General features: G+C 42.6%; 4 protein-coding genes, 1 long non-coding RNA gene and 1 other non-coding gene across 27 annotated transcripts; 3 read left to right on the top strand and 3 right to left on the bottom strand.

Annotated features, from left to right (window-relative positions):
* Positions 1-283,249: 283,249 nt before the first annotated feature.
* Positions 283,250-299,897, bottom strand: LACC1 (laccase domain containing 1). 4 transcript variants are annotated; one of them, XM_005213665.5, is made up of 7 exons: positions 299,382-299,897; positions 296,997-297,601; positions 296,168-296,346; positions 290,593-290,758; positions 288,073-288,298; positions 287,485-287,645; positions 283,250-286,573 (listed from the first exon to the last, which is right to left on the bottom strand). In XM_005213665.5, the coding sequence occupies exons 2-6, from the start codon at positions 297,544-297,546 to the stop codon at positions 287,486-287,488; spliced, it is 1,281 nt and encodes a 426-aa protein (XP_005213722.2). In that variant the 5' UTR covers positions 297,547-297,601; positions 299,382-299,897; the 3' UTR covers positions 283,250-286,573; position 287,485. The 4 variants fall into 4 exon arrangements, with proteins under 4 accessions (XP_005213722.2, XP_005213720.2, XP_015329264.2 ...); XM_005213663.5 differs by lacking the exon at positions 299,382-299,897 and adding an exon at positions 299,289-299,371; XM_015473778.3 differs by lacking the exon at positions 299,382-299,897 and adding an exon at positions 298,990-299,157.
* Positions 299,853-365,195, top strand: CCDC122 (coiled-coil domain containing 122). 4 transcript variants are annotated; one of them, XM_059892051.1, is made up of 6 exons: positions 299,853-299,931; positions 307,404-307,551; positions 308,063-308,178; positions 315,178-315,576; positions 316,317-316,433; positions 332,989-334,004. In XM_059892051.1, the coding sequence occupies exons 2-6, from the start codon at positions 307,509-307,511 to the stop codon at positions 333,136-333,138; spliced, it is 825 nt and encodes a 274-aa protein (XP_059748034.1). In that variant the 5' UTR covers positions 299,853-299,931; positions 307,404-307,508; the 3' UTR covers positions 333,139-334,004. The 4 variants fall into 4 exon arrangements, 3 of the variants coding, with proteins under 3 accessions (XP_059748034.1, XP_059748035.1, NP_001192845.1); XM_059892052.1 differs by lacking the exon at positions 299,853-299,931 and adding an exon at positions 303,570-303,617; XR_009496604.1 differs by lacking the exon at positions 299,853-299,931 and adding an exon at positions 365,107-365,195 and having other exon boundaries at positions 306,389-307,551; positions 332,989-333,196.
* LOC107132987 (serine/arginine repetitive matrix protein 1-like) lies at positions 362,268-373,304 on the bottom strand. 2 transcript variants are annotated; one of them, XR_009496660.1, is made up of 4 exons: positions 371,997-373,304; positions 369,062-369,246; positions 365,076-365,206; positions 362,268-362,886 (listed from the first exon to the last, which is right to left on the bottom strand). XR_009496660.1 is itself a non-coding variant. In XM_059892211.1 (3 exons), exons 1-3 carry the CDS (start codon positions 373,064-373,066, stop codon positions 362,879-362,881), a joined length of 1,209 nt encoding a protein of 402 aa, XP_059748194.1. In that variant the 5' UTR covers positions 373,067-373,304; the 3' UTR covers positions 362,268-362,878. The 2 variants fall into 2 exon arrangements, 1 of the variants encoding a protein (XP_059748194.1); XM_059892211.1 differs by lacking the exon at positions 369,062-369,246.
* Positions 372,101-1,052,115, top strand: ENOX1 (ecto-NOX disulfide-thiol exchanger 1). Of its 15 annotated transcripts, XM_059892200.1 has the most exons (21): positions 372,107-372,189; positions 389,864-389,988; positions 488,785-488,908; positions 490,901-490,976; positions 509,512-509,588; positions 708,354-708,497; positions 745,243-745,389; positions 798,365-798,508; positions 799,519-799,656; positions 864,189-864,362; positions 865,595-865,801; positions 869,924-870,157; positions 883,110-883,322; positions 907,503-907,609; positions 911,518-911,635; positions 939,283-939,467; positions 978,296-978,403; positions 982,245-982,301; positions 1,014,702-1,014,804; positions 1,030,525-1,030,610; positions 1,051,157-1,052,115. In XM_059892200.1, the coding sequence occupies exons 7-21, from the start codon at positions 745,302-745,304 to the stop codon at positions 1,051,286-1,051,288; spliced, it is 2,094 nt and encodes a 697-aa protein (XP_059748183.1). In that variant the 5' UTR covers positions 372,107-372,189; positions 389,864-389,988; positions 488,785-488,908; positions 490,901-490,976; positions 509,512-509,588; positions 708,354-708,497; positions 745,243-745,301; the 3' UTR covers positions 1,051,289-1,052,115. The 15 variants fall into 15 exon arrangements, with proteins under 15 accessions (XP_059748184.1, XP_059748180.1, XP_059748187.1 ...); XM_059892201.1 differs by lacking the exon at positions 389,864-389,988 and having other exon boundaries at positions 372,101-372,189; positions 509,512-509,577; XM_059892197.1 differs by lacking the exon at positions 389,864-389,988 and having other exon boundaries at positions 372,101-372,189.
* MIR2285CU (microRNA mir-2285cu) lies at positions 514,839-514,897 on the top strand. Its single transcript, NR_162367.1, has one exon. It is a non-coding gene; the product is annotated as a microRNA mir-2285cu (primary transcript).
* Positions 595,076-601,776, bottom strand: LOC112449034 (uncharacterized). Its single transcript, XR_003037487.2, has 3 exons — positions 601,577-601,776; positions 595,474-595,709; positions 595,076-595,196 (listed from the first exon to the last, which is right to left on the bottom strand). It is a non-coding gene; the product is annotated as an uncharacterized lncRNA (long non-coding RNA).
* Positions 1,052,116-1,107,408: the final 55,293 nt, after the last annotated feature.

Here is a 1,107,408-nt window from a genome sequence, read left to right as displayed (position 1 = left end):
GATTGGTGCAAGCAGGCAGCAGGTCTGCGGCCTCAGCTGCCAGAAGCCTGACCTGGGGCCGCCACGTGGCTGGGCAGGGACCCTCCTCTGAGCCCTCAGGGTGGAGGCCAAGGGCAGGAAGAGCCCACGTGTCTCTGCATCTCGTTGACCCAGCCTCACCTCCAGGTGCTGGGCGCCCCATCCCTGCTCTAGGAGCCAAGACACCAACCATCTCCCTGGTACAGTTAATCTTCGTTTCTGCCACGAATCCATCTTTCTTTGTTACTACTCACCCTGCCCCTGGCTGCAGATTTCTGATGGATGCCTTTCTCAGGCGTTGTGTTTTGATTCTCTCCTCACATTTACTCCCAAGTGCCAAGAACAACTCTGTTCTGGCAGAAGGATGCTTTTGGCTTATAAACGAGAGGGAGCAGTAGTTTCTCTGCATGAGCATTCTTGGGATTTACGTGCAGATTAATTCTGGGCACTGTCTAGAGGCTCCTCCAGGTCTCCCCACTAAACAGCATGTTTCTGTTGCAGAGAATTACTTTGCGTTCACTGCTTGTAGCTGGAGGATGATAAGAGCTTTTCTTTCAGAGGCCAGTAGAAGGACTCAGCACCCTGTACTCCCCCAGACCTTGGCTGAGTCCACACTGAACAACAGGATGTGTATTGTTACCATGGTTACAGCTCCACACCTCGTCCCTAGTATTTGTGAGCTAAACCTTGAGACCTCTTCTGAAACCCTTGGTTTTTCCAGCCCTGGGCGGTGCGGGGAGGGGGTGTGTGTGTGTGGCATCACCCCTTGGCGCTGCCCTCCCTGAGCCACTGACAAGCCCTCTAGGATATATAGCCGGAGTCAGGTCCAACTGACGCTAGATTCTCTGTTGTCGTCGAGTCAGACTTAATGACACTTGCTAAGCACAGTAGATGCCCTTCTCGATAGTCCCCATCGTGGTTTGGGAAAAGTTGTGTTGCCTGATCCGCCGCTTTGTACAGTAATTCAGGAATTTGCTGCTGTACATAGAACTAAATTTAGAGACAGGAGGGGTCATGCCTCACCCAGGCAGTATGCAAGCCTTCCTGCCCTATCCTGTCCCCAGATGGGGGACTGCAACCTCCGAGAGTGGCCAAGTCCTAGATTTGCTCTGCCTGGATCTCCTGCAAACAAAGGCCTCATCCCGTCTAGACCAGAAGACATTCTCCCCTCCCAGAACAAGGTGCTGCCCTTGGGGGTGAGGCTGTGAGAGGTCGGCCAGCAAGACTCCCTGCCTTGGGGGCTAAAACCAAGACATGACCACAAGGCTGAACAAGAGCCACCTTAAGTATGAAGGAGCTTCCAGGGACACAAATTGGCTCCTTTGAGTCCCAACACAGCTCTTGGAGGTAAACAAGGCAGGTGTTATTACTTCGATTTTACCGATGGGGAAACTAAGTTTCAGAAAGTTTCATTAACTTCCTTAAGGTCTATAAAGCAAATCACCGGTGGACTTGAGAAACCTCAAATTCCTGACATCTGCTCCAGTTTTTTTCCATGACTCCATGCTGCACTTCAGCAGGGCTTCAGCAAGCATCAAACGGCGCAAGTTCTGGCCCTTCCAGCTGGGCAGGGGCTGGCTGGAAGCTGGCATGGGCTTCCATCGGTGGGGCCAGGGCCCCGGAGGCTGTCAGTGCAGCTTCCACTCGCTGTACAGTGAGGCGAGGCTGCCTGCCTTGGAGGGGCTGAGACCGTTTAGGTGCTTGCTGTTTATGAGGCTGTAGTGAGAGGGATGGAATTGAAAGAGAGAAAGGTGGACCAAGGAAGAGAGTGTGTGTGTGCACTTGTGTGTGTACACACACACACCACACGCACAGAGCCTGCATTCACAGGTGAAGAACAGCTGCTCTGCTGTGATGGCCGTTGAAGACAAGTGGAATAGATCCCCTTGGAGGTCATCTGCTGCTCCTGGAGGGCACACTGTGGCTTCTTGCCTCAGGCTTCGGCAGCCCCCGCCTGAAGGGCTTCCTCTGGCCATGGGAATTTGTTGGGGTAAAGAATTCACCTGCCAATGCAGGAGACTTAAGAGATGTAGGCTTGATTCCTGGGTTGGGAAGATCCCCTGGAGAAGGAAATGACAACCTACTGGAGAATCCCATGGACAGAGGAGCCTGGCATGCTGCAGGCCTTGGGGTGGAGAGTTGGACAAGACTGAGCGACTAAGCATGCAAGCACCTGAGTGGGGCAGCCTAAAAAAGCCCCAGAGCTAATGGTCCTTATTGTTGTGGTTAGTCGCTCAGTTGTGTCTGACTCTTTGCAACCCCATGGACTGCAGCACGCCAGACTTCCCTGTCCTTCACTATCTCCTAGAGCTTGCTCAAGCTCATGTCCATCGAGTCGGCGATGCCATCCAACCATCTTATCCTCTGTCACCCCCTTCTCCTCCTGCCTTCAATCTTTCCCAGAATCAGGGTCTTTTCTAAAGAATCGGCTCTATGCATCAGGCGGCCAAAGTATTGGAGCTTAAGCACCTATCCTTCCAATGAGTATTCAGGGAGTTGATTTCCTTTAGGATTGACTGGTTTCATCTCCTTGCAGTGCAAGGGACTCAAGAGTCTTCTCCAGCACCACGGGCACTGGTTAAGACCCAATGAAGAATGGAGTTGGGGGGAAATGTCCCCAATTCCTTGCCTGTTGATAAGACAATTGAGGTGTTTTCGAGAAGGATCCCAGTGGGAGTGAACCCTAGTGCTCTGAGCAGCAACTTGCTTATAATGTCAACTTTTTGGCTCTTCCCTCTTATATCTTGCTTCCCAATCCTTCACTGTGTTTCTAGGAATCATCTCCCCCAAAAGCTCTGTGCAACCAGATTCCTGTTTCAGGCCTGAAAACTAAGACCGTGGGCTCCTAACAAGCTTCTGCCTCCCAGAAGTACCTTGTATATAGTGGGCTTTCAGCACAGCCAGGATCCTGCTGGAAGTGGCAGTGTGCATTTCCTGGCAGGCACTGTTCCTTTTCAGTCATCAGATAGGCAGCCTGTGGTTCTGCTACAATGATGGAGTTCTTTAAGTTGGAAGAGTCTCTTTGCCTGTGTATCCAGGAAGGGCCCCTGAATCGGGGCTGTGTGGGGAAGAAACAGAGAACTGGGGTTGCAAAGAGTCGGACACGACTGAAATGACTTGGCATGAGTAGCGCCATAATCACTCCCTTTCCTGGGCAGGCCTGCGTCATCTTGCTCTTTGCATGCGTGTGTGCTCAGTTGCTCAGCCATGTCCAACTCTTTTTGACTCTATGGACTGTAACCCGCTGGGCTTCTCTGTCCATGGAATTCTCCAGGCAAGAATACTGGAGTGGGTTGTCACACCCTTCTCTGGGGGATCTTCCTTACCCGGGGATTGAATCTGCATCATCTGTGGCTCCTGCATTGCTAGCAGATTCTTTACCACTGAGCCCCCGGGGAAGCTCCGCATTGCTCTCTAAATTCCTCTTAATGCAGCAGCAAATCTCGGTAGCGTGGGAGGCAGAGCCAGGGCTCTCCAAGGGGGAGCAGCTCCTGGATGCCACTGAACCATGTGTCCTTCTGGGTTCCAGCAGACAGTGGATCCCACTGGCAACCAGGCAGACACGCGAAAGCAAGCGTGCGCTTCTAACATTTTGTAACGTGCCTCCCACAAAGCAGAAGGCACGCTTTCTCCTGCGTTGTTCCCTGCCTTGTTCTTGACATTTTTAATGTGCTGAGCTTACAGGCAACTCTGCATTCCTGCCACCACCCACTTGAATTGGCTCCTGGTCGCTCCAGGCCTGAGGATCCCAGCCATGTGCTACACCCCAGAGAACACTCTCCCACTCCCCAACCCCCTTTCTGGGCGAGCCTCCCTCCTCCTCACCTTGACATTTAGGGCCTGCTGCTTTTTCTCCTCTCCTCCTCCAATAAATCGGGGCCAGTCAAGTCTCACTGTACCCTTGGCAGGTCTAGGGCAGCTGCTGCTGGGATAAGGCGGCTTTGCTGCAAGCCTCCGATGAAAAGCAAACACAGCCCGTCTGCTCCTGTTGCCTGGCTTTGCAGCCATGTGAAACCCGAAGCAGAAGGCCCAGCTTCCATTTCCAGGCCCTTGTCTGACCTGCCCAAAGCCGAGTGGAGCTTAAACCAGATCCAGCAATGCCGTCCCTCTCCTAGGTCCTTCCTAGTTTGCAGCCCAGATTGAGCTGCTGGTTGAGCTTGCTCGCCCTCAGCAGGGCTGGCGTGGAGCAGTGTCCTCAGCAGCCTAAGGATCACAGAGGCTGGGCCATTTCTGCCTGTCCCCCACAATCTCCCAGGGCCACATTCAGGGTGGGGCTTTTGTTCAGCCTGTGAGTGAAAGGGAAGCCTTTTTAGCCCAAAGTGTCAGACACTAAGCAATGCCTGAGGGTATGTATGTACAAGATGATAAAGTCATCAAATAGGTTACCAGGATGTATTGTACAATGTGGGGAACATAGCCAATATTTTGTAGTAACTGCAAAAGGAAAGTGACCTTTAAAAATTGTATACAATTAAAAAAAAATAGGGCAAAAGGAGAAAAAGGGACACAGAGTAAATGGGAAAAAGATGGGAAAGGAGGAAAAGCAGTCTACAAAGTCAGAGTGATGCGGAGGAGGGGCTGAGCACCACCCACAAGGCTTTGAGTGGCACCAATGCCATCTGTCACCCATCCCTGCTTCAAAGTGGCATCAGGAGCTGGTGAGTACATTCACTGGCTCCATAGAAAACACACAGCTCTGATTGTAGAACCATGTTGCCTCCAAGGGTCCTTGGAGTGGGCACAAGTGTGAACTTCCTTACTCAACCACAAGACCTCTTAACCTAAGGACTTTAAAATGCTTCAGAAAACATGAAACCACTTGTGTAAATGCAAGATGGTATGTGTTTTCCTCTGATCTCACTTTAAGACCTGAACACATACTATGTGAGCAAGCCTCAAGTTTCCTTTAAGAATACTTAGAAGATGGTTAAAGGCTTCGCTGGTGGCTCAGTTGGTAGAGAATCTGCCTGCAATACAGGAGACCTGGGATCAATCCTTGGGTTGGGAAGATTGCCTGGAGAAGGGAATGGCAACCCAATCCAGTATTCTTGCCTGGAGAATCCCATGGACAGAGAAGCCTGGCGGGCTATAATCCATGGGGTCGCAAAGAGTCAGACACGGCTGAGCCACTAACCCTTTCATTTTCAGGAGATTGTTAAAGGAAGAAACCATGACAGTTGTGTTGAACTGAGTGCCTGGCACATAGTAGGTGCTCAGTAGATGTCTGAAATCGAATGAGGGAAAGAATGAATATGAGAGACATACAAAGAAGACTATTTTAACAAGAAGATACTTGAATATTCAGCACTGACTCCTTTCCAACACATTTCAGGCCTTTCCTTCTGGGCCCCAAGGATCAAGGATAAGTGTGCGCTCTACATGAGTACTCACTGGTGAGAGCTGTGATCACACGTGTACACTGGAGTGAGGTGTGGACAGGGCACAGGGATGGGGATGGTTGACACCACCCAGGAGATTCTGCAGAGGTGTCTACCTATGTGGGTTCTGAGCCTACCCAGGAGACCTCCGCAGACAGACCACTTGGAAGACAGAACATGAGCATAAAGGGATGAAACAGCCTAATGTGTCAGATACCTGCATATTGCTGGGCAAATGGAAGGGGTGTGTGTGTGTGAGAGAGAGAGAGAGAGTTGGGGTTGAGGGAAGGCAGGGGCAGCATAGAGAACCCTGAATGTCTCTGATAATCACCAGCTTCTGCAGATCACCAAAGATTTCAGAATGTCTTCCGTATGACCAACCACCAGCAACAGCAGTGCTGCTCTGGAGTGGCTAAGTCATGTCTGATTCTTTTGTGACCCTATGCACTGTAACCCGCCAGGCTCCCCTGTCTGTAGGGTTTTTCAGGCAAGAACACTGGAGTGGGTTGCTGTTTCCTTCTCCAGGGATCTTCCCGACCCAGGAATCGACTGCACTGGTAGATGGGTTCTTTACCACTGAACCACTTGGGAAGCCCCACTGGCAACAGTAGGTTTCACTTTTTCAAATCTTCCTGGGAAGCTGAAACTGCATGGATCAGCTGTTGCTTGCTCGCTGGGGGAGAGTGTGGGTGTCTCCATTCCTCCATAGGACAGCCCCCCACCCAACCCAGCTGATGGTAGAGGGCTATGATCTCTGCCCTTCTAAGCACTCATGGTATTTGTGTGGTTTCTGGTCTGCATTCTCTGCGCTGAGCTACCTCTGGGCAAAATCTCCCTATTTTCTGAGTAGACTGAATACAACAGTGTTTTCCTGGAAGGATGGATGGATAAACAGATGGACAAGTGGATGCTGAGTCCTACAAAAGCCTTTAAGCCCCACCATTCTTCTTTAAGGGTAAAAAATTCATATTTCAATGACTACTTCTTTATTATTAACCCTGCAAGTCTCCCATGGGCCCAGAGCCCAGACAAAACCAGTCCAGAATGAAAACAGACAGAGTGGGAGTCTCCAAAGAACTTAGCGAGAAGCCAGATCAAGGCTTATCAGAAGAGTGGCCAGCACAGGCCCTGAGACCTGGGAGGAAGAGGACAGGCTGGGAGCCTCTGTGGTCACTCAGGCTCCTGGACCCCTGGCAGTGCCAGCAGAAGTGGGCCCAGTGCTGGAACACCATGAACGCTTCTGCTTCAGGATGCCCTGGAAGCAAGAGGATTCAATAAAGCCCAAAGCAGAGCAGATAAACAGCAATTCTGGGAGAGAACAAGATGGCGGAGGAGTAGGTGGACGTGGAGCACATCTCTCTCCACGGATACATCAGGAATACACCTTCAGACACAGAGGTGCATGCAGAACACCAGCTGAGAGTGGACAGGAGTACCTGACCGGTGGAAAAGAATATATAGAGACGCAAAACTCGGTAGGACGAAGGAACTAGGGGGAAAAACAGGAGTGTTAGTAGGACTGGACCTGCCCTCGGCAGGTGGGGGAACTCAAGCAGGAGTCTGATCCCCACATCGGCAATTGTCTGAGTCAGAGGAGAAACATTTAAGGCTGAGAGGGAAAGAGCTGAGCTGTGGCGGCCTAAATGGAGTGAGAATCAGACAGTCCTTGCCACAGCCATACATACCCTGGACAGGGACGCAGGTCCCCTGGAAGGTGCAGCAGCTGGGAGCTGGAGTTTAGGGATTGTGGAGCAATCCCAGGGAGAGGGCTGCTGTTGACGGCAGAGAGACGGATCAAGGGGATGTGAAGGAGGATATCATGCTGGAAAATGCCTGTGGAGCAGAGCTGGGCAGCCACGGAAGCAAGGCAATACTGCTGAGTCATGTGTAGCCATCACCATAGTGTTTCTCTCCCCACATGCCAGCATGGGCAGCTGAACAATAGAGGCTGGCCCATCAAACGCCTGATGCACTGAACTACAGTGTAGGACCCCACACAGCGTGCCCCTATAAGTGCCTGACATGCTGATCTACAGCATAGGACCCCAGGTGGTGGCCCCTCTATGTGCCTGATGCCACAAACAACCAAGAAGGACCCCAGGCAAGGAAGCCCTCTAAGTGCCTGAAAAGATGGAGCTGTGGAGAAGGACTGGCCAAAGAGGCCTTCTGATCACCAGCTACAAGACGCTTGAAAATAGACCCCAACAGGGCCATAACTATGGTGTTGGAGAAGACTCTTGAGAGTCCCTTGGACTTCAAGAAGGTCTAACCAGTCCATCCTAAAGGAGATCAGTCCTGGATGTTCATTGGAAAGACTGATGCTGAAGCTGAAACTCCAATACTTTGGCCACCTGATGTGAAGAGTTGACTCATTGGAAAAGACCCTGATGCTGGGAGGGATTGGGGGCAGGAGAAGGGGACGACAGAGGATGAGATGGCTGGAGGACATCACTGATTCAATGGACATGAGTTTGAGTGAACTCTGGGAGTTGGTGATGGATAGGGAGGCCTGGCGTGCTGCAATTCATGGGGTCAAAAATAGTCGGACACGACTGAGCGACTGAACTGAACTGAACTGAACTGAGGGCCATAACTCCTGTGGCGGAGGCAGTCTGTGTCCCCACACACTTGGCACCACCAGGGTCCCTCCAAGCTAAGCAATTGCACCACCTTCACAATCAACTCTCACTGGGGCAGAGCTGCCACAGGCAAAAAAATCTTGCTTCTATGCACGCAGGGTCGCTTCGGTCATGTTCAGTTCTTTGCGACCCTGTAGACTGCAGCCTGCCAGGCTTCTCTGTCAGGGAGGGTGTTCCCCAGGCAAGAATCCTGGAGCATATTGGCCAATACCGGTTGCCATACCCTTCCAGAGCACTATATTTCCTGCTGCCCTAGCCGCCAACTCCCCTGAGTACCTGGTGCTGCCAGAACGCTTGTGACCCAAGCAGCTGCACCACCTCCACACTTGGCCCTCACAGGGGCAAGCCCAAGTCCTCCAGGGCAGCCTCAGGAGCAAACCCCAGTGAACAGCCCATATCCAGAGGTGGAAATAAAACCACAGTTGAAATCCAGGGGCAATGTGGCTAAGGAAGAAGACCCAAAACATTCCCACCAGCTGTACAAGCTACAGATTAAATTCACATGATCAACTAGGCAGACTCTGTGTCTATGGATTATATAAAAGGACACTGAGAGCTGCCACAAAAGAATGCACACTAGTTCTGATAGCTGTGGACATTGGAGGCAAGAACACAAAGGAGTAGAAGCAGATTAGAATCTGAGCTGCCCCCACAACAGGTCCAGAGATCAGCACAGTGTTAGAGGGCATCCTAGGGAGGTGAAGTAGACTGACTTTCAGGGAGGGAAAGGACTCTGACAACAGTGACTCAAGAAAAACATTTATTACTCTTATGTTGTGACTTGTTCTGTAGATTCTTTTGGATTTTTTTCTTTTTCCCCTCCTTTTTTCCATCTCTGTTGTAGTTGATTTTATTGGCACTATGAAATCTAATTAAGCTTTTGAGCTTTTTTTCTTTTTTCTCAGTCACATTTTTTATTGTTGTTATAAACCCCTGCCTCTATGTTGGGCTTCTGCAGTTTTGTGACGTTTTCTCTTTTTTTGTTTGTTTTTAATTTTAATTTTTAAACCTATTATTATTTTCTCTACATTTATTCATTTGTTTGCTTTTTCTGCTATTCTTTTCACCTTGCAGTTAATCTTTAATATATATTCCTGACTTGGCACCTTCCTTTCATTTTGCTTTCTGGTTTGTGCTTTAGTTAGTTTCGTCCTTAACAGGTAAAAGTAATCTTTTATTTCCTTTGTTCATCAGGTCAATCTATTGTACTTTATTTTAGTTGGACTGTTTTGACTTTGCATAAGGCTATATATGTGTATATTGCACTATTTTAATTATTATTTGCCAGATTTAGTAACTGCCATTTCTCTGGGGTCCATCTTTGGTTTCTCCTTCTTGGGTATTTGTTTTAATCTCACTCAATGCCATTACAAGCCACTAGTGGAATTTTCATTCCTGACCAGAGATAAAGCCCTGAGCCTTCAGAATAGGGGCACTGACTCCAAGACCCTAGACCACCAGAGAACTAACCCTAGGGAGTATCAAATAGTGAGAACTCACGCAAAGGAAACCACTTGAAAACAAGACCTTGCATCACCCAACCACCAGTAGCACCTGTGCACCCTCATCTAAACAACAAACAAAACAACACAAACCAGTCATCAGCAGACAGGATACCACCTCACTCAGCCTGCCCATCAGAGGAAAGACAAACAAACAAAAAACTCAACACAAATCTCACCCCATAGGAAGCTTACACAAACCACTGAACCAAACTTGGGAGGGCAGAAACCAAAAGGAAGAAAGAATTCAACCTTGAAGCCTGGGAAAAGGAAACCTCAAACACAATAAGTTAAAAAAAAAAAAAAGAAAAGGTGGAAAAATACTACATAAATGAAGGAACAAATTAGAAACACAGAAGTCCAAATAAATGAAAAGGAAATGGGTAAACTACCTGGAAAAGAATTCAGAACATTGATAGTAAAGATGATCAAAAACCTTGAAAATAAAATGAAGAAAATGCAAAAATCAATTAACACGGACCCAGAAGAATTAAAGAATAAACATACAGACACAAACAACACAATTACTGAAATTAAAAGTACTCTGGAAGGAATCAATAGCAGAATATCTAAAGCAGAAGAACAAATCAGTGAGCTGGAGGATAAAATGGTGGAAATAACTTCTGAAGATCAGAATAAAGGAAAAAGAATGAAAAGAACTGAGGATAGTCTCAGAGACCACTGGGACAATATCAAATGCACCAACATTCGAATTATAGGGGTCCCAGAAGAAGAAGAGAAAAAGAAAGGGTATAAGAAAAATTTTTAAGAGATTATAGTTGAAAATTTCCCCAACATGGAAAAAGAAATAGTCAATCAAGTCCAAGAGGTTCAAAGAGACCCATACAGGATAAACTCAAGGAGAAACACACCAAGACACATACTAATCAAATTAACAAAGACTAAACACAAAGAAAGAATATTAAAAGCAGCAAGAGAGAAGCAACATATAACATATAAGGGAAACCCCATATGCTTAACAGCTGATCTTTCAGCAGAAACTCTGCAGGCCAGAAGGGAATGGCAGGATATATTTAAAGTACTGAAAGGGAAAAATCTACAGTCAAGATTACTGTACCCGGTGAGGATCTCATTCAAAATTGATGGAGAAATCAAAAGCTTTTCAGACAAGCAAAAGTTAAGAGAATTCAGTACTACCAAACCAGCTTTACAACAAATGTTAAAGGGATGTCTATAGTCAAGAAATACAAGAGAAGACAAGAGATCTACAAAATCAACCCCAAACAATTAACAAAATGGCTATAAAAACAAACATATCAATAATTACTTCAAATGTAAATGGATTAAATGCTCCAACCAAAAGACACAGACTGGCTGAATGGATAAAAATACACGACCCATATATACGCTGTCTACAAGAAATCCACTTCAGACCTCAAGACACATATAGACTGAAAGTGAGAGGATGGAAAAATACATTCCATGCAAATGGAAAGCAAAAGAAAGCTGGAGTAGCAATTCTCATATCAGATAAAATAGACCTTAAAATAAAGAAGATTACAAGAGATAAGGAAGGACACTACATACTGATCAAGGGATCAATCCAAGAGGAAGACATGACAGTTGTAAATATCTATGCACCAACATAGGAGCACCTCAATACATAAGACAAACACTAACAGACATAAAAGGAGAAACTGACAGTAACACAATAATAGTAGGAGACTTTAACACCCCACTCACACCAATGGACAGATCATCAAAACAGAAAATTAATAAGGAAACACGTCTTAAATGATACATTAGATGAGATGGATCTCATTGATATCTTCAGGACATTCTATCCAAATGCAGAAGAATACACCTTCTTCTCAAGGGCACATGGAACATTCTCCAGGATAGACCACATCTTGGATCACAAATCTAACCTCAGTAAATTTATAAAAATTGAAATCCTATCAAGCATCTTCTCTGACCACAATGCTATGAGACCAGATATCAATTACAAGAAAAACTGTAAGAAACACAAACAAGGAGATTAGGCAATACATTTCTAAATAACCAACAGGTTACTGAAGAAATCAAAAGGGAAATAAAAAAATTTCTAGAAACAAATGACAATGTAAACACAACAACTCAAAACCTATGGGATGCAGCAAAAGCAGTCCCAAGAGGGAAGTTTATAGCAATACAATCCTATCTCAAGAAACAAGAAAAACATCAAATATACAGCCTAACTTTACACCTAAACAACTGGAAAAAGAAGAACAAAAAACCCCTCAAAATTAGTAGAAGGAAAGAAATCATAAAGACCTGAGCAGAAATAAATGAAAAAGAAATGATAGAAACAATAGTAAAGACTAAAAAAACTAAAAGCCAGTTCTTTGGGAAGATAAACAAAATTGACAAACCCTTGGCCAGACTCATCAAGAAAGAAAGAAGAATCAAATCAACAAAATTAGAAATGAAAGAGGAGAGGTTACAACAGACAATGCAGAAACACAAAGGATTATAAGAGACTATTATGAACAACTATATGGCAATAAAATGGATAACATGGAGGAAAGGGACAGATTCTTTAAAAAGTTCAATCTTCTAAGACTGAACCAAGAAGAAATAGAAATTATGAACAACCCAACTATAAGCACTGAAATTGAAGCTGTGATCAAAAATCTCCCAAAAAACAAAAGCCCAGAACCAGATGGCTTCACAGGATTACTATATCAAACATTTAGAGAAGAGCTAATGCCTATCCTTCGAAAACTCTTTCAAAAAATTGCAGAGGAAGGAACACTTCCAAACTCATTCTACAAGGCCAACATCACTGTGATGCTAAAACCAGACAAAGACAAAACAAAAAAAGAAAACTACAGGCCAATATCACTGATGAACATTGATGCAAAAATCCTCAACAAAATTTTAGCAAACAGAATTCAGCAACACATCTAAAAGCTCATACACCATGTTCAAGTTGGGTTTATTCCAGGGATGCAAGGATTCTTCAATATACACAAATCAATCGATGTGATACACCATATTAATAAATTGAAAGATAAAAGCCATATGATCATCTCAATAGATGCAGAAAAAGACTTGGATAAAATTCAACACCCAAGTATGATTAAAACTCTTCAAAAAATGGGCGTAGAAGGAACCTACCTCAACATAGTAAAGTCCATATATGATAAGTTTACAGCAAACATTATTCTCAATGGTAAAAAACTGAAAACATTCCCCCTAAGATCAGGAACAAGACAAGGGTGTCCACTTTCACCACTATTATTCAACATAGTTCTGGAACGCCTAGCTACAGCAATCAGAGAAGAAAAAGAAATAAAAGGAATCCAGATTGGAAAAGAAGAAATAAAGCTATCACTGTTTGCAGATGACATGATACTGTACATAGAAAACCTTAAAGATAGTATCAGAAAATTACTAGAGCTAATCAGTGAATTTAGCAAAGTTTCAGGATACAAAATCAATACACAGAAATCACTTGCATTTCTATATGCTAACAATGAAAGATCAGAAAGAAAAGTTACAGAATCAATCCTATTCACCACTGCAACAAAAAGAATTAAACATCTAGGAATAAACTTACCTAAGGAGACAAAAGAACTGTATGCAGAAAATTATAAGATGCTAATGAAAGAAATCAAAGACAACATATACAGATGGAGAGATAGTCCATGTTCCTGGGCAGGAGAATCAATATTGTGAAAATGACTATACTACCAAATGCAATCTACAGATTCAATTTGATCCCTATTAAATTACCAATGACATTGTTCACAGAACTGGAACAAAAAATTTCACAATTCATGTGGAAACACAAAAACCCCAAAGAGCCAAAGCAGTCTTGAGAAAGAGGAATGGAGCTAGAGGAAGCAACCTTCCTAACTTCACATTATACTATAAAACTACAGTCATCAAGACAGTATGGTACTGGCACAAAAACAGAAATATAGAGCAATGTCACAAGATAGAAAGCCTAGAAATATGCACCTATGGGTACCTTATTTTTGACAAAGGCAGCAAGAATATACAATGGGGCAAAAACAGCCTCTTCAATAAGTGGTGCTGGGAAAACTGGACAGCTACATGTAAAAGAATGAAATTAGAACACTTCCTAACACCATACACAAAGATAAACTGAAAATGGATTAAAGACCTAAATGCAAGACCAGAAACTATAAAACTCAAGAGAAAAACATAGACAGAACACTTGATGACAAATCAAAGCAAGATCCTCTATGACCCACCTTCTAGAGTAATGGAAGTAAAAACAAAAGTAAACAAGTGGGACCTGATTAACTTTGGTTTTGCACAGCAAAGGAAACTATAGGCAAGGTGAAAAGACAACCCTCAGAATGGGAGAAAATAATAGCAAATGAAACAACTGACAAAGGATTAATTTCCAAAATATACAAGCAGCTCATACAACTCAGAAAAACAAACAACCCAATCAAAAAGTGGGAAAAAGATCTAAACAGACATTTCTCCAAAGAAGACATACAGATGGCTAACAAACACAGGAAAAGATGCTCCACATCACTCATTATTAGAGAAATGCAAATCAGTACAATGAGATATCACCTCACACCAGTGAAAATGGCCATCAACAAAAAGTCTACAAACAGTAAATGCTAGAGAGGGTGTGGAGAAATGGGAATGCTCTTGCACTGTTGGTGGGAATGTAAATTGATACAGCCACTATGGAAGATGGTATGGAGATTCCTTTAAAAACTAGGAATAAAAGCACCATATGACCCAGCAATCCCACTCCTAGGCATATACCCTGAGGAAACCAATATTGAAAAAGACACATGTATCCCACTGTTCATTTCAGCACTATTTACGATAGCTAGAACATGGAAGCAACCTAGATGTCCATCAACAGATGAATGGATAAAGAAGTTGTGGTACATACACGCAATAGAATATTCAGATCAGATCAGATCAGTCGCTCAGTCATGTCCGACTCTTTGTGATCCCATGAATCGCAGCACGCCAGGCCTCCCTGTCCCTCACCAACTCCCGGAGTTCACTCAGACTCACGTCCATCGAGTCAGTGATGCCATCCAGCCATCTCATCCTCTGTCGTCCCCTTCTCCTCCTGCCCCCAATCCCTCCCAGCATCAGAGTCTTTTCCAATGAGTCAACTCTTTGCATGAGGTGGCCAAAGTACTGGAGTTTCAGCTTTACCATCATTCCTTCCAAAGAAATCCCAGGGCTGATCTCCTTCAGAAGGAATGGTTGGATCTCCTTGCAGTCCAAGGGACTCTCAAGAGTCTTCTCCAACACCACAGTTCAAAAGCATCAATTCTTTGGTGCTCAGCCTTCTTCACAGTCCAACTCTCACATTCATACATGACCACTGGAAAAACCATAGCTTTGACTAGACAAACTTTCGTTGGCAAAGTAATGTTTCTGCTTTTGAATATGCTGTCTAGGTTGGTCATAACTTTCCTTCCAAGGAGTAAGCATCTTTTAATTTCATGGCTGCAGTCACCATCTGCAGTGATTTTGGAGCCCCCAAAAATAAAGTCTGACACTCTTTCCACTGTTTGCCCATCTATTTCCCATGAAGTGGTGGGACTGGATGCCATGATCTTCGTTTTCTGAATGTTGAGCTCTAAGCCAACTTGTTCACTCTTGCCTTTCACTTTCATCAAGAGGCTTTTTAGTTCCTCTTCACTTTCTGCCATAAGGGTGGTGTCATCTGCATATCTGAGGTTATTGATACTTCTCCCGGCAATCTTGATTCCAGCTTGTGCTTCTTCCAGTCCAGCATTTCTCATGATGTACTCTGCATAGAAGTTAAATAAGCAGGGTGACAATATACAGCCTTGATGAACTCCTTTTCCTATTTGGAACCAGTCTGTTGTTCCATGTCCAGTTCTAACTGTTGCTTCCTGACCTGAATACAGATTTCTCAAAATGCAGATCAGGTGGTCTGGTATTCCCATCTCTTTCAGAATTTTCCACAGTTTATTGTGATCCACACAGTCAAAGGCTTTGGCATAGTCAATAAAGCAGAAATAGATGTTTTTCTGGAACTCTCTTGCCTTTTCCATGATCCAGCAGATGTTGGCAATTTGATCTCTGGTTCCTCTGCCTTTTCTAAAACCAGCTTGAACATCAGGAAATTCACGGTTCACATATTGCTGAAGCCTGGCTTGGAGAATTTTAGCGTGTGAGATGAGTGCAATTGTGTGGTAGTTTGAGCATTCTTTGGCATGGCCTTTCTTTGGGATTGGAATGAAAACTGACCTTTTATTACTCAGCTATAAAAAGGAACACATTTGAATCAGTTCCAATGAAGTAGATGAACCTAGAACCTACTATAGAGACTGAAGTAAGTCAGAAAGAGAAAGATAAATATCATATTCTAATGCATACACATGGAAACGAGAAAAATGTCACTGAAGAATTTATTTATTTACAGGGCGGCAATGGAGAAACAGACATAGAGAATAGACTTATTGGCATGGGGAGAGGGGAGGAAAGGGTGAGATGTATGGAAAGAGAGTAACATGGAAACTTACATTACCATGTGTAAATTAGATAGCCAACAGGAATTTGCTATATGGCTCAAGAAACTCAAACAGGGGCTCTGTATCAACCTAGGGTGGTGGGATGGGCAGGAAGATGGAAGGGAAGTTCAAAAGGGAGGGGATATATGTATATCTATGGCTGATTCATGTTGAGGTTTGACAGAAAACAAAAAAATTCTGTAAAGCAATTATCCTTCAATAAAAAAATTAATTAATTAAAAAGAAAGAGGAAATTGTGTTCCCACGGCCTGGGCTCCTGCCACCCTGAGGTTCCCTGGGAATATACTTGTGGCGTTTGGATGTTTTTCTCACAAAGGCCTAGAGAAGAGAAACAGGCACTCAACATCTAATAAATTATCCACCGTGTCACAGCTTCAGCTGGCTGTGTTCTGACACTTCTCCCCTTCTGAGGGTAGACAATCACCCTTCTCTAATTTCTCAGTTCATCTTGCTCATGGAGCTATAGCAACAATGGTACACTTTCAGTAATTATTGTTTGTTCAGAATTATTTTTTTTTTTTACCATTTTTAATGTTTATTGAATTTGTTACAATATTGCTTCTGCTTGATGCTTTGTTTTTTGGCCCCAAGGCGTATGGGATCTTTGCTTCCTGACCAGGGATTGAACCTGTAACCCCTGCACTGGAAGATGAAATCTTAACCACTGGAGCACCAGGGAGGTCCCTAGTATGATTTTGAATGAAACCAAATTATGCCTCAGTTTAGGCATGATTCTATTCTGAAGAGCAGAACCCCTTCCCCTCACCCAACAAGACTTCTCTCTTGGCCCGAGGGCTGAACCTGTTTTCCAGGAGGTCACAAAACAGCCCCTCCCCATTTGGGACCTGGAAATGAGGTCCGCGTGTATCTGGGGGCCATGAGCCGGCAGTGGATGGAGAATAACTGCAGGAAGGCGGTGAGTTCATGTAGGTCCCTACCCCACTAATCAGTAGATTTCCCTGGAATTCAGACCAGCCTTAGATCCTGCCCGTGCTTATCTTTTTTTTTTTTTTTTTTCCCAAAGCACAGAATTAAATGGCTGGAAAATAGGGCGAATTGTTGACAAAATGAAATAGTATTTATTAGCCATCCCATATTCATTCGCTTGGTGTTTTACAGTTTTGAGGAAGCTTACTTCCTGCACCCTGAGTACAGGTTATGCTCAGTAGCCATCATGAATATACAGAATACGTGGAAATCTGAGGCAACACAGCAGGGAGCGCTGATTCTTGGAGCAGCAGCGCGTGAAGAACGCATGAGAGAAATACCTGAGTGCGAGCTGGACATCAGGCCTGGCGATTTAAGTTGCTTAAGTGATTACTTAATTCATTTGTCCAACCCCATGTATTGAAGACTGATTAAGTAACAGGTACCAAATGAGGCACTTAGAGTTTAAACAATAAACCACTGCCTGTGGCTTTGAGGAGTTTGTACTATAGAGAGAATTGATAGGAAGGGCAGGGAAGCCTGGCGTGCTGCAGTCCATGAGGTCACAAAGAGTCGGACACGACTGAGCAACTGAACAACAACACACTATATAAGTAATTAGAGTACGTGGTACATAAAGAATAGAAATTATTGGGGAGGCATCAAGGAAGGATGAATGGACTCAGACCGAGGATATGGGATTCGGATTTGACTGGAACTTGTGGGGCTGCCTCTTGAGAAATCTGTATGCAGGTCAGGAAGCAACAATTAGAACTGGACATGGAACAACAGACTGGTTCCAAATAGGAAAAGGAGTATGTCAAGGCTGTATATTGTCACCCTGCTTATTTAACTTCTATGCAGAGTACATCATGAGAAACGCTGGTCTGGAAGAAACACAAGCTGGAATCACGATTGCTGGGAGAAGTATCAATAACCTCACATATGCAGATGACACCACCCTTATGGCAGAAAGTGAAGAGGAACAAAAAACCTCTTGATGAAGGTGAAAGTGGAGAGTGAAAAAGTTGGCTTAAAGCTCAACATTCAGAAAACGAAGATCATGGCAACTGGTCCCATCACTTCATGGGAAATAGATAGGGAAACAGTGGAAAGAGTGTCAGACTTTATTTTTCTGGGCTCCAAAATCACTGCAGATGGTGATTGCAGCCATGAAATTAAAAGACGCTTACTCCTTGGAAGAAAAGTTATGACCAACCTAGACAGCATATTCAAAAGCAGAAACATTACTTTGCCAACAAAGGTCCATCTAGTCAAGGCTATGGTTTTTCCAGTTCATGTATGGATGTGAGAGTTGGACTGTGAAGAAAGCTGAGCACCGAAGAATTGATGCTTTTGAACTGTGGTGTTGGAGAAGACTCTTGAGAGTCCCTTGGACTGCAAGGAGAATCCAACCAGTGCATTCTGAAGGAGATCAGCCCTGGGATTTCTTTGGAAGGAATGATGGTAAAGCTGAAACTCCAATACTTTGGCCACCTCATGCAAAGAGTTGACTCATTGGAAAAGACTCTGATGCTGGGAGGGATTGGGGGCAGGAGGAGAAGGGGACGACAGAGGATGAGATGGCTGGATGGCATCACTGACTTGATGGACGTGAGTCTGGGTGAACTCCAGGAATTGGTGATGGACAGGGAGGCCTGGCGTGCTGCTATTCATGGGGTTGCAGAGTTGGACACGACTGAGCGACTGAACTGAACTGAAACTGAACTGTGGGATTGGGGAGCTCCGGAAAGGTCTGTTGAGGGTATTTCAGGCCTGGAAACCAGAAGAACAGCAAGCAGTTAAAGGAATGTGAACAGTTGTTTGTGACCAAAGAATTCAAGGAGGGAATTTGAGGAGCTGGAGAGAAGATGATGCTAGTTCAGGAAGCTTCTGAGTGTCTTGGGAAGGATGTGGGCATTTACATCGAAGGCTTTAAGTGTGGAGAGGACATGAAAAGACTGAGTCTGCCAGCGTGGAAGGGAGTGGATAGAAGAGGGAGGGAAGGAAGCAGAGACACGTGAGGAAGTGACAGAATTAGTGGGGCTGGCTCAACACGGGGTCTATCTCAACCCCATGCTTCCGTCTTTTCTCTTTTCAGTGCTTTTTGGGGCATTACTACACAGAGCTGTTTTATAATTTGACCTTCTTAATCTGCACATTCTGGAAGCGTTTCCCCACGTTTTTTCACGGGTCCTGAGATTTGTCCTTTATTTCTGCCAGTCAGGGTGCACAATATTTTCTGTCTTTGGTTAGGGCGCACACCTTAGGTTAATGGAAGTTTCACATCACAGGCTGGACTCAACTTGAAGTCTATGTTCTAAATAATTAATACATGTTTTCTCTTTTCAAGGTGATAAATTCTCACTAGAAGCTAGAGTTACCATGTGAAGACCTGGATCTTTCTCTGCTTTCTCTATCAAGGGTGTTAGTAGTCCAGAGATCAAGTCTCAGCCAGCATTTGAACATGTATTTGTTAGACACCTGCTGTTTATACTCCACATCACTATTCCAGGGTGTGTTCAAGAAAGAGTCTGAGTGTTGTTCAATAGCCAAAGTTCCTCATGGTTCAGGCCATGGAGGAAGGTTCAGGCTAGGTTTTTAGGCAATAAGCAGCCCCGGCCTGGTGCTGAACTCGCCAACCTTGGGCTAATGGTGGATGTCTGTCCTTCTCCAGAGCCCTGTTTATTTCTTGGTGTTACTCGGATGACTCAGCGTCCTGACTCCAGACGCACAAACATCTGCCTCCAGGGCAATCACCGTAGTTGTTTCCAGTTCACTTCTGAGAAAGGTGATAAGTACAAGTGTTCTCTCGGTGGCCTTGAAAAGAGCTCTGTTCTAAACCTGTACCTCTCCTCACTTTCTCTACCAAGGGTGTAAATGATCCAAGGGTCAAGAGTCTGCCAACCTGTGGTCAAAGATTTACGGGATGTGTCCTGCTTGTATATCACAAGCTATTTTAGATTGTATCCAAGAAAGAGTCTAGACTCTGAGTCTCAGCAAAAGTCCCCTGTAATCCCTCCTACTGCCAGCAATGCTTGTGGCTGGCTTGGGGCAGGCTTCCCATGTGCTGTTGTGAAAACTAATCTCTGTAAAATACTTGCAAAGGCTTGATGCACATCAGTCATCTGGACTCCCAGCTTCCTACTGACAAGAGAAACAAGAGAAGAGCTAGTCTTTGGAATGCTCTCCAGACCATAAATCTCCAGCTATATTGAGGAAGCAGCCTCTCCCTTGTGTGTTAGTTGCTCAGTTGTGTCCAGCTCTTTGTGACCCCATGGACTGTATCCCGCCAGCCTCCTCTGTCCATAAAGTTTCCCAGGCAAGAATACTGGAGTGGGTTGTCATTTTCTCCTCTGGGGGATCTTCCCAACCCAGGGCTCAAACTCTGTTCTCCTGCATTGCAGTCAGATTCTTTACCATCTGAGCCACCAGTGAAGCTCAGCCTCTCCCTTGGAGATGGCAAATTGATTTGCCTAAAAACCAACCAACCCAACAAAACTGCATTTGTCTGAGCCTGTTTCTCATGTCCCAAAGAAAGCATATTCTGGAAGGGGAAGAAAAGGAAAATAAATAGATTTATTCAGCACCTCCCATATGTATAATCTCTGTTAGGCACCATTATAGGTACTATGTGTATGTATATAGTATCAGACTCTCAGTCATGTCAGACTCTTTTGACCCTATGGACTGTAGCCCACCAGGGTCCTCTGTTCATGGAATTCTTCAGGCAAGAACAATGGAGTGAGTAGCCATTCCCTTCTCCAGGGGATCTTCCTGACCCATGGATCCAACCCAGGTCTCCTGCATTATAAGCATATTCTTTACCATCTGAGCCACAAGGGAAGACCTACAGGTACTATAGGGTCACAGAAAAACTAAGGCTTTGCCTCTGACCTTGTGGAGTTTATATTCTACTTGGGGACATACAAATGAATACCTTTACAGGCTCTAACATGAAAAGATATGATCCCTACCACCCATGTACAGGTTAAAAAAAATTAAAAACCTATAGTGTAAAACACAAAACTTACGTGTAAAAATTCTGGGTTTTCTGGTGGCAAAATTTTGGACAAGTTGGTTGAATTTAAGAGGAACTTTTCTTAATGTTTTTGTGCTCTTGTTTTATTGGTTCCTTAAGCACAGTTTTCATCTGCCTACTAGTAACTAGACAGAGGGCCATAACTATACCAACAAGACGCAAGACTATACCCACTAGGCAGTATTAGAAGGAAAAAAAAGACATGGTGGTTGGTTCCCTGTGTCATTCAGGGTTCTCAAGAGAAAAAGAGCCAGGAAATTGTATGTGTGTGTGTGTGCACGTGTGTGTGTGTATGTATATATATATATATATATATATATAGAGAGAGAGAGAGAGAGAGAGAGAGAGAGAAACACACACATACAGAATTATTTCAAGGAATTGACCTAAGTGATTATGGGGGCAGCTGGCAAGTCTGAAATCCATAAGGCAGGCCAGCGGCAGGCTGGAAACTCTCACATGGGAGCTGATGCTACAGTCAGCAGATGGAATTTATTCTTCCTCTGGAAAACTTCAGTTTTGCTCTAAAGGCCTTTCAACTGACTGGATGAAAGCCACCCAGATTATCAAAGATAGTCTTTACTTAAAATCAGTTTAAGTAAAAATGTTAAGTACATCTACAAAATGCCTCCCAAGTGACACTTAGACCAGTGTTTGGATAACGGCTATAGCCTGGCCAAGTCGACACATTACCCTGACAATCACAGTCCCTACAAAAGACAGAACCATAATCAGGGTGGGTCATCAGAAGAAGAAATCCCAGGATGTGAGAGCCAGAAGAGGATTTAGGGCTCACCAAATTCAGTCTCTTCCATGCACAGGGAAGGGATCTTCAGTGTTTGGTTGTACATGATCTTGAAAACTGATTTTTCCAACCTAGCGATCTGTTGCAAGTAAAGAATTCAAGGGAATTGCTATAGAGGCCTGGGGTTGACATCCTTTCTTGATTAAAGCTGGATGCAATGGAATGTGGGGACTTCCCAGGTGGTAAAGAACCTGCCTGCCAATGCAGAAGACACAAGAGATGCAGGTTTGATTCCTGGGTTGGGAAGATCCCCTGGAGGAGGACAAGAGTAACCCACTCCAGTATTCTTGCCTGGAGAATCCCATGGACAGAGGAGCTTGGCAGGCTATGGACCAAAGGGTCACAAAGAGTAAGGACACGACTGAAGCGACCCTAGCGTGCATGCACAGAACAGAATGTACACAACAGGTGTTCTAAAATATTTTTTAGTTGCATCACAGGGGTATTGGAACTGGGCCTAAGGTGAGTCCTACTCTTTGAGAGCAGGGTCCAAGCCATTCAGTTCACTGATATGTCCCTAGCCCAGCCTAGCTATGCATGGCACGCAAAAGTTTCTCCAAAGCACTGGTAGGATTCATGAGTTGAATGAATGCATAGAATTCAGGCCAGTTGGTTGTATAATATCCTGATTCTATCCATAAAAATGTAGACACCGAAAGGAAATATTCTAAGCATGAAGTATGGTGCTTTCTGAGTTCCTTCATCAGTCCAATGGAAATGGGACTAATAGGTGATGGTATAAAGCCTACCTAATAGCTATATTCCAAAGATTATATGAGCATATATATACATATATGTTTTATATGTATATATAGCATTTAGCACAGCATATGGCACATAGTAGGTGCTCAATAACTACGATCAGCATTATTTCACACTATCTATTTCCTGGAGACACTATTGGTATCACACCCATACTATTTTTTACCAGTCATGATACGTATGGTAAAAGTACCAGCTCTGAGTGTTGAGCACCAGTGACCCACAGATGCCCCTGGAGAGGATTAATGTCTACTAAAACAAGATCTATTTCACTAGGCAGATAGGGTTTCTGGCCCTCAAGTGACAGCCCACAGCCAATGACTGACCCATAAAGAGAGACAAAGAGTTAGCCTCTTTGCCTTAAGGTGGGACCAACTCCAAAGCTCATGGTGATAAAGCTGCAGCTAGTCTCCAGCTGAGCTCACATCCTGGCATTTCCCCTGCTGCCTTCTGCTCCTCACACTCCCTTTCTCCAGGGAGAATGCCCTCACTAAAAAAAAATTTCTTGGATAAAAGTCCTTGTCTCAGGATCTGCTTCAAGGGAACCCAACTTAAGACATGAGCATTTACTTGGAGAGAATGCCCCTTCGCTGCCTGTGCAATAATTTTGCTCATGGGATTCTGCTATTCAGATCCCCGGTGAGCCTCTGTCACATGCTGTTCCTAGCCAGAGGAGAAAAATGGCCTTGCTTCTGCAGCTGGCACCTGGCTCATCCATATCAGACCTCTCTAGGCTGGTGTACCGAGTCCTCTTTATCTCACATTTTGCCTAATTCTTCCTGGCCAAGTCTATTCAATTAGCCTTTCCTGTTTAAACCAAATAATCACACTTTCAATCGCTAAAGCTTGAATTTTAGGGAAAGCATTCACTCACCCACCCATCCAGCCAACCAACAATTATGTAGTATTGTCCTTGTAGCTGAGTGCTGTGTTAGGTGCTAGGGATGTGGCTACAAACATAAAGATACAGTACCTAGCCTCCAGGATTTTACAGTCTGGAGAGAAAAACGGACAAATAGGCAACCGCAATGGAGTTTGTGATCCACTAGAACAGAATGCTACAAGAACACAGAGAAGAGGCTCCCAAACCAGGCTATTGGTTCAAAATGGTTTGGTCTTCATCGTGATTGATCTAAACAGAAATATATAGAATGGATATCCCTTTAGCACACTGTAAATCAAAGTGGATTGCTTCAGAGAATAAGGTGTCATATGTAGAAAGATGTGCAGTTTTAAGCACAAAGAATGGTTGCCTAGTGATGGACAGAATAAAGAGTCATAAATGCAGAGGACTCTGCCTGCTGTGTTATTACTGCTATTGCTTTTCTCCCACTCAAATGGTCCCTTCCTGGGGACCCAAAGAAAGAGCAGCTGAATTAGATGTTTCTGCCTGGGGACTGGTGAGATCAGTGGCAATCAAAATTGAGTTCTTCCACTGCCTGTTCACCTGATGGCATGGCTGATCTCCCCAGGCATGGCCAGGACTCAGAGGTCTCACTGCACGCCTACCTTATTGCTGCTTAATCCTCCCAAGACATTCATCAATCTATTCCTGCAAGACATGTGTAGGTTGTAGCCTAACCATGAGGTTAGGAATGTTAATTGTTCTGGGCTGATATGAATGTGGCTGATGCTAATGGGAAAATAATTACTACTCTGTGCCTTTATGGGCATTTTCATTGCCCTCTGGTGGTTACGCAGTTTGGCTATAGATGGTAATGGAGCTGTTATTGCTTCAGCTATACAACGGGGAGGTGAGGGCGGAGAAGGAAATGGCAACCCACTCCAGTATTCTTGTCTGGAGAATCCCAGGGATGGAGGAGCCTGGTGGGCTGCCGTCTATGGGGTTGCACAGAGCCAGACATGACTGAAGCGACTTAGCAGCAGCATACAACTGGGGAGGGTCAGATAGGAGGAGGTGTTTGAAGGGCTGGGACTTAATAAACAATTCATTCCTCTTGAGACTTTTTTTTTTTTTTTTGCAGAGTTCTCTTTGCAAAATTTCTACTTAAAATTCTAAAAACACCTAACATCCTAAAAATCCAAAAAACTTGGTGATTCAAGAACCCCAGCATCCCATTCCTAAGTCAGCTCTGTTGGTGATTTTGTGCTGGAGTCTGATAAGGAGTATCCTTGTCTCTCTGGATGCCTCCTATTGCCTAGGTTCCTAAGTTACAAGCCTTGGGGTTGATCTAGATTCCTCCATCTCTCTTTTTCTTCTGTGCCTGCCTCCAGTCACTCTCAAAGCCCATCAGGTGCATCTCTTGAGCATCCCGCTCCTCTCACCTCTTCTCAGGTCCTAATCACGGCTCTGGTAGCAGGCCTGGGCATTTGTCTCTTCTTGGACTGACAACTGTCAATCCAACTCTTCTTGGATTGACAACTGCCGCCTTACTAGTCTCCCACCTCTGGTCTCAACCATTTCAGCCCACCAAGGATGCCACTTCCTTGTTCAAAATTCTCACTGACTACAGGATAAAATAAAAAGTTCTTTCTGGACTTCCTTGGTGGTTCATTGGTTGAGAATTTGCCTGCCAATGCAAGGAACATGTGTTCGATCCCTGATCCCGCCCGGGGAAGATTCCACATGCTCAGTTCCACAACCACTGAGTCTCACTCTAGAGCCCTCTGACTGCCAACTGCTGAAGCCTCTGTGCCCTAGAGTCTGTGCTCTGCAACAAAAGAAGCCATCACAAGGAATAGTCTACGCAACGCAACTACAGAAAGCCAGCACACAGCAGCGAAGACCCAGTGCTGCCAAAAATAAACTAAATAAACATTTAAAAATAAAAGTTCTTTCCAAGATGCTTCAAGATCTAACCTCTGCCCACCTCCTTTCACACTTTCTTCTCCTTCCCAGCCCTGTGTATGACTCCTGACTTGCTCTTCTCTGATTACATCACCTTCTCCTCCAATGCCACTCCGATGCTCTCATCCTTTGGAGGCTACTTTGTCTGAGAGCCTTCCTGCCTTGCCCAGGCAAACAGGACCATACCTTCCCTGTGTCCTACAGGTGACACCTCTAGCACAGAAATGACCATCCTGTAACGTGGGTTGGCTCATCTGTTTTCTCAGAAGACTATGAGCTTCCAGAGTTTCATGAGGTTTTTCTCTCCTTCATGTTCAGAACCTCGCACAATTGCTACACATAGCAATTATTTAACATATGCTTAATAAATGAATGAAGTGGTTTTCCTCCTCATGAGGTAGGATCTTCTGGACTAAAATGACAGATAAATCAATTAGTCTTCAGGAGAATCATATAAGATTATTATTATCAACTTATACTCACAGTCACACAGTCCCACCTGTTAGAAAGGGAGTCTCCGCTTCTTCATGTCCTAACATGTGCTGTTCTTAGAACATACTTTCTTCCTTGTCATGATTTCAGCTTGAATGTGTATTCCTTAAACAAGTTTACATTGAACACCCTTCCAACGCCCATCAAACTAGGTTAGGCCCCCAGTTATATGTTCCCATGGCATCTGAATGTTGGTTTTCTGTTTTATTTACCCCAATTATTATTAGAAAATATTTGTTTGATAACTGTTTTATCTATTAAATATTAAGCTCTTTGAAGGGCAGGGGCCTTATTTGTCTTATTCATTGCTGGGTTCCTGGGCCTGGTATATCACCTTACCTACACAGAGTGTGTAATACAAATTCAAAATAAGGAACTGAAAAAGCTTCTAAAGCAAGACATTCTTTTGACATCTTCTTTATGCACAGATTAACAGGTTACATAATTGCACCTCTTCCCTGAGATAGGCTGAAATGCATGTTTTCTTGCAAAACATTTTAAGCAACAGGTTGAGATTTCATTAATTCAAACTAAGAAGAAGAGAGGAGAAGACAGGGTCTTTTGAATGTGCTGTTAATTTCAATTTCAGCTTTTTTTCCAGGTCAGTTTGGCTCAACATCTCCTGAGCACCTACTCTGTGCTAGGCACTATCTTGGACTCAACACCTGGTATACAAACATGAGTACAACATACTCTCTGACTCTCCGATGCTTAACGTCCTTTGAGAAATGCCTTTCTGTAGATTTAATCAAATTTAATTCATTTTAAGCACAACCTGTTTCTTTGAATCATGTGGTCATCTCTCCCCAGTTCTGTCTGTAGTGTTGTTTACGGTCATAACCATTTGGTTAATCACTATTTCTCTCTCCTACATCAAAACTTTTGATTATGATCAAACTGCTCCTTCTTCAAAATCATTGCTCCTTCTCTGTGCTGCTCTGTTCTCCCAGGACTAGTCTTCATAACACCATCCACTCCATCGTCCTTACTCCTTCATTCCTATTCTGTGTGTGCCTGCAGGGCAGGAAGCATCACTTCATTCTGTTTCTAGCGCAGTGATTTAGATATAGGAGATGCTCGACAATTTTTTGGCCACCTGATGCAAAGAACTGACTCAATGGAAAAGACCTTGATGCTAGCAAAGATTGAAGGCAAAAGGAGAAGGTGGTGGCAGAGGATGAGATGGTTAGATAACATCACTGACTCAATGGACATGAATTTGAGCAAACTCCAGGAGATAGTGGAGGACAGAAGAGCCTGGAGGGCTACAGTCTACAATGTCACAAAGAGTTGGACATGACTTAGTGACTGAACAACAACAATGATTTTTGCTATTGTTACAATGAATGAATAAATGAATAAAACTCGTATTTTTAACTAGAGATAGTGCAAGACTCTTTCTAATGGATTGTTTGCAGTTAGTGATACTCACTCCTACAAAGACCTAAACAAAATTCCTGTTTTTTTCTCCCCTGCAGTCAAGTAAGTTAAATATCCCGTATCATATCCTATATCTCAGGATTCTGTAAGATTCAGTAATATGAAGCTACTGTTTCTGTGTATCAAAAACAATTGAATATCAGTACTTCACGTGGCTCAACCTAATACTTATCCGCTCATGAATGACGGTGCCAAGGTGAACATCAAAGTCTACATTTAAATGTTTCAGATTCCAAAAGAGAGGACTGTTTTCCTTATCTCATTCCAGATCTTCTCCCTGGCTTATGTCTCCAAAGTTATTCAGGAGTGTCTGCAAAGACCACTGCTTCTTCCATTTTCCCTGAGATTATAAATGTTTGGCACATGGTGCAGAAATAATCATTTTTAGGATCATTTAGAAAAGGTTAGCATTTATAGCCAATTAGCAAAAGCCCAACACAAAGTGTGTGTTACAATAAATGTCTCAGAACAAACACTGAGCAGCACAGTGGATATTATTCACATAATGATGAGAATGTCAAGGTGGTTGGGATGAAGGGCTTGATGGATAACGGTTTTGGTGAAGCCTCTTCTTTTCTGGAATGAGAGACACACTTTATGATTATTTGTTTCTGGGCCTTTAACCCACTGCCCTGCCCTCATCTCACGTGTCCAACATCCACAGAACAAAGCAATCCTCTGAACCGTCTAACCCACAGTGTCTGCCTGAGACTCTATTGACCATTCCATGTTTTATTCCATTTCCTAAGCAAATGGCATCATTGGCTCCCAGTATCTTGCCCCATCTCCTGTCTGTGTCTGTATGTTCACCACTAGAATCACACAACCAATATTTCTCTCCCAGAACTGCCCTAGATTTCCCTCTTTGATGGGCTTCCCTGGTGGCTCAGATGGTAAAGAATCTGCCTACAATGCAGGAGATCCAGGTTTCATTTCTGGGTCAGGAAGATCTCCTGGAGAAGGAAATGGCAACCCATTCCAGTACTCGTGCCTGAAGAATTCCATGGACAGAGAAGCCTAGCGGGCTATAGCCCATGGGGTTGCAAAGAATGGGACACGGCTAAACGACTAGCACTTTCACTTTCACTTCTTTCCCTCTTTGACAGAGGCTGCATTTTCTCCGGTCACTCTAAATGTCTTCTTAGGATACTAATGGAACCCTTGGGACCTAAGCCCCACACTATCCCTACTCCCTTCTCACACTCAGTATGTTCCAGGCTTACCTGAAAAGGCAGAGGAACAGAAGGCAGAAGAGAGAGGGGTGAAGCCCAAGAACCTGGGTACTTTTCTTGATCAAGAATCAGGACTGCTCTGGATTAACAGAGGCTGTGTATGAAAGTGTGTTGTGTAGTTCAAGGCCACCAGAGTTACAGAGGTCAAAGTCACTTTAGCAGGAACCTTATCCTGGCTTCCAGGAAAATCTGCCTCCAGCTTTCCCTTACAGACATTAGCCCTTTTTGTCTGCCAGGCAAATAAATCCCTGCTCCCATCTTATAGTATTTAATCTTCAGTTTGAGTCCTTGGTCCCCTGAGGTCTACCAGCTCCCATGTCCTTCCCTGTCTTTCTTTTTCCCTTGTTTGGTGACATCTGTTGGATGAGGCACACAGGATTTGCAGTCACTGCAGCATACCTTGTGATTGTGAGGTAACTGGATGATATTATCACCTTCTCAGAAAGTCTTCAACACTATCACGGGGAAGTGAGGCATTGCTCTCCTGGCAGGTATCTGTGTGGTCAGTTAAGATAACCACTACATTCCATTACAATCACATCATTCAGCCATTTTTTTCCACAGTGGGCATGTCCACAGAGACACTGAGAGTCCAGAGCACTCAGCTAAAGTACAATTCCAGACACAGCACCCACACATGGGTTTCTAATTATCAGTCAGCAAATAGTCTCTCCATAACGCAGGACTTAGGTTCCACTCACTGTATTGTCTTTGTTTTTTTCCTCCTGCCCTTTGGGAATTTTAAAAAGTCAAAGGCATCTTAGAGATAGTAACAAAAGTATTCATTATCAAAGAGAGCTGTTTTATATAGCACAAATATTAATGTGTGTGACTTTATGAGCTAGATTGACTGGGTATAATCCAGCTCCAACAACGTTTAGCTTTTTAAACATGAGAGGTTACTTAAACACTCTGTGCCTCAATCACCTCACCTGTAAAAAGGGAATTATAATAGGATGCACCTCACAGGCCATTGCTAAGATTAAATGACATTGATTATAAAGTACTTAAAACAGTGCCCGAGAAGAGACTAACCCAAAGATGTACTGTTATATTAGTAGTAGCAGTCATAGAAATAGTGTTTATCATCTGACTTGGAGGAATATGTTTTCCAGCAGTGTGTTTCTCCTATGTAAGAACTCACTGATGCCCTTGAGTATGTCCCTGGGCCAACCTGAGCTCTCTGGACTTCTGAGAATCATAGGTTTTCCATAAAGAGTCCCAGACTAGAAGTCAGACGACTTGAGAGGGTGCTGGGTGGGTTCAGTAGTTACCTATTTTCTATGTAATTCATTCATAGCCTACACGGACTAGTCCACATACCGGGTTCTTCTCTTGTTACTTTGTGTATTCTTCACACCAGTTCTGCATGAATAAGCTCAGATCTGTTTAACCACTGAGTCGATGCTATGGAAAACGCAGGCTCGAACCAGCACGTGGTTCTACGGAAAGTTTTTATACCTTTGCGACCCTTTATTTCTCCTGCCTGTAAAACTGGACTCTCCCTCCCAGGTCCATCTCACAGGGTTAGACTCCAAAGGAAGTGTCTATGCATTGGAATCCTTACTCCAAATAGAAAGAAGCACTTGGAAGAAAGAACAAACCGAAAAAGTACGATAACACGGGGAGGGGACTCGAGAGCCCATTTCCCGCCAGGCACTCAGATGAGTGGCAGGAATGTTGGCCAATAGCGCTGCAGGAGGCGGTAGGGGCGGGGTTGCCCCTCGGCCCCAAAAGGCTTTGTGGGAAAAGAAGCGGTCGCGCGCCTGCTGTGCTGGATGTCAGCTCTGAGGAAGCCAGAGGAGCTTAAAGGCCAAAGCGCTAGCTCCCGGCACTGAGAGGCCTGGCCTTAGTGTAAAGAGCCTGGCGAAACCTCATTAGGAAGAAGAGCAGGCTGCTGGCGAAGTTACTACATGCTGCGAATGGCCTCCTCTGCCCGGCTCTGGAATCCAGGCTTTGGGACAGTTGATTTCTGTGACCAAACCCCGGCCTACTGATTCCTCTCTCATTCCCCAATGTTCCAGGGGCAGGGAACAAGCAGAGGCTGGAGAAGGAGCAGGAGAAGGAGTAGGGACTGTTTTCCTACCAGAAACACATTTGCAGTAGCCCAAGAAGGAGCAATTCAGAACAGTAGGATTCGAGGAAACCGTGACACCTTGGTTCACACATTTGGATGCGAGCCATTCACTTTGCTTCTTAGGCTGCCGCACGCGATCACGTGCTTTGTTGCCATCCTTCCGACTGGTTTCCTGCTTCAAGATTTTGCTGGTTTCTGCGGTGCCCACCGCAGCCCAGAGTGATTGCTGCCAAATGCTGAGGACATTCCCCTACATGAAACTCAAGAAATTTTCCATTACTCTCAGATAAAGACCTAACGCTGAACTTGGCTTTCAAGGCCATGGGGTGGTGGGTGACCTCTGATTACTGCCCCAGCCCCTGCTCTAGACACCTTCCACTGCCTTTCTTCAGTTAAGGGTTTGTGAGAGGAATACATACATAAATGAGTTATTTCTAGAATTTTCAACAGTATTATCAGAATAGAAGCCCTCCATAATCTGAGGTGAATGCTCAGTAATCGCTTCAGATTGGCAGTCAGCTCCACCTTGGAGTCCAGGAAACCTGAAGGCTAGCTCTGGCCCCACTGCTGATTTTACTGTGTAATCTACCATACCTTGCTTCCAGTCTCTGTTCCTTATTTTAAAAATAGAGCCAGTGACCTAACACTTAGTTTTATATTTTTACCTTTTAAGCTTACTTCAATGATAAATATAATTGTACATGGAGAAGCACTCTACAAAGCATTATTAATACATGCCCCTTGTATCACGTTGGACACCTTAAAAATAGGCCATGTAGAACCTGTATTTTATATGCAGTATGTAATACCTAAGATTTATTTTTGTATCTGACATAGATTTAAAGCACCTCAGATTCCTTTTCCTATGGCTGTCTGAGGTATCCACCTCACTTGTAAGTCTTGCCTACTTCTGTTCACCAGTTATTGTACATTTTAGCAGAAGGGCCTTGAGAGAAGGTGAGATAAAAGATGTTAACTAGGGAGTCCTGCCTGAATTAATAAAACTGGCTCTATCTTAAGGAGACCTTATAAGGCAATGTGTGTGTGTGTGTGTGTGTGTGTGTACCACATACAGTGATTGCCCTCAAAGGAACTGGAATAGCTTATAAAATAGAACATGGTATCATGGTATGTTGTACGTTCCTCCACATACCATGCTCTTAATTACCTCATTTTCTCTGTCTTCAATGCCCAGTCCCAGTCTGGAGTGCGTCTCTTCTTACCCCAAGCTGCAACAAACATATACTTTTCAATTCACTAAGTGAAGGTGTTAGTCACTCAGTCATGTCTGACTCTTTGCAACTCCATGGGCTGTAGCCCGCCAGGCTCTTCTGTCCATGGAATTCTCCAGGCAAGAATACTGGAGTGGGTTGCCATTCCCTTCTCCAGGGAATTTTTTTGACCCAGGGATTGAATCTGGGTCTCCTGCGTTGGAGGCAGATTCTTTCCTGTCTGAGCCACCAGGAAATCTAATTCTTGGAAAATACAACACATACTGCATGAAGAATGAAGAAATGAAAGGATTATAGATGGATTGATGTTTGGACACCATGGACATTAAGTCAGAAGAGCGGGATTCTTGTTTGGACAGGCACAATCACCTTGTAAAGTAAGTAGAGCAGAAATTACTGGCCCCATTTTACAAATGCTAAAATTGAAGTTCAAAAGGTTAAGTGATTTGGTTGAAGAGATACTGTTACAAAGTGACAGAACTGGCCCTTAACTCTTAGGAATTTTTCTTCCCACAACATCATAATTCTTGAAGTCAAGAAAGACTTAATTTCCATATTTTAGGCCATGTTTAGAGAAAAGAACACTTATATGCCTGTCTCCTTCACCACCTCCTCCTCCCCTAAGCAAAGCATTTCAAGGCAAGCTAGTCCTTGGGTTAAGTTTAAAGACAGGTCGGGAAAGTGATGGCTATTAGGAACATGGTGAAGAACTAGACATTATGAGATTTTGGCTCATTTTTGCACAGACTTTTAATGGGTGACAGTACAGTTCTCTGCTTGTGAAAGGAGCCTGTTTCCATAGCAAGGGTGGGACTGAGGGAGGAAAGAGAAACAGTAGAGAGTATTTTCTCAGAATCATTTCTCCAGATACAGTGAACAATTCAAAAGGCAAGTGCAATTCACTGATGAGGAGTTTAGCAAGGGTGAGCTCTGAGAAGTAGAACAATTCTTTGGGTCTCACCCAAGTGACAAGATCAGTGAGAAATGTGGGCATAAAAATGCTTTATTGAGCACATGAGCCTGGCCTATTTCATTTTGTCTGGCTTCAGTTCAGTTGAGTTCAGTCGCTCAGTTGTGTCCGACTCTTTGAGACCCCATGAACTGCAGCACACCAGGCCTCCCTGTCTATCACCAACTCCTGGAGTCCACCCAAACCCATGTCCATCGAGTCGGTGATGCCATTCAACCATCTCATCCTCTGTTGTCCCCTTCTCTTCCTGCCCTCAATCCCTCCCAGCATCAGGGTTTTTTCAAATGAGTCAGCTCTTTGCCTCAGGTGGCCAAAGTATTGGAGTTTCAGCTTCAACATCAGTCCTTCCAATGAACACCCAGGACTGATCTCCTTTAGGATGGACTGGTTGGATCTCCTTGCAGTCCAAGGGACTCTCAAGAGTCTTCTCCAGCACCACAGTTCAAAAGCATCTGGCTTACATCTCTCCATATAGACTGAAGCTGGACATCCTGGGTTTTAAACCCCAGCTCTACCAGTAGCTAGTTAGGTATGATTCCTAAACTCTTTGTCTGTTCCCTTCTGTAAAATGGGGATAATAATAATTAACACCTCCTGTGTAGATTGTTGTGAGAATTAAATTAATTAGTTTATTCTAATACCCTTAGCTCAGTGTCTGGCACATAAATGCTGCTGTCATCATTACAGCTGCCTCTTGATAAATGAAGGAGGGACATGTACATTAAGACAGTTATTTTCAATTAGGTCACAAAATAGAGGAAAGAAAAACAGAGAAAAAAGAGTAATGCGACCACCTGGGATATGTATACACTTTCTAACCCCCTTCTCCATCTCCCATCCCTAACCTTCTGGAAATCCAGACTCATTTGGTCTGGGAATAGACACAGGCATTGTGTTTTGAAAAGGCAGATGTAAAATGCTTTCTTTCATTCTCTTCTCCAACCTTACACCCCAACAGAATTGGAATTTTAAGGGACTTCTCTAGAGGTTAAAAGGTATTTTTACTTTGTGAGGATTACAGCATAATATAAGCGTAGGCAAGGCATGCATGCATTATTAAGTCCATACAAACTTGATTGAAACCAACCCAGTTCAGAATTAAACTGTTTTTACATTATGGATAAGCTGATGAGCCCTCCTCAGACTTACAAATGATGTTAATATGATACTCTTACTATGGACACTAAAGTCCTAGTAATTTAAAGCTGGATCATACAGTATTGTGTTTATTATACCTCAACTGACTTTTTTCACTTAATAACATGTGGACATATTTCCAAGTTCATGTATCTAGATCTAACTCATTCTTTTTAATAGCTGTATAATATTCCATAGTTTTTTCTCCCATTCATTCTTCAAGCATTTACTATTGTAGGAAATACAGATTGTCTGCCTAGATTTTTACCACTGAGCAACAAGCACCTTTGCACATAAATCCTTAAATACTAGGGCATTTTTTCTTTCTTCTTAGGATGGAATAACAAAAGTATAGTGGTCAGATCCGTATGTATATTCGTGATTTTAGACGATATCACTAACAAGGTTAAAACGCTTCACCACTGCCCCTCCCATGAGCCTCCCCAGAGCCTATTCTGTGTAATGTGGGAAAGGGTCAGGCTGACCTAGAATATCTTCAAGGAGATGCAGCTGTGAGTACAAGTCTATGATTCATGATTTGTAAAGTATTTTTGATTTTATGAGTCAGCTAAATTCTTATTAGGTAACATACCTAACATGCCACCTGCCCTTTTCAGAATATAACTGTGTCCTTGATATGGCCGAGCGTTTTACCCACCCTTGTTTGGCCACAAGTATCGATCTGCCTTCCATTACTGCTCCCAGTTTTGCATGGAACCTGCTTGAGGGAGAGCGGAAGTGGGCTGGAGTAGATGCAAACCAAGTACAGGGGGAAGTGAAAAGAATTGTTGGGGTGGGAATCATCATAAGTCAACTGAGGGACCAAAGGAGAGGTGTCAGGCAGCAGGATAGAATCTGTTTCCTTATTTCCATGCTCTCTCTCTGCTCAGAAACATTTTCCATGGAATAGCTGCTGACTTCTATAGCACTGTCCTGTAAACTCTTGAAAATCTAGTGGACTCTGTATTGTCGCACTTCATCAGCTGTGTTATAATTCCTAATAACTGGCACACAATTGACATCCTATCCCTGAAAAGCTGGCCCCAAATAAATGGCTTCCAAGGGCTTAATGATAAATCAGAGACGCTTTGAATGGATTCTGAACATTTTCTAAGTCAGGACAAATCCTCCCTAGAAGCCAATTTGGCTGCTTCATTACTGGTTCTGTCTCCTGCATGCAGAAAGATGATAAACAACATTGTAAAGATGTAGATGAGATTGGCTTTTGTGACCTAATGTTTCTGAAGAGAGAAGTACATATTGTTAAAATGGAAAAAATGCACACAACCCGCTGGCAACAGAATATTACAAGCTTCATTTTGAACAGGAATCTTTTGTGATTTTATTACTTTGGAGACAAAGACCTGACTGCTTCTGAATTTTATAGTGGTTTAATTAACCTTTGTGCACAGAGAACTAAAAAGCACTTAAAAAATTGAAAGTTGCCAGCTATTTCTTACAGACCCAGACCAAGATTTTACAGGAGTAGATACAGGAGCGATGAAATCAGGGACTACACTGGTGGTCTAGTGGCTAAAACTCCACGCTTCCAATGCAGGGGGCCCGGGTTTGATCCCTGGTCCAGGAACTAGATCCCACATGTCAGAACTAAAGGTGCTGCGATGAAGATTGAAGATCTCTCATCCTGATGAAACCAAATAAATAAATAAGAAATGAAATAGGAATGATGAGGTCAAACCTTTCCAGGTCAGGCTCTGGGGGAGTTGAATTCCAACAAATGACTGAACTTCTCTGTGTCTCAGTTTCTTCATTTGGAAAATAGGCTAATAGCAGTTTGCACCTCATTTTTTAAAGTAGTGCTAAGAAGAACCAAGAAACAAACAAGAGAGGTGTATAGGCAAGGAGTGAAAGTTTAATTAGGAAATTTAGCCACAGAGAAATCATTAAAGACTGTTGGAGTTTGGCTGTTAACAAGTTTAGAGTGTTTAACAAGTTTCAATGTAAGGTGTTGGGATTGACTGTATAGTACATATGTTGTTTCTGTTCATGACCTTTGGAATTAGACAGACCCGGGTTTATATCCTTGCTCTACCACATAGCAGCTGTGTGACCTCAGTTTCTTCATTTACCTTATGGGGAACAAATATCACAGAGTGCATAGCCAACACATTGTAAGGATACAGTACATGGCAGCTAAGATGATTATTATGCTCTTAACTATTGGCTACCATGTGTTGATCCTTGTATTAACTTCCTGTTGCTGCTGTAACATACTACCACAACTTTCATGACCTAAAAACAACAGAAATTTACTCTTTCACATTTCTGGAGGCCAGAAATCTGAAATCAAGCTGTCAGCCAGGCCACACTGGCAGCACACGCTCCAGGGGAGAACTAGTTCTTTGCCTCTTCTAGCTTCTGGTGCTGCCAGCATTCCTGGTGTTCTTTGGTTTGAGGCTGCATCACTCTAATCCCCACCTCTGTCTTCCTATCACCCTCTCCTCTGTGCACGTCTAATCTCTTGAAAAGACACTTTTGGGTTTACAACCCACCCAGATAATTCTGGATAATCTCATCTCTAACTCTTTAAAGTAGTCACATCTGTTATAAAGTTATAAAATGACATCCACATATTCTAAGGTGTAGGACTGATATCTTTGGGAGCACCACGAGGTACACTGTAATCCCTTGCCATGTGTCAGGCTATCTTGGGTTTCTAGGAATGTTTCTCATTTCTAGTTGAGGAATTGAAAGTGAAGCAACCACAACTTTTTTAACTAGAATGCAGAGAGAAATAGGAAGTATTTATCAATTGAGGACAAAGTAAAAATTTTGTTTCTGTGTTACTGGGTCATCATTACTAACATAAATAATGATCTGCACAGGTGATATACCTTAGAGATGGAGACCCTAGACCCTGGACCCAAACCAGCATTTCCTGCATTTCCTGCACTGCAGGCAGATTCTTTACCCCTGAGTCACCAGGGGAGTCCCTGATGGCTTATAGATTAGGTGTAACTTTGGGAAATTATGCCTCATTTTCCTTAGCTATAAGATGAGTTCAGTTAGGGTACCCACCTCAGGGAGGACTGAAAGGGGTCCAGCTTGCAGTAAATATTATGTGTTAGCTGTTATCATGCATTTCTGTGGATGTAGAGGAAAAAAAGATCTGGGACCATGTGGGACACATGCTACATTTCTAGGATTTGAAATCCCCACTATCAGCATTTTTTTTTTTATTCCAGTTTCATGACTTGCATCTGAGAGCCTTACGCCGAGAACATTCTGATTAATTAAGAATCAGACTTATCAGGCCCCTCATTAATTGAGATTTCCTTTGTAATTATCACATTGAACATGTGCAGTACATGAGGGCTGTGCTGTGCTTAGCTGCTCAGTCGTGTCCGGCTCCTGGCGACCCCATGAACTATAAGCTGCCAGGCTCTTCTGTCCATGGTAGATGTATGAAAAGGCAGATGCAGCTTTGTGGGCGCTGAAACTTAAAGAACATGGGGACCTTTTTGACGAAGAGGAGCACAAAATCACAGATGTGAAATTAGGTACGAAAGTGAGTATTTGTTTACAATGAGAAGAGAAAACACAACAAATCAACAATTCATGCTGGTCACAGAAGGCAAAGAAATGCAGATTTCAGGGCCTGTGCATATGACTGTGATCTGGGTGGTTAAAAGCAGCAGCTCCAGAAGTGGTCTTGGCACAGTGGATAACTTGATTAACAGCCCTCCTCTCCCGGACCATGAATTAATAAAGTTAAATTCATTAATAAAGGAAATTTATTATATGTAAACTAAAGGCAATTTATTTTCCTTTTTTAGACTTCATAGGACAAATTGACATATATGTCTGAACCAACATTCCAATTCGGAATTAGGAAATTTGGTCCTGTGTTTCCTTTTATGTCCTTGGTCTTACTCTAGAAAAGAATCCTTCTTCAGATTCTAGGTCTTATTTGGATGGAGAAGGGTGTCTAGAAAAGAGGACCTGGGGCATTACCAAGGTCACAGTATCATCTGCAGCAACGTACTTTTGTTTTGATGTTCTCCTTCTCTGTTCTTTATACACACACACACACACACACACACACATAAGTTTGTTTATTTATTTTTGGCTGTGCTGGGTCTTTGACGCTGCACTCTGGCTTTTCTTTCTGTGGTGAGCAGGGGCTACTCTTCTTTGCGGTGCGCAGGCTTCTCACGGTGTTGGCTTCTCTTGTTGCAGAGCACAGCCTCTAGGGTGCTCCGGCTTCAGCAGTGGCAGCTCCTGGGCCATATAGCACATGCTAAGTCGTCGTGGTGCATGGGCTTAGTTGCTCCTCAGCATGTGGCATTTCTAAGCCTAGGGATCAAACCCATGTCTCCTGCATTGGCAGGCGGATTCTTTACCATTGAGCCATCAGGGAAGTCCTCTCTTATTTCTTCAGTACTTGAGTTTTCAGGTGCTGTGTGGCTGAGAGAGAAAGTATGTATTTAAGAATTTGTGTTGTGAGGGACTTCCTTTGTGGTCCAGTAACTAAGACTCTGAGCCCCCAGGGCAGGGGGCCTGGGTTTGGTTCCTGGTCAGGGAACTAGATCCCACATGCTGCAACCAAGAGTTCACATGTCACAGCTGAAAAATCCCACATGCCTCAACAAAGATTGAGGGTCACACGTTCTGCAGTTAAGACTTGGTGCAGCCAAATATATATATATATATATATATATTTTTTTTTTTTTTTTAAAGATGTGTTTTAAGTCCTGACCTGCTGGGCTTTTCAGTATTGTCTGTTTAACTTTGGAAGCACTAAGGGTATTCTGGAAAGTATTGCCCTGCACTGGGACCACGAGAAGAGACACCACGTCTTTTTATATCTCCTTCCCATTTCTTTTTCTGTCTTCTTTACCTATCCCCCTGCCCCATATTGCAGAATCCTACACAGATACCAGGTAAAGAAAGCACTCAATAATTGGAATCCGAAATACTCAAAAGTATGAATAGCTAATGATGACAGAATTTTGGGTACTATGACAGGAAATGGAAAGCTCAGTGGGGAAGCTGTGGGATGAGAGGCTTCAGGCACTTGCCAGATGACTCAAATGCCATGCCCACTCAAATGCCCACTCTTCTGACTCACAGGCCATTGCTGCCCTTGGAGAGAAGCTGACCCCTATATAGTGGGCAGTGCAGCTGAGCCAGCTCTGCCAGGCCCAGTGACAGTGGCATGCCCACACCAACCTGTCCACACCTCCTCCTCAGCCAGAAGCCACAGGACATGGAGGAGTATTGCGGATTCCAGTGTGGGTCATCAGAGAATTCATGCTTCCTGAAGTCCAGGGTTCATCTACAGACCTCAGCGACGAACAGAAAGGTAAGAACAAAACCCAACAAAATCATCAGCCCCTTGACGATAAATGAGACTTGATTTTGTTGAGTGACTCAGGGTTCCATCCTGTTAACAGATATGTGTAGTAGTCAGTTATTCAAATATTCATTCAGCAAATACTTCTTAACACATGCCAGGCACAGGTCAAAGATACAAAGAAAAAGTTCACAAGTATAAAAACAGATATGAGTATACCAGAAATAATGTAGTGTAATGGGATAATTGCTATAATAGAAGATAAATAAAAGTTTTAAGGAAACCAAGAAATAAGAATGATTAATTGTATATGTGTTTGTGTATGTGTGTGTGTGTGTGTGTAGGAGGTTGTCATCCAAACCAGAGAAATGTGGTTTTTTTTTTTTTAATATGTATGTTAAACAAGTTTCCTAGTGTCTCCTACCAGCACAGCCCTTTCCCCTGTAGGAAATAGCATTCCTTCTGCCTTCCTGTCAGGTTCACCTTCTTCAAATGTATTTTGAATGAAAAGGAGTCACATCGTGCCCATTCACGAGCTGGGATGGCCCATGCTTCAGCCTTCTCTCCACTGTAGCCTGTTCTTAATGGCCAGTCACAGCTCTTGCAATTGTTGACCTATCCTTCCTTCCCCTCACACTGGGCAACATCTCTTTTCATCCCCAAAGCACCCCTCAATCAAAGCTTTTGTGTGTAATAGACTTGCAGAGTGGTTGGAGGTTATAGGAGGCATCACAAGAAAATGAAAAACTATTTAAAATAGAAAATAAAAATGCCACTGTTCTGCAAAATGCTGTAGCCATTCTTGCCCCCAAGCAATTTTTCACAACCCTTGTTGAACCTTAAGGCCTGCTACCTTCTGTTATCTCTCCAGGAACCACTGCCTTTTCTTGGAGACTAAGACCCTATGGTGTCACTTGGCTTCCCTGAGGAAACTCAGATTTTTGGTAACTTTATGAAGCAGAAGTTTGGTGCTTCTATGTCCTGGTGTCTGTAAGTCAAACCAGGTCATTCTTGAGGTCACTTTTATGGATCAAGGCCATACCTTGGGGACTTCCCTGGTGGTCCAGTGGCTAAGACTCTGTACCCCCACTGCAGGGAGCCTGGGTTCGATCCCTGGTCAGGGAACTAGATCCCGCACGCCACAACTGAGTGTTCACATGCCACAGCTGAAGTCTTACATGCTGCTATGAAGATTGAAGATCCCTTGTGGTACAACCGAGACCTGGTACAGCCAAATAAATAAAAATTTTAAAAACCATCTAAGAAAAGAAAGCCTCACTCTGATGCCTTTTCCTCTGAGAAGCTTCTCCCCGACACAGAAGAGCAGCAGTCATTTTTGTTGTTGTTAAAGCATTTTGTTTTCATGCCCTTGAATATGAGAGGTGGAATAAAATGAAATCTTGTAGACTTGAGTTTCCAATGGAGCCCCTTATCCAAGGAGGTGGGGTAGAGATGGTGGCCAGAGAGGCAGTTCCCAGAGAGGGATGGCCACTTGGGGTAAAGTTTTGCATCTCTGTCAGGAGTGTGTCCTGGACAGATTCCTTAAATCCTTCCACTCTTAAGCACTATGGATTTGATGTTTTCTCTGTTACTAATACTTCAGACTTGTGATTTGAAGTCATGAAAGGACCAAAACATTGCTATACTGAAAGCAGCCTCTAGTTTTGGTGTGAATGGCAGCACAGGCACATGCTTGTCCCTCCCACACTGACTTGATCTGTTTGCCAGCTCAGCTCAACCAGGTAACCTGCTCAAAATAGGTCAGGTAACTCAAAGTGAGAATTAACGAGGAGAAAAAAGGAAAACAAAAAACTTGCTTTGGTTTCAATGACCTAAGCAATGTAAAACAATTTTTAAATTAGATCATCCAGGAGGTTGGTCTTCTTGAATGGGCTCTAGGAATATTTTTTTCTTCCTGCTCTGATAGATCATTTAGCTTATTCCAAGGGCTATGAATTTGGCTCCAGCAACTGCTGCCAGTCAGGCTCCACAGTCATGCTTAGGCATCCACCCCTTCGCTTTCATTGTCTCTTCATGGCAGATCTTTATGAAGCTTCATTGCTTTATTTCCCAGCACTTGGCAGGGAGGGGCTGTCCTCTGAGGCAATACTGGGGTCAGTCAGGCTCAGTGGTCCACTGGTTGCCTGTCTGGCAAGCAGTACCACCATCACTCAAGGTCAGGGATCACACTGGGTTGGTTGCATGAACAAGAATGTTTATGGTCATGCTTAGCATCTGGACTATAGTTTGCCATCCAAGATAAAAGATGAAACTGAGCAGAATGGAGTGCACATCTATGGAGACAGGATATGCCACACGTGGCCTCCAAGGGAAGAGGCCAGGGGGATATTGGGAGCAAGAATGTCGTCGCTTATGAGCTTTAAGAATTCAGAGGTAATTCCACGGGGGAGAAATGAGTGTAAAGAAGTCTAAATTAGCAAGAGGCAATGAACACAGAGACTGATAGACAGCATTTGCCAACTCCAAGCCCGGCCTCCAGTCCTCACCGATTCAGTCCCCCTTTCCTGAACCCCTATCACGTGCTCCATCTTAATTACAGTTTGACATTTATACCATACTCTGTCTTATGTTGTTTCCCAACTGTGGCTTCATGTAGAAACATTATCTCTTCCCAACTTGACTATAAAGTCCTGGAGGGCAAGACCGTACTTGACAACTGGCAAAAGGTATGAATGAAACTAATTTTTAAAACTTGTGTATTTACTATGAGAGGCAATAAAATCAAGTTGCATTGTGCATGGAAGTTAATTAAATAATAATTACAGTAAAGAAGCATACCAGCACTATTAAAAAGCACTCTCTACCTAATTTCCACCATGCAAGGCCACCCAAGACAGATGGATCATAGTGGAAAGTTCTGATAAAAAGTGGTCCACTGGAGAAAGGAATGGCAAACCACTCCAGTTTCCTTGCTGTGAGACGGCAAAAGGATATGACACTTGCAGATGAGCCTCCCAGGTCAGAAGGTGTTCAGTATGCTACTGGGGAAGAGCAGAGGGCAGTTACTAACAGCTCCAGAATGAATGAAGAGACTGGGCCAAAGCAGAAACTCTCAGTTGTGGATGTGTCTGGTGGTGAAAATAAAGAATCTGCCTGCAATGCAGGAGACCCAGCTTCCCTGGTTGAGGAGGAGCCTCTGGAGAAGGGAATTGTGCTCACTTCACCTGTTAATAAGGTTATGCTCAAAATCCTTCAAGCGAGGCTTCAGCAGTAGATGAACTGAGAACTTCCAGATGTACAAGCTGGGTTTAGAAAAGACAGAGGAACCAGAGATCAAATTGCAACTTTTGTTGGATCATAAAGAAAGCAAAAGAATTCCAGAAAAACATCTACTTCTGTTCCATTGACTGTACTAAAGATTTTGATTGTGTGGATCACAATGAACTGTGGAAAATTCTTAAAGAGATGGGAATACCAGGCTACCTTACCTGTCTCCTGAGTAACCTGTTTGCAGAACCAGACATGAAACAATGGACTGGTTCAAAATTGGGAAAGGAGTACATTAAGGCTGTATATTGTCACCCTGCTTGTTTAACTTCTATGCAGAGTACATCATGGGATATGCAGAACTGGGTGAATCACAAGCTGAAATCAAGATTGCCAAGAGAAATATCAATAACCTCAGATATGCAGATGATACCACTTTAACGGCAGAAAGTGTGTGCATGCATTCATGCTAAGTGGCTTCAGTTGTGTCCGACTCTTTGTGACTCCATGGACTGTAACCCACCAGGCTCCTCTGTCCCTGGGATTCTCCGGGCAAGAATACCAGAGTGGGTTGCCATGTCCTCCTCCAATGGCAGAAAGTGAAGAGAAACTAAAGAGCCTCTTGATGAAGGTGAAAGAAGAGAGTGAAAAAGCTGGCCTAAAACTCAACATTCAAAAAACTAGAATCATGGCATCCAGTCCCATCACTTTATGGCAAATAGAAGGGGAAAATGTGGAAACAGTGACAGACTTTATTTTCTTGGGCTCCAAAATCATTGCGGGTGGTGCCTGCAGCCTTGAAATTAAAAGATGCTTGCTCCTTGGAAGGAAAGCTATGACAAACCTAGACAGCACATTAAAAAGCAGAGATATCACTTTGCTGACAAAGGTCCATGTAGTCAAAGCTATGGTTTTTCCAGTAGTCATGTTGGATGTGAGAGTTGGACCATAAAGAAGATTGAGCACCAAAGAATTGATTCTTTCAAATTGTGATTCTGGAGAAGACTCTTGAGGGTCCCTTGGACTGCAAGGAGAGCCAACCAGTCAATCCTAAAGGGAATCAACCCTGAAGAGTCATTGGAAGGACTGATGCTGAAGCTGAAGTACCAATACTTTGGCCACCTGGTGTGAGTAGCTGACTCATTGGAAAAGACCTTGATGTTGGGAGAGATTGAAGGCAAAAGGAGAAGGGGCCGCAGAGAAGGAAATGATTAGATAGATTCACCAACTCAATGGATGAGAGTTTGAGCAAACTCCAAAAGATAGAGAAGGACAAGGAAGCCTGTCATGCTGCACTCCATGGGATCACAAAGAGTCAGACACTACTTAATGACTGAACAACAGCAACCTAATTTCCTGGTCAAAAAATTATTTTAAAGGTTTTTAATAATTAAAAAGTTTAACATACTGTTATAGTAGGGAAAACAGTTTTATCCCCATATAACTATCACCTGGAGTCTAGAATTTTCAGGTTTTCACCACTGTTATTTCATTCTCTTTTTAAAAAAATCTGGGTTGATTTTACTTCTTCTGTTATCATTTCCATAATTTCTATCTGTAGCATAATAGCTATTAGCATATTTCATCAATCCAGATTAGCAACAACAATAAAATTGAGGCAGACAAAGCCATTTTTACCTATGGTAATTAAAAAATTTTAATTACAAATCCCAGATATGTTATTTATCTCTATATAGTTAAAAATACAGCTCTAAAAAATATGGACATTTTGTTTCATAACCATATGCATTCATCAAGCTGATTCAGTTCAGTTCAGTTGCTCAGTCGTGTCCAACTCTTTGCGACCCCATGAACTGCAGCTTGCCAGGCCTCCCTGTCCATCACCAACTCCTGGAGTTCACCCAAACTCATGTCCATCCGGTCGGTGATGCCATCCAGCCATCTCATCCTCTGTCGACCCCTTCTCTTCCTGCCCCCAAATCCTCTCAGCATCAGAGTCTTTTCCAATGAGTCAACTCTTCACATCAGGTGGCCAAAGTATTGGAGTTTCAGCTTTAGCATCAGTCCTTCCAAAGAACACCCAGGACTGATCTCCTTTAGGATGGACTGGTTGGATCTTCTTGCAGTCCAAGGGACTCTCAAGAGTCTTCTCCAACACCACAGTTCAAAACCATCAATTCTTCGGCACTCAGGTTTCTTCACAATCCAACTTTCACATTCATACATGACCACTGGAAAAACCATAGCTTTGACTAGATGGACCTTTGTTGGCAAAGTAATGTCTCTGCTTTAGAATGTGCTATCTAGGTTGGTCATAACTTTCCTTCCAAGGAGTAAGCATCTTTTAATTTCATGGCTGCAATCACCATCTGCAGTGCTTTTGGAGCCCCCCAAAATAAAGTCTGAGACTGTTTCTATTGTTTCCCCATCTATTTCCCATGAAGTGATGGGACCAGATGCTATGATCTTCGTTTTCTGAATGTTGAGATTTAAGCCAACTTTTTCACTCTTCTTTTTGACTTTCATCAAGAGGCTTTTTAGTTCCTCTTCACTTTCTGCCATAAGGGTGGTGTCATCTGCATATCCGAGGTTATTGATATTTCTCCCGGCAATCTTGATTCCAGCTTATGCTTCCTCCAGCCCAGCGTTTCTCATGATGTACTCTGCACAGAAGTTAAATAAGCAGGGTGACAATATACAGCCTTGATGTACTCCTTTTGCTATTTGGAAGCAGTCTGTTTTTCCATGTCTGGTTCTAACTGTTGCTTCCTGACCTGCATATAGGTTTCTCAAGAGGCAGGTCAGGTGGTCTTGTATTCCCATCTCTTGAGGGATTTTCCACAGTTTATTGTGATCCACACAGTCAAAAGCTTTGGCATAGTCAATAAAGCATAAATAGATGCTTTAAATAAATAGAATAGAAATAAATAAATAGAAATAGAAAAATCTGGAACTCTCTTCTTTTTTCCATGATCCAGCGGATGTTGGTGATTTGATCTCTGGTTCCTCTGCCTCTTCTAAAACCAGCTTGAACATCTGGAAGTTCATGGTTCACATATTGCTGAAGCCTGGCTTGGAGAATTTTGAGCATTACTTTGCTAGCGTGTGAGATGAGTGCAGTTGTGCAAAAGTTTGAGCATTCTTTGGCATTGCCTTTCTTTGGGATTGGAATGAAAACTGCCCTTTTCCAGTCCTGTGGCCACTGCTGAGTTTTCCAAATTTGCTGGCATATTGAGTGCAGCACTTTCACAGCATCATCTTTCAGGATTTGAAATAGCTCAACTGGAATTCCATCACCTCCACTAGCTTTGTTCGTAGTGATGCTTCCTAAGGTCCACTTGACTAATCAAGCTGATTAGTGTCAACTTAAAATTAACAATAATTCCTGTAAATCATCTAAACTTCCCTAATTGTTTCCAAAGAGCAAGAACATCATTTAAAAGAAGGCCTTTTTCTCAGCCTGTCACAGGGAGTCATGCTAGAAACTGACAAGAAAAGGCAATGATTAAATTCAAGGTCAGTTCTTTTCTGCACGTAATAGCAAAGTCTGAGAATGACAGTCACAAGCTAGAGATGGGCTGCTCTCTAACAGAGAGGACTGGCCTGGAATCCATCTTTCTGGAGACAGGATGTTGGGTTCTAGAGAGCTAATGCTATCTCAAAGTGTGTGTGTATGTATTTAGATAAGGGCCATCTTTGGGGCACTGAAGTGGAAATAGATTGCAGGGAATTGTGTTGGAATTCAGGGGGAGCTATGAATTTAGATGGAGAAAAGGGATACGTCTTAAGATTTTATTATCCTTTAATGGAAATTCATAATTCTTTTTAATTATAAATATAGGCAGCAAAGCAGAGAAGGCAACGGCACCCCACTCCAGTACTCTTGCCTGGAAAATCCCATGGATGGAGGAGCCTGGAAGGCTGCAGTCCATGGGGTCGCTAAGAGTCGGACACGACTGAGGGACTTCACTTTCACTTTTCACTTTCATGCATTGGAGAAGGAAATGGAAACCCACTCCAGTGTTCTTGCCTGGAGAATCCCAGGGCCAGGGGAGCCTGGTGGGCTGCTGTCTATGGGGTCGCACAGAGTTGAACACGACTGAAGCGACTTAGCAGCAGCAGCAGCAGGGGCAGCAAAGCACAGAAGTATTCGTATCTGTGGCTTTGTCACCAATGGAAATAAAAATACTTTAATATCACATTCAGTTGTCCCAGGTATCTTCGAATATTGTGAAGATTCATTATTACTTTGAAATTATCTTCTTTTCCCACCTCTAAGTCTTATTATATGTCAATAAGGAAGTAAATACATTCAGTTCAGTTCAGTTCGGTCGCTCAGTAGTGTCCGACTCTTTGCGACCCCATGAATCGCAGCACGCCAGGCCTCCCTGTCCATCACCATCTCCTGGAGTTTACTCAAACTCATGTCCATCGAGTTGGTGATGCCATCCAGCCATCTCATCCTCTGTCGTTCCCTTCTCCTCCTGCCCCCAATCCCTCCTAGCATCAGGGTCTTTTCCAATGAGTCAACTCTTTGCATGAGGTGGCCAAAGTGTTGGAGTTTCAGCTTTAGCATCACTATATCATAAATCTAGTTTGTTTTGTTTTGCTATTTGGATAACAGTATTTTTTATGTACTTGATTTCCTTTGTAGTCCTGTGTATTTTATTTTACACATTTTAAAGCAGTAGTCTGAGAAAGAGTCCACAGACTTCACCAGACAGGCAAAGGAATCCATGGCATAGAAAGAATAAGCCCCTTGAAATAGCCTGTTGTAAATACACAGAAAGCTAAGATGCTGTGAGTGATGTTAGGGAAGAAAAGAGAATTTCCCCCTGACTAGTTCATCATATTTTTGAACCCTGAACATAATGGCTGGACATGAGAAATTAGCCCATATAAGGAGCCTGGAAGCCACCACAAGAGCCGTATGAAGGCTCATCTCCAAAGCCACATTTCTTCTAATGCTGGCATATGAGTCACAAGCTTTGGCTGGCTCTTCTAGAAGGATGCTCAAAGTCCTCTACAGCACAGCAGAGTACTATAAAAGTCTAAGGTATTAATAGAATTCCTCCCACCTCGAGGCTGTGGTTCTTCCCACGAGATCTTTGCAGCAACATACAGGGCACCTGCTAGGCTGACTGTGTGTGGGGCAGAGGCCTGCTGGAGACAGCTCTCAGCTCAGTCTAAAGTTGATATTGACTTGCTATCATAAATAGGACAAGAGGGAGGTGAAGTGATTTGCCTAAACTCCTTTTTCTGGAACATGCCACTTGCCACCTACTTAACAGTTTTAGGTTGATCAGCACAGTATACATGTTAAATCCTAGGAGTGTCACATTATCGTATCATGAAAAAGTTATCAAGCTTTGCTAAAGGCAGAGAGTAAAGATAACCGACTGTTGCTGAGATCATATCAACTCTTATTCTTTACCTGAAAATTCATCAATTTTGTTTTCTTCTCACTGGCTAATGACTTATTAGCAGTATACTGTGAATTGCACATAACTGCCTTGTACAGTAACCATACCTTTAAATTTTCCAAGCCTGGAAAAAGACCTTTCATAATTATTTTTGCTTCATATAGCCATGACGGACTTCCCTTAGATAGCTAGGTTGGTAAAGACTCCACCTGCAATGCAGCAGACCCTGGTTCAATTCCTGGGCTGGGAAGATCCGATGGAGAAGGGATAGGCTACCCACTCCAGTATTTTTGGGCTGCCCTTGTGGCTCAGCTGGTAAAGAATCCACCTGTAATGCAGGAGTCCTGGGTTCTATCCCTGGGTTGGGAAGATCTCCTGGAGAAGGGAAAGGCTACCCACTCCAGCATTCTGGCCTGGAGAATTCCATGGACTGTATAGTCCATGGGGTTGAAAAGAGTTGGACATGACTAAGCGGCTTTCACTTCACTCACAGCCATGATAGTTTATCAGCTTTTGAGTTTCACATTCACATTTGGTGTGGCTTCTGGCAGGAGTATGTTGACAACAATCAGACATTTGAAATGGCTGGCAGCCATTCACTTTAGCTCCAAACTGGAAATGACCCAAATGTTCATCAACAGGAGAATGAATTGTTTGTGATGCATTCCTACAAGAGTGGACTCTACAGCTTTCCCTGATGGCACAGTGGTTGAGGATCTGCGCACCAGTGCAGGGGATGGGGGTTGATCCCTGGTCTGAGAGGATTCCACATGCTGCAACTTCTGTAGCCCTTGAACCTAGATAGAGCCTATGCTCCACAACAAGAGAAGCCACTGCAGTGAGAAAGCTGAACACCACACACAGCAGTGAAGACCCAGAACAGCCAAAAAATAAATAAATAAAATTATATATATATATATATATATATACTGCTAAGTCACTTCAGTCGTGTCCGACTCTGTGTGACCCCATAGACGGCAGCCCACCAGGCTCCCCCGTCCCTGGGATTCTCCAGGCAAGAACACTGGAGTGGGTTGCCATTTCCTTCTCCAATGCATGAAAGTGAAAAGTGAAGTCGCTCAGTTGTGTCCGACTCTTAGCGACCCCATGGACTGCAGACTACCAGGCTCCTCCATTCACGGGATTTTCCAGGCAAGAGTACTGGAATGGGTTGCCATTGCCTTCTCCTATATGTATGTATGTATGTGTATATATATATATATATATATATATATATATATATATATATATGAAAGGATGAAGGAGCTATCGCCACTGGCAACAATCTGAATCAATATCACAAATGGAAGGTTAAGAGGAAAAAGCCAGACAGAAGAGAGTTCATGCTAAACGATTCCACTTACATAGAGTTCACAACGGAGAAGGCAATGGCACCCCACTCCAGTACTCTTGCCTGGAGAATTCCATGGATGGAGGAGCCTGGTGGGCTACAGTCCATGGGGTTGCTAAGAGTTGGACACGACTGAGCAACTTCACTTTCACTTTTCACTTTCATGCATTAGAGAAGGAAATGGCAACCCACTCCAGTATTCTTGCCTGGAGACTCCCAGGGACAGAGGAGCCTGTTGGGCTGCCGTCTATGGGGTCGCACAGAGTTGGACACGATTGATGCAACTTAGCAGTAGCAGTAGAGTTCACAAACATTCAAAGTGAGCCTCAGGCTTTAGAAGTCAGAGTAGAGGTTGTTTGTAGATGGCAAGCAGTGACTAGAAGCCATGAAGGGGTCCCTGGGGTATTAGGACCAGGTCTGTTTATTGACTTGAGTGCTGGCTACTTGGATGTATTCATTTTGTGAAAATTTTTTGAGCTGTACACTTATAATTTGTGTAGTTTTCTGTGTATTTGTTATAGTTAAACAGAAATCCAGAATTAAAAAGTTTGACATGTACAGGGTCCCAATATGTTTTCTTTCTAATACACCCTCCTCCAGAATGCATTTCTTCTTAGAGAATTGGTGATATTTTAAAATAATGTTAAGAAGTCTGAAATTTTTAATTGGGGTTTATGGGAATATGCAAATAACCAGAAAATAAGCTATCCTGCCAGCCCTGCAATCCCTAATTGGGTTATAATTCTTTTTATTGACATATTTGTTCATCCTAAATGACAGATATCACAAAACCAACTGTGATCTGTTCTAATGATGTGTTAAAGTGACCTCAAGTACACTGAGCAATGGTGAGGACAGCCTTACCAGAAGCAGGCTCAAGGACAAGGACACCTTACCAAGCAGATGTAATAGCCACTGGGATCCCAATGCGGTGTGTGAAGCAGGAAGAAGGGCAAATGTCTTCTAATTGGCCAGTCCAGAGAGTGCATTGTTTTCTGATTGGTGGACCCAAAATGTGTACTGTTTTATAGAGAGGACTAGGTGCAGCCCTTCTTCTGTTCCCCTGGGGGTGCTTTCTTCTGCTCACCACTATTGATATAGATGGCGGTCCCTCCCTCCTTCCTAAAGAAGGTTGCCTACCTTCTTTCTTCCTTGTTTTTACATAGCAAGCCTTTGGGAACCATCTTCTTTCTTCCATGTTTCCTTTTCATCCCATTCCAATTCCAGAGCAGAGCTTAACTGTAAGTCCCTATGTTTCACTGTTAGCTTTGTAGGCATTAAAGATGGGAGCCCTGTTTACCAATCATTGAAATCCATCACTTGGCATCTAAGAAGAATTTATTAAACATTTGTTTAAAGAAGGAACTGCAGATTCTTGGTTTTTAGGCATCCATTCTTCTATCTGTTCAGTGCAGTTCAGTTCAGTTGCTCAGTCGTGTCCAACTCTTTGCGACCCCATGAATCGCAGCATGATCACTGCAGATAGTGACTGCAGCCATGAAATTAAAAGATGCTTACTCCTTGGAAGAAAAGTTATGACCAACCTAGATAGCGTATTGAAAAGCAGAGACATTACTTTGCCAACAAAAGTCCGTCTAGTCAAGGCTTCTATCTGTAGATACATATAATTCTTCTAAATTTATCTGATGTAATTATATAAAGTACTATGTGTTTGCTATTATTATTAATCATAATGTTATAACTATGCATACCAAGAAATGTCTGCTATAAAATTTTAACCATATATGTATATAGAAGTGTTTATATTATGATCATTTCTAGGGCTAGGATTTGGGGTAGGATTTTCAATTTCTTCTTTAATTTTTTTCTATATTGATTGAAATCTTCAACAGTGATTATCATTCATAAGAAACATTAAAATATTAAAAGACTTATAAACTAAAAAAAAACAAACATAGACAAAATGGAAAACTATCAAATGCCAAAATTAGTATTAGAAATAGGGAACTTGAATAGACCAATACGTTTGAAAGAGGTTAAATTGCAATTGAAAACCTCCACTCTCAGAAGACTATAGACTTAAATGGTTTTTCAGGTGAGTTTTACCAAACTCTTGAGGAATAATAAGTTTCCAAATTACTCCAGAAGAGACAAAAACAAAAGTTAATCAAGATCATTTCATATTGGTACAATAAGATGAACACATTATAAAAAAAAAAAAAAACAACTCTACCCTCTTTTAAAAAATATTTTGAAAGATGAAAAATCTTTGAAAATACTAACTAATTGATTCCAACAGTTTGCTTTAAAATAATACAGCTTGGTTAACGAATTGTTCATCATTAGGGATTCTGCCAACATAATTGGAGCATTAATAGACTAACATTTTTTTTAAATCCCATAATAATTTCAATTGATACAAAAAAAGCATTTGATAAGTTCTTTACTTATTTATGATAAATATCTTAGTAAGCCAAGAGTAAAAAGGACTTCTTTAATTCCCTTAGTGGATTAAGTGCCATTTAATCCGGAGAAGGTGATGGCACCCCACTCCAGTACCCTTGCCTGGAAAATCCCATGGACATAGGAGCCTGGTAGGCTACAGTCCATGGGGTCTCGAAGACTTGGACACGACTGAACAATTTCCCTTTCACTTTTCACTTTCATGTATTGGAGAAAGAAATGGCAACCCACTCCAGTGTTCTTGCCTGGAGAATCCCAGGGACGGGGGAGCCTGGTGAGCTGCTGTCTATGGGGTCGCACAGAGTCAGACACAACTGAAGTGACTTAGCAGCAGCAGCAGCAATCCCTTATTAATTAATTAATCAATTAATATTGTCATGTAATCCCTTAAATATACCAAAACCCTCAGTAGATTACTTATTGAAGAAATTTTAAGTACATTCCTATTAAGACTGGAAACAAATATTCTTAAGTTAAAAACCACTGTATATTATAACCAATACTACAATATTGGAAATCTTGACCAACACTGAACAAAAGAAAAAAAATAAGCAGCTTGGAAAGGAAGAAATAAACCATTGGTTTTTTCAGGGTGATATACCTATTTACTTTGAATAACTGATAGAATCAACAGGTAAATTATAAGAACATGGTATATGTATGATCAAGTTATAAGTGCATTTCTAAGAGCAAACAATTAGAAAATATTATATAAAAAAGCAAGATACTATCATATAACAGCAACTAAAAACAGTCTGGTAATTAGCTTAACCAAAACATATAAGGCTTTCTGGAGAAAATGTAAATATTATAATAAAGAACATAGAAAAAAATTTTTGAGTGATAAACAGATATTCCATGTTCTCAGAGGAGAACACTTAATAATATTGTAAAGATATCAGCTTTCCCCACATCTAGTACATGCAAAGTAATTCCACTAAAATTGTAGTTAGACTTTTGAGATACATGATACATGTATTTTAAAATGTATATACTGATGAGGCAGTATAAGACCTGTTGAGCAAGAACTTGAAAAATCATGTAGTGTATAGTTGATTATTGAATACATCAAAGTTAAGGATTTCTATTTTATAATAACAGGCATATGAGTAAAGTTAGAAACAAATTTCACAATGGGTGAAGAGCCTTTAAAATGTTGATAAAGGACTGACAAGTGGACATTGTTGACAAGTGGACAAAGGATTCCTATCTAGACTGTGGAAAAACACAAATCAAACAAGAAATCAAATCAACAAGAAATCAAATAATACAAATCAACAAGAAAAAGACAGTAATTCAATAGAAAAATGGGCAAAATATCAATAATTTATAGAAAATAAACTCAAAAGGCTAATAAATCATAAGTAACTCACCAAATTGACAAAACATTGAGATATAATTTTATACTTATTTCGCTGGAAAAAATTAGAAAGGTGAATCCATGCCTTGTGTTGGCTGGATATGGGAATAAGTCCTGCTGGTGGGAGTAAGGACAGGCCCAGTCAATGAGAAGCACACTCTGTACTATTCAGACAAAGTAAGTAAACCTGTGTCTTATAAGATGGCCAGACTAAAAGCGGGGTAAGGAAATAAGAGGAGTAGAGAAAACAATAAGGTTTCTGGCTTAATCCCAGACTTGGTAGATTCAGGTGACAGTGCCCAGGATAGAGAATGAAAAGGGAGGATGAGCTACTTTGATGATAAAGTTGATGTTTTCTGTTTTGGACCTTTTAAGAATCATGAACTTATGAGACACCCTGATGGTACTCAATTAATATTATAATCTTCTTCATCAAATAAAGTCCCTTTTTCTTCTGTGTTTAGAAAAGATTGAATCTTTTTTTTATTAGTTCTGTATTTTTTAAAATTTATTTGTTTATTGAAGGATAATTTATTTACAGAATTTTGTTGTTTTCTGTCAAACCTCAACATGAATCAGTCACAGGTATACATATTTCCCCTCCCTTTTGAACCTCCCTCTCATCTCCCTCCCCATTCCACTGCTCTAGGTTGATACAGAGCTCCTGTTTGAGTTTCCTGAGCCATACAGTAAATTCCTCTTGGCTATGTATTTTACTATGGTAATGTTAGTTTGGAGAAGGCAATGGCACCCCACTCCGGTACTCTTGCCTGGAAAATCCCATGGATGGAAGAGCCTGGAAGGCTGCAGTCCATGGGGTCGCTGAGGGTTGGACACGACTGAGTGACTTCACTTTCACTTTTCACTTTCATTCATTGGATAAGGAAATGGCAACCCACTCCAGTGTTCTTGCCTGGAGAATCCCAGGGATGGGGGAGCCTAGTGGGCTACCGTCTATGGGGTCACACAGAGTTGGACACGACTGAAGTGACTTAGCAGCAGTAGCAGCAGCAGAATATAAGTTTCCATGTTACTCTTTCCATACATCTCACCCTCTCCTCCCCTCTCCCCATGTCCATAAGTTTATTCTTATGTCTGTTTTTCATTGCTGCCCTGTAGATAAATTCTTCAGACCATTTTTCTAGATTCCATATATATGCCTTGCTGCTGCTAAGTTGCTTCAGTCATGTCTGACTCTGTGCGACCCCATAGACGGCAGCCCACCAGGGCTGGGATTTTCCCTGGGATTTTCCAGGCAAGAACACTGGAGTGAGTTGCCATTTCCTTCTCCAATGCATGAATGTGAAAAGTGAAAGTGAAGTCGCTCAGTCGTGTCTGACCCTCAGCGACCCCATGGACTGCAGCCCACCAGGCTCCTCCATCCATGGGGTTTTCCAGGCAAGAGCACTGGAGTGGGGTGCCAGCACTTTCTCCAATATATATGCCTTAGAATATGATATTTATCTTTCTCTTTCTGACTTACTTCACTCTGGATAATAGGTTCTAGATTCATCCACCTCATCAGAACTGATCAAATGCATTCCTTTTTATGGCTTATTAATATTCCATTGTGTATATGTACCAAACTTCTTTATCCATTCATCTGTCGATGGACATCTAGGTTGCTTCCAGTTCTGCTGCTGCTGCTAAGTTGCTTCCGTCGTGTCTGACTCTGTGCGACCCCATAGACGGCAACCAGGCTCCCCCATCCCTGGGACTCTCCAGGCAAGAACACTGGAGTGGGTTGCCATTTCCTCTCCAACACATGAAAGTGAAAAGTGAAAGTGAAGTCGATCAGTCATGTCTGACTCTTTGCCACCCCATGGACTGCAGCCTACCAGGCTCCTCTGCCCGTGGGATTTTCCAGGCAAGAGTACTGGAGTGGGGTGCCATTGGCTTCCAGTTCTAGCTATTGTAAATAGTGCTACAATGAACAATGGGATACATGTGTCTTTTTCAACCCTGGTTTCTTCAGGGTATATGCCTAGGAGTGGGATTGCTGGGTGATATCCTGGAAAATCCCATGGACAGAGGAGCCTGGTAGGCTGCAGTTCATGGGGTCTCGAAGACTCTGACACAACTGAGCGACTTCACTTTCACTTTTCACTTTCATTCATTGGAGAAGGAAATGGCAACCCACTCCAGTGTTCTTGCCTGGGGAATCCCAGGGACAGGGGAGCCTGGTGGGCTGCTGTCTATGGGGTCACAGAGTCGGAAATGACTGAAGTGACTTAGCAGCAGCAGCAGCAGCATGGTGGTTTTATTCCTAGTTTCTTAAGGAATCTCCATACCGTCTTCCATAATGGCTGTATCAATTTACATTCCCACCAACAGTGCAAGAGCGTCCCCTTTTCTCCACACCCTCTCCAGCATTTACTGTTTGTAGACTTTTTGATGATAGCCATTCTGACCAGTGTGAGGTGATATCTCATTGTAGTTTATATTTGCATTTCTCTAATAATGGGTGATCTTGAGCATCTTTTCATGTGTTTGTTAGCCATCTGTATGTCTTTGGAGAAATGTCTGTTTAGGTCTTTTTCCCACTTTTTGATTGGGTTGTTTGTTTTTCTGAGTTGTATGAGCTGCTTGTATAGTTTGGAAATTAATCCTTTGTCAGTTGTTTCATTTGCTATTATTTTCTCCCATTCTGAGGGTTGTTATTTTCACCTTTGCTTATAGTTTCCTTTGCTGTGTAAAAGCTTTTAAGTTTAATCAGGTTCCACTTGTTTACTTTTGTTTTTATTTCCATTACTCTAGGAGGTGGGTCATAGAGAATCTCGCTTTGATTTATGTCATTGAGTGTTCTTCCTATGTTTTCCTCTAAGAGTTTTATAGTTTCTGGTCTTACATTTAGGTCTTTAATCCCTTTTGAGTTTATCTTTGTGTATGGTGTTAGGAAGTGTTCTACTTTATTTCTTTTACATGTACCTGTCCCGTTTTCCCAGCACCATTTATTGAAAAGGCTGTCTCTGCCCCGTTGCATATTCTTGCCTCCTTTGTCAAAAATAAGGTACCCATAGGTGCCTGGGCTTTGTAGTATAATCTGAAGTCAGGAAGGTTAATTCCTCCAGCTCCATTCATATTTCTCAAGACTGCTTTGGTTCTTCAGGGTCTTTTGTGTTTCCATTTAAATTGTGAAATTTTTTGTTATAGTTCTGTGAACAATGTCATTGGTAATTTGATAAAGACCAAATTGAATCTGCGGATTGCATTTGGTAGTATAGTCATTTTCACAATATTGATACTTCCTGCCAAGGAACATGGAATATCTCTCCATCTGTATATGTTGTCTTTGACTTCTTTCTTTAGTGTCTTATAATTTTCTGTGTACAGTTCTTTTGTATCCTCAGATAAGTTTATTCCTAGATGTTTAATTCTTTTTGTTGCAGTGGTGAATGGGATTGAGTCCTTAATTTCTCTTTCTGATTTTTCATTCATTGTTAGTATATAGAACTGCAAATGATTTCTGTGTATTTGATTTTGTATCCTGCAACTTTGCTAAATTCACTGATTAGCTCTAGTAATTTTCTGATACTATTTTTAAGGTTTTCTATGTAGACTATCATGTCATCTGCAAACAGTGAGAGCTTAACTTCTTTTCTGATCTGGATTCCTTTTATTTCTTTTTCTTCTCTGATTGCTGTAGCTAGGACTTCCAGAACTATGTTGAATAATAGTGGTGAAAGTGGACACCCTTGTCTTGTTCCTGATCTTAGTGGGAACGTTTTCAGTTTTTCACCATTGAGAATAATGTTTGCTGTAGATTTATCATATATGGCTGTTACTATGTTGAGGTAGGTTCCTTCTATGTCCATTTTTTGAAGTGTTTTAATCATGCATGGGTGCTGAATTTTGTCAAAGGCTTTTTCTGCATCTATTGAGATGATTACATGGTTGAGATGATTATATGAATTATCTTTCAATTTGTTAATATGGTGTATCACATTGATTGATTTGTGTATGTTGAAGAATCCTTGCATCCCTGGAATAAACCCAACTTGAACATGGTGTTCAAGAGTCCCTTGGACAGCAAGGAGATCCAACCAGTCCACCCTAAAGGAGATCAGTCCTGGGTATTCATTGGAAGGACTGATGTTGAAGCTGGAGCTCCAATACTTTGGCCACCTGATGCAAAGAGCTGACTCATTGGAAAAGACCCTGATGCTGGGAAAGATTGAGGGCAGAAGGAGAAGGGGACAACAGCAGATGAGATGGTTGGATGGCATCACTGACTCTATGGACATGGGTTTGGATGGATTCCAGGAGTTGGTGCTGGACAGGGAGGCCGGGCGTGCTGCAATTAATGGGGTCACAAAGAGTCAGACATGACTGAGTGACTGAACTGAACTGACTGACTGAACATGGTGTATGAGCTTTTTAATGTGTTGGTGAATTCTGTTTGCTAAAATTTTGTTGAGGATTTTTGCATCGATGTTCATCAGTGGTATTGGCCTATAGTTTTCTTTTTTTGTTTTGTCTTTGTCTGGTTTTGGCATCACAGTGATGTTGGCCTTGTAGAATGAGTTTGGAAGTGTTCTTTCCTCTGCAATTTTTTGAAACAGTTTTAGAAGGGTAGGCATTAGCTCTTCTCTAAATGATAGAATTCTCCTGTGAAGCCATCTTGTCCTGGATTTTTGTTTTTGGGGAGATTTTTGATCACAGCTTCAGTTTCAGTGCTTGTAATTGGGTTGTTCATAATTTCTCTTTCTTTTGGGTTCAGCCTTGGAAGATTGAACTCTTCTAAGAATCTGTCCATTTCTTCCAGGTTAGCCATTTTATTGCTATATAGTTGTTCATAATAGTCTGTTATAATCCTTTCTATTTCTGCATTGTCTGTTGTAACCTCTCCTTTTTCACTCCTAATTTTGTTGATTTGATTCTTCTCTGTTTTTCTTGATGTGTCTGGATAAAGGTTTGTCAACTTTGTTTATCTTCTCAATGAACCAGCTTTTAGTTTTATTCATTTTTACAATTGCTTCTTCCATTTCTTTTTCATTTATTTCTGCTCAGGTCTTTATGGTTTCTTTCCTTCTACTAATTTTGGGGTCTTTTTGATATTCTTTTCCCAGTTGTTTTAGGTGTAAAGTTAGGCTGTCTATTCGATGTTTTTCTTGTTTCTTGATGTAGGATTGTATTGCTGTAAACTTCCCTCTTAGGACTGCTTTTGCTGCACCCCATAGGTTTTGAGTTGTCGTGTTTACATTGTCATTTGTTTCTAGAAATTTTTTGATTTCCCTTTTGATTTCTTCAGTAACCTGTTGGTTATTTAGAAACGTGTTGTTTAATCTCCATGTGTTTGTGTTTCTTACAGTTTTTTTTTTCTTATAATTGATATCTAGTCTCATAGCCTTGTGGTCAGAGAAGATGCTTGATAGGATTTCAATTTTCTTAAATTTACTGAGGTTAGATTTGTGACCCAAGACGTGGTCTATCCTGGAGAATGTTCTATGTGCACGTGAGAAGAAGGTGTATTCTTCTACATTTGGATAAAATGTCCTGAAGATAGCAATGAGATCCATCTCATCTAATGTATCATTTAAGACTTGTGTTTCCTTATTAATTTTCTGTTTTGATGATCGGTCCATTGGTGTGAGTGGCGTGTTAAAGTGTCCTATTATTATTGTGTCACTGTCAGTTTCTCCTTTTATGTCTGTTAGTGTTTGTCTTATGTATTGAGGTGCTCCTATGTTGGGTGCATAGATATTTACAACTGTCATGTCTTCCTCTTGGGTTGATCCCTTGATCGCTATGTAGTGTCCTTCCTTATCTCTTGTAATCTTCTTTATTTTAAGGTCTATTTTGTCTGATATGAGAATTGCTACTCCAGCTTTCTTTTGCTTCCAATTCGCATGGAATGTATTTTTCCATCCTCTCACTTTCAGTCTATATGTGTCTTGAGGTCTGAAGTGGGTTTCTTGTAGACAGCATATATATGGGTTGTGTATTTGTATCCATTCAGCTAATCTGTGTCTTTTGGTTGGAACATTTAATCCATTTACATTTGAAGTAATTATTGATATGTTTGTTTTTATAGCCATTTTCTTAATTGTTTGGGGTTGATTTTGTAGATCTCTTGTCTTCTCTTGTATTTCTTGACTATAGACGTCCCTTTAACATTTGTTGTAAAGCTGGTTTGGTGGTACTGAATTCTCTTAACTTTTGCTTGTCTGAAAAGCTTTTGATTTCTCCATCAATTTTGAATGAGATCCTTGCTGGGTACAGTAATCTTGGTTGTAGATTTTTCCCTTTCAGTACTTTAAGTATATCCTGCCATTCCCTTCTGGCCTGCAGAGTTTCTGCTGAAAGATCAGCTGTTAAGCATATGGGGTTTCCCTTATATGTTATATGTTGCTTCTCTCTTGCAGCTTTTAATATTCTTTCTTTGTTTTTAGTCTTTGTTAGTTTGATTAGTATGTGTCTTAGTGTGTTTCTCCTTGGGTTTATTCTGTATGGGACTCTTTATGCCTCTTGGACTTGATTAACTATTTCCTTTTCCATGTTGGGGAAATTTTCAACTATAATCTCTTAAAAATTTTTCTCATACCCTTTCTTTTTCTCTTCTTCTTCTGGGACCCCTATAATTCAAATTTGGTGTGTTTGATATTGTCCCAGTGGTCTCTGAGACTATCCTCAGTTCTTTTCATTTTTTTCCTTTATTCTGATCTTCAGAAGTTATTTCCACCATTTTATCTTGCAGCACACTGATTCATTCTTCTGCTTCAGATATTCTGCTATTGATTCCTTCTAGAGTATTTTAATTTCAGTAATTGCATTTTTGTCTCTGCATGCTTGTTCTTTAACTCTTCTAGGTCTTTGTTAATTGATTCTTGCATTCTCTCCATTTTGCTTTCAAGGTTTTTTTTATCATCTTTACTATCATTTTTCTGAATTCTTTTTCAGGTAGTTTGCCTATTTCTTCTTCATTTACTTGAAATCCTGTGTTTCTAGTTTGTTCCTTAATTTGTAGTATTTCTCTGCCTTTTCATTTTAAAAAAAAAACTTATTGTGTTTGAGGTCTCCTTTTCCCAGGCTTCAAGGTTGAATTCTTTCTTCCTTTTGGTTTCTGCACTCTAAGGTTGGTCCAGTGGTTTGTGTAAGCTTCTTATAGGGTGAGATTTGTGCTAAGTTTATGTTTGTGGTTTGTTTTTCCTCTGATGGGCAAGGCTGAGTGAGGTGGTAATCCTGTCTGCTGATGATTGGGTTTGCATTTTTGTTTTTGTTTATTAGATGAGGTGTCCTGCACAGGGTGCTACTGGTGGTTGGGTGATTCTGGGTCTTGTATTACAGTGGCTTCCTTTGTGTGAGTTCTCACTATTGATACTCCCTAGGGTTACTTCTCTGGTAGTCTAGGGTCTTGGAGTCAGTGCTCCTAATCCAAAGGCTCAGGGCCTGATCTCTGGTCAGGAATGAAGATTCCACAAATGGTTTGTTAGGGCATTAAATGAGACTACAACAAATATCCAAAAATGAGAAATCAAAGATGAACCCCAGACAAATGGCAGGTACAAAATCAGGCAAATAATAATTAAAATAATGGAATATACACATTTACATATACATCCATGAGCAAAGTCAAAACAGTCCAACAAAAATAAAGTACAGTAGATTGACCCAGCAAATGAAAGAAATCAAAATTTATGTTTACCAGTTAAGAACAAAACTAACTAAAGCACAAACTGGAAGACAAAATGAAAGCAAGATGCCAAGTGGGGAATAAAGCAATGAGAACAAAACTAAGAAATCTGTTGAGAGGAATGGGAAGAAAGAAAAGAAAGAATAGATATATTAACTTAAATAGAGGTAGATGAAGATTTATATACATTAAAGATTAACTTCAAGGGGAAAAGAACAGTAGGAAAGGCAATCAAAGGAATAAATGTAGAAAAAATATAATAGGTTTAAAGAAATTAAAGGTTAGAATTATAAAAAACAGAAAAGATAAAGGAAAAAAGGAAGAAGAAAGAAAAAAAAGAAAAGGAAAACTCCACAGAACTGCAAAAGCACAACGTAGAGGCAGAGGTTTATAACAACAATAAAAATTGTGACTGAATATACACATATATGTATACACTGATAAGCAAAATCAAAACAGTCAACAAAAATATAGTACAATAGATTGACCCAGCAAACAAAGGAAACCTAAAATTATATCTACCAGAACAAAACTAACTAAAGTATAAACTGGAAAACAAAACTAAAGCAAAGTGTCTAGTGGGGAATAAAGCAATGAAAACAAAACTAAGAAATCTGTTGAGAGGAAAGGAAAGAAAGAAAGAATAGATATGCAAAGTTAAATAAAGGTAGATAGAGAAGATTTATATACATTGAAGATTAACTGCCAGGGGAAAAGGACAGTAGGAAAGGCAAACAAAGGAATAAATGTAAAAAAAAATAATATAGGTTTAAGAAAATTAAAAATTAAAATTATAAAATAGATAAAAGGAAAAAAAAAGAAAGGAAGAAGAAAGAGAAAAGAAAAAAAGGAAAACTCCACAGAACTGTAAAAGCCCAATGTAGAGGCAGAAGTTTATAACAACAGTAAAATGTATATACATATACATATACGCCCATAAACAACATCAAAACAGTCCAACAAAAATATAGTACAATAGACTGACCTGGCAAACAAAGGGAACCAGAAGTTATGTCTACCAGAATGAAACTAACTAAAGCACAAACTGGAAAACAAAACTAAAGTAAGGTGCCAATTGGGGTATAAAGCAATGAAAATAAAACTAACAAATATGTTGAGACTAAAGGAAAGAAAGAAAAGAAAGAAATCATAGATATGCAAAGTTAAATAGAGGTAGATAAAGAAGATTTATACATATTAAAGATTAACTGCAAGGCAAGGGGAAAAGAACAGTAGGAAAAGCAAGCAAAGGAATAAATGTAGAAAAAATAATAATAGGTTTAAAAATTAAAATTTAAAACAAAGAAAAAGAAAAAAACAAAAACAACTCCCCAGAACTACAAAAGCCCAATATAGAGGCAGAGGTTTATAACAATAAAAAATGTGACCAAAGGAAAAAAAGAAAAAAAAAAAGAAAGCTCAAAAGCTTGGTTAGATTTCATAGTGTCAATAAAATTGACAACTACAACAGAGCGGTTGGGTAGGGGGTGCGGGGGAAGAAAGAAAAACCCCAAAGAATCTACAGAAGAAATCAAAACATAAGAATAATAAATGCTTTTCTTGAGTCACTGTTGTCAGAGTCCTTTCCCTCACTGGGAGTCACAGTCCACTTCACCTCCCTAGGATGCCCTTTCACACTGTGCTGATCTCTGGACCTTCTGCGGGGGCAGCTCAGATTCTAATCTGCTCCTACTCCTCTGTGTTCTTGCCTCCGATGTCCACAGCTCTCTTTTCTTTAGTGGGAGCTCTCAGTGACCTTTATATATTCCACAGACACAGAGTCTGCCTAGTTGATCATGTGGATTTAATCTGTAGCTTGTACAGCTGGTGGGAAGGTTTTGGTTCTTCTTCCTTAGTCACACTGCCCCTGGGTTTCAATTGTGGTTTTATTTCCCCCTCTGAATATGGGCTGTCCACTGGGGTTTACTCCTGAGGTTGCCCTATGAGGGCCAGGTGTGGAGGTGGTGCAGCTGCTTGGGTCGCAGGGGTTCTGGCAGCACCAGGTACTCAGGGGAGTTGGTGGCTAGGGCAGCAGGAAATATAGTGCTCTGGGAGGGTATGGCAACCAGTATTGGCCAATATGCTCCAGTATTCTTGCCTGGAGAAGCCCCCAACAGAGAAGCCTGGTAGGCCACAGTCTACAGGGTCGCAACAAGTGGGACACTACCCAAGCGACCCTGTGCACATAGGCTCAAGAACTTTTTTGCCTGTGGCAGCTCTGCCTCAGTGAGAGTTGAGTGTGAAGGTAGCGCAGCTGCTTGGCTTGCGGGGACTCTGGCGGCGCCAAGTGTGTGGGGACATGGACTGCCTCTGCCACAGGAGTTATGGCCCTATCAGAGTCTTTTTTTCAAGCCTCTTGTAGCTGGCGATCAGAAGGCCTCTGGCCAGGCTTTCTCTACAGCCCCACCTGTTCAGGCACTTAAAGGGCTTCCTTGCCTGGGGTCCTTCTCTGTTGTTTGTGGCATCAGGCACATAGAGGGGCCCCCTGCCTGGGGTCCTACTCTGTAGATCAGCATGTCAGGCATTTAAAGGGGCACCCTGTGTGGGGGTCCTACTCTGTAGTTCAGTGTGTCAGGTGTTTGATGGGCCAGCCTCTATTGTTCAGCTGCAGATGCTGGCATGTGGGGAGAGAGACACTATGGTGATGGCTCCACCCCCTACACATGACTCAGCAGTATCGCCTTGCTTCCATGGCTGCCCAGCTTTCCTCTACAGGCATTTTCCAGCACGATATCCTCCTTCACATCCCCTTGATCCGTCTCTCTGCAGTCAACAGCAGCCCTTGCCCTGGAATTGCTCCACAGCCCCTAAACTCCAGCTCCCAGCCACATACATAGTAGTGTATGTATGGCTGTGGCAAGGACTGTTTTCATCTCAGCCTTAGATGTTGCTCCTCTGACTCAGACAATTGCCTGGTGTGAGGATCAGACTCCTGCTTCAGTTCTCCCGCCCACTGAGGGCAGGTCCAGTCCTACTAATTCTCCTGTTTTTCCCCCTAGTTCCTTTGTACTACTGAGTTTTTCGTGGGTCTATGTATTCTTTTCTGCTGATCAGGTATTCCTATCTGCTTTCAGCTGGTGTTCTGCATGGACTTTTGTGTCTCAAGGTGTATTCCTGATGTATCCACGGAGAGAGATGTATTCCATGTCCACCTACTCCTCCACCATCTTGCAATCCCAAGATTGAATATCAATTTGCAATTTTCTTCAACTTAAATTCTGTTAACTTTTGTAGTTGAAGGACCAGTATTTTTATTAACCCCTTCTCAATAATAAATAGATAATGCTGATTTTTTAGATCATCAAAACTTTTAAGCCAACGTTAGGAACCAAGTGAGAAGATACCCTTGTTTTTTCCAAGTCACTGAATGTTGACATTTTGGACATATTTTTTAAAGTGAAGTCACAAAGAGTCAGATACGACTGGGTGATAAACACACATACACACAAGGAATGCTTAAAAGACGTAATTCTAAAAACCTCATGGCAACCAAAAATCTACAAGTGATTAATACACAAAAAAGAAAAAAAAATCCAAACATCACTAAAGGTAGACATCAAATCAAAAGAAAAGAAAGCAGAAGAGGATGGGAGGAAAAAAAGACCTTCAAAAATAAATCCAAAACAACTAACAAAATGGCAGTAAGAATATTCATATTGACAGTTACCTTAAATGTAACTGAATGAAGCAACAATTAGAACTGTACATGGAACAAACTGGTTCCAAATAGGAAAAGGAGTACGTCAAGACTGTATATTGTCACCCTACTTATTTAACTTCTATGCAGAGAGTACATCATGAGAAACGCTGGGCTGGAGGAAGCACAAACTGGAATCAAGATTGCTGGGAGAAATATCAGTAACCTCATATATGCAGATGACACCATCATTATGGCAGAAAGTGAAGAGGAAATAAAAAGCCTCTTGATGAAAGTGAAAGAGGACAGTGAAAAAATTGGCTTAAAGCTCAACATTCAGAAAATGAAGATCAGGGCATCTGGTCCCATCACTTCATGGGAAATAGATGGGGAAACAGTGGAAACAGTGGCTGACTTTATTTTTCTGGGCTCCAAAATCACTGCAGATGGTGACTGCAGCCATGAAATTAAAATACGCTTACTCCTTGGAAGGAAAGTTATGACCAGCCTAGATAGCATATTAAAAAGCAAAGATATTGTTTTGCCAACAAAGGTCCATCTAGCAAGGCTATGGTTTTTCCAGTGGTCATGTATGAATGTGAAAGTTGGACTGTGAAAAAAGCTGAGAAGAATTGATACTTTTGAACTATGGTGTTGGAGAAGACTCTTGAGAGTCCCTTGGACTGCAAGAAGATCCAACCAGTCCATCCTAAAGGAGATCAGTCCTGGGCGTTCATTGGAAGGACTGATGCTGAGGCTGAAACTCCAATACTTTGGCCACCTCATGTGAAGAGTTGACTCATTGGAAAAGACCCTGATGTTGGGAGGGGTTGGGGGCAGGAGAAGAAGGGGATGGCAGAGGATGAGATGGCTGGATCACAGACTTGATGCATATGAGTTTGGGTGAATTCCGGGAGTTGGTGATGGATAGGGAGGCCTGGCGTGCTGCGGTTCATAGGGTCACAAAGAGTCAGACACGACTGAGCGACTGAACTGAACTGAAAGTGCTCCAACCAAAAGACATAGACTGCCTGAAGGGATACAAAATCAAGACCCATATATAAGATTTCTGCAAAAAACCCACTTCAGATCTAGGGAAACATACACAGTGAAAGTGAGGGGATGGAAAAAGGTATTCCATGCAAATGGAAATCAAAAGAAAGCTGGAGTAGCAATACTCATATCAGTCAAAATAGACTTTAAAATAAAGAATGTTCAAGAGACAAAGAAGGATACTGCGTAGTGATAAAGGGATCAATCGGATAAGACCCTTCTTTCAATTTTCTGTAGACCCTTACCTTCCATTTTTCTCTTACTAATTCTGCAGAGTAGTCTACATTAGTACTGTCCATAAGAATATAATGCAAGTCATATTTGTTACTTAAAATGCTTAGTAACCATATTAAGAAAATAAAAATAAACAGGTTAAATTGATTTTAACAATAGACTTTATTTAATGCAATATATACAGAATACAATTTCAACATGTGGCCAATATAAAAGTTATTAATAAGATATTTAAATCCTTTTTATTGTTTCAAAATATTATGTATATTTTATACTTAGAACATACCTCAATTCAGATGAGCCACATCAAATGCTTACTAACCACGTGTAAGCGGTAGTGGCTGTCACTGAACACACATGTCTAGATACAGTGTTTAAAATCCTTTATTATTTAAACATTCTTTTTAAAATCATTAAGTTCCTCTCAATCATTCTCAGAAACTAAAAGTTTGTCTAAAAAACAATACAGCATTTTTTTCCCCACCCCAGTCATTGGAAACGAAGAGTTCTTTGAAACAGTCTTTAGGCCTTTAGTGCTTTTGGCAAGAAGGTCTTTGCAAATGCCCCCTCCTTTCCTCCACTCTCCGGAGCCAGGCTGAATGGGGCCTTGGAAGGAGCTCTTTGCAGGAGTCCACACCGCCGTTTTGGCTGCTTTATTGAGGGATTGCAGGTTTTCTGACTCTTCTCCTCAGCATTCAGAATATGAATTCTTTCTTTTTTAAATTGGTTATTTATTACACCTTGTGCTTACACAAAAGAAGCCAGAATATGAATTCTTAAACAAATGGTATTCCATCCCAGACCTGGGAAGATCCAAACCACACTAGCCATTAAACAAATGGGAAGAAGGGAGACGACTTTTTCCATTTGGGGCTCACTCACGTTCCAGTGCAGTCAAGCAGCTCTTTTGTTCTGTTTGGAATTGGTTTGGAATGAAACAGAGAAGAAAGAAACACATATTGCATAAGCTTATGGTAGCCACAAGTTGGGTAAGGCAAATATTAACAATACTTGAAGCAAATGAAAATGTTTGAAATTATTTCCTTTCTCTACCAAATCTAATACAATGTTCTGCTTTGGGTGGGAGGGTGACAAGATGACTTCTCTCAAACCCATTTTAAATCTCGTTTTGTCTACTTTTTAAAATAATTATGTAAAGATCAGGGTTTTGTTTTTTTTTTTGGTGTGTGGGATAAAAACACATACCATGAACTTTACCCTTTTTTATCAATTATACAGTTTTGTAGTTTTAATATATTTACATCATTATGAAACAGATCTCCAGAACTTTTTCATCTTATAAATCTGAAACTCTATACACATTAAATAACAATTCCTTTTCCCCTTCTCCTCCCAGCTCCTGTTAACCACCATTCTAAGAGTTTGATTACTTTAGACACCTCATATAGATGGAATCGAACAGTATTTGTCTTCTTATGACTGGTTTATTTCACTTAGCTTAACGTCCTCAAGGTTCCTTCATGTTGTAGAAACATTTTTTTATAGTAAGATTTTTTAGAGTTTAGTATCCTAGATTCATCATAAAAAAAGCACATTCGATTTTTTTCACCAGACGTACTGAGCAACAACTGTATGCCGTACACATGAGGCTTATCTTCCTGTTGAGGAGCTAGAAAGCTCGTATCTTCAGTCTCAGGTTAGCAGAGCTGCGAATGGGATTTCCTTGAGACTCACTCCAGTAAGCTCTAAAGAACATGCTGGGGAATAGACAGCGTTATATCCAATTTAAATTCTACCCACACCCCTCAGCCAGGGACTTCATTACTCCACTTTTTTTCACTCTCCTAGGTGATGAGTCAGGTCCACAAACTATGGGGAATATAGGTAAAAGTAAGCATAGAATATGTGTGCAGCCTTGAATGAAGTGGAAATCAATCATAAGCTCAATATTTCATGCTCAGTGATTTGGGTGGGACACAGGCTGGTGATGGAGACGGTGGCCCATCGGAAAGAATCCCCCATCATCAAACTCTGTCTTTCCCATTCCCAACACTTTTGACTCCTCCAGAGCAGCAGGAAATTCAGTCCTGCCATGTGTATCTTAGGTCAAAGAGAAAAAGAATAGAGCTCCAATCTGTAATTTCCAGCCTGAAAGAAACCAAGTGTCTTCTGATAAACAACACTTGAGGTTTTTTTTCTTTTTAATGAAGGCACTAAACTGACCTTCTTTTAAAATGGCCTAGAAAGGATAAACAGGAGAGATCTTGTTTTCCCTTCATCCTGGAAAAATAACATTTCTCCCTTTCCAGCTCAGTACAGTTGACTGAATTGGAAAGGAATCTATTTTCTCTGGAAAGATTTATTTGCCCAACAGTCGTGTTTTTGTATATGTGTGTGTGTTGGCAAGAGGCGATAGATTTTCCAGAACAAGGGTCGTCTTGTTCACAGTTTAAAGGGGCCCAGAAGTTGACTAAGGAATTTAATGTTAAGGAAAGCTTTTGCTTTCCTTAATGTCATGTACAGACTCCAAAGCATCTCAAGTTGTCCTGGGCTTTAGGATGCAGAGGAGAGTGTGCTGGGGCATGGCTCAGTGCTACCACCCCACTCATTCGTGAACAGGTGAAAACATTTCCATTTTCTTCACCTCGATCTCAAGGCTTGTGACAATAAGGGTCTGTTAGGAAGCATCTGTGTTTCTGTTTTTCAAATAAATTGTTTCTCAAAAAGTTAAACAAGTTTTGAATAAAGCCATGTGGAAAAGCAAGGAGTGGCATTACCCTTTCTCCCCACAACCGGACTTCTTTTCCCACCTGGGGACACATGTTTTGAATCAAGGAAAGATGTAAATTCCTTTCTGGCCAAATTAGAGTGAAGATTTAAAGGGATTATTAAGGTGCTCCTATCTCCTCCTCTACTTAGCTTCACAAAGGACTGGCATCACATTAGAAATTTTAAAGCAAATCCTTTCTACTTTACAGGGAATTGTTTTCGCTACTTTGAGTTTTCTTGTATTGTAGGCTAGGCATGAATACAATATACAATAAACTTGGATACTTTTGGACATGTCCTTGAGAACATTTCTTTGAAGGTGAATGACCTACTTCTTGTCAAAAAAGTTGAACATATATTGTTTACACATGATACACATAATTAATTGTATATATTAGTTAATATATATATTCTAACACCAGAACTGCAGTCTATCTTAAACTAAAGATTCTTTCCCCAGATTTTTTTGTTTCCAAGTCACTGCTTGCTGAGCTCAGCTGACAGCTCAGCTGGATTTTGCAGAAGTGACTTTTCACTAAGCTGGCCTTTGCCTTGCCAGGTGTGGCTGGCCAATGTAAAGGAAAGGAAAGGTGTTTTTCCTTTTAGCATGAATGTTAACACTTTTACCATATTTTCCATCGCCCAGTGTCTGTTTTCAAGGAAGCATGGATCTGCAGAAAACAGAGGCAGCTGAGATTTCTCCTTTGTAGATGTTGGCTCCCAGCCGCTTGGTGCATTTAATTTAGCAAAAGTCCATGTAATTAAATGAGGGGAAAATAGAATTTTTCTTTGATGGCAAAATGATTTCCATGAGGAGAAACTGGCTGATGGTGTTGACTCTGAAGTGTTGCTGGAAGGCTTCACAGCAGACAGGCACCCTCCTTCAGAGCCCAGACAGTACACACTCCCAAGGGCTGACTCTCCTGGGGCTGAACAGCTTTCTACTTAGGAAGTGTATGCCTTCCTGAGACATTTTTTACTTTTGTGTGCAAAGTCCATGTATTTGGCACAAATGGAAATTTTACCAATCCCTACATTGTCCTCTATTCCCCCAGTTTGAGGACAGATGGGACTACATCTGGGTGAAATGAGTTTCCCACTTGCTCTCAAGTATGGCTGCTGTAGATAAATCAGCTGTTGTCTTTGAGAAAGACCCCAGAAGCTTCCCAGGGCAGGGTCCAGGCTTTTCTTCTTAGTCTAATCTTCAAACATCTACCCTATGCTTGGTGTTAGATAAATATTAATTGGAAATGCTGACCCTGAGATAAAAGACATGGAGGAGGGAAGACAAAAATGGCAGCTTGCTGTCCATGACCAAAGGATAAAAGAAGGGTAATCACCCAGTAGACCCAGACCTGATTCTCAGTCTCCAACTTATTTTTGCAGGGCCCTCAGGCACCTGAGACTTCCAGGTCTTTCTCTGCCATGATCCCTTCTCTGATTAACCCCTGGTGGTACCCCCTAAACTCTGCTCATGCATCCTTCCATCAGCACCCTTATTTGCCACCCAGTGGTCCTGAGATCCCTTCAAGATGACACTTCTCTTGCATCACTTCCAATCTCTTCTTCTTCAGCCAATGGCCTCTGGAGTGGGGGGGGGGGGTGGATTACAAACAGCTTCACCAAAAATCAGTACCTCTGGGTTGGAATATTATGTCAGGTTGGATGGATCCCACTCTCCAGGCTTCTGCATGTAGGACAAGAGGCAGAAGGAGATTTGAGGTGGGATGTTAGAGAACTTGCCGCCTAATTGTCAAGGCTGGTTGTTCACAGAGATACATTTCTCACTCAAGTTGTGGGCAAGCTTAATGGAACAGAATGGGAACAGACTATCTTACCACCTGGCCTCAGAATTTCTCTTACCTTGGTGAGCCAGCCTGAAGTGAAAAGTTGAGCAGGAAAGTTTGGACCCAGGTAAGTTTTGAAAAGAAAAGATAGGAACAAAGAGAGGGCTGATTGCTCTGTATATATAAAGCATAATACTCTTTGCTAGTAAGAGTGAGGATAGGAAGGAGGGAATAATGTGATAGTTGGTCTCAATTGATAGAAATATATCGATATCATATCAATAGTAATGACTTTATTTGTTTGCATGGGTCTGATATAAATGCCTGTATTTAAGTCTTCAGTAAAGGGCATAAAGTACTTATAAACTATAATCAGTGTATATAAGACAGTGTGTGTGTGAGAGAGAGAAAATCAAGGGACCATTTTGGATTTTCGACATGCATATCCCCTTGTTAGAGAAAGCCCTCAATGAGGTGACCCACAGGTTGATGCACAGAGTCAGTGTTTCAATGGGAGGAACTGGAACTTGACCAGCAGTATCAAAAGGTGCACCTTCCTTATGCATCCAGAGTCCAGGAAGCACAAGAGTGCAAAACCCTTCAAATGGGAGTGTAAGGCAGTTCATTTGAGATTCAAAAGGCAGATTTTCTCTCTGAAACTTTGGTTAAATTAAGAACCAATTTAGCAAAGTTGGGGGAGGAGGGTAGACAGCTATTTACTGGCTTGATTTAGGTATACTAGTGTTACCTGGTAAAAGAAATCAGACCAAAAGAAATTTAAATGTCTAACATTTTGTATGGATCACAACAGACTGTGGACAATTCTTAAAGAGATGGGAATACAAGACCACCCTACCTGTCTCCTGAGAAAACTGTAATGCGGGTCAAGAAGCAACAGTTAGAACCCTACATGGAACAACCAACTGGTTCAAAATTGGGAAAGGAGTACATCAAGGCTGTATACTGTCACCCTGCTTATTTAACTTCTATACAGAATATATCATGCAAAATGCCAGGCTGGATGAATCACAAACTGAAATCAAGATTTCCGGGAGAAATATCAATCACTTCAGATATGCATATGATACCATTCTAATGACAGAAAGTGAAGAGGAACAAAGAGCACCTTGATGAAGGTGAAAGAGGAGAGTGAAAAAGCTGGCTTGAAACTCAACATTAAAAAAAACTAAGATCATGGCATCCAGTCCCATAATTTCATGACAAATAGAAGGGGAAAAAGTGGAAGTAGTGACATATTTTATTTTCTTGGGCTCCAAAATCACTGCAGACGGTGGCTGCAGATGGTGACTGCAGCCATGAAATTAAAAGACACTTGCTCCTTAGGAGGAAAGCTACAAAAAACCTAGACAGTATATTAAAAAGCAGAGACATCACGTTGCTGACAAAGGTTCATACAGTTAAAGCTATGATTTTTTCCAGTAGTCATGTATGGATGTGAGAGTTGGACCATAAAGAAGTCTGAGCACCAAAGAATTGATACTTTCAAACTGTGGTGCTGAAGAAGACTCTGAGAGTCCCTTGGACTGCAAGGAGATCCAACCAGTCAATCCTAAAGGAAATCAGTCCTGAATGTTCATTGGAAGGACTGATGGTGAAACTCCAATACTTTGGCCACTTGATGCAAAGAGTGGACTCATTGGAAAGACCCTGATGCTGGAAAAGATTGAAAGCAAAAGGAAAGGAGGAGACAGAAGATGAGACTGTTAGATAGCATCACTGACTCAGTGGACATGAATTTGAGCAAATGACAGGAAGTAGTGGAGGACAGGGGAGTTGGTGTGCTGGAGTCCATAGGGTCACAAAGAGTCAGACACGACTTGGTGACTGAACAACAACAACAAACCAGCATTTTGATCTTTTTAAATAGAGATCTTCAACATTCTTTATGAAGATTTATGTATTACAGACATGAAATCACCCAAAATGTTAGTCATGAATCCAAATGTGGCAAGGGCCGTAGAGCATGCGAATCCAACCTCTGGTACCAATGATCGGGACTTGACCAAACTTACTTGTAAGCAACTTTATGCAAGTTCCTTAACCTCCCCGTGCCTCAGTTTCCTCTTCTGGGGATAATCTTAAATCATGAGATCCTCAAGAACATTAAGAGAGTTAGTGTGCATAAAGCATTTGGAAGAGTTCTGGCACATTCCGAACCTGAATTATTATCATCTTGCCTTATCATAGGAAGTTGGGAAGAGGAATATGCTAGGAAATTTATGTACTATCTCAATCCTCCCAGCAATGAATTTTCATAACAATGGGACATTATTAAAACTATTTTCTCAGCTGAAGACTTGAGGTCAAGAAAGAAAAGTAAATTTTCTAAGGTCACACAGCTGGTTAGAAGCAGATGTCTCTGTGGATCATTTGTTACACACATTTACACAGCAAAATTATAATGATTGATTCTAGCTTACACAGGGAATAGTGCAACACCTTATATAGTATTTACAGAAATGGAAGGGCTTCCCTGGTGGCTCAGACAGTAAGGAATCTGCCTGCAATGAAGGAGACCTGGGTTCGATCCCTAGGTCAGGAAGATCCCCTGGAGAAGGGTATAGCAAATAGAAATGGGAAACCAAATAGGAAATAGCTATGTTATGTGCATTTGGCTAGCCACACACCATTTTAAATGGGGAAGTGTGAAATGAAACCATTACAGTTTATCTCTGAGCAGAAAGTCCATCGGATCAGGAGCATGGCTGTGGTAGCATGTCTGCTCAAGTCTTTATTCTCATGTTGTCTGGTCTGCAGTTGCTTAAATTTTTTAAAACAATATTAAAAGTTGATTTAGCTAACATCTCAAATATTAAAATATGTTCATATTAGTTGAAAGAGAAACAATTTTTCTCCTCAAAGTGGTATCTAAAGTCTCTTTTCCTCAGTTCAGGCAAACCCGGTTTACTGGCGGTGAGCTTTCATGTGCCCCCACCTCGTCTTCTGATGTGGATCCCAGTTCTGGGAGATGGGCTGGGAGGTCTGAGAGAGTCCTTTCTTCTTGAGTGCCTCCTATTGTTAGCACCGTGATGGAGACCTGGTATCCATCATCCCTTCCAGTCCCCACCGCCATCTTCTGAGGGTGGTACTCTCATCCTCTTTTTGGAGGAAACCGAGGCACAGAGAGCTTATTTATTACTTGTTCACTAAACACTGACACTACTTGGAGGAAAACAAAGGCTCTAATCTCAAAACAGTGCTTCTCTCGCTCTTCTTGTGTGAAAGAGGTGGTGTGTTTTGTTCTAATGAATGACATGCTCCCTTGGGCATGTGCAGGGCTGTAAGAAATTTGCTACATCTACACTCTTTTCTTTTCCACTTCAGAAGGCCTATCAGAATGCAAGTTATTGGAATCATAACTTTGAAACTACACTCATTTATAAAAATAATATATATTTTGCTAACTTTAGCACACCTCCACCATTATTGGTAGTAAACCATATGCAAGATACCAAAGAACTGATACTATGATTGTTTAAATCAAAATGAAGCAGGCACGGTAGGTATATGGGTCGGCACATTTCTGAAGGGACAGTTCTGCACTTTCCTCTCTTTCCTCCTTTCTTTTTCTGAGGATCCCTTCTGTGTTCCCTTTCCATCTATAGAACTAACTAGAGTCATCCAAACCAAGCCACTCAGGGCCATTTCAGTGCCTCTGTCACACTTCACTGTTTCCCTCACATCTGTTGCTTTTCTCCATCCTTAGTCCAGGTAGTCACTGTACTACCTCTGGGCCATTGTTCCCTTGTTCCCTGCCTCTTTTCTCTTTCCCCCATAATCTTTTTATTTCATTGCTGCCAGGTGAGTGTTCCCAAAACACAATTTAAATCCTTATAAATAATTTTATTGTAACGGAACCCTAAATAGCGTCTGAGATCCAGTGCAAACTCCTCTCCCATCCCCCAATAAACTTTGCCGTACGATCCCAAAAAGTTTTCCAGTTTTACCTTCTACTATCTACCCTATGGATAAGGCGATGGCACCCTACTCCAGTACTCTCGCCTGAGAATCCCACGGACAGAGGAGCCTGGAGGGCTGCAGTCCATGGGATCTCGAAGAGTCAGACACGACTGAGCGAGTTCACTTTCACTTTTCACTTTCAAGCATTGGAGAAGGAAATGGCAACCCACTCCAGTGTTCTTGCCTGGAGAATCCCAGGGACGGGGGAGCCTGGTGGGCTGCCATCTATGGGGTCGCACAGAGTCGGACACGACTGAAGTGACTTAGCAGCAGCAGCAGCAGCAGCAGCATCTACCCTATGCCCAAGCCACAGTATAATAGATAACTAGTGCCTGTGTTTCTCTTTGCTCATCAATTCCTCATTTTTTTTTTAAATTAAAATGCTAGTCATCCTTCTAGGTCCTAGTCATCCTTCTCCAAAGAAATCTCTCTCAATTCTCTCAGTCTGTCATCATTTTTCCTTTGAACCTGTCTGTCATAAAATGAGCAGACATTTCTGTATATTTTTATCTCTAGTTCTCTGGTCTCTTGTCCTCCACACTCCCCAACTACTCACAGACACACACACACACACACACACACACTTGTCATTTCCTTGGCAGTTGGTACTTTGTGTCCCCTATAGTTCCAGTAGGGTCTTTCCCATGAAGTGGTATTTGCAGTCATAATGTTGTTAAGAAGAAAAAGAAGGAGGAGGAGGAGGGAAGAGGAGAAGAGGGTAAGAAACTGGGAGGAGAGGATGGTGGAAAGTTCTTTCACTTCTCCAGCCATTGTGGTTGGACAACTCTAATTGTTGGAAAGTTTTTCCCTATATTCATCTGAAATCTGCCCCTTTGAAAAATTGAGTTCTATAAATATTTATTGTGTAACTACTATATACAAATTAAACCATTTTAGGCACAAAACACATTCACTAATCCAGTCACAGCCTATATGCCTGCCCAAGACCCACCATCAGGGACCTTCTCACACTGAGGAAAAAGGCTTAGCAGTTTCTCCAAGAGTCAAGGCCCTGCTCTCCTTGTTAATTTCTTGAAAGTATTTTTCTCCACTCTTCTCTGAGCTATAGTATATATAGGAGGGTCCATACAAGGTTGCTGAGAGATTTATTGGATTTATTATCATTATATATAGCAAACCCCCAGGGGTCGGGGCAGAAAGGTTTGTTCTTCCATTTACACACAAAATATAGTTCTAAGAATCATGATTACTGGAGAAGGAAGTAGCAACCCACTCCAGTGTTCTTGCCTGGAGAATCCCAGGGACAGAGGAGCCTGGTAGGAGGCCATCTATGGGGTCTCACAGAGTCGGACATGACTGAAGCGACTTAGCATGCATGCATGCATGCATTGGAGAAGGAAATGGCAACCCACTCCAGTATTCTTGCCTGGATCCAGGGATAGAGGAGCCCGGTGGGCTTCCGTCTACGGGGTCGCACAGAGTTGGACACGACTGATGCGACTTAGCAGCAGCAGCAAAAATCATGATTAAATCTTCAGATATGTGAAAATTACCATCCTATTTCCCAGAAACGTTCTTTGGAAATATTTATTTACTTTGGAAGCTGAGAGTGGAGGGATAGGTAAAGATTCTTAGTACAAATACCAGAAGAGGGGTTTAAAAGGGATGTACTTAGAAAGAGAACTTGTTCATTATTTTTACATTAGAGGGACAGGGAATGTTCTGAAAGTCAGACTATATGATTGTATCAGTTCTTGGTGGCACTCCTACATAGCTGGCAGAGAAATAGACATAACTTCAGTTTCATAGATTCATCATATGAATTAGACTTTGTTGTTTGTTTCTGTTTGGTCGCTAAGTCATGTCTGACTCTTTGTGACCCCAAGGACTGTAGCCCACCAGGCTCCTCTGTCCATGGGATTTCTCAGGCAAGAATATTGGAGTGAGCTGCCATTTCCTTCTCCAGGGGGTCTCCTGCATCTGCTGCATTAGTAGGCAGATTCTTTTACCGCTGAGCCAGCAAGGAAGCCCAGACTTTGTTGTAGGTAGTTACTGAGCAATGCGTGATCTGGTTTGACTCTTGGATCAGCCAAATCCACCAATGTGTTCCTTTCTATCACTGTTAGCATTACCCTCGTTGTCTATTTCCTGGACCATGTGATGACCTCTAGTCAGAATCCTTGTCTCCAGTTGCTCCTCTCTCCAAACCATCCCACACAACACAGTGTGGGTGATCTTGCTACAATGCAGCTCTAATCATGTCCCTGGCCCAGTAGTCTTGTTTTCTTAAATCTCAAACTTCATTGCCCTCTCCCACCCCATCCCTGGCGGTATTCCTAAGCTCCATATAGAGTTGACCACCGTACATTTTACCTTTCAGTCATAATACTTATGACCCTTTACTTCTTTATATCTCTCTCCTACTTCGAAGACTGTGACTTACCTTTGCATCCCCCAGTGCCAAGCACCCAGTAAGTGGCTAATATCTTGTCCTAAGGATGACAAACTTGGGCAAACTCTGGGAGATGGTGAGGGACAGAGAAGCCTGGTATGCTTCAGTTTATGGGGTAACAAAGTCAGATATGACTTGGCAACTGAACAACAGCAGGATGAATACAGGCATACTTCATTTTATTGGACTTTGAAGATGTTACATTTTTTAACAAATTGAAGGTTTGTGGCCACCCTGCATTGAGCAAGTCTACTGGCCCCATTTTTTCCAATAGAATTTGCTTACTTTGTGTCTTTGTGTCACATTTCAGTAATACTTGCAATATTTCAAATATTTCATAATTTTATATTTATTATGATGATCTGTGATCAGTGATCTTTGAGGTTGCTATTGCAAAATATTATCACTCACTAAAGAGTCAGATGATGGCTAGCATTTTTCAGCAAAAAAAATATTTTTTAATTGAGGTATAAGGCTATCGCACACTTAACAGACTACCCTATAGTGTAATCATAACTTTTATATGCACTGGGAAACCAAAAATTTTGTGAGACTCACCTTATTGCAATATTTGCTTCATTGGGGTGGCCTCAAACTGAACCTACAATATCTCCAAAGTCTGCTTATGTAGCATAAAATCCAGTCTCCTTGATACAGCGCTCTAGGCCTTCTGTAACCTTGGCCTGCCCCATTTGTCCAGTGTGCCTTTTCATGGCCCTATTCCATTATAAATCACAGAGCAAACCTTTCCCCGAACAAGGCTTGGATTTTCCCACTTTGATAGGGAAAGTATCCAGCTGTCCCATCTGGTGTTTTCACTTGACCGGCCCTTTTGCCTTTCTCTGCTTGTTGAAACCTACTCATTTTTTTTTTTTTTAAGACCATCCAGTTATCCCTTCTCCTTGAAGCCTCCACCTGCTCTGGTAACACCTGGTTAATCTGTCTTTGATAGCTTCAACCAAACACTTACGTCATGACCTTATCCTATTTCATTTTCACCACAGCATTTAGAATGGAGATTTGGTCAAATAGATGCTAAGAAAACTGGGTGGCATGGAAATAATACAACTGCCTATCTGCGGACTTTGCTGAGCACTCAGCCCTGCCCAGTGTGTGTACATCTCGCTACTAAACAAGTGCTAGAAAATGGTACATCAGAGGCACAGGGGCGGTTAGAACACGATTAGACCAAAGTCTTTTCCTCTCTTAATCTTCTCTGGAGGAACAGCGAGCTGGGCTGCAGAACGTCGAGCTTCCCAGCCAGTGTTTCCCCAGCAATGGTTTACAGGTCTATGGAGAGAGATTCCTCTCACTCCTCAGGGTGGCAGGGCCACACTCAGAACCACCTAAACCCCTGGGCCAGTGGTCTGGCTGTTAGCCAGGTGTGCCTCACAGACACGGGAAATGGGCCCTGTTATAAACAGAGTTTGGGGACTCTGACCTTAGTCTAATTAGGACAAGACCACAAACGTGGGTGCACACACACTGCGGTGGAAAATGGCTCTGTTTGGGTTTAGCATCATCTCTGTGGGCACAACAGGAAATCTGCCCCTTTAGGTCTGGGTTGGTATAGATTCACAGATGACTCTGCTCATTCAAAAGAGAGGGCTAGGTCAAAAAAACACAAAAACCTTCTAAAGTCTCTCTTTCTGAACCTGGTGATTAGTCAATAAAGGATGATGGAACCTGAATGAATTACAGGATTCAGAATCAAGCCTTTTAGCTAAGCTCTGATTCCTTCTAAGAAACAAATTTTTAGATAATTTTTAATTCATGCTTTCTCCTGTGGTTTGTGCTTTATGAAGGTTTGGTTTTCCACATCAGGATTTTTTTCATTGGCATGGACATTCACCTGGATCTTGACCACAACAGAATTCTGCGTGCTGATTCAGAAACCAGTCCTTGAGGTCAGAATTCACTTACTGAATGAGGATGCCTTCTAGGTGCAAGGCATCTCCTTCACCATTCACAAGCATGATTTATTCACTCATTTCCACACTGGCTTCTGTCTCAATCCACAGAGTTAGTAAAAGGGGTCTTGATTGTATAAGGGCATTATAAGCTGAATCCATCCTTGCAAGGTCTCCTCCCTTGCCAGGGGAAGGACTCCCAGACACACTCTGTGTTGTATAAACCCACATTTTCATCACCTGGCACACCTCCTCCATTTACAACCTGTGAATTCCCTTCCTTTATTCTAATCTGGTAATGCTTCTTGCTTCACTTAAAAGTGTGATTGGGTTTCTGGGATCTTCTTTCTATTAATGCTCAAGCATGGTAAAGTCCTATGTAAATACAAGCTCATCCAAAGCCTTCACTGACCCCCACTGTGGAAATAAGCTCTCCTTTCTCTTGGCTCCTGACATTTTTTCATAACTTTTCTACTTACATGTACTTACATGTATCACTTTCTCAAGTGATATGGGATCTTCAGATCCCCAGCAGGCTGTGAGATGATTGAGGCATTTGCCTCAGATGCAGAATTTAAGCATTCCCCACCCCCCAAACCAAATAACAATATATAACATCACAGTTTAAAAAAATAAAAATTAGTGCAAAAATCCACGATGAACAAATATCAAAATTTTCAATAAAGACTAGATCAGTATTTTTCCTTTTATTTTCATTTTGTTTTTCTTTCAGATTCTTCCTTTGGCCCCAGGATTCACTATGATCCAGCACTGTTACTGATTCTATCTTTTTTAGAAGTTTTGATATGTTGTTCATCATAGATTTTGGCATTAATTTTGATTTTTAAGAGAATATTGCATTCGTGTGTTATTTATCCTGATTCCCAAGTGTTATGGTGTCACTGAATGTTGTGCTTCAGGCCAGTGCTCATTTGCCTTTCTCTGGATTCTGGCTCTGATCACAGTAGCAACTAGCACAACCCACTGCCCATTGATAGGCACTCAATTTATATTTCAGGAATGAATGAATGAATGAGTACTAGTAGAGATATTTTAGGTGTTCTTTCCCTTTTTTTTTCTTAAAGGCAAAATGACACCTTGCTCACAATCCAGCATCTGCCTGACATTTAGACAGACAGCTTCACAGATATGTTGTAGTAGTCTTAAGTTGCTGCATCTTGTGCCCGTCAGCTGTGCTCACCAACTAATATGCTTGATCCTGGACCTCTTTTGCTGTCACAGAGTGTCCCCTTCCAGTCTTGCTTTATCTCATAAACAATTTTCAAGAAGCTAAATAGCTGTGGATGTATAGAATCATCTTTTGCCTTCTTCTAGTAAATTGTACACCACTAACAACAAAAATCACCTGTTTGGAAGTCCAGAATCCTGGGGACAAGGGTTCTGTTGATGGTTTCTGCAGGAGCTTCAGTGGTTTCGTGGAGAGGAAGGAGGCAAAGGGCTGGAAGAACAAACATGATGGAATGGGGTCTGCCCCTCAAAATAATACCCAGCGTGGAGGAAAGTAAAATGTTATTGCATTACAATGGCACGACGCAGAGGAGAGGTTCCCGTTTCGCAGGGGAAAAAGACACTGATCGCGGAGGTATTGAGTCTGAGTCTCACACATGCTCTAAAGTTGATTCCTCAGTAAAAAATAAATATGATCATTCACAAAATCCTTTCACAAAATCAGCTTTAGAAAGATGAGCCTGTAATAACAAAACTGTTTCTCTGCCCTGGTAGATGGCCTGTGATAATAATGTTTTTGATTTAGTTACAGGAATTCTGTTCAGAAAACAGTGCTGTTTAAGTGTTTTCTCTGGGTTCTGTCCACATAGTAGTCACTGTCCTGAAGTGGGGAAAATAGATCTTATTCTGTAATAGTGATCATGATTTATATTTTTTGTCCTGTCAAAATGATCATTAGCCTTTACCTATCCTCACTGCTTCTAACCTTAAGTAGTCCGAGGGTAAAACTGGATAACTACATTAACTTTCATAAAACTAGTGTTTCTTAGCAACTGCCTCTTTTTTTCACTGACAGTCTTCAAATCCCTTATTTTCCCATCTTGTTCTTTGCTGTTTCATTGTGATGTGACCAAAACTTCACTTTTGGTATACCTCTGGAAATCTGGGGATCCGAGACCTGGAAATGTGCTCATTTTAACAAATTACCTTACAGGGAGAATATTTAGACACTTCTTAGACTATTAAGGAGACTCACTAACACTAGGTTAAGATTTCACTTTTCATGAGGGCCTATTGTGTGCTAGCCACCATGCCAGGCAGCTTTCCCATGTTATTTCATCAAACCCTTAGAAGAGTCTGGCAGGAGAGCAAGTATTGTCAGCCCATATTGAAGAAATAAAAACCAAGACTCCAAGGGGCTGTGATGTGCTCAGGTCACAGGACTATGAGGAGCAAGTCTGAGGCTTGGCTCAGGTCTCGTGCTTGTTGTATTGCCTGCAACCGTCTGGTTATTGTTACAGGAGAAAATGTGTACCTCTTCTGCTTCAAGAGATGCTGAGAATATGTTTATCCAACCCAATTTGTCATATGGTTAGTTTCCAAGGTGAAATGAAATCAATCCTAAGGTTTCAGATATTATTTAAAACTGTATGAAGAGACAAGCACCCTGTGACCATGTCTCTAGGCCCTGTGTATATTTTCCCTGAAATTCCATATTTTTTTTCAGGGAAACTTCTCCCTTTTCAAAAAGGTCACCCTAGCTTCCAAAAAGGCTCACAAGGAATAGGTTTTAGATCACCATGGAAGAATTGGTGAGGTATGGGAAAGATATGGACAAGAAAGAGAAAAATTTGATTCTATGAAATGAAAAATGCATCAGAGTTTATTGCCCTGAGTTTGGAGGGGTATATGTGGGCATAGTTGTGTGTGTGCTGGGGTTTGGAAGAGAATGTATGTAACAGAAATTGAATGGTGCTGGAAAAGACATTACTCTGAACCATATTTTTGATGAAGAAACAATCAAGTATTCATGGCTACAACTCTAATGGATAAAATAACTCAAAAATAGCACAGGGAAGTAAGAATAGTACAGCACAGTGGTTAGAACTATAGGCTCTTAAAATCAGTTGCAGGAGTTTAGATCCCAGTTTTGCTACTTCCTGATTGTGTGACATTTGATAGGTCACTTAAAAACAAACAAGCAAACACCGCATGTTCAGTATTCTCATCTATACAGTGGACAGTAACAGTAAGTACACATCAGGATGTTGTAAAAATTAAACGAGAATGCCTATAAAGTATCTAACTCTTCATAAAAACATGCTATTATCAAAAGGAGGGCATATCTAATATTTTTGAGCTCCTTGTAGTAGAACAGTCTACTTCTCAGGTTCAAGACATTGGAAAGAGTTAATCCCGACAGAAATTGTCACCAAGCTTAGCAATAGAGCAAGTGACTTTATTAGTGGAAGTGAATATGACCCCCAGTAACCAGGCCTACCAAACATGGGGAAGAGGACACCTGACCAACAAGTAGCAATAATCACAAGATTGTCGGCAGCTGAGCCCTCAGAACATCTGCATTCCTTTAATAATTAGTAAGCAAATAACCCTGCTCAGTGGCAGCAAATCTGTACCAAGCATACAAGCGGCGCCTGCAAAACTAGAAAAAACTAGCAGATGCCCCTTGCAGGAAATTTAATTAAAACGGAAAGGCCTCTAATAATGTTCCCATTGTGCTCTTGACTTCAGTTGGAGAAGGCAAACATTGTGCAAATTCTCCAGACCAGGAGGCTGGTGTGGAAACAGCCAGACCCGTGGGCCTCCTTGGCTCCCGCCAAGAGCCCTCGCGGCTGTGTCGATTGATAACCACTTCCCCAAAGTCACACAGTACTTTCAGATCAGCACAATTCTGGGTCACAAAATGGGTGGGAAGCCACAGAGTTCCAGGTCCTTTAAATAAAGTTAAAGATTACACCATTTGTGATGAAACACCTTTGTGTTTCCTCATGGCCTCAGTTCCTTAGTCACTGATAATACAATAAACTCAGATAATTCACGGAGCTGAGAAATGAAGCCTCACCCTCACGTTCTGAAGTTAGCCCTCACTCTGCCTCTTGGAAGGAGGATGGAACATCTAGTTACATCCTCAACCTGTGACATCTTCTTGCCAACGTGGAGACTCCCAAGTTGTTGGAGGCAGCGCGCAACAAGCAGAGGGTACAGCAGGTGCCTGCCTGGAGCAGCAGTGTTCGCCTGCGCATGTGGCTCAGGGCACAGCTCTACGGCCCTGGGCAAATGGCTGCGTTCCCTGTGCTCCTCAGTTTCCTCATCCACAAAATGGCAGTAACGATAGCGCCTTACGCATAGTGTAGTTGTGCCGGGCACACTGTGTACTAAATAATTGTCAGCTATTATGCCCATTCTCAGGGAAGGCGATGGCACCCCACTCCAGTACTCTTGCCTGGAGAATCCCATGGGCGGAGGAGCCTGGTAGGCTGCAGTCCATGGGGTCTTGGAGGGTCAGACACGACTGAGCGACTTCACTCTCACTTTTCACTTTCATGCATTGGAGAAGGAACTGGCAACCCACTCCAGTGTTCTTGCCTGGAGAATCCCGGGGACGGGGGAGCCTGGTGGGCTGCCCTCTATGGGGTCGCACAGAGTCGGACATGATTGAAGCGACTTAGCAGCAGCAGCATCGTGCCCATTCTTCTTAGTAGTTAACGATGGTCTCACCCTGTGAAAGTCTGGCAAAGAATTCTTTGAAGACAATTATAGTGACCAGTTAAATGAATCTTTTATAAAGTATCTTATTTTGAATCCATACCCTGAGGTGGGATTGCTGGATCATATAGTGGCTCTACGTACACTTTTCTGAGGAAGCTCTACACTGCTTTCAGTAGTGGCAGCCCTATTTTATACTCCCACCAGAAGTGCACAAGGGTCTTGATTTCTCCACATCCTTGAAAACACATGTCTTCTTTTTTTTTTTTTTTTCAAGTAATAGCTATTCTAACTGGAATGAGGTGATGTATATATCGTAATGATTTTGTTTTCTTTTTATCAATTATATTTCAACAAAGCTGTTTTTTAAAAATCTAACATTTTACCTTACATATTGTAGGCATGTCATACAAGAGCTCTTTGATTGCTATGTAGAATAATAACATGTGTTGCTTCTTCTCAAATTATATTCCGCTCCTTTGGCTTCTCCACTGCTTTGTCCTTTTCCGGTGAACCTGTTAAAGGATTACAAAGATCTGCATTTGGCAAGTCTTTACAGGGTTTATTTGAAATGCAAACACCCACTTGATGTTAAGAATAGAGAGGGAAGAGGCACAGACAGGAGTGTGGATAGGGTCCCTCCTTAACTGAACTTAAATTCTGGTTGAACAAGTGGTAACAACAAAACCTGAGAAGTGTTAGGATCAGAAACTCAGAGTGAGGGAATTATGTGTCAGGAACTCACAGGAGGAGGAAGGAAAGACTTCCTTAAGGAAATGAGAAGTGAAGGATTCTAGGCATAAGCTGCACTTGAGAAGGTGCTCCAGACAGGTGAAAGATTGTGGTTCCAAGATCTGGAAGGAAAAGAGCTGGTAGCGGGGAAAGATGGAAAGGTGGGATGGTGGCCAGATTCTGAAGTCGGCTTGGAGGCCATGTCAAATGGTGAGGCTTGATCCTGAGAATGATGGGGGATTTGCTGGAGGGTTTCAGGTAGGGAAGGGAAATGTTCCCGTCTGAAATTAGGAAGCATCATTCTGACTGCTTTGTGAGGCAAGAGGGAGTGTGGGATCCTGCTAAGAGGCATTAATGCATCATCTCTTGATGATTCTGGTCCCAACTTGGATGAAGGCAAAGAAATGGGTGGCTTTGAAAGAAATTTAAACAGTAGGCTTAAAACCCAAGCTAACCTCATCCCGCCACTCAGATAGGGACAGAACAGGTAAAAACCTTAACCTTCAGGCTACTCTTCTGTAAGGAACACCCAGAACATATTTAGTCTGAAGAAAGACAGTAAACTTATATCCAAAGTGGAACTAGGGTCTGTCTACACATGTCAATTGTCTGCACTAATCTTCTTGACCCATTGCTTCAGGTAATGAAGGGCTGCACGCCTGCCTTTCACCCTAATTATGCTTATCATCCAGGGCCCATAGACGCCAGGAATAACTCAACACCAGTCCCTCTAGCCAAACAATCAGCAAACAAAGATAAGTTTAAAGAGTGTCAAACCCAACTTTATGACTCCCGTGTAGGCACCAAGGGCACTGTCTCAATAGCCTAAGCCACCAGACAGGATGGCCCAGCGCTGCTTGTTAGTTGACCTGCCGGGACCAACTGTGACTCATCTGTTTACTGCAGAGCAAAGGTAACTTGGGATGTAAAAGTAGACAGCTGCCTGCCATTGCACCTGGAAACGAGGGCACTGGGCTCTTCAAATGGAAGTGTTTCCATTGGCACAGACCCAGGCTGGATGAAGCCTGCTGGGTGAGAAGTCACGCCATGGGATGTGTGGGAACGCATGCACATATTTTAAAGAATGTGGTCTTCACAGCTGACTGGCTGTTTCAGGTCACTTTCATTGTCTCACGGAGCAGCTTAGAGGCCAGTGATAATCACTTGTAAGTGTTTTTGTTCTTTACAATTTCAATATAACCAGAATTCTTTTCTTGGCAGAAGTAAGGTTATGAGCAGGAATAATGAAAGAGTAATAATAGTATTAATACTATTGGTATCATTTATTATTGTTTAGAAGGTGCTATGTCATTCAATCTAGTGATAACAACCTGGGTACCCATGTGAACTACCTGGGGAACTTTAAAATATTGATACCTGGGCCCACCCGCCAAAGGTTCTGACTTCACTGATTCGTGAGAAGCCCAAGCATTGGCATTTTAAGGCTCCCCAGAGAATCCTGGGCTTCCCAGGAGGCTCATCAGTAAAGAATGCACCAGCCAATGCAGGAGATGAAGGAGATGTGGGTTTGATCCCTGGCTTGGGAAGATCCCCTAGAGGAGGAAATGGCAACACACTCCAGTATTCCTGCCTGAAAAATTCCATGGACAGAGGAGTCTGGCGGGCTACTGTCCATGGGGTCGCAAAGAGTTGGACACAGTTGGATTCTCACACACAGAGAATCCTAATGTGCAGCCAGTGTTGAGAACTACGGCTTTAATGATGATGACAGCATGCAACATTGGGATGTTCAGCTTCATCTGATAGATGAGAAGGGGAAAAAGTAGAGACAGAGAGAAAAAGTAATTTGCATAATTGCAAGATCAGGCACTTGATCCTTAAGTCTGTCTGGTCACCAACCTCCCTTGAAATTATTTCCCATACTATTCAGTGGGTCCTTGATAAGGAGTGCACAGGGAGAGTGCACAGCGGAAGAAGGAAGCCCAGGGCCAAAGCACCACACAGGTACCTGAAACTCTGTGTAGGAGGCGCTGCCTTGCTCTGAGGCAGCTCTGCAGCCATAGATAAAGATTCATAAAGGAGAGAAGCCAAGTAGGCAGATAACCCACCCTGATGGTGGCAGCAGCTCCCGCCTCTGTCTAAGCCCCTGGGGATGGCTCTCAGGAGATACTTGGCACAAACTCAAAAAGGGCACAGCTGGCAGGCAGCCCCTTTGCCATAACGGCCTGCAATAAATATAATCAAGTAGGATTCTGAAACCGCATTCCTATTCCTTCCAGCTGGGAAGACAAGGACTAAATATTTGAGGAATAAAATATGGCAGAGGATGCTGTATCTGGAGCTAATTGAACATATCTGGGCTTCTCTTCGGAGAAGGCAATGGCACCCCACTCCAGTACTCTTGCCTGGAAAATCCCATGGATGGAGGAGCCTGGTGGGCTGTAGTCCATGGGGTCGCTAAGAGTCAGACACGACTGAGCGACTTCTCTTTCACTTTTCATTTTCATGCGTTGGAGAAGGAAATGGCAACCCACTCCAGTGTTCTTGCCTGGAGAATCCCAGGGACAGGGGAGCCTGGTGGGCTGCCGTCTATGGGGTCGCACAGAGTCGGACACGACTGAAGTGACTTAGCAGCAGCAGCAGGGCTTCTCTTGTGGCTCAGCTGGTTAAAGAATCTGCCTTCAATGTGGGAGACCTGGGTTCAATTCCTGGGTTGGGAAGATCCTCTGGAGAAGGGAAAGGCTACTCACTCCAGTATTCTGGCCTGGAGAATTCCATGGACTGCTAGTCCATGGGGTCGCAAAGAGTCAGACACGACTGAGTGACTTTCACTCACTTCACAAGCATGGGCCTGTCATGTTTCCAAAAAAAAAAAAAGATACAGAGTGAAGCATGGATACAAATGGCAAGTTCAGCTCCTTTATGTTCTCTCACTTGGGAGTGGCTGGGAAAGAATAACACTCTGAGGGAAGAAGAAAGGAGGGGAGATGGTTCTGGAATCTGGGTGGGAGGTATCTGGCCTGCTCAGTAATTCGCATCTGACTCCTACTGGTACACTCCCCACAAAGCTTTGGACTAGCCACCTTCATTCATGTATTTACTCATGTAAACAGTCATTAAGGGTTTAAAACTCTCGGGATTCTTAGAGGAATACGACCCATCCCTGACCTTGAGTAACTCACAGTTCAGTAGGGAAGGAGTCACAGGGGGCCTGGAGGGGCAGCTTCTCATGTGGGCCGTCCTGACTGCCTCACGGGATGAGCCAGTGGAGAGAGGGGAGATGGTGTTCTCAGTGAAGCGGGCAGCTTCCACCGAGGGACAGAGATCCCCTCCTCTGCCTCAATAAAAGATGTGCCTTATTAAATAGCCACATAGGCTTCACTGCAGAAACTTCCTTCTCTAGATTTCAAAGACTTGGACTTCCTTCTCTCTGTTCAAGCCAAAGAGCTGAGTGTCCAAAGTGAGACTGAATTCCTTACTCAGATTTTTTTTTTTTTTTTTAACAGAAGCACTTGATTCTGAAGGCCTGCCAGCCACACTAAAGAGCTTTTCTCAAGAAGGCATGGGCCAGGTAGAGGCAGCTTTGCACGGGGGCGAGTGTTAGATTTTGGACTAAAATAAAAATCCTATTCACATGAGGTTAACAGTACACAGAACACAGGCACTGCCTGAAGGAGTCATTTCTCCCCTTGGTAAACATTCTGTTTCATAATATCAAATGTCAAAACAGGGCATAACGAGGGCAAACACACAGATCCTTGGAGGGAGGTATTCCTGGATTTCAGTCCCGACACTGCCATGTAAGATCATAGATGACCTCCTGCAGGTGTCTGAGCTCCACTGCTTCTCTGTATAAAATAGGGCTGTAGGGGTCCCCCCATCCACTCTGGTGGGGAGAATTAGGTGGCATGGCAGCAGAAGAGTCCTTGGGCTTGGCACAGAAGGGGTCTCAGCCAGTGGTAGCTATGCTTCCTGCCCTCCTGATGTGACCTCCTGTTTCCAGTCCCCCTCACCATACAGCCCCCTTTCAAGTCTCTAAACTCAGTCATCCCTGCTCTCAGAAATGTCTACCTTTTTCCAAAAGTGGATGATTCACTTTTTGATCCCTTTCTGCTCCTCAAAACAAGGCAACATAATCCCTCCTTAAGCTCTTCAGTTGGATATTCATAGATCCATCTGTGTTCAGTCAACTTATACTGAGGTCAGGATGGCAAGGGCTGGGCTATGGTTCCAGAATCAAGGGTTAAATGTGAAGGTTTCTCAGCCTTCCTCAGTGACTCAGTGGTAAAGAATCTGCCTGCAGTTCAAGAGCCACAGGAGACACGAGTTAGATCCCCAGGTTGGAAAGATCCCCTGGAGGAGCGCATGGCAACCCACTCTTCTTGCCTGGAGAATCCAATGGACAGAAGAGCCTGGTGGGCTACAGTCCATAGGGTTGCAAAGAATTGAACACGACTGAAGAAACTTATATGCAGAGTACATCATGAGAAACGCTGAGCTGGAAGAAGCACAAGCTGGAATCAAGATTGCCGGGAGAAATATCAATAACTTCAAATATGCAGATGACACCACCCTTATGGCAGAAAGTGAAGAAGAACTAAAGAGCCTCTTGATGAAAGTGAAAGAGGAGAGTGAAAAAGTTGGCTTAAAGCTCAACTTTCAGAAAACTAAGATCATGGCATCTGGTCCCATCACTTCATGGCAAATAGATGGGGAAACAGTGGCTGACTTTATTTTTTGGGGCTCCAAAATCACTGCAGATGGTGACTGCAGCCATGAAATTAAAAGACGCTTACTCCTTGAAAGGAAAATTATGACCAACCTAGACAGCATATTAAAAAGCAGAGACATTACTTTGTCAACAAAAGTCCGTCTAGCCAAGGCTATGGTTTTTCCAGTAGTCATGTATGGATATGAGAGTTGGACTGTGAAGAAAGCTGAGCGCTGAAGAATTAATGCTTTTGAACTATGGTGTTGGAGAAGACTCTTTAGAGTCCCTTGGACATCAAGGAGATCCAACCAGTCCATCCTAAAGGAGATCAGTCCTGGGTGTTCATTGGAAGGACTGATGTTGAAGCTGAAACTCTAATACTTTGGTCATCTGATGTGAAGAACTGACTCATTTGAAAAGACCCTGATGCTGGGAAAGATTGAGGGCAGGAGGAGAAAGGGACGACACAGGATGAGATGGTTGGATGGCATCACCGAGTCAATGCACATAGGTTTGGGTGGACTCCAGGAGTTGGTGATGGACAGGGAGGCCTGGCATGCTGTGGTTCATGGGGTCGCAAAGAGTCAGACACTACTGAGGAACTGAACTGAACTGAACTGAAGCTACTTAGCGCCAATGCATGAAGGTCTCCCAGCTCCATTTCTGTCTCCCTCTCCCCTGAGAGAGCCACCCCAAGTCAACTAATTTCTCCATCACCATGATTTTCGCTTTGCCATTTTGGAACACTCACTTACCACTAATGTTCAGAAATGTTTTGTTTCTGCCTGTGCTGAGTCTGCCTATAAGGCGAATCATGATCTTTGTCATAGTTATGCTCTTTGCTTCCTGAGTGAAATAGTACCAGGTTTGATTCTATTTTATTATTTACAATTAATTATATCCTATTATGTATCTCTCTTTGATGGTGAGTGGCAGAGGCATGCATGTTAGTTGCTCAGTTGTATCCTACTCTTGGCGACCCCATGGTCCATAGCCCTTCAGGCTCCTCTGCCCATGAGGTTCTCCAGGCAAGAATACTGGAGTGGGTACCCGCTTCCTTCTCCAGGGGGTCTTCCCAACCCAGGGATCAAACCTAGGCCTCCTGCAGGCAGATTCTTTACCAGCTGAGCCACCAGGGAAGCCCGTTAAAGGAGATGATCCACATACAAAGTCACCCACAGGTGTCAGTGGAGATGCCGCCAGATGGGAAAGGCCCCTGAGCCAGGTGCCCCTGAGGCCTGGGATGTTGGGGGTGACTTGGAAGGGGTCCGGCCTGCTCATTCCTGCCTCCACCTCGCAGTCCAGCCTCCACAACTCGCCCTGCGCCCCAAACAGCACCTGGAGCAGCCGGCTCTCCAGCTGGAACAGCCCGGGCCGCACACCCAGCCAAAGCTCAGAGCCGGTGCGAGGAGCGCGTCACTGCTGTCCGGCGAGGGTAGGCGCAGTGACAGCACGGACGAGGAGACTGAGGACAGCAGGCCCAGGGTGGGGACCTCACCGGGCACATGGGCCACGCCGCTGCAGCGTGCCGAGTCCCTGGACCACCGCAGCACGCTGCACCTGCGGCCCCCGCGGCCAGCCGCCCTGCTGCCCACCAAGCTCCATGACTGCAACAGGCAGGCGCAGCCCTGCCCTGCGAGCTCTTCCTCCGCATTGAGTTTCACGTCGACGGGTTTGCTGATTCATCCCATTCCAATATTTTATAAATAAGCTCTTAGAATCAAGACCATTTTATTATCTTCTTCTACTTGTAAATAGATTTTTTAATACTCATCAAGTTAAAAAAAAAAAGCATGTATAAATATCTATGCTGCTGCCGCTAAGTCGCTGCAGTCATGTCCGACTCTGTGCGACCCCATAGACGGCAGCCCACCAAGCTCTGCCGTCCCTGGGATTCTCCAGGCAAGAACACTGGAGTGGGTTGCCAATTCCTTCTCCAGTACATGAAAGTGAAAAGTGAAAGTGAAGTTGCTCAGTCGTGTCCGACTCCTAGCGACCCCATGAACCCACCAGGCTCCTCGTCCATGGGAGTTTCCAGGCAAGGGTACTAGAGTGGGTCGCCATTGCCTTCTCCATATAAATATCTATAGTCTGTGATATAATGGCAAGAGGGGGGAATCTGAAACAAGAGGCCACAAGAATATTTTAGAAGACAGTGCTTGAACACAAATCCTTCCCTTCTCTTCCCATTGTTGCCAATGGGTGTGAGGCCTTGGTCAGCTCATACCAGAACTGTTACAAAACTGTCAAATTTATTCTGCAGCCTCCAGCCTCTTTCCCCTGCAGTCATTGCTGCCCAAGTACTTCAGTCCTAGTGTGACAGATCACTTGTTTCCTAATAGCTCCCAGTGATTGCAGGATAAATTCCATCCTCCTCAATGAGACATTCAAGGTGCTTTGCTATCAGGCTTCTCCTGACTTTCCAAGGACCCCATTGCTGCCAAATGGATCTACCATTGTCCTCTGATAGTCCTGAAACAGCTTCACTTGACCATTGGAGATTAATATGATATCCTGGGGCAGAATGGTGCCCCTGAACCCCACTTTCCCTTTGACTTTTCCCTAGCAATTCCACTATCCATCAGCTTCTCTGCTCTGGCTGTTTCACAGTCCTCCTTCTTCACAAACCCAGAAATAATGTAATATCCCTAAGATATTGCTCTCTACTACAATCTATATCCAAGCACATTTTTATATACTTTTGTCTTTCCCATTGTGCACCTGTCCTTCAAATACACCTGAGCAGGTAAGGAGAGAAAAGGAGAGAAATTCCTGATGTTTACTGTGGATCTACTGCACACGGAACATGAACACATTGGGATACATTTAAATTCACCTTCAAATTTCAAAAGGACTGCCCTAGTGTCTCAGATAGTAAAGAATCTGCCTGCAATGCAGGAGACCTGAGTTCAATCCCCGGGTCGGGAAGATCCCCTGGAGGAAGGCATGGAAACCCACTCCAGTGTTCTTGCCTGGAGAATTCCATAGACAGAGGAGCCTGGAGGGCTACAGAATGTGGGGTCTCAAAGAGTCGGATATGAATGAGTGACTAACACTCAAACTTATATGGAGGTATTTTAGATTCACACTTTCCAGTGAAGAAACTGAAGCTGAGGAGGGGTTAATGACTTTCTCAAGGATAGTTATATGGTGCCAAAGAGAAAAAAAAGAAGAGTTGTGGAATGGAGCTCGTGAAGACAGGCTTCACAGATGTGGTGGGAGCAGAGCCAGACCTTGGTGGGGTGGGCAGGAGGGGCACGTACCATGAGTGTGAGCAGCACCTCAAAGACTCCAGACTCACCCTGACAGTGGGGTCATTTACAGCTTTTAGAGATTATACCTGATTTCCTTTAAGAAGGCAATATTAAAGTTAATTGCCTGATTTTGAGCACGCAAACACTGAAATCCACTGGAAGAGCCAAAGTTCAGGGGTAAGTGAACTTTACTGCAGCACGTTGAGAACAGAATAAATGCTGATGAAAAGACAGAGGTATTTTTAACTGCAGGTCAAAAGAGGGCTTTTAACACAAGATGGCTGAAATTGGGCAAACACACAATCCCAGGTGGTTTCATACAGCAGGATAAAAATGAATGAGTCTACATGGGTCCATGGGTAATAACAAACTGCGTGTATGTGTGTCTGAGTGTGTCTGTCTGTCTGTGGAGGGTATACTTTCTGCTCAGTTTTGCTTGGAACCTAAAACTACTCTAAAAAATAAAAAAGCCTATTTAATAAAATGAAATAACTTTAAACATTTTTAAATAAATGAGTCCAGATCCCAAAGCTGTCCTCTGAGACATAAAAGGAGGGGAGAATGTGCCCTCCTTTTGGTGCATTGGAGCACAGACTCCTGCTCAGTTGTTGTGTTCCATGGCCTTTTATTTTTCCATTTTTCTCCCCAGTGAAATGCTTCTGAGCACTGAAGACTCGAAAAGCAAGGTATGGAAATAAGAAAGAGGTGGAAGGGGGACAGCAAAGAGAAGGAAGTAAAGGATGTTTGAATAGCTTACATATTGAAAATAGAAAACTGGCTGCATGTTTCAAAAGCATGATAATTAAGCATCCATGAAGAGTTTTACAGAACATCTATTATATGGTAACCCTGGGAGGCTGCTCACTTTTCTGATTGTCTTCTAATTTCTTCTCTGAATCAGGCATGACAATACTTGCTTTACATGATTATGATGAAGATTAAATAGCATAACGTGCTTTAAAGTCTTAGCCCCAAAGCCTGCATTCATTCATTGAAAATAGTTGTTGAGTGCCTAATACGACCTAGATATCAAGGGGATAGAAACAGATGTGATTATTCTGGGCTCACTGCATTTACAGTCTAAAGGGGGAGACAGATGTCAAACAAGGAAACATAAAACTAATCAGTTACAAGTTGTGGAGAATTCTACAAAGGGAAAAGCCAGGGTGCTATGCAAAAATAATATGGCCTCTGAGTAAATGATCAATAAATAGTAGTTAAAGACAGATATTACTCTGTAATAGGACACATTCATTTTTATCAGACAAACCTATCCACAAAGAATAATTGAGAGAAACTAGATAAAATATTTTTTTAAAAATCTGAAGGAATATAAGAGCTACCACAGCAGCAAGGTTAGACAGGATTCAAGAGAGAAGGCAAATACAAAGAAGTAAGATTAAAATGCAGTTCTGCTTTTTCCTGGAAACATTTGCAAGATGGTAAATGGCTGAAGATAGTTTTCAGCAATCTCATGAAACAAAATTAAGAGTTCATGGCCCACTAAAGAAGAGGAACACTGTCAGTTTTCAATTTCAAACTCTAGAGGGTGATGCTGTGAGTAAGGGCAAAGTAAGTACAGATTGCTGCTACTGCTAAGTCACTTCAGTCGTGTTCAACTCTGTGTGACCCCATAGACGACAGCCCACCAGGCTCCCCCATCCCTGGGATTCTCCAGGCAAGAACACTGGAGTGGGTTGCCAGTTCCTTCTCCAATGCATGAAAGTGAAGTCACTCAGTCGTGTCCAACCCTCAGCGACCCCATGGACTGCAGCCCACCAGGCTCCTCCGTCCATGGGATTCTCCAGGCAAGAGTACTGGAGTGGGGTGCCATTGCCTTTTCCAAGTACCGATTAGCTCTCACAAAAACTAAAAGCAGCCTCGCCCTAGGTTGGATTATGATGATTTGCCTAGCTTAACCACCTAGACCACCCTATGAGGAAAGATAATCACCCAGGGCCTCAAATTATCTCTATATTTTTTCATAGAATAGTGTCTAGTATTCAATTTAAAAAGTTCTAGTGTGCCAGGAGACAAGCCAATGACCAAAAATCATTTGAAGGCAATAGAAACAGATCCATGGTAGCTATAGATACTATATAGACACTGGAGTTATCAGACATACATTTTAAATACTATTAATTATATTAAAGAAAATCAATGACTAGATGGATTTCAACAGACAATTGGAATCTGTAAAAAGAGTAATAAGGAGGTCAGAGAACCAAAAGAAAATACAATAAATAAAATTTAAAATTCAATAAATGAATTAAGAGCACATTAGACACAGCTGAAGTTCACTATCTCCCAGAGTTTGCTCAAACTCATGTCCATTGAGCTGGTAATGCCATCCACCCATCTCATCCTCTGTCACCCCCTTCTCCTCCTGCCCTCAATCTTTCCCAGCATTTTTTTTTTTCCCCAGTGAGTCAGCTCTTTGCATCAAATGGCCTAAGTATTGGAGCTTCAGCTTCAGCATCTGTCCTTCCAATGAATAGTCAGGGTTTATTTCCTTTAGGATTAACTGGTTTGATCTCCTTGAAGTCCAAGAGAGTCTCAAGAGTCTTCTCCAGAACCACAATTCAAAAGCATCAATTCTTCAACTCTCAGACTTCTTTATGGTCCAACTCTCATATCTATACATGAGTACTGGAAAAACAATAGTTTTGACAATATTGACTTTGTCAGCAAAGTGATATCTTTGCTTTTTTAATACGCTGTCTGAGTTTGTCATACTTTTCTTCCAATGAGCAAGTGTTTTAATTTCATGACTGCAGTCACTGTCCACAGTGATTTTGGAGCCTAATATATAAAATCTATCACTGTTTCCACTTTTCCCCCATCTACTTGCCATGAGTGATGGGACCAGATGCCATGATCTTAGTTTTTTTAGATGTTGAATTTTAGGCCAACACTCCTCTTTCACTTTCATCAAGAGGCTCTTTTAGTTTCTCTTCGATTTTGGCCATTAGAATGGTATCAACTGCATATCTGAGGTTGCTAATATTTCTCCTGGCAATCTTGATTCCAGCTTGTGAGTCTTCCAGCTCAGCATTTCGCATGATGTATTCTGCGCATAAGTTAAATAAACAGGGTGAAAATATATAGCCTTGACGTACTCCTTTCCCATTGTTCCATATCCAATTCTAACTGTTGCTTCTTGTCCTGTATACAAGCTTCTCAGGAGACAGGTAAGGTGGTCTGGTATTCCCATCTCTTTAAGAACTTCCAGTTTGTTGTGACCCATACAGTCAAAGCCCTTAGCATAGTCAATGAAGCAGAAATGGATGCTTTTTTTTTAATTCCCTTGATTTTTATGTAACCCAACAGATGCTGGCAATTTGATCTCTGGTTCCTCTGCCTTTTCTAAATCCAGCTTGTACATCTGGAATTTCTTGGTTCACATACTGTTGAAGCCTAGATTGAAGGATTTTGAGCATTACTTTGCTAGCATGTGAAATGAGCTCAATTGTATGGTAGTTTGAGCATTCTTTGGTACTATCATTCTTTGGGATTGGAATGATTATCATATATAAACACGTAATTGTAGTGCCATGAAGAGAGAAAGAGAATGGGTAGGAACAATATTTGAGGAGAGTTTTCCAAAACTGGTGAATGACTCAAACCACATATGGAAATGGCTCTGTGAAACCCATGATGGACAAATACAAGTAAACTATGGCAAGACGTACCATAATAAATCTGCTGAAAATTGGAGAAAAGATAAAAATGTTAAAAGCCGCTAAAGGCTAAAAAGACACATTATCTTCAACCAGAACAATAAACCTGATAGCTGAAGTCTTAAGAAAAATTAGGAAAACAAAAGACATTAGTATCCCATTCTAAGGTGAAAAATACCACCTTCAAACTGGATTTATAAAAATTATTTTTCAATATTGCAGATAGAATTTACTAATTTTAAATTTATTTCGATTTTGTATATTTTAATTATAAAATAACATATACATATGGAAAACACACAAAACAAAGGTATAGTTTTAGAAATTATTTTAAAAGTAATACCTTTGCAACCACCATAAAGAAATAAAACTTTGTCAGCTACTCAAAAACCTCTCTTTACGTGCTGTTCCAATCACAATGCACTGTCTTCTCTAAGAGCAGCTCTTACCTTTGTATCAAACTTTAATTGTCATCTCTTTCTTGTGTTTATAGTTTTGTTATCCAATATGCCTCTCTCAACACTATAGTCTATTCTGGCCCACTAAAAAACTATGTTTGATATTTTAATCTAGTGGGGCTTCTCCATTCCTTTCTTCTGTAGGGACTTTAATCTGTTGAATATCTTGGCCTGTTGGACCTATAGAATTTCCCAAAGCCTGGATTTTGTTAAACTCATAATTATGGTGCCTTTTAATAAGTCCCTCTCATCTCTGTTGTTCTTGAAAATTTTTAGCTGGATCCAGATACTTGAACACTGTATTTTCTGGAAGAATTTGTCACCAACACCTGCAGGGAAGGAAATATACAAGGGAGATCTTCAGGCAGAGGAAAAATGTTGCTAAGTGACAGTAAAAAATTACAAGATAGAGTAAATAGGAAAATATGTATATATAAATCTAAATAATATTGAATCTATAAAATATGAATGCTGTCATATGAGGTTTTAAATATTCATAGAATTAAAATATGTGACAATGATAGCATGAAAGTCAGAAAAAGATAATAAGTAAAGTCAAAGTGTTCAAAAGTCCTTTCATTGCACAGAAACTGCTTTTAAAAATACTACTTTATATTAAACTTTAATAAATCCAGAATTCATGTTAAATCTCTAAATAATCTCTGAAAGAATGCCAAAAGATGATATAAGTGCCAATATATGAAAAAATGGAGTATTAAAACTCCATTTAAACATTTGACTGACCCTAAAGAAGATAAAGAGAAAAAGGAACTTAGAATGAATGGGAGAAACTGGAAAAAATTAGTTACGATGGTAAATCTAAACTCAAGTGTTTCAACAATTATATTAAATATAAACAATTGTTAAATTTTGTCAGACTGTGCTAAAAATATCAAGACCCAATAGTACAATGTGTATAAGAGATGCATCTTAAATAAAAGGATATGGAAAGAATAAAACTAAAAGAATGAAGAAAGATAGACCATACAAGCCATAACCAAAAAAAGCTGACATAGTTATATTAGTACCAAGTTAAATTGTAAGACAAAGGATCCTATAAAAATGATAGAGGTCATTCCAGTCCAGTTCAGTTCAATTCAGTCACTCAGTCATGTCCGACTCTTTGCGACCCCATGAATTGCAACACACCAGGCCTCCCTGTCTATCACCAACTCCTGGAGTTCATTCAAACTCATGTCCATCAAGTTGATGATGCCATCCAGCCATCTCGTCCTCTCTCGTCCCCTTCTCCTCCTGCCCCCAATCCCCCCCAGCATCAGTCTTTTCCAATGAATCAACTCTTCGCATGAGGTGGCCAAAGTATTGGAGCTTCAGCTTCAGCATCAATCCCTCCAATGAACACCTAGGACTGATCTCCTTTAGGATGGACTAGTTGGATCTCCTTTCAGTCAAGGGATTCTCAAGAGTCTTCTCCAACATCATAGTTCAAAAGCATCAATTCTTCGGCAGTCAGCTTTCTTCACAGTCCAACTCTCACATCCATACATGACCACTGGAAAAACCATAGGCTTGACTAGATGGACCTTTGTTGGCAAAGTAATGTCTCTGCTTTAGAATATGCTATCTAGGTTGGTCATAACTTTCCTTCCAAGGAGTAAGCATCTTTTAATTTCATGGCCACAATCGCCATCTGCAATGATTTGGAGCCCAAAAAAATAAAGTCTGACACTGTTTCCATTGTTTTCCCATCTATTTCCCATGAAGTGATGGGACCAGAAGCCATGATCTTAGTTTTCTGAATGTTGAGCTTTAAGCCAACTTTTTCACTCTCCTCTTTCACTTTCATCAAGAGGCTTTTTAGTTCCTCTTCACTTTCTGCCATAAGGGTGGTGTCATCTGCATATCTGAGGTTATTGATATTTCTCCCGGCAATCTTGTTTCCAGCTTGTGCTTCTTCCAGCTCAGTGTTTCTCATGATGTACTCTGCATAGAAGTTAAATAAGCAGGGTGACAATATACAGCCTTTACGTACTCCTTTTCCTATTTGGAACCAGTCTGTTTCCATGTCCATTTCTAACTGTTTCTTTCTGACCTGCATATAGGTTTCTCAAGAGGCAGGTCAGGGGCTCTGGTATTCCCATCTCTTTCAGAATTTTCCACAGTTTATTGTGATCCACACAGTCAAAGGCTTTGGCATTGTCAATAAAGGAGAAAGAGATGTTTTTCTGGAACTCTCTTGCTTTTTCGATGATCCAGTGGATGTTGGCAATTTGATCTCTGATTCATCTGCCTTTTCTAAAACCAGCTTAAACATCTGGAAGCTCATGGTTCATGTATTGCTGAAGCCTAGCTTGGAGAATTTTGAGCATTACTTTACTCGCATGTGAGATGAGTGCAATTGTGCAGTAGTTTGAGCATTCTTTGGCATTGCCTTTCTTGTCAGTCCACTAGGATTTAAATTTGTAGTATTTAATAATTTAGCTTCAGAATATATGAAGAAAAAGTGATAGAATTAAAAGAGAAATGGGCAAATGCCTCGTTACAGTGGAAGCTTTTAAACATAGTTCACTGAAACTGACAGAACAAAAAATAGAAGTTAGAAAAATCAGACACAGTCTCTGCCTATATTGAACTTGCACTAGAGTAAAGGATACATATAATAATCAAGTGAGCACATGAACAAATGTGAAATTGCGTTAGCTGAGTGCTCTTAAGGGAAGGAAGACAGTTTTATGACAATGAAGATGATTTCAGATAAAAAGATATGACACTGAAAGATGAACTTCCCAGGTCAGTAGGTGCCAATATGCTACTGGAGAAGAGTGGAGAGAAAACTCCAGAAAAAATGAAGAGACAGAGCCAAAGTGAAAACAATGCCCAGGTATGGATGTGACTAGTGATAGAAGTAAAGTCTGATACTGTAAAGAATAATATTGCATAGGAACCTGTAATGTTAGGTCCATGAATCAAGGTAAATTAGAAGTGGTCAAACAGGAGATGGCAAGAGTGAACATCAGCATTTTAGGAGTCAGCAAACTAAAATGGACTGGAATGGGTGAATTTACTTAAGATGACCATTATATCTACTACTGTGGGCAAGAATCCCTTAAAAGAAATGGAGTAAGCTTCATAGTCAACAGAAGAGTCTGAAATGCAGTACTTGGGTGCAATCTTAAAAATGACAGAATGATTTCTGTTCATTTCCAAGGCAAACCATTCAATATCACAGTAATCCAAGTCTATGCCCCAACCAGTAACGCTGAAGAAGCTGAAGTTGAACAGTTTTATGAAGACCTACAAGACTTTCTAGAACTAACACCCAAAAAAGATGTCCCTTTCATTATAGGGGACTGGAATGCAAAAGTAGGAAGTCAAGCGATACTTGGAGTAACAGGCAAATTTGGCCTTGGAGTAGAGAATGAAGCAAGGCAAAGGCTAACAGAGTTTTGCCAAGAGAATGCACTGGTCATAGCAAACACCCTCTTCCAACAACACAAGAGAAGACTCTACACATGGACATCACCAGATGGTCAATACCAAAATCAGATTGATTATATTCCTTGCAGCCAAAGCATATACAGAAGAGAAGCTCTATACCGTCAGCAAAAACAAGACCGGGAGCTGACTGCAGCTCAGATCATGAACTCCTTATTGCTAAATTCAGACATAAATTGAAGAAAGTAGGGAAAACCACTAGACCATTCAGGTATGACCTAAATCAAATCCCTTATGATTATACAGTGGAAGTGACTAATAGATTCAAGGGATTAGATCTTATAGACAGAGTGCCTGAAGAACTATGGATGGAGGTTCGTGACATTGTACAGCAGGCAGTGATCAAGACCATCCCCATGAAAAAGAAATGCAAAAAAGCAAAATGATTGTTTGAGGAGGCCTTACAAATAGCTGAGAAAAGAAGAGAAGCAAAGAGCAAAGGAGAAAAGGATATACGCATTGAATGCAGAGTTCCAAAGAGTAGCAAGGAGAGATAAGAAAGCCTTCCTCAGTGATCAATGCAAAGAAATAGAGGAAAATAATAGAATGCGAAAGACTAGAGATCTCTTCAAGAAAATTAGAGACATCAAGGGAACATTTCATGCAAAGATGGGCTAGATAAAGGACAGAAATGGTATGGACCTAACAGAAGCATAAGATATTAAGAAGAGGTGGCAAGAATACACAGAAGATCTATACAAAAAAGATCTTCACGACCCAGATAATCATGATGGTGTGATCACTAACCTAGAGCCAGACACCCTGGAATGTGAAGTCAAGTGGGACTTAGGAGGCATCACTATGAACAAAGCTAGTGGAGGTGAAGGAATTCCAGTTGAGCTATTTCAAATCCTAAAAGATGATGCTGTGAAAGTGCTGCACTCAATATGCCAGCAAATTTGAAAAACTCAGCAGTGGCCACAGGACTGGAAAAGGGCAGTTTTCATTCCAATCCCAAAGAAGGCAATGCCAAAGAATGCTCTAACTACCGCACAATTGCACTCATCTCACAAGCTAATAAAGTAATGCTAAAAATTCTCCAAGCCAGGCTTCAACAGTAGGTGAACCATGAACTTCCAGATGTTCAAGCCGGATTTAGAAAAGGCACATGAACCAGAGATCAAATTGCCAAAATCTGTTGGATCATCAAAAAAGCAAGAGAGTTTCAGAAAAACATCTATTTCTGTTTTATTGACTATGCCAAAGCCTTTGACTGTGTCAGTTCAGTTTAGTTCAGTAGCTCAGTTGTGTCCAACTCTTTGTGGCCCCATGGACTGCAGCACACCAAGCTTCCCTGTGCATCATCAACGCCCAGAGCTTGCTCAAACTCATGTTTACTGTTTGGTTCACAACAAACTATAGAAAATTCTTCAAGAGATGGGAATACCATAACACCTTACCTGCCTCCTAAGAAATCTGTATGCAGGTCAAGAAGCAACAGTTAGAACCAGATATGGAACAACAAACTGGGTCCAAATTGGGAAAGGAGTTCATCAAGGCTGTTTATTGTCACCCTGCTTATTTAACTTCTATGCAGAGTACATCACGTGAAATCCTGGGCTGGATGAAGCACAAGCTGGAATCAAGATTGCCAAGAGAACAGATATGCAGATGACATCACGTTTATGGCAGAAAGTGAAGAGGAACTGAACAGCCTCTTGATGAAGGGGAAAGAAGAGAGTGAAAGAGCTGGTTAAAACTCAACATTCAAAAAACCAAGATCATCACATCCTGTCCCATAATTTCATGTCTAATAGATAGTGAAACAATGGAAACAGTGACAGACTTTATTCTGGGGGGTTTCCAAAATCACTGCAGATGGTGACTGCAGCCATGAAATTAAAAGACATTTGCTCCTTGGATGAAAAGCTTTGACAAATCTAGACAGCTTATTAAAAAGCAGAGACATTACTTTGCCAACAAAGGTCTGTCTAGTCAAAGCTATGGTTTTTCCAGTAGTCATGTATGGGTGTGAGTGTTGGACTATAAAGAAAGCTGAATGCCAAAGAATTGATGTTTTTGAACTGTGGTGTTGGAGAAGACTCTGGGGAATCCCTTGGACTGCAAGAAGATAAAATGAGTCAATCGTAAAGGAAATCAGTCCTGAATATTCATTGGAAGCACTGATGATGAAGCTGAAGCTTCAATACTTTGGCCACCTGATGTGAAGAACTGACTCATTGGAAAAGACCCTGATGCTGGGAAAGATTGAAAGCAGGAGAAGAAGGGGATGACAGAAGATGAGATGGGTGTCTGGTATCACCCACTCAGTGGCCATGAGTTTGAGGAAGCTCTGGCAGTTGGTGATGGACAGGGAAGCCTGGCGTGCTGCAGTCCATGGGGTCGCAAAGAGTAGGACATGACTGAGTGACTGAACTGAACTGAGGTGGAGGAAATCAAGAAAGGCTTTCCTGAGAAAGTGAAACTTGACCTCCGACCTGAAAGATCTCAGATCTTTCAGATCTGAAAGACAGTAGGGTTAATTAAAAGTTGAAAGTGGACACATAAAGCGAAGAGCATTAGATATTGGGCTTCATGACATCTGCAAAGATCCTGTGGTAGGAAGAAACATATGAGTTTAAGGAACTGGAAGGTCAGAGTAACCAAAGAACAGTGTATGAAGGAAAACTGCTCAGATCAAGCTGGAGAGAAGGGTAAAGCCAGAACATTGAGAATTTTGTGGGTTGTGTTAAGGATCTTGGGGTTTATCCAGAGTGTAATGAATGCAAGGCAATTGGAGCATTGAAGCAGCGTGTGGAGAAAAGGGAACTCTCTTTCACCGTTGATGGGAATGGAAACTGGTGAAGCCCCTATCCAAAACAGTATCCTGGTTCCTTAAAAAACTAAAAATCAAGTTGCCATACAATCCAGCAGTCCCACTCCTGGGCATACTTCTGGAAAAGATGAAAACTAACTCATAGAGACACAAGCACCCCATTGTTCAAAGCAGCACTATTGACAGTAGCCAAGAATGGATGCCGTCTTCAGTGTCCAACAGCAGATGAATAGAAAAAGAAGATGTGGTACGTATAAACAGTGGAATACTACTCAGCCATAAAAAAGAGTGAAATAATGTCATTTGCAGGAACATGGGTGGACCTAGAGAGTATTATACTAAGTGAAAAAAGTCAGACAAAAAAGATAAATATCATGATACTGCTTATATGTGGAATATAAAAGACCATACAAATGAACTTATTTATAAAACAGAAATAGACTCAGAAACATAGAAAACAAATTTGTGGTTACAAAAAGGGAATGGTAGGAGGGGATAAATCAGTAATTTGAGATCAACAGATGCACACTATTATATATAAAATAAACAACAAGGACCTACTGAATAGCACAGGAAACTATATTCAATATCTCATAATAACCTATAATGGAAAAGAATCTGAAAAGGAATATATACATTTGTGTATATATATTATATATATGTATATACATGTAAATTATATATAAATATATATATATATATATATATATATATATATATATATATGAATGCATGCTCAGTCACATCCAACTCTTTGCAACCCTATGGACTGTAGCCCCCCAGGCACCTCAGTCCATAGAGTACTGGAGTGGGTTGCCATTTTCCTCTCCAGGGGATCTTCCTGACCCAGGGTTTGAACCCACACCTCCTGTGTCTCCTGCATTGCAGGCAGATTCTTTACCACTTGAGCCACTGAAGAAAGATTTCCCAGAGAAGGATGGCAACCCATTCCAGAATCATCTTTTCCAAACGGGTATACAACAAAGTGATTCAGTTTGTGTAAGTTTTTATATGTGTACAAGCTGAATCACTTTGTTGTATATTTGAAACATTGTAAATCAACTGCACTTCAATAAAAAAAATGTTAAAATAGGTTTATATTGTTATTGGATTTATGTTTGGAAAAGATTATTCTAGCTGTGGCATGAGAATCAGTTGTAGAAGGTGAAGTGAGAGGAAGCTAAACCACCCAGCAGTTTTTACCAGGGGAGATGATGGTGGTGGAGACAGTGGAGATGGAGAGGTGTCAGATTCAAGAGACATGTTAAAATCAGCAGGTCTTGGAGAAGGATTTTACATGGTGACTGAAGACAAGGGAGACATCAAGGGTGTCTTCTCAGGTTCTTGCTTGTGCAAATGGGTCTGACTGACAGTGATGCCATTCTCGGAGACAAGAAACACGGAAGAAGGCCAGGTTTTGGAAGGAAGATAATAAATTCAGTTTTGGACACATTCAGATTGAGGATTTTTTTTTTTCTGTAAAAGCTTGTTCTATAGAATGTCTTTTCAAGATTCTTAATTGATTATTCTCTGTGGTGTTTGTTTTACTTATTTTTCTTACCTCCTCCAGTCTAACACTTGAAGAAATGCAATCACAAGTTCAGACCATGGCTGTTTATCATGTCTCTGCATCCAAATATTGATGCTTGCCTAATTTGAACCTTCCTGGGGAGTAATGAAAACAAGAGAGAAGATGGAAAATTTGTGGAGATTCCCCAGGAGTGCTTGCAGGATGTCAGACACTGACCCCAGTTAGACTCCAAATGTGTCAGGGAACTTTCCTGGCTCTGGCTATCAAAGGCTACCTATTGAGGCAAGATTGCTTTTCTTGAAGATGCTGCACAAGGATGAACAAGCTGAGTTTAGCAGACTTGGCTCTCAATACACAGGGCCGTTTCAGAGAAACACTAATGATCTTTTCCTTCATTGAAAATTAGATCTGTCAAGGATATGAATCAGGTGTCATGTGAAAGAGAAGCCAATCAGCTCTTTCAAAGCAATTTCCTGTTAGAGCTTCTGGATGGGAGATGCCATTTCCCTTGTTCCAGGCTGGTTGAGATCTGGTTGGCAAGTTGTCTTGAAATCCTTCCCATGACAAAGCACACAGTGCAGATGACAGGCTGTGCAAGTCAATTACCATCCAGTGAAAGGGACTATGTAGTCATGATCTACACACACTCTCTCTCTGGCACTGACTGATACCTTATGAGGATATATTGGACCTTTTTTCAACACATTTTTATTTTCTTCTGCCTGTATATATCCTTTAGTTGTGTTTGAGGCTTAAAAGATGAGATTGGATTTCTGTCTTTAGACATCTGATTTTGAAAAATTTGATTATGGTACATGATTAGAATGAGCTTTGTAGATTTTATGAGGATTAAATTATGTGTTATTCTTTAAGGCAGCTTAAATTTTAAGATTTTGCCCCAAATCATTATTATTAAGTTTGCCTAAAGTTTCAACCTGGGCTTCCCTGGTGGCTCAGTTGGTAAAGAATCTTCCTGCAATGCAGGAGACCCATGTTCAATCCCTAGGTCAGGAAGATCCCCTGGAGAAGGAAATGGCAACCCACTCCAGTATTCTTTCCTGAAAACTCCCATGGATTGAGGAGCCTGGCAGGCTATAGACCATGGGGTTGCATGAATCAGACATGACTTAGCCATTAAACCACAACCACCACAATTTCAATAGTTGGCAATTCTTTACTTGGAATAGAATTTTGAGTCTTGTAACTGTATGAAGAAGGAGGAGACAGATGATTTATACCTGTTTCACAAGCTATGAACATAATTCAATTGTCAAAGAAAGAAATGTGGTAGATGTTCAGGAACTTGTTCTTCTATGTGATTTCTGTATTTCTGATTTGTTTGATTATCATCTTAGAAATTTATAAATGCTATATATAGGTAGCCTGGGTCAAAGAGCCAGTTCTAACTTAGAACTTAATACCAGCCTTAACTGGCTTTAAGCATAACTTTGCTTAATACCAGTGCAAAAGTCCACATACTCAAAGCTATGGTTTTTCTAGTAATCATGTACGGATATGAGAGTTGGACCATAAAGAAGTCTGAGAGCTGAAGAATTGATGCTTTTGAGTTGTGGTGCTAGAGAAGACTCTTAAGAGTCCCTTGGACTGCAAGGAGATCAAACCAGTCAATCCTAAAGGAAATCAACCATGAATATTCATTGGAAAAACTGATGCTGAAGTTGAAGCTCCAATACTTTGGCCACCTGATGCAAAGAGCTGACTCAATGGAAAAGAGCCTGATGCTGGGAAAGATTGAGGATAGGAGAAGGGGGTGACAGAGAATGAGATGGTTGGATAGCATTACTGACTCAATGTGCATGAGTTTGAGCAAACCCCTGGAGATAGTGAAGGACAGGGAGCCTGGGGTCCCATGCTACAGTCCATGGGGTCTCAAAGAGTCAGACATGACTTAAGGACTAAACAACAACAACAACTAATGAAAAACACCACAAAATTTTTTTTAATTAATTAATTTTTTATTGAAGGATAATTACAGAATTTTGTTGTTTTCTGTCAAACCTCAACATGAATCAGCCATGCTATGCCATGCTAAGTCACTTCAGTCGTGTCCGTCTCTGTGCGACCCCATAGACGGCAGCCCACCAGGCTCCCCTGTCCCTGGGATTCTCCAGGCAAGAACACTGGAGTGGGTTGCCATTTCCTTCTCCAATGCATGAAAGTGAAAAGTGAAAGTGAAGTCACTCAGTTGTGTCTGACTCTTAGTGACCCCACAGATTGCAGCCTAACAGGCTCCTCCGTCCATGGGATTTTCCAAGCAAGAGTACTGGAGTGGGGTGCCATAGGTATACATATATCCCCTCCCATTTGAACCTCCCTCCCATCTCCTTCCCCATTCCACCCCTCTAGATTGATACAGAACCCCTGTTAGAGTTTCCTGAGCCATATAGAAAATTCCCATTGGCTATCTATTTTACATATGGTAATTAAGTTTCCATGTTACTCTTTCCGTACATCTCACCCTCTCCTCCCCTCTCCCCATGGCCATATGTCTGTTCTCAATGTCTGTTTCTCCATTGCTGCTCTGTAAATAAATTCTTCAGTACCATTTTTCTAGATTCCATATATGTGCCTTAGAATACAATATTTATCTTTATCTTTCTGATTTACAACTTTGTATAATAGGTTCTAGGTATATCCACCTCATTAGAACTGACTCAAATGTGTTCCTTTTTATAGCTGAGTAATATTCCATTGTGTATATGTACCACAACTTCTTTATCCATTCATCTGTTGATGGACATCTAGGTTGCTTCCATGTTCTAGCTATTGTAAATAGTGCTGCAATGAACAATGGGATACCTGTGTCTTTTTCAATTTTGGTTTCCTCTGTGTATATGCCTAAGAGTGGGATTGTTGGTGATTTTATTCCTAGTTTTTTAAGGAATTTCCATACCATCTTCCATAGTGGCTGTATCAGTTTACATTCCCACCAACAGTGTAAGAGCATCCCCTTTTCTCTACACTGTCTCCAGCATTTATTATTTGTAGACGTTTTGATGATGACCATTCTGACCAGTATGAGGTGATATCTCATTGTGGTTTTGATTTGTATTTCTCTAATCAGTGATGTTAGAGAAATAACAAGTCGAATCAAGGCTATGGTTTTTCCTGTGGTCATGTATGGATGGGAGAGTTGGACTGTGAAGAAGGCTGAGTGCCGAAGAATTGATGTTTTTGAATTGTGGTGTTGGAGAAGACTCTTGAGAGTCCCTTGGACTACAAGGAGATCCAACCAGTCCATTCTGAAGAAGATCAGCCCTGGGATTTCTTTGGAAGGAATGATGCTAAAACTGAAACTCCAGTACTTTGGCCACCTCATGCGAAGAGTTGACTCATTGGAAAAGACTCTGATGCTGGGAGGGATTGAGGGCAGGAGGAGAAGGGGATGACAGAGGATGCTTGATGGCATCACTGACTTGATGGACGTGAGTCTGAGTGAACTCCGGGAGTTGGTGATGGACAGGGAGGCCTGGCGTGCTGCGATTCATGGGGTCGCAAACAGTCGGACATGACTGAGTGACTGAACTGAACTGAACTGAATAAGTGATGTTGAGCATCTTTTCATCTGTTAGCCATCTGTATGTCTTCTTTGGAGAAATGTTTGTTTTAGGTCTTTTTCCCACTTTTTGATTGGGTTGTTTGTTTTCCTGGTATTGAGTTGTATGAGCTGCTTGTATATTTTGGAAATTAAACCTTTGTTGGTTATTTCATTTGCTATTATTTTCTCCCATTCTGAGGGTTGTTTTTTCACCTTTGCTTATAGTTTCCTTTGCTGTGCAAAAGCTTTTAAGTTTAATCAGGTCCTGCTTGTTTACTTTTGTTTTTATTTCCATTACGGTCGCACAGAGTCGGACATGACTGAAGCAACTTAGCAGCAGCAGGAGGTGTAACCGCAGATATGCAGATGATACCACCCTTATGGCAGAAAGTGAAGAGGAACTAAAAAGCCTCTTGATGAAAGTGAAAGAGGAGAGTGAAAAAGTTGGCTTAAAGCTCAACATTCAGAAAACTAAGATCATGGCATCTGATCCCATCACTTCATGGGAAATAGATGGGGAAACAGTGGAAACAGTGTCAGAGTTTATTTTGGGGGGCTCCAAAAATCACTGCAGATGGTGATTGTTGCTATGAAATTAAAAGACACTTACTCCTTGGAAGGAAAGTTATGACTAACCTAGATAGCATATTCAAAAGCAGAGACATTACTTTGCCAACAAAGGTCCATCTAGTCAAGGCTATGGTTTTTCCAGTGGTCATGTATGGATGTGAGAGTTGGACTGTGAAGAAAGCTGAATGCCAAAGAATTGATGCTTTTGAACTGTGGTGTTGGAGAAGACTCTTGAGAGTCCCTTGGACTACAAGGAGATCCAACCAGTCCATTCTAAATATCAGTCCTGGGTGTTCTTTGGAAGGAATGATGGTAAAGCTGAAACTCCAGTACTTTGGCCACCTCATGCTAAGAGTTGACTAATTGGAAAAGACTCTGATGCTGGGAGGGATTGGGGGCAGGAGGAGAAGGGGACAACAGAGGATGAGATGGCTGGATGGCATCACCGACTCGATGGACATGAGTTTGGGTATACTTCGGGAGTTGGTGATGGATAGGGAGGCGTTGCATGCTGAAATTCATGGAGTCACAAAGGGTTGGACACAACTGAGTGACTGAACTCCTCAGTGACCTACCTGAGGAGGTAGGTCATAGAGGATCTTGCTTTGATTTATGTCATTGAGTGTTCTACCTGTGTTTTCCTCTAAGAGTTTTATAGTTTCTGGTCTTACACTTAGGTCTTTAATCCATTTTGAATTTATCTTTGTGCATGGTGTTAGGAAGTGTTCTAATTTCATTCTTTTACATGTAGCTGTCCAGTTTTCCCAGCACCATTTATTGAAGAGGCTCTCTTTGCCCCATGTGTATTCTTGCCTCCTTTGTCAAAAAACAAGGTACCCATAGGTGCATGGGCTTATTTCTGGGCTTTCTATCTTGTTTGATTGGTCTATGTTTCTGTTTTTGCGCAAGTACCATACTGTCTTGAGGACTGTCACTTTATAGTATAATCTGAAGTCAGGAAGGTTGATTCCTCCAGCTCCATTCTTCTTCCTCAAGACTGCTTTGGCTATTTGGAGTCTTTTCTGTTTCCATATAAATTGTAAAATTTTTTGTTCTAGTTCTGTGAAAAAAAAATGTTATTGGTAATTTGATAGGGATCACAGTGAATCTGTAGATTGCATTTGGTAGTATAGTCATTTTCACAATATTGATTCTTCCTGCCCAGGAACATGGAATATCTCTCCATCTGTTTATGTCATCTTTGATTTCTTTCATCAGTGTCTTACAATTTTCTGTGTACAGTTCTTTTGTCTCCTTAGATAAGTTTATTCCTAGATATTTAATTCTTTTTGTTGCAATGGTGAATGGGATTGAGTCCTTAATTTCTCTTTGTGATTCTTCATTTTTAGCATATAGAAATGCAAGTGGTTTCTCTGTATTGATTTTGTATCCTGCAACTTTGCTAAATTCACTGATTAGCTCTAGTAATTTTCTGATACTATCTTTAGGGTTTTCTATGTACACTATCTGGAGAAGGAAATGGCAACCCACTCCAGTATTCTTGCCTGGAAAACCCCATGGTTTTTCTATGTACACTATCATGTCATCTGCAAACAGTGAGAGCTTAACTTCTTCTTTTCTGATCTGGATTCCTTTTATTTCTTTTTCTTCTCTGATTGCTGTAGGTAGAACTTCCAGAACTATGTTGAATAATAGTGGTGAAAGTGGACACCCTTGTCTTGTTCCTGATCTTAGTGGGAATGCTTTCAGTTTTTCACCATTGAGAATAATGTTTGCTGTAGATTTATCATATATGGCCTTCACTATGTTGAGGTAGGTTCCTTCTATGCCCATTTTTTGAAGAGTTTTAATCATACATGAGTGCTGAATTTTGTCAAAGGCTTTTTCTGCATCTATTGAGATGATCATATGGTTTTTATCTTTCAATTTGTTAATATGGTGTATCACATTGATTGATTTGCATGTAGTGAAGAATACTTGCATCCCTGGAATAAACCCAACTTGATCATGGTGTATGAACTTTTTGATAAAAATGCTACAAAATTTTGAAGTGGGGAAGATATTAAGCCATCAGGTAATCCAGGGCTCACTGGAGGGCTGCACTTCAGGATCCTTGTTTTAATCCTCCTACCTCTCAGTACCTACAGGGAAACAAAGTCTAAGGGGAAGTGACAAAGTCTAAGAGGGGAAGTGACAATAAAAATCATGTGATTTGTATCTCAGCATTCACCTTCTTATGAATTTTATTCAAAGAAAAGAACCAAGAACTTGAGCTAGTCTTTACTCTAACTGGGTGATGTGAAATATTACAAAGAAAAAATCTCAGATGATAGCACTAGAAGAACTATTTGACATGAAGTCCCTTTCCATTGGTTCTGCACTTTGAAGTGCTTAGGCCATTTTATTTCCATTTTGGATTCCTGCAAACCCTGCAATTAGGAGGAAGCCACTAGCTTCTTGCAGCTGAGTGGAATTGAGGGGAATGAGAAGAGGGACGCATCTCAGCGCATGTCTAAACTTACCCCTTACTTTGGATCCCTTCTGCACACAGAGTATGCCGCTCTTGAGCTGATAAACAAGGACCTTGAACAAGAGTGTTTTGCTTTCACATTCTCAAGCTTTCTGTTTGTTTCCTTTCCTCTAAGAGAACACTGGCTTACTCCCCATGTGGCCCCCAGTCACATATTGAGATATATAGGCCAAGTCTACCTTTTAATAATTTATCATGTTGCTTGTACTTAAACTTGATGGATAAAACAGATGACCCAGAGTTTGTGATTAATGGAACCCCATCTCCACTCCATCCCCTACTCATTAACCAAAGAATTCTACTTATGCCTCCCATATTAACAAATATGCCAGAGGTCTTAATTAAATCTGGAGCTAACCTGGTGACCTTAGATGTAATACTCTGATTCATTCTGAACAACCATTTGGTAGAATAACCTTGATTTTCCTATCTGTAAAATGAATTTTATGTTGGCAATGCTGGTGTTAACATAAAATAACTTTAGGAAAACTGCTGAAGGCTGTGACATATTGACCTGGTATATTATCATTTATAAATGGAGAGTTCTAGCTACTAAAGAGAAGAGCTATCAGTTGCTCATGGCATTGCTGAAAATTTATTATTAATGATTTCTAAAAATTCCAGCACTGCAGGAAGCTTCAAGAATCATTACTGCATCACATTTTGCTTTCATGTTAATGGACAGCTATTTTTCATTGTCACTTTCATGAACAGCAAGAGAACACAGATTAACAATTTTAACAAATGTGGACAGTTGAGAACGTATTCCAGGCTTTGTCACTTATTAATAATTGAATGATCAATTTCAGCTTTACCAGAACTAAGAATTTCCTGGACACAAACAGCAACCCATATACCCTTAACAGTACCCTTGTTATATCACACCCACTCAGAAGCAATGGTCAGGAAACACTGAATTCTGTTAGCACTTTTATACTTAAAGAGTTGAGAAATCCACATCATCGATTTTTTGCTTTTTCATAACTGAGAAGAAAAAAGTCATGGTATAATTTCAGGCAGTGGAAAAGCTTCTATTCAATTCAGCTTTATTGTAGATTAGAGGAAGGAAGCATTTTTGATGTCACCAAAGAGATCTTCTCCTTCCAGGAGGCTTTTAAAAATATGTCTCCCAGAGGGTTCTCTGGTTTTCAGTCATCTTATAGAGGTAAAGACTCTCTGTTTGCCCACAATCTGGAATAATCTAAGTCAAGCCCAGTTAGCATACTGTAGGAGCAAAACCATGCTAAACCCTGTCTAAATCACTATATATATACATGACTCCACATTTCCAGCTTGTAATCTTCACAATGTTTGTGTCCTTGGGATGGCTGTATCTGAAAGTGCTAACAGTCAGCAGGGACAAAGACATCAGGGCTCTTGTTCTGTCTCCTCCCTTCCATCCTGTCCTTTGATTAGTTGGTGCTGTGAAAACAAATTTACATGCTGAAGGGCACATTTTCAAAGGAATGAAGAATGCCAAGACAATAGCTATCTGCAAATGTGGTGCAACTGGCAGATGTGAAAGGTGGAGAAAGGAGATATTTAGCATGTTTACATTTATTAATAGCTTAGAGCTAAGCAATTACATATTTTGTTTTGATATCTTCTGACCTCATTCAGTTTTCCTTTATTCAGTCCAAACATGTGCAATAAATACCTTCTCAGCCAGTTGCAGATACCAGTGTATTTTTTTTTTTCCCAATCAGGGTCCTTGGTTCTCTAGTAGCAGTCAGGAGAAACAAGGACATCAGGTGTCTTGTTCTTCTCTCCTTTTATTTTCCATGCCTGCTCTTTGTTGTTTGGCTTTAAGTAATTTGATGCCGAGTAACAGCTCTAGATGCATTATATTTTCCATCCATTAACCAATGCTAATCCAAAGTAGAATGGGGCATAGACAAGGCAGGTCTCTTTCTGTCCCTTAAAAAACAAGTCACTGTTTATTCTTGGAGTCTGTTCTAGACAAATTAAAGGACAAAGAGGCTGCACTATCCATTAAACATCATGACAAACTGGCTGTAAAACCCTACAATTTGTTCAGGGTCAGTAAATGGATATTGTGATATCTCTTATCTGAATAATGGGTTAGTAAAGTATTTCCTAAAGGGCATTTCACAGAAGAGAAGCACTTGGAGGTGCTTCAGAGAAGGGATTCTGGAGTTCATTAAGATTTGGAAGCGTTTCTTACAGGAATGCCCTCTTTGAAATTCACAATGCATAATAGGATTTTACAGCTCTGACAACTCATTCTGTTAAAAGACAAAACAAACAAAACTATTATACTTGGTATAACCCAGAACTTTTAAAATTCATTTGATCACAGAGCACATTTTAAAGCTTATTTTTTTGGAGGGGGGTGGGGAATATATGAAAGCCATTAAGTGAAGCAAGTGATCTGTAAATTATAGTTTGAAAGCAGATCAGTACTTTTATTTAAAAGATAAAATTTCTAACTCAAGGTCTACAACTGATTTGTAATAAATCACAAATCACCATCATATCCTGCTATACCCCATCAATAACTTACTTTTAAGAGAGAATTTGTTAAGTTTTTATGATATGTCAGACACTATACTTAATGTGAAAGTGAAAGTCTCTCAGTCGTGTCTGACTCTTCATGACCCCATGGACTATGGGACTTTGTGACTCCAATGCAATAAGATATGTATAAAGTATTAAAGTATTTGGGCTTCCCTAGTAGCTCAGCTGGTAAAGAATCCACTTGTAATGCTTTATATATCATATTTAATCTTTAAATCTGCCTGCAATGCAGGAGGCCCCAGTTCAATTCCTGGATCCGGAAGATCTGCTGGAGAAAGGATAGGCTACCCATTCCAGTATTCTTGGGCTTCCCTTGTGGCTTAGCTGGTAAAGAAACCACCTGCAATGTGAGAGACCTGGGTTTGATTCCTGGATTGGGATGATCCCAAGGAGAAGGGAATACTCCAGTATTCTGGCCTGGAGAATTCTGTGGACTGTATAGTCCTTGGGGTCACAAAGAGTCGGACACAACTGAGTGACTTTCACTTTCACTTTCAATCTTTAAACTTGTGTTATTTTCAAATAAACCTATATAGTGTAAGAATACATTCTCTTACAAAAAAACAGAAATGTAAAGAAAATTCCTTAATTTTAGCATGTAAATATACAAATATTTTTCTGTGCATTTATATTACTGGTGAATCTTTGCAAAGTATGTACATGTTTTATTATTTAGATAAAACCGATTATATTATGCATACTTGGAGAAGGAAATGGCAACCCACTCCAGTATTCTTGCCTGGAGAATCCCAGGAACAAAGGAGCCTGGTGGGCTGAGGTCTATGGGGTTGCACAGAGTCGGACACAACTAAAGGGACTTAGCAGCAGCAGCAGGAGGAGCATTATGCATACTGATGAGTGACTAGCTTTTTCATTTAAAAGTATATGTTAGAGATATTTCTGTGTTAGGATATGTGCATCTACCACATTACTTTTAATGGCTTCATGACATTTATAGTGTATGAGAAGTGAAAGTGTTAGTTGCTCGGTTGTGCCCGACTCTTTGTGACCACATGAACTGTAGTCTGCCAGGCCCCTCTGTCCATTCAATTCTCCAGGCAAGAATACTATATACTATATATACTTTATATACTATTTATACTATATAAATAGGTGGGGAAACAGTGGAAACAGTGTCAGACTTTATTTTTGGGGGCTCCAAAATCACTGCAGATGGTGATTGCAGCCATGAAATTAAAAGACGCTTACTCCTTGGAAGGAAAGTTATGACCAATCTAGATAGCATATTGAAAAGCAGAGACATTACTTTGCCAACAAAGGTCCATCTAGTCAAGGCTATGGTTTTTCCAGTGGTCATGTATGGATGTGAGAGTTGGACTGTGGATAAAGCTGAGTGCTGAAGAATTGATGCTTTTGTTTTTATTTATTTATTTATTTTTTTAGGGTTAATTGTTATTTTATTTTATTTTTTGAACTATGGTGTTGGAGAAGACTCTTGAGAGTCCATGAACTGCAAGGAGATCCAACCAGTCCATTCTAAAGGAGATCAGTCCTGGGTGTTCTTTGGAAGGACTGATGCTAAGGCCGAAACTCCGGTACTTTGGCCTCCTCATGCGAAGAGTTGACTCATTGGAAAAGACTCTGATGCTGGGAAGGATTGGGTGCAGGAGGAGAAGGGGATGACAGAGGATGAGATGGCTGGATGGCATCACCGACTCGATGGACGTGGGTTTGGGTGAACTCCAGGAGTTGGTGATGGACAGGGAGGCCTGGCGTGCTGCTATTCATGGGGTTGCAAAGAGTTGGACACGACTGAGTGACTGAACTGAACTGAACCATGAGGAGAGGGGAGTAGAAGGATGCTCAGATTAAGAAGGAATTTTGATTTCACAAAAAAAGCACATCTCTTTGAAAAATAAATATGAAATACAGAAATCTTTGTAGCTAGTTTTGGACAGGGCTTCCCTGACAGCTCAGTTGGTAAAGAATCCGCCTGCAATGCAGGACGCCCGGGTTTGATCCCTGGGTTGGAAAGATCCCCTGGAGAAGGGAAAGGCTACCTACTCCAGTATTCTGGGCTAGAGAATTCCATGGACTGTGTAGTCCATGGGGTCGCAAAGAGTAGGACACGACTGAATGACTTTCCCTTCACTTTCCTTTCACTTTTGGATTGGATTGAGTCTGTTTCTGATTTCCTGAATATCATTTAGATGAACCTTCTTCATCATATAAAACTGATACTCCCCATCAGATAAAACTGATTGGCCCCTTCAAGTCTCCAGTGCATTCTGTGTAATACCGAGTACACTTGGAGATATTGTGTTGAACAGTTATTGATGGAGCAGTTATTGATGGAAATAGAGAGCTGTAGTAGAGCTCAGTGTGCCTTAAAGTGCTTTCAGGAAGTCAAGATTTTCATCTTAATACAAATGTGATCTTTTGATTCTTTTGAGACTGTTTAAGAGTGTTGGCTCAAAGATACAGAAATCATTTAATGTAGAAGATTATATTGTCTGAAGATGTGTTGATATAAATATATCTGCTATAATTATGTCTTTCAAATAATTATTATATTCTTGGGCCTTTCTAATTTGAAATTTCTGTCTGGTTACATGTTTCATTACTCAATTTAATTAAATCAAGTACATGCAGGAAATATTTGAGGAGCAGCAAATATAGGCCTTTCATGTTCAAAACTAGAGAATAGAAAACTCCAGTGTGCTTTAAAATAGAAACTTTTTCGATTAAACCCACTCCCTCCTACTCAAGAAAATCCATCTAAATCAAATTTGATGACAGTACTTCCAACCTGTAATAAATGACTGTAAATAAGCAATCTAATTTTCAGTGCTTGCAACATGAAATGTAATTAACCTAGCATAAGTTTCATTATAATATCTGTCACATATTGAATCAAGGTTATCAAAATGGCCATTATTTATAGTGACAAAAGCCATTCATTTCTGACTTTTGTTACTCCTGCATTTTAAACCAATGGTCCATTGTCTACAGAGAAATTATATTTTAAAAGCAATAAAATAAAGCAATATAATACTAGTTGCTGAAATACAGGATATGAAATGTATTATACATGAGAGAAGCTTAAATAACATAGCAACTGGATTCCATTTGAGAAATCTGTTATTCATTCATTGTGAGGCTTGGACACATACTTTACTACAAGAGTACTTCTGTTCTTCTGTCTATAAAATAAACAGAGGAGAAATAGATGTTCACCCATCCAAATGAAGCATATTGGAATTAAATAAATAATATTTCAGTAGTCCTTGCTTAATTGCACACTAAAATATTACAGCAAAATGAACATTTTTGCCTGAAAAGTTTGGACCAATTTGCAACTAGTGTTAGAAGATGATGCTCAGAGCTTCACACAAAGATAATACTAACTTTGTTTATACAGAGGTTTTTTTTTTTTTTTTTTTCTTATTCAGTGTATTTCTGGAAAAGGGGAGACAGCCAAGTAAATAGAAGTTCTTTGGAAGAATGCTGACGTTAATCAGATATGAGAAAATTGCTATCACTGAATCTGAGCACTCTTGCGTTCTGGGGACTGAATTGAAAGAATTGTTCATACTAAGAACCATACTAATTCTCACATCAGGTTAGAATCAATAACAGATTTACAAATAGAAAAATAATGAAAGCTATAGTTTTTTAATGCAAATATAAGGAGACATTTACAGATTTGATTTTTATTCATTGAAGTTCTGATTGGCATAAAATAATTGTAAGCCTCACTGCATTATACACACATTTCTTATTATATCATATTTAAGAAATGATCTGGACAATCTGGATGATCAGTAGGGAGGAGAGACAGTCTTAGGACCCAAAGAGCAGAAATAATCCCCTGTGTCTCCAGAGTCTCTTAGCAGTACAGGGTGTTCCTCCAAATGTCTCCACTGCCCTTCCCTGATATCAATCCATTTTTCCCCAAAATGTAAAGTGCAGCACTTCTTTTTTTTAATGTCTTAACAAATTCACCAACAGTCTTGATCTGAAAGGTTTTTAACATAATTTGAAAATTATCTCCAATTTTTATAATGGTACAGATAATTTTTATTTATTTATGCTCTTCAGTTCACAAAATTCCAACTCAGTCACTACCTATGAATCATATTTCACACCCACAGCTTACCCAACCTGATAATTTCAGCAACTTTTACTGTAGAATATAGTTCCCATTCCACTCGTATAAATATAAGTGCATGTAAGACAAGTTTCCTAAAATGCTGCTAGTATTATCCACTTAAGTAAGGAAATGTGAATAAGTAATTGACAAGTTGAATTTATATTAAGCAGTTTTCCCCTTATTGATTAAATAGGAAGAGTAGGCTTTCTGTGGCAAAAAAATTACAATTTTTTGAAAGATTAAATCAGTTGCTCCAGGGAAGGAGAACTGCATTAACACCGAGTTTCTATCCATGGTTCAGTTCAGTTCAGTCGCTCAGTCGTGTCCGACTCTTTGCGATCGCATGAATCGCAGCACGCCAGGCCTCCCTATCCATCACAGGTTCACTCAGACCATCAAGTCAGTGATGCCATCCAGCCATCTCATCCTCTGGCGTCCCCTTCTCCTCCTGCCCTCAATCCCTCCCAGCATCAGAGTCTTTTCCAATGAGTCAGCTTTTTGCATGAGGTGGCCAAAGTACTGGAGTTTCAGCTTCAGCATCATTCCTTCCAAAGAAATCCCAGGGCTGATCTCCTTCAGAATGGACTGGTTGGATCTCCTTGCAGTCCAAGGGACTCTCAAGAGTCTTCTCCAACACCACAGTTCAAAAGCATCAATTCTTCGGCGCTCAGCCTTCTTCACAGTCCAACTCTCACATCCATACATGACCACTGGAAAAATCATAGCCTTGACTAGCAGGACCTTTGTTGGCAAAGTAATGTCTCTGCTTTTGAATATGCTATCTAGGTTGGTCATAACTTTCCTTCCAAAGAGTAAGTGTCTTTTAATTTCATAGCTGCAATCACTATCTGCAGTGATTTTGGAGCCCAGAAAAATAAAGTCTGACACTGTTCCACTGTTTCCCCATCTATTTCCCATGAAGTGATGGGACCGGATGCCATGATCTTAGTTTTCTGAATGTTGAGTTTTAAGCCAACTTTTTCACTCTCCACTTTCACTTTCAAGAGGCTTTTTAGTTCCTCTTCACTTTCTGCCATAAGGGTGGTGTCATCTGCATATCTTAGGTTATTGATATTTCTCCTGGCATAGATAATTAATATTTGTTATCTCATTTAAATCTGGAAGTGTTAGTAAATACCTGACCCAAAGAAAACAAAGATTGCCAAATAGTAGTCTGAAACAAAGCCAAATCTCTGCTTAGTTTCAGTTCAGTCGGACTCCTTGGGTAGAAAAGAAAAAGGCTAGATTGTGTTGTCTAATAGAAAAACAATCCAAGCCATATAGATAATTATTTCTAGTACCTACATTAAAAGAGTGAAAATGAAGGGAGTAAAATTAATGTTGGAAATATATTTTATTTAACTCAATATATTGAAACATCTCGATTTCAACATGTAAGCAATATAAAAATTATTAATGAAATATTTTGCCCCTTTTTTGGTACAAAGTCTTCAAATTCCATTGTGTGTATTATATACTGTGAACTGTCTCAGTCTGAACTAGCCCATTTCAAGTGCTCAAGAGTCATACATGGCCATTGGCCACCGTGTCAGACAGCATGGAGCTCTAGAACAAGCCAAATAAGAGAAGGACAAAGTTCAGTTTTCTGAACGGCTCATGAGATAAATTGTAAATGCTTCTCTGGAATTAGTTGTCTTCAGTGTTTGAGACACCAAAGCTGGGAAGCCTGGCTTCAAAGGGTCTGTACTAAGATTCCAGCCAGCCAAAGTCAATCTGTGGATGCACTTGGTTAAACACTGTTGAAACTTGGCAGCGATTTGACATCCAAACGAGTTTGCAATCTGCCACAGATGTGAACTGGACTTTTTTTATTGCTTCATCAACCACACTGATCTTCAGTTAGGATGACTGTAGATATTATCGATCATTAGATCGGGGATACTTTTTTTAAAAAGTTTATTGAAATATAGTTTATTTTTTTAAATAAGAGCTTGATTTATTATTATTATTTTCTTTTTTTTTACTTTACAATATTGTATTGAAATATAGTTGATTTACAATCTTGTGTTAATTTCTGCTGTACAGCAAAGTGATTCAGTTATGCATATATGTATTCTTTTCTTATTCTTTTCCATTATGGTTTATTATAAGATATTAAATGTGCTGTATAGGAGTTGATAGACAGGGAAGTCTGGCATGCTGCAGTATGGGGTCGCAAAGAGTTGGACACAACTGAGCAACTGAACTGAACTGTGCTGCTATACAATAGAACCTGGTTGTTTATCATCCTATATGCAATAGTTTGCATCTGCTAATTCCAAACTCTCAGTCCTTCCCTTCCCACCCTCCCTTCCTCTTGGCAAGCACAAGCCTATTCTCTGTGTCTGTGAGACTGTTTCTGACAAACAGGAATAGTTTTGAGAGAGAAAAGAGGTACTCTTAAAAATTGCCCTGGGACAATAGGCGTAATGCAAAGACTGTCCCTCCTGGCAAATCAGGACACATGATTACTCTACCTTTTGTGAACATACCCCAAAAAAGTTGGGTTACTGCCTGTAGGTACGTGCATTCAGGATATATTCAACTCAATAAAGAGAAACTAGTGCCCACAAGAGCCCTGTACACAAAGCCCTAAACTCCTCCTATAGAGTTTAGTTCTTGTCCCAAGAGCCAGCATCATAAAGGGTCTTTTACTCCAATGTATAATAACATTACTTTGATGTAATTTGCAAGCTTCCTGTTTTGCAATTTTCCACTCTTGGTCATGCTTAAATTGGGGGTTTAATGAGAAATGGCTGTTGTCAGCTAGATGGAGCTTCTTGTTGGCAAGGTCTCCCAAGAAAGCTAGAGGACCAGTAAGCAAAGCTGTGTGTATGGGTGGCCAGGAGATGTCTTTTTTTGGGAGGGCAGGGTAGGTCCTTCTCTTTTAAAATTTCTTTTTCTCCTATGTAAAAAAAAAAAAAAGAAGTAGAACAATCGGCAGTGACAGCCGAGGGAAATGTTTCACAGGAAGTAACAGATGGCTCAAAGCCACCTTCATTTCTGAGTGAGAGAGAGTGCCTGTAGGCCTGGAAAATTGAAGGTTTGGAAACTAATTTTGTTTGACTCTTTAATCCATTTCAAACATAGGCTCCAAAATGGAAGATTAAAGGATTTCACTTTTGCTGCTGAGGACGTTCAGTTTAGAAGGGTGAAAAATACAAAAGTGGAGTGACTTCAGATGAAACAAGAGGAGACTGAACAGAAAGAGCTTATCTTCATTAGTCCCAGGGTAGTTGAGTAAAATCCTCAAATTAGGATTTTGCTGTTATTGTTTTAGTTGTTTATGTTAAGACCGCAGTGTTTTATGAAACTAGAAAACACTGGGTCACCATGCAAGTTTATATTTTATGTATGAATCACAGGTCAGATTATTTAGAGCAAAAAGTCATAAGGTTAAGATTTGAAGGTTGGTTAATATGAGCATTCCAGCAAGGGTAATGAAAAGCACAAAGGACTCAAGCCCATTCATTCCTTTGTCTAGTATTTACTGAGCAGGCAGTGTTCTGTTTCAGGCTCTAGGATTACTCATGTATGAACCAGGTGTACAGTGTAACGTACATTACAACAGCAAGACACTGACAACAAAGAAATAGATAGTAGTGTAATTTCAGAGGAATATGAGCACATGAAGAAATCTTAAAAGGGAGAAAGAACAGAATGGAACTGGAGTACTTTAATTAATGTGGTCAGGAAAGACTTCTCTGAGGACGTGTTATTTAACCTAAACATTGAATGGTAAGAAGGAGGCTTGGAGGTGGCAGAAATGAAGTGATAGTCACTCAGTTGTGTCCGAATCTTTGCGAGCCCATAGACTTTCCCAGGCAAGAATACTGGAGTGGGTTGCCGGGTTCAATCCCTGGGTAGGGAAGATCCCCTGGAGAAGGAAACGGCAAACCACCCCAGTATTCTTGCTGGAGAATTCCATGGACAGAGGAGCCTGGAGGGCTGCAGTCCATGGGTTGCTATAGTCAGACACGACTTAGCGACTAAACCACCACAGAGCTTATATTTTAGTGGGGTTGGAAAATAAATATGAGCTAAATAGAAAAACTTGGCTAGGAAGTACTCGTTCATGTTAGTCAGGAAAGGTGATCATGGCTTAGGGAAGGTTTCACTTGCTACCATTTCAGGCCTTGACTTTGAACAAGGACCTGTAGGAGACGGCTTCCCAAGGGGCTCAGTGGGTAACGAATCTGCCTGCAATGCCGGAGACACAGATTCCATCCCCGGGTGGGGAAGATCCCCTGGATGAGGGCATGGCAACTCTGAAGCAACTGAAGTGACTGAGAACACGCACACTGTAGGAATGAGCTATGCAAATTTGTGGGAGAATGACAAGTTTTCTAGACAGAGGGAACAGTCAGTGCCAAGGTCTCAAAAAAAAAAAAAAAAAAAAAGGATAGCTTATTTGAGTAACAGCAAAGAGGCCAATGTAGATACAGTTAATCCAGGAAAAGGACAAGAATAACTTATACTTACTACTAGAATATGGGGGTTGCTTGGTCAATATTATAAGACTTCATGATTATCAATTATTAGCATGTTATTTAATCTTCAGGTCTTTAGGGGACTTCCAAATATCTTTCTGTTATTGATTTCTACTTTAATTCGTTGTGGGTAGAGAACAAACTTTGTATGACTTAAATTATTTTATAAATAATGAGATTTGGTTTATGGCACTCAATGTGGTCTTAGTGATTGTTCTGTGAAAAGAACACATGTTCTGTTATTGGGTGGAAGTTCTACTACCAATGTCAGTTATATCACGTGGATGATAGTGTTGTTCAATCTTGTATGCGTTTGAAGATTTTTCTATCTAGTTGTTTTCTACAAATTAGGGAGAGAAATGAGTCAGAATCTCCAGCTCATGTAACTGTGGATATGTTTATTTCTCTTTTGACTTCTATCAGCTATTTCCACTTCCTGAAAAATTATTTTAAATATTTATTATTGTGTAGTTTTGCTGGTACTTAATACTTCCAGATGTTCAAGCTGGTTTTAGGAAAGGCAGAGGAACTAGAGATCAAATTGCTAACATCTGATGGATCATCGAAAAAGGAAGAGAATTCCAGAAAAACATCTATTTCTGTTTTATTGACTATGCCAAAGCCTTTGACTGTGTGGATCACAATAAACTGTGGAAAATTCTGAAAGAGATGGGAATACCAGACCACCTGACTTGCCTCTTGAGAAACCTGTATGCAGGTCAGAAAGCAACAGTTAGAACTGAACATGGAACAACAGACTGGTTCCAAATAGGAAAAGGAGTACGTAAAGGCTGTATATTGTCACCCTGCTTATTTAACTTATATGCAGAGTACATCATGAGAAACGCTGAGCTGGAAGAAGCACAAGCTGGAATCAAGATTGCTAGGAGAATGATCAATAACCTCAGGTACGCAGATGACACCACCCTTATGGCAGAAAGTGAAGAGGAACTAAAAAGCCTCTTGATGAAAGTGAAAGGGGAGAGTGAAAAAGTTGGCTTAAAGCTCAACATTCAGAAAATGAAGATCATGGCATAACAGTGGAAACAGTGTCAGACTTTATTTTTCTGGGCTCCAAAATCACTGCAGATGGTGATTGCAGCCATGAAGTTAAAAGACCCTTACTCCTTGGAAGGAAAGTTATGACCAACTTAGACAGCATATTAAGAAGCAGAGACATTACTTTGCCAACAAAGGTCCGTCTAGTCAAGGCTATGATTTTTCCAGTGGTCATGTATGGATGTGAGAGTTGGACTGTGAAGAAAGCTGAGCACCGAAGAATTGATGCTTTTGAACTATGGTGTTGGAGAAGACTCTTGAGAGTCCCTTGGACTGCAAGGAGATCCAACCAGTCCATTCTAAAGGAGATCAGTCCTGGGTGTTCTTTGGAAGGACTGATGCTACAGCTGAAACTCCAATACTTTGACCACCTGATGCTAAGAGTTGACTCATTGGAAAAGACCCTGATGCTGGGAGGGATTAGGGGCAGGAGGAGAAGGGGAAAACAGAGGATGAGATAGCTGGATGGCATCACTGACTTGATGGACATGAGTCTGGGTGAACTCCGGGAGTTGGTGATGGACAGGGAGGCCTGGCGTGCTGCAATTCATGGGGTTGCAAAGAGTCGGACACGACTGAATGACTGAACTGAACTCAACTGAATGCTCTAAGATTTTGTATGAAAATACACAGGGGGAAATTAAGATTTCCCCTTCCTTTTTTAAGAATATTTCATTCAATATAGAATTTTAGGTTGAGTGTTATTTTGTTTCAGATTATATATAGATGTGACCCCACTGTCTTTTGACTTCCGTTATTTCTATTGAGAAACCATCAATTTATAATTGTTACTTTGAAGGTATGAGTCTTTTTCTTTCAGCTGCTTTTAAATTGCTTTTGTTTTTAGTTTACAGCAGTTTGACTACATTGTGTCTGGGATTGGGTTTTTTTTTTTTTTTTTGTATTTAATCTTTTTGGGTTCTTAGAGCTTCCTGAATGTGGATTGACATGTTTCTTCATGTTTTGGAAATTATCTCTTCAAATATTATTTCTTTCACAATTTTGTCTTCTCTAGGTCTGTAAATTCAATCTCAAATGTTTAGTCTTTTTTTTTTTCTTTTTGTATTTCACATACTCTACTGTCTTTCTGTGTTTTTCATCCTCTTTTCTCTCTATGGTTCAATCTGAATTTTTATTCACTTACCAATCTTCTAGTTTACTATTTCTCTCTTCTGCTCTAATTTTGTGTTAAACTCATTTATTGAGTTGTTAATCTAAAATACTGTAGTTTTCAATTCTAAAATTCCTATGTATTCTTTATTTAAAAGATAGCAGTTTCCTATTCTCCAGCTTGTCATCAGTTTTCTCAGAAATATGGAGTGCAATTAATTTTAAGTTTTTTCCTGATAATTCCAATAACTGAGTCTCTTGTGGATCCATTTCTATTGTTTTCTTTCTATTTCTTGGTTTTCAATCATTTAGTCCTGTCTCCAGGAATACCTAATTTTCAATCAAAAAATGAGTACTACCTATGAAAAATTGTAGACTTTTGTGATATTATCTACTTCCATAAAGGGCTTATTTTCCTTCTAGTAGGCAGTTAGGGGATTCCCCGATGGCTCAGTGGTAAAGAATCTGCCCGCAATGCAGGAGACAGGAGATGCAGGTTGGATCCCTGGGTCAGAAAGATGCCCTAGAGAAGGAAATGGCAACCCACTCCAGTATTCTTGCCTGGAAAATCCCAGGGACAGAGGTGCCTGGCAGGCTACAGTCCATGGGGTCACAAAGAGTTAGATGCGACTGAGCACGCACACATATAGGCAGTTCGAGTAGGACCATGTAATCTTGATTCAATGAGGGACTAGGAGAAATCGACTTGAATTTCCATTCTTGTAAGGGCTTGTCTGTTTCCAGTTTGCCTTTACTGTCAGAATATAGTCAATTATTCATGGATCTCAACTAAGAGAATAGAATGTTGACCACTGCTCCTCCTCCTTGGTTGGAATTTAAACTCCAAGTTGTGTCTTCCCAGTATCATGATATCAACAGAAGTTTGCTAGGCTTTTTAACTTCTTTTGTGTGCAATGACACTGGATTGTCATTGCAAAAATGCTTGTCTGCTACTCCAGTAGTCTCCAGCTTTTTTGGCACCAGGGACTTGTTTCATGGAAGACAGTTTTTCCACAGATCAGGATGTGGGGGATGGTTTCAGGATCTTTCAAGCAGATTGCATTTATTGTGCACTTTATTTCTATTATTGTTATATTCTGATATATAAGGAAATAATTATACAGTTCACCATAATGCACAATGAGGGGGGAACCCTGAACTTGTTTTCCTGAGCTCAGGCAGTAATGTAAGCAATGGAGAGCAGCTGTAAATACAGGTGAAGCTTCACTCCCTAGCCTGTGCTCACCTCCTGCTGTGCACCCCGATTCTGCAGGTCAGGGAGTGGTAGAAATCTGTGGTCCAGGGGTTGTGCTAATCTTTTCACCCTACACAGTTTATCATTGGTAAAATGTCTCAAAGGGAAAAGCAACAGAGTGTCAGCTTGTCTCATGGTATTTTCTTTCTTTCCAGGTTATTTGTCCCCTCCCATCTTACCCCCTTGATTATTCTCTAATGCCTTCGAATTGCTACATTTTAGTATTTGTCCAGCTTTCATTGATGTTATCAGAGAGGCAGCTGATTTGATATTATAAGTACTCTAGGATTCTTTAAAATGTAAATGAATTCAACTTTTACTTTTTTTTCTTTTACTTCTAAATATCATTTTGATGAAAAACATTTAAATATCAAAGAAGCGTTGCATTTCTTCTGTCATGTAAAATAACAACCTGAAGTTAAGACACTGATTACTTGACAACCACATTTTTAATAGATGACTACACTGTAGTCATGCTGGAAACCAAGTGATAGGAGGAACAAAATAAACCATGAGATAATATTACCAGCAAGATATTAGTTGAAACCAAAGGGAATGGTACTGGAAAACAAGTTCTGCAATGTCAGTGTGGGTGTGTATAAGAGGAAGAGAACCATTAATAGCTCATTCGTTTTTAGAAAGTAAGTGGGCTGTTATTTCATTCTAAAAATATGATCATTTATCTAGTAGCACCACCCTTATGGCAGAAAGTGAAGAAGAACTAAACAGCCTCTTGATGAAAGTGAAAGAGGAGAGTAAAAAAGTTGGCTTAAAGCTCAACATTCAGAAAACTAAGATCATGACATCTGGTCCCATCACTTTATGGGAAATAGATGGGGAAACAGTGGAAACAGTGGCTGACTTTATTTTTCTGGGCTCCAAAATCACTGCAGATGGTGATTGCAGCTATGAAATTAAAAGACGCTTACTCCTTGGAAGGAAAGTTATGACCAACTTAGACAGCATATTCAAAAGCAGAGACATTACTTTGCCAACAAAGGTCCATCTAGTCAAGGCTATGGTTTTTCCAGTAGTCGTGTATGGATGCGAGAGTTGGACATAAAGAAAGCTGAGTGCTGAAGAATTGAAGCTTTTGAACTGTGGTGTTGGAGAAGACTCTTGAGAGTCCCTTGGACTGCAAGGAGATCCAACCAGTCCATCCTAAAGGAGATCAGTCCTGGGTGTTCATTGGAAGGACTAATGCTGAAGCTGAAACTCCAATACTTTGGCCACCTGATGCGAAGAGCTGACTCATTGGATAAGACCCTGATGCTGGGAAAGATTGAAGGCAGGAGGAGAAGGGGACGACAGAGGATGTGATGGTTGGATGGCATCAGTGACTCGATGGACATGGGTTTGGGTGGACTCCGGGAGTTGGTGATGGATGGGGAGGCCTGGTGTGCTGCGGTTCATGGGGTCGCAAAGAGTCAGTCACGACTGAGCGTCTGAACTGAACTGAACCATGATCTTTTAATGTAACATGATAAAAGAAGGTATGATTGAGAGGCAGGTACAATTAATCATTTTATACTGAAAATTTGAAAATAAGGTGGCAGAACTGAGTAGCCCCTTTTCCTCAGCTATTGAAAAGTCGCAGGTGCATCAGTTATATGAGAGCACAACGTAGTAGCCTCGGGGGGGGAAGCACCGTTCTGCGTACAGTCTATAATAAGTGGTCATGTCAAATGAGTGAATAAGGGAGGAAATGAACAAACACAACCACCTGACTGTTTACTTGGGTTATTGGCCTAAAGCAAACCACCAACCTGCCCTTCCACAGTAAAGATACCAACCCAGTAGACAGTGATGCTGTAATTCACCAAGCAGGTGGTACCAGAGAGTATATGGAAAAAACAAAGGAAGAGTGCAGGGGTGAGAAGGTGTCTTGAAGTCATGGCAACTAGGGTTCAAATTCCCAGGTTCTGTCACTTCTCAGCCATGTGGTCTTAGCTATGTGGTTTCTCTGCTTCTTCATTTGTAAAATGAGGAATATAATGCCTAACTTGCAATGTTGTTGCACAGGTTAGAAATTTCCTGGCAAAATGATTGACATAAATAGGGTCTCAATAATTGGTATTCTTGTTATCTCTTTCTCGAGATCTCCAGGATAATCATGTGTATCTTGTTACATATTGTCATGTAATCATTTACATGGAAGACAATTTGCCTTAGAAATTCTCTCAAAACGAACGTTCAATGTCTGTATTAGAAGAGTTGTATGAAATTAGCAAAAGGGGGAGAAAATGCTTTCAATAAAAGAATTCATAATAATTGTCCCAGGAGCTATTAGTAGTTTCTCATGGGTAAATGAAACAATTAAACATTATAAGGTTGAGAAAAAAAGAAATCAAAATCAAATGGAGTGTGGTTTTTGTAATTATGACTTGTATTCCATTTATCATTTGAATGCAGTAAGACTTCAGTGTAGCTTTAGTTCCTTGTCGTTGTGATTAGAAATGCAGAATTAATTTGCGGCACAATGACCTGGACACAGATCAACAGGCTCTTTCTATCACAACTTTAAAGATTACTCACAAACGAGAATCTCTGTTGTATAGACCTTACCTCCAATGTCACTGCCTCCATATCCTCAAGTTACCTCACTGGATTTAGAATCCATGGCCCATCATTAGAATTGCCTGTCCCTTCCCTTCCCATCCTGAAGGCCTGGCAAAACACCAACCTTCTCACCCTCACCCCATTTCTCTTTATAGAAAACCTTGAGTTTTCTATGTGGTTCTTCCCACTCCCTCTCCACTCATTTTCACTTAAACTCATCCAGTTTGGCTCTTGTACACACCACTCCTCTTAAATTGTTTTTATCAAAGGCACCAACTGTCATCTTACTCAGCAAGTGATAATTTCCTATTTTTGAGAAAACCTTCTTTAATTGGCTACAAAGACACATAATGTCCTGTCTGTTTCAGACTTTAGAGGCTACTACTCCTCAGTCCTCTCTGATGGATCCTTTCCATTCCCTTTCAGAATGGTGGAGTGCATAAGGGCAAGTCATCAGACTCCTCTTTATCTATATTCACTCCCTTTTGATCTCATGCAGGCTATGGCTTTGAGTGACATCCACATATTTCATCAAGCCTAAGATTCTGAGCACAAGCTGGAATCAAGATTGCTGGGGAAAATATCAATAACCTCAGATATGCAAAAGACACCATGCTTATGGCAGAAAGTGAAGAGGAACTAGAGCCTTTTGATGAAAGTGAAAGAGGAGAGTGAAAAGCTGGTTTAAAATTCAACATGCAAAAAACTAAGATCAGGACATCTGGTCCTATCACTTCATGGCAAATTGATGGGCAGACAATGGAAACAATGTCAGACTTTATTTTGGAGGGCTCCAAAATCTCTGCAGATGGTGACTGTAACCATGAAATTAAAAGACACTTGCTCCTTGGAAGAAAAGCTATGACCAACCTAGCATATTAAAAAGCAGAGACATTACTTTGTCAACAAAGGTCCATCTGGTCAAAGCTATGGTTTTTCCAGTAGTCATGTATGGATATGAGAGTTGGACCATAAAGACAGCTGAGCGCCAAAGAACTGATGCTTTTGAACTGTTGTGTTGGAGAAGATTCTTGAGAGACCCTTGGACATCAAGGAGATCCAACCAGTCCATCCTAAAGGAGATCAGTCCTGAATATTCATTGGAAGAACTGATGCTGAAGCTGAAGCCCCAATACTTTGGCCACCTGATGCAAAGAGCTGACTCACTGGAGAAAACCCTGATGCTGAGAAAGATTGAGGGCAGGAGGAGAAGGGAACAACAGAGGATGAGATGGTTGGATGGCATCACTGACCCAATGGGCGTGAATTAGAGCAAGCTCCGGGAGTTGGTGATGAACAGGGAAGCCTGGTATGCTGCAATCTATGGGGTCACAAACTGAACTGAACTGGACTGAAGATTCTGAGATAGGCTGAATATTGGCCCCCCAAAATATCCAGGGTCTAATCCTAGGAATTTGTAAATGTTCCCATATAAGCCAAAAAAGACTTTGCAAATGTGATTTAGAATCTTCAAGTGGGAAGATTGCCCAGGATATTCAGGTGGGCCCTAAATAAAATCACAAATACCCTGTAAGATGGAGGCAAGTACAGCAGAAACCAGCACAACATTAGCTTTCCTCCAATTAAAAAATAAATGTAAAAAAGGAAAAGGAAAAAAATTGGAGGCTAGGGAGATTTGACTGTAGACACAGACGGTAATGTGATAATTGAAAGAAGACACTGCAGCTAAAGAAGGAGGAAGGGGCGACAAGCCAAGGAACATAAGGATTGCAGTTCTAAGAACTGAAAAAGGCAAGGAAATGAGTTCTCCCCTAGTGCCTCTGAAGGAATATGGTTTTGGTTTCAACCTCATAATACAACTTGGACCTAAATTTCTGATGTTTTAAGCCACCAAGTTTGTGGCAATTTATTACAATAATTGTTGGAAATGGACATAAGGAAAGGAAAGTGAAGTTGCTCGGTCATGTCTGACTCTTTGCAACCCCATGGACTATAGCCTACCAGGCTCCTCTGTCCATGGGATTTTCCAGGCAAGAGTACTAGCTGCTAAGTCACATCAGTTGTATCCGACTCTGTGCGACCCCATAGACGGCAGCCCATCAGGCTCCCCTGTCCCTGGGATTCTCCAGGCAAGAACACTGGAATGGGTTGCCATTTCCTTCTCCAATGCATGAGAGTGAAAAGTGAAAGTGAAGTCACTCAGTCGTGTCCGACCCTCAGCAACCCCATGGACTGCAGCCTTCCAAGCTCCTCCGTCCATGGGATTTTCCAGGCAAGAGTACTGGAGTGGGTTGCAATTTCCTTCTCCAGGGGATCTTCATAACCCAGGGATCAAGCTGGGTCTCTGGCATTGCAGGTAGACGCTTTACCTTCTAAAGCACCAGGAAAACCTGGAAATGGAAATAGATAAATTTTTTCTTTACATTTTAACATCTTTGAGATTGGGATACATCTAACAATCATGTCATCTGAGAACTGTGACCTAGTTGGCATAGCTCAGTAGTGTAAGTACATTCACACTGTTGTGCAACTCATCTCTAGCACCCTTTTTAACCTGCAGAACTAAAACTGTCTGTCTATTAAACAACCATTCCTCATTGCCTCCCTCCCAGCCTTGGGCTACTACCCTTCTACTTTCTGTCTATGAATTGGACCACTCTGGGTACCTCATGTTAGTGGAATCACAGTGTTTGTCTTTTTGTGATTGACTTATTTCCCTGCTGGCTCAAACGGTAAAGAATCTGCCTGCAATGAAGGAGACCCAGGTTCAATCCCTGGGTCAGGGAGATCCCCTGGAGAAGGAAATGGCTACCCACTCCAGTATTCTTACCTGGAGAATTCCATGGACAGAGGAGCCTGGCAGGCTGCAGTCCATAGGATCACAGAGTCGGACACAACTGAGTGACTAACCTTCACTTTTTTTTCGCTTAGCCAATAATGGTGATGATATCATCAAAGTTTATCCATGTCGTAGCATGTGCAAAAATGTCCTTCCTTTTAAAACCTGAATAATGTTGCATTGTATATATACCACACTTTGTATGTAATGTATATACCACATTTTGTTTATCCATTCATCTGTCTGTGGACACTTGGGTTGCTTCTCCCTTGACATTTTGTCATGCTTGGAATAAATCTGGAGTTCCTATACAGCTCGCATGGCCTTATATGATCTGATCTCTAGCCATCACTTTGGCTTCTTTGCATAATACGCTCCTCTTCACTGCTCTGCAGCCACACAGTCCCGCATCATAAGGGGGCTTTCTTCTCTCTCTGCAGGACTCCAGGCCTTCTCTCTGAGTGGTCTTCTTGGCTTCTCTCTCACTTCCTCACTCAGGGCCACCCTCACACATCCCTGCTGGGAGCACTTCGCTGACCACCAAATCTAACACACACGGCTTCTACCTCCCCTGCCTGTGCACTGTGCTGATCTATGTCCCTCCATAACATTTACTGCCTGACATTATTTGAGTTTTTACGAATTGATTATCTGTTTCCCAACCAGAAAAAAAACTCCAAGAAGGCAGGGATTTTGTCTCTAACCATTGAGTCCTGAGTGTCTGAAATAGGAAATAGCATGCAGTGGAAATTCAATAAATGTCCTGGAATATTGAATAAAGTACAAGCGATCAAATTCAGCAATTAACCTTTGGAATATCTTAATTTTTTTTAACTAAAAGACTTTAGTTCTTAGAGCATTTTTAGGTTTACAGAAAAATTGCATAGAAAGTACAAAGCCCCCAATTATTCCCTTTCTTCCCTCCAGTTTCCCCTATTATTAACCCTTTTCATTGATTTGGTATATTTGTTATAATTGACGGACCAATATTAACACATTATTATTAACTAAAGTCTGTACCTTGGGTTCAATTTTTGTGTTGTACATTTCTGTGATTTTACAAATATGTAATGCCATGTATCCACATGAAATTATCATACATAATAGTTTCACTGCCTAAAAATTCCCTAAACTCCACTTGTTCATCCCTCTCTCCTTCCCAGCCCCTGGCAGCTACTGGAGTATTTTAATTTAATGTGACTACATGACTAGACTCTAGGACCGACAGAAGAAAACCCATGCTTGAGTTTTCCGTTGCTCCTCACATCCTGCCTTCATGTTTAATGTTCTAGCTTTTCAAAGCTATTAAGGAACCTGAGTACACTTCTGGGTTAAAAAAAGAAAAGAAAAAAAGTCACCTAATAATGTTCCATCTTGTACTCCTTTCCGAATGATTGCTCGGTTCCTAATTATCACCCAGCTGTGGCCTCTGAGGCTGCTGCCTGAAAGCTGTGATTAATATGGGGGCTCACTGGGAAAGAGTTTCTCACATGGACTCATTTCCTCTTTCTAGGATTCTCCCCACACCCACTTTTTCCCCTTCTTGTCTTCATTTTCTAACAGCTCTGAGTTACTGCAATTTCTCAATTTGTTTTTGTGTAATGCCACTTTAATTAAGAAATGGCCACAAGCAAATTGATTTTTCCCATCAGTCACAGGGGAAAAGCTGTGCCTAAAAGCTTCCGAACAGCAGAGGCTCCGACACTGGGGGTCGGGTGGGGAATATGGAGTGCTACCAGGGGGCTGGGGGCCTTCCTGTGGGGATGGCAGGTGACTTCTTTCCTGGTAAGAAGAGGATCTATATCGTATATAATCCCTGATTATCTGTGAAGGCGGCTGAAAAGTGATAAGGGGAAGTGAAGCTTTGTGGCCTCAGTTTGGCTCCTGGGGGATTCCTCTTTCTTTTACTCATATGACCACTGGCATTGGATCACTTATTCCCTTAGCCTTTAATTCTGCCTCCTTGGAGAATCTCATCAGTTACAAAATCACAGCTATTGCTAAATGCAGAGAAGTCAGCTCTAGGGAAGAAAATGTATTCGAGGTGTATACAATGTATGCAATATGTTCATTGTAGAGTTCATCAGTTCAGTTCAGTTCAGTCGCTCAGTCGTGTCTGACTCTTTGCGACCCCATGAATCGCAGCGCGCCAGGCCTCCCTGTCCATCACCAACTCCCGGAGTTTATTCAAACTCATGTCCATCGAGTTAATAAGAATGGTCTATTTCACCAACATCTTGTTATTTCCCAGGCACACAGTTCTTTCTCTCACATGTTTTCCATGTGTTCATCCCCACATCAGTGTTACCTTTTCTTTCTCTCTCCCTCCTTACCCTCTGAGATGACCTCTCTGTGGCCCCCGGGGTGAGTCAATCACTCCTTGCTCGATCTTCCCATAGTTCTTTATACATAATTTTAATATAACACTCTTTACTTCTCTACTAAGTGACCAGTTGTTTCTTGAAGGCAAGAAGTTCATCTAGAGAACCGTAATTTATGGCTAGGTGCTCAAGAAACTGTGGACTGAAAGCCTGAACTCAGGTCTTTTCACCGTGGTGTGGCAGGAATCCTGGCTGAAGTGTGAGCTGTGGACCCAGTGGCCAGCATGCCTGGAGGGCTGATGGAATGAGCCCATGACAAGCTGTTTCTGTGAAGACTGAGACTCTCTGGAGAAAGAATTAGTACTATAAGACTGGTTCTTGGAAAGACTAATCTCTCCTGCCTCCGGGCCTCTACACATGCTTTGCACATGTTTTGCCTGAAACTCTCTATCCATGTATTTACTGAACTAACTTCACTTATATTTCAGAGCTGAGTTTAAATATCACTTCACCAGAAAGCCTTCACTGGAGCCCCTCAGATTGCCGGCTCCTTCTGTTCCTCCCTCCCTAAACCCTCTGATTTTCTACATCAATACCTACGTCATGTTAGTTAGTTGTTCAGTATCTGTTCTACTTGCTTGTAAATTTCATAAGGCCAAGACCACCTCTGTTTTGTTTATGGCTCTACTCCCAGAATCCAGCCCAGTTCCAAAGCACAACAGAGATTCCAAAATATTGTTAAATAAACAGATGTGTGTGTCTGTGTGTGTGTGTGTGTGTAATCCTTAAAGGGTTGTTTTTTTCTCTCCCTTTGGTTCTCAATGTAAATGTCATTTCCTGAATGAGGCCGCATCCTGGCAGTCCCATCAACTCTTATTCCTCATCACAGCACCATGACTATTTCCTTCTCAGCACTTCATGTCGGTAATTGTCCATCTATTAGCTTGTTTGCTTGTTGGCTGTCAGTCTACACACAGGATGTAAACTCCATGATGCTTACTTGGCCGTAACTATACACCACGAGCCTACTTTGGGGCTCAGTAAATAATAGGTTTTCAATGAACACTGTGGACTGAAAGAATGGACAGTGGTTGAAGAAAGCTCATGTTCACTTCATGCCACTTCATGGCAAACAGATGGGCAAACAGTGGAAACTGCGACAGACCTTATTTTCTTGGGCTCCAAAATCACTGCAGATGGTGACTGTAACCATGAAACTAAAAGACTTGCTCCTTGGAAGAAAAACTATGACCAACCTAGACAGCATACTAAAAAGCACAGACATTACTTTGCTGACATAGGTCCATCTGGTCAAAGCTATGGTTTTTCCAGTAGTCATGTACGGATGTGAGAGTTGGACTATAAAGAAAGCTGAGAGCCTAAGAAATGATGTGTTTTAACTATGGTGTTGGATAAGACTCTTGAGAGTCCCTTGGACTGCAAGGAGATCCAGCCAGTCCATCCTAAAGGAGATCAGTCCTGGGTGTTCATTGGAAGGACTGATGTTGAAGCTCCAATACTTTGGTCACCTGATGCAGAGAGCTGACGCATTGGAAAAGACCCTGATGCTAGGGAAGATTGAGGACAGGAGGAGAAGGGGAGGACAGAGAATGATATGGTTGGATGGCATCACCAACTCGATGGACATGAGTTTGGGCAAGCTCAAACAGGAGTTGGTGAAGGACAGGGAAGCCTGGTATGCTGCAGTCCATGGGGTTGCAAAGAGTCAGACACGACTGAGCAACTGAACTGAACTGAACAAAGCTCAAGGGCATTGAGGTGGAGACAGAGCTGCTTTGAGGACAGTACAGGGTCTGTCATGACTGACAGCTGTGACCCAGATATTCATTCCTTTTACCTTGGTCACCATCAGCCTCAGTTTGGACATCTGGAACAGTCAGCCTCTCTGGTGGGCATTGAAGGCCAACCTCTTCCCTCAGGCAAAGAAGATACAGCACATGGAAGTCTGGGCACACTGGGGTCTCATAAGGGCCAAGAAGGTTAGTTGTTCGAACCCTTGGGATGCACCAAATGGGAAGAATTTGAGCCTTCTCTAAGACCCTCACTGGACGAATTTGAGGGGGCTGAAGACTCTACCAAGAGTGTATGAGGGTAGAGCTAGAAAAATGCCATTTTGTGAGGGTTGTGGCCAAGGACATGCAGATTTGAATTGCCTAAGTCTTTTAAGCCTTGTCTCTCAATTGGTAACTTATGTGGGTTTTGATTTTTATCTTTAAGACATTTAGAGTAGGCTGTATTAATAACCACTTAACATCAATAGTGATGGAAGATGGACTCAGGGAGTTAAACAAAGCCACAGTCCCACTGGTGGTAGTGGTTACAATTTTATGAAGTCACATTGGAAGTACATTAAAAAGCAGACACAAAAGATCTGTGAGCCATGTTCCAGCTGTTGTAGAAAACCCTTCAGGTATTTATGTCAATGAGTACATTAACAGTCTTAATAAGTCACAGGTGGCTGCCTTTTATTTTTTTTTTTAAAGCCTTCTTACAAGGCAATCCAGTTTAAGTATACATTTGGGCCAAATTCTCATCCTTTATGGCTCTATGAGGACATGAATTCATTAGTGAAAAGGCATAGAGTTCTTTAAAAGGAACAATTGTCTACCAGTTAGTGAGTTGGCCTAAAATCTTAGAAGCTCCATATCCTCTTTCTACTCTGTTCATTCTCAAATTATTTCCTTCAGTGGGGACTCTGGTTTTTCTCAGGGCTGATGTTTCTTCTTGTCATCCCCAAAGTGAGTTCTGGGTAAGGAAAATGAGATCACAGGAAAGCAACATGAATTAGTCTTGCCCAACATCCAGCCTCTCCAGGCTTCTCCCTCCATAGCTGAGGTTACTTATGTCCAGTTTCAGGCTCAACCTTCTGAGGTTTAAACAGCAACAAGAAGTTCCAGAACAGACCCTGAGCCTCTGCACAAAGTTACGTGTTTCCCAGTCCAGCTCTGTCCTTGTACATAGGTCCTTCTATCTTACCCTAAGAGCTAGTCTCTACCTCAGGTGCCAGTTCTGAGAATTTGGTTTCTCCCTTGTCCCTAGGGTCTGAGTTCCTGCATTGGAAATCTTATGCTTTCTATATTAAAACGTTTTTTTCTTCTTTTAAAATGTTTTTGTTGCAGTAGACGTGACATATAATCTATCATTTTAACCATTTTTAAATGCACAGTATCTTCATATTGTGCATTCATTCACATTGTCGAGCAACCATCACCACATCTACCTTCAGAACTTTTTAATCATTCCAAACTGAATTTCTATACCCATGAAACACCAGCTCCCCATTTCCCCTTCCCCACCACCCCAGGCAGCCTGTGTTCTACTTGCTGGCCATTGTCTCTTGCACCATGCCCTGCCTTACTCTTGCCTGCCTACCTCTTTGTTCCCAAGCCACAAGGGTGAGTCAGAGACTAGAGTCTTGCTTTTGAACTTTGACATAGAAGGTGAAGCCCTGCTACTTGCTAAGAGATTCTTTATATTTTCTACCTGCCTGGACTTCTCAGCATCCATCCCTTCATACTGCAATCTTCACAGAGTTCCTCTGCCTGTCTCTCATAACGCCCCTGCTCTTCTGCTTTTAGCTCCTCCTCTACAAGACAATCTTCCTGCTTCAAATGGCCCTGCCCGTACCTATGGCTTATTTCCATATGCTCTGAGACAGCATTCCCTCTGTTAGGTTAACTTCTCAGCACTTGTAGGTGGACCCTTCTCCCTGCCTTCTCATTCTAAGTTTTTAGCCCTCTAAGGTTGTTCTTCCCCAGCTTACCTGGCAGCCTCTGAAGGCAAGAGAACATTGCCATTCAGTGCCTGGTCACATGGAGGCAAAAACCAGTGGCTCTACAGCCTTTAGAAGTATAAGACTCTCTCTGTCTTCCTAGAAGCATGTAGGCTCGAATTCAGAAGTAGAAGCCAGAAGTGATGAGAACTGCCAAAGCATCTGGCAACACAGATGAGTTTTAATGGACTGGGGTGAACCAATACAAAATTTCATTTGATACATAGATTTAAAAGACTGACTTCAAAAGTCATCAGTTCCGTTTCCCAAGGCCCTCCACACTGCCATGTGATATGTGAGTCTCTTCCACAATAACCCCAACAAAGATAGGAACTATTAATAAACACATCTCATAATGCCTTGTACCTTAATAGGTTAGATTGTTAAAACCCAAGATCCCTTCCTAAAGAAAAGCTTGTTTTTCTAATGTACAGTATTATTTTTCTCCCCTGTTAAAGTCTGATTTGAAGAATTCATTTCTATGCCATTTTAATAGTATTTTTAAGGGTCAGTGAAATATTACTGTGAAACTGAAGATAATGACCCAATTCCTCATCTCCTTCAATAGAAATGGCACATATTAAGACTTATCTCCCCAAAAGGAGAGATGAAGTAGAATTACATGTTCATAATAACTGTGAATTCTCAAGTACTTCATTTTTCAGTGAACTTTTAAAAATAGTACAGAGAGCCTATTTGAAATGGCCTTTGGGTCATCTCTAACAGTCTAATGCTCTTTGTCATGTATCACTCTTGGTCAGGACCAAGGCATAACAGGGACAGAGACCAGTGTCTCAGTATCAGGCAAGTGAGTGAGAAATTCAAAGCCGAATTTTCTGCTGTAAGATAAATAAGATCTGAGGATCTAATGTAAAAGACGTGACTATAGTTGATAACACTACACTGCATAATTGACATTTGCTAAAAGAGTAGAACTTAAATGTTATCACCAAAAAAAAATAGGAACAAAATTTTAAAAAGAAAGCTAAATTATGGTATGAAGCAAGATCAAGTAAGGTATTAGAGGGACTGCTTACCAGCTGAGCAGGAATAATGAGACCCAAAGATCAGATCAGACTCGTACAAGCAGCAGAGACAATGAGAGCCTTTGGGGAACAGGTTGAAAGAAGAAACTAAATGACTGAATTGAGACCGTGATAGGCAGAAAAAAATTTGAGGTTTGTACCCATGCCCACTTAGAAGGCCAAAGACCACCTGTGGTGTTCTCACTCAACAGATGACACTTTGTTCTAAATGCCTGGTATTTTCTAACATGTGCCAAAGGACAGAACAAAGGCTTTTCTCAAAACACATTTTAGTTGTAGAAAGGGTATTAGGTGTTAATTCCAATTCCACTACCATTTAGATGTATGGTGGTTTTGTCGCTAAGTGTCTCTGACTCTTGCAACTCCATGGATTGTAGCCACCAGGCTCATCTGTTTGTGGGATTTCCCAGGCAAGAATACTGGAGTGGGTTGTCATTTCCTTCTCCAGGGGATCTTCCCGACCCAGGGACTGAACCCTCATCTGCATTGCAGAAGGATTCTTTACCAACTGAGCCACCAGGGAAGCCCACGTTTAGATGTATAGTCTGTGCAAATTACTCACTGTCCCTGAATGTGTTTCTTCCTCTAAGTAATAACAAAACCCACTTCACAAAGTCCTTTTAGGCATCAAATGAATTAAGGAGCCTTTGAACATTGGACCGCATTCTGCAGTTATTAAAGCTAGTTTCCTGAAAGAAACATCTTGCAGGCTCTACAAAGAAAAATCCAGCCATTTGTTCCTAGGAGATGTCAGCTGCATACAGAAAACAAAGTCGAGAGAGTTTGTATTTTCCTGTTTCAGTTCTGTTCAAGGGTTCCATGTCATGTTTTCTCAGCTGTTAATAGTGGAAATTTCTGCCCAATAAGTAATAGTGATCATTCTAACTCAGCCTTTTCTGGCTGCCACTTTAGCACTGAAGCAGTACAGAGCCGCAGGGAACACATTTTTTCTGGAATTTATCTGTGTGCTATCAGTTCAGTTTATCCCAGACTCTTCTATATATTTCTCCCTTGATCAGTCTTATACTATCACAGAAAAAAGAGTAAATTTTTTGTAACTAATCTTTATTTTTAGAACAATTTTAGGTTTACCAAACACTTGTGAAGGTGGTTCAGAGAGTTCTCATATACCCACACTCACTTTCCTCTGTTAACGTCTTATATTAGAGTGGTGTATTTGCTGCAATTGATAAGCCAGTGTTGAAACATTATTATGAACTAGAGGCCATCATTTAGTTTTCTTAGTTTTTACCTAATTTCCTTTTTTCTGTTACAGCATCTCATCTGGGACACCACATTACATTTAGTCATCATGGCTCCTGAAGTTTCTTCTTAGCTGTGGCAGTGTTTTAGACTTTCCTTGTTATAGATGACTTGACAGTTTTGAGGAGACTTTGGTATTTTATAGAATGACTCTTAGTTGGAATTTGTCTGATTTTTAAAAATTTATTTTTAATTGAAGGGTAATTGCTTTACAGTATCGTGTTGGTTTCTACCAAACATCAAGATGAATCAGCCGTGGGTTTACCCATGTCCCCTCCCTGAACGTCCCTCCACCACTCTCCCCATCCTACCCCTCTAGGTTGTTACCAAGCAGGAATTGATCTGATTTTTCTCTCATGGTTAGATTGGGATTATGGTTTGAGAGAGGAAGACCAAAGAGATTAAGTACCATTTTTCATTACATTGTATTAAGAATCGTATCAACATAACATCACTGTTGTCATTAACCTTGGTCACCTGGCTGAGGTCATGTCTATCAGGCTTCTGCACTGCAAAGTCATTTTTTAATTCCCTGTTTCATATTGTACTCCTCTGAAAAAAGGCACCGTGTGTAGGCTATACAGCCACACTAAAAGTGTGGGAGAGATATGCCCCAATTCTTGAGGACAGAGTATCTACATAAATTATTTGGAATTCTTCTGCATAGGAGACACTTACCTTATACCCAGTAATTTATCCATTCAGTTCTTTATATCAATATGTGCTCACAGACATTTATTTTGCACTTTGAATTATAAGGCAATACTTCTTATCTGATTTTTTCCCCCAAATGGTTTCAGCACTGGACACTGGGAGCTCTTTTAGTTGATTCCTACATCCCTTATTGTGGGGTTTTGTTTGTTTTGCTCTCATTTTCATTTTTTGGACACTTCCTTACCTTCCGGACTGTAAGATGCTCCAGGATCATCTTGTTGACCTAGCCTTAGAATTAGCCATTTCTCCAAGGAGTTCTAGTTCCTTTTATTGGGAATGGTATTAGAAACCAAGATTTGCATACAAGGTGTGCTTATTGCTACCGGGGTGTTGGTGCTTCTGCAGCCTTTCAGCAGACAGAGCAAAGGAATCTATGCAAGTGTACTCATCTATGTATTTATACATATTTAAAATATTTTGTTATATAACTAACTGTATCTTTATTAAGCTAAACACGAGTTCATACTGATGTCACCAAACCTGATCCATTCATGGTTCATTGTGGCCTTCTCCCCTTGCTTGTCTGTTAACATCCGCTGTAATAGTGAGAAATCGCGCTCTCATTATCCATCATCCATTTACTTGCTTGGTCAACTCCAATATACGTGTAGTAGTTTCCGAATCGTTAGTCCACGTCCCTATGTGCAAATTCTTTCTCCTTTAAGTCTTACAGACTCCACTCATTCCCTAAATTACTAAGGTCAGCACCTCTCCTTTGCTCTTAGTGAGGTTGTTTGATACACTGTGACATAGTTAGAGTCTCTTGTCATAGTTTGCATTACTCCTTGTATCCCCTGACATCTTAAATGATTTCTTAAAAAGTTTACATAAACCGAGTTTCATTCTTCATGGTTTAAAGTTCACTGGGTTTGGACAAAATGCATAGTGGTGTGTGCCCACACTTTCAGTAACATACAGAATAGTTTTGCCACTTTAAAACATCCTCTGTGCTTCACTTATTCAATACTCCCCCACCACGACCTTGAACTCTTGGCAACCAGTGATTCTTTTCTGTTCAGTCGCTCAGTCACGTTCAACTCTTTGCGACCCCATGGACTGCAGCGTGCTTCCCTGTCCATCTTCCCTGTCCAGTGATTCTTTTACTATCTCTGTAACACTGACTTTTCACATGGTACATAGGTCTTTCAGCTTGGCTCCTTTTACATAGCTGTATGCAGTTAAGATGCATCCATGTCTTTTTGTGTCTTGACAACACGTTTCTATTATGACTGAATAGTATTTTATCATATGGCTATACTGTAGTTTGTTTAGACATTTGCCTCTTAAAGAATATCTTGGTTGCTTCTAGTTTTGATTTTTAAAAAAAGATGTTATGAACATTCAGAAGCATTCATTTTTAGCACATTTTCATCAATGAAAAAATTCCCTTGAACTATTTTCAGATAATCCCTGATATCTCCCTAGCCCCAAGCTTTTTTGTCTTTTTTAGAAATTATTTAAAATGTAATCATTATAGCTTAATGCATTTGGCTTCTTTTGTTTCCTGTTACGTTTGTGAGGGCTTCCTCGGCGGCTCAGTGGTAATGAGTCTGCCTGCCAATGTGGGAGACATGGGTTCGCTCCCTGGGTCAGGAAGATCCCCTGGAGAAGGAACTGGCAACCTACTCCAGTATTCTTGCCTGGGAAATCCCATGGATGGAGCAGCCTGGTGGGCTGCAGTCAATTATGTCGCAAAATGTCAGACACAACTGAAGCGACTTAGCATATACGCGTGCATGCAATAAGTGTGTAGTTGTATCTTGAAGTTTTAATTTGCGTTCATTAATGACTGGTGGCATGGAACATATGTGTTTATTAATCATTTGTATGTCTTCTTTAGAGAAATGTCTATTCAAATCATTTCTCATTTTTAATGGTTGTTTGTCTTATTGAATTGTAAAAGTTACTTGTTTATATGAAAGTCCTTTATCAGATGTTTTGAAACTATTTCCCTCTGTCTTGTCTTTTCATTTTCTTAGTAGTATCTTGTGAAGATGTGCTTGTGATGTCACATCTAAGAAATATTTACTAATCTAAAATCACAAAGATTTTTCTCCTGTGTTCTCTTTGAATTTCAACTCTTCAATTTCTGTGATCAATTTAAAGTTATTATTATTTTTTTTGCCAATAGATATCCAATTATTTCAGGTCCACTTGTTGAAAAGACTATTTTTCTCCCTTTGAATTACCCTGGCACATTTGTTGAAAATAAATTGAACATATGTATGTGGTCTTATTTCTGGACTATTCTGAACCATTGATTTTTATGTTCGCCATTACCGACATCACACTGTCCCACCTGCTATTGCTTTATGGAGAGCTTTGAAATCAGGTAGTGTTCTTTCAACTTTGTTCCTCTTTCTCAAAATTGTTCTGACTGTTCTATGTCCTTTGCTCTTACATATGGTTCCTAGGATCAACTAATTGAATATAATAAAAGACCCAGCCAGAATCTGGTAGAGATCATTTTTAATCTCTGGATCAATTTGTGGAAAGTTGACATCTTAATATCAAGTTACAGAACCCATGAACATGACATATTTCTCATTCATTTAGGTCTTCTTTAATTTCTTTCAGCAATGTATTGTAATTTTCAATGTAGAGGTCTTATCTTTTTAAAGAAATAGAAATTATTCCTAAGTATTATGTTCTCTTTTATATTGTGGTGAGTGGAATTCTTTTATTAATTGTATTTTTAGGTTGTTGCTAGTATATAAGAATACGTTGCTGTCTGTGTGTTCATCTTCATGTTACCTTGGTAAACACTCACCATTAGTTCTAACAGCTTTTTCTTGGATTCCTTAGGATTTTTTTTTTTATACAAGATCATTTCATCTGTGAACAAAACATTTTACATCTCCCTTTCTAAACTGTATAACTTTAGGTTTTTCCTTGCTTTACTTCACTGAATAGAGCGCCCAATATACAATTAATGTGCCAGTCTAAGGGAGAGAAAATTTAGTCTTTCACTAAGTATGATATCAACTGTAGGGTTGTTGTGTTTTCTCATAGATGCTCTTTATTAAATTAAGGAAGTTCTCTTTTCCTCCTTGTTTGTTGGGAATTTTAAACACTAATGGGTATTGTGCTTTTTCTAGTTCTTTTTCCTATATTTATTGAGATGTTTATATGGTTTTTGCCCTTTTTCCTAATATTGTGTATTATACAATACATTGATTTTTTTAACTTAAAGCTACTCTCGCAAATCCTGCTTTACATCATTTATAGTTCTTTTTTCTTACATCTGTGAATTTGATCTGCTAATGTTTTATAAATAAACTTTGTTATTATTCCATAGTTAAAACTAGTAAGTGACTGTTATTATTCCATAGTTTTATTTCTTCACTTTTTTAATGATAACTGTCTTGCTTTGCCATCAAAGGAATGCTGGCCTCATTAAATAAGTGGATAAGTATTCCTTCCTTTATTTTCTGAGTGTGTGTAGAATTGGTGTTATTTCTTCCTTAGAAGAAATGACTTGATAGATTTTACCAGTAAAGTCATTTGGTCTCAGATTTTCTATATGGAAAGAGTTTTAATTGCTAATTCAATTTAATTACTTGATGTAGATCCATTCAGATTTATTATTTCTTTTAAAGTCAGTTTTAGTAATTTGTGTCTTTCTTGGAATTTGTCCATTTCATTTAAATTGTCTAGTTTGTTAAATAAAGCTATTCATAATATTCCCTTATAACTATTTTAATTTTTTCACAGTTTGTGTTAATGTATCTCTTTTGTTCCTATTTTGGCAATTTATGTCTACTTCCATCTTTCCTTGGTCAGGCTAAGTAAAGGTTTATCAATTTTGTTAATGTTTTCACAGAACCAAAATTTAGTGTAATTGAAATTGTTTTTCTGTTTTCTAATTTACTAATTTCCAACAACAGACTGGTTCCAAATAGGAAAAGGAGTATGTCAAGGCTGTATATTGTCACCCTGTTTATTTAACTTCTATACAGAGTACATTATGAGAAATGCTGGACTGGAAGAAACAAAAGTTGGAATCAAGATTGCCGGGAGAAATATCACTAACCTCAGATATGCAGATGACACCACCCTTATGGCAGAAAGTGAAGAGGAAGTAAAAAGCCTCTTGATGAAGGTGAAAGAGGAGAGTGAAAAAGTTGGCTTAAAGCTCAACATTCAGAAAATGACGATCATGGCTTCTGGTCCCATCACTTCATGGGAAATAGATGGGGAAACAGTGGAAACAGTGTCAGACTTTATTTCTGGGGGCTCCAAAATCACTACAGATGGTGACTGCTGCCATGAAATTAAAAGACGCTTTACTCCTTGAAAGGAAAGTTATGACCAAACTAGATAGCATATTGAAAAGCAGAGACATTACTTTGCCAACAAAGGTTCGTCTAGTCAAGGCTATGGTTTTTCCTGTGGTCATGTATGGATGTGAGAGTTGGACTGTGAAGAAGGCTGAGTGCCGAAGAATTGATGCTTTTGAACTGTGGTGTTGGAGAAGACTCTTGAGAGTCCCTTGGACTGCAAGGAGATCCAACCAGTCCATTCTGAAGGAGATCAGCCCTGGGATTTCTTTGGAAGGAATGATGCTAAAGCTGAAACTCCAGTACTTTGGCCACCTCCTGCGAAGAGTTGACTCATTGGAAAAGACTCTGATGCTGGGAGGGATTGAGGGCAGGAGGAGAAGGGGACGCCAGAGGATGAGATGGCTAGATGGCATCGCTGACTTGATGGACGTGAGTCTGGGTGAACTCTGGGAGTTGGTGATGGACAGGGAGGCCTGGCGTGCTGCGATTCATGGGGTCGCAAAGAGTTGGACATGACTGAGCGACTGATTCAGCTTTTTATTATTTTCTCCTGCTCCCTTTGGGTTTGATTTACTTTTCTTTTCCAGCTTCTTATGATGGAAACTTAGATTAATGATTTTAGATCTTTCTTTTTAATTCTGTGTAAGTATTTATCACTAATTTTCCTCTAAGCACTATTTTAGCCATAGTGTACAGATTTTGATATGATTTGTTGTCATTTTTAATTAGCTCACAATATTTTCTAACTTGTTTTGTGACTTATTTTTATAATTAAATTTATTTATTTTTAATTGAAGGATAATTGCTCTATAATATTGCGTTGGTTTCTGCCAAACACCAACATAAATCAGCCATATATACCTATGTCCCCTCTCTCTTGAACTTCCCACCCACCTGCCTCCCCATCCCACCCCTCTTGGTTGTTACAGAGCCCGGGGTTGAGGAGGTTTGAGTCCCTGAGTCACACAGCAAACTCACATTGGCTTTCTGTTTTACTTATGGTAATAATGTTTCCATGTTCTTTTCTCCATACATTCCCACTCTCTCCTTCCTCCCTGGCCCCATGTTCATAAGTATGACTTCTTTTTTGAGACATGAGCTATTTAGAATTGTGCTGATTAATTTCCAAATTTTGAGTTCCCAGATTTTGTTTTGTGATTTAGTTTTTAATTTAGCTTCATTGTAGTCATAGAATTACTTAGTATAATTTTAATCCTATTAAATTTATTACTATTTGCTTTATGGAATTGTCATAATATCTATAATGGAAACTTCTCCACATCCACTTGAAAAGAATGTGCATTCTGCTGTCGGTGATGGAGTGCATTATATATGTCAACTAGGTCAATTTGGTTCACATTGTTCAAATCTTTCTTATTGATCTTTCTAATTCTGTCAGTTACTGAGAGAGGAGTATTTAAATCACCAACTGAAATTGTTGACTTGTGTATTGCTATGATCATTTTGTCAGTTTTTGTTCCATGCATTTTGGAGCAATCTCTGTTGTAAGGAGCATAATATACACTTAATGATTATTATATCTTCCTGTTATATGTTCTTGTTTCCTTTTATCATTACTAAATCCCCCCTTTTTTCTCTAAGAATATCCTTTGTCTTAAAGTCTATTTTGTCTGATGTTAGTGTAGCCACTCCAGCTTTCTTTTGGTTACTCTTTGCATAGTATATCTCTCTAAAATGTGTCCCTTGTAGCATAAACCTGCTCTAATTCACTTTTCATTTTCTCCATTTTTAGGTATCAGTGTTAAGCTCTGTTTTATAGATAGTTTCCTTCCAAACATTTAACTACTCCCTTAGAATAAGAAATTCACTTAGTTACCATTCTTCAAAAAAGAAATGTTTCAAGTTTTTTTTCATAGTCATATAGAGATTATTTTTATGCTTGGGAAATTACAAATTGATGAAAGTAAAAATTATTTTTAATGGAATTGCACTATATGCTTTAAACTTATAATTTAACATAATTCTCAAATCAATCCAGTGATGTAGGTATTTTTATTCTTTTTACACCTGAATAACCTAAGGATCATAGAGAGCAAATAACTAGTTCAAGCATACAAAACAAGTGTTGAATGAAGGACCCAGAATTTGGATCCAGTCCTGTTAGACTCAATATGGTACTGTAGAGTTTTTTCCAACCCCTTCTCTCTCTTTTCTTCCCACCATCCTCTCCTCACTCACATAATTTTTCCTTCTAACATTCCCCATGCAGTTCATAGCAAAATCTATCTCTTCTGTCAAAACTCAGAGACTATGATAAACTCATTCACAGTTGTCAGTAATTAATTGTGAGCTGCTTTATATAAAGATATGGCCAAGTGTGAGAATTTTATCCTTTAAGAACATTATCTCTAATTTTATTGGTGGATGATCCATAAGAGAAACACAGATGAGGAATAAGGAGAGGGGAGTCATTTTCATTGTTGCTCTTAATTGTGTGTGTGTGTGTATGTGTGTGTGGTATCCTATGTATTCTCAACTAGGTCTTCTGAAACTATCAAATCCTGTGTATCTAGGCTGAGGAACAATATCTCTTTGGGATATAAATTAACATTTATCACATATCACTTCACAAGTTTCTAGGAGGATAATCAAAACCGATGTTGAAATTACAGAAAGAATTGGCAAATAGATTGATGGCTGTAAAATCCTTATGTGAGTAACTGTAGAACAATATGGGGAAAGCAAAGAGAAATATAGTCCAAATGAGAATCACTGAAGAGATATAGATATAACCTCTCTATTCCATGCCAAAATAGCAATGACCTCTTCAGCATAAAATGTATCACTCAGCATTGATCCACATCAATAAATCCAAATCTTATGGTATCACCAAAAAATGTTCAAAAGTTATTTACCCTTTTGTATTCTGTGCCAAAAAAAAAAAAAAACACGGAAAAGGCTGAACTTTAAATTTTCGCAGATTAGAAGTGCTTGAGGAATTTTATAAATGTTATAAGTAATTTTAGATCCATACAGTGTTATTCCATCTTAATACTTTCCCAGAGCCTCCATCTTTTTTTTTTTTAATCTTTCAAAGTGATATAATGATGATCTTTTAGAAATGTTTCTTTCTCCTAGAAAGAAGGCAGTCTGTCATGGAAACAGTAGCAAATATAAGATGTGTAGGCAATTACAATTTCCCACAGTAGTTAGAATTCTCAAGTTCTGTACTTATACTTTGTAATGGTGGGAGAACCTGGCAGAAGGCAGGATGAAGGGAGTGTTCACACAAAGAAGAATATCTAGAAAAGACTTCAGCACATTTCAAATCTCTGTATCTCATTGGGCTTATGCCTTATTGCTAAAGACAAAGAGTAAGATGTAGAATCAAAGAGGAGACTGCTAGTGGAAAGGTTAGCACTTCCCTGGGATTCTTATGTAAGGGATAATGTGGATGTGATAAGTTGCTCAGTGGTGTCCGACTCTTTTCGACCCTATGGACTGTAGACCATCAGGCTGCTCTCTGTTCATGGGATTCTCTAGGCGAGACTACTGGAGTGGGTTGCCATGGGATCCCTGGGATCCCTTATCCAATCCAGGGATCAAACCTGCAGCTCCTGCAAATCTTGCATTGCAGGTGGATTCTTTACTGCTGAGCCACCAGGGAAGTCCAGGATATAATATATACATGTACATATAGTGCGTGTGTACGTGCACACACCACATTGTTTTTTAACTGGAAAAGTCTAAGAGTGTTCAAAGTCCTAAAAGTTGGTCTTAGGTAATCGATAACAATGCCTATTCTTCTCCACTCGATACTAAAGAAATTTTATTTACTTAGGGACCAGGAAAGTCTTTTATCTCTTTCTCCCACCTGCCTTCATACCCACACCCTTTATGCACATGGCTCTTTGGTTGCTGGCTTTTCCAAGTGATTGACCTGGACAGGGGTGGCCAGGCAGGTCAGGAGCAGAGACAGGGCTGGTGTTAACTGTAGAGCAGTTGGCTTCTCTCTTTCCCACTCTAGGGCCATGTTTTCTGGAATGTAAGATGTGTTGGCTTTTAATTCTGATTTCCCAAACCCAACTGGAAAATTTGAATGTAAATGTATCTCCCCTTTTTCTGGGTGTCTAGAGGGCTATCTGAGGGAGTCAGAAGTAGAATTGACTTACCAGAGACACTACACTCTCAATTCTTTACTTAATTCTCACGAGAATAATCAAATATTCAATATAAGGTGTTCTAGACCAGCATTTTACTTTTGCCGATGAGAAAACTGGTTGAGAGGTTGAGAGGTTTTTTCAGGTCTCACAGCAAATCTCCAACCATCTGGGACTTAAATTTGCTTCTCCGGCCTCTCAGGCCAACATTCTCCCTACTCTGCTATGCCACCTCCTTGATGGATGCTAGCAGAAGAACATTCTGATGAAAAGGACCTTAAATTTTTACAACAGCTGCTTAAATTTTTTTCTTTACCACCATGCAGTATTATGAGTTAGATTCTGTACTTAAATGTTACTTATATAAGTTATTTAGTATTAGTTACTTATTACTAATAATAAGTAACTAACTACTTATAGTTAGTTACTTATTACTGGTGGACTTGTATCTCGTTTTAGACATAAGAAAACTGAAGAGCTAGGTTGTAGCAACTCCCAAGGAGTCTGAAAAACACACCTGAGACAGCTTTTCACAGGGCAGGTGCTCAACACAGGCTTCCAAAACCAGAGGAGTGTGGCTCAATCAAGAGGCATGGCTGCCCATTCACGATGAGCCTAAGGGCACAGCATTCCTTCAACAGTCCAACCCCCCAAATAAATCAGGATCTAGCTTGCCAAAGGCATCCACAGGCGATGATGCTGAGACTGCCTGACACGAACACCACACTTTGATCACTCAATCGTATCCAAAAGCGTTTATTCAGCATCTGTGCGAGGCTCCCTGCTGGCCTTCACTTTGTGTCTGTGACATTCACACTTCCCTGCTTCTCTCCCGTGGCTCTTCACCCTTGCCCAAAAACTCCCCAGTGCTCACTTGTCTCACTGCTGGTGTTACCCTTGTCACAGCAAGAGCAGGACCCCTTTTTGATTCCTTTCAAGATGCTACTCAAAGTCCAGGGCAGAACTGTGAGCATGGGTCCAGCCTTTATTCCACTGTAGAATCTATGCATCCCCCTGCTTTCACGGATTCTGTGTGAGAAGCACCCTAGACAGTAGTCAGAGCTTATCAGGGTGAATTTTCAGCATCTGTTTTCTTCTTTCAGAATGCAGAGTGAACACTTAGAAGGGTTTTTAGGAAAGCAATTTACAGCCAGGAATTGGAAGTGCTGAAGTGTTTTCGCAAGACCCGTGTCTCAGATTACAGGTTTATGATTTGTCTAAGAATAAATCATTTGTTTCAGAAAATAGACTTAGACTTTAGAAGGAAGAAAAATAAAGCCTTAGAATGATTTTCTTCAAGTTTCCCCGTGACATTCTTTACATCAGGAAGAGAGAAGGGAATCTAGAGAAAAGGGGAATCCAACACTATTTTTCTTCAGATCATTTATGAGATTACATTTTCCTACCATATACACTATTTCCATTTTATGACTCACTCAGACAATTTACTATGTTTAAGATTACATTAATCTCTTTTTGTAATGCTTAGGTCAAATATACATTCCGTGTGTATCACTGGAAATTCTACCTCATATATTCAGCTCTTAGTGTGGATGTTGTTTTTGTGTCTTTGTTGCTATGGTGACTAGAAAAGGTTAAAGCCAAAGTCTCAGAAAACAGAGCGGATGTGCAAAAAAAAAAAAAGTATCATAAATATGTGTGTGCTTCTTAAAATATTCTTTGCAAATATGGATAAAAAAGAAAATCTCTGATCCACTGTCTTAAAATTAATTTTCCACTTCTAGCATGCAGCTTATTACCTGAAAAGAATATTCTCAAAACAATTTTTTTTACAACTCACCCCCTTTCTTTCTCAACTGTAACCTAATGGATGTTTATCTCAAAAGACAGATGGTGTAAATCATGAGAAATGCTGTCGGTGTTTGATATGGAGGAGAGTGAAGGGGAATGGCATTGTTTTCCGACTGAAGCACGCTGTCTTTTACAAATTCCTCCTTTTAAATCCATTTATATAGGAATAATAAAATATTTTCCCCAGTCTGTTTGAGAACTTGGTAAATAAACTTGGGCAACCCTTGACAGTGCCAAGATGTTAAACATTTACCGGCTGTAAGAATGCAGGCTCTTCTTTTTATTGGCTGATGGCCCTCGGGTCCCCAGCTAACCCCTTTTATTTCCTCATACGTTTTAACTATCCAGCGAGATGGATTTTAAGGGTTTAGCTTCAAAAGTAACAGTAAATAGGAGTAGAAAATGTAATTCCTGTAAGACCTGGAGCCATTACAGTACTGGATAAATGAGCATTTCTCATATCCACTTGTCTTTCTTATTATATTTCCAAATACAAAGGGAGAGTGGATGAACCCATTGACTCATTCTCCTGTCCCCAGTAGCCATTTCATCAGGATACCACAAAGAGGATTAATATATCCTTTGGTCTGTCATCCCTGGCTTAATTTGTCATCTCCAACCTAAATTCTAAGATTCACCTAAGTTCTCTACAGCCTTTTCTTCATTTCCAGATATTTCCATCTGCTGCTGCTGCTGCTAAGTCGCTTCAGTCGTGTCCGACTCTGTGCGACCCCATAGACGGCAGCCCACCAGGCTCCCCCATCCCTGGGATTCTCCAGGCAAGACTAGGACATATAATAAAAATAAAATCATAGCAATACATATCACAGTTTATTTCCTGCCTTTGGTACATCTCGTATTTAATAGCTAAGAATCAAAATTATCTCACGCTCAGTTCCCTGGCCCTTCTTCTGCCATCTGGTGGAGAAATAGGGAAGCAGTGAAATTAAGGTGTCTTCACTGAATCTGTAAATGCATGTCAGCAAATGTTTATCGGGCTATTACTACTATGCATTCTTTTTATTCAAATAGCACTCTTCAAGGGAGGTACTTGATATCAGTAAGCTCAGTGCACTTCAAATAAGCCAGACTCTGTCCTTGGCCCCGGTGTGTGCTCAGTCGGTTCATCTGTGTCTGACTCTTTGTGACCCTATGGACTGTAATCTGCCAGATTGCTATGTCCATGGGATTTTCCTGGCAAGAATATTGGAGTGGGTTGCCATGGCCTCCTCCAGGGGATTGTCCTGACCCAGGAATCAAATTCCCATCTCCTGCATTGCAGGCAGATTTTTTTTTTATCGCTGAGCCACCAGGGAAGCCCTCTTTGGCCTCAGAAGAGCTATGAATTAAAATCTTCCCCACAGTTTAGTATTTTCCAGCAATCAGTTCAACACATATGACAAGGCAGACTCTTTAAGACACTGAGGTACCATTTAGCTCATTATAGTGGTAGTGTACTTTGTAATGATACTCTGACCCTGTGATACTCATGCTTTTCTGAGCATTTTCTAAAGAGAGAGAGAGAAAGAAAAAAAGAAAGTGAGAAACAGGGGACGGGGGTAGGTGGGGTGGAGAAACTCTCTTATGCCTTATGAAGCAAAAAATTAAGTTTGGCAACATTTTTCAGTAAGCCATTTAAAAGTGCCTAAAAGAGAAAGAAAAATGAGAAAAAATAACATCTCTGTGAACTGTCTGCATTCTTACCCATTCCTAATTTACAGACTATGGAGAATAGAGATGTGATAGTAATCATACTGACACAGTCTCGAGGGAAGTGACAGCCTCCTCAAATTAGCGTGACCAAAATGATGCGACAAGCCTGTTGAATTGGCCCATATATAGCCAAATCTGAATTCCCTTCTTCCTGCCAAAACCCACAGAGAAGAGGTAACCATAAATCATGCAGGAGATGCCATGGTTGTTACTAAATGTCCTGTGAATTTCAAGGAAATGTGGCTCTTTATGCTATGGGTTCTGGGGGAAGCCACTCAAGTCAGAAAGATCATTCCACTTTATGTTGAAAGAGGCTAAGGGCTTGGTCTGTTCCATATGCTCTTTGGTTTTGAAGGACATTGAAATCTAAGAAAGGTCCTTCATAGTATTCCAGAGTCATTACTATAGCATAGAGGAAAAAATAATGCTGATGTAACCAACATACTCAACTCAGATGGCCCTAGCAGGGGATGTGGGTGGAGCATAGTAATCTCCAACTCCTCTTTCCTACCTCCTCCATTCAGCATACTCTTGGACCAAACCTAGGATGAGCAGTCTGCCAGAAATTATCCTCCTGCTTAAACAGGGGATACAGGCATCCCTAGAGGTATACCTAGGACATGCCTACTTATAACTGTCAGTGGCTATAGTTTGAATATATATGGATATGTGATGGCTTTTCTAAACAAAATGAGAATTTATCTCATCCAAAAATATAAATATAAATACTTTAAAAATATAGCATCTGGAGTTTTAGTAGCTGCTTCTCTCCCATAACTCCCATCCTGCAATGCATCCTGATCTGCTGCAGCAACCTGAAAAGTCAATGTAGATTCATGATTGCCTCCCAGAAATTCTGCTCCCACTGGAGTGTCTACAAGAGGGCTAATCAGACATGTTGCTCAGAAAGGGAGACTCTGGAACCTGTGGAAGAGGAGCTGACAGTTACTGAGAGCCAGTGCAACATCAAGTTATATCAGTCTAAACTCATCTTTCATTGAAATTGTTTCTATAGTGTAAGTGCAGTGTACCTTGTTGACAGCAAAATATCCCCGAAACCTTCCTTATGACAAAGATGAAGGAGAAAAATGAGCTGAATCTAAATACATTTGGATTAATACACATCGAGAGATAGTTACCAAAAAAGGATGTTTCTGGAAGAAAGCTAAAATATTCTGTCCTTTTTTAACATTTTAATCAAAACTTGAAAACTATGAGGTATGTCTTTCAAGTTTGTCCAATAAACATTTACCTGAGTATGCTCTAAACATTCAACTGAGTATGCTCTAAACGCCAGGCCTTATGCTAGGATTTGGGGAGATTGGACATGAGTGATGCAGAAAGCCTTACTTCTGGAAGGATAAAGTCAGATTCATTGATTATGCTGTTGGTAGAAAGCTGGGGGAACTAAAAATTTAATGACATTGTCACAAGCAAAAAATCATGCTGACGTTCAATGGGCTTAATTTAGTATAGATATATGTGAAATTCTGAACTAAGGATCAAAAAATATAATAACCTAGCAATGCCATTACAGAATGGGAAGACAGGGCTTAGCAGCTGCTTCATGAAAAAAGACTTAATGGTTTGAGATGACTGACATAGGGTGACAATGTAGTGCAGCTCCCCCAGAGCCAGTACAATGTTGGGGCACATCATATAGATATAAAGATCCAGAAAAAGTTGGCAACTACCCACTTGCATTCTGTGATGGCTCTACTGATACCAGAGCATCCTGCACTGGCTACTGAATGTTAGTTGAGCCGTAGGCAAACAAGAGATCCATTGAGATGGTGATGAGCTAGAAACTAGAAACTATTCCCCAGCAAATGTTTACTGAGTGCCTACTTTGTTTTTGTCACTGATTTTGGTGCTGGGAATAAATGGTGGGCAAAACACACAAGGTACCTGTTCACACAGAGGTGACTATTTAATGAAAACGGAAGATAAACAACCATATGATTATCTCAATAGATGCAGAGAAAGCCTCTGACAAAATTCAACATCCATTTATGATAAAAACTCTCCAGAAAGCAGGAATAGAAGGAACATACCTCAACATAATTAAAGCTATATATGACAAACCCACAGCAAACATTATCCTCAATGGTGAAAAATTAAAAGCATTTCCCCTAAAGTCAGGAATAAGACAAGGGTGCCCACTCTCACCACTACTATTCAACATAGTTTTGGAAGTTTTGGCCACAGCAATCAGAGCAGAAAAAGAAATAAAAGGAATCCAGATTGGAAAAGAGGAAGTAAAACTCTCACTGTTTGCAGATGACATGATCCTCTACATAGAAAACCCTAAAGACTCCACCAGAAAATTACTAGAGCTAATCAATGAATATAGTAAAGTGGCAGGATATAAAATCAACACACAGAAATCCCTTGCATTCCTATACACTAAAGATGAGAAAACAGAAAGAGAAATTAAGGGAACAATTCCATTCACTATTGCAATGAAAAGAATACATGCTTAGGAATATATCTACCTAAAGAAACAAAAGACCTATATATAGAAAACTATAAAACACTGATGAAAGAAATCGAAGAGGACACAAATAGATGGAGAAATATACCATGTTCATGGATCGGAAGAATCAATATAGTGAAAATGAGTATACTACCCAAAGCAATTTATAGATTCAATGCAATCCCTATCAAGCTACCAATGGTATTTTTAACAGAACTAGAACAAATAATTTCACAATTTGTATGGAAATACAAAAATCCTCGACTAGCCAAAGCAATCTTGAGAAAGAAGAATGGAACTGGAGGAATCAACCTGCTGGACTTCAGGCTCTACTACAAAGCCACAGTCATCAGGACAGTATGGTACTGGCACAAAGACAGAAATATAGATTAATGGAACAAAACATAAAGCCCAGAGATAAATCTACGCACCTATGGTCACCTTATCTTCGACAAAGGAGGCAAGAATACACAATGGAGAAAAGACAATCTCTTTAACAAGTGTTGCTGGGAAAACTGGTCAACCACTTGTAAAAGAATGAAACTAGAACACTTTCTAACACCATACACAAAATAAACTCAAAATGGATTAAAGATCTAAACATAAGACCAGAAAATATAAAACTCCTAGAGGAGAACATAGGCAAAACACTCTCCAACATAAATCACAGCAAAATCCTCTATGACCCACCTCCCAGAGAAACAGAAATAAAAGAAAAAATAAACAAATGGGACTTAATTAAAATTAAAAGCCTTTGCACAACAAAGGAAACTATAATCAAGGTGAAAAGACAGCCTTCAGAATGGGAGAAAATAATAGCAAACGAAGCAACTGACAAAGAATTAATCTCAAAAATATACAAGCAACTCCTACAGCTCAATTTCAGAAAAATACACGACCCAATCAAAAAATGGGCCAAAAACTAAACAGACATTTCTCCAAAGAAGACATACATATGGCTAACAAACACATGAAAAGATGCTCAACATCACTCATTATTAGAGAAATGCAAATCAAAACCACAATGAGGTACCATTTTATGCCGGTCAGAATGGCTGCTATCCGAAAGTCTACAAGCAATAAATGCTGGAGAGGGTGTGGAGAAAAGGGAACCCTCTTACACTGTTGATGGGAATGCAAACTAGTACAGTCACTAGGGAGAACAGTGTGGAGGTTCCTTAAAAAACTGGAAACAGAACTGCCATAGGACCCAGCAATCCCACTGCTGGGCATACACACTGAGGAAACTAGAATTGAGAGAGACACGTGTACCCCAATGTTCATCACAGCACTGTTTATAATAGCCAGGACATGGAAGCAACCTAGACGTCCATCAGCAGACGAATGGATAAGAAAGCTGTGGTACATATACACAATGGAATATTACTCAGCCATTAAAAAGAATACATTTGAATCAGTTCTAATGAGGTGGATGAAACTGGAGCCTATTATACAGAGTGAAGTAAGCCAGAAAGAAAAACACCAATAAAGTATACTAATGCATATATATGGAATTTAGAAAGATGGTAATGATAACCCTATATGAGAGACAGCAAAAGAGACACAGATGTATAGAACAGTCTTTTGGACTCCGTGGGAGAAGGCAAGGGTGGGATGGTTTGGGGGAATGGCATTGAAACATGTATATTATCATATTTGAAACGAATCGCCAGTCCAGGTTCAATGCATGATACAGGGTGCTCGGGACTGGTGCACTGGGATGACCCAGAGGGATGGGATGGGGAGGGAGGTGGGAGGGGTGTTCAGGATAGGGAACACATGTACACTCATGATGGATTCAAGTCAATGTATGGCAAAACCACACTACAATATTGTAAAGTAATTAGCCTCCAATTAAAATAAATATATATTGAAAACAAAGAAGATAAACAAATAGTTGATAACATTACATACTGATAAGTGTTTTTTGTTTAGTTGCTAAGTTGAATCTGACTCTTTGCGAGCCCATAGATGGACTGAAGCCTGCCAGGCTCCTCTGTCCATGGAATTCTCCAGGCAAGAATACTGGAGTGGGTTGCCATTTCCTTCTCCGGGGGATCTTCTGGCACAGGGATTGAACCTGAATCTCCTACATTGGCAGGTGGATTCTTTCCCACTGTGACACCTGGGAAGCCCATACCAATAAGTACCATTTTAAAAACCACCCAAACCAAGTCCCATCAAATACATTGGAAGGGAACTAGAGACATGATGTTTACATTGGAAAGGGGGAGATAAAAGAAATATGCAACTGCCTTGAAGTGAAAGTGAAAGTCGCTCAGTCATGTCCAACTTTTTGCAACCCCATGAACTATACTATGGAATTCTCCAGGCCAGAATATTGGACTGGCCTTTCCCTTCTCCAGGGATCTTCCCAACCCAGGGATCAAACCCAGGTCTCCCACATTGCAGGTGGATTCTTTACCAGCTGAGCCACAAGGGAAGCCTTATTACAATGTAAAGAGGATTTTCTGTAAAAGAGAGACTAAATATATTCTATCAAGTTTGAACTGAAAAAAGAACCAGGGCCAGTGAGCATGAAGACAAAATCAGCTCAACATAAAGTTAAACCCCTATAAATCTGGTCATTCCAAAGGAGATAGAGCCTCTTGAAAGAAGAAATGCTCTTCATCAATATACGCACCAAAGCAGAAACTTCACGACCCCTAGTTGTGCCGGAGTTGGAGGCTCATGGCTGGTGTGTCCAACATATGTGATCCTCCAGCGCTTTGTAGGTGCCTCTGTTCGTACTTTTCACACACTTTACTTCTCTATTACCTGAAGTTTCATTAACATCACTGAAACCATTCTCTCTAGCCTCAACTCAGGGTCTCGCCATTTTTACCAGATTATCTTATTCAGGAAAAGCTAACCCCAGTTTGCTCAAGCAAAAAGGAACTTTTTGATGCATGTTGTTTCAACACAGCTGAATCTAGGTCCTAGATCCTAGAGGGCTCAAAGAATGTCAGTAAAGCTCTGTTTTCCCACCTTTTAATGTATTTTCATCTAACTGGCTTGATGATCAAAGGGACCTCTGTATGTAGCAGGAGAGGGGGCTTCTATATATCAAAGCCTGCATCCTTTCATCAGGAAGGAAGGGAAAACAAAATAAAGAAAAAGAATTCTACATCCAGAAGTCCGTGTGTGAAGTTTCATGAGAGAAGCCTTCTGCTTTGTGCTGCTCAGATTAGGTGCCCATCCCCGAACCAATCATAATGAACCAGGACTAGTGTACCATAATGGGCTGGGTTTGGGTCCTATGTCCACTCCTATGAAGATGGGCCAAGGGTTGATAACCAGGCAGTTCTCTTCCAAAAAGCAGATGCTAGACAGAAAACAAATAAATGAAAAAAAACATGTTAAATGTCTTCTGCTGCTGCTAAGTCGCTTCAGTCATGTCTGACTCTGTGCGACCCCATAGACGGCAGCCCACCAGGATCCCTCGTCCCTGGGATTCTCCAGGCAAGAAAACTGGAGTGGGTTGCCATTTCCTTCTCCAATGCATGGAAGTGAAAAGTGGAAGTGAAGTCGCTCAGTCATGTCTGACTCTTAGTGACCCATGGACTGCAGTCTACCAGGCTCCTCTGTCCATGGGATTTTCCAGGCAAGAGTACTGGAGTGGCGTGCCATTGCCTTCTCCAAATGTCTTCTGTAGTCATATTATTTCAATAGCTTCCTAACTGCCCCATGTTCATGCTTTCCTTTGCTAGAAGAATAATCTTCCTAGATAGCAATTATAATTCTCTGCCTTCTTTCCTAGAAACCCTAAGTAGCTCCTATTTACCTGAAAAATAAAGCCAAAACTCATTAGAATCTGGACCCTGCCTACCTACCTCTGTCTTATTTCTCCCCTGGACTGCTCTCAAGGCCATAGCTCCAGCCATTCTGAATTACTTGCAGTTCTCCAAACATTCAAGATCATTCTATGCCTTGAGTCTTTACTCACATTGTCCCCTCTACCACCCTCTCCCAATCCCACTAATTTCCTTTCGAAAAGTCTCCCAAGCATCACTTTCTCTCCAAGCCAGTCCTGCTCTCCCTCAGGTAGCATTTATTCACATGGGCCTTGTGCATGCCTCTGTCTCTTTGCGTGCGTGTGTGTTAGTTGCTCAGTTGTGTCCAGCTCTTTGCAACCCTATGGACTGTAGCCTGCCAGGCTTCTCTGTCCATGGATTTCTCCAGGCAAGAATACTGGATTAGGTAGCCATTCCCTTCTCCAGTGGATCTTAACAACCCAGGGATCGAACCTGGGTTTACTGAATTGTAGGCAAATTCTTTACCATCTGAGCCACCAGGGAAGCCTGTATGTCTCTATCTTCCCTGTTTGCTTACATGCCATATCCCACTTGATAACCTGTAGGCTCCTTAGAGAAAATGTACTGAGCCTTTGACTCAAAAGCTAGAGCCTTTGAATGTGTGGATCAAAACAAACTATGGAAAATTCTTAAAGAGATGGGAATACCAGACCACCTTACCTGCCTCCTGAGAAATGTGTACGCAAGTCAAGAAGCAACAGTTAGAACCAGACATGGAACAACAGACTGGTCCCAAATTGGGAAAGGAGTATGCCAAGGCTATATATTGTCCCCTTGCTTATTTAACTTATATGCAGAGTACATCATGAAAAATGCCAGGCTAGATGAAACACAAGCTGGAACCAAGATTGCTGGGAGAAATATCAATAATCTCAGATATGCAGATGAAACCACCCTTATGGCAGAAAGTGAAGAACTAAAGAGCCTCTTGATGAAACTGAAAGAGAGAGTGATAAAGCTGGCCTAAAACTCAACATTCAAAAAACAAAGATCATCACTTCATGGCAAATAGATGGGGAAACAATAGAAACCATGACAGACTTTATTTTCTTGGGCTCCAAAGTCACTGCAGATGGTGACTGTAACCACAAAATTAAAAGATACTTACTCCTTGGAAGAAAAGTTATGACCAACCTAGACAGCATATTACAAAGCAGAGACATTACTTTACTGACAAAGGTCTATACAATCAAAGTAATGGCTTTTCCAGTAGTCATGTATGGATGTGAGAGTTGGACCATAAAGAAAGTTGAGTGCCAAGGAATTGATGCTTTTGAACCATGGTATTGGAGAAGATTCTTGAGAGTCTCTTGGACTGCAAGGAGATCAAACAAGTCAATCCTAAAAGAGATCAGTTGTGAATATTCATTGGAAGGATTGATGCTGAAGCTGAAACTCCAATACTTTGGTCACCTGATGCGAAGAACTGACTCATTGGAAAAGACCCTGATGCTAGGAAAGACTGAGGGCAGGAGGAGAAGGGGACGACAGAGGATGAGATGGTTGGATGGCATCACCGACTCAATGGAGATGGACATGAGGTTGAGTAAGCTTCAGGAGTTGATGATGGACAGGGAAGCCTGGCATGCTGCAGTCCATGGGGTCACAAAGAGTGAGACACGATTGAGTGACTGAACTAAACTGAACTGAACTGACTGAGCCTTATTCATCCTCATCTTCCTGGTAATTGCCTGGCAGATAATGGCACTAATAATACACTTTTAAGACAGAAAAAATGGGGGAAGGAAAAGAGGAATAAAAAAAAAGGAGAAGGAAAAGGACAGTCTTCAAGGACTTGTTTTTTCCTCCCAAATGACAAATTTTGAAAATTATACTCAAAACATCCTGACTTTTTTTTTTTTTTTTTTGGTCTAAATTGAGTAAAGAATCACAGTGAGAATTTCAGGCTCAGCCATGGCAGAAGGTAGATGCAGGGAACATGGGAAGAAGGGATGAAAGGTCTTCATCATGTCCTTCTTGGATGCGGACCAGAATGGACCAGCCAGTGATCCCACCCATGCCACCCACCCGGCACAGGTGTGGAGGCGTCATCCTCCGCGATGTGCCCGACCTGCCCCATTTCTGGCTCACTTCTGACTGGCCACTCATGTGGAGAAATGAGAGTGAACAGAGAATTAAAAAGATGACCTAATTCTCTGCCGAAAGCATTTCCAATCATAAGTCTGAGTGTATTTTAATTATACCTGGACACAGGAGCCCTCATCCAGACATAACTGAAGTCCCAAAAGGACTGTCACTGTGGCTGTAAAGATTTGTCTAATCTCGTGGTTATCTCAAGGGCCTGACATCACACTGATCATTAAGCAACAGTGTGGAGGCGCAGCTGCACGTTACCATGGTAACCTCACTAGGCTCGCCTGCAGAGCTTGGTAACAAGAACATTTTATTATGGGTCATTAAGGGCAAAAGGCTTCATCTACATTATTTCCTGTAAAATCCTATTATTTCAGGTGTTGTACTCCATCTTCATCTATGCCGCTCTTGTGGTAGAAATTGTAAATGTGGGTTACTAGGTAGCGAAACAACTGCAAGCTTCTAATAAACTGTAAACCAGTGTTTTGTAGATGAGAAAAGCATTTTGCCATAAGGATGTGGGGTAAAGAGGCATCCAGTGTTTCTGAAAGCAGAGAATTCTTCCTCTGAAAAGAGAAAGGTTTTTCTTTTCATTGTTGGTTCCCTCTGGCCTGAGTCATGCTTTAGACTGATATCAATTCTTGGGTCCTGTAATCTGCTAAACTTGCAAGCTCAGTCACTCAGTCAGGTTTGACTTTTTGCAACCTTATGGACTGTAGCCCACCAGGCTTCTTCTGTCCATGGGATTTTTTCAGGGAAGAATACTGGAGTAGATTGCCATTCTCCTCCTCCAGGGGATCTTCCCAACCCAGGGAGCAAACCTGTGTCTCCTGCATTGCGGGCAGATTCTTTACCACTAAGTCATGAGGAAAATGAGTCTGATTCTGCTGTTTTTTTTTTTTTTCTTTAAATTTTATTGTATTGTGGTAAAAACACATAATGTGAGATCCACCCTTTAACAGATGTTTAAGTGTACAATATAGCATGATGACTACAGGTAGAATGTTGGACAGATATCTAGAACTTACTCCTCTTATTTAACTGAAACTTTAAGCCCCTTGATGAACAGCTCCTCATCTCCTTCTCTCCCTGACCCTAGTAGCCACCATTCATTCCTTTCTTTGATTCCATGAATTTGACCTAGCCAATCTCTTTCTCATAGCCCAGGCCCCTAGCCCCATCACAGGCTGACCTGGAGCTGATGGACAGTGATTGCCTCTGAGCTGTGATGGCATTAAGTCTACTTGGGGGAGGGAGCTTACAAGGTCATTCATTTACTCACTGTCCCATCTGCTGCCTATAATTAAGGATATCAATTCTACAAGGCAGAACCACAAATACCACAGCATATATTCTTCCTTCCAAATCCCTGTGACCCAGTGAGAGTACATTTAGGCTTTTCTGAATGTTCACTAGTCCTCTCATGAGCAAGACGACTCTGGGGTCTTGTATCCCATATGACGGCTGAGAACTAGAGATAAACAGCAAAGGATCTAATCATTACATTTATTTTCTGAATTAATTTAGAACAGCCAGGGGTATATAGAATGCTTCCCTGTTCTGAAAACTGCTTGCCTAAATGAGTGGAACAATGAGCATGTCATTGAATTAGTGCCTGATTTCACTGGCTTTTTCTACCATCCTCCAAGGATGGCAGTAATTGACTTCAGATGACCCAAGGCAGAGCAGGAGCCAGCAAATGGGTGATTGTTGATGCTTTGCTTTATAAGGAAGATGCTACAGATTTGCTGGATCATATTAAAAATAAAAAATTTAAAACCTGTTCCTTAATATTCACCAGAACTCTTAGAGCTAAAATAAGTTCTATTTCATGTGTGTGTCTCAAATTCCAATCTTTGAATTCTAGAATCAGAGTATCTCTGTTATGAACAGAGCAATTTCTTCTATTAGAATTGAGTGACACAAGGAAGAAGGCGGGTGAAGTAAGACAATATGATGGCTGTTCCAAGGTGTATATCCTGGTGTGATGAAGGAGACAGAGAGGAGTTTGGTGCAGACCTCATGTTGAGTTGTAAGCTAACACACAATCTTCAGCACACTTTCAAGCCCAGAAGATACTACTTGAGGGTTATGACAAAGAGATTATATTGCAAGTTGCTTTTCTTACCCCAGAAAAGGGGATTCATCTAGATTGCATTTGGAAAATTATGCTGTACTACACATATTTGTACAATATCAGGTATGTAAACACATCTTATATATAGAACAGAGGTGAGTATATGTCTTAACTGGTGTTTTTAATACCAGCAGTTATTACTTACTTCTAAAAGAGTCACAGCTATTTGACACATCAAAGTCCCTCTAAAAAGATTTCAATTCAGAAAATGCCCTATTTGAGGAGGTGAATTTTCCTGTTCCCTGAATCAGTAAACATATAACTAGTTGGAGTTAAAAGGGGCAAAGCGCTGAGGACAAGGTTTCACAGAGAACTCCCAAAAACTGGATTAAGAGATTGGATTTAATCACAAATTATTGTCCCTTCTTCAGCTCTGATATATTTACATAAAATATATGTTTAAATATTATAAACAGAACTTATACAGATCAGTTTGAGGAGTGCACATATATTAGACAAGTAATGATAAAGACAAAAAGAGAGGAAAAAATTAAATGAAACTCAATTTTACAAAATGGAAAGGTTTTTCAAACTTAGTGGTGATCAGTTCAGTTCAGTCACTCAGTCGTGTCCAACTCTTTGCAACCCTGTGGACTGCAGCACACTGGGTTTCCCTGTCCATCACCAACTCCTGGAGCTTACTCAAATTCATGTCCATTGAGTCAGTGATGCCATCGAATCATCTCATCCTCTGTCATCGCTTTCTCCTCCCAACTTCAATCTTTCCCAGCATCAAGGTCTTTTCAAATGAGTCAGTTCTTCGCATCAAGTAGCCGAAGTATTGGAGTTTCAGCTTCAGCATCAGTCCTTCCAATGAACATTCAGGAGTGATTTTCTCTAGGATGGACTAGTTGAATCTCCTTGCAGTCTAAAGGACTCTCAAGAGTCTTCTCCAACACCACAGTTCAAAAGCATCAATTCTTCTGCACTCAGCTTTCTTTATAGTCCAACTCTCACATCTATACAGGACTACTGGAAAAACCATGGCTTTGACTAGATGGACCTTTGTTGGAAAAGTAATGTTTCTGCTTTTTAATATGCTGTCTAGGTTGGTCATAACTTTTCTTCCAAGGAGCAAGCATCTTTTAATTTCATGGCTGCAGTTACCATCTGCAGCGATTTTGGAACCCCCCAAAAAATAAAGTCTGTCACTGTTTCCACTGTTTCCCCATCTATTTGCCATGAAGTGATGGGACCACATGCCATGACCTTAGTTTTCTGAATGTTGAGTTTTAAGCCAACTTTTTCACTGTCCTCTTTCAACTTTCATCAAGAGGCTCTTTAGTTCTTCTTCACTTTCTGTCATTAGGGTGGTGTCATCTGCATATCTGAGGTTATTGATATTTCTCCCAGCAATCTTGATCCAGCTTGTGCTTCATCCAGCCCAGTGTTTCTCATGATGTACTCTGCATATAAGTTAAATAAGCAAGGTGACAATATAGAGCCTTGATGTACTCCTTTCCCTATTTGGGACTAGTCTGTTTTTCCAGGTCTAGTTCTTATGCTTTAGTTCTCTTATTATTTCTGAAGAAAATCATTATGACCCCCTTTTCAGGTTTGTGCTGTGCTGTGCTCAGTCGTGTCTGACTCTTTGCGACCCCATGGACTGCAGCCTTGCAGGCTCCTCTGTCTATGGAATTTACCAGGCAAGAATACTGGAGTGGGTTGCCATTTCCTGCTCCAGGATCTACTCCAACCCAGGGATCAAACCCGTGTCTCTTGTGTCCTTGTATTGGCAGATAGATTCTTTACCACTGAGCCACGTGGGGAGCCCCTTTTCAGGTCTGTCTGTAATTCCTAAAGAAATAATCACTTTATCCAGGTTTGAAAAGCTGTCATACTTGTTTGACTCTGGATCTACCAAAAAAAAAAAAAGAAAAGCAAAAAGTGCTATTGAAAATGTAAGATATTGTTATTTTAATCTTTTGGCGTAGACAAAATAGCTTGAGTGATTTTCTATGTTTGGTTTTTTTAAAGGCATATCCATTTATGAGTGTAAATTTAAACTAACACCTGAACCTTGTTTGATGTTCCTTTTTGCACTTACTGCTACTTCAAAACTGATTCTATACCTCTTGCTAATGTATTTGTCTAAATTATATGTGACTTCAATGTGAGACCTTCCATTCATTCTTTGATTGGATGAAATAGGCACAAGTGTCCACTTTTAAAACTTTTTTTTAGGCTAGTTGAGAATCAGCCACAGTCAGGCTCAAAGAGACTAAGTCATCGCTGTCTCCAGTGCTGGTTAACAAAGAGATCAATCATCAAAATTTTAAGATCTATTTTTTCAGAGTAATATTTGCATTGTTCATATAGAATCTGTCTCAAGAGTTTCAGGGACTTCACAGACAGCATCTCATTGTAGCATCTTGATAGGATAATGGGAGGCTGACATCCTGGCTCTGGAGCACAGGGGGTGATGCTGAGCCATTGTAGTAAGCATTGTGTTTATATTGTTAGTGCATTAAGTCATATTCTTTTTTCTTTGGTTTTTTTCTTCTTTCTTTTCTTCACGTGGTCTCTGGTTCGGTGTGTGGGCTCTCTCTAGTTTTGGTGAGCAAGGGCTATACTCTCCATTGCAGTGCGCGGGCTTCTCATTGCAGCGGCTTCTCTTGCTGCGAAGCACGGGCTCTAGGGCACACAGGCTTCAGTGGTTGTGGCTCGCAGGCTTAGTTGCTCTAGCTGCTCCAGTGCATGTGGGATATTCCGGGACCAGGTATCAAACCCATGTCCTCTACATTGGCAGGCAGATTTTTAACCACTGGACCACCAGGGAAGTCCCAAGTCATATTTCAGTTTTAAGGACCTCAGGTGCATGGGACTGAGATGATCGTACTCACATTATTAGTAGCCATCTGAGAGGTCTTTGTTTCATTACTTTCATTTTCCATCTCCAATCCCATTCCCCTTCTTGCTCTACTGGAAAAGTATGTAAAAGTATAAGCTGTCCTTTCAGGTCCATTATATGGAAACACATGAATTTATGACTCAGCAATTTCACACCTGAAAATATACCTGAGAGAAAAGCTTGTACCTTCCCAAGGAACAATGCACTTGTCTGCTGATCACAGAGTTATTTGGGAGAAGCAAAGAGATGCAAGCCACTATGTTTATCACTAAGTGAGCACATAAATAAAGTAAGTCTTATACGCATATCAAGACATCATGTAACTAACAGTCAAAACTAATGAAGCAGATTCTCATTTAGTAACATGAAAGATGAATGAAACAGAATGAGGTTAGAGTACAATGTCATTTATGTAAACTTTTAGCATTTTAAACATTTATGTTTATTTTAAACATAAAATAATACTAAGTATTTCTCAGATACAGATTTATCTCAATTTTAAGGGAAAAATTATGTAGTTGTTTAAGAATGAGAGGAAGAAGGAAAAGGAAAAAAATACAAGGGTAAGAGGAAAAATGAAATTCAACAAAGGGTCTATGGATCTAATTTATTAGACTTCCCTGGTGGCTCAGACGGTAAAGTGTCTGTCTATAATGCAGGAGACCTGGTTTCGATCCCTGGGTCGGGAAGATTCCCTGGAGAAGGAAATGGCAACCCACTCCAGTACTCTTGCCTGGGGAATCCCATGGATGGAGGAGCTTCGTGCGGCTACTGTCCATGGGGTTGTAAAGAGTTGGTTGGGCACGACTGAGCGACTTCACTTTCACTTTCGTGAGATTGTTAAGCTCTTTAAACTAATTATCTTAGTCAAACACAATGCTAAATTCTTTACACTAGTTATCTTAGTCAAAGTTATAACAACCTTAGGAGGTAGGCACTGTTATTTTTGTGAGGCTTAGAAAGTCAATTGTCTCAACCAATGGTTCACATCAAGAAAGTGGCAGATTCCATTTACAAATGAAGGACGTCCAGCCCAAGAGTCATCAGGCAGTTATAAAATCACTCATATCTGAGAGCGGTGCTTTTGGTTAAGTCAAGCTCGTTCATTAGGAATCTTCCCGTAGTCAGTTTTCTCTGTTACAATTCTACTCTCAGTTTTCAACTGTTGGTTGTTTTTGTTTTCCCAGATTCCAAGAAGTGGATATGAAAGTAAAAGAAACAGTTATAACAGACTCTGATAGATATATTCTGCTTTGCACAGATAAATACACTTACATCTGATTTATACTTTAGTGTCTCACTGATTTGGTTAGCATGACTTGGTATGGGGGCTCAGCTTGGTGCTCTGTGATGACCTAGATGAGTGGGATGGAAGAAGGGGAAGGAGGGCCACGAAGGAGGAAATCTACATATCTGATTCACTTTGTTGTACAGCAGAAACTAACACGACATTGTGAAGAAGTTATACTCAAATTAAAAAAATTTATAGATGCATTTTTAGAATTTATTTTCTTGATGTGAAAAGGAAAGGAAGTGATTCCACATCGTGGTGGCCCCTCTGCTATCATCACTTTACCTGAAGACCTGACTTGACCTACAGATTATTTCTCTTTCCACTCCAAAGGCTGTTCTCAGTCGGTTATTAAGTTTTTGAGAGTATGTGTTCTGTTTATTCATAATCCAAACTATTCTATAGTCGGTCTTTAAAATATTACAGAAACATGTTCCTTCATGAGAATGATCAGTTGAATGTCCTTTCTGGAAATTTTATGTGCTGCTTCCAGTTTGCTAGAGGTTAAATTTACCAATGATGAAATGTCTTTAAAAATTTCCGAAATCCAGACCACACACCCATGACTGAGTTGACCCTTTACTTTCTCTGTAATTGCTTACTGGAAAATGTCTCTTGAGAGCTCTAGCAGAGATGACACAAAAGCTACATCTGATCAATGAAAGAAAAAGGGGAAGATGAGCCGGGTTCCACCATTGGCATCACTGAATAATGTCACGCTTTAGATTTTCACTTTTGTGTTAAGTATGCAAAAGCAGAGACATTACTTTGCCAACAAAGGTTCGTCTAGTCAAGGCTATGGTTTTTCCTGTGGTCATGTATGGATGTGAGAGTTGGACTGTGAAGAAAGCTGAGCACCGAAGAATTGATGCTTTTGAACTGTGGTGTTGAAGAAGACTCTTGAGAGTCCCTTGGACTGCAAGGAGATCCAACCAGTCCATTCTGAAGGAGATCAGCCCTGGGATTTCTTTGGAAGGAATGATGCTAAAGCTGAAACTCCAGTACTTTGGCCACCTCATGTGAAGAGTTGACTCATTGGAAAAGACTCTGATGCTGGGAGGGATTGGGGGCAGGAGGAGAAGGGGACAACAGAGGATGAGATGGCTGGATGGCATCACTGACTCGATGGAGTCTGAGTGAACTCCAGGAGTTGGTGATGGACAGGGAGGCCTGGCGTGCTGCGATTCATGGGGTCACAAAGAGTTGGACATGACTGAGCGACTGATCTGATCTGATCTGATCTGATGCTCACTATGGACTTTCCCAGTGGCTCAGCGGTAAAGAATCTGCTGAAACACAGAAGACACAGGTTTGATCCCTGGGTCTGGAAGATCCCCTGGAGGAGAGCATGGCAATCCACCCCCATATTCTTGCCTGGAGAATCCCTTGGACAGGGGAGCCTGGTGGGCTACAGTCCATAGGGTCGGAAAGAGTCAGACATGACTGATGCCACTTAGCTTGCACACACAGACATGCTCACTACACAATGCAGAGAAAGAAGTAGAAAATTCAACTTGGAAGTTGCAATAAAAAGTATTGATAATCTCATATGAACCTTCAAAATCTAGAAAAAAAGGAAATTTAGGGGATGGGGTGGGAGGGGAAATATTTGTCTTAGATGAACTTTGAGATTTATAGTTCCAGAAATAGAAAAATAATTGAATAGTCATGAAGAAGGACATATTTAATACTTTCTATTTCTTGGAAATTACGAATACCCATTGTAACAATCCTTATATTTTCACCAAGGAGAATATAATTAAAGAATTTCACATGAACTTCATTTCTTTATGCCTTGAACCTCTTTTTTTCATCTAGTTATGATCAAAGTTATGGACCGTCTTTTTTCAAAATGCACATACATGCACCATTTTGAACAAAATCCCAAGAGTTTGTAAATTAAAAACCCCAGAACTTATATTAGAGAGGTCACATTGATAGGATATGTAGCAACTCAATCTAAATTTTTCCTGTAGTATTTTCGTAAAGTTTTCTAAGAAACACCTTGACATTTGCCATTTTTGCAGGTGTTCAAATATATAGAATGAAAACCAATCACCCTACATCAGGCCAAGTCCAATCTTAACATAATTGGATTTTGTTTATTTTACTGGAGCTGCCCTTGAATTCTTCAAATTGTAGACATCATAATTGCGGATCCAGGAGCTAGTGTCAAAGGAGGTAAAAAATATCTAGTTATCAAGGAGAAGGCTGGTGATGCCCTGTGCTTGGGGAAGGGAGGTGATATTAACCGGGGCCTACCTCAAACTAATAGATGAGAACTGAGGACTTATCAAAGCTTATAGCTTTTTGAAAATAAATCTAGAAGAGTGCACCAATGGTATAGTTGCCACTCAAATAAAATATTCTTGTCTAGCCCCCATGTTAGGTACATCATTAAGGTTTAATGCAGTCATGAGAGCAAATAGAAATGTTATTTCCCAGACGCACTTATTCAAATTGAGAAGTGATATCAGTTTATTGTGTCTTGGGGTGTTCTACAGAGAAGCATCTACCCACTAGAGAAAGCTTTAGACCCTAAAGCTGTACCTACTATTCACCTGAATGCTCATCTCTGTTCCAAACCGAGGATGCAATGGTGACATTAGATTCCATTCATTTAGCTAAGACATGACTAATGAAGGCTGTCATTTTGTATATTCAGATTTTTTTAGTTGCTACTGTGTGCATGCATGCATGCTAAGTCACTTAAGTCATGTCCAGCTCTGTGACCCTATGAACTGTAGCCCTCCAGTCTCCTCTGTCACGGGACTCTCCAGGCAAGAATACTGGAGTGGGTGTCATGCCCTCCTCCAAGGGGTCTTCCTGACCCAAGGATTGAATCCATATCTCTTACCTCTCCTGCATTGGCAGGTGGGTTCTTTTTACCACTAGCACCACTTGAGAAACCCTGTGTAGGTGGTATTATTTATAGCAACATGACAATTTTAAAGTAAAAGATAATGAGAGACAGGACATTATTGTGAGGAAGCCTGGAATACAAAATCAGAAAGACTGGGTTTGAGCTCAGGGTCTACCACTTAGTAACTATATGCGTGTACAAGCTCCCTGGGCTTCAATTTCTTCCCATGTAAAATGAATATATAATATTTATCTGTTAAGGATTTTCTGGGTTTTCACTTCATTCATCATATTGAGGTATTGTTTTTTCTACATTCCAAATACACTTTAATTATAACTTTTATAATTATTAAATTATAATTATAAATTAATTGATATATATATAATTTAAAAACTCAATATTGCTACAAGTCTCAAAGCAACAATAATGAAAAAAGCAGCGTTTTCTTTCCAAACTCCTGCTTCCCAGGGCCAACTACTATTAACTCTTTTTAAATTATTTATGTCCATTTTTATAACATGCTTTTATCATTTCTGAATGTTTTCTCACACTTAGATGGTGTGGGGTGGAATGTGCATGCTTAGCAATGTCCAATTCTTTGTGACCCCCATGGACTGAAGCCCACCAGGCTCCTCTGTTCATGGAATTTTCCAGGCAAGAAATACTGGAGTGGGTTGCCATTTCCTTCTCACACTTAGATGGTATATATTAAATTATTAAATTGAAAGATTAGAATTTACTTCTCCTGTTTCACCCTCCAGACTTTCCCCTCAGTCATCCTTCCATTGTAGCTTATTATGATTTGTGATTACATAAGGATTCAGTATTTATACTATTATGGCAGTAAACATCATCAGAGCTGAGCTATGCAATTTACTATGATTACATTCCTTTCTTAGTTAACTCCCTCCCCCCACCAATAAATAGAATTTATTCTATTTTCTATTTGGTTTTCATTCAAGTCTCCACCTGAACTGCCGAGTCTCTCAACATGATCGAATGTATCTGCTGACATCAGTTTCAATTTCTTCTTCCTACAACCTTCTCACAGCTCCTTGCCTTCCTGTTCCAGTCTTCACTGTTTCTAGGACTCTTAAGGTTTTACCCTTAGCAGAAGACTGGGAATTCCCTTTGCTTCTCTCCTGTAATAAAGCCTGTGTTTCCTGAATCCCTCTTCCTTGCCTCTTTCTCTCTTTTCTTTCTTTCTTTTTCTTAATTTATATAGAACACATTTTGTTGCTCCCTAAGAAACTGTGTGTGGCAAATCAACTCTTGACTACATCTGAAAATACTTAATTGGGTTGGGTATAGAAATCAAGGTTAGAAAATAGTTTCTTGACGAACGGAAGACATTGTTCTATTGTATTTTAGCTTCTAGTGTTGTCCTTGAGGAGACGGATGCCCCTCTAATTCCTAATCTATGCTGTGTGACCTATTTTTTCCTCTTGGATGCTTATGTTTTACTGTTCCTGAACGTCATAAAATTTCAGGACTATCATGAGCCTTGTTGTGTCTTTCATTTTACTATGCTGCTGTGTATTTGAAGGGCCCTTTTCTCCAAATTCTTATGTTCTCCAGGGATATTTTCTTGCATTATTTGTGTAATAACTTCCTCCCTCTCTCCTTTCTGTTTCCTTTTCTAAGAACATTTCAAACAATCCTCCTGTTTTTGGTCTGATACTGCACTTACCCCTTGGAGAAAGTTGTTGTCTAATCCCAATTCCTGGAAAGGAAAGGTACAGCAATGCTGACTTCACAAAATGTCCTCCTTCAGGGCAGTCAGCACTGTCAGCCACAGCCCTGAGCTCTCAGTCCGGTTGCAGGGATCAGGCCACTGCTCCTCACTTACACAATCAAGCAGAATCGGGATTCCCAGTCAACCCTCTCTTCTTTTTTCCTACTCTCCTTCCTCTTTCTCCCTCTCTTTTCTTCGTTTGTCTTCCTCATCCCTTTCCTCTACAACCATTTGATTCTCCTCTTCTTTCATCATCTTCCTTTTCCCCTAAACTTCACCATCTATCTGTATTCTAACCCTACCAACCATGACCCCCATTCAAGTCCATGTCCTCTCACCAGTTCTCTCTGTAGGCTCACTTGTCATATCAGCTATGGATACAAACCCGGCGTTCTGGAACGGGATGAGTTCCATCCGCAGGTAGAAATCAGGCCTAGAGAGGCTGGGCTGACTCGTGAGTGGCAGCACCGGCACTCCAGTGCAAATCTGTTAACTCTGAATGCATCCCCCCTCCCGCTGCACAGCTGTTAAGGGGACCTCAAGCCCAAGAACACAGACCCCTGGGCCTCATGCCTACAAAGTTTGCAGTGGAAATTCCCCTGAAAAGGCAGTTAAGCCTTGTGTTTAACTATTAGAAAGTTGTCTCTGAACATTCCAAAGACAAAACAAAACAAAACAAATGAGAAAAGGGTTTCTAGTAATTGCCAACATAAACTGAACACTTAACATGCCATTCATTTTGCATGTGTTACCTTATTTAAGGCATGTTGTAACTTTATGTAATAGACACTTTCACAAGCTTTGATTTCAATATGATGAAATGTATGGAAATTAATTTTGTTACTCATAGAGACATTAGAGGGACTCCTTTACAAGTCTGACTGGTTTTCAAGTCCATGCTGTTAGCTAATTGCCTGTGTTGTTTCTTGACAAACATTAAGGCATTAACATAGCCTGCTAGACAAGCTCTGTAGTCCAGAGGCTTGCACACTTTTAAAACAGTCTTCAAGATGTACATACTCTCTGCCTGTTTAGCAATGCTTATTTATTCCGCCTCTTTGCAAATCTCAAGGTTTAGAGAAGGATGGTGTCTCTCTAGTCCCCTGTACATTGTTCCCCTGAGCCCTCCCACCCTCACAGAAAAATAGTAAATATAGCAAGAATAGAGTTTTCCAGATTGTTTCCAGTCTGGCTAACTTCTTTTCAAATAAGTCCACTTGGGAAAGTGATCTTTGAAAGGCTGCCATAATAGTTTTACTCAGCAAGCTTCTTAAAGTTTATTTAAATTGAGATGATTTCCATCAGCGCAAGTTCCTGGTCTGTTCTGCAGTTTCTTGTGACTGTTCTTTGTGAGCTGTAAATCCAGTTTGGCTAATGGAGGATAATAAGCAAAGTATCCTTGCTTTCTCTCCAGTGTAATTCACTTGGAGACCATAGTACAAAATCGTGATTCTGCCTGTAAACATGTGTGACCAGTTTGTCGGAATTTCAGTTGACATTGTATATGAGGGTGGGTAGAACTTTAGATCTAACTGAATTTTTTTTAAAAATCTTTCTTTCAAGTTATTGTCCAAAATATTTGTTCAGGTTTACAGACACATCCCACAGAAAAACCTGAACAAATTTTTGGCCATCCCAATACTTCAAGCCCTTGAAAAAGTTACCAAGTATATGGCTGTCTATGAGAGCTATGTTTTGGCAAGCACAACTTAAAATTTGTTAGCTTTTTTTCATTAAGGAGTTTGTTTTTTTTTTTAAGCTATTTCTATCATCTGTTAAACTGATATGCTTTTTCTCTGATGTGATATAAACTTTTTGCCTTATTTTCAGGGCATTTTGCTATATCTTCAGGGCATTTTTTCTGTTAAAATATTGTTAATTGCTCAGTCATATCCAACTCTTTGTGACCCCATGGACTGTAGCCCACCAGGTTCCTTTGTCCACAGAACTGTCCAAGCAAGAATACTGGTGTTGGTTGCCATTTCTTCCTCCAAAGGATCTTCCCGACCAAGGGACGGAGCCCAGGTCTCTTGCATTGCAGGCAAATTCATTACCATCTGAGTCATCAGGGATGCCCACTTTAAAGTATAATTAACCATATGTCAAATGGTAAAATATGTGTTCACAGCTAGTTAAATCTATTACCTGTTTCATAACAAGCAGGGAGGAGAAGGCAATTGGAGAAGGAAATGGCAACCCACTCGAATATTCTTGCCTGGAGAATCCCAGGGTCAGGGGAGCCTGGTGGGTTGCTGTCTATGGGGTCGCACAGAGTCGAACACGACTGAAGCGACTTAGCAGCAGAAGCAGCAGCAGCAAGCAGGAGAATGAATAGTCTGATGCAGTCTCCTCAGTAAGGAATAGAACTTCATATTCAAATGGCTTCCAAGGTCTTTCTGAGCCCATTTGTTGCTCTAGGCACTGTCACCACCAGGAGACCCCATATGGTGAATTTCAGCAGAGAATGAGGGCCAGTAAGTCCCTAAGTACACTATATTGAATATTGTGCCCCCCTCCACCCCCCAAAAAATTTATGTCTTCCTGGAACCTCAGAATGTGACCTTACTTAGAAATAGGGTCTTTGCAGATATAACTCGTTAAAATTGGGGGCTTCCCTGGTGGCTCAGAGGTTGAAGCGTCTGCCTCCAATGCGGGAGACCCGGATTTGATCCCTGTGTTGGGAAGATCCCCTGGAGAAGGAAATGGCAATCCACTCCAGAACTCTTGCCTGGAGAATCCCATGGACAGAGGAGCCTGGTAGGCTACAGTCCACAGGGTCGCAAAGAGTCAGACACGACTGAGTGACTTCACTTCCCCTGGAGAAGGAAATGGCAACCCACTCCAGTACTCTTGCCTGGAGTACTGGATCCATAGTGGATAAGAGTGGGGGTTAAATCCAATGACTTTTGTCCTTATAAGAAGAAAGATAGAGATAGAGGGTAGATACAAGGCCTGGAGTGATGTACTTACAAGCTAAGGATTACTAGAAACCAAGAAGAGACATGGAAAGCTCTTGTCTAGCACTTTCAGAGGAAGCATGGCCCTGCCAATATCTTAATTTTGAACTTCTGGCCTGCAGTACTTTGGGAGAATATAGTTCTGTTATTTAAACCACCCAGGTTGGGGGTCATTTGTTGCAGTAGCCCAAGGAATGAATACACTGAGAAACTGGTGAATGACCTTACGAAGAGGAGTGATCACAGTTAACACTGTTCGATCGCTCATGTGTAGGACTTTAAACAGCTATACTGTGGGCAGTGGGTAAGAGGAATGACTGGGGAACTGGTGGCACAGTGATCAGAGATGGAATCAGCTCATTGCAAGTAAGAAAGTAACTGCTAAAGTAATGAGGAAAATCCAAGCTCAATGTGAGCTTTGGAATGCAGGGTTACAGCCGCAAATTAAGATTAGATTTTAGGAGAAAACTGGGAGGGAAGAAACTCAATAACCTGCCCAGCTTCACAGCTCTACCAGTGTTCATTGCTTTGGGAAATCCAGGCCCAGGACTAGACCCAAACCAGGACCACTCTGGGGAGCATCATTTCACATTGGGAAGCACATGGGCTTGGGCGTCAGTGAGACATGTGTTCACATCTTGGCCCCATGAGCTTCTGGATGCTTAGCTGTTGTATTTTAACAAAAGGCAGTGAGCCATGGTGTCCTCATTTAAAATGGGAAGAAAAAATACCTACTTTATAAAGTGGTTGTGAAAGTTAACTGAGATCCCTTCATCTCAGTTCATATGCACAGCAGCCGGCATACAGAAGGTGCTCATCAAAAGTTAGTTTAGTCCTTTTCACTCCTGGCATCCAGGGAACTAAACAGTAATTATTCTTTTTCCCTCTTTCACACTTGTATCCCTAAGAAACTAGACAGGGTATGATTTCCAAAGAAATGAGGAGACTATGTTTGGTCATTTATGCTTATATGATAGTGAAATTAATACACTACTTCTCTACTTGATAGTCAAGCATAATTTTTTTAAACCCACCATCTGTTTAATTAACACATCTGTCACATCACATATATATCTTTCTTTTTTGTTTTTTGATGAGAACAAAGTTTTACTCTCTTAACAAATTTCGATGATAATACAGTGTTATCAACTATAGTCACCAAGTTTTACATTATGTAAGTTATTAAAGTACAAATAATTTTTCATTTTGCCACTAATTTATAAGAGGCCTCCAGAAGGCATGGATTTAACTCAGAAGCAGACTTCAAATCCTGCTATGGTGAGAGACTATATTCTATGAGCTGCTTTGAGCTCCTTTTCTAGAATTTAAGTGCTGGCTTGTGAGGCTAGAAATTATAAATGACTGCTCTTACACACAGCTTGGGTTGGGCCAAGACAGAGATGTTCTACAGTAGGACAGAAAAGGTTAATAGTTAAAACTTTTTTCTAGTTCTGCAAAATCATAAATTCTTTCAAAGCTAGTATCTATTGACATAGACTTTTCTGGGCCCTAATTCTCAAGACCTTTAGCAAGTAATGATTTTCTAGTCTGGATTCAAATCCAGACTTAACGCCTTGAGTGTCTGCCAGGCCCGACCCACACAGTACCTCCCAGCATCTCCCCTGCACAAATCTCCTCCATTTCATCTCTCAAAAATCAGGGAAACTAGCCTGAAACCTTGTTTCTGAATTTTTGTCTGTTTAGTGTTTTGTTTTTTTCCAGAGAAAGTTACATTCATATCCTACAGTAATTAAATCATGAAGGAACAATGAAGAACATTTGCTTTGCTGGATGGGATAAAATGACAATATTCAATATCTTATAATAGCCTATACTGGAAAAGAATATAAAAAAGAATATATATCTGTCTTTCAGACAGAAGGGGCTATGCTAAGCATAATAGAAAAGTTACATATTTTAAACTGAGACAAAAGTTAGTACCCTCTAGCAACAACTTTGGCCTTTGTGATTCTTAGGTTTAGCAAGAAAAGGACTTGACCTTTAGGACTTCACAGTGGGATGGAGGGGAAAAGTATGCCAATTGAAGAAGCCTCGGCTGATTCTATCCCTGGTCAAACAGAAATCATCCTTCTTGGGAAAGAAGGGTGTGATTAGGCCTATTATTGGAGGGAAAATTAGCATCTGTGGCAAATCTGGTAGTGATATATACTTATGTCATATTTGTATGCAAAAATCAAGGCAATCAGTGAAAAATGATCAAGTCATAGCTCCTTGGTCATTTGCCGACATCCCACAATTCCCACTGGAAAAGTGGTGACAATGAGAGTTTAATGACCTTCCTTTCATCCCACTCCTCACTTACACTCAACATTGTTATCTGGCTGTTCTTTCATCCCTCTTCACTCAGTACCAAAAGCAGTCACCCTTCACTGAGAAAACTCTGTTAGCTGCTGAGGGGCCTGTTGTGAAGATTTCAATATTGGATAAAATGGATTGTTGCCCAGTCCTGTGTCCTAGACGTTCAAATATTTGAAGTCATATATAATGACCAAGTATTATGAAAATTCCCCTGGTTTGCTTTGCAAAAGTAACCAGAGCCTTCCGAGGAATTGACTGGTGTGGTTGTTGCAGGAACTAAAATGACATTAATTTGGGAGTCTCCTGGGTGATTCCCTCCAGAGATATTCTCTGGCTATACCTACACACTTACTGCCCTAAACCCAGCCCTGGAAACTCACTGTGTGATGTTTTGCAAAGGTAGAGAAACCATTAGACTAGGACCTGGGTTTTAGTTTGCATAACTACACTCCTACCAACCTTCCCTCAAAGCTGTAACTGGCTGAAGCTTACTTTCTGAGCTGAATTACAGTATCTTGTTTACAGTATCTTGGTCTTCTTTCTCATTCCTCACTGATCATAGCTCAGTGATGAAATGACAGAGAACTTGGGAAACATTAATAATGGAAAATATCAGTTGTGAAAATATTGACTTAAGTGTCTTGAAATAGGGTTAAGACATTGTTTCTTTCTATTCACATTTCCTCTATGAAATGTCTTGCTGCTGCTGCTGCTGCTAAGTCGCTTAAGTCATGTCCGACTCTGCAACCCCATAGATGGCAGCCCACCAGGCTCCCCTGTCCCTGGGATTCTCCAGGCAAGATCACTGGAGTGGGTTGCCATTTCCTTCTCCAATGCATGAAAGTGAAAAGTGAAAATGAAGTCGCTCAGTCATGTCCGTCATGACCCTCAGCGACCCCATGGACTGTAGCCTACCGGGCTCCTCCGTCCATGGGATTTTCCAGGCAAGAGTACTGGAGTGGGGTGCCATTGCCTTCTCTGGTGAAATGTCTTAGTCTGACATAAATCACATATTATAAACAAACATTTCTCAAACATTAGCATGCTGCACGTCTCAAAATCACCTGGAGAACTCATTTAAATGCAATCACTAGACCTCAATCTAGAGTTTCTGACCCAATAGGTCTGGGTTGTGACTCAAGGATTTGATTCCTACAGGTTTCCAGGTAAGGATCCCAGGTGGTGTTAAAAGGTCAGGTACTTTTGAGGTGAGACTAGAATGACTGACCCATCTTGGTTTGCCTGGGAATTTCCCAGTTTCTATACTAAAAGTCCCACATCCCAGGGACTCCTTCAGTTCAGATCAAAGCAGGCAAGTTGGTCACCCTAAGTGAGGCCAAAAATATTTCTAGTTTGAATTAAAATGTTGTACTTCTTAACATTTCCCAGAACCATATTCCTGAATGCTGAATTAGAGCTTTATATTTAGGAGATCAAAAGGATTTTAAAATCACAAGATTTAAGATACTCCATCTATAAGGTATCCATACTTATAAAAATATGGATGCCCTCACAGTCTCCTGTATTAACAGTAATGAGCTCTTCTTGAGGCCCTAAAGTTCTGGAGGTGCTGTGTTTGCACTTGGTATGTATTATATATAATTCCTACAACTGTACACCTTGTTATAAATCATATATATTATAAATATATAAATCACCTGACGCAGTGTGAAACAAAAATCTCAGAGGTTATAGGTGACATGGCTATTCACTTTGCAGCTGGAGTTTGAACCTGTGTCTCTCTGGCTCCATGGCTTGTATGCTTACATATATTTTTTCCCCACATGATGAACTGAGTGAGCATTTGTTTGTTCCTAGAGTTTAACATTTGCCATCAGTTAAAAAGTATAAATGCTTAAGGCCAGCCTTCCAGGGCCTGATTATTTGTGCATTAAATCTGAAATGATTATGCACCACATAAGCACCAGTATCTCCTGAAGGGCTGGAGGGTCTGCAGACAGCTTTCTTTACTTAGGAAAAACTGCAGAAACAGGAAAATGCCTAGCTAGGATTTTTTAATTAAAAAATGTTTTCTAAAACAATTTCATTTTCAGAGTTAGCTATTTTACATATATAAGATATAATAAATTACAGAATAAAATTTGAAGGCATACCCTTAAGTATGTGATCTCCTTATCAGTCTCTTTGTCACACTCCAATATTGTCAGCCACTGCAAAAAAGACCAAGTCTTTCTTTTCCCTTCCTGGGGCACTTTTGATTCATCACAGGTAATCACTTATCACACTCAGGTCCCAGATCTTTATTGCATCTGTGGGACCTCCGGTAGCTAGGGATGAAATTCCCTCCACTGTTTCTTTTCCTGCCCTTCCTCCTAGAAAGCTACTGAGATTTCATTTTTTTCGCCTGTTGAGGATCAGGAAGAGCATCTTCATTATTGAAGAAGAGCTAGTTACCCACCCGTTTGTTGTTCACTTGCTCAGTTGTGTCCAACTCTTTGCGACCCCATGGACTGCAGCACACCAGGCTTCCCTGTCCTCCTTCGCTGTCTCCTGGAACTCATCTCTTGTGAAGCTTCAGACTATTTTTTTTTCCTGTTCTGTGATCTCTCTTTTCGAGGCCAGACCATGGGAACAGAAAAAAAAAAAAAAACTTGGTCAAAATATGTCTCTTTTTTCCTAGGCTTCTTACCTCTGATAGTTTCCTCCCCAACAGGAAAAAGTCCTCATTGACTCACTAGACTCATATGATGAACTCTCTCCCTGCTCCTCCTTTAATGTCATACAGTAAGTGTAGAAACAGTTCTTTACTAAACCTGTCAAATTTGTAATGGATAAAGGGCACTCTTTATTTTTTCACTACTGTAAATATATTTGGGTTCATCAGAACGTTTTGTAGGACTTGCTTCTATTATTCCTTTATACAGAATATTCTCAATTCTGAGCATTCAGTTTATATGAATATTATGGTCTGTGCATGGTATGGAACAGACTTCTTAGTGACCTTTCTTTTTCCTTCCCTGATTTACATTAAACAGAATTACTTAAATTGTTTAGTTTTGTCCCTACCTTGAGAAAATAAAAATTCAGTTCAGTTCAGTCGTTCAGTCACGTCCGACTCTTTGCAACCCCATGAATCACAGCAGGCCAGGCCTCCCTGTCCATCACCATCTCCCGGAGTTCACCCAAACCCATGTCCATCGAGTCGGTGATGCCATCCAGCCATCTCATCCTCTGTCGTCCCCTTCTCCTCTTGCCCCCAATCCCTCCCAGCATCAGAGTCTTTTCCAATGAGTCAACTCTTCGCACGAGGTGGCCAAAGTACTGGAGTTTCAGCTTTAGCATCATTCCCTCCGAAGAACACCCAGGGCTGATCTCCTTTAGAATGGACTAGTTGGATCTCCTTGCAGTCCAAGGGACTCTCAAGAGTCTTCTCCAACACCACAGTTCAAAAGCATCAATTCTTCGGTGCTCAGCTTTCTTCACAGTCCAACTTTCACATCCATACATGACCACTGCAAATGTAAAATCTCACCAAGATTCCTAGAACTTGAATCTAGTACGTCCAGTCAGAGGCAGAGAACACCTCTGGTCTCCCACTCCCAGGATGTTTGCCTACCTAAGGTGGGCCCAGAGACACCTGCTCATAGAAAACCGAGAAGAGGCTGAAGGGCCAGCCCTGAGCAGAGTCTCGTGGGCGCTGGTGATCATTCATCATCACCTCAAACCCGTGGCCTCCTTGACCCTGGACCTTCTTCACCTACCTTGCTTCTGAATCTTGATCTTAAATATAATCTGTGTCTCTGGGCTTGGCCCGGTCAGTCTTTGCCAATAGTTTAAGATGTGAATCGGTTACTCTCTAACTTTTATTTGACTCCAAATGTTAGATAAAAGAAGAAGATGAAATGGTGCATGTAGTTATGCCCAAACATGAGGTACATGTTGGTGAAACATTTAAGGAGAAAGTGGCTGGGGAGGAGAATGGGTAGCAGGTAAGCAGGAGTACCAATGAGTTCAACTAACACTCATAGGGAATTTCTTCCTCCAAGCTCAACAAACAGCAACCACATTCTCCTTCCTTTGGCCAACATTTAAAAGTCAAATATCTTGAACCAGACACAAAACAAAGAGACAACATTTGTTTCATTTTTTCATAATCAAACGAGGATTATTAACAGAAAACATATTAAGCATAAAAGCCCAACATCATAAGAGATTTTCACTTAACACATGTCAGCAACAAAACAAAATGTTCTACAAACATCTAGCATTTCATAAGATAATTGTAGAAACTGTAAGAAACCAACAGCTAACAGATTTTTGACAGTATTTTTCTTTCTTTCTTTTTTTTTCAAGGCAAAATGCCTTTTGCTATTTGCTCATAAAATCAAATTATCCCTCTGGGGCAATGACAGGGGGTTTTAATTTCTGAACTGAACCAGATCAAAGTTGTTGGTGGTTTCTTCCTCTTAAGGGTGTAGACTAGCAGAGCCCCTGCCAGGCCTTGGGTTTCCCTAGGTCCTGACCACATTTCCTGACCACAGAGCAAGCCTCACGAAGGGAGAGACCCAAGGCTACTTTGACATCTTTGATTCAGAGCATCCAGGGTACAGTCTTCCATTTGAGTTTCTAGTTGGCAGGTTCGAAGGAATGTGATCTTTTAGCCAATAATCCATTTTGATATTGTCTTAGGGTTGTAATAAGAGACACAAGTCAGTCAGTTAGGTTTGCACCAAGTACAAGTTCTCCCCCAACTCTCCTTTCTGAACCAGAGCTCTTTCCAGGAAGCAAGCAACTGCTACTGAGAAATTGTTCATTCCTAACCTGTGAGCAGCATGCAGAAACAGGATTTCAATTAAGATGCCAGTCTGGAGGTTTGTTCAGTCATTAACATGTTACATTTTCTGGATTGAATAGCTGAAGTTTACCCAGAAAGATAGGAAAGGAGCATTTGAACCTGAAACACAGGTTAGAGAATTAGATTAATTGATTATTTCATTTTCTAAACTATATTCAAAAGGTTTAGGATTATTTAATCTGATCTATGTTAAAGCTTGTATTTTACTGTCTGGGAAGAAGTGTCTGGCTAACAGTGTAATAAAATTATCTAGTGCATTTTAACCAATCAAAAAGAATAGGGTATAATTATTTTCTTTTTGTGTGTGTGTGTTTTATTTCTATAAAATTTGAGTGAGTGAAGGAAAATATATTTTGTTTAATAGAAGCTTTTATCTATTTCCTTATTTTTTGAATAGTGATTCATTCATGTAATTTTCTTATGTGACAATAAGAGGGTGAAGCAGTGTTTAGAAAAACAAACAGTACATTTCAGAAGACTCAAAAGTCTACCAGAAGCTTTTGTTTCGACATTTCACTTCTCAGTCTAGCTTTTTTATTTCTACATTTGAAAATTTATTTTTGTTACATTCAATCAGTGTGGATAGAATTATACCGTGAATGTAGGCAATTTGTTTAAAAAGGCATCACCTAGTACAACCAGGAATGACCTCACTGAGGCACACCCTGTCCTTTAATCAGCAGTGCTATATCAAGTTACTTCTCTGTATCGAAGACTGTCTTCTTTTTACAGTCCAATGGATATAATTTTCTTTTGGGGGAATCAAAAGCCAAATCAGAATTTTTCCCCAGGTTAAGCAGCAAGTTCCTTGGTATAGAGACCCAAGGTGTGAGGCAAGTGCCAGGTTGGAGAGACCAGGAACCTGGCAGCAGGTGGCAGCCAAGCAGCTCAGTGACCTGACACCAGGAACCCAGTGTATCTGGAAGGAGAAACCCAGCTGGTCTTCATTCCTACGGGCTTCCTTGTATCTGATCTAACCAAGAAAACACACAGAACAAGTATGGGTTGACCACAGGACAATCGTGTAATTTATTGTCCAGATTGTCACACTTGTGAGAGTGAAAGATGCTGTTAATAATTATGCCAAGACAAAAGGTGTAAACTAGGTCTATCCCAGGCAGAATAGAACTGACGTCACTCAGTTAGAAGCTATACAGTTTTCAGAGCCTAAAATCAGAGCAGAGGGAATCACCCACCAGTACGTTCATGTTTCAGGTGGAGCAGCAAACGTGCAGAGCTGTGAAGAGGACTTTCTCAAAGCTCACCAGCAGTTACTGGCAGAATTAGGTTTAGAATAGGACTTCCTGCTCCCAGCTCAGTGTTTTCCTTTTGAATCATGTATTTTACAGTGTTTTGTTCTCTTCAAAGCATGATCACAACCTCATGTAGACCCAGGTCTCCCCAGGCCATCCCATTTCGGAATATAAACTAAAGTCATAGCAAAAACAACAAACTAGTTTCCTGGTTCTTTCTCTACTTGTGATTTTAGAAATTCTGGTTCTACTTAAAATTCCCATTAAGCAATTTCTAGGAACTTCCTCAGACCAACTTAAGTTTTGTTCACGAATAAAATCCTCTGTACATTGTGGGGAATCCACCATTTCCCAGCATCCACTTTCATGCCAAAGTAATATCAGCATCATGAGCTGGAGATTCAGAGTCAGAACTAGGTTCTACTTCCTTGCCAGTATTAAAGCTTTGAACACAATATTTAACCTCTCTAGGCCTTTTTGTAAAATGTGACCTTTGTAGAATGGGTAGTTCAGTAGCTAAGTCAAGTCAGCATCTTTACAACCCTATGGACTGTAGCCCGCCGGGCTCCCCTGTCCATGGGATTTCCCATGCAAGAATACTGAAGTGGGTTGCCATTTCCTTCTGGAAATGGGTAGGGGATCTTCCCTACCCAGAGATCAAACCCACGTCTCTTGAATTGCAGGTGAACTTTTTATTGCTGAGCCACCAGGGAATCCCCTTGTAGAATTAATTTCCGGAACCATGATTATTTAGTGAAATAATGTATAGTCAGTTCTCATTATTCATGGCAGTTATGGTCTATAGAGTCACCATGAACTAAATTAGAAAATACTGAACTATCAGTAGGAGAGGAAATACAGATTTAGATTCCTGAGAGCCTCTGGTCACATTTTTCTCAACTAATCAAAACATAATCTTGTCTTGTGTGTGTTTCTGTTTAAAAACAACTTATTTAATACAGTGTTGGGACTTCCCTGGTGGTCCAGGGGTTCAGGGACAGCTTTGCAATGCAGGGGACACAAGTTTGATCCCTGGTCAGGGAACTAAGATCCCATATGCTGTGGAGCAGCTCAGAGAGCTCGGTGCTGCAATTACTGAGCCCAGGACACAACTGGAGAGTCCATGTGCTGCAACAAAAGATCCCTCATGACACAACTAAGACCCCAAACAGTCAAATAAATAAATATACAAACCTGTGCTCTAGAGTCCCTGAGCCACAAGAGAAGCCACCTCAATGAGAAGCCCAACATCACAACGGGAGAGTAGCTCCCAGTCATCCAAACTAGAAAAACCCCAAGAGCAGCAATGATGGCCCGGCGCAGCCAACATTTTTAAAATAAATAAATAATTTTTAAAAAAGAAAGAATAAAAAATAATAATACATAGTGCTGATTCGTTAAGGTTAAACTCATGGCCAATAGCATCAGAACTCATGCTGAAACAAAGTTTATCTAATGTATACCTTTTTGTCTAAAAATATCACAGCCTTCTTGTGCTTAGCAATAATACTATAAGGCACTTGAGCATTATTACACTTGGGGCCCATATCAAACTGTGAAATCACCAACAAAAAGCACAAAGACTCCAAAAAGTTGGCTTGTTTACAGTATGAAAGTTGAAACAAGCAGAGCCACCCTGTGTGACCTCAGCTAGGAACACACATGCATGTCAGGGGACTCAGATTTTTCTGTGTGCCCTTGTCCCCAAATGACCACAACAGCTCTGTGAGTATTGATTTTGGAGTCACACATTCTAGCAAATAAGCAAAAGTAGAATTCACAGATAATCAGGATGGACTGTCTATAAAGAGCTCAGCACAGCACATGACATGGACCTCCCCCACCCCCCACCGGTTAATGTTAACCATTGTTGTTCCTGTGTGAACGTAGTTAAAACAAGCCACTGCCAAGGCCTAAGACACAAGGAGGCCACCCCGCAGCAGTTGCTGGAGATCCCAGTGCTACCTGCTGCTGATGGCAACGAAAGGAAATATTTTCTGGCTCATTGATCAAGCCTTCTATACCAGATAGAGAGTTTGTGAGTTTTTCCCCAGTGGCTCCAGTGTCCACCAGGGAGTGGACTCCTAGTGAGCCCACCTTCCATGTTCTCTAGGGTCAAACGCTACTGACTCCTTGGGTGAGCATCATTTCCCCCATCTCCGGGGGGCCCCAGTTCTCTGCGTTGCATTTGCCTCTCACAAGGTGTTGATGTGTTACTTATGCAAATACATGGCACAGTGGCATGAATTAATGACCCAACATCAAATTCCACACACCCTTGAACACTTCCCAGGCTCTGGTACGAAAGGTACCCTCAGAGTTTCCGTTCGTCTCCTCCATTTATTTATTTTTTGCTTTGTTCCTCAAGTTCCTCCTTGAGCTCTCTGTGTGGCCTCGCCTATTCTCCTATTCTTCGAACCTGTTCTTGAAATGCATTTAACTCTGCTTTGACTGCCCTCAGGGTTTTCTCTTCCCCTCTCCTCTTTGACTCCTCAGTTTCTGGCTTATTCACTGTCTCAAATTCCAAAACTCCCTCCTGCAGCAGATCCTCTTCCTGCGGATCTTTCTATAATTGAGCTTGTTGTTCTCCTCTGGCCGTCTTCACTTCCGAGAACGGCCTCCTCCCTGCGCCCTTTCGTCCCCCGCGGCCCTTGGACAGGGTTGTTTTTCTCTGGGGCAGGCCCAGACTGTCGCCTTATCTCAGCAGGGGATGGCTTCTTCCCCTTTCTTACTGTGCTCTTTGTGGAGCCCTAACTGCATTCTGAGTTGGTTTCCCACTTCCCTTTTCTCTCTTATCTCTGAAATCCATCACTCTGGACTCATGAGATTTGTAGCTTTGGGTTTTGCAGAAAGCTGGATTGTCTTAAAATAGGTGGTACTGGAACAGGCTGTGTGTGCTGTCCTTCATAGCACAGCTCAATCTCACATGGATTTGCAGACAGTGCAGGTCACAGCCCGCCCTCTAGACTGCAGCTCCACACAGACCAGCCCATTGTGAATGCCAACCCAGTGCGTGCCTTTGATTTGTCTTCCAAAACCGGCAGCATGAAGAGCAGATCCAGTTACTTGCAGATCTGGAGTTTTAAATATGCCCGAATGTAACTGAATTAGCTCTCTGACCTTGCTGCCTCCACTTCCTCTACCCTGCCCAGCCCCCAGTTACCATCCCCAAACTTCCCTCACTAGATCTGCCAAGAATTTCCCAAACATCAGTCTGAGGCAGGAGGCAGAATGGGCCCCCACCAGGATAAAGCCATTGGAGATTCATTCCCTATGGACCACAACTCCAAGACCAGGACAGCACGACAATTAAGGGAGAAGGCTGGGCCCCGTGGAAGTAATTCAAACTACCACAAGGGCGCAACTCAGTGACTCTCTCAGTCTGCCTGTGCGCCTACCCGCACGTTCTGTATACACTCTTTGTCCTCTTAATAAACACTTTACTTCACTACTTTCTTTATGGAAATTTTTTTCTGCAAAGCTGAAGGCCAGGACCCTTCTCACTGACCACTGGTCTAGTAGCTAGAATCTGTTCCTCCGCTGCGACCCTGTCTCAATCTCTTGCTGGGAACCCTGACCCTGCTCCAAGCTGATGCAGGCTGAGATCACCCAAGATCAAGTCCAGTGACCTTGCCCATTCCCCTGCGCTAGCCACCTTGTCCTCTCAGCTCTGTCCAATATGGTTCATTCTTTCCTTCAACAAATAGTCATTTGATATTTCTGTATACTTAAGGACTGTTGTAGGCACTCAGGAAAGGTGCCTTCATGATGTTTATATTTGATTAGACTGATATCAAACAGCATAAGCAATTATTATTTTGTAGACAAATGAGTAAGTAAATTATCCAGCATCAATATATTAAATGGCTTCCCTCATAGCTCAGTTGGTAAAGAATCCGCCTATAATGCAGGAGACCCCGGTTCGATTCCTGGGTGGGGAAGATCCACTGGAGAAGGGATAGGCTACCCACTCAAGTATTCTTGGGCTTCCCTTGTGGCTCAGATGGTAAAGAATCTACCTGCAATGCAGGAGACCTGGGTTCAATCCCTGGGTTGGGAAGATCCCCTGGAGAAGGGAAAGGCTACCCACTCCAGTAATATTTGCTTCCCTGGTGGCTCAGATGGTAAAGTGTCTGCCTGCAATGTGGGAGACCTGGGTTCGATCCCTGGATCGGGAAGATCTTCTGGAAAAGGAAATGGAAACCCACTCCAGTACCCTTGCCTGGAAAATCCCATGGATGGAGGAGCCTGGTATGCCATAGTCAATGAGGTCACCAAGAGTCAGACACGACTGGGCACCTTCACTTTACTTTTCCTAATATATTAAGCGGTCCTAGGGAAAACAGGAAAGAGAGCAGGCAGACCACACTGAGAATGTGACAATTGAGCAGAGACCTGAAGGAAGTGACTGCCAATTGTGTGGACCTCCGGGGTGGGGGTGCTCCAGGCAGAGAGGCTGACCAGGGCTAAGACCCTATGGTGGGGCCTACCTGCCTGCTCGAGGAATGGCAAGGAAGCCAGTGCACAGGAGAGGGGAGAGTTGAGGGGAGAGTCATAGAAGACAAGCCCCAGAGCTGTTAGACGGCAGGCCATCTTGGCTGCTCACATTCCCCCCTGGCCTCCACAGCACCAAGCTTTGCACTGGTTCTGTCTTTAGTTTCTTCCTTTGCTTCCTCCACCGGAAGCTTATCCTCAGCTGATCTCCTCGGAGCTGGATTCTCCACATGCTATTTGATCTTCCTCTTCTTCTCCCTCACTTTCTCTCCCATTTCAATCATATCTGCTTCCTTGGCTTCTGCAATATGCTAATTACTAAAATTTCCTCCAGGTTTATACTTGCTTCCCACGTGCTGTTTCTAACTTGGTGCTTTACCCACATCTCACACTTCATGTGTAATACATCAGCTTTCTCTCAAGCTAGTCATTTCTGGGGGCTTTCCCATTTCCATTAATGAAAATTCTATTTCCTTGGCCATTTGTATTTCAAAATTTCTTAATTACCATCCTCTTCCTCATCAAATCAGTGTTAACATGCTGTTAAATCAGTCTCCAAAAGAGAAAACTTCACATGAAGGTCTAAGAGAAACGTAGTTTTAAACTAGGGTTTACCAAGTCACTTTTAGACCTTTATATTAATAATACTGTCAAACGTGCCTTCAGTTCAGTTCAGTCACTCAGTTGTGTCCAACTCTTTGCGACCCCATGAACCGCAGCATGCCAGGCCTCCCTGTCCATCACGAACTCCCGGAGTTCACCCAAACCCATGTCCATCGAGTCGGTGATGCCATCCAGCCATCTCATCCTCTGTCATCCCCTTCTCCTCCTGCCTCCAATCTTTCCCAGGAACAGGGTCTTTTCAAGTGTGCCTACTACAACTCAATACCATCACTATTTTTGTAGAGTCTAATGAATCAGGAATTGATTTTGTTTTATACTAGAATCATTCAAAAGTTAATAATAAAGGGCGATTCCAAGGTGTCAGCTAGACAAAGTAGCCATGGTTTTGTGAAAAACTGGCAGAATTGTAGGATCTAGGTTGCAAGCTCTGCTTCTGGTGCCGGAACACTCAGACCCTGCCCTCTCCTGGGCCTTCCCTTACATTTCTTTATCATTTTTGGCTGCTTTGCAGTTCCTGCTTGGCACTACCATTCAGTTGTTTAACACAGATCCACTCAGAAAAGAATTTAAGGAATGAGTAAAATTCCTGGAAGTAACCTGTCTATCCTCCAACCTGTTGAAAGATTGCACAACTACAAGCCTGCCTAACTCATTACTAGTTTCCACTGACACCATTCAGATTTTATGAGAACCCCATTGTTCACCCCAAGCCTGCCTTGAGTTTATAGGGTACAAGCTGCCTTATTTACTTTTCTCAAGGCATTGCTATTTTCTGTGGCACTTTTTTTGCAATAAGAAGATGAAGGGTTACCCTCTGCCCTGCCTGTCTCTCCCTCCCTCTCCTTCCTTCCTTCCCTCCCTTCCGTCTCTCCCTCCTGAGAAGCCACTACCCAGCCTGCCTTTGGATAGTTGGAGAGAGAGCCAGTAGAAGCATGGCTGCTCTCTCTTGACCAGTGAGTGTCATTTCTCGCTCTTAGGGGTACAGAACTTCTTGGAGCACAAAATGTGTTCTCCATTCCTGTTTGCACAACCTCCCACTCTTCTTCTTTTAAGGAGGAAGGGACTTCTCCAGGAAGGGGCTATGCTTCTTGCATGGGGTACAAACTCTGACTCTGTTGACAAAGATCCAAAACCACCATTAGAACAAGGTGGTGTTAGTGGTAGGGTCTTCAATTGGGTGCTGGTGAGGAAGCACAGGGGAGAGTGGTCCCGGCCCCACTGGACCAGCCGAAGGGCCCCATTGCAGAGACTGGCCACTCAGCAGACGCACCTGAGGGGTTTCTACAGGTCTTAACATCAGGATTTAGGAGTCTGATGACAGTTCTGAGACCCAGTGGAGAAAGGAAGGGGGTGAGGAAGAGAAGAGAAAGGCTTTAGGAAGAAATAGGCTGGAGGGTTAGCTCTCCTTGGGGCTGCAGCCGCCACACACAGACTTTCTCAGCTCACATGCCAGTTGATCCTCAGTCTAACAGTGAGACCAGGAACTGATGGCATCACTGAAGTTTCTAGCACATTCATGAAACACTTAGGCCCACAGTACTCTTTGCATGTCTGTGTGAAGAGTCCAGTGTGTTTGGACTGGGGTCTATAGGTTGGGAACTCCTAATGAGGCTTTGTTAGGGCCTCTGATCCTGAAGTCTGGTGCCACCACTGGCTGCATCTGCTGTGTGTGTGTGCTAAGTTGCTTCAGTTGTGTCTGACTCTTTGCGACCCAGTGGGTTCCTCTGTCCTTGGGATTCTCCAGGCAAGAATACTGGAGTGGGTTGCCATTGTAGTCACTCTCTAATTGCTCCTCCCACACCCATGTCTGAGGACTAAGAAGCTGCTGTAGAGCTTCTGTGAATTCCTGGCTCGAGGAATTCTCTTGAAGCCTCATGGTCTAAACTCTGACTCCATCTCTCCCGGGTTCCACTCAGCTTCTACTCCAGCAGGTGTCACAGTGTGACAGCCCCTTCCTGTGCTGTCCCTTTTGGAAATAATAATTGGGTTCTGAACATGTACTGCTGGTCTGCAATCCCTATAGAAAACTGACTTGCACACTTTTCTTTGGACTCCATTCTCTGTTCTCATGACACCAAGGACCATTGCCCAAGACACCAATGACCAGGCAAGGAAAGTAGACACATTGTATGTTCCCTAAACACAATGGAATCTGCTAATTGGCTGAGTGGCAGAAAAATGTCCAAGGGGGAGAGAAGCTTATACAAAATAGAAATTCATCTACATTCAAGGGGTATGCATTCCATAGTGGACAAAACCTTGAGAACGTACAGCTTAGACATCCTTCATGGGCCTAACATGTAGTGATACTGATTGAAATTCAGAAAGTTCTGAGGGAGAGGGATAGGGTGGGATGATTTGGGAGAATGGCATTGAAACATGTATAATATCATATATGAAACGAGTCGCCAGTCCAGGTTCGATGCACGGTACTGGATGCTTGAGCCTGGTGCACTGGGAAAAGCCAGAGGGATGGTACAGGGAGGGAGTAGGGAGGAGGGTTCAGGATGGGGAACACATGTATACCTGTGGCAGATTCATGTTGATATATGGCAAAACCAATACAATATTGTAAAGTTAAAAAATAAAATAAAATTTTAAAAAATTAAAAAAAAAAGAAATTCAGAAAGGCACATTGATCAATCTGATTAGCCAGTACCAACAAATTTGATGAAAAAGACTACTAATATCCAGTCAGAAACAAATGTATGCTTTATTGTAGATTTTATTAAATTATCTGGTCAGTTTGGTCAACACATTTAAACTGACTAAGTATATGGGCGTATTCTGGAAAGATCAATTTGGTTCTTCAGTTATCATCTCAGCCAAAGAGTATCCTAAGTTGTTTAGCTTGTGTCATTCATCACTGACCAGTTAGCCATTTAATTGCTCTTGTCTTATGAAGAAGGAGAATGATGGGAAGAGTACAAAGGGAGAAGTTTCTGGAAATGGTGTAAAACTTTGACGTAACTTCCCAAACCATCTCTTGTTCTCAGTGACCTGGTCTACAGAGTCAAGTGCATGCATATGTTTAGGAGGCCAGCAGTGCCAAATCCCCTCAGCCTTGGAGATGGACATGTGGGTGATCCAATTCCTGCCGAGCTGAATCTGAGCTCACTGGCCAGCTGGTTGCAATAAAACCTTCCTTTCACATAAAAGAGAAACATTTCAAAACAGCCCTCCTCTGTATAATACTATTCCAGGCAAAGGTAAGAAAGCAAATCTGAATCACTCATTTGAATCCAAAGTACTATTTTTAGTTGACTGTGTCAGCTGTTATTTGACACTCTGTCCTGAAGTCTGGGTCTCTTGGCTAGAGTTCGCATCATTTGCTGATCATTAATGGAGTGGGTGAGACATGACTTATTAATGAGTTTTGGTCTGAGGCTGTGAATTGGAGGCATCATGGTCTTGCCCCTTCTCTGCTGAATGATCAAAGTTCAGCTTCTTAGACTGTGACCAAGCCCCACAGCTCCCACCCACATCTTTCTCATCTCCACCCTTCCCCAAATAGGGTGTTATCAAAGAGCTTTCTTGTTTGATGCTTCTATGTGATTGTAACTTGGAAAAGGGAGCATTTTGAAATCCAAAAGGGAACATTTTAAAAAGAGCTTTGGTTAAAAAATATAAAGCTGGATTTCCCCTAGTGATGTATCACCCAGGCTTTCACAGCCTAAGCTTCTTATATATTCCCAGAAATTTGGCAAAATCTCCCGAGAGAGAGCCTCTGGAAAGCTCTCCTCCTTTGTTTAACCTCTCATTTATCCTCAGGCTATTCTGCAAGATCCTAGAACCTGGGGACCAGGGGAGGACCAGAAAGGTGGCAAGCATCCTGAGTTCTCCCAGAGGGGGCCAGGATTTAGGGCCCCCTGGGGTGCAAGGCAGGAGGAGGTGGGTCTTTCAGCCTCTCTCCCTGAGGGTATTTTACTGTCCTGAGCTGACTGCCCCTTATGTGTCCACCATGCCTGTTTGTTTATTTGGCGGATTAGCTTTCCTCTTGTTGGCTCTCATGTTTCTAGATCCCAGAATAATGAGCCTGCTAACTGCCAGGAAGTGTTTTTCACCCCAGGCTGACCAGTTAGGGCAGTAACCACAATCTAAGAACCAGAAAGATCCAACTGTACGTCTGAAGCAATTTATCTTAATAAATTTTCACAAAATGTAGTTAGGAAATGTGGAGGCCAGTTCTCCATTCCTTAGTCAATTCAAAATATGGACAAAAACAATCAAATCCAGCTTTTACCCAAATGTATCAGGATGATTACTTAAGACTTTCCATTTTATCATGTTATTCAGATGTGTTTCATCAAATGCAAATGCTTTTGATCTCTCAGTACCTCATTATCATCAAACATTTGAGAGATCAAGAAAGCGATTTGGCAATATATGTCAAAAGCCATATAAACATGCATATCTTTGTGTAAGTGATTCCATTTCTTGAAAATTTTTAAAAATTGGTCCTCAGGGAATAAGCAACTACTGTGCATAAAAATTTAGACAACTGAAAATTCATCTCGAAACAGACAAAAAGTCCAACAAAGATTTAGAATAAGTAATGGCCAATCTGGGCTTCCCTGATAGCTTAGCTGGTAAAGAATACACCTGTAATGTGGGAGACCTGGGTTCGACCCTGGGTTGGGAAGATCCCCTGGAGGAGGGCATGGCAACCCACTCCAGGATTCTTGCCTGGAGAATCCCCATGGACAGAGAAGCCTGGTAGGCTACAGTCCATGGGGTTGCAAACAGTCAGACACGACTGAGTGACTAAGCACAGCACAACACAGCACATGGATAATCCATGTTATAGAATATTATGCAGTCACTTAAAAGTTATATCTTTGAAGAATATAATGGCATGGGAAATATGTCGTATTAGAAAAGAAAGAGTATAGAGAGAGATACACAAAAGCAGAAGATTGGGACAAGAGGTGAAATGAGATTGAGAAACTGAGGGAAAACTGAATGTGAACTCAATACTTTCTTTGTGTGGGACGGGAGGGCAGGGCTGAGCTGAGGGCCACCACGTGGGATGTTGGGATGAGCAGGTACAGACTCTTCTGAGGACCTGTATGCAAGCTTAGCTGATTGGGGTTGGAAGTCATCCTAGAGAATTTCCAAGGCATTAGAAGCAGGTTTGCAACATTACGAGCAAATGGAACCCACACACCCTCTGCTCAGACCAGGAAAACATCTCTCTTTACCAGCTTCGTTCCAGGACATTCTTAACATCCTAGGGCACCCTCCTCTTTAATCAAAAAACAGTGCTAAGAGTCCCTAGTCAGTCCTAATGCTTTCTTACACCTACAGCACTCTGCCTCTTCTTCCCTGCCCAGGCACACTTCTTAACTGAAGAGAATCAACATGTCAGCTTCCTTGTGGTCCATTCCCCCCTCAGCCCATAGAACATCACTGCCACCCACTGCACCACTGCCACACACTGCACCACTGCCACACTGCACCACTGCCACCCACTGCATCACTGCCACCCACTGCATCACTGACATCCCACCACTGCCACGCACTGCACCGCTGCCACCACTGCATCACTGACATCCCACCACTGCCACCCACTGCACCACTGCCACCCACTGCATCACTGACATCCCACCACTGCTACCCACTGCACCACTGCCACCCACTGCATCACTGACATCCCACCACTGCCATCCACTGCACCACTGACACCCACTGCACCACTGACACCCCACCACTGACACCCACTGCACCACATAGGGCTTCCCTTGTGGCTCAGCTGGTAAAGAATCCACCTTCAATATGGGAGACCTGGGTTCGATCCCTGGGTTGGGAAGATCCGCTGGAGAAGGGAAAGGCTACCCACTCCAGGATTCTGGCCTGGAGAATTCCATGGGCTGTATAGACCATGGGGTCACAAACAGTCGACACTACTGAGTGACTTTCACTTGTAAAACACTGAGACCACAGTGGCAGAGGTCACCACGTGACTTCCTTATTGCTGAATCCAATAGACCCCTTTATGTTCTCATCTACTTGGACTTGTCACAGCACTTAACCATCCCTTGTTGAAATTTGCTCTAAACTCCCCAAAGCCACCATACTCAACTGATTCTCCTCCCACTCTTACCATTCTATCTTTGACTCTTTCACTGGCACCTCCCATGAGCCCTGGCCATTCCCACTGACCTGCTAAAAAAATCTCCCCTTATCTTTCAAGACTTGGCTCCAAGTTCCATATCGCTGTGATGTCTTTATTCACTCAGTCATGTTATCTACCTTCCTCCCCACAGGTGGATTTCCCTGGTGGCTCAGACGGTAAAGCGTCTGCCTGCAATGCAGGAGACCTGGGTTCGATTCCTGAGTCAGGAAGATCCCCTGGAGAAGGAAATGACAATCCACTCCAGCACTCTTGCCTGGAAAATCCCATGGACAGAAGAGCCTGATAGGCTACAGTCCACGGGGTCGCAAAGAATCGGACATGACTGAGCTACTAGCTAATAAAACTCGTGTCAGGACACTTCATTCACAAAGGTCCTGTGGCCTTGTGCATTCATGAGGTCATAGATCTTTACAAAGTTTGCATATATGATCTATTTTAACTGCAGTGACTTAAGACCACTGTTTTCTGTCCCACTCTGACCGACCCCATCCCACTTTACATATGTTTCCTCATGTTAGGTAGTTTGGAAAGGCTGGGGGTATTTGAGGGATCCAGCTTAGAGAGAGTTGATATAGAGAGACATTTATTTGGATTTAATCAGGTGTATTTATGTGATTCATAAACACTTCCATGTATAGTTAAGTGACACTGGCTGTCCCAGTGTAGGAATGGCTTCCAGGAGCACGCCTCCTACCCACGGGGCTGACTCCCCCTGTACCGTGACACTCGGGAGCGAGGAGACGGGCGCTGCGCCTTTACAGGAACAGCTTGCCGCGCAAGGCACGAACCGTGAGGGCAGTGAGGTGAAGCAAGGCTTGCAATGTGCAAAGTGTCTTTCAATACATAAAATTGTTAAGTAAGTGATTCAGCCTTTAATCGTATCTAGTCAAAATGATCAATAATAAAAAAAAAATTCACTTGGAACTATGTGACCAGGAAGACTGAATTACATTTCTGTCTTTCTATGAAAAATAATCGTAAAACATCATATGTGTGCTTGTGGCTGATTGGCGTTGTTGTATGGGCAGAAGACAACACAGTATTGAGGAGCAATTATCCTCCAATTAAAAATAAATTTTTAAAAATCATTGTCATATGAAGAGGTGATCAAAGAATTTATAGTCAAAAAATACAGGGAAAAAAGTAATAGAAGTTTGTTATGCAGTTAGTTAATAAAAATACTATATATTTTTTCCTACCTAGATTTTATATTTGTGTTATTTGTCTGACTTTTATTTTGTTGGAATTTTTTTCTCACCCTAAACAAATAACACTTCCCTTTTATACTTAAATTTATATTTGTAAGTTGTTTTTTTTTTTTTTTTTTTCTTCTTAGAGAGAACCCTGCAAATCACAGAAACTTCAGGCTTTATAAGCCTGGCTGGCCCCTGGCCTCCCCTGCAGACCTATGTCACAGCCCTAGGTCTTCCTCTGGTATCTCCATTGTTTACACCAGATACAGATACTTACTACAGGCTTAATCAATGTTTGTTGAAAAACATCCAACAGTTTCAGGATGCTACACTCAGAGTTTACTGTATCTTGATACAATCAGAGGGTGAGAAATAGGGTGTCAGAGCATCATAGAAAACCAACCCCAGTTTAGATGGGCCACTTTCAACTCTTATGCTTCTCTGCTCACAGTGCTTCTAAATGCTACATCTCATTTCATCTTTACAATGTCCCCACTCCTGACAAATGGGGGACAGAGTAAAAGGAGAAGGTGCAGGAAGTCCTATAATTAACTCCAGGTGACTCAGAGCATACATGCAGCAAAAGAAGAAATTAAAGAAGAATAATGAAAAGTATCTGCCTAGGACACCTTGAAACACTGAGTCCCCCAAATTCCCCGCAGAGACTAGCCAATACATATTGTCAGGGCTCAAAACTCCTCTTCAGACATCAATCCTTGTACTTTGTTACTCTCCCTGGAGGAGGGCACGGCAATCCACTCCAGTACTCTTGCCTGGAGAACCCCATGAACAGAGGAGCCTGGTGGGCTACAGTCCATGGGATCCCAGAGAGTCAGACACAACTGAAGCGGCTTAAAACACGCACAGACTTTGTTACTCTGCTCTGTCTGGGAGGCCTTGCTGTCTCAGGCAATGAATTCTACCCAAGGCCTAAATTGTAGGTATTCAGCCAGTGGCTAAGTCTGCAGGTCACACACCCAAGTCTGGCTTTTTCCATTTTCAGAATGCTTCTTGCCCCTGTTCTGGAGATAATTCTCTTTTTCTGTGGGACATCAGATACACTCTCCTTAGTTTGAATCTAATGTTAATCTCTTTCTGTATCATTGGTACCAATTTCCTCCATCTACTAGGTTTTATGTTTGAAACTCTATGACCTAACTTCCCCCTTGCCCTCCACCTCAGTTCAAATTCTTTCTTTCTTTGACGACTAGTCTTATCCCTTCTAGATTTTCATAACCATAGAGATACAGTTCTTTTCTGTTATCCTTTGTAGGTGTTCATCTGGCATCTTCATCACTGAGCCCTTAACCTCAGCATCCCCTTTCTCTACGGACACTGAAATAAAATTTCCTGGAAATAATTCACATTTGTGTGATGAATAGCTCCTGTGGTTTAATCCAGTTTATCCGCCCCCTCCCCCCCACCCCCCCGCCACCCGCATCCTGTAATCCTATCAATCAATTTTTTAATAGATATAGAACTGCATTCCTAACCCCATATCCACAGGTCACCCATCCACTCTATAGCTCCTGGCTGAAAGGAAGAGACAGAGAGAGAGCGAGAGGACACTAACCCAGGATTCATAAATAAAAGGGATGATCTGGATAATCCACTTTAGGAAGTGAATAAAAGTAAACACAAGACAGTCAGGAAAAACCAAAGAAAGAGAAGGACATGGAGAGGCTAGCCATGAAGAAGCTAGAACTCTCAATCCACATTCTAGATAAAATATAAAAGAAGATTTGGAAAACAAAGCTAACACTGTCTTCTAGAGAAAACTGAAAAATAACTCTAAAGCCTTGAAGCATAGGACAGATATTTGAAATAAGAAACAAAATTTTAAAAATGTAGAGTTTTATGTCCCAGTGGCAGAGAAACAGCCTTCTCTGCTCAAGAAGAATGACCAGCTAAACTGAAGATGCAATTTCTGGGCCTTATGGGACAACAATGAACCCAGAGGAAAAGAAAACATAACCACCAAGACAGCAGGTGTTGTGGGCAGATTATATTCTTAACTTGAGGAAGAAAGTATAATGAACTGCATAGTTCATCTTTATGTGCTGCATTTTGAAATCTGATATTTAAAAGAGTAACAGCAGATTAAAATAGAAGTATATTAGCACAAGAAATGTATAAGGTTAAAAAGGGACGCAATAGATTCCTTTATATGAGAATTCTTTGGAAGTAAATTCAAAGCATTTTCAAGTTTGAAGATAGAGGGACAATATATTTCAAAGGTAGTACGAATATTTGCTTCCTGTTTTTGAACAAATTTGGTATGACTCCAAGAACCAGTTGCTCATAATTATAGGTTTTTCAGAAGTATTAATTAAAAGCCAATTAACAATCATCTCAACCTAGATTTATTTCCAGTTTTGTTGACAAATTGACCGTGGGTGTTCCTTGAAAGGGAAATATAACAAAATTGTGTTCTGCCTGACATTCTTCCACCATCACACAAGGAAGTTTGTGATTTAGAAAAAAACATTTTTTTCTAATAATGTTGGCATAAATTTGTGCTCAAAGAATAGAAGCTCCCAGGGGAGAGTCAAACATGAGAAAAGGGTAGGTAGGAAATAAAAATCTGCATTACCTGATCTTGGCCAAATCTAGGGGAATGACGTTTTGCAAATACTGAGAGTGCTTCCCTGCACTTACACTTTAGAGAAATTTTCCTGCTCAACATCCAGAAAACATGTACATTTTTGACAAATGAAAAGTTCCTTTTAGTAAAAGGAGAGTCTCTAGGATTTTACCCTCTCAAGTCATGTAAATCTTGGAGTAGACAAAGGCCGGTGACAATATCCACATTGTTCTCTGTTCTCCTTTCTGCCTCCCACTAGGACCATGGTACTTCCAGGGACCAGGTGCCATGTACCAACCAAACACAGTGACTAGCACTGCTTCGTGTCATGAGGAAACCCTCCGCAGTCATCTCAGCAACAGAGAAACAGCAAGCAGAGTGAAATTAAAAGGTACTTTTATTTCTGTTATATCCTAGATCATGCTGGGTCGCCAAAGAGGATTTCCCACATCCATTGTACAGCTTTGCGTGGCAGATGAATATGCACATACCAGAGAGTCACATTAAACTTTTCTGATTATTACAAAGAAATGCACCCTTTTCTTTCCTACTCCCATGTCCACCCCACCATGTACTCCCCACTTGGCATCATTCTCTGGCAGAGGAACATAGATTGTGTGATCTCTGAAGTCTTTTCTCACGAGGAGATTCAACATTTCCAAAAGAGTTGTGTTTCCTGGGGATGCACTGAATGGCATCACTGTTTTCTCAGGAAGCTGTTTACATGTTCGCTTTGTATTTAACCAGTCACGCCCCCAAATAATTCAAGCAAAGAGGTACTGTAAAGCATTCACATCTGAAGTGTCTTGGACAATTTTCTGGCAAGAATTGAAGTGTTCCAAGTTAGGGTCTGTTTTTCACAGAAGAAGAGTAGGCATCCTTTGGCTGACAAGTCTTTCAGCAAGCTCACCTCCCACTTCTCTAGCTGCAGGATAAGGGTACTATGGCCCAGAGAAAAATTCCAGCTGAGTACAGTGACCAGGGCCACCTTGACATATGAGGGTTAGTTAGCACAGATGCCTGGGGGAATTTGTGCATGTTAGGATTGTTTCGGGGTTTCTCCAGTTGCTCAGTGGTAAAGAATCAGCCTGCAATGCAGGAGTCAAAGGAGACACAGGTTCAATCCCTGGGTCAGGAAGATCCCCTGGAGGAGGGCATGGCAACCCACTCTAGTATTCTTGCCTGGAGAATCCCACAGACAGAGGAGCCTGGCAGGCTGTAGTCCACAGGGTTGCAAAGAGTCATACACGACTGAAGTGACTTAACACACACCCAGGCACATACAGGATCGTTTCATTGAAGAAATAGAGTCAGATTTCTTGAATCAAAGGGAGATGTCTAATATTCTAAGGAGTTGAATTACTTCTGAGAGTCTTAGAAAATCGATATGATAACAATTCAGTGTTTCAGTAAAACTTCATTTATATGGGCAAGAGCCAAGACTGAGATCGCTGTGGCATTTACAAACATTGCCATAAGTATTTCCTCTCTGTAAATGTGGGCTTTATGACTGCTTGACTAATAGAATTCAGAAGTAAAGGCACTATGCTGGTTTCCATACACTGGCCTTAAAGACACTGGTTTTCACTTTCTCTCTCTCAGGATGCTTATATTTGAGAACCACCTACCATGCTATCAGGAAGCCCAAGCAACACATGAATCCTGTCAAGCTCACCCCAGCTGACCTCTAATTGAGCAAATGAGTTATCCCTGCTGAGCCCTGACAAATTTAAGATTCATGATCAAAATAAATTATTGTTGTTTTAAGTGAGTGAATTTTAGAGTGGATTATTAAGCAGCAGTGTATAACTAATACCATCAACTTGCCACAGGCGTAAAACAAATTTCTCCCTAATTAAATGTCAATTTTGAAATCTAAGAAAGCAGATTTGAGATGTGGTATTTTGCAGCAGACATGAATTTGATATCAGTGTTTTGTAGCAAGCTGTGTTAAATCAATATTCTGCATATTTAAGATTGAAAGCAGTAACATTGATAACAAAAATAGAGCACTGTTGGCCATTCAATTGATAATGCTATTCCTAACATAGGAGTCTTATTGTTGTTACCTTTGACATTTTTGCCGTCAGCTTTGTATCACTCTGTGATGAACAATTTTGGTGTTTTGATATCCCTAGAACATTAGATTACATGGAGAGGATTATGATTATGTAAACATAAAGATGTTCAGCCTGAAACAGAAATACACCAACACAAAACCTTATGGAATTTAAAGTAGATGAAACTCTAGAGGACCAAATGAATTTACTAAAACACATCTCAATTACTTACAGTAAAGATACATTCACTTATTTATCATTCACTTGACAAAAACATGATGAGCCTTAACCATGTATTACACCAGGCATCTGCTAGTGGCTATACATAAAGATGAATAAGAAGGCATAGTGAAGAACAACCAACACCCATGGTTCTCTTCTGAAAACCTTGTTCCTTTTTCAACTCATTTGGGTTCAGTCACTTCCCATTCTTGTCTATAAAGCATTTTTACCTGCACACCTGGGGAAACCGGCACTTATGGATCACAAAACCAAACTAAATTCTGTCAATGTGATTAAAGATGTTAAGCTCTTGGCTTTGAGTCATCCAAATGAATCAACAGCATGGGTGGTTGTGGGTGGTCACTCTGACCACCGGATTGATTTGGGGTGAGCAGCGCCCCAATCAGAGCAAGGCTAATGAGGTGGGTTCTCTGGTGAAGGAAAGGAGGCCCTTTCTTGATCCCAGACATGAATGGGAGAACATATATTACAGTTTGTTGGGGTATTAATCACAATGTTGGGGGAACGAGCCACAGAAATCTGCATTTTTGGCTAGCTTACCCAGAAAGTTTACAAATCACAATACCAGACAGAGAGCAAGAACCTATACTCACATCAGGCACAGTCCAGATTCTGGAGAAGATACAGGTGTTTTAGCCAGGAATCAGGATAATTTTCAGTAAAGAAAGAAGATGGCCACAGAAAGTGCATGGTTTTAAGCCAGTGAACCCAAGTGGGCCCACAGAGGAAAACTACTTCTCTCTTGCAGGCACTGACTCGGGGGAGCGGGGAGGGGCTGCAGAGTCAAATGGAGACCACCCTGGGCACAGCAGGACCTACCTGGTGTGAACTTGTTAAACAGTAACTGGAAAAGGAGGAACGAAGGGTGGGTGAGACATGGTCCCCATCCTCCGCAGTCAAACGACTTCCAGTCTTGGGAGAGAAGCAGCCAGTGTCTGACCAGTCCTGCGGGGGTACCAGGAAGACACTGCCTGCCCTGCTGTGGGGCTCATGAATGGCTCTGGGAACCTGAGTCTGGAGAACCAGGGGACTCTTCTTCCTGGGTTGTTTGTGCTGTTTGTTTTATTTTGCTTTCATACTTTACCACATCCCCGAAAGGAATTAAAGCAATTTTCAATTGGGATGTTCCCAGCTGAGAAGTGCTTTGAGGGCAGGAAAAAAAAGCAGGAAGTTAAGGAACAAAACAATGATAAATGAACACAAGCAGAGCAGAGAGGGGAAAGGAGTGGAGTACAGTGACTAGACCGACTGGTTACAGTGGAGCCAATAGAAGATGACTCCACCAGGTGAACCGTGATGACCTGGGCCAAGTCAGGCTCAGCGGACTTGGAAAAGTGCACTTGGGAACTATGTTGCAAAATCTGCAACCACTGAACACAAATGGAATATGGTGGGTTAAAGAAAAAAAGAACAGTGAAGTTTCTAGTTTGGCTCAGGTCAAATGGAAACATTATTAGCCAGGCTGAGACATATGGGATGAGTGAAGCAGAGAGACATCTGTGCAGCGATGAAGAGGTCAGTTCAGACCCAGCTGTTTGGAATTTTTAAAATATAGATTATGAACAGAATAGGTGAAAGGGATCAAATGTACAAAACTTCCAGTTACAAAGTAAGTCAGTCATGGGAATGTAATCTACAGCATGGTGACTAAGTTAATCATACTGACTAAGTTAATCGTACTGCTTTGTGTATTTGAAGGTCACTGAGTGTCTTAAAAGTTCCCATCAAAGGCAAAAAATGTGTAAATATGTCTGGTGATAGATATTAACTAGACTTATTGTGACGACCATTTTACTATGTATACAAATATTGAATCATTATGTTGTACATTTAAAACTAATATAAAGTTACATGTTAATTCTATTTGGTAAATTTTTTAATTCAGGGGAAAAAATTCCATATAAAAGTGTTTTGAATATGTTCAGTTCAGTTTAGTCGCTCAATTGTGTCCGACTCTTTGCGACCCCATGAATCACAGCACGCCAGGCCTCCCTGTCCATCACTATCTCCCAGAGTTCACTCAAACTCATTTCCATTGAGTCGGTGATGCCATCCAACCATCTCATCCTCTGTCGTCCCCGTCTCCTTCTGCCCTCAGTCTTTCCCAGCATCAGGGTCTTTTCCAATGAGTCAACTCTTCGCATGAGGTGGTCAAAGTATTGGAGTTTTAGCTTCAGCATCAGTCCTTCCAATGAACACCCAGGACTGATCTCCTTCAGAATGGACTGGTTGGATCTCCTTGCAGTCCAAGGGACTCTCAAGAGTCTTCTCCAACACCACAGTCCAAAAGCATCAATTCTTCAGTGCTCAGCTTTGAATATATTAGGGTAGGTCAAATTATTAAATAAAGAGTTTTTATATCAAAAAGTCAGGAAAAAAGTTGCTTCTAAAGAAATAACAACAACAAATAGGTGATCTACAAAAATCTACCACAATTACCTCACTCAAGGAGAATAATTTTGATAAAATCATATTAGAAATATTTGATATAGCGGGTGCTACTTTAGTTCCAAGTACAAATGAAAGGGAAGAGATGATTCTACTATCATAAACAGTGTTAGTGATTTATTTGTAATAAATACTACATATGTGTAAATCGAGTAAAGCATAGTGCTGAATAAGAGAATTATGAGATAATTCTGAAGATAAACAAGTGATAAAAATAGAGAAGATCAATGACAGATAGATAGACAGACAGACAGATAATGTAGACAAAATAGTTGTCTACTATTTTGAAGAGCTACTAATCAGAGCTGGGAGCTTAAGCTCTAACCTCAAGGAAGGAACAGAACAAAATGAACAGAGATTGAAGTACAAGAGTTTCAAAAATAAGATGAAATCAGGATAGGGTCTCAATTTGCAACACCCTTAAGAGCTAAGGACTGATTACACAGATCCAGCCACTTGATGTTTCAAGTTTTGTTGTGTTTTTGACTTTTTTTGTTGTGTTTGCTTTTGCCTAACAGAAAATACTCTGGAAAAGGATAGGGTACGAATAGGCTACAGGTCAGCAGTAGCAGCAGTGCATTCTCCTTTCAAAATTAGGAGTGGAGGGGGACAAGCAGATGGGAAATAATGACCATCACAGCTGCTTGCTGGAGCCCACAAGTCAGCCGAGTGGCCAAGAACTGACCCAACCTGCGAGACACCTGGTGAAAGGACTGTTAATCCAGACCTCTGCAGATCACACAGGCTAAGCTCCCAAAAGGTATGAAAACAGACGGTGAGCCTGCCTTGGCTCTACTACTGAGCACATAAACTGCTCTAGAGAAAAACAGCACCGTTTTGTACAAGAAACTTGGCAAACCCAGAGCGTCGACAATGTGCTGAGAGTCAGTTGATGTTTGACCTCCGCAAGACTCAGCCCCTGAGTTTCCAGCCCCTCTTGACCTAGCTAAAACTTGACCATGAGCACATCTCACTAAGGCCTCTGATAATGAAAACCTTTTCTTCGCTATGTCCCCCAGCTGTCACTTGAACTTACTGGTAAAATTTCAGTGGACAATAGTGAGACTGTCAAATCAAACAGTAACTCTTTCAGTGATTCCAGCGATGTCTCTGAATTTACTTGGATGTCAGGAGTCCAGTGTTGGTGGACAGGACACAGAGGAGGGACGGCAATGACTGGGGCAAGACGTGTCATCAGAAGGAGGCTCTCCTTTCTAGGGAGAAAGGGACACCTATGGGCGAGTGCCTCCCTGCTAAAGACATAAAGTCACGGTTTATATCTGTAAGATTCAATTACTTCACTAGCTTTATTGATCATACATCCAAGAGTTTGAAGCCTAGAGCAGGGTCCTAAAGCCATAAGAAAAGAGAAATGCATAAATGTTGAAAATAGCAGAATAATGGGAAATTATGAGGATGAGAAACATTCTAAGGAAAGAGGACACAACCCAGATTTTGGTGATCACAGAGCACTGACTTCAGATAACAGCATTAACCCTGGGAGAGCAGCCAAGTTGGCGAGAGCTGGGCCATGCCCTGGTCAAGTGGGCTAGATTATTTCTCTCACCATCTCTGTCAATCCCAAACTTTTAGTGAGACAGGCAGCAGAGATATTGAAAATACCTAATGGACATCAAGGTCTGAGCAACAAGAACAGATGTGGGCTGGAGTGCTGGCAGAGGTACTGGAGACCTTCTGCCCAGCTGAATCCCGGGGAGATCACAGAATTGGGCCCAGGCATCCAGGGTATCAGAGCAGCTTCTTAACAACCAAGACAGAACTCCTTCAACAGACTTCAAATTTGTGTGCACTCACAGCATGGACCTGCAATAACTGCCCTTTTTGGAACCCTGATCTTGTTCTCCTCCAAATAAAGACTGGGTATCCTTACACAGTACCCTATTTATCTAGTTTTATATCACCCCAGGTTTGGTTATCTGTTTACTTATCTATCTCCGCACTATTGTAAAATGCTGAAAAAGCAGTCCTGTTTTTCTCTGTGTTTTTGGTACCTAGTATAATAGTTAATGGACTTCCTTGGTGGCTCAGTGGTAAAGAATCCACCTGCAATGTAGGAGATGTGAGTTTGATCCCTGGATCAGGAAGATCCCCTGGAGGACGGCATGGCAACCTACTCCAGTATTCTTGCCTGGAGAATCCCATGGACAGAGGAGACTGGCAGGCTATGGTTCATGCATCAAAGAGAGTTAGACATGACTCAAACGACTTGGCATTCTGCATCCTCATAATACTTTGCCTCTATTTCAGATGGGAGTGTTGGAATCCTGGAAGAAGTAGAATCTGAGAGGAATTTGTGTGGGCTAAAATTCAGGCTTGCAGAGTGGGGAGAACTGGATTTGCAAGCTGAGGAAATGCAATAATAGAAGGCAGGAAGTGAGAAGGAAATGCTATTGCAGAAAGAGGAAGTACTGAAGCCTGGCTGCATGACCGAAGGCAGGAGTAGGGAGCAAGTCTGAAATCGTATTCTGAGACCAGACTGTCAGGTGACATCAATGATCAGCTCAAGGAAGTTGAAATGTATCTTGTAGACTGGAGAGAGAAGTGGAAAATTGTAGAGCACAGGCAAATCTTGACTGCAAGTATGTGACGTATTACATGGGAAAAAGTCCTGTTATAGGGTGGTTCAATACTCAAGGCAGGAGGCAGGGTCAGAACTTGACCTTGGCAGTGAAGAACAGTGGGAATGGAGAGGACAACTTATATAGGGGAGGCATTATGGAGTATGATTACCAGCCCTTGATAAATGATCAGAAGTCCAAATAATGGGGGGCCACGATCAAAGATGATGGCAAAGTTGTGAGCCTTGATTCCAGAGAGAACGGTGCTGAGCTCAACACCATGAGTAACTGAGAGAAGTCCCAGGTTGAGATTGAACTGACAGGGGAAAAGAAGGGCTACAGTAAGGACATTTGAATCTGATGGACTAGATGGAAAACCAAGGGGAGGGTTGTGAAAACTAAGGGGAGGGTTGCAAAAACCATCTCAAATGTTGAGTCAGAGTTAGGCGAGACCTCAGAGATGAAGTTAGGGAATTGGCTCAAGCAGACTCAAATTTTACTGAGCATGAAAAGACAAAGCTTAGTAGCTGGTAGACTGGGATCCTCATTGTGGTGCTCACTTCCTCTTTCCCTGAAACGCACTGCTCCTCTGTGTCTCTCAGAGGAAGGTGAAGGAGCGATTCCTGAGCTATCCAGCTGAATTGCTATCATGCATAGCTGATGTCCCAGAGGCAAGGAAGAGAGGAAGCAGCCTCAACCCAAAGTTTTATTCAACCTCGAAAGAATTATATTTATAAAAGCTTTCTAATGGTGTATTATAAATCATTGGAAATGGAGAGAATTTTCTGGAACAAAAATTTATTCATGAGTAAAATGTATTAACCATGTTAAGAAATCCTAGATTGTTCAGAGGAGTTTTAATCTGGCCCAAGAGACCCAACATCTCTAAGGAATTGTTTTGCTTTTTCTCTAAGTACACAAGACAAGATGTATTGATCCCAAGCTGACATTGTCATTGTTACTGATAATAATAGCACAGATCTTAGCTCGTCAAATAAAATGTTCTTGTGTTCTGCTCTTACTGGGTTTCTTGTTGTTTTTCTTTAGTTGTTCAGTCGTGTTTGACTCTTATGATGCCATGGACTGTAGCTCACCAGGCTCCTCTGCCCATGGGATTACCCAGGCAAGAATACTGGAGTGGGTTGCCATTTCCTTCTCCAGAGGATCTTCACAACCCAGAGATCAAACCCACGTCTCCTGCATTGCCTGGTGGATTCTTTACCACTGAGCCACTGAGCCTTATAGGGTTTACACGTTAGTAAGTTTGCTTATCTATGCTGAGGGTTAATGTACTATTTTCTCTTTCTGAAAAGGATTTTTAATTTTTTTAAAACTAAATTATTGTAGGTTACTTCTCCGAAGAATAGCAAGGAGAGATAAGAAAGCCTTCCTCAGCGATCAATGCAAAAAAACAGAGGAAAACAATAGAATGGGAAAGACTAGAGATCTCTTCATGAAAATTAGAGATACCAAGGGAACATTTCATGAAAAGATGGGTTCAATAAAGGACAGAAATGGTATGGACCTAACAGAAGCAGAAGATATTAAGAAGAGGTGGCAGGAATACACAGAAGAACTGTACAAAAAAGATCTTCACAACCCAGATAATCACGATGGTATGATCACTCACCTAGAGCCAGACATCCTGGATTGTGAAGTCAAGTGGGCCTTAGGAAGCATCACTACGAACAAAGCTAGTGGAGGTGATGAAATTCCAGTTGAGCTATTTCAAATCCTAAAAGATGATGCTGTGAAAGTGCCGCACTCAATATGCCAGCAAATTTGGAAAACTCAGCAGTGGCCACAGGTCAGTTTTCTTTCCAATCCCAAAGAAAGGCAATGCCAAAGAATGCTCAAACTACCACACAATTGCACTCATCTCACATACCAGGAAAGTAATGCTAAAAATTCTCCAAGCCAGGCTTCAACAGTAGGTGAACCATGAACTTCCAGATGTTTAAGCTGGTTTTAGAAAAGGCAGAGGAACCAGAAATCAAATTGCCAACATCTGCTGGATCATGGAAAAAGCAAGAGAGTTCCAGAAAAACATCTATTTCTGCTTTATTGACTATGCCAAAGCCTTTGACTGTGTGGATCACGATAAACTGTGGGAAATTCTGAAAGAGATGGGAATACCAGACCACCTGACCTGCCTCTTGAGAAACCTATATGCAGGTCAGGAGCAACAGTTAGAACTGGACATGGAACAACAGACTGGTTCCAAATAGGAAAAGGAGTCCGTCAAGGCTATTTATTGTCACCCTGCTTATTTAACTTCTATGCAGAGTACATCATGAGAAACACTGGGCTGGAAGAAGCACAAGCTGGAATCAAGATTGCTGGGAGAAATATCAATAACCTCAGATATGCAGATGACACCATCCTTATGGCAGAAAGTGAAGAACTAAGGAGCCTCTTGATGAAAGTGAAAGAGGAGAGTGAAAAAGTTGGCTTAAAGCTCAAGATTCAGAAAACTAAGATCATGGCATCTGGTCCCATCACTTCATGGCAAATAGATGGGGAAACAGTGGAATACTTAGTGGAAACAGTGGCAGACTTAATTTTCTTGGGCTCCAAAATCACTGCAAATGGTGACTGCAGCCATGAAATAAAAAGACGCTTACTCCTTGGAAGAGAAGTTATGACCAACCTAGACAGCATGTTAAAAAGCAGAGACATTACTTTGCCAACAAAGGTCTGTCTAGTCAAGGCTATGGTTTTTCCAGTAGTCATGTATGGATGTAAGAGTTGGACTATAAAGAAAGCTGAGCACAAAAGAATTGATGCTTTTGAACTGTGGTGTTGGAGAAGACTCTTGGGAGTCCCTTGGACAATGAGATCCAACCAGTCCATCTTAAAGGAAATCAGTCCTGACTATTCTTTGGAAGGACTGATGTTGAAGCTGAAACTCCAATACTTTGCCACCTGATGTGAAGAACTGACTCACTGGAAAAGACCCTGATGCTGGGAAAGATTGAAGGCAGGAGGAGAAGGGGATGACAGAGGATGAGATGGTTGGATGGCATCATTGACTCGATGGACATGAGCTTGAGCAAGCTCCAGGAGATAATCAAGGACAGGGAGGCCTGGCGTGCTGCAGTCCATGGGGTCTCAAAGAGTCAGACACAACTGAGCGATTGAAAACTGAACTGAACTTCTGGACCAAATATTTTGAAAGCTTAGCATTCAACAACCCCGTCCTCACATAAAAATGATTTTGATGTTTTAGTTTGTGTAACAGCACAGGCCCACAATTTATTAACCCTTTTGTTTCATGGAAACAATCATACCACACTGAGTTGGAAATTTTGCTTTTCTCCCAAGTTTACTTGTATTTCAAATAAAAAGGAAATTAAGAGAAAATGACCAAGTGTTTCCACTCTGGTGTCGTACTTGCTCTGTTTGAATCCTGGGGTGGGCCCTGTGGTGGTTTCCTACAGCTGCTGTCACTTATCACCACAAACTGGATGGTCTAAGACAACAGAAAGGCACTTTCCCACCATTCTAGTCACTTCAAGTTCCTAAATCAAGCGGTCCGTGGGGCCTCACTTCCTCTGAAGGCTTTAGGGACGACTCTTTCCTTGTCTCTTGCTCATTTCTGGTGGCCCCAGACATGTCCAGGCTTATGGCAGCATTTCTCCAGTCCCTGCTTCTATCTTCACATGGCCATTTCCCCTCTGTGTCTGTGTGTCCATCTGCCTTTTGTATAAGCATGCTCACATTACATGTAGGGCCCACCATAATCCAGGATAACCTTACCTCAAGATCTTCCGTTTAATTATATCTATGAAGACGCTTTTTCAAATAGTCACTTGCCCAAGTACAGAGGGTAGGACTGGGATATATTTCTTTTGCAGGGACAAAATTCAACCCACTATATTACCAGCTGTGTGACTTTGGGCAACTTATTATACCTCTCTGTGCCTTTGTTGCCTCATCTGGAAAAAAGAGATGGTAATAGTAACCAGAAATTATATAAATAAATAGGATATACAAACCACTTAGCACAGTGCTTGAAACATAAATAGTGGCTGTTATTATTTGCTTGGCATAATGCAAAAAGCAAACAAGGAACAAAAGACAAGATCAAGTTATGACTCTGCTCTTTACCATGCACTACACTTCATGTTTCTGTAGTATGTATTTTCCATTTTAAGTTTTATTCAGTATTTATCTCACTCCAGCCTCACCCAGGCTCTGTGAAATGAAGGTATTAAATATCATATCATACCTATTTTACAACTTCCCTGGTGGCTCAGATGGTGAAGAATCTGCATGCAATACAGGGGACCCAGATTTGATCCCTAGGTTGGGAAGATCCCCTGGAGAAGGAAATGGCAACCCAAACTCCAGTATTCTTGCCTGGAAAATTCCATGAACAGATTAGCCTGGCAGGCTATAGTCCATGGGGTCACAAAGAGTCGGACACGACTGATCAACTAACACACACAACTATTTTACAATGAAATAAGCAGAGGTACTGTGTGGTTATGTGCAGTAGTTAATATCATCACTGGATCTGGAACTCTTGAAGACAGAATCCAACACTCTGTCTCTCTTAACAATGGAGACAGGCAAGTTATTTCATATTTTCATGAAAAATCATCCTTCCATGTCAAACACTTTATCTAGAAATAAAAGAGGGGTTGTGATAGAGATCTTGATTTGAAATATATCTATGATAATTAATATGGAAGAAAGGCAAAAAAAAAGAGGAATTAGAAAAGGTGAAGAAAATATATTTACGAAGTGATGAAAAGGTCTTTATTTAGAATATCCTTTTCTTTCGGGTTTCATATTTAATATGTTGGTATGTTTGGTCTGGAACAGGTTAGCGATAGGCAACCTCTTCAGGCAAATTTCATCCAGTCTGTTCCTGTGGCCCCTGGGGTCACAGGGGGTTGGAGCTGCCAGCAGATGTCCCGGGAGAAGCTGTTCTTTGCTCCATCCTTGTTCTAATCATTCTCAGTGGCTCCAGCCCAGTCGTTAACACTTCAGGGAACACAGGGGCAGAAACAGGTAAGAAACAGGCAATTAAAGAGCAGTAAGAAGAAACCATGATTTAATTCTTTGCCAACCATGGTGAGAACAAACCCGCTCTGTTTTTTTCTTCAAAAGGTATTCCTTGATGGGGAAAAAATTAGATGTATAGAAAGGAAAGTACATGAAGGAGGGATTCTGATGTTTTCATCTAGATCACTCAGCCTCTTGTTTTTAAATTCCCCTGTGAGCTCTCGCTAGAAGCCAGAAAGTTACTTCTTAGAATAAAAAGAACAGAAATAAAAGAAGAAAGAGGGGATGAGATAATTAAGTGGGGACTCATTCTTACAAATTTTATTCTTGAAATATGGGGTGTGAATAATTACTTACGAAGATGAAATATGAGTAAATATGGGTATTATAACCTCCTTTGGAAATTGGACTCATGCTGTTTAAAGTCATTTTAATAATCTTGTGGTTTATTCTGTAATGTATTTTCCAAATTGCTCTAGAAAGCCTCAAGGCACGCGTACAATGAGATCATTCAGCAAAGCTCTTTAAACAATTGATAATAGTAATAAAATGAAGCAGCCTGCATCTAATCCTAACCCACATTAAGACAATTTTTTGTCCTTTTATGGCATCTGCCTTGAAGTGACTGACCTGTGGGTAAAAATTAATTAAATCCCACAACTGCAATGAGGGGGAAAATTCCAGACAAGAACAATTAAATCCTGTTATAAAGAAACTTTTTGATTCACAGGTTGGGTTACAACTGGGTCAGATTATGCCCTTGGTGTACAAGAGAATGTAAAAAGCATCTTTCACTCTATAACCTGAAGACTTATAACACAAGGTTATCTTTTGTCTAGGAGGATGATTAAATGACTGACTCAAGAACATCTTGCTTTTGTTTTCTTCCTTTATCCTATGCTGCCTCTCAACAATTAGTCCCCAGATGAACTCCATCTAATCCTACGTTTAAAGCATTACAGCATTTGACACAATGATACAGTAATTAATTTCCCCAACTCAACTGCTTCTCATTTTTCCAATCTGTCTTCAATGAAGGAACTGAACAATATGTGTCCCACGTAGTGGAGGAAAAGCTATTTCAGCTAAACATTAGGAGACGGCTGTTTCTTCCTGCCTTCAGTACTGGATTTTATTTATTTATGTTGTATTTCTGAAAACTGTATTTTTTAAAAAGATGTAATTCCCCTCTAACTGGAACTTGCAGTCTGCAGGGCATATGTCTTCCAGGAACTGGACTGAGAACCCCAAGCAGGAAACAACCAAATATCCATCAGATGGTAAATGCATCGAGTCCCTGACTGATGCATCGCGTCCCTGCTGTTCTCTGTTATATTTGAACAGGAGCCCGTCAGTGGAGCGCAGTCCACTGGGATGGGATAACTCTGCCTTTTCTTCAGCCACCCTCAGGCCTTCATGTCTCATTTCCTCTCTGCCAAGTTCAGTCTGTCCACCCTTTTAGCTGATCAGTGAGACCCCATTAACATCATCTGTCACATGCATGACGTGCCTCTCCGGATTATGACGAAGTCAAAGACCTTCCTTGCCCACATGGGACAGATACCAAGTCTAACTTAAATGCAAACACAGGACCACATGCAAATGATAAACAGAAATCACAGATATGGCTTCTTATGACTTCAAACCAGCTCTAGCTGAGCCAACCAAAGTGAAGAATTTAGAGAGTTTTCTGAAAAGTCTTCTAGGAGGCCAAAGGCTTGAGGACGTGTTTTAAATGTTAACATTTAAAAGCATGAAAAGATTGGCTCACAGAGAACAGAGTAAGCTAAGAGCAAGGAACAATTTTCAGAAACACATGAGCCTGAGGAGGGGAGCTGTTGTGGGCATGCAAAACTTTGTTAGGCCAGAAAAGAGAAAAATCCAAAACAGGCTTTCCCACGGCCTCTCCAGAGAGCTGATACGCGGATATCTCCTTGAAAGACTAGCTGCTTTTGTGTTGTGTTACATTTAGTGTAGCGGGTTATAGATTCTCAGACGCTTCTTCAGACTCAAATGATGAAAACAATAGATATTATTTCCACATTGCTAATCTCTAAAGAATGATGAGTTGCTAAGTGTTATGGTTTATCTGGTTTTTTACAGGGACCACAGAAGCAACTGGGTGTCCATGGAAGTTTGTAAGCAAGCAAGGAGCTATTGAGGAGACAGTTCCTGAAGGCCCGTACCTCCAGTGACATAGCTGGTCAGGAAGGAGCCACCTGATAGTCTCTGAAGGTTAGCTATTGGAAGAATCCTGTGTGTTATTACCAAACTTGAATTCATGTTTCTGGGCATGACTGTTGGCCCTACAGCCAGAGCAGAGATCCACTTCTCAGACTGAGCCCACAGAATTCTCCACTCGATGTACAGTGTACGGTTTTTATCATTTGCTCTTTCAAGATGTCTCTTAAACAACATGGCCAAATCCTGAGTGGAACTGAGAACGTTTTCTCCTTTGACTGCTGCCTTCTTCCCCGCCAGTGCTCTTGTTAAGGACGTCCAGGCTAGCAGAGCAGAGAGCCCAGGGTCCCAAGGAGCCTCCTTTCTGAGAGTTCTGATCCACTGCCCATACTTCAAAACCACGTCGTTATCAGTGGCCCTAGGAGCTCAGGGCTCTGCGGGAAGGCTTTGCTTCAGATCTCCTTGTTTGTTCTCCAGGACATAAAACAAATGCCTTGAGGCTTTCATCTCTGTCAGAGAATGTTCTCTTGGATTATCTTCACTCAGACTAAAAACGGGAGAGCGGAGGTGCCACAGAAAAGTGAACGTGTTTTTTTATCCACTTTCTCACTGACTCAACAAACAGTTCAGTCCTTTCCCTGCACAGGTCAGGATGCTAGATTTTCCTGGGAGTGGGGAGTGAGGGCATGGGTCTCTGGGAGGGCTGGGAGGCTGGCCATATGTGTGGAGACCATGCAGCTCCTCTGCTGACTGCTCTGGTCTGAGAGTTCTTTGGGTTAAGTTTGTGTAGAAAACAGGAGAACTTAGCATCCTCAGGGTCCAAGACCAAGGAATGAAGGGACTGCGTGGAAGGGGAGATTAAAGAAGCTACTTATAAGTCATTTATTATATCATGTTCCAAACAGGTGCTTTCCCCTCCTGATTTCAGACACAACTTACTCCAGATGACAGTGTCTGAGCAGACCACCACCTCGCCCAGTCCACTGTCCCTAGCTACACCTGAGCAGGTATAATTCCTACCCAGATACTAGCAGAAGTTGTTGAATCAATAGATGAGTGTTAAGTAAATAAACAGTAAATTTGTTGCTAAGTTGTTTCAGTCATGTCCAACTCTGTGCAGTCCCATAGACGGCAGCCCACCAGGCTCCCCCGTCCCTGGGATTCTTCAGGCAAGAACACTGGAGTGGGTTGCCATTTCCTTCTCCAATGCATGAAAGTGAAAAGTGAAAGTGAAGTCACTCAGTCGTGTCCGACTCTTAGCGACCCCATGGACTGCAGCCCACCAGGCTCCTCCGTCCATGGGATTTTCCAGGCAAGAGTACTGGAGTGGGGTGCCATTGCCTTCTCCGAAACAGTAAATAAGTGTTAAATAAATAGATAAAATGTTCCCACTGGCCCTTTATTAGACAGTATGTAATAAGCAAAAAGGAGAAATCAGAAGGTAGAAAAGCAGATGATCGTGTTCATTTGTTCTTGCTTTCCAAAAAGACGTGAGATGCACTGCTGTCTCTATTTCCTTAGAAAAGAAGTCAAAACTGAGTAGATAAGTGATATCACTTCTAAGAATGGTGCCAAGCCAGGTGAGAACCCACATCCCCTCTGAAGTATTGGCTTGTGTGAATTCCTCATCCTTACCTTGAGGAAGGTTCTCTTTCCTTCTAAGCCCCCGGAGTAAGATAAGTTTGATCCCTGGCTTCTGCAAAGCATGTAGTCCTACAAACAACTGGTCATTAGAGTTTGGAGACCAGAAAGCAAGAGAAATTTTAAGTGAAAGTGTTAGTCCCTCAGTCGTGTCCGACTCTTTGTGACTCCATGGACTGTAGCCTTCCAGGCTCCTCTTTCCATGGAATTCTCCAAGCAAGAATACTGGAGTGGGTTGCCATTCCCTTCTCGAGGGGGTCTTCCCAACCCTGGGATTGAATCCAGGTCTCCCACGTTGGGGGCGGATTCTTACCATCTGAGGAACCAGGGAAGCCATGAGTTCCCTTAGAGGACACAAAACTTACCTGTGTGCAAAAGAAAAACCACCAAATACCCCCCCAACCCCCACCCCAACACACACACACACATGCTCAGTATTGATGTTAGTACCTTTTCTGAGGAGACAGAAATGACTGAATCTATCTTTAGATTAGGTTAGAATTTATCTTTAGAGAAAAACAGATGGTTATATAATATGCTTTGTGAGTCAGAAGAATTCCTAGAAAGAAAAATAATAATTAATTTACAGTACAAATTAATCGTTGCCACTTACCGCCTTTTTTTTTTTTTTTTTGAGGATAGAAGATAATTAAGATGACACCAGGATGAACTGCCTTGATTGTTGACAGAAGTCAGACCTAACAAATCATCAGTTTCTTCCCATGTAGACCTGTGCTCTCTCACCTCTCTTCCTCCATTTCCTCCAGCAGACTTTCCCAGACTGATGCTGAGTTATTTGTTGAGTCAGCCTGGCATGCCTTCCGTTTGAAAGTGAGTTGGCAGAGTTGATGGACTTTCGAGATTCATCCTATCTGTCAGCCTAAGAGGCTTCACCGGGCTAGACTTCAGTATCTGTAGCAGTACTTCCCCCAGGACCTCGGCACACCAGCCAGGCTACTATCAGAGAAAAGAAAAGACATCTATCTGCCAAACATTGCCCTGTGTCCTTACACACTCACATGCCTGAGTCCATAGGGAATGCTCCAGGCCTCCCATTGCAACCTGAAGGGTGCTAACTTCAGCTTGGTTCACATCTGTGAGTATACACGTATACACATAAAGGCACACACGGGTACACATAAAGGCACACACTTGCACATGTGTGCTCACAAGGTAGGCTTAGGGGGGAAAATCCATTTTACCTATCTCTCTTGTGGTGAGGTAAAGAATCCACCTGCCAAGGAAAGAGATGTAGGAGATATGGGTTTGATCCCTGGGTCGGGAAGATCCCCTGAAGAAGGAAATGGCAACCCACTCCAGTATTCTTGCCTGGAAATCCCATGGACAGAGGAGCCTGGCGGGCTACAGTCCATGGGGTCCCTAAGAGTTGGACATTACTGAGCACCCACCCACTTGCCTTTTTATTTCTTCAGCAGAAATAAAAGATGATTAGTCTCTTTAGATGGAAGTTCCTATAGTACTCTCAGCACACCTTTTCTCTTTCAATCAATAGCACAGAAATGAAGTCTGCTTTTTGGGCTCAGACTTTCTGCACAAGATGAAAAGATGGCAATCACATGAAAGTGATCAGGAGAAATGTTTGGAGAAAAAATACTTTCTTCTAGTTTCAACTCACTGAATAGGCAGAAACACTGCAAATGTGGATTGGCATGACAGCTCATTGACTAGACCCTGTGAAATTGCCTCCCCACCCCACCTCCTACCCTGGGTTTCAGATCTGCATTCCCACAAAATTCCTCCAGCCCAGCTGTTTGGAAGATGGAAGAATATTATTAAGACACAATTTAAAACTCAATCATTTGCTGAAAGGATTGATATTTGCTAAACTTGTTTTTGTGGAGAAGGACGTCAAACTTATTTTAACCCTGGATGGAAGCTGGAAAGCAGATTACTCCCCAGTGTTGATTGCCAGGAAAGAAATATTTGACATTTATTAAGGAGAGCGCTGTGAAGAAGAAAATGCCACTTGCATGACCCAGATGTTAACCAATGGTAGCAAAGTTCACCACTTGACCCCTTGGCGCCTGGTTATTTTAAGTGCAAAGACTCCTGGTGCTTTTCTTGAGAAAGGCAAACACATCCACTGCAGAGTGTAGTCACTGAATTCAGCGGCCCCTCGATGGGGTCAATCAACAGGTGCTCGGTCTACATGCAGTGTTCCTCAATGCCATTCCTGATTCTAAAAGTGTGTGCCTGGAGTCCCAGGCACTTATATTTTTAACAAGCTTATATTTTTAGGAGTGTTTTCAGCTACTATGAATAAAGCTGCTGTAAAGAACATTACTTTACAGTCTTTTGATGGATAAACTTTTTATACTGCTTAGGTATATGCATAGGAATAGAATTGCTTTGCCATGAATAGGCGTACATAACACTATAGGAAACTGCCAATGAGTGCTCCAAAGTGATTATAGTCCCACCAGCTGGGTAGAAATGTTCCAGTGGTTTCTCCTTCTTGCCAACATTTGATGTCATACTTTTAGTCAGTCTAAGTAGCTCTAAAATTGCATCTCATTGTGGTTTCAATTTGCATTTCTCAGATAAAAATTGATGTTGAGCACAACGCCGTCTTCCTTGTCACTACCTTTTTGATTTTCAGTATTTGAGCTACAAGAAAGTTTGTACATATTTTTGGTTCATCTTTAGAGTCAGCTCAATCAGGGTCCTGGAATTCAGTTACCATGGGAACATAGGTTTTCTGTTATTTCCTCTCTACTTACCATCCTCCTCCTTTACTGTTGATTTCTCGGTAAAATTTGGTTTGGAAGGAGAATTATTGAGCCAGTTCTGTTCATCAAGGCTTCCATGTAACCACTGCTCTTTGCTTGCCCCATGGAAAATTATGATTTAAATTTTTTATGGATCTTTCTTTTTGTTACCTATGGAAGCAAAAGGCTTTCACATGTCTCTAGATCCTAACTGGAAGCAAAGTTATTTTCCTTTTACCTTTTTCTAGTTCCTAATTAGTTGACCATAATTAAAAATTAGGGAAACCCAAAGACATATGCAGATTTCCAGCTTCTATTGAAGGTAGGCTCTCTTGAACCCTCTAGGCCTGTAGCCCTTACTTGCAGTGATTAGTGAGCCAAGCTATGGCTTCTCCTTTACTCAAGGTGGAAACCCCCAACTTCCACCCCGTTCTTCCTACTCCTGTCATCCAGCCCAAGTCACATGACCTGTAATTCCTGATCTTTTGAATATTCATCACCAGATCTTTCCATCAAGACTGAAGGAGAGTCCTTCAGCAGAGTTTTTAACCAAATTCTGATTTGTTTGAACCCAAGGGCAATAAATATTAAGTTAAAAAAACCTCTTGCATGACTGAGAATCTTTTCTGGTTCAAGTCTCCGATCAAATTTGGCAGCTAATTTATTTTCCAGACAAAAATTTCAGGAATAATTCCTGAGTTAGGATAGAATGTTCTGCTCTGAAAAGACAGAGAAACTTGGAGACTACAGAAACTATGTTAAATTTCCATGCTCTCAGCTGTATCACTCAGAGAAGGCGATGGCACCCACTCCAGTCCTCTTGCCTGGAGAATCCCATGGGTGGAGGAGCCTCGTGGGCTGCAGTCCATGGGGTCAGGAAGAGTTGGACATGCCTGAGGGACTTCACTTTCACTTTTCACTTTCATGCATTGGAGAAGGAAATGGCAACCCACTCCAGTGTTCTTGCCTGGAGAATCCCAGGGACGGGGGAGACTGGTGGGCTGCCGTCTATGGGGTCGCCCAGAGTCAGACACGACTGAAGTGACTTAGCAGCAGCAGCAGCAGCAGCAGCAGCTGTATCACTGAAGTATCATCTGTTGATAGGTGACAGTTAAACATACTAGGCACTATCTTTGACCTTTCTTTCAACACAACATCAATATATCTCTGAGAACCTTCTCAAACTTAGTTTACAAGTCACCATTATAGGAGCTTCTTGCCATAAAATTCCCTACTCCTAGGACTTTCAATTAGTATCAGTTTCAAGCAAGAAGTCCCAGCCCAATTCTTATATGTATATTCTTTTCATCTTCTGAACTTGGGATACTCCTGAACTATGCCTAGGCTTAGTACTTTTAAATGAAGTCAAGCAGGATGAATTCTCTGAAAAAAATTCTTTAATCAAAATAGTGCATGCATACTAAGTCTCTTCAGTCATGTCCATATCTTTGCAAACCTATGGACTGTAGCCCACCAGGCTCTTCTGTCCATGGGATTCTCCAGGCAAAAATACTGGAGTGGGTTGCCATTCCTTTCTCCAGAGGATCTTTCTGATCCAGGGATCGAACCCACATCTCCTGAGGCTCCTGCATGACAGGAAGATTCTTTACTGCTGAGCCTCTAGGGAAGCCCCTAATCAAAATAGAAGTTAGCCTTACACTGGAAGATCACCAGCAAAGAAGTATCAGGAAAACAAAATTTAAAAGTCATAGTTAGGATGCAAATTTTGGTGCTTTAACTAGCACCAAAATTCATTCCTGTGACTAGACTATCAATTTGCATGACTGTTCTGCAACCAATCAAGAGCTTCCTAGAGACAGAGACTACATCTTACTCATTATATGACTTCAGCACCAAGCTCACTGCCAGGCATATAGTGGACGTTGAATAAATAGATGATAAGAAGTAGTCTTTTCTGGATTATGCTGGATGCAAGTTCAGAAAAAGTCAAGGAGCTCAAAAATTCACACTATTGCTGATTTCTGAAAGTCATGGATTAAAAGATTTCAAAACCATATGTGTGTTGTAATGAACCTAGAATGTCCTGGAATATGTTAAGATTTTGATCCTAGCAAAAGTTGTGTGGGGCAAGGGAGAACTCTGCCAAAAGAACCTTCTTATCCTTTGTTAACTATGAATCCAGAGCTCTCCAGGAACTGCTGCTGGTGCTGCTGCTGAGTCCCTTTAGTCGTGTCTGACTCTGTGCAACCCCATAGGCGGCAGCCCACCAGGCTCCGCCGTCCTTGGGATTCTCCAGGCAAGAACACTGGGTGCCATTTCCTTCTCCAAGGCATGAAAGTGAAAAGTGAAAGGGAAGTTGCTCAGTCGTGTCTGACCCTTAGCGACGCCATGGACTGCAGCCTACAAGGCTCCTCCACCCATGGGATTTTCCAGGCAAGAGTACTGGAGTGGGTTGCCATTGCCTTCTCTGTCTCCAGAAACTAGAGGCCCCTTAATAAAACTCAAGGTTCTAACTCAGAGGGCATTCACGGTCAGCCCATACTCTCTGGACAAGAACAGCAGGAAAGGGAATGCTGAGCTGATGTGTCCAGTATGCCTTAGGAATCCCAAGCCCTGAGAGATGACTATCTAGGCAGCTCAGTGGTAGCAGAAGCTGTGGGAAATGAACAAGTGGGCAAAATTAGCATGGGTTTTCAAGCAGTATTCAATTAATTTTTCATGGTGATGTTTTACAGCATGTGTTTTTTGCCTGAGTTGGAGCCACATTCAATTCACAGTAGCCCATTGTTGAAGCAGCATCTCTGCTTCCTATTCCTAAATTTTAAATACCTTGGTAAGGTCTGCACATTCTCTGCCCATGTTACACATAGATCTTTTTACTGGAGAGCCTGACATTTCTTAAGTAATGCCTGAGATGACAAATTAGCTCTAATTGATTCCATTTACCTGTTTTTATGTAATGTTGATTTCAATTTAACCATAAACTTTTTTAATTGGGAAAAAGATAACTAGAGAAGTCTGATTGAGAATTTTAACAATTAAATCAGATTATAAGTGGGTAGAAGATTGAGCTTGAAGGCAAATTTTGGCTGAGTAAGTTGGGTCACTTGCTGCCTTCAAGCTCAGTCTTCTATCCAATTATAATCTGATTTAATTGTTAAAATTCTCAATCAGGCTTCTCTAGTTATCTTTTTCTTTAGCAACTGTCAAAGAGTAAGATTGAACTTAAATAAAACACTGTTATTTTAGGCTTCAAACTAAAAAATGAGATTTTCTACCGGCCTTACATTTTTTAAATACATATTAAAGTTGAACATCTGTAAAGAAAATTATAAATTATAGTTCTCTTGCTTAAAGAATTATTACAAAAAGAATTCATCCATCTAAGAACCAATTTGATGAAGAAATCAAACATTCAGTTCAGTTCAGTCGCTCAGTTGTGTTCGACTCTTTGCGACCCCATGAATTGCAGCACGCCAGGCCTCCCTGTCCATCACCAACTCCCAGAGTTCACTCAGACTCATGTCCATCGAGTCAGTGATGCCATCCAGCCATCTCATCCTCCGTCGTCCCCTTCTCCTCCTGACCCCAATCCCTCCCAGCATCAGAGTCTTTTCCAATGAGTCAACTCTTCTCATGAGGTGGCCAAAGTACTGGAGTTTCAGCTTTAGCATCATTCCTTCCAAAGAAATCCCAGGGCTGATCGCCTTCAGAACGGACTGGTTGGATCTCCTTGCAGTCCCAAGGACTCTCAAGAGTCTTCCCCAACACCACAGTTCAAAAGCATCAATTCTTCAGTGCTCAGCTTTCTTCACAGTCCAACTCTCACATCCATACATGACCACTGGAAAAACCATAGCCTTGACTAGATGGACCTTTGTTGGCAAAGTAATGTCTCTGCTTTTCAATATGCTATCTAGGCTGATCATAACTTTCCTTCCAAGGAGTAAGCGTCTTTTAATTTCATGGCTGCAGTCACCATCTGCAGTGATTTTGGAGCCCAAAAAATAAAGTCTGACACTGTTTCCCCATCTATTTCCCATGAAGTGATGGGACCAGATACCATGATCTTCGTTTTCTGAATGTTGAGCTTTAAGCCAACTTTTTCACTCTCCACTTTCACTTTCATCAAGAGGCTTTTTAGTTCCTCTTCATTTTCTGCCATAAGGGTGGTGTCATCTGCATATCTGAGGTTATTGATATTTCTCCCGGCAATCTTGATTCCAGCTTGTGCTTCTTCCAGCTCAGCGTTTCTCATGATGTACTCTGCATAGAAGTTAAATAAGCAGGGTGACAATATACAGCCTTGACGGACTCCTTTTCCTATTTGGAACCAGTCTGTTGTTCCATGTCCAGTCCTAACTGTTGCTTCCTGACCTGCATACAGATTTCTCAAGAGGCAGGTCAGGTGGTCTGGTATGCCCATCTCTTTCAGAATTTTCCAGTTTATCGTGATCCACACAGTCAAAGGCTTTGGCATAGTCAATAAAGCAGAAATAGATGTTTTTCTGGAACTCTCTTGCTTTTTCCATGATCCAGCAGATGTTGACAATTTGATTTCTGGTTCCTCTGCCTTTTCTAAAACCAGCTTGAACATCTGGAAGTTCACAGTTCACATATTGCTGAAGCCTCGCTTGGAGAATTTTGAGCATTACTTTACTAGCATGTGAGATGAGTACAATTGTGCAGTAGTTTGAGCATTCTTTGGCATTGCTTTTCTTTGGGATTGGAATGAAAACTGCCCTTTTCCAGTCCTGTGGCCACTTCTGAGTTTTCCAAATTTGCTGGCATATTGAGTGCAGCACTTTCACAGCATCATCTTTCAGGATTTGAAATAGCTCAACTGGAATTCCATCACCTCCACTAGCTTTGTTCGTAGTGATGCTTACCAGCATTCGAAACCCTCCAAATGGTTCACCAAATCATGACCCTCTTGACACTCTTTAAACATAACCTCTGTCCTTATTTCCAACACCACAAATTACTTTGCTTTTGAACATTATAGATGTGAAATTATACCGTATATATTTTTATGTCTGTAAGCCATATACTGGTCTATAATTTGGTGATAATCAAAATTCAGGTTTATTAACTCTGGTAACCAGAGTATTGAGCCTTTGTTTCTGTACTTTTGTGTCATTCAGGATTATTCAGGAAGGCTAAAAAAATGACTATGCATTTTGAGTCGGGAGTTACTTAATATAGAAAACTAGAAAGATTTGGAAGAGTTGAGGGGGCAAAGGTCAAGAGTGCAGGCTAGGAGACCTGGAGATGCAGTGATGGCGGGAAACCGACGTCAGTGGCCTCACTGCTTATCTGACGGGCTGCCCCTCTGCCCAAACTCTGTATCCTAGGGAAGCTGTCAGCAGTGATCTTAGCTCCCTCCACGGGGCTATCACAGGAGAAAACACATTCTCCTCTTCTCCTTCCTAATCTCACCTGAGTTCTTATCATTGGCAGACTTAACCCAGAATTCTCCTGGAAAGGAATTCAGGAGAGTGACATTTTAGATTTCCCTCCTGTGATGCAGGAGAGAACATAGAAAGGGGCAATGACGATGCTGAGCTAAAAGCATCATTTGGCAGAAGTTTCATTCTAAATTAGCTAGCTGAAGGAGGAGGATAAGCCTCACCGGCTTGGCTCTCTGTCTTCAGGTCCATTTCTAACAAAAATCCTATAGCGCCCTCCTTAGGGATACTTGAAAGCCTGTATTTTACTTTTTGCAAGACCAATGAATTAGAAGGCCCTCTTCTCTTTCAGATTGCAGGGGCAGCTTTTGAAGATAAGCAGGTGAGTGGATACTTATCATAGGAGCCCCAGAATTAAAGCAGGATGCAGTTCATCATATTGAATGAGAACACTTCTCATTGACCATGTTTCTGGGATGGCAAGATCATCTCTTAGGGGCAGATATAGTTGAAAATAATTATTATTTATTATGATTTTCTCCCTTCACCTAAGTTTCCAACCATAGAGGTTGTCCTGTCCTCACAGAGGAATTACCGGCGAGGTAAGAGTTTTGTTTGCTGTTCTGTGCATTTAAGCATCCTGAAAATCTAATCTCCAGAAGGTCCCAGTAACTAGGCAACACAAGACACGCTCCAATTACAAAGTCCTCTATCCATTTTTTTTTTTCTGTGCTATTCTTGTTCGAAATAAAATACCAAAGGCAGAACAGCAGAAATTAGATTTGAAGCTTTATTACTACAAGCAGATAACTGAACTGCAACCCGTCCCGTTCTTACAGAAGAGAAATTCTAAGATACGTGCTTTTAAAAAGATTTGAACAACAAATCTCACCTAAGAATAAGATCAGATCTAGTTCCCTGTTTTTCTTACAGAAAAAAAGAACATGGAAAGAGATAGCTTTGGTCTGGTGACAGTTTATTTTAACCCAGACACTTTCTCCATTTGTAATTTAGTCTCACTTGTGTTTTCAGAAGTATTGCCAATTCGCATGAGTTTCTTGGGCAGGGACTAACAGACAAGGTTAAACACAGCTGCTCGGGTGACCGAAATCCGTAAGAATCAGGCAAGACCTGAGCTGGTAAAATAAACTCAGAGAGGACCATCTGGAACCACTTTTCTAGAGACAAAATGAACATAAATAAGCATAAAATCAACAAGCCCCCTAGGCCGAGGTCAGAGGCAACCTGGGGATGTGAATTGATAGATGCAAATACTGTCTGTTAGTACATTTGCTACAGGACAGCACAGAATCAGATGTTCTGGCTTTGAATCATCAGGATATCACAAGGAAACATGGTCCAGATTGGCAATGACCCTGTCAGCACTTTTTGGTAATAAATACTTCATTTACTGGGAACTCGGCTATCAGGTTGCAAAAGATAAAAATGACACTGAGATGCAAGGTCAAAGCAGAGTGTTTATAGAGCTTCAGTTAGCTAAGCAGAGCTCTGACTGTGCCGAGGAAGGGGACAGTTGCTTTCACAAGTGATGCTTCAGTCTCTAACAATGTACAAAGTACTTGTTTAAAAACGTGCGTTTATTTATTTTTGGCCGTGCCGGGTTTTCGTTGCTGCGTGTGGGCCTTCTCTAGTTGCATAGTGGGGCTATTCTGCAGTTGTGGTGCGTGGGCCTCTCACTGCAGCGGCTTCTCTTGTCGCGGAGCGTAAGCTGTGCGCACCAGGGCTTCAGTAGTCGTGGCGCACGGGCTTAGTTGCCCCGTGACATGTGGGATCTTCCCGGATCAGGGATTAAGCCAGTGTTCCCTGCATTGCGAGGCAGATTCCTAACCACTGGACCACCAGGGAAGGCCCACGAAGTACTTTTATACACATCGTCTTATCACCATGGTGTGTACCCCGGTTACAGATGAGTTGAACTGAAAATAGTTTCATTCACCACTTTTCAGTATCTACCTTTCCCTTCTGGGCAGCGTTAGTGCCCCTTGAGGCCTAACAGATGTCACTGTCATTTGGCTTTTCCAGGCACAAGACACCTCTAGAGAGACCACCAGACTAGAGCGATTCAGTTCTAACATCTTAGATGAGAGTCCCTCAGTCTTCCTGGGTTTCAGCTTCTTCAGATGTATACTCTAGATATGTTGTCCAAATTGTGGCAGTTCTCACCTGCAAAGTATTAATAGATGATAAGAATGAGTTTGGGTGGCTATGGGACTTTTATACTCCATGGAGGTACAACTTAATGTGACTTGTTGTTGGCATTATGTAATAAAATTTTAAATGTGAAATATCATACCTAATAAATAGCCTATTTATTAGGTATAAATAGTCTATCCCAGTGAGATAGTCACATAAATATGCCAGGATATATAAAGACTTTCATCATCATTAGAAACCTAAACATCCACCAACATGGGCCCGGTTTAGAAAGATGTGATATATTCCCCTCCAGAGACTCTGTGCCTCCACTTAAGAGAATCACAGAGATTCACATTTGTTGACTTGAGAAGAAGCACCATGACATTTTTGAGAGAAAAGGAATTACAAAGCAGCATAGTTGATATAATCCCATTTGTGTATAAATCAAATGAATCCCAGATCCCACTGTGATCCACTCACAGCTCCACAACCTTCACAGAAATGGCCCAGCTACCAAAAGACTTAACCAAGCCAGCAATTTCAGTCTTTGCTCTCACCTTCCAGAAAAAAGTAAAGAACATACAGCTCCTAACTCACAGCATCATATCTTAAAATATCTTCTGCACCCCACCTTTCTCATCCTGTTCTCTCACACTGTAATAGCTCCTTCCTGAATCCTCTCTCTCCCCAGCAGCTTTTGCAGTCTCAGCCACCAGCTTTGCTCCCAAATTGATCAACCCGTCTCTTCTTGCTTCTCTTCCCTCTTTCTTTCATAGTAATTACTGTAATCTGAATAACAAGGTAGAAGAAAATGATAAGTGAACAAAATCTCTTTCCTACAGAGTAGGAAAAAAAGATATTTATTGACTGTGTATATACTGCAATGTCTCAACCTGGTAGCAAATACAAAATTATTATACCAGTATCTAATATATATATATATGCTGTGCTGTGCTTAGTCGCTCATCATGTCTGACTCTTTGCAATCCCATGGACTGTAGCCCACCAGGCTCCTCTGTCCATGGGGATTCTCCAGATAAGAATACTGGAATGGGTTGCCATGCCCTCCTGCAGAGGATCTTCCAAACCCAGGAATTGAACCGGGGTCTCCTGCATTGCAAGCAGATTCTTTTACCAGCTGAGCTACCAAGGAAGCCTAGGTATACACACACACACACACACACACACACAGGCTGAAGTGTCTGTAAGGATGTTGACAAAATTCTTAACAGTAGTGATCTCAGTTGGGATTTCCCTGTGAATTTTGTTTTTAACTTAATATCTCTCCATCTCTTTAACTTATTCATGATAAAAGTGTTTTGTTTATAATGAGAAATAAACTCATATCAACATGTAAAAATGGATTGTCATGATGCTCACAGGATGTGAAATGCTAAATATACTAAGTACAAAATAAATGTACTTTAAGTGAACTATCTCCCTGTTTTCAATGTTAAGGAGCTTTATTAGTTTGGAATTATTTTAATTACTCCTACATGTTAGCAACGATAAGTTTCGTAACAGCTGAACATTTCCATTACTGGCTAATTTGTTCTTTTACCACCAATCTCTCTTGCTTAATTTGTGCATCCACTGCCTTGTGGCTTGTAGGGCGTCTAATGATTTAAACACCTCAAACTAACTGTGACCATTTTCCTCCATTTGCCCTGGAAGCCATTGTCTTCTCGGGGTCTTGTCAGTAAAGAGGAAGTTAGTATATATATATATATATATATATGTTTGCATCCATTTCAATCTCCCCACACTTAGACAGCCCTGTTTCTCTTTCAAAATACATCAGTCAGTTCAGTTCAGTTCAGTCGCTCAGTCGTGTCCGACTCTTTGCGACCCCATGAATGGCAGCACGCCAGGCCTCCCTGTCCATCACCAACTCCCGGAGTTCACTCAAACTCATGCCCATGGAGTCGGTGATGCCATCCAGCCATCTCATCCTCTGTCGTCCCCTTCTCCTCCTGCCCCCAATCCCTCCCAGCATCAGAGTCTTTTCCAATGAGTCAACTCTTCGCATGAGGTGACCAAAGTACTGGAGTTTCAGCTTTAGCATCATTCCTTCCAAGGAAATCCCAGGGCTGATCTCCTTCAGAATGGACTGGTTGGATCGCCTTGCAGTCCAAGGGACTCTCAAGAGTCTTCTCCAACATAGCATTTATTTATTTTCATGATTTGTAAGCCAGACAAGTTTCTCTGAAATTTCAAGATGGCTTCCCACGCAGTTCCTAAAATCCTGCCTCATGAGTCTCCTCCTGGCTGGGGGAATTCTGAAGAGAGCTCTGTAACACATCACCAGGGTGGCCCAGTTCCACAGCTGCTAATAACTAGTGCCAGGCAACTGTCATCCTGGTTCCTGAGAAAGGAGCTTGCTAGTCAGACTCTCCATCCAGAAATGCTAACTGGCACCTTTGCTTATGGCTGGAAATTCCATCCTGGGATTCCAGAAAGCAGAGGGCGTTGCTTGACACCTGCATTTACCTCCCAAAGTTCCTTCAGCTTGAAAGTCAAATAACTCAATCCATTCTCGTCAGAGACAGCTTAATGCAGGTCTCTTTGTGAGGAGAGAAATAGCTGCTGGTCAAAATCCCAAAGGACCTTGAAAAACTGGAAAAAAAAAAAAAGTTGGAAACGGGTTTTAATAGGCTGGTGACAGAACAAAACATTCAGAAGGAAAAAGTGCCCAAAGTAAGTGGAAAATGGCTGTCTTTTTAACTTCATAGATTCAGGTGTTAGGAAGGGACTGTACCCTTTAATAAGCAGAGCAGGGTATTTCTGCTTGCTGTCTTTAGTTGCTTATTTATTTCTGTCCTTCAGAGTTACTTGAGTGGCCCTCCGTTCTGTGACTACAGCTGCCTAAGTACCGTTGACCTAGAACTATGGTGTAACAGGACTCCTTTATTTCGCATTCTTTTAAAGTGACTTGGGAAATGTTGTTTCACTTTCTGGTAGGAAGTTCATCAACTTTGGCCAAAAGCCAGGCTGTTCTGAAAAAAGAACTCAGCAGAGTCATCTCCCCAGCAAAGCCCTCTCCAACTTTCCCTGCCAGAGGATTCTCCTTTCATGTGACCTCTCCTACCAGTCCATCATTGCCTTCTCACAGTGTGGCTTTGCGTTTTCCTGTTATTCCTTGTTTCATGCTTTAATCCTGCTCCCAGCTTCAAGTAACACGAGGGCAAGGGCCATGACTCTCTTTGTTCAGCATTATGTTTCTAGTGCCTCACATGGGACCTGATCCACACAAGCACTCAACACACACAGTACTTGTTGAAACAGTAAATGATATGAATGAACGAATAAGTTGGAATGATCTATCTAGGGTGTTACCAAGCAAGGTAGGGCTTCCTAGGTGGTGATAGTGGTAAAGAACTTGCCTGCCAATGCAGGAGACAGAAGAGATGAAGGTTCAATCCGTGTGTTGGGACGATTCCCTGGAGAAACCCACTTCCATGTTATTGTCTGGAGAATTCCCACGAGCAGAGGAGCCTGGTGGGCTGCAGTGCATGGGGTCGCAAAGAGCTGGACACCACTGAAGTGACTTAGCATGTACGCACAATCAAGGTAAGTGGCAGAGAGGATAAAAAAAAAGTCCAACATAAAGTTACCACAAAGGTTGAAAGAAATGGAGCCAGTGGACTGGATTTGAGTTAGAAACAGAAAGGGAGATAATTGTTTAATTTCTATGATGTGACCAACACTAGATATGGTCTTGATCCACCCTTCCTGGGAAGGCCTGTCTTAGGAACTGGCTAGGTATATAATGAAAGAACCAGTCTCTATGAATGGTATCAACATGGGCCTCAGACTTATTGTAGATTAAAGCTATCTCATCTGAGCAAGCGATAGGTAGTGACCTTCCCTCCGAAGCTTTTTGGGGTTGTTAGAATAGGTCTCTTTCAAAGCAGAGGACTTCACCCAGCCCCACTGCCACGTTCCTGGACAGCATACAGTATTTGCCAACAAGAGCAGACAATATTCTGGACCAAAGCAGCACACAAATGATGCATGACCTCCCTTCCTGCCTCTTCTGCTGGAGAGTTTCTGGGCCACCTCCCCTAACATGAAGTATTGCGAGTCCAGTGATTGGTCCTCCACTGGACTCTCATCCCCCCTACATTGACATGGTGGTTTTCATTCAAGCCTGTCCTGGAGGAGACTGGCACGCTGTGACCCTCACCAGCTGAAGGAATCAAAATCACTCTGAGTCAAAGAGCCCAGTCCATCTGCCAGGAGTCAATGCCACTGAGCACGACGCAGGCCACCCTCACGTGACAACTGCCAAACTCCCTGACACCCTTGATACCCTCAGGATGGGGATTGTCCAGCTCTGTATTCCAGAAAGGCCCACCCCTGCTGGGAGGTTTTCTTTCCTGCAACACTATCTGTCCACCTGCACGACTCAGGAAGAGCCTGAATTTCCCTCTTGCTAAGACACCATAGACTCTTAATGGAGCTGGGACATGAAATGAGGGCGACTGCAGAGAGGAAAGAAGGGGCCGGAGCGTGTGGCCCTTCGTCTACTCTTAAAAGCCACATCGGGACTTATTCACTATACCCTAGGAACCTCCAGCGCAAAGTATTTCCATCCAAAATTAGATAAGGAGTATTTTCATACCATAAATAAAAACCAAAAGATAACTAGTTCGTAAACTCAGTCTGCCTCTCACCAGTGCCTATAATTTTCAATCCTGTCTCCCAAAAATACCAGTTGACTCTCACCACCCTTAGAGGTTAAAAATCTCCATGTGCTTCTCATTATCGACAGAATCAAATCCAGTCTCTCAACACACCTTTGTCTCATACCCCTCCACACTTCCTTATGTTTGTGTTAGCCATATCAGTTTTTTAATTTTCTTTTTAACATAAAATACTAAGTGTAAAATAATATATACTTTACCAAGTATAACATAATATGCACTCAAACAGTATAAAAGGCACAAAGAAAAAGTATTTTGTCTTTTTCTATCTCCACCCCTTTCTCAGAAGTAAGCTGTTTGCTTTGGCACATAGCCCTTTGGATCTTTTTCTCCAAATAAATCTTTACCTGTTGTAAGTGTATTACAGCCTACCAAACCGATGAATGCACGTGTTATAAAAATATGTAGAAATGGAGAAAATTACAAAGAGAAAGCAAGACAAGTAGAGAAATTCAGACTACATATTCTACTCCATGGAGCACAGAGCCTTAACAGAGCCTGTGGAATACAAGCCAGGACTCCACTCACCCTCCGGAGAGCTGCTTCCAGGCCTGTGGAGGGTGAACCTGAGCTGGGTGTGTTCCTAGCCCTCATAGATCCAGTTCTGACTGGAGTTGATTCTCAGCTGATGAATTCGCTCCAAGACCGAATCCCCTCATTGGATATGACTCTATTGTCTATATGAATATATATTTTCATTATTATGAGGGCGGGCTTCCCTGGTGGCTCAGTTGGTAAAGAATCTACATGCAATGCAGGAGACCCAGGTTCGATCCCTGAGTTGGGAACATCCCTTGGAGAAGGAAATTGCAACCCACTCCAGTATCCTTGCCTGGAGAATCCATGGACAGAGGAGCCTGGTGGGCTACAGTCCATAGCGTCGCAAGAGTCAGACATGACTGAGTGACTAAGCCACACCACCAGTGAAGGTGTAATACACTGCTTTGTAACCAGGGGCATTTTTTTTCAAGACCTTATCTGTTTGTACCACTGCCTGATACGCCATTGCTTCGATGTACTGTAGCAGTTCGTTCAAACTGCCCCCTGTTTATGGGTGTTTCGCTCCTGATTTTCACCAGTCTAGGTGATGGGCCAAACATTCTCACACACCAGCCTTTGTGCTCTTGTTTGGTAGGATAAGTACCTGGTACTAAAAATATTGGAATGGAAGGTAGGCACTTACACATTTTTGATAAATATTACCAAATGGTTATTGGAGAAGGAAATGGCAACCCACTCCAGTACTTTTGCCTGGGAAATCCTGTGGACAGAGGAGACTTGTGGGCTACAGTCCATGGTGTCACGAGAGTCAGACATAATTTAGCAATTAAATCACCACCACCACCAAATGGTTATATAAAATTTACAATTACTGATAATAGAGAATTGAAATATATAAATATCAAAACTAAAATGTGAAAAAAATCTACCTCTCCACAATCTCTTTTAAAGATAACAACCTTGTTTCCCTTAAAATTTTTTGTATGCATGTAATAGCATTCTTACATGCAAATATATTATATAGATACTGTTTTAATAAAAAAGAATTATTATATACATGCAACTTTTCATTGTACTATTCTTTCCTTTGAAAAACTACGTCTTTGAGATTCTTTCCATATCAGCATCCATAACCCTACCTGATTCTAGTGGCTTCATAGCATTCCATTTTATTGGTAATTATTTTATTTTATTGGTGATTATTTAATTAATAAGTGCCTTACTGATTGATACCTACAGTATTTCAAGTTTCATATTATTACAGATGATTCTTAACACATTCCTTATAAAAACACACCCATACTCTAACACATTCATTCTTAAAATTGAACATGACTCTTTATTCATATTTTATTATTAATACATACATGTAAGTGTAGTGTGATTATTTATACATGTCTTCCTCAAAAAAACTGTGAGCTTGAAGAAAATAAACATGCTTTACTCTGTAGTAAATCCCCAGACCGAGTACATTGTTATCTGATAGGAGCTCATTAAATGTTCCATATATGAATAAAGGAATGAAAAAACAATGCTGCTAGTGAAGATCTATCTTTTCCTAGTTTTAATGTGAATTGAAAATATGTATTTTATGGGTCCATTGATACAAGGGACATTTGTGAAGCATCTATTATGTGCTAGCCATTATGGCCCACATGACTGGGAATTAAGGCAGGTGTATAAATAATGGTGATAAATGGAGACAAGGGCCTCAGAGCATCACCAGGGAAGAGCCACAGAACTCCCTCCAATAAGAGGAGCCAGATAACATTTCTAGAAAGTAGTAAAATCAGAAACCATAGCCCTGGTAAATCAAATCCTGGGCTACTGGGTGGGTGAATGGGGGCTTTGATCTGTTCAGTTCAGTTCAGTTCAGTCACTCAGTCATGTCCGACTCTGCGACCCCATGAATCGCAGCACGCCAGGCCTCCCTGTCCATCACCAACTCCCAGAGTCTACTCAAACTCATGTCCATCGAGTCAGTGATGCTATCCAGCCATCTCATCCTCTGTCGTCCCCTTCTCTTCCTGACCCCAATCCCTCCCAGCATCAGGGTCTTTTCCAATGAGTCAACTCTTCGCATGAGGTGACCAAAGTACTGGAGTTTCAGCTTTAGCATCATTCCTTCCAAAGACCACCCAGGACTGATCTCCTTTAGAATGGACTGGTTGGATCTCCTTGCAGTCCAAGGACTCTCAAGAGTCTTCTCCAACACCACAGTTCAAAAGCATCAATTCTTCAGCACTCAGCTTTCTTCACAGTCCAACTCTCACATCCATACATGACCACAGGAGAAACCATAGCCTTGACTAGATGGACCTTTGTTGGCAAAGTAATGTCTCTGCTTTTTAACATGCTATCTAGGTTGGTCATAACTTCCCTTCCAAGGAGTAAGTGACTTTTAATTTCATGGCTGCAGTCACCATCTGCAGTGATTTTGGAGCCCCCAAAAATAAAGTCTGACACTGTTTCCCCATCTATTTCCCATGAAGTGATAGGACCAGATGCCATGATCTTAGTTTTCTGAATGTTGAGATTTAAACCAACTTTTTCACTCTCCTCTTTCACTTTCATCAACAGGCTTTTTGGTTCCTCTTCACTTTCTGCCATAAGGGTGGTATCATCTGCATATCTGAGGTTATTGATATTCTCCTGGCAATCTTGATTCCAGCTTGTGCTTCCTCCAGCCCAGTATTTCTCATGATGTACTCTGCATATAAGTTAAATAAGCAGGGTGACAATATACAGCCTTGGCGGACTCCTTTTCCTATTTGGAACCAGTCTGTTGTTCCATGTCCAGTTCTAACTGTTGCTTCCTGACCTGCATATAGGTTTCTCAAGAGGCAGGTCAGGTGGTCTGGTATTCCCATCTCTTTCAGAATTTTCCACAGTTGATTGTGATTCACATAGTCAAAGGCTTTGGCATAGTCAATAAAGCAGAAATAGATGTTTTTCTGGAACTCTCTTGCTTTTTCCATGATCCAGTGGATGTTGGCAATTTGATCTCTGGTTCCTCTGCCTTTTCTAAAACCAGCTGGAACATCTGGAAGTTCATGGTTCACATATTGCTGAAGCCTGTCTTGGAGAATTTTGAGCATTACTTTACTAGCGTGTGAGATGAGTACAATTGTGTGGTAGTTTGAGCATTCTTTGGATTGCCTTTCTTTTTGGGATTGGAATGAAAACTGACCTTTTGCAGTCCTGTGGCCACTGCTGAGTTTTCCAAATTTGCTGGTATATTGAGTGCAGCACTTTCACAGCATCACCTTTCAGGATTTGAAATAGCTCAACTGGAATTCCATCACCTCCACTAGCTTTGTTCATAGTGATGTTTTCTAAGGCCCACTTGACTTCACATTCCAGGATGTCTGGGCCATTTCAAGCTACCAAAATATGTAACAGTCGATTCTCTTAAGTCAATACGACCTTCTCCAGCATAGCACTGAGTCGGGGCATACCAGCCAAGCTTCTGGGAACTCCCTTTCTCCTCCTGTCACCACGGCCTCCCAATACCGCATCATCGGAGTTATCGCCACCCCTCCCACGTACTCGACAGGTAAAACAAGGTATGCTTTGGAGATCTTAGCAAGAGAAGTGGAGGGTAGCGGGGTGGGAAATAGAGAATGACTTCTAACTGCCCTGTCTAGTTGTCTACGCTTATTAACAAGTCTTACTGGCCCTTTGAGCAGGGCGGGCACCCAGTTGTTATCGCGAGACCCTGAGCCGGGAGGTTAAAGGTCCAGCTCAGCCAATAGTCAGCTCACAGTGGTCCTTGCCCCAGAGCATGTGGTAAGAGGTGGATTGAGGCCTTCGCTCCGGGCCAGGCAGGCCTCTGGCCCAGGCTGGCGGCTGAGCTGGGGGCCCCAGAAGAGACTGAGGGCTGTGTCTCTAGAGCTCCAGGGCCCTCTCCATGGCCACCCCTGGCTGGGCCCAAGCCTTGAAGCAGCAGCATACCTCTCCCCAGGCCCTCACTACGTGACCCATGGAGCTCCCAGCAACTGGATTATGTACAGACATGGCCATTAAGGTAAGAGCTTCAACCAACCTCAGTCTTTCCATTCAAGTTTCGAAAACTGGTACAGCTTAGATCAGTTGTCGACCCCTAAGAGATAGCCGGAGGTCAGGGTTAAGTTGCAAGGGCATTGCACAGCATTACTTCAGGCCCACCTCTGTGGCTGGGGCTGTTTTCTAAGAAAGGCAATTGTGAGCTGGGAATTGACGCGACTGGTATTTGCTACAATGTGTATTCCTGTTGATCCCATACAACTGATTCTCTGCGGTGTAAATGAAAAGCCTGAGGACGGGCTGTGTCTTGGGCTTCTGCCTGCCTCAGTGATGAGGCTAGGTAGGGTCTGGAGACCTGTCCCCGCCAGCTGAGATCTGCCTCCTCAGCCAGGCCCAGTGCTGGCGGGTGAACCCAGTCCCAGTGCTGGACGAATGCTACCCGGGCAGGGTGACTGGCCTGCATAGAGACCCCTCCTCCACTTAGCCAAGGCCTGGACTTCGAAGGGTGAAAGTTGAGCTTTGGGACCTTGCCCAATCTTGTCATAACAGAGAAAAGCATTTGTTTTGGTGGTGATTTGCAGGAATATCATGACCTGATCATGACCTAACCTCAAGAATACAGGATCTGATACCAAGAAGTTTGCAACAACTAGTCACACCTCATGTCCCCTGCCCCCCCCAACCCCCCCGCCCCCCCCCCCCACACACACACCCTCACACACCTTTCCTAGAAAAGGGCTTGCCTGGAAAACATTTTGAGGAGTTCAGAGTTTTTAAGGCATAAGGCACCCAGCTCCTTGCAAGGCCCTGCAATAAACCTTTCTGTGCTCCAATCACCAATGTTTTGGTATTGTTTGACCTCACTGTCATGGGGCTCGATAACCTCCCCTCCTTTAAGGCCTCTTTCCCTCATTATACTGCCTAAACTGCCGAGTTCTTTGCTAAAGCTTCCAACTCCACCTTGTTAACTGAGCCAGAAGTCTCAGAAAGATAAGAAAAACAAATGGAGCTTGCAGATTATAAATAGGGCTCCCTGCTAACCAAGCTCACGTCCCCTGAGGCTTCAACGTGTACTTAAATATCAAATTTATAGCAGGAATATAGGGCCTGGAGTTAGAGAGATGAGTCAGAGTGTATTTTAAGAGGTACTAGATACATGTTAAGATTATACTTTTCTTTGGAGCCAGGAAACAAAGTGTGTTAGCTGTGCCATGAGAAGTTATAATTTCACAATCCTGGCTTGGTTGTCCGAATTAGAATCTCACACAAGTTTCTAAAAGAGGGCCTTTACAGACATTAGTCAATCTTAGCCCAAAGTGTTTTCAGTATGATTATTTGGCTTTGGGCTTCACTCTTTATCAGAAATCTTGAAAACCAAAGTGAAAACAACCAACAGAAAAGTCACATCTACCTCTTTGGGAGTTTGAAATGTATTTTTCTGAATAGAACTTCAGTTTTTAATATTTTCATTCATCAGATCTAGGTAATGCAAACCAGTGTGATATTCTAATTTTCCACTTAAAACCAGGAAAACTAATATGTCAGAAGAAGTCCCTTGGAGAACTAAATAGTATCTTTGATGATCAAAATAAAATAGCATGGGGAATCATAGAGACGAAATTTAACCCAACCCAGTTAAAACCAATGAAGATGTATATATATATTTTTTGTTTATTTAAGAATATTCACATGCTATCCCTGAAAATTAGCCATACCTTCATTCCTATGAATTTTCTATGGAAGAGTTCAGACATGAGGAGTTGTTAAAGCTAATTACTAGCAAGAAAAAGAATGTGTTTTTAAATGAAGCACAAAACATCAAAAAACAGAGGCTGAAGCAGGAAATAACTTGGCACGGGAGGAAGACCCGCCAGCAGATGATGGCCAGGCTGCACAACCTTGAACACAGTGTTTCTAACCAAGGCCAGGTTCACGGGGATGCTACCGGTGCAGTCACAGTGTCCCATGCCCACAAGGGCCTTACGCTTGTGGTTAATGCCGTTGTCTTAAAACTCTTCAATTTATCTCCGACTTATGTTTTTAAAATGAAGTCTAGGAGTCAGTTGAGCATGTGCTGGTGGCTCAGAGGCTTGGCCCACAGGAGGGCCCATCTCAGCTCCCCTCTCTCAGACAGGCTCTCAGCACCCACTCTCCCACTCCCTGGCACCTCAGGACATGCTCAGCCTCCTCTTCCTGCCCTCTCCCACCCAAAGGCTGGGATGTGCTCCACGCCACCTTCAGACAGGACATGCAGTCCGGGGTGGCGTCCGGGCTGGCAGTACCAAGTGCAGTAGGCAGGTGACTCTGTGGGGAGTGAACCTCCCACCCACCCCTGACCCGGGTACTGAGTTTATCAGGGCGCAGAGGTCACAGCCCCTTGGGGGTCACTTGTGGGAAGGGAGTTATCCTCCCTAGTTGGGTATGATTAGTAACTTTTATATGCCTGTTTTACTTTTTCTTCACTTAATTTTCTCTTTACAGAAGTTAATGTTTTTAGTTGTTAAATCATCTGCCTTTTAGCAGTTCTCTGCCCAAAATCTCATCTCTCACTCTAGACCGAGGCTCAGAAAACGCCCCAGGAGAAAAACTGACACTGAAGTTGGTTCACTTCTCTGCCATTCCCTTTCCTTGGATCTTTATGTCTTGATTGCTTTGGCAAGGCTGCAACAAGTCTTCTTCTTCTATTTTTTTTTTTTTTAATGGTTCTTTGTTTTCCATCAGAAACACAGGTATTTCATCATAGCTGGAAATTGATGACATAGTTTGATATCATAAACTAGACAGCCGTTCCTATAAACAGAAAGAACAAATGAACATCAGCCATTCCAGAATCCTGTCATTTTGAGCTCAGAGATTCTGAATTTTAACTAGTTTGTATTAAATAGTATTTTACATTAGTTCTTTAAATTAGATTGTATCTTTGAGTTTTTTTTTTTTTTTTTTAATAGCCATTTCAGGTGATGTTCATCACTTAATGGAAACATTTTCCAGTGAAAATGTTTCTGGCATGAATTGCCTGTGTGTTCAGGTTAAATAATTAATTAGTTTCTGGGGGAGATCTTGGCCCTGCCTAAGGGTAACCCTGAGTGAAGGTGGGACTGCCACTGGGGCAGTCACATGTCCTGGTTAGACCCTTTATTATTCATAAAATGTCTAAAGAGATGTCAAACCTGCCCTTCTTTGTTTATTCTTAAAATGTATGTGGGAAACCGCTTTCCCAGTAACCTGAAAATTACGTTATAAACAGACTATATACTCTTCTTTGTGGAACTTTCTCAAATAAAAAACTTAGTTGTAAAAAATGTCACTCAAAGAAGATTACATTAAGACTACAGGAGTCCACTCCTCCCCCTTGAATCTTAAAGAGCTAAGGGGAAAAAACATTGCTTTCGACTTTACTGCTTTGGCCCTTTGCTTACTATTAATAGCTATGCTTTGGCACTGTGCCTCTTTGACTTGCATACAGGAAGGTAAGAGGAGGAAGTCATTCTACGCTTGTCATTTTATTTATGGCAGAAACTATTGTTGAGGATGTTGATCTCCATGGGAAATCACAGGAGAGGTTTCTCTCAATTCTCAATATCAAGAGCTGTGCGTCTCTGAAAAACAGGGATTTGTTTTCATTTTTAGACAGTCTACACGTTGTAATCAATTACATTTCATTTTACTTGGCAGCTAGGAAGTTCAGAGCCAAATCTGGATCCTCTTCAGGGAATATATTTCAAGGATTTTGTGTGTTAATCTTGTCTCTGATTTGTTGTCTTTCGATTATACGGCACGTGTGTACAGCAGCACTGTACATATGTTTTCACATAGAGTCTTAAATAATTTTTAGAATGAAACAAAGGATTGAAAACATAAATAAATGATCTTGAGAATGGAGATAGACTGTCCTTGTGTCTCCAGTGTTTTTATCTTTTGAATCTCCCCTCTGGGCATGGGCAAAGCAAGTAGCTGCATCTCTCTCCCCTCCTATCCCTGTCCCTAAAGCAGCGATTCGCTGGGAACTTTCCACTGGCAATGTCAGGGTAAGAGACGAGAGGAACGCTGAAGAGGGCCACCTACCAAGTTCATCAGTAATCCGTAACAATTGATGGGTTAGAAATTGGTTTAAAATGTTTGTGACAATCCCTTCCAGCTCTAAACTTTTATTTGTTCCTATAATTCTATGAGCAGTCATGAAACTTAAAGGTTAATTCTAGTTTTGTAAGTTTTGACATTCTTGTTACTACCTTCCAGGTTTATTGAAGCCCTTATCTTAAGAGTTCCTGGTGCTCAGACTCTTCCAGAAGGTTCTGTCCCACATTAAAATCTAAGTGAAGATCCCCTGTTCCTGCTCCCACCTTTCCACAATAAAAACGAGGTTAGCAGCACACTTGTGTCACACTTGTACGTTCCCGGCCCCCTAGAAGTGATTCTTGAAGTGGGTAGGAGCTGGACATTAAATGTATCTGCCCCTTTGAGAATCCTAAAGAGTTAGGATTATATCAAAAAGATGTAATCAACTTTAGAATCCTTTGCTTCCTCTAAAAGTTTTCTGTGAATCTTTACTTGAGGCAAGGTAGGAATGAGTGAAAATACTGTCCTCTTTCACCAAACACATCTCACACTTCATACGATAAACCGTATGTGGAGGTTGGTATGAGAACATACTGGCTGTACCACAGACCAGTCACAGTGCTAAACTCCTGATGATAACTCTTGAAAGGAGCTGAGGGTCTGGGAGAAGGAGAAAGAGAGAAAACTAATGTCACTAATGATGCTGTAGTTAAAGGTCAGAGAAGACACAGTAATGCCTCAGAGGATGAACTTGGAGAGCATTATGCTAAGTGAAATAAGTCAGACAGAGAAAGCTAAATACTGTATTACATCATTTATATGTGGAATCTAAAAAAACAACAAACTGGTGAATATAATGAAAAAAGCAGCAGACTCACAGATAAAGAGATCAAACTAGGGATAATGGTGAAGAGAGGGAAAAGGAGAGGGGCAATATAGGGGTAGGGGACTAAGGCACAAATGTGCATAAAATAAGGTAGAAGGTTAAATTGGACAACACAAGGGAATATAGCCAGTATTTTATAATAACTATAAATGGAGTATAACCTTTAAAAATTGTGAAACACTATATTAGTACACTTGTAACTTACATAATATTATACATCAACTATACCTCAATTAAAAAAACCACCAGTGGGGAAAAAAAGAAGATAATGATTCCTGGTGAAGGATAAGTGGTAGTTTGCCCATAGAGAGGGCGAGGGGGCAACTCAGGCAGAGAAGACTGTAAGTGCAAAGATATAGCAGAAAAACAGGCTGGAGAACTTCCCAGGAATGTGCTTTCTTTTTTTCCATAAAGACTGAGAAGAGACAAAGAAAAAAAAATGGAAGAAAAAGGGAGGGAGGGAAGAAAGAAAGGAGAGAAAGGGAAGGAAGGAGCAAAGACTTAAAAAGCATCAAGATTGCTACCGATCTTGAGTTTCGTATGGACTTGAACTCCAAGAGAAAACCAGAAGCTACATTTAAAAGAGGGGAAACTAATGTACAGATTTAGGGAGAAGCTGAATGGAAAACCTCATCTTTATAAAGTTACAAAATGCTTAAGGCTCTCTCTGTCTGAGCTGATAAGATCTAAACTCCTTTGGCGAAATGCATAGCTATTCATTCCCCATTGTGCATAGTCTTGGTGGAGTAACACATCAGAATGGAATTATTACCATAGCTTCTGAATCCCATCTCTTGGTATTTCAGTGCTACCTTGATTTCTGACTGTGGCCAAGCCTTTGTTCCCAAGCCTCTGATCCGATCTGTGAGAACCACAATGCTCTTTTAATATCCTGTTATGTTCAGATAAGCCCAAGCAATAGATTTCAACCAAACATATCATGTTGACCAAGTATATCTATTTACAATTGCTGCTGCAGTGAATTATCAAAAACTTGAGGGCTTAAAGAATACTCAGTTATTGATATTATCTTTACAGTTCTGTAGGTGAGAAGTCTGATAGGATTCTCACTGAGCTAAAGTTGGACTCTGCTGCTTTCTGGGGACTTCCTGGGAGATGCCATTTCTTCGCCTTTTCCATCATCGTGAGGCTGTCTGCATTCCTCGGTTCCTGGCCTGTATTTCCAAAGCCAGCCATGGTGGATTGCCATCTCACACCATTATCTCTCTGGTTCTATATTGACTTAATGAAGTCTCTTCTCCCTGGTGGCTCAGACGGTAAAGAATCCACCTGCAATTTGGGAGACCTGGGTTCAGTCCCTGGGTTGGGAAGATCTCCTGGAGAAGGGAATGGCTACCCACTCCAGTATTTTTGCCTGGAGCCTGGCAGAATACAGTCCATGGGGTCGCAAAGAGTCAGACACAACTGAGCGACTTTCACATCTTTCTTTATAAAGGACTCATGTGATTAGATTGGACCCATTTGGAAAATCCAAGATAACCTTAGCAACTCAAAGTCTTTAACATTAAATACATCTGCCAAGTCTTTTCTGCCACCTAAGGTGAGATAATGCAGGTTCCTGGGGTTAGAGCTAGGACATCTTTGAAGGTGATCAGTGTTTACATCACCATGGTGGAATGGGTCAGCATTATATTGTCTCCTGTGTGGTGCCCTGAGAAGAGCAGGGGTAGCATCGTTTCTGGGGGGTATTGCTTTCAAGAATGCATGGGCATTATTGTTTGAGCATGAGGAATCATTGCACAGACTCAAGTTGAAGGACATTATATAGAATGAAGATGGAACTAAATACAGATACAGAATTTAAAACGTCAAGGCCATGGTAGACAGGGGAAGAATGAGAACTGCTCTAGAAAAAAGAGAACTGAATGTAACACATGATTCTGGATTGGATCTTGAATGAGATAGAGGAATAGACATTTCGGAGACAGTTGAAGGAATGTGAATGGCATCTGTGGATTGTGGATCAGAGAGTAGTGTTATCAGTAGTATGAGTGCCAGCTTCCTGATTGGCAAATGTGTATGGTAGAATGTAGAAAAGTGTCCTTGTTTGTGGAAAGGATGTGCAAAAATATACACTGAAGGATCCAGATATGATAGAGCATCATATTTGCAACTTCCCCTCATATGATTCAGAAAAAACTTAACACTGATGGGTACATCTGTATCCATATCCTTATCTATAAAGACAGAAAATGAAGGAGCAAACATGGTAAAATGCCAGTAAGGGAGAATCTGGATGGGGGGGATATGGTGTTCTTTAAGTTTGAAATTATATCTAGATAAAGTATTTAAAAAACCCATAGGATTTATGTATATTGAAATGCAAAATATGTCTATGATTTATTTGTGTAGATTATCCATATTTTTATATGTTAACAGGAGTAAATGTCTTCATCCAGCAGATTGGGAAGATAGGGGAGAGGCTAAGAGGGACTTTGTTCTCTCATAAACTTTATAAATAAGCATTTTCCCTCATTATAGGAAAATCCAGCTCATGGAAATTAACATACCATTTACATATAGAAGGCAAAGAAGTCAATCCTTCTCTGAAATGGCTTATGCAAATAACAGTTAACTGAAAAATACAGAGTCCACCTCTGTTACTAATTCTGTTTTCTCAATGCTTAGATATCTCTGGATTGAGTGTTCTCCTGCTTTTTTGATGCTTTAGGTTGGTCGTTAATTTAAGAGAACTAGTTCCACCAACATTCACATACACAAACTCTCTTGTGCAGTGGATATCTGTAGGGCTTTTTATCTAGTACCTTTCTATCATTGGAAACTTCTGAAGAAACCTGTGTTTTTTCAACTCTCCTCAAAGATTTGTCGCCTCCTATCCACCTCCATGGATGCTGTAGAGTCCACTCTGTTAGCCCAGTGCTACCCTCCTCTGACGTAGTTATTCACAGGATAAGACCTAACCCAAGCAGAGCCAACAAGCTTTTTCTTCCGGAGTTTTACACTTGGGTTGAGAGCATCACATTCTCTATCTCTGTATAAGTGATTAAAGTTCTGAGGGCTTTCAGCAGCTGTCTTCTCTGTCAGGTAGATGGAACTGTTTTTTAAAAAAATAGTCTGGGGAGTCCGGGTTTTCAAAAACCTCACCCAGTTGTTCCAGAAGCCAAGCCGTCTTTCTGATCTTGATTTCCAGGAGACATCTATGCTTACAGTAAACACCCTTCTCCATTGCAGTGATTCAAGTTGGGTTTCTGTCGCTTGCCATCAAGGGAGTTTTATGTGGAAAAAGCACAGCATCTATGGAACCTGCTCTCCATTTAGGTCTCATGGCAGTTTGAGTGGCTTTTCTCAGACAAGGAGACGCTCACCTTATGACACCAGGTTGCTGCTTTCAAGCCACTCCAGGAGTACACTGTATGATGGAGAAAAACTCCAGAGCTAGGTTCTTATCCACCATCAAGAAACATATTTTTCTTCAACTCTCCAAGGAAAGATATTTACATACATAATTTCTTAGAGAGATTACCATTGTCTTAGACACCTGCCTGGTAGGTAGGCTTTCAGAGTCAACACTGCTAAAGTTTAGAAAAATATTGGTGGGGGGTGGGGGAGTACCTGGGTTTTAGAAGGCTAACAAGGAGCAAAAAAAAAAAAATGAAATCTGAAATGCTCAAGTTCTGATTTTCTCTCCTTCTTCTTCTCTCCAAAGTTACTTTGAGGAAGAAGTGTGGAAGCCTCTAAAAAAAGTTTGTTTTTTTTTCTGTGTTCCACTCTGCTTCTGCTCCATCAAGGCTAAAACTATCAGTTTTCTTCCTCTGTTGGCTTTTCCTTTATGAGGAACTTTTCCACATTTAAAATAGAGTAAAATAACCTCCTTATCCATATTCCCATTCAACTCTTGTCTCCTCTCATCCATTCTTCACATAGCAACCAAAAGGCTATTTTAAGACAAAATCAGAGCACCAAATCTCCTATCTGAAACACTCCATTTGTTCCTCGCCATACTTAGACCAAAAGCCAAATTTCTGACATGACATCCAAACCCTGTCTGATCTGTGCCCTGCATACTTCCTAGCCCCCAAGTCTCATCACCCTTCCCCTCACTGGCTCATGGCCACCCTAGTTCCTCTCAGCCTTGTAAAAGTGACTGGCCCAAAAAGTGCCATTCTAAACTAGACAAACTGTGCTTACGGGGAAGCAACCTACAAAATCCAAGTCTTCCAGAAGCTCTCAGAAGGGCTGATGTGCCAGCCAATAAGGCAAATACTACCCTGGAAAACAGAGATACATATGGTATCAAATCAACATTCATTATTCTACAGTCAATATATGAGAAAACTAAACAGGCAACTGCCTAATTTTCCCCTTGCTCTGAGTGCCGTGGGACCCCTGTCACCACTCAAGTGAGACTGCAAAGATAGAACCAGACTCCTGACAGTAGAGTGTCATGGTTAATAAGATGAGTTTGATTTAGACAACATTAAATTTGAATCTGCATTTAACCACTTAGTGCTTGTGTGACTTAGTCAAGTCACTTAATCTTACTGAACCTCAATTTTTATACATTATAATGTGATAATTATTTGACTTTGTGAAAATCAAAAAAGAAAAAGTACATACAGCCCTTTCTCATAGTAAGTGCTCAAGCACTGCCAACTCTTGAACAGTAACTAAACAGAATCATAGTCCTGGCTTTTAAGTTTGCTTTTACAAACTTCACAGGTGCAGAAGTTAGAGGTTGGTTAAACAGAGAAAGAACCAGTAAAGCAGTCAACTTATTGTTCATTCAGTTCAGTTCAGTCGCTCAGTCGTGTCCGACTCTTTGCGACCCCATGGACTGCAGCATGCAAGGCCTCCCTGTCCATCACCAACTCCCAGAGTTTACCCAAACTCATGTCCATCGAGTCAGTGATGCCATCCAACCATCTCATCCTCTGTCATCCCCTTCTCCCGCCTTCAATCTTTCCCAGCATCAGGGTCTTTACAAATTAGTCAGTTCTTCACATCAGGTGGCCAAAGTATTGGAGTTTCAGCTTCAACATCAGTCCCTCCAATGAATATTCAGGACTGATTTCCTTTGGGATGGACTGGTCGGATCTCCTTGCCATCCAAGGGACTCTCAAGAGTCTTCTCCAACACCACAGTTCAAAAGCATCAATGCTTCAGCACTCAGCTTTCTTTATAGTCCAGCTCTCACATCCATGTCTTGTTCATTATGATCGTGTTAAACTTTACATGAAGCTTTGCGACACCTACTGCAGTCCTAGGTACACCGTGGGGTGATGCTTCTCAAGTGAGGCCTGTAGAGCCCTGTATCAGGAACACTTGTCATACGGTACATTCCTCAAACCCACACAAAACCTCTCACTCAGAATCCCAGGGGTTGAGGGCTGAAATGGACATTGTAAACAAGCTTTCTAGATAATTATTACTGTACACATAGGTTGGCAGCATGGAACTGGTCTTCAAACCAAAACTAACTGATTTATTGAAGGATAGAATCTACAACTGTGACCCCAGATGCAAACAAATTCCATTTAGCTTTGAGTTTTTCAAAAAATATTTTTCCAAACATAAGCAATATATTAAATTTTGTTTTAAAAGAAATGCAGTGAACAAAAGGTCAAGAGTTCCTGGGATATTTATTTCAGAGCCCTGGAGACTTCCTCTTTGACATTCCAAAGGCCCTCGATAGGCCTGTAAATTGAATGTTATATAACTGCACGCTTATGAAAATCCATTCTTTCAGATACCTGCCTCCTACAATGCAGGTTCTATCAGGTGGAGGGTTATAGCTCATGTATAAAATATTGACAGCATTCATTTGGCACTTCCTACCTTATGTGTGCATTACAGTGAATCAGACTCCACTTTTGATGTCTGCTGACAACTTTCCAGCCACATTATTATTCCCCTTCTCCTTCTGCCCCACATCTGAACCAGCTAAAAAATAGCCTGGGTGCTCCCTCCTTTGGTACAGCAGGAAATTCAGATCACACAAGCCTCAGCACATGTGAGAGGACACTCACTCCATCCCTATGCTCTCACCATCCTAAAAAATCATGCCAGTCAGACCTGCCTGCTCTCTCAAACCTTTAGACCTGCTTGGGAATTTGTCCTGTACTCCCTTAAAATCTCCATTGTGTGAGTAATAAAGCTTCTTGGACTCTATTTGTGTGTGGTGTCATCATTCTGGACCCCTGAATTGAATTTGGGATGGTGGCAAGCCCATCCCATTTCCCTGGAGGGACCTAAACAACCTGGGAAATGGCCATATCTTCTAAGCCATCTCAGTGTCTGAAGTTTTCTCTGTGCAGTCTGCACACAGCTGAAAGAGTCACCTTTCCAACATGCTGCTCTGATTTTTCACTTCTCCATTGAAGGTTAGAATTTAAATCTTTCAGTGGTTTCCCTGTAAAATCAAGTTCTAAACCTTAGCCTGGCATCTAAGGCCCATAATTTTACCACAGTTTTTCTTTCTTAGGCCTATCTCCTCTACCCAGAAAGTGCGTTAGTTGCTCAGTTGTGTCCAACTCTTGGCAACCCCATGGACTGTAGCCCGCCAGGCTCTTCTGTCCATGGAATTCTCCAGGCAAGAATACTGGAGTGGGTTGCCATTCCCTTTTTCAAGGGATCTTTCTGACCCAGGGATGGAACTCGGGTCTCCTGCATTGCAGGCAGATTCTTTACCATCTGAGCCACTAGGGAAGTATACCATCTTCAGAAACTCTGTTCTTTAGCCAAATAGCTGAACTGCTGCTGCTGTTGCTGCTAAGTCGCTTCAGTTGTGTTCGACCCTGTGTGACCCCATAGACGGCAGCCCACCAGGCTCCCTCGTCCCTGGGATTCTCCAGGCAAGAACACTGGAGTGGGTGATAGCTGAACTACTGATTTCCAAAGGAATTTTAATGTCTGACATATACTCACAGTTGGCCTTGTATGTGTTTCTCCACTGTTCTCTTTAGTACTTATATCTTATGATACTATTTAAACTTTCAGTTCTTAACTATGTTCTTCTACTAGATTTTAAGACAGGAATTTTTTTTCCTCCCCTAAGACTTAAGGCAAGGCCTGACCCATCATATGTGTTTACTGAATATTTATTCTTCTGATTTTATAGAGTTACAAATCTACTCTAGGATTTCTCTAGGATGAAAAACTAAAGAATAATTTTTTATGTAGACTTTTGAACCATATTTTATGTTTTAATTAAGCATGACTTAATGGATTGGGTTTGGGAAAGTATTCCTTAATATAAAAATGAAACGGATCTGTCCATTAGTCTGCTGTGATAAACAAATCCGGACTTTTCTCTCAATTATAAGTTATCAAGGATAAAATTTCCTTAGGCTGAGTTAATAAATCAATTGGTTTGTTTCAGATTTACTGATTTTTACAGGAATTTTTCTAATTATAGGTTTTAGTACATATTTTAGCCATTTAATTAGCACTAGGAGAAGGCGAGGAGAAGGCAATGGCACCCCACTCCAGTACTCTTGCCTGGAAAATCCCATGGACGGAGGAGCCTGGTAGGCTGCAGACCATGGGGTCGAGAAGAGTCGGACACGATTGAGCGACTTCACTTTCACTTTTCCCTTTCATGCATTGGAGGAGGAAATGCCAACCCACTCCAGTGTTCTTGCCTGGAGAATCCCAGGGACGGGGGAGCCTGGTGGGCTGCCATCTGTGGGGTCGCACAGAGTCGGACACGACTGACGTGACTTAGCAGCAGCAGCAGCAGTAGGCACTTTGTTGCTAAGACAGGCAACATGGTAATTTTTTTTCCATTGGATTGGTGTTCACATGGGCAAACACAACAGAGATTTGGGGCTCCTTCAAAAAAAATATTTTTCTTCTTTAAACCAGCGTCTTTCCTGGATGGACAATAACTCAAGGAGAAAAACTTGGGGCATCACAGTTTTCTCAGTACAAGTCATCAATCCAGTAAAGCTTCTATCACAAAAACAGGCTATGCCATGGCAACCAATGGAATTCTGACTATTTGTGGGAGGGCCAAGAAACACAGGTGGATCATTTTTCCCTTAAACTTCATTAGATACAAAGAAAAGGATAGTCAACAGAAAACCTGTAATCCAGAATCTACTTAACAATGTTTATACCAATACCTTTCATGAAAACCTGCTGATAATATTGGAAACTCTATTCTCATTTATTAGGCAATTTGCTAAATAATGACAGGAGAGTCAACATCCCTGTGCACGTAGCATGCTGGGAACTGTGGGCTGCAGGTTAAAAAAAGACTGTAGTTAAATATGCTTTGAGTCACATACCTGGGCTTCCTTGAATATTTTTGAGAAGCATATTAAAGCTTGGATTGCCTATTCTACTTTTATAAAGTGCTTTTGTAAAGTGACACAACTTAGGCGTTGGATCACATGCGTCACAGTTTCTAAGTAATACGTCAGCTCCAGACTCTCAATTCTACAGCACTTTCTCAGTTTTTCTGCTACATCAGCTGCCATTCACTAAGAGCTCACAGTTCATGCACAACACACAAGATGCTGTCAGTGTCTAGGCTTATCCCACCCAACTCAGTGCACTTTTCGGGTCTCCTTCCTCTACTTAATCCTAATTCCCTTCATTCCATTTTCTCACCCCCAACTCCTGCCTACAGCCACACATGTCTGAAATAATTCCCATTCAGCTAGCTCCACATTCCTCTCCTTTAAATGCTCCATGTATTTAGAAGGTCTGAAAAATCTCAAAACTTCTGAAGTCTTTTAAAAGGAGTTTTATATCTACCCTATTACTTTGCTAGACTCAAACATACTTTCCATGTTTTCCTCCCATCATCTACTTTTTCTGGCCATATAATATTATAGCAGCAGCTAAGTCTGGCAGACTATCAACTTTTGATGCTAAATAAATCTTCATAATGATGGAGGCTAATAAAGCAATTATCTAAGATCAGACTCCGGCAGTCACTAATGATGGCATGTGAGGAGAATGTCACTAAACTCCCTCAATTACAAGGATTTATTTCATTCTTTTAAAAAAATGTAGCCTGACTTTCCAGCTACACAAAACAGAATGGAAAAAAGAAACCACTATCACAAATTGGTGTCAGGCTTCTTAACAAATGTGTGCTTGTTTTGTGATAGTGTGTTTTGTTTTTTTTAATATCCAGAATCACCACTGGTGACTAGTAACAGGAGGGATGTTTATCTGTAAAAATAGAAGTAATTCCATGAAGACCAAAAAGCATAAGTAGAATATATTTAGAATATGCTCATGTACTTGGAGGATTTCTGGTAAATAAAATTTGAATATTCCATTGAAATCTCACATTAGGTTTCTAGTCTTTGCATCAAATGAGTAAAATAATCATTCCTAATGATTGATAATTATTTTGATTATCAATGTTTGATAATTATTACATGTTTGATAATTGTTGCATTCTGTTGGTTTTTTTTGTTCTTTTCCTGTAATAATAAGCCAACAAATCCAGAACAACAGTTTTATATCATAATGTTGCCACCTTTCTGTGGGGATTTGATCCTAAATATGACCAGAAAAGTTAGTCCCAAAATGTCCCCTTGGCAATAATCTATTTCTTGATTCTCATTTCATTCTAAAACATTCCCCAAGGGGCATACCGAGTGTGGGTGCTTTTATTTGTCAATCTGCTCTTAGAACAACAGTGAAGAAGTAGCAATTCTTATTTATGTTTCAGAGACATCCAGAGATGATTTTAAATTCTTGCATATTGACTAACTGGCTTTCAGTTAAAATGTGGATTGAGCACGAACATGTACCATTTTTCCTCTAGAAACTTCAGTAGGGAGGCAGTAAAGGCAATAAAACATTGAAATCCACAAGTACACAGAGAATGCCATTGTAGTGATATTACTCCTCGACAGAAAAGAAAAATTGTTTGGGGGAGATCCTCCCCCATCCTCCAAGCTCCTTCACCTCCTCACGCTTAAGTCTCCATTTCACAGCTGCGGATGATTTCCAGCACTCTCCCACCCACGGCCCCTGTGTGTCCTATTTACACTTGACATCCAGACGGAAAGCTGGCTCCCCGTCGTTCAGCCCCTTGATTCTTCCAGTGGCAGCACCTTGTACATTCTCTTCCCGAAACCACCCAGAAATTAGAGTTTAACCATCCCAGCCTTAACCATCTGATAAGTATATACTGTTCCAGACATCCTGGGCTTCCATCAGTCCTAAGTAGAATGTCCGCCTTGGGGAAAGTGCATAGACTATTTTTACGATTCCATGCTGTCATCTTACTCCACATTCTAGGCTTGCTGAAGTCCTCCTTCCTACCTCATGGCCCAGAAAAGAACAAAGGAAGAAAAGAAGGAAAAAGATTAAGAAGACGTGGCTCTGTAAATTTCTAATCTCCTTTCTTTCCCCTGCTAGCACAAATTTTATTTTAGTTTATTATAATTCTCATATTTTTTCTGCCTCTTCCTTTCCTTTACACTATTCTTATTACTTCTTTTTTCTCTACCTATACCTGCTATAGTTTAACAAGATGTTAGAAAAATGGAATCGTTTTGGAATGATTGACATTTTAAATTTTTTATTTTTTTAAATTTGTTGAACACTAGCATTTACTGAGTACTGGAAACCAATTTTAGCAGAGATCCAAAGTGGTGGCCCATAGACTGTATCCACCTGAAGTTTTGTCTTCAAGTATTTGAATTTTTTTGTTTGTTTAAGTTTTTGACCATGCCACATAGCATGTGGGATCTTAGTTCCCTGACCAGGGGTGAAACCCATGTTCCCTGCAGTAGAAACATGGAGTCTTAAGCACTGGACTACCAGGGAATGCTGAATTTTTTATTTAATATATTTGGTATGTAACATCGAAGCTGGAGCTTCAATTCTTTGGCCACCTGATGCAAAGAGCTGACTCATCGGAAAAGACCCAACTCATTGGAAAAGACCCTGATGCTGGGAAAGACTGAAGGCAAAAGGAGAAGAGGGGCAGCAGAGGATGAGATTGTAAGATAGCAACTTACTCAATGGACATGAAAATGAGTGAAGTCGGGAAAAAAGTAGAGGACAGAGGAGCCTGGCAGGCTGCAATCCATGGAGTCCTGGATTTGGACCCGACATAGTGACTGAATGACAACATTGTGTAAACTTAAGATGTACAAGATGTTCTTTGATACACTTCTGTATTGTAATATGATTACCATTGTAGTGATATTTATCACATTACATAATTATAGGACAATATTATTGTCTAGATTTAGAATGATTTTTTAAATTAATGTATTTCTTAGAGGAGTTTTAAGTTTATAGAAAAATTGAACAGAAAGTACGGAGTTCCCACATAGTCTCTTTCTAAGACATCCCACCTTTTGCCCACAGTTTTCCTATTATTAACACTTTGCATTGGTGTGGTACAATCAGTGGACCAATACTGACACATTATTATTAACTAAAGTTCACAGTTTTACACCAGGGTTCATTGTGTTGTACGGTTCTGTGGTTTTGATAAACGCATGGTCATATAGCCACTGTTATGGTATTATGCAGAATAGTTTTCTTCCCTAAAAATGCTCTGTGTGCCAGCTATTCATCTCCTTCCCCTACCCCACCAACCCCACTAACCCCCTGGCAACCTCTGATATTTCTACTCTGTCTGTAGATCTGTTTTCCAGAATGTCATAGAATCATACAGTATGGAGCCTTTCAGCCTGGCTTCTTTCATTTGCAATATGCACTGTTTCCTCCATGACTTTTTCACTAGCTCACTTCTTCCCATCACTAAGTAATTTTCCATTGTCTGAATGTACCACAATTTGCCTATCCATTCATCTATTGAATTACATCTTGGTTGCATACAATTTGGACAGGTTGAAGTAAAGTGGCTATAAAAATGTGTGTGCAATGTTTTATGTGGACCTGAGTTTTGGCTCATTTGGGAGCATGATCGCTGGATCATATGGCAAGATTATGTTTAGCTTTGACACAGACTCACTTTTTTTAATATTTTAAAAATAAAGAAATGAGGCACTTCTAAATAGGACATGGGAAATAGCCTTCCTTCCATTGCTGCTCCAAACCTGCTCGATAGTAGGTCTCGTAATACTTAACATGTTAACCTTTTATCCTGTACGTGTCTTCTCTTGAAGATCCTCTGTACCAATCAGAATCTTATAGACCTGGATGCTGATGGCGAGAACCAAAATGCCCTGGACAAGATTTCCTGCATAAGATCTTTTTCTGGGGTTAGTGAGATTTGAAAGGAGAAAGGTCAACTTTGACTCCAAGATCTGCTATTTATCAGCTCCTAATGGCAGCTACTTAGCCTCTCATAGCCTCAGCTTCCCATCCATAAAACAGTGATAGAAGTAAGAGCATAATGGCATTGGAAGGGATTTGATGAGACACCAGGTGCAAAGCTCAAAGGACAGAGTCAGGGACTTGGGACACTCAACAAAAGTTTATTTCCCCGCTTTGATTAAGACCACTTGAATGCTGTGCTACATTTTTTTCTCTGCATTTCATTTCATTGGTGATGCCAGTGGTTAGCCTATCTCCACTTAGGAGACTAGGAAATCACTGATAAGACTTTTAAGTGAATTCTTGAAAAAGTCTTGAAAAGCCTTCTAAGAATGAGTGACATTTTGAGGAATTCAGATAGAAATTGACCTTGGCCTCGGCTCTCTTGATAGTGTTTCTCTTAAGGATCTTTAATGCATTACCCTCCCTAGAGTATCTGCATTTTAAGCGAGGGTTCCAAAAGATAATGCAGAGGAATTAGTGTCCAATTGAATTTTAATTGATCTTGTAGTTTACTCTCTTTAACCTGCCCTAGGAAATACCAGTCTTTCTGCAACATAGCCTAACATGTCTACAGAATTCAACTCAGACTCTTCAAACAACCATGGCAAGTCCCACAAGGATTGCAAGGCTCAAATGAAAGGAACACCACAGTGTTGAGACTGATCAGGGCCTTGTGAAAAGAAAATGTGACTGCTGTCTTGTTTTGTTTGTGGATGTAAATATATAAATTATTTTTTGTGGAAATAGATTTATCTTTAAGCATGTTTTAGCCCTAGCTAGCACAGGAAGGATCCAAAGTTAAGTAACTTTACAGAGATAGAAAGTGCTGAGATCTGCTGATCACTTTTAGGATGTGTCTTATCTCTGAGAGTTAGCTCAGTGCTTTGAAAGTGAAAGTGGAAGTTGCTCAGTCGTGTCTGACTCTTTGAGACCCCATGGACTGTATAGTCCCTGGAATTCTCCAGGCCAGAATACTGGAGTGGATAGCCTCTCCCTTCTCCAGGGGATCTTCCCAATCCAGGGATTGAACCCAGGTCTCCCACATTGTAGGTGGATTCTTTACCAGCTGAGCCACAAGTGCTTTAGCATCATAAGAAATTATATCTCCCCTTTGTCTCTCTGAATGGCTACTGAGGGATTAGCCATTGTTTAAATGCACCTATATTATGAGCATCTGCCAGTTACAGACCCCAATATTATTTCCCGAGGACAATTTACCCTCCCGATTTTCAGGGTTATGTTATATTTGTATCATGGAGCCAGTGTTTTCCCTTCCTCAAAAGAGGGCATGTCTTATTTATCCCTGTATTTTGTGTATATGATGCTGAATATCTATTGACAATCACCATGATCTTAGTGTAAATCAGAAAATGAAAGATGCCAATTCTCTCTTTACAGTGTAACCCAATGGTTAACAATTTCCACTTCACAATTTACAAATTCCCCAGATCACAGATACCATTATAGCACAGAATTTTTTCCATAAGGTTCAGTCAGATATCGTTAAAAACTCTTAATTGACCCCCTAAGACCTTTATAATTCTATAAATAGAGGAGTAGACTCATTTATAAAGCAACTAATATGAATGCTGTCTGGAAAATTTATTGAAATAGTTTTTGAATTGCCTTTCCTTATTTCCTTACGGGACAAATAGTAAAAGCATTCATATCATGGCTCCAAGCCACCGCCAATGTGGCATTCCCACACCACAAATTAGTCTAAACTCCTATTTTGCTGCTTAATCATCATTATTTCCTAGATTTCTTATTTTTGCTTCACTTTCATGCCAACACTCTGCATTGGTTGGTTTGAGTTATTTGTTGTTTTTCTGTCTGTGCCTTTGTTTAGCAGGAACATTTTCCATAAAATACAGAGGTTCTCTTGCTTCACAAAAGCTGCATGGATTAGGCCCTATGAACCAAGGACCCTGAAGTTAGGCTGAGATGAGGGCCTTGCACAGGTCTCACCCCAGGAACAGGACTCACCTGCCAGTGACCCTCCCCTCAGTGTGCAGAACTCAAAAGCGTAGCTCAGGCAAGTTCAAATGACTACATTCTGTGGACCGCTGGAATTACTTAGCTGTAGTGGAAACTGCACAATTCTCTAAACGCCAGTGGTCTTATAATGATGTTTTAAATTTTAGTATAATTTGTGAATATACAGCTTGTTTGAGTCCAAACGAGAGGGAGACTAAATTAGTGCGCCCCAGTGTGAGTCAGGAGTTGGGCAGCTTGCTTTATGCTTGAGAGACATGACATCGTTTAATTCTCTCACTAACTTTATAAAGTAATTGTATTGTTCCCATTTTAAAAGAAACGAAAGCTCTGAGATTTAAATTTTACCAGCTTTATACAGTTAATAATTGGCCAGGAAATAATTCAAAATGGGGTCTGTCTGACTGAAACCTTGATGCTCTGACCACAGCATCAGTGTTACCTGGGAGGTGGCTGAAAATGCAAAATCTCTGAGAAACTGCTACCAGTTTATAGGCAATTATAGACGGAGGGCTGACAAATGTCAAAATGCCTAGGAAAGAATGGAAAACTGGAAACTGAGGCAGAGAAGGATGGCAAAGATCAGCAAGGTTGAATTCACTACTTAATTAGGTAATTAAACTTTGAATCTATTCTTTTCTCTAGAACCTTATACCCTACCCTCAGATTGCTTTAGATTTCCTCTCAAACATTCTCCTCTGTTGTATTGCTAGTCTTTCAGATCCCAGTTAGTGAAGTGGCCCTATATGCTCATGGCTTATCCTAGGGGTCATTTTTAATTACTCATTTTTCACTCTCCTACACCTAACCCATCACAACTTCTTTTAGATTCACCTCTGAAATAAATAGCAAAATCAGTCACACACCACCATCACCACGCTTGCCCCAAACACTGCATTTCTTTCCTGGGTGGTCTTATATCTCTCCATCCTTCCCGATTCTTTTTTGAACATCAGCAAGTCATTCACTACGCTTGCAAAGTAGAAGTCAAAGTAATACTTTAAATTATCACTAATAATACTTTACCATATTTAGAATAAAGTTCAGACTCCATATGTGGCAGCTTTTTCTACCAGCCCATTTTTTGTTTATCACACTTGTGTTAACACTGGCCTTTTTGGGGAACATATCCAATTCATTCTTCCCTTAGGGTCTTCATACATCTGTCTGTCTGGAAGGCTCTCCCCCAGATCTTTCCATGCCCTTTTTCATCATTCACATATTAGCTCAAATATCAGCTCCTTGGAGGAGTCCTACCTGCCTGTCTTGAATAGACCATCCCCTCCTGATCTGTGCTCATCTGTGTCCAATTCTTTTGCAACCCCATGAACTTTAGCCCATCAGGTTCCTCTGTCCATAGGTTTTTCTTTGACAAGAATACTGGAGCAGGTTGCCATTTCCTCCTCCAGGGGATTTTCCCAACCCAAGGATCGAACCTATATGCCCTGCATCTCCTGCATTGGCTTCTTCACCACTGAGCTACCTGGGAAGCCCAGCCCCTCCTGATATTTATTCCATTACCCTGTTTCACGTCTTTGTGACTCCATGGACCGTAGCATGCCAAGCTTCTCTGTCCTTCACTATCTCCAGGGGTTTGTGCAAATTCATAATCCATTGAGTCAGTGATGCCATCCAACCATCTCATCCTCTGAGTCAGAAACAACCTAGTTACTGAACAACAACAACCCTGTTTGGTTTTTTTCATAGCGCTGCTGCAAGTTAGGTTTCTCTGGAATCAGAAACTGAGGAGTAGTTTCCATGGAGGAAGTTCATTATTGGTTGTCTTGATCAACACCTGAGGAAGGGAAGGAAGACAAAAAGGGAGATATTAGGATACAAATGGCACCCCACTCCAGTACTCTTGCCTGGAAAATCCCATGGAAGGAGGAGCCTGGTAGGCTGCAGTCCATGGGGTTGTGAAGAGTCGGACACAACTGAGCGAGTTCACTTTCAGTTTTCACTTTCATGCATTGGAGAAGCAAATGGCAACCCACTCCAGTGTTCTTGCCTGGAGAATCCCAGGGATGGGGGAGCCTGGTGGGCTGCCGTCTATGGGGTCGCACAGAGTCGGACACGACTGAAGTGACTTAGCAGCAGCAGCACAGTCTTAACAAAAACCTCAGCAAACCCCACAGTTGAGTTCTGAAGCTGCAAAGTACAGAGATAACTGTTTCAGCAAGAGGCAACAAGTCTGACATCCTCAGGTCAACCTGCTCCTGGATGCCAGTGGCTGTCTTCAGTTCAGACTATTCCAAACAAAGTTGACAGCCAAAGCTATCCATTTGCAGCACTGTCAGCAGCTTGGGGAATAAGCTTTTTGGTACTGAATGAGGATCTAGGCTGCACTTGACAGAGTTCACAAGTCCACCCTTTGAATATACTTTGTAGACATTCTGGAAGCAGTTTTGTTAAGATTAAGATGCTGGTGTATCCTTTCTCAAGTAAAACTTACTGAGGTTTCGGACATTAGGTACATCCCCAGCTTAGCAGCCAGTCTTGGAGTCCCAAGGGAAACTCACTGTCTGCTCCTCCACCACCCATTCTATATTCTCCTCAATCTCATCTGGTACCTCCGCAGGGCTGGGTGTCTCACCTGCTGGCAAAAACCCACCCACCAGCAGAGTCCGAGCTCCCAGTCACCATGTTCTTCTCTGACGAGGGTTTCTGAACTTGTCTATTACGGTTAAAAATGGGCAAAGCAGCACCAAGAGGCACCTAAAAAATATGGGTGTCAAATAGATTCTTCCCTGCCTGCACTGTATGACAGGCTCCCAGTCTCCTGATGCCAGGAGACATCCCCTTCTGGCCTGTCGGTCCCCTGGCACAAGGAACCCAGAGGGCCCAGCTGTCAACTACGGTTACAGGACTCAGCCGTGTCCTCTGGTGGAAGGACCAGAGGGAATCAGGGCCATTAAACCCACAGAACCTAGACACTGAAGGAGAGGAAGAGAAATTCTCCAAGACGGTAACCGGGGTGATGGTAAGCAGGGCCAGTCCTGCCTCTACTAATTCTCGGAACTCTATTCTGCCCGCTGAGGATGCCACACCATATAACAGCCATTAATACCAAGTAGACACTGCACCCCGGATAAGGACCCGCACCTCTTTATGAGGTATGGTCTCAAAACTGATGCCTCAGCTGTGTCGAGTGTGGCGTTGTGTTGTGTGCCGAGTCAGGCTCTGCTGTGTTGTGAGTGTGGCGCTGCGGCGTGTGCCGGAGCCGGGCTCTGCTGTTGTGAGTATGGCGCTGTGGCGCGTGCGGAGCTGGTCTCTGCTGTGTTGTGAGTGTGGCGCTGCGGCGTGTGCGGAGCCGGGCTCTGCTGTTGTGAGTATGGCGCTGCGGCGTGTGCGGAGCCGGGCTCTGCTGTTGTGAGTATGGCGCTGTGGCGCGTGCGGAGCTGGTCTCTGCTGTGTTGTGAGTGTGGCGCTGCGGCGTGTGCGGAGCCGGGCTCTGCTGTTGTGAGTATGGCGCTTCGGCGTGTGTGGAGCCGGGCTCTGCTGTGTCGTGAGTGTGGCGCTGTGGCGTGTGCCGAGCTGGGCTCTGCTGTGTCGTGAGTGTAGCGTTGTGTTGTGTGCTGAGTCAGGCTCTGCTGTGTTGTGAGTGTGGCATTGTGCTGTGCGCCGAGCCGGACTCTGCTGGCGCAGTACATGGTAAGACCAGAGCATGTCACAGTCTTGGGCCCACTCCTGCGTTTTGGTGCGTCCATGTGGCACTCACCTGAGGGAGCAAGTTGCTCCCAGCATCCCTGCAGTGAAGCCTATGAGCACATCCCCTGTATCTGGAGCCATGATAGTTTTAACACCTAGAAGACTCACCTTTGTGAGGCGAGAGCTGGGACTAAGTCGCTTTCAGAACACATTTCGAAGTCAGTTCTTTCTTCAGCCTGGGGCAGAGTTGTAAGAGTGAAGGGGCAACCCTTTTAGGACTACCACAAGCTTCAGAATATTATAGAGAACCCCCAGCCACCCACCCCCCCCCCCACTCCCGCAAAAAACAGTCGGATTTTGATGACTGGAATTTCTGGATCAGTGTAGACCTCCAGGGCTAGGGTTCCAGCTACCGCAGGCTTATCCCATTAAAGTTTATGGAAGGTTTTGGGCCTCCACTGATATTCATTCTGTTTTATTCCAATCTCAAATTGCATGTTAAAGAAAACGAAAGGAGAAATCATATCCTTTAAATTCATTTATTAATTATGTGCATTTGCCAATTGGATGAAAAACAAGATGCCAACCTCTTGCCAAAAGCCAAGTGGAACCAAGGTTAAGTTATATTTACTTACCTAAAGAAAACTTCATATAAATACAGTTAATATTTTACACCTAGAACTATCTATCTATATGTGTGCTCAGTTGCTCAGTCATGTCTCACTCTTTGCTGCCATATGGACTGTAGCCCACCAGGCTCCTCTGTCCATGGAATTTTCCAGATAAGAATACTAGAATGGGTTGCCATTTCCTACTCCAGAGGATCTGCCTGACTCAGGGATCAAACCCATGTCTCTTGCTTCTCTTGCGTTGGCAGGTAGATTCTTTACCACTGAACCATCAGGGAAGCCCATCTATCTGTATATCTGTGTACATTTTTATGTCCTGATATATATATATATATATATATATATATATATATGGACATAGCAGATGTCACCTGATTTCCAGATAGTGAACCTTGCAATATTTCATTACAAATACACTCTTCAAAAGCATAATTTTTCACTTAATGACTAGGACCAGTCTATCCAAAATACACTCTTTGTAATAATATGAGATATGTGGGAAAGACAAGGAAGAAAAATCTGGGAAAACCACTAATGCTGAAATCGAACTGAAAATGCAAGACCTGCCAAGGTCATGCAAAGGGCGTGGTATGTGTCCATGGCTGCTGATGCAGTCAGCCAGGCTCCACAAAGTGGCTCTCAGCTCAACTGCAAAGACTAGTATAGGATTTTCTCACCCACCCTTCTTTCTACTTTGGTTTCTGCGTGAACCTAAATAAATACATTCTTCATCTGGAGGGGTCTGGTTATTGGCTTCAGAGAGAAACCAGAGTATTGAACTTGGCCATGGAAACCGTGGTTTACGATGCCTGTGAGCCACGGTCCTGTTTACACAGGGAGAGGAGCTGGCTGCAGGGATCAGGTAGCTTCTTTTGTTGCTGAATTTCAATGAGCAGAATCGATCAACAGAATCGGGACATGGAAAGCCCTGGCAGGCTCCAGCCTCCTCTGGGATGAGGCCAGTGTGGGGACTTGAGCCTGACACAGAACTTTTACATTTAATATTAAAGACACCTGAGCAACAGCACATTCCCAGGAGGCTCTTTCTCTGAAGAGTCAGTGTCAAGGCTGTGTGGCCTTCTCCTTCCTGACCTATTGTCTGAGACCACGCAGATATAAAAGGCATCTTCTTTTGAAGAGAGTTAAGGAAACAATGCATAATAGTCGTTACCTAACTCTGGGAGTTGGTGATGGACAGGGAGGCCTCGCGTGCTGTGGTTCATGGGGTCGCAAAGAGTCAGACATGACTGAGCGACTGAACTGAATTGAACTGAAACATCTTACTGACATAATTAGCAGACAAATGCAAGCAAAAGGTTGTAAATTGAGTGAGTGAATTTAGAATTTCATTTTGTCCTTAGATTTCCCTTTCTCAAACCTGAGAGCCACAATAAATCAACTCCACACTCTGGAGGTGGGACAGGGAAGTCTTGAGTACAGTCACCAGGCAAGCAAGATTCAAGGATACTGGTGAGACCCCAGTGTGTTTCTGGTTTTATCTGGTTGTGCTTTGGTAGGAAAACATTTCACAGCAGCAACTCCTTCAATATTACTCCTTGTAGGGTGTCTCTGATTCCTCTTGACTTATTTCACTGACAAAAAGCATGTTTTTAATCTGCTTTGCATCACTGAGCCAACTGAGAAAATGGGTCCTGTTCCTCATGAATTATTGAAGCTCGTTGTCAGCAACTATAAACCCCAGAGGCAGATGACAGCCCCAGAAGCTGAGAGAAGACAGCCCAATCTGTGGAGCCCAGTGGGGGGAAAAAGGGAGAAAGAAAATCACTCTTGAATGGAAAATTGAAGAAACTCCTGTTTCGGTTTAGAATATGGATGTGAGGGAGCTCTTCACAACCAACCCAAATCAAAACTGATGTATAAGTCTTCTTGGATAAAGTTTTATGCTATTTCTCTTGTACTTGTGCTTTCCTTAACATATTACTTGGTTGGGATCAGAATCAATTAAAGTGATTAAAATGATAAGTTTCAGAGGTAAAGCTTGTGGGCACTTAACATACACATTGATTCAAAAAAGTTAGTATATAAAATAAAACAAGTCTGTTTCTCACCAGGTGGAACTAAAATGAAGAGCACTGAGTATTTTCATGGGGTTCGTGTGAGTCCGGTTCTCCCTGTTGTCAGTTTTAATTTGTTATCTATTCATTCAGTATTTGCTGAAGTCTCTCAGTAACTTTCTCTCTGTTCTTTTTTTTAGCATTTACTTGGCCGCGTTGGGTCGGGTTGCGCGCACAGGGTCCTCGTTGCGGTGTGTGGGCTTCTCTCTAGTTGTGGTCTATGGGCTCAGTAGTTGCGGTGCTGGTGGGCTTAGTTGTCCCAAGCCATGTGGGATCTTAGTTCCCAGACCAGGGGTCGAACCCATGTCCCCTGCCTTGGAAGGCAGATTCTTAACCACTGGACCACCAGGGAAGTTCCTCTCTGTTCTTCTCGAAGAAAATACTCTTAAGAGAGAACAGAGGCCATCGGGTATCAGGGCCATGTGCTCAGCCTTGTGTAGGGAGGTGCCTTCCCCTTTCTGAGTCCCAGTGGCCTGCATCTGTATGACCCAAAGAGTGAATGCCCCCTTAATCCTGACGCCCTTGGCACCTCACTCGCCCACCCTAGTCTAAGCCCTGCCTCCATAAAGGTCACTTTGGTGAATTTTATGACTCCAGAGACATCTTAGGTATAAAGATCTTGTCTCTACTCTGTCTCCTCATAGTGGAAAGCTAGTAAAAGTGTAAACAGCTCACCCTGACTCCAAGGTTAATTGCACCCCCAAGCCCAGCTGTAGTGGCTGCTTTCCAAAGGAGCTGCCCACATTGGGGGCAAGGAAGCGCCGTTGCACTGAGGGAGGTCACGAGGGCACTTGCTGAATGCTGACACTGGACATTCTTGCTCAGTGCTGATTGCTTCTTTGGTTCCTGTCTTGTGCTTTGGCTCTGAGCTTTGCTAACTGTGACTTTTGGCTCTGGTTCCTTTTGGGTTTCTGCCCGCTGGCCTCCATGTTTTCTCAGTAGCCGACCTTGCAGCTCTGACCATCAGCTGTGTCCTTGCTCTGGCTTGTTGCATTCATTCCCTTTAGGCCTCCTGCTCTCTTTTCTCCACAGTCCTGGGCTGAGGTCCTAAGGCCATGCCACAATCCAAGGTTTGGTCACTGACAGTGTGTCCTGGGAAGGAGAAGGGAGGCCAGAAACATTCGTTTTCTATTATTCTTCATGAAAAACAGACTAAAAAGAGTCTGCCCTTCTGGACTACATAGGTATGTTATAAAGATTAACATCCGTGAAGCCTGTGTGGATTAATGTAAAAAGCAGCCATGTAGAAGATTGCCAAGCTATTGCCTTGGCAACATCCCCACGTTAGGAAGAGACCTAAAACACAAGCTGTCATTATAAAGTAAGGAGGCTTGTTTTTTCCCCTACCAAACGCATCAAACTGTATACTTGTAGATAACTCTTGTCCCTTTCAAATTAATCATTGTGGGGAAATGGTCACTTATTACAGCAACTAATGCCCACTCAAAAAAATTTTTTGACTCAACTTTTGGTGTTTCCTTTAAGGACAGAGGCTTTTTATCTTTCCCTCAAATCTCCTTAGTGGTAAAGTGTCTTTATTTTATCAAGGTTGTCCTGAATTTAAAACAACCAAATCTGGAAGGAAAGTCAGCCATGAGTCAGGGAAGCATTGGAGAGAGACAGATACACAGAGCGAAATTGATTGATTCCACCTGAAACTAAGAAGAAAAAAAGACTTGACTCTGTAGTAGTAAGGTGGATGTGCATGTCTGCAGGCATGCATGTGGATGGTGGAATGATTGTGTATAGGAAAGTCAGAGAGAAGAGCCTTGGTATTTCAATTTGTTGGTAGTGACTTTGCATCCCACTGAACAAAGAATGCAAATCGAACAGGCCATGCATGCTACAGCTTCCATCCCTGTCAAGACAATTTCTCAGCTTCAGTCTTGATTAGAAGCATAATTTTTTTTTTTTTTTTAAACAGACGATGCTGTCAGCTGGAAGGAAAAAGTCCCACAGGGCACATCACGGGAATGTCTCTCCACCCAGGGTTCACATAGCTTTGTCATCATATCTGATCTCTGCTGCCGCAGATAACAGGCCAACAGAACTGGACGTGCAGACTTGGGAAGGCTTTCAGTTGAATTTTTGAGTAAAAGGTTACTATACAGACTGGTCAGCTCCTTTTGTACCACTGCCGCTATTCTTTAGGTCCAGCATTTCTTCCCTCAGGCCTCTCTGTGCCTTTATAAAGATCAGCAATTATTTTCAGCTCCAAGCAGGATGCTGCCATGCAGGGGCTCCCCAGAGGCAATAAGTCTGGGAGAGAAGGGGGATGATTTACAGATCAACAGCTACCTGGTAGATACTGTGGGATACCTTGCTGTCAACACCAAAGGATTCATGAGCATAGCTTTGTGAGCCATAAAAAAAATCTGTAAGAAAAAAAAAAGGAATCAAAATCCTTTCTCCTCCTCTTGAAAAATCTGGTGGTTTCTTTCTTTGTCTTTGGAGGCTAATGCCATTTTTAGATTCCTATGAAAAAGACAGAAACATTCTTGCTTTGTGAATTCTGGTATTTAAACTCATACTGTGTGTAATCTAGCCAACATTAACAGTGGAATGAATTCCCTGTGTTTGCAATATTTCCTGGATCCCCAGGGGGGTCTGCCTGTCGGATGCTACTGAGGACCACTTAAGGCTAAGTCAGGACGGAGGTGCTCAGCCCCCCATGCCTGCTATGACTCTCAGCTGTACCGTTCACCTCCCCACCCTGTAATGGGCATTTCTCCCTCACCAACCGGCCTGTACTATCCACTTGCCACATTTCAGGAGCTGAAATGCCAGAGTATCGTGAGGTCCCAGGTTCAGGTTTTTCTTTTTTTTCCTAGTTTTATCCCTCTGGTAGATGCCACATTATTTTAGAATGGATTAGCTGAATCTGTTTTGCCCTGTCACCTGAATTCAATTAAGCTTAACAATTACTTATGGAATCCTTGCTAAGGACAGATACTAAAGCTACAGAGGGTAAATGAAAATTGAAGACATCATTCAGTATCTAATTGGGTGGATATTCAAGCACAAAAAAAGCAATGTGTTAATAACACAAGGTAGAATGAGATAGGTGTCTTAGGATACATGAAACATCGTTCCTTGACCACTGTACTGTGAAATACTGACCATCAGGAATGGGATACTACTGATGAGGAAAAGAGTGAAACACAGAAATCAGGAAGCCGCTCCATCAAACACTTGTGCAGTAAATCCTTTGCCTATGCTGGTAGTTTCTGAATGCTACTAGGTAGGTCAGTCTGTTTTCAGGGTATAAGTGCGACGAGGCTGTTATTTACTTTTTTAAATACATTACCTTTTAGAGCAGCTTTAGGTTTACAGCAAACTTGAAAGGAAGGTACAGACATTTCCCCTATGTTCCTACCTCAACAAAGGGCCCTCACACCACAATGGAAATCTCCTACGTTCTACAGCTAAGACCCCATGCAACCAAAAATAAATGAATAAATAAATACTTTTTTAAACATTAGGAAGAAACCTCATAGGCCATCTGACCTAGCCCTCCAGAAAAGGCTGAATTCCTTCCTTCAACAGAAAACTTAATCAAAAGACACAGTCCAACATTTCTCTAAACAGACCCATAAGTGATTTATTCACTTCCTCATGACCCAGTAGTCTATTCTTTATTCAAACAACACTGCTCATTTTTTCCCATATTAAGAGAAAGTCTGCTCCGCTGCAGTATCCCCCAGATGGCTTTATAAACCCTCCATTAGGAAAGCTCTCAGGTGTGGAAACAGGTATCATGACCCATTACCTCTCTATTGCCCACCTCACCCCTCCACACCATTCTCTTCTGCAGCCCAGCACTATCAAGTCCCTCAATAGGTATTCCCTCAATTATTTATTTTGTTAGAATGTAAAAATAATCAGTGACTATAGTAGAAAATGGGTTTCCCTGGTGGCTCAGATGGTAAAGAGTCTGCCTGCAATGAGGGAGACCTGGGTTTGATCCCTGGGTCAGGAAGATCCCTGGAGAAGGGAATGGCTACCCACTCCAGTATTCTTTCCTGGAGAATCCCATGGACAGAGAAGCCTCATGGGCTACAGTCCACGGGGTCGCAAAGAGTCAGACATGACTGAGTGACTAACACTTGCACTTAATTCACTTTTCATAGTAAAAATACACTAAAAAAGCGTAGAGTAACAACTCCAGATGCATGTGGTCTACTTAAAAAGATATGTGATATGGACACTATAAGAACACAAAAGAGGGACATCTGAATGAAATTGGGTGACAATGACACTGAGCTGACTGATGATGAATGAGTCGAAGGATAAGAAGATCATCTGAAAAAAATCTTATAATGTTCAAAGCTTGCACCACAGACCAGGGGTAGGAAAGTACACAATATTTAGATGGTGATAGGAGTTCTACTTGGTAAATGCTTTGTATGAAGGGCTGGTAAAAGACAAAAACTAAAGAGATGTCTGAAAATCAGATCATGCAGGGCCTTACATGCTAAGCAAAAAAAGAAAATGTTATTTTTGTCCTAAAAGTTAAAGGACTACATAACATGTGTTTAAGAAAGGGAGCATTTTTATTACTGAAATGTCACTCCACAGAGAGGTGTAAAAATCAAAAGGAGCAACGTAGAATCAGGATGAAATCAGTTAGGCTGTTGCAGAGAGAAGTGATGAAAACCAAAGTGGCAGCAGTGTTGGAAAGAAAGAGAAAAAAAATATATATAAGAGATTAAATCACTATTACTGGTGTTTGATTGAAATATAGTGGTGAAACTTCTGTTCAACATAGTATGGAAAGTCTTAAAGCAATTAGGCAAGGAAAAACAAAAGGCATCCAAATCAGAAAGGAAAAAGTAAAAGCATCTCTGTTTACAGATAGTTTGCTCCTGCTGCTGCTGCTGCTAAGTCGCCTCAGTCGTGTCCGACTCTGTGTGACCCCATAGACAGCAGCCCACCAGGCTCCCCTGTCCCTGGGATTCTCCAGGCAAGAACACTGGAGTGGGTTGCCATTTCCTTCTCCAATGCATGAAAGTGAAAAGTGAAAGTGAAGTTGCTTAGTTGTGCCCGACTCTTAGCGACCCCATGGACTGGAGCCTACCAGGCTCCTCCACCCATGGGATTTTCCAGGCAAGAGTAATGGAGTGGGGTGCCATTGCCTTCTCTGAATTTGCTCCTATACACAGCAAATTCTAAAGATTTCACACACACACAAAAGTCTTAGAACTAATTATGAATTCAGGAAACTTCAGGATAGAAAATCAACAGACAAAAACAAATTCCATATGGCCCAAATCACTACAATATTGTAAAGTAATTAGCCTCCAATTAAAATTACCTAATTAATTTAAAAAACAAGGTCCATTTCTATATATTAACTATGAAATATCCAAAAAGAAAATCAAGAAAACAGTCCCGTTTTCAGTAACATCAAAAGCATAAAATACTTAGGAATAAACTTAACCAAATAGTTGGAAAAACTTGTACACTGAAAACGGAACTACATTGAAGAAAGAAAGAAGGAAATAAAAATACAAATAAATGGAAAACACCCCATGTTTAGACTCAATATTGTTAAGATATCCATATTATCCAAAGCAATCTACAGGTTCAATACTATTTCCATCAAAATCCCAATGGTATCTTATTATAGAAAAAAAATCCTAAAATTCATATGAAGTCACAAAAGATCTTGAATAACCAAAGCTATTTTGATCCTGAGATCTTGAGAAAGAAGAATAAAGTGGAGGTATCCTAGTTTCAAAATATATTACAAAGCTACAGTGATTAAAATAGTATGATACTAGAAGAGCAAAACTATCTGAATAATGAGTAGGAAAAAAGTACAGAAAGGGAAAAGTCACAGAATAGATGCTGGTCCAAAGGAAAGAAAAGTCTAACCATCATAAAATAAGCAAATTATTGGGTTTGCCAAAAAGCTCATCAGGTTTTTCCATAAGTTTATGGAAAACTAGCCTTTTGGCCAACCCAATATATCTAAAGATGTCCAAGTAAATTAGGAACACTCACCATAAGAAGAAGTTTCCTTCATAGGAAATTAATTTTAATTGGACAATTGGCTAAGCAGTTTGGTTTTACCAAAAGAAAGAAAAAAAATAGAAATGATCTTGGAAACTTTGGCCATTTCAACATTTTTTTATAATGAGCCAAACAAATTACCTTCTAGCTAGAAGCAAATATATGAAATTCAGATGGAGAAAAGTCAAGTTGGTGTCATGGAAATGCTTAAATTGATCAATTCCAGCCCTTAAAAACAGGCTGAGGAAAATTTCAAACATAGTCATGAGGTAATATCCATTATTGGCAAAGAAACAGGCTGAGTGTTCCCATCTCAAATTGTTCTAACTTTTTAATTTACTCTTTCCCAAATAATTTGCTCCATGATAAGAGAATGTTTACCTTCTGATCCAAAGGAAGAGGGCCATATGTTTTTCCATCTACTTCTCTTTTAAAAAATAAGACAAAAGAAAAAATAAAACCAAGAAAAAGAGAATAGACCCTAGTTGCTAGATAGTAATAATAAATAGATCCTAATAGATCTAGTTCCTTATACCAGGGGCTTGCTCACACAGGTTCATAGACAAACCATTCTAACCTTGCCTTTCTTTTATGTAAATAAATATCCTCTCCAGAGAGAGAAACATCTGAGATTCTGTTTCTATATCAAACACACAAGTGGGAAGGGCTCCTAAAACTGTAAGGATATTTGCCCACTGTAAATAAAATATTCTGAATATCTAGACCTGCATTGGGTGATTTTTTTTTTTTCCTTGTCATTATTTTTTAGATTCCACCAGAGGTCTATTGAAAGTGTGTTCCAGCAGATTCAAGAGTGAAGGCTACCTGAACAACAGGCTCAACTTGGTTCCAATGCTCCGTCATCAAGGTGGGGAAGGCACACCTGCAGATTTGCCAGGGCCTTTGTTAACGAAGGGAACTTCCAAGGTGGTTCTAGTGGTAAACAACCTGACTGCTGTTGCAGGAGATACAAGAGACGTGGGTTCGATCCCTGGGTCGGGAAAATCCCCTGGAGGAGGGCATGGCAACCCACTCCTGAGACAGACTTTTAATACTGAGTTTCCATGGAAGGGCTTGGGAATTCGGAAAGGAGGGGAGAATTGAAGTAACAGAATACTGGCATTCAGCATTATGCTAACTAGAACTGAAGTAAAACAAAATCCAGACCTCAAAGAGACAATACAAAACTCACTATAAGAAATGGACAAAATGCAAACATCTCCAGTGTAAAACAATGGCACAGAAACGTTGTCCTGATTGGTCAAGCTTTCCCGTCCTTCCTAGTTTTCATAATTATCCCAGTTCTTGCCGGAGCATTAAATGTGCTCATTAACTTTCTCTCCGATAGGCCACACAAAATTAAGTCTTAGTGGTCAGGTTTGTTTTTGTGCCCTTCATATTCCCCAAAAGTTTGTTTTAAAAACTAAAGTTCTATTAATCCAGGCTAGTAGTCACTAGAATTTTGTCCTACTTTGGACTTTTCCAATGATTTATTACTGTACCCAAGTGAAGTGCATATTTTGTTTTAAATTTACTATATATCTATTTTAAATAAACACTGATAATTGGTCTGTGCTTTTCATTCAGTTTATTTTTTTTTGGATTTTTATTATTTTTATTTTTTATTTTTTAACTTTACAATATTGTACTGGTTTTGCCATATATCAACATGAATCCGCCACAGGTATACACGTGTTCCCCATCCTGAACCCTCCTCCCTCCTCCCTCCCCGTACCATCCCTCTGGGTCGTCCCAGTGCACCAGCCCCAAGCATCCAGTATCGTGCATCAAACCTGGACCGGCGACTCGTTTCATATATGATATTATACATGTTTCAATGCCATTCTCCCAAATCATCCCACCCTCTCCCTCTCCCTCTCCCACAGAGTCCAAAAGACTGTTCTATACATGAAGTGCATATTTTTATTTCCTCCTCTAGTTGGATTTCTCTTTCTTAACACAGGAACAATAGTATGGTACCTATAATTTACCTTAACAGAGTTATGGTAAATGTTCTGCAAACATTTAGCTCATGGACATTTTTCTGAATGAATATGAAGAGCCATTTCATATTAAACTGTTATGGCACACTTACTAAATACTGATATAGGACATTATAGTAACAGCTCCACAGTGGCTCACGGAGCTGACAGTTGTAATTGTACATACACTCTAGCTCTCAGGATACCATATGACTGCCCACAAGACTTCTTACTTCTCAGGAATGGAAGACCTAATGATCCATTCGGTTTTCCCTTTATCATCAAAATACTACCATCATTATATTAACAAAAATCCAACTCACTAAAAGGCTATGACCTATGACTCAGATATTTTGAAAACTGACCAACGTACCCTCCAGGGGACACCTCATATTTCTACTAGCCCAGGATAGGTATGCAAATCTAGCTCTCTACTTAATATTACAAATGCTAGTTTGATGGACAACCTGTCAATGGGTAAAAAGAATAGACTTATAAACCAAGACAAAGCATATGTAATCCTCCGTTTTACTTTCATCATCTATGACCAAATTCACCAAGACGTTGACTTTGTGCTGAAGGATGCAAGGATTCCAGCATCCAGAGAGGCACTGGGCTGGATCCCCTCTGCTCTCGCTTTCTGAGAAAGGTTGTATGGAACGACAGGTAGGGTTTAGGTGTTAACTCCCTATCTCCATGCTGGATTTCAGTTTTGTCTGTTGTATAACACTGAACAAATCATTTAATCCTGAGTCTTGGTGTCTCATGTATAAAGTGGGAACGAGCAGCAAGCTTGGAGAGTTGTAAATGCTTTTGCTGCATTCATTCCCTGACATTTTGATTTGTTCACAGTTCTGTCCTGGGGCTTCTTGAAGTCAAGGCCCGTGTTTTATCCATCTCTAAATTTTGAATGCCCAACAAATACCCAACAAATGGAAGACACTCAATAAATGACCTGTGATCTCTCAGTAACATTTGTCACAATAATAATAGTGACTTCCTGTTCAGGGGCAATACCTCTCTCTTTTTTTCATTTTTAACTTTTTGAGAAACCTCCACACTGTTTTACAAAGTGCCTGCACCAATTTACAGTTTCATCTGCAGTACACAAGAGTTCCCTTTTCCCACACTGTCGCCGATACCTGTTGTATCTCGTCTTTTTGATAATAGCCCTTCTGACAGTGTGGGTGATACCTCACTGAGGTTTTGATTTGTGTTTCTCTGATGATTAGAGATGTTGATTAGTGACGTCATTTTCCATTCCCTTCTCCTGCTTCTTGTTTTTTCACAGCACTTAACTCTTAAGCAGTGACTTTATATTATATATCTGTTAATTTATTTGTTTATTGTGCCCTTCCTGCTAGAATGTAAACTCCAGGAGGGCAGAAACTTGATCTTGTTTTTGGTTGTGTCTCCAGCACCTGGAAAAGGATCTGGTATCGTATATATCAGGCTGTTGTTGTTGTTGTTGCTAATTTCAGTGAAAGTCACTCAGTCGTGTCCGACTCTTTGTGAGCCCATGGACTATACAGTCCATGGAATTTTCCAGGCCAGAATACTGGAGTGGGTAGCCTTTCCCTTCTCCAGGGGTTCTTCCTAACCCAGGGATCGAACCCAGGTCTCGTGCACTGCAGGCAGATTCTTTACCATCTGAGCCACTGTTGTTGCTAAATTGTGTCCAGCTCTTTGTGACCTCATGGACTGTCGCATGCCAGGCTCCTCTGTCCTCCACTATCTCCCAGAGTTTGCTCAAATTCATGTCCACTGAGTTGGTGATGCTATCTAACCACCTCATCCTCTGCTGCCCTCTTGTCCTTTAGCCTTCAATCTTTCCCTGCATCAGGGTCTTTTCCAGTAAGTCAGCTCTGCGCCTCAGGTAGCCAGAGTATTAGAGCTTTAGCAACAGTCCTTCCAATGAATATTTAGGGTTGATTTCCTTTAGGATTGACTGGTTTGATCTACTTGCAGTCCAAGGGACTCTCAAGAAGATCACCACAATTTGAAAACATCAATTCTTCAGTGCTCAGCCTTCTTTATGGTCCTCCACTCACATCTGTACATGACTACTGGAAAAACCATAGTTTTGACTGTATGGACCTTTGTCAGCAAAATGATGTCTCTGCTATTTACTACACTGTATAATATATTAGGTACTCAGTAAATACTAGTTGAGTGAATAATATCCACATTCACTCTTTCAAATTATTCAACACCCATTTATTTTATGTAACAGTGCCAGGCAAGCAATAGCTTTAGATCTCAGGGTGGGATTACATGGGCTGCAGTGTTATTTACTACTCAGGTTGCCTGAATGGAGGAGATTGAGCTGAGGGGCACCATTAAAAGAGGGCTGGTGAGTGGCAACAATTCTAAATTGTATCCAAACCAGAGAAAGGCAAACCCAGTGCAGTGCCCTGCAATTGTTGGTGTTAGGGTGGGGAAACAATGGGATGGGATAGCCCTATCATAAGGGCAGAGCTTCCCACTATCAGGGGAAGAGTAAAGACCACAGCACTCCAAACAGCACACAAGGTTAACTGGGGAAGCTGTCAGGTGTACTGGAGCAGAAGATTCGCAAAGCTCCCAAGAAATCTATCAGCTGATTGTGTGTTTCCTTAATTTCAGTGCAGGATCATGGCTGCCTGTTGGCTTGACTGATGCTCGGTCCAGTACCAGACATGGGGAGGGACTGGGCAAAGATAAATGAAGATTGTAAAAAGATAAAATCTATCTTCAAAGTGGTTGGAGACTTACAGGAAGAGAAGACACAGCTAATAGGACTAAGAGCATTACATAACATGTATGTGCTCAGTGGAGCCATGGAATCATAGCAAATTACATCTGTAAAGGAGGCTATTTCTGGACTGTGTTTAAATATAGAGCTAGTCTCTTGGGTACAAGAAGTACAATTTACCAGGCACAGATCTCTTCATCTGCTAAACTGTAAGCTTTAAATAGAATTCATTTTTCTGTGTCCCTTCAGTTCTAAATTGCTATCCTTATTGATTTACATACATGTAACCCTATATACATCCACATGCATATGTGGATAATAAAACCTCATTAATTGGACTTTGCCGATTTTGGATTTATGATCAACCATCAGAGTACGGCTAGCTGAATTTTAATTTTGGTCTATCAGATATATTAGTAGCTTGTCCAACACAAAGTGTCAGCAAATTATAAAAGGAATGTTCATCAACCTTAAAGAATGGACTGTTTTCAGAGTGTTCAGAACTCCCATTAGAGCACCGTAGCTGAAGTGGAGCCAGCCGCTTGGACTAATGTTTTGATATACTTCTAACAGATCCCTGAGCTAGGGACCCTGGAAAGAAGGGGGTTGACACACAAGGCCTCTGACCCACACCTGCTCTCACAGCCTCGGGAGTCGGAGCTTGACTTAAGGAGAAGCCAGAGGAATCGTCTCAGAAGAAGTATGACCTCACCATGTATCTCTGGAGCCTCTACTGTATTTGTTGTTGTTCTGATGGTAAAAAGTGCTTTTGAAAAGTATATAACATGGGACTTCCCTGGTTCTCCAGTGGTTAAGAATCCACCTTCCAATGCAGAGGATGTGGGTTTGATCCCTGGTCAGGAAACTAAGATCCCACATGCCATGGGGCAACTATGCTGTATGTGGCAACTACTGAGACCCTGCACGCTGCAATGAAATAGGTAAATTTTTTTTAAGGTGTAGAACAGAAAAGACGTATTCTTTTTTTAAATAGGTTATTACATAAGATTAATTCATTTACAAAAACTTATCAGATGCCTCTGTGCAGGAGTCACTATTACGTGTCTTCCTTACATTATGGATTTTTCAGTAGCACACATTTATCTATCCATTATGCTAGAAGAATACCTCATTGTTATACAGTTAACTCTAATGGGAATTCCAGTAACACTGCCTCAAAAGACTGTGTGTATACCTCACAGGAAAACAGGAATCTTACCCAAAATAGAGACTAAGGTGACTAGGGAATCCTACAATCTAGCAAAAGCTTTTAGGACTCAGGTCAGAAAAGCTAAAATTCAGAATGAGATGCAAATGGGAAAAAGCCAGAAAGGGGATGACAAAAAGAAATCCTGGAATCCACACAACTAGAAATTTTCATTCTATCATAGAAAAATGATCACATATGAATCCTGCTGAGGAGATGGATATAGGAAGGCAGAAATAGGCGTCACAGCACCCAGCAGCCTCTCCTTGTGGCTGAGCCAAAAGACAAATCAAGAAAGGTCATGGTCCTCCATCTCCCTCGGACACGGTGAGGTCATTTCCAGTTTGGCTCCTTTCCTAAGGCGACTCTCCTCACTCAGGGTCAGACTTTCAGATACTGCTCAGCCTTCAGAGCTTTGCTGCAGTTCCAGCTTCTCCTTGGTGCAGCCTTCTCTGGCCCAAAAGACAGATGCTTTCTGTACACTACAGTTGATCACTAAATGGTTTCCCACTGGGTGTCAAATTCTTCCTCTGGATTAGGTTACAGATTCCTAACTAACAGGACTCAGATCTTAAACCTTTTAATTATTTATGGTCTTACTTATGAGAACAGTCTTTACAAGAGATAAAAAGTTAAATCATATTAATTATACATTTAATGACCTGTGTTTATTAAAAAGAATAAAACTGTAGGAAGTAAAACTGTCTTGGAAAGTTTGGGATGTACGGTCCACAATATCCATTCTACTTAACCCCTAAAATACTTTTGACAGCATATTGATTGATTGATGAATGGCAGCAGGCGATTTTTCTCTATGGAATCTTTCATTCTAACCTGTGTATTAATAATGTATGAAGCTGATTAGTGCAAATAATTGGATAATATGTCCTCAAGTAGACTCAAGACGTTCATCATCACTACCTCCTAAAAATTGCTCAGCCTCCTGTATCCTCTACCCTGATTAATAACATCATCACTCACCCAGTGACCTAAATCAGGAAACTGTGGTCACAAAACACTCTCTTTACTCTCAAGTCTGATTCCTCATCAAATTCTGTTGAATCTCTCAGATTCATCCCTGATCTCCTTCAGACAGCTTCTGGCTTCTACCCTGGCTCAGGCCTTCACTTCTCCACCCAGGCTCTATGCCCTTTTCCTAGCTGGTTGCCTCGTATCTGATCTCACCTCTCTCTAATATACGCCACACACAGTTGCAGATGACATTTCTAAAGTGAAAGTCTGTGTCATCCCCCCTTCTAAATATTTCAGTGACTCCAAGTGTCTAAAGCATAACATTCTCCCAACATAGGAGTGCCCAGTATGTAAGTCGTAAAACTTCTTTGCGTGTAATTCAAAGGCCCTCAAAATCTCGTCCCTGTCTTTCTTCTTCACACCGCATTGGCCATTTGCCTATATACCTCCTACCTTCTATTCATTGTCAGACTTTGAAATACCATGCCCTTTCATCTCACTGTGTAAAACTGTATTTAACTCTGTATCCAGTCCTAACCCAAGGACCACGTTCTTTCTTGACCATCTCTACAAGGCCAGTAATTTGGCCACCATAGTTTCTGGCAAATGCTTTCAATCTATTTGTTTATAAAACCATTTTATCAACAAGATATTCTCTACCCTCAGAAGGGTAGGGAGGGACATAACAGTGTGAGGAGAGAGTATGTAGTTTAGGACTTTTTTATATTAGCATCACCTTAATGCCTACTTAAATGTTTGTTCAACATTGGTGAGTCAGTAATGAAAGAGTTTAGAGGGGGAATTTCAGGGAAAGAGAAAAGCAGAAGCAAGGTCCAGAAATGGCAGTGAACTGGCAGTAGGCTGAGACCAGCCCAGGTGTTTTTCCCCTGACACGGCCAAATTGGAGGCTTTTATGAACTACCTTGCCTGGAAAATCCCATGGACAGAGGAGCCTGGTAGGCTGCAATCCATGGGGTCGCTGAGGGTCGGACACGACTGAGCGACTTCACTTTCACTTTTCACCTTCATTCATTGGAGAAGGAAATGGCAACCCATTCTAGTGTTCTTGCCTGGAGACTCCCAGGGATGGGGGAGCCTGGTGGGCTGTCGTCTATGGGGTCGCACAGAGTCGGACACAACTGAAGTGACTTAGCAGCAGCAGCAGCAGCGTGAACTATCTACAGGTGAGGGAAGGAGCCAATTTGAACAAGCAGTGACTCCATAAGTAAAATGTGAAGTGAAACAGAAAAGTAACTCAAAGATTTTGCTGGAAGGCTGGAAGATGCGTAGCACCTTCACAGAAAATGATGAACCTGGATAACACATTCAGACCAATTCTCACTGTCTGAATTTGAAAAAAAAAAAAAAAAAGTCTGAAAGAAAAAGCTGAACTGGTTACCTATAAAATACTTCCAAATGTTCTTGCCAGTCTGAGGGTTTGTGCCACCTGGTGGAAGTTTATCTACTTTTAGATTCAATTCTTTTAAAGCGGTATAAACTCTCCAAAAATTTAAATACCTGCAAATCCTAGCAGAGTGACAAGTAAGGAGCAGTTACGCAGGTTATTTTTTGTTGTCGTTGTAGAACAAATGAATGAGTTGAATGCATAAGTCAGTTATTAAATGAGGCAAAGCTCTGTGGTGAAAAGAGCTCTGATTCGAAGGTCAAGAGAGTAGGCATCCAGTTCCATTCTGCTAACTAGGGGGTGACCTAAGGAAGTCGCCGGATCTCTGGGCCTCAGTGTTGGCGTGTGTAGAATCGCTAATAGGGCCAGAAGAGAAGCTACATATCAGTCCTGAAAATACAAAAAGATTCATTGGGATGACTGAATTTTCTTTTTAATCAAAGTATAATTGATTTATAATATGATATTTGTTTCAAGTGCACAACACAGTAATTCAAAATTTTTATAGTTTTTACTCCCATTTAAAGTTATTATAAAAGATTGGCTATATTCCCTGTGTTGTATGATATATCCTGTAGCCTATTTACTTTACACATGGTAGTTTATTTCTTAGTCCCCTACGTATATCTTGCCCCTCCTCCCTGCCCCTTCCCCACTGGTAACACTAGTTTGTTCTGTTTATCTGTGAGTCTGTTTCTGTTTTGTTATATTCATTCATTCATTTTACTTTTAAGTTTCACATGTGAGTAATATCATCTGTTTGTCTTTCTCTGCTTGACTTACTTCACTTAGTATGATAATCTCTGAGTCCATTCATGTTGCTGCAAATGGCAATTATTTCATTCTTGTTAATGGCTGAGTAGTATTCCATTGTATATATGTGCCACACCTTCTTCATCCATTCATCTGTCGATGGACATTTAGGTTGCTTCCATATTTCGGCCTTGTAACTAGTGCTATGTGAACATTGGGCTGCATGTTTCTTTTCAAATTAGTGTTTCTCTTTTCTTTTAATATAAATAATTGAATAGATAATAAAAGGAGAAGAGTAGACAAATCTCCTCTGCATAAATCTTCAAATAATTTATGTAGATTCTCTGCCTTCACAGAGGTGGAACATAACTCCCTACTCAGTAAGCATCAGTTCAGTTCAGTTCAGTTGCTCAGTCGTGTCTGACTCTTTGCGACCCCATGAACCGCAGCAGGCCAGGCCTCCCTATCCATCACCAACTCCCGGAGTTTACTCAAACTCATGTCCATCGAGTCAGTGATGCCATCCAGCCATCTCATCCTCTGTTGTCCCCTTCTTCTCCTGCCCCCAATCCCTCCCAGCATCAGGGTCTTTTCCAATGAGTCAACTCTTTGCATGAGGTGGCCAAAGTACTGCAGTTTCAGCTTCAACATGAGTCCTTCCAATGAACACCCAGGACTAATCTCCTTTAGGATGGACTGGGTGGATCTCCTTGCAGTCCAAGGGACTCTCAAGAGTCTTCTCCAACACCACATTTCAAAAGCATCAACTCTTCAGCACTCAGCTTTCTTCACAGTCCAACTTTCACATCCATACAAGACCACTGGAAAAACCATAGCCTTGACTAGATGGATCTTTATTGGCAAAGTAATGTCTCTGCTTTTCAATATGCTATCTAGGTTGGTCATAACTTTTCTTCCAAGGAGTAAGCGTCTTTTAATTTCATGGCTGCAATCACCATCTGCAGTGATTTTGGAGCCCCCCAAAATAACGCCTGACACTGTTTCCACTGTTTCCCCATCTATTTCCTATGAAGTGATGGGACCAGATGCCATGATCCTAGTTTTCTGAATGTTGAGCTTTAAGCCAACTTTTTCACTCTCCTCTTTCACTTTCATCAAGAGGCTTTTTAGTTCCTCTTTACTTTCTGCCATCAAGGTGTTGTCATCTGCATATCTGAGGTTATTGATATTTCTCCTGGCAATCTTGATTCCAGCTTGTGCTTCTTCCAGCCCAGCATTTCTCATGATGTACTCTGCATAGAAGTTAAATAAGCAGGGTGACAATATACAGCCTTGACGTACTCCTTTTCCTGTTTGGAACCAGCATAACTGTGCTCAGACCACCAAAGAGTAAAGCATGAACTGCAAAGAGTGACTTTACAATGGAGAAATCTAACAAACACTACCTCAGCCAGGTGACCAATGGTGCTAAGTCATGGGGATAGCACTTACCCATGAAATGACTTCACCTCTGTGGTCTTCTTCCCCCAAATCCATAATCTAAGTTTAATTAATAGAAAAACATCAGAGAAATACCAGTTGAGGGGCATTCTACAAAATACCTGACCAGTATTCCTCAAAGCTGCCAAAGTCATGAAAAATAAGGAAAGCCTAAGAAATTTTTGTAGCCAAGAGGAGCCTAAGGAGATATGACAACTAAATGCAATGGAGTGTCGTAGATGGGATCCTGGAACAGAAAAAGGACATGAAAACAAAGGACATCTGAATAAGGTTTGAACTTTAGTTAAAAATACTGTATCAGTATTGGTTCAGTAATTGCAGTAAGTGTACCAAACTAATGTAAGATGTTAGTAATAGGGAAAAGTGGTTATGTTTTGGTTTGTCTTGTTTTTTACAATTCTCTGTAAGTCTAAAAGCTATTCTAAAATAAATCTTTAACAGGAAAAAAAAAAAAAAAGCCTGAGCCAACCCTCCCAAAACACTCAGCACCTTGTGTTTGTGCAAGGAAATTTCAAAATATTATTAAGTACCGTTTGGAAAATTAGATGGCAGAAGGATATACGAAAGAAAAAGGTTTTCAATCCAGGGCAGAGAAATAAATATGTTTTAGACACAGTTACATATAATTTTTTCTTTTGAAAAAAGTATGTGCTTAGTTGCTCAGTAGTGTCTGACTGTTTGCGAGCCCATGGACTGTAGCCCGCCAGGCTCCTCTTTCCATGGGGGTTCTCCAGGCAAGAACACTGGAGTGGGTTGCCACTTCCTCCTCCAGGAAAAAAGTATAGTTCGTTAAAATAAATAGAAAATATAAAAAGATACAGAAAAACGGAAAGGAGAAATGAGTTTCCATAATTTCACCATCTAATGCAGCTACTATTACTATGATTTTATTTTCAATCATATATATACATATATATAAATTTTTGTGAGTTTTCTCATATTGCAATCAGACTTGACAAAAAATTTAATTTCTTGGAAGTTTTTCCCTTTCTTTTTTTTTTGTGAAAGTTTTAGAAACAGTAGAGACAAGGATGGCTTTATTTCAAAAATAAAACACTTTATAACAAAGTTGTCCCTTGAGTATCAGGATGGTAGTAGTGGTTGCTAATACATTCTTGAATCGTTTTCTATGGTGAAGGCTCATATCTCGTCTCTTTCTCTCTTGAGAGAAGACATCACTGAGAGTGTTTTCCACTATGAATATCAGAGTCTCATATTTTGCAGAAGAGTTTCTCTCATTGTAAAACTGGCCCATATGAATCCATAAGCTATAAACCTGACCTTAGTTAGGCCTCATTTGTGGAACTAAATTACAGTAGTATATAAAAATTACATTCTAAATCATATTGAGAAAGCTGCTTATGAGGTTTCCCTTTCTTATATTGAAAATAAATCTTACACGTTGTTGTTTAGTCACTAAGTCATGTCTGACTCTCTTGCAGCCCCATGAACTATATAGCCCACCAGGTTCCTCTGTCCATGGGATTCTCCAGGCAAGAATACTGGAGAGGGTTGCCTTTTCCTTCTCCAGGGGATCTTTCTGACCCAGGGATCAAACTCAGGTCTCCTCCTTTGCAGGCGGATTCTTTTATGTCTGAGCACCAATATCTAAATCCATGAGGCAAATATTAACAGACATAAAGGGTGAAATTGACAGTAACTTACAGAAATTGACTTTAACAGCCCACTTACTTCAGTGGACAGAAAGCCAATAAAGAAACACAGGCCTTAAATGACACATTAAACAAAATGGCTTAATATTAACAGAACACTCTATACAAAAGCAGCAGAATATACAATCTTTTCAAATATACATGGCACATTCTCCAGGATAGATCACATACTAGGCCAAGTGCTCGTCAATAGATGAATGGATAAGGAAGATGATATGTACATGTATAATGGAATATTGTTGTTTAGTCACTGATTTGTGTCCTACTCTTTTTGTGACCCCATGGGCTGTAGCCCGCCAGGCTCCTCTTTCCATGGGATTTCCCAGGCAAGAATACTGGACTTGGTTGCCATTTCCTTCTCCAGGGGATTTTCCTGACTCAGGAACTGAACCTGCATCTCCTACCTTGGCAGGCAAATATTTTACTGCTGAGTCACCAGGGATGCCCGAAATCTTACATACAGCTAGTTAATTAGTCTCATTCTACATTTTGTACAGTTAAGTCAAGTGCAACTACATAACTTTCCAAGGCTGAATATCCTGAATCTGCTCTCTTTATCTAGGATGTAGTAAAGAACCAGAGTGGATATCTGTCAAGTTATATAGGAGCTTAATGATGTGTCTCTTGATTTCACTATGAAGGAGATGTGATATTTAAGAAACAAATTGGAAAAGAGGAAAATCCATTGTCAGGCACAAGCCACAGAAATGAGAGGTAGGGAACTAAGAGTGTTGGGGTTGGAAAACAGTTTAGGGGAATACAGAAAGGGCATATGTGTGTTTAAGGAGTGAGGTATGAATAATTATAGAATGGCATGGACTGAGAAGAGCATGAGGGATCATCTGTTTTGCAAATGTGTGGCCTGTGAATATATTGGGAGGAGCATGTGGTTGAGAACAAATGGTCAGGTCAGTTCAGTCGCTGGGAGGAAGTATTAAAATTATTAAAGTCTCTGTAGGTAGAAGCTTGAATTCAGGTAATATTGTTTCATAAGGTTTAATACAAGGCCAGTTTTCCAAATAAAAACATCTGATGTCAAATTCAGTTAGATTGAGGGAACGAGAAACAGTAAATATCCCTGAGTACACATCGCCACCCAGCGGATGAATGTGTGTGATGCACAAATCATATGCAAAGAAGAAGACAAAGAATGTGAGCTTACCACAGGAAGCTTGTGTTAAAACTTTGTGTTCAGGGATATCATATGTGATGCAAACCTGAATCACACCACTCATGCAAAAGCCAGACTAGATTTTAATACATATTTTTCAAAGTATTCTGATAAATGAGAGGCTTTTAGCAGTGAAAGAAAAATATTATGAGTGTGCTTACCACATTACATACTAGAGTTTCACTAAGGCTAATAAAACTGAAGTTCATGAATTTCCAATAAGAGACATTTAGCTTCTTATATGGCAGAAAGAGGGCTGCCAAGGCAGAGATTCGAGATTCAAGTCTTGACTCCTCAGGGTGCCAAAAGCTTTGATGAAAAGTCAGGGATGAATTAAATTTTGGCTCAATACTTTTTGAGTTTTCCTTCATCTGCTAGCAAATAAAGATTTATGAGATTAGGGATATGTAGGGACAGTGGGTGGAAGTTGGGTATTTAAAGATGCATTGAATCATGTTTATACAGGGATTTCCTAATGGTTCATCTTGGAGGGATACAGCAATATTCTCTTGGGATAACTCAATAAAAGTCTTCTGGTATTCTACAGAGAAGTCTAAACCTATATACTGTGTTCCCTAAAAAGAAAATTTACTCAAATGGAATGACATTAAAAGTCTAAGGAAAATTAGTGTGGGGCTTTAGTTTTTGCTATGTCTATGCAGTATTCTAACATAAAGGTTTGTGCATCCACTTTTGAACACCTTTCAACAGGGAACCCACTAACTAATGTGTTTTTCCTTTGTTGGGTCTGGTATTTATTTATCTAATCCTACTTATGAACTAATAAATTAGTCTATTACTGTTTCACCAGTGTTGGCAGAAGATGTGAGATGTCTGAGTCAGAGACAAAATTTTCCATTTTTCATAGTTAACAAGTAGGATAAACATCACATTTGAGTCAGTTTCCCTTATGGTCCAAGGTCAATGAGGGCACCAAAGAGGGGCCCAGGTATATTATATGCACACAGTAGGGTTTTGTCCTAGGTTAAGAACACTGAGCTTGGGGAATTCACCGCTTTTATAATAAGTAGTGAACAAGTCTGTCTTTTCTCCAAAGTGGGATCTCTAACTTATCCCTCAAAGGCTGCTTGCTTCAAACTATCCTGATAAATGGTCTGGCCGGGGGAGGGTGACAGGGAGGAAACAGCAGATGGGGCCTTGCTGGGGTACTTAAGGATTATGGCAGGTTACCTTTCTATAATTTCCACTAATTTGTTCTTTTTTCTTTCTATCCCTTCAGCATTTTGTACATCAGATACCTGTAGTGTGTTTGAATTCCATTTAGACTTCTTTTCTCCAAACGAATCATTTCTAGCCCTTTGACCATGCCTCCCATAATCTGGCTTTGAGTCCCCTCACCAGTCAGTTCACTTGCTCAGTTCAAGTGAACTGTTCAACTCTTTGTGACCCCATGGACTGCAGCACACCAGCCTTCCCTGTCTGTCTCCAACTCCTGGAGCTTGCTCAAACTCATGTCCATTGAGTTGGTGATGCCATCCAACCATCTCATCCTCTGCTGTCCTCTTCTTGCCTTCAATCTTTTCCAACATCAGGGTCTTTTCTAATGAGTCAGTTCTTCACATCAGGTGGCCAAAGTATTGGAGCTTCAGCTTCAACATCAGTCCTTCCAATGAACATTCAGGACTGATTTCTTTTAGGATTGACTGGTTTGATCTCCTTGCAGTCCAAGGGACTCTCAAGAGTCTTCTCCAACACCACAGTTCAAAAGCATCAATTCTTTGGCACTCAGCTTTCTCTATGGTCCAACTCTCACATCCATACATGACTATTGGAAAAACCATAGCTTTGACTAGATGGACCTTTGTCAGCAAAGTAATGTCTCTGCTTTTTCATATGCTGGCTAGGTTGGTCATAGCTTTTCTTCCAAGGAGCAAGTGTCTTAATTTCATGGCCGAAGTCACCACCTGCAGTGATTTTGGAGCCAAGAAAACAGTCTCACTGTTTTCTCCATTGTTTCCCCATCTATTTGTTATGAAGTGATGGAACAGGATGCCATGATCTTCATTTTTTGAATGTTGAGTTTTAAGACAGCGTTTTCACTCTCTTCAAGAGGCTCTTTAGTTCCTCTTTGCTCTTTGCCATAAGGGTGGTGTCATCTGTATTATCTTGAGGTTATTGATACTTCTCCTGGCAATCATGGTTCCAGCTTGTGCTTCATCCAGCCCGGCATTCCTCATGATGTACTCTGCATATAAGTTAAATAAGCAGGATGACAATATACAGCCTTGACATACTCCTTTCCCAATTTGGAACGAGTCCATTGTTCCATGTCTGGTTCTAACTGTTGCTTCTTGACCTGCATACAGATTTCTCAGAAGGAAGGTAAGGTGTTATGGTATTCCCATCTCTTGAAGAATTTTCCACAGTTTGTTGTGATCCACACAAAGGCTTTGGCATAGTCAATAAAGCAGAAGCAGATGTTTCTCTGACCCTTCTTTCTTTTTACCCTCACCATTAGTATTGCTTTTCTTTGACCTTATACAAGGATTATTTCCCAAAATATAATGTTCCAAATATTGTCTAATCAATTTATTAGAAGAAAAAGACATTGCTTTGCATATTCTAGAAGTATACTTCTATATGGCAACCTGGGATCCCATGAGCTTTTTTGGCAGTCCCATTAATTCTCATTGGAAAACACTGACTTTTATCACAAACTCCTATTAAGCCATACATTTTTATTCTGTCCTAGTCTATTTTTATGCTAGAGGATAGACTCTTCATGTAGTTTTTCATTAAAGTAATCATTGTATCAACCAGATTCCATTTCATATAATAGAAAAGATGAAAGTAAGCTTATTATTTTAAGATAGCTGTTATTTAGCAGAAAAGGCAGTTCCTTGTTGTCTGATATTTTGTGAATTATTCCTCCTCTATATAAGAGAACAGTGTTAATATAAATGACATACAACCCTCAAACTCTTCTTTTAAACAAGAGTTCAACCGATTTTTGCTATCTTCTTTCCACTCTCCACACCATGTATGTACAAGAATGAGTTGACATTGTTTATCTTCTGCTTTAAAAAAAACTGAAACACGTACATATTTTATGAAACAGAAATGTTACTTTAAATATTACTAGCAGGGCAAGAAATTATGGCTCAATTGAAAACATTCAGGAAAGCAGAGTAAATAGTACAATGCACCCCCAGATAACCATCATTCAGGTTCAACAATTATCAAGATACTGCTACACTTGCATCATATCCATTTTATTATTAAAATATTTCATAGTAACTGGCATGTAACATATCAGTTTACTCCTACATAGTTCAATAAGGATCAACATAGACATTTTTAACAAGACTGCAATATCATTAACCCCTAGAAAAATTAAATGGCACCCCACTCCAGTACTCTTGCCTGGAAAATCCCATGGGCAGAGGAGCCTGGTGGGCTGCAGTCCATGGGGTCGCTAAGAGTCAGACACGACTGAGCGACTTCACTTTCACTTTTCACTTTCATGCATTGGAGAAGGAAATGGCAACCCACTCCAGTGTTCTTGCCTGGAGAGTCCCAGGGACGGGGAACCTGGTGGGCTGCCGTCTCTGGGGTTGCACAGAGTCAGACACGACTGAAGCGACTTAGCAGCAGCAGCAGAAAAATTAATAATTCCTTTCATTTAATACCTCAACCATATTTAAATTTTTCCCAATTGCCTCAAAAATGTAGGAACCGCTCATTACATGGGATTGTTAGGTCTAATAAGCATACTTTTATCTAGAACAGTCTGCCTCCTTTTTTTGGTAAAATGGTATAGCCAATTTAGTTTTTAAAAAGTTTTACTGAAGTGTAGTTGACATCTTGGTTTTGGCTGTATCTCCTATCCTTTTTACAGTTCTTGACCAGTTGGAAACTGTGGATCACTTTTTTACTTCCTCGAATTTGTGGTATCAACTTAATCCTCTCTTCCACATATTTCTTATACACCGATAATTTAGCTTGAGAGCACTAACAGACTAAAACACGTGCTTAAGGAAAGTGAAGGAATAGGGAAGCACTGGTAAGATGTAAATGTAGTAATGAGTGATGCAGAAATAAGAAAATAAAGGATGAAAATGCAAAACTCAATTGTCACATAAATCAATCTAATTTACACTCAAATGTTTCTCATGAAATGAGTACCCTTTTTTATTGTTAGAAAGGACTGTAGCAGTTCGAGCTATTGAATCGGCTAGAAATTTTAATTGCTTAAGAAGATAGAGTAACTGGACACCCCAGTCTTCTGAGAATTAAAAAGCTTGCTCCAGATACAAAAAGTACATAGTTCACCTCAGGCCCCTGACACAAACACAGTGGGGGATGTGACATAAGCATATCTTTTTCTACACAGAAAATGCATCTGTGGGGAGAGTATGAGAAGTTTGTCTCCACATAACTGACATGTGATCATTGAGTCCAAACTAAATTAAATCCAGAAAAAACAGTACTGGCAGATTTCCTCTTCCTTAGTTACAGGATGACCTAGCATGGAACAGTGCATTACTTACAGGAGCTGCCTCATCTTTGCCATCACAAGTAAAGTTTAAAACATTGCCTACAATGGAAACGGACATGCTCTAGGCCAGAGTTCCCATAAACACTACAGTGAGCACAGGGACCACGTTTCCATCCTTTACTGCACGATTCACAAAATTTTTATACAGAGAAACCTGATCCACTGCATCCAGTGTATTTTGTGTGAATTTACACTAGCTAGGGCGAACAGGCTATGTATCTTACATGGCACATAGATATTTCTCATTTACTATTTAGCACACACACAGATCCACGTCTACACACACAAATACACAGATAACTGAGTGGACTTCTACAGATTGAAGGCATTCTCTAAAAGTTCACATAAAGAAGTAGGATGGATACATTGGAAGGATAACTTCAGGAAAACCAGGTGAAAAAAATGTAAAATCCCCCTTTGAGATATAAAATGATGTAATTCATATGTCATTGTCCTCTTAGTTCCAGCTTATGAATCCATGGGTATTATCTGTTTGCCACGTGACACAGAGTAAGCTTCTCTGAATTTCCTCCCTCAAAATCTACTTACAGAAAAGCAGTTACTGGAGATTCTGTAGAAGTGAGACTCAGGGAGGAGAGGATTCCTAAATGTTTTTATCTACTTGAAAGTGTAAAGAAGTTGTATCTAAAATGAGAGCTTTACAAGTATTTTGTACAAACACATAGGTTAAGATTGGTTCAACTTTATACCAAGCAACAGAACAGAGCTACTTGTAGAAAGTAGCAGAGCTACTACCTCGTCATGGAAAGACCATTTTTTTGCATTGCTTTGTAAAGCAATGGAGTATAGCATAATTAGTCACTATGCTACCCCTTGGAATTTCAAATTACAATTAGATAAATTTTAGTTTGATAATTAGTACCTCTAAAAAATGATCTCCTGAACTCTGATTTAAAAAATTAATTTATCGTCTCACTAAAATGATAACTTGTATTTTCTATGTGCAGTTAGAAGCAGTACCGAGATTGAAAACAGAACAAAACTTACTAAAAGTCATCATTGTAGTTACACCCTGAAAGTCCCAGAAACCTACATATAAATGCTTAAACGTGACAGAGACTCTTGTAGAGGCAATTAGATATGACTATTTAACAGTAAAGCAATAAGATATGACTATTTAACAGTAACAGTCTGTTTCTGAGTTATTGAATCAATACTTCTCACTCAGTAAAATTGCAAGGAGACAACTTCTCTTTATATGCTTTGACACAGATAATCCAGTCATAAATAATCAAATGTAATTTTTTTCAAAAATAATTTTTTATTTGGCTTTGGAATATTTTGGTACATAAAGTAAAACATGGCTACCTAATACTCTGCATTCAACAGATTAATATAGAGCGACAAATTGGAAAATTACTCATTTTTCTCAGTGGAATTATTCTTTAATCTTATTATCGTGAAACAAGAGAGTATTTTGCATGAGTTTGAAATTGCTCTTATAATTTGTATTTAATGCCTTCCCTGAATTGGAAGACATGAGGTATTTTTTAAAATGTATTTATTTTTTAACTGAAGTATAATTGTTTTACAAAATGTTTTCTGCCAAATATCAACATGAATTAACCAGAGGTATACATATGTTCCCTCCGTCTTGAACCTTCTTCCCATCTCCCTCCCCAGCCCACCCCTCTAGGTTGTTACAGAGCCCCTGTTTGAGTTTCCTGAGACATACAGAAAATCCCCATTGGCTATCTATTTTACATATGGTAATGTAAGTTTCCATGTTACTCTCTCCATACATCTCACCCTCTCCTTCCTCCCCCAATCTGTCCATAAGTCTGTTCTTTATGTCTGTTTCTCCACTGCTGCCCTGCAAATAATTTCATCAGTACCATCTCTCTAGATTCCATATATATGCGTTGAAAGTCAAAGTGAAGTCGTTCAGTCGTGTCCACCTCTTTGCGATCCCATGGACTGTAGCCTACCAAGCTCCTCTGTCCATGGGATTTTCCAGGCAATAGCACTGGAGTGGACTGCCATTTCCTTCTCCAGATATATGTGTTAGTACCCGACATTTATCTTGTCTTTCTTACTTTGAAATGAGATATTTTATATAAATTTCTCATGAGTTTCATAAAAGAATTAAACAAACAAGGTATCAGGTTGTCACAACCATACAACACATATCACAGTATTGAAATTGTTGTATTGATTGTCACCTTTCACTGGATATTAAAAAAACATGGGCTACAACTGTATTTTTTAATCTACCCTAGCACCTCAACAAAATTTTGACTGAGTATAAGAATACTGACATTAACAAAAAGTTGTAAAATTTTAATTTAGATAGCTTTGATTAACTGTAAAATCTGAAATGAGATATGGGGTCACAAGACATATAGGTTCAAATCTTACTTTATCACAATTTATGTGATTTCAGTCTCTAACTCATCGAGGGTCATCTGAACAAAAGGAATAGCACCTGACTTATGTACTTTAGAGTACCTGTAGGGTAAAATGAGGTAATGGATGAGAAGTACCAAACAAACGTAATTTTCTGCATATTAAGGTAAGAAATACATGTACGAAATAAGAAATCCTTTTAAGGTTCACTGTGACAAAATTCATGGTAAAAATAGGTACCATACCATTTCCCCAAGTGAAAACACCTTAACTTTTCTCTTCAGCCTACACATATGCTTAAAACTACTCACCCCCGCCCCTCCACACACACAGTATACATATACACCCCTTGTGTCAAAATACAGCCCCCAGTGTTTTACATCCTCTGGACTTCCCTGGTAGCTCAGATGGTAAAACATCTGCCTACAATGCGGGAGACTCGGGTTCAATCCCTGGGTCGGGAAGATCTCCTGGAGAAGGAAATGGCAACTCACTCCAGTATTCTTGCCTGGAAAATCTCATGGGCAGAGGAGCCTGCTGGGCTACAGTCCATGGGGTCGAAAAGTCAGACACACCTGAGCAACTTCACTTACTTCAATAAATACTAGCAAAGTAGTGTTGACACTGGTGCATCCTCTTCCTCAAAGCACTGAAATCCATCACCACAATGACCCATAGAACAGCCTCAACACAGTAATCTACTAGCTTCTTATTTATTTTTGTGTTTTGGCTGCAACCAGCGGCATGCAGGATGATCCCTCCCACCCCTGGCCAGGGATCAAATTCAGGCCTCCACGGTGGAAACACCAAATCCTAACCACTATGCCACCAGGAACTCCCTGAAGATTTCTTTTTGAGTACTTCTCATATTTATGCTGGCTTCTCTCCCCAAAATGACTGTATATATATTTTTTCTAGATTAATCTTTTTTACTGGTTCAGTTTCTGGCTCTTCAAATGCAGGTGTGTAAGGTTTCATCCTTGGACCTCCTTTTTTCTCACTCTGTGTTTCTGTGAAGATGACTCAGCCTATTCTAGTAGACCCAGGCACGATCTCTGCACAGCCAACTCCCAAATCTCTCTTTCTTCATGGCTCCTTCCCAGGTTCCAGGTCTCTATATCTAATTGTTGATCACATATTTCCATCTGGAAGCCCTTCAGTCTATGTGTCAAATTCATTATTCCTCCCGTGTCCCAAACCTCTTCCCCATCTTGGCTGCCCCTCCAGATAGTCATCAAGCAGAGACTGGAGAGTTATCAGGGATTTCCCCACTGGTCCTCACCTCTCACCTCCATGCTCTAGGAACAGGATCTGCAGATTCCATCTCTGAAATGTCATACTATTTCATTTACTCTCAATTTTAATTTCCACTGCATTCGGGCTTCATTATTTCTTTTTTAAAGTATTCTGATTGTTTCTTAACTAATCTCTCTGCTTTAGTCTCTCACAAATCCATCATGTTAATATAATGCCAAGGACATAAAAACACTCTCCTACTTTCTATGCCTACTCTTTGCCTGGAAAATAAACTCCAAAATTCTTTGACATAGCAGTCAAGACCCTAATTTGTTTCTAACCTGTTTTTCCAGTAACTCCTACCCACACCCTCCTCTTTCTAGAACACTTTCAGTTTCATGCCCCAGTTTATGGTATTCCCTTAACCTGTTATGGTTGTTCTTTTTTTGTCAAAAGTCTGTATGTCTTTCAGATCCATGTGACAAGTCATTTTCTCTGCAATACCTTCACCAGTCTGCGTTCCAGATAGAATTAATCCTCCTTCTCCTGTACTCTTCTGCTGTTAAAATTAAACTTAAGTGTTAGAAGTGTTTATCTCTTTCACTACATTAGACTCAAAGGGAAAAAGTATTACTCATCTTGATTTCATCTATGATTCATGGAATGCTTGACAAATAGAGGCTACCCAATAAATACTAAACTGAATAGACTTATTCCTGATGTATGTAACAAATACAGAGCACAAACTTTAAGAATAATTCTTATCTGTATAACATACAAACTATATCATATTGATTTTGTGTCAGTTATTGTTAAAATCAATAAATCATTTGGCTTTGGATAATAATGAAAGTATATATGAAAGTTGAATTATTCATTGTAATCCTTTTGGTTTTAAGTATATCAAACAGCTACATTGCTTTCTTACAGTTGGTTTGGAAGGAAGCAGGAAATAGTTATGCAAAAATCCAGTCAAGTATCTGTAAAAATACATAGAAATCAAATATGAGACCGTTAGTAGTGCTATTAAAGGAATCACTAAATTTATTAAAGTCTTTTGTATATTAAAGAGTTAAAGACATTGTAAAGACTAAAAACAATATTCAGTTAAAATAACCTTAAGGAAAATCAGATATATGCTAAAGAGTTAGTGCCATATCACTGTCACAAAATTTTGTATAACCAAAAAAATCCATCTCTAAGAAATACTAATTTAATGAAATTACACTCAATCCTGCTCTATGATTGTAGCTCAAGTGTCAGCAAACTATACCCTGTGGACCAAATCTGGCCCCTCACCTGTTTTTTTGTCAACAGAATTTTACTGAAGTACAGACATATTCATTCATTTCTGCTTCTGTCTGCTTTTGCTCTACAAAAGCAGACTTGTATAGCTGAACAGAGACGATGTGTCCCACAACACCTAAAATGTGTACTATCTAGATCTTTAAAAAAATTGACCAACTCCTGCTACAGATAACCAGTTGGAAGTTTGGTTGTAAAACTAGGCTGGTCTGTGTATGTATTATTACTCTAGAATTTAGGTTTTTTAGCAAGGATTTCTTCTTAAAACTCAAAAGAATTTAAAAAATTATAAAGATGTTATGATAAAAATAGAAGATGTTGAGCATATAGGAGAGTTAAATGGCATACAAAAAGGATTTAATGAAAAATTGTTTTACTTTTATACTCTTATATATACTTATACTTTCCTTTTATATTAGAGTACATCACTGAAAATGAACTGTTCTACCATTATTGTTTCACTAAAAAGTAGAAAATTAATTCTTCCTACAGGAATAAAGGAGTGAAGTTAAGTACAATTATTTTTCAAAATGAGGGGAGGGAAAGGTGGAAACAGGGAGGAGAAGGGAGAGAGAAGCTACTGTACCTCATTCTCTAACTGAGATGAAGCCAATCTGTGTACCAAAGTTAGGGCCATCTCGGACATGGGAAAAATACTTGTCAGGATGACAAGATGTACAGAGGTTGAGATCCTGGTTCTGGTCCTGAATATTCTGTGGTAGAATTCCTCCCCGTTCTAGAAGAATCCTTAGGATAAAGATTTTTCGAAAAACAGAAACTTTACTTTACCAACAGACAAAGCAGCATGGAAAAAGCATTGATATTAGTGTAAAAGAACTCGGGAAAAAATCTGCTTGGAACAATGCAAGTTGTCATTCAGTTACAGAACAGGGACACAACAGGAAATGGTAGATTTCACCATTACAATTCTGGACTGAAATCAGTCGTTATTGTTGTTTAATCGCTAAGTCCTGTCTGACTCTTTTGTGATCCCATGGACTACAGCCTGCCAGGTTCCTCTGTCCATGATATTTCCCAGGCAAAAAAACTGGAGTGGGTTACCATTTCCTTCTCCAGGGAATCTTCCCAACCCAGCGATCAAACCCACATCTCCTGCATTGGTAGGCGAGTTCTTTACCACTAAACCAACAGGGTAGCCTGAAATCAAACATACCTAGTGGCTTTACGGATGTCAACATAGGGATTTGGTGAGTCCAACAGCCGTACACATCCGGGATCAAGATTATGAAATGCCTTTGCTGATTCCCTTGGAAGAGTAAAACAGCACGGTCCGACTGAAGGCCCCAATACAACAATAATGTCTTCCAAACTGCAGCCATATTCTGCTCTCATAGCGTTCACTGTAGCCATAGCAACACCTAACATGGTACCTCTCCAACCTAGTAAATAGGAAGAAAGAGAGCTAAGCAAAGTCCTAACATAACAAAATGTCATCTTAATTTATATCTAAGTTAAAAATGAGCAGGGTCAGTTTATGTATTTTTCCTAAGGGTCCTTTCACCTCTTAGTTATTGTGAATAATTTATGTTTTGAGCATAGGTGTGTAAATATCCTATTGACATCCTGCTTTAAATTCTTTGGATATATGTTCAGAAGTGGAACTGTTGGATAATATGAATTCTATTTAAAACTTTTTGAGGAATCATCACAGTTTTTCATGGCAGCTGCATCATTTTATACTCCCACCAATAGTGCATCATGGTTTCCATTTCTCTTCAACAAAACTTAATTTCATTTTTTAAAAAATATCAGCCATTCTAACGGATGTGAGGTGATATCCTGTGGTTTTTATTTGCTTTTTCCAAATTAGTGATGTTGGGCGTCTTTTCACATTTTTACTGACCATTTGTATATCATCTTTGGAGAAAGATCTACTAAAGTCCTTTACCCATTTTTCAATCAAATCTTTTAGTTTTTGTTGTTGTTGAACTGTAGGTATTCTTTTTGTATTTTGAATATTAACTCCTTATTAGATGTATGAACTGCAAATATTTACTCTCAATCTGTGGGGCTGACTTTTTACTTTGTTGATTGTGTTCTTTGATGCACAGAAATTTGTTTTTGATAAAATCCAACTTATCTATTTTTACTTGTTGCTTGTGCTTTTGGTATCATATCTAAGAAACCATTGCCTAATCCAAGATCACAAGGATTTACACTTAATCTTTCATTTTTAGAGTTTTAGCTCTTACATTTAGATCTTTGATCCACTTTGAGTTAGTTTTTATATATGACGTAAGGGTCCAGCGTTGTTCTTTTGCATATGCCTATCCAGTTTCCCCAGTACCATCTGTTAAAGAAATTGTCCTTTCCCCATTGTATAGTCTAGGTACCTTGTCAAAAATCATCTGACCCTATTGCAAGGGTTTGTTTCTGGAATGTCTATTCCATTCCATTGCTCTATTGTCTTTATGCCAGTACTATACATACTGTTTTGATTACTGTAGCTTTATAATAAGTTTTGAAATTAAGAAGTATGAGACATCTAACTTTGTTCCTTTTCAAGACTGTTTCATTTATCTTTCATAATTTTAAATTTAATGTTTCAAAACCCAGGAAGTAACAAATAATATTCACGTTTTATATCCAGGAACTAAGACTCATATTTTAAATAACTTTTGACAATGTTAAATAGTAAACCTGACTTCTAGTCATTCAATTCCATTACTTTAGTTAGATCAAAACAAACAAAAAACCACTTTATTTGTCTATAGTCTAAAATGCAAACAAAGTAGCCATAGATTTACAAGCACTCCTCATTTTACATAGACTCATTACCACTGGATAATCTAAATAGTATTTTTAAAAAACTTCCAACAAACAAAATTCCAAAACCTTAACAAACATAGCACCTAAAAATTCTTTGTTCTTATTTTCAGAGAATAGTTAAAGCTAATCAACTATAACATATTAAACTACATGCAATTTTCCAAACATATCTTGTTTTTTATCTTTACACTTGCTGCTGCATTTCAAAAACACCTTCTATGACATGTCTAACCTTCCTATTCCCTATTACCTAGACTTCAAGGGTAGACTTCTCAAACCAGAGACAATACAACTCAGTACAACTCCCTGGGAATGTTTTGAAAAGCATAAAGGCTTTTCTTTTTGGTTATTACAACAAGTACAACTGGCATTAAGAATTTTGAAAGCCAAGCAAACTTAAGTCTGCAATGTAAGACTATCTTGCCCCAAATGTTAGTAACACTCCTGCTGAGAAACATTGGTACCTAGCCAAATCCTACAAATCTCCCAGGAATCAGCCTAGGTAACTGCTTTCTTTAGGGATTATACTCTGAGTCACATAATTTGATGTAAGTACTCCTTGTATTTGCTCCTGACCTAAGAGTCTACTAGCCCTCTTCTATCTTTACTTATCACCATGGGTAGTAATTAACTATTTAAATGCTGGGAAAGACTGAGGGCAGGAAGAGAAGGGGATGACAGAGGATGAGATGGTTGAATGGCATCGTCGATTTAATGGCCATGAGTTTGAGCAAGCTCTGGGAGATGGTGAAGGACAGGGAAGCCTGGAGTGCTGCAGCCCATGAGGTCACAGAGAGTCAGACCATTACTTACAGAATGAACAAAAACAATGTCCATCAGAGAAAAATTATAACTTTCCCCCCAAATTGGTAAAAATCCTAGGTGCTTAACTAAGTACACTTACCAGAGTGAGCAACCCCACATGCTTTTTTGACAGGATCTGCAAAAACTATCGGAATACAGTCAGCACCAAGAGCTGCTATTGTGACTCCTCTTTCATTTGTGGTGATTCCATCATAAGATTCAGGCTCCTTCCTTCCCATAATCCAGACATCATTGGCATGATCAGTCTAATACCAAAGATGTGAAATAAAAATGTTTTTAAAATAGAATTTCTCATACCATAAGCTTTTCTGAACGTATGTATTTTGTACAAAATTATATAACCAGTTTAAGGTTACTAGCATTCCTTAAATACATCAGGTCCATATATATATAATAACAAATTTATTTAACTCTATGATATGATAATCTCTATGTATTTTCCTCAAAGGAAAACAGACTTCAACATTTAAAAAAAAATCAAAATAGTACTGATGAACCTATTTGTAGTGCAGGAATAGACACGCATACAAGTGTAGTATTCACAAGTGTTCACAAGTGAACAGACTTGTGGTCACAGCAGGAGGGCAGGGAAGAGAGGGTGGGATCAGTTGAGAGTAGTATTGACATATATACACTTCCATATGTAAAACATATATACACTTCCATATGTAAAGTCAGGAACAAGACAAGGGTGCCCACTTTCACCATTACTATTCAACATAGTTTTGGAAGTTTTGGCTACAGCAATCAGAGCAGAAAAAGAAATAAAAGGAATCCAAATTGGAAAAGAAGAAGTAAAACTCTCACTATTTGCAGATGACATGATCCTCTACATAGAAAACCCTAAAGACTCCACCAGAAAATTACTAGAACTAATCAATGATTATAGTAAAGTTGCAGGATATAAAATCAACACACAGAAATCCCTTGCATTCCTATACACTAATAATGAGAAAACAGAAAGAGAAATTAAGGAAACAATTCCATTCACCATTGCAACAAAAAGAATAAAATACTTAGGAATATATCTACCTAAAGAAACTAAAGACCTATATATAGAAAACTATAAAACACTGGTGAAAGAAATCAAAGAGGACACTAATAGATGGAGAAATATACCATGTTCATGGATTGGAAGAATCAATATAGTGAAAATGAGTATACTACCCAAAGCAATTTATAGATTCAATGCAATCCCTATCAAGCTACCAACAGTATTCTTCACAGAGTTAGAACAAATAATTTCACAATTTGTATGGAAATACAAAAAACCTCGAATAGCCAAAGCGATCTTGAGAAAGAAAAATGGAACTGGAGGAATCAACCTACCTGACTTCAGGCTCTACTACAAAGCCACAGTTATCAAGACAGTATGGTACTGGCACAAAGACAGAAATATAGATCAATGGAACAAAATAGAAAGCTCAGAGATAAATCCACGTACATATGGACACCTTATCTTTGACAAAGGAGGCAAGAATATACAGTGGATTAAAGACAATCTCTTTAACAAGTGGTGCTGGGAAATCTGGTCAACCACTTGTAAAAGAATGAAACTAGAACACTTTCTAACACCATATACAAAAATAAACTCAAAATGGATTAAAGATCTCAACGTAAGACCAGAAACTATAAAACTCCTAGAGGAGAACATAGGCAAAACACTCTCTGACATACATCACAGCAGGATCCTCTATGACCCACCTCCCAGAATATTGGAAATAAAAGCAAAAATAAACAAATGGGACCTAATTAAACTTAAAAGCTTCTGCACATCAAAGGAAACTATTAGCAAGGTGAAAAGACAGCCTTCAGAATGGGAGAAAATAATAGCAAATGAAGCAACCGACAAACAACTAATCTCAAAAATATACAAGCAACTCCTACAGCTCAACTCCAGAAAAATAAATGACCCAATCAAAAAATGGGCCAAAGATCTAAATAGACATTTCTCCAAAGAAGACATACAGATGGCTAACAAACACATGAAAAGATGCTCAACATCACTCATTATCAGAGAAATGCAAATCAAAACCACTATGAGGTACCATTTCACACCAGTCAGAATGGCTGCAATCCAAAAGTCTACAAATAATAAATGCTGGAGAGGGTGTGGAGAAAAGGGAACCCTCTTACACTGTTGGTGGGAATGCAAACTAGTACAGCCACTATGGAGAACAGTGTGGAGATTCCTTAAAAAACTGGAAATAGAACTGCCTTATGATCCAGCAATCCCACTGCTGGGCATACACACTGAGGAAACCAGAAGGGAAAGAGACACGTGTACCCCAATGTTCATTGCAGCACTGTTTATAATAGCCAGGACATGGAAGCAACCTAGATGTCCATCAGCAGATGAATGGATAAGAAAGCTGTGGTACATATACACAATGGAGTATTACTCAGCCATTAAAAAGAATACATTTGAATCAGTTCTAATGAGGTGGATGAAACTGGAGCCTATTATACAGAGTGAAGTAAGCCAGAAGGAAAAACATAAATACAGTATACTAACGCATATATATGGAATTTAGAAAGATGGTAACGATAACCCTGTATACGAGACAGCAAAAGAGACACTGATGTATAGAACAGTCTTATGGACTCTGTGGGAGAGGGAGAGGGTGGGAAGATTTGGGAGAATGGCATTGAAACATGTGAAATGTCATGTATGAAACGAGATGCCAGTCCAGGTTCAGTGCACGATGCTGGATGCTTGGGGCTGGTACGCTGGGACGGCCCAGGGGGATGGTATGGGGAGGGGGGAGGGAGGAGGGTTCAGAAATTAATAATTAAAAAAAAAAAAAACAAAAACCTTGATTTGAATCCAAAAAAAAAAAAACAAAACAAAAAAAAAAAACAGATAGCCAATGGGAGGTTCAAAAGGGAGGAGATATATATATACTTGTGGCTGATTCACATTGTTGTACGGCAGAAACTAACACAACATTGTAAAGCAATTCAGTTCAGTTCAGTTCAGTCGCTCAGTCGTGTCCGACTCTTTGCGACTCCATGAATCACAGCACGCCAGGCCTCCCTGTTCATCACCAACACCCGGAATTCACCCAAACTCATGTGCATCGAGTTGGTGATGCCATCCAGCCATCTCATTCTCTGTCATCCCCTTCTCCTCCTGCCCCCAATCCCTCCCAGCATCAGCTGACTTTTCCAATGAATCAACTCTTCACATGAAGTGGCCAAAGTATTGGAGTTTAAGCCTCAGCATGAGTCCTTCCAATGAACACCCAGGACTGGTCTCCTTTAGGATGGACTGGCTGGATCTCCTTGCAGTCCAAGGGACTCTCAAGAGTCTTCTCCAACACCACAGTTCAAAAACATCAATTCTTCGGCACTCAGCCTTCTTCACAGTCCAACTCTCACATCCATACATGACCACTGGAAAAACCATAGCCTTGACTAGACGGACCTTTGTTGGCAAAGTAATGTCTCTGCTTCTTAATACGCTATCTAGGCTGGTCATAACTTTCCTCCCAAGGAGTAAGCGTCTTTTAATTTCATGGCTGCAATCACCATCTGCAGTGATTTTGGAACCCCCAAAAATAAAGTCTGACACTGTTTCCACCATTTCCCCATCTATTTCCCATGAAGTGATGGGACCAGATGCCATGATCCTAGTTTTCTGAATCTTGAGCTTTAAGCCAACTTTTTCACTCTCCTCTTTCATTTTCATCAAGAGGCCCTTCAGTTCCTCTTCACTTTCTGCCTTAAGGATGTTGTCATCTGCATATCTGAGGTTATTGATATTTCGCCCAGCAATCTTGATTCCAGCTTGTACTTCTTCCAGCCCAGCATTTCTCATGATGTACTCTGCATAGAAGTTAAATAAAGAGGGTGACAATATACAGCCTTGACGTACTCCTTTTCCTATTTGGAACCAGTCTGTTGTTCCATGTCCAGTTCTAACTGTTGCTTCCTGATCTGCATATAGGTTTCTCAAGAGGCAGGTCAGGTGGTCTGGTATGCCCATCTCTTTCAGAATTTTCCACAGTTTCTTGTGATCCACACAGTCAAAGGGTTTGGCATAGTCAATAAAGCAGAAATAGATGTTTTCTGGAACTCTCTTTTTTGATGATCCAGCGGATGTTGGCAATTTGGTCTCTGGTTCCTCTGCCTTTTCTAAAATCAGCTTGAACATCTGGAAGTTCACAGTTCACGTATTGCTGAAGCCTGGCTTGGAGAATTTTGAGCATTACTTTACTAGCGTGTGAGATGAGTGCAATTGTGCAGTTGTTTGAGCATTCTTTGGCACTGCCTTTCTTTGGGACTGGAATGAAAACTGACGTTTTCCAGTCCTGTGGCCATTGCTGAGTTTTCCAAATTTGCTGGCATATTGAGTGCAGCACTTTCACAGCATCATCTTTCAGGATTTTAAATAGCTCAACTGGAATTCCACCACCTCCACTAGCTTTGTTCGTAGTGATGCTTTCTAAGGCCCACTTGACTTCACATTCCAGGATGTCTGGCTCTAGGTGAGTGATCACACCATCACAATTATCTGGGTCTTAAAGATCTTTTTTGTACAGTTCTTCTGTGTATTCTTGCCATCTCTTAATATCTTCTGCTTCTGTTAGGTCCATACCATTTCTGTCATTTATTGAACCCATCTTTGCATGAAATTTTCCCTTGGTATCTCTAATTTTCCTGAAGAGATCTCCCCCAATTAAAAACAAATTAAAAAAAATTCGAAATAGTCCATCGATCACGAACAGCCCTCACTAGAGATCGGTAAATCTCTAACTGCAGTAGTTGTTTAGTCACTCAGTTGTGTCCAACTCTCTTTGATTTAATTGACGGCAGCACACCAGTCTTCTCTGTCCTTCATTATCTTGTGGAATTTGCCCAAACTCATGTCCATTGAGTTGATGATGTCATCCAACCATCTCATCCTCTGTCACCCTCTTCTCCTCCTGCCCTCAATCTTTGCCAGCATTAGGGTCTAAACCTAATAGCAGTACCTTCCACGAAGTACTAATTGACTGAAAGAAATTAAATTTCCAAATCAATAATATTTTTACTTTTCCTGGAGTCAGAGAAATCTAGAATCCTGTAAGAAACAATTATCAGTTTTACCCTAGTTCCTCCTAGTGTTGATATAGAAAACAATGGCTTTTCTCTCCCACCATTCAGGAAACTTACCTCTAAATCAAAAAGGCAGTGGTACTATACTCTGGGGCTTTCCTCATGGTTCAGTGGTTAAAAAACAAACAAACAAAAAAAACTCACCTACCAATGTAGGAGACTCAGGTTTGATCCCTGGGTCAGGAAGATACCCTGGAGAAGGAAATGGCAACCCACTCCAGTATTCTTGCCTGGGAAATCCCATAGACAGAGGAGCCAGTGGGCTACAGTCCATGGGGTCACAAGAATCGGACACAACTTAGTGAGTAAAAAACAACTATACTTTTAGATGTAAGGAGTTCCAGATGTGTGTGTGTATGTGTGTGTGTATTATATCACAGAATTGATCTTTAGAATATGATATGTATCTCTAAGAAAAATAATCACAAACATTATCCTAAGTTTTAGATAAAACATTAGATGTAAACATTAAATAGCTTATTTAAAGTCCATATAGTCATTGTCAGAGTCAAGAATATACTTTAAATCTTCCAAAATATGAAACAAAATTGTACCTTTATTTGGTAAAATTTATTCACATTAAATCCTGCAGCCTTCCCCAACCTACGCAGATTTTCTTGAACAACAGCCTTGGGATCTCTCCGTTTGGAACTACTGAAGAGATTGAATGAGCTAAGAGTTGGTATGTAAGATATCCCACCTGTTCTTGTAGTAAATCCATGTATGAAAGTATCTGTTGAGGATAAACAATGAAGATTAAAACCAGGCTGTACAAAAGACTATAAAGCCTTACAAAAACCCAGTCTCTCATTAAGACTTTCCCTAATAACCTCACCCTGCATTAGTTTATCCAGTTTCTAATTTCTACAGCTCTTTATAGCTTCATCTGTTCTTATGACACAATGTTTTGAGTTTGTTTTACCTTCTCCATGGGATTACTGCTCTTCAAAGGGTATCTTTTCCCCATTAGTTTTTGTTATCCCAATAGCATATAGCTCACAGTAAATATCCTTTTACTAATAAGTGAGATTGACTGTTTTAAATTTCACTCTTCTGTGAAGGCACTACGGAGTTAAGGTTTCAGAATTTCTAAGTAGGAAATGCTTAGGGTCATAAATCTCACCTAAAACCAAGGCTGGGGGACTTGTCTTAAAGCTGAATTTGCATAAAGCAAATTTATTTAGAGTGGCTTTGAAGGGACTATCCCTTCACACTCATGACTCTATAAGGCTGTCCATGACACTCCCATGTTGTAACTGATGCTAAGGAACACATAATCTCACACCAGTCTACAAAAGAAGCAAGGTTAAAAGCGATGAACAACCTGTAAAGAAAGACTCGCTTTTCATATTCAAGTAAAACAACTGATAGTGTTTAACATACCTGGGATCAAAGGAGATGTGATAATGGTTAATTCTCCCTTCAGTGCCGGCAAACTTCTCAAATATGTTTCTATTTCATTCTGGATTGCTTCTAGTTCTTGAGATGTGATTATGTTTACTTCAGTAGACTGTTTCAAAAGACCTCCCTTCAAAGTCATCTGTAGATCTTCAAACTCAAAATTGTAAACATCAGTAAAGAGTCGATCAATGAAAGCCTTCATTAATGTCTTCCGGTGCACAGGCACAATTACCTTAATGCAACTCAAATTCCTTTCATCAACTTTTTGTTTAATTGTATACAAAGAGGCAGCCATGCTGGGATTGCTAACAATCTCAAATTCTCTCAAGAGAGCTGATAATCCATTGCCTGTTTCTAATTCACAGTTATCATGGTCACAGCTGATGTTACTACAACACATTATGCAAAAGAACTTGGCCTTGGCACCATGGTGATATCGGACTGCATTCAATATCTTTAATAATGTCTGATGACAGTTTTTCTGAGAGTTCAGTTTCAAACCAAAGAGATCAATCAACACTGCTTCTGCCATCCTTCAATTCTGTACAAAGTTCTTGAATGAAGTTTGTGTGTCCCCCAAAATTCACCTGTAAAGAAAAATTAGCATAAGTAAGAATGCAAAATTATATCAATATAGTTATAGTTACAACGGAAACTTGTGGATGGGTAAAAAGAAGAATTGCATTGATTTAAAAATGTAACCAGAATAGCGAGCCTGTACTCCTCCCAGAAAAGCTAATCCACTGTTTATCAGAAGAAAACCATGACAATGAAAGCAAAACCAGCTCTTAATTCATTTTGTGAGTGTACTTTACCTCTTTCCAGTAGAACAACAGGTTTGGTTTTGTTTTCAGATAATAAATTTTAAGCGAGGAATTACTTATTGACTTGGAGGAAGTCCTGTTTTTTAATTACAGGGTGTCAACGTATCATTGATATATCATTAATCCTGACATGATAGGCTTGTTAGGTCACATCCCTTCCTAAGAGATACCTGGGCCTTCAGTTCAGTTACTCAGTCATGTCCGACTCTTTGCAACCCCATGAATTGCAGCATGCCAGCCCTCCCTTTCCATCACCAAATCCCGGAGTTCACCCAAACTCATGTGCATTGAGTTGGTGATGCTATCCAGCCATTTCATCCTCCGTCATCCCCTTCTCCTCCTGCCCCCAATCCCTCCCAGCATCAGGGTCTTTTCCAATGAGTCAAGTCTTTGCATGAGGTGGCCAAAGTACTGGAGTTTCAGCTTTAGCATCAGTCCTTCCAATGAACACCCAGGACTGATCTCCTTTAGGAAGGACTGGTTTGGTTGGACCTCCTTGCAGTCCAAGGGACTCTCAAGTCTTCTCCAACACCACAGTTCAAAAGCATCAAGGCTTCGGCGCTCAGATTTCTTCACACTCCAGCTTTCACATCCATACGTGACCACTGGAAAAACCATAGCCTTGACTAGACGGACCTTTGTTGGCAAAGATATGTCTCTGCTTCTTAACATGCTATCTAGGTTGGTCATAATTTTCCTTCCAAGGAGTAAGCGTCTTTTAATTTCATGGCTGCAATCACCATCTGCAGTGATTTTGGAGCCCCCCAAAATAAAGTCTGACACTGTTTCCACTGTTTCCCCATCTATTTCCCATTAAGTGATAGGGCCAGATGCCATGTCTTAATACCTTGGCCTTAAGTTCAATAAAATTAAATGGAGTTGCATTTAAAATTAAAAAAGTTTTTTTTTTTTTTCAGAAAAATTGTATTTCTGCCCCCCCCCGCCCCCCCCAAACAGACTCACAGGTATGAGCGGTTACCAGCAGGTTGAGGGAAGGCGGAGAGGGGCAAGATAGGGGTAAGGGGATTAAGATACAAACTACTATTTATAAAATAAAGAAGCTACACGGGTATATTGTACCCCACAAAGAATACAGCCAGTATTTGCGAATAACCTTAAATGGCGTATAATTTATAAAAACGTTGACTCACCATGTTGAACCCAAAATTAATATTGTAAATTAACTGTACTTCAATTAAAAAAAAAAAAAATCCGTTTTGAAGGTTAAGAGCAGAGATGACCGAGAGGTTTGCCTCCAGCATTCACGGGTATGGCAGCACCTCGTTACATTAGCACTTGGCACTCGGTCCCTTCCTAAGTCCAACGGTCACGCAAGCAACTGCCATTTGGATCACGTGCGCACCCCCCACCCCGCCCGGCTCTCCTCACCCCTGCCCCCGCCCCAGCCCGGCTCTCCTCACTCCCCGACTACACGCACACGGTTTCTCACCCCAGCCCCTGCCGGCCCCTCCGGGCTGCCGCTCTGTCTCTGGTGACCCCTCCGGTGTCAGCCTCTGCCCCTCCTAACCCCCGCCCTCCGCACCGAGTAAAGCCGCACGACAGACGCCTCGGCCACCGCCCGGTAGACGCTCGGCCCCGTGGGTCGGCCGCTGCCCACATGCCGGGCCCTCGCCCCGACTCCTGCAGCCCCTGCGGGCCTTTCTGACGGTCGGGCGCACACTCGAGGCCGTCCTCCGTCACTTTCGGTTGCACGCTCGGCGGCGAGCTCGAGCTCTGAGGCGTCTGCCGGCCCCGGTCCTGAGCCTGAACGAGACCCAGAGGCCGCGAGCGTGCGCCCCCGCAGTCTTCAGCCGGGTGCCCGCCGCTGTGAGGGCGGCGCCCGTCCCGCCTCAGCCGCTGCACCAGTTCGACTGCGGACGGCGCACCCGCCCCGCTTCCACCCGACGGCTGCGGAGGCCGGGCCGGGGGGCCGGGGGACGGGGAGCGGGAGCGACCCGGGGGGCGGACGCGCTGGAGCGCCGGGAACCGTCAGCAGTTCCGGGTTCGGCGGCCGCCAGCCCGCACCCGCCGCGCGGCTCCTGGAGGAGGAACGGGAACCAAGCAGCGGCCGGGCCGAGGGGAGCTATAGGCAGGTCCGCGGGCGGGAGGCGGGGCGGGTGAGGGGCGGGCGGGCCGTGAGGCAGCGGGCCGGCCTCCTGACGGGGCGCGCGGCGGAGGGGGCGCGGCCGCCTCCCTCCCCGGGCGACGACGCCCTCTCCTGAGGCCGCGCTCTGCGCGCTCGGGACCCCCAGTTTCATCCTCAGAGCCCTGGCCCAAGAACCTCCTTACGTTAGCACTTGGCACTGTGTCTCGTCCAAGTTCACTTACTGCGCCTCCTGAGGCAGATTTTTTTTCTTTCATCTTTACTGTTTGGCTTTGTTTCCAGAAACAAGTTGGCGGAACCCTCCTTTGCCTTTTTTGCTGATCCCGGCTAACTTTCTGACTAGACTTCATAGCTCCTTCACGTGTGTGGATAAACCGATGTCCTTATAAAAATATGGGCCAAGCATAGAAAATTAGAAGGCACTGACCTTAAGAGTTGTGATAAAAATGTAAATTAGCACCCCTTTCTCCCCTCAAAGAGCGTAACATTTGTTTATTTTAAAATACTGAACAGCTCCTACCTATGTAGACGGTAGATGCTATGGCCAAAGGGAAACTATCTCCAACTGTCAAAGCGCAGGAGACAAGGTGCTTCCTGTGGCACTGGTTATGATGGAAGGAGGGGTCCCTTTTTTCTGACAGTTGCTCACATGAGAAGTTCTGAAGAATGTTTCCCTGAAAGAATCTCAGCAATCTGGGAGTTTAGAAGAGCACTGGGAACTGAGACTGCTGCTATTCTGTTTGAGTAGAGAATATGGTCCCCAATCCACCCACCAGTTAACCCACTCTTCAGTATCTGGCAGATTTTTTTTTTCCGAAAACTGTATTTTCATTATTTTTCTGGACATTAAGAGCACTGAGTGGTGTAGCAGCGGATCCCCTCTGCCCCAAGCTTGTTTTATGTTGAATATCACTGTAAACAAAATGGAGGTCTTTAGTTACAAAGCTGGGTTAAAACATTTATGTCTGGTTTTATAGACGATGGTGGGCATTTATGTCCTGTCATGCAACAGTAAACAAGTTAAAAAGAAATATTTCAAAATAGAGAAGCCGTCAGGGAAGAGAAAGTTTGTCATTATACTGTATTTACAAACCATTTCCTTTCACCATCCGGTCCAGGACTATGGCCTGATCTGACACTCATCTCATCCCCATTCCTCCACTCCAGTGGTTCTCAATCCTGGTGGCCCATCAGAACTACAAGTAGAACTTTAAAAAGCAGAAATGCAGGGACCACCCCCCTCTACCACCTCCAGATACACATTTGAATCTGAAACTCAAGGAGTCAAGTCTCAGCCTGTTTTGCTTTGCTTTTTGTTTTGTTTTAATCTCTACAGATGATTCAGATGCATAATTAGATTTGAAAAAATGACTTCCCTATTACCAAACCACTCAAACTAAAGGTTGTTTCTTGGAACAAACACCATATGATTTCATCCTTTATTTATTTATTTTTTTGATTTCATCCTTTACATAAACTATTTCTTCTACTTAGAACACTGTTCTCTATATATACTTTTTTTAAAAACAGCTACTTGTTCAAGACCCTCCAAGCTCAAATATAACCTTCCTTGAAGCCCCATCCCCTCACCAAGCACAATCAACTACTTCTTTGAGCATTTTGTTTGTACAGGAGAAGCTCATTCATAGATGCAGTCTGGATCCATAACCAAGCAATACATTGAAAAAGTCAATTAAAGATTAAATTGTATACTTCATAAATATGAACACGGTAGTATATAAATTATATCTAAATAAAACTGTTTCAAAGGAAAGTTAAACCAGTCATGAAAAAGTATAAAAAATATACCATAATACCTTAAAGTTTCTTTTTTTAACCTGAAACAGCTACATGCTTGTTTGCCAGTCTGTTGAGGGCACAGCCTTTTGCCACAGCCTGTACATGGCCTCCAGATTAGAGTTCTGCATCATATTGCTACCGTAAAGTACACTTCCCAACCATCAGCTAAGCTTTCTCAAAATTTCATTCTTTTAAGAGGAAAATGAGGCTTCCTGAGTGGCGCTAGCGGTAGAGAACCTACCTGCCAATACAGGAGAGACATAGGTTCTATGAATCCTTGGGCCAGGAAGATGCCCTGGAGAAAGGAATGGCAACCCACTCCAGTATTCTTGCCTGGAGAATCCCATGGACAGAGGAGTCTGGCGGGCTACAGTCCATGGGATCGCAAGGAGCTGGACACAACTGAAGCGACTTATCATGCACGCAAGAGACACTTGTGAAGCTATGGGAGTGCAAATTGCTTCTTTATAATCTTTTTATAGTTATCTCATTCAAGCAACTCACCTTAATTGGGTCTTGAAACATGTAAATGTAGCTTTTAAAGAACAAACTTTTTTTCCCACACTATTACATTGGTTTACTTAAGACTTAATTAAATTGTGAAAGCACAGTGACAGGTTCAACTGGCATAAACAGGTTTGAGAACAAACAAGTGACATTGTCAGATGTACAGTTTTCACTGGTAGCAGCAGGAGTGGGCAGACTCATTGGAGAATGGCTTTCTAACCCTTCAGCATTCAGCATGCACATTGAGCATGATGTGGAGATTTGCAGCTTATGATTTAAAAGGAAATAGAATGAGTTAATTGGTGAGAGGTTAAGTGTGGGTAGACTTAGAAAACACACACTGTACCTCTACATTTTCATTATTTGACTTTGCATCTACTTCACCCATAGAGACTTAAAAAGTCTTTGGGGGACAGAGATAGTGCCTGGCTGTTAAGGGGAACCATTGGGAAAATCACCAGGAGTTGTTACATCACCATGTAAATCCTTATCTTGATACTTTTAAAACTGGTAACAGTTGTCTTTAAACCATTTACACTAGAGTTTATGAGTCCTTCCAGAAATGGATATAAAATATGCAAACTTCCTTGTGAAAAACTTATTAGTTTCCATAACAAATGACCAAACTGGATGGCTTAAAACAACAAAATGTGTTCTCTTGTAATTATGGAGGCAGAAATCTTTTTTAAAAATATTTATTTATGTATTTTAATTGGAGGATAATTGCTTTACAGTATTTTGATGGTTTTTGCCATACATCAGTATGAATCCATCATAGGACCTCTCCATGCTGAAGCCCCCTCCCACCTCCCTCTCCACCCTGTTCCTTCCTCCAGGTTATCACAGAGCATGGCTTTCTGTGCCCTGCTTCCTACACCAAACTCGCTCAGAGAAATCCCACCTTCGACTGAAAGCTATAAACAATGAATAATATATAAATATTCTCTACATTCTCTCTGAAAGGAACTTAAGGAACAGTACCAATCCTCTGGTTACTTTCTGTTTTCAGCAACCTGAAACTTTAATCTCATCGCCTAGCCACAGAAGAGAATAATCCCTAGTTTCAGTAGATTCTAAGACTCTGCCATATAATAAGTATGATATTATAATAATTTTTTTAATTTTAATGATTCAATTAATTTATTCTTTTGGGATGACTCTGATGTTCTAGCTTCTCTTGAAAACCTGTGGTAGAAATAGTCTTTTTTACCTGAATTGTGTATTATTGATACTTACTAATATGTGCAGTATGTTATATTTTTTCCATGATGCCTCTTTAGTTTTTTGTTGGAACTGAGCCATCCAGAACTGATTCCATTTTTTTTTTTTTAGGTCTCAGTTTCCTGGAAAACTTTTATCTTTCCCCAGGTTAGTTTTCTAGCTTTCCCAGTCGAAATCAACTTGAGGTATTAAACTTCCTCTCCCACTTGGAAAACAAAACCAAAGGCAATTTCATAGCCATTTGAAAATTATCTACACAATTTTTCTCTCCTTGTTTTCTCATAAAATATTTGCTCTAAAAGAGGTGGGAGGAAATTATAAACTTAACTAAAACTACCTGGCAAGTCCACATAGCAGTATTTTCCATTCTGGATGAAAAATGATGTTTATGTGACATGGATGCACATGGATGGCTGCCTCTTAATTCTTTTAAGCCGGAAGCTCTCAAAACTCTGGGGTTGGGAGGGTGGGGGGAAGGATTTGACAGCCTTGCTTTATTTTGTTCATTAACTTAGAGGGAGGTACTAGATGATGAATTTCCAAAAGCTGGAAACATGGCCTTTTAAAAATCTCCTCCCAAGGGCCAATTATAGGCACTTGCCTCTTGAATTCAAATGAGATGGTGCACAAATGTTGTTTATTACAATGCCTAAGTACATATTGAATACCTAATGTTAATTTAGATCCTAATTCAAATTTCATGCTTCCTACTTGGATGAAATTAGGCAAATTTCCTAATTTCTCCAAATTTTAGTTTCCTTATTTTCAAAATATAGGTAAAAATAATGTCTAGACTGTAGGACTGCTCTGAAGGATAAAATAGATAATCTATGTAAAAGTTGTTGCTTAGTCACTAAGTCATGTCTGGCTCTTTGCAACCCCATGGACTGTAGCCTGCCAGGCTCCTCTATCCATGGAATTTCCCAGGCAAGAAGACTGGAGCAGGTTGCCGTTTCCTCCTCCAGAGGATCTTCCCAACCCAGGAATCAAACCCATGTCTCCTGCATTGGCCAGTGGATTCTTTACCACTGAGCCACCAGGAATGACCCCACTATGTGGAAATACTTACAGGTAATTAATAAATATTGGCTATAGTTAATATTTGAAGGCAAAAGGAGAAGAGGGCAGAAGAGGATGAGATGGTAAGATGGCATCATCGACTCAATGGATGTGAATTTGAGCAAACTCTGGGAGATAGAGAAGGACAGGGAAGCCTGGTGTGCTGTAGTCCATGGGGTTTTAAAGAGTCAGACATGACTTAACGACTAAACAACAGTAGTTAATATAGGACATGGTGGTTTATTATAGTATTTCCATTGCATTGTTTTCTGTAAAGCTAGTTATTTAGTTGAAAGTGTTTTTCCTAAATGATTTTTTACATGTAATACTTGTCTATTATCAAATACTGTAGATATTATAAGGTTTTTATTTTTAAAATCAGAGTCACTTAATTCATATTTATATTTCCCACAATGTTTTGTGTATATATATATATATATATATATATATATATGTACCCCATATGTGGCTTGAATGAAAGAATAACTGATATTGTCTAATCTCTAAACTCTTGTTTTCATTGATTTATGCAATTTTAAGGAATTATCAGTAGATGGCAGTAGTTTATTTTCATTTTTATTTTTTGTCCATTTTAGGGAGATCTGGAAAAAAAACAATTACTTTCTCAATTTTAAACTAGATATTCTTTCATGAATAGCTTGTTTAAAGAAACATCACCCAATAGTTCTTCAGTGTATGCTGCTTCAGGAGTAGAGATCCAAAAGTACCAATTACTTTATTTTTACTGTAAAAATCTAATTTTCTATTTTTTTTTGGTTTCTTCATCAAATACTTTGTAGAGAATATGAAAATGAATAAGACACTGTATTTACTTTCCTGGAGCTTATAGTATAATAAGGAAATACAGTATAAAATACTGTAAATTCAGTAATAGGAATAGAAATAGTTGAGTGGCAGAAATTTGCTAAATACATTCATTATTTCACTTCATCCTCACAGTAATCTAATGAGGCTGCTACTATTATCGATAAGGAATCTGAGTCTCAGGTTGGAAAGAATTTACCTAGTAAACTAGCTGTTGCTCAACCTTGGTTCAAGATTAGCCCTTACTCCAAGACCTGGTAGTATCTACCTCATAGGGCTAAATAAGTTAATATTTATAAATTGAATATTTATAGAGTTCCCACACATAGCACAGAATCAGCAGTATATAATGTTCATTTTTTAAAAATCTAAAACATTTAGAACAGTGGGGCAAAAAACTAAAGCACTATTTAGTTGTTTATCTTTATAATCAATTGAGAGAACTCACTGAAAGTGTAAATGTAGACGGTATGCATTTTCAACATAGGTAACACTAAAAATAACATCTGTAACCATGAAACCCATACAAAAAAGCTAAAGAGCTTGGATTCATTGGCATTGATCTGGGGGCAGAAAAGACAGAGTAATGGCATGAGTGAATGGACTCAGTATCAGGGAAGACTTCCTGGAGGAGGCAGATCAGAAGTGAGGTTTGAAGAAAGGAAGTAATGTGAATAAACAGGAAAGAATCATATATTCTCAGAGGTGATTATGACACTGTTGAGTATTTCTCTCAGGACTTCTTTAGCTTAATAAGATATTTCTGGATAGATTTGAGTTTCCTGACTTAGGAAGTGATTTAACTTTGTTGTTTTTATCAGATTGCAATCTTTTAAAATTTTGTTTTTTAAAAACACTTATAACTAGTATACAAGTACTCTGTATCAATATTTAACCAATCTTTAGAAAGATATTTAGTGATTTTGCACACTTCCTTGTGGAAGCTTCCTTATATACATGCCTTACTGTTATGATAATATTTTACTTCTTTTGGCTGGCAAAGTCTATCATGACTTTAGTATGATTTGGAAAGATTCACAAGTTCTATAAAAAATCAACTAAGATTTTTTTTTAAAGATGTCACCTAAAAAGAAAAATCCATATGTTCAAATGTTAAGCAGAAACATTACATTCCTTTTATTAATCATGCATAATTGTGTGATTTCTTCTGTACAGGAATGGACAGGTAAAATCAGATATGCTTTTTCCAAAAACTGGTAATGTCTTTAATTCTGCCAACTCAGCATTCATTCATTGCATTCATTCCCTGGTAGAGGAAAGAACTCTTTCTTTTCACCTTTCAAGATAGAAAAATATCTCCCCCTTCATCTCATCAGTTTCTCCTAAGTATAGAAGAGGTTGGTGATTTTAAACCTGTATGAGGCTTACCCTGGCTGGCACTGGACAGGAATGCCATTGCTAATCCATCTTGTTACTGTTTTTCACATATTCTGGTTGTAGTTTTAGAATACACTTCACAATAGTACTGGAGATAATTATTTACTTAAGATATATGTCGGATACTGTGCTGAGTGTGTTACATACATTCATTATAGTGGGGCGCCATTGCCTTCTCTGATTGTGTGATCAGTCATGTCCAATTCATTGTGGCCCCATGGACAGTAGTCCACCAGGCTCCTCTGACCAGGAAATTTTCCAAACAAGAATACTAGAGTAGGTTGCCAGTTACTACTCCAAGGGATCTTCCCGACCCACTTCTGGGAACCCACATTCCCAGGTCTCTGGGAACCTCCGTCTCTTGTGGTTCCTGCATTGGCAGGTGAATTCTTTAGCACTAGCGCCACCTGGGGAAGCCCACATTCATTATTACACTAGCCCTGCGAAGTTTTACAGACGAGGACATTGATGATAAATAAATTAAGAAACTTCTCAGGGTCATAACAGCTAAAAAGCAGGACAAGCAAGTTCCATAGAAAGTTCTACTTTCTTCCCCCATCTCTCACTCAATCATTGTATTTTAATTCTTGGAACTGATGATGAATGTCATTGCCATCCCTGTGACACATTTGACAGTTAATTTACTTTCAGGATCACTAATACATAACAACAACAAAAAATAAAAGTGAAAGATTATCAGCACTGATTATTTTGTATGAGAAAAGGTGAACTGAAAAGGTGGAAAGAGACACAAGAATGTCAGAAAACGAAAGGAAGAGTCAAGGAGTTCCCAAAGAAGGTAATGAAGCACTTTTCATAAATATAGAGCTGAAAGATGAGCAGTAACAGAAAAAGTAGTGTGATAGGAAAATTGGGTTAAAATTAGTAGCAAATTAGAGGAAAGCTGCCAGGAGGAAGCTTCTAGAGTGTTTAGAAAAGACATAACAACCTGAAAATGCAGGCCTATAATGAAAATTCATCAACTGTAATTGAGAAATAGTTGTTATGGTAGCACTATAATTATAGTATATGTGCAGACGGTCTGGATAGAAAATTTTAGGACAATCAAAATATTTATAATGTTCCATAAAGGAACAGGTGTAGTATTGCAGTAGGTGACTTTGAATTGTCTATTATCATGGCCTTTGATTTTAGTTTTGTTTATAGTCAGAAAGGGAAGAATATCAACCCTAAATTTAGTTTATTAATGAGAAAACATCACAATTTTCATGATTTGGGGTGATGAAACATAAGTTTCTTACAATGTTTGTGTTTAGATTTTTATTATGTACTTTATTCTTTTTGTCTAGCTCTGGCTAAACAAGACACATCGTCATTAACCGATGCTGTAGAACAAGTTGCAAAGCAACAACAATCACAAACATCAGAAATAGAAAGAAACAGAAAAGTTCTGTTCCATTTGCAGGTAACCTGTTTCACAAAGTCTTGTAAATGAGTTTTTGTGTTCTTCAAAACTATATTAAATTAGTAAGAGGGAAGTTATTAAGCAAACTTAATAACTTCTGAGGAAGCAATATAACATTTCTAATGTTCATATTTATACCTTCTAAATTATTCTTGTGTCCTTAAGTAAGGGCTTCACTGGTGTCTTAGATGGTAAATAATCCACCTGCAATGCAGGAGACCTGGGTTCGATCCCTGGGTTGGGAAGATCCCCTGGAGGAGGGCATAGCAATCCACTCCAGTATTCTTCACTGGAGAATTCCCATGGACAGAGGAGCCTGGTGGGCTATATCCATGGGGTCACAAAGAGTCGGACATGACTGAGTGACTAAGCACACATAACATCCTTAAGTAAAATCTACATGAATATTCCAGTTTTGAGGAACATTTTACCTATTCATTGTGCAGAGATTCAACAGTGTCATCATACTATAGATAAGCATATAGAACACAGTGGTCACATAGAATTATTTTAACTTTATTTGATAGTTTTTCCTAAAATGCTGAATTGAAGGAAGGTTAAGTTTTTAAGCCAGTATTTTTAAAGATGTGGCTTAGAAATTACTAGTTGCCAATGAACATTTCAGATAGATAAGGAACATTTCTGTGTTCCTTAAATTTTTCCTGGAGAAGGAAATGGCAGCCCACTTCCGTATTCTTGCCTGGAGAATCCCATGGACAGGGGAGCCTGGCAGGCTATAGTCCATGGGGTAACAAAGAGTCGGACACGACTGAGCGACTAACACCTAAATTTCAAAATATGTTCATAATTCCATCGCAGGAATCTGAAAGCCATACATGTTTTTGTATTCAGCATAGACATAATTATTCTGTTAATAAAGCGGAAGAAGGAAAAATGAAAACAGTGTTTTTACTTTTTAAAGATTTTTTAAATTAAATGTATCATTGATATGAAAAGAATATACTCTAGATCTGAATTGCCAGGAGATGATTTGCTACTTCTAGCTCCTTGATTTAATCTTTCCATGCTTCTGTTTTCTCATTTGTAAAATGGAGATAATAATAGGACCTATCTGTAAGGTTTTCATGATAATTAAATGAGAGAATACTTGTAAACATTACTTAAGGTATCCTTGCTGGGACGCTGGTGGGCAGTGTAGGACTAGATTTTGAATATGGTTTTAGGCATTAATGCATCAACAGATATGATAATAATTACACTATGTGGTAGTATAGATTTCTTGTAAATATTTGCATTGCATGAAATTAAAAAACACTTGCTCCTTGGAAGAAAAGTGATGACCAATCTTAACAGCATATTAAAAAGCAGAGACATTGCTTTGCTGACAAAGGTCTGTCTAGTGAAAACTATAGTTTTTCCAGTAGTCATGTATGGATGTGAGAGTTGGACTATAAAGAAAGCTGAGGGTGGAAGAATTGATGCTTTTGAACTGTGGTGTTGGAGGAGACTGTTAAGAGTCCCTTGGACTGCAAGGAAACCCAACCAGTCCATCCTAAAGGAGATCAGTCCTAAAGGAGATCAGTCCTAAAGGTGTTCATTGGAAGGACTGATGTTGAAGCTGAAACTCCAATTTGGCCACCTGATGTGAGGAACTGATGCACTGGAAAGGACCCTGATACTGTGAAAGATTGAAGGCAGGAGGAGAAGGGGATGACAGAGGATGAGATGGTTGGATGGCATCACTGACTCAATGAACATGAGTTTGAGCAAGCTCCAGGAGTTGGAGATGGACAGGGAGGCCTGGTGTGCTGCAGTCCATGGGGTGGCACAGAGTCAGACACAACTGAGCCACTGAACTGAACTAAGTCACTTTAGGAAAGAACACAAGTTGACAGTAGGATATAATATAAAAATAATAATGTCTTAGATTTCTATAAAGAATCATTCCATAAAACTTGTCAATCTTTAAGGAGTTTTAGAGATGTTATTTCATTTATATTGAGAACCTAATTTCTGTTAAACATTTTGCTGAACATTGTCCTCACTCTTAAGCTACTCACCATCTGTTGAAAATGAAAGTGAAAGTGTTAGTCAGTCATATCAGACTCTTTGTGACCCCATGAACTTTAGCCCACCAGGCTCCCCTGTCCATGGAATTCTCCAGGCAAGAATACTGGAGTCGGTTGCCATTCTCTTCTCCAGGGGATCTTCCTGACCCAGAGATGGAACCTGGGTCTCCTGCATTGCAAGTGTTTTCTTTTGCCATCTGAGCCACCAGAGAAGTCCTCACCATCTGTTGAAGAGGGAGACAAATAACTAAACAAATAATTACGTGCAGGGAAGTATGTCAACAATAGAGACATAAACACAGATTTAACATTGAAAAAGGAATGATCAGTTGAGTTTTAAAGATTAGCTGGAGTTCACTAGAATGATTGGGTGTATGGGAGTGGTTTGAGGATTAAAGGGAAACGAGGATGTGATATTCTAGGCAAAAAAAAAAAAAAACAGAAAATTCAGAGGCCTGAAATAGCATTGGTACATTCATAGAGCTATAAGTAGTTTGGTAGTGGAATAACATAGAGTGTATTTTGAGAAGCAATAAGAGATGTATAGCATGAAAAGAAGCTTAAATTTTATTTTAGAGTTGATGAGAGGGTTTTGATAGACTTCAAAAGAGTAAATGATTAAACTTATGTTTTAGAAAGAGAATTCTAGATGCATGAAAGATACTTGTTATAATCCAACATCAATTTAAGATAAAAACTACCAGCAAATTAGGAATAGAAGAAAGTTCTAGCCAACTAAAAGGGGCATCTACATAAATCCTACAGGCAACATACGTAATAGTGGAAGACTGAATATTTTTCTCCTAAGATCAGAGATAAGGCAAGCATATGTCTTCTTATCACATCTGCTCATTCTGTGGTACCGATAATTCAAGCCACTCCTTCACAGAAAAAGAAATAAAAGGTATCCCGATTGGAAAGGAGGGAGTAAAACTGTTTTTATTCACATACAGCATGATTTTTTTGAGTAAATCCTAAGGAATCTATTATTTTAAAATCTATTAGGACTAATAAGAATCCACCTGCAATGTGGGAGACCTGGGTTCAATCCCTGGGTTGGGAAGATCCCCTGGAGAAGGGAAAGGCTACCCACTCCAGTATTCTGGCCTGGAGAATTCCATGGATTTTATAGTCCATGGGCTCGCAAAGAGTCGGACATGACTGAGTGACTTTCACTTTCACTTTTTCAGGACTAATAAGGGAGTTTAGAAAGGTTGCAAGATAAGATTAATTATAAAAACCAGTTGTATTTCTACATTTTAAAAGAAACAATCAGAAATTGAAATTTAAAATGCATTGTTATTTACAGTGGCATCAAAATTATGAAATAGGGGTAAATTTAACAAAAGTATTGTATTATAGACTGAATGTTTGTATCACCCCCAAAATGCATATGCTGAAGCCATAAAAACCCATGTGATTGTGGTTGGAGATGAGGTTTTTGTCAGGTAATTAGGCTTAGATGATGTCATGAGGGTGGGATCCTGGTGGTAGGGTTAGTGCCCTTAGAAGAAAAGATACCAGAGAGCTTGCTCTTTGTTATGTAACAACACAGTGAGAAGTTGGCCCTCTGCAAGCCAGGAAGAATTCTGACCAGAACCTGACTATGCTAACACTCTGACCAACCTACAGAACTGTGAGAGATAAATTTGTGTTGTTTTAGCCACTAAGTCTATGATATTTTGTTATGGCTGTGCTATAGCAAACTAAGACAAGATGTAAGACCTGTGTACTAAAAACTGCAACACACTGTTGAGAGAAATTAAAGACCAAAACAGAGAGATACACCATTTTCATGAATCATAAGATTCAGTATTGTTAACACATCAGGTCTTTCTCTTCTATCTATTGTTTAAAAGCAGTTCTACCCAAAATTCCATCAGGCTTTTTTAGAGAACTTGACAGACTGATTCTAAAAGACCTATGGAAATGCAAAGAACCTATATAACCGGAACAACTTTGAAGAACAGTGTTGGAAGTTCTAGTTGAGGGAGAGGAAGAAGCATGGAAACAGGGAGATGGGTTAAGAGCTGGGCCATGCTACAAAGACTGGTCAGAAGTGAGTTGGGATTTTATTTTAGAGGCCCAGGCATCAAGGTTTGCTGTTAAATAGGTTGTGATGATAAGATAAAGGGAAGAATCAAGAATGGCTTCTAGGTCTTTTAGTATCCAAGGTGGAAAGTTTATTGAAATCAGAAAGTCTGAAAGAGGAACATATTGGGCTTGCAAATTAAAAGCTCTTTTAGGAGCACCGAAGTTTGATGCTTTTGAACTGTGGTGTTGGAGAAGACTCTTGAGAGTCCCTTGGACTGCAAGGAGATCCAACCAGTCCATTCTAAAGGAGATTAGTCCTGGGTGTTCCTTGGAAGGAATGATGCTAAAGCTGAAACTCCAGTACTTTGGCCACCTCATGCGAAGAGTTGGCTCATTGGAAAAGACTCTGATGCTGGGAGGGGTTGGGGGAAGGAGGAGAAGGGGACTACAGAGGATGAGATGGCTGGATGGCATCACGGACTCGATGGACGTGAGTCTGAGTGAACTCCGGGAGTTGGTGATGGACAGGGACGCTTGGCGTGCTGCGATTCATGGGGTCACAAAGAGTCGGACACGACTGAGCAACTGAAATGAACTGAACTGAACTGAACTTCTGAACATGTATATTGAGATGTCTGTTAGATATCCAAATAGAATGTCAGATGGGCATTTTAAAAATCAAAACTGGAGATAAAGATTGAAGTTCATCAGCATGTTGTATCTTTCAGTGTACTTCCCTCTCCTGTCTCTGTTAAGAAAAGGATAGGCTGGGTCTGCCTTCTTAGTGAAGTGCTTCCCTCCCATAATTATACATTTATTTAAAGAGGATGACCATACTGGATAGAAGAAAAAGAATAAAGGCCTATAGTTATACTGGTGGGAAAATCTACAGAATTTGATGAATAGTTAAATATAAAGAGGGCTTCCATGATCGCTCAGACAGTGAAGAATGTGCCTGCAATGCGGGAGACTCAGGTTTGATCCCTGGGTCAGGAAGATCCCCTGGAGAAGGGAACAGCTACCCACTCCAGTATTCTGGCCTGGAGAATTCCATGGACAGAGGAGCTTAGCGGGCTACGGGGTTGCAAAGAGTCGAACACGACTGAGCAACTAATGCTAAATATAAACGGAAGTGAGAAATTAAATATGGCTCCCAAAAGAATACCATTAACTAAGTTTGGGAATATAGAGGTGTGGTGATTTGCATTTTTGGTCCCAAATATTCATCCTTGTGTATATCCACACCCTTTACTATTTATCATTATAATGACCTCCCATAGTGGGTGGACACACTTTCTACCCCTCCACTGAGAAGTTTGATCACGTGACCAGATGAATGTTAGCAGATATTATTCTAACAGAAGTTTGAAAAATTTTTTACATAATTGGGCTTCCATTATTTACATCTACTATAATCATGAGAAGGACATACCTGATCTGGCCCACTGGAGGAAAAGATATACGTGAAGCAAAGCCAAGACACCCAGGTCAGCCCAGTTGAAGCCAACCTAAACCATTTTATAGACTGCCGATCTCCAGACATTTGAACAAAACCACCTGAAGTTAACAGAACAAACTAGTTGGTAGCAATAAACACTAGTGTGTTACAGAGTTTTTGTGGTTCTGACAATTGGCAACTGATACAAGGGAGAACAGGATGGGCCACGGGAGGGGAGGTGTCGTCTGATTTTTGGACAGTGAATTTGAGATGCCCAGTGGTAGCTGGGCCTAGGACTTAATAGCCACTTACATTCTGTGAATCATCAGTATACATGTATCTCAAGATCTAAGTATGTATAAGATTATCCAAGGAGTATAGATAGAATGAGAGAAGAAAATTATGACGACTGCACCCTGAGGAAAATCTATATTTTAAGGAACCAATGAGACAGAGAAGGAATGCTCAGAGGTATCTGAGAAACAGAGATGTGTGTTGGGTAGGTTCTAAAAAGCAGGTGCTGGTTAGAAATGTCAAATGCCCCAGAGAGGTAAGAGTTATGTGTGCTCTGTCATGTCCGACTCTTTGCAACCCTGTGGACTGTAGCCCACCAGGCTCCTCTATCCATGGGATTGTCCAGACAAGATCGTGGAAGTGGGTTGCCATTTCCCTCTCCAGGAGATCTCCTGACCCAGGAATCGAACCCACGTTTCCTGAACCTCCTACGTTGGCAGGCAGATTCTTTACCACTGTACCACATGGGAGGCAAAGATAAATATACCTTCATACTTATCTTACAAGTGAAGCAAGTGAGGCTTGAATAGGATAATTAAGTTTGCTAGTTGATCATGGGCTTCCCTGGTGGCTCAGATGGTTAAGAACCTGCCTGCAGTGCAGGAGACCTGGGTTTGATCCCTAGGTTGGGAAGATCCCTGGGAGGAGGGCATGGCAACACACTCCAGTACTCTTGCCTGGAGAATCTCCATGGACAGAGGAGCCTGGTAGGCTACAATCCATGGGGTCACAAAGAGTCTGACATGACTGAGCAACTGAGCACAGCAAGTATAATCACCCCAACTAGTAAACAGCAGTAAGGGCACTAGAACTTAGATCTTTTGTTCTTTTAACTCAGAGTTTTATCATTTTTATCATAAATTTTTCTTTAGTTTGTACTTCTGATGCCCATAAATATATTGTTAAAATTACTGTAAAGTATTTTTTATATATAAAATGTCAAGACAAATGATAAAATTTTAATAATGAGAATTAGATGAACATTAAAAAATAAGAAATATGTAACCCTGGGCTCTCTCTGATTATATGATAATTTCATTACTTTATTACTTGTCTCCTACTATGCATCAATTTTTCTATATTTGATAAAAAATATTTTTTATGTTAAGTGATTTTTCTACACACACTGTGGATCAAAACAATGGCTTTTCTTTCATGTTGAATATCATGAATTAATAACAATAATGTTGAAATATCTTACAGAATGAACTTCATGAGCTTGAAACACAAATAGCATCTGTCTCTGCAGAAACTAAAGAAACAGAAAGGCAAATTTATCAGCAAGATGCTGCCATACAGAATACCAGACTTCAGTGTGGAGACCTGGAAAATCAAATCAAATCTTTACATGTGGAAAATGTGAAGCTTAAATCTGACATAGAAACAGCCCAAGAAAATTTTGAGGAACAAATGATAAAATATAATGAATACTATGCCAAGATAAAAGCACATAAAGATAGTTTGAGAGAGGTAGAGAACAAATGGTCATTCATGACTGAACTCAATGAGAAACGAGACCTTGTTAAAAAACTAAAGACAATGAAAGAGGAACTTAAGCTGGATCTCCAAAATCCAGAGGGAAACCTGATGAGACAAGCACAGGTTTGAAATGTCACTTATTAAAACATTTTCTAGTATTCCTTTTTTTGTGAGTACACTTACTCAGTGATAAATTATCATTAACTTGGTAAAATACCCATGAGTGCTCTAACTGGATTCACAGCTTTTAAAACCTTGTTTAGTGCATGAGTTATGTAACAACTTTGTCAAAAGTACAAATGCATAAAGGAAACATCCCCAAATCCCTTGTGGCCTAATAAAAATATGTGGTCCAACAAAATCAGATGAACAATTAATCCATTTGTTACAGAAAGTGTGACTCACAAAAATGTTAACTAGCTTCTAGTCTGATGGATCCAAACCAATTAAAATCTATTTAGTGTGCTTAATGCTGTTACACAAACAATGTGAATTAATAATTGCACCCTAAGCATCTTAATATTCTTTGAAGACTTTGGGAGATAAAAACTTAAAATATCTATTATTTCTTCCTAAGAATTAAAAAAATATCCATACAGCATTGCCAAACAGTTGCCGCTATGACTTCCGCTTTCCTTTGTGTCTTATTTTCATTTGGTTTTTACTTTTGTATCTTCAAATCTAAGGTTTGCTTGTTTGAATAATGCTTTCTCGTTCCTTATACCTATAGAAGTAACATTCTAATCGTATTAATCAAAATTAAATGTCATGGTTAATCTTAAATTATAGAAACACTGAAATCTTGGATTTATATTGGCGATTCATTGTTTGACATGTATATTTTAAATTTTATAAACATACAGGAAGATATTACAAAACTGAAGGATGAAATTACAAGTGTAGAAGAATCCATCAGTGAACAAACTTGTTTTCTTGAGGAAGAAATAAAGACACATGAAAAGTTAAGAAAAGAAATAGAGGTAAGTCTTAAATATCTGGATTTCAATGTTTTATGGGATCATTTTTAAACTTTTATTAATACTGTAGTCATAATTTGTGTAGTTTACTGTCAGTTCCCAAAACAGAGAACCAAAAAGAACTACGAAAAACAGTTGATACATCCAAACTATTAATAGATAAGTATAGATAACTCCCAAATATTCAGATATTTGAATGTATTCAAGAAAATTAAGTACTTGGTCTTACTTCAGTCTGGCCTAGAGTTCTTCCAGGTCTCATTCCATCAGGTGGTGGTGGTGGTCTAGTCACTAAGTCATGTTCAACTCTTGCAACCCCAAGGACTGTAGCTCACCAGGCTCCTCTGGCCTTTGGATTACCCAGGCAAGAATACTGGAGTGGGTTGCCATTTCCTTCTCCACATTCCATCAGCTTTGTAACCAATTAATATGGATAGACAGCAGAGGCTATCCAGTCAAAAAGGACCATTCATAGACAGAAATTAAAGACTCTTCAAAGTAAAGACAATGGAAGTGTTGGTATTCTAAACCTCTGACTTCCTATCTGTAATTTTCAATAATCCAATTAGAAAGCAAACTGAATGATAAACTAAAAGTGAGACTAAATTTGAGATGCCACTGGTAGGCCTTACAGTCATTGTTTAGATGAGTGGAGAACAAAAAGGGAAAAGTGTATGTTGTTAAGGGCAAACAATTTTCACCCTTTAAAATTACTTTGGAAAATAAAAAGATGCATATTTTCAACTTGCTTGTGACTAATTTGACACAATGAAAAAGCAACAGGAATTTGAAGACAAAAGCCCTCACCTTTACAAAACATTCTCTTTAAGAAACACCATGATTTTATCTTCTATTTTACTAGCAATGTAAATAAATGGATATTTTTACCCTTCTAAATATCAAGATTTATTATAAATCTATATATGTGGCATAGAAATAGAAAAAATGATTAATGAAGCAGAAAAAAGGAATCGAGAAATAATCCATCATAAATGGAACAAACAAAATGTTAGTCATGTGAAAAAATTACAACCGTTTTGCAGTAAAATTAGATTCCTACCTCTGAACATGTACATACATAGACTTCCACAAGGATTAAAGATAATATGAGACAAAATTACTTTGCATTTGCATTACAGAAGTATTTATTTTAAAAGACACAGACATATATCCAAACTGCATGATTAAATACTACTTTTGGCTATATCATAAATTTCTAGATTATTGAGATGCAGCATAACAATAAAGAAGACTAGACTCGTTTTGAGAGGATGTATTTGTAACATACATAAGTGACTAAGTGATAAGAAAATTTTGAACAAGCCATAGAACCTTGGGAATATGGTTTGAAAAGTCTTACTTTTTAAAACATAAATATATATATAAAAAAAGATAAAACCCAATGGAAATTATGACCAACCTCATTAACAGTAGATCACATCAGATCAGATCAGTCTCTCAGTCCTGTCCGACTCTTTGAGACCCCATGAATCGCAGCACGCCAGGCCTCCCTGTCCATCACCAACTCCCGGAGTTCACTGAGACTCACATCCATCGAGTCAGTGATGCCATCCAGCCATCTCATCCTCTGTCGTCCCCTTCTCCTCTTGCCCCCAATCCCTCCCAGCATCAGAGTCTTTTCCAATGAGTCAACTCTTTGCATGAGGTGGCCAAAGTACTGGAGTTTCAGCTTTAGCATCATTCCTTCCAAAGAAATCCCAGGACTGATCTCCTTCAGAATGGACTGGTTGGATCGCCTTGCAGTCCAAGGGACTCTCAAGAGTCTTCTCCAACACCACAGTTCAAAAGCATTAATTCTTCGGCACTCAGCCTTCTTCACAGTCCAACTCTCACATCCATACACGACCACAGGAAAAACCATAGCCTTGACTAGATGAAACTTTGTTGGCAAAGTAATGTCTCTGCTTTTGAATATGCTATCTAGGTTGGTCATAACTTTCCTTCCAAGGAGTAAGTGTCTTTTAATTTCATGGCTGCAGCCACCATCTTCAGTGATTTTGGAGCCCCCAAAAATAAAGTCTGACACTGTTTCCACTGTTTCCCCATCTATTTCCCATGAAGTGATGGGACCGGATGCCATGATCTTCGTTTTCTGAATGTTGAGCTTTAAGCCAACTTTTTCACTTTCACTTTCATCAAGAGGCTTTTGAGTTCCTCTTCACTTTCTGCCATAAGTGTGGTATCATCTGCGTATGTGAGGTTATTGATATTTCTCCCAGCAATCTTGATTCCAGCTTGTGTTTCTTCCAGTCCAGTGTTTCTCATGATGTACTCTGCATGTAAGTTAAATAAGGGATTGATAAATCAAGCCCCAAAATAAGGCCCCAAATTTGGCCTGTCAATTATCAATATTAACAGTTTGTAAGATGTGGACCACCTGAATTCTAAAATACTATTGGTATGAGTATAAACTGGTAAAAGCATTTTGGAAAGAAATTTGAGATTCTTAATAATTTTTATTAAAGTATAGCTGTCATAAGAGTAGGTACATTATTTGTAAGGCTTTAGCTTGTTTCGGAGAAGGCACTGGTGACCCACTCTAGTACTCTTGCCTGGAAACTCCCATGGATGGAGGAGCCTGGTGGGCTGCAGTCTATGGGATCTCTAAGAGTCGGACACAACTGAGTGACTTCACTTTCACTTTTCACTTTCATGCATTGGAGAAGGAAATGGCAACCCACTCCAGTGTTCTTGCCTGGAGAATCCCAGGGGTGGAGGAGCCTGGTGGGCTGCTGTCTATGGGGTCGCACGGAGTCGGACAGGACTGATGTGACTTAGCAGCAGCAGCAGCTTGTTTAATTTTGACAATTTATACCTGTGTTACAATGACTGAACAAGATATAAAACTTCTGCATCATGCCTAGAAAGGTCTCTTGTCCCTTTTTCTCAGGCTACCATGATTCTGATTTTTAAAACAGCTTTACTGAGTAATAAATCACATAACATATAATTCACTCATTTAAAATGCATAATTAAATAGTTTTTTAATATGAATACAGGTATTGAACCCACGTCTCATGTATCTCCTGCACTGCAGGCAGACTCTTTACCACCGAGCCACCAAGGAAGCCCTTGTAACCATTACCATAGTCAATTTTTAAAATTTTCATCACTTCAAAAGAAACCTGATACCCTTTAGCTATGCCCTTTCCATCTGTCTATTGTATTTATCTGTATTTTTGCTCCACCATATTCTTTCTTCCTCCCTGATGTTCTAAGATTTCCTCCTTTATTGTTTTATTTCTCTTTCAAGCTTCTAAATTCATTCTTTTAGGAGAGGTCAGCTGGTGCCAGTCTTGGGATTTTTTTTCTTTTTTTTCATCTGAAAATGTCTTCGTTCCCCTTTCATCTTTGAAAGATGTTTTTGCTGGATATATATTTCTGGGTTAACTGTTCTTTTTAGTTGAAAAATGCTGTCCCACTTCTTTCTGGTCTCCGTAATTTCTAATGGGAAATTCACTGTCATTTGAATTGAATTGTTTTCCTCTCAGACATTTGTTTCTCGATGCTTTCAAGCTTTGCTGTCTTTGAGTGAAGTCTGACTCTCAGTGACCCCATGGACTGTAGCCTACCAGGCTTCTCCATCCATGGGATTTTCCAGGCAAGAGTACTGGAGTGGGTTTTTTTCTGGAATTAATTTCTTTGGATTTATCTGATTTTGAAAATTCTTAACTTCTCAGTTCTGTAGGCTTATGTCTTTTGCTAAATTTTGGAAATTTTCAGTTCGAGTTTATTTGAAACTTTTGCAGGTCTGCCCTCTTTCTCCTATTCTTCCAGAACTCTCATGGCAGAAATTATAGGTCTTTTTTTGATGGAGTCCCACGGGTCCCTGAGGCTCTCTTCATTTCTTTTTTTTAAGTCTTTTGTCTCTCTGTTTGGTCATATTGCATACACCTTAGTGTTCTATCTTACATTCACTGATTCTGTCCTTTATCCCCTCCATTCTGCTATTGAACCATCCCACTAAGTTTTTTATTTCAGTTATTGTGTCGTTTCCATTTGGTTTTCTGAATATTTTATTCCTTTTCTGAGACTTTTAATATTTTTATTTGTTTCAGGCACATTCCTTAATTACTCATTGAAACATTTTTATGAGGATGGCTTTAAAATGCCCGCCAGATAATTCTAACCTCTGCATTTTCTCGGTGTTGGCACATGTTGATTGTTATTTCTTATTTAGTTTGAGAGTTTCCTGGTTCTTGCTTTGGTGAGTGATTTTCTGTTGAACTCTGGACATGTTGGGTATTATGTTGTAAGAGCCTGTTTCATTGTTACTTCCACATAGTAGTGGAAGTTCAGAGACTCCATGAACACTGGTGGAGGGAATAAGGACTTCTGTTACTGCTGGTCAGAAATGGGAGTCCTGGCTGCCTGCTAGGCTTCTGCTGATAAGCCCCTGGCTGGGCGGTGCAGGAGCACCTCATTACTGCTCCCACAAAGATGCGGCCTTGCTACTGCTGAATGATGGTAAAAAACCTCGACTCTCCACTAGGCCTCCTCTGACACTCTCCCAGTGGGAAGGGGGAGAGTGCCTTGTTAGCCACTAGATGGAGCAGAAGTCTAGCCTCCCCAAAGGGGCTCCCCTCACACCAGAGGATGTGGTTGTTACTTTCCAGAGGGAGTGAAGAGTCCTGTCTCCCCACTCAGCCTTCTCGGACAGCAGCCCAGCAGGAGGACTGGGGCCCTGTTATAGCCCAGCAATGGTGAAAGTTTAGGCTTTCACTCAGTGTTTGCTGGTGTGGGTGGTGGCGGAGCCATTGATGTTTTTTCCGTGGTGTTTGTCTTCAGTAGAGTAGCTGCTACCTCAAAATTTTCAGTCTTAGGCTGCCCTTTTCCTGGTCCTTTGATTAGAGAGCAGGCTTTTCCTGGATTTGTTTTGTTTTGTTGTTGTCTGCATCTGTTGGCATTTTGAGCTTTCTTTCTTCCTTCCTCTTATCTGTGATATATGAGGCCAAATGAAAACCCAGGGAGCTATTACCAAGTCGTTCCTTGAATCCTAAGGCCTCCAGTCAGTTTGCCTTCTTCTCTCCACCTTTCAGAACTTCTTATGTTAATATTATATCCAATGTCCAGGGTTTTTAGTTGTACTTGGCATGAGGAGTAGTTATATGAAATACTTATACTTTATTTTGACAGAAGCAGAAGTGTACATGGGTATATTTAGTGGTAAAGGGTGATGTAAGTGACTACTAATGTTAGATTTAGATGGAATGTCACTGAGCTTGATATTCAGTTTTTAATGTTTTCATCATTATACTTATTATGCTGAAATTTAATAAACTCTTTTTAAGCTTTCATAATAGGGTTACTAATTTTAAGCTTTCATAATAGGGTTACTAAAGACTCTTTTAGACTTTTTAATCTTAGTTTTATTAACTCTAATGTATTAAAAATAGTCCTCAATTCTATTACTATATTATGGTTGAAAAATGAAATGAAAAAATGAAAATCTAAGAAATCTGAGATTATCTATAATAAACTATCACATCGAAGGACAAATGCCACAGCATTGCCTTGAAACACTGCATGTTTTTTTTTTCCCCAACAATTTCTCTTATTGCTTGATGAGAATTTATCATTGATCCAAGTAACCTCTTTCTCAAAACAAGCAGTTTTTTGAGAGGATAAATTTGAACAGATTTTTATTACTTTTTTCTTTTTCGATTCTTTTTTTTTTTCTTCCCCTTCTGGATGTATTTGGCTGTGGCCTTGGTGCAGTTCTTGGTCATCTTTTACCTAGGTCATAGCATTCTTTTGTTCCAATGTTTAACTCTTTCAAACATTTTGTGCTTTGCATGTTTAATCTTCATATTAATGCTACTCTTCACATTTTTGATTAAGAAAAAATGAAAATGGTTTTTGGATTTTACATTTTTTTAAATAAAGTAAATGTGTTTGGTTGTTTTAGGCCATGTCTGAGTGAAGGAAGTATTTCAAATACTTACCCCCAAATGCCTTTTTTCCCCTGTCTACTGTCTGTCTTTAAATACATTGTAGAAGAAAGGAACTAGAGATAAGAGAGAGAAAACAAAGATAAGTTATGAGTCACTGACGAAAAAATTAGGAAGCAAAATTCAAAGCATACAAACACAAAGCTTCTAATACAAAGCATTAGGCAACGATCAGTAATTTTTAGTTCAAGGTTTAAGAACATGTTATTTGCCAAATCTAAGCATTTTCAGGAAGGAGAAACTAGAGCATTTAAGACGTTCTTAGCAAATGATGAGTGCTGCAAGTAACATTTTATGATAATAGGTATTATGTAAAGCACCTTAAGATTCATTGCTGGTTACTCTTGCCTAAATTTTGTTCAATTTGAGCTCCAAATTTAAAGTACAGGAAAAATTTAAGAGTGCTTTCGGAGCTACTAGGGAGCAGGAACAAAACACATTTAACTTGTTACAGTACAGCATACAACTTACACAATTAACTAATCCATTCACTTACTGAGGTCAGCCACAGAAATGACTGCACTACTAGAAAGCCTGTCCTAGGTGAAAACCCCAAAGAAACAAAGGTAGAAAGGTAATCTAAAGGCAAGGTAAGAATGATTCAGATAGCTAGATGACATAGTAACAAAAATACGGGGAGAAATGTTCAGTATTATTAAATCAGTTGTTGTTTATTGATTGCCTGGTATTTTTCAAGTACTTTTTGTTTATTTATTTATTTTTTTAACTTTACAATATTGTATTGGTTTTGCCATACATCAACATGCATCCGCCACAGGTGTACACGTGTTCCCCATCCTGAACTCCCCTCCCACCTCCCTCCCCATACCATCACTCTGGGTCATCCCAGTGCACCAGCCCCAAGCTTCCTGTATTCTGCATTGAACCTGGACTAGCGATTCGTTTCTTACATGATATTATACATGTTTCAATGCCATTCTCCCAAATCATCTCTCCCCTCCCTCTCCCACAGAGTCCAAAAGACTGTTCTATACATCTGTGTCTCTTTTGCTGTCTCGCATACAGGGTTATTGTTATCATCTTTCTAAATTCCATATATATGCGTTAGTACACTGTATTGGTGTTTTTCTTTCTGGCTTACTTCACTCTGTATAATAGGCTCCAGTTTCATCCACCTCATTAGAACTGATTCAAATGTATTCTTTTTAATGGCTGAGTAATACTCCGTTGTGTATATGTACCACTGCTTTCTTATCCATTCATCTGCTGATGGACATCTAGGTTGCTTCCATGTCTTGGCTATTATAAACAGTGCTGCAATGAACATTGGGGTACACGTGTCTCTTTCACTTCTGGTTTCCTCAGTGTGTATGCCCAGCAGTGGGATTGCTGGGTCATAAGGCAGTTCTATTTCCAGTTTTTTAAGGAATCTCCACACTGTTCTCCATAGTGGCTGTACTAGTTTGCATTCCCACCAACAGTGTAAGAGGGTTCCCTTTTCTCACACCCTCTCCAGCATTTACTGCTTATAGACTTTTGGATAGCAGCCATTCTGACTGGCGTGAGATGGTACCTCATTGTGGTTTTGATTTGCATTTCTCTGATAATGAGTGATGTTGAGCATCTTTTCATGTGTTTGTTAGCCATCTGTATGTTTTCTTTGGAAAAATGTCTATTTAGTTCTTTGGCCTATTTTTTGATTGGGTCGTTTATTTTTCTGGAATTGAGCTGCAGGAGTTGCTTGTATATTTTTGAGATTAGTTGTTTGTCAGTTGCTTCATTTGCTATTATTTTCTCCCATTCTGAAGGCTGTCTTTTCACCTTGCTTATAGTTTCTTTTGTTGTGCAGAAGCTTTTAATTTTAATTAGGTCCCATTTTTTTATTTTTGCTTTTATTTCCAATATTCTGGGAGGTGGGTCATAGGGGATCCTGCTGTGATGTATGTGGGAGAGTGTTTTGCTTATGTTCTCCTCTAAGAGTTTTATAGTTTCTGGTCTTATGTTTAGATCTTTAATCCATTTTGAGTTTATTTTTGTGTATGGTGTTAGAAAGTGTTCTAGTTTCATTCTTTTACAAGTGGTTGACCAGTTTTCCCAGCACCACTTGTTAAAGAGATTGTCTTTTCTCCACTGTATATTCTTGCCTCCTTTGTCAAATATAAGGTGTCCGTAGGTGCGTGGGTTTATCTGTGGGCTTTCTATTTTGTTCCATTGATCTATATTTCTGTCTTTGTGCCAGTACCATACTGTCTTGATGACTGTGGCTTTGTAGTAGAGCCTGAAGTCAGGCAGGTTGATTCCTCCACTTCCATTCTTCTTTCTCAAGATTGCTTTGGCTATTCGAGGTTTTTTGTATTTCCATACAAATTGTGAAAGTATTTGTTATAGCTCTGTGAAAAATACCGTTGGTAGCTCGATAGGGATTGCATTGAATCTATAGATTGCTTTGGGTAGTATACTCATTTTCACTATATTGATTCTTCCAATCCATGAACATGGTATATTTCTCCATCTATTAGTGTCCTCTTTGATTTCTTTCACCAGTGTTTTATAGTTTTCTATATATAGGTCTTTAGTTTCTTTAGGTAGATATATTCCTAAGTATTTTATTCTTTTCGTTGCAATGGTGAATGGAATTGTTTCCTTAATTTCTCTTTCTATTTTCTCATTATTAGTGTATAGGAATGCAAGGGATTTCTGTGTGTTGATTTTATATCCTGCCACTTTACTATACTCATTGATTAGCTCTAGTAATTTTCTGGTGGAGTCTTTAGGGTTTTCTATGTAGAGAATCATGTCATCTGCAAACAGTGAGAGTTTTACTTCTTCTTTTCCAATCTGGATTCCTTTTATTTCTTTTTCTGCTCTGATTGCTGTGGCCAAAACTTCCAAAACTATGTTGAATAGTAGTGGTGAGAGTGGGCACCCTTGTCTTATTCCTGACTTTAGGGGAAATGCTTTCAATTTTTCACCATTGAGGATAATGTTTGCTGTGTGTTTGTCATATATAGCTTTTATTATATTGAGGTATGTTCCTTCTATTCCTGCTTTCTGGAGAGTTTTTATTATAAATGGATGTTGAATTTTGTCAAAGGCTTTCTCTGCATCTATTGAGATAATCATATGGCTTTTATTTTTCAATTTGTTAATGTGGTGTATTACATTGATTGATTTGTGGATATTGAAGAATCCTTGCATCCCTGGGATAAAGCCCACTTGGTCATGGTGTATGATCTTTTTAATGTATTGTTGGATTCTGATTTCTAGAATTTTATTAAGGATTTTTTCATCTATGTTCATTAGTGATATTGGCCTGTAGTTTTCTTTTTTTGTGGCATCTTTGTCAGGTTTTGGTATTGGGGTGATGGTGGCCTCGTAGAATGAGTTTGGATCAAGTACTTTTTAAAAGCTATCCCATTTAAATTCTCATAGTAACATATTTTACAGAATTTCAGAATATTTAAATAACTTGTATAATTTTATATAGCTAGTGATAAGAGACAGAATAGAATATAAGTCTACGTCTTTTGGACTCTACTCCCAATCTTTTTACCTTCTGAGCAACCAGGGAAGCCCTGAAAGTCTCTCAGTTGTGTCCAGCTCTTTGTGACCCCGTGGACTGTAGCCTGCCAGGCTTCTCTGTACATGGAATTTCCCAGGCAAGAATACTGGAGTGGGCTGCCAGTCCCTTCTCCAGGGAATCTTCCCAACCCAGGGATTGAACCCAGGTCTCCTGCATTGCAGGCTGATTCTTTACATCTGAGCCACCAGGAAAGCCCAATCTTTTCTAAAAATGGTTCTACTGTCTCCATGGTTTTACCTTTTCCAGACTGTCATATAGTTAGAATCATATACTTTGTGGGCTTTTCAGATTGGCTTCTTTCACTTAGTAATTGCATTTGAAGTTCCTTGTGTCATTTCATGGCTTGATAGCTCATTTTTTTCTTTTATTTATTTATCTTTTTATTGCTAAATAATATTCCATTGTCTGGATATCAATTCAGTTCAGTTCAGTGGCTCAGTCGTGTCTGACTCTGCGACCCCATGGACTGCAGCACGCTTCCCTGACCATCACCAACTCCCGGAGTTTGCTCAAACTCATGTCCATTGAGTTGGTGATGCCATCCAACCATCTCATCCTCTGTCATCCCCTTCTCCTCCTGCCTTCAATCTTCCCAAGCATCAGGGTCTTTTCCAATGAATTAGTTCTTCGCATCAGGTGGCCAAAGTATTGAAGTTTCAGCTTCAGCATCAGTCCTTCCAATGAATAGTCAGTACTGATTTCCTTTAGGATTGACTGGTTTGATCTCCTTGCAGTCCAAGGGACTCTCAAGAGTCTTATCCAGTACCACAGTTTAAAAGCATCAATTCTTCAGCAGTCAGCTTTCTTTAGGGTCCAAATCTCACATCCATACATGACTACTGGAAAAACCATAGTTTTGACTAGATGGACATTTGTCAGCAAAGTAATGTCTCTGCTTTTTAATATGCTGTCGAGATTGGTCATTGCTTTTCTTCCAAGGAGCAAGTGTCTTTTGATTTCATGGCTGCAGTCACCATCTGCAGTGATTTTGGAGCCTCCCAAAATAAAGTCTGTTACTGTTTATATTGTTTCCCTGTCTATTTGCCATGAAATGATGGGACCGAATGCCAAGATCTTAGTTTTCTGAATGTTGAATTTTTAGCCAACTTTTTCACTCCTCTTTCACTTTCATCAAGAGGCTCTTTAGTTACTCTTTACTTTCATCAGTGTGGTGTCATCTGTGTATCTGAGGTTATTGATATTTCTCCTGGCAATCTTGATTCCAGCTTGTGCTTCATCCAGCCTGGCATTTCTAATGATGTATTCTGCATATAAGTTAAATAAGCAGGGTGACAATATACAGCCTTGACATACTCCTTTCCCAATTTGGAACCAGCCTGTCTGGATATACAACAGTTTATTTTTCACCTACTGAAGGGCATCTTGGTTGCTTCCAAGTTTGAGAAATTATGAATAAAGCTGCTATAAACATCTGTTTTTGTGTAAACATCAGTTTTCAACTTGCTTGAATTGAATTGGTTTAGTCGATCAGTTGTATCCAGCTCTTTGTGAACCTATGGACTGTACTGCTAGGCTCATCTGTCCATGGGATTTTCCAGGCAAGACTACTGGAGTGGGTTGCCATTTCCTTCTCCAGAGGAACTTCCTGACCCAGGGATCAAATTGGTCTCCTGTATTGCAGGCAGTCTCCTACATTTGCAGGCAGATTCTTTACCACTGAGACACCAGGGAAGCATTTTGGGTAAATGCCAAAGATTATGATTGCTAGATCATGTGGTAGAACATGGTTAGTTTTGTAGGAAACTGCCAAATTGTCTCCCAAAGTGGCTGGACCATTTCTCATGCCCACTAGCAATGAAGGAGAGAGTTCCCATTGCTCACAATCCTCACTAGCATTTGATGTTGTCGGTGTTCCAGATTTTGGCCTTTCCAATAGATGTGTAGTGATATCTTGTTTTGATTTTCATTTCCCTAATGACATTTCTTGTTGGGCATATTTTCATATACTTATTTACCATTTGTTTGTCTTCTTTGATATGGTGTTTGTTCAGGTTTCTGGCCTATTTTTTAATCTGGTTATTTTTTTTCTTATTGTTGTGTTTTAAGAATTTGTTGTGCATTTTGAATAGCAGTTATCAGATGCGTCTTTTAGAAATATTTTCTCCCAGTCTGTGTCTTGTTTTATTCTCTTGACAGTATCTTTTATAGAGCAGAAGGCTTAATGAGGTCCAGCTTATCAATTATTTCTTTCATGAATTATGTCTTCAGTGTTGTATGTAAAAAAACATCACCAAACCCAAGGTCATCTAGGTTTCTCCTGTGTTATCTCCTAGGAGATCTGTGGTTTTGCATTCTGTATTTAAGCCTGTGATCCACTCTGAAGAGAGAAAATAAGTAAGAAATAAAAAAGGCAAAAGAGACTAATAGAACACAGATATTGAAATGGTAGACTTAAATCCAAGCATACCATTAGTTACATCAAATGTAAATGGACTAAAAAATCCAATTAAAAGGGGAAAATTTTCAGATTGGATTGAAAAAACAGTTTGGTAATGTAACTTTTTCATAAGAGATACATTTTGAATATAAACACATGATTTGAAAGATGGAAAAAGATAAACTATGAAGACATCAATCTTAAGAAAGCTGGTCATGACTATATTAATATCAAGTAGATTCTAAGGTATGGACTACCCCCAAAGTTGAAGAGAGCCAGTCAGTTTGTCAGAAATGAATAATAATAATGAACTGAACTGAACTGAATAAATATAAATTTACCTAATCACAGTGCTTCAAAATACAGAAGTAGAAATGGACAAAATTAAAAAGAAAAAGACACCACAAGTCTACAGTCATACTAGAGAGCTTAACTTTTTTGAGTAATTGATAGAACAATATACAAAATCAATAAGCAAGCATATAGAAAATTTGAACAACTAATCTACCAACTAAACTTAATTACCACTTATAAAATACTCTACCTAGCAACTATTGATTATACTTTGTTTTCAAATGTACATGAAACTTTCACCAAGATAGACAGTATACTGGATGATAAATTTCAAAGAATTATATGTTCTTTAATCACAACAGAATTCAGTTAGAAGTCAGTAACAGTTCCAAAGCTAGAAAATACGTCAACATTTTGAAATTAAGCATCACAATTATAAATAATCCTTGAGTCAAAGAAGAAATCACAAGAATTATTAGAAAATATTTTAAATTTAATGATAATGAAAACAGCATATAAATATTGTGAGGTACAATTAAAGCAGTATTTAGAGGAAAACTTACAGCTTTAAATGTGTATATTAGAAACGAAAAAGGTTTAGAAACAATTGTCTAAGCTTCTATCATAGGGGACTAGAAAAATAAGCCAATAGCAAATAGGGAGAAATGACATAATAAATAGTAGAAATGAAAGAAACAGAAAATGGAAAAACAGAAAAATTGACAAAGCCAAAAGACTGATAAAATCGATAAACCGTAACAATACTGATCAGAAAAAGGAGGATAGTGGGGCTACTACTTTAGGTCCTATAGACTTAAAAAGGTGATAAAAGCCTCTTTTAAACAACTTCATGTCAATAAATTTGACAGCTTAGATGAGATGGGCAAATTCCTTGAAAAATACACATATCATCAACACAGGAAGAAGTTACTTTTATGTTTAGCTCTATGATCCATTTCAAATTAGGCTATATAAATGGTATGAATTAGAAATCAATGAAATTGAGCTCATAATTAAAACCCTTCCCATAAGGAAAGCTTAAGATTGACATAACCTCACTGGTAAATTCTACCACATATTTAAGGAAGAAATAATATCTAGATTATACAAAATCTTTCAGAAAATTGAGGTGGGAACTCTTCCAAGCTTATTTTGGGAGGCCAGCCTAACCCTGACACACAAAATGAACAGGAACATTATCAGAAAAGTAATTACAGACCAGTGTTCCTCATGAACATAGATGCAAAATATTTTCAAATTTACCATACCTGGTATATATAAAAAAGTTAATACCTCATGATCAGGCAAAGTTTATCTCAGGAATCAGAGTACGTTCAACTTTCAGAACACAATGTAAAGAAGTGATGGAGCTAGTCATGAAAGTCTGAGGAATAGTTTTTCAGGCAAAGGAAAAAAACAGGTGCAGAGGTCTTAAGATGAGAACATACCTGGACTCAGATTCTGGAAGTGAAGTATGTCTAGAGCGAAGGGAATGAAGAGGCAGTTCTTGTTACCCCTGTGTTCTGTGGGCACCACCCCTGCTTTATTATTATTCTCATTTCTGCCGCAAGGGTAACAATAAGTAAATAAGAATAGTAATGTATCCATTTCCTAGAGGCAAAAAAAAGCTATATTTTCTACAGAACCACTATATCCTTAGGTGTATAATGGTATTCAAGTTTAATACTTACCAAAGTCAGAATTATACCTATAGAGGCTGAACAATTGGCTGGCCTCCAAGAAAGCTCCCAATGTGACCTTCACCTTTACGAAGTCACTTCTCGGCCAAAACTGCCTTTTAGCCTTATTAGCTTAGAAACTTGACCTTGTAAGTATCCCAGGATTGGGGAGATATAAAGAAGTGTTACTAGAGTTCACAAATAGCAACTATATAAAACTCAAATGCCAGTTTATTAATTTACAAGAATGCACAAAACTCTCAAGGAAATCAGAAAACTTGTATCGGTCATTAGTGCTTCTTCTCCTTGTAAGGAAATGACACTGGAAGCCAAATAATCATAAAGCTAGTTACTGAGCATGGGAATCAAGTCCATCACTTGAGTTTGAGTGCTCTTGACCTCTGGCTCTGGACACTCAAGGAGCCAATCTCCATAACAGTGTCATTCTTATCAGAGCGTCACTGAGTGGGAACTATCTTCACTTGCCCATTTTTATGCTGTGTTCTTCACATAATCCCTTCTGATGGATTATTCTTTCTTTAGTTTATATTATAACCCACCATGCTCCTCTGCCCATGGACTTTTCCAGGCAAGAATATTGGAGTGAGGTGCCATTTCCTACTCCAGGAGATCTTCCTAACCCAGGGATCAAACCAACATCCCTTAAGTCTCCCGCATTGGCAGGTGGATTCTTTACTGCTAGCACCACCTAGGAAGCCCAACTTGATATATATCCCTTTGAATATATTTGATATATTAAAATCTTCTTTTGAATATAGTTTCATTACCTAATATGATAATGTTTCTGTTTACTAATTTATTTATAATTCTTTTAAAGTCAGTTTCTGTTTTGCCAACATATCAGGAGGCCTAGTTCACCAGTTTGAATGAACTATCTGAATTTTCAGAATTAAAAAAACTGAAAACTTCAAAAGATATATAAAGTTTTTAGTTATTTATGTGAAGACTTAGTTGATGAGTTTTTATATCAGTATTTTGGAATACCTAGAGTGTCTCTGTCCTAGTTCCCCTGATGCTCTGCAGAACTGTGTTTCCATATAATTGATTTCTTTTGTAATCCCGTGTATTATATTTTATACATTTAAAAGCATTCTAAGAAGGAGTTCGTGGTCCTTGCTATACTATCAAAATGAGCCATGGCATGATAAAGGTAAAGAAACTCTGAGCTCACTAAGGGAGGAGCTCTGAGAGAGAGGGGGGCGCTCCTCTGAGGGTCCCAGGAAGAAGGGCCCCAGTAGAAAGGAAAGCTGAGTTACAGAGAGAAGGGGAGACAGCTTGGGGCAGAGTCTTAAGGCCCCAGAAACCCAGAGTCTTGTCTCTCTACAGCCATCTTAAGCTATAAGCTTTTTTGGCAAATTAGTTACTTTGATAAATGTGGCCTGGTGTTCTGACAAATTGATTCTTTTTTGTATTGACCTAGAGGAGGAGCCTGGTAGGTTGCAGTCCATGGGGTCGCTAAGAGTAGGACACGACTAAGTGACTTCACTTTGACTTTTCACTTTCATGCACTGGAGAAGGAAATGGCAAGCCACTCCAGTGTTCTTGCCTGGGGAATCCCAGGGACGGGGGAACCTGGTGGGCTGCCGTCTATGGGGTCGCACAGAGTTGGACACGACTGAAGCGACTTAGCAGCAGCAGCAGCACCTTCCTGATTGACTAGAGCTCTCTCTTAATCAGATATGAGAATGAAGGGGTAACTTTCGCAGTCCCGTTATTCTATTAATATTATTCTATCAGTTCATTTAAAAAGGACATTTTACCACAACACCACTGTTGCACTCAAAGGAAATACCACATCATACCATCATAAGATGGCCCTGATTATGACCAGAAAGGCAGATAGTATAAAGTACTTTCAGTATGTGTAGAAGTGGAACCCTCCTCCATGCTGGTGAGAATGTAAACTAGTACAACCAGAGTAGGAAACAGCATGGCAATTCCTCAAAATAGAATTATTAAACGATCCAACAGTTCTACTTCAGGGTATATGCCCCCCAAAATTGAAAACAGTCTCTCAAAGGAATATTCATACACCCACATTCATCGCAGCATTAGTCCCAATAGCCAGAAATAGGAACAACCCAAATGTCCTTAGATGGATGAACGGATAAACAAAATGTGGTATATGTACTGTGTCACGTATAAATACTGACCTACTGGCAGGAAAATGGCCTACATTATTTCCCAGATCTTTTAGATCAGTTGGGTCTATATTTCAGTGAACCACTTGATACAGGAAAAAAAAATATATCTCTTAACTGGAAACTACTTTGATAAGTAGAAGGCCTTCCATCACAAATGCTTGCCTTGGGTTCAAATCCCAAACACCATCATTTACCAGCTGTGAAACCTTGAGTGTGTGACTGAAACTCTTTGACCTTCAGTTTATACAAAAATAGGAATAATAATCTTTACCTCATAAGGAATTACGAGGGTTTAATCATATGTAAAAAGCTCTCATCACAGTATCTAACATGTAGTAAGCATTGAATAAATAGTTATAATTACTATTTATTTTTTATTAACATTATTATGTATTAAGTAATTTTTAATTGAGTGCTTTCCTATTTAGAGTAGTCAAAATATCCTTTATGGCTGCTTACTATTTTTCTTTCTCAAGCCCTGTTGATATGTGCTCTTCTTTTAATAGGTACAACATAAAAGATACGGTGCAATTCTTAAGCGTTTGCACTGTCAGGTAAATAAGCTTCACTCAAATAGAAGACAATGGCAATGGAACATCCAACAGCTGGAAAAAACCGCTGCTGAACTGAGAAAACGTATTGGAATGAAAGACTAGCATGGCTATAGGGTGTTGTAGGGCCTGGACTATGCCACAAAAATTATGGGATAGAAAGGTGAGAATATCCTTTGGGTCTTAACAACAGCATCCACTATCAAGGGGTTGTCTTAAGGACAGATATATTTTCTCCTATTTTGAATCAGTCATCTCTTTGTTAAAGTTCCTTCCAACACTATAATTGATAGCAATAGAGAGACAATAGGAAGGCTCACAGAATAGTGAAAGACTCTGTATGAATATTTTGAGTGTATAAGATGTCCTGAACTCATCAATGCCTATTTATAAACATGTTGCCTTCACTATTATATGAAGCAAACATTTAGAAGAAAGAAGCACTTGCATTTTCAATGATTTGAATTTTTAAGGTATTTTAAATGGTTGTCTGTTTCAGACAACCTGCTCTTTTACCTTGGCTTCAAAGAAGTCCATAAATATTGACATTTATTATAATGTTATGTATTCAAGGCTTTCGATATTTACTTAGTTTTCTCCTTTATCCAGAAGGTAACAATCATTTTTTCTTTGCTGTTGGATAAATGTATTTTAGAGCTTTGCAATGTATACAGTCTTTTGTTCACTTTTCTGTCTATACATTCTTACTATTTTATAACTAAATTCAAGTTATAGCATCATGTAAGACAAACATACTACCTCTTGAAAAATGAATGTTAGCCAATGTAGAATAGCATGTATTTTTTCTCATGTATGTCCACAGCCACAAATCAATACTTAATTTGTCACTTCTAGAGTAAAAGCGTTCCTTCTTCTGGCTCCATTGAGTCAAATTTTTAGAAGCAGAAATAAATTATTAATTATTTAAGATATGATTTTAAAATGCTCTCTTTTAGGATTTAATGAGTCCAAAGCAATAACATTAAACAAGTATCTCAGGTCTATTTTGTCCTCACTTATCTATGTGCAAAGACTCAGTTAGATTATAGCTGATTTAAAACCTGATATTAATAATCTTATTATGCCTAATAATTGTAGTCCTATTAGGAATTTGCATGGCTAATCACAGCTAACACTTCAAGTGGCTTATGTTGTAACACAGTCAGCTTTGGTCCATGACTCAGAACTAGATTTTTTTTTTTTTTTCTTGCTACTTTTTTAGGACTAGGGTTAAGGTTACTAGATCACAGACATAACTTCAAAATGCAAGATTATTAAACTGATAGAAGATACATAGGAGAAAACCTAGATGACCATCGACATAGGGATGTCCTTCTTAGATACAACACCAAAGGCACAACTCATGAAAGAAATAATTGAAGAGCTAGACGTCATTAAAATTAAAAATGTTTGCTCTGTAATAGACACTGTCAAGAGAGTGATAAGACGAGCCATTGACTGAAAGAAAATATTTGCAAAAGACAAACCTGGTAAAGAACCATTATTTAAAATATAAAGTAAAATTTTAAAACTCAGCAATAAGAAAACAAATAACCAGATTAAAAAATGGGCCAGAGACCTTAACAGATGCCTCACCAGAGAAGATATACAGATGGCAAATAAGCACATGAAAAGATGCTCCACATGAAATGTCATCAGGGAAATGAGAAATAAATCAATGAGGTACTGCCATATACCTATTAGAATGGCCAAAAGCTGGAACACCAGCACCGCCAAATGTTGATGAGAATGCGGAGCAACAGAGACTTCGTTTATTGCTGCTGGGAAGGCAAGTCATTTTAGAAGACTCTTTGGCAGTTTCTTACAAAACTAATCATACTCTTAAGATATGGTCCTGCAGTCACACTCTTTGGTATTTATCCAAAGGAGTATAGAAAACCAAAGTCCACACCAAATCACATGATTATGATGATTATGGCAGCTTTTTTTCATAATTGCCAAAACTTGGAAGCAGCCAAGATGACCTTCAGTAGGTGAATGAGTAAATAAGCTGTTTTACAGGCAAATAATGGAATATTATTCAGGGCTTAAGAAAGAAATATTATCAAGCAATGAAAAGATATGACAAAACTTCAGTGTATATTACTAAGTGAAAGAAGCCAATCTGAAAAGGTTACCTAAGTTCAACTATATGACATTCTGGAAAAGGCAAAACTAAGGAGACAGCAAAAAGACCAGGGGTTGCCAGGGTCACTAGGGGGTGAGGGGTTAGAGGAGAGATGATTAGGCAGAACATAAAGAATTTTTGGGGAGGCGTTGAAAATATTTTGTATGATACCATAATGATGGATATATGTCATTATACATTTGTCCAAATGCATAGAATGTACAATACCAAGGGTGAATCCTAAGGTAAACTGTGGCCTTTGGGTGATTTTGAGGTAGGTTTACCCTTGGTTTAAAAAAATGTGCCATTCTGGTGAGTAATGTTAATAAATGGGGGGCCTACACATGTGTGGGAACAGGAAGTATATGGGAAACCTCTTTCTCTCAATTTTGTTGTAAACCTACAACTGTTATAAAAATGTCTTTTTTTTAAAAGCACTTAGATCCATAGATAACAGTGCATGCAAGTTAGTATTAGTAAAGCATTTTGCAAGGGAAGTGAAATTCTACTTATAAAGGTTGTTTTAGAACCTTGTAAAGTTCACAAGAAAAGTGTTAGTTGCTCAGTCGTGTTGCCCACCAGGCTCCTCTGTCCTTGGAATTCTCCAGGCAAGAGTACTGGAGTGGGTAGCCGTTTCCTTCTGCAGGGTATCTTCCCAACCCAGGGATTGAACCCAAGTTTCCTGCATTGCAGAGAGATTGTTTACTGTGTGAGCCATATAGGGTATAGCAGTTAACATGCAAAGTTCCTATATCATTTTCATTGATTGAACTTGGAATCTTTTATTCATCCATAAAAATAATTAAGGCCTCCATCAATACTGTGGAAATTTAGGACTATTTTTTGGTAGGGAGAGTCAGTAGATTAAGAAAAACTTGTGGTTTTTCAACTAAAAACTATCTGATTTATTAGTTGCTCATGTTTTCAGTACTATAAATATTTTATTTTTCAAAAATTAAGCTAATGATTAGTAAAGCTAATGATCAGAAAAAGTTATATAACTGTCATAAATAACTTATCCTGTATTTGTTTACCTAAATTTATAATGTATTTCTAAGGGAAGGATTTTTTCTTTTACTTTTCTGATAAATTTGGCAGGTAAGTAATGCGTCTTCTATATCACATTAGCTTACCATATAGCACTTTCTCCTGAACGTTACTGAACTATGACCGAAACAAGGAAAAATAAACTGAAATAGATACTAAAATAGCAGAATAGATTTATTCAATACATAGCTAAGAATGGGATGTTTCAAATTGCTTTTTCTCCCCTGTAATGTTCTATTTAAATGATGACTGTGAGGTCTAGATCTTGAGAAACATAAAAATAGCATATGATTTAGTAATGACAGAGTTGCTGCTGACATAACCCAGTAAAGACAGACATGAAGTAATGAAACTTCAATCTCTTAATTAATTAGATGATGTATTCCAAAAGCAAAACCAGAGTTAATGTGATAAATAGTTTTAAAAAGCTCTCTGGCATAACAACCATGTAAGAATCAGAATAAAACACTTAAATTACAGATATTTGCAGTATTGCTCAGTCACGTAGCACAGGGTAATTTAGAGGCAATGATGATGCGCTGCCCATCTAAGATACATTTTCAAATTTCTCTTGTCCAAAACATTTACGTCGAGACATACCATCCCCCTCATCTACTTATTACTCTCTGTGACATTGTTTTATGTAGAATAGAAATTTGTAATGCCTGTGCCCATATCGGAGAAGCTTCCTCAAGGTGCTCTCAAGACTTATTTTTCCTTGATTGCATAGTGCCTCATTGTGTGTGTGATGTGAGAGAAAGCCAACAATCCTGCAGAACCGAGTTGTTTTGTCTTTAGAGACTGCTGCTGCTGCTGCTGCTGCTAAGTGGCTTCAGTCCTGTCTGTGCGACCCCATAGTGTTAACTAATTCACGCCCAGTGAGCCAGCCAGATGTATCCCTGGGCTGAAAACATCACATAGATCTCTTCTCAGCCATCTTTCCACGCGGACAGTGCACAGCCATTGTCAAGTGTCTGTTGCTCCTTAGAGGGATGCTGCTTTGAGGACGCCTCCATCCATTGGATGTGATATTGACTTGGTTGGGAAGTTAGAAAATGTTGCTATTTTATCTGTGGTTCATACAAGTTTATATAAAGCACTCAATTCTCAAAAGAGTGCATTCTTTTTCTAATCTTTCACCAATTTAGATTATTCATCCTCTATGCCTTTCAATCTCAATTAATCTGTCAATGTAATTACTCATGCACAGTTTCCTAATAATTAGTCTAATTCTCCCACTTTTCTTTTTCTTTCCATCAAAAAATAGCATTTCCACCTTCAGAGCTTTCCTTTTCTCACTCCCTGAACAGCTCCAGTTGTATGATCTTTAAGCTCCAGTTCCCATTTTTGTTGTAATTCAAAGTTTAATTCACTGGCCTAAATACAGATCCTGAACACTGAAGACAATCTTTAATTTGCAACTGTCTTATGCAGGAAGCTCCATCTTTACTTCGAAATGCGTCACAAAGATAAATTTTATGCAAAACACTACACAGTCAGTGCTCTGCCCAGATCCTCTCAGATCTTTTTTTAAAATCCTGTTGAGCACCCCTCTCCCGAGTGAGCCATAATTTTACTTCCACTAGCTCCCACCTAATACTGTCTGTGGGAGGTTTGCTACCCTCAAAAGGACTTTGCCCAATACAACAGCCTCACTTGGCTTCTTCTTTCCATTCTTGCATCCCTTACTCTCCCAGAACTTCACTCTCCCAGGAGAAACTGGGATAAACTACTTTCTCAGAGTCTGCTTCTGGGGATCCCAAACTAAGTCACCTTGCAAAAATAATTACACACCAAAATCTCTATTTTCAAGAGATGAGTATTACTTTACTCCTGTTCCTCATTGCAGATCCATTCTGCTTCCAGCTGCAGCAGCAACAGAAAATAAAAATAATTTTTTAAAAAGCAAGAAACTTAGCACCTTTGAAATCCAATCACTATTCCATTTCAGTTCAGTTCAGTTCAGTGGCTCAGTCGCGTCCGACTCTTTGCGACCCCATGAATCGCAGCACACCAGGCCTCCCTGTCCATCACCAACTCCCGGAGTTCACTCAGACTCACGTCCATCGAGGCGGTGATGCCATCCAGCCATCTCATCCTCTGTCGTCCCCTTCTCCTCCTGTCCCCAATCCCTCCCAGCATCAGACTCTTTTCCAATGAGTCAACTCTTCGCATGAGATGGCCAAAGTACTGGAGTTTCAGCTTCAGCATCATTCCCTCCAAAGAAATCCCAGGGCTGATTTCTTTCAGAATGGACTGGTTGGATATCCTTGCAGTCCAAGGGACTCTCAAGAGTCTTCTCCAACACCACAGTTCAAAAGCATCAATTCTTCGGTGTTCAGCCTTCTTCACAGTCCAACTCTCACATCCATACATGACCACTGGAAAAACCATAGCCTTGACTAGATGGACCTTTGTTGGCAAAGTAATGTCTCTGCTTTTGAATACGCTATCTAGGTTGGTCATAACTTTCCTTCCAAGGAGTAAGTGTCTTTTAATTTCATGGCTGCAATCACCATCTGCAGTGATTTTGGAGCCCAAAAAAATACAGTCTGACACTGTTTCCACTGTTTCCCCATCTATTTGCCATGAAGTGATGGGACCAGATGCCATGATCTTCGTTTTCTAAATGTTGAGCTTTAAGCCAACTTTTTCACTCTCCACTTTCACTTTCATCAAGAGGCTTTTTAGTTCCTCTTCACTTTCTGCCATAAGGGTGGTGTCATCTGCATATCTGAGGTTATTGATATTTCTCCCGGCAATCTTGATTCCAGCTTGTGTTTCTTCCAGTCCAGTGTTTCTCATGATGTACTCTGCATATAAGTTAAATAAGCAGGGTGATAATATACAGCCTTGACGTACTCCTTTTCCTATTTGGAACCAGTCTGCTGTTCCATGTCCAGTTCTAACTGTTGCTTCCTGACCTGCATACAGATTTCTCAAGAGGCAGGTCAGGTGGTCTGGTATTCCCATCTCTTTCAAAATTTTCCACAGTTTATTGTGATCCACACAGTCAAAGGCTTTGGCATAGTCAATAAAGCAGAAACAGATGTTTTTCTGGAACTCCCTTGCTTTTTCATTTAGTATAATTTTAATATTTGTGTTTAAGTTAAAAAGGCAAGCCAAAAGGCACAAACCTTACTCCCGATATTTAGTACAACAGTAAAAATACTATGAGCCTTCAAGTATACTCAATCAGTTACTGTTTTGTACAGTCATCCTGTTTCTTTTTTCTTTCAACGATCCTTCCTAATCTTATCCATTTCTTAAAATAAGCTGTTCTCCCTTTTAATCATTCATTATTTCACTACAGCTCAAAATACTACAGTAACAGCCTGCTGCAGATCAAGAGTAATTAGCTCAGAATATTACAAAGAAATGCAGGTCTAGAAGACAGAACATTGTAAAGAGTCAGAGTCATAGCACCTGTCATCATGGCTTCAGAAAATTTACAGTCATTGTAAAAGTATTTATTGCTAAGGGTATTTTATAATATCTTTATGATTTTTTTTTTTACTTTAGAAACACTGAAAAATGTAAAATTAGTAACAGTTACGAAAAACCATTATTACTGTTGTGAAAATGGTTTTAACCTAGGCTAAAGTAAATTTTAGACTTTTTGCTCTAGGCCTTCAAACACTTAAAAACATTAATATTGCTAGTCCTCAAAACTTTAAGCTGATGTAAATAATTTAAAACTCTGAAAAATGTCAGATATTTATGGAAGTAGGGCCCAGTGGTATGAACAAAATTTGAACAATGGCTTTCATTTTGTAACATAATATTAAAAAGAAGCTGACTGGTATGAGTTAGAACCAGCTGATGATGACAAAGAAAAAATTTTATGTTCTACCTTCTCTGTTCAGTGAATATGACATGGTTCTTTCTATCTAGATCAATTTAGTTGGCAAGATATATATATATATAGATATAGATATAGATACATGTATGTATGTGTGTGTGTGTGTGTGTAAGGGTCAAATACAACATAAAACATCTGTAATAGAAACATAAACCAAGCCCTGTGGAAACACAAAATAAGGTGCAATTATTTCCAGACGAGGGTGGGAGAGTTTAAAAGAAGAGGTGACGTTTGAGATGGACTACAAAGCAGTTATTAAGTTCTCATGATTGTTTTCACTCATCACACTCTGAAAGTTTCTATTTTATTCTGTTTTTTCATTTCCATTAGCAAGCAAATATCTGGCCTGCATAATAGATGCTCAGCTTTACGTTGAATGAATTAGTGAATAAAATGATCGACCATTACTCTTGTGATCAATATCTCCCAATACCCCTATTTTCAGTCGCTCCCACCTCTAATCTTATTGTTAATGTTAGTGCTTGAGTTATCGTCTTTGAGTAAAAACTGAGCATGAAACACTTTTTCTGAAAAAAAGAAAACCTTTCCAAAACACAAAATCCACTTTAGGACTAAACAGTAAACACTTAAAAATCTGTCCCAACCTGCCTATTAATCCACTTGTCAATTTTTGTTTTCTGCTCTGCTTAACATTGAACCCTGTATTCCAGCGAAAGCAAAATTCTAACTCTTCTGTAGGCACATATTTTCACATATTCCCTTTGCCTCAAGTTCTGTCACCTACGAGTCAATACTAATACAGCATCAGAACTAAGTTCAGCTACTATAAAGCTTGAACTACATTTAAACACATGTACACTCATGGCTGATTCATGTGAATGTATGGCTAAAACCTACCAAAATATTGTGAAGTAATTAGCCTCCAACTAAAATAAATTAAAAAAGGAAAATAAAATCAAATGCCTTAGTTTCTCTGTAATGAACTTAGAAGTATTTCTCTATAATAGCTTAGAAGTACTAAGAAATCTACATCATGAATTTTGACTCAAAATAGATATTGGTTTACAATTTAGAGAACTTATGTAGAGTTCCTTGTTTAAAATAGGTTAAAATAACTTTAAGCTTTTAAATGTTTGGCTTAATTATGGAGAGTCCAGCATGGAATCATTTGACTGACATTGAATGATTCCAAATAACAGATAATTCATTTATAATTTATAAAAGAACATGAAGATTACTTCCAAAATTTACTTTTATGGATTTAAGCCAAAATATGTGAATATTTATTAAGACCAAAACTTTTCTTTAAACAGTTTTCTAGAAAATGAAATGAAACTTTTAGGTAACCCTAATGAAAATAAACATGTCTAACAAGCCACAAGAAATATGCTTTTGTGTTCTTCAATTATAAACAGTTTGCACCATGCTTTAAAAGAGTTTTATGTACTGAAAAACTGTATAAAATACTCTATATTTTAAAGAGGAAATCTGTAAAAGTTTCATGAAAATATAAACAAGGCCTGTATGGAAATAGAAAGAAAATCTTTCTTAAAAATGGAAACCGTAACATTTCTCTGAATGGCATATCATATATTACTCATAAATATAATGCCTATTCAGGATGATTTGGGGCAATTTCACTTTGTTTTATTGTTTCTATATGGGTTATGCATAATTATGGAGTTTAACCATATTTCTAATATATTTTTTCAATGACACACTTTATAGCTTTCCTAATTACATCTGTAGCACAATCATTTTCAAAAAACCAGCTTTCCATGTCTATTATATTATTCTTTATATCAAAATAGCCTCTCTTTTAATCATTTTCAAATAGTCTTTGCTTTTTCCCCCTTGAATGGCGATCTTCCACAAGCTGATGGCATGGGAGTTTTGAGTGCTTTTCAGTTTTGGCATCAGAAGTATCCTTAACCATGCTTATTAGGCCTTTAAGAGTGCTAATTTTCTTGTAGAAAGGGGGTTTTGAGCCTTCATTAGGATGCTTCCCAGATACTTTCATTTCAGCTATAGCTTAGTATAATTATGGCTGCTTTAACCAGGGCTGTTTGAGAACAGCACTGAGTAGCTGATAAATAAATGACAATGGTAACACAGTTTAACATCCCATATACAAAAGGACAATGTGTATTCTGTGATATTAACTATTGTAATTGCTAATACATCACAATTTAGGTGAATAAATTCAAAGAAAACCAAAGTCCTTGAAATTGTAAGCATTCTTTGAATCTGAATAAAAATTGCAGCACTATTTAATATGATGGACCCTGGAATGGAGTGAATAAAAAAAATGAAAAGCCAAATATACCTTATTAAAAACAATGATAAAAATACCTTATTAATATGAATATTACTGAGTATAAATTTGCTGAATGAATTAAGAGGAAAAGTAGATTGTAAAAATTAGGAGATATATATTGTAATTACGTAGTTTTTAAAGTGGCTATGAACTTGGTTTCAAAGAGCTGGGAATATGTAGCTCATGTCTAGCCCAAGAATTGTTTTCTCTGAGCTAAATATTCCCAGTTCTTTTGTAGCAACTCATGTGACTTTAGTTTGTGCTCCTCCATCATCGTAGTCACATCCCTCTGGATGTCCTCTGCCCTGACATTGTCCTCTGAAAGATGCAAAGCAGAAAATGACACTTAAAGTGTAGTCTGACCAGTCCTTGTAGAAGAGACCTATTTCATCCCATTCTTGGGGCTCAGTTTTCTGTTAATGCAACTTAAGTTTACAGAGGCTTTTATGGTAGCCATATATTATATCGATCACTTACGCTGAACTCATTCCCAAACCTGAGAGACAGCAATGCACACTCATTCCAATTTCTCAACATCGTACCAACTCATATTTTGTTTTTATAATTAGATATAAAGTGATGGATATAAAATGATAGATACAAATTGATATCTCACTTTGGTTTTGAGATGTGCTTCCCTAATGATGAGTGGTGTAGAGCATCATTTCATTTGGTTATTGGCCATTTGTATATCTTCTTTGGAGAAATGTGTACTCAAAACCTTTCTCCATTTTTAAGTGGGCTTTTATTTTTGTCATTTATATATTCTAGATAGTAATTGTTTATCATATATGTATTTACAAATATTTTCCCACTCCATGAATTTCCTTTCTGCTCTGTTGAGTACATCCTTTGATATGCAGAAAATTTTGATGAAAGCCTTTTATTTAGTTTTTCTTTTTGATTGTGCTTTTGTATCATACCCCTAAAATTCTTGCCAAATCCAGTGTCATGAAGCTTTTCCTTTTTGTTTTTTTCTAAGAGTTTTATTGTTTGGATTCTTACATTTAGGTCTTTCATCTGTTTTGAGTTAATTTTGTGCATAATAGAAGGTACGGGTCCAACATCATTTTTTTGTGTGTGGATATCTGGAGTTCTAGCTTTATGTGCTGAATAGACTGTCCTCTCCCCATTGGATGGTCTTGGCACTCTTGTCAAGAATTGTTTGACCACACATGGGAGGGTTTATTTCTGGGCTCTGTATTTTATTTCATTGCTCAACACATCTATCTCGATGACAGAAGAATCTTTTATTTGTGATACAATTAGCAAATATTTATTCCAGTTTGTTGCTTGTCCTTTTTTAAAAATTAATTAATTTATTTTAATTGGAGGCTAATTACAATATCGTAGTGGTTTTTGCCAAACATTGACATGAATCAGCTGCGGGTGCACATGTGTTCCCCCTCCCCATCCCATTCCTCAGGGTCATCCCAGTGCACCAGCCCTGAGCTTGTCTTTTTACTTTGCTTATAGTACATTTTTCCATGCAAACATCATTTCATTTTTATGTAGTTAAATTTATCAATTTTTTTTATTACTTCTATATTTGGTGTCACAGGACAGTTTTCACTGTACCTAACTTATAAAGGAACATACCTATGTTTTCTTCTAGTACATGAATAACACTATAACATTTTCAGAGAAAAAAGACTGACTCCTTTCCTCAAATGATATAAAAACAAGTTGAGAAAAGACTACACAAAGACTGTTGTCCAAGTTAGAATGTAATCCTTTGTTCAATAATAACGATGACAACACCATCATGATGATGCCAGCTGACTACCTAATGGCTTCATATTCTGTACGAGGCCCTGTAGAAGATCTTTACATACAGTTAAGTATAGGGAAAGTAGAAAAATACAGTGGTTAAGAGCTTTAACTTTACAGTTATATAAACTTGAGTTCTGATACCTGTTTTACTAGATTTTACTAGTCCAAGCTATTATCCATTTGTGGTGTGATTAGGGGCAAGTTTCTATATTTATTAAGTCTCAGTTTTAAAATCTGTAGAATGGGAATAATAATACTATTTGCTTCAGGAAGTTGTTGTAGATTACATAAGATAATGCATATAAAGTCCTTAGTGATTAGAATGAAATATTCAGTACATACTAACTACTGTTAATATAATTAGTATTACTATTACTTAATAAAATTCTCAATTTATGAATGAAATTACTGAAGCAGTGGAAAGTTAGATGAAGTCATTTAACTAGTATGTGTCAGATTTTGGACTCAAATGTAACCTGTGATCTGACTTTACTCCAGAGCTCCCATTCCTCACTACATCAGTAGGAATGTTAATTTTAGAGGACCTTAGTTATGAAGAGAGATCCCTTCTGATTGGAAACATTGGTGATCATATAAGAAGCAGTATACAAAACCGTATTGCATGACCCCATGACCTTTGTCTCTTTTTCCACAGTCAGATGGGAAGTGATCAGAATTTTAGAGCTGAGAATTTGAGACTGGGAAGGTGTCACTGGATTGAGTAGTTACAGTCTTACAGTTGATCTTTGAGCCAGAAAATGGCATATAGGGTTAAGGAGTGAGTGTATTCCAGCAGCCGCAGGGCTCCCATGATGGCTAAGATTAGAGGCTTTCTGGCACAGAGGAGCAGTTAGGAAAAGCCTTAGCAAGGAGGCAGAGGATGGATAGTGTAGAACATTTATTCCCCATGACTCATATTTCCATAAAGGGAAGAGAATGTCCAATCTACTCTCCAGGAATGGAAAATTATGGTAGGAATGTTTTCAGCTAATCTCTGATCTTCCACTTGTCCCAGTAGATGAGTGACTTACCTTTTGTTGATTTGGAATCATGCTTAGCCTCTGATCCTTTTTCTTGTAAGCCAGACTGCAAAGCAAGTGCAGAAAGGGTGCATTCTAGTCTGCTCTTACAGGAGACAATCCAATTTAATAAAATTATTAGCCTAAATATCTAAGATACATTTACCAATTAGCTTTATCAATAGTAAAGTCAACGTTCTGAGGTCTGTCCAAATGTGAAGCGGGAAGAAAAGAATGCATTGGGAGTTAGTAGTAGGCAGAAATTGAAGCCAGTAGGTGGCTAGCTTCTGTAAGTTCTAGTAGCAGTGACAACAGGCAGCATCTTGGCTTCCCAGGAGGCTTGGTGGTAAAGAATCCGCCTGCAAAGTAGGAACCACAGGAGATGTGGATTCGATTCCTGGATTGATCAGGACTATCCTCTGGAGGAGGGCGTGGCAGCCCACTCCAGTATTCTTGCCTGGAGCATCCTTTGCACAGAGGAGCCTGGCAGGCTACAGTCCATAGGGCTGCAAAGAGTCAGACGTTAGTGAGGTGACTGAGTGTGCACACATGCAGGCAGCATCTAGTTCTGGTAGGAGCACCTGACCTAGAGATTCAAAACTAAATCTAAGGGGTGACAGTTGCTCCCTTGTCACTAGTTTTGTCATAGAATCTAAGCACAAGCTTACTACCCCTTAGGACTGGGATTTGTGGCCCTAGGTATGAGGACCAGAGGGACGCCATACATCCAACTCAAGAAGTGGGTAAATTGAGATAGCATATATTGACCGTTCTATAGAAATGCAAGATGACTTACAGGGTAAATAAAAGGGTGACCAGGCTTGCAGGGCTCTTGAAAAGGGCAGCATTGAAGATATAAGAGAGTGAAAGCTGATTCATGGATGCTGCTCCTGGAAGCCAGGAGGGGACAGGTTCCAGGGCAGAAAGGAAGGGAGTAGCCTTGAGAAGAAAGAGCACTCCTGAATCAGGATGGAAAAAAAAAATGAATAAAGGAATAGGACAACTGAAATAAAATGGGAAATCAAAGGAGTTCTTGATTATTAGAGGGTAAGGAAACAGCTGAGGGTGAGAGTGTAGTGTTAGCGCATTAGAGGAAAAGGGGAATTATGTGAGCTGCCACAAAGCTAGAAAAGAAAGGGATGGGACCATTAAAATGATCTAAATGGTGCTGATTAGAGTAAATCCATGGTTGGTGTAAATCCGTGGTGAACCTACTAATTTCAACTTTGCAGTGTTTATTCAGCGAAGTTCTCTTGTCCAGGGTCAGCAAGCATAGCAAAAGATGGGATGGAAATTGGATTAAATAACTTCAGTGTGTCAAACACTTTTTAATTTTCTTAAAAAATTATGGACTTTTACCAGAGGGAAGTCATTTTAAATGTCTGTTCTCTCCATTTGCTAGTATGGCGGTAAATATAAAAGTTGTAAAAAAGAAGGTTGAACTCATACCTGGGAAGTAGTTTGCGTGACTTGTTGGTTTATTTTAAAATTAAATTTGACATCTCAGATTACAAGTGGAGTGCTAATATTTATGAGATACCTAAGAAATGCTCAATATTTGCTAGGGCACCACACAAATATGTAACTTGATTTAATTAAGCATTCCAAGGTTCTGGATCATTTATTCAAGAATTGTACATCTACTAACTGCATCTCTCTGCAATGTAATATAAAGTACAATGCATAATCCTTTTTCTCCTTTATCTTATACCCAAGTGTGCCTTCCAATAAGATATGAAACAGATGAATCAGTTCAGCAACACTGGAAGAGTAATTGTAATGAACTACCAACATATTTTACAAATTTTCAGAGGAATGAACAATATGAACTATCTTTGTGATGATGGATAGGATTTGGATGAAAAGGAAAGGGAAAAAAATTGGATATTTCAAACTACAGCCATTGTGTGCTGGGATACCCATAGCACACAGGTCTAGTTACTATGCGGGAGAGAGTGAAAGAACATATTTGAATCAGATATACTGACTTTGAGGCCGGGTAGGGTTGGGAGGGCTGCTTCATGGAGGGAGAGAAGAGAACCACATCTCTGAGCATATATCTACATCACTGGCTTCTCTGCTGGATCTTAGTCTCTAGGTTGTTTTGGCTGTGGAGTCATTACTATGGTATGTTATCCACATAGTGTTCTGTGAATATTATAACTTACCATAAATCCAGCATAATGATTTTCAAAACATGAAGTTTATATATGTCAGTGTTCTCTGTCATCATTAAGTAAGTCCCTCTCCTGCAAGCAGTCCTCAGCTAACCAACTCAGTAGTCTAAGTTAAATTGGAAACTAACAATTTTGGAGCAAGCCACAAGGCCTTTAAGCAACCTACACTTTTTTCTTTTTAAAGTCTCAAAATATACCAAATAAATACGAAGAGGTAGCAGTTTAAATTTTCTGATTTCTCCTTTAAAGTAAAAAACTAAGCCCAGATGTTTTTCTTCGTTATAGCTCTAAAACCAGCTAGTAGGTTGATGCCATTTTATCCTATCTCTGCAAAGTAAATTGTTTATATGATATCACTTATATGTGGAATCTAAAAATAATACAAGTAAACTTATTTACAAAACAGAAACAGACTCACAGATGTTAGAAAACAAACTTACAGTTACCAAAGGGGTAAAAGACAGGGGAGGGATGAACTTGAAGAGTAGGATTAACAGATAAACAACACTATATATAACCGAGATAAACAAAAAGGATTTATTGTATAGCACAGGGAACTACATTCAATATATTGTAAAAGTCTATAATGGAAAGAATCAGAAAAAAATATGTGTAACTGAATTACTTTGCTATACACCTGAAACTAACACAATATTATAAATCGACTATACTTCCATTTTTAAAAGAAAGTAAATTTTTATTTTAACAAATGCTTGAACAAAACTTGCTGGAATATATCCTATAACTCCCAAACCTATAGCAGATCATATATAACACCAGGTTGACTCTGAATCAGAAAGCCCAGACAGTTGTGTGAATTCTAAGGTATCTCAGGAGTCAGTTTAGTTACAGAACTCATAACTGAGCAGGGCAGTTCAGTTCAGTCACTCAGTTGTGTCCAACTCTTTGCAACCCTATGGACTACAGCACAGCAGACCTTTCTGTCCATTACCAATTCCCAGAGTTTACTCAAACTCATGTCCATTGAGTTGATGATGCCATCCAACCATCTCTTCCTCTGTTGTCCCCTTCTGCTCCCACCTTCAATCTTTCCCAGCATCAGGGTCTTTTCCAATGAGTCAGTTCTTCGCATCAGGTGGCCAAAGTATTGGAGTTTCAGCTTCAACATCAGTCCTTGCAATGAATATTCAGGACTGATCTCCTTTAGGATGGACTGGTTGGATCTCCTTGCAGTCCAAGGGACTCTCAAGAGTCTTCTCCAACACCACAGTCAAAAGCATCAATTCTTTGGTGCTCAGCTTTCTTTATAGTCCAACTCTCACATCCATATATGACTACTGGAAAAACCATAGCCTTGACTAGACAGACCTTTGTTGGCAAAGTAATGTCTCTGCTTTTTAATATGCCATCTAGGTTGGTCATAACTTTCCTTCCAAGGAGACAAGACTGTCTTTTCAAATCAAAATGAAAAGACAGTCCTGTCTTCAGGCAGGCATAAATGTAACTCTAATTCCCTGCTTACAATAAGACTTCTCTTCTCTCAGCTGAGGTCTGACTCCTGCTTTTGTTTGGGTGCCAGGATTAAGAAGTGCAGGCTGCTTCTACTGCCGTCTTCTTCCAATCTCCAACTCGCAACACCACGACCTCCTTTCCACACCCCAAGGTCAAGGAGGAGGGCTGAGAGGGAAGAGCAAAAGCCTATGTACTTAGCTTTGCCGTTTGTCTTCTGTCAGATGTAGACTCTCTGTCTAGGTGTTTGTGCTTGTGATTTAAATCCCTCCCAGTCAGGGAACTCTAGTCTGCACCGTTCTCTCATAGAATACCTTCCATATGGCCTCCTACCATCCCCTGCAGCTCCCAGCCTCTGTCGTGCACCCACAGTCTCCTTATGCTGGGATCCTTCCACTTCAATGGGCAGCCTCAGGAGCTGGCTCAAACCTGGCACCTCTCTGGTGTCCACTGGTTGGGATGTGCAAAGTCCAGGAATGATGAGACGTTTGGGGGGCCAAGGAGGCTTCCAAGAGAAGCAGGAAATTAAGATTTCCTGGCAGGAGTGATAGGAAGTCTGGAGTCAGAAATTAAGGTGCATTTTAGAAAGTAAATAGATATTTTTCGCACAGTTGTGTTTGTGATTTGAAAGTCATACCTGCTAAATCAGTAAGTATCCTCTAGAATATTGTTCCTGGATTTATGTGTCACATGGCCCTGTGCTGGGCTTAGTTGCTCAGCTGTGTCTGACTCTGAGACTCTATGGACTGTAGCCCACCAGGCTCCTCTGTCCATAGGGATTCTCCAGGCAAGAATACTGGAGTGGGTTGCCATGCCCTCCTCCATGGGATTTTCCAAACCCAGGGATTGAATCCAGATCTCCTGCATTGCAGGCGGATTCTTTACCATCTGAGCCACGAGGGAAGCCCAAGAACACTGGAGTGGGTAGCTTATCCCTTCTCCAGGGGATCTTCCTGACTCAGGAATCAAACCGGGGTCTCCTGCACTGCAGGCAGATTCTTTACCAGCTGAGCTACCAGGGAAGCAATGATCTACTAATGTAGGCCAGGTTTTTGCTCATTGAAACAAATTTTCTTGGAATGGTTGAAGAGGAGGTGAAGTCAACTGCCATTATCATATAGGAGGCTGAAGGAATGATTTGCTCTGTAATCAATGTGTAACCGTGTAAATCATGGTATCCAATGAGGAGTGCCTTCTGGTTTCTAATTCAAAATTTTACAAACATTGATAGTTTTCTTTAGTAGAACAATGTGAAGAAGACATTCCTTTCTCTCCTCTCTTCCCCTTCACCCTCCCTCTTTCTTCTTTTGTCAGTTGATCAATAGTAGCCAAAAGCCACAAGTCACTGCTAATTGCTAATTGTCACAAAGTTGGCTTCTTTTCACTCTCTCCTTTCTAGATTTTAGCTTGTCCTTGTTGTGGCAGCAGGGGACCATCATGTTCTGACAATTTGCTATTCTATTGATCTTCTCTGTTAATGTCTAAGATAGCAAAAATATTCATTACCTGGGCATTTATCCAATGTTAATAATCATTCTAAAAGGACATATTTCATACTTAAAAATATGTGATGCTACTGTGTCACTAGATTCCACTTTACTTCTACAAAGCTTTTAGATGCTGCTGGGTCAACTTTGACATGCTTAGTTAACGAGTAAAACAGAACAAAGAAAATAAACCTACATAATGGGTCTGCAGTTAAAAAAAGGAGGCAGCATGGTTGGGGGGCTGTCAAGTATTGCACACCTGTGTGTTCTGCTTCTTCTCAGTCTGGCTTTCTGACTTGTCAAGTCTTTTGATTTTTCAATTACGCATCTCTGAACCCAAACGTAGAAAAATCTGTTAAAGTTCTTTAAAAAGAAACAGAAACGGCTGTTTTCAGCTCACAGAACAGAATATGTTTTTGGAAGGATGGCATGGTTTCATAACAATCTCAGTACCCTTCTAAGGCTCATCCCTCAACTGGTTGTGAATTCTTTCATAATTTTCCTTGGAGTTCCCATATACCCATAAATACCTATTCAGCAAAATTGGCAGATTAAAAATACTCTCATTCTTCAAATGTGTTCAAAAACACACTTTATAAATGAATTATGTATTTCAGATCAGCTAATATTTGCTGATAAAATAGATGGTTAGACATGCAGACTTTATACCATTGTCATCTCCATTGGTTACTGACAGAAAGAGTAGGGATCTAATAATGTGGCTGCTGCTGCTGCTGCTGCTAAGTCGCTTCAGTCGTGTCCGACTCTGTGCGACCCCATAGATGGCAGCCCAAAATAATGTGGAATGCAGTTAAATAAAACAATTTCAAATGGATGGAGGAGGGCATTTTGTCCTAATGTGAATCATTCTATTTTAGTGAAACCTATTACACACATATATTTATTAGCCATTCACATATCCCCTGGATACTGACGTGCCATGCAAAACATAGAGACGGGTTGAGAAGTATCCTGTGCTATTGTCCTCAAAGGTAATTAACAAATAAATCCTGGAAACAGTGCACTGAGTGGGCAGTAAACCGGGTTAGATACGATGGCTGGCAACATCATCTACTGGGCAGCACATTTGAGTGGGAGTCGTGTTTCTAAATTCCATTCAAGGCAGTCCTTAAAGCAAACATACCTCTCAACCCTTTAATTTCTCCAGCACTAAAGAGAAATGCTTGGGAAGAGAGAACACTGGTGAAGATTTCCAAGGTCTTATTTTACCAGAGCTTTCCATTTCATACCCATTTATAATTAATATATTAACTCGGTGGTTCTTAAACACATTTGGGAGAATCCCTAGCCTTAAAACCTTTAAAATATCTGAGGATTTTAGTTAGCTACATAAGCTGATGGAAATAAGGTAGAGTACAACACTTCAAATACATTGTATTTATACAATTATATTCAGATTTATACAGTGTATACCACTGTCTGCCTACTTTCTGTAAATGTCAATATTTTCATGTATTAATTTTAATAGTTACATCTTAAGTCAGGAATTTTGACTTAAATTTGATGAGAAAGACAGAATAGGAGCTTCCTAGCTGAGCATAAGAAAAGTAGTGTTCTCAATTCTCATATTAAAATCACCTGAAAGTGAAAATGTTAGTCGCTCAGTAGTGTCTGACTCTGCAACCCATGGACTGTAGCCCTCCAGGCTCCTCTGTCCGTGGAATTCTCCAGGCAAGAATACTGGAATGGGTTGCCATTCCCTTCTCCAGGGGATCTTCCCGACCCAGGGATCAAACCCAGGTCTCCTGCATTCCAGGCAGATTCTTTACCATCAGAGCAACCAGGAAAGCTCCGTAAAAATCACCTCAGAGATTTTTTAAAATACTGACCCCTTGACTCCACTCCAAACCAATGAAATCAGACTTGCTTAAGAGACCTGGGCATCAGCATTTGACAGAGTTATTCCAGTGTTTCTGATTTGTTGCCAAAGTTAAGATCCTCTGGAAAAGGATAACCAACAACCAGTAAGAAGAGGAAGTGTTTTATGGCTATGGAAGTGTCTGGGGAAACAGGGCAAAAGTTGTGCTTAGAGCATAATGGAATTGCACTGGGAGGAGTTCTGCATGAAGAGACAAGCTGGAGAGCCCATTAGAGCTGCATGAAATGAAATAAGTAGACTTCTAAGGTCACCACGTGAAGAAGGAATTGGTATGGAAGAGACTGAATCAAAATTTCATGACAGTGATTTTCAGAGGGTCTCAACCTCAGACATAATTCTACTCTGTTGACTGTAACCTCCAATCTGCTGAATACTCAGCAAGTCCTGCATTAAAGGAGCTTTTGAACACTTCAAAAATTGCTATTTGCATCTTAGCCCCTAGGACAGGTAGGAAAGAAAAAGTTACATTAAATGAGCCACTATTTAATGAGATAGGAGATACTATGAGCGTGATATCAAAGATAATAAATACATGGTCCCTGCCTCTTATGAGAATATTTTCAAGAATTGTAACACCAATACCCATGCTCCACATTATTGCAAATGTTCACTTTCAAATCATCTTTCTTCAAGGCCTTCTTCAACACAACTGAAGTATTTTAAACCAGTGACTAGTTGTCACGGAGAGTGTCGAGCTGTAAGTGCTGTGGCTTTAAACAAGAAGAGATCACTGCAGACAGAGCTGACCTAGGAGAAGACTTCACAGGGGGGCTCGAACCCGAGCTGGGTTTGATGGCTGAACTGGCTGTAGTTAACTGACACGAGGGTGTTGTCAGTCCTGGGGTTGCATTTCCCTGGTGTCACTGTTGTCCTCAGGGAGAGTGAGAGAAGGTCTGATTTACTGACAGTCAGGTGGCCTTACTGCACCAGCATGTTCAGGAGAGGTGACACCACACATGAGCCGACTTCCACAAAAGGCCAGGTGAGTGAACCCCTGTCTACACTGCCACACACTTCACACACTCTGTGGACCACACACATGTGTCACCATCACATCAGAGAGCCTTTACCAGGCCAAAGTGTTTGACACCTGATCTGAAGAAGGAGCACCAATCTGAGGACATAGTTGGGAAAAGAATAAATAATCTATTGATATCCTGTTACAGTGTATGACAAAGTAATATTTTATGTTTATAGGCCACCTGCTGAGCACTGAAGTTCATTAGAAGTTAATGTTCTGGGAGAGGTAAATTGCCATTAATGAGACTGATAAAGAATGGGATAAATGAAAGGAATCTGAGTGTCGGGAGTAAGAGAGGAGCAGCCCACATGGAGAGACAGGTGCCAAGACGAAGCAGGGGACATTCACAAAGCAGCAGGAGATGGCCAGCAGATGCTTCCCGTCTGCTCCATAGTTTTCCTGAAGACTGCCTTTGTTGGGGTAGGCCTGGAGTCTCCCCAGAGCTGCACCTTACCAAGACTGGCTGTACATTGGTGTGACCTAGGGAGACACCCAGTTAATCGAGATCACTGAGCTAGGACCCAAGAATGGATAATTTCTTAAAATGTATTTCAAGTAAATCTATGTTGTGAAAGACTTTTTTTGTATGCCTTCAGCAACTTTTTTATTGAAATATACTTGATTTACAAGATTTCAGGTGTACAGCAAAGTGTTTCAGTTATGTATATCCTTTTTCATTGTAAGTTATTACAAGATATTGAATATAGTTCCCTGTGCTATACAGTAGGTCTTTATCTATTATTTTTAAGGAGAGCGCATCTGTTAATCCCAAATTCCCAATTCATCCTCTCCCCTGCTTTCTTTGATAACTGTAAGATTGTTTTTTATGTCTGTGAGTCTTTCTGTTTTGTAGATAAGTTCATTTAAAAGTTTTTGAATTCCACATATAAGTGATACATGATATCTGTCTTTCTCCTGCTTACTTCACTTAGTCTCATAAACCCTAGGTCCATCCATGTTGCTGCAGATGGCATAATTTCATTCTTTTTTATGGGTGAATGACGCACAGCTTTTTAAATGCCACAGATGGTGCTAATGTGCAGATACACAGTGTTCCAGAACAGCCCAATCGGGGAAGGCCTAGATGGATGCTTGGAGGCCTACCCGCCTGCAGTGTGGTCTTAGGCACCACAGAGGCTACAGAGTCAAGAATCCCAAGGTGCTGGACTGTGGTCATCAAACCTCAACATGCATAAGCACATCTTGTTAAATGAAAATGTCTGGGTGCCGGAACCAGGGGTTTATGATTAAGCACATCTTAGGTTCAGACTGGGAACCTCAGTCTTTTGCAAGCTCCCCAGGTAATTCCTATGTGGGTGGTTTGAGGACCTCAGTTTGTGAAACACTGTGCAGGATGTTGCCAGGCGGTAGATCATGAACCACCTTGCACACTGACTGGTATGGAAGCCAGGTGACGCAGTGCCCTGAGTCCTCCTGGGAAGAGATAGGACAACACTTCCAGCCATCTTTTCCCACCATATGGGAAGCATAGAACCAGCATCGTGCACACCACATAGGCCCTGGTCTCCTTCCCAGGATAAGTTATTTTATTCCTCCTCTTCTCTGTAGAGAAGGTAATATGTTAGCCTCTGAGGTAGATCAGACTGAGGTTGGAGAGTTGTCAGCTGAGCAGAGGAGATGGGTTATCTCATAACCTGTGGAGGTTTCACTCAAATTTTACCTGATGATGCTTCCATGTAGGGTAATTTAAGTTTCTTTCTAGAAAGATCTTTTTAAACATCACAGTGCCTTGTGTGCCCAGCCACTCAGTCATGTCTGACTCTTCATGACCCCATGGACTGTAGCCCACCAGGCTCCCCTGTCCATGGGATTTCCCAGGCAAGAATACTGGAGTAGGTTGCCATTTCCTCCTCCAGGGGATCTTCCCAACCCAGGGATCAAACCCACATCTCTTGCATTTCCCACATTGGCAGATGGATTCTTCACTACTGTACCACCTGGGAATCCCTATTATCAAAATAGATTTCTGTTTTTATTGAATATTTCTGTTAATACCATTAGTAAAGTAACCTAGAATGTATTCATAAACAAACAAACAGCCACTTTAAAATATCTTCATGACAGGTAACACATTTTTTCTTATTTTATTGTTTTATTTATCTTGTGTATGTATATTGAATATACATGTCCTAGAGTGGGATGCCATTGCCTTCTCTGATACATGTACACAGCTGTTAGAAAAACTTCTCACAAACAGAAAATTAAAGCCCAGTAGATGGCACTGTCTGCTACTTTTTACAAATTAATTCAGCAAGGAAACATTCCCCTTGCCCCCAAATCTATTTGTTTTTACAATAATATAAATCCAAGCTCTGTTTTAAAAAAAGCGTTCCTTACAAGAAGCCCAATCATTATGTCCTCTTCTGGACCTACACTGAGTAACTCTGTCACAATTTATTAAGTAGAAAAGTACTTAAGGATTATTAATCTTGTCTGAGCGTAGAATGCATTTAGCTTGTCCCTTTTCCTTCAGTGCTGCTGAGACAGATGTATTTCTCCTCTGCCACCCACCCCCATCCACTCTACAGATGCTCCCTCTTCAAAAAAGATGTAGGCTCAAAATCAATTTTAGGCCAGAACTGCACTTGTGCTAAAATGAAATTGTTTGTATTGGGATTATACTTTGCTGTTCTCGAACATCATTTTTTAAAAAATGCTATAATACATTTATGAACAAACCTCTCGTTGTGTCTCTTGATGAGACAAACAAGGTGTAATCCTTGTGGGTAGGTCACTGAGACCAGATGGAGCACTGGTGTGAGCTCTGGGGGTTCCAGCCCCAGCTCTAATCATAGGACCCTGGGTCCAGTATTTAACTTGTCTGAGCATCATTTTTACCGTGTGTATAATTGTGATAGCAATGCCTATTCCATAAGGATACTATGAAAATGAAACCAGATAGTATAAGCATCCATACAGTGCAGCATCCACAGCAGATAATCAAGTAGCGCTATCTGTTGTTTATGCTGTTATATCAAACTTAATCTCCCAGAATCAGTCAAGCTTGATACAGAACTTTCTAAAAACTTCAGAAAAATAAATTCCATAATTTCTATCAGCAGTATATTTAGTTGTAACCCTCCTCCAACCTGCTGCTGCTGCTAAGTCGCGTCAGTCATGTCCGACTCTGTGCGACCCCATAGACGGCAGCCCACCAGGCTCCCCTGTCCCTGGGATTCTCCAGGCAAGAACGCTGGAGTGGGTTGCCATTTCCTTCTCCAATGCATGAAAGTGAAAAGTGAAAGTGAAGTCACTCAGTTGTGTCCGACTCTTTGCGACCCCATGGACTGCAGCCCACCAGGCTCCTCCTTCCATGGGATTTTCCAGGCAAGAGTACTGGACTGGGGTGCCATTGCCTTCTCCCCTCCCCCAACCTACAGGATACTAATTTACTGTGTTTTCTCATCATTAGCATCAAGCCTATATTTTTAAGCTTCTTGGGCTTTAGAGGCAGGCACACAGAGGCAATTCAGCAAGCATCATTTACTGTTGAAGGTTAAAGCAGCTGTACCCTGTAATCTCCTACTCAGCTGCCAATACTAATTTAATGCAGAGAGGTGAACACATGGCTGAAACGTTTAGTATAGTATCTATTTTTCCCCATCCTGGTTTAAGATTATGAAAATTATATATTGTCTACAAAAGCTAGTATTTCTAGTTAGTGATAGTTTCCCAACATCAGAGCACTAAATACATCAAAGTGCCAAGGTATTCTCCTGCGAATTAAAATTTGATGTCTGTCTGTATTCAATTTGATTAAAATTCAGAAGCCAAGCAGAAAAATATTAACAAATTGAAACTGGAATGTTCAGAGGGAAGAAAAATACCAACTAGTAAAGAGGTAAGAGGGGGATCACCTTAGAAACATTTTGAATTTTATTTATCCATGTGTATTTGCTCTACTTGGTTGTCAATTTTAATTGGTTGGCAACATGGTGGGGGTTCTAATGTATTCAGAATTTCAGTTGTTATTTCGGCCACCTATTATAGTATCCCCAAATGCAGTCTATTCTTGGTGAATAATAAGAGTCTCTCTCTTTATAGAAATAAATAGCTGATTAAATCTGCTGTTAGTCTTTATACCTGGTGACACAACTGTTTAGAAGTGCAGAAAATGGCAAAGTATCTCCCTCACAAACCATATTTACTAAAAGCAAGGTTGATTCCTCAAGGTTGGTCCAGTGTTAATTAAGACTTTGGACATGGGGATGGGGAGGAGAGGTGAGATGTATGGAGAGAGTAACATGGAAACTTACATCACCATATTTAAAATGGATAGCCAATGGGAATTTGCTGTATGGCTCAGGGAACTCAAACAGGGGCTCTGTATGCACTTAGAGGGGTGGGATGGGGAGGGAGATGGGAGGGAAGTTCAAAAGGGAGGAGATATATGTACACCTATGGCTGATTCATGTTGCAGTTTGACAGAAAACAAAAAGATTCTGTAAAGCAATTATCCTTCAATTAAAAAAAAAAAAAGATTTTATCCAGGTTAAAGCCAAGGCAGGTATATACCAAGATGTCAGAAGTTCACTACTGATACTCATGTCTTTTCAGTGCAGTTGTTTTTTGGATGTCAAGATTATTTTTAAAAAAGAGAGAATCCTGCTCTTCTTGTGTGTATTTTTGTGTTGTTGTATCTATACAAACCTTGGTGGTTCTGAGATTTGAGAAACCATATGATATACTGAAAAGAACACAGGCCTTGGAGAAAGACAGATCTGGATTCATAGATAGATGCTGCTGCTACTGCTAAGTCGCTTCAGTCATGTCAGACTCTGTGCGACCCCATAGACGGCAGCCCACCAGGCTGCCCCGTCCCTGGGATTCTCCAGGCAAGAACACTGGAGTGGGTTGCCATTTCCTTCTCCAGTGCATGAAAGTGAAAAGTGAAAGTGAAGTCTCTCAGTCATGTCCGACTCTATTTATTTGTTTTCTTACCTTGAGAACTTATTTAACCTTTCTGAAGCAGAACTTGTCATCTATAAAAAATGAGGATAATAATACATGCCCCATAGGAAGTGATTGCAGTATTTTGTCACAGTGCCTGAAATATAGGAGTAGCTCAATATTTGCTTAAAAATTAACTCAGAGCATAGGTGGACCCTTAAATAATTGGATATATGAAAACCTGGATTTGCAACTACAAAAAATTAGTTTGTTGATAATTATTTTTAAACAATTTAAAAAGTAAATAATAATAGAATTACCATAAAAAGCATCTATTAGTTCATTTAAAATTTAACAAAAATGACACTGTAAAAATGTTATTAAGTACAGTGAAATTGTGGAATAACAGGACACCAAAAGGAAGACACTGTTGTTTCTAAGTCACTCATTTGTTGACTCCTATTAATGGAAATTAGCTTCCCTACTTGAAGAGTAGGGAAACACCCGACAAGTATTTGTCTATAGTTTAATTTAAATAGGAGGACTGGTTGATATTTAGATGTTTAGGTTTGTTAACTTAGATATTTTCTGTGTGTGTGTGTGTGTGTATTATTTTGTGATATTCAGAGATATTCGTTAATATGTGCCTAGTCAGGATGTGAAAAGGTTAAGCAAAATGAACATAAAGAAGACATAAGGATCAAGAAATAGGGAGTTTGGACCCACTCTCCTCTGTCCTTTTCTCTGTGTCTCTCTCAGATCTCTCATTTGATATAAAAAGTTGAAAAAGTACTTAAAATCTCAGATGGTTTTATGGAAGGGATATTAAAATTGAACTACCACATGATATTGGCGCTCAAGAATCCAGGGTTATATATTCTACAATTTCTCAAAATGTTATTAGAACATTTTATCATAAGGTCTTCATTTTAAATAAGATTTTCTTCCAAGAGAAATAGTTTGATGGATGTTTTGTCAGTTTACTAGAAATTGAAAAACTGGACTGAGGATGCAGAGTTAGCTGAATTCACCAATATGTCTGTCTAACAAAGGCTGTGTGGGTGAGAAAGTGTTGGCAGTCTCTTGGATTGTAATCAGAATTGATTATGATTAAAAGAAAATAAGTTCAACCACTGACTTCCTTGAGCCATTTTGAAAAGATAATTAGGCCAAATGCTACTAACACACTAAAATGCTTCTGCAAAACGAAAGCATACATAGAAAGGCGGTGGAGGATGTCGACTTTGTCCCTACACTAGTGCACATTCAAACACTTGCCTTGTCTTTGATTCTGGTACCACCAAGGGTTGATGATCACGCTAGCAACTAACGCGTGAGCAACCAGTCCCTTCAGCTCAGTCTCATCTAGGTGAGAAGATCCCTCACTGTTTCTGGCACATCTAAGAAAAGCATTGCTGGGAAATGGAAAGCCATTCTCATAGCCTTCCCTTCCTTACTCTCTACAGTCCCCAGCTCCCTTATTGCACAACCCAGCTTGCATGCCCAGCACTTTCCAGTGCTCAGTCTAAGCACCAATGTCTCAGAACTCTTGTATGCCACTAGCACAAACAGAGGACCTTCACAGCAGATACTCGGTCACATATGTCCTGGTATCAGTGTCTGACTTCTGGACAACACAGAAGATTCTGGCAGTAACAAGTCACACATTTTCTTAATGAGATGAGAAGTGAAACTTTTAAGGGCTCTTCTAATGTGTTTTATAGGTTATAGTTGAGTCTATCAGAGTGATGGCTGTATGACTGGGCTACTGAACAGGGGTATCAACTTGTTGAGAGAACGATATGACTGGAAAGTGGGATTGACAACTGGCCTCACAAGTTGCCCTAAATGAAACAGAAAATTAGAAATATATCATGATTTTCTGTGGGCTGAGCAACAGCCTTGATGGCAGAGATACAGGCCTCACTATGGATTCAATAATTATTTCTTGAATCTTGCCGACAGGACATCCATAGTATTAATTAATTAATCAAACAACTGTATATTGAGCACTTGCTGTGGGCCCCAGTCAGAGTTCAGTGCTGAGTTTCAAAGGAAAGAGGATAGATATGCTTCCTGATGTGTTCACAGACAGCCCCAGTGACAGCTGTGAAGTTCCTGGGGTATCAGTTAAGAGGAGATGGGCAGAGGTTCTGCTCTGGCTGTGCTGCTGACTTGCCAAGGAACCTGAGAGCGGGCACTTAAGCTTTTAGTCTCACTCTCTGCTTTCACACATGGAGGCCAACAGTCAACGTGCCCCATCCAGCTTCTTCACAGTGTCGGTATGATGGACAAACCAGGCAATCGATAGGAGAATGCTTTGAAAATTGTAAAGTGCCCATTTTCACCGTGCAATAGACAGAAATAATAATTTCCACCTATTCACCTCACATGCATGCTGTTGCTTTGTGGCATTTATCGAACAACAATGCTCGCTCCCTGGTTTACAGACAGAATTAGAGTTCCTGCCCTGTGATTTTAAACTAGGCAGACATGCGTGACAGAACGATGAGAAAACATTCAAGGTAGACAGTATTGTGTGATGATCATTAACATGTTTATAAAAGGCCTGTGAATTTCTTAGATGGCAAGGGTTAATGGCATTTTTGCATAGCCCTTAGGATATTTGTTTCCTGTGAATAAAATAAATAGAAAGCTATAGGAGGACTGAAAAGAAATTGAGTAAAAAGTAGGGAATAAGTCAGACAAAGACAAACATCATATGATACCACATATATGTGGAGTCTAAAACTATGAAACAAATGAACTTATTTACAGAACAAAAATAGACTCATAGAGATTAAAAAAAAAAAACAAAAAAAAAACTTAGTTACCAAAGTGGAAAGAGTTAAGTAGGAGGAGGGATAAATGAGGAACTTGGGATTAACAGATACATACTACTATATATAAAATAGATAAACAATGAGGACCTACTGTACAGCACAAGGAACTATTTTCAGTATCTTGTAATGACTTAAAATGGAAAAGAATGTGAAAAAGATACACATATTCATATACAACTGCATCACCTTGCTGTACACTTGAAATTTTGTAAATCAACTATATGTCAATTAAAAAAAAGATTATATGTCGATTAAAAAAAACAGAAAGGAATAAATAACATGGGGCAGTTGAATCCAACAAGATGCTCTATGCTTTATACTACTTTGAGCCCTCAATGGGGGAAACATCGATGTTGGTATGCAATGAACATCAAGGAGATTCTTTATTTTGCTCTAGAAACTATACTGAGTAGTTAAACTCACAGTTGACTGTGATCCTACAGTTAGCTTTGAAAATATTAGTATTTTTAAGTAGTAACAATTTTAATACTACTCCCCCAGGTATTTTAGTATCTATATGATGCCTTAGGTTTTACAAATATTTTACATGAACAATTAAATTTAATCTTCATAATAACTTCATGAGATGGGCATCACCATTATCTCTAATTTACAGATGAAAAAGCTGGGCAGGAGTTGTTAAAATAATTTACTGGAAGTAAGACAGTAAGAGAGAGACTCGTGGCTTGAACCCAGATTTTCTGACTCTTAGATGTGTTTTCCATCTTCATGTCACATAAAAATAAGTCAACATTCTAAAATAAGTTGCTGTTAAAATGTGCTGGAAAAAGAAAAACCTGGTAAATAAATTTAAAAGGCAACTTAAAGCATGGCTTGAACTTGGAAGCCTTGTACCTTTTACACTCATCTTATTCCATCTGTAGGATTTACAAGTCCATTCCATTGGTTTCTAGAGTAATGAAGTTATTAGTAGAATTTCATGAAATGGTTGTTTGGGGCAAACTCTGCCTTAAGGAATGCCACTGTGAAGATTTAATTGTGGATTGTGGTTCTGCATAGTTTTATGACATTTTCCTTTATAACATGGTTAGAATTCTCCAAAAAAAGCAAAAGAGCCCTGATGTGAGATTCACCAAAAAAGTTTAAAGCATAAAGCCTTTAGTTTATTTTCATTAGTTACAGGTAGTCTGTGTAACATGAAATCTAAAAAGAGAGTGAAAATAGCTTTAGAGAAACATAACCCAAATATAAAGTCATAATTGACATCTCTTTTCTAAAGAATGAAATAAGATTCTAGTTAAATGTCTAATTAATGAGAAGACTGTATAAGTAAAACACATACACAATCACATAATTATGCATGGTTGTAGCAAAACTTTAATGATTTCCTGGAAATCCTAATAGTCTTCTAGTACAAGAACAGATTACAGCATGGCCCCTTTGCCAAAGTTGGGGTAAAAGACAACCACCACTACAGTAACTCCTGAGGTAGTGCTATAGTTAAGGCTCATATAACAGAATACCACAGACTTGGTGACTTAAACAAAAACATTTATTTGCACAGTTACGAAGGCTGGGAGGTCCACGATCAAGGTGTTGGTAGATCCAGGGTCTTGTGAAGACTCCCTTCATGGCTTGCAGATGGCTATCTTCTTGTCTTAGTCTCACATGGCAAAGAACAAGTTCTCTTGTCTCTTCTTGTAAGGGCACTAATCCCATTCATGAGGGCTCCATCCTCATGACCTAATTACCTCCCAAAGGCCCCATCTCCTAATACCAATACTATCAATTTGGGGATTAGTCTTCCACATATGAATTTTTGGGGGGACGCAAACATTCAGTCCATAGCAGGTAGCTTAGGTCTCTCTCCCACAAACACACATACAATAAAAACAAAATCTTTAACTAAAGATCTTTTATCACAATAAAAAAATCTTGTTTCTTCTCTCCCAGACTGTCGTCTCCATTTCAGAAATCTGAAATAAAAATTGTCTTACTAAAACACATGCTGAAGGCCAATTTCCCTTTCTTTTAATTTTTCCTTCTATAATTGTCATGTAATAAAACTATCGAAACATATCATCCTACTCTGAATTTTCTGTTCTATAGTATCAGAGAATCATATGACTAGAAGAGTACTTGGTTGATTATCAGTGTCTGCCTTTAGGAAGTACTGTGTATAAATACTTTCATTTAGACCTATTTAGATGGTAAAGCATCTGTCTACAATGCAGGAGACCCAGGTTCGATCCCTGGGTCGGGAAGATCCCCTGGAGAAGGAAATGGCAAAACTCCAGTACTACTGCCTGGAAAATCCCATGGACAAAGGAGCCTGGTAGGCAAACAGTCCATGGGGTCGCAAAGAGTCGGACATGACTGAGCAACTTCACTTTGACTTTAAGAGTTTCAGAGAGGACAATCCCATCATCTTTCTTAACTGAATTACAATGCAATCACTTTCTTTGTCTCAAAACTCTTCTTTATACTGATTTAATCCCTTACCACAGATTAAGAAATATAGAGACTGAATATTTGCATTTGAAAATTTGACTCTTGGACTATCTTAAATATAGAAAAGAACTTAAGTTAATTTACTTCCAAAAACTTGTGATTTTTATGATATGAAAATCACTGAATGTTTCAGGCTGGGTCACACATGTTGTGACTCTTAATGAAATTTTCATGGTCTGGGCCTCGGTCCACAGTTTTACAGTTTCAATAAATTGAGGAGTGGTCTGGCCCTGAGCAAATGATTCATGCTAGCTGATCAGATCAGATCAGATCAGATCAGTTGCTCAGTCGTGTCCCACTCTTTTCAACTCCATGGACTGTAGCCCGCCAGGTTCCTCTGTCCATGTGGATCTCCAGGCAAAATGCTGGAGTGGGTTGCCATCCTCCTCCAGGAGATCTTCGTGACCCCAGGACTGAATATATATATGTATATATATATACACACACACACACACATATACATACATACATATATACACACACATATGCATATGTAGGTATATATGTGTGTGTGTATATATATCTGAATCACTTTGCTGTACACTTGAAACTCATACATTTTATTTTATTTTATTTATTTATTTTTTTTAAAAAACTCATGTCCGCCGTCATTTTCCTTAGAGTAGAAGCCTGTGATTGTAGACAGGCGCGGCCATGACAGTTTCCCCGCGAACTCAACTCATACATTTTAAATCAGTTGATTATATTCCAATTTTTTAAAAAGTTCATTTTACTGATCTTGAAAAAAAAAAAAAACCTGAAAAACTCACCCATATTCACTCAGAGAGTGACAGAAGTATGATTTAAATTTAGCTCAATCTGATCTTAAATCCTATAATATTTTTACTGTTCTATGCTCTTTATCTTACTATTAAATATTATATTTATACCACTGATTTTAATTTGTGAAGATTAAAGGATATACAATATAGTATATTTTAGCATAATTCTATAAAGTATTTACTAATTAAATTAAAAAATATTTTGGTACTTAACTTTTCTTAATTATTCTGGTCAAATATGGCCTTGTTATATTAGTTGAAATAAAGGCTGACTTCTGAGAATTGGGGTCAAAAGAAATCAAAGTGGAGCACATTGACCCCTTCGCGCTTTAACCAAGCCAAGTCCCACACACGAGACGCATCCCATGGCTACCCAGTTCTCATGGACTTGGTTCCAGAGCAGCAGCCGTGTCCTGTCTCCAGGTTTCGGACTTGCTGTTTCTTCTCTCACCTCACCTTTCAGAGTCAGTGCTGTACACATGGTACCTTTTCCTGCCTAAGACACCTTCTCAGTCCAAGGTGGATCTATAGACATAAACTTGCAGCATCTAGGACAGGAAAGAAGCAGGATAAATGATCCTGCACAACTCAAGTATACCTTTCCAGTTGCTGAAATTCTCTGATTTTCCAAACATGGTGGCTCTGATGAATGCCAGAGACATGTTATCAATTCTCTAAAACTTTTTAATGCATACTGCTATGCCATGTATGCAATTTCTAAGATTTTAGCTTATCTCATATGTTGCATTTTATTATCTCATTATTTTCTTATATGAGTTGCACATAGAGGGTGGTAACTTACTTAAAACTTTCATAATTCACAGTATAGAGTGTATATTCCTTAGAAAGCTCCTATAGATAATTAATCTCACCTTGTTTTCTTTCCTTCCTTCTTCTTGTCAGTTCTTTAGATTTCAAGAGTGATGCCAGATGTCCTGGTCTCTTGGATTGGCAGAGTGGGATAGGCAGAGTGGGGAGTTGTTTTACTTTGGGAACTTGTGCTCTGTACAATTAACAAATCAGCAAAATTATAAGCATTGTTACATGTTTCATTAACAATGATAGCTTCCTAGGTAAAATAATGAGTATGCTCAGTTGCAAAAGCAGGAGATTCTTTTGGAATTACAGTCAGCATTTGTGTCTTGAAGGACTGTTTATGGACCCTGAAAACAAAATATACTTCCCAAATTTTGCCTGCAGCAGTTGACGCAAAACATGAACTCAAATAATTTACCTCCTGGTCAACCTTCTGTATAACCAGTAGATGGTCACTCCAGTGAACATTTTGGTTACTTATTGAAATCAAGAATCTTTCCTGTTCCATCAGGGAATTCAGTACCAGATCCAAGGTCAGTGCTGGACCACATCTTGGGGGTTGGGGGTTAAGTAATGCAAAGCATCCACAGAATGGCTAGAGGCCAAGGAGCAGGGCTTGTGACTCCAGAATACGTCAGCTCAAGGTGAGATGAAGTTTTTAAAGGGTCACTAAAAAGTGCTCATTGTTAGATGTGTTCAAAGTGGGGAAGTACAAAGGAAAGGTTTTCAAGGATGACTTGGTAAAATCCCATTTAAAGGACTTGCTGAGCAAAGAAACCATCCTGATAAGAAAGGGTATGAAAGGAAGAAAAAAATATGAAAACACTTTTGAACCTTTTTGTGAAAGAGTCTAATTATTTTTGCTAAAATGCTGGTGGCATATATTTAAGTGGCTGATATGTTGACTTGAATGACATTTTAAAAGAATAAAATGATGCAAAGAAAATGTCTGGAAGGATCCACACCAAAGTAGGAATGTTGGTTGTTCCCTGAGAAGGCATGTTAAACAACAATTGTTTTCTTCTTTATACATTTCTGTATTGCCCTTTTTCCCCCAGTGAGCACACACACTGCTTTCACAATTAAGGAGGGATAAACAGTGAATTATTTTTGTTTAAAAACAAAAGAAATTTTATGGTTGGCCTTAATCTGTAAAATAAACGTTCCTATAGCTAAGTTAGCTACTCAGAGCACCACTGGAGAAGCAGGATCTATGTGGCAGGAAAAACAGAGACTAATTAAAAACAAATGAACACAAAAGCTTGGGTTTTGCAACAGCAGCAGAATTTATAGAATTACAGCACCTCTAGAATTATGGAGCCCACAATTTCCTGCAATGTGTCTGTTTCTGCCAACTTCTGGTTGTCTGTGGTTTTCTTAAAATATCCTTGGAAGGGACTCCAAGAAATCATCAAATCAGTTCAACGTTCTCTAAGTTATAGTCTTACAAAGGCTCCAGCATTTCTATGGGAGCTGCCCATTCATGTACATGTTCCAATTTTCTGCCACACACTTGATTTAGATCCAAGACTGTGCAAGAGTTACTAAGCTCCTACATGAGAAACCCTTTCTCACGTTGTAATGTTCTTAACCAATGAGGTAGTTATTATTGTCCGGATTACACAGCAAGGTCAACTGAAGCTTAGAAAGTGAGTTGCCAAGGTCTCCCGGCACCTTTAAAAAGGTTAAAACTAGGCTGGGATTGACCTTGGATCATACACTTGGTGCTCAGTGCCATTTTTATATGACATCAAGACTACCGCTGGAAAAGTAAAAAGATGTGACTGGTAGTCCTGGTACTTGGTGAGGCAGGTTATCTAAATGGTCAATACATGGATGGGTGAGCTTTCCACAGCTCTAATCACATTTTGAACTCTGGTGTTGGAGAAGACTCTTGAGAGTTCCTTGGACTGCAAGGAGATCCAACCAGTCCATCCGAAAGGAAATCAGTCCTGAATAGTCATTGGAAGGACTTATGCTGAAGCTGTCCAATACTTTGGCCACCTGATGCAAAGAACTGACTCCTTGGAAAAGACCCTGATGCTGGGAAAGATTGAAGGCAGGAAGAGAAGGGGACGACAGAGGATGAGATGGTTGGATGGCATCACCGACTCAATGGACATGAGTTTGAGGAAGCTCCGGGAGTTGGTGATGGACAGGGAAGCCTGGCATGCTGCAGTCCATGGGGTTGCAAAGAGGTGGACATGACTGAGCGAGTGAACTGAACTGAATCACATGTCTGATTTTATGTTTGTGCCACCCTGTAAGTGGCAGGGGACTTCCCCTTAACACTGCCTTCACCTGAAAGCTTCTTGTTTCCTTGGATTATTGCTTTTCCTATTTATAAGTTTTTCATGAATTGAGTGAAGAGTTGTAGTTTCAAAAGCTCTATTAGCCAAAACTAAGTCGTGTTGGAGGGGACCTAGGTATACTTATGACTGATTCATGTTGATGTGTGGCAGAAACCAACACAACATTGTAAAGCAGTTATCCTCCAATTAAAATTAAATAAATTTTTAAAAATCATGTTAATAAGTGAAAAGAACATAGGGCAAAACTAAGAAATTTTAAGGAGAGTGATAATAAAGTATTATAATAACATTATCCAAGAATAGACTAAAGGGTCTTTGTAGATATGGAAACTTCAAAATACATGGGTAGCCCTACTAACTTATGAATCAGTTGAAATATAAAGTCTATAAAATTGATTAGCATATTCTAATCAATTCAATTCTGCCCAAGGATCCCCAATGATAGGCAATTCACAGCTGCCGTTGCCAATATGGTTGATTTTTTCTTGTCCTTAATTTTCTTCTTGTCCCCAATTTAAAATTCAGAATTCAGCATCAGATGAGCTTTTCACCTTATACATCATGTGATAATCTAAGTGATCACTACTAGGAAATATGAATATGAAATATGTATATATACCTTGGCCACTAATCAGTTTTCAGTTGGTTTACTGAAACCAGTGGCTCACTAAGTCACATTGGTGATTCAAGTTTAAGTTTGTTGTCAAGTGATAAAGTATGCTTATGTTTACTTTTTTGTTTCCAAGAATAATGATAGCTGGATTGTAGGCTCCTTAGAGGCAGTGATAGATTGCATTTTATACTTTATTGGTAACAATCATGGCGTGAGGAGTAGTACTGATTATGAAGTAGGTTAAGACCCTGATGCTGGGAAAGACTGAAGACAAGGAGAAGAGGACAACAGAGGATGAGATGGTTGGATGGCATCACTGACTTGATAGGCCTGAGTTTGGGCAAGTTCCGGGAGTTGGTGATGGACAGGGAAGCCTGGCGTGCTGCCATCCATGGGGTCGCCAAGAGTCGGACTCGGCTGAGCGACAGAACTGAACTGAACTGATGAAGTAGGTACTCAATAGTGACTTGTGGGGTTTACTGATTTTCTTCTGCACCTTCTTGGCTTTGGCAGTTAAATAACTTATTAGATTAAAAACAGATGTAAGGATAGTAGTGTATCTACCAATTCAGTTCCCTTTAGCCATAAATATCAATGTGTAAAGGATCTATGTTATATGGGGGTTCTTACCCTGAGCTTCAGAGGGTGTTCCCTTAACTCTCTGAAATTTTATTCAGTTTTTTTTTTGTGTTCATATGTTCACTTAGCTGGGGAGAGGATCTAGAATGTTCTTCACTCCCAGGAAATCCATCATTCCATAAACTATTAAGAACAAGTGGTATTTAATATTTTCTCCTGCATCTCGAATATCAGCACTGATAACTCTGGAGGCTCATCTACACTTGCTTGGAATACACTATAACCTTTTTTTCTGATCTTTTACTTTCCTAAACATGCCTGATCTCCAGTTAGAATTAAGTTGCCCTAAGCATTTAATAATATCTGGAATAAACCAGTGTATAAAGCATGAAGACAGGGTAATTGAAACTTCTTCTTGTTCCCAGGCTGCACTCTTTACTGAGCTGGCATTTGGGTCCATGTGCAAGTCAAGGTATTTTTTATTATTTAAAACTCTAATGCACGAAGTGATCTGCGACCTAATTATGGGGGAAATTACCTGTATCCTTATGCACGCTCACACCACTAAACTCAACAGCGGCATTTCAGCTAACGGTCCCTGTCTTCTCACTTGAAAGAATTTGGGGCAATCGGCTCCCAGCATGAGGAGTTGATTTTCGAATTCATGGTACATCTCACAGCCTAAATTTACCAGTCTTCAGAGTTAGAAAGCTTTTGTTGTTTCTGTAGATGGACAGAATAGGTTAGTTAGTTGTGGTCAAATCAGTTTAAAGTGTTTCTCTACACACTCTACCCTTTTCCAGTCCTGTATTTCTAAGTTAACGTTTAACTCGGTTTATTGCACTGCTGCGAATTTTTTAAAAAGGCAGTTATGTTAAGGAGCATTCCCTTTTAAGGAAGAAAAATCAAACCTTTATAATTATGCTATTAATTCTCAGTTTAACTGATAATAACATATGAAAATGGATCTTTCAGTAGAACATTTTATTATTATTTAGTGTTTAGCTAGCATGAAGAGCCATGGTTTATAGCATTTTAATCCTAGCTCCTCCTCCAAACGTTAAGTGGGTCAGAAGCACTTTTAACTCTTATGTTGTGATTGTTTTCTATTGTTTATCTTTTAAATTAACATTTATTAGGACTGCTGCAAGCCTACATTCTTGTTTTTAAATTTTGGCTTCTTGTAAATGTTTTTGTTTTTACAAGGCCAAGTCTGTTCCCTTTGGTGCTCATCAGAGAAGTTATGGCTTTGTTCCATTCTTCCATCCTACCAAATGAGCAAGCTCTTGGGAAGCTGTTGAATGAAACCCTTAAGGCATCTTTGTAAGCAAAATAAAGCTTTACAATTACACTGGAAGACTTTGACTCATACCCATTTTAAAGGTTGGCTGTCAAGAGTCCATTTGGAGTGTCAGAGATTTTCTGCTCCTGCAAGTTCTAGAGCTTCCTTTCAAGTAAAAAATTTAAATATCCACGCTTTTAACTTAACAAAAAAGCACATGAATTCCATAGCACAACAAATGGCTTCCAAAATGATTGTAAATTGAGTGACAGAAGACAAGTCATTTAAAGGGACTCCCACTAGAGAACACAAGGCAGCACCCAAATAAATCCATTTTAATTTTCACTTTATTTCCGTTCTGCTTCAAAGCTGTGATATCATGAGTGGAGAGAGAAGCAGCTCATAGAACAGCCCGAGTTCAAACGCACTGAAATTTAGTATGCAATGTAAAATCGAGGACTTCTGCTTCTCAGAGGATAATTGTGGAAATACCAGCGTGGAACTGTGTGGGCTCGGTGCTACAGCAGAATTAGAAATCTGAGATGACCCTGCATAGATTGGCAAGTAGCCATGAAGTAATGCTTTTTACAAGAAAAAGCTTGTACCTGACAAGCTATTAGAAGCGTGCATTTCTCTTAAAATTCTCTTCCTGTCCTGCACGAAAAAAAAGACATTATAAACTGCTAATGAAATGTGACTTTCCGATTGAGAGACCGGATTCCCCCAGGACTGAAATGAAGCACTCTTTAGCCTTCTCACCCGGGGTGTCCTCTGGGGTTCCCTGCAGAGTGCACTCTACCTGCACCTTGGCGAGACAGCACTAAGGGTCAGTATTCTCTGCTATCTTTCTTTGCATTGGGGCTCAGGCCGCCAGAGGGGAAATAGTCACACACACACAGGGTAAAGGCCTAAGTGAAAATCAAGCAAGCCTGGTGGGGTGGTAATGACTTTCCCAGCATCCAAGCCTTTGCCTTCAGGACATGTGAAGCTAGAAAACAATGTCATTCATTTAATGTTTATAGAGAACACACAGAGTGCTCGGTGCTGGGCTCAGTACTGGAGGACATGCAAAAGTACGCGGAACACAACCCCTGCCGGCGGACTCAGACGGGTTATTTCAAGTATCAAACAGACCTTATGACCTTTTAAGAAATTCTTGAGTGAATAACAGTGCACTCCGAATTTAAAATAAGCAGGGAAAAGAATACCGCTAGGACGACAAATCTTTTAGGAGAAAAGGCATGTAAATGTACTGGGACATTTTATTTCTGTGATATAAAGTGTAGCCTGGATGAGTGAGAGAGTAGCGGTTTAAAAGGTTTAAGAGGCGCCAGGCTGGCTGGTTCTTGGAGAAGCCGGACTTCAAAGCAGCACAGTGTTCAGATGCCTTACACAGTAAGCTGGCTCCGAACAAAGAGGAACCCAGCACTTTTACCTGGGCAGTGGATAACTTTGAGGAAAAGTGCCCCCCGAAGGGGAAAACAGGCAACGTTCCGCCCGGAGCGGAAGCCCCCCACAACCCTCGACTCTGCCTGCCGACCGCACCCTGGACCGACCTCACCCCCGCTCCCCCGCCCGGCTTCCTCCACCCAGCGGAGGCGGCGGGCCGCGCCGCCCGGGGTCCACCGCCCACCGCACGCCTGGAGCCCTTGCGCACGCCGGCTGCAGCCGGTAATCGGCCACGTGCGCGCGGGTTCCCCGGCTCGGCCCGGGGCGCTTCCACGGTCGAGGTGGCAGCGGTGGGGGTCTCGATCCCTGGCCTCCGCGCCCAGCCAAGAAGTGCGGACGGCGGCGGCGGGAACGAGCGGCCCGGCCCCTCCCCAGAGCGGGCAGCGCGACCGTGGGCTGCGGGCGCCGCCTCCGCTGCGTCCGTGGCTGCGCGTCCCGCTCGGTTCAGCCCCGCTCGGATCCGGAACCTGCGCGTCCGGCGCGGCCGCCCCCTCCTCCTCGGCGTCGCCCGGCGGGCAGCTCCTCCCCGCGGCGAGACGCGCGTTCGAGCCTCCTTCCCCGGTTTACGGATTCCCGAGGCAGGAGAATTTTGCCTCGGTCCCTACGAGCATCTCTCGGCCTCTTCCCCCACCGCCTCCCCGTGGGCGCGCGCGCGCACTCTCACACACACACTCACACTCGCCGGCGCGCGTGCGCACGGCCGCGCGCCCGGAGCCGCGGAATCTCCGGCGCCGCTACTCACACGGGCTTCCAGCCGCCACTGGGCGTCCTCTGTCTGCAGCAGCGGCGGCCGAGGCGACGGCGGGGAAGGCGGCTGCAGCCCGGCCCGGTCTCAGAGCTCGGCGCCCAGGACAGAGTCCGGGGAGAAGCGGAGAAGGAGGGCGCGGAGGCGAGGAGGAGCCGCGCCGCGCCCGCTCCTGGTGCCGCGGCCCCAGGTAAGCAGCTCCGGGGGGCCCGCAGCATCCCTGGGGCGTCCGGGCTTAGAGCCGGGGTTTCGCGGTCCCGCCCCCGCCGCGGTACCGGGATCGAGGCACGGAGAGGAGTGGGCTCGGGGCGGGGGAAGGGGAGAAAGGAAAGGAGCTCGAGGTGCGGCCGGGAGGGAGGGGTGCAGGGGAGCGTGAGGGGCTTCGGCGCAGCCGCCCGCGCCCTTCCCTTTCCTGTCTCAGCTCCACTAGGCTCACTTTTACAAGCCTGGGTGGCGGGGTGGGGGGGGGGGGTGGGTGGTGCCTGGCGCCCCCGGACAGCCGTTCCGAGCTCTCTCCCCCGCCGCCGCCAGCCAGTGTTGGCTCCGGGATCCGCGCCCGCCGCGCGCCCACCACCTCCCGTACACCTTGGACAGCGCACCCCGCCGCTAGCGTCCCCCAAGCACCGCGCCCCGGTCCGCGCCCGGCTCGCGCAGCCCTCCCGCTGCCCTCTGCTTTCCAGGTCGTCACCCTCCCGCCCAGCCTCCGTCCTCCTCCCAGCCCTGGAGGACTTCGTCGGGTGCGGGCCTGAAACTTTCCTCCCGGTCTTGTCTGAGCCGGGTACTACTGTTATCTGTGACTGTCCCCTTACTCGGGGGCGGGGTGGGGGGGAAGTCCGACGTTGTGGACTGGTCTTCTTTTTTTTTCGGCGGGAGCATGTCCCGCCCGAACGGGCCAAGGCAAAAGAGGAACTGGGCAGCGGGACTCGGGGGATGCCGGGGTGCAGAGCCCACGCCTCGGGACCCGGACGCCCGCCGCCTCGCAGCCTCCCCGCCTCCCCGGACCGGACACGTGCGCGCCTCCCACGGACGCGGCCCCTCCCCGACCACCCTGCGTCCTCCCCCTGCATGGCCAGGGCCACCCCATAGGTTGGACACCCGGGGCTTGCGGGTTCTGATTGGCCGAAGGCGTAACCCCGCCCCCTTTCCGGAGGGGGTGGTCCGGGAGTGTTGTGGTTGTCAGCGGCGGTGCGCACATGGGGGAAGTGGGGTCGACAGGTAGGGGAAGCGAGGCCCCTTGAGTCCCCGCGACCCACTGTGCAGAGCTACACTCCCACCCGCTTTCCTCCAAGTACACGCCTGCATGTCTCCTTTCTGTCTTTTTTCCCCCCAACATTTTGCTCCTATGACATTAAAAAATCAACTGGCTTGTAGCCTTTCTTTTATTAATATTGTATTTGTTCGGTGGCGGAGATTTTTAAAGCAGATCTAGAAGAATCGGGAAGACAAGTGTTTATGGGGAGGTTCGTGGCAAACTGCAGGTTTGAGTCCGGTGGTTTGCAGAAAGTAATGAGTGTCTAAGGAATACGGAAAAGGTGGAGAAAGTGGGGAGAGCATATTTCTTAGTGAGGTCGGGATACAGGTGAACAAGCTTGAGAAGCTGCGGGAGAAGGAAGTGGGTCATGTGTGGGGTGAGACCTGAAGGAGAAACCTGGATTGGGCGCTCCCTCCCAGGAGCGGTCTGCTGAGGATGGTTCTGTCCGGAAAAGTGATCATTTGACTAGTATTCAGTTAATTATTTAACACACTCTGTTTCTGTTTTGCTAAAGTTGCCCTTTTGATAGCAGATTTTAGAGTAATAACGTCAACCCACGTAATGAGTTTTGCTTATTACCAGTTTCTTACAACGTGTAGATTTACAAGTTGTGGTGAATTTCAAAAGGTGAATTTCAAAGGCTTGTTTAGAGAATTGAACTAAATAGTTAAAGTGGTTTGGAAATATTGTGAAGGAAGATGGATGAGCGTTGCATAAAATGCAAAGACTGTTCTGGCATTATTTAGGGTCTTTGCAGAAATATATGCGTGTGCATAAGTGATACTGATTTCTCTTCATTTCAAAGCATGATTGCCTCTAGCAGTTTCCAGCTTTAATTCCTTCAGGCTGTTTTGATGTTGTGTCTGTACATCTAAGAATATTGTAATTCTTATCTTTAGAAGCCTTGTCAATGGAAAACAAACAGCAACTGATGCAAGCGAATGTTGACAGCTTTATATTGAGTACACTGCGTTATTTTATTTGTAAGCTAGTGAAATATGCAAGAGTAACATAGCATGACTGCTATTCCTGAGGGACTAATATCAGAACAAAGTGGGGAATCACATGAGGCTATTCCAGAGAGAACAATTCAATTATTTTAAAAGTGAATATATGTTAATATTCTTGGGTGTAAAGAAAAACAGAATTTTCGCATTTGAATTATTATCTTTGTACACAGGGGTAGCAGATGATGACATGAAGTAAAACAACAAATGATCAGTGATTCCAAAGTAGATAGTAAAGGCATTCCATTTATTATTTTTATATCAGTAGAATTGCTTTCCTGACTGGAGAACTTTGTATTCAAGAGACAGAATTTGATACATCTGGCAAGTTGGAAGTTATTGCTATTGTTGAGAAAATAATTCTGACTGTGTTTTCGTCTCTCCAGGTCATGCTTTAATTTGCCCTCTGGGATTTAGATCTAGTTTTTGGCCTATTCAATTTAGATGAGTTTGGAGGTAGGTAGGAGGAGAATGTATAATAAATAGTCACACACACACATACATACACATGCAAAACGTATGTATGCATATCCGCACACAGCTGTATGTTTATAAACATAATTTAGGGATACCTTCATTGTGTTTGCTTATATATATGTTTATTGTTCTTAGAATTTTTTCGCCTTTCTTCTTGTCTAAAAGGTGGCCCTATTTTAAACTGTGGAAAGCATTATCACCGGTAGAATTGGCCAATAGATCATGGAAACAGACAATAGTATTTTGTTGCTTGGCAACCACCTACTGTGAATGAAAAACAAAGCGGTGACAGCTGCTTCCACATCCTGACACCACACTGTAGCTTGGGCATTGCAGCCCAAGCTACAGTGTGTAGCCATCTGGAGGAGACAGCTCTACCAAGTTGCATTTGAGGAAGGTGAAGCTGTTTCCTTTGGAGGGGGATGTTTTTAAAAAGAACATTTCAACATTTTGTTACAATCAGAATTACATTGTTATTGTGGGATGAAATGAAGCATCTAATTTCAATTGCCCTCTTAAGCCCTGTAGAAACTGAAAAATGCAAGGCTGGGAGGATTGTTTAGACCCTCCTCATTCTCCCCTTTGTAAACACCATAAGCACATTTTCTGCCGCTCTCAGATGCTCTTAGGATTTTACAAACACTTGAGTTCTCTCTGATATCTAAATAGGTGACTGGGTTTTACTGCCAGGAGGGAGTTAGAGATGGATGCTGTGGCCTAAGCCTTTAGTTTTAAGGGACACTGAGGCCCAGGGAAATGTTGTGACTCAGACCTGGTGACTGAGCCCTCTCCAGGAGGTCTTGCCTTGGGTCACACTTGAAAATCCACCCCCCAACCCCGTTTCCTCCCCCAAATCATTCTTTCTTTGTTCTTTATTTACACATAATTTATAATCAGGATTTTTACCCTGATAAAGATCATTAGAAGAACACAGTAGTATTTGGGAGTCAAAATTCAGTGTTGACCCCAGTCTCTGTTTGGTTTTAGATACCTTGTGTACAGCCTTCAGTCTCAGAAAGTCCTGGGACTCCCACCTCTTTCCTCAAACTGGGGATGCCCTTTCGCTTGCTTTGTTAATTGTTTACATCTTTGGAGAGTTTTTAATGTTCTCCTTTTCTCTATATGAATTTAAAATGGGGATCAGATTGAGGATTGTGTTGGTCAGCGGGTATACCTGTAAGAGTTTAACCATTACAGCTAATTAATCACTCGTGGTCTTCTGTCTGCAAGGGATAGACATATTGTTGGTCTAATGATCAGGGCTTCAAAAAAAAAAAAAAAACTTATTTAGAAAACAGACACAGACTCACAGACTTAGAGAACTGAATTTATGGTTACCCGGGGGATGAGTTGGTGAGAGGCAAGATTGGGGATTGGGATTGACATGTACACATGCTATATTTAAAACAGTTAGCCAACAAGGACCTACTGTGTAGCACAGGGAATGCTGCTCGATATTCTGTAATAAGCTAGATGGGAAAATGACTTGAAAAAGAATAGACGCACGTGTATGTATAACTGAGTCACTTTGCTGTACACCTGACTCTAATACAACGTTGTTAATCAGCTGTGCTCCAGTATAGAATAAAAACAATTTTTTTAAATAAAGTACCCAGGACAGACTATGTTGCTGCATAACCCTACTTTTGGTCCTTTTCAAAACTGTTTTGCCAAAGGTGTCACCTGAAGCCTGCTTGTGGAGGATAGTCATCTATCTGTGAGAGATGACAATGGCATAGATTGTTTCTGAACCCTGAGATGCTAATGAATGGAGTATTGGATGGGAACGTGAATCATATGTGCTTTATTAAGCCTTCTTTTTAAGCTTAGAAATGTATTGCATGGGCGATACATTTTGAGTTTCCTTCTGCCATAAATACTTTGAAGATCTGTGTTCTGTCGTTTCTTATTTATGACAAAGGTAGGCATTTAACTTTAATACACCTTAACTGGAAGAAGAACTTGGATCGGACTGGTTGGAGAAACAACATAGTGACAGTATTAAGTATCATTGAAGAATCATTTTCACCAGAAAAGCATGCACTTTAGCAGATTGGTCGGGGGGAATAAATTGATTTACAGCGAGTTTCACCTAGTGTTAGAAGCCTGGTGTTAACTTGTTCTAGCTAGAAGGATTTCCAAGCAGAATAATTTGGCAGATTTCAAGTGAACTTGGCTGATTTTTAGAGTTATTTTTCATAGTCTGTAGTTCAGGACAAGCACTTGCTCTGGGTCTTCTAGGAGTAATCTAAAATTTAAAGTTATTATTATTTAAAAAAATCAGAACTGTCTTTTTGTGGCATGGTGTTAAATATTCTGTAGTTCATACATTTAATTTAGTCCACTGGAATCTTGAAATTTAATTAACCTCCTTCTTCTATCTTCATGTTCAAGATAATGTGTGTGTATGCATACATATGTGTTGGCATTTTTTTTTCCTTTTTGTTGTTTTTGTCCTAACAATAGAATGCCAAAGGGCCTGATTTGTATTTTTTTTTTCATACAGTAAAGAGAATCTTTAAGCAAGAGATATTTATGTTTTCTACTTCCTTATGTCAGCTTCTGCTATTATAAGCTGTAAACTCTCACCCACACAAATAGGATGATTGCTAAAAACAAGCAAACAAATAAATATTTATCTAAACAGCATCCCATTTGCTGCCCTACAGGCTGGCCAAGAAAGCATATTTTCTCATTCTTTGACACATATACACTTCCACACACACCCACATACTGAGTTTAAGGTCTTACGTATTCTTCTTTAGGTGGTTCTAATTTTAAGGGTGGACAGAAGTAGTATTGAATGGGGCTACCTGTGTTTGATAGATTTTAAGCGAAGTCGATGGATTCAGATTTTCAGAAATGCAGCAGAAGAGGAAGAATTAAATTGAATTATTCCCCTTGGAAAAATGTCACGTTTGTGCTGACCGCATAACCTGTGGCCCCTCCGTCAGCACCCGGTACCTGCAGCAGCGCTTGGCTTGCAGCAGACTGTGTTTTGTGAAGTATGCACCTGCCACCTCCTTTTTGTGATGTTGCACATATTTTGGTCTGTATCTTCATGAACAGCAAAAGCCTGGCAAATGGAGAAGAAATACTTTTCGAATTGTTTCCAGCCCTGTATAAAAGCATATCAAAAGCACTAATGTAGCCAGTGATGTTTTGGAACGTACTTCTTGTCGGTGTAGAAAGTTATACCAGGGGTGTTGATTTTTCACACACACAGCCATCGTAAGTACAGAAGAACTCTTTAATAGCCCACAGCAGCTTAACAAAGGTTAGGGCAGCTGGTCTGAAGGAATACTTCATTTAGCTGCAGCGGGAGGGGGAAGTCTGCTAGCCCCAGCCTGCTTATCCAGACTGGAGCGTGGCCACCGCGCTGTGGTTTAACATCCCAGACTGGGGAGAAAAGCCACCGATGAGGTCTGTAGTGACTCCGAGTGCCCAGGCCTCTGCTTTGGTCTCGTTTGCGAGAGAGGTCCTTGAAAATCGCAGAAACTGTTGTGCCTCTGAGGGTGGAGCCCAGAGTTCCTATCGAGGCCCCAGGTACCAAATTTCTGGTCTTCGGAAGAAGCCTTCATCCTGAGACATCAGCGCCTGCTGCTGAAATACGACTTTCCTCTTCATCCCGCTCCATCTCTGTGAAGTAGGAGGAGGGCGACCGTGTTTCTGGGGACAACCCCCGCAGAATGACCAGGTAGGGTCAAGCCCAAAGGCTTCCAGTTCCTTGGAAAGCATCCCTCACCTTCCTACCATGACCTCAGTCTTTTGTCTGCCTTGTAGGGATTAATTCACCGTGTTGTGTTATAGCAGCAAGTCTCTGTTAAGATGCACACGGATCAGCAGTTATGGAGCATCTCAGGAGGAACTCCTGAGTGTCTTGCATAGATTAGGTGCTCGATAGTATTTTTTTCATTTTACTACTATTTTGAGAGATTTGGAAGATAGTTTTGTCCAGGGAGCCGAGGTACCTAGTACCATACTGTTTCTTTTCAGGGTGGTTTCATCAATACACATTTATTGAGCATTTACTGTATGACTGGTATTTGGCTCTGGGGATCACAGACATTCTTACAGCACATTTCCTGCTTGTAGAAGAGTATGCCGCCTAAAGGAAGACTTGTGGAAAGGGCACAAGTTCTGTGTGGTTTACAGGTGACTGCTGGGAGCTGCTACTGAAGGTTTTGCACTTCATGATATGGGTCAGTGTTTCACAATCTGCCTGTGCAAAAGAGTCCCACTCAGTGCCATGGGGTCACTAAGAGTCGGACACGACTGAGCGACTTCCCTTTCACTTTTCACTTTCATGCATTGGAGAAGGAAATGGCAACCCACTCCAGTATTCTTGCCTGGAGAATCCCAGGGATGGCGGAGCCTGGTGGGCTGCCATCATGGGGTTGCACAGAGTCGGACACGACTGAAGCGACTTAGCAGCAGCAGCAGCAGCAGTGCTTGCCACAGCGCTGATTCCTGGGTCCCACCCCCCAGCCTCCCGAATCAGAATCTTCAGGGACATGGCCAGGTCAGGTAGATGCATTCATACACCCAGACACTCACGCTCTTGTACACTTCTGCAGAATTCTTCTGCAAGCATCTACTGTTCTCCACCTGAGGGCTTTCTCTCTGACTTGTGGGGCAGCCGTGGGACAGCGAAGCTAAGTGACCCCAGAAGTGGACCTCAGCTGATGACCAAAGAGAGCAGGGAGGCAGTGCCCTGGCCTCCTGACCCAGCCCATGCAGAGACTGACCCGTGTCCTGCACAATGTCCTAGGATCCCCTAGTGAGACTGACGGTGCTGCCCGTGGTGGCCGTCTCCTGCAGCATATGGGCTTACTTGGCTTCCTTCCTCCCCAGGAACTAGTCCTGCCCAGGATCCTCTCTCAGTTGAATAACTTGCATTTAAGAGACCTCTGTCTCAAGGTCTGTTTCAAGAGAAACCCAACATAAGACACTGAAGAATCTGCTTGATTTATTTATTTTAAAAGTAATGCCCCCCACTGGCTCAGCAGTAAAGAATCTGCCTGCAGTGCAGGAGACTTGAGTGTGATTCCTGATCTGGGAGGGAAGATCCCCTGAAGAAGGAAATGGCAACCCACTCTAGTATTCTTGCCTGGGAAATCCCATGGACAGAGGAGCCTGGCGGGCTACAGTCCATGGGGTTGCAAGAGTCGGACATGATTTAGTGACTGAATCACTACCACACAGGTTTCACTAATGAGGGAGATTTGGGAGCTCTGGCTTCAGGTGATAGAGAGCTGCTAAAGAATTGTGATGATGGCATTGTTACTCTTGATAACAGGTGTTGGGGGGGAGGGATTGATAGAATTGGGGGCATGGAGACCAGCTCCGAGGTGGTGCTGCCCAGACAAATAGTGAAGATAGTAGCTGGGGGGCTGGAGATAGGGACGGGATACAAGATGGATTTGGATGGAAAGCTGGCTGGAAAAGTCAGCATGATGCAAAGGCCTGAGACGCGGGTTCACTTAGCGCGTCCCTAGACCGAGACCTTGGTCCCCTCCCCACAGCTCCGCCTGCTCTGTCCCTCCGGCTCAGTGACCCCCTAAAGGGCTGGGTTGCCTCTGCCTTGCTTGCAGTCCTGGTCAGGCTGTCTTGGAGTTAAGTAGTACAATTCTGGGCATAAATAAAAGAAGACAGAAAGATAAATTGAAGCATATAAATAATTCACCACCAGATCATTAAAGGAAGAAAGTTATATTTCACAGGCAGGATTTGTGGAGTGGTAGAGAAGGAGAGTTGGGGAGATGTCCGTGGTGTGTGTCCATTTTGTGATGAATAGTGATTTTTTTCCCCCCACCCTCATACTCTTGGCTAAGAAGGGATTTTCATCCAGCATCAGTTTCCGGAAGACCTAGCATGCACTTCTGTCTATTGTTTTCCCTGCTTCTCCCGGAGCCTGTATTTTAGCTAAGTGGATGAGTGGTGGCTGGGGTGGGCTGGCTCTTGCCTCTTGATCTGTCAAAGTGCCAGGCTCTCCCAACGCAGCTTCTCCCACTGGTTCTTAGGCCGCCAGCTCTCACAGGAGACCAGAGGGTGCGGGAAGGAAAGCATGCATTCCAGAAAGAGAGCAGTTTTGAAATGAATACTTCATTGTGAAATGAGCAGGTTAAGGCTTGTTAGCTAATCTGTACTAAGATCAGGCAGCCTCCTAATTGTCCTGTGCATGAATACTAATGTCCTGGCTTCCGTCTTCAGTCAGAAAGGCCAAGGCTGAAGAATCAAACACGAGTAAGCGACACCATCATATTTCTGCAAAAGTAGCCCTGAGCCAATAACACAGAATAGACAGAATTTGGAGGAGCTGCAGATGGGGCCAGCTCAGACCTTCCTGAGCCTCGCTGCACAGGCAGATCAGAGTCCTGAGAGCAGAGATGCTGTGCTTGTGAGTATACAAACTGGAGACACTTACGGGGGAAACACGGTGGAAAGGAAGAAGGCTTAATAATTGAGAAGAGCTGCAGGTATGTCTGAGCTTCCCAGGTGGCGCTAGTGGTAAAGTACCTGCCTGCCAATGCAGGAGACAGATGAGGTTCAATCCCTGGGTTGGGGAAGATCCCCTGGAGAAAGGAATGCACCCACTCCAGTATTGTTGCCTGGAACACTCCATGGACAGAGGAGCCTGGCTGGCTACAGTCCATGGGATCTCAAAAGTCAGACACGACTGAAATGAATTAGCATGCATGCACATACTTATGATATTTTTTAATTAAAATTTTAATTTGGAGATGGTTATAGATTCTTGTGCAGTTGTAAGAAGTAACACAGAACCTCTGTACTTTTTTTTTTTTTTTTAATGTGTAAATCAGTTTGAAACTTTTCAAGTTGTACACTTAATTTTTTTGGCTGGGTGGCATGCCAGGATCTTAGTTCCCGACCAGAGATCGAACCCAAGCTCTCTCTATTGGAAGTGTGGCCTTCCAATAGACTTCCAAAGACTGCCGGGAAGTCGTGAGCCTGTGTCTGGTAACATTTCCCACCCCACCCCCACCCCCTGCCCCTGGTAACATCTTTCAGACCTGTAGGACGGCATCATGACCAACCTGGATGGCTGCAGGCCAGTCTTCCTCAGATTTCCCGTTTCACTTGGACTTATTTGGAGGTGTGCGCTCAGCCTTGCTCATGTATATTTTCTCCTATTCGATACCTATATTTTTTCAAAGAGCCTTTTTTCCCCCTAGGATTTTGGGGGGGAAATGCGCTTGTTAAGACTAGTCCCGGAGTAATTGTAACTGAAGAAAGGGTATTATATAAATTATAGAATAAACTATAAAGGACAGAATAAATTCCCCAACCCTTGTTACTCAGTTTGGCTCGCGCTCGGTCATTGTCGCTGCGCCGGCCTTTCTCTAGTCGCGGCGAGCGGGGCCTGCTCTCGTTTCGGTGCTTGGGCTCCTCCTTGCAGGGGCTCCTTTGGCTGCGGACCACGGGCTCTAGGGCACTGGCTTCAGTGGTTGCAGAGTTCGAACCCCTGTCTCCAGTGGTTGCAGAGTCCGAACCTGTGTCTCCTGCGCTGGCAGACGGATTCTCTACCCCGCGCCACCAGGGAGGCCCCGGTAAGGGACTCTTTTAAAAGTGCGCCTGTTGGAAGGGAAGCTTGTTTGCTACAGCGCGCGGCCCCTCCAGCGTCCTAGCGCTCCTGGTCTCCCCCTCCCCTCCGGGTCCTGGGGGCTCACCCTTGCAGGCTGCTCTCTGAGGTTTCTGGGTCTTCTGGCTTTTGCTGTCCTCAGCCCTCTGGAGGCACGTAGGAGGCAGCAGGGAGAAGGGCCCAGCCAGGGAGGGTATATTTTTTCTTTCCTCCAGCTTCCTGGGGCAGCCCTGGCAGTGGGAGTCCCTCCCCGTAGCACCACTCATGCCTGACGGGACTTCTGTGGTTCCAGCTGCTCACAAGTGACCTTGGACGCCTGCAGCCCTACCTCCTCTTCTTGTCTGTTGTCCCCTGTCAGCCCAGGGGAGGCGGCAGCTTCCTGCTTTGAGCTAGTCTCTGGATTATCTAACTATACCGGTGTAGGCACTCTGCTCCTCCCATCACCCGAGTCACCGATTCTCGCCTGTACATTTCCTCTGTGAAATATACTTGTAGAGATTCCTGTTTCCTTAGTTAAGACAGTCCCCAGGTCCTCAAAGCGTGGGAATGATAAACATCTGATGAGATTTTCCTCTTTGTGACATGCTGGCTTCTTCCACCGCAAGAATCTGGCCAGCTCCAGTCCTGGCAGAAAGTACCTGCATTTTTAATGTCACCGCCTCCCACTAGGAGTCTCCTTCCTTTTAGTGACTATTCATCTTCTCCTAGGCTCTGGTTTCCGAAGCGCTAATTTCTCTTTGTCAAATATATTCTGCATTTTGGCAACCTCCCCTGATGTCCTTGTAATCTGTCCTTGAGCTTCTCTTTGTCTAACCATCCCTGCATTATTTTGTGCAAGTGGTTTTTCTGGCTGGCTCCATCTCCTGTGTGTAATGTCCTTATAGCCTATATTAGTGTGTTGGTCTCACGACTCACTCCTGATTGTGCTTTGGTTTACAGTTGTATCTATGCTGGACTTCCCTGGTGGCTCAGTGGTAAAGAATCTGCCTGCAATGCAGCAGACTCAGGTTCTATCCCTGGGTCAGGAAGATCCCCTGGAGAAGGGAATGGCAACCCACTCCAGTATTCTTGCCTGGTGAATCCCATGGACAGAGGAGCCTGACAGGCTACAGTCCATGGGGTCACAAAAGAGTTGGACATGACTTAGCGACTAAACAACAACCCTGGGTTTGCAGGCACTTCACTTTCCCATACTGAGATGCTTTCAAAATGTGTTACCAGGCTCCTCACCCCCTCATCTCCTGTAGAAGTGTATGTGGTTTTGTAGTAAACCATTGGTAAGAACGTTAATAAGGATGCTTTGGGAAGAAGGAGGTAGGACTCAAGTGGCATCTTCCAGTATAAAGCTAACTTAGGAGCTGCATCAGAGGAAGCCATGCTGGTGGCCAGCTGGCACGGTCGTCTTGTGCTTCTGCCATAAGGACTGTGCCCAGGCTCCTCTCCTGCTGGAGGGCAAGTCTTGTTGGTTGCTTCCATAAAGGGCCCATAGTTGGCCACAGGGGCAGCTCTGTCCCTTCTCCAGGGGGTCTCCAGTTGAGCACAGAGAGCTGGGAATTGGAGCGAGGAGAAAGCCTTCAAGTTGTCTTCGACCAAGAGGTCCAAGAGCTTGCACACACAGCCCAGTTGTAGGTGCCCCATCCTCAGGTGCCCGGAGCAGAACCTTTTGGCGTTGCAGCACACAAGTGTTCAGCTGTCTGACTCTTGGCAACCCCATGGACTATAGCCCTCAGGCTCCTCTGTCCATGGGATTCTCCAGGCAAGACCTGACTGGAGTGAGTTGCCATTCCCTTCTCCAAGGGATCTTCCTGACCCAAGGATCGGACTGCGTCTCTTGCGTCTCTTGTATTAGCAGGTGGATTCTTTACTACTGAGCAACATGGGGAGCCCTCAGTATACAGGGAGATACCCTAAATTCCCAGTCATGCAAATCACCACCAGGTCTAAGGACTGGGGCTTAGGGAAGTCAAGAGCTTTGGCTAAAGGACAATTTAAGTATTGAGAAATAACTGATGACATGGGTAGTAAATGTCTGATGTTCTCCTGCCGTTGTGGGGGGAACAGAGCTCATGCAGAGTGTTGCACAGATGGGTCTACTTGGAGCTGGGTCACTTGCTAGTCTCTGCTCTCCACGGTGAGCTCAAGTGGTGAGAGCTGGGCCCAAGGACTGTGGATTAGAGGCTCTGAGTGAGCCAACAATGGAAAAGAAATAAGCTTGTTTTCAATGGGCAGAAGCTTTGAAGGAAGTTAATTAAGACACACTTACAAATTAGGGTTCTAGTTAATACAAATGCAAGATTGAAAAGAATAAGTCAGTTGCACACCTATAATCACCAAAGAACAATTTGTTTAGTAACAAAACACCAATTATGTCTGCTCTTATGTGAGTTTCTCCTCTATTTCTCTTGCAAAGAAATATCCCTCAGAACAGACTGAGTTCAGCATCCTCTCTTCCCAGGTCAGGCTCTCCGCAGTTTCCTTTGAGGAATTGGTACCCACGAGAGAGCCAGCCCACGGGTTCCCCTGACATCCTTCCGAAGGTTGGTCTTGCACCTGGCTCAGGTGTATCTCTCTGCAGAGATACAGTCTCTGTTTCTTCCCGTATTCCTCAGCGATGGGCAGTGGCACGAGGAGACAGTCTGGATCTGGAGTTTTCTTGGGCATCAGGGACTTGACACGGCCCAGAAACAAAGCAGGTGCTGCAGAAGGCAGAGAGCTTGCTTTCTGCGCCAGGTGGGTGTCTCTGTACTGTGCTGAGTCGGCCCTCAGTGGTCTGTGACGTTTCTCATCTAGTTATTTATAATGTTGACATGTATATTTTAAATCTCCCGTCATATTGTGACCCAGCTCTCTACTCTGTTTGTAGCAAAGGGTTAATGGTTTTGGAGGAAGGCACACTACACAAACGTTTGTGCCAAATGATTTTATGGTTGCCAGGTTCCCACTGGGTGCTGGGAACACAGGAGCGGACAGAAAGTCCCGGTCCTGTCCTCCGGGGAGTCCCATAGTTTACTGGAAAGAATATCAAGTAAAACAAAAAGCATGATGTAACTGAAGCTTATGAGAAGTTCTTGGAAAAGACCAGGTTTCTCTGAAAAGATACCGTGAGGGTGGTTAGGGAAGGCCTGTGTGGGAGAGTCATTCAAGACCTGGAGATTGGTTGGGGTTGTTGCAGGGCGCGGTGGTGGGGAGGGTCTGTGTGTGAGCGGGAGTCCCTGGAAGAGGCGGTGTGGCTTCAGGGCAGAATGAGGGTGACCGTGGCTGGCATGAGGCTGCTGAGGGTAGGCTGGGGTCTGGTGGTGCAGGACCTGCCAGGCCAAGCTGAGAACTTTGGATTTTAGCCCAAACACCCTGGGGCATCACTGAAAAGGTTTTTGTTTTGTTTTTCTTTCTTTCTTTTTAATCGGGGTGAAATTTATACAACACAAGCCGAAGCATTTTAAAGTGAACAAATCGGCGTTTTGTGTGTTCACAGCGTTGTGCAGTTGCCACCCATGTCCATCCTAAAACATTTTCACCACCCGGAATGGAAACCCCCGACCCACGCAGCAGTCGTGGGTTTTAGGGAGTCACGTGGTGCGATTTTATTGCGTAACATCTTTCTGGCAAGCTTTTGGAGACGGAATTAGAGAGGGCAAGAGTGGAAGCAAGACAGGCAACTGGGAAATTAGAGTCGACTGCAGGGAGAGGTGGTGGCGTGGCTCCTGGACCAGGGGGGCCAGAGGAGTCACCCGAGATGTGGAGAAGGGTGCGGTGAGCCGCGTGAGCGTCGGACCGTCACGTGCGATGATCTGCAAGTGGCTTGGTCACCTTGTAATAGCCTACGTCAGTGTTTCCCAAAGGGTGATCCACACCCCGTTGAGACAGACGTGTGGAGGATGCTTGTTGGAGGTACAGCTTCTTAAGCCCACCCCCAGATACCGAAGCAGAAGGAATGAGGTGGGTTCCCTAAGGGATTCTTACGGGAACTGCGGTTTGAGAACCACTTACGGTCTTCTCATTCCGATGCCCTTTCAGGTTGAAGGTCGCCAGCAGTCCATCCAAGAGGGATGAATCAGAACGAGACACAGGATAGACAAACGGATTGCCTAGCGCGTGCTTGTGACTTTGAGTGGGAGAGATGCTTTTCCGAGATGTATCTTTGACTTAATCCTGAAGGCGGACTGGGATGTGTAATGTAGATAATTCTATGGGTGGTGTTTGTTTTTGATTCTTTTCCCTTGGGAGTGTCCTGCCTCTCCCCGAGTGACTTGTGAACAATGGCATTATCATGAAATACAGTGTAGGTACTGTGTAGTAATTTATCGTGTTGATGTTTAGTCGCTAAATCACGTCTGACTCTTGTGACCACATGGGCTGTAGCCCGCCAGGCTCCTGTGTCTATGGGATTCTCCTGGCAAGAACCATGGAGTGAGTTGCCATTTCCTTCTGCAGAGATCTGCCCAACCTGGGGATCGAACCAGCATCTCCTGCTTGGCAGGCAGATTCTTTACCACTGAGCCACCTGGGAAGCCTAATTTATTGTTAAAAAAAAAAAAAAAAAGCCAACAACTGCAGGAAATTAACTTGTAAAGAAAACCATCTTGGTATTTTTGGAGTTACCTTCTAGTTACAAGATTCTTACAACTTTAAAGAGGTATGTCCTCAAAATAACTGACTTTAGAGCCAAAGTTTTTGAGACTTCATAGTCAGAAAATCCTACAAGCTGTAGTAAAAATCACCAACAAAGAGATGGAGATTTTTGTCTTTGACTTCTCTTTTCCACTTGCCTTTGGTATGTTTTTCTAACCCAGTGCTACCTCTTACAGACAGAATTTCCCGCCACGTCTAAGCCACTCAGATGATTCTGTCCTAATGGTGTTTGGATCTTTCAAATAATCCTCTTCCTCCCAACAGTTTAGATAATACGTTTGGTTGAATTATACCTTTAGAACTGAGATAGCTCATGGAGAGCATCTAGCTTTCTAGTCTGCTTGAAGCGATCACCTTTGGAGAGCTTGAAGGGACTGTCACAGTCCTCGCTGCTGGGGAGTGGGGTTAGGTTTGCTGGGGGAACTGTCCCCATAAGAAAAGGGTGCGGCTGTCCGCCAGCAGCCAAGGGGTTAAGCTGTCTGCACCCCAGCATGGCAGCATCCCACAGCAGCCCGCCCTGTGCCCTTTTCCTGCCCACTGGCACTGCTCTTTCTGGAAGCAGCTGTGGGTTGCCCTCTCTCTGCCCCTCCTGCCCTCCCCCTACTCCCGCTTTCCCTTTTGGGAAAATGAGGTGCTCAGCTTCTTTAAGAAGATGTTTCATTTTGATTAATATTATTTCCACTCTCCTAGAAAGACGCTTAGGCACCTCGGGCTGTGTTTCTTTTTCACCAGTGTACAAACTCAGATCTTAAAGTGGTTTCACTGCTTCATCATGGAATTTTATAAAGAAATAATATTTTGAGTGTCTGGCTAGCATCTTCATTTTTTTAAATCTTGAAATACTTCGGATTTGTGAGGGATAGGAGGTAAAACTGTCCACTTATTTTACGCTCAAGATACACAGAATCAGTAAATAACTTTCCTTAAAGCTTGATTTTTCTGTGCCCTGCCCAAATACATGTTGTTATATGAGAGCAAACACTTTAGAAGAATACAAAGAGGAAGGTTAAAGTCTTCAGAAATATTGGAGCTAACCTTTGCTGACATTTTAGTAAAGTTCTTCCAGGCATATCTCTCTGTCTCTGTCTCTCTCTCTCTCTCTATATATATATGTATGTATCTGCACATGTACATGTATACATGATATACAGATGAAATTCTAAATAAAAGGGATTTTGCTGTGCATGCTATTCTGTAATCTACTCTGTTGTTCTGCTGACGTGTGCTGGGCATCCTTCCATGTCAACAAATATATCTTATCTTTTTAATGACTGAATAGTTGTACTGGATGCTTTTCATTGTGAGTAATGCAAATCCCAGGGCAAACTAGCTTAAATAATAGAACATACTGAAAAATCCTGTGGGCTGGGGCTGCAGGCATGATTTAATCAGGATTCAGGATTTCTTTCTTTAGAACTTGCTTTTTCCCTTGCTCCTCATGATGGCAAAACAGCTGAAGTTCTAGGGATCCATTCACTGTCCAGTGAAAGATAGCTGCTCTTAATCATCAAATAAACAAATCATCATCGTCATCAAAAAAAAAAAAACAAAAACGGAAATCCTGGCTTCCTTCTGCTTGAACCATCATAGGTAAAGCTACCAGGGAAGTGGCATGCACTGATTGCTTCAGATTTGGGTAGAAGTTTGTGCTAATCTGACCCAATCTCAGTGCATACACACATCCAGAGTTCTGCTAGAAAATACCGGAAACAGCTTGCTGAGGAGGCAGCTTGCTGAGGAGGCAGCTAATGCCGTCTCTTAGGCTTGACTCCAGACTTTGTTGTTGTTTAGTCACTCAGCCGTGTCTGACTCTTTTGTGACCCTTTTGTAGCCCTCCAGGCTCCTCTGTCCATGGGATTCTCCAGGCAAGAATACTGGAGTGGGTTGCCATTTCCTTCTCCAAGGGATATTACTGACCCAGGGACTGAACCCACATTACCTGCTTGGCAGGCGGATTTTTACCGCTGAGCCGCCTGGGAAGCCCCTACTCCAGGCTTTACTGATGGACGTTTAAGTTGTTTCTGATTTTTCTATTGAAAAATCATTGACACTCTAAGTATGCTTGTATGTACACCATTTTACACCTGCGCAGTGACCTCACTGGGGTAAATTCTTATTAGAAGAGTTGCTGGATCAAAAAGTATGTCCACTTTCCATCTAATAGCCGTAAGCCACCCACCATCCAAGCTCTAAAACCACCCTTTTGCCAGTTACATGTTGAAATCCCTCAACTGCCTGTTGGGAGCCTTTTTTTTTTTTTTTTTTTAAGTTTTTGAATCATTAAGCAGAGACTTCGGATTTACAGTAGAATTTCAGATGTCACAATTTTTCTGAGCAAGACAAATTTGATGTGACAGAATTTAAGATTAATCAAAGCTTCTGTGGTGTAAAAATGTTTCACCAGGCAGGCAAAAAGGACAGATTCTGCCAGCTGCAAGTCTCGTGCTTGGTGGGCGGCGGCTCAGGGATGGCTCTTTGGGTGCCCTGAGTGGCCACCTGCAAATTGCCATCAGCACGTGCTCTGCATCCACTTTGTTGCTGTCGACTCCCGTCTCAGGGTGGTACGAAGACAGGCCAGATGGGATTGGAAACGCCAGGAGAGGATGGCCATTCATGCGTGTACCCTGCAGTTTCAACTGTAGTACGTTGGAACGTCTTGCAGTTGAATTTTGTAGAAAAAAGCTTGGAAACCAGTGATCTTTGGGACGATAGGATCTCGTGTGCCGTGGTCATCCTTTGGAGGAAGTGAGTGGCGAGGCTCCTGCGAAGACACGCTTTGGGGACCCAAGGGCACAGAGGTGCTGCTTGCGGGATCACCTTTGCTGGTGTGAATGACAGTTGCGTGAGCGGGGACCCAGCAGGAGGATTGCAGTTGGCGTCTCTTGTGTATTTGCAGGCACAGTTGACATGCCGTCCAGTTTAATCCTCATGGCAACCTTTTCTTATGTCAGTAACCAGAGGAAAGCAAAGCTCCAGAAGATTGAGCACCTGGTCCGCTGTCACAGCCGGTAGGAGGAAGAGGTAGGAAGTTTGAACCCTGTCTTCCACCACACTGTGTTTTGAGGCTCCTTTTCTGCCCAGTGGAAATGATTAATGGCATTGTGCTTTGTTTTCTCTGATGATGCCAAGGAATGAATGTAGTGTCTAGTATTAAAATTAAGATATGGCAGTGAGGAGAGTCACCGGAGAATTGTAAATGATAAAAGGGACTGAAAGTGCGAATGGCACAAATGAGGTGTGTGACCCAGAAAGCTGCAGTGACATCCACTGTTGTTGCGTCGGCAGTGACAAAGAGGACAGAGTTCCCTGTGGGACATGACTGCATGGTGGCAGTTTCATGAGCAGGAGCCTGGTGGAAAGGGGCCAGGTGGGGAAAAGTAGCTAAGATGAAGCATAGGCTTCCCTGGTGGCTCAGATGGTAAAGAATCTGCCTGCAGTGCAGGAGCTCCGGGTTCGATCCCTGGGTCAGGAGGGAAGGCGATGGCACCCTACTCCAGTATTCTTGCCTGGAGAATCCCATGGACAGAGAAGCCTGGTGGGCTACAGTCTGTTGGGTTACTAAGAGTCAGGACACAATTGAGCGACTAACACTTTCACACTTTCTCTTTCATAATATATGTGAGCATGTTTCAAAGCTATGCATGTGCTACAGAAATATAAATTATTATTGCTAAATTAGAAATGTTTATCGTGGAAGCATATTTCCATGAGAGCTATTTTATCACCAATAGAGAAGTTGCAGAGTTCTGGAGACGTGTGAACCTCGCTGCTCCGTTGTTGATATGGGTTCAGCACGCTCGAAGGCTACAGCTCGGTGAAGTCAAACAATATCCTCATCAAGAGAAAGAAGCAAAAGGGCAACTTCCAAATAAAGCACAGCTGTGTCGGAGTGAAAAATACCTTTATAGGGGAAAAGAGAATGTCAGGGTGTAGCGTGCCTCCTGGAGAAAAAGAAGGGCTTGAACTCTCAGGAATGGGATTACGTAACACACGGTCAGTTCTTCTGACCTTGAGAGTAAGGGAGAGTCCTTTCGATTGTGGGTCAGAAAGATCGTGGGTCTCAGGGTCTCTGCCCACTGCACCCCTCTCCCAAGCCCCCCAACTGCTGAAGGCCACGTGGAGCAGGAGGATGGGGGAAGCACCAGCAGGTTGAGTGATCCCAGCAAGTCCCCTCCTGCATCCGGGAACCTGTGCATTGCTGTCCGCTGCCGGGCGCAGCCCTTGTCCGCGGCGTCTGCCGGCGGGCAGGCGATTTGGGCCCCGGGGGTGCGTTGCAGGACTTCAGTCAGTGCCCAGCTGCACACAGCAGCCCCCCGGGCATCGTGAGTGCTTTACTGGGAGCTGAGCGCCTCCTGACCCACGGATGCTCGCATGCAGCCATCGTGGACTGTCTGCTAGGCTGGCTTCTCTGTCTCCTTTCCTGGGAATCACTGCATCGCCCAGCTGCACCGATCATTAACAACTTCTTGAAGCGTGCAGCCCCAGCTCACTTCCCCTAGGCTCCAGGCAGTCGAGGCTTGCCCTATTTGGCAGTCGCCTGAGTAGCTATGAGCACTAGTGATGTTATTGGCCGAGGAGTTGAACAGAAGCTGAATAAAGTTTGGCTCTGTGCATCCTTCAGGGCACAGCTCCTGGTCCCGGGGTGGAAAAACAACAGAAATGGGCCCCTGAACGTGTTCTCGAGCGGCACACACTGTGACTGGGCTTCGACCATCCGCGCCTCCGCCCGACCCGGAGCTCCAGACTTGTGCTCCCGTCTCTTTGGTCTCCAAATCTTAGCGTGAAATATTGAGTACCCTAGGAAAGCTAAATTAATGGTGAGTCAAAGTAATTAAGGCAAAGTAAATAATCTCCGAGGTTCTCATTCCCCGTGAAACTAATTTCATATCTTATCCTTCATGTGTTAAAAATAGTTCTCTGCTAATTCAAGATGCCCGTCCTCTGTGTTGGTGAAGTGCACTTCAGTTCTATTGAAAGGATGCAGATTAGAGAGTTATTTTCAAATGGGCGATTTTTTTTTTTTTTTTTTGGACGAGAGACATTTATTTTGGCACCACGAGAGCGTGAATCTCTTTGGGTGAGCTGAGCGGTGCATACAGCTGTAGCGGGCAGCTGATGATCAAGTCGCTTATGATCACTTGCAGCTGGGACAGGCTTTTCATCCATCCCTTTAGTGAGGACTCGAATGTTCCCAGCCTCCCAGCCAATGATGAGATTTGTTTAGCTGTTTTGCAGGATTTTGACTAGCCGTAGCTTGACCTTGAATATATCTGCATGTTTAGAAACTATGTCTGTTTCATTCTTCTTCTTTTGATGTGGGCTGTTTTTTAAAATTGTGTATTTATTTTTTATTGATTTATTTTTGGCCACACTGGGCGCTCTTTGCTACACAAGGACTTTCTCTAGTTGTGGCGTGTGGGTTTCTCATCGCAGCGGCTTCCCTTGCTGCCGAGGGCAGGCTTGTGTTCGGACTTCAGCAGTTGTGACACAGGGGCTTAGTTGCCCCGGTCATGAGGGAGCTTCCCAGACCAGGGATCAAGCTGGGGTTCCCTGCATTGCAAGGCGGATTCTTAACCACTGGACCACCAGGGAGGCCCTGATGTGGACCATTTTTAAAGTCTTGACTGAATTTGTTGCAGTATTGCCCCTGTTGTTTCTCTTCTGGCTTTTTGGCCAGGAGGCATGCAGGACCCCAGTTCCCCTGGACCAGGGATCAGCCCCGCAGCCGCTGCATTGGAAGGTGACGTCTCAACCTCTGGGCCCCCAGGGAAGTCCCCATTCAGTTCTTCTATAGGAAGGGAGCAGTGGACTGTAAACGTCATTTTAGAGTTTTTTTTGTCACCTTAAAACGATGACAAATCCATAATGGGACAGTTGGGAGCATACGGGCTTTGAAGCGTCATTGTATCAAGCCCGTCCTTCTGCCACTGAGACGTTGCGAAGACAATGCCCTGTTGTCCTGGGGCCTCAGAGGGCATGGTTGTGGCTTGGATGAGGCTAGGATGCTGTGCTTCCTCAAGCTCAGAGAACTGCTTTAGGATTTCCTACTGTGCAGCGGTGGTCTTGATCAACTGAGAGAATTCTTTCTGTTTCTGTGACAAGGGAGCATTTTGGTTAGGAAGAGCAGAGGTATTTGAAGAGAAACCTTGAGCACACAGTCCTCAGTTCCCACCAGCTGAAGAGTGACATCATCTCTCGGTTTGCTTTGCCTCTTCAGAGAGCTGCCCCAGTCCTCCAGGATGTTGTGGAGCTGTGCTTCTAGAGAGGTGCCGTTTTGCTTTTGAGGTGACAGCCTGATGGCGGAATCTGCAGGATTTGGTGGCATCTGTAGTCACACATCTGCACAGAAAATTGTGGCTAATTAAAGGGAAGAGTTGTTGCTCTTCAGCCACAGTCGTGTCCAACTCTTTGCAACGCTACAGACTGCAGCCCCCCAGGCTCCTCTGTCCATGGGGATTTTCCAGGATGCCATGCCCTCCTCCAGGGGATCTTCCTGACTCAGGGATCAAACCTGGGTCTCCTGCATTGGCAAGTGGATTCTTTACCATCTGAGCCACCAGGGAAGCCCTTGAATGGGAGGAGAAGTGCATGTAAAGTGACTTTAATGATTCTCTGACTTTTAAATATTTAGTTTCAGTGTCAGAAGAACATTTTTTTAAAGACAGTGAAGTGTGCTCTTCTGCTAAATTTTTAATTTCTCTTTCTGATTAGGCTTCCCTGATAGCTCAGTTGGTAAAGAATCCGCCAGCAATTCAGGAGACCCCAGTTTGGTTCCTGGGTTCAGCAGATCCATCGGAGAAGGGATAGGCTACCCACTCCAGGATTCTCGGGCTTCCCTGGTGGCTCAGCTGGTAAAGAATCCACCTGCAATGCGGGACACCTGGGTTCGATCCCTGGGTTGGGAAGATCTCCTGGAGAAGAGAAAGGCTACCCACTCTAGTGTTCTGGCCTGGAGAATTCCATGGGCTGTATATATATAAGTCCATGGGGTTGCAAAGAGTTGGATATGACTGAGCGATTTTCACTTTTGGGAAAAGAATATGGAAATCGAGCATAGGCATGTGGTGCACATGGGGAATAATAACATTTTTGCTGCATGTGGAGATATCATACTATATTTGTACACTGAGATATTAATCATTGCTTGCATTTATACAGCATCTAATAGTGTGCAAAGTACCATCTTATCTTTTGATCATTGTGACTTCTGAATGAACTGGGTAATTATTATTGTCCCAGTTTTAAAGGTGAGGAAACAAATTCAGTGAGAGTGTCAGTCACTCAGTCGTGTCCGACTCTTTGCAACCCCATGGACTGTAGCCACCAGGCTCCTCTGTCCACAGGATTCTCCAGGCAAGAATACTGGAGTGAGTTGCCATTTCCTTCTCCAGGGGATCTTCCCAACCCAGGATTTGAACCCGCCAGGCAGGCTCTCTACCACTGAGCCACCAGGGAAGCTCTTAGGCTAGATTCTTTGTAGCATTAGCACCCCCTACACAAGCCACGTTAAAGCAAATGACAAATGGGGATTTCACTTGACAAGGTTATCTCATGTAGCTAGCAATGTAGCTTGCATTTTGGGCAACGTATGAATCTGCGTGCATTCCTGTATATGAGCTGGGGTGACTGGGGGCCAAGGCCCAGACGTTCTGGGTTAAATGTTCCGACAGGTGAAGCAATTGCCACTCCATCAACGATCAGGCACCCTTTCTTTACCTGCCTGACCTCGGCCCTAGTTTAGAGGTCTCCCAGGCTATGTATATTTGGCACTTGGAAATCTAAAAGCTTTTAGTAATTATTCTGAAGGGGATCTTTCTTTTAAAGCTGTTTCTCCTGCGGAAATGACTTTTTGGTCACAGAGCTGAGTGAGTGCTAGCAATAATTGAAAATGACTTGAAGAAGGGGAGGGTAAAGTGGAAGCAAGGCGTATTAGCTGCTGGCTGATATTATTGCCTGAAAGCAGGTGGTTTTGTTAGACTCAGTACACTGTATGTGGTGTAAAGAACAAACCTTTCCATTTTTTTTTCCTGAGAACCATGATGCTATCTCAGTAATTGAAAATAATCTTCTAAAGTTGCTCCTTAACTAGATTTACACAATCCCCTTTCAAATCAGCTGTTATCTGCCCTTACATTTCACAGTTAATGTTGCTGTCTGCACAGCCCCTGCTAACAAGAAGATCAAGTGTAACTCTTTTCATGATTTGAAATAAAGTGTTTCTATTGTAATTATCCCGGCGCCCGGTTGTGTGGTTACAAGTGGGCTCATTTCTCAGCTGGGTTTATGAGGATGTTTCCTTGTGGAACATAAGACCTTCTGTTCCAGCAGTGTTCTCGTTCACAGACCTCTCAAGGATTTCTTGAACTCCCTCGTGTTCACTTTTTTTGTACGTTTAGAAATGTTTGCATAGATGTTTGGGGTGTGGGCTGGGACGGGGGAGAGGTAGGTTGAGGCACCTTTTCCTCTGTAGCACCGACACGTGAGCGGCACCATATCCCCTTGTTTATGTTGTCAGCGACCTCATTTTGGCAAATTTAGGCAAAAACACACACCTATTCAATGACAGTTGTTTAGTCACTAAGTCCTGTCCAACTCTTGTGACCCCATGGACTGTAGCCCACCAGGCTCCTCTGTTCATGGAATTTCCCAGTCAAGAAGACTAGAGTGGGTTGCCGTTTCCTCCTCCAGGGGATCTTCCCACCCCAGGGATCAAACCTGGGTCTCCTGCTCCTGAGTCTCTTGCGTTGCAGGCGGATTCTCTACCATCTGAGCCACCAGGGAAGCCCCATTAAATTGCAGTAGGCAGGTTTTAGGGACTTCCCAGGTGGCACTAGTGGTAAAGAACCTGCCTGCCAGCGCAGCAAACATGAGACCTGGGTTTGATCCCTGGGTCAGAAAGATCCTCTGGAGGAATGTTTGGTGGCCCACTCCAGTATTCTTTCCTGGAGAATCCCAGGGACAGAGGAGCCTGGTGGGCTACAGCCTATGGAGTCACAGAGAGTCGGACATGGCTAACGCGACTCAGCCACTCATGGACACAGACAGCTTTGAAATTGGTGTCTCATTCCTGACGGTGCTGAGAGAGGCAGACGGGAACATGTGCTGCCAGGGAAGGTTGTGGGAAGTCTGGAGTCGCCTTCAGAATTCTTCTGGAACAGGCTACATCCTCACGTGTTGAGGATCCAGATGCTCTGTGAGTCTTCCGTCTCCATGCGGATGCATGTAACTCTATTTCCAGCCTGCGCTCACATTTTATTTTTAAGTAAGTTGCTATGTTACCCCTCTTGCATAATTGATCTACAGAAGCCTTTTGCTGCTTCCAGGCTAGCGAAAATTTCAATGATCCATTTTTAAAATCAAAATTGCTAATTGCTTATTTCCTCGAGGAAGATGTCAATCCATAGCCATGGCATGATGGAAGGACATTAAGTCCTATGTATGCTGGAGTATTAAATCCATCTGAAACTTGTACTGAGGAGGTTCTCAGTAGGTGGTATTTGTTACTAGTGTTTTGGGAAGTCTACTAAGGATGGGGCTGGAGGTGAAAGACACTAACTGAAGCAACTAGTTGTTTTTAAGACTTCTTTTAAAATATAGGCCACAGGGCTCTACGGCACAGTGTCAGTTGCCATGGTTACACTGAGCCCCGCCCCACCTTCCGTTTACAGTGGTGGTGCCTTCAGCATTTTAAGCCAGGTTTCCCTTGTGTGCAAAAGAAGGTTGAACAGAACGACCCTCTAAGAGTCCCAAGCACTGTGAATTGATGAATTCTATTAAACCTGAAGAATATTCAACGCACCCATCTACCAATAATAAAGAGACGGGATTTATGAGCCATCATTAAACTTCGTGGGCTGCCATTTCAGGCTCTCCAACTGTATTGATCCACTCCATTAGTAGGAATAATTGAGAATTGATTGAATCATTTAGACATCCTCTTAATTACATTAACAAAAAATGTAAATAGTCCATAAATATGGGCTTCATATAGTGTGACCCCCTTTTTTTTTCTTAAAATGCTTTCTGATTTCAGGTAGAATAAGTATCGTTTTGCATGATGAAAAGTAAGAGAAGATATCCTGCCTAACTTTCACAGTTGGCTATCCCAAGTGCCTTTCCTTGGGACTGTAGGATCCAAGTGAACGAGTGTCCCAGATTCTTGACGTCTTCCTGGTGAACATGGGTACCACTGGCTGACTCTTCTTGGAGGCAAGAGATCCAGCTTCTTCTTTTCTTTCTATATTTTGTTTTGTCTGGTTCAGTACTTAACTGGTAGCAGTACTGCTTAGAGCAGCAGTCCCCAGCCTTTTCAGTACCATGGGACGGGTTTTGCGGAAGACAGTTTTCCCACAGACCAGGGATTAGGGGATGGTTTTGTGATGATTCAAATGCATTACATTTATGTACACTTTATTTCTATTATTATTACATCAGCTCCACCTCAGGTCATCAGGCCCTAGATCCTGGAGGCTGGGGACCTGACTTAAAAGACATACAGCAGCAGTTGTAGGGAGTTAAATGCAAATTTTATCCCCTGGTTGAGTAAACAGCAGAGGAAGTTGATAAGCAAGAAACTCCAATTGGAGCATTAAAAGGGAGGTAACTTCCCAATTATCACAGAGAACGGAGGCCTGGCTTTCCCCATAGAGTAAATGACGACGCCCTACCTGCACAGCTTTGCTTCTCTCTTCTCAACATCAGCCTGGGGAGGAAGGGGAAGGTTGGAAGGAGGTCTGCACAGAAGGACTGGCAGTGGCCACACCCTGAGCTCACCCTTATCTGGGAGCTGCAAACAGAAGGGGCAGTGTGGAAGGAGAGACCAGGCTGGTAACAGAGTTTAAACTGCCCCCGGGCGGCTTTAATTTATGAGCCTCTCGCCTGATGGAGATGTTGTCAGAGGAATTCTCCGGACTCCCGCCAGCGCTGAGCTGTCCCTCAAGATGCATCTCGGCGGTCCTGGCCGCCTCACGCTCACCTGGGCTCTTTAAATGTGATTCCTCTGTGCCCGCTAGTTGTTGTTTAATCTCGAAGTCGTGCCTGACTCTTAGTGTAGTGTGCCAGGCTCCTCTGCCCACGGGATTTCCCAGGCAAGGGTACTGGAGTGGGAGGTCCAGCTTTATTTGACATCTGGTGCAGAAAAAGTGGAGGAGGAGGATGTGCAGTGATTAGATTTACAGGAGGAGGCAGCAGTGACCTCAAGAAGGACACGGACTCACGCTTTTATTTTACCATTTTTGTTTCTCTTCCTGATGTGCTGCTGACTGCCCGGAATGCTATTTCCAACTCCTCTGCTGTAGAAGTTGGTAGTATTTTACTCATTGAGGCTGGGAAGTGACACAAATTTGGCTTAAAGCAACGAGACCATTGTGAACACTTATATCATATTACAAGCATCCTGGGAGATTCCGCAGACACTAATGAGGAGAAAGAAGAGGCGCCGGAGTCCCTCTAGTTGAATAGCCAGTAGAGGTGGGTCCCCATAGTGAAATTCATCTGAAAACAATCCGGTCTAGTGCCTGAGAGGACAGCCAAAGAGAGTGGGCGGGTGGTTAATATTTGTAACTTTCTAATGCAAAGTCTTGTGAAAGTGTGTAGTTTTACATGCTGTCATAGCATGCTGTTGCTTTTTTTTTTTCTTCACTGTATGACAAGTACTCTGAGAGTTTTTGCATTTATCTCAGCAGTTTCAAAGTGACAAGTCCATCTGATGGTGTAGAAAAATGAGTATTTTCCTATAAGTTTTAGGTACTATCCATAAATCTTTGTGTGAAATAATGGTGGTTTTCATGATTGAAAACATCTATTAGAAAAATTTACTGATCTTAGTTTTGAGGAACTTCCTTTTTTTTTTTTTTTTTAATTCCAGTGTCTCTATATCTGAGCAGAAAATCAGGTATCTTGTGGGAAGCTCGTCTCTGGAAGCCTTGGGAAACATTGTTTTTTGGGATGAAAATGAAGACCACAAGGCAGGAAGACCCTCAGGTCTCTTCCTGTGACTTTGGACAACTCACAGTCTTGATCACCACAACCTCCCTCTCCAAGTATTAATAGCTGTACTTGGTTTTTTTCTGTATCTCATGCATTTGGGGAAAATAAGCAAGATAATAGTGCAAATCTCCTCTGAGGGAAAAATGCTGTAGTAATATGAATTGACATAGTTCTCACTGCCAGGCAGGTGGTGTTTCTTTCTTTGTTTTCTTCCACTTTTCTGCTCTGGAATAGCTGTGATTCTGAAGCGAAGGCAGGAAAGCACAGTATCCCTCAGCACCCTCCCCAGACACACACACACCCCAAAAAGACTTTTCACAAATCCCATGCATTTGAATTCTGTTGTAGGCAAAGAGTCTTTTTACTTTAAATTTGAATACTGTGCCTGCTGTTTGGGTTCCCTTGGAAATTTTCATTTTTGATCTAGCTTAGAAAATACAAGGAGAATAAAAGCTGAAGAAAGCAGGTGAGAAGTGAGGAGTGGTGGTGGAGGCAGGTGGCAGGGACTTATGCCCCTGGAGTGAGTGGGCCGTACGGGAGACAGACCACGGCGCTGCCCTGGCTGTGTGATGCGGCCCAATGCTGATGTCCTCCTGGAGAGGCAGTAGGCAGGTCTGGGCAGACAGCAGGCCAGAGATCCAGTCCTCTTGGGCAGAATTCTCAGTGTCACCATCGAAAGGAGAGTAAATTCCAGTTGCCTGTGCAGTGTACTGATACAGAAGTGTGAATAACTTGTTGCATTGTAGAAGGATTGTAGTTTTTTAGGCTTCCCTGGTGGCTCAGACGGTAAAGGGTCCGCCTGCAGTGCAGGAGACCTGGGTTCGATCCCTGGGTCAGGAAGATCCCCTGGAGAAGGGAATGGCAGCCCACTCCAATACTCTTGCCTGGAAAATCCCATAGATGGAGGAGCCCTGTAGGCTACAGTCCATGGGATTGCAAAAGAGTCGGACACGAGTGAGCAACTTCACTGGGTCACTGGTAGTTTTTTGAAATTTTAAATAAAATGTTACCACAGGGTGATACTTTACAGCTTTCTAGAAAATACACTCAGCCAGACCAGAATACTCTTTGATAATGGCAGGCAAAATGAAGTATTTGTTTTCATTACTTAAATGGCAAAAAAAAAAAAAAAAATTGAGCTATTTTTACATTGTGTGGAAGAGATCAACTTACTGTTGATGATAACTTTTCAGACGAGTAGATTCTTTTGCATCCGGTGAAGTCTTAAGCCCCTCTGTAATCCCCATTATTGTACATTTTGTTATCAACAAGTAGTTAAGCTCCTCTCCTACTTACAGACTTAGAGAACAAACTTATGGTTGCCCCCCGGAAAGGGATAGTTAGGGAGTTTGGGACGGGCATGTACACACTGCTGTATTCAAAATGGATAACAACAAGGACCTACTGGATAGCACATGGAACTCTGCTCTGTATTACGTGGCAGCCTGGGTGGGAGGGGGTGTTGGGGAAGAGTGGATACCTGTGGATGTATGGCTGAGTCCTTCTGCTGTTCACCTGAAACGATCACAGCATTGTCAATTGGCTATACTCCAACACAAAATAACATGTTTGAAAAGAAAGAAAAAAAAATTAAGTTCCTCGCCTCGTGGAATAGCAGTCTCATGAAGGCAGAGATCATGTCACCCTTGCTCACAGTTGTAGCTGCAGCATCTGATGTGGTACCTAACACAAAGGAGATGCCCGGTGATTACCTGTTGAATGAATGGATGGATGAATGGATGCCCTTAAACGCAGTGCAGCTTGATGAGCCTGAACCTCGGCTGGATTCAGATGCCATCAAAGAAGTAAGTGTCTTAAACTGTTGCCTTTATCTACACCCAGAAGTGACATCACTCTCTATCATTCCAAGGTGATAGAAGATGGAGGCCATTAATTCTCATTTTCAAAATGCTTATCCCGATGACTCTGATGTGCAGCTTGGGATGCCTACGCCAAGCTCTGATTTAGAGTGTTACAGTTAACGTTCAACTCTGAAAGATACTGGCCTGGTCAGCATCTCCTTTACTTTTTTTTTAAAGGGAGATACTTTCTCATTAGGCATTGTGGAGCATAGCTTGAGGGGTTGAAAGTTTAAAAGGAAATAAGTTTGACTGCAAGATCTTGTGACTCTCAGGATATGTGTTTAATTACATCTCTTTAGGTGTATTATAGCGACTTATCCATTTCCAGCCTAGGTTTTCATTTACCCAGCTGTTTGACACACATTTTCTTTGTTCCATTCTACAGCTTTTTCTAAATGGAGTTAGCTAAGTTTCCCGGTCCTTGAGCAGATAAGGTCTCCTTTGCCTTGCTGTAGGCTCTGTTCACTAGTGAGCACCTTGACCACATGAATTGATGTGTGCCAAGAGTTTGTTACGTCTTATAGTTGGAGCAGGAAATGGCAACCCACTCCAATATTCTTGCCTGGGAAAATCCCATGGACGGAGGAGCCTGGCAGGCTACAGCTACAGTCCATGGGGTCGCACAAAGTTGGACACAACTGAAGCGACTTAGCACACTCGTTGTTGAGGAGCAGTCCAGTTTTTTAAGCATGTTAAAAAACTGGACTGCTTTTAAGCATGTTAAAAAACGGTTGTTTCAGGTTTTCAGCTGCTAAGAATAAAATTGCTGTGGACATGTGTGTAGGTTTTTTGTTTTGAACATATTACTTCTCTAGGATAAATGTCCAAGAGTATGAGTGGTGGGTAGTTTCATTTTTTTTTTAAAGGATTTTTTTCAGGTTTTATTTATTTTAATTTTTGGCCATACCCTGCAGCATGTGGGATCTTAATTTCCTGATCAGGGATTGAACCTTCACCCCCTTCAATAGCAGGCAGCCTCCCAAACACCAGACCACTAGGGAATTCCCTCATGTTTCTTTTTATAGCGGAAAATGAAAGTATTAGTCACTCAGACATGTCTGACTCTTTGTGACCCTAGGGACTGTAGCCCACCAGGTTCCCCTGTCCATGGGATTCTCTAGGCCAGAATACTGGAATGGGTTGCCATTTCCTTCTTCAGGGAATCTTCCTGACCCAAGAATCGAACCTGGATCTCCCACATTGCAAGCAGATTCTTTACCATCTGAGCCTTCGTTTTATAAGAAACTGCCAAACTATTTTCCACAATGGCTATCCCATTTCACACCCTCACCAGCGACAATTGTGTGATCCAGTTTTGCTGCCTCCTTACCAACACGTGGTGTGATCCTTATTTTTTATTTAGCCACCTTGGTGGGTTTTTAGTGTTATCTCAGGGTGGGTTTCATCTGCCTCTGTCTGCACATTGCCACATGGCTCAGGCCTGGGCAGCCCCAAGTCTGGTGGTCGGCTCTCTGTCGGCAGGAGTGATGGGGCCACATCCCTCTTGTCTGCCTTCATCCAACAGGCCAGTCTGGTGACCGGGCAGGGTTCTGAGAGAGTGGAGGTCCTCCAGGTCTTTTGAGTCATAAGTCTAAGCTCCAATACTTTACCACCTGATGCGAACAGCCGACTCTTTGGGAAAGGCCCTGATGCTGGGAAAGATTGAAGGCAGAAGGAGAAGAGGGCGCCAGAGGATGAGATGGTTGGATGGCATCATCAACTCAATGGACATGAGTTTGAGCAAGCTCTGGGAGATGGTGAAGGACAGGGAGGCCTGACATGCTGCAGTCCATGAGGTCACAAAGAGTCAGACGTGACTTAGCTACTGAACAGCAAGACAACAACTTAGACCTGGCACACCTTCACTTCCCTTGTATTATATTAATCACAGCAAGTCACAAGGCCAGCCATGACTCGAGAAGCAAGAAAATAGACCATCTACCTCTTGAAGGGAGAAATTGCAAAATCAAATATCCAAGAGTATGGATACAGAGAGTAACAGAATTGAGGGCCATTTTGCAATTAACATACCACATCAGGTATCTTGTATAATTATCTTCCACCCATTTTTATTTTCGGTTCAGTTCAGTTGCTCATTCATGTCTGAATCTTTGCGACCCCATGGACTGTAGCATGCCAGGCTTCCCTGTCCATCAACAACTCCCCAGAGCTTGCTCAAACTCATATCCATTGAGTTGGTGATGCCATCCAACCACCTCATCCTCTGTCATCCCCTTCACCTGGTGCCTTTAGTCTTTCACAGCATCAGGGTCTTTTCCAAGATTCAGTTCTTCGCATCAGGTGGCCAAAGCATTGGAGCTTCAACTTCAGAATCAGTCCTTCCAATGACTAATCAGGACTGGTTTCCTTTAGGATGGACTGGTTTGATCTCCTTGCAGTCCAAGGGACTCTCAAGAGTCTTCTCCAGCACCACAGTTTGAAAGCATCAGTTCTTCAGTTCTCAGTCTTCTTTATGGTCCAACTCTCATTTTTATTTTATAATACACAAGTAGTGTACTTGTGAAAGTATATTTGACTAGTCATCATGCTAAGTCGCTCAGTTGTGTCTGACTCTTTGTGACCCCATGGACTGTTGCCTGCCAGGCTCTTCTGTCCATGAGATTTTCCAGGCAAGAATACTGGAGTGGGTTGCCATTTCCTTCCCCAGGGCATCTTCCCAACACCGGAATCAAATGCGAGTCTGCTGCATTCGCAGGTGGATTCTTTACCACCGAGCCACTTGGGAAGCCCTGTATATTTGCCTAGGAGTTGGAAAACCTGTGTGTGTGTGTGTATGTGTGTGTTAAGAAATTGGATTAAAGATGCCTAGGGCCTTAATTTTATCCAGCTTATTTATAAGCATTTACCTTTAACACATGCAGGGTTGACTTCTGCCAAAATCAGAATGGGACAGTTATAATTAAAGAAGATTATATCTTCATCTTTTTTTGTAGTATGTTTTGTAGGCTAATTTCTTCCCTTCCAGTTTTAACTCAGCTGCTTCTAGGGCAGTCCTAAATTCATCTAGCAAATCTTAACTAAGGGCCACGCATGGGGGATACAAAAAAGACGATTAATATACCTGCTAAGGGGACTTCCCCAGCATTCCAGTGGTTAAGACTTGGTGCTTGCACTGCCAGGGACTTGGATCCCCTCCTTGGTTAGGGGACTAAGCTCCTGCATGCTAAGGGGTATAGCCAAATATATGTATACACTTCATATATAAAAAGTGTATATATATACACACACCTGCTGAGGACTTCCAGCCCAGTGAGAGAAATGGGTGTACAGAACAGTGCCAAGTAGCAGCTTGTATCTCCCACTTCATATACACTTTTTTTTTTTTTTTGGGTCTCTTGCATTTATTAAATTTCTTTCCTTCTCAGCAGCAGCGACATGGCCCTCATCTTTTCCCCATTTCCCGCCCCCCAGTGTGCGGTCCTATGCACCCGGGCTGTCCAGAGCTCTGTCTGTGCTACCTGGCTGAGTGAGTGTTCCGAGTACGGTGTTCTAATTAGTGAGGGATTTCTCCATTTGCTAGTTAATTCTGCTCATTTTAGTAATGAACCACAGGCGGCTGGAGGGAGTACAGGCGTCACACCATAATTATTTTACGGCTTTTGTTGGAGGTTTTAACACTCTCTGTGACGTTTACTTCTCTCGGTAAAATCGCAGCAAAAAATAATCAACAGGTGTTCCTGCCATGCTTACCTCCTTGACAACTTAGAAGATCACTGTGGATAGCTTTCTGATTTCATTTGTTTTGAAAATGTTGTAACAAGGAAGAAAAGTCTGAGAGAATATATACCAGATGTTAGGAGTGGTGATTTCTTGCTGGCTAGTTTAATGATGATTTGTTTTCTTATTTTGGCTTCATTGTGTTTTGTAATTTATACTGTAAAGTGTATGATGGTTGTACAAAGTTTGTTTTTTTTTTTTAATATGAGAGAAATTCATGGCCCACAGGTAATGCTTTATAACCAGAAAAAGAGAATGGGAGGGACAGGCATTAGAGCTTCCCAGGTATGCGAGACCCTGATTAAGACAGCAGCAGAGGCCTCCTGAATAACTGTTACATTAACGCAGAAAGATAGGAAGCAGGTTGAGGGAGTTTTGACCAGATTTCGTTCTTTGATGTTAATTCTGTATGTTTCTCCCCGGGCGTCTCCATTGAGCTCTGGTGTTCATAGCTTGTGCCATTCATACTCAAGGGTGCTGCTTCTGACAGTGATAGCCATCTGGAGACGTGAATATAGCTGGAGATGCTCGCATTCTAGCCCTGATCCTTTCAGTTCAGGAGCATGCTTTGACGTTCCCTGTGCAGTGTAGGATGGAGAAGTGGTTTTGTGTTCTGGGGTTTGTAACAATGGTGTCCTTTCTTTTATGCCCCAAGCAGATAGAATTCTGGGGATGTGAAGGATGGTGGAACACGTGACCTCAGAATTTTCTCTTGTGGAGAATCAATGCAGCAAACAGGATATGTTGCACTGGGAAGCAGGCATCCTATTTATGGATGCGGGGTCAATAAGCACGTAAGTGGATTCAGTTACACAGGCTGTAGACGTGTATTCATACGTAGAATTCAGAATCAGGAACTCAAGACTAATCATTCATCATGCAAGTAGATTCATAGAGGAAAACCTCCAATTTATGGCCCAGTTCTGAAATGGAAGGGCTAGATTCCCACTGAGAAAACCTGGTCATAAAAGGGTGAGGAAAAGAGCAGAAACCACCCTGAAGGAATCAGGGCCAATAGGTTGGTAAAGCTCTACTATTACGGGCTCCCTGGAGTTCCTTTTCTGTGCTGAGGGATTATACTGTTGCTCATTTCAGAAACAGTTTAGGAAGGACCATGTGCATTTAATCTTAGAACTTTTTCCAAAGCACTTGGCTCATGATCTCAAGGACTCATTTGAACCATCTAGGTCAGAAATATAGAAACAGGAATGTTGAGGAGATATTTGACTTCCTTTATTTTCCCCTAGGAAATATATCTCCACAGCATACAGTTTCCTGAATGTGGTTGTGATCAACTTTCTTTCTCCCCTGAGGCATTGAGATGGCAACTTAATTCCAGTGATCAAGATTCTAGGATACAATATCAATACATAAAAATAGTTGTTTTATACTAACACTGAGCAATCAGAAATTGAAATAAATGCCATTTACAATAGCATCAAAGACAGAAATACTTATGAATAAACCTGATGAAAGATGTGCAAAACCTAGACGCTAAAAATGCACACGTTGTTACTGAGAAAAACTAAAGAAGACCTAAATAAATGGAGAGGTGTGTTTTTGTACATGGTCAGAAGTCTCAATATTGTTACGATGTCCGTTTTCCCCAAACTGATCTGTAGATTCACCCACAATCAAAATGCTGGTAGTTTTTGAAATTGCAAAGATGAACTTAAAAAGTCACAGAGAAATGCAGAAATACTAGACTAGCTAGCCAAAACAACTCTGGAAGAGATGAGCAAAACTGAAAGACAAAAACTAGGTGATTTAATGACTTATAAAGCTTAGTAACCGAGAGTGTGGTGCTGTTAATTTAGTAAACGTATAGAGTGCTAGAACAGCAGAAAGAGACAGAAAGAGTTACACGTGCATGTGTGTTATAGACAAAGGAATCCTAGATTCATTCACTGACTCTAGGATTGTTTCTTCAACAAATGACTCTGAAACCATTCAGCATCCAAAAGCGAAAAAATGAACGCTGAAGAATGCCTTGTAGTATGTATTAAAATGAACACAGAATAGATTATAGACATATGAGGAGAACATAAAACTATAAATCTTATAGAAGAAAGCATAGGGAAAAGTCTTTGTGACATTGGGTTTGACAAAGATTTCTTAGATTTTATGGATGTTAGTTAAACCTATTGTCATCATTTCATAATACATGTAAATCAAACCATTGTGCTATACACATTAAACTTAATACAGTCATGAAAAAAACAAAAAGATTTCTTAGCTCTTAGATCAGAAACTACAATCCATAAAAGAACAAATTGATAAATTAGACTTCATCTAAAATTAAAAATTCCGCTCTTCAAAAGATACTGTTAAGAAAATGCAACAGATTGGGAGAAAATATTTCCAAATACATATGATAATGGACTTGTATCCAGAATATATGAATTATTCTCAAAACTTAATAATAAGAAAATAAGCAACCGACTAAAATAATGGACATGTGACACGAACAGATATTTCACCAAGGAAGAAATAGAAATAAATACATGGAAAGATGCTCAACATCATGAATCACGAGGAAAGTGCAAATTAAAACTCCAATGAAATAACACAAAGACATATTAGAATGGCTATAATTAAAACAGCTAACCATATCAAATGTCCATGAGGCTTTGGAGGAAATGAACTTTCATACTTTGTTCCTGAGAATATAAAATGGAATAGCCACTAGGGAAAATAGTTTGGCGGTTCCTTAAAATAGTTCCTTAAGAAAATTAAACATCTTGCGTATGATTCATCCATTCCCACTTCTAAATGTTTACTCAAGAGAAAAAAATAACAACATGTGTCTGCTCAGAGACTTACGGATGAATGGTTCATAGCAGTGGAGTTTGCAATAGCCAAAATGTTGAAACAACTCAAATGGTCATCAGTAGGTGAGAGAGCAGGCTCACTGTAGCACAGCCCTTTGTTCCTGCTGCTGTTCAGTAGCCAAGTTGTGTCTGACTGTTTTGTGACTCCAGGGAGTCTAGCCCTCCAGGCTCCTCTGTCATGGGATTTCCCAGGCAAGAATACTGGAGTAGTGGGTTGCCATTTCCTTCTCCAGGGAATCTTCCTGTCCCAGGGATCGAATCTGGGTCTCCCTATCTGTGCTGAAATGACGCAGGAATAAAAGGTCATGAACTATTGATTCGTGCAACAGCATGGATGAATCTCAGTGTAATTATGCTGAATGAAAGGAACAAGTCCTCTGTCCTCAACTGAAAGAATACATACCGTATAGTTCCGTATATTTAAAACTGTTAAAAATGAGAGTGAATTTATAGTGTCTGAAAGCAAATCAGTTTTTCCTGAGGATGAGAAAAGGCCAGGAGCGGGTGACAGGGAGAGATGGCAGCAGGGCGTGAAAAGCTTTTGAAGCTAGTGTGGGCTATGTTCATGATCTTGATTGCGGTCATATTTTCACAGGTACAGCCTATGCTAAACCTTACGAAACTGTACACTTAAAATGTGCAGTGAATTTGAGTTACTCCTCCATAAAACTAGGAAGAACCAGTGTAGTGCAGGGCTGTGGCAGGCAGGAGGTTACAGGGCATGGCGTGGGTGCGAAGAAAGGGGTGGTCAGTCTTTCCTGGGAAGGTGATCTTCGCCGAGCTGGGAAAGGTGGATATGCATTTGTCAGAAATGCTGCAAAGACAGAACAGAGTACAGAGGCTCAGTGAGGGCTGGGAGGTGTGAAGGAGCGCGGCAGAAGTTTTGAGGACTCACAGGGAGGTTTAGCATCCTGGCAGCCTGGAGGTAAAGGCGGTGCAGAGAAGTAGATAGGGACCAGACCATAGAGGTCTTGCTCATCATTCTGCAGTGTTAGGATTTTTAGCTCCTAGGTACAGGAAAGCCACCAAAGCTGTTTAATCTGGGCAGTAATAGGCCATGTGTTTTTTTTAATGAATTTTATTGGAGTGTAGTTGCTTTACAATGTTATGTTAGTCTTCTTGCTGTATGAATACATATATCCCCTCTTTTTTAGATTTCCTTCCCATTTAGGGCAGGAGGGAGGAGGAGGCTGTGTTTAAGGAAGATTATTTTTACCCTAGAATGAATGCTTAACTCTGATAATTAAGGATATGCAGGATTTTAGCTAAATAAGAAAAATTTCCATTGATGAAGGTCCCATATGATCACTTCCTGGGATAGGTATTGTGTTTTGAATGGCCCCCACCCCAAAACGGGGTCCTGTGGAAAATTTGGCACTTAATGCCAACTCTGCAGACACATAGCCGTGGACATCCATTCCTGGATTTCTCTCCTGTCTTCCCCTCACCCCATCTGTTGACAGTGCACATGTGCCAGTCTTGGTCCAAGGCTGCTTTGTCAGAAGATTCCAGACCCGAGATGTTGCCTTAATCCAAATTGTGAACCTGCTCTGCCGCAGAATCGCATCAGCCCGGAGCTGAGAACCAAACTCAGCAGCATGGAGATTTGGAAAGCATCTCGGTGTGGTTGAGCTCCAGTGGTCCAGGCGCTGAAGCCCAGACTTGCGTCTCCCTGGGTGCTTGGCAGCGCCCCTGCAGTGCTGAAAGCCAGCATGGAAAGGGCACTGTTAATCCCTCAGTTGGAATGTTTTACTGTGGCTCCTGTTAAGGGATGCTGGAAATAATAATACTGGCATGACTTGAGCCCGAAGAGGAGAGCCCTCTAATTACCGACTGACCCCGATTCCATTGTAAATATTTTTACTCCCCGATAACCTTTGGCCACTGAGCCCAGAGTATGCCAAATTTTGCTTTCCTGGTATGAAAAGCTTCTTGTTTTCCTTCCTTCTTGGTGTGGACCTTTAGCTATATGTGTTGGAAAACTCAATCTCCAGGGAATACCGCTGCATGCAGCTGGGGAAAACCTAAAGATTTCCTGCTTCTGATTTTCAAACTGGTAACTTAGGAATCTTTTAATTGTTATTTTGTAATAAAAAGCAGATCCAACCCTTGCATTTTTGTGGCATACTGGGGAGAGCGATGAGCATTCATTTTATCATCTATCAGAATTATGGTACTTACGTATCATCATTTGATTTTAATATTTACTCCCTATATGCCGAGAGTGTTAATATTACAGACAGCAGAGAACCCTGAATTCCTAAAGCTTATGAGTAAAAGTTTTTGATTTTTATGAGTAAAAAGCAAGGAAATACAGTGATGGTGAGGATAGTTTTGTTTCCTGATTTTGCCGTGATGGTGAATTGCTGGGTTACTGATTACTCGGCTCCCTTAAAAGATGAGGAGAAGTGAATGTGTTTATTATCATCATGATTATTGTTTTTACTGTGACCCTCAGTTCAGAAAACAGCCTCAGTCCCATTCTGAGAGATGAGTGGTAGGTGCAGGTTTTAAATTAAGCCAAACCCTACTAATTGCGGGGTGAGGAGTAGGGCCGGCCCCCTGCTGAGCACAGGTGCACCTCTGTCCCGTGATGCTGACGTGGCCCTCGCTGTCACCGAGCCCCGCGTCTCCATGGCTCCTTTCTCCAAGGTGAGCTCCAGCCTGGGCCACAGAGGCCCCCTCGGTGCCTATTTAAAGGAACAGAAGCAGAGTTATGCTTGTCCCTCTTCGACACAGATCTGTGGTCATGAGGGAAGCATTTCTTTTTAAAGTATCTTTCTATGTGAGCTTGGCCTTGGTTACAAAGCCCTGAGAAGTGGGGCCTTTCTAATCCCTCCTAGGAAATAACTGCAGCTGAATTTCCTCCCTGCCTTGTTCTTATTAGCATCCAAATATATTCATGTAAATGTGTTAGTCTCAGTCGCATCCGACTCTTTGTGACCCTGCGGACTGCAGCCCTCCAGGTTTACAGCTGAATTCCTCTGTCCATGCAATTCTTCAGGCAAGAATACTGGACTGGCTTGCTATTCCCTTCTCCAGGAAATAGTTTTGTTGAAATGGGACTTCTCCACTTCATTTATGGTCATTCATCACTGAAATGAAGATGAGAGGAAGAAGAAAGAGTTCTGTGTTGCCTGTTGTGAAACCATTATATAATGACTATTGATGATGTAGCAATAGCTGATGATCACCAAGTATTTACCGTTTGCCAGGCGCTTTGTCGGAGAAGGCAATGGCACCCCACTCCAGTACCCTTGCCTGGAAAATCCCACAGACGGAGGAGCCTGGTAGGCTGCAGTCCATGGGGTCGCTCAGAGTCGGGCACGACTGAATGACTTCACTTTCACTTTTCACTTTCATGCATTGGAGAAGGAAATGGCAACCCACTCCAGTGTTCTTGCCTGGAGAATACCAGGGACGGGGGAGCCTGGTGGGCTGCCGTCTATGGGGTCGCACAGAGTCGGACACGACTGACGCGACTTAGCAGCAGCAGCAGGCACTTTGTAGTGGGCTTCGCATATGGCTGTAACTTGGCCTTTGTAACAATCCTATGAAGCGGATATGACCATTTTCCCTATTTTACAGATCTAGAAACTCAATCTCAAAAAAACTGAGGTGCTTACTCAGAGTTACACAGCTTGTAAGTGGTGGAGGAGCATTCAAACGCGAGCAGTCTATCTTTAGAGTCTGTGTTCTGAGGCAGTGTATTATATTGCCTCTTGATTGTATAATCTTTTAAAGATATCATCTTAAGTCTCAATATAAGTTATGATTCAAATGCCATTAATGACAAAGCAGTGATATTGCTCTGATTTATTGAGTACTTACTATGTGAGGTACTGTGCTAAGTACTTTGCATGTATTATTTAGTGTTTTGCATGTATTATTTAATCCTCTTAATAATGCTTTGAGACAGGTATTATCATTCACATTTTATAGATGAGAAAAAATGAGGCTTAGAGAGGTTTACTGGCTTGCCCAAGGCCAGACAGTAAATTTGAGATAGAATTCAAAGCCAAGCGCTTGACTCAGATGCTTGGTTTTTTTTTTTTTTTTAAACCCAAAGGGAAAAAGGTTATAAAAAGAACTCAGATTGGACTGTCTCTTGCATGGGCTGCTCTATTATGTAAGTCTTGTCATCAATTTTGAACTTTCTCGTCAACATAAGCAACTCACGCATCTCAGGATAATTACAGGTCTCAGACGTTTCCACCTTTGCATTTGCATCGTTTCAAGCCTGCATGGTGTTTGCAGTTGCTGGGCGGTGCAGTCCAGGGCTCCTTATACTTTTTCAGTGTCATGGACATTTTTGGTAGTACGGCAGAATTTATTTTTGCTTCTCAGAGCAAAGTATGTAAAGACGTAAGAGGAAATACATAGAATAATAAGGAACCAATTATGTTAATTATAGTTATCAAGTATTAAGTCAAATCTGTTTTGTAGTAATATCACATGTGCTCTTTGCTTATATTAGATCTGGCAGAGGGAATAGTAACTGCTGTAATTTCAAGCTGATTGTAAATGTACATGATGTTTTCAGGTATCAGTGTCAGTTACAATGAGATCTGAAAACATTGATGGCTTCCGTTGGTGACAAATGTACAAGTCCCATTAATGCTACTGTGATTTGTTGCCTAGATCCATAATTGAAGCAAATGCTAAATTTCAATTGGATATTGGTAAGAAAAAATAAAAAATGCTTCCCAGGTGGCTCAGTGGTAAAGAATCCGCCTGCCAATGCAGGAGACATGGATTCAGTTCCTGGGTCAGAAAGATCCCCTGGAGAAGGAAATGGTAACCCACTCCAGTATTCTTGCCTGGAAATCCCGTGGATGGAGGAACCTGGCAGACTGTATAGTCCATGGGGTCGCTAAAGAGTCAGCCGCAGCTTAGCGGCTAATCAATTGTTTGTTGTTTATTTTGGCAAAAATAAAGATCTGACTTTTTTCCCCAGTTGAGTATCAGCACCTCTATGAATTCCATCTGTGAGTCCCTTCGGAATCCAAGGACCTAGAGTTAACAACCCCTAACCTAGAGAGTATTGCTTAATCCTAATGCCCTTCAAGTGAAAGGTACCCCGTGTGATGTGCTCTGAAGACTGCCTCACCTCAGCGTTGCCAAAGGATCTGGGGTCCCCTTCACTGCCACCACATAAACCTTTGCACCGTAGGGTCCGCCCTGGGCCTGAGGAAGGCTTGGACATGCATACTTCCCTGCGTGGCTTTATAATGTTCGTTGGTAATTTGCCTGCTCATGAATCCTGAAGTCACATCCCTCGCCATCTGAGATCTTACGGTTCTAAAGAGGAAAGCCAAAAAGCACAGAAATAATCCTTTGCAATGTTGAGGATGTGTTATAAATGCCCAGGAAGGGCAGTAACAGTAGTAGAAGCAGTAGATGGAAGACTTGGATGTTAAAAGGAAGTGACTTGTCCTTACTTCAGTAAGAGAGAATTCACTAGAATGTTACCCTTTCCCATACCTTTGTTTTACGCAAGATAATAGTACCTGTAGCACCAAACTACCTCGGTTCATGTGTTCATTCAGTAACATTTGAGTGTTGTGCTATGTCCAGGACACTGAGTTATCATTTTTCTATCATTTGAATCTCACAATTCTGTGTACCCATTTTTCAGACTGGGAGCCTGAGGCACCTGGTGGTTTAGATGTGCCTGTGAGAGGTAGAGCCGAGCCTATCATTTTACTGTTTATACTGAGGGATGCTGCTTCCTCTTGTCAGCTCTCCTCGCCTACTGGATGGGAGGGCTTGGTAACTGAACAAATTAGCTGTTTCGATTCCTAGGAACATCTGGGACATGGTGACACGGACTAACAGGATCTGTAAGGAACAGTGATTTTCAGTTGAAATTTGCTGAACTTGTTAAGGGCAGACAAACTGCATTTTGAAGTTCTGATTGCTTTTTGAAAGCAAGAAAGAAGATTTCAGGTTCATGGGTTTGCAGCCAGCTTACTGGGTGCCTGACCAGCTTTTGGTAAATCAGCCATATGTTATGAGTCCCCGCATAAATTCTGTTTCCTCGCCTCTTGATATTCTTTTGTGCTGTTTTACTCACTGTTACCCAGTCATTCTCAGCCTTGCTTTTTCCATGTTTTTGCCACCTCCTTCTGCGTTTCAGAAATTCCCTGTCATTTTTTTTCCCTCGGGACTCTGTGAATGGTCAGTGGATCTTCGTACCCTGTGAAGTACATTCTCCTTTGGTTCAGGGGGTTTTCTCGTTCCTCCTACCCTTCAACTCAGGGCAACTGGTTAGCTCCCTGCCCAGGTCAGAGCTCAGTGTGACCACCGCTTTTCATTCCCTTAGTTACACTGCCTCTCTGTACCCTGCGCCACCGCAGCCCTACCCACCCTCTGCTCTTCAAAGCTGTGCTTAGATTTTACCACTTATTACCCTGGGATAGACTTCTTTTTTTTCTTTTTTTAAGAAATTTATATCTTTGTTATTTATTTATTTATTTGGCTGCATCGGGGCTTAGTTGCAGCACGTGGGATCTTTGCTGCATGATGTGAGATCTTAGCACATGGACTCTCAAGTTGCAGTGAAAAGTGTTAGTTGCTCAGTCGTGTCCTACTCCTGGTGACCCCATGGACTGTAGCCCGCCAGCTCCTCTGTCAATGGTGATTCTCCAGGCAAGAATACTGGGGTGGGTTGCCATTTCCTTCTCCGAGGGATCTTCCTGACCCAGGGATCGAACCTGCATCTCCTGTGTCTCCTGAATTGCAGGCAGATTTTTTAACATTGAACCACAAGGGAAGCCCACAGATGCTAGTCGCTTTCAAAAATTTTGGTTCAGTTTTCACTCTTTAAAACTGTGACCCATATAAGTTTATATTGTACAAAATTCAAGCATCAGCTGCTGCTGCTGCTGCTAAGTCACCTCAGTTGTGTCCGACTCTGTGCGACCCCATAGACGGCAGCCCACCAGGCTCCCCCATCTCTGGGATTCTCCAGGCAAGAACACTGGAGTGGGTTGCCATTTCCTTCTCCAATGCATGAAAGTGAAAAGTGAAAGCATCAGAGACATACATTAATGTAGGAAATGAAAACATGCAGTCCCGTAATTTTCCCTGCATTTATGTCTGTTACTCCAAACTCTTTCTTTCCTGTATATATACCAGCATATACTAATGCAGTTATTTATTTTAATAAAAATATTATTATATCATGCATCTTTTTCTGCATCTTGCCTTTTAAAACTTTTACTTGGCTGTATCTCACAGACTTAGCTGCATGTCAGTACAGACAGATATACCTCTGTGTTTAAAGTGGCATAGGAAGTCATTTTCTGTATATGCCAGAATTTATTTGATCTGTCCCTGATAGACGGATGTTTGAATCGCTTCCCATTTTTTAAACCATTACAGGGCTGCAGTGAATATTTACGTACACTCTAATTGCCTATAAAAATATGGTGAGTGTATACACATGTGTCTTTACCCTGAGATTAGAAGTCATTTTAAAAGAAAACTGATTTGTCCATAATTCTACCACTGTCGTTTGGTTGTTTTGAATTTTCTCTTGATAGATTCCCGTCCACCTTTCAACCTTTTGTATACGTGATTGCAACCATAGTGCATTCACTGTTTTATATCTTGCTTTTCTCATTTAACGTTATTTTAGAAGCACTTTTCCGTGTGGATGCATTTTCTTGGTGGTTCTAATGGAAATGCCATTTTCCATGAGATTGACATTCTGGTTGATGTTTTTGTCTTCTTTCACTCTTGCTTCCTGTTACCCGTCTCACGACGCTTTGCCAGTTTGAGCTCTTCCTTGCAATTACCTCCGCTCTTGCAACTTCTTCTTCCTCCACCGTTGTGAAGCCTTCTGACCAGAGGCTGCTGCAGTCTTACCACCTCCTTGGTGGGGCTCCAACCCCAGCACACTCTTGTGTGTGTTTGGGCTTCCTGGTGGCTCAGACGGTAAAGAATCTGCCTGCAATGCAGGAGACCCAGGTTCGATCCCTGGGTTGGGAAGATCCCCTGGAGACAGGAACAGCTACCCTCTCCAGTATTCTTGCCTGGAGAATTCCATGGACAGAGGAGCCTGGCGGGCTACAGTCCCTGGGGTCGCAAAGAGTTGGACATGACTGAGCACCCCTCAGTTCAGTTCAGTTCCGTTGCTCAGTTGTGTCCGACTCTTTGCAACCCCATGGACTGCAGCACTCCAGGCCTCCCTGTCTGTCACCAACTCCTCAAGTCGGTGATGCCATCCAACCATCTGTCGTCCCCTTCTCCTCCCACCTTCAATCTTTTCCAGCATCAGGGTCTTTTCCAATGAGTCAGTTCTTTGCATCAGGTGGCCAAAGTATTGGAGCTTCAGCTTCAGCATCAGCCCTTCCAATGTGTATTCAGGACTGATCTCCTTTAGGACGGACTGGTTTGATGTCCTTGCAGTCCAAGGGACTCTCAAGAGTCTTAGTGTTCAGTACATACATGATCATCTTCTGCCAGGGAACGTCTTCCCAGTTATCTCCCCAAGGATTTTGTCTACATCCAAGTGCCTCTACAAACACTGGATTCTGGAAAACCCTGTTGGTAAGATGACTTGTAGTTGTAATTTATATTCATAGGCATGTATGCAGTGCATTATTTAGGCAGTTCAGCACCAAGGAGAGTGACTGTTTGTTGTAGCTTGGGTTCAAGGTCAGTGGGGGATTTACTGTGCTCAGGCCCCTGTAGTGCTGTGGGCAAGATGTAATTTTTCCATAATAGATGAAAAGCCAAACCCTGTGTAAACACACTTTAATAATGGTGAAGGCACTGGCAGAGTGGTGCACGGAGGCAATAGGAAAGTTCACACTCCTGTAGCTTAGACTTAATTGAAGCAAACAGTCTTCATATTTACATTTGGGTTGTTTGTTTTAACGTCGGTCTTGGAGGGGTCCTTCGAAAGCCTCCCATGCATCTGTAACGAACTGCTTAACAACCTCCTCTCCGATTCCATTTGGTCTTTGTCTTGTCTCCAGGCCCGGGGACAGATTTACATTTTCCTTTGTGTGCCTTGGAAATCCTTGACGTGCTAGCCTGGCCTCCTTCCCTCTGAGTGTGTCTAGTGCTGAGAGGCACTGCTTGCTCATTAGCTGTTGCTTCACTGACAAGGAATGACTTGAGGGACTTACTAGGGTCCTGAACAGAGGCTCTTTGTCTGTCTGTAGAGCAGGTTCTCAGATCTAGTTCAAGGTTGTCCAGAGCCGGTTTTCAGAGATGCCTCCCAGCCTTCTCTTGAAAGGAGCACTAGCTCTTCCCCGTGCCCTCCGGACTCCATAAAGTTTCACGGAAATGGAAACCTTGGCTAGGCTAGAGGGGAGAGGAGGGATGCTAAATCCAGAAGAAAATCACCTTTTTTTTTTTTAATAAGAACATGCATGCGTGCTAAGTCACTTTAGTCGTGTCTGACTCTGTGACCCCATGGACTGTAGCCCGACAGGCTCCTCTGTCCATGGAATTGTCCAGGCAAGAATGCTGGCGTGGGTTCCCATTCCCTTCTTCAGTGATCTTCCCGACCAGGGCTCGAACCCAGGTCTCCTGCGTCTTCTGCATGGCAGGTGGATTCTTTACCGCTGAGCCCCCGGAGAATCCCCTTTATGAGGAAAGAGGTGATTTAAATGCCCCTGCTCCCTCCCTGCGTGTCACATCCTTGTCCTGCTTGACCTGCTGCTCCAGAGGCCAGGGGAGGGAGATCGAGTCCCTTTAAGGAACGCTAGAGATGTGCTGCTTATTTTCAGCAGTGTGGAGATGTGAGCTGTGTGAGTTGTGCCTTGACCATCTTCTCAAGGGGCTTTCATAGAACTTGAAGATTAATGCCTGAGAACCCGCAGGGCTGGGCCTATTAGCAGGTCTGCTACAAGAGCTGCTTGAGTTAATAGGAAATGAAACTCTCCTGTCTTCCAGTGGATACTTTCTGCAGGAGTGTGACTTGAAGGATGCCTAAAAATCCCTTCTAGCCTGTACCGTCTTCTGCATTGCCCCATGGTGAGAGTTGTAGTTCTCACAACTAATTATTTGTCAGAGGTCAGTCACTGTGTCTCTAGGAAGGACTAGGGACAATTCAGATAAATCCTTAAAGAGGGATTATCATGGTAGCCTTCTGAATGGTCCATCTGCTCTCATCCGGAACAGGGGCATTTAAGCCACCTCTTTTCTCATAAAGGGGCTTCCCCGGGGGCTCAGCAGTAAAGAATCCACCTGTGATGCAGAAGATGCAGGACACCCGGGTTCTGTCCTTAGTGTGGAAGATCCCCTGGAGAAGGGAATGGCAGCCCTCTCCAGCATTCTTGCCCAGAGAATTCCATGGCCAGAGGAGCCTGGATGATCATGTGACTCTTTTCCAAACCAGAATTACAGTCTGTGTGACATCAAGGCAAACATATTGGAGCTGACTTTAAGTCCTCTCTTCCTTTTGCACCCACATCCAATCTCTAAGCAAGTCTCATCAGCTCAATTTTCAAAACGTATCCAGAATTTGACCACTTCTCAGCATTGCCATGTCACCCTCCTTGTTGAGCCACCATCATCTCTTACCTGGCCAATTTAAGGGAAACAGACAAATCCTGTTAAAGTATAGTTTAGTTTGACATGGGAGCCAGTAATTAAGTGGAGAACCAACAGTCTTTTCAAAAGATGCTGAAACAAACGTGGTTTCTACATACAAAAGAATAAAGTTAGACACCCTTCTCTCACACGGTATACAAAAAATAATTAAAGATGTAAAAATAAGAGCTAAAATGATAAATCTCTGAGAAAGAGACAAAAGTATAAAAATTCACAATCTTGGATTAAGCAATGGGGTCATCTGAGATATGACCCTCCAAAGCACAAGAAAATAAAAGAAAAAATAGATAATTTGAATTTCATCAAAATTAAAAACTCTAATGTTTTATGGCAAATCATAAAAAAATGAAATGACAGCTTACAAAAATGATAGGAAATATTTGCAAACCATATATTTGATGAGGGACCTTTATCTAGTATATGTAGATAACTCAGTAATAAAAAGACTTTCCCTATTAAAAAAAAAAAAAAACAGTGGAGGATCTGAATATGCATTTTCCAAAGAGGATGTACAAATGACCTGTAAGAAGAAAAAGATGCTCAATATTATTGGCAATCTGTGAAATGCAAATCAAAACCACAATGAGATGCTACTTTACACCAGCTTAGGTGGCTGTGATCAAAAAGACAGGTAAAATTACAAGTGTTGAAAATATGGAGAAGCTGGAACTCTCACACACTACTGGTAGTAAAAATATTTCAACCACTTTGGAAAACAGCTTTGCAGTTCCTCGAAAGGTTAAGCATATGACCCAGAAAGTGTACTTTTAGGCATTATATTTACCCAAGATAGCTGACAATGCATGTCTGTATAAAACTGGCAGAGGGCATGGCAACCCACTCCAGTATTCTTGCCTGGAGATACCATGGACAGAGGAGCCTGGCGGGCTCACGCCATAGCTTTTTGAAGAGTCAAACACAACTGAAGTGACTTAGCACACACGCACATCTGTATAAAAACTACAATACAAATGTTCTTAAAAGCATTATTTGTGACAGTTACCCAATGGAAGCAACCCAAATGTCCGTCAACTGATGACTGGATAAACCATGTGTGGTATATCCATTTAATGGAATGCTATTTCGCAGTGAAAAGAAATGAAGTACTGGTATATGCTACAACCAGAGCGACCCTTAAAAACATTATGCTAAGTGAAAGAAGCCAGTGACAAAAGAGCACGTGTTGCATGATGCCATTTATATGATGTGTCTGGAATAGGCAAGTCTACGGAGGAGTTGCCTAGGCTAGGAGCTTGAGGCTTGGGGAGTGCTGCTGAGGGGCATGGCGTTTCTTTTTGGAGAGATGCAAATGTTCTAGGCTTGATTGTGGTGATGATTTCATAATTCTATGAATATACTAAAGACCAGTGAATTGTACACTTTACAAATGGAAGAACATATGGGGTTTGTCAGTTGTATCTCAATACAGTAAGTTCCCCGCATACAAGCGAGTTCCATTCCGAGAGCACATTTGTTAAATCCTGTTTGTTTGTAAGTCCAGCAGTGTTAGCCTAGGTACCCAACTAATGCACTCAACGTATCATTCTGTTCTATAATAGGTTTATAATACTTCCCATACAAATAATACATAAAAACAAACATAGAAATAAAGAAAATGTGTTTAATCTGACAGTGCGGTGCCTTGAAAAGTACAGTTGTGCAGGACAGCAGCCGGCATCCAGGTGATGGCCCTGAGGGAACAGGCAAGAGCTTCTGGGTGGAGGCGAGAGAGGCAGCGGGAGATGATACAGCTGAGAGTCGTCAGTGATAGACCCGGAGGGTGAGCGGCAGTCTCATCCCGCTGGACATCGACGGAACACAGGTCTGCATCCTTGAAAGCTCGTAACTTGAAGGTTCGTATGTCGGGGACTTCCTGTATAGATGTTTTGAAAATAGTAAGTGATGGTATTCCTTTGCTGAGAACCCTCCAGTAGCTTCCCTCCCCGTTCAGAGTAAAAGCAGAGTCTTTACAGCGGTCCTTGGTGCCTGCCCTGACTACACTTCGCCTCATGTACCCCAGTTGAGACGCATTGGCCTCCTTTCTGTTGCTCAGAAATATTAGACTTGATACTTAGGAATCTGCTGTCCTCTACCTGGAACGCTTTCCCCATGTCCCTCCACGGGACTTTCTCCCCTCTTCAGGTCTTTATGCAGCTAATCGCCTGTGTAACCATCTTATTTAAAATGCAGTCCCACAACCACAGCTCTTCTTTTATGTTCTTTTCCTTTATTTCTCTGAGAAACATCTAACGGAATATATATATACATACCTACATCTATCTTTATTATCAGTTAATTCGCATATGTATTGTGTTAGCCTCTCATGAAGGTGAACGTCCTGATCTGATCCCACCCATCGATATACCCCTAGCACCTAGAAGAATGCTGACACATAGTTGGTGCTCAGTGGACACTTGTTGAATGAATGGATCAGTACAAGATTCTTAGTGAAAAATTGCCATCAATCTGATTAGATGGTTGGAACCTAGGAAACGGTAGCGGACAGAAGAAAGGAGAGAAAGGATAGGTTTTTAGGAACTGTGCCTTTGCAGATTGGCCAGATTTGGGAATACTGTCCATAAAGAGGCTACCCTATGAAGTCATGAATAGTTGAGGGTGAGGGTCTCGGCTGCTAGTTGAGAAGATTCAGCAAGGACATAGTATGGGATGACCTCCAGAGCACAAAAGGACTGGTTTAAAGAAAGTGCCTCTTCTGCAGCTTTAGTTAGGGTGGTGTTGGGCCTTCGTAAGAATGAGTTGCTGATTAGCAAAGGCTTCCCCAGTAGCTCAGCGGTGAAGAATCCACCTGCGATGTAGGAGACACAGGTGATGTGGGTTTGATTCCTGGGTCAGGAAGATCCCTTGTAGAAGGAAATGGCAACCCACCCCTCTATTCTTGCCTGAAAAATCCCCATAGACAGAGGAGCTTGGCGGGCTGCGGTCTGTGGGGTTGCAAAGAGTGAGACACGACTGAGCAACTGAACAACAAAAAGCTAGTATGAGTAAATGAGATGGTTTCAGAGTTTTTTAGGCAAAAATTGTTAATCTATGCTTAGGATGCTTGTTATGGTCAGGTAACAGGAAAAGGGACTGAGCAAATATAACCCAAGAGGAATCAGTTGCCATCTTGGTATGCCTATTAGACATTAACTGTCTTTATTATTTTTTTGAAACATCTCTAATGATATGCCATTAAAGGATTATTATTTGGAAGGCACTTCTTTTTGAAAAGCAGCAAATGAAAGCACTGTTTCTATTTAAATGTGGATGAGAGACGGACCATTTAAATAGAATGGGTTAATATTATCTTTACCAATTAACCTTTTTAATTGATAACTTAAGAACTAATTCCATTGTAATTCTATACATTGCACTAGAGAAAGGCAGTTAACCATAGAATGAATGTTTTTGGTGTAAGATCTTTTTGTTTTTTTCACTTAATGTCACAGAGCTTTTCCTTAAATTATTAGATCGTTTGTAAAAACTACATTTTGTTATGTTGAAAAACTGATTAGAGATTCTTATATTTAAAAAACTATGATCTAGTTTATAAAATTCTTTTCCTCTAGGTTTTATCATATACTGTGTGCTCTTTGAGCCTGGATAAAAAGGGCTTTTGAAAGTTTTCATATCACAAAATAAAAAATATGGCATTTCCAATGCTTTATAATATTTGGACAATACCATCTTATGAATAATCATATTTTCCTACACATTTTAATTCAAAAATCCTGAAGATTTTCAAGGGAACGAATTACAGTTATGGATGTAGGTTTAATTTAAAGTAAGAATTCTGCAGAAAATAAAAGAGGAAAATGGCCTAAAATCACAGCCCCTGTTCTCCTGTCAGAATTGGTTCAAGTGAGGTTGATCCCTGTGTGGGATGTGGGGCTGCATAAGAATTAGACCCATATTATTACTTCTGTTTGCCATGTGAGGGCCCGTTGTGTGTTCAGTGAGATTGGCAAATTAGCTATACATGAATTTTAAATAATAAACGTCAAGGTATAGTCGCGATGTTCACAAATTACGCCTTGCTCAATAGCACTGGTATTTGTGAATACCAGGCCTTAAATCAGGTGGGCCTCTCTGGAAGGTCAGGCCTCGTCTCCTTCCTTGTTTGACTATGTTATTCTGCTGTGCACTGTTGATATATAAGTGCATTAACTAGGCGTTCTGGGCAACGTGTATAACTTGCACAGGTTTGGGTGGTGTCCTTGGTCAGTGAGATCAGTGCTGGGGAAGAGCTCCCATCTATCCAGAAGAACTCAGTGAAGATCTGAACCACATGGAAGAAGCATGTCATGCTCGGGAACGGGGAGCGTGGGAGACAGTGGAGCCTGTCAGCCTGTTCACGTGTTCAGTTCACTGCCGCTGCTGAGACAGGCAGAGATTTCCCAGAGATCGTTTGCTGGAGGAAATCTGCATCAGGCACCAGACGCATGCCCAGGCTGTCTGGTAGTTACCAGAAGAACTTCAGGATATGTGTCGCAGTTGTTCAGTAGTTCTGTCGGACTCTTTTGCAACTCCATGAACTGTAGCCCTCCAGGCTCCTCTCTCTATGGAACTTCGCAGGCAAGAATACTGAAATGGGTTGCCATTTCCTCCTCCAGAGGATCTTCTCAAGCCAGGGAGCGAACCTGCATCTCCTGCATTAGCAGGTGGATTCTTTACCACTGAGCCAGCCCAGAAACCTCAAGATATGTAGACCCTCTGTTAATATTAATGACCAGTCAGGCCAGAATGGAGAAGGCAATGGCACCCCACTCCAGTACTCTTGCCTGGAAAATCCCATGGATGGAGGAGCCTGGTGGGCTGCAGTCCATGGGGTTGCTAAGAGTCGGACACGACTGAGTGAGTTCACTTTCACTTTTCACTTTCATGCATTGGAGAAGGAAATGGCAACCCACTCCAGTGTTCTTGCCTGGAGAATCCCGGGGACGGGGAAGCCTGGTGGGCTGCCGTCTATGGGGTCATACAGAGTCGGACACGACTGAAGCAACTTAGCAGCAGCAGTAGCAGGAATATTTCTAGAAATTGAAAAAAAAAAAAAAAAAGACATTTCCATCCAAATGAGTTGTTCAGTCAGTCTTACGTAATTTTGACTTTAGAAAAAAAAAATTCTTAGTGACAGCATCTCTAAGACATAATCCAAGGTAAGCAAAGCACAGTGCTTCATTTGTTGAATAGTTTTTGATGATTTTCTTGCCCTCACTTGAGAAAATAAAAAATATTTGCAGTAAGGCTCTTGTCAGGTTGTTTGGCCTCCATTACCAATTAAAAGATCAATAAAGGCACTGTAGCAGAAGTTTCTACACACGTATAAATGTGTACGATCGAATCAATAGGTGCATTAAATGGTGTTCCCTGCAACCAAGCTGCCTGGGAGAGTGCAAAGTAGGCTTAAAAAAAAATCAATAAAAGGAGGAAAACGGAAGGAGTTAGTCCTGAAGATGGGTTTTGGTCGTCATTGTGTTTTGCTCACTTTTCCTTCTGCTGCTGCCCTTTTATGGGAAATCTGAGGAAGCGTGGCGTCTTCCCATCATTGTGCTGTGGTCAGTGCTGAATGGGAGGCCCGGGTTGTTTTAAGCCTTCACCTTGACCAGCCTTCTGGTCTGATGCGATCTGTGTGTGTTAACCGTCCTTAGCTTTTGACTTATTTTTCTCCGTGGCCTTTCGTCTTTCACATTTGATTTTTTTTGCTCCACATTTGCCTTTTTCATTCGCCTTCCTAATTCTCCGAGTACTTTGTGTGATTGAAGAAGAGTGGTAGTAAATATCACCTGTTTCAATTTGGTAAATACTGTAATGTGGTTTATTGATTAAATTATTATTATTATTTTTTAACATGTAGCAGAAAGGAGTTTTTTTTAAATGTCTGTTCAGAAAAGCCAAGTTGTAATTGTGATCTTTAAAGCCCCAACTACTAGATTATTACCTTAAATGTCATGCTTTCTGATATGTTTAAACACTGAGAATTTTGATTAACACTTACTGTATAGGAATATCTTTTCCATTTTCCCAAATCCACTTTCCACTTAAAAATATTAAGAGTTTTTGCCTTTTTTTTTGTGGGCACAGAATTGGCTTTAACTGGGGCATCTAAAATGGTACCGATGAACCTATTTGCAGGCAGGAGTAGAGACACAGACGTCGAGGACTGACTTGTGGACCCAGCAGGGGAAGGAGAGGGTGGGGCAGACTGAGAGAGCAGTGCTGACATATGTAGGCTACCATGTAGAGGACAGACAGCAGGTGGGAGGTTGCTATATAACAGGTACGCCAGCCTGGTGCTCTGTATTGACCTGGTGGGAGGGGACTCGAGAGAGAGGACACACACACACACACACACACACACACACACACACACACACACACACGTGTATATGTAAACACACACACGTGTATATGTAAACACACATGTGTATATGTAAATATATACACATGTATATGTAAATATATACACACGTGTATATGTAAAAACACACGCACCCATGTATATGTAAACACACACGTGTATATGTAAACACACGCGCATATGTAAATATATATACACACATGTATATATAAATATACACACAAACACATATGTGTAAATATATACACACACGTGTATATGTAAATATGTATACACACGTGTATATGTAAATACACACACACACACTTATGGCTGATTTGCATTGTTGTCTAGCAGAAACGGCACATCACTGTAAAGCAATTATCTTCCAACTTAAAAGAAACCAAAGCATATGTTTGAGGCTTTAAAAAACTCAAAAGGAGGGGGAAAAAAAGGCACATTATGGAGAGACATCATCACCCCCCTGCAAAAAAAAAGACATCATCGCCCCACTCTTTGGAGATTGAGAAGCAGACAGACAGTAGTCTGGCACAAGGCCTGCCTAGGGTTGGCAGTGGAGTCCTCAAGATGTGTCTTGAGCGTGGTTTTTCTCGTCTGTAAAATTACAGGATGCGACCTCTAAAAGCGTAACTGGCTCTTGTAGTGAGTTCTCTGCTTCTGTGTCTCCGGAGCTGTCCTCTGTCCTAATGAATACATCCCACATGCCTTTGTTCCACACAGAGCAAACTGGCATCCCCTTCATATCACACAGTATTACCGTCTCTCCAACACGAGTGCTCAGTCTTCCCGTTTGCTAGTGTTACACGCTGTGATCTCATTAAATAATCCAGGGCTGTCATCCTCTATGCGCTGATACCTGTGGCTGTTAAAACATCAGGTTGCTAGGGGCTCTTTAGAGCTGGGTGTTCTGAAGAAGCAAATGACAGGTGAGAAGTTGATTGCCGGATCTGCTTCATCGCCTGGTCCAGGATGAGTCCCCTGGGGATAGGAAGGCAGGGTGACCTCAGCAGTTTCCAAAGATTCTTTCAGGCTTGAAGGTGGCAGCTTGCAGCAAGTTTCTCTCTTAGTTACAGACACGAATTTCTAGTGTCAGGGGGTTTTATCCACTGGTATAGGTTATGGAGCTCCCCCGGTGGCCCAGGTGGTAAAGAATCTGCCGGCAATCTGGGAGACCTGGGTTCGATCCCTGAGTTGGGAAGATCTCCTGGAGAAGGGATCAGCTGCCCACTCCAGGATCCTTGTCTGGAGAATTCCATGGACAGTGGAGCCTGGTGAGTCGCAAACAGTTGGTCGGACACGACTGAGCGACTAACACTTGCGTAGGTTATGGAGGGAGCTTCTATGGGCTCGACTTAGACCCCTATCAGGATTAATTTTCATGAAGTCCTGCTTGGGAGGTAAAAGAAAGATGTGCCTTGTGGTAGCTTCCGAGGGTTGCCATAAGAAAGTGCCACAAACAGTATCACTTAAATCAACACAAATTTGTTGGCTCCTAGTTCTGAAGTCCGGAAGTCTGAAATTAAAGTTTTGGCAGGGCCGTGCTCCCCCGACATCTCAGGTGCCAGGGCTGGGGGGTTGTGGCCCTTCCTTGTCCCTTCTTGGTTTCCGGCGGCTTGCTGGCAACAGCGGAAGGCAGACCTTGGCGCCCCTTAGCCTGGGTTGCGGCACTTCAGTCTCTGCCTTGGTCCTCAGGGGACACTTGTGTGTCAATATCTGTTCCCTTCTTCCTATAAAGGTATCTATCAGTCAGATCGGATTAGGACTCACCATAATGGTCTCATCTTCACTTGATTACATCTATTTCCAAATAAGTTTGGATCCACAAATACTGGATTTGAGGCTTCAGTGTCCCATTTTGGGGGACACAGTTCCCCCCGACATAACCCTAAAGCTCTTTTTTTCCTTCCATGTCTAAGATGCAGGGAGCCTCTTGAGGGGTTGAACCTGCAGGTCAGCAATCTGAACGATGTGTTTAGAAAACAAGTCTCTGGTACAAAGAGAGATGAAAAAGCTTTTTAAAGGACAGTGCTTTTGGTATATTGAGAAACTGGGTCTTGGTACTTGGGAGCATTGAGACAAAGTCTAAGGATAAATTGCCACGTTGGATGTGGCTTACGTTAATGCCTTTTGATGCTTCTGACATGTTTGTAAAGCCCCGGATTCGTTTGTGCATAGAGGTTATTATCTTCCAGTTCTTTGTGTGGGAAATAACTGAGCCGATGCTGTTCTTCACATGGTTATGGGGCCTTTCACATAGCAATTACCACTTTGTCTTTTCTCTTGCTGTAGAAGGTATTTTATGTACCATTTATATAAAATACAGTGTTGTAATACACACACACGTGTGTGTGTGTCTGTTTGTTACTGTTCCCCAATAAGAATCATATAAGATTATTTGTTGCTTAATCGCTAAGTCATGTCTGACTCTTCGCAACCCCAGGGACTGCCTCACACTGGTTTCCCTGTCCTTCACTATCTCCCTGAGTTTGCTCAAACTCACGTCCATTTAATCAATAATGCTATTCAACCATCTCATCCTCTGTTGCCCGCTTCTCTTTGCTCTCAGTGTTTCCCAGCATCAGGGTCTTTTCCAGTGAATCGGCTTTTCACATCAGGTGGTCAAAGTATTGGAGCTTCAGCTTTGCCAGCAGTCCTCCCAGTGAATATTCAGGGTTGATTTCCTTTAGGATTGACTTTGGATACGTAAAATCCTTATATTTTTATTCCCCATCGCCCATGATACATACACTTTTTGTGAGAAATGGGGCCTGAACATCCAGGTGGGAAGGCATGTCCTGGATAGAGTTTTACCCTCCACACCAGGGATGGAGGGAAGGTTCCAGGAAAGGGACTGATAACACTGAGCTGCCTCTTAGGACGGGCCTGGTCTCTCAGACACGGGCTGTCTTTTACTTTGTGCGTGTGCCCCTGAGCGATTAGTTGTAATTTGTGTCTGTGGTGTGAGCCGTCACCGTGTACAGCCTGGCCTCTGTCGCACCCGGAGCAGTCTGATGGGCAGGTGGAGAGCTTGCTTTGTCTTGCTTCCCTGGGGGGGGGACCGAAAGGCCAGAGAGAATGTGGTGAGTGAGCCCAAAGTGTTCATAGGTAGTGATGCCCAAATCGTGCTCCACTGTCTGAGCTTTTAGAATCTGCCAACTTAATGCTTGTGGGGATTCTCATTTAGGAAAATCTTGGAGCAAGGTTTAAGAGACATGTATCTTATTACTCTTTCACTTACTAGCACTTTGTCTTCTTTTCACTTTTTTTTTTAACTCCATTCATTAGTTCTTCAGTATGGAGCAGATAGTTCACTTAAAAGCATGTTTTTAAATAGTAGGAGGCTGACAGGGCCTGATTCTTGATTTGGCATGTGTATTTCAGTGACTTGGTAGAAGATATAGCTAATTTTTATGAGGACAGAAGTGTATTTTAGAAGCCTAAGTTGTTTATGTGTGCTTGCTAAGTTGCTTCAGTCATGTCTGGCTCTCTGCGACCCCTACAGCCCGCCAGGCTCCTCTGTCCATGGGATTCTCCAGGCAAGAATACTGGAGTGGGTCACCATGTCCACCTCCAGGGGATCTTCCTGACCCCAGGGTTCGAACCCAAGTCTCTTATGTCTCCTGCAGGTGGGTTCTTTACCACTAGCACCACTTGGGAAGCCCTGGATTGTTTATACATCAATTTCAAATGGTCTTTGGTTAAAAGGAATTGAGGGTGCATACATAAAAATAACTATGGTGTATCTCTTCATCCCATATTCCTGTCTTGCCCCTCTCTGCTTCTCTCTACCTGTTAGTAACCACTAGTTTGTTTTATAACCACTAGTTTGGTTTTTTGTTTGAGAAGGAAATGGCAACCCACTCCAGTGTTCTTGCCTGGAGAATCCCAGGGACGGGGGAGCCTCGTGGGCTGCCATCTATGGGGTCGCACAAACACAACTGAAGCGACTTAGCAGCAGCAGCAGCAGCAGTTTGTTTTCTCTGTCTGTGAGTCTGTCTGTTCTATTCCGTTACATACATTCGTTTTACTTTTTAGATTCCATATGTAAGTGATAATATGGAGTATTTGTTTTTCTCTGACTTACTTCCCTGGGTGTAATATCCTCTAGGTCCATCCATATTGTTGCAAATGACAAAATTTGATTTTTTATGTTAAGTAATATCCCATGTGCGTATATCCCACATCTTCTTTATCCATTCATCTGTCGGTAGACTCTCAGGTTACATCCATCTCTTGTCTGTTGTAAGCAGTGCGACTGTGAACATTGAGGTACATGTGTGGAACAGATAAGCAACAAGGATCCTTGCATAGAAGGATCCTTGCATAGAACAAGGAAATATAGACTTTACTTTTAATAACTTTAAATGGAGTATAATTAATCTATAAAAATATTGAATCATATGTCATATACCTATAGCTAATATACTATAAATCAACTATACTTCAATTTAAAAAAAAGAGGATAAATGCGGTGTGTGATAAATCTAGGTTCAGTGTATTTTCTGTCATCAGATACTTTTAAGGAGTACATGTGTACTTAGTCATTCAGTTGTGTCTGACTCTCTGTGATTCTATGGACTGTAGCCTGCCAGGTTCCTCTATCCATGGAATTTTCCAGGTAAAAATACTGGAGTGGGTTTCCATTTCCTCCTCCAGGAGATCTTCCAGATTCAGGGATCAAACCTTTGATCTCCTGAATTGGCAGGTGGATTCTTTACCACTGCCCGACCTGGGATGCCTAGTCATAAAGGGAAGGCAAAAGAGAGAAGAGTCAGCCATAAAACAGGGATGAGGCCCTGGAATTCATCTGATCCATCTGGTGTCTCTTGGCACGTCTGCCATTGGCTTCGTGAGGCTGAATCAACCACACGTATGCTGTTGTTAAGGGTTGGCTGAGTAGGGGCAGGAGGAGGGGGTATCAGATAGGGCTTGGTGATGTCTTTTCGGTTATACTCACATTACAGATGCCTCCTATAAGGTTGGAAGTGATTTTTGATTCTCTTAATATTGATTTTATTTTTCTTTCCCTTTTCCTCCTTTGCTTGGGATAAAATGTTAATTAACTTTAACCTGTGAAACTTGGGTGGCTCATATTGTGTTTTTAATTTACATTTCAAGCCCATGGGTCAAGCTCTGTTCTTTCCTCTGCAGAGCCAAGGACCCCAATGGCAGAAGTGTTTATTTTTATTATGTATTATAATAATCATGATGTTCTGCTAAAATACTATGCTGATTGCCTTCACTCAGAAGTGATAGCTTTAGTCCTTTTTTAACTGAAAAGTATTTTATTTTGCTTTAAGCTGGTTAGACGGTGATTTCATCAGGAAGAGTAAGCTAGATACTAAATTGAAAGGTAGTTGGAATGCATTTTTGAATTATGTTGGTTATTCTGAGCCAAAAGCAGTTACACCTTCAATGTAAAGTATGTTTTAATCATTTTAAATCTCCTCTCACTCCAGAATGGCTAAATGGGTTTTTTTTTCCCCCTCAAATTATTCCCAAAGAAAGAAAAAAAAAAATAGGACTGGGACCAAGCTTAAATAAGTTTGGCTGAGGAAGGGAGTTATGATTGAGTGAAAACAGGTGGCTCTAATATTCTGCCTAGAAATATCCTCAACACAAACTTTGAAAAAATTGTAAACTCTGTCATTTCTTATGGAAGGCTCCATCCATGAAAAGTGACAGAGAACTGGGGCACACATCAGAATAATTCAGTCCAAAAAGCTCTTTATGAAGCATCTCAACAGATAAAACTTCATTAGTTAAGACTAGCTTGGAAAGGCCAGCCAGATTAGTGACGTTTATATTGGAGTACTCTCTTGTGTATGGCAAATTGATATGACTTACCATGGCTCTTACCTAGAGCTTGGCCATGGTTCTTAGAGGTGGGCGGGAACTCAGGGACAAAGTCGGGTGAGTGGGTCTGTGCTTGTCATAGCTGCTTATGGTGTGGGCATGTCGTTGGTCGCCTCTTACGTAATCGGCACAGTGCTCGGAACTTGGTTGTTGCTGTTGTTCATTTGCTAAGTCATGTCCAACTCTCCGTGACGTCACAGACTGCAGCACACCAGGCTCCCCTTCCCCACACCAGACACCCCTCCAGGCTGTCTCCTGGAGTTTGCTCAGATTCATATCCATTGAGTCAGTGGTGCTATCTAACCATCTCATCTTCAGCTGCCCGCTTCTGCTTTCGCCTTCAATCTTTCCCAGCATCAGGGTTTTTTCCAGTGAGTCGGCTCTTCATATCAAGTGGCCAAAGTATGGGAGCTTCAGCTTCATGATCAGTCCTCACACTGAGTATTAGGGTTTTTTTCCTTTAGGATTGACTGGTTTGATCTCCTCACTGTCCAAGGGACTCTCAAGAGTCTTCTCTAACACCACAGTTCAAAAGCATCAATTCTTTGACACTCAGCCTTCTTTATGGTCCAATTCTCACATCTGTACATGACTATTGGAAAAACTATAGCTTTAACTATACAGACCTTTATCACAAAGTAATGTCTCTGCTTTTTAATATGCTGTCTAGGTTGGTCATAGTTTTCCTTTCAAGAAGCAAGTGCCTTTTAATTTCATGGCTGCAGTCATCATTCCCAGTGATGTTGGAGCCCAGGAAAATAAAATCTGTCATTGTGTCCACTTTTTCCCCATCTATTTGCCATAAAGTGATGGGACCCGATGCCATGATCTTAGTTTTTTGAATATTGAGTTTTAAGCCAGCTTTTTCACTCTCTTCTTTCACCCTCATTAAGAGGCTCTTTACTTCCTCTTCACTTTCTGCCATTAAAGTGACATCATCCACATATCTGAGGTTGTTGATATTTCTCCCTGAAATCTTGATTCCAGCTTGTAATTTATCCAGCTCAGCTTTTTACATGATGTACTCTGCATAAGTTAAATAAGCAGGGTGACAGTATACAGAGGTAATACATTGCTTCTGCCCTCAAGGACGAGACACACCCTCAAGGAAGAGTAAGGGGACTTCCCTGGTGGTCCTGTGGTTAAGACTTCGCCTTCCAGTGCTTGCGGTGCAGGTTTGATTCCTGGTCAGTGAGCTAAGGTCCTATATAACTCTTAGCCAGCAAACCAAAACACAAAACAGGAGCAATATAGTAACTAGGGCTTCCCTGGTGGCTCAGTGGTAAAGAATCCATCTGCCAGTGCAGGAGACCCAGGTTTGATCTCTGGGTCAGGAAGATCCCCTGGAGGAGGAAATGGCAACCCACTATAGTATTCTTTTTTTTGTTGTTCCTATTTCACATATGGCAATATACATGTTTCAATGCTATTCTCTCAAATCATCCCACCCTTGCCTTTTCCCACAGAGTCCAAAAGTCTGTTCTTTACATCTGTGTCTCTTTTGCTGTCTTGCGTATAGGGTCATCATCACCATCTTTCTAAATTCCATATATATGTGTTAATATACTGTAATATATATACTGTTAATATACTGGCGTTTCTCTTTCTGACTTACTTCACTCTGTATAATAGGCTCCAGTTTCATTCAACTCATTAAAACTGATTCAAATGTATTCTTTTTAATAGTTGAGTAATACTCCATTGTGTATATGTACCACAGCTTTCTTGTCCATTCGTCTGCTGATGGACATCTAGGTTGCTTCCATGTCCTGGCTATTATAAACAGTGCTGCAATGAACATTGGGGTACACGTGTCTCTTTCAGTTCTGGTTTCCTCGATGTGTATGCCCAGCAGTGGGATTGCTGGGTCATATGGCAGTTCTATTTCCAGTTTTTTAAGGAATCTCCACACTGTTCTCCACAGTGGCTGTACTAGTTTGCATTCCCACCAACAGTGTAAGAGGGTTCCCTTTGCTCCACACCCTCTCCAGCATGTATTGTTTGTAGACTTTTGGATCGCAGCCATTCTGACCAGCATGAGATGGTACCTCAGTGTGGTTTTGATTTGTATTTCTCTGATAATGAGTGATGTTGAGTGATTTTCATGTGTTTGTTAGCCATCTGTATGTCTTTTTTGGAGAAATGTCTGTTTACTTCTTTGGCCCATTTTTTGATTGGGTTGTTTATTTTTTTGGTATTGAGCTGCATGATCTGCTAGTGTATTTTTGAGATTAATTCTTTGTCAGTTGCTTTGTTTGCTATTATTTTCTCCCATTCTGAAGGCTGTCTTTTCACCTTGCTTAAAGTTTGCTTCATTGAGCAAAAGCTTTTAAGTTTAATTAAATCCCATTTGTTTATTTTTGCTTTTATTTCCATTACTCTGGGAGGTGGGTCATAGAGGATCCTGCTGTGATTTATGTCAGAGGGTGTTCTGCCTATGTTTTCCTCTAGGAGTTTTATAGTTTCTGGTCTTACATTTAGATCTTTAATCCATTTTGAGTTTATTTTTGTGTATGGTGTTAGAAAGTGTTCTAGTTTCATTCTTTTACAGGCGTTTGACCAGTTTTCCCAGCACCATTTGTTAAAGAGATTGTCTTTTCTCCATTGTATATTTTTGCCTTCTTTATCAAAGATAAGGTGTCCATAGGTATGTGGATTTATCTCTGGGCTTTCTGTTTTGTTCCATTCATCTATATTTCTGCCTCTGTGCCAGTACCATACTGTCTTGATGACTGTAGCTTTGTAGTGTAGTCTGAAGTCAGGCACATTGATTCCTCTAGTTCCATTCTTCTTTCTCAAGATTGCTTTGGCTATTCAAGGATTTTTTGTATTTCCATACAAATTGCAAAATTGTTTGTTCTAGTTCTGTGAAAAATACCGTTGGTAGCTTGATAGGGATTGCATTGAATCTATAGATTGCTTTGGGTAGTATACTAATTTTCCCACTCTAGTATTCTTGCCTGGCAAATCCCATGGACAGAGGAGCCTGGCAGGCTGCAGTCCATGGGGTCACAAAGAATCAGTCAGACATGACTGAGCAACTAACATTTTTACTTTCACGTCTAAAAAAGTTATTTATTTTAATTATAAGATAATTACTTTTTCCCACAGTAACCAATTCAGTGAAGACTTTAGAAATGGTCCAGATTTAAAAACACTTAAAAATAAATATATCAGCTATACTTCAGTTTAAAATAAATATATAAGTAAGAGTGAGGCAGCCTATGAAGGTAGCAGGTTACAGAGTATCACAGAAGTACTGGGAATGGATTGCCAGACTCGCTGGGGCCAGGGAAGGCTTCCTGGAGGAGAGGGTGCCTGAGCTGAATACTTCAGGGTGAAGCTGAGGATGAGGGAACAGCATAGACAGAAGTACCAAGGTCAGAAATAACTCAGGCACAGCAGGAAGTCAGGAGCAGTTTCCAGACCACGTGAAGTACGGGCCCCTGACGGTGAGGCTGGGCGTTGGGCAGAGGCTACATGGGAGCCTGAGTTAGGGAGTTGGGGCTTTGGCCTCTAGATGATACGGTGCTGATGAAGGGTTTTGATTACAGATGTGATGGAGACAGGGCTTCCCAGGGGGCGCTAGTGGTGAAGAACCTGCCTGCCAATGCAGGAGGCGTAAGAGACTCAGGTTCAGTCCCTGGGTCAGGAGGATCCCCTGGAGAGTGAGCTGGCAACCCACTCCAGAAGTCTCGCCTGGAGAATCCCATGGACAGAGGAGCCTGGCGGGCTACAGTCCATGGGGTTGCGAAGAGTCAGACACGACTGAAGTGACTGAGCACACACACTTGATGGAGTCGGTTTTGTGTTTCACCAGGTTCTCTGGGGATGGGTTTGAGGGTGGAACATGGCCAGAGGCATGCACACTATTTAAAGGGAGATTTTGGGGGGTTATCCAGGCTAAAAGGGAGAATTGGAATCTTGTTGGTAAAAGCAGCCCAGCTTGGAGTTTAACTGGATGGAAGGTTCTGAGGGCAACAGTGGAAAATAGAATGAGTCTGAGATTTCTTCTTTGGGCAGCTAGAGGAGTGCTGGCATCTACAGAGGAAACTGGGAGCAGAAGTGGAGGATCAGGTTTATGGAGAAGGAAGAGGCAAGGCCCGATTTGATGTTCCATGGGACAGGAACAGTTTCTCTGCTGCACGGCCAGCCCTGGAGAGTCCACTCTTCTCTCCTTTTGTCTCCCTGTTTTTTTTTTTTTCCTTTCTTTTCTTCTCTTTGCTTCAGAAGTGTTTAAGGTGGCTAACTCTAGTTATCAATTTTGGATCCATTAGCATACAGCTCTTCCCTGATGGATCAGCAGGTAAAGAATCCACCTGCAATGCAGGAGACACAAGAGACACGGGTTCAATCCCTGGGTCAGGAAGATCCCCTGAAAAAGGAAAATGGCAACCCACACCAGTATTCTTGCTTGGAAAATCCTATGGACAGAGGAAATTGGTGGGCTACAGTCCAAAGGGTTGCAAAGAATTGGGCATGACTGAGTGAGTAAACACATGGCATACGGATGGTAGGTAAAATTGTGAGAGTGGAAAAGATTCCCTACTCCGTGGATAGAGGGGACCGCAAATTCAGGGAAGGGGAGGGACTTCCCTGGTGGTCTAGTGGCTAAGACCCTGTACTCCCAGTGCAGGAGGCCCAGGTTCAGTCCCTTTTGGGGGAACTGGACCCCACATCCTACTACTAAAGGATCCCCCATGCCACAACTAAGAATGAATAAAGCTGAGAGAGGGACTCAGGTTTGTGTTGGAAGGTAACTGGGTGCCCAGCTTACCTGACCAAAGAAAGGGCAGAAACTTGCTCTCCACCCTCCTCTCCCAGGCACTCAGGTTCTTGGTATCCACACACCTCCAGCTGCTGTTTATGAACTTAGGCAAACCATTTTGTAAATATGTATGATTGGGTTGCAAATATGTAGTCCATTTTCTATCTTCTACTTATGTTTTATAGAACATTGATTAGTGACATGTAACCCCAAGAAGAGGCTTCCCAGGTGGCACTAGTCATAAAGAACCCACTTGCCAATGCAGGTGTTGTAAAAGATGCAGGTTCGATCCCTGGGTTGGGAAGATCCCCTGGAGGAGAGCATGGAAACCCACCCCAGTATTCTTGCCTAGAGAATCCCATGGACAGAGGAGCCTGGCGGGCTACAGTTCATAAGGTTACAAAGAGTCAGACACGACTAGGCAACTTAGCACACATGCAGCCCCGAGGAGTTTTAGTGGCCAGGTAAGTCTTGGGAAATATGGCTCACTGTATCTCTCGCTTAGCAATTCCCACTGCGTCTCACATTCTGCAGCAAGTTCTGCTGTGAGCAAATGTGTTGAAGTTTTTCTTTTTTTCCCCCTTAACCCAGTACTCATGTTCTCAAACGAATGTATTAAATTCTTATTTTACTCAGCCTCTGTTACCATCCCAGAGAGCCCTTGATCTCAGTGCACTTTATGGGAAAAAATGATGCATTTGCCCAAGCTCTCCAGATGTCCACTGAAGGGACAGAGTGTTAAATGCTGGAGAGGTGAGCCACTACACTAGACCCAGATGGATGTAGCCACCTCATGAAGTCTTGCGATCTAAGATGGCCTGGCAAATAGCTACAGGAAGAAATAAGCAAAATGCTTTTGACCCCCTCAAAGTCTTTAACTTGACAAATGATACTATTTTGTTCAGACTGTATTTTGTCATTGCTGTTGTTCAGTCGCTGAGTCGTGTCCGACTCTTTGCAACCCCATGAACTGCAGCACGCCAGGCCTCCCTGTCCTTTGCTATCTCCTGGAGTTTGCCCAAGTTCATATCCATTGAGTCGGTGATGCCATCCAACCATCTCATCCTCTGTCGCCCCCTTCTCCTCTTGCCCTCAGTTTTTCCCAGCATCAGGGTCTTTCCCAGTGAGTCAGCCATTCGCATCAGGTGGCCAAAATATTGGAGCTTCCAGCTTTAGTGTTAGTCCTTCCAATGAGTATTCAGGGTTAATTTCCCTTAGGATTGTATTTAATTCCACATTAAGCAATAGCATTGAACTGAAACTTACGAATTTGAGGTTTTCCCTTTTTTCTTTTATTCTGAGGACTACCCGAGGAAAAGAATGTGCTCTTGACTCGTGAAATCCAGTCTGGTTTGATTCATAGGTCTCTTGCCCCATCCCCACCTCATTTTTGTCTCTTCATACCTCTTCAAGGAAGAAGAAAAAAAAGATCAAAAGAAAAAAGTAAAGGGAAATAAAAGGAGGGGAAATTGGTTTTATGAAAGCCCAAGGGGTACTAAATTCGCACAGCTGGTTGCAGGGCCTTGACTATTTTAGACTATTGTACATTTCCTGTGATAGAAAGGAGGCTAAGCGGGGGCTTTTGTTTTAAGTCTAGAAGGATTTCTTGCTGTGGATTGGTGATACTAGTGTCTATACCAGATGTGCAAAAATGCCTAATTTGTACCTACAGCTTACCTGAAAATTTGTTTTTCTTTAAAATGAAAGAATTTCTTTAAAATGAAAGAATCAGTAATCAAATGCCTAATAGTAAGGGTAATGATTTTAGCATTAAACAAACCTTCAAAGTTGATACTGTTTTTCAGATGGCTCCGTACATTTGATTAAAGGGTGGGGTGGGGAGGTGGGGGAGGGAGGCTGTTGAATCCTGCCTTTCCCTGGGCTGTGCCGCACAGCGTTTAATTCAGATCAGCGCTTCTGCACACTTCTGCCTGGTCTCTTCTCCCTCCCCTCTTCCTCCGCAGCAGCCACATGTGGACTCCACCACCATCTTTCACCATCCCTGTGGTGAGCCCCCTGACTTCAGGGAACCCCATGCCTAACACAAACTTTCTAGAACCACTGTTTAATGACAGTCTACTTAGGTTGCCTGCCAGCCAAGGGTAGAAAAGGACGTAGATTGAAGTAATTTTAATCTACGTCTACATTGTCTACCAAGAGTGAGGGAAGCAAAATTCTGGGGCTTCCGTGGTGGCTCAGATGGTATAGAATCCACCTGCAATGCTCGAGACCTGGGTTCGATCCCTGGGTAAGGAAGATCCCCTCGAGAAGGAAATAGCAGCCCACTCCAGTATTCTTGCTTGGAGATTTCCATGGACAGGGGAGACTGGTGGGCCACAGTCCATGGGGTCGCAAAGCTAGCCATGAACACAGTTGCAAAGCAGGACCTGTACTGGTTGTGTGTGTGCAGGGGGATGATTGCTGGATCTGAAGGTGGGTGTTAGTCCTTTACTTCCATCCAGTTGAACATGTGTAGTGAGAAATTAGCCACAGAATGATCATAAAAAGCCATGTAACTTGAGTTTGTTAAAGTAGCTGGTGAGAACATACTGTGGAGCACAGGGAGCCCAGTGTGATGCTCTGTGATGACCTGGAGGGAGGGGATATATGTGTCATTATGGCTGATTCGCTTTGTTGTATGGCAGAAACCAGCACAACATTGTCAAGATTAACGACAGCAACAACAGAAAGTGCTCTGGGGGACTTCAGCCTGTACTCTGGAGTCTGAGATGGCAAGAAGGACCCCAGGAAAGAGATGGGGTGTCAGTATCAGTAGTCGTGTATGGCTGTAGGAATTGGACCATAAAGAAGGCTGAGAGCCAAAGAGTGGATGCTTTAGAACTGTGGTGCTGGAGAAGACTCTGGAGGGTCCCTTGGACAGCGTGGAGGTCAAACTGGTCAAGGCTAAAGGAAGTCAAGCGTGAGTATTCATTGGAAGGACTGATGCTGAAGCTGAAGCACCAATCCTTTGGCCACCTGATGTGAAGAGCCAGCTCACTAGAAGAGACTCTGATGCTGGGAAAGATTGAGGGCAGTAGGAGAAAGGGGTGACAGAGGATGAGATGGTTGGATGGCATTGCCAACTCAATGGACGCTGCTGCTGCTGCTGCTAAGTTGCTTCAGTCGTGTCTGACTCTTCGCGACCCCATGGATGGCAGCCTACCAGGCTCCTCCGTCTGTGGGATTTTCCAGGCAAGAGTACTGGAGGGGGTTGCCATTGCCTTCTCTGCAGTGCACATGAGTTTGAGCAAACTCCGGGAGATAGTGAAGGACAGGGAATCCTGGTGTGCTGCAGTTCGTGGGGTTGCAAAGAGTCAGATATGACTTAGTGACTCAACAGCAACAACAACCAACATTTGCACAGAGGAAAGAAAGGACTGAGACAATATTCAGGATGTTCTTGGTGTAAGACTTTGCCCTTGAGGCCAAAGTTCCAATGCTTTTGCCTAAAAGAAGCAATATGTTTTCTTTAGTCTCTTTGGAGCTGAATTCTGACCAGAGGAGAATTTCTACTTCCTCCATTAAGGCTGGTCTTCGCCTTGTCCTTGATTGTTTAAAGCATAAGAATATTTTTTGGGGGCGGATTCTAGTGTTCCCTAGTAGTTCATTTTTTAATCTCATGCGGATGATGGGATGGTCACTGGATGAGTAAAGTTGGAACCGTGAGTTGCATAACGAAAGGTAGAGTTAAAAGCTTGAGATCTTCTCTGTCCTTCCGTGTGTGCCTTTCTGTGGTTTTACATTTTTTTTTCAGTTGCATGACCATTTTTTTTCCGTTCCCTTGTTGTGTAAATAAGTGGCTTGCTTTGAAAACTAATATGTCATCATGCCCTCTTTGGATCATGTCTGGTTACCAAAAAAGTTAGGAGCATCAAAACTATCTTTAAGTGGCTCATAGGTGGCCCGGGGCAGAAGGTGGCTGTAAAAATATGCAGCAACAGTGACCAGCAGTTACTGCTCCTGCAGGCATTTCTTACTGGTGGAAAGTAAACCTGACCTTGGAGACAAAGAGTCTGGCCTGGTCTCAGGGAGAGAAGCGTGACTTTGACTGCCGATGTGTTAGCTCTTCTGATTGGGACACGTCAGAGCAAGAGAAGAGCATCTCTAGTTGGTGAGCCTCCATATACTTCACTTATTATTACTATTATCATTTATATGTTTTATTTATTTTTTTAATTTTATTTTTAAACTTTACATAATTGTATTAGTTTTGCCAAATATCAAAATGAATCCGCCATAGGTATACATGTGTTCCCCATCCTGAACCCTCCTCCCTCCTCCCTCCCCATACCATCCCTCTGGGTCGTCCTAGTGCACTAGCCCCAAGCATCCAGTATCGTGCATCGAACCTGGACTGGCAACTCGTTTCTTACATGATATTTTACATGTTCATCACGGGGCTTTCCTGATGGCTCAGTGGCAAAGGATCCACCTGCAGTGCAGGAGACGAGAGAGACCCAGATTTGAGCCCTGGGTCAGGAAGATCCCCTGAAGGAGGAAATGGCAACCCTCTCCAGTATTCTTGCCTGGAAACCCCCATGGACAGAGGAGCCTGGTGGGCTACAGTCCAAAGGGTTCCAAAGAGTTGGACAGGACTTAGGGACTGAGCACAGCACTGCATATACAGTGTTTTAGTTTGATGCCTGTATGTAGTGCCAGGCGATCACCGTCATCAGTCTAGTTGCCATTCATCACAACACAGCTTTCCTCCTATCCCAGTTTTTACCCACAGCCAGCCCCTTCCCCTCTGGTAACCAGTAACCTGATCTCTGTACCTGTACATGATCTCTGTACCTGATCTCTTCTTTTCTTTTGTTTGTTAATGTGTTTTTTTTTTTGTTGTTGTTGTTAGATTTCACATATGAATGAAATCACATGGTATTTGTCTTTCTCTGTGTGACTTATTTCATATAGCATACCTTTGTCCAGGTTATCGCAAATGGCAGGGTTTCGTTCTTTTTACGGCTAAGTAATATTCCATTGTGTCCATGTCTGTCTCACATTTTCTTTATCCATTTGTCTGTTGATGGGCACTCAGGTTATTTCCATATATCGGTTACTGTAAATAATGCTGCAGTGAGCATAGGGGTGCAGATATCTTTTTGAGTTAACGTTTACATATTCTTTGGGTAGATACATTGGCCATGTGGTAGTTCTAGTCTTAATGTTTTTGATGACCCTCCATACTGTTTTCCAGTGGGTGTATCAATATACAGTCACACCAGTGGTGTATGATGGGTCCTTTTTCTCCACATTATTTTGTTCTTGTCTTCTTGATAATAACCATTTTAGCAGGTGTGATCTCATTGTAGTTTTGATTTTCATTTTCCTTATAATTAGTGATGTGGAATACCTTTTCCTCTGCCTGTTGTTCATCCATAGGTCTTCTTTGGAAATATGTGTATTCAAATCCCCTGCCTGTTTTTAATGCGGTTTTAATTTTTTTACTGTTGAGTTCTATGAGTTCTTCACATATGTTGGATATTAACCCCATATTGGATATATAGTTTGAGAATTTCTTCTCACATTCCATAGTTTCCTTTTCATTTTGATATCTTCCTTCACTGTGCAGAAGCTTTTTAGTTTGATATAGTACTATTTGTTTTCATTTCCCTGGTCCTCAGAGTTAGATCCACAAAAGCATCACTAAGGTTGATGACAGTGAGGTTACTACCTATGTTTTCTTCTGACACCTGTGGTTTCAGGTCTTACATTGAAGTGTTCCATTTTGAGTTAATTTTTGTGCATGGTATATGATAGTGGTCTAGATTCATTTTTTGCATGTGGCTGTCCACGTTTTCCAGAACTATATTTTGAAGAAACTATCCATTCTTCATTATATGTTCTTTGCTCTTTTATCATAAATCCTTTGTCCATGTATGTGTGAGTTTATTTCTGGGCTCTAAATTCTGGTCCACTGATCTGTATGTCCGCTTTTATGCTAGTGCTATACTATTTTCATTATCATAGTTTTGTGCTATGGTTTGAAATCAGGAAATGTGACTTCAGATTTGTTCTTTCTTAAATAGTTTTGACTATTTGGGGTCATTGGCATTTCCATACAAATTTTAGAATTATGTGTTTTAATTTTGTGGAATATGCCATTAGATTTTTGATATGGATTGTGTTGGATTGCTTTGTTTTGGGTACTAGGGACATTTTAACAATATTCTTTCAGTCCATGAACATAGAACATCTTTCCATTTATTTGTATCTTCTTCAGTTTCTATCATCAGTGTCTTACAGTTTTCAAAGTATATGTCCTTCACCTCCTTGGTTAAATTTATTCCCAGATATTTTATTCTTTTCAATGTAATTGAAAATGAGATTGTTTTCTTAATTTCTCTTTCTGCTAGTTTGTTATTGGTGTGTAGTAACATCATAGGTTACTTTGTATTAATTTTGTATCCTGGACTTCCCTGGTAGCTCAGATGGTAAAAGCGTCTGCCTACAATACGGAAGACCCGGGCTCAATCCCTGGGTCAGGAAGATCCTCTGGAGAAGGCAATGGCAACCCACTCCAGTACTCTTGCCTGGAAAATTCCATGGACGGAGAAGCCTAGTAGGCTACAGTCCATGGGGTCCCAAAGAGTCGGACATGACTGAGAGACATCACTCACTCGTCACTCACTCAGAAACATCACAGTTTACTCCATATTAATTTTTTATCCTGTTACTTTACTGAATTCATTTATTATTTCTAACAGTTTTTGATGAAATCTTTGGGGTTTTATATATACAGTATCAGGTCATCTGCAATTAGTGACAGTTTTATTTCTTCCTTTCCAATTTGAATGCCTAGTATTTTTTTCTTGTCTAATTGTTGTGATTAGGAATTCCAATACAATATTCAATAAAACTGAATGGGCATCCCTGTCTTCTTCCTGATCTTAGAGGAAAAGCTTTAAGCTTTTCACTGTTGAGTATGATGTTAACTATGGGCTTATCACATATGGCCTTTATTATATTGAGGTACATTCTGCTCTATACCTGCACTGTTGGGAATTTTTATCATAAATGGATGTTGAATTTTCTTTAAAGCTTCTTATGCACCTCTTGAGATAATCTTATGATTTTTATCTTTCTTTTTGTTAATGTGATAATATCATATTGATTGATTTGTGTATATTGAACCATCTTCACATTTCTCTAATAAATACTACATGATCATGATATATGATCCTTTTAAAATATTGTTATATCCAGTTTACTAATATTTTGTTGAAAATTTTTGTGTCTTATTTTCATTAGGAATATTGCCTATAATTCTCTGTTCTTACATTGTCCTTGTCTGATTTGGTATCAGGAAAATTCTGGTTCATGAAATGTTTGGAAGGCTTCATTCCTCTTCAATTTTTTGAAGAGTTTGAAAATGATCTGTAGAGTGATCCATAGATGATCTTTGAGTGATCTGTAGAATTCAAAAGTGAATCCATCTAGTCCTGGCATTTGTTTGTTGGGAGATTTTGGGGTCTTAAGCTCCTTGCTAGTATTCAGTCTATTCAGATTTTTTATTTCTTCCTGATTCGTTCTTGGAAGATTCTACATTTGTAGAACTTTAACCATTTTTATCGGTTGTCTATTTTGTTTGTGTACAATTATTTGTTGTAGTCTCTTATGATCCTTTGTATTTTTGTGTTATCTGTTATACATTTTTTCTTTGATTTCTGATTTTTGAGTCCTCTTTGATTTCTTTTTCTTGGTTAGTCTAGCCAAAGTTTTGTTGATTTAATTTCTTTTCAAAGAAGCAGCTCTTAGTTTCATCAGTCTTTTCTGTTGCCTCTATTTATTTCCTCTCTGATGTTTATTATCTACTTTCTCTTGATTAGTTTTACACTGCATTTGTTCTTCTGTTTCTTGGTGTTTTAAGTATGAAGTTAGATTGTTTATTTGGGATTTTTTGTTTATTTTTTTTTTGAGGTAGGCCTGTGTCTCTGTGAATATCTATCTTAGAAAAGACTTCACTACATCCTATAATTTTTTGTATGTTGTACTTCATTTCTGTTTTCATTTCTCATTAGGTATTTTAAAAGTTTCTCTTTCTTATATGGCTCACTGGTTGTTCAGTAGAATGTTGTTTAATCTCCATACTTTTGTGCTTTTTCCTGTTTTTTCCTCGTGGATGATTTTTAGTTTTCGTACCTTTGTAGTTGGAGAGGATGGCATTGTTTCAGTTTTCCTGAATTGACTGAGACTTGTTTTGTGTCCCAGCATGCAGCCTATCTAGGAGACTATTTCATGTGCACTTGAGAAGAATGTCTTTTCTATTGATTTTGCATGGAATGTTCTGCATATATCTATTAAATCTATCCAACCTAATGTGTCATTTAAGGCCAGTGTTTCCTTATTGATTTTTTGTCTGGATGATCTATCCATTTATGTAAGTGGGATGTTGAAATCCCTTACCATTAAGGTATTGCTTTCAACTTCTCCCTTTCAGTTCACTAACAATTACTTTATATGTCTTGGCACTCCTATGCTGGGTGCATGTACATTTATAAGCGTTCTATCTTCTTGCTAGATTCTTCTTATTATCATTTATGTAATGCCCTTCTTTGTCTTCTGTACAGTCCTTGCTTTAAAATCTTTTTTCTCTGATATGAATATAGATACCCCAGCCTTCTTTTCATTTCCATTTGAATGGCGTGTCTTTTTTAACCCCTTCGCTTTCAGCCTGTGTTTTTTTTTCTCCTGAAATAAGCTTCTTGTAGGCAGATATATATGGATCTTGATTTTGTATCCATTGAGCCACTCTGTGTCTTGTGATTGATGAATATGGTCCATTTACTTTGATTATTGATAGGTATATGCTTGTTGCTAGTATGTTAATTGTTTTCTAGGCATTTTTGTAATTCCTGTTTTTCTTCTCTTTCTCTCCTCCCTTGTTTTCTAATGATTTTATTTAGTGTCATCTTTAGATTCCTTTCTCATTGTCTTTTGTGATTTACTATAAGTTTTTCTCTTGTGGTTAGTGTGAGGTTCAAATATAGCATCCTATGTAAATAGCAGGGTGTTTTAAGTTGGTAGCAAATTAAATTTGAACACATTCCAAAACTTGATCTTACTACCTTTTGCCATCGCTCTCAGCAAAACTTGTGGGCCAGAAGGCACTGGCATTAAATATTCAAAGTGCTAAAAGAAGAAAAAAAAAAAGTCTTCCAACTAAGAATTCTCTACACAGCAAAGATAACCACTCAAAATGCAGGAGAGAGCAAGATTTGCTCAAATAAGCAAAAGATAGAGAGGTTCATCATCACTAAACCATCACTACAAGAAATGTTAATTGGACTTACCTAAATTGTCACCCTGCTTTTTTAACTTATTTGTGGAGCACATCATGTGAAATGGCTGACTGGATGAAGCATAAGCTGGAATCAAGATTGCTGGGAAACATATCAATAACCTCAGATATGCAAATGACACCACCTTATGGCAAAAAGAGAAGAACTAAAAAGGCTCTTGATGAGAGTGAAAGAGGAGAGTGAAAAAGTTGGCTTAAAACTCAGTATTCAGAAAACTAAGATCATGGCATCCGGTTCCATCACTTCCTGGTAAATAGATGGAAAAACAATGGAAACAGTGAGAGATTATTTGTTGGGCTCCAAAATCACTGCAGATGGTGGCTGCAGCCATGAAATTAAAAGACACTTGCTCCTTGGAAGAAAATCTATGACCAAGCTAGACAGCATGCTAAAAAACCAAAGACATTACTTTGCCAGCAAAAGTCCATCTAGTCAGAGCTGTGGTTTTTCCAGTGATCGTGTATGGATGTGAGAGTTGGACTGTGAAGAAAGCTGAGCGCTGAAGAATTGATGCTTTTGAACTGTGTTGTTGGAGAAGACTCTTGAGAGTCCCTTGGACTGCACGGAGATCCAATCAGTCCATCCTAAAGGAAATCAGTCCTGAATATTCATTGGAAGGACTGATGCTGAAGCTGAAACTCCAATATTTTGGCCACCTGCTCCAAGCCAGGCTTCAGCAATACGTGAACCATGAACTTCCTGATGTTCAAGCTGGTTTTAGAAGAGGCATAGGAACCAGAGATCAAATTGCCAACATCCACTGGATCATGGAAAAAGCAAGAGAGTTCCAGAAAAACACCTATTTCTGCTTTATTGACTATGCCAAAGCCTTTGACTGTGTGGATCACAATAAACTGTGGAAAATTCTGAAAGAGATGGGAATACCAGACCACCTGACCTGCCTCTTGAGAAATCTGTATTCAGGTCAGGAAGCAACAGTCAGAACTGGACATGGAACAACAGACTGGTTCCAAATAGGAAAAGGAGTACATCAAGGCTGTATATTGTCACCCTGCTTATTTAACTTATATGCAGAGTACATCATGAGAAACACTGGATTGGAAGAAGCACAAGCTGGAGTCAAGATTGCCAGGAGAAATATCAATAACCTCAGATATGCAGATGACACTACCCTTATGGCAGAAAGTGAAGAGGAACTGAAAACCTCTTGATGAAAGTGAAAGTGGAGAGTGAAAAAGTTGGCTTAAAGCTCAACATTCAGAAAAGGAAGATCATGGCATCTGGTCCCATCACTTCATGGGAAAAAGATGGGGAAACAGTGGAAACAGTGTCAGACTGTATTTTTTTGGGCTCCAAAATCACTGCAGATGGTGACTGCAGCCATGAAATTAAAAGACACTTACTCCTTGGAAGGAAAGTTATGACCAACCTAGATAGCATATTCAAAAGCAGAGACATTACTTTGCCAACAAAGGTCCATCTAGTCAAGGCTATGGTTTTTCCAGTGGTCATGTATGGATGTGAGAGTTGGACTGTGAAGAAGGCTGAGTGCCGAAGAACTGATGCTTTTGAATTGTGGTGTTGGAGAAGACTCTTGAGAGTCCCTTGGACTGCAAGGAGATCCAACCAGTCCATTCTGAAGGAGATCAGCCCTGGGATTTCTTTGGAAGGAATGATGGTAAAGCTGAAACTCCAGTACTTTGGCCACCTCATGCGAAGAGTTGACTCATTGGAAAAGAGTCTGATGCTGGGAGGGATTGGGGGCAGGAGGAGGGCATGACAGAGGATGAGATGGCTGGATGGCATCACTGACTCGATGGACGTGAGTCTGAGTGAACTCCGGGAGTTGGTGATGGACAGGGAGGCCTGGAGTGCTGCAATTCATGGGGTCGCAAAGAGTCGGACATGACTGAGCGACTGAACTGAACTGACTGATGCTAAGAACTGACTCATTGGAAAAGATCCTGATGCTGAAAAAGATTGAAGGCGAGAAGAGGAGGGGACGACAATGACAGAGGATGAGATGGTTGGATGGCATCACTGACTCGATGGACATGAGTTTGAATAAGCTCCGGGAGTTGGTGATGGACAGGAAAGCCTGGCGTGCTGCAGTCCATGAGGTCGCAAAGAGCTGAACATGAGTGAGCGACTGAACTGAAACTGAAAAATTGCCACTATTTAATAATAATAAAACATACAAAATTAAAAATTTATCTGGAAAAGGAAATATGTAATAAATATAGTGGATCAGTCACTTATAAAGTAAGTATGAAGTTTAAAAGATAAAGGTACCATAATTAATTAACTAAAATAACAATGATTTGTTCAGGTATGTATAAAACTTAAAAATGTAAAACGTCATCAAAAGTATAAAATGTAGGGGAAAGGAGTAAAAAAGTACCTTTGTGATCCCTCCCAATTGTGAATCACCATGGCTGGTGTGTGTTTCCCTTTGATAAGACTCTCTCTCTTCCTCTGCTCCCCATCTCAAATGTCCTTGTACTCTTCATTTGGAGGTTGTTTTTATTGGAAGTAAATGCTATGGCTCAGGTGGTAGAGAATCTGCCTGTAAAGCAGAGGACCTGGGTTCGATCCCTGCGGTTGGGGGAAGATCCCCTGGAGTAGGAAACGGCAACCCAGTCCAGTATTCTTGCTTGGAGAATTCCATGGACAGAGGAGCCTGGTGAGCTACAGTCCATGTATTGTCAAACAGTTGGACAAAACTGAGCGACTGACACTTTTACCTTCTTTTCATCCAGTCTTCAGGTCCATTTCCATAGGGTTTATTCTATATATAGTTGTAGATTTATTGTGTCCATTGGAGGAGGTAAGCTCAGGATCTTCTGACATCACCATTTTCTCCTTACTCTTTAGATTTCTGGTAATTATAAAGGCCCAATTAATCATACCCTCACCTCTTAACATTCAAGCATTTTAGGGAAATAACGGCGTTTACAGTCAACTTTTCAGGCTCAGAGTGATTGGCTGATGATTGCTTAATCAGTGGGAAAGGAGCTCCTGTTTGGTTTCCTCATAAAAACAAAATTGAAAATGCACTCATCACTCCTTCTTAATGGCAGTCAAGAAAATCTTCGCTTATCCTCTCCTGCCAAGGTCAGATGCTTTAGAATTACAACCTAATAATCAAGGAAGTTGGAACATACATTCCATGTAATAATGCTTGAATTCCTGACATGCAAGAAGTGTTACCTTCACTTTGTCCTGCTAAATAGCAGAGCATTCAATGCTGCCAGCCATGCTCTGGCCTTCCCTTTCTCTCAATGGCCCTGTGCTCTCATGATGAGAATAATAGAGTCAGATAATTTTTATTTTGTCATTATCTCATATATGCTGCTTTCACAGCAAGAGGAAGCAGGGTAACTGAATAATATAAAAGTATATTTCTTGATAGGTTTAAATAGAAGCTGGGTGTGTGAAACAGAGAGATGGGGAAGGGGAAGGACAGAAAAGGAGGGGATGGAGAGAAAGAGAAAATGTGTTCTTTTGAGGAAGGGTGAATTAGTCAAATACGGATTGGAAGCCATCCAGAATCTTGAAGTTCATTTTACTCTTTAGTTGAATTTCCTCCAAAACCTGTTACCAGGGTTATAATTCAAAGAGAGACTTGACTGGTCTTTGTTTAATCTTTACATATGCATTTGGTGTTGACTGAGTTTCCACTATTGTGCTAGTCAAGGAAAGTATGCAAGTGAATAAAATTGTCCTTGTGCCCAGGTTCAGACAGTAGATTATTTCCTCCATGTGGTACATTCGTGCTGCCAAGGAGAGAGGGAGGCGTGGATGCTGTGGGAATTCCCTCTCCTGCCCTTTCCTTCCATGAGTTGGATGTCTGGGTAAATCAGGTGTCAAAAGGAGCACGGAAGGAGAAGCAGGAATCAGACTCATCAGGAGGGGTAGCGCGAAGATAGACTCCGTGTTTATGAACTCAGCGTTCTGGGTCTTGCGGAGGATGGATGTGGCTTTCCTATTTGTATGGCAGCATTTGGTACCTTTCACACATGGAAAGTTCTTTGTACACATTTGATTTCTTGAATTGAAAGGAACTGGTAGAGAGGCAAAGTAAGCACCTCCATTTGGGCAGTAGCAAAAAGAACATGAAAAATGGACCCCTAGAATCTTTTCCTGGTGTTCACAGCATTATTTAAAAGTCCTAATGTGATGTCATGTGTGGTTTATGCTGTGTAGGTACTTTTCTCCTGTGGTTTGAAGCAGATAGGTATTACAGTGTAATATATTGCGTAGTTTCAGATATAAAAACAGCCTAGTGATGTGAAGGGATAAGGTGTTGTACTGCTGATTAGATAGCACAGAGTAACTTTTCAGTGGCAGAGCGGGTATGTGGACATTTTTATCCTAATGAAACATTCAGGTGTCTAGTTTCCCCTTTTCCTACTTGTAGCTTGAGGATATGGTCCAAGACTTCTTTCTTTCATATACATTTTTCTTTCTTTTTTTGTCTTTTTTCTTTCAGGCATTTGTATAGGTTTTTAAAATGCTACCACCGATTTGATGGAGAGCAACACCTGGATAGAAAGAATCTTGGATCCCATTTCAGCTATGTTGTCAACTCACTTCTAAACCTGAGTGTTTTCAGTGGCTCTCGTTGTGGGCTTTCCCTTTTTGCAGAAGTACACCAGAAATGCACTTGTACTCATAGTGAAGTGAAGTGAAAGTCGCTCAGTCATGTCAGATTCTTTGTGATCCCATGGAGTATACAGTCCATGCAGTCCTCCAGGCCAGAACACTGGAGTGGGTAGCCTTTCCCTTCTCCAGGGGATCTTCCCAACCCAGGGATTGAACCCAGGTCTCCCGCATTGGCAGGCAGAGTCTTTACCAGCTGAGCCACCAGGGAAGCCCATAGAGTGCTTTGTTAACTACCAAAAATGAATATAAGAAGATTAGGAGTTCAAAGTCCTTTTAAGAATAGCAGATAGAGTAGGCTGTTTTCCACTTCTGAATTTTCAGTTGAAATTTGGGGTCATGTCATTTCAAAACAATCCTAACAGGTAGAATCCAGAACACTTTCATGGCTCCTGAGTCACGTTTTGGAAAGGGAAGCATTTAAATGAGCATCCCTGCTTTGCTTTCGACAGATGTTGGTTTCAACCACGTTCTGGGCTTTCGTGGTAGGAAACAAGGCGGATAAAGTGAATTATGTCCCACAAAGTGGTAATTTCACACCTGCTAGACTACCATGTACCCAAACACCCAAATATGGCTTTCCGAGGGTGATTTTCAAGATGTGTGAGTATAAAAAGCTGCAGCACATATCTTAAAATGGGACAAAGCTGCTTTCTGGCAGACCTGCGCTCTCACTTGCTCTGCAGATGGAGGCTGAGGACAACGTTGGGAATCGTATGTGTAGTGATAGAGCTCCAGAAACTCAGCTGTTTTGGTAGATGGAGCAACAGTTTGGGGCAGGCTGGAAACTCAGTAACTCTGTGGATGTTCAGGGAAGAAAACGCCTTCTGGCTCCTTGATGTTTTGAAGCTCTGCTTGAGAATGATGTAATTCTCCTTGACGGTTTCTTGCATCTTGTAGGTTCCCTCATAATGATTCAGATGGGTGCTGTCATATTGGTGTGACATTGAGGGTACCATCTGGGGAGTCTTTCACATTCAGACACAGGATTTGTAATCATTCTTATTTCATTTAGCATGTGGGTGAATGTTGTCCAGTGTTTTGGAGTCTCAGAATTAGAATTCGGTGGTAAGTGGCTGTCTTCATAATATACTAGCTTGGTGAACTTGAATAAATTAATTAAATTTTCTTATTTATCCTCTAAGAATAACAGTAATAAGAGGAATATTGCCTACCTCGTGGATTGCTTGTTATGATTCACTAAGGTAATATGTGTAAAGCACCTCTTGTAGCGTCTGGCACTTAGAATCTGCCGGGAAACCACGTCTACTGTAATCGTTGCTACTATTTTCTGTCCTAGTCTTTATCTGATATCGCATGCTTCTTAAAGTACTCCTCTCCTCTCTCAAAGGACAAGGAAGTTACTGTATCCCCAGGCAGGCTCATGTTTGCCTTCGTAAATTCTTCATATTGGTTTTATGCCTTCTTAGAAGCTTCTTTCCGTTGGCTTCTACTGGGCTCTTACACGTCACTCTTAAACCTTCTGTTTTCTCAGTAGCAGATGTTCAGTGGTTAGGAGTCAGCGGTTGTGTTCCCCTCTTATCTTTTTAAAAACACCTTATTATCCTTATTTTGCAAAAGAGAAAACTGATGCTGCCAGCGGTTAATTAATTTTCCTTTGGTTCATGCAGGTAATATGTTACCAAAGTTAATTGCTCAGTGGTGTCTGACTCTTAGCGACCCTGTGTACCTTAGTACCTACGTACCTTAGTAGCCCGCCAGGCTCCTCTGTCCGTGGAATTCTCCAGGCCAGAATACTGGAGTGGGTTGCAGTTTCCTTCTCCAGGGGATCTTCCCAACCCAGGAATTGAACCCTGGTCTCTAGCATCACAGGCAGATCCCTTCACATGTGACCCCTGGAACTGGGCTTAACATCCCAGGTGTGTTCTGTCCTGCTCAGAGCAGAGAGCCAGATTATTGTTATCCTAGTTTGGGACCCTGTGGTCTTTTTTCTTTATTATACCCACCATATTCCAGATCCAACAGATACTTACTGAACTCAAAAGTAGGGGCCGAGGTACTACAGTCATACAGCCATGGATAAAGACAAGTCATTGCCCTCTGGGAACGTAAGTTTTAGAGGCAGGGCTGGCTGCGGGGTCCAGAGCAACTGAAAACGAGGGGCCGCTTGTTCAAAAACAGGGGAAAAAGAAGCCATTAAAGGTATGAAATATAATTTTTTTGCTCTCTTTTGTGGTTTCTTTCTTTCTTTTTTACTTGCTATTTAATGTCATTCTACCTAAGGAACAATTGAAAATGTAAATTATTTGGTTCAGTTCAGTTGCTCAGTCATGTCCGACTCTTTGCGACCCCATGAACCGCAGCATGCCAGGCCTCCCTGTCCATCACCAACTCCCAGAGCCCACCCAAACCCATGGCCATCGAGTCAGTGATGCCATCCAACCATCTCATCCTCTGTCGTCCCCTTCTCCTCCTGCCCTCAATCTTTCCCAGTATCAGGGTCTTTTCAGATGAATCAGCTCTTCGCATCAGGTGGCCAAAGTATTTGAGTTTCAGCTTCAACATCAGTCCTTCCAATGAACACCCAGGACTGATCTCCTTTAGGATGGACTGGTTGGATCTCTTTGCAGTCCAAGGGACTCTCAAGAGTCTTCTCCAACACCACAGTTCAAAAGCATCAGTTCTTCGACACTCAGCATGAACTTTACCATTCATTTTTTGGTGATGCAATGCAGGTTGTAAATATAAATGTAAGGGCACTAAACTTGTATGTGGAATCACTGAAAGTACAGAAGTCCTGTGTGTCTCATTCTTACCGGAACAGTGGAAACGCTGCACAAAACGACCTCAGTTGCTTATTTTGCTTCTCATGTGCATATTCTACCTAACACTCTTTCTACCTTTTCTTACGGATAAATAAGGAAGTCCTGAGAGGAAACCAGACTATGGATTACCCTCTCGTTCTTTTTCTCTCTGTGGCATTATTTTCAGCATAAATGGTTGACTAATGTTTAGACCTGTTGCCTTCTTTCTGCAGTCAGATCAGGTTCTGGTTCCAATGAAAAGCATGGCCTTTGGGGACGTTCAGTGTCTTACCTACTCGCTACTCAGTGATAAATGTACTTATCTTGGGCTTTGAGCCTTGTCAAACTCCCACACTTCATGGGTCCCCTAGGGACCCCATGAGGCCAGCCCTTCCCAGTGAAGAAACAGGTCAGTTGAATGCAAGGCTGAGTGGTAATTAGGACAGCCTATGGGCTTGGGCGCCTGGCAGGAAAGTTTCAAGGGGAATATAAAGTCGAGTAGCTGTTGGAGGAAGCGGTTGATAAAGATAAGCAGTGACTGTAGTTTATGATGCTGTATTGCATCTTTGAAAGCTGCTAAGACAGTGAAAATGTTGGTCACTCAGTCGTGTCCGACTCTTTAAGGCCCCATGGACTGTAGCCCACCAGGCTCCTCTGTCCATGGAATTCTCCTGGCAAGAACACTGGAGTGGGTTGCCAGTTCCTTCTCCAGGGGATCTTCCTAATCTAGGGGTTGAACCCCGGTCTCCTGCATTGGCAGGCGAGTCTGTTACCATCTGACCCACCAAGGGAGTAGACAGTAGTAGATCTTAAAAGTTCTCATCGCAAGAAAAAAGCTGTATTACTGAACCATTATGTTGTATCCCTGAATATAATACAATGTTACATGTCAGTTATATCTCAATTTAAAAAAAGAGAGTCATTGAAAGGATTTCTACATGAGGGAAAACCTGTGCCACGGCATGGAAGATGGGGTAAGGGACCCATTAGGTGTAGGAACAGCTATGGTCCAGGGCGGCCTGGGCAAGGACATCATGGTAGGTTTATAGAACGTTTACTCTGTGTGGCATGAGAAAAGTGAATAAGATCCTGGCTTCCTTATTCTCATTTATATTGCATAGGATCTATAAATCTGCAAATATCATCCTGAGAGAAACATCAGATTTATATATGTGATTTTTCAATAATAATGTAAGTAATTTATATTAGCTTTAGACAATTTCCCCTCAAAATGAAACACTATTAATTCTCTGTCTTGCTTTTAAAATGACTACAGTTAGAGATATAAATCTTGAACTTTTTTTCCAAGTATATGTACTTGAAGAAAGGATTAGGTGAACAGGCTGTAAGTTCTTTTCCTTATATGTGAAAATCCCAGTGAATTTAAAGACATTGCCCTAATCATGTCTCAGAGATAGCCTGTGGGTTCTGATACCTTCTCTGGTAACCTGAGACAGGAGGCCAGAATTGGGCAAGATACCCATTCATCTGGACAGGCTAGGGGTTAGGAGGTGATGCGGTCCATTTGGTCCATGGTCAAAGGGTTTGCTGATGCTCCTAAGTCACTTCAATTGTGTCTGACTCTTTGTGACCCCTTGGACTGTAGCCTACCAGGCTCCTCTGTCCATGGGATTCTTCAGGCAAGAATACTGGAGTGGGTTGCCATGCCCTCCTCCAGAGCATCTTCCCGACCCAGGAATCAAACCTACAATCTCTTATATTTCCTGCATCAGCAGGCAAATTCTTTACCCCTAGCACCACCTGGGAAGCCTGGCCATAGTGTAGTAAACCCTTTTAGTTTTCTGGCTGGTCTCTCAGAGTTCTGGCTGCTCCACTGCGTGTTCCAAGGCTGGCCATACTTGGTGAGCGGCATTTGGGTTCTCTGGTGGGTGCTGCTTTTGATTCCTTATGTTGAGATGAAGTTTTGAATCATGTGTCTTGCCTATGACTGCCTTAGGACTTGGAGCATTTCTAGTTTCCATTCCTTTCACCTGTAATCTCCTTATCTCACAGTTTCCCAGCCACTGGTTGTTTCCATTGGTTTGGGGAGGATTCAGGGGGAGGCGGAATGCTCAGTCACTGCATGAACAATTCAGCTTCCAGACAGAGAGGCAGCCTAGAGCAGACAAAGCCATGGAAACCAGTGCTCACACCTGACTCTGAGCATGTGAACATGGATGCATGTGTGTGCGTGTGTATGTGAATGAGTGTGTGCACCTGTGTGCACCAGTGTTCAGTTCAGTTGCTCAGTCGTGTGCGACTCTTTGCAACCCCATGGACTGCAGCATACCAGGCTTCCCTGTCCTTCACTAACTCCCGGAGCTTGGTCAAACTCATGTCCATCGAGTCGGTGATGCCATCCAACCATCCCATCCTCTGTCATCCCCTTCTCCTCCCACCTTCAATCATTCCCAGCATCAGGGTCTTTTCAAATGAGTCAGTTCTTCGCATCAGGTGGCCGAAGTATTGGAGTTTCAGCTAATGTTTACTTTAGGGTATTTGCATCTATGTTAATTAATAAGATTTTCTTGCATTGTCCTTATCAAGATTTATGATTAAGATACCACTGTTCTCATTCAGTATATTAGACAGCTGTTCTTCTTTTCCTGTATACTAGTCAGAGTATGAGATCAGTTCAGTTCAGTCGCTCAGTCATGTTCGACTCTTTGCGACCCCATGAATCGCAGCACGCCAGGGCTCCCTGTCCATCACCAACTCCCGGAGTTCACTTAGACTCACGTCCATCGAGTCAGTGATGCCATCCAGCCATCTCATCCTCTGTCATCCCCTTCTCCTCCTGCCCCCAATCCCTCCCAGCATCAGAGTCTTTTCCAATGAGTCAACTCTTCGCATGAGGTGGCCAAAGTACTGGAGTTTCAGCTTCAGTTTTAGCTTTAGCTTTGGAAGGATTTCATTCCTTCCAAAGAAATCCCAGGGCTGATCTCCTTCAGAATGGACTGGTTGGATCTCCTTGCAGTCCAAGGGACTCTCAAGAGTCTTCTCCAACACCACAGTTCAAAAGCATCAACTCTTCGGCACTCAGCTTTCTTCCCAGTTCAACTCTTAGATCCATACATGACTACTGGAAAAACCATAGCCTTGATTAGATGGACCTTTGTTGGCAAAGAGTATGAAATAGGGATTTTCTATTCCTTAAAAGTACAGCTTGATGGTAACATGATCTGAGACTGATCTTTTTTGTTGTGGAAGAGATTTTGTAAATTACTGTGGGACTTCCTTGGCCCTCCAGTGGTTAAGACTCTTAAGCTTCCAGGGCAAGGGGTGTGGGTTCAGTGCCTGGTCAGGGAACAAAGATCCCACATGTTGTGCACCCAAAATAAAACAATCATTATTATAGTTTCTATTTTTTATACATTATACAATTTCTAATTTTTTGTGTTTAATGAAGGTTCGTACTTCATCTTAATTCTGATATTTAATGTTTTTTGGAATGTTTAATGGTTATTCTTTTCTCATTTAAAATTTTATGTTTGTAGTTGTATTTGGTTTTATTTTTTTAACTAATATTTATTTATTGAAGTGTAACTGACATATAACATTATGTTAGTTTCAGATGTACAATGTAATGACTTGATATTTCTATATATTATGAAATGATCACCCAATTAGTTTGGTTAACACTTGCCACCACACATAATTACAAAATATTTTTCTTGTAATGAGAACTTTTAAGTTTTAGTCTCATAGCAAATTTCAACATAATAAATACTATATGATACTGCTATAGATAATAGTATTATTTATGGTAAACATGTTATACATTACATCCCCATGAGTTATTTATTTCATAACTTTTCAGTTATAAATATGTAATTTTCATTCCCTTTACACACTTGGCCCACATCCCCCACCCCCGGTCTTTGTTCTTGTGGAATGGTATGATGCTTTCCAACTGTGGTGCTGGATAAGACTCTAGACTAGAGTCCCTTGGACTTCAAGGAGATCCAGTCGGTCCATCCTAAGGGAAGTCAGTCCTGGGTGTTCATTGGAGGGACTGCTGAAGCCGAAGCTCCAATACTTTGGCCACCTGATTTGAAGAGTGGACTCATTGGAAAAGATCCTGATGATGGGAAAGATGGAAGGCAGGAGGAGAAGCGGGCAACAGAGAACGAGATGGTTGGATGGCATCACCGACTCAATGGACATGAGGTTGAGCAAGCTCCGGGAGTTGGTGAAGGACAGGGAAGCCTGGTGTGCTGCAGTCCGTGGGGTTGCAAAGAGTCGAACACGACTGAGCGACTGAACAACAATGTATTTTCCAGACACAGGTCCTTTTTGTTGTTGATTAGCTTCCCTGTTGTGATCGGTTTCTGAGTTTATTATGTATTATAATCGTAGGACATTTTTTTCAATGGACATTTTCTATATCACTTTTTTTGGCCCCGTTGCAGAGCGTGGGATCTTAGTTCTCTGACCATAGTGATCCCATGCCCCCAGGAGTGGAAGTGCGGAGTTCTAACCACTGGACCACCAAGGAGTCCCTCTATATGATGTCGATTCTTTGGAATTTATTGTTTCTTGTGGCCTGTTACATCATCATTTTTCAGGAGTGTTCTAAGCACATTTCTCTCCTTCATGCAAAGTCTTATCTAAAGCTACTAGTTTCAGTTTATTCGCTGTGTTATTATATTCTATTGTTTTGCTACTTTATTGTCTGCGTGATCCATCAGTTTCCAAGAGTGTAAGTTAATATCATAATTACAATTTTAGATATATCCACTTGTCTCCTTATTCTGAGACAAGATTGTTAGGTGCATTTATGTACATGATAGATTTATATTCTCAAATTCCTCTTCTATTTGTTAACATGTGATTTCTTTGTCCCTTATGATTTTTCCTTGAATTCTATTTTTTGTCACTTATTAAGAATGCTATGCTAGGTCTCTGCTGGTTCATTCATATCTGATATATAAATATTCTTATCCTTTTGTTTCTGTACTTATATGTCCCTTTTAAAATGTTTTTTTTGTTAACAAGATATTGCTTGCATTTTAGAATCATTTAGGAAATATGTATCTTTTGGGCGGGGACAGTATAACTGACATGTATAAATTGCACTTGATTTTAACTGTATGGTTTGATGAAGTTGTCAAATGTATATACCTATGTAACTACCACTCCAAGCAAAGGATGGAAATTTTGATCTCCCAGATTAAGCCCTCTTACCTTTTTCTAGTCACTTTCCTTATCCTTCTCTGAAGCACAAATACAATTGCTTTTCTCATGTTTGTCAATGCATCTTGGTTTGACCTGTTGTAGGAATTTATAGAAATTAAATTATCCATTATATCGGGAAAGGAACACGTCAAGGCTGTATATTGTCACCCTGCTTATTCAACTTATATGCAAAGTACATCATGAGAAATGCTCAGCTGGATGAAGCACAAGCTGTAATCAACATTGCTGGGGGAAATAACAATAATCTCAGATATGCAGATGACACCACCCTTATGGCAGAAAGCAAAGAAGAACTCAAGAGCCTCTTATGAAAGTGAAAGAGGAGAATGAAAAAGTTGGCTTAAAACTCAGATTCAGAGAACTGAGGCATCAGGTCCCATCACTTCATGGGAAATAGATGGGGAAACAGTGGAAACAATGACAGACTATTTCCGGGGGCTCCAAAATCACTGCAGATGGTGGCCGCTGCCATGAAATTAAAAGACGCTTGCTCCTTGGAAGAAAAGTTGTGACCAACCTAGACAGCATATTAAAAAGCAGAGACATTACCTTGCCAACAATGGTCCCTCTCGTCAAGGCTATGGTTTTAATCATGTGTGGATATGAGAGTTGGACTATAAAGAAAGCTGAGCACCAAAGAATTGATGCTTTTGAACTGTGGTGTTGGAGAAGACTCTTGAGAGTCCCTTGGACTGCAAGGAGATCCAACCAGTCCATCCTAAAGGAAATCAGTCCTGAATATTCATTGGAAGGACTGATGTTGAACCTGAACCTCCAGTTCTTTGGCCACCTGATGTGAAGAACTGACTCACTGGAAAAGACTCTGATGCTGGGAAAGATTGAAGGCAGGAGGAGAAAGGGATGACAGAGGATGAGATGGTTGGATGGCATCACTGACTCAATGGACATCAGTTTGGGTAAACTCTGGGAGATGGTGATGGACAGGGAAGCCTGGTGTGCTGCGGTCCATGGGGTCGCAAAGAGTCAGACGTGACTGAGTGACTGGACTGAATTGATACATTATATACTCATGTCTGGTGTCTTCAGCATAGCATGATATTAAAAATTTCCTTCAGATTGTTGTCAATATCAGCAGCTTATTTCTTTTATTGCCGTCCCTAATTTTGTTGTATGGATACCCCGCACTTTGTTTATCCATCAAGCAGCTGATGGGATTTTTAGTTGTTTTGATTAATTGACTAGTATATATACAGCTGCTGTAAACATTTGTGTCCAATACCTTTCTTGGTGGATGAGGGGACAGAAAGTGTAAATACCTGGGAATGGAATTATTACATCACTGGATAGATACACGAAAATCTGCCAGTGCTTCTCTAAAGCAGTCTTATCATTTTATGTTCCCGTTAGTGATGTCTGAGAGCTCTCGATGCTCCACATTCTCATCTTTTTAGTCACCATTCCGATAGGTAGGTCTCATTCTGGTTTTAATTTTCTGTTTCCTAGATAACTAGTGATGTCTAATTGAACATCCTTACATGTGCTAATTGACCATTTGTATCTTCTTGTGTGAAGGTCCTATTTAACGCTTGTTTATTTTTTATTTTATTTTCTATTTCTTTATTATTAGATTATAGAATAAAAGTATTGTGAATACAAGTCCTTTGTCAGGTGTGTATCTTTCAAATATTTTCTTCCTATTTATGTCTTTTTTCATTTTCTAAATGATTTCTTTGAAGAGCAGAAGTTTTAATTTTGGCAAATGATATCAGGGTTTTTTTTTTTGGCCTAGCCCTTAGTGGGTTTGTGTGCAGAAAGATCTTTGCCATCTTTAGGACAGAAAGGCATTTTCCTATGTTTTCATCTAGCTGCTTGACAGTTTCAGTTTTTATGTTCAGGCCTGTGAACCATCTTGGGTTACTTTTTCTGTCTGCTTTGAGGCACACATTTTATCATTAAAGATTTGCAGTTGTTTCAGCATCATTTGTTTAAAAGATTATACTTTCTCTAGTGGATTATTTTTGTGCCTTTTTTGAAAATGAGTTGGTCATATATGTCCATACATATTTCCCATTTCTTTTTTCTAGTCCCTTGATTTATTCATCTGTTATATCAGTATTTATTTTCTTGATTACTGTATTTTTGTAAAATTTAAAACCAGCTTTTGTCTTTCCATTTTGTTCTTCTTTTTAAAGATTATTTGGTGATACTGCAGTGTGGTTTTGATATACATTTCCCTGAGGATTCATTATGCTGAAAACCTTTTAATGTACCATATAAACTTTGACTCTTAAAAAATTCCGTGAAAAATGCCATTGGAATTTTGATAGGGGTTGCCCTGAATCTATAGAATGCTTTGGGTATATGGATATTTTAACAATATTATTTCTTCCATTCCATGAGCTTGGAATATCTTACCATGTATTTGTATCTTCTTCAGTTTCTTTAATGAATATCTTGTGCTTTTCAGTGTAGGTATCTTTCATCTCCTTGGTAAAGTTTATTTCTAAGTATTTTATTTGTTCTATAAATGACGTTGTTTTCTTAATTTATCTTTCTGGTATTTTGTTGTTACTGTATAGAAAGGCCACTGATTTTATGTATTGATTTTGTATCCTGGAAATTTGCTGAATTTGCTTTTTTAGTTCTAACAGTTTTGTGGTAGAATCCTTAGTTTTTTAATATATAATATTACATCACCTGCAGATGGAGGCATTTTTACTTCTTCCTTTCAAATTTGAATGCCTTTTATTTTTCTTCTTCCTTAATTGTTCTCTCTAGGACTTCCAGTAAAATTTTGAATAGAAATGGTACGAGTGAGCATCCTTGTCTTGTACATAATCTTATAGGAAAAGCTTGAAGCTCTTCACTGTTGACTATAATGTTAGCTTTAGGCTCATTGTATATAGCCTTTATTATACTGCGATATGAGATGCAGGTTTGACCCCTGGGTCAGGAATGTCTCCTATTCTTGCCCAGAGAATCCCATAGACAGAGGAGCCTGGCAGGCTACAGTCCATGGGGTCACAAAGAGTCAGACATGACTGAAGCTATTTAGCACACATAACACATACTGAGATACACTCAGTTTGTTTAAAGTTTTTTTTTTTTTAATCATGAAAGGATATTAAATTTTGTCAGCAGGTTTTTCTGCACCTACTGAGATGATCATATGATTTTTATCCTTCATTTTGTCAGTGTGATGTATGGCATTGTTTTGCAGATATTGAACCACCATTTTAACCTGGAATGAATCCCTCTTGATCATTTTGTATAGAATCTTTCTAATACAGTGTTGAATTTAGTTTGCTAACATATCACTGAAGATCTTTGCATCTGTGTGCATCAGGGTTAATAGTATTAGTTGCTCAGTTATGCCTCACTCTTTGTGACCCCATGGACTGTAGCCCTCCAGGCCCCTCTGTCCATGGAATTCTCTAGGCAAGAATACTGGAGGGGGTTGCCATGTCCTTCTCCAGGAGATCTTCTTGACCCAGAGATTGAACCAGGATTTGCAGGCAGATTCTTCGCCATCTGAGCCTCAGGGAAGTCCGTGCATCAGGCACACTGGCTTTTAATTTTTTTCCGGTAGTGTCCTTGTCTGGTTTGGTGTCAGGGTAATGCTTGCCTTGTGAAGTCAGTTTGGCAGTGTTTCTTCCTCTTCTATTTTTTGGAAAGGTTTGGAAAATGATATTAATTTTTCTTTGTATATTTGGTAGAATTCACAGTGAAATTGTTTGGTCTTGAACTTTAGTTTTGGGGGAAGCTTTGTTTACTGATTGAATCTTCTTCCTAGTAATTGGTCTATTTAGATTTTCTGTATCTTCTTTATTCAGTCTTGGTAGGTTGTCTTTCTAGGAATTTATCCATTTCTTCTAGGTTTTTCAATTTATTCACATATAATTTTACATAGTAGTCTCTTACAACACTTTTATTTGTGTGGTATTGGTTATACTATCTCCCCTATCATGTATTTGAGTCCTTTTTCTTTTTGATGAGTCTAGCTAAAGTGTTGTCTATTTTGCTTAATTTTTTTCAAAAAACCAGCTTTTAGTTTCATTGATCTTTTCTATTGATTTTTTAGTCTCTATTTCATTTATTTCCTCTCTGATCTTTGTTATATCCTTTCTTTTATTAACTTTGGGCTTCATTTGTTCTTTTTTTCTAGTTCCTTGAGGTGTAAAATTATGTTGTTTATTTGAGGTTTTTATGAACTTCCTGCATAAACCTAGTTCTGTTATGTTCCATAAATTTTGGTCTATTGTTTCTATTTTTGTTTGTCTGAAGATTTTTTTGATTCCCCTTTTGATTTTTTCTTTAACTCTTTGTTCAGTAGCATTTTGTCTAATTACAGATTTGTGAATGTTCCATTCTTATAACTGATTTCTAGTTTTATACTGTAGTGCTTGGAAAAGGTGTTTGATATATATCAGCCTTCTTAAACTTATTAGAACTTTCTTTTTAATGTTTAATGACATTTTAGAAATTGAAGTGTAGTTGATTTACAGTGTTGTGTTAATTTCAGGTACATGGTGATTCAGTTAAACATATGTAACCTATATGTATATGTGTGCATATGTATGGGTGTGTTTTCTTTTTTGCTCCTCTGAGGTATCCAATTATGTTAGACTACCTTGTAACATCCTTCAGTTTATTGAGACTCTATAATGATAGTAAATTTGACTATTTCTCTGATTTTTATGCTTTAGTTTGGATGCTTTCTGTTGACCTCACTTCAAGTTTACTGATTCTTTTTTGTAGCCAATATGCTGATTGTTTCAGTCATTAAAATTTCCAATTTCAAATAATGTATTTTTCTGTTTAGGATTTACATGTGTCCAATTTTACAGTTTCTATACCTTTCCTAAAATCCCCTAGCTAATCATTCTTTAGACCAAATTTCTCATATAGATTTTATAACATCTTTACCATAATTTTGTTTGCTAATGCCAACATCAGAGTTGTTTCTATTGCCTGAATTTTCTCTTGTTTATGTGTCCCATTTTCCTATTTTTATATCTAGTGAACTTCTATTGCATGCTGATATTGTGGATAATATGTTGTAGATGCTTTAGATTATCTTTGCTCTGAATATATTTGTGTTGTGTTGTAGCAGCTAGTTGTGCTATGTCGTGATCACATTAAACTTGTGGAGGCTTGGCGTAAGGCTTCATTAATGTAGGCCTGTTTTGGTTTTGACTTTAGTCCTAGCATGAATAGTCTTTTAACACAGTCTTTTCACTATTAAGAAAAGTACAAGAGTACATCTCTCTTTGGTGTCATTCCTTATCTGTGACGTTTGGGTGTGTTAGAATTTTAGTTCTTTTTTATTAAGGATATTTTCTTCAAATTATATATATACATATATATACACACATATACACACATATACACACATATACACACATATATACACACATATACACACATATACACATACACACACATATACATACATATATACACATATATATATACATATATATACATAAAACTGAATCATTTTGCTGTACCCCAGAAACTAACACAATATTGTATATCAACTATACTTGATTTTTTAAAAAGGGATATTTTCTCCAGATTTTTGCCCGAGTAAGAGATACAACAACCTGTTCTAGTTTGCCATTTTGCCATCAATCACATGTAATTTTAAAAAATAAAATATATTCCATTAGATACAAGGTTGTTTCTTTAAAATGTTAAACTTGAGACACTAATAAGGAAATAGCTTCTTAAGGAAGACTGCTACAGAATTGGTAAATATAGCATATTTTTTATAGTTAGCCATTTCTTGTGAAAAAACAAGGGGAAAACAAAACAGACACAGTTTTCATTCAGAATTTATGCTAAGTTCTCTGAACTCCTACTGTATTGCCTTTTGGTTATACATTTCGCCTTGACTGTTTCAGCTCCTGAGTGAAAATCCACTGTTGAGAAATAGTGTTGAGATAGTTTGTAGTGCCATAGTCCCTAGCCTTTTTGGCACCAGGAACTGATTTCATGGAAGACAGTTTTTCCACAGACCAGGGATTAGGGGATGGTTTTGTGATGATTCAAATGCATTACATTTAGTGTGCACTTTGTTTCTATTATTATTATATCACCTCCACCTCAGATTATCAGGCATTAGATCTCAGAGGCTGGGGACCCCAGTATAGAACTAATTTAGGAATAGGCTCATCCCTGGGCCCTTCAATCATAGGAGGAGGATAGATGTGTGACATTCCCAGAGGTCCTAAAAGAGGTAGCTGAAAATGCCGCCTGAAGCTGCCTAGATTTATAGTCTTGAAAACTAGTCCCTGCTTAGGGAGATGGTCACATTTCTGGTTACCCATAAATGAAGGGGATAAGCAAAAAAGATTGTGAATGGGTCAAGAGAAGAAAGCTAAATTGTTGGGTGGAATAATTATTCCATAATCTTTGTGTTTCTGTGGGGGAGAGAAAATGTGAACGCTACACCCGAGGAAGGAAGCATATGGAAGGAACACTTCCTATTTCACTGTGTCTCCTCAGCCTCTGGAGTGTCTGAACTTTCTTGAGAGATGAGTTGGGGAATAGGAAGTGAGCTTGCCCCCAACTTTCTGATCCATCTACCAGTGGTTTTCCAGCTTATGCCAGTGAAGAAGTTTAATCCTGCAGTAGAATGTTAGCCAGTGCTTTTGGCTGCAGATAAAAAGCCACATTCTCCAATCAGGTTGAACAGTAATACACTGATATCTCTGGCCCTGAATGACTGCTTCATTTGCTTTCTTATTTTGTTTGGAACATGAGAGGAGTATTATTTATTGATCCAGTAAAATCCACCATTATATTTTTGAGCCCAGTCAATTTGTATGATGATGAAAATGCTAGCAATATTTCAGAGCACCAAAAGGGTGCAAACAAGCTATTAACACATGCAACATCTTGGATAGATCTAAAGGGCATTATGCTGAGTAGGAAAAAAGGCAATCTCAAGAGATTTCATAATATGTGATTCCATAATGTATAACATTCTTGAAATGACAGAGTTCTAGAGATGAAGTACACATTAGTGGTAACCAAGGACAGGGATGGGATGCAGGGAGTGGCATGAAAGAATTCCTTGGTAAGAGAGGTTCTCCTTTGAAATGGTTGTTACCTGAATCTATATAGGGGATACAATTACATAGAAGTGCATACATGTGTGTGGACACACAGACACAGACGTGAATGCATGTAAAAGTGGTAAAATCTGAATAAAGCCTGTAGTTTTTATAAGAGTATTGAACCAATATCGTTTCCTGGATTAATGTATATTTTTAAAAATTTTATTGGTTTATTGTTTCTTTTTGTCTGTGCTGGATCTTAGTTGCTGCAAGCAGGCTTTCTCTAGATGCAACAAATGGGGGCTACTTTCTATTTGCAGTACGTGGGCTTCTCATTGTGGTGGCTCTTCGTGTTGCAGAGCGTGGGCTCTAGGGCATTTGGGCTTCAGTAGTTACGGCACATGGGCTCAGTAGTTATGGTCCATGGGCTTATTAGTTGCCCCTGGGCATGTGGAATCTTCCTGAACCAGGAATTGAACCCTGGTCCTGCATTGGCAAGTGGATTCTAAACCACTGGATCACCAGGAAATCTGATTTGATGTTGTATTATAATGTAACATGTTACCATTTGGGGGAACCTGGGCTAAAAGTACACAGAACTCTGTAAAATTTTTTTTTAATTTTCTGTGAGTCCATAACTATTTCAAAGTAAACAGTTAAAAAAAAAAAAGTTATGTAAACATTTTCATTTAATCTTAGCAACTTCTACCCTGAAAGATAACAAGTAGCTGCATAGAGCTTATAAAGCTGGGAACGCTATGAGAACTTTTGCAGTAATACATTTTATGCCAGCTAAAGTCATGGTACCAATAATCTTGAAAATCCCCTCCAAATATCCTAGTAAATAATGAAATTTTAAAAGCCATTTATCTCTTCCTGAAAATTGTTTTTTTTTTTTTTTAAGTCAAAAGCAGATTTTTTTCTGCCCTTACTGAATGAGAGTGTTGACTGCCTTGCTGCTTGATTTAAAATCCAAGACTTGTGAAGCTCAAACTCATTTGTTGGATGTGCAAATACATTTCATTTACTAATGTACTCTTGGCTCTAATAAAAATCAAGATGCTTTTAAAAAACAAATTGTTATTTGGGGGGAAAGAAACTTGGGAGCAATGAATGGTTTGGGTAATTATTATTCACTGCACAGGTATTAACCAGTGTTCACACTTTAGCAGTAATATATATTTCAAGTCCCTAAATATTCAAAACATGCACTAATTTTTCTTCATTATTGAAATCTCTCTATGCAAACCTGGTAGTATTTGAAAGCTAATCTCCCTATGTGCTGGAGTAATTACAGCAAAGTAAATAATCTCCAGTGTTCTTATTCCCTATAGAAATGGTTTAATATCTTATCTTCTAAAACTGGTTTTTCAGCTCACTCAAAAAGCATGGGAAAAGTTATTTAGTATTCAGAAAAGGAGTCACTTTAAGAAAGCTCTGGAAACTGTCATCCCTCAAGCAGTTGCTATTGGACCAGAGCACTTTCTCCATCTGAGAATGAGAACGAACCTCTTTATTGCTTTTCCCTAACAGGGGAGTGGATATGTTCCTCTGTAGAGCCCCGGATCAGAACCCTGAGTGGGAAGCCACAGCATGTAAATAAGAAGTGGTCTGTATGGCTTGTTGATCATTCCATAGGTGGCATGCCTCCATCAAGTCATTCTACACTGCAGGCACAGCGTGGTATTAGGGGTCCCCAAGCTTTTCCCTCATAGCTCAGTTGGTAAAGAATCTGCCAGCAATGCAGGAGAACCTGGTTTGATTCCTAGGTTGGGAAGATCCACTGGAGAAGGGATAGGCTACCCACTCTAGCATTCTTGGGCTTTCCCTTGTGGCTCAGCTGGTAAAGAATCTGCCTGTAATGCGGGAGACCTGGGTTCAATCCCTGGGTTGGGAAGATACCCTGGAGAAGGGAAAGGCTACCCAATCCAGTATTCTGGCCTGGAGAATTCCATGGACTATATAGTCCATGGTGTTGCAAAGAGTTGGACATGACTGAGCGACTTTCATTTCACAAGCTTTTCCTTGAGCTGCTTCATGGAGGGCCTGAGTCGCCATGCTGGTTTATTATCCACTGAGCTTTTTTGTTGTTGTTTTTTAATCCTTCAAGCTTTGCTGTGTTGGTCCCAGCGTCCATACAGGTTTCAGAATGAGTCGTTGTACAATTGTTTCTCAAATTGTAAGGCAGTCATGAACTGGAATGAGTTCTTCACTTCTATGTCTGCAGTGTTGGGTATCAGGCCTCAAACTGCCAAAGCAATTCTTGCTTTTTAAAACTGTGAAATTGTTCTTCACAGGCTTCTTCAGTTTCCAGTGGATGGGCTGGAAGCTCTGCATTTTTTTTTCTCCCCCAAAAGGTTAAAACTGTGACGAGAGTTTCTCAGCATATATGACTCATGTTTCTTCTACAGCGGGATCACTGGGAGACATTTTGTTTTGAATAAATACATCTTTAGTGAAGTGTACAAAAGATCTGACATGTGCTGCTGGCAGTTTTCAGCCTGTTGTAATTTTGTGAAAAGTGCAGCAGTGTTGATTGAAATTCTCTATTTTTTGATCTTGGTGTTAAGATGATTTTTGTTTTACTTTTTGCCTCCATAAAAGAGGAGGGGAAAAAAACAACTATTCAATTTTTGTGAGTTTTTGTTTGTATTAAAACTACCATCTTTTAAATCTCCAAAAGATCCTTTTTAGAATATAATTTAATTGTTTACATTTTAGTTCACCATCTGTCTATTCTATCACCATCTATCACCACTGAATTTTACATTTTGTCATTTCTGCCCTGACTTGGCATTCTGCAGCATTTCTTACATTTTTCTGGTACTCTAGGGATGAGAGCTTTTGGAGGCCCATAGTTCCAATTTATATTCTTGATTTTTCCTTCTGCTTTTAGGAGAGTTTCTAGATCAAGATTGGATATGTTCACTAAAAGGTGTTTATATAGGAGTTGCTACTCTTACATATCAGTTGCCAAAAACCAAAAAGAGAGCTTTAATAAATGGCCCGACACAGCATTATTTGTGGTAGCACATCACTAATGGATACAGTGCAGTGAACATTTTTGTGAAAACCAGGGGATCCAGAGGGTTCCCTGGTGAGCCACTCATTTCTGCTGAGTCTTCTCCTCTGCCTCTGACTTTCCTGACTTCTCTCCTGCGTCAGTCTCCGTCTCACTAAGGCGCAGAGTGTCCTTTGAATGTCTTCTCTGCCTCATCATTTTTCTCCCTCTTCCTTCTTTGCCCCAACAAATACAGATGTTCTGTATGGCCCTGTCCCTTTCTTCCTCAGCCCTGGTTCTGGAGTAGCTGAAGGTCTGGCTTCACTGGGTTTCTGGACGTTTCCTGAGAAGGTCAGAAAGCCCCATGGAAAGTCATTGACAATAGCATGTTGGGTTTCCGTCTGAGTGAGGAGGCAGGCTGAGGCTTGGCACCCCACTCCGCGGCATCTGTCCATCCTGTGTGAAGCAGAGCCGTTGTGCAGCCCATCCTTTCAGATGGAACCTGGACATTCTGCTCAGCTCTTGCTTGTCCTGGGAGGCTGGACACTGCCCTTCACCTCTTCAGTCAGTGCAGGAGGTAGCTCAGAAATCTCGTACTTCTCTGATGGGGAATTCCTACTGCTAGGCCTGACTTAGCGGATTAAATCCCCCAGATGTCAGCCCTGGTCTGGTTAAGCCTGAGTCTGCCGTGGCCTTTAGACCCTCGTGCTTGAAATGCTGACTGCCTGCCTTGAGGCTTAGTCCTAAAGTTGGGTCAGTTTCCCAAATCCTGACCCAGCATAGTCCTGATTTCCTTGGCTTTCCCAGAGGACTGATTTCCTGTTTGGGTAGAAGCTGAGACAGGCCGTTTTTTCTTCTCTTATTACGTCCTCTGAGGGCTTCAGCAATGACTTCAATGAGGAAATATTTCCTAAGCCCCATTTCTATGTTTTCCTTTGACCGGTAGACCCCACCTACATGTGTTCTCCTGGACTTTTTTTTTTTCATTCCCAAGATTTTTTTTTTTTAATGTGAACCATTTTTTAAAGTCTTTATTGAATTTGTTAAAGTTTTGTTTCTGTTTTATGTTTTGGTTTTTTGGTCTAGAGGCCTGTGGGATCTCAGCTCCCTAACCAGAGATCAAACCCGCGGCCCCTGCATTGGAAGGCTAAATCGTAACCACTGGACCACCAGGGAAGGTCCCTCCTCTGGACTTTAAACTCTATAGGTTTCTGGAAAGGAACTGACTCATTGCTTCCCTCTTATGCAAGGTCTTCTAGCCTTTGCCATTATTTATGTTACTGGCATCTGGAATACCAGACCACCTGATCTGCCCCTTGAGAAATCTGTATTCAGGTCAGGAAGCAACAGTCAGAACTGGACATGGAACAACAGACTGGTTCCAAATAGGAAAAGGAGTCCGTCAAGGCTGTATATTGTCACCCTGTTTATTTAACTTATATGCAGAGTACATCATGAGAAACGATGGACTGGAAGAAACACAAGCTGGAACCAGGATTGCCAGGAGAAATATCAATAATCTCAGATATGCAGATGACACCACCCTTATGGCAGAAAGTGAAGAGGAACTAAAAAGCCTCTTGATGAAAGTGAAGGTGGAGAGTGAAAAAGTTGGCTTAAAGCTCAACATTCAGAAAACGAAGATCATGGCATCCATCTATTTCCCATCACTTCATGGGAAATAGATGGGGAAACAGTGGAAACAGTGTCAGGCTTTATTTTTGGGGGCTCCAAAATCACTGCAGATGGTGACTGCAGCCATGAAATTAAAAGACGCTTACTCCCTGGAAGGAAAGTTATGACCAACCTAGATAGCATATTCAAAAGCAGAGACATTACTTTGCCAACAAAGGTCCAGCTAGTCAAGGCTATGGTTTTTCCTGTGGTCATGTATGGATGTGAGAGTTGGACTGTGAAGAAGGCTGAGCGCTGAAGAATTGATGCTTTTGAACTGTGGTGTTGGAGAAGACTTTTGAGAGTCCCTTGGATTGCAAGGAGATCCAACTAGTCCATTCTGAAGGAGATCAGCCCTGGGATTTCTTTGGAAGGACTGATGCTAAAGCTGAAACTCCAGTACTTTGGCCACCTCATGGGAAGAGTTGACTCATTGGAAAAGACTCTGATGCTGGGGGGGGGGGTGGATTGGGGGCAGGAGGAGAAGGGGACGACAGAGGATGAGATGGCTGGATGGCATCACTGACTCGATGGACGTGAGTCTGAGTGAACTCCGGGAGTTGGTGATGGACAGGGAGGCCTGGAGTGCTGCGATTCATGAGGTCGCAAAGAGTCGGACACGACTGAGCGACTGATCTGATCTGATCTGACTGTCTCAGCCCCAAATCTGGGAGGCATCTTTATTCTACTTTGGGCCTCACTTGGCACATTCGGTCAGTTGCCAGAATGTCAGTTCTTCCTTGTTTCTCCTCTGTTTTCCTAATCCCCCCTCTCATTCATACCTTCACTAGGTACGTTTACTTACATAATTCCTTCTGAGATTTGTTCCTCTTCATAAAATTTAAGCCTTTAAGAGCCAGGAAAGATGGTCTCTGCTCCAAAATAATCTTCCCTAATGTGCACAGCAGGAATTGTTCTCTCACGTTAGGTTTCTTTAAAACCGTATTTTGTCATTATATACATTCCTGTTGTATTGTTGCAGTTATACTGTAAGTCCTTGAAATAAAGATGCAGGTATACTTACATTTGTGTGGTGTATTGTTATAAATCTAGGGCCTAGAAATTTAAGCCATCCTGAACCCCCCTCAGAACTTCCTGAATTGGCCCCTGAACTCCAAGCGCCACTGCTGTCCTATGTGGATGACCTGTCTGTGTGCGCCACTTGTGCGTCTTGTGCGTCTATGTGCGTCTTGTGCGTCTATATGCGTGTTGTGCGTCTGTGTGCGTCTATGTGCGTCTTGTGCGTCCATGTCAGCCACCTTCTGTGTTTTCTCCACATAGGCGTTCTTGCACAGTGGCTCAGTCGTGTTTGACTCTTTGCAACCCTATGGACTGTAACCCACTAGGCTCCTTTGTCCATGGAGTTTTCCAGTCAAGGATGCTGGAGTGAGTGTCCGTTTCCTCCTCCAGGGGATCTTCCTGACCCAGTGATCCAACCTGCATCTCTGGCGTCTCCTGCATTGGCAGGTGTATTCTTTACCACTGAGCCGCCTGGGGAGCCCTATCTCTACCTATAGTGGCTAAAAATTACTCTTTCTGTAGGAAACACCTTTACAAAAAGCCTAGTTACTTCCCAGATGAGACTGAACAACCGGAAAGCAGACACAGAAGGAACCCGAAGGACAAAAGCAAAGAGGATGGTATGACCACTATGGAAAACAGTTTGGCATTTCCTCCAAAGGTTAGACATAGAGCGACCTTATGACCCTGGAATTCTCTTGGATGTATACCCTGGAGAACTGACAGTATGTTACGTCCATAGTGTTCAGATCAGATTCAGATCAGTCGCTCGGTCGTGTCCGTATGCAAATGTTCATGACAGCATTATTCATGTTAGCTAAACATGTCCATCAACCGACGCATGGATAAGGGAAATATCTTATATCCCGACAATGAAATGTGCTTCAGCTATAAAAAGGAGTGAAGTGCTGATGCATGCTGCAATATGGATGAGCCTAGAAGGCATCTAGGCAAATCCATAAAAACAGAAAGTAGATTAGTGGTTGTGATGGAGAGATGGGGAGTGACTGCTAATGGATATGGGCTTTCCTTTCCGGGATAACGAACATGTTATGAGATTACATGGCGGTAGTAGTTGCACAACTCTGAATACACTAAAAACCACTGAATTATCCACTTTAAAGGGCTTCTCTGGTGACTCAGGTGGTAAAGAATCCACCTGCAATGCGTGACACCTGGGTTGGGAAGATCCTCTGGAGAAGGGCATGGCAACCCACTCCAGTATTCTTGTCTGGAGAATCTGCATCGACAGAGGAGCCTGGTGGGCTGCAGACCATGGGGTTGCGAAGAGTTGGACACAACTGAGCAGCTAAGCACACCACAGCACATCAACTTGAAAAGGGTGAATTTTTATGGTATGTGAATGGCATCTCCACAGAATTGTTAATTTTAAAAAAGCCAAGAAATGATTAGAGAATTTAAAGGTAAACAGGGAAGGAATTTGAATGTTTCATTGAACCAGGGTGGGCCCTCTGACTCTGGGAGGCTGGTGAAAGCACTTTTACAGAGGAGAAATTTAAGGCTCAGACAAGTTAACTAACCCTCGTAGGACCCTGCAGTGAGTAGTCAGGGTGGAGCAAGGCACCTTTCCTCGAAACACGTACTTACTCCACTAATGATGTTTCCTTCTCAGAGGGCCTTAGTGCGCATATCGGGTGTGTCTTGTGAACATGTGGCTCTGTGATGCCTGTCAGCTGAGCCAGCTGAGTGAGTTTGAGGTCAGGACCCCCCAGGATAAAGACCCACCCTGCCACATGTGCCTTCCTGCGCCTGGACTAAGGGGGGCTGTGGACTGTGTTCTGAGTGCCCTGCCTCCTGTTCCTCTGTTCCTCGGGTTTTCCAGCCTCCCAAGAAATAGAGCGCTTGTCCATCCTCTGTGAAGAGAGTGGTTGGGGCTTACACTGAATGGTGGCTCTTCATTTCTTACATGCACCGTGTGGGAGACCAAATGCACCGAACAATTAAGGAGGGGGTTTTACTCCCGTGGTTAAAAGGGAGAGAATGTTCATGAATGAGGACTGTCTCGAAGAGGGAGAGAAATTGGGCTTCTTATACAAGGAAGGCACTGCCTAAGGTGGAAGTGGGTCCTATCTCGGAATCAGAGAAGCGAGGTGGTCCTTGCAGGTGGCTGCGGCGTCAGTCACTTGTTCCAGAACCCCAACAATAACTGAAATAATGGACGCTTCCACTAGGATTATAAAGATGGAAATAACCTTGAAGTGTCTGTCCAGAGAATGTATTGGCCCGTTTTTACCCAATTGAGATGAGACCCACTTACCTACTGGGGATCAGTTTTAAAGAAAACTAAAGACGCTTAAGGAGAGTCAAAGAAAGGGAAGGACTGACTTGTGTGAACCAAGTTCAGTAGGTAAATAAGTGTCCTGGCAAAGTGACCTCCAAGCCACAGCCACTGCTGGCTGGGGAAAAGCGTACACTCAGCAGGAGAGGAACTCAGCGTAGTAAAGTGATGGAATGCTTTTCCATAAAGGCTGATGGAGTTATTTTTGAACATAAGTGTTTAAAAAAAAAAATTCCAGGTTTGAGTTTTTTTAAATTGGAATATAATTGCTTTACAATATTGTGTTAGTTTCTGCTGTTCCATGAACAGAATCAGCCGTATGCGTACATGTATCCCCTCCCTCTTGGGTCTCCCTCCCACCCCTCTAGGTCATTGCAGAGCACTGAGCGGAGCTTCCTGCGCTTTATAGCGTCTTCTTCCCACTAGCTGTTTTCACCCATCGTAGTGTATAGATGTCAGTCCGCATCTCGCAATTCATCCCACCCTCCACTTCCCCGCCCGTCCCACCCCCCCATGTCCACATGCCTGCTCTTTACATCTGCCTGCCTTGGGAATAGGTTCATCTGTACCATTTCTCTAGATTGCACACGTATGTGTTAAACTACCATGAGGTATCACCTCACCCAGGTCAGAATGGCCATCATCAGAATTACCTACAAACAATAAATGCTGTAGAGCGTATGGAGAAAAGGGAACCCTCTTGCACTGTTGGTGGGAATGTAAATTGATACGGCCACCATGGATAACAGTATGGAGGCTCCTGAAAAAGCGAAACATAGAATTACCCTAGACCCAGCAACCCCACTACTGGGCATATGCCCTGCTGCTGCTGCTGCTGCTGCTGCTGCGTCGCTTCAGTCGTGTCCGACTCTGTGCGATCCTATGGACAGCAGCCCACCAGGCTCTGCCGTCCTTGGGATTCTCCAGGCAAGAACACTGGAGTGGGTTGCCATTTCCTTCTCCAATGCATTAAAGTGAAAAGTGAAGTCGCTCAGTCGTGTCCGACTCTTAACGAACACATGGACTGCAGCCTACCAGGCTCCTCCGTCCATGGGATTTTCCAGGCAAGAGTACTGGAGTGGGGTGCCATTGCCTTCTCCAGGCATATGCCCTGAGAATATCATAATTCCAAAGGACACATGTACCCGTGTTCACTGCAGCACTATTTACAATAGCCAGGACATAGAAGCAACTGAAATGTCCAACAACACATCAGTGAATAAAGATTTGAAATTGTTAAGACTGATTTTGTTCCAACCCAGACTAGCAGCTCAATAACAAATTAGCCTTTCTTAGTGTTTTTTTTTTTTTTTTCCCCCCCTGTAAGTCTAATTTCCATGATTTTACCATATGGAAACTATGACTTTTTAAAAGACCTTGCTCCACTAAGCAAGCTTGGTGTATTTTTCAAATGTTTCCTGACATGAACAGCTCTATTTCTCAATTAGCAAAGGGAATAAAGTTGATTATGCATATCCATGGAGTGACAATTTACATCTGATTAGCCAGCTCAAAGGTAAACATTCAAAGGTCACTATAAATAGCTTTTACTTCTTTTGTCTTCAGAAAGACCAATCACTGAGTCTTGGCTTTCCCCTACTCCCCATGGTTGAAACGCCCTATTTTTAAACAATGGACTTAAAATTACATTGGGTAATAAAATGCGTAGAATTTAAAGTTTAGTTAGTTGACATCTGGTTTGTTGTTCTTCTAACCATATTCTGATACCCATCTGTTTTTGTGATAAGTATTAGCTAATCATAGGAATTAAAAAAAAAATTGTGTGTAGACTTACATGTTCTGCTAACCTATTCATAGATTTATCCTTAGAATTGAAGTCTTCCAACTTTTTTTTTTTCCTGTCTGAAACTAGCCAAAGTGTCATAATGAGGGAAGGAGGATATTAGCTTTATTTACTCTGTTATGAAAAAGAACAGTTAATCATTGTTTTATGTTTAGTGAGATCAGAGTATCTGTTGATCATCTCATATAGGAGAGAGATTCTGAAAAGTAAATTCATGGTGTAAATTGTTCAGGTATTAGTTCAGATGGCCCTGTTGCAAGAAGGGGGCCCCCTTCCAGGGCCCAAAACTGGGCTCTTGTCAAACACTCGGAAATGAATTGTCTGAGGAGACACACATGCTGATGAAGCAGGAGGTTTAATTGGGAAGGGGCTCCCGGGCAGAGAGCAGTAGGGTAAGGGAACCCAGGAGGACTGCTCTGCCATGTGGCTCGCAGTCTCGGGTTTTATGGTAATGGGATTAGTTTCCGGGTTGGCTTTAGCCAGTCTTTCTGACTCAGAGTCTTTCCTGGTGGTGCACGCCTTGTTCAGCCAAGATGGATGCCAGCAAGAAGGATTCTGGGAGCTGGTTGGACACGTGGTGTCTCCTTTTGACCTTTCCTGAGCTCTCCCTGTTGGTGGTGGCCTGTTAGTTCCGTGTTCCTTACCAGGACCTCCTGTCGAAACAGCTTACGCGAGTGGTTGCTGTGGCGCCTGGCCAGGGCGGGTGGCTTCCGTCAGTGTGCGTCCCCTGACACTCCTGTTGTGTTGCGCCAGTGGGGTTTGGCACCCCGGTAGAAGGTGAACTTCATCACTATCCCCTGTTCCTGGTTGGCATAATTCAGTTAAAACGACAGCTCTTTTAGTCTCTTTCAGAGACTCTGGGCTCTCTCAGTCTATTTGTATGAAGACTGTTTTTGTCTTCTTTCTCCATTTTATTCATCCTTTTTAAATAGTGGTAATAGTTTTATTGTTGGTAATTGAATGATAAAGTATACATACACTTGGTTAAAAAAATCAGATAATATGAAAAGGTATGAAAAAGAAGGAAAGAAGATATAAAGAAGGAATTCAGATTCTCATCTTTCAGAGATCATGATGATTTACGTTTTGGTAAATGTCCTTCCAAATTCTTTTTTTTCCTGTGCAAATATACAGACATATCTTAAAATAGGATGTTTTTGGTTGTTTTTAAATCAATTAAAAAAATTGACATATCAAGCATAGCTTTTTGTGTATGTATCTTTGTGTGTGTGTGTGTGCATATATCTTTTTGTGTATATATCTTTTTTTGTGTGCATATATCTTTTTGTGCATATATCTTGAATTTTGATGGGTATATGATAATAATGCCGTGCTGCTGCTGCTGCTAAGTCGCTTCAGTTGTGTCTGACTCTGTGCGACCCCATAGACGGCAGCCCACCAGGCTCCCCCGTCCCTGGGATTCTCCAGGCAAGAACACTGGAGTGAAGGAGATATTCTATTTTATTAAGAACCCTCCCCCCTCCCCTGCGGTGCTGGATGTTTAGATTGTTCTGCAGGATAAATTCTGGGAAAAATTCAGGGTCAGAGTTTTTGAGACTCATTGTCAAACTGCTTCCTAGACCTTTCTTCTCAGCAGTATTTAACAGTGCCCCTGTCTCATACCTTCAATAATCCAGAGTATTTTTTTTAATCTTTGCTGTTCTTACATGCAAAATAGCACTGAAAAATTGAATTTCTCTGACTTAAGAGTTTGAAAACTTTACATGAATTGAGAAGCAATTTGTGTGTCTGTTTATATCATTTGTTTTGCTTTTTCTAATAGAAGGTTTATCTTTTTCTATTGGTTCTCAAGAATTCTTTACATACTATGGAGATTAACTTTCTTCCATTTGAATCAGTTTATTCAAACTAGGCAATATACCCACTAGGCATTTTTCTCAATTTATTGATTGTCTTTTCCCTTGGACTACAGTACTTTTCTCCAATTAAAAAGCTACTTATTTATGTATTTAGTTATATATATCAATCTTTATAGTTTCTGGTTTTTAACATCATGCTTGGAAAAGTCTTTCCTTTGTGTTACAGATATTGTCTCATGAATTTTCTTTTAATTCTTCTGTGATTTTTTTTTTTTGACATTTGAATACTTAATCTAACTGGAATTAATTTGGGGGTAAGATAACTGGCTGAGTATCCAAAATGGTCATTTCTACATTTTTAACCCATTATCTGGGCACCATTATTTGAGAGTCCATAGCTTTTCTACTTTCATCATACACAAAATTCCCATGGGTTTGGATCTAATTCTGTTATTGTACTCTGTAGATAACTGTGCTGTTAACTCAGAGATACAAAAATGTGTTGTTGAATGGCAATATTAGCTTCCACTCGCAGAGTTGGATAGAGAGTCCTTGAGTGCTGAGAACGTGTCCTGAGTTGGCCAAGAGCAGAGGTGGTCCCTGCTGCAAACGTGTACTGGGAGGAGCCATGTGAGGGTCAGGAACAAGGAATGCATTCTGGGCAGCGACTTTAGTGTGAGTGGTTCATGAGGTGGGGACTAGAAGGGCAGGTGTGTGTGTGTATGTGTGTGTATGACTAGAAGGGCAGGTGTGTGTGTGGTGTGTGTGTGTGTATCACTAGAAGGGCAGGTGTGTGTGTGTAGTATCACTAGAAGGGCAGGGGTGTGTGTGTGTGTGTGTGTGTGTGTATCACTAGAAGGGCAGGTGTGTGTGTGTAGTATCACTAGAAGGGCAGGTGTGTGTGTGTGTATGTGTGTGTATCACTAGAAGGGCAGGTGTGTGTGTGTGTATGTGTGTGTATCACTAGAAGGGCAGGTGTGTGTGTGGTGTGTGTGTGTGTATCACTAGAAGGGCAGGTGTGTGTGTGTGTGTGTGTGTGTATGTGTGTGTGTGTGTATGTGTATCAGAGAGAGAAATAGGCAGACAACATGAGAAATGAGGTTGTAGCTGTGGTCTGGTACCTGATGTTTGGGGCTCTTACTGCCTTTTAAAAAGTTTAGATTTATTTTCAGAGGGTGTTTTTCATGAAAGTGTTTTAAGCAGAGACTGTTTACTTTTTGAATTCTGTTTTAGGTAGGTTTTGTTTGCTTTCCATGAGCTGAATCCATTGTACAGAAATCGAGCCTGGCAAGGAGATCACGAGTCATTTCTGCGCTGGTCCAAGTAAAGGGTGACAGGACCTAAACTGAGGTGGTGGAGGGAGAGACGGGGGTGATGGGCAGCCCTCTGGTGACGGCTCACGCAGGATGATTGATGAGCTGGTGGGAGAACACGGCGGGGGGCCCAGGGTTCCCAGCGCGGCTGAATGGCCTTCACTTTCTAGACTGGGAGGAAACGAGACCATCTAGTGAAGAGGAAGAGGCAGCTGAGTTGGCTTGGCGGTTTTAGAATGACAGAGATAGGAGGAGAATCTGACCAAGGGAAATCAATGGGCTTTCCAGCCCAGCAGCCGTTTGAAGCATCAGATAATAGAGGTTCAAATTGTGAATTTCACATTTGCATAATCTTTTTGAACAACTGCCTGTGACATTTGTATACCTCATGTTGGTGAACTCCTGCCCATCTCTTACAGCTCCCCCCAAAACAGCTGAAAGAGTCTAGAATCTTTTTTTAAAACTTACATATTTGATCTGGCCGGTGGGAAACAAGTTGCAATCTCTCAGTTTCATACATTATCTGCATCAGCAGCCAAATTTCTCCATGTGTGCTCTGCAGATGATATTTGAAGCGCGCTGACTTTGAATAATGATGCCCCTATAAAAGTAGCAATAAGAAAGCCTTGTTGGAGCTGACAGAACATCTCATCACAGAAGTCAGGGCAGAAATGCTGCTTGCAAAGTTTTTCCTTGCTTGTAAACACGGGCTGGTCTCTCTCAAATCAAAGGAAGAATTAATTTTGCTAATTGGGAGGCTTTTTCCAGTAGTTAGACCTGATGTGAGTTACAAGATGAGGAGCAGTGAAGGGAAAATAAAATGCATATGATTTGTGCCACTGAGCTGCCACCTGCGTGTCATTAAGGAAATATGGGGAACATTGTCACCATCTGCAAGTCATATTTATTGAACCCCACGGTGTTCGAGGTCAGGCTTATAAATAGTCACTTGGTCGGATTGAGTACATAATAATTTATGCTGGGCAAGTAGAAGAGGTTACTAATTTTACTTTCTTTACCATCTGTGTACTTCCTGGGCGGATCATTTTTTAAAAAGCTACTTGTCTTTTTTAAACGTATTTATAAGCAAGGCTGGCTGATTTTCTGCTGAAGAGTGTTCCAGATTCAAAACCCTTGGAAGCCCCTTCTGTACCCTAAAGATTTCACATTCTAAAAGTGGGAAGGTTGGTAGACACAACTCTGCTCGATCTCAGATTTTTTTCTCTTTTCTCAGCTGAGGTCTCCTGGGCTCAGAATAGCTGAAGACAGGAGCTTAGGTGTTCTGGCCTTGATTTTCTTGTTTCAGCAATAGGCTCTGTTGTATTTTGTAATAATGAAGCAGTGCTTCAAGTGTTATCAGGGTGGAATACAACTTTTTTTTCTTGGTCTTCTCATTGGGAGCAAGGACTAAACGTGGGTTGGATGGGAGGTGGAAGGGCCTTGAACAAAGCACAGAGTATGGAAAATTGCCAAAAACTACAAGTGAAAAAGAAATGTAGGAATGTAGTGAAAATGCACTGTAGGAATGAATTGCCAAAAACTAGAAGTGAAAAAGAAATGTAGGAATGTAGTGAAAATGCATTGTAGGAATGAATTGCCAAAAACTAGAAGTGAAAAAGAAATGTAGGAATGTAGTGAAAATGCATTGTAGGAATGAATTCGGGGAGTGCTGAGTCAATGTGTGTATACAGACAGGCATGTATTTATATTAGTATGTTCACAATGTGTATAAGACCACATAACATTTTTTAAACAGAAAACACATTTTATCTATATACATTGACTTATGGACACAAAAGTGAATGGAAACAAAATGATTGCCCTACATAGCCCTAAAGCAGTCCATCTAAATGGTAAGGGAAACCTAGAATTTTTGGAGGAGCTGATTTGTCTTTTTTTCTTAAAGGCAGTTTGGCTCCTTTCTCATCTAAATAGAGGCTTCCCAGGTGGTGCTAGTGGTAAAGAACCCGCCTGTCACTGCAGGAGACACAAGAGATGCGGGTTTCATCTCTGGGTCAGGAAGATCCCTTGGAGAAGGGAATGGTAACCCATTCCAGTATTCTTGCCTGGAAAATCCCATGGGCAGAGGAGCCTGGCGGGCTACAGTCCAAGGGACTGCAAAGAGTTGGACACGACTGAGCGTCTGAGCACACACTCATCTAAATACCAGAGATACCAAATATGTGTCAGCTTGTCAAAGATGTGCTTGATGCTTAATGACTAAATTTGTGCTCATGTCTGCATATGTTCATTAAATCTCTCACACACTCTCCCAGCTTTCTTCTCCCCCTGTCATTCCTCTCCTTGGCTGGATTGTTCGGGGATGAATCTTCTCCGTTCATCTCGTATCAGTGTCCGTCTGGGCCATGGACTTGGTCTCACTCGTCACGTTATCGGAATCTCTCTTGTTCACCCTCAAGCCTTCTAGCCTGTAGGTCGTTTTGACTCCGGTGGTCCATCCTGGTGACCTCCCCCCCACATCCACTCTACCCTTGATCCTAGACATTCTGGGACGCAACTCCACCGCGTCCCCAGCCTTTCTTGCAGTTCCATGGCCGTGTGGGTGACGTCTCTCCAGTGGGTGGTGGGCAGACATGATACCATCTTCCGACCTGACCCCCAGAGGGCTCCTGCCAGTGCTCCTCCCTGAACTGTCATCCTTGTGGGTGGTAACGAGGCGCTGCTACCCGACAGGATCCTGGAATGATTGTCCCCGCTTCCCCCTCGGAGTGTCTGGCATCACCATCTGAGAACCTTATTATTACTGAAGCTGCAGACTTGTGGTTATCTGCTTGTAACATTGAGTCTGCTCCCCCAAGACAACTCCCAGATCCCCATGTGTCCTGTATCTAGGATCTGAGTGGTGTCTCTCAGGTCTCTTGAACTCAGCTTGTCTAAAAACTGGCCACACCTCCCTCTCTCTGATGCCGCTCTGTCTCCAGCATCCCTTTGTCTGTGAACAGCAAGCCGGGTTGGTGGCGGTGGGGAGGGTGCTTTCCTGGTGGTCCAGTGGTTAAGAATCCATGTGCCAGTGCAGAGGACACAGGTTCCAGGGAGATTCCACGTGGCACGAGGTGACTAAGCCAGTGCGCTCAACTACCGAAGCCTGAGCGCCTGGAGTCCACGAGCCGCAGCCCGGGAAGCCGCTGCAGTGAGCCGTCTGTGTACCCCAACAAGGAGGAAGCCCTGCTCACGCAGCTAGAGAAAGCCCATGTGCAACAGTGAAGATCCAGCATGGCCAGTAAATCAATATTTTTGAAAATAGTAAGCTAGCCATCCAGGGGCTCATGCCCCATGCTTGGGACCGTTTTTTCATACTCTTCCTGCTTCATCCCTCACTTAGTCCAGGGGTCTGCAGGCATCAGCCCTGGGCTAAATTTGGCCTGTTGACATGTTTTTTTTGGTAAGGGAAATTTTACTGGAACACAGGTACAGTGTGGATGTTGGATATTGTCTGTCTACTCTCTCAACCAAAACAGCAGAGTTGAGTCATCATGACCGAAATTTTATGGTTGGCAAAGCCTAATTTCTTCCTCTCTGGCCCTTTAAGGAAACCTGTGCCCTCCCCTGACCTAAGATTGTCACAGTCTGTTAATTCTGTCTTCTTAATCTTCTCTTGCACCCATCCACTTCTCTCCATCTCCATCATGGCCATTAGCACCCTCATCTGGACGACTGCAACAGCATCCTAAGTGGCTTCTGTGTATCTAGTCTTGCAGTTTTATAATCCATTCTCCATATGGCAGCCAAGTAATCGTGCTAAAAGGAAAATGTTGAAGATCTATTTATTGCTGCACGTAGCCTACTCTAATGGTACAACTGCAAATCTAGACGTCTTTCTCTACAACCCCAGTCTCTCTGCTGAAACTCACATCCAAATGTCACCATCTTGGTTAAAATCCTTCAGTGTTCTTGATTGCCCTGAGAATAGACTAGCTGGGGCTCGAGCCGTTTCCTGACTTAAACCCCAGCCATTCTGTAAGTGGGCTTCGCTGGTGGCTCAGTGGTAAGAATCCAGCTGCCAGTGCAGGAGATGCAGGTCTCATCCCTGGCTCTGGAAGATCCCCTGGAGAAAGAAATGGCAACCCACTCTAGTGTTCTTGCCTGGGACAGAGGAGCCTGGTGAGCTGCAGTCCATGGGGTCACAAAGAGTCTGGCATGACTGAGCGAATAAACGGAACGACAACATTCTATAAGTTCTTTCATACGCTATGCTCTCCCCTGTCTCTGGGTCTTCCCCTCCTCTTTCCCACAGTCCTGTTGCACTTGGATAAGTCTTGGTTATTTCTCAGGTCAAAACTTGAAAGGACTTTGTCTAGGGGGCCCTTCCGGATTTCCAGATTAGCTTTGATCTCTTTGCTCTGTGCTCTTGTAACACCCTGTGTTTCCATTGTCATTGTTACTATGCTTTACTCACCTTATGATCTCTTTCGACCACTGACTGTAAATTCTGCAAGAGGAGTGGCCACGTCTGTATTGAGTCTTGCTGAAACTCTAGCATCCATCATACTTGGAGCTCAGCTGGCGTGTTGCGGGCAGCTCTGTGAGGTGGTTCCAAGTCACATTTTCTACCCTTTCCTCTCTCTGGAGTCTTATAGTAAGAAGGAGAATACCATTTTAGATTAAGGATTTTACTTGAATTAAGTCCAAAGAAATACGTGATTAAGGGAGAAAATTATGAGATAGGCAGGCTTGGTGGATACAAAGTGGAAGTGATGAATTCTGCAGAGGAAAATGCAAAATATTTGGTTGGCCAAAAAAAGTCTGTTCTAGTTTTTCTGTAGCATCTTTCAAAAAACCCAAATGAACTTTTTGGCCAGCCAAAAAGCTGCATGGTTATACATGCACATATAACCACACATGAAACTCATTCATTAAGTGCCCAAACATCCTGGACGTCTAACACTACAAATGCGCATGATCTACCCCTCGCCAAGTGTGACAGCATCAGCCATCTTCAGTCATAAGCAATAGAGCACATTTCTTGTTGCCCCAGTTAGCCTGAGCCTGGGAGCAAGTTGCAAACAAACCTTGTGCGCACCAGGACCCAGGGACTCCACAGAGACGGAGACAGAACTGAGAGCGTCTCCTGTGGAGCTATGGGTCAGCAGTGGTCTGCCACAGGGACAGGGGCTCTGGGTACGGGTATGGCATACGTCCTCTTGGAGGAAGTCACCATTAACCCCACTATAGAGCTGCCAGAACTTACACGGGACTGGGAAATAGACTCTTGCAGGGCACCGATCATGGCATCCGGTCCCATCACTTCATGGCAAATAGATGGGGAAACAGTGGAAACAGTGACAGATTTTATTTTGGGGGGCTCCAAAGTCAAGTCACTGCAGCTGGTAACTGCAGCCATGAAATAAAAAGACACTTACTCCTTGGAAGAAAAGTTATGACCAATCTAGACAGCATATTAAAAAGCCAAGACATTACTTTGCCAACAAAGGTCCATCTAGTCAAGACTATGGTTTTTCCAGTGGTCATGTATGGATGGGAGAGTTGGATTATAAAGAAAGCTGAGCACCGAAGAATTGATGATTTTGAACTATGGTGTTGGAGAAGACTCTTCAGAGTCCCTTGGACTGCAAGGAGACCCAACCAGTCCATCCTAAATGAGATCAGTCCTGAATGTTCATTGGAAGGAGTGATGTTGAAGCTGAAACTCCAATACTTTGACCACCTGATGCAAAGAGCTGACTCATTTGAAAAGACCCTGATGCTGGGAATGATTGAGGGCAGGAGGAGAAGGGGATGACAGAGGATGAGGTGGTTGGCTGGCATCACCGACTCAATGGACATGAGTTTGAGTAAGCTCCAGGAGTTGGTGATGGACAGGGAGGCCTGGTGTGCTGCAGTCCATGGGGTTGCAAAGAGTCGGACACGACTGAGTGGCTAAGCTGAGCTGAACTGGGAGCAAGTTGTCCTTCACTCATCATTACATTCAATCTTACATTGGTTTGTTAACAGTGTTTGTTACACATGATATCAGATGAATGGGACTCAGATATTCAGGGGATAAGAGGAGCTGTTACCTAAGTGGAAAGTTGTTGCTTAGTCGATGAGCCATGTCCAACTTTTTGCGACCCGTGGACTGTAGCCCAGCAGGCTCCTCTGGCCATGGGATTTCCCAGGCAAGAATACTGGAGTGGTTTGCCGTTTCCTTCTCCAGGGGATCTTCCCAACTCAGGGATCAAACCCGCATCTCCAGCGTTGGCGGGTGGATTCTTTCCCGCTGAGCCACCTGGGAAGCCACACAGGTGGAGTAGACGGCAGGACAGTCTGGTAAGGTCCGTAACTTAGCAGTTGGTCTAACGTAGAATGAGAGCACAGAGCAGGAAGGAAGCCGATTGTCTTGTCCCGTTTTCGGCAAGAGGAACATGCAGATGTGTGTACACGTTTTTATGGGGGGAGTGAAGGAGGCGGGTCAAGGTCGCCTCTCTCTGGTGGTTCGGGTTTGCCTGAGTAACTTCTCATGGCTGCCTTGCCCACTTTTTCGTGGAACTGGGATAGAGGTAGCCTGCTGTTTTCCATGGACTTTGCTGGGCAAATCGAATCATTCATGCATTGCTCTGGGGCCAGCAAGAGTAGCGTTTCTTTGACATGTTCAGTTGAGTCATAGCGGAGAAGACAGACACTGTTCCCATGATGTCACCAGCCCTCCCCTGCCTCTCCAAGGAGGAGACTCGGTTGGAAAACTCAGCTCCTGGGCGTTGACCTCTTGAAATAGCCACAGATGACTGGTGGGGACAGATCGCTGGTGAATAAGAGCAACCCCATGTGAGTGAGGTGTGAGTCTACACTGGAAACTGTGTTTAACAGACAATTTGCTTGGCTATGAACAAGCCCCAGTCTTTGTGGGCAAATGTTCACATCGTCCGACTTTAGAATTTCCTCCTGCCTCATTAAGCCAGATAACAGAAATGAACTGACAATATGGCAGAGAAATTCTGTTTTCTTCGAGTTGTTTCTTTTTATTCTTCTCAGCTTTTTTTTTTCCCCAAGAATTCTTATTTTTCTTGCTTACCCCTTTCCTTCATCCTACAAAATTTCTTGGAAACAGGCTAATTCTTATTTAAAAAATCTCCTTGGGCACTGACAGTGTAAGTAATTGATAGCATGTGGGAGCTTCCCTGGTGGTTCACATGGTAAAGAAACTGCCTGCAATTCAGGAAACCCAGGCTTGATCCCTGGGTCGGAAAGATCCCCTGGAGGAGGGCATGGCAACCAGTATTCTTGCCTAGAGAATCCCATGGACAGAGGAGCCTGGTGGGAGACAGTTCATGGGGTCACAAAGAGTCGGACCTGAGGAGTGACTAACACTTTCACTTTCATTTAAATCCCATCAGATTGGGGAAATATGGATGATTTACTTAAGCTCATAAGCTTCAGTTTCTTCATCTTAAAAATGGGAATTCAATACTATAAATAATATTGTTGGATTGGCCAAAAGGTTTATTTGGGTTTTCCCATGAGAGATTAAAATCCAGATGAACTTTTTGGCCAGCTCAGTATACCACCATCTGCCTCAAAGATTGTTATGAGGATTCAGTGAGGTAATACAAATAAGATCCTGGCATATCCTAAGAGCTCATTAAGGTTATCTTTTGTTGAGTCCCAAACTCTACTGCTGCTAAGTCACTTCAGTCGTGTCCGACTCTGTGTGACCCCATAGACGGCAGCCCACCAGGCTCCCCCGTCCCTGGGATTCTCTAGGCAAGAACACTGGAGTGGGTTGCCATTGCCTTCTCCAGTGCATGAAAGTGAAAAGTGAAAGGGAAGTCGCTCTAAGCCTTGCCTATTGCCTCTTCTCTGTTTAGAAGGTCAAGAGACTTTCATTTGCCATTTTAGCCATGACCATGGCAAGAGCTTGCCGAAAGGTTATCTCTCCTAAGGTCTCACCTGTGACTTTTGACTCCTTGATTGGTTTATGTTAGCCAAGACTTTATATTATGAGACATCTCATTGTTTTAAACCGTGTAGTTGTTTATCCATTCCATGCATTACCAGTTTGCACCCAGGATCCAGAACTCCCAATTCAACCCTCTCCCGTCTCCTCTACCCTTGACAACTGCCAGTCTGTTCTCTAAGTCCCTGGTTCTATTTCTGTTTCCTGGGTAGGTTCATTTCTGTCATATTTTCATTCCACATACAAGTGATGGCATATGGTATTTGTCTTTCGTACTTCACTTAGTGTGATCATCTCGAGTTGTATCCGTGTTGCTGCAAGTGGCATTATTTCATTCATGGTCCTACTGTATCTCACAGGGAACTGAATTCAATAACCTGTATAAATCATAATGGAAAAGACTAGAAAAAGAATATACACACACACACACACACATACATATATAACTGAGTCACTTTGCTATACAGCAGTAATTAACACAGCATTGCAATTCGACTAGACTTCAATTTAAAAAAAAAATCCCGTGGTGGGTTTTGCCCTGGGTCTTCTAAAAGGCCGGGAGGCATCTTCAGTTCTCAAGGAGGTTGAATCTGCTCCATAATGGGTCTGGGCTCAGCAGGTCAAGGTGCTCTCATTCCCCAGGATGCCCAGGGCTGACCCAGGCTGGGCTCAACCTGGAGCCAGCAGTCATCTAAAAGCCCAGAAAGCTGAAAACAGCAGAAGAATACAAATGTCTATCACTTAATAGCCTTTCTTCCCCACTACCAGCACCTTAAAGAAAAAAAAAAATGTCACCATGTCACCATTTGATACTTGTCTTTCAGAATTCCCTTTTGAATTGAGGCCTCCCATAGCTCAGGTCTGAATTGCCAAGTACACTGACTCATTTCTTCATTATGTAAGCCATTAACAGGTTACCGCTCCGAAGTGGGAGTCTATGCTCTAGGCTACAAGCGAGGCACCGTGATGACTCTCAGCTGAGCCTTTACACTTGCGCTCACCTGCGCTCCCCAGAGAACTACCAGCCCAGCTCCTAGCCATTAGCTGTGAGTCCTGCAGAGTAGCTTCATTAGATCAAAAAGCTCCTCCTCCCTGCTGCCTTCTGGGCAGCTGCCTACCCAGGGAAATAGGTGGAAAATGTGCAAGAGGTAGGTTGCAGCTCCTGGGAAGTGAAACTTTTATGCAGAAAATGACTAGATTTGGATGGAGGTAAATAGGAAGAGACCCAGTGTGTGAAAGTGTCATCCAAGTGAACTTCAGAGCTGGGGTGGGATCTTTGGCACCAAGTTGTCTTTAAAGCAGACAGCCTTAGAGAATGACCCTGAGGATCTTGGAAAAGTGAGGAAAAACAGAATGATTTGTACAATGGGGCCAGAAAGAAAGCAAATGCTGAAGGAACACTTATTTCTAAAAGGTATTAGCTCTAAAAAGAGATTCTAAATTTCTTTGAAAGTAATTGCAAGGCTGAAATATTTATATTGATGCTGTTTAGTTACTCATTTGAAAAGACCCTGATGCTGGGAAAGATTGAAGGCAGGAGAAGAAAGGGACGACAGAGGATGAGCTGGTTGGATGGCATCACCGACTCAATGAATGTGAGTTTATGTAAACTCCGGGAGTTGGTGATGGACAGGGAGGCCTGGTGTGCTACAGTCCATGGGGTTGCAAAGAGTCAGACATAACTGAGCGACTGAACTGAATTGAACTGAGACAATGTATGTAGTCCCATGTTGTAATTATCCAAGAAAATATTGGTTCAAAAAGTATATGAAGAGACATAACTTGTCACTGATCGTGATTGGCAGGCATGCTGGGCACGAGGGAGCATTGGCTTAATTAAGCTCTTAATCCTTTCTTGTTACCATAGAGGTCATATTTTTCAACATGGTTAATGCAGCCTGGGAATTCAATTGTTTCTGAAAATGCTCTGCAGGCGGATGGTCCTCAGAGGCATTCCAGGGCCTCAAAAACAAAGATGTTATTATCCTCTAGTGATTCCTGTCATTGGTATGGATTAGGAGCACCATCATGCGAATGATGTTCCCATCTTAAAAGGACCTTTCGGTGTCTTTCTTGGCCTTCTCCAGGGGAATCTTCCCCACTCAAGGATCGAACCCACATCTCTTGCATTGCCCGTGGTCTCCTGCATTGCAGGCAGATTCTTTACCAACCAACCCACATGGAAAGCCTTTTGACATACTATTAGAAGTTACTAGACTTTAAATGGTCTTCCCTGATGGCTTATGTGGTGAAGAATCCACTGCAATTCGGGAGACATGGGTTTAATCCCTGGGTCAGGAAGATCCCCTGGAGGAGGGCATGGCAACCCAGTCCAGTATTCGTGCCTGGAGAATCCCATGGACAGAGGAGCCTGGCGGGCTATAGTCCATGGGGTCGGAAAGTGTCAGACATGACTGAGAGACTAAGCAGAGCAGAGCATACAGACTTTAAATGAATATGTTAGGTGACATCCCAGGACCTCAGGCTTATCTTCTTCCTTAATTTTGGATCTGCTCCTTTCTTCCTTTGACAGTTTAACTCTGGTGTCCTATTAAGTGTAACTCGGTAAAGTCCTCCCTGACCACTTGGATCCCTCAATAGCTGTCTCTACCACATAGTCAAGAATCTTATGCTCATTATATTTCATTCTTTCCACTCAGTAAAATATCCTTGTTCAAAGAACTTAAGGGGCAATAAGACAATTACATACATAGCTAAACTCAAGTGAAGAAGATGTTATTTCCGGTTAGGGCATTAGAACAACCTCACGGAATAGGTTATATTTAAGGTAGAACTTGAGAAAGATGAAGTGCTGACTCGTGAGTTGCTTCTTGCATAGATACTGGCATCTTCATCTTTGGATAAAGTTCACGTTTAGTCACGTGGGCTTCTCTGGTGACTCAGTGGTAAAGAATCTTTCTGCCAATGCAGGAGACACAGGGGATGCGAGTTCTGTCCCTGAGTTGGGAAGATCCCTTGGAGGAGGAAATGGCAACCAGCTCCAGTGTTCTTGCCTGGAAAATTCCATGGACAGAGGGCCCTGGTGGGCTACATTCCATGTGGTTGCACAGAGGTGGACACGACCCAGCACACACACACACACACACACGTCTTCAAACACATGATGGGACAAAAGCATGTCCTTGCCCAGGAGCCCTGCAATATTTTCTTGAGGGCATGTTTCCTTTTTACCTCTTTGTTCACGTCTTGGACCCAGTTCCTTTGATGGCGTACTAAAGACAGGGTGAAGGAGTGAGTGAGGGTCTGATGGAGTCTGGTTGCTTTTTACAAAACCATCTTTGGAGATGGATCTGGGGCCATTTCATCCTGGAGTGAAGATAAACCATCTCAGAAACCCAACTGAAGTTGATTATGTATAAGTCTTACTGGCTTTTTGCCTGATTCTGTTGTCTTTGACACATCTGCTGTACATCTAATGAGGAAATACAGCTAGCCATGGAATTAGTATGGTGAGCTCTGCAGAGATGCAGGAGGCACGGGACACCAGGTCCCTGGGTCCCACCAGAAGCGGAAACCCAGACCTGCTTCTGCACCTGGGGAGACCCTCACTGGCCTTTATGAAGTTGCTTCTCTTCCCTGTCTCACCTTCTGCCATCATCGTTTGTCAAAGGATAGCTGAGGAACTTGTACTGGGGGTGTGAGATCCAGAAGTCCTCTTGCCTGATAGCACTGTCCCATCGTGCCTTTGCGGGACGGTTGTCGGAAGCTCAGAGCATCACCCAGCCAGCTCTTGGAGGAGAACTTTTCTGCGATTACCTGCCACCGACCTTGGCCTAATTGGTCATGTTTTAGCTGATATTCCAAAGACAAAGGATGAGGTACCTATCAGATTTGTTGGGCCACCTTCTTCTTGCTCTGAAGCAGTTTGTTTTCCTCGCCAGTGATTCTATTCTGTTACATGAAAAACTCGAGGTTTATTTTATAAACATGACAACTAGTCATTATCTGAGTATTATTCCACAGGCCCTAAGCAGAATATGTAAAATGTCATTTCAAGTGCCAGGTTGGGATTTTTTGTGTGTTTTTATTTTTCTGATTTTTTTTCCTTTTTTTTTTTTTTTTACAGAATTTAGAAAACGGCTTAAATCTAATTGGCTCCCTAAGGATCTCAGTTCCTGTTACTTGTGAGGTGTTTTTTTTCTGAGAGGCATCTGGAGAGAGTGAACTGCCTCTGCTAGTTGGCAGGCAAGGTAGGAAGATGCGGTAGCTTTTTTTTTTTTCCATAGAAACTTTCAGATTTTGGCTCAGGTCTTCCTGAGTCTCAGTGTTTGATTTTTGCAGTTGTTTTGGCAATGCCACATTCTTCTGCTTCTCCTGTAATTGAATTTCATATGAATGAGAACAGCAGCCACAGCTACCACCAGCCTATCTCGACTGTGCAAGAAAAAGAAAGAGAATAAGAAAAACAAAATAAATCGTTGTCATAGAGTGTAATCCATGTAAACACCACTTCACCGAGCGCAGTTCTAATAAATAGGCTCTATGTGGCTGCAGTCTACTAAAAGTAAACACCTATTTAGGCAACAGAACTGAGTTATTTTTAGTGGCCCAGATTCACATGTTCCTCTAGTCTAAGCAACGTGAGAAGAGAGCCCAAATTTTAATCACAGGGAGGACGCATCCACATGGCTTCCTAGGTGGCTCAGTGGTAAAGAATTTGCCTGCCAATGCAGGAGACACAGGAGACTGGGGTTCAGCCCCAGGGTGGGGAAGATCCCCTGGAGGAGGAAATGGCAGCGCACTCCAGTATCCTTGCCTGGGAAATCCCGTGGACAGAGGAGCCTGGTGGGCTATAGTCCATGGGGTCGAAAAGCATCGGGCAGGACTGAGGAACAGAGCACACACCCAACTACCCTGAGAGCAGGGAAGGGAAGGGGGCGGGCATCAGCAAACAAGTGGCTTCTTCTCACGTTAAAATGTTTGTTTTAACCAGATGCTTACCCATAAGGATCTGAGCTAAAACCACAGTGCAAAAACATACTTACTGTGTTTATTTTTATAGGATTTTTTTAAAACAAGTCTTTGTTGAATTTGTTACCATATTATTTCTGTTTAATTTGGGGTTATTTGGCCATGAGACTTGTGGGATCTGATCTCCCCAAACAGGGATCAAACCCATACCCTTTGCTTTGGAAGGGGCAGTCTTAACCACTGGACCACCACAGAATTCTCTGTTTCTAAATATATTGTTAAAACGCATCAAAAGCTCTGTTTTCAGAGCCTCCCTCTTCCACTGCAGAATTGAAAACTAGGAAGAAGGAAAGTTAAAAGTCTTCAGGAGACTACTGATCTGGTTTTGCCCAAACAGACCAAGGACTCACAGAGAAGACAGAGTCAAAAGCTTGTGGAGGAGTCCTTTGGGGAGGCTGCCTTTTGTTGTTGGGTTAGAAATAGGAAGCAGTAGCAAGAAACATTCCTACTTTGGAGAATGAGTAACTTGGAGAGAGCCTTATTCAGAGAGCCTTATCTTATTATATTTGATACCTGCTTCTTAAATACAGGCCAGAAGAATGACAGCAAGAATGGGCTTAAATTGTGTTTTGATTAAGTGCCTCTTTGAGGGGTGTGTGTGTGTGTGTGTGTGTGTGTGTGTGTGTGTGTGTGTAGCCCAAGAGTGAGTATCTGTTTAATTGAAATCTGATTGTTGTGTTATTGGTTAGGCAGGACCTACCCAAGCATAGGAAAACCTAATTTCAGGCTTAGCAGGCAATGAAGTTAATAATAAAACATGTTTATTGAATTAAAAACAGTAAGCTTCTTGTTAATTCATTTAAAAATATTTCTCAAGATTTTCTTCCCAAGATAAAAACTTACATACCTGACTGTATAAGGGCCAGTCAGACTCCACTTGGGTAAATGGCTTCCCTCATAGCTCAGTTGGTAAAGAATCAGCCTGCAATACAGGAGACCCCAGTTCAATTCCTGGGTCAGGACGGTCCACTGGAGAAGGGATAGGCTACCCACTCCAGTATTCTTGGGCTTCCCTTGTGGCTTAGCTGGTGAAGCATCCACCTGCCATGCAGGAGATCTGGGTTTGATCCCTGGGTTGGGAGGATCCCACGGAGACAGGAAAGGGTACCCACGCCAGTATTCTGTCCTAGAGAATTTCATGGACTGTGTAGTCCATGGGGTCACAAAGAGGCACTGAGTGACTCATTTTCACCCAATTTATTGTCCTAAAGGAGACAGCACAGATCTGGGGCACTGGGAGTCCAGCGTGCATGTTGTCTCTGCCACTGTGGAGCTATCTAGCCCCAGGTAAATGATTTGGTCTCTTTGGCCCTCAGTGTTGAGTCTTGTTGCCCTCAGTGTTTAGTCTCGTTGCCCTCAGTGTTGGGTCTCGTTGCCCTCAGTGTTGGGTCTCGTTGCCCTCAGTGTTTGGTCTCGTTGCCCTCAGTGTTTAGTCTCGTTGCCCTCAGTGTTTAGTCTGTTGCCCTCAGTGTTAGGTCTTGTTGGCCCTCAGTGTTTAGTCTGTTGCCCTCAGTGTTTAGTCTCGTTGCCCTCAGTGTTTAGTCTGTTGCCCTCAGTGTTCGGTCTTGTTGGCCCTCAGTATTTAGTCTGTTGCCCTCAGTGTTTAGTCTCTTGCCCTCAGTGTTTGGTCTCGTTGCCCTCAGTGTTTAGTCTCGTTGGCCCTCAGTGTTTAGTCTCGTTGCCCTCAGTGTTTAGTCTCGTTGCCCTCAGTGTTTAGTCTCATTGCCCTCAGTGTTTAGTCTCGTTGCCCTCAGTGTTTGGTCTTGTTGGCCCTCAGTGTTTGGTCTCATTGGCCCTCAGTTTTTGGTCTCGTCAGCCCTCAGTTTTTGGTCTTGTTGCCCTTCAAATTTTTCCCATGTGTGAAATAGGGAGCTGCATTGGGTGACCTCTGAGAGTCTTTATGGGTTTCCCTGGTGGCTCAGTGGTAAAGAATCCACCTGCCAATGCAGGAGACCTGGGTTTGATCCTTGGGTTGGAAAGATCCCCTGGAGAAGGGAATGGCTACCCACTCCAGTGTTCTTGCCTGGAGAGTCCCATGGACAGAGGAGCCTGGCCATCTGCAGGCCATGGGGCCACAAAGAGTGAGACAGGGCTGAATGACTAAGCAGCAACAATAAGGTCCTTTCTGTATCTCATATTCTGTAAAACAGAGGTGTGAACAGTGGAAAGAAAAACACAGAGTTTTAAGGAAAAGTGTGGTAGCTTAGTGCTTGAGGAAGGATTTTCTGGGCAGAGGAGCAAACAAATCAGGGCAAGGCTGCCACAAGGGTTATCTCCAGCTTAGTTCACCTCCTGTCTACCTGATGGTTCACCTAGCTCAGAAATGTGCCTCCTGCCTGCTCTCCCTCCTTTTCCTCTCCTTTTCTTTCTGTCCCATAATTGTTTACATTTTTCTCTACATTCCTACCGACCACCATCTTTACATCACTCTGAGGATAGATGTTGTTAAGATTCATTAGGAAGACAGAAGAATAATGAAATCTGTTGGAAAGTATTAGGTTGACAAAAAAGTTTGTTCCAGTTATTCCTATCTTATGGAAAAATCCAAACAATTTTTTGGCCAACCCAATAGTTTTCCAATCAGTCCATCCTAAAGGAAATCAGTCCTGAATATTAACTGAAAGGACTGATGTTGAAGCTGAAGCTCCCAATACTTTGGCCACCTTATGTGAAAAGCTGACTCTTTTGAAAAGACCCCAGTGCTGGAAAAGACTGAAGGCAGAAACCAGAATTGAAAGAGACACGTGTACCCCAGTGTTCATCACAGCACTGTTTATAATAGCCAGGACATGGAAGCAACCTAGATGTCCATCAGCAGATGAATGGATAAGAAAGCTGTGGTACATATACACAATGGAGTATTACTCAGCCATTAAAAAGAATGCATTTGAATCAGTTCTAATGAGGTGGATGAAACTGGAGCCTATTATACAGAGTGAAGTAAGCCATAAAGGAAAACACCAATACAGTATACTAACGCATATATATGGAATTTAGAAAGATGGTAACAATAACCCTGTATACGAGACAGCAAAAGAGACACTGATGTATAGAACAGTCTTTTGGACTCTGTGGGAGAGGGAGAGGGTGGGATGATTTGGGAGAATGGCATTGAAATATGTGTAATATCATATATGAAATGAGTCACCAGTCCAGGTTCGATGCACGATACTGGATGCTTGGGGTTGGTGCACTGGGATGACCCAGAGGGATGGTATGAGGAGGGAGGAGGGAGGAGGGTTCAGGATGGGGAACACATGTATACCTGTGGCGGATTCATTTTGTTATATGGCAAAACCAATACAATATTGTAAAGATTGAAGGTAGGAGGAGAAGGGGATGACAGAGGATGAGATAATTGGATGGCATCACCGACTCGATGGACATGAGCTTGGTAAACTCCGGGAGTTGGTGATGGACAGGGAGGCCTGGCGTCCATGGGGTTGCAAAGAGTCGGACATGACTGAGCAACTGAACTGAATGGAATAGTTTTCCAGGTTGTCTGTTTTTTTTTTTTTTTTTTTCCTTTTATTTCCTAGAATCTGTTATAATTTTACTCAATAGGACAATGAAAAATTTAAAATCATGGGTTGTATGTTCATATAGATGATGATCATGATGCAGGAACCAGCTCTTAATGCCATCAGGGAAGTTACTCAGCTGTCCCTATAGCAGCACTAACTAGGTCCTGTCATTAGCACCACTGTGCTGATGAAGATGCTGGATCAGAAAGGTTAAGTAACTTGTCCAAGGTCTCTGGCTGATTACGGTTAACCAGCTTGCGTCCTCAGGCAGTTGTTTTCCAGTGTCGCTGCTTTTATCCTCTTGGCCTTGCTGCGTCTCCTCTGAGGCAGAGATGATGTTTTATTCATTTTCTGCATCCCCTTGAGAGTTTGATACAGTGCTTGAGGAAGGTATACATCGAATTTGTGCAGGATGGAATTAAAGGGGCCCGATCCTACCTAGAGAAAGCTATGAGAGGGATCCACTGTCTCCAGGGGAGAAACTGTGCCCATAAGTGGCCTCCCAGCTGTGCAGAGAATTGGGTTGACAGACCTTTAACCTGGTGTTTGAAAGTGTCTACTTCCTGTCTGTATAAACGCTTTTAATTTAGAAGTTTCCACTTTAAGAAAGACTGGTTTCAAGGAGTTGAATTATACTTCTGTACAAACAGTGTAACTACAGTTATCATTTAAACAAATGTAGCTGAGAAGTTAATATATGAACCGAGAAATAGCTGGGCACATAGGGTCAGTGAAAGCACTAGATTTAGTTGTTAGGAAAAAAATTTTTTTCCTTTAAAGTTTTATTGGCCTGAATGCAGTTGACTCCTTTGGAGACAGACTAGTTTTTCACTTATGAACACTTGGCACGGGGAAAAAAATGGATCGATATGTTTACATCCCAAGGTCAGTCTTTCTCCTGTTACGTATGATGTTAGGGATGAGAGAAAGAAATAAGAGAGCTCATTTTTTCTGTATTTGTTGCCGTGGTACAAGGATAATATCTCCTTGTGAGGACGTCTGGATTAGAGGGTGAAGGATGCATTGTTTATTCATTATGTCTCTAAGATCTCAGTTACCTAGTGATCGGATTTCCAACAACTCTATAATCTGGAACATGCACAGGTAGACAGGAGTATAGGATCATGGAAGATGAATGTTGAATGTGATCTTAGAGATCCCTTACCCAACTGTTTGATTTTGCAGATGAGATATTACAGCCTCAAACAAGTAAGGGGCCTAGTCGTGGATTAGAATAAAGTCTTCAGATAGAAAATGGTGAGGACAAAGGTTGCGTACTATTTACTCTGTTCATTCACTTTATAGGTATTTGTTGAGGGCCTTCTATGTGGAAGGCATTAGGGATAGAGCAGTACTCCTTGGTCTAGGAAAGCTGTGGGCCCTCCTTCAAGCTCTTAGCAAACATACGTGTCATGAAGCAGAAACAGATGAGAAATCTCTTGAGAATGAGGTCTGGTAAACTCTTTGAAGATGACGAGGACTTTCTCTTAATTCCCCAATGTCTCATGCCTTCCAGGGGATGAAGCCCCTGACCACAGGAAGAAATGAAAACCATGGTCAAAATGTCAAAATCTGGGAAAATTTAGTGTGAGTAAGCTTCCCAGGTGGCTCAGATGGTAAAGAATCTGCCTGCAATGTGGGAGACCCATGTTTGATCCTTGGGTTGGGAAGATCCCCTGGAGAAGCAAACGGCTGCCCACGCCAATATTCTTGCCTGGAGAATTGCTTGGACAGTGTAGTCCATGGGGTCACAAAGAGTTGGACACAACTAAGCAACTAACCGGAGAAGGCAGTGGCACCCCACTCCAGTACTTTTGCCTGGAAAATCCCATGGACAGGGGAGCCTGGTAGGCTGCAGTCCGTGGGGTCGCTAGAGTCGGACACGACTGAGCGACTTCACTTTCACTTTTTACTTTCATGCACTGGAGAAGGAAATGGCAACTCACTCCAGTGTTCTTGCCTGGAGAATCCCAGGGACGGGGAAGCCTGGTGGGCTGCTGTCTATGGGATCGCACAGAGTCAGACATGACTGAAGTGACTTAGCAGCAGCAGCAGCAGAGCAACTAACACTTTCAGTTTCAATGTGAGCAAATCAACCAATGTAAAAAGACTACAAGGAATTAAAAATTCCCATTCCAGTGCTAAAACTTACATTTATGTTGACAACCCCAAGTCAAGAAAAAATTAAAGTTCCTTTAACCTGTTCTTTTAGCCAAGTGGTTAAGTGTACATTACATTTTAGAAAGTTTTCAAATATAAAAAGTATTGATGAGCTTCGCTTCTCTGAGACATTTACTCATTTAGTCTGCAAAATATTTAGTCAAAGAAATCTGTTGAACACCTGTTATGTACAACAACTTGTCTCTAGACCATGAATAGATGAGTCTGATGTTAGTGGAGGGGAGATGGACCATCACTGTAAATAAATTTGATATTTACCACAGGGTTTTTTGTACTGAAGCACCATAATAAAGGTTGGTATGAAAGGGGATTGGGCTTCCCAGATGGAGCTAGTGGTCAAGAATCTGCCTGCCAATGCTGGAGATAGAAGAGATGTTGGTTCGATCTCTGGGTCAGGACGATGAAAGAGGGACACACTAAATGTGGAAGACAGAAGGGGAGATAAATAAGCTACCGCAACTTCTGCAACCCAGGCAGTGTGTCAAGTCTATGACGTCATTTGATCCTCAGCCAGTTCTGTGTGGTACTCAGTGGTGTCCGTTTAGCTGATGAGGAAACTCAGACTCAAGGAGTGAATTAATTTGCCCACAATGACACAGCTGGCAAACAGAATTCCAATCTGTATCCGTGACTCGGCCCTTTGTCCTTGAAGCAAGTAGCATTTCCCTCTTCATTTAGCATGGAGAGTCGCCTGATGGACACTTGTATTCATTTGCTTATGTATCTGTCCATCCATTCAACAGATATTTGGAGATCAGCTTTAAAATACCAAACTCTTTAAGGAGACGCAGATATGAATTGATAGAAATTTGAACTACAGGGTAATGTAATAAATAGTAAAATTACTCGACAAAACTGTATGACTGGGATGGTTTTGATTTTAGCCTCTAGACTCAGTGGGGGCTTCCCAGGTAGGTCAGTGATAAAGAATCTGTCTGCTAATGCAGGAGACCAGGGTTTGATCCCTGATTTGGGAAGATACCCTGGGGGTGGAAATGGCAACCCACTCCAGTATTCTTGTCTGGGAAATATCATGGACAGAGGAGCCTGGTGGGCTATACAATCCATGGGGTTTTGAAGCATCGAACACAATTGAGCAACTGAGCATGCGTCCACCATCGTAGACCCAGTATTATTACTTTCAGATCATATTTCTCATATTTGGGGGGATATTTTTTAATTAAAAATATTGCTTAGCCACAAAACAGATCACTTGTAGTTAGCAAATTAATTTTTTAATTGCATAGTGGTATGAAATCGGTGCTCTAAGGCCTCATGACTAAGCAAAAGCAAGCTTTGTTTTTCTCCTCCTTTAGACTGGTAGCTTCCCCCTTTGGCACCCTGTATGAAATTGGGTGCATATTTGTCATAGCATCTCCTGGATTCCAAGTAAGTGGGGTATCACTTGATGATGGTTATTGCCTCAGAAATTCTGAAGTAGTGAAGCCTGTGTTTAGTCAGTCATGTCTGACTCTTTGTGACCACATGGACTGTAGCCTGCCAGACCCCTCTGTCCATGGAATTCTCCAGGCAAGAATACTGGAGTGGGTTGCCATTCCCTTCTCCAGAGATCTTCTGGGCTCGAACCTGCATCTCCCGTGTGTGCTGTATTGCAGGCACCTTCTTTACCCATGAGCTATTGGGAAAGCCCAGCCAAACCTAGATGAGTAAAATTTACAGCACATAGAGGTAAAGAACAAGAAATATAGTAACAGCATCTTCTAGAAAGCATAGGATCTCAAGTCACAAGACCTGGGTTTGAGAGAAGGCTCTTTCACTTGGGGTGGAAATGGGCACAATTTTAAATCTCTTTCAACCTGGATTCATTGATTTAATAGTGCTCATGTCACGTGGTGCTTCTCAGGTGGCTCAGTGGTAAAGAATCCCCCTGCCAATGCAATGGACACAGGAGACATGGGTTTGATCCCTGGGTGGGGACCATCCCCTGGGTTAGTGCATGGCAACCCACTTCAGTATTCTTGCCTGGAAAATCCCGTGGACAGAGGAGCCTGGCTGGCCACAGTCCATGGGGTCGCAGAGTTGGACATGACTGAGCATGCAAACATGCATGTCACCTAGTGCGGTGAGAATTAAATGACATAATAGATGTGAGAAGTGATCGGCAGAAAAGCTGTAGCGTCTAATTGTGTAGAGATAGGATCATCACTCTGATAATTGGCAGGCCGGGTCTCAGGTGTCTTATGAGGATAAAAGAGCATTTGGCATCAGGCTCAAGCTGTGACAGAAAGACATGAAATAGAGCTGTTGAGGGAGGTTGCTTTGACTCTTAGGAAGATGAGCATGAGCATTTGCCTTATTACGTACTGTGTTCCTCGCCGTCTCCTGTGTCAGGGACCCCTGGCCTCCTGTAGCCTTCTGCTTCTAGCCTCCAAAGTTGCCTCTAAGGTGTCCCACAGGGGTGTCGAAAGCCCACTGTCTTGAATGCCACCCCTGGTATCTCACCCACTTGTTTTCAGTCATTCCTACTTGTGTCCCCGTCTGCTCCCCAGGCCTCCCCCCATCAGCCCATCTTGACCACCAGCTTGGGCTTTTCCTAGGCTCAGACCGTCTGAATTGAGTCCACTCTGAATTATCCCCAGTTTGCCTTCACTCTCGCCATCTGTCTTTTCTGAACTCTCTTTGCAAATCTCAATCACCACAGCATCAAAAAAAAAAAAAAAGGCAAGAAAACTTCACTGATATGAGAAAATGGAGTTAAGAAAATGACGTGTCCAGGCATTCCCTGGATGGTGAAGAATCCGTCCTAGGATCTGTCCCCTCAGATGATAAAGAATCTGCCTGCAATGTTGGAGACTCGGGTTCAATCCCTGGGTCGGGACAGTCCTGTGAAGAAGGGAATGGCTACCCACTCCAGTCTCCTTGCCTGGAGAATCCCATGGACAAAGGAGCCTGGCGGGCTGCAGTCCATGGGGTTGCAAAAAGTTGGACATGACTGAGCGACTAACACTTTCACTTTCAGGCAGGACAAAGGGTTCTGCAGGGCAGAGAGGGGTTCACAGCCTGATGGGGCCCGGTGGAGGAACTTGATGGGAATGGAGCCGTGGTGGGAACCAGCGGGGAGTTTCAGACAGGGAGCCGCCTGAGCATCTGTTTAACAATAGAGCGAGTGTCCACCCTCCTTTGGTGTGTGCGGAGAGCCTGTCGGTCCTATGTGCCTTCGTGAAAGCTTTGGAAAGAAAGCCGGTATTGAAGGGGGAGGGAATCCCATTGTGCCATGTGGTTTTAACCCTGACAGATGAATTTCTAAATCTCCAGCTTGGAGGACAGGACGTTGCTGACCAAGCATCTCAAACTGCTTTCCCCCAAATCTCCTTCTCTGCGTGTTCTCAGTCTGGCTAGGGTGTGCCCATTCACAGTGGCCCTGTTGTCTGTTAGCAGGGCTTTGCCTACCATGCAGGGGTCCTTCGGAAACACATTAGTAGACAGAAGCCGTGGAGAGGAAGCCTGCAAATCAACAAGACACAAACAAGCCACATTCAGTAAGAGCAGGGAGTGTGCAACTCACAGCAAGAAACACAGAAGCAGACGCCCCTCACCATTTCCCTTTCGGACTTCAAAACAGCGAGGTGGGAGACCTCACAGCTTCAAGGGAGCCTGGTGGATGATGGACAGCCCAGTAGATGGAAAAAGGAGAGACATTTTTATTTTGGCTGCACCCCACATGGCATCTTAGTTCTCCAGCCAAAGATTGGACCTGTGCCCCCTGCAGTGGAAGCACAGTCTTTTGTTGTTGTTGTTGTTAATGTGAACCAATTTTAAAGTCTTTATTTGAATATGTTGGGCTTTCCTGGTGGCTCAGCGGTAAGGAATCTGCCTGCAGTGCAGGAGACACAGGAGACGCGGGTTCAATCCCTGGGTCAGGATGATCCCCTGGAGGAGGGCATGGCAACCCACTCCAGTATTCTTGCCTGGGAAATCTCATGGACAGAGGAGCCTGGAAGGCTATGGTCCATGGGGTCGCAAAGAGTCAGATAGGACCGAAGTGACTGAGCAAACATTGAATTTGCTACAATATTGCTTCTGTCTTATGTTTTAGTTTCTGGCACCAGGCATGTGGGATCTCAGCTCCCCAGCCAGGGAGTGAACTTTGACACTCTACATTGGAAGGCGAAGTCTTGTCCACTGGACCAACAGGAAAGAGGCCCAGCAGAGACTGTTTTGAACTCCTGTGAGGTGGTATGCAGATGAGAGAGCGTGCCCAGCCCTCCCAGGCCTGCCCCCCATCTTCTTCAGATATGATCAGAATGATTTTAGGGTGATTCCATCTAGTTGAATTTTCCTCCTTTAAATGATAACTGCAAAAAACCCCAACCTGCCAGTGCTTCACTTTTTCCTCTTTCTCAAATGTGTTCAGTGCTTCTGGTGTTCTTGGGGAAACCCAAGACACAGGGGAGGAAGTCCTGGAGAGGTGGTATCAGGCCAGCTTCTTTAGTTTCTGAGGACGCTCCGTGTGTGGCACCCCAAGGAGGTTTCTGCAGGGCGTGTTCATAATTAAAACCTCTGTTGAAAAATCGGCGTCACGTTGCACTTGAATATTTAATTTGCTCTCTGAGAGGTCGGCTTGCATGGTATTGATTTTCTGTAGTTTGTCAGCCTTGCCGTAGCGATGGTTTCAATAGCGTCCAGACAGGATGAGCTAAAGGAAAGGACCACGACACCCCCACCCTTCCTTCACCCCGGGAGTGTGTTCCCACATGGAGAGCGGGGCTCGTGGGCGCCCTGCATATTCCGGATGATCTACAGAGAGTGTGACAGGTGGTGTGAATTCCTTCAAGGAGACCTGGTTCCTAGTGTGAGCTCTGCTGATCCCTGGCTATGTGACTGCCGCCAAGACGCTTCACCTCAATTGTCCTCAGCTGCCTTGCACGCTAATGGAAAAAACAACAACAGTAACACAACTCCTACGCTTTATCTCAATTGTTGAAACGATTTCAGATTTGCTTTGAATTGCAAAGCCCGTCTCTTAAGCACGATGCATGTTTGCATATATCCAAATCTGTGAGTGCGGTATCACACGCACACACACATCTGCCCTTCACATTACGGCAGAGGTCAAGCAAGTTGACCTGGAGTTCCCTCGGTGAGCCTGAAGCCCCAGTTCTTCATCTGGGCTTCACATGCTCCTTCTGTGGTCTTCATAGGTAGTTTCCCAAGGGTCTTCCCCATCTCTGTGAATGGGCGCTCCTCCCATTCAGAAATCATCTCTGGTTTCTCTTTCTCCCTCACCTCCCGTTTCCAGTATATCCGTCACCGATTCTGCCAGTTCTTCTTTCAAAGCATATTTCCGATCCACCCCCTGCTACCGCTGCCGCCCTTGACCACTCTCATCAGCCTCTGTTGATTCCTCGCTGTCACCCATCCATCTTCCACATGGGAGCCCGAGTGATTTTTCAGAAACAGAAAGCACCTGATGACAGGGCCGGCTTCAGACTAGCCAGTGGCTCCTGATGCTTCTAGAATGAAATCCACACTTCTAACCATGACCTCCTTGGCTTCCTTGGTGGCCTCCTTCTTCCTGCCTGGTTTACTGTGCTCTAGCGAAGCTTTACCCCTTTTCATTCTTCAACACCCCACGCTTGCTTATTGTAACGATTTTGAAATTTATATTTATTTTAATATTTTTAAATTTTTATTTACTTATTTTTCTACTCCTGGTCTTAGTTGTGGCACCCGGTATCTAGTTCCCTGACTAGGAATCAAACCTGGGCCCCCAGCATGGGGAGCACAGAGTCTTAGCCACTGGACCACCAGGAAAATCCCAAAGGATTCTTTAAACCATAGGTTTTATCTTTTTAGAGCAGTCTTAGGTTACAGCAAAATCGAGGAGGAAGTACAGAGCATTCTCATATATCTCCCGCCCACATTATACGGTCCTTCCCACTACGGACACCCCCTACCAGAGCGATACATTTATTACAGCTGATGAGCCTCCATTGACATGTGACCATCACCCAAGGTCTGTAGTTAACCTTCAGGTTCACTCTTGGTGTCGCACATTCATTCTATGGATTTTGAAAAATGGATGATGACGCGTGTCTACCATTGTATACTTGGTTGGCCAAAAACTTCATTAGGGTTTTTCCATTACATCTTATGGAAAAAACCCAAATGAACCTAATGGCCAACGCAGTAGTATCATACAGAAGTTTCACTGCCCTAATAATCCTCTGAGTGCCTCCTGTTTATCTCACCCTCTTCTCATGCCCAGCAACCACTGATCTTTTTATTGTCTCCATTCTAGTTTTGCCTTTTCTAGAATGTCATATAGTTGGAATCATACAGTGGGTAGCCTTTTCAGATTAGCTTCTTTCACTTAGTGCTATGCCTTTAAGATTCCCTCGCGTCTTTTGCTATAGCTTTTCACTCTGCTTGCCTTTTCCTGTCCACCCTACTTAACTAGCCTCTCGTGTCACATCACCCTCTGTATGTTCTTCCTAGCACTTGTTACCCTCTGACATTTTCTTTTCTTGTTTACTGCCTGTCTCTCCCACAGGATCTCAAGTTTTGTGGGAGTGGAGGTCTTGTCTGCCTTACTTCTGGCTGCAGCTGAGTATCTAGAACAGGCCAGCGCATAGAAGATGCTCAGTAAATGTTGGAAGGATTGAAGGCATCAGCGACCCGCATACATGAGCCCCCGTTAGCTTCACTCCTCCCCCGTAGTTGGTCTTTGAGGTGACACACTCTTTCATTTGCACGGCTCCAGGTTTTTTTGGAGGAAGAGGCAGACATTCGTGTTAAGCCCCTGAGTCTGAGAGTTATTTCTCGTTCACCTTTTGCACCTGAAGCTCTCTCGGATGTCTGCCGAATTTAATGGGCCTCCAGGCAAGCGGCAGTTGGGAGCCTTAGTGGGAATCAGTCACATCGCAAAGGAGCACAGAGGCGGTAGAAAAATGATTAAGGGAGAATAGCAGAAAAGTATGATTGAACATTTATTGAGTCGCACATTGTACTCCAAGCTGTGTATAACATAAAAAGCGAATTAGGGGACAAGTCAGATATAAAATGAGTGAGCACACACAAGCGCACGGATGCTGCAGAGGAGAAGGTATTTCTCCAGATGCCTTCTCTCATTCGCCAAACTGTAGCCTTATCAGAATATGTGAGCTCTTTCAGGAGAGTCACTGTGCAGCCAGTGTTCGTAGCCCAGGCTTCCCTCGGGGCTGGGGGCGGTGGAACAGAGAACCTGCAATTTCATTACCGCTTCCTAAAGAAACTTTCTCCAAGGCTAACAGACTTTCTAGGGAGGCCAAACCAAGTGCAGCTGAGTTTAATGTTCTCATTAAAATGTTAAAGAGGCTTTATTCATGAATGACTGAAGCTGTAATTGCTTTATCCTCGTAAACTATGGAAATATGTGGTCATCTCTTACAGTGGTGTTCACCCAACCCTCCCTCAGGAAGATCTGTTTAATGGAGGGCTTGGCAGGATCTAGAGACTCAGTTCAGTTCAGTTCAGTCACTCAGTCGTGTCTGACTCTTTGCAACCCCATGGACTGCAGCAAGCCAGGCTTCCCTGTCCATCACCAACTCCCGGAGCTTGTTCAAAGTCATATCCATTGAGTCAGTGAAGCCATCCAGCCATCTCATCTTCTGTCATCCTGTTCTCTTCCCTCTTCAATCTTTCCCAGCATCAGGGTTTTTTCTAGTGAGTCAGTTCTTCTCATCAGGTGGCCAAAGTATTGGAGTTTCAGCTTCAGTCCTTCCAATGAATATTCAGGACTAATTTCCTTTAGGATGAACTGGTTGGATCTCCTTGCTGTTCAAGGGATCTTGGGACTGGGAGGGGGTTAGCTGAATTATATCTTTCAAAGATGTAGTAGAAGTGATGGGCAGGGTTCCCCCTTCCTTGATCTGTCTTCATGCTGTAGTTCTTTTTGCATATGTATTATTTTGTCTACTTGATCTAGAGTTCTAACTTGGAAATCATATGAGAGATGAACACTCAAATACACACAGGCCCACAAATGTGGAAGGAAGTGGGTTTTTATCCTCCCACAAGCAGTAGCTTATTGAGGTGAGATTAGAAGAAATGCACACATGTTGAGATGCTGGTCAACTGAACAGGGAGTTGATCTGGAAAAGAAATGCTGTTAATCAGAAGGGGAGACTGCACTGAGAACTGGCTGTGGGCGATCATAGATTCATGCCCCCTCCCTTTGCCATCCTTAAGGGCCCAGCGCAAAACATTGCAGTAAACCTTTAGGGGGAAGGCTTCCCACATGGCACTAGTGGTAAAGAACCCACCTGCCAGTGCAGAAGACATGAAAGACTGGGTTTGATCCCTGGGTCGGGAAGATCCACTGGAGGAGGGCATGGCAACTCACTCCAGTCTTCTTGCCTGGAGAATCCCCATGGACAGAGGAACCTGGAGAGCTACAGTCCATGAGGTCGCAAAGAGCTGGACACGACTGAAGCGACTTAGGATACACGCACTCGCACACCTTTAGGGAGTGGATGCAGATGGCAAATACAACTATTATTTTTTCCTCAAAATATTTACAGTAATGTATAGTTGATACTGAAATTGTAGAGCTATGGGCTTTATATAGGTAGGAAACTATATTGCTTGAAACCTCAAAATTACATTTAGGAGGAGAAAGCGTTAAATCATGGTGTCTTTTTCTCAGTTCCTTACTATTAGAAAGCACTCTTTGTTGAATGGTAACAAATCTAGGTCTCATGATATGCAGATGTAGTGATATATATCATATCTAGGGATTATTTTGGAGAAGGCAATGGCGCCCCACTCCAGTACTCTTGTCTGGAAAATCCCATAGACGGAGGAGCTTGGTAGGCTGAAGTCCATGGGGTTGCTAAGAGTCGGACACGACTGAGCGACTTCACTTTTCACTTTTCACTTTCATGCATTGGAGAAGGAAATGGCAACCCACTCCAGTGTTCTTGCCTGGAGAATCCCAGGGACGGGGGAGCCTGGTGGGCTGCCGTCTATGGGGTCGCACGGAGTCGGACACAACTGAAGCGACTTAGCAGCAGCAGCAGCAGGGATTATTTTAAGATATTTTCTTCTTTTTTCTATTGATGGGTCATTGAGGTACTTTACTCTGGGTCAGATGTAAATGAAAATACATTCATTCTAGCTAGAGTTGTCAAAGTTTCTTCCTTACGCGGTCACATCTTCTTTTCAGAATGCAGGGCATTTGTTAAAACTGTTTCAGGTCGGAGGGGCAGTGGAGTTGAAAGTTAATATAGGAGGCTCTTTCTAGGGATAATTGGATGGGTTTCTGGAGAGGTGACCATCTCAGCTCAATCACTTTAATGGTGTTAATGCTGCTAATGGTATGACCAACCTAGACAGAATATTAAAAAGCAGAGACATTACTTTGCCAACAAAGGTCTGTCTAGTCAAACCTTTGGTTTTTCCAGTAGTCATGTATGGATGTGAGAGTTGGACTATAAAGAAAGCTGAGCGCTGAAGAATTGATGCTTTTGAACTGTGATGCTGGAGAGGACTCTTGAGAGGCCCTTGGACAGCAAGGAGATCAAACTAGTCAATCCTAAAAGAAATTAGTCCTGAATATTCATTGGAAGAACTGATGCTGAAGCTGAAATTCCAATACTTTGGCCACCTGATGTGAAGAATTGACTCCTTGGAAAAGACCCTGAGGCTGGGAAAGATTGAAGGCAGGAAGAGAAGGGGACAACAGAGGATGAGATAGTTGGATGGCATCACCAACTCGATGGACATAAGTTTGAGCAAGCTCTGGGAGTTGGTGATGGACAGGGAAGCCTGGTGTGCTGCAGTCCATGCGGTCGCAGAGAGTCAGACACGACTGAGCAACTGAACTGAACTGAATGCTGCTAGTGTTCAAAAGAACCACTTGCGATTTTTGAACATGAAGAAAGTGCATGCTGACTTTGGGAAGAGTGTTGATTATTTGTAATGAAATACACTGAGAGAGTCAGAGCCAGATATAAGAAAAACACTGCCGATAGGCTGGCTCTTCTGTAACTCTTGTTGGTTGATATGCAGTGACTTCCTATTTTGGGGGCCAGCTGACCTGGCCCCTGAATTCTCACGTGAATCCAGAGAGGTGGGACGTTTTGGACTAGTTTAGACCTAGTTCAATCTGTCATGTCTCTCTTCGCCTTCTCTATGATAGGATTGCAATGCCTTTCCTGGTCTGCAGAGTGAATCCATTCTGGAGCCTTCTTGACTCGCCTAGGAAATCTTGGTGACCAATGGCCAGGTCCTCACTGCTAGCCTGACTCAGACACTGTTGAAGGCATGAGAAAGTGTGATGAGAGCATCACTGATTATAGAGCAGGGGCACAGCATCATGCAGGGATACATGGAGGGCTTGACTCATTTATCCTGGGCTACGTTATTATTATTTTTTTTTTCTTTTGAGAACTTTTGTCAGTTCTATAGAGTTTTTCTATCTGCCCATTTGCTGTTAGAATGGCAGTTGTCACATCTGACCACTCTATCCCTCCGTAGTCAGTCCCTCTGCCCCTTTGACTTCTTGGAGGTGAGTTACACCCACTGCGCTAGGCTGACTTTATGATTAGGGCCAATGGAAAAAGCCCGGGGTAGATTTTCAAAGTACACCCGTGTGCCATAGTGTTTCCCTCCGGCTGCTTAATTGTGTCGTGTCTTGGGCTGATATTGATTGATCAGTTGATTCTTCGGTTAATTAACTCATTCCTCAGATATTTGGGCAGCATATACTCTATGCCAGGGGCACATACTACGTCTGCTCTCTGAAACAAAAGGGTGAACTGAGCAGAGTTGTCTGGAGCTTTGCTGAGGGTTCACAGGGGTGAAAATAAGAGTGAAATATATAAAGGAAACCAAATGGCTTTTCTGCAATTCAGAGAGTACGTGTGAGATTACCGTATCACAGCCTACTCTGCGGAGTACTCCCTGAGTGCATTTCATGCAGGAAGTGGTGCTACCAGACAATTTCTGTATTATAATAATCCTCATATATTTTTTAAGCTGTAACTGGTAAGGCTTCCTGACGGGGTGTTCACGGAGCCTTTTTGTCTGCTGCGCTGTGTCTTTGTCGGGAAGCACTCTGGGAACTCCAGCCTGTGACAAGGCAGGTTTCAGTCATTCCTGGAAGGTTTGGGGGATCGGCACAGAGAGGGGTCAGGCGACACTAGGGAAAGGGTTGGAGTCATGGCAGGTTGAAGGGAGTGTCCTTAGGAAAAACCAGTGGTAGAATGAAACCCTTTTACCGGGTATATTTTACGTCTCTGTACCCTTTGAGCACAGCAGCTGAATAGTTCAGCATTGTTCGACATTTTAAAGACTGCTAAGAAAATGCTAGCTTACTGCATTTTTAAAGTGTGGGTTTTTTTTTTTCCTTTCTCAACTGTTGATCTGGCAGCTGGTTGGGAGAACGTGCGGACTTCAAGTGTGATGACGCGACAGCAGAGGAGTCCAGCCATCGTGCTGTTACTTCCAAGCTCTATGCCTGGGATGCCTGGGCGCACACTCATGACAGGTTCAACGCTAGGAAAAGAGATAACACGGCAGAGGGGAAAGACAAAAAAATCTGCAGAGATGTGGATGAACCTAGCGCCTGTCATACCGAGTGAAACAAGTCAGAAAGAGAAAGGCAGATATCGTATAGGAATGCATATATGTGGAGTCTAGAAAGATGGTACTGATGAGTCTGTTTGCAGGGCAGCATTGGAGATGCAGACGTGGCGAATGGACGTGTGGACACAGGTGGGGGGGAGGGTGGGACAAACTGGGAGAGGCCCGTGGACATGTGTACACTACCGTGTGTGCAGTAGCGTACAAGAGAGAGCCAGCTGTAGCTGCTCTGCAGCACAGGGAGCTCAGCCTGAAGCTCTGTGATGACCGAGATGGGGAGGATGGGGGGAGTGGGGAGTGAGGTCCCAGAGTGGGGAGACACGTGCATGCATATAGCAGATTCATGTTGTTATACAACAGAATGCGATATTGTAAAGCAATTAGATTCCAATTAAAACAAACGAAGAAAGAAGAGGGAAAAGAAGTGTGGGAATGTTAGCAGAGAAAAGGGAAGCAAGGTCAAGGTGGGCAAGGGATAAAGATGCTCCGTCATCCTCGCTTCTCTTCCTCATCTCCTTCATCTCTTAGCAGGAGGGGGTGAGAAAGCAGGCAGATTGAAAAGGGGGAAAAGAGAGTGAGATGAGAGGTGGGAGGGCACTTGGAGGTGGTAAGAGAGAAGGAGAATGAGTCAGAGGAAGCGGAAGCCAGGGGGAAGGAGACAGAATGAGAACGATTTAAATGCGGAGAGAGGAGCCAGGCACAGAGAAAGGTGTGTACATGGTGGTCTCCCTAAGAGCCTTCAGTTGCTCCCAGCAGTGCACCTGGCAAACAGCCAGGGTCCCTCCCAGCAGACAGTTCCCTGACTTTCGTGTTAACTTCAGTGCCATTCTGTTTATGGCCCCCCGTGTCGCTGGTTGCGATTGCATTGACACTCTGTGTGATCAGAGAGCCGACATGGAGACCCGGCTCTGTTTTCCCTGCCACCTCGCGGTGTTGGGCAGACTTCTGAGTCAGGGCTGCTTGCATTTGATGTCTGCCATCCTTCCTTGTGTACAGGTAGGAGAGTTGAAAGGGAAAAACTCTTCCTGAGGGTTCCTGCATTTAGAGCTCATGCATACAAATATTCAAAGCGGTTGGGAAAAACAATCTATACGGTCCCAAACCAATATTTTTCTCTAAGTAAGGTAGTTGACTTGTTCGTTGCTGGGCTGGGGACTTGCCCTAATCCAGCGCCACACTCACTGTGCCTGAAGGTGGGCAGGAAGCCTTCACGATGTTCCAGGTCTGGGCAGGTTCTCTCTAAAGTGAGCACCCCTGTCTTCCTCTACACCCTGGCTTCTGGTCCTGACCCTTCCTGATTAGAGCTCCCATTCCTATTGTAATTCCTATCCTTCTGCACATTCTGGACTCTTTGCCCATGCTGGTTATTATTGTTGTTGTTTAGTCACGAAGTCACGTTCGATTCTTTGGAACCCCATGGCCTGTAGCCCGCCAGGCTCCTCTGTCCATAGGATTCTCCAGACAAGAATACTGGAGTGGGTTGCCACTTCCTTCTCCAAGGGATCTTCACAACCCAGGGATGGAACCCGCATCTCCTGCATTGGCACTAACATGAATGGCTATGGTGGTTGTCTTATGAGTATAAAAGCAAATTCTTCTAGAATGAGCTATGCTTTTACGTATGTGTACCATTAGCCTATCTGTTCTGAAAAGGAAAAGTTGATTTAGCCAGCAGTAAGGAGCTTCTGGGGAGTTTATTCAACTATAATTAATGGATTATGAGTCCATTCACTCCTGGACACCAGAGGATGGTCTTGAAGTTTCTGGCAGCCTGTTTCTTGTGAGTCTCGTAATTGCAGGCCATATGCATGAGGCACTTCAGAGCCATGCTTCTCAGACATGAGTATGCATAGGACTTAACGTGAGGATCTTGTGAAAATGCTGATTCTGTTTCAGGAGTTTTGAGCATTTCACATTCCCTGGGGATGCTGAGGTTGCTGGTCGGTAGACCCGACTTGAGTAACAGGATTTTAAAAATGGTTCTAGTAAATAAAGTTGGGATTTATTCTATGCAAATACCTAGATGCATGTTTATAGTCTGCAGAACAGCAGACTTCCTAGGGGGAAACTTATAAGTATCTAACTCCTATTTCAGCTTGCAAATTTATGAGAAATCTTTCCCACACTTAAACAGAGAAACCCTAGACTGATCAGCCCCCAAAACTGCTTTCAAATGATCCTCTAGGTTGTACTCCTTTTAATATACAGCTTTATTTATTTAGGCTTTTCCAGATTTGGGAGGCCCTGGCCCTGGTGTAGCTACTTTAGCAATAGGGATGACTTTAAAGCAGAAATATTCTTTGGAAGATCAGCAGTTCAAGGGCTGTGTTTATGAGACCTTCACATTTATTGATTGTGACCAAGCAGAGAAGTTCTCCAAGGATAGTCAGTTAGAATGGCAGCAAGTAGGAAGAGGCAATGTTCAGCTTGAATTTTGCAAGAGAAACCTCGCCTCTGCTTACATGTGTTCCAACAGATCTCTGAGTTCGAAGTTGGAAGTCTTCTCTAACAAGGTGGCCTTTATTTTCCAGGTCATCCGCAGCCAGTATGATGCCATCTTTATAATCCCTGGAGGAGAACGTGCTCATCATGAGCAGGTGAAGGAGTGGTGAGTCCCACAGGCCACGGGCATGGCCAGCGGCAGGTTGCCTGTCACTGTTTGAGACAACATTCAGTTTACATCATTCTCTTGTGTGTGTTCTACTCACTGATAACCAGCGTGCAGAGGGCCAGTCATGGGTGGTCTCACTGAATTAATGCACATTTTGGAAGCATCTCAGAGTCCCTACAACCAGGGACAAAACAGGACTGGTCACCAGAAATCTCTCTCCATCTTCTACAGAGTTAACATAGACTTCTTATGATTGTTCATCTTTATTACCTTATCAGAAGGCTTTTATCTTTTCAACATTGATGTAAATGGGTGAACACCAAAGACTCTTCTAATTAAAGTCTTATCTCTGTCCCCTTATCTGAAGTTGCCCTTCTATAGAGTGTCTTTGCATTTTCCTTTTAAATACATGTATGTCCCACAACTTTGATTTGCCCAAATAGGTCACCAGGATTAATTTTCCATTAACCTTTATTGCTTCTTCCTTTCTGATCATCTTTTTAGAGGATTAAACAGTTCCCATTGGGTCAATCTCTGTGTAGGATATAAACCATCTTTATTCTTTGGTGGCCTTTGTGGAACTGATGTCGATGGTAGTAACCTCTGGTCCAGTACGGAACGCGGCCCCATTAACTATCTGTGAATAGACCCCACAGGAGTTCTGTTGACCATGGCAATTTTGTCATTGGTATCACTCTTTCGTAACTCAGTCTGTATTCATTTTCTCTGGCAGCTGTAACGAAGTAACAAGGGCTGGATGGCTCAAACAACAGACACTTGTCATCTGGAAGCCAGAAATCTGAAATCAAAGTGTCAGCAGGCTTCGTTCCTTCTGGAAGTTGTAAGGGAGAATGTGGTCCTTGCCTGTCCCAGCTTCTGGTATCTCAGGTGTTCCCTGGCCTATGAATGGCCATCTTCTTGCTGTGTCTTTGAATTGTCTATCTCCATGTTCAAATTTCCCCCCTTCTAAAGACACCTATCATATTGAATTAGAGACGCCTTTAATGACTTCTCTCGTAATTTAACCATCTGCATAGATTCTATGTCTAAATGAGGCCACATTTAATTAAGACTTTCATATCTTTTGGGGATACATAAATTCAACCCATAACATTGTCTAAGGAAAGGCAAATTCATTCATTTTGGTTTGCCCTGAAGAAACTAGAACCAAGCTTGTTGCTTAATATTGGTTGAATGAGCGAATGGCAGAGACCGTAATGACCATCGTCAAATTCAGTTGGCAAAAGTAAAGCTCAGTGACCAGGAGTGGACAGGACTTCTACTCCGTTGTCCTCAACAAGCTCTAACTTTGGGGCGAGTCCAAGTTCAACAACATCCTAAATGGGATAAGAGTTGTCCCTTTAAAAGTAAGAGCAAGTAGACAATTTCTAAAAGGTAGCACTCTGCATGAGCCCGGCCTGCTTTCTCGGTCGCATCTCAGGCTGAGCTGCCAGTTTACACACTACCTTTATCAGAACATCAACGTATCTTTCCAGCTAACTCAATACCATTTAAATCATACTTACTGGGCTGTTCTTTCTTTCCAGCTGTATCACTTTGCACTTATTAAATTTAACATTCTGTTCCAGAGCTCTCATCTCTAAACGCGCTCCTGAAACAGACCTGCCCCTGTTGTGTCTTCTCTCTTCTCTGTGCTTCCTCGGCTCAGACTATTAGCTGCAGCCTTTTGTGTGTTTAGATTTGATAACATTATGAGGATGCTGGTCTCCAGATAGCAGTTAAAGGATACATTTCTCAGAGATGTTTATTTAGAGAACCCTTATTTCCTGCAAGGGTGGAGCTTTCTGGATGTGTCTACTGTGACTTCCAGGAAAGAAAGTCTTACAGAACAGTTTACCTTTCTGTCCCCAAAGGAAACCTCCTGCTGAGTGAAGTCCAAGGCCATGGGAACCTGGTCCGAGGAGTGAAGCAGACATCTTTAGGGATCCTGTGAATTGATGTCAGCCCCTGGGCTAGTCCTGTGGACCACGGGGTTCCAGCTTGACTTCCCCAAGGCTGCACAGCAGGCAGGCTGGGGTAATTGACTTCCAGGCTTCTCAACCCCACGGAGGCTGTCCTATGGCCAAATAATAGCGTTGGTCCAGATAGCACTGGATTTATAAGATGATGACAGGCAGGAGAAAGTGAAAATGAAAATAAGTCATTTTCGCATTTTTATGTTGACACTAGTCCTAAGGAAATTGCTAAATTACATAACATATTTACAGGGTATGCGATGCTTGCAGGCAGAGTTCCAGCAAATGCCACCGTATATGGTTGTATAACTTCATCTTCATGCCTCCTGTGTTTACTTTCTTTTCCATTTTATCAAAGTGCATAGTACTCTCTATTACAAGCCTTCTGTAACTTACTATGTGAATCTCCTCATTTGGTATGTGAGAATGTCAACAGGCATAAATTAAAACAATTGATTTTGGTCACACAATGATCATATCAGAGTAATGGTGGAAGAACTCTTTGATAGTGATGTGTCAGGTTCAATGAGCAATTGCATCTTGATCATTAAACTGTTTGTTGTTTAGTCGCTAAGTCGTGTCCAACTCTTTTGTGACCCCATAGACTGTAGCCCACCATGCTCCTCTGTCCATGGGATTTCCCAAGCAAGAGTACTAGAGTGAGTTGCCATTTCCTTCTCCAGGGGATGTTCTAGACCCAAGGATCGATCCCGTGTCTCCTGCATTGAAGGCAGATTCTTTACCACTAAGCAAACAGCTTGCTTAGTGGCATCTGGTCCCATCACTTCATGGGAAATAGATGGGGAAACAGTGGAAACAGTGTCAGACTTTATTTTGGGGAGCTCCCAAATCACTGCAAATGGTGACTGCAGCCATGAAATTAAAAGACGCTTACTCCTTGGAAGGAAAGTTATGACCAACTAGATAGCATATTCAAAAGCAGAGACATTACTTTGCCAACAAAGGTCCGTCTAGTCAAGGCTATGGTTTTCCTGTGGTCATGTATGGATATGAGAGTTGGACTGTGAAGAAAGCTGAATGCAGAAGAATTGATGCTTTTGAACTGTGGTGTTGGAGAAGACTCTTGAGAGTCCCTTGGACTGCAAGGAGATCCAACCAGTCCATCCTAAAGGAGATCAGTCCTGGGTGTTCATTGGAAGGACTGATGTGAAGCTGAAACTCCAGTACTTTGGCCACCTCATGCGAAGAGTTGACTCATTTGAAAAGACCCTGATACTGGGAGGGATTGGGGGCAGGAGGAGAAGGGGATGACAGAGGATGAGATGTCTGGATGGCATCACCAACTTGATGGACATGAGTTTGAGTGAACTCTGGGAGTTGGTGATGGACAGGGAGGCCTGGTGTGCTGCGATTCATGGGGTCACAGAGTCGGACACGACTGAGGAACTGAACTGAGTGCCTAAATTATGCATTGGTATAATTTTTGTTATAATAAATCTTACTTTAATAACTAGGTTATTTTGTGTGTACCTAACACTTCTCTACCATTAAAGAGAAATACACCAGAAATAAAACCTTAAGTGCCTTGAAAACTAGAAACTAATTTACTATTGCTAAGTATTTTCCTCTATTTGCATTTTATACTCTAATTTCAGTAATCTGAGATTTCTGAAAATTCAGATATATGCGTTTCGTGGAACTGATAATAATACACATAGTCATTATGAAACTCGGATCTTTAAACAAAGGGGAAATTATTTTATTTTTTTTGTTGTTAGTAATTAACAGTAGTTTTTTTAAAGACCTCTGAAATTTTAGAGTGTATTTATGATACATGTGAAGTATTTTAATTAAAGAACTTGTGCTTTGAATCAAGATTCTATCAGACTTTCTCCGAAGATGTTTGCACATGGGTAAGTTAAGATACAAATCTTAGTGTTTGTTCTCCTTGGCTTCTTTTTCTGCCTCTGTCTCCTGACAGTTCCTTTTTTGTTTCTTTTAAATCCGTGCATTAATACTCAGTGCTTTTAAGCTGATAATAAAAAAGTCATGGAGAGGAGTGGAGGGCTTCTGGCGCAGAGCTCAGAAGCTTGGCATGCCCCTCCATCACTTGCTCCCCCGACATTTAGCTCTCAGGAAGCTTTGTCAAATTTTCTATAATTCTTTCATATTTTTGCTTTCCTTTCCCCTTTGCGTCCAAGACCACCTTTTCCTAAGTTTTTCGTTCCCTCTTCTATTGTGTGTTCATAGGACCCTTCCGTTTCTTCATTTGTTCATTCAGGCAAATATTGTCCTTCTCACGCGTGCCAAAAGTGTCCCTGGAGGGGGGTCACAGGAAGAGGGTTACAATCTAGGTGGGAGACGATCATGCAGAGATGGCTGCTCTGCTGGCGCTCTGGGCTGTGGGCTCCTCACACACAGGAAAAAGAGCAGTGGAGCTGGCTTGGGGGGCCTCAGGAAATGCTTTACGGAGAAGGTCTGAATCTGAGTGGAGGTTGGAAGAAAGAGAACCGTGCCAGAGGGACCAGTGTGGTGGAGAGAAAGTCCGAAAGGAGGCAGGGGTGGGGGGAGGGGGTGGAGATGGGAGGCGGCTCCGCAGGGCCGCGTGCGGGGCAGGGGTGCGGTGTGGGGGGGAGGGGTGCGGTGTGTGGGGGGGAGGGGTGCGGTGTGTGGGGGAGGGGTGCGGTGGGGGGGAGGGGTGTGGGGGGGGAGGGGTGCGGTGTGGGGGGGGAGGGGTGTGGCGTGAGGCGGGGCAGGGTGAGGCGTGGGGGAGCTGGGGTGCGGCGAGGGGGAGGGCAGGGAGGGGCGTGGTGGGGGCGGGCAGGGTGCGGCGCGTGGTCCTCGCTGCGTGGCTAATGCTGCTGGAGCGCGAGCTGGCTGAGGCTCCGCGGGAGGGTGGGAGCAGCCCCGTCTCCCCAGGCCACTGTGAGTAGGAAATGAGATGATGGTTTCAAGATGACAAGCACGGGTCGCACAGAGTCGGACACGACTGAAGCGACTTAGCAGCAGCAGTAGCAGCAGCACAGGGCCTGGCATATTATTAAATAAGCATGACATCGTCATTGCTCTCAGTGTTTAATAAACAGAGCAGAGAGGACCATGGCCCCCAGGAGCTGTGTTGCACACTGTGAGCCCTCCTCTCATCTCAGGTCTGCAGCCTGTACTTGCCTCCATTCTGCCCACAGCAGCGAGGCTGCTGGTGCCAGCAGGCTCACCCTCTGCCACACTTCCCCGCCTCGCTGCTGCTAAGAGGAAGTCAGGCCTTCCTAAGCCGGTGCTTGATGACCTCAGTGCCCTGACTAGGTTGGCCAAAACGTTCGTTTGGGTTTTTTGTACCGTCTCAGGAAATACCCAGACGAACCTTTTGGCCACCCCAGTATTCACTCTGTAAGTCAGTCCTGGCTACATTCGCCTACTTTGGATTCTCACCCACAGTTTATTCTTTCCCATTCAAGCTCCATCTTCAGAACGTCCCCCGCCACCATCCTTCAGGACCTCACTTAAATTCATCTCCTCTATGAAAACTTTTCTCCATTCATAATTTACCTTTTCTTCATTCCAGGGGAACTTTCAACACGGGTTGACACCTGCCTCTGTGATGTCACGACTCAGTTCATTAACACCCTGGGAAGGGCTGGCAGGTGCTTAGGGAAAGGGCCATGTACTTATTACATGTCCTGTTTGTGCTCAAAGCACAGCTTCTTGCAAACAGTGAACGCGCATTGATGTGTGTGAAGAGTGGAGGGAAGACAGAGTTCCCGTAATTTGTAAGGCTGCTACAGAGGTGGAACCGAGGGATTGATTACTTGCCATCTGGGAGAAGCAGTGGTTAAAGTAGGATCCAGATGACCTCTCTCAGGGCAGAATGATTGTCAGCAAAGGGAGGAGGGTTACATTAGACAAAAAGCTGGAACGTCCACTCTGAAAGCTAGTTTATCCACCCTAAGGCTGGGACGCGCGAAGAAGAGACTTAGAAAGCCATGAAGCCGTATAGGCCCCATCTTGACAGTGAATGACAAATGACATAACAGGTAAGAGCACCTCTATTGCATTAAGAAGAAGCTCTGCATCTCTCCAGGAGATGGCCCTGGAAGACTTGATTCAATTTAAGACTTCGCCGCCGCAGATCTGGAGATAATCACAAATGCAGAAATATATTTATGAAAGTCTGTTGCCACTGAGCTCAAAAGAGCATAATCCTATTACTTGTGAGTTTGAAAAGGGTAAACATGAATAACCGAAAGGGAATATCGATTACAGGAGTAATATGAACAGGAATAATGGAATTAAAGTAATTGAGGCAATATTGGATCTAATGGACCTTGTTTCTCTTAATGCCTCTCTTCTGCTCTTCACATTGACTTGGCCCTAAAGTCGATTGGACTGTGTGCACCGAGAGAGAAGAACATAATGGAAGAATTAGTATTGCTGTCTATAAAAAAAATCAATCTGTTGTTCTTACAGAAGAACATCAATCAGTCTGTGAAATCAATTAGCTGGAATTTTTTACATTCAGCTCATAAGGTTACGGGACAAAGTGATGAGCAAAGCTGGTCTGCCTCGCACATAGTAGATACTCAGGAAAGGTTTCTTGAGTTAAAAGCCAGAGGAGACCACGGATTTTTCTTGAAACGCAACTTCAGTGTAAGTCCTTCCGTGGGTACTGATTCAGTCCCGCCCCTTCTCCTTGCTGGACTGCGTCCGTCATGCTGTAAGTGGAGTCGGCTCCATCGCACTGACCTCTGCAGTGAGTTCTCTCTCACGTTGCTGCCTGGCCTTCCAGGCCAGTCTTGGTGACCTCGGGTCTCTGTGTTATTTAAGGTCTGACCTGTTTCCTGTGACTAAGTTTTCTGCCCTGTAGAGCACTAGCAAATTACATTTCGCGGGAAATATCCCTTTGATGACATTACTGCCTCTCCAGAAAGCTTGCGTCTCCCCTTTGTCTCCCAAGTTACAGGCTCTTTGTACTTTACACCCTTCCGCAGCCCGTGGCTCTGAAGAGCTTCTGCGTTTAGACTTCTCCCACTGTCTGTCCACACTCAACTCCCACTGGCCCTACGTGGGCCCGATGGAAGGCACATGGATCTCTGCAGGGCATCATCCCGTTTTCAAACAGGCAGGATGCTCTCCTTGGAAGTCTTCTTCTCATATCTATATCCCTCCAATTAGAGTCCATCTGGCCAAGGCAAACGTGATCTTCCTTAAAACTGTGTGTTATCAAGAACTGTGTCGTGAAAACGTTTATTTCAGTGAGATAAATGGTATGAGGAACTAAAGCATTGCAGGCACACAGTAACAGAATTGTTTTACCAGAAGTTGGGCTTTCCAGGTGGCTCAGTGGTAAAGAATCCGCCTGCCAAGGCAGGAGACACAGAAGATGTAGTTTCAGTCCTTGGGTGGGGAAGATCGCTTGGAGGAGGAAATGGCAACCCACGCCAGTATTCTTGCCTGGGAAATCACATGAACAGAGGAACCTGGTGGGCTACAGTCCATGGGATTGCAAAGAGTCAGGCAGGACTTAGTGACTGAGCATATTTCAGTGATAATGGGGTTTTCAATGTCTATAGGAGTGTGACTTTAAATCTGAAGATCCCTGAAAAGTATAACATGGCACTGTATCTCTTTTCACAGGTTTGTTGTGAACTAAACTGGAATTTTAAAAAACAATTTCAACATTTTAAGGACCCACAATGGTGAAAAGCTAAGAGTAAAGACTTAAAGCAGCTGTATTTTAAGTAGAAGAGCCTTTTCTCCATTCTCCCAGCAGTCTTGGTCTGCATTAAATAAATCTTATTTCTCAATCAGTTGATCGCTTTGTATCTAATACACAGTTTGCAGACTGTACAGTAGAAATGTTTCTGATGTTTGTTCTTCAAAACTGAGTTTAAGTCCTTTTTCCTCCATTGGCTTTGCTTCTTATCATTCAGCTCTTCTGTGTGGTGGTTTTTCCCCCTCCAGATACCTTTTTTAAGGCTCGTGATCCATTTAAGGACATTTTAAAATATTTAACCTTTTTGAGAATTTTTAGATGCTATTCTGAAATAGGGATATATTTTAATTTCCCACAATGCCCAATACATTGTTAGAGCAGCATGACATATTGATTTATAAAAATATACAATTATTAGGTTCAGTTTCACCTAAATTCCCAAGCTGCTCTTTTTCCTGCTTTCTATTTCATCTAAGGGCTTTGCTGGTAGCTTAGTGGTAAAGAATCCACCTGCCAAAGCAGGAGACTTGGATTCTATCCTTGGGTTGGGAAGATCCCTTGGAGGAGGAAATGGCAAGTATTTCCTCTCCAGTATTCTTGCCTGGAGAATCCCATGGACAGAGGAACCTGGCGGGCTATAGTCTAAGGGGTCACAAAGAGTTGGACACCACTTAGTGACTGAACAACAATAAATTCCATGTGAACACTGGAGTTGGTCTGAACGGTTTAAAATTTTTTTTAAAAAGCTGAATAATCCCCATTTCAATGTCAATGTGGAAAGATGAAGAGTGAGATAGGTTTCCAATTATAGATGATACATGTTTTAGTTTCTGGTACTTTTCAAGACACCATTAAAATGACATTTAAGTGATCTATCTGAAAAAACAATCACTCACCTAAAAGAACAAAGAAATGGGGCAATTACCATAGCATTTTGGAATCTGTGAATGATTGGTAGCTTATTGAGCAGAGGAGAAATGAAGAAGTAGCCTTCTTCGTTGTGTAAAGAAGTGTAAAGAAGAATTTACAGTGTAAAGAAGAATTTACACTGATGGATTCTACAGAAGCTCAGGAATTTTCAGCAACAAGAACCCCTTGTAAATGAGCCTGAAGATAGGACTAAAATCAGGATTATTGATGAACGTTTAGATCTGCTCCCCAACTTCACACAAGCAGGTAGCTGCCCCCCTTCCATTCTAACATAGGAATGGAGTTTTTCGTTTATTTGTTTTTTCTGTAGAGATGATAAAATAGAGGCTTCTGCATCGGAATGCTAAGTCACGTCAGTTGTGTCCGACTCTGTGCGACCCCATAGACGGCAGCCCGCCAGGCTCCTCCATCCCTGGGATTCTCCAGGCAAGAACACTGGAACACTGGAGTGGGTTGCCATTTCCTTCTCCAATGCATGAAAGTGGAAAGTGAAAGGGAAGTCGCTCAGTCGTGTCCAACTCCTAGCGACCCCATGGACTGCAGCCTACCAGGCTCCTCCGTCCATGGGATTCGGAAGGTGTCAGGAAAAGTAAAAAGTGGTATTATCCATACATAGTGTTGAAATCAGGGTGATTGCATTGATTTACCAATTACAGTTACCGTCTTCTCCCTGCCCTCTAGCCTGAGGACACAGGGTGATAACCTGCCTACATGAGACCCCAGGAGACTTCCCTGGGATTCTGACCTAAAAATATAACACAAGGGTGCTGAATCAGGGGTTCCCCAAAGGACAGGCCTAACTAGAACAATCCTAAAGTGAATCCCAAGTCAACTGTCCTTCCACCCCACCCCTCTTCCCACCATACAACCGTTTCTATTGGCTTTCTTTAATTATCAGCAGACAGCCAAGGAACATGAGATATTTAAGAAAAGTTTCTCTTATGAGAGACAGACACTAAAACGCGCAAACAGGAAAAATAAAGCAACTTAGAGGAAACAGAACCTTTGCAAGAAGGAAGAAATCTTAAAAAAAGAAATCACTTGTGTCTTCAGAGACATAAGGTGTGATATTACAGCTGGGACACAGAAAAGAATTTGTAAGACTTGGGAGATTAAAGTTAAGGAAATTTCTCAGAATGTGAAGTAAAAAGGAAAAATACGAAGTAATATAGAAAAAAAAAAAAGACAAGAAATTTATAGGATTGGCCCATGAGGTCCAATGTCCAAAAATAGTACCACCCAGCTTGAGAGAATATAGAAAGCAGAGGACAGAAAACCATCAAAGGACTAATTCAACAGAATTCCCCAACCAAAGACAGGAGTTTCCCAATTAAAAGATAGTACCAGTGCTCATCATGACAGGGCCAGTCAGCCAGTTCAGTCCCTCAGTCGTGTCTGACTCTCTGTGACCCCATGGATTGCAGCACACCAGGCTTGCCTTGTCCAGCATCAACTCCCACAGCTTGCTCAAACTCATGTCCATTGAGTCGGTAATGTCATCCAACCATCTCATCCTCTGTCATCCCCTTCTCCTCCTGCCTTCAATCTTTCCCAGCACCAGGGTCTTTTCCAGTGAGTGAGTTCTTTGCATCAGATGTCCAAAGTTTTGGAGCTTCAGCTTCAGCATCAGTCCCTCCAATGAATATTCAGGACTGATTTCCTTTAGGATTGACTGGTATGATCTCCTTGCAGTCCAAGGGACTCCAAAGAGTCTTCTCCAAACACAACAGTTCAAAAGCATCAATTCTTCAGCACTCAGCTTTCTTTATAGCCCAACTCTCATATCTGTACATGACTTCTGGAAAAACCATAGCTTTGACTAGACAGACCTTTGTCAGCAAAGTAATGTCTCTGCTTTTTAATACTCTGTCTAGGTTGATCATAGCTTTTCTTCCAAGGAGCAAGCACCTTTTAATTTAATGGCTGCAATCACCATCTGCAGTGATTTTGGAGCCCAAGAAAATAAATAAAATCTGCTACTGTCTCCACTTTTTTCACCATATATTTGCCATGAAGTGACGGGACCAGATGCTATGAACTTTGTTTTTTGAGTGTTGAGTTTTAAGCCAGCTTTTTCACTCTTCTTCTCTTCACTTTCATCAAGAGGCTCTTTAGTTCATCTTCCCTCTCTGCCGTAAGGGTGGTGTCATCTGCCTATCTGAGGTTATTGATATTTCTCTCAGCACTCTTGATTCTATCTTGTGCTTCATCCAGCCTGGCATTTTGCATGATGTACTCTGCAAATGAGTTAAATAAGCAGGGTGATAATATACAGCCTTGACGTACTCCTTTCCCAGTTTGGAACCAGTCCATTGTTCCATGTCCAGTTCTAACTGTTGCTTCTTGACCTACATACAGATTTATCAGGAGGCATGTAAGGTGGTCTGGTATTATTCCCATCTCTTGAAGAATTTTCCAGAGTTTGTTGTGATCCACACAGTTGAGGTTTGGCATAGTCAATAAAGCAGAAGTAGATGTTTTTCTGGAATTCTCTTGCTTCTTCTATGATCCAGTTGACATTGTTAATTTGATCTTTGGTTCCTCTGCCTTTTCTAAAACCAGCTTGAACATCTGGAAGTTCTCGGTTCCCATACTGTTGAAGCCTGGCTTGGAGAATTGTGAGCATTATTTTGCTAGCGTGTGAGATAAGTGAAATTGTACGGTAGTTTGAACATTCTTTGGCATTGCCTTTCTTTGGGATTAAATGAAAACTGACCTTTTCCAGTCCTGTGGCCACTGCTGAGTTTTCCAAATTTGCTAGCATATTGTGTGTAGCACTTTCACAGCATCATTTTTTTAGGATTTGAAATAGCTCAGCTGGAATTTTATCACCTCCACTAGCTTTGTCTGTAGTGATGGTTCCTAAGGCCTACTTGACTTCGCATTCCAGGATGTCTGGCTCTAGGTGAGTGATCATACTATTGTGGTTATCTGGGTCATAAAGATCTTTCTTGATAGTCCTTCTGTGTATTCTTGCCACCTCTTCCTAATATCTTCTGCTTCTGTTAGGTCCATATCGTTTCTATCCTTTATTGTGCCCATCTTTGCATGAAATGTTTCCTTGCTATCTCTAATTTTCTTGAAGAGATCTCTAGTCTTCCCTATTCTATTGTTTTCCTCTGTTTCTTTGCATTGATCACTGAGGAAGGCTTTCTTATCTCTCCTTGCTATTCTTTGGAACTCTGCATTCAAATGGGTATATCTTTCCTTTTCTCCTTTGCCTTTCAGTTCTCTTCTTTTCACAGCTATTTGTAAGGCCTCCTCAGACAGCCATTTTGCCTTTTTACATTTTTTTTTCCTTAGGGATGGTTTCGATCACCACCTCCTGTACAATGTCATGAACCTCCGTCCATAGTTCTTCAGGCAATCTGTATATCAGGTTGAATCCCTTGAATCTATTTCTCACTTCCATGGTATAATCATAAGGGATTTGATTTAGGTCATATCTGAATGGTCTAGAAGTTTTCCCTACTTTCTTCAATTTAAGTCTGAATTTGGCAATAGGGAGTTCATGATCTGAGCTACAGTCAGCTCCTGGTCTTGTTTTTGCTGATTGTATAGAGCTTCTCCATCTTCAATTGCAAAGAATACAATCAGTCTGATTTCTGTATTGATCCTCTGGTAATGTCCATGTGTAGAGTCTTCTCTTGTGTTGTTGGAAGAGGGTGTTTGCTATGACCAGTGTGTTCTCTTGGCAAAACTGTTAGCCTTTGTCCTGCTTCATTTTGTACTCCAAGGCAACATTGGAGTACAAACAGGCAGCATTGCCTGTTACTCCAGGTATCTCTTGACTTCCTACTTTTTCATTCCACTCCCCATCAAGAGAAAATTGGATTAAAGATTTACTGGGCATGGCCCCACCCATCAGAACAAGACCCAGATTCCCCCACAGCCAGTCCCTACCATCAGGAAGCTTCTACAAGCCTCTTATCCTTCTCCATCAGAGGGCATACAGGATGAAAGCCACAATCACAGAAAGCTAACCAAACTGATCACACGGACCACAGCCTTGTCTAACTCAGTGAAACTATGAGCTATGCCATGTAGGGTCATGGTGGAGAGTTCTGACAAAACATGGTCCACTGGAGAAGGGAATGGCAAACCACTTCAGTATTCTTGCCTTGAGAACCCCATGAACAGTATGAAAAGGCAAATGGATATGACACTGGAAGATGAACTCCCAAGGTTGGTAGGTGCCCAGTATGCTACCAGAGGTAAGTGAAGCAATAGCTCCAGAAAGAATGAAGAGGCTGAGACAAAGTGGAAACCATGCCCAGCTGTGGATGTGACTGGTGGTGAAAGTAAAGTCCAATGCTGTAAAGAACAATATTGCATAGGAACCTGGAATTTTAGGTCCATGAATCAAGGTAAATTGGAAGTGGTCAAATAGGGGATGGCAAGAGTGAACATCGACATTTTAGAAATCAGTGAACTAAAATAGCCTGGAATGGGCGAACTTAATTCAGATGATCATTATATCTACTACTGTGGGCAAGCATCCCTTGGAAGAAATGGAGTAGCCCTCATAGCCAACAAGAGTCTGAAACGCAGTACTTGGATGCACTCTCAAAAATGACAGAATGACCTCTGTTCGTTTCCTGGGCAGACCATTCAATAACACAGTAATCCAAGTCTATGCCCCAACTAGTAATGCCGAAGAAGCTGAAGCTGAACGGCTCTATGAAGACACAAGATCTTCTAGAATTAACACCCAAAAAAGATGACCTTTTCGTGATAGGGGACTGGAATGCAAAATGATAGCATAAACCAGTTGGGGGTGGGGGAGAAAGAAGGCCCCAGATCCTAGAGACAGGACAACAGAAGAGCCAGGCATGGAGAGGGACAAGTGTCCCGCTGATCTCAACAGGAGTAAGCTGGGGGCTACAGGAAAGACCTCTTGAAGATGATAACATTGATAAAATGTAAAGAAGTTTACAGAACTTGGGGAGGCTTTGGGGATAACCTCATGGTAGATATATAAGGAAAGTAACCTGAATGCAACAGAGATTAACTCCAGGAAGAAGAAATAATGTTGAAAAGGAAATATAATCATTGAGTAGCATTAATAATACATGTGTGCTTGGTGCGCTCAGCCGTGTCTGACTCTTTGCGAGCCCATGGACTGTAGCCCGCCAGGCTCATCTGTCCATGGGGTTTCCCAGCAAGAATACTGGAGTGGGCTGCCATTTGCTTCTCCAGGAGATCTTCCCGACCCAGGGAATGAACCCGCATCTCCTTTGGCTCCTGCATTTGCAGGTGGATTCTTTCCCACTGAGCCACCTGGGAAGCCCGTGAAAAATACCTGACTCAGACATTAAGAGTGTCTGTAGTTACAATGATATAAAAATTGGTATTTAACATAACCACACTTGTGCTAGAAATCTGACAGGACAGAAATATGGGACAAGTATATGTGGAGGAAACAAAGGAACCCTCATCTTCCTCTTTGAGAGGTCAGTAGCTGCTGCTGAGTCGCTTCAGTCGTGTCTGACTCTGTGCAACCCCATAGACGGCAGCCCACCAGGCTCCCCCGTCCCTGGGATTCTCCAGGCAAGAGCACTGGAGTGGGTTGCCATTTCCTTCTCCAATGCAGGAAAGTGAAAAGTGAAAGTGAAGTCATTCAGTCGTGCCCAACTCTTAGCGACCCCATGGACTTCAGCCTACCAGGCTCCTCCGTCCATGGGATTTTCCAGACAAGAGTACTGGAGTGGGTTGCCATTGCCTTCTCTGTGAGAGGTCAGTAGATAATACCTAAAATTGAAAATCCCAGAGGTGCTAACATAAGCACATTATTTAAATCAGCCCTCAATTTCACCTCATGGTGGTGCATATAGTTGAGGACATCCATTTGGGATTACTGCATAGATAAGAAACTTCCAAATAAAATGTTCTCAAATTTCTAATAAGAAACTTGAATTTGTTTTCATGAATGTAACTTTGTTTCATATTGCTTATTTGCCTGAAATAGTCTCATAGAAATCTTGATCAAGATGTCAGTGATTCTTCTCCTGGCATTCGTGTTCGTCACTGTCAGATACTATACAGGCAGCAATTAAGAAATATTCGAGCTGTTTCCACATTATTCCAAATTTTACAACAATATTTTTGAAAGTTTGTATTTAAAAAATTCAATTGCTTTAATACTTCTCTTTGCTCTGTACATGCGATACTCTGATACTGCCCATTGTATTTTTTTTTTTTTTTTGTCTATGAAGTAATTAAAAATAATGGCAGGGCCCTAATTTGTAAAATGCATGTTCATTGTCAGAGCAGTTACCCCATAGGTTGCTTGGATGCCAAGGAAAGGGTGCATTAGCCCCCAGCAGAAAGAAGTTTCTGAAATCCATAAAGAGAGAATTTGGGGAGCTGATACCTGTAGCTTTGCCCAGCAATTCTCTCTCCCCAACTTCCTAGAGCCACACCTATGTCCAGATGTTCCTTGCACATCTGAAATGCAAACACCTCCCTCCAGCTGCATCAGCCACTTCTCCAGAAGGGCAGTGGTGCCTTGTACAGCAGCATGTCGATGTGGGTATCATGGCCCAGTGGTGTCAGGACCTCACAGCAGATCTGGAGCCAGTTCACAGCACAGCAGTGTGCTGAGACCTACCACTTGGGATGCACTGACTTCTGGATGTGGAAGCAGAGGCCCGAGAAAGGACTGCAAGAGTCGCAAGCAGTTAACCCATGGGCCTATCCCTACTTAACTGGTGAGACTGCGTCATGAACAAATTAGTATAAATACAAGCTGATTCTTTAGGAATATCTCTCATGTGTTCACATTAGATCTTCCAGACCTTTTACCTCATCCAGGGATTGGAAGGAGCTGCTTTGACTCCATTTCCATGAGATGAGGCAAGCAAATGTAGATAATTGTGGAATACGGCTCACTTCTTAAATTCAGAGTTTCTTTAGTTTCTACATTATCCACATGCTGTATTTTCCATTTTGTCTCAAGTATTGGGCTTCCCTGATGGCTCAGATGGTAAAGAATCTGCCAGCAGTGTGGGAGACCTCGGTTCCATCCTTGCATCGGGAAGTTGCTCTGGAGGAGGGCACAGCAACCCACTCCAGTATTCTTGCCTGGAGAATCCCCAGGGACAGAGGAGCCTGGTGGGCTACAGTCCATGGGGTCACAACAAGTTGGACTCTTCAGTTTGTGGATTATCCACATGCTGTATTTTCCACTCTGTTTCAAGTATTACAATAAAGAACAGAACATCTGAAGATAATAAACAGTACCTTTGACTAAAAGGAAGAAAAGTTGAAATGAATGGGGAATAGAGCTTGTGTTGTTTTGAATCTCCAATTGTTAATTTTCTCACTATCCCTTTAATGTGGTCCTAGGGAAGTTAGTAATAATGTTTCAAAAGAGGTAGGAAATGGATAGCACTCTTTCACTAAATTAGCTGGAAAAGAAGAAAGGTACTTCAGTATACAGAGTAGTGACTGCTCACTGTCCTTCTACATTAGGGAAGGAGAATGTGGTCCATTTGGCGCCCTCCATATTCAAGGCTGAAATTGGAAACAATGACGCTTTAATTCACTGCTGAGTTAATGGGCCTGCTGATTTGTCTTCATTTTTCAGGACTCTAAAATGTCCTTAAAACCCTCTCAAGGGTTTTATACTTTTAACCCAAGGTCTCTGTGCTTCATTTTTCCTTTTGTTCTTCAAACACTCTCATTGCCTCTCTCTGTTTCATCTTCTGAGAGGTTTGGAATAATGCATGATATGTATTGAATGATTTGGATGGAGTTTGTGACATGTCTTGCTGATGTTAAGCCATTCAAAATCCTAGGGAATAGTCCCAGCTTGCATTAGCAGTAGATTAATGCAGGTGAACTTCAGAGTCTTAATTTTAAAGAATTTACATTTTTACCAGTGATGATTGAAAACCACTGGCATTCTTTCTGCCCAAATTACTGATTACAATTGCAAATTCTTGCAAAAAGTGCTAGAATGACTTCTCACTGTTCCATAAGGCGCAGAGTATTATTTTACCCATTTAATGGCTATTAAATATTTAAAAAACAATTTTCCAAAAATACATCCATAACTGTAGGTAATGTGCATAAATCACAATGGGAAATGCATTCTGGTATGCATGCCTAATAATACTTGTGTAGACCAGTTTCCTGTCTAAGAGAATTTGCAGAGAGGAAAGGTTAAATTTGGGGGAGGTTTTTCATTTGTGATTTTATTCGGAGATTGAAACAAGTAGGCGTGCTTTCAGATGAGATCAAGAGCGTTATTACTCAGGTGGTTACTGACTTTTTGCTCCAGGATTTCCTGGATGTGAGCTGTGAGTCCCAACTTCAGGATCTGAATCAGGAATGGTGGATAACCATGTTGACTTAATTATTTGGGATATGGGATCCAGGAAGCCCATCAGCTCTTGAATGTTCCCTGTGAAAACTGAGCAGGAATTAGTTTTATAAAGTTAAGGGACTTCTGTTCCAAGCAAAGATTCAAAAGAAGATTCTAGAAAGAGGGCAAGTAAAGAACCTGCCTGCCAGTGCAAGACTCATGAAAGATGTGGGTTCGATCCCTGGTCGGGAAGATCCCCTGGAGAAGAGAATGGCTTCCCACTCTAGTATTCTTCCCTGGAGAATTCCATGGACAGTCTATCGGGTCACAAAAAGTTGGACATGGCTAAAGGGACTGAGCACGCACGCATGCAGGGGAGAGAAGGGTTAGCATCACCATCTGGAGAGCAGAGAAGGGACTGGGCAGGGCTGGGACCAGGGAGTGGGGGCGGGGTCAGAGTTCGGGGGCGGGGCTAGAAAAGAGGAGTAGGAGGAAAGCAGGGAGTCATCTGGTGGGTTTGAGATCTGGGATGGAAATTTAATTTTCTTGAACAAACATTTGGAACTCTTGGCAACAAGTGACATGATCAAAATGACATTTAGGGGAGGTGATGCTTGTGGGCTATACAGAAACTCAAAAGAAGAGGAAAGAGGCAGGCATTTGGTGAGAAGGGCTGCAGTGAAGAACGGAGAAAGAGATTTTCCTCGGCTGCCTTGGAGAACTCCTCCCATCCCTACAGGTCCAAAAAAAAAAAAAAAGGTGTTGGGGTTATCCAAAAGATTATGCATCAAATGTCCAGATGCCTTCCAGAATAGGTCAGTTCTCTTCCCAGCTTACAAGTCATGGAACCGTGGCAAAGGATCAGTTTGCAAAAGATAGACATTTGTTAAATTGATTGATTATCCTTTGGACATGGTAGGACCCTTCCCCTCATTCTTCCTGTCCCCAGGAGATCCTGCAGTTGGCAATAAATAAAAGGATGTGAGAAGAGTTATCTGTCCAGGAAAGGAAACACAAGCCTGGGTTGGGCTGTGTACACACAGTAATTGGATCCGGGTGTGGGGATAAGCATTCCATGTTGCAAAGAGGAGACAGTAAGAGCCGAGGCGGGAGTGCACACACAGTAAGCTGCTTTGGTGAGGCCAAGGGAGAAAGGAGACAGAGAAGGAGCGATCAGAGTGGCATTAAACCCGTGAAATTGTTTGATCTGAACTTGACACGGATATTTGCTTTATTAGAGCTGATGGCATGATCTTTGCTTTTAGGTCATAAATGTTGCGGGGCGGGGGGGTGGGCAATCTTATTCCCCAAGACTTAGCATCTACAAAGAATTCACAATATAAATACAAACAAGGTGAGCTCCAGACCAGTATTGCTAACCGGATGTTCAGCCACCCAAGAGATTTTCACGAGCTCCCTTTACAAATACAGTTCCCCATTATTCTTCCTAGAGTCAGCCTGTTGGAGTGAAAAGTCTTTAAATGAGTATCAGGATGGCAATTTTCAAGATAGGTTTGCATTCTGAAGTGGTGGAGCTTTTTGAAAAAGGAGCAAAAGTGTCAAAAGGTACAGCCTAATAGTTATAAAATCAGTAAGTCATTGCCATGTACTGTAGAGCGTGGTGACTGTAATACTGTATTATACATTCGGACCTTGCTGAGAGACTAGATACTAAAACTTCTCATCCCAAGAAAAAAGTTTGTAGTTATGGGTGGTGATTGACAATAACCTGACTTCTTATGGTAATTGTTTTGCAATATATACATATATTGAATCATTATGTTGTACATGTGAAATTGATGTAGTGTTATATGTCTCAAAATAAATTAAAAAAAAGAATACATTAATTTTTACATTGTAATCAAAATCAAGCAACATTCACCCAGCCTCCAGGATGGATTATAATACTGGACACTTTGTTCTAAATGGGAAATCTTTTTGAATTCCATATCACTCAGGGTTTTCCAGACAAATAGAATCAATAGATATCGTGCATATATATATATGTGTGTGTGTGTGTGTGTATATGTATGTGTGTATGTGTGTGTATATATGTGTATGTGTGTATATGTGTGTATATACATGTGTATGTGTGTGTATATGTGTGTATGTGCGTATACGCGTGTGTGTATATGTGTGTGTGTATAGTTTGTTTAAGTAATTGTTTCACACAGTTGCGTGAAGCAGGCAAGTCTGACACTCACTGGGCTGGCCAGCAGACAGGAGTTGATGTTGTAGCCTTGAATCTGGAATCTTTAGGGCAAGTCAACAGGTTAAAAACATAGGCCAGATTTCTGTAGTTTTTAGGCAGAATTCTCTTTTCGCCTGGAAACTCAGTTTCTGCTCTTAAGACCTCCAGCTTATCGTATGAGGCCCACTCAGACTGTCCAGGGTGGCCTCTTTCACTGAAAGGTAACAGATGGATAATGCCAGTCACACCTACAGAAGTACCTTTACAGCCACATCTAGACTGTTGTTGGATCAAATTACTGGGCACCACAGCTGACCAAGCTGACATGTAAAATTTTACCATCGCAAATCTCTGCTTTTTCCTTTAGTGGAAGAGCAGAGTCAGCTGTTTTCTGCCCCATTTCCTCAGTGTTTAAATCTTTACAAGGCAGAAAGGTTCTCTTAGTGATTCAAAGGTGGCAGTTTTAGTGGAACATTTTTTTCCTGTCAAATTATTAAAAAAAACAAACTTTGAAAAGCTGAGCAGTATCAATACCCTACCGCTGCCTCACACGATGCCAAATGGTCTTGTGAGCTCTACCTGGTTGGTGGGATGGGCATAACTGATAAAAGTTATATTCTTCCTGAACTCTACACTGAGGCTGCTCCACGGACTGCAGTAATCACATGGGATGAGGCGAGTTAATTTTTTTTCTGGGAAGAATTTCAGTGTTAGAATTTACTGTCTTTTGCACATATAAATTTGAAGCTTTAATGGTACACTCTTCTGGTTATTTGCATTTAATATGCATGCAAATTCACAATGTATACTATGTACCAAGCACGTAATTTATAAATCGGTACTTTCCCTGGTTGTTAGCAATTTTGGCCGCTTTAAAAATTAATACTTTGAAGAAATATATGATTTTAAATTTATATGTAGTATCTTTAGTTTCCAGAGGAAAATATGAAGTACATTCTCTGCTGGGAAGAGTAGATCTCTGCTGTAACATTCTCGGTGTTTAAAGAAGTTATGCGTAATGCTAAAGGTTAGAATGCTGTTCTTTTTCTTTCCTGTGATTGGCTTCAGCTTAGTTGTTGCAGACATTTGTTTCCACTAACGACGCTGAGAAATATGTGTTTCTGAATCGTGATTGATTGTAACCTGCGAGTTGTTTCAGGTGATAAACACACCTCATGCAACAAGAGTAGCACATTGTACGTGTAAGTGGGAGAAGATCAGGTCTGCAAGGCATAATCCAGATGCAGATGGACCCCAGAGAGGGAGTCTGGGGCCTCTCAGGCTGTTACTTAGGCTCGTTGTCTTGGCAACCAAAACACAGCCGTCAGTCTGCCTGGGCCAGGCACTTCCGCCAGCCCTGACTGCCCGACCTTTCCTCCTTCCCTTCCGATCTGTCACTGGTGCTCTCCCTGGCCTCTTACAGGCAGTTTCAGGTTTTCCATTTTCCTCCTGGTGCAGCTCCAGGCACCACCTGTGTCTCTTCCTTCTCCTCTGAGCGGCTAAAACCACATCACTGACCCCCAGCTTCTCTGCTGTGTTCCTCTTCTGTCAGCCCAGACAAGGCCTCCCAAACCTTCCCACTACTGAGGAAAGTGCTCTTTCAGTGTAGACCTCCCGGCATTCGGGGACAGGCCTCCATCCTCAGCTCCAGCAGTCAGCTCTGGTGTCTTAGTTGGGCTACTTTTTTTTTTAACCCTTCTTTCTGATCATCTTCATGGCTGTTAGTCACCCTCCTCCTACAACTTACCAGTTCTCGGGATGGCTTCACCCTCTCCATCTCTACGTTGTCTCCAGCCCTCTCAAAGTCAGCCCTCCTTAAGTGACAATGAGCAAAGGCTTTCTGGCTGACCAGTTGGTAACGGCACCACCATCACCATCATCAATGCCATGAATATTATCACCGGCTTCCATGTCAGTTTAGTGCCAGTTGCTTAGAAGATGGACTGAATTCATCGCGTCTGTGGACATGGACTCGCAGCCCATGTCATGACCTCTGCGTGGTGTTGTGCAGCTTGTCAAAGACAAGAATCAGGATGAGAACCCGCCCTCATGGGTGTCCTTGGGCACAGCTGGATCTTCCAGGGTCAGAGGGGACTTCCATCCCCCATTCGTGCCCCGAGAGAGGCACCTTCAGGTGAGCGATCTATGCTGAGACACAGAGATGAAGGGGCCCTGTTTTCTGGCTCCTTTGTGGGTTGAGGGGACTCACTTACTGATTTGTAGCTGAGCACACATGGGAACGGAGAAGGCAATGGCAAGCCACTCCAGTACTCTTGCCTAGAAAATCCCATGGATGGAGGAGCCTGGTAGGCTGCAGTCCATGGGGTCGATACAAGTCGGACGCGACTGAGCGACTTCACTTTCACTTTTCACTTTCACACATTGGAGAAGGCAATGGCAGCCCACTCCAGTGTTCTTGCCTGGAGAATCCCAGGGATGGCAGAGCCTGGTGGGCTGCCATCTATGGGGTCGCAGAGTTGGACATGACTGAAGCGACTTAGCAGCAGCAGCAGTAGCAGCACACATGGGAAGGCCTTGACTTACGGCATGTGTGTGAAAATCAAGAAGAATCAAAGTGAAGTTATCTATTAAGAAGGGGAGATGTTCATTGAGGACCAAATCTACTCTCTCCTTTCAGTCAGTTCAGTCGCTCAGTTGTGTCCGACTCTTTGCGACCCCACACGTCAGGCCTCCCTGCCATCACCAACTCTCAGAGCTTACTCAAACTCATATCCATTGAGTCGGTGATGCCATCCAACCATCACATCCTCTGTCGTCTCCTTCTGCTCCTGCCTTCAATCTTTCCCAGCATCAGGGTCTTTTCAAGTGAGTCAGCTCTTCGCATCAGGTGGCCAAAATATTGGAGTTTCAGCTTCAGCATCAATCCTTCCAGTGAATATTCAGGACTGATTTCCCTTAGGATGAACTGGTTGGATCTCCTTGCAGTCCCAGCGACTCTCAAGAGTATTCTCCAACACTACAGTTCAAAAACATCAATTCTTCTGTGCTCAGCTTTCTTTATAGTCCAACTCTCACATCCATACATGCCCACTGGAAAAACCATAGCTTTGACTAGACGGACCTTTGTTGGCAAAGTAATGTCTCTGCTTTTTAATATGCTGTCTAGGTTGGTCATAGCTTTTCTTCCAAGGAGTAAGCATCTTTTAATTTCAGGGCTGCAGTCACCATCTGCGTGATTTTGGAGCCCCCAAAAGTAGTCTGTCACTGTTTCTACTGTTTCCCCATCTATTTGCCAGAAAGTGCTGGGACCAGATGCCATGATCTTAGTTTTCTGAATGTTGAGATTTAAGCCAACTTTTTCACTCTCCTCTTTCACTTTCATCAAGAGGCTCTTTAGTTCTTCTTCACTTTCTGCCATAAGGGTGGTGTCACCTGCATGTCCTAGATTATTGATATTTCTCCCAGCAATCTTGATTCCAGCTTGCCCAGCATTTTGTACGATGCATATAAGTTAAATAAACAGGGTGACAATATACAGCCTTGGCGTACTCCTTTCCCAATTTGGAACCAGTCTGTTGTTCCATGTCCAGTTCTAACTGTTGCTTCTTGACCTGCATACAGATTTCTCAGGAGGCATTTAAGGTGGTCTGGTATTCCCATCTCTTTAAGAATCTTCCATGGTTTGTTGTGATCCACACAGTCAAAGGCTTTGGCATAGTCAGTAAAGCAGAACTAGATGTTTTTCTGGAACTCTTGTGCTTTATCGATGATCCAGTGGGTGTTGGCAATTTGATCTCTGGTTTCTCTGCCTTTTCTAAATCCAGCTTGAATATCTGGAAGTTCACGGTTCACATACTGTTGAAGCCTGGCTTGAAGAATTTGAGCATTACTTGGCTAGTGTGTGAGATGAGTGCAGTTGTGCGGTGGTTTGAACATTCTTTGGCCTTGCCATCGATGATGGGGAGTCTCACTTTTGCTTTTGGGTAATGTGACAGTGTTTGATAAATTTGCTCTAAGTATCAGGTGAAAATGGCTCTGTGGTTATAATGACATCCAAATGAAATATTCTGCAGTGGTTTCTCTTCCTTTCCTTTCCCTCATCTCCCTTTTTCCTTCTCCTCTCCTCCCCCCGCTTCCTTTATGATAATAAGCCTAGCATCTTATGGAGAAGTAAATGGCAACCCACTCCATTATTCTCGCCTGGAAAATATCATGGACAGAGGAGCCTGTAAAGCTATAGTCCGTGGGGTCGCAAGTAACTTAGTGACTCCTGTCCTGTCCATAGCAGCTTATAAATGTCTAAGATACTCTAGGTGGCCCAGTGATGCCTTTTTGCCGAGCTGGATGGTATCATAGGTAACTGCAGCCCGCAGCTTCCATCCGTGTGCTGCGGCCAGAGTGGCCTTCTAACTGCCATAGAATGTCCAGGAGGCATGGAAGCCACATGCTTGCTTTACAGGAGCACTGAGTGTGAGAAATTGAGCCTAACTCACTTCTGGAGCTCAGACACGGACTGCTTTCTCCCATGGCTCAGGATTCCTCAAAAGAGGCCAGATTGAGAGAGGGAAGAAGTCTGCGAGTGGAACTAGGCTGAGCAACAGCCTGGGTAGCCAAGATAACAGAGACTCAAGGTACCTCTCCTGACTTAACTAGCGTCCCCGCAACTCCCCTTCGGAGAAGGCGACGGCACCCCACTCCAGCACTCGTGGAAAATCCCATGGACGGAGGAGCCTGGTGGGCTGCAGTCCATGGGGTCGCAAAGAGTCGGACAGGACTGAGCGACTTCACTTTCACTTTCATGCATTGGAGAAGGAAATGGCAACCCACTCCAGTGTTCTTGCCTGGAGAATCCCAGGGACAGGGGAGCCTGGTGGGCTGCCGGCTATGGGGTCGCAGAGTCGGACACGACTGAAGTGACTTACCAGCAGCAGCAACACCCCTTACTACAGCAGACACCTCCTCACACACAGAGAAACAGGCGTGCTCCTGGAGGAAGGAGGCTGTGGCATAAGGCATGGGTGGGCAGACTCTGGCCCTGGGACATATCCAGACCTGTTTTTGTAAGGACAAAGGCTCAGGATTGTTTTTAACACGTTGAAAAAACAAAGCAAAAAAGAATGTGTTAGATACATTACTAAAGCCTTTGAAGTTTACAATATTATCTGGCCCTTAATATATAACGTTTGTCAGTCCCTGTAAAGAACTGGTCATAATGCCTAATGACTCCTTCCTGGTGGTCAGTTTTGAAAGAGCAAGGCCCAAGAGTGGAAGTGGTTTCCCTGATGGCCGGGCCTGGGGTTGGTGTTCTACAGGAAGTTGTGTGTCCAGACAGGGTCGTTAGTGGTGTCCTTTGTAACCTGTGGATTGGTGGAGCAACGAAGGCCAGTGCAACGGGGAAAAGCACAGGCGAAGAGGAGAGGAAGGCTCTCAGATTAGGAATGGCCTTGCCCACCGCCACCTGGGCACTGCAGAGAGAATGACTGAGAAGAGGACTCCCCGGCAGAGTGTGGAGACCTGGAACCCAGGCTTTTGCCTTAAACCCAGCATATTTGAAGCACCACGAACAAGAAGGCCGGGGGACTTGGGTTTACACTTGTATTTAGTTCACAGAGTACATCTCTGTCTCGCGTGTCTCACTGTGCGCACTGTCTGCTGAACCGCTTTAGGCACGGCGTGAGCTAAGAGGCTGGAAGAAAATGCGAGAAGCTGTAGGAACTGCAGACACATTTATTCTTTTCTGGCTGGTGCAGCAGCCCTGTGTGTGTGTGTGTGTGTGTGTGTGTGTGTGTTAGTTGCTCAGTCGTGTCCGACTCTTTGTGACCCCATGGACTGCAGCCTGCCAGGCTCCTTTGTCCATGGGATTTTCCAGGCAAGAGTACTGGAGTGGGGTGCCATTGCCTTCTCCAACTATACTTCATAATATGTAACAACTACTTTTGTTAATAAGTCAAACTTTTGTATACACATACATTGTTTTCAGGAGAAGGCAATGGCACCCCACTCCAGTACTCTTGCCTGGAAAATCCCATGGACGGAGGAGCCTGGTAGGCTGCAGTCCATGGGGTCGCAAAGAGTCGGACACGACTGAGGGACTTCACTTTATTTTTTCCCTTTCATGCATTGGAGAAGGAAGTGGCAACCCACTCCAGTGTTCTTGCCTGGAGAATCCCAGGGACGGGGGAGCCTGGTGGGCTGCCATCTATGGGGTTGCACAGAGTCGGACACGACTGAAGTGACTTAGCAGCAGCAGCAGCGTTGTTTTCATATATGTTCCAGGTAGGAAGCCTTTACATGTACAGATAAAGATCAAGAAACTAAACTCATTCAGAGGTATAAACTGACTACATTTACAGCTGAAGAAAGAGAGATCTATTGTGCATTTAATATGACCACAGTTTTCTCACTAAATCTTCACAACTCTAAAAGATATCTGCTTTAATTTCTAAGATTTAAATTATTTAAAAATATGTACTTATTATCTGTGGTTTAGAAGCTAAGTTGTGTCCGACTCCTGCAACCCTATGGACTGTAGCCCACCAGGCTCCTCTTTCTATGGGATTCTCCAGGCAAGAATACTAGGGTGGGTTGCCATTTCCTTCTCCAGGGGATCTTCCCAACCCAGGAATCAAAGCTGGGTCTCCTGCATTGCAGGCAGATTCATTACTGAGTAAGCTACTTATTATCTGTAGTACTGTTCATAAGTAAATCAATGATTCGTTATGTTAAAAATTTTAATTCTATGATCCTAAATATCCCTGGTGATGAGAGCTCCCATCTAAAAGAAAACAGTATTGAGAGCTTCTAAAGTGCATAATGTTAATTTCTATTAAGGTCAAAAGGGAATCCAGAGATTCAAGAGAAAAATTTAAAGATTTTAGAAACTCACCTTTTAAATTATCAAAGTGCACCCAAGAAGCAGACTCAACCTTTTTTGGTTCCCACATGGCAGCAGCAGACATAACATAACACCACACAGCCCAACATGCCCTCAAGGGCTTTCCAGGTGGAGCTTACGTATGCTCACAGAACAGAAGTAGCCCATGGCCAAGCACGTAGCTCGTGAGGTGTATGTGCGGTGCTATAAGTGAGCTCAGCTGCTACAAAATCATTACTTACAAGACATGGGGGGAGAGCGAGAGGGCATGGGGCGAGAGAGCCTAACCACTGCCGCTTTGGCTAATTTGCTCCTTCCCAACAACCTCATTTTGAGGTTGTGAGAACCCTCTGAACAGGTGAAAGGGCATTTATTTCAACCTCAATCAATAGAGAAGAAAGAATTGATGCTTGATCAGAGGTGTGTCCTGTTTAAGGTCATATAGTTGTTATTTTGTGGAGTTGGAAGTCAGACTCAGATATTCTGGCTCTAAAATCTGATCACCATCCTCAGGCTCAGTGATCCACAGTGTTAACCTTGCACCCCAACTCCCCAACACAGAAGCCTTCCCAGTCAATAGTAAGTCTATATGTTGTTATTGTTCAGTCATTAAGTTGCATCCGACTCTTTGTGACCCCATAAACTGCAGCACACCAGGCTTCCCCATCCTTCACTATCTCCTGGAATCAGTGATGCCATCCAGTCATGGCATCCTCTGTCATCACCTTCTCCTGCCTTCAGTCTTTCCCAGAATCAGGGTCTTTCCCAGTCAGTCAGTTCTTTGCATCAAATGGTCAAATTATTGGAGCTTTATCTTTAGCATCATTCTTTCCAATGAATATTAAGGGTTGATTTCCTTTAGGATTGACTGGTTTGATCTCCTTGCAGTCCAAGGGATTCTAAAGAATCTTCTCCAGCATCACAGTTCAAAAGCATAAATTCTTCAGTTATCAGCCTTGTTTATGGTCTAACTATCGCATGCATCCATGACCACTGGAAAAACCATAATTCTGACTATTTGGACCTTTGTTAGCAAAGTGATGTCTCTGTTTTTTAATATGCTGGCTAGGTTTGTCATAGCTTTTCTTCCAAGATGCAAGCATCTTTTAATTTCATGGCTGAAATGAAATTTTAATTTCTATATGTTTATTATATTAACATATAAGGAATGGGTAGCATATCTCTAGAAACTGACTCATTTGTGTATCTCAGCTTTGTCCCCTTCTCACATGGGAAGGTGTATGTGGAAGAAACCCTTAGCAAGTGTGCAAGGTGGTGTGCACTGCTCTGAATTGTGTGTGTATGTCTGGTAATGCTGACTCGTGGCAGATTCCTTGGATATTCTAGTTTGACCTTCATAAAGGACCTAAGAGAGAAGCAGTTGTGAAAGGTATTAATGACACTGTGGCAGTCTTACTAAAAATTGGAGTTGTTTTCACCAGCTTACCATAGTTGTCAGAGCAAGTTGCCCTTTAATAGATAAATCAAGTGGTTTATTCTGTGTATGTATGTTTTGATTGACAGCAGCCATCATTCCTCCCTGACAGGACAGGAGAGAGAATCTTACACGTTTCCTCACCATCTACAGACTTTGATATTTTTTCCTCCTAATTAAGCGTACAGGATGAGCCAGCGGGGTCTGCATCAGCTCTGGTTCTCCATCTGAGTCTGAACCCTGAGCGAGGAATTTGGTCCTGGAGCCAGTGTCACTGACAGAGGCATCAGCCACCGGGGAATCCGTCACAAGTAAGAGCAATCTAGCCGTCCCAGGAACCTAACCACGTCCATATTCAGATAAGGAGAGCACCAAATGATCTCACAAAGAGTGCTTATCAGGGGCTTGGCGGGTAGTGGTGCCTTTACCCTGCTTCTTGCTGCTGCTGCTGCTAAGTCGCTTCAGTCATGTCCGACTCTGTGTGACCCCATAGACGGCAGCCCACCAGGCTGCCCTGTCCCTGGGATTCTCCAGGCAAGAACGATGGAGTGGGTTGCCATTTCCTTCTCCAATGCATGAAAGTGAAAAGTGAAAGTGAAGTCCCTCAGTCGTGTCCGACTCTGAGCGACCCCATGGACTGCAGCCTACCAGGCTCCTCCGTCCATGGGATTTTCCAGGCAAAAGTACTGGAGTGGGGTGCCATTGCCTTCTCCGACCCTGCTCCTTAAGTATGTTAAAAAACAGAGCCTTGGAAGTCATGGTTGTGAAGAGGGAGGACAGGAAAATGAGCGAAACAGCTCACATGGTGCACTTATCTTTGGAGCAGCGATTCACATGGTGCATTTTTCTTCGGAGCAAGAAGTCGTGTCAGTTTCTCAGAGTGGCTATTTCATCTCTTACAGTCTCAGTAAGAATGTCTTGGTCAGCCGCGGGTTAGCAGCTCGGGAGCTGACTTAGATCTTTGCCTTGCTGACTCCTTGTAGCTTTTTGATTTCAGCTCAAATGTCATTTCTTAGAGAGCCTTCTTCCCACCCAGTCTGGGATTTCCTTCCCCCCAGCTCTGCTCCCTGTGTTCTCTGTCTCATCATTCTGTTTCATTTTCTTCACAGCACCTACCACGGTTTGAAATGGTTTTATTTCTTTATTGGCCTGTTTAGTGTCTCTGTCTCTGTTACCTCTGGGACATAAGCTCCACGCAGCAGAAGCCAACCGTGCCTCCCTGGTCTACTGTTGTTTTTCCTAAGACATAGAATGGTGCCTGGCTTATGGCAAGTGCTTCATAATTCAAATTCGATTGACTCAGTGAAAGAATGAATTAGTGAGGAAGTATGTGCTTTTCTGTTGCTCAATCCCACAGTAATATAGTACCCATATACTGGCTTGTGGTCTTTCCCTATGAGGGGAATCCAGAGGGACTCCATTAGCTTTCTATTGTTGCAGCAACAAGTTACCACAAACTTAGCAACTTGATAGGGATTTGTTATCTTAAAGTTCTAGAGATCAGAAGCCCACACAGGTCTCACTGGGTTAACGCCAAGGTGTTAGCTGGTCTGTGTCCGTTCTGGAGGCTCCAGGGGGAATCCATTTTCTTGCCTATTTCAGCTTCTTGAAGCCACACACATTCCTTGATTTGCACCCCTTTCAAGGTTTTTAAAGCCAGCCGTGATGAGTTGACTCTTTCTTGGGTTGCCATCTCTCTAATTCACTGCAGCTGGGGTGCTTTCTCTGCTTTAAGGATTCATGTGATTAGATTGGGTTCACTTAGATAAACTAGGAAAACCTGCCATCTCAGTGTCCTTGTTACTCAAGTCTGCAAAGTCCTTTGGTCAGGTAAGATAATATACTCATAGGCTCCAGGAGAAGTTCATGGATGTCTTGTGAGGGGCGTGGAGGGGGATTATTTTTCTTCCTACTATGTGAATTTACTCAAAGAGCAGGCAGAGGATGATCTAGCCCAGAGTTTCATTTCTCTTTCATAATATATATCGTAGAGGACAGAGTTGCTCAGTGCATTTATTCATTCAATGATAAAGATTTCTGGAGCTTGTCATGTTGTCTTTGACAATTACGTTTCTGATGGCAGAGTGGGCTAGGCTAGCTGTGGATGTGACGACCCTGGAAAAGTTCACCTGCAGGTCCAGGCCTGACAATGAGAAATTGAGGTGCTAACCGAAAATGGGATCCGTGTGTCCAGTGGGGACTCAGAGTGGTTGTACTAGTAGTGGTGACAGATACATTTGCTGAGTACAGGCCTGCTTGGAGTAATTAATTCATGCCATACTGTAACAGGTAGTTATTATCCCCATTATATGGATGATGAAACTAAGGCACAGAAAAGTTAAATAAGTCACCTGAGATCATACAACTAATATGTAATTGAGCTGGAGTTCTAAACCCCATGTCTTCTGGCTCTAGGTCCTGCTCTGTAATGGCTCTCCTGCCTTGCCGCTCGTGGGGCCATTTTGAGAGTACCTGAAAAGAGCTAAAGGGGCTTCCCAGGTGGCGCTTTTGGTAAAGAACCCTCCTGCCAACGCGGGAGACAGGGGTTCAATTCCTGGGCGGGGAAGATTCCCTGGCGAAGGAATTGGCAACCCACTCCAGTGTTCTTGCCTGGGAGAATCCTTTGGACAGAGGAGCCTGGCGGGCTGCGGTCCATAGGGCCGCAAAGAAGTCAGGTTGACTGCGGCGATTTAGCACGAAGGAGCTTTGAGAGAGCCTCGGTGTCTTGCAGGTGTGTGTGGGAACGGGTGGGTGATGGGACCTGGGGTCTCCAGGAAGCGGAGGCACGAGGTGCTGTGCGCAGGCGCAGCCCCGCGGTTGGGCGGGCGCGGGAGATGCTGCTAGGAGGCTGGACCATGCGACCCGCGGGCGCATCGCGTCCGGGGCCGGCGGAGCGGGCGCGGGCTGAGCCCTTCACTGAACCGGAGACTGAAACCATTACAGGGGAAAGGCTCGGAAGCCCCGAGCTGACACGTCTGCTGCATCAGTTACCAGACCTGGGTTCTGGGGCAGCACTTGGATTTGCTGAGCCTCCTGTGAAGAGAGCCTACAAATCGTCAGCATCTCCAGGTGGGACAAGGATCAAATGGTTGTTGAGAAGGGCCCTGTAAATCTTAGTTATTACTGTCCACATGCCAGACTGGCAAGGTGGGGGAACGGAACCAAGTAGGGGCACCCCCGCACCTCAAAAACCTGAGCAAAAAACGGGAGCAAGACAGGAGCTTTTCTTCCCGTGAAACTGATTGATGGCGGGGATTTACAGGTCAGCCTGGGGAAGCATGTAATCCATCAGGGCATTAGAAGGATGTCTTGTTTTGGGCGTGCAGATCCATGGTCACTAAGGTACTAATAAGCGGACAGTGGACAAGCCGCCTCCGCTTTTTCTGCAACCTCCTCATTTTACTAGCTGACAGGTGGCCAGGTCTTGCAGGAAGGTGGTTTTCTTCAGTGGGTTTGCCGTAATTGTGTGAACGCACGTGGTGGCTGTGAGTTTCAGGCTTCAGAAGGGAGGTGCAGAAACTTACCTTGGAGTTAAGAGCCTCTGCAAATACTTAATCAATCATGCATAACTGTGGAGAGCAGTAAAGGCTCTGAGATTTTACCTTGCCTGTGAACTCTGCGCCTGACCCAGTTCTATACCGGTTGGAAATAGACAGGAAAATCCTGGGTCAGACACACAGGATTTTATTTCCTCATGGCCCAGCCGGCAGTGGGAGCTTCCAGTTTGCCTTAGTTTCTCTTGGCCTTCAACTCCCAAAGGGGCAGGGCCTAGCGACCCCAGTGGGTGCTTCACCCAGGAGGGTCTGTGTCACAGCTGAGGTGGGCAGAGCTTAAGAAGCCATCATTCTTATAAAGCAGGGGTCGCCGGCCTCCAGGCTTTGGACCAATACCTCCTTGTGAGATCAGCAGCGGCATCAGATTAGAAATAAAGTACACAATAAATGTAATGCACTTGAATTATCCTGAAACCATCCCCTCACCCCCACTGGCCCTCTGGTGCGTGGAAAAATTGTCTTCCACGGAAACTGGTTCCTGGTGCCGAAACAGTTGGGGACCACTGTTATAAAGGGCTGCTGGCAAACATATCCAGCCTTTAATATCCTGGTCAGGTAACCAGTCTATCATTTGTCCTGGAGGGAGACACTGTCTTCATCCTTCTAAGCTGTTCACTTTACAGACATCCTTGTAAAGATAGTCTGGGACAAATGCTGTCACAAGACGTGTAATGAAGTTTCCCACTAGAACCTAATGCATAATTAGCAGAAATTCCTAATAATGACCTATCAGAGGTGTTTTTGTTTAAGTAGCCAGAATTGTACCAGTGAGTTGGTATAATCTGAATTCACTTTGGGGAAAAAAAATCCATTTCTAATTCTGTTCACTTAGTGAGTTCTCAATACTTTTGGATGGTGATTCTGCCAAACTTGTTGCTTAAATACTTAATTACTATGGAGTTTCGAACTTCTAATGAATTGGTAATTGAAAGATACATAGATTAAAAGTGGTTTACCTGGAGCATGCAGGGGGTGTGTGGTTGACACACAGCTTTGTTACAGGTGTGACAAAGTTTAAGACTTTAATACTTTGTCAGTGGATGATACTGATAGAAACTTAAAGATTTTTGCTTAGAACAATACACACTTTGATTTCCATGATAAACTTACTAGGCAAATTCTATTAAAATTATTATTTGAGGTACAAGTTTCTTCAAATTCCACAGATATGTTAAATCTTTACGTAAGATCATGGTTGAAAATTGTAGCCCTACCATTTCCTGCTCAGTATGTAATCAGTGATAAATTGAAGCCAAAAGTCTTGGATAATCCATGAAATAAATGAACTTTGAATATTTTTTAGGTTTAAACTTGATACACAAGTCCATATGCTATGTGCTAAGCCGCTTCATTCACGTCCGACTCTTTGTGACCCTATGGACTATAGCCTGCTAACCTCCTCTGTCCATGGGATTCTTCAGGCAAGAATACTGGAGTGGGTTGTTATGCCCTCCTTCAGGGGATCTTCCTTGACCCAGGGATCCAACATGTGTCTCTTAGGTCTCCTGCATTAGCAGGCGGGTTCTTTATCACTGGTGCCACCTGGGAAGCCCCGCAAGGATCTACATGGGGCCTGTGGTAAATGTCAGGAAGTTCAAGAACTCACTTTATGCCTTATGCCTGGGGGTTGGTGAGCGCTGTGAAGGTGGCTGATCTAGATTGAATGCAGCTGGATCTGGACTTAATTTAAGATCTGCTAATTCCTAAGTCTGTAACTTGCCTAAAATATCTGAGCCTTAATCTCCTCATACAACTGTTGTAGATAATGACTACTGCGTCATAGAATAGTTGTGCAGCCTAAATGGAGTAAGTTATTCAAAGCTGGTACATTCCTTTTATAATGTCAAGGGAATACTGAAGTCAGATCAGGACCATTATAAAGTTTCTTTGATTACTTTCAGCTTGGGTGAAGCTTTAAATTCTTAGTTAAATTCCTTCTCTAAAGCACTCATTTATTGTCTTATTATTTTCCTAGTTATCTGGGTACACTGGGGAATTAAAATCATCCTCTAAAAATCATCCCATGGATATCAAAAGCTCATAAATTGTGAAATGCTAATAGGAAAGTCAAAATCTGCTCCAGCTTATTATTACTGGAGTGCACAGAGCTATCCTGGGAAAAGCAAGAGTTGGCTTGATTTCCCAGCATTAGATGCGTTGCAGATTTCAAAATATGTCACTCACTGTAAAAACCAATTCAGTTATTTACCAGCCACACACATGCTAATCAGAGTTGAAAACATAAAGACCAGGGGGAAGAAATGGACTGTTACATTTCTGTTACCAGCACTGGTGTTAAGAAATAACCAGAGCTCGCATGAGCCTATGCCTTCAGTTTTATCAGGAATCAGGAACTGAATATTTAGAAACTAATTACAGTTCATTAAGATGACTAAAAGAGCTATGGCAGTTTGGGGTTCTATTTTTATCAGTTTAATCGATCTCTCCAATGAAAAGTAGGAAACAGGTTTTCAGTTTTGACAAATAAGGTGAAAGCTTTGCAGTGGGAACAGAATGAGACGTGTTGGGAGCAGCTGTGAGGTTCTAGACTTTTTTAAAATAAGCAGCTACTGTGTTCTGAATTTAGGGCTTCCCAGGTGGTACTTGCCTGGAGAATCCCAGGGACGGCAGGGCCTTGTGGGCTGCCGTCTATGGGGTCGCACAGAGTCGGACACGACTGAAGTGACTTAGCAGCAGCAGCAGGTGGTACTAGGGGTAAAGAACCCACCTGCCAGTGCTGGAGACGCAAGAAATGCAGGCTCAATCCCTGGGTCAGGAAGATCCCCCGGAGGAGGGCATGGCAGCCCACTCCAGTATTCTGGCTTGGAGAATCCCATGGACGGAGGAGCCTGGTGGGCTACAGTCCAAGGGGGCTCAGAGTCGAATACGGCTGAAGTGACTTAGCATGCGCGCATCCTGAATATGAGGGCATTCATGACTGAGGAGGTGGAGGTGGAGAGGAAAGTTGATGTATTTTGGCAGATGGGCTGACGAAAGATAAATGGTAAGGTGTCTGCCTCCTGATGTGTAAATCTCTATTCACTGTTACCAAATAGAAAACAGCACTCTTACGATGAGAACAGCTTTTATTCCAAATGTGTGTTTGTGTATATATGTATTTTTGTATATGTCTTCAGATTGTATGCAAAATGTTAATGGCTTTACTTAGTAGAGATTGGGTTAAATATTTACTTCCAGCTAAGTATAACCATATGCCTACACTTTAAAAATAGTAACAATTCTAAAGAGAGTAAAGCAAATGAACAATTTAGAAAATACCAAAGCTCGCCTAGATTGGTTGCTAGTGGAGGTAACTGGATAACACTGACATTATTTCCGTTTAGTCCAGCTCATGTTAAATAGGCCCCTCCCCTGGGCAGGGTTCTGTCTGGGTGTGTAGTGACAAACCTGGCCACGTCATCAGCAAATCAGCTCAGCTCCCTTACAACCAGAGAGTACCCAGTGGGAGCACAGCCACCATGGCCCCGGCCTCGGCATCGTCCCATGTGAGAAGGGAGGTTTCTTGAATTTACCCATGCCCTTTAGAGCCTTATAATACAGAAGAGAAGCTTGCACGTTGGTGAGACAGGACACACATATACATATAGATCAGTTTGCTTACATCAACAATTTTCCTTTGTAAGTAAAAAACGATGGGAGTTAATTTTTTACAGGAATTTTTTTCCTACCTAACTGTAGTTGTTTTATTTTGCAAGACAGTGAAAGAAATGTCTCTTCCTTTTCATTTTCTACTTGTATTTTTCTTTGCCTTGGACTGTACGTGGTCACAGAGACAAATATTTCACACCTAGCACAAATGCAGCCATAGCAGAGATAAAGCAGTAGAAAGTCAGCTCAAGTGAAGGAGCTTCAAACTCTGGGCTCTATTAGACAGGAAAATGGATATTTCAATAAAGAGAGTTGTTGAGGCCACAGCAGGCATCTGCCCAAAGCTGCAGGGTCAGCATTTTTTTCGGATAGTGTCATGGATGAGTAGTTAAGTAAGTAAAGATATTCAGTCCCAGCAGGATCTTGGGGAAATGAGGTCTGTGTTTTCTACTCCTTGGACAGGGGGCAAATCAGTCTGGATTCTGCTGTGGCCTTCTCTTGAGTGCCGCCTCCCTAGGTTCTGCTTCTGTTACTTTGAAAATCATTTTGTTGAAATGACCTTTGTATGAGCAATACCCTTAGGATAAATTTAAATGCTTTTCTTTAAAAAAAAAATTTTTTTTAATGTGGACCATTTTTAAAGTCTTTATTGAACTTGTTACAAGATTGCTTCTATTTTAAGTTTTGGTTTTTTGGCCATGAGGCATGTGAGATCTTAGCTCCCCAGCCAGGGGTCGAACCCATACCACTTGTGTTGCAGGGGATGTCTTTAACTACTGGACCACCAGGGAGTCCCTAAATGCTTTTCTAAAAGTATAATTTTCTCCAATAATTCCTTCAGTTCAGAAAGTATGAGGTGTTGGAAACTTTCTTGGTAAACACTTCCTATTCTTTACCTTATTGACGTATTTTTTTCACCACAAAGGGCCCTTTCCAAATGGGTAATATTTCTCTCAGCTTTGAGCTCCTAGCTTGCTTTCCTGATACTGATTTAATTTGGGGACAGTCAAAGCAAACAGACCCACCAATTCAGTTCAGTCGCTCAGTCGTGTCCGACTCTTTGCGACCCCATGAACTGCAGCACCCCAGGCCTCCCTGTCCATCACCAACTTCCGGAGTCCACCCAAACCCATGTCCATTGTGTTGGTGATGCCAACCAACCATCTCATCCCCTGTCGTCCCCTTCTCCTCCTGCCCTCAATCTTTCCCAGCATTAGAGTCTTTTCAAATGAGTCAGCTCTCCACATCAGGTTGCCAAAAGTATTGGAGTTTCAGCTTCAACATCAGTCCTTCCAATGAACACCAAGGACTGATCTCCTTTAGGATGGATTGGTTGGATCTCCTTGCAGTCCAAGGGACTCTCAAGGTCTTCTCCAACACCACGATTCAAAAGCATCAATTCTTCTGCGCTCAGCTTTCTTTATAGTCCAGCTCTCACATCCATACATGACCACTGGAAAAACCATAGCCTTGACTAGATGAACCTTTGTTGGCAAAGTAATGTCTCTGCTTTTGAATATGCTATCTAGGTTGCTCATAACTTTCCTTCCAAGGAGAAAGTCTCTTTTAATTTCCTGGTTGCAATCACCATCCGCAGCCACTGTTTCCCCATCTATTTCCCATGAAATGATGGGACTGGATGACATGATCTTAGTTTTCTGAATGTTGAGCTTTAAGCCAACTTTTTCACTCTCTTCTTTCCCTTTCATCAAGAGGCTCTTTAGTTGTTCATTTTCTGCCATAAGGGTGGTGTCATCTGCATATCTGAGGTTATTGATATTTCTCCCAGCAATCTTGATTCCAGCTTGTGCTTCCTCCAGCCCAGCATTTCTCATGATGTATTCTGCGTAGAAGTTAAAAAAGCAGGGTGATAATGTACAGCCTTGATGTGCTCCTTTCCCAATTTGGAACCAGTCTGTTTTTCCATGTCCAGTTCTAACTGTTGCTTCCTGACCTGCATACGGATTTCTCAAGAGGCAGGTCAGGTGGTCTGGTATTCCCATCTCTTTCAGAATTTTCCACAGTTTATTGTGATCCACACAGTCAAAGGCTTTGGCATAGTCAGTAAAGCAGACATAGATGTTTTTCTGGAAAAACAGACCCATAGAGACAGATAAAACTCTGTACACGTGAGTAGCGGAACTGTTATCCTTTTTTAAAGAACTTACAGAATGAGGGCAGGATCTTTTGAAATTGGAGGCTGCATTGTGTAGTGGTTATTAGCATACATAAATTTGGACAGGTTATTAAGTCTGTAAGCTTTTTTAATTCATTTTTTAAAATTATAATAATAGTATCTAATAGTATCTAATGTGTATTAGAAATTGGAAAGCATTTAAAATAACGCCTATTATATTGTGCTCAGTAATAAATGGTTATCGTTGTGGCCATGATCAATCTGGATATTTTGATTTTGATTAGTGTATATTTTAGGGTTTTGTCGGATGGAAAGCTTCAAAAATCAAATTTGCGATATCTTAAGAGGCAAATGAGACTATAAAATTTTTCTATGATAATGTCTCTGATTTCCATTGAGTTGATATAAATCACACAAAAGTAACAGGGACTCAAGGGCCTTGAGAGCAGGGGCATGTTAGAGCTTTAGTCAGAGTAGGTGCTCGGCAAATTTGGACAGAGTTCTGGGTTCTGGGTTTCTTTCTTTTTAAAAAAAAAAAAAAATTTGGGGCTGTGCTGGATCCTCATCACTGCATGCGGTCTTTCCCTTTTGCAGCGAGTAGGGACGACTCCTCACTGTGGTGCTTGGGCTTCTCATCTCTGTGGGTTCTCTTGTTGTGACGCATGGGTTTAGTTGCTCTGCAACAAGTGGCATATTCTCAGACCAGGGATCTAACCCGTGTCTCCTGCATTGGCAGGTGGATTCTTTACCGCTGATCCACCAGGGAAGCCTTGTTTGCAGAATTTTAGCAGGCAGTGACTGCTGGTTACAAGATAGATGAGTGGTTCTAGGCAGGCTTTCTTTGGGTGGGTGAGTGAGTGGGTAGGCAGTGGGACAGGCTTCTTCCTACCTCAGAGTGCTGTTTTTATATTGCGCTTGTTATATGAAGGATTGCATGATGAAATTTGATTTGACTGGCGCATATTACCCCGGTAACATTTTAGCTTTCTAAAGAAATTGGCTTCTAAGGAATTGGCCGATTGCCCTGAGGCATTCGCCTCTGGCTTAGCCAGTTAGGAAAGGCATGGTTTGGGTTGAGTTATTTTAACCTCTCTGAGCCTTGGTACCATTATCCTTAAAGCGTAAGGCGGGGTGGACGGGAAGAGCAGGGGTCACACCAGCAATGTCTCTCTTCCTAGGACAGCTGCTTCTCTGCTTTCTTCCCATTGGCCAGAAGTGAATCACGTGACCCCCGCTTGCGGCACAGGGAACCGGAGAAGTACCCGGTTCACTTTTCTACTATTTCTGGTGGCTCTCGGTGCCACCCTTTTCCTTTCTTTCAAGCAGAACAGCGATTGATTGTGGGCATTAGGCTGCCTCTAGGGACTGTGTGTGAGAAGTACTGTTCTATTAAGCATATAGCAGAACCTACATGCCTAGTCAGTAGTAGGCATGTGAAAAATCATGTGTTTTCTCATGTCTCTTTCACTGTGGATTGCTGGATGCATTAAAAGTGTTTTAGGAGATAAAGAATAAACCCATATTTAATATAGATTTTATCTTAGGATGTATCTCATTTTCAAAAATGTTAAAATGTAGAAAAAAAATTGGATATTATGGAATTAAGGAGCTATGAAAGTAGATAGGATGAGCCTGAAATTTTAATTATTTTTTTTTCTTTTAAAGCAGGGCATAAACATTGCTTGGCTTCAATTACTCAGATAAAAGAGATGTTTATTTTGAGGGATATGTATACTCTGCTTTCAATGCAATAATTTGGGGGAATTATTTTAAAATTAATTTTGTAAGGCTGCCAAAATACATATTTTTATATAATGATAGCAAGAATAACAATAAAAGCTTTATTTAATAAAAAGAGTATTGAAAATTTTCTAAATAAATCACTCATAGATGCAAAGGGCATTTTTCAAGACCTTTTAAAAAAAAAAATCATGCTGAGTCAGACTGCTGATCTATCATAGGATGTATTATGGGAGGGTACTGTTGTCAGCTCCGAGTGTCCTGATCGATGCTGTTATTTTTATTTCAATTCAGTTAATGAGTCAAATAGGGTATTGGTGATCTAAGACTAAGGTCAAGGTATTGTCAGTATAAATCTCCTTAAGAAAATATTAGGTTCTTATCTTTATGCAATAGCCAGTTTTTTCCTTGTTAACTAATTTTACTTAATTTCTCAGATTTTTTTTCTCTTAACGTAGTAGTTTGTATGCATCACATTTCTTGTAGTGTTTGTGTTAATGTCATGCCAGCCGGATGTTGTTTATAGTTCCTAAAGAGGTGTTAATACTTCTAAAACAACAGAAAACTAAAACTGAAAAATCCAGATTTGTGGAGAGTTATATTCTGAGCTGGAAGCCTCAGTGAATTAATTGCATAATTTTAATAAAATAATGCTATCAGCAGTGGTTTTAAAATCCAGTATTCAGATATATGTGCAATATGCAGCATCCTTAATCAGTGATTTTCTCAGTCTAAATTTGTGCCAATTTGTTCATATTCACACCCACACATACACACACATGCATATAACATATAAACACATGTACAGACATGTAAACATATAAACATACTTTTCAAATATATAAATTATATATTTTATATAAAAGTATATTTTAGCAGATTATGAAATGGCCTTAGAGAAGAAAATATGTATCCATAAATAAAGACATGGTTAAGCAATCCTGCTGGGAAATGTACGATTCCAAAAAAATAGACATTTGGTTCTATTATTGCTGTGTGTTTCACAGATAGAAACTCTTTGGTTTAGTTGGCAAAGAAGTTTACTAGGTTAGAAATCAGTTCCTTAAATTACAGTCTTTGCTAAAGTGCAGTGCATTTAAAGAAACTTTCTCAGAATTAGAGGGTCAAATATTACAGTTTTCTGAAAAAGACCCTGGACAGTTATGATGGTAGGGTGAGTTAATTGTTTCCCTGGGTGAAGTCTCACTGTGAGGACACAACACACCACTTTGGCTGAGATGCAATTTCCAATAAATTATGAAAATTATTGCTTCCAGTGCTGGGCTCTGTAAATCTCATGGGAAATAACTTGAAACTATGTGATAGATTTGAAATTAATTCCTATCGCCCTCCCTTGCCCCCGCCACCACTTCCCTCAAGTAACCAGTCTCTGTTTACAAGATGTACCATTATTTCTTGGCCATCAAGAAAGGCAAGCCAATGTAGTCCTATTTTGCAGAATGAGACTGTTGTGATAAAAATCTCGTCCATACATGGTTGTTAGGGTTGAACGTGCCTGGAGAATCCCAGGGACAGGGGAGCCTGGTGGGCTGCCATCTATGGGGTTGCACAGAGTCGGACACGACTGAAGCGACTTAGCAGCAGGGCTGAACTGAATACAGCAAGCTCTGATTTTGGGAGTTGGACAGAGTGGCCTGTGCTTCTTTCAGAAGCTAAAGAGTTGCTCTTTGACCCTTTCTCCTGGTCCTTGTCTTTTTCTGGCTTCTTCTAGTGATGCTCAGCAAAGAATGTGATGATTGGGATTTTCCCCTTTGCCAGATGAGGTGAGTTTTGTAATGAAGAGTTTCAAATTAAACCCCTGTTCTCAACCTTGCGAAATCCTGGTAGGACAAAGGTGAAACATGCCTGCCATTTGCAGGCTTAACTGGTTGAGGAAATGGTGGATAACTCATTATGCTTCTAAACCAGACTTGGGGTCCACTCGCCTATCTGCTGCCTCTGGCTTGAGGTGAAGGAAAGTGCAGTGTTTATTGTGAGGCAGCAGACAAGGAGCCCAGGAAGCTAATGCTCAAAATACCCCTGAACTCCCTGGATGGGTTTCAGCAAAGACTTTTTAAAGACAAGGGTGAGGAAACAGAGTCACATGGCAGGGTTATGAGATCAGCTTGAGCACAGTTCTCTGATTGGTCGACGGTGGGATAACAGGAGTATCAGGCCATTTGGGGGCTGTGTGCTCACGTTAGTCTTCTCTCTGATGGAGATTTTAGCATCTATAAAACAACTCAGGAAATGCGCGCCAGATAAGGTTGTCTGGGAACTTCAGAGATGGGGGAGGCTTTGTCCCCGAAGGCCCCACAGCGTCCCGCCCCTTTGCAGTTCTATTGCACATGTTGGGAAAGACTGTTCTTAAAAGTGGGGAAAGACAGGAGGTGCGTGTTTTGGAAATCTCTGTGGATAAAGCAGAGACGCTCAGCGTTTATGAAGACCGTGCTTTTTGTTCGTTTCTTGAATCATTTTTCTTTTATCATTTGTGTGTTTCTGGCCGCACTGGGTTTTCGGTGCTGCTCGTGGGCCTCCTCTACTTTGGCTACTAGCAGGGGCTACTCTCTAGTTGCAGAGCACGGGCTCCTCATTGCGGTCAAGAGTATAGGCTCTAGGGTGCTTGGGCTTTAGTAGTGATCTGCTGGCTCAGCTGCTCTGAGGCATATGGGATCCTCCCGGACTAGGAATCAAACAGATGTCCCCGGCACTGGCAGGTGGACCCTCGACCACTGGACCACCGGGTAAGTCCCTATGAGGGCCATTCTTAAAGGATTTGAATTCGAATGTGGCAGCTACCCTCTGAGATTAGAAACACCTAACCTGTGCATGCTCTGAATTCACCTCCTGCTTTGTGAGTATCTGTCTGCGACTAGGGAGGGGTATGGGTAGGCCTGGCCTCTGCTGGCTCTCCGTAGGCTGCGAGGCTTCACTGGGCTAAGGGCTGTCTTGTTCAGTCCCTAAGTCATGTCTGACTCTGTGACCTCGTGGACTGCAGCGTGCCGGGCTCCTCTGTCCTCCAGTGTTTCCCGGAGTTTGCTCAAATTCATGTTCATTGAGTCAGTGATGCTGTCTAACAGTCTCATCCTCTGCCACCCCCTTCTCCTTTTGCCCTCAATCTTTCCCAGCATCACAGTCTTTTCCTGTGAGTCATCTCTTTGCATCAGGTGGCCAAAGGGTTGGAGCTTCAGCATCAGTCCTTCCAACGAATATTCAGGGTTGCTTTCCTTTAGGATTGACTGGTTTGATCTCCTTGCTGTCTAAGGGACTCTTCGAGAGTCTTCTCCAGCACCAGTTTGAAAGCATCAATTCCTTGGTGCTCAGCCTTCTTTCTGGTCCAACTGTCACATCTGTACATGACTACTGGAAAAACCGTAGTTTTGCCTGTATAGACTTGTGCTAGTGATCTTCTTTTTCTCCTTTGGGACCGATTTTTCCAAGCATCCTCCTTAACTTTTTGTATTACCTGTGGTAGATTGTTCTCTTTCAGTTGTGTTTCAGTGGTTGAAAAAGACGTAAGCGTTTAACCCTGCTTTGTTCATTTCTAACCAAATAACAGGGAATTTTGTAAAGATGTAGCAGGTTAATAAAAACAAATGCGTGTGTGCAATACTTGGAGCTCTTGGAAAGTTGGTTCTGAATACTTTTAATCCTAACCTGGGGATGGTGCCCAGACTGGAATTCTATGAAAGGGGAGGCACTGTGAGCTGAGTCCCTTGGGATTTCCATGCAGCACCCCCCCCCCCCATAGAAAGCTTATGCTATTCTCCATAAAGTTAGAGTCATAGAAAAGTGTTGTTTTTTTTTTTTTTCTCTCCTCCAGCCCTTTCTTTTCTTTCTAGTCTTCCTCCTCTGGTGCCAAGATGAGTCAGACCTGGGAGGTCTCCGTGTCCTAATAGCTGTCCAGGCCACTATGGGCCTAGGAGGAGCTCTGGATGTCAGCTCCTCACTTATGCTTGGAGTAAGGCTCATCTGAAGGCGGCCCTCCATGGAGAACTGGGGGTGTTACTGAACTCAGTTGCTCACCACTCAGAAATCAGTACTCGAGAGAGGGGGCAGATGCTGGCAGAAAGGAAATTTGCCTTTAATCAGAATGCCGGCAGTCTGGGCAGATGGTGGCCTCATTGTCCTGCAAAAACTGGTTCCAAAGATTCTGCTCAGCTATGAAAGTTTTTGAAGGGGAAAGGGAAGTCATCTCATCTAATCATTGAGATGGGGGGTCAGTGTCATTTCCACCGCTTAGCGTGTGCAGGCTTGCTGACTTCTTGTGATCCTTCCCGAGATGCTCACCTTGTTCATAGTTTGTTCATGAGATTACTGAAGGGGAAGCCAGGGAAGAGAGCAGGTCATCTGCTGATTACTTAGTCTCCAGTTGTACTTGTACAGAAAGAACCAACGGGTTAGGCAGAGCATTGTGTGATCAGCAGTTTGAAAGGTGTGCTTGAGCTCGAGATGAGTAGAGCAAGGGTGCGTGCCAAGACACAGGGGGTGCCTCCTGCCACAAGCTGCTTCTGAGGGCACCTTTTACTAGGAGCCCGGGGTCTTGCTGGGGCGTCTTCCTGATTGGATTGGGCTGGGGACACCTGTGGCCCTTATACCCAGCCCCCACCCCGCTTCCTATGTGTGGCCGTGACCAGCCCTTCTCCTTCCTGCCTCCTAATGAAACCTGATGTCACTCAGCTCCCCAGTCCACAGAGGGCAGCCAGGACCCGCAGACCCCCAGCTTCTGAAGGACAAAGACAGTCCCAACACACCATCCCCTGTCCCTGGAAAGACAGAGCTGGGCACACATGGGTGAGGGAGACTGCGCTCACCCGCAATGAACGTGATTTACTTCATTGTCAGTCCTACACGGTGTTGGTGGGCTTGTTAGCATGTCCGCTTTTCCAAGGATTTGAGTGAAGGAACCTAGACTGCTCTGACCCATTTTGAAGTGTTATTATTCCCTTTATTTTTTTTATAATGGATTTAAAAGAATATTTATTTGACTGTCTGGTCTTAGTTGCAGCACACAGGCTCTTCCTCGCATCACGTGGGGCCTTTTGTTCTGGTGCACGATCTCTGGTTGTGACACGGGCTCTCTAGTTGTGGTGCGTGGGCTTAGTTGCCCCCCTGGCATGTGGGATCCTAGTTCCCCGATCAGGGATCAAGCCCACCTCCTCACCTTTGCAAGGCAGATTCTTCACCACTGCACCATCAGGAAAGTCCCTGGTTATCCTCTTTAGATGTGTTGAATTAGTAGGAAAAGGCCACACTATAGGACCCTTTTTGCTAAGATTCTACTTGTTAATAAGAGCCTCATCACAAAAGTTCATGAGCTTTCAAGAGTCTCCAGAGGTGTTCATAGAGACTGCTGGGATGAGAAAACCAAAGCCAAGCAGCAAGTTACCCTGGAGCTTGGGCAGCCTAAGCCAATGGTCCACCTGCTCTTCCAGAGTCAGCATCCTATGATTCCAGGAAGGCTGTTAACTGCAGACTTCAAGGGAAGATTCCGTCATTTGAAATGGGATGTGATGTGATGCTACTCTCACTATAAATAGGAGATCCTTTTGTAGTCATTGCAGTGTCATGAGCACTTGTGTGGCCCTGGGTGTGGTTCCGAGTCCCCCTGACACATCGGCAATCCATTTGATGTTAACCCTTGGTGATGCCTGGTGTGCTGCATCCATAGGGTCGCAAAGGGTCGGACAAGACTGAGCAGCTGAACAAGAGCAGCTTCTTGATGCCTCTTCAGTTCAGTTCAGTCATGTCCAACTCTTTGCAACCCCATGAACTGCAGCACACCAGGCCTCCCTGTCCATCATCAACTCCAAGAGTCTGTCCAAACCCATGTCCATTGAGTTGGTGATGCCATCCAGCCATCTCATCCTCTGTCGTCCCCTTCTTCTCTTGCCCTCAATCTTTTCAGCATCAGGGTCTTTTCAAATGAGTCAGTTCTTCGCATCAGGTGGCCAAAGTATTGGAGTTTCAGCTTCAACATCAGTCCTTCCAATGAATACCCAGGACTGAGCTCCTTTAGGATGGACTGGTTGGATCTCCTTGCAGTCCAAGGGACTCTCAGGAGTCCTCTCCAACACCACAGTTCAAAAGCATCAATTCTTCAGTGCTCAGCTTTCTTCACAGTCCAACTCTCACATCCATACATGACCACTGGAAAAACCATAGGCTTGACTAGACAGATGTTTGTTGGCAAAGTAATTAATGTCTCTGTTTTTCAATATGCTGTCTAGGTTGGCTTCTTATTAAACAGCAAACCTTCTGTGCCCCGATTTCTTGAACTCAGTTGACTTGAATGTGGTCCAGGTCAGACCTCTCTTCTTATTCCGTCATTTGTAGGATTGAGGCCCAACTCACTCCACTGTCTGCATCAGTGGCTGTGCTGGGAAGTCCAGCCCAGGGACACAGGGCCTTGCTGCTTCCCTGTTGACAGCCTGCTGACCATGCAGGACGGCCTCCAAGGACTGCATATGGCCCTGGATCCTGGGACTCCCTAGTTTTCTTTTGCCCTGAATGGAGGTCACAGCATTATGCTTTGTCCACCCTGAGCACGCACAGCTAGCTCCAGCAGCAAGTCTAGCGCAAGTCCTGGCCCCTCCTTTGCCGTCTGATTGCCCTAGAGTAGCTGACGAGGTCCAACAGAATACTGATGTACATCATATTTTACTGATGCTGGATAACTTTAAGTGTGTTATCCCCTCTCTCATGTGGAAATTGCAGGAGGTATATAGATTGAACATACATTTCCACATTTAAGCTAAAGAGTGGCAGATATCCTTCTTAGCATATCCTTCTTAGTTTATCTTTGTCGAAAGACCAACAATTATCGAATGGTCAGTATTTTTTATATTTTTGGAAGGTTTTTTTAAATTATTATTACAGGGAACATCACTGGAAGCCAAGTTGTTAATTTGATGGCGACTTGGTTTTTAAGAGTGGGCATTTGTTCAAACAAAGAAATGCTTATCAGTGGATATGATCACTGTGATAAATTGCCTTTGCTTTCCTGCTTACCCGCTGTTTCCTGGTGGCACAAAATCCCAGTTTTAAGTCTGAAAAAAATTAGACTGAAGATCTTTTCCAGCAGAGCTTCCATTTCCCACTGACAGTATACAGGGTTTTTCTCTGGGACCCGGTCTAGGACTCTGTCCTCTCTCATCACTTCACAGGTATTAATCCCCCTTTTATCCTCCACTGTCTGTCTGTATTTCCACTCAGATTTCAGTCTCCCTGTATTGTTATGCTGCTTTTCATTCCTTTCTGTCCCTTTGGTCCTGATCTTTCAGAGCAGCTGTCATAGAAACGTTTTCTCTTCTCTGCACACATACACCATAAATGGGAATTTGGTCCTCGGGAGAATTAGTGCCCTGGGGAGCCGCCATGATTGATTAGTAAGTAGTGGGTACACCACCGCGATACAGAAAAGGTCTTAACGGTTGTGTTTGTCCACATACACCTTTTGTGTTTATGGCCCCTTTTGTCCATCGATGGTGTGTTGTATTTGGGGCTTGACTTTTATTTGCAGAAGACCACGTTTCCAGTGTCATCTGGCTGATGAGCCCTGATGCAGCCTCTCCCAGCTTTCCGCTTAAGTACCCCTGGTGACACAGCAAAGGATAAAGACATGTAGTGTACCCGTGGAAAATAGGACCGACAGCCTCTTGCAGGATTCCTGGAGGAATTTCTACTGATGGTTAGGCTGATAGAGCTGAATTGAGACTGAAAGTTGTTGGCCACTGCTGGATTTCTGTACCAAAAGAAAGTCCGAGCAGTGTTCTCCTGTGGGCCATGTGCTTTTTTTGACGTGTTGAAAATACTGTAGCAGATGGATGTTCTCTGGTGGTCCAGTGGTTGGAGCTCGATGCCTTTACTGCTGGGGCCCGAGTTCAACCCCTGACTGGGGAAATGAGATCCTGCAAGCTGTGCGGCACAGCCAAAAAAAAAAAAATTACTGTAACAGAGTTTCTGCTCTGCACCAAGGTTTTATATGTCCGTGTAGACTACAGTTCCTAGAAGTTTACTCTCCTTGTCTAGTGGGTGGTGCAGGAGGCGGGGAATAAAATCCATTCAGTGGTAAGGTCCCCTCCCCCACATAACACACTCAGACTGCTTTATGTGGAGACAGACGAAGCTCACTGATCCTGTGGATTGTAGCTTTTCTCTTTGTTTGCTGGGACTTGGGGTGGCGGGGTGGGGAGGGTAGAAAAATTTGCAGTGAGAAAAAAGAAATCTCACCCCAGTCATTTAGGGTAGTCCAAAATGAATGCTGGCTAAACCCTAGAAGTTTCCAGGCTAACTTGGACCTTAGGATAGAAACCAGAGGGGGTTCAGAAACTAGTACCCAAGCAGCATGGCCAGCCGGGATTCACACTTTATTTATTTGTTGGCCAACTCCAAGTATGAATAACTTTCTTCCAGTTAGAGAGTAAATAAACATGTAGAAACCCAAAATGGTGGTCCAGGAAAAGATAAGTAGTGACTAGGTATTGCTTTTAAATTTTTAAATTTAAAACATGGAAGTTGTATATGAACACAACATTATAGCAGAAAAGTAATGTACAAAATACTTAGATTAACTGTTAGTCTTCCTTTCTACTCTCTTAATTTCACTTACTCCCCAGAAGTAAATAAAATTACCCTTTTAGTGTCTGCCCTTCGCAATATTTTTACACCTGCTACCCCTCAGGGGCTTCCTAGGTGGCCCTGGTAGTTAAGAACTCACCCACCAATGTGGAAGACATGAGACTTGGGTTTAGTCCCTGGGTGGGGAAGATTCTCCTGGAGGAGGGTATGACAACCCACTCCAGTATGCTTGCCTGGAGAATCCCATGGACAGAGGAGTGTCCATAGTGTCACAAAGGGTCAGACACGACTGAAGTGGCTTAGCACAGCACAACTACCTCTCAACACATGAAGACAGATGTTTTAAGTATAAATAGCGTTGTGTTGGTCATATTGTTCGGAAACTAATTTTTTATTTAATAGTATGTGGTAGTTCCCCTTATCTATAGGGGAGGTGTCCCAAGGCCCCCACTGGATGCCTGAAACCTTGCATAGTACTGAACTCTGTATATATACTGTTTTTTTCCTATGCATACGTATCTGTGATAAAGTTTACTTAATGGATTAGGCCCAGTAAGAGACTAAATATAATAATAACAAAATAGAACAATTATGACAATACACTGTAATTAAAGTTGTATGAATATGTGTCTGTCTCTCAAACCATCTTTTCTTAAATATTCTTTTCCGGTATGGTTCATCATAGGATGCTAACTGTCGTTCTCTGTGCTCTATAGTAGGGCCTTGTGCTCTCTAGTAGGACCGCCAGTCTGTTTCACAGGTAGGTTCATGGAATCATAGGTTTAGATGCCACATGTAAGTGATATCATGTGTTGTTTGCTTTTCTCTTCCTGACGTACTTCATATGATAATCGCTAGTTGCGTGCATGTCGCTGCAGATGACATTATTTTTATGGCTGAGGAGTGTTCCATAGTATGTATGTACCACGTGTTCTTTATCCATTCATCCGCCAATGGACATGTCTTGGCTCTTGTGAACAGGGCTGCAGTGAATGCTGGGGGCATATATCCTTTTGAATGATAGTTTTGTCTACATAAATGCACAGGCGTGGAACTACTGGATCATGTGGTCATTCTGGTGTTTTTTGTTTGCTTTTCTGAGGAATCTCCATCCTGTTTTCCACCATGCCTGCACCCCCTTGCATTCCCACCAACAATGCAGGAGGGTTCCCTTCTATCCACGCCCTCTCCAGCATTTGTTATTTGTAGACTTTCTAATGATGGCCATTCTGTCCAGTGTGAGGTGGTGAATCATTGTAGTTTTGATTTCTCAAAATATCTTATTGTACATGTTTCATGCTTTTTCCAGCTTAAGTAAATGCTTGATCATGCCTTAGGGCTGTGACTTTTACTGCTGAGATGCAACAGCAAAGCTAGCATGGATTTCTTCTTCCTTCTTCATAGTTTCGCGACAGAAGATTTGTTCTTAATGTGGATCTTAGCAACGTCAGTGTATGACTCCCCCCCCCCCCCTTATTAAGAACTTTCACCTTTTCAGTTAAATGAAGCATTTTCCTTCTTGGCTTTGACACATCCAAAATTGCCAGAATCACTACTCTTGTACTTTAGGGCCATTATTAAGTTAAAAAAAAGGGGGTGACTTGGATACAAGCACTGAGATATCTGGACAGTTGATCTGATGACTGAGACAGCCGCTGAGTGACTGGCAGGTGGAATATGCTGGTCAAAAGGATGGTTCTCATCCCACGTGGGACAGGTGAGGACAGCATGAGATTTCATCTCACTACTTAGAATGACGTGCAGCTTAAATCTCAGGACTCGTTTATTACTGAAATTTTCCATTTAGTATTTTCAGACTGTATCGACCATGGGTAACTGAAATCTCAGAAAGCAAAGCAGCAATTAAGGGGGGACTACTGTATGTTAGAGGTTTTTGTTCCGCATAGATCATTACAAATAGATCTGCTTCGTTCTGTTTAAGAACTGTACAATATTCTACTGTATGGACACTCTATATTTTATCATTCCCCTAAAGTGGTTTTTTTATCTGGATTCCGTTACAGGCTAATTGCAAACGATGGTGCAGGGAGTGACTGACCTGCCTTGTATCCTTACGTACATGTGTAAAAATATTTGTGAGACAGAGTCCTAGAAGGGGGATTGTTGGATAAAATGGTACATGCATTTTATATTTTCATGGATATGAAAAACTTCCTCTAAAATAACTACCAATTTCCTTTGTCATCAGTGGTCTTTGAAAGTGCTAATTTCCCCAATATTTATACCACCCCAAACATTATCAAGCTTTAAAATTTCTACCTACTTTTAGATGGCAAATAACTTGTGCTATGATTAGTAGTGAAATTAAATGCCTTTTTGCATGCTTACTGGTGTAAGCATCTTTAATAATCAAAATTTAAATCTTATGTTTAAAATCTAAGAGAATTTTTATATTGAAACTATTGACTATGAAATTCATTTGGATTAATGAATGGATGAGCTAGTTAAATTTTTGAGGAAAAGGTAAATAAATGGTAGTGGAGGAAAGAATATTTGCCTTCCAAAATATTCAATATACCCCCCAGTAAACAGTATGAGAATCATCAGATAACACAGTAGTACAATTGCAAGGGCTTTAAAAGATCCAGTAGGTGAAATAATTTATTATATGATAAAAATGATATCAAAATCTTAATAAAACTAGAAGAAAACATAGCTTAGTATGTATGTGATTTGGGACTTGGGAAAGTGTCCTAACTGTGCAAAAGAAAAATTGCTGAAGTAAAAGACATATTTTAATGTCCTAAAGTTAAACATTTCTGAAATCATATTCAGAATCAAATGCCTCTGAAAACTGGGGGAAAATTTTGCAACGAATATGACAGACTTAGAGTTAATATCATCAATACTTAAAGGAATTTCCTAAATTCATAAGAAAAAGAAACCTTAACACCTCAATAGAAAAATGAGCAAAGAACATGAATAAATAAAATGTAAATTATCCCCTGCTAAGGCTGCTCCTAGGGAGAGCAAACAGCTGATGGAAATTGGGTGTTTTAAAGTAAGTTGACAGATGAGTTCTTTTGTGTAAAGATACTCCTGTTTGTCTTGACAGCAATGGAAAATATTCTTGTTTTAAAGGGTATAAGGAGGTAGTGTACAGTTTTACAATTAAATAACATATATTCTATTAAGGAAAGAAAATAGCTTGAAAGTGCTTTATTAAGAGCATTGTGTAATTGGAGATTGGAGAAGGAAATGGCAACCCACTCCAGTGTTCTTGCCTGGAGAATCCCGGGAATGGGGGATCCTGGTGGGCTGCCATCTATGGGGTCGCACAGAGTCGGACACGACTGAAGCGACTTAGCAGCAGTAATGCAGTCACACAGCGTAATGAAACTAGTGTCCTAAATTTTGGCAATAGGTAAATAGAAATATATTTACATATAGGTATTGTGTTCCTAGTTTTCTTTTTCTATTTTGTTTTGTTTTATAATTGTATTTGTTTACTTTTGACTGCACTGGATTTGCTGCTGTGCATGAACTTTCTCACGTTGTGACAGGGGCCACTCTGTAGTTGGCCTGGCTTCTCTTGTTGCAGAACACAGGCTCTAAAGTAGACCTAGTCAGTTGCAGCACACGGGGTCAGTGGCTTTCCCATGTGGGCTCAGTTGCCCTCTCCCCCCTGCCAGCATGTGGCATCTTCCTGGGTTGGGGATTAAACGTGCGTTCCCTGCATTGGCAGGCAGATTCTTAACCACTGGACCACCAGGGAAGTCACCGATTTTGTTTTAAATGGACTGATACTGTAACCCTTTTATTTGTCCTAAAATAAATTAACAAGTAAGGCTTCCTGCAAAAAGCACCGTTCTGCTGACTCATACCCTGCCCTTGGCCCTCACAGTTCCAGAGGTGAAAAGAAGTGGGATGCAAACTAGAGGAAGCGCACACATGACTCAGTTTCCCTGGTTCCCAGCAGCAGCTTTAAGGAGCACAGGAAGCCAGTAGATCTTGGCGTAAGCAGGAGGAGCGTCAGGCTTGCCTGGCCACATGGTGTGACCTAAACAAGTACTCTGAAGACAACCCCGGCCTTGTGTTGCTGGAAGGATGCAGAATCTGCAAACTCCTTTCAGGCCCATGGGCAAGAGGGAACCAAGTCCTGACCCGCAGCAGTACTTCCTGCTCTAGAACGGAGCCTGGCGTTACTGGTAACTGCAATCCGGTAATCCAGATTCTAGCAATCTGCCCTAAGAAAAAAATAGATCAAAGATTTATGGTAAAGGGTATGCATTGCAATATCATTAAAAACAGCAAAAGTGTGGAAACATAGCCTCAAATAGAAGAACATTTAAATAAATTATGGCACCTTCATAAGGTAGAATATTACTATAGCCATTAAAGACTCATGTTTTTAAAGACCATTTAACCAAATGGGAAAACACATTATTTAATGTTAAGTGAATAAAGCAGGGTTCCAAATGATGTTTATAGTATCAGCCCATTTTATAAAAAGAAGAAAAAAAAAATGCATGGAAGAAACTAGAGTGGACCATTCCAAAGAAAATGTATGAAGAGTTTATAGCTAGATGGTATTATGTTGAGTTATATTTGTATGCATTTCTTTTCTCCCAAAGTATTCCAGTGAGCAAATATTATCAGAAGTGTGTATACACACACACACACACACACACACACACCCTTTTATGTAATATACTGAGGTCCCCAAGGAGTTAATCCTTTTCTGTTAACGTGTTTCTTTGCAGAGAAAAGCAGGAAGTTCAGCTTTTGAATTAAAATAAGCAAAGCCTGTTTTGGGGAGCATGTAATAATGGCAGTAAGGTTTAACTGAGGGAGGTGTTTTAATTGTATTCCTGTTTTAAAGGATATTTTGTTGTTGCTTGGAATATTCTGTTCCCACTACTGTTGAAGTAGCACTTAAGGACTATGAGGCCAAAATGTCTGGAAAATAAAGGTGTGAGATAATAAAGTACAAGGGCTCCACACGTGAAAATGGATACTCAGGTAACAAAATTCTGCACTTCTGTGTCAGTGGAGGCCCATTAGGGAACCCGGACTTCTACTTTCACTTAGCAATAATGAGGTAGTGTCATCCCTGTCAGGGAAAGCCTTGTTAAGGTGAGTTTAAATAAGATCAGTGTCTCGGCACATAATACAAAAATGTTCAGAGTTTAATTGAAAATCACACTTCATACCAAGAACTGGGAATATCTCAGGATACCTTTTTTAACAAACAGTGCTGGAGCAATGTGACATTTATAGGTGAAAAATGAACCTTATTTTAACAAAAAATAACTCACAATAGATCATGGACTTAAGTACAAAACTGTTAGGAGAAAATAGGATGAAATCTTCGGTGTGTAGGCACAAAGAGTTTTTAACTTGATGCCAAAAGCATGATCCACAAAAGAAAACATTTTCAGAACTTGTTCATATGAAGTTGTGTTGCTCTGCCAAAGACTGTTGGGAGGATAAAAATGTACGCTACAGACTGGGAGAAAATATTTGCAAACCATTAATCTGTGAAAGAGCTAGTGCCCTAGAATGCATAAAGAACTCTCAAAAGTGCACGCTGAAAAGCAGTCTAGTTAGAGAATGGGGAAAAGAGAGGAAGAATTTCATCGAAGGTTATATATAGTGGCCAATAAGCATGTGAAAACATGTTGGTGTCCTTAGCCATCATGGAAATGCATATTAAAATCACAGTGCGAAATCACTGTACATCTATCACAATAGCTGAATTAAAACTGGTAACAAGAGCAAACGCTGGCAGGGAAGCAGAGAGACTAGATCACTGATCGATTGTTGATAGGAATGTGTAATTATACAGCCAACTTGGAAAATGGTTTGGCAGTTTCTTAAAAAACTAAGGAGGCAACTAGGGAAACTTTTATTATCACTCAGAAATGTTCCTTAAGTGCAGTTTTAATCACCCAAAAATATTCATTGTGAAGTGTAAGGCTTAATATTTCTTTGCAAAGAGAATGATCGATGATGAGAAATGCAATGTATTGTATTGCGTTTATGGAACAAAGTCCTGGGCTGTAGTGGAAGGCACAGGTCATAATGCTACTGATTTATTTTGAGAGTCATAAAAGTCTTGGTGGGAAAAATACTGAGGATAATTTATGATAATTAACTGGTTATTAGATTAATTTTTAATACAAGTTCCCTTGGGGGAAAAAAAAAACATTAATTTTCAAGTCACCTTATAGGAATTCTTGGGTCAAAGCTTTCCAAAATCATAAAGTCTGCTTTCTTTTTACTCTTTGGGAAAGAACCTATAATTCTATTCCTTTGTCTTTAGCAAAAAAAAATCTGCCCTTTGTAATTGATGACAGCTGGGATGGCAGCAAAGATGTTGCTTCTATCCATTTAGAACTATTTGTTGGTGATAATCCAGTTCCCTTCCAGATCTTTCTCAACCTTCAGATATGCTGCTCTTGACTAGTGACTCACAAGGCGATAAACGTCATCCGTACGGGATATGGCTGTGTTTTCTCATTTCCAACATGTTCTGCTACCATCGAATGGGCTGGTCACTGGGAAATACACTCTGTCTGCTCTTCCTTGATGTAATACCCACCGTCTTATTAGAAATGTTCCTGCCTCGGGCATTAATCTCTTCTCTCAGACTGCTTCTCAGAGGTCAGCTTTTCGTAGTGGAAATGATTTTCCTTTGGCTTGCTTGCTTATGATCGTGTATGTGTGTTCAGTTGCTCAGTCGTGTCCAACTCTCTGCAGTCTCATGGACCGTAGCTGGCCAGGCTCCTCTGTCTGTGGGATTTCCCAGGCAGGCATATGGAGTGGGTTGCCATTTCCTTCTCCAGGGGATCTTCCCGACCCAGGGATTAAACCTGGATCTCCTGCTTTGACAGGCGGATTCTTTACCACTGAGCCACCAGGGTGAACCGCCCCCCCACCTTTCAATTATTCCCACCAAACAAGTTACCAAGAATTATTTAATATACAGTATTAATATTCATATATGAAGATGACTGTTGATAGTGATTGACTGGAAAAGCATGTAGAATTTGCCAAAAGGGAAAGAAAGTGTCTACGCTGAAGGTAATATCAGTGTCTTGGAGAGTGCTTAGGGGGTCTGTGTTTGAGGCCTGTGCCTTAGTAGGCTGGGAAGCAGTGTGGCATTGCTGAAACTGATGAAGAAGAGTACCATCCCAGGGGCAAGCCCAGGCTCCTGGGCAAAGCTCCCAACTGCCGGGAGGTTGACATGTTTTGCAGACCCTACATGTAATTTGTTGTTACATCACATTCGATGATTGCTGTAACTACTGTGCAGAGTGGCTTTACAAAAGAAGCATTGCTAGAATGCGTTAGAAACGGTGATTTAAGATTAAACTGGCTCTGTTGAAATAACCTAAATTACATGCTGCAACACTGTTTTTCCCAAGTGGCTCAAATCCCTGACTTAAGATATTTAAAATGTCAGAAACGTATATTCTTAATGAGACTGGAGAGTCAGCCATACTTCAGGGGGCATCATAGGTCTTTGTCGTCACCTAAGTAGACCTCTGAGACTGCATGGGTTGTGCCTTGAGTTCTCTCATTATAAGTTAATCCGAAATGACTGATGCATTCCGACATCTGGACAGGGCCGCACCGGATGTGTGACTGAGTCAGGTTTGCAAGTTCCTTGCTTCAGATCCTGCGACGTAATTTAGCATATAACATTTAAATGTTTAGACTGAGAATTAGTCTTCCAAGTATCAGTGTCATTCTTGACGTCTGATAGATGGATCCAGGGATACAAGTATGTGCCTTGGTAAACAGATCTGAATTAAGGAAAGGCAGAGTCTTCAGGCACCAGTACTGATAGAGGATCATTAGTTAATAGGAAATGTGTTCCGTATTAACCCAGATTTCCACATGTAACTCTTCGGCAACTGACAAGACAAAATTTATTCCAACCTCCTCACAGGGGTGTGGGGGCAAGATAACAATAAGAATGGTTGGCTGACAGTTGCTGAACTGCCTCTATTGAATATTTTCATAACTATAATAATCGTTGGCATTGCTGAACTGTATTGGATATTTTGTGCTATGTTACAGCCAGACTCACCACTATTGTGATCACCGGAATTGGGAAATGCAGTCGCTTGAAATTCTTATACCGAGTAGTATTATATATAGGCCTGTTTATTGGAAATAAGTGATTTGTTTATTTTCTAAATTTATGTTCTTTTATTGACATAAAATTGACATTTAACATTATATCAGTTTTTGGTGTGCAACATAATGATTTGAAATATGTATATATTGTAAAATGATCAACCACAGTGAGTCTAGTTAACATCCATCACCACACACAGTTAGTTTTTCTTTCTTGTGATGAAAACTTTTCAGATTTATGTTCTTAGCTTTCAAATATATATTACAGTATTAACTATTGTCACCATGCTGTACATTTATTTTGTTGTCTGTGTGCTTTCCAAGAGTTTGCTTGGTTTTGACATATCGTAAAGGAAGATTGAGCTGGGAAAAAGGACCAGGGAAAAGTGGAAAATGTTTTTGACAACACGAACAGAAACCAAAGAACTTTGCAATCCGTGTTGTAGCTCAATATATGTAGGTTACTGCTGCCCTCATGAGTGTGAATAACTAATTTTAGCCAGTAATGAGCCCAAAAAATGTGAAAAAGATTGACGCAAGAGAAAGTGATACATTCATTCAGCGCATCAGCTAGGCTTGCTAACTAACCATGAAGAGATACATACTTTTCTTAATAAAAGAAGTTTCCCCCAATTCCAGCTAATAAAGGTTGAGTAAATACTTTAGAAATATCAGTTTGAATGGATACCAAGCTAGAATTCATTTACCACCTGAAAATACCACGAAAACATTACATAAGTCCCAAGAGCACTTTGGTGTTTGGACACTGTCTTGACGACCAGGGCAGATGGTTGTTGCGTGGGAGGGATGAGCACTTTGTAAGTCCCAGCTTGGAACCCTGCCATGTAAATTTCAAATAGGTTGATGTGAAACATTCAGAATTTTCATATACTCATGAGAGGTTCAGTTCAGTTCAATTCAGTTGCTCAGTCGTGTCCGACTCTTTGCAACCCCATGAATCGCAGCACGCCAGGCCTCCCTGTCCATCACCATCTCCTGGAGTTCAAACTCACATCCATCGAGTCGGTGATGCCATCCAGCCATCTCATCCTCTGTCGTCCCCTTCTCCTCCTGCCCCCAATCCCTCCCAGCATCAGAGTTTTTTCCAATGAGTCAGCTCTTCGCATGAGGTGGCCAAAGTACAGGAATTTCAGCTTTAGCATCAGTCCTTCCAAACAACACCCAGGGCTGAGAGGTGCAAATTTTCAAAACTGGGGCAATCATAAGGAAGTTATTCTCTGAGAAAACAACCCTATTAGTAAAAATAAGTTTAGATCCGCGACTGTCATTTATCTGGCCTTCGTCTGGATGAATAAGAAGGAGATAGGAATAATTCTTACCTAAATGAAACCCCTAAGAGTATAGTGGAGGCATGTTCTTCTTACGTTCATAATAGTTATTTTAATATTTGCCCGGACGCACCTTACATTAATTCTTAGGCCACAATAATGTAATGGTTATCACTTTTCAATTCAATTATAATATGTGCTAGCTTTAATGAGAGCCTGCAAGGAGATTAAAATAAAATTAGGATTCCATGACATTGTTTTTATGTTACAAAAGAAGACAAGACCATTTTTTTTTTTTTTTTTGAATTGCAAGTGTGAGGTTACCTGGAGAGAAATAATCAGATGCTGCGTGTGCTATACTTTATAGTTGCTTTGTCTGTTAGCTGCGAGCCTTAGACTTCCATCTCATCTATAGGTTTGCCATCATTAGATGAGAGGGAGCAGCCTTGGAATAATGGTGATGCTTCTAGAAAACTTGAGTTGTGCGTCCATGATAACATGACTCAGACCCAGAATTATGTTATAACTGAAATACAAACTGTTTGTAAAAATATAAATAAAGCCAAAGTGACTATTTTATTAAAAAGAACCACCAAGTGGAGAAAATTTATGAAAATACTAAGGAGCTTTTAAGCTATCAGACTGTACCATTAAGATTGAGTTGTGGCAAGCATGATGAATGTCTTGTGCAGAGGTGAAGGAGAAAAGAAAACTTTGTTCACATGTGTGCTAAGTCACTTCAGGGGTGTCTGACTCTGTGCGACCCTGTGGGCTGTGGCCCACTAGGCTCCTCTGTCCATGAGATTCTCCAGGCAAGCATACTGGGGTGGGCTGCCATGCCCTCCTCCAGGGGACCTTCCCCACCCGGGGAGTGAACCCGAGTCTCTTCTGTCTCCTGCATCGGCAGGCGGGTTCTTCACCACGAGGGCTGCCGGGGAAGCCCGAACTTTGTTCCCAGATGCACACAAATAAAAAGTGACGTGTTGTGATGTCTGGGTTTGCTGACCACAGAGCAGTATCTGTATGAGTCCACCCAGTGGTGTGAAAGATGCCGAGACCAGGGCGAGGGTCACATCAAAGACTGGCCTTTCTCCAGCACCTGCTCTCCGATTACTCTCTGCTAGGCATGTCAGGCACAGTGTCATTGGAGGACAACAGAGTGAAGCGTTGCAGGGTACTTGGCAGAGATTTGAAGGGGCGGTGCCAACATTGTGGACATTCAAGTGACTACAGGGAGACGGGTGGCTGACACTGACATCAGAGAAGGTCTCAGCGATAAGAAGTGACCTTCAGGGAAACTCTGGGGACTCAACAGGGTGCTCAGCAGAAGAGTTTAGCCCTGGAGAGCCTCAGTGAAGACTTAGGACAGTTGTGTGCATGTTCAAAGCACATTTGTCATGCAGCATGTCTTTGGCTCATGTACAGCATGAGAAGAATGGGAAAAGACCAGGGAGCAGAAGGATACGTGTATCTGTCTTGCCAGCCAGCCAGCCAGTTCTAGAAGGCAGACGACAAGCTCTTGGTTAACCCCCGTGATCAGTAGCCCTTAGTGCCAGAGTATGCTCATTTCTAACTACAGCTGTGCCCACTCTTGTTGCCAGGACAACAGCGGATATTTATAACGATGCCTTAAGCCACCAAGGAAAAGTTGTACAATATTATTCTTAAGAAGGTAGGCACATGTAAATTCTATTCTAGAAAGATTCCCATCTTTTCATTAGATCAATGATTCCTCGAGGGAAGAAATCATCTCTTATTCATCTCCATATCTTTTGACACCCAGCACAATGTTCTTTGCATAGGAGATAAAAATATTTGTGACACTGAACAGAACAGACATAATTTAAGTTTTTTGGGGAAAAAAATATGTTGTTTAAAAGTCAGTCCTTTTATTATCGAGAGTTTCAACCCGAAATAATACATCGCTCTTCCCACACTCCTACTCGTTCTTAGCCCTCAATAAGAGGATGTTTTCATGTATTAAAGATGCAGTTACTGAAATGTCTTTAGTGGTGCAGAGGATATGTTTCTAAAACTTTCTCCCCTGGAACATTTAACAGAGGAGGTTGGTGTCACATGAAGGAGTCATTCCCTGCCATTCTGCATCCTAGACACCAGGAAGCGATCCCCGGCAGCTCAGTGACTTGGGTATCACTAGCTGTAAGCCTTTGGTTTCCTTGGTGGCTCAGTGGTAAAGGACCTGCCTGCTAATGCAGGAGACGTGGGTTTGATCCCTGGGTCGAGAAGATGCCCTGGAGGAGGAAATGGCAACCCACTCCAGTATTCTTGCCTGGGAAATGTCATGGACTGTGGATCCCTGGCGGGCTGCAGTCTGTAGGGGTCACAAAAGTGTCAGACCCAACTTGGTGAATAAGCAACAACAGCCGTAAGCTTGGTGCAGTACCCTTAACTGCACAAGATGGGATTTAGGCAGATAAGAACCAGGGATCTGGGACTTCCAGTGGCTAAGAATCAGGGGAAATCCCACATGCCATGGGGCTACTAAGCCCGAACACTCTAGAGCCCATGCTCTGCAAAAAGGCACCACAATGAGAAACCCACAAATGCTGCAACTGGAAAATAGCCCCCACTCACTGCAAGTGGAGAAAGCCCACATACAGCGGCAAAGACCCAGTACAGTCAAAAATTAAAAAAAAAAAAAGCAAAACTCTGGGATCAGGACTATAGAGTGTCCATAAGATGTCTCTACCTGAGGCTTGGCTCAGGTGTCCTCACAGATACCCAGGCCCAGCACATCTCCGAAGAGACTAAATTTTCTTCCAGTAGAATCTTCATCATGCGGTAGAAAGAACAGTAGGTTCTTGGGTCTGTGGTCTGGGATTTGAGTGTCCGTATTTGCCCTAACTGGTAAGCTGTAACCTCCTTGGGCGTAGGTTTTCATAATTATAGCATGAGGATTGTCACATCCACCCTACAGAATTATTGGTAAGTCATGTGAAATAGGGCTTCTCAGGTGGCGCTAGTGGTAAAGAACCTGCCTGCCAGTGCAGCGGATGTGAGGGATGCAGGTTTGATCCCTGGGTTGGGAAGATCCCCTGGAGAAGGTCACGGCAACCCACTCCAGTATTCTTGCCTGGAGAATCCCATGGGCACAGCCTGGTGGGCTACAGTCCATAGGTTGCAAAGAGTCGAAACTGACTGAAGCGACTTGGCACTCATGTGCATATAAGAGTCTGTAAGATTATAGCTGATATAAAACCTGGGATTCAGAATTTTGTTACGCCTATCAGCAGTAGTTCTATTAGGAGTCTTTATAGCTTATCACAGCTAACACTTCCAGTGGTTTATGCTGTAACGTAATCAGCTTTGGTCCATGACTCAGAACTAGGTTTTTTTTTTCATGCTGATTTTTTTTTTTTTAGGATTGTGCTCAGTCACTTCAGTGTCCAGCTAAAGCAACCTAGCAAGCACATGTGTGAAATGACGTGTCATTGCTTTGGGGGAATTGAGAGCTCTAGAGACATACCAGCCCAGGGTTCCTCTGTGACCACACCAGCCTTTAGGTAACATTGCTGCCAAGGAATTAACTTACTGCCCACTGATAATGGTTGAAAATAAGGAAAATCAGAAGGAACTTTTTACTAATAAGTTACGCAGGTATAAATGAGTTATTTGGGGTATATTGGCAACGCCTACATAAGGAAAACTAGAAAGTGTGGTTTATGAAAAATGAGCCTCTCTGCACACTAAGCTACAGGCTACGTACTCATGGCCCAGTTCCCCAGGGCTGTGAGTCTATTGGCTCTGTCAGAGCCTCTTCCAGCTTCCCCACAGCATTCTGACCGCCTCCACGCACTTCAGCAGGCGCACTAACACTCAACTGTTTTCACTTAAATCTAGTTAGGAAGCCATTAACACTTTTCAGGGGGTCATCAGTGTTCTTTCTCTGGAACCACGCCACTTACCACAGGACTCTCCTTAGAGTAAGTGGAGGAATACTAACTCTCCAGGTCCTTGTCAGCTTGGTGCTGCCTTCAGAGCTTCTGTTAAACTACTTCTTGAATTTTTAGGGAAAAAAAAAAAGAAGTTTCACATTCTGGGACTTTCTGGTGGGCCAGTGGTTAAGAATCTGCCTTGCCGTGCAGGGGACACAGGTTCGGGTCCTGGTCAGAGAACTAAGGTCCCATGTGCGGTGGAGCAACTGACTCACTTTAACCACAACTAGACCTGCAGGTGACCAAACACATGAGAAGATGCTGAACGTCAACGAACATCAGGGGATGCAAATCAAAACCACAATGAGGTATCACCTTGCTGCTGCTGCTGCTAAGTTGCTTCAGTCGTGTCCGACTCTGTGCGACCCCATAGACGGCAGCCCACCAGGCTCCTCCATCCCTGGGATTCTCCAGGCAAGAACACTGGAGTGGGTTGCCATTTCCTTCTCCAATGCATGAAAGGGAAAAGGGAAAGTGACACGACTCTTAGCGACCCCATGGACTGCAGCCTACTAGACTCCTCCGTCCATGGGATTTTCCAGGCAAGAGTACTGGAGTGGGGTGCCAGTGCCTTCTCCAGGTATCAACTCACACCTGTCAAAATCCCGCAGAGCGCAGCTGAGACCCAACACAGCCAAATAATAAATAAATATTTATAATAATAAATATAATACAAATTTAAATAATACATAAATAAAATAATACATATTTTAAAGAGAAGCAGGAATAAAGCTTTCAGAAGAAAGTGGTTTCACATTCTAAATAATGCATTTTAAAGGAGCCCAGACCCTGTCCTCTGGTTTTATACATAGCACCCCATATTGCCTATAGTTTAATTTTTTTTTTTAACAAGTTACAATAAAAGTGAAAAACGGCCATGTCATGCTTTTTTTTTTTTTTTTTTTGCAGATTTACTGTTTGCCCTTCTTCGGTTGGAGATATTTCCAGAGACAGTTTCATGGCAGGCCTTGCACCTGCTGGGCACAAAGCATGCCGGCACCCCTTTGTGGGCAGATGAAGTAGGCCAGGGAAAGGGCCAGGCTGTCTGAACCATAGGGTGTGCTTACACTAGTTTGCAATGGAGGATTGGAGTTTTGGCTCTTTCAATGTGCTTGAGTATAGGAGACACGGCAGAATATTAATTCATTCAGCAAATACTTGCCAAGCCTTATAGGCCCCAGGTGGCGCTGGTGATAAAGAACCTGCCTGCCGATGCAGGAGATGTGAGAGACTCAGGGTTTGACCCCTGGGTCAGGAAGATCCCCTGGAGAAGGAAATGGCAACCCACTCCAGTATTCTTGCCTGGGAAATCCCATAGACAGAGGAGCCTGGCGGGCTGCAGTCCCTGGGGTCCCAAAGAGTCGGACACGAGCGAAGCAGACTTAGCACGCGCACCCACGTAGGCACTATAGGTCTTGTGGAAAACATTGTTTAAAATAGACAAAAACGACTTGTTTTTGTCTAAATATGCTTTCATGAAGCATATTTTCTTGTGGGGAGGGTGATACATATTTTTAGGAGGAAAGTGCTATGCCGGTTACTTGACTCTCAGGGAGTAAAGAGGCCTAATTTTTAGCATTTTCCAAGCCTGGCTGATTTTAGGACACCAGAGTGATTGGGAGCTGTGTATAACCAGCAGTCTGGTGTGTTGAAGGGTCCGCTTTTCTCCACGTCTTCTCCGAAAGTCTTGTTGACTGTTGTTTCATGATACCCATTTTGACAGGTGTGAGGTGATACCTCATTGTGGTTTTGATTTGCGTCTTCTGATGTCTGTTGATGTTCATTTTTTCGAGCGTTTGGTCATCTGTAGCTCTTTGGAAAGCATGTCTCCCCACGTGCTCTGTGTATTTTGTTCATTTATTACTTATTTGACTGCACAGGGCCTTAGTTGCAGCATGTAGCGTCTTTGTTGCGTCTCACAGACTCTCCAGCTGCAGCACATGGACTCAGTCGCTCCGCTGCATGTGGGATCTTAGTTCCCTGGTCAGGGATCAAACCCACATGCCTTGCGTGGCAAGATGGATTCTTAACCACTAAACCACCAGCACGTGTGTGTGCCAAGTCGCTTCAGTCCTGTCCACCTCTTTTTGACCCTATGGACTGTAGCCTGCCAGGTTCCTCTGTCCATGGGATTATCCAGGCGAGAATACTGGAGTGATTTGCCATGCTCCTCTCCAGGGGATCTTCCCGATCCATAGATCGAGCCCACGTCTCTTATGTCTTCTGCATCAGCAGACAGGTACTTTACCACTAACTCCACCTGGAAAGCCTATCTAAACCACCAGGGAAGCCCCCAGACTACTTTCTCTGCGTGACTGCGACTAGAAAGAATTTGTCCGTAGTAATAAACAACAGGAATAAGAGATATGCTCTAGGAACTGACTTCTTACATGTAAGTATTAGTTACCATGATGATCGCTGTTTTAAAATGGTGCCTACTGTGGGCTTTTTGAATAAAAACGAAAGGCCTGCAGTGGTGTTAGAAGTAGATAAGCAGAGACTACACTCAGTTGTCATGGTAGCCAAAAGCTCCCAAACAGATCCTCTCCCCTGCCCAGATGTTTAATGTCTATAATCGCCTAGATGGTGACAGAGCCAGATGTGAATGTATACTACCATTTTTTTTTTTTATCCTTGACAGTTCAGAAAATCTTTTTAAACCTCAGTGATGAATTTAGCTGGAAGTAAGCAAGTGAGAATTTGGTAGAACATCTGTGTTTCTGAAGTTTGTAGCTTTTAAGCTGTGTATGAATTCTTAGCTGCCTTTTTAGATGAATGCATTAATTCCACACATTTTGAAGAGAAATTCATAAAACCAACTAATAAGAGCATATCTGGGAATTGAGGCTATGGAATTTAAAGCTGTTGATATGAATCTTTTATTTTCTCATGTTATGGTTTAGGTACCAATTCAGGCTAATAACTAGTAAATAACAGAACAGATATTAGTTTGCAGGTAGCTCCTAAGGTAGACTGTTTTAAAAGAAGACCTTTGTGTTGACTACAGCTTTACAGTAAGTGAGATTGTATATACATATTTTATAAGTGTATTTGATTTTGCAAGAGATTTTTTTCTAAATTTTATACAAGAAAGCTAATGTTGGCCAACATTTCCCTGCAAAAGTACCCCTGATAAAGGTAAAAAGGGTAACCTCGTCTCGTCACTGACTCTGTGACCCAATGAAAGACGGTTAATGGAGGGTCACAATACATATTTAAAGGACAGTTAGCTCTTCTTTTTTGTGTATTGGAGTGTAATCACTTTACAATGGTGTGTTGGTTTCTGCTGTACAACACAGAGAACCAGCTGTATGTACACATCTGTGCCTCCCTCTTGGGTCTCCTGCCCCGGCACCCCACCCCTCTAGGTCGTCACGGAGCACTGAGCTGAGCTCCCTCTGCTGAATAGCAGCTTCCCACCAGCTGTTTTACACATGGTGGTGTGTATATATGTCGATTTCAATCTCTCGATTAACTCTCTTTGAGAAAAAAAAAATTTAATGTTAAACTGCATGAAGACTAGTGAGGGTGTAAAAGTCTAATACATAAAAGAAACAAAATATTGTTTCTCCCTGGTGACTGGAGGGTGGAGGCAAACGAGGGCCAATTAAGATTTTTCGTGAGGAGTTTAGAGTCAGGCGATCAAAGAGAAAGAAGAGCGTAGGAGAAACTGGTGAAGAAACACACGTCACCAGCGCCTACCTGGTCTTACCCACAGACCCTCGCCGCCTATGGGCCCTAGTTTCCCATCTCTCTCAGGAGCCACATAAAACCCTGCCCGCTGCACCCCATTCTGACCTCGGTTTGCCACTCTTCCCTCCCTGAGACGCCCTTTCTTCTCCGCAGCCCTGCTGCCAGCCCCAGAGAGGCAGAGTGGCTCTGAGTCACGTGCGCTCCGTGCCTACCCCCTTCCTGCGGGCCACCCACCTTGCTTCACCTCCCACAGCCTTCCCTGCGTCTGCAGGGTCTCCTGAGATGACTGTCTGAAGGGGAGGCGCCTCTCAGGTCAGGCTTTCTCACTGCTGCTTCTTGATATGTGCACATTGCAGTCTGATGGTCTTTTCAGGCAGAAGTTGTCTTTCCCGTTGCTGTTGTTCAGTCGCTAAGTTATGTCTGATTCTCTTCTCTGCAACCCCATGGACTGTAGCCTGCCAGCCTCGTCTCTTTCTAAGGGATTTCCCAGACAAGAGTACTGGAGTGGGCTGCCATTTGCTTCTCCAGGGGATCTTCCCGACCGGCATCTCCTACATTGGGAGCTGGATTCTTTACCACTGTCACCTGAGAAGGCTTGTCTTTTAAGGGCAATGCAGTTTAGTACAACTTTCTGCAGTAGCAGAAATGTCCTGTATCTGTACCATCCAGTGTGGTAGCCAGTAGCCTCTTGGAGCTACTTAGATTTAAATCAATTAAAAGGAAGTTAAGTGTTTATCTCCTTAGTCACACTGCCCACATTTGAGGTGCTCAGTTATCACCTACCAACTGGGTGGCACAGCTTTAGAGGAGCCCCAGGTCTGGCCTGAATGGGCCACTTATGCTACCTCACTGTGCTCAGACACGGGCAGAGAAAAGTCTTCTGGAATTGTGGTCTCGCAGGAAAGCCACCGTGGATGGAAAGGTCCAGCACCTATCTGTTGGCCAGGCTCCCTGCAGCAGGCTCGTATTCTCTTTGTAAAATGTTTGTTTGTTTATTTGGCTGTTCTGGGTCCTATTGTGGCATGCAGGATCCTCAGTCTTAGTTGCGGCATGTGGGATCTAGTTCCCTGACTAGGCCCTTGGGCCGCCTGCATTGGGAGTGCGGAGTCTTAGGCCCCAGATCACTGGGAGAGTCCCTTCTGTGGGCTCTCTTGAAGGGACACTGGAGCAGGTCACCTCCACGGCCTCCACACGCCCCAGCTCCCAGGAAACAGTGGTGTAGCCTCAAGGGCGGAATTTGGAGTCAGGCCTGGGTCTGTTGGAATGTTGGCTCCACCAACAATTAGCTTTGGGGGCTGCAAAAAGTTATGTACATTCACTCAAGCTCTGTTTCTTCACTTTTGTAAGATCAGGGTAATAACTCCTGCTTGCCTGCCAGGGTTGCGGGGAGAGTTCAGTGAGATGATGCATGAAAGGCCCCGCAATGCCTGGCATGTCCTCACTGCCTAGTCTGTCCGCCAGCAGTTAGATCTGCAGGTCCCCTGTCAGCCTGAGCCCCCTCTCCCTCCAGCTGAAACAAAATACTAATTAGCCTTTTGAACTGAAGTCCTAAACAAGAGAATAACGTGGGAATTGTTGTTACATTGTCCGTAATCTTCAAACATATTGTTTTGTACAAATATAGCTCTCCTCATATGAAGATGCTGTTTTGAGGAATTGTGTGTGTGTGTACAGACTAATGTTTATTCCACCGTTACACCAGACAGGCGCTAGTGACAGTGCCCATGGAAAGATGTCCTTGACCTCTGTTTGTAGACCCAAGTCAGTTGCTATTTTCATCCCAGCCATTCATACTTGCTCACGATCAAAATCATCTCTTCCAGGGATTGTACTCACCCCCAGAGACCACTTCCCAGGTTGCCAAGGGAGGAGAAACATTTTAAGGGGCAGATTACCTGCACATCTTGGGAATCCCTTCTGCCTTCTTTCCTTGCAATTCTGCACACTTTCACCCACCCAAGAGCAAATGGGATTGTGTTGATGGGGCTCTGTAAGAGAAAACCTTGCAGAGAGCACGCTAGAACTTGGAGGTAAGAGGATGGGACCCTAGTCCAAAAACTCGGATGGATGCAATTGCCTGAACGTGTAGTTTTGGTGTGCCTCCAGACTCCATCGCTCAGCTTCTGTGCAAAACCAACCATATATTTTGACACTCGGAGAAGAGACGTAGTTCAAATAACTCATGTTTACTGAGCATCCTCACTGTGAACTGAGTTTTAAATAGTCCAGATCTTCCCCTGGAGAAAGGCTGATGAATTGTTTGGAAAGAGGTGCTAGTGTGTTCTGGGCTAGGGGTAGGGGGACAGCAATAGAATTATTCATACAAATCCAAATGGATCCTCAAGGATGAGGCTTCCCCCCCTCAAACACCCCCCTACCCTGCCAGACTCCTGCTAAGCAGGAAACTCTCTCTGTAGCTCCACTCAGTTGACTTCACCTTCCAGATAAGCTTTAAAGGTTTTGAAGGGCTGCCTTTTTAATTTTAGGGACTCTAACCCCTCTCCTGAAATCTGGCTGTCTTGTGATTGCCTCAACTAAAAGAGTACATCTGCTGAGAGGAAAGAGACGTTTCTGGTGTATTTATTTATCTTCAAGGTTTCATTACAGGCAGGGTAACTAACGGAAGGCAGTTGGGGAAGTTGCAGCCCTGGAAGGGCTGTCCTGTAAGGGTCTCCCAGACTCTCTCCGCTCACCCCATCCCCAGACAGTTATATTTCTGATCCATCGATTGGTAAGGCTGTGGGCTTGTTTCTTTATTTTGGTTGTTTTCCCTGGAACTATGTGGACCTGAAGATGCATTCTGGGCAAAACAGTGGAATCCCTTGGTTGTCTGCCAAACAGTCGATCCACCCAACCCTTCAGGAAGTTAAGAAGATGGGAAAGTCACTCCAGGCAGCAATCTGGACCAGACCCTAGACCGCAGCTCTCCTCTAAAACCATTGTTAGCAAAAATTTTAAACCGAGTGTACTAGCAGTGATGGGAATTCATTGGCATTTATTCTGTTAATATTGGAAACACTAACCAAATATTGTTACTGAATAATTATTATGAGAGGTACTAATATTTTTGAGAACATCAATGATGCTGGAATATCAAGTGGAATTTTAAGAATTTCTGAAATTGTATAGTTTTGCAGCCAAGGAATACTTACTAGCGACGTGCTGCTGCTGCTAAGTCACTTCACTTGAGTCCGACTCTATGCGACCCCATAGACAGCAGCCCACTGGGCTTCTCTGTCCCTGGGGTTCTCCAGGCAAGAACACTGGAGGGGGTTGCCAGTTCCTTCTCCAGTGCATGCAAGTGAAAAGTGAAAGTGAAGTCGCTTAGTCGTGTCCGACTCTTAGCAACGCCATGGACTATAGGCTACCAGGCTCCTCCATCCATGGGGTTTTCCAGGCAAGAGTACTGGAGTGGGGTGCCATTGCCTTCAGCAACGTGCTAGAGGTTGATTTTTCAGAGTGCTCGAGTATTTAGCACCGACTGTATCAGATCCAAATTTGACTTTAGGACAGTGTATGATGGCTTAGTGTTAAAGAATCTGCCTGCCTGTAGTACAGGAGACCCGGGTTTGTTCCCTGGGTTGGGAAGATCCCTAGAGAAGGGAATGGTTACCCACTCTGTATTCTTGCCTGGAGAATTCCATGGACAGAGGAGTCTGGCAAGTATAGTCCTTGGGGTTGCAGAGTGGGACATGACTAACACTTTGACTTTACATGATAAACATTAGCTTTTTGGGGACCTTTTATCTGCAGAGAAGGATATTAATCGGGCAAACATCAGCATACCTTAAAGTGGGTTAGTTGAATCATGTAGGCTCTCTTTAGCAAAAGTTTGATTCCTTTCTTCTTTCCTTCTTTTCTCCCTCCCTTTTTTTCTTTCTTCTATAATATATTTCATTAAGATTGTGTTTTCAGCATAAAAGAATATATACCAATAGCATTTGCATACTGTTGAAAAAATTTTAAAATCCAACCAAACTAATTTTGAGGAATTAACTTAAATCACATACTAGTAGATATATTAATGTTCTATCACTTACAAGAGTAGATCAGAGTAAGTCAAATCGCCTTGCACTTACTGTTTCTTCCTAGGATTTTGTTTTTCATTTTGTGTGTGTTTTTATTAAAACAGCGATAGTATTTGTAATCACCTGTGAATGAAACCACATGAATGTTCCCACAAGTTATTTAGTCACCCATCTTTCCCTGTCTCAGACCCTCAAGATTTTAAATCACGACAATTGTACTAAGTTATCTTTATAAGGACTGAATGTTTTAGGAAACACCGGGGAGCAGACATACAGCCACAAAAGTCTGAAATCTGAAAGTCACTTGCGTTTAAATAGATATCTAATTACAAGATGTTGTCCTGGTACATTTTCTTGGATTCCTTTCACCTTTATCTCTAGTCCAAAAGGTGTTCAAATGATTTTTTCCCCCTGTAAGATGAATGATTAAAAACTTGCCAGCCATATACTGTGAAAATACATACAGAGCATGGTGATAATTAGGAGTAATTAGTCTAGAAGAGACTCCAGGAAGCTTTTTAAAGTGGCCTACAGGTGGCCCCGGTCACCTCCGTTGAGGAGCTACTGGGCAGTGGTGGGGGGGTTTTCTACCAGGAGAAGGTGACGCCTGCAGACGTGGGGGTTACCAGGAGGACTTCAAAGCCAAAGCTGGTCTTTTGACTTGAAAGGTTCCTTGGAAAGTATTAGCTCAAACTTTTATTAGCCCAAACCTTGATTATCCTTCGGCCGGATTTGTGGGTGGAACCTGCAAGGTGTACCTTTAAGTCTGAGAAACGACACAGGTGGGAGAGAATCAAAGACGTACCTGGCCGAGCCCTCAGTCCTACTCAGGTTCATTGTTTCCTTTCCTCGGTGCTCTTTTTAGAATTGTATTGGAATATTTTATACATACAGTGAAAAATACTTAACATGTTAATATATTGTAAGGACTAGTAAAACAGCAGCTGTGTGTGTCACACAGCTTAAGAAATAGACCTTAGGAACAAAGCAGATGGCTCCTGTCTCCTCTCTGATTTTATCCTCTCTCCTCTGTCTCCCAGCAAACCACTTTGCTTCAGTGATCATGCTCTGTCTTAGGGTTTTACTACACATGTATATATCTGTAGGGGCTTCCCTGGTGGCTCAGTGGCAAAGAATCCGCCTGCCAATGCAGGAGACATGGGTTTGATCCTTGATCCTGGAAGATTCCGTGAAGAAGGAAATGGCAACCCACTCTAGTAATCTTGCCTGGGAAATCCCATAAACAGAGAAGTCTGGCAGGCCACAGTCCATGGGGTCGTGAAGAGTTGGAAATGACCTAGCAACTGAACAGCGGCAGCAGTGTATTTGTAGACAATGTATTCTTTTATATGCTTTTGAAGTTTATGTAGAGTGAGACTGTTTTGCCTTTTTTATTTTTAAAACTCAGCATGATTTTCTGAGATTTATTGTGTTGATCAGTGTAGCTATACTTCATTAATTTTCACTGCTCCGAAATATTCTATTATATGACTCTTCCAGAAGTTTTTAATGATCTGTTGATGGGCATGATTCGAGTTGCTTATAGTTAGATTTTTTCCCGCTATTACAAACCATGCTGTCAAGACCTTTGAGCTTTCTCGGGTCCCTGTTTCATGGGTGCGTGTGTTTCTTTGGGGAATATATTTAATCATTGAAGTGATTAGTCAAGGGGTGTGCATCTCCAGATAAGATGCTAAATTACTTTCTGAAGTGGTTGGGCAGATTTAATATTCTACCGGTTCTCGGTGTTCTGAGTTCTTGTTAACATTTGGAACTACAAGTTTTTTTTTTAATTTTTCCAAATCTTGGGTGTTAAATGGTAAATTTCTCTGGATATTTGAGTTTCCATTCATAACTGTATTGAGCATTCATGCTTTCGTCTTCTCCTATATTCTATGTAACATCCTTTGTTGGTATCACTTTCACCACGTTTGTGGATTAGCTCTTCACTTTCTTTACAGTGTCTTTTGATAAAGACAACTTCAATTATAATACATTTCTTGTCATTTCTATTGTCTTTGTCTCATAGCCACTTTCCCACATTTTCCATTTTCTTTGTCACTTTATGTGATAATCTGGTTTATATGTCTTGGTCTGTCTTCTGGTTCACTGAGGTTTTTTTTTCTTAATTATTTATTAACTTTTGGCCGTGCTGGGTCTTCGTTGCTACGTGGGCTTTTTCTCTAGTTGCCCTGAGCCGGGGCTACTCTCCAGTTGCAGTGGGCGGGCTTCTCACTTGGTGGCTTCTCTTGCTGTGGACACACAGGCTTCGGTAGTTTCAGCTTCCAGGCTCTTGAGCCCCGGCTCCATAGTTATGACGCTCGGGCTTAGTTGCTCCAAGGCGTGTGGGATGGTCCCGGCCCAGGGACTGAACCCCTGTCTCCGCCACTGGCAGGCGGCTTCTTTACCACTGAGCCACCTGGCAAGACCCTCAGGTGTGTTCTAATATGTGTAACGTTCAATTTCAGTTTCAAAAAATTTCTTTTTATTTTCCAAACATCTGTTTTATCATCTAAGTCTGTTTTTTGATAGTCTTATATTTTTGTGTATTAAAATTGTTCTCTTTTTTATTTCTTTAGCTATTTGGAACGTGACTGTTTTATATTCTGCTTTGTGTAATGCTAATATTTGAGGGCATTGAGGCTTTGAATCTGACTTTTTCCAGTCATATGGCCTTAAGACAAGGAATAAGTGTTAGTTTGATTACTGATTATTTTTACTTAAAAAAAGAAATAGAGATCTAGAGGCAAAATGTGACTTTTTTGATTTGATGGTGCATGAATGAGCTAAGTCCGTGATCCATACTTTCCTCTCCAAATTCACTCACTTATACATCTTGTTTCAATGATATAATATTAAATCTATGTTTATTGTATGTCAAAACATTTCTTTCTAATATTCATGCTTCAATTTTTTCAGGTCAGTGTGAGAAAGTATAATGAACTTAAATTAACAGAAATTTACTTAATCTAGATTGAGATTTTTTCCCCAGAATTGAATTAGAAATAACATTTTTTGTTTATTTTCTTTCATTTCAGTTCAGAAACATAATGTGGGTCTTTGTTTCCATTGCTTTATCAGAAAAAAAAATTTTTTAAAAAGTTTTCTGCTCTCAACACTGTCTTTCTCATTGTAGATTTAAACAAAGAAACAAAAATACACAGAGATGAATGAAATCAGAGGATAACTCCTAGGACTGTCTTCACATGGTCTGTCTAAATCATCATTCTGGTGTTTTAGGGCTTCTGAAATGAACTTACTTAAATTAACAGCAATTTACTTAATCTAGATTGAGGTTTGTATCAACTGGTAGTTAAAAAATAAGTGCATTTATTTTTTACTTGGAGTTGAATTGTTACCCACACAAATATGTAACATATATTTAAAAGTGAAGAGGACTGCTAGAGAACTTTGTGAGGCTCTGATTTGAACCTGATGGTTGCAATCATCGAGAGGAACATCAAATCAAGGTGAACTATACTGTCAGCGCATCAGACAGTTCTTAGCTAATGTGTGAGTTTTTCTTTTTTCTTATTCTAGAAAAGGAAAATACTGGTAAATTATCCTAGCCATCATATAGAGTGGGATTGGCACATAAGTATTCTGCAGATAAAAAGTCATTCTCACCCTGTCACTCAGGGATATGAGTCCGCAATGTAGGACTGTTAGCAAAAAGGCAGACATACACGATATGGGTTGAGTTAACCAGAACATAATCCACCAGAATCATGAAATACTTCACTCACTGTGTTAAACATTGATAAAGCCCATATTAGAGTTTCATTTTCATTTCCGTATTTTACACACAATATTCAGAAATTGGATATGGGCCAGAGAAAAGGAATGGAGATTATTTGAAAGTACAAAAAACTTTATCTACGCTGCAAATGGAAAGAAAGTGGAATTCTTTATGACCAAGGAAGGAAAGAGAGTAGGTGGTGCAAGAAGAGCTCTGAATGAGTCTCGTCTGCAGCAGAACTCAGACTGACAGGGGTCTCTTGTCCTAAATCTGTCTTTTAAGGTGGAGTTCTTCACCCTAGAAGAGGTGGCCCTGATCCCAGGGTGGTTGTTCTTGGATCACTTCTCAAATCTAGCACCTGCTGTTTGAGAATACAGGGGTATGAGGGCATGGTGTCTTACAGAGTTAATTCTCAAGGTAATTCCAAAGCCAAATATGAGCCAGACTGCCCTAAGGTAGGGCAGGCATAGGCCAGAGGTCACGAGAAGGAAAGGCTTGTCCCGTCTCCTTGTTCAGCACGAGGGCTGGGCTAGCACTGAGAAGGAGCTGGACCGAGGTTCCAGCCTTCAAGGAGGTCACAGTCAAGAGCTTGCCAACACACAGCCAGTTTGGAATTGAACTCTATGTAGAAACTGGCCACAGACAAGTAGTGAAGAGACAGAATAGAGCGGAAGTACCAAATACGATGGGAATGCAGTGTGGAGCACCGAGTTTATAGACAGAGGACAGAGATTAAAATTGGGTGGGTGTCAATCTATGAAAATGCTATTTCAGGTAAAAGAAACATATTATCAGTCTGTTGTCAGTAGTGAGGCATTTGGTTTGCACCTTGATCAGATTTGTGCCTTGTGGAGATCCCCTGGGGAAAGTTTGAAGACTGACCTTGCCCAGATTGGGGTTGGGGGAGGGAGTGTTCTAAGCAGGTTCAGGGAGACCAGTAAGCATTCTGGGATGTAGATCTGTCTCTGAGAGTAGCCGTGGACATATGAACAGATGTTGGAAGGGAACATGATGAATTGATGAGGCAGAGTCAGTAGTTCCTGGCAAGGCATATGGGAGAGTGATAATCTAGAGCAATTAATGAATCTGAGGATGCTTCAGGATGGTGCCATGGACTCTGAATTTCAATGGCTGCTGTAATAAATTACCACAAAATTAATGGTTTGCAGCAGGGTAAAATTGTTATAATTCTGGAGATCAGAAGTCTGAATGGGTTTCACTGGGCTAACATCAAGATGTCAGCATGGCTGTACTCTCTTCAGACACTCTAAGGAAGGACCCTTCCGTGCTTCTTCCAACTTCTAGAAGCTGTTTCCATTCTTTGTTTCACGGCTGCCATTTTACTTTTTTGGCTTTTGTCATGCCATGTGTCACGTGGGGTCTTAGTTCCCTGACCAGGGATTGAACCCACGGCCCTTGCGTTGGAAGCACAGACTCTTAACCACCGGGACCACCTGGGCAGTCAGGTCATTCCCACATTCAATTACTGTAACGCTGATTCTCCTGCCTCATTCTCCGTGGCACTGTTGTGACTATATTGAGCCCAGCCAGATAACCGCAGTGTGTGTAACCAAATCACCTCTATGAAATTCCTTTTGCCATGTGAAGTACCATATTCAGAGATTCTGGGGATAAGGACATGGACATCTTTGGGGGGCCATCATTTAGACTCTCTTGGTTGGGTTGGACAAGGTGAGTTCAGTTTATGCACGTGCAGCTGGCAACATATTGGGGACCATTGGGTACAAGATTCTTATCTGAGAAAGACATGTACAAAATTTTTTTTATTGGAGGATATGAAGTAAGCCAGAAAAAGAAAGCCAAATACTGTATATTAACGCACACATATGGAATCTAGAAATACGGTACTGATGAACCTGTTTACAGGGGAGCAGTGGAGTCGCAGACAGAACAGGCTTGTGAACACGGCGGGGGGAAGGAGAAGGTGGGAATGGAGAGGCTGGCATAGAGATACATACATTGCCATATGTAAGGTAGATAGCTAGTGGGAATTTGCTGTGTGAGATAGAGATGTTGTTCATGACTATTGCTGCTGCTGCTAAGGCGCTTCAGTCGTGTTCGACTCTGTGCGACCCCATAGACGGCAGCCCACCAGGCTCCTCCATCCCTGGGATTATCCAGGCAAGAACACTGGAGTGGGTTGCCATTTCCTTCTCCGATTTAATCACTAAGTCATGTCTAACTCTTTGCGACCCCATGGACCACAGCCCACCAGGCGCCTCTGTGAATGGGATTTCCCGGACAAGAATACCGGAGTGGGTTGCCATTTCCTTCTCCTTGTTCATGACATAAGACTTCAATTTTAGTTTGGGGTTGAGACCGTGAACAGTAGTGAGCTCGGAAATGGCAGAATGTGCGGTGTGACATGAGATGAGGACTGAATACAGAGGCTGGGGACCCCTGAAATGTAAGGGAAGGTGGGAAAAGATGAGGGAGCCTGAGAGAAGTAGGAGGAATACCAAGAGAGAGCATCTCGAATATCTCAGAAGGGCACATTCTGTGGAAGGGATGGGTCAACAGGAGGGCAGGCCAAAAAAGAGAAGTCATCACTCCACTTCCCTACTAGGAAAGTGCTAGGTATGTCAACTTCTGCATTTCATATGGTCTTAAACTGTAACTCCTATATCCAGAATGAGCCAGAACGTTTTCATTGCTTTTGAAATAGCACCTGGAAACAACATAATAGGTTTAGGTTGAAAGTCCAGTTCTCAGAAAGTGTATCAGCAGTTGTTGGAACGTGGCCTTTTGGTCCTTCCTGACCTAGTGTCGATGTCTCATATTATACCACGTCATCTCCACTCTGTTTAATATTCTGCTCTCGGCAAAGCTCCCAGCGTCATTCTGGTAGGACTGCTGACCCCACCATGCATAACAAATTGCGCACACATTTTGAAACTCGACATTATGACTGTCTCACAAGCTTACACATTTCCAGTGAAATTTGAGAGCACAGGTTAATATCTGGAGCTGCGTGAAAATGTGAAGAGGATGACTGTGCCTAACAGGTGTGCTAAGGTGGGCGTGAGAAGTACCTGCTTCCATATCGACACTCTAATGAAACCAACTGTTCCATCCTGACTTCTTCACTCATTCCCCCACTCCCCTCCCGTGCCTTGAGTCAATGCTTCTAGCCATTTTTGGGCTTCTGCAGTTAGTCGTTGCTGTCAGCTTACTGGCTGGTGGAAGGTATTGTGATTAGGGTTTCCTGGTCAGGAGCTTGAGCCTGTGTCATGCTGCCCTGATTGCGGGTGTGGGGTGAGAGTGGGGCTTGCATGGCTACTGCAAGATGCTAACTTTTCCTTCTGTGCATATGCAGTAACATTTTAAGGACAGCATTGCTCACAAGTCTGCAGCTCGCTTTTTGCCTTTAAGGTCTTGATTTCTGTGTGTCTGTGCTCCAAAGCACGCAAGTATGGAAGGATTGGTACTTGGGAAGATTGGCAGACAGCAACATCTAAGACATGGTATATCCTGTAGACATGGCATGGAGTGTCTGTTTCTGTCGCTCAGTCGTGTCTGACTCTTTGCGACCCCATGGACTGTAGCCCACCAGGCTCCTCTGTCCATGGAATTTTCCAGGCAACAATACTGGAACCTGTTGCCATTTCCTCTTTCAGGAGATCTTCCCCATACAGGGATTGAATCTGCGTCTCTTGTGTCTCCTGCATTGGTAGGTGGATTCTTTACCACTGCGCCACCTGGAAAGCTCAAGACAGGGCCCTTACCCTCAAAAAGTTTCCAGTCTGATAGGAGAAGTCATGTCTTACAGGTACTGATACCTACTCTACAGGGTTAAATACATGTGCCGTGAGAGAAGGACGGAAGAAGGAAGGGACAGAGAGAGAAATGGAGCTCTTCAGTGGTCAGCATAAGAAGAGAGGTTTCTGATTGTGGGAGAATCAAGGAAGCTTTTCTAATAGGTTAACATTTAGATGCAAGTTTTTTGAAATTTATTTTGTTTATTTGGCTGCACCAGCCCCCTGCATTGGGAGTGCAGAGTCTTAGCCACTGGACCACCAGGGAAGTCCCTTAAATTGTGGTTTTGATGAGTGAATAGAATATTGAGAAACGGGAAGAAGTTGGAACTCATGACATTTCAAACAGAGATACAAAATTAGGAGAGGTCAAGAGATAGGAAATAACATTAAGTACATGGAAGGCTGAATGACATAGGATGACTGTCGCTGGAGTGATGGGATTAACATGGAGAGGGAAATCATTCATGAACTGAGTGCCCTCAGTTGAGTTGCTCAGTCATACCCGACTCTTGGCGACCCCACTGCGTCCCCACTGCAGGACGGGAAGCCAGGCTTGCCTGTCCATCACTGGCTCCCAGAGCTTGCTCAAACTCACGTCCATCAAGTCGGTGATGCCATCCAGCCATCTCATCCTCTGTCGTCCCCTTTTCCTCCTGCCCTCAGTCTTTCCCAGCATCAGGGTCTTTCCCAAGGAGTCAGGTCTTCACACCATGTGGCCAGTGTGTTGGAGTTTCAGCTTCAGCGTTAATCCTTCCAATGAATATTCAGGACTAATTTCCTTTAGGATTGAGTAGTTGGATCTCCTTGCAGTCCAAGGGACTCCAAAGAGTCTTCTCCAACACCACAGTTTCAAAGCATCAATTCTTTGGCACTCAGTTTCTTTATAGTCCAACTCTGGAATCCATACATGACCACTGGAAAAACCATAGCTTTGACTAGATGGACCTTTGTCAGCAAAGCAATGTCTCTGCTTTTTAATATGCTGTCTAGGTTGGTCATAGCTTTTCTTCCAAGGAGCAAGCATGTTTTAATGTCATGACTGCAGTCACCATCTGCAGTGATTTTGGAGCCCAAGAAAATAAAGTCAGTCACTGTTTCCATTGTTTCTCCATCTATTTGCCATGAAATGATGGGACTGGATGCCATGATCTTAGTTTTTTAGATGTTGAGTTTTAAGCCAACTTTTTCACTTTCCTTTCACTTTGATCAAGAAGCTCTTAGGTTTTCTTTGCTTTCTGCCATAAGGGTGGTGTCATCTACGTATCTGAGGTTTTTGATATTTCTCCTGGAAATCTTGATTCCAGTTTGTGCTTCATCCAGCCTGGCATTTTGCCTGATGTACTCTGCATATAAGTTAAATAAGTAGAGTGACAGTATACAGCCTTGACGTACTCCTTTCCCAATTTCGAACCAGTCTGTTGTTCCATGTCTGGTTCTAATTGTTGCTTCTTGAGCTATATACACATTTCTCAGGAGTCAGGTCAGGTGGTCTGGTATTCCCATCTCTTGAAGAATTTTCCACAGTTTGTTGTTATCCACACAGTCAAAGGCTTTGAGGAATTTGATGTTGACAGATGTATTCCTAAGTTTTTTTAATTCTTTACATTCCTGAAATGAATTCCATCTGGCTATGCATATTGTTTTATTCTCTACTGGGTTCTGTTTGTCACTGTTTGGTTTCAAATTTCCACACAGCTATCCCTAAGTGAGTTTGCACTATAATTTTCTCTTTGGTGTAGGCTGCCAGATTTTGGTATCAACGTTACTATTGCTTTGTACAAAGAACTTGGAAATCACCTTTGTCTTTTTCCCCTTGTGCTCTAGAAGAGTCTAAATGATATTCGAATTATGTATTATTTTAAAGTTCTGGCAAATTATACTGTGAAATTGTCTAGGCCTTGTGTGTGTGTGTGTCCAGTTTTGGGAATAACCATTAATTTCCTTTATTTGCATGATAATTGGTCTAAATCTTTTTTTCCTGGAGCCAGTTTGGCATACCATATGTTCTATAAAATTACCTCTTTCATCCAAGTTTTGAAATTTATTTGTATAGAGTTCAGCAAGAAATCTGTTTGTTTCTTTTTAATCTTCTATATCAGTGTAGTATACCTCTTACTGTTTCTTATTTTGATTGTGTCAGCCTCCTTATTCCCCTTGACTTGGTCATCCCCCTTGACTTGGTTAGCTAACAGTTTAAGCCTTTAGATTTATTTATCAATCCTCTACTCTTTTTTCTTTTCTTCTAATTAACTTACACTTATCTACATTCCCTTTTCTGTCTCCTATAGTTTTTATTTCCTTTAACACCCTATCTTGAGTGCTTATTTTATTTTTTATTCCTTTCTGTTTATTAAATAAGCTGTTAAGAATTTTTCTTTGGGCACTGCTTTAACTATGCCATGGAGTTTTTTTCCATATAGTTGTTTTCTAGATATTACTTTTTTGGACCCCTAAATTATGAGAGGTTTAAAATTTTCAGATGATACAGTTTACCTTTTTCTAATTTTGTTAGTAATTGACAGATTTATTACATCATGAGAAAAGAATATTTTCTATACTATTCTATTTAGTGAAATTTATTGATGTTTTATTTTTGGTGTAATACATTGTCAAATTTTGTGCCCATTTGACGGATGCTGGGAAAGATTATTTTCTCTGTTTTCAGAATGTGGATATGATCTGTACTAATTAGATCTATTTAAATTATGGCTTTCAGATATTATAAATCATTACCATTTTTTGTATACTTGTTTTATCATGAATGGAAAGAGAAAAGTAGTTTTCTGCTCCTCACTTGTTTCTGTGCTTCTTACCTTGTTGACATGTTAGGTGGAGACAGTTCTTGTTTGTGACTGTCTCTCCTGTGTGTTGCAGGATTTTACCTTCCCTGGCTTCCATGCAGTTTAGGCCAGTAAGCTTCACTGGTTTATTTGACAATGAAAAATACCCTCTAGATGGTTACCGTTTGTAACTTTGAATCACTTGTGGTTGGAAACTGTTTTTAAACTTTTTTTCCCCTGCTCATTTATATGATAGTTTTATGTCTTACAAGAAAATTCAAGATTTTTAAAGAAATTATTTAAAATTATATATAAAGAAATTTTTTTCTTTCCCTCTCTTGAGGATCTGATGAAATCAATTAAATAGTGATGGCAGAAGGAGCCAGTTGGAATCGGAGATAACTAAAATTGCTTGAGTCAGACCCTTCCCCTTCCAATATTTTGCTCTTGTTAGGGTGCAAGAGACTACCAGAAAGGTCTCCCAAATAATCTAACTCTTCCAATAGCCTTAAAATAAGTCAATGTATCATATTTCAACAGAGTCCTAACTTTTATTACCATCTGCTGCAATTTAATCTCCCCAAGGGCAAGCTGTATAAAATTGATTAGTTCTTGAATGTAAATATGGCATACTACACAATATTCATACGTGAAATTTGAAAACTTTTTTAGTTCTAAAATAAATTTCTAAAGACTCAAGCCAATTTATGTACATATAGCACAGAAAAAAATCAGATTTCCATTGAAAAAAGGTGGGACCTTATCTATAAAAATAAATCCTGAAGTTCTTAGAACGTAAGATGAGCTTACTAAAAATCACAAGCATGGAAATTGAAACTGTAATCAGAAATCTTCCAGCAAACAAAAGCCCAGGTCCAGACAGCTTCACAGCTGAATTCTACCAAAAATTTACAGAAGAGCTAACACCTATCCTACTCAAACTCTTCCAGAAAATTGCAGAGGAAGGTAAACTTCCAAACTCATTCTGTGAGGCTACCATCACTCTAAAACCAAAACCTGACAAAGATGCAACAAAAAAAGAAACATTCAGAAAATGAAGATCATGGCATCCGGTCCCATCACTTCATGGGAAACAGATGGAGAAACAGTGGAAACAGTGTCAGACTTTATTTTTGGGGGCTCCAAACTCAGTGCAGATGGTGACTGCAGCCATGAAATTAAAAGACGCTTACTCCTTGGAAGGAAAGTTATGACCAACCTAGATAGCATATTCAAAAGCAAAGACATTACTTTGCCATCAAAAGTTCGTCTAGTCAAGGCTATGGTTTTTCCTGTGATCATGTATGGATGTGAGAGTTGAACTTTGAAGAAGGCTGAGCACTGAAGAATTGATGCTTTTGAACTGTGGTGTTGGAGAAGACTCTTGAGAGTCCCTTGGACTGCAAGGAGATCCAACCAGTCCATTCTGAAGGAGATCAGCCCTGAGATTTCTTTGGAAGGAATGATGCTAAAACTGAAAGTCCAGTACTTTGGCCACCTCATGCGAAGAGTTGACTCATTGGAAAAGACTCAGATGCTGGGACGGATTGGGGGCAGGAGAAGAAGGGGACGACAGAGGATGAGATGGCTGGATGGCATCACTGACTCGATGGACGTGAGTCTGGGTGAACTCCGGGAGTTGGTGATGGACAGGGAGGCCTGGGGAGCTGCGATTCATGGAGTCACAAAGAGTTGGACACGACTGAGCGACTGATCTGATCTGATCTGATGAACATACATGCAAAAATCCTTAACAAAATTCTAGCAATCAGGATCCAACAACACATTAAAAAGATCATACACCATGACCAAGTGGGCTTTATCCCAGGGATGCAAGGATTCTTCAATATCCACAAATCAATCAATGTAATATACCACATTAACAAATTGAAAAATAAAAACTGTATGATTATCTCAATAGATGCATAGAAAGCCTTTGACAAAATTCAACATCCATTTATGATAAAAACTCTCCAGAAAGCAGGAATAGAAGGAACATACCTCAACATAATAAAAGCTATATATGACAAACCCACAGCAAACATTATCCTCAATGGTGAAAAATTGAAAGCATTTCCCCTAAAGTCAGGAACAAGACAAGGGTGCCCACTCTCACCACTACTATTCAGCATAGTTTTGGAAGTTTTGGCCACAGCAATCAGAGCAGAAAAAGAAATAAATGGAATCCAAATTGGAAAAGAAGAAATAAAACTCTCACAGTTTGCAGATGACATGATCCTCTACATAGAAAACCCTAAAGAGTCCACCAGAAAATTACTAGAGCTAATCAGTGAATATAGTAAAGTTGCAGGATATAAAATCAACACACAAAAATCCCTTGCATTCCTATACACTAATAATGAGAAAATAGAGAAATTAAGGAAACAATTCCATTCACCATTGCAACGAAAAGAATAAAATACTTAGGAATATATCTACCTAAAGAAACTAAAGACCTATATATAGAAAACTATAAAACACTGGTGAAAGAAATCAAAGAGGACACAAATAGATGGAGAAACATACTGTGTTCATGGATTGGAAGAATCAATATAGTGAAAATGAGTATACTACCCAAAGCAATCTATAGATTCAATGCAATCCCTATAAAGCTACCAATGGTATTTTTCACAGAGCTAGAACAAATAATTTCACAATTTGTATGGAAATACCAAAATCCTCGAATAGCCAAAGCAATCTTGAAAAAGAAGAATGGAACTGGAGGAATCAACCTGTCTGACTTCTGGCTCTACTACAAAGCCACAGTCATCAAGACAGTATGGTACTGGCACAAAGACAGAAATATAGATCAATGGAACAAAATAGAAAGCCCAAAGATAAATCCACGCACCTACGGACACCATATCTTTGACAAAGGAGGCAAAAATATACAATGGAGAAAAGATAATCTCTTTAACAAGTGGTGCTGGTCAACCACTTATAAAAGAATGAAACTAGAACACTTTCTAACACCATACACAAAAATAAACTCAAAATGGATTAAAGATCTAAACGTAAGACCAGAAACTATAAAACTCTTAGAGGAGAACATAGGCAAAACACTCACTGATATAAATCACAGCAGGATCCTCTATGATCCACCTCCTAGAATATTGGAAATAAAAGCGAAAGTAAACAAATGGGACCTAATTAAAATCAAAAGCTTCTGCACAACAAAAACTATAAGCAAGGTGAAAAGACAGCCTTCAGAACAGGAGAAAATAATAGCAAATGAAGCAACTGACAAACAACTAATCTCAAAAATATACAAGCAACTCCTACAGCTCAATTCCAGAAAAATAAACGACCCAGTCAAAAAATGGGCCAAAGAACTAAATAGACATTTCTCCAAAGAGGACATACAGATGGCTAACAAACACATGAAAAGATGCTCAACATCACTCATTATCAGAGAAATGCAAATCAAAACCACAATGAGGTACCATTTCACGCCAGTCAGAATGGCTGCGATCCAAAAGTCTACAAGCAATAAATGCTGGAGAGGGTGTGGAGCAAAGGGAACCCTCTTACACTGTTGGTGGGGATGCAAACTAGTACAGCCACTATGGAGAACAGTGTGGAGTTTCCTTAAAAACCTGGAAATAGAACTGCCTTATGACCCAGCAATCCCACTGCTGGGCATACACACCGAGGAAACCAGAACTGAAAGAGACATGTGTACCCCAATGTTCATCACAGCACTGTTTATAATAGCCAGGACATGGAAGTAACCTAGATGTCCATCAGCAGATGAATGGATAAGAAAGCTGTGGTACATATACACAATGGAGTATCACTTAGCCATTAAAAAGAATACATTTGAATGGATTTTAATGAGGTGGATGAAACTGGAGCCTATTATACAGGTGAAGTAAGCCAGAAAGAAAAACACCAATACAGTATACTAACGCATATATATGGAATTTAGAAAGATGGTAATGATAACCCTGTGTGCGAGACAGCAAAAGAGACACAGATGTATAGAACAGTCTTTTGGACTCTGTGGGAGAGGGAGAGGGTGGGATGATTTGGGACAATGGCATTGAAACATGTATAATATCATATAAGAAACAAATCGCCAGTCCAGGCTTGATGCAGGATACAGGATGCTTGGGGCTGGTGCACTTGGATGTCCCAGAGGGATGGTACGGGGAGGGAGGTGGGAGGGGGGTTCAGTATGGGGAACACATGTACACCCGTGGCGGATTCATGTTGATGCATGGCAAAACCAATTCAATATTGTAAAGTAATTAGCCTCTAATTAAAATAAATTTAAAAATTTGTATGCAAACAGTGTGGACGGGGTATAGCAATTTCAAAGTAACTTTTGGTTAACTCACCAATTTGAAAGAATCTTCCCAAATGTGTGGATAGGATTTGAAACAGCTTAGCTGAAGCTAACACACACTGACATCAAAGTCTTTTGTAGGGTGGATGAAAATGACTTTGACTGCTATAGAAAGGAGAATAAGTGGGTATTTTTAGGTATTCACCTGAGCATACAGACTGTTCTTAGTGCAGAGCTATTCTGGTCAGCCCTTGAAAATACCTCACAGGGAAGCTGCTCCAAATCGGCCACTGGTTAGAATTAAGGTATGATATGTCTGCGAATGCTCATACCATTACTTATTGGTACTCAAAGGTCCATTATTGTTTACAGAAACAAAAGACTGAAGGTCGGCTGACTCAGCATGCTCAGGTCGTTAATTTTCAGTGTATGTAGTATCATAAAACTTGACCTAATACAGGGGGAGAGGAGGGAGGGGGTGAGGTGAGTGGGGAGAGCAGCATGGACACACAGACACTAACATACGGAAACAGCCAGCCAGTGGGGATCTGCTGTATGACTCGGAACTCACGTGAGACTCTAATAACCTAGAGGGGTGGGAAAGGCCGGGAGATCAGAAGGAGGTTCAAGATGGGGGGACATGTGTACACCTATCGTTAATTCATGTTGATGTATGACAGAAATCAAACCAATGTTGTAAACTCAATTTAAAAAAATCCTTCTCTTAGTTAAAAAATAAAAAGGTATGTCAGATCAGTGCAGTTAAACTGGACCATTCAATAAATGGTGCTTCAGTGACAATAAGCAAAAAATAAAGTAAAATGAGACCACATGTGCAAGATGGGAAAAAAAAAAAAAAAACTCACGTAATGTGAAAACGAACTCAGAATGCCATTTAATGGTCTTTCCTGGTGTTGCAGGTGACGTCGGATTTTGTGTTTCTCACAGACTCGAGTGTCCCAGGTTATGTCTCTCCTTATCACCAGTTAGAACCCACTGATAACGTTCGTTCATGCTGAACCTAGATTTCAGGTCTCACCCTCTTTTAAAAAGACTCGCTATGAGCTGTTGCGTCTTGATGAACTCCCCATGCACATCGCCCTTCCTGCCCAGCCTGTCCCTCCGATGGTTGTCTTTTTGGCCCCAGAACTCCCCAAGCCTGCTCTTTGCTACCTCGGGCCTCTTGGGGAGAGGCTGGCTTGTTCCCAGTTTCCTATCCCTCTCTCTGTAGTAAGATATGGATTTCTTTAAATGTGAATATATTTAAATTCTTCCTTTCCCATTAAGAACTATGTGTTTTTGTCTGGGTTTTTTTTTTTTTTGGCTCATTTGCAGATCTCAGCATCTTTATAATTTCTTCCCTCCACATTCCTTTTAGTTTTCTTTATTGTAAGCCTTCTAAGTAAGTCTAACTTTTAGTATCTCCAAGAACACATGTACCCCAGTCCCTATGTTCATCTACCCCTCACTCCTTGTGAGGAGGTCAGGAAAGACCGACACTGGTGGTTAGACGTCAGCAGGAAGTTCCTCACATACGAAAAGACATCAACTCTCTTATGAAAATCTGGAGCCTAAAATGCTCTTTGCTTTTGCACTTGGGAGCTGTGCTGTCTCCTTCTTAGCTTCAGTTCACTGTGTTAGTCATTACCATAAGAGCTAAAGGTTTCAGGAACAGGAAGGGGGATGTTAAGAGTTACTTTTGTCAATGGCTTTCTGCTACATGAATCTTTCTCCCAGTATGTCCAATGACTGGGCATTAAGTCTCTGTTTGAATACCTCTGGGTATAGAAAACTCATTCCTGAAACCATCTAAGGACAGAAAATTCCACATTTTGTTAAGCCACCACTCTTTCTTCTGTGACTTCTACCCATTATGGAAAGTGAAAGAAAGTGAAGTCGCTCATCATGTCCGACTCTTTGCAACCCCATGGACTGTAACCTACCAGGTTCCTCCATCCATAGGATTCTTAGGTAAGAACTAGAGTGGGTTGCCATTTCCTTTTCCAGGGTATTTTCCCCACGCAGATAATGATCCCAAGTCTCCCGCACTGCAGGCAGACTCTTTACCATCTGAGCCACCAGGGAAGTCTCCATCCATTATGGAGTTTCTATTAGTGCTTAGTAGGTTCCAGACACTATTTTAGACGCTTAGTCTTCAACCATGTGATATAACTTGATTTTTACTGATGAGGAAACCCAAGTCAGAGAAAGGTTAAGTAGCTTACCCAAGGTCATATCCTAGAAGAAAAAAAATAAGGAATGAGAATTCCTATCTAGGCAGTAGGGTTTCTGGTGTTATGCTCTTAAATGATCCTATATTTTTGTTGTTCAGTCACTCAGTTGTGTCCAACTCTTTGAGACCCCATGTCCTGCAGCACTCCAGGCTTCCCTGGCCTTCACCATCTCCTGGAGCTTGCTTAAACTCATGTCCATCGAGTCGGTGATGCCATCCAACCATCTCATCCTCTGTCATTCCCTTCTCCTCCTGGCTTCAGTCTTTCCCAGCATCAGGGTCTTTTCCAGTGAGTCAGTTGTTCACATCAAGTGGCCAAAGTATTGGAGCTTCAGCCTCAGCATCAGTCCTTCCAATGAATACTCAGGACTGATTTACTTTAGGGTTGACTGGTTGGATCTCCTTGCTGTCCAAGGGACTCTCAAGAGTCTTCTCCAGCACCGCAGTTTGAAAGCATCAATTCTTTGTCCCTCAGGTTTCCTTATGGTCAAACTCTCACATCCCTACTTATACTCAATTAGTCGAGTATGACCTCTAGACTAGATACAAAATTAATGTCTTTCAGTTATAAAGTTTTATAAACCATTGGGAGGAGATGGGATGTGGAATTAAGTCAGGTAATAATAAATTTGAATTTCTTGTTTATTCGTTCAGCAAAGTTACCTTCAAAGACTTGGCACTCTCAAATGCTGTGGATGAAACAGTGGACGAGAAATACCATTTGTGCTCAAATCAAGCTGACCTTCTAGAAAGAGGAAAGCAGGAGCAAACAGATAGTGAACAGGAAAGTATCAGATAGTGATCTAATAAAAATAAAGCAAGAGGTGACTTTTTATAATTATTGAGTGATTCTCCTTTTGATAGGAAGTCCTTTCAGAAGAAGTAGCATTTGGATTGAGAATTAATATTTGTGTTTTCATTCATCATTATTAAGAATTAGAAATAAAAGTTTTCATATGTGTCAAAACTTTTGGAAACACTATAGAATCCTGTTCAATCAAAATATATTTTCTCAAACTTACCGTTTCCTCTTTGTTTACACTAAAGTTGAGCTTGAGTCAGTTCTTAGTTGAGATCGTTTTTATTAATATTTCCAGGTGGTGTTTAAGTCTTTCCCGACTGGAAGAGCAGCCAAATGTTCTTAGCTGCCTTGTTGTCTGTCCTGTGACTCTGATGACCTCCTGGTGTTCCTCCCAAGTTGTGTTTAGGTCTCTCCATCTTGGTTGTATCAGCAGCCAGATGGCTTCAAATGACTGTCCTGCGTAGTCAAAAAAATTCAGAGCAAAACTGGTTTTATTTTATTTTATTTTTCCTTCTTTCTCTCTGATTATACATTGCATGCCCATTTTATTGCATCGCCCATAGAATCGATCAAGTCTGTGATTCCCATTTCCCTTTCTCTAGTTTCCCATTTTAAACAACTCTTAACCCCAAAGGTTCTGTGTTTGTGAGTAATTATCATAGCTGTGACTTTAAGGACTCTGGCTTTCCCGTATAAGGACTGAATCAGACTAGAGACATACAAGCAGACAGAGACTGATAGAGAAAGCCAAGAGTTTGAGAAGTCACTTAGGGTTGCTATGAATGTTTGAGCTTTCTCTGTGGAATTAGTTGTCCTTTTACTTTCGCAAGGTTTAAAAAGAAAAAAAAAATCATACTTAGGAAAATTTAGGAAGATTTAGGAAAAACAGCTGCCATTCCCTTTTCAGGCTTTTCCTGACACCTGTTTTTTTTACCCAGGCACATTCTCTGCACCCGGCCATGGATCCCCTGTAAGCAGCTGTGACCTGGATACGGCTCTGGCATAGGTCTCTAGTGTGTTATGGCACACACATGTTCATGTACATACCACTCTGAGCTACACTGAGATCCCTGAAGTCAGGGACCAGGGACAGTGCCATCTTCCTGTTTTATTAGTTTTTATTGACATGAAATTCACATAATAAAAAATTAACCATTTTAAAGTGAACAGTTCAGTGACATTTAGTACCTTCACAGAGTTATGCAGTCGCCGCTGCCATCAAGCTCCGGAACAGTTTCATCCTCCTCAGAGGAAACCCTATACCCATCATGCAGTTACTCCCATCTCTCTTCCCCTCTGAGCCCCTGGCAACCACTTCTTGTTTATTTCTGTGTCCTCGGGGCCTTTCACAGTACCTGGCTTAGAGTAATGAGTGGATTGCAAATTTTAGAATAGAATAGAATGTTTATCAGAGTAATGAGTGGATTACAGATTTCTGAAAGGAGAGGAACTCTATTTAAATTGCTCCCTTCATTCCTGCTCTTTTGAACTAGCTAGCTTGAGCCAGAGTGTGTGATGGGGCAAGGCAGGGAGCCGTGACCTCTTGGAGCTTATAACTGACCCCAGTTCCATCTGGTGGCTCAGACGGTAAAGAGTCTCCCTGCAGTGCAGGAGACCCAGGTTCAATCCCTGGGTCGGGAAGATCCCCTGGAGAAGGAAATGGCAACCCACTCTAGTACTCTTGCCTGGAAAATCCCAAGGACAGAGGAACCTGGTAGGCTACAGTTCATGGGGTCACAAAGAGTCAGACACGACTGAGTGACTTGACTTTTGCTTTCCATCCAGCAGAAATACTATGTAATCCATATACGTCCACCTTCTAGCAGCCACAGTGGGTTTAAAACAACCCACTTGTCTTCTCTAATAGAACCAAAGGTCAGAGGATTTAATGGAGTGCACTCAAATCGAGGTGTCAGCCAGGCTGCATCCTTCTAGCAGAATTCACATAATGCCTTCCAAATCCAATCAACGTGTATCTTACATGAAAGCGCATCTCCATTTGAACTCACTGCATTTCAAGTCTCAGTAGCCATGCGTGAACTAGGGCCTACGATACTGGACAGCTCAGATCCAGGGGGGTCGAGAGATGTGGAAAAATAAGTGCAGGTGTGATTTATATCAAGAAAAAGCACAGAGGCCTGTGAGATCACCCTGCATGGAACCTAAGCCCATTTGGTGTGGGAAGATTCCCTGAAGAAAGGAGAGACGTGAATGATGGGTGGGTCAGGTCTTAAAAGCAGGAGAGATGAGCTACTCCACTTCACTCCGTTTAAACCATCCAGATAGCTTCTGGTGTCTTATGGCAAGAGTTCCTGTTAAGGATTTGGGGCCAGTCTAAGTGGGAAAGTGGTGGGACTGGCTATGCCTTTGTTAGGCAGCGGTGTGCTGTGCTAAGTCACTTCAGTCACGTCTGACTCTCTTGCGACCCCGTGGACTGTAGCCCCCCAGGCTCCTCTCTCCATGGGAATCTCCAGGCAAAACTACTGAGTGGGTTACCATTTGCTCCTCCAGGGGATCTTCCTGACCCAGGGATTGAACCTGCATCTCCTACATCGGTGGGGTGGGGGTGGGGGGGGTTCTTTTACCATTAGTGTCATCTGGGAAGCAGATTTAGGCAGCTATTCTGCCTGCTTTTTAAGATCTCATTTTCTTCATTCTCAACAATTCTCCCTGAGTTGTCTTTTTAATTGAAGAAAATATTTTTATTTTCATTATCTCCTCTCACAAGTTTCTCATTAGACTACAAAGTTGATACTTCACAACAGAATGTAAATTATTTCATGTTTTTTTTTCTTTTCAGTCTTTAGGAACTTACATATTGCAATGTAGTTCTAGAATGTCCTTCCCAGGGATTTAGCCCTATAGATAAACTCATGGTGCACATGTTCATCCCTTGTAACTAGGAGAAGGTCATGGCACATTGATTTTACAAAGGAGAACCTGGTATAAAATCCTGAAATCCCAGGCAGACGTTTTATTGGGTGAAGAGGACTTCAGCCAGCACTTTGCTGAATGACTGAGGAATCTGTGTCTTACTCTTCTGATGACAGTCCTGGTCCCGCTGTTCTGAGGCACCAGGATAAACAGTCATTGGGTGATAACTGCAGTATAAAAGCATTGTGTAACACAAGACTCTCGAGAAAAGCCCAAGGTTTGCTGGGTCAGCATGAAGGCTGGGCACTTCTTCAGTTCACTTCAGTCACTCAGTTGTGTCTGACTCTCTGTGACCCCATGGACTGCAGCACACCAGGCCTCCCTGTCCATCACCAACTCCCGGAGTTCACCCAAACTCATGTCCATCAAGTCGGTGATGCCATCCAGCCATCTCATCCTCTGTCGTCCCCTTCTCTTTGCATCTTCACTCTTTCCCAGCATCAGGGTCTTTTCAAATGAGTCAGTTCTTTGCACCAAGTGGCCAAAGTATTGGAGTTTCAGCTTCAGCAGCAGTCCTTCCAATGAACACTCAGGACTGATCTCCTTTAGGATGGACTGGTTGGATCTCCTTGCAGTCCAAGGGACTCTCAAGAGCCTTCTCCAACACCACAGTTCAAAAGCATCAGCTCTTCGGTGCTCTGCTTTCTTCACAGTCCAGCTCCCACCTCCACTTCTTAGGAATACTGTACCAACACTGCTTTTAGGTGCTTGGAAGATACAGCCTGAAGGCCGACTCCTGAAGTCTCCTGTGTCACTTACCTCTGTCCAGAGAGGAGCTGATGTGTTTTTCCGCTCGTCAGAGGCAGGTGTGGATGGCTGCGAGAGCATGGTGTCAGGGCCTCCTGAGACGGGCCTGGCTGGTCGCGGGAAACCCCTCACTTTGGCAGGCTTTCCTCGCAGCTCTCACCCATCAGCAGGCAGCGCTTGCTTCCAAGGGGGCCTCGGAGATGGAAAGTGTCAGGTGGGAGTCAAGCTCCCTTGTAGTTCTCATTATAAGCCGAAATGAGAGGTCCATACGCTGGCCTGTCTCCTTTCAGGAGGTCTTTTATACTGATGTGTATTCTCAGTAAAGTGATATATCAGAGGACCAGGTGATTCACTCCATACCTGACACCTGCACTTTTTCTTTCAAAGTCAAAACTATTCTTTAGTTATAGGTACTTAAAAGAAATTTAAAATTCAGTTTGGGCACTCTCAGTCGTGTCTGACTCTTTGTGAGCCCATGGACTGTAGCCCACCAGGCCCCTCTGTCCATGGGATTCTCCAGGCAAGAATACTGGAGTGGGTGACCATTTTCTTCTCCAGGGGATCTTCCCGACCCAGGGGTCGAACCTGAGTCGGTTTAGATGAACTTTATTCACTTTTATTTTCGGCTGCACTGGGTCTTTGTCGCTGCCCATGGACTTTCTCTAGTTACGGCCAGCGGGGACTCTTACTGTCTAGTTGTGATGCATGGGCTCCTTATCGCAGAGGCTTTTCTTGTTGTGGAGCATAAGCTGCAGGCACGCAGGCTTCAGTAGTCGTGGCGCACGGGCTTAGTTGCTCCCTGTCACCTGGGATCTTCCCCGACCAGGGATTGAGCCCCTGTTTCCTGCACTGACCAATGGACTCTGAACCCCTGGTCAAGTCCTAGGTGAACTTGAGCCTAAACCTTGTAAAGCAGTGAGCTGCCTCTTCCCTGTGCCCTCCTCCAGGAATCCTGTTCTCCCTGTTGTTATTGCCCCCGCACCCGCTTTGCCTGCCTCTCAACCGGCCAAAAAGAGCTCCTCTTGAGTCTTCCTGGTCCTGTTTGTCTTCTGTATTCCACAGCCTTGTATATCGTCTTAGTCTCGTCTGTGTTTTCAGACCTTACTTTGCAGAAACTTCCACGAGGGAAGGCGCGAGAACATCCGGCTTTCGTTAGTCCGTTTCCCTCTCCATCCCATTTCAGTCTGATGCTTAGTTCCTAGAGCATCCGGCAGGTCCAGGCATGGTGCCATTGACAGTACCCGGTCCTGATGTCAGTCACTGTGGCAGCATCCTGAGTGTCCTGGATCTTCCGCGCCTCGTGTCTCAGCAGCAAATTGGTGTAAATATCTGTGTCATGGTTCTCAAGCAAGGAATCCCCTATGATGATAAAGTGTGTTTTTTGGAAACCTGTGGTTCCTCTTGATGGATAATTCAAGCATGACAGGTGTTGAGACGGTACAGATGCTCTGGCTGGGATTAAAGTGGAAAACGAAGCGTCTATTTTGATCAGCAGTGGAAGCGCCAGCATTCTATGTGTCCGCCCATGTCTCACAGTGAATTACCACGATGGGAAACTTAGGAAGTGGTATGCGTGGCTCACTCATCAAACCATTTCCATCAGTGTCTTCCAAGCTCTGATTTCAACCCACATCATTAATTTTAGTAGAAATTGATGGATTGTGCCATGGAGGTCAAGGTACCCAAATGGTACATGCCGCAAGGGCTCAGGCTGAAAGAACTCTTTGCTTTGCAAAATCAGCTCACCGCACCACACTTTGACTAAGCGGCTGGGAGTAGCCTTTCTGTGGTTCACTTTCCTGATTGGCATCTTTATACCTTTCTAAGACCCCACGCAGGGGATTCCCTGGTGGCTCCAAAGGAAAAAACTCTGCTTGTAATGCAGGGACCTGGGTTTGGAAGATCCCCTGGAGAAGGGAATGGCAACCCACTGCAGTATTCTTGCCTGGAGAATTCCATGGACAGAGGAGCCTGGCGGGCTACAGACTAACACACACACACAACCCTGTCCCTATCTGAAAAACCTCTCCCGTGGGCCCTTGTTCTCTCCTATCAGATGGACACATGTATTACATTTTAAATAGAACTCGCTCTGCCATACGAAGTACTAGCCTTGAAGATCTGCAGTCCATGTTGTAATTTTGAAGAAGGAAATTGGTGAAATGACAGGAGAAATATGGCAATTCACACACAAAATTCTTTCTCAGTTTCCTTCTCTCTTCTCTTTATTTGTATCCCTGGCAGTAACCTCATTAGGTCAAGGGCTTCAGGCATTTCATACAGAATTGCTGGATGTTTTCGGCGACAGTGGTACAGGTTTTAGCATCTGGACAGTGATTTTCCCTCCTGTTTGTGGTGAGGGGAGCAGTAGTTTCCATATGTCTGTAATTTTTAAATTGAAAAGTTAACATTACACGGTGCATTTTGCCCAAGGGAAGCCTTTCAAGCAGGAGACTGAAGTTTGTTTCATTTTTCCCATCAGTCAGGAAACTCCTCCAACAGTCACCAGCAGCTCTTAGAGACCATGCAATGGAGTTAACCTCAGTGGTGAGACTGATCTGGGAGGATGCTGTTCTTTCGTTTGTCTTCAGGTTATCTCAGGCGGGCTTCCTAGGTGGTGCAGTGGTAAAGAGTCTGCCTACCTATGCAGAAGACGTGAGTTCCATCCCTGGGTTGGGACGATCTGCTGGAGGAGGAAGTGGCAACTCAGCTCTGGTTTTCTTGCCTGGGAAATCCCATGGACAGCAGAGCCTGGCGGGTCACAGTCTATGAGGTCACAAAGAGTTGGACACAACTGAGCAAGCATGCACGCAGATTATTTGAGGCCTCTGAGGTAAACGAGAATCAGACCCTTGATTCTCTCAGGAAGGTTCTTTTATTAGAATAACAATGGGAAAAAATGAGTCAGGTCCGTGTTGAATGTGGACTGTGGCATGGAACATCTGTAGTGCTCCGTGGGCGTCTGGGTAACGCACTTGCTGGGCCGTGCTGCCCCCCCGCCCCACACACACAAATCTGGAAGAGCTCATCAACACCGGCCAGATGCTGGTGTGAAATAGGTCATTGTCGCAGGCGAGCACCACAGCACACAGATCCCTTTTTTCTCCCGGTGACAGCCGTTGCATTTTCCTCATGCTAATTAAGAACATGGCACACCCTCTCTGAAATAGGAACAGCCACGTGTTCGCGGGCCTGTGTGGCACCAAGGGGTAAAAATCAAACTAGCTCCGGAGGATCCCTACCCATCTCCAGGGTACAGACGGAGGACTCTCAGTATCAAGGAGTGGCGTGGGGGGAAGGGCTGGCAAAGGCACGCAGAGGGTTTGAATGCAGGCCCTGCTGAGTGCCCTTGTGGTCACCGATGCCCAGAAGGATGCTCACTCCTGGGGCTGCATCAGTTGTGGCGATGTCGCTGAGATAAGGACAACAAGCAGCGTGAGGACAGGAAGCAGTGACATTCAACGAGTCCTTGTCACCAGCCGTCATTAGCATGCAAGCCTGCTGTTAGTTTCTCACGCTTTATGCAATTTTCTTGACCATGCAGGGAGCCTCTGGAGCAGTTAATATCATACAAGTTATTGTTTCTTTTTGAAACGCCATATATATGTGTATATATATATATATATATGTATATATATGCCAATGAGATCCTTCTTTGTCCCCCTGTGCCTCTCAAATTTTAAGGAGACTCAAAGAATGCATAATTTATATCTGTCCCAGAGGTAACAGAGTGACTCAGTGATAGCTACGAAGGGATGATTTTAAATTTCATGTCTTATGCAAGAGGTGATTTTTATGTGAAAGCTGTAAGAACTGGCCTCAGGGATAACCAGACAATTATCCCTGGAACAGCAGGGAGAGATTCCGGGGGGGATTATAGCTGAAAGCCCGGGTGGATCGGCTTTGCCCTCGTGGATCGCGGTTGCCACAATGAAACACATAGCAACCAATTTCTCTGCATGGACCGCATCTCACCTGGGCCTCTGGAGGGTGCCCGCCAGAGACCTGCGTCTCAGAAGGCAGGTGAGCAGAGATTTCCTGTGCAAGAATTCAGGACAGAGCTCACTGAGATTTCTGTTTACAGCAGCTGGAAAAAAAAAAAAAAAGCTTTCTTCCCCTCTGTTCCCAGAGGTGCTCACTGATGAATCGGATGAAATGCATTGGTCCTCAGGCCATGAGTGCCTTGACCTGACCCAGATCATCACGGTCCCCATGGCGCTCACAGCCTGGAACCCCTCCTCACCTACGCCCCTGGCATATGGAATCTTGGAACTGAAAAGGTCTCAGAGCTTCCAAGGGACAAGAGAGCAAAATAACATTCTACCGTCCTCAGCTCAGTTAAAAGTCTCTGTTTTGGTCTTTGAGCCAAACAGTCCTTAGCATTTTCCTTTAAGCATTTTGTGGCTGTTTCGTTCCCCGCCCCCCTGGGAAAATTTAGATGCAGAGGCACCAAGTTTTGTAATCTAGTGAGGGAACAGGCTTATATAAGCATAGATTTCTCATCAGTGGAATGGGGAGGAATTTTTTTTCCAGGTGGATGCTTTGTTTCTTTGGTTTGCCTGTGTCATTTCCTCTATGTCTGTAGGCGTGTATATACGTTCTTGTTTATGTACAGTGGTCTTCATTCTTTTGATCCGTTTTTTTCTTGGAGATTGCTCTTGATAAGGTACCCACCCTCTGATCTCTCAATCTGCCTTCATCCCAGGAGGCTTTTCTGCTGAACTACCTGGTTACCTGCCTGCTTCTACTTGAAATCTTTACTTCCTTTTGCTCCTCGGATGTCTCTGACTCCTGATTCCCCCTGCTTATATCTTATGCGCTTGTATACAAGAACACACGAATGTTTAGAGATGGATGAAAGGAATTTGAGGGCTTCCCACGTGGCACAGTGGTAAAGAATCTGCCTGCCAATGCAGGAGGCACAAAAGATGCGGGTTTGATCCCTGAGTCAGGAAGATCCCCTAGAGGAGGAAATGGCAACCCACTCCAGTGTTCTTGCCTTTAAAGTCCCGTGGAGAGAGGAGCCTGGCGGGTTACAGTCAAGAGGGGTGCAAAGAGTCAGACACGACTGAGCGCGTGCGCACACACAAAGGATTTTAGGTATTAGTCACTCTCACCCCTTTAACTGGCAGATGAGAACTGGAGACCTTATATTTCTGTGTCTCTAACAGTCTCCTTGGAGAAGGCAATGGCAACCCACTCCAGTACTCTTGCCTGGAAAATCACATGGGTGGAGGAGCCTGGTAGGCTGCAGTCCGTGGGGTCGCGAAGAGTCGGACACGACTGAGCGATTTCACTTTTGCTTTTCACATTACTTTGCCAACAAAGGTTCGTCTAGTCAAGGCTATGGTTTTTCCTGTGGTCATGTATGGATGTGAGAGTTGGACTGTGAAGAAGGCTAAGTGCCGAAGAATTGATGCTTTTGAACTGTGGGTGTTGGAGAAGGCTCTTGAGAGTCCCTTGGACTGTAAGGAGATCCAACCAGTCCATTCTACAGGAGATCAGCCCTGGGTGTTCTTTGGAAGGAATGATGCTAAAGCTGAAACTCCAGTACTTTGGCCACCTCATGCGAAGAGTTGACTCATTGGAAAAGACGCTGATGCTGGGAGGGATTGGGGGCAAGAGGAGAAGGGGACAACAGAGGATGAGATGGCTGGATGGCATCACTGACTCGATAGACGTGAGTCTGAGTGAACTCCGGGAGTTGGTGATGGACAGGGAGGCCTGGCGTGCTGTGATTCATGGGGTCGCAAAGAGTCGGACACGACTGAGCGACTTATCTGATCTGATCCATGCACTGGAGAAGGAAATGGCAACCCACTCCAGTGTTCTTGCCTGGAGAATCCCAGGGACAGGGGAGCCTGGTGGGCTGCCGTCTATGGGGTCGCACAGAGTCGGACACGACTGAAGCGACTTGGCAGTAGCAGCAACAGTATCCTTGAAAGTTAGCTTTAAGGTGGTTGTAATTAAATACACATTCTCCCCCTTGAATTCCAGTCTAGTTGAAAGGCAAACAGGGGAGTCAGACACGTGATGCACATACCGTATGCCTAACTATCAGTAGGACTGAACCGGAGAACATGAGCTGGTTGGTTCTCATTTGAGTTTGTCAACCAAATTGGTTTACATCTGTGACCATGTGGGTTTCCTAATACAGCCCCTTGGATATAATCTGGCCCTTCAGCTACAGGCAGAGCTCGACAGCCCAGTCTTCCTCAGCTGTGGCGGGCTATTGAAAATGAAAAGGAGGTTCTGTGCCACCTCTGATTCTACGGGAGGAAGGTGATGAGGTCGACATGCTCATTAACTTTCCCCAAACATAAAAATCAGATAAATTGCTTCTTCTCAAGGAGAAGTAACGGGGAATGCAGCGACTTGCCCCTTCTTGGGAAGCTGATGTTCTCTTACCTCTGCAGAAACATGAGGAAGGGAGGGGCGGGGTAAACATTTGTCCCCAATAGGAATCATGGAAGCACTTTCCCAGGGACATCTTGCCCCAAATGTAAAGTAAAAGGTTGCAGTGGGCAGAGGAGCATCCTTCCTGCTTTGCTCATTTGCTGATGCCTTCTCATCATACCTCCCCATCACGCCTTCCTTCACTCCCCACTTAGGCAGCCACTGAAGGCTTCCTGCTGAAGCCATCTTCCATCCACGCACACCATCTCAGTGATGAGTCAGGATGAAAGATACTCGTTCACTCTCAGCAGCCACAGTCTGTTTTGTCCTGGTCCTTTCCCTCCACTGAATTTGCTCTCAGTGGCATCTTACTTTTCTCTGCACTTCATTTCCCCAAGGTGTAAAATCCATCATCTCCATTTAACGTCCATCCCACATGAGTGTTGTGGGACACTCACATGGCTGATGCACCTTCTAATGTTAACTTTTTAACACCTTTGGCCTCTTAAGTTCTCTAGGTTCTTTCCCATGTTATTTCCCAGAGCTTTTCTGTAAGGTTCTTCTCTTGTCTTTTATCAGATCCTCTTTATCCACCCATACCTTCCACTGCCGCCTATGTAAAAACTCCCAAATGACTGTCTTTAGCCCTAACCCCTTTCCCCAGCTGTACACCCAGCTTTCCCAACTTTCTGGTTCCCTTTGGGGCACATCTTACTGGAAGTTTGAAATTTGAGCATCTCTAAATGAAACAACCCTTATGGCAGAAAGTGAAGAGGAACTAAAAAGCCTCTTGATGAAAGTGAAAGTGGAGAGTGAAAAAGTTGGCTTAAAGCTCAACATTCAGAAAACGAAGATCATGGCATCCAGTCCCATCACTTCATGGGAAATAGATGGGGAAACAGTGGAAACAGTGTCATACTTTATTTTTTGGGTTCCAAAATCACTGCAGATGGTGACTGCAGCCGTGAAATTAAAAGACGCTTACTCCTTGGAAGGAAAGTTATGACCAACCTAGATAGCATATTGGAAAGCAGAGACATTACTTTGCCAACAAAGGTCCATCTAGTCAAGGCTATGGTTTTTCAAGTGGTCATGTATGGATGTGAGAGTTGGACTGTGAAGAAGGCTGAGCACCGAAGAATTGATGCTTTTGAACTGTGGTGTTGGAGAAGACTCTTGAGAGTCCCTTGGACTGCAAGGAGATCCAACCAGTCCATTCTGGAGATCAGCCCTGAGATTTCTTTGGAAGGAATGATGCTAAAGCTGAAACTCCAGTACTTTGGCCACCTCATGCAAAGAGTTGACTCATTGGAAAAGACTCTGATGCTGGGAGGGATTGGGGGCAGGAGGAGAAGGGGACGACAGAGGATGAGATGGCTGGATGGCATCACTGACTCGATGGACGTGAGTCTGGGTGAACTCAATGGACGTGAGTCTGGGTGAACTCCAGGAGTTGGTGATGGACAGGGAGGCCTGGTGTGCTGCTATTCATGGGGTTGCAAAGAGTCAGACACAACTGAGTGACTGAACTGAACTGAAATGAAACAAATTACTTCACACAGAACAGTCAGTTTTTATTTCTTATCTCATCTCTTGGTTAACGTAGTCACTATTCCCTTTGCCTTGTAACTTGACAACATCCGAAGCTACCCCAGTGTGTCCAAACTGTGCTGGGTGCTAAGAGAACAGAAACAAATTAAGACAAAGTTCCTGCTCTCAGATATTAATTTAAACTCATAAGCAGGACATGTGATTGGTGCAGTTATATTTATGGGAGAGTTAACAGAGCTAATCTAGAGAAGGGAATAACCAACTTTTCCCAGGGTGTGACATGGGATAATTTATAAACTGGATGTTCAGAACCATGTTGGAATTTATCAAGCAAGCAGAAAAGCAAAACCATCATGTGAAAAGACATGGAAGTAGACGTATCATGATATGGTTGGGGAGCTACCAGGGGCTTATCCTTGGGGAATGAGAATTAGTGATAGATGAAGCTGATTGAAAACAGCAGAGGCCAGATGGAGAAAGACAAGGTTTGCAAGCTAAGGAGCTTGGCCTGAATAAAGAGGCGTTGTTTCAATCTGCTTCTCCACGCAGGAATCCTAGGGGACTCTTTTGAGAGTCTCTCTGGGGGAGTGTCGGAGTGTCTTTCACCCAAGCCTAGGGGTTACAGTGAAATCAAAGCTTTTGTGAAGGCCTGTGAGCCAAAGCAAAGGGGTCAGAGAACAGAAAAAGTATTCTCCAGATAACTGATAAATTGGTTAATGAAGATATCCTGGGTGAATATCTGGGGTCTATCTTAAGATCTTTCTCTGTTTCCCTCTTTATGTCTGTTCATTGATTCAACAAACCAGCCAGCATCCCAGCTTGCCTCCCGCCCTCCCATCCATCCATCCTTCCAATCTGTTTATCTGCCTGCCACGGTCGGTTTTTATAATCTGTGTGCCATGTTTCTTCAGTTCAGTCGCTCAGTCGTGTCCGACTCTTTGCAACCCCATGAATCGCAGCACGCCAGGCCTCCCTGTCTATCACCAACTCCTGGAGTTCACCCAGACTCACGTCCATCGAATCAGTGATGCCATCCAGCCATCTCATCCTCTGTTGTCCCCTTCTCCTCCTGCCCCCAATCCCTCCCAGCATCAGAGTCTTTTCCAATGAGTCAACTCTTCACATGAGGTGGCCAAAGTACTGGAGTTTCAGCTTTAGCATCATTCCTTCCAAAGAAATCCTAGGGCTGATCTCCTTCAGAATGGAGTGGTTAGATCTCCTTGCAGTCCAAGGGACTCTCAAGAGTCTTCTCCAACACCACAGTTCAAAAGCATCAATTCTTCGGTGCTCAGCCTTCTTCACAGTCCAACTCTCACATCCATACATGACCACAGGAAAAACCATAACCTTGACTAGAGGAACCTTTGTTGGCAAAGTAATGTCTCTGCTTTTGAATATGCTATCTAGGTTGGTCATAGCTTTCCTTCCGAGGAGTAAGCATCTTTTAATTTCATGGCTGCAGTCACCATCTGCAGGGATTTTGGAGCCCAGAAAATAAAGTCTGACACTGTTTCCACTGTTTCCCCACCTATTTCCCATGAAGTGATAAACGAGCCCAATAAGAATGCAGAACCTGGGGTGAGAAGGGCAGATGTGATCCAACATAGTATAGAGAAGGTCATTTTAATAGCAATGTGCTTCGGAAAAGGCTGAGAGGATGGAGGCAGGAAGACCCTTTTAAGAACTCTGGAAGTATGCCAGATGAAGCTTGAGTGTGTGGAAGTGCGTGGATTCATAAATCAAGGCATATCTAAGGGAATACAACTATTTACTGTTTGTTACCTATTTCTTTTTTAAAGGCCCTCTTGCAAAGAGACCTCAGCCATATTGCATGAACTGATTATTTTAATGTTTATTGATTACCTTACCTGTGTTGTAAGCCCTGGAGATTCAACAGGTCAGCACCCTTAATGTACAGCATGAAATCAGTCAGTCACACTTTTCTGTTGTGCTCGGCCTCCATGTGCTTCTCACTCCTGACCCCTGGGCAACCAACTATGAATAGATTAAAATTAGTTTTGGAAATGAAGTCGGTTTGCTTTCCTCTGTCTAATTTCATTAATAAAATGAGTTTTGTAAGTTTAATGATTGTGATGAAAAAATAATAATTATTCTAATAATGGGCCTAAGTCAACAAATTCATGTAGCAGCTTAAGTTTTGGCAGACCCAGGAAAATGCAGTTCTGTAGTTTTGGGGTCTGTTCCGGGTGACGACGTGGACGAAGCTGAAACTGATGACCGTGTGTGGATGTGCTGTTTCCATCGCTTGGTTCTTTCTCATTTGTGCTGCCCTCTCCTCTCAACGTGTGATCCAGCTTGACCCTCAGAACTTCAGGAGGAGCAGGCTAATTTGACAACACGTGCTGGGTTGATGGGGAAAGTGTGATTTGTCTCTTTCTTAGGGACAGAAATGGCCGGAGGGATGTCTGACTTCCTTCCAAAGGCACCCTGATGTGTTTGTTGAGGACAGCTCTTCATTGTCAAAAGCTGACGTGTTAACTCAGATTTTGGGTATTCTTAAGGTGTTAGCGTGTCACACGGACAGTGCACTGCCTGCCGGCTGTTCTGGAAGGTTCCATGTGCATCAGGGAAGGCGGAACATGGTTTCTGGGTTATCCTTTTGAGGCAAAGCATTTATCTCACACCTTTGAGCTAAGTATTGAAGGCGATAGCACCCCACTCCAGTACTCCTGCCTGGAAAATCCTGTGGATGGAGGAGCCTGGTAGGCTGCAGTCCATGGGGTCGCTAAGAGTCGGACACGACTGAGCGACTTCACTTTCACTTTTCGCTTTCATGCATTGGAGGAGGAAATGGCAACCCACTCCAGTGTTCTTGCCTGGAGAATCCGAGGGACGGCGGGGTCTGGTGGGCTGCCGTCTATGGGGTCGCACAGAGTCGAACACGACTGAAGCGACTTAGCAGCAGCAGCAGCAGCATTGTGGCTATGGCTATCTACTATTTGATTTAACTCATTTATAAATAATAGTGCTGTTGGTCAAAGAATCGGGGGTTGGGGAGACTGTTAGTCTATCACAAAGGAAAACCCAGCACCTAGGAATTTTTCATATTTTGTTTTGTGAGAGTACAACCGATCAGCATTTTTACAGCGAAGGAGCATTTTCTGTGATTTTGAGGGACCCAAAGCAAACTTTTTTTTTTTTTTTTAATGACTAAATTCTTTGAAACCTACAATACATTTGGATTACATCTGCTAATCATTCTACTCTGTTGCACAGTAGAGACTTTGGAGTTATACGAAGAGCAAAAATTTTGCTTGTGCTTTTAAACTCTTCTAAGTATAAGAAACTACATCCTCATTGATACAAAGAGGGATGACACAGAAAGTCCTCGTGATCCAATATTACTGCTAACTCTGAGGCTTTTTCTGCTTTTTTTTTTAAATTTAAAATCATATAAAATTTAGCTTACAAAAAGGATCCCATATGTTGTTGTGGAACTCAAAGTAAACATTTTTAAGTGTCAGAAAGCTTTAAAACCCAAACAAGCTGTAGTCTCATTAGAGAGCACACTGGCTAGAATTCACCAATCAAAATATCCTATAAATATTTATTGTAAACTTGTAAACAAGAGAGCAAGGAAAGGCATGTGTGTAATTCAATAAATATCAAGCTCTGGATTTCTAGCTTGTTAAATTCCAAGATGTTTGAAGTTACATAAGCATACCCTGACTCGTGTTATCAGGATTTATGAAATCTCCCTTGTAAATTCGGTTTCTCTTCCTTGCAGCTTTGATTATGGGAAAGGAGCACAGTGGAGTTGTGGGTTAAGCACCGATCCCTTCTCGACAAGGTGCTTATTTCTTTGAACCTCAGTTTTTCTCCTCTAAATTAGGGATATCTTGATTCTCATTTTACTTCTTATAAATCCATGAAGATTAATCATTTACTGTGTGAAATTAACTTTGGGAGTTATATTTGTCATTTCAAGCAATTTTAATTTTTTTTTAAAGGAAACAAAGTAACTCTTGGCAAGCCATTTATTTACTGGATATAATTTTATCCATTTTAAACCATCTTAGACATTTAAAACTATTATAGAAAGGTTATATGAAAATGATAGAACTCATTGGACTGAAGAGTAAATACTTTTTAAAATAGTAATGGAGGTTAAAGTATTAAAAATTAATGCTCACAGGAAGAAAAATCCCCTGATGCTGATTTTATATTAAAATGTGTTATATTTGGCAAAACTAATACAATTATGTAAAATTTAAAAATAAAATTTAAAAAAAAAATAAAAATAAATAAAAATAAAATGTGTTACTTTGCTGACTTTTCAGAGTTAAGTGTAAGGGATACGCCCTGATACTGACCTTCCTATCGAGGACCTGGTTATGACATGGTTTTCATTCTAAGCTTCCAGGCCGCTAATTACACGATCGGGTTTTCGTTGTATCTTTTTTTGCTTCATCCGTTCTGGTGAATTTAAAAAAGAGCTTGGAAAAACCAATCAGAATTGACTCAGAGGAAGGTACTTCATTCAGATTATGAATCAACACATTCATTTCATGGATGGAATAAATTTTTCTTAAAAAAAAATTATTTTGGCTGCACTGGGCGTGTGTTGCAGCATGCAGGCTTTTTTGTTCTGTGGCGCGTGGACTTTGTCTTGTGGCCACGGGCTCTGGAGCGCACAGGTTCAGTTGCTGCAGCACACGTGCTCTCTAGTTACTGCATGGGCTTAGTTGCATGCGGAATCTTAGTTCCCCAACCAGGGATCAAACCCACATCCCCTGTGCTGGAAGGTGGATTCTTAACCACTGGACCACCAGGGAAGTCCCCGGAATACCTGTTTCCATTAGCTGTTTCTACTTCTAGGGGATCAGATGCTTCCGCTCATTTTTATTTTAAATGACCTGTGCCTGGTCAGTGAAAAAAATAATTATGGACAGGGCTTCAGTGATAATAAATGGCAGAATAAATCGACTCCAGTAATAATGACATGCACTTACATTTTGCAGTATTTTATAATTTGCAAAACAGTTTCACCCACTTTTACCACATTTTATGCAGAATATGTGTATAGATTAGTACATTATTAAATTTTCAAAGATCTATACCTTTTCTTCCAAGAGTGGAAGCAATGTCTTTTAATTATTCTTCTATCAAATGATAACAGTCCAAATAACACTAAGTTCTTAGCTTCTAGTTTTAGCTCTTTGTCTTTCAGAAATAATGCTTTATTCTTTTTATTCATGTAACCAAAATCCCTTCTCTATTGCTGTACATAGAACTTGAACAAAAAGTCACGTTCTAACGGAATATAGAGATGCTGTTGCCATTGAGGATAACAATGTGTGTGTCCCATATCCAGAAATCAAGTACATTTATTCAATTTAGGTGTTCGTCTTCTTTAGAATTATTGAAGTGAAGTGATAAATCACTCAGTTGTGTCTGGCTCTTTGCGACCCCATAGACTTTCCCAGGCAAGAATACTGGAGTGGGTTGCCATTTCCTACTCCAGGGGAATTTTCCCTACCCAGGGATCGAACCCAGGTCTTCTGCTTTGCAGGCAGATTCTTTACCATCTGAGCCACCAGGGAAGCCCTTTAGAACTATTAGCAGAGTAGAATTCATGTGATATAATAAGCATAAAATTCTTCCACCCATGCATTGATGGTTTGCCCAAAAATGACTATACCTGAAATGTTCAAAATGCCTAACCTTTGGTGACAAGTTCATTGAATTTTATTCTTTGTGACTGTGGAACAAACATTCTTTTTAAGAAAGCAGTCAAATTCGGTCTTACTATTTTAAGAGTAAAGAAGTGTGGTGTCAGATATAAACTAGCCTATTAATCCTTGCTGATAAATGGCAAGTGGGGAAAAAGTGTTAACTGTAGCTCTTCAGAGCAACTTACTTATATTCAACATTTCTGTAGGAAAGCATGATTTTAGTAGAAATCATTTACTTGAAACAGAGCTTAGAAAAACAGGCACTTCTCAAATTTTCTGTTCTTAATTATCAGTCACAAGTTATTTTGATACTGTAATATTCACGGTGATTATAAAGAGTAGGCATTTTGAAAAGATGCCAGCAGGTAGAAAAACTGCTTTAAAAATCATCCTACTACGTGAGATTCACTTCCACCATCAGTGGTTTGGTTTTGCTTCTCAGGGTCATCCTTAGGGACATTTACTAGGACAGCATTTTGTTTTGTTTTAGTACTTACGTGAATCCCAAAAGGTTAGTGATACGTCAGCAGTTGTCTCCTTCCCCTGGTCTTGGTTTGCACATAGGACTCCCTTGGAATTCTGCTCTTCCCAGTTGATTTTTGTCCAAAGTGCTAATTTGGAAGCTCACAGGCAAACTAAGGGGTGGAGGGGGAGGCATGTATCTTTCCTTTAAGTCAGACGAAAATTCTCTGAAGGTGGGTTGAAATCCACCCTCCCCCCTTACATATAATATCCAGGGTGACTTTTCTGGGTACTGGAGCCATGAGTACCTCGTCACCCTTCACTCACTCAAGCATTTCACTTTCCTTCCATCCTTGGAATCCCAAGGCCCCCTGCTGGATCCCTGTGTGAGACCTGCTGGCCTTGGGCCCTTCTGAAGACCTGGCCTCACGCATTCTGTGTCAGCAGCTAAGGAGCTGCTAAACCCCTGGTGCGTGCCAAGTTGCTTTGTCTTTGCAACCCTATGGACTGTAGCCCACCAGGCTCCTCTGTCCATGGGATTCTCCAGGCAAGAATACTGGAGTGGGTTGCCATGCCCTCCTCCAGGGGATCTTCCCGACCCAGGGATCAAACCCGCATCTCTTAGGTCTCTTGCATTGACAGGCAGGTTCTTTACCACTAGCACCAAATCTCTGGCAGGCACTGCCAATGAAGACCTTGGCAGAGGGAGGGGGACATGTGGGCATGATATATGAAGGTGGAACATGGAGTCACGTTCTGTTTAGGAAGCATGGCCCCTGGCACTTTCCCCTTCGCTGGGCTCCAGCCTCGCTGGCTTTTTTTTGTGCCGGGAACACACTGGGCGTTTCCCAGTCTCCACTGCTTTGCTCTGATTTTTGCTTTTTTCTGCCCAGAACTTCCTGCTGCTGATCTGTCTCTTCATTCAGGTGTCATCTGGTGCTGCTTCCTCAAAGTGACCTTCCACCCCAGGATGGGGCTTGCCTTTACCTTCCCCACGGCACTTTTCCTGTCTGATGGCACCTCCTTCATCCATTCGTTTACTCTTCTGCTCTGTGGCCCTCACTCTTCCCACTCCCTCACCTCCCTCCCCCGCCCCCCACACGCACTGAACAAACCCCAGAGTGTGGACACCTTGTGTGTCTGCCCACGACCGCCACTCCTCTCTTAGGAGAGCCGTGCCCAGGTGGTAGGCAGACATCAAATATCAAATGAATGACTGAGCCAGGTGGGCTTCCAGCCCTGCCTTAGCAGCGTTTATCAGCCGGGGCTGCAGGGGCCAACCTAGAAATTCTCCTTCCCATAAGCCTGGAATCTGTCCGCCAGCGCAGGAGGTGCAAGAGATGTGGGTTCGACGCCTGGGTCAGGAAGACCCCCTGGAGGAGGAAATGGCAACCCTTCCAGTATCCTTCTCTGGGAAACCCCGTGGACAGAGGAGCCTGGGGGGTTACAGCCCAGGGGTTGCACAGAGTTGAACACGGCCAAGCACACAGCACACACAGAAGCCTTACGGTGTAAGGCAGGGCTTCTGTGGGAAAGGTGCTTCTCTTTGCAAACATTTGCCAGAGAGAGAAACTTTGGGAAGGCAGCTTTCCTCTCTTCTGTTCCGGGTTAGCTCTCTTTCTGAGATAACAGCTGATCCAGTTTATTCCTTGAGAGCAAAGAGTAAGTAAACATTTTCGTCTCCAAACAAACAGAGTGCAGCTGCCTGAGAGGTTAACTCCTGGGCAGTCTCCCTTTCCTCCTCCTGTCTCAGTGCTGCTTTGGTTGTGCCCACCCTGCTTTACTCAGGGTCTGGGGGAAGTGGTGTCTTTAAGGGTCCTCCTAGCCTCGCCTTCGGAATGCACACAGCACTGGTCTTTGCTTATCTTAGTCCTCCTTCTCACGTCCTGCCTTTTCCTTGCTGCATTTCTTCACAGACCCCGTGGGGCTCCCTTTTCTGTGGTCACCTAGCGCTGGAGTAAGGCTGGTTGGACTTTATCACACTCTTAATTTACATTGCTCTCTGGTCTCATTATCATTAACGAACCATGTTTATTTAGGGCTTCCCTCATGGCTCAGTAGGTAAAGAATCCACCTGCAATGCAGGAGACCCAGGTTCAATTCCTGGGTTGGGAAGATTCCCCCTGGAGAAGGGAATGGCAGCCCACTCCAGTATTCTTGCCTGGAGAATCCCATGGACAGAGGAGCTTGGCAGGCTATAGTCCCTGGGATCGCAAGAGTTGGACATGATTTAGCGACTAAATCACACCACGTGTTTATTTAAAACCTTGCCATGTGCCAGGCGCTGCTGTATGTAAAAATTCCTTTTACCATATAGGAATCCTATGATATGAAGTGTGTTAGTTGCTCAGTCGTGTCCAACTCTTTGCCACTCCATGGACTGTAGCCCACCAGTCACACCTGTCCATGGAATTTTCCAGGCAAGAATACTGGAGTGGGTTGCCATGCCCTTCTCCAGGGCATCTTCCTGACCCAGGTATCAAACCCGGGTCTCCTGTATTGCAAGCAGATATAGGAGTCCTCTTATGTAGCTGCTTTTATTATTCGGACACCCTGTATTTATCTGTATCTCATAGTTAAGGATTCTGAGCCTTGGAGCTCTGGGCAATACCGTGAACAAGTTGGGGGTGAGGATTTGGCCTTTGTCACCGTCTCCCACCTGCAGAAGTACAGGCGAGCTCTCTGTTGGCTGGACTCCTGCCCTGTCATTCTGTGCGTGCCGGTGGCAAGTCCGGCCAGTGCCCTACAGGGGGCACAGCCTGATGACTCATGTCACCGGTGACGACGAGGGACAGGGTGCAGAACCCTGGAGTATAAGATTCGGGCTAATCACTGGGAGGATGGAAACGGAATCCTAGGAAGTGGCCGAATTTATTTTATCAAATGAGTTCTTTTCTTCCTGACTCTCCCCAAAATTTTGGGCAAGGAACGAGGGGGAACAAATAAAACAAATATTTACTGGCTTTTGAGCAACCTCTAGATAAAAGGAACAGGCACTTTTGAGTCAGGATCCTGTCTGAGGATAAGGCAAGAAAAGCTGGGTGAGAGTGACCCCACGGTCAGAGCCTACTAGAAGGGCTTTCCGTCAATGAGTTCTGGTGACCTTGCATTCAATACAGCTGCTGACATATTGTTTAATAATACCTAACTTTCTAGAAGACTGCCTCCCACTCTGAAACAAAACTTTAGTCAACAGACAAATGAAAATCAGGAAAAGGATTTGTAATACGTATGACAGTCGATGGGCTAATTTCCTTGCTAGGCGAGGGGCTCCTATGTTTGCATCATTAAACAATAACAACCTGGTAGAAGAAAATAAGTAAAGAATATGAATGGTTAATTCTGAGAAAAATACAGTAGCCAAGAAACATGACCTAATTAGTGATGAAAGAAAAAAAATAGTTAAAATGAGGTGGCATTTTTCACTTGTCAATTAAAAACAATTTAAGCTCTGATGTTATCTAGTGATGGTGAAAACTTTTCACACTGTTGGAAGGAGTGTAGATGGGCAAGGTGGTTTTCTGGAGGAATTTTAGGTCTATTTGTACAAGATAGGCAGCTCTCACTGCAGGAAAGCATATTGTATCTTCTTTTGTAACAGTTAAAACTTGGAAGTAACCTCAAAGTATGTGCATAGTGAAACCATTTACCTTAGATTGGGACTCTAACCCACACGTCTGGGACTCGAACCCGGCCAAAGCCCTGCCTGAGACTCAAACCCACGATCTTTTAATTAAAATCACTCACCTGGTGTTTGGACTTACTGAGGATCAGGTTCTTTGTGTCTCATGGCAGAAGGAATTCAGTGGGAGACAAAGTGATAGGTAAGAAGTGGATTTTATTCAGAAGGAAACACACTCCACAGAGTGTGGGCCGTCGCAGAGGGCAAGTGGAAGCCGCGAAATGTGCTGTGATTAGCTTCTATGGGCCGGGTAATTTCATAAGCTAACGAGTGGGAGGATTATTCCAAATGTTTTGGGGAAGCGGCTGAGATTTCCAGGGAACGGGCCACCGCCCACTTTCTGGTCTCTGATGGTCGACCTTGGAGCTGTCATGGCACCTCTGGGTGCGTCATTTAGCTTGCTGACGTGTTTGCAGGGAGCTTATTCTGAGCATTAAGGCCTAGTCGAGTTGACGTGTCTGCCATCTTGGACCCATTTGGTTCCCATCGGTTGATATTGTGCCCTAGGCCCGTGTCATTCTTCAAAGGTCGTGCCCTGCCCCCTTCCCTCCTGTTTCAGTAGGAATATCAGTGTTTATGATAACCTGTTCAGTAAGATACAAAGTAGCTGTCAAAAAAGGGTAAGTCAATCCATGGCAATGATGCAAACCAGTGCTGTAGGAATTTTATATATAGTTGGGCACATCTGAAGAAAATAGCCAGTTTCCATATAGATTAAGCATGTACCAGAAAATATGCACATATGTAAATATATGGATATATATGCTTTTATATGCATGAACTGTACTTGAAACTGTAGGGTTATTATCTAGAAAGTGAGACTCCGTTTGTAGGGAAGCCTTTATTTCTTGGTTAGTCTTTTGAAGCAGCTGAAACTTTGACTTTAATCATATATTCGTTTTGAAGAAAACCCCCAGTTAGAGTGTATTGAAAGCCCTTTATTAAAGAAGAATATATTTATGCATTTTTTATGTTACCCCAAAGAACTAGGTATTTTTCCTTGTGGTCCATGCTCCTGTTAAAAGTTAAGGTTTTCTTTGTTATACATTATATACATTTTGCTGATCTTTGTGGCTGTCATTCCCACCACTGTTCTGGACGATTCCTTTCCTACTGTATTACCTTTGGCTGAGTTGCAGGAGGAAATTCCACGTATTCTCTGCAGTTAGGATTCTTATTCTCCTGTTCACTTTTTTTTTCTTTTTTTTAATATACTTATGATTTGTGATAACTTAGTTAAACCTCAGGAACCATAGAGGAAGCCTATTTAAATAGGCATTTCTTTTCAGAAGCGGTTTGAACTGCCTAAGAGACAGTGAGATCTAAATCTTACAGAATCCACAGTGGGTTTCGGGTCCACAGATTTGAAATCTCCCTGAGTCTGTACTTTCTCCTATGTCATGAGGAAAGTAAGGTTGTGCTCAGGATTCTGGATTCCAGTGAGGTTTATAAGCAGCCAGAGGACAAAAATGGTTTTTGTTAAAGGAGAGAATCAAGCACTGAAAAATGAGAGAGAGAAAAAAAAAAAAAAAACTATGAAAACACCAAGTAAGGTTGCATGTGTTGGAGGAGGCGTTTTTGTGGCCTGTGACCTTTGCACATTTGAGGGATCAGCAGGCCAGAGGGATGGTCTCAGTCTCAGCACTGCTTCTCTGGACTGCTGTTGCTAAGTTGCTTCAGTTGTGTCCGACTCTGTGCAACCCCATAGACGGCAGCCCACCAGACTCCTCTGTCCACAGGATTCTCCAGGCAAGAGTACTGGAGTGGGTTGCCAGCTCCTTCTGTGGACTGGCACGGCTGAATCCCACCAAGACTTGCCAGGGGGCCAGATGTGGCTGAGTTTGCCAGGTTAGCTGAGCAAGTAGTGCAGTGAACTGAGGACGCGTCCCTGGTAACACATTTCTGTTCCGTTTGTGGCACCTTTTTTTGTAATGTCCACGTGGTTCAGAGAAGAGGGGCAAGGGCTAGGGAGGCCGAAAACAAGTTTCCTCGTGTTGCTTTCATCCTCTTTAGAAAGGGACAAAGTGTGGTTAGTGGAGAGAAGTAGATCATGTCGCAGAAAAGAAATGCTCTTTCATAAGAAAGATAGCTCAGTCCCCAAGACCGGCTGGTAAAAGGAAGTTCTGCTACATGAAAACATTTTTTTTTTAATTCAATATTTTTTTTTACACAAATCTACTTCTCTTTAATCTTTTTGTTTTTTATTCATTAGTATCTATAATTTGCCATAACGATCCATTTTCCCCTTTACCTGAAAGAGTGGGAAAAACAAAGAATGAAAAAATAATTAATTGCCCAATCTATTTAATATTGAAAGGTGGGAGTGTCTCCTTGTCACAGAGGCAAAAATAAATAAAGCTTGTCTGAGCAACGAAGGCAAATCAGTGACTAATTCACTGTGATCCACAATAGAAACGCTGGACTTGCCCTGTCGCCCATACAAACAAACCCTGGGAGCGGCATCCTGACTCCTTGAGTGCGATGCCAGAGCCTAAGTCCGGCTGGATCGCCTGTCCTGCCTTGCTCAGCCTCACGAAGATGAACAAACAGCTAATTGTTCTCAGATCCACTGCTGCTTGATCAAGGACACCAGATGAACAAGTCACACTGGTGACCTCAGGGCAGAATTCTCCCAACCAGTCAAGCCCCGACACTGACCCAACAGCTGAGGGCCTTTCTCCTGAAACACTGAAAGCCGTCAGAAAGTTGCTTGTGGAGCCGCAAGGGCAGCTTCCAGCTCAGAGTCTGGCAGAAGCATTCCCCCGGAGGCACCCGAAGTAGCAGACGCTGCCTTGTTGACAGCCCACCACCACGTTGGTTCCCAGCCCTCAGCCTGCACCACAGACCCAGTCTTCCAAGCAGCACTGGCCCAAGGGGCATGGCTCTCACAGCCAGGACCCCTCCACCTCTTCTCTTTGATGCAGTTTCCCTCAGTGGGTCACTGTGTCTGGACTTTCTGGAACTTCATAAGGCAAGGGATTTGGGTGGAAGATTGACCATTCTAGTGAACGCTCTAGGCCCCATCCTAACCAACGTGTTTCTCCCCATTCCTGTTTTTTCTACTTCATCCACAAAGTGAATCTTCTGCTTTCAACCCAGCTCTTTCAGCTGTTGGAACGGGGCTGGTTGAGATGTAAAGATCATCTCTTAGGAGATGATTCTTGCCAGTGACAGGCGAGGCTGAAGGAAGGTGCTATTTCTAGCATGGAGCAGAGCCCTAGAACCTGTGACACCAGATTGCATTCAAAGTCCCTGTGCTTCTCATCTCTGCCACCTTTGTCCCTCCTGTCTCAGAAACCATCCAGGCAGGGGTTCCTCTCATATACTCTCACTTGTATTCCCATCAAGGAGTTCCTTCTGCAAGAACCATGCCCCCAGCACCCCTTCTCTGAACTTATGGCTTGCCCCTGCGTCTCCTGAAAGCTCTGACTTCCTTCTGCAACTCTGGCCATACGTGAAACGTGCCTATTATGTAGAGAGGGTATCTTCTTCCTTTGCAGTTTCTAAACCCCAGATGCTCCTGGACTTGGAGATTGTCGGAGCATCTCGAGATTCTCCATCTCTTCTCCCATCATAAACTTTCCTCACCTGGAGTTTCAGGCGGTCCTGCCCCTTCCCTTCCTGGTCGTTCGGGTGGACTTTTCTGCCCTTGCTTGCTCTGATCTGCCGTGTGAACCTTCAGCCTCGCAGTGGACTCTGTGCTGTCACTGGCTTGTCTTGCTTTTCCTTCAGGAGTATTTTAGTGTTCTTTTTCACCCACTCAAATCCTGTCTCACTCGGCTGTGTTACCTTTTCCCCTAGTCCTTCCCTGAAGACTCCTGCCAGTAGAGATTTCTATTTAAGTTTTGCTGTAGCCCCTCCTTGGCTCATGATTACATGCAGTGCTGTGACAGTTGAGCATTACTTTGTGTTATAACTTAAATCCGGTAATGTTGTGTAACTTTCTGATGTGTGCCTGCCATGTGCCCGTTTAGATGGTCGCTCTCTTTGAGGATGGAACCTTCTGGGAACTTTGCTTTGATATAATTCTTATCAAACTTATATTTAAACATCTGATAAATGTTTGTGAAATGAATTCATCAATCATGAAGAATATCTTAAGCTGTTAGGGAGCCTGGCTTTCTTTTATTGCTGGTTTGACAGCTATAGCCTTTTCTAAACAAATTTCCTGCTGTGACCTCTTAGTTCTCAGCTTTCATTTGCTGCATGATTTGAGAGACCTACAGTAAAGTCATTTGTGATTATAAGAAAAAAAAATGTTTTTAATTAAGCATTGTAGCACAAAGAAAAAGTCGTAGTGGAATCAAAGTAGTGTCTATATTCACTATCTGTATTAAAAAAAAAAGGAGATACAGTGTCCTTAACAGAAAGCCTAATGTTCCCTGTGTTGATCACTGCAAAATGTTTCTTTTGTCTTTGGGTACTTATTAGAAAAGAAAAACAATTAGTTCTATGGTTAAAATAATTGGACAGCTAGGCCTAGTAACTATTTTTAATTGCTTGTTTTCTTGTAAACATCAAAGAGAACAGGGGAGGTTAGGAGTTTATAAAACAGATGCAATTATTTTTGTTGTTGTTCAGTCACTCAGTCATGTCTGACTCTTTGCGACTGTTCGGACTGCAGCACGCCAGGCTTCCCTGTCCTTCACTGTGTCCCGGAGTTTGCTCAAACTCATGTCCATTGAGTTGATGAAGCCATCCAGCCATCTCATTCTCTGTCCCTCCCTTCTCCCCCTGCCCTCAATCTTTGCCAGCATCAGGGTTTTGCCAGTGAGTCAGTTCTTCGCACTCCGGTACTCTTGACTGGAAAATCCCATGGACAGAGGAGCCTGGTGGGCTGCAGTCCATGCTAAGGGTCGGACACGACTGAGCGACTTCACTTTGACTTTTCACTTTCCTGCATTGGAGAAGGAAATGGCAACCCACTCCAGTGTTCTTGCCTGGAGAATCCCAGGGACGGGGGAGCCTGGTGGGCTGCCATCTATGGGGTTGCACAGAGTCGGACACGACTGAAGTGACTTAGCAGCAGCAGCAGCAGTTCTTCACATCTGGTGGCCAACTCACTGGAGCTTCAGCATCAGTCCTTCCAAAGAATATATAGGTTAATTTCCTTTAGGATTGACTGTTGTTTACACCTTGTGATATAGTTAGAGCTGAGCGTGGGACACTTGGCTATGCTTTGAATGTCCATTGGCATCAAAATACTTTTCATATTAAGAAACCATTCTCAAAGGAGAGTATTTAAGTAAGAGGAGATTCAGGAAGTTTAAGGACTGTTAAGTGTGGGGGACGTGGGTTATAGCCACTGAGCTTCCCACCAGGCTTCCTCTGCTCTGTGCTGTCTCTTTGGAGCTGTCTGTCACGCCGAACTAGTGGAGCAGATTCATACATATTTACCAGTTGCAAATTGTAAATGTGCAGCCTGGAGAGTAGCAGCGTTCTTTGTCTTTCTGCCTTTCTTCCCCCACTAATAATTTAAAAACTCCGAACACACTCAGAACCCGGAGGCCGTCACCTGTCATTTCCTTTGTGTGCCAGTTAAGTCTTTGTAGTTTAAATGGAATTTTATTTTCCAGTTTAGAAGCCTCCACATAGGTAGACTGAGGTCTCCATCCTCTGTCGGGGCTCTGATGCAATGATTTATTAAGGTGCTAGGAGAAATATTGATCCTGCTAATAGCTTCTGTCTCGCCACATAATGTTGTCCATTGTCCTCAGCTGAAAGACCATACTCCCTCTCTCATCATCTGATTGACCATAAAGGCTTTGGCCTTTCCCCCGGAATTATCTCGCTTACCAAAGCGGTGGGTAAAGGTCCAATATTTATAGACTAATTAGTGGAGTCAACGGGCCTAAATAGAGTACTTTAAATAACACAAAGAAGTATTGTCCGGTACTGTGAAATTAGCAAAGTTGGGTCCAAGGCAGAGAAACAAGGGCTGAGAGCATGGACGGTGGAGGACGCACGGAACGCCGGTGGCAGCTGCCCTTCCTGCGGTGAGTAGGACGCGGCCAAGGTGGTGCCATCATAGCTCTCTTCTCCATAGCTTCTCTCCTTGATCCTAACTTCTTTTTACTTTTGAAAGATTTGGGATGTTCTGAGTTTGGTGTTGATTTATATTTTAGAGTTTAGTATCCAAGGATACCTATGGACAGGAATGTATCATTCAACACTCGAACTCTTGGGTATAAAGACATGTTAAAAATGCAAGTATCACTTCGTTATAGATAAAGCTTCTTTGTACTTTCAAAATGTCTTGGAAGTCTTAATTATTTCCAAGGTATAATTAGCCCAATCTGGAAAATTTTAAAAGTTGCTGGAAAATAAACAAAATGGGACTGTGTCAAATTAAGTTTCTCCCTGGTGAAGGAAACCATCAATGAAACGGTAGCCTACTGAATGGGAGAAGATATTCACAAATCATATATCCAATAACAGGTTTATATCCCAGATCAATAATAACAGCAAAATAATAACCTGATTTAAAAAATATATATAGAGAGAGGACCTGAATAGACATTGTTCCAAAGAAGGCATTCAGATGGCCAACAGGTGTATGAAAAGATGTTCAACATTACTAAATATTAAGGAAATGCAAATCACAACCACCATGAGATGTCATTTCACACCTGTTAGAATGGCTATTACAAAAAAAAAGACAAAAAATGGCAAATGTTGGAGAAGATGGAGAGAACACACACACACACACACACACACACACAAGTCGCTCAGTCGTGTCCGACTCTTTGCGACCCCATGGATTCTAGCCCACCAGGCTCCTCGGTCCATGGGATTTTCCAGGCATGAATACTGGAGTGGGTTGCCGTTTCCTTCTCCAATGGAGAGAACAAGGAACCGTTATACACTGTTGGTGAGACTGGAAATTGGCACAGCCGTTATGGAAGACTATATGGAGAGTCCTCCAAAAATTAAGTTATGGGTCCTCCATATGGTCCAGTTACTCTAATTCTCTGTATTGATATGAAGAATACGAAAACACTAATTGAAAATCATGTATGCACCTCTGTGTTCATTGCAACAGTTATTTACAATTGCCGAGATAGGAAAACAACATAAAGTTTGCATTGATGGATGAATGGATAAAGATGATGCAGTACAAATACAGTGAACTACTACTCGGCCATGAAAAGAATGAAATCCTGCCATCTGAGACAACATGGATGGACTTTGAAGGTGTTATGCTGAGTGGGATAAATCAGGTGGCAAAAAACAGATACCATATGTCCTGAAATGAAAGTGAAGTCGCTCAGTCGTGTCCGACTCTTTGCAACCCCATGGACCGTAGCCTACCACGCTCCTCCATCCATGGCATTCTCCAGGCAAGAGTACTGGAGTGGGGGGCCGTTTCCTTCTCCAGAGGATCTTCCCCTCCCAGGGATCAAACCCAAGTCTCCTGCATTGTAGGTCTGAGCCACCAGGGAAGCCCGTATGTTCTAACTCATATGTATAATTTTAAAAACCAAAGCAAATTAACAAAAAAGATAAAAGCAAACTCATAGACACAGAGAGTAGATGAGTGGTTACCAGAGGGGAAGGCAGTTGGGCAGTGAGTGAAATGGGTAAGGTGGGTGGTGTCAACCGTATGCTGACGGACGGGAACTCGCAGTAGCTACAGCAGCTTGCAGTAGCGATCACTTTGTAGTGTATACAGATGTTGGGTTTATAGTGCTGTACTCTGGAAATTGATGTAAGTAAAGAAAAGGAAAATTTTGGTAATGCAACAGGAAGTATATTGGGCTGGAAGACCAGCTTTGGTTCTCGGTTTTATGACCAGTAGCTGTGTATCCTTATAGTGGTCACACTAGTCCTTTGGGGACCAATTTCATCATTTTAGAATGAGAGCTTCAAAAAAAACTATAAACATGACAGGAGATTATGAATGTAAAGTGCTGTAAATTATGCAGCACTTATACATATGTAACTCCCTCCCTTCCCCGCAACTTTATTGCGATGTTATTGATATATATGTAAGTTCAGGGTATACAGTGTGGTGATTTGATGCACGTACATATTGTGAAATGGTTGCCATAATATGATTAGTTAACATCTCTGTCCCCTCACATAATTACCATTTTTGATGGTGATAATATTTAAGATCGACTCTCTTAACAACATTCATATATGTATATGTGTGTGTGTATAATTCAGTGCTGTTAACTATAGTTGCCATGCTGTGCATTGACTCCCCCAGAATTTGTCTTACAGTTGGAAGTTTGTGCCCTTTGACCTGGCATCTCTCCGTTTTCCCCACCCCTCAGTCCCTGATAACCACCATTCTACTTTCTGTTTCTGTGATGTCAGCTTTTTTAGATTCCACATGTAAGTGAGAACACACAGTGCTTATCTTTTCCCGTCTGATTTATTTCACTTAGCGTGCGACCCTTAGGTCCTTCTGTGTTATCACGAAAGTCAGGATTTCTACCTTTCTTGTGGCTAAATTAATATTCCACACTATATGTACACATTACTTTGTTTATTCCCTCAGTGATGGGCATCAGGTCGTTCCCGCCTCTTGCCTGTTGTGAATAATGCTGCAGTGAGCATGGAGGTGCAGATCTCTCTTTGAGACAGAGATTTAACTTGGCTGTACACCCAGAAATGGGATAGATGGGTCATACTATATATAGTTCTAGTTTTAATGTTCTGAGGAAGCTCCATTCTGTTTTCTGTAGTGGCTGCACCAGTTTACATTCCCATAAACATCTATTTCTGCTTTATTGACTATGCCAAAGCTTTTGACTGTGTGGATCACAATAAACTGTGGAAAATTCTGAAAGAGATGGGAATACCAGACCACCTGACCTGCCTCTTGAGAAATCTGTATGCAGATCAGGAAGCAACAGTTAGAACTGGACATGAAACAACAGACTGGTTCCAAATAGGAAAAGGAGTACGTCAAGGCTGTAAATTGTCACCCTGCTTATTTAACTTATATGCAGAGTACATCATGAGAAAAACTGGACTGGAAGAAACACAAGCTGGAATCAAGATTTCCAGGAGAAATATCAATAATCTCAGATATGCAGATGAAACCACCCTTATGGCAGAAAGTGAAGAGGAACTAAAAAGCCTCTTGATGAAAGTGAAAGTGGAGACTGAAAAAGTTGGCTTAAAGCTCAACATTCAGAAAACGAAGATCATGGCATCTGGTCCCATCACTTCATGGGAAATAGATGGGGAAACAGTGGAGACATTGCCAGACTTTATTTTTCTGGGCTCCAAAATCACTGCAGATGGTGACTGCAGCCATGAAATTAAAAGACGCTTACTCCTTGGAAGGAAGGTTATGACCAACCTAGATAGCATATTCAAAATCAGAGACATTACTTTGCCAACAAAGGTCCGTCTAGTCAAGGCTATGGTTTTTCCTGTGGTCATGTATGGATGTGAGATTTGGACTGTGAAGAAGGCTGACTGCCGAAGAATTGATGCTTTTGAACTGTGGTGTTGGAGAAGACTCTTGAGAGTCCCTTGGACTGCAAGGAGATCCAACCAGTCCATCCTAAAGGAGATCAGTCCTGGGTGTTCTTTGGAAGGAATGATGCTAAAGCTGAAACTCCAGTACTTTGGCCACCTCATGCGAAGAGTTGACTCATTGGAAAAGACTCTGATGCTGGGAGGGATCGAGGGCAGGAGGAGAAGGGGACGACAGAGGATGAGATGGCTGGATGGCATCACTGACTCGATGGACCTGAGTCTGAGTGAACTCCGGGAGTTGGTGATGGACAGGGAGGCCTGGCGTGCTGCGATTTATGGGATCGCAAAGAGTCGGACACGACTGAGCGACTGAACTGAACTGAACTGAAAGAGTTCCCCAGGGGAGGAGTGGGACGGGGTGGGAGGTACGAGGGAGATTCAAGAGTTCAGTTCAAGTTCAAGAGGGAGGGAACATATATATATACCTGTGACTGACTCATGTTGATGTATGGCAGTAACCACCACAAAGTTGTAAAATAATTATTCTCCGATGTAAGTAAGTTTAAAAAAAAGAAGTGCAGTGGGATTTCTTTTTCTCTGTATCATTGTTAACGTGTTATTTCTTGGCTTTTCTGCTAACTGCAGTTTTAAGAAGTGTGAGGTGATAGCTCGTTGTGGTTTTGGTTTGCATTTCCCTAATGCTTAGTGATGTTTGAGCATCTTTTCCCGTCCTGTTGGCCATGTTTTGAATTCAGGAAGTGTGAGACTTCTTACTTTGTGCTTTGTTGAGATTGCTTTGACTGTTTAGAGTCCCCTGTGAATCTTAGGGTGGATTTTTAATTTTTTTTTTTTTTTTGGTAGGGATTGCATTAAATCCATAGTTCACTTTTTGGTAGTATTGACTATAATATTAAGTCTTCCAATGCATGAACTTGGAATTTCTTTCCATTTATTTTTATCTGCTTCAGTTTCTTTCATCAGTGTCATAATTTTCAACATATAGATCTTTCACCCCCTTGGTTAAATTTATTCCTAAATATTTTGTTATTTTTGATCCTATTGTATTGTCTATGGGATTCTTTATTTCTTCTTAAGATACAACATTTTTAAGATATTTCTTTTTTTAGTGTATCAAAACACAACTTATTTTTATATGTTGACTTTGTACCCTTTATGAATTAGTTTATTAATTCTAACAATCTTCTGATATGTCATATGGGCCACTGAGGGATTTCTTTTGAAATAAATGTAGGCAGAAATGGGATTTCAATTAGGACTACTGCTAAGTCAGTAATATTGCACCCTGTTTTGTCCATGTGGTTTCTACTGATGTATAGATGCATCTTTATGTCCACCTACTTTTTTGTATCTTGTATACATCTTGGAAGGGATGGGAAAATCTCTTTAGAATTTCCAAAGGAGATTGTGGAATCTCTTTGGACATAATGAGGAATGCCTTGTATACTTATTATATTATTGCAGGGACCTACCTGTCATTATTTATATTTTTCCCAGTAGCATTAGTATTCTTGAAAAGATAACTTTGTGCTTTCTCACAGCATTCTGGGCTTAGAAGGGAAACAGTAACAAAAACAAGTCAATACTTTAGCGTGTCTACCTTAGGTAAACATCGCCATGTGCCTGATTTATGCTGGGCTTTCTGCTTCATCATTCTGCATTTCCTTTAATCCCTCCACTTGTCATTATCTACTTGGGAACTAACAATTTGTAAAACCAGAAACCAAAGCAAAATCAAATCATACAAATGAAATAAAAAAGGAAGTAGGCAGATATGTTTTAGTGAGACAGTTCTGAGGAACTGTGAGTATTTGACCCCAGTAAAGTATGAGTTTTCTTTTCAGACTTAGTCATCACGGCAGCCAAAGGTCAAGCCCAGTCTGTCTTCAGTTCAGTTCAGTTGAGTCGCTCAGTCATGTCCGACTCTTGCGACCCATGAATCATAGCACGTCAGGCCTCCCTGTCCATCACCAACTCCCGGAGTTCACTCAGACTCACGTCCATCGAGTCAGTGATGCCATCCAGCCATCTCATCCTCTGTCGTTCCCTTCTCCTCCTGCCCCCAATCCCTCCCAGCATCAGAGTCTTTTCCAGTGAGTCAACTCTTCACATGAGGTGGCCAAAGTACTGGAGTTTCAGCTTTAGCATCATTCCTTCTGAAGAAATCCCAGGGCTGATCTCCTTCAGAATGGACTGGTTGGATCTCCTTGCAGTCCAAGGGACTCTCAAGAGTCTTCTCCAACACCACAGTTCAAAAGCATCAATTCTTCGGCGCTCAGCCTTCTTCACAATTCAACTCTCACATCCATACATGACCACGGGAAAAACCATAGCCTTGACTAGATGGACCTTTGTTGGCAAAGTAATGTCTTTGCTTTGGAATATGCTATCTAGGTTGGTCATAACCTTCCTTCCAAGGAGTAAGCGTCTGTCTTATGGAGCAGTTTTTGTTTGTTTGTTTGTTTTGGAAAATTAAAATACTTGTCGAATGGTGGTAGTCCTGCGTTCACCATTGACTTGTCATGGACCACTCAGTGCAGGCTCTGCGAGGCTCAGCAGCAGCATAATGCTAATCCAATGGTAATAGTGATGCTCATGTTCTGTGCTGTTGCCGTCTCTCCTTTCTCTTACCTTTCCCATCTCCTGGTGTCCTCTCTTACCTTCAGGTGCCCATTGTGTCCGTAGCTTGCCCCTGCCCAAAGTGCCCGTTTTGTTCCAAGACCTCTCAACCTTCCACCTGCCCACGTACAGAATAGCCCGGCCTCCAAAATTATTGCACCTTTGCCCTCTCAGTGTCATTACAAAATCTCATTTTTCTCCTCCAATTCTGGCTGACTGAATTAGGGAAAAGTACTTTGATGAAACAGTTCATAATAAGGTCTTTGTGACCAAAGAAAGTTCCTTCCTTAATTCTCCTATGGGTGTGTTTCCATTTTAAAAGAGAATGATGGCCTTCAAGTATGTTATTTATCAGATAAACAATTTATCCATTTATTCAATAGAAACTGAGCACCTAGTTTCATTGTCATGTGCTAAGACAGACAAAGGACTATGCAGTCAGGTAGGTCCTTTCGGGTGGCTTGGTCCTGAACCTCAAAGTATGACATGGCCTAAACCCTTATGCTGGGCTTCTCAGGTCGCTCTGTGGTAAATCATCCACCTGCTAATGCAGGAGATGTGAGTTCTATCCCTGGGCTGGAAAGATCCCTTGGAGGAGGAAATGGCAGCCCACTCTAGCATGGACACTCCACTCGCATAGACACAGAAGCCTGGCGGGCTGCAGTCCTTGGGGTCACAAAGAGTCAGGCACAACTGAGCACACATCACGCACAAACCCTTATGGGACCTCAGGGCTGTCTGAGTCCTGCTGTTCATCCCAGGAGGGCAGCATCCTGCCTCTGCCTACCCTGTAGGCCGCAGGGATCTCAGAGCAAGCGGGAGCAGGGAGGAAGGGTGCAGGAAGCATGCAGGGGCAGGGAGACAAAGTGGAAACAAAGGGAGGAGAAAGTATACAGCCACGGGAGCTGAATGATTTAACCATCAGTCTCTCCTGACCCTAAAATTCTGTGCTTATGAGAAAGAAAAAAGGGAGGAAAGAAGAATGAAAAGGGAAGGAGGAAGGTTCTTGGAATACAGTCAAAGCTGCATTTCTTTAACTAAGAGCCTCAGGTTAATAGATATATTACGATGCACTGTTTGCCTCCCAGAGCAGAGGTGGGCCCTCTTTTGTAGCTTCTAGGAATTTCAAAGCTAGGTTGGCACATGGCACGCTTCCATGACATCAGAAAATGTCTCCCACAGAGAGGTGGGGGCTGTCAGTAAATACTTAAGCATTTTCTTTCCTAAATCAGAACCCTCAAAGAGGCCTGGTTAGACATGAGAAATCTCTCAGAGGATCGTGGCTACAGGTCGCTTGCTCCTTCCTGGCAGAGGTTGGGGAGAGGACGTGGGCACGGAGCATCAGGCAGCGATCAGGCCGGCTAAGAACCAAGTCCAGCTTCCTTATAGAGTGGCTGCTCACTCAGCTGAAAAAGTGCGGTGGAGGGTTTTTTGAAGAAAATTTAAAAAGACACTAAGTGGAAGTCGCTCAAGTCGTGTCCGACTCTGTGGCCCCATGGACTATACGGTCCATGGAATTCTCCGGGCCAGAATACTGGAGTGGGTAGCCTTTCCCTTCTCCAGGTGATCTTCCCAACCCAGGGATCAAACCCAGGTCTCCCGCATTGCAGGCGGATTCTCCATTAGCTGAGACACCGGGACTCTAAGCTCACTGCTACACGTGTTAAGTCTGGTCTCAACGCGGCTGGGCTGTTGCACATGCGCAGTTGCACTGGGCCGTCTTCCCGTTGCCGTGGGCAGGTGTGGCCCTGGAAGGAAGCCTGCAGGAGCTGGGAGGCTAGTAACAGCCTAATGGGAGATTGGGTCATCATGATGTAATGTGTGATTTATATGGTGTTAAGATAGCAAATGTTCTTTTGCTTTGCCGTCCAACAGAATCAGTGATGGTTGCAATTTATTAAACCTACAACTATTAAATTTGACCAAATTATAATGTACCTTTTAAGATTTAAAAAAAAAAATGTTTCGGGTATATAAAAATGCTTTGTTTGCTTTAAAAGGTCACCAGTTTCTTGGAGCAGAAATACGCCATGTGATTCTTTTTAGACGATAAGCAGTCCCCCAGACTTGATTTAATCACCCCATTCTGAGCCCTCACGTCAAATGTCAGCTCCTTCTGTGTTCCGCGGGTGTGTGGTGCTTGGAGGAGGATCTGAGAAAGCATGTCTTGAGGGGATGGCATCTGTGATTTTGATTTTATTTTACAAAGCCAAGCGAAATTAAATTTAGGATTGTGTGTGTTTCTGAGAGTTCTCTAAAGTTACTTAAAAAAAAAGTCTCTTGGGTTATTAGAGTACTTGAAGGATGTTGCTGGGATAAGACACAAATACATTAGGGATTTACTCTCTAAATATGGGTTGTTTATAGTCTAAACTTTTCAACAGTTGAGGCATATTTTGTCATATGAAACCCTTGCTTTAATAGCATAAAATGGTGATTTAGGTTTCTTTTGTAATATCTGAAAAGGTTCATCCAAGATTAACTCTCTTATTAACATTAAGTGCAGCTCCTTTGCCAAGAATAAGTATCCTGAAGATAACCCTTAGAATCTTTGGAAGGAGAAGGAGAATTGGGGTCTTGGAGCACATTATTGTGGGAAAGTTACTTCACTTCTCTTAGGCTTCATTTTCTCATGTAGCAACCAGGCCAGTGATAGTTCTCTCTCAGTGTCTCCGTGGTAGTTGATTCTCTGAAGAGTGGAATTTCATCTTATTTCAAGAAGGGAGAGATGCACCTTGTCTGCAATCAGGTAGAAGAAGAGAAAGATGTGTGGGCAAAACAATTTGAAATGGCCCTAAGTTGCCCATAAGGAATGGCAAATGTGGTTCTCTGCTCGCCTGCACCATCTCTTGAGAAGTCCTGCTCAGGCCATTTTTCCCTCCAGAAACTAGGTGATGATGAGCTCTGAAGGAAGATCCCATGTTGCATGAAAACTTGCGGATGGTGGGACACCCACCATGTGTGCGTAAGATACCCAACCCCAGATCTCCCCTAGCTAGTATTGGTTTCTCTTCCCCTTGCTCCTAGGACCTCAGCATCAGTCTTTCCTGAACCGACAGGACCTTGATGTGGGGTTCAGTACAGCTTTTAGGGCTTGATCATGGACTTCCACTTGAAGTGGACAGTTCTAAACTGAGAACCGGGTTCTTGTGAAATAATCCTCATTTTATTCTGACGCTGAGGAGGAGACAGATGTGAGTGAGGCTCAGAGCTTGTGTATGTTTGCAGGATGCCCGAGCAGCATCCTCTAGATTCCACTTATACTGTTCATATTTTAAGTGGTAGTCAATTTAAGCAGTGTTTAAAATGCCATCATCTGAAAAAGCATGTATTATTGATCTATAGCTATTTTGACATGAAATGTCTTTGGTCATTGTGAACCACAGAACTTCTATTTTTGTAAAGTCAACACTGTAAGCTGAAAACATAAAATGGAATTAAAGTTGCATTAAAGTTATTTTGCTAGGTTGAACAGAAGGGTGAGCACTTCCTAATGAATTATTTTAAAATATTTTAAAATAGCAGTTAATGTTTTGCTATGCTTGTCTGAGTTGGGCTTTCGAGACTAGGTAACAACTCATTTCTCAGCGACTGAATTTTCAAATTTCCATTTACAAGATAGAGGCATTAAGATGCAAGGTCTTCTGGAGACTGTTTCATTGCTCTCCCTTAGTAAATTCAGTATGACCGATCTTACAACAGACTCACTGATACATTATAAGACAGAACTGTCTCTCTCAACCACAAATATTTGCTGTTTTTATGCCAAGGATGGTCCTAGGTGGCAAGGATGAAAAGCCTTGGGGAATTTGTTATATTTAATATGAATACATAAGCAGAGAGTTTCAAAAAGTGTATGGACTTCGGCTGCAAAGGGAAGCACAAGAGTCAGTGGGAGAACCAGGAAGGGGTCTGAAACCAATGGGTGAGAGTCTGAAAAAAGATTTTCTTTTTAATTAACCACTTTGAAGTGAGCAATCCAGTGGACTTTGGTGGGGGGAGGGTTGCTAGAGGGTGTAGCTGAAATTAATTTGGATAGGATTTTGATGAAAAAAGGAGGAAACAGGTGAATGGAGGGAACAGTAGATATCATACAGTAAATGTCTCTTGGTCTTATGTGATGGCGTGTATTCCTTTCCTTGTAACAAGATCCCAAGTTTTCCTTAGGAGCCTTAGGTCTAAGGTTGCCTTAGGTCTCTTGATAACTTGAGGAATTCAAATGGTGTGGACACCATCCTACTCAGAGTATTATTCCCTCACCCTGCTTGCAGCCCACAGAGCTAGCATGTGAAGCAAGCCAGGTTCATGAGACCAATCTTAAAATATTTCTTGAACTCATGGAAGAATTTTGCTTTATTTTTGTTTTAAGCTTGAGGTGGTTATATGATACAGCAGAAATCTAGACTTCTGGTAATTATTTTGGTTCTATTAACGATAACCTGCTTAAAAACAAAACCATAGCTAAGGCTTTAACTGAATGAAGGAGAAAGTTTCTGATAATATAATTTAAGCGCCTAGATCTAGCCATACCTGAATATGTTATCCTTTGGACTTTTCTGTTAAGCATGCCAATAAATTTTCCTTTTTTCTTTAGTTACTTTGGATTGGGTTTCTGTCATTTGAAACTGGGATAGTTCTAAATAAATTGTTTTGGGTTTTTTTGTGGTTTCTTTTTAAAGCAGAATTTTGTTACTTTTGATTTAAAAAGAATCCGTGGCAGTTCCCCAATATTTCCTCTGAAAGGGAAGCTTATATCCTGTTTTCACATGTATTTATCAGAAATTTAAGCTTAGTTTCTTAAAGCCTTATTTCAGAACAGCACTTTATATCAATTACACACAAAAGGAAAGAAGCCTTTCACCAAATTTTAGACATAGAAAATCATTAATTTTTTATAAAACTTTATTTTGTTTTTATAGTAATATATTCTCCAACTACCCTCTCGGTGGAGAGGACTTAGGTTTCTGGACATCAATGCCCTTGGCATTTGGGGAAGTTAAACCCGCACACCATTTTTGTATCTGCACCTGCCTTACCTGACCGCACTTGGGATCTCAGACCCCTCTCTCTTCTAGGGTTTGCAGTGGTATCTCAGCACTAGAGAGTCCCACTTTCCAGAAGAGCCTCTGAAGAGCTGTCCCTGGTTTAGTCTCCCTTGCAGATTTTTGGAGCTGTCTGAACATATGCAGATGTATTGGGGCAGAACTTTTTTTTTTTTTTGTAGTGGCGCTAGTGATAAAGAATCTATCTGCCAATCCAGGAGACTTAAGAGATGCAGGTTCAATCCCTGGGTGGGGAAGATCCCCTGGAGGAGTGCATAGCAACCCACTCCAGTATTCTTGCCTGGAGAGTCCCTTGGACAGAGGAGCCTGGTGGGCTATGGCCCATGGGGTCGCACAGAGTCAGACATGACTGAAGCAGCTTAGCACGCATGACCATCCATTGTTAACTCAAACTAGTCATTCCAAATTGTAAAACTTCCTGCGTGGTTTGCTCACCAGTATTTCAAAATGAAAGCATCCTCTTGGGATCTACAAGACGAAAGCAAAGCCAGATTGCACCTCTGTCTGTCTCATCTGGTGATTATTTAGCAAGTGCACTTCCAGAGCATTCTCTTTGATGTCTTTTATCAGTTACCTTTTCAGCCAGAGATAACTTTCATCTTCACACACCATTAATGAATTTTTTAAAACGTTTGCTCCCCTTACGCACGTATCTTGTCATTTATCTAGGGGTACAAATTAAGTTAATGTGTTCTTCTATGGATTCTCTGCCTCTTTGAAGCCATTTCACTTCCGTACTTTTGTCTCTGGTTTGTTTTCATTTAAGGAAACTAAAGCAGGTGTAGACTAAGGAACGTTAACTTGACAAAAGTAGTTGATCGTATTACAGGACTCTTCCCTCAGGAAAATGCAATTCAGACTTTGCTAAAGAGCCTGTTCTCCAGTTGGTCTTTGGACCGAGGGCCGGGTTCTTGGAGAAGTGATCCAGTTCGGAGGCAAGAGGATGGGCCAGGTCCATCTCTCCTATGATTTAATGGTCGGCTGAGCCAGCTTAGCAAACAGTGAGCTTGCATGCCTTGTTGAAACAATAATCCTCAATTGGTCCGAAGGGAGATGCTGACAACACATGTGGGAAGAGAGCTATTTAGTCCAGCCCGCATTGTTTGTATCTGAGATACTGCGCAGAAGACACTCGCTTCCAGGGAATTCAGTCTGACATCAAGGCCGGGCAAATCAAGCTGAGGGATTTGTGAGAAGGATGATTTGGAGTAATTTGTACTTTTCTGACTGTTTTCTGGGGCTTCCCTGGAGGCTCAGTGGTAAAAGAATCCTTCTGCTAATGCAGGAAATATGGGTCTGATCCCCTGGAGAAGGAAATGGCAACCCATACCAGTATTCTTGGCTGTAGGACCCCATGGACAGAGGAGCCTGGTGGGCTAGAGTCCATGGGGTCATGAAAGAGTCAGACACGACTGAGCATGCACGCACACACAACTGTTTTCTAGTTCTGTGTCTTGCTGTTGAAGCCGTTCTGAAACACCCAAGAATGGTGAGACTGGTGGTAGGTAAAAGATCTCTCTCTCCTCCTTTTTTTTTTTTTTTTTTTACCTTTTGACCACACCCCTCAGCATGTGGATCTTAGTGCTCTGACCAGGGAACAGACCCGTACCCTCTGCATGGGAAGTGCAGAGTCTTAACCACTAGACCACGAGGGAAGTCCTATAAAAGGCTCTTTGAATGATAGATTTGCTAAGTCGCTTCAGTCGTGTCAGACTTTGTGCGACCCCATAGACGGAAGCCCACCAGGCTCCCCCGTCCCTGGGATTCTCCAGGCAAGAACACTGGAGCGGGTTGCCATTTCCTTCTCCAATGCGTGAAAGTGAAAAGTGAAAGGGATGTCGCTCAGTCGTGTCCGACTCTTAACGACCCCATGGACTACAGCCTACCAGGCTCCTCCATCCATGGGATTTTCCAGGCAAGAGTACTGGAGAGGGATGCCATTGCCTTCTCCAGAATGATAGGTTTATTTAGATGTAAACAGTTTATCATCATAGTTCAGTATTTTTATTTATTTTAAAACTGTATTTGGCTGCCCCTGATCTTAGTCGTGGCCCACAGGATCTTCCGTCTTCCCTACAGCATGTGAGATCCTTAGTTGCGTCCTGTGGGATCTTGTTCCCTTACCCAGAATCAAAACCGGGCCCCCTGTGTTGGGATCTCAGAGTCTTAGCCACTGGACCACTAGGGAAGTCCTCAAAAGTTCAGTCTTGATTAAGTATTTTTCACAAATAATAGTAAAAAAAAGCAGAAATTGGGGGTGCAGGGCCCACACCTCTGTGCCCTGGAAATCTGCAGTCTTGGGAGGCATGGATCCATAGAAGGCACTGAGCTGGAGACACACAGTGAGAAGGTAAAGGGACTTTATTTCTTTTGATTTAGGTCCCTTGCAGTGGCTCCCCTTTGCTGTGAAAGTGACATGGGAACTCCTCACTGTCCACAGGCCCCCATGGGATCTGGCCCTCCTGCCCCGTGACCTTTCCTTGTGCCACTTGCTCAGTGTTTAGCAGACCCCAGGTGTCCAGGTCAGACTTCCCCTCCACGTGGCCACAGGGCATTTGCATCTGCTGCCTGTGCTGCTCTTGACCAGAACCAGAGCTTGGTGACTTTTTCTGATCCTTAAGCTTTCAGCTTGAATACCAGCTCTTCCTAGAAAGTCAAAGTGTGGTCGCTTAGTTATGTCCGATTCTCTGCGATCCCATGGACTGTAGACCACCAGACTCTTCTATCCATGGGATTCTCCAGGCAAGAATACTGGAATGGGTAGCCATTCCCTTCTTCTCCAGGGGATCTTCCTGACCCAGGGATCGAACCCAGGTCTCCTGCATTGCAGGCAGATTCTTTACCATCTGAACCGCAGGAAAAGGCACTCCCCCTAGACGCCTTCTCTAAACCTTCCTAACACCACTCCATATCCAGTCACTCCATCCACTGACCGCATTTTACCTCCTTCACAGCACAACACTTTGAAATTGCTTTTAGCTTGTCTCTTTCCTGTTACCACTAGAATTCATGGACTAGCATAATTACATATGGTTTGTTTCCTTTTGTGTGCCATAACTTCCACGCACTTTGTCTTTGTGTTTCCTTTTTAACAGTTTAGCCAAGTAGTGCACTGTGATCACTGGAGAAGGCAATGGCACCCACTCCAGTGCTCTTGCCTGGAAAATCCCATGGACAGAGGAGCCTGGTGGGCTGCAGTCCATGGGGTCGCTAAGAGTCGGACAGGACTGAGCGACTTCACTTTCACTCTTCCCTTTCATGCATTGGAGAAGGAAATGGCAACCCACTCCAGTGTTCTTGCCTGGAGAATCCCAGGGGCGGGGGAGCCTGGTGGGCTGCCGTCTATGGGGTCACACAGAGTCGGACACGACTGAAGCGACTTAGCAGCAGCAGCACTGGGAACACATTTTCTTCCTTGAGGTTCTGATTGTTTGTTTGTTGTGCCTGGAGCACATTTTTTTGGGGGGTCACATTTTTTCATTTACTTAATTTTTCTTGGCTTTCAGGCAAACTTTCAAGGCCTAAGTAAAATGCCGCTTAATAAAATTGTTCTTGCAATTTTAAAAAATACACTTTCCATGAGGATGGGGACCTTATTCACCACTGTCTTCTCAGCATTTAATTATCATCGGGCACTATATAGGGCCTCAGTTAATAATGAACATCTAAATTTTCTAGACCTGTTCAAATGCTGATCCACTGTTATAAATGGATCAGACAGAAGGCAGTAGTTCAGTTGCCCCTTGCCATTACCAGGAAAACTTCAACCAGTGGACACAGCACCCCACCACATCCCTCCCTGTACCTATCAGAGGTCCATGTGGCTCAGACCAGGTTGTTATTGTTCAGTCGCTAAGTCGTGTCCAACTGTCTGTGACCCCATGGACTGCAGCACGCCAGGCTTCCCTATCTTTCACTGTCTCCCTGAGTTTCCTCAAACTCATGTCCATTAAGCTGGTAATGCCATCCAGCCATCTCTCCTCTCTCACTCCCTTCTTCTGCCTTCAATCTTTCCCAGCGTCAGGGTCTTTTCCAGTAAGTTGGCTGTTTGCATCAAGTGGCCAAAGTATTGGAGCTTCAGCATCAGTCTGTCCAACAAATAATCAGGGTTGATTTCCTCCAGGATTGACTGGTTTGATCTCCTTGCAGTCCAGGGGACTGTCAAGAGTCTTCTCCAGCACCACAGTTCAAAGGCATCAGTTCTTCAGCTCTCAGCGTTCTTTGTAGTCCAACTCTCACATCCGTACATGACTACCTTGGCTGAAAGAGAAGAGAGAACAGGGAATGTCAGACTTTCTATGGTTTGTTCTGGAGGAGACATCTTCCTCTGAAACATGCTTCTGACACAGATGCCCCCAGGGAACACGCACACTGCCACACAGCGTGGATGTCAACTTTCGAAAATCCACAAGTCCCTGAAAGTTCCTTGCCATTTTTCCACATGTGACCTTTGGCTTTGCTTTATGGAATGTGTAACCCTGGCGCCCGGCAGAAAAACAGAGGGAGAAGCAGGAAGGCCCAGCATTCTCAGCCGACCTTTCATAGAGACCAGGGGGCCGCAGACCAGGCCTCCGACTGACGCCATCTGTGGGATTCTGTTCCGTCCTCCCCACCCTCCCATCTCCTCCTCCTCTGGGCCTCTTATTTGTGTGTGTAAGAGAGGACACAGAAAGAAATCTGATACAAAGATCGTTTCTGTGAAGCAGTTTAAAGGCAGAAGAGAAAGCAGATGCCACCCTCGGGTCAGCAGGAAAGGCTAGATGACCAAGAACTGTATTTTCATTGTTGCTTTGAAGATGGAAGGATGAGAACACTTCGCACCTTCATACACCCCGGGGTCCTTTAGAGATGACCGATTGTTTACGGAGACACACGTGGCCTGTTTTATTTGGTGGCACAGACATTTTGCGTTAACAATATCTGGATTTCCTCTGAGACAGCAGAGAGACCTCAGACCCAGGCTCCCCTCCAGCCTCAGATGAAGCTCTGTGGTCACAAGAGAGCGGGGCTCGGGTGAGGTTGGTTTGGACAAGTGCTCAGAGAGGCCTTGCCACCTGAGGGACTGGGGTTGGGAAGACAGCTCAGTGCATGCAGATTTAGGGGTGTGAGGTGTGTGTGTAGAGATGGGAGCAGAATAAAGTTTGGAAGAGAAAATAAGGATTGGTTTCTATTCAGTATGGGCTTCCCTGGTGGCTCAGATGGTAAAGAATCTGCTTGTAATGCAGGAGACCCGGGTTGGATCCATGGGTCGGGAAGATTGCTTGTAGAAGAGAATGGCAACCCACTCCAGTATTTCTTGCCTGGAAAATTCCATGGACAGAGGAGCCTGGTGGGCTACAGTCCACGGGGTCACAAAGCGTCGGACCCGATTGAACTACTAACACTTTCACACTTTCCTATTCAATATAGTCTGTCACGGGCTTGTTTCTGAGCAAAACAACTGTTCTCTCTTATCAACCCAGTCTCTGCTTTTGAAGATAAGCAAAAATACCACTTTCTCCTCAGTCCAAGTGCGAGGCTCATCTTGACCCCCGGGTGCTTTCAATTACTGGGTGTTTTGTTTTTTTTTTTTTGGAGCAGAGAGAAGCACTAACTTCCTGTCGGGGCAGATGTGGCTCACCTGATGGAGCTTGACTTCTTTGTTGTCAGACCATTTGGGCAGTCGGTGTTTCCCATTGGGATTACACTCCTAGTCCACAGAAAGCCCAGTAAGCTAATATGGGCATAAAGACTGGCCCTCATAATTGCTTTGGCAGTAGGGACACTCTGTTATCAAGAAAACACAACACCACCTTTTTTTTTTTTTTTAATTCAATTCTGTCAACTTTTATCAAGCATCTACTGGATGTCAGGCCCTGCGTTGCACTCGGGATGAAAAGAGATGAAAAGTGCTCATCATGAGGGTAGGAAGCAAGATGCCTGCTCATACAGAAGAGGGATAAGAAGCAGTTGTGTGCTTGGGTTCTCGGGTTATTATAGTTCAAAATAGTCATTTCTCAAATGCCTAACTTTTGTTGGGCACTTTGTAGGAATCATCTCCACTCCTTGCAACAATCTGGCTTCAGAGGTAGTATTAACTTTAATTTATAGCCAAAGAAACTAAAGCTCAGAGAGGATGAATAATTTCCCAAGTTTATACATCATTGAAGTGATTTTGATTCATTGCATCCTTTTTTTTTTCCCCTCCTTTTCAGTTGGACAATAGTTTAGATAGGAATGTACTTTCAAATAAAGCCAGCTCATATGCCAGTTTTTAAGACCCTCTAACAAACAGATACCCAACAGAGAAAGGATCTTCCTAATCTCTGAAAGCCCAGTGATCTAGTGTGGCTAAAGGATTTGAGGACAACTTAAGGAGAATCACCATGTGACACAGAGTGAGACAAGGCAGGGATAACTTCTGAAACTTCGGAAGCAAGATTTTCTTCTCTGTTCTGTGACCAGGAACAGGGCTAAAGCGAAACCTCAGTGTCTTATTTTTAAGTTATGAAGTCCAAGTAAAAAATGAGCAAAAGATATTTAACAGACAGTCCTTTCCTGGTAGAAGAAGGGGGCGGGGAACCTTAACTGCTGTAGCTCAGACTCACTTTTTATGGCAGACCACAGAGTTAAAAGGGCTTCCCGGGTCGCTCAGTGGTAAAGAATCTGCTGCCAATGCAGGAGACACAGGAGACACTGGTTTGATTTCAGGGTCGGGAAGATTCCCTGGAGTAGTAAGTGGCAACCCACTCCAGAGTTCTTGCCTGGAAAATTCCATAAACAGAGGAGCCTGGCGGGCGACAGTCAGTCCGTGGGGTCACAAAGAGTCAGACATTGCTGAGTGGCTGAGCACACACCCATAGAGTTAAAAGCATTTTATGTGACAAATCAATAATACACATTTACACATTCTCACAAAGTATATTCATACATATATGAAACCTTTCATAAAATATTACCTCTATTCATATGATGTACTCTGATACCTTCTATTCTAGCTCATAAATTCTGGTCACAAACCATTCATTAATGGCTCACTACATAGTGTTTGAAAAACAAGGTTCTGTCTAATCCATCAACTGTGTTTTCTCTCCTCTCTTTATTCCTTAACCCCAGGAGAAGCATCTCTATTGAAAGCAAGAGAAACCCCAACACCCCTCCTCCTCTTTCACCCCCTTCCTTGTTCCACATTCCCATGTATTGGGTTGGCCAAAATGTTCATTTCCATAGGACGTTATGGAAAAACTTGAAAGAACTTTTTTGGCGAATCTAACACACATGCCTGTGCTTTATTATTATTTTTTAATACTTTTTAATTTTATTTATGTATTTTATTTTGGCTATGCTGAAGCTTCATTGCTGTGCAGGTTTTTCTCTCGCTGTGGCAAGCGGGGGCTACCCTCTAGGTGCGGTGAATGGGCTTCTCGTTGCGGTGGCCTCTCTCGTTGCAGAGCAGGGGTTCTGGGCATCAGCAGTTGTGGCATGGGCTCTAGAGCCACAGGCTCAGTCATTTGGGGTGCACGGGCTTAGTTGCTCCATGGTGTGTGGGATCTTCCTGGACCAGGGATCAAACCCACGTCTTCTGTATCGGCAGGCAGATTTTCTTTATTAGCCACCAGGGAAGCCCACATGCCTGTTCTTTACATTCCAGGGACCTCTGGTGTCTGTATCACTTGGTTTTTGCAGCTGAGGGATGTGTATTATTTTTTACTGGTGCTTTGCAGTTTATGATTGTTGAGGGTGGTTTGCCCCCCCACCTCCTATAAATGAAGCTTCTCTAATGTTCAGAAAATATTCTTTCTTTTGGATGTTTTTTGGCATCATTTTATAACTGGGGGAAAGAAAAGAAGAACTTTGTTATTCACCAGTCTTACAATTCCATTAGGGACTTTATCATTTTCTTTTCGAGAAAGAGGTCAAAACTTGAAAACCTCAATGAAAGGCAGGCCCAGTAAATGTTTTGAGGGTGATCACTTCAGCAAGAAACATGATGGTTTCTACAATAGAAATGCTTCTTTTGGAAGCAGTGGTGCTGAGGCTTTGTGTTAGGGGGAAGCAAATTGTCGTTCAGCAGAATCGCCTACTTCAATTTTGCTTTCTTGTGAGAAGTGCAAGAGAACAAAAGTTTTGCATTTTAATTTTTTTAGAGTCAGTGTTAACCTGATATGAACCACTGAGAGGGTTTCCGACCAAACCTTATAATGTCTTTTGTGAGAAGAATAATATTGGGTAGTATGTAGGGTACCATTCAGTTTTCTTTGAAATCATTTTTAACACAAACACTGCAAAGGAAAAACATTAGAGATTGGTGTTTGTCGAACCGTGAGAGGTTTTCATAAGCTTGCAATTTGGAAAGTTTATTAAGTAATGAAAATAAGATAATGATAAGCTAATCGGTAAGTTTGATAAATGGCCTATAATTATTAGACTTCATTGTAGATAAAAATTCCTTACTAACACTTCACATCAGTGTTGTGTGGCTGGAATGACGATGCCATCATTAACAGCACCCTGTCCCTTGCTTCCCATGTGAGTCATTGTTAATTATCTCCTAATGATTCCAGCCTGAGAGATACTTTGAATTCCACCTGCTTCTGTCAAGTAGGAGACATGGCTTTGGCAGGGAGATGTCTCTTGGAGTCTGAAATGGCTAACCTTACCGTCCACCCACTTCCATTCTTGCCTTTTCTCATCAGCTTTTACTAGAGCTGCCCAGGTAAACTATTAAAAACATAAATCATACCATGGCATTGCCCTCTATACTGGGAAGTGGGTTTCTAACACAGTCAACAACCCCACAAAGCTCTGAGGGTCTAGCATGTGCCCGTCTCACTAATCTTACCACTTCTTGCCACACATCCCGTCTCCTCCTCAAATGCACCAAGGCTCTCTCCTTCCCAGAGCCATCCTGTGTACCTTCTGACCCCAAGCATCATGAGCTGTTTCTCCCACAGGGGTCCTCTCAGGAGATTGTGCATATGTCCTTATGATGCTGTCATCACTTGCTCTATTTTTTAAAATTTTTTACTGAAATATTGTTGATTTACAATGTCATGTTAGTTTCAAGAGTACAGCAAAGTGATTCAGTTACAGATAGGTACGTAAACAGAGATATAGGTCGAACGTTCTCTTTCATTATAGGTTATTACAAAATATTGAGTATTTTTCCTGGTGCTACATACTTGATATATTTTTTAATACATCTCTGTAACTGCATTCACAGGCCTGCATTGCAGAGGTTTGCCTCGTTTGTTTTTAAATCTTGAAGACTACTTACCGATGCAAAGTTTGATTTAGGATATTTTAATTTTCCCAAAACCCACAATTGAAGTTGATACTGATCCTCAGAAAGCTAAGTAGATGATAATACAGTAGATTTCAATCTAAATATATTAGCAATTGTATTAACTGTAAATAGAACATATTAATTGTAAATAGTCATGATGTTCTGATTAAAGGGCAGAAGTTGTTAAATTGGATAAGACCCAACTTAATGCTACGCACACACGCGTGTGCACACATATAATATAAGGCTATAAAGATGTTAGAAGTTAAAAAATTGGGGAAAAAACATAAAATGCAGATGCCAATGTTGTCCCTCCATCCCTGCCTAAACGTAGTTGTAACTGTATTAATACTAAGATGATTTTTAAAGCAAAAATATTACAGGATATAAAGACAATATTTTACAATGGTTAAAGCTTTAATTAATTTGGAAGTTATAATAATTGTTAAGTTTTAGCCACTTAATAATAAGAGCTAATTAAAGTAAAAAGTGGTGAAACTAAGAGAAAAAAAATTTTTTTGAATAACAGATAGTAAGAGATTTTGATTATCTTCTTCAGTAATAGAACAGACAAAAAGTTAGTGTTTAGAAGGTTTGAACACTATAACGAACTTTAGACATGGACACATAAAGAGAATTGAACACACAGCAAATCCAGAAAATCATCTTTTTCTAATATACATGGGATATACCAAACTTGACCAGATCAGAAGTCAAGTCTCAAAATATTTGAAAGGATTAAAATCTTACAAATGATTAAAAGCTGATCACTACTCATTTAAGCTATATCAGTGACAAGACAGTGATCTAAACAACACTAAAATCTTGAGTATTTTTATACTAAAAAGTTAACAATTCTTCTACATAATGAAATATGTCAAAGAAGAAAAAACAATGGTATTTAGAAAGTATTTTTACCTGAATGATAATGAAATTTTGACATCTCAAAATTTCATGTATAAAATGCAACTAAATCCGTCTTTATGGAAATTTTTAGCCTTAAGTGCGTATGTTAGAATAAAGTCTGAAAATTGATTAACTGAATATCCATCTCAAAAAGATAAAACTGAAAGAAAGTAGTGGGAAGGAAGAAAATAAAGAGAAGAGCAGAAAATAGTGAATATTTCTAAACAAATATATAGCAGACACCATCATCCAAGCCACTTTGTTCTTTGAAAAGTCTGTTAGAAATGACAAGGTCAAACAAGGAAAAGAGAATACAGTAGTCAGAGATGGAAAAAGGTATCATTATAGTTCCTTACAGATACTGAAAAATACTATCAACAAATTTAATAGGTATAAAATTTCTGAAGAAAGTATTAGCAAGTTAATTAATATATAAAATGTTACCACATGAACAATTGAGTTTAAGGTATAGCACAATATTGATTTAATATAATTTTCTGTTCTATTTTTTTAATAAAAGAGGAACATTGTGTGATTATTTTATTATAAGTCAAGAAAGTATTGATTGAAATTAAAAATTAGCCCATGATAGTAACGGCACCCCACTCCAGTACTCTTGCCTGGAAAATCCCACGGACAGAGGAGCCTGGTGGGCTGCAGTCCATGGGGTCGCTGAGAGTTGAACACGACTGAGCGACTTCACTTTCACTTTTCCCTTTCATGCATCGAAGGAAATGGCAACCCACTCCAGTGTTCTTGCCTGGAGAATCCCAGGGACGGCGGAGCCTGGTGGGCTGCCGTCTATGGGGTCGCACAGAGTCAGACACGACTGAAGTGACTTAGCAGCAGCAGCATAATAGTAACTCTTAGGATGCCAGGAAGAAAAGGAAATTGTCTTAATTTGAAAAGAGTATGCACTCCAATGTCAACGTTATATGTTACATCCGTGCCCCCTAGATCTATAATTAAAGCCTGTGTCCTGTCGGAGGTCATTCTGGCCTCTTCCAGGCCTGTGCTGTGCCATTGGACATTTCATCTTCTCTATGATTTCATTTCATCAGAATTGATGAAATAAAAGAAAAATGAAGGGGATACTCTTTATGTTTGATGCCATGTAGAATGCCTAGAAAGATGTTAAGAGGAGGTTAAAGTGAGTGACAGTCACTCAGTCAATGTCTGACTCTTTGTGACCCCATGAAATAGTCCATGGAATTCTCCAGGCCATAATGCTGGAGTGGGTAGCCGTTCCCATCTCCGGGGGATCTTCCCAACCCAGGGATCAAACCCAGGTCTTCCACATTGCAGGCAGATGCTTTACCAGCTGAGCCCCCAGAGGAGCCCAAGAATACTGGAGTGGGTAGCCTATCCCTTCTCCAGTGGATCTTCCTGACCCAGGAATCAAACCGGGGTCTTCTGCATTTCAGGTGGATTCTTTACCAGCTACCGGGGAAGCCCACGAGGAGTTTAAGTATTATGATTTTAAGTTAGACATTGCCTGGAAGAATACCCATATTGAGAGGCATGCAGAACTGGAAGGCATGGCCAGATCCAGAAGACAGGTCAGGGGCAAGATCTGGGACGAGCTGTCATAGGCCCAAGGAGGCTCTGTCCAAGGGCCCCGGCAATGCAAGTTCACTGAGAGGTAGGGCTGTTACTTGCTTGGAGGACAGAGGCTGAGTACCAGCCTCGAGAATGCCTTCTGTTGCCTCGTATCTTTGAGAACTCTCCCTGATGGGTGCCGACTGTGGTGCCAGGGGTACCCCAAGTCATCCTCCGATTTCTCGGTTTCAGTCAGTAATACGGCAAGAAAGTTTTCATGTTTGTGCTTCGTCATCATGAGAGGGTAGAAGAAACACTGATTTTCAGCAGTTCCCTCCCTCCCCACCCGGCCCCAGCTCAATGCTTCTGGATATTGTGTCTCATACCACAGGATCTTTTATAATTTAACTTGACATCTTATTAATTTCCAGTGAAATAGTTCGATGCAGTTGTCCTGATTCACAGAAATGATGCCGAGAACTACGCAGAAAAATAAAGTAGCTATTATCGCAGTCACCATGATTACTTCCACATGGTTCCTGTATATCCTGAGCCGCTTCATCCTGGGAATAAAAACAAATCACAGGAACAGTTACAAAACAGTGTTTCTTTGGCTCTCGATAATAGCGCTGTCAGATTCCTCCCTAGTACTTCAGAATCTCCAGTGAATGTCTCACTTATATTCTGCAAGCGAGTCCTTTTGATCACTGCTGATCACCAGCAAGTTCATTCTGCTCCCACCCCAGGGAGGGCTTCCAGTGGCTGTGCCTCCACATGCGGTCCCTATGGGCTGCTTGGAGTTGTGATTTCTACCCATGCCCATTCGAGGGTGACAGAGCCTCACATCTCGGGCGCTTAGCTGCAGCTCAGGAGTGAGAGTGATCTTCTGTACACTGATACATGCTGCTGGGTAAATGCTACTCACATGTTGCATTTCTAGTACCCCACTGAGGTTTCAGATCAACTGCTCTTCTTTGTTGGCACTGCATTCATTGTCATTTCTCTACCGAGGACTCTTGCTCACCTGCTCCAACAGTCCCTCTGTATTCAGAGGGGATACTTTGTTATTCTCAGCATCAGTTCTTTCTACGAGTAGCATTGTCCCTTGTCTTAGAAGATCCTTCTTGATCCTTTTCCTTCCATTCTTAGCTTAGGAGGCTCCTTGGTTCCTCTTGTCTACGTGGACAAGTCCACGGATGATCCTCCACATGCCAGGGGACACCTGACTTCAGGGACACATGGGGCTTCAATTTGGGACATAAATAAGTACATGCCTGGGACCGCCCCAGCAAAAGGGGGGACACCTTAGTGCTTATCACAATTAGATCTTAAAAATATTACTTCCCAAACATGTAAGATTATGAGTGACCAGAATAATAGACAAGTGTTACGGGAGGTGTTATGGCACCACTGACTCAATGGACATGAATTTGAGCAAACTCTGTGGGTTAGTGAAGGACAGGGAAGCTTGGCATGCTGCTGTCCGTGGGGTTGCAAAGAGTCAAACATGACTTAGTGACTCAACAAAGCAGTGTTATGGGAAGTGATGACGTACTTTGAAGGAGAAAGCTTGTCATGAAGGCACTTCTCTGCCCTCTCTATCATTCTGGTCTGGGATGTGTATTTTTCTTGAAGAAAGGTTTATAGAGTTGAGAACCTATGAAGTTCTTTTTTTTTAAGTGAAACTTTTTTTAATGAAAAAAGTGAAAGTGCCAGTCGATCAGTCGTGTCCGACTCTTCACGACCCCGTAGACTGTAGCCCACCAGACTCTGTCCATGGAATTCTCCAGGCAAGAATACTGGAGTAGGTAGCCATTCCCTTCTCCAGGAGATCTTCCCAACCCAGGGTTCGAGCCTGAGTCTCCTGCATTGCAGGTAGATTCTTTACGGTCTAGGCCACAAGAGAAGCCTAGTCCCAAAACTAATTATCTTATATCCTCTTATGGTTTGAAGCCTTTGAGAAAATTAGAGGATTTCTGTATTACATGCAAGTAAATCAGCAATACATTTCTTCAAGGCAAAGACTGTAAATTTTCCTATGTGAGAGGACCAGGTTTCTGAAATGCGAGGCGAGTTACCTGCCTCATTAAGAAACATGAGTGCAAACTAATTTTATGAAAAAATTATGGAATGCAATTGGCTGGAGAGTGATTATAGAGGTTAATCTGTGTACTAATTGGCTTGTTTAGGACTTACCACCAAACCAGATTCACCAATCATTTCTAGTGTAAATAAATGATACAGCATTATGGCAATTAAAACATGATTCATTTTTCCAGTGTTTCCACATTAACCGAAAAATAATCATTTGGGTTTAATCCAAATCCACAAAAAATATGCACCATCTAAATGGAGCTTTTACCTTTCAAGTAATTTTTTGGGCTGCTGAATGTGTAGAATGATGCAAGACAGAACTTCTTTTCTGAGCTGGAGGGCTTAAAGGATACTGTCGTAAGACATATGCTTTCCTTCCATACCCTGTTTATTTATGCTCCAGGTTGTTATTTCTAGTGAATGTGACACTGCAGTCGTTCATACAGTTACAGATTCTAATGTGCATGTGCAGATTATAACTTTCTTGCACAGAGCAAGGAATTAAGGTGCACCTGATGGTGTAAGAGGGATAAGTAAAAGTCACTTGATACAATAAAATTCTGAAGAGGTTTTTTAACTGGGGGAATTTTTTTTTTCCTTGAAAGATGCTTTTTTCTGCTAAATTAAGAGTTTCTAGCTCATGCCACGCCAAAAATGCCACGAGGAGCAGTAGATTGATGGTACATGCTGACCACAAGCTCCTCCTGGGCTGAACCTTTGACCCCTGGATTTTCAGCATGGTGATAGGGTCAGCCCTCCTCCTTTCTGCGATCCACGGGAAGTCATGCCACTTACACACTGTTTTCTCTTTGCTGTGAGAGTAACTCTTCACTACAAAAGGCCTGAGGTCCAGAACCAAAGAACCCGAGGTTATAATGGGAGAAAGAGGTCACAGGGAAGCAGAGCGTGAGAAGACCCGGTTAGGATAAGCATAGGACCCTGTGATGCCGGAGGAGATGCATCTCGTTGAAGACGCAGAGGGCTCATAAGTGTGTCTCTCGCTTTGGGAAAATCCTCTACAATTTCAGAACTGCAGGCTGTGGCTCCTAATTACATTTTGGCTTAGCTGTGTGTTTCCGTGAGCTCCTTGAGCGTACATTCCAAGTGTTTTTTTTTTTTTTTTTCCATTAGTGTATTTTCATGTCCAAACACAGCACCAGGCTCCTGGTAGTCATTAAGTATTTGGCGGTGATCATAATGGTGGTGACGGGATGGTGTTGGCAGTAGGTGCTAACATTTACTCACTGAGCATGTATTTTATATGTGTTTCTAATGTAACACTATGACAGTTGTCTTGAAGGTGTTATTGTTGTGTGTGTGTGTGTGTGTTTCCATTCGTTGATGAGGCATAAGGTTTCAGTGCCTTGCCCAAGACTCCGCAACTAGTAGGTAGGTGTTAGAGCTGGAGACCAGATCACGCTGACAATGCAAATAAATCACAAAATGCAAAGAGTTGAATGAACTATTGAGTACTGCAAGCCGTGTCTCCATTTATATCCATGAATCCAGAATCTGCACGTCTTGCATTAGATGGGGGCAGAGTTTCTCAACCTTTTGATATTTTGTGCCAGGAAACGCCTTGCTGTGAGGGCCCTCCCATGTGTCTAGGATGTTTAACAGCATTCCCACCTTCTACCTGGTGGTTCAGCTGGTAAGGAATCCACCTGCAATGCAGGAGACCCCAGTTCGATTCCTGGGCCAGGAAGTTCCCCTGGCGAAGGGATAGGCCACCCACTCCAGTATTCTTGGGCTTCTCTGGTGGCTTAGATGGTAAAGAATCCACCTGTAATGCAGGAGACGTGGGTTCAGTCCCTGGGTTGGGAAGATCCCCTGGAGAAGGGCATGGCAACCCACACCAGTATTCTTGCTGGAGAATCCCATGGATGGAGGAGCCTGGCAGGCTGCAATCCACAGGGTCAAAAAAAGTCGGACACGACTGAAGCGACGAAGCACTACCTTCTACCCACTGGATGCCAGGGGCACACAGTCCCCCACTCCCCCCACTCCTGCTCTCCCAGTTCTGACAACCACAGGTGTCTCTGGAGGGCATAATCGTTGCTGGTGGAAAAGTACCTGAGTGAGAAGGCCACTTGAGGCATCTGCCTCCAAAAGCACGGATTCCTGCTGTGCTCACCTGGGAATGACTGTACCTTCCAGAGACCAACCGCATCACCGTCTACAACCCTGGAAAAGCGAGTTGAGGTGCATTTTCCTTCCTTGGTGATGCGTTACTGTCTTTACCCCTCTAGGACTTAGGGGATGAGGGAGGGAGCAGTATTTAGTTTTTATAATTTTTGTATGTTTTCTCCTCCTGTTATAGGAGGGAAAGAAGGCAACATCATTATCCCTGGAAAATGACAAGAAAATAATAATAATAACAAATAAATCCAAAATAATAATAATAATAAATCACTTTCTAACCCTGGGAGAAGAAAAAGGTAGACCTATAGGAGCAGGGCCATGGGTGAATTGTAGAGGTAAGGAAGAGCTTCGTTCAGTGGTTGAAGCGACGGTGGGCCTCACCTTGAGAACATAAGACCAGAGCGAATGCCGGTAACCCAGGCCCGGACCACACTGGGAGGAGACTCCCAGTGGGCTGTTTCGTACCCTACCCTTAGACTCCTTGAGGATCTCCTTTTACTGAGGACCGGCAGTCTGTCTGTGACTGACTGGTAAAATGGAAGGGATCAGTTGCACAGAAGGGAGTGGATTGGTATAAAATAGAAAGGGTCAGGATACGACTGCAGAGGCAAAACTCAACATTCACGTTTGAAAATCCCTGGTAAAAATTTCTCGCACTCCATTCTGAACTACAGAAAGGATCTGCTGCTCCTGTGTTCACAGTTTGAGAACCTCACATGTCTGTACTGTCCTTTAGTTCTAGGCTCTTTAACCTTCCTGCATGGATACCAGACTAAATGGGTACGCAAGTGCCTCTATAACAATGAAAACGCCCAGGTACTGCAGAATACATTTTAGGGAGTATAGTCATGTTTAAGGTGACTTAGGCAAGCCCCCCGGAGACCATTTGAGATTAATGAGGTTAACTGTGTATATATTTAATTCATTAAAAGTAATATTAATGCATGAGAGAATGGCATTTTATGGAATTTTTATGCTTTAGGACTCTGAGCAGACTCTTTTTTTCATTCTACTAGATTAATTTAAAAAAAAATAAAAAAATCATCCTGATTTAAGAATATCCGAATTTGCAAAATAAGTAATCTGGGCCATGAGTTCTTAGTACTCCTTTGTATATTCTTAACATTTTTTTAAAAAAAGGCTGATTTAAATAATTCTAATTCATTAAGGGCCATTCACATCTCTGGTATTTGACTGAGAGGCGATGAAGATGGGAAGGGAGTGAGAAAACTAAGGTGCTCAGGACACAACCGGACTGAGGTTGAAATTAAAAAAAAAAAAAATGAAGATATCAGAAGTATAAGGTGAGCTCAAGGAAAGCATCATGTGGCTTACTGAAATAAATTTGTATTTCACCTTCTTTGAACATTGTTTCTGTGGAAATCCTAGAAAAATTAGACAAAATATAGAGAAGAGAGAAAAAGCTAAGCAGAAGAGTGAGCATGGCTGTGCCCAAACAGTCAAGGGGAGTCTGGCCTTTGCTCCTGGTCTTGCATCCGCCCCACCTCTGGGGGAAGGACCTGGAATGCCAGGAGCTATAGCTCACTCTCCAGGCCCTTTAGGTAGTTTTTGCTTTCAAGAACTGTATATTCTAGTGTTAAATACATTAAGGCATGCCCATTAAAAAGACTTTGGGCTTCCCAGGTAGCACTAGTGGTAAAGAACCCACCTTCCAAGTCAGGAGATGCAAGAGATGCAGGTTCAATCACTGGGTTGGGAAGATTCCCTGGAGTGGGCAGTGGCAATCCACTCCAGTATCCTTGCCTGGAAAATCCCGTGGACAGAGGAGCCTGGTGGGCTACAGTCCATGGGGCCGCAAAGAGTTGGACATGACTGAGTGACTGAGTATACACACACATTAAAAAGACCACTATTTTTTTGATAAAAGTCCTTTCTTGGGACTTTCCTGGCAGGCCAGTGGCTAAGACCTAACACTCCCACTGCAGGAGGCCACAGGTTCCATCCCTGATCAGGAACTAAAATCCCATATGCCATGTGGTCTGCCCAAAACATAGAAAATCCCTTCCCAAACTTTGTGGTCTCCGGGCTTGTTTACACCCTTAAAAATGACTGAAGATGCCAAAGAACCTTAATTCATGTGATTTATATCTATCAATATTTACTGTATTAGAAATTAAATAGAAAAATATTAATATATCTCTATTTATATATTTAAAAACAACATTAAACATATTACCTTTACCTGTTAACATAAATCACATACTTTTTGGAATACAAGTTTTCAAGAACAAAAATTTTAGTGAAAACAGTAAGTGGTCTTTTCAGTTTTCACAAATCTCTTTAATGTCTTCAGTCAGTTTAGTTCAGTTCAGTCACTCAGTCGTGTCCAACTCTGCGACCCCATGAATCGCAGCATGCCAGCCCTACCTGTCCATACCAACTCCCAGAGTTCACTCAGACTCACGCCCATCGAGTAGGTGATGCCATCCAGCCATCTCATCCTCTGTTGTCCCCTTCTGCTCCTGCCCCCAATCCCTCCCAGTGTCAGAGTCTTTTCCAATGAGTCAACTCTTCGCATGAGATGGCCAAAGTACTGGAGTTTCAGCTTTAGCATCATTCCTTCCAAAGAAATCCCAGGGCTGATCTCCTTCAGAATGGACTGGTTGGATCTCCTTGCAGTCCAAGGGACTCTCAAGTCTTCTCCAACACCACAGTTCAAAAGCATCAATTCTTCAGCACTCAGCCTTCTTCACAGTTCAACTCTCACATCCATACATGACCACAGGAAAAACCATAGCCTTGACTAGACGGACCTTTGTTGGCAAAGTAATATCTCTGCTTTTGAATATGCTCTCTAGGTTGGTCATAACTTTCCTTCCAAGGAGTAAGCGTCTTTTAATTTCATGGCTGCAGTCACCATCTGCAGTGATTTTGGAGCCCAAAAGAATAAAGTCTGACACTGTTTCCACTGTTTCCCCATCTGTCTCCCATGAAGTAATGGGACCAGAGGCCATGATCTTCGTTTTCTGAATGTTGAGCTTTAAGCCAACTTTTTCAGTCTCCACTTTCACTTTCATCAAGAGGGTTTTGAGTTCCTCTTCACTTTCTGCCATAAGGGTGGTGTCATCTGCATATCTGAGGTTATTGATATTTCTCCCGGCAATCTTGATTCCAGCTTGTGTTTCTTCCAGTCCAGCGTTTCTCATGACGTACTCTGCATATAAGTTAAATAAGCAGGGTGACAATATACAGCCTTGACGGACTCCTTTTCCTATTTGGAAATTCTATTTCCTGTTTTAATTTAATATTTAATTTCCTATTTTAATGTCTTACTGACTGGCAAATATCTGGATTCTCATACCTACTTCACTGTTCAATCTGTGAATGATATGTTTCAGTGGAAGAATATAAAGAAAATTCCATCTCACAGATAAATGGGAGGAGTATTTCAGTAGCCCTTTCAAATAATTCTGAATGTTGTCTTTTGATACCGTTCCATACTCAGAAACTGCCTTGAAGACTGTAGCGGTTTTACCCATGCTGGCCTTTACCCCATCAGCGCAAAGATCAACTTGGTGAAAAAGGCAAACCACATTTTAGTGTTGTCATGAAAACATAATAGGTTTGACTTCGCAGATCCAAAGAAAGACGGTCAGGGAACACTTAGGAGTCTGCAGACCATCCTTTGAGAACTACTGTTAGGGAAAAACATTTTAAAATGTGGGGGAAAAGTCCATAGTATGTCAATAATAAAGGGGCAGAAAAATTGCCCAACATTTGAAAATATTTCTTCTAGTAAAGAGAAAAACTGAAAAGTATATAGCAAACTGGTGTGTGTGTGTGTGTGTGTGTGTGTGTGTGTGTGTGTGTGTGGGTAGTCTATTTGTTGTGCTTGGTCGTGTCCTGCTCTTTGCGACCCCATGGATCAGAGCCCTCCAGGCTCTTCTGTCCATGGAATTTTCCAGTAAGAGTACTGGAGTGGCTGGCCATTTCCTCCTCCAGGGGATCTTCTGGACAAAGGGATGGATCCCACACCTCTTGTGCATCTCCTGCATTGTCAGGTGGATTCTTTACCGCTGTGGCACCTGGGAAGCCCCATATCCAACTGTTAAACAATGGTAATATCGCAGGATAAAAGAATTAGTGGTCCTTTTATTTTCTTCATTTTGTTTATTTTACAGAGTTTCCCACTGATAATATTTGGTACCAGTATAGTTATTGTTTCCATCTTTAACATGTTAGAAATTAAATATTTTGACATTTTTAGCAAAATAAGAAACCTCTTATACTCCCATAACCCTAAGGGGATTATTTTTATTCCTGTAAAAAATTTTTTATTGTTGTGTGTGAACTCATAAGATCTACGCTCTTAAATTTTTTATTTTATTTTTGTAAGTTTTGTATTGAATTATTTATTTATGTTTTGCAGACTAATTACTTTACAATATTGTATTGGTTTTGCCATACATTGACATGAATCTGCCACGGGTGTACATGTGTTCCCCATCCTGGACCTCCCTCCCCATCCCATCCCTCTGGGTCATCCCAGTGCACCAGCCCCGAGCACCCTGTCTCATGCATTGAACCTGGACTGGCGATCTGTTTCACATTTGATAATATACATGTTTCAATGCCATTCTCCCAAACCATCCCACCCTCTCCCTCTCCCACACAGTCCAAGAGACTGTTCTATACATCTGTGTCTCTTTTAATGTCTCACGTAGAGGGTTATCGTTGCCATCTTTCTAAATTCCATATATATGCGTTAGTATAATGTATTGGTGTTTTTCTTTCTGGCTTACTTCACTCTGTATAATAGGCTCCAGTTTCATCCACCTCATTAAAACTGATTCAAATATATTCTTTTTAATGGCTGAGTGATATTCCATTGTGTATATGTACCACAGCTTTCTTATCCATTCGTCTGCTGATGGACATCTAGGTTGCTTCTGGGTCCTGGCTATTATAAACAGTGCTGCGATGAACATTGGGATACATGTGTCTCTCAATTCTGGTTTCCTTGGTCTGTATGCCCAGCAGTGGGATTGCTGGGTCATATGACAGTTCTATCTCCAGTTTTTTAAGGAATCTCCACACTGTTCTCCATAGTGGCTGTACTAGTTTGCATCCCCACCAACAGTGTAAGAGGGTTCCCTTTGCTCCACACCCTCTCCAGCATTTGTTGCTTATAGACTTTTGGACTGCAGCCATTCTGACTGGCGTGAAATGGTACCTCATTGTGGTTTTGATTTGCATTTCTCTGATAATGAGTGATGTTGAACATCTTTTCATGTGTATGTTAGCCATATGTATGTCTTCTTTGGAGAAATGTCTGTTTAGTTTTTGGCCCATTTTTTGATTGGGTCATTTATTTTTCTGGAATTGAGCTGCAGGAGTTGCTTGTATATTTTTGAGATTAATTCTTTGTCAGTTGCTTCGTTTGCTATTATTTTCTCCCATTCTGAAGCTGTCTTTTCACCTTGCTTACAGTTTCCTTTGTTGTGCAAAAGCTTTTAATTTTAATTAGGTGCCATTTGTTTAGTTTTGCTTTTATTTCCAATATTCTGGGAGGTGGGTCATAGAGGATCCTGCTGTAATGTATGTCCGAGAGTGTTTTGCCTATGTTCTCCTCTAGGAGTTTTATAGTTTCTGGTCTTACATTTAGATCTTTAATCCATTTTGAGTTTATTTTTGTGTATGGTGTTAGAAAGTGTTCTGGTTTCATTTTTTTTTTTTACAAGTCATTGACCAGTTTTCCCAGCACCACTTGTTAAAGAGATTGTCTTTTCTCCATTTGTATGTTCTTGCCTCCTTTGTCGAAGCTAAGGTGTCCATAAGTGCGTGGATTTATCTCTGGGCTTTCTATTTTGTTCCATTGATCTATATTTCTGTCTTTGTGCCAGTACCATACTGTCTTGATGACTGTGGCTTTGTAGTAGAGCCTGAAATCAAGTAGGTTGATTCCTCCAGTTCCATTCTTCTTTTTCAAGATTACTTTGGCTATTTGAGGTTTTTTGTATTTCCATACAAATTGTGAAATTATTTGTTCTAGCTCTGTGAAAAATACCGTTGGTAGCTTGATAGGGATTGCATTGAATCTATAGATTGCTTTGTGTAGTATACTCATTTTCACTATATTAATTCTTCCAATCCATGAACAGGGTATATTTCTCCATCTGTTTTGTGTCCTCTGATAAAATCAACACACATAAATCCCTTGCATTCCTATACACTAACAATGAGAAAATTGTTTCCTTAATCTCTCTTCCTGTTTTCTCATTGTTAGTGTATAGAATGCAAGGGATTTCTGTCTGTTGATTTTATATCCTGCAACTGTACTATATTCATTGATTAGCTCTAGTAATTTTCTGGTGGAGTCTTTAGGGTTTTCTATGCAGAGGATCATGTCATCTGCAAACAGTGAGAGTTTTACTTCTTTTCCAATCTGGATTCCTTTTATTTCTTTTTCTGCTTTGATTGCTGTCGCCAAAACTTCCAAAACTATGTTGAATAGTAGTGGTGAGAGTGGGCACTCTTGTCTTGTTCCTGACTTTAGGGGAAATGCTTTCAATTTTTCACCATTGAGGATAATGTTTGCTGTGGGTTTGTCATATATAGCTTTTATTATGTTGAGGTATGTTCTTTCTATTCCTGCTTTCTGGAGGGTTTTTATCATAAATGGATGTTGAATTTTGTCAAAGGCTTTCTCTGCATCTATTGAGATAATCATATGGCTTTTATTTTTCAATTTGTTAATGTGGTGTATTACATTGATTGATTTGCAGATATTGAAGAATCCTTGCATCCCTGGGATAAAGCCCACTTGGTCATGATGTATGATCTTTTTAATATGTTGTTGGATTCTGTTTGCTAGAATTTTGTTAAGGATTTTTGCATCTGTGTTCATCAGTGATATTAGCCTGTAGTTTTCTTTTTTTGTGGCATCTTTGTCAGGTTTTGGTATTAGGGTGATGGTGGTCTCATAGAATGAGTTTGGAAATTTACCTTCCTCTGCAATTTTCTGGAAGAGTTTGAGTAGGATAGGTGTTAGCTCTTCTCTAAACTTTTGGTAGAATTCAGCTGTGAAGCCATCTGGTCCTGGGCTTTTGTTTGCTGGAAGATTTCTGATTACAGTTTCAATTTCTGTGCTTGTGATAGGTCTGTTAAGATTTTCCATTTCTTCCTGGTTCAGTTTTGGAAAGTTATACTTTTCTAAGAACTTGTCCATTTCTTCCAAGTTGTCCATTTTATTGGCATATAGTTGCTGATCAGATCAGATCAGTCACTCAGTCGTGTCCGACTCTGTGCGACCCCATGAATCGCAGCACACCAGGCCTCCCTGTCCATCACCAGCTCCCGGAGTTCACTGAGACTCACGTCCATCGAGTCAGTGATGCCATCCAGCCATCTCATCCTCTGTCGTCCCCTTCTCCTCCTGCCCCCAATCCCTCCCAGCATCAGAGTCTTTTCCAATGAGTCAACTCTTCACATGAGGTGGCCAAAGTACTGGAGTTTCAGCTTTAGCATCATTCCTTCCAAAGAAATCTCAGGGCTGATCTCCTTCAGAATGGACTGGTTGGATCTCCTTGCAGTCCAAGGGACTCTCAAGAGTCTTCTCCAACACCACAGTTCAAAAGCATCAATTCTTCGGTGCTCAGCCTTCTTCACAGTCCAACTCTTACATCCATACATGACCCCAGGAAAAACTATAGCCTTGACTAGACAAACCTTTGTTGGCAAAATAATGTCTCTGCTTTTCAATATGCTATCTAGGTTGGTCATAACTTTCCTTCCAAGGAGTAAGCGTCTTTTAATTTCATGGCTGCAGTCACCATCTGTAGTGATTTTAGAACCCAATAAAATAAAGTCTGACACTGTTTCCACTGTTTGCCCATCTATTTCCCATGAAGTGATGGGACCAATGCCATGATCTTCATTTTCTGAATGTTGAGCTTTAAGCCAACTTTTTCACTCTCCACTTTCACTTTCATCAAGAGGCTTTTGAGTTCCTCTTCACTTTCTGCCATAAGGGTGGTGTCATCTGCATATCTGAGGTTATTGATATTTCTCCTGGCAGTCTTGATTGCAGCTTGTGTTTCTTCCAGTCCAGCGTTTCTCATGATGTACTCTGCATATAAGTTAAATAAACGGGGTGACAATATATAGCCTTGATGAAGTCCTTTTCCTATTTGAACCAGTCTGTTTTTCCGTGTCCGGTTCTAACTGTTACTTCCTGACCTGCATACAAATTTCTCAAGAGGCAGATCAGGTGTTCTGGTATTCCCATCTCTTTCAGAATTTTCCACAGTTTCTTGTGATCCACATAGTCAAAGGCTTTGGCATAGTCAATAAAGCAGAAATAGATGTTTTTCTGGAACTCTCTAGCTTTTTCCATGATCCAGCAGATGTTGGCAATTTGATCTCTGGTTCCTCTGCCTTTTCTAAAACCAGCTTGAACATCAGGAAGTTCACAGTTCAGGTATTGCTGAAGCCTGGCTTGGAGAATTTTCAGCATTACTTTACTAGTGTGTGAGATGAGTGCAATTGTGCAGTAGTTTGAGCATTCTTTGGCATTGCCTTTCTTTGGGATTGGAATGAAAACTTCCCTTTTCCAGTCCTGTGGCCACTGCTGAGTTTTCCAAATTTGCTGGCCTATTGAATGCAGCACTTTCACAGCATCATCTATCAGCATTTGGAATAGCTCAATTGGAATTCCATCACCTGCACTAGCTTTGTTCGTAGTGATGCTTTCTAAGGCCCACTTGACTTCACATTCCAGGATGTCTGGCTCTAGGTCACTGATCACACCATCGTGATTATCTGGGTCATGAAGATCTTTTTTGTACAGTTCTTCTGTGTATTCTTGCCATCTCTTCTTAATATCTTCTGCTTCTGTTAGGTCCATACCATTTCTGTCCTTTATCGAGCTCATTTTTGCATGAAATATTCCTTTGGTATCTCTGATTTTCTTGAAGAGATCACTAGTTTTTCGCATTCTGTTGTTTTCCTCTATTTCTTTGCGTTGATCGCTGATAGATAAGGGCTTTCTTATCTCTTCTTGCTGTTCTCTGGAACTCTGCAGTCAGATGTTTATATCTTTCCTTTTCTCCTTTGCTTTTCGCTTCTGTTCTTTTCATAGCTATTTGTAGGGCCTCCCCAACAGCCATTTTGGTTTTTTGCATTTCTTTTCTGTGGGGATGGTCTTGATCCCTGTCTCCTGTACAGTGTCACGAACCTCATTCCATAGTTCATCAGGCACTCTATCTATCAGATCTAGGCCCTTAAATCTATTTCTCACTTCCACTGTATAATCATAAGGGATTTGATTTAGGTCATACCTGAATGGTCTAGTGGTTTTCCCTACTTTCTTCAATTTAAGTCTGAATTTGGCAATAAGGAGTTCATGGTCTGAGCCACACTCAGCTCCTAGTCTTGTTTTTGCTGACTGTATAGAGCTTCTCCATCTTTGGCTGCAAAGAATATAATCAGTCTGATTTCGGTGTTGACCATCTGGTGATGTCCATGTATAGAGTCTTCTCTTGTGTTGTTGGAAGAGGGTGTTTGTTATGACCAGTGCATTTTCTTGGCAAAACTGTATTAGTCTTTGCCCTGCTTCATTCCATATTCCAAGGCCAAATTTGCCTGTTACTCCAGGTGTTTCTTGACTTCCTACTTTTGCATTCCAGTCCCCTATAATCAAAAGGACATCCTTTTTGGGTGTTAGTTCTAAAAGGTCTTGTAGGTCTTAATAGAACCATTCAACTTCAGCTTCTTCAGCGTTACTGGTTGGGGCATAGGCTTGGATTACTGTGATATTGAATGGTTTGCCTTGGAAACGAACAGAGATCATTCTGTCGTTTTTGAGATTGCATCCAACTACTGCATTTCGGACTCTTTTGTTGACCACGATGGCCACTCCATTTCTTCTGAGGGATTCCTGTCCGCAGTAGTAAATATAATGGTTATCTGAGTTAAATTCACCCATTCCAGTCCATTTTAGTTCCCTGATTCCTAGAATGTCGAGATTCACCCTTGCCATCTCTTGTTTGACCACTTCCGATTTGCCTTGATTCATGGACCTGACATTCCAGGTTCCTATGCAATATTGCTCTTTATAGCATCGGACCTTGCTTCTATCACCAGTCACATCCACAGCTGGGTATTGTTTTTGCTTTGGCTCCATCCCTTCATTCTTTCTGGAGTTATTTCTCCACTGATCTCCAGTAGCATATTGGGCACCTACTGACCTGGGGAGTTCCTCTGTCAGTATCCTATCATTTTGCCTTTCATACTGTTCATGGGGTTCTCAAGGCAAGAATACTGAAGTGGTTTGCTATTCCCTTCTCCAGTGGACCACATTCTGTCAAATCTGTCCACCATGACCTGCCCGTCTTGGGTTGCCCCATGGGCATGGCTTAGTTTCATTGAGTTAGACAAGGCTGTGGTCCTAGTGCGATTAGACTGACTAGTTTTCTGTGAGTATGGTTTCAGTGTGTTTACCCTCTGATGCCCTCTTGTAACACCTACCGTCTTACTTGGGTTTCTCTTACCTTGGGCATGGGGTATCTCTTCACGGCTGTTCTAGCAAAGCGCAGCTGCTGCTCCTTACCTTGGACGAGGGGTATCTCCTCACCGCCACCCTTCCTGACCTTCAATGTGGGGTAGCTCCTCTAGGCCCTCCTGCGCCCGTGCAGCCACAGCTCCTTAGACGTGGGGTTGGTCCTCCTGGCCACCGCCCCTGGCCTCAGGCATGGGGTTGCTCCTTCCGCCCGCCGCCCCTGGCCTCGGGCGTGGGGCGTGGGGTATCTCCTCCCAGCCACCGCCCCTGACCTCTAACGCGGGGTAACTCCTCTCGTCGCCACCCCTGACCTCGGACTCTCAGTATTTCCTCTCAGCCGCCCCCCGATCTGGGACGCGGGGTAGCTCCTCTCAGCCGTTCCTGCGCCGTGGCAGTCTGGTACTCTCGGCCGCTGCCCCTGATATTGGACGTGGGGTAACTCCTCTTGGCCACCGCCCTTTGGGCATAGGGTCCTCCCGGCTTCTGCCCCTGACCTCGGACGTGGGGTGGCTCCTCTCCGCCGCGCTTTGGCGCGCCTGTCGCAGCCGCCTTGCTGATAGTAGTCTCTTATGATCCTTTGTATTTCTGTGTTGTCTGTAGCGATCTCTCCATTTTCATTTCTAATTTTGTTGATGTGATTTTTCTCCCTTTGTTTCTTGATGAGTCTGGCTAATGGTTTGTCAATTTTATTTATCTTCTCAAAGAACTAGCTTTTAGCTTTGTTGATTTTTGTTATGGTCTCTTTTGTTTCTTTTGCATTTATTTCTGCCCTAATTTTTAAGATTTCTTTCCTTCTCCTAACCCTGAGGTTCTTCATTTCTTCCTTTTATAGTTGCTTTAGGTTTAGAGTTAGGTTATTTATTTGACTTTTTTCTTGTTTCTTGATGTATGCCTGTATTTCTATGAACCTTCCCCTTAGCACTGCTTTTACAGTTTCCCATAGGTTTTGGGTTGTTGTGTTTTCATTTTCATTTGTTTCTATGCATATTTGATTTCTTCTGTGATTTGTTGGTTATTCAGCAGCGTGTTGTTCAGCCTCCATATGTTGGAATTTTTAATAGTTTTTCTCCTGTAATTGACATCTAATCTTACTTCATTGTGGTCAGAAAAGATGCTTGGAATGATTTCATTTTTTTTGAATTTACCAAGACTAGATTTATGGCCCAGGATGTGATCTATCCTGGAGAAGGTTCCATGTGCACTTGAGAAAAAGGTGAACTTCATTGTTTTGGGGTGAAATGTCCTATAGATATCAATTAGGTGTAACTGGTCTGTTGTATCATTTAAAGTTTGTGTCTCCTTGTTAATTTTCCGTTTAGTTGATCTATCCATAGGTGTGAGTGGGGTATTGAAGTCTCCCACTATAATTGTGTTATTATTAATTTCCCCTTTTTTACTTGTTAGCATTTGTCTTACATATTGTTGTGCTCCTATGTTGGGTGCATAATTTTTTAAAAAATTTATTTGTTTTTGGCCGTGCTGGGTCTTCATTGCTGTGTGTAGGTTTTGTTTGGTTTTGGCGAGCAGGGTGCCCTCTTAACTTTCCAAGTGTACAGTACAGAATTGTTAACTACAGGTGCAGTGTGGTGCAAACTATCGCTAGAATTTGTTTTTACAACTGTTTATTTTAGTTTTTATTCATTTGTATGCATATTTTGAATAGAGTAGTAGAAAATTCCTTTTTCTACGTACTATTATATATCACCATGAGTTTTCATCCTAATTTAATTTTAATATTTAATTTCATATAAAATATTAGCATTCATATTACTCATAGAAATTTTGGCTCATACTGAGATGAAGTGTCTAAAGAGTACCCAATGATCTTAGTTAATGCGATTGCTTCCTCCCAAGAAGTAACAGTGATTTTTCATTAACTGAGTTTACAGAAATGTCATCATTGCATTAACACTCTAATAATTTTAGATCCTAAATTATGCTAATTTGATTTTAATGATTTAGCGATTTCCTGTTTGTTCTTAAAGATTTAAAAATAGCCAGCAGTGCTTTAGTTGAGGCAGTTTTGTTTAATGTTATTGTCACGGAAACTACACCCTCTTAACTTTTAATCATTCTCAACCTGGTTGATTCCACACACCACTTAGGGCTAATGTGGAAAGGTAACTGTATTCAGATTCTGATGATGCCTTATCTGCACAGAAGAGATTTCTGCCGGTTGGCACTCAGCTGCAGCCATTTTCCAAGTCCTGTCATTTTCATTTCTCAGCATCACTTGTATGATGCTCCCTAGCTGAGGGCATTTGGACACAGGTAGGCTCTGCGGGGTCACTCCCAGGGGACTTTCTATCAGACGCGATAAGGAAGAAATAATTGAATGGCAGCACGTCTCCTTTGCGCCACTTTGGTTCTTTTGGAGAAATTGTACTCTTTCCGTCTATCAAAGTAAACCCCCCAAACAACTTGTCTCCTCTGATTATATACTTCAGGTCTTAAACATATCAGCGTCAAGCTTGTTACCTCCACTGCAGCAGATGATTTAGGAGAGCTGATAGGTATTGTTTGAAATACTGTGAACAGAGGATGCTTTGTTAGTTACTTCCTGTCTGCTCTAAGATCGCCTTTGCTCACAGGCCTCCTGGAACATGAGATGGATATTAAAATGTCATAGATGCCCAGGAGAGTGTTCCTAGCTTCAGTGGTTGATTCAGAGGGATCCTGACTCAGAAGCATTGTTGGCATCTAAACTCTAGACTATCCAGGTTGCACTGCTTAGCACAACAGCTGCATTAATTGTCTGTTTGTTGTTTTAATAGTTGTGCAAACAACTGTTGGACTATTGACTTTTTTAATTGAGTGGATGCTAGAGATACTCTGCCTGGGATCAAACCTGACTCCTCTACTTCTCTGGTAGTATTTGGTATCACTAGAAATGATACAACAATACTACTAGTAGTATTGCTAGTAATTACTAGCAATAATAATTACTAGTAGCAATTATGGAGAAGGAAATGGCACCCCACTCCAGTACTCTTGCCTGGAAAATCCCATGGACGGAGGAGCCTGGCAGGCTTCAGTCCATGGGGTAGCAAAGAGTCGGACGCGACTGCGCGACTTCACTTTCACTTTTCACTTTCATGCATTGGAGGAGGAAATGGCAACCTACTCCAGTACTCTTCCCTGGAGAATCCCAGGGACGGGGGAGCCTGGTGGGCTGCCGTCTATGGGGTCGCACAGAGTTGGACATGACTGAAGCGACTTAGCAGCAGCAGCAGCAGCAGCAATTAGCCACTTTCTATCAATGTTTTTTTTTTTTCTGTAAAATAGTAACAGAGTTTCTCTAATGATTAAATGAGCTTGTCAGATACTTTAAAAAGCAGGAAATTTGCAACATATATTAACTACCGTTATTGTTAGTAGCATATAATTCACTGTTTAGTTATGCACACAATAGTGTTATGGGATTCTCCCCCAATTTCTGCATTAAGCAACCTAACTGAAATGTTGTATTGAGGCACATGCAGTTTGGGAGTCAAATTTTGTACATGCTAACCTCATGAAAGTGTGTTTCAAGTGTAGAGGAACATGATACTGCTTCAGTTTAAAAATTAAAAAATGCAAATCATAGAATCGGAACCAGAAAGAGATCCCAGTCTTCAAATGAAAAAAATCAATGGAATGGCTGAATAATGGAATGAAAATGCTGAATGCCAGAATAGTGATTTGGAATCTGAAAGCCTCCTCCCCAAACGCAAAGCCAATGAGTCACAAAATGAAAGCACAAGAGAGATGCGGGGGCATGAAAAATCAATCCACGAGGTCAAGTGTCTGCTGACTACGAATTCTAGAAGCGAGCGGAGAAATAGATAAGAAAATAATCAAAGAAATTATCAGAGAAATAGCCAGAAGATAATTCCTCTAAGTTGGAGATAGACTTGTGCCTTGAGATTAAAATGATTTGACCAATTTCCAGCAAAATGAAAGAAAAACAGCCTATACCTATGTGCCCCGTGATGAAATTTCAGAACTCTTAGAATAGGATAAAGAAAAAAATTCTGTTCCCAAGGATGAAAAAGAAAGTTACCTAAGAAGAAAGGAAGCATTATGTTAGCAGACTTCTTTTGGCTATCCTAAATTTTGTAATACAGTGAAGTATAAAACCTTTAAATGTTCACGGAAGATTATTTTGAGCCCAGAAAGTCTCAAACATGAAGGTACAATAAAGATATCTTTAGAGGTGCAGAACCTTCTAAAACTAACTTCTAGATCTTCCACAACGAAATGAAAAGCAAATGAGTGATAGCATTAAAAAAAGTGAGCAATAAAATATCCAAACTCATAACACTGATGAAAGTTTATGTTAAAATAACAGAGAAGGAATTTTTATCCAGCAAATTGATGATATTTAGTGTTGATGAATATAGAGAATAGATACACTCTTGTGTATAGGTGGAATGATAGTAATTTTTGCAGTCATTTTATAAGTTAGTGTGTCAATATATATGTATGACTATTTAAAATCTGCATCCCGTTTGATCCAACAATTCTAGGTGTCCGTAGTAAGACAATAGTCCTGGGTACTAAGAGAGCAGACACCAGAGGGTACAGTATGCAAGGGGTAGAACTGGCAGAGGGAATGGATCAAAGACAACTCATTAGTCTTTTGTGCCATTTACAGGATGGAATTAATTAAGTGCTCAAGGATTCAGGAGAAAGGGGATCTGGCAGAAGCTATGTCAACAAAATGAGGTGAAACCCTGGTCTACTTTTATAGAAAACAAACTCATGATCAGCAGAGAAAAGGTGGAGTTAAATCTTCTTCAGATTCTCATGAATTAAAACATTCAGGTTTGAGCCAAAACCGAGCTTAGAAAGTTTCGACCCCAGAGGAAACCCTTTGGGAAAATTATGATGGAGTGAAAATTGTATTATAATGGAAGCCTATCTACTCTATAATTTTATGGTTTTCCAAACAGTATATCATCTCAGTTTACATTGTGTTTACTTAATTAGATGTTTGAAATATGGAAAATAATATTTAGAAGAAAGCAGAAACATGGACTTAATGAGACTCAAACAGCATAAACAGAAAAGAGAAATTCAGGTGTCCTTATATTTTAATCATAACCAGTAATAATTCTAGTTGTTGAAACTTTGCCGCCTCACTCAGATTTTTTATTGCATATGTCATATGCATTGTTTTTCCTTCCTGCAAGATGTGCTCAGGCATATCTGATTCTTTGGGACACCATGGACTGCAGCCCGCCAGGCTCCACTGTCCATGGAATTTTCCCGGCAAGAATACTGGGGTGGGTTGCCATTCCCTACTCCAGAGGATCTTCCAGACCCAGGCATCGAACCTGCGTCTCTTACATCTCCTACATTGGCAGGTGGATTCTTTACCACTAGTGCCACCTTGGAAGCCTGCTTGCAAGATGCATGCAACTGAATTGAGTGGGAGAGGATGAAACTCAAAAATATATTGCTTCTAGACTTCTTCCCAGCTGAGCTGAAACAAGTTTAATAAACTCTACTTATACAAAAAGATTGAGAAACGGGGGTCCCCAAAAATCAAGATAAAAATACCAAGTCCCTTCTCTTTTTCCTTCAGTAGCATGCAGTAGAATTTTTAGAGGAGAGAAAGGCTATAACTGGGGTTGATGGGAAGAAATACAGAATTGAGTGTAGTATAGTGTGGCTGTTAGAAAGTGACGACAGCAGCCCCTGGAGTTGTGACATCACAGCTTGGAGCACACAGCACAGGGCCTGGCACATAATACACCACAAACCCTAGCTAATGTATTTAAGTTGTTAGTTTACTTAACAGACTTGTATTGAGTGTGTGCTGTATGTCAGGCACCCATGCATGGGTCTTTGGGAGGGGAAGAGACCCACATTGAGGGAGGCTGTGGCTTGCCCTGCTGTTTACTTCGGAGCAGATTCCAAGTTAAAAAGAAAGTAGAGTAAGCTGTGTTTAACTGGGTGATTTTCTGCTTCAGGACTTGGAACTGGTATCCCTGACCTGTAATATGGGGTTGACCAAAAAGTTCATTCGGGTTTTTTCGTTACATCTTTACTTTTTGGCCAACCCAGTATGGTTAGTGTGAGTATGGAGTTTGGGAGAAATTGTTTATGAACGTAAAGTTATTTTAGACTACAAAAAATTTAAATCCAAACTGTTCTGCTAACTGCTGCTTTTCTTTTTGTCTCTTTGGCCTTCTAGTTCGAAGAACGTGAAAATCTTACTTTTTAACTGATATTTTAGAAAACTATGCCTTTCTATTATTACAGAGCATGAAGAAGTCGTTTAGAAATGTCTGTGATTTTTTAACATTTTCATCTTGTTTTTACAAGGCCAGAATAAAGGATGAAAATAATGGATAAGAAACAAAGACTTTTAAGTGCAAGATGTAAAGGATGATGAAAAAGTGACTAGTCCTCCAAATCTTTAATAAAGCTAGTTAATTCTCCACTAATGCTGTAGGAATTATGCTCTAGTGAGCTGGGACATTTTATTCATAATCAGGCAACATTATGTGCTTTTAATTAACAGTTATACTCTTATTTGCCAACCAAATAGAAAAAAAAGTGATTGAAAGAAAAGTGATACCAAATAATATCCTACATTGTTTCAAAGTCATCATCAAAAACATCAGGCATTGAACCTGTGTAGAGCATTGCTTGCTAAGAATTTCACGGATCAGACTAACAGGCTCATCTCTCTTCTGTAGGAGTACACCATCCAAAATAAATTATGGAAAGGTTAAGACATCAGCCAAAAATATATTAAAATCCAAGTAATTAAAAAATATACCACTTAGTAACCCACTGAACGACAGAAAATATTTGCATATATCTGATAAGGGATTAATATCCAGAATTTATAGAGAACCCCTACAAAGATAACAGCAACAGCAACAAAACTCAATTTAAAAATGGGCAAAGCCCTTGAACAGAGTTTTCTTCAAAAAAGACATACCAATGGCCAGCAGGTGTATTAAAAGATGCTCCCACAATCGTTAGGGAAATGCAGATCAAAACCACAGTGGGCTATCTCCTCACACCCTTTAGAATGACTACTATAAAAATTAAAAAAAAAAAAAGCAAAACAGAAAATAGCAAGCATTGATGAGGATGTGGAGAAATGGAAGACGCTGTGAGTAATGGATTTGAAAAGTTCAGGGTTAGGGTCTTCTCATTGGTGGTGTTTGTGTTGGGCTGTGCCCGCCACTTCTTCTGCACATGAATCCCTGGTCAAGAAGAAGAATCAGGTGGTGGGCTGTATTTTCTGTGCTAACTATAGTTGAGCCAACGGCACCGGTTGATGTTTGATGCTTGATGGTTAGATTTACCTTCTCCGGAGCCAGACTGACACCTCAGAGCTGGGGTAGTTCTGCTCTCTTCCGGGTTAGGGGGCTTCAGAGGCCACCTGGAGGGTGGAAGGTGTCCGAGAGAGTGGGCTCAAGGGACAGGTCCCTGGTCACTTCTGCCAGAGCAACTCAGCATCTGTCAAAAGATTTTTTTTTTTAATCCTTGAAAGATTCTGCTTAAAAATAGCTTACCTGTGAAGAGTTGAGCAGGGTGGGTTAAAAAGTCAATGATCCCGGTCACAGTCTTTGTCAAAGGAGAAAACAGCAGCTGTGAGAATAAGTGATGTTCTCGTTAATCTGGTCCTCCCTGGTCCTGCCCTCCTTTTCATGGTCTCCTTTTTAGTTATCTCCTAGTTAGTGCAGAGTCGCAAAGGAATTCCATCCTTGAAATCCACACTGGTCTCCACCAGGATGAACAGATAAGATACAGTGCCACCGGCAAAAGAAGAGCCCAGGTTTACTGCCTCCTGACCCGCGTCTCTGAGAACTGGATCTCATTTTCTGAGAGCCTCATCTAGGGCAGGGCCAAGGAACAGGGGTTTTTAATCTGCACCTCAGATGTTGCTTTTGTAGGTGGTCCCGAGGCCACATTTTGAGAATAAGCAGACTCAATTTTTTGTGAAGGAAGAACCCCTGAAGTATGTGGGTCGGGAATTATTACTGAATTTTAACAGACAGAAACGCGGAGGACGAAACAGCTCAGTCAGGGGTACTCTGCTACTGGGATGTGGTTGAGACACCTAGATACTGTGTTTTCCCCACAAAATCATCACTTATCAAATGCAGGTCTACAGAACATTCCTTTCCATGTTTTTTCCCCTCTGTGATCCGTAGTGAAATGAGAAAAATGTAGGACAGTATTGTGTTTTATCAAGAATCTCAATTTATTCTGAGATTGTTTAATACCAAATGTTTTTAGTAACAAAATAGACTTTTTTTATGGCATGATGATAATTTTTTTTTAGTATTTTTTTCAACAGCATGAAATCCATAAATCTGGTACTAAACCACTGAAAACCCAGGGAGTCTACTTGCCAAGAAGGCACGAAGAGGCAAGCTGTGGGACTCTGTCCTCCAGGTCTCCAGTGCCCCATTCCTGGGTGCCTGGAGGGCTCCACGGAGCACTGTTAGGGAACCACTTAGGTGGCGGAAAGTGTACCAGACAAGGAGTTGGGAGACCACAATTCCGATCTTGTCTCCATCATTAATTAGGTATGTGACTCCAGCAAATCACTTAATTTCTCTGAGCCTGTATCATCATCCAGGATTCTGTGTGCTTAGGGATAAATTTCTGTATTTTGAAATAAGGGAATTATTAAAATGGATTAGGAGTTATTTTCCTTCATTATGAGTAATTCATCAACTCTACCATATTTGTATGAAACAACTAATATAATTTTTTATTAAGCCCAGTACACAGAAAGCTCATTAAGCTAACACTGGCTTACCCAGAGTGGTATTTAATTCAAAGCAATTGCTATTCCCTAGTAATCTAGATCTCTGTGGTTTAGTAGTAAAATATTGAATTATCTGAATCTCGTTAATTTTTTTTTCAATTTCCCTATTTTTAAATAGGATTTTTTCCTCCTAATTCAAGAATGTTGATATATATGCCATTGAACATCAGCCTCTGATTTGTCAGAAGGTGACCCCACCTTGATAACCACATTTTCTCTCAAATGCTCTCACCCACAAATAAATCATCAGATACTTAAGGTTTGATTCTATTCCTGACTCTACTAATCATTCTCCATGGTGTCTTATAAATACTTAAATGCCACATCAGCTTTGAAATCCGTATTTCATTTGGGGCAACTCTGTTGCCTTGTAGCACTAATTTTTTCGTGTATTTGACAAGCATGTAACGAGCTCACTCTATCTGGCAGACTGAGCTAGGCCTTCAGGATATAGTCCCAGACCTCAGGGAGCTCTGAGTCCAGTAGAGGAGTTAGTCTTACAAATAAATGATTAAAATATGGTAGAAATACAGTATTGAACAATTTATACTTTCAGTCTTTTTGTTCAAACTTCAATTCATGATTGTCCCAACCAGTGTCCCTTTAGGGCAGAGTATCTTTGGGTGTAAAGCTGGGTGTTGAGAACACTGTGGTACTGACCCCTCCTCCCCAGCTTGATCAAGTACAGAGGCTGTTCAGGGCTTACGTCCTCTGCTGTCCTTCCTTTTAAGGAGGAGGGATGCGAGAGTGGCCTTGTAAGGCTCAGGGACAAAGAACTACTTGGATACCAAAGGACTGGACTTGGATGCAAGATGTAGAAGGTACAGGGAGATTGTAGCCTTCCTCGTGGGTAAGTGTAGTCACTGGTCTCACAGGAAGGAGAACTCGGCCACAGCCCTTCCTCCTGTGGGAGCCAGGTACCAGAGCAGGATCTGTTGTTCCGGAAACTGGGCTGAGCCTCTGGCTCAGTCTTTGGATGATCCTGCTTTCTCTCTCTACAGGGTCTTAGAGTATCCTGCATGGCATGCATCATCACCCTGCATGTGTGCATGTGTGCTCAGTCGTGTCCAGCTCTTTGCAGCCTCACGGCCTGTGGCCCACCAGGCTCCTCTGTCCAAGTAATTTTCCAGGCAAGAATACTGGAGTGGGTTGCCATTTCCTACTCCAGTCATCACATTGAGTTGTATCCAGACATGTCTAATGAGAGTGGATATCTCCTTGGTCTAAAATTAATGCTAAGTCTGTTATTCAACTGGTCATGTCAGTAAAACATTAGAGTTTATCAATTTGTGCCTTTCATCATATACCTATAAAACTTAATTGTTTTCTTATAGAAGAAAAAACGAATTTCTAGACACAAGAGGTCAGTGTACCTCATGCAAAGGGTCTGGACACAAGTCAAATTCTATTGACTTTTTCACAAGCTCCAAATGAGAGCTAATGGTCTAAAGCACGCTTTTCTCTTGTTTGGAAAATAGTGCTGTGTCCTCAGGCATGCCACGTTAGGGAAAACCGTTTCCAGTAAAGCATACACTCAGCGTTTATACCACGTGAATTTCTGACAAATTCCTTAAAGTTAGTGCGTAAGAGTTTTCCTCCTGTCTTTGGTTCATTCTTTTCCCCTCCCTCCTTCCCTTTAACTGAGCTGGAAGGAATCATATTGTTTATTTACATGTGGGTTAAAACATGGACCTCCTAGTTCGTCCCTTTCTGTTTTTGCCTGGGCTGGGAGTATTAGTATTAGTATTAGTGCTCGGAAACCATGTTCCTGTCTTCTCTGGACTTGCAGGGTGATGAGTACAGATCACATTCTGCGTTTGACCCTCTGTTGGAATGTTTGTTGTTTATCAGTCTTCCTCTGCAATATTATAGTCCCTTAATCGCATGTATCTTCCACCCTGACCAGTGAACTATTGTTCATGTAACTGGGGATCAGTCACTGGCGTGAGAATGAACAAATGGGGTCTTCTGATGGAAACCCACCTTCTGTTCTCATCTGCCAGCCCAGGGTGGTCTTCAAATAGCCAGATCATCTACATAATTGTGTTTCTTTACAGTGAGATACTTGACATGAAATTCTATTTTTAAAAACCTAGAATTTGATAGGCATAATTATAGCCTATGGCTAGTCACTGTCTTTTGATTCACTGAACTCCACGTATCTGTGCAAGCATCTCTTTCTCCCCAACCCATTCATTCGAGCCCCATTTGGCCTCTCTTGTCCCTGCCCAGTTGTCATGAGTGTTGGCATCACAGTTCACTCTGCTCAGTGGTCGGGCCAGAGGGTGAAGCAGTCTCTTAGCACACTGTATCCCCTTTGCCTACCCTCCTGCATCATTCACTGAACATAGAGTGTGTACTTGTGCACAAAGACGCAAGAGCTTTTGGACTCAGGTTTTGAGTCCCAGCTCTACCCCTTATTAGCTTCATGGCCTTGGACAAATTGCTCTTCTAAACTCACTTCCATCATCAATGAAAATGAAGGTAATTAAACCTGCTTCACAGGGTTGTGGAAGTTGAATAAGGTAACCAGTTAAGTGTTGGTTTTTCCCGTCTTTACTCTCAGCCGATTTGATTATATGTGAAAGAGAATGACTGCATTTTTCTATAGTGTATTAGATTGGGCAAAAAGTTCATTTGGGTTTTTCCAGAAGATCTTACAGAAAAACCCGAATGAAATTTTTGACCAACCCAATAATTAGCAATAGTTGGCACAGGTTTTATGTCTCACCTCTCTGAGTAATGTCATATTTTTTGGCAAGTACAGGCAATTTCCTGTTGAACTTACAGAGTTGATGCTAAGTCCTCTGCAGATAATGAAGAGAAGGGTAGTTTTCTACATTGGAGAAAGTCACTGTAGCCTCATTTTGATTCATTTATGGCATTCTGCTAGTATTTTATAATGTGCCTGTGAAAAGAAGTACAGTAGTCTCGAATTCCTTTGCTAGACCTTTGAAATTAAACTTGTAAAGGATGGGGCTCCTCCTGGGTTTATGAAGTTAAGTGCAGTTAGAGGTGAACTTCGCAGATGCAAGAAGCTCTGCCATGTTGTCGTGCCCTCCAGCTCCTCGTGTGGCCCGTTTTAATTGCCCATCTCCTGAGGTGTTTGCTAAAACCATTGGTCATTTGGTGCACCTCTGGTGATCGTAGCAACCCTGCTTTTCTCTGTCAGGTCACTTTTTCTCTTTTCATCCCGTACAAATAAGCCACACTGAAAAGTTTTCAGCAGCCTCAATTATTTGCTAGCTGCCTTAGTTTAACAAATTGTGTTCTCTTTCAGTCCTGACATCTCACAGGGATGAGAGAGTTCAGGAGAGGATGGCTCTTAAAGAGCGACGGTCAGCGCGGGTGGTGGTCGGGGCCCAGGGCGAGCCTGCTGCCGTGATCACGAGGTTCCTGACACAGAGCCTGCTGTGCTCCTGGTGTGCTGTCAAGGCCTCTTCCTGCCAGGGTTCTTGCAAAGTGTCCTGAGACCTGAATCTGCTTGCTGTTACTTCCCTGACCCTTACGTGCTCACATTGTGCTTCCGTCACGGCGCCACCTTCTCTCCAAGTGCGCATCTGACTGACGGCCGCCGCAGTCAAGTCCTCCAGTGCTGTGTCTGCGGAGCTCATTTGGTGGTGGTTTCCCTGGCAACTTAGTGCTACAGAATCTACAATGCAGGAGACTTGGGTTTGATCCCTGGGTCGGGAAGATCCCCTGGAGGAGGAAATGGCAACCCACTCCAGGATTCTTGCCTGGGAAATCCCTTGGACAGAGGAGCCTGGTAGGCTACAGTCCATGGGGTCGCAAAGAATCAGACACAACTGAGTGACTCTCACTTTCACTTTCTTTCACTTTTCTTTGTAGGGACAAACCATGTCTCCCTGTGTTAGATAGAAAGCCTCGTGAGTAAAAAAGATTGTGTTTTATTTTCTGGACCTAACCCAACCAGCCTAGTTTCTTGCATGTAGTAGGAGATAAGTCAGTATTTATTAGCAGTTATCTTAGTCCAGTCAAGGGACTCGACTGGTGGCTCAGATGTGAAAGAATCTGCCTACAGTTCAGGAGACCCAGTTCAGTCCCTGGGTTGGGAAGGTCCCCTGGAGAAAGGAATGACTACCTAGTCCAATATTCTTGCCTGGAGAATCCCATGGACAGAGAAGCCTGGCAGGCCACAGTCCACAGGTTTGCAAAGAACAGGACACGACTGAGCAACTAACACTTGCACGTTTTTACATCTTAGTCTATCAGACTAATAAATGCCATAAATTGAGTGGCTTATAAACAACAGCAGTGTATTTCTTAAGGTTCTGGAGGCTACAAACGTCAGCATCAAAGTGTGGGCAAATTCTGTATCCCATGAAGGCCCATTTCCTGGTGTCTTTTCTCTGTAACCTCACAGGACGGGCGAGGTATTGGATCTTTCTCAAGCCTCTTTTATGAAGACACTCATCCTACCTATGAGGGCTTTACCTTCATGAGCTAAACACTCCCCAAAGGCCCCCATCTTCTAGTACCATCACACTGGGTTTTAATGTATGAATTTGCGGGGGACGGGGGCACAAACATTCAGACCCATGGCAGTGATATTAGACAGTTTTTAAGAATTTAAATAAAATATAGTTCTGAAATTAAAAAAAAAAAAAACTTGCCATTTACTTTAGAGAACTTATTAGTAAAATAATGAGAACATCAAGATACCTATGTGTGCAGGGTTATTTTTATCCTTCAGGGAATATAAGGAAGGACCAGGGGCAGTACCTGTAGAGTCCATGCCAACAGAGGTTGCTGGGGAAGGCGCTTTAGGACTGGCTTCTGACCTGCTGTGGGAGAGTGAGCAAAAGAATGGGCACTGCCAGGGTCACTGTGATGAAACCTGCTCACCGAGCCAGCAGAGCAGCCTGTCAGCAGGCCCTGCCACATTTCTGGAGTTCATGTGTTTATTCAATTATTTGATGAACATTTTGCAGAGCGTTTTCTACTGGCCAATTGCTCTGCTGGGTTCTGGGCACACTTAAGATGAATGAGGCCCACGCTCGTTCACGAAGCTCAGGGCCCAGACACATCCGTGGACTCTTAGAAAGTGGTGTAAATGTTCAGGGATGGGGAAGTCATATGTAACAGTGGGGGTCTATTAGCAGCAGGGACTCTGAGCCCGTTGGAAGTCTGGATCCATTTCCTTAGTCTAAGACAGGGCAGCAAAGACAAGAGCTTTGAGTGTGAGCCTGGGACTGCCGAGAGGGGGATTGTGAGAGAAGATCACGTGGGATAAAGAGTTCTGAGCATTTGCTGTGTTTGGTTCTGCCTCTTCTTGCTGACCAACTCCCTGCTCCCCCCACGGCCGGCTCCTGGGCTCCGTGATATGGGATGTCCTGGTCTTCACTCTCCCGGGCCCACTTTGGCTGTTGACCACATACTCAGTATAGACTTTCTCCCGGGTGCTCTAGGCAAACTGAGGTGAACTCATCACAGTCTCAGAACTGGTTAGAGGGAGATCCTACCCTACGGGGGTGTGTGGAAAGGCATATCAGATGCTGGGAACAGTTTGAGCTGAAACCCAGAGGCAGGAAATGCGAAGAAATGGTCCAGGCGGTGGCCAGGTAGGCTGTAGACATAGGTTGAAGTTTCGTTCTTTGAATAGAGAATCTGTTCCTTGTTCATTCCTTATTAGTAGGCAGAGAAGTTCTTTTGTTGTTGGTTTTTTTGTTTGTTTTTGTTTTCTTTTTCCCAAACCAGCGTGTGATTAATGCAGTGCTACAGGCTGTGGGCCGAAGGTGGTATATACCGTGGATGGTGAGCTTGGGGAAAACACATATGTCTGTTCAGTAATGTAACTGGATTGAATTTGTTGCAATTTGATGTGAATTAATACGCGTTTCAGTTGCCCTGACAGTAACTCTGGAGGAAACTGTTGCACAGAGATTCCTAACCAGAAGGTACCACATGGTAATTTGCATTGGAACCAGCACCCAGGCTGTTCATGTCCTCCATCCATGCTGTCTTTAGGTTACCAGGTCTTTCATACACTGTGGAAAGGAAATAAGGTTTGGCAGGAATTTCTGACGTGAGTAGGAGAGAGAGAGTTTTATCATGTATTGCCTAGAATTATTCATTTCAATCTTAAATTTAATGAAAGAGTGTTAAGATGAATGGATAACCTGCTTGGTTATGTTTTCTATAATTTACTTTTAAATTCTTCATTGTAGACGTAGTGGGGTGTAGTGTGTGTGTGTGTGTGTGTGCTGTATGTAAGTTAATCTGCATCTCAGTGATGGATATATATAATTCCTAACAGACTATTGAGTTCAGGTTTTTTGCTAGTATTTGGAAGATTCATGAGATGATTACAATAAATGTTTCAGTGATCTTTGGATCTGATCAATGAGGAGGATTTGGATGTGAGAGTTGGACTATAAAGAAAGCTGAGCACCGAAGAATTGATGCTTTTGAACTGTGGTGTTGGAGAAGACTCTTGAGAGTCCCTTGGACTGCAAGGAGATCCACCCAGTCCATCCTAAAAGAGATCAGTCCTGGGTGTTCATTGGAAGGACTGATGTTGAAGCTGAAACTCCAATACTTTGGCCACCTGATGTGAAGAGCTGACTCGTTGGAAAAGACCCTGATGCTGGGAAAGATTGACAGCAGGAGGAGAAGGGGATGACAGAGGATGAGTTGATTGGATGGCATCACCGACTCAATGGACATGGGTTTGGGTGGACTCTGGGAGTTGGTGATGGACAGAGAGGCCTGGCGTGCTGCAGTTCATGGGGTCGCAAAGAGTCGGACACGACTAGCAACTGAACTGAGCTGAAGTGAAGAATTTACTCCCGAACAGTGAAATGAAGGGATTCAAGATTTGTGGATAAATAGGATGTTAGAATCTAGTGAACCAAATATGGGAAAGCCAGTCACCTTTTGAACATGACCGGTCAGTTGGTAGTGCAGCCCTGTCTTATATGTAAGACTATCCTTAACTAACTAAAAGAGTTAGCTGAATGGTGCATTAGAATATCATGATACCTGCCTGCATTGAACTTTTGATCCAAAATGTTGTTGAAACACCAAAAAGAACAGAGAGAGATTTCTCATGGAATTGAGTACGTGCCTGTTGTTGTGCCCGCTTGCCAATAGATGGTTGCATACGTGGCAGCATTTGGTGCCAGGTTGTGGGAGAGAAAACATAGTCTCACCTATCAGAGGAAATCTAGTATCAGTGAATGATTAAACACTTGGATGAGTTCTTACAGTGCATCTCTCCTGAGGATGAACTGAAAGGAGGAGGTGGGGCATCTAAAGGAGAGACGCTGATGCTGGGAGAGATTGAGGACAGAAGAAGAAGGGGGCGACAGAGGAGGAGCTGGTTGGATGGCATCACCGACTCCATGAACCTGAGTCTGAGCGAACTCCAGGAGGATGGGGAAGCCTGGCGTGCTGCAGTTCCTGGGGTCTCTTAGCGACCGAACAACAACAAGCCTTATTGATATGGTTAATGAGTTCTTCCTGGTGAGGAATGCATTCTTTAGATTGGTTTTGTTTCTTTGATCAGCCATCAGGGCTCCCTGACTTGTCTCCTAGGCTCTGTTAGGAAGGAAAATAATAGTGCATTCCTTGACTTCAGGGCAGAGCCAAGATAATTAGCCCACACCAGAGTCCATCCGTCCTACAACCAAGGCAGAGGGCACTGACTCCTGGACTTTTGTTCAAAGACATTGGGCTTTATTTCCATAAGTAATGGAAGTCACAGAACTGTAATGTTTCACATGGAACTTAGAGAAACTTGAAGACTTGAGGGCATTTCTCTTAAATCACCAGGCCAAAAGCTTCATAAATATATTTTCCACCATAAAATATAATTGTGAGGTACAGTGTATAGTCTGTTTTATCTGAAACACATTGTTTATTTGTGTCGCAATCTGAGCTCTCCATCACTGAATTAGCATAATAGCTTTAGCCTATTTTCGTCCTAGGGTATTGTTTAGAAGGAAAAATTAATACGGTCTGTTTCTACTAATCACAAATTCCATTTTGTGTTTCTTTGATATTCTTTCTTTGATGTGAGGGAAAAGACTAAATCTCTTTTAAAGGAAGGAAAAAAAAAGTGTCAGTGAGTCTGTTCAGCATGTATGCAATCTCAAGAATTTAGTAAGCCACATAAGATGGGGAGGCTAATGTTCTGTATTTGGGGCCGCTTTGCTTGTTTGAGGAATTTGATTACAATTCGGGTGGCTTTCTAGGCATGTAAACTATTCTTACCCTATGACTATAGAATGTTTTGCAACTCTTCTGTTTGATGTACTAGGCCGCTGAGAGACAAGTTAGATAAACACCAAGCAGACTTTTCTAGAAGCAGGAGCCAAGGGAACTAAGCCGTCCCCATTGTCCTCTGTGTTCTTCTTCTGTAGAACAATGTTGTTTTCCCTAGATGGCTTCAGCGGTCATTGCCGGGTGGGGAAACTTGATCCTGCAGTAGTAGCCAGGAGAGCGGGAGCTCTCAAAATTTCTGGCTCCTGCCAGCTGGAGAGGGAAGGACCGCGTTCACAAGCCAAGCTTCACTACCCCCATCTGCTTGCACATTTTCAGCACCCAAACCAGCATGCACTAATGGGTACAGGCGCTTCCCTGAAAACCAGTGGTTCATTTCGCCATTTTCATAGGTCCACAGAAGATTTCCCACTGACTTAAATCATAGTTTCAGAGACATTTTATCGGAAATTTGGATTGATCTCCAGTTGGCAGTGGCTTTCGCTTACTATTCTTCAGGCTTGCTGTCCAGAAATTAATGATATGTAAATGAGCACAGGGGTTTAGAAACCTTGGGTAAATTTTATTACTGAAAATAAAACGAATGACCGTTCCTTACTTTGCAAACAACCAGTCGTCTATGCCCTGAATATCTCTGGCGCTCTGGCTCACCTCCAGACAGCTGGGCAGATAATAATCAAGGCTCGATGTCCACCCTGAGGGGTTTAGAGTCTCCCGGTGGAGGACGGGAGTAGGTCTGCAGGTGTGCTCAGTGTGACTGGTGTCAGGAGGCCAGTGTGCTCCGGGGCCTAGAGGCGAAGCAGAGGGGACCATCACATGTCCTGGACATCTGGGTGTTGTGTCCAGGTTTTGCCGGATGAGAAGGCATTAGCTGTGTGAAGAGAGGGGTGGGGCGTACAGGGCATGCTGGCAAAGAGAACCAAATACAGGGAGGCACCGCACGTGGAGCAGGGGTGCTTTGGATGACCCTAAGCTGATTCAGTAGGCTCAGGCCGAAGGTGGCTGTGAGCAGAGCTCCCCCAGCACTGCTCAGGGCAGTTACACATCTTGGTTTGAAGCTGCGGGTCTAGCCTAGTGCAATAGCTAAACACGAACTTGAGCCAGAGAGTCCGAGCTCCTGTCTTGAGTGCGATTTGAGGCAAGTCCCTTTAACCTCTCTGTGTATGCGTTTCCTCCTCTGTAACATGAGTATAATGACAATGTCAGCTACTGTGAGGTTGTGGTGAGAAGTCAATCAAGTAACAGGGCCTAGCAAGTAGTAAATACTCTATGAGCATTTGTTAACACATTATCGACTGGGGGATTTTTGCAGATGCTAACGCCTGGAGTTGTAATATGTCTCTGGTCAATAATGTGTTAATATATGTGACCGGGAAGGTCAGGGTGTGGTGGCTTATTCATAAAAGACACTCCATTGATGGATAAAAAAAATCCCAGAAATGTTCCTAATGACAAGCTCCTCCAAAGTTTAGAGATGGAAGAAAAGATGTAGTGCGGCAGTCCTCCAAGCCCACTGTGAGCAAGGATTACCCAGACAGATTGTTAAAATGCAGACTCTCGGCCCCACCCTCCAGAGAATCTAATTACTCACTCTTGACTGGGATCCAGAAATGCACATTTAAAAAACCACCCCAGTGATCAGTGATTTTCACACACATAGTCCCAGACTCTTTTTGAGACATTGCCTGAGCGTTTGCCCTTTAGAAGCAGGTGACCTCTAGGGACTCAGAAGGACTGTATTCTGGTCCCAGCTCTGCCACATCCTAGTCGTGTAACCCTGGGCATGTCGCTTAATATTGTGAAGAGTTAGCTGCTGATTCGTATCCGACTCTTTGCTGCCCCATGGACTATGGCCGGTCAGTCTCCTCTGTCCATGGGATTTCTCAGGCAAGAATACTGGAGTTGGTAGCCATTCCCTTCTCCTGGAGATCTTCTGGACCCAGGGATCAAACCGGGGTCTCCTGCAGTGCAGGCAAGATTCTTTGCTGTTTGAACCACCAAGGAAGCAACTTCACTGTGAGCATCTCCTGTATTCGTCCGGGAATACTGTCCTGGCTCTGCTGTGAAGATGAAAGGAGACTAGCTTCTGAAAGGCACTAATGAATTGACCGTTGTAAAGTGGTCTCGTGACTGGAAGGGAGGGAGCCTCAACCCACATTTGGGCCAGCAGAAAGCCTCACCCCTGAGGACACGGCTGTTTCAGGATTGGGAAGGGTGAGGGTGTGGAAACTGGACCTCTGCCCACGTTTTTCCATGGAATCCACCTGTCTCTTCTCTAGTATCTCATTTGATTATCCAGCTAATATTCCAGTGCTCAGCAGATAAAGATAAAGGAAGTTCCTGTTAACACAAGTTCACGTGCTCCATGCACAGTGAGGCCGAGCACTGAAATGTTGGAGTCCGGAGCAAAGAAAGGCTTATTGCAGGGCCCTGCAGAGAGACAAGGTGGTTCATACCCTAAAAAGCCCTGAGCTCCCCAAGGGTTTTGGCAAAGCATTTTTACAGGTCAGGTGAAGGAGCTGGGAGTCACAGGTTGTGCACAGTCCTTCGCCCGTGGTGGGGTGGCAGGGTACTGTCACAGGTGTTCACATCATCAGTCCTTAGGCTCCAGGAGGCCTGAGGCTGTGTGCTCATGGGCCTTAAGTAGTCACCATCTTCCTTTTGTTGGACAGGGGGAGGTTTTTAACACCTGCAAAACAACTCAGGAAATGTGCATCAAAAACCGCTTTAAAAAAAAAAAAAACGCTTATTGTTGTTGTATAAGTCAGTCAGTCGTGTCCCACTCTTTGTGACTCTATGGACTGCAGCCTGCCAGGCTCTTCCATTCATAGGATTCTCCAGGCAAGAATCCTGGAGTGGGTTGCCATTTCCTGCTCCAGGGGGCCTTCCCAACCCAAGGATCGAACCTGCGTTGGCAAGCAGTCAAATACTGTTATCTAAGCACTTCAGAGAGGAGCTAAAGCAGAGGATATGGAGCAGGTCTGTCCCAGGAAGGCCCCGTAGAGTCCTGTTCAGTTATGTTACTACTTTATAGGACAAATAGTCCCATTGTTAGACAGCTCTGGTTACAAGAAAGTGCCACAGATTAAGCCCAAGTAGGCCTGCTGTTTGCTGGGCTAGATTTCAGTGTATCGTGTGGGACAGCTGAACAACTGAATGTGGAAGGGTTAATCAGAATAGGCTGACCGAACAGCATGGGCCAGAACCCAGCACTTGGGTGGGGAGCACACAGAGGATTGTTGGCCGGCAGATTCTGCTCATTTTTCCCTCCCAGCTGTTGAAGTGAACACTCTCTCTTGACCAATGTGTTTGGCTACAGCCGCAAGTTCCCATGCCAACGTGAGGAGAGAATTTAGAAAAAAACAGAAGGCTAGAAGAGATCTTTTTTTTTTTTAATTTATAAAGATAAAAACATATTAGGTATTAAGATATAAACCCTCTTCCTGAAATATAGTTGCTTCTGGTTTAGGAATTTAGCAGCTACCCATAGGGACTTACTGTGATGCAAATAACTAGTTAGAATTAAAAACAAAAAAACTCTCAGTTGGAAATTTAGGACATATAAAACTAATTTGAGTTTTTTTTAAATTCCACTTTAATTGTAATAGAATCCAACAAAAAAGGTGAAATCCAAAATTACCTCTTTTGTCTCTAGAGGTGACTATGAAATAGATACCACAAGAATAAAAGCTAATTATTACTGCTCCTCTCCCTGCCAGCTAAGACAGAAATAGATCCACAGACAAATGTGTCCCTAAGTGTGTCAGTATGTAAATAAGCATTGCTTTAATATATGCATTTCATGGTTAAAGAGTTTGATGTATTCTAGGAAAACAATTGTGCTCATATAATAATGCAAAATTGTAGTGTTGAGATTCTTATTTTTCCTTGAAAACTTGTTTTGCAAATTATGTGATCAACAGCTAAGGGAGAATCGTTACTTAAAGTTGAACTTGAGCTCAAAGTTGACTTGAAGGAGCACTTGTGATTTTTATCAGTTTTAAATGTAGTTGTTCCTTTTGTGTTTTTTCCCTCATTATAGTAAGTCTCATAAAAGAAATGTAAATCACAGTTGAAGATGTGATCATGATACTTGCTATTTAAGAGCTCCCGCAGATTTTCTAGGGGAGTAGATGGATAGTGCTTGTATTTCGACAATTCACTGGATTGCAAGATGAGGTTTGTGCTAAGAATAATGCAATAATACTTAAATTCTTTATTATTATTTCAGGTTGTATCTTCAGCATTTACCCTGTCTAGTGTTGATTAAAACAGTAAATAATAAGAGAAAGGAAAAAAACGAATCATAGAAGAATAGGAAGGGTCCCAACCTGTGCCCATATTTCCAGTCTCATTACTTGCCACTAAAGAGTTCTTTACACACCAGCCCCTCCTTCTTTGAGGTTTCTTTGTTTTTAGTGTTCCACTCCCTCCATGGTGCTGTTCCCTCTGGCCCCCACAAGTCCCTTCATTTTTTTCTGACCTAGTACTACTTATTCTTAAGGCCTCAGGATAAATGCCATTTCTTTAGGACTCCTTTATGACCTTCCTGTTTCCCATCTAGCATTCTGTTCTGCCTCCATCCCAGGACCTTTATTCTTTCTTTAATTTCTTTATCCCAAATTAAAATTATTATTCCTTTCACTAAGAGTCTTCCCAGCTATCCTGTAAATCCATGGTGGCAGGAACTCTGTCTTGTTCATCATTAAGTCTCTGGCAACCGCACAATGCTTGCTGCAGCTTAGATACTTGGCGAGTATTTGTTAGAAAAATGGATAGATAGATGATGGATGACTAGATGGATGCATGGTTGGGCGGGTGGATGAATGGGAGAATGTAACACTCACAAGAAAGGGTAGATTCTGACCTCATGAGTCAGGATCTTAACTGATAGCATTTTGAGCCAAGAAATTTGTACTTCTTACATTCTTAGGGTGATTGACTTGCTGCTGCTGCTAAGTCACTTAAGTCGTGTCCAACTCTGTGCGACCCCATGGACTGCAGCCTACAGGCTTCTCCGTCCCTGGGATTCTCCAGGCAAGAACACTGGAGTGGGTTGCCATTTCCTTCTCCAATGTATGAAAGTGGAAAGTGAAAGTGAAGTCGCTCAGTTGTGTCTGACTTGACTGCCATGCAAAAATGTAAATGATAGGCAGCGAGTAAAGTATGAACATGAAAATATTAAACTAGATAATATCGCAGTTATTTCCTTGGCCATAAATGGGAGGGGAAACACTGGTTTTGAAAGCTCTCTAAAAATGCATTTTTAACACTTAGCTTTCTTTGTAAATGATTTTCTTTATTATGTAGTATGTTAGACATCTCTAAAACAGTGCTGGCAAGGCTTTCAGTCAATTATATGCTCACTGGCAAAGGCTTTCAAAATGTTATGGTAAACTTTGGAGCAGTGTGCCATTCAGCAACTCACATGACATTTCCGTGTCAGGATGTTGCTCTTCTGTTGCATTTTGTTCGCTTATCACTTGAAGTGCTTCTTGCCAGCTTTTGTTCTCAGGATGGATTAGGTTTGAATTTGGGGATGAAAATGTGCAAAATGGTAAAAGTGCCTCAAACAGTGTGTATTATCACAAGTGTACAGCACACTCAGAAGGACTGTAAGTTAGAATTCATTTTCTGAGTCTTTCCTTCTGGAAAGATTTTTGTATAACTGCTTGTAGTGGTTTAAATCCAAATAGCCATCTTTGGACTTCCTAGTAAAGAAAAGCTCAAACTGATCTTGTTGTTTAGTTGCTAAGTCGTATATGACTCTTTTGTGAGCCCATGACTATAGCTCGCCATGCTCCCCTGTCTCTGGGATTTCCCAGGCAAAAATACTGGAATGGGTTGCCATTTCCTACTCCAGGGGATCTTCCCAACCCACGGATCCAACCCGGGTCTCCTGAATTAGCAGGCGGATTCTTTACTACTGAACCACCAGGGAAACCTGATCTTATAAAATATATATCAGTCAGTCAATCACACACGCTTCTAGGCTTTACACGAAGGTATTGCCATGATCACCCCAGGGAAGGACATTTCTGGGGATTTCTTAGTTCTCTTAGTATGAACCTACAAAATTATCAAAGTTTGAAGCAGGAGCTGGCTGGTGACAGTTTTTTCTTCTACAAGGAGATGAAATGAGGCAGACTACCACTCGTCTGACATTTCTCAAACCACTATACAAGAATAACTCAGAATCAGTGAAATGGTATATTGCCTTATGCTTTATTTTGGAAATTTTAGAATTTCTTTGGCAAACTACTGCTCCCCGCCCTCCTCCAAGAGAATCCCTTGACCTAGATTTAGTTAAGTTCTCACTGAAAGGTCTCGCCCACCGCACAGAGTGTGGCTCACAAATGGTGTGTGGTTTCATTTGGGATTTTTCCTTTTAAGTCTCTGGAAGAATTCGGGTCAGTCTGATATGTGTGCGATGAAGTAAACTGGCATCTGGATTTCAATACTAACGGAGCACAGCGTCAATATAAACAGCAGCACCGCCTCCACCGTGTGCACACTAATCATAAACTAAGCTCTTCTGAATGAAACCGCTGTCAGAAAACGTGTCAGCTTACCAACTCCAAGGATATCGCGAAAGCAGATCTCAGTAAAAATTAAAATAGTTGTATGTTTAAAACGATTGCAGTGTCCGTGTCACTTTAACCAATACAATATTGTAAAGTTAAAAAATAAAATAAAAAAAAAACAAAATAAATAAAATAGAAAAAAAAAATAAAAGGCCTTCACGAAAAAGAAATCACAGCAACATGCTTTGAAAAACATGCACAGCTGCATGAAGTTCCCTCCGTGATTTCATGCCTCAGCTGATATCCTAGTTTTATCTGAAACCTGTAACTTGCTAAACTGTAGTTCCACTGGGTTCTTGAAGGAGCTAAATATATAGAAAAATAGAGCATTAAGTTGAATATTCAGAGGAATTCAGGAATATAAACTCTATGCTTAAATTTGTATGGCACTGGTAAAAAAAAAAATTTAAAAACAAGCAGTATGGAGATGACTGAATTTCTTTATGTTTTTTCCTGCTTCCCTGTAGTAATAGGAGTAGCAGCATCAGCACTCAGAAGCTTTTTCAATGAGTTACTTATCAGTTCAGTTCAGTCGCTCAGTTGTGTCCAACTCTTTGTGACCCCATGGACTGCAGCACACCAGGCTTCCCTGTCCAAACCAACTCCCGGAGTTTACTCAAACTCATGTCCATCAAGTATGTGACACCATCCAGCCATCTCATCCTTTATCGTCCCCTTTTCCTCCTGCCTTCAATCTTTCCCAGCATCAGGGTCCTTTCCAATGAGTCCGTTCTTCGCATCTGGTGGCCAAAGTATTGGAGTTTCAGCTTCAGCATCAGTCCTTCCAATGAATATTCAGGACTGATTTCCTTTACGATGGACTGGTTGGATCTCCTTGCAGTCATTTTCAACAATTGCCATGTAAGTTAGGCACCATTATCTCCCAGTTAACAGATAAGCCAGTGAAGCATAGAAAAAGTGAAATTGTTAGTTGCTAAGCCCTGTCTGACTCTTTGTGACCCTATGGACTGTAGCCCACCAGGCTCCTCTGTCCATGGGATTTCCCAAACAAGAATACTGGAGTGGGTTGCCAACAGAGGTGAAAAACTCACCACAGTTTGGCCGGCTGATGCAAAGAGCAGACTCATTGGAAAAGACCCTGATACTGGGAAAAAATTAAGGGCAAGAGGAGAAGGGGACAACAGAGGATGAGGTGTTTGGATGGCATCACCGTCTCAATGGACATGAGTCTGAGCAAGCTCTGGGAGATAGCGAAGGACAGGGAAGCCTGACGTGCTGTAGTCCATGGAGTACCAGAGTCGGACACGACTTAGTGGCTGAACAACAAGGTCATATAGCCAGAAAGTGTGCCATTGAGTGGAATTTGATCGCAGGCAGCCTGACTCCAGGGTTTATGCTCTGAGCAGCTGTGCGGGTCTGCCTCTCGCCTCTGTGCCTGCCTGTGCGCTTACTTGTGTCTGACTCTTTTCGACCCCATGGACTATAAGCCACCAGATGCCTCTGTCTATGGGATTCCCCAGGCAAGAATACTGGAGTGGGCTGCCATTTCCTTCTCCAGGGGAAGATCGAACCCATGTCTCCTGCGTTGGCAGGCAGATTCTTTACCACTGAGCCACCAGGGAAGCCCTCTTACCTCTGTAGGTGCTTTTAATTATATACCCTGGTATTAGACTTAAAAATGCAGGCAACAGCTTTGTCAGAGCCCTTAGGAACTGTCCCCAGCAGGGAACTGGATTATGCAGAATAGCAACAGCCATCACTAAAATCTTAGAGTGTTTGAGAATTCTCAAAGCATTTTCGTCTCTCCTTGCTCCTTTGTTCTGTACAATGAAATAAGGTTGCTATTCAGGTTCAAAATTGACAAAGTCCCTATTATATGTCAGGCTGTGTTCCAGACAGTGGGATACAGTAGTAAGTGAGACATGGAACTCGCTGTCATGAATCTTACCTACTTAAAAGGATTGCATAGTAACTATAACGTTAGTGGCAACAATTGCCACATGTGAATGCCTCAGAAATGGCAGTGCAGGCAGGCAGGGGAGCAACTTCTTGTTCTTTCCAGATTCTAGAAGGCTTATGAAATTCACATGCTGTTATCTTAAGGCTCTTAAAGCTCTGATTTCATTCATAAGGAAGAGAATCCTATAACATTTATGAATTACTTACTTTTTTTGGTGGTTATTTATTTCATTGCAGAAACAGTTTGGTGACTTCTCTCTTACTAGTTTTATATGTATATAGACACAGACATATAGATACATACACAAATACCCAGGCTTTTCCCGTAAACACTTCCAACAGAGATCTGAAGTCCATTACCACTTGCCAGTCTTTCTGAGCCCTAATTTTTGCTGCAAAGGAATGTTTACTAGTAGGACTATCCAACCCTGAGAACATAAAGTCTGGAAACTCAGCAACAGCTGGAAAATTCTCATTCAAGAAGGGGTGGGGGGCTAGAAGCCTGCATTTTTTTTTTCTTTAGGAAAAGCAAGCCAGCATTCATTTTAAAAGCATCCTACAAGATGAAACTATTTAAAGTCTGCTGCTGAGTTTCAGATGTTTGCCTCTATCAAATGACACTGGAAAAACTCTTTATTTGAAATATTTAAACACAGAGCAAAAGAAATTTGAAGATGAATGAGAATACCATCCACAGACTCTACCGTCTTTCTTATTCTGACATTTGTCTCCTCTGAAGATTTTCCACTTCATTTTCACTTTTTCCAAATCCATATCACAGAGCAGTTTATTATAACCAGAAAATTCAAATTCATGCCACATCAGGTACATCCCAAATTTCAAGTGACATAAATTCTGTGGTGTCCTGCTCTGCCTGTCATTCGAGCTTCATCGTGTTTGATAGAGAGGGTATTGTCACCTAGACATGAAGGCTGGGGATGTGCTCCACAGACCGGATTCTGATGGACAGTTTGTGGTCTAGCTTATTGGGAACCACACAGGGCATAAATGACGGACTCTGGGGGTTTAAGGATGCTCCAGCCTAAGGAGTTGTTTGTTGTTGTATTGGTCAGCTAGAGATCAGCGTGCCCCCTTTTCTCTGACACCTGTCAGATGCCATTACGGAGAGTCATGAAGGACAGGCATTTACTTACCTCCTGTATTTTTCATAAATACTGTAATCACATCAGTTTTAAATTTCATCAGCACTTTTTGGGCCATTAGGATTTGTAGAAGACCAAGTCTCTATTTGAGACTTTAAAATGTACTGTTTTAATTTATGAAATACCAAGACCTTATTTAAATCTTGAGGGCTACACTATGAAGCGTAGTCTAGTGGGATGATTTCCAGATAGATTTTTAAAGTGTTAATAAATATTTCACATTCGAAATGTTAAATATTTCAAAAATACTTATTTTTATTGATAGAATGCATATATATAGACGTATACATATATACATGCATTTTATTGATAATGTATATAAGTATGTATAAAAGTGTACATATTTGTACACTTTTTGAAAAAAAAAAAAAGCCATGGGCTTATAGTGCAAAGCTATTGTCCTAGACCTCACCCCCAGCACAGAGAAAAACTTACAATTCTTTTATATGTTCATATGTTTACAATTTTTGCGTTTATAGCTCTAAATATATTTGTAATATTGGTTGTCTTGAGTGTCTGTCTGTATGTGCAGTATATTAACCATTATTGATTTGTTAAATTTAGATATTGTTAATTAATATTATGATAAAGGTCTAGCTTATTTGTACTACAGCCGTCCCACTTTCAATATGCTACCATTTTTAGTTTTTTTGTTGCCTACATACCTTTAAATAATATGCTTATTTCTATCTTATTAACTGTGCTTATTTCTATTTTATTAACCATGTGTGTGTGCTAAGTCACTTCGGTCATGTTCAACTCTGTATGACCCTATGGACTGTAGCCTGCCAGGCGCCTCTGTCCATGGGATTCTCCAGGCAAGAGTACTGGAGTGGGTTGCCATGACCTTCTCCAGGAGATCTTCCCAAACCAGGGATTGAACCCGTGTCTCTTACATCTCCTGCATTAGCAGGAAGCTTCTTTACCACTAGTGCCACCTGGGAAGCCTCTTATTAACTGCAGAAAGAAAGAAGAAAGCAAAGTCACTCATTCATGTCCGACTCTTTGTGACCCCATGGACTGTGGCCTACCAAGCTCTTCCATCTGTGGGATTTTCCAGGCAAGAGTACTGGAGTGGATTGCCATTTCCTTCTCCAGGAGATCTTCCTGACCCAGGGACTGAACCCAGGTCTCCCACATTGTAGGCAGACACTTTACCATCTGAGCCACCAGGAAAGTCATAGTCAATAGTTAATATAGTTATTAACTATAGGCAGTATCTAGTGATTCCTTAGTTTATAAGATGAGATTATTACTCTTTCTGTAACTTCTGGCTTTAATATTTTCTAGTTTCTCTCACTTGGACTTTGAATTTTACACTATTAAAGCTAATTTCATTTATACCTAGTTTTAGTCATCTGAAGGTCTTAATGTTATGTTAGTAGGTTGACTCTGAAGGTTAAAAAATTCAACAAAAACTATTATGAGTATCTAAGCATTGTTATCGGAGAAGGCAATGGCACCCCACTCCAGTACTCTTGCCTGGAAAATCCCATGGACAGAGGAGCTTGGTAAGCTGCAGTCCATGGGGTCACTAAGAGTCGGACACGACTGAGCGACTTCACTTTCACTTTTCACTTTCATGCATTGGAGAAGGAAATGGCAACCCACTGCAGTGTTCTTGCCTGGAGAATCCCAGGGACAGGGGAGCCTGGTGGGCTTCCGTCTATGGGGTCGCACAGAGTTGAACATGACTGAAGCGACTTAGCAGCAGCAGCAGCAGCAGCAAGCATTGTTACTGCCGATTGAAGTAGTGTATTGTGATTACTTTGCCTTTTGTAATTTTTTGTTTTCCCTTGAGTTTCTGATAGTTTGTATTTTTCCCCCATAATCTGTCTTTATGGAATCCTTAAGTCCTTTCAGCTTCTTTGCAATACCCCCTTTTCTTATATACTTTATGCTGTCCGCAGCCTGGAGCATCTGTAGTCTAGGCATCTCGTCTTCCACTAAGCTTCCTTGGATCCGTCTTTCTCACTTTAATTCCATGGACTGCTGAAGCTACTTCAGGGACCCTCCTACAGAGGGTATGTGTTGTTGTTGCTGTTTGGTCACTAAGCTGTGTCCGCCTCTTTGTTATTCTTAGGTCTGTAGCCCACCAGGCTCCTCTGTCCATGGGATTTCCCAGCAAGAATCCTGGAGTGGGTTGCCATTTCTTTCTTCAGGGGATCTTCCTGACCCAGGGACTGAACCCAGATCTTCTGTTTTGCAGGCAGATTCTTTACTGTTGAACCACCAGAAAGGGTATATAAGAGGTAAATATTCTCAATTTCTGTGTATCTGTAAATGATTAGTGTTTTGGCTAGGTCAAGAATTATAGGTTAGTAAGTTTTTCTTGGGAACTTGGAAGACATTGCCCTATTTTTTAGCATTTAGTAATGCTGGTAAGAAATATGATTCTTGCCTCTTTGAAAGTTAGTTTTTTCCTCCCTTCAATTTTTAGAAACTGACTTTTATGATCTCTTACCAAAACTTATCTGATTGTGGTTCTTTTCTTCATGTGCTTTTTTGATGGCCTTCTTGATGGGCCCTTTCATTTTGAAGAGTTGTGACCTATAGGTGTGGGAATTCTTTTAAATTATTTCTTTGATCATTCCCTTTCCTCTGTTTTCCTGCTTTAGAATTCTTTTAAAAATCTGTATTAGTGGGAACTTCTGGTTGGCTTCTGTACATTTTTTTTTTTCCTCTTGGACTTTTTCTGTCTTAGTTTTTTTGCCTAACTTTCAGGGGGACTTATTCAAAATTGTTTCCTTACCTTATATTGTTGTTTTTTTTTTTTTTTTTTAAATTTTTGACTGTTATACTTTAAATTTTCTAATACCCTTTCTTATTCTGAGTGTTCCTTTTTAAAACAGAATTGTGTTCTTATTTCTCAATGTTTTCAAGTACTGTTCCTCAAATTATTCAGGTTTTCTCAAAGATCATTTTTGTTTGGTTGGATTTTGCTTATTGAAGATCTTTTCCTTTATCTTTCAATACAAATGTCTGTCAACAGTTGTTGTCCAAATATACTTAAGAATATGTCCAAATAATTTATGTCCAAATGTATTTAAGAATGAAAATTTGATTGGGGACTGCATCATCAGAGATTGTATGTCCTGTCGTCCTGCTTTTTCTAGGGTGTTTATGGGAAACCTGGCTGTTTCCTTGCAGGATCCTCCAAGTTTCTGTATTGTCATGGTCATCCTTCCTTCTTAAGTGTTTTCAGGTTATAACTTTGTCTGCTTTCTGATCAACTCCATCGTCTAGAATTTTGCTGGACTGTTTCATCCATTCCTCTTTTCTTTGGTTTTGTAGATTTGTGCCTACTTGGTTTCTTGACCTGAATATTAATGAGAACCTGGGAAGGCATGGGATAAACTGACATGATCAGTTTGCCATTTGAGCTGGAAGCAAGTACAACCAGTATAAATCTTGTCTCTTTTTACGGTTGATTGAGAAGCTAAAATGTGAAATAATTTGGCACTGCCTCATCAAAGGATACCTGTTAGGTTCTTTTGTTCCCTAAGAAGATCAGTATTATCTCAGTGATTTTTGAAGTGAGAGTAGTTATAGAATTGGCCTTTATTATTTCCTTCTCTTAATGGTACCCTGTGTCGTCTTAGGAATAGTTGTAGCTATTCCTAATAGTCATAATGTTAGTAATAAGCTAAAATGTTTCTAATAAATTGCTCTTGTTTATCCTGTTTCATAAACTTTGTGTAATTATAAATCCAAACTACCCTATGTTTCAGAAAAAGGAGTATAAGTCCAATGATTAATATAAACACAAAGAGCACAAAATTCCAGTGTTCCCAAACATCAGTGTATGGAGTGATGTAATAGATTTTTTAAATTAAAAAGCCTTGGCCTTCCCTAGTAGTCCAGTGGTTGAGACCATGCTTCCGCTGCAGGCGGAGGGGTTGGGGGCGGGGGTTGGCGCAAGTTTGATCCCTGCCCAGGAAGCTAAGATGCAGGCAGCCAAACAAATGAGAAAGGCTTTCCTTACTGGCCTACTCATTTTAGTTGTCATGTTGGCAGCTTTTGATTTTATTGTGATCTTTTAAAGGTTAATTCTCAGTATAAGTGAAGGCTGGAGGAAACCTGGATTCACATTCTTTATGGGACTGTTTTTTTTTTTTCCTTCTCTGTTTATAAGCCACCCAGTCTGTGGTATTCTGTTGGTGGTGGTGGTTTAGTCACTGAGTCCTTTCTGACTCTCTGTGACCCCACGCACTGTAGCCCACCAGGCTCCTCTGTCCATGGGATTTCCCAGGCAAGAATAGTGGAGTGGGTTGCCCTTTCCTTCTCCAGGGGACCTCCCAGCCCAGGGATGGAACCTGGATCCCCTGCACTGCGAGTGGATTCTTTGCTGGCTCAGCCACCAGGGAAGCCTCTGCATATCGACAGTATCTCAGTGCCTTGTCAAAGCTCAGGAATGGGCACGTGACACAACCTGATCTAGAGGAAAGCTTGGGACTTTTGTTTGAGGGTTGGGGAAGATGTGCTCTTCCTCTGAGCATGAAAGAGAGAAAATGTATCCCCAGGAATTGTTGGCAGCCATTTGGTATCTATGAGAAAAGGAGGCTCTTAACCAAAGTAGGCAGAGCAGAGGACAGAAAGAAGCAGGAGATAACACTGTCGAGTTACTGGAGGGAAGCAAGCTTTGTGACCTGAGTTATCTGTGGACTGTATGAGAGCCATTAAAAAAACCTTTATTATATTTTAAGATATTTAAATGTTGATTGGGTTTTTAAATTTCCTTTAATAGCAATTGAAGCCACTATAATTGATACATATCAAAAGCCTTAACATTTTGAATTTGACAAAGCAATTCCCATACAAGGTTTTGTTTTGTTTGTTTTTTAATAATGATATAATTAGAGAATGTAGCACTTTGTTTTAAAAAGTAAAACAGTGTTTAAAAAACTTGAAACTAATGCAACATTGTAAATTAACTATACTCCCAATATTTTTTTTAAACAGCAGGAAAAAAAAAAAAAAAAAAACCCTTTTCCTTTTGAAATAATTTTTAGTTTACCAAAGAGTTGGAAAAACAATTCAGAGAGTCCTTCTGTACTCTTCACCCAGCTTCCCATAAAGAATACCAAACTATGGTATACCCATCGAAACTAATAAATTAGCATTGATGAAATGCAGTTATCTACACTTCATATTGCAGCCAGACTCCACCAGACCTTCAGATCTGTCCTTTCTTCTGTCCCAGGGTCCAGTCTAGGATGCCAGGGGACCCTGTCCCACTTAGTGCCCTCCAGGCTCTAACAGTTTCAGTTTTATTTTTTATCTTTCACGACTCTGACAGCTTTGAATTGTACTGGTCAGACATTTTGTAGAATATTCTTCAGTTTTTTTTTTTTTTCATGATGTTTTGTGTTGACTAGATGAGAGTTTGGGATTATAGGGAAGAATACCACAGTGGTGAAGCGCACTTCTCACCATATAAAAGGTATATGATATCAACATGTCTTACCCTGGTAGTATGAACCTTGGTCAGTTGATTAAGGTAGTATCTACCAGGTTTCTTCACAGTTGGCCATTTTATTTTTCCATGTTATATCCATTTCAAGCAAGTCACTGAGTCTGGCACACAGTCAAAGGGAGAGAAGTTGTTGCATATCCCAGATAGGAGACTATCAAAGAATTGGGGGCATGCGTTAAATCGACTGCAGTAATTAATAAATATTTTAGGGTGGGCTACTTTAAGGTTATTTAACTGTTCCTCCTTAAAACGTTCCCAACTAATTTCAATATTCATCGTTCGATCATATCCGTAGCATTTCCTGCTGGGTTTCTAATTGTTTTCTCTCTCCCTCCTTCCCTCTGCATTTTCTACCTAAAATTCTGTAAGGAAGAAGAGCCTTTTTTCTCCCATTTATTTGTTTGTTCATTAATTTATTTATAGGACTATGAACTCACGCTGTTTATTTTATTCTTTGGATTATATGGTCGGGTACTGTAATTATTTGCTTTGTTTCTCAAATTGTTCCAGTTTTGGCCATTGGGAGCTCTTTCAGGTTGGCTCCTATGCCTTTTAGTGTGCCTGATACTAGTTTCTTATTACTATCATTAATTTTAACTCTCCATGCTTCCTGGCACTATGTAAGGTGCTCCAAACTCATCCACAGTAGATGTTTAAACTAACCCACAGTGGACAAATCAATAATCTCATAGATATTTATTTAATGTTAAATGACTATGCTAGTTGCTATGGGGAACAATGAAGTTTAAGGTATAATTTCTGCCTTCAAGAATTCTATAATCTATTTTCAGAGATAAAATAAACTAATAAAAGAAAATGGAAAATATAAGACAGTATGCGATTGAATTAGTAAGGACTGGAGAAGCTCACAGAAGAGAGAAACAGTAACATCAATCTGAATATGTCAAGAAAGGAAGCCTGGAGAGATAGAACTAGCTCAGCAAGTGAAGTGGCAAGGGAAAAAATAAGTGCAGGAATTGTTACTGGAGGCTGTGAGAAGTAGTGAGGAACAAAGTCATCGTAGAGGAAATTGGCAAAATTTCTTATTTTATAAGATACAAATCCAGCTAAAACTGATACAAGAAAAAATGGAAGGTAGAACTAGCTCTGAATTTGTTTAATTAAATTTAACATTCCCATAACAACAACCAAAATCCCCCCAGATCCAGATGGTATTATTAGTGAATTTCTTCAAATATTTGAGGAAGGAATGACACTAATCTTAAGTAAATAACAGAAAATAGAGTGGAACACTTCCTAAGTCATTTTCTGCAATATATACTACTTTACTACCAAGTCCTGACACAGTTTAAAAAAATACACATTAATATCTATCATGACCATAGATGCAAAAATATCTAATTCACAATTAGGAATAGAAAGCAGTGATATAGAAAAAGGATTATAGTTGCAGGATACAAAATTAGTAGTACAGAAATCTGATGCTTTTCTGTACATCAGTAATGAACTATCAGAAATAGAAAGTAAAAAAGCAGTCCTGTTTAAATTTGCATCAGAAAGAAAAATAAGCTTAACCAAGGAGGTAAAAGTCCTATGCTCTATAAACTATAACAATATTGATTAAAGGAATTGAAGATGATACAAAGAAATGGACAAGATATTCCATGCTCTTGGACTGGGAGAGTTTATATTGTTAAAATGGCCATACTACCCAGAGCAGTCTATAGATTTAATGTAGTCCCTGTCAGATTACCCATGACCTATTTTTACAGAACTGGAACAAATAATTCTAGAATTTGTTGGAATTACTGGTAAAAAGGATTCTGAATTTCCAAAGCAATATTGAGCAAAAAGAACAGAGCTGAACGAAGGTATCACCTTCCCAGACTTCAGACTATGACAAAGGTACAGCAATCAAGAAAGCATGACATTGGCACGAAAACGGACATAAGGTCAATGCAACAGAACAGAGAGCCCAGAAACACACCCATACGTCTGTGGTCAATTAGCCTACAGTGAAAGAGGCAAAGATATACAGTGATGGAAAGACCATCCGTCTCTTCAGTAAGTGATGCTGAGAAAACTGGACAGCTGCCTGTAAAAGAGTGAGATTAGAACATTTCCTCAGCCAGAGACAAAAATTAAACTCGATTAAAGATAAAATGTATCAATGACCTAAGTAGGACCTGAAACCATACATCTAAAAGAGAGCATAGACAGAACACTCTGACATAAATTGTAGCAGTACATTTCTGAATCTAAGGCAAAAGAAATAAAAGCAAAAATTAAAAAAAAAGTCACCTAGTTAAACTTAAAACATTTTCTCAGCAAAGGAAATCATCAACAAAACAAAAGGCAACCTGTGGAATGGGAGAAAATATTTGCAAATGATGTAACAGGTGGCTAATAGCCAAAATATATAAATAGCACACATAACTCAATATCTAAAAAAACAACCAACCTGATTAAAAATTGGACGGAAGACCCGACAAAAGACTTCTCTTTTTTCCAGAGAAGACATACATATGGCTAATAGGCACATGAAAAGATGCTCAGCATCACTGATTATTAGAGAAATGCAAATCAAAAGAAAAAGATATTACCTCATGCCTGTCAGACTAGCTATTATCAAAAAGCCTACAAATAACAAACATTGCTGAAGATCTGGAGAAAAGAGAATCTTCATACACTGTTGCTGGGGATGTAAATTGGTGCAGCCACTGTGAAAACCAGTGTGGAACGTCCTTCAAAAACCTGAAAATAAAACTACCCTGTTGATCCAATAGTTCCTCTCCTGGGTATATATCTGGAAAACATGAAAACTATATTTGATAAGATTCATGCACCACAGTGTTCATAGCACTAGCTGCAATAGCCAAGACGTGGAAACAACCCACGTACACATCAGTACCATCAATAGACAACTGGATTAAGGGGGTGTGTGTGTGGTGGAATATTATTTATCCATAAGAAAAGAATGAAATGTTGCCATTTGTAACAATGTGCATGGCCCTAGATAATATTATGCTTAGTGAAATAAGTCAAAGACACATACACAAAGATATCACACATATCACTCCCTGTGTGATATCACTTAGAAGTGGAATTTAAAAGTTAAACTGACAGGTGTATATAGCAAAACAAACAGATTCACAAATTCAGAAAACAGACTAGTGATTACCAGTGAGGAGAGGGAATGAGGTAAGGACAGATTGAGGTTAAGAGACACAAGCCACTAGGTATACAGTAGATGAGCAGCACAGATACAGCGCACAGCACAGGTAGTCTAGCTGTCATAATGACATTTAATGTAGCATACTCTGTAAAGGTTCTGAGTCACGATACTGTACACCTGACACCAATATAATATTGTAAACCAACTATGCTTCCAAAAATAAAAAGCTGAAGCAATGAATTCTTTCCTCCTAAATCAAGAAGGCGGCATGCATGTCCACTCTCACTGGTTCTGTTTAACGTTGAACTCGAGGTTCTAGCCAATGAAATAGGATTAGCTACTAAAAGAAATTTTAGAAGTTAACAGATTGGAAAGGAAGACGTGATTGAACTGTCTCTGTTTGCAAATGGTATGACTGCATATCTGGAAAATTCTAAGAAATCTAAAAAGATCTATTTGAACTTGGCAGAAATCTATTCAATTTATCAAGGCCTCAGGATACAAGGTCATTGTAAAATATCAATTGTATTTCTATACATGAAAATATAATTAGAAAATTTGAAATTAAAAAACACCACCACTTACAATAATATCAATACCATAAGAGAGTGATATATTTAAATGAAAAACATAATACCTAAATACTGAAAATTAGAAAATATTTCTGATAAAGATGACCTAGGTGGAAAATATATATATATATATTATATGTAATGGAAGAATCAGTATTTTTAAGATGTTGGTTTTCCCCAAATAGTATATAGAAATTGACAATTTCTAAAATCTATATGAAAATACAGGGGCTTACAAAAATCAAAACATTTTCTTCCTCTTTTTTAAAAAATTGAGTCAAACTTTTTTTTCTCTCTCTCTCTCTTTTTTTTTTTTAAACTTTGTTGGCTGTGCCATGCGGCATACAGGGTCTTCCCTAACCAGGAATCAAACCCATGCCCACTGTGTTGGGAGCATGGAGTCTCACCACTGGACTGCCAGGGAAGTCCAAGTCAAACATTTTTTTAAAAATGAATGACAGTGTGGGGGAACCCTCACTTCCTGATTTTAAGACTTACTCTAAAAGCATCAATAATTAAGAAAATCTAATATTAGACAAAAGGTAGAGAAACAGATCAGTGAAACAGAATCGGAAATAAACAACTATATAGTTAATTGATTTTCAACAAAGATATCAAAGCAGTTTAGTGGAATAAAGGAACAGTCCGTCAACAGATGGTGCTGGAACCATTCAAACTGTGTTGAAACACAGTGAAACTTAATGCCCACCTCACTCCAGTATTCCTGGGCTTCTCTTGTGGCTCAGCTGGTAAAGAATCTGCCTGCAATGCGAGAGGCCTGGGTTCAATCCCTGGGTTGCGAAGATACGCTGGAGAATGAAGCAGCTACCCACTCCAGTATTCTGGCCTGGAAAATTGCATGGAGTGTATAGTCCATGGGATCACAAAGAGTTGGACAAGACTGAATAACTTTCACTTTCACACAGGAAGTAATTCAGGATGTATCATAGATCTCCATGTGAAAGCAAAAGCAGTAAAGCTTCTAGAAAAAAATGTAAGCCAGTGTCTTAGAAAGATGGCAACTATTTTTTCGAATACCGAAAGCGCTAACACTACAGGGGAAACAAATTAATTGGACTTGGCCAAAATGAAGAACTTCCATTCGTAAACAGGCGAACATTAATAACAGGTTATTAATAGAGATACCACAGACAGGGAAAATACTGTGTAATACATACTTCTGACCGAGAAATTGCATCCAGAATCTCTACAGAACCTTTACAACTCACTTTAAGAAGACAGAAAACACCCTTTCCCCAAAGGGGCAAAGTTTCTTGAACAGAACCTTCACAAAAGAAGGTATCAGAGCGCCCAGTAAATATTTGAGGATCAATAATGACATCGGTAGTCGTGGGGGAAATGCAAAGTTAAATACCACTTCACAGCTACTAGACTTGGCTACAAATAAAAGCAGCGATGATGCGGAATGTTGGTCAGGACTTCGGGAGCTCGCAGTCAGTCAGTACTGGTGGCGATGCAAAATATTACAGCCGTTTTTGGAAAACTAGTGGCTCCTTAGAGTGAACCTGCCCTGGGTCCCCATCAGCCTCGATCTACTTGTTTACTTAAGAGAAATGAGAGCGTATATTTAGAAAAAGCCTGTATCAGAGTGTTTGTAATAACCTTATAGTGGCTGAAAACTGGATCAACCTCAATGTCTGTCAACCGGAGAGTGGGTAAGAAGCTATGGTGTTTTCCTACCACGGAATGATACTCATTTAAACAATATTTTTTATACACTAATGCTCATGAATTAACTGAATAGACTTAACAACAAGAATAAAGTATAGTCACTGTGGTGCAAAGGAAGCCAGACAAAAAATAACATATAATCTATGATTCTGTATATATGAAGTTCAAGTACAGACCAAGCCGTTGACAGAGATGGAAACCAGAGCTCCCCTTTTGGAAGGGCTTGACGGAAAGGCACTTTCTGGAGTGATGAAAAGGCTGTTTATCTTAACTAGTGTTTGGTTACATTTGGTTACATTTGCGGATGCTCCGCACTGAAGTACATGCCTAAAATCTGTGCATTTTACTGTATGTAAATTATATGCCACTTGAAAGAAACTGTAGACATACTCTGTATTCTGCACTGATCTTTGGGGGAAGATTTATTATATCAGTAGTCATGAACATGGAAAGGAATGTGACTTCTAAAGCTTAGAGCAGCGTGGATTGTCCCATTCCACTCTCCTGGGCCTGTGCTCACACACCAGGTCCCCCTCTTGAATTCCCACATTAGGTCAGTGTTCTTACAATTTTCCTCAAACCCAGGCTTAAAATATTCTTGCAGCTTTGATTATTTCTTCTATTTTATCATGACTTCCATCTAATTTGTGGAATTTCCTCTATTCTCTGCATTTTTTTCCCTTCCATCTAGGCCTTCCTTTATACTTTCACAACTGTATTTCTATTTCACCTCTTAGCAATAGTCCTCTCCTTTATTCTTTTTTTAATTATTCAGAACACTGATGCCACATTTATCCTCAAAAAAACACTCCTGGTCAAAATCCATCTGAAACAAGAACACTTCAGTAGCTCTAAGCCGGTTGACAAAATTTCAAATTTGTTATTCTGGAATTCACACCTAGTCTTATTCTCCAGCTCCATAAATTCTCTACAGTCTCCAAATATGTCACAGCCTCTCTCATCTCTACAGTAAAGCAATATATGTGTCATTTAAAATTTTTCACATTGATTAGTACCCCTTTTGAAGGAACCTGTACTTATATACAGTAACAATTTTAGTTCCAGAATTGTCTCATTGTTTTTTGTTTTGTTTTGCATCTTTTTTTATTTTTTGTAATATGAAGACGCTGCTGTGAAAGCTTTATCACTTACTTGTTTACTTAACAAATATGTATTGGGCCCCAGCCATATACCAGACACAATACTGAGAGCTGTAGATGTGGTTGCAAGCATGGTGAACATGATGCCTGCCTTAACAGAACTTGAAGCCCTAATTAGAGAGGAATTTAAAAAGCAATTATAATTCAGTGTGGTTAGTGCTATGGAGGGGGAGGAGTCTCATATTAGTCATGTATTGCTGCTTAACAAATTACCCTGAAACTTAAGTATTTCCCCAGAGAAATACCACCAACAGGGTGCATGGGTGTAGAGTATGAATACACACACACGCGTGCACGTGCATGCATATTGTTGTTCAGTTAAGTCGTGTCTGACTCTCTGTGACCCCTTGGACGATAGCCTGCCAGGCTCCTCTGTCCCTTACTATCTCCTGGAGTTTGCTGAAATTCGTGTCAGTTGAGTCGATGATGTTATCTAACCATCTTATTATCTGCTGCCCCCTTCTCCTTTTGCCTTCTATCTTTCCTAGCATCAGGGTCTTTTCCAGTGAGCTGGCTTTTCGCATCAGGTGGCCAAAGTATTGGAATTTCAGCATCAGATCAGTCATTCTGTAGAATATACAGGGTTGGTTTCCTTTAGGATGGACTGGTTGGATCTCCTTGCAGTGCAAGGGGCTCTCAAGAGTCTCGTCCAGCACCACAGTTCAAAAGCATCAATTCTTGGACGCTCAACCTTTTTCCTCTATACACACACATACACAAATATATAGAGATACACGCATATATATATCAGTATCTTTACCTATTTGTAGAGAACTTTATTTCAGAGAATTACCTCATGTGATTATGGGGGCTGGCAAGTCCAAAATCTGCAGGGCAGACTGGAGATCTGAGGAAGTGTTGTTTCAGCTCAAGTCCAGAGGCAGTCTGTAAGCATTATACCTCTTTCTCAGGAGACCTCAGATGGTTCTCTTTTAAGGCCTTCATCTGATTGGATGAGACCCACCAGCACTGCATAGGTTAGTCTGCTTTACTCAGCATCTACTGATTTAAATGTTAATTTCATATAAAAAAATCCTTTCACAGCATCATTCACACTGGTGTTGAACTAAATATCTGAGTACTGTGGCCTCGCCAAACGACACATAATACTAACTATCACAGTCAGGAATCTGCATGGCCCAGGGCAGTCCTCCGGCTCATGGTCCTTCACCTGGCTTCAGTCAGGGTGTCGGTCAGATGCACAGTTATCCCAGTTGGGGCTGAATGCAGTTCCCCTGGCTCAACCGTACCAGGATCCATTTCCAAGCTCACCCAGTGATCATTGGCAGGGCTCAGTTCCCTGACAGCTGGATGGACTGAGGGCCTCAGACCCTTGCCAGCGGGCCTCTCCAGAGAGCACTGCCAGCATGGCAGCTGGCATCATTAGGGTCAGAGGGCAAGAGAGAGGTCACTTCCCATCTCTTTTGCCATACTTTGTTCGTCAGAAGACTAGGTCTCACCCACCCTCAAGGTGGGGAAGAGAGGGGATTACCTAAGTGTGTGAATACTGGAATAGAGTCAGTCAAGAGAATCGGCGGAAGATCCTTTCTAGTTTGAAATGTTTTAACTCTATGATAAGGAACTAGAGAAAGGATGGAATACTGCTGTGGCTTGGGAAGTGTCACTTAAAAGGGGAGGCTTCCCTGAGCTGTGCTAGCTGGGTTCATACACCAAGGGGAAGAGAAGCAGCAGCAGTGGTTCCTCACAAGCCGTGTACATCTGAGCATCTGCGGAGCATTTGGAAAACGCATGTGGTGACAGCTTTCCTCTGGTGATTGCAGTTTAGTTGACATGGGTAACTTTGACGCATCCCTGGTTAAGATTCACTGTAATATTATGAGCAGACAGTTTTTAGTTGACCCAAGGATTTGGATCAGAAATAGTATGTCTTAAGGTTAGAGAGAATGGTGGAAACAGGTATTCATAATGAGGACGTAGATCCGATCCTTAAGAAAATAGGGAGACATTGTAAGTGACTCAGTTGGTTGTTGAGTTGCTCAGTCACGTCCGACTTTTTGCAACCCCATGGACTTCAGCATGCCAGGCTTCCCTGTCCTCTGTTTCCCAGAGTTTGCTCAGACTCACGTCCCTTGAGTCAGTGATATCATCCAACCATCTCATCCTCTGTCGTCCCCTTCTCCTCCTACCTTCAGTCTTTCCCAGCATCAGGGTCTTTTCCAGTGAGTCAGTTCTTTGCATCAGGTAGCCAAAGTACTGGAGCTTCAGCATCAGTCCTTCCAGTGAATATTCAGGGTTGATTTCCTTTAGGATTGACTGGTTTGATCTCCTTGCTGTCCAAAGGACTCTCAAGAATCTTCTCCAACACCACAGTTCAAAGGCATCAGTTTTTCAGTGCTCAGCCTTCTTTATGGTTTAACTCTCACATCTGTACCTGACCACTGGAAAAAGCATATTTTTGACTAGTCAGACCTTCATCGGCAAAAATGATGTCTCTGCTTTTTAATAGGCTGTCTAGGATTGTCAGAGCTTTTCTTGCAAGGAGCAAGCATCTTTTAATTTCATAGAAAGTTACTGAGTAATGCATGAATATATAGTTACGTTAAAATTTTTTCATTTATATATTCATGCCTTCATTTTTTTTCAAATACTTCCTTATCGCCACTGTAGACTGAGATACAAGATATTTTTGACTGTAGGATGAACTACAAGAAGGAACACCAGCAAAAAGCTTATTGTGGTATATGAGGTGTGATGTCATGAGTTGGGTGAATGGGAAGAGGAGTTGACAGGATTCTATAATTCAGTAGAAGAAATAAAGAAGGGTGAGGAGGGAATGATGACACCACGTCTTTTAAAGTCCACCCCCCTTCAGCAGACCTCCCAGGGCTGGGAAGCAGAGAAGGTGTTGGGGAATTTGAGTTACCGTGTGCTTCAGCTCTTCTGTTCAGTAAAATATTCTATGGGTCTGACAAGGACAGAGTAGCGTGGCTCAGTAAGCCCTTGAAAGGGGGATTTATTCAGAGGCACTGTATTTTAAATCCACAAATGATGAGATTCCTGCCAAGCTTCTTTTGAATTAAATAAAGTCCAGAATATAGGGGAAATAGGAATGTTCATTAATGCGATAAGACAGCATTTCTACATGAAGGATACAAAATCAAATAGAGTCTTTGTTTTCGTTGCTTCTAGAGAGTCAAAGTCGGAGTCCTTTTGCGGCTCTGTGCCTGTAACAATGTGGGGCATCTTTTCATCATACTTGCGGGAGTGAAAGGGCATATAGTTTCTCTGCACGATGACAGGCATGTTTCCTTGAACAATGTCCTGTAAAAGGTCACGTTGGAGATTTGAGTCACAAGCCTTGTGACTTCAATTTGAGGCTAAGTTTAGAAATGGTGTGTCCAGTGCGTGCCAAGTTCCATTAAAACCCCTGGTGTCGTGTTGGATTACAGTTGAATAGAATAGGACCCAGTGGGTCATTGTATCTTTCTTCGTAGCAATACATAGATTCTCCTTTGTATTATTCCCTGGTCGGGTGGTTATGATAGATGCCTACTTCCACACCAGATCCTGGAAAATAATGTCTAATTTCATGGACCTTTTTTTTTTTCTCAAGTAGCATATTTTCTAACTTTTCAATTATCATTAGAGGATTTCTGTAAAAGCTGAATTATTTGTGTGTGTTCAGTTATGGTTGATCTTAAATGCTACCTTCCTCACTGACACTTTCACTATCCCCCTCGTCCCCAAGAAAGAGGATCTCCAGTCCTTCCCAAGCTTCAGAGCACTTCTTCCCTCACTGACGTCATTGTGGTCTGTTATATAACAGCACTTCTCCTCACTACCAACTGGTGCGTTCTTACTGTGCTCCTCTTACTGTGCCGAGCACTTTATATCATTTGCTGTTTGCTTGTTTAGTCGCTAAGTCATGTCCGACTCTTATATAACTCTTTACATAGGTTATCTTACTTAATGCTCACAGCAACTTATATGGGAAGTATATCATTTCTGCATTTTGCTGAGGAGGAAGCCAGGGTTAAAGAGTCTTAGGTGCCTTTGCCTAAGATCACACAGCTAGTAACTGATGAAACAAGAACACCCCCAGGCAGTCTGGTCCAGACCCGATTCTTTCAGCCACGTACTAGCACCTCCTTCTTAAATTTTGGACATCCAAGTAGCATCCCATTCCAAACCAGTAAGATGCTTGAGGGAAAAACTATGTTGCCTTTTTTTTCAGTATTCTTGGAATTCTCCGACATGTTGATGACTCAGAAGTATGCACTGTGATATTTGTCTTTCTCTGTCTGGCTTGGAGAAAGACAGATATCATATGATAACACTTACATGAGAGATCTAAAAAATGATACAAATAAGCTTAATTACAAAACAGAAATAGATTCATAGATACAGAAAACAAACTTATAGTTACCATAGAGGAAAGCAGGCGAGGGGTAAATTAAGAGCTTGGGATTAAAATATACACACTACTATATACAAAATGGGACTTCCCTGGTGGCTCAGTGGTAAAGAATCTACCTACCAGTGCAGGAAACCCCAGTTTGATCCCTGAGTCAGGAAGATCCCCTGAAGAAGGAAATGCCGACCCACTCCAGCATTCTTGCCTGGGAAATCCCATGGACAGAGGAGCCTAGTGGGCTGTAGTCCATGGGGTCGCAAAAGAGTCGGGCATGACTCAAAAACAGCAGCACATAAAAAATAGTAACCAACAAAGACTTACTGTGTAGCACAGGGAGCTTTGCTCAGTATCTTGTAATAACCTTTAATGGAAGAGAATGTAAAAAGGAATCTATGTTTATGTACATATATATTTATATACATATATAATTAAATCATGCTGCTGTATATCTGAAACTAACATAACATTTGAAAATCAATTATGTTTCAAAAAAATTTAAAAATGAAGTCTGCAGTGAATTGTGGCTGAGTGACTGCTTGGAAGGCACCATCAATATTTTATGGAAAACACAATCTATAAGTTGAGGCATTCCACCTGAAACTTTGTTTTTAAGCAGTGTAAAGAAATGAGAATGCTAATCTGTGAAGTTTTAAGAACAGTTGCTGTTTATTTTGTATTCTTGTCATTTAGCTTAGATTCTGTGGTCCAGATACTTCCATTCCCTGTTCCTTGTCAAGCTCTTCTTCCTTCTTTTATGCAAAGATAAACTGGCTGTGTTTGGCTCGGTTGTTTTTTCTTTTGGCCCCATGTAGTAATCCTAGGCTCCACTTCTGCAGAGCTCTGAAAATGCTGTCAATCATTCTTCCTTATTTCTTTATTCATGCCTTAAGCTTTTGTTGCCTAAAATAAAATGAAAAGTTTTTAAAGTTTCACGTGACCTTCCTCATCCTTCCCTAGCCTTTCTGTAAAGCTTCCCAGCCTCAGTGTGGATATGAGCTAAAAGTTGCAAGGCTTGTACAGAAGACAATGCCATTAAAAGCTGGCACTTCGAGGGGAATTTTGAAGTGACTGACTACAAGGTAATAAATACGAAACACGCCACAAACGTGGATGCTAGGAAAACTGATGGAGGGTCAGCTCTTGGCACCGGAACAACCCAAAACATGTAGGTACTTGACTGAAAATAAGAGAATAAATCTATCAATAGATGGAGCTCTGCCGAGACCTGTCAGTTGGCCCTCATAGATGGACACAGCTATGAGGAGATACAGTCCTGTCACTCAGAGATAGCCACAGGGATGCAGGCTCCATCCCTGCGTCAGGGACACGGTTCTCCTTAGGCAAAGGTGATGTCCTCTTTCCCCTGGCCAACGAAGGAACTGTGGGCCACATGGAGGTGCCAGAGGAAGATGCGACCTTCGCCTTGGTATCGCTGATGTCCCAGGGCACGCACAAACCTCCCCACCACACCAGGAGACCCCTGGGGCTCCAGAGGGCTCTCTCTGCATCAGGAAGAAGGTGGGAGAGAAAGTGCACCGTGTAGAGCTGGGTGTCTGCATTTCCATGACTCCTGACTCAGTGAGACAATGTCTGATATAAAACTAAAGCAAATTAGAAGAGGAATTTTCTTGATCAATTTAGTAATATGTGAGTTCATTTGGTATATTGCAGTATAACCTGTTCCCCTGTCAAAATTCTGTTTATTAAATATTTTTCTTCTTTTTTAAAGTGTCAGATCAGATCAGTCGCTCAGTCATGTCCGACTCTTTGCGACCCCATGAATCGCAGCATGCCAGGCCTCCCTGTCCATCACCAACTCCCGGAGTTCACTCAGACTCACGACCATCGAGTCAGTGATGCCATCCAGCCATCTCATCCTCCGTCGTCCCCTTCTCCTCCTGCCCCCAATCCCTCCCAGCATCAGGGTCTTTTCCCAAGAGTCAGTTCTTGTCATCAGGTGGCCAAAGTACTGGAGTTTCAGCTTTAGCATCATTCCTTCCAAAGAAATCCCAAGGTTGATCTCCAGAATGGACTGGTTGGATCTCCTTGCAGTCCAAGGGACTCTCAAGAGTCTTCTCCAACACCACAGTTCAAAAGCATCAATTCTTCAGCACTCAGCCTTCTTCACAGTCCCAACTCTCACGTCCATACATGACCACAGGAAAAACCATAGCCTTGACTAGACAAACCTTTGTTGGCAAAGTAATGTGTCTGCTTTTCAATATGCTATCTAGGTTGGTCATAACTTTCCTTCCAAGGGGTAAGCGTCTTTTAATTTTATGGCTGCAGTCACCATCTGTAGTGATTTTGGAGCCCAGAAAAATAAAGTCTGACACTGTTTCCACTGTTTCCCCATCTATTTCCCATGACGTGATGGGATCAGATGCCATGATCTTCGTTTTCTGAATGTTGAGCTTTAGGCCAACTTTTTCACTCTCCACTTTCACTTTCATCAAGAGGCTTTTGAGTTCCTCTTCACTTTCTGCCATAAGGGTGGTGTCATCTGCATATCTGAGGTTATTGATATTTCTCCCCGTAATCTTGATTCCAGCTTGTGCTTCTTCCAGTCCAGTGTTTCTCATGATGTACTCTGCATATAAGTTACATAAACAGGGCGACAATATACAGCCTTGACGAACTCCTTTTCCTATTTGGAACCAGTCTGTTGTTTCATGTCCAGTTCTAACTGTTGCTTCCTGACCTGCATACAAATTTCTCAAGAGGCAGATCAGGTGGTCCGGTATTCCCATCTCTTGAAGAATTTTCCACAGTTTATTGTGATCCACACAGTCAAAGGCTTTGGCATAGTCAATAAACCAGAAATAGATGTTTTTCTGGAACTGTCTTGCTTTTTCCATGATCCAGTGGATGTTGGCAATTTGATCTCTGGTTCCTCTGCCTTTTCTAAAACCAGCTTGTACATCAGGAAGTTCACGGTTCTTGCTGAAGCCTAGCTTGGAGAATTTTGAGCATTACTTTACTAGCGTGTGAGATGAGTGCAATTGTGCGGTAGTTTGAGCATTCTTTGGCATTGCCTTTCTTTGGGATTCGAATGAAAACTTCCCTTTTCTAGTCCTGTGGCCACTGCTGAGTTTTCCAAGTTTGCTGGCATATTGAGTGCAGCACTTTCACAGCATCATCTTTCAGGATTTGAAATAGCTCAACTGGAATTCCATCACCTCCACTAGCTTTGTTCGTAGTGATGCTTTCTAAGGCCCACTTGACTTCACATTCCAGGATGTCTGGCTCTAGGTGAGTGATCACACCATCGTGATTATCTGGGTCATGAAGATCTTTTTTGTACAGTTCTTCTGTGTATTCTTGCCACCTCTTCTTAATATCTTCTGCTTCTGTTAGGTCCATACCATTTCTGTCCTTTATCGAGCTCATCTTTGCATGACATGTTCCTTTGGTATCTCTGATTTTCTTGAAGAGATCCCTAGTCTTTCCCATTCTGTTGTTTTCCTCTATTTCTTTGCATTGATTGCTGAAGAAGGTTTTCTTATCTCTTCTTGCTATTCTTTGGAACTCTGCATTCAGATGTTTATATCTTTCCTTTTCTCCTTTGCTTTTCGCTTCTCTTCTTTTCACAGCTTCCTCCCCAGACAGCCATTTTGCTTTTTTGCGTTTCTTTTCTATGGGAATGGTCTTGATCCCTGTCTCCTGTACAATATCACGAACCTCATTCCATAGTTCATCAGGCACTCTATCTATCAGATCTAGGCCCTAAAATATGTAGTTGATTTACAATAATGTGTTAGTTTCTGGTATATAGTAGAGTGGTCCCGTTTTATATATATATATATTTTTCAGATCTTTTCTGTTGTAGGTTATTCCAGGATATTGAATATAGTTCCCTGTGCTGTACAGCAGATCCTTGTTGTTTATATAATTTTGCATATAGTAGTTTGTATCTGTTAATCCCATTCACCTAATTTGTCCCCCTCCTCCACGCTTCCCCGCTTGGTAACCATGTTTGTTCTCTATGTCTGTAAGTCTTTTTCTGTTTTGTAAGTATCGCTCTTTTGTATCATTTTTTTTATTCCACATCTAAATGATATCATATGGTATTTGTCTTTCTCTGTCTGACTTACTTCACTTAGTACGATACTCTCTAGGTACACCCATGTTGCTGCAAATGGCATTATTTCATTCTTTTTTATGTCTGAGTAATACCCCACATCTTCTCATCCATTCATCTGTTGATGGACAGTTAGGTTGCTTCCGTATCTTGACTCTTGTAAATAGTGCTGCTGTGGCCATTGGGCTGCAGAGTTGCCTTATTTTCTGGATATATGCCCAGGGGTGGGATTGTGGGATCATATGGTAACTCTCTGTAGTTGTTGTTGTTTTTTTTTTTTTTTAAGGACGCTCCATACTGTTCTCCATAGCAACTGTGCCTGGTGAACTAGTTTTCTAAAGCACACAGACCACAGAGTGAAGTGAGGGAAGAGGCCTTTGGGCTTTGATGCCCTGGTTTTCAGCCTGATCAGGAACCTGTGCCTTCGTTTTCTTATCTGGGAAATGGCGCCAGTGCCTTCCAGTGGCAGGGCCATGCCTCAAATCAGAGAGCCTGTGCCCGGGGTCTCACAGCTGGTGGGCTCTCGGTGAAGATCAGTGTTGCTACCTTCATGTTGAGAACTGTCCTTCAACCCTCATCTGGTGAAAGAAGGAGAAAAGCAGATTCACTTAAGTATAAAGTGCTGCTGGCCCTTGGTCATTTCTAGAGACAGTGCTGAAAAGGTTCCCATCCCACCCTGCCATTTATGAATATGACGATCTGGGAGTGCAAAATTAATAGCAATTAATACTTTTAACAGTAGTGGTAGATGCTATTCCAGCATGTTCTGACTACAGTGGCCGGTTCTGACAGTCACAATACTTTGGACGTGTCCTAATGGAGTGCTTTTTTCTCCTTACAGGAGCATCTGGCATGTCGAAGCTCCACTGTCTTCCATGGGACTGCCTTTGTGAACAGCTTCCATTTAAAAGAGTTTTGTGAATAAGTGGTTTCAGTCAAGTCCCCAGTGAACACGTTTGTCTTCTCGTCTCCTGGAGCTCTTAAGGTTTGTGTTAAGTTTTCCATTTGTCTCATGAAGTTATTCTTAATTTTCAACGTTATTTTTTAAATGGGTAATAGTCTTACTCTATTGCAATAAGAACTCTGGAAGTAGATTATGTACAGATTGTAATCCTTTGATTTCACTGGGAGACAGATAGAAATGAGAAGAAATTTGATATGCTGTTTCTCATGTTTATTATTATATACTCTGTGGGATGTTACAAGGATATTAGAAATAACATATCCCCCACGTTGGCTTAAACAAGTTTTATTTCTGTGTTCATAAATTCTAACTGAATAGATTCAATGAATTTATGTTGAGTGTCTACATATATCAGATTTTGTTAAGTACTTTCAATTAGCTAAGACTTTGCAGATAAATTATGCTTTGAAACATTGAAAATCAAAACTGCATTTGTCAATATCAACTAGTGTTATCATTTTGACATTTTTCAACTTATACAGTCTCAGTAGTCAGAATGTTTTCATTTAGCTGTAACAAGGGGTACTCACTGTATGATTTGCTGTGGTAGAACAGGGTCGTTGTTTAATGCGTGTGTGTTAACAGCTTAAAAGATTACTAACTATATTGTTGGTTACTTAAGGACAAAGCTTGCTAGCACAACAGGCATTTTATTTCAGAAATGCGTGTTCTGCTGTTGAGATGGTACCAAGTAAATCACTTTTATTTTGAAAGTACTTTCTGATAAAAGACCCACCTAAAGGCTGAAGTTAATCCCCGCCTCTTTCATAGATGAAAAAATGATCAAGCTCACAAATAAAGCTTTGTACACTGAGTGCACAGAAGCTAAACAGAGCATGGAAGAAGGAACGTAGTTCTTCCGGAATGGCATGTCTTTTTCCACAGGCGTTTATTTCATTTGGTTGGACTTTCATTCTGTCCACGGTGACAAATGTTTTCTCCCCTAAATAGCTCTCTACTCTGGTTTTTTTTTTTTTTTTTAAATTTCTTTTATTGCTACTGAGAAATCAAAGTGGATTTCACTGCCCTGCCGGGCTAGACTCCAGTTTTCCTACTGTAGCCTTCATTGCTGGGCCCCATGATTGACTTTCTTTGAAGGATGAGGCGTGTGGGGGGCGGGGTGGGGAGATGGGAAGTTGTGTTTCCACCTTAACTCTCCAGTCTGGTAGGACACTGTGGTGTGCAGAGACGTAACAAAGAGTATCTGTATTAAATAGAGGCACTGGGAAGAACTTGACAAGTGACCCAAATGTTCTTCCCTACTCGGCAAGCAGGATCCCACTTGAACCATCTGAAACCCACAAGAATCTGTCTTCAGACCTTCATTCTACGTATCCACTTTCCTTTTGAATCCTAATACAGATTCTCCTTTCTTAGAGCCTCCTTGTCTAAAAGCCTAAGGGATTCTTGACCTCCTCACGCAGCAGTTTATTTCTGCTGCCACGGAGACAGGGAATGTGTTGGTCAGAGTCCCCCTGCATCATTACAGACTCAAGTCTCAAGTCATCCTTTTCCTCTTCAGGAGAGAGAAACACGTTTTTCTGAACCTTTCCTATGAGATCATACAATCCACAAATTTCTTTACCCTCACAGTTTTGTTCTCAGTCTCTTAAATTCTCTACATTCTGCTTAAGTTTAACAGTACAGACATGTTACTGGAGCATTAAAAATCATCTATTGGTGTTCCTCTGTGGGGCTACTATTGACATTTTGAAGGGAGTGCTTCTTTTTTTTTTTTTTTTTAATTTTTTTTTCTTGACATGGCACGTGGGATCTTAATTCCTTGACCAGGGATCGAACCTGCCCTGCTTGCATTGGAAGTGCAAATCTTAACCACTGGCCCACCGGGGAAGTCCCAGGGGATTTTTTTCTTTATGCTATAAGATCAGCCCATGGAGTTTAGAAAGGTTAGTAGCCCTGCCTTCCAGGAACTGCAGACCAGCAGCACCCCTTCCCCCAGCCCCTGGTTGGTGCAATATAACCAGATTCACACCTCCTCACATCCCTATTAAGGAGGACCGGGACTGCCCAGACCACAGAGTCTTCAGCAAGAACTGAACATGCTGAAACGGGCAGAGCTGAGCAAATGGTGAGGTTGGCCCAGACCCCATTTTAACTCTGGGTGCCATCCTCTTCCCATCCTATCGTTTCTGAAAACTCTGGGCTTGCATTGATTTTTCAGCTGTCTAGAAACGCACCAACATGTGTATATGGATGCTTTTTTGAGAACCAGACTTTCTGATTTGGTGTCTAGAGGAGGTCACTGTTGTTTGCTACAGGAACATGGATCTGGGGATGATGATCTCAGAACTCAGTGCAGGAAAATAGGAGAGAGTGGAGAGCTCTGGGGACCTACAGAAAGGAGAGGGCCCAGACCACAGCGGAAGTGGTGGGGTGGGTGTGTCACTGTTGTGACACCCGCTCAGTCACGGAGAGAGGGAAGGGGCAGAGCAGCTGAAATCCGAGGGGAGACTGGAAAAGGTAAGGAGCAAAGGAGTAGTTTTTCACTTGCGTCTGTGGCACGCATCACAGTTTCAGCTCTCTGCCCCGTGTCATAGGCTGACTTCAGGGATCAGGGTATAAGGACTTCACCCAGTCCTTTACTGCAGCCCAAACTCTCTCTCCCATCAGACCCGATACTCCTTCCTCACCCACCTTCCATCCACATTTCTGTCTTGTTCCTCACTTACCTTCTGGCATCCCCTCCACCCCCTTTCATTCTTCATGCATGCAGAGAATGGGGTCATGACTTAATGCCTTTTATTTCTCTGGATTCTTCCAAAACCTCAAGTGAGGCTCTCCATGAAAAGGAAAGGGCATAGAAACAATGGGTTTCGGGAAATGTTTCCCATAAAAGCTTTGTTAAGGCTCTGATCTTTTGAGACATTTACCATTAATACAGGCACAACCTTTCCATAGGAAAACAAATTCTCATTTGCTACTATTTGCTTTAACACAAGGAATCACTGAATTCCCTAGTACAGAGTTTTGTTGTTGCTGAGTCACTGCATTGTGTCTCTCTCTTGTGACCCCATGGATTGTCATCCGCCGGGCTCCTCTGTCCATGGGATCTCCCAGGCAAGAGTACAGGAATGGATTGCCTTTCCTTCTCCGGGGGATCTTCCCGACACAGAGATTGGACCTGTGTCCCCTACATTGGCAGGTGGATTCTTTACCACTGAGTCACCAGGGGAGCTTGTCGTATAGTTTACTTAATAAGAAGATGAGGGTAATTCGTGACTTAAAAATACAGTTAGGGGTATCTTGGTTGTTATGTGGGTTACACGTACCGTCTGCCTTGGCTTGCACAAAATACACACAACAAGTGCAGAGTTGCGCATGGGAACTAGACTAAAGGACTCTTTTTCTTTGCTTTCTACTAAAATGAAGACTCCTACATGAGATTTATCATCTATAAAAAAGACTACTATTATAGAGACAGGAATAACACCAAAGGCTTCCCTTAGCTTGTGTTGTTGAATTATTTAAAGCTTTATAGCCGAGTTTCTGGTCCTGATTTTTTTAAACATGGCGGTTTTCCTGTCCTCCCTTCTTGGGTGTTCAGGACACCGAGTTCTATTTGGCTTCTTGGAGTTTCTCATTTCCTGAAGTGTACCACTAGGTCTATAAACATGGAAGAATAAATATTAGCTTTATGAGACCATGTTCCTCTACTAGTTGAAAAATAGCATATAATAAAAAATACAAGGATGTAATATTGAAAATTATAGGTCAATATGCTCTCTTATGGTGGGTATATATCTGATGCTCATGCATGGAGACTGTGTTTTCAGAAAAATGGTGTGCTGTGTAATACCACTTGTGTCTGTGATATATTTTCACCCCTCATGTTTAACAATATATCTCAAGTGAGTCTCGCCTCACTAGTGAAATGTTTCTAACTTATTTACCACTATGATTTAAAAACCAAGGAAACGCTCTGACTCTTGCTGTTAATTCTAAAAATTACATATGATCCAAAGTTAAAATGTTTGTGGCTTCCTTTCTTGCTGGAGACCCCCAGCACGCAACCAGCTTCTTGGAATTACATTAGAAAATGTCTAATGGCAATTTTCAATCTAAAAGAAGTTTTGTGAGGGATTTAAAATAAAAAGTCAGTTGTGGTCTTGCACAGCTAGTCCATACTTTATGCATGCTGTCGCTCAGTCGTGTCCGTCTCTTTGAGACCCCATGAACTGTAACTCACCAGGTTCCTCTGTCCATGGACTTTTCTAGGCAAGAATACTGGAGCGGGTTGCCATTTCTTCCTCCAGGGGAATCTTCCCAACCCAGGATTCGAACCCACATCTTTTGTGTCTCCTGCATTGACAGGCAGATTCTTTACCACTGGCAATTGTTACTGTGAAATCCAGACTCTAATTATGCATGTTTAACAGCAATGAAAATGTACAATCCATTGATCATGCCCCTAAAGCTTCATATTCATACCCAGTAAGGAAGAAAAAGAGTAACCTTCATGGATAATGTGTGAGTTGAAACACTCTTGAAGGTACAGGATTCAATGTAATTACTAATATGTTCAGATAATTCACTTCCTTCTGGAAATGACTATCCATTTGCCAAAAGTGGCAGTGATTTATATCAAGGCCAGTTTCTTCTCTTATATTAATATTCCATTGTTCCTCTTGCTAAAGATGGAAAATAATCAGCCTTGTATAGTCCAGGCTCAACAATAAGAAAATTGAACCTATTGGAATAGTTCCTTCTAATTGCCTGAATTTCTACTGGATGCTTCTTTTAAACCACAAAATTTAAAAATACATTAAATTTTATTATGAAGTAATTTAAGCCTACAGAAAAGAATACAGTCTATTTACTGCCATGTTTTATTTTATTATTTTTATTTTTAGTGAATTTGTTTTTGTTTTCTTTCCAATTTTATACACAATACATGTTGATGACATAAAACTAGCAATACATAAAACATAAGGTAAAAATTAAAAACTGCCAAAGATACCTACCCCCAGAGATACCCATCATTATTAGCATTTTTATGTGTTTCTTCCAAGTGTTCAGAGTTTTTTAACATTGAGGTATAACTGGCCTATATCATTATGCAAATTCCAGGTGGACAAGATAGTGATTCCGTATTTCTGTACATTACAATATTATCACCATGATACGTCTAATTACCGTCTGTCAACAGACAAAGATATTAGAATATAACTAATTATATTTCCCACGCTGGACATTTCCTCCCCGAGGCTCACTTTTTCTTTTCTTTTTTGTAATTGGAAGGTTGTACCTCTTAATCTTCCTCAACTATTTCACTCTTCCCTCAACCCCCTCCCCTCTGGTAACTACCTGTTTTGTTCTCTATATCTGTTGAGTCTGCTCTTTTATATCTGTTCATTTGTTTTGGTTTTTAGATTCCATATATGAATGAAATCATACAGCATTTGTCTCTCTTTGTCTGACCGAGTTCACTGACGATAATACCCCCCAATCCACCCATGTTGTCATCAATGGCAAGATTTCATTCTCTTTTATGACTTATATTCCAATTGAATATATGCACCACTTCCTTAATGCATTTATCTATTGATAGACGTTTAACTTGTTTCCATATCTTGCCTATTGTAAATAGCACTGCATTGAATATAGGGGTACATATATTTTTGCAAATCACTGTTTTTGTCAGAGCAACACCCAGAGGTGGAAGTGCTGGATCATATGGTAGTTCTGTTTTATGAGAAACCTCCATATTACTTTCCAGAGAGACTGTACCAATTTGCATTCTCACCAACAGTTTTCTAGGGCTGCTTTTTCTCCACATCCTCACCAGCACTTGTCTTTTTGGTAATAACCATTCTAACAGGTGTGAGGTGGTAGCTCATTGTGATTTTACTTTGCATTTCCCTGATGACTGGTAATGTCGAGCATTTTTCATGTGTCTTCTTTAAAAAAAAAAAATGTTCAGGTTCTCTGCCCAGTTTTTGGTCAGTAGTTCATTTTTTGATGTTGAGTTATATGAGTTTTATATATTTGGGATATTAACCCCATATCAGAGATTCATTTGCAAATATCTTCTCCCATTCACTAGGCAGCCTCTTCATCTTGTTAACAGTTTCCTTCATCGTGCAAAAGTCTTTTAGCTTGATGCAGTCCCAGTTTTAAAATTTTACTCTTGTCTCCCTTTCCTAAGGAGACATAGCCAGAAAGTTATTGCCAAGGCCAATGTCAAAGAGAATACGGCCTATGTTTTCTCCGAGGAGTTCTGTGGTGTCAGGTTATTTAAGTTTCAGTCCTTTTTAAGTTTGTTTTTTATGTGGTGTGAAAGGTATCCAGTTTGGTTCTTTGCATGCCGTCTAGTTTTCCCAACACCGTTTATTGAAGACGCTGTCTTATCCCTGTTTGTATTGTTGCCCCGTTTGTCATCGACTGATTGCCCACATAGGCATAGGTTTACTCCTGGGCTCCGTATTCTGTTCCTTTTATCTAGGTTTTTGCTTTTGTGCCGGCACCATACTGTTTTGATGACTGTAGCTTTGTATAATCGCTTGAAACCAGGAAGCCTGATACTGCCAGCTTTATCGTATGTTTGCTTTTACCAATGAGATTTTTCCTTTTATAGTTTTCGTATTTCTAGGTGTGCCATTTTGCTTAAAGAAGTTCTTTCAACATTTTTTAGAAAGCCTGTTTCTGGGGCTCTCCAGGTGGCACAGTCGTAAAGAATCCTCCTGCCAGTGCAGGAGATGCTAGAGACACTGGTTCTATCTCTGGGTTGGGAAGATCCCCTGGAATAGGAAATGGCAACTCAATCCAGCATTCTTCCCTGGAAAATTCCACAGGCAGTGGAGCCTAGTCCGTGGGGTCACAAAGAGTCGGACACAACTCAGCACACACACATGCACATAAAGCCGGGTTAGTGGTCCTGGACTCCTTTAGCTTTGGCTTGTCTCTGAAACTCTTCGTCCCTCCTCCAAACCTGAATTATGGCCTTGCTGAGTAGAGTATTTTTAATTGTGTATGTTTTTCCTTTCATCCCTCTGAAAATATAGTGTCATTCTTTTGACCTGCAGAATTTCTGCTGAAATGTCAGCTGATAGCCTTTTGTGAGTTCCCTTGTATGTAAATAATTGCTTTTCTCTTGTTCCTGTTAATATTTTCTCTTTATCTGTTGCCATTTTAATTTTAATATATCTTGGCGTCAGCCTCTTTGGGTTCACCTTGTTTGATATTCTCTGAGCTTCCCAGATTTGGATGTCCATTGCCTTTCTCAGTTAGGGAAATTTTTAGGTGTTATGTCTTCAAATCGGTTCTCTACCCCTTTCTTTCTTTTTGGGGGGGGACCCTTAGAATGTTAGTACACCTGACGTTGTCCCATAGATCTCTTGATGTAGCCTCAGTTTTGAAATCTTTTTTTTCTTTTTTTGTTCAACTTGAGTGATTGCCACTACTCTGTCTTCCAGCTTGCCGATCCTTTCCTCTGTATCACGAAATCTACTGTACTTTCCTTCTTTTTTATTTCAGTCATTGTATTCTTCATCTCTGCTTATTTCATCTTTTTATTTTGTAAGTCTCTCTTAAACATTTTACTGTGTTCACCCATTCTTCACCCAAGTTCATCGAGTATCTTTATGATCATTGCCTTGAACTCTTTACTGGGTAGACTACTTGTCTCTACTTTGCTTAGCCTTTCTAAGATTTTACCTTGTTCCTTCATTTTGAACCTGTTCCCCTCTTGCCTTATTTTGCCTGTTCTCTGTTTTTGTTTATGGAAGTTAGGTAGGTCAGTTGCATGTCCTGATCTTGGAAATTCGACCTTTTTATGTAGGAGACATCTATGGGGCCCAGATGCACACTCCCTTCTGTTCACCTGAGCCAAATGATCTAGGAGTTCCTCGCCATTGTGGGCTGCTTGGGCCCTTCTGTGGGGGCGGGGGGCTGATTACTGTGGGTATACTGATGTGACAGGTCCCCAGCCTGTTGGGTTTAAGACTCTGCCTAGTGCAGAGGCTGCTGGCCACTGGTGGGTGGAGCTGTGTCCTGGTATAGCTGCCTGCGTAACCCAGGAAGTCCAGGGCCTGGTGCTAGCCTGATGGTGGGTGAGGCTATGTCCCTGCAAGGCTGGCTGCTTAGTGTAGGGCATCCCGGGACTGATGCTGCAAAGTTGACTAGTGAGGCCAGGTCTGGGCACCAGTAAACTAGAGGGAGGGCTCCAGCGTGGTGTCTGTCAGCACTGGTGTTCTCATGGTAGAATAAGCTCCTAAGAATGGCCGCCTCCAGTGTCTCTGTCAGCAGGGGAAGTGCCAGTAGCCTCTTGCCTCTCTGGAAGGCTCTCCAAGACCAGCAGATGTGTCTGAATCAGGCTCCTTTCCAATTGCTTTTGATTTGGAATGTGCCCTTTAAGAGAAGAGTCTCTGTTTCCTGTAGCCTCTGGTTCTCCTGAATGCAAGCTCTGCTGTCCTTCAAAGCCAGAAACTCTGGCTCATGTTCCTGATGCAGGACCCCCCAGGCTTTTGAGCCCAAGGTTAGGCTCAGACTCCTTGCTCCTTGAGGGAAGTCTCTGCAGCTGTGATTATTCTCCTATATGTGGGCTACCTACCTTTGGATGCGGGTCTTGACTATATGGCATCTCTGCCTCTCCTACTGATCTTATTGTGGGTTCCTTATTTATATCTTCTGTTGGAGAAGATCTTTTAAAAAAAATTGGAGTATAGTTACTTTACAGTGTTTCTGTTGTATGATGAAGTGAATCAGCTGTACGTATACATGTATCTTCTCCCTCTTGGACCCCCCCCCACCCACCCCCACCCTTTCCCACCCGTCTAGGTCATCGCAGATTCCCACTCACCATCTGTTTTACACAGTGCTGTATATATGTGACTCCTAATCGTACCGTGCATCCCCCCCTCCCCCCACCCCCATGTCCACACATCCATTCCCTACATCCGCATCTCTCCTCCTGCCCTGCAAATAGGTTCACCTGTTCCATTTTTCCATTTTCTATTATGTTTTTCTATTATATATTAATATAGCATTTGTTTTTCTCTTTGACTTTGTATGACAGACTCTAGGTCCATCCACATCACTATAAATGACCCAATTGGGTTCCTTTTCATGGCTGAGTATTGTCCAATGCAGATATGTACCACATCCTCTTTATCCATTCCTCTGCTGGTGGACATCTAGGTTGCTTCCATGTACTGGGTTTTGTAAATAGTGCTGCAGTGAACATTGGTGTGCATGTGTCTTTTGAAAGTATGATTTTTTTCAGGGTATATGCCCCGTAGTAGAATTGCTGGGTCATATGGTAGTTCTGTTTTTAGTTTTTTAAGGAACCTTCATAATGTTTGCCATAGTGCCTGCATCAATCTAAGTAGGCATCATGGTCGACAAAAGAGTCCGAAATGCAGTACTTGGATACAATCTCAAAAATGACAGAATGATCTCTGTTCGTTTCTAAGGCAAACCATTCAATATCACAGTAATCCAAGTCTATGCCCCAACCAGTAACACTGAAGAAGCTAAAGCTGAACAGTTCTATGAAGACCTACAAGACCTTTTAGAACGAACACCCAAAAAAGATGTCCTTTTCATTATAGGGGACTGGAATGCAAAAGTAGGAAGTCAGGAAACACCTGGAGTAACAGACAAATTTGGCCTTGGAATACGGAATGAAGCAGGGCAAAGACTAATAGAGTTTTGCCAAGAAAATGCACTGGTCATAACAAACACCCTCTTCCAACAACACAAGAGAAGACTCTATACATGGACATCACCAGATGGTCAACACCGAAATCAGACTGATTATATTCTTTGCAGCCAAAGATGGAGAAGCTCTATACAGTCAACAAAAACAGGACCAGGAGCTGACTGTGGCTCAGATCATGAACTCCTTATTACCAAATTCAGACTTAAATTGAAGAAAGTAGGGAAAACCACTAGACCATTCAGGTATGACCTAAATCAAATCCCTTATGATTATACAGTGGAAGTGAGAAATAGACTTAAGGGCCTATATCTGATAGATAGAGTGCCTGATGAACTATGGAATGAGGTTCATGACATTGTACAGGAGACAGGGATCAAGACCATCCCCATGGAAAAGAAATGCAAAAAAGCAAAATGGCTCTCTCGGGAGGCCTTACAAATAGCTGTGAAAAGAAGAGAAGCGAAAAGCAAAGGAGAAAGGAAAGATATAAGCATCTGAATGCAGAGTTCCAAAGAATAGCAAGAAGAGATAAGAAAGCCTTCCTCAGTGATCAATGCAAAGAAAAAGAGGAAAACAACAGAATGGGAAAGACTAGAGATCTCTTCAAGAAAATTTGAGATACCAAGGGAACATTTCATGCAAAGATGAGCTCGATAAAGGATAGAAATGGTATGGACCTAACAGCAGCAGAAGATATTAAGAAGAGATGGCAAGAATACACAGAAGAACTGTACAAAAAAGTTCTTCACGACCCAGATAATCACGATGGTGTGATCACTCACCTAGAGCCAGACATCCTGGAATGTGAAGTCAAGTGGGCCTTAGAAAGCATCACTACGAACAAAGCTAGTGGAGGTGATGGAATTCCAGTTGAGCTATTTCAAATCCTGAAAGATGATGCTGTGAAAGTGCTGCACTCAATATGCCAGCAAACTTGGAAAACTCAGCAGTGGCCACAGGACTAGAAAAGGGAAGTTTTCATTCGAATCCCAAAGAAAGGCAATGCCAAAGAATGCTCAAACTACCGCACAATTGCACTCATCTCACACGCTAGTAAAGTAATGCTCAAAATTCTCCAAGCCAGGCTTCAGCAAGAACCGTGAACTTCCTGATGTTCAAGCTGGTTTTAGAAAAGGCAGAGGAACCAGAGATCAAATTGCCAACATCCACTGGATCATGGAAAAAGCAAGACAGTTCCAGAAAAACATCTATTTCTGGTTTATTGACTATGCCAAAGCCTTTGACTGTGTGGATCACAATAAACTGTGGAAAATTCTTCAAGAGATGGGAATACCGGACCACCTGATCTGCCTCTTGAGAAATTTGTATGCAGGTCAGGAAGCAACAGTTAGAACTGGACATGAAACAACAGACTGGTTCCAAATAGGAAAAGGAGTTCGTCAAGGCTGTATATTGTCGCCCTGTTTATGTAACTTCTATGCAGAGTACATCATGAGAAACACTGGACTGGAAGAAACACAAGCTGGAATCAAGATCGCCGGGAGAAATATCAATAACCTCAGATATGCAGATGACACCACCCTTATGGCAGAAAGTGAAGAGGAACTCAAAAGCCTCTTGATGAAAGTGAAAGTGGAGACTGAAAAAGTTGGCTTAAAGCTCAACATTCAGAAAACGAAGATCATGGCATCCGGTCCCATCACTTCATGGGAAATAGATGGGGAAACAGTGGAAACAGTGTCAGACTTTATTTTTCTGGGCTCCAAAATCACTGCAGATGGTGACTGCAGCCATGAAATTAAAAGACGCTTACTCCTTGGAAGGAAAGTTATGACCAACCCAGATAGCATATTCATAAGCAGAGACATTACTTTGCCAACAAATGTTCGTCTAGTCAAGGCTATGGTTTTTCCCATGGTCATGTATGAATGTGAGAGTTGGACTGTGAAGAAGGCTGAGTGCCGAAGAATTGATGCTTTTGAACTGTGGTGTTGGAGAAGACTCTTGAGAGTCCCTTGGACTGCAAGGAGATCCAACCAGTCCATTCTAAAGGATATCAGTCCCGGGATTTCTTTGGAGGGAATGATGCTAAAGCTGAAACTCCAGTACTTTGGCCATCTCATGCGAAGAGTTGACTCATTGGAAAAGACTCTGATGCTGGGAGCGATTGGGGGCAGGAGGAAAGGGGACGACAGAGGATGAGATGGCTGGATGGCATCACTGACTCGATGGACGTGAGTCTGAGTGAACTCCGGGAGTTTGTGATGGACCCGGAGGCCTGGTGTGCTGCGATTCATGGGGTCACAAAGAGTCGGACACGACTGAGCAACTGAACTGACTGACTAATAGTACAAGAGGGTTTCCTTTTCTCCACCTCTTCTCCAGCATTTATTGTTTGTTGATTGTTTGATGATGGCCATTCTGACCTATGTGACGTAATAACTCTTTGTAGAGCAAGTCTTTTGATCTACATTTCTCTAGTAATTAGCAGTGGCACCCCACTCCAGTACTCTTGCCTGGAAAATCCCGTGGACGGAGCAGCCTGGTAGACTGCAGTCCATGGGGTCGCTAAGAGTCAGACAGGACTGATCGACTTCACTTTCACTTTTCACTTTCATGCATTGGAGAAGGAAATGGCAACCCACTCCAATGTTCTTGCCTGGAGAATCCAAGGGATGGGGAGCCTGGTGGGCTGCCATCCTTGGGGTTGCATAGGGTCAAACACGACTGAAGTGACTTAGCTGCAGTAGCAGCAGCAGCATATTTTCATGTGCCTCTTGGCCATTTCTGTGTCTGCTGTGGAGAAGTGTCCATTTAGGTCTTCCATGCTTTTATTTTTTTTATTTTTTTATATTGAGCAGCAAGAACTGTTCGTATTTTTTGGAGGTTAATCCCTTATCAGTGCCTCCTTTGAAAAATAAACTCAAAATGGATTAAAGAAGTAAATGTAAGACCGGACACTCTAAAACTCTTAGAGGAAAACGTAGGAAGAGCGCTGTGATGTAAATCACAACTAGATCTTCTTTGACCCACCTGCTGCAGTAGTGCAAATAAAAACAAAGGGGCCTTTTAAACTAAAAGGCCGAATTAAAGCGAAAAGCTTTTGCATAGCAAAGGAAACCATAAACAAGATGAAAATATAACCCTCCAAACGGGAGGAAATGTTTGCAACTGAAAAAAATCTTTTCAGCTAGTCTTCAGATCATTCTCATGGAGAGTTGCTCTGTGTTCTAATTTTAGTTTTCTGTGGGAGGATGTGAGCCCAGGTCCACCTACTCACCGTTTTGGCCTCCATCTCCACCGCCATAGCTTAAAATGTTAATTCTGCCAAAGTTCTGGATATCTGTTTTTTAAAGTGAAAAAAAAGTACCATTCTTTCTAATATTTAAACATCCCATAGATAATATCACTTATAAGATTTTGTATTTTATTCCATTTGTGTTATATGTTCCATTTCCTTACTAGTTATGTCTGTGTCAATGGATATGGAATATTTCTTTCAAGTTTTCATAGATGAGATCATACTGAATTTATACCTTCCAATTTGTTTTTCCTTAACAGTTTTTTGGGGGAAGTGGAGGGCAGGCCATGTGGCTTGTGGAATCCTGGTTCCCTGATCAAGGGTTGACCCCAGACCCTTGGCTGTGAGAGCGTGGAGTCCTAATCACAGGACTGCCAGGGAATTCCAGCCGTTGGTTTCGTTCTGGATCTGGTAATACATGGACATTTGACTCGTTCATCGTAATTGATCGTTGTATGTACTTCCCTTCTCATAATGGAACATTTACAGGTCATCTTTTTTTTCTGGACAGCCGCCTTCCTGCACCCCTCATTCATCCATCATTCACTAGACGGGGAGACATGTAGCTGTGGGTTCAGTGTTTGGTAATGCAGGCCCCTCCTTGCCATTGAATAGGCACTTGAGAGCTAGTTATTCTTTATACTAGAAAATCTTTTTATTTCCTTTCTGTCAACAAAGTTTTCTGTTTTGTCTTGTTGCTGTTTGCTGTGCCTCTGCTCTTTTCTACTGATCTTTTTCTGGGAGCAGTTTCTAATGTGGCTTTATTATTCCATAGAAATCAAGTATAATTATGTCTGAACCACAAGAAAAGACAAAAGAAAGAAAGCAAAGACTTAACAAGAGAGAATTTAAAAAAAAGAAAGAAGGGATTATGTCTAATTTTTAGCCTCTGAGATTCAATTGGTGTTTCTCAGAGATACATTTTAAAGGGCATTTGCACAGTTTCTTATTTTCCATCTCAGAGATTAGCTAGTTTCGGAGGCCTTTCTCTCCCATTAAACTAATCAAATACTTCCTTAGTTTCATAATCACATTAGGAAAATATGCATTATTTCTTTCAAAGTTAGATATAATGTTTCAAGATCTATCTCAAATTAAGTGTCTTTTAATTTCTGGTACCTCAAAAAATGGGAGCTATCAAAAATCTTCAAATGAATCTATATTTGTACTTTTTAATAGATTTTAGAGTTGTTTTGTATTTTGCCTAGTATGTTCTGAATAAATATTTGGTGAATGGTTGAATAAATGAACAAAGTAATAAATATTTATAAAGGTAACAGTAATAAATATTTGTAGAAGTTATATGGTCATTTGACTTGGAGACATTTTAATGTTCCTGGTAATAGTCTTCCATCTACTAAAACACTGAACTTCAGCATTTATATCTCCTGTGACTGGAAACTGAGATCTAAAAACAAGGACCGGAGTTACCTGAGAATACAAAATGTTATTATTCCCCAAATTATTAAAATCAAAGTCTCTTTTTAGGGTTACCAGATTATTTAGGGCTCTAAAACAAATGTCTACTCTCTCAAAATTTTGAGAGCTGTGTATCTCAGTGTTTAGATGGGCCTGAAACTCTGTTATTCTAAAAATTTAAGGTTGTTTTAGTCCATTATATTTTTATATATGACTGTGGGATGAGCCAGTTGACATCACTAAACAAACGAAACTTTGAAAAATTGAAGAGTAAACCAATTATTTTTAGAACTGACAGAGCCTTTCTGAGGCTCAATTCTTGTTCTTTTTACTTATTCCTTTCAAGGTACTGGAAATTATTGGACTGTAAGTGATCTTAGCACTTGCCAAAGTAATTTTCTATATAAAAAGATCAGTAAGTATTGAGAATTTCCTTTGGTTTCCCTTGCACACAATGCTCTAGTCTCTTCTGAAAGTCAAGTTTATAGGGTTTTCCCCTACGCTTAATCCTTATTTTTGCTGCATTTGATGGAGTTCTACTAACCTAAGATCTGTGCCAAGTTTAGTCTCCAGCAGACATTTGTCACTGAGTATAAGTCTTCAGAAAATAGGATTTCAGCCAGAAATTCTTGCCCACATTACCTAGAGCTGCTCTGCTGGCCATACTATTTAGGTCTTCCTGTATATCTGAAATCTGCAAGGAAATGCCTTTAAATCTTAACTCACATATGGTTTTATGTAGAATTTGTTCTGGTAGAACCAATGTCCCCATTATGAGATTATTAGTGCTATTTTATAACAGTAAATGTATGATTTTTTAATCAGTATCCATCATAATGACAGATCTGCAGATGACTTTGGGTTCTCATTTGGCATACTTGTTAATAAGTGTGCTGGAATCCCCACAAATTGCACACTGTTAATTTCTGGTGGATTTCACTTTAGGAAATGAAGTTGCTGCTCTGGCCATCTGTCTGCCTCCAAGTTGGGGCCTGGGGACTCAGCTCAAGTTACCACCAGGTCTGCAGCCTTCCCTGCCTTCCTCCCCTTTTCTCTGCAGGTCCATCCTCTCAGGAGTTGGGGTGGAGCCCCTGGGTTCTGACAGTGTCCAAGGAGATGAAGCTGCAGAGGGAAATGAGGAAATGTGTCCAGTAACAGGCCTACCATCGTCCTTCTGCATTTCCTTTTCTTTTTCTTTATATCACAGTCCACAGAACTTTAGAAAAATAAAAAGAATTAGGCCACCAATGCTTGGTGGAAAGATTGGTCATGACGCTGGATTTTAAAATTTTCAAGAAGTATCTGTTCAAGTTTGAAACGTAAAGGAGAAGAATGAAAAAATTAGTAAGCGTGGTTTTAACTCATGACTGAGCGACTTCCCTTTCATTTTTCACTTTCATGCGTTGGAGAAGGAAATGGCAACCCACTCCAGTGTTCTTGCCTGGAGAATCCCAGGGACGGGGGAGCCTGGCGGGCTGCCGTCTATGGGGTCGCACAGAGTCGGACACGACTGAAGCGACTTAGCAGCAGCAGCAGAGGATCATCAAATTCATACTGAGTAAACTAAAGCTTGAATTTGGGGTTCTGAATGTAGAAAGAGCTATGCAGAATTTAAAAACAAGCAGTGTATTATCCCCCGAAGTGTTGAAGACAAAATTAGGTTAACAGGTCTAGGCAGAAAACAAAGCTAATAAGTGTTAGGAATTTAGAAAAATTGTAAATTTCAAGTGTGCTCTTAATACCTGAAACACAGTCATAAGTAATTCAGAATAAAGAACCTCAAGGATGCTTGTGAAAGAGACAAAATGAATACAGGGAAGCCTTCCTAATTTGGGTGAGCTAGACAGAGCACACTTGTTAGAATCATGTGATGTTTCATTTCAAGGCAGTTAGGCACTCTTAATAAATGCAGTCGTATGAGCTTGTGGTTAATAAAAATCCCAATAACAAGAACAATAGCAAAAAACCCTCTCTGTCTTGCCTTATGAATCCCTAATTTCTCCATAATAATTTTACTCTGAGATGATCTGCATGGGGAGGAACTAACAAAAGTTTGCCTTTGATCATTCTAAGCATCAGGTATTGATTTAGAAAACAGTGGATTCACCTGAAGTCAGTGGAGAGATTTATTTGAATGTTGTTGCTGTTGTTCCTTAGTTACTAAGTCATGTCCGGCTTCTTTAGCAACCCCATGGACTGCAGCCCACCAGCCTCCTCTGTCCATGGGATTCTCCAGGCAAGAATCCTGGATCAGGTTGCCATATCCTTTTCAAGGGGATCTTCCTGACCCAGGGATCAAACCCGCATCTCCTGCAATGCCCAGCAGATTCTTTACCACTGGGCCCCCAGGGAAGCCCCTTATTTGCATATAGGGCTCTTAATGTACTTCTGTGACAAATTCATTATTATTTAAATTGAAAGAATGTTTTTTAACATCATAGATGTATCGGTGCTGAAACCCAGAAAGATGATTTCCAAGTGACTGAGTAGTTTCATTGGCACAGAACATTTCATTTCCTCTTAACAGTTAAGGTTTCACTCAAGAGGAAGAAGAATAAGACTTTAAAGTGCGGGGCACCCGACTCACAGCTTGTGTCTCCCCTCAGAAAAAAGGTCACAGACATCCCCAGCCTGGGAGAGATAAGTGGGAGGAAAAGATCAGGGCTAGGAGAGGTGATTGCTGACCGGCTTTCTGTTCTCTCTTATCCCAGAATTTGGCATGCAGTCAGTGTTTCTTTAATTTTATCTTTTGCTTCTATTGATAGCACAGGGCCTGTATGTTGTGTCGTGTAGGGAGGAGAGAGAGAGAGTTCCTTTATAAATAGACACAAGGGAATGACTTCTTTTCATGAGAAAGACATTTTTCTGAATCCTTCCCTGAAAATATGGACAATATTTGAATAAATACTATAGGCGAAAGTTTTCCAGATAAAATGTCTAAGACCATTTCCATTCATTTGAAAGTGTTCACACACACAAAGGTCTGGTATTTGCTGAACAATGCCATCCCTGTTAGAACTTCCATCCTAAATTTTAGCACAGAATGTATAATCCCAAAATAAAGATGAGTCAGGGGAACAGGATGTACTTTTCTTTTCATTTAAAAGAATTTTTTGTTGTTGTTTTTTAAAATTCTGGGTAAAAATTCATCAATATCAGCTTCTTAGAATTATCACAAGTGTATATATTTGAAAACTGAAAGGACAGTGTTCATCATAGACTGAGTCAATTTTCAACATTCTAGAGCCCAGTTTTCTTCTCAGAAGCATTTACTAAATTAAAAGTCAAAGATATCACATTAAGAAATCCTACTTGTGTTTACAATATCTATTTATAAAAACGATAATACAAGCACTGAAGGAAATACAATTTACAAAAACGTATTTCTACTTATGCATTTCTCAGCAAAGTAAGACATAACTCACATAACACATCCTCCTGTCTCTTTTCCTGAGCATCCCTGTCATTTATGAAAATATGTGGCTGCTTAATCTATTGATTGAAAATGTTAAAAAGTGCATTTTTAGAATAAATATTGAAAAAGGATGTGGCAGGTGCAAATAGGACTAACCTCTCATTATACTGCACTTAGAACTTTTTTTCTTCCTAAAATTACCTCACTCAGCTTCATTTTGCTTATGTCCTGGGGGGCATGCATAGAATGCTGCTCATGGTAGGCTGTGATTAAAATGTTTGCTAAACAAATAAATAAAATTAATTAAAGGTGACCTACAAAAGTGAATTTCCAAAAGCCCCCATCCTTTCAGTGGGCTAAATATCAGATGGTGAGGGCGTTGGAACCATAGTGTTACATGCTCTCATTTCCATTTCTTCTCTGAAGCCCCACTCTGTTTATTGCTGTGGCATCTGGCAGGCTTTCTTTTCTGGGCCCAGCAGGCTCCACGCAGTGTGTTCTTATTTTCCTGGAACGAAAAGTCAAGGAAATACCATTTCTAAAAATATGCTTTATGAGTTTTTTTAAAATAATATTTCCATTCTCCTGGCTCATTCACTTAGGGGTCTTGATCAATGACACAGTGCCCAGAAAAAAAGAAATCACAGCGAGTCTAATGTCACCTGTGCAGCAAACGTGACAGCTCCCTCCAGTGTGCACACAGTGTCCCCTCTTCTGTTTCTGAGACATCTTATTTTTATGGGTTTATGGCCACGGGCACCCCATGCTCACCAGAAATAGTGGCTGAGACATTTACTCCGTGCTTATTTATATCAAGAATCTTCTTTACATATATTAGCAAGTGTAGCCCTTTAAGGATCCTGTGCAGATGGTGCTGGGCTTCCCTGATGGCTCAGGTGGTAAAGAATCTGCCTGCCAGGCAGGAGACCTGGGTTCGATCCCTGGGTCAGGAAGATCCCCTGGAGAAGAGAATGGCTATCCAGTCCAGTATTCTCACGGTATTCTTGCCTGGAAAATTCCATGGACAGAGGAACCTGGCAGGCTGCAGTCCATGGGGTCTCAAGGAGCCAGAGACTAAGTGACTAGTATATACACATAGAAGATATTATTTATCATTTTAACTTTACAGATAAGGAAATTTAGATATAGACTGTTTATTTAAAAGCTTTGTCAAGTTCATATGGCTAATAACTTAAGAAGTTGGGATTGCTTTCTTTTTTTTTTTCCTTTGAACTTTTTCCTTTTATTTATTGGGCTTTCCCTGGTGGCTCAGATGGTAAAGCATCTGCCTAAAGTGCAGGAAACATGGGTTTGATCCCTGAGTCAGGAAGACTGCCTGGAGAAGGGAATGACTACCCACTCCAGTATTCTTGTCTGGAGAATCCCATGGACAGAGAGCCTGGCAGGCTGCAGTCCATGGAGTCAAAAAGAGTTGGACATGACTGAACGACTATTGCTTTCTTTTTTTTTCTTTGAACTTTCTCTTTTCTTTTTTATTATTTACTGTGAAAGACTCAGTTTTTTTATTTTATTTTATTTTTAAACTTTACACAATTGTATTAGTTTTGCCAAATATCAAAATGAATCCACCACAGGTATACATGTGTTCCCCATCCTGAACCCTCCTCCCTCCTCCCTCCCCATACCATCCCTCTGGGTCGTCCCAGTGCACTAGCCCCAAGCATCCAGTATCATGCATTGAACCTGGACTGGCATCTTGTTTCATACATGATATTTTACATGTTTCAATGCCATTCTCCCAAATCTTCCCACCCTCTCCCTCTCCCATAGAGTCCATAAGACTGTTCTATACATCAGTGTCTCTTTTGCTGTCTCGTACACAGGGTTATTGTTAACATCTTTCTAAATTCCATATATATGTGTTATCTGCTGGGCATACACACTGAGGAAACCAGAAGGGAAAGAGACACGTGTACCCCAATGTTCATCGCAGCACTGTTTATAATAGCCAGGACATGGAAGCAACCTAGATGTCCATCAGCAGATGAATGGATAAGAAAGCTATGGTACATATACACAATGGAGTATTACTCAGCCATTAAAAAGAAAACATTTGAATCAGTTCTAATGAGGTGGATGAAACTGGAGCCTATTATACAGAGTGAAGTAAGCCAGAAGGAAGGACTCAGTTTTTAAGGATTTTTTTCCTTTGGCAACATTTTATTAGAGAAATATTTAACCGTACAGAAAAGTCGAAAGAAATTTACAGTGGTCACTCAGATGCTTACCTCTACACATCTCTCTCTTTATCCATGAATCCACCATATTCTTGGAAACATTTCTCAGTAAGTGGTAGACATCTCTACAGTTCAGTTCAGTTCAGTTCAGTCGCTCAGTCGTGTCTGACTCTTTGCAAACCTATGAATTGCAGCACGCCAGGCCTCCCTGTCCATCACCATCTCCCGGAGTTCACTCAGACCCACGTCCATTGAGTCAGTGATACCATCCAGGCATTTCATCCTCTGTCGTCCCCTTCTCCTCCTGCCCCCAATCCCTCCCAGCATCAGAGTCTTTTCCAGTGAGTCAGCTCTTCGCATGAGGTGGCCAAAGTACTGGAGTTGCAGCTTCAGCATCATTCCCTCCAAAGAAATCCCAGGGCTGATCTCCAGACATCTCTACAGTTATCCCAAATACTTGGGCATATGTACCATTACTAGAATTCAAAGTTTATAATTTTTTTACATGATTCTTATTTTTTAAGTAAAATTGTTAGGTTAAAATTTGCCTATTTACATAAAATGCATAGATCTACAGTGTCTATTTCCATGAGTTCTAACAAATACATAGACCTGTGCTATCCAGGTATGTATCACCCCCAGAGAGTTCCCTCATACTCCTTCCCAGCACATCTCGCCCTCCACCCACTTCCCAGAGTAAATCAATTCTAATTCCGTGCGTGCTCTGTCACTTTAGTCATGACCCACTCTTTAAGACACAATTCCATGAACAGAGGAGCTTGGCATGCTATATTGTCCACGGGGTCTCAAAGAGTAAGAAGCGACTGAGCTGCTAACACTTTCACTAGTTCCAGAACTCCGCATAAATCGATCCATATACTGATGCTCTTCTGTGTCAGCCTTCTTTTCCATAGTATGCTTTTGAGATTGTTCTTGGGTCTATCAGCGGTTCACTTCTGTCTCCTGCTTAGTGGCGTCTGGTTGTGTGACTGTTTCACGGTTTGTTTATCCGTTGTTCTATGGATGGACACCTGTGCTCTTCTCAGGCTCCGACTGCTATGAATGAAGTTGCCGTGCACATTCTCAACCAAGTCTTTTGTGACCCTAGGGATTCATTTCTATTAGGTCCGTATCTGAAAGTGGAATTTTAGTCATAGTAGGTATAGTTTTAGAAGAAGTCTTTGTCCAAAGTTAACTGCACCCTTTTATATCCACACCACCACTAGATGATGGCTTTAGTTGTTACATACCCTTAGCCATCTGGTCTTGTCAGTCTCTTTAATTTTAGCCATTCTGGTAAGCTAGAATTGGGTTTGTAGTGATATTTCATTGTGATGTAATATGCAATTTTGATAACTAATATGTTGACGTCTTCATGTGCTTACGAGCTATTCATATATCTTTAAAGTTTTTTTTTTTTTACATTATTACATTATTTGCACATCGTTCTGTGTTGGGTTGTTTGTATGTATTTTTATTTTTGAGGTATAAGATATATGTCTCTAGTATTTTATTAATGTATCCATTGCAACTATTTCCTTCCAATTCTAATCTATGGATTGCCTACTAATTCTCTTAATGATGTTTTTGGTTGATCAGAGGTTTTAACTTAGAGGGTATAATTTATTAGAATCTTTTCATAAATTCTGAAATTTTTTTCATACATTTCAAAATCTAGTCATAAGTACTGTTATCTGTATCCTAAAACAGCTTTACGCTCAAGTCAAAAAAAATTCTGTGGTTTCTTTGAGAAATTTTATAGTTTAAGCTTTTATGCTTAGATTTATGATCCTTATTGAAGTTTTGTATGTTATAAGAGGTCAGGGTAGGGCTTATTATTTTCTTTATAGGATATTTAATTTTTCTAACAGTATTTTTGAAAAGCCTTTGCTTTCCTTGTTGGAATGCCTAAGTGATATTTGCAAAAATCAAGTGACCAGATAAATGTGCACCTACTTCTAGCTCTCTATGCTGTTCCACTGATTTTATTGCTTCTTATGCTTGGGCCGTACTGTATTGATTACTGTAGCTTTACAGTAAGACTTCAAGCCAGATATGTAAGCCCTCCATCTTTGTTGTTCTTTTGTAATATTGGCTTAGATATTTATTCTGAGAATTTATATAAATTTTAGAATTAGCTAGTCAGTTTCTAAAAGTAATCAGTTTAGTCAGATTGCAGTTGAGAATATGTTAAATTTAAGTCTCAGTTTGGAAAGAATTGACATCAGTATTGAGCCTTTCAATCCATAAATATATGTTGTCTCTTCATTAATATTTCTCAGCAGTGTTTTATAGTTTTTAGTGTGTAATTTGTGCATACCTCTTGGTTCATTTATCACTAAGAATTTAATGTAGTTTTAATAATTTCAGTTCATTTCAGTCGCTCAGTCGTGTCTGACTCTTTGCGACCCCATGAATCGCAGCACTCCAGGCCTCCCTGTCCATCACCAACTCCTGGAGTTCACTCAGACTCACGTCCATTGAGTCAGTGATGCCATCCAGCCATCTCATCCTCTGTCGTCCCCTTCTCCTCCTGCCCCCAATCCCTCCCAGCATCAGAGTCTTTTCCAATGAGTCAACTCTTCGCATGAGGTGGCCAAAGTACTGGAGTTTCAGCTTTAGCATCATTCCTTCCAAAGAAATCCCAGGGCTGATCTTAATAATTTAGGTGTAATTTAAATTTTTTATCTTCCAATTCTTTCCTGCTAATATGTAAAACTGCAGTTGTGCTATTTTCCTGATACCAAAATCAAACAAATGTACAGACCAATATTATAAATGTAGACTCAAAAATATTCAATAAAATTCTAGCAAATCAAATGCAACAACATGTAGAGAGGATTCTACACCATGACTAAGTGCGATTTGTCTCAGGAATGCAAGGTTAGTTCAACATTCAAAAATTTATCAATGTAAGACTCCATATTAATAGAAGAAAAGACAAAAGCCTTATGACTATCTCAGCCAATGCAGGAAGAGCATTTGTCAAAATACCTTTCATTAAAAAACACTCGGGCATCCCTGGTGGCTCAGTGATAAAGAGTCCACTTGCCAATTCAGGAGACACGGGTTTGATCCCTGACCCAGGAAGATCCCCCATGCCACAGAGCAGCTGCGGCTGTGCGTCACAACTATTGAACCTGTGCTCCAGAGCCCTGGGGCTGCAACCGCTAAAGCCTGTGCACCTTAGAGCCCGTGCTGCACGACGAGAGAAGCCGCCTCAAAGAGGACTAGAGCTGCCCCCACATGCTGCAGCCAGGGAAAAGCCCACACAGCAAGGAAGACCCAGCACAGCCAGAAATAAATAAGTCATTGAAAAAAAAAGCCTCAGCAAACTAAGAATCTAGAGAAACTTTCTCAACCTGATAATGAAATATCTGTGAGCATCCATGGTGAAAGACCGAAAGTTTCCTACTTGAGATTAAAAAAAAAAACACAACAAAAACGTTGTCTGCTCTTGCCACTTTTATTCGTTGTATTTTGGAGATTCTAACAAAAGCAGGCAAGTAAAATAAAAGGCATCTGGATTGAAAAGGGACAAACAAAACAGGGCTTTCCTGATAGCTCAGTTGGTAAAGAATCTGCCTGCAATGTGGGAGACCTGGGTTCGATCCCTGGGTTGGGAAGATCCCCCGGAGAAGGGAACAGCTACCCACTCCAGTATTCTGGCCTGGAGAATTCCATAGACTCTATAGTTCATGGGGTCGCAGAGAGTCGGACGTGACTTTTACTTTCACTTTCAAACAAAACAAACTCTGTGTGTAGATGACACAGTCTTATATATATGAAATCCTAAGGAATTCACCCCAAAACTGTAGATCTAGGAAATGAGTTCAGCAGACTTGCAGGATAGAAGATGAGTATATTAAAAACTACTTACATTTCTTTACAGCAGCAATGAATGATCTAGAAAGCATTTCAATTTAAAATGGTATCAAAAAAAAAACTTAGGACAAGATTTAATAATGGAAGTACAAGACATATACAATGAAAACTACAAAGCATGTTTAAAGAAATTAAAGATGATCTAAATCAATGGAGAGATAGTACATGTTCCTGTATTCAACATGTATTTTTCAGTATTATTGTTGTGTAGGCTGTCGTCCCTTACCTTCTATTTCTATTCATTTTATTTTCCTGGCCTTTTTATTTGGCCCCAAGATTTTCTATCTTCCTTTTTAGGTTTAAGATCCCTGAAATTTACTTTTACAGCTTAGAACTCTCTTAAAATCCTGACCCTCATTTCAGGAGGTCTTTGATGCATGTCCACATAGATATTCCATTTTAAATTCCCCAGACTCAATTATTTTCTTCCCAAATCCTTTCCCCCCGTGTATTTTTTTTAAAACTGAGATAAAAAGACACTGTTCACCCCATTACTTAATCCACATTTATTTCTAGCTTCTCTCACTTTCCACATCCAGTCACTTAAGTTCTGTGAATTAATCTTGTAAAATACCTCTCAAACTGATTTGTGTTTGTTTTCAAGTTTTTTTTTCTATTATTTTAAAGTAATAGAATTTCATTTTCAAAAGAAGGTTCGAATACTGGAGTCAAATACATAAGTAAATGGATGGATGGTGAGAGCCAGGTTCTCTCTGTCAGGGCTTTTGCAGATAAGCAGGGAGGGAAAACCAAAATGAACCATTTAGTACTGGGGTATAGTTGGACATATTAGTATGAATTCATGTTTAGTGTAATATATACACTGATTAATGATTATAGAAGCAATTTATACACATATATATATATATATATATATATATGCTGCTGCTGCTGCTAAGTCACTTCAGTCGTGTCCGACTCTGTGCGACCCCATAGACGGCAGCCCACCAGGGTCCCCGCCCCTGGGATTCTCCAGGCAAGAACACTGGAATGGGTTGCCATCTCCTTCTCCAACGCATGGAAGTGAAGTCGCTGAGTCGTGTCCGACTCTTAGGGACCCCATGGACTGCAAGCCTACCAGGCTGCTCCATCCATGGGAGTCTCCAGGTGAGAGTACTGGAGTGAGGTGCCATTGCCTTCTCCGATATATATAGCTATAATTGTTATATTACACTATATATATATATTTATATGTATATGCACACACACAGATACACATACATTTCCTCACTTTCTGCTGAGAGGGCCTGGGAGCAGTGATACCCCAGAAGCATCTAGCACACCCATACCCAGATACTAGTTTCTAAATATCATCTTCCATAAAAAAAAAAAAAAAGACAAGGGATCTTTGGAAAAATGGCTGGTTCTGGAGCTATGGTAGTGAAAGTACAATGTAAGACTGGATTATCTGGATTCCCTAAAACAGTAAAAGTGCTCAGAAAACAACAGGATGGGGGCCCGTCAGAAGAATGTGAGAGACAACCTAAAAACAGTCACCAGCAGCCAAAGCTGGAATAGTTTGTGCAGTGGAATAGGTAATGTGGTGTTTATTGGATTATAATCTAAAATATAAATATGCATGAGTTCACTGTAATATAAAGGGTTGAACCAGTGAGTAATGGCAGTAAGAGGAACAAATCTTCCTTGTAGAAGAATTCCAAATAATGTGGGTAGATACAGCCCCCTCCAGAAAGTGAAGCTTACCCTCGTCCGTCAGTGTGGCCCGGGGAGACCGGCTTCCAAATAAGAGTGTATGTGAAGAGGGAAAGTGGTGAGTTCACAGCAGAGAAACCCAACAAACACCACCTAGCCAAGTGTTCAAGGTTAGCGTGGCAATTGCCAAGACTTGTTGATGATATATGCCCCTTGATATGACAAGATGAAAAATGTACCTCACCTCTGTGGTATTCTTCCCCAAACCCATAACCCTGGTCTAGTCATGAGGAAAACATCTGACAAACCCAGAGTGAGAACAAAAATACCTGGCTCCTATTTCTCCAGACTGTCAAGGTCATGAGTTAACAAGGAAAAAAAACCGAAAAACTGTCACACATGAAAAGAGATGAAAGAGACACGGTGACTCAATGCAGTGTGATGTCTTGGCATGGACTATGGAACAGAGAAGGTACGCGTGTGGAAATACTGGTGAAATGTGATTGGAGCCCGGAGTTAACAGCGCTGTGCAAGGGCTGGCTTCTCGGCTGTGACAACTGGGCTGTCGTAACATGAAGAGGTTAATGTCAAGGGAAACTGGGTGAGGTGTTTAAGGGGAACTCTTTGTATTAGCTTTGCAACTGTTGTAAATCTCAAACTTTTCCAAACTCAAAACACATATTTTAAAAATTTAGAAGGCCCGATAGGAGATAGACATTGGCCAAGCTACTGGAATTGAAGCAGAGTTTGAGGGCCTGGCGTCCTGACTGGCTGGCCGCTTCCTTACTCTTGACTCCTCCCCAGTCTGCCTCCCTCCCTTCCTGTGACCCGAGGGTCCCCCCGTCCTGTGTGTTGCAAACAACTGCCCCACAGAATGAAATGCCACATCCTGGACCTGTCTTCTGGGGCCCTGCACAGCCTCACCCTTGCCTGGCCTTCACCATCATCTGTTGACCTTCTGGTGGTGGTGGTTTAGTTGCTAAGTCCGTGTCCAACTCTTGCGACCCTATAGACTGTAGCCCACCAGGCTCCTGTGTCTATAGGATTTTTCCAGGCAAGAATACTGGAGTGGGTTGCCATTTCTTTCTCTGGTTGACTTTCTGGCCTCTTGTATTTATTTCCTTCATATACTCTGAAGGCGATTTCTTTTTCTCATTCAGACCACAGCCTTCTTCTTGATTTTGCATATGCTTGCCTCTCATTTTCCAAGGCTTTTTTTCTCAAGCCTCTTCAGCCACAAAAACTCTTCATTTTGTACCCTTTTGACCTGGTCCTAAAATGCAGCTCCAGACTCACCTCCTCTCTGAAGTCTCCAAGGAAAGGGAAGGTACTCTGAAATGATTCCTACAAGAACATGTAGAAATTGGCTGTGTGCGTGCAGCTTTCCTCCAAGAGTTGACAGACTCCTTAAGGAACTGTCATTCATCCCTCTCTGTCTTTCTCTCTGCCAAATATCAAGCAGTACCTAGCACATAGTAGGTATTCAGTAAATATAGAATGGATGTATGAATGCAGAATGGATGGATGGATGAATAACAGCAAGTTTATTTAAAATAAAGGTATTTTTTGAAGTTTTATTTATTTGAATCTAGTTGTTATAAAGCTGTAATTCGACATTTTAGTCAGCAAGTTGATCCCAGTTTGCCAACTTAAAAAGAGAAGTGTTGGGTTTTCAAGAGTAAATAACAATGTGAATTCAACCAGTGCTTTGTGTTCATGCTAAGTCACTTTAGTCATGTCTGACTCTTTGCAAACCTGTGGACTGTAGCCCGCCAGGCTCTTCTATCTATGGGATTCTCCCAGCAAGAATACTGCAGTGGGTTGCCTTGCCCTCCCCCAGGGGATCTTCCTGACCCACGGCTCAAACCCACATCTCTTGTGTCTCCTGCATTGGCAGGAGGATTCTCTACCACTAGCACCGCCTGGGAAGTCCAATTCAATCAGTACGTATGTACAAAATGTTGCAGGTGGTTAGGTTTTATTCCTTTAAATCAGCAGTCCCTAACCTTTTTGGCACCAGAGACAGGTTTCGTGGAACACAATCTTTCCACAGACGGGAGGGAGGTGGGGGATAGTTTGGGGATGATTCAAGCACATTATGTTTATCGAGTACTTTATTTCCTGCCTCAGATTCTCAGGCATCGGATCCCGGAGTTGGGGACCCCTGCTTTGAAATGAAAAATCTGCAGTGTGCTTACCTTTACTGTAAATGAAGTAGGTAGTGTAGTGTGCCTTTTCAGGCTGCTGGAGTTGTCAGTAAAGCATACATTTGTCTTCATTAGTCATTCCAAGGAGATGCTTTCTGATGCAGGTGGCCCAGCTATTCTCAGGCAGTTTAATTTCCCAATTACTATACCCATGGCTAAGAACAGATAGTGATTAGTTTCACATTTTGCTCACTGGGCAGCTTAATGTTCTTGTCACCTTACATTGAGTTTTAAATGTGCAAAGCGCAAGGAGTGTCAAACATTTTTCTCAGACTTGGTGGGTTGGCAGGGGGAGGGGGGCTCATTCCTAGCAACTTGAATTGCTTCTGGATACAGAAATTGAAGGGCCTGGTTGATTAATGAAAGAACAAGGTAATATGGCAGAAGTACATCCAGGAAGGTAATGTGTGTATATATGTGTGTGTACATTACCTTCCTTGATGTATCTTTTCATCCTTTAGATGTCTCTTTTTCTTTTCTTTCACAGAGCCACCACTTCCTGGTCTGTGCAATCAGAGTGCTAGTTTGATGGCTTAGATTACTACCATTCAAGGAAACACAGGATGGGAGGATGTTATTTACAAAAGATCATTCAACTTTAGTAATTTCCTTCTTTGAATATTCTCGGGCATAACAGGCTCCCCAAAACACAGAATGAAATACATCATTTTTAACCTAATGGATATTCACCACCTTATATTTTGGACAGTTTTGCTCCAGCTTGACTTACTAATGCCTTCTTTCTAAAATTTGGGGCAGAAAGGTAGAAAAGTTTCCTTTGGAGAAAACCAAAACCACACTGGCAGTTTCCCCTGCTGTTCTTTTGCTTAATAGCCTGGGAGGGAAGTTGACTCATTTGTGGAGACTTAACCCAGTGCCATTATTAGCAGAAAAGATTATTTAACGTTATAAGGAGGCATGGGGAAATGTCAGGCACACAGCATCCCAAACATAAACTTTATTTGCTGTCCTCTGGAAGAATTTGTTTGCGTATAATGTTGTTCACACCACTGATAACAGAAAATGTATTTAATAACTACTCAGAATTAATATGCTATAGTATGCATGGCTGCCTAATTTAATTTATCTCTGATTAAGCCTATTATGTTTGAGATCACTTTACAGAAGAGATTTTTTTTTTTTTTTTTTGCCAGCTGTAAGCTTATTTGAATTGTAATATAAGTTAATAATGTGTGAAATAACCAGTGGTGCCTACTTCTAAATGTTCTTCTTGCCAGCTGACTTCCTGGGATGATGCAGACCCAGATCGTTTATTGGCATTTAGTTACTGTCTTGCCCGAAGACCAGATATTGGAATATCTGGTTTTCTAGGTTGAAAACATCTTAGTTTTCTAAGATGAAAACTAACTATTTTAGGGGGCAGGGACAAATTCAAGTAGTACTTGAATTCTGAAATCCAGAGAGAAAGCCATTGCATTAGAAAAGTGGTTGAAAATCAGTGATTGACCATCACATGATGTAAAAGTCAACACATAACTTTTGGACGATTTTTGTCCTGAATATATTCCTTCAACATTAGATAGTCATGCGATCGTGTAGAGTGGGAACCTCAAGGCTTTGGCGATGCTCTGGGCAGCTTTTGCCTTGATGCCTGGGTAATTAGGTCTCTTCTGTGGGCCCAGCGTGAGAGAGGGAAGGACCCTGTACCGTATGAGGCTGCTGTTCTGTGGCTTGTTCTCTGAATTATATGCCAAGCTTGTCTTTTTGCTTCAGCTGAACCAGCTGTTTCATCTGCCAGTTTAATTCTTCTTTTCGATGTCAAGAGTGGTTATCTCCAAAAAAAAAAAAAGTGACTGAGCTCATTATGTCTCTTTGCTCAGCAGTTGGCTTCATATAGTTCACATTTCTCAGAATATGAACTTTATTATTTGTGTATATATTTAAATTTGGTAGTCTGATTGCATCGTACCCACTTCCTCCTTGGAAGGTCTTTGCTTCTTTTTAAAATTAATTAATTTGGCTGCGTCGGGACTCAGTTGTGGCACGTGGGATCCTCATTGCAGGATGCGGGACCCTTCACTGTGGTGCACAGACTCTGGTTGCAGCACTGGGTCTCTGGAGTGCAGGGGGCAGAGCATATGGGCTCAGTAGTTGTGGTTCCCAGGAAGGCTTAGTTGCTCCGCAGCTCATGGGATCTTAGTTACTGGACCAGGGATCAAACCCATGTTCCCTGCATTGCAAGACAGATTCCTAATCGCTGGACCACCAGGGAAGTCCCAGGCCTTTTCTAATTAGAATGCTAGCCAGTCCTCCAAGGCCTTCTTCAAGTCCTACCTCCTCTGTGCAGAATTCCTGACCATCTCAGGCTACAGCCATTTCCTTCTTTGAGTCTCCTCTGTGAGGTCATTTGCTTTATCATCTAGTCACCTTTTCCTGTGTGAGCTCCCTGAAGGCAGAAACCTTGGGTTTGAAATCACTGTAGCCCCACAGTACCTACCTAAAACATTTTCCTGTGCAAAAAAAAAAAAAAAAGCAAAAAACGAAACTCAGTGGATGGTGGTGATTGATAATCAGAATGAAAACACAAGGGAGAAACATATCATGAACCCTAGTAGTGTTAGTCGCTCAGTCGTGTCCGACTCTTTGCCACCCCACGGACTGTAGCCCTCCAGGTTCCTCTGTCCGTGGGATTCTCCAGGCAGGAATACTGGAGTGGGTTGCCATTCCCTTCTCCAGAGGATCTTCCCCACCCAGGGATTGAATCCGGGTCTCCTGCATTGCAGGCAGATTCTTTACCGTTTGAGCTACATTTAAAGTCGGTTTGTGGTTCTCATTTGTTTTAAATGTGAAGTGGAAACGTGCATGCAATCTTTTAAAAGTCAGAGATAATAAAGTAGCTTTCTCCTTGCTTTTGAATGACTCTTGCTAGACCTGTAGTTTGAATCCCAGAATGGATGCCAAGCAGTGTTTCTTCGCCCTGGATAACGTTAGAATAAGCTCTGAAATTTTAGACATCTATGCTGATGACCAGGGCTAAACTTCAGTTCAGGTAAGTCAGGGAATGGTATCATTACAAAAAAAAAAAAAGCTTACCAGATGATTTTAGTGAGAAGCCAAGACTGAGAACCACTGGTGTAAGGGAAAGGTAAAGGTCATTAAATGTGCTCCTCTATCTGCTGTTAGATGGCGTTCTACAGCTGGTTAGTGATGAAAGAAGGGTGCTTCTAATGAGAGGATTAACGTGGCAGCTTTCTGATGCAGGCAGCCTTTGCCACTTGCAATCCTCCTCTCAAGCTACCAACAAAGGTGGCCCACAGTCTTCATTTGTCAGGGGCTTGTGCTGGTTTGGGGCTCCCCTGGTGGCTCTGGAGGTAAAGAGTCTGCAACACAGCAGACCTGGGTTTGGTCCCTAGGTTGGGAAGATCCCCTGGAGATGGGAATGGCAGCCCACTCCAGTATTCTTGCCTAGAGAAATCTATGGACAGAGGAATACAGAAAGCCCTACACAAAAACCTCTCAGGTGGTCACTCTACTACTAAAGCTCAGCATTTGGATCCTACAGAACTGATGAACTTTATTTTGACAGAGTTGATTAACCTCCTCTTGAGAAGAAGGAAATGTATTTTGGGGGTGGGAATAGAGTATTCAATGAAAATATAGACATAATTAGAACCTTAGCAGTCTTGAGGGGTGGGAGACATATCAAGAGAGAACGAAAAAGAACATTACAACAGGTTTTGATAGAATTCTTGCAATTAAGATGAAATGGGGAGAGGGGAGCTTCGTTGTATTGGGGATTGGCCCAAAAGTTCGTTTGAGGTTTTCTTTTCATCTTACAGAAAAACCCAAATGAATTTTTGTCCAGCCCAACGGCTAACTAAAGAACATTGAAATATTTGTTCACTTTTATCTCCACTACGTAGCAGAATTAAAAATGATTTTGTAACGTAAGAAGGCATGAAATGGAAACCCCAAATGTGTAAATATAATCAGCTAAATTATAAGCTACTTGAGGTTAGTTATTTTTAAAAGAAAACAAAGACTTACTGAAGGCTCCATGGAAAGTTACAGAGCATCTGGCTCCTGGCTCTTTTCTCTGGTAAGGTTCTTGGGCCTCCTTCCTACTAAATGCTTCCATTCCCAGCAAACGGCACTGTCTTTTCCTTTTAGATAAAAATGAATGTTGGTAGATTGATAGAAAAAGTGAACATATTTTTCTACTAGAAATACCTTAATTGTTTGAATTGGTAATTGTACCTGAAAGTATATTCATCTTGAATACCGATTTGAGGTGTATTCTGGAATAATGGTACAGTCCTGCCGTGTAAGGATTAATTTATCCCACAGTTATTTTCCATTCCGGTCATGTTGATCACTGAGCAGCCAGTCCAATTACTCCACGGTTGATTCATTTCATTCACCGTCTGCCAAAATCGCCAGATGTGTCCCAGTAATATGTCTATCTTCATAACCAAATTAAATCCACTGACTTGGCAGCAGTTCAACCAATGCTTTGGTGATCACCTGCCCAAGACATGGATGGTGCCATAGCTAAAATGTTAAACTAAGAAATAGCTGGTTTCACTGAAATTATGAAAGATATTTTTTTCTCCCACTCTAAAAGTTATATGCTGCTATAGGAGAAAGCACCAATAAATAAAGCTCCCGACACATCACATTTATCCTTTTTTTCCTTAACCAAACATTTAGGTGAAGTAGTAAAACTCAGAGAAACATATTTTAGGATGAGAAACTGCAGATCAGCTCATCCATCCTTTCTAGAATATGCTAATACGTAGTACCTGGGTGGGGAGGGGAAATGTGGAAAGGATTTGTAGGCTGTCCCTGGTGGCTCAGATGGTAAAGCATCTGCCTGCAATGCAGGAGACCCTGGTTCAGTCCCTGGGTCAGGAAGATTCCCTGAAGAAGGAAATGCAACCTACTCTAGCATTCTTGCCTAGGAAATCGATGGACAGAGGAGCCTAGCAGACTACACCCATGGAGTCACAAAGAGTCAGACACATGGAGTGACTAACACTTTCAGATTTGTAATATTCCAGGTAAAAGAAAATCAAGCTACTGCCTTAAATGGGGGAGGGGACAGGCATGACATGAAGACTCATATTCCAAAATTATCCAACCACAGAACTCTTCATTGTGAGTATCTGGAGGGACTTCATCCAACTTCCTAATTTTGTAGATAGATAAACTACAGGTTAAGGAACTGACCCAAAATAAAGTAATTTTCTTCCAGGCCTTCTCCCCACCCCCACTTTCACACAGCCTTCCCTCGTTGCCTGTAAGTACTCCCCTCTTGCTCTTCCGTGACTGACAAGCTGCTTCCCGTTGACCAGCCTGCCAGTGATCTGGGGCTTCCCTGGTGGTGCTCGTGGTAAAGAACCTGAATTTTTCAAGAGTCAAGGTTTCAATATCTTCTCATGTTCTGATTTTAATAGATTTAATTTATTGAACACCTATAATATGTCAAGTTCTTTATATGCATTTTATGATTTCATCCATGTAACAGCCTGCAAAATGGATAATAGTATGTCCATTTTCCTCTTGGAGAGATTATTTAGCTCCCTAAAGGTCCAGGAGTTGGTGATGGATAGGGAGGCCTGGTGTGCTGCGATTCATGGGGTCGCAAAGAGTCGGACACGACTGAGCGACTGAACTGAACTGAACTGAACTGAAAGGTCAGACATTCAGTAAGTAGAAGTGAAATTGAAAACAAGGTCAATCTGACTACAGAGTTTTTCATCTTATCAAACTCAGAGATGGAGATGTGGTTTCAGCTACATTAGGATCATTCTTGTTGACAACGTGAATACCTCTTTAAAAACTAATTGGCCCATAGTTGAGTATAGCAGAGAGTAGAAAGAATTGCATATTACTTTGCCAACAAAGGTCCGTCTAGTCAAGGCTATGGTTTTTCCAGTGGTCATGTATGGATGTGAGAGTTGGACTATAAATAAAACTGAGCACCAAAGAATTGATGCTTTTGAACTGTGGTGTTGGAGAAGACTCTTGAGAGTCCCTTGGACTGCAAGGAGATCCAACCAGTCCATCCTAGAGGAGATCAGTCCTGGGTGTTCATTGGAAGGACTGATGTTGAAGCTGAAACTCCAGTACTTTGGCTACCTGATGCGAAGAGCTAACTCATTTGAGAAGACTCTGATGCTGGGAGGGATTGGGGGCAGGAGGAGAAGGGGACGACAGAGGATGAGATGGCTGGATGGCATCACCAACTCAATGGACATGGGTTTGGGTAGACTCCAGGAGTTGGTGATGGATAGGGAGGCCTGGCGTACTGTGATTCATGGGGTGACAAAGAATCAGATACGACTGAGCGACTGAAATGAACTGAAGTAGAGAAATTTGTAGGAAATGTACTTAGGAAAATAAAAATACATTGAAGTAATATATTAAAAGAACAACCAGCAAGCTGTCTTAAGGGGGATGAGGTGAGGAATACCTACATATATACATTAATATACATATGTATGTGTATGTACATATACATTTAGGCAATAAAAGGGTGAGTACATAATTGGAAGGTGATCTTGCAACTATTTGCAAGAATCTCATATGTATATAATTTCTAGCTGGATAATGGTGATTTTTTTATATGAATTCTGAAGGCAAGTTGTTGGATGAGTAACCGGAGTTTCACAGCTAACATCGGGTGGTAGGAGTTAAGCAACTGCCTTCCAAGTGAGTGCTCATTTAGTTATCTTAAAGTCAGGTTGTTTTCTGCTGTCTCCCTTCTTATTTAATAAACTTACATAGCTTTTCTTAAAATAGTATTTGTTGGACCAGCCCCCTTACTGTTCTGTTTTTAAATCACTTTCTTGATGTCTGTTTCTTTTTTTCCTCCCTGCTTCCCTCCATCTCTCCCTTCATCTCTCCCTCCTCCCTTTCCACCTCCCTCCTCTCCTTCCTTCCTTCTTATTTGAAAATGGATGTGGCATCTACTTCAAATTGACCTTTGGTCCAAACTTCTAGAACCAGGATAATGATGAGATGCTGTAAAGATAAATTTGTAAGAGTCCAGCTCACTTTGAACTTGTACTCTGTAGAAAATCACTGAGAATTAAAATGATTTTGACAATACCCCACCTGAAAGTAGTTGTTAGGTAGTTAGCAATTGGTTTAGGTTAACACCTAAGGTTCTCTGGATAAACTATCTAGACTAGGGTGACGTACATAGTAAGTGCATAGATGACAAAGTAAAATTCATAAGACTGGGAGCTTGTGGTTCTTTCAGATTGAACACATGCATTTAAATCTTCTTATTCCAAAAATCTCCCTAAAATTTTGGCAAAGAATAAGAAAAAAAATACTATACAGAGATAGAGACTGAGAGAGAGCAGAGAAGCAGGTGGTACTAAACAGGAGATATGAGCAAACTTTGGGAAGCTGGCCCTGTGATGGGGGCACTGGTGAGGGGTCCCAAGAGAAGCCTGCAAATCTATTCTGCAGGATCCTGGGGAGGCTTAGAATGGGCATGTGGGTGAGCCCGGAGGAGGCTGACAGCGGTTGCAGAGTGATCAATAATACTTGGTGAAAGAGTGCACACGCGAACTTGGCCCTGTTCCTCTCCCACCCTCACAAAGCCGCTCCCAAACCTGTGTCCCTGATGGAGGCTTGGGGCGTAGTCTTGGGCTCCGAGATGCTCCACACTCAGAAAACTGAAGCCTAGGATAGAGAGGGGAAACCAGGGGAATTCAATGCAACCCCGTAGAGTGAACAGGTAGGTGAGACCCGCCCGGACTGTCCTACAGCTGAGCCCTGAGAGCATTTGTAGCTACGACAGGCTCCGTAGACAGGAGATTAAAGGATTCTTATCTAGAGAAACTAAATGACCGGACTGGCATTTGGAGTCCCACCCAGTTACCTCGGGGGACGCCTGCCGGATAAGCGTACTGGCCCCCAGTCAGTGTTTCCAATTCATTGTGTGAGGACTCAGCGTCCCTAAATATAAATAAATTCTTTGTATTACTTATGTATAATACATATGATGACTATCACATATAGATGTGAGTATGGCTCCCAATAGAAAATACAGAATAAAATATTGAGATCAAAATAGAAATGGGTTAGAGGGTTTGGGGAAAATATTGACAATTCAAGAAGCAAAAGAAGAGCTTTTAAAAACCTGTAGTATCTTCAGAAAGATGGGAGACAATATGACATCCATGAAATAAAAGGTAAATTCTATGAAAAAAAGAAACAATCAGAAAATGAGAAAAAGATCTTGGAAATTAAACTCATAGTTAAAAACAAAATTATTCAGAGATGTAAAAGGTCATGTCATGCAAAGTTTCTAGAAAGTAAATTAACAGGCAGCAGTTATAGCAGGGTAGGGGAAAGAAGGTAAAAAATGGATTGGATCAGCCCACCAGCTTCAGCATTTTACCTTAGCTATTCCCCAAAGGAAAGATAGAAAAAAAAAAAATGATGTATTATATCAAAGAATAATACAGGAAAAATTTCAAACCAGAATAGGAATTTCCAGTTTTAAAGGGGAGAAAGTACCCAGAACAATGGATAAGTAAAGAAGTTTCATTAAGGTTCTTTACTCTGAGGTTTCAGCATCCCAGGGACTTAAAAAATTCCTAAACCTTCCAGCGAAACAAACCAGGTCACAGATGAAAGGTCAAGAGAACAAGTGGCCTTCAGACTTCTCAACCGCAGCCCTGGACGCTAGAAGACAGTGAAACTCAGCCTTCAGAGTTCTAAAGGGAAATGAATTTTACTTAGAATTAAGCCTCATTGGAAAAGACTTTGATGGTGGGAGGGATTGGGGGCAGGAGGAGAAGGGGACGACAGAGGATGAGATGGCTGGATGGCATCACTGACTCGATGGACGTGAGTCTGAGTGAACTCCGGGAGTTGGTGATGGACAGGGAGGCCTGGCGTGCTACGATTCATGGGGTCGCAAAGAGTCGGACACGACTGAGTGACTGAACTGAACTGAACTGAGAAAACTTAATAAGCAGGCAAGCGTGAGAGTAGAAGTTAAGACGTTTTTCAGACACACAAGAAAGGTCTCAACAAATTTACCTCCCGTGTACCTTTTCTCAGGAAGCTACTAGAGAATGAGCTCCACAAAAATGAGGCTGTAAACCAAGAAAGAGGCAACCATGGGATCCAGGAGGCGGGGGACCCAGCACAGGCGAGAGGCACAGGGATTTCGCCAGATGGTGTTAAAAAGAAGCCCCAGGACAACAGGTGGGCAGCTGGCCTGGGGAACCACTAGCCTGGACGGACTGAATGGGAGGCCTGTGGAGGGACAAACAGGTCTGAGAGGGTCACTGATGGAGTTGCTCACGTCAGAAAGGGTGGTAGTAGGGCTTTTATAGTTCCTCTGCAAAGTTGAGGGCCGTTAGTAATAAATACACACGAAGAGGAAGAAGAAAGACAGCACAAATGAAAGAGATGGAATAAGCTAGGAAGCGTGTTCTTGTAGGGCGTGACTTAAAAGTGAACGATATTGCATGGCATAACAATGCAAACAAAGAATATTGATTTAACCCCAGATTCCAGTTTAGCCAACTGGAAAGATGAGAGAAGAATGCTCTTTGGAAGGTGGTGATGGTATAAGAGTGTCGAGTGTTCCTCATTTTACAGAGTAGTAAGACATTAGGTAAGCTCTACAAATGATCATTTAAGAAATATCAGTGTACATGTATCACTTAAATATATGGAATCAGATATCGGAATTGAAAGTTAAAAGTGGTGTCCTTTTCCACGACAGGATTCAACCTCCTTGAGGTGGGGAGGGCTGGGTTAGATTTACTGGTTAGGCTTCCTGCCCTGGGCCAGCCCATAGGTATAACCATACTGAAAGGAACCAGTTGAGGCAAAAGTCTTACCTGTATCAGAGGCTGCTTGCTTAGGCAAAGCATCATCTTTCATAATAAAAGCAAACCAGACTCTGTGGGAGAAGTTGAGGGTGGGATGATTTGAGAGAATAGCATTGAAACGTGTATATTATCATATGTGAAACAGATCGCCAGTCCAGGTTCAATGCATGAGACAGGGTGCTCGGGGCTGGTGCACTGGGATGACCCAGAGGGATGGGATGGGGAGGGAGGTGGGAGGGGAGTTCAGGACGGGGACACGTGTATACCCATGGCTGATTCATGTCAATGTATGGCAAAAACCACTACAATATTGTAAAGTAATTAGCCTCCAATTAAAATAAATAAATAAATAAATAAATAAAAGTAAACCACACACAAAAGTGGTTTCGGAGGAGAAGGAGGGCGGCAGGGACAAGTGGGGTGGGGGGCTGATTTGGGTTCCAGGCCTCTTATACCCTGCTTGCCTTTTTAAGCTCTAGGCATATGTGACTTTGAAAGGTTTTAAGTTGGTTTTTAAATCTACTGGAATCAGAAACAGAGGCTATGAAAGCAAAGCACACAGTACCCCTCTCCCAGAAAAAGCAAACACAGTGCAAGAAGAGGTCGGTGGTGCTTTTCTCGATCTCTTTCAGGACTCGTTTATCTATCTCATGTCTAACAACAAAATAGGGGCCTGAGAACTGTCTTCCAGTCTCACTCCAGCCGACACCTCCTGTCATCTGCAGCCACCCCCATATTCTGTGTTTAAACTCTACTGGGCCACTTCCTGTTCCCTCTATAATGCCTGTATTTTCCCTCACCTCAGCCTTTGCTTATATAATTGGTGCAGTGGTAAATAATTCACCTGCCAATGCAGGAGACAGTGGGTTCAATCCTTGGGTCAGGAAGATCCTTGGAGGAGGAAATGAAAACTCACTCCAGTATTCTTGCCTAAAAAATTCCATGGACAAAGGATCCTAGCGGGCTGCAGTCCATGGGGTCACAAAAATATAAAACATAGTTATATTCACCTTCCTTTCATATCTATCCCCCCCAAGACACATACACATCCCTTCCCCAAATCCCCTGGTTCCACCTGCATCTCTTCCTGTTTGTATCTCAGCCAGGACCCCCTCTCTGGATCACAGCATCCTCCTCTTTTCTTTAATTCCTCTTGCTTTATCCTTGGCACCACTGACCACACATGGCTTTCAGTCAGTCCTTTTTTTTTTTTCCCTTGTCGAGTCTATTCAGAGTTAGCAGGTAGCATGGGTAGGGAACCATATTGCACAGGTATTTATTCCTCTTCCAGAGGCTGGCAGAGTGCGGACATAATACAGGTACTGCCTCAGATAATAATTAAATGAATAAATGAATCTTCCATTACATTTGAAATCTGTTCAGTCATATGGCCCGATGCTAAACATCTGTATCTGTATAAATAAATATTACTGGAAGGAAAGGAATTTATGTGCCTTTTTGTTTTAAGGAAGCTGATGTGTTTTCTCCTAAAAGAGGAAGATCATACTCAGAGCCCAGAGGGTTAGCTGCTCCCTAAAACTTTTGCTTGTGTTTCCTTTGTGGAGAATGTGGAAAAGTGTCGCCCAGGGGGTTTATATTTGACTCTCCAGGGATTATAGGGTAGCTTGGAATTGAGCAAAACATCAGTAGAATGTTGCCTTGGTCTCAGGGTAGAGAAGCTTTTAGATATCTCCCTGTACGTGGTGGATATAGCCCTGTCTAAGATGTAGCATAAAAGGATAAAGCGCTAATATAAAGCAGTGCGTGGGTGCTCAATCCATTTAGTTGTGTCCGACTCTGTGCGACTGTATAGACTGTAGCCTGCCAGGCTTCTCTGCCCGTAGCATTCCTCAGGCAAGGCAAGAATACCAGAGTGGGTTGCCAGGCCCTCCTCCAGGAGATTTTCTCAACCCAGGGATCAAACCTATGTCTTTTATGTCTCCTGCATTGGCAGGCAGGTTCTTTACCATTAGGGCTACCTGGGAAACCAATATGAAGCAGATTTTCAGGAAATAGTCAGTAATAACACAGTCATCTGGTTGACCAGGCACTAGGATTTCCAACCCCAGCTTTGCACCTAATTGCTCTTTCTACTCCATCAGGCTTTACACCACACTGCTCACATCTCCTTATAACCACTCAGATGATCCCCTAACAAATTAAATCACAAGATGAATGTAAAATGTTTCCTTTGTGAAGATAACAGAATATGCCCATCTGTGTTATGGTGTATGTGAACAGCGGAGTAACTATGAAGCCATTAGCAAGAATGAGGTAGATCTCTATATTCTGATACAGCAAGGGCTTTAATATATATTGCTAAAGGGGAAAAGTAAATGTGGAATAAGTTGGCCTTCTTCATGTCTACTCAGATACCATCTTTTCCATGAAGCCCTCCTTAACCACTCCATTTATAGTTGCAAACACGTGCCCTCCACTGCTGGCTTTTTCTTCATTACCAGTTATTCCCATTTGACATAATGTGTATTTGTTTGTGATGTAGCTTACCCACTCGAATGTCAGGTGATGAGGGATGTTGCATGTTTTATTTACTGCTTCTCCCCCTGGAAAAATAAATGACTGGAATGAATGAATTTGTGTGGGAAAGCTGATTATTTGCATAGGAGGTTACTATTTGCATAGAATTTCTAGAAACGGACAGAGAGGTAACAGTAGTTCTCTCTATACAACATAGGGCACGTGGGAGGAAGGCAGACTCTTACTGTTTCTATCTTCACCGTGGACGTGCATCACTTTCTAAAATAAAGACACAAGTGTAATAGAGAATCCATCTAAAATGTTTCTCCACTGGCTATAGTAAAATATAAGTTATTTAGTCAGCACTGTTTATTTCTGTTCCTGAGATAATGGACACCAGTCAGAATTTCTCTTCTTTCCAGAAGTCAAGTTGTATATGGACCACCATTCAAGTCCACAGTCTATATTTTATGAAGCCTTTACCAACAGAGACTTTTTATTTTCCATCACAGAAACCATCTGTACTTAGGTTGTGGTGAGGAAAAATTGGGTTTCTAGGTCAGATGTATTTATATCTTCTGAGTCTCAGCTAACTGACCTGTGGCAGGTTACTTAACCATCCTGAGTCTTAGTTCCCTTCCCTATAATATTGGGATAATTCTTCTTAAAAGCAAAGGATATTGTCCAAGCAAAACAAGGTGAAATGTGTGTATTCAGGGCCTCGCGGTATCTAGTGCAAAGCAGGGCTCAGTAAATGTTAAGTTCTTCTGTTTTCCCTGCAGAAGCTGACCCAGGAATATTCTTATCCCTAATGACTCAAAGCATCATCAAGGTCCCAGCATCACTGAGGACTTTATTAGAAATGCAAAGTTTCAAGTCCCAGTTGATCCAATGAATCAGAATTAGATGTTGCCATTTAACAAAATACCCAAGTGATTCCTAGGCACAATAAAGTTTGAGAAGCTCTGTTTTTATGTTTCTTATAGCAGTGTTCCAGACAGGCTCGTATTAGTCTTGTTTTTTATGTTCGGTATTTTGTGAGATGTATTTTGAGGTCTCAGAGTCTTCCAGATGCCAGGGAGGCACTGCTCTTACCCAGAGTTAGCTAATTCCTAGGGCTTCCTTTGTGGCTCAGCTGGTAAAGAATCCACCTCCAATCTGGGAGACCTGGGTTTGATCCCTGGGTTGGGAAGATCCCCTGGAGAAGGGAAAGGCTACCCACTCCAGTATTCTGGCCTGGAGAATCCCATGGACTGTATAGTCCATGGGGTCACAAAGAGTTGCACACAACTGAGCGACTTCCACACACTCACACAGAGATAGCAAACAGCTTGCCTGGGATCACACCATTGGTTTGCAGGTGAACCAGTCCTGAGGCTGTGTCACACCTGCCCCTTTTTATCAGGCTCTTGTTATCCAGAGCACTATCCCCCTGCCCCAGATTATACCAGGGCCAGCTGCTGGACAGTCGTCCCAGTGCCTTAGAACACGCTGAAAATATTGAAGCTGCCGAATTCAGAACCTTCTTACCGTGCAGAAACCACAGGAGAGACTTTTGTCCACACTTTCCCCTTATTTCCTCTGCTCGTGGGCAATCCTGGTGCCTCTCCACGTGGCCTTGCCCGTGCGTGGCCCGTTGTGGCACTGCACACCCCTCCTCTTGGGAACTATAGGCAACAAACTGTCTTTTCAGTGACACGTGTCTCCCAATCTGCTAGCCGTGTCATTGTTCAGTCACCAAGTCATGTCCGACTCTTTGCAACCCCATGGAACTGTAGCCTGCCTGGCTCCTCTGTCCATGGGATTTCCCAGGCAAGAATCCTGGAGTGAGTTGCCTTTTCCTTTTCCAGGGGATCTTCCTGACCCAGGGATCTAACCCACATCTCCTGCATTGGTGGGCGGGCTCTTTACCACTGAGCCGCCTGGGCAACCACAGCCCTGGATACGTTTGAAAACAAGCCGCCCCCGTGAAGCTTTCTTTCCTAGTGAAGTGCCACCTGCCAGTCCTGCCCATTCACCTTGGCACCTGGAGTTTCATTTAGAGAAGTGGTGAAGGGTACACAGCAGAGCCAGGCGTTCTGGTGGGCATGGCTAACAGGCTGAAACACAGGCAGACTCTTAAGCCACCTCGTCAGGCTGAACTTACTTTTAAATAAAGACGATCAAGGAGAGCCGTGAACAGGGTTGTAAATCTGCTTAACGCAGTCTGACTGCATTGAATGCCAGTAATGCTCCTTAAGCATAAGCTTTGCATACTCCAGAAACTGCTATTACAAATGCTTAGGCCCTCCAAGATAATGGAACCATTTGAATCGAAACACACTTATTTACAGTAGTCTGAGACATCCAGGAAACAAGTGAAAACCGGCCACCCACATCCATTCATTTCTTTGCTGTGGTTTCTTAATACCGTGTGTATGTTTTAGGTAGAGATCACTCCTACCAGGGAGTGGCTTTCAGGTCACCCAGCAGCTTCCCTCGCCACATTTGCATTTACCTCTTGGGCTTCCCTGGTGTCTCAATGGTAAAGAATTCGCCTGCCAATGCAGGAGTCACAGGAGACACAGGTTCAATTCCTGGGTTGGGAAGATTCCCTAGAGAAGGAAATGGCAACCCACCCCAGTATTCTTGCCTGGGAAATCCTATGGACAGAGGAGCTTGGCGGGCTACAGTCCATGGGGTCGCAAAGAGTTGGACATAACTGAAACGACCTGAGTGTTTTCTTATTCCTTTTTCTTCTCTTCTGCTTTGAAAAGAATCTTGATGTATGGAAGTGAGCTAACTGAAGCTGAAGTTCATAGAAGCAAATATTAAAAGAGTATAAAAGGGATTTTTCTCCCTAAGACTCAAAGAAAAAAATACAGTAAGGAATATCTATTTCAGAAATATTCCACATATGTTAGGTAAGATGATGAGAATGGAAGATAATAATTTCATGGTAGCTTTTCCCTTATAAAAATTTTTGCTACAGTTTTATTAAGGAAATAGGATTTGGTTAGCAGCTTTTAATTAGAAATATTAGATAAGGAAAATTTTCATTATTTTATGACTATCAGTTGTGCTTCCATAAAAAAATAAACCCTTGTCACTGACCACTCCCACACACACACAAGGTGATGGGTATGTTAACTGCTTTATTGTGGTCATTTCACAATATAATGTGTGTTGATTAAAAAAAATTAATAATAAATCTAAGAAAGAAGTGTAAATTTTATTCAAGCCAACCTGGGGATTATAACCTGAAAGACAGTTGAGAACTTTGAGAGCTGTTCCAAAGAGCTAAAGTGGGGAGGTTGATGTATATGTGACTTTTGGAGAAGGGGGTGCATGCAATTAAGCAAGCATTTTGGTAGAAGGTTACTGCTGGTTGCAAGGAAGAGAAGTGTTTCATGTTTTTAGGGCTTTTCTACATTCAGAGGATACAAGGATCTGAGAGCTGATAAAATTTTCTCCTAAAATGTCTAGTGATCTTAGGGTCAATTTTGCCAGTTTTCCTAGAGCACGAAGTAACTGCATCCTAATCTTTGCCCCGAATTCCTTTGAGGGTGTGTTGTAGGTCAGCAATTGCAGTGGTTAATGACTTGAGTCTTGTAGAACTGGATGGTGAACAACCTTCTTTATTTTACAGTCCCTCCTTTTCAGTCTTAATTTCACCCACGGTTTTGGAGGCATACCAGGACCAATTTGTCCCACTGTGCTAGGAATGTTCATTTCCAGGTCAGGCAAGGATTTCGTTGATAGGCTTCTCAATGTGCTGTTAACGCACTAGGTCTCATTAACAGTAGCCAAAAGCCCAGTTTTATAGGTAAGGGAACCAAGACTCTGTTATGGTTCAGGAGATGGTTTTCTCTAATCCACATCTAGAGTTTTCTCTTCTCACATCTAGAGTTACACTTGCTATCATGGATGTTAATAGAACTCTGTGTTTGGTATATTGTTTCAAGTCACCTGGTCATTTTTTTTTTTTATCACTTTACCATTTATCATCGTATTTGATAGTACGAGAAACAATAATCTTGTAAAATAGAATACAAGTAGTATAATACAAGAATGCAAGTAATAACAGCTAGTAAGATTAGCAAGGTCATAAATATTTAAGCTAAGAACTTCCATTAGTGCAGCCCAGGATCTCCTCGATCTTTTGATCAGTCTCTTCTGCACCAGTCACTATCTTTAAGGGGAATAATATATTGGCTCTGTATGTGCAGAGATGTGTACACATACAAGGCAAGTGGTGGGTCATCGTGACCCCTTACAGGACTGAGAAAGGAATGCTTCTCTTCCAAGGAGTTACATGGCTGGTGCCAGAAGAGAAATCGATCTTTATGGTTGAACTGGCCTTTTTGCCGTTTGGGAGGTCTGGTTAACATATGAACCAGCTTCACGGTGCACACTCGAGGGGAGGGAGGAGGCCCAAACAGGCAGAGGGAAACAAAAAATCTGTGTTTAAATTTTTTTTCGTTCTGCCTTCAATTATGAATTGTTATTTGATCATGTGTATTGGGTTGACCAAAAAGTTCCTTCGAGTTTTCCCATAAGATGTTATGAAAAAGCCCAAATGAACATTGTGTTTGGTCAGCCCAGTATATCAAATCATCATGTTTATACAAATGTCATACAAATTTATTTGTCAGTTATACTTTGATCAGCCTGGGGGTGGGGGACTTATTTGTCATGACTGCAAAAGGAAACTTGGGCTGCGGATAGCAGGATTTTGCTTAACATTCGTGGCCCAATCAGATTCAACATTACTGCCTGAACAGTCTCTAAAATTTGACTTGTAGTCAAGTTTTTTTGGCCTACCAAAAAAAAAAAAAAAAAAAAATGACAGCATCCCCTGAAGCCACAGGCTTGTTGGTGGTAGGTATTTTGTTTCATTGCTCCCTGACCCTATTCTAAGAAACCTAATTCGCCCAAGGGAGTCTCACACCGGAAAGGAGTGTTTGCATCTGTTTAGGGAAATGTACCCAAAATGACTTAAAATAATGACTTACTTAGAACGCGGAATCCAATGGAATGGAATGGATTGATAAGCCAGTTTGAGCAAGCTGAGAGCCACCCAGGCCTCGCAGTTATAAAAGGAGCCCTGCAGCAATGCATTTTGCCCAGACCATCTGCCAAGCCCCATCCCCATTCAAGGAACGTTCTCTCTCTCAGCTCTGTTCAAAACTCCGACTTTTCCAAACGCCTCAAGGCACGAGATCTCCTCTTAAGTTGCACTTAGACTGCTAAAATGGTGCGGATTTCTCGGTTCAGCCCTGCAGACCCCAGGGTAGAAATTGCTCTCCGAGGTATGTTACCCATTTTAAACTTCCTCGAGCCCTTCTGGTGACCGCAGCAAGCTGGGTGGTGGGGGTAGTGGTCTGCCCAGAAGGTAAAGCCTGCTCTAGGTGGCCAGGAGAGGTGGTGGGTGTGAACAAAGCCTGTCTTTCCTCCAGGGAGAGCCGGGCTCAGCTTCTTTCTCACTTATTGAACTTAAAATGAACTGGGCAGGCAGAAGTAAGGGGCTGACATCTCATCTAGCAGAATGAAGGATGAATTGAGGCAAAGAAAAAAGAAGGAAAGAAAACACTGCCCTGCCAGGTTCTTTTGTGCTGCTTCATTTCCCGTTTCTGTGGCTTTGTCTTTTTCTCTCTTCACTTGTCTGCCAAGGAAATATAGTTGATTTGTTTATATAACCCTAGCCTCAAGGTTGGCAGCAGCTCTGAAGGGTTAGCTGCTGCTGCTGCTGCTGCTAAGTCGCTTCAGTCGTGTCCGACTCTGTGCGACCCCTGAGACGGCAGCCTACCAGGCTCCCCCGTCCCTGGGATTCTCCAGGCAAGAACACTGGAGTACCGGGTTGCCATTTCCTTCTCCAATGCTTGAAAGTGAAGGGTCAGAGGTGACAACAAAAGCTTCCTAAAATATATTTTGAAAATCTGCAGCTAGATTAATTTCTTTCCTTCTTAATCTTTCTCCGTATTTAATATATATATATATAAAAAAAAAAAGCTCAACCTTTGACCATGATTTAGTTAGCAAGTTTGAACTGAAACTTCTGTTCTTGCAGGGTGGTAATGACAGTTTACGTTTTTTTAAAAATTTAGATCCATCTTTGCACAATTAGCAAATTATTATATGACCTTTCCTTCAGAGTCTGCAAGCACTTGCTTGTTTCCGCTAATAAGAGAACATGTTTTACAAGGTTCACGTTGATTAATTGACAAATGCTGATAAAATCAAAGCAGGGCTAAAATGCAGCGCACCAGCTGCAGTGTAATTTACTTTTGGTCAATAATGTTTCAAGTGCCTATACGTTTATGGTTTCACCTTTCAATAAATATTACTGTCATAAGTAATTGAAACATCCATTGTGGAAATGTATCTCTGAGGACGACTGTCAGGAACCCTAGCTAGGATGAAACATTTATATGTCTGTATATGTTTTTTCTGCTCAATTAAAAGCACCAGTTGCTGTGAGCATTTTAAAGATGGATCCTTTCTATTTTATGTGAAATGAACACGAACCTCTTTTAATATATTTTGAAAATCATGTTCCCTTGATTAACCTAAGTATAGAGTCCCAAACATTCATGGAGTTCTTAAGCCATAAAAATAAGTACCTAAATGCTCTAAGCTACTAGGCTTACTTACACCATTCACTAGAAGCCTGATCGTCTTAGCTCCTTGCCATCTAACTGGGCAGCTCTGCTGTGCTCCATTAGAGGCCTATAGCTTACTGCTTACTCTCGATGTGTTTCAGGCATCAGAGATGCTGGGCCAAACCCACATTCCTGCTTTTGCTTATGAGTAAGTAGCTGTCCATCTCCTGCATCCCAGGTCAGACCTGAAGGTGCCAAGGATCCCAGAAGAAGGGAAATGCATGCAGGGTCACAGACTGTCCTGCGGAGTCCCCACTCCTGTCCTGTGGTGGTCCACGCTCACTGGACAGACTCACAGGCTCTCATGCTCAGGAACACCCTAGCGTGTATTGATAGATTCAGGACTCCCACCCATCTGATAGTTGTGTTTTGTATATCTTCAGAAGTCCGGCCTCATCCACATTCCTGGGACATTAGATATCCTTCAAAGGTAGCTTGACATGCTCTTATCAACAAAGTCATTCTAACTCAGCAAATATTTGCCAGTTCTACTAAATGCCAGGTCCTGCCCTGGTCCTGAGGATGGATATAAACCCAGACTCTCTACCCTGAGGGAACTTAGAGTATCTGATCATAACTCTCAATATTTGCGGTTTGTTATCTGAAAGATGTCTTTACGTAGTTTGCCAAATTTTGAAGGATCCCCATAGTGTGCCTGCCACTGTTCTAGGTGTTCAGGAAATACTCCAGATGTTTTCTTTCTCGAGTAATTTGCAGAGACCCCTATGTCCTGGTGGCTCCCTAAGGCAAATCTCATTTGTGAGTGTTCTGTGGGAGCTGCCTCAGTTGTTGCTTGGGTAACAGCTGTTCCCAAGGGTACCACAGCTGCCGGTTCTGAATGGATGTCAGTGGAACTGAGCTGAGACCATCACTCCTTGTCATTGTTCAGTCTCTAAGTCGTGTCCAACTCTGCGACCCCGTGGACTGCAGCACGCCAGGCTTCACTGGCCTTCACTGTCTCCCAGAGCTTGCTCAAAGTCATATCCGTTGAGTCAGTCGTGCCATCCAACCATCTCATCCTCTGTTGTCTCCTTCTCTTCCTGCCTTCAGTCTTTCTCAGCATCGGGGTCTTTTCCAATGGGTCGGCTCTTCGCATAAAGTGGCCAAAGTATTGGAGCTTCAACTTCAGCATCAGTCCTTCCAATGAATATTCAGGGTTGATTTCCTTTAGGATGGACTGGTTGGATCTCCTTGCTGTCCAAGGGACTCTCAAGAGTCTTCTCCAGCACCACAGTTCAAAAGCATCACTCTAAATTCAGGCAGAGGATGCATCGCCTTCAGGATGGGCTTGAAGATCCTGGGGAATGAGGGAATTGAGGACAATATGGGCCACTTAGAATCAAGCTGATTTTGGAATGTCGAGGCACGTTAACCTGACAAGCCAGGGCTGAGGGCTGGGCAGAAGTCACAATTCAGTGACTGACCAGAAGGTAAGACTAGAAGGCAGAGTAGTGGAGGCCACCAGTTGGAAGAGATCAGAGCAGGTGAGTCTTTGGAAGCGTCAGCCCAGCCAGCTTGTGTGCATTCCGGAAGCTCAGCCCCTGCTGGTGGGGTGGATCCAGCCATCACGGGAATGAGGCTTGAGGATGGTAACCCTCTGGCACTGAACTTGGTCACAGAAAGTAAAATGTGCCTCTAGTCACCTAGGTCACAGGCTGAGAGCACACTGGGAAGGAAGCATGACAGAGAATTTCTGAGCGTGGGCTCAACATGTTCTCTCAGCCCAGACGTCATTAAGACGGTGTCTGGCCCGAGGTAGACACTGTTCTGCCGAACTGACCTGCATCCAAAGAGGGAGGCAGGTTCCAAAATGAAGCAGTTTGTACGCAGCAATATAAAAATTAAATTGCCCTGGCACTTAATGGAGACACACACACAGAAAAATCCAGAGGAGTGTCAAACACATAAGGGGGAGGATCATGTCTCAATGACACATGTGTTGCCCCCTGTGCGGGTATCGTCCCCTCCCTTGGCTTCTTTCCTGTGGGGCCCACTTAGCGAGGGGAGGGCAGAGCTGCACAGAACCTGGGAAGTTGGAAATGTGTGTGGTTAGCTGTCAGCTGGCTGGAGCGGTTTTTGTTGCTGGAGCATTTGGAAAGAAAGAAGGGAGGAAGGAAGGGTAGAGGATCAAAGCCCCGCAGAAGTCCCCGGTGTAAGTCCAGGAGGCCAGAACTGGGAGGCTTGCTGGCAGCTCTCCCAGCGTCTTTCGGGCTCTTCCCTTGGGAAGGTGCTGCCTGCCTGTCTCCATCCCCCAGGGGCTCTCTCAGGTTGATGGTGATGGCTGCCAGTGAGGAGAGTGGGAAAGGTGATTCCAGGAGACCTTTTTTAAAAAATGTCCCACATCACCAAGTTGGGCATGGGGGACAAGAGAAAGACCACCCCCTCCCCCTAAGCAGGCATCTGTCATGCCCCCTGCCATTCTGAGCCCTGAAGCCATGAAGGGCCTGCTCATACTCCTGAGTCAGTATTCCCTGTTCTGACACTAGGTGGGGCATTGTTATTATTACAGGGGCTCTAACACGTGCAAATATGAAACCCAGAAGGATGGTAACATTTCTTTAGAACATCACGTTGTGCTGTTAAATCAGAGGACACTGGGGGAGGAAGGCCAGTGCCAAGTGTATAATCCAGGCCCTGGCCTTTCCTCTCCGCCCGGGAGAGCCACGACCAGCCCAAGCTCAGGCAGTGAGTCAGCAGCAGACCTGGAGCCGCAGGCAGCCCACATACCCGCCTGCGGAGGAGGGGGACCCATGGATTCCAGGGAGACACACGCTCAGCTCTCTGAAGCCGCCTTCTTTTACAAGGGGAATAATAAGAGGGTTAATCCCCAAGGCTCATCTTCCTAAATCCATTCTCCCTACAGCTTGGCTCTGCTTGTCTGTGGCTCAAAGTAAACACTGCACACAGTCCGGATACTTGGTTTATCTTTTTAACTTCTCTTGGACACACACACACACACACACACACACACTTACACATATGCGTACACCTCTTTGAAAAAAATACCAATATGAATGAATTAACTTCATTTTGTAAAATGTGAAGAAGCAAATGTATAACCCTATTATAGTTAGGTTCCAGCTGCCTTCAGATCAGTTCAGTTCAGTCGCTCAGTCGTGTCCAACTCTTTGCGACCCCATGAATCGCAGCACGCCAGGCCTCCCTGTCTATCACCAACTCCTGGAGTTCACTCAAACTCATGTCCATCGAGTCAGTGATGCCATCCAGCCATCTCATCCTCTGTCATCCACTTCTCCTCCTGCCCCCAATCCCTCCCAACATCAGGGTCTTTTTCAAAGAGTCAACTCTTCACATGAGGTGGCCAAAGTATTGGAGTTTCAGCTTTAGCATCAGTCCTTCCAATGAACAAACAGGACTAATCTCCTTTAGAATGGACTGGTTGGATCTCCTTGCAGTCCAAGGGACTCTTAAGAGTCTTCTCCAGCACCACGGTTCAAAAGCATCAGTTCTTCATGGCTCAGCTTTCCTTACAGTCCAACTCTCACATCCATACATGACCACTGAAAAAACCATAGCCTTGACTAAACGGACCTTTGTTGGCAAAGTAATGTCTCTGCTTTTGAATATGCTATCTAGGTTGGTCATAACTTTCCTTCCAAGGAGTAAGCGTCTTTTAATTTCATGGCTGCAGTCACCATCTGCAGTGATTTTGGAGCCCAGAAAAATAAAAGTCTGACACTGTTTCCCCAGCTATTTCTCATGAAGTGATGGGACCAGATGCCATGATCTTAGTTTTCTGAATGTTGAGCTTTAAGCCAACTTTTTCACTCTCCTCTTTCACTTTCATCAAGAGGCTTTTTAGTTCCTCTTCACTTTCTGCCATATGGGTGGTATCATCTGCATATCTGAGGTTATTGATATTTCTCCTGGAAATCTTGATTCCAGCTTGTGCTTCTTCCAGTCCAGCGTTTCTCATGATGTACTCTGCATATAAGTTAAATAAGCAGGGTGACAATCTACAGCCTTGATGTACTCCTTTTCCTATTTGGAACCAGTCTGTTGTTCCATGTCCAGTTCTAACTGTTGCTTCCTGACCTGCATATAGGTTTCTCAAGAGGCAGGTCAGGTGGTCTGGGATTCCCATCTCTTTCAGAATTTTCCACAGTTTATTGTGATCCACACAGACAAAGGCTTTGGCATAGTCAATAAAGCAGAAATAGATGTTTTTCTGGAACTCTTCTTTTTTGATTATCCAGCAGATGTTGGCAATTTGATCTCTGGTTCCTCTGCCTTTTCTAAAACCAGCTTGAACATCTGGAAGTTCACGGTTCACGTATTGCTGAAGCCTGGCTTGGAGAATTTTGAGCATTACTTTACTAGCACGTGAGATGACAGCAATTGTGTGGTAGTTTGAGCATTCTTTGGCATTGCCTTTCTTTGGGATTGGAATGAAAATTGACCTTTTCCAGTCCTTAAATTTCCTTCAGGCTTTTAACTCCACTATCGTTAGCATATAGCAACTGTGAAAACCCAGTAAACTCCTGTCCTTCTGTTGGTCTCAGCCTCTCAGCACCATCTTCACTTGGGCATTAGAACCTAATGCTTCCTCCATCCAGGTCTTCCCAGGGGACCTTGCTTCCCTCTTCCTTGTCCCTCTGAGGCAGGAGAGGGACGCAATACGAAACATGAAGGCTGCAGTCCAGCCCTCGTCTCCATTCGGGAGACTGATGGGATTAAATGACTGGGAGCAATTGATCAGTTTCTCCTTGCTGTCTTCCCTTCCAAAGCAAAATTCTTACATACTCGAGTTAATAGCTCTTGGCAGACTTTTTTCTTAGCAGACCCTCTTTCTTTCAATTTAACTTATATTTGAAACAGACCAAAAAGCTGTGATGAGTGCAGTATGCTTTTCCGAATGGCGGTGGTAGCACTTCTCAGTTGCAAACATCTGCAGTGCTAATTCCATCTATTGTTTCAGTTATGGACACATTCTCACTTTCTCTGTTCCTGGTGGGGTACCGTATTTAAAATATATAGATGCATTTCCTCAGTTGGCGGTGCCAGGTCTTAGCAGCAGCATGCGGGCTCATTTTTGGTTGTGACACGCTGGATCTTTTTATTTGTGGCATGAGAACTCTTAGTTGGGATCCAGTTCCCTGACCAGGGATTGATCCCAGGCTCCTACATTGGGAGTGCAGGGCCATTGAACCACCAGGGAAGTAAGTCCCTCCACCAAGATAACTTTAAATCCTCTCTTTCTTGTGACGTATACTTCCGAAATGTCTAGGCTGCTTGTGAGAAGGCCAGGCCAGTGAGAAAGAAACCATATCGTTCGTGATTTTTATTTCATGTTAAGACTTCAAAAAACTGAGTCTTTTGAAGGAAATTTTAAACATCCAGTAATAAGCACTTGGGGTACATGGGCTGGTGTGATTTTCCCCCTGGCTTGGAATGCTCTCGCCTGCCTTCCCTAATCTTCATCCTTTAAGACCCAGCTCCAATGTCATCTCCTCCGCTGAGCATCAGCCCTTCCTGCTCTCATGTCCTGTTCCAGAATCCTTGGTCTTCTGCTCCATCAGAGCGTTTGACTCATTCCATGAGAATATAGTTCCAGCACATTCGAACCAGTTACATGTTATCTGTGCTGCCAACCCAGTCGTGGGCTCCCCGAAGGCAGGACCAGCAGACGGTGCCTGACACATCTCCCATCACCTGCCTCCCTGCTCAGAGCACAGAAGATGAGGTGCCCTGGGAGCTCTGTACATATTTATGTGGTCGACTCATTGTATCAGCACCAGCTCTTTTTAATATAAAGGTTCTGAGTTTGGGAAAAGTATATCAAGTAAAGGTATAATTTTAAAACCATGGTCTTCTGGAATTTTCTGAAGAAACTGTTTTATATTCTTATCTTGAAAGGGAAAGTTGTACATAGGACTTTGCATATATTATTGCCATGCATCTGGGGATACTGGTCATGTGTTTGCTGCCCACATCTTAACAGGAAAGAAGTTTTGGTCACCAGTTCACTTTGCCTTATGCCAAAGATATATGCTAGAAAAGTTGCGTGTAAATCTGATGTCTATAAATCAAATTATGTATTAAAATGCACCAAGGCAGCAGTTTAAAAAATACTTTTCCAAGTGAAAGGGTATCATTTTCTAAATGAAAATGGATCATTTTTGAACTTATCAAGAGAATTTGCCTGTTGTAGAACTGTATTTTTCCTAGAATGATACAGGCTCTCCTGCATTCCAAATTCACTTGGCATAAGCTTCATGCTTTTCCATAGTCTATTTAAAACATCAGACTTATTCCTAAGATTTTTAATTTGTACAACAGATATTCTTGGCTTACTAAAAGTGAATAACTCTTCTGTGTCGTAAAATTGGTATGCATTATGTATTATTTCTGGTTCAGTTAATAAAAAAATTGCTCGTGTGGGCATTTAATGATTTTAACACAAATCTTACTGGAAACAGCCAGTATGTTATACTCATGGTTTGCAAGTAGAACTGGCTAACGAGGGCTGATGTGAAAGCCTTATTCACCAAAGAACCAAAGAGACTGTGCTTGGAACTGAAGTTTTATATAAGTTCTATTTAAATGTTTCCATTTGCCTTTTTTTTTTCTTTTTTTTTTTTAGATTGGCCAAAAGAGAATTGACGAGGGGGCGGTGGAGTGTGAGTTGGGGTTGTTGCCGTTAGAGTTTATAGCGCATGACTTCGTCATTGTCCCCTTGCATTCAGAATGTGAGGCTTCTGCCCCTCTTCTCCCCACCCCGTGCTGGGCACAGCAAAAGTCCTTTAATAATGCATTCACTGAGTCCAAGAGACAATGTTCTTGACTCTGGAACTATGCGTTTAAAACACCCTCCGCAAATGCCACGAGGCAGACCTGGTGCTTTTAGACTGAGGTTCTGCCGTGCATCAATAAAACACACGGGTGTTGGCCTTTTCCAGCAAGCACTACGAGAAATGTTGAGTACCCTTGAAATTAAACTGCAGCTTTTAAAACCTGCTCTCATTTTTCATGGACAGCTGAGGCCTGCCTATGCCAATACCCAGCTGATCTTAGGTCTGCAGAAAGCTTGGGAGTCAGTCACCCTCCGTTCATCTTGGTTTGTTTTAGCCCCACACGTGGACGCCTTCTCTGTTCAATTCTCCCTACACTTAGGCGTTCTGATTTCCTGGGAGATCTTTCTCGTGTCTGTGCGTTTGTCTCATCAGCATCACATTTGGACCAGCATTTGTGCCGCCACCCAATTTTAATTAAGTAGTAAAGCTGATCTTTATTTATGAGAATTTCATTTCAAACATGGATATTCTCCCCGCTCCCACCTCCATTAAAAAAAAAAAAAATGTTTATTGGCTGTGTCTCTTCTCACTCCTAAAAAACATCTAAGAAGAAGCCCCCTACCTCACTGCGCGATCCCTTCCCTTTTATTGCGGGTCTTTGGGATGAGAACACGCAGTCACGTGGTGGCCTGGAGGTAGCAGTTACCCAGTGAGAACATTACTAGCAGACCTGCAGTACTGCCTTGGGGCAGGTTGGTCCAGGGACGGGCCTCCAGGTGGGAGAGCAGCACCTGACCTATTCAGCTGGATTAAAAATTAAAATCTGTTTAGGAGTGAGTGCTCACTTCTAGCCTGGAGCTTCTAGCAGTACTCCCAGGTTAACGAGTGTGTTTCAAGGGAAAAATGTTTCCTTCCTCCGTGCTTCAGTGTCCCCCACCCTCTTTTGGTTTGACTTCTCCTGTCTGCCTGCTCTCCTGTTTGGACGGTGGCAACACCCGTCATAACTCTAATCATCTCGGCTGAGATACTGATTGAGAAAGATACACAGCCTTTGTAAGAAATGACATGTAGATTGAGCTTAGCATAATGTAATTCTCAATCAGTTAACTGAAATCTCTAGTTGTTGTTGTTTTTTTTTTTTTAAAATAGCTGTTTGGGGAAAATTGCAAATGATATGAAAATAAGCTTGCATCACAGAATTTAGCTAATACCCTGGGTGTGATATGGAATTAATCCAGTTTTTTAAACCTACATTTATACAGCCAATACTGTGCACTGACTACTGAGCTTCAGAAAGATGATCTGAATACATCAGAGATATAAAATGAATAGGACATTTCTACATTCTTTCTCTTTTTTTGGTATTCTTTCTTTGCCTTTCCTGTTTATGATGTTTTTGAAGAGTACTGGTTAGATGTCTTTGGTCTGAGTTCATCTCAGGTTCTCTCATGATTTAATTGAGGTTATGCAGTTTTGGCAAGGATATCTCAGAAGTGTTGTTACCCTTCTTGGTGTGTTATGGGCACATGATGTCCATATATCATATCACTAATCTTAAGATCTTTTTGATAACATCAACTGAAACAGTATTATTTTCTGTTTATTAAGCCAAATTATATCATTAATTAGAGCATAGTATTCTTCTAGCATTCTGATGGTTGAAGTCTACATTTACCATTTTAATATTAATAAAATAAGCTTTTATAAGTATACTCTATATTTTTCATTTGGATTAGCATGATACTTAAGTGATTTTTAAATTTTAATTGACACTTTTTTTTTCAACAGTATTTCAGTTTTCGGCATACATCTGAGATTACTCTGATTTTTTTGTTTCCTGATCTATAAAGTTGTTGTGAGAAATCAGATGAGATCATAAATGTGAAAAGTGGTTGCATATAATAGGTGCCTGGCAAATTTTAGGAAAAGTAGAATGCTGGTAATTTTTGTGTTAAAAAAAATAAACACCTCAAATTAGCTCTCGGGATAGTAAAATGTTTTGAAATGTCTTGAGTTAATTAAATATCATAGCAACTACTGTTGGTCATTGTTTTTTGCTTTTGTTTTTTCTATTTTTTGGTTATGCCCTGTGGTGTGTAGGACCTCCATTCACCAACCAGAGATCAAACCCTTGTCCCCTGCAGTGGAAGCATGGCGTCTTAACAGAGGGACTGCCAGGGAAGTCCTGGCAAATGTTTGATCAAACATATAGAAGCACACTGATCACGATATAAAAATGTTGAATGTTTTTGGCTCTTGAAGTTAGCCCTTTTTCTGTCTCTTTAATTATTCTGCTAGTATTAACTGTGAGTCTTTTCCCCATTAGCTCACCCTTTCGTTTGTTTTGTACCTAATCATTAGACTGATCGTTACCACAAATAATATGAAAGCCCCAAGTTCATCAGACTTTTGAGGGTACGACTTCCTAGGTCTCGATGAGGAACAATACCAGAGCTTAAGCTGTATTTTTTAGGCAAAACATCTGTCCCTATTTCACCCTTTGATTTATTCCCCATTTTAAAATTTGACTTATTTTATCTACGGAGCTATCGTATAGAACATCAGAGTTCTTGGAACCAAAATGTGTTCTCGAGGAAGGTCTAAAAATATCTTGTCTGCAGCTGTATGTAATTTCAACACTTCTGAAACTATTTCCTGGGTCTGTAAGACCCTCCTGGATGAATCTGTAGGCATACTGAAAGTGACGCAGAGTGGCCGAAACATTTTCATGAGAAAAATCTGACTCATTGCTCATTTATTCACTGAGCACCTGTGTTTTCCTCGGTAGGTGCTAGATACACAGTCATGAGCAAAAGAAACAGAAGGCCTGCCTGTATGAAACTTCAGTCTAGTAGAAGAGACAGGCATAGGAAGAAAAGCAAATGGATAAAAATATGTATTTACAAATATACAAAATGTTATCAAGTTAAAGGACAGCTTGCCGTAAGAGGTCATTAATAATGTCAGAGATATAAGAGTCTTCAGGTCGAGCCAGTAATCACTCAGCTGGCGCACTGTCTGGAAGGGTAGAATCCGGGGTTTCTGTAACAGCATGATCTTGAACCCTTGAGATTGAAAGATCTGAAAGGGCACTGTGCAGACTTGACAGCCAACACCATGCTGTTGAGTATAGAAGGTCAACCAGCTGCTGATTCAAAAACTGCAGGAAGCCTTCTCCTTCTCCCTCTCTTCTTTTGAAATTAATCTGTTGTTTATCAGCTCTATGTTCCAGTGGCTGTCAAATTTTGACACACATAAGAATCTTCTATTGGAGCTTTTTTTTTTTTTTTTAAATGCCTGGCCCTCACATTGAACCCACCAAGGGCTTAAAAATCTGAGGGTGGAAACCAGAATGCATGCACATGTGCTAAGTCGCTTCAGCTATATCCAACTCTTTGCGGCCCCATGGACTGTATGCCAGGCTCCTCCGTCATGGGATTTTCCAGGCAAGAATACTGGAGTGGTTTGCCACGCCCTCTTCCAGGGGATCTTCCCAACTCAGGGATTGAACCCGCATCTCCTGTGGCTCCTACGCTGCAGGCAGATTCTTTATCAGTGAGCCACTGAGGAAGCCTGGAAACCAGCATGTGCACTTGTAAAAACCTTCTTAAGTGACTCTGGTGTCCATCAAAGGCTGAGAACCTCTGCTAGATGCAGAGGCTAGTTTCGTGGCTACTCAGAGAAGCCTAGGAACAAGCATGTCTCTCTATATTATTATTAGTTTAGGAATGGAAGCATTTAATTGCTCTATGGAAAACTCACGTTTTCCTCCTTTTGAACTAAACTTAATACTTTACCTGTTCCTGGTGCCCTGGAAATCTCCTGCTTTTATTCACCAATCCCCTGAGCCAGAAACCTGGGAATAGTTTTTGAACATGACCTTCTTGCACCATCACATATGTATTCCAACTGCCCTTCCAGTCCTAGCTCTCTGTCTCCAGGAAAGAAAGAAAGAAAGTGAGGTCGCTCAGTCGTGTCCGACTCTTTGTGACCCCATGGACTGTAGCCTACCTGGTTCCTCCATCCATGGGATTTTCCAGGCAAGAATACTGAAGTGGGTTGCCGTTTCCTTCTCCAGGAGATCTTCCCGACCCAGGGATTGAACCCCGGTCTCCCGCTACAATGCAGCAGATGCTTTGCCATTTGAGCCATCAGGAAAATCCAGGTGGACTCCTGTCTCCAGGATTCTCTCTCGAATCTGATCCCTCTCCATCTCTGCTGCCACGATCTCATCTTGCCTGGTCTGTAGGAACTGTTTTGAAATTAGCCTCGCCAAGTTTCCCTCCCTGTGAGGAGACCCTTACTTTACTCTGGGAAGGTTTCTAAGCTACGAATGTAATCCTGTCACTCCCGGTGTAGAACACTCTGCTTGGCCCTCATTTCCTGTGGAGATCGAACCCTCCAGCTTGGCCCCCCACCTGTATTTTCAACACCATTCCGCGCCATTTCACCGTTTGCCCTATAGTTCCAGGCAGACAGAAACACTCATTTCTGTACCATACCATGCACATTTCCATTCATGGTCTGTGCTCATAGTGTGACCAATGCCTGAAACACTCTTTATTCCAGTTTTCACCTTCATTCATCCTTCAAGAAAATCTAAAATTGCTTCCAAAGGTAGTTTGACTGGTTCGTTCTTTCTCTCTGTTCTTTATATTAACCTATGTTTTAATTGATGCACCCATTTATCTATGTGCTTACTTGTATCCTGGGCTTCCCAGGTAGAGCTAGTGGTAAAGAACCTACCTCCCAAATCAGGAGGCACAAGAGACTCAGGTTCTATCCCTGTGTCGGGAAGATCCACTAGAGGAGGAAACGGCAACCCACTCCAATATTCTTGCCTGGGAAATCCCATGGAGAGAGAAGCCTGGTGGGCTACAGTCCATGAGGTTGCAGAGTCAGACACGACAGAAGTGACTAATTACATATATCCATATACTGACGTATCTATCTGGGGCAGCCTTCTTTGGAATGAGGTTTTTTGGTTTTTTATTTGCCTCAAACTTGTGCTACACACAATAGGAGTTAACTGAATACTCACTGACTGAGGGAAAAAGAATAAATGAACCTGAAGCTGGTTTCCTGTATCCTCTCCTACAGGTCTGAATTCCATTTTTCTGGTGTATTGCTTAGCTAATCCGGTCCATTTTATATGTCTGCTTTCCTTCTAATATATGAAGATTACTCTCATCCTTTGTCCTTTTCCCATAGACACAGAGCTAATAAGTTTTCATTTTAAAACTGATGCTAACTCCTTAGAATTCTAGTAGTCACTACGGGCAGTTTCAAAGTTGCACTAAGCTCTCAAAGTCAAATGACCTAATCCTGATAGACTTGCTGCAAGCTCAGGTTTTTTGTGAGAGAGTAAAGTGGGTAGCATTTAACCTGTATTATACCACATTCGCTTCAAGATTGCTGCTGATCTCTTAAGTTCAAATGCATTTTAACCATCCTGCATTTTTACTCCCCTCCATTATAGGCCATTACAAGATACTGTTATTTGTAAAACTTTTGATCTCCATAAAATCTGAAGGAGAGCCTTGCTAGGTAGAGGATTTTTGGTTGTAGGTTTTCCCTTTTCATTGCTTTAAATTTAGAGTGCCACTCATTTCTGGTCTGCAGAATTTCTTAGCTGATAGCCTTATGGGTGCTCCCTTGTATATAACTTGTTGCTTTCCTTTTGATGCTTTTATCTCTTTAATTTTTGCCATTTGAATTACAACATGTCTTGGTGTGGACCTATTTGGGTTTATCCTGTTTGGGACTCTGTGATTCCTGGACCTGGATATCTGTTTTATTTCCTAGGTTAGGAAAGGTTTTCAGATACTATGTCCCCAGGTATATTCTCAGCCCCTTGCTCTCTGTCTTCTCCTTCTGGGACCCTATGGTATGAATGTTGGTACACATAAAGTTGGCCCAAAAGCCTCTCATACTGTGCTCATTTTTCTGTTCACAGTCCACTACTGTGATTTCCAGCTTGATGATCCATTCCTCTGTATCTTCTCACTTTCTGTTGGTTCCTTCTTGTGTATTTTTTATTAAAATTACTGGATTCTTCATCTCAGTTTAGTTCTTCATATTTTTTGCCTCTTGGTTGAAGACTTCTGGCTTCTCACTCTGTCCATCCAGTCTTCTCCTGAGTTCCTTGAACGTCCTTATGATCATTACCTCGAGCCCTTTATTGGGTCGATTGCTTAGCTCCACTCCCCTTAGTTCTACGGTTTTCTCTTGTTCCAAAATGAAGAACATATTCCTCTGTCACTTCATTTTGCCTGATTTCCTGGTTTTATTTCTTTGTGTTTGGTGGTGGTGGTGGTTTAGTTGCCGAGTCATGTCTGACTGTCTGTGACCTAGCCTTCCAGGCTCCTCTGTCCATTTGATTCTCCAGGCAAGAATACTAGAGTGGGTTACCATTTCCTTCTCCAGGGGATCTTCCCGACCCAGGATTCAAAGCCAGGTCGCCTGAATTACAGGCAGAATCTTTACTGACTGAGCTATGAGGGAAGCCTCTCATAGGTTTGGTGGGTTGGTTATATTTCCCAACGTTGGGGAAGTGGCCTTTTGTAGGCGAGGTCCTGTGTGTCCTGGCAGTGCCATCCCCGCTGGTCACCAGAGTGATCCGTGTACTCTAGGAGTTCCCCTTTTATCAGCTGCAGCTCACTTCACTAGTGATGCGCTGACTCCCGTTGGCAGTCTGCCAGGCTGGCTCCCAGTCCTGATGGTTGCCACGCCCTGCCTGGTGTGGAGGCTGCTAGCCTACTGTGCAGAGGTTGGCAGAGCCAGGTTCTGGAGTGGGTCGTTGTGGGACCAGGGATCCCAGATCTGCTCTCAGCCTGCTGGAGGGTCGAATCAGTTTCTGACACAGCTGGAGTCTGAGATGTCCCAACGTTGGTGTTGACTTGCAGGGGAGTACGACTGGACCAGGGTGGCTGAATGAGGGGTCCCCCAAGCTGTCTCAGAACTGGTGCTGGCCTGCTAGTGGGCAGAGCTTGGCCCAGGGGGTCCTGGGGCTGATCCCTGGGCTGTTGCTGGCCCACTGGTGGGTGGAGCTGGATCTCAGGGTCTTTGGCTCCTAGGCCCTGGTGTTCCTGGTGGGTAGGTCCAGACCCTGAGCGTTCTGGCTGTTGAGGCCAAGTTCTGGGAAGGCGTGGGCTCGGGTCTTTAGGCAGCCTGTCTGCTGGGGGGTGGAGCCGTGTCCCTTCCCAGCTGCTGCTTGGCCTGAAGCATCCTAGTGCTGGTGCCTGCAGACTGCTGGATGGGGCCAGGGTTGGATGCTGAGGCTAGTAAGCTGGAGGGAGAATGCCAAAATGCTGCTTGCTGGCATCAGTGTCCTTGTGGGAATGAGCTTTCAAAAATCCCTGCTGCCAGCATCTGTATCCCCAGGTCGAGTTCCAGTTGCCTTCTGCCTCTTGGGAGGCTCTCCAGGATCAGCAGGGGGGCCTGACCTAGGCTCCTGTTGAATGACCACTTCTGCCCTGATCCTGGAGCTCGAGAGACTTTATGTGCACTTCTTTTAGAGTGGCGTCTCAGTTTCCCACAGCCCTCCAGCTCTCCCAAATGTAAGCCCCACTAGACTCCAAAGCCAAGCGTTCTGGGGGCTTATCTTTCCAGCACAGGAACCCTAAGCTAGGGAGCCCAGTGTGGGGCTCAGACCCCTCGCTCCTTGGGGAGAACCTCTGCAGTTGTAATTACCCTCAAGTTTGTGGGTCATCCACTGGGGAACTTGGGTCTTGCCTGTGCTGGGTCTCTGCTTTCCCTGCTTCTTGTCTTGTTGTGGTTCCTTCCTCATATCTTTAGTTGTAGAAGATCTCTTGTGCGGGTCTTCTGGCCTTTCTCTTCAGTAGTTTCTCTGTAAATAGTCGTGATTCTGATATGTCCATGAGAAGAGGTGAGGTCAGGAGCTTCCTAATCTACCATGTGCTGTCGAGTCTACCATCTGCAGTTGATCTACCATCTGCAATCCAGTCTACCATCTGCAATCCAGTCTACCATCTTGGCCACTCTCCTCCCGGGATGGAGTTTTTCTCTTGCTTCTTATTTTGAGAACATTCTTTGCTCACCTAATGCTTTCCCTCTCCTCACTCCCACCACCTCCTCAGGCAGACGTCCCATGCTTGCGTTGTTTATTACACCTTCCCAATTTACGGACTATTTTGTTTGCACGCGTGGATTATTTTGCTTGCAGAGGGAAATGTACAAAAGGGGAATTGTGACAGTCCTGTGAACGTTGCTGTTTATTGTTAATGACCTTCCTCCAAAAGATTTTAATTTTTCCTTGTTCCTTCTCTTCAGATATTTTAAAACATACTCTGAGCACCACCTCTGGTAGTTTTTCAAAATGTTCAATCCCAGTCCTTCTGGATTTAGGCCTCTGCAATGTTCTCCTAAGGGTTCTTCCAACCCCTTTATGATGATCTCTGTGTGTCACTGCTTCCATTTATTTCATCCTGGTAGAATCAGAATTCATCAGAGTTCTTGTACAGACACGGTCAGTTCCATAGTAGCATCCCCTTTTCTTTTACTAGGATTATGACTGTGTAGTTATATGATCAAAATCTTCTTTTTCAGTCTCTTTTAAATTATAACTAGTATCTCTGTGTTCCTTTTATACGTATCTTTTTGCTGATGTTTTAAAATGTTTTTCCTAAGTCAGTGCTGTGGATCTGATTAGAATTAACGTTCTCTCTCCTCACTATTACAGAATCCAGACTGGTACAGTAACTTCCATCTAAGAGTCCAATCACCTTCATGTTGACTTTTTTTTTTTTTTTTTTTTTTGCAGCTAGTCAATATAATAACTAGGCTGTTATTTAGTTCTTCCATGTCCTCAAAGCTTGGGAAGAGACTCCTGCCATTCCTAACCTAGTTTAGTCAAACCATTGTAAATCTGCCCTCTGTGACTTTATTTAAAACTCTCTTAAAATATGTAATATTTAGTGTATTTTTTTCACTCTTTTGGTTAAATGAATTCTGAGATTACTTTCTATGCTGTTAAAATATGGACACTATTTTCTCTCTACTAAAAGGATCTCTCATGCTTTTGAGCAGTAAAACCCTAGTTTTCATATTGCATGGGTTGGTGACTAAATGCTTGTTTACATTATCAAGACTTTCCTAATTTCTTCAGTCTATTTTTTATGGAAAAAAAAAGAAGGTGAGTTTCATTTTCTGTTTGATTAACTGGCATCTTTATGTAGGAAAGTGTTTTACTTAGGAAGCATGCCTTTATATCCCTTGACATTTTCCTCAGAGCAACACTTTAGAGAATAAAAGCCATCCCTGTCTTTATATGGATATGGAGACCCCTGTAATCTGAGTGACTTCACTTTGGGGTACAGTGGGGGAGAGAGAGCTATGTCCTTTCAGGGGCCCCTCCCACTCTGGATTTCAAGCATCAGGGGTTACCATTCCCTTCCTGAGCCATAGGCTCTCTTTCCCTCTCTTTTCCTACTGAGGTATTTTTTATCCTTCAAGACTCAGCCCATATTTTTCTTCTCTGTGGTGCTTCCCTGACACCCCAGAAGAAAATAGCATCTTTTCTGTCTCCTCACCACCCATTTCTACAATAAAAAATTTTTTTCCTCTAATATTATCGCTTGCAGCATCTAGTGACTGATCTCTTAGGTGCTATGGAGACATGTCATTCTCTGCATTGCTGTGAAGACTGGTTAGAATTTTTTTTTTTAAAACACTGGATTTAATATAAAAGCTGAGTTACAAGAGCTTTCAGAATATCAACTGTGCAAAATATTTTATATGTTTAAAAAAGAAATGACATATAGAAGCTATCCAAGTGACATGAATGATTTAAAGCATGGGAGTCATAATTAGCCCCACACATTTTGAAAGAGTCAGGCATCATTTTTTTTTTAATGTATTGAAGATAATTGATTTATAATGTTGTGTTAGTTTCCAGTGTACAGCAAAGTGAATCAGTTATACATGTAACCACTCTTTTTTTAAAATTCTTTGCCCATATAGGCCATTACAGAGTACTGAGTAGAGTTCCTTGTGCTGCACAGCAGGTCCTTACTAGTTACCTATTTTATGTATAGCAGTGTGTACCTATCCGGAGAAGGCGATGGCACCCCACTCCAGTACTCTTGCCTGGAAAATCCCATGGATGGAGGAGCCTGGTAGGCTGCAGTCCATGGGGTCGCGAAGAGTCCGGCACGACTGAGCGACTTCACTTTCACTTTTCACTTTCCTGCATTGGAGAAGGAAATGGCAACCCACTCCAGTGTTCTTGCCTGGAGAATCCCAGGGATGGGGGAGCCTGGTGGACTGCCATCTATGGGGTCGCACAGAGTTGGACACGACTGAAGCGACTTAGCAGCAGCAGCAGCAGCAGCAGCGTACCTATCAGTCCCAGTCTTCCAATTTATTCCTTTGCCCCCTTTCCTGCCTAGTAACCGTAAGTTTGTTTTCTACATCTGTGACTCTCTGTTTTATTTATAAGGTAATTTGTACCATTTTTTTATATTCCTCATATAAAAGATATCATATGATGTTTGTCTTTCTCTGTCTGACTTCACTCACTGTGACAATCTCTGGGCCCTTCCATGTTGCTGCAATTACAGGCATCATTTTATGCGAGACAGCAGGAGAGACATACATGTATAGAATAGTCTTTTGGACTCTGTGGGAGAGGGCGAGGGTGGGATGATCTGAGAGAATAGCATTGAAACATGTGTATTACCATATGTGAAACAGATCGCCAGTCCAGGTTCGATGCATGACACAGGGTGCTCAGGGCTGGTGCACTGGGATGACCCAGAGGGATGGGATGGGGAGGGAGGTGGGAAGGGGGTTCAGGAGACACATGTACATCTGTGACGGATTCATGTCAATGTATGGCAAAAACCACCACATATTGTAAAGTAATTAGCCTCCAATTAAAATAAATAAATTAAAAAAAATAAAAGAATAAAACTGTTCAGAGAATTTTGAAACTGCAAAAAAATAAATAGATAAAGGACAGTGTTTAATCGAGCCCGGGCTTCCCTGGTGGCTCAGATGGTTAAAAAAAAAAAAAAAAAAAAATCACCTGCAATGCAGGAGGGTTGGGAAGATCCCTTTGCAGGGGGGCATGGCAACCCACTCCAGTATTCTTGCCTGGAGAATTCAATGGACAGAGGAGCCTGGTGGGCTACAGTCCATGGGGTCGCAAAGAGTCGGACAAGGCTGAGGAACTTTGACTTTCTTTTACACTTTGATGCTGGTTGCAGTGCTCAGTAGCTGGATGGGGGCCGGGGGTCTGGTGCCAGGAGGCTGTCCCAGGAGGAGCTAGCTTCTCGAAGTCTCTCCTCTCCCACCTGCTCGAGGCCCTGCCCACTGGGACTGAGGAGCAGAGGGAACTGTGCGTACTGTTCCGCTGAATATAGTGAGTCCAGATGGTCAACCCATGTTCTGTCCAGCAGACCACAGTGCCTCCTAACACTTCTTGGCAGTTTCTAACAAGCAGTGCTACTAAGAGTCCTGAGTGGTAAATTGCTCCAGGTCTCAGCCCTCCCGACCAGAACAGCGTGGCCCATCAGTTTCTGGCTTTGGAATAATAAGAAGGAAAACAAACAATGCTTCCTGGTGAGCGAGCATCATCGTAGCGACCAGGTCCCCCTCCTGGGTTTGTCTGCTGTGCACAAGGTCCTGCACTAAGAGGTTCACCATTCACCCTGCTCGCTGCCTTTGCCTACCTGGGGAACTGCTGCTGCTGCTGCTAAGTCACTTCAGTCGTGTCCAACTCTGTGCGACCCCATGGACTGCAGTCTACCAGGCTTCTCTGTCCATGGGATTCTCCAGGCAAGAACACTGGAGTGGGTTGCCATTTCCTTCTCCAAACTAGTTGGAGAGAAAACCTAAGCACAGATAAGCAAAGAAAATAGCCACGCACGCAAAACCCCCAGGCAGGTTAAATGGCCAGAGGGGCATATGGAACACTGGTTGTCAAAATGCATTTGTTCTGCTGTCCTGCCGTTTGATGGTGGATACCAGCTTAACAACTTTTGTTGTTTCTGTGTCGTCAGAAGCATTTATTTACTTCTTTATACGTGACTCAAAAAAGTACCTAGTTGGACTATAAAGAAAGCTGAGCACCGAAGAATTGATGCTTTTGAACTGTGGTGTTGGTGAAGACTCTTGAGAGCCCCTTGGACTGCAAGGAGATCCAACTAGTCCATCCTAAAGGAGATCAAGTCCTGGGTGTTCATTGGAAGGACTGATGCTGAAGCTGAAACTCCAATACTTTGGCCACCTCATGCGAAGAGCTGACTCATTGGAAAAGACCCTGATGCTGGGAAAGATTGAGGGCAGGAGGAGAAGGGGATGACAGAGGATTAGATGGTTGGATGGCATCACTAACTCGATAGACATGGGTTTGGGTGGACTCCGGGTGTTGGTGATGGACAGGGAGGCCTGGCATGCTGCGATTCATGGGGTCGCAAAGAGTCGGACATGACTGAGCAACTGAACTGAACTGAAACCTCTTCCTAAGAAATAATACCTAAAAAAAATAAAAAAGAAAAAAAAAGAAATAATACCTGCAAAATTGTATGGTTTTCTTTTAATACATTTTTTTTATTCCTGACACATATTAGGTTGAACTGTATGAAACTGCCAATATTTGACCTTTTAAAAAAAAAATCCTCAAAGATATCCGTTTCATGTGGCTTAAAGTAAACATAACTATTAAAAATCAGAATGAGGGTTTCGTGGCTCACATTGAATCCCTGGATATAATAACAGAGGAACATGTCACCCCGGAGGAGGTCTGGAGTTGGAGGGATCAAGCCATAAACAGTGGGTCTTGTGAGATTCCTCAAAGGAGGGGGGCCAGGCTGCAAGCCTGGAAGGAAGGAGGCACAGAGAAGAGAGGGAGGAGCCTCTGTGAGGATGGCTGTCCGGGGAGCAGCCATCTGTGAGGATGGCTAGGGGGCCAAGCGGAAAAGGAGAGCCAGTGGACTGGAGGGAGCGCTCTGGACTCCTCTGCTGTAAATTATTAATCCCTGCATTTGTTTGTTTGTTTGTTTCTGATGCAGTTGTGTGCATTTTTTAATGGGAGGCTACTTGCTTTGCAATGTTGTATTAGTTTCTGCAGTACCGCAACATGAATCAGCTACATGTATACATACATCCCCTCCCTGTTGAGCCCTCCCGGTCATCACAGAGCACTGAGCTGAGCTCCTTGTGCTATAGGGAAGCTCCCCACTAGCTGGCCGTTTTGCCCACGGCAGTATATGTATATGTCAGTCCTACTTTCCCGCTTTCCCAATCCATCTCACCCTCCCCTTCCCCTCCTGGTGCACATGTCCGCTCTCTGCCTCTGTTCTCTGTTCCTGCCCCACAAACAGGCTCATCTGCACCATCTTCCTAGATTCCAAACATCTGTGTTAATACACGATCCCTAAGCCATAAAAAGGAGTAAAATTGGGTCATTGGTCACAATGTGGTTGGACCTAGAGTCTGTCTTGCAGGGTAAAGTAACTCGCATGTATTTGGAAAGCACGTTTTCAAAGCACACGAGCACAGTTTTCTGACCTTTCTGGAGTTTTGTGAAGGTTCCTCTGTTTCGATGACCAACACCTCACACAGGTCAAGTAGCATTTCTGATAGGAAGTGTGCGGTTGTCTGCAGGGTGACCACGATTAGGAATGGCTGTGTGGTGCGAATACAGGAGGCATAAACTTGCAAGCAGACAGCTTCAGAGAGTGGGAGGCTCCGTTGGCTACTACCCCTGAGAGAGTCAGGCTTCCCAGGCTCTCAAACCCCAGCGAGGTCTTTCCTGCCAAAGACAGCAACTGGCAGGGTTAAAGCTCCCTCCAGTTCATTCCAGAAACTCCCCCGGCCATTCCTGTGGATGTCTCTCTCTCTTTCTGGCCCATCCCTACTGTGCTGAAGATGCCAGCCCCCGGCTCTCGTCCTCACCAGGTGCATGTAACGGGTAACACCCCAGACATTCCCCGGCACTTACTGTGAGGGTGACTCCAAGGTCAGCTTCCCAGGATCCTTTTCCGCAGCTGCCATGCCTGCAGGCCCAGTCTGGCCCTGCCCGAGGTATATGTTCCAGCAGAGAACATCCAGGCGTCTGAGCAGTGGGCCCTGGAACAGCATGAACTGCATTTTCTTGGAATAAAAAGAGAACACCTGTGTTCTCATGTGCTAGGAAAGCTAACCAAGGGCTTTTGTTGAAGAAGTGTGTCCGCATTGGTTTGAGAGCTCGCTGTATTTAGAAAAGTTTGAGTAGGACTTCTTATTTTATTGCATGTATAGAGAATAAACTTGTATGTGTTTTACTGACAATTTACTGGTGTTTGATGTCCAGGGTTTATTATTTGTGTCCATGGCAGAAAGAACAAGGAAAGCTGCTCCTATTCACTGATGGGCTCTAGACTACCTCCTACCCCAAAAAAGCTGGAAGGTCAAATAGAAAACCAGCAATAATAACCTTAGGAAACAATCCATTTATAAATTATTCTCAGAACCAAGATGAAGGCCAGATTACCTATACATCTTTAAAATAGCTTCCCTGGTGGCTCAGACAGTAAAGAACCTGCCTGTAATACAGGAGACCTTGGTTTGATCCCTGGGTCAGGAAGATCCCCTGGAGGAGGAAATGGCAACCCACTCCAGTATTCTTGCCTGGAGAAGCCCATGGACAGAAGAGCCTGGAGGGCTCCAGTCCAAAGGGTTGAGTTGCAAGGAGTCAGACATGACTGAGCGACTTTCTCTTTGCTTTACTTTAAAATGGTACAGTTATTTTACTTATTGTGAGTCCAAAGATACCATAACTCCTGGTGATGATTATCTATCATATTCCTTGAATATACAGAGGACTCAGTGGCATTCCTTGAGTCATTCAGCAGATTTGTATGATGAATTATAAAACGTAGATTTTAGTATTACCCAGCTATGGTGAAGCCAAAGGTCAGAAGCAGACTGCCATCGATGAGGTCGTGTGTCACTCACAGATCCTAAGAAGATAAAGCATGCCACCCTGGGTCAGGGTCAGGGTCAGGATGCAGACTGAACAAGGGGAGAGAGTGAGCAATAGGTCCTGGTAGTTTCTGAAAGAAAGAACAGGTGAAGCAGGGCAGGTCGGTTTAGGATTGGCTAGTTTGAATCACTTCAGCAGGTTATGAGGTACAGGGCTGTTTCTAGTTGTCGGGTGCCTAGTCCTGGGGTGGTTAGGGCAGGGGCTTAGTGGAGTGGATTGAAGATACGAGCTCTCAATTGATTGGCTTGCATTTGAAGAATATGCTCCTATGGTTGACTGTCTTTAGCCAACAATCCTTGGCAATCCCTCCAGGGTCCGGAAGGGCCCAGATGTTAAAGCATCAGAAAAATAGAAAAAAAAAGGAAAAAAACACAATGCAGTATGTATGTATATGAATGTACATGTACACACACACGCGCGCGTACACAGACCTACTCGTTCTGTGTGTTCGGTGCTTTTGTGTGGGGGGAGGGGAGTGTGCATGTTCTGCTGCGTTCTAGACGCTGTTTTGGTTGATGATGGGTTAGCAGGAACCATGTAAACAGTTTTTGAAAGGCAGCCTGCCCTTAGGCAAAGACCCAACTTATCAAAGAAATAGTTATATAATATAACCTCAAATACTGAGAAATCCTCTGGGGAAAAATCCAGCTGGTGGAAGGACGGAAGGGAACTGAAGTTGCTCTTTTTGGCAGGTCAGGCATGGCCTGTCTGCAGAGGGTGATGGTTCAGCAGAGGTGAGGCTGAGGGAGAGGACAGGGCCAATGTCCAGGTGTTTGGAGGAACCACAGGTGCCGAGTCACGGATAGGATTCTGCTTGGCAGGCTCAGGGAACAGTAGCAAAGCTTGTGGCCTGGAAGCCCTGGGGAAGAGGGGGGCTATAGGAAATGAGACAGCAGGGGTGATGAGAAGGCAGAATCTCAGACCTCAGCGGGCAATAAGAAGCTCTGTATGTTTCTGTGAAGCTAGAAACCCAAGCCATATGAAGATGAGAGGTAAGCTTTAGCGTCAAAATGCAAATTAAGTAGCTACTGCTTCATGCTCTTTTCTTATCTTCTGTCCATGAAATTCTCTAGGCAAGAATATTGGAATAGGTTGGCATGCCCTTCTCCAGGGGATCTTCCCAACCCAGGGATCGAACCTGGGTCTCCTGCACTGTGGGCAGATTCTTTACTATCTCAGCCACCAGGGAATCCAGGTTGAAAGTTTCTGGTAAATCACTCTTATCGTCTACACTATTAAATTTTTTCAGTATTTATTTGAGACGGCTTTTTTTTTAATGTCTTTCTCCTCCAAAGTTCTACATTTGGATTTTTTTTTTTTTTTACAGTTGAAAACAAACAACTTCTCTATAAAATGCAAAAGCATAGCTTTGGGTTAGGAATGTTGGAAAATGACTTTCTGTACCATTGAGTTCCTTGGCATATATGTGGCATTTAAATAAAATGAAATACAATTGGAAAACTGCCACACTTCTGAAAATCTACAAGAAAAAAGATTTGAGAACAATCAACAATTTGCTTTTATTTTCTGTTGCATTGTGATTTTTTTTTTGCACTTGGTATCGTTTACTGAATATAAAGTAAAATCCACTCACACTCCACTTACCATAAGCGTGCCCACAAAGAAAACCTCATTTCAAATATAATTGTGAATATTGTTCCTTTGTTAAAAATTCATGGGGTTTATAAACGTCTCACATAAGTACTGGAGTCTCCGTTATTTCCCCAGCTCTTTTCCTACTGCCAATTCTAATCAGAATTTTAAAACGCCCCATGTCTATAAAGGTGTTCTCCGGAGCACAGAAAGGAGGGGAGGAAATTATGAATATAACTCGGAAGACCTTCTGACCACATAGGCTGCAGTTTCCTGATTTAGTTTCAGTAGAAGGTAGATGAATGGACAGGGGGCACACTGACTTCTATCAACCTCAACATCTTGTTACTGCTGTTTTTTAGATAACTTTAATTATTCATTTAGAGTGTGCTGGGGCTTCACTGCTGTGCCGGCTTGTCTCCAGTTGTGACGAGTAGGGGCTGCTGTTGAGTTGCGATTCACCGGCTTCCCACTGCCCTGGCTCCTCCTGTTGCAGAGCACGAGCTCTGGTGTGCACAGGCTTCAGGAGTTGTGGCACGAGGACTCAGTAGTTGGGGCGCGTGGGCTCAGTTGCTCCGTGGCATGTGGGATCTTCCTGGACCAGGGATCGAACCTTGTCTCCCGCATTGGCAGGCAGATGCCCTTGTTACTGCTATTAAGTTTTTCTCTCGGGAAACTTCAAATGTGGTGCGAACTAAAAGCTGGTTGGGGTTTTGGCAGTTTTATTTTTGGTAAATGGAGGAAGCTAAAGAGTAGGCTGTTGGCCTAGCTTCTCCTCTGTTCTGGTTCTAACACCCTCTACCACCCCACTTAGTGAGAGTGAAGTCATGTTCCACTTCTTAATACCAGGCATGGTGTTTGCTGCAGTGGGCAAGACAAGCAGTGCCATGCAGTTCAGTGCCTTGGTCCATCTCCATATGGAGACCCCGTTGCTTATATTTCATACGCTTTCATTGATTTGGGTCAAGAATATTCACGTACGAGAAAACTAGTGGCTGGGAATTCCCTGGGGGTCCCGTGGTTAGGACTTGGTGTGTTCACTGTCATGGGCCTAGGTTCAGTCCCTGATTGGGGAACTGAGATCCCCCAAAACTGCGAGGCATGGCCAAAGAAAGAAAAAAGAAATCTAGTAGAGTATAAAATAAGACTGCGATCATGTGGCGTGAAGAAAGAAAAACACTTTTCTGGATTTCATGTATAAATTTACAGCCATTATATATTATACTTAATATATTTCAGAAATCACCTTTTCTCCTCATATAAACTTATTTTTGCAGTTTAACTCAGCAAGGAGATTGCAAATTCAGAAACAATTTGAGCTCAGTACAACTCTCAGAAAGGATCCAATTATAACCTCTCTTTTCTTCTGCATCGCATTTCAGGATTAGCTCATATTTCCTTTTTAATTGGCTGCTCTGCCTAAAATGGCCTGTTCATCTCTTTGGTTACTGAGTGTGTGAGCCAGTGGCGAGTAATGTAGTCAAATGATCATGCTGCTGTTGGCTGCTGTTCTGAACTTGGTTTAATGGATTAAGTCATCAAGGTGGGCACTCCAAGCCTTCCCCATGTTTGATCTCCTGGACCACAGGAGTTCACAGATCAAGACTGTGATGCTGCTGCCAAGCCCTGCCACTCACAGCCTCAAGCCACCTAGCTTATTATTCTGGTGTCGTGTGAACCAACAATGAATCAAGCCAAAATACTGATAGAAAAAAAAAAACAAAAAACCAGAGAGTCCAGAATATGTACTTTTCAGAGGGGAAAGTTGGTGTAAATATGCACTCATGAAATTGTCCTTTGTGGAAGTTTTGCTGCTGTTTTATAATCAAAAGAATTCCTCTGTGAGAACCTCTATAAAGGGATCTAGATTTTAACCATCAAAATGTCTCACAGCATTGACAGCAATGCTTCATTTCTTTTAGTTCCTCCAAAAGGCGTTAGGCATGAGCCCCTCAAATAACTCGTGAGATGAGATCTGAAGGTACATCAAGTGGAGAAGCTCAGGGAACTGGCCCAGAGGGGACTTGTGATGGGAGCTCTCCTGTGATGTACAAATTGTGCTGCTAAACTGCTGTGCTTGGTTTTATAGGAGAGGCAGAAATGGGGTCCCCAGATCAGCTCTCAGTGTGTAAGGTCATCTTCACTGTAAGGGGAGACGTAGTTGGCACAGGGTAGCCATCCTGATAAACAGGCAGTGGGACTTGGATTCACGTGTGGGTCACACACTAACAGATCCTGTGCTGGCAGCACCGCCAGGATGTCAGCAGCCCCGGAGGACAGAAGGTGGTGTTTCTGGTTCACTCAGCTCCCAGCTTTCCCCTGCCCTGATACCTCCACTTCCTGTAGCTCTTGTTCATGGTGGAAGGCAGAAAGGAGACTTGAACTCCAGGTCAGCCTTGTAGCCAGCTACCAGCGGAATGAGATAGCTTGTGAAGGAAGAGAAGTAGGCAGGAAGGAGTGCTAGTACAGAAGGGGTGAGGGGAACAGTAACCCAACTTTACCTCCCAGCCCTCCCACTCAGGTGGCCCCGACCAGCCTGTGTATCTTGGCAGCCTTCTCTCTCACTGTCCTCTTTGTGTTGGTGATGGTGATACGGTGAGTTGGAGATGACAGTAGAAGCTTTCTACACAGGGATAACAGTTCTTGGCGATCCCTGATGGTAATGATACTTGCAACAAGCTCTCAGCTCAAATCACAGATTTACTCTCATTTTTCCTGTGGTCATGTATGGATGTGAGAGTTGGACTGTGAAGAAGGCTGAGCCCCGAAGAATTGATGCTTTTGAACTGTGGTGTTGGAGAAGACTCTTGAGAGTCCCTTGGACTGCAAGGAGATCCAACCAGTCTATTCTGAAGGAGATCAGCCCTGGGATTTCTTTGGAAGGAATGATGCTAAAGCTGAAACTCCAATACTTTGGCCACCTCATTCGAAGAGTTGACTCATTGGAAAAGACTCTGATGCTGGGAGGGATTGGGGGCTGGAGGAGAAGGGGACGACAGAATGAGATGGCTGGATGGCATCACTGACTTGATGGACGTGAGTCTGAGTGAACTTCGGGAGTTGGTGATGGACAGGGAGGCCTGGCATGCTGTGATTCATGGGGTCGCAGAGTTGGACACGACTGAGCGACTGATCTGATCTGATCTGAAGCCCTACATACAACCTTCAAGTTGCAAAATATTCAAAGATGTGAATGCGCCCCTGTATGCCAGCTGGTGTACTACATTATTTTACTTTTCAAGGTACTGTACTGTCGGATTTTAAATGTTTGTGTGTGTCTCTGTGTGTTTGTTTTTTATATATGTATTATTTATGTGAGAAGTGTTATAGACCTAATACAGTGCAGCACTATATAGCCCAATCCCAAAGAAAGGCTAACGCCTAAGAATGTTCAAACTACCGCACAATTGCAGTCATCTCACACGCTAGCAAAGGAATGCTCAAAATTCTCCAAGCCAGGCTTCAACAACATATGAATTGGGAACTTCCAGATGTCCAAGCTGGATTTAGAAAAGTCAGAGGAACCAGAGATCAAATTGCCAACATCCATCAGATAATTGAAAAAAGAAGAGAGTTCCAAAAAAAACATCTACTTCTGATTTATTGACTACGCCAAAGTCTTTGACTTTATAGATCACAACAAACTGTGGAAAATTCTTCAAGAGATGGGAATACCAGACCACCTTACCTGCATGCTGAGAAACCTGTATGCAGGTCGAGAAGCAACAGATAGAACCGGACATGGAACAACGGACAGGTTCCAAATTGGGAAAGGAGTACATCAAGGCTATATATTGTCACCCTGCTTATTTAACTTATATGCAGAGTACATCATGAGAAATGCAGGGCTGCATGAAGTACAGGGTGGAATCAAGATTGCTGAGGGAAATATCGATAACCTCAGATATGCAGAAGACACCACCCTTATGGCAGAAAGCAAAGAAGAACTAAAGAGTATCTTGATGAAAGTGAAAGAGGAGAGTGAAAATGCTGGCTTAAAACTCAACATTCAAAAAACGAATATCATTGCATCCGGTCCCATCACTTCATGGCAAATAGATGGGGAAAAAATTGCCAACAGTGACAGACTTTATTTTCTTGGGCTCCCAAATCACTATACATGGTGTCTGCAGCCATGAAATTAAAAGATGCTTGTTCCTTGGAAGAAAAGCTATGACAAACCTAGTTCAGTTCAATTCAGTTGCTCATTTGTGTCTAACTCTTTGTGACCCCCTGAACCACAGCAGGCCAGGCCTCCCTGTCCATCACCAACTCCTGGAGTTTACCCAAACTCATGTCTATTGAGTTGGTGATGTCATCCAATCATCTCATCCTTTGTCGTCCCCTTCTCCTGCCATCAGTCTTTCCCAGCATCAGGGTCTTTTCCAATGAGTCATTTCTTCACATCAGGTGGCCAAAGTATTGGAGTTTCAGCTTCAACATCAGCCCTTCCAATGAACACCCAGGACTGATCTCCTTTAGGATGGACTGGTTGGATCTCCTTGCAGTCTAAGGGACTCTCAAGAGTCTTCTCCAATACCACAGTTCAAAAGCATCAATTCTTTGGCGCTCAGCTTTCCTTATAGTCCAACTCTCACATCCATACATGACCACTGGAAAAACCATAGCCTTGACTAGATGGACCTTTGTTGGCAAAGTAATGTCTCTGCTTTTTAATATGCTATCTAGGTTGGTCATAACTTTCCTTCCAAAGAGTAAGCGTCTTTTAGTTTCATGGCTGCAATCATCATCTGCAGTTATTTTGGAGCCCAAAAAAATAAAGTCAGCCACTGTTTCCCCATCTATTTGCCATAAAGTGATAGGACCAGATGCCATGATCTTAGTTTTCTGAACATTGAGCTTTAAGCCAACTTTTTCACTCTCCTCTTTCACTTTCATCAAGAGGCTCATTAGTTCTTCTTCACTTTCTGCCATAAAGGTGGTGTCATCTGCATATCTGAGGTTATTGATATTTCTCCTGGGATTCTTGATTCCAGCTTGTGCTTCTTCAAGCCCAGTGTTTCTCATGATGTGCTCTGCATATAAGTTAAATAAGCAGGGTGACAGTATACAGCCTTGACGTACTCCTTTTCCTATGACAAACCTAGACAGCATATTAAAAAGCAGAGACATTACTTTGCCAACAAAGGTCTGTCTAGTCAAAGCTATTTTCCAGTAGTCATGTATGGATGGGAGAGTTGGACCATAAAGAAAGCTGAGCACTGAAGAATTGATGCTTTTGAACTGTGGTGTTAGAGAAGACTCTTGAGAGTCCCTTGGACTACAAGGAAATCAAGCCAGTCAACCCTAAGGGAAATCAGTCCTGAATATTCATTAGAAGGAATGAAACTGAAGCTCCAGTACTTTGGCCACCTGATATGTGAAGAACTGACTCACATATAAAGACCCTGATGCTGGGAAAGATTGAAGGCAGAAGAAGGGGACGACAGAGGATGAGATGGTTGGACGGCATCAGCGACTTGATGGACATGAGTTTGAGCAAGCTCTGGGAGCAGTTGCTGGACAGGGAAGCCTGGCATGCTGCAGTCCATGGGGTCTTAAAGAGTCGAACATGACTGAGTGACTGAACTGAACTGACTATATAGCCAGTGGTATCAGTTGGGTACCTAGGCTAACTTTGTTGGACTTCATGAACAAGTTGGACTTAAGAACACACTGTTGGTATGGAACTTGTTCATATGTCGGGGGCTTACTGCATTTGAACAGAGTTAAGCCCAGTGTGGGCAAAGGCATCTGTGAGGCTTTCTGATAAGACCCAGCCCATTAAAACCCTCAGCCTGCAGATCAACCCTAGATAGATGTCTTACACATTTCCTCTCCACCTCTTTTTCTCTAGATGCACAATCAATATTCTAAGAAAAAATGTACTTCTCCCTAAAGCAGGGGTCTTGAAATGTTCTCCAGCAGTGATTTCTGCTGATTTGCTCATGTTTTATCCCCCTGTCTACTTTTATACCTGAAGTAGAAGGGTCAAGGTGGATGACTGGGACTGGAGGGAGGACCATGCAAAGATGCAAAAGGTTTCCAAGTCAACAAGGGATGCTGGCTCCGCCTCACCAGGACAGGCTGTCATCTGACACAAAGCCAGTGCTGGCATTTCCCTCCGAAAAATCTAGCTTCATGTTTATTTACTGCTCCAGCAGCTTCTGGTTTCAGCCCACTTGTCTTTCTCATTTTGCGGGGAGAGGGTAGGAGGGAGGTGGGTGGGGAGGGAAGAATCTTAGTGACTTCCCTTCCTTTCTTCAAGATTAACAATATGTTAAAACGTGGTTACATCCAGAATCTAGCTGTGTTGCTGTTTTGTTATAATCAGTTCAGATCAGTTGCTCAGTCGTGTCCGACACTGTGACCCCATGGACTGCAGCATACCAGGCCTCCCTGTCCATCACCAACTCCCGGAGCTTGCTCAAACTCATGTCCATCGGGTCAGTGATGCCATGCAACCATCTCATCTTCTGTCTTCCCCTTCTCCTCCTGCCTGCAGTCTTTCTCAGCATCAGGGTCTTTTCCAGTGAATCGGCTCTTCGCATCAGGTGGCCAAAGAACTGGAGCTTCAGCATCAGTACTTCCAATGACTATTCAGGGTTGATTTCCTTTAGGATTGACTTGTTTGATTTCCTTGCTTTTCATGGGACTTTCATGAATCTTCTGCAACACCACAGTTCAAAAGCATCAGTTCTTCAGCGCTCAGCCTTCTTTATGGTCCAACTCTCACATCCATTCATAACTCCTGGAGAAACCATTGCTTTGACTAGACAGACCTTTGTTGGCAAAGTAATGTCTCTGCTTTTTAATATGCTGTCTAGGTTTGTCATCTGCTTTTCTTCCAAGGAGCAAGCGTCTTTTTATTTCAGGGCTGCAGTCACAGTCCACAGTGATTTGGAAGCCCCAAAAAATAAAGTCTGTCACTGTTGGCATTTTTCCCCCCATCTATTTGCCATGAAGTGATGGGACCAGATTATAATTTCAGGTATATAACATATATATACCTGAATTGATTCAATATATTTGTACATTATACTCCATATAGTTATTATAAACCATTGGCTGTATTTTCTGTGCTATACATCATATCCTGGTATATTATTTATTTTATATTTAGTGGTTTGTACCTCTTGGGCTTCCCTGGTCCCTCAGACAGTAAAGAATCTGCCTGCAATGCGGGAGACCTGGGTTCGATCCCTGGGTTGGTAAGATTCCCCTGGGGAAGGGAATGGCTACCCACTCACATATTGTTGCCTGGAGAATTCCATGGAAAGAGTAGCCTGACGGGCTTCAGTCCATGGGGTTGCGAAGAGTCAGACACGACTGAGAGACTAACATTTGTACCTCTAAGTCCCCTTCACTCTTCCCATTGGTAACCACTAGTGTATTCTCTGCATCTGTGAGTCTCTATTTTGTTGTATTCATTCATCTACTGGTGCCTCTTAGTTTGCAGACTCCTTGAAGATGGGGTCTGTCTTGTTCACCGTATTCCTGCTTTCAAGCACGGGGACCTGCATATAGGAAGCCTTTAATAAAGATCTACTGAATGACTGCATCCCTAGGTGATGTAACTAACCCTCTTCCCCCAGATTCCTCTGTCTTCAGAATCAGTCAAAACCGAAAGGGACCTCCTACTCTGGCTCTTTCTTAGAGAAAAGTTCCTCAAGTCTGTAACAACAGAGGTCCAGGCTAAGACAGATTGAACCCTGGGCTCTGCCAGTCATTAACCTTGTGACCCAAGGTACATGAGTCAGTTTTAATTTTCTGAAACTTAAGTTTTCTTCTATTGCAAAAACATAAGTGCTAATAACAACTGTCTCACGGGTTGTTGGGAGTTTTCATTAAATAAAGGATATAGACGTTACATAGTAAGCTAATTTCCTGCTGTGTACCTCATGGAGAGCGCTACTTTATGAACTTCGGCTTTAAAAAAAAAAAAAATTCAGGCCAAGTATTAGTGTTAGTAAAAATGCCTTTAAAATAAAAGTGTCCGCATAAGAACATTAGTTTCCATCTACCTGACATACAGTGATGTTATGGGGAGAAATTATGTCACTGCTTTTTCATGCAAATTTCACTGCTCAAAGAAAGGGTGGTTGAATTAGCTGATGAATAGGCATGGTAGCAAGAGTTTGGGAAGCCTGTTTGCATGAAGATGGTGTCCTCTATTAAAGAAAGAGACTAATGTTAAGAGATTTTCCTGTGGGCAGTCTGGAAATAATGCTACCTTTAGTTTTCATGTTGATTGTGTGTCTCACAGTTATATCCACCTTACTCTTAGCTAATTAATTATGAATAAAGCTCTTTGTGTTGTAGAGATTGTGTCAGGTTGATATGCTGGATAAGTGCATGAACACATGTCTGCTTCATTGTGCGAGTAATGAAATCATTATCCTGATTGCATTAATGGGCCTAGGCCTGGAGTATGTTTGGAGTTGACAGCTACGAGGTTCTTAAGTGCCGTCAACTCATTCCCTGCATGGCTCAACCACCGCTCATTGCTTCTTATTTTCTTAGTCATCATTTTACAGTAAGCGTTATCTCATATAATAAATCATAAAATTTAGAAATGCACAAGAGTAAGAACATCAGAGTCCTTGAAGAACAGACAGTTTTTTGCAGTAAGACTAAAAAGGGGGAAGTGACAATGCTAGTGGGAATTCTTTTAAAATATTTGTTTAGGTTGGGCTTAAGCTGTGAAAATAATAAACCGTGGCAGCAATAGCAATACACTGTAATTCACGCTAAGCACATTCGGCATAATTTCTTTTTTTATAAATAATAAAACCATAAATAAATATGATTACTCTCAGCTAACATGAAATTACATTCAGCACGTGGAGCCAGATGTTTTCCTCTCAGATCTGTGTTCTTTCGGGTCAGTTTTCGCTTACTCCCCTGCCGGTAATTTGTAAGTAATCTGTGAATAAATAACTGGGGATGGCATTTGATCTTAACCCGAGTTTGGTGAATTTGAGGGGAGACGGAGCTTTGTTTATCTCATGTGCCGGAGGAAAGAAGGGGCCAGATGGTGCCTCAAAACAGCCACTTAAAACTTCACAGGCTCCAGGCACCCACAGCCTTCTTCTGGAGGCCTCATCCCACATTGTATCAAACATATGAAATGCACTCACGCATGACATTCAGTATGACCTTGTCTACATGACTTTTGAGCAGGACTTTTTTCTTTTCCCCCTTGGCCACACTGTACATCATGTGGGACCTTTTTTTTTTTTTAATATAAATTATTTATTTTTTAATTGCTTTACAGAATTGTGTTGGTTTCTGCCAAACATCAACAGCATGTGGGATCTTAGTTCCCTAGTCAGGGATCTGACCTGTACCCCCTGCAGTTGAACCATGGAGTCCTAACCACTGGATCACCAGGGAAGTACCAGGCAGGGTCTTTGTAATTCTGCTTTTGAAATTACTTGCCTTCACGTTACTCATTTCATCTACAACCAACTCTGATTTTTCTATAACTGTGCAAGCTCAGGGTGTTTTTTTTTTTTTTTTTTTTTCAATGTGAGTAAGCCCTGCTTACAGATGACTTTTAACTCTAATGAGATCTAAATTTGCTAATTAGAGACGTTGTCATAATACAGAATGCACCGGTATTTCATTAAACGACTATTTGCTTTTGGTCGTGCATGTTTCATTACAGGTTAACACAAGCCATTTTCAGCTCTCCCACATTATCCTAGACATTGGTGTCTTTAGTGCCTCATTGTTAACAGAGTCATACTTAAAGAAATAGGCTACTTTGCCGGGGCCGATGGGTTCTTAATCTGGAAGATAGGAGTAGAGAAAGAGATTCCATTTGAGGAGCTTAGTCCTCCAAATGCCATCCCCTTGTACGGAAGGAAGATTTTCTTTAAGACATGCTGAAGAGGCGAATTGCATCTCCTGCTGGCACTGACAGGGAGAATGAGTGTTCACGGGAGAAGGTGGGGTAGGGGGCAGCGTATTTAAACCTTTGGATTGGATTCTGTTACTGAGACGGGGATAGGGGAGAGGTGGGGAGAGAAAGGGGAAGGGAGGCAAAGGATGGAATTATGTTCAAATAGCAGCAGCATTTTACACTGACCTTCAACATTGTCTTCAATGCTGGAACCTTATCATCATTTATCCCACCCCCTGTTTTTGAGAGTCTTCCCAAGTGGCTCAGTGGTAAAGAATCCACCTGCCCATTCAAGAGATGTGGGTTTGATCCCTGGGTTGGGAAGAACCCCTGGAGAAGGAAATGGCAACCCACTGCAGTATTCTTGCCTGGAAAATCCCATGGACAGAGGAGCCTGTCGGGCTACAGTCCAAGGGGTCACAAAAGAGTCAGACACAACTTAGCTACTGAATAACAGCAACAGCTCTTTTTGAATGTTGCCAAGCACGGCCAGTAGCAACCAAGGTTTGACCCATTTCCTCAGGATGCTCCCTGCCAGCCTTGAACTTTCCAGTTGGAAATCTCACTGCACGGGCGTTTGCACTGTGCCTTGGGGGCCCCTCCCAACCAGCCCAGCCCCTTGTCTCCACCTGTGACTCCCCGAAGAGTAAAAAGGATCATCCCCGGGAGCCCAGGGCCTCCAGACTCCTGCCTACTGGTTACAGAGCATCAGCAAGGGCTGTGGGTGCTCATTTAGGGAAGAGAAAACAAGGTCTCCAGCCCCAGTAACATGCTGGAGGTGAGGTGTCCTGCTCCTCAGGCGATCATGGCTGTGGGGCTAATGCTTTATTCATCGTGTTGCAATGGCATCATTAAGAGCACATTAGTTTAAAGAGTAACTAACATGTTCTTGTTGACCCTCCAAGGAGAGAGATTAAACAGGATGAGCAGCCAGCTCACGCCAGTCACAGCCCCATCCAGGTTTTATTGCAGGTGGATTTCCATAGATTAAAGAGCTCTGCTCAAGGCTTTTTGGAGAACAGGTAACTCATTTACCAGAGTTTGCAGCCGTTTAAGGGTCACTTTTTTCACCCTCTACCATTAAAGTGTTCCACTCGGTAGCTTAATATATTTTCCATGGTTGGGTCAAGGTGTGATATGAGAGTGTAATGAAAAAAAAAAAAAAAAAAAAAACCAGCTGAGTACCAGACAGCACAAATTGTAGAGTTAAATGTCCTCTGCTTTCCCTTACATAAGAAGATGCTTCCAGAAATCACTTTCAGTGCATAAGTATGGTTCAAAATGATCAGTTTATGACCAATATGCCTTTCTACAACTGTGCATTCCATTAAAAAAAAAAAAGTTCTTTGATCTGTGGGACTGCCTATGGTTTATAGAGATAAAAAAAAAAAAAAGCAAAACAAGTTTTTGTTTTATATTGGGGTGTAGCCGATTAACCAACAGTGTGTGACAGTTTCAGGTGAGCAGCGAGGGGCCTCAGGCGTTCATGTACATGCATTCTCGCTCAACCTAGATGGTGGCTGGGTCTTTGAAGCCAGAAGTCGACCTGAAGCCTCTTCGGGAGGTGTTACCATCTTTCTCCAAAGGACTCTTGTTCTCTCTGCTTTCTCCATCGGCCTCCCATAGTTTTCAAGAGAAGTTTTTAGGTAGCTCCAGCCTTCTGCTTACATTGTCTGTTCTGTAGAACTTTTTCAATGGGAAAGAAAGCGAACAGAGAGGTGCCCGCAGAAAAAGCTAGTCTGTTGAGGGGAAGCAAGAATTCCCTGATATGGCCTTGTTTACTTTTTCTCTTTTCCTTATTTGTGGCCGCACTGGGTCTTCGTTGCCGTGTCCTCCAGTTGCGCAGAGGGCGGGGTGCTCTCTAGTTGCGCTGCGGTGGCTCCCCTTTTTGTGGAGTACAGGCTCTAAGGTGCGTGTGCTCAGTAGTTGCGGCTCAGGGGCTCAGTCATCCCACAGCATGTGGGATCTCCCCAGGCCATGGATCAAACCAGCGTCCCCTGCACTGCGAGGCGGATTTTCACCCACTGGACCACCAGGGGATGCCTGTCCTTAATTTCCTTTTATAAACTTGTCCGTGACTGACTAATTTGGCAGATATTGAGTTATGCCTCCATATCCCTAGGGAGGGGCTGGAAGAGTCCCTTGCCCAAGGCCGCACGTCACTGTAGAGGCAGGACTGAAAGAGCTCAGATATCTTGTTTTCCAGATAAGACCTCTGCTGAAGGGAGATTTGAACTTCTAAGGCTGTTCTGAGATTTTTGCCTGTCAGCAACATTTTGGGGACTTTTGTATCTGGGTGAAGTTACACGTGATGAACTCTCAGGTTAGAATATTGATATTCTATGAACTTGGGTGAGTTTGTCTCCATTGGTAGGTAGCCATTAGTGAGGGGACTTAACTGACCTATTACATGATTCATAAACAGTTTTCAAGTATAATATTGCCCTTTTCAGAAAATCTGAACTATCCTAAGTATGGAAGGTGTCTCTGCAAAGACTTTGAAATATATATTATCATAGTAGCATCCAGTTCTATTTTCTTTTCATTTCTGTTTTTAATGGAAAGAGAAGTACTTTATTCCTGTGGTCTCGAGCTTTCTCATTTATTACTTTGTTCAGTTTAGAAATATAAAGTGTAATTTTTTTAAAAGCAAAGAGCTCCTGAAAACAAAATAATTTTACCTCTGTCATTTCTCTACACTTAGGTAAGTAATGCCAAATAGTATTTTTCTTTGTGTCAAAGATAATTGGCTTTATCTGCTGTCCTGCCATGCTGGTTGGGTTATCTCTTTGGCAAAGTTGGTTCTTTTGTTTGATCACATCATTTCAGAGGGAGACCTTCTGTCTCTCTCATATTCAGTCCCCACTCCCCTCTCTCAGCATCCAGTTCTTCAGAAATAGATATGTCGTGGGCAAAACTTCATCCTCCCTTCAGTAACCATTTCCTCCCCTCAGCTGGAAGGATGATGATTTGTAGTTTAAAACTGGCTGCTCGACAAAGTAGAAAGATGGAGGATATAATCACAGACCCTTAATGGCATTCTGTGTTTGAGAAATGGCCAGACCTGCTTTTTATCCTCTGCGGTGCCTGCCAAATGGAAACTTTCCCTTTCTTACCCTGATTTCACGTCTTTACCACTATACCTATATGCCTTTGTTACACTAATGTACTGCTTAATGGACCTGGAGATGCCATTATTTATGGATTTCGGCTCCTCCAGAATAGCTGGGAAGAAGTCTCACAAAAGGAGGACATGACAGTCACGTGCTTATGACCCTGTGTTGGTTACCAGGGAGGTGTGGGGTCTTAGCTCTTGGAGAGTGACTTGTTAATTGCACCAAGACATCTGGAAAAATCTAACATTTTAAAAAATTGTCTTTGATATTTTAAATTTCATCTTGTGTTCTAGTTTTCAATTGCAGTTTTCCCTTTTTTCTTTAGCTTTCAAACCTCCAGCCTTTGAGATTGGACCCTGGAACTGAATTCTGTCTTTTTGTACTCTTATTACTTCCTTGTCTCCCTCTGTTATTTTCCTTTTTACTTTCTTTCCTTCCTTTTATGCCTGAATTTTCTTGAAAAACATATATATATAATGTGTAATTTATACATAAGGATTTAAATGTATAGACTTATAAACAATTTTATATGTATACTGAGCATCTGTCATAATTCTAGGTACTGTACTTGCTTGCTGCAGAGTATGCAAAAATGATCAGTTTCCATGATCATTCTAAGTATGCTGTTTATCAGGGATGTAGACATAAACAGCTAATAAGAGTATGAAGTTCTGAGTGCTGGTGTATAGAACACAGCGCTGTGGGAACACAGAGGAGGGAATACACATCTCCTTTGTCTTCTTGCCTTAAAAGAAAGTGAAAGCCGCTCAGTCGTGTCTGACTCTTTGTGACCCCATGGACTATACAGTCCGTGGAATTCTCCAGGCCAGAATAGAGTGGGTAGCCTTTCCCCTCTCCAGGGGATCTTCCCAACCCAGGGATTGAACCCAGGTCTTCCGCATTGCAGGTGGATTCTTTACCAGCTGAGCCACAAAGGACAAGCTAAAAATTACTCAGCACAGAAGTGGCATTTTTCTCCTCGGGTGCACCGGGCTATGAGACATGTCACATCATGGCCCCTTTGAAAAGAGTCTAGTGACTTCATGAACATACCAATACAAAACTAAAGGTTATAGGTCAGGTTTTATTTAAAAAGCCCTGTCGATTTCACGGATTCGATAGAAAGTACTACAGGGTTCAACCCTGCCTGAGTCGACCCCAGCCCAGTTCGTCCTCTGCCAAGAGGTGGCTTTTTCTCTTCCATTACCAAGTAGGACCTTTCTAGCTTTAGTTGATGTAGTATTCCTACCCTGCAATTCTCTCATCAGAAATTCCCCCCACAAAATCTCATGCCTCATAAACTTTAATATAATCGAAATCCCTTCTCCAAACGTTAATCCTTTTATTTCACACTAATCAGGAGACATTGATCATTAATATCCAACATCCTTTCTGTTTAACAGATATGAAAACTTCATCGTGTGTTATCACATAGTACCCTGAGTTGTCTCTGTCATCAACTGCCTCCTTATTATCCTCTTCAGGCTCTTGCCTCTAAAGGGTATCCACCATCCAAGAATTACTCCCGCATAAAAACTATTAGTAAGATGTAATGTAGTCTTTACTGACATTTCCTTAGAGGGCACAGGGGCAAGATCTACGCTGTATATTTCCCAGTAGTCTGGATTTGGTCATTTCTCTTCTCTGAAGTCCCCTTTTCTCATGAGTGACCCCCAAAGATCCCTTCTTTTCTTCCCCTCCTCAAAGTATTTAGCCTTGGTGTTCTTTTTCTTTTTAACCACATTTTGCAGAGCAACTCCACTCTGCCTTGAAACTTAACAGATTCCACCCAGATCCTAGATCATTTAAAAGGACCTGTTCTCCTTAGAAGCCTGTTTAGTAATCCTCTTTGATAATTTAAACATGTCTTTGTGATCCTTTTGTGTTTGAAGAGATAACAGTGAGAATTTTATAAAACTGATGAAAGATACTAGGCTCTTCTGGTTGTTCCTCAGTGGGAAAATTACTGAGTTACTGTTTATCATTATAGGAAGCAGAAATGTCTCCTTTATTCCTAAATAGTTGCTTAAAAATCATGGAGTTAAAACATAAGTAATGTCAATTTAACAATATTCTGTGTTGTTTTAAACTATGAGCATTTCCATAACCTCCAGAGAGCATCCTACTGACTACATGGAGATCAAAGTGAGAATATTTTCTTAGTAATAGAAGTAGAAAGTAGAGCTTTGGGAATGCATTTTTCTTTTTTCTATAAAAGTAACCCATGATAATGCTACGACTACTTCCTGTAAATTAAAAAAATTTCAGATGTCCTATGAGATAGGTTTCCTTTGGAATCAACTCTCAACAAGAAACTAATAAAACTGACTTCCTCAGTATAATTATTCTTCTAGTAAGGTAGGCATGAAACTAAGGACTTAGGTCATTCTTTTAAATAAGAAAAAAATTTAGTGCTCAGCATTTTTTAATAGGAATCTGTTTTGTGGACAGTTATAGATGGATTTTTATTACTCACAGTGTGTGGGATTTTTATTACTCACAGAGTGTGCATGTGTGTATGCTTGGGACCTGTAAGAGTTGGACGGGTGCAAAGAGTTGTGTTAGAGTAGGAGAAGCCTGTGTCTTTCTTTTAGGCCAAGCAATATTTTCTTAGGCTTCAGTTCAGTTCAGTTGCTCAGTCGTGTCCGGCTCTTTGCGACCCCATGAACCGCAACACGCCAGGCCTCCTTGTCCATCGCCAACTCCCAGAGTCCACCCAAACCCATGTCCATCAAGTTGGTGATGCCATCCAACCATCTCATCCTCTGTCATCCCCTTCTCCTCCTGCCTTCAATCTTTTCCAGCATCAGGGTCTTTTCCAATGAGTCAGCTCTCCACATCAGGTGGCCAAAGTATTGGAGTTTCAGCTTCAACATCAGTCCTTCCAATGAATACCCAGGACTGATCTCCTTTAGGAGGGACTGGTTGGATCTCCTTGCAGTCCAAGGGACTCTCAAGAGTCTTCTCCAACACCACAGTTCAAAAGCATCAATTCTTCTGCACTCAGCTTTCTTTATAGTCCAACTCTCACATCCATACATGACCACTAGAAAAACCATAGCCTTGACTAGACGGACCTTTGTTGGCAAAATAATGTCTCTGCTTTTGAATATGCTGTCTAGGTTGGTCATAACTTTCCTTCCAGGGAGTAAGTGTCTTTTAATTTCATGGCTGCAGTCACCATCTGCAGTGATTTTGGAGCCCAAAAAAATAAAGTCAGCCACTGTTTCCACTGTTTCCCCATCTATTTGCCATGAAGTGATGGGACCAGATGCCATGATCTTAGTTTCTGAATGTTGAGCTTTAAGCCAACTTTTTCACTCTCCTCTTTCACTTTCATCAAGAGGCTGTTTAGTTCTTCTTCACTTTCTACCATAAGGGTGGTGTCCTCTGCATATCTGAGGTTATTGGTATTTCTCCCAGCAATCTTGATTCCAGCTTGTACTTCCTCCAGCGTTTCTCATGATGTACTCTGCATATAAGTTAAATAAGCAGGGTGACAATATACAGCCTGATGTACTCCTTTACCTATTTGGAACCAGTCTGTTGTTCCATGTCCAGTTCTAACTTGCTTCCTGACCTGCATACAGGTTTGTCTAGAGGCAGGTCAGGTGGTCTGGTATTCCCATCTCTTTCAGAATTTTCCACAGTTTACTGTGATCCACACAGTCAAAGCGTTGGTGAGTTTCAAAGCTATTTGCTCCATTGATACAGCCCAGTAAAATCCTGAGTATAAATATATTGTATTGAACAATTATGAAATTGGGTGTGAGATTTTGTACTTGAATGAAACTTAACAAAGAACAGGTTAGATTTCCATTGAACCTTGAACAAAACTGTATTGTTATCCTAGGCATTTTATACATCGGGAATTTGGGAATTCCCAATTCCTGATTGTTTGGGAATAATCTTACCTCACTAATAGCTGTAAATAGAAACTGCCAGTTTCACAATTGATCATGAATCTCTTGAAGGCTTTTGTAGTTTCATAGCTTGGGAAAAAAAAAAAAAAACCTAGAGAGAAACATTTGTACATTTTTTAAATTACATTATTTTACAAAGGAACAGTGGAAAAGGAAGAAATATTCTGGTACAATTTAGATGTGACACAGAAAACTAGGGCAGCCCTTACTTTTAGAAATATTGAGTGTTACTAACTGTTTTAAAATTAATTACATAATTATCCAGTGGAACACCAAGATCCCAGGGTACCTTAATGTCAAGCTACACTTCCAAATAAAATAATAATAATTAATACCTGCTTTATTCCAAGTGCTTTATTAGCTGTAATTTTTAACTCCCCACATGTCTGTGTGTAAATAAACATCATTAAGAATATCAGTCTTTTGTATCGTTTAGAAATAAGAAAACTAAGGCAGAGAAATTGATTAGAATGATAAATTAGGTATTATGGCCTTGAATCATTTAGAGAGGCAGGTACTCAATAGGAACAATAGAAGTTAGTAGAGTATAAAAATCACTGTTGCAACTATTCATAAATTCCAGAATAATAATTAAGTCTCATTAGGGGCAACTTTAGGTTTACAAAGCACAACTTGCCAAGGAAACAATAGTTTTTTTGGTGAAACAGTAGCAGTTTGTTAGTGTTTTTTCTCCATGAAACAGTAGTTTATTAAGATGGTGATGCAAAGTGTAGGTAGAAGCTATGGGCCACCAGGACACTTGATGCCCCTTTGTAAGACCGCAGTCATTAAAGTGAAAACGAACACTGGAACAGACAGTTAAAAAGCCAAGAAGACTAACACCACCCCTAAAACACTACAGCGAAAAAGGCAAAGTGAAACATGGCCGGTCAGGTGCAAGTCATAAAGCCTACACAACAGAGGGATGTTCTCTGATATAGTGTTCCAGAACTGCACACTCATTGGACAGGAAAAAGTTGTGATTAATGCCCATTTGGGGAGAACTTGAGCTAGAAAAGAAAAAAGCAAGCCAACTAAACTTGAGTGGGGCGATAAGTAAGACAAACAGTGGCCTTGCAGTGATCCGATCTGCCTCTACTTCTGGGCCATTTGAGCAAAAGAATGAACACATTCTAGCCTGTCTCTGCTTTGGTGTTCTGAAATAGGTGGATGTGGAGAGAAGAAAATTGCTTTAAGGTTCCACCATAGAAATGTCGCTAGTGAGTGTACAGCGAGAGGGCAGGCATTTGGTTACTTATGCCTTGATGTTACTGGCTTTATTTTACATCGTGAGAATCTCTTTGATGGCATTCATTGCCTAAGATAATGGAGGCATGTAAGACATAAACACATTCTGAATTCATTTAGGTGGAAGAGTCTAATTGCGCGGTATAAAACATTTGTCCTGAGTACAGTTTGCTCCCAAAATTGGAATCATTTCACTGCTTCTTTTTTTTTAATTTTATTTTATTTTTAAACTTTACAATATTGTATTAGTTTTGCAAATACCGAAATGAATCCGCCACAGGTATACCTGTGTTCCCCATCCTGAACCCTCCTCCCTCCTCCCTCCCCATACCCTCCCTCTGGGTCGTCCCAGTGCACCAGCCCCAAGCATCCAGTATCGTGCATCAAACCTGGACTGCTTCTTGATGAAAAGGTTTCATCTTCCTGATAGACTATGGAAAACAATTCCCTACCATTTCTCATGTCCCTGTGCTGAGGGCTAGGGATTCATGGAGACCAAAGAAACAATTTGCTCAATACCTACCTATCCTTGAGATATTGAAACCTGAGCTTCCATTTGAATGAAACTTACACTCACCTGGAAAATTTATTTATTTATTGAGAGTAGTGTTCAAAGGGATCACTGATTCTCCCACCTAAGAATCAAAGAAATCAAAGGGCCAATCTTCATACTAGATATACTAACACACAGACTGTAACACTAATTCTAAAATACCTATTAAAAGAAGCACATGTAATAAAAATTTCTAAATGGATACCTAAATAAAAATAAATACTTTGCATTCAGTTGTTTTACCCGTCTATGTAAAATTCAAGTGATATATTTTATCTTCTAGTCTCAAGCTGGTGAAAGTGCACTTAACATGTACATAGGAAGGGTATGTTTTTGCATTTTTAAGGATGGAGAGAAAGCATAGCATTGTAAAAATAGTGAAGTCTGGAGGGGCCCTTTGCAACTTTTTGTAATGTTTTATTGTGGGTTTTTTTGGTTAGAAAAGTGCTTTGAAAAGGCTTATAAAAATACGTTTATATATAAGCTGTTCAATTCTCAGGAAAACTCAGACCAAGCAAGGTACAGCCAGTTAATCATATCTTGTCATAGAAATAAAAAAAAGCAAGTGCTTTTCCTCGGTGGCCCCATCACGCTCTGCACTTCTTCGACGGGCAGGCGGCATGCCATTCTTCCCTTTCACCTTTTCGCACGATTGTATTTTGGGCACGTCCTTTACCAATCTCACCGTGAATAGCTTATTGCTTTTTTCCTCCTTTTCCCCACTTTTTCTCCCTGTCTGAATACGTTTCACAGATGACTGTCTTCGAAAATAACATCAATTAATTTTTGAACTTAAAAAAATCACATGTGCCGCGAGTCTGCCCTCTCCATTGATGTGCCGTGTGGGGAGGAGGCTGTGCGGGGCCTGATAAGCTCCGTTTGTGAGGTCTGTTCAGCTGGAGGCCAGGTACTAGCCGCTCCACAGAGGGGCTGTTTATTCAGCCAGCCCTGCTCCAGGTGGTCGCCGGTTGACCCTCACGTCTCCCGGCCGCTGAAACTGAGACTCTACAAGGAGGCGACTTCGCTTCTGTGCGTGCCACTGCAAATTGCCATTGTTTGTTTGCTGTTGTTGTTTGGAGTAGACGACAGATTTGCCCCAGAAGTCTTTCTCACCCCACTGCTCTCCCCCTTTTGCAGAATCCGATGATGTCCGCGGGGACCCTGCACTCAGCCATCAAAGCGCTCCTGCCGCTCAGGATGCTCGTAATTCAGTCGTAGATGCAGGTGGCGTTGAGAGCATCACCCAGTGTTCCCAGCAGCTTCCTCAGATGATGGCTGCAGGTAAATGTCGGTGGCCAGCACAGGACACAAGGCGGGCATTTTGCATCATAGTGGAAAGGCTCCCCAGCCATGGAAACATGTGTCGAAGCAGGAGCCTGGGCTCCTCAAACAAGCCAGGCCGTGGAACTAGTGAACGTCACAGTTAACTCAGACTGCGCTGGTGGGCTGGTGGTTAAGACTTTGCCTTCCAGTGTAGAGAGTGTGGTTTAGATCCCTCCATCAGGGAGCTTAGATCCCACATGCCTCCAGGCCAAAAAACCAAAGCATAAGACGGAAGCAAAAATTGTAACAAACTCAATAAAGACTTTAACCAAAGATAATTGAGAAAATAAATTTCTTTAAAACAAAAAAGAGCATCAAGTCCAGTTTGATATATTTTGCTGTCTTCTTTTTTAGCTCTGTGCTATTTGTTTTCAATATTATTTATTTTGTCTTAATAAAAGTCTGTGCTTGTAAGAAATATTTTGGGAGTCACTTCAGACAGGCACCTGCATTTCATGTACGAATGTTCATTATTTGTTAAGGATGGAATGTGTTATAAGGTAAGTCTTAATAAATTCAATCAGGACTGCTTTCAGTGCTCGACAACTGAATTTGGAGATTTGTATTAGATAGTTAGAGGGTGTGCCTGCTTCAGAATTACACTCACAAACAGACAAATTTATTTATTCTTACCCAATTGACTTGTTTTACCCAAAGAGTCCTCTTCACTGGGGAACTTAACTAATGTTTCCCTGGGAAAAGGAAGTGATTCTTCATTTTTTTTCCCCCTAGAGGTGCATCCTTAATGGCACGCTGAGTATGATATAAACTGCATGTCATTAAGTTTCCTCCCAGAATGTGTTCCGTCATGTTGACGTCTGGAGAAAGTGTTGGTGTCAATTACAGTGCCGTATTTTTTTGTGATTTGGGAATGTGCTTAAAGGAAGCCTCACGTCTCCAGAAACGCAATTTGTTTTCAGACACCCTCGCCGGTGGAATCTTAAGTCGGTTTGCTTTCCCACCCGCAGCGGCCGATGGTTTGGGGAGCATCGCAATAGACGCGACCCAGCTAAACATGTCGGTGACAGACCCCACCGCCTGGGCCACCGCCATGAATAACTTGGGCATGGTTCCCGTGGGGTTGCCTGGACAGCAGCTCGTGTCAGGTAAGCCCTCTCTGGGGTTGGAAGATGTCTGCAGCCGCACCGGCAGGCTTGGGTACTTGGCACCTCGTAATCTTTCCACACACAAATGTTGAGCCTGGCCTGGGATTTATGCCCAGGGCGTGTTTGGCAGGCCATGTGCCTGAGTGTCTTGTCCTCGTCACTTCGCTCTTCTGCCGAACAGCCGTTCCCAGAAAAAAACTCACATGCAGTATCTCTCACTGATGGCATTGCAACATGAATTTTGTATTTTAAAAAGGTAAATAGTAGAGCTAATATTTGCTTTCCAATTTGCAAAGCTCTTCCACGGATGTTACAGCATTTGATTCCAGTCTTCTCTTTGAGACAGGTAGGTCCTAATGGTGGTTGCGGCTAAGGTTTGTGTTCCCATGTTAAAAATAGGGGAAGAGGGGCCCGGAGTTTGGGTGGGTGGCTTTTCCAGCACTGAAACGGCAAGGCTTAGAAGCCCGAGTCAACTGACATTGTGTTCCATGGTTTCTTTCCATCATATTTTGGAATTGTCATAATAGTAATGCATTTGAGAGAGAAAATGTTTGGAGACATCACAAAGTAGGAAGTCTTTGGAAAGAGTTCATCATTGAATTTAACAAGTTTGTTGCTGATTTTCCATGTGCTCTGTAACAAATGCTTTGGGAAATAGAATAAATATATACCTATATAAGTGTCCTTGAGGATTCAGGGAGCATGTCTCCCCAAATTAAAAAACATAGTGATTAAAAACCAGCAAAAAAAAAAAAAAAAAAATGATGGGTAGAATCATGGGCTAAGAGGTGGTTCAGACTAGTACTATAGTAATTTCCAGAAGGATCAGTGCCTGGGGTCTGAGGAAAGATGTCATCAGTGAGATGAGATTTGTGCTGCCTGGAAAGATGCTCAGGTCTCCTGTATCCACTTTACTCAACTTATTCACTCACTTAACACACGTTTTTTGAGGCACTGTCCTGGTGCAGAGGTGGTCCCTGCCTCTCTGCCTTTCCAGAATTTTCAATGGAAAACTGACAGTTATTATGCCATGTTGCTAATGTGGTTTAGTCCTGAAGCTGTGTTCAACTCTTGCAACCACACGGACTGTAGCCCACCAGGCTCCTCTGTCCATGAGATTCTCCAGGCAAGAATACTGGAGTGGGTTGCCATTCCATTCTCCAGGGGATGTTCCTGACCGAGGGATCAAACCCAGGTCTCAGTCACTAAGTCGTGTCCAACTCTTTGCAACCCCGTAGACTGCAGCACACCAGGCTTCCCTGTCCTTCACTATCTCCCGGAGTTTATTCAAACTCATGTCCATCGAGTTGGTGATGCCATCCAACCATCTCATACTCTGTCATCCCCTTCTCCTCCTGCCTTCAATGTTTCCCAGCATCAGGGTCTTTTCCAATGAGTCAGTTCTTCACATCAGGTGATCAAAATATTGGAACTTCAGCTTCAGTTATCAGTCCTTCCAATGAATATTCAGGACTGATTTCCTTTAGAATTGACTAATTCGAGCTCCGTACTCTCCTGGGGACTCTCGACTATTTTCTAGCACCACAGTTCAAAAGCATCAATTCTTTAACACTCAACCTTCTTTATGGTTCAACTCACATCCATGCATGACTACTGGAAAAACCATAGCTTTGACTAGATGGACTTTTGTCAGCAAAGTAATGTCTCTGCTTTTTAATATGCCATCAAGGTTTCTTGTAGCTTTTCTTCCAAGGAGCAAGCATCTTTTAATTTTATGCCTGCAGTCATCATCTGCAGTGATTTTGGAGCCCAAGAAAATAAATTCTGTCACTGTTTCCATTTTTTCCCCATCTATTTGCCATGAAGTTATGGGACTGGATGGTATGATCTTAGTTTTTTGAATGTTGTTTTAAGCCATGTTTTTCCCTCTCCTCTTTCACCCTCATCAAGAGGCTCTTTAGTTCCTCTTCACTTTCTGCCAGTAGAGTGATATCATCTGCATATCTGAGGTATTAATATTTCTCCCTGAAATCTTGACTCCAGCTTGTGATTCCTCCAGCCCAGCATTTCACATGATATACTCTGCATAGAAGTTAAATAAGCAGGGTGACAATACACAGCCTTGATGTACTCCTTTCCCAATTTTGAGCCAGTCTGTTGTTCCATGTCCGGTTCTAACTGTTGCTCGTTGCCCTGCATGCAAGTTTCTCAGGGAGACAGATAAAGTGGTCTGGTATTCCCATCTCTTGAAGAATTTTCCACAGTTTGTTATGATCCACACAGTCAAAGGCTTTAACATTGTCAATGAAGTAGAAGTAGATATTTTTCTGGAATCTCTTGCTTTTTCTGTGATCCAGCAGATGTTGCCAGTTTGATCTCTGGTTCCTCTGCCTTTTCGAAATCCAGTTTGTGTATCTTGGTTCATGTACTGCTGAAGCCTAGCTTGAAGGATGTTGAGCATTACCTTGCCAGCATGTGAAATGAGTATAGTTGTGCAGTAGATTCGGCATTCTTTGGCATTGCCCTTCTTTGGGATTGGAATTACACTATGGTCATTCTTATATGTCAGAAGAACAACTCACTTTTGCACATCAAGTTGTATTAGAGTAGACAGGATACATTAAGTATAAACCTATTGCCTTTGGAGAGTTACTAAGTTGCACACCCATATATGTGTGGACTTTGAGCTGAGTTGAGCAAGCATTTGATTTCTTGTTGTTTTTGTTTTGTCAATAGGGCAGTACATGTAAGCGTCTAAACTAGCTGTAGTGAGTTATACGTACTGCGTGTGGCAGTGTGTACACGAATACAAGCGTGTATGTAATGCCATTTCTTCTATAACACAACAAAGGAGAAGAGAGGACAGGAAGCAAAGGAAGGTGGGAGACAGGAAAAGGAAAGTCAGATATTAATATTACAAAACATTATGCTTAGGCTATTTATAAAATTCCCCAAAATGTTGTAAAATAAATGCAGTAGAGGCTTAGTCTGCTATGGGATGTGTGTGTATGCACATAAATGACATTTTCTATCATTTGAACATGTGTTTATCCAGACCCCTTTTCCCTAAAGCTAATCTAGACAAATACTTGCTCCTAATAACTTGAGAGTACAGATTTATATGTTTCTGTCCCAAATTTTCTCAGCTGTCTAATTGAAATATTCATACAGCAGAAATCACTTTACTCTTGTCTCCACCTCCACTCCTCTCAGAAAGTGTTGTATGACTTCCAGGGTAAGCCACAACCTCAATAATTCATTATTTTTTTCTTATGATTTTGAGTCTTCTGACATTTTAACCATGACCGATTTATGATTTTCCCAGCAACTTACCATGAAAAGAATTACAGCCCTACTCGTTGTAGAAGATTTACCGTATCTGCCCTGAATTACATTCTTCATCTCCTATATTAGCCAAAGTGCTTAAGCTGCGTCTGAGCCTTTCGGGGTCTTGTGGAGCATCCTGTGTCATCCCTCCCCACCCATCAGGGGAACTGCACTTGGCTTTGTTCTCGTGGCGGCCTGCAGACTTCCTTTGTCGAGACTCTCTCAGGGTAAAGTTCTGTTGTGCTTGGTTACTGTGTATATATTGTCTTCCAGTCTTTTCTCTATGAAGTATGTGAGTACTATTAAATATAGAAATCTCTATTACGTATTTTTATTAACACCTTATCCTAAATTATTTTTTTTCCATTTTATAGTTTTATATTAAAATTTTAGAATAGTCCTTTGAATAAATCTTCACCAGTTTTTCTGTATTTGCACTTAAGCTGTTTCCTTTTTTTTTTTTTTTTTTTTTAATTTTATTTTACTCTTCCTAGCCAAGTTTCTGGAGAACTTAATCTCTTTGAGTTTAAGTATTTTACCTTTTCTTTAAAATGATAATTGTATCTATTTCATGAGACAGTTGTAAGATTGAAATATGATAACTTATGACATACACTAACTGCATAGTACCTACACATAGTAAGCATGCATTAAACATTAACTCTTACTCCTCCCTTTCTTCCTTGTGATGTTTTTTAACGATATTATGGTGAACCATTTTTATGCATAGAAGTTTTTGGCAATTAGAATTATTTCCCTTGGATTGACTCCTACATGTAGAATTAGTCGGTCAAAAGAAATGAACATTTTAAAGTTTCTTGTTAAATACTGGACAATTAATTTCCAAAATATAAATGCATATTTAATATTTACTGACTTGATATGCAAAGGTGGCATCCTGTTCTTTTGCCTTAAATTATTTTATAACTACTCTTTTTAAATTGTGGCATTTTCCTTCATTTATTTTTTCACTCATATTTCCTCTTTTGTAAATAGATTACTTTCATCCTATATCCACTTATCACATAGGATTTGGGCTGACTTTTTTATTGGCTTGTATTTGGTCATTGCTTTTAAGCATTTTAAGGGGCTTCCCAGGTGGCGCAGTTGGTCAGGAATCTGCCTGCCAGTGCAGGAGACATAAGAGGTGTGGGTTAGATCCCTGGGTTGGGAAGATCCCCCGGAGGAGGAAATGGCAACCCACCCCAGCATTCTTACCTGGAAAATTATTTTAATCTTGCAGTTCATATTCTCTAAAAATATTTATCTAGTCTGTTTTTCACCTCTTTAATATTATTTCTTTTTTAAAAAAAGAAAGTTTACCATTTCCTTTATGAGTCCTTTTTGAGTATTCCATTTCTAAATGCAGAAAGGTTTTGCCCACTCTCTACAGTTGATACATAGTCCTAATTGTCCATGCCTCCATGGATATACTTTCTTCTTTTATCGGAAGTTCACTTGTGCATGTTTAATCTATTTCTAAAGTATCTGTTCTGTACTACCAACCTCTCTTTTTTTCCCGCCTCCACATCATTTCAGTTCTTACAGCTCTGTTGTATATTTACATGAAGTACCTAATGGGTGGTGCTGTTTCTTCCCCCCATAATCATAGAGCTGAAGAATGTTGCCCCTCGCCCAGTTTTCATGCTAGCACCTGTCTGAGGCAACTTTTAACTGTACCCTTCCTTCCAAGAAATCTCCTCTAAATTGTCTCTGACAGGATGACAGAGAGGTTAGATTTTATGAGCACTTGGCCTTCTCCCAAAGTTTCTGGTATTTCTAAATGACCAACTACTCTTTCCTTGCTTATTCAAATCAAATTGACACTGAATCCCATTCCTTACTACTTTTTCCCTGTTTATTGGGAAACATGAATTATCAACAAAGCAGGACACACATTTTTCATATCCTCTGATTTTATCAAAAGGATTTCCCAGGAAATCAAATGCATTTATGGTTGCTGTATCATGCCATTCTGATGGGTCATTGTGAGCTCCCACGATTACACCTCTTTAATGTTCCTCCCCTTTCATCATCACCACAGTCCCCTTCCCACTTTCATGAACTTCCTCATCTACCTTCTTTATATGTAGCGCTACTCAAGATCATTTCATCGAATTTGCGTATTTTATCCCAAATGAACCATTCTACTGGTAAGTGCTTGCATGCTCAGTCACTTCAGTCATGTCCAGCTCTGTGCGACCCCATGAACTATAGGCCACCCAGCTCCTCTGTCCATGGAATTCTCCAGGCAAGAAGACAGGAGTGTGTTGCCATCCCCTCCTCCAGGGGATCTTCCTGACCCAGGGATCAAACCTGCGTCTCGTATGTCTCCTGCATTGGCTGGCGGGTTCTTTACCACTAGCACCGCCTGTACTCCGGCCCTAAATCCCACACTCAAAGTCTTGGTTTATCATGAGATAATATTTGCCTCCTTATAGTATTGGACACTTATTTTATTCCACATATTTTTAGTTTTGAGGAATTTTCAAATTTTTGTTATTGTTGATTTGTTTCTATTATCCATACCTTGTGCCTTAGTATAGATCCAGATTTTCTAAACTGGCCTGATGGAACATCAGTGTCTTACAGTTGTTAGGTGGGGTGGATGTCGTGTAAGTATTTATGTGGCCTAATAACCATGGTAGATTCTGGGTTTAACATAGCTCAGTTCAGTTGCTCAGTCGTGTCCGACTGTTTGTGACCCCACGGATTATGGTCTTCCAGGTCTCCTGTCCTCCACCATCTCCCAGAGCTTGCTCAAACTCATGTGCATTGAGTCGGTGATGCCATCCAGCCGTCTCACCCTTCTCCACTGATCTCGAGATAGGGCACCTACCGACCTGGGGAGTTCATCTTTCAGGGTCCTATCTTTTTGCCTTTCCATACTGTTCATGGGGTTCTCAAGGCAAGAATACTGAACTGGTTTGCCATTCCCTTCTCCAGTGGATGTTTTGTCAGAACTCTCCACCATGACCCATCCGTCCTGGGTGGCCCCACACGGCATGGCTCATAGTTTCATTGAGTTAGACGAGGCTGTGATGATTGCTTTCTCTGTGGGTTTCCTCAGAGCCTTGACTCTGCTAATGTGCAGTTTGAAAGAGTAGTGGCGTGTATCTTGGATTCCCCAAACATAACTTAGCCTTTAACAAATATCTGTTAACATCTCATGAGACATTAGAATACTGCCATCAAACCAGATTTTCCCTCCAGCTATGGAGATCCCAGGCCATGGCCATCCATCCATCTTTTGTTGCCCTCTCTGGTATGCTCCCTGTGATCTGGTTTACAGTTGTGTGTGTGTGTGTGTGTGTGTTTACTGAGCAGTGTCACTTCCTAATCTCAGGTCTCAAAATAATCCTCATGTGGTCTGGTGTTGCCTGTGATACGCAGTGTCACTTCCCAGGAGCGCCCCCATCTCTGGTGTCATTGATTGAAACTGAGAATATCAAATCCCAAGCTTCACACCATCTGTGCAACCAGCTGCCCCCTTCTCTGTATATCCTGGCTTCTCCTCCAGAGTCATAGCCATCAACTGAAAGGGTTGGAAAGCAGCAGCTGAGTTGACCAGGTGTTAAGTTGCCTGCCCAGGCCCGCCTAGGAGCTGGTAATATTTCCTGGATGTTCTCTGGACATGAGTTTATACCTTGCTTTGCTCTAAACTTTTTGAAGTTTTCTTGCCTAACATCAGCAATCTCTCCTTAGCTGTTATTGACTTGTTGTGTGTTAGTCGCACAGTCGTGTCTGACTCTTTGCAACCCCATGGACTGTAGCCCTCCAGGCTCCTCTGTCCATGGAATTCTCCAGGCAAGAACACGGGAGTGGGTAGCCATTCTCTTCTCCAGGGGATCTTCCCAATGCAGGGATCGAACCCAGGTCTCCCGCATTGGCAGGTGGTTTCTTCATCATCCGAGCCTCCAGGGAAGCCCTGTTATTGACTTAAAGTGGACATATATCTCTTACCTCAGGTTTCTTAGTGTGACATTTGTTGTGTTTCAAATACGTGTTCAGAATCACAACTCCCCATTAGCTGTGGAAGTGCCACCTGCCTTATCATGGCTTAAATCTCACAGGTATCGGAGTTCATCCTCAGTTCCTACCTTGCAGTTCCTTCTGAAGCTCTGAGTTCACTCTCCACACCCCTGTTCCCTGCCACTCTGAGAAGAGCTTAGCTTCACAGCTCATGGGGACATGAGCTGTCCTCTTCCTCTCTCACTCATGGATGCCTGCACTCATTTTAATTCCACTCTGCTTCCTCTGAATATTTTTTGTCTAGCTTCCTTGTTGGGTTGTTTAATCCTCCCAGGAACACCTTTATCCTCTTCAATATGCCCAGATATGAAGAGGCATTTGTTAAATCCTTTCATCTCCTGAAGCATCTCTCTTTTAACTTGGATTTATCAAGCCAGATGTGGTGATGAATACTGGGATTACAATACATAGACCTCACTCTCCTATATGAGAGCCTAGTGGGAGAAATAGAGAGGCGGGGATAAACAAATACAAATCAGCATGATGAGTAGCAATGACACTAACAAATAAAGGATGCTATAGGATATGGCTGAAGAGTGGTAAGCTGGGGAGTCCTATGATTAGAGCTCTAGTTTTTTACTTGTTTTTGTGTGTGTGTGTTTGTGGGGTTATTTTGTCATTTTTATTGGTGTATGCTGGATTTACAATACTGTACGCTTTTCAGGTGTATAGGAAAGTGAATCAGTTTTACAACCACATACATCCACTCTTTTTTAGGTTCTTTTCCCATGTAGACCACTACAGAGTATTACGTAGAGCTCCCTGTACTACACTGCTGCTGCTGCTGCTGAGTCGCTTCAGTCGTGTCCGACTCTGTGCAACCCCATAGACAGCAGCCCACCAGGCTCCCCGTCCCTGGGATTCTCCAGGCAAGAACACTGGAGTGGGTTGCCATGTCCTTCTCCAATGCATGAGAGTGAAAAGTAAAAGTGAAGTTGCTCAGTCGTGTCTGACTCCTAGCAACCCCATGGACTGCAGCCTACCAGGCTCCTCCATCCATGGGATTTTCCAGGCAAGAGTACTGGAGTGGGGTGCCATTGCCTTCTCCGCTGTGCTATGCAGTAGGTCCTTATTAGTTATCTGTTTTATAAATGGTAGTGTGTATATGTCAATGCCAATCTCTCAATTTATCCCTCCCCTAGAAATTGTCATACTAAGTGAAGTAAGTCAGACAGACAAAGATAAGTTTCATGTGATATCACTTACATGTGGAATGTAGATCTGTAGTTCCACAGAGCACTTGTGTTAAGTCCTGCAGAGAACTGATGGGAGTGGGGAAAGGCTGGTGGCAAAGAAATCTGGTGAGAGGGTGTAGTGGTTACCCAGCCATGAGATAATAATGGCAATTATTGTCACAGTGGGGAGAGAAGTGAAGGGAACATTTAATTAAAGAAAAAAAAAAGAAGGAATTGATAACTGAGTCCATGTGAAATGCACGGAAAGTGAATAATCAACAGTAAACCCATTAATCCTGGGCTTCTGGCTTTGGAAATTGTGTAAGTGCTGCGGTCATTGACTGAGAACAGGGAAGGGAGAAGGGGGCTGGGGAGAAGAGGGTGTGTTCCTTTTTGGATGTGTGGAATACGAAGAGGCTGTTGAAGGAAGCACGTGGTGATCAGTCACATGTAAGGGTCTCGCGCTCATGAGAGAAGCAGGGGTGGAGACGTTGCTTTGGTGCGCATGGACGGCCGCTGACTCCTGTCTCTGCTAGTCACGTTTTTGCTCTGAAATTAACATAGGCCCTCAGCTACTCATGCAGGGATCAGCCTAGGCTCCAATTGCATCTCCAGATAACTCCTTCATCTTCTCCTTTCTTTGACCCGCTTGATTTCTATTGTTGCTGGATTCCAAGGTCTGAGATAAGAGAAGTTGTCAGAGACTTTAAAAATGTAACCTGGAGATCTATAACCAAAGCTTTCTCACCAGCTCACAGAGATACTCAGACTCTCTGATGGTAAACTATTCCACACACTTGTTTTTAAATGAAAGTTATACTCCAACCAGCAAACGTCCTTTTTCTTAGTCCCTCTTGATACTAATGATGGCACCGGCATGATTAAGGGATTCGGATAGCCTGGGGGCTTAGTGGTTGGACTCTTCTAGAAGATGATGTTCAGTCCTCTTTTGTTTTCATTTCCCATCGTGTTGGAAGACTTCTCATTATCAAGTGCCAGAAAATAAGTAGGCCCTCGAATTAACGTTTCACAATTTATATACCTGATTTCATGTCTCCCTGACAGTTCTGTTATACTTTCCACGGTTATTTACCCTTTTTTTTCTCAGGACAGCAGGGTGGTACATTGGTGTATTCATTCATTCACCGCACCATCACTGAAGGTTCATAATGCACTGCGTATTTTACAAGACACTAGAGAAACAGCAGTTTACACGACAGACAGGTGATGCTCCTATGGAGAGACACATTTCTAAAGAAGCAGATGTTTTCCAAATAGCTGTGCAGGTGATCATATAATTACAATCGTGGGCTGTTACCAAAGAGAGCTGGAAGCCTGACTCGCTTCGGAGCAATTGGAGGGTGTTCAGATAAGGTCCCCTTGAAGAAGTTATATTCATGCCAAGACCCCAAGGATAGATTAAAATTATTCCAGTAGCAGGAGGGAAGAACAGGAAGAAAAGTCGAGTTTGGGAAAATGAGAAAATTCTAAAAACAGAAAAAGCCCCTTGGAAAGGCCTGAGGTGGTAAGAACCTGGCTCTTGAAAGGAAATGAAAGGTGTGTATGGTTGGGCAGGAGAAGGAAATTGGCATGGGGTGGGTTGTCAGGCTGGTCCTTAACGTGTGTCTGGAGAGGTTGGCTGGGCCAGATCGTGCCTGCCAAAGTGAGGAGTACAGATGTTATTTGAAGTGCAAGCTATTGAAGGATTTCAAGCAGGGAAGCAACCTCTGACTCATGTTTAAAAGAGGGGGGGCAGGAAATCATCCAAGTTGTTTTGTAGGGACTGCACTGAAGGGTGGTAGAAGGCATCTGGCCCCACATCCAGAGGCTTATGGGAATCCCTAAAGAGATGAATGGTAGACTGGAGTACTGTGCACCCGCTGTGTGTCAGGCATTGCCACAGGCCCTGCAAATTCACACGCACTCCTGGAGCTGGTGTTCTGGTGCTTTGTTAGCGATGTGTGTGAGTCTACAGTATTTCTAGAGGGAAGAGAACCTGCGGAAAGTTTTTTCAGAAGCTGTTTGCTCCTTCCTGTACGAGGTACCGTGTACAGTAATTGATGTCACTCCAGACAAATCAAGGCTTGTCCTCCAATAACTCCCCACCAGTGACAATGGCCCATGTCCTTGTTGGCTAGAGATGCTGTAAAATGGAAGCCCTTTCCAAGTGCTTGTGTAACACGATAGTTATTTGAAATACTGTCATTTTTTTTCCTCTTTCATGGAATGAAGCACGTAATTATTACTTGCTGTGTAAAATTACTTCTTTGTAGACTGACTTTTTTTTTTTTTTCAGTGTTACAGCTCCATTTTATTTATAAGATAGCAGGAGAATCCAAGACTCGAAGAGAAGAGAGTGGAGGAGTGCGTGGGGAGGGAGAAAGAGAGAGAGAGCGCACGCATGCACGCGGGAGAGAGAGTCCGAGAGCGAGAGGGCAAGAGCAAGAGCCAGAGCGAGAGAGCGAGAGCGAGAGAGAGAGAGAGAGAGCGAGCGCAAGAGCGAGAGCGAGAGCGATAGAGAGAGAGCGAGCGCGTGCCCGCACGCACGTGGGAGAGAGAGTTTGTGAGAAAGCGCTTTGGCTCCTCCTTTTATGTTTTTTCCTTCACCTGGGCCTGCCCTATGCAAATGGGGCTTACCAGGAGTGCTGTTTGTTCTGTTTGTTCTGCCTGAAGTCTTCACTCTGGTCCTCGGACCTTCCTTGTCTTTTAGCCACCGCCATTTTGGACTCCTTTTCCCTATTCTACCTACCTAACATTCCCCCCTCAAGAGATGGGAGGCCCAATTCTTTGGGAATAGGGGCGTTGAGGTCTTTCTGGCTACTTCCTGCTGAACTAGGATGCCGAGGGGTATTGGGCCTCCCCCTTTTGCTAGTCTCAATCCTCAGAGTCGTTATAGCGGTGTCCAAGGGTGTGTGATATTTTCCGTGGTCAGCTGTAGTTTTATATCTTTGTTGAACTGGGATCGCATGTTGTAGCTGGTTGACCTCCTTTCGAAGAGTTGGGTTGCTTTTCTGGGTGCCTGGTATCCTCTGCCGGCATTCAGAAGTTGTTTTGTAGAATTTACTTGACATTTAAATGCTCTTTTGATGAATTTGTGGGGGAGAAAGTGTTGTCCCCGTCCTACTCCTCCGCCATCTTGGCTCCTCCCCCTAGACTGACTTCTTTTGAATTTAGTTCAGTCACTTAGTCGTGTCCGACTCTTTGCGACCCCATGAATCACAGCACGCCGGGCCTCCCTGTTCATCACCAACTCCCAGAGTTCACCCAAACTCATGTCCATCGAGTCGGTGATGCTATCCAGCCATCTCATCCTCTGTCGTCCCCTTCTCCTCCTGTCCCCAACCACCCCCCGCCACCCCCCAGCATCAGGGTCTTTTCCAATGAGTCAACTCTTCACATGAGATGGCCAAAGTGCTGGAGTTTCAGCTTTAGCATCATTCCTTCCAAAGAAATCCCAGGGCTGATCTCCTTTAGAATGGACTGGTTGGATCTCCTTGCAGTCCAAGGGACTCTCAAGAGTCTTCTCCAATACCACAGTTCAAAAGCATCAATTTTTCGTCACTCAGCTTTCTTCACAGTCCAACTCTCACATCCATACACGACCACTGGAAAAACCATAACCTTGACTAGATGGACCTTTGTTGGCAAAGTAATGTCTCTGCTTTTGAATATGCTATCTAGTTTGGTCATAACTTTCCTTCCAAGGAGTAAGCGTCTTTTAATTTCATGGCTGCTATCACCATCTGCAGTGATTTTGGAGCCCCCAAAAATAAAGTCTGACACTGTTTCCACTGTTTCCCCATCTATTTCCCATGAAATGATGGGACCAGATGCCATGATCTTCGTTTTCTGAATGTTGAGCTTTAAGCCAACTTTTTCACTCTCCTCTTTCACTTTCATCAAGAGGCTTTTTAGTTCCTCTTCACTTTCTTTTGAATTATCAATGTGTAATTTTTTTCTTCTTGTGTATGCCCTAACAATTAAAAAAAAATTTTTTTTTAAGCTGGTGTCCATCTCTTGATTAGCTTAGTCTTTGATCTGTCATACCCGGGTATATGCACTATTCAACTAGCCTTTTGAATTAGGCAAGTCACTTTCTTACTCACTAGGCTAAAACTAGAGAAAATATAGTCATAGAATTGTATGTATATTTCTGTATGGATGGATATATTTAAGTATACGCATGTTGCATAGAAATATATCATGCATGTACACATGCGTACAGGCTTCCCAAGTGACTCAGTGGTAGAGAATCCACCTGTCATGAAGGAGACGTGGGTTCCATCCCTCGGTTGGAAAGATCCCCTGGAGAAGGAAATGGCAACCCACTCCAGCATTCTTGCCTTGAGAATCCCATGGACAGAGGAGCCTGGTGGGCTACAGACCATGGGGTTATAAAGAGTGGATACAACTTAAAACTAAACAGCAACGGCACATGCATATACATCACAGACACACACATCCCCTAGTTTTCTTGGTTTCCTTTTCTTCCCCTGGGATGGAGAAGCTTTGCTATTTTTGACAGCAACATGAACTGAAGGGAAATATTTGCATTTCATAATGGAAAATTGTATCCTGGCCTCATAGTAGACATTAATGCATCTGGGAACAGAAAGAAAAAAACCAAACAGTTAAATTCCTGTATTAAAATCAGCTTGTGCATTTCTATCCCATATGTGCACACGCACAGATGCACGTTACTGTATATTAGGTTTTTGTTTTGAATTAATTTCAGAGCTTTTTACTTGTAAAAATGGAATAATTGTATGTATTTTTCTGTATCTCATTTCTTTTTATTTTCTCTTATTTCATAGCCTGGTCATTTTCTGTGTTAGATGTTGTGTTTTTGAGTTGTAGTTGAGTTATGCCTTTTATAATTAGACTATCATTTATTGAACAGATTGCTGGACTGTACACTTACACAAGCAAGAACCGTGTCTAATTCAGCTTTCTATTTCTTCATCATCAAACACAGAGCTGAGTGCTCAATAACTACATAGATGAAAGAATGTATGATTTGACTTTTTATATAATTAGTTATATAAAATGTATTAATTTTGGAAAAGTCACTTTTGTACCTGATACTCGGAATAGTATAGCTTTTATGTCGTTAATCGAGGTTAGCAATAGCCGTCATCCTCCTTATTTGATGTCTGTGAGATTATTTCCTTTTTCTTTTTATCCTTTTTTTTTCTTTTTCCTTTTTCTTTTGTATCTTTCCCATCTCTTTTTCTTATGCTTAGGCTTTCATTTACCTTCTAGAACATACGGAGTCTATTTACAATAGCTGTTTTTGTGTGGTGCTCAGATGCTCAGTCATGTCTGACTTTCTGCAATTCCATGAACTGTAGCTCTCCAGGCTCCTCTGTCCATGGGATTTCCCAGGCAGGAATTCTGGTGTGAGTTGCCATTTCCTTCTCTAGGGGATCTTCCCAAACCAGAGATTGAACCATGTCTCATGTCTCCTGCATTGGCAGGCAGATTCTTTACCACTGAGCCACCCAGGAAGCCTTCATCGACCAATTCTGTTATATGTGATGTCTCGAAGTGTCCTTCTTTAGGTTAGTTTTTCTCCCCTTGTTGGGCTATATTTTTCTATTGCTTTGTGTGCCTAGTAATTCTTTGATGGATGCCGGACATTGTGAATTTTACATTATTAGGTGGTAGAATTTTTTTTGTTTTCCTTTCAATATTTTAAAAACAGTTTACTTCATTCTAAGACTTTGTTTGAATCTTGGGTAATTGGGTCTCGAGCAGCCTTTGGCCTGGAGATAATTTTATCCTCCTTCTGAATCAGTACCCTGCTGGACCTTTACTCAAGTACATTGCAGGGTTTCCCCTGTCTGGCTATTGGAAATCTGATCTGTTCCCAGAGCTTTGAGAGCTTCAGAAATGGTTCCACCTACTTCTCCTCTCCCATGGTTTTTGCCTCAGCCTTAGTACTTCCCTCACATGCCTGATCAAAACTCATCCAGAGTCTTGAGGGGAGCCATCCAAAGGTCTCCAGAGCGCCCTCTCTCTGATTAGCTCCTTCCTCCCCAGTGCTCAGCCCTGTAATTTCCAGCTATCGACTTCACTTTCATTTTCACTTTCATGCATTGGAGAAGGAAATGGCAACCCACTCCAGTGTTCTTGCCTGGAGAATCCCAGGGACGGGGGAGCCTGGTGGGCTGCCGTCTATGGGGTTGCACAGAGTCGGACACGACTGAAGTGACTTAGCAGCAGCAGCGGCAGCCTCCTCAGACACTGAACTCAGGTACCCCCTTAGGCTCTGAGTTTCTCTTCCCTGAGGTAAATCCCTGAAACCTCCTAGACAGCAGACTGGGGCGATCAATATTTTTCACTTTATCTGTCTCCGTTCTCTCAGTAATCACTGTCTTCTACTTCCCATTGTCCAGTGACTGAAAACTGTCATTCATGTGTTTTGTCTTTTTTGAACACTTATTTTTATTTATTTACTTGTCTCTGCTGGATCTTAGCTGCAGCATGTGGGATCTCATCACCCCACCACGGATTGAACCTGGGCCCCCTGCTTTGGGAGCGAGGAGTCTTAGCCACTGGACTGCCAGGAAAGTCTCTCACCTTTCAGTTGCTTGAGGCAGAAGGTTTGATTCTATCCCTGTTGCTTCCTCATGACTAGAAACAGAAGTTTTCAAGTCTTTTTAAAAAAGTGTGCCTGTGTGCTTTCTCTAAAGACATACTCAGGATAAATCTGAGGCTATGGTATGAATGACTTTACTAGGAACATTGAAAAGAATAGTAACATGCCCACCAATTATTGAGCACCTGCTGCTGCTAAGTTGCTTCAGTCATGTCCGACTCTGTGCGACCCCATAGATGGCAGCCCACCAGGCTCCCCCGTCCCTGGGATTCTCCAGGCAAGAACACTGGAGTGGGTTGCCATTTCCTTCTCCAATGCATGAAAGTGAAAAGTGAAAGTGAAGTCACTCAGTTGTGTCCGACTCCTAGCGACCCCATGGACTGCAGCCTACCAGGCTCCTCCATCCATGGGATTTTCCAGGCAAGAGTACTGGAGTAGGGTGCCATTGCCTTCTCCAATTGAACACCTAATGCATACCAAATACTCTAAATACTTTCAATTACTTTTCTGCTAGCTAAATATTATTTACTTGGTATTAGAGACAAGGGAACTGAGCCTGGTTGATGTTTGTTAACTTACTCAGAAGGAGGCAGTGCTGGAATTGAAATCCAGTTCTGGCTGCCTAAACTATTTCTATTCTATCGGGAACTGGGAAGGAATGATTCAAGCAAAATCTTCTACATTTTTACCTCAAGCTAGCCCTATCTTTACACTTTTATTTTTTAAGATAAATATCTTAGGTGGAAATATATCTTGGAGATTGGGGAGAAGTGATGATTGTAGAGATTTATTTTTGTATTGCATTGAAGTTTAAAAGATTTCAGTCATTTAATTTTTATGCATATCATTGTGCTTGAAATCTGGAGATTTCTATTAAACCTTATGATTTTAAGACTTGAGGTCCAGTGATCTAAGATCTGTACTACAATTTAACCAGGAATAGTTTAGTAATATAAAGTTGGCTGCTATGAATAAAATCATGGTGGTCATGCTATCTGATTAATATCCTAACCAGAAAAGATGATGAAATAAGGTGAATATGTACATTTCAGTCTGAAAATAAGTGCTCCCAAAGGATAAAAGAAACTGAATTTTTCAGTGATTAATGCTCATGAGATGAACTTTGTTGTTCAGTTGCTAAATAGTGTCCAACTCTTTGTGACCCCCATGGACTGCAGCATGTCAGGCTTCCCTGTCCTTCATTGTCTCCCAGAGTTTGCTCAAACTCGTGGCTGTTGTGTCAGTGACGCTATCTAAACATCTCATCCTCTTGCCCTCAGTCTTTCCCAGCATCAGGGTCTTTTCTATTGAGTTGGCTCTTCGCATCAGGTGGCCAAAGGATTGGACCTTCAGTGAGTATTCAGGGTTGATTTCCTTTAGGATAGACTGGTTTGATCTCCTTGCTGTCCAAGGGACTCGCAAGATGTACTTGGATCAGCTTAAATATTCACTCTTCAGATGGTCCTGAATCCAGAGCAAGGGTGTGACTTGTGGATTTGGTGAACACAGGTGGAAGGAGTTCTTGGCTGAAGGATTCTCCATTCTCAGAAAAGTAGGAGGCAAAGCTATCTGGTGAGGTTAGGTGGGCTGATGAGGAATGAAAGGTCTGAGAAGGGAGATCCCTTGAAGGTAATCACTGGAGAAGCAGGAAGAAACTGAATGTGGAAGTTTAGGGAGATTGAAGAAAACTCACTGGGAGCTCACATGGTTTCCCTGAGCAATGGGGCATGTTCCCAGTGGGCAGGCACAGAGAAGGAGGGTGGCCTTTGTCCTGGTTGGGTTTTAGAAGGAGGCTGGAAGAAAAGGACAGGGGTCCAAAGAGGATAGGATAAGCATCACAGGAGAGTCGTCATGGAGCCTGACCATGCAGTCCTACAGCAGACTGGAGACAGAGCAGCGAAACGGGGAGGACCCGTGTCAGAGAATATGGAGGGGTCCTTCGGATGGAGGAAGCCCATGAGGGCAAGCAGGGGGTCAGCAGGGTCGGGAGGCATGAGGGAGCAAGGGGGAGTTAGCCAGTAGCAGCAGTAAACAAGGACCCTTCCTGTGGTCTTTGCAGAAGAAGAATCCTTTTCCTTAGAAATTGACGAGCTCTCTATGAGAAGCAGATGGTGGCCTGAGGTCTTGGGTTTGAATCCAGGTTCTTTCCCTTAACTGTATATCCTGGGGCAGTGGATTTCACTTCCCTGAGTCCGTCTGCCTGTAAAAGGGCCATAATAATACCAGAGGACTGTTGCAGTTCCTGCAAGGGGTGACGTGAAGTGTGGGAAACAGTGCGGAGGTCCAAAACGTGCCCTTCCTGTACGCTCATTGGAGGGCAGTGTGGGGGGGACGTAGGAAGTGGGGAAGAGCCTTCTTGGGTGACTCTCTGTGTGAAGGGAATGAGAAGAGAAGACTTGGCCCCTCTGAACGAGGACTCTCGTTCTGAATGTTCTCCTCTTCTAGGAGCAGTGACGGCCCTTCTCCTGTGCACTAGCTCTTGTTGTTCAGTCGCTGTGTTGTGTCTGACTCTCTGCGACCCCATGGACAGCAGCACGCCAGCGCACACCCATAAATGGTACCTCTGTGACAGTATTACCCAAAGTAATTTCCAGAAGTCACTTGTGCCAGCATTCCCTGGAATGTAGATTCCCAGTCCTATTTCAGACCTCCTAAGACCCAGAAATGACAACTGAAGACTTGAGAACACAACTCCTTGAGGTACTTCAGAGCCTGAGCTGTTGGGAAGCAAACAAAATTACCCAACTGGGTCTGGGAATAGGTAGAGAAACTTGTCTGATACTACATTTCTTAACTATACCATAATTTTACTAGTGGTGTGTGTGTGAGTGTGTGAAAATGCCTGAGCCAAAAAGTAGCTAACAAGGAACTGCTGATGTAAGGCTAAAAATCCGATGAAAGTGCAAGTGTGGCTTGCTCAGACATGTCCAACTTATTGCAACCCTATGGACTGTAGCCAGCCAGATTCCTCTGTCCATGGGGTTCTCCAGACAAGGATCCTGGAGTGGGTAGCCATGGCCTCCTCCATGGAATCTTCCTGACCCAGGGACTGAACCTGAGTCTCCTGCATTGCAGGCAGTTTCTTTACCGTCTGAGCCACCAGGGAATTTACTATGTTTAAGCACTGTGTATAATCTCATCTAAAAACAGATTTTATCTTTTAAAAAAAAAAAAAAAAATCTCAAGCATCAAGACACACATCCCCAGACTATAATAAACTATATTTTCCTCCTCATCAAGGACAGTTACTTGCTCTCATAGAAAGCACAGCTTTGACCTTGAAGCTTGACTTCTGAAAGTTTATGCCTGTAGGCGAAGAGACACTTAATCCTTAAGCTGAAGGAGAAATACTGTAGTCTTCAAGTTCACTAAGACTTTACGACCACGAGGGCATCTTTAAAGAAATATTCCTCAGTTCACTGGCTGGAACTCTGGTGACCTCCATCAGTTAATGCTTCCTAGACATTTATTCCATCTCAGCAGGAAAAATCTGCCTCACCACCCTTATGCGAGGCAGCTCAAGTCTCTGCAGGGGACCCTCGCTCAGAGTGAATCACTGCCGAAGAGCTTCTAACCAGAGACATTTTCATGAGCCAGGCAATCACTCAAAAATGTTCATTGGCTGTTTCCAAAACTCTGTGGCCTCTCTCTCTTGGAAACCATGCATTTGAGAACATCTCTTTGAATTTGCTCATCCCCAGCTGTGAGAAAATACTGCCTCGTCATGGGTAGGGAAAAAAGCAATTTAGGGAAATAATAGAGGAAGAAGGTGATGTCATCCATGTCTGGTTTTCTGTGTCATCCTCTCTGGGGCTGGGCCAGGTGAAGGGCAGGCAAGAGGCTCCACAGGGGCCAGAGAAGGTCCTAACTGACCCGAGAAGACTGGGGGGACACACAGGTGCCAGAAACGCCAGGCAGCCTCAGGTAGGGAAATGGAGCACCGGGAGGCCGGGGTGTGAGCCCCCTCTGCAGTCCCATGAGGGCTAAGTGACCGCTAGCCAAGTTGCACAGATTCTGAGGGCCCTCTTCTGCCAACCTGTCAAAGGAGGGTGTCCAGATTCCACTAAGGCTCTGAAATTTCGAGATTTAGGAAAATCCTCATGTCTAGAATATAAGTCCCTTACTTACTATGCACAGTGACAGGCATCCAGGTAACATCTTGAGGAAGTAAAACAGGATGGTAACTTTTAACGAGAACCACAGGATGAGTAGCTCTGTAATTAAGGTAATCTTTCTGGTGGTGGTGATGGTGGTTTTTGTTCATTTTTGTTTATTTATTTGTTCTTCAGTGGACTGAAAGAGCCCCTGCAAAGTTAATCGCAGACATGGCCTTGGGAATGCTGTGGGAGAATCACTGTAAGGAACTCCATAATCTTTCTAGGCTTTGAAGAAGCAACTTCAGGAGAGGGAAGGACTTGACTCCCACCAGTTTCAAGCCATTTGCCTTATTGGCATCTGCTGAATATCCAATAACCAATGGCAAATGTGGAGGTGAGGGTCGCATAGATTCTAGAAACTGGAGACTGTCAGTTCAAGTCATCTTGGCAAGAGTGTGAGCAGGGCCTTCTGTATCTATCTCAGCCTTTCTTGTCAGCTAAAGCTAATAGGGTACAGACCATCTTGTTTAGTCTCTCAGGCGTGTCCAACTATCTGTGACCCCATGCTGTAGCCCGCCAGGCTCCTCTGCCCATGAGATTCTCCAGGCAAGAATACTGGAGTTGGTTACCATTTCCTCCTCCAGGGGATCTTCCCTACCCAGGGATTGAATTCACCACATCTTCTGCATTGGCTGGCTGATTCTGTACCACAGAGCCAGCAGGGAAGTCCATAGACCAGAGAAAATCCTAACCAAGCAGCCTGGCTTGCTCTTATTATGTAATTGCTTTTCATCATGGCTAGATCTGACTTATGAATTGACAGTTCCTTAAAGAAAATTAGGAACTTAGTGAAAACCTGAGCAGGAAGGAAGCAGAAGTGTACTTTTTTGTTTTCTCGCTGACCTCGCTTCACAAAGCTCCGGCTGCGCCTGAACCCGGGCTCAAACCAAGGCAGGGAGCCAGCGCAGCATCTGTGCGGCCCATCGCGTGTCCATGTGGGACAGGCTCCTTCTCTGAGTCATTCAACCCTGTGTTCTGTGTCCAGTGGCTTCTCCCTGGGTCCTGGGCTTAGGAAGGAAAAGGAAATGAGGCCAGACCTGCTCTAATCATGTTCATGAGAACCAGAAAGCAAGACTTGGGGCAAAAATACAAATGAAGTCTAAATCATTATTATGAATTATTAAGAATCACTAATAAAAAAAAAAAGAATCACTAATAAGAATCATTAAGAATTTATTGTAATATAGTATCCCTTGTATGGAAAGCTAAGAGCACCAATTTAGGTGAAATAGTAAGATTTGGAAGTTAGAAGGGACTTTAGATAGTCATTTCTTATATTGGTATTTAGGGTTTAATTTTTCAGAGAGGTTTCGGGTACCCTATTTCATTTACACCTTAGTGATCCACTCCACAGTGACACATGTTTCTTATACTATCCCCATGCTTATAGCAGATGCTTATAACCTATCAGGACCCTCTTTCCTACTAAAGTTGTTGTTATTGTTTAGCTGCTCAGTCATGTCCGATTCCTTGCAGCCCCATAAACTGTAGCATAACAGGCTTCCTTGTCCTTCATTATCTCTGGAAGTTTGTTCAAACTCATGTCCATTGAATCAGTGATGCCATCCAACCATCTCATCCTCTGTCGTCCCCTTCTCCTCCTGCCTTCAATCTGTCCCAGCATGAGGATCTTTTCCAGTGAGTCAGTTCTTCGCATCAAGTGGGCCAAAGTATTGGAGTTTCAGCTTCAGCATGTGTCCTTCCAATGAATATTCAGGGGTGATTTCCTTTAGAATTGATGGGCTTGATCTCCTTGCTGTCCAGGGGACTCTCAATAGTCTTCTCCAGCACCACAGTTGAAAAGCATCAATTCTCCTAAAGTAGGATGTGTTTTATATCTTGACATGGTGCTCCAGGCAGCCAACACCAGAATAGATGTGAAGAAAACCTCCGGCTGCCCCAGACCTTGCATTTCATGGATGAGGAGCTAGAGATCAGGATAGGGTCTAGTTCAGTTCTGTCGAATACTGTATCTTGACTGTTTCCTCCATCTTTGGTAGGTGGAGAGGATCACCCAGGCGCTCTTGCCTGTTCCCTTCCACGCCTGCTAAAGAGCATGCCAGGTCTGAGAGTGCCACTGTCACTGAAGGAAACTATAAAGCAACAACTAATCTCTAACCTTGATTGCCTGAGCACAAGAGTTAATCAACAGGAGACCACATTTTTCATTCATTCACTATGAGAGTCTTGTGTACAGTAAAATAAAGGGAAGGTCTGTTGATATTTCCCAAGGCAACGGAGATACAGATAAAATTAATGAAGCGTGTTCATTTCTCCACATTTATAATCGGAGTCTCTTTAACTCTTCCTCATTAAATTTTGCATCCTGGTTACTTTCTTTTCCCCAGGAGACCAGGCTTGGCCATTCATCTTTTTTTCATGCTGCACCTGTGAATGTATCCATCTGCCCATCTATCCGTCCACCCCTCCTTCCATCCAGTCTGTATCTTCTGCTTAATGCTAAGCCTTTTAAGGGACACTGCATTTTATTCATCTTTGTGCCCCCACACCTCCCAGCACAGGGCATGCTCAGTGAATGATTATAAACAGAACCTTTTGTCTGTTTCTTCTTGCCCGTTTACCCACTCTCTCTTTGTATTGTTGTTGGTTGGTTGCCCGTTCGTGTCTGACTCTTCAGTCCCATGAACTGCAGCACGCCAGGCTTCCCTGTCCTTCACCATCTCCCGGAGTTTGCTCAAACTCATGTCTGTTGAGTTTGATGCCATCCAACCATCTCATCCTCTGTCATCCCCTTCTCCTTCTGCCTTCAATCTCTCCCAACATGAGGGTCTTTTCCAGTGAGTCAACTCTTCACATCAGGTGGCCAAAGTATTGGAGTTTCAGCTTCAGCATCAGTCCTTCCAATGAATATTCAGGGTTGATTTCCTTTAGGATGGGCTGGTTGGATCTCCTTGCAGTCCAAGAGACTCTCAAGAGTCTTCTCTAACACCACAGTTTGAAAGCATCCCCCCCCCACCCCACCGGCCCATGCTTTTTCTCCTATTTGAAAAAAATAAATTAAACAGTACCTTCCTTAAGGGCTTCTGGTTACCCTTCATCAGGTTGTGGGCCTGAGTACTCACAGCGGGCAGCCACACGACTGTGTAGGATTCTTGTTGCACCTCACTTCTACTTCCAGCCAGCTCCACAGCCAAAGGGCGAAGCCCTATTGTGTTCTGGCTGACAATGAATTTCCTCCCAGCAGCAATTCAAAAGCATACAGTGCTTCATACTCTTTCCTCATATTATTTGTGGTTCACCTCTTTTATATGAATTATTTATAACTAATGCTAAGTGGATAGTGAAAAAGTTGGCTTAAAGCTCAACATTCAGAAAACGAAGATCATGGCATCCGGTCCCATCATTTCATGGGAAATAGATGGGGAAACAGTGGAAACACTGTCAGACTTTATTTTTGGGGGCTCCAAAATCACTGCAGATGGTGACTGCAGCCATGAAATTAAAAGACGTTTACTCCTTGGAAGGAAAGTTATGACCAACCTAGATAGCATTTTCAAAAGCAGAGACATTACTTTGCCAACAAAGGTCCGTCTAGTCAAGGCTATGGTTTTTCCAGTGGTCATGTATGGATGTGAGAGTTGGACTGTGAAGAAGGCTGAGCGCCGAAGAATTGATGCTTTTGAACTGTGGTGTTGGAGAAGACTCTTGAGAGTCCCTTGGACTGCAAGGAGATCCAACCAGTCCATTCTAAAGGAGATCAGCTCTGGGATTTCTTTGGAAGGAATGATGCTAAAGCTGAAATTCCAGTACTTTGGCCACCTCATGGGAAGAGTTGACTCATTGGAAAAGACTCTGATGCTGGGAGGGATTGGGGGCAGGAGGAGAAGGGGATGACAGAGGATGAGATGACTGGATGGCATCCCTGACTCGATGGACGTGAGTCTGAGTGAACTCCAGGAGTTGATGATGGACAGGGAGGCTTGGCATGCTGCGATTCATTGGGTCGCAAAGAGTCAGACATGACTAAACGACTGAACTGAACTGAACTGAATGCAATATCAGAAATATCTACAGAACAGTACCTGGCTTTGCCTCAGAATCCTTGGTACTAACTTAGAATGATCAAGACAAGGGATCTGCCCCACTCCAGCAGCAGCCTCGCTCCTCACACCTTCTGTTTTTGTTTGTTTGGGCTAAGGACAGAGAAAAGAAAGCAGAGAAGGGATTCCTTTTAAAGACCTGTCAGAAGAGTCATGCTTTTCATGCTTTGGCTAAAAAAAAAAAAAAAACAAACAAATTTGTACAGAAACTGGTAGCTTTTAAGGAAAAAAAATTTTTTTAATGTGTATGTAAAAATAAAGCCAAAATATGCAGAAAGTGTTGAAACTAAAATTTTATTCTCACGAATATGAATTTTTGGATTAATATGGCCACCTCCCAGTTTTAAGGATTCTATACTCTTTCTGATTTTATATAACTTGATGATATCTATCCGTTTTCCCTTCCTCTGCCCGTGCTTCCCTCCCTCCATCCCCTTTTCATCCCTCCCTTCCTTCCATCCCTCTGTCCCTCATTGCCTTCTTTACTTGTCCACTTTTCAGAACTGAAGTTATTTCTGCCCTCATGGAGCTATTGTCTGATGCTGGAAACAGATAGTTAGCAGGCAAACAAATTCACAAGCGCATCATTACAAGTCATAACGATTGCTAGGAAGGAGAGAACAGGGTGCTGCAATGGTAGTGCCCGAAGGAGGGACTCGACTGTAGATCTTTATGGAATCAGCTCAGCATTTAGCCCAAGATCCTGAAGGATAGGGAGGAGTCTACTGTGGAAAGTGTGGAAGGAAGCGGGTATGAGGGACCCTCAAGGCAGAAGGAGCTTGACTTGCTTGAAGAACTACCAGAGGGCCAGTTTAGGGGATGGAGTGGAGGCTGTTATGGGAAGAGTTATAGAGGTGGTTCGAGGCTCCCTGCATCCTGAGAAAGGGTCTGGACTTAGGAGACTACGTGCATGCTAAGTTGCTTCAGCCATGTGCGACTCTTTGCGACCCCATGTACTGTAGCTCGGTAGGTTCCTCTGTCCATGGGATTCTCTAGGCAAGAATACTTGGAGTGGTTACCATGCCCTCCTCAAGTCTGAGATTAACTGACGGTTATTCTATTCATTCATTCATTCATTCATTCTATCATTCATTCACTCAACGAAGAGACTCCATAATTAAATTTGAATGGTAAAGGAGAATGGGTTTCAGTGCTGGGGTGGGGATGGACATGCGGGAATTAGCCAAGAAACTTTGTGAGTCCCAGTCAGAGGATTAGAGTGAGTGTGGCTTCCCCTGGGGGTGGGAGGGTGGGAGTGAAGTCGGAGAGATGAGGATGGGCCTGTGATTGATTTTTGAGGGTGAGAGCTCAGGACTTTGTGATTAGATGAGAGGAGAATGGGAGAAAAAGTGGAATCAAGATGGACCCCTCGTTTCTAGCTCGAGAAACAGAGTAAATGGTGGAGACATTTCATAAAACGAGTAAAGGAGGAACAAATAGGGGAAGAACTGTGTATTCATATCTGTACATCCTCAGTGTGAGCTCTTGTGAGAAAATCTAAGTGGCATGAAGTAGGCAGAGGGAAATGAGAGTGCGGAGTGGGAGACACAGGGGGGCAGACGTGTCCACACATAGAAAGACCTGTATCCATCGCAAAGGGAGACAGGCTGGAGCGGACAGAGGGAGGGGAGGAGAGCAGGCCTTGAAAATCCACAGCATTTAATGTTCAGGAGGAAGAGGTGAGTCAGTTAAGGAGATGGAGAAGGAGCACCCAGAAGATTAGGAGGAGACAGACGCATGACCTTCTGGGGGCCAAGTCACGTTTCTCAGCCGTGGAGCAGCCACAGGACTGATACTGTCTGAGAGGTGAAGTGGAAAGGCCATAATGGGGAGGTCACTGGGGACCTGAACGAGAGTCACTGCCACTGGTGCAAATAGAAACCAGGTTGGTGGGTTAAAGATGGAACAGAGGGCCTTCCCTGGAGGTTCCATCCAGGACTGCACGCTTCCACTGCAGGGGGCGGGGAGGAGGTTTCAATCCCTGGTCAGGAACTAAGATCCCACATGCCATGCAGTGAAGCCTAAAAAATATGTATTTTTTTAATTAAAAAAAAAAATGGGTATAGGTATATATATAACTGGTTCACTTTGCTGTGCAACAGAAACTAAGACAACATTGTAAATCGACTATCTGCCAATAAAATTTAATTTTTAAAAAAGATATAAACAAACAAACGAAGGACTCTTTGAAGGTTTTTGTCTGCAAAGAGGGCAGGTAAATTTAAAGGTAACGAGGGAGATACAAGATCAAGAGAAAATTAAAATGAACTCAGACGTAACAGTTCACTTTTGGAAATGACCCCTTGGGTAGGAAGAAGTGTGAGATTCGGGACAGAGGGGCTCGTGCAAAAAGCAGAGTCCTTGGGAAGAAAGAGCCCCAAAGCCCTTGGTCTGAGCTAAGCATTTCAGTCCATAGTGTAGATGGTAAAACTGAGGCATAGAGAAATAGTGAATCCTTGGTCTAGAATCCGGCTGTTGAGTGGGAGGATTTTAAAACTCAAAATGAAACACATTCTCAACTGATGCGGTCCTGTCACTGGCAAACCCTGTGTATACTGACTGAATTTTTGCAGACGTTTTCCTTGATAAGTAACAGAACAATAATGCCATGTGTCCACTGAAGTTATTACCGGCCATCTGGTGCAACACCACGGCCCCTTTTTGTGTAATCTCTCCTTCTAGAGAGCGCGTTTACATGTCTGAAGCTCATTTGCATGCCTTGATATCATCGTTTTGTGCTGTAACTCCTTCTAAATATTTACTTTGGTTAATTAATTGATTATTGTGAAATCCATTGTAGTCCACACGGCTTTTAGAAGCAATAAGGATTATTACTTCTCCTGCTGTGAAATAATAAGACCTCACCTCCCTGTTGGAATCTGCTCTCCAAGTATATGCAGCAATTGTGAATAATAGATTTCATAATCCTCACCTCCACTTAAGCATTCACACAGCATCTTATATTTGCATATAAGTTATTTCTGTGTGTTCTTTCTCATGGGCTAGGTTAGAGGACCAACAGCCTCACGCTTCTTCTACCTAAGGGGCCATTTCTCTTTCCCTCCCTGCCACTGTCTCTCTCCTCCCCCCAACAACACTGCCCCCCTGCAGAATATAGTGGGAGCAGTGTTACCCATTATTCCACAGAAAGTACAGAATTAGCCCCCAGATCCTTGGGGTTTGCCTCCGTGAAATGGAGTTCTGTGGCTAAACAAAGAGATGTTTGACATAAACAAGATGACTGTATTTTTAGCCTTATAAAATTCCCACCATTTGCATCATGGGACACTAGAAACATGAGTAAAGGATTTGACTTGTACTTGCTAGGCATATGAATTTAGGGCTAGTAGGGATAAGGATGAGTTACAAGCTGGAATCAAGATTGCTGGGAGAAATATCAACAACCTCAGATATGCAGATGATACCCCTCTAATGGCAGAAAACAAAGAGGAACTAAAGAGCCTCTTGATGAGGATTAAAGAGGAGAGTGAAAAAGCTGGCTTAAAACTCAACATTCAGAAAACGAAGATTTTGGCATTTGGTCCCATCAATTCATGGCAAATAGAAGGGGGAAAAGTGGAAGTGGTGACAGATTCTCACTGCTTGGGCTCCAAAATCACTGCAGATGGTGACTGCAATCATGAATTAGAAGACGCTTGCTCCTTCGAAGGAAGGCTATGACAAACCTAGACAGCATATTAAAAAGCAAAGACATCACTTTGCCAATAAAGGTCCGTCTAGTCAAAGCTGTGGTTTTCCAGTAGTCATGTATGGATGTGAGAATTGAACTATAAAGAAGGCTAAGTCTTGAAGAATTGATGGTTTTGAACTGTGGTGCTGGAGAAGAATTTTGAGAGTCCCTTGGACTGAAAGGAGATCAAACCACTCAATCCTAAGGGTAATCAGTCCTGAATATTCATTGGAATGACTCATGCTGAAGCTCCTACTTTGCCACCTGGTGTGAAAAGATGACTCATTGGAAAAGACCCTGGTACTGGGGAAGATGGAAGGCAAAAGGAAAAGAGGGTGGCAGAGGATGAGATGGCTGGATGGCATCACTGATTCAATGGACATGAATTTGGGCAAACTCTGGGAGATGGTGAGGGACAGGGAGGCCTGGAGTGCTGTGGTCCATGGGGTCTCGAAGATTCGGATACAACTTAGCAACTGAACAACAACAAGGATGAATCCCTTAATCTCTGTGACCTTCATGTTCCTCATTAGAAAATGGGCCTATCAACAGTATCTATCATGGACTTCCATGGAGGCCCAGGGGTTAAGACTTGATCTTCCAGTGCAGGGGGCACAGATTCCATCCCTGGTTGGAAGAAAAGATCCCCATGCCACATGGCATGGCCAAAAGATAATATAATAGTAATAATAACAGTATCTATCATGACATCCTTTTTTTAGGGATTAAAGGTATTGTGTATTACATAATTTTGAAAGGAAATTAGCAGATGCCTTGGAATTTAGTGAAGTCCTGTACACACCTTAAGTACTGGATAGTTGGTAGTCAAAAGACTAAATTTCTAGAATTGACTTAGAGGAGTGAATATTTTAAGTTTAGATGTTGCCAAATTGTCGTTTCCAAAAATTTCACCCATTTTACCCTCACACCTGTTTTTCTTCTTGTTGCTAAGTTGTGTCCGACTCTTTGAGATCGCATGGACTACAGCACACCAGGCTTCCCTGTCCTTCACTGTCTTCCTACTCGTGTTTTCACTAAGTTCTTAATTTTCTTTAAGGAACTGTCAATTCATAAATCAGATCTAGCCATGAGGAAAAGCGATTACAGTAAGAACCAACAAGGCTGCTTGGTTAGGATTTTCTCTAGTCTGTGAGCTTCCCTGGTGGCTCAGTGGTAAAAGAATCGGCCTGCCAATGCAGGAGACGTGGTGAGGTCCATCCCAGCACCTGATGCAAAGAGCTGACATACTGGAAAAGACGCTGATGCTGGGAAAGACAGAGGGCTGGAGGAGGAGAAGGTGACAGAGGGTGAGATAGATGGTTGGATGGCACCACTGACTCAATGGACACGAGTTTGAGCAGGCTTCCTGAGATAATGAAGGACAAGGAAGCCTGGCGTGCTGCAGTCCATGGGGTCACAAGAGAGTCAGACATGACTGACCGACTGAACAACAACAATTTTAGCAGGAAAGAGGGTCCTGACAGGTTATAAATATCTGCTAGAAGCATGGGGATAATATAAGAAACACATGCCACCGTGGAGTGGATCACTAAGGTGTAAATGAAATACGGTACCCAAAACCTCTCTGAAAAATTAAACCCTAAATACCAATATGAGAAATGACTATCTAAAGTCCCTTCTAACTTCCAAATCTTACTATTTCGCCTAAATTGGTGCTCTTAGCTTTCCATACAAGGGGTACTATATTACAATAAATTCTTAATGATCCTTATTAGTGACTCTTAATTCATAATAGGAGATCAGTCCTGGGTGTTCATTGGAAGAACTGATGTTGAAGCTGAAACTCTAATACTTTGGCCACCTGATGCGAAGAGCTGACTCATTGGAAAAGACCCTGATGCTGGGAAAGATTGACTGCAGGAAGAGAAGGGGATAACAGAGGATGAGATGGTTGGATGGCATCACCAACTCAATGGACATGGGTTTGGGTGGACTCCGGGAGTTGGTGATGGACAGGGAGGCCTGGTGTGCTGCGGTTCATGGGGTCACAAGGAGTCAGACATGACTTCGTGACTGAACTGAACTGAATAATTCATAATAATGATGTAGACTTCATTTACATATTTGCCCCAAGTCTTGCTTTCTGGTTCTCATGAACATGATTAGAGCAGGTCTGGCCTCATTTCCTTTTCCTTCCTAAGCCCAGGACCCAGGGAGAAGCCACTGGACACAGAACACAGGGTTGATTGACTCAGAGAAGGAGCCTGTCCCACATGGACACGCAATGGGCTGCACAGATGCTACACTGGCTCCCTTCCTTGGTTGAGCCCGGGCTTAGGCACAGCCGGAGCTTTGTGAAGCGAGGTTGACGGGAAAACGAAAATGTACCCTTCTGCTTCCTTCACTGTCTCCTGGAGTTTGCTCCAATTCATGTTCATTGAGTTGGTGATGCTGTCTAACCGTCTCATGTGCCACCCTCTCCTCCTCCTGCCTTCGGTCTTTCTCATCAGCAGAGTCGGTACCAGTGAGTCAGCTCTTTGCATCAGGTGGCCAAAGTATTGGAGTTTCAGCTTCAGCATCCGTCCTTTCAGTGAACATTCAGGGTTGATTTCCTTAGGATGGACTGGTTGGATCTCCTTGCGTCCAAGGGACTCTTCAAGAGTCTTCTCCAGCACCGCATTTCAAAAGCATCAATTCTTTGGCACTCAGCCTTCCTTATGGTCCAACTCTCACAGTGATAGTGGATATTTAAAAACATTTTAAACTTTCTCCTTGGGTGAAAAAGATCTCACACATTGATTGATTTGCATTGCTTTGACTCCTCTGTTGGTGGTCTTTGAGATGTTTCCAGTTTTCAGATAGTATAAGTAACTCTGCAGTTGGTATCTTGGACTTTTTATTTCCCATTTGGAATATTTCTTAAAGGTCAGTTTCCAGGTCAGAAAATAATGATCATTGCAGTTACTCTGGAGACATCACAAAATTACTTTTGAAAGGGCTTTACAATTTATACCTTCATCAGAAATGCCTGAATGTTTTCTTTTTAGCATCCTTGCTCACCCAGGGTGTTACTGAAATTATTTTTGCTAATTTAGTGAGCACAAGTTCTGCTTTCTTTGTTTGCCCAAGAGTCATAATTTAAAGGGCCTCCTAATGGTCCTGCAGCCAGATGGAAGCCCACAGTAACACCAGGGGTTTGTTTTCTGTGCTTTCACCTGCTAGTTAATAATCCGACAATATTTCTAGGCTCACAGTTGGATCAGATTGAACCACTCTTGCTGAGCTGTTAATGATTCAGGAACACCTTCCCCTAGTTTCTCACCCACCTAAAGTCTGCCAGCTCCTCCGAGGGTACCTCCAGCTCCACTCCGTTCAGGTAGCCTCCCCTGGTAGCTTGGGGCAAGCCCAGTGATGCCCTTCCCTGTCCACACCAAGGCAGTGATGGCTTTGATGATGCGGTGTGACCCTGGGCCGTCTGTTTCCATTATTTACTCTGCTGGTCAGGTTTTGTACAATGGAGACACTCCACGTGCCAGGGGATGTTCACAGCAGGCCTCTTTTCTTTAGTGTGCTTTCCTCTCTGTGAGCAGAGACAGTGCCAGGCACGCATGGGTGCATAACTGATGTGGGTCAGGGGTGTTGAACTGAAGCCCTGTCAGACAGTTTACTCCAGAGAGTGATGGAGTGTAAGAAACACTGTCCTCTCCCCTGTCAACTCATTTCCAGAACTCTGGGCAAGCAAAGAAAATTTACTGTTATACTTCATTCGCCAACATTATTGTTTTTGTGTCATTCTGATTTGCTTTAAAAAAAAATGTTTTGGCCGTGCCATGCAGCATGCAGAATCCTAGCTCCCTGATCAGGGATCGAACCCATTCTACCTACAGTGGAAGCATGGAGTCCTAACCACTGGACCACCAGGGGATTCCCCCTGAATTGCCTTTTAGGTACCGTCCTTCATGGCCTTTTCTTGCTTAGACTTCTGATTGTTTCCAGTGAGCAAGATTAGTTTCTCTTCAAACAAAATAGCTGAAGCATTCTCACACATGGGTTGAATTTCTTCTCTATTTAGATCAAATTTCTTAAATGACACCCATCTGCTTAATTCTGGCAGCCTTCATTGTTATTATTGACTCCATCTCTAATGTTAGTGTTTTCCCACTCTGTTTTCAGAATATACCTGTCCGTGTCATTCATGTGTCTTATTAGTCATCTCTGGTTTCACTGGCATCCTGAGCTGCTCTCTCTGGCGGGGGAAAGCGGCCACCCACCTGTGGCTGACTCTGCTTCAGGCTCTTCCAAATCGTGCTCATTCAAGTTTGCCTCTTCTGCCAAGATTTTTAAGCCACTGTTTCTCTAGAGTGGGGGTCCCCATCCTCTGGATTCTAACGCCTGATGATCTGAGATGGTGCTCATGTGATAATAATAGACATAAAGTGCGCAATAGCTGTAATGTGCTTTGATCATCCCGAAACCATTGCCCCCTGCCCCACCCTGCAGTCTGTGGACAAATTGTCTTCCACCAAACAGGCCCTTGGTGCTGAAAAGGTTGGGGACCGCTGCCTAGGCTGAATCTCTGGCAAATACCAGCATATAAGTGTGTGTGTGTGTATACATGTTAATACATATGTATATATGTTTATAAACGTACGTATGTTTATATAATCACATACACATTATATATACATATATGCGTGTGTATCTCTATGTGTGCATGCTCAATCATGCCTGACTCTTTACAATCCTGTGAATTGTATGTAGCCCACTAGCTCCTCTGTCCATAACCTCTAGCAATTAGAATAGAATTAAAACAACCAAAGTTTTCAAATCTTCCTTTTTAAAGTGAAAATACTAATGAATGATCACTGAAGCAGAAAGTCATAAAACGTAGTGATTATCCAGTTGAAGAGTAGGGACAGGGAGGTTCTTGGGAGCAGTTTGCAAAATGCATAATCTGTCCTCACTGTACCCATTGCCCACCAGGCTGCATCCACTCTGGCCTCCTTGTATGCCTGGTTCTGCTATGCGCTAAGCTTATTCTTGCCTTCAGGCCTTTGCCCCTTCCATTCCCTCTGCCTAGCATCTCCTCACCTAGAGCTTCCCACCTCTCACAGCCAGACTCCTTGTTGTTCTGAGCTCAAATCAAAAGTGACGTGACCAGCAAGCGCCTCCTTCACCAGCCACGGGGCTTCCTGCCTCCTCTTTACCTCCAGGTAACATCCCTCGCTGGGCACTGACCACTGCCTGAAGGTAGCTTCTTGCTCTATGGTTTATGTTCCATCAATTCCCCACCAGGAGGTAAGATTCAGGAGAGGGTGGGCAGGTCTGTCTTAAAAGGCACTTACTAGTATTTGCTGGGGGAAGAGTCTATTGATGAAGCAGAGGACTTCATCTTACAGAGCACTCAACATCTTTCAGAAAGTTTTCTTCTCTCATTTCTAAATCCAGTAGGGTTTATTTTTTAACCTTCCAATTTTAAAAACTGTGTTTCACAAGCTTTTTCTGTAGTTAATGTTATCAGGTCAAGTTTTGATATTTGAAGTCTGATTGCTGGTAGGAATTTGAAAGCCTGTGGTCAAAGGCTACTAGGAAGAATAAACTAAAATGTGTTAAAAACCAGTTGTAACCATTTTAAAAGAGCACCTGAAGAGAATTTTTACTTATTAAAGTATTAAGTAGAATTTCAAAGTTCATTTCCCAAAAGGAACCATCATGTTCATGTAACGCTTAAATTATAGTGCCCCAAAGTAATTTTATTTCTAGTTTTTTGTTTGTAAATTAAGTAAAAAGTTTAAATTTTTATACCTAAGTAAACAATGAGGGAGTAAACAATGGTTTATTAATATACTATTTGGTAAGCAGTAGTTTTTATCAACTTTTCTCCCAGTTGTAGATTTGCTGAGTGCAAAGCAGCTAGTAAGCATATCATTTACTTGGAACAAAATAATAGTGTGTTAATACTGTACCGTCATTTGTGTTCTCTTCATCCCTGCTGAACTGGACTTCCAGTTCTAAAAAATGATTTTATGTAAAGTTACATTTTCCAACAGACCTACGCATCCAATCTTAAATAGTCCTCTTGGGAAAACACCACCAATACTCTTACAAAGAAACTGTATACGTTATCAGCATGTCTCAATGACGATAGGAGGGATGTGTAACATGAATCTTGTCTCATCCAGTTTCTATCAAAGATAGAGATTTTCGTTTTTTAGAGGAACTTGGAATATGCAGAGAAAAATTTTATAGCATAATTTTACTGTAAAAATTCTGTTGTCTTTAGAAGAAAAATATTGTAATCTAAAGGCTCAGAGTTCCCACAACGTATATTGATGTATTTCCTTCCAGTCACTTTTTCTGCAAAAGTATAAACAAATGTATTTGGTACTAAAAATATGGTATCCTTTCAGATACATGATTGCTTATCACTTTTTCATACCAGGGAGGAAGAAGACAGTTTTCTCATGTCAGTAAAAAGTCTTTGGATTCATAATAATTGACTTAGCCACTTGTAATGCTGGCCCATCTCTCAAATCCTTGCTAAAACTGCTATGATTGTAATTTAAATCTTTGCTGATGAGTGAAAAGAATCTTGCTTTTATTTGAACCTTTTCAAATCTTTTTAATTTCCAGTTTAAGACACAGCTGACATTCAGCATTATGTAAGTTTAAGGTGTACAACACAATGATTTAACTTCTGTATCATGAAATGATGGCCACAGTAACTATAGTTAATATCCACCATCTCATTAAGATAGAAATTTTTTTTTCCTATCTTAAGAACTCTTGGGGTTTAGTCTCTTAACAGCTTTACTGTATAACACTCAGTAGTGTTCAGTGCAGCCAGCATGTAGTTCATGACTTACTCATCTAGTAATTGGAAGTTCATACCTTTGACCACCTTCATCCGACTCCTTTCCCCACCTCTCACCTCTGGCAACCACAAATCCTGTCTCTATTTCTGTTAAGTCTGAACCTTTTCAAATCTTGACAGACTGTATGTATCTATGTCTTCTCTTGTAAATTACCTGTTTGTTTCCTACTGAAACATTTTCCTTTTTAAAAAAATTATTAGTGTTCTTTATATGCTAGAGGTTTTGCCTTTTATCTGTCATACATATTGCAAGTATTTTTAGTAGTTGCAATTTGAATTTAATGTAAGCGACTATGTTTTCATAGAATTGTCACTTTATATACAAGTTAATCATTATATGGTTTCTTGAGAATCTTGAGAATATTTTCATAGCTATGAGCTTACCGATAGTATAAGATAAAATTTTCTTCTGCTTATAATTACTTTGTAATTTTTATTCATGAAATCCTCCAAATATACATTAAAATGCATCAGTCAGAGACTGTTTCCCTCCCCCTGGGAAACAGGAAGCTCTGCTCTGGATCTTGATGCCCCAGGTCCTTCCAGCTCTCACAAGACCGTATGCCACCATGCCACACATTTCTTTGCTCTGTGCTATCTGCATAATATCCTTCCCTGAGGAAGAAAACTGAACAGCCTGATTTGAATTGCGGTACCAGGTAGGGACAAAGGAAAAAGCAGGGGAAAAAAAAAGTCATTATCATTTCAAGTATATTCTCTTGAAACACAGAAATGGCTCAGCAATGATGATGTTACCTCCTCATTCAGATGTGATGAGGAAGGTATGGTTCACCCAGCAGTATGTGAGACCATCCTTCTTTTAATAATTTCAAAAGACTATGACCTCTTGGAAACTCTGCCTGTTGAAAGATTTGTTTTCCTTCTGAACAGCTTTGCTCAAAGCACAGCACCACTTGGTCTGTTGAAAAATCACATGGCATCGTGGCAAAATCATGTTCTAAAGAGCAGGCCCTGCCAGGCTCTGTGCAGAAATGCTCCTATCAGCCATGTGAGCTGAGGCCACGCATTCAACTTCTTCAGGCCTGAGTTTCCCTGTCTGGAAAATGGGAGTGCTATTGTCTGCTTCTTGGGATTGTGGTGGGAATTAATAATATAGTGTATGTGATGCCTTTGCATTGTATTCAAAGATACTCAACAACTGATGGTATTCAGTTCAGTCGATCAGTCGTGTCCGACTCTTTGTGACCCCATGAATCGCAGCACGCCAGGCCTCCCTGTCCATCACCAACTCCTGGAGTTTACTCAGACTCACGTCCATCGAGTCAGGGATGCCACCCAGCCATGTCATCCTCTGTAATCCCCTTCTCCTCCTGCCCCCAAGCCCTCCCAGCATCAGAGTCTTTTCCAGTGAGTCAACTCTTCGCATGAGGTGGCCAAAGTACTGGAGTTTCAGATTTAGCATCAGTCCTTCCAAAGAAATCCCAGGGCTGATCTCCTTCAGAATGGACTGGTTGGATCTCCTTGCAGTCCAAGGGACTCTCAAAAGTCTTCTCCAACACCACAGTTCAAACGCATCAATTCTTCGGTGCTCAGCCTTCTTCACAGTCCAACTCTCACATCCATACATGACCACAGGAAAAACCATAGCCTTGACTAGACGGACCTTTGTTGGCAAAGTAATGTCTCTGCTTTTGAATATGCTATCTAGGTTGGTCATAACTTTCCTTCCAAGGAGTAAGCAAGTAAGCATTTCCTTCCAAGTAAGTAAGTCTTTTAATTTCATGGCTGCAGTCACCATCTGCAGTGATCTTGGAGCCCAGAAAAATGAAGTCTGACACCGTTTCCACTGTTTCCCCATCTATTTCCCATGAAGTGAAGGTATTAGTATCGTTATTATTTGATAGAGTGGTTTTGTACAGCACTTTTTCATGGAAGATTTTGCTGCATCATTAGGAGGAAGTACTTCTCTGTCTTATTCCTCCTGTGCTTGTCAGGAGGAGGCAGTTTAGAGATGCTTCAGTCATCCATTCTCCACAACTATGGTTGTGTCTGCGAAGCTGTGTTAATAGTAATAATTGCTTACATTCATTGTGTATGTGCCAGGCATTTTGTCAAGCATCTTACAGTTATTATCTAATCCTTATGTAATGAAAGAGGTGCTAATCGTAGCTCATTTTTACAAGTAAGTGCCCCTAAGGCTCAGAGGGGCTGAGGGATCTGTCCTGAGTCACGCTTCCAGGGAATGGCACAACCAGAAAATGCGCACAAGTCACCTGGCTCCCCTGCCCATCAGCCTCCTGCATTTTCCTAAGAGTGGCAGCCTTCCCTTTCTGAGACTTTTACCCAGAAAGATGCTGAAAGAGAAGGGGGATGCTCAGAGTTGAGCATCATCAACCTGAAGGGTGGGCTTCTCTGGTGGCTCAGACAGTAAAGAATCTGCCTACAATGCAGGAGACCAAGGTTCCATCCCTGTGTCGGGAAGATCCCCTGGAGGAGGAAATGGCAACCCACTCCAGTATTCTTGCCTGGAGAATCCCATGGGCAGAGCTACAGTTCATGGGGTTGCAAAGAGTCGGACATGACTGAGCGGCTAACACACACACACACACACACACACACACACACACACACACACAACACAACCTGCACGGTGGTGTCCAGAACACACACACACACACACACCCCACACACAAAACACAACCTGCAGGGTGATGTCCAGAACACACACACACACACACATACAACCTGCAGGGTGGTGTCTAGAACACACACACACACACACACACCACACACACACAACACAACCTGCACGGTGGTATCCAGAACACACACACACACCCCACACACAAAACACAACCTGCAGGGTGGTGTCCAGAACACACACACACACACACACAACCTGCAGGGTGGTGTCTAGAAACAGCAAAGCCGCTGCCAAACGAACTCTATGCATTCTGCCAACAACAGACTGTCTTTGTATTGCTTTCAATAGAGAGTCTTCACAGTGCTGGGGGAATTCCTGTTGATGGTAATGGTGTCATTTCTTCTTTCCCAAGAACCCTTTTCTGTAATTGCAGCCCCATAAACAGCAGCAGCAGGAGACCACAAGGGAAGCCTGTGTTGATAGTACCGTAGGGTCTGTTGCCTTTGAATAAATAAGTAGACTTTATTTATTAAGCATGTAGAATTTGTTTAAAATACTAATGCTGAGGGAAGCAGTGGAAGGGTGTATGGATTTCGCATGGATTGCAAACTGAAAGGAATCATGTTGCAATATTAGCAAGATCTAAACTTGCTTTGCCTCAATACTCACTCTAGCATCCGGGATAATGATGTTGCTTTCCTCAATTCTATTTTAAAATCTGAAATACAAACAGCTTAAGCTGTGCTTGCCTTGAATCATTATTACAGTGAGGTTGAACCATCTGTGTTTTTCTTATTCTGCTCATGGCTCCAAGGAGAAGTCTTGAAATTTAACAAGTCGGGAGAGGAATTTGAGCTAATACAGTTGGGTGGAAATTCAGATACACTGCTGCTAAGTCGCTTCAGCCGTGTCCGACTCTGTGTGACCCCATAGATGGCAGCCCACCAGGCTCCCTCGTCCCTGGGATTCTCCAGGCAAGAACACTGGAGTGGGTTGCCCTTTCCTTCTCCAATGCATGAAAGTGAAAAGTGAAAGTGAAGTCGCTCAGTCGTGTCCTACCCTCAGCAACCCCATGGACTGCAGCCCACCAGGCTCCTCCGTCCATGGGAGTTTCCAGGCAAGAGTACTGGAGTAGGGTGCCATTGCCTTCTCCCAGCCTCTACAGTTGGATGGAAATTCAGATACACAGTGACATCTAAAACCCTGCAAGTTGTTAATGTTACTTGGGAGACTTTGTCACTCTTGGATTGAGTTGAGAATGAGAATTAATCTCACCCTGTGCTGTGCTTAGTCGGTCAGTGGTGTCCAACTCTTTTGCGACCCCATGGACTGTAGCCCACCAGATTGTTCTTCCATGGGGATTTTCCAGGAAAAAATACTTGAGTGGGTTACCATTTCCTTCTCCAAGGAATCTTCCCAAGCCAGGAAATGAACCCAGGTCTCCCACATTGCAGGTGGATTCTTTACGTCTCACCAGGGAAGCCCAAGAATACCGGAGTGGGTAGCCTATCCTTTCTCCAGGGGAACTTCCTGACTCAGGAATCCACCCAGGGTCTCCCGTACTGCAGGTGGATTCTTCACCAGCTGAGCTACCTGGGAAGCCCTACCAAGTCATCTATAATTTTCAAAACTGCCTGAGATCAGGAACCATGCCAAAGTTTGCTGAGTTCATCTATAATTTCCTGCATGTTTCTTGTTGACTTCTGAAATGATAGAATTAGCATAATAGTGGGCTGTTTGTTTTTAAATTTTACTTCATATACGTATGAAGTATAATTGATGCACAATAAGCTATATGTATTTAAATTGTATAACCTGATAAGCTTTGGCATGTGAATATACTTGTGAAATCACCATTACAATCAAAATAATGAACGTATTTGTCACAGCTCAAAGCTTCCTTGTTCTTTCTGTAAATACTCTCCCTCCCTATTCAAACCCACTGCCCCCCACACCTCAATACCCAGGCAATCATGAATCTTCTGTTTGTCTCTATAAATTATTTTGCATTTTCCATAATTTTATATACATGTATCATGCAGAATGTACTCAAATTCTGGCTTCTTTCACTAGGTATAATCCTCCTGAAAATCTTCTCTGTTGTCATATATATTGAAGGATGAATATAAATGCTAAGAGTGGATATCCTTGCCTTGTTCCTGATGTTATAAAGAAAAGACAGTTAAGTATGAGGATGTCTGTAGATTTTAAGTTTGTCATCTTTACTAAGTTGAGAGAGTCGAATGTTGGGTTTTTTCAGATGCTTTTTCTGCTTCTGTGGAGATAATTGTGAGTTTGGTTTTTTTTTTCTTTTTCCGCCTGCTACTTTGGTAAATTACATTGATTTTTGTTTGTTTGTTTTTTTAGTGTAAGTCACCTTTGCATTCCTGGAATAAACCCTACTTTGTTGTAATGTGTTATCCTTTATACAGGTCACTAGATTAAATTTCCTAAAATTTTTCATCAAAGATCACGACTGATATTACCTATGTTTTTCTTTTCTTCTATTATTTCTTTTCTTCTTTGCCTGGTTTTGGTATTAGTGTAATGTTGGCATCATAAAATAAATTGAAAAGTATTGCCTTCTCTTCAGTTTTCTGAGTTTATAGAGAAATTAATATCATGTTTTATTTAGTATTTAATTTATGCTAGGGTACAATTCTCTAGTGAAGTCATCTTGGACCGGAGTTTCCTTGTAAGAATGATTTAATTATGAATTCAGTTCCTGTAATAGATATTGAACTATATAGATTATTTACATTTACTTTAGTGAGTTTCACTAATATGTGTCTTTCAAGAAATCTCTTCCATCCAAGTGGTACAATTTATTGACATAAATTTGTTCACAGTATCAAGTTATACTTACTAGGATCTGTAATTATGTAGCTCTCTCATGCCTAATATCTGTATGTTGTATCTTCTGTCTTTTTTGCTTCCTAATCCCGGCTAAAGGTTTATCAATTTCACTGATTTTCACAAAGAATTAGCATTTGGTTTCATTGATTTTTCTCTGTAATTTTAATGTTTTATATTTGATTCCTGTTTTTTATCTGTTTTTGCTGTTTATGTTATGCTTAATTTACTCATCATTTTTTCCAGACTTTTCAGATGGAGGTCAGTTTCACTGATTTGAGACTCTTATCTAATTGGGCAGTATTGTGCCGTAAATATCCCTCTTAAGTATTGCTGTAGCCACATCTCATGAAGTTTGGTTTGTTGTATATATTTTCATTTAATTTAAAATATTTTAAAATTTCTCTTTTGATTTCTTTTCTGACCCTACAAGTTATTCAGAAATACATTATTTTCCAAATATTTGATTGTCCAAGTGCTTTTCTGTCATTACTTTCTGATTTTATTTTATTGTGGTTGGAGAATATGCTTTTTATGACTTGTATCTTTGTAATTTTATTGAGATTTGCTTTACGCTCAGAATATGGTCTATTTGGTAAATGCATTGTGTACAATTGAAAAGAATGTTTTCTCGTATTGTTAAGAGAAGTGTTCTACAGATGTGAGTAGGTCACATTGATTGATAGTGTTTGAGCTTTCTGTGTTCTTACTGGTTTGCTGCCTACTTGCTCTGGCAAGTTGTTACTGCTGCTGCTGCTGCTGCTGCTAAGTCGCTTCAGTCATGTCCGACTCTGTGCGACCCCATAGACTGCAGCCCACCAGGCTCCCCTGTCCCTGGGATTCTCCAGGCAAGAACACTGGAGTGGGTTGCCATTTCCTTCTCCAATGCATGAAAGTGAAAAGTCAAAGTGAAGTCGCTCAGTTGTGTTCGACTCTTAGCGACCCCATGGACTGTAGCCCACCAGGCTCCTCTGTCCATGGGATTTTCCAGGCAAGAGTACTGGAGTGGGTTGCCATTGCCTTCTCTGAAGTTGTTACTAGGGAGTTATTGAAATCTCTGTTATGGATTTTTCTACATCATCTTTCCATTCTGTCAATGTTTATGTCAGGTATTTTAAAGTCCTCTTATTCAGTGCAGAAATGTTTTGGGATCATTATGTTCTCTTAATTATTTGACTCCTTTATTATGTTGAAGTGATCCCTATATACCTGATAATTTTTTGTTCTAATATCCATTTTGTCTGGTACTAATAATAGCTTTCTTCCCCAGTTTCCTTTTGACTAGTATTAGCATGGTATAGAATTTAAATACTTTTAACCTATTTATGGTTTCAAATTTAACATGAGTTACTTGTAGGCAGCATATAGTTGAGCCTTGCCTTTTTAATCCAATCTAACAATCTCTGCCTTTTAATTAGGGTATTTGGACTGCTTACCTTTAATATGATTATCAGTTGGGTTAAAATCAATCTGACTGATGGATTTTATTTATCTGTTCTGATCTTTATGCCAGCCTTTCTGTTTTCTCTGTTCTTTTCAATTGAGTATCTTTTACAGTTCCAATTTTCTCTCTTGTTGACTTATCACTTCATGTATAGTACAAGAACCATAAACAATATAATTTTATTTCCCTCTCTTGTTTTATGTGCTATTTGCTTTTATACATTTTACTTCTACATTTGCTATGAACCCAAAATACATTGCTAGTATTTTTGCTTTTTCAATTATCTTTTAAAGAAATATAAAAATCTGTTTTACACGGAATTACGTACTTACCATTTCCCTTTTTCATCTTCCCTTTGTGTAGAATAAGGCTAAAATTTACATTTCCTTTCACTTTTTTACTGTCTTTTTGTAGTTCAGTGGCTCAGGCACGTCCAACTCTTTGCAACCCCATGGACTGCAGCACGCCAGGCTTCCCTGTCCTTCACCATCTCCCAGAGCTTGCTCAAGTTCATGTCCATTGAGTCAGTGATGGCATCCAACCATCCCATCCTCTGTTGCCTACTTCTCCTGCCCTCCATCTTTCCAAGCATCGGGGGCTTTTCCAATGAGCTGGCTCTTTGCTCACATCAGGTGGCCAAGGCACTGGAGCTTCAGCATCAGAATCAGTCCTTCCAGTGAATATTCAGGGTTGATTTCCTTTAGTATTGACTAATTTGATCTCTTTGCTGTCCAGAGGACTCTCAAGAGTCTTCTCCAGCACCACAGTTCGAAAGCATCAGTTCTTCAGTGCTCAGCCTTGTTTCTGGTCCAGCTCTCACATCCGTACATGACCACTGGAAAAACCGTAACTTTGACTATATGAACCTTTGCTGACAAAGTGATATCTCTGCTTTTTAATACTCTGTCTAGGTTTGTCATAGCTTTTCTTCCAAAGAAAATAAAGTCTATCATTCCTTCCATTGTTTCCCCATGTATTTGCCATGAAGTGATGGGACCAGATGCCATGATCTTAGTTTTTTTTAATCTTGAATTTTAAGCCAGCTTTTTTACTCTCCTCTTTCACCTTCATCAAGAAGTCCTTTAGTTCCTCTTCGCTTTCTTCCATTAGGTTGGTGTCGTCTGCATGTCTGAGGTTATTGATATTTCTCCTGGCCGTCTTGATTCCAGGTTGTGATTCCTCCAGTGTGGCATGTCACATGATGTACTCTGCATAGAAGTTAAATAAGCAGGGAGACAATATACAGTCTTGATGTACTCCTTTCCCAATTTGAAACCAGTCCGTTGTTCCATGTCCTGTTCTGTTGCTTCTTGACCTGCATACAGGTTTCTTGAGAGACAGGTAAGGTGATCCAGTATTCCCATCTCTTTAAGAGTTTTCCACATTTTTTTGTGATCCACACAGTCAAAGATTTTAGCATAGTCAATGAAGCACAAGTAGATGTTTTTCTGGAATTCCTTTGCTTTTTCTATATTCCAAATGATGCTGGCAATTTGATTCCAGTTCCTTTGCCTTTTCTAAATTCAGCTTTTACATCTGGAAGTTCTCAGTCCATGTACTGCTAAAGTCTAGCTTGAAGGATTTTGAGCATTACCTTGCCAGCATGTGAAATGAGTACAGTTGTGCAGTAGTTCTTGGCATTGCCCTTCTTTGGGATTGGAATGAAAACTGACCTTTTCCAGTCCTGTGGCCACTGCTGAGTTTTCCAAATTTGCTGGCATATTGAGTGCAACACTTCCACAGCATCGTCTTTTAGGATATGAAATAGCTCAGCTGGAATTCCATCACCTCCACTAGCTTGATTCGTAGTAATGTTTCCTAAGACCTACTTAACCTCACACTCCAGGATGTCTGGTTCTAGGTGAGTGACCACACCATCGTGGTTATTTGGGCCATTAAGAACTTTTTGTACAGTTCTTCTTGCCACTTCTTCTTTATCTCTTCTGCTTCTGTTAGGTCCATACAGTTTCTGTCCTTTATTGAGCCCATCTTTGCATGAAATGTTCCCTTGGGATCTCTAATTTTCTTGAAGAGATCTCTAGTCTTTGCCATTCTATTGTTTTCCTTTATTTCTTTGCATTGTTCATTTAAGAAGACTTTCTTATCTCTCCTTGCTGTTCTTTGGAACTCTGCATTCAGTTGGGTATATCTTTCCCTTTCTCCTTTACCTTTCACTTCTCTTCTTTCCTCAGCTGTTTATAAAGCTTCTTCAGACAACCATGTCTTTTTCTTTGGGATGGTTTTGGTCACTGCCTCCTGTACAGTGTTTCAAACCTTCATCTGTAGTTATTCAGGCACTCTATCAGGTCTAATCCCTTGAATCTATTTGTCACTTCTACTGTATAATCATAGGGGATTTGACTTAGATCATACCTGAATGACCTAGTGGTTTTTCCTACTTCAGTGTAAGTCTGAATTTTGCAGTTTTCAGACTTAATTTTGCAATTTTACTGCCTAAAGGACTTTATTTAATATTACCATAGTGTAGATCGACTGTGTTGGATTCTTTGCTTTTATGTCCCGAAATGTCAATATGTTGCTTTCATTTTTGAAAGATTTTTTTTGTTACAGAATTCTATGTTGACAATTTTTTTGTACAATTCTTTAAAGGTATCCTTTCAATCATTTCGCTTGAATTTTTTTCAATAAGAAATCTGTTCTCATTGTTATCTTTATTCCTCTGTATATAACATATCTGTTTTTCTCTGGATGCCTTTAATAATTTTTCTTTATCCTTGGTTTTAAACAACTTGATTATGATGTATCTTGATATACTTTTCTTCATTTTTTTTTACTATGTATTCCTTAGCTTCTTGGATTTCTGAGTTTATGGCTTTTATCAAATTTAGAGAATCTTCAGCCATCAGATATTGTTCTGGCTCAATTACCTTCTTTCAGAGAAAGTAATTACAAGTATATTAGGCCGTTTGTCATTGTACCACAGCTCTTTTTATGTTCTGTTTATATTTTTCTTATTTTTACCCCTGTGTTTCATTTTTAGGTGGTTCCTATTACTATTGTCTGCAAATTCACTATCTGTAATTTAATTTTTTATCTGCTGTTAATTTTATGCATTGTATTTTTCATGCCATGCATTATAGTTGTCACCTCTAGAAGTTCAATTGGATTTACTTTTAATTAAGTTCAACTTGTATTTTTTAAATCTTCCAAGTCTATATATTGTGTTCAGTCTTCTGTATTCTATCTCCTTGAACACAATGAGCACAGTTGTAACCATTTTAATTTTCTCATCTACTAATGGTGTCTCATAAATAATTAATGTTATTTATGTTATTGTTTCTACTGATGTGTGTTTCTCTTTATTGTAGGTCACATTTTCTTCTTTATGTGCTTGGTGTATTTCTTTCTTTTGCTGTAACTAGTTACCACAAACTTAGAGGCTTAAAACAACACAATTTATCAGTGTACACTTCGGTAGGTTAGAAGGCCTTGTTAGGCTCAAATCAACATGTCATCAACTCTGCATTCCTTTCTGGAGGCTCCAGAGGAGAAACTGCTTCCTTGCCTTTTCCAGCTTCTCAGTGTTGCCTGCATTCCTTGGCTTATGGCCCCCGTCCGTCTTCAAAGCCTTGTAATGTGGGTTGAATCCTTCTCACATCAAATCATTTTAACTTTTTCTTCTGCCCCCCTCTTCCCCATTTAAGGACGCTTATGATTATATTGGGCCCCCTAAATCATCCAGGGTCATCTCTCTTAAGGTCAGCTGTTTTGCAACCTTCATGCCATCTGCAGCCTTAATATCCCTTAACCATGTAAAATAACATACTCACAGATTTGTGTTAGCCTATCACATGTGGAAGTAATTTTTCATTGGTTGCCAAACATGAATTTTACCTTATTAGGTGTTGGATATGTTTTTATTCCTCTAAATATCCTTGAGGTTTATTCCAGGAGACATTTAAGTTAATTGGAAATAGTCTCAACCTTTTAAGTCTTGCTTTGAAGCTGGCTCAGCTGGTAAAGAATCCACCTGCAATGTGGGAGACCTGGGTTCAATCCTTGGGCTGGGACAATCCCCTGGAGAAAGGAAAGGCTACCCACTCCAGTATTCTGGTCTAGAGAATGCCATGGACTGTATAGTCCATGGGGCCGCAGAGTTGGACACGACTGAGCGACTTGCACTTGAAGCTTTATTAATCTAGGGTTAATTTTGCCCTACCAATGAGGCCATACTATTCAGGGTATTCTACCCAATACCTTGAGAATTGTGAGACTTTTCTGCTGTGGCTGATGAGGGCACGAACTCTCCCCAGCTTTGTGATCACTAGGGATTAGTTCTTCCAGTCCTTTTCAGTGGTTCTTCTCTCGGCCTTGAATAGTGTCCTCATATGCATTTATCACCAGTCCTCAGCGGAAGTCTTGAAGTAGGTCCTCTTAAGTCTGGGAGCTGTGTGTTTACGGGCGTGTGTGTACATACACATGTGTCTGTAGTTCTTTTCTCCAGCACCCTGCCCTGCAAGCTCTGATGGACTTGACCTCCCCAGACTGCCTATTATGTCTTCACTCGAGGAAGCTGCAGGGCTCCTCCTCCCTGTGCTGCGTCCTGAAAACCCTCTCTTGGAAGTACCCCGGGAGTCACGTGGCTCGCCTTGTTTGTTTCCCTGTCTCTTAGGAATGATTGTCTTATACTGCCTGATGTCCATTATCTGAAAACCACATTTCATCTATTTTATCTGGCTTTTTCATTGTTTCAGGTGGGAGAGCATTTTCAGTCTCTGTTACTCTCATCTCACCAGAAGCAGAAGTTTAAACATTTGCCACATATTTTGTTTGAGTAAGGGCAACAATGATATCCAAATATTTAACAACTGTTAGGTCTTGGGCACTGACCAAACAACAGATGCTGGCCTGAAATGGTGATATGGCCATCCTGGTGTTTACCAGCTAAAGGTCAGTCCTGTGTAGTGATGAAACCCCATAATCCATCCAGTTCACTGGCTTGTCATTGACAGTCCTGAAGTCACAAAAGGAGTTTTGCAGTAAGATTGACCTAGCTTTGCCTTCTGACTCAGCCATTGCTAAGTGACCACCTGACTTAAATTTCTTCCCTTCCTTAATTTCTCATGTACTGCTGTAGAAAAGGTTAATTTCTACAACTTGGATCAAGGTTGCTAAGGTCGCTAGCATCTTGCCATGCCCCTGGGATACTCAGTAAAAGTGAGTACCCTTCCAGACCCTAACCAAACCTTCCTCCATGGTCCACATGTGTTCTTCAAGGCCAGCCACAACTCAGAGGGCGATTCATCCAAAGAGAAAGCGGGGATTATACCCAGGAGCTCTTAGTAGGAGGGAAGAGGCATGAAAGAGATGGTAAAGAAGCAGAAAATTGGGTAGTGATCACCATAACTCAGGAAACCTCCCAGTCATGCTGGTATAAAGTCAGTCCATGGGGGAGCTGGTGTCCATGGCCACCAGAGAGGTCAGTGGTAGCAGGGCCAGGTGTGGAAGTGTAACGCAAGGGGAGAGGTACCTGAACTCAGTTCTGAAAGCTTGGCAGGAGTCTGACCTGCATCCTCCCAGTGCATCCTTCTCTGCTTCTTAAGGTGATAGCATTTCAGAGCCATCCTAGCAGAGCCCCTTGACAGATGGGGGCCAAGAAGAACAGTGTGAGGGACACCTTGTGGGACTGGGTTTCTCTGGCATCATTCTCAGGGTTTGGGATTTCCCGGTCACATGCGTGGCTCTCTTTTTCACTCTCCACTGTCAATGAATCAGGTAACGTCACCTGTACCATCAGCCCTTTCATTTCCTTTTGAGATGCCTTTCAACACATGAAGGCCCTTTGTATCTGTCACTTTTATTCTCCCTGGAAGTTTCTGTCCCGTTGGAGCCATGAAGCCCAAACCCTTGTTTTCAACCTTTTTGTGTCCCCAGCACCCAACTCAAGCTTTGTGGACAAGTGCTTGGTGATGACGGTGTTTGATAAGTGTGTCACAGGGTTCTCTGTTCAAGCCCTCGAGTAAGGGTTGTTGCTGTTGTTAGTCACTAAGTCCTGTCCAACTCCTGCGAGCCCGTGGACTGTAGCCTGCCAGGCTCCTCTGTCCATGGGGTTTCCCAGGCAAGAATACTGGAGTGGGTTGCCATTTCTTTCCCAGGAAGTCTTCTCAACCTTGAGACCAAACAAACCCACATCTGCATGGGCAGGTGGATTCTTTCCCACTGAGCCACCTGGGAAGCCCCAAGTAAGGTCCCAGAATCAAACTGCATGATTCACACTTGATACATCCTCCCAGTTCACTCTGTGATTTTAGCTCAACTTAGCTCTGTTTGTGCAATAGACACTTTATGCAGAAATTATTCCTTTCCCTCACACCTCTGTCCCATCACTGCGTGATGGAAGAAAGAAAAATACCTGTGATCAAGGTTTCAGATCCTTTTGACTGAAATACCACGTGTTTAAAAAAACAAAAAAAGTGTTACGATCTGTTTTTGTTACAGTCAAAAGAAAAAAACCATAATTGAATAAGGGTCTGAATGCCCGAGCTAGCATTTCTACTCTGGCATTTCTGACAGATGGAGATTCCCCGTCCGGTTTCAACCAGCAGCTGTAGGTTAGCAGAGCCTCAGACTCTGTCCCTGACAGATCTGTACCTCCATCCTCCACTCCAGGGATGCTTCTGATATAAACTCAGCCTGATGGAGGCCTGTTGATCCAGAATGTCCCCAGAACTAAGACGAAGAGAAAGATATATAGTAACACAGATAAAGAAACAAAACACCAGACAGTCCTCTGCCCTCAAAGAGTCATTTGATAAATGTGGCAAAAATGACCGCGGTCGTTAAGTGCAGCTCCAGCCCCGGGGGGCAGCCGCTGTCTGACTTGGGAATGTATTTACAGAAGTCGGTGCTCAGGCTCAGGGACCCAGTGACTCAGCTGGGCAGATACTTGCAGTGAGAAGGCTCCTTGTCCTTCAGAGTGTGGACCGGCTCTTTTCAAGGGGATGGCGCGGATGCTGTGTAGGCCAGCATCCTCCCGAATTTTGCTGCCTCTTTCTTATGTGGCTATGTGCCCACGCATCTGTGTCACAGTGTACTGAGCGCCACAGAGCCTGGGCTCCTGGCTTATCTCTGCTCCCCCAGCCATTAGCACATGACTTAACATCCTTGTAGATAAGGAATGAGCAGAGATCTCAGAGGGACCCAGGACAGTAGATTTCTCAGCTCCTCAGTGTTCCAGCTGTAAAACTGAGTGATGGCCCTAACGTGGAGAGTGGCATGGTTGTGTTGGCACCATGGGTTATAGTGAGAAGAAAGAGGATATACGACACACACACAAACACACACACACACATATATCATGCCCCTCTCCCCTCCCTCTCCTCCTTCCTGCCGTGCTCCTGTCTGCTCTTTAAAGCACAGTAATATACAAAATAATATATTGGATTCTCTTTCTGCACAGGAGAAGCACTTAGCACCATTGTGGAGCCCTAGAGGTCTCTGAAGTGGAAAAATCCTAACTATAATTTACATTTGGATGTTGCTTTCGGGTTTGTAAATGGCCGGCATATAAATGTCCATCATGACATCTGGCATCCGCAGTGACAGTGGGGACTAGGCAGGGCAGGCGGGCGCCTCAGGTCTGCAGTGAGGAGCCTGAGGGGGACGTGGGGCTGAGCCCTGCATGTCGAGCATCCTGGCTCTCCCCCTGTGCCCTGGGTTTCCTGGAAGACTATAGGCGAACAGACCCTCACCACAGCCAGGAAGGGATGGCCCACCGTCTGCCTGTCCTCCGAGTCCAGTGATGCTGTGGGCAAATGTCTTTAGTCTCCCAAAGCCCAGCCTCCTCACTCATGTTTAAAGGGGGAATGATCTCGGAGAGATGTAATGAGGACTAGCTCATTAAATGATGGAGAAAGGATGTTGGAAAGATAGTGTTGTGTAAAGGCTTAGTGACAGTTCAAAGCCAGAGGCCTCTGGGAATGAGCGAGAAGCAGGAGATGTGGACCCCCAAATGAAGAACAAAAACATTCTGTGGATTTACCACTGGACAGAAAGTAATTTCAAATGAAGATCTGTGGACTAATCTCTGCTCCTCACCCTGAACTCTCCAGGAAAAAAAAAAAAAAATTACAATCTATTTTTCATGCCAGGCATGAATTCTCTGAGTTTTTCATGTTGAGGGATTGACACCCTGGAGGAGGACTTGACCAAAACATGTTGTTTGGAAATGTTCCTCAAAGTCTAATACCACATTTGGCCCAAAAGGCTGAATTCATTTTAAATGGCAATTTCTTAGCAAAATTATTCCACCTTAGTTTCCTTCTCTGAAAAAAAATCAGCCACTGAGATTTCTCAAAGTATAGCTAGAAATGACAGGCTATCATAGAGTATGGTTTGGCATTTTCTAAATTAAAATTCATATTAACATGTAAATAATTAAATCTGGCCAGAGCATCAGATGTAACAAAGTATTTTTGAAGTCTGGCACTGCTCAGTTTTAATTTATTTAAAGACTGTGTGTGTATGTATAAAGAAGCTTAATAACATAGACATGTTCATTTAAGTTAATAAAACAGGATTACAAAGGGAAAAACTAAATTTAAGGAGAAAGCAGACATGCCAGATATGTGAATAGCATGGTGTGTTTGGGTATAGCACCTAATATTCCTGCAGAAAAAGCTGAGTGTAAACAGCTCTGAATTCTCTAATTCTCATTTCCAGGCACAGAAAAATATCCTGGACCCTCGGGGGCAGAGAGGAGTTTTTCTCTGGTGCTAAACTTACAGAGAAACGTTGCCTGTGGGAACCTGTACAGCTCTACCCACTCTGTTTACCTAGAAAAGACCTTCTGATTTCCACCTAAAGAATTACTTCTTGGAATTTAGATAGATAACAGAACATTAACTTAGAAACAGACTGCAGGAGGCCTTTTTTTTTTTTTTTTTTAAGGAAGGACACCAGGGCGATATTGTACCATGTCCAAGTGTGGCACACACACGTGTGCTCCACACCTGCGGTTCTCACCCATCTCAGCACCAGGGACCGGTTTCGTGGAAGACAATTTTTCCAGGGACCAGGGAGAGGGGGGCGGTTTAGGATGATTCAAGCCGTTACATTTATTGTGTTCTTTATTTCTCTGATTATTACATTGTGATATATAATGAAATAACTGTACAGCTCACCACAATGCTGAATCGGATCATCAGGCAATAGATTTTCGTAAAGAGAGCGCAACCTGGATCCGTGGCATGCGCCGTTCACAGGAGGGTTCGCGCTCCTATGAGAATCTAAGCCACCGCTGATCTAATGGGAGCCAGAGCTCAGGACGCGATGTGAGCAATGGGGAGTGGCTGTAAATACAGATGAAGCTTGGCTCGCCCGCTCACCACTCAGCCTCCTGCTGGGCAAGCCAGTTCCTAACAGGCGTGGACTGGCATCAGTCCGTGGCCCAGGGATTGGCCCTGCTCTGCACACTCAAATATACATAATACTCATCATCGAAGTGATTAGCTAATATGTATCAAGCATTTCTTATATTCCAGGCACTCTTCCAAGCCCTTTATGTGTTTTATGGTCATTATCATGACCACCCTATCAAGTGGTCATTTTTATTCCTCTTTCTACAGATGAAGTATGGAGATAGGCTAGTTTGCTGGACAGGAGGGCAGGCCCGCCCTTGAATTCAGGACTCAGACCATTCCTTAATCCATTGCAGCCTTTCTGTTTGATTTCTCTTTCCTTTCCATCTTCAGCTCTTATTTTCCCCCTTATTTCCTCATTCCTACCCAGAGTCTACATTTCCTTTCGTTCCCCCTCCATCTTTATTTTCCCCTATCTTTATTTTTCCCTTAATTGAACATAATATAAAATCAGAGATAGTGTGTATTAAATATGGCTTGTGCTCCCTATGTAAAATGTTAGCAGTAGTCGAATCTGAATTTTATTTCTACCTCTTTTGTAAGCCTGCTTTCATAAAGTGACTCTGACTTATGCCATTAGATTCTAGCATTCATACTCTGGCATGAAAGTAAGTTGTAGTTAAAAAAAAAATGGTACCCATTCCTGTCCTGAATTTTTGAAGCGCACCCAAGCAAAATTGTCTTTGTACGAATTGAGATGATACCGTACCACCCTCCTGCCTCTCCGTCCCATGGCTGTAGGATCAGGTCTGTGTTTTGCAGCCATGAGCTGGCAGGAGGGTGTTAAATGCAACACGGACGAGCGCTGAGACCTGTCCTGTAGTGTCCTCTGTGGTCTTGAGCACCCCCTCGCTCCTCTGCCTCTCAGACTCATTATCGGTAACATGTGAGTAACAATCACAATCACATCATTTTCCAATGATATGAAGAGGAATGACTGGCAGAAACCCTCATCGCTCTCACTGTTCAGTTAATAAGCTAAATATCAGTATAAAGAACACCAGATATCATTTGCTCTAGAATCTTCCATGAATCTGTGCAGTGACCCTACGGTTCTAACCGCCGTGCATTGCCTTGTCTTGTCCCCTTAGTAGGAACTCTTGTCCCCTTAGTAGGAACTCTTGTCAATTCTGTGAATTTTGCAGTTTCTTTTATTCACTTCACAAATATTTCTTGAGGGTGACACCAGGTGCCAGGGGCTGTATTAGACCCGAGAGTTAAGGTGATATTTCCACAGTGGAAAAATTAAATTAATATTAGATTAGTCTGTGATTTAAATACAATACACGATTTGAAATTTCCTTTAGAAGTGTGAAGTGTTTACTTTAAAATAGGCTCTATTTTCTCTCCAAGTCCACAGCCCTGTGCTGATCTTATTGAAAGAGACCAACTATGTGTTCCTTGAGCCCCATCAAACAGTAAGTTTAAATCGAAACCTAATAAATTGTTTAAGATAATATGCCGTGAATGTTTTCTGTGATGCTACACATTGAATATGCTTTCCTTTGTTCCTGTTTAAATTTATGAGATGTTACCTATCTCCCAGATGCCTTTGCAACTGAAACTAAGGTTGATAAATAAAATGAAAAGGTTAGGTCCTGTATATTACCTTGGAAAGATGTAGGTTTCACAGGTAAGAGCTCTATAAAGACGTTTCGAGGCTGTGAAATACCACCTCTGCATCTGATGCAAAGAGGCAACCCATTGAAAAAGACCCTGATGCTGGGTAAGATTGAAGGTGGGGGAGAAGGGGACGACACAGGATGAGATGGTTGGATGGCATCTCTGACTCAATGGATATGAGTTTGAGTAAACTTCAGGAGTTGGTGATGGACAGGGAAGCCTGGTGTACTGCAGTCTATGGGGTCACAGAGAGTCGGACACTACTGAGCGACTGAACTGAACAGCGGGCTTTATATCAATATCACACCTGGCAATTACCCTGACTTTGAAGAAGAGGAAACGTCTCTGCAGAATGAAGAGGCATTGAATGCCAGAAACAAATATGTGGGCATAAACTCTCTAGCCTTCCCACGTACACGTGGAGTGTGCCTACTTCTTGGAAAGTTGGGCAGATAAACAGATAAAGGTGTCGCTGGTGGCTCAGAGGTTAAAGTGCCTGGAATGTGGGATACCCGGGTTCGATCCCTGGGTCGGGAAGATCCCCTGGAGAAGGAAATGGCAACCCACTCCAGTACTCTTGCCTGGAGAATCCCATGGAGGGAAGAGCCTGGTAGGCCACAGTCCATGGGGTCACAAAGAGTCGGATACGACTCAGCGACTTCACTTTCACTTCACTAATCAGATAAATAAATGGGTAAAAATTAAAAACCGCTTCTTACGTGTTTGACTGAAGAGTCAAAAATATTTCTCAGCGTTCAACAGCGTTTCACCTCTACTTTCTGCTCCCTCGCCATAAGCGTGTCAGTGAGGACAAAGCCGAGAACACCACGAGCCTATTCAGTCCTTTCCCCCCTATCATTATGTAACAGTCCTGGTGTACAAAGTCATTTAACATCGTACAGAGAGAAAATTAATCATCGGCTAATGAGATAGGGATGTGAAAAGTTTGAAGAAGCAATTTAGAGGCCCCAATTAGGGTCTATTCTTGTGGGCCTCCTGTGAGCATCACTGGCTGATCCCAGGTCCAGGAGGGTGAGAAGGGGATGAACGGGGAGAGAGCAAGGGTCGGGGAGGGCAGGAGAAGAGGGAGGAAGGGAAAAGAAGCTTCTGGGCAGACAAAGAGGCTTTCACAGCGCTCCAGATGAGAGCTGCTGCTGCTGCTGCTAAGTCGCTTCAGTCGTGTCTGACTCTCTGCGACCCCAGAGATGGCAGCCCACCAGGCTCCACCGTCCCTGGGATTCTCCAGGCAAGAACACTGGAGTGGGTTGCTATTTCCTTCTCCAATGCATGAAAGTGAAAGGGAAGTCGCTCAGTTGTGTCCGACTCTTAGTGACCCCATGGACTGGAGCCCACCAGACTTCTCCATCCATGGGATTTTCCAGGCAAGAGTACCGGAGTGGGGTGCCATCTCCTTCTCCGGGATGAGAGCTAATGCGAGCCTAAATAGCCATGGGGAGGGAAAAAGATGGCGTAGAAAACCCTTCAAGGGTAGGTCTGTCTAAAAGGCCTACCCTGGATATTTGCCCACAAGAGGTTACAAACTGGAAACTGAGAGGAAGGGCAGGTACCAGTGAAATAAATAGGAAAGGGGTTTCCCTGGGGGTCCAGTGGTGAAGACTCCACACTTCAAATGCAGGGGACATGGGTTTGATCTCTGGTCAAGAAACTAGGAGATCCCACATGCCACGTGATGTGGCCCCCAAAAAACGGAAAACCCTAAAGTTACTTCATCTGCTCAAGAACATCTCGGCGGACTGGAGTAGGGTGGATGTCCTATACACTGTAAATAGTTTGCCGTGGAGAACATTCAGCCAAGACACAGAAACAAGCGGGAGAGGGCCAGGAGGCTGCAGAGCAGGGGAAAGAACTCAGTGCGGTCCCATCGCCTCCTGGCAAATAGACGGGGAAACAGTGGAGACAGTGGCTGACTTTACTTTCTTGGGCTCCAAAATCACTGCAGATGGTGACTGCAGCCATGAAATTAAAACACTTGCTTCTTGGAAGAAAAGCTATGACAAACCTAGATAGCATATTAAAAAGCAGAGACATTACTTTGCCAAAAAAGGTCTGTCTAGTCAAAGCTATGGTTTTTCCAGTAGTCATGTATGGATGTGAGAGTTGGACCATAAAGAGGACTGAGCACCGAAGAATTGATGCTTTTGAACTGTGGTGTTGGAGAAGACTCTTGAGAGTCCCTTGGACTTCAGGGAGATCCAAATAGTCAATCCTAAAGGAAATCAGTCCTGAATATTCATTGGAAGGACTGATGCTGAAGCTGAAGCTCCAATACTTTGGCCACCTGATGCAAAGAGCCAACTCATTGAAAAAGACCCTGATGCTGGGTAAGATTGAAGTTGGGGGAGAAGAGCACTACAGAGGATGAGATGGTTAGATGGCATCACCAACTTGATGGACATGAATTTGAGTAAAGTCCAGGAGTTGGTGAAGGACAGGGAAGCCTGGCTTGCTGCAGTCCAGGGGTCACAAAGAGTCAGACATGACTGAGTGAACTGAACTGATAAGTTCCCAACACAAGGAAATAGGGGTCACCCTGTATGCCAGGAGACTTGGCAATGGCCCTCAAAACTGGACCCAATGAACAACAAAGATTTCAGAAGAAATAAACATTAAGGGGAAGGCAACTAAAGGGGATATGTCTAAGGGCATCTTGTCTCCTGTGGCCAAGCATGACCTGCAAAGAGAAATTTGCTGGGGAATTGGATGGGGCAGGAACTTACTGAAAGACTTGTCCTGCTTTCGTATAAGACGCTGAAGGCCCAGGAGGGAACATTCAAGACAGGAGGAGAACCTAAAAAACACAGATCAGGGCAATTCAGTGCAGAATGCAGAATTGTCTGTTTTGTTTCACAGTACCAACTGCGTGCTGCACGACAGCACCCTGAGGAGACCAGACGCATGTTCCAGTTGATTGGGGTCCTTCGATGGATGTCACCTTTGTGATGGAACTGCCAGAAAGACCCAAATCACGAACGGACATGAAGCTGTGGGCACCGCCTGGCACAGAGCGGGCACTCCAACGTGACCACTGTCTTTCAGTCACGATGCACCCAGTCAGCAAAACCACAGAGTTTAGAATTCAGAAAGGGAGCGAGCACTCCTGATCAGAGGGGCCAGTGTCTGCATGGCTTGTTTCTAGAGAAAACCCCTAGACCTCAGGAAAGCGGGTCTTCGAGGACAGTCACACATAGAAGGACTATGGGAGCAGGATGCCCAGGGCGGCTGAGAGGAAACTCAGGTGTTCCTGTGACCATTCTCCATGGGTTTGAGCAGTAAAGGTGGGAGAGAACTCGACCTGGGAATAGCCCAGGAGTCCAGGCCAAAGACAGCAGATAGACTGTTGTTGTTCAGTCGTGTCCAACCCTTTGCAACCCCATGGACTGCAGCATGCCAGACTCCTCTATCCTGTCCTTCACCATCTCCCAGAGTTTGCTCAAACTCTGTCCATTGAGTCGGTGACACCATCCACCCATCTCATCTTCTGCTGCCACCTTCTCCTCCTGCCCTCGATCTTTCCCAGCATCAGGGTCTTTTCCAGTGAGTCAGTTCTGTGCCTCAGGTGACCAAAGTATTAGAGCTTCTGCATCAGTCCTTCCAATGAATGTTCAGGGTTAATTTCCTCTAGGATTCACTGGTTTTATCTCCTTGCTGTCTAAGGGACTCTCGAGAGTCTTCTCCACCCCCACAGTTCGAAAGCATCAATTCTTCTCCGCGTATCAGTCAGTATCTCATAGTGAAAACCATTAGAGGGACTTTCTTAGTGGCCCAGGGGTTAAGACTCAGCTTCCGGTGCTCAGGGGGTATGGGTTCAATCTCTGATGGAAGAGCTAAGATCCCACATGCCTCCAGGCCAAAAAACTGAAACACAAAACAGAAGGAATATTGTAACAAATTCAATAAAGACTTTAGAAAATGATCTACATCAAAAAATTTAAAAAGTTGGACAACAGAATGGGTTATCCTGGGAGGCAGCAAATACAGAGGTGGTTGTCATTAGGTGTATCCCAATAAAGGCAGGATGCAGAGGCGTTGGAGACTGCAAACGCACAATGACCAAGCCCAGGACTTTCGATTCCAGTTCCAGCTGTATGCCTCTTCAGCTCTGTTGCTTTGGGCAAGTCACTTCACCTCTCTGGGTTTTCTCATCTCCAAATTGAGATGGTAGGACTAGGAAATGCCCGAGTCCCCTGCAGCTCTGAGATGTGATGGTCCGTGATAATGTCCAGTCGCCTTTGCTTCCTTCTCTGATCGAGCCCATCCTGCCTGGCAGGCACCGTCCACCATCTTTATGCCTCACTGGTGAGGCCATTGTGTCTGAGGAGTGTGTTCCGCAAGCCCAGGGGACACAGAGCAGCTCCCTTGGAGTGTGACAGCTCAGGCCTCTGTACCCAAACTGCCCTGGCAGAAAATTCAAATCCCCCGGCCCTCAGGGTGAATGATTTTCCCAGAACCTTTGATGGGCGTTTACCTCCCACTCCATCAGAACGTGTCTGGTTCCCACATGCACGTTAGTAGAAAAATCTGACAGAGCCCTTTCCAGCCGTCAGTTCTTCCCTGCACCAGTTTGGGTCAGAAGTTCTGAAAAATCCCGTTCACTTGGCGTCATGTCATATTTACAGACACGGGCACAGATCTTCTGTCTCAAGTTAGCTGTTGACAGCTGCGTTTCCTCTAACTGCCAGCATTGCATCTGCCATAGGAGACAGAGGGCTTTACTGATGGGATGAGGTCTTTGTAAGGTGTGCACAGCCGGGTGGGGCTCCAGGAGCTTACTTGGGATATGCACCTTGGGATTAAATGGCACACACCTCTCCGCCTCCCAGTCTCTTCGGGAAGATCACAGCAGCATTTTCAATTTTGCTTTCCTCAAGATTCTGCTAGTTCGTGTGCATGCATGCTAAGTCACTTCAATTGTGTCCGACTCTTTGTGACCCCATGGACTGTAGCCCGCCAGTCTCCTGTGTCTGTGGGATTCTCCAGGCAAGAATACTGGAGGGGTTTACTGTGCCTTCCTCCAAGGGATCTTCCCAACCCAGGGATCAAACCTGTGTCTCTTACATCTACCTGCATAGCCAGCAGGTTCTTTACCACTAGCGTCATCTGGGAAGCCTCACGTAACTGTTTAAAAGTACACAATTACATTAACGTACAGTCTTTGTGATCAGATTGTTCTCAACAAATATATGGCAGTCTTCTAGGATTGTATTTCCACAGAGGAAAAACCGAAGGGCTGTTCTGCCCACAGGGGGCTGGCTTTGAACCCTTCTTCTAAGAGAATATTTAGAACTATCTTTATGTTTCTGATCCTGATAAGGATGTTGTGGAAATACCTTTTTTATATGCCCAGTGCATATGTAGAAGCCATCCTTTTTAAGACTCAGGTCAGCTGTCACCCCTGCCCCCTTCTTGGATTCCTTCAATGACGCTGTCCCTCTGGATCAGTCTCCTAGGGCTGTCGTAACAGAGAACAGAGTGGGAGGGCTTAAAGCAGAAATGTCTTCTCTCATGGTTTTGGAGGCGAGAAGTCCGGAATCAAGGTGTTGCCTGGGCTGTCTTATGTCTGAAGGATCTAGAGGAGAACCTGTTTCGCACCTTTCTCCTAGCTGCTGGTTTTCGTCATTGCTCCGCTGGACTCCTTGGCTTGCAGCCTCCTCCTCTCAGTCACTGCTTCCATCTTCTCTGTGTGTCTGTCTGTGTCTTTCCTCTTCTTATAAGGACCCCATTCCTGTTAGATAGGGCCCACCCTAAGCAGAGTATGACCTCACCTTAACTTGATCACATCCGCAAAGACCCATTTCTAAATAAAGTCACATTCTCAGCTTCCTAGGGGAATTAGGAATTCAACACAGCTGTTTGGGGGACACAGTTTAAGCCATGACAACCCCTGCCCCAAACGGGTTCCGATGCCCCCTTCTCTGTATTTCCATAGCACCTTTTGGTTAAATGTTCTGCAACAGTTCTCCCACGGTATTGTCATTTTCTGTATAGCTGTTTCTGCCACTAGACTGTTGATTTCACTAAGAAAGGACTCCCATCTTTGTCTTTGCAGGCCAAGTACCTAGCCAAAGTCCAGCATTCAAATGTTAGTCAAATGAAATTTACCATCATCATGATTTTTTAAAGATAATTTTATGTATTTATTTATTTTTGGCTGTGCCTGGGTCATGGAGAAGGAAATGGCATCCCACTCCAGTGTTCTTGCCTGGAGAATCCTGTGGCTCGAGGAACCTGGCAGGCTATATAGTCCATGGGGTCGCAGAGAGTCGGACGCGACTCAGCGAACACTACAGCGCTGCTGTGCGGGCTTGTCTCTAGTTCTGGCGAGCAGTGGCTGATCTCCGTTGCAGTGCACGAGCTTCCCATTGCAGCGGCTTCTCTTGTTGAGAGCATAGGCTCTAGAATGCATGGGCTTCAGTTTTTGTGGCACATGGGCTCCGTCATGTGGTTTCCAGGCTCCAGAGCACAGGCTCAGTAGTTGTGACGCATGGGCTTAGATGTTGTTCAGTCACTAAGTCATGTCCGACTGTTTGCAGTCTCCACTATCTCCTCCACTCTCTCCCAGAGTTTGCTCAAATTCATGTCCATTGAGTCAGTGATGCCATCCAACCATCTCATCCTCGGTCACCCCCTTCTTCTCCTTCCTTCAGTCTTTCCCAACATCAGGGTTTTTCCTAATGAGTTTGCTCTTTGCATCAGGTGGCTGAAATATTGGAGCTTCAGCATCAGTCCTTCCAATGAATATTCAGGGTCAATTTCCTTCAGTTCCTCTGAGGCATGTGGAATTTTCCCGCATGAGGGATGGAATCCATGTCTCCTGCTTTGGCAGGTGGATTGTTTACCACTGAAACACCAGGGGAGCCCCATGGTGATGTTTTATGTGTCTGCAGTGTTGATAACATACTTATTTAAGGTTACATTAAGTAGATGTGAAAATCCATACTAATGTCGTAGGCAACCGTTACCGTTTGTCGACCATATGTTAGATGTTATGTTAAACACTTTGGGTTTTTATTTAATCCTGTTTAATCCACCCAAGAATATTAAGGTTGAAATATGATTATCCCCATTTTATGGCTATTATAAGTGAGATTTAACACGGTTAGTTCAGTTTCCTGAGGTCACACAGCCAGTACGTGGGAGACCCAGGGGCCTGCCCATAGGCCGTCTGACTGCAGACGCGGGCACTTACAGGTCCGTACCCGACTGTTCTGAAGACTGTCCTCTCTGATGCTCCCGTTTTGTGGATGTAGTGTGTTCAGTGTTCATGTTCGCCTTTACCTAATGAAGATGCTGAAGCTGAGAGGAGTTGAGGAACTTAACTTCTGTTCACCTGGCTGTGCCCACATCTGTCTACTTCAAGGTCACCCTTTTTAGCATCTGCTTTTCCCTATTGATCATAAAATGATTTTTAAGGCTATTAAAGGAAAGGCAGACCTGGATTGGAAAAAAGCATTGCCTTAATAATCCATAAGCTTAACTGATCTTACGGAAGCAAGACTTGTCAATTGCAGTGAGAAACCCTTGTGAAAAACAGCATCACCATCCTCAACTCCAATAAAAAGAATGTCCCCATATATCCCATTGTTTTGAGTCAGCACTTCTTGAGAAAGGAGGGGAGTTACTGCACGTCTCTTGGGACCCCTCCTGCCTGTCTCTGCCTGTACATGCCCTGGGCCCTGAACCCCATGCCTGGCAGCTCCCTGGGCTTCCTCTGGTAGGAGGAAGGGGACCCCAGCACCCTGCTTCTGGGACTCAGCATCCCGCTGGGTTGACCTGGCAGTGCCCTGCCCTGTACTCCGGGACCTATAACCAGAGTGTTTGCTTCCTCCTGCAAACCCCAGGCGTCACTCCTGGCATCTCGGAGTGTCTTACTTCTCCAGCCTGAGTCTCCACTCAGGTAACCTGCCCAATTGCCTAGTTTTTCTTGACCTGTGACCCCATAGTGTTGTTGCCAAACTCCAGTTTCCCCTGGAATGAGTCAGAGCCGTGGACCAGGGTGGCTCAGGCTTTGTGACCTGCGGACAGTGTCTCCTGGCAAAGTCGGCCAGCCTGGCTTCGTGTTTTGTCTGCTGCTCATGATCTCTCGCCATCACCAGACCTCCAGTGCTACCAGTTGGCCTGATTCCCACCTTTTTTTCTCTTTTCTTCTCTTGGGGCGCTGTGTCCTACCTCCTGTGCTGCCCTTGTTCTTGGCACTGACAGCATATGTCCGTCCACTCGGCCACAGTCCAGCCCACACCTAACTCAGTTCTGTCCAGCCTTGACCATACTATGCATTGCCTTTCTTTCAAATGGGATCTAGTGCTCACCTTAAATATGAGATTCTTTACTGAGGCAATGCCTGGAAGGACAGAAAAGGGGAAAGCCACTGCTCGGGGCAGCAGTTGAAGAGAGCAGGAGGGATGGAGGGCAGCACAGAACCCAGCTCAGGGCCTCTGGCCTGGCAGAGGGCACACCTGGCCTTCAGTGGCCGCCATCCGGTGGTGCCACACTGGCTCGAACGGCAAGATCCCCTCATCACATCACGGCCACACCGTCACGTGCTCCCTGTACTGTGGCCTCAGGATTATTCGGACTTCTCCTATCAGGCTCCCCCTGGCTGGCCCCTTCCTGGACGACTCTTAGCCCTTTGCACCTCCGTTCACATGTCTCAGCTCTTCTGCTGAGGGTGGTCCTCATCCTTCCTGCTCTCTTCAAACTCTGTGATTTCTCCCAAGTGGGGAATGTGTTGCTGTTACCTGTGTCACTCCAGATCCTGGCAATTGTATGTGCTCAGCATGTGTCAAATGAATGGATGGATGGATGGATTCGACTGCCATACCTCAAAAGCTTGCAACACAAACCGCAAGTCGCCCTCTGAAAAATGGTCATCTGGTTGATAAAACACTAAACCGATTCAACAGGATTTTTGTTCTGTTTTTGTCTTGTCCAATTGGGGAAAGACAATTAAAATATTTTCTGAGCTACAGCCTTGCTGTCTCTGTGATCGCAGCTAGCCATACAGAGAGCAGCTGGACCTGGCTGCAAACTTGGCAATAAGTGATGCTTCCTCTTGCTTAAGTATAGTTTCTAAAGAAAAAAACTGTAGAAGAAATTTCTATTATATACTTGTCATGTTCATTCACTCAGTCGTGTCTGACTCTTGGCAACCCAGTGGACGGTAGCATGCCAGGCTCCTCTGTCCTTCACTGTCTCCCAGAGTTTGCTCAAACTCATGTACACTGAGTTGATGATGCCATCCAACCATCTCATCCTCTGCTACCCCCTTCTTCTACCCTCAACCTTTGCCAGCATCAGGGTCTTTTCCTGTGAGTTGGCTCTTCATATCACGTGGCCAAAGTATTGGAGTTTCAGCTTCAGCATCAGGCCTTTCCGTTGAATATTCAGGATTGATTTTCTTTAGGATAGATTGGTTTAATTTCTTTGCCATCCAAGGGACTCTGAAGAGTCTTCTCCAGCACCACAATTCAAAAGCATCAGTTCTTCGGCATTCAGCCTTCTTTATGGTCCAACTCTCACATCTGTACATGACTACTGGAAAAACCATAGCGTGGACTATGTGGACCTTTGTCGGCAAAGTGATGTCTCTGCTTTTGAATACAATCTCCAGGTTTGCCATAGCTGAATCGAATTATTTCTTGCTGCAGTTTCCCACCTCCTCCCTCTTTTCCCTGAGTGGAATTAGAGCTCACCGTCTCTCAAGTTCAAAGCAAGACGAGGAACTGACTCTAAGAGCATCCATTGTCTCCTCACCTTTGTCTTGTTATGCATGTGTCTCTCACACCTTCAAAACTTGTGCATTTTCTTTAATGCATCCGTCCAAAATACACTCCTGTGCTGTTTGAGAAAACAGTTTTCATGTGTTCATATATTGTTAAAAAGTAATGGGTTCATAATTTTTTAAGTCTAATCTTTCTTACCTTTTTCCCTCAAATACAGAATCTCAGATTCTTTGAGGTCCAACATAATTTAAGCACTAATTCCTTGCGAAGTGCTTTTCAGACTACTGCACTCACCACGCGGATTTCGTTAAGCCCTCCCCAATCTCTTTGTATTCACATCTCAGAAAAAGCAAAGTAACTCTTGCTGTGTATTCAGATTTTTACTCAAGAGTTGTTAATCTTTTGTTTCTATTTCTGAAGATGTCTTTATTTATTTGGCCTTCAAAAAGAAAACAGAAGTCTGCTACAACTAAAAGAGAACTCAAGGGCTGGACCCCTCGTCTCATTTGGGGAAACATCTGGTTATTGCCATTCATGGAGCCCTCATTTCAGGGTTTGCAGTCCTGAGTGGTTTCAGCCTTAAATCACCCTGTGTTGGCAAACAATAGTAAGAGCCAGGCCAGGAAAGAAACAGACAAATCTCATGTATGGAACGAGATTAAATAAAGGCATCACCGTGCCAATATTCCCCTTGGCAATATGTCTATTTCTAATATGTTCTCCTTAGCAGCCAATAAGTTATGTCAGTGATGATGACATTGGAAGCCGTTCTATTCTGGACCTTCTCCTTTAGAACTGGCATCTGGATCAGAAGGCTGTATCTTGATTTTTTTTTTTTTAAAGAGTAGAGTACATTTGTAGTAGTGGCACGCATTATGTGAATGATAGTGTTGGGTCATTCTCAGTGGAAACTTTCAAGTGGTTATAAAAAGAGATATATTTAAAACCAGGGCCAGAGACCTGGGCCCTAGTTCTGACTCTGCCATTCATTTGCTCTATGATGTTGGAAATCTGACTTTCCGGCTTTAAGCCTTGATTAGTTTATCTGTGAAATGGGAATAAGACTGAAACTTCATGAAAATTTCAAGTGAATAAGCAGAGTGTTAGACCTGTCTCTGTCACTTCCAAATTTTGATATTTGTACCTCACTTTGTTTTGAGCAGTTATCAGTGCAGAATCCTGGAGTCCTCAGAGGTTCGTGCTTGCAGAGACTGTCCACTCAAAGCCCCATGTGAGAGACAAAGATACTGAGGGCCATGATTATATAGAAGAAGGGCCTAGGATGTCAGGGCCACTGCTTTGAAAGACAATGCTTCTTTGGCATTTACATGGAGGGTTTCTTTAAAAAAAAAAAAAAGGCAAAAACCAAACCCAAAACCCCACCTCCTTTTACTGAAGTGAGGCTGGTATGCAGTCAGATTAAATGAATCTCCTCATAAATGGGCCAGTGGTCCTCTTGGGGTCATAAAGCAGGATCACCCTGCTGCTTCCGTTCAGCCCAGAAGAGAAGCGGAAACACCCGAAGTAGCTAGAAGAAAGCTCTAACAGGCTTCTTCTGGGAAAGGAAAAGTTGGTGCTGGGCCTCTGTCCTGGCCTGTCTTAGCAAACAGAGCCTGGAGTTGTCCCTTCCTCACCTGCCTCTGGGCATAGCTGACCTGTCAGCTCAGCCAAGCAAAGAGTGAGGCCTCCCAAGGGCCTGAGGCACCAGCTGGACATGAGCACCTCAGAGGAGAGGGGGCAGGAGGGAAGGAGGGGAATGCACTAGAATAATGGCGGAAAAAATAGAAATTAGAGAAGAAAACTTCATTCCGGTTGTGGAGGGTCGCCAGCGGCGTCTGAGCTGCTGATCTGTCTGCCTGGGAGCAGTACCACGCCGCCAGGGAAAGTATTTGTTATCTGAAAACGGAAGAATCCTCAGGAGAGAAATCTCCTTGCAGCTACTCACAGACACAGTGCACTGTAACAATCCCCACCCTTAAAAAGGCCTTACTAATTAAAAAAAAAAAAAAAAAAAAAAACTTTTATATCCCTTTGAAATGACTTCTTTTATTATCACACTAAAAAAAAAAAAAAATTCAGTGTTTATATTGGAAAACCCATCGTTTTTGTGCCCTTCCATTTTTATTGCAGGGCATAAAGCTGTATTTTTTATATTCCACAAATAAAGATTTCAGAAGGGCAGTCAATTATTTGCTGATTGAATTAGAGGAAGAATGTGTGATTATCCCACAGATCTCAGAAATGTATATAGCTAATTTTATGCCCACATGTATCTAACCCATGGGCTTCCCAGGTGTCTTGGTGTTGAAGAATCCACCCACCAGTGCAGGAGCCGCAGGAGGTGTGGGTTTTATCCCTGGGTCAGGAAGATACCCTGGGGAAGGAAATGACTACCCGTTACAGTATTCTTGCCTGGAGAATCCCACAGACAGAGGAGCCTTGCGTGCTATAGTCCATGGGATTGCAAAGAATCAGATTCGACTGAGTGTGCAGATAATGTATCTAACCCAGCCTTCGTAATTATAATCACTCTTTGTTTTTTATTTCCCAGTGGAAATAGGATAGGTTGGACCTGAATGCATCATTATAAAGTATGCACATCTAAATTGAACTTTTCTTAAATCTAGGTCATTTGGATAAGAAGCCTCTTTTGATAAAACCAGGTTGACAATTGGATTCACTGGGCACTTCAGTGTTAAATACATTCTTCTCACCTCCTTGGTCATAAGCCAGTCACATCTGCATTGGAAGTTAAGAAACAGAAAATAGAGTTGACAATAATAGCAGAGCTTCCTGGTTCATGGTTTTGCACTCTAATATGCTATCTTCTGTCCTGCTGTGTTAACATTTTAAATAACATATCTTCTTTTCCATGAAGCATTAAGTTCATCTTTACTCGTTACCTTTCTGTATTGCTATATTTATGCCAATGAGAAATTCCTAAAAAACAGCCGAAAGTCAAATCACCTTTGCGGGAAAACAGCAAAGTAACCACAGAAACTGATCTAAGATCCACCAGCCAAAATGATATCTTATGTACTTTACAGACTCGATCTGTGTACCAGGCTTTGATCCGGGCCTCAACATGATGACTGGGATCACCCCTATTAATCCGATGATACCAGGCCTGGGGCTGGTACCACCCCCACCGCCAACAGAAGTGGCTGTCGTCAAAGAAATAATCCACTGCAAAAGTTGTACTCTTTTCCCTCAAAATCCAAGTAAGTGGCAACTGTGAGCAGTATTTGATCATCAAGTTTTAATTTCTTTGTCTTTTTTAAATATAGTATTCATTTTCCAAATATGACTCAAAGTTCTCCCACTTTGGTACGCAGAGTGGGGATCATACTACAGAAGTCCTTTGTCTCTAGAACAGAAAAAATCTGTGGGTCCCTGTGTCTTTCCAGGAGCTGAATCGACACCATGAAGGGCACACGTGTGATTGGGGATGTATAAACAGCATTAAGAATCTTTTTTTTTGTGCACAATGAAGTCTAGCATTTGCTGCGGATCAGAGTGTGAAATATGTGCACACTTCCATCCATCTTCACAAATGCAGGAGAGAAACCCTGAAATGTGTTTTGCTAGATGGAAAATGGAATTAATTTGGCAGTTAGCAATTTTGGTGGGGGGAGCCCACATCTGCAAGCTCCTGGGCCAGATTGCCTTCACTTGAAGGAAACATAGATTTGATGAAATGAATAGGCCAGTTTTTTTTTTTTTTTTAATTTAACTTCTGATGCTAAGTTTATGGGCTTAAATAGCTGAATTTTTTTTTATTCGTATTAATCAGTGTTGCCTTTTTAAAGTGGACCTTCTAGAAGATTGCTTTAGTAATCTACATATAAACTAGGTAAAATGTTGTGACAGTGTACATATTATCTTTTTATACAGCCTCCCTCAAATTTGGGAGTTTGCTCATTTAAATGTGAATAATTTTTTTTGAAAGCGTATTTTTTTCAGGCCCGCTGTTTCCCAGCCAAGTAAGTACCGTGCCCGCTTTCCGGCTGTTTCCCGTTCTGCCTCGTCGCTCCATTATACCCCAGAAAGACAAAGCAGATAACCAGCCTCAGGTTTCCAGCATGTTGTCATTTCATCATGTTTTGTAGTTTCTGAAGGCTTCCCCGCCAGCCCCCGCCGGTTCTCTGGGCCTCTGTATTATGAAGGAGAAATGAAATTATGCTCACATTTGCTTTATCTCTGTTCGTGGACGGGCATAGCCACTCTGTAGAAAGGAGCAGAGAGGAACGGAGAGGTGGAAAGGAGGCAGGCACTGGAAACCTGACACCCCCATCCATATCCGTCGCTGTAGACATTCATCATTGCTCAAAATAGAGAAAGTTAGTCTGCGAGTGTGACTTTTGCCAGGTGAACCAGAGAAAAGAAAAATAAAATAAAATAGAGCAAAAATAAGTAAAAGGCAAAACACCCTGTGTTTGGTTGTGATTCTCAGATCTTCCACCCCCCTCCACAAGAGAACGACCTCCCGGGTGTAAGACTGTCTTTGTTGGAGGCTTACCGGAAAACGCCACCGAGGAGATCATCCAGGAAGTCTTTGAGCAGTGCGGTGACATCACAGCGATTCGGAAAAGCAAGAAGAATTTCTGTCACATCCGCTTCGCTGAGGAGTTCATGGTTGATAAAGCCATTTACCTTTCTGGTACTTTGCATTACATAAGGGGTTTCTTTCCCCCCGGCGCTTTGGTGATGTTTTGTGATATTAATATGAGTGCATTCCCTTTGGCCTTAATGTGCAATAAAAGCGCTCACAATTTGGGGCTGGAGAGGAGGAATTCTGCCTTTTCCCCCAGGTGCCAGAACCTCGAAGTCTGTGAGCGCACCTCTAGGCTGCAGGCGTGGGTTTCCTATCATCCAGGCTTTAGGGATTCCATTGGCTTTCTAATCAGTGTCCTCAAATGCTTATTAGCTGTGAAGCAATATTATGACTACCAAGGACCGCTGTTATTATCAGATGTAATTCTCGGGGGGAATACAGCCCTCTCTCAGTGTAATTTCAGTTTTTCAGAAGTGGTTCACTTTCTAGACAACAGGGCACCGGTTTAAGATCAGTGCCTTACAGGAGGTGGTCGTGGCCGAGGGCAGGCCGTCTCCCTCCGTTGGCTCGCACACTTAGCCTCTAAGCCCACCCACCAGCCCTGCTTCTCTGGTGCCATTTACAGGCAGTTTTTACAGATGTGGAAACTAGGAATGTAAGGCTGCCTTCCATCAGGTGGGTGTTGGAGCAAGTGTTCCCAGTGAATTTAAGGTTCTTCCTCCATCGCGAAAGAATTTGGAGACAAAGTGATAGGTACAAAGTAGATTTATTTAGAGAGAAACACACTCCGCAGACAGAATGAGGCCATCTCAGAAGGTGAAAGAGAGCCGTGAAATATGGCATGGTTCATTTTTAGGAGCTGTTATTTTATAGGCTAATGAGTGGGAGGATTATTCGAACGATTTTAGGGAAGGCGTGGAGATTTCCAGGTATTGGGCCACTGCCCACTTTTTGACCTTTTATGGTTGCCTCAGAATTGCCCCAGTGCTGGTGGGGTGTCATTTAGCATACACTAGTATATTACACTGAGCATATGATAAGGCTCGAGGTCATGTCATTCTTTAAGGGTTGTGCCCTACTGTCTTCCCATCCTGTTTCATACGGAGCCTGTCAATAAGGTCTTTGCCAAGTCTAAGAATCGCAGAGCATTGAAGGACATCTTTTTGGATTTAATTCACTGCTCTTCCTTCCCTCTCTTTCTTCATCTGCACCTTTCAGTCTGTCACTCTGCATGCCACCTCCCTCTTCCTAAAGCAAAGCCAGTGAGGAAAGGTGAGAAAATAATAGGAAAAAAAATCTGAACATTACTACCAGGTTTTCTTAACTTCTGCAGTAAGCCCCTGCTGCTGCTGCTGCTAAGTCGCTTCAGTCATGTCCAACTCTTTGACCCCATAGATGGCAGCCCACCAGGCTTCCTCGTCCCTGGGATTCTCCAGGCAAGAACACTGGAGTGGGTTGCCATTTCCTTCTCCAATGTATGAAGAAAGTGAAAGTGAAGTCGCTCAGTTGGGTCAGACTCTTAGCGACCTCATGGACTGCAGCCTACCAGGCTCCTCCGTCCATGGGATTTTCCAGGCAAGAGTACTGGAGTGGGGTGCCATTGCCTTCTCTGCCGTCAGCCCCTATGGCCATCAAATTCTTTTGCAAACCCCAGAAGCCTTGGGGTTATTCCAACACTGCAGAGATATCCCTGTGCTAAATAGTGACCTGGGGAATTTTAAAACCTTTATTCCAAAAAAACCTGACAAACTGGGGCAAAAACCTAATAGTATTCCAAAATGGAGATGGAAGACAAAACATAGAGATATTGTACAGCACACATGTTTCTTGCAACTCTTGAGCTACAGCATCAGAGTAATCTATTAGACAACCAGGAGTTCTGTTGAGTGCTTGGCACTGGGTTTCACATGCCTCGGGCAAGATAACCTCTCTCGGAGCCTCTGTTTTCTCATCTGCAAAATTGAGACAGTAACAGTGCTACCTCATCAGATGATTACAAGGAATAAATCCAAATAATGGGAATAATGGATATTAAGCACCTAGCAGGACATATGCAGCATGGGTACCATTCAGTAAGTGGTTGTTTTTAACACAAATATCCTGATGATGATAAAGTAGGACTGGTTTCTCAGGAGCCTTGCCCTGGGAATTCAGATTCTAATCACAGCTCTACCAATATAACTGTGACTTTATCCCACCTTATTAAATGAAGGAGTTAGAATAAATCAGAGGTGCTTTTCAACACCAACATAGCACAATGTTTAGACCCAATCAGAAACCTCATAGTACACTGCCAGAGATGAATAGTCCCGAATTTAGGCACTTGAAAGTCCCAAATTTATGCCTTGATGCTACATATTTTTTTTTTTCAAGCTCTGATCTGGGCCCCCTCCTGACTGCCCCTTGGCAGCAGAAGGAGCCCACAGCAAAGGCCTCACCTCCAGCGTCCCCTGTCCGGGTGCAGCATCGTCCCGGGAAGATCTGAAGGACTGATTGGGAGGGGCAGGAAGGCAGACAGGCTGCCCCTCCCGTGTGCAAGCTTTACTGCAAGCCGGAGCCCAGCTGGATGGCCTAATTTTAGGACCGTGATCACATCTGAAGGCCAAGTTAAATTTAGACTCGGCCTCATCATAGGCTCTTTTAAGAGCCTTAATGATGGTGTTTGGGTGAAAGAGACGGTGCTTTCTGGAACCATAAACATCTGAAAAGTGATGTTCTGGACCCGAGCAGGGGAAAGTTTCTTGGCCATTTGGGACAGCTGGCCAGTCTTAGGCCATTCTGCCTGCTCAGCTGTTAGGTATATATTACCACAGCCTGCTGGTTTGTTAAGTTCCCCACGGCCCACAGCCACGATACACTCTGCTTTAGCATTAATACTGCTCCTCTGTGATCAGTATTGATAGGTATTGTTATGTCTAACCATTTTGGGAGAATATCCTTTAAACTTGGAAGGGAGAGGTCATAACAGGAATCAGATGTGAGATCAATTTCACGTTTGTAACTTTTCAAAGATGTGAAGTGCCCTCCTGGGGAGGCGCCAGGCCGTCCTGGGAATTTCGGCTCAGTTTCAACCCCAGATACTAAGAGGATCCTCTGAAATTCACCATAAGAGCTCGCGCATCAGCACTGTGCTGCCCGGCATCTCGCAGTGGTGGCTCATGTGCGCAGTCCCCACACGGCAAAAGCGCTCCTTCTGCTCTCTCTTCTGGCGGCCCCCAACAGCCAGGATCCTGCTGGGACCTGAATTTATGTTTCTAAAATCCGAGCACCCCAAACTAAAGAGCAACCTCAAAGCCAGGCCTCCTCCATTTGAAGTTAGGCTGGCGGTCCGGTTGCAGTTATGTGTGTGTTGATGTCTCAGCTCCAGTTGCGGCTCATAATCTCTGTAAGTTATGTAGCTCACAGCAAATCCCCCAGAGACCTCCGGGCCCTTTTTTCTTTTTTTGGTCTAGCTCTGGGTTCTCACACGGGTTCCTGTGGCCTTCAGAGATTGCACACAAACAATTTGTGCAGTGCTGTGTGCCAGATGAGGTGCTGGAGGGCTGTAAGGAAGGCCTCTTGATGGTAAAATATTCTCCTGCGTGCCCCAGAGGATAAGTGGAAATAAAACAGCATTGCCAAATTGCCATGGTAGTTGTGGCTTTTGCAGCTGCCAAGACAGAGAACGGAGTGGCAGAATGAAGCAACAGGAGAATGAAGCAATAGCCTGTGAGTGAGGTGTGGTAGAATTTACTACTTAGACCTTTTAAAATTATCATAGATATTCTTTCTTTACTCACACTCCACCGCTTTCTGAAAAGAATGTAAGTGAGCTTATGAGGTAGAGTTACAGTATGTTGAAAATAGAAAATTGAGGCCATAAAAAGCAGAGGGGTGTAGAAAAAAAGCTCCCTGCTCCGTTTGCTTGTGAGCTTCCTGGAAGCCAGAGGGAAGAAGGAGTTAGGGTAGGTGTCCTGGTTCTTGAGATCATCTTGGTAACACTGGTTTGGAGATCACTTCCCAGCGAAGAGTTTAGCTGCCCATCTGTAACAGATACATCTTGGCCCCATTCCAAATCGCAGAGGACAGCAGCTTCCCGCCTCCCCTGGGAAGGATGTCCTTCGTAAGGGAAAAAGAGGTCAGCGAGAGCTCCAGGCTCACCTTGAATGGCCTGGACCCGACTGTCGACAGCGGCACGGGACCATGTCGTGACCCTGGCATGTGACCGGACTCCCCCATTGGTTTCAGGTTACCGGATGCGCTTAGGGTCCAGCACGGACAAAAAGGATTCGGGCCGCCTGCACGTGGACTTCGCCCAGGCGCGCGACGACTTCTACGAGTGGGAGTGCAAGCAGCGGATGCGCGCCCGCGAGGAGCGGCACCGGCGCAAGCTGGAGGAGGACCGCCTGCGGCCGCCCTCGCCACCGCCCATCATGCACTACTCGGAGCACGAGGCTGCCCTGCTGGCCGAGAAGCTCAAAGGTAGGAGCCTGGCACCGGCTTCCTCTGCGTCCGCGCATGCCAGCGCCCTCCCCAGGCGCCGAGGCCCCGGGCGTCTCTCCTGGCCCTTTGCATCCTGATCTCATAGAGCTGGCGTTACCCACCTGGGCTTCCTCATGCTCCCTGGACAGAGCCCGGCCCTCGTCCCTGAGTTCTCCCTGATTGGGTGCCTTCATCACTCAACAAAAGTCGTGCAAAGACAGGCAGGAGAGCTCCTGTACAACTGCAAAGCAGGCTACCAGGTTCCCACCGTGTTGAATGAGCCCGTGTCTCCTGTGGGGCTGGGCGGTCCCAGGGCTCCTGCTGATCTGTATGGTCTGCACCTCCACTGGGCTCTTAACCAAGCTTCCCCAGAGGCTCATCAGAAACCAAGCTGGGACCCATGCAGGACAGAAGAGAAATGTAGAAGAGGGCCCCTCTGTCTTCAGAGCCGGAGTGGAAGGGACCCTGCTAACACCTGCAGAAGAATGAGGTTTAGAAGTGAGAGCGTTTCATTTCTTTGAATGTTTGCTGTGCTCCTCTCCCGGTTTGAGACCCTGGGAGAGACAGACAGACAGAGGCTTTAGTACCTGCCGCAGTGAACCACAGATGGTTGGGAAGGGTCCAGATTTTGAAGGTAGGAGGACATGTGTGTGAGTTCTGTTTCCTTCTTGATCAGAGTTGTTGACCCCAGCAACATGGGTGCCCTGCACAGGCAAGTGGCGGTCAGTCCTTCCTCAGTTACCCAGCATGTCAGGTTTTAAAGAGAGAACACAGGTCATGGTCACTGGCCACACACAAGTGTCTACAAGGAAATGACACACTGTGACAAAGCCAGTGACACAGTGGTCCATCAGGATGTGAGCAGCACACTTGGGAACTCAGGGACACGTGTGCGTGATTTGAGGAAGGTGTCAAGAAAGCTTTCACAGAGGAGGCAGAGCTTGAACATTGCAAGAGAAACAAGAATTCCCCCCCACCAGGGGAAGAAAGGGTCCAAAGACATTCTTGTCAGAGGCGGGAGCCCTAGGAAAAAAGACGCAGGGAAGCAGATGGGGAATTGGGCACAGAAAGAGGGAGGCGTGTTGCCTCCTCTGGGGAACGTGAGAGCCGCTTGGAAGCTCACGGGAGTGAAGGTGATGCTGGGAACCCAGTGTGGAGCCAGACGGGGGAGCCCCGAGGGCTGCCGCTGGATCTGGGTTTTGCTCCATAAACAGTGCAGAAGTCATGAAGGACTCTTAGGAGAGGAGAGATGTGATTTATCCTTGGGAGTGTTTTAGAGCCTAGCTGGCAGTGTTCAAAGTGGATTGTGTGTTTTCACTAAAGGAAACTTTAGTTTCCTAGACCTATTTAGTGCCCCAGACCTATTTTCGGAAGATAAAACGTTGACATTCTATTTTTTTTTTAAGAATTTTTTAAAATAATTTATTTATTCATTTATCTTTGGCTTCCCTGAGTCTTTGTCGCCGCACGTGGGCGTTCTCTAGTTGCGGTGAGTGGTCGCTACTCTGCACTTGCTGTGCGCAGGCTTCTCGTTGCTGTGGTTTCTCTTGTTGCAGAGCTCAGGCTCTAGGGTGGGCTTAGTTGCTCCACAACCTGTAGAATCTTCCCAGATCAGAGATTGAACCTGCGTCCCTTGCACTGACAGGTAGATTCTTAACCACTGGGACACCAAGGAAGTCCTAAAAAAGAATTAAAAAAAAAACAAAAAGACTTCTGCTTCTAGTCTTCATCCTCTCCTCTGGCCTTGGGGACCCTTAATCAGATGTAATTGCCACTGAAATGCCCCTCTGAAACTGTGGACCTGGAAAATTTTTTGAAAAACGCACCTTGTGAGAGTTGAGTTTATTTGGTGTGTTACTGAGGACTGCAGCTCAGAAGACAGCCTCTCAAGATGGCTCTGAGGAGCTTTTCCAGAGTTACAGGTAAAGGAGGAAGTGTATGCGTGATTTTGGTGAAGGGGCTACCTGCCACCAAGCAGGCATCTCAGCACAAGGTTGCTGCTAGTCACGAGGAACAGACATCTTGGTAAACGGTTTTAGTACTTTTCTCCGTCAGGGACAAGGCAAGAACCTGGACTCATGAAACTTCCTCCCAAAAATATCTGCCTATCTGGAGGTCCGTTCTGCCGGTGTTCCCAGAGCACAGAGTGCCGCATGCCAGTCCCTGCTCTGAATTCCTTTCAGGCTGTGTTGAAAGTCAGCAGCTGTGGTGCCCAATGACTTAGTCCTTGTGGAACCTTCTTTAGTTGACATAACCATGGAGTCCTTCTTACCAATGCCCCTTGGCATGTGCTCTGGCTCTCCACAAAGGCAAGCCCTGCCATCATGAATACATAGGCTGTGGCTGTCCCTTTAATAAAAAGCATATAAAATGCAAAAAAAGCATATAAAATGCAAATGTAGACACCCTCTCACTTTTCTGTTCAGACCAGAATCCATAAGGAGTGGGCAGAGTGAGAAAAAACACCCTTCTCAAGCAGGAATGTTGATCTCGGAACAAATAATTTTTCCTTTACTATCCAGCACATTGTCTTCCTGTAGCTCAGACAAGTGAAGAATCTGCCTGCAACACAGGAGATCTGGGTTTGATCCCTGGATCAGAAAGATCCCCTGGAGAAGGGAATGGCAACCCACTCCAGTATTCTTGCCTGGAAAATCCCATGGACAGAAGAGCCTGGCAGGCTACAGTCATGGAGTCTCAAAGAGATGGACACGACTGAGTGACTAACACTACTGTCTCGAGCACTTTGTGTATATCAGCTAAACGTACTACATCAGCTATCCTGCATTCGATCGTGTCCACACCAAGAAGTGACAGAAACGTGCACCCTGGCACGGTGACCCCGTGGAGGAATTTCAGGAAAGCTTGGCATCTGCATTAATGTTCTTTTTAAGAAGCTAGCGCCAGAGTGTCTGCACGTAGAAGCCACACGGCGTGGCCTTTCCTGTAAGAGGATAGCAGACTGGGGTATCCGTTTGGTAAAGTCATTTACAAACCCTGCCATTTCAGAAATATATATTTATATAGAAGAGCATAATATGCAGAATTTAGAAGTGGCACCTTTGCCAAGTACTGTGTGATCCCTTGAGGAGAGAACAGATTGGAAATTTTAATAGATGGCAGTTACAGTAGAATGAACTAGCCTGGGTTCTTAGGCAACAGTCAGGTAGTATCAAGCTTGACAGTTTCAACCAGAGCACAGAGTTTGGAACATAAACAGCATTTAATTGCTTAGGAAATTGGCTGCCTCAGAGAGGAAATCCACTCCATGCTTCTTGTAACACTGAAAAGCCAGACAGGAAGAGCCAAGGAAACTGTTTCCCTGAAGATGATTTTCCTTGATATGGGGATATAAATGCCATCAAGACCTCAGGTAAAATAAGCCTGGGTCAGAAAGGAAATGGAAATGCAATCTGAAAATACCTAATTGGATTTGATTTTTTTTTTTCTTCCCATGAGAAATCTTGCTATCTCAGGTTTATTACAAGCATTTTTTCCCCTCTTTTATATCATACTTGTTTATCCTTACAATTTTCTTGTGGAAAATCAGCTTTATCCAGCAAAATCTGTCCTACCTGAATCTTTTTTAAAAAGCTTTTATTTTGTATTGAGGTATAGCCGATCAACAGTGTTGCGGTCATTTCAGGTGAATAGCAAAGGGACTCAGCCATACCTATACATGTATCCATTCCCCCCAGACTTCCCTCCCATCCAGGCTGCCCGTAACAGTAGAGTTCCCAGTACTATACACCAGGTCCTTGCTGGTTTTCCATTTTAAATATAGCAGTATGTACACGTCCATCCCAAACTCCCTAACTATCCCTTCCCCTCAACCTTCCCCTCTGGCCAAGTCTTGACCACACAAGTTATGACCCACAAGGCCCTCCATGTCCTGCCCAGTGTTAAAACTATGCTTAATAGTAGATGCTCAGTAGGTTATTCCATTTCTCTCTTCCTTCGCTGTTGGGAGCGTGTGAGTGTGTTGCATTTCCGGCCGCAACGCCAGGAATGAAAGCGTGGGGAGGGCATGGGGACATGCCCTCAGCCATCATTCATCACTCCACACGCATCCCTGAGCGCTCTGCTGGACCCTGACACTGTGAGGCCAGGGGAACACAAAGCCCCTGCCTTACCGAGTTTGCGTTTAGTTTTGGATTACTTGAGTGATCCAGGCAGTTACAAAGCACTGTTCTGGGATGAGAGATGGACAACCTCCTGGGACCAGGTAGCCCCGATCCAGTGACCCCCAGGCCTTCTGAAGTCAGATGAGACACTGAGTTGCAGTTGTGTAGTGTCTAAGACACCAAACGCCCAACGTCTGTTAAGGTTAATGCAGATTCTAAAAAAGAAAATTAGTGGGCACCCCGCGGATTAAATAGACATTGTTCTGAGACGATTCCACTTAATGAAGACTGACTGGAAAGTAACTTCTCACAGATGCAGAGTTTATAGCACGGCTTTGAGAAAGTGAGAAGGGGCTCAATACCAGCATAATTGCACTTTATTGGAGACGGTAGCACCCGGCAGATGAGATAATGAATTTCTGCCTTTCTAAGACAGACCATCCACCCCGGGAGGAGCCTCCTGTTTGGACTGTGGAAGGAAGAGATTGATTAGACAGTGAGGAGAGATGATTTCCTGATTCATGGGGGGATTTCTCCTGGCAAGAGCATTTCAAAGTTTTTGTGTCCTTTTCCCCCTTTTAGAAAACTTGGCATAATCTTTCACCATGTGATGAAAGAATGGTTTCTCTCGGCCTCAGGTGAAGTTTTACAAGCTTTACAAGCAGTGTCCTTGGGACTCCCTGTTTCCTATGTGTTATCCAGGATACAGTCTTCCTGGGATCAGCATTCCTAATTTCCAAGGACTTGTCTCTGATTTGCATACGGAATGGCTCCGAAACAGCCTAGCAGAGGAAGAAAGGGTGGAAGAGGTTGCCAGCATCTTACTGAGATGGTTGTCAACATTATGGTTCTAAGAAAGAAAGAATCAATAATGCTATGAGCCAAGTGGAAATTCCATTAGCTGAAAGCCAGACTTCTTTCTCAGGACACAGGAGATGTGAAGCATGGGAGCCTGTTTGAGAATCACTTCTTTGGCATTACTGACCTTCACAGAGGCGAGATGGGCCATTTCATCTATTCACATTTTGCCTGATCCAAAAGCAGGAATAATCAGTGCACGTTCGTGTGCTAAATCTGAGAGTTTGTGTGTGTGAGAGAGAGAGAGTGAGCTTATAGGGTAGGGTTGTTGTTATTTAGTCACTAAATTGTGTCTGACTCTCTGACTCTTTGTGACCCCATGAACTATGGCCTGCCAGGCTCCTCTGTCCATGGAATTCTCCAGGCAAGAATACTGGAGTGGGTTGCCATTTCCCTCCTCCAAGGGATCTTCTGAACCCAGGGATCGAACCTGCGTCTCCTGCATTGCAGACAGATTCTTTAGTGCTGAACCACCGGGTAGGGGGGAAAGTATTAATCATTTCTGTAGCTTTTCATGCTATCCGTGATCTGCAGGGTAGGTGAGGTACCACCCCTTCTGATGGTTAATTGAGCAGCCAGAGATGGAGCTTTGTTTTGGGATGTCCATGTTTTAGGAACACATAGTAAAATTTGGGGGATGTTGTAGTGCCATCCTGAAATAGCCATTCTGCCTGGATCAATATGTACACCGTAAGTTATCTCTACCTATCAAGCCAGAAACCAGGGACAATTTTATAGACACATCATTCAGTATGTTTGTGTGTGTGCCCACCCCCATTTCTTTGAAAAGCATTGTAGAATGTCTTTTTTCCTCTCATTCTTGAGACATTTTGTTCAAATGTGAACTCTCCCTTCCTATCATTCCTTTCTGGACTCGCCAGAAATCAGATTCCACTAACGCATTTCAGTTTTCGTATTCAGGGTTCATTGTCTTGGCTCTTGTCCTGCCTATGTATATAATTAATTTATTTATTTTAATTGAAGGATGATTACTTTACAGTATTGTGATGGCTTTTTGCCATACATCAGTGTGAATCGGCCAGAGCTATACATGTGCCCACCCCCCCAATCCTGAACCCACCCTCCCTCCCCACCCCATCCCTCTGGGTGGTCCCAGAGCCCCAGCTTTGGATGCCCTGCTTCATGCATCAAACTTGCACTGGTCATCTGTTTTACATATGGTAATGTACATATTTCAGTGCTCTTCTCTCAAGTCATCCCGCCCTTGCCTTCTGAAGTTCAGGGCCAGATCTCCTCTGCCCACAAAGAGGGAGAAGAAACTGCTTACCGGTTTGATTCCTTTTCCCCTTCATTGTCTGCACATCCATTTCATTAAAGGTCACCGAGTGCCCACCTCTTGGGCCCTGGGCTCTGTGCCCTGCCTGGGGTTTCAGATACGACCATGGCATGGGCCCTGCCTCCGAGGAGCTTACAATCAGTGGTTGCTCGAGGATGCTGTGACAATGGAATCATGACTGTCTTACAAATATGAAATGAACATGTGTCAGTGATTTTATTTAAGGCATTAATTAATGAGAGAACAAGATGTTAAAACTGGTTCAAAAGAGAGTTTGCTTTGTAAAGACTTTTCTTTTGGACAAAAATTCATTTACATTATTACAGAGAAGAATTATTTACATTATTAATTTTCACAATTTACGTTCTGTCCCTAAAGTATGGTAAAATAGCCTAGTTAATGACAGTTGGAGATTCACACCCCGGTAAAATCAGAAAATCCCAGAGGGTCCTCCAGTCCGACATTCCATCGAAAAAATCTGCTGCCCTCTCAGTGCCCATTTCCAAGACTTTGACTTATCTTTCACATTCTTTTTCTGGCATAAGGATGACTGATGTTTAAGCCGCTGTTCTTTAAGTGGGAGTGGAGGGTTTGCGGACAGAGATTCATAAATCTCACGGGAGTCACGTGAAGGTCTTTCAGTATTCTCCACTCTCTCAGATGCCCCTTTCCATTTCCGGTTTTCATGATCTTTTTAAGTTAGGTAAGCTCCTAACCAGTTTCCCTGGTTTTTATTGAGTGATTTCTTCCCGGTCTTCTCCAGTTTCAATGTGCATAGGAAACACTTGGATGAGGATGCAGATTCTGAGTCAGGAGGCCTGAGTAAGGGTGAGACTGTACTTTCAGCACGCCCCAGAATGAGACTCATGCTTATGGTCTTGGAGTAGGAGAGATGTATCCCATATGTGAGCTTCCCAGGTGGCGCTGGTGGTAAGGAACCCACCTACCAGTGTAGAAAACAGCTGATCCCTGGCTCTGAAAGATCCCCCTGGAGAAGGACATGGCAACCCACCCAGTATTCTTGTCTGGAGAATCCCATGGACAGAGGAGCCTGGTGGGCTACAGTCCATAGGGTCACAAAGAGTCAGACACAACTGAAGCAACTTAGAATGCATGCATGTATCCCAAATGCAATTTTTAAAATGCCTACTGCGTGCCTCATGCTGAATAAACATGAGAAAGGGGGATAGGGAGAGAGGTTGACAAATTCTGAAGTAACTAGAAATAAAATGAACTGGGTATGGATTCAGGTTGCGATATTGAAGTGTGACCATCATTATAATATTCTTTAGTCCTCACAAAGCTAAATCATTCCCTTCCCAGAATTAAAAAGCTAAATACAAGGTTAAATGTAAAGGTTATTACTTTTCCATAATTAAAAAAAAAAAAAACGTTCAAAAGATTTTTAAGTCATTGGATAAGCTGGTTAGCTTACTGTGGAAGACTTCTGTGTAATTTTCTGAGATCACTCTTAACTTTCATTGCTAATGGAAATAACCTCAGAGGCCTGAAGGATAAAAGGACCAGCCAGCCTAAGTGCCATGAGAACATTTATCTCTGGTGGACAACGTGAAAATACTCTTCAACATGAAATTAAAATGTTTATTATCAACTCTTGACCATTGGACTTGCTGTAACTTTCCAGTACTAATGCACTGCAAATCTATTAGACACAGAGTGTAATGAAATAAAGTACAAAGGGAAAAACTCAGAGTGAACAGAAGGTTGAAATATGTCTTGGAAATTTTCTTCTCATCCTAACCCCTCAGAGCTTTAGAAGGCCAGTTGGTACATGAACCAACAATTACTGTACAGAATGACTAATATTTTAATAGCAGGATATGTAAGGAATTATAGGAACATTAGCAAAGGGATCCTTGATTCATGTTAGGGTTAGAGGAAAGCTTCCTTTATGAAAGGCACTTAGGCTGACTCTTGAGGGAAGCAGACCAGTTAGCTGGGTCGACCAGGATCTCCAGGGACCCTAGGATGAGTACATAGCACATGCAGAATTAGGGAGGCAAGGGTGGGGTGCTTAACTCATTATTAACTGGGTTTTTTGTTTTTTTGTTTTTTTTTGCAGAAACTAATATCTGAGGCTGGCTATTTTTATTTTGACCGGCCAAAAAAATAATTCTGTTATTTTATTAACACTTGGCGGGTTATTATATGCAATAGTTACACCTGGCACACCCGTGTAAAGTCTTCTAATTTTCATGAAATGTTGTCTTCAATCCACTCTTCTGTAGAAGCAAAGGAAGTTCAGCACCGTGACTTTCATTTTCACTTTTTGTGTCAGAATCAATCACTAAGGTTTTTTGTCTTTTTGTTGTTCTAATATTCACATTGTCTGAATCAGAACTATATTCTGAAGAACTGGCATCTTCTGAAACACTAGTACATATGTCACGTGGACAATCAAGGTATCTGCATAAGATTCACTGAAAAATTCTTTTTTTTTTGATTCAAAGTTTTGCAATGCGTCATTTTTGAAAATTTTGCATTTATAATATACACAAGGCTGAAACAGAAACCTAGTGGAGCAAAATGTGAAAGATAATGACAATCATAATTTGTACAGGGAACCCTTGATCAATTTTAAGCTCTCACAACTTCACCCGGTGATGTTCACGGGATCACTCTCTGAAAACGTATTGAAAAGTCTCCAGTCCATACTGTTCAGGTAACAAAAGAGATATTAATATATCTCTGGTCAAAACTGTGTTAACAAAGAGGAGCGTGACAAAGGAACAGCGAATGGATTGAAAGGGGAAATGCCAATCAAGGGAGGCCATGGAACAAATGATTTCAGTAATCCAGGTGTGACATTGCAAAGTCCCTGATTTGTCAACATTGGAGAATTTTTAGTGAGCAAATAAATGGCCCATGTGAAAGTGAAAGTCGCTCAGTTGTGTCCGACTCTTTGCAACCCCATGGGCAGTAAGTAGCCTGTCAGGCTCCTCTGTCATGGAATTCTCCAGGCAAGAACACTTGGAGTGGGTTGCCATTCCCTTATCCAGGGGATCTTCCTGACCCAAGGATTGAACCCAGGTCTTGTGCATTGCAGGCAGATTCTTTACGGTCTTATCCACTAGGGAAGACCAGATGGTCCATAGTCGCTCCATAATATGCAGACTTTCCCGGTTCTTAGTATGAAGAAGATGTGTTTGCCCATTCTGTTTTCTAAAGGGCACTAATGTTCAGAGTTAAGTCCAAGCATGTTCACAAAAAGTGTTTGGAATTTTTCTAATTGCATCTTGGATGTGATTTTTATGAGCTGTGTTAATTTCTTTCCACATAAATAGCTGTAATAGTGCTGCAATCTATGGCCTGTTTAAATTAGTTTATATTGTTTCCTGTTTTCTTAGTGATCTTTCCCCTGAAGGCAGAATTGAATTTTCATTCGGATATTGAAAATGACCACTCCCAACACACTCATGTAGCCATTCAGAAGGAGCTGCCGGCTTAGCCTTAATTAATATAAATTCACTTCTTGCATGGCAACAAATATTGACTAGACTTAACCAATCACATGCTAACTAATGTTTTCATGGTTAATTTAAATGTAGTGCATCAGTCATCCATGAGCCTGCTACAGAAAGTTCAGAAATGATGAAACTGGAAGTTTTCAAAACTATATACTAAGCCATATGTACATATGTATATGATATATCTAATATATAATATGTATTTTATTTTATTCACATATATTAAGAATGGAATCTGCCTACTATTGCTTGTTATGATAGTTGCAAGTCTCTTGCCTACTTACTTTTTCATTGCTTTTTCGTTGTGTATTTTTAATTGCTTAATCTTAAAATTGCTCTCTCTCTGAAAACTATGTATTAACTATAATCTACTGGGGAACTTACACTTTAGGTCTAAGAGTGAAGAGCAATAAAAATTGGCTTTTAGATCATTTAAGCAAACATCTGTTTTTAAAATTTAAGTGTGTTATTCCTGACACTAAGGGTATTTATGATCTGTGTAACCACAAGCAAGAGAAGAAAAACCGTGCCCATTCATGGGTGAAAGGAAGATGGGGCCCCATTGTTTGTGCGTGCTCGCTCGCTCTCTCTCTCGTTCTCTCTCTCTCTTGCTCTCTCTCTCTCGTTTAGGATTTTTCTTTGTGTTACACAGAGATGAAAAAGTCACAGCAAAGGGGGAGAATGGTCCATGAAGTCAATAGTTCCCTTTTCTGTTGTTATCTTTTAAGAAGCCGGGGGGCAGGTAGAAAAGATTTCTTAAGGCATCAGGTAGATTTCTGCTGTCTTTTCAGAGGCCCATTCTCTTAACATACATAGGCAGGGAGAGAGGCAGAGAGTGGAAGGGAGGCAGAGTTTATTCTGACTGTAAGTGTTGCAGTGGGGCTCCCACAAGCATCATGCTAAATTATGGGCCTCTCCTCAGGCTGAACACGGTGTTAAGTTGTATGATGGACTCTGTACTCGCCTGCTCCGATCCATGAAATGAGATAAGAAACTCGTGCAGCTGGAGTTCACTGAGGGTTGAACTCAGACTGAAATCCCAGAGTTAACAGAACTGCGTGGGCCAGCCGTGACGCTGAACACGTGCACACACTCGCTCAGCGGCAGGTTGAAATTGGCAAGGAAACTTGAGCCCTTCCTGTGCAGGCTGCCCCGTGGGCCTTCCTCAGGCCAGTTATCTCCTCGGATCAAAGCGTGAGGGCCCCGGGGGCAGGTTTGCTCAGGAATAAAGCTTTGATCCCCAAGCCCAGACGGACACCACCTGGGCGGGAGAGGACTAGAGATGGTGGCCCATCAGCAGCGCGATTTCCAGCCTGGAGAGGGCAGAACCCACTCCACGGGCACGGGGCAGGCTAGCCTGCCTGCGTACAGTGCACGTACTTCTGGGGCAGGCAGCAGCCGCAGCCGTGAAGTCGTGCCCCGGTCTGGGAGGGGATGCCTGGGAGAAAAGGGATGAAGGGTTTTTCTGTAGCGCTCTGGAAAACTCATAAAGCACTCTGCAAATGCACGCTTCGTATGGGGTGTAAAATACTAACAGTGCCTGATTAGAAAATATCTGGGTAGTAAAATAAAATAAGATCCCTTTACTAAATATGAATCACCCTCTATCTGTTCATCTGGAATGTGTGTGCGTATATGTATGTATGTATGTGTGTGTGTGAATATGGATTTGTGTGTATGTATATATGACCAATATATAATATATAAACAATAACGCACACACATACACAGCGTATAAGGATGTCTCTGGTGTTCCTCTAATGGAAGGAACATACTAGCCGCTCTGTATTTGTCAAATAAATGATTAAGTATCTGAATCTTTTAGTCTTAATTTTCCTCCTGATATTTAGGACCCTGACTCCGTTTCCTTGGAAAATGCAGGATATTTTTGTTTTCTTTATTTTTACAATAATTCTTATTGGAGTATAATTAATTTATAATGTGTTCGCTTCTAGGATATTTTTCATAAATTATGTTTTTAGAGGCTAGAAAAATACAAAAATGAAAGACTTCTCAAGTTTAGAAAACAAGCCCAGCGCTTGCAGCAGTAGGATTGATTTATGTTGTAATAACTGACATACAACTTCCGGTTCCAATTAATCACCTCCAAACTTGCTTTTTTCCCATGTCTAAGCCGTACAACAGAGATCTGCTCCAGTAACTGTTTGCAAACAGGCAAGTCTATTTGCTTTCTTTTGAAATGAACTTTATCACTTACTTACAGGTGGAACCTCCTGGCCCCTACCCCAAGCCCCATACTCCTAAATCAAACACAAATGGATTTCTAGCAGCCTTCCCCAACACACACACTGACCCCCACGCCCCCCAGGAAGAGGTCCTCTTTTGTTGAAAGCATGGAAATGGTCTAGTTTTCACCATAATCAAATATGTTATAGTAAACCTAAAGTAAACCTAAAGTGAAATTGGTTTTGAACTGCAGCAGAACAAGAATTGACCTATTGCTACTACCAGCTTGGGAACAATATCTTACATCATGACTACTTTTAAAAGTAATTTCACCCGTCATCCACATCCTGCCCATAACTCAGTAGATTCTAAGTCAGAAAACTGATATTGCTGTATGCTGTTACCAATAAAAGAATAAGGAAATGAACTGGAGGCCAAACAGGTAACAGTTTTTTGAGCCAGTCTTGAGAAAGAGAAATCTGGGTTTGGTGGAGAATGCAGTTGTGTCATATTTCAAAGGATCCCCAGAACAGATCTTCTGAAACTGGGCTCACCAAGTTGGTAATCTGAGGGTAAGCCACTCTGTTTCTTGGGTGGCTTTGTAGTGCCGTGCAGTCAGATGAGGAAAGAGAAGCTAAGTGATGATGGAACCATTAGTTGCAGGAAAGCTCACAAGGTCAAGTTGTGGCCATTAGTGGCTCAGAGGGTGAAGAATCTGCCTGCAATGCGGGAGACCTGGCTTAGATCCCTGGGTTGGGAAGATCTCCTGGAGAAGGGAATGGCTACCCACTCCGGTATTCTGGCCTGGAGAATTCCATGGACAGAGGAGCCTGGCGGGCTACAGTCCATGGGGTCTCAAAGAGTCGGACACGATTCAGCAACTAACACACACTCACATATACACAGGATGGACTGTGCTGTGCCTTTGGAGAGGACCTGAAGTGAAAACCAAGACCTTGCCTTGACATGATTTGAACTTGGTGGTCTTCCATTTGCAGACGACAGCAAGTTTTCAGAGGCCATCACGGTGCTGCTGTCCTGGATCGAGCGAGGGGAGGTGAACCGGCGGTCCGCAAACCACTTCTACTCCATGGTGCAGTCAGCCAACAGCCACGTGCGCCGGCTGATGAACGAGAAGGCCACCCATGAGCAGGAGATGGAGGAGGCCAAGGAGAACTTCAAAAACGCCTTAACCGGCATCCTCACTCAATGTAAGTAAGACTTCTGGGGGCCATCTCTTTTTGTCGTGATGTTGCCTTTTCTTGTGTACTCATTTTTTTTTTTCCCATTTGGGGGTAAGTAGTCCCATAGTTTCCCATCTTACTCCATACCGAATGGCCAAACCTCATAACCAGTTTCATGTTCTGTGGCATCTTGGAGGAACACGGACCCCGCCCTGAGAGCTTACTTCTCAAGGTGAGCAACGTTTCTGTAGCTTTTCCGCAGAACACCCCGTCCGGGCCTCAGGGCGGGGTGGACAGATGCTCCCATGCCTGCTGGACCCTCCGCAGTCCACACCACCCCTCAGGGCAGCCACTGTCCCCCATAGGCTGGGTACACAGAGCCCACGTCCTCCCTGCACTGAGAGTAGAAGCAGCCCCAGAACACACTGTCCTCGTTATCCTTGGGCTCTGTTTAGGAGGAAGGTCAGACAGACTCCTCCTCAGGATCCTTTTCATGTGGGGTGAGCCTTGGCTGTGAACACGGGCAACTCAGGAGCAGAGATCTTTCAGTGCTATTATTTTTTTTTTTTTGGTCCTTTCTTCATTGAAAAAGCAAATTGCCTTCACCGCTTAATGCCGGTGATCGTTCCCATCTAGATCCTAAACTGATGAAATGGTGTAAACAGGGCTTTCTCATAGAACAATGGTTAGGGTAATTACCCAGGGCTCTATTCAAAAAAAGGACGGATTTTTTTTTTTATTTTTATGGGCGTGCTCTCTGTGTCTGTGGCCGCATGCATCACAGCTGCTGATGTGCCCTCACCTGGTAAAAGCCACTGAATGGCACTGTGACAATGCCACGCTCCATTCCACACCAGGTGCAAGGTCCCACACAGGACGGTGACACATGCAATTTACATACTCAGTCTGAGGATAAGTATTATTTTCAATGATACACTATGCCAAAATACCCATCACCTCTTTCATCAGTGTAAACTCCAGCAATAATGTGCCTGATAGGATGGAAAGAGAAAAGGGAAGGAAAAACCAGAAGCCTCGCTGTAAATGTGTTTTATTTGACTTTGTTGTCAAAAGACCATTTTTGCTGCAGTGTCAAATAACTCCCAAACATAAACTCTGATAAGTGACCAGATATCCAGCATGACACCAACCGAGGACACCTGTCTTTACAGGAACAATAGAACTGGTATATCTCATAGACGTCACCGTCAGACTGCCTTCCCTAGATTCCCTAGTGGTGAGCAATGACCTTTTACCCGGCTGTGTATGCCCAGCAGTTCTGAAGTTTGGGTTACTAGAGCTAGGATAAATACACTAACACCCAGACCACCTGTAAAGGAGAGAAACAGAGAATGGATTTAGTAGGTGGAGGAGGGGTAGGGTGGGTTGGTAGCAGAGACCGGGAAAGGCCACACCAATTCTAATAATACAACCTCTGCAAAGTTGAGGCAAGAAGCCAGCTGTCTGAACAATAGAATGATCACCGATTACCCTTTGCATACTAGCATCAGTTTTAAATAAATCCTCATTCCTATGCAGTTTATCGTCCCACTGGGCAGGGAAGATTCGATCCTTAACTCTCACAAGGAATATAGGAAGGCGTTAGAATAGGGGAGGGCTTTCGTTTTTTCTGGCAGTATCTTTTCCAAGAAGCCCCTGTTAAAAACAAGCACGCAATCATGTGGCTGAGCGAACAGGACATGTCCGACCTTACACAGGTAGAAGTGGGCTGAGGTGTGAAACCACTGAGAGACAGACAGACAGGTGTAGCACGTGGGGATACCAACACCAGCTTGTTACTCCTGATCAAGGCTGAACCGGATCACGGGACTGAGATCTGCAGCCATGGTGGGCTCCCCAATGCTGACCTGGGGGTTGAGCTTCCAGCCACAGGCAGTGCTGAGGACCACAGGCTTCTTCCTGCGGAGCCTGTATCTGTATGCGCCACATCACATGTGGAGAAGCTGATGGGAATGAGTACAGGTGACCCTCGAGTGACGTACATGTGATGAAAAATCCGAGTGTAGCTTTGCAGCTGGCCCTCCCTGTCTGGGGTTCCATATCCAAGCATGGATGATGCCATATTGTAGTACAGTATATGTGAGTGGACTCACACAGCTCAAACCCGTGTTAGTCAAGGGTTCACTGTATTCTGTCCAGGCAAGCGGATTTACTTTCTCCCTCCCTGCAAAGGAGAGAATGAAGGGCCAGAGCAAGGCCAGAGATTTTGGAGGAAGATCCCGTCTCATGGAAATCATAGAAATGGAGATTACTCTCATAGACACCGCTTAGGCACCTCACCTGTACAATATCAAAAGTTCAGTTCTTGCTTTTAATCTTCAAACCTGCCCCTCTAGGGTTTTTCTTTCCCATTTTACTAATTCTCAGACTCAGATCCTGTTGAGTACTTTTCACACCCACCATCTCCCACCACCAAAGCCCATCTAGGCTATCAGGAAATCCCATTGTTTCAGCATTCAAATTGGCCCACTTTTCTTCATTTTCACTATAGCCTTTCAAGTGCAGGCTGCCTGAACGATGATGGTGTCTGGGAGTAATAGAAACCCCCCACCAAACTTGATCTTAACAAATGGAGAGTTTTCGTTCTCCATACGGTGAAACCCAGAGTGTTGGCACTGGTTTGGTAGTTGAAGAGCGCCAGGCCTGAGGTTTCTGTGATGTTATTAGCTTTCTTAGATAGTTGTCTAAGAGGTCTGCTGTTTCTCCTGCCATCACTTCTTTTTTTACTAGCTGGAATCACAGAAGAAAAAGGAGAGGAGGAAAGAAAGAGGAAAGGGCTGTACCTTTAAAACAGAAAAGCAAAACTTGCCCAAAAGTCCCCAGCAGGCTTCTATTTATGTCTTGTGCAGAAGCATTACATGTGGCCATGCCAAGCTATTTATACAAGGAAAATGGGAAATAGACTCTTTTGACTGGACCCATTTCCCTCCAGAATAAATCTGGAGTTCAGGTAAGGAAGGAGGGGAGAATGGCTGCAGGCAGACATTTTGCAGTTTCTGCCATGTGTGATTCTTCCCTTTGCACCTTACTCCAGCTCAATCTATTTTTCACACATCATCTGACATAATTCAGAGCACATCTTCTCCACTGAAATCCCTTGAGTAGATTCCCATTGCACTTAAAATAACATTCATCTTCCCAAGCTCACTGTGCTTGCCTCTTCTGCTTCAGCTTTCGCTCGACTCATGACGCGTCATCTCCATTGGCCTTTTTCCTGCTGAGCCCATCAAAACTCCCTCCCATCTCTGAGCCTCTACACATCCATTCCCTCTGTCTGATGTTCTCGTCCTTGCAGTCTGCAATCTTGAATCCTTCTCATCCTTTCAGTCCTGGCTCTAAGACCATCCTATCAGAGAGGCCTTCCTGATCTCCCCTCTCCTAGCAGGCTCACCATTCATATTTCATCAGTCCCTCAGAGCACTTATCCAAATGGGTGCATACTAAGTCACTTCAGTCGTGTCTGACTCTTTGTGACCCTGTGGACTGTAGCCTACCGGGCTCCCCTGTCCATGGGATTCACCAGGCAAGAATACTGGAGTGGGTTGCCATGCCGTCCTCCAGGGGGATATTCCCGACCCAGAGATGAAACCTGCATCTCATGTCTCCTGTGTTGGCGGTTGGGTTCTTTACCCCTAGCACCACCTGGGAAGCCCATCTAAATGGGTATAATTTGATAAATTGTCTGGTTATGATTATTATAAGTGTCACAAAGGAAAATGTATGTGTCTCTTAGTCACCGATGTGTATCAGGCGCCTGGGATGTGGAAATATGCAAGAAATAAATATTCCATGGGTGAGGGAGTGAGTGAATGAATGAGTGCATTGCAAAGAAGACAGGAAGTAAGCCTGAAACAGTGAGCTAAGACGTTTCTAGGAACCTCCCAGAAGAGTTTTTCACCAGTGGTAGTCCTGTCTGTGGAGTTTTCACCTTGCATGTGTAATCAAACAGACCGAATAGAGAGCTCACCGTTTCTAGGAACCTCCCAGAAGAGTTTTTCACCAGTGGTAGTCCTGTCTGTGGAGTTTTCACCTTGCATGTGTAATCAAACAGACCGAATAGAGAGCTCACCGTTTCTAGGAACCTCCCAGAAGAGTTTTTCATCAGTGGTAGTCCTGTCTGTGGAGTTTTCACCTTGCAGTGCTAGTCCTGTCTGTGGAGTTTTCACCTTGCATGTGTAATCAAACAGACCGAATAGAGAGCTCACCAGCTATGCTTTTGTTGCAGATCGTTATATTTTACCAGACTTGGTTGCAGGCCAGAGGATATAAGGAGAGTTGAGGTAGCAAAATAAACACCAAAGTTCACACTGACATCTCCCACTTGTCACCGTCTGACAGCCTGTGCATTCCCCATCTCCCTGTTACTATTTAAGAGATTCCTCCATAACCCTGTATTTTGATCCTGGAAGTATTTCGGCAGCCAACAGAGACGGTGAAAAGCCCAGGTGAACTTGATGGCCCCCAGGGCTGTCCAAGGGCCACACGCCTCAGCCGGAAGCCCTGAGAGGCCTTCGAGTGAATCATCAATAGCCAGGACCCTTGAGGGTGACTTGAAAATATGCAGATCCTTTCAATGTGAGCCTCAGCTGGAGTTACACCTCTGAGATAGAACAGGCATTGCACAGCTCACTGAACAACCAGAATTTTCCGTTCATTTCTGTGTGCTGTTACAAAGATGACAATTCCCCAGATGCAAAAGGGATCCAGATTCTAACATGAAATTCGTCATGAAAATGTTAGTGGTAACCTGGCTAACGTGGTAGGTATGTGTACATTTCATCCGCCTTTGAATTTTGAAACAGATCTTGTTTCAGGTCTGGTGGAGTTAATGTTTCTCGGTCTCCACCACATTTTCTGCTTCCCCAGCTGGCTTCAGGCTGAGTTTGGTATCCATAGAGCTGCCTCTAAAGTAATAGCTGCTGAAGTCCACAGCAGTCTTCATACTTGTCAAATTTTCCAAAAGCAGAACCAGTCAAACCCCCCATTTGTCGGCTTTAATATTCCTGGCAGACACTGCGAGAGTCACATTTGGCTTTCTCCTTTAGAATTAGATTAAGATTGTAAAGCACTAAGATTCAGGAATGACATCTCAGCTTTGACTCTGCGAAGTGGCTGGAAATCTGCTGGTTACTTGGCAGTGTCTTCCTCCCACTTAAAAGATCCCCACAATTGTTCTAGCATCCCATGGGAGCCTTTCTATTAGAAAGCCAAGTCTCAGGGAGTTGTTCATAGGTAGTTTGGGAGCAGGTCTATTGTTGAACTAACTTGTTACAGTAAGTGGGGTTGGTCTGGCATTGAAGGCGGTGTCCATCTAACAACTTCCAGGAAAATTCAGGTATATTCCAAAGTCCAAGTGCAGTAAAAGTGTGAATGCCTATATAGATTTTGTTGAACAGGGAAAGGGAAATTGCATGAAATGTTAGTCCATTAAGCTGGGTTGAATGCATGTATCTCCTTGCTTTGCGGATCACATTTGTCCTTGTTTTCATATTTGAACAAATAGCATTTGCTCAAAGGGGAAACAAAATCAAGAGCCATGAATAATAATATAAAGTTGTGATTTATTTCAAGGTCTGCATCAGAGGCCAGCAGTTACCTTCTAGCTTTGTTGATATTCAGTTCCGCCAACATTTATTTAAGTTCTGACTTTCTTCCTGTCTCCAGCCTTCACCCCAGGGTGGGCTATGTAATTATAATCCAATGGGCATTGTTTCCATGTGGGCCCTGGTGTAGCATGTCAAAGGGCAGCAGCTAAACCCAACCAAGAGTTTGGGGAGTACAGCATCCACTCGTATTTTGGGATCATTTTCCACCTCTGACCATGAATGTGCAGTTTTCCAAGATGTTTAGGTGAGAGCCTCCTTTATCCTGCTGGGGCCCCTGGGTCTTTCCCTTTCTTTCAAGGCCAGCTGGATAGATTCTCATTTACTAGATATAAAGAAAGGGAAAAAGACAATTCAGTGCAGGTGAATCATCTCATCCTTATGCCATTTTATTCTCACATCATCCTTTTTTCATCTTTATGTCATCTCTTAACCTGCCCATTGAGCAGAAACTCCTCCTGGTTTCCCAAGTGAGAGACTTTCAGGTTTTGATCTTCTTCGCTTTTTAAACATTAATACCTCCAAGGAAACTCCCCATAGGCCTGCCTGAGTTCAGTTTTTCAGTTATGAGCAAAGCTTGTCATTTCAAAGCTCAGAGAGAAACTGTTTATAAAGTTGAGGAAGCATGTTCTACGGCTCTCAATTATTAATATGCATGCCAAGATGATCAATTGGGCATGCCTTGTTACAACACGCACACACGTCTGATGAAAATTTAAACACTCCGTGATCATGCCACTCTGGGACTTTCCCAGCACACTCCTTGGTGAGAGAGGAGACGGGGAAGGGAGGAAGGTGTGGAAAAGGCAAACAGGAAGCAGATGGTGATGGAGAAGGGCCTAGTGATGCTAAGAATATGTGCCATCACGGAGGGCTTCCCTGGTAACTCAGCGGTAAAAAAGCTGCCCGTCATGCAGGAGAACTCTGCTCCATGTTATGTGGCAGCCTGAGTGGGAGAGGAGTTTGGGGGAGAATGGATACATGTGTATATGTGGCTGAGTCCCCTCACCTTTCAGCTGAAACTGGCACAGCATTGCTAATTGGCTCTGTGCACGTGCTCAGTTGCTCAGTTGTGTCTGACTCTTGGCGGCCCCTTGGACCGTAGCCCCCCAGGCTCCTCTGTCCGTGGGGTTTTCTAGGCAAGAATACTGGAGTGGGCTGCCATGCCCTCCTCCAGGGGATCTTCCCAACCCAGAAGTCGAACCCAGGTTTCCCACATGGCAGGTGGAATCTTTACCATATGAGCCACCAGGGAAGCCCAAGAATACTGGAGTGGGTAGCCTATCCCTTCTCTAGGGGATCTTTCCGACTCAGTAATCAAACCGGGGTCTCCTGCATTGCAGGTGGATTCTTTACTAACTGAGCTATCTGGGTAGCCCCTAACTGGCTCTACTCTAATACAAAGTAAAGTTTTTTTAAAAAAAGAGTACATGCCATAAATATTAACGAGCAGAACAGAAAAGTAGAAATTGTTGAGTGTCAGACCTGGAGGGGACTTCAGACACTTGTGGGCCCAAACCTTCTCATTTTAGAGAAGAGAAAACTGAGGTTCTGAGAGCAGACCTCTTGGGCCCCCACCATTTAGCAGTCTGTGGGTAGCTTAGAAACCAAGACTCAGCTTCTCAGACAGTTCACTTTCTTTGTGTGATGTGTGTTCGTGAAAGCTGAAAATGATCAGAGGAGGATGTTATAAATATGAATTTATAGTTTGCAGGTGGGGGTAAAGAAGTGTGCTGGCATCACACCGAATAGAAATGCTACAACATGGTTAGAAAAGGAAGTCTTTGCCTCTAGCACAACCCTCTCTCTCACCTCCACGCTTGGACCTCCTCCCTGTCTCTTGTCCAATAAGAACCAAAGCTCCTATCGCACCTCCTCGGTGAACTTTTCCTGTCTTTTCTACACATAACCACCACCCTCTCTCCTCCCTTCTGTGGCGCTTGTTAATACTGTCCGCTTGAGCATTTGATGATTTTCTAAGCATCAGGTTTTGGGGGTTTGGCTTGTTCCTCTAGCACGATTTTCGGCTAACCAAAGACAGAGTCCATCTGCTGTTCTCTCTTCTCACCTCGCTGTACCACTTTCAGACGTGATACTTGTAAGCACCTCAGTACAAGTGTTGGTTGTTGATCAGATATGGTAGACGAAACTGAAGATTGGAAATTGCAATGGAACCTGTTAACCTAAAACTCATTCTCAGTGTTGGATTTTGAGGTAAGCCATGATCTCATCTGACTTTGCTCTAATATACCCTTCCCCTTAAAAGTGAAATACACAGAGTGTACCGTAGTTGAGAATTTTGTAGAAGTAGTATTGTAGCACTGTTATTAACATTGTTTTAACCTGCCGATTGGAAAGGTTAGAACCATCATGCAAATTTGCTTTGTACCTTTATGATAGGGAATGGCATCAACCTCGTCTTAGATCTCAAAAACAGTGGAAAGACTTTCAACCAGGCACCAGGAGATCCTGATTTGAGTCCCAGCTTGATCATAAGTTAGGCAGGTCACTTTAGGCAAGATCCTGAAGCTCCTTGAGTCTTGTTTCATCATCTCTATGGGGAAAGTGTTCGACCAGACGATCCCGTAGGATTGTATCTTCCCACTCTGGAAGTACCCCCTGTCCTTATCCTATCAGCCGGCTTCCCAGGTGACTCAGTGCTAAAGAATCCTCCTGCCAGTGCAGTGGACGGGGGAGGAGGGGTTCGATCCCTGGGCCAGGAAGATCGCCTGGAGTAGGAAATGGCAACCCACTCCAGTATTCCTGCCTGGGAATCCCTGTGGACAGCGGGGGCTGGCGGTCTACAGTCCACGGCGTCACAAAGTCGGGCACAACTGACCACACACGCGTATTGTATTGTATCAACAGCTTCAGCCCCTGAACATCCCTGAATGTCTGCACACGGCCAGCACCTGCCAGGACCCAGCCAGGATGTCAGTGGCTCCTGAGCTGATCACAGAACAGAGGATCGGCGGGTGCCCCCCACCCATGCCTGTCCCCACTCTGCCCCACTGCGGGTTACAGCTCCAGGTGGCACTGTGAGCTTTAAGCCACGTTTGCCCCCTGAGATCATGTGTGACTACTGATCGGCCAAAATTCATATCAGAGAGGCTGCACCTTGCATCTCCTCTGGCACGTCCTCATCTGTTTTCTTGACTGAAATCGTAAAAGCCTCTGGTGTCTGAATGAATGATGACACCCATCCACGATATTTACAGGGTCCCTATTAAGTGCCAGGTAGCGCGCAGAGGGCTGGAGTGAAATGTGAGGGGTGTCTGATCTCCCTCTAAACCCCAACCCCCCCCTTTCAGGCAGATTGGCATCCTTGTTCACATTTCTCCCGCCTAAAAGGCTTTCTCTGAAATCATTTCCTCCTTAGGAACTTCTGAGCCAAACTTTTCAGTTTATTATTAGTATTTTTTTAAATTTCCACCAAGGGAAATTTGGCTCCCATGTCCCTGCTGTCGGGAAAAAAAGAGTTTTATGAAGTGTTAAAATGTTTTCCCATGTCTGTGGTCGTCATCGCTGTTGTACATCCTTGGGAAGGAAGTTCCCCATGACTGCCTTAGCCACTCGCCAGGTTTTCTGCTTTTCCTCTAAATTACACAGATGGCTATATTTTCTAGTGTTGTCAGTGCTGCAAATGAAAGTTTCATTAAAAAAAAAAAAACCTCTTGGCTCTAGGGGAAAAAATATCCAGAGACAATATCTTTTGTAATAACTTCCCAGTCAATGATGAGCACAGTTTTCTGTTCCATAGGACAGCAAAGCAGATAGCAGAAGTTTCTAGAAATTTGGCAGAACTGAGTTGAGCCTTTTTGGTATCGCCTCCGTCTGTCTGTCTGTCCTTCTATGCATGCTCGGTCATGTCCAACTTTGTGACCCCCATGTAGCCCGCCAGGCTCCTCTGTCCACAGGATTCTCCAGGCAGGAATAGCGGAGTGGGTTGCCATTTTCCTTCTCCAGGGGTTCTTCCTTGACCCAGGGATAGAACCCAGGTCTCCTGTGTCTCCTGCATTGGCAGGTGGATTCTTCACTGCACCACCCGAGGAGGCATACCTGTACCTATATATATGGTTGGTTAAGTAATACACTATGATATTGGCCTTTCTTTTAAAATGTAAGGATAGCAAAAGATGAGAGAGAAGTTACGTGTCACACTCTGGAACAATGAAGAATTTTAGAGGGCTATATTTTAAGAATTAACATACAAATGTTGCGTGAAACACAGAACTTCAGGAAATATTAGATCTAACTCTCGGGCGCTAAGGGATGAAAGCCTTTCCCCTGTTGATCCGAGCCCAGTTTCAGGGTCTGGGAAAGAAACCACTTCCCAGGGCAAGGGGGAGGGGAAGAGGAGGAGAAACGGGGGCAGGGGGCTCCTGTGAGGAAACAGCCTCTGAGCTACTTTGGAAAGAATCACACGTTTAAAAGAAATATCTTTTACCAAAGACCCTTTAAAGCCACAGGTCCTTCACATTAGATCTGAGGGAAAGTGAGGGGCCAGGAAAGTTCCTTGAAGGCCGACGCGTCCGTAACTCTCTGTGCAACTGAGAAGGGAGTACAGGTTAGTATGTGTGCTCAAAGAAAGGACACCGTCCCGTGCAGTTGGTGAGAGCGCAGCCACAGACAGCGGGAGAGCTCTGTTGGAGGAGCCAGGAGGCTCAGGTGGGCCTGCCCCGCTCAAGCAGGTCGGCATGTGAGCTGAGAAGCCATTTGTCCCTTCACAAGAAGTTTGTGGGTGTCTATGTGGTGGGACGACAGGGATAGGAAGGATGCACGGGGCTGACTGGTCCACCTCTCTTGACCAAGGGATTCAAACCGGGGTAGGTTTCTGCAGGCTGCGTGGCTGCTGAGAGGTGGAGCCCCAGCCTCAGCCACGCAGCCTCGCTGCCCCTCCCCGCCCTCCCAGGGTACCCCGAAGCCCTCCACCACTCCTAGACCCCTAAAAGCTCTCACCCAGCCCTGGCTTGAGCTTTCCCGGCCGAGGCATTTGTTCAACAACAGTGACAAACAGAAGCAGGACAGATTTTCTTAACAGATGAAAGCACGTGCTGAGGATGCACCGCAAGAGGGATCAGTTGCAGTCTGGCAGACAGGCAAGCAGGGGCCCACTTTCCAGACTCTCAGACTTCCTTGGTGTCTTTCAGATTGGAGAGGGCTCAATGCAGTTTCTTGTCCCATCATCGTTGTTCGGTCGCTCAGTCATGTCTGACTCTTTGCCACCCCATGGACCACAGCACACCAGGCCTCCCTGTCTGTCACCAACTTCTGGAGTTTGCTCAAACTCACGTCCATTGAGTTGGTGGTGCCATCCAGCCATGTCATCCTCTGTCGTCCCCTTCTCCTCCTGCCTTCAATCTTTCCCAGCATCAGAGGCTTTTCTGATGACTTAGAAAGAACTAATGACTTAGTTCTTCACAACAGGTCGCTGAAGTATTGGAGCTTCAGCTTCAGCATCCATACATGACTACTGGAAAAACCATAGCTTGGACTGGATAGATCTTTGTGGGCAAAGTAATGTATCTGCTTTTTAATATGCTGTCTAGGTTTGTGAGAGCTTTTCTTCCAAGGAGCAGGCATCTTTTAATTTCATGGCTGAAGTCACCGTCCACAGTGATTTTGGAGCCCAAGAAAATAAAGTCTGTCACTATTTCCATTGTTTCTCCATCTATTTGCCATGAAATGATGGGACCGAATGCCATGATCTTTGTTGTTTGAATGTTGATTTTCAAGCCAGCTTTGTCACTCTCCTCCTTCACTTTCATCAGAAGGCTCTTTAGTTCTTCACTTTCTGCCACAAGGGTGGTGTCATCTGCATATCTGAGGTTATTGATGTTTCTCCCAGAAATCTTGATTCCAAACTTGTGCTTCATCCAGCCCAGCATTTCTCATGATGTACTTGCATAGAAGTTAAATAAGCAGGGTGCCAGTATACAGCCTTGACGTACTCCTTTCCCAATTTGGAACCAGTCTGTCGTTCCATGTCCGCTTCTAACTGTTGTTTCTTGACCTGAGTACAGGTTTCCTATCAGGCAGGTCAGGTGGTCTGATATTCCCATCCCTTTAAGAATCTTCCGTATTATGTTGTGATCCACACGGTTAAAGGCTTTAGCATAGTAAATGAAGCAGAAGTAGATGTTTTCCTGGGATTCTCTTGCTTTTTCTGTGATCCAGTGGATGTTGGCAATTTGATCTCTGGTTCCTCTGCCTTTTCTAAATCCAGCTTGAACATCTGGATGTTTTCGGTTCACATACTATTGAAGCCTGGCTTGGAGAATTTTGAGCATTACTTTGCTAGCGTGTGAGATGAGTGCAGTTGTGCGGTAGTTTGAGCATTCTTTGGCATTGACTTTCTTTGAGATTGGAATGAAAACTGACCTTTTCCCGTCCTGTGGCCACTGCTGAGTTTTCAAAATTTGCTGGCACATTGAGTGCACCACTTTCACAGCATCATCTTTTAGGATTGGAAATAGCTGGAATGCAGATCAGCTGAAATTCCATGACCTCCAGTAGCTTTGTTCTCGTAGTGATGCTTCCTAAAGGCCTGTTTGACGTTGGACTCCAGGATGTCTGGCTCTGCTGCTGCTGCTACTGCTAAGTTGCTTCAGTCGTGTCCAACTCTGTGCGACCCCATAGACGGCAGCCCACCAGGCTCCCCCGTCCCCAGGATTCTCCAGGCAAGAACACTGGAGTGGGTTGCCATTTCCTTCTCCAATGCAGGAAAGTGAAAAGTGAAAGTGAAGTCGCTCAGTCGTGTCCGACTCTTAGCGGCCCCGTGGACTGCAGCCCACCAGGCTCCTCTGTCCATGGGATTTTCCAGGCAAGAGTACTGGAGTGGGGTGCCATTGCCTTCTCCCATGTCTGGCTCTAGGTGAGTGATCACACTATCGTGGTTATCTGGGTCATGAAGCTCTTTTTTGTACAGTTCTTCTGTGTATTCTTGCCGCCTCTTCTTAATATCTTCTGTTTCTATTAGGTTCATATGTTTCTGTCCTTTATTGTGCATAAACACAAATATTTGGCTTCTTTGTGTTAGAAAATTCTACTTACTTAAAGCTTTTCTCCAGCTGTTGTTAAAGCCGTTCCCGCCTCCTTTGACGTTTTGTGCCACCTCCGTTCCAGCAGTTTTCATACTGGGGTTCCTTGGGGCTGTAGCAGCATCTTTGGCGTTTTTTGTCTTCAGTGCCTTGTAAAAGGTCTGGCACTCCCCAGTGTTCATAAGACTTGGGCTTATAGTAGAGATCCACATACAAATGGTTATAAATGCATGATGTGAAGTTGCCCAGATGCTGTTTCCATTTCCAACTTTACCACTTGTCAAGTATGTGACTGGTAACGACACCTCTCTGTGAATCTCAGTTTCTTTGTCAGTGAAACAGGCATAACGATAACTCTTGCCTCAGAGAGTTATGGTTGTTCATCGCTCAGTCATATCCAACTCTTTGCAACCCAATGGACTGCAGCACACCAGGCTTTTCTGTACTTCACTGTCTCCCAGAGTCTGCTCAGACTCAGGTCCATTGAGTCAATGATGCCATCCAACCACCTCATCCTCTGTTGCCCCCTTCTCTTCCTGCCCTCAGTCTTTACCAGCATCAGAGTCTTTGCCAGTGAGTCGGCTCCTCACATCAGGTGGCCAAAGTTTTGGAGCTTCAGCTTCAGCATCAGTCCTTCCAGTGGATATTCAGGCTTGATTTCCTTTAGGATTGACTGGTTTGGTCTCCTTGCAGTCCAAGGGACTCTCAAGAGTCTTCTCCAACACCACAGTTTGAAAGCATCAATTCTTTTGTGCTCAGCCTTCTCTATGGTCCAACTCTCACATCCATACATGACTACTAGAAAAACCATAGTGTTCAATATATGGAGAGTTGTTGGGAAATTTAAATGAGATAATATTTTTAAATCAGAGATTCTCAAACTTTTATTATGTGTGAGTATGATCTGGAGACCTTAGAAAAGAGCGTTTGCTAGACTGGTGGTTGCCAGAGACAGAAGGTGGAGGTGCAAGAAAGTGATGAAGGCAGTCAAAAGGCACAAACTTCTAGTTATAAATAATTCCTAGGGATGGAATGTACAGCATGGCAACAATAGTTAACAATACTGTATTGCATACTTTAAAGTTTCTAAGACAGTAAATCTTAAATATTTTTCATCACAAGAAAAAAATATGATACCCAGGTGAGATGATGGATGTTAAGTAACCTTGGGGTAATCATTTCACAATATCTACCTATAGGAAATCATTATGTTGTACACCTTAAATTTACATAATGTCAATTACATCTCAATGAAACTGGGAAAGTGTTTTCAGAAGAATAAGTTGCTGGACCCCACCCCTAGAGTTTCTAATCAGTAAGTGTAGGGGCTCCTTGCATTTTAATAAGTTTTCAAGTGATGCTTATGGTACTGGTCCAGGATCCACATTTTGAAAACCACTGTTTAAAATCAAGTGTAGTGTCTGCCCAGTTAAGTCTAAGTAAGTAGAAATAGCCAACAACTGTTGTCTGATTTTCCTAGCACCACTCATGGAGTTGATGATGACCCAGAGGAAGGCAGGGTCACCATTTTGAAGGTCACAAAGAAGAAGGGACACCCGGAAACTGTATCTCTCCCCTTCCTGATGAATGATAGACAAGCCGACCACTGACAAAGGGGCCGTTTTGACAAATCTGTAGGCATCTTTCTATGATTCATAATGGAAACTGCAAATGTAGATAGCTCAGATTCAGAGCATTGGTCATCAGGTCCTTCAAGCCTTTTCTCATTGATCAGGAATGGCAGAATTTAAACACTTGATTACCAGCTGTTGACATGGGATAGGAAAAGAATCTGAAAAACACTTAGTGGGCAGAAAATTGTAATGAAACTTGGTGATAGCACTTAAAAATTCAGATGTTCTTTATCTTTTTCCCACTGCTAAGAATCTCTTATAAGTATACCTGTGGCAGATTCATTTTGATATTTGGCAAAACTAATACAATTTGTAAAGTTTAAAAATAAAATTAAAAAAAAAAGATATTTACGTAAGAATGTGCCAGAAGTTAGGTCTGAGGGTGTCCACTGTGGCCTTGTTAATTATGCACATAAGGCTAGATTTCCAAATACGACCCTGTGGAATTCTCCAGGCAAAAATACTGCGGTGGATTGCCATTCCCTTCTCCAGGGGATCTTCCCAATCCAGGGATCGAATGCAGGTCTCCTGCATTGCAGGCAGATTCTTTACCATCTGAGCCACCAGGAAAGCTCAGATATAGCACAGTGTATATAATAGCACTTCTATGTAAGTTTAAAAAGGTTGCGCATAGAAAAATACAAGTGTGTACTCTGTGTATAACATTTTCTCTGGAGGGATAGGCTCTTAACAGTAGTTTAAAGAGAGACACAGAACGTACTGAACAACACAGAGCTCAGCCACATGTTCTGTGATGACCTAGAGGAGAGGGATGGAGGGAGGTTCCATGCATATACAAGCAGGAAGCTGTATATGTATACATATAATTGATTCAGACGGAGGGAGGTTCAAGCAGGAGGCTGTATATGTATACACATAATTGATTCAGATGGAGGGAGGTTCAAGCAGGAGGCTGTATATGTATACACATAATTGATTCAGATGGAGGGAGGTTCAAGCAGGAGGCTGTATATGTATACACATAATTGATTCAGATGGAGGGAGGTTCAAGCAGGAGGCTGTATATGTATACACATAACTGATTCACTTTGTCATACAGCAGAAACTAACACAACGTTGTACAGCAATTATCCTCCAGTTAAAAAATATAAGTAAAGAAATAAAAAGAGACACTGAGTGGGAAGTAGTCAGGATGGGGAGATAGACTTTGACTTTTCAATTTATTCCTTTTTTCGTATATACATATATTACTTTCATTTAGTCCAAAGGGATAATCTAGACAGGGTGATTTATTGGATCTTAAAAAGCCTAATGAGTTCTATATATTGTAAGGAACCATTAAAATTATAATAGTCTCATGGATTTTTGTTATGTTACTTCCCTGAATCTTTGAATAGATGCATTAAATAAAGGCATCTACAGTTCTCTGAAATGTAGTGGGATTTATACACAGCTTAAAAAGTCACTGTCCAATATCCTAATATCCTAGCATTTATTTGAACAGTGTTACCATTTCTTGCTTGCTTAAAATTTGCTAAAAGGATCCTTTTCTTTTTCCTTTTTTTTTTTTTTTTTTTACAATTTGATCAGTATGTGTTTCTTCCTAGCCCCATCCCATTCCCCCGCAAAATCGGATTTTTTACCTCATCCAGACAGGAAGTTCAGAACCGTGGCACCTGCTGGTGATGTTTGGGCTGCAGGTGGCTCAGATGGTAAAGAATCTGCCTATAGAGCAAGAGACGTAAGAGACATGAGTTTGATCCCTGTGTCGGGCAGATCCCCTGGAGAAGGAAATGGCAACCCACTCCAGTGTTCTTGCCTGGCAAATCCCATGGACAGAGGAGCCTGGCAGGCTATGGTCCAGAGGGTCACAGAGAGTCAGACATGACTGAAGTGGCCTAGCACGTACCCACACTGCAGAAGACCCGAGTTTGATTCCCGGGTCGGGAAGATCCCCTGGAAAAGGGAATGGCAACCCACTCCAGTGTTCTTGCCTGGAGAATTCCATGGACAGAAGAGCCTGGTGGACTACAGTCCATGGGGTCACGAAGTGTGGGACACAACTGAGCGACTATCACTTTTACTTTTTAACAAGGCTGTCATGGATCTCACAGGGTTACACAGCCTGATTCGTTTGACTCGTCTCAAGACAGAACCCAGAAGGCCGTTTTTCCTCCTCGACTTGAAATTCCAGCCCATGCCTCCTTAATGTATGGGTTTGGCCGAGTTAATTCCGTTTCCTGGGCTTCCCGCCAGACTGGTTCCTGAGCTGAGGACCCAGAACCAGAGTAAGGGCACAGGAATCTCTGGGAGCCACTCTAGCAGCCGCCCATGCTGTGTTCGACACTAACTGCTCCTCCCTCTGGCTTTGTCTCACTCCTCTGGGCATCCCAGAAGCCCTGGATCACTTACTCCTTTCTCTGTTCTAATTCTTCAATCCAAGGCCAAGGCTCATCCATCCCACCCCGGCTTTTAGTATTTAATAACAGCACTGATGAGCCAGGGTGGGGAAACTCCCCTCTTTCACTTGTTACATGCCTTTGAAAATCTCTCAAAGCCATTCGCAGAGAATTTGGGAAAATGTTAGCCCTTAAAGGGAAATTAAATTTCCTCTGAAACCCACAGAATTTAAGGTTCTATCAGGAACCTAGGTAAGTTTTAAGAACAAACATTCTGCCTGGAAGATTTGTTTGAGGTGCTCTATGTAAGCAGGCCTACTGCCTATGAGGACTTCATCAATTTCTCCAGGTATCAGCCTTTCCTAGTGGCTCAGTCAAAATCTGCTTGCAGTGCAGGAGAGCTGGGTTTGATCCGTGGGTTGGGAACATCCCCTGGAGAAGGGAATGGCAGTTCACTCCAGTATTCTTGCCTGCAGAATTCCATGGACAGAGGAGCCTGGGAAGCTACAGTCCATGGGGCCCCAAGAGTCAGACACAGACAGCGATTAAACCACCACCGCCAAATGGATGGGAGGTTCTGTCACAGCTGTTTGGTGGGAACAGAAGATGCAGGAGGTTCAGAGACTCAGACATAAGCTCAGGAGGATATGGAGGAGGAGGTCTGTGTTTGTTCTCTAGAGGAGCCTAACTTTCTCTTTGACTGCTTCCAATGCTTTTCTGTCCAGAGCTCAAAAACCAGGAGCCTGGGGCGGCCCAGAAGTCTGGTGCCTGGCTCCTTCCCCAGAAATGTATTGGAGTAGGATCTGTCCTGGGTGTTTACCCAGAACGCCCTGTTCTGAGCTTGTCTTTTCTGAGAAGACTGAAGTCAAGTGCTTCTCAAGAGGATTTGTAAAGTTCTCTCTCATGTAAGAAGTCTGTTCTGAAGTCAACAGAGGTCCAGTTTGAAGTGGGGGTGAAATACTGGGAAAATGTATTAAATTACTTAGTCTTAGGATTTTTTTGAAGTTCTGAGGAATTTATACACATACATGTGCATGTTATGTGTATAAGAGAATGGATAGTCACTCACTAGTAGACTGTTCAGTTCTCTTATACACTCGACATACACGACGCCTATGTGTATAAATTCTTCAGAATTAAAAAAAAATCCTAACAAGTATGTGTGCCTGTTACGTGTATAAGAGAACGAATAATCACTGGTAAGGTGTTCAGTTGGGCTTCCCAGCAGCACAGCAGCAAAGACTTCACTTGCCAATGCAGGACTTGCAAGATACGTGGGTTCGATCACTGAGTCAGGAGGATCCCTGGAGTAGGAAATGGCAACCCACTCCAATGTTCTTGCCCGGAAAAGTCCATGGACAGAGGGGCCTGGCGGGGCTAGAGTCCAGGGGATTACAAAAAGCCGGACACACACACACACACTCACACACTCACACGCACTCTTAAACGTAGAGGCCATTAGGCTGAAGAAGCTCTCAGGCCATGGTGGGGCTGGAAACCAAACCCTCTGCCTGCACATGCCTCAAGGTTAAGACAGAAACCTAAGGGCAGCCGCTCGCAAATAAGCAGCCGGAGTCTGAGCGCCAGCGAGTCAGCAGTACCCTTGCTCAGCCTCTGCCTGCTCCCGGGGAGTCTCCCCGGCTCCCGTCAGCGGAGCACTCCTGGCCACTTCCGGTTCCCTCCTGCTCGGTTGGAATCCACTTTTGCTGAAATAAACTTCACAAAGTTTAGTATACTTCAGTTTATCCTTTCACAGGAGTTTCTTCAAAGGGTGATGAGCCATTTCCTCTCTTTGTCCTTCCCTTATGTTCCTTCACACCTGCCAGATGTGTCCTCGGGGACTCGACTGTCACCCCGAACACGGACATTCAAGCATCCTTTTGAAAAAAATCAGTCTCTCTCATTCTTTTATTGAGGATAATTGTTTTGGGGTTCAATCCCTGGGTCAGGAGGATTCTTTGGAGCAGGAAACGGCACCCAAGTCCAGTATTTTTGCCTGGAGGATTCCATGGGCAGAGGAGCCCGATGGGCTGCAGAGAGCCTGACACCACTGAGCGCGCACACACGTAATTGCCTCACAGGGTTGTGTTAGTTTCTGCTGTACAAGGAAGTGAATCAGTTCTATGTACCCAGATACGCGTTCCCTCTTGGACTTCCTTCCCACCCCCATCCCACGCTCCAGGTCAGCGCAGAGCCCCGCGCTGAGCTCCCTGTGGTTTACGGCAGCTTCCCACTAGCTAGCTTCTTCGCGCGTGGCGGTGTTTATACGTCAGTCCTCCTGCCCCAGTTCGTCTCACCCTCCCCTTGCCCCTCTGTGTCCCCATCGTCTGTTCTCTGCGTCTGTATCTCTATTCCTGCCCTGCAGACAGGCTCCTCTGTACCATTTTTCTAGATTTCACATGTATGCATTATAATAATAGCTGCTAAGTCACTTCAGTCATGTCCGACTCGGTGTGACCCCATAGACGGCAGCCCACCAGGCTCCCTCGTCCCTGGGATTCTCCAGGCAAAAACACTGGAGTGGGTTGCCATTTCCTTCTCCAGTGCATGAAAGTGAAAAGTGAAAGTGAAGTCGCTCAGTCATGCCCAACCTTCAGCGACCACATGGACTGCAGCTCACCAGGCTCCTCCGTCCATGGGATTTTCCAGGCAAGAGTACTGGAGTGGGGTGCCATTACCCTCTCCGATATATAATAATATATAATATAGTAATATTATATATTATTATAATAATATAAAATATCACATATATGTTTTTCCCTTTCTGACCTACTTCACTCTGTGTGACAGACTCTGGTCCATCCACATCCACCACAAATGACCCAACTTCATTTCCTCTTACGTCCGTCACTTTTAATTTTTTTCATTTTTCTCAAATAACCTAAATTTAGGCAAACCTAAAATGTAGAAACACATGGCATCACCGGCATCACCGACTCAATGGATGTGAGCTTGAGCAAGCTCCGGGAGTTGGTGATGGACAGGGAGGCGTGGCATGCTGCCATCCATGGGGTTGCAAAGAGCTGGACACGACAGAGTGGCTGAACTGGCCTAAATACATAGAATGGGAGGGGAGATGTGCAAAGTATGAAGAGTACATATTAATTCTCTTACTGAGAGCTCTTTCTATTGATAATGCTTCCAAAATGCTGAAGTATTCTAACCGCTGTAAGCTGGTGTGGGGCCTCCAGCCACCACTCTGCAGATCCCTGGGTGGTGAAGGCCCCGTGGGGGTTGACGTGAGTTTATTCTGCTCACAGCTCAACTTCTGCACGTTGTCTTTGTGAACTCAGGCCAGCACCGTCTTGTGTACTATTTCTCTGTCTCAGCATTGAAGTAGAGTGTTGAAGATCCCACGTTAGCAACTACTTGTAGTTTTGCCTTATAGAATATGTTGTATAAATCATACTGGGGAAGTGGTGAGTGGTAGTCAAATTCACCAACTTGCTCTTTGGTGTGTCCTGCTGGAGACAATGAAGACTGAATGGTCTTTCCCTGGGACATCAATCCTAGCAGTCATCCTGATTTATGATTTAAAAAAATACACTGTCTTGGAATCCCATCCATGAGGGCATACTCTCTGAGATAGTGTTTCCCTAATGAGGATGAATCCATGCCGAGCCGAGCATTCTTCTGAGTCCTTTCGTGCACTTTTCATTTGAAAGACACAGCTGGTTCACAGTTAGTCTGCACCAAAATGAGAGGAGTCAGCTGGACCTCAGAAATACTGTGCAAGTTATTTTTTAAACCTAAGCCAAGTTACCCAGTTTGGGGGTTTTAGTTTTGAGGTTTTTTTAACTTGTTAATATGTGGGGTGGGGTAGGGAGTATAAAACTTAATAAGAAATAAAGATAATCATTTTAGTTAATGTGCAGTTGAACAGAATACAATTAATTACATGAAGTTGAAAATGGCCCAGAAAATTCAAGATAAATCTCTGAATTCTTACTTTTTTCCCCAAACCTCCAATGTGTGTTAATGTTTTGGCTCCACCTGGATGACCTTCAGGTATCTCAGATTCAGCCTGTCCAGAAGTCAGCTCCTGATCTCCTCTCGCAGACCTCCACTGTGCTCATCCTCTTGGTCTCTGGTGTACTCCCCAAGCTTGAGCCATTCTGTTCTCCCTTCTGTCCAACCTTACAGCAAGTCAGCCACTGTGTCGTATTGACTCCTTGCTCCTCTCTCCACCCAGCACCCTGTGTTAATCCCAAGCCTTCATCATCTCTCCCCAACAAATCCTGCTTGCCGGTGCCTCCTCTGGTCTACAGTATACAGTCACACTCTGGCTTGTAACATATACAGTCCCTCCTGAGTCATCCTCACCCAGATTCAGCCCCATCCCCACCAGCTACTTTCACACAAAGCCCTTTCACAGCTCCATGCCCACCTTTGAACCAGCCGCCCCTGCCTTCTCTACTGGGCAAGCCGCTGATTCATCATTTAAGATTTAGCAGATGTGGCCTTCTTTAGGGATGTTCCATCTGATTTCTGCCTAACTGAGTTAGTTACTGTGTCCCCATCAGTTCAGTTCAGTTCAGTTCAGTCAGTCATGTCCAACTCTTTGTGACCCCATGAATCACAGCACGCCAGGCCTCCCTGTCCCTCACCAACTCCCGGAGTTCACTCAGACTCACGTCCATCCAGTTGGTGATGCCATCCAGCCATCTCATCCTCTGTTGTCCCCTTCTCCTCCTGCCCCCAATCCCTCCCAGCATCAGAGTCTTTTCCAGTGAGTCAACTCTTCGCATGAAGTGGCCAAAGTACTAGAGTTTCAGCTTTAGCATCATTCCTTCCAAAGAACACCCAGGGCTGATCTCCTTTAGAATGGACTGGTAGCTGTCATCAATACCTCTCTTGTGTAGGGTAATTACCTGCTTGTCTTTATTTCTCCCTAGAGACAGTGATCTCATCAAGGGCATGAGCTCTGTCTTAATTGTGTGTTTCTAGCAATCAGTCAAATGCTTGTTCATTCGGAGGATCTTCTATGTTTGCTGAATGAATGAATGAATTGAACTTATGCCCTGAGATGTGGTAATAACATGTACTAAATAATTGAGGCATTTAACCTCATTCAAGAGTACTGGGCTTCAGTAGATACCCAGGAGTCTGTTTTAACCCTTGAACCTGCGCAGTCTTTTCTCTACATGCCTTGCCTTCTGTACGCCTCCACATGCATTAATGATCCCTCTTACTTTCCTGCCACTCCACACACACACATGTATGACTTCACCATTTTCACTGTTGTATATCCCCTCTATTAACAGCCTTCCCTCACTGCTAGCAGAATGTTGACTTGCACCCCCCAGATACTCCGTCTCAACCTGTCCTGTGCTTTGTCCTCAGGCCTGGTGTCAGGACACCCACCATTCAGGACACCGTCATCTAACCATGATGCTGGTTAGAGTTCTACTATTAAAAGCAATGGAGCCCATTACTCTCTAACAATCCCACGATCACCACCCCGGACAGATAATCTTATTAGACGGTGGATCCCACCGTGGCCTTTGGGGCCGGCTGCTCTGTGTTGCCCGTGCAGCAGGCAGCTTGAAGCCCCAGATTCTCGCAGCCTCCCCGCAGACAAAGCAACAGGAAACCCAGGCGGTGGAAGCCGAACCAGTTCTCCACCAGCCGCGCAGCTGAGCGGAGCCCTGGGGGTGGGTGATCAGGGGAAAGTCAGCACTGGGGGTGGCTTGGCGGGACTGGCCTGGAAGTGTTCCTTCCTCTAGGTGAGGTGGGAGAGGGGAACCGAGTATACTCAAGGTGGGGGAGAGCTTAGCTGCCCACCGATCCTCCTGTTCCAAGTAAGCGCAACAAATTCATCAGGTGACCGGAGGATGAAGTTTGATGAGATTTGGAGTTGGGATTCCCTTGAGGCAGAAAACAGTCCACGGGAGAGCCCCTGTGAAAATCACCTACAGAGTGAGAAGTAGTTGCTTGTTAATATTAGAAGATATTTACCATGTAGTAGGGCTTCCCGGGTGGCTCAGTTGTGAAGAACCCACCTGCCAATACAGGAGACATGAGAGACGCAGGTTCGATCCCTGGGTCGGGAAGATCCCCTGGAGGAAGGCATGGCAACCCACTCCAGTAATCTTGGCTTAGAAAATCCCCATGGATAGAGGAGCCTGGTGGGCTACAGTCCATAGGGTCGTGAAGAGTCAGACACGACTGCAGCGACTTAGCCAGCACCGTGTAGTCAGTGAAGGAAATCCGCTTTCTTCCTCTCCTCCATCACACACTTGTTTGTTTTGTGGGCTCACTTTTGAAATCAGGGCACCAGGTGCTGCTCTTCTGTGGGCATTATTCTATTTCTCTTTGACATTCTTTGGACACCTGGAAGATTGGGAAGAGCTTTGATGTCCTTTTTTATAATAGAGCCCTGGGAAATCACTTAAGAAAGATTTATGTTAAGCAGAGCGTTAGCATCCATAAGAAGCTCATTTTACCTGTGCTTTCCTAACATTTCCTAAATGTTTAGAAGTTCGGGTTTAATCATATGGTTCATTCAGTGCCACGATTTCCTTAATCCTGTGCTTAGTAGATTGATAACCGCTTGAGCAAAATTAAATCTGCAGTCGGTTGGCCCCACCTCTGAGCTCCACTGCTAAGAGTCCTTTCCTTTCCCTGGAGAGCTTTGTTCACCACCCCTCAGCACTGACCATGGACACAGCACCTCGCCTGGAAGCCACAGAAGTGCTATGTTAAGTCAAAGTGATAGAAGTAGAACTTCAAGGGTGTTGGGAGCCTGAGGGGGGAGGGGAGCTTTATGAAAGTGAAAACGGAGTCACCGAGAATGGTCGTGGCCGTGCTGAAAGCGTGGAGGGCGCCATATGGTGTTGCATTAAGATCTGCATGCAGTGTGCTGCTGGTTGGGTGAGAGCCTTGGTCTGTCTTGAAGTGGAGGCAGTGGCTCCTGTTTACTGCCAGAGGGCTGGAGAGCTGGCTGCAGTGGGTGCCACAGGGGAGAAAGGGGGACCAACGAGTAAAAATGGCCTTGAGATCGAGGGGAAATGTGACACCACTACTCACTGCCCCACCTTGGAACTTGGACACGGTAATGTCTTCAGAGGGCGGCAACAGGGCCCTTGAGATGGAGGCCAGCAGAGGGAAAGATGGATGTTTGCCACTTCCTCGTTCAGCCGCTCCACCCCGGCTTCACTTCTCAGGCCCCAACCCCAGGCGTTCCTGGATTAGTAGATCTGTATCTGTATGCCACCACCAGTGCCTGGATATCTATAGATCTACATTGACAGATCCACCAAGTCATGTTTTTAGACACGAGCTAAAGAAGGCTGGGGTGCCAATGTCCATGCCCTTTTCCCAGCCATATTTAGAACTTGTGTTAACCTAAAGTTGTGGAGACAGACTTGAAGGGAGACCTCCCCAACCTTGCTAACATGTAAGTACGAAAAGGCACGAATCGGATGGATATGGATGATGTCATTTCTACTGTGACATCATCTATAGACTCTTAGTGCCTTTGCTTTGCTTCCCTGGAGTGATCACAACATAAATTACTTGTCTTGTTTGACTTCCTTGTTCACCAAAGTTGAGCAGATTGTGGCCGTTTTCAACGCTTCTACCAGACAAAAAGCTTGGGACCATTTCTCGAAAGCTCAGCGCAAGAACATAGACATTTGGCGAAAGCACTCTGAGGTTGGTGATTTTATTATTACTTTCTAACCACCGTCACACAGCTGGATTGGCAGGGAAGAGTGTGGCTACAGCCATGATGGTTTCTGTTACAGCGGGCAGACCACCGGCCCGTGTCCTGTCTCACTGTCAGCCCCACATCCAGCTCAGATTGGTCCCCTGGTCCATAAAAGCAGCTGACCTGATGCTTGGAGGACGGAGAGCTTTTCTTTCCTGCAGAGAAAAGCATCTCTCCCATTCATAGTAAAGAGCTCGGAAATAAGCCCTTGGCGTAATCATTGTGCCGAAAAAGTGTAACGTAAAATAGAAAACTGGTCTTGACTGAGTTGGTTTTTTCCAGTGTTCTGCGGCACCATGGTTGCCATTTGCCCCTTGGCTAGAAAGGGCAAGTGTGCCTTTCAGCCACGTCTTCTCATCTTAAGCAGTGCTGTAGTCTCCTGTGCCAGCCGAGGGGCCCCGTCAGATCCCTCCCCAGAGCAGATGTCCCCAGGTAGTGAATGTCCCGGCTAGCACTATCCACCTTTCTGCATCAGTGCATGTGTGAAGTGTGAGTATCTACCCTGAGGCAAGAGCTCAGACCTCGACCTTCCCTGCCACCTACAAGAACCAGAATGTGTCATGAGTCATTACTCGTCCAGCTGTTATTTTTAACCCTGCAGTGTAGTGTTCGCTTTGAACCTGTAATTTGAAAGTAAGTATACTGTCTTTGTTTGCTTCTTCCTTTTTTTTTATTTAACGAGAGAATGTCTTTCATTTGGATGCTTCTCCATCTCTAGCATGTTAATATTAAAGCTCTCTAAATGATAACCCCCTCTTTCCAAATCCCAAACTTATAGAAGGTAAGGTTTATTTATTTAATGATTTTGGCTACACTTGGAAAATAAGTGTTTTATGTAGAGTTTGAGGAACCACAAAGTGCCGGGGAATCAATCATCTGGGTAGCATTTTAAGTGCCCATTAACTAATGCTAAATTACAGTTGAATACCAATGGCGCTGGATGTAGCATCCACATGCATACCAAATGAATTCTTTATTATCACTGTTATTATGGTGAATACTGAATGACTTCACAATAATGGGACACTTAAAACGCTAGTGCAATTTATTATGAAGAAGGACATTTTTTATTTTGTTCACAAATTCGGAGAATGTGGCTGGTGACTGATATAATTCTGTTCCTCTGCCCAGGATGATGGATAAGGAGGAGGTGGGGTTTCTCTTCAATGTTGGGGAAAAGGGGGGCAGAAAACCAACAGGAGCTCATCTCAGGCTCTCGCAGACACTGACTGACTCAGGACCCATGTCAGTGTTGATTTTCAGGAGGAAAGAGTCCCGGAAATCAGTGATGAAATATCCAAGATGAGTGTTCTGAGACACTCATTGGAATCCACAAAGCACGATTCAGGTGTGGGAATGATCTGCCTATGAATTGTTTGCTTTTTTGGCTTCACACAAAACCAGACATACTAGGAGAAATGTTAAGAGAAGGGCAGGTGGCTTAACTCTGGATAAATCCAGACCTACCAAATCTGGCATTAATACGTGAGTGTCAGCAACTCATTGATCCATCAGGCTTCCTGCCATGTCTGATCCTGCTCCCCTAGCCCTGCCGCCGCCTCCTGTGCAGGGCCATCCTCTCCTTTGCTGAATGGGACACACAAAGGGTTCTGGCTTTGTCCCAAGGAACCCTGCTTGCTTCACTCCCTCCCGGGAGGCAGAAACGGAAGCAGTCCAGAGAGATGCTCCTGGAAAGGGTCTTTGCGTCTCCTTGCCGCTCCCACCGCCTCTTTTGATACACCAGGAAATAGAATTCTAAATTACCTTTGATTTTCTCTCCTCCGTGTCGCCTAACTGATTAAATACCAGTTGGCAGTTTAACATTGTGGATGATTTCTCAGTTGCATATAAGCTTGATAATTGGCTTGATTTTTTCCACGTTCCCGTGAACAGCATCTGTTAATTATCGGCAACACCTTTACAGATTTATTAGAGTGTACTAGTGATTTACTGCTGAACCAGAGGCACCCTGTGGAAACACCCACCGCTTTTTGTTCCCCCTTCAATTTTTTTTTCCTTTCCATCACCCTTCCGAGAACAGCTACTGTATGACAGTTTGTCATTAATTGTAAAGACTAAACAACAGACCCTTTCAGCCTCCTTTATTCTTTCCACCTGAAGTTTCTTTGTTTCGAGTATTTTCAGGCCACCTCCTGGGGAAGTGGGCTCCTTGTCAGTGGAAAGATTAGCTGTCCACAATCTAAAAACCTCCCCACTAATCACATGTGACAACCACCTCTGAGCTCCGATGGTGTTATTAAGGCGGAATTGGAACCTCTCTCTGCTGGGTGGCACGGTCAAATAAGGGAACACTGCCTTCATCCTGTGCCGCTCAGGACTGCCCGGTGACGGGTGGTCCTGTCCCAGGGACGTCCCTTCTACCTCTCCTTCTCCCTGTCTTGTGACTTCCCTGTTTCTGCAGTAGTGGTTCCTGGGGTTCAGAGCTGACCGTGCGAGTGTGATTGGCAAAACATAATTCCCCATCCATCGTGCTTCAGTTAAAATGTGTGCATTATGGAGAGAGGAGAATTGAGAGCACCTATAACAGAATAATACAGACACATCCATCCATTGAAAGGGCACTTTGCGTTTAAAGTCATGCCACTGACATGTTAGTGCTGTGATTTAGTTTTATTGTGAGTCATAGAATCATTTATTATAAAGTGAAATTATTTTAACTGTTTGACTTTTATTTAGAGACCTTGGTTTAAATGGGGAGAAAAATAATAATGCAACCCTGCTCTTATTTTTTTTTCCCTCTTTAAGACCAGAACATATAAGAGAACAGAATAGATAAGAATTTACAAATATATAATATCCAGCTTGATGCAAAATAGTAATATAGTAATTTAATGTAAACCATTACAGTGTCCTGATTTTTAGGCACAGTAGTAAACAATTTATTATCTAAGTCTTTATTTTCGAAAATGAATTTTAACATAGCACTTTTCCATTCAAACAGCCTTGTATTACTACTATCTCGTTTATGTGTGAGTAGACTGAGACTCAAAGAAATTAAATGCCTTGATTACAGTCACTTCTCTAGGAAACAGAGAAAGATACAATCCTTAGATCTTAAAGGGATGCTAAAACAACCATTACATCACAAACAATAAACCCCTGTGATAATGTGAAACACCAGAAAAGAAGGCATCTGCTTTTATTTTGTCCTGAAACACCTTTGGATATCTGAAGTGTGTGTGTGTGTGTGTGAGAGAGAGAGAGAGAGAGAGAACATGTGGGCACATATACACATGTGCAGGGACACTATTACGCATGAACTTAATTTTCAACTTAATGAACCAAATCTCACATGATGCTAAGAATGTCACATGCATTAACTTGTTTATCCTCAAAACTCTTATTGTTACACTATCTCAGTGAATGAATTGACCCTAAGAAAGATGAAGTATCCCTAAAGTGACCCCAGTGGTTCAGGGGTAGATGAGGCCTTTTTAAAAATCCTCCTGTGTGTATTTCTAATCACTAGCTGAGCCCCTCCTGCGTGCCATTCCTGGTAATAGACATTTCTGTGGGAGCCTCAAAACAGCCCTGCCTGGGTGGATGTTATTGCCCCCATTTTTACCAAAGAGGAAATTAAGACTCAAGAGATTGAATATCTTGCTTACAAGCCCTTGACTCACCTTTGGTGAGCAGGGGTTTCTCGCGAATCGGATGCCGAATCCCTCGGTCTGTCCGCACCACAGACCCCGCAGAACTCCCCTCTGGGTTAGGTGGGGCAGTGTTTGGGAGGTGAAGACATGTCTGTATCAGTCTTAATACCCCGAGAGACCGCTGAGAAAGCAGTGTCACGTGTCTGCAACTCTGACGCCCGTGGGTCCTCTGCTTCCAGGAACTTCGGAATGCTCAGAGTGAGCAGCTTATGGGCATCCGTCGCGAAGAAGAGATGGAAATGTCGGACGATGAGAACTGTGACAGCCCCACTAAAAAAATGAGAGTCGATGAATCAGGTAACGCTGATCACCACCGCACCCCTGTGAGCTGCCGTAATGATCTTCCTAATCTTAGCTGGGGCGTACATATCGGCAGGTGGTCACATCACTCACTTTTATTTGAGTTACGCTAAACTTTTCATCTTTGAGTGACTCTGCCTTTTATTAATAGAACTTGAAATTCCTTTTTGGAAACATAATGATTTAAATTGTCCCATTTGTTTCTTATGTGCCTGAGTCTGGGGCTGTTAAGACATTTTTTTTTGGGGGACATTTGCCTGTTCCCATAAAAATCCTCTTCCAGAGTGTGGCAGCCACTGCTGATGCTGAAATACAGATAAAATTTGGTTTCAGTCAGTGTACTTCTTTCATGGGAAATGTTTAATCCCTAAAGAAGGTTTCTAGCCTCCAAAGCAACATGCTTGGAGAATTAGATTTTTTTCCAATAAATTTTAGTTCCTAACCTATGATCAAAGGGATGGCCCTATTCAGTACCAAGAAAGGGGCATCAATCCTTGAGTTATAAAAAGGAGAGAGGCTTAGAGAAAACCTTGCTTTATATGCTCTGACTAATCTGAGAGGCCGACTTAAAACTCTTTTTCTCAAATTGTGTGTAATTCCCTCGGTGTTGTATCAATAAAAGCACGCAGGGGAAATGCTCACTCAGAGGTAGGAGACACCCAGGGAGACTGCTTGTCTGAGGGGAGGAGTGTTGCCTAAAGGGCCTGGGACAACCACCCTTGCCACCATTGCCAAAAAGGGGATAAAACAGTCCCCTCTCCCAGGCCTTTTAACAGGAAGACTCAGGTGACCAGGAACAATGGATTTTTATGAATTTGTTAGTAGAGGCCAAAATGAGGATTACAAAATGATCAGGTCATCAGGATTTCAAAGTTGTCAGTTAGGCTGCTTCTGTGTCTTGGCTGTTGTCAGGAGCGCTGCTATGAACGTAGGTTATGTGTATCTTTCTGAATTAGAGTTATGTCCAGGTATATGCCTAGCAGTGGGATTGCTGGGTCATACGGTAGGTCTATTTTTAGTTTCCTGAGGGACTTCCAGGCTGTTCTCTACAGCGGTTGTTCCAGCTTATATTCCCACCAACAGTGTCGGGGGGTTCCCCTTTCCCCAAATCCTCTCCAGTGTGTATTGTTCGTAAACTTTTTTAATGATGGCTGTTCTGATCGGTGTTTTGATTTGCATTTCTCTAACAGTGATACTGAGCATCTTCTCATGTGCCTACTTGCCATGTGTATGTCTTCTTTGGAAAAATGTCTATTAAGGTCTTCTGTCCATTTTTAAATAGGGTTGGTTGTTTTCTGTTGTTGTTTATTTGTATGAGCTATTTGTATATTTTGGAGATTAAGCCTTTGCCAGTCACATCTTATTTTCTTCCAGTCCGTAGATTGTCTCTTTGTCTTTTTTTTTTTTTTTTTATGGTTTCCTTTACTGTGCAAAACCTTGTAAGTTTGATTAGGTCCCATGTATTAATTTTTTAAATTTCTATTGCCTTGGGAGACTGACCTAAGAAAATATTGGTATGATTTAGGTCAGAGAATGATTTTCCTATTTTCTCTTCTAGAAGTTCTGTGTTGTCATGTCTTATGTTTAAGTCTTTAAACCATTTTGAGTTTACTTTTGTGCATGACATGAGCGTGTGTTCTAATGTCGTCGATCTACATGCAGTTGTACAGCTTTCTCAGCACCATTTGATGAAGTTATTGTCTTTTCCCCATTGTATATTCTTAGTTCCTTTGACAGAGAGTAATTGACCTTAGGTGTGTGGATTTATTTCTGGACTCTGTTCTATTCCATTGGTCAATATGTCTGTTGTTGTTCAGATAACCACACTGTTTTGATTACTGCAGCTTTGTAGTATTTTCTGAAGTCTGGGAGAGTTATGCCTCCTGGAGACAACCTAAGTGTCCATCGACACACGAATGGATAAAGAGGATGTGGTGCATATACACAATGGAATACTACTCAGCCATAGAAAAGAGTGAAATAATGCCATTTGCAGCAACATGGATGCAGCTAGAGATTATCATACTAAGTGAAGTGAGTCAGAGAAAGCATGGTATCATTTATATGTGGAGTCTAAAATATGGCAAAATGAACCTGTCTACAAAACAGAGATAGGCCACGGAGAATAGATTTGTTGTTGCCAAAGGGCAGCGGGGGAAGGAGAGGGATGGACTAGGAATTCGGGATTGGCAAATGTAAGCTATTACATTTAGACCAGATAAACAGCAAGGTCCTACTGCACAGCACAGGCAACTATAATAAGTCCAGTCTCCTGGGGTACATAGTGGAAAAGAATGTGTGTGTATAACTGAATCACAGCAGAGAGTGGCATGGCAATGTAAATCAACTATACTTCTATTTTTTAAACTAATTAATTAAAAAAAAATTTTAAGCTGTCAGAACACTCTGTTTCTGCAGTGCTTTAGGAGAGAATACCTGAAGCATATGATGATCACAAGAAAAAGCTCCTGCACAGAAGTATACAGAGGGGAGTTTCGTTTCCTTAGAGCAGTGGTTCTTGAAAACATTGTTCCCCAGTCCAGCAATATTAGCATCACCTAGGACCTTATTCAAAATGTTAACTTCTTGGGTCTTACTCAGGACTTACTGAGTCAGAAACTCCAGGGGATGGAAGAGGAGGGTTGTGAGATCCAAAAATCTGTGATTTAAAAAAGCCTGTGGGGAATCCCAATGCAGGCTCAAGTTTGAGAGCCAGGCCTTAGAAAATTTCCCTTTCATCCTCAAATTCCATTCATTTAAATCTTTTAAAGCCTAGCGTAAAAGCAGGCACCACAGCGCTGTGTTTTGAAGCCATATATCTTTTGTCTGGAAAATGAACCAAACACTTATGTGACACATGTAATGTCTCTTATTAAACTGATGTCACGTTTCTCAGGACTGCTCGATTATTGGGTTTGGATTTGCTTATGTGAGGAAAGCACCTTCTGCACAGCATTTCTATTCTGCACACTTTCATATATCAGAAGAAGAGAGTGAGTTTGGGTGTGATTTTTCTTAAATTCAACAAGCTCTTCCAATAAATTAGTAATTTTTTTTTCTCAAAAAAGGCTTTCATCATTTTTGAAGTTTCTAGATGTGGGGCAAGTTTGCACAAAACTCGGATCCTTAACAACCTTATAAGGTAGGTAGAGAAGAAAAGACTAGGCTCAATCAGGAATTCTGATTGAAACTGTAAGTTTTTTTTTCCTATTTGAGTGGTGGTGACATTTCTTTTTAAACAACCTACCAATGTCTCAAGTAAGAAATATGTATAATTTCATAGCCTACTCGGGAGCAGACAAGAATAATAATAAGCCACAGAGAAAAATCTTACAGACTGTGGTAGTAAGCATGTTCCTATAGAATGACCTGCAATCTCTGCTCAGGAAGAATCCACAAGATACCAAGGACCTCTCTTCTCAGTCAGGACCACAAAGATGCTCCCAGGAGGTTTGACCGAAGAGCCCTTCCCAGACTGCTATGACTTTTTTCCCCCAGGCACCTCATAAGAGCCTGAAATAGGACCTGAACTTGCAGAATGTTCTCTAGGCTTGTTCCTTTGGTCAGCAGAATTAATGAACTCAACCAGTACATGATCCACACCAGGTGCCAAGAGCAGAGATGAAAGAACCAGAGAGCAAATGCCAGGCCCTGAGGAGTTCAGAGTCTTTCTTGTGCTTTTCCAGACGAGATGGACCAGAGAACGTGGCCTGTGGTTTATGGGGAAAGTGCAAGACTGATGAGATGGAAGGAAAAGCCATCCTTGTTCCACCGGGCCCTCAAGACCCTGCCAAAAGGCAGGTAGTGGTTCTCTCAGCCCTGCCTATTCCGGGGGCACAGCCTGAGAGCAGGAATCCCCTTGATCTTTGGCCAAGCCTCAGACAAAAGATCCCTGTGAACTACTGAAAGTGGGTCAGGTCCAGCTGCCTGAGCCGCAGCCTGAGGGAAACGGGTCTTTCAGAGGCATCTCTTTAGGTAACAAGCCACTCATTTTTTTTTTTTAGGTACAAATTTGCATGTCTAGTCACCTCTTAGCAGGCCTCTGAAGACAGCACTTTACTGCACTGAAGGGAAATTGCCAGACTCATGATAGAAGTAAGCTTCTGCATCTTTTGCAGTGATTCCCGACCTTTTTGACACCAGAGGCTGGATTCATGGAAGAGAATTTTTCCATGGACTGAGGGGTGGGCGTACCGTTTCAGGATGATTCAAGCACATTGCATGTATTGTGCACTTTATTTCTATTATTATGACATCAGCTCCACCTCAGGTCATCAGGCATCAGATCCCAGAGGTTGGGGTTCCCTGCTCCAAGGAATCCTCTGGCCCTTCCTCTTCTCTGAAATCTTGAGATTTTGCCTCAGACCTTTCTGGCAGCAGCTGACCCAGAAATTCTTAGAAATGCCAGGGAGGAATCCCCTCCTGGGAGCCTCCTACCAGCCCTGCTGTCCCAGAACAAAAACCCAACCTCCACAGGTTTTATTTCTGATGGGGAGAGAATGGACTTTGGTTTTCAGAAAAGGAAGGATTTCTATGATACCTTGAGTTTAATCTTTTCCTTTAATCACAGTTTTTCAGGCCATCTCTGCTCTTCTGATCAAGAAGAGTGCTTCCTTGTACTTTGGCTGTTGACCGCTCCTGGTAATTTACAGAGTGTCTTTGGCCAGAGTTTGCCCAGACCAGCTGTCCCTTCCAGATCACTCTGGGCAGGCTGGTCACTGAGGCTCAGCAGGTGACTCTTAAAGAGGGGAAAGGGGGTTGCCGGAGCCAAACTGAAATGCTAATGAAAATGAAAATGAGTTTTGTTAATACATTTGAAAATCAAGACAGACGAATCAAAAGCGTTCGTTCAGGAAGACTGGCATCCTGCTCCAAAACCCCTGAAGATAATTTCTGATAAAAATTCAAATGTATTGTTGCACAGTCTGCCTCCTGCTGCAATCAAGCCAAACTTTTGAAGCCAAGTCTATTCCTACTTCCCTCCCTCTCTCCCGCCCACTCCCTCTCCCTCCCTCTCCCCGGTTTGCTTCTCCCTCCCCCTTTCTCCTTCCTCCCTCCAGATCACCAGTGGAGGGGGCGCAGGAGTGCACTGGAAGGAAGGGAAGGAGTGAGGAAGTCTGTCCTAAAGCGTAAGGCCTCCTTTGGCAGAACCTGATCAGCATCAGTGTTGAGAGAGTTCAGTGAGTCAGTGCGTCTTGGGAAGCCCATCCAGCTAGCACATGACCAGTAACTCAGTGGCTGTTAACTTTGCGTCTTATCTTAATCATCCTCCAACACCTGGTCCTGGGCCTTTCACCAAGTAAGTGCTCAATAAACGTTGGTTGACTTCAGTCTTCTTCCTGTCTGTTTTGGATGGTGCCGTCCCGTAAGTCAACCAGAGGATGGTAGCCCTAAGAACACTTGCTCCGGTTAAATTGCAACGTCAGGCATTAAGTGGCGTGTTCAAACAGGGATGGTTGATTTCTCCGCAACGTTCAGAACTTTTGCATACCCGGAATTCCCGTGCCACATGCTGAAGAGGCTATGAACCAGAGAGCTGAAACTCAGTGTTAACCTAATGATCAGCAAGCATCTGTCAGTCACCTTCTTGTGTTCAAGGCACTATGGACCCAGGAGTATGGGGAGAGTTCAGACACAGTCTACCTTGCCCTCCAGGCTATAAGATACTTTTTGAAGAGAAATATGAACATTTTTTTAAGTTAATAGAAATGCAGTGCCTGAAGCCAAATATGTTTTAAGCCGTTAATTTAAATTCCATATAAAACAAAATGAGCATCGCTTCCAGTGTGTGTACCTCACGCAGTATTTGGTGAGTATACATTATATGTTGAACACAGATTTGAGAAAAGTAAAACTAAAACAGCCCTTGCTTAATACACAACCCTTAAACCATTTCATAATGTACAGACACTCTTGGATTTTAACTACACCTCATTTAAACTCGAAGTTCTTTGTAGGGACCAGTACTCTTAATTATGAAGAGTGTTGTCCAGGTTGTCGATTTTCCATGGAGACTCAACCACAGCATAGATACAGACTTCTTTTTAATTCCAATAAGAAGTTAAACAAGGATTTTTGACAACTGAGTCACGTTAGGGACTCATAATTGGGTCATCAGTATTCAGTATGTCTAAAGTTTCACATACAGCCGGAAGTCAGGTTAAAAGATGAATAATCATAAAGCTCTCTGGCTATCCCTGATCTCTTTGAACACCAGGACTGCCTTCATTTTTCTGATTCAGTTTATTTCCTGGAAGGAAGTGCTTTTGAGAGCCATGAAGGAGACCCAACAGAGGCATTCCGATTAGACACCAGCCCCAGAGGCTCACCTAAGGTGTTTGTAGACTTCCTGTTTTCACATGCGATGGTATCCCAAAAGAGAGATAAGAATGGTGATGTGTGTCCATCAGTCGCCACCGAGTTAAACATGAGCATTTTATTACCACAACTGAATGTCTTCTGGGACCTCCAGGGCCAGACAAGGAGATGTGATCAGCTACAATTACATGTCTTCAAGATGAGGAAATCAGTCTTCAGAAGTGTGCTGAGCAGCCAGCTTCGCTCCTAATCTCTTGACATGGAGCTTCATTTGCAAGCAGTCCAGGTTTTTCCTCTGTTTCTTCCTTTGTATTTTAATCTTGCTAATCTTGCCAAAGGAAATCAAATCGATGTTTATTTGGGACAGATTTTTCAGTTCCCTGGTGATTTCACGTGCAGCTGCAGTTCTCATCTCATGATGGATGTATTTCTGAAAAGTGTATAAATCATTCTTTACCTTTTATATGTAAGAGGTGTGCGTCGTGCGTGCTAAGTCGCTTCTGTCGTGTCCAATTCTGTGCGACCCTGTGGACTGTAGCCCTCCAGGTTCCTCTGTCCATGGGATTCTCCAGGCAAGAATACTGGAGTGGGTTGCCATGCCCTCCTCCAGAGGATCTTCTTCACCCAGGGGTCAAACCCACATCTCTTGTATCCCCTGCATTGGCAGGTGGGTTCTTTACCACTGCTGCCACCCGGAAAGTCCCAGCCCTGTGGTGGAGGGTTGTTTGTCACAGCAACACACCTGTCCCACCAGACCGTGCTTATCTGTTGTGTAAATTCACATTTGGAGCTTCAACTCTCTTTAAGCCAAATCCCTTTATAATCTTGTTTTTCTGTAGCACACAACAATGCCGTATTCCCAATATTGCTCTCATATATGCACAAATTTTCCATAATCGTGTGTTTCGTGTCGAATCAGTTCATGTTGCTGAAACTGTGCTGTGTCTCAGAGACCATGGATTTTTCCCTAATGCTTCAGCCACTTAGCTGTGTGGCCCCTCCAGAGAACCCAGGCGAGCCCTGGCGGAGAGTCTCTGGCCATCCCCGCCTGGTCCATCCTAGCTTGGAGCCCAGCGGGTTCTCTGCTTGGTTTCCTGGGTGACCGCCCAGAACGTGCTTCTAGCCCCGCTGCATTTGCTCTCTGAAACCCTGGCTTCCTGCCTGGTGACTGGAGCCCCCAGAGTGTGGTGAAGAGCACCTGGGCGGATGGACAGATGGCAGGCAGTGGAGAAAAATGGGGAACTTACCAAGCAATGTTTAGGAAGGAAGAGGTGCAGAGACCTTGACCCAGAGGGAGTGTAGACAAGTGACCGGTGGGCAGCTTGAGGTCACAGCACAGCTGCCCCTGACCCGCCTGTGGTACTCAGATGCCTTTGAGCTGCCAGGAGCACTGCGATCTACATTACAGTTTATTGTGTTTTCTGGGCATTTCATTCTGATAAGGTTTGATTGCGGGATCATTACATTGGGGAGTAGATTTAATCCTGTTTTCTTAGCAGGCTCTAAGGACACTGAGGGAATATTTATGTAATAAGATGCAAAGTTGCTATGGAAAGTACTATAGCAACCTAGCATCTTCCCAGAGCCAGGCAGCCACTTGTAACAGCAATCTAAATTTACATTTATTTTAGTGTCATTTTATCGACACTCTTAGTATCTCATTCTGACAGGATGTTAAAATATGTTTTCAGCTTGCATTTGAGCAAAATTAACACAGTGTTGTTGGAATTTAACTGGGGTTTGCACAACTTCTGGAAAAAAACAGCAGAGTATTTTCATGCGAGTTTAGATGACAGAATCTGGGTAAGTTTGTGACTCTTTCCTTTTTCTCTTCTAAATGTAAAAAAGAATTCTTTAGCAGCATTTATTCCTAATTTTTCCTCTTAGTTTGTAACTAAAAGTCGAAATTTCTGATTACAAAATGAGAATTATTCTTTTCAAACTTGAGGTAATGTTTCAAGTGCCCACCTATGTTTCTAGTTGGTGCTTATAGAAAATGCTTTTAGTAGATCAATCCATTGCCCTCCAGCAGGCTGTAGCACTTCAAAAATGAAATTATTTTTTATATAAATAATACTTGTTAATTTTTGAGAATCTAATTATTGCCAATAGTAAAAGATAAAACTGTGTTAATTATAACGCAACAAAAGACTTTAGTTTTTAATTCTGTTTCTTCTGCACAGCCTAACTATATAAGCATCTTTGTATATATTTTTAAAGCTCAGAAACAATTCTCTATGATTTTGTTTTCAGTCAGATCAGTTTGTATGGCAAGTGAAGTTTTTTAAAGCTTTTTTTATATGTTAATGAAACAGAAAATATAGAGCAAATGCATGTGTATCCTTTCTGGGTCATAGACTCCTTCCTGTGAACCTTTTATGATTTAAAGCTGTAGTCTTTGAGGTGGTCAGAGTAGATACCTAAGGTTATTAAAGCTTGAAAATTGGGCCAGCCTTCCCCATAGCGTCTTTCAGGTCCCTTAAATGTGAGCATGGCGGAAAACCATACAGATATGTAGCTGGTTGGTCGTGGAAAGATAGCATCTATTGATTTTCTTCTCTACCTTTCCATCTGAAATCTTCAAGTGTGACTATACCACTGTTAAAGCAGGACATTGGCCAAAAGAATCGATACCAGACCATATTAAAACATATGCTACTACCAGCTTCTTAGCCCTAATGTACTGTTCGTGAACAGTATATTGGAATCCTCCTAATTCTTCCTAATTCTGTGCTTTTATACTGCATTGTTCAAGACAGCGATATGTAGTGAGTGTACCTTGACTTTTAACAGTGTTGCCCATAGGCTGCTTTCATTGCTGGTTTTGCTGGTTTAATAAGAGAACAACAAAAAAAGTTTACATAAAGAGTTGCTTACATAGTTGTTTTATTGCGAGAAGGCCAAACACAAAGCAAAATTAGACTTCATCATATGATCAGAGTTAAGATTAATCTATCTCTATTCACTGAGTTTTATTTAAAAAACATCAAAAGAGGATTTAGTCAGTTACGTCAATAGGCTATGAGCATTAAGAAGGATATCCGGTGCTCTTATGCAGTACTTTGGTGTTTTTTCATTGATCTTGATATATTGTTACAAGAGAAGAAAGGAATGCATTTTATATGTAGACTAGTTATTCAAAAGAAGACCAAAGAGGGGCCAGGGAGGAACATGTGTCTGGAACCAGATCTAATGTGTACTCCGGATATATCCAAATATTGTCAAAATAAAGGAGGAGAACTCTGGGTTCCTCCCCACTTTGGCTAAGTACACATACAAAATTTACATGGAGAAATTCTTTAGACAAATTTGTAAATAATCTATTTCATGCCTAGTTATATACAGAAATCAATAAATGAATCACTAGACATTATAACTCAGAAAAAATCATGTGAACTGGTGAGAATATGCCGTAAAATAAAGATCTACATTTATCCAATGCTGCACAAGTGAGGTCCATTATGAGCAATCACCAAGTTGTTAGATTTATGGATAGGGAGTATGTAGACACGTATTCGGAGACAGCAATGGCACCCCACTCCAGTACTTTTGCCTAGAGAATCCCATGGATGGAGGAGCCTGGTAGGCTGCAGTCCATGGGGTTGCGAAGAGTCGGACACGACTGAGCAACTTCACTTTCACTTTTCACTTTGATGCATTGGAGAAGGAAATGGCAACCCACTCCAGTGTTCTTGCCTGGAGAATCCCAGGGACGGGGGAGCCTGGTGGGCTGCCGTCTATGGGGTCGCACAGAGTCGGACACGACTGAAACGACTTAGCAGCAGCAGCAGCAGCAGACACATTTAAGCGCCATAGAACTAATGGAAAAGTAATTTAAAGGAGTAGCAGTAATTATCTCTTCCCTTTCTTAGAAAGTCCACCTGCTATTTATGATACTTGGGCACCCTGGACAGGGAAAGTAAAAGTGAAAGTCACTCAGTCCTACTCTTTGCGACTCCATGGACTATACAGTCCATGGCATTCTCCAGGCCAGAATACTGGAGTGGGTAGCCTTTCTCTTCTCCAGGGGATCTTCCCAACCCAGGGATCAAACCCAGGTCTTCCGCACTGCATGTTAGATACTTTATCAGCTGAGTCACAAGGAAAGCCCAAGAATACTGGAGTGGGTAACCTATCCCCTCTCCAGTGGATCTTCCTGACCCAGGAATCGAACCGGGGTCTCCTGCATTGCAGGCAGATTCTTTACCAACTGAACTATCAGGAAAACCCAAACGGAATTATCACATTTAATTTTCTGTATTTTACAGCTTCCTAGACCATATTGTCTTGCAGTTTCCTATTCTGAGTATGATCATATTTGCATAGCTACTAAACTAAAGATCTAAGAAATCATTCAAGTTCAAATCTAGGCAGACATGTGAAGTTCTATTTTTTTTTTTTTTAATATTTATTTGGCTGAGCTGGTCTTCGTTACTGCGCACGGGCTTTCTCTCTCTGCGGTGTGCGATCTTCTCTTGTTGTGGAGCACGGGCTCTAGGCACATGGGCATCAGTAGCTGAAGCCCAGGCTCTGTAGTTGTGGTGCACTGGCTTAGTTGCTTGGGTCTGGGGTCTTCCCAGGCCAAGGATCGAATCAGGGTCCCCTTTGCACTGCAAGGTGGTTTCTTACTGCTGGACCACCAGCGAAGCTCCTCATCACAAGGAGATTGGCAATGACGAGTCTCTTCATCAGATGTGGAAGAAATGCTGAGAAATCATTTTGTATACCCCCCTCTGCACAGATAGGAGTGTGCAGCTCTACGTTGAGAAGTTATGTTATTTGCCCAAGATAGTAAGTAGAAGGTCCTGAACTCAGTACTAGTTCCCTTCTTTCCAGGTTGATGATCTTGCTGTGGCACCGCTCTGTGCGTGTTAGAGGGGGAAAGGCTCCAGAATATCCCTCAGACACCTTGAGTGGTATCAACAGAGTCAGTGAAATCCGCCAAGGACATTGAGTGCCTGCCTCGTGCATGGCGCCATGAGGGCATTGGGAGGTAGAGGTAGACGGGGTATGTTCGTTACCTGAAAGTGCTCATCCTGACCAAGCTCATTGCGGCTTTCTCTTGGTCTTCCCATTACTCTTGGGATTTTCTGCTGACTAGAAAGAAGTTAGCTTCAGCACACACAGTGCATGCAGCAAACTGTTCTCTAGCTCATGCCAGCAGAAATGCCAGCTTCTAAAAATATTCAGGAAACTGGCACAATCCCTTTTCAAGTCGAGTGATATTTATTTCCTCAAAAACAGCCTGTTCTGTGGCTTTGAGCAAGAAGAAGACATGCTGTGAAGAACTGAAGTATGTACATGGGGGAGGAATCATGCCATGTCATGTATGCCTTTGATAAACCAGATAGATACACTGTCTTCCAATGGAAGCCCAAGTGTTCCATTCCCTGACTCTCCAAAAAGCCAAAGAGGAAAATAGAACTACCCTAAATGCAAGCGCAGATGTGATGATTGATCTAGAGTGATCCGAGCTACAGTATTAGTTCTTTGATTTCCCATCTCATGTTTTCTCTGCATGCCCAGGGACTGGGAGAGCCTACCTGAAACTCATTCATTGTCTTCCCATCTAATTTCAAGACCTGTTGAAGCATTCCCCCTCCTTCCTTGCTCCTGAGGCTTCTTCTTTATGAGATGTACCCCTCAATCAATCTGGAAAATATATGTCTGAAGGAGAGCATCTACAGTAGTAATCTTATTGAGATACACAGACTCGGGCATGTTTTGATTGTAAAGAGATCTTAGAAGTATTATGTCCTTTCCTTTCTTACCCTATATCCAAAATTATAATGACAAAAATGTAGTTTTTACCCCCAACAATAAGTAGCTGGAATGCTGAATAAATTCTGCAAGTTTGTATTAGTGATTTTTTGTAATTACAAGTTTTTAGGCAAAACTTAAGTGGTAATACGAGTTTAGCAAATCTCTTGGAAGCAGGATAAGAGATTTAATTCTTTTTTTTAATTGAAGGATAATTGCTTCACAGAATTTTGTTGTTCTTTTCTTTAGTGATTTACCAGTCAGTTGTTTAAGAAATGTCTCCACTTGCCATTCTAGACTTTTCTTCTAGTTATATAATCTGAAAGTTGTTAAAGCTAGCCATTTCTCTATCCTCAGCCCTTTGTTTCCATGAAATTGTCTTAAGCAATGCCATAATACAAAGCAATGATAAAACAAATATTTAGTGAACTCTTACTTGCAACGCATATGGGACCATGATATCATGTCTTGCGGTGCCGTATTAAGGAGGAAAAGTAGCAAAGTCTTGTAAGACTGTTTGAGACAGTCTTTGAACTGAGCGTGTTGTTTTCCTACTCTGAAAAATCCCAGTAGCTACCAGAGATCTCCTTTCCTTGGAATAACACTGGATCATAGGTCCATCCTGCACCTGCTCTCCACACCCTCAGAAGTCAAAGCCAAGACTAACAGATAAACTCTCACAGGCAGAGCCGTGAATGCTGCGAGGATCTGAAAAGAAGGGTAAATCTATTCAGCTGAATTCTGTCATCCTGGAGAAAGTTTGCCTGGTTTTTGTTTGTTTTTTTGTTTGTTTAAGTAAATAATGGTGAGATGGAAGACTTTCCACCCATCTACTCCTTCAGGACTAGGTCAGGATCTTTTAACCTCCCGGAATGGCCAGCACCTTGCAGGGTACATAGTCAATGGACAAGAATTTGTTAACCAAATGGATTGGAAATAAAAACTAGGAAGAACCAATTCAACTAATTTTTTAATCGTGTTGAAGGATATTTTTTCAGCTTAGACCAAAAAAAAAAAAAAAAATGTTATCTGTTTGATCCTTACAGTACTGACCGTGTTTTTCAGATGAGAACCCTGAGGTCTAATAGAGGTTGACTAATTGCCCCCAAGTCTCATAACGCATATAGCTGTAAATCCCCTTCTCTCTTTTGCCTCACTCTTGCATATTGTATAATCTGTGTCTGCACGACTCTTTGAGGTTGACAAGGGCAGACGCTGGGATGTAGAACAGCCCACCCAGCGTCCTCTTAGAACCGCTGCCGCTCAGATGCACTCGGTGGTCCCTGAATCACCACCTGTGTCCTGTCCTCCTCACTTCTCTGTGGGAGCCTCTTCCAGAATTATGCAGAGACATATGCATGTTACTGTTTAGAGCAGGAAGACGGGTGTGTTCTTTCAGGTCATTAAAAGATGGGAGACTTGGCAAGGTGACGGATGGAGCTAAAAGGGAAAACAACAAAGAAATATGTCAGGTAATGTTTGAAACCATTTTTCTCCTGGAACTAGGTTGAGATGATTGCAAATGGAAAAATAGAGCTTTTTTTTTTCCTTTGGTAGTAAGAGAAAGTTGTTAGGTCCTTGAGCTTTTGAAATAGAAATCAAAACTTAGATTGGACATTTTGCCCATTCTATATAACATTTAGGCTCCAAAGGAATAGTGTAATTGATGCCAGGCCATCAACACCATGTTAACAAAGCACTTGATATAAAACCACCTTCTCTCCCGAGTTCAATAAAAAGCTAGTAAGCAGAGAACTGCTTTCTCGGGGGAATTCTTTTCACCTTTCAGAAACAAAATATTTCATGCTAATTCCTGCTTAATTGGAGGGAAGTCATTTCTTTAAAATCATTGAATATGAGCTTGAAGTCTGTTCTGTCCCTGACCTTTCTAATTCAATCAAGGTCACCTTCTCAACTTGCCCAAACAGCGCTACTTCTCAATTAGAAAAAGGGGCAGTGCTGTTTTAAAGCATTTAGCGTCTGATTAATTGTGCTGAACTGGGGCTTCAGCACTTGCAGAGGGATCCTAAGGCGTCACCAGTAAGAATAAAACATTGCTACCTGAAAAATTATCCCCATCAGAAACATCATTTTAATAAGCAAAGCAAGAACTGCTATTTGTGGGGATGTGAGAAGCATGATCATACTCGATATATAGTGGGTTTTAATATCCTAACAACTCTCTCTCAGGGAAAAATATGCTATAATTTAGCCATCCAGTCAGTTTATGAAATACACGCACTTTTCCCTGCCCAAGGACTCAAAGAAGATGAATGCCGAGGTTGTTAAAGCAGAATTTCGTCACACTCAAGCTCTAGGGATGAAAAGAAGTAATGGAAAGAGGTGTCCAGCTGAAGCCGTCTGGCTGGAGGAGAGAACATGAGTTTTGGAAATAAGTTTTTTGTTTGTTTGGCCACACCTCGTGGAATGTGGGATCTTCGTTCCCCGATGAGGGATCGAACCTGCTGCAGTGGAAGCACAGAGTCCTAACCACTGGACCACCAGGGAAGTCCCTGAAGATAAGTGTTTTAGAGGCTGCTTCTCATATTTCCTTCCCATTTTCTGGGCCTGATTGAGGGATGCCAACCTCACGCTGATGCTCTTTTGAAGACCACCTCACCTGGGTGGTCAAACCATTAGAAAAGCTCTGAGAAAGTGGCCCACATGAGTGAGAATTGGTGTTGCTGGAAGAGAGATGTTGGATTCACCACAGAGTTCAGAAATAACTTTGAACCAGACAAGGTAAGAGGCCCCCAGAGGAAGTTTTGAGTTGTGTCCAGTGTGGCTCAGCCAGTGATGTCCCTTCTCCAAGCCTCAGCATTCTCAGCAGTAATATAAGGTTCATCCTAAGAGGGTTTCCTCAACTTTGTAAGAAATAACCAACTAAGGGTTTCCAAGGCATTTTGCAAGTGGTACCGTGACAAGGTGGAGAACAGATACCGCTGAACAATCACAGAAAGTGAAATGAGCGGTTCCCAGCCCTGGCTGTGAGCGGGAAGACCTGGGAAGCTTTGCACAACACCAGTGCCCAGAGGTTAATGCCCAGGTACATCTGTTATTACAGTACTCCTCAGGCAGGTCTGATGTACAACGGATTGGAAACCACTGGCCCGTGACAGGAGAATTGATGGCTGTCAATTATAGGTGGAAAAGAAGGTAAGAAAAAAAAAAAAGAGATTGTAAGGTAACAAACAGGGAGCTATACTCAGGGCTCTGTGGGGACATAGAGGGGTAGCATGAAGAGTAGGAGGTAGGGAGGTCCAAGAGGGAGGGGGATATATGTAAATGTATAACTGAGTCACTTGGTTGTACAGCAGAAACTAGCACAACTTTGTAAAGCAACTATACCCCAACTAAAAAGAAGAAGAGAATGAAAATGAAGTAGAAGATAAAAATGTTTAGTCGAGAGGAAGCAACTGAGATAGGCAACAATAAAGGACCAAAGAGAGAAGAAAGGGAGGTAGTTTATTTAAGTATGGCATGCATGATCCAGGTGGAGGATTCCCCCATAGCTGTGTGCGATGCACCCTAATAGCCCTCGGTTAATTGGGAAAAAAGACTAGCTGGGAGGAAAAATGAAAGTAGCCTGATGCAGAAAGATGGGATGAGAGCCAAGGACAGAGTTCTTGCTCTTCTCTGATGCTGGGAGAATAGCCAGGGACAGTTCTCTCATCCATCGGTGGTGAGAGAAGAAAGCAGGGGTGTCTGGGCGTTGGCCAAAGAGAAGGGCCTCGCAGGACCTACCGACCGGTCTGGGGAGAGCTCGCATGCAGGAAGGGTCTCCACTCCTCCAGTGAGAGGCTGGTCCAAGGGCCCTCGGTCAAGGGTGATTAGTGCCGCCCCTGCCCCACCGGCGAGCACGAGGGTGCAGCCCAGCCTCTCCTGAGTGCAGGCTGCAAACCCACTGCAGCCGTGATCTCTCCAGAAATATGCCCGCAAGAAAAAGTAATACACAACCACATCTAGTAGATCAGAGAAATGTGTTTTGGAGACACTGCCTGGAGGATTTATGAAAGCATTCAGTCACAATATCATCACGGGAAGGGCAGTAAGCAGCGTTCAGAGGAGCAGGGAGATAGATGAGCGAAGTGTGAGAAGGCAGAACAGAAGGCAGAAAATCCTGGAAAGCCATGCTGGACAGTACAAGCCTGAGAGGGGAAAATTCCTTTCAGTAACAGAAGCCGTTAGGAAAAGGCTGAGAGAAAGCAGGTGTCAAAAAATAATGAAAGACGCACAAGCCTGAAAGCACGTTATGGAGAAACCAGGGATCTGGTCCCTAAAGGCTAGTGAAGTGGTCCTAAAACTTTGGCATTAGAGTCACCCTCAAAGCTTGCTGAAATGCACAACCTCAGACCCCGTGTCAGAAGCTCAGATTCCGAGGGGGCTGGGGTGGGTCCAGGAACTCCGTTTTACGAGACACTAAGGTAGGACAGGCGGCGGCTGTGTGTGGAGCGAACTTGGACTGCTGGCTGGGCGACAGGTCATTCTGTGCTCCCCTGGTGGCTCAGCGGTAGAGAATCTGCCTGCAGCACGGAAGACACGGGTTCAATCCCTGGGTCAGGAAGATCCCCTGGAGAAGGAAACTGCAACCGTCTCCAGTATTCTTGCCTGGAGAATCCGTGGATGGAGGAGGCTGGCGGGCTACAGTCCATGGGATCGCACAGAGTCAGACACGACTTAGTGGCACAGGGGTGCCAGTGTCATTCCACCTTGGTTATGTGTCTAGAGAAGGCGGTAGTCTCTTGCCCCGGTGCCAGACACAACATGTGGGCTTCAGCCGGTCTCAGCATTGGTGACGAGGCTCGTGTGGAGGGGATTTGCTGCCCACCGCTTCCCAGCAGCCTCGGTTCCTGTTCCTCAGACTGGGTTTATGCTCCGCACAAAACCTGAGGGGAGCCAGAGGCTTTCTTTTTAGCTCATCTGTGTTACCCCAGGTATTTGGTGTTTTAATAACCTTTTTGTGGAAAAGGCCACTGTTCCTTGTGAAGGATGGTGTCTAGGACTGAGCACACGCTTCACGTGGGCTGACCTCCACATTTCAGAGTGGGGTGTGTCTTGTGTGGTAGAAACCATCCATATAGAAAGAGTGTGTGTATGTGTGTGCGCGCGTGTGTATGTGCAGGGGGTTAGAACAAGTAGAAAAACATCACTCCTTCAGGGAAAGGTTTCTTGAAGAAAATTGGAAGTCACTGTTGGTTAAAAGGGAAAGAAATCTGCGGGTCGGGAGGAGAGCGAGGCAGGAAGGGAGAGCAGTGAATGCCTTCAGGGAAAGGCTTGCTGTTTGAAGCTGTTCTCTCTGGAGAGACCAGCTGCGAGCGAGGGCGGAGCACCGTCCCCGGGTGCCTAGGAGACGAGGGCATGGCCAGGGTGGGGCCCTTGTTCCCGAAAACCTGCGTCCTTCTGGGACGGATATCGGTCTTAAGTCTGACGGCCTTAAAAAAGAAACCTTAAAGCTTTCAGAGTTGGGGGGTGGTAAAAAGGTAGCTGTGTGTCTTGGAAATCGAAATAGAGACCGAAAGTGGAAAAGCAAACTGAAGTCCGATTTTAAAAGGGAGAGTTGGTGGAAATGCCGCTCTTGACGTGTCCGCTGTAGTGACTGCAGACGGGGCCCTTGGCAGCCCAACCTCCTCCCCTCCCCACGTCCATCTCGCCCTGTCGCCAGCACCGGCTCCTTGGGTCCACGGTGAACGTGATCCTCACGGCGGCGGCCCGCTCCCGAGTCCTGCAGCCTTTGGCAGCCTGAGCCTGCCTTCAAGGTCCAACCCGCCCCCCAGCAGCCCTCCTTTCCCAGCCTCTCCCTCCGTCCGACCACCACAGCATGGGGAGGGGAGAGCGGGTGAGGGACCCCCAGGCCCATCCATGCCTGTCTCATGTCCCCATCGCTGGGCACTGAGCCCCCGAGGTCAGGCAGGTGTGCTCACCTAGCGCAGGTGAGGAGCTGAGCTTTGCTGGACTCTATGCCTCCCCGAGGACCCTTTTAAATGGCAGACTCACCCTGCTCCCTGCTCGTAGAAGAAACAGGCGTGCCTCTTTCTTTCACTTACTTCCCTCCAAGACAGTGAATGGGAGAGTTGGGGGTGGGGGGGTATCAGATATAGTAACGTTGATGGAAAAGCAGTAAGGTGTGAGGTCAGTTCTCAGCAGCGTCAGTGACCCAGGGGCACAGCGTAGTCACGGCCACCAGCAGATCATGTCCTTAGGAGGAGCTCCGTGAACAGGGTCTTGGAAGATTGTTTTTTTCTTTTCCCGAGTCACCTGCTGCCAGGTGTGCCTGCAGACTCGCACAAGCCATTATAATAACAGGATCCAGCTTACCTGCACTCTTCAAATTACCCTTATTCCACTGACCTCACACAAAGATGGAAATAGACACTGCATTGTGCTTCTGGTGAGCTCTCCCTAATCACCGCTAATGCACAGACGCTGCAAACAGAAAATGTTATGTCAATGCTAAGTTGTAATGATAATAATCCTGAAAAACTGTAACAGAAGGAATTTCCGCCGGCAGTTGGAAGAAGATTGCTGCTTCGGTGGCGATACAGGTGTTGCTGGAAAACAGATCGATTTTAGTTTGTTGGGAGCAGGAGAGGCTGTCTAGCAGGAGACTAGCTGCGAGGCAGGCGTCTGATGCTCCCCAGCCCTGTGCCAGGATGCTGGGAGGCATGCCGTGACACCAGCCCGAGGAGCCAGGGCTTTGTCCTGTCATCTGAGGGCCATCTGGTCCTTGTCCTGGACCTTTCTGAGCCCATTCAGACCAGGGGAATCTGTGGGAAGAGGGGTTTCTACCACCTTCCTTCAGCTGAAGACACTTAGAAAGGCACAGCATAGGGGCGTTCAAATGGGTACGGTGTGCACTGGAACGTCCTTCAGGACCGCAAGAGCAGCCTGAGCCCTTGGACCTGGCTGTCTTCATAGAGCCTTTTATTTAAAAAAAAATTGTATTGAAATACAGTTGGTTTACCATGTTGTGCTAGTTTCAGGTGTGCAAAAAGTGATTCAGTTATATATACATACATATATATATGGGAGAAGGGCATGGCAACCCATTCCAGTATTCTTGCCTGGAGAATCCCATGGACAGAGGAGCCTGGCAGGCTGTGGTCCATAGGGTAGCAAAGAGTCAGACACGACTGAAGCGACTTAGCACACACACAAGCGTGTGTGTGTCTGTGTGTATTCTTTTTTAGATTCTTTTCCATTATAGGTTATTACAAGATAGTGAATATTGTTCTTTGAGCTATACAGTAGGTCCTTGTTAGTTATCTATTTTCTGTATATTGGTGTACATGTTTTAATCCTAAACTCGTAATTTATCTCTCACCATCTCCCCTTTGGTAACCATAGCTTTTCTATGTCTGTGAGTCTATTTTGTAAATAAGCTTACTTTTTTTAAGATTCCATATATAAGTGATACCTTATGATGTGGTCTCTGGCTTACTTAATTTACTGTGATAACTCTAGGTCCATGCATGTTGTTGCAAATGGCCATATTTCCTTCTTTTTTATGGTGGAGTAGTATTGCATTGTGTGTATATACCACATCTTCCTTATCCATTCATTTGTGATGGACACTTAAGTTGCTTCCATGTCTTAGCTGTTGTAAGTAGTGCTGCTATGAACATTGGGTGCGTGTATCTTTTCAAATTAGAGTTTTCTGTGAGAGAAGAGTGGAGCTTAAGGAATCAGACCTCATCACTTAAGGCTATACTACAAAGCTACAGTCATCCAAATAGTATGGCCTGGCACAAAAACAGACATAAAGCGCAATGGAACACAACAGAGGCTCAGAAATAAAGCCATACACTTGTGGTCAAGTCAGGGAACCTCACTAACTGGCCAAAACCCAGATGCTCAGTGGTTGGCAGCCTCAGTGCTGCTGTTTCATAGAAGAGGGACACAGCACAGAAGACAGGATCCCTGCCGAGTGGATCAAGTCAAGCCTCAAGACTCTAGAATCCTTAGTTTAACTTCCACATGGCTTATTCCCAAACAACTCCTGCAGAAGATCCGTGGGTGTTTGTTTTAAAACAGTCTCATCCCCTCTGCCTCCATAACAGAGCCCCATTCCTGCGGAACAGTCACCAAGCGGAGCCAGCAAAGCAGTGTTCGCCTCTGTTAGGAACAGAGCAGGCCCTGCAGCAGGGCCCCTGGTTTCCTTTTGCTCTCAAGCTGCAGCACTCGCTGTGCGAGGCCACCCCAGTGGCGTTACTTTGGGAGGTGCAGATGCTGGAGTTCCCCCTGCCGAGGATAAACCCTGCACCTCCAGCCAGCTGTGTAACCTCCACGTCTCTCAAATTTAGTCCTATCTCCTGGAAAAAAGAAATAATAGTCATATTTACTATGTCATGTTTCCACGAGGGCAGAAGGAGATTGTGTAAATCATCGGCTTAGGCATGTAACATCCTTAGCTATTACTACTGCTATTACTGTTTTCATTACTACTGCTATGCCTGCTGGTACTGTTGGTGAAAAAACCAGGGACAGGAAAGTGGTGGTGACTGTATCTTCTCCTCAGATCTCCCTGTTTTTATAAGGAGGTAGCTGGGGCATGGGGACAGGGCTGGGACAGGACTGCCTACCCTGGTGCAGAGCATGGGGCTGGGGCTCATTCAGAAGGTCAAGGAATGAAACCAGAAGGCCAGGCTGAGCCTGTGGTGCCCTCAGAAGTATTTGTCCAAACAAGCTAACTGTAGCCGCAGTTCAGAAGCCAAGGAGTAGATGGAGCCGTGGTCTGAGCTGCTGCTCTCCAATGTGGTCTCAGCCCCAGCAACATCAGCATCACGGGAAACTTGGAGGAATGCAGATTCTCAAGCCACATCCTTGACATAATCCCATTGGAAACTCTGGGGGGAGGACCAAGAAATACGTGTTAAACACACCTACTGGGAGTTTCTGATCCAAGCCAGTGTTTGGGAAACTGGGGTAGAATAGTGTCAGCTGCTCTACAGTTAAGTCCCAAAACTTCAAAGAAAAAAAGAGCTTGTTTCTTGGGCACGGTTCAGTTCAGTCTCTCAGTTATGTCTGACTCTTTGCCACCCCATGAATCACAGCACACCAGGCCTCCCTGTCCATCACCAACTCCCGGAGTTCACTCAAACTCATGTCCATCGAGTCGGTGATGCCATCCAGCCATCTCATCCTCTGTCGTCCCCTTCTGCCCCCAGTCATTCCCAGCATTAGGGTCTTCTCCAATGAGTCAACTCTTCACATGAGGTGGCCAAAGTATTGGAGTTTCAGCTTCAGCATCAGTCCTTCCAATGAACACCCAGGACTGATCTTCTTTAGGATGGACTGGTTGGATCTTCTTGCAGTCCAAGGGACTCTCAAGAGTCTTCTCCAACATCACAGTTCAAAAGCATCAATTCTTCGGTGCTCAGCTTTCTTCACCATCCAACTCTCAACATCCATACACGACCACTGGAAAAACCATAGCCTTGACTAGACAGACCTTTGTTGACAAAGTAATGTCTCTGCTTTTGAATATGCTATCTAGGTTGGTCATAACTTTCCTTCCAAGGAGTAAGCGTCTTTTAATTTCATGGATGCAATCACCATCCACAGTGATTTTGGAGCCTAGTAGAATCCAAAGCAGGTATTCTTGGTCCCTGGGCACCTTTCCTCCATGCAGTGATTCAGAGACCCAGGCCTGTTTCAGCAGCAAGAAGAGAATGAGGGATGGAGCAGAAGGCACATCTCACACCCCTCACGCTGCATCCGTGAAAACCAGTCAGATGGCAGTGCTTGGCCCGGTCACCCCTCAAGAATGAGCTTCACCAAGCAGAGAAAAGCATGACATAGCGTGGTATCTGTGCCACAGCAGAGCAACTGGACACCCCAGGCGCCCTTCAAGAAGAAGAGCAGACACAGAGAGGCAGACGGAGCCTGGTCCCTAGGTGCCCAGATCTGTGGGAGCTGGAAGGCAAACAAATACGGCAGCCATATCTTCCAGGTCTCAGACCCATCCCGTCATCCTGGGCTCTGGACCTATTAGCACAAGTGCTTGTATCGGTTGCAGCTGATGAAATCCTTGGAAGCGATGCTCTTTGCACACGAGGAGGAGATGCACAGCTCAGTAGCGTCCTCCTGCCATTCCAGGAGGACAGCTGGCAGAGGGGAGGGAGGGACATTAAACACAGAGTCCCCCAGTGACACCAAGTTCTCAAGAAATCCAGATATTGTTAGAAACAATATGTTATAGTGTTTGATTATTTAGTTACATCTTGCCTGAGCAGGAAAAAGATATTAACATACTGTCAGCTTACTGGGACATAACCCAAAATAACTTACATATTTCCATAGAGTGCTAATTATTTTTCTGAGGCTGGCTCAGGCTGCTAAGAGAGAGATTTCAAGGCTTTCACCAGATTATTTACTTAAAGAAGTTAAGCATGCCATTATCTGTTCCCATGGAAACACAGTAAGTAATAGAGGAGTCGGAAGAGGAGGTCACTCTGACCATAATTAATATGAAGAATACTGGTTTGTATAGGATCTAGTCAAGGGTGCAGGGAGGTGCTGTAATGCCTTTAAGCCTCGTTTACAGTGATGCAATTCAATCTTTGGATCAACTTTCATACGCTTTGGTTAATTTTAGTAGTCTAGTGCTAATTTTTGAAATGGAATTTAATCTTGTTTAACAGGGTTTTTCCAGTGTCTTTATTTCTGTTTTGATCCAACCAGAAAATCCCTGTAACAGAATTTTCCTAAGGTCCTGAGCAAGGATAAGCTGATGCCTGCATTGGCTTTACCCTCGTGGAGGTCACAGCTCCCTGCATGTGGCTTCACACAGCTGATTGGTGAATGAATGAATGATGATCTGAGACACCCTTGGATACAGCAGTGCTTTTCCCTGGTGTCTCAGCTGGTAAAAAATTCACCTGTAACGCAGGAGACCTGGGTTCAATTTCTGGGTCAGGCAGATCCGCTAGAGAAGGGATAGGATACCCACTCCAATGTTCTTGGGCTTCCCTTGTGGCTCAGATGGTAAATAATCTGCCTGCAACACAGGAGACCTGGGTTCGATCCCTGGGTTGGGAAGATACCCTTGAGAAGAGAACGGCTACCCACTCCAGTATTCTGGTCTGGAGAATTCCATGGACTGTGTAGTCCATGGGGTCACAAAGAATCAGACACGACTGAGCAACTTTCACTTAAACTCACCAAAGCAAAATTCAGTTATGTTCAGAATAGTTTACATTTAAAGTGTCTCACTGTATTCTTTTTCTTTAAATTTTATTGAAAGTCAGTAATCCACATGTTCAATATTCTATTTGTTGCAACACAGTGCATAGCCACAGGAATTCCTACAAAAAGATGCCTAGTGTCATTTTATTTTTAATCCTGCTTATTTGAATGGTAGGTTTGTTGCCATTTGTATTGTAATCGAATGTAATTCAAGGGTAAATTTTATCCTGGAAGCTTCATTATACATTTTCAAAACTGTTTAATGCAGTATCCTAGAAAAAAAAGAGAGGAAAAGGTAGACCTTTCAAGTTTCTGCATTTTGAATATACCGAGAAATGATATTAACTTAGAAATGATTAGGATTTTTTGTTTCCTTTGGAGCCCTGGTCCAAGAAACATAATCTAACTTCTTCCAGGAAGCCTCATCTGAGGGGCGGATCCATGCAGCATGATGCTGAAAAATGTTTACAAACAGGTGGCCAGAAGTTAAGTGGAGTCAATAGACAATTTCTCACCCTTTATAAAATAACCACTTTGCAGCCACATGAGAAACCAAGATTTTTTTTGCAGATATCAGGCTTGAAATCACTTAATAAGGAATGTAAATCAGTTATATGCCCCAATTATATAAATGTTGATGGGGTTGGCTATGGTATTGATTTGGGGGGAGGGGAGCGGGGGATGAGAGTGGATAGTTACACCTGCTGGATTTTTTTTTTCATCTTTTTTAATATGATGATATCACATGCCTATTCCAGAAATGCTAACGACGTTGTATCCTACTTGGCAGGAGCAGTGGTCACTCAGCTCAAGCCAAGAGTAAGAGCTGTCAGCTGTGCCATTCTAAGAGAAGTCCTAAAATAATGGATGGTGCACTTCCCTCTATGTATTTATGTTCAGACAATTTATTTAAATAACGTTGCTGGCACATGCTTTATAGCTGCTTGCATTTTGCTACCCAGATTTCAGCATATCTTGCAGACTCGGCAATTCATTTGGAAAATGTAATTTCCATCTCTGCATACTAATCGATTTCTTCACGAACACCTGCTATCAGTTATGATAATAAAAATGCCACTCTGAACTGAGAAGGGGCCAAATGGAGCTTCCTAAGGAAATGACTTAAGTGTCTTTGAATGCTACTAAATGTAGTAACGTGCTTCTGTAGCGCCAACACTTTTTCTGTCATTTGCGTTTTCTCTAATTTTGCCCTATTACAACATCCCTCTCTTAAATGATGCCTGGTAACCATTTCCCTAGGGTTGGTAAACTGAGTTGTCAGGGTGTGTGTCAGGGTGTGGACAGGACCTGAGGCGGTATAGTGTTGGGCCGCGCCATGTTTAAAAAACCACCAGCTCGTACTCTGGGCTCCCCTGGTGGCTCAGCAGTAAAGAATCTGCCTGCAATGCAGGAGTCACAGGTTCCATCCCTGGATCGGGAAGATCCCCTGGAGGAGGGCATGGCAACCCACTCCAGTATTCTTGCCTGGAGAGTCCCATGGACAGAGGAGCCTTGGGGGCCACAGTCCCTAGGGTTGCAGAGTCAGACACGGTTGAAGCGACTTAGCACACATGCACACACTCAGCCCATACTCCAAGGTGGACCCTGGGTCATTTCTGATTTATGAGTCAGTCCCTGAAAACTGTAAAACTGGCAGTTTCTGGGGTTTGCACATACATATACAGCAAATAAAATTTCCTTTACTCATCCTCTTCAGCCTCCAGTTCATTCCATGCACCATTGCCAAACCAATCTTCCTAAATCACCAATTTCGTCACATCTTCCACTGCCAGGCACCTTCAGCAGTGCTCAACTGGCCGCCCCGTTGGCCCAGCGGTCCAGCTGGCCTCCATCCCCTCTCATCATGCAGCACGGCTCACCTTTCTCTCACTGCTTCCAGACGGACTCTTGCACTTTTGGTCAAGCTTCTCTGCTTCCTGCCCGGAGTAGTCTGCCTTCCCATCTCTGGGTTTTGCTTCAGCTCTTGTTCCTGACTGAGACGCCCTTCACCAGTTCATGGGCTTTCAGCCTTCAAAGCCCTCCTTTATTATTCCCATCTGCTTCTTCCTTTCTCTCCTCTGAATTCCTGTAGAATGGATTCCCCTGTCATACACCCTGACACTAAGTTGGTCGCTCATGTATTTATCCAACCAGTATTTTTTGAGTGCCTACAGTGGGCTTCCCAGGTGGCACTGGTGGTATAGAACCCACCTGCCAATACAGGAGATGTAAGAGACGTGGGTTCAGTCCCTAGGTGGGGAAGATCCCCTGAAGGAGGGCATGGCAACCCACTCCAGTATTCTTGCCTAGAGAATCCCATGGACAGAGGAGCCTGGTGGGCTACAGTCCGTGGGTTTGCAAAGAGTCAGACACAACTGAGCGACTTAGCACATAGCATACATGTCAGGCATTAGCCTCTTCTCTCTTCCTTTGAGTACATTCCTTTCACACTTGTAGGTATCTGTTGTATGTCAAGCTCTTTGAGAGGAGAGACATACTCTGTCTCCTTGTTTTGTGATCCAAGAGGCCCAGACAGGCTCCGGCACAGAGTGCATATGCAGTGAATGCTCATTGACTAGTTGATCCCTGATGGTTTGAGGTAGGGAATTTTCTGGTTAATTGCATGTTCTATTTGATTAGTCTTTCAGTGTGTACTATATACATCATCAGTTTTACAAAGAAGAATGCCGTAAAACACTCAACTATTAAACCACTGTTGACGTAATTTGATGGTGGTTATTTGAGGAGAGAGCTCAGTGGGTTTTCAGAGCAACTCTGTTCACATCTGTCACCTCTTCATGGTGGAACTGTGACCTGAGAGGCTGACCTTGATCTGGCTTTGGAACTGGGGGATTGTTGGGGAGGGGCTGGAAGTGATCCTGGACCAAGAATCTGCTGGAGCGAGGTTCCACACCATGTCCTTACAAACCAGAAGTCACGTCTTTAAAGAAGCTTCTGATAACAGACTTTTGAAATATCTCCCCTTTTATCTTGCTTACAAAAGTAGCAAATGGATTTTCTGAAGGAGGCAGAGAAAGTATGGGAGACTGGTAAAAAAAAAAAAGAGAGAATTGGGGGTTCTTTTAAAATAATCTGTTCAGAACTAAACCCATTGGGCTGGCAGAATAGCCCAGTGACTGGGAGCAGAGACTCTGGAGCCTGACCTGGGTTTGAAGGCTGTTGATGGTACTTTCTCTGTGAAATCAGACAAGTTCTGTAACATCCATGTGCCTCATTTTTTCTCATCTGTAAAGCGGAGTAATAAGAACAGCACCCACATCAGAAGCTGATGGGGGAGATGGAGTGAGTGAGTGTGTGGTCCAGCGTCTGTTAACATTGTGAGAGCTCAGAAAGCTATTGTGATTGCTGCGGAGACCACCAAGTAGTCAGCTAGAGACGAAGGAAGGGAGTCCCCATCCTCAATTTTCCTTGGTCCCATTCACTCTTCTGTATTCCACTTCAGTTACTTTTGGAGTCGTGAGATGTGTAAGGCCCTGAATTACCCATCCCGGTTTCTCCATCGGGTGGGGAGGTGAGTGAGCTCTGAGCCCCCCACTTGGAGAGTTTCAGGTTTCAGGAAGGAGTAGGGTAGGAGACTGTTGGTGAAACAGATGAAACCAAGTCTCCGTCCTGAGAGGAGTTAGAAGGAGCTAACAGGCTTGTGCAGTCTGTCCTGGCAGTTCAGCGGGAAGGAACGGTGTGTGGATCCATCCCCGCCACCCTCCCCTGGGTGGCTGTGGCTGCATGCCTCCAGCTGGGGACCACGAATGACGTGTACGTGGCCCTCCAGGGAGCTGAGCCATCCTGCCAAAAGGGAGAGGGCAGTCACAAGGCAGACAGAGTGTCTGCCTGGAATTCTGAGTGCTTTCATCACCACCAACCCAGATCAGTTTTTAAGAGGGAGCCTAGGGTCGGGGCAGGGGTCAGGAGACAAGAATTCAGAAGGAATTCATCCTGTACCCACAGGCACCCATAAGATGGGACAGACAGAATAGCTAACACATTCCCAAAGAAGTGAGCTGCAAAATAAGGCAGCACCAGCCATAAAATGAAGCAGCACCCCACGGTAGGGCATTTAAGTTTGGCACAAAGGTGACGAATCAGAGTGAGGGGGGACTCCCCTGGCCATCCAGTGCCGGAGGTGTGGGTTCGATCCCTGGTGGGGGAGCTTAGATCCCACATGCCTTGCACCAAAAAAACAAAACATAAGACAGAAGCAATACTGTAACCAATTCCATAAAGACTTTTAAAATGGTCCACATCAACAACAACAAAAAAAATTAGAAAATAAAAAATTGGGGTGCAAGGCTCCCTTTAGTACCGAAGGCCCTCCATCTCAGCGAGACGGTTACTCACTTGAACTCGTTCTGTCTGCCCCGCAGCCCTGGCCGCCCAGGCCTACGCACTTAAAGAGGAGAATGACAGCCTCCGATGGCAGCTGGACGCCTACAGGAACGAGGTAGAGCTGCTGAAGCAGGAGAAGGAGCAGCTGTTTCGGACGGAGGAAAACCTGACCAAGGACCAGCAGGTGCAGTTCCTGCAGCAGACGATGCAAGGCATGCAGCAGGTACCTGCGCCTCTGCTCGGAGAGCAAGGGGCACGTGTGCTCAGGGGACGGGGGTGGCGGGAAGCTGGAGGAGAAAAAAGGACAGCAGAAAAGCTGAGTGGTGGGATCAGGCAAGTCCCGATGATGTTTTGTGGGAGGAGAGGGTCTGGGGAGAAGCCACACAAAGAAATAGGTTGCAGTATCAATAACTACACCCTCCAGGTGGGAAACAAAGAGAATCTAAGGCATTGAAAGCTCCACACGGGAAATGTAGCCCCCTGGCAAATGGTTAGAAAATCCGTGCCCATCACGACACCAGCGTTGTGTAATCTTAGAACGTCTCCACTTACAAGCAAGCAGACTGATTTTTATAAAAGCGTGGCGAGTTTGTTTTCGAGATCGATGAACGTGTAAACTGTTTTTATTTCCTCTTCTCCCGGGTGATACTTAAGATGTAGACCGGTTCTTTGGAAACACTCTGTATTTCAGAAATGTTTGCTGTCGGGTTGGATGAAAGACTGGAATTCAGGGCAATGGGCAGCTTCAGAAAGAGGCCAACGTCTCTGCTTTTTGTTAAAGAGCCACGGGCTTCAGTTTGGCACGTTCAGATTAAATCTGGATCTTTCCAGCTAGTGTAAGAAAGAAACAGAAGTGATGGGCTCTGTAGGAAGGAGAAGGAACATGAACTATGGGGAACGAGGGCTCAAGGGCTGGGATAACCCGGGCGCTGGCTGCAGAGGGTCAAAGAGTCATATCTAGATTTATATCTGGAAACATTGATTGATGTGTGACGCACTTAAGGGGTTTGGGCCTTTGAGTTATCTTAGAATAAATATAGCTGAAATTATCATCATACAAGTGTACATGTGTTACTCCTGAATATATCAATTTAACCTCTCCTTTCTAGGGGGGAGGAATAAAGATTGTTTTTCGTTAAATGGGGGAAATACAAGCAGGCTGATGGAAAATGATGGAGTGAGTAGGATATTTTTTCAAATTCCCCCATCTGTATTGACTGCTGTCTAAAAGCAGGAGCCTGAATTGCCTAGAGAAGTGTCTTAAAGATGAGAGGTAACTGCCGCTGAAACCTTCGCCAAAAACAGGTTGCAGTATCAAGGGAGGGAAAAAATAATTGAGAGGAAGGGAAGTGAGAGAGAAGCGCAGATCGGGATGTAAACAAGTTAATGACCAAGTCACAGAAATCCTGTCTTAAGCATCTCCTGCCATTTAAAAGCAGTTCTGCCGTCTTGGCTTTGAGTCCTGACTCGCTGATGTTCACAGTGTGTGTTAGACAAATCAGCGAGATTCAGAGGTCAGAGCCAGCCAGGAAAATGTTATTACAGGCGGGGCTCAGGCCCCCGCACTTGAAAATCGGTGTAACAGCTGCCACGCGGGGCTCCTGGGGTTGTCCATCTGTCCCCATCGGGGGGTGTGTGATGCCTTTGCCAAGAGGAGCGTCTGGCCGTTTCTCCGAGGACCATGACGCCAGATCTAGCCGGCAAGCTACTATCTCGTATTTCCTGCAACGGGCCCTCTTTTCCTCCCAAGAAAGGTGACCCTGGTTGCTTGAAAAGTGGATCAAAACCTTGAAGGCGGCTGAAGTTTCAAATGTGAGAGAAGTCAGGAGGCAGGGTGGGCTGGCCCATCAGGAAGAAGCATGCTCTGGTCCACACTGGTCCACTGTGCTGGGCATCCTCACTGAGCTCCAGCCCCTTAAAGGGACAGTTCTCCTCTTGCAGCCTCTTACACGTTTGCAGAATCTCCTTGTCCATAGAAAGCGTCCTTTCCTATGTTTGTGTTGTTTGGGGGGCAGGGGAGTTTTGTTTGGAGGTCTGTCTTGGTTTCTTCTGGTTTGGTCTAAATCACAAAAAGTTATGGTCACAGTTGTAGACCTAGAAGTGCACGACCAGGTTGCTGGCAAAGTTGGTTCCCTGTGGGACCCAAGGGAGTGTCTGCTCTCTTCTCTCCCCTGGCTTCTGTGGGTTTGCTGGCAAGCTTTGTGCTTCCTCGGCTTGTAGACGCATCACCCCGCTCTCTGCCTTCATCTTCACATGACCTTCTCCTTGTGTGTGTGCCGGGGTCACAATCTGTACAGGGTTAAGGGGCCCACACTATTAAAATATGACTTCATCTTAACTCATAACACCTGCACGGATTCTGTTTCCATAAGTTTGCATTCTGAAGTACAGATGTTTGGGACATCACCATAGAGATTTGGTGGTGGTGGTTGTTCAGTCGCCAAGTCACATCCGACTCTTTGCAACCTCCTGGACTGCAGCACCCCAGGCTTTCCTGTCCCTCACCATCTCCCAGAGTTTACTCAAGTTCATGTCCATTAAATTGGTGATGCCATCCAACCATCTCATCCTCTGCCACCCACTTCTTCTTCTGCCTTCAATCTTTGCCAGCGTCAGGGTCTTTTCCAATGAGTCAGGTCTTCACATCAGGTGGCCAAAGTATTGGAGCTTCAGCTTTGGCATCAGTCCTTCCAAAGAGTATTCAGGGTTGATTTCCTTTAAGGTTGACCGGTTTGATCTCCTTGCTTTCTGAGGGATTCTCAAGACTCTTCTTTAGCACCGCACTTTGAAACCATCAGTTTTCAGCACTTTTCCTTCTTTATTGTCCAGCTCTCACATCTGTACGTGACTCTAAATTTGGAGGGGGGCACAATTCCATCAGCAGCACACATAGAGGAGATGTCAAAATATATTTGTTGAATGGAAGAAAGAAGGGACAGAGCTACAGGGGCAAGAACTAGCCCAGTGCCTCTGGGGGACTCTGGGATCTTGGAAAGCGCAGGGCAGGGTGTGGGGAGAACTGATGCCCCAGGGGTCCATGTAGCACCTCCTTAGCACGTGAGACGCACTAGGTCAGTGGCAGCAGGTACAGTTTTCATTCTCACTGGCCCTTAGGTGGACCCATGGTGATTATTGTGGAACACATCTTTAATAGAGTTTTTTAATGTATGTGCTTCTTAAGAGTCATCTTCCTACCTTACTCACTTTGAATGAATTCCCACAACCTGTCGATTTGAGCCCCACTGCAAAGAATTCTCCTAACTTTAAAACCCACCCTCAATCTGCCTGCTGTCCACTTTATAAATCAGAAAATAATCACCTCCCAGGAAAGTCAGCAGATAGAGGAGGGCGTTGGTCTCTCACGTGTCACTGTCTTAGCAATCCATCTAGGGAAAATTATTCTGCAATAAACAAAACAATATAAACAGCCTTACTAGCCTTAGGACTAGCATACAGTTTTTTAGAACTGCCTTCAAGTTTAGCTGGAAAGTTGCTCACCTTTCTTCTTTCCATCCCTGAAGGATGTGTTCACTGACTTCACATAGTTTCTCATGAGTTCATGCAGGAAATACGGGCAGGGTTTGGAAAAGTGAAAAAAAGCCTCAGGTGAATTTGTCTGGGTGTTTCTCAGTCTTCCTCCTGCCCTGCATGTGAGTCACAGTTTCGTATTAGAGGTTTCACACAAAATGAAGTAATAGTTGGTATCCATGGTAACACGATAGCCTTTACCTGATCTGAAGCTGGTGACAAAGTTAACCTGTCTCTGCCATGGGGAGAGTGAGGTTGTGGGCTTTTGTTTGTATCTTTAGGTATCCAAGGAAAACATATCCATACTTGAAATTCTTACTTATCTTCAGGTTACCACACTGAAGTGTTTTTTGGGGTTTATTGAAGTAAAATTTACGCACAGTGAAAAAGACTATTTTCAGGGTTCTGTGAGTCACTGCCACAATCAGTATATGAAACAATTCTATCACCACCAGCACCCCCAAATTCTCTCATGCCCCTTTTCAGTCCACCCCACTCCTCGGAACCACTGACTTGTTTTCTGCCTTGCTGGTTCTGTCCTTTCAAGGAAGTCATATAAGTGGAGTCATGGTGTATATACTTCCCAGGGGCACTAGTGGTAAGGAGCTCACCTGCCAATACAGGCTGACGTAAGAGACGCTCGATCCCTGCGTTGATCCCCAGGTTCGATCCCTGGCTCGGGAAGATCCCCTGGAGAAGGAAATGGAAAGCCACTCCAGTATGCTTGCCCCAGAAATCCCATGGACAGAGGAGCCCAGCAGGCTACAGTCCAGAGGGCCGCACAGAGCTGGACACAACCGAAGTAGCTGAGCACTTGGACAGGATGTACAGCCTCTTGAGTCTGGCTCCTGTTCCTCAGCATGATGGATTTGTGAGGCATCCATATTGCTGGGTGTGTCTGCTGTTCATTCTCTCTATGCTGAATGGTATTCCATTGTGAGGAAGGGCCATACTTGGTTTGTCTAGTCACCAGTTAATGGACATTCGGACGGTGTCCTGTTTGAAGCCAATGTGAATAAATCTGTTATAAACATTCCGTTTACATGCTTTTTGTTTGGACATAATTTTTTCATCTCACTTGGGTAAATATAGAATTGCTGGGTCATATGGTGTGTTTGACTTTTTAAGAAACTGCTAAACTGTTTTCCAGAATGTCTTTCCTGATGTGCATTCCCGAAAGATTACATGAGAATTCCAGCATCCTTGTCAGCCAGCACTTGGAGTGGCCAGTTAGTTTTGTTTTATTCTTTTTTTAGTCACTATAAGCAGTGTATAGCTCTATACAGTCAACAAAAACAAGAGCAGGAGCTGACTGTGGCTCAGATCATGAACTCCTTATTACCAAATTCAGACTTAAATTGAAGAAAGTAGGGAAAACCACTAGACCATTCAGGTATGACCTAAATCAAATCCCTTATGATTATACAGTGGAAGTGAGAAATGGATTTAAGGGACTAGATCTGATAGAGTGCCTGATGAACTATGGACTGAGGTTCGTGACATTGTACAGGAGACAGGGATCAAGACCATCCCCATGGAAAAGAAATGCAAACAAGCAAAATGGCTGTCTGGGGAGGCCTTACAAATAGCTGTGAAAAGAAGAGAAGCAAAAAGCAAAGGAGAAAAGGAAAGATATAAGCATCTGAATGCAGAGTTCCAAAGAATAGCAAGAAGAGATAAGAAAGCCTTCCTCAGTGATCAATGCAAAGAAATAGAGGAAAACAACAGAATGGAAAAGACTAGAGATCTCTTCAAGAAAATTAGAGATACCAAGGGAACCTTTCATGCACAGGTGGGCACAATAAAGGACAGAAGTGGTATGGACCTAACAGAAGCAGAAGATATTAAGAAGAGATGGCAAGAATATACAGAAGAACTATACAAAAAAGATCTTCATGACCAGGATAATCACAATGGTGTGATCACTGACCTAGAGCCAGACATCCTGGAATGTGAAGTCAAGTGGGCCTTAGAAAGCATCACTATGAACAAAGCTAGTGGAGGTGATGGAATTCCAGTTGAGCTATTTCAAATCCTGAAAGATGATGCTGTGAAAGTGCTGCACTCAATATGCCAGCAAATTTGGAAAACTCAGCAGTGGCCACAGGACTGGAAAAGGTCAGTTTTCATTCCAATCCCAAAGAAAGGCAATGCCAAAGAATGCTCAAACTACCGCACAGTTGCACTCATCTCACATGCTAGTAAAGTAATGCTCAAAATTCTCCAAGCCAGGCTTCAGCAATATGTGAACTGTGAACTTCCTGATGTTCAAGCTGGTTTTAGAGAAGGCAGAGGAACCAGAGATCAAATTGCCAACATTCACTGGATCATGGAAAAAGCAAGAGAGTTCCAGAAAAACATCTATTTCTGCTTTATTGACTATGCCAAAGCCTTTGACTGTGTAGATCACAAGAAACTGTGGAAAATTCTGAAAGAGATGAGAATACCAGACCACCTGATCTGCCTCTTGAGAACTCTGTATGCAGGTCAGGAAGCAACAATTAGAACTGGACATGGAACAACAGACTGGTTTCAAATAGGAAAAGGAGTTCGTCAAGGCTGTATATTGTCACCCTGCTTATTTAACTTATATGCAGAGTACATCATGAGAAATGCTGGGTTGGAAGAAGCACAAGCTGGAATCAAGATTGCCGGGAGAAATATCAATAACCTCAGATATGCAGATGACACCACCCTTATGGCAGAAAGTGAAGAGGAACTAAAAAGCCTCCTGATGAAAGTGAAAGTGGAGAGTGAAAAAGTTGGCTTAAAGCTCAACATTCAGAAAACTAAGATCATGGCATCTGGTCCGATCACTTCATGGGAAATAGAGGGGGAAACAGTGGAAACAGTGTCAGACTTTATTTTTCTGGGCTCCAAAATCACTGCAGATGGTGACTGCAGCCATGAAATTAGAAGACACTTACTCCTTGGAAGGAAAGTTATGACCAACCTAGATAGCATATTCAAAAGCAGAGACATTACTTTGTCAACAAAGGTTCATCTAGTCAAGGCTATGGTTTTTCCAGTGGTCACGTATGGATGTGAGAGTTGGACTGTGAAGAAGGCTGAGTGCCAAAGAATTGATGCTTTTGAACTGTGGTGTTGGAGAAGACTCTTGAGAGTCCCTTGGACTGCAAGGAGATCCAACCAGTCCATTCTGAAGGAGATCAGCCCTGGGATTTCTTTGCAAGGAATGATGTTGAAGCTGAAACTCCAGTACTTTGGCCAGCCCATGGGAAGAGTTGACTCATTGGAAAAGACTCTGATGCTGGGAGGGATTGGGGACAGGAGGAGAAGGGGACGACAGAAGATGAGATGGCTGGATGGCATCACTGACTCGATGGACATGAGTCTGTGTGAACTCTGGGAGTTGGTGATGGACAGGGAGGCCTGGCGTGCTGCAATTCATGGGGTCGCAAAGAGTCGGACACGACTGAGCGACTGAACTGACTGACTGACTGAAGCAGTGTATAGTAGTATCTTTTTATGGTTTTAACCACAGCTTCATTAAGTAGGATTTGTGTTCTACTTCATGATAATAAGTCAGTTTGTCATATTTCTAAATGAGCAACTTAATCAGAATTCTTTTTGAAGCCATGTGTAAGTCCTATAGGATGGTAAATATTTAGATAACAACAGGATACCATTATAAGCTGCCGGTCCTAAAACTGTGAGTGACTGCCGCTGCTGCTGCTAAGTCGCTTCAGTCGTGTCCAACTCTGTGTGACCCCAGAGATGGCAGCCCACCAGGCTCCCCCGTCCCTGAGATTCTCCAGGCAAGAACACTGGAGTGGATTGCCATTTCCTTCTCCAATGCATGAAAGTGAAAAGTGAAACTGAAGTCTCTCAGTTGTGTCCGACTCCTAGCGACCCCATGGACTGCAGCCTACCAGGCTCCTCCATCCATGGGATTTGCCAGGCAAGAGTACTGGAGTGGGTTGCCATTGCCTTCTCCATGTGAGTGACTAATGACGGTTATATCAGAAGGCTCCCTCATACACACTGAATTTCAGCCAATGCTCTTTAATGCTGTTAACAAATGTCATTGAAGACCAACTGTCTTGAGACCCGCTGTCTTAAGGCCAATGGTTTATTGGCCCACATAGAACTCTCTTACGCTTTTGGCTTGACATTGGTAAAGACCAGGGCTAGTCAGCTGTCTTGACAGCTTTCAGCAAAAGAGACCAGGGGCCGGGGGGAATTGGGAAAAGAGTCCTATTACGATCAACACTATTTCAGAAATTAAATAACAATTTTTTCCCCCACTTTATGCTTAAAGAGGAGCATATGTGGAATTCTCTGTATATGTATTACAACTCCTAATCTAGACTAATCGTGCAGAAGAGGGCAAAGAAATACAATAACGTCACTCTCCTAAAATACAACGTAACCCCAGCGAGTTTTGCCAAATCATCAAGGATTGGTTTGTGGGATATGTATTATAAATTAAATGAAAAATGTGTTGAAATGAGAACACCAGTGAGTGCATCTGACCACTATAAGGAAAGTTAGGCATCTCTTCTGAAATCTTCTTTAAACTATTCAGTTGTCTAAGTAAGTACTTTTTTTTTTAAGAGACAGTGAAAAGTTTGTGTTTGCTTTGCCTTCCCAGACTCACGTGTCAGGAGGTCTGGCGTGCACAGGTCACAGGTAGGGTCGTTGTTATGGCAGCAGGAGTCATGTCCAGGGCTGCTGTGATGATGAGTATGTGAGGATGCTGGTTGTGCTGGGCTGGGGGTGTTTTTGATCATTAGAAGATTTTAGAGGAAGACAAGTAAAATGAACTTACCCAAGACAACTTCAGATAACTTCTTTTTAAATTTGGGGGAAAAAAAGAGCATCTACCTTAAAGATTGTGAAAATCCTATGAAGGCCAGCAACCCCATTGCTCCCAGTGGCCTTCAAAGACGGCACTACAAGCAACATGGGTGAGATTCTGCAGGCAGAGAACACGGACAGATGCAACAGGCGTCTCTGTTCTCTCACAACTGTTCACTTCTGATTTGCATTTGTATTTGCTTTCTGAAAATGCCCAGCAATCAGATAATGGACCTACGAAGCCAGTGCTGTCTGTCCATTATCCTTTTTCTCATATGATCTGTTTAAACTTTATCTTTTATCCTTTCCACTGAAGTTTCTATTTGATCGTCACATTACTTTATTTGCACATGTTATTTCTGTTCTTTGTTTATTATCTTTTCATGCAGTGCTATTTTTCGGTTACCGTCTCTTCTCAATCTTTTTGAGAATACCAATTAGAATTCTTTTTTTAGGTTCTTTTTGGTCCTGAACCATTTCTGTTTATTCCAGGACTGCTTGCTGCATTTCTGTGTCTCCATCTGTCTCCTTCGTGCTCCGGGTTTCTTCTCCTGGGAGGTCATGCTTAGTAGCCTGTTTGTATCTGGGATGAAGGGCTGGAGGCCACTGTTCCAGGATGCTGTGTGGTTTGCCGATGGCTGAGTCCAGGTCTCCCCATAGCGGAGTCTCCCTTTCAGCAGCTCACTGACTGGCAGGCTTCATTTTGAGGAGAGTTGGGGATTCCACAAATGCCAGAGTCTGTCCTACATGAAGAACTCCCTGGCGTTTCCCTTGTATTCGCATTGCTCTTAAGTTTATTCACTGACATACATTTCAGTTGTCTGTGGAGGAGAGAAAAAGCAAAACCAAACACCCATGGACTGGGTCTGACATTTTGAACAAGAACCTGTTTCAGGAGCTCTTGGTTTTAATCCAGTCCTTGAACGAATCCTGGGTTAGTATGGTGCCTGGAGAGTGGAAGGGGAACGGAGCTTGGGGGGAACATTCCACGTTATTGTGGCTTTGCAGAAACAAGAGAAGAAGAGAGAGCACATTTTCTAAACATCTAAGAGGTAGGAACATAGGAACTTAAGGCAGCGTCTTTTAGAATAAAGATGGATGCTTCAGGATGAGGAAGGCAGATACACAAATTAGGGGCATTTAGGGGAGGAGAAAAGGGAGATGAATAGTCTGAACGAGGTGACGGGAAGTTGGATTTTTAAGTTGATTCTTTTTATTATTAATTAATTATGACTGTATAATTAATTTATATAATTATAATTGATTAATTAATTATAACTCATAATTTGTTACCGCACAGGCTCTTCTCTAGTTGCATCAAGCAGGGGCTCTTCTCTGTTTGCAGCGCACGGACTCTTCGCTGCAGTTGCTTCTCTTGTGGAGCACCCAGGCACTCGGGCTTTGGTAGCTGCAGCATTCTGGCTCGGTAGCTGCAGCTCTCAGGCTCTGTAGCTGCAGCTCTTGGGCTCGGTAGCTGCAGCTCTCAGGCCCTAGAGCATGCAGCTTTGAGTGGTTGTGGTGCACGGGCTTAGTCGCTCCGTGGCACGTGGAATCTTCCCAGACGAGGGATGGAACCCACGTCCCCTGCATTGGCAGGTGGATTCCTACCCACTGTGCCGCTACGGAAGCCCTTCAGGTGGCTCTTTAAAAATGTGACTCATGGACTTATCCTCATGAATGAAAATAGAAATACTGCTTAACGGGGTGACTTTTCTCCAGTCTATGTTGGCTGGCTGCCCTCGAAGAGAGAAAGAGGCACAGAACTGAGAAAAACAAATGATATGGAGGAAGGCAAGCCTCAGCCTCAGTGGGCCTGTGAAGAGTAGATTAGAAGATGCTGGAGGTAGAGAAAGGAGAAGGATGCATGGAGACACTGGAGAGGCAGTAGAAGGACATATCTTCCTCCAGAGTTAAAAACACAGTGATGCGGACATTAACACAGAAGAAAGAGAAGAGGAGAAAGTTCTCTAAAAGAAGGGATTCACCACTTTTATAATGGCAGGTTAACTTTTAAGAGCTTTTGTCAAATATATAGATCAGTGAACTCGGTGCAGGCTGGGCAAAACTAAAGACTGATTCGTTGGGAATTTAAGTTGCAGTTTATTATGAGGATTTTCTTCCTAGGGAGGACTCATGAACCTCAAAATTGCTCAGTTGAAGAAGTGTCCTGGGAATTTTGGTTGTTTACTCATCCATATCTTTACTGTATGAAAATATTTTACATCAGTGCAGAAAATACTTCGGTATCACTGGTCAAGGCAAGAAAATTGCATTATTACAGTGTAGAGAAAGGGTCTGGGCAATCTTTATAGGCAAGTAATAAAAAATTCTGTAGTCTTAAAAAGTTCAAAAAAATATTTCTGTGCATAAAGACATACACACACACATCTGGAATTTTTACAAGCTGTGGCTGCGGAGACATAGGCATGTTTATTCTATTTAAGCTACCCAGATGCAGTCTCTTTCTTTCTGAATCAAAAAACAACTCATAAGACGTTTCCCACATTCATATCAAAGATTTTTGACATTTTGCTAAAATCAGAACAATCATAAAAACATGTACATCTCTCAAAGTGTGGCTTGACTTAAGTTCCAAGGCAAGACATCAGGTTTCACAACAGCTGCTGAGTCCGGGGTCCACCGTGGTCATCGTTCCTTTTCACGTAACTACCCCAGAGTTTGTCGTTTCATTTTCTGCCTATTCTTCAACCATTACCTTGGGATTTGCTGTTGTTCAGTCGCTAAGTCGTGTCTGACTCTGTGACCCATGTACTATAGCCCACCAGGCTCCTCTCTCCATGAGATTTCCTGGGCCAGAATAGTGGAACAGGTGGCCATTTCCTCCTCCGGGGGATCTTCCCACCCAGGGATCGAACCTACGTCTCCTGCTTGGTAGGTGGATTCTCGACCACTGAGCCACCTGGGAAGCCAAAGGAGTCGGACTGTGGGATGGTACATTGTAATAGCAGCCCGCGTGATGGTGATGATACCCTCATTTATAATTCAGCACCTCTTACCTTCAGCTAAATATCAGTTGTCCTGCTGGCAGCATGTCCATTTTCTAGCACTTGCAGATCACACTCCCTGGCACTTCTAAAGGACGTCTGGTACCCACTGCTGAGTGAGAGTCTTGAAGGGATGGTTGGGGACATTTGGAACCAGAAGTGGAAACCAGTGCACAGGTCCTTGGCTCGTTCCCATCGCATTTGAAATGGTCCCACCTGACATCTGCTGAGGGGGTTGGGAGTGGTGAAGGCACTTGCCCTTTTAAATCTGGACAAGATACAAAGGACCAAAAGTGATGTGCATGGAGAGGAAACTGCTGTTTTTAGTAGTTTCAGACAGGGGCAGGCCACGGGGCATCGTACCATTTTCACCGGACAGAGAGACCTTCTGATGAGAAAGGAGATAGGCCGCCTTCGTGGACATGAGGGACACTGAGCCTTTCACAAGAAGAGGAAGACACCGAACCGGTGGGACAGAGAGGGTGTCCAGCCTGGCCGTCTCCTGCACAACACTGCATAAGTCAGCCTGTCTGAACCTTAGGTTCTTAACCTGGAAAACGGGCCCTGCTCACCTCCATCAGGGTTTGCGACCATGAAATGAGGCCATGTACGTGAACACGTTTGGAAAAGCCGCTCCACAAATGCCAGCTGCAATCGCTGCATTCTCAGGGCCAGCATGAAGAAGTGCGGAGGTTTAAGAGAAGACTCGGGGCTTCCCTGGTGGCACTCGTGGTAAAGAACCTGCCTGCCAATGCAGGAGACACAAGAGACACAGGTTTGAGCCCTGGGTCGGGAAGATGCCCTGGAGAGTCAGACATGACTGAAGTGACTTGGCACAAGCATGCAGGAGAAGACCCAGGACTCACAGAGTAAGTCTGGAGACATGCGGTTCCCGACCCTTCGGTGGCTTGTTCTGTTGTTCTTACACCCCTTTATGGCTGGGGGACCCGCTCCCTGAAGTTACGCCCCAGAAACCCCTTTATTCCTCTTCTCGGCGCTCACACCTCAGGAGCATGTGCTCACTGTGGTTTCTCGGGGGAAAACCTGAGACCTGGAGACGGCCAGTGACTTGCCCAGGGTCCGGACGCAGCAGAGTCAGAATTCCAGGCCAGTCCTGCCAGACCACGGTCTCTGCATTCTCTGTCTCCCTGTAACTCCCCACAGTGGACCCTGCAGAGAAGTGGGGCTTCAGAGCTGCAGTAACCAGGGGCCCAGGACACCTTCCAGAGCTCCTCACTCATTAGAAATACTTTTGGCCAAAATCCACTGACTGTTTGCCGACTCTGTGTCCCAGCCCTTGATTTTTACCTGGGCAGAGTAAGAACCAGCAAGAAGAAAATAACACACATGCAGCTTTTATTTATTAGATTTGAACTGTGAAAATAATTCTCTTCACTTCTGGGACAAGAAAGAGAAGCCCTAATAAAGTTTAACTCTGGGAGGTTTCAGTTGACCCTGAGTGCTCCTGCTCTGCCAGTAATTAATTTGATCATCAAATGCATCCTCATTAGTAATCATCTCTTCTAAAAATTAATGAGACTAGCGGACAGATCAGTGCGGAAGCCAGGGGTAGACATAATGGCATTGCCCTGCAGACCATTAAAATCTCTCAGCTTCTACCTTTTGCCACTTTCCCCGACGTCTGCACTGGGAAATATGGACTGTTGGTAGATTCGCAGCCATTCCCAGGATAAAAGAACTTGGCTTTTCCCCCGACACTGTCAGCCATAGTTGGTGGATGACCTTTAAATGACCTTCCCCTCCGCCACCTCTTTTAGAAATTGCCTCCTGACGTATGGGCCATATACCAGGCCAGGAGTCCCAGATTTACAGCGCCATGGATCTTTTCTTAAATGCAGTAAATCAAAACGGACTCTGGCTGCAGACACGTACTGCTTGACCACTGTCGGGTCTCCCCTGCAGCCGTGAACGCTGAAATGAATCCCTGTGTCCTGGCCTTGACTCTCTTTCTTCAGCATCTGCCAATGCAAAGAGACAGGCTCGTCCACACCAAAGCCCTGGGCCCGGACGCACACATGGCCGCCTGCGTACAGCAGGTGTCACGCTCCCAGCCAGACCGATGTAATTAATCCATCTCTCCAATTGGGCTGCCGTTGGGAGGGAATTGTGCTCTGGGGCTTTCTCCATGCAGCTGGTTAGGAGAGGAAACATGAGGATTAGCAAGGGCAGCCAATTTCCTCCTCATCAGAAATGAGGGCTGTGAAGAGAAAGCAGGGAGAAGTGTGGCGGGGGTGAAAGAAGACCGCGTGGAAACAAAGGAGAAAGAATGACTCAGAGGGGGAAGAAATCTTCAGCTGAGTAAGAGAATAAACACAGGGGAGGAGAAGTGTGGGTGGGAGCTGCAGTTTTTCTGGGTATAGGTTTGTCATGTTAATTTTTGTTTTATTTTCCATCTTACAAAACAGTGTGTGCTCAGTGCTGAAAACTGGGAAACCTAAAAGAAGCATATAAAAGGAAATACATCATTCAGGGTGTCGCTTCCCAGATATCACTGTGGGTAACATTTACATATATTGTTTCAGTCTCTTTCTCTCTGTGCGCATAAACATGCAGCGTTATCATTTTTAAATATCGACCAGTGGACTAGCCGAACGCAGTCAGTTCACGTTTCTGGAATTGTAGCCAAAGAGTGGAGCTGGGAATTCAGTACCAAGATGTTGGAATGGTTAGTTAAAGACTACGTTTTCTCCTCTGTTTAACAAAGCACCCAGAATAGTCACCAAGGGAAGCTTAAACAAAGTTAGTGCCCAATCTGGCCCTCCCTTTATAAACCACCCACTTCACTCAATTGATCGCTGAAAAGACCCTGCCTCACGAAGTTCTTAACTCGATGCAGCTTCTTCAGTCTGGTGATCGCCTCTCCGGTTTCTGTTCCCTCTCTGTGTGTCGCTGGGTCAGTCTGTCTGTCTCACCCACTCTGTGTCTCACATACACACACAGACACAGACACACGTGTGCACACACACTTAGTAAATGGCCAGAGCAGCTTTATTTTCTGGAAGATATAAAAGGAGAAAGTATATTAGCACTCTGGTTATAGGTTTCCAAGGAATGGGCATTACAAACGGTACTTATAAATGAGAGATGAGCAGAATGCACTTCATGCCTTTATTTTCACTTTTTCCCTTCTTTCGTTTGTTCTGTAATTTATTGTGATTACACGTGTAGTTCATTCTGCTGTCCCCTCCACGCACACACAGTTCATGTTTCTATGTCCTCCTCCACCACCACTTTATTTTAAGCTGGTATCACTCATGTATTCCAGTCACAAGACTTTCATTGGCAAGCCCCGGGGCTCTCGTTCCCGGTGTTAGAGATATATGTTTTCACCCGTGATTTACATTTTTCCCAAAGTCATTTCCTGAACCAGTGCATTATACATTTTTCAATAATTTAAACACAGACTGGTGCCCTGCAATTTTGTCCTTCGCTAATTCTCTGTGTATCTTGTCTTCTTTTCTCCTGGGTTTATATATCTTCCCTGCTGCTGCTAAGTTGCTTCAGTCGTGTCCGACTCTGTGCAACCCCATAGACGGCAGCCCACCAGGCTCCCCCGTCCCTGGGATTCTCCAGGCAAGAACACTGGAGTGGGTTGCCATGTCCTTCTCCAATATTTCTTCCCTTGTGGCATGTATTTCTCATCTCCAGTGCTACTCACAGTTTATTTCAGGAAAATCTTGGTAATGATGTAACTGTAAAGTCCATAAAAAGGGTGTTGTGCCGAGTTTCTCTTTACAAAATGATTTTCCCCAGGTGGTCCTCTTAGTTATCATTTAGGGAGAAGGAGAAAAGGAGTATTCTGGATGAAGTTTCACCCCTCTACACAGGATATCATGAGCTCAGATTTCCGAGAATCACCGGATCACTTAAGGAGCACTCTCAAGTCTGATCTTTCCCTCCTGAACCCTTGGATCTTAACTGATTAGGCTGGCCTTTTTAGTCTGCTTTTTCTGCCCAGCTCGTGATAGATATGCTTGATTTTAGGTTCACAGTTTTCTTGTCATTTCTCATGGCCCACCCACAGTATAAAAAACAAGCTAGCATATGATGATAATGGGAATTATGCTTTCGATATAAATTTTGGACTGGGCATGGGCTCAATTGCAGCACAGCAAGAGATTGTTACCACCACGGTTACCCCAAGAGAACTGCGAAACACAGACTGTGAAAGCTAAGAGGGGCATTGCTGAGCCCCTAATCCAGCCCACTTATTTCCTAATTTTAATCAAATAGAGTTGAAGTCACTGAGCTAAGCCCTACCCCCAAACCCCAAGCTCACCTCCTGCTCCTCACGGCTCCTGGTTCTCGGTCCTTGGCTCCTTGCTCCGCCTGCTCATGCTTGCATTCTGAGAATCTTTTCCTTTTACGCTCATTCATATTGGTCTCCTACCCCCTGGAAAATGAATTGAGACACAGGGGGCTATGACCCTTCCCCCAACGTGTCAAATAACTGTCAGTCTCTTTTTTCTTCTGATAATGGATAGAGATTAATCCTGGCACCTAAGGTCCATCTTTAAAGGCTAATTTTTATTTTTTGTATATCCAGCAACTCTCTGAGTAAAGAATGGATGAAGTAAAGAACAAATTGTTGAGTCACCACACATGTTTTAGTCTCGGCTACTAAAACCTGTGAACCAGCTTCCCTGATTCTTAATATCCGCTGCTTCTCCTAGTCATGCCCAAATACATAACAACCTCATCTCACTGATTGAATAGAACCCACTTTCTGACAAGTCTTTGTTGAAGTGTAAGGGTTTTTTGAGCACTTCTGTCTTTAGAAGTCATGGATGCTCTCTGCTGCTATTAGATGCTAAGGAACTTATTAGTCGCTGACCTCATTAGGTACTACAGGCATGGCCCCAGGGCTCTGAAAGAATGACTGCAGCCTCGGGAAACAGCCATTCTGTCTTCACTCGCACTGAGTGCGTGTACATACAGTCATATACATTTCTGTTCAGACTGTCTTCTACCATCCAGATGTTTTGAGAACCTTGCATCCTGAGAGCTGACATGTACATCATGCGTATCAAGGAACCAAGGCTTAGAAAGAGTAGTAAGAAAGCTCCGATCCAGGTAGCACGGTGCTTAAAATTTCTTCCTAATTATTTTTCCTAATCTTTTGAAAGTGAGGTTATATCACACATTGAGACTTTAAAGGACAATGGCGACATGCCAAGCCCACTCTTAGTGAAAGACCTTAAAAGATGACAGGGAATAAGGACACTTTTTAAAGCAGCTCTGCTCTTCCCTTCCTCTTGCTCTTCCTGCTGATGTTTGCAGTTGATGAAGCATCTCCATAGCATTCAGCTTCTACACTCTTTTTAAAAATGTATTTATTTTTAATTGGAGGATAATTGCTTTACAATATTATGTTGATTCCTACACTGTTGATTAGCAGGACCTGTTCAGAAAACTGTACTTTTCAAATATTTCTGGAATATTTACAAAAATTAATTCCATAGTAGACCTTAAGGCAAATCTCAATAAATTTCAAAGTGGTGCTATTGTATTTTCTGACCACATTAAAATTATTAAGAATCAATGTCACAGAGAATGACTAAAATAAATTCTATATACTTAGAAAATTTTAAACACACATATAAATCCACATAAAAAGAAATCAGGATTGTAATTTTAAAATACTTGATAATTGATAATTAAAATACAGCATATTAAAACTTGTGGGATGGAGCTAAAACAGAACCTAGAGGAAAAATTTTAGACTTTTAAATGTCTGTTTTCAGAAAAAAGAAAATTGGAAACAGAAGTAAGCATTGAATTCTTATTTTAAAAGAATAAACACAAAGAAGGAAAGATAAGTAAAGATAAGCATTGCTGCTGCTGCTAAGTCGCTTCAGTCATGTCCAACTCTGTGCGACCCCATGGACTGCAGCCTACCAGTCTCCTCCGTCCATGGTATTTTCCAGGCCAGAGTGCTGGAGTGGGGTGCCATTGCCTTCTCCAAAAGATAAGCACAGAACTTACTAAAGTAGCAGAGTCATACACTGCAGAAGATCAGCAAAGGCAGTTGTTGCCTATTTGAAAAGACTGATATAATAGAAATATTTGGCAACAGTGATCAGAAAGAGAATAAACTAATAAATAACATTTTTTAAATGAGTTACAACTTTAGATATGACAGAGATTACAGAGCTATGAAAAAATCAGGACTAGCTTTACGACAGGTTTTTAAACTCACGTGATATGTAAAGATTGCTAAAGGAAAAAAATGTGTTAAAATTAAATCAGGGAAAAATCAAAAGCCTGGATGATCTCATTTTAAAAACTGGAGGTAGTAACTGAAAAACCTCACATCAAAGCAACGGATCCAAAATGGATTTACAGAAAAGTTCTACCAAATATTCAATGAAAATTATGACAATCTTTTACAGAATTGTTCAGATAATAGGAGAGGAGGAAAAGCTTTCCAACTAACTCATAAGGCTGGCATAAATAGTACACTTGATACCAAAACAGGACAAAGGCAGTAAAAAAGAGGGGTGGAGGAATTACAGGTCTGTCTCACTTATGAACTTAGATTTAAAATTCCTTTTGAAAACTTAATTTAATCTAGTATTTTATAAACCACCCTATTGGATTTATTCCAGGAATTCAAGGTTGGTTCAATATTATAAAAGTCTATTAATATAATGTAACCCCATTAACAGGTTAAGTCAGAATAATATAATCTTTTTAACAGCTACTGAATATCCATTCATAATATTAATATAAAACTAAGTAAAAAAATGAAGATTGTAACAACTTGGAATAAAATAAAACCTTCATTTCTTGTTAAAACATTATCCACAGTGAACTCAGTGGCAAAACAAGTGATTTTTTTTTTTAACCTTCCCAATGTAATCCTTACATAATCCTTCTTAATCCTGATATAATCACTTGGACTAGAATGTAACTGCTTTATGTCACTTGCCTGTATCATGATTTACATTTTCAAATTGTCCTTTGGAAGCAAAAATCATTGCCACGCAAAGTCTATTGGCAGACCCTAAAAATGTGGTTTCTTTTTTGTTTCTTTTAGAAAAAAAGTCATCTTGGTGTTGATTTTCCTATTTCGAGAATGCTTGTTAACTGGCTGTATATCACAGATGCTGATCATCCTTGTTAGATGGTGGTCTTTCTGCTGACTTCGGCAAAGCCTGTGGCTCAAATTTTCAGTCAAAGGACGTAGGTAGACTTCCCACCCGCAGGGTTCCATTGCATGCAGTCTCTGATCTCTAGTTGGGGGATTGCTGAGGCTGGAGGAAGACATCATCACAGGGTAGATTGATATTGATACTAAGTGTGGAACTACAACTTTAATTTCTCTTAATTTTTATACCTTGGGAGCCTTTTTTGCTGTTATCATTCACGGCCATGCTGACACCGTTTATTGTAAAGGGTCTGAGAGATTCAGCTCACTTCTTTAATGCTTCCTATGTTTAATGTTTCAGAAGCAGAGAAAATTGGTTTAAAATGGTAATTTTCTGTCTGCGTCCTTGAGATCTATGCAAAATGGGTGGTACCGTATTTCATTTTACCTGATAGATCTCAGCCCCAGATATTAAGAACATGTGGCACATTTCACAGTGGCAGTCTCTGTTGAGCTTTTCTGTTGTAGCTGCTGCTACTCTTGCTGGGGTTTTGTCTGTTTTTTTTTTTTTTTTTCTTTTTTTCCTGTATGACAGTCTACAGTTCAGAGACTAGCAAGCCTCAGGTAGTCCAGAAGCTAAGTAGCTGCCTCCGAGGATGCCTGCAGGTGGTTAAAGCGCCTCAGGGAAACTGCTCCTTTTGAAATATATATATATATATAAATATATATGTATTTATATATTTTCTAATTTATTCACTTTTAATCGAAGGATAATTGTTTTACAACACTGCATTGGTTTCTGCCATACATCACCATGAATCAATCATAGTTGTACGTATGTCCCCACCCGCCCACCTCCTTGCCCATCCCACTCCTCTAGGTTATTACCGAGCCCCAGTTAAAGTTCCCTGAGTCATACAGCAAGTTCCCATTGACCGCTTTATGCATGGCAGTGTCTATGCGTCCATGCTCCTCTCTCCATCCGCCCCCCTTCCTCCCCGCCCCACCACGTTCACGAGTCTGTTGTCTATGACTGCATCTCCACTGCTGCTCTACAAATAGGTTCATCAGCACCACCTTTCTAGACTCCATATATATGCATTAATATATGATACTTGTTTTTCTCTTTCTGACTTACTTCACTCTGTATAATAGACTCTAGATTCATCTACCTCATTAGAACTGACTCAAATGTGTTCCTTTTTATGTCTGAGTAATATCCCATTACTAAGGAGAAAATGGAAAATGGAATATTACTAAGTAATACTCCATTCCAAAGGAGAAAAGGAAAGATATACCCATCTGAATGCAGAGTTCCAAAGAATAGCAAGGAGAGATAGGAAAGCCTTTCACAGTGATCAATGCAAAGAAATAGAGGAAAACAACAGAATGGGAAGACTAGAGATCTCTTCAAGAAAATTAGAGATACCAAGGGAACATTTCATGCAAAGATGGGCTCGATAAAGGACAGAAATAGTATGGACCTCACAGAAGCAGAAGATATTCACAAGAGGTGGCAAGAATACACAGAAGATCCATACAAAAAAGATCTTCATGACCCAGATAACCACAATGGTGTGATCACCCACCTAGAGCCAGATATCCTGGAATGTGAAGTTAAGTGGGCCTTGGGAAGCATCACTACGAACAAAGCTAGTGGAGGTGATGGAATTCCAGTTGAGCTATTTCAAATCCTCAAAGATGATGCTGTTAAGGTGATGCACTCAATATGCCAGCAAATTTGGAAAACTCCACTCACAGGACTAGAAAACGTCAGTTTTCATCCCAGTCCCAAAGAAAGGCAATGCCAAAGAATGTTCAAACTACTGAACAATTGCACTCATCTCCCATGCTAGCAAAGGAATGCTCAAAATTCTCCAAGCCAGGCTTTATCAGTACGTGAACCATGAACTTCCAGATGTCCAAGCTGGATTTAGAGAAGGCAGAGGAACCAGATATCAAATTGCCAACATCAACTGGATCATTGAGAAAATAAGAGAGTTCCAGAAAAACATCTACTTTTGCTTTATTGACTACACCAAAGCCTTTGACTGTATGGATCACAACAAACTGTGGAAAATTCTTCAAGACATGGGAGTACCAGACTACTTTACCTGCTTCCTGAGAAATCTGTATGTAGGTCAAGAAGCAACAGTTAGAACTGGACATGGAACAACAGACTGGTTCCAAATCAGGGAAGGAGTATGTCAAAGCTGTATATTGTCACCCTGCTTATTTAACTTATATGCAGAGTACATCATGTGAAATGCCAGGCTGGAAGAAGCACAAGCTGGAATCAAGATTGCCAGAAGAAATATCAATAACCTCAGATATGCAGATGACACCACTCTTATGGCAGAAAGTGAAAAAGAACTAAAGAGCCTCTTGATGAAAGTGAAAGAGGAGAGTGAAAAAGTTGGCTTAAAACTCAACATTGAGAAAACTAAAATCATGACATCCAGTCCCATCACTTCATGGCAAATAGATGGGGAAACAATGGAAAGAGTGACAGACTTTATTTTGGGGGCTCCAAAATCACTGCAGATGGTGACTGCAGCCATGAAATTAGGATACTTGCTCCTTGGAAGGAAAGTTATGACGAACCTAGACAGCATATTGGAAAGCAGAGACATTACTTTGCCAACAAAGGTCCGTCTAGTCAAGGCTATGGTTTTTCCAGTGGTCATGTATGGATGTGAGAGTTGGACTGTGAAGAGGGCTGAGCGCCGAAGAAGTGATGCTTTTGAACTGTGGTGTTGGAGAAGACTCTTGAGAGTCCCTTGGACTGCGAGGAGATCCAACCAGTCCATCCTAAAGGAAATCAGTCCTGGGTGTTCATTGGAAGGACTGATGCTGAAGCTGAAACTCCAATACTTTGGCCACTTGATGCGAAGAACTAACTCCTTGGAAAAAACCCTGATGCTGGGAAAGATTGAAGGCGGGAGGAGAAGGGGACGACAGAGGATGAGATGGTTGGATGGCATCACTGACTTAGTGGACATGAGTTTGAGCAAGCTCCGGGAGATGGTGAAGGACAGGGAACCCTGGTGTGCTGCGAACCGTGGGTTCGCAAAGAGTCAGACACTACTGAACAACTGAACTGAACTGAATATTCCATTGTATATATGTACCACGGCTTCTTTATCCATTCATCTATCGATGAACAGCTAGGTTGCTTCCCTGTGCTGGCTACTGTAAATGGTGCTGCAGTGAACATTGGGGTACATGTGTCTTTCAGTTTTGGTTTCCTCAGGGTGTATGCCTAGTAGTGGGATTGCTGGTTCATGTAGTAGTTTTATTCCTAGTTTTTTAAGGAATCTCCATTCTGTCTTCCATAGTGGCTGTATCAATTTACATTCCTTCCAACAGTGCAAGGGGGTTCCCTTTTCTTCACACCCTCAAGCACTTGTTTGTGGGTTTTTTAATGATGTGCATTCTGACCAACATGAAGTGATAACTCATTGTAGTTTGGGGTTGCCTTTTTCTAATAGTGAGCAATGTTGAGCATCTTGTCATGTGCTATTAGCAAGCTGTTTGTCTGCTTGGAGAAATGGCTGTTTCGGTCTTTTGCCCACTTTTTGGTTGGGTTGTTTGTTTTTCTGGTATATGAGCTGCTTGTGGCTGTGCTGGGTCTTTATTGCTATGTGTGGGCTTTCTTTTTTAATTCAAATGTATTTATCTGTAACTGGAGAATAATTGCTTTACAGTATTGTGTTGGCTCTGTTGATCTGATTCATGGTCAGCATGAATCAGCTGTAGGTATACATGTGCCCCCTCCCTCTTGAACCTCCCTCTCACCATCCACCCCATCCCACCCCTCTAGATTGTCACAGAGCCCCAGCTTTGAGCTCCCTACATCAAACAGCAAATCCCCATTGGCTATCTAATTTTACATAGAGTAATATATACATCATGAGAAACGCTGGGCTGGAAGAAGCACAAGCTGAAATCAAGATTGCCAGAAGAAATATCAATAACCTCAGATGTGCAGATGACACCACCCTTATGGCAGAAAGTGAAGAGGAACTAAAAAGCCTCTTGATGAAAGTGAAAGAGGAGAGTGAAAAAGTTGGCTTAAAGCTCAACATTCAGAAAACTAAGATCATGGCATTGGATCCCATCACTTCATGGGAAATTGCCGGGGACCAGCCCCGGCTGATCCAGGGTATTCAAAGGAGAGACGGCGTAGGCGAAGATCAGGAAACAATTGCTTAATTAAACGTTAATTAAGGATATAAAGAGTAATAGAATGAGGATAGCTCAGTGAGGAAATTTAGTGGAGAAAAGCAGCTGAAATAAGGATAGCTCAGTAGGAAAATTCAGTGAAGAAAAGAGGCTGAATAAAATTCCAAAGCAGGGAATTAACATCACCTGAGAAGGCCGCAGGCGTCCTCCCGTTCTCCCGAAGGAGAGGAGACACTAAAGCCTCCCCGGTCGGATCTTAGAAGCCCAGGCAAAATTAGTAGGCTTGACGAGCTTCCCCGCCTCAGAGGAAAAATTCAGCCAGAAGGTGAAAGAAAGAACGACATGGGGAGACCAAATTTCGGTGAACAAAAAGGAGTGTACTTTATTTTTCAAAGTAGTTTATACCTTAAGTTGTGCATAGAGGATAATGGGGGAAGGGGTGGAGTCATGCAAGGACAGCAGTTCCTGGTTCTAATCGAAGCCAGGCTTTCAAACTTATCATATGCAAAAGTTCAGGTGATTTACATCATCTTCTGGCCAGGAGGCCTGTTAACATTTTAAGAAACTTATTTTTCTCTAAAGGTGATTATTCCAAAGTCAGGCCATTATTCTAAAGTCAGGCACCAGCCTCCAAAAAGCATTGGATAGAGTTGCATTCCTATAGGGCAAAGGTGAGGTGGGCTCAATCAAGAAAAGAATTAACTCAAGAGTCCAAGGTTACAAACATTGAGGCTACTACTTGCATTTCTATACACCCATTATATCAATCAGTACACTGCCAAGGACACAGTAGGTAAGGGGTATGGAGACTTAGCAGCAAACACTGGCCCAATAAGTGAAAAACCCTTCACCAATACAATTTCTAATCAATCTTTTAACTACTCAAAAGAATCTGTGTTTAGACAATTTAGAACATCTCCTGCCTCTCACAGTTGGGAGGCTCTGAACAATCACATGTGGCCGGAAAAAACCTATTCAGGCAGGCTAGAGGACTTCCAAAGGAGTTTGTAGGTTGAAACACTGTCACACCCAGGAATTATTAACTGGAGCTGTAAGCTAACTCTTTTTTCAGAAAGAGGTAGTGGGGGACAGCCCCCCGTAAAGTCAGAGGTGTAGGTGAAAGCACAAAGCAGAAAGTAGGCAGACTCTGGTTTTGGGGGTAGATTGCTCGAGAATTTCTGGAGAGACTCCTGAGGCTTGATCCCGCCTTTGCGTATGCCAAGCCTCCTTCCTCATGACCTTTGCCAGGGACGGAGCTCGCTCCCCGCAGGAAATAGATGGGAAAACAGTGGAAACAGTGTCAGACTTTATTTTGGGGAGCTCCAAAATCACTGCAGATGGTGATTGCAGCCATGAAATTAAAAGATGCTTGCTCCTTGGAAGGAAAGTTATGACCAACCTAGATAGCATATTCAAAAGCAGAGACATTACTTTGCCAACAAAAGTCCGTCTAGTCAAGGCTATGGTTTTTCCGGTAGTCATGTATGAATGAATGTGAGAGTTGGACTGTGAAGAAAGCTGAGCGCCAAAGAATTGATGCTTTTGAACTGTGATGTTGGAGAAGACTCTTGAGAGTCCCTTGGACTGCAAGAGATGCAACCAGTCCATCCTAAAGGAGATCAGTCCTGGGTGTTCTTTGGGAGGATTGATGCTGAAGCTGAAACTCCAGTACTTTGGCCACCTCATGTGAAGAGTTGACTCATTGGAAAAGACCCTGATCCTGGGAGGGATTGGGGGCAGAAGGAGAAGGGGACGACAGAGGATGAGATGGCTGGATGGCATCACCGACTCAATGGACATGAGTCTGAGTGAACTCCGGGAGTTGGTGATGGACAGGAAAGCCTGGCGTGCTGCGATTCATGGGGTCGCAAAGAGTCAGACACGACTGAGCGACTGAACTGAACTGAATGTATATGTTCCAGTGCTACTCTCTGTTTGTCCCGCCCCTCTCCCCACCGTGTCTGCAAGTCTGTTCTCTGTGTCTGCATCTCCGTTGCTGCCCCTTAGCTGTGGCAGGCGGGAGCTACTCTCTGTGGTGCCGGCTTCTCACTGCAGTGGCTTCCCTTGTTGCACAGCACGGGCTCAGTTGCCTCACGGCATGTGGAATTGTCCCAGACCAGGAATCAAACCATGTCCCCTGCGCTGACAGGTGGATTCTTAACCACTGGACCACCAGGGAAGTCCAGGGAAACTGTTCTTATCTGGTGAGGCCCTCACCTATCTCCCCAGGACATGGCCCTGGAGCCAGAAACCAGTGAAGCTTGGAGACTTCCAGAAGGTTCCAGTTACTCTGAGACTGCTCATGTGGGGTTCCAGACCAGCCCCAGTGTATTAAAGTAACGTGGAAACTTCGGGGGATGAGCAGACGTCCTCTGCCTCCCACGTCTTCTGTGACAGGTGAATGTGCCCAGTATTTACAAACCTTGTTGCAGGGTTGAAGTCCTCAGTTCAGGGGCACTTCTCACCCTCCTCTCACCCTGCCCCTGGATGTGTGAGTCTCCTAGCCGTAAAAACATTAACTTGTGTTAACAAAGGAAAATTGAGAATATCGTTGTCATTGAGTTGGCTTCCCTGAAGTTCTTCCATTAATTGGGAGTTAAGTGACGTAGGTGATGACCCATGTCCATCCTTTGTCAGATATCTGTGGCTGATGTAGAGAGAAAACTGTCAGCTGTTTTTTTCTCTCATTTATATGCAGCACATGTTAGATCATGACAGCTTTCTCACCAATTGGGACTCAACTAAAACCTCTCAAAACCACAACTTGCATTCTTAGTGTTAACCATTAATTCAAAATGGGCATTCCTTGGAGAGTGTAGCATGGAAACATATACACTAGCTTATGTAAAATAGGTAGCCAGTGGGAATTTGCTGTATAACTCAGGGAACTCAAATCAGGGCTCTGTGACAACCTAGAGTGGGAGGTGGGAGGGAAGCTCAAGAGAGAGGGGACGTATGTATTCCTGTGGCTGATCCATGTGGATGTATGGCAGAAAGCAACATAGTACTGTGATTATCCTTCAATTAATAACAAATTTAAAAATAACTTTTTTAAATGTTCATTTCTAAAACTGCAGCCCAGGTGGCCAGTGATGATGGTAGTATCTTTTGTTGATACTACAGCGAGCACGCTTTGTTCTCCGTGGGCTGTTCTGAATGAGGCCCAGATCACTTTGCATCAGTCACCTTCAGAGATGGCCACAGAATTTTGGTCACAAGTCATCGATAAAAGGATTTTCTAGCTACAAGCTTGCTCATGACTGGGTTATAAACTCTGCAGACAAAGAACAAATCTCTGTTGGCCCTTGGGGCGCGATTCGAGACCCAGCTGTGCAATTCTGTGCTTGTTTGAAGTAAATGGGCCAACCTGGCTGGAAAGCATGTTAATATTTTAAATTTCTACATTAACAGCTGTACATGTGCCCAGAGGCTGCGGTGATGACCACCTTATATAATTACCCCCCCCAAAAAAAGTGATAAGAATAAATAAATCCCAGCAAATTGGATTATCATTTGCAGCAGAATTGCCAGCAGAGGCAACAGAGAGAGCATCACCGATCTGTATTCCTACTCTGGCAAAGCAGTTGACACCTTCTCTTGGGAATTGCATGAATGGTGTTAATTCATGTTGGCTGGCCCTGTGTTTTGAAAATTGGCTGAAGGAGGACAACTGGCCTGACTAGGACAGGCCTGAACAGCAGACCTTGCCTCTGAATATTAATCCCCAAGAGTGCCCACTCGTGGAAGTTAAAAGTCACTTGACCTTAGTCTCTCCATTTTTGCAGAGAGGATTGTGACAGCGCTTTCATTTAACTTGGTACCCTTTGCCATTCAAGGAGCCTTCTGTACTTAATGGATATTCTTTAGTCTCATAATATCCCTCTCGTAAGTACTGTCATCTTTGTGTAACATGTGAGGAAAGTGGAAGACAGGAGGTTAAAACGACCCTGCAAATTACACTATTGAAAAATCATCTGAAGAAGAGAAAGCAGATTTTAGAGTCTTCCAAACCCTTTTTGTTATCTTCATGAGTCCGGTAAGCAGGACATTAATTGATGTGTTGCTTTGCACATGATACATCATTCCTCATGAGACAGTTGCGAGGGAGAGAGGAGACCAGAGCAGTAACGTGGCTTGCTCAAGGCCACACAGCACGTCAGCCTCAGAGCTGACCATATTAACCTTGGAATGATGATCTGGGGCCTCTTTTTTTTTTTTTTTTGGCCTTTTCGCCAAACCTTGGCTGGACTTCTTTTCATAATGTTGCCTGATCGGGGTATCATGTATCATGGTAAGTAACTACTGGATTGTACAAATGCCAGAAAGTATCTTGTCTTTCACACAAGGCCCTCCCAAGAGGATATCCAAGTAGCGGAAATGGTCTCTAAAACTCTGTCTGATGACACAGTCCTCCACCCCAAGGTCATGATCTCCTCTCCTGCCCAGACAGTGGGCTGCCTGCCAGCAGTGTGCCTGGTGTAACTTGACACTCAGGGAGGATCTGATTTTAAACATCCTCCTCCTCTATGTGACAGGCTTATTTTCAGTAATAATCAGCTTATTTTCAGTAATAATCATGAAATGAAACAAGTAATAATAATGGCCAAGAAAGAAATACAGTCAAATTTTTCTGATATTGAATTTCACATATATGATGCCTACAAAATTTTAATAAAATAGTAAAATGAAAAGGGAGAAAAATCACATCTATTAAATCTTTTTTTTAGCTCACTTAGCAGTTTGAACTTTGATATTTTGATTATAGTTAATATATTACAGTATGTCTCTATAAAGAAAACTGAGCACCAAAGAATTGATGCTTTTGAACTGTGGTGTTGGAGAGGACTCTTGAGAGTCCCTTGGACTGCAAAGAGATCCAACCAGTCCATTCTCAAGGAGATCAGCCCTGGGATTTCTTTGCAAGGAATGATGCTAAAGCTGAAACCCCAGTACTTTGGCCACCTCATGCGAAGAGTTGACTCATTGCAAAAGACTCTGATGCTGGGAGGGATTGGGGGCAGGAGGAGAAGGGGACGACAGAGGATGAGATGGCTGGATGGCATCACTGACTCGATGGACGTGAGTCTGGGTGAACTCCAGGAGTTGATGATGGACTGGGAGGCCTGGCACGCTGCGATTCATGGGGTCGCAAAAAGTCGGACACAACTGATCGACTGAACTAAACTGAACTGAATATATTACAGTACGTAAATGGCCAGTAAATATGTGGATCTTTGAATGTTTGTTGTTGTTCAGTTGCCCAGTCATGACTCTTTGCTGTAGACTCGTGGACTGTAGCAAACCAGGCTTCCCTATGCTTCAGTATATCCCAGAGTTCACTCAAACTCATATCCATCAAGTCAATGATGCCATCCAACCATCTCATCCTCTGTCACCCACTTCTCCTCCTGCCTGTGAATCTTAACAAAACCAAATGCAAAGGGTACAGTTTAGACAACTGCTGTTAGTGTCACTGACGTAACGTTTTCTTGATTTGTCCTTTAGTTTTAAGGCAAACATTTAACAATTTTGAAAGAATTTATTTCGGCTTGTAAAATATGAAAATTCAGTAAAAATATTTCACATAAGAAATCAATTCTGCACTCAACAAGAAATGGTTCGTAGTGCTCACCACATTTCACTGTTTCCAATTTTTGACATAAAATTTCTTTAAGGGGTCTTGTGAGATGAAGTAGAGTAACTCAGTTCTAGTTCTTAGTCTTGGCAACAACTGTATTCTCATTGTTTATTTTGAATCTGCTGTAGAAATCTAGGAATTTGTGTAGTGCTGCAGGGGTTGGGGACAGTGTGTCTTAGATGAGCTCTGCTGCTGCTGCTAAGTCACTTCAGTCGTGTCCGACTCTGTGCGACCCCATAGACAGCAGCCCACCAGGCTCCGCCATCCCTGGGATTCTCCAGGCAAGAACACTGGAGTGGGTTGCCATTTCCTTCTCCAATGCATGAAAGTGAAAAGTGAAAGTGAAGTTGCTCAGTTGTGTCCGACTCTTCGTGACCCCATTGCCTGCAGCCCACCAGGCTCCTCCGTCCATGGGATTTAGATGAGCTCAAGTGCTTTTAAGCCCCAAAACTGGGCTTAGCTGAGTCCTGTGTGAGTCTGTGGGGGTGGGGGAGGGTTGGCGGGGAGCAGACTGTGACACCAACATTTTCCAAATTAGTTTCTACATAAAGTATGTTTATTAGAGGGTAAGAGATGGAACAGTACTCATTTGAAGCTTACATATATGTTGAATCTTAACAGTAAAGGCAGCAACTGTTTAGGTTTTAGGTCAATAAAGGATTTTTATCAGGATGGAGTGTTTTGTCCGATTTTGTTCGAATTGCTGGTGCACTGATAGTCAATAGATGGACCTTTGGATAATTTAATTTTTGTTTAGTTCTGTGCAGTTGCACTTGCTTATTTCCTGTACTGAGTCCGACAGCGCCTAGAGCCCCACTGTGGGAACCCTACTACTGCATATTTAGGCCCCCAAATCCTCATCTCAGTAGTTCCCTGTGTTTCCCACACTCTTGAAGTCTTAACATTCATCGTTCCTGCTCCCCTCTGGAAATTCTGCACAGCTCACAGAATTCGTGGATTTTTTTTCCCTTTCCTTGCAACCAGGGAGATCCCAGTGTTAGGGACCAGCCCCGGGGAACCTGGAAACATTCCTGCTCCAAACCCTTGCCCTCTGGATTGCACGCTTCCCCTCCAAAGAATCCACAAGCTTCTCCTTCCCTTCACCCACTTCCTGAGATCTTACTCTGATGTATGCATGCTGTGTGTATCTTGGGTCAGACACATACATTCAGAGAAGCGGACCCCCATCAGCACACTGCCCTGGATGGGTGGCAGGGTGCCCATGTTTCACAGGACCCCCCCCCAAGGATCCACACCCCTGAAAACACTTTCTGCCTTCTCCCCAGTCTCCCAGAGCTGTCCCAGAGCACCCACAGACATGACCCCAGGGTTCCTGGTCTCGACCTCTCAAAGGACCAGCCTGGTCAGACCCGCCCTTCAGCTGTTTGGTTCCGGCCGACATCAGAATTTGTGACAGCGGGGTCAGGGAACAGCACCAGACTCCAAGCATCTCTCAGTTGTAAATGAAACCTGATCCCATCATGAGCAAGAGATTGCCTTTCTGCCTAGCAATGAGATTGGCATTTAAAATTCAATATCAGAAAAGATATTGACGAGATTAAGGGCCTGAAGGAATTGATTTATGAGGAAAGACCCAAGGAATTAAATATGTATAGCCTGGTGTAATAGGATATTAGGCTCGGAGCACAATTTCATTTCTGTGATCCAGTAGTCCTGTTATCAGTCATCTGAATGGTGGGGCTCTCTCCGAGAGATGTTTCTCCCCTAGGGGTCACCGAGCCAGAGGTGGAGAGAGAGGTGCCTGGGTGGGTATACCCAGCCATAGTCTTCATCACCCTCAGGTCTTAAGGTAAATTGAAGTGCACTTTCATCCGCAGGGAGAAGCAGATGACATTTTTTAAATTTATTTATTTTTTATTTTTGACTGTTCTGGGTCTCTGAGGCTGCCCAGGCTTTCTCTAGCTGCGGCTAGCAGGGACTGCTCTTTTTTGTGGTGTGCAGGCTTCTCATTGCAGAGGCTTCTCTTGTGGAGCCCAGGCTCTCGGGTGCGCGGGTCACTAGATGTGGCGCCCGGGCTTTGCTGCTCCATGGCAAGTGTGATCTTCCCAGACCAGGGACTGAACCCATGTCCCCCGCCTTGGCAGGCGGATTCTCACCCACTGTACCACCAGGGAAGTCCAAAGCCAGTGACATTTTAAACTAGAATAAATTTTGAGTAGTCTTATGTCGGAGAAGGCAATGGCACCCCACTCCAGTACTTTTGCCTGGAAAATCCCATGGATGGAGGAGCCTGGTGGGCTGCAGTCCATGGGGTCGCTAAGAGTCGGACACGACTGAGCAACTTCACTTTCACTTTTCACTTTCATGCGTTGGAGAAGGAAATGGCAACCCACTTCAGTGTTCTTGCCTGGAGAATCCCAGGCAGGGACGGGGGAGCCTGGTGGGCTGCCGTCTATGGGGTTTCACAGAGTCAAACACGACTGAAGTGCCTTAGCAGCAGCATCTCATGTGACCCCAAAAATTCAAGCTAGTTCAATTCCATCCTTTTTTTTTCTTCTCCCAAGGAGAAAAGTGAACGTTATAGGTGCCAGGTGGTAAATGACTGTCCTTCCCCTGAGCGGGGTTTCTCTCTTTTGTCAGGAATACTGTTAGCTGTGTCTACCTTCAGGCAGAGCCTTGTGTGTGATTGGCGGTCACTGTCAGTGTGTATCTACCTCGTGGCATAAGTTCATGTGACATTGCCACCACTGTAAATTTAGAAAGTGCCCCACCACCACCATGAAAGACACAAAATCAGTATTCCATTTAGGGATCCTCTCGTTTTCATGCCAACCACCACCTCCATGCCCCAGCAGCTCACCAGTCCTGCCAAAGATTCCTGAGGTATCACAGTTCTGTGAGCGTCACCTTATCATTCGACTCATTGGAAAAGACCCCGATGCTGGGAAATATTGAGGGCGGGAGGAGAAGGGGGCGACAGAGGATGAGATAGTTGGATGGCATCATCGACCCAATGGACATGAGTTTGAGCAAACTCCAGGACATAGAAGACAGGGGAGCCTGGTGTGCTGCAGACCATGGGGTCGCAAAGTGTCAGACACGACTGAGTGAGTCAACAAACAACAGCTCATCATCAGACATTGCTGGTGTACTTCCTACCGTGAATTTGCACCATAGTCCATGATTTTCATGGGATCTAACTTTATACTATCTTTTAGTTATATAGACTTCACTTTAGTGACAAAAGTATAAAACGTAAGCAAGAAAGACAAGGAGAGAGTTACAGTTTTTAAAGGAAAGTGAAATTTACCATACTGCTCACAAAGGGTGCATGAAAAGCATGTCCCACGAGGTACAAAAACGGCCTCACTCGTAAGTGGAAAATGGTGAAAGCCTAGGTGGAAGGCCTTGCTGCTGCTGCTGCTAAGTCGCTTCAGTCGTGTCCAACTCTATGCGACCCCATAGATGGAAGCCCACCAGGCTCCCCCGTCCCTGGGATTCTCCAGGCAAGAACACTGGAGTGGGGTGCCATTGCCTTCTCCGGGAAGTCCTTGCTAGGAGGGTTTTAAACCTCGCATGTCCTCATTTCCCTCTCATATTAAGGGTTTGATGTGGTTGCCAGGGTAGAAAGTGCAGTTTGAAGCAGGGAAATTGAGTTGGGCAAGCGGTAGGTCTTTGCGAGACGCCATGGCTTCAGGTCCATGACTTAACCTTTGGGCGCCCATGATTCGCCCATCTATAAAAATGGAAATATGACCTCACTTATTCTGGGGCTCCAAATAACATTTGTAATGCACTTTGAATTTGTCAGAGAGAAAGACCCATTACACACCGAAGTCTACATCCCCAAAGAGCATTACAAATGATCCTATTAAATCAGTGGCCTGGAAACATCAAGATGTGTCAGGTACTGCATTTATTTACCTGTTATTGTCCGCCCGAGTGTTTGCACTTGATTGGCATATGGATAATTGTCTAATTGGAACAGAGTCAGTTGTAACCACCAAAAGATGTAATAGTGCATCTGTTTAATGCCACACTCTCCACTGTTAAATTAAAATTATGCTGCAGTCAGCCAGTCCAACCGAAAGGCTCTTCTGATTAAGTTCTTGCTACCTGTGAACTTCTGTAATTGAGGCACTTTGGTACTTAAAAATTCAAACCGGAAAGAACATTATACAGTTTCATAAATTTGAAGAGAAAAAAGACCCAGAAAGCGTGACTTAAATTATCTAGTTGCAGGCTATCTCATTGTTTTTATAGGGCATCTAGTCAAATATGGAATAGCAGTTCTGAATTACCACTGTTTTGAATACATAAATATTAGGTTCATGAGTTGATGTTTGGTAAACAAAAGAAACGGTTTGAAAAAATGCAGACAGTACTCTAGGGGTGTGTTGATTTTGTTTTTCCTAGTGGCGGTTTTGGTTTATTTGTTTGCTTTCCGGTGGGACATGGGGAAGAAATTACATAATTATAAATTCACTGATTGGGCTTCACTTAGACTTTGAAGAAATATTCCCCTATAGCTTCAGGACAGCATCTATTACTTCCAGAGTAATGAATCAGAATGCCTTTCGTGGAACTGCTGTTTCCCTCTGAAGCTTTCATATATCCATATGTCTGGAACAATAAGTTACCCAGTGATAGATCAAGTAGTTTTTGTTACTGAGCTTGTTTTAGTTTGGGGGGTGTGTGTGTGTGTGTGTGGTTTTTTCCTTTGTTTTGTTTTTTTGCTAGATTATGGCTTAATCTCATAGAATTGGGGGAACCAGAGCAAATATTCATTTACCTCTTTACTCATTCGTTCATTCAGCACCTACTGTATGTTAGAGGTAACCCAGTTATGGCTTCTACCCTTGGTGGATGTAGTCTAGCTGGGGAGATTCCTATGAACTGTAATAAGTCATATAAAAGTGCTTTGGGAAGATGAAAGAAAACTAGCTTTGCTCGGATGAATGGAGGGGGTCTTTATTGAGGAGGAACCTAAAACTGCTGCAAATAGTTGTGCAAGCTTTGCCCCGAGCAGGACAGCAGGCCAGATGGGTGAATGGGGATGAGAATAAGGCCCTGCTCCACTGCCCAACCCTGTGCCTTAGTGAGGGGCCCTGTCTGGCTAGAGGATGCAGCTCTTTTCTACATTATAAGTCATCAAATGATTTGATTTTAGCCTGAAAGCATGCTTTAAGTTGACTTAAGTGTTCATTGCAACACTGTTTACAATAGGCAGGACATGGAAGCAACCTTAATGTTCATCAACAGATGAATGGATCAAGAAGTTGTGGTACATATACACAATGGAATACTACTCAGTCATGAAAAGGAAAAAATTGGGTCGTTTGTAGTGATGTGGATGAACCTAGAGTCTGTAATTCAGAGTGAAGTAAGTCAGAAGAAAGAAAATATCATATATTACTGCACATATATGGAATCCACAAAAACGGGTCAGTTCAGTCCAGTCCAATGTGTCTGACTCTATGCTACCCCATTGCCTGCAGCACTCCAGGTTTCCAGTCCATCACCAACTCCCAGAGCCTACACGAACTCATGTCCATCGAATCAGTGATGCCATCCAACCATCTCATCCTCTGTCGTCCCCTTCTCCTCCCACCTTCAAACTTTCCCAGCTTCAGGGTCTTTTCCAATGAGTCAGTTCTTCCCATCAGGTAGCCAAAGTATTGGAGTTTCAGCTTCAGCATCAGTCCTTCCAATGAATATTCATGACTGATTTCCTTTAGGATGGACCGGTTGGATCTCCTTGCAGTCCAAGGGACTCTCAAGAGTCTTCTCCAACACCACAGTTCAAAAGCATCAATTCTTTGGCGCTCAGCTTTCTTTATGGTCCAACTCTCACATCCATACATGACTACTGGAAAAACCATAGCTTTGACTAGATGGACCTTTGTCGGCAAAGTAATGTCTCTGATTTTTATGAAGAATGGCACAGATGAGCCTTTTTGTGTGGCAGGAATAGAGACGCAGCCATAGAGAACAGACATGTGGTCCCAGGCGGGGGAGGGGAGGCTGGGGCAAACTTAGAGACTAGCATTGACGTATGCACACTGTGTGTGTGTGTGTGTGTTCAATCAGTAAGTCGTGTCCAACTCTTTGAGACCTCATGGGCTGCAGCATACCAGGCTTCCCTGCCCTTCACCATCTCCTGGAGTTTGCTTAAATTTATGTCCATTGAATCAGTGATGCTATCTAACCATCACATCCTCTGCTGCCCTCTTCTCCTTTTGCCTTCAATCTTCCCCAGCATCAGGGTCTTTTCCAGTGAGTTGGCTCTTCGGATCAGGTGGCCAAAGTATTAGAACTTCAGGATCAGTTCTTCCAGTGAATACTTAGGGTTGATTTCCTTTGGAATTGACTGGTTAGATCTCCTTGCAGTCCAAGGGACCTTCAAGAGTCTGCTCCAGCACCAAAAGCATCAGTTCTTCAGAGCTTTATATCTGTCAACTTGTCATATCCATCTTTATGGCCCATCAATTCTTCAGCCTTCTTTATGGTCCAACTGTCGCATCCATACATGACCACTGGAAAAACCATAGCTTTGGCTATATGGATCTTTGTCAACAAAGCGATGTCTCTGCTTTTTAATATGCTGTCTAGGTTTGCTATAGCTTTCCTTCCAAGGAGCAAGCATTTTTTAATTTCATGGCTGCAGTCACCATCTGCAGTGATTTTGGAGCCCAAGAAAATAAAATCTGTCACTGTTTCTACTTTTTCCCCTTCTGTTTGCCATGTACTGATGGGACCAGATGTCATGATCTTAGTTTTTTGAACGTTGAGTTTTAAGCCAGCTTTTTCACTCTCCTCTTTCACCTTCATCAAGAGGCTCTTTAGTTTGTATTCACTTTCTGCCATTAGAATAGTATCATCTGCATATCTGAGGTTGTTGATATTTCTCCCAGCAGTCCTGATTCCAGCTTGAGATTCATCCAGTGCAGCATTTTGCATCATGTCCTCTGCATGTAAGTTAAATAAACAGGGTGACAATATACAGCCTTGTCATACTCCTTTCCCAGTTTTGAAGCAGTCCATTGTTCCATGTCTGGTTCTAACTCTTGCTTCTTGACCCTCACACAGGTTTCTGAGGAGACAGGTAAGGTGGTCTGATACTTCCATCTATTTAAAAATTTTCCACAGTTGTGATCCATGCAAAGACTTTTGCATAGTCAATGAAGCAAAAGTAGATGTTTTTCTGGAATTCTCTGGCTTTTTCTATGATCCAACAGATGTTGGCAATTTGATCTCTGGTTTTTCTGCCTTTTCTAAACCCAGGTTATACATGTGGAAGTAAAGCCTAAAATCACAGGGGATCAGAGAAAGTATGAGATGATTTTAAAAGATGAAGAATCTTGATATTATTAGACTGACAGATGTTAGAAAGCTAGGTAATGTGAAGTGTGGACACAGTAACTCATCCAGCACTGGTGAGTGGGCAGACTGTATAGCCATTCTGTAAAGCCGCTTTGGCAGTGAAATCCTCAAGCGTGTCCTGTGAACCAGCAGATCCACTGCTGGATACACACCAGGGAAAGTATCCCACAGGTCCAGAGGGACAAGCACCAGAATCTCCCACTGTAGCCCTGACAGGGGACAAGAAATGGGGTAATCTGAGTGGGCTTCACTGGGAGAGCGAAATAGGTATAACTGGGTGGACATGCCCCATAGACTATTACGCAGCCACCAGAGGCAGTAGTTAGAGATATATGCATATCAACATGGTTATCTTAAAAGAATAGCGCTTCGTAAAAAACATAATAAACAAGAAATACGGCACAGCCACTTACATGCAATTGCATACTCACACGACAACAGTATATATTTTGGAAAAACACATTCAAATAAAAGAGAAACCATTGAAAACGGTTGCCTGCATGTGAGAAGAGAAGGAAATGCAGATGATTCCTTGGAATCACACTTTTTGATTTAAAAAATTAAATTGGAATTACAATTTAAATTAAAAAGCGTGATTCCACGTAAGAGTGAGATAAGATAGATGCTAACCTGGGAAGTGAGGTCCAGGGAAGGGAGTGTGTGTGTGTGCGTGTGTGTGTGTGCATGCGTGCACGCGCGCACACACACAGTCATGTTTTGAATGAAGCAGTGTTGTAACGTGGCTGAAATGGCAGACTCCAGTAGGGTTCTCGCTTGCCCTCTGATTTATTCACAGTGTTGGTAATGATAACTGAGAGTTGTGTCTGGGTAGTTTTCCTCTTTGTTGTTTCCTCAACCTTATTTAAGTTCATTTGCTTTTTTTTTTCTTATTATTACTACAGCAGTGTCTGCTCCTTACAGACTTCCCAGAAAATTATAAGCCAGACTAACAGAAGGATCCACGAACCTACTCACCCGCAGACTCTATCCAGATCCTTTTCTGTTTTGCAAAATTCAGTGAACCCCTCATGCAGGGAACAGTATGTTGAGTTTCTCCTGTGTCCAGAGACACTTGTGTAACTTCATTTTTAATGGCTGCCTGGTTTTCCATTGTCCAGGGGCGCCATCCTTAGCGTGGCCAGCCCCCTTCAGCCAGACATCAGTTGTTTCTCTAAGTTTTGCTACTTCGCTTACAGCAGTGAGTGAACAGGAGCTGTTGAAGATAATTCCCTGTCCTCTATTCGGCTCATTTTGAAAGGAGGTTTCAGGATTGGATTCGAAATTGTCTAATGACACAAAAAATCCACTCAGCATCATGGAAGTCAGAGCACTAGATCCCTTCAGAACCATTCTGGGGCTGGTCGTGAATGAGAATAAGGAAACAGGATCATTCCCCACCGTTTGGAAAGGGCCATTTTCGTTACCTGTCATGGTGCCAAAGTACAACACGGCCCCCTGGTTTCTGCTCTGTAATCAATTGGTACCCAGTTAAACCACATCATGTCTAAAGGGAGCCCACGTGGGCTGTGTGTATTGCCTCATATGGGCAGTGTATGATAGGGGCAGGTGGTGAAATAAGAGGCACTGAGTGTTTTCAAAACTGCAGGGAAATCACTGTTTATGTTTAAATCTATACCCCACACCAGGTGAGGGGCCAGGACAAGCAAGCCCGGGGGTTAAGACACAGTGTGTTTTTCTGAGCACTTCCTGTCTTCAACATACCCCCTAAACTAGCGGATTTGAAGATTTGATTTAATCCTTCCAGTTGGTAGGTTTAAGCACCGGGAATCCAGTGCCATTGTTTATTCCAACCTTGGTAGTTCAGAACCGGCCAGGCAGCTCTGCAGCCAGCTTGTCAAGCCCCAGAAGCAGCAGCCTTGGCATGGAGATGGCTACGCACTGACATTTCCATGTCATTAGGGCACCACTTGTTTTGTGCCGGAGCAGAAGAAACACACATTTGTCTTTGCAAACTAGCCCTCTGTTGTCAAGAAGCTCTGAATAGACACACTGTTTCCAGGGCCTGTTTGGAAGCTCTTGAATGTGTTCTCCAGCCTGTGTCTATATTAACAGAGAACCGCGTTACAGAGAATTAGCGCTGGGTAGCCCCATCCTCCTGGCAGGCCAGGTGAGCCTCTGCGTGAGTTACAGTTGATGGGGGCAAGGACCGCTCAAGTTTCCAGCAATACCATCAGTGCCTTGCTTCCAAATAGCAGTGCAGGCCATAGCTGAGTGTTTTGACAGCTTATATCAGCAGTTTTCTCTGCTGATATATTGATTGCCGTTTGGACCTGAGTCCTGCTGATCTAATAAAACATCACCGTCATAACAGAGAAAGTAAAAGTCTCGTTTGTGGTCCCAGCCACCTGGCGAAACAGCTTTACAGAGCTACTCTAAAGCTAGCTGTAGGGTCCAGTGTAAACTGATGTAACCTTGGACATGGACTAATTATTTTAAGTGTTGTTTTTTTTTTAATCTCTTCAGCTATCAATATTTTTGTCTCTTACCATGATTCTGCATTTCGTTTCCTCGCTTCTTGTTGCAACAAACGTTTGGAACAATTTACTAAAGGGTTTAAAACAACAGACAAGTTACAGCCCAAGGAAACAGAAGTTTTATTAGACAGATAGTCCCCAAGACACAGGCAGGAGTCATAGTCCTCTCACAATACCTCCTGTCTTCCCCCTTTTTATACTTCCTGTCTCCTCCTTTGCTTGTGCCGTGTGCAAAATAGGGCTTGTACGCACCACCAGTCAATGAAAGGGAATGCAAATAGGCATAGGCTCAAGGCTGATGGACACTCTCAAGTTATATAACAGCAGGTTCTGTTGTGTATGCCTTCTCATAATTGAGTCTGTTACAATCAGATGCATATATGTGTAGAATATTCATGAGCCTTTAATGGGCTCCTAGCTGCCTAAGGTTACTAGAGGAGGCCCCTGTGGTTAGTTTGTATCCCCTGTGTGCTAGGGCACATGTTCAGGAGGTGGAAAAGTCTCTGTGGTAATTTTGTAGCACGTCTGTGAGCTCTCCTGGTTGCCTCTGGGATGGGGTTTAGAGATCAGCTTTCATCCTTTCCTGCTAGGGCACCCCTGGTTGCTCATGCCTAACTTCCTACCTAACATGCATTATTTTTATAAATGTGCATCTGTTCAAAGGCAAACAAAGGTGCCTTCACAGACACTGACACAAGCATTGTGCATCAGTGTCACCAACAGCCTGAGACTGTGGCATTAACTGCATGCTCGTTACCCTATGTAGGGAGTGAAATGCGCATTTTAAAAAGTCAACTGAAGTCCAGATTACACTTTAAGGCATGTACAAAATTTTTTTCTTGTGTTTTGGAATGGATGTTCTGATTATCTTAAAATATTCCAGTTGGCCTTCTATCTTATTGTAAACATCCTTTAATTTCACAGCAATTGCTGACCATCCAGGAGGAGTTGAACAACAAAAAGTCAGAACTGGAGCAAGCAAAGGAAGAGCAGTCACACACACAAGCATTACTCAAAGTTCTCCAGGAACAAGTAAGTGAAAGCCACAGCTCCGACCTGCGAATCAGTTCAAACACAGACACACGCTTCCCCGTGTTTGACGCATATGCAAACATTGGATGAAGTTAATCTGCAGTAGGATTATCCTGGACCATCCCAACCTCCCAGCTTTGCTGCGTGGGATTATTAATCTTATCTCCAGCATCTCTGTTCTCACTTTGGTACCTCTTAGGCCATCCAAGCCTTCCAGCGATCTGTGAAACTTTCTTCCAGAAGACAAATGAATTTTGATTAAATTTTAAAACATTGGAGATGCAGATAAATTTCAGAGCAAGCAGCTAGTTTCATCTTAAGTCTAATCGTGAGGAAAATGAGTTTAGCATAGCCCATGGTCCTCCTGCAGACATCTGAATAAAAAGGACTGATTCATAGCAACATTAAAAAAAAAAAAAAAAAAACCCACAAAACTCTCCCCTGTACATCAGGACACTTATCTAGCCAGGGTGAGCAACAGACCTTTTATCCGAAGTTTGTAAATCTGATCATTTCATCCTGGCTTTCTCTGATACTAAAGTGTGGCCTGACATTGATAAGTGGATTTGAAAGTATTGTCTTACAGCAGGGTAAGATGGATTGCTTGGCAGCTGAGTGAAATCTAAGCCCCGTTATCTACACAGGAGAAGCCAGGCAAGTTCCTGAAATACTTTCCTATTTCTGGCCTTCACAGGCTGCCCATGAAGTAATGAATGGCAAATGGAAGGGGAAAAAAAATCACATGTAGTAGCCCCAACCCTTTGGGGGTAGTCAAATTTAGATTGCTTTAAAATTTTCACTTACCATGATATATGAGGAGGTCCTTTGTACAACATAAATCACTTCAAAAGTGATTTAAAAAAAAAAAACCTATGAAGTTGGGGAAGTATGACCTAGCCCACTGTGACTCAGTCACTGTACAAATGATTTTTTAATGGTTTGAAACCAAGAAAATACATTTTCAGTCACTTTCCTCTACAAGTATCAGTGAATTGTGAGAGAACCTTGAAGGTGTTGGATAGTTTATAAGCTTTTTTAGCTTGGGAGGAAAATCCTTTCTTAAACTAATCATTATCTTTATATGATTAAGACAATAACAGACTGAGTCTGACTGTGTATGATTTTGGAGAAGTTAGATTGAACTGGGAAATATTGATGACTAAATTCACAGTGACCTGCTGTCTAAGAGACCTGCAGTGTTTCTTCTGTCCTGTTCTTTCTTCCTTTGCATTATGAAAAAGCTTCCAACAAATTGGAGCACATTTGGTCCAGATTTGCACCTGATCAAACATGCACGTCCCTGAGCTTTGTTGTTTTGTGTTTTCTCTCTCTGTCTCTTTGATTTACTGGGATGAGGGGGGGTGAATTCCTCTTCCTCTAAAGGACTCCAATCCTTTATGTTGATGTGAAGTCCAAACCCCAGTCATAAAAATAGATGCTAAGTTTTGCAGATCACATTGCTATATCCTTGTCATGACTTGTGTTTTTAAAGAGCAGTGAGCACACAGAAGCTGTGGTGAAGCATCACACTTCATTCTCCATTCCTTAAAAAAAAAAGATAAATGGGTAACATGAAAGAGATTCAGAACAACTGAAATCATTGAAGACCTAGGAAGTATGACTGGAGAGGAAGCATTTTAAAATCTGCTGTGCTAATGGGATGGCTCTTTTTCAAGCAAAGGCCCTGAGAATACATAAGTCTAAGAGGGCCCGTCGGCTGCTGTTTTCCCAAGAGCCCCTCAGCTGGTGCCCCCATCTGTCATCTTAGAGACGAGAGCAGGCAGTGGACATATTCCTTCTGCCATACTCCGTATCGCCACCACCACACACCCACACACGCACGTACGATTAGAAACACACCTACCTCTGCATGGGCTTCCCTGGTGGCTCAGATGGTAAAGAATCTGCCTGCGATGCAGGAGACCCGGGTTCAGTCCCTGGGTTGGAAAGATCCTCTGGAGAAGGTCATGGCAACCCACTCCAGTATTCTTGCCTGGAGAATTCCATGGACAGCGGAGCCTGGAAGGCTACAGTCCACGAGGTCACAAAGAGCTGGACACGATTGAGCAACTAACACTCACTTTTCGACACCCTGTACTTAAAGCCCAGGTGTCCTCGGACACGATGCCAACCTCTCCATCTCGAGGGGAGCAGCAGCTCCAGAGGGGACAGAGGGTAGGCTGGTGAGGACGGAGAGGCCAGCCCACCGCCCCAGGCAAGGAGGACACATGTGGATCCCACAGCAGAGAGCAGGCAAATGGGGAGTGAGATCTCACACACACACGGCAGAGTGAGGGTAACACAAAGCAGGACAATGGAATTTATTTAAACAGAAGAAGGAGAGCAATGGGTATGTTTGTGCTGGGAAACATGTGAAGGTGGGACAGGGCTTTAAATAGAGTCCATTCCTTCCACTGAAAAACAGCAAAACCTTCTTCTGAGCCAGCCCCACTCTTAACTCCCGGAAGCGTGAGTTGCAAGGCGGGAGAAGCAGTGAGGGAGATGGTGAGGGTCGCCCATGGAAAGAAAACTCTCAGATCGGAAAGCAGGGGTTTTGAAGTCCCTTCGTGCCCTGACCAGCTGGGCTTCCTGTTGCCGAGGTACACTTGGCTTCTCACTTTTGACACACATTGCCCGTGCTCCCTCGTCCTTGTGTGCAGAAACATCCGTGGTGCCACCCTGAGGACCCCTGGACAGAATGTCTCTTTCTCAAGTGCGATGATGTGGAAGTGAGCCTTCTTCAGCTCCACGGGTCCGCAGTCTGCTGCCCCGTCCTCAGCCCCTTCATGTCGCCACGGCTTTGGCAGAGCCCTGCTCTTGGCTTGGAGAGCGGGTGCCTTTCTTGCTGAGAGTTTGAGATCGCCTTGCAAAAACCAAAAAAGCTTTCCTTCTGACATGTACATAGAACCCAAAAGAACCAACATCTGAGTCACACGGTGGTGCATTTATTTTCTTTCAAACTTCAAGCATTTATATCGCACCGTGAGTGCTTTATTTTAGGCATTTAAAAAAGAGAGTGCTGAAGATGCTGCTTCCTAAGCGCAATAAGCCAGGAAGAAATGCCAGCAGACAGCTGCAAGGCTGCTCACCTCTGCCCTTGTTCTTTGTCTCCACGTGTTTGCTTCAAGTCAGGCTGGAATAAAAACGCCAATTAAAGGTTTCCGGGAAATCTCCCGGTAACTGATTACTCCTAAGCCTTCTGAGAGAGAACAGAGAGAAGGGCATTCTCAGATGTGCACTGTTAAAAGTCTCAGCTTTGCTTCTAATGCCTCGGTGACCAAGGAGCCGAGGTCCCATTTCTTCCTTTCCAAAAAGCAGCAGAGCATCTTCCTCTAGGCCTCCAGAAATCACGTCAGTCATTCGAATAGGTTCTCTAGGAGGACGAGTACAGTAGCGCTGCAGCGCATTAAAGCGACTGAAAATACATCACTCTCGAATAATCATTAGTATAACATCATTTAGCTGGCGGCAACTTGCAAACACTGCAGGGTTTAAATTAATAGCAATACAACGAGGAAATGAAATCATTTATTATTCTTAAGAACCAATTTTATACATTTTATGCCTATGAAACTGCTTTCTAATCTTATTATTTAAAAAGAATGGCCAAGGCCCGTTTATTTTTTTGCCAGCCATCAAGTTTCATAAAATATTGGCCTCAAACTGGTTTCAGTAAGACTCGTTAGAATTATGTGCTCCTTCTGTTTTTTTTCTTGTTGGAAGTTTTCTGAAGTGTAGCTTCAGATAAATCAGGGTCAACAGGATGTTATGCACTTAATAGATATGCTTGCTTATTCATTTGGGTTTTTGTTCTGTTTTTGTTTTCTCTTTAAACCTGCAGTTGAAGGGTACCAAGGAGTTGGTCGAGACCAATGGCCACAGCCACGAGGACACAAATGTAGGTACCCCGAATCTGACGTTTGCTTTTTTTGCTTGGTGTTGATTAAATGCTCATGAGAAGGTGGCACTTTTTAACACAAAGGAAGTCAGAAACCCTGCCTCTCAGTAGCTTATGAAGATGACCCATGTGTGGTTTGGCAATAAAATAGGGTAAGTCCTATTAGCTTAGGTTACCAAATGTCAGCGTAGAAGTACTTGAGCTGATCTGTGTCATAAAAGTTCCAATCTCAATGAATTCATTCGAGCCCTTTATGTTTTGAAAGCTGTAAACTAATGTGGTGTTGGGATGGCAAATGGAATGAGACCTAGCAGGATAATAAGTTGTATATTGCATGTGTATTTGTTAGGTTTGCCTGGCTGTGAAGATGGTAGTGAAATGATTGTGATAGCCATCACAGTGAAATGCTTGCTGTGCTGAAGAGGGTTCAAAGCAAACTCCTTCTCCCAGAAAAACCCCTGAATGTGTACCTCCCTCTGTCTCTGACCCAGATCAGTAGCGTGGTGCCGTCCTTCCTCTTGAGAGAGGCTAATGGTACCCGATCCCACTTGGCACCCAGCTTCTTTCTCCTTAGTAGTCAAATACCCTCTTTACCTTGTAAGTTCTTTAGTCTCAGATGAAGCAGTACGCCATGGAGATCATTGTCTCTCCACATGTTTGATGATTTTGTTTGTGCCTTTTCTGAAATCTCTTTGATGTCTGTCTGTATCTGACTGGCCTCATCACAGAACATGCTTACTGAGCAGTTCACGTAACACAGAGTCAGACATGGTAATGAATGCCTGATTAAGCTGGAGCTGGGAGAAATTACACATCTCGTGTTCACTCTTGTTTTAATTATATACAGCAGAGAGCCTGACATTCAGAGTACCAAAGAGTCCCTCTTGATGACTTCTGTTACTCCCAAACAGATATTTGACATATGATGCTTTTTGAGAACCTACTGTGTGCGTGGGGCTCTGCTCAGTCCCGGAGGGGTGGTTACAAAGAAATATAAGGCTTGCCGTCTGCCCTCAAAAACCTACAACAAAAGACTGATGAGCTAAGGAACACGCGGGCAGGCAACACACAAGATGAGACACGTGTGCAGGAAGGTGAGGTGGACGTGATGTGATGTGGTTTGAAATCCTGACTTTGCTGCTTACTCGCTATGTCAGCTTAACCTGTTCCTAAACCCCTCTGAGCTTCATTTGCGAAATTATCTACAAAGCCTACCTCAAAAAACTCACAATGATACAATAAGCTAAGGCACATGGGAACCTTAAGATGTGGTTGTTATGGCTTCTCCATAATGGATAATCAAGCATGACCTCCTGGAAAGTTAGGGAAGGAAGCCGTTCACCCAGAGCTCTCCACAGGCAACAGTGAGGCCTAAGCAGCGTTTGTCTTCACCCTCCAGTGTCTGATTACTCCATCCCTACCTGAAAACCCTTTTTCAGGATCCTGTCTTCCAGGGACACATTGCTGCTATGTTTCAGAATTTTTGCGTGCACCGCTCCCTGCCTCCCCAGAGTCAGCCCCTCCGTGCCTTTCGAGGAAGCTGCTGTCTAATCCAATAAGCCAGGCAAAGTGGCAGTGTGCCTCACCCTCCTGATCTGTAAAATGGGGTGATAGCACCTCCCTCTCCTTCCTTAAGGTTTACTGTGGGAAGCAAATGCGATACTTGATACGGAATCACTAAGTGACTGTGAGGTTCTAACCTCACACTAGGACGTTGTTAAGATTCTGAACTCATCTGCTGATGGCATTAAACAGGATGATGCATGGGAAGACAGGCCTGACACAATGTCTAGTCTGTAAGCTCTTTCTTACGATATGTCTAAAGACGTTTATTATTGAATGGAAAGAGTGAAAAGAGATCATCTTTAAGGTCTGATGTCCTCTCTAAAGGAAAGTTATAATGTTTAAAAGTACCTCTAGGTACTTCCCTGGCAGTCCAGTCGTTAAGACTCTGTGCTTCCAATACAGGGAGTGCATGTTTGATCCCTGGTCAGGGAATTAAGATCCCACATGCCATGAGGCATGGCCAAAAAATAAAAAAAATTATGAAAAAAAAATTTTTTAAACCTCTCTAGAATCCATGACACGTGCTTTGTAATCAACCACCAAAAACCACCATTGAGAGATGTTATTCGTGCACGCCGAGTAGGAGGGAGGAGCAGGACCTTGCTGGGGGGAGACAGTGGGGAGAGATTCGCAGACCGATGGAGCTGGTAGCAATGGCTTGCCTTCTCTGTCACTGGGCAGAGGGCTAGGCTGGTTTCTGCAGCCCTAAGAATTGCCTGTTTACTCAGGTGTCTCCCTGTAGGTGATTGTTCCCTTGCCTTACTCTTTTCCGTCATGCTGTCTCCTTTAGGCAGCTTCTCCAGCACCTCTTCCAGGCTGTGGTGCAAGATGAGAAACAAAACGTAGTTATTTGGGCCACACATTCAGAGCACTAGCAAAATAGTTTAAGTTTTTTTTTTTTTTAATATCTGTGTGTCATCTGAAGTTTTCACCCTGTGGTCAGACTGAGAAGGTTTACATCCACTTTGATCACTGACTAGCCATGTGACCAGAACCAGTGATTTGACCTCTTAGAACTTCACCTTCCTCGTCTAGAAGTGACCTATGCAAAACGCTATATATAAACACCCGGCCCAGCGTACCTTCTCAACAGGTATCAATTCCCGTTTCATGCATCAGTATCAGCAGTATTTAATACAGTAGGCAGTGTTTGACATGCTGAATTTTAATGTGGATCATGAGGTTTAAAGCTTCTGGCCCAGAGGTTATTGACTAAGGCATATAGATTTTTTTTTTCAACCATCATTATTCACATGCAAGGACAAGAACTTTGTACATTTATCATTTATTAATAATATATAGTAGACTGGCACTGGCTTTGCTGGATATTCTTGTGAGATTAACAGTTGCTTCCTTAAAACAATATATTTTATTAGAAAAGGAGCTTTGTATGAAACTGGAAAATCACAGAAAAGAATACAAAGGTAGGTAGTAAGGCTTCCCTGGTGGCTCAGTGGTAAAGAATCCACCTGCCAAGCAGGAAACGGGTTCAGTCTCTGGGTTGGGAAGATCCCCTGGAGAAGGAAATGGCAACCCACTTCTGTATTCTTGTCTGGGAAATCCCATGGACAGAGGAGCCCGGTGGACTGCAGTCCATGGAGTCGAAAAAGAGTTGGACACGAGAGAGTGACTAGACAACACACAGAGGTTAGAGAAAAAGATCTCATTACTCAGAAATAGTCACTATCAGTATTTTATTTTAGTTCTTCTCAATCACATGCATGTATATGATCAGAGGGGAAAAACCATTAAAAAAAGGAATAAGAAATAAATATGATTTCATAGTGTCTTGTGTTTTATACCTTTCTGATTTCTCATTATACCATGAATATTTTTCATGTCAACAAATGTTCCTCAAAAGCATGGTTCTTAATGGCTGTAGAATGGAGACATGAACTAATTGAACTGCATGCCTAATGTGTTAGGCTTTTAACTTCTCATTTTTTTAACATTATTTTTTTAACATTATAAAAAATGCCATGATTTACACGTCCATAAATCTTGGTCTGCGTTGCTCCTGTTTGTTTCTGGAGGATTCTGTACATTAGAAGTCTGGCAGGGAGATTCGGACCTCATAGAACTGCTGGGCATTCAGAATGTTAGGGTGGGAGCTTCCCTCGTGGCTCAGTGGTAAAGAATCTGCCTGCCAGTGTGAGAGACATGGGTTCAGTCCCTGGTCTGGGAAGATCCCATATACTGCAGGGCAACTAAGCACCACAACTATTGAGCCTGTGCTCTAGGGTCCAGGAGCTGCAACTGCTGAGGCCCTGGCAGCCTGGAGCCCATGCTCCCCAACAAGAGAAGCCCGCACGCCGCAACTGGGTGAAAGCTGAGCAGCAATGAAGACCCAGCACAGCCAAAACTAAATAAATAAGTAACATTATTTTTTTTTAATCGAAAGAATATTAGCTTGGCAGGTGCACATGATCATATCCATCAGTCATCCTAAAGGGATCCACTCAAAGATACGTGGAATCTTAACGATTTAATAACTCATTGGCCAGTTTAACCTCAAGAGCCAAGCTTATGGGACACTAGCTGCATGTCGAGTCAGGCAGTCACTTATACTTTTCTGTCGTTTTCGCGTCTTCCGGAGCAACGACAATATCTGCCTGACACCTCATTCAGTATTCTTGAAGTCCCCAAGCAGAGGTACCCTTGCAAAGCCGACCCTTGTCCCACACACAAGACCTTCTGTAGGCTTGTGCCCACAAGAAAAAAGATTCTGACAACTAATCCACAAGCATTAGCGCCAGAAACAGATCGATTGCCAAGGCTTTTTCTCTAAGAGGACTGCATTTGGGATTTGAAATAGGTTTTTCCCTATATTTGAAACTGGATTTGTATAAGTACACCGAAGTTTAAAACTAGCCTTTAGCACAGATCCTTTAGAGATTTCAGTTATTCCAGAACCAATTTTCTTTCCTAAAAGCCCAAGCTATGATTTTTTTTTTCCTCTCAGCTCTCTCTTAATTCCTAGGATTGCTGAATAACTAACCTGGTCCCAGCTCACTATATGTAACAGATATTAAAATATCACTTTAAAAATAGAATCTCAAATTAAAGTATTACTGTTAATTTATTGAATTAAAAGAATATCTGTCCTCATCTTGCATCTTTTTTAACAACCTTCCTCCCAAATGCCTCCCAGAGGTATCCCATCGCCAGCTATGACCCTTACGTACATACATTTGGTAGAAGGGAAGAGAGAGAGAAAAGCTGTGAGAGTAAGAGGGATTGAATAAAGTGGCTACTTAAGCCAGCAATGTATACAGAACAATTTATTCTCAAGGTGTTCCATGAACTTTGTTTTTGTTTGGCCACACCACATAGCTTGTGGGATCTCGGTTCCCTGACCAGGGATCGAACCTGCGCCTCCTACTTTGGACACACAGGGTCTTAACCACTGGACAGCCAGGAGAGTCCCTTCCCATGGATTTTTTTTCTCCTCCCTCTTTGCGTCTACTCCAGGCAAGCTGCTGCTCCCAACCTCTGTTTGCCTACTTCAGGCTCACACACTGGAGATAGAGAAACCATTGGCAATCTGCAAAGAGTTTGAATTTGTGGTGTTGAAGGTTACCCCCATCCCGTGGAATACCTTTCCCATCCCCAAAAATAAAAAACACAAAAGAGAAAATATTTTTCAGCTTTTCACGTTGTGTCTACAAGAAAGTGAATCCTCAGTGTGTCCATAGATGTGAGGCATCTATGAAAGACCTGCAGTGTGAAGGCCTTCTTCAGGTTTAGCATGTCGCAGCAGACAGCCACCGTTCACCAGGTATCCTAACGGTGTGTACTGCATGCCGGGAGCTCTGCTGGTGCCGAGTTCTGGGCCCGGTTTTAGGGTGTCCTCTCGTCTTTCAGGTGCATAAGCACGAGACAGAAGCATACATATTCATGTATTTAACAAGGCAAAAGAGAAAAAACCCACAGGAAACTGGGACCCTAGTCTCAAAGGGCGGAGACAACCCAGGCTCTGCCCTTTCCTCCCGTAACAACTTCCTGCCCGCTCTCGGGCGGGGGGGGGGGGGGGGGGGGGGGGCGGCGCCTGCTCTTGAACCGGAAGAGGAATAGACAAGACAGGAAGGAGCCCCTCAGCCCCCTTCCACCCCGTTGCACAGGCTCCGCGGGCGGGAGCTGGGGCACTAGCCCAGGGAGCATATGCCTGGCAGACCCCAGCGGTGAGACTGCAGACAGACATCACGGTCCTTCCAGCCCCTGCATGTCCTTCTTCTCACCCTGAGCTGTACAGAGTCCCTCAGTTTGTGTTCAAACACAGGCTTCCATCCCTTAAAAAAAAAAATTATTGTAGTGTAGTTGGTTTACTTGGAGAAGAAAATAGCAGCCCACTCCAGTATTCTTGCCTGGAGAATCCCAGGGACAGAGGAGCCTGGTGGGCTGCAGTCCATGGGGTAACAAAGAGTCAGACACGACTGAGCGACTTCACTTTCACTTTTCACTTTCATGCATTGGAGAAGGAAATGGCAACCCACTCCAGTGTTCTTGCCTGGAGAATCCCAGGGACAGAGGAGCCTGGTGGGCTGCCTTCTGTGGGGTCGCACAGGGTCGGACACGACTGAAGCGACTTAGCAGTTGGTTGACTAACATTGTGTTAGTTTCAGGAGTGCAACAAACTGATTCAGTTTTCCATATACATGTCTTCATTCTCTTTTAGATTCTTTTCACATATAGGTCATCAGAAAACATTGAGTAGAGTTCCCTGTACTATGTAGATCCTTGTTGGTTATCCATCTTACATATGGTGGTATGTACATTCAGGGCTCCCCAGCGGGGTCAGTGGTAAAAGAATCTGCCTGCCAGTGCAGGAGATGCCAGAGACATGGGTTTGATCCCTGGATTGGGAAGATCCCCTGGAGGAGGAAATGGCAACCCACTCCAGGATTCTTGCCTGGAGAATCCAATGGACAGAGGAGCCTGAAGGGCTCCACTCCGTGGGGTTGCAAAGAGTCAAACTCAACTGAGTGCAGGCACGATGTATGTGCATCCCAAGCTCCTGATTTATACCCACCATGTTTTCCCTTTGATAACCCATAAGTTTGCTTTCAGTATCTGTAAGTCTGTTTCTGTTTTGTAAATAAGTTCATTTGTATCGTTTTAAAGAAAAAATTAGATTCCCCATATGAATGATCATATGATGTTTGTCTTTGTCTGACTTCACCTTCCACCCCTTTTTGACTCAGTAAACCAAGTATTCATTGAAGGAGGCAGGAGAGTGTGGAGGTTAGGAGCAGAGCTGGGTGCCAAGCAGCCTGGCTTTAGTCCTGGTTCTGTCATTTACTGTCTGGTAGACCCTGAGCCATGCATGGCGCCTTGCACCACCATTTAATTCACATGGAAGATGAAGGTACTGATCGCAGCTACCTCGCAGGGTTCCTGTGAGCATTGCTTAGCAGTACTGATGTGGCCAGGAAGTACTGGCTATTATTACTGCCCCATCCTTCCATGTGCCGGGTGTGATGCTGGGTTTTGGAGATCCATAGGTAACTGCTATGGACCTTGTTTCTGCCCTACTTGGAGCTGATGCTGTCATCATACCCTGCTCTTACCAAAACTCACTTTCTCTCTGTCTCATTCCATCAAGACTTACTCTCCACCTTCAGGTCGATTGTTGTCATTCAGTCGCTCAGTCACGTCCGACTCTTTGTGACCCCATGGACTGCAGCACACCAGGCTTCCCTGTCCTTCGCCTTCTCCTGGAACTTGCTTAAACTCATGTCCATTGAGTCAGTGATGCCATCCAGCCATCTCGTCATCTGTCGTCCCCTTCTCCTCCTGCCTTCAGGTTGATACCACAGTGCAGATAATGAACGGGCTTGAGGTAGCTAGTTGGCATGTTTTCATAAACTCTCTGGAGATAAGACCTTGCTTGGAAGGATTGGGTCCACAGGGAGGAGACGCTGGTGGGCATAGGGCACCATGCGTGAATATATAGGGGGCTTTGAAACCTCTAAAAAGCTCAACTGGAAAATCAGTAGCTACTTTGTCTTCCTTCAGGGAGAGATGGGCCCACAGCTGTAGCTGCCTGAGGTCACCCTTGCTCTGGACGTGCGTGCATGCTAAGTTGCTTCATTTATGTCCCACTCTTTGCAACTTCATGAACGGCAGCCCACCAGGCCCCTCTGTCCATGGGATTCTCCAGGCAAGAATACTGGAGTGGGTTGCCAGGCCCCTCCTCCAGGGGTTCTTCCCGACCCAGGGATCAAACCCACATCTCTCATGTCTCCTACATTGGCAGGCGGGTTCTTTACCACTGGTGCCACTGGGAAGCCTAATATTTCCTTTATCCTACAAGATATGTTCCTGTTCACATATTAAATGTTCACACCCAAAGTCCAGCCTCTTCCTCCAGTCACAGCCTCTGAAATGTAGCTTTTCTCCTGCTGCTGCTAACTTTCCCACCGCAACCCCCCTCTACTCTCCTGCCCGCATGCAGCTAGTTGACGATGTTTTGTTTTGGTGAATTAGCTTTCTGCCATGCCATTTGCTGTGAAATCCAAAATTCCTTCTGAAAAAACCTACACCCATCCCGACCCAGCCCTCTTGGAAAGAATTGATGGTGGGAGGAGACTCTATTTGTACACCCACTCCCCAACACCTGCAGAGCTCCAGGGAAGGATGAGAAAGGGAGCTGCTGTCAGGATAGACCGAAGCTGACTTGAGGGTTTGTGCTTTTGTTTCTGGCAAACACTCGAGAGGTTCCTTACCAGGAGCCTTCCTGCCAAGTACACCCTGTTTTTCTGCAGCTGGAGCCGGTGCTGCAGTTGGTCCTTTTTGTCAGGGACAGGAGCTCTGAGGACCTGCCTGGCCATTAGAGGATTTGGAGCATGTAATAGGATTGGTGGTGGTGGTGTTCAGTCGTTAGGTCGTGTCCGACTCTTTGCGACCCCCTGGATTGCAGCACACGCCAGGCCTCCCTGTCACTCACTATCTCCCGGAGTTTGCCCAAGTTCATCTCCATTGAATCGGTGATGCCATCCAACCATCTCATCCTCTGCCGCTGCCTTCTCCTTTTGCCTTCAATCTTTCCCAGCATCAGAGTCTCTTCCAATGAGTCAACTCTAATAGGATTGGCACATGTTTAATAAAGCTGACAGGTTGCATTTGGAGAAGTGAAAACACTTTCTCCCCCAGGTCAAGTTAGAAACAGCCAAAGGAGACATAAATTTCAGTACTGAGTGAGATGGTCTGACACAGACATGATAGTTTTATACCTGATGCCAAGATCTGAAACCAAAGTTTTCCATTTTGGAAACCAATACTCTTCCCCCCAAAGGTTAATGATAATCCTATGTGATGTAGAAGCAAAAGCAATTGTTTACAATGAAAGGTTAGTGACTTTTATAGATCCAATACACACACACACACACGTTGTTAACTTAAAAGAGCATTTCTTTTTGTAGAAAATGTGGAAAGTGCAAGAAAATACAGAGAATACAACCACCTGCAATCTTACGACTCAGAAATGAGTGTTCACACTTCTTTGTGTTTCCTTCAGCTTTGTCCGTGTACACACATACACACTTTTACCAGATTTACAGTTTACCATATGGGCAGTTTTACAGCCTACATTTATTTTTCATGGTGAATCATGAGCATTCTCCCATGTTATCAAAGAGATTTTCTTAATGTGACATTTCTATGCTTTTAATTTATTATACTTTTAATTGGAGGATAATTGCTTTGCAACGCTGTGTTGGTTTTGCTATTCATCAACATGAGTCAGCCATGGTGTACATAGGCCCCTCCTTCTGAGCCTCCCTCCCACCTCCCTCCCCTCTAGGTTGGCACAGAGCGCTAGTTGGGTTCCGTGAGTCACACGGCAAATTCCCGCTGGCTGTGTATTTTGCACGTGGTGATGCACACCTTCCAGCGCTGCTCTCTCAGCTCGTCCCCCCTTTCCTTCCCCCACTGTGTGCACAAGTCTGTTCCTTGTGTCTGCGTCTCCACTGCTGCTCTGCAAATAGGTTCATCAGGAGCATCTTTCTCAGTTCAGTTCAGTCACTCAGTCGTGTCTGACACTTTGCAGCCTCATGGACTGCAGGCCTCCCTGTCCATCATAAACTCCCAGAGCTTGCTTAAACCCATGTACATTGAGTCGGTGATGCCATCCAACCATCTCATCCTCTGTCATCCCCTTCTCCTACCTTCAGTCTTTCCCAGCATGAGGGTCTTTTCCAATTAGTCAGCTCTTTGCATCAGGTGGCCAAACTCAGCTTCAGCATCAGTCCTTCCAATGAGTATTCAGGACTGACCTCCTTTAGAATGGACTGGTTGGATCTCCTTGCAGTCCAAGGGACTCTCAAGAGTCTTTTCCAACACCACAGTTCAAAAGCATCAATTCTTTGGTGCTCATCTTTCTTTATAGTCCAACTCTCACGCTATACAGGACTACTGGAAAAACCATAGGTTTGACTAGATGTACCTTTGTTGGCAAAGTAATGTCTCTGCTTTCTAGAGACATCTAGATTCCATATATATGTGTTAATACATGACACTTGATTTTCTCTTTCTTTTAATGACTGCTTACATACTTCATGCCGTAGGTGTCCTGTAGGTTACTTAATGTGCCTCCTGTGGGACTTTAAAATGTTGTCTTTGCTGTCATAGATAGTGTGCAGTGACTAGTCTTTAACAATGCATTAGTTAATTCGTCCACCATTTAAGCACTTTTGAAATGGGCAAGCTTTTCCACTTAATTGGGATTTAGTGATAGATCCCTTATGATTATACAGTAGAAGTGACAAATAGATTCAAGGGATTAGATCTGATAGACACAGTGCCTAAAGAACTATGGACAGAGGTTCCTGACATTGTACAGGAGGCAGTGATCAAGACCATCCCCAAGAAAAAGAAATGTAAAAATGCAAAATGGTTGTCTGAGGAGGCCTTAAAAATAGCTATGGAAAGAAGAGAAGTGAAAGACAAAGGAGAAAAGGGAAGATATATCCATTTGTATGGAGAGTTCGAAACAATAGAAAGGAGAGATAAGAAAGCCTTCCTCAGTGATCAGTGCAAAGAAACAGAGGAAAACAATAGAATGGGCAAGACTGGAGATCTCTTCAAGAAAATTAGAATTACCAAGGGAACATTACATGCCAAGATGGGAACAATAAAGGACAGAAATTGTATGGACCTAACAGAAGCAGAAGATATTAAGAAGAGTTGGCAAGAATACACAGAAAAACTATACAAAAAAGATCTTCACGACCCAATCACAATGGTGTGATCACTCACTTAGAGCCAGACATCCTGGAATGTGAAGTCAAGTGGGCCTTAGGAAGCATCACTATGAACAAAGCTAGTGGAGATGATGGAATTCCAGTTGAGCTATTTCAAATCCTAAAACATGATTCTGTGAAAGCGCAGCACTCAATATGCCAGCAAATTTGGAAAACTCAGCAGTGGCCACAGGACTGGAAAAGGTCAATTTTCATTCCAATCCCAAAGAAGGGAAATGCCAAAGAATGTTCAAACTACCGCACAATTGCACCCATCTCACACGCTAGCAAAGGAATGCTCAAAATTCTCCAAGCCAGGCTTCAGCAATACATGAACCGTGAACTTCCAGATGTTCAAGCTGGTTTCAGAAAAGGCAGAGGAACCAGAGATCAAATTGCCAACATCCGCTGGATCATGGAAAAAGGAAGAGAGTTCCAGAAAAACATCTATTTCTGCTTTATTGACTATGCCAAAGCCTTTGACTGTGTGGACCACAACAAACTGTGGAAAATTCTGAAAGAGATGGGAATACCAGACCGCCTGACCTGTCTCCTGAGAAATCTATATGCAGGTCAGGAAGCAACAGTTAGAACTGGACATGGAACAACAGACTGGTTCCAAATAGGAAAAGGAGTACGTCAAGGCTGTATATTGTCACCCTGCTTATTTAACTTATATGCAGAGTACATCATGAGAAATGCTGGACTGGATGAAGTACAAACTGGAATCAAGATTGCCAGAAGAAATATCAATAACCTCAGATATGCAGATGATACCGTCCTTATGGCAGAAAGTGAAGAAGAACTAAAGAGCCTCTTGATGAAAGTGAAAGAGGAGAGTGAAAAAGTTGGCTTAAAATTCAACATTCAGAAAACTGAGATCATGGTATCTGGTCCCATCGCTTCATGGCAAATAGATGAGAAAACAGTGGCTGACTTTATTTTGGGGGGCTCCAAAATCACTGCAGATGGTGACTGCAGCCATGAAATTAAAAGATGCTTACTCCTTGGAAGGGAAGTTATGACCAACCTAGACAGCATATTAAAAAGCAGAGACATTACTTTGTCAACAAAGGTCCATCTAGTCAAGGCTATGGTTTTTCCAGTAGTCATGTATGGATGTGAGTTGGACTACAAAGAAAGCTGAGCACCAAAGAATTGATGCTTTTGAACTGTGGTGTTGGAGAAGACTCTTGAGAGTCCTTTGGACTGCAAGGAGATCCATCCTGAAAGAAATCAGCCCTGAATATTCATTGGAAGGACTGATGTTGAAGCTGAAACACCAGTACTTTGGCCACCTGATGGAAAGAGCTGACTCATTGGAAAAGACCCTGATGCTAGGAAAGATTGAAGGCAGGAGGAGAAGGGGACAACAGAGGCTGAGATGGTTGGATGGCATCACCGACTCAATGGATATGAGTTTGAGCAAACTCCAGGAACTGGTGATGGACAGGGAGGCCTGGCGTGCTGCAGTCCGTGGGGTCGCAAAGAGTCGGACATGACTGAACTGAACTGAACTGTTAGAGGAAGATCCACTGATTCTTTTTTTTTTTTTTTTTTTTACTTTTTATTTTGTATTGAAGTATAGCTGATTAACAATGTTGGAATAGTTTCAAGTGGACAGCAAAGGGACTCAGCCATATATATACATGTATCCTATCTCCCCAAACTCCTCTCTGATTCTTTAGAAAGATTAAACCTCATCACCTACATGGTAAGTGATGAAGTAAACAACAGATAATAATGTCTGGTTGTTACCACATCGAGGGAATTCCACAGTGGCTCAACAGTAAAGAATCTGCCTGCAACAGGACATGCAGGAGATATGAGTTAGATCCCTGTATTGGGAAGAACCTCTGGAGGAGGGCATGGCAACCCACTCACTATTCTTGCCTGGAGAATCTCATGAACAGAGGAGCCTGGTGGGCTACAATGCATGGGGTCGCACAGAAGTGGGACTTGACTGATGCAGGTGGAAAGATACAGAGTTACCACAGACAGTGGGTACTGAGTTCTCAATTGGAAAGGGAAATAGCTCCCAAGAATGCCTACATTCTGGGACTTCCCTGGTGATCCGGTGGTTAAGACTCTGCACTTCCAATGCCGGGGGCATACGTTTGATCCCTGGTCAGTCAGGGAACTAAGATCCCACATACTGTGCAGTGTGTCCCCCATAAAAGGCATGAAAAAAGTCTGCATTCTGAAGATACAGGCAAACTGTATAGCCTTCATAAATGATTTAGAAGAACAGAGACATGTTATTGGAGGAATTTGTGCTGTGAACTAGAGGGCCATCTTCCTGGTGGCCTGGGGGAGGGCAGAGTCTGTTCTCTGTGTGGACCTCAGACCCAGACCACCCCTGTACAAACGAGGCTAGTCCACTGTCTCAGGAGGATACATGCAGTTGAGAAGAAGGTTTCAAGTACAAGGATGGAAAGAGTTCCAAGTCCAAATAGAAAATTCACTTTTCTTTTCTAAGATGGCCCAGCAGATACATGGGAACTCCAAACCATCAGCAAGAGACGCAGACAGAAACACACAGACCTGAGTTGAGTGCAGGCAGTATCACTCTGAAGTGTAATAAACCCAGAGAGCGCAATCCCTTTCTCCCAGGAGATCCTGCTTATCCCTGCAAGGTGTGCTGCTCAGAACAGAACAGGAAGAAGGCTGAGGAGCGTTTATGAAAAAAGCCAGGGGCCCAGAAGGTGGACGGAAGCGGTTGTGGGGCCTCCGGAAGATGGTAGGGGAATGCGGGGCACCTTCTTCTCTGAGGCTGCTTCCGTTCTTCCACCGGGGAACAGGGGTTCACCAGGGGGTGGGCATCCTCTCGTTAGTCCTTGTGTTTCTTAGGAGCCATAGGGCTTCCTAGACATTTGTTTTTTTCTTTTTTAATCTTTGGCCGTACTGGGTCTTCATTGCCATGTGCAGACTTTCTCTAGTTGCGGCGAGCAGGGGCTCCTCTCTGGTTGCGGTACGGTGGCTTCTCTTGCTGCAGGACTCTCGGCCTGCAGGCTTCGGTATTTGCGGCCCGTGGGCTCGGTAGTTGCAGCCCCCGGACTCTAGAGCACAGGCTCAGTAGTCGTGGCCCACAGGCCTAGTCACCCCACCACAGGCAGGATCCTCCCGGACCAGGGATCGAACACAGGTCCTTGCCTGCATGGCAAGGCGGATCCTTAAGCCCTGGACCACTGGGAAGCCCCGTTGTTGTTTTTAGAATATTAAACGTCGTGCAGTGATTTCCGCAATCCTCGTTTCTTCCCACCACGGGGCCCAGGAGAAAGGGAAGTAAGAGATGCTTCTTCCCAGGCTGGGGCCAGCGTCGCCCGGCTCACCACCCGTGACACTGGTCTTGCTCAGGGATTTCCTGCTCGGCGCTTCCTGGGGTCTCAAAAGGTTTCTAGAACCCTGTGCAGGGAGGTCAGCCTCTCTCTCTCCACACACACTGCTCATCTCCAGACCTCATCCATCACAGTGGCACATAACTCACTAGACTGTGGCGTTTCTTCGAGGAAATGTGTAGGAAAGTGACAAAGAAGAAAAGTAGGTGGAAAGAAGAAAAAAAGGGGAGGTGGGGCAGAACAGATCATTGCAGGAAGAGTTTTCCCAAATTTCCATCACTTTCTGTGGCCGCCAGCACTTGTAAAACCACAGGCAGAAGAGCAAGGGTTGCCAACCAATGGGTGTGGACCCGTCCCTGCCAGCTCAAGTTGGCCAAACTGCCTTCACCAAAGGTGTATGTCGTCATACAAATATGCCCATGTTATGGAAACTTTACCCCAAAATAAGTTTACCCTGGAATTCTAGGCCAAAAAAAAAAAACCCACCCAGATGCTAATCTGCAGCTGCAATCCTGGCAGACTTCCTGGAGGGGGTTGTAAAGGTCAGACTTGGAAATTTCAGAGGACCTGCCAGCACCTGAAGTGTATTCCAGTCCTTCAGCCTCACAAGCCCTTCTTGCTCTGATAGAGGCTCCTCTTTCCCTCCGCCCCTGCACCCCACCCTGTTGAGGGCCTGACAGGTGAGAATCGTGCGCCCAGCCATGAGTTCATGGCCAAATGCAGCACCCCCTCCCTCCTTCCCGGTCTGCCCACCCTGCCCAGAGGGCCACCCGGCCACCCTGCGCTCCCAGGTGCCAGACATCCTGTCTGTAGCTATCTGGAACGGGGCAGCGTAACCACACCTTCAGGAAGGCCACGCAGCTCCTGCTTGTGGCTTTAAACCTGACTTGCTGCTGCTGCTAAGTCGCTTCAGTCGTGTCTGACTCTGTGCGACCCCAGAGACGGCAGCCCAACAGACTCCCCCATTCCTGGGATTCTCCAGGCAAGAATACTGGAGTGGGTTGCCATTTCCTTCTCCAATGCGTGAAAGTGAAAGTGAAGTCGCTCAGTCACGTCCAACTCTTAGCGACCCCACGGACTGCAGCCTACCAGGCTCCTCCATCCATGGGATTTTCCAGGCAAGAGTACTGGAGTGGGGTGCCATTGCCTTCCCCGAAACCTGACTTACAGCCTCACAAAATTTCAGAACTTCTGCCCGCCAACCTCTGCGTTGCCCTCCTCCATGTCTTCCCGATCCAGGCAGAGCAGACTGTTGAGCTGGGAAGGAAAGCTTCCATCCACTCCTGCTGATGGGAGAGGCCTTCATATTTTATGTTCTCTCTAGAGAGACTCACAGCCTCAGAACACTTAATAGGTTTTGTTTGTCATTGTTGTTTTAAGATTTCTGTTCCTTTTCTTCCCCCCAAGAAAATCCTCTAAGCCTCAGCCTTTCCAGCCCTGAAACTGCCCTTGTAGGAGAGATTTGTGGCCATGATGCTCAGCATCGCCGTCATTTTTATTGTTAGGTCAGCTTCCCTGTGAGATCTCAGAGTGCCTTTCTTTGTCTGGACAGTTTCCAAACTGTTCAGCATATGCTCATAAGCTGCTTATGTTCATGAGACTTTCAGAATCTGCACAATTTCTTTCCATGCCAGCTTTGAGAAGGAGGACTTGAAGCTAGGGCAGAAGTCTTCAGGCATGACCTGTGTAAAGCTCCCACACCTGTGCGGGTGTAATTCCCTGCTCCTGTCACCACGTGTATACACACACAGACACACGTGTGCAGAAGGATGGCGTGTCGCACCGCTGTAAGCTTGGGTGTGGTTCCTGGACATTTTACATTTTACAAGGGGACCAATTCTCAGGTCGGTCCCCTTGGTCAGAACAGAAATGACTATTGGCCTGCTACTGGGAGTAACTGTTGACCCGGTCTCCTAAATAAATGACTTTAGTCAACAGGTCAAAGTTCAGTTTAGTTCAGTCACTCAGTCTTGTCCAACTCTTTGCGAACCCATGAACCGCAGCATGCCAGGCCTCCTTGTCCATCACCAGCTGCCGGAGTTCACCCAAACCCATGTCCATTGAGTCGGTGATGCCATCCAGTCATCTCATCCTCTGTCGTCCCCTTCTCCTCCTGCCCTCAATCTTTCCCAGCACCATTCACTAAAAACTCTAAATAGTTAGACTTTTTAAATTGGTAACTCAGTTTTCCTCCATCTTTCGTGTCATGCTTTGGGTCCGCAATGCAAATTCTACTGTGTTTAAGCCCAGCTGAGTTCCCACTTCTTGGGATCAGCCCAAGTTAATGACCATCTTCTTCTTATTCCCACAGAATTTATCATTGTCTCAAACATTATGAACCACCCAGATATGATAGGCTCCTCAACTCAGGTTTAAGTGCCCTAAGGGCCCATAATATGTAGGTATGCATTCCAGAACCTAACATAGTGATGAGCCTATGTACGTAGGCACATCTGTAATATAATACATTTCTAATACTTATTGATTGATGGACATAATTCAGACAGCTCTGTGAATCTCTTTGGCCTGATTAGGTGATTCCTTCTATATATTATCTGCAGCTGATCTCAGAGATTAAGCTCATTTTGTTGCAGTTCAGTGTAAGATGTGTACAAAAGTCTTGCCAGCTGTGAAAGTTAGAATTTAAGTAGCAGGGATTGCTCATCCAGCTTTCTTATTTTACAGATTTGATTTGGTGTAAGTTTTCTTGCCTGATGGTTAGCGCCTCTGTGAATTTTATACTCTCTACGGTGGTGCTACTCAAACTTTAGTAAGCAACATAATCAAAAGGAGAGCAGAATTCTTAAAGCACAGGTTGTTGGGCCCTGCTTAGAGATTGGGAAGGTTTGGGCTGAGGTCTGAGAACTTGCACTTGATGAAGCTCCCAGTGCCATCACTCTGCAGGCCACACTTTGAGTAGCTGCTGCCTACTGTCCAGTCCAGATTAAGCCACTGCGGGCTTCCACAGCCCCTAAAGCCAGCGCTTGTCAGAGTTACATCACCCTGGGTTTTAATATAGTTTATGTGTCTGTCCATCCTCTAGACTCTTAAGTTCTTTCAGAGTAGGAAGCACTATTAGCCATCTTTGAATCTTATCTAGCATGAAACCAACCATATAGTACATACTCAATACATATTTGATGGATAAGAGAGTGGTGGAGGTTCAGTGGGTTGGATTATACTGAACTGATGTGTCCAGAGACTTAAGTCTAAAGGTTGAACTTTGCTGTGATTCAATGCCAAAAGGAGAATATACAGCTAGGAATCACCAGATTCTGGTTTATAAGAAATCACAGTCATTTGGGGACTACTCACAACCAGATGCTCCTGTGTCCACCCAAGTCCACGTGATGGGCAGGGTAGTGTCCTAGACACAGTGCTGTGTATTGGGAGCATGTGTGACTACAGCTCAGTCCCCATTCTCAGAGAGCCCATGGCCTATTGTGGAGACAGCAGATGCTGAAAAGGGAAATCCCCAAACACGTGCTTCAGTCCTCTCAGCAAGGAAGGGACTTGGGCTGGGATTATAGACTTGAGCAAAGTCCAGAAGCTGTGATTCCCTGAGAAGTACCTTGCACAAGGGCAGTATAGACTCTTGTCTATACCTGTCAGACTCTGTCAGCTCGACGGGCTGACTCCCTGGAGCCGGGTCTTAGAGCCACCACTTTATGGGTATGTGAGCTTAGAAAACTAACTTATTTATGCCTCGATTTTATCATCTGTAAAGTGGGGAGGCTAGCAGGGCTGGATCCTGGCAGCTACCAAGCACTCAGCAAGGGCTGACTATCAGTGCCATTATTTTTTTAGTTCAGGGGACTCCAAATTCTACATCCATCATGCACCATACATCAGCAATCCAGACCACTTCATTCTTGGAGTATTTCTCAGAGCTGGCGTATGCCGGAAGGCCGTGAGGAGAGAGAATTGGATTTTGGTGCATGGGGGAGGAGAGACGCTTTAATGTTTACTGAGATCTCAGTATGGCGGGCAAGCCCTGTAGAATTTGATCTTACCTTAATCATAATTAAATGTCTCTCTTTCCCATTTATCAGATTGCATCCCATCTATTCTCATGACCTAATTTACCTCTATAAAGGTCAAAAAAAAACTCTGAATTTTAATATTATCATTAGTAATGTAAACTCAGCAGGTGAAAATTATGATAGTGGGTGCTTTGTAGCGGAGAAAAATAAGAAATGTCATACTGAGAAATGGACTGGGAAAATAACATGCCAAGAGCGCCATAATACAATTAATCTTTACTGGCAATAGAGTCAGTATCATACAAGATGAATCAAACTGACTAATTCTGGATGCACGTACATACATTTAGAAGTATTTCGCTTTAGTTTCTTCTATTTGCTGCTCCATTTTTATTGGTTAAGGAGATTTTTCATGTCAGTACTTTTTCAGCCTATGAAGGGTATGGACTTGGGTAGATACAGTAGTAGGGGTCACATTTTTATGTACTGAAGAGAAATACACAACTGTTTTTGAGATCAAGGGTATTTTTTTTTCATTTGGCAACATCTGTAGTGGCATACAGTAAAACAAAATACTGCAACCCGCGCTTCACTGAATGGAGCTAAAGGAAGACAAAAGAGTGATTTTTCTTACATTTACTTCAGTTTTATTTAATGTGGCTGCCACAAAACTATGCCAGAAAAGAAAGTCATCTAATCACCAGCTTGAGACCACAGTTTAAGCTTGGTGTGAACTGTGATAGCCATAATTAAGCTGTGATCCAGGCAGCAGTATGCTCTTAGTATTTAATGGAAAACATCACAAAATTGAAATTGCTCTTCCCTATCAGAGTTTTCTTATTAAAAGTATTTGTGGGATAATCCCATACCTATGGCCGATTCATGTTGATGTTTGACAGAAAACAGTGAAATTCTGTAAAGCAATTATCCTTCAATTAAAAAATAGATTAAAAAAAGAATTGACCTATATATACACACATACAACTGTATATATGCATTCATGTGTGTATGTATATTATATAATATAAATATATGTGTGCATGTATGTGGGAGGAGAGTTATATGTAAAATATGAAAGGTAAGATAACTGAATGTTAATAGTGCTTATAACTGGGTAGTAGAATTCCAGTTATTTTTTAAAATCTATATTCTGTCAATGTTCTATATTAAAAATATATGTTTATTTATAAATACATATTTATTTGTAATGAGAAAGCCAAGAAATGTTTTAAAAATTAAAGTGAACTCGAGAATTGTCTTAAGTTTTAAAAAGAAAGAAAAGAGTTATAAGCTTATAATGTGACGTCCCCAAAAATGTTAATACTTTAAAACATATTGAAAGCAATAACGACAGATACAAACTCAAAATTAACTTTGTACCAACTGAATCTAAACTAGTAAAGAAATTATTTTACTTTAAAATGATGCCACAACAAATACATTTCGGGACCAAAGGATGTAAAATACCCAGAGCAACTGCATTGTTTATTTTCTCTTTTCATTACACGTCGTCCTCCTAGACTTCCAGTCTAGGACAGGAGTTCGAGCAAACTCTGGGAGATAGTGAAGGACAGAGAAGCCTGGCGAGCTGCAGTTCATGGGGTCACAAAGAGTCAGCCACAACTTAGCAACTGAACAACAGACTCCTGGTAAATCACTCCTGGCCGGGGCTACTGACCTGATCCTATGACTGCCAGTCAGTTTCGTCTACAAAATTTATGCCTCTCCATGTAATAACAGACGTGCTTGATTTAATTCAACAAAGATTACCGAGTCTACTTACTATTTATTCTTTTAAAAAAATATATTGTTTGCAGATTTAGCTGTGTGCAGAGGACTGTGTAGCCCCTGAGGACACTGTCCCCGTGTAGAGAAATGCCTGCAGGTGGCATGGTCCCTCGAAGTCCTGGTAGAGACACCAGAGGATGGTGGTGGTACAGCAGGTAGCAGCTGTCACCTGCGGGAGGCGGAGACAGAGGGTGGCTGGAGAGCCGCTCCCAGCCCAGATGCTGTCCTGAGGTCAGGACCCATACTTTCAGCTACCTGCCCAAGATTCAGACAGAGTTAAACAACAGTACAGAGTTAATTTCGAGTATTTATTATGAGTGCTTTCATTATGTGTTTAAGTGTTAACTTTCCAGCTGCCTCCAATATTTCTCAACGGCTGGGGCCAGTCCTTCTCGTTCTTTGTGACCCCTGATTCTGGAGTCATTATTCTGCTAGTTGTCCAGACTTTCTGCTTCACACACACACAATCTGTTCATTCTTTATTTTTTCTTTTTTTTTTTTGTATTTTCTTGGCCTCAAGGCATGGCATGTGGGATGTTAGTTCCCTGACCAAGGATCGAACCCATATCCCTTACATTGGAAGCACAAAGTCTTAACCACTGGACCACCAGGGAAGTCCCCGTTCTTCCTCTAGAATGGCTCTGTATCCCCTGATTTTCTGTCTTCTCCCATCACCTCAACTTACCTGGAGTGTGGCTGGACTCCCCCGTGTTCCCTCTGCCCGAGCCTCTTCCCTCTCTCAGCCAGACCCACCCACGGCCCTCCCTTGGTCTTTGGAGCATGCCCTGACCCCAGCTTTCCCACACACACATCTTCAAAACCAGGAGGGCATGCATGCAGCATCTTCTTCCTCCTCACTGGCCCCAGCATCCTGCCTTTGAAACCCTTCCCTGTTGCATGGACCATGGTTACAACAAGTCACACTTGTCCAAAGGACAGGGAGTCACCACGTAATAGCAGCAGAGAGCCAGGCCCGTCCCTGCTAACCCTGCTCCCGAGCCAGGCCCCTGCTGGCTCAGGCAGGGCGAACCCAGGACCACGACTCTCCTCCCTGCTCCCCTCTGCGTTTGCAGCTGCCCCCGAGCCACCACTCATCAGTCAGCCTGGAGCCCCTGCTGACTCCCCGGTGGGCCAGGACTGATGACAGAGGGGACCCAGGACTCAACAGGCATTCTGCAATTTACAAGGGCCAGAGAGGGAGCCCAGCACAGTGGTTAAGACTCTAGAGGGAGACAGCACAGGTTCACGTCCACAGTCTGCTCCTTACTGGTTCTGTAATCTCATGCAAGTGCTCAGCCGCTCCAGTCCTCGCTTGCCTCGTCTGTAAAATGGCAGTGCAGCAGTGCTGACCGCCTAGGGCTCAGTCTTCCTGAGGAGGATTGCATGAGTTCGTGTGTGATTGCATGAGTTCGTACGTGTAAAGTTCTTTTCAGTTACTTATTTCTGTATTTGGCTGTGCTGGGTCTTAGTCGTGGCACACGGGATCTTCTGTCTTCACTGTGGATTGTGGGATCATTTTAGTTATAGCATGTGGGATCTAGTTCCCCGACCAGGGACTGAGCCTGGGAGCACAGAGTCTTAGCCACTGGGCCACCAGGGAAGTCCCCATAAGGTTCTTATAATACTGCCTACACAGAGTAAGCACTGTCTGTGTTTATTAAATAAATATCACCAAGGATGATCTAGAAAGAAAGCCACCGGGAGAAATGCTTTATCTCAGGTAACTAAACTACCCTGAGTTTTCTCTTTCTTAATCAGTCAGTTCAGTTCAGTCACAGTCATGTCTGACTCTTTGCAACCCCATGGACTGCAGCACGCCAGGTCTCCCTGTCCATCACCAACTCCCAGAGTCTACCCAAACTCATTGAGTCAGTGATCCCATCCAACCATCTCATCCTCTGTCATCCCCTTCTCCTCCCTCCTTCAATCTTTCCCAGCCTCGGGGTCTTTTCAGAATGAGTCAGTTCTTCACATCCGGTGGCCAAAGTAGTGGAGTTGCAGCTGATTTCTTAATCGGTTCTCACCCGTTTTAATCTTTGTGATTGGAAATCTTAGAAAATCTTTTAGGTGTCTTAGGACATGATGCATGCCCTCTGGGTCTAAGTCCAGGCATTGAAACTTAATGAGGTGGAACATCCCAGCACAGAAAATGAGCTAGTGCTGTGATGAATCCCTGCCTCTTGGCTGAGGGCAGGAGCCACACATCTGCTCTCAGACGGTCTCTCTGAGGCTCCCCTCTGCAGACCCTGGACATCAAAGGCTGCTGAGCAAAGGTGGGTGGGGTGCCCTGACCCTCAGGACTGGTGGTACCAAGCTTCAGCAACTTGTAAGATTAGTGGGGCCTTGGAACTTCTAAGCCACAGAAAATCCCTGCCATCATGTTAACTCTTGGTGATTAATCCATTCTTACATTCCCTTGAACCTTAAGGAATCTTGAAGCTTACTCAGCTACTCATTCTCAACAATCCTTTTCCCATCCATTTGCTTTTTAAATGTTTTTTTTTCTTCCCTCTTCCTTTTCTTTTCTCTCTAATTTTTATTGGCACTGAAATGCAGGGTAAGTATATATCCTCAGTGCCAAGCTGGCTGTCTTACTTGGATGGAAGCGCCAAGTCAGGGAAAAGAGCACATAGCAGAGATGAAATCTGGGGGCAAGAAGAGACTGTAGGGCTCATCCACTACCAAGCCCACTTTTAACAAAGAGAGATAATGAAATGAGGGCCCACAGCAAGTGAGTGGCGCTTAGGACCAGTCTTCTGTGTCTAAATCCACCGTTTTCCCACCGTTCTGTGTGTGTGTGCTCAGTCATGGCCAACTCTTTGCAACCCCGTGGATGTAGCCCACTAGGCTCCTCTGCCCGTGGGATTTTCCAGGCAAGAACACTGGAGTGGGTTGCCATTTCAGCCTCCAGGGAATCTTCCCGACCCAGGGATGGAACCTCTGTCTCCTCTGTGCCCAGCATTGGTGGGTGGATTCTTTTACCACTGCGCAACCTGGGAATATCCTTTCACTATTCCAGGCCGTTGTTTATGGGTCATCCTTCATTTATCAGCCTTCATTTATTGTCCTTCATTTATCAGGGGTACCTGCCGTATAACCAACTTAGTCACTGGCTCATAAAGCAGGAGAAGAATCCATTCTTCCTCCCCGACTGTGGTTCTAATCTTATGCAAACTAGCTGAAGGCTACTAGAGACTGCCATGGCGCTTGATGGATTGCTTTGGTATCTTGAAAAAGTGTTAAGTAAAGGCTGCTGAAGTAGCTGATGGGCATCTTGACGGTTGTCTGCAGGGCCCCTGGCTTCATGGAGTGTGATGTCTAGGATTAAGGCCTGGGCACAAACAAAGGAGGCAGAGAAGGAACCAGAGTCTCACGGCGTGGTGTTGGCAGTGGGGAGGCGACACGGTGAATCTTGACCAAGCGAATCTTGACGACTCTCTCACTCACCTTGTACTAGTAGCCCTTGGAGGGCCACAGGGTGGAGGTCTCCTTATCTCAGATGTGTGTGGCGGGGGCGTGGGGATGTCGTTTGGTGTGTTATTCAGTAATCAGCTACCGAGTGTGCTTACGTACAGCTCTTCAGAACGGCGTCTTTTTATTTCTTTCTAAATCAGAGGATAGCAGGATAGTAAGAGTGCCACGGAGCATTAAGAAAACAGACTATGCACAGTTCGAACCCTGCTGCAGTTTGTCCCTTTTGCACACGTTTTTGTGTAACCGTAGCCAGGGTCTTACACAAAACTCTCCCGTAGGTGGAGTACCCCAAGTATGTATATGCACCTGCTCTGTACCCGGTCGGTCTTGAGAATAATAAAAGGAAATAATGATCTTAATAACGGTGATGGCACAGTATTCCTAGAAGTTATAGTCTTCAAAAGCACCATTTCACGGATGACGTTTGGTCTTCACAGCACCCCAGAGGGATAGGCATACATTGTTCTCCATGGTTTATGTAAGACAGTTCAGAGACTCCCTGCCTGAAGTTATCCAGTACGTAAATAATGGGGACAGAATCGGAACACAGGTCCCACCTGGCCAGGCTGCCTCACTTGCTGGGATATGTGAGTGCCCTGCAGGAGCTGGCAGTTTTGCAGAAGCAAACACAGGTGATCCTCGGTTTATGCCAGATGTGCAAGTGGGCAACTGCCACACTAAGTGACATAGGAAATGTGTTGAGATAAGGGAGGCTTACAGATAGGCTGGAATCAGTGCTGCTAAGAGATACGGGATTTGTACTATGTGTGAAAATACATGTAGGAGGTGGTGAAGAAAAGAGGAGAGGGTTTTCTAAGAATGTATCTGGACCTACCATCTAAAGAAGAGAGGCTATAAGGGGAGGACTGAATCTGAAATGCCAGGCTCAATCTGGCATTTTTCCACGGGTTATCAGAAAGCATCCAAAGTGTTGTTGTTGTTTTTTAATTTTTGTTTTTATGTGGCTGCACTGGGTCTCAGTTCCAGCATGTGGGATCTAGTTCCCCGACCAGGGATAGAACCCAGCATTTGGGGCAGAGTCTTAGCCACTGAGCCACCAGGGAAGTCCCCAGGCATCTGAGTTTTAAGTGGAGACTGACAAGATGAAAGTGGCATTTTAGAAAACTGATCTGGTAATACCATATAAGGTCGACTTGAAGAGGGAGAAGCCAGATGCAGAGACAAAGCAGGAGGTCCCTGCTGTGGTCCAAGGAAGAAACGAAGCGGACTGAGAGTGGAGCACTGGGAGTGGCGATGGGAGAGAAGCAGGAGAGAGATTTCACAGATCCTCGATGGGATCCTGATCTAGAAAAGTCTTTGGGGGCAGGAGAGGATGAACCAAAGGCCTGCAAGTGGAAGGATGATGGTGCTACTAGTGAAAGAGAAAAGTTAGAAGAAAATGCAGCCCTGACAGGTGAGGTGAACTGGACATTTTAGAATGTAGGCATTATAGAATTTTAGAAGAAGCACCACATCAGGAGGGACCTGGATGCACACATTTTTTAAATAAGGACATTCCACTCATTCCAAAGGATGCAGTCTTTTATTTTTAATTAATTTTTTAATTAGAGGATAATTGCTCTACATTGCTGTATTGGTTTTTGCTATACAGAAAGGAGAATTAGCTATCCATATACAACTAGACTGGATACATATATCACCCCCCTCGGGAGCCTCCCTCCCTGCTTCCATCCCATCCCTCGAGGTCGTCACAGAGTGCCGGGCTGGGCTCCCTGTGTTACGGAGCAACTTCCCACTAGTTAGCTGCTCGACACGTGGTTGTGTATATTATACGCCAGTGCCTCTTTCTCAGTTAATCCTGCCCTCTTCCTCTGCTGTGTCCGCAAGTCCTCCTCTGGGTCTGCAACTCCATTTCTTTTCTGTAAATAGGTTCGTCAGTCCTGTTTTTCAGATTCCATATACATGTGTTACTGTACGGTATTTGTTCTTCTCTTTCTGATTGACTTCACTCTGTGTAACAGGTTCTAGGTTCACCCACCTCACTACAGCTGACTCACATTCTTTGCTCTTTATGTCTGAGTGATAGTCCATTGGGTATATGTACCACTACTTCCTTATCCATTCACCTGTCAGTGGGCACCTCGGGTGCTTCCATGTCCTGGCTATTGTAAATAGTACAGCAATGAACATCGGGGTACATGTATCTTTTAGAATTGTGATTTTGTCAGGGTGTATGCCCAGTGGTGGGATTGTGGGTCATAGAGTAGTTTTACTCCTAGTTTGTTAAGGAATCTTCATACTGCTCTTCAGAGTGGCTGTGCCAGTTTACACTCCCAGCAACACTGCAGTAGGGTTCCCTTTTCTCCACATCCTCTCTTGCATTTACTGTTTATAGTTGTTTTTTTTTTTTGATGATGGCCATTCTGACTGGTGTGAGGTGAGAACACTGACTTGTATTCCAGACTAAATAATTAGAGAGGAACATCATAATGTAACTGAAGCATACCTTGCTCTAATACACTGAATAATTTTATATTTTGTAGTTACTATTATCTGTTGAATTTAATTTGCTTACACTTATTTAAAGAAATATTATGTCTTATAAATTTTGAACTTTGTTTTCCTCCTAATGAATGTATTTTGTCATATACTGTTACTTTCTTACCCTCTAAAGTCACAGTCTGCACATATTTTAAACTTTTTTGAACCCTTTTTGTACTGTTTTTTTTTATTATTTGTTTTATTTGTTTTTATTTTTTAACTTTACAGTATTGTATTGGTTTTGCCATATATCAACATGAATCAGCCACAGGTATACACATGTTCCCCATCCTGAACCCTCCTCCCTCAGTAAATACTTATTAAGGTATTACTTTAAATAATAAGTAAGTAAGTATTTAACTCCTATCCTGACCCCCACCCCCGACACACGCTCCTCCACAGAGTTTTAACAGATGGTTAAGTACAGGCAGTATACCAGGGGTAAGAATTGCACCTTAAAGAATGCCTCTTTTTTTCTATTCTGAAATCATGTTGTTTTGCAGAGAATATGCATTTACATTAATTTTTAAGACAGTAATGGACTTTATAAAGAATAATCACGTGTACACCTGTGGCGGATTCATGTTGATGTATGGCAAAACCAATACAGTATTGTGAAGTAACTAGCCTCTAATTAAAATAAGTAAATTAACATTAAAAAAAATAATCAAAAATATTTTACTAAAAATGAGGACATCCCTTTAAATGAAGCTTTAAATAGAAGTCCTATATTATAAAACAGAAGAAAGAAGTAATAGACTGGGAATTCTAGAGATCTGCTCCTAGTTAATTTTAGAGATGGGGTTCCATGACGCATACATTGAAAGATGATGAACCCTCTCCAGCACCCTCATTTTTAGACTATTGATCCGAGGCTTGAAGATGTTGCTTTCCTTACCCAAGGTCAACTCATTGTTCTTAGAGGAGCCAAGGCAAAACTTAAGCATGTAGGGTGCCTTCTGCCACCTCACGACCAGCTCTCATTTTTGTGAATTTATTTATTTTTCTTTATTTATTTGGTTGCACTGGGTCTTTGTTGCTGCACTCAGGCTTTCTCTAGTTGCGGCAAGTAGGGGCTACTCCTCCTTGCAGGGCAGCGGCTTCTCACAGCCCTGGCCTCTCTTGTTGTGGAGCATGGCCTCTAGGTGCACGGGCCTTATTAGTTGCTGCACGCGGGCTCAGCAGTTGCAGCGTGCGGCTCTCAGGGCACGTGGGCTCAGCAGTTGCAGCGTGCGGCTCTCAGGGCACGCAGGGTCAGCAGTCGCAGCGTGCGGCTCTCAGGGCACGTGGGGTCAGCAGTCGCAGCGTGCGGCTCTCAGGACACGCGGGGTCAGCAGTCGCAGCATGCAGCTCTCAGGGCACTCGGGGTCAGCAGTCGCAGCGTGCGGCTCAGGGCACTCGGGGTCAGCAGTTGCAGCCTGCGGCTCTCAGGGCACACAGGGTCAGCAGTTGCAGCGTGCGGCTCTCAGGGCACTCGGGGTCAGCAGTTGCAGCCTGCGGCTCTCAGGGCACGCGGGGTCAGCAGTCGCAGCGTGCAGCTCTCAGGGCACTCAGGGTCAGCAGTTGCGGCAACAGGCTTAGTTGCTCCATGGCGTGTGAAATGTTCCTGGACCCAGGATTGAATCCATGTCCCTGGCATTGGCAGGTGGATTCCTATCCACTGTGTCACCGGGGGAGCCCCCCACCTTTCATTTTGAATTTGAAATGGGAAGTGATAAAGCAAGCAAGCCCAGGGGTCGATTGACGATAAGGAACAGAAGGTAAGTGTGAACTGTGATGATAGATGAACCCAGGAGAATGAAAGAACTCTGATCAAAGGAAATAGAGGAGAAAAAGTGGTGACTGAGCTTTGGCAAAAGTACCCCAGTTAAGAGTATAAGAAAGTTACCATTTTATCCATGTGTACTGGGCCAGCAGTGTGTTAGTTGCTCAGTCATGTCCGACTCTTTGTGACCGCATGGACTGTAGCCCACCAGGCTTCTCTGTGCATGGAATTCTCCAGTAAAGAATACTGGACTGGGTGCCGTTCCCTTCTCCAGGGGATGTACCCGACCCAGGGATTGAACCCAGGTCTCCCACTTTGCAGACAGATTTTTTACCATCTGAGCCACCAGGGAAGCCCCTGGGCCAACAGAGGGAATAAAAAAGCCAATGAAGATGAAATTAAAAATTAGGAGGAAAAAGACCAGGACTTCTTATGTAACAGAAGCAAGAGAGGCAGAGGGTTTAAGAAGGGATGAGTGAGTGATGTCAAGTATCACATGGTACACAGACTGAGACAAATATAAGCAGTTCAAAGGATAGTTTCAGGGGGTGAATAATGAGGAAGCTGAGATTCCAGGTGGTGAGGCAGTAGCCACAGTGGGTATACACCATGTATTCAAGAAACTTTGTGGTGGAAAGAAATTAGCATGAAAGTTAAGGAGGTCCCAGGAATAATGAAAGGAGTAAACGAGGATTTTATAAGGCTAGAGAAGTCATGTACTTGGTTCTTAGGGGCTTGGTAGGTGGAGGAGAACAAAAACAAAACAACAAAGCGCGAACCTAGCTCAGTAAATTATTGAAAAACAGCTTCTCTAAATGGATAAATTACTTTGACCATCTCTTAAAGTAATTGACAAGGACTCTTAAAGGAGAAATGTCTGCCTTTGAGTAGCTAACCTTTCAGAAGTCTGAAAAAACCCTCCATGGCATCTGTAGTTTCCAGTTATTGAAAACCTCTTCTTCCAGGCCTTTCATGATTCCCTGTAAGTGTCACAGAAATTAGAGTTAAAAGGTAGATGGCGAAAAGATTTATTAGATAATCTTGCTCATTCTCCTGCCAAGTGCAGGATTGTTACTTATTGTGCATTTTCTAGTCTGGAGTGCTTTTCGACCATGTCAAGTGAATGGTGTTCTTGCCACTGCCCTTGGAATACTATTTCATAATCCTATTGATCTCACGGTGAAGAAACCCTTGATCCCCATCCTAATGTTTCCTTCCTAGTGTATACTTGGTACACTATTAGCAATTTGTCCTTGATAACCTCTCTTACTTCCTAACCCAAGCTGCACTTACTGTATCCAGTTTTCAGTCTCTTAAGCACCTGGACACCTTCACTAGTAGACATGTAATTCTTAAGGGCATGTTACATCTATCAGGGCAAAGAATTTGTATGGGATAAAAGATACAAATTCTATTTTCCACTTCATGGCAAATAAGGAAACAATGGAAACGGTGAGAGACTATTTTCTTGGGCTCCAAAATCACTGCAGACAGTGACTACAGCCATGAAATTGAAAGATGCCTGCTCCTTGGAAGAAAAGCTATGACAAACCTAGACAGCATATTAAAAAGCAGAGATGTTACTTTGCCTACAAAGGTCCATATAGTCAAAGCTATGGTTTTTCCAGTAGTTATGTATGAATGTGAAAGTTGGACCATAAAGAAGGCTGAATGCTGAAGAATTTATGTTTTTGAACTGTGGTGCTGGAGAAGACCCTTGAGAGTCCCTTGGACTGCAAGGAGATCCAACCAGTCCGTCCTAAAGGAAATCAATCCTGAATATGCATTGGAGGGGCTGATGCTGAGGCTGAAGCTCCAATACTTTGGCCACCTGGTACAAAGAGCTGACTCATTGGAAAAGACCCTGATGCTGGAGAAGATTGAAGGCGGGAGGAGAAGGGGACAACAGAGGCTTAGATGGTTGGATGGCATCACCGACTCAATGGGCATGAGTTTGAGCAAGCTCCAGGAGATGGTGAAGGACAGGGAAGCTTCGTGTGCTGCAGTCCACGCGGTCGCAAAGAGTCAGACAGGACTGAACGACTCAACAACAATTTTATGCTTCTGATGGTGAAAGTTCCTTCTATATTCCATAGATTTGGTGGGGGGGCGGGGAATGAACAGTTAATTTTTTTTAAGAAATGGGTCTAAGTCTTTCTAACCTGTGATCCAGTGTCGTAGTAAAAGATGTCCCCCAATTACTAAATAGATAAGTTGTAACATCCTAAGTAGAGAATATGAAACCCTTAAGGTCAGACTAGGATTTAGACTTAAACCGTGGATTTTATACTAAGAGCAGAGCATAGGCTGTCATTTTCAGTCTGAAAAAATACTTCCACAGAAAGCTGCTCCCAGGACTTTCAATTTTCCAATCATCAAAGCAACAGTCACTGGTGAGGCACGTCTGAGTCCTTGTTGACTGAGCCACATTTAGTGGAGGCTGCTCAAAGTCCCTTTCTTTTATGACTTCAGCTTTGGACATGAGGACGGGTGCCTTACAGCACTCTTGACTGGCCTTGGTCTGGCCTGCCCTTCCTCTTCTTGCTGGTTTCTGACCTGCTGCCTGCCCTCTGTGATCCATATTCCCCCAACAACCCGGATCCTCAGCTATGCAATGCCCCAGGACACCACTCAGTTTTGGCAGCTAATGTGGGTCTGTTATCTGCTAAACTCTGCTCGTGATCTCATTTGGCCCCCGTCATCATCCTGGCTGTTAACAGAGCACCCCTTCTCAGAGATACTGTTTCTTCTCAGCCCTGAAGTTCATTATTTATATTTCTCTTAAATAACACTGTCATCATCCTGGTTAATGTTGATCCGTCCTCTTTCTTGATACATCTCTGCTGCTGCTGCTGCTGTTAAGTTGCTTCAGTCGTGTCCGACTCTGTGCGACCCCATAGACGGCAGCCCACTAGGCTCCTCTGTCCCTGGGATTCTCCAGGCAAGAACACTGGAGTGGGTTGCCATTTCCTTCTCCAATGCATGAAAGTGAAAAGCAAAAGTGAAGTCGCTCAGTCGTGCCCGACTCTGTGCAACCCCACGGACTGCAGCCTACCAGGCTCCTTCGTCCATGGGATTTCCCAGGCAAGAGTACTGGAGTGGGGTGCCATTGCCTTCTCTACTAGCCCTTAAAACACTTCATCACAGAAGGAATTGCTTGTGACTCTTCTTTATCAGGTGTTCTCATCTCATCTACATAAACCTTTGGGTTTATTGTTTTCAAGTTCTGAATTGTGTTTCTGCTGGGACTGGTTTCCAAGATCCCTTCTGTGCAAGTATAAGAGCATCTTTCATTCTCATGACCTTTTGTGTCTAACGGGCTCCAGACTTGCCCCAATCATTCTTAATTTGAATGCCTTCAGGTTGGGGTGTGCTCTTTACAGACTCAACACGCTTCTAACAATTTCCTATATTCTTTTATCTGGCCAGCTTTGTTAATGTGTAAAGGTTAGCTAAATATCTGTGCTGTAACCAGCTCCAATCCTGGGATCACTGGCCAAACCATCTAAGTTGTCCTCTGTCCCTGCCTCCCTACCCTCTGTCCTTCTGACAGAATCCATCCGCTAATGGAAACAGTGTCCTTAATTCTTTTTTTTTTAAGATGACAGTTTTGTTTTTTTGTTTTGTTTTTTGCCGTGCTGCGTCTTCATTGCTGAATGGGCTTCCCTCCAGTTGTGCAGAGTGAGGACTACTTTCTAGTCACCATGAGCAGGCTTCTCATTACAGTGACTTCTCTTGCTGTGGGGTGCAGGCACAGCATTCGCAGCTCCAGGGTTCTAGATCACAGGCTCAATAGTTGTGGCACACAAGCTTAAGTGCTCCACAGCATGTGGATCCTCCCTGACCAGGGCTCGAACCCATGTCTCCTGCATTGGCAGGTGGAATTTTTTTTTTTTTTTTTTACCACTGAGCCACCAGGGAAGCCCCTATCCTTAATTCTTTATCAGTGGGCTAGTCCTTCTTTGAGACGTATTTTTCAGTGAGAAATTGCCCTCCAACAAGAATCAACTACACTAATGATTCTGCCATCCCATATATACAGGTCTCCGATCATTAAACTTGATTTTCTATTAAATTATTCCCATTATGAGTCCTAATATCAAGTCTGGGACAATATGAGTTAAATCTTTTTCTCTTTTTCAATTAAAAAGACCATATAAAAAACTAAAAATAGTCCAGCCTCCCATACCAACTTGTTGTACAATTCTTCATTTTTAGTTTTCAAAGAAAAGAATTTCCCAACCTTTGCTTTATCTTCCTTTTGCAGTTGTGTATAAGGATATACTTACTCCACTTAAACACTCCTACCAGTTCTATCTGATCTTCCCACAGGCCTGTGTCCTCGTACACTGACACAGATTACTCACATAATATTGTAAATTAGTCTGCATATGCTTTTCAGAAAAATTTTTCATACTTCAAAACTTCTTAAAGTTAGCTATGGTCAATTTTTTTTTTTTTTTTTTGCTAACAGAGTTTTATCAAAACGTGGACAAAAGTAACACAGTTTGCACAAAATGTGCCACTTTTTCAGTTATTTAGTACTTAGTTCACTAGAAGCAGTAGCTGGGAACCTAAGTTTTAGAATTACTTTTCTACTCTTGGGTAAGTAGGCCAGCCAGTTATAAAAGTTGATCTTCGGCTATAAATAGAAGCAGTGACCTCTCTTATAGACTTTAAAAGACCTCGTTGCTTTTGTCGGAATGCACAAAAAACCTACATGTTTTTGTTTTTTGACTTCATAGGAAATCAATGTATTGACAGTCGCATTGGTCAACCAAGACCGAGAGAACAACACTGAGAAAAGAAGCCAAGGCTTAAAATCAGAGAAAGAAGCTCTGCTGATTGGTAAGGAAATTCTGTTTTCCTCATCTGTTCTCTCATTAGTAATAATTCACTTAAGCAGTATTTTTATGTTATTCACCTCCAACGTGTTGATGATTTAAAAGCTTTGTCTTCTGGTCAAAGATAGGATTAACTTCATCAAGATTATATTACATACATTACAAATCAGGCAGACCAGCCCCTGATTTGCTCTCGGGCTTCCCTTGTGGCTCAGCTGGTAAAGAATCTGTTTGCAGTGCGGGAGACCTGGGTTCGATCCCTGAGTTCCATCCCTGGTTTGGGAAGATCCCCTGGAGAAAGGAAAGGCTACCCACTCCAGCGTTCTGGCCTGGAGAATTCCATGGAATATATAGCCCATGAGGTCACAAAGAGTCAGACACGACTGAGCAACTTTCACTTTCACTTTCCAACCATGTATAGTCGTTGGTTATCCAACATAAAACTGAATACAAGAAAAACAGATTAACTTGCAAGTCACATGTTACAAATCTCGATTTCAAGATGTGGCCACAACTGGAGGCCGGGTTGGATTCAGTCCAAAGGGGATCTTCTACCCTAAACCAGATCTCCAGACTCAGGAGCAGCCATGCCCTGAAGTCAGCTCTAAGGCCAGACCTGCAGCACTAATGATACAAGGCCATCTAGACCACAGAGCTGGCTAGGCTAGGACAGCTGACCAGGATTCCCTGCCTGAGTTTGGATTCATTTCTCCAAGGTAAATGAAACGAGATGCTCACGAAAGAAAAGAAGGAAGAAAGTTGGTGTTTGCCTAAAACATATTCAAGTTGCCCCAAAAAATATATCAAGCTTGGCTTTTTCTTTGCCAGGCCCAGAGAAAGCTCTAAGTGTTCTTTTTAAAATTATTTTTATTGAAATACAGCTGAATTACAATGTTGTGTTAATTACCGGTCTACAGCTAAGTGGCCCAGTTATACAGACACACACACACACACACACACACACACACACACACATATACATATATACATATACACACACACACACACACATGTACACACATTCTTTTTTGTTTAATTTTTAAAATTATTTAAGTACGATAACACATTTGCAGGAGACTTGGAAAATACAGAACAAAGTTACATATAGTTCCATGATATATTACAGTTATTTTTTAAGTAGATAAATGAAGATTTTTAGTTGGAGTTTCAATATCAAACTCTCAAAAATTAATAGAGCGGATAGACAGAGAAGTAGAAGGATATATATGTATCCATTCTTTTTCGTACTCTTCTGCTGTGGTTTAGTACAGGACATTGAGTATATAGCTCCCTGTCCTCGACAGTAGGACCTTGTTGCCTGTCCATTCTGTATCTACCAGGTTGCATCTGCTAAAGCCAAACCCCCAACCCATCAGCATATACAAAGTTATCACTCAGTCTCATAAGGAAGTGTTCCTGATGGTGATGTGTTGGTAGCACGCCGGGGACCCCACCTTGGTAGCCCGTATATTTCAGGCTGTTCCCAAAGTCGTCAGATCCAGAGGAGGCGAAGCCAGCAGCCTCACTCCCTGATGCACCGCGCCGACCCAGCCACACCTCGGCACTGAGCCCGATGTCAGGTCCCAAGGTTAGCCGGGCTCCCCCTCGGCGTGGTTAGGAGTGAGGAACGAGGCTGTGGTCCACGTGAGACAAACTGTTCTTCCGTAGTTCGTTATCTGGCAGGAGTAGCATGTGGCTGCATTTTCTAAATACTGCAGGCACTCACCTCAGAACTACAGATACCTCAGGTCCTGGAGAATCTGGCACGGGAGGAATTAAACTCAAAAGACAGTCCAGACTTCATCCATCACATATAGATTTTTCAACTACAGGGTTATTGAATATGACATCAACTTAGAGATACTCCGAGGAAAACCAATTATTTTTTTTTCTGTGATGATATACAGCCGTGCATGAGTTTCATAAGACATGCTGATGTGTTGTTGGTTCCAGGAGCCCAAAATGAACCCATATGTAGTTGGCAACTGGATTTTTCTTTTACTGGAAAATATGTCAGACTCTTGACAACAGTTTCTCTTTTGCTCAGTGTGGCAAAGTTGTGGTTTCTCCCACAGTGCTTTTAGGGTATGACTGGAGTACATATTTAATGATCAACAGTAAACGCTCCCTCTTTACGTCTGAGTAATATAAACCACTTGGCAGTTTTAAAAAAATGGGAACAGTGTCCATTTTCTTTACTTCTTTCCTGTCAGTATAGATTGCTGCTGCTTTTATGTTCTACTTGGAGAACACAGTTCATTTACAATATCAGCTACATAATTACTATATAGCAGCTGCTGCTGCTGCTGCTGCTGCTAAGTCGCTTTAGTCGTGTCCGACTCTGTGCGACCCCATGGACTGCAGCCCACCAGGCTCCTCCGTCCATGGGATTTTCCAGGCAAGAATACTGGAGTGGGGTGCCATTGCCTTCTCCAACTATATAGCTAGCTAGCTAGATTATATATATATATATACACACACACATACACACACATACATACATACATATATGCATATTTATATATACACATACACTGAAGTCGCTCAGTTATGTCCAACTCTTTGGGATCCCATGGACTGTAGCCTGCTAGGCTGCTCTATCCATGGAATTCTCCAGGCCAGAATACTGGAGTGGGTTGCCATTTCCTCCTCCAGAGGATCTTTCTGACCCAGGGATTGAACCCAGGTCTACTGCATTGCAGGCAGATTCTTTAACATGTGAGCCACCAGGGAAGCCCCTATATTTACACACACAGTTTTTATTTTACATATATAAATTTATTTTGCAGCATTTATATTACACATACACACACACAGATCTTCCTCAGTTTATGATGGGGTTACATGCCAATAAACTCATCTTAAGTTGAAAATACCTAAGTCAAAAATGGATCTAATACACCTAACTTCCCTAGTGGCTCAAACACTAAAGAATCTGCCTGCAATGCAGGAGACCCAGGTTCCATCCCTGGGTCTGGAAGAATCCCCTGGAGAAGGGAATGGCCACCATTGCGGTATTCTTGCCCGGAGAATTCCATGGACAGAGGAGCCGGGCAGTCAATGGAGTCTCAAAGAGTCAGATACAAACTGAGTGACTAATACTTTCACTTTTCTTTCACTCACCAAATGTCATAGCTTAGCCCAGCCTACCTCAGAACGCTTACATGAGCTAACAGGCAACCATCGAACACAAAGTCTACTTATAATAAAGTGCTGAATATCTCATGTAGCTTATTGACTACAGTACTGAAACTTTAAGACAGAGCTGGCTGTAGGGTGCAGAGTAGTTCTCAGCGTGTTGGCTGTTCCCCTCACGGTCGCGTGGCTGACAGGGAGCCGTGGCTCGATACGGCTGTCCAGTGTCACGGGGGGTGTCGTGGCACTAGCCCAGGAAAAGCCAAAATTCAAACTACGGTTCTTACTAAATGCACACTGCTCTCACACTATCATAAAGTCGAGAAATCATTAAGTGGAATCACTGTAAGTTGGGGACTGTCTATATAGACACACACACCACACACCATTTTTTTCAGTCAGCCACCTCTAAAGTTTAGAAATGCTTTACACAATGTAGGTGAATGGGAGGAAACGGGAGGGCTACATTTAAAACATGTCAACTCGACTGAGGTCTCTAATCTTAGGGGAAAAAAAACTTAAAAATGGGTAAATTCATGTCTGTTTAGAAGAATAAATTTTGTAAATCAGGATCTTCAATAAAAATTAGGTACAACCAACTCCAAATTTTCCAGAACTTTTCCTTCACTTTTGAGCTTTCAAAGTGGTCTCTCATATTAGCATTTGCAGTTCAGGGCTGGGCAAAAAAAAAAAAGGATGTGAAACTCATTTTGAATCAATATATGAGGCTGTTTAACGAGAAGTAAGATTCGAGATTTAGAGTTTGATTAAATTTGGGAGTTTAATTTTCCCTTCATTTCTCCACTACCTCTCCACCTCAGTATTTTATTTAACTTTATTTAATGGAAGTTTGATTACAGATGTGACTTCCTGCCCAAACCCTACCCAAAATACCTAGGTACTTACACCATTTTGTACTCAGAGAGAGAGTAATCATCCAAAAGAATGGCCAAAAGTAGAGAGAAGTTCCTTTTTTCTTTTTTTTTTATTATTTTATTTTTGACCACACCACGTGGCATGTGGAATCTCAGTTCCCCAACCAGGGATTGAATTTCCACTCCCGTGTTAGAAGCGCAGAATCGTAACCACTGGACCACCAGGCAAGTTCCAGAGAAAGAGTTTCTAAGATTGGCGAAATGGATCTTGCAGTTGCCCCCTGAATTAAATGTGCCGCTCTACTAGTTGAGTTTGGCCATTCATATTTTGTGGACACCCAAATGTTGGGGCCATAGAGAGCTCTCCTGCAGCTTCTGGAATCTGGATAAGGACTGTGATAGAGACGGAATGACAGACTGCGGGTTCAGAACTGCTTTGGAGCAAGCTAGAGAGAGGGGGGAGATTCTAGTTCTTTTCTGAAGAACACTTGTAGGCAGAATGATTTTGGGAGTCCCCTGGACTTGTGATACATCTGGAGGGGTCAGCAGTACTCTGGAATTTCCCTGGAATCTGCCCTTGGAAAAACTAAACCCATATCAAGGATACAGTAGGCCTGCCCTAAGTCACTCTAAAAGGCTAGGAGCACAGCAGAAAATCTCCCTTGTATTAGAAATGCTTATTAACAAAACCTTCATCATATCTAGGTGCCTATAGTATATGCTGCATGCAAATATATTCAGTTAAAACCCTCTTGGGACATACAAATTTTATATAAAAATGCAAAGTGGAACAAGCCTTGATTGCCTGGAAGAGAGGAGTGAGAGATAAGCTACTCAAATGAATTTTATCTACAGAAAACTTAAAACTGAGGCTGGCACTTCCTAAACAATGCGTAGTCCTTGTGTGTGACTTTAATTTGTGACATGAATTTATCTGGGCCAAAGTGTGTATTCTTTCTAGGCATTCTCATGACCATTTTATAAAAGTGGTGTCTTTAAGGCATATAGATTATGTGTACATTAAAGAAGATCAGTGGGATTTCATCTGTAACACTACTTGGATCTTTGTAGATGTCCATCCTGAGTCTCTTGGGAGTTCCACCGTTCTGCCAAACTTTCCGCTTCACAATTAATGGGCATTGAGTGCTATGTTCCAACTCAACCGAAGAAGCTAGGCCCTTGGAAAGCACGTTAGTATTTTGATTGCTGGAATCAATCGATTCTTGTGAAGACAGGTTGGCATATAATTGAACCTAACAGAATTACATTTTTATGGAAGTTTGGGAAGGTAGCATTTTATATCTCAAAACTATATAGTAACCACACATTAGGTCAGCTTGACATTGCCCAGTGTCTGTGCCAGAACTCCTGGTTCATTTCACATGTGCCCTACATGTTGGATTTGGCATGCATTGAATTCATGTGGGAGAGCATGAGTCAATACTTGTGGTTTAGAACCAAAGCTTTGGAGCTAGGTTCAGTTGGAAACCCCTGGCTATTGTTAGGAAGGAGAATGGATCAACATTTTTTATTGATAAGCAGATAGCTCTGAGGAGATGCTGACAGTCTAACTCTGCATCACTCCATCTTCTCCTGCTTAATTAATTCTAACACAATAGATTTCCATTCCCAGCAGCCTTGATCAGCACCCCAGCAGTGCTAGTCATCATTGTAAATCCCATCCAAATACAGCCCAAACCTTCTCAACAACTCTGTTTATGAAGCTGTTATTCAAAACTTACCCGTATCCCTGAGAACCATCCTCACATTCTTAATGATCAGGCAGGCTTCTTTACATATCACTGTGGCCTGTGGCCCCTCTGTGGGTCACGACACACATTTTATGCGTAACCAAGATGACTGTTCACATCAAGCCCCACCCCTCCTACTGTGACCACCGTATCCATCGCTCTCACTATGTAACCCACCTGCTCACAGCCAGTCTGCATCTGAATTGGAATGTTCCCCCTAACGCATGGGTATTAGAAAGCAGATGAAGGAACTGTAGATAAAAACACTTATAGGAGGTTGAGTGGCAACTTTTTGGTGTTTTCAGTGAAAAGAGTTAAGGCTTTATTTAGGCTTCACCTGAGAAAAGTAATCTAGGGAGTGTGTTCTTGTCTGAAAGCTACTGACCATAAAGAATGAGTCATCGACCTAAATCTTGTTTCCATAACACAAATGTCCATATCAATAAACCAACAAACTTTTGTCAAAAGCCTGCATAAAAATTACCAGGCTTCATTGTGGAAAAGGGCTTCCCTGGTGGCTCAGACGATAAAGAATCTGCCTGCAATGCAGGAGACCTGGGTTCGATCCCTGGGTTGGGAAGATCCCCTGGAAAAGGGAATGGCAACCCACTCCAGGATTCTTGCCTGAAAAATTCCATGGACAGGGGAGCCTAGTGGGCTACAGTCCATGGGATCACGAAGAGACACACACAACTGAGCAACTAACCTTTTGTACTGTGGAAAAGAATCATCTGAGCAGCCTGTTTAATTGGCAGAGTCTTTGTCCTCAGGCACAGAGGTTCGGTTTATTGAGAGACTAACATCTGAGGTGATACTGAAGAGGGCACCTCTGGGTCTGTTTCAGGAACTAGCGGCCTACCATGTGCCAAAACGTGTGTTAGCTGATGGTGCTGATGAGACGAGCTCTCCCCTTGAGAACTTTATAGACTAACGAGAAAGAAAGTAGTCAGTGACGATGAAAGTCAAATCAGAAACACAGTGAAGGAGCTGCTTCTGCTGCAGATGCCTTTTGGGATGAAAGGACAGTTGAGGGCGTCCTACAGGATGGATAGAGTTCCTCTGGATAGATGGGGAGTTTCCAAGGCCATTTCAGATACAAGGAGCAACTTACTGAAAGAGCCAAGTGCAGTCTCAGCAGTTTAGTTAAAAATAAGATAGACATATATACTATCGATGCTATATATAAAACAGATAACTAATGAGAATATATTGTACAGTGTGAAAAGTGTTAGTCGCTCAGTCGTGTCCAACTCTTTGTGACCCTGTGGACTATAGCCCACTAGGCTCTTCTGTCTGTGGAATTCTTCAGGCAAGAATACTAGAGTGGGTTGCCATTCCCTTCTCCAGGGGATCTTCACAACCCCAGGGATCAAACCCGGGTCTCCTGCATTGCAGGCAGATTCTTGACTGTCGGAGCCACACCGCAATAATATTGTACAGCATAAGAAAGTCTGCTTAATGCACTTCCGTGACCTGAATGGAAAGGAAGTCCAAAAAGGAGGGAATGTGCGTATACATGGGGCTGATTCATTTTGCTGTACAGCAGAAACACAACATTGTAAAGCGACTATACTCCAATAAAAATTAATTTTAAAATTAAGAGAAAAAGACACAGTTTTACAAAGCTGTGCGAGATCCAGTATTTACAATCAACAAATAAGTGGGAAAACCTACTTTTTGGACAATTAAAGGTTTTTAAAATCCCAGGGCACTGAGAAACATTAGACCAAAGCACAGAAGTGTTTGATCAGCCTTCTGCCACCCACTCCCAGTCTTGCCTCTCTCCACTTCTCATAAATGCTCTGTCCTCTGCAGCCGCCCACAGGCAGCTGTCCCCAGCAGCTTAGGGGGAGACCCAGATTTCACATAACCTCTCCCTGCTGACTCTCCAGACTCCTGGTTAGGCCTCTACTGATTTCCAGCAAGATATGACTGCGTCTAAGGACAGCTATTCTTCTGCAGAGCTAAGCCTTCTAGAGACAGATCTAAAAGAATATTGCAGCAATTTACATCAAAGAGCGTCCTGCCTATGTTTTCCTCTAGTTTTATCGTACCCAGTCTTAAATTTAGTCTTTAATCCATCTTGAGTTTATTTTTGTGTATGATGTTGGAGAACCTTCTAATTTCACCCTTTTACATGTAGGTGTTCCAGTTTTCCCAGCATCACTTGTTAAAGAGACTATCTTTATTCCATTGTATACTCGTGTCTCGCTTGTTGCAGATTAGTTGGCTATGAGTGTGTAGGTTTCTTTCTGGGCTTTCTGTTCTGTCCCATTGATCTATATGTTTGTTTTGGTACCAGTATCAGTACAATTTTGAAAAATAGGAGTCCATAAGAGAAAAGCTTCCCTAGTGGCTCAGACGGTAAAGCATTTGCCTGCAGTGCAAGAGACCCAGGTTCAATCCCTGGGTCAGGAAGATCCCCTGGAGAAGGGAATGGCAACCCACTCCAGTATTCTTGACTGGAAAATTCCATGGACAGGGGAGCCTGATAGGCTACAGTCCTTGGGGTCACAAAGAGTCGGACACGACTGAGCAACTTCACTTTCTTTCACTTTCCAAGAGAAAAAAAAAATCCATGTACTACATTGAGGTATGTTCCCTCTGTACCCACTTTCTAGAGTTTTTATCATGAATGGATGTTGAATTTTATCAAAAGCTTTTTCCTGCATCTATTGTAGTCTTTGTTAATGTGGTATATCATGCTGATTGATTTTCAGATACTGAAATCTCCTTGCATCCCTGGGATTAATCCCACTTGATCATGGTGTATGATATTTTTAATATATTGTTAGAGTTGGTTTGCTAGTATTTTGTTGAGAATTTTTGTATCTATGCTCATGAGTGATATTGGCCTGTAGTTTTCTTATCTTGTAGTATCTTTGTCTGGTTTTGGTATCAGAGTGATTCTGACTTCATAGAATGAGTTTAGAAGTGTTAGGTCCTCTGCAGTTTCTTTTTAATAGTTTCAGAAGGCTAACTGTTAACTCTTCCCTAAATGGTAGAACTTACCTGTGAAGCCATCTGGCCTGGACTTTTGTTTGCTAGGAGTTTAATTCTAACTCAGTTACAGTACTGGTAATTGACCTCTTAACATTTTCTGTTTCTCCCTGGTTTGGTCTTGGGAGATTGTACTTTTAGTTCTAAGAATTTGTCCATTTCTTCTAGGTTTTCCATTTTATTGGTATATATAGCTGCTCATAGTAGTCTCTTACAATCCTTGGTATTTATGTGGTGAAGGCTGTAACTTTTCCTCTCTCATATCTTATTTTATTGACTTGTACCCTCTTTTTTTCTTGCTGAGTCTGGCTCATGGTTTATCAGTTTTGTTTATCTTTTCGAAGAGCCAGCTTTTTGTTGTTGTTAAGTCTCTATTTCATTTATTTCTGCTCTGATCTTTATGATTTTTCTCCTTCTACTAACCCTGGGTTTTGTTTATTATTCTTGCTCTAGTTGCTTTGGGTGTAAGTTTAGGTTATTTGAGAGTTCTTTGTTTCCTGAAGTAAACCTGCATCACTATAAAATTCCCTCTTAGAACTGTCTGTGCTGCATCCCATAGGTTTTGGAGCATCGTGTTTTCGTTTTCATTTGTCTCCAGGTATCTTTTTAAATTCATTCTGTGATTTCTTCAGTGATCCAGTGGTTGTTGCAAACGCTTCTAATTTGCCTGCCAGTTTCCTTTTGTCTGTTTGCTGTGCAGCCGCTCGAATGAAATTTTTAAAACGTGATTCAGTTCACATCATGTCCCTGCTTAGAACCTTCCACTAGTTTCCTGCCGTATTTAGAGCTCAATCCAGCCTCCTGAAGCGGGGGCCCTGTGTGGTCTGGCCCCCCACCTACCTCTGAGCGCACGCTGTCGCTCCCCAGCCGCACGTGTTCCTGCCACCCTGTTCCTACCTCAGGCCCTTTGCACGTGCTGTGGCCGCTCCCCGAGCCATCGCCCCTGGCTCACTGTGGCTGACTCCTCAGCTGCCCTCGGGCAGCTTGCCTCCACTGGCCTCCTGCAAAGCAGCCTCCTCCGCGACTGGGGCCGCTCCCAGTGCTGTCCTGTCACCTGCTTTCTTTTCCGCACTGTGTTCACCATCTGAAAGCATCTCCTTTTGTTTTATAATTTTATTTTTGGCTGTGCTGGGTCTTTGTTGCTGTACGTGGACCAGCTGCAGCGAGCGGAGCTGCTCTCCAGCTGTGGAGCGCAGGCTCCTCTCTGCGCTGGTGTCTCTTGGTTTCCGAGCAGGCTCTAGGGTGCAGGGGCCTCAGCAGTTGCAGCATGAGGGTTCAGCAGTCGTGGCTCACGGGCTTAGCTGCTCCGAGGCATGCGGAATCTTTCCGGGCCAGGGATTGAACTCATGTCCCCCTGCACTGGCAGGCAGATTCCCAAGCACTGGACCACAAGGGAAGTCCTCGTTTTATTTTTAATCTTTGTGTTTATCGTCTGTGTTGCTTACCTAGAAAATTAGTTCAAGAGCATTGTCTTCTTCAAGAACCTTGTCTGTGTGTGCAATGCAATACTCCCTAGGACTTAGTACCCAAATGCTGCTAAGGAGATGAATCCGTACAAATCTAATTGAAATGCTGCTCCCTTGGTCTTAGTGAGGTCTGAAATCAAGAATGGGCTAGATGACTTTGATGGGAACAGCTAAAAATGTCTTAATGTGCCTGTTTAAATGGGTCTTCCTAGTGAGGGATTTACCACAAGGTGTATAGAGCTGGCTTGTCTTTCTTTATAAACTAGGCCCTGAGCTGTGTTGCAAATCCAAGAGTACTGACAGCCTCCTCTGTTTCTTCTTTATTTTCTTAATTTAGCTAATTTAGAGTTGTATTTTCCACTGTTGGGAAATCCAGTCTTAAACATGGAGACCTTGCTTCTCCATGGATCGAACCAAGACCAGCTGTTGAATCCATCCCTTTGTAGATCCATCAGTTCAGTAATGGCTGAGTTCTCCACCCTCAGTTCCTTGTGTTTCTTTTATCAAGCCTTTATGGTCTTTACGGTCTTCCAGAGAACCATAAATAGTTTCCATTTCTGGGTTTATAGATTAGATTTTGAGTTATACCTATCATTTTTTTTTTCCAGCCTCAGGAAATCTCCCAGTTCCTTTAAAGGAGGGCTTCCCAGGTGATGGTAGCAGTAAAGAACCCACCTGCCAATGCAGAAGACCTAAGAGACATGAGTTCTATCCCTGGGTGGGGAAGATCCCCATGGCAACTCACTCCAGTATTCTTGCCTGGAGAATCCCCATGGACAGAGGAGCCTGGTGGGCTGCAGTCCATAGGGTCACAAATAGTCGGACACGACTAAAGCAATGTAGCAAGAAGCTTTAGTTGATTATTTAGAAAGCTTCCCTAAAATGAACTGGTCCAGAACCAGGGCCTGGCCACTACATGTTCTCAGATGGCATGACTGATGCTCCTGGCGATGCTGCTGGGATGGGCAAGGGAGGAGGGAGGAGGGGGTGCAGGACTTGCCAGAGATGATGACTCGCGTTTCCCATTTCTACTGTGTCTCTAGCAATACTGAATAACTTGGTTCCCATCCAGAGGTAAAGCTTGGAGAACCTTTATTTAACTTCCTGCTTTGGCCCCACAGGTATCTAGTGACAACTCCTTAAACTTTTATAAAGAAAAGCTAATGGCTTGTTAATATCAGCTACCACTAAGATGGTTCTAAATACTGTCCTAGGAAAAAAGACTCATGTCTGGATTAGGGTTTCTAATCTGACCTTAGAGACATATCTAGAAATCACATGAGCATTTTCCCCTTAGCTTTATGAGCAAAATAGTTTCAGTAAGAAGTTTCTGCACCCAAAATATCCAGGTTACTCTCTTGAATCCGTAGAGCATGAGCAAAGGTCAGGAATCACTGATGAATAGTACTTCAAAGTTAACCTGCTTTTGAGGAAGTATGATATCATTAGTGAGTACTGGTTCCAATTTTTAAGGTTCTTATTTCTCCTCATTTATCAATAACAGAACAGTAGAAATGTCAAAGAAGTATACTAGCTATTCTCAGTTCTAGAGGATAAATTCATTCAAGGTACATTTGATGCGGGGACAGATAGAGGGCAAGAGGAGAAGGGGACAACAGAGGATGAGATGGATGGATGACATCATCAACTCAATGGACGTGAGTCTGAGCAAACTCCAGGAGACAGTGAAGGACAGGGAAGCCTGGTGTGTTGCAGTTCACAGGGTCACAAAGAGCCGGATGACTTAGCCACTGAACAACGTTTTTTTTTTTTAACTTGTTTCTTTGGCTGCCCCGGGTCTTTTAGTTCTAGCATGTGAGATCTTCGATCTTTGAGGCAGCACACTGGATCTAGTTCCCTGAGCAGGGATGGAACCCGGGCCCCCTGCATTGGGAGTTCGCAGTCTTAGCCACTGTACCACCAGGAAGGCCCCTCAACATACATTTACTGTAAATGTATACTATACTCCTGCTGCTGAACCTGAACACACAAATATTGTCTAAGGGAAGAGTTCCTTGGGGGTAGAGACCCAAGACTGTGGCTCAGGGACTGTAAGGAGGAGGGATGCCAGCATCACAGAGGCAAGAAAAGCGGCCACTCCAGGTCCTCCTGTCTCCGGTATCCCTAAATTTCCTCCTTCATATCTTCCTCTCTTTAGGCCCAGAGTTGTCAGTCACTCCCCCTCGGCCCCACCCCACTCTCTTCTAAACCATACTGTCCATCCTGTTGGGCGCATTTAACTTCATGGCACACCCCCAAGGGTATTCAGAGGAGAAGCTGGGTTACCCAAGAGATGCTGATGATTCTTTGTCCCATAGGGATATTAATGTGAAAAATGTTGTTTTCTCTATTTGCTGGAGCCCCTGCGACACCTGTAAGACTGCTCAAGCCCGTCCACCTTCTGAGATGCCCCCATGTCCCATGGGACGCTTACAGTCCTGTCACCCACAGGCTGCCGCGCCACACCACTCCCCGCCTCAGCCCCACCGTCTCCCCTGTGCTCGGCTCACAGCAAAGCTGGATCAGTCAGTCTGCTGCCTAAGTGGATGTCCCACCAGGGAAAGGAATGCCTGTCCCCCTCTTGCAGGACCCCTCCAGTCTCTCCAGGCTGCTCTCTTGAGGTGCCTCCTCCCTCCCTGGAAGCATCCCACTTGAGAGGAAAAGCAAAGAGCTTCTCACTGGGAACACCCTCGCCTTCCCACAAAGCCAGCACTGACTGCCCCTCCCTTCCCTGTCCACCGCCTTTCCCCCTTACAGGGGCTGGGGGTCTGCCCACCATTTGTCGGAAGCTCTTCTCTGGAAAGCAGTGGACACTGAACCACTCGTCCTCAGCCTGGGACAGCAGAGAAGCACCACTCACCATCCTGAAATAGAAGCAATTCCCCATGAGAATTCTGCCCCCTCTCTCCCACCTAAGGAATGCAAATCAAAGTATTATTTTTTTTAAAGACTTCTAATTTACTTTCTAAGTAAATCATTCACAAGCTTCTATACTGGTGACAGAATTACAGTGCCACCTCACCAGATTTGAGAATTTCAGGCACAGGGAAATAGTTCAAACACAAAGTAGCAAATGAAGCAGTAGGAGAGGGACAAAACAATTCCACTTAAGTATATTAAAAATGGCTGTTTGCCATTAAAAAAAAGAATGAGAGAGTGCCATCTGCAGCAACATGGGTGGATCTAGAGATTGTCACACTAAGGGAAGTGTGAAGGAGAAATATCGTATGACATCCCTTATACGTGGCATCTAAAAAGAAATGATACACATGAGCTTACAACACAGAAAGAGACTCACATACTTAGAGAATGAACTTATGGTTGCCTGTACACACTGCTCTATGTAAAATGGATAATCAGCAAGGACCGCTGTAGAGCACATGGAACTCTGCTCAGTATTATGTGGCAGCCTGGATGGGACGGAAGTTAGGGGGAGAATGGGTACAGATATATATAAATGTCTGAATCCCTTTGCTGTTCACCTGAAACTATCACAACATGTTTAATCACCTGAACCCCAATACAAAATAAAAAGTTTTTAAAAATGGCTGTTTGCCACTTAGATTAAAACTACCATTGCTACCTGCTATCTGAAACTGCTCGGTGGCGTTCAGAGGGCTCCGGAGCTCTAGTCCTTTATGTCTCAGCACAGAAAGAATTCAGCAAGAGGCAAAGTGATGGGTAAGAAGTGATTCACTAGAATACTTCCCATGGGAGGCTTACAAGCAGGTGGGCAAGAGGTTTCGAGCCCCAAGAACTTAGAGAGCTACAGTTTTAAAGGAGAAGTAGGGAGCGGGAAAGGACTACCTTCTTCCTCATTCCTGAGTAGACATTACGCTTCCATCATCAGTTCCTCCTCTATGTTGGTGGAGAGGGGGGACATCTCCTTGTACCTCGTGATCCAAGGAAGTTACTGTCATGGCAGTATGGAAAAAATTATTTCAGGTCTCAGTACAATGAGGATCTTCCACTTTGAAATGACACCTTTCCATAAATTATTTTTTAGGTGTGCAGAGAGCATAGATGTCCTAGAGGTCATTAATTTATAGCGGTCTCCCATACTTTTTCCTTTATCTACAGTCCCCTAGTGGGATTAACTATTTAATCAACTGTTCTGTCCCTTTACTCCATCCCTAACTTATCATCACCATTATTTCAGAGAAGGACATTTTAAGAAAAGAAGAAAAAGAACATAATATCAGAATAAAACAGTAGCTCTTTTTATTTCAGGGAAAAGGTCAATCTCTGAAAACTGAGATTTTGGCTTTATGGAAAAGTGTTTCTATGTTCCCCATTTCACTGTCCAAGAAAGCACCCACTAAAGTGCTCTGAGGACCAGTCTTAAGAGTATTTGTGTAGACCTCTTGGTTCTCTGTTCTCAGCCTAAGGATAAACTGGGAAATTTTTCTTTAAAAACTGACACTCATCCGGAGCATTCCAAGCATCTCACGGGAGCCCAGGGGGCCATGAGATCCTATCCCAGGGCAGTCCCAGGACACCCTGCAGTCGATAAGATGACCATGACCAGTTGCATACCAGTGTGGGTCTTTCCTTTGACCTTTGGCTCTCAAGCACCAAAGCGTCACAATAAACAGAACATCAGGGGCCTCATCCACAAACGTGATTCATCTCAAAGCCTGTTCCAAAGAGAAGCCAAAAACGTCAGTCTGAACATGGTTTCTTAAAAACAGGAGTATACAGCCCGTGGGGTCAACATTCTCATTTTCACTGTTTTAATTTTGGATGTAGGAGCAGGGAGGTAGGAGGGTGATGCTTTTCCTTCAGCCCTAACACCGACATTCAGCTTTTCATTTGTCAGTGCAATGTTGACAGTTGAATTTCACGATGGAAAAAGCCCTCTGATTTATAATCAGACTCCAGCCAAACCATCCATTCCCAGGCCTTTTAAAATGATCTTGTAAATTACAGCAGAGAGGGGAGAGCGGGCTGGCTCCCTTGAAACAACAGCAACAGCCAGGGGGAAATAGCAGAGGATTTGTGCTTCCTTCAGTGGCAGTGAGGGAAAAGAGGGACTAAATATTTCCTGTAACTAGCATTGGTAATTACCAGGGGAATTGGAGGCAGCGTGCTCTCTGGCACAGCCGCAGGAGCCATTTTCATATTGCAAAGTCCACCGAGGGGGAGGAAGGGGATCACTTGATCCTTCCAATAACTACAATTTTATATTGGTAAATCAAGCATAAAATTGGTAGTTGAAATGCTGCCAGAAGCCTCTGTTTGGAAATACCTTTATTCATCTGTGTATTTTCTCAGTCTTGCTTTTCTAACTACGGTCTTTCCAGGAGACAATGTTCTGTTGGCCACGCTACTATTACTGTCTTCAAAACAGGCTATTACTGAATGCTTGCCGAGCATGGATACAAGGGGCAAGACCACGACTCGGCCCTGACAAAGCTGTCACTGGGGTCAGATGACAATATTCGCCTGAGATTTTTACTTGCCTCTCAATAACATCCGTTTGCCCTCTTCATTTCAGGCATCATATCCACGTTTCTTCACGTCCATCCTTTCGGAGCTAATATAGAATATCTCTGGTCGTACATGCAGCAGCTGGACTCCAAGGTAAGTCCTTTTTCTCAACTGGCATTGCGAAAACTTAGGACGTTGGTTGCTGGCTGCAGGTTGAACCCGTGTGATCTGTGTTAGGGATATAACAGCGGATGGAGGTCTGTCTGTATTTCTTCACAAGAACTCAGTTTCTGGCAGAGAATGTCTTCTTTTCCTTGCTTTTGTCACTTTGGAAAGAAAAGCCGTTATCGAAAATGACGCTGACTTTAAGCAGACATCAAATGACTTTGAGCAGCATATGAGGGATTTGAAAGTGCAGTTTGGTTTGAAAGTCCGCACAAGGGAGATACAAGGTCAGGGCAGCTAATGGGGCAGTACCCTTCGGCCGCGTCCTCCCAGAACGCTATGCTAAGGGCTCGACACAATAGAGGAAAATCACCTCAAATTACATAAAGATCTGATACAACTCTAAGAAAACTGTGTTAGCAGTGGTATTTAGCATCATTCCCCAAATGGAAAAAAAATGACTACAAAAGTTCTCAGCTCTGCACCTCGAGAGGCACACCCAGGTCAGGACATTACTCCTCTCTTCTCAGAAGCTAGTTTTCCTCCTCTGCAGACAGCTGCGCTCCTAGCCCATAGAGGCATTTGTGCGCCAAAAAAGAAGAGACAAAAAGCTCAGTATAAGTATCAGATCCCGGTGAAGGGTGAGAGGGGCCTCTGTTGAAATAAGTTCAGTTCAGTCGCTCAGTCATGTCTGACTCTTTGCGACCCCATGGACTGCAGCACGCCAGGCCTCCCTATCCATCACCAACTCCCGGAGTTCACTCAAACTCATATGCATTGAGTTAGTGATGCCATCCAACCATCTCATCCTCTGTCATCCCCTTCTCCTCCTGCCTTCAGTCTTTCCCAGCATAAGGGTCTTTTCAAATGAGTCAGCTCTTTGCATCAGGTGGCCAAAGTATTGGAGCTTCAGCTTCAACATCAGTCCTTCCAATGAACACCCAGGACTGATCTCCTTTAGGATGGACTGGTTGGATTTCCTTGCTGTCCAAGGGACTCTCAAGAGTCTTCTCCAACACCACAGTTCAAAAGCATCAATTCTTCTGCACTCAGCTTTCTTTATAGTCCAACTCTCACATCCATGCACGACTACTGAAAAAGCCATAGCTTTGACTAGACAGACCTTTGTCGGCAAAGTAATGTCTCTGCTTTTGAATATGCTGTCTAGGTTGGTCATAACTTTTCTTCCAAGGAGCAAGCATCTTTTAATTTCATGGCTGCAGTCACCATCTGCAGTGATTTTGGAGTGATTTTGAAGTGATTTATTCACTGTCGAAATAAAGTAGTAGCATTAACCAGGACTGCCTCAGGCAGCCCTGGAAGGGACAGAGATGCTGGGCCTGTCACTGGGCAGCCTGCTAAGTGTCCTTCTGGGAAGGCCAATGGAAATAAGCAGGTCTTACATTGAGGGCAGTAAGGTTCATGGGGTGTACAAGACTGGGTCCATGGCCTGCAGCTCTCTGACCTCAGTACACGTCAGTCATCCTGACTCTTCAGTTTCAGTGGTCAGGATCGACTGTAGGGTTGCATTGTCATCTTCTCTTGATGCAGATGATCAAACCAGTGCACGATCCCACAAACGATTGACCTTTCTCACGGGGCCTTACACTTCACCTTCAAGAGAAATCAGCTGGAACAAAAGGTGGTTTGCAGTCATAGAGATCCATGCCCTCTTGAGTCTCCTGCAGCTGAGGACAGGGTGGACCGGCCCTGTGGAAGGAGGGGATTGTAAGGGTCTTTCTGTAACTTTTTTAAAAAAATGATTTCATTTTGGCGGTGCTGGGTCTTCGCTGCTGCATGGGCTTTGTCTAGCTGGCGGCAAGTGGGGGCCACCCTTTGCTGCCGTGTTGAGTCCTCTCACTGTTGAAGCTTCTCTTACTACAGAGCGTGGGCTCTCAGGTGCATGGGCTTCATTCAGTAACTGCGGTTCCCGGACCCTAGAGCACAGGCTCAGTAGTTACGGCACACGGGCTTAGTCGCTCTGCAGCATTTGGGATCTCCCGGGTCCAGAGATCAAACTCACATCTCCTGCACTCGCAGGTGGATTCTTTACCACTGAGCCACCAGGGAAGCCTGGTGATTGGAAGAGTCTCGATATTCAGAATCATGGCACTGCCCTCCCTGTGGTCTCCCCTCACTTGGAAGGGGTTGGGCTCGAGGTACAGAAAACACTCTTGTGAATTCAGAAGAGAGGAGGAGGAGCAATACAACGTTCCTTTGTTGAAAGCAGCCTTTGAAGGGCTTCTTGGCTGTGCTTTCCTTCTCCAGTGTCATCCTTCCTGATATCACCACTACCTTTGTCTGGAGGAGTAAATGAAACACCGCCCGCACCAGTGTTCTTGGCATAGAATGAGCCCTCAAGAAATGATTCCTGTTGTTGCTATCATCCTTCCCTCGGACTGTTGACATTTCTCTCCTTCCCTTTCTAGAAACCCCAAGCGGGAAGCCTTTTGAGAAAGCAGTGGTCGCTTCACTAGGAACCCATTTGTTAGCTGTGTAATCACGGCAGGGCGCTAGTCCGACGTGCGCGCCCGTGAGGCGTGTGTGAGCGCGCGCGTGGACGTCCGGGTATGGTCACTTACATGATGGTGAGCAGCTCAGGAGTTCTTGTTCCACTCTCACCCTCAAGGCAGGGTCCATCACCCCCTTGCTCAGCTGAGATCTGTGTGGTCTCCCTCACTGAGGAGAGAAGTCATACACCTGGTCTCTGGCCCTTGGATGGCAGACTTTTCCAGAAGGAGAATTCCATTTCCTCTCAGATTCATAGTTTCATTTTAGAAGACAGCGTTACCCTCACAGAGGAAACACATGGCATCTCCTCCAGAGAGCCCTCCATCTCCTGGCTCAAATGCAATTCTTTACTCATGTCTAAGGTAAAAAGTATCTATCTATCTATCTGTCTATATATATAAACATTCAGTTCAGTCTAGTCGGTCAGTCGTGTCCAACTCTTTGCAACCCCATGGACTGCAGCATGCCAGGCCTCCCTGTCCATCATCAACTCCCAAAGTTCACTCAGACTCATGTGCATCGAGTCAGTGATGCCATCCAGCCATCTCATCCTCTGTCATCCCCTTGTCCTCCTGCCCCCAAGCCCTCCCAGCATCAGGGTCTTTTCCAATGAGTCAACTCTTCACATGAGGTGGCCAAAGTATTGGAGTTTCAGCTTCAACATCAATCCTTCCAATGAATACCCAGGAATGATCTCCTTCAGAATGGACTGGTTGGATCTCCTTGCAGTCCAAGGGACTTTCAAGAGTCTTCTCCAACACCACAGTTCAAAAGCATCAATTCTTCGGCGCTCAGCTTTCTTCACAGTCCAACTCTCACATCCATACATGACCACTGGAAAAACCAAAGCCTTGACTAGACGAACCTTTGTTGGCAAAGTAATGTCTCTGGTTTTTAATATGCTGTCTAGGTTGGTCATAACTTTCCTTCCAAGGAGTAAGCATCTTTTAATTTCATGGTTACAATCACCATCTGCAGTGATTTTGGAGCCCCAAAAAATAAAGTCTGACACTGTTTCCACTGTTTCCCCATCTATTTCCCATGAAGTGATGGGACCAGATGCCATGATCTTAGTTTTCTGAATGTTGAGCTTTAAGCCAACTTTTTCACTCTCCTATATATAAACATGTATTTATATAAATATAATATATATATTATATAAATATTTATACATATATTAATGTACATAAATATTAAAATAAATCCATTCAGATATTATAATATATAAATATTTATACATAAATATTAAAAGCAAAATATACATAAATACAAAACATAAAATATTTATACATAAATACAAAACATATTTATACATAAGTATAAACATAAATATTTATACATAAATATAAAACATTTTAATATTTATATATAAAATTTAAATATGGCACCCCATTCCAGTATTCTTGCCTGGAAAATCCCATGGACAGAGGAGCCTGGTAGGCTGCAGTCCATGGAGTCACAAAGAGTCGAACACGACTGAGTGACTTCACTTTCACTTTATATTAAAAAAAGTGTTCTGACTAAAACTCCTGGGTGCCAAGGACTGGACCAAATATTCTTTCTAACCCAGTGAGGCTGAGAGGATATTTAAGACTTTTAATCCAGAGAGCAGATTACGGCTCTAGACTGGAATCCCACAGCCCCAGAATCTCAGCAGATAGTAAATCGAGGAGTGGTTTGTCCTCTAAGTGTCCTCCAGGGCCCTGTCGTTGCATCTGCTACCAGGAGGCTCAGGACCCTGCAGGGCCATGGCCCTGTCACTGACATTCTCCTGCACAGCAGCCTGGTTAATCCTGTTAGTTAATCCTGGTTAGCTCCTGGCGCCCACTGTGGTTAATCAGGACAAGCTGAGTGTCACAGTCCACCCCCCAACTCCAGAGTTTTGGTGAATGTTGCATGAAGATGGGGAATTCAGCCTGGCTTCCGCAGCTCGGGATGTTTGCTGACTGCTGAGAGGGCTCCTGCTTTTTACTATTTGTTCGTTTCGTTGTTCACCTGGCTGCGTTGAGTCTCAGCTGCAGCACACGGGATCTTCGCTGCATCATGCAGAATCTCTCTCTGGTGGCATGTGAACTCTCTAGTCGTGGCATTTGGGCTCGGAAGTTGCAGCACTTGGGTTCAGTTGCTCTGTGGCATGTGGGATCTTAATTCCCTGACCAGGGATTGAACCCGAGTCCCCTGCATGACAAGGTGGATTTTTTAACCACTAGACCACCAAGGGAAGTCCTGAGAGGGCTTTCTAGAAATTCCACTTAGCACCGTATTGTTTCCTTGAGATGAGACAGAGTCACCATCACCACTGCTGTTAAGATAACATTTCAATTCTGCCTTGCCCTGTCTTGATGGGCTTTCCTGGTGGCTCAGATGGTAAAGAAGGCACTTGCAATAATGCAAGATATCTGGGTTAGATCCCTAGGTCAGGAAGATCCCTGGAGAAGGAAATGGCAACTCGCTCCCATATTCTTGCCTGGAGAATCCCATGGACAGAGGAGCCTGGCGGGCTACAATCCATGGGGTCACAAAGAGTCAGACACGACTGAGTGACTCAGCACACACATGCAGACAGGAACAAGGAAAGCAGCTTCCGTCCAGCCTGTAGCAGAGTTTTTCTTAGGAGTTCCCTGAAGGCCACAGATGAGGATATGGATGGTCAAAAATGGAAGGAGAGACAGGAATTAATTTAAGTTAGGATGGGCATGTACATTGCACAGGGGTCCCTAAAACTGTGTATCCCCAAATAGTCCATTTTCTGGTTAAATACTTTTTCTGCCTAATTTTTTTTTTTTCTTTCCTGCCTCTTCTAAACCACTCACTCTCATCTGCTCAGCTCTCTTATGTCACAAACATATGACCAAGTCAGAAAGATGCATTCAGAGGAAGACAGTGCCAGAGTGGTTGAGGGGAGATGGCTTCCTGAAGCTTTACTGAGTCAAAACTCATGCCCCAGGCACAGGCAGGTAATCTTTTCCAAACGGGCAACACTATCTTGAAAATGCTTTATGATCAATACCTAGAATGTCTCATATCAGCCCAGAGCCTTTTGAGCTCACTGGCTTATCCTAAGCCTTGCAGAAGTCACATCTGAGCATCAGCAGATGAATGTTTTCTGTCTAACAGTGAAGAGGGGGGAGACCTCTGATCTTCCCCCAATACTGTCTAAGAGATTCAGACCCAGTTCTCCAAGTGTCTCTGGCTCCCCACCCACCTGCCAGCAGCCTCTTCCTAAAACTCATAAAGTGAACAATTTGATTCTGAGACCAGACTCGATATAATGGGGCCACAGAGGCTAATTTTTTTTAGAAAGAGCTGCCATTTGGGACATGACACCATGTTTGGTAACAGACTTGGGTGCTCATGACATGTTCCTTTCCCGCCAGAGGGGAAAACCATTTGCATCTGTGTACTGGAAGCATTCCTGTGAGATAGATAAAATATCTTGTCAGTTCCAAGGAGGTGCAAAATAGACCTTAATTGGAGAGCATTCTTCCCCAGATGATAGCTAGGTGGTAAGGTTGGAGAAAATGTTCCAAATAGTGTTTGTGAGATTGCCTACCTGAATAATCTTTTTTTTTTTTTTTGGTAGATTTTTTTCACTGTGGACCATTTTTAAAGTCTTTATTGAAAATTGTTGCAATATTGCTTCTGTTTTATGTTTTGGGTTTTTTTCAGCCGCAAAGCATGTGGAATCTCAGGTGGTTCAGATGTAAAGAATCTGCCTGCAGTGCGGGAGACCTGGGTTCAATCCCTGGGTCGGGAAGAGCCCCTGGAGGAGGGCGTGGCAGCCCACTCCAGTATTCTTGCCTGGGGAATCCCATGGACAGAGGAGCCTTGCGGGCTACAGTCCATGGGGTTGCAAAGAGTCGGACACGACTCAGCAACTGACCCTTTCACATGGGATCTTAACTCCCCAACCGGGGCTCAAACCCAGTACCCCCTGCACTGGAAGGTGAAGTCTTCACCACTGGGCCACCGGGGAAGTCCCCCTACCTGAATAATCTTTAATATTACGTATATTCTGGTGTTCTCCTGAGTAGCCACCTGAGTGAATGAGTGTTCTGTTGCTTAGACAGGCTATCATGAATGTGTTTTCCAGACGTCACAGCGCCTCTAGAAAGCATGTGGCATAGGAAGGTTTGGAGGTAAGGAGACTTCCATCTGGCCGCATGAAAAGCAGAAAGGGAGTTATAACTGAAGAGGGTACCAGGGACCCAGTGACTACTTGGTTAAGTCACTGCTTTTTTTTTTTACAAACTGTGTTTCCTATGGACAAGGCAGAACGGGGAGTGGCCAGGATACAAAAGAAATCTAAGAAAGGACGCTGCTCTCAAAAAGCTCGTAGTCTCAATGAGCAAATGGTGTATTTATGAAGGAACTTGAGAGTCAGAGGTGAACTAATGAGATGTTCGCTTGGTAGGGTGGGCAGACAGGGAGCGCAACAGGGGTTGGAGAAGGGCAAAGTGCGTGCGGATCATGACCAGCAGGGGCGCCCACGAGTCCGTGCTGGTTCTCATGGCTCCTCTGGAGTGCCTGAGCGGTCCTCACCATCTCTCTCCCCTTTCTCCCCTCCTTCCTCTCTCCATTTCCCTCCAGATCTTTCCTCTTCTCCTTCTGGTTCTTTCCTTCTGTTCTCTTCTTCCTGCTTTCCTGTGCTTTTCCTCACACCTCCTCGCCTTCCTCCCTGATCCTCTGCCTCCCAGCCCTTTCCTTCTCTTTCCCCCAGGTCCTCACTTCCGTTTATCATCTTTCCCTTTTCTCCTCTCCCGTTTCTTCCTGTGTCCTGCCTGCCTCCCCACCCACACTCTGCATGTCTCTCTGCGGATATTCGCTGCAAGGCGTCTGTGTGGCGTGTAGCGACACCGTGCCCTGCCCAGGGATGTGAAGGATGAGTAAGATCTCAACGTGCAGGAAAGGCTAACAGTCAGTTCATTCCACAAAAAGAAATCTGATTTTTGCAGTTGGCTTCTCTTGACTCTCCAGCCTTGACAAAGCCTATGTGGGTGTCTCTTCAGTCCCCCAAAATGAAAACCCCTTCTCCACTGGCCTCCCTTGGCTGACTGATATGGGACACAGAGCCAACCATCCCCGATGATAAAATTTATTTATGCCTTCCTGTGTCCGTGTATACATGTGCTTAGTGGCCTGGCAAGGAGGCAGTGGGCTTGAACCAGAGTCAGCAGACCAGAAAATAAAGCAAGTACATCTTACAGATGACCTCTGCCTCTCACAAACCACCATCACGCAAGCCCCTTGGTTAGAGCCTTCCTTCTCATCCTTTCTTTTCCTTCTAATTAGAGCAAATCAATCCTTTCTCAAAGAATAAACGTTAGAAAATTTTAAACAGAAGTGAGGGGGAGCCACTGACAACATCGAAGAATAAAAAGACACACAGACCCCCAGTTTCCCGGAATAAAAGCCAGCTGGGTAAGAGGAAATAAAAGCATCATGTTTATGACAACCCTCCCCAGTTGCCAGAGCACCAACATGTGGTGTATGGGAAAATGAGATTTCACAGTCACAGCACGTTTCTGACCTATATCATAACGCCGCACGGGATTCTCTTAGCTTCGTGTATCTGATTCGTCTCATAGTATCCTTGTGAGAAAGCGAATGCGGTGCTGGAAAGCCGGGCTGGATGCAGCATCAGGAGCCCAGCTCGGAGCTCCAGCCTCTCCACGTACCAGCTGGGCCGGCAGCAGCCCTGCCCTGGACCCCAGGGTTCCATCCGTGACCCACAGGTGCTCAGGGAGAATCCCCGGCCTCAGAAGGGGTCTGGGGAAGGGAATCCTGCACACCTGGCCGGGAGATGGGTCCCTCTGGCTCTGATCGCAGCCAGTGAGCGCTGAGTGCTGTGTCTTTGTGATGATTCCATGACGCTTCCAGTTCTGAAGACCACGAAATGACTGAGAGGAAGAGAAAGGATACCATGAAGACAGGATCATAACAGCTGGCATGTTTTAATAAGGAAGAGAAGAAAAAAAGAATTAAAGTGAAGAAATTTGTAGGTTAACATTCTTCTTCAGACATACACTAAAACAGAAGGACAAATTTTCTCTTGAATTTGTCTTGAAAATCCCCAAATGTCACATGTCATATAGGTTGTTTTATCAGGAAGGGAAAAGGTTTAAAAACCATCAAAATAATAACATGAAGCAGTTTCTCCATGCTGTTTCTTCTCACATGAGACATAAACATCTTTAAGGGAATGGCTCTAGAATCTAGCTGAGTACCTTATTAGTAAATGAATTTTTTTTTTCCTGGCATCAGGCTCCTTTTAATTGCTTCCCCAATACTGTTGTCCTTTGGTATCTGCAGGCGACTGGCTCAAACAAACCCTGTGGTTACCAAAATCCACAGATGCTCAAATCCTTTATATTCACATAAAATGACTTGGTCTTTGCAAGTAACATACACAGCAACGTCCTTGCCCTATTTATTTTGTTGTGCCCAGTCTTAGCTCAGGCATATGGGATCTTCGATCTTCGCTGCAGCACACAGGATCTTTAGTTGTGATATGTGGGATCTGGTTCCCTGACCAAGGCTCGAACCCAGGCTCCCTGCATCAGGAGCTCGGAGTCTAGCCGCTGGACCACCAGGAAAGCCCTGATCCTCTCTGTACTTTTAACTATCTCTAGATTATTCACAATAATATCTCACTGTGGTTTTTTTTTTTTTTTTCTCTTGATTAGTGATGTTAAACACCTTTTCATGTATCTGTTGGCCATCTGTATGTCATCTTTGGAAAACGTTCAGATCCTCACTCATTTTTTCGATTGGATTCCTAGGTTTTTTGCTACTGATTTTGTGAGTTCTTTGTACATTGTGAATATTAACCCTTTATCAGACATATGACTTGCAGTATTTTTCCTATTCGGTAGATTGCCTTTTCATTTTGCAGAGCTTTTTATTTATTTTTTAATGGGTATTTTAGATAAGATTTCATTTGAGGTGCCTGTGCTGTAATTGTATCCCTGTCCATATTATAATATTTACACCGTCCTGGCTGAATCAGGCCGTTACCTTGCAGTATCAACAGCAACTGGCAGTTAACTACTTCTTTTTTTTTTTTTTTAATAAGTTAGTCTTTCCCCTAGTTGTACTATTTTCTCACCACCCTAGACTCTTTACCTACTTTTCTTTTTTTTTTAATAGCATTTACTGCTCAGATATATTTTATTTTATTTTGTTTTTTAAATTTTATTTTTAAAATTTACAATATTGTATTAGTTTTGCCAAATATTGAAATGAATCCGCCACAGGTATACCTGTGTTCCCCATCCTGAACCCTCCTCCCTTCTCCCTCCCCGTACCCTCCGTCTGGGTCGTCCCAGTGCACCAGCCCCAAGCATCCAGTATCGTGCATAGTTAACTACTTCTGAAGACACCAATGGTTGTTATAATCATTTCTGGCTAACTGGTTATTCCAGCTAAGTAATCATGAGAATTTCAAATGCCAGTTTCACTACTATTTAGATGTGTGACTTCAGACAACTCACTTAACATCTCTGTACCTTAGCTTCACTGCCTATAGAATGGGTTTTTTATGTGTATTAAATGGCTTAATAGATGAAAAGCATTTACAGCAGTATCTGGCACATAGTAAGTGCTGCCTAGTGTTGGCTGCCATTTGTTTTGAGCTTAAAAGTGCGCAAAAGACCTATCACATTCTCTCAGTTTGAGATCTCCGCCACAACCTCGTGGACAGGTGAATTTTAAAGGCCTGCCCCAAACCCAGTGTTAGCGTGTGCTGGGGCAACACTGCAGCAGAAGTCCTTAGAGCATCCGATGAGTTTCCTTCCAATTCCTTTCCTGCGAGTGAGAAAATGCCCAAAGACACTTGGTGACTTAGGCAAGATGGTGGCGGTCGTTGTTCAGTCGCTCAGTCACGTCTGACTCTTTTGCAATCCCATAGACTGTAGCCCACCAGGCTCCTCTGTCCATGGGATTCTCCAGGCAAGAATCCTGAAGTCAAGTGACAGTTCCTTCTCCAGGAGATCTTCTTGATCCCGCGATCGAACTGACATCTCCTGCTTGGCAGGGAGAATCTTTACCGTTGAGCCACCCTGGAAGCCAGGCAAGATGGTAAAGCAGGTTAATGGTCATTCGTGACTGGAAAGTGAACTTCTGCGTCTGCATTTCTTCCTTCTAGCAGGTGAACGGCTTATTTGCCTGTTTAGATAACTTTTTGATGAGACAGTGCACTTGAAGCACGGACCCAGTCTGAGGACGTGGTGCCGCCTCTCCGCTGCCTCTTGCCGACCTCTGCTTCCTTTGTGGTTGAAGTCTAGGCTCAGGTCAGAAGCTACCATAGGAGATGACGTGTTGCTGCTTTTCAGCACAGAGTTTGACCCACCAATCACCGAAGACCTGATGTGAGCATGCAGGATTCGATCAGCATTGCTGAAATAGGGATAGAGAGAGAAATTGAACCTGTGCCAGGCCCTGTGTTACATTTTACACACAATCCTAATAATAACACTATTCTCCACAGTGGCTGTACCAACTTACATTCCCATCAGCAGTGTGGGAGGGCTCCCTTCTGTCTGCACCTTCTCCAACATTTGTTATTTGTAGATTTTTTGAATCATGGCCATTCTGACCAGTGTGAGGTGATACTTCATTGTAACTTTGATTTGCATTTCTCTAATTAGTGATGTTGAGCGTCTTTCCATATACCAATTGTCCATCTGTACTTCTTTGGAGAAATATCTGTTTAGACCTTCTGCCCATGTTCCGATTGGGTTGTTGTTTACTACTATTAGATGAGCTGTTTGTGTCTTTTCTGAATTAAGCCCTTGTCGGTCACATTGTTTGCAAATATTTTCCCCCATTCTGTATGTAGTCTTTTCATTTTGTTTATAGTTTCCTTTGCTGTACAAAAGCTTTTAAGTTTAATTAGGTCCCACTTGTTTATTTTTGTTTTTATTTCTATTGTATTGAGAGATTAAGCTAAGAAAACATTGGTATAATTTATGTCAGAAAATGTTTTGCCTGTATTCTTCCTAGGATTTTTATGGTGTCATTTTGAGTTTATTTTTGCGTATGGTGTGAAAGAGGTGTGAGGGAGTGATCTGACTTCATGGATTTATATGCAGCTGTCCAGCTTTCCCAACACCACTTGCTGAAGAAACTGTCTTTCCTCCCTTACAGTCTTGCCTCCTTTGTCAAAAATTGACCATAGGTGTATGGGTTTATTTCTGGGCTGTTATCCATGTCTGTTTTTGTTTATCCATGTCTATTTCTGTTATCCATGTCTACCATACCATTTTGATTATTGAAGCTTTCTATTGTCTTGGGCAAACTGCAGGAGATGGTGAGGAACAGGGAGGCCTGGCATGCTGCAGTCTATGGGGCTGCAAAGAGCAGGACACCACCTGGCGATGAACAGCTACTGCTGCCTGAAATCTAGGAGGGTTATGCTTCCTGCTTTGTTCTTTTCCCCAAGGTTGCTTTGGCAATTCCGAGTCTTTCATGGTTCCATATAGACTTTAGGATTCTTTGTTCTGTGGGTAATTTGACAGGAATCATATTAAATCTGCAGATTGTCTTGGACAGTATGCCTTTTTAATCATCCTGATTATTAATAAAACCTTAGAGCATGTGGTATCTTTCCATTTCTTTGAATCATCTTCAATTGTCTCATTATTCTCAGCATGTAAATCTTTCACCTCCTAAGTCAGGTTTATTCGTAAGTATTTTTTATATGATTTTTTCAAAGGGATTTTTGTTTTTTTACTTTCCCTTTCTGATATTTCATTGTTAGTGCAAAGTAAAAAAATGCAACAGATTTCTGTACATCAATTTGTATTCTGCTGCTGCTGCTGCTAAGTCACTTCAGTCGTGTCCGACTCTGTGCGACCCCATAGACGGCAGCCCACCAGGCTCCCCCGTCCCTGGGATTCTCCACACAAGAACGCTGGAGTGGGTTGCCATTTCCTTCTCTAGTGTATGAAAGTGAAAAGTGAAAGTGAAGTCGCTTAGTCGTGTCCAACTCTTAGTGACCCCATGGACTGGCAGCCCACCAGGCTCCTCCATCCATGGGATTTTCCAGGCAAGAGTACTGGAGTGGGGTGCCATTGCCTTCTCCTGTATTCTGCTACTTTACTGTATTGTTTTATTAATTTTAGTCGTTTTTGTGTGGTCCTTAGGGTTTTCTATATAGAGCATCATGTCGTATGCATATAGTGACAGTTTGACATCTTTTCTCCCAATTTGGATACATTTTATTTCTTTTGTTTTACTGTTGTGGCCTTGAAAGGAAAGTTATGACCAACCTAGACAGCATATTAAAAACCAGAGATATTTCTTTGTCAACAAAGGTCCATCTAGTCAAGGCTATGTTTTTTCCAGTAGTCATGTATGGATGTGAGAGTTGGACTATAAAGAAAGCTGAGCACAGAAGAATTGATGCTTTTGAACTGTGGTGTTGGAGAAGACTCTTGAGAGTCCCTTGGACTGCAAGGAGATCCAACCAGTCCATTCTGAAGGAGATCAGTCCTGAGTGTTCATTGGAAGGACTGATGTTGAAGTTGAAACTCCAATATTTTGGCCACCTGATGCGAAGAGCTGACTCATTTGAAAAGACCCTGATGTTGGGAAAGATTGAGGGCAGGAGGAGAAGGGGACGACAGAGGATGAGATGGTTCGATGGCATCACCAACTCAATGGACATAGGTTTGGGTGAACTCTGGGAATTGATGATGGACAGGGAGGCCTGGCATGCTGTAGTTCATGGGGTTGCAAAGAGTTGGACACGACTGAGCGACTGAACTGAACTGTGGTTAGAACTTACAAAACTATGTTGAATAGAAGTGGTGAGACTGTATATATCCTCCTTGTCTCGTTCCTGATCTAAGAGGAAATGCTTTCAAGAGTTTCACCACTGAGTATGATGTTAGCCGTGGGTTTGTCATAAATGGCCTTTATTATGTTGAAGCATGTTCCGTCTGTGCCCACTTTCTGGAGAGTTTTTATCATAAAAGAAGGCTGAATTTTTTCAAAATGTTTTTCTGCACTTATTGATATCATGTGGTTTGTATTCTTCAATTTGTTAATAAGTTATTGACCACAGACATATTATTACACAACGTTATTGAGATATTTTAATGTTCATTTGCATAACAATCACCAGCAACAGGTGTTAGTCCCTGCAAAAATCCCCCAGGCAATAATGTATTAATATGGTGTATCATACTCATCCACACTGTGGATACTGAAAAACCCTCGCATCCCTGGGATAAATCCCATTTGATCATAGTGTATGATCCTTTTAATGTACTGTTGGAGTTGGTTTGCTAGTATTTTCTTGAGGATGTTTCCATCTCTGTTCATCGGTGATACTGGCCTATAATCTTCTCTTCTGTGGTATCTTTGTCTAACTCTGGTATCAGGTTGATAGTGGCCTTGTAGAATGAGTTCAAGAGTGTTCCCTTCTTGAAATTCTTTGGACAAGTTTCAGAAGAACAGGTATTAACTCTTCCAAAGTGTCTGAGAGTAGTCTGTGAAGCCACCTGCTGCTGGACTTTTGTTGTTGAGAATTTTTAAATTACTGATTCAATTTCAGTAGTGGTAATTGGTCCATTATTTTCTATTTCATCCTGGTTCAGTCTTCGGAGATTTTCTTTTGACTTTCTATGAATTTGTCCATTTCTTCTAGTCTGTGCATTTTACAGGTGTAGGGCTTTGACGGTGGCTCAGCTGGTCAAGAACCCACCTGCCAATGCAGGAGACGTAAGAGACAAAGGTTCGGTCCCTGGGTTGAGAAGATCCCCTGGAGAAGGGCACGGCAACCCACTCCACTATTCTTGCTTGGAGAATCCCATGGACAGAGGAGCCTGGGTGGGCTACAGCCCTTAGGGTCACACAGAGTCAGACATGACCAAGGTGACTTCGCACACAGTAACTTGTAACAGTCCTTTATGACCGTCTGTATTTCTGTGCTGACAGTCTGACTTCTCCTTTTTCATCTCTGATGTTATTGACCTGCGTGCCCTCTTTTTTTTTCTTGATGAGTCTGCCAAAAGGTTTATCAATTTTGTTTATTCAAAGAACCAGCTTTTAGTTTGATCTTTTCTGTTGTGTTTGTAATCTCTATTTCATTTATTTCTGATCTTCTTTCTTTCCTCCTACTAGCTTTAGGTATTGTTTGTTCTTCTTGCTTCCTGATGTAAGACTGTATTGCTATAAACGTCCCTCTTAGAACGGCTTTTGCTGTGTCCAGTAGGTTTTGAATCATCGTGCTTTTGTTTTCATTTGTATCTAGGTATTTTTTTCTTTCTTTTTTTATTTCTTCAGTGATCCATTGGTTGTTTAGAAGCATCTTGTTTAGCCTCCAGATGATTGTGTTTCCAGCTTCTTTTTTTTGGTAATTGATTCTAATCTCATAGTGCTGTGCTCAGAAAAGATGCTTGATATGATTGCAATTTTCTTAAATTTACTGAGGCTTACTTTGTGCCCAGCCTGTGATCAGTCCTAGAGAATGTTCCATGTGCACTTGAGAAGAATGTGTATTCGATTGCTTTTGAATGAAATGCTCTTTAAATATCAACTAAGTCCAATTGGTATAAACGTGTCCTTGAAGGCCTATACTTCCTTATTGGTTTTCTATCTGGATGATCTGTCCAGTGATGAAACTGGGGTGTTAAAAGCCCCAAGCCATTATTATGTTGCTATCAGTTTCTCCTTTTATGTCTGTGAACATTTGCTTTATATATCGAGGTACTCCTATGTTGGGTGCGTATATATATAGTTACAACTGTTGTATCTTCTCTTGGATTGATCCCTTGATTGTTACGTAGTGTCCTTCTTTGTCTCTTGTAACATGCCTTTTATTTTAAAGTCTATTTTGTGCAATATGAGTATTCCTACTCTAGCTTTCTTTTGATTTCCATTTGCATGGAATATCTTTTTCCATCCCCTGACAGTCTGCATGTGTCTCTAGGTCTGAAGTGGGTCTCTTATAGACAGCATATATATGGGTCTTGTTGTTGTATTTAGCCAGTCTGTATCTTTTGGTTGGCTCCTTTTATCTATTTACATTTAAGGTAGTTATTGATATGTGTGTTCTTACTGCCATTTTGTTAATTGTTTTGGATTTGTTTTTGTAGGTCTTTTTCATTCTTTTATTCTCTTATCCTATGATTTGATGGATATCTTTGCTGTTGTGTTGGGATTCATTTTTCTTTTTTGCCTAAAAATATATATTATAGTTTTTTATTGGCAGTTACCATGAGGTTTTGATATATAGCATTCTGTGTACACACACACATATGTATATATACACATACACATGATTATTTTAAATTGCTGATCTCTTAATTTCAAATGCATTTCAAATATCCTGCATTTGTACTCTCCTCTCCTGTAACTAGTTTAGATATAGTTGAGTGTGGATGATTTCCTGCCTTTACCGTTGTCTGCCTTTACTGGTGAGCTTTCCCATTTCATAATTTTCTTGTTTCTAGTTGTGGCCTTTTCCTTTCCACCGACTGGAGTTCTTCTAGCATTTCTTGTAGAGCTGGTTTGGTGGTGCTGAGTTCTCTTGGCATCTGCCTGTCTGTACAGCTTTGGATTCCTCTGTCAAATCTGAATGAGTGCCTTGCTGGGTAGAATTTTCTCAGTTGTAGCTTTTTCCATTCATCACTTTAATTATATCATGCCACTCCCTTCTGACCTGGAGTTTCTGCTGAAAAAAATTAGCTGATAACCTTATGGGGATTCCTGTGTATGTTATTTGTTGCTTTTCTCTTGTTGACTTAATATTTTTGTCAGTTTGATTAGTATACATCTTGGTATGTTGTTCGTCCTCGGGTTTATCCTGCCTGGGACTTTCTTACTGGATTTGGGTGACTGTTTCCTTCCCCATGTTAAGGAAGTTTTCAACTATTCTCTTTTTGAATATCTTCTCAGGCCCTAAGCCTTCTGGAACCCCGATCATGCAAACATTAGTACATTTGATGTTGTCCCAGAGATCTCTTAAACTGTCCTCTTTTCATTATCTTTTTTTTTTTTCTTTATTCTATTCTGTGGCAGTGATTTCCATGACTTTCTTCCAGCTCACTTATCTGTTCTTTTGCCTCGTTTTTTTCTGCTATTGATTCTACTTTTTTCATCTCAGTTACTGTATTCATCGACTCTTGTTCTTTATATTTTCTAGCTCTTTATTAAAAATTTGTAACTTCTCACTCTGCATTCATTCTTTCCCTGAGTTCTTGGGTCATCCCTACCGTCATTACTCTGAACTCTTTCTTGGGTGGATTGCCTATCTCCAGGTCACTTAGTTGTCCTTCTATGGTTTTATCTTGTTTCTTCATCTGAAACATATTCCTCTACCATCTCACGTCTCAATTTCTAACTGTATGCTGTAACAACAACTCACTCAGTCATGTCTGACTCTCTGTGACCCCATGGACTGCAGCACACCAGGCTTCCCTGTTCTTCATCATCTCCCTGAGTTTACTGAAACTCATGTCCATCGAGTCAGTGATGCCATCCAACCATCTCATCCTCTGTCACCCCCTTCTGTCCTCAGTCTTGCCCAGCATCAAGGTCTTTTTCCAGTGAGTTGGCTTTTCACATCAGGTGGCCAAATATTGGAGCTCCAGTTTAGCAGCACATTTTTATGTAAGTGGAAAGTTATGTTTCTCGACTTTGGAGAAGTGGCATTGTATAGGGGCTGTCCTTTGTGTCCTAGCAGTACACACTCCCTCTTGTCCAAGGGCCAGGGACCAGCTGGTCCCAGGGTAGGCTCTGGTCTGCATTTGCTGACTGAGTTTCACGTGTTGCTGGATTGTAGCTCTCTTGCTTTGGGGTGTCTTGCCCCCGTGATGGGTGAGGCTGGTCTAGAGGTTTATCTAGGCTTCCTGATGGAAGGGCTGGTACACACCCACTGGTGGGTGGGGCTGTGGCAAGGGGCGTGTCTAAAGGTGGCTGTGTGCTCAGGAAGTCTTTAGGCAGCCAGTCTGCTGATGGGAGGGGCTGTGTCCCCACCTTTGTGGTGGTTTGGCCTGAGGTGTCCCAGCACCAGAGCCTACAGGCTTTTGGGTGGGGCCAGGTCTTGGTTCCAAAATGGCAGCCTCCAGGAGAGCTCGCACAGATGAACTGTCCCCAGCACTTCTGCCACCAGTGTCTGTGTCCCCACAGTGAGCCCCACCACCCCCTGCCTCCCCCAGGAGACCCTCCAAGACCAGCAGGTAGGTCTGGCCCAGGCTCTTACAAAGTCACTGCTTTGGCCCTGGCTCTTGGTGTACACGAGACATCGTGTAGCCCCCCAAGAGCGGACTTGTTGTTTAGCCCAGTCCTGCGGAACTTCTGTGCTCAAGCACTAGTGGCTTTCATAACCAAATGCTCTGGGCATGCCGCCTCCTAACGCCAGAACCCAAGGCTAAGGAGTCTGACTCAGAATTCTCACTCTTGTGGGAGACCTTCTGCTGTGTATTTCTTCTCCAGTTTGTGGGTCACCCACCCAGGGGGCAATGGGATTCGACTATATCACACGTGCACCCCTCTTACCTTTTTGTTGAGTTTCTTCTTTACATCTTTGGATTAGAATATCTTTTTTGGTAGGTTCAAGTCTTTTTTATCAGTGGTGGTTCAGCAATGGGTTGGGATTTTGGTGTGCTTATGTGAGGAAGTGAGCTCAAGTTCCTTCTATTCTGCCATCAGCATGATGTATAAACTCTTAATTAAACCAGTGCCATATCAGTAGGCACAACAGCACCCCTTCACAGTGATGATAATGAAGTCTAATTGTACATCCATTACAGAACTGCCTTCAGCACGAACAGGGCAACTTCTGGGGCTCTGAGTGATGCAGGATGCCACAGCAACACTGGCAGGGGTCCTTGTCCAGGTTCTAGAAGCTGTCTGTGTTCCCTGAATTGTGGCTCTCTACCTCTCTTGACTTCCCTGGTGACTCAGATGGTAAAGTGTCTGTCTACAATGAGGGAGACCCGGGTTCAATCCCTGGGTCAGGAGGATCCCCTGGAGAAGGAAATGGCACCCCACTCCAGTACTATTGCCTGGAAAATCCCATGGACAGAGGAGCCTGGTAGGCTACAGTCCATGGGGTCACAAAGAGTCAGACACGACTGAGCGACTTCACGTTCACTTTTACCTCTCTCTTCAAAGTCAGCCATGGCAAGATGGACTTCCTACTAACCCTGCATCCATCTAGTTTGATCCAATATTTTGTTTTAAATTTTGTATCTGTTATTCATCAAAGATATGTGCTCAGACGCTAAGTTGTGTCTGACTCTTTGCAACCCCATGGCCTGCAGCCCACCAGGCTCCTCTGTCCATGAGATTCTCAGCAAGAATACTAGAGTGGGGTGCCCTTTCATTCTCCAGGGAATCTTCCCAACCCAGGGACCGAACCTGCATCTCTATGTCTCCTACACTGGCAGGGAGATTTACTACTGGCACCACATAGGAAGCCCCACATAGTGGCCTGTAATTTTTTTGACATTGTCTGATTTTGGTATCAGGTGATGGTGGCTTCCTATAACAACTTTGGGAATATTCCTTCTTCCGTCTGTTGGAAGAGTTTGAGAAGAATCCGTGTAGTTCCTCTGTGTGTTTGGTAGAATTCCCCAGTGAAGCCATCCGGTCCTGGACTTTTGTTTGCAGGGAGTTTGTTTTTTTTGTTTTTTGTTTTTTTTTAATTACAGATTCTATTTCACTTCTAGTGATCTATCTGTTCAAAATATCTATTTCTTCTTGATTCAGTTTTGGTGGGTTGTATCGTTTCTAGAAACATATACATTTCTTATAGGTTGTCCAACTTGTTGGCATATGATTATTCCTAGTATCCTCTTACACTTTTGTATTCTGTGGTGTCAGTTGTTTGGTCTCTCTTAATTGTTAACTGGGAAGTATCCAAGGTGGCACTACTGGTAAAGAACCCACCTACCAATGCAGGAGACATGAGGAGGCGGGTTCAATCCCTGGGCCAGCAAGATCCCCTGGAGAGTCCCCATGGGCAGAGGAAGCTGGCAGACTACAGTCCACTGGGTCACAAAGAAGTCGGACACAACTGAAGCAACTTAGGACACACGGTATCTGTACAGTGATTGCACCATGAAAAAAGAATGTCTTATTTGCCGAGCATTTCTGAATGTCCAAAGCTGTGCTAAGCCTGTAGTCTGCACACATCTTTACTGAATGTTGTTATTCCCCCTTTCTGTGACTTATGGAGACTATCTTGGTAGGGCCATTTTTAGCTCATAACAATAGTATGATACAAAATTTAAACAAATTCAGGATCCCAGTCAACTTTCTATCTGAGATCCCTATATATATATATATATGGCATGGATTAGGATGCAAACACAGGAAAATAAGAGCAATGGCTGTGTTAGAGTAGAAAGATTGTGGTTGTTCCAATCTTTAAGAAAAAATGAATTATTGGTATAAAAATATATGTAATAAAAATTGGGAGAAGAAAAAAAAATTGCATTTAAAAAACCTACCTGGGTTTTATGACTAGACATTGAGACTTTTATTGCTGTGGGTGCTGAGTTTCATTTTTATTCCTAAAGCTATGTGGTCTTCTGGCCCCTGTGAAAGTTAAGAGAAGGAAGTTAGGGTGACGGGACATCTACCCACCGGTCCTCTGGTCCTCACTGAGCCAGACAGCAGAGCTGCCCTTTGGATCAGAGGACTGTGGTTCTCCAGAAGTGGTGATCAGTTTGCGCTGAGCTATCTTAAATCTCCCCCCATCTCCTTTTTAGATCAAGGCAGGGCTGCTCAGACATCACGCTGCCAGTAAGGCAGTCATCCATATGAAGAGTGAACCTGGAACTTTCCACCTGCTTATCCCATGCCCCTCTCCTAACAGCTGCCCAGGAAACGATGCAGCGAATCACTCTCAGCCCTTTATCTCGCGCTCCTTCTGTAAAGACCTTACTTAACAGCCAAGCGGAAAACCGCACGCTTGTCTCATTTGGGAAAGCACGTCCTTACTCAGCCCCCTGCCTCCTGTAAGATGAGTTCCCCTCCCAAAAGTGACTTTTCTTCCTTTCTAACAGATATCTGCAAACGAAATCGAAATGCTTTTGATGAGGTTGCCACGCATGTTTAAGCAGGAATTCACAGGCGTGGGAGCAACGCTGGAAAAAAGGTGGAAGTTGTGTGCCTTCGAAGGAATTAAAACTACCTAACTGTGAAGAGCGATGAAATCTCTGGATGAAACCGCCTGAACCCGGCCAGGGCTGTGCCGCGTGAGCCCAGGAGGTTTGGGGCAGGTCCAACTTGGGACCTTTATGGAGCCGTCAGAGCCTGACTGTAGTTACATCTGTGGCGTTCTCTTGTGAGTGGAAATGTAATTGTGTACCAGTTCCCTAAAACAAAGCTTCATACTGTGACAGATCTGTTTGCTATGAAAACCAATGATTCCACAGTCATAGTGATGGCAGAACCCTAAAATATGCTACATTTGAGACTAGCTCACCAAGGAGACTATTTAAATAATGGTGTAGCAATGGTCGTTGCTAGGCTACAAAGCTGTATATGTAATGTATAGCTGAAATCATTCAATGACATTTTCCTGAAAGTCTTTCTGTTTTAGTAAAAAAAAAAAGAAGAATAAAGAAAAAAAGTAATTTTACAGTAAGGAAAAAAAATCATACCAAAAGAAAACTTGAATATGTGTCTGAACAGTTACTGCATTTTGTAAATTAAGTTATATGCTGTTCTAGGGACTTTTTTGCCTTATTGAAGAGGCAGAAAATGTGATGGGACTCCTTGGGAATGCTTTACCAAGAATATTATTTTTCTAATGTAACAATCCTCCATCATACATTCTTTTAACATGGACTGCATAACGATTTTCATAAAATGTAAATAAAAGATGAACTAGTGCTCCTGTCTTGTACTTGGTATGTAACATTCAGGTTTATGCATCAAAATAAACATTCAGTAAATATTGCTGTTACAAATTTTATAGCAAAGATATTAATTTTTTTCAATAAATATGACTTCTACCATATTGGTTTTGCAAATTATTCTTTGATATATTTTAAGAAATATTAGTCACATTATTCAATCCCATCTCATAGCCCATTATTTTTAAATGACTAAATAAATGCGTAAGTGACATGAAGAGACAAAACATTTCAGACAGCAATATATAAAAATCATAAAGTAGAAAGTACTCAGAAAAAATTATATAGCGTTAAAATGGGTATTATTTGAAAATACCAAGATATGACAGCCAAATATAATCAACATGAATTTTATGTTTGTTTTGTGTCCTCATGCATAGAAACAAAGTAGCCAGTTACTTACTATTATTAATTCCTGGGTTTATTTGTATGTTTTCCAGAAAACATACAAGTTAGAAAAAGAATTAAAAAATTCACACGTCAACAATTTAGGTTTCCCTTCTTTAAATGTAAGTAGAATAGAGCTTTCAATTGCGTTTCCCTCCTGTTTCCTTACATGAGAATCACAAAAAAACAAGTATTCAAGATAGTGATTGATTTTAAATGAAACATTGTTTAGGAAGACAGCTGAACAGTGAATGTTATTTAAAATTCCAAAAAGACATTCATAATTTCCTACTGGACATTATTGTCCTCCGGCTCTTTTTATTGAGTCCTGATAAATTAAGATTCTTATTCATACCTCGCATAAATATCTACACATATGTTATATTCAGGCTCAGTGCTAACACCATGAATATGCAGCTGAATAAGAAAGGAACCCCTCACCACCCCAACCAATGAACTCAGAGTTCAATGGGGAAAATAAATTTTCCCAAAAGTGTCTATATGATGCGAACCACGTGACAGGAAAGATTTGATAATGGAGCCATGATCCAACCTAAATATCAATGTCATATCAATGCTGAAACACTTGAGGTCTCTTCACTGCCATCTGTGAATGCCCACCACCACCATCATCCTGACATGTTTAGGTCAGGAGGCAAATAAGGATACAGCAATCCGAAAGGGGACCTCCTTATTTACAGATAAGGTTACCATAAAATAGAGGACCTAAGAGGCTCACCTGAAAAAGAATTAGAAGAGACGAATTCAGTCAAGTGGCAGTTAAAGACAACTTCTAGCAGGGGCCCAAAGGAAAGTACCATAACCTAGACCATCTGCAAGCTGAAACCTGGTCAACGTCTCCAAGTGTGCATTCATACTTTCAAGTGTTGCCCGCAGTCACTTTAGCCTGAGGATACACTGCACAGGGCAGACCCCAACTTAGGGCTTCTGCTCAGCAGAAGGAGTTGGCATGACCTTATATTAGATCTGAGATAAGACACTGCTTTCTAACTTCAATTATGTGAATAACTTATTTTTGCCAGGAAAAAAAAACAAACTTCTGAATTATTTCACATGCATGCTGGTTTCAGACAGGACTTTAGAGGTCACCTGGGGAAGGAAATGGCGTTGGTACCGGCGTCTTCCTGTCACCCCATCCTCCCTAATCCTCGGGATAATCCTATTAAAAAGGACAGTGTTATTGTCCTCATTTGTCACACAAGGAGAAGGAGGCTCACACGTGCTAACAATCTGGCCAAATTTGCATGGTTAGACAATTCTGAATACAGGGTTTGAAACCAGGACCCAGTGACTCCAAAACACATTGTTCTTTTTACCATGCCACGCTTCTCAATCTGTCCCCACTCCTCCCATGAGCTCAGTGCTCACCCAGGGCCTTCAGACCTCCGCTTTTGCTCTCCTTTATTCTCCATCCCCTGTACATGCATACAGGTGGGAAGACCTTTATCTCCTAAACCCACCCAGTAACAAATCATCATTCTTGGATTCTGAGAAGCAGCAAAATGTTGAAAGTTTGGAAATCCTGTTACCTGGGCCCGATGGGTCTTTTTGGATTGCTTTCTCACTGCTCCCCTAAATAAGACTAATAAGTTTTTGTCTATCGGCTTTTGTTCATATCTATCTATCCAAAGAGAAATACTTTACCTGAACCTGCCTTCCAATACAGGAGACGTAAGAGACTCAGGTTTGATCCCTTGGTCAGGAAGATCCCCTGGAGAATGAAATGGCAACCCACTCCAGTATTCTTGCCTGGAGAATCCCGTGGACAGAGGAGCCTGGCGGGCTACCGTCCAGGGGGTCGCAAAGAGATGGATACAACTGAAGTGGCTGAGTCTGTATGCATGCACTACTCGTCACAATTCTACGCAGCTTTAAGAGGAAACACAAAGCCTCTCTCCTCAGCCGTGAAACTTTTCTCCATCCCCCAGAAGTCTGCCTCTGCATGACCATTATCCATGTGGACGATTTCTTCAGGCACTGACTCCCCAGCAGTCTTTGCCTCATCTCCCCATTAGATCACAGGCTTTTTGAGGGATCCAAGCCTGTCTCATTTACTTTGAATATTTCTCAGAGTGATGTTACTTATAAATATTTAGAACGCAAGACAGAGAAAGAACCAAGATGTTTTTCTGCCTCCAGAGATCAGTTTGCTTAGACACAAAAGAAAAAAATTACAAAATATTTTAAAAGGCTGCAAATATTTTAGATCCGAGATTCCAAGACAGAAAATGTGAGCAATAATATACTGTATGCTATGGAAATACAAGAAGCAACCCAATTCCTTCTTAAGGTCGAAACCCAGATCGATTAGCAACTCTTCGATGAAGCCCTGGTCTCCAGGATCCTCTTCCGGTTCCCACCACTACTGCAGTAAGTTCCCACTGCGGCCTGAGTTCTGTATTGTAACCCTTCATGGACGGAGCTGTCTCTCCCACGTCCTGCAGGCTGGAGACCTCCCTTACTCAACCCTCTATGAGTAAGGGTTGACATAGACCGCAGACTGACATGACACACCATGAGTTTTAGGCATTTATTGACTGAACGGACCCAACGAATGAAAGAAAAGCCCACACAGGAATTTTCTGAATTTGTTGAATCAAATCATATTGAGGTATTAGGCCCAATAAAGAATAAAGGCCAGAACTTTCTTCTTCTCAGCTGTAAGATCCTGGCAGAAGTCTTCTTTTTTAACACATTATTTGACCAGAGACATTTTAATACATCTTTTGGTACACCTGAATGTTACTGACTGTACACATTTAAATATTCACTTACATAACAAATTACCACAGGCATTAGTTTCTGCAAAAATCCCCTGTACCTGCATACATGTAATATGGCAGGAATATGTTAAAATTTTTTATTGTGGGAAAATACACATAACGTTTATACTTTTAACCATTCATAATTGTATAAATCAGCGGCATTAAACACATTCACAGTGGTGACACAGCTAGTCACCACTGTATAACTTTTTCATCATCCTCAACAAAAACTGTAATACACCCATTAAACAATAACTCCCTATCCCCCTCCTTCCAGCCCCTGGTAGCCTCTATCCTATGTTATGTCTCTTTGAATGTACAGTCTCACGTATTTCACCTAGCTGAATGTCTTCCAGATTCATCCATAGCATGTGTCAGAATTTCATTCCTTTCTGAAGCTGAATAATACTTTGTTGTATGAGAACTCTTCTTGCTGGCTTAAGTACCTGTTATCTACTGCAGCAAGGAAAAGTCCCTTGTCTACGTTTGAAAGTACTTAAGTACTTTTAGTAAATACCACATCAAAAACAACATTTGCAAGTGTAGAGAAGTTTGCTTCCATCTAGATAAACCTCATTTTCATTGAGGGTAATAAAAATGAAATGACAAAAGTAGAAAATGTTGGCAATAATTGTGTAGAAAAAGACTGTTTCAACAAATATCCATGCAACAAATGTGATATGTGACGAGTTATTTTCTCTTGGTAAGGGTTGGAGATGTTTCACTTTGAGGGTTTGTTTTTTTTTTTAATCCATTTTCTAAAAATGGATGCTGTGTTTGTTTCACTCAATAAAAGACATTTTATCCCAAAACCGTAAGAACTATTTTACCATCATACTCATAGTTTCTCCTCATAAACTGAGAAAATAAAGAGATGTTCGAGTCCTAAAATCTTATAGCTTGGCTCACTTTATATCAACATGGTAAAAGGTTCACATGTATATTCAATCAGTCTGTCATTAGTATCTGAATAAACTACAACTTTCACAAGCAGCATACCAAACATAAACATTTCAGAGTTAAACAACTTACTATGAATGTGTTTCTATATTAGATCACTAAAAAGTTTGTGTTTCTTGTTCCACCAACTCCAGTTCCCCTCTTCTGCTCTCAGAAAGTGGATCTTCTTTGAAAAATGTCTGGGCTTCAAACACCTGACCGTTTCTCATACTAGGAGAGTGTTGAGTCTGTGTGGAGTCGAGTCCAGCCCCAGCTACGTTACTTAACCCCAGGGAGGTGCTAGCCCACATTCGTGATACAGTAATGTTAACACCTATGTCAGAGGATCACGGTGATTGATTCAGTAAGACAGCATGCATAAAGCACCCAGATCGGAGCCAGGGAGACTGAAGTCACTGGTTTCTTCAAAAACTGAACTTCAGGGTGACCCTGTGGCTCAGTGGTAAAGAATCCGCCTGCCAATGCAGGAGCCACGGGTTCGATCTCTGATCAGGCAAGATTCCACACGCCATGGAGCAACTAAGCCCATGGGCCACAACTACTGAGTCTGTTCTCCAGAGGCCAGGAGCCACAACTACTAAATCTGTGTGCTGCTGCTACTGCAGCCTGCACGCCCTGGAGCCCGTCCTCGCAACAAAAGAAGCCACTGCAACGTGAAGCCTGCACACCGCAGCTAGAGAGTAGCCCCCAGTTGCTGCAAGTAGAGAGAAGCCCACACAGCAGCGAAGACCCAGATCAGATCAGATCAGTTCAGTCACTCAGTCGTGTCCGACTCTGCGACCCCATGAATCGCAACACGCCAGGCCTCTCTGTCCATCACCAACTCCTGGAGTTCACTGAGATTCACGTCCATCGAGTCAGTGATGCCATCCAGCCATCTCATCCTCTGTCGTACCCAGCACAGCCTAAATACATTTTAAAATTTTTTTAAAAACTTACCCCAGTTTAAAACACAGAACACAGAAACTTTACATACATCATCCCAAGCAAAGTAGGCAAGCCCCTTTCCCTGCTATTTGTCTATTCCTGCCCTTAGGGATAACCAGCCAATAATATATTTCTAAATATAAGAATAAAATAAGACAAATAATAGTATAAAACAGATATAGTCATCATCCCGACAAATAGTCTATTAAATATGTACAAATGTAAAATCAACATAAGGAAAATAATTGGAACTCTGGGATTCTCCAGTACTCTTGCCTGGAAAATCCCATGGACAGAGGAGCCTCGTAGGCTGTAGTCCACGGGGTCGCAAAGAGTCAGACATGACTAAGTGACTTCACTTTCACTTTTCACTTTCATGCATTAGAGAAGGAAATGGCAACCCACTCCAGTGTTCTTGCCTGGAGAATCCCAGGTACAGAGGAGCCTGGTGGGCTGCTGTCTGTGGGGTCGCAGAGTCAGACACGACTGAAGTGACTTGGCAGCAGCAGCCTACAAAGAAAGGAGGTCAGTCACATTCAACTCTTTGTGACCCCATGGACTGTATCCCATATCAGGTTCCTCAGTCCATGGAAGTCTCTGGGCAAGAATACTGGAGTGTGTAGCCACTCCCTTCTCCAGGGGATCTTACTGACCCCGGGATCAAACCCAAGTCTCCTGCATTGCAGGCAGATTTTATACCATCTGAACAACCAGGGAAGCCCCCTAACCTGCCAAGACTTTGCAATGCTTATATGCAAATAGGCAGTCATCATCACAGTGACCCTCAGCCAGGAGAAAATCTAGAACCAGAATTCTTTGTAGCAACTCCCTTTTTACTTATTTGGTTTATTTCCAACAAACAGTAATCAGGGTCATATACATTCAACTGTGAAGACATTGTATGGCTCTGGACAACTGCCATTTTGAACGATGATCAACTAGGTATACAGTATGCAAGGATTAAATAAAGTATTAATTATGTTCTCTTTAACCCAGCAGAAACATGGTCAAGAAAAATTATAGCTGTAGCTGGAACATGCCATAGTATTATTTTAAGAGAACATACACATCTATTATAGTTGCTGAGAGAGTCAAAGTAAAGGACTCCAGTAAATCTAGTAATTACAGACGAGTTGTGTTAATAAAATTAGCTGTTCGGGTCCAGAATTTTAACTCTCTTTGCCTGCTCTCAGAACCATGGAGATACACAAACAATAAAGCTCAGACGTTTCAACTGCCCATTTCACCTCTTACATAATGTACATTTATCGTACAGAGCTATGTAATGGAACGTTCTTACTTCGTGGGAAAAACAGACTCATAAAAAGAAATTGCAAACATTTTACAGTAGAAAATGGTACTTTTCTAGACAAAGCAAGAAAGTGGTTAATGTACAACAGAAAGTGCATTGCAGGTAATGAAATGCATTTTTTTGTCTAGCAAATGTATTTATTGTGTGTTGAAAATTGTAATATCTTCCCCTGCACGAAGAAATTCCTATATAAAGCTCATTTGTTGTTGTAGGGAGAAAAAACTCTTTTTCTTGTTTACTAAAGCAGTCTATCTTAATATCAAACCCCAGACTGTCAAGTTCACTTAAGAAGAGGTATGTGTAGATAAGAATAGGACTGAAGCAGAAACCAGAATATTCCATTTCATCTGCTTTTCATATCTGAGTGAGTGCTATGCAACCCACAACATCTGGTAGCAATCTCTTTTCAGAAAGCATTCTTCTCTTCAAAAGAAAAAGCTAAAAATTGGTCAATTTGAGGCTCTCATCAATAAATAAGTCTTTTGCCTTTGAATATGCTTATGCATAAGTGAGGGTTTGTCTCGTATTTTTTTGAGATAGAATGTGAAATATGGGCTGGCAAGTCAAACACTGTCTTCAGATGGTGATAATATATGAACGCCATTGTGGGTCGTTTATTAAACAGACATTGATTGTTACGTCAAATCAACATATCATGTATCATTTTTATGACTTATAATCACAGTAAATCAAGTTTCAAATAGGAAGTGCTATGAATTCTTAGGATAATTGTCACTTCCTAAGGCTGGGCAAGCAGCTGGGAAGGACTTTGCACCTCAGTCTCTGTTCCTTGGGGGCTCCCCCAATGGCTCAGTGGTAAAAGAATCTGCTTGCAATGCAGGAGACGTGGGTTCAATCCCTGGGTTGGGAAGATCCACTGGAGAAAGGAAATGAGAACCCAATTCCAGTATTCTTGCCTGGAAAATTCCAATCCATGGGGTTCGCAAAAGAGTCAGACACAGATGGGTGACTAACCACCACCAACAGCTGTTCCTTGAGCAGATAAAGGGAACTTCGGTTCAACATCTGCCAACAAAAGGCTGTGTGGTGCTATATGCAAGCAAACTGGGTGGCAGAGAACAGACAGCAAGATCTAGACGATGCCAACCTAGAGTCAATACCGCTTACTTCTACGGGCTGATAAAGGAGGAGCCTCCAGTTTTTTGCTCATGGAAGGGGTGGCTCACCTGGTCAGAAGCAGTACAGTGAGATTCCATTTTTCTGGAATCATTTCAAGTGAGTGATCACAGGAGTGTGACTTGATCTCTGAAATGGGGATGATAGGAACAACCTGTCTCATAGTCTTCCTGTAATTCTTCCCATTACCCGGGACTTCCTAGTCATCTAAGCTCACAGGACTTAGCAGCCGTGTTCCATCTCGTGGCCTCCGCAGTCCACTGCCAGTTGGAAAGAATCTCCCCCCAGAGGTCACCACTAACACATCAAGTGGCTTCAGCTTCCTGATTCCTCCCTGGAATAACAAATGCCTTCACACAGCACAACAGGAAATCTCCTGCGGTCCCAAGAGCCTGGTGGACTGCGAGGAGCTACATCTCGGCCTTCTGAAGGACTCCGCATTCCCGTGGTCTCACTGGGAGGTTTTAGGGACTCTAGAAATCAACGAAGAACCGGTAAAGTTCCTAACTCAAACCAGACCTCTTGGAAGGCAGTCTTGGCGAAGACAAACCTGCTGTGTTTTTTCAAATATAAAATATTCCAAAGGAAACGACAACATCCCAATCTTGGGACTGAGAAAGGACTGGATGTCTTATCCCTGGTCCTTGACCTCCAATAAGAAGGGGACATTTTGGTGGAAGAATCAGAGGAATAAAATCTCTCTTGTGCTTCTCTGCTTCATATCACTTTATATAATGGCAAAAGGGATGTTTTAGCTCCTATTTCTCCAGCATCCAGGTTTAAGGGACAACGTGGAGGAGGTGGGGAGAAGGGGTAAGGAAACGTTCATTACTGCCGGAAGATTCTCAAACTTGGAGGCACTCAACTCCCGCTTTGTTCTCATTAACCCTTTGGACTCCTGTTTCCTTTTTTCCCATAAGACTTTGTCCTGTCACTGTCTCATGATTTATCAAATCAAATACAGTGGCATTTTTTTTTTAATAAGCTGGGAAGGAGCACCCACCACTGTGCATATATACAGGCACAAATGCACATGTGCACAGATGTGTATTAGTCGCATACTAATAAAACTTCACACAGATATGCACACATCATACAAATGCATCTTTATGTAGCCACATTTACACGCATACACTGACACTCAAACATCTCTGCTACTGGTCATCATTTTTGCCCCCTCAAGTGCTTCCCTCTTCTATCAGCTATTCACTCTTCCCAGGAGGATGATTCACTTAGAGGACAAATAAGAGAAGGTGCCACTAACCCCTCTGCTGCTGCCAAGTCATTTCAGTCGTGTCCGACTCTGTGCGACCCCATAGACGGCAGTCCACCAGACTCCGCCATCCCTGGGATTCTCCAGGCAAGAACACTGGAGTGGGTTGCCATTTCCTTCTCCAATGCGTGAAAGTGAAGTCGCTCAGTCGTGTCCGACTCTTAGCGACCCCATGGACTGCAGCCCACCAGGCTCCTCCATCCATGGGATTCTCCAGGCAAGAGTACTACAGTGGGCCGCCACTGCCTTCTTCAACTAACCCCTCTAGATAATATTAGTAAGTATATGAAACATGCCTTTAAAAGATGATACTGGCCAAAATAATAATAATAATAATAATGTAGGTGGGTTTACAAAAAAAATTTACAAAAGAGTCAGAGAAGGCAAGAAAACTGAGCTAGCTAACCCATGAGGACATCAATGAGCTCTGCTCCAGAGAGGCAATGGAGCAAGGTTCTTATATATACTGCAACAATTCCTATAGCAAATGAAGACTATCAACAGCCCTATTCAATGGCTCTCCTGTATCTACCCCTCCTTCCTTGTAATTTTGTAATCTCCTCCCACTTCAACTCTGGACTTGGTCATTTTGCCCTGCTTTTTGGCCGAAGAAATATTAGCAGAAGCTTGACCAGCACCTGCACATCTCTGCCTGCTCTCTTGCCACGGCTATGAGAACACAGGGGGCTAGCTAGAACACAGGATGAATAATCTAAGTAATCAAGAGAACATATCAGAGACAAGTACACTTCAGCCTTAATGTGAATCAGCAGATTTGCGAGCTAATTAAATGGCTGTTTTAAGCCACTGAATTTTGGGGTGACTTGTTATGCAGCATTATTTGTGGCAACAGATAACTGACAGAGAAACTGTGATTTAGAATTAGGGTGCTGTTATAACAAAAGAGTAAAAAAATGAGACAGTGTCTTTGAGACCAAGAAATGGGCAGAAGTGGGAAAAGTAATAAGAAAACTGCTATAGAAGGATGGAAAAAATAGCAACATTGGTTATGCAGTAGCCAAAAAAACTGGTAATACCACCATTTGTTAATTCAGAAGAGAAGAAATGTACCTACTGAACTTGGAGATTTGAGTAATAACATATCTAGGCAGAACCCTGAAAGTACCAGTGGCTCTCGCTACCCACGTATCAATGAGGTTCCTACGAGAAATCAGAAGGGTTTGAGAAATAATCGAGGGACTTCCCTGGTGGTGCAGTGGTTAAGAATCCAGCTGCCAATGCAGGGAACACAGGTTCGACCCCTGGTCCAAGAAGATCCCACATGCCACAGAGCAACTAAGCCCGTGTACCACAACCACTGAGCCTGCGTCCTGCACCGAAGCCTGTGTGCGCGTGCCTAGCCTGGGCTTCGCTGTAAGAGAAGCCACCTCAGTGAGGAGCCTGCCCACCGCAGAGGAGAGTATATCCCACTCACCACAGCTAGAGAAAGCCCGTGCCCAGCAACAAAGACCCAGCATGGCCAGAAAAATAAACAAGTTTAAAGGGGCTACAGAAGAAAGGTAACTTCTTGGTTGGAAAACAATCTCTTGTCTCTTCAGTCAGCAAAAGATTCTCAAAGTAAAATAACGCCTGGGGCAAGGAGCCAAACAAACATTTAAGACCTTTTATTATCACATCTGAAAGAAACCAAAAAGAACCTAGAAGAACCTCTAAACTAGACAAAAGGACTGGTAGGAGCCTACAAAGCACTGCCCCCACAGAAACCTCACTTGCCCAAACAGTAATTATGTCTAGACAGAGCTCTAGCTCTAAAAGAATTGTAGGTATTGCTTTCAGCTCATCAGATTTGTAAGAAACCCACAAAAACACTGAGGGCACTATATTGGCAAGAGTTCTACCAATTTATCCTAAAAAAACCGGACTGTTGAAAAAGTAACAAAATCCCTAGGTTCCTCATTTTCACAAGGAAAAAGCAGGGCGAGAAAACTGTTCAAAGCACAAAGAGGTAACCAAGGAGAGAGGGCCAGCAAGCCATCCCAGACAGTAGCGCAGAGAGCCACAGAAGACGACAGACCGCAGAGGCGCTCTCGGAGCAGCGCTGAGGCCCAGTCAAGGAACGTTCGCCTCCTCTGGGACAGGCGCTCCTGGCAGCATTCACAGGACTGGATTTCAGAACTGGTGTGAACTGCTGCCTCATGTAATTTCCATTCATCTTGTGAATGGGATCGTCTGCTATAACTACCCTGTCCTTCCTTACCCTAGTGTGTAAGATTTGGGATAAAATAGCTTACCCTTTTCATTCATAGGCCTTTTTGTCACAAAGAATTTATATCCAGGAGCCACATTTGAACATGTTATTCATTTTGAGACCGTGGAACTTGAGCCTGATGCTGTGACTAAATGATGTCATCAGGGCTCTTGGGAGGAAGGGGTAAGTGTATTGTGCACGTATGAATAAAGTGAGCAGTTGAGATCAGTGTAGACATTTCACTTCTGTACCAGTTTCCATTCCAATTTCCATGTCAGTTTTCTCCTGTCACACATTAATGGTGATCACAGGTCTGCAGGTGTGTGATTTAAGTTGGGAATTTCTCCTGATCTTGACTGGGCTCACTTGCTTTTTTGGGGGGGCAGTTGGGGGCAGGAAGCTGTGCCACACACACAGTTTGTGGGATCTTAGTTCCCCAACCAGTGATTGATTCCTCAGGTTTCTAGTAGTGGAAGCATGGCGTCCTAACCACCGGACCACCAGGGAATTCCCTGACTTGCATGTTTTTTTAAGTCAACTAGCTAATGGCTGGGATCGTGTTTCTGGTGGTAATTGGCTTGTAGCAAACATGTCTCAAAGACCTCAGCTGGGACAAATCCACTCTCCATAAGTCTCATCCTTCCATCAGAGCAGCCCTAGCATACACTCAAGATGACAAAGAAGCACGAGAAGGGTGTGACCGATGTCTTCATTATAAAGAGCAGCAAGACAGAAAGCCTGAATGCACAAGGACTTTCCAGGTCTCTTATTTTCATCACACTTCAGTTCAGTGGCTCAGTCATGTCCGAATCTTTGCAACCCCATGGACTGCAGCACGCCAGGCTTCCCTGTCCACCACCAACTCCCAGAGTTTGCTCAAACTCATGTCCATTGAGTTGGTGGTGCCATCCAACCATCTCATCCTCTGTCATCCCCTTCTCCTCCTGCCTTCAGTCTTTCCCAGCATCAGGGTCTTTTCCAATGAGTCAGTTGTTCACATCAGGTGGCCAAAGTATTGGAGTTTCAGATTCAGCATCAGTCCTTCCGATGAATATTCAGGACTGATTTCCTTTGCTAAAACACCAGTTGGCCAAAATAAGTCATATGACTGAGCCCAGAAACCAGGAGTAGGGGATCAATGCAATCAACCTACCATAATTCCAAAACTATCTTCCATAAAAACTAGTGTTCCAGAAGATGTTATGAGATATTCCACTAAAAAGAAAGACTTCTATGTTCGCAAATTTGTGAAATGCTATTTATTATATCCTTTTGGTGAGTCACTGTACTTACTAACCTATAAAAGGCTCTGAGAATTCCTATGTCTGTTTACCTTGGTTTAACTGGTGTCTCACACATACATTTAGCCAGGAAACACATTAATGAGAGAAAAATTGCTGAAGATACCTTGCAGACCAAGTGTTTCTCAAATCACATTCTGAGAAGCACTGGTCTAAGTTATGAAAATCTATAATGATGAAAATCTGTAATGACTGCATTACAAGAGCGAGCTTTAGGAGACCTGGAAGCAGCTTTCATGGGACAGATTAATGAACTGCTTGTGGTAATTATTTTCTTTACTCCCACATGAGAACTCAAGAGTCAGGAAAGCTAACCAAGCCTCACAGAATGGGAGCGTAAAGCTGGAACGCATGTCCACATTGGCCTGACCAAACACCTACCATCTTTTCATCTCCTCACCTGTCAGTGGTAGAACATCAGGCATCACGACAGAAGGCAGGTGAAACAGCACAGGATGTCAGTCTTGTGGTCAAGAAACTGTTTTAGTCCTGGCTTTGCCATGGAGCTGTCTTAAAGCCGTCACACCCTCCTAAGCACAATAGGTTGGAAACACTGTTCTTTCTGTTCCCTTGAAACTTGAAGACTGTAAATGCCTCTTTGAGACATAAGAATCCTCTTGTGCTTCCTATCTGCCACCATAAAAATGGCCTAAAACTAACTGCCCTGTTATTAATCTGGTCCTGAATATAACACGTTCATTTTTTAATTTGCTTATTTCAATCACTTAAGATATTCAAACTATCCTTCCAGCCTGAAACTCTTCCCGTGTGCTTGCTAATTTCCCAGAGAAATCTCCATGATATACTCCAGGGAGGGCATATTAATATTCTAAGGAAATACACTACCTGTACTGCAGACTCTAATTTTAGAACATTCATCACTGAGGGTGGTTTTCTTCTTCCTGTCCTAATTTTTTTTTTCAGGTTGTCAGCCTGTTGGACTACATTAAGCTGAATGGTGACTTTCCTTTATTAAACATTTCCTTCCTGAGGGCCTGCCCTTTGTGAGGAATGGCAGAAGGCCCGGGAAAGGGGAGAGAATCCATAGCCCTTGGCAACTCAGAGTTTGCCATCTAACTGGGGAGATAAAGCCTGCAGCAGGAGGAGACGGCACAGGAAGTATCGAAAAGGGCAGAAACAAAGTCCCTTTGTCAGGGAAGCTATTGTTCCATCATGAAATCCATCCTGGCTTTACCTCACCATTGCAATGAGGCAGTGAGGTGAACTGGTCTCAAATCACTTCATCCAATATCTGGTTGTGCTGTGGTAGCGTCTGTAGCACAGAACTCGGCATTAAATGAACTCCTTTGTCTTGGAGGAAACATCCAAAATACGTTTCAGTCTCCTGTTCTCCTGCAGGGCTTCCCTGGTGGCTCAGATAGTAAAGAATCTGCCTGCAGCGCAGGACACTTGGGTTCAATCCCTGGCCCTGAGGGGGGCATGGCAACCCACTCCAGTGTTCCTTCCTGCAGAATCCATGGACAGAGGAGCTATGACTCTAGGCCTCTCCAGCCAGCAGTCTGACAGCACAGACCTGGGCGGCCTCCCCTTCCCAGAGGCCTCTAGAGCAGGGCGTCTCCACCTCGTTGCTATTCATGTTTTGAGTTGCATACTTTGTTCTGAGGCTGCCTTTTGCTCTGGGGGATGCTGGAGACACCCCTGCTCAATCACTCAGCCGTGTCCAACTCTGTGTGACCCCATGGACTGTAGCCTGCCAGGCTCCTCTGTCCATGGGGATTCTCCAGGCAAGAATGCTGCAGTGGGTTGCCATTTCCTCCTCCAGGAGATCCTCCTGACCCAGGATCGAACCCACATCTCCTGCACGTCCTGCACAGGCAGGTGCCTTCTTTACCACTAGTGCCACCCGGGAAGCCCTAGATGCCCCTGGATGACAACAGCACCCCTCACCCCCTACTCCGGAAATGGCAATCAGAACAGACTCTGCTGCTGCTGCTGCTGCTGCTAAGTCGCTTCAGTCTGTGCGACCCCATAGATGGCAGCCCACCAGGCTTCCCTGTCCCTGGGATTCTCCAGGCAAGAACACTGACTCTAGATATTGTCAAAGGGCCCCTGAAGGGCAACATCTCTATTGGCTAAGAACCACTGTTCTAGACTATGAGAAAAACGAAATCGCAATTTTATTTTTTCATTTTGTTTTTGGCCGCACCATGCAGCCTGGATGTGGGATCTTAGTTCCATGACCAGAGAGTGAACCTGTGCCCCCTGCGATGGAAGTTTGGAGTCCCAACCTTTGGACAGCCAGGGAATTCCCTGTTGTTGTTACTGAAATGGAGACCACCCCACTATCACCAGGTAACGTCCCTGGGAGCCAAGCTTCCTTCCAAGCCTGCAGCCTTGCGTGTAGCTGAGACTTCTCATGGCTGTTCACTTGAAACACCTTCATTTGGCAGCTGGTCTGTTCTCGTCCCCATTTATCCTCTACTTCTAATAACTTCTGCTGCGCCACTCACCAGGTTTTAAAGCTCTTTATCAGGCTTCCAATATGTCTACAACCATCATTCTTGAGCAAACTGGGACAAACTTAGGGGCTGAACTATTGAAGATTCCAGTAGCATGACAGGGTATCACGTTCAGAAAGCCTGCTTCTCAATGGTGGTCAGCTTCAGTGATTCACCAAAGCATGCATCGTCTCAGTGAATTCTCTGTGGATTCCTAAGTAAATCTCCCAAGACCTCCACCCCATCAAGCTGAGGTCCAATTAAGAATCTTAAAAAGCCTAGGGTCCAGTCTCTTCAGCAAGTGATGTTGGGAAAATTGGACGCCCACATGTAAAGAGATGAAGTTAGAAACCCCCCTTCTCACCATACACAAAAATAAACTCAAAATGGATAAAGACTTACGCAAAAGACATGAAATCATAAAACTCCTAGAAGAGACCACAGGGAAAACACTCTCTGACATACATCACACCAGTGTTTTCTTAGGTCAGTCTCCCGAGGCAATAGAACTAAAAACAAAAATAAACGTGGGGCCTAATCAAACTCACAAGCTATTGCACAAGAAAAGAAACCATTTTTACAAGACGAAAGGACAACCTAAAATGGGAGAAAGTATCTGCAAACAGTGCAACCAACAAGGGCTTGATTTCCAAAACATACAAACAGCTCACACAGCTCACCACCACCAAAAAAAACAACCCAATTTAAAAATAAAAGCCCTAGCCATACAGATCTCAGAAGAAGAAATACAGTGGCCAACAGGCACATGAAAACATGCTCAACATCGCTAATTATTAGAAAAATGCAAATGGAAACTACCATGAGATACCACCTCACATTGATCAGAATGGTCATCATTTAAAACTCCACAAATAACAAATGCTGGCAAGGATATAAAGAAAAGAGAACCTTCCTATACTGTTGCTGGGAATGTAAGTTGTTACAGCCACTACGGAAAACAGTATGGAGGTTCCTCAGAAAACTAAAAATAGAGCTACCATATGATCCAGAAATCCCATTCCTGGGCACACGCACGTGTGCTAAATCATTGCAGTCATGTCCAACTCTCTGTGACCCTGTGGATGGTAGCCCATTAGGTCCTCTGTCCACGGGATTCTCCAGGCAAGAATACAGGAATGGGTTGCCACGCCCTCCTCCAGGGGGATCCTTCTCGACCCAGGGATTGAACTTGAGTCTCTTACGTCTCCTGTGTTGACAGGCAGGTTCTTTACTACTAGTGCCAGCCAGGAAGCACCATTTCCTGGGCATATATCCAGACAAAACTCTAATCCAAAAGGATACGTGCACACCAATGTTAACAGCAGCACCACTCACAACAGCCAGGACACAGAAGCCTCAATGTCCACTGATACACATGAATGGATAAAGAAGATGTGGCACATATACACGACGGAATGTTACTCAGCCATAAACAGGAACACACTGGGGCCAATTCTAATGAGGTGGACGAACCAACGCCTATTATACAGAGTGAAGTAAGTCGGCAAGAGAAAGATAAATATATACTAATGCATATGTATGGAATCTAGAAAGATGGTACCAATGAATTTATTTGCAAGGCAGCAATGGAGAAACATAGAGAACAGACTTATGGACATGGGAAGAGGAGAGGAGAGGGTGAGATGTGTGGAGAGATTAACATGGACACTTACATTACCATATGTAAAATAGATAGCCAAAGGGAATTTGCTGTATGGCTCAGGAAACTCAAACAGGGGCTCTGTATCAACCTAGAGCGGTGGGATGGGGAGGGAGGTGGGAAGGAGGTTCAAAAGGGAGGGGATATATGTACACCTATGGCCGATCCATGTTGATGTTTGACAGAAAACAACAGAATTCTGTAAAGCAATTATCCTTCAATTAAAAAAATATTAAAAAAAAAGAAGTGGTATATATATACAATGGAATATTACTCAGCCATTAAAAAAATAATAATAATAATGCCATCTGCAACAACATGGACGGACCTCGAGATTATCATCCAGATTGAAGTAAGTCAGAAAGAGAAAGACAAATACCATATGACATCATTTACATGTGAAAGCTAAAACATGGCACAGACGAATGTGTCTATAAAACAGAAATAGAGTCAAAAACAGAGAATAACGCTGTGGCTGCCAGGGCCAGGTGGGGAGGGGGGTGGACTGGGAGTTTGGAAATAGCAGATGCAAACAATTAGTATATAGAAGGGATAAACGACATGCTCCTGCTGCTGTGTATACAGCACAGGGAGCTATATTCAGTCCATAATGGAAAAGAATATTTTAAAAGAAGGTGTGTGTGTGTATATATATGTATAACTGAATCATTCTGCTGTACAGCAGAAATTAACACTGTAAATTAACTATACTTCAATGTTTTTAAAAAAGTCTGAAATCTCAAAAAGGTAGTATCACTTGCTGTAAATCATACCACGTGCAGATGGGAGAGAGAGGTTTGAAGGTGGCTGGATCTACCTCCAAATGTTCCTGCTCTTTCCTTTACTACCACACCAACCACGTGCCTCCAGAAAAACTAGAAACAGAGATTTGGGAACACCATGAAGAGCACTGCGTGGTTTTCTCCAGCTCTCCTCACATGAGCGTACATACATGGACATCTTCTTATGCACACAGCATCAGAGCAATAGACCGATACTAGGTTAATTTAATAAACACACAGCATTCACTGTGTGGCAAGTCCACCCTCATTTAATCCTCTTAATACTCCACAGCAAATACTACCAATTCACTTTTTTGGTCACGCTTACTTCCGTCTCTGTTGAAGAGTCAGCGGAAGAACACTTTAGACCACTCAGCGGTGGTCCTGACCGTCCAGTGGCCTGAGCACGGGCGCACAGCCAGCCCAGTTGTGGGGAGCACCCAGGCCCACAGACCAGCCTGTGACCTCAGACTGACCAGCAATAAACTCGGGACCTGGAGCAGCCCGCCCGCTCTGACACTCCTCCTCGGGCACAGCCTCTCCAGCAGTGGCCCGTCTTCCTCTTCAACAGACCGGATGAGGCCCACCTACCTTATGGGGGTAATCTGCTTTACTCAAAGTCTACCAATTTAAATGTCACCCACATCTAAAAAGTACCTTCACAGCAGTATCTCAGCTACCAAACAGCTGGGTGCCATACCTATCCCAGTTGACTCTTAAAGTCAACCATCGCCCCAGGGAACAAGAGTAAGGCAGAAGTCGGCACCTCCCTGGTGGTCCGGTGGTTAAGAATCAGCCTTCTAATGCCGGGGCTGTGGTTTTGATCCCTGGTGGGGTAACTAAGATCCCACGAGTCATGGGAGCAACTAAGTCCACATGCCACAATTACTGAAGCCTGAGTCCACGTGCTGCAAAGAAAGCTCCCTCATGACACAAAGAAGACCCTGCGTGCCACAACTGAGGCCTGACACAGCCAAATAAGTAAAAAAAACAAAAAAATAAGACAGAAGGGTTTACCTTGACACCCACTGACTATTCAAAGACAAGCTGGCCTTTTCAATTCTGGCTGGAAGGAGGTGGTGTGCCCAATGTATTGGGGAAAAAAAAAATGAAGCAGTGGGAAGGCCACAAAGAAGACTGACAAGGAGACTGGAGGGAATGTGTCGATGCCAAGCACTTCCCTCAGAGAAAGGTGGACGGAAGTGAAGCTGGTGACAGCCCTGGATGCTGCAAGGATGAGCACAAGAGCTACCTGCCTTCCCTGAAGTCCACGCCTGCAGGTCAGATCAGGCTTGTCTCAGGTTAAGTCTCCATGTTAACAGATAAGGCATGCCAGGGCCATGTAAATAATGAAACTTCCAAGAGCTCTGAAAACCTGTTTGCACCTCGAAGTGTTAGGCGCTCAGTCATGTCCAACTCATCATGACCCCATGGAGCCCACCAGGCTCCTTTGTCCATGGAATTCTCTAGGTGAGAGTACTGGCTGCTGCAGCTGCTAAGTTGCTTCAGTTATGTCCAACTCTGTGCCACCCCATAGACAGCAGCCCACCAGGCTCCCCCGTCCCTGGGGTTCTCCAGGCAAGAACACTGGAATGGGTTGCCATTTCCTTCTCCAATGCATGAAAGTGAAAAGTGAAAAAGACGCTCAGTCGTATCCAACTCTTAGTGACCCCATGGACTGCAGCCTACCAGTCTCCTCCGAGAGTACCTGAGTGGGTAGCAATTCCCTTCTCCAGGGGATCTTCCCTCCCCAGGGATCGAACCCCGGTCTTCTGCATTGCAGACAGATTCTTTACCATCTAAGCTACCAGGTTCGCCACCTAAAACTCTTCTTCTCTCACCCAGAATGGCTTTTAAGGGTGCTCACTGATGGGAAGCATAGGAAAATACACTCTGAGCTCTTGCAAACGATTCCATCCAGAGACAAGCACATGGAAACAGAGCCTAAGTTACCAAGCTTCCTTTGCAAGAGGAGTTCCCACTGCCTACAATCCCATCTGCATCCTTGGCTTGGTTTCAGAGGTTTTTATGTTGTTGCGGTTTTTTGGGTTTTGTTTAATATGTTCCTCAACTCTAATAAAAAATGATTAGTGCAGAGAGGTCTCCAGTGCTGCAAGGAGAAACACCGTAGGATGTTATGTATTAAAAACTGGCTTAGGATCCAGGTGTCAGCTTCTTACAACTCAGCCCAGAGCTGCCAGTTCTCTCTGCTATTTTCAGACCAGTCTCTGGAGAAGGAAAAAAAAGTCCATGTGTAGCAGTTTTGTGAAATGTTTAAATAGTACCAAAAAAAAATTTTTTAAAACATGGTTAAAGGGAGACAGCTCCATTGTTTAAGAGGGAGATAATTCCAAGACACATTCCAATTTTTCCTCCTTTGCTATCTGACCTTGGAAAGGTAACCACTCTATGCCTCAGTTTATCCACCAGCATCTCTGAAGTGGTGACAACATTTGTCTGCCTTCTTCATACCTAATAAGTTATAAATCAGGACCTTGGAACACTCTGTAATCTTAAAGTATATAAATCAAGCAGAGCAAAACATAGAAACCATCAATACCACCACCTTGGGTCAAAAACAAGATTTAAATTCCAGGCTCCAGCGATGAAAGGCTAGTGGGTGGAAATGCTGTCAGCCCGGCCCATCGCTCTTGTCTCCACATTGAACACGGTCGCCTTCGGATCAAGGAGTTGTCCGTGAAAGGCGGCCTCATGGCACAGTAGCACTGTTATAATAGCAGATTGACAAAAATGGAGACAGATGGCTGCTCAGCGGCAGGGTTTTCAAATGAATTTACTGTTCATGAAATGTGCAGGATGGATGGCGCCAGGGACTGAGTCTGCAGCGTACAGGGGGAGATCAATCGAGGGGCACCAGGACGATGGTGTGGGCTGCCTCTCCCCAGTTCCCCCCAGAGCAAAGCCAGGCAGGAGGCTTGGACCAGCTGCCAAGCCCCCGAAAGGAAAGCTGCATCTGGACTCACGGCAACACTCACTGTGGAACAAGAGGGCAGATTCAGCACCGTTAATGCCTCACGTTGGCAGAGAAAATCCCAATGAGTGCCAGTGCGAGGCTGGGGGCGAGAGGGGGGCTCTATTCCTCAGCCAATAAAAAGAATGAGATAATGCCATTTGCAGCAACACGGAAGGGCCTAGAGGGGGTCATATGGAGTGAAGTAAGACAGAGAAGCAGAAATAGCGTATGACATCCCCTATATGTGGAATCTAAAAAGAAAGGCTACAAATGAACTTACAAGACAGAAAGAGACTCTCAGACTTGGAGAACGGACTTATGGTTGCCTGTACACACTGCTATATTGAAGAGAGAAAGGACCTACTGTGAGGCACAGGGAACTCTGCTCCATGATATGTGGCAGCCTCGATGGGGGGTGGGGGGGGGAATGGATACATGTGTATGTATGGCTGAGTCCCTTCGCTGGTCATCTGAGACTCACAATACCATTCACCAGCTATATTCCAATATAAAACAAAAAGTTTACAAAAAGAAAAGAGTGGGACTCTTCCTGGTGATTGTCTTGAGTGCGTTTCTTGGGAAACAGCATGAGGCAGGGGCGGGATGAAGATAACACAGTCACCCCCTGAATCACGGTCATGCAGCCCTTGATAAGGTGGTGCCTGTTCGCCTCAAATCCCCTGGAGTCTGGCAAGCTCCAGCCCTGACTTCTCCCAATTCCAGAGAATCTTCAGTCAGTGCTCCCAGACTGCAGGGAGTTTTACGATGTCATTCTTTCATAACGTCAAAAGATTTCTGTCAATCCCTGATGGCCTAATGCCATTTTCTGAACCATTTTCTTGAAGGAAACTCAAAGGCTGGGAAGACACTGCCAGTGTGATACTGTCCCTTGGCACTTCTGAGACACCTCCAGCACCTTTTCTCAGTCATTCAAGTCAATGACATAGAAAGGAATCACAGCCGAGCAGAAGTGACCATGAACCAGGCCATGTCTCTATGACTTGCAAGGACCCAGCGGGGCCTAGAGCTTCGAGGGTGCTCCCTCTACCGGCTGACTTGCTCCACTGTCCTCTCCCTGACTGTTTCGGTGCCAGCCTGGGTTTATTTAAACCATAACAGTATTGCTGGCACAGCGGCACTGAATGGGGTCAGTGCTGAACGGGACAGACTGTAACCTTAGGAACACTGAGGTCTGATGCTCAAGGGACAGCAGCAGCCCTCACAAGCAAAGGCCAGGCTCTGGGAGGACTCCGGGGGAGCCTTGAACACCTGCCCCCGCCTGGCACCCGTCTAAGGGCCTCCCCGTAGACAAGGCTCTGTCTGGCGCAAGGGCTCTGCAGCATGCAGCAGCCCACTAGGTCCCCCTAGAAAAGCCGGAGAGCAGGGCCCACGGAGAGAGGCCGTCGGGAGGGAGGGACCCTGGAAGCTGAGGGCCACTCTAACACCAAGCAGGAGCCAGGGGCTGGGGGTCAGCAGGAAGTCAAGTCAGCTGGAGCCAAAAAAAAGGCAGAGCAAAGCTGCCGGCACCACCACGCTGGAACAGGGGACCGAGGAACGATCTCTCCGAAGCTGAGGGTCCTGACATGCGGCCGTGCTCTGCGGAAGCTGGCTTTCCCCAAGTAATTGATGTGTTTTAGCTGGCTGGGTCTAATCTGCTCCCGTTTCCTGCATCTCACACAGAGCCTAACAGAGGTGGTATCTCACTCTACCATGGTCAGCTGAGTGTGAGGGCCAGGGCACCCACCTCAGGGTAGATCTATAATGGCTCCTTTTAGCACCAGGATGAGTCTCTAAGTCAGCCTGCAGTGAAAGGAGGCTTTATTTATGCCCTTCTTTGGGGCATGCGGGCTTCCCTAGTGGCTCAAACAGTAAAGAATCTGCCTGCAATGCAGGAGACGCTAGTTTAATTCCTGGGTCGGGAAGATCTGCTGGAGAAGGGATAGGCTAACCACTCCAGTATTCTTGGGCTTTCCTTGTGGTTCAGCTGGTAAAGAATCCACCTGTAATGAGGGTAGACCTGGGTTCAATCCCTGGTTTGGGAAGATCCTCTAGAGAAGGGAATGGCCACCCACTCCAGTATTCTTGCCTGGAGAATCCCATGGACAGAGGAGCTGGCAGGCTACAGTCCATGGGGTCGAAAGGAGTCAGACACGACTGAGCGACTAACACTTTTGGGGCATGCGGCAGTCTTGATGAATACCTATCCTGTGCCAGCCAAACAACTTGCCGGGCACTATGGACACAAAGCAAAGTTAGAAATGACCGTAACTTCAAGAGAATTCCAAGAACTTGAAATTCCAAGTCCGCAGCTGTCTGACTTCTAACATCTTGCAAAGACAGCCCCCATCCTCAATATGTCCCGTGAGAGGCTACGGAACCAACACCGCTGTTAAATAAACACCACCGCTGCCCATGGATCAACAAGAGCTTAAGAGGGTTTAAACAGATAACTGAGAAGAGAAATTCAGAGTTAAACATCTAAGGCACGCGACTGAAAGGTTAGCTCTTCCACCCAAAAGAGCTCCAACAAAATTAAAGGATCAGCAGAAAAAAGATGAAAGCACAAGAATACTGCAGAAAGACATGTTTAATGGTATGTTGCTGATGCAAAGGCAATTCTAACCCACTCAGATTTGGTCAGCAGGTGAGAGGAGGAGGGGAAAGGAGGTTCCTCTTGAGAGTTTGAGGAAGCCTGGGTCAAGCAGAAAAATAGACCATGACTGTCTCCCCTGGGAGTATTCTCAGGAAGGAAACAGCGGCTATTAGCCCCCCAAAATCCTTTTTTGTAAAGTAGAAAAAGATGCTTCCTCTGGGTAGGCAAAACCCCATGCCCGTGCTTATGCCTTAGCGAGCAGAGTGGAGGCTGGGTTTCAGCCCTCATTTCTCATCTTGGCAAGGCATCCTTGTGCAGTTAAACACCTACACACCCTTCCGTGGCACAGAGAAGGGGGAGAGGAGAGAGCAGCAGACAAAGAAGAATAAGAAAAACCACACAAAGAGGCAGAAACGGAGAAAGAGAATGAAACGGAGAAAGAGAATGAGACCGAGAGGGAAGGTGGAAGAAAGAATGCGAGAGAGGGAAAGATAGAAGCGAAACTCACACAACAAAAGGGAAAAAATGGAAAGGGGCCAGATGCTTTGGACTGGTTTCTCCACAGCCAGTCCCTGGCTGGTGGTGATGGGGAGGCCGGGTCACTGCTCTAACACGTTCAGTTCGGAGACCAACACACCCTGTCCTGAGAACAAGCATGTGATGATGCCCCGTGGCTGAGGCTCTGGACACAGACCTGAGCAACAGGCGTCCTATGCTACGTGGCCTGCTGCCTGCTGGGGGGTGCGCAGAATGAAATGAAATGTCTACCAACCGCTCTGGGAGCACCAAGGCCCTGGGGGGTTGATTCTGACCAGAAAGACCCACTTCTGACGAGGTAAGGGAGTCTCGTGACTTTGTTAGTCAATTAGAAAGTCAAGCCCTGGGACTTCCTTGGTGGTCCAGTGGTTAAGAATCCACCTTCTCATGCAGGAGACCCTGGTTCAATTCCTGGGTCGGGAAGATCCACTGGAGAAGGGATAGGCTACCCACTCCAGTGTTCTTGGGCTTCCCTTGTGGCTCAGCTGGTAAAGAATCCGCCTGCAAGGCAGGAGACCTGGGTTGGATCCCTGGGTTGGGAAGATCCCTTGGAGAAGGGAAAGGCTACCCACTCCAGTATTCTGGCCCGGAGAATTCCATGGACTGTATAGTCCATGGGATCATAAAGAGTCAGACACGACTGAGAGACTTTCACTTTCTTTCTTTCTAATGCAAGGGACGCTGGTTCGATCCCTGGTCAGGGAACTATGATCCCACATGCCTCAGAGCAACTAAGCCTGTGCTCTGCAGCTCCTGAGTCTGCACGCCCTGGAGCCCTCATGCTGCAACTGGACAGCCCTTGTGCCGCAACAAGATACCACCTGCCGCAATGAAGACCTGACCACAGCCAGATAAATAAAAACGATCGAATGCAAGAAAGGCAAGCCTTGACCAGAAGAAAACAAACAACTAACCACCCACCAAACCTCCCACAATTAACCAATGAGCAGAGCCCTTGCCTGTAAGGCCCATATTTTTGAGGTGCATAGCTTTTCTAGAGGCTTAATAAAAATGCCAGATCTCTTGCGGACATTTTTGACTAACACAGCTTCTGTTAAAAACAAAAACAGTTGCTTGATCCATCTTCCTACACATCGCCACCACAAAAAAATTTCCCTCCCACCTCTCCCATCTGCCATGCGGCCTAATTTCAGAGTCTCAAGAGAAGCTCCTCATGGAACATGACATTTCCTAGATCAGCACCTTGGTTACCAATTTAGAATCCTCCCAGCACCTGGGACCTAGAAACACACTATGAAGATTCTCCAACAACAGCTTAAAATAGCCCTGGTCATTGTCAGCTCAGTTTCTTAACTGGGGAAATACCCAACAGCCAGCTGAGAGTTAAGTCAGGCCTATATGCATGAACTCAGAATTGGTGGAAGTCTACAGGATAAGAGATGCTACCAGAGGGAGAAGGCATACTGAAAACCAGGCCCATCTGCAGCACGCTTCCATCACAGCCATGCTCCAAAGGCCACGCTCTGGTGTTTTGATTCTTTCTTTCATTGCACACATGGTCTCTGGGCCCCTGCCTGAGAGTTAAACACTGAGTCAGGCTTTGCAGATACAGACATGAAGAAGAAAGGAAATGGCTACCCACTCCACTTAAGGGCAGCTAAGCCCTGCCCTCAAGGAACTTAAAACCTTATTAAGCAACGAGCTCCACAATTACTCACTTAGTAAAGCATCACTAAAAAAGCAACTACAAGGGTAACTGAGACCAAGTCCAGGGCTCCAGGCAGGCGTGTAACTGGGGCATCTGATCAGGCCTGCAGGGCGTGACACTCACACTGAGATCTGACGACTGAACTGCAGGTAGCCAGACAAAGAGGAAGGAAAGGGCAGACCAGAAGAGAGAAGAACCATACAGAAAGCTTTGAGATCAGGTGGCTCCCACCTGGTCAGGAGCAGTGGCAGGGAACAAGTCAGAGCTGTATCACCGGGCTCTGGAAGGTAACCTCATAAAGTGTTACTGTCACATAACCTGTTACTGGTTTTTAGACTGAGTCATAGTTTTCCTCTTCGACTCAACTGTCTAATCTAGAAATACCTGATTTCTTGTGTGTGAGCTGGCTGTGCAGTATAGATCCATCCTTAAGAAGTCTATATAAAGAAGTTAAAGACACAGACTCAAAGAGAACAGATTTGTGGTTGCCAGAGGCAGTGGTGGGACAGGGACGGACCGAGAGTTTGGCATTGGTGGGTGGTTTAGGCGCGTCCAACTCTGCAACCCTATGGACTGGAGCCCACCAGGCTCCTCTGTCCATGGGATTTCCCAGGCAAGGATACTGCAGTGGGTAGCCATTTCCTTCTCCAGGGGATCTTCCCCTCCCAGGGATTGAATCTGGGTCTCCTGCATTACAGGTGGATTCTCTACTGATGGAGCCACCAGGCAAGTTTGGGACTAGCAGATACAAACAATTATGTGTGTGTGTGTGTACATGCAAATAGGGATAATGGATAAACAACAAAGTCTTGCTGTATAGCACAGGAAATCATATTCAATATAATAGACCACAATGGAAAGGAATATAAAAAAACACATTTATACACACATATAACTGAATCACTTTTTTTTTTCATACACCAGAAATTAACACAACGTGGTAAATCAACTACACTTCAATAAAAATTTTTTAACAAGTTAACCTTCCAGGTTCTAACCTCAAGGCCACAAAAGGCTCCGGTAGCCCCCATATATTCCTACTTCTGAAGAGAGCTTCTGCGCCACCCGAGACCCCTGTGCCTCTCATGGCGACAGCTCGCACAGCCTTCAGTAACTTCCACTAGCGTGGGCATCCCGACAGCTCTCTAAGCCTGCTCTGCTTGTCCGTGCAAACAGGGCACTGCCTCTTAATATGAACATCGCGAGCTCTAAGAAGGTTAAATAGCACAAATGGCTCTGCTACATCCTCTATGGGTCTATATCCCTGCCATCTAATCATTTTAATTCCTTTTCCATTCATTAGAAAAGGGGAACGCTCACAGAAGAGGATCCCTGAATTCATATAAGTCTGAGTAATAGCCCTTAAAAAATGTATAAAAGATTTCAATTCTCCTCACTTTCTCTTCTCAGTCAGATTCAACTAATGGTACATAATAGAGGGAGTCAACGTCTTCCTTTAACACTTACAATATGCAATTTTGCAGCTAGAGTAAGAAAGAAGTAGAAATTTTCTGTCTCTGGCATGGCTGGGATTTGTGGTATAATGTAGCTGAGGGATAGGAGGTGAGTTCTGTCCTGGATTTCCACTGTTTTATCGGCAGTGGCGGTCAGTCTGGATGAGTCCAAGGCTCACCAGGAGGTCTATGTGGTCAATCAGTGCTGGGGCATGCGCAGGTATGCCCAGCACAGCAAGTCTGCCACTCGCTTCCCACCCTTGGCACAGTGCTTTAGAGAATTCAGGGGCTTTAAAAAATGTTTTAGCCTTATTTTTGGCCATGCTGGGTCTTTTTTGCTGCACATGGACTTTCTCTGGTTGTGGCGAGCGGGGGCTACTACTCTTCATTGTTGCGCTTGGGCTTCTCACTGCGGTGGCCACTCTTGCTGGAGAGCCCCGGCTCTGGGGTGCAAGTTTCAGTAACACCAGCACACAGGCTTAGTTGCCCCCTAGCATGTGGAATCTTCCCGGGCCAGGAATCGAACCCACGTCCCTTGCACTGGCAGGCAGATTCTTAACCACTGGACCACCAGGGAAGTTCAGAGAACTCAATGGGCTTTAGAGCTTGACCTGGCTTAGCTGCTTACCAGGTTGTTGTTTAGTCGCTAAGTCGTGTCCGATTCTTGCAACCCTGTGGACTGTAGCCCGCCAGGCTCCTCCGTCCATGGAATTGCCCAGGCAAGAATACTGGAGTGGGTTGCCATTTCCTCCTCCAGAGGATCTTCTTGACTCAGGGATCGAACTCACGTCTCCTACACCGGCAGGCAGATTCTTTACCAACTGAGCCAGCAGGGAAGCCCCACTTACCAGGTTAAGATCTTGAGCTGAAAGACCACAGATCTTCAAGACCTCAGACTAAGTTGCTAACATCCGCTCTCACAGGGGCAAATTTCCTCAGTCCTCACTTTCTTATACACAAACATCTCACCTGAACAGTAATGACTCACATTTGATTCGTCGGTGGCCCCCATCTGCTGCTATAGGATCACCGACCCTTTGAAAAGTCTTTGTTTCTCAAGGCTTTCTGCAGTTCTCTACCAGGCATCTCTCACGGGTCCATAAACAGTCTATTCCTGCCAGTGCCACTGGTCTGCCAAGCCACAAGGGCAGCGCCTCTCCCAGAAGCATCCCATTTCCCTCCAGAATTCCCCAGGGCTGAACAGGAGTCCCACTATTTGTCTCACAAATACAGTGGGTTCCACTGCCTCTCATCAGGTATCATTTCTGATGCCCGGGACCCTCTCAGAACCCAACTGTGCTGTGATGTGCAGTGAGCTGAGTTAGGTAGAATTCTAAGAACCATCCGCTGTGACCCTCGCTTCGTGCCCCTTCCCTTGGGAGTATGGGTCGAATCCACAAACATCATGGGATGTCACTCCTATGGTTATGTTAGTTTTAGGGCAAAGGAAAGAGGATCCAGCTGGGCCTCACTCAAACTGAATGAGCCCTTTAGAAGCAGAGCTCTCCGCAGCCCACGGAAGAGAGGGAAGTCAGAGAAATATGCAGCAGAAGGATCTGATGTATCACTGCTGCCTTGAAGACCGAGGGCCAATGCAGAAAGAAATGCAGATGCCCTCTGGCAGCTGATACCAGCCCCTGACTGACAGTCAGAAAGGAAACAAGGACCTCAGTCCTTTGGCCACAGGAGGTGAACCCTGTCAACAATCTCAATGACTTTGGAAGCAGGATCCTCCCCAGAGGCTCCAGGGAAGAGCCTGCCTGACCGACACCACAACTTTGGCCTGCGAGACACTAGGCAGAGAGCCCAGCCAGGACTTCTGACTCACAGACCTATGCGAGAACGAGTGGGTCCTGTTTCAACCTGCCAAGTGTCGGCCGTGCGTGTCACAGACACAGGAAACCAACGCCAGGAGAAAAGAGAAGAACATTCCCTCCCACACCAGCACTGGTTTGGGCGCCCAGGTTTTCCAGTCCGGCGAAATGGAATGGATCTTTCTGATGTTATGTAAAGTCCTCCTGTCTTTCAAAGACCCCAAAATGTGTCCAATGGGTACTGGACCTGACAGTCATGACTCAGTCTTTAGAACAACCCTCCTTGGCACTGGGTTAACTCTCTCACGTGCCTCGTTTCACGATGACAAGCTCTTGCAGGAGGCGTCCCAGTCCCACCTTGAAGAGATGTAGGCTATCATCTACATCCCTTCTCTCCTTCATCAGCGAACACCAATCACATGTCAAGCTCTGTCCCAGGTTCTGGTGATACGGAAGGAACACATCAGAGTCCTCTCTCCCTCTCTTACATGTTCCTTAGACAAATACATATCTATGTCAAGAGATGCCAGGTGCAGTGAAGAGAAACAGAGCAGAGTAAGGGGATTGAGAGCGACCCAGGAGTGGAGAGTATTTTATATACCACGCTTGTTAGTGTCCATAGCTCAGTCGTGTCTGACTCTCTGCAACCCGATGGACTGTAGCCTGCCAGGCTCCTTGGTGCATGGGTTTCTCTAGGCTAGAATACTGAAATGCATAGCCATTCCTTTCTCCGGGGATCTTCCCAACCCAGGGATCGAACCCAGGTCTTCCGCATTGTGAGCGGATTCTTTACCGTCTAGCCAGCCGGCCCAGATACCAGGGTTATCAAGGACCCGTTGACAAGGGGGCTTATTTGAGAGGTTAAAGTCAGTCATGTGAATGTACAGGGAAGATCACCGAAGGCAGAGGGTTGTGTGTGTGGGGGTGCTGAGGTGGGAGGGTGTATGGCAGGTTTGAGAGCTGCCACGATTACTGCAGAGGAATGAACAAGGAGGAGAGATGGAGGAAATGAGGTCAGTGAAGTATTCTGTGGGCACCCCAGGGCCACCAAAGAACTTTGAATCTTACCCTGAGCGAGCTGGAAATACCGGAGGGATTTAAACAGGGCAGTTTCATCACCTGACTTGCAGTTCAGTGGTGAAGGAGCTAGAAGGAAGGGGACATCGGCTGGCCAGCCAGCGCACTGGTGTTGTGTGGGGACGTAGCCATTGAGACCTCCCTGGCTGGCTTCTCATTAGGGCTTCCCTGGTAGCTCAGCGGTAAAGAACCTGCCTGCCAATGCAGGAGAGGTGGGCTTGATCCCTGGTCTGGGAAGATCCCCTGGAGAAGGAAATGGCAACCCACTCCAGTATTCTTGCCTGGGAAATCCCACAGATAGAGGAGCCTGGCGGGCTACAGTCCATGGGGTCACAGAGAGTCAGACACGACTGAGCGACTGAATAACAGCAGCCATGGAGACAATGAGAAGATGCTGGATTCTGGATATATAGAAGGTGGTGTTGACAAGAGGTTAGATACAGAATGTGAAGAGAGGCTGGATACAGAATGTGAAGCAAAGAGAACAGTCAAAAAAAGAAAAAATGCACGCCCACGTCTGAGCTCCAGCAGTGGACGGGGTTACGCTCTTTCCCAGGAGATGCTGTCAGCTCTGTCTGTAAGTTCTCCATGTCGCCCCTAGACATTCCTGAAGCCCAGTGGTTGTGAGGCCCAGGCTTCAGCTGGGCACTTTGCTTTGGTAAATAAAATTTGAGACATGGCCGAGTTTCTGTTGGGTGGCAAGAAAAGCCAGGTGGGGCCAAATCTTCCAAGCAATAAAGACCTCTGATTCAGTAAGCAGCCAGTGTCCTTGTTACCATGAAAGGGCAGGGGGTGCGTGGCACTGGTTCCCCAGCCCCTAATTCCAACAGACTTACACATTTTTGCCCATCTCCTGAGTATGATGGCAAAACGTGAACATGAGCGTGAGGTCTGGAAGGCAACTCAAGACATCCTGAGGCCCCGCTGGAGAATTGGTCCAAGCTGTATTTCATGGGTTCTACAGCATTTCAGTCTAATCATTGCTCCTGTCTATGAGCAGAGAATAAATCCTGGAGTTCTTCTGGCATGAAAAAACACATATGGTCCCTGAATGTAGGGCATTATTTTATAAATAAGTGAAGAAGTATGAATAAAATAAAACCTTTTATATAGCTAAGAAAGCCGGTTCAGACAAGAGGGATGGGGGCCCATCCTCCTGACTCATCTACACTAAACACAAGAATAAAAACTGGGAACAGCACAGCAGGCACCAAAGGAGAGCAAGATGTGATAAGAAGAAAGCCGGCTGCTTTGGGACCGGAGGAGCAACACAGTGGGAGGGCATCTTGCACCCCCCGACACCCAAAAAGGAAGGCCACCCAGACATGGAACCCCCAACCTCCAACTAAGCAATAGCAGGCATCCAGGTTGTTCCTCCCTGGATAAGACAGGAGACCCTCTTACATCAAAGGATTGCGCTTGCCAATGCAGGGGACTTGGGTTGGACCCCTGGGCCGAGAAGATTCCACGTGCAACTCCGCCTGGGAGTCACAACGCTGAGCGCACATCCTGCAATACTGAAGCCCTCGTGCCCAGAGCCCGTGCTCCTCCATAAGAAGCTAAACATATAAAATGCTAAACAATAAAATTCTGTAAAGCAATTATCATTCAATTAAAAAAAAATCAGAGAAGCTGCTGTAACGAGAAGCCTGTGCGCTGCAATGAAGAGCAGCCCCTGCTCGTCACAACTAGAGAAAAGCTGGATGAAGACCCAGCGGGGCCAAAAATAAAGTAAGTAAACAAACATTAATTAAAAAAAAAGATTCATCAGAGCCCGGCCGTAGAAGTCCAGGAGAGGCATTCTCCTTCTATACCACCTTCACGCCCTTTTTCCACCAGGAGGTACAAAGTCCTAGGGCCCAGGGACCAGCAGCAGAGGCCAGCTACAGTGGGTGGCCAGTCCCAAAGCCTCTCTGTCCCCAAGTCCGAGACTCTCCTCCCCCAGGCTAATGGAAATAACGTGGAAAAGGTCCAGAAAACTAAAAGGCTAAAATAAACTTTAGCTCGTAAATGATTCTGATATTTTTGTAGCCAAGGATTAATAAGATAAACTGGCATATTTAGTAGGGTTGAGCTGTGGGGCTAATAAAACGGTCTCTGTGAGATTGTATCTCGAAACTGAGATGTCCAGGTGGGGTTGTTAGCAGTAAAATTCTTAACCTTAGCTTTATATTTTAAACACGGGCAGATTGCGATTAAAATGAAATACACAATTTTACTGGTATACAGAAAGCAAGAAAGAGACATTGGTCTGTATAAAGCTCCAGACATATTAGATTTTCAACTAAGATGCTTTGGGGGATACACATAAAAAAGCTTTCAAATAAAACTGAAATATGTTTTGAGCAATAGTCCAGGGTGGCAGAACTCTTAGTTGTATCAAGATGGCCTTACTCTTGCAGACCAGTTTAAATATTAAAACAGGCCATTTCATTGAATTAGGGAAGAATTCAGGGTCCTGGGACTATCAGCAAAATGTTTAGCCAAAAAGACCAATAAAAACCTTTAGAAAGTTCCCAGAGTATCCATATGTGAATCAATATATAAAATAAGTTTGCTAGGTTTCTGAAACTCAAGGAAGAAAGAGGGGGAAGGGGATGGAGGGGGAAAAAAAATCAGTTAATCAACATTTGAAAGAAAACAAAAGTCAGATGTTATAGAATGAATGTCTGTGTTCCCCCAAAATTCATAAGTTAACATCCTTAGCCCCCAGTGTGATATATCAGGAGGTGGGGCCTTTGGGAGTGATTAGGTCATGAGGGTGGAACCCACACGAATCAGTGCCCCCGTAAGAGACCCTGGAGGGTCCCCTTGCCTTCTTCGACCATGCTGGGTTATAACGAGCAGGCAGCAGGCTATGAACAAGGAAGTGAGTTCTCACCAAACACCAAATCTGCCAGCATCTTGATCTCAGACCTGCTAGCCTCCAGAACAGTAAGAAATAAGTATTTGTTTTTTAAACACCCAGTCTAGGGACTTCCCTGGTGATCCAGTGGTTAAGAAGCTGCCTGCCAGTGCAGGGGACACGCTTTTGGTCCCTGGTCCAGGAAGATTCCATATGCTGCAGGGCAGCTAACGCTGTGCTCCGCAGCAGCCGAAGCCTGAGCCTAGAGCCCGCGCTCCACAGTGAGAGAAGCCACCACAGGGGAAAGGAGCCCGCGCTCACCACAACCAGAGAAAGCCCGTGCACGGCAACGAAGACACGGCACAGCCAAAAACTCATTTGTGAAAAGCACCCAGTCTGTATTTTTGTTAGAGCAGCCCAAATGGAACAGGACTGCTATTCCAAATGGAATCAGATATGGGAAATCAGCTAACAATTAATTCAAGAATGTAAAATAAAACATCCCATACGGAAAAGCTGTGTAATCAGTCAAGAAACCAAACTGCCCCTCTTCAGCCTTCCTTTGAAGATAAGATCCATCTACAAATGACCTGCTCTATAAAAAAAAGGGAGTGGAGGGGTGGAAATTGGCTCTTATGAAAGCTAATTAGAAAGTTCAAGAAGAGAATTCCCTTAATACTACTTAGATGCTTTTAAACCAAAATTTTTAGTTAATAGAATCCAATTGGATAGATTCTTGTCATAATGAAAAAGACTTTTTAAAAAATCCATTCTACTTTTTGTAGATAAAGAAGTATTAATTCAATCAATAAAACTGAAGACGACCAAGGCCGCAAGGGCTAAAACCGCTGTCAACTACAGAAAAGACAACTACAGCCATGGAGCAGACTGCTCCCTGGAGCAGCGCAAAGACGCTCGGTCTCACCGTGCCAGGAGCCTCCTATGTGGCTTCCCCCAAGCTCTTGTCTTCTTAGTGTGAAATATAGGAACTAAATTGTTTAAAAATACAAAGAATCTCTAGCTTGCTAAAGACTTTGTGTTATCAGCCACAAGAAAGAACAAAATTTTGCCATTTGTAACAACACAGATGGATCTGGAGGTATTTATGCTCAATGAAATAAGTCCAAGAGAGAAAGACAAATACTGCACGTTATCACTTATACGCGTAATCTGAAAAACAAAGTAAATGAATATAACAAAACAGAAACAGACTCATCGATTCAGAGAACAAATTAGTGGTCACCAGTGGGGAGAGGAAGGAGGGAGGAGCAATACGAGGAGGAGATTAAGAGGCGCAAACTATTATGATACAAGGATCTATCACACACCGCAGGAAACACAGTCAATACTTATAATAACTTTAGAATATAATCTATAAAAATACTCGATCCCTATGGTGTACACCTCAAACTAATATAGTATCACAAATCAACTGTACTTTAATTGAAAAAAAGATGGTGTTTTAATCCTTTAGAACTGGATTCACACAATCCATTGGATTAAGGTGAGCCATGGGCTTACTTTATGACTCTTTCTAGATATAGTACATATTCAATATAAAAAGGTTTTGAAAACACAAAAACTACAAAGAAGAAAGTAAAATAAAAAACCCTATAAAACAGTACATATTCAATATAAAAAGGTTTTGAAAACACAAAAACTACAAAGAAGAAAGTAAAATAAAAAACAACCCTTGGGATGTAATGTACAACCCGAAAACTACTGTTAACACTGCTTTATAGTATATTTGAAAGTTGTTCAAGTAGATCCTTTTTCTGTAAAGGGCCGGGTGTATTATTATTATTTTAGTCTTGGCAGGCCTGTGGTCTCTGTGCAGCTCTATCTGGCATTGCAGAATGAAAGCAGCCATAGACAATAAATGACTAGGTGTGGCTGTGTGTCAATAAAACTTTATTGACAAAAACAGACTCAAGGTTAGATGTGGCCCAAGTCTGTAACTGACCAGCCTGAACAAGATGAGCCCAGAGAAGCTATGTGTATGAAAAAGAGAAGGAGGGACACAGAGACAGAGGGAACACAAACAACCAAAATTAAGAATGAAAAAAGTAACACCTTACAGATCCTATATTGGAAAAATCATAAGAGCTTACTATGAATAATTTTGAGCCAATTAATTTAAATTTTTAGATGGAATGTACCCTAAGGAAGGCTCAACTTACCCAAATCAAATAGAAACTCTGAATAGTTCTACATCTATTAAAGGAACAAACCCATAATCTAAAGCCTTGGCATCAATGAAAATCTGAAATCCAGAAGAATTCATACTTTCATCAAATATTTAAGAACTAAAAACTTTTGCTTGCCATCTGCCTCTATAAGGATGAAGTCATTAGCCAATGACCTTCAACACACTCTGCAAAGAGTCTAGGGTAGAGATCAGGAATGAGGCACTGTGTGCTTAGGAAAAACTGGCAGAAGAGGCCTTCAGGCAGATATTTTTCAGGAAAAGATTTTATGAACCGGAAGTGAGTTCCCACCAGACACCAAATCTGCTGGCATTTTGATCTTGGACTTTCCAGCCTCCAGAACAGTGAGGCACAAATATTTGTTTAAAATACCCAGTCTACAGTATTGTTTGTTATAGCAGCCCAAATGGAATAAGACATTGATATAAGAAATCAGTTAAAGACGAATTCATGAATGTGAAGTAAAACATCCCATATGGGAGAGGAGGGGACAAGATGGAGTAGAAGAACGCGAGCTCACCTCTTACAAAAACACCAAAATCACAACTCAGGAATAACAATCCACATAAAAATGCTGGAACCTACCCCCCAAAAACAAAGCAGCAGCTACGACACGACAGTAGACTGCTGCAACTGCTTATAAAATCAAATCCCGCGCCCACAAGGTCGGTGACCCATAAACTGCAAAATGTATCACAGAAGTGTTCCCACAGACGTGAAAGTTCTGAGTGCCGGGACAGCATCCCCAGCCTTGAGGTCTGGCAACAGGGGTAGAAGCCCCCAGAGAACCTAGCTTTGAAGGCTAGCAGCCTTTGATTGCAGGAATTCCACAGGACTTGCAGAAACAGAAACTCCACTCTTGGAATGTGCACACAAGCTCTCATGCATATCAGGACCCAGGGGGGGAAAAGCAATGACCTCATAAGAACCTGGGTCAGACCCACCTGTTGGTACTGAGCATCTACTATGGAGGCGGGGTTAGCTGTGGCTCATTGCTGGGACAGACACTGAAGTAGCAGTTTTGGGGAGAAGTCACTGGTATGAGCCCTCCTGGGGTCCACCATTCTCTCACCAAGACGGGGCCTCCTCCAACAGCCTGTAGGCTCCAATGCTGGGATGCCTCATGCCAGCCAACCAACAGGACAGGAATATAGCTGCATCTATCAACATACAGGTGGCGTGAAGTCTTCCTGAGTACACAGTCGCCCACTCAACACACCCCCTGAAATGGCCTTGCCCACCAGAGACACAAGACCCCGCTCTACCACCAGTGGGCAAGGACTAGTCCCTCCCCCAAGAAAGCCTGCCCAAGCCTCTTAGCCTTATCCACCAGGGGGGCAGACAACAGAAGCAAGAAGAACTACAACCCTGCCACCTGCAGAATGGAAATAACAATTACAGAAAGTTAGACAGAATGAGATGGTAGAGGAATATGTCCCAGATGAAGGAGATAGAACCCCAGGAGAAGAACGAAGTGAAGTGGAGACTGGTGGTCTACCTGAAAAAAATTCAAAATAATGACTGTCAAGATGATCCATGATCTCAGAAAAAGAATGGAGGCACAGATTGAGAAGATACAAGAAATGTCTAACACAGACCTAGAAGAACTAAAGAACAAAAGCTGGACAGTACAGTAACTGCAATATGAAAAATACACTAGAAGGAATCAACTGAAAAAGTGAGGCAGACGAACAAATAAGTGAGCTGAAAGACAGAATGGTGGAAATCAGTCACAGAACAAAAGAAAGAAAAGAGAGTGAAAGAAATGCCGCTGCTGCTGCTAAGTCGCTTCAGTCGTGTCCGACTCTGTGCGACCCCACAGACGGCAGCCTACCAGGCTCCACCGTCCCTGGGAATCTCCAGGCAAGAACACTGGAGTGGGTTGCCGTTTCCATGAAAGAAATGAAGACGGTCTAAAAGATGTCTGGGAAAACATTAAACACACCAACATTCACATTATAGGGGTCCCAGAAGCAGAAGTGAGAGAGAAAGGACCCAAGAAGATATTTGAAAAAGATAATAGCTGTAAACTTCCTTAACATGTGAAAGGAAACAGTCACTCAAGTCCAGGAAGCACAGAGAGTCCCAGGCAGGATAAGCCCAAGGAGGAACAGCCCAAGACACATGGTAACCATACTGACAAATATTAAAGACAAAGAAGAAGCATTAAGAGCATAAGAGAAAAGCAACAAATAATATACAAGCAAAGTCCCACTAAAGATAGATTATGAGCTGATTTCTCAGCAGAAACTCCGTAGGCCAGACAGAAGTGACATGATATATTTAAAGTTATGAAAGGGAAGAAGCTACAACCAAGAATACTCTACCCAACAAGGCTGTCATTCAGATTTGATGGAGAAATTAAAAGCTTTCAGTTCAGTTCAGTCACTCAGTTGTGTCCGACTCTTTGCGACCCCATGAATTGCAGCATGCCAGGCCTCCCTGTCCGAGTTTACCCAAACTCATGTCCATCAAGTCGGTGATGCCATCCAGCCATCTCATCCTCTGTCGTCCCCTTCTCCTCCTGCGCCCAATCCCTCCCAGCATCAGGGTCTTTTCCAATGAGTCGGCTCTTCACATCAGGTGGCCAAAGTACTGGAGTTTCAGCTTCAGCATCAGTCCTTCCAATGAACACCCAGGACTGATCTCCGTTAGAATGGACTGGTTGGATTTCCTTGCAGTCCAAGGGACTCTCAAGAGTCTTCTCCAACACCACAGTTCAAAAGCATCAATTCTTTGGTGCTCAGCTTTCTTCACAGTCCAACTCTCACATCCATACATGACCACTGGAAAAACCATAGACAGACAAGCAAAAGCTAAGAGAATTCAGCACCACCAGACAAGCTTTGCAACAAATGCTAAAGAAACTTTTCTAGGTGCAAAAGAAAAGGCCAGGACTAGAAACAAGGAAATTACAAATGGAAAAGCTCACTGGTAAAAGCAAACAGTGAAATTAAAAGACACTTATTCCTTGGAAGAAAAGTTATGACCAACCTAGATAGCATATTGAAAAGCAGAGACATTACTTTGACAACAAAGGTCCGTCTAGTCAAGGCTATGGTTTTTCCAGTGGTCATGTATGGATGTGAGAGTTGGACTGTGAAGAAAGCTGAGTGCCGAAGAATTGATGCTTTTGAACTGTGGTGTTGGAGAAGACTCTTGAGAGTCCCTTGGACTGCAAGGAGATCCAACCAGTCCATTCTGAAGGAGATCAGCCCTGGGATTTCATTGGAAGGAATGATGCTAAAGCTGAAACTCCAATACTTTGGCCACCTCATGCAAAGAGTTGACTCATTGGAAAAGACTCTGATGCTGGGAGGGATTGGGAGCAAGAGGAGAAGGGGACGACAGAGGATGAGATGGCTGGATGGCTTCATTGACTCGATGGACGTGAGTTTGAGTGAACTCTGGGAGTTGGTGATGGACAGGGAGGCCTGGCGTGCTGTAATTCATGGGGTTGTCAAAGAGTCGGACACGACTGAGCAACTGAACTGAAGTGAAAGGTAGGAAATCATACAAACAGAACTAAGATATCTAAACTAGGAATCATGAGAAAATACTACAAATGCAAAACATTGTAAATGCCTTTGAAGTTAAAAGGCCAGAAACTTAAAACAATTCTGCTTACATATAGACTGCTATACCAAAACACATGGTCACCACAAACAACAAAAAAATCTATAATCTATGTACAGACAAAAAAAGAAAAAGGAATCCAAACACAACACTAAAGACAGTCATCAAATCACAAGAGAACAAGAGAGGAAGGGAAGAAAAGAAGACCTACAAAAATAAATGCAAAACAATTAACAAAATGGCAGTTAAGAATATACATATTGTTAATTACCTTAAATGTAAGCAGATTAAATGCCCCAACCAAAAGACACAGACTGGGTGGAAGGATACAAAATCAAGACCTGTAGAGACTTCCCTGGTGGTCCAGTGGCTAAGAGTCCATGCTCCCAATGCAAGGGGGCTGGGTTCAATCCCTGGTCAAGGACCTAGAGTTTGTATGCTACAACTAAAAATCCCACATATTTCAACTAAAGATCCTGAAAGCTGCAACTAAGACCTCACACAGCCAAATAAAATTTAAAATATATTTTTTAAAAAAGACCCTTATATATGCTGTCTATAAGAGACCCACTTCAGATATAACGACACATACAGACGGAAAGTGGGGGGACATAAAAAGGTATTCCATGCAAGTGGAAATCAAAGGAAAGCCAGTGTATCAATACTCATGGAAGACAAAATAAAGTTTAAAACAAAAGACTGTTAAGAGACAGGGGAGACTACATAATGATCAATGGATCAAGCGAAGAAGAAGACGACTACACATTCTTCTCAGGTGCACAAGAAACGTTCTCTAGGACTGATCACATGCTGGGCCACAAAGTGAGCCTCAGTAAATTTAAGAAAATTAAAATATCAAGCATCTTTTCCAATGACAACACTATGACATTTGAAATCCACTATTAGATCTGCAGAAAACACAAACCCATGGATGCTAAACAACAGGCTACTGAACAACCAATGAATCGCTGAAGAAATCAAAGAGAAAATCAAACAGCATCTAGAGACAAAAAAAAAAGGCATGAGGACCTCAACCCTACAGGACACAGCAAAAGCAGTTCTAAGAGGGAAGTTTATTGCACTATGATAGCGAAAGTGTTGGTCACTCAGTCATGTCTGACTCTTTGCAACTCATGGACTGGGGCCCACCAGACTCCTCTCTGTCCAAAGAATTCTCCAGGCAAGAATACTGGAGTGGGTTGCCATGCCCTCCTCCAGGAGATCCTCCTGACCCAAGGATTGAACCCAGGTCTCCTGCATTGCAGGTAGATTCATTACCATCTGAGCCACCAGAGAAGCCCCATACAATATTACCTCAGAAAACAGAAATCTCAAATAAAAAGCCTAACCTTGTACCTAAAGCAACTAGAGAAGGAGGAAAAACCAAAACCCAAAGTTAGCAAAAGGAAAGAAATCGTAAGGATCAGTACAGAATAAATAAACTAGACACTACAAAAGCAATAGAAAAGGTCAATTAAACTAAAAGCTATTTCTCTGAGAAGATAAACATAATTAATAAAACTTTAGCCAGACTCATCAAGAAAAAGAGAGAGAGGGTGCGGGTCAATAAAATCAAATAAAAAAGAAGTTACAACCTTCACCAAAGAAATAAAAAGGGTAAGAGACTACTATGAGTAACTAAATACCGATAAAATACACAAGCTAGAAGAAATGAATAAATTCTTAGAAATGTACAATCACCCAAGGCTGAACCAGGAAGAAACTGAAAATATGAACCAACCAATTACTATTACTGAAATTGAATCAGTAACTTAAAAACTCTCAACAAACAAAAGTCCAAAAGCAGACGGCTTCACAGAGAAATTACACCAAACATTTAGAGAAGGAACATTTCGTATCCTTCTGAAACTATTCCAAAGAATTGCAGAAGAAACACTCCTGAACTCATTCTATGAGGCCACCACTACCTTGATACCAAAATCAGGCCAGGATCACTAAGAAACATAAACACAAAAATCCTCAACACAATACTAGCAAACAGAATCCAACAATACATTAAAAGGACTATATACAATGATAAAATGGAATTTATCCCAGGGATGGAAAGATTATTCAATATCCATAAACCAGTAAGTGTTGGATACACCACATAAACAAATTGAAGAATAAAAATCATGTGATCATCTCAAGAAATGCAGAAAAAGCTTTTGAAAAAATTCAACACTCACTTATAATAAAAACTCTCCAGAAAGAGGGCTTAGAGAGAACATTCCTCCACATAATATTGCCCATATATGACAATCCTACAGCTAACATCGTACTCAATAGTGAAAAGCTGAATGCATTTCCTCTAAGTTCAGGAGCAAGACAAGGATGTCCACTCTCACCACTTCTATTCAAAATAGTTCTGAAAGTCCTAGTCATGGCAATCAGAGAAGAAAAAGATATAAAAGGAATCCAAATTGGAAAATAAGAAGTGAAACTGTCAATATCTTCAGATAATGTAATACTAATACATAATACATAGAAAATCCTAAAGATGCTACTAGAAAACTACTAGATATCATCCATAAATTGGTAAAGTCAGAATACAAAATTAATGCACAGGAATCTGTTGCATTTCTATATACGAACAATAAAAGATCAGAAAGAGAAATTAGGGAAACAATCCCACTTACCATCACATTAAAAAGAATGAAATACCTTGGAATGAACCTACCTACAGAAGCAAAAGACGTGTACTCTGAAAACTATAAGACACTGATGAAAGAAATTGAAGACATGCAAACAGATGGAAAGATTTACTGTGTTCTTGGATCAGAAGAATCAATATTGTCAAAATGACTACACTCCCCAAGGCAATCTATAGATTCAATGCAATCCCTACCAAATTACCAATGGCATTTTTCACAGAACTAGAACAAAACAATTTAAATATGTATGGAGACACAAAAGACCCCAAACAGCCAATACAACCTTGAGAAAGAAAAAAATGGAGCTGGAAGCATTAGGCTCCCTGACTTCAAACTGTCCTACAATCCTATAGTCATCAAAACAGCATGATAGTAACACAAAAACAGAAATATAAATCAGCGGAGCATGATAGAAGCCCAGAAGAAACCCATACGTCTATGGTCAATTAGGGGAAGCAAGATTATACAATGAAGAAAAGTCAGTCTCTTCGATAAGTGGTGCTGGAAAAACTAGACAGCTACAAGTAAAAGAAAGAAATTAGAGCATTCTTTAACACCACACACAAAAATAAACTCAAAATGAATTAAAGAGCTGAATGTAAGACCTGATACTAAAAAATTCTTAAAAGAAAACACAGGCAGAACATTCCTGGACATAAGCTGCAGCCATATCCTTTTCAATACATCTCTTAGACTAATGAAAAAACAAAAGCAAACAAATGGGACCTAACTGAACCCAAAAGTTTTTGCACTGCAAAGGAAACCATAAACAAAACAAAACAAAAACAACCCACAGAATGGGCAAAAATATCTGCAAACGATGGGACTCATAGGGATTAATCTCCAAAATCTAGTAACAGCTCATGCAGCTCAATACAAAAAAAAAAAATTAAAAATGGGCAGAGGACAGAAAGCTTAAACAGACATTTCTCCAAAGAAGACATACAGATGGCCAAGCAGCACATGAAAAGATGCTCTACACCATCAATTATTAGAAAAATGCAACTCAAAACTATCATGAGGTTATCACCTCACACTGGTCAGAATGGCCACCATCGAAAAATCTACAGACAATAAATGTTGGAGAGGGTGCAGAGAGAGGGAACCCTCCTACACTATTGGTGGGAATGTAAACTGGTACAGCCACTGTGGAGAACAGTATGAAGGTTCCTTAAAAAACTAAAAATAGAGCTACCATATGGCCTTGCAATCCCACTCCTGGGCATATATCCAGAGGAAAACATGGTCCGAAAGTACAAATGCACCCTAGTGTTCATTGAAGTGCAGTTTACAATAGCCAAGACATTGAAGCAACCTAAATGGCCATCAACAGAGGAATGCTTTAAGAAGATCTGGCACACATATACAATAAAATATTAATCAACCATTAAAAAGAATGAAATAATGCTGTTTGCAGCAACATGGACGGACCTAGAGATTGTCATCCTTAGTGAGACATAAATCAAAGAAAGGCAAATATTCATATGCTACCATTTATATGTCGTATCTAAAAACACTGATATAAATCAACTTATTTATAAAACAAAAACAGACTCGCAGAGTCAAGAGAATGAACTCATGATTCTAAGGGAGAAGGGAGGAGGGAGGGATAGTCAGGGAGTCTGGATGTGACGTGTACACACTGCTATATTTAAAATGGGTAATGAACTAGGACCTACTGTACAGCACAGGGAACTCCGCTCAGTATTGCATAACAACCTAAACGGGAAAAGAATTAGAACAAGAAGAGATACATGTATGCATGAGTGCTAAGTCACTACAGTCATATCTGCCTCTGTGATCCCATGGACCCCAGAATCCTATCCATGGGATCCTTCAGGCAAGAACGCTGGAGTGGACTGCCATGCCCTCCTCCACGGGCTCTTCCCAGCCCAGAGACTGAACCCGGGTCTCCACCTGCATTGTCAGGCAGGTTCTTTCCCACTAGTGCCATCTGGGAAGCCCTAGATACATGTATAGTGTGTTAGTCGCTCAGTCCTGTCTGACTCTGCAGCCCCATGGACTACAGCCCGCCAGGCTCCTCTGTCCATGGAATTCTCCAGGCAAGAATACTGGAGTGGGTAGTCCTTCCCTTCTCCAGAGGATCTTCCCAACCCATGAATCGAACACAGGTCTCCTGCATTGCAGGTGAATCCTTTACTGTCTGAGCCACCTGGGAAGGCCCCAGATAAAGGAATATGTATAACTAAATCACTTTGCTGTATACCTGAGACTAATTAATCACCTGAAACTAATTAAACAATCAACATTGCTAATCACCTATATACCCCAATATAAAATAAAAAGCTGAAAAAACAAAACTATCATGAGATATCGCCTTACACTAGTTAGAAGGACCATTATCAAAAAAATCTACAAACAATAAATGCTGGAGAGGGAATGGAGAAAAGGGAAGAACCCTCCCACTTTGTTGGTGGGAATGTAAATTGGCACATGGAAAACAGTATGGAGGGTCCTTGGAAAACTAAAAGTAGAGCTGGAGAAGGAAATAGCAACCCACTCCAGTATCACTGCCTGGAAAATCTCATGGACAGGGGAACCTGGTGAGCTGCAGTCCATGGGGTCGCAAAGAGTCGGGCACGACTGAGCGACTAACACTTACTTACCATATGACACAGCAATCCCACTCCTGGGCATGTATCCAGAGAAAGCCATGGTTTAAAAGTATATGTGCATGCCAATGTTCACTGTAGCACTGTTTACAGAAGCCAAGACATGGAAGCAACATAAATATCCATCCACAGAGAAACGGATGAAGAAGACGTGGTACATATGGAATGAGTACTATGGCATGAGATGTTATTATGGAATACTACTCAAACATTAAAAAAAATGAAATAATATCTGTGCAGCAACATGGATGACCTGGAGATTACCATAGTAAGTGAAATAAGTCAGATAGAGAAAGACAAATATCATATGATATCACTTAAATGAGAAATCTTAAAAGAAAAATTATACAAAAGCTAAAGAACTAAGACCCACTTAACTGATTTTTCCTGTCATCTAACAGAAGCCCCGTCTTGTTTGTGGCAGCAGTGGGTCAGGTGAAAATGATCAACGCTCCAAATACTCCTGTTTCTGAGTCACAGTTCTGACAAATGAGATGTAAGAAGTCTACTGAATACGACTTCTGAGAAGTATTTTGTGTAAGTTTGTGATAAAAAAGATTAAAAACTTGAAAAAATATCCCATATGGAAAAGTTGCATTTGTATGGTGAACTTATTTTGAGTCCAGTTTCTCACATCTTCTCATACCTAGAAAAGCACTAAAATCATTAGGGAGACATCTACTTTTGGTGACCAGCAGCAACCTTCTGCCAAAATGTATTCTTGTTTGCACTTATCCCTTAAAACCTCATACATACTGACCCTCCCCTTAGCTCTTCTGCGCAGGTTCTCAGAACTATCTTGAGAGGCTGTCTCCCAGGCTGCAATCCTCATTTTCCCAAATAAAACTTAACTCACAACTCTCACAGTGTGCGCTTTTTCTCGGTCGACATATTTTAAGGAATAAATTACATCCTGCCTGATAAACTTTGCAGACTGTTAAAAGAGGGACTACTTCCCAGCTCATTCAATGAGGAAGGCATAACACTGAAACTAAAGTTCGCCAAGGACATACCAACAAAAGAAAATTAGAGGTCCGTCTCTCACATTACATGCAAAAACCTGATGCAAAATTTTAGCAAACCAAAGTCAACAATATACAGAAAAGAAAACACACCATGGCCGAATTGTGTCTAAGAAAGAAAGAAAGAAAAAAAAAAAAACAAAAAACCACACAAGTGTGTTTAAACATTCAAAAAGCAATGTATTGACAACTTCCAGAACAAGCTGCCATGGCTGTTGGGGGTAGGTACTCACCTTGCAGACTTAAGTACCACAACGGGCTGAATTTCGTAAAGCAGAAGCTCGTGGAGGCTCTCCGGGCTGAGCAGGAGCTGTAGCTCCAGCCCCCAGGGCCAGGCGGAGCAGGAGCTGGAGTCACAGCAAGACTAAGAAAACCTGCCTGCTGCCTTTCGAGTGACCCAAAGTCTCCAAATTGAGATTCTGCAGGAGGCCAGCTGCTAGTGCGCCTGCGCTGAATGTATGCGGCCAGCTGGGTCTGGGACCGCCCCTGCGTCCTGAGCTGCGATGGACGCAGCTGCCCACAGTAGCCTCAAGACAACTTCTGGCCTGGACCACCCTGGTTAAAGGGACTGCCGCTTCTTTGGACACAAGCAACCTGGCTGACAAGGGTGGCACTGCGACGCCAGGCTTCATCTGTGGTCGCCTCGCCTCTGCCTGGAGTGCGTGCCCTAAGCCCAGGCCCTTCAGCCAAGGGCTCAGATAAAGCGTTCACCCGCTACCTGGTTAATGACGCATCCTGTTTGCCCCCTGCCCTTTTGTGTTGGCCAGTGCCTTTGCTTCCAGGCCCGTATCCCAGCCTTCCACGAGAACGGCGGGTCTCCCCATCCATGCGTCTTCCCCCAAACCGCTTCCAAGGGAGGCAGTGACCACCTGTGTGGATGGTGGGACACTCGGTGTCTGGGGTTGTCACCACGACCCGGGTGCTGGGCTGCCTGCAGACGCTAACGTGCTGAGAATCACTGCTGTCTGGGCCTCTCACAGTGGCAGCCTGCTGCTCTGGGACGCCTTCGCAGGCATTTGGGTAGAACTCAGCAGTGGAGCAGCAGGGTCAGCTGTGATTAATCTGCAGAATTACCAAACAAGCTTTCTGTGGCTTGGAAAGGACTGGAAGGTACCGCGCCCCGCAGTTGCTGAGCTCAGAGGGGCAGTGCACCTGCGTGTGAACTTCACATCTCAAACTATCTTTTTTTGCCTCTTGCTCTGCACGTCCCTTTAAAGCATTTGGAATCAAGTGGTGCATGCGTGTTGTTTCAGTCGTCTCTGACTCTCTGCGACCCCATGGATGATAACCCACCAGGCTCCTCTGTCCACAGGATTATCCTGGCAAAAATACTGAAGTGGGTTGCCATTTCCTTCCTCCAGTGGGATCTTCCCAACCCAGGGATCAAACCCATGTCTCCGGTGTCTCCTGCTTTGGCAGGCAGGTTCTTTACCACTAGGCACCACCTGGAAAGCCCTTGGATTCAAGAGATGCAGAAAAGCTGGAAACTCCTAGAATGAATCCAGGAAGGGATTTCACATGAAATTTCCCAGCACGCATGGGAAATGGCCCCTCTCTCTCCATTTATGTGATATGAAAACTGGAAAGTGACTCCCAGAAATCCATGAAATATCCAAAATTGTTAAGAACAACCCAAGAGTTAGGTTCTTTGACAGTTCAGGATGTTTTGAGTGGCCTCATGGAATGGGCAGACAAGATAGATTAACATCCTGCCGTCTGAGGGGCCTGGTATGGTCTATCCCGAGAAAGATGTGAATTGTCATATTGCCTCAAATATAAATTTATTTGCATTTTTTCCTGTAATGTAAGGAAGAGCTTGGGATTCTGAAATATCTACAAAAGAACTTTTTTTTTAATGTATTTGGATTGCAATTTATTGGATTACTGTTACTTACCAAACAGTTATCATACTGCTTCTGAGTCTCTGCTGGAGAGTATCTTCAGCTTGTGATTTGTAACGTAAATGAAAAGTTGTTTTGTTTTTAAACACTCACCCTGCTTTTTCTCCCACCTACTCCAATTAAAATAAAAAACTATTTTGTGCCTGGAATTGAAGTGTAATAAAATTAGTCATACCAAATAAATCATAGGTCATATACTGGGGTGGCCAAAAAGTTCTTTTGGGTTTTTCTGTAACATCTTATTGAAAAATCCAAATGAGCTTTTTGCCCAACCCAATACTTAAGGACAGTTTATTGTTTATAATACACTCTTGGGTCTGATTTCAAATTATAGAATATGTTCTATAGAATATATTCTGTAATATGTAAATTGCTTCAATTATCTAGGAAGTGGTCATTCCACGAAATAGTTTAAATTTATGTCAGTGAAATCTTTACAGTTTAACAAGATAAATAAAACATCTTTGTAGTCTGAAAAATTGCTGACAAATGGCTTTACAAATTTTCTTAACTTTAGGGTCTGTCGTGGTCTGTGCATGGATTGGAAAACAATTTCCAGATATTTTAGGCAGAATGAGAGGAGAATAGTTCATTAGAGTGGGAGACGCTGTTAGAACAGCGGGCTGGTTCAAGGGACAGCTGACCCCTTTCGGAGGCTAGTGCCCAATTTTTATAGCCTCAAGACAGAGAAAATTCCAGCTGGAAGAGGGGCATTAGGTGATTGTTTAGGATGCTCTGGCTGGCTAATAGGGTCAGTATTATGGGGTCAGGAACTGGCCAGTTACGATCAGGAGGTTCATGGCAGCAGTTGCTATGGAGCTTGCTTAATTCCAGAAATTTTCGTCCTGTGACCTTGGTATAGGGCTCCACGGGGTTTACCTTATGTTTTACCATACAATATTTTCTAAGCTGTATATATGGTTTGGCTTGCCTTGAAATCTTAAAATCCAAGTTCTAAACTTCCACTTACCAAAAACTCAGCCTCTCTGTATGTCGTTGTAAAATCACATCCCGGAGACAGCGTTGTAAGTGACATAGAAAAGGACAGACTTATTGCTTTGACAGGCGAAGGGAGAAGACCTGGCTTTGCCCTTGGACAGGTGTCTCAACTCCAGAGGACTTGAGATGTGTAACAGCTGTTCAAAAGTGGGATCTCTGAGTAGCGTGGAAACTCACATTACCATATGTAAACCAGATAGCCAATGGGAATTTGCTGTGTGGCTCAGGGAACTCAAACGGGCTCTGTATCAACCTAGAGGGGTAGGATGGGGCGGGAGATGGGAGGGAGGTTCAGGAGGGAGGGAACACATGTACACCTGTGGCTGATTCACACTGATGTTGGGCAGAAACCAACAAAATTCTGTAAAGCAATTATCCTTCAATTAAAAAATAAATAACATTTTTTAAAGTGGGTCTCTGACAAGATTCGGGTGTGAGCAGGGCTTGCACTCCCTTAATCTCCTCTCAGGTGGTGTGTGCATGCTAAGTCACTTCAGTCGTGTCTGGCTCTGTGAGACCCTGTGGACTGTAGTCTGTCCATGGGATCTCCAGGCTAGAATACTGGAGTGGGTTGCCATTTCCTTCTCCAGGGGATCGTCCCCACCCAGGGATCTAACCTTCATCCTATATCTCTCCTGCACTGGCAGGCAGGTTCTTTACCACTAGGGCTACCTGGGGAGCCCTCTCAGGTGGTGGGTCTCCCAATCTTGATGAGCTTCTCTGGTCCCTTTAATCTTGCCTCAGGTGGTCTCTTGGCTGCTCCTCCTGTGAGGACCAGTTCCTCCCTTGAACCCGCCCTTTGGAACTCAGGGAAGGCCATGGAGGCTGGAGTCTTGCCCACAAGAAATGAAGACAGAAAAGCCCCGGCACCAGGGAGCCCCACAGGGCCCTGCTCGGTTTCACTACTCGCCCCTTAATTTGCTGCTTGATTCCAGCATTTTACAGCAGTGTAAATTGTAATGTTTTTATATTTTGTTTACTTGCTAAACAACATTTTTGTGAAAGGGCAGGTAGTCTGCCAAGATAACAAAATGTGCAATAAAATTAGAAGTAGAAATGTGGTATGAACGGATGTACCAGAGGCAAATTACAGACGGATGCTTTGCCTTTTCAAAGGGGGCCTGTTCTCTTCAGCTGATTGCTGCACGGGTTCATTAGCGTCAGCTTTTTTGCTGGTTTTTAAAGAGAAAGCTGAGGACTTAACTTCCCTGATGGCACAATGGTTAACAATCCGCCTGCCAATGCAGAAGGCACAGGTTGGATCCCTGGTCCAAGAAAATTCCACATGCCATGGGGCAACTAAGCCCATGCACGCACCACAGCTCCTGAAGCCTGCGCACCTAGAGCCCACGCTCTGCAACAAGAGGAGCCGCTGCAATAAGAAGCCGTGCACCGCACCGAGAGCAGCCCCCGCTCGCCACAACTCGAGAAAGCCCGAGAATAGTAATGAAGACCCAGCGCAGCCATAAATAAATTTTTTTTTTAAAGAGAGAAAGCTGAAATCAAAGATGTAAAATCTTTGTGTCTCCAGCAACAAATTGGGGGTATCCAGTTCAGTTCAGTCGCTCAGTCATGTCCGACTCTTCGCAACCCCATGAATCACAGCACGCCAGGCCTCCCTGTCCATCACCAACTCCTGGAGTTTACTCAGACTCACGTCCATCGAGTCAGTGATGCCATCCAGCCATCTCATCCTCTGTCATCCCCTTCTCCTCCTGCCCCCAATCCCTCCCAGCATCAGAGTCTTTTCCAATGAGTCAACTCTTCGCATGAGGTGGCCAAAGTACTGGAGTTTCAGCTTTAGCATCATTCCCTCCAAAGAAATCCCAGGGCTGATCTCCTTCAGAATTGGGGTGAGGGAGAGTTTAAAACCACTGTGGGCTAGACAAAACCCACTTGCAGGCCACGTTTACCCACATTGGTCACCAGTTTGCAATCTCTAGTATGGACTGTAATAAAAGGCTGACGGTTTAGCGATCAGCTTCAAAATTAGGATGGCATCATTTCTTCCATGTGGCATATATTGTAACTCTTTGAACAAGCAGACATAAAGTACAGTATGCCCTTCTCTGTTTTGAAGATGTAACAGACCTCTCTTTACTGCTTCTCCCAAGGAGTTATGCAAATAAATGACAGAGCTGGAGGGGAGAAAAAAACAACAAAAAAAATCAATGTATTTTATCACATTAACAGAATAAAAGACAAAATAGGATCATCTCAACAGATGCAGAAATTCAACATCCTTTCATAAAAAATAAACCTCTTTGTTAACAAAGAAGAGAAGGGAATATTTTTTATCTATTAAAGACTATCTATCCAAACCCGCAGCAGTCATCACAGTTAATGGTAAATTGTTGAAAGATTTTGCTCTGAGATTTGAAGTGATTCAGATATGCGGGCTATTACCACTTATATTCATATATTTTAATAAAAGTTCTAGGCAGCACAATGAAGCCAGAAAAATAAATATATATAAGAGCTGGAGAGGAAGGGATAAAACAATCTTTTCCTCTTTTTTTTTTTTTATTTTGCAGAAAACAAGAGTGTATATGTAGAAAGTTCAAAGTACGATTTGTTGTTTGTCATTGTTCAATTGCTAAGTTGTGTCTGACTCTTTGCCACCCTATGGACTGTAGCCCATCAGGCTCCTCTGTCCGTGGGATTTCCCAGGCAAGAATACTAGAGTCAGTTCCCATTTTCTTCTCCAGGGGATCTTCCCAACCTGGGGATAAAACCTGAGTCTCCTGCATTAGCAGGCAGATTCTTAACCGCTTAGCCGTCAGGGGAAGCCCTCAAAGTACAATTACAAGCTACTAAAATTTTAAATAATATTTATAAGGTTACAAGTTTTGTTAGTGAAAGTTTGTGTGCCCACACACAGTGAGGCCAAATAAACTGTACTGTTAGAGTTTGGAGCAGAGAAAGGTTTATTTCAAAGCCATGCAAGGAGACGGTGGCTCATGCCCTAAAAACTCTAAGCTCCCCTAAGGGTTTTTTTTTCTTTTTTTAAATTTTAATTGGAGGCTAATTACTTTACAATATGGTAGTGCTTTTGCCATACATTGACATGAATCAGCCACGGGTGTACATGTGTTCCCCATTCTGAACCCCCCTCCCACCTCCCTCCCCATTCCATCCCTCAGGGTGCCCTAATGGTTTTAAAAGTACTTTCAAAAGCCAGCTTGGGACCAAGGGGGTGGCGAGGGTGGGGGGGTGTTGGGAGTGTCACAGAGTATGTGATTAACTTGTGCATCTCTGGCTGATGGTAAGGTAAGGGCTTAAGGTAAGGGCTGTGTCACAGGGGTTAACATTATCAGTCCTTAGGCTCCAGGAGGCCTGGCGCTGTGGGCTTATGGTCATCAAAGAGTATCTTCTTTTTGGTAAGGGGTTTTCACATCTACAAAGCAACTCAGGAAATATGCATGAAATACTATTATCTAGGTACTTCAGGGAGGAACTGGGGGAAGGCCTGCTCCAACAAGAAGGCGCCACGGGGTCCTGCTTGGTTAGTTTCATGGTGTAAATATGAAACTGGGCAGAAGGCTGTAGGGCTCCAGGTACAAATTCTATATGTCCCCTGTTTCTTGTTTGTGGGAAAAAGGCTTCATTCCACCTCCTTGACTTTCCTTGAGTTCCAAAGGGCAGATTCGAATAATTGTTGTCTGTTTCAACTGCTCACAGAGCTTATCTCCAACAGGCTCCTACAGTTTCAGACTAAATTGTCATTACTACAAGGCTGGAAGCCGGTTTCAGCCATGAAGTACCCTACTTAGATCAGGTAGAGACTTCTACTCTACTGGGCAAGATGATGCCCACTCCTAGCAAGAAGTAGTTACAGAAGAGACCTCCACCCAACTCTGCAGAAGTATCTAGAGTATGAAGTCTCTCAGAGGGCAGTTGTTAGGGAACCATTGACCAAAACCGCCTGCCCTTGCCAAGCACGATAATTACCCACTTGCATGAGTTATCTCACAAAAGGAGGTCCCGATAAGGAACACAGAACTGACCAGAGGCCGCCAACTGGAAGAATTCAGCAGGGACCAGAAGGAGGGAGGAGACACCAGCCATGGTATCTGCCAACACATCCTGCCAACCTCCCAGAAACTCTCAAGCTGAAATCCATCTCGACTGAGAGATGATGTGCCACCAGGAAAGGCCTTGACTCAGACCAAAAAGGGCAACAAGCAAGATGATTGGCCAGAGACAACCCAGAAGGCCAACCCCACCACCTAAACCCTGAGACTGCAAGGCTAGGCAGAGCAGTTCTCCTGGGTTCTATCACCTCGCTGAGCTCCTTACCCCTTTCTCAGGTAATCAGCAACAGTTCACTGATTGCTGCTCTTTCAACGTTTTTGTACAAAAACTAGGCTATGATGCTGTAGCAAATTAACCTCAAATCTCAGTGGCTTGATACAACATAAATTTAATTACTATTCACGTCTCAGTCCAGAGTAGGGTGACTCTCCTGGGCGGATGCCTCTGTGCAATACCCTGGAACTGGACTGCTCCCATGGATTGCCTCCACAGTGTCCTTGGACAGGGAACAGACAGAATAAGCTAAGCACCTCAGAGGAGATTCTAGGAGCCAGGTCGAGCAGTGGCATGGGTCACTTCCACCCACATTCCGTGGGTCACCTCAGCCTCACACGAACTCCTGGGAAGTGTCGTCTTCTAAAGTGCCCAGGGAGGACAAATGAGCATCTACCCATAACTCCCTCAACAAAATAAAACCGCAATCTTCCGAAGTTGGTAACAGCAGGAGACTCCCCAAGGGCGAAGGGGTGAGTGGACCATGCAGTCTTATTCTTTTCCCCTTTGGCATTTCCTTGAGTGCTCTTTCATTTGCATCATTACCATCACCACCAAGACATCAGAGGCTGCTGCAGCCATTTAAATTCACCCTCCCAAGGACTCGCACTTTCCACCAACCTAACAACGTGGAAAAGATGTTGCTCAGCAGTGGGGCTAGATGAAACAGGCCAGCTTGCTCCTTCCACAGCCCAAAGAAGCCTGGTGATAACTGCACCAACTCACCAGTTCTCTCTGCTGAGAGCCGACGCCACCTCTAAGCCACACATCTAATGTGATCCATGATAACTCTCTTTTGCAGGTGGTCCTACTTCTGCTCCAAGCAGAAGCACTCTTAGATGTCTTGCCCCAAAGAACTATGAGAATTTTTCCTGATAAATCACCTCCTTTACAAAAAGCTCATATCTGGAAGCCTTTTCCAGGGAAGACCTAGGAAAAAAAAAAAGCCTTTTCCTCTTTTCCAGGGAAGACCCTAGTCCCAGCCCCAGCAACAGTATAGTCTCAACTCTCAGCTCTACAGTTTAAATGGGACAGGCACAACAGAGCACCTCACAGTGTTACACCTCGGGGTGGATGCAATAATTCTAGTATAATTCTTTGTTTTGTGGAGCTGGCCTTGCTACCGTGACATATACCAAACAACCCCATTTTGTGTCTAACAAAACGACCCACAACTTTCCAACTGTCCACTAGAATCCACAATTGAGAATCACTGGGATTTATTTGAAAACTCGTCCAAACCCAATCCTTCAAGGATGTTGATAATATAGCATTCAATGCCACACACTTAAAAGAGAGAGAGAGAAAGAGAGGCTATTTTTTTGGGTTTCATGTGCAAAGAAGGAAATCGCACCACCAAATGCTTTTTATCCTATTCCTCCTTCTCTGCTTTCAAGGCAAGATAGATGTGCCTGGCAATGGATGTGGTCCATGGTCCATGATAAACCATGACTTATGGCTTCTAGACTCTTATTTTCAGTTACTTGTTCTATACAAGAAATAATAGGAGTCAAGTCATAGTATTATCTGAACAAAGAGTCCCCACCCCAAATGAGTCTTCTGGGCAAGCATCCCCTAAACTGAGCCTTCATACAAAACCCCCATTCCTGCCCATCCTTTCCAGACCAGCACCCCACTGGCCTATACCCACCAAGACCCTTACTTCAGATTCAGACCCTCCCTCAAAAGCTTTTTCAGAGGACCTCCCTGGTGGTCCAGCGGTTAAGATTCCATCTGCAATGCAGGGGACACAGATTCGATCCTGGTCCAGGAAGATCCCACGTGCCTCGGGGCAGCTAAGCCATGGACCACAACCACTGAGCCCGCACTCTACAGACCTTGCTCTGCAACAAGAGAAGGCCTCACAGTGAGAAGCCATGCACCACAACTAGGAAAGTTACCGCAGCAACGAAGACCCAGTGCAGCCAAAAATAAATCAGTAAACTTATTTTTTAAAAAAAGCTTTTTCAGAGAACAGGTATTTATTATTGTTGAATTAATTGATCTAGTGATTACGAACATTTAGTATTTAGTTCAGTAACACTGAAGAATTAAACTATTCTTGTAAAGGGTGTGGTAACCTGTACAAGTGTATCTCTGACTCATGTTTATCAGAATGTTTCTAAACCCAAAGCATTTTCAATATCTTTACTTTTCATTTTCTCCCAAGGTGAGATAATCATGACAATCATGGCAATACTCTGAGATAGTATGGCATAAGGGGCTTCCCCAGGGGTTTAGGAGCTGTGGGAAATGTGAGTTCAATCCTGGGGTCAGGAAGACCCCCTGAAAGAGGGCACGGCAACCCACTCCAGTATTCTTGCCTGGGAAATCCCATGGACGGAGGAGCCTGGCAGGCTACAGTCCATGGGCTCTTAAAAGACTCGGACACGACTTAGCAATTAAACAACAACAAAATTATGGCATAAAATACTGTGAGGACTTTATCTTGCACCAGTCACTTGCTAATCCATGTGACTATACCAAAATGCATTACTCTGTGAGGCTATATTGAGCAACAGAGTGAAATGTCAGACTGATACCCATAAGCACTGGTGAGGCATTCTCCCAATCTAGCTAATACTTTAACTTTTTCCAAGAACAAATCAAAACAAAAGCCACATCACAAAACCTTAACAGAGGAAGAAAAAAAAAACTGATATGTCTTTCATACGATCTTGGAAAAATCTTTTCCATCGATATTAGCTCAGTGGGAAGCAGCAGGAAGCAGTGGATAAAGGCCTGTATTTGGAGTCAGGAGACAGACCTGGGCTCTTCCTCATATGCCTGGTTGACCTTGGGAAAGTCCTTTAATTCTTCTCTCTTCTTATCTCTAAATGCTAAGAATAATGCTTTCCTTCTAATTAGGATCTAATTAGGAAAACATAATCCCCTTCAAATATTTACAACCAAGGGAATTGAATGCAAGGCATTGCTTAGTCTGGTGATGGAGGCTCTGAGACCCAGGAAAAGATGGTTAAGGTAACCAGAGATTTGCAACAAGGAAGCAGAAAGCAGGAGGAGGCAGGACTCGAGTCCAGGCACCGAGGCCTGTCTGGTGGGAAGTGCGGCCCAGAAAAGACACAGCCCCTCACAGCTTAACAGAGCAGCTCCCACTCCCACCAGTGCTCCCATTAACTGAACCCTGTGAGAAACCAGCTGATAAGAAACGGGGGCATGGCCTGCAGGAGGGGCTTCCCAGGTGGCACCAGCAGTAAAGAACCCACCTGATGATGCAGGAGACCTAAGAGATGCTGGTTCTATCCCTGGGTGGGGAAGATCCCCTGGAGGAGGGCAGCACAAGCCAATCCAGTAATCTTGCCTGGAGAACCCCATGGACAGAGGAGCCCACGGGATATACTCTATAGGTTCGCAAAGAGTCGGACACGAATGAGTGACTGAGCACTCACCTGGACTGCAGGGTCAGGGCCCTGGGGATACAGAGCAGAGCAGAGAACCAGTGAGGAATAAATCTGAGGACAAGCAAGCACCTTTATAGGTTATTGTAAGAATGAACACAGACCAGAAATTTCATAGGAGAGACCTTTGTAAACTGTTAAGCTCTGTAAACACGATCAGGTATTGATTCGTAAGATGCATTTCACTGAAAACACCAAACACATCTCTCCGCCTGATCTCCTCTAACATGACTTTTACTTGCCTTCCGCTTATTATTTTCTGCCCAGTCCTCTTGTTTCTAAGCACGTCGTCTCTCTTCTTGCATGACTCTGCTCCCTGAGGCCAAGTTCCTGGCTGATTCATCTTCATAGCCTTCCATATAGATTTCTTGTAGTAGATGCTTAAGTTTTGGAAGAAGGAAGGGGAGGTGGGAAGAAAGAAAAGAAATTTCAAAAAAAAAGGAGGAGGGACTTCTTTGGTCGTCCAGGGGGCTACATCTCCGCTCTTGCAATGCAGGGAGCCCAGGTTCAATCCCTGGTCAG

This window comes from Bos taurus, chromosome 12, assembly GCF_002263795.3.
Source record: "Bos taurus isolate L1 Dominette 01449 registration number 42190680 breed Hereford chromosome 12, ARS-UCD2.0, whole genome shotgun sequence".
NCBI classification, from domain to species: Eukaryota; Metazoa; Chordata; class Mammalia; order Artiodactyla; family Bovidae; genus Bos; species Bos taurus.
The sequence above is the reverse complement of the archived record's forward strand: the minus strand, read 5'-3'. Positions and strand labels throughout refer to the sequence as shown.

Bases quoted from the DNA above. Each gene is read 5' to 3' on its own strand.
- LACC1 (XM_005213665.5), bottom strand. From the start codon at position 297,546: ATGGCAGAAGCAGTGTTGATTGATCTCTTTGGTTTGAAACTGAACTCT. The intron at 296,347-296,996 runs GTATGTTAAACA...TATCCTCAACAG, and splicing joins CACATCTCCTTTGATCCCAG to ATACTTTCATACATGGATTT. The intron at 290,759-296,167 runs GTACAATTTTGT...CTTTGGTATTAG, and splicing joins ATAAATTTTACCAAATAAAG to ACTGATCATGCCAATGATGT.
- ENOX1 (XM_059892207.1), top strand. From the start codon at position 745,302: ATGGGATCCAGGAGGCGGGGGACCCAGCACAGGCGAGAGGCACAGGGA. The intron at 745,390-798,364 runs GTGGGCAGCTGG...CCCCTTTTGCAG, and splicing joins AAGAAGCCCCAGGACAACAG to AATCCGATGATGTCCGCGGG. The intron at 939,468-978,295 runs GTACCTGCGCCT...TTAATTTCACAG, and splicing joins CGATGCAAGGCATGCAGCAG to CAATTGCTGACCATCCAGGA.
- LOC107132987 (XM_059892211.1), bottom strand. From the start codon at position 373,066: ATGCAGGGGGAGGACGCAGGGTGGTCGGGGAGGGGCCGCGTCCGTGGG. The intron at 365,207-371,996 runs GTGAGTAGCGGC...TTAATTGTACAG, and splicing joins AGTGGCGGCTGGAAGCCCGT to AGCACAAGTTCCCAAAGTAA.
- CCDC122 (XM_059892051.1), top strand. From the start codon at position 307,509: ATGTCAGAAAACGAAAGGAAGAGTCAAGGAGTTCCCAAAGAAG. The intron at 307,552-308,062 runs GTAATGAAGCAC...CTTTTTGTCTAG, and splicing joins TCAAGGAGTTCCCAAAGAAG to CTCTGGCTAAACAAGACACA. The intron at 316,434-332,988 runs GTAAGTCTTAAA...TTCTTTTAATAG, and splicing joins AGTTAAGAAAAGAAATAGAG to GTACAACATAAAAGATACGG.